Genomic DNA, 1,051,089 nt, shown 5'->3' on the forward strand with positions numbered 1-1,051,089 from the left:
GGTAGAGTCTCTGCTTTGTTCTCTCAGATTAGTGATTCCATTTAATGCCCATCAAACTCAACAGAAGGCTAAAGCAGCCAAGACAACTAAAAATGCTTTACAGACTCCATTAATAAGGAAGATGCAGAAATGGGAATCATAGTACTATTAGGAGAAAAAGAGTCCCCCATAAGAGGGATGAGGGAAGGAATTTCCAATTTGCTAATGGTAGAGGCTGTTAATCTGCAAATGTGTGTGGGCATTGGTGAGTCCTCCTTCAACATGTTCGGAAAACCTTGAGGATTAAAATATCAGAGAGTCAGGGATCTGGCATCATTAATGGAAAAGGAGAATCAGCTTCCTAAGAGACTTGATGTTCTAAAGAAAATAGCACAATAAAAAATACATATGGTAAGGTTGAATGACAGCTATTTTAATTTGAAACCATAGGCAAAATTATGAAAAGATAAAGATGATTATGATACTTCTGTTATCATTTTTCTTCTTTTTATCTGTCCCAAATTCCCAGTCTAGGCTCTTAGCATCTTTCAGCTTCTACTCTCCTTTTCTGTCATGTAGGACATCACAAATGCATCTACGACAAGGTGTTAGAAGCCTGAATTTTTTCTTTTATAGAATAATGACTTTATTGTTTTTCTAAAAATAGCACATGCCTATTATGTAAAATTAAAAGTGGTAGGTAGAGTACAAAAAACACAGAAAAGTTTCTCTAAAACTTTTACCATCCCCCAAATCTCTCAGATCTGGTGAATGTTGTTCCAAGCATTTGTTTACCATGTTTACATAAAAGAGGGAAGGATGAGAATGAGTATGACAGGCTCAAAGAGAGTAAGAAAAATTGAGATTTTAAGAAAAAGGGATTAGAATGACTGTAATTAACAATGATGTATTGGTTACTTGAAGTTTGGTAAGAGCAGATTTTAAAGTATTTTCACATACATACACACTAGTGGTAACTGTGGGTGGTGATGGATATGTTAATTAAATTAGTGGTGTAATTAGTATGCGATGTTTACATACATCAAATCATTACATTGTAAACCTTAAATACAATTCTTATTTAAATTTTTTAAATAAGAGATTATATATAACAAAGATCAGAAGTATTGCATTTAAGAGTATTAGACTTTGTTAGAATTTAACAAAAAAGTTTATAAAGGTGAAATTGAAGGAATTTCTAACCCTCAAATATTTTTCACTAGAATATAGTTCTTAAATAGTATGTCTATGATTAAGAAAAAAGAATAGAAAAAAATCTTTGTCTGGGTCAGTTATTGTCTTTAACTTCATGTTTTATTATTACACAGTATTGGTGGACTCCCTACTTAAAAGATGAGAAAATTAGTACAGAGCTACCCAATTTCTTTCCCCTGACTCCTTTTTTTTTATTGCTTATTATTTTACTTTGTCAGGGTTTGTAATATTTGTTCTGCAACCACAGTTATTTTCTCATACTTTATACTTCTATATCTAAATAATGATTGAGTGCTCAAGTTTTTTAGACCCATGTTCTTCATTCTTGTGTTTTTTTTTTTTGTTTGTTTGTTTGTTTTGAGTTATCTTTAGTTGAATGAATTCTATTTTTAGGAAGAATTTTAGAAGGCTTTTTAGGTGCTCTATTCTAATTTCTTGTATGCCTGAGGATGTCCATTGCCTTTATAATCAAAGTACAGTGTGAAGACATAGAAAATGAAATAAAAATAAATAAACAAGAATAAATGGATAAATGAAAGGACACTTTAGCTGGGTATAAAATTGGGAGTATCACATTTTCTTTTCCTCAGAACTTTGTAGACCTTTGTCCATTGTCTCCTGGCAATGAATACTGTTCTTTAACCAGACAGTTGTCATATTTTGTTTCATCGATAGGTGGGCCCATCAGCATCATACTCTTGAGTTTGAGACTCTCTTACTGTTGTGAGTATATTTGAACATCAGTTTGACTGGATATTCTATGAAACATAACTTTTTTCTTTAGAACCTTGTAAATATTGCTCTCTTGTCTTTTGAATGCTATAGAGAAGACTCATGTTTATATAAATTTCCTGTTTATAGAATACTTGATTTGTCTCCCTAAATAACTAAAGAATTTTTCTTTATCTTTTAAAATAACAAGGATATATTCAGAATCAAACAATTTATACCAGTCTTTCCTAGAATGTACTGTACCCGTGTGTGTGTGTGTGTGTGTGTGTGTGTGTGTGTGTGTGTGTGTGTGTGTGTTTCTTCCTCTTTTAAGGCAAATTGTTTTCCTTCTATATATGATTTTTTTTCTGTCTACTGCATTCTGTATTCCAGGAACATCTATTATTTTTCTTTTTCTATTACTTTCCTTTTTTTTCTTTTCCTTTTCTTTCACCAAGATTATCTTAAGTCTTTCCCCATGCTAGTTATTCTACTTTCAGTCATGCCTATTTTATACAATCTGTGCTAACTCATTTATTAGTTCTATAAGGATGTTTTGATCCCAAATTTATCTCCTAAGCTCCACAATCCTTTTTTAATTTCATTGTTATTTTAATAGTTTATCTATTAAACTATACCTATTTTAGTAAATTTGTGCCATATTAAACTATTCTGTAGCATGAAGTACTCAAAAAGAAATTTGTTTTTCCTTGGGTTGTATTTTCTTCCAAATGAGTGTTTCATATCTCTCTTGAGTGCCTGATTTCCTTTTTTATATTCTTTTTCTCATCCTTAAGTTATAATCTTTTAGGATACTGGTTTACTATAAACAGGTTTCTTGCTAGATTGATCACCCTAGAGGGGTCTGGGCATTGTTATCTAACCAACACCCACACACACACACATATACACAGAGCAATTCTGTCAAAACAAAAATCCAAATGGTGCTGATTTGGCAAATATCCTCATTGCCAACTGCCTGTGGGTAAAGAGTAGTTCTCCTAATCCATTTTGCTTTCAGAGTTCTGGCAGTCCCTTCATTTTGATCAGCTCCTGGATTCTATATCGGCTCCTCAATGCTTTTAAGGTGTTTTTACTATTTTATCCAGTATGAAGTTGTTTTCAGCATGGAAGTTAGTCTGAAATGACTAGTTTGCCATTAATAAAAATGAAATTCTATTCATGTTGTTATTCATTTATTTGTCTTGTTCTTGGTTAATATAGGGAGCTCTATGCAGATCTTCTCTTTGTGATGATGGATATTAAGAAAATTCTTCTCAACCAACTTTCTGCTTTATCTGAGACCCATCATTCCTCTTAGCAACAGTGTAATGTGTTCTATATGTTGTATATATCCTGTTGTATATATCCTGTTGTATATATCCTGAGTCCTTTGGGAAAAGGAGAGTTTTGACAGGCTGTGTCTAGAAGAACAAGGAACTCTGCTTCTTCCAAAATTCTGCTAAATGTTCTTCCTCAAAGTTCGCTCCACCTACTTGGGTATATAACTAACTGCCCTGCAGCCCTCTCTCTAAAATATTGAGCCCAGACCATATTCCTGCCTCTAATAAGAGGCTGAGGTCTTTAGTTCCAGGTATAGGGATTCTATACTTGAAATTACTTTCCTGACTCAACCGAAAATGCCTATGAAACCCTTCCATTTGCTTCTCTGCAAACTGTGAAATATTTGGGGGAAACTCATAATGTTTTCAGTACTTCTTTCTACCTATTCTGGGGTTCAGAATACAGTTAAAAGCAGCACTGTGGTACAGAAACATCATTTTCCTCTCCTTCTCCAGCTGCTATTTTATTGAAGTTTATGGCTTGAGGTTTTACCATTTTCTTTATTTGACTGCTGCTGGTGAGCATGTTCCTGATTTTTTTCACTACTTCTTTTCCTTTACTTAGATGTTAGAGATGTTCCATGGTCCACATTCACTTTGTCATTTTCCCTCAAAGTTAAGACTCCACATTTTAATAGAAGGTATCTTAGTGATATTGATGCTATGCCTAATGAATGACCATGAGTCTTCATCTTGTGTGTCTCAGGGTGAGAGACAAGTATTCAAGTAAAAATCCTTTATTTGTAAGTTGATCCCAGGAACTGGGAGAAGCTTGGGGCAGCAAAAGAGGAAGGGGAAGGATACTAATACAGACTACGTTATCAAGCAAATTGACACTGTGAGCGACTGGAATTAATTGCACTGACAAAAGTCAGGGGAGAGTGCAGAATGCACCCCTCACAGTTGTCCCACCCAAGGGAAAGGGAGCTAGTGTATTGACACGCTAATTCCTGCTACTCACCAGTGGACTTCTGCTCCTAGGGTACTCATTCCCTTTCACTTCCTACACTGCTGTGCTCTGCTGTGCAACATCCAAGGACAGATGGCTAGGGCATACCATGTGGTATGATGCTGAATTTCGGCTTCCATTAGCAAGAGATCTTGGTGGCATATGGGAAAGTACTTCTTGTTAGACAAAACGGTAAGTCATTAGAGTAGATCTCTCCGGATCTACTCTGTGGTATGATGCTGAATTTCGGCTTCCATTAGCAAGAGATCATGGTGGCATATGGGAAAGTACTTCTTGTTAGACAAAGCAATAAGTCATTAGAGTAGATCTCTCCGTGATCTCATAGGGTGTCCTTTTGTGGAGTCTTTTAGAGAAGAAACTACCATCTTCTGCAAAAGGTTTGTGTGAAAGGTCCAGGCAATAGTTTGAATATTATTTATAAGGTCCAGAAGCCCTGATTATTCCCTGAGAGATGACTGTCTATTTTTTTTTCCAGAAAAAGGCACACACAAAAGCACATCTCAGTGCCTCCATCCGCAAAACCTTTACTCTTCAAATCTTTACAAGTATGTTATAAACATCTGGGCTGCTCCCTATGCTTGCCAATTTGTTCCTCCCCCCACCCTCTTCATGTTCTATTGTCACATGCAGTGAAGCTCCAGATCTATTTAGGAATTTATATGTTGCTGTGGGCTGAACTGTGTCTCCAGAAATGTTTGTGTTGAACTTCTAATACCCAGAACCTCAGAATGTGATTGTATTTGGAGACAGCATCTTTAAATAGGTAATTAAGTTAAATGAGGTTGTTAGGGTTGTTAGACCCCTGATCCAATAGGACTGGTGTCCTCATGTAAGAAGAGGACGTTTGGATGCTGATGGGAAGACATGTGAAGATACAGGGAGAAGAAGCAGAAGAAACCAACCCTGCCAACATGTTAATCCTGCATTTCCAGCTGCCAGACTAGGAGACAATAAATTGCTGTGGTTTAAGCCACCCTACCTGGGCCCCCTGTAACAGCAGCCCTGGCAAAGTAACATGCATGTCCTTCCTTTTCCATAGTCTTCTCCTTCCCTTGCCTTCTCTCGGACTGACCCATCTCAGCTCACCAGCATTTCCTTTCTTCCTAGTCATCTTTACAAGACAGCCACCCTGCCTTCTCCAGGTTCCCGTTAATGATGTCGCTTCACTCAGAACTGTCATTTTCTTCCTGCTAGACCCAGCCCCACCTCGATGAGAATGAGACCCAGAGTCCCATTAGGAGCAAATGCCACGACTCTGACTGTTGAGAAAATTTTCATCCACACAAGACGATGCCTACCATCATTTCCATTTTTGTAAGAAATGGTACATATTTTAGGGAGACTTTTGTAATCATGTAGCTTGTTTCTGTGTACAGAGTATTTTTGCAGACATGGCATTGCATACTCCTCATCACATTTCAAGTCAATGGTTTTTCAAGACACTAAGAAAGGTTTCCTAACTTGATGGAAATTACATAGCTAGTAAATAGCAGAGCTGGAATTTGGACCAAGGTGAAGATACACATTGTCACTGACTCTCAATGCAGGACAGTCAGTGACAGCTGCTTTTATAGCGTGATGGCTGGTTTCTCTATCCTCTGAGCTGGACTTACGTGTGCTTCCTGTTGGCATGCATCATTACTTTGGGCTAAGTATTCGCTCATGAATCATTATTGCCCTAACTAAATCGGAAGCTCTCGGGAGGCAGGTTTGGGGGTGTGCTTTCTATTAAGTTATGATGTTTAGGGAACATCTATTGATTGGTTGGTTAGATGGACTTTTTTAACCAGAGGCTACAGTATATCTCTTGGCATCTGGTTCTCCAAAGATTACATGCAAAAGTGACAGGGAGCTCATGATGTTGATCTGGTCTTCTTCAACAAAGGTTAGGAAAGGATATGTATGAAAATAATACTGTGGATTGGCATTATGTTACAATATTTACCATTATTGTACCGTGTATTTATATAGCATCTCTCTCTCCCTCTCTCTGAGGGCTTCATAGTCATTTGTAAGCAGTGGGCTTTATCCCGCTGCTAAATAGAAAATAAATTGCTTATCTCTTAGAAGAGAATTAACTCTTTCAGGGCACTGGGGTACCATTTAGTAAATTAGTAATCCTCTAAATGGCACTCCAGATATGTAAGATCCCCTATATAAACCTGGAAAATGAAGGTGTTCCCAGTACTTAAAAGAAATCAGGCCAGGCCAAACAGAAATCAGACAGCAAGCTTAAAACACATGTAATGTACTTATCTCTCTCCTCTAATAACTTTGTGTTCATTCTCATGGAAATCTGTCTGTGACTAAAGACGAATCTATTTGCTAAAAGCTGGCACTTCTGATCTTTTAATCTACTAATATGAGAGTAATACAGGTGAAGGGGCAGATGATAGGAAAAGCAGAGTGGTGGTGTTGATACACATGGGAACAGTGGCAATTTGTTCAGCTAAACAGATTTTGAGAGACCGATGGATTTTTTTTCAAAGCCATTTGAAAGGCTGGCCATGATGGTTCCCTTAGGTCCTGAAAATGTTCATCTACTTCCAAAACACTGGTTAGTGAATTGGAATTAACTTCATAGATCTCCCTGGAACCATTACTAAGGTAGGTAGGGGCAGGTACAACTGCAAATCAACAGTAGTTTTTTTCAATGTAGAAATTTAACTCTCAATCAGTCAGAAACAAAGTTGGGGACATTAACACAAAAACATGGTGGACGTGGAGAAGCAGGCATGGTTAATTGGTGGTGAACGGGTCAATTTTTTAAAAATCATATTGACTTCAATATCTCTCTCGTTTTCATTTTGTCTCTCCCAAATTTATGACCTGATCACCTCATCCCACTTAAAATTTTTTGGAGTTGACCCATTGACTCAAATGCCTCTCGGACGCACTTGCTTGTCCGGGTGTTGCCTCGCTGAATTCTGATTGTAATTCAGTAATACAGTATTGATTGTTGGGACTTTCAGTTTATGTGCAATGAGATAGAATTTGGAAACTGGCGGTGTCTTATTGACTTTCTGATTTGCACTTCTGGGAAACTCATTGGATGGGCAGATGAGATGCTGCCGGGCAGTTTGGCAGTTCAGTAAACATTCTGTGGTTATTTCTCTGAATTGTGTACCATTGCCATTGACGCGCCCTCGCTCGGGGGCCATGCACTTAAGAACCACCTACTTGACTACGAACCACCATCCTTGTTCCTCCCTTTGAAACTCATGCCCACAAGTGAGCCTCTTTGCAAAGCCTCTGCCCTCCTCTCTCCCCTTCCCACCACACTGACAGCTGCCAGGGGCCTCTTTACACAAGCCTCAGCTTTTGAAGGTAAATACGCCACGTCAGTCCAATTTCAGCAATCCACACGCCCCTGAGCCCCTCGAATTCCAAGGAGCATCCTTAAAGAGAATCATCAGCAGCCTGCTAAAAAGAAATCAAAGCAGATCAGCAAAATGTCTTGACGGGGGGAAGGAAGGATGAGCCTCGTAGACTAACGGCCTTCATTTTCCAATAAGCAACATGACTGGTGACAAAAATAAACACCAAGGGGAAACATGTATATTCCGTCTAATTATATCATCACAGGTTGCTTTCCATGTGTTACGTAGGGACTGAAATAATGTAGCATTGGGAAGTAACTCCGTGGCTTCCCTTATGCACACATACGCATTTTGCATTTAGTTGCTATCTGGGTTGAGTAAAAGTCCCAAATAAACTGGATTTGGGGGTTCTACCCCCATGATTCCTAAATACTCACCATCCTAAGATGAAGGTCATTCGCGGTACCACTCTGAGCTTGAAGGTAGCAAAATGAGATGAACGAAGCTGGTGTGAGAGACAGCGCCATTAATTCCTCTCCCAGGTGGCTCTTTTAATATTCCAAGCTGCGTTTAATCATTGAGCAGTGTGTCAAACTAAGGAGCCAGGTCAGCAGTGCCCTTCTGCTGACTGACTCTTCTAACTTTCTAAACAAGTAACAAAGCTGGTGGATTCCTCACCCCACCCCACTGCTGACGCCAGTCAGCTCTGCCCTGGGAGAGCTTTCTAGGGAAGACAGCGCTGGATTCTGTTAATTTTCTATGGTTTGGGGTGGAGGTTTTACCCCACCCCAAACCCCCACCCTGTGACCGTCTGAGACAGATCTACTTTTCTTGTTCGAGTTCCCATCCCTTCCTTTTTGGCTTCCCATCACCCACAGGCTTGCAAAATCCTCAGCAAGGAGAAGCCACCGCTTCCCTGGTATGAAATTCTGTCACCTTTGTCCGTGATCCTAGCTGCCACTTCCGTTGCTGTTTTGTGACTCTGATTTCCTCTCCAGCGGGAAACACCATCACTGTCTAGGCAGGTAGGAAGTTTCCATGAAGCATGCGTTAGAGATGCAATTGTTGGAGAGACAACCACACATTTTATTCTCAAATTTTCAAGAGGATGCTGAAAATTCAGCAAGAGTTTGAGGTTCAACCCAAAATTAATAATAATTAAGGTTGTCATTAATCAATTATTTTTCTACTTTATAACTTTACCAGGACTTTTTTAAAATTCTTGAATCTTGTACAATCCAGAGGCAATGCATTGATGAATAATGTGCTTTGCATTTGATATTTATTATTTTTTCCTGCCAACCTGGAAAATTAATCCCCTAGAACTTAAAATGCATTTGGATGATTAGTTCTTTTATGTAGTTTATGTGCATTTTGTAATTCGTTTTATACCCTCTCCTTTTCTGATTTTTGCTGCTTTTGGTTCAAATGGCCAAAACTCTTTGGGCGCCATTATAAGTTGATAGTGACAGATGAATTTATGCCAGTGACCACATTGTCAGCATCCACCCTTTGGCTGTAAAGGGAAACATTTTTTGCCAGGGAAGAGCCCATTTTTGTTTTCTCCCATTTGCTGTTTATCTGACTTTGTGATAATGTCATCAAGCCCTATCCTGAACTTTCTGATGAGCTGGTATTCTCTGGAGCTGAGAGTTGCAGGCATGGCAGAGAGTGATAAACGAGGACCACATTAGGCACATTACACTTTGGACATCCTCCTGCCTCTACACAAAATTGATGGACCCACATTTGCCATTTCTTAGGTTTAGGGCATTCCCAGATCCACTCGTCATGCAAATCAAACTCTGTTACAACATCAACTCCAGAAAGGGAAGCCAAATATAAGGTTGAACGTTGATGTCAAAAGAGATAGTCATCCTTACGTTCAGGGCTATTGGGTGCCCACTGGTTTAAAGAAAGTGGCATAATGTTGAGAAAGAAAACAGAAGAATTTGCAAGGACCACTTTGGTCTGCAAATAGTTTGAAAAATTAACACGCATTAATGCTTAGTGGGGAAAATTTGCAAATAGGGCACACTTGGGAAATACCGAGATCTGACTTTCTTTTGATTAATATTTCCCACTTGGAAACAGTTTTAGCCTCCAAACACTAGTAAACAGAGACTTGTTAGGGAAAATACTGATAATGACTATGCGATTTATGCAGAAATTATATATAGTAATTTTGACTATTTGGAACAAAATAAAAATGTCAAAATGGGAGGAAGTCTTCTAAAGGAAAAAATATGCCACAAAATGCACACACTAACACTGATGAGGTAAAAATCTTTAGTATATTCTGATTTAATATATTTTAAAAATATTTTATTAAGAGATTTAAAATAAAAACAACACTTTGGTGCATAAAGAGATAAGCTTCAATTTTCCACCACATTCATCTATGGAAACCCCTCATTCCAATGCCAGATAGAAAGGCATTGTTATGCAAAACCCCTTTCCTAAAATTAGTTTATGAATTTCTACAACATTTTTTAGTAGATTCCTAGTTAAAGACAGCACCCAGGAAAAGAACTGAGCATCTTGTTCTTGCCTTAGTTACTAGTTAGTTGCGTGACCTTGAACCAGCCATTTGATCGGTCTGGCCCTCAGTTTCTTCCTTTGTAAGAAGTGCAGTGATTCTTATGCAGCGAGGGTTCCAGGTGGGCATGTCAGACAGACTGTCCAGCTCCAGGCCTCCCCAGGGCCGTTTTAGCCAAAAGACTAAGTTTAGAAGATTCTGTCTAAGAGAAGCGAGACCAGCTGGCATCAGTTACAAAGGCATCTGTAGAGGGAAGAAAGGTGTGATTTGGCACTCAGGGGAGAGGCTGTGTCCCTGGGATGTGTCCTTTGGTCCACCTCCTCTTTTATGAATCAAAAGACCCGTGTTCAGTGAAGCCCTGTGCCTCCTTGGGAGAGAAGGATGGGTCGCTTTGATGTCTATGTACCAGAGCATAGAAACAGGGAGGAGGCCATTCTCCCACTCGAGCTGGGATAGCACCTGGCTTCCCCGAATCGAAGTCCTCAGAGAAGGGCACAGGCAGGGCAAGGAGGGTCTTGGTGGCAGCAGGATTCACAGCGCCTTGTTGGCTAAGTAGCAGCAGCAGTGGGTAGGTTCCCCACCACCCCAGGCGTGGGAGGACTCGCCACCCAGTCAGGGATCAGCAGCAGGAACCTGGGAGCCGCAAAGGTGCCTTTGAGGCCTGCAGGGCCGGCCCAGGTGGCAGCAGCAGGTGTCCCTGACCAGCCAAAACAGCCCAAGAGGCAAAGGGAAGATTCCTAAGGTGGCTGGGTGACTCCTTTGTCAGTACCCGTGAGATCCAACACAGATGGAAGCTTCTATGATAGCGCGAGAGGGCAGGGGCCTGGGAAATATTCATGACTGTGGCTTCTCGCCCTGGGCTATTTTGCCCTTCAGGGGACATTTGACAATGCCTGGGGACATTTTTGGTTGTCACAAGTGAAAGGTGAGAAGTGCCACTGGTATATAAAGACACAGGTGCTACAAAGTACGAGATACAGTCACACACCGAAGAATTACCTGAGTCAAAATGTCGAGAGCACTGAGACAGAGAAACCTTGCCTTGCCACCTTTGTACCAACTCTTCGTACAGGCGTGACCTAGGGAAACAGAGACCTACAGGTGCCAGGAAGTTGAGCATTGCGCCAGGTGGCCAGCCGATTTAACAGTAATGAGGATGATTCCATGATCATAATAACATAAATCATATCACTAGTAACAGCTAACATGCACTGTCTCCTTCCTGTCAGGCACTATGGAAGCATTCCAGAGGCTTCCATGCAGTGAATGCACCCCCAACTCTAGGAGGTAGGCGTAAGTCTTGTCTGCAACTTAGACCATTTCAATAGCCATGCTGGCAACTGATGAGGAAGTGTCAGCCAAATGGCTGGTTTTGCCAGTTTCCATGGTCACTTTAGTCAGACCCACCCAAAGGGACTGTTGAAATTGGTGACCTTACTTCCACCTCTGTCCCAGCAACTGGAAAACACCCACAACCCTCTCTGCATCTTGAGATCATCCCCAGTGATGTCACCTGACCACCTCCAAAACCACATTGCTATTTTCTGCAAACAAAAACCCAAACAACACCCCAGACAAGTCAACACGCCACAAAGTCAAAAGGAAAGGAATGGGGAGAGGATCAAGTGACTCCAAATATCTATTATTGTTAAAATATAATAGATCAAGTCCCCAAAGTCTGTTTTTGCCTCAGTTATTCAAACAGATGCAGATTGCTTTTAAATTTCCCAGATACTGGGGGCAGGGTAGCCCTCCACTGTTCCCATAGGATTTTGGTAGGTAAACTTAAGGAGTTAGACTAATTAGTCCCCGGGCCCATGGTTGGGCGGCTTTGGTTTCTTTAGAGGAACACCGAAGACCTCCCGTTCACCTTTTATCTCAATCAATCGCCTCGTGTTTGCTGAGGGCCCCAGGAGTGGGACACGAGAGGTGTAGATCGTTCGATTTGTCGCAGCGCATATTTTCAATATTATGATAAGAAGACAAGGGACTCCGCATTTTGTCAACTTGCAAGTTCAGGATCGATGCGCAAATAGATGGGCCGCCCCGTATTCGGAATTGAAGTGTGCATTTGGGCGGTTTATTGACAGTTGGTAACTACTGACCACTAGTCCTGATGGAGTTACAGAGGTCGGGTCAAGGCAGGTCAGAGCCACAGAGGACGCCTCCTGCTCTCAGAGCCCGCTCCCCTCCCGGAAGGGACGTGAAGGTCAATAATGAAGCCACCTGTAGGGTCTGGAGGCTTTTCCAGTCTTTCTGCCCCTGTGTTGTGATGCAACCACAGAGCAGCCTGGTCCTTTCCTGCTTTCACCCTGGCCACTGCGCTGGGATTCCCACGGCGTGGGCTGGGAAGGAAGCCCGGGCCCACCCAGCAGGGAACGGGGGCCCCGTGCCACCGCACGCCAGGCTCACCTCTGGGTCCCGCTGCAGGGTCACCCCCTACTGAGCCCCTTCCAAGTGCATTGCCAACACAGGCCACACTTCGGCCCCCAAACCTCAGCCGGCGAGTCCAGGACGCACAGAGGCAAAGGAAGTGGCTGTCTTTACGGCTCCTGCGGGAGCGTCCTCCCTCCTGTGCCTGTGCAAACCGCTCTTGGCAAGCAAAAGTTTAATTAAAAGCCTCTCAGAATAACTCTCCAGCTGGGGTGGGCCTCGGTTGCCAGGAGGGACCTTATCAAGTGGATTTGAAAACTTACAAACGATAGGCCTTGTTCCCAGGAAATGTCATCCGGTCCGCCTCGCCCGGTGCCTTGCTGGGGAGCAGAGCAGGGGGGGGCTGTGCGCGTGTTTTTGATGCAGCATCCGCTGTCTACCTGGAAGATGCAAATGATATTCAAATTCGGTTCAGTGTACAGGCTGCTTGCATATACCCCTCAGCAGCCCTCAAGCAAGTGACTAATGGGAACATGTGTTCTTTCTATTTTTATAAGGCTGGGAGGACAAGGGGGTGGAGGGCTGAGCTGGTGGGGTTTGAGATCTCTCTTTGCGGGGGACGTGCCGCTGTCTGGAGTGATGGTAACAGTGAGTGGCAGCTCCGTGGCAGCAGGCCCTGACCTGTGCAGACGCTCCGCTCCACGGAGGACCTTGAGCCGAGGGAATGGCCCTGCCTGTCCCTTCCATCACCCTGCCAGGAGAGACACCAGGGCTCTTCGGATGGTGGCAGGGCCCCCAGGCTCCCCTCCTGTGGCTTGGCCAGGTGTTCGTCTCAGCAGGACTTCAGCTCACCAGGGGATAGTCGAGTGATCACGCCTTTAACATCAGTGTCGTTGGTACCGCAGTGATCTGCATTTTTGATGAGATGATTCCTAACTGTCGCTATGTCAGGTCAGCTGGGCAAGCTTGGAAGTGACTCCAATAAAATCTATGCTGACCAAAGCCTCGTGTAGCCTCTTGCAGCCCAAGACAGAAAAAATCAGAAGCAGGATTCTATCCAAGACGGTCTTAGCTCCTGCTGCCCAGTTCCTGTGGCAGATACTGCCATAAAGGTGGGGTGCACCCACCACACCTCCGAGGCTCTGGGGACACCTCAGTCCAGTGAACAGGAGTCACATGGCACAGAGGGATGTGACACAAACAGCAGCACTTGGGTGTAATCTCTTAGTATGTGAACAACAGCAGGCAGTCTTGAAATTCTAGGATTTGGAGGGATCAGGACAGATTGACCGGACCAGTGGATCTCACAGGACCCTGAAGAGTATTGTCAGAGGGGAAGGAAGTGCATTGGGCTCTGGACTCCTCACCCCTTTGTGGAACAGTCTAGGACCAATGGACTTGTTTCATATTGTATATATATTTCTATATATATTATGTACTAACTCCAGTCACTTAACAAGGGCCACCTGAATCACTATGACAAAGACCCCGTGGTCAAGTCCAGGATCTATGAAAAAGAGGAATGTCGTCAACAGGTACAGGACAGGAGAACTATGGCATATGGACCGTGCACTTGCTGTCTGTAGTGTCAGATTTCTCTCGAAGAAAGGGCTCTGAGGTTTTTTAAAAGTCTCAAAACCACCTAACTTTATTTTCTAGCATTTAGATAGGAATCTTCAAACCTAGGCAGAGGTACATTTTGATCTTACTTATTTATTTTCCTTTCTTTCTCTTTGGACATTGACCTGGAATACATTTAGATTTTAAAGATGAACTTCACGAGTGCTCAAGGTAACCCATTATAGTCCCAGCAGTCCTGATCCACATTTGGGGGCACGGAAACCAACAAGCTGCCTGCATTAAAAAATCAAAACTCGATGTTCCCCTTGCCAGATGGGGGAGAATCTGGAGGGTGAGATTAGAGTCCCAAGGTCTAGTTCCTCCACTGTTAGAGGTTGTGTGACCAGAGCCATCGGCTGTCCCCTTACACTGGTTTAAGGATTCTCGGAAAAGCACATTCCCAGTATGGTCATCAAAGTGCATCCCTTTGACCAAACTTCTAGGATTTTTGTCTCCCAAGGAAATAATTCATGAAATTATATATAAAAGATGTTCATCACAGCATTATTCTAAATAATAGAAAACTAAGGTTAACTAAGTGTCCAACAATAAGTAATTTATAAATAATGGAACATGTATGGAGTATATATATTTACTTTTACGATCAAGAAACATGTTTTTTTTTTTAAAAAAAATAAAAAGGCCAGACTCCCATAAAAATTAAGCTGCTTTATTTTTGAGGATATCCCTAGACACAAGCTCCCTTAACATCTATCTATAAAGGAAAAGTGAAGTGAATTTTCTGTTAATATTCACTCGGGGTTAATAGGCAAATTGCATAACTCAGGCTAAAAAGAAACCCCCTTTTTCTTTGCAGTTATGTATTTGGCCTTCTTTATTGGGCATCCTTGCTTCAAATTTCCATTTCTTTCTGCATGTATGGAGACAGTCAAAATCCAAGCCTCACCCTGTTCTACAGCAGCTATAATTGTGACCCAGCAGCTGGCCCATTGAATCCCCACTGTGTGGCCACCGTCTGCTGGGCATTAGAAATCACGCCTTCCTTTGAGAGGTTCTTGGGCTAAGGGAATAGTGCCACATGTCACATGATCAGTGCATCAGCCATCTCCTTCATGCCAGGCGTTGTCCTGGGCCAAAGCCTCTATATGTCACCTCACCCATTTGTAACAACCTTCTGCAGAGGCACTGTCACCCCATTTCAGAGATGGGGACAGTGACGCCCAACAGGATCAGCAGCACAACTGCCAAGCTGTAGAGCCAGGACTCAAACACAACTCCACTAGACTGTTCTAATTCTTCAGCTGAAATGATATTGGAATAGAAGATGAAACCCTTCATTCCTGCAGAGCGTAAGGTCCCCGTGCAAAGGGATTTTTTTGTCATGCCATATCCCCAGCACCTAGAGCAGTGCCCGGCAAAAATGCAGGGTTGGTGTGGCATAGCCAAGGTAGGTTTGCCACATTTAGCAGCTAAAATAAAGGACACCTAGTTAAATTTAAATTTCAGAGAAATAATAAATAATTTTTCATCTAAGTATGTCCCATGCAATATTCAGGACATACTGAGTAAATGGTGCCTTGGTCACTGAAATTCACACTACACTGAGCATCCTGGTACACCTGGCATGGGATGGCAGGTTGCTGCTGAGCGTGGTTGATAGCGGATGACAAGGCTCCCACCAATTCTCCAAGACGGGAAGAGCAGAGTCACATGCCAGGCGCGGAGGAGTGGGGCTGCTTGGTTTATCCAGGGAATTGTGAGCAACACACTACACGCAATTAGAGTCGAGAGCAGGGTTCCCACCTGGGGATCTAGGGGCCTGACATGTTTTGTTTGGTCTTCTAATTTTAATTAGTTACCCACATTTAAAATCTAGTGATTTCACATTTTTAAAAAATTGGCTTTCATTAGTAAAAAAAAAATCTGAATATCTTTATTTCCAAGTGGTAACATCTGATAGGAGGTGCCTTTGGGGGCAGGGAGGAGGCTGGGCTCTCCTGTTAGCTACGTTCTCGTAGCACTTGATTCATGTATTTTCTCCTTTTGACCCACAGGCCTCTGTGTTTGCTACCCCTGGAGCAGGGTGATTGGGAGAATTGCTATATATAGTCTATGATGATTGAGAAAAGGTGAAAAAGCAGCAGTATTCATAAGACAGATAACATGGTGAGAATGATGGAGAAGACAGCCCAGACAATTACTGTCTTCAGATCCTTGTAGAAGGGCCTAGAACCTTCTAGAATCCAGAGGATCAAATTCTAGTCATGACTCAGTTGTAACCTTGTGAGTTTCAACAGCCAGTGTCGTTGGTTTAAAGGATAATGACATGTAGTGATCCATATTTATTCCATCTCTCTGTCCATCAGTTTGTTTATGGTGGGGAGGGAGGAGAAAGGCAACAGATGGAGTTAGAAACAGACATGACCCCGCATTTGCTCCGAGATCTCCTCTTGGCTTCAGGAAACGTGGCTGTCCCCCTGCCCTGTGTGTGTGGCTGACCCCGGCCGTGCTCGCTGGTTGCTGGGGGCAGATGCATGCGTAATGGAAGAGGCGAACTCACTCTTGGGGGTTGCAGGGAGCGTAGGGAGGTGTTTTCTTCTACGGTAATAAGATTGTCGGGGCCCCTTCCTGGCCAGAATGTCGCAGGGGCCGGTGCAGTCTGCCAGAATGGGAAACTCACTCTTCTTAATTAGCCCTAATGCAGCCGAGCCTGTTTTCTTAGCCTGACCAAAGGGAATAGTAATTAATATGGTGGTGGAGACAGACGGAGAGTTCAAGGCCAGCATGTGTGCCCCTGACCCTGGGGTCACCGGCGAAGGGGAACCCAGAAGACAATAGCCCGGCTCCCGCAGGCTTGGACAAAAGCTACCTCTGGTCCTCCAACCTCGGTTCACTGTGGCCTTCCTGTTAATGAGAAATTCTGTCCTTCCACTTCTAGGAAAAGGGACTGGCTTATTAGACTTCCCAAGTAAGGTGCACGTGTCTACATATGTGAGCGTGTATGTGTGTTTTTTACGGGGTAATTTTTCTCCCACTTCAATATCTAAATTCACAAAGCCTGGGGAAGTGTCCGTCTTCTCAGTGCTAGTGAGTGGCTACTGCTATTGCTTTTAAGGGCTGAATTTGGACCCATAATAAGCAGAGCTCGAGTTGCACCGTGTTCATTTCTCCATAAAGCTTGCACACCCTCTGGGGCGAGGAGCTTGGAGCTGACTACAGCCTTCTGCAGGCTGGGAAGAGGCCGTCCAAGTGGGGGCAGGTAGCTGGGGTCCCGGGGCCAATGTGGCCAGTGGGCAAGATGGCAGGCAGGCTGACCCACACACGCGAGGACAGAAGCCAGAGCAAGTGACAGCTCCACCTCCCAGCCACCCCACAGAGAGAGGGGATGAGAGCCCTTGGAATGATGGTAAATGGGATCCAAGCGACTGTCCCGCTCATTAAGGGTGACCTTACCACTCCCAAGTGACAGGCACACACACAGCACCACAAGTAAGTGAAAATGTTCTGGACATGCTGTGCCTGTTTCTTGGTGGAGATGCTGATCTTTCCAGAAAAAAATTTAGCTGTTTTCAAATTTTGCCCTCAATTTTCCTTAGGCTTGTTCTTCTTTTCTCTCTCGCTCTTTTTTTTTTCTTTAATTAAATATTGCTGCCTAACTCTTTCGGGTCAGCAGCAATGTCACTGGCATCGACCATGAATCATGGCCAGGCTGACATTTTAAAAATGGCATCGTCAGGGCGGCAAGTGCAGGCCAGACACCCAGGCACAATGGCTGGACCCCGTAAATTACACTAAAAGTCTAATCAGAATAATCCACACGCTGACATCTTTATGCATGTGGCCAGAACTCGGGGATGGGAAGGCACTGCCTGGGGTTTCTCTGAGCTTTCGCTGCCAGAAAATTCTGGTGCTTTCTAAGGATGCAAAGAGAATCTTCAAGATGCATCTTTTGGGTATCTGTGAGCTCTTTCCTCATGCTTACGTTTGATGGCAGAAACAGACATAGTAAATGCCTCCCAGTAGTGTGTTGGTTTATATGCAGCTCATGCAATATAGTCATATTTTTTTCCTGCAAACATCCCTCATACACATATTTCTTCATCAGTGTACACGCACATGTGTGGTCCCCTTTTCACACGCAAACCCTGTGAATATAATTTGAAGACGTTTTTGGGTGTGCTGGCTGGAGAGCTGCATTCAAACTCTTTTACCCTAAGAATGTTTTTTATAATTCAGACACAGATTCTGTACTGATCCTCATTAATGTGATTTCCCGAGGCCAGACAGGACGGCCACCGCCTGGCCCAGACCGTTCATCATCTTTCTTGTTCCATTTTAGTTTTTGACCTTTTCCTTTCCCTCCTGGAGTCTCTCTCAAACTTTCCCCCTCGTTTGTGTCACTCTAGTTTGCAAACAAACAAAGTCGGCTAAAGCTTTGGCCTCCCTGGCTCTAATGGAAGGTCAGGGGTGTTCTCGGCCATACAGATGCAGAAAGCGTGGCTCCCAGGGCTTGCAGAGGGATACTTGTGTTTGAAGTAGAACCAGGTAGAGAGGCCAAACATCCAAAAGATAAGCTATGTTGCAGCGTGCTAGAGGAAATGTATCTTTCTGAGGAAGAAACTGCAGAAGGTGGCAGGTCTTACTGCCTATTTGTGGTTCATTCTGGAATCTTGTAGGCTCTACTGGCAAGAGCCAGTAGAGGCTCTGGAGGTTGCTCCAGGTTGCTCTAGTAGTTGGAAGAATCTGGGTTGGTTTCATGTGTGGCTTTTCTGACGTTTTATGACACCTAGGGCTTTAATCACTCTGGGTAAGTTAAGGCAGAGCATAGCCTCAAGTTTTGCCCTGGTTGTGTGTGTGCTCCTGGTAGAAGGCCAGATCCTCCTAGCAAACCCAAGCCCCAGCCAGGCTGAAGCCCTGGAGAGATGAAGCTATGGTGGCTCATGTATCAACCTAGTCCAGACATCCTGAGTTCCAACACAAGCACAAATTCTATTTTGGTCAAAGCGAAAATGGGTTCATGGCAGATCTACAAAGATGGCAACTTATTTCGGCTCTCTTGCCTAGAATTTCTTGCCTTTTGTTGTTGTTGTTGTCATTTTTAAATTTTTTTGGCAAATAATGTTTTACATTTACTTTTGTACATTTATCACTATGACAGGGGTGGTTAGATGCTGCCTATAAATGAAACATGTATGTTTCCCAAAGATACTTATGTAATTTAGCAAAATTATGTTGCATGTTCATTCAAAAGAATCCACTCAGTTCATGTCTTGCTAGCACCACAAAACATTTCACTAATCATACTTTAATGTGGGAACGAACACACATTACTTAAACATACCAACTATGGGAACATGCAAATAGTATTTAAAATTTCTCTTACGTAACAAATTATGATCACTATGTTCACATACCAATTTCTAGAGAAGACCAATCTGAGAAAAATAGCTTATCACAGGACCCCGTGAAAGCATTTTTTTAGTATCATTTAATTTTCAAGCCAAGAGATTTGGACTGTTGTCTCATTTTGTGTTCCATTATTTTTTTCCCCATTCATTTGCTGAACAATCATCTTCTAAAACATCCCGCTTCTGCGGTAGTGTCAACTGGCATGTTACCAAAAAGATGTAAATGATTTAATTGAATTAGTTTAATTAGGTAAATTAACAGTTAAGCGTATCACACACAAGCTTGTTCTGTTTATACTACGTTATGGAGATAATTTAGTACGGAAGGAGGGTGGGCATGACCAAAATTCCAATGCAGTGAGCCAGATTAGCTGGGAGAGGAAAAAAATACAAAGATAACAGTTGCTAGAATTAAATCTAAGTAAATAATTTATATGCTAGCTTCATTATGTAATTCAAGTCGTAGACAACCAGTTGATAGTCAGCGAATGTGCAAAAACATTGCTACTGAGCAAAAGTGTGAAGACAACCAAAGGGTTTCTGACCTTTCTGGAAATGTATTCCCAGGAAAATTCCAACATTCCTTGGTAATTCAGACAAATTGAAGCAATGCAAGTCAGCCTGGTTAACCAAAAATGTGAATTAAAACAGAAAAAACAAACAAGCCATAGTTTGAATGCCTTTAATGTATATGCCATTAAATCAACTAACCAGGGTTTATCAACCTTGATGCTATTGGCATTCTTTGGTGGGGGGGATGGTGGGGGTGTCCAGTGCATTTGTAGGATGTTTAGCAGAATCCATGAAACCTTCCCATTAGATCCCAGAAGCACCTCCTTCCCTCAGGTGGTGACAACTGAAATGTCTCCTGACATTGCCACATGTCCCCCCATCAGGGGGGGCCAATATCACACAAGTTGAGAACCCTTGAAATAAAACCATCAAAATATTGTCTAATCTGGATCTTTAAGAATTCTGCTTTAGTGAATTATTCACAATGAATTGTAACATTCACAGCACTTATATAGAATGTTGCATAAAATTTAAAAAACATTCATTACTTTACATATTTGAAATATCTCTTGTTCTTTCTCATTCACGCATTCATTCATTCATCCACTCATTCATTGGACAAGCAAGGAGTAAGCACTGAGCATAGTAGATACCAAGAATATTGACACCTTCATGGGCAAGGAGTTATGAATGAAGGCAGATTTGGGAATGAAGAGATCATAAATTAATAGCAGACGCTGGGTATGGTGGCATTTGCCTATACCTTGAGCTACTAGGGAGGCTGAGGTGGGAGGATCACATAAGCCCAGAAGTTTGAGTTAAGCCTGGGCAACACAGCAAGACCCCATCTCTCAAAAAAAGGAAGAAAGAAATCACATAGCCATTAGTAAATGCTGGCAGATGTGGGGAGATCGAGGAAACCATGACATTTATGAGAGAGTCTCAGCCTCAGGAAACTTACTTTTAGTTCTGTGTGGCTTAATGCGAGGCCAGAAAACGGAACACAGGTGCTATCACCAAGACATCTAAGGCTGAGCTAAGACATGGACTAAACTAGTGGCAGTGTGAGAAATTGGAAGGCTTTGAGCAAGGTAGTGTTACATACGGTCAGTGTAGACTTTTGGAAAGAGCAAAAGTTTTAAAGTGACACCCATATGAGTTAAACACTGACTTGGCCTGTTTCCAACTGGGTTACCTAGGCACATTGCAGATTTCTGTTCCTCATGTCCTTATCAATAAGTAATAATTACCTTATTGCAAACAGTAAGTGCGACAGTGTATATAAAGCCCTTAGCATACTCTCTACCCCATAAAACTCACTCAGTGATTACTAGATTGTCTTTCCTTCATTGGCTGCTCTGTCCCCCTCCCATCTTTCTCGTGAGGGACTCGATGGGAAGCATGCGTTCATGAGGTTTGCATTCCCTGACATCTGGCTTGTGTTGCTGAACGTCGCTGAAGTTGTCCAAAACCTAGATTTTGTTTACTCTACAGCTGAGTGTTTAAATCCCTTAAATTAGTAACGTCATTTTGACGTCCACATTAATCTTCCATGAGATCTTAGGATCTGGAAGACAGGGGTGACTTTTTCTACCACATCCATGGATCTGGAGCCAGATGTGACCGTTGTTACCGCAGGAATCAGGGAGAATGTGGACAAGTACCCATTGGAAGAAATGATCATTTTCTATACAAAGGAATTTAATTATTTCTTTTGCCAAGCGAGTTTCTGGCAACCGGTCTCCAATGCCGGTATTTTCATTCTGTTGGGAAACAGCAACGACCAAGCAGAAGGGAAGGGAGACCTGTTTTGTATTTGGAAATACCAACAAAACCACGTTCCCACCCCTTCTGCAAATTTATCACTAACGTACACAGAGCTTTGTATATATAATGGAATGCAAGGCTAAGCTGTTTTCCCTGCGATTCTGACATGTCTCTTTCACACACACACACACACACACTCACTCTGCAGTGCTGCATCTATAAATGAAGGGGACATTTCCAAGAACACATTTCATTGTCAGAAACACATACACATAACATAGAAAACACCCTAGACAAAGATGCCCTCTGCCCCTCACTCTTGCCTGGGCACCCACTTCATGTCCTTTCCTGAGATGATGGGACTCTGCAATCTAGGTGACCAGGCCCAGCAAGCCTCTGGGAGTGCAGCCTGCAGGGTGGCTGCCCCAGACGCCAGCCAGCCCTGAAGACACTTGACAGTGGGCCCCATGCCACTGGCCACCAGCTGCTCTTCTTTAATCCCTTCCACCCCATGGGACTCATTCTCAGAAGTGTGTCTAACTTGCGAAGGTTCTGGCTATAACAGTGTGCAAGTTCAGATTAACCCCAGAGGGAAATGACAACTTCCCAGTGGCTTCAGGCCATCCTTTAGGATTTAGAAGGTTCTAGAAGGGATGGTCAGTTTCTGTGCTGTATTTCCATCCCACGACCCACTCTCTTTCCTCTTCCTGCTTCCCATAGCCTTTTCTTTTTCTTTTCTTTTTTTTAATAATTTTGAAATTATTTTAGACAACAGAAAAGTCACAAAAATAATTCAGAGAGTGGCCATGTACTCTTCTCCCAGCTCCCCATAATAATAACATCTTAGATAACCATAGCATAGCTATCAAAATTAAGAAATTAATTTTCTTAATGAATGGATACAATACTATTAACTAACTGTAGATTTTATTTTGGGGATTTCACCAGTGTTTTCTCTCACTATTCTCTGTTCCGGGATCCGGCCTGGAATCTCATATTGTGCCACTTGTTGTGTTTCCTTAGTCACTTCCAATCTGTGAGAGCCCCCAGGCCTTCCTTGGATTTCATGACCTGGACACTTGAGAAAAGCACTGGTCTATGACTGTATAGAAGGTCTCTCCTTTGGGGTGTGTCTGAAGTTTTCTCGTGATGATGCAAAGGCCATGCATTTTGGGCAAGAATATCACAGAGGTGACGTGTTGTTCTCAGTCTGTCACATCAGAGGTGCGTGATGCCCATATGTCTTACCACGGATGCTAACTTCTGTCACTTGGTTAAGATGTTGTCAGCCTGGCCTTCCCACCATAAAGTTACTATGTTTGCTTTTGTAGTTGATGAGTATATTGGGGGAGAAACTTTGAGACGATGTTAATCTCCTGTTTCTCTTCCAACTGTCATCTACTGAATTGAACATACCTGGCACGTAGGTCTTGCCCGCAACAGGCAATGGACTGCGGTGTCCGCATGGTGGCTTGAAAGTCCCCTGGTTCCTTTTACGTTTCGTCATCGGAACTCCCACGACCTTGAGTATGAGTCTCCGCAGGGTTTATACCCTCCCCTTGTAGAACTTTGTCTAGCCTCCCACACTGGTCCCCAAAGAGGATTCTAGGAATATTTTCGGAAATGGAAAGGAAAAAGAGGGGAAAAAAAACAAAAAAAAACCAAAGGAATAAAAGTGCCTACAAAGATTCTAGTCTGGGATCACCGAGCGACTTTGAACATAGTCACTGTCCTTTGAGCTTCAGTTTTCTCTTCTTAAAATGCCATCTCTTCGCCCCTTCCAGCTCTAAAACTCTATGATTCTGCGACAAAATCTGCATCTAGCATCACCAAGCTGCTCAACGGTTAGACACACGAATATAGGGCAGCAGCCACACAGGTAGGGGAATTCAGGAAGGGCAGGAAATGGTCCATGAATCTTTTACAAGAGCTAGTGATCCTGACATTAATAATACTTTCCACACTGAGAAACGCATCGGAGGGGAGTGCCAGGGTTTGAGGAGGACACTGTCCCATTTGGGATGAGGTCTTTTATCTTTGCCTGGCCCTTGAAAAACAGATGAATCAGCCCTTTTCTCCCCAGATTGAAGAATCTATAGAGTGTGTTTCCACTGTGTTTCATTACTTCGCATCAGGCTTAATACCCATTTAAGGCTTAATGGTTGCAGAATTATACTGGATGTAAAATGCAGTTGCTAACGGCGTGGTTTAAGAGCTGAAGTTTCACTTTTATCATCTATATAAAGCTCACAAAACATCCAGGCCTCAAGACTAAAAACTCTCTTAATCCCTTGTAAGCTAAGTCTGTTTGTGCTGGTGTGCAGCCCAGAGCCCATTTTTATCGATAAACTAAATATATAGTTACAAGTTACTGATTATTTTGCCTATCTTGCTAGATAATTTTTAGAATATCAGGGATCATTGAAAAAAAAGGAGTGAGAGAGAGATATTTGTGACTATAAAAGGGAAGTTCGGCTCTTAGGAGTTAACTGTGAATGGTGAATTGGGCAAGACACCCAGGAATTGATCATGGGTAATTGTCTTCTCTGTTAAAGAGAGAGGGCCCCATCTCTACAAAAGAAATTTTTAAATTTGCAAAGCGTGGTGGCGTGCACCTGTAATCCCAGCTACTTGGGAAGCTGAGGTGGGAGGATCACTTGAGCCCAGGAGTTTGAGGCTGCAGTGAGCTGTGATAGATTCTGGGTGACACAGTGAGACCTTGTCTCTTAAAAAAAAAAAAAAAACAAATGTTGCCATTTCCACAGCCACTCCCTTCCCCACCCCTATAAATCTACTTATTACTTTTTGCTAATTGTAGTAGCCTCATAAGTGATTTTTCTACATCTGATCCATATATGAGTAAGATGAAAATTTAGCCCCAATTTGTTTTATTTGAGCCAGTACTTGTTAAACTCCTTTCCCAGCTAGTCTATTCTCAAATCTGATGGCTCATAGAGGAGGGTACTGGTTTGGGATCCTACATTGTAATTACCCTTTTTACATTAAAAAAAACTTTTGAAATTTCATATAATAAAACTGCTTTCTGTAAATAAGGTTTGGAAACTCACAGAGTAAGTGAAGGTAGGAGAATGAGTCACAAATTGTAGTGAAGAGTTTGTGTTATTGATTCAACTGTGAGTTCACTTTCTTACAGACAGGGACATACATCTCTCTTAGTCACTGCTGTATTGCTAATGCCACACATGGTGCCGGGCACCTAGTAGGTGATCAATAAATCCCTGATGCATAAATAAATGGTTGAGTGTAGAAACTCTCTCTGTGTGGCTTGTACCCTTTGTTAGGGTCCCATGCATTTACCTTTGAGGTACTGGCTGGAGTTGGGAGGTCATCTAGCAGGAATAACTGTGCTTAAAGGTCTATGCCTTATATTTATATAATACTTTGTAACAATATTTTTCAAAATGTGTGTTTCTTAGAAAGTCCGTAGATACTATTCAGTAAAATGGTTCTGTGGTCAAAGTTTGAGCTATGAAAGGTTAAACGGTTTTTTGTTTTGTTTTGTTTCCATCTATGAGACTTATCAGAGTCTTTGATCCGAATGGGTGTTGGGACTTACCCCAGAGAACCATAAAACATTTGACTACTGAACCTTTTTTTTCCCTCAAAGTATCTTTCATACAAGTAATCAAATGAGATTTTACGTGGGTAAATCATCCTAGAACATTTGGTTTCTCCTATCTTTGACCTTGGACTACTTATTTGTGTGTGGTGGGAGGGGTAGAAATCTTAATCGAATGTATAACATGAAAAATGCCTCTAGGTGTGCAAATACTTGTTTAGTGGATGAACATCAATCAGTGGATGGGTGGGTGGGTGGGTGGCTTAGTGGTTGTAGGAGGATACTGTTGTTAGATAAATGACATAAGGACTAATGTCATTAGTACCAACACACAAGAGAGTTCTTGAGATTTCCCCAAACCACAATATGCTCACATGTAACCATTCTCGCCATTTCCATAGCCACTCCCTTCCCCACCCCCATGAAGCTACTCATTACCTTTTGCTAATTGCAGTAGCCTCATAAGTGATTTTTCCACATCTGGTCCCACCACCCTCCGTGCCATCTGTACCCAGGCCCAACACGCCTCAGTGTCAGGTACACAACGGTGCTTCCATGTGGCACCCAAGGCCTCTTCCATCGTGGTCCCAACTTGCTTTTCCAGCCTAATCTTCCCTTGCCCCCACCTTATGCACAGGCCACTTTCCACCCATACCGGCCTCCCCCTGTTTCCTGAGGAGCCTCTGGGATTTCTCACGTTCATGCTATTATGTGTGCTGTTTTCTCCCTGGAATGGGTGGGGAATCCCACATCACTGGTGGAAAGGACCTCTTAAAACATTACCTATTTTTTCACTTTCATTTCAAACCATCTTCTCCTTAAGAATCTCTTGAGCCCTGCTCTGTTCTGAATCTGCATAGCCCTCTTTGATGTCACCCATAATCACCCAGTATTCCCTTTGGTTGCCTCCTTTCTACACTCTCCCCCACCCCAACACACACTAAGGATCGCATTTTCTTCTTCCTTCCCCAGTCTCTTGCTCACAGAGGGCCCTCAAAGAATGGTCGGTGAGTTGAGCACTCCCCTTAAGACCCACAAGTGAACCTGTATTACTGCTCTTCAACCTAAGACAGTACGTCTTGCCCTAAGAAAACCGGAGTTCCAAATAGGAAGCCCAATTATCTTCTAGAGTTGGGAAGATTCAGATTTTACTAATGGACTACAATGTCGCAGAAGTTCATTTTAAATCCTTTCGTGGGAACCTGGATTCAGTTTTCCCCTGCAAGCAGTATGACACAGGGTGGCTGTGTCTCCCAGCCAGCCCACAAAAGCCTGTTTAACTTGTAATGTGTCTAAAGTCCTGTACTAATAGCAGCCCCAGGGGCTCATCCGCCTCCTTTCTCAGGCCATTGCCAGTCTTAACTCTGCAGACCTTGCCCTGAGGCAAAGTAGGAGGCAGGGATGGACTAAGATAGGAATGGATAGGACAGGGGCATGGGCTTTAGCAGCTGTGGGCAGTGGAAGGAAAGGATGGGGGGAAGAAGGAAGAAGGAAGAAAGAAAGCAGAAGGAATATGGCCATGAGACCCTGAGTAAGAGCATCTATCCATCTGGTCTGCACTGGCAATGTGGGTGCCATGGGTACTTCATGAGCCAAGGCTAGGACTTTGGGGGATAAACACATTCTCTGACATTCACTTCTATGACGATATCTTTGGAAGGCAGCCCACCTGCCTAGGCCTGTCTCAGAGGTTTTTTTGATTTTTCTTTCCTTAGTTTTAACCATAGTAGAAACTAAATTCACTGACAAAGAAACCAAGAAAAGACCTATTTCAGCATATGGAGGGACCTACTATGATGTAGACTGGAGGTCACAAAATCAAATGACCCTAAAGCCAGGTGGGCTGTGGAGAATTTGTGGTGCAGAGCACAGGAGTAAGAATGTTCTTCCAGGCCGTGGAAACTGCCAGAGCACATGCCACTTAAAAAGAGAGAAACTTCTACTAAGCTTCAGTCACATGTTCAGTTTCCTCTCTTGAGAAAAATATTCAATTTTTTCAAGAGAAGCCATTAATCTGAATTTTTATATATTATCTCCTGGATTTTAGATGTTGATAGTTAATTAAAAATTTTTAAAACATAATTTAAAATTTTAAAACCTTATGTAAGGTAAACACACACAGCCCTACATGTATGGGCACCCCCCCCCCCATGAATCCTTTGCTATCAATATATATGGTCATATTTCACTTAACATGGTCCTGAAAAAAAAAAAAAAGAACTATAAATAGAGTTTTTGTTCTTAGAACTATATATTCCCATTAGATGGACATTAAAATTTCAGAAATGTATTCCCATAGATGAAGATTTTTTTTTCAACAGCACACTTGAAAAATCACACTTGAGGTAATAGTTTATGTATATACTAGAGGCAAGTGCTAATTTCTGATAAAATTTTAATTATGTACCAGTCTTCTATTAAATTTAATTGCTAACACCTCTAAAACCCAGGGTAAAATAACTCAGAAAATTGAGGAAATTTTTGGCTAAGGACTGATACAGTTTTAGGCAGAAACTCACATCAGAATTTCTGGAGTCAACTCCAATATGTAGCTATTCCCATTCTCTGTGGCTCTTTGTCTCACAAGACTCTGACTTTAAAATTCTTTCTACAGTAGCTACTAGGGTCACTCCACCAGAGTCCAAGGGCCTAAACGTTTTCTAGCTGTGGTCTGTTCACCCAGCATGACAGCTGTCCAGTGGTGGCCATCCGTGATGTATTCCAAAGTCCTCAATGTCACCATTAATGCTATCTAATAAAACAGCCACCTCATTGTATCCAAGCTCTGTGCTATACGTTGCTGGGGTGGACGGCAACTAGATAAAAAAACCCATGGCATTTTGATGATCAGATGCTGTGTTCTAATTCTCGAGCTGCCAGTGTGAGCCTGGCCAAGTCACTTAAAGTCTTTTGTGTATTGGTTTCCACATCACCAAAAAATGTGACAGCTCCCCCTTGAGCTGTTGTAGGAATGAGAAGGAATCGTGCTTGTATGTAGCACATGCATTTTGTACTCAGCAGATGGTAGCCATTGTGCTTATTCATTCTGGGTAATGTCATTAGTGTCATCAGAGGATGCAGGTCTTTCTTCCACTCACCATCTCTTGTCCCTTAAGATCACACTGGTCCAGGAGCAGGAGATGGGGCAGCACCCACTTGTGCTGTGGCTATAAACTGAAGACACTTCTTAAAATGAGAGGTGCAAGTGTATTCCATGAGTCAAGATTCCTTACCACTTATGCAGGGCAGCATGGCTGTCCCCAGACCAAATGTCACTACTTTTTCTCATTTCTAGCCATAGCCAGGCTTGATAACTCAGCTATGACGTATCTTCCCCATGCTCAGATACACCACTGGGGACTCCAGGGAATGATAAGGTGGTCAGGGCATGTTCTACTGCCCTGCTGTCTGCAATGCCCTATCTTGGCACTATGACCCGAAAGGTCCTAGTAGTACGCTTCAAAGCAAGTAAGCTACTCATTTCGGGTGAAACACTTACCTAGCAGATGAATTAGCGCTTTCTCTGCACTGTGGCCAGCCTTGACCAAATGAATGAAGCCCTGTACTGAAGGCAGAGAAGAAACTGTGTAAACTAACAGTGAGACACTCTTGCACAAGTCTGGGCTGAAATGAATGGGGAGAGAGCCAGTCTTTTCTTGGAATCTTTAGCGCTCCCATCTGTAAAGTCTGAGCCAGTCTGGCAGATGAGGACAGCTTCAGATGACACAGCTGGAATTTGATACAGCTTGTGGTCCTCCCCCACGGGACCGTTTGGCTAACACGTGAGCCCCACGCAAAGCCATGCCTGGCTCCCGTCTGAGCAGGGGCCCGGACGCTGGCACGCAGCAGCCTTGGGCCCCAAAGGCCTGACCCTCTGGGCCACTTAGTGGAAATGTCAAGGCCACTGCTGCCCTGACTTCAAGTGTAAAGGGCCCCAAGTTCAGCTCGTTGGAAACCGGATTTCCAAAGTCCTACTCTGCTCGTGTTCTTCTCAGTCCCAAAGGAGTGAGTATTCCCAGCCCAGAGGCTTCCAGACACTTGCCACACGTTGAACTGCAGCGCTTCCAGCTGCTGGGATCTGAGCTGCCTTTATTTCTTGGCTGGACTGTGCTGGGGATGAAAAGGCAGGGCTATGTGTCAATGAGGAACCAGTAGCAGCTGCATCTGCTGCTGGTTAGAGTCACTGATGTCCAAATCCCCTTCTGTGTCACCCCATTGGCTCCAGACCTCACGAACCTGTCAGGGACTCAGGCTTGTCTTGCTTGATTTCTTCTGCCTGAGTTCACCCTCTCTGGTCAATTCTGCTCCGTGATCATTTTCTCCACACATGTATTTTAATGGCGGCTGCAACAATAGACTTCTCTTTCCCTGTATCCACTCCGATATTATTGAATGCAGAAATGCCTACGGGGGCTTGGAATGAACATCCATCCATGTAGGTCCCAGGCCAAATCCCTCCACCCAAGCAGAAAAAGCAGTTGCACAGGCTTCTGCAACCAGAGCCCCACCTACCTCCACCCCAATGTCCTTCCCGTTCCCATCCTCCACGGTTTCCCTGGAGGCCCAAGGCTCCTGTTCCCCCCACGAGAGAGGGTGGGTGCACTTCTGCCAACTGCTGTTTGCTTTCTCCCAGCCTGTGGGAATCAGAGGTTGGGGTAGGAATTGATAAAAGCAAGCATTTTGCCATAAAAAGAATCTAAGAGGCCAGTGGAAGGCCATCCGTGCGATTCCCCAGGCTTCCTTTGAAAAGGAAGATCTGGCCAAACCTACAGAACTTGCTGCCTCTGGAGTTTACTCTTTATTTCACTGTGTGCAGCACGTCCTTGTGTATGAATTAAAGATTAAAGGCAACTTAACCTGCATTTTGCTATATCTCTATATACAGGAAAGGAGGGGAGGGAGCACATGTGTGTGTTCAGTGTGATCTCCTGGTTCTGACACCAGACCAAGAGATGGGAGAGTAAAAGGAAGGGTCAGAAGTCTCTGTCCAACCCCGCCACTGCCTCATGTGTGGCCTTTGGCAAGTAGCGGCACTGGACTGTGCCTCCATTTCTTTCTTCAAACCTCGAATGAGCACATTGATAACTACATGTACTACTGATAAGTCCTCTGCCACACTGTGAGGGTCTCAGAGCGGTGGTGATGTCATTATGCCATGTCCTTTGAACAAAGGGCACAAGGAGTGAATCACTAGCATTTGGGGTTCTCCCTCATTTTTAGATGCAATCAATTTTGGATGGTTCACAGTGGAGCTGTGGTCCCAGCTTTTAGGCCAGAAGCGTAGTGGCCACATTTACAGTCCCTTAGAACAAGGTTTCGAACTGACGCTGGAAGCTAGATCATTCTTCGTGGAGGGAGGCTGCCCTGTGCATTGTAGGATGTTTAGCAGCATCCTTGGCCACTATCCACAGGATGCCTGTGGTACTCCTGAGTTGTGTCAATCAGAATCTCTAAACATTGCAGACTGTGCCCTTTAGGCCAAAATCACTATCTGTTGTGGACTGCTGCTATAGAACCAGCCACCTTGGAGGCTTCACCGAATCCCTAATTCAGTTAATTGGTACTCTAGGAAACTGAGACATAAATACATAGGCTAATTTGGTGCCATATTTAGAAACTGGAATGTCACCAGGGAATATAAACCAGTCCCAACAAAAGCTCGAGAAGATGAGACTGCAAAAAAGAAAATGCATTCCCTAGCCAGTCTGTGTTATTTCTGTGGGCATCTTCATGCCAGTAATATCCTGTTAATGCAAATCGCAGATCATTGACTTGAAAAAGACCACCCTACAGCCCTAGAATTGTAGTAACATCTGCTGGGCACTCACAGTTTTTCAGATACAGGCAGGATTTGAGCAAGAAAGTATTTTACAGATGTGTACGGGTTAGGCGTGCCCATTTGGCTCTTACTCTGTGGTTAGGTATCTACGTAACAAATGTTAAACGGAATGTATTGCATTCTATGTGAATGTACAAGCCTGGAGCAGCTACATTAAGCTATCGGTATCTGCCAAAATGGATATAGGGGAAGGGGTGGAATGCCAAAATGCCAAATCTTATCTTTAGGATAAGATTTCTTAAATATCAAGTAGTAAAAAGGCAGGAGTAGGCCCTGGAGGTAGGCGCTATTATCTGTGATCATCTGAAATTGTCTTCCGATCTGGCAAGGTACCAATTGGTCCTGCCTCGACTGTAATCGAGGAGGGCTTTGCAGATGGATACAGCAATGCCTCCATCACTGACCAAGGCTCAGAGAACCCACGTGGTCACTAAGTTCTGTCTCCAAAACCCGAACCACCAGAAATGTGTCAGCACAGAAAGAAATGGCCCTTGGTGCCCCTGTGGGGCCGACTCTGAAATAAAGGAATTAATCCGGGGTGCTCTTTGCAGCTGATGCACCACAAGGCATCTGATGGGGCATCCTGAGACCAGGTTCCCAGTCCAGATGTTTTGGCTCGGTCCCTCTCCTCCTAGAAACGATGGAATGTGTGCGCATGTGCGCATTCCACCCCTTCCCCATGGCATGCACCCCCGCCCCCCAGGGCATCTGTACTGATGCCTCTTGGAAACCACATCCCTAGGAAGAATTGTTTGTGTGGCACTCTCCAACCTTCCCTGGAGCCAAGAGAAAAAAAGATTTACATTTTGCTGTGGGTGTTCCACTGGTCCCAGGCATTTCCTCTCCTTTCAAGAAGATTCCAAATGAACATAAATCTTACTCCAGCTCTGACAGCCTCCAGTCATCTGTTTACCAAAATAAACTTTAAGCATACATTGAAAAATAATTCCTAGTGAAATATGCATCCCCATGGCATTCAAGCCTGGTATTTAATGTCTTTTTTATGGTTAATAATGCATCAAAAGCTTCCCTAGTCTGAAGCTGTCATTACATCACATACATGATGTGCTGGGCCAATTTCAATGACTAAAAAACTTGGAGTTAGTTTTTATTTCTTAAAAAGAAAAAAATACTAATGTATAAATTACAGTGGCCTGTTTCCCTCTATCTATATTTCTTTTTAATAAATTTGTGACTCAATGAGATCAATCCAGTAAAAATACCTGGAGAGGTTCTTTGCTTTATACAGATAAAGAGACATGCTATATAAACAATTCCAAAAGCCCCTCATTAGAACTAGGTTCTGTTTGGAGAGCACCCTGGCCTTCTTTCTTATTTTCTATTGCTTCATTTAAAAAGAAAAATCATCCTGGATCGCATAAAACAGTATAGCTAAGCCTCGTCCTTCCTGGTAGACGTGGGGGGGGGGGGACCCCCCAGAATCATATCATTTCTGACCTCCTAAATTAAAAAAATTGCAGGAAAGCCCCATTCGCTTTCTGTTCATTGTGAAATGAATGTTGTGCTCCAAGTCCTTCCTTGTTTCCTCTCTGGTTCGGGTTATTGATGCTGAGAACAGCGTGGACGTTCATCATGGGAGGGTTAAAGTTTCCTGAGTTATCTAGAAGCTGGCGTCATCGTCCAAGAGCAGCAGCCCCAGGTCCCATCACGGCCATCTGTAATGACCACATTCACGCCCAGAAGTGATTTCTCTGCCACCCCCGACCATTTCAAATGGGCTGAAGATGATGCGAGTATGTGGGAACAGCAAGCTCATAAATGCCTGGAGGTTGGGGCGTCCGTTTACCTTGATTTGTGGCTCGGAGGACCAAATGAGATACTTAGATAATGTATGTAAAGTGCACAGAATGGGCCTTGCACCTGGACCCACTTAGGAAGTGGTAACATGACTTGGAGAAGGATGAGAACAAGTGGCTGAGAGCATGACCGTGGGCACAGGTGGTCTGGGGCTTGAGGGACATCCTGGACTCAGGGACTCAGTCTCCCTAGGTGTAAAATGGGTATAATTATGGTACTTGCCTTATTCTCTTACTCACTATGATGATAAAAATGAGGTAATATGTATAAAATATAAAGTATCAATGGATTACATCTATTAACAATAACAATACCAACAGCAATAATCACAATTAGCTGTGCCTGTCCTCATAGATTTGCAAACATGTAGATAATGTGATTTAGTTTGTTTTGTTTTTCTGTCTGTGTGTGTGTGGTTCCCTGAACTTAAAATTGGCTAATGATGAAAGATTCAGACCCACAGCATGAACTTTGAGCCAAGATTCATCCCCAGAGATCCTACGAATTTTCCTCTGCTGCAGAGACAGCACGTTTGAGGACAGCATGTTTGAGGACACAGGGAAAGCTCTAGAAGACGGCCACTTTCAGCTCTTGCAGGTCTTACGTTTTGATGGTTGGTTCCAGGAAACCATTACCAAGCACACGAGAGAGGTTGAAGTCAAGTCCTCTTTTGCGCCTGAAGCGGCGAGGGGAGGGGTCCTCTGTCCAGGGACCTTGTCCAGGATTGAGCTGCGTGGGGTGGGGGATGGGGGGTAAGGTGTGGGGGTTTCTCTCGGATGGTGTTAGCTCTCCCCCAGCCCTCGAGGCTGGACTTTTGGTCACCCCAGACAGGCAGAGCACTTACGACACTGACTCCTTAGAGTTCCTTTTGGCTCAGGAAGCATCTGGGGTTTTGGGGTTTTTTTCTTAGTGCTTTTCTAAGCTCTGAATCTGTGGCTTTCCCAAAAAAAGGGACTCCTGCCCTTCAAACTCCCTCTTTGCCTCGAAAGGAACATCCTGAGATCCCAAGCCAAAGCATCAGTGACTCCAAATGCCACCAGCGCCAAGACGTGTTGGGCAGTAAGTCGCTCACTTGGCTAATTCACCGTTCACTCCTTCCTGGCTGTCCCCTTTAGCTTCATCTCTAGTTCATGGGGGGCCCCACCTCCCAGGGGCTGACAGGCCTCACAATCTGTAGACAAATGCTGCTCGCTCTCCCTTTCAGGGTTGCTTTAAGAAGTTCCCGTTTGGGTGTGTTCACCCCCGGCTGGCCTTTCAGTCCTCGGCTACCTCCCGCCCGCACAGTTCAGACCCTTTCTCGGTTTCCCTATTGTTCAACGCCACGGTACTTTTTAAGTGTCAAAGCAAATTTGTGTTTCCAGTAAGAAAAGTACCTTTTGCTTTTTGCCTTTTTTTTTTTTTGATTGCATGTGGCCTTCGTGCTTCTAATTCCCACAGAAAACGTAACCGTATCCCCAAGAAAAGGCACAGAGACGCACACCAGCCCCGCGCGCAGACACACAATCGCACGCTGCAAAGCCGCCTAATGTTGATGCATCCAGGTTGGAAATGACAGGATATTGTGGAGGGCCAGTCACTTAATGAACCCCTGCGGGACCAGTCTTGGTTACTAACAATTTCTCTGCAACTCATCAGGCAGAGGAATCACAGCCCTCGCTGTTTCCCTCCGCCACGTCCCCCACTGCCCCTTCTTCCTGCTCTCCGCAAACAAACCAATTACCGCAACGGATATAAATTGGACCCCTTTTCTGAAAATGCTCCCTCAACCTTTTTTTTCTGCCCTTCCTTACTCAGCTCCAATCAACCTGCCCACCAGGTGGACTGTGAGTCCACACTTGCACACACACACACACACACACACACACACACAAGTGTGTACACATGCACACTCTTGTGTATACTCTCTGCTTACAGACCTTACTGACATCTTGTTTTTCTGTCCAGCCTGGTGTTAGCTGTCTGTATACCCCCCAACCTACTGTCTCATGCAATACCGATTAAGAATCACATTTCTGTACTGTTTTGTATCTTCCTTATATACGACAGCCCCAATCTCTCCCCTCCCTCTTCCATACCTTAGAGTAACTTCCTCATTTATTGTCGGACAATGCCTTGTGTTAGTCACGTTGGTATGAACTGCCCTCCCTCTTAGTTACCAAGTGAACACTTAGAGGCTTTGTGTAATATAAGACCTGTCCCTGCTTAAATAAAACTATTAAAACATCAGAATGACAAACTCTTCTAAGGAATGAGAATTTGCATAGTTAGGATTTCAGCCACTAGAAGTATGATAGCAAGAGAATTGTCTCTCCATTGGTCCTACTCAAAGTATGGTCCAAATGGTCTGGGAACCATTTGTTAGAGATTTTTACCAAGTTGAGTACAGCAATTCAAACTAAGAGTTTAAAAACTCTTATAGCCATCTGACCTTACTGGAACATTCACATGACATTTTATTTTTCTAGAAATTCCATTTTTATGTGTTTTTTTTAAAAAGTATCAGTCCATGAAGGATTGGACGTTAATGACAAAATGTTGTCCATTCAGCACAGGTCATTTGGGAAGCAAGTTTCTCTAACATCGTGAAGATCAACATTATTAAGATGTTCAAGTTTACCTAAGGAAACAAGGGCTTGCTTTGAATAATTAGATTATTGTGGTTCAGTTAAGTCTTTGTTTCCAGATCTTTTGCTGTTTATGTGGATGGTGTAATCAAGAAAAGGCAGAAAAGGTTAAAAATGAATATGTATTTAGATAACTATTGCAAAAAAATGACAATAACCTAGTCTTGGGGAAATGTGGATATATGGGAAATGATCACCTTTTGCACGGATTCTGTTTTGAAATAACTTTGGGGTAACAAACCTATCATGTAAAGCTACCCTGGATCCTTATGCATGGACCTCACATCTGTATTCTAGAGGGCGGCTGTTTTATAAAGCTAGAATTGGGTTATTCTACTACCTTGCCTATTAAAAGCTTAATGCATCTGTTTTTCAGAGGAGGTTATTGTTAGTCCTTTGGCATCTACAAATCTCTGTGGAGTCAAAGCCTTGTTATAACAGGGCTCTCTATGTGTAAGCCTCCACACAGACACACACACATTTCAAAGGGAGACTTTTGTTCCCTCCGGCATGAGGAACAATTACCCAATTATCTAAGCAGACTGATAGGTGTCTATGACAAATCGTAGGCTGGAGACATTTGAGAAATAATAACAACTCGAGTTTCTAGTGCACTTGCTGCTTTACAAAGCATGTCCACCTCTATTCATTCCCAGGGTGCTCAGAACTGGCCAGCAAGGAGACAGGGCAGGGCTTAGCACCCCCATTTTCAGGAGGGCATCCGTGACCTAGGCTGTACTGTCCCCGTGTTTCTGTCTGTCCATACACTGCATGAGGCCCAAGGAGATTCCCAGGTAACAGAAAGACCCTTTCCTTGCAGCCATGCTTGCATTGTGCAATGCAAGGAGAACCTGCAGGAAACACTAGTGGATCCCAAGAGTCCTCTGGGCTTTTGAGGCTTTTTTTTAAAAAATCAAATACCTATGGGATTTATCGGCTGGGTTGTGACTAGAATGGAGTGGTGGGGGGAGAAAGGGAACGCCGGGCATTAAAAATGACAAAGCACTTTCATTTGCGAGGGCCGTCCGAGGAGGGCGGAAACGAACATATTTTTCCAAGGGAAAAGCAATTTCCCAAGCCCTGCCTGTGTGCAGATGAGCAGGACCATGCACCGGCTCGGGATGACCTCCGACATTCCCAGGGAAAGACGGGTGGGTGATTGATGTTTTCTCATTATGTGGCTGGGAAGGGAATTTTATGCAAAATTCATAAAAGGGGAGGAAAAGCCCAGTTCCTGCACTTCTTCCTTTGATGAGGGCCTTCCTGAACCGGAGACAGACAGACCTGGCAACGGAGCTGACCCAGAACTGCCCCCAAGGTGGTGGAGAGCACTTCAGGGGCAGTTAGGTGACCCAGCAAGCCCACGCTGCTGTGAAGGATAACGTCCCCTCTGGGGAAGAACACAAGGTAATAAATGGCTTTTGCAGCAATTAGATGCAAGAGCAGAGGTGAGCCTCCAACGCCACGGTGTTACCTACCCCTTTTTTAAGAACAGCACCAGAAATGACCAGGAGCCACCAACTCGGTAGAAACTTGCCCCTAACCGGGGACCAGGGTGGCTGCCTGTTTTTCCTATTAGCAAACTTTCTGCTGCGACTCTTTATGGGTTTTGCAGATCAGACGTTGGGTAGGAGCCGAGAGAGTCCCATTCCGTCTTGCATTTGCTAAAATGCGTTCAGAATCACATTAGCGCAGGTTATGCAAGACTGGGACGCGGGGATGCTTCTGAGAAGGAAGTCGAACTGACCCCGCAGAGACCAAGCTACTGGCTCTTTGTTTTTCTGCAGATCTACTTGCCTGAGGGAATGGTTCAGCTCTTCCTTCCTTTTAATTCCTGTCTTGTGGGAGTTGTGAAAACATGAAGCAAGGAGAGAATAGCCCTGCTACTCTCCTCCTATATCAACAGCTCTACGTGTGCACACACACACACTCACACACACACACAAATGCAGTTAAGCTTTTAGAACTTTCCTTACACTTGGCAGCTCGCTTAGGGGAAAGCTTGCTGATGGGAGTTGGAGGTAAGGAAGGCATGAGCTTAGGTCTCCTCTGATTAGCTGTGTGGCCTCAGAGAAATCACTTAACCTCTCTGGGCCTCAGTTTCCCCATCTGAAAGAAAAAGCAGCTTTATATCTGATAACCTTTGTGATCCCTTACAGACTCAACATTCTCTAATTCAGTGAATTCATGTCTAAAAGAGGGCCTCACTCAGGAAGGCTTGTGGGTTTTGGGTGTGTGTGTGTGTGTGTGTGTGTGTGTGTGTGTGTGTGTGTGTGTGCCTGTGTGTACACCCATGTGTGTGTGCTTGTGCAGCCCCAGCTGTGCAAGGGTGACAATGCAATGACTCTGTTTTGTTCTCTCCCAAGCCCAGCCTCTGTGGGTGTACCCTCTGCTGTGTTACACACACACACACTCACACACTCTCACACTCCTTCCATGCACTTTTGATGGCCCCAGTATATCCAGATATTCTGAAAATCATAACTAGGGTGATGCTGGAATGACACCTCTCTCTAGCCCCCAGCACAAAGGCACACGAGCACTCGATTGCTGTTGGAGGCAGTTGAAGTAACCATGGCCCACTCAAGCGTGCAGGGAGATTGGCTGCATGCTCCAGTGCACCGTAGCATGTCAATACTCCTGAATAAACTAATCAACCCATTTGCACCTTCGTGAAAACGCATCTTGGAGTCAATGAAATAAGTGTGGTGGAGACAATGCTAACAGTGAGTGGAGGAAAAAGCAAGAAGGATTATAAAGAACAAACTGGTTGTCTTTTCAAAGGGAAGTGGGGTGCCGTGCACCCGGAATCTGGGGATGAGATTGGAAAGTTGTCTCGGGCATCACAAGAGACTGAAGTTCCCTCTGCCCCGGGCCAGGAATCCATCACAATGAATGGAAGAAAGTGCCCAAGTCCCAAGTTCTTCTGTGACTATTGTCTAGTAGAAACAGTATTCTCCTACCTTTCTGAGAATTAATTCCACAAAAATCTCAGGGTCTCATTCTTCCCTTGAACACTTGCCCAGGGCTACTTAAGACCCACTGCCACTCACCAGCCACTTGGGAGGACAAAGGAGCTATGCCAGACGGAGGTCAGGATATTATGGGAGTTCCCGGGTGATGGGACCGTGCCATCATGTACTGTAATGAAATGTTACCTGGCCCAGCCCCTGCAGGAATGAGGTCCCATAAGAGAACCCAATGGCAGCTGGGGACCCCGTGCCACTCCTCTGATGAGGCTAGCCACCACCAGAGTAGGAGGGGCTCAGTGGTGTGCTGATGATCAGGCTCTCAGATTTTTTCAAAGGCCTCGATTAGAAGAATTTGCTGATTTCTATGCTATAAATGCCCCCACTGTGATTCCTACAGTAAGATGAATATTTAAAAACCAGCTCCCACGATCCTGAAAACGTAACCACTGTCTCTCATGAGCCAACACAGGCCAGCACCAGCCCCCCACAGAAAGGGGTTCCTGTGAGGCCTTTAGAATTATCAACAGTGCTCAGTCTTCCCCCTCCCCCTAGAAATGCCGACCGGGTGTTTACTCCAGAGGGTAGTGGAGAAAGGCCCAAAGGTTTGCCAGGCCAATCCTACTTCTTCCTGGCTGTCCCCCTCATCTCCGTCTCTTCCCTTTCCCTAGGAGAACATGTTTCCATCCATGACTTTAAATTCCATTTGCTCAAGACTCCTCCACCCTCTCCTCCCCATAAGCCTCCACCCATCACACAAACTGGAAAGGCCAGAGAAGGGTACCCAGGGGAGGCTAATGGAAGTGTGTGTCTTCCCAGTTTTCTACCTTCCTATCTTCCACGTAGGCCCCTCAGCCCCTTCCCCCCAACTTCTACAGAATGATTGTGTTCCCCTAAGGCCCCATCCTATTTATTCCAAGTAGGGTGATGATTATGAAATAGCAAAGAAAGAAAAAAAAAACAAGAATTGTATAGTGAGCATTGTTTTCTTCTAAGCCTTGTTAAAAGTATGACTCCACCTAAGACGTACATATGAGCATATTTAACAAAGTCCTGTGGGACACCTGGTGTGCAGGGGAACAAATGGTAGATGTCTTCTATTTCTGCACTGGAGGTAGGTGACTAGGGTTTGGTTGTGGGACTTATGGGCGTTTTACACATCAAGGCCCCTGTTCCAAGCACCTGCAGAAAAGTCCAAGCCTATAGGCCTTTTTAAAGTATTAGTCACATGATCATTTATAAAAGAAAAACAGTTGGTATCTTTTATGTAGCAGGATAGGGGCTTTGATAATTTCAGAAAAATAATCCATTTGGTGGTAATAGTTAAAAGATTACTGCCTGCCTAGTATGTGCCAGGCACTGTTCTAGGTGGTGAACATAAGGCAATGGACAATTCATTTAGAATTTCTTAAAGAAAATCTGGTACAGCATAGTGCATTTTCTCAGCCTTAACCCTGTTGGCATTGGGTCCAGATTATTCTTTGTTGGGTGGTGTCCTGTGTATTGTAGGGTGTTTAGTGGTAACCCTTACCTCTACACTCTAGATTCCAGCAGCACTCCCATCCCCAGGCATGACAATTAAAAATGTCTCCACATACTGCCAAATGCCCTCTATGGGGTAAAATCACCCCTCGTTGAGATCCGCTGCTTGAGGAAGGAACAGCATAGTCTTTGGGATCAGATCAGGGTCCAGGGCCTGGCTCCCCCAACCATTAACTTTAAAATCCAAGGCAATTTTTTTTTACCTTTCAGGGCCTTGGTTTCCTTATCTGTCAAATGGGTTAATAAGAGTGTGACATAAGATAATGACCATAAGATGCTTAGGTTTGGCACATAGAAGTGCTCTGGAAATGTTATCTAAAGGGTCCTAAGTTTGATTTTTTTCTGGGACCACATAAAATCTTCATTTAATATAAAATCTGGGAAGTTATTTATCATGCTAGCATTTCTGGTTTCAGCAGGGTTTTCTGTACCGTTGCAAGCATATCTGTGTCCTTCTGCCTCTGTTCATCTAAAGCATTGTTTTAAAATATTAAATAGGACATCACTGGTGTTGGTGGCATTGTGGTGACTCCCAAGAAAATATGTTTTCCTGCAGGAATCGTCGTCCTCTCTTTTCTGGAGACTGGGTCCCAATTTTCCATAGTTTGTTCAGTGTGATTGGAGCTGGGAAACAGCACAGGTCATCAGAATTAAGATTCATGTGAGAATATGTGCTTCCTTCCAGTAGAAACTGGACTTTACCTCCAGTGACTTTAAAGTTGTGAATGGCACCATATACTTTGGGTCACATTTGAGATTGTAACCTTTACCTCAAAGGAACTGGCATGTGGATAGCTATCTAGACGGGGAGTACTGAATGTCAAGTTCGTATGGAAGCAGGGAGAAGACCAGGAATTGCAGTATTAGGATAGTGAAATACCGTCAGCAACCATGGGGAAGTCATTAGGACCGATCATCAGACCACTGGGACTGACAGCAATATATTCACAAGTGATCAAAGAAATGTTCAGCTTAAGTTGGAGAGATGAGAGGGCAAAAATATGCAGCAGAATTTTTTAAAAATTATATTTGATAGAGGATCATATGTAGATTATGACACAGGTTAAAGTTTACTGATACCTCTAAGGAAAAAAATATAAGAATGATCATCAGAAATAGCTTTTATGCCTCTAGTTAACTATATCCCAATGTACCTTGTATGGCCAATACACAAAATGAACCTGAATGTTTCATGTAAGTATGTAGAGCCTCTGTGAGATCCCAAAAATTGAATCATAGGGTGTAGGATCCTTGACTCAGTAGGTTAAAATGTGGTGGAAAATGTGTACCCCTGGATTAACATAGAAATAGAAGTGATGTCCTTATGGGAGTATACTACAGATCACCCAGATAGATCACTGGACTCGTGCTCTGTCACCCAAGATCCTGGACTTCACATATGCAAAATGCACCAGTCACAGGGTTTGTTGATTATCCTCACATCAGCCATGTATCCCCCCCCGTTAAAGATACACTTTCAGAAACATCCCTGACCTGTTTTGTTCAACATTTCATCCATGAGAAGGTTGAGAAAGCCAAAAGAGAAACTGCTCATTCTGAGCTTAACTCTAATAAATCCAGAGGAACGGGTGGTAAAATCAGCGGATGGGACACGTTTCAATAGAAACTGTAATTGAATTTTACTTTTATTAAAGTTACTTATACACACAGTTTTTCGATTCATATAGTGCTACCAGCCTTATTACAAAGAAATACATGATCTCTCCTCCAAAATCTCCAACCCGCTTCCTACTCCCCAGAGATAAATTCTTTCAATTCTTTTAACTTCTTAGAATTTTGCCTCTGCATCTCTAAATACCATACTTTCTTTTCTGTTCCCTGATTTTTACTTCTAGGTGTTATGTATTGACTTCTCATTATGAAAAAACGAGGGCCTAGCTCTTTTTAAATTCCCCCTTCTGAAAAAAAATACCACATAAAATTCCCATCTTCCTGATATCATGATATTGTAATTTTCATCAAATCAATATTTAGCCTAGTTGAGCCACGTAGTGTATTATGATCATTCTTCCTTTCCTGCACAACTCTGTTTTTAGTGGTTTATTTTCACTTTCCTTAGTTTTCTATGCTGTAATCACGGACAAATCCATAAAGTCTCTCTCAGTTGTGGTATCACATCTCAACATGTTCAAATATATTGGGTGTTCTATCAATTTCATCTTCTTAGAAAAATCCTTCCAGATTCTTCTGACCTGCTCTCATTGGGATCACTAAGCCTGAAGCCCAGCTGTTGGCTTCCAGCTGTACCACCCTTCCCATCACCCTGAAGATTACTTTCTCCTCTGGTCTGTAGGAGTCTTGTTTCCCTGCATCCTATTTCATTCAGTTCCCACCTGCTAGTGGGTTCTATTATTAGTTCCATTTCGCAGATGAGCCAAACCAAGGCCCGGGGAACTTAAGTAAAATCTCCCAAAGTCACGTGGCTTTGGCACAAATAGCACAGCCAGGCTTCAAACTTAGAATCCATGCAACAGCAAACCCAGGCCCTTAATGACTCACTGGGCAGCCCCTGTGAGACCTTAGCAGCCGTGGCCAGGAGGACAGTGGGGCAGCGGAAGCTGGGGACACCCACAGGTGGCCGAGGGCCTCTTGCACGCTGTGTTTCCCGTGCTCAGGCCGGTCTGTTGCAACACTCCTCTCCTAAAGCACTTTTGCAGGCCCTGACTCACTGTCCCTCATGGCAGCTTCTTATTTCTGGGATTAGCTGGTTTAAAAAAAAAAAAAAATAGCTTCTAGGCATGTGACACTATTCTCGGGCCTTTAATGTCAGAAATAATGATCGTGTTAAATTGGAGCTCATTACTACAGAATGAGACCTCATTGAGCTCTTTTGGGGGTGGGGGGACGTTTAATGATTTTTTTTTTTTAAAACCTCCTTCTCAGTAACTCTGACATGGTGCACCAGGGGGAGAAGTGGGTGTTTGGAGCAGCAAATTTTGAAATAATAAGAAAGGTTTGCTTTCATCGACGAGTGGAAAAGGGGCCATCCTCCATTGTTCTCACCAAATGCTGGCTGTTCCTTTGTTCCGGTCTCAGGGAAATTTCCTGAGCCCCCTAAGCCACTAATACCGTCGTATCCCCAACAGCCACAACACGTACTTAAGGCATTATTTCCAGCGCAGCTTTGCCCGTAATGAATCTGACAATCCCGTTTTATGATTTGTTGAGTGGCTAATTCAAAATATACTGTTCTCTAGAACCAGCTTTCTGGTGGAATCCATGCAATCTCCAGCCACGAGCGCACAGGCTGGGCAGGGCCAGCCTCGGAGGGCGACATGGGACCCAATTAGATGACAGTGCGTCCCTGTGCCTGGTGCTCCAGGGAGAGAGTGGCCAGCCTCTGCTCTCTGCCCTCTGGAAGCTTCCAGCACTTCCCTGGTGAGCTCTCAGAACTAGGGTGATGAGGAATGAATGCCCCTCTTAATGTCCTTACAATGCTCACAGCTTTCTGAGTGTAAGAGGGACACTGGCCACCATGAGAAGTGACAAAGGTGGCAGGGCCTTGATGCCATGCCACTCCAGGTACAGATAAAGGGATCGGGAGTTTTTTTAGTCTGGAGAAGCAAAACACAAAGGTGAGGCATGTCAGTTGTCTCCAAATACTTAATGCATTTTTTTTTTTATTTTGGCATATTATGGGGGTACAGATTTTAAGGTTTCAATAAATGCCCATTTCCCCCCCTCCCCCCAAAAGTCTGAGTCTCCATCATGACCATCCCCCAGATGGTGCACATCTCACTCATTATGTATGTATATACCCACCCCCCTCCCCCCTCCCACCTGCCCAATACCCTATTACTGTAGTACCTATGTGTCCACTTAGGTGCTAGTCAGTTAATACCAGTTTGCTGGAGAATATATCTGGTGCTTGTTTTTCCATTCTTGGGATACTTCACTTAGTAGTATGGGTTCCAGCTCTAACCAGGAAAATATAAGATGTGCTATATCACCATTGTTTCTTAGAGCTGAATAGTACTCCATGGTATACATATACCACATTTTATTAATCCATTCTTGGATTGATGGGCACTTGGGCTGTTTCCACAGCCTTGCAATTATGAATTGTGCTGCTATAAACATTCGAGTGCAGGTGTCTTTTTTGTAGAGTGTCACTGGATCATTTGGGTAGATGCCCAGCAATGGGATTGCTGGAATGCATTTTTTTTTATAAAAGGCATTGTCCTTTTCCTGACTGGCCCCAAAGGGCACAGTGGGAACCAGTGGGTGGAAATTACAAGAAATCAGATTTTTACTCCAGATAAATAAGAGCTTTCCCATAGGGCTCCTGGGAAACATCGCAGGCTTCCCTGTGAGCAGCCCTGCGTCTCCTTTTATCAGAAGTGTTGAGACAGATGGGCCGTCCACACATACTCCAGAGGAGACTCACACACTAGGCCATAAGTAGGACTAATAATCTAAAATATACCTTCAAATTATAAGGTTCTAAAAGGTGGAGGTTTATGAATCACTTTTAAAATGAGAGAAAGACCTTTTGACAATTAAAAAGATTTTCTAGATAAAAGATGCTGCTTTAGAGTAGAGGTCAGCAAACTTTCTTAAAGTGTGGCAGAGAGTCAATATTTCAGACTTGTGGACCATATGATCTGTGCTGTGAGTACTCAACTCTGGTGTAGTACAAAAGTAGCCACAGACAATACACAAATGAACGAATGTATCTGTGTTCCAGTGAAACTTTATTCACACGACAGGCAGTGGGCCGAATTTGGCCTATGAGCCATACCTTGCCAACGCCAGCTTTAGAAGATACTGGGAAGCACGGAAGGACTAGGGGGAAAAAAGGCAATGTTAATGTCCCCCACATGCCTCTGAGTATCATACTCATGTACAACACATGTATGTGCATCTCTGCATATGGGGTTGTGTATTTGTGTGGCTGTGCTCTGGGAGTGGTGAGGAGAGAGAGAAACAGAGCAGACATACACTCACAGAGAAATTAAACCTCGAGGATGCAGTGGCCGTGGTCTGTGCAGACCAGTTCTCTGTTGCAGTGATGTAAAGGCTCCAGCCCCAGAGCTACCCCAAGGGGAGTTGTGCAGTGTCTGAAATTCCTCCTGCTTCACTCTCTTTGCTTTGGGCATCTGCCTTGTGAAGGAAAAGGCCTCACTAAATGTAAGTGTAACCTGAAGGAGGAAAAACACAATTACCCAGATTGGTATAACAGATTAGCCAGGAGTCACCCAGGGCTTTGCATAGGGAGGTCAGGCCAGCTTGTCATCAGGAGCAGCATGGAAGTCCTTAGCTCTCAGAAGGGAGGGAGCCATGGAGCCCACAGAGACAGAGGAGGTCAGGGAGGGCAAAGACCTGCTTGTCTCCCCAGCAGGTCCCGTGAGATAACCCTGCATCATGCCTCCCATCCCCTGCCTGCTCACTGTCCCCTGTGGTAGTTATAGGACATTTCAAAGGCAGCTGAGGAGCATTTGCAGAGACTCGAGCTGGCATAGTCACAGAGTTCAAGGTGGTGAAAATACTGAAAATTCTGTTTCTCAGAGGTCAACGTACTTTCCTGGCACCCTGTGTCTTCCCAGGTTGTCACCCTTTGCTGTTCTCCGGCCATTTTCCTTGTCAACTGTCCCTTCCTTCTAAATGCATTCTTTTCCTTTATCCTGACTTTAAAAGCCTCCCAGCCCAGGAAACACCCAACACAGGCGTGGAATCACGCAGACCTTTCCTCAGGCATCCGGGCAGCCCGGCTGCCGCCATTTGCTGTTGCTTCAGGTTTCCGTGGCGGCCATTTTGTCGCATCTGAGGAGAGGGCGGGAGCGGCCTCCCCCGTTCCTTCTCAAGTGCACTGTGTAGTACTGATTTTTTCCAATCATCTCTAAATAGAGGCTTCTCTCCCCCTCCTCCCAGCTCAGCGTCCGCGCGCAATGAGCGTGCCCTGCATCTGAAATCTGACATCTCCCTCTCTCACTCATTCACTCCGTCTTCAGCTTGGCAGAGCGCTTAAAAATTGGTATCCGTTTAACTAGGCGAGCTATTCTTCTGCTGGGAGATGACCTTTTACACGGAAGATAGGGCTGTCATAAGTGATCGCTGATATATGGAAGTTTCCGGTGTGTTTCAACAAGGAGCAATGCCACACCAAAGAGCAGTGGGTGTTGGTAGGGTGTTTCTGTGCAACTTGTTCATATTGTATTGCTTTACATGGTCTGAATAAATTATTACCAGTTCTTGAAAGTACTACCTGCCTTCCTGAGGCACATCTGTTCAATTTTTTTTGTTTTAATCGAAAAGAAAAATTTTGCTAGATTCAAAGACTCTTGGGGAGAAAGATGGGGGGAAATATCATTGAAAAGAGGAAAATTTTCCATGGGTTTTGAAGAAATTAATGGCTGCGTCTCAAAGTTACAAAAATAGCCTTTCTATATCTCTTCCCACAGACTTGGGGAGTCAAAACAATAAATGGCTTTTTCTTCTCCAATATAATATGTTATCCTGAAGTCTTCAACATTACCCCTCGCTTCTTATCGGAAGCCTAATGTCTGATTTTCCCTGTGGCAGAACATTATTTGTTATTTTTGCAAAATGTTAATCTACATTACCATGAAGTTGTGGGATTCGCAAAGCAGAATGAAATGGGAAATGATAAGGATTTGCTCACATGGCACAAATCCACTGGGTACCACATTCAGTGTTAATGAATCTTAACTTCAGGACCTTGTCATTTGCTCAAATAATGCATGTACTATGGGCTATTACTATACCAAGGAAGGAGGGCTTACACAATCTCATGTAACATGCTGTAAGATGGAGTGGAAATACCAGGGATGTGCTGACCACCTGCAGTTTCCTCCTCTTTGTCAGTTAAGCAAGAATCCTAGAATACTGTTCTTGGAATGAAAGAACCACTCTTTGCTATTAGTCTCTTTAACTACTGGGAAAATGGACCCTGAGGGGAGTCCTGGCTTATGTGAGGGGGATCACTCAGACCTCTTCACTACCTTTGACCAAATAGGAGGAAGCAGGAGGCTTTGGCCATCTCACCCTAAACCAATTACAGGTAGCTCATCAGAATTCAGTGATGATAATGACCTTCAAACACTATATATTTAAGGCTCAAGTGTTACCCAAAGCCCACTCCAATTTATGGAATCCCTCCTTTGACTTCCACATACATGTCTTGTGTTTCTGATTCTCAAGGTCATTGCCTAAGGACTCACCAGCCCTCCTGAACACCTTCAGTAAGTGGCCACCTACCAGACATAAACTTAGTAGCAGGTCCATTGCTATGCCTGAAATTCTATTACAACATTAGAGTCCTTAATGTTCGGTTAAGGAAGGAATCATGCCTTGTGAAAATTGTAATACCTCTGAGAGGCTAAAACAACATTAACATGATGACTGTAATACTATTTTTATTATTTAGTAGTAGTTTTACAACTAACCACTACATGTATTACCTCATCTCCCTATGTTAACTCAGCAAAGTAAATATTTAAAAACTAAGCAAACTGGGATTCAGAGCATTTAAATTTCCTATCCATACCCATACATATAGTAAGTTCTGGGCCTGGGATTCAAATCCAGATCCCCATCTGATTCAAAAACTGGTGAACCTGATTCCTGTGAGTTGTCGAATAAGATCTTTCCCAATCTGTTTACCATCTGAAAGCTGTTTTGCAGAGACAGACAGACAGACAGAGAGAGAATGTGTGTGCATGGTCAGAGCGGTTAATTTAGGGTAAGAAGATGGTAAGCGAATGTGGAATGGTGCTGAAGAAATCATTGCCTGGTACGACCTACTCTTTAGTAGGTTTTTCAGCAGTTCTTTGCTCCGTTGACTTGAGGCAGGGTTCTTGATCCCTTTTCCCAGGAACTTTCTTCTCTAAGGTGAGGAAATGTTGTGGCATGCACTGGCTACAGTTAGACAGACTGGAGCCTCCAGGGTCAATAAGCAATAGCAGCTTTGGTGATGGTCAGGGCAGCAGGTGCCCCAGCTCCAAGGTGGGCAGCTGGATATTAACGTCCCTTCTGCAGAGGTGCCAAAATGTGCGCAAACACGCAGGAATCTCCAGAAAAATTTCCACGTGCAGCAGGAGTACACGTGGACCTAGCTGCTCAGTACAGTCTGATGGAAAATTTTAGTAACTTTTTCCATCCGGATTTTTTTTTCAATTGTAAAGCACAGAAATACCAACCCCAGATGGCAAAAGCAAAAATGCCTGAGCTCACATAAGTGCAAAACCAATGAGAAGGTCATGTGGGGTCAGGGGGAGCATTGGATCAGGGGCTTGAACAGGTGACTGGATTTCTTCTCCCCTCTGTCACGTGGCACTATCCCCTCCATCCTGGTTCCTCCACTTCCAGGGGTCGCTTTTCACAGTCATGATATAGCAGCAGCAGCTCAGACTTTACGTTCTCTCACTACAGATCTCGAGTAAAGACGGAACCTCTTCTTCCTAGAAATCCCTACAAAAGTACCCCGGTAAACCTACTGAGTCACGTGCTCATCTATGAACCAATCACGGCGGCCTGGGAGGGACGCAGTATGCTGATTGGGCTTAGGCCTGGATCATCTGCTGTATCCACAGACTCAGCCCCGCCCAAATCACGTGAGCAGAAATGGGAGGAGAGAAACATCTCAAAATGGCTACCTTCAGGAGAGGGATGAATGGCTACCGGGGGTGTCAGAGGCAGGGAATACCCACTGTGGTGTTTGTCTAGCTTTTGTCTGTGTACAAACTAAGCGGCAGTGTTCCATTCCCTTCTTTTTTATGTATGCTGCTAGGCTTGTATCAGTGAGGCTGAGGAGGCACGGGAAAAGGAGATCTAACACTCTGATTTCGCTGACTATAGTCATGTGATGCTGTGGCGTCAAGTTCATGCCTCCTATGTTGTTGGTACTTGGTGATTATTGGTAATCACACCTTTGTTTTGCTTTGGAAAAGAGTGCCTAGATTGAACCTTGCTTTTCCAAGAGTGGCTCACAGACTTGCCACATCAATATTACCTGAAGCTTCTTAGAAACTGGAAGTCTTTGACCCTGTCTTTCCTGCTTAATCCAAGTACTTGAGGGATTGGCAAGTTTTTCTGTCAAGGGCCAGATAGTAAATATTTCAGGCTTTGCAGCTGGTATGATCTCTGTTGTGACTACTTAGGTCTGCCTGTTGTTGCAGCTCAAAAACAGCCTATAGACTCTATGTAAACAAATGGTTGTGGCTGTGTTCCAACAAACCTTTATTTATAAAATCAGTCTACAGGCTACATTTGGCTCGTGGGCTGCAATTTGCCAATCCCTGGCCCAGAAGATCTGCCATCATGGCAGGGATTGAATTTACATGGTTGTCGCTTCTGTTTTGGGTTTATATATCCAGACAGATTATTAGAGTATCACCCTAAAATAATCTGCTCATTTGTTTATTCCTTCAAAGTGTGTGTGTGTGTTGAACATCCACAATTGGGCAGGACTTAGGCAATGCACAAATGATTGAAGGATCCCGAATTTCCATAGTGTCTACCATGAGGCGGTTACCCTCTGCAAGGCATGCATTCTTCCAGGCGTGCAGAAATATGTGCTTGTGCAAAGCACGAGGCACTGCTATTTTGTTAAAGACCAGTATCTATGGCAAGGGGGCCCATTGTGCCTATCTCCCTGGGAAACCAGATGCAGGCTCAGTTGTGGAGAATAGAACATCCTCAACTTGCCCACTTGCAGCTGTGAGGGGCAGAGTTGCAGGAGAGCTGACACTGCCAGCCCTCCTCCCCTGCAACCCCTCCAGTTCCTTTGGATCCGTTTTCATTTGCCGGCTCCACAAGAGATTTCAGGCAATAGAGAAGCCTCCACAAAGATAAGCCGCACAGGGCTCCATTGCCGGATACGGGGGTCCCTCTGCGGCGATGCTATTCTCTTCCCTTTGCAGCAAATGTCAGCTCCGCTGCCTCTCCCCAGCAGCTCTCGTCTGTGTGCGTTCTTTCATTTTTCTCTAGAGATCCCTCCTGTCCAGGATGTTTTTTATTTTACATTTGAAAAAGCAGAGGCTCTGCACGAGAACCACAGAGCCTGAGCTCCCAACCAGGCACGGCGCTGCTGTTCAAGCATCGGCTTTTTGCCTCAGGCTTCCTAAACCGTGCACTGGGTGGGGGGCAGGATGCGGACATGGCGCCTTTGTGTTAACTGTCACTCCAGCTGCTGTTCTTGCTGCTGGATGGGGAGATGGAGTTTTGAAACCTATTTCCTAGGTAAGCAGAAGCAACTTGTTACTTCATTTTGACCACTTACCACTTGAAAACTCTTGGTGTCGCATGTGAGAAAATGACTTGCAGCCGAATCATTGGACCCCCAAGCCTCAAGAGCAGAGAAGAGATTATTTGGTGACAGCCGTCCCCTCCTGTACTCTCCTCTCCTCCCCTCTTCCCCCATGCCAGGGCTGCAGATACATGCTCTCTCCCCTCCTGCGTTTGGAAAGTGCTACCCCTTCCTCCTCCATTTTGTCCCCTTCTTCCTGTGCCCTGCTTCATTAGGCCAAGAATTCATCAATTCCTCAAGACTGCAACAGGTCTTCTAGCCTCTTCTTCCCATAACCAGAACCAGGAAGGACAGCTAGACCAAACTCTCTGGGTCAATATGGCAGGATTTCTCAGGGCTCACTATAGCCAGAGCAAGCTCTTGGGTTCCAAGAGCTCTTTTGGTTATATCAAAACTTGAACAGAGTTGTACCACAGTCTGAACCTCAGGATCAAGAAGTAGACTCAAGAACCCGTGGCAGAGATGTTTTCATCAAAAATCAGCCCAAGTTTATCAAACATCTTTTATGCCTTCTCAAGGAGTCTACAATAACATCTTGGCCAACCTTCCTGGTTCCATTCGACAATTGCCTCTGCACCCACACCCCCAATCCGTTCTCCACATGGCAGCCTGAGAAAACATAAAACATAAAAAATTTATGTTTTAAAACATAAATCATATTATTCTCTTGCTTGAAACCTCCGAGCGCTCCAGTTGCACTTAAACTACAATCACTACCCTTTGTCCATTTCTCACCAATTGGTAAGAGCCTTTTGTAGATCAGAGATACCAGTCATCTGTGGTGCAAATATTTTTCTCAAATCTATTGTCTGTCTTTAGACTTTGTGTCTAATATTTTTTGTTGTGTAAAAGTTTTACATTTTTATGTAGTCAAATATGTCCAACTTTTCTTTTATGAATTCTGGATTTCCTGACTTGATTAAGATGGATGCCCTTCTTAATATGATCATAGATTAGTCTACCTGGATTTTTCTTCTAAGAGGTTTATGTGGTTGGTATTTTACATTTAAGTCTTTACTTCATCCAGAATTTATTTTTATATTTGGTCAGAGACAGAGACTACTTTTGTTTTCCTCTGGACCAGGGATTGACAAACTATGGCCCATGGGCCAGCTGCATGTGTTTGTAAATAAAGTTTTATTGTAACACAACCATGCCCATTCATTTACGTATTGTCTATGGCTGCTCTCATGCTATAAAGGCAGAGTTATGTAGTTACAACAGAGACCATAAGGCACACAAAGTCTAAAATATTTACTATCTGGATCTTTACAGAAAATGCTTGCCAACCTCTGCCTTAGATGGCTAGCCAATTTGTGCCAGCACAATTGGTTAAATAAACCACTCTTTGCCCTCTAAAATGAAATTCTGTCTTTATCATATATGAAATTCTAATGTGTCTTTTCCTGGATTTTTCCATTCTGTTCCACTGATCTCTTTGTCTGTCTCTCTGCCATTACCACTTAGATTTTATTGCTATGACTTTATATCTGGCAAGTCATAGCCCCCATCGCAATTCTTATTTTCCATGCTTTTCTTATCTTTTCTTGTGTAATTACACTACCATTAGAATTTAAGATACTTTTATCCATTTCCAAAAATAATGAAAATCTTATTGGAATTCTAATTAGACATGTATTAAATTTATATACGTATTCTGGGAAGAATGGATATTTTTACAACATTAAGTCTTCCTATTTTAGAAAATATCTTTCTGTTTGTTTAGTTCTTGTTTGGAGTCTCTCAGTAAATATTTCATAATTTTATTTATATAGGTCTGTATTAGGATCTGATCAGGGGCAGAAACCACACCATTAATTTAACCAGGAAAATTTATATAAAACTTACTATTAAATGGTAGATAACTCCTAAAAGGGTTGAAAGAAGACTCTAAGGAATATAGGAATCACAAAAGCAGGGAGCAGCTGCTATTTCTAGGACTGAAAGAGCAAAACAAGGATGGAACAAAGAACGTAGGAGAGGAAGCTCTGAACCCAGCGTTGAAATTTAGACCTCACTGGAGAATATAGCTACCATAGGAATATAGAGCTTGAGTCCAAGTTCCTATTATGTTAAATTTATCCCTAAGCATTTTTATAGTTTTTTTAACCTCTATTGTCATTTTTTCCCATTCTCATTTCTGGGTGCTTATTGCTAGCAGAGAGTGAAGTTATTGATTTTTGTATATTTATCTTTAGTAACTTTACTCAATTGTCTCATTTATTTGACTAGTGTTTCATTAGAGTCTCTTGAGTTTTCTAGGTATTCAAACATATCAGCACAAAAGAGATAATTTTATCTATTTTTCTCCATAGTAATACCAGTCATTTCACTTTCTTACCTCAGTGCATTCACTAGCTCCTCAGATAATTTTAACATTAGCAATTTATTCTACCAAGTTTTCTTTGTATTAAATTTACTCTGTCCTTACTTATTTTTGTCTCCTCTATATGTGTAATTCTGAGAGATGTGGATGGATATCTACAACTCTTATTTTAATTACAATCTTGTATTTTAAGCTCTTTTTCTTTATATATTTAGCCGTTATGTTGTATGGTGCATACAAGTTTATGGATGTTATAGCTCCTTTATAAACTGGCTTTTTAACCACTTTGGTGCCAGCGTCGACTATAGTCAATATCCACAGATGAACACGCACAGCGACTTTAGCCTACAGCCGTGATATGAAGGCGCACAGCCAAGCATCAACTTTAGCCGACAGCCATGGTGTGACTTCTCTAATTTTTCATTTATCAAAATAAAATTGTGAACATTTAAAAATAACGTAATGAAAACATATATGTATATGTTACCTATTGTGATTTACATTACAAGTAAAACTGCCTGTAAAGTAAGACAAGCTTTCAGTGCTTTAAAGCTTTCCTCATCACACAAGAGCAAAACGGATCCGTCGTCAGTGCACGGCACAAACTATCGTGTGGTCTATGAGTGCCGGCTGTGGTCAAGGTTTTGCGGCCGGTGAGCGCAGTACCGAAGTGGTTAATGTTATATGATGTCACTCTTCATTCCGTTTTATACCTTCAACCTTAAATTCCTTCTTTTCTGATATTCGGAATAGCTCCTTTTGCTTTCTTTTTTGCCTGGTTATTATTTATCTGTATTTTCCATTTCCTTCTCTTTTTTCAACTTCTTATTGTAGAACCAATTAATATAGCTGTCCTCTAAATTGTTCCAGAATAGTCCACAGTTACTGTGTTTTTAGATGCTAAAAACTGCCAGCTGTTGTTGCTAGTGGCTTTTGGTAACCCTACAAGTAAGCATTGCACATGCCCTCTGCTGTATCCATACAAATTCACCCCCACAACAGCCCTGGAATTAGTGCCCTGCAGAACAGGATAAGTACTTCAGCAACAGCCCCCAGCTAAGACTGTAGCCCTTTGTCCCTTATTACCCTGGACATGCCTATGTTTGCTCATGGTGACCCACCCTCTTGCTTCATGCAAAGACAGAAATTATCAGCAGGACATTCTTACCTTCTGCTTATATTAATAATAATTCCACATATTGGGTTTTGGCTCCGTGGAGGCACTTTGCATACTCTATGCACATTATCTTACCTAACTTTCCGTGTAATACTGGATAGTATATTACTATCCTTAGCATACAGGTGAAGAAATCTAGGTAGCCTGCCTGTAGGTAGCAGAGATGGAACTTGGCTTTTTATTCTATGTTACTCTGTGTGTTGCTTCTCCCTTCTCCAGAGTCTGGCAGCTCACAATACGGCCCCAGCCTGTGCTGAGTTGGGGTCCGTGGGGTAATGAAGGCAGAAAGTCAAAGCATTCCAGAATGACCCAATAATGGCTATTTCCAAAACATCAGCAGACTTAACCATAACCTCTACTTACACTTAACACAGTTACTCCCCCATGACTAAGAAATCATATATTATCATTAAACATAAAAAAATTCAATTAAAAATATCATAAGGTTTGGGGTTATGCAGATACAAGGGTATAAAAAAATCTTAACTCCCCCAACTTGGCATTGACAGATCCTTCTCCATGGGATCATTGGAGTCATCCACACTGTGTTCTTGGGACTGTACAAAACACTGGCATAAAAGAACCTCGAGGTGTGCTGTCTTCCTCCTTGAGAGTTTTATACTTCAGTTAGGATGTGTACTCCCAAAAGAACAATTTGAAAAAGGTAGATGGCAGGAAACACGGGGAGGTACTATAGTAAGTGTCTTGGAAGGTCAGAGGTGATGTTCTCCCAGAGAAAGATTTAAGGACATAACTAGGCATGAAGGGAGATAAGAAACTAAGCAAGTGAAAAGAAGAAAATTACAAGACTAGAGCAATGAGAACCAAAGTGTGGGGCTAGAAATATAGAGAAGGAACAGGAAGCAGACCAAGTCGGCCAAGGACGAGGGACCGTGTGAGAAGGTTTATAGTGGAATGAGAACGCTGGGGTTAGTTCGATGCAAATCAGGCTCTGGTTGAAGACTTTGGCTCCTGTCTTGTGGGTAGCAAGAAGCATTTGAAAGGATTGGAGCAGTGGAACCAAGAACACAATAGTTGCTTAGGGATATTAATTTCACATTGGTCTACCTGGTGGATTGGATTGGTGTGAGGAAGAGCAGTTTAGTAACTGGTACAAGAAAAAAACACATTTTACAAAAGAAAAACTTTAAAGGGCCAATTGTTTGCAAGGGGTTGGGGAATGATTAGCTTTATATATTATCAAGTAAATGCAAATTAAAGCAACTATGAGGTACTTTTTTACTCTTTAAATACAAAATATTTTAAAGCACTGATATTTAGTGTTGTCAGAGGAGGCATGTTGATGATTTCATATGCTGCTAGTGGAAGTATTGGACCTTTCAGGAAAGAATTTAGATAAGTGGACCAAGATGTTCCATAGCATCTAACCCTTTAGCCTGTTATCTCCACCTGAAGAGTTAACTCTAAGGGAATAGTAAGACCTCTTCAGCATTTTAGATACAAAAATCTCCGTTGCAGCCCTGTTTATAATAGCAAGAAATAGGAGCCACTTGAATATTAAGTGATAGGGGATTGGTTAATTAAGTGATGATACAGTGGTGGAGCATTCTTACAACGGAATAAATACCATGTGGCTGTTATAAATGCTGTCTCCAGAGGGCAGTTGAGACGGAAAGTTGCTCACTAGAAAATGTGCCCGTCCTTTCCCATTGGTTACCAGAACCACCTCTGCCATGACGCCAGCTTCTACATAAGCAAGGGTCTGTTTCTGGGCTCTCAGTTTGGTTCTGTTGACTGAGTTGTCTATTTCTGTGCTGAAGCCACGTTGTCTTAATCACGGTAGCTTTGTAAGAAGTCTTAATACCTGGTAAGTCCAATTCCTCTGCTCTGGCCACCATGTGAAGGACACATTTGGGTGGGAGAACAAGGTTAAAGTAGGGAGACCACTGAGGATACTATTACAGTCATTAACAGTAGCCATGAGTGAACATGTCTCTGGAAAAAGAAATAGGGTTACTCTACTGTCCTACAAAGCCTGGGGAATTGAAGGGCAATAATAAGAACTTTGCATCCCAATATATTGGCAGCTTGATAAAATATTATGATATTAGCTCCTGGAACAGCAACTCTGAGATCAGTTTCATAATTATCAATGAAGAGTAATCAGTTGCTCAGCATGACATTAAATTTAAGGTTCTGTGTCCTCTGCATCACCCACTGTGTCTTCTCTTGATGCATCCAGACACTTCCTACCCCCCAGCCACCATATTCCATCGGCTTCTCAACCACAAGTTCTAGAAAGTGTGAATTGCTTTGTCCAGGAGCTGCCAGCATAAACACTATGAATCAAAACTTCAACATGACTCCAGCCAGTGATGAAAACACAACATTGCTGCTCACATGACAAACATTACAGACTCCCAAACGGCAGTGCTTCTTTAGAAGAACTAATAAGATTTCAAGGGATTTCCTTCCTTCCGTGGAAATGAAATGAATTAAAGTTCAGCAAGTAGGTGGTGAAAGCCTTACTGACATGGCTGAAATTTTCTATGGAAGAGTTGGTTGAAGAGAAAATGGTCCAGGACCTAGAATAATTTTTCAAGAGTTTTCTACAATGTTAAAGAATTACAACTAGTCAGTAATGACTTTAAATTTGAACTGTTCTAGGATTTAAAACTGTGTACCTTCAGTAATTCTAATCCAGCAATAGCACAGACACCTCCTTGGTTCTATACCCCAAAATAATACAAAGTATAACATACAAAGGCCACTGTCTTTATTGTTAAAAACCAAATGAAAAATAAGCCATAACTTGTTTTAAAAAGTTATCTCTAGAGGAAGGGAGGATGAAAAGGACAGTGATGATCATCAGGAATTAGACTTCTTCGGAATTACCTTGTTTTGTGCGTTTGACTTTGGAAGTGTGTAAATATTTACCAAACTGTAAAACAGAAGTCAAAATTTAAAGAGTCATTCTTAAAATCCAAATGAAATACATGAACCCAACTGTGTGACCCATGGGTGGCATGACCACAGAGGAGGACTCATATCAGTTATTTTAAAACATAATAATGTGATGTATATCAGTAAAGACTAAAAAACTGTATAAAAATAGGCATCTGTTTTTGGCAAGAGCACATATGCAGCTTTGATTTTGCAGATACCATCAACCTCGTGAGCCATAACATAAGGTTGATTTTAGCAGCATCACTTCTTTTCCTAGCTTTTTAAGTCATTGGTATCCAGAGTTTACACCATCATTAATAGTCTGAAGGGTTAACTCAAAATTTCCAGCTACTCCTTCTTGTATGGTGTCGGGAAATTGTATATTGTAGTAATAACAGAGGTGGGAGTTTGTGAAGCTCTCTTTGTAAATTTCTGAACCAAAGAAATATTCAGAGGCATGGCCTGAGGCACAGAAGGAGAATTTTATCATGTACTGCCTCGTTTTGTTCTTTGAACATAGATATTCATGTGCACCTATCCTTAGCAGAACCTACACTTCTTGCTTTCGTTTCCATCAGCCTTCCAGCCCATTTGGCAGCAGCTCGATTTTCTGGCCAGCAGGAGTTGATCGGTAGGGAACAGGACCCTGGGTGGTTTCCATATCCTACTCTGCTAAGATTCTTGAGGGTCAGCCCGAAGGACTGAATTCAGGACAGAATTCAGAGACTGTTCCATCTTGCCCAGCATGGGCCAATCTCCTGAGGACAATGTCCCACTGCGTGTTCTGGGCTCCTAGATCAACACGAGTAGAATGCAGTTGGCTTCTGCCTGTCTAATACATCCCACCGAAAAATCCTGATCCTAGAGCTGTGCTTCCTAATAGACAATATAGCTAAGCAAAGGGGCCATAGAATTATAACCACCCAACTGGTGAAAAGTAGACGCCGAGGAGCAATCTGACAATTTCTCTCTCTCAAAACAAATGGATGTGAAGACTTTGGAAACCTCCCATCCCTACCAATTGTCCAGGCCCAAGCGTCTCTAATTCTTCACGCTGGAAAAGTTAGGAGCCCCAGGACCGGAGGCAACTACAGGTCTGTCTCTGGATGCTCAATTCATTAAACCCTGTGAAAGCAATTTGAAAGCATCTGGAACATGTTTTGTCATAAGGGGTGGGATTGGCACTGGTATTTATTTTAGCTGGGAAAAGGAACTTGTGAAACTGTCTGCATGCCAGGGTATATATTTCAGATGTAGGTGTCACTGAGTTCCTGTGTGCTATGGATGGGTGTGAGTTTTTGGAGGGTTTCATTACTATTTTTGTTTTGTGTTGTTTCTACTGAAGAAATGCTCCCAAGCCCATGAGTTTGATTCATCCAGAAATTCTGTGCTTCTGTCCTATGTCCCTGGACTCATTTAAGGTACTGTCCTTCCTCTCGACCATTTTGGCCATAATCATCCTAAGCAGCCAAAGAGAATCATCTCTGAAGTTTACATTTTACTTTCCTTTTACCTAGAGGAGCAAGGTGTCAGTCTAATTAAACAACAACTTTATTACAGGATGCAAGGAATAAAACCTTGGAATTACCTTTTTACTAAATTCTAGTTTAAACAAAGTCTTACAAATAATTGCTTGAGTATACATTATTTACCCATTAATTCTCTGTTTGAATTTGGGGAGGAATTCAAATATGTTTTCTGGCAAGTGCTTCATGACAAATGACTTGTGTCATTAACAGTCAATGTGTTATTCTTATCATTTTTAATGTATAATAAGCAGAACCCAGCCATTTCTGTTTCATGTGTTCTTTTGAAACCCTTTATCGCCCTTGGAAAAAAAAATCTTGTTTAATAGATCACAGACATGATCTTTTAAACTGTTTTCAGTAGTTATGCAAAATCTTCACAAAAGTACTGGTGGGCAGACTACAGGGACTTCACGACTTTAATCAGCCACGAGAGTCGACAGGATTTAGAAGTCATTTCTCAACTCGGGATCACCTGCAGAAAATGAAAAAGTCCCAGGGAAGACTGCTGAGTATAAAATGCCATTGTGTACATAGACTTTTATGGACTCTGAAAAGCCCTTTGACTCCTTGGAAATAGAAGCGATGTTGGAAGTGGAAAGAGTAGAAAAATTCGCGTAACATGTACATGTGAACACAGCACTGATGTTTAGGCTTGAAAAAGAGTGAAGAGGTCCAGGAAGGGGTCTCGTAGCCACTGAAAATCTTAACTGTTCGCCCAGAGGGGCTGGGCTGAGACCTTGAATGGGAGGGAAAGGGCATCGTGATCAGCAAGAGAGACTTTGAACTATTTGCTGGCGACGCTGACTTCAGGGCCCCCAAACCAGGCAGCAATAAACCAGGAACTGGAGCAAGGCATGGAACGTGGGCTCAGTGTGAGGAAGGAGAAACCATATTTAAAGGAAGCATGAAAAAGGATGGCTACGGTTTAAGAGAAGCTGCCTCTGTGGGCCTCGTAGCATTTGCTAAGCAAGCCAAGATGGGCAAGAAGTGGGCTGCAGGAAGTGCCCTGGTGCTGTTGGTAGATGGAGCTTCCTGTCCTGCCTGTGGCACTTCTCATTGTGTGACCTTGTGTGACGCACTTAACTTCCCTGAGCCTTGGTTTCTTCGCCCATAAAGCTGGGGGTTGGGGTGGCCGACCTTAAGAATTCTTGCAGATGTACCATGCTACAAGTCAACCGTGATGTCCTGGAAGACAGGAGCTCAGCTTCCAAAAAGGATCCTAATGTAGAGCGTTATCCCAAAGAGCTAGTTCTCCCTCTTTTCATTCCCACATGTCTTGCAGCTCTGGGTAGTGGCCACCCGTGTATCGGCCACAGACTGTCCAGAAAGCAGGGAAGGACCCATTAAGTCTGAGATGGCTGGACAAAGAGAAAGAGACTTAGACCTTCTTGCAGCGAGTGAGGCATATATAGGTTGAGTTTTAAAGCAGTCAGGTACCAAAAGAAAAGAAGCCAGTGGTCTCCGGTACAGTACAAGATGGCCCTTGATTGGGTCATGGTGGTGACCTGTGTGTGTGGCTCCACTGGGATGGACACCTCCTCCAGCTGACCATAGTAACATGGTGATCACATCGACAGCCAAGCATACATACGCAGGGGGAGAAATTACAGCCTGGAAATTTGAGCTGAGTATGCATCATATCGTGGGGTTAGCACATGGGCTTTACTATACCCCAGCTAACCACTCCAGGTGCCTCTGCGCTTTCTGTTCATGTGCCACCAAACCAACACCCTGTTAATGGCACACGCATGCCTTGTCCTTGTCACCACTGCTCTGAAGCTCTGGACTGCCCCTCATCTTCCTCCCCATAGAATAGAATCTTCATTAATACTCCCAGTAAGGCAGAACACATTCTGTTTAAAAAAAAAAAACAAACAAAAAAAACCCTAAATGGCTTTGATGAGAGGATGCATGTGACTTGTGGAATGTAGCCATTTTGTCTTTCCTGAACAGACACCCAGGTGAGAATGCAGCTGAATTACAGTGACATGTGCCAGGTGGCATGAAAGCTGTCACCATACAATCCGTTTTCTGCCTGCATTTGAAGTTATACCAAAGAAAGGCTGCTGTTGCATATCGATTCTCACCGGAGCTGGTCTTTTTTGGTTACGTGGCAACCAGAAGCCAGAAGGTTGGGGTGGGAGGCGCGGAGCCCAGTGTGAAGACTTTGGCCTTGAAGTTGCAGTTTCAACTGGGGCATGAGTCCTCGCCTAGTGGTATAAAAGGGATCTTTTGTGTGTCCCAGAGCCATATCACTGACAGGCTGTCCAAGAGATATATCAAAACAGTTTCATTGGGTGAGTTTCAGGGGATTTGGCCCTTTAAATATGCCTTGACTATAATCTCAAAACAAAGAAAAGACCATCCCCATTCTAAGTAATTGAGCTGAATGTGCTTGTACGAGATAGCATCTTTTGCTTAGTAGCACAGTGCTTCTCGATCCTGGCCGTGTATCAGAACCACTTGAGCTTATTCGTAACACAGATGCACAGCCCTGTCCCCCTGGATATGAATCTTCAGGGGCGACAGCAGCAGCATCTCTAGTTTTAACAGGCTCACAGGTGGTCCTGCCCCGCGGCCAGGATCGAGGGCTGTTGGCGTGCCATTTTGCAGTGAAGCAAGACTTTTTTTTATCCATCAGCATGTTTAGTTCCCCCTATAACCTGTAAGGCAAGAATGGTTTCCATTTTATTGCTGAGAAATCACAGGGAGACTCAAAAAGTTCCACTGCTTTGCCCAAGGCCACAGATTCTGTAAGTAGCAGGGGCAGCCCCGACTCCTGGTGCTGGCTGCCCAGGCGCACAATTTGTGTAGTTGGGACATTCAAGTGCTTCGAGGCCCCGTGCTTGGTTTAATGCTCTGCTGTTGCCATCTTGAAATCCTGAATGGTTTTTTAACCAGGGCACGACATTTTTACTTTGTGTTGTGCTATGCGAATTTACGTGGCCAGTTCTGCTCTCTAGACCTGTGCACCACGTTGCTTCAACTGTATTAATTAAATCCATGCTGGGGACAAGAGAGGGTTCCCCTCCAAAATGAATCTCAGCTCTGGAGCTGTTAGCTTAAATGTGCTAGAATGGCAGCCTAGGAGAACATCATAATAACACATAGTGTGCTTTTGTTTATTGACCACTGTGTTATGAGCTTTTCCTACATCATCTCACTCAGTCCTCACAAGAGCCCAGTACAATTACTGACACTATTATATGGGTGAGGACACTGAGGCACAGAGAAGTGTGAAACAGAGGTCACCTTGTATCCGTCTGTGACAGTAGAGTCTAGGGATGGCCTTCTGAGATTCAAATCCTAGCCATTTATCAACTATTTATCAATTGCAGGGTATCCCAGAAGTCACCATACATAGGTAAAATGGGAAATTGTAGCTCACAGTTTTATAATGAATATTTTGTGAGTAAAGGTACATTTAGCTACAGTTCCCATTTTGCCAATGGATGGTGACTTTTGTGACACACTGTATTTATCAGCTGTATGACCTTAGGCAAGTCACTTGACGTCTCTGAATATCCTAACCAGTAAAATGGGGATGATAATGACAGCCTCCATGAATTAATTGTTTCGAGAATTAAATGAATTAATATGGACTAAGTGCCCAGCACATAATAGATACTCAATGAATGGTGGGTCCTTTAACAACATTTGCACTCAAGAATATTACCCATTACATACCGAAATAGGTATTTAAATGGTACCTTACTTAAGGATTTGAAGAGTTTTCACAGCGCTGGATAATATAGCCAAGGTGTAATTAGACATACATTATAATATTTTTAAGTGATTCAAGTGACACTTCTTATGTCTAAGTGTAATCTTTCCCACTTTAGCATTTATCATAGTTTAATAACTACTGAATGCTGTTGAATTAAAATACTATTCTGTCTGGGGACATGCTGACCCTTAGCATGGTGACACTCGTTCGAGGCTCAGCTAGAGCCCTAGGGAAAAAAACTCAGCACAGCGACTGAATTCCCATGCTCTTTGGAGACAAGAAAAGACCAGAAGTATAATGCAGGGCCTGTGACCTTTGGGAAACCAGGCAGCTTCACACCTGTGCAAGGAAAAGGAGCCAACTGGAGCTTACTCATAGAATGCTATTTCTGTAACATTTTACAGGGGCTTTGTTTCCCTATTTTATTTTTTAATTAATTTATTTTTTGCTCTTCTTCCATCCTCCATGAGCTCATTTAATCTACCCAACCACCTGTGTGGTAGGAAAGGGATACAACGTTAAGACCTTATTATCTCTGTGCATGCCTTCTAAGAGCCTGCATCTGTGTTCTGCGCTGTACTCACATTCACTCACAGAGTTCTCATACAGCCGGCATGGAAAGTAATACAACCCATTTTACAGATGAGGGAAATGAGGCTCAGCGGATACCATTAATTGCCTGGCGGCAGAGGTATTCAAATCCAGGGTGGGATGGCCAGAAACTATACTCCTTGAGTCCCTTTCATCCTTCCCCCTGCCACAGCCCCGTGATCTTCGTGCTCTTTGATGGGACAGAAGAGGCCAGGCATGTGGGAGGTGGGAAGTAACTAGTCAGTGACCATAGGACAGCCAACTGGATCGGACAAGCACCAGTGTGTTTTAATATCTATGTGAACTAGCTTAATTAAGCATGACCCAGTCAAAGATACCATTGTTCTCGATTATTCAAATGCTTTGTTTTTCTAAGTGGCTATTTTTTTTTCTTCTTTATCACACACTGTTCTTCCTACTCCATGCCATGAGATGCACTGGTGTGATGTAAGGGCATGGGGTCTTTGGGGCAGTTAGCCATCGTGGTGCAGCAGTCTCGTGGGGTCTCTTTCTTCCTTGTGCATCTCAGACGTGGCTCCGCAGCCATGGGGCTCAGTTCTCCCAGTGACCTTTGATTGGGAAGGGATTTAATATTTTGGAGGTCACTGAAATGATGAAAAGGATCCCTTTGCTCCTTGGAAGAGTTCCCTGGTGAGCTCCTAGGAACCCCGGGGACCTGGATGAAAACTGCCCGCCACGTGAGAGAGAAGGCACTGCTGGTGCGTGAACGTGAATGCACTCGAGTCCAGTGTTGAATCCAGGAGAGGAGAGGCGTGGGCCCCTCATGCAGACAGTTCATAATGTGGGCTCCCAAAGTGGATCCTCAGAATATTGGGAGTTAGCTGTCAGATAAGAATACTTTTCAGCTATCTTAAAGAAATGTAGAGTCCCAACTAAAAACGCAGATCCTCTGATACAGTAATTCGAACCGTCCTCTGTAGTTTTGGTGTGATCATAGGCCCCTCTGAGAAATAACAAAATCTTGGAGCCCTCACCTCATCCCAGGAAAAACTTATATATGCTGTACATAGACAGACACATGCACACATAATATTTTACCAATAATGTCAAGTATTGCGTGGGATTCGTGGGTTACCTTTTAGAACCGTTGCTCCATGAATTTGCTTTTCTGTCTCAAACCAATCTCTCTTTCTGTCCATTTCTGGTTTTTTTTTTCCATACAGGCATCCAAAAAGGGCAGGATTTTATTTTCTATCATCTTTTTTTTCCCTACTGTTTTATATCATGAGCCTTTTTTCATGTTGCCACAAAGTCTTCATAATGATCATTATTAATAGCCACGTAACATCCTATCCAGTCACTATCTCAGGATTTTCTTAAGTGCTCCCCTATGGCTGGGCACTGAGATCATTTCCAATTTTTTTTTGCTATTTTAAATAAAAAGCCAGCAAACAATTTGCAAACATCATTTCCTGTTCCCCACTCAAACCTTTCCCATTCTCTTGAAGTGTCATAGCAGTCATCGTTTTCATTTGCTTAATCTAAACGTTCTTACCTCTAACCTTCCCACCTGTCCATAAAGAATCTTCTGCATCTCCTCAACCCAGGGTTTGATTCGATCCCATCTTGCCGCTGTCAGTGAGTCCTGTTTTGCTCTTTTACCTTTTGTTGTTCCCCTTTCTGGGACTCCTTCTTCCTCACTGAGCATGCCTAGGCCCTCCACATCTCGATATGTCTCTCTTGCCTCTAGAAATGTGCATGGGCTGGTTCCTTTGCCTGGAACACTCCTCTTGCCTTTACCTGGGAATTTCTACCAGGTATTAGACTGCAAAAAGAAGTTTAAGAAGATGACTCCAGGGTCAGAAAGAGGACAGTGTGACTTTCTATGGGGACTGTGCATATTTCGGTGAGCAGGGGGGACCAGGGGGCTGACATAGCTCTGTGCCCGTGTGCAAGGATATCAGCCTCTGTAGAGGTGGGGACCTTGGGCATCTTTGTAAGTTTCTGAAGCAGAACTAGAAAAAGCACGGCAGTTAGAATTGGACTGACATCAAACCAAGTCTCAGCTCCGCCGTGTCCTAACTCCCTGACCCTCTATATGTCACTGAACAGCAGATTCTTCATCTGTAAAGGGATTAATGAGATAGTATTTGGCTCGGTGCTGAGCCTCGTAGCGACGGATTCATAAACGGTTTCTCTTCTCCGTTATAAGCTTTCATGCCCCAGCAATGCCTAGACTCATCACTGGCTCACAGTAGACACTCAATAAATATTTGTTGAATGAATCAACATTGACTGACGGCTCGGAGGTGCGGGCACCAGCCCTCATCTGCTTGGTCGCGCGTTGCCTGCCGCGGCCCGGGGCCATCTGTATGTGAAGCAGAAAAGTCTGTGACTGTGAGCGTGTGCGCGGCCGGGCAGCAGCTGTCTCCAGATAAGGGGGTGGCACCATGCCAAGTACCCGTGGTCTCTCCGCGGAGGCGCAATCATAATTACAATCCCTTGTAGCATTCCTTCTGGAGAGTGCCTCTCTTCCTGGAACATGTGGCACTGCACAAACACCGTCTCAGTGATCTTCGCCACATGCCTGGGAAGGGAGCGAAGCGGCCATGCGGCACCGCGGATGCCCCGTGGGCACGCGGCGGGCGAGGCGTGGTAATGAGGAGGGGGAGGAGGGGGGCGCGTGGCCCTCATTCCACAGGTGGACAATGGCAGGGGGAGGTCCCGGTGGCTCCCCCACGGTAAGCGGGGCGTAGGAAACAAATTCAGGATCTGTTGTCCGAAGGTCTAGACTGTATGTGTATGTGGCACTCCCAGGAATGGAAAAATGCCCACAGACGGCAACTGTGAGATGGGAGAAAGAGGGAGATGGAGCCACACAGACGCTGAGTGCTCACGAGTCAACAGTTCAAGTCCATAAACTCCCTAAAACTCTCCCTCCCAAGTCCTTAAAACCACAGGTAACAAGAATGTCCTAAAACTCACCAGCTCAGGTTGGGCTGACCTTGTGCCAAGCTGCTTGCCGTGCCGAAGGGGTCCCCGGCCAGACAAGGTCACGCTCCTCTGTGGCGGCACCCAGTGACACTTTGTGACACTTTGTGACACTTGGCTAATTTGTAATTATTTGTTTATTATAATGATTATACATGAAATCTTTGTCTCCCTGGCTGGACTGAACGCACTGTGAGATCAGAGAGTAGTTTTGTTTAATTCATCTTATATATACCTACCACCAAGCATAGAGCACTCAGTAAATATTTGCTGAATGGCTGGATGAATTATAGAATTCAAATAAATAGGAAAAAATAAAGAGACCAGCAAAAATCAAAGGACAGGAAAGGAAACCCCTTTTATAGCAGGAAGAGATGGCATTAGTTATGAATATACATACCCGTAGCCTTATGTATAATTTTGTACCTATAGTTCTAAAAAGAAATTAATTCTGTGTTATATAGCATTAATGGTATAAGTTTCTACTGCTCCATGAGACCAGGGATGCTATCTGTCTAGCTTATCCTTTGTATCCTGGGGTAAGAATAGTGCATAATATAATACAAATTATGTACTAAATAAATATTTGTTGAAGAGTGGGTAGGAGGAGTCTGCAGATGGTTTAAAATTCATCAATCTATGCTCCATTAATTAAGAATATTGGATAATTAAGACAAAGTCTAATTGAGTTTTTCCTTCTATTTTATTTAGCTTATATTTATCATTATTCCTTGCCTCATTTAGGAAAAAAAAAAATTGGAGTGCCAGCAAGATAAGTCTATTTCACGCTATTCTTTTACTCAGCAGATCTTTCTGGAGCACACAGGGTTAGGTGATGGAGAAAAAGCAGTGCACAGCATCTGTCTTCATAGATTACAGGGTTGAAACCACGGTGGCTGAGCAAGTCAATAGAATTTGGGGCAGCGTTTAAAATATGTAACAGTTAGCTTTTGCTGCATAACAAACTAGCCCAAAACTTAAATTTTAAAACAACAAACATTTACTTAATTTGTGATTCTGTGGGTCAGAAATTTGATCTGGTTCATCCAGATAGTTGTGCAGCCCTGGGTCGTGTTCAGCTGACTGGGGCCGGGGCTCATTTGTGAGCTGATAGGCTGGGCAGGGACTGGCTGGCTGGCTGGCCGCTGGGTGCCTCAGTTCTATTTCACATGGCCTCATGCTTCAGCAGGCTAGCTCAGCCTTATTCATATGAAAATCTTAGGGTTTCAAGATTGAGAGTGGACACTGCAAGGTCTCCTAAGGCCTGGCCGGCAGAACTCACACAGTGTCACTTGTGGTATACTCTGTTGGTCAAAGAAAGACACAAGGCCAGCCCAGACCCCAGTGGTAGAGAAATAGATTCCACCTCTTGGTGGAGTGAGCTACAGAGTATTATGATCTTTTTTTTTTTTTTTTTTGTCAGCTGCAGTGTTTTAAGTCTTTATATCTTAGTTTAGCGATTTTCGTTTGTTTATCAAGTAAGCATGATTCTTAAACAGATACAGACCTGTGAGGAATTTTATTTGGCGACGCTCTATTAGCTATTTTAGATTCCTTAATTCAGACAGCCTGTCTGCTCCTCCCCCTGACTTCACATCAGGGTGACGCTGTTGTTCATTCTCACCTCCAAGAGACAAGGGAGGCTTCAGGACATCCAGCTCACGAGGGTGGCACGCCTGGCTGGCAGTCAGGTGCCCTGTGTGCCCTGCGTTGTCTCCCATCAGGCCACATGTTCTGAGCACACGCCAGGTACTGAGATATTAGACGCGTACATCTGTGGTTCTGGATGTTTCTTTGTGACTCATTTGCGGGATATGCAACGATCCTTCTGCACACTCTGCCAAGTGCGCGGCGTGCGTCCGGGGAGGCCTAACACCCGTTAGACGCTCCTGCTGCAAATTGGATACTCCAGCCCCTGCGAGCTGGTGCCAAGGCGTGAATTAGATAGAGACACTTCCGACTGTTGCTCTGGCCCCCTGACTCTGTTCTCGGCCATCCACGACTGGCCAAGCCTCCAGGAAGCACGGCTGACCTCAGCTGCCCGAGGCTAAGGAGATTCCAAAGGAAGTAACAGTGGGGAACCGTGGCAGCTCCCATGTCCCGTTTGTGACTCTGATAAAACGCTGCAGCTCTCAGAGAGCTGAGCCTCCTCTGGTTCCTCTCCCTGGGTATGTAGTAGGGAACGGGGCTATGGGGGTGGCAAGGGGGCATGTGGCCCAGGGTGGAAAGCCAAACCATTATTGGCTACCATAGTTCTCCCAAATCACGTTGGAATAAGTTGTCCAGGATGGATTTCATCTCCATGAAGATACTAAAAATGAATATTGGCTACTAAGTCCCTCTAGCTCATTGATTTATGTTGGTTGCAAGCATGGAGGCAGAGGGATGGACAACATGGTTTGGGGCAAGTTGATTTTTATCTGACCGTGCCAGTGTTATAGGTGAAAAATATCCCACCTACTAGCCAAACTGGTACCAAGGGGGACAATTGTCACCCTCATCTTCAAATAAATAAAAAATGATGATTCCTTCAATATTGCCCCAAAGTTGCAGTAAGAAGTAGTGTCAGAAACCAATATATCATCTTGCATACATATTTGTGTATGTAATAGCTAAAAACTAATTTTTTTTTTTGATGGAGGGATACTAAACCACTAATTTGCTTACTTCTGAAAAAGGGAAAGGAGACCAAGATTTGGGGACGGAAACTGAACTTTCTCTGTCGTAGTCTATTTTTTAAAAAAGAGGAGATCTCCCTCCACATTTTCTCTGTCATCACTCAAGCCCGAGTGTCTTTGCAGGGTGTGACCAACTTCCAGGGGACAAGCCCCAAGTCTAAGCAAGTCACACTGCCAACCTCAGAGTCGGGTAGGAGGGGACAAGCGAAGGTGTGGATCCCGAGAGGTGGGGTTCCCTTGGGGCCACCAATGTTCCAGTCTCCCTTAGTCCTTCACTTATTCCAAACCGAATGATTCTCTTGGGGACAGGATTTGGGCACACGGTGTGGCAGTTGCTGATACTTTCCAAGCCTCCGTGAGCTTTTCTACATCTAAAACTCAAAATTCCAAGACTGCCCACATTTCCTCCTTTGCTTTCATACTTGTGTTTTTGCCTATTTCATCATCTCTCCTTTTCTCTTCTTTTCCTCATCCAATATTTTTGAGGGGGCAAGGAGTAGGGGTCTGGCTGGGTCATGACCCTCCGTTATTTTCTTTTGCATTTCTGCCTGAACTGTCCCATCCGGTAAAGAGTGAGGCCCTCCAGAATCACAACCATGACTCCAGCAGCTCGAAGAGATTTAATACAAGAGATGGTGTGGACTTCTAGGTCTCCTGTCAACATTCAGGGCTGTCAGTTTTTCGGTATTTGTTTCGCACACTATACCAGACACGGCCACATGTACATTAGAGCTGTATTGTCAGAGGTTCACAAGTGTCAGCTCTGGACACAGACTATGGGCTTCAAATCCTGGCTCTGCACTGCATGACCTTTAGCAAGTTTCCTCTTTGGGTGGTTTGTGAGGATGAAATCAGTCCATACACGTAAAGCGAGAATAGGGTTTGGCACACAGCACATGCTCAAATAAGATTATCCACTATTGATGATGATGTCGTTACTATTTTTATTATCACCTATACCTTGTCTAATTCTCACAACAACTTCATCCTGTAGATATTAACTCATTTCACCTGTCAGGAACCTGAGCACAGAGAAGGTAAGTAATTTACCCAAGGCCGCCTGACTAGGAAGTGGTAAGCCCAGATGCAAGCTCACATCTGTCTGCCTTCAAAGCCGTGTGCTCGATCCTATGTTACATCTTACTCAGGTTTACTCCCCTCCGACTAGGTAGGTTCAGGTGGATAATTCTTATTTAGTTTTCTCCCAATAGTTATTTGATCATGCAAAAAAAAAAAAATCCCATCTAACAAGACCTACCCCATGATCAATACCCATCTACACTGAATCTTTAATGCTCTGTCTTATCAAATTAGCAGCTTCCACCACAACTCAGGGCGGAAATCAATGTTCCCTTGACCTTAAACACGCACCGACTTGCAAACACTCGTGCCTCGGGGCTTCGGTGGCTTGTGGGTAAAGGGAGCTGCTCTCGGACTCCTGCATTTCAACCCAGAGAGAGCAGAGCTCCGGGCGGACCATAATGTAACAGGTCCAGCAGTGGTAGCCTCTCTGTCCCCATATGGGGCCTTTTCTTCCCTGTGTCCCTGGGCAGGCAGCACGCAACCAGGCAGCCTCTGGTCTCCACCCCTGAGAACATGGGGCCTCTCGGCTCTCACATCCTTCCCTCTCTAAACCCTCCTGGTCTCAGCATTTTGCACAAATTCTGAGCAAGCCACAGACTTCCCCACCATCCTACACGATGGAGTCTGAGCCTTTGCCATGGGTGTGTAAGTTTCTGCCCTGAGAGATGTCGTGTCTTCCCAGCATGCACCCTCCATCCAGCCGATCCCCTCGCCCTGTGACTGTCCCATTTCTCTCTTACTCTTGGTTCTCTGCTCATGCCAGGGCTCCTTGCTCTGATTCCCTACTCCTTCCTCCTGTGCCCACTTGGGGTCTCATCTTTCCTGCCTAGTTAAAGTCTCACTGCCAAACATTCCAAGAAAGACCAGCCATTCCATTTTTTTCTTTTACCTCCTTGAAACTCCTTCAATCTTTCAAGTCTGAAGAACACGATTTAGCACCTAATTGTCTATTACCTTGTATTGTCTTCCTTCCTGAGCTGTGGCATCTCCCTAGGCAGAAAGCAAGATCCTCAATTTCCAAAAATCATATTACACCTTCTCTTATCATCCCCGTAAGCATAATAACAGACAGCATTTATTAAATGCTTATTAAACACCAGGTAATGTTTTAAACAATCTACAAGTGTGATCGGTTTAATCCTTCCAGCCACTTTATAAGGTGACTCTTATTACCTCCACTCTGCAGATGAAGAGCTGAAGCCCAGAGGTCACATAACTTGAGCAAAGTCATCTAGGTGGCAAGTGGTGGAGCCGGAATTCAAATCCCAGCAGTCTGACTTCAGAGCCCACGTGCCTAGCCACGACGCTGCCGTGTCTCCCAGAGCTTAATACAGGGCCGTTCTATAGTCGATACCTGTTGTAAAATTGTCCCCTAAAGCACACACTGTCTGTGACTCTACGGAGTGACCACATGTAACGATGAGATGATATCTGCATTAGTTATCTGCTGCTGTCTAACAAATTACCCCAAGACCTAGTGGCTTAAAACAACATTTATCATCTTAGCTTCTATAGGTCAGGAATCTGGGCACAGCTGGGTGGGGTGCCTCACAAGGATGCACTCAGAATGTCAGCCAGGGCTGCGGTCACCTTGAGGCTGCAAAAGGATCGGCTTCCAAACTCACTTACCAGGTTGTTGGAAAGATTTAGCTCCTCGTGGGCTCTTGGCCGGAGGCTGCCCTTAGCTCCTTGTCACAGAAGCTCCTTGTGGTAAAGTTCACAGCAGGGCAGTTTGCTTCATCAGAGTGAGGAATAGAGTAGACAGAAAGAGAGGGGAAGAGAGAGCAAGAAAGAGAGAGATCTTGCAATCTTTTGTAACCTATTCCTAGAAGTGGCACCCCATCTCTTTTGCCATCTTCTATTCATTATCTTCCAGTCATCGGAAGTGAGTCCCTAGGTCCAGCCCACACTGAAGGGCTGGAGGGGACTGCACCAGAGTGTCACTACCCGGAAGTGGAAATTAATTGTGGGGAGCCCCTCAGAAGCTGCCTACCACAGATCTCTACGTTTCACTTTGGGTTGGGTGTGGGGCTCCCTGAAGGAGCCCCTGAGCTGCCCCCTGACAGAGAATGGGAGTTGGCCAAGACGCGTGCCTGGGGTGGGGAAGCCGCTCAGAGGGAAGAGATCGTAGGAGACCCCGGGAGGAGCTCGGCGGGTCCCAGGAGCAGCAGGGCGCTCCCCGACAGCAGAGAGCGAGGGGGGAGGGGAAGGACCCCAGACCCAGGTGGGCGGGCCTTGTGGGGCGTCCGGAACTTCCGTCCTGCTCCTGACAGGAACGAAAAGTCTGAAAAACGAAAAACCTGAAGGGTTTCAGACGGTGGGGCGGAGGCATGGAAACCGTGCTGGAGAAAACCGGGAGAAAAGAGGGCAACAGGCGGGTACAGTTGGAGACAGCAGAGGAGGGTGAGAGACATAGAACTTGGATGAAGAACCAACCCAAGCCATCCACCACCCGACGCCGGCCACGGCTCAAATTCTGAAGCACTAAAATGTTCCTGTCACGTGGGACCTGACCCACTTCCACACTTCTGACTGCGGGTCTGAGGTAAAAATCTGTCACTTTAGGTTCCTTTCAGAATCTGGAGGAAAGGGGGCCTTAGAGGGCAAACGCTCTGGTTTTCTGACAGAACCCGCCCCTCCCCCCGCCGACATGGAGGTGGCTCGTGTGTGACGCGGCTGTGTGTGTCCTCCACGTGTGTGTCCGTGGTCCCCCCGTCTCTGCTCTTGCTCGTGGGCGCTCTACATTTATCATTATGGTTCTTAAGACTTATTATCTTAGTTTGGGTTTTCCCAGAAATAGAACCAGAGAGAGAAATTTGAGAAATCATCTACTTGGAGTGTGATGCCAGGGAACATGAAGAGGAAGGAGAAGGGGAAAAGGGAGGGAACAAAACCTAAAATATGTATTATGAAGCTCGTCACTTGGTAATACTGCAGCCCGCAGGAGCTTAGCCCTGCCCGGCAGCTCTGGGAAGACAGTGCAGGACACACCCTGTGTCGTCCCACCCTAGGGACAAGCAAACCCCGTCCATCTCTGGTGAACGCCTTGTTAGTTCTAGAGTAACCCCCAGCCCCAGCCTGGGGACACCCATGGCCAGAAAAATGGCCCTCAGGTGGGCGTCCCAGGTATTTGCAGCAAGCGGCCTCCATGGGTAGAGTGAATATTGAAAGGATATGAGCGGGACCTAAAAAAAAAAAAACCCAATGATAATAATAACAGTTAAAAATACTTTCATATAATTAGTGCATTTAATCCTCACAGAAACCCTCGCTCAGTCCTTGACACACGAAGCTGCTCAACAAATGTTAATTAAACTGGTGAGTGTCTGTCCCCGCCGTGTTGTTGTCCAAGGTCACTCAGCTCGTAAGTGCCGGCACTGGGACTCCCACCAGATGATCCGGTGCTGAGGCCGCTGGTCGTTAGCCCGTAGAGCAAGGGATGTGTCACTGCGAGGAGGGGTCCGTCCTCTGCCGCGGGGACAAGTGGAGGAGAAAGGTGGAACCCGTAACACAGAGCCCTGACTTTGCCAACATCACCGTCTTGCTCGAGGTCAGTCTAATTAGCAGGGTTTGTCTGATAAAATTATGAAGAGGAAAGCCCCAGAATGACCTCTAGGGATGTACATGAGATTCCAGGAAGAACAAATGAGGCCACACAAAGAGCAGGCTGTGGCTTCTCCATCAGGCCAGCGGTACCAGGATTGGAAAACCATCAGTTAGGTGCCGTCTGGTGTTTGTTTCTGGAGAGCAAAGTCGCTTTTCCACTTGGGTGGTGGGGCAGGGGAGGGGGTGAGGATCCATCATTCAGAAGGGGCCTGTTCAGATAAAAACTGGTTGGTTCCTTGGCTGCGTTTGTTCTTGGCCTTGATCTTTTCTTTTATTCCGGAGCCTTGATATTATTTCAGAAATGTGGGGGTCTAGGGTGGATTCTAAGCAGAACGGCAACTGTGAGAAAGATGGCAGGAGAGGCAGTGTGGACTCGTGGGAGGGAAAACACCAGACTCAGGGCTCAGCTCTCAGTGACTGGTGACCCTGAGTGAGAGACAGGGAGGGGAGCAAACCTAATAACGAACCCTCCTACCGTGTGTCAGGCACTGTCCTTGGCAGCTTCATGTTCTCTTGCAGTTCATCTGCAGAACATTCCCGGGTAGCAGGAGCTGTCATCATCCCCTTTGTGCAAAGTCTGAGATGCCAAACGACTTGCTCAAGGTCACCCAGATATTAACCAGAGGGAGCACTTGAACTCACTTCTGCCTGGCTCCAGGTATTCCCTCTTTCCTCCCTGCTGAGCCTCAGTTTCCTCATGTGCTTTATAATAGGACTATTGTATCAAATTACAGGAAGCGCCTTTTCTAGAATATAGTTTTCTGTGCACAAGATAGAGTGTTGCATGAAGTAGACAACCTCAGCTCCTGTCCTGCTGTTTGGCGCCCGGGGTTTGGGAAGAGAGAACAGCCGGCACGCCCCATGACGTGTGCTTCATCTGCACCAAGCTGAAGGAGACTGTCACCTGGGTCGTTCAGGAGCTGCAAATCAATGGGACAGGGGTCTGGTTCTGGCTACAGAGTTAGAAAAACCCAAATGGAATTTTTGTAAGCCAGGTTTTCTTTTACTATTATTATTATTCATGTCAGGAGTCCACAGGGAAAATCTTTATCTGCATTAAAACATACATAAGAAGAGGAGAGAAGAAAAGGCAGAAAAGAGTGTGTCCTACAAAGCGTTTCTTTGAGCCCTGCTCGGTTCCTCTGTACGTTCTTTGCCGCGCTCCCCAACAAAGATGGAATCTGGGTTCAAGGTTGAATGGAAGCCGGCTCCTGATGGAACACGTATCCCCTGAACACACCTCTAGGAGATTAGCCCGTCATTAAATATTTGTAGGATAACAGGAGAAGCCTAATTTAGTTTTTGTTTCTTTCTCTCTGTGGTTTAATCACAGATGAAAGAGACTAATAGCACTGCAGAGCTTTCTGGTGATCAAAGGCCAATCAATCCTCTTTGTGGAGTAATTAACTATTTGCTAAACTTGCAGAATTGATTTCCATTTAGGGCTAAGAGAGAGGGTTTTAAATGAAGACCGATTCACCAGGCGAGAGGAGGGAATCTCGGGGCTGGTGCCAGGAGATACTCAGGGTGATGAATTGGAATCTGCTAATTAGAGACTGAAAAATACAGCCAGAACCTGACCCTATTCAGGAATACTTCAGGGGAAGGACAGGCAGGAGGAAGGGTGGACGTGGTCGCTGTCTTTATCTCCCAGGCAGCTGTGTACACTTGAAGTGAGAAAAGCCCTGGCATCCTGTTCAGGGTAGAAAAAGCTTGATTGTAAGCAGTTGCCAGACAGGAAGGGAGTCAGAATGCACGTGGTCCAGAGGCCAGAGAGATGTCTACAAGTGACCAGGGTACGAAGGGGACATCCCATGAAATGAAAGTCCCATGTGGGCATGCCCCTGAGCACAGAGCTGGGCACCCTGGCCACCATACATTCCTGAGATTCTACCCAGGGTCTTGCATTTGCAGCCAGTCAGGAATCTGGATCCTGTTGGCATCTATACAGATGCCCTGAGAATCTGATCAGATGAATATACTTGGGGCCTTAAATGTAAAGTTCATGCCAGCTTAAAACTCTACAGATTTGAGACACCGTCATCATGCCTCTGTGTAGGGTTGCTGGATGAAATATAGGATGCCCAGTTCCATTTGAATTTCAGATAAACAAAAAATATATATATATTTTGAGTGTTAAGTATGTACTAAATTATGTGTTGCTTTAGTATAAGTATGTCCCAGATGATTTGGTGTTTCTTTAGAATTCAAATTGAACTGGTTTTCCTATAGTTTTATTTGCTAAATCCCACAGCCCTGCTCTGGTAAGATGTTGGCCCCGGGCTTACTGAGTTATAACCTCTGCAAGCCTCAGTTTCCTTCTCTGTGAATGAGATTCATAGGAGTCACTGATTGTTTCATTATGAATATTAGATGAAAGAACCGCGTGTGGAGCACTTCATACAATGCAATGCCTGTGTATTTTATGCTCTCCATAAATGTTACCTGTCATTACAGCAAACACTATTTATTCGACAAATAAAAATAATAATGTTAAATATTAATACTGTATTTCTTTTCCTATCTCCTTTATCCCCAACCTTCTTTCTTCTTCCCTCCTCCTGCCTCTTTTTCCTCCCCCTTCTTTTCATTTTTCACCGCACGTTGGGTCTGTACCAATAGCATTCATGGGACTGTGTAAACTACATTTTCCCTGTCCCTTTTGTGCCGTTCATTTTCCCCTCATGGAGGGGTAGGCAGGGTGGTGGCCTAGAGCAGGCTTGAGGTGCTAATTCTATTATCTCAGCCCCACTTTTTAATCTCTCTGTGCCTTGGTTTCTTCAGATGAAATGACGATAGTGTTATGTGTCAGATTAAAATGAATTAATGTAAGGAAGGCATTTAAAATAGTGTCTGGCACGTGGTCAGTATTATTACTAATAACACTTATGTGTCAGTTTGGGATCCCCCAGAAATATTGCAGTTTGCGTTCAATTCCATAAGGTCACTTGAGCCAAGCCAAGCTGGGTCGACCCAAGGGAGTGAGCGAATGGATGCAGGTCCGAGCTTTGGCTTCCAGGGTTCCACTCTGACCAGAGGAGCTCCGTGAAAACCAAAACGCCTTTGGTGGCATGTGCCTGAGGGTGTTTTTAGCATTTAAAGCAAAATGGGAATATTTTTCTTATCTCCCACCAACCGGTTCTAATTGTGCCTTACCATTTGCTGGAACAGAGCCTCCTAGCAAGTCGATGGTGTTTCTTGAGAACTTAGAGGATCAATTTCCCCGATGACCACTGCCACCACGACCTCCTCACCACAGCCCATGTGGATCCCCTTGGAAATGGCTTGGAGCAGTGAGGATGTCTCTTTCCATGCCCTGCTCCAAATCTCTCTGCCAGCAACTCTGACAGTCTACCCCCTGGACCACAAGGCTTCTGGGAAAAGAACATAGCTCAGGCACACACACAGGTTGGGGACCCTGGCCCTGAACCGAGCCAATTTAGGGAGGCCAGGCCGGATAGCGCTTCTAATTGGATTTCCCGGCAGATGAGGGTCCAGTTGAAGAAAAGATTCTGGAAGGCTGATTCTATTGGACATCCTGTATTGTTCTACCCTGTAAGCGGCTGATCATGTCTCTTACTTAAAGCTTGTATATGTGCCATGCATGGTTCCAAAGGCTTGACAAATATTAACCCAGGTTACATTTGTCCTTGTAACAACCCCATGCCACAAGAGCTGTTTTTAATATTGCAGGTACAGAGAGGTTACACGGTTGCCCAAGTTCACACAGCTATTTAGTGGTCCTTTTGTCATTACAAATCACTTTAACCCAACAAAAATCATTTGTCAGGACTACTTTAGATAGTGCAATACACTGTCCAGGTGCTAGGAGAGCAAGGATGCCTCAAATCCCTCTCTGCAGGGTAGGGCCATGAACTAAAAAGATGTGCGTAAGATTCTACCAGCATGGCGATTCTCCAGACTAGGAGAAATACCTAAGTTTCTCAAGAGATGAAGAGGTGATAAGTGGAAAGGAAGATGGTGGTCTTTGGGGCTTGCCACTTTTCCTGCATCCGAGGGAATGTATTTTATTTGGATGCCCTGGCAATGGTATAAAAGTTACCATATTCCTTACAACAGACCTCCTGGCTTTGGGGACCCATTGGGGTTTAGAAGATTTTGTCACATTCAGCTAAAAGTTTGAAGGTCATGCTGTATTTGTCCAACTAGGACCTGGATTGAGTGATTTGAGTGACAGTCTTTTGAGGGTGTGCACTGTGTTGGGAGGTCACCCCCACAGACTCACCGCCAGATGGCTGGAAACACAGTGGTGACTGGAATTAGGCTGCCAGGAAGGATTTGGAGAAAAGAAGAGGTTAAGCATCAAAGCATTTTAATGAGCATTCTGTTTGATTCTTTATTGCAAATTGAATTCACCTGTGAAACAACCAGGACTTGATACTCACCGGCACATGAGACCCCGTCCCTCCATGCAGGTCCTCGTAAACAGGGGCACGACAATGGCCACTTAAGACAGAGCTGTGCAAAATCCCCATCCCTCTTAATTATTTAGGAAGCGGAGAGAAAGTGCCTGTTGGAGCAAAAAACCCGGTTCCCCGGTGATGTTTGGAGAAGGCACCTCCACACAGCCGTACCCTCTCCTAGGCTGACCAGCAGCGTTTAAATGCAGGGGCCGCCGTGAACTGACTCACTGCCGGATAATTACGTTAGGGACCAATACGGCCTGTTGAAAATCAATTCTGTTGGACCAGTGTGTTTGTTCGGGAAGCCACTCAGCCAATTCAGGAGTATATTAGGCAGCAGGCCCAGTGCGGTGACCTCTTCCGGATTGGGGTTGACACTTGAACGGAGGCGTTTGTCCAGTTAAAGGACAGTAGTAGCAGCAGGCTCTTATCTCCCCTAAATTGGATTACTCAGATCTGCTTGTTCTCTTTAAAGATAGCTACTCTTGGGTTTTTCCCCTCTCTTTCTGTCTGTCTGACATGGTTACCTGGTGATTACTGTTTAACTTGCCATCCTTATGTATTCTTGGACAGTTAGCACCGCATGCCACCGGTGTCACTTCCCTTTCCTGCGTGGGGAAGGTCATCTGATGCTGACACCTCCATTTTTCAGGTCACTGGTTGGGCCAGTGACTGGGTTTGGATCCCAAGGAGCTGGCTGGCCTGTGTGTTCTCTTGGGGAGTCCACGGCTGGCGAGCTTGCCATGTGCCTTTCAGGAAGCTTAGCGCATGCTCTGGGATGGCACGAGCTTCCCTGAAGACACGCCCATTCCCTCCAAAGGGGTTACTCCCAAGAGACTTCCTTTGGCTTGAAAACTCTCAGACCTGCTCCCCACGCAATGTCCCTTGAGTGGGAAAGCCACCGGCCACCAGGACCATAGACAGCAGCTGTCTCCAGCCCTCTGGAGCATGACGTGCTCAGATTGGAAGGTTTCGATTCAGGAGAAATGATGATTGAAGGAGGGAGCCCAAGAAATCCCACTCAGGGCTGACTCTCCCAGTCTAGTCTTCGCCACTTGCAGCTACGACTGCTGCCTTCCCCGTCTCAAGTTGCATGGGGTGTCAGGAGGTCACTGGGGAGTCCAGGGTATCCCGTATACCCCTCTTGAAAGAATCCAGGAAAGACTTATAGCCACAATGATGGTTCTGTTAATGACACACAAAATTAACTGCTCCACATATTCATTTGCCTTGACAGCTGAGAGCATTTTGCTGTGATAAAAGAAGGGCCATGTGCATGGCCAGTGATTTTTTTTGGGGGGGGGATATCCCAAACCCTGCCAGCCAATTAGATTGCAGGAAGGAGCAGCCCCACTTAGTCATGAGGCTGTGATGGGACTGCCCCCTCATCCAGGAAGAGCAGCAAAGCTTCTCCGGAGGGGAAGAGGCGATAGTCCAGGAGGGGCCTTGGTAAAGCAGAGGTGACCCAGGTATGGCCTGCCATACCTGCCACAGACCTGTTGTCACTGGGGTCTAGGCTGATGGAGACTCAGCGTCCACCCTGAAATATGCTTAAAAGGAAGCAGATTTCTCTGTGTGGGGAGAGGCAACAAGGTGTCTGAAATAAAGAGCTGGGAAGGCAGAAGCCAGGGATGTGAGGCCAGAGTTCTCAGGGATCCACCAAAATGTTAGGGGAGGAGAGAACAAGAAAGATTGGAGGGAAGGGAAGAGAAAGAGAGAAGAAGGAGGAAGATAAGGAGAGAGGGGAGGAAGGAAGGGAGTAAGGACAGGAGAGAGAGACAGATGAAGACAGCTCTCTGCCCAACTTTCCTCGCTTACAAAAACTGATTGATAATGTCTGTTCTCCTTATCTCTTGAAATGATTGTGAAAATTAAACAAAACCATGCTAGTGAAAGAGAGGGGGCACTCACCTTTTATTAATGACACTGCTCATAACACCTCCCAGGAGAGAGGCCTGAACCCTGTGCAGGATGTCACGCATCCTACTTGTTGGGGGTCACTGTGGCTGTGTGCTCAGCTAGAGGCGATTCTTCCGATCAGTCAGTTCCCCACCAAGTCGTCAGGGAGAGGGAGAGAGGACAGGTGCGTCCAGAGCAGCCGGGGGGTGGGGGGATCCCCGGTAAGTGTTGGCAGCGACGAGGTCCTGCCTCCTTTCCAGATGTGGAGGTTTCCCCCACCTCTGCTGCCGCAGAACAAAGGGGTAGAGACACCGGGAAGCTGCAGGAGCTCTCCCGGGAGAATCCCTGGGTGGAAAAGTTTGAAAAATACTCCTCGGGTATCTGTTCTGCTTTGATCGGTGTTATTTACTGATGCCCCAAGAGGAAGACCAAGACACGCAAGATCCTATAGACAGGATAATATCCCGGACAGGATAATACAACCATCTCCAGTCTTGCTTCAGTCTTTTAGAAGTTTATTTTCTCACTGTGTTTGAAAGAAGTCATTGATTTTTTTCCACCAAACCAATGCACAGAAATGCCACAGGAAGATATGATTCCCTACGTAAACACGTAAGCCTTGTCTCCAACAACGAGACTGAGAATTTCCTAGACTTCTGGTGGCTAAGTTTGCAAGGCCTCGGCCACACCACCGCACCCACCTTGGTGAGGGCAGCCCGTGCACAAGGGAATTTGCCCATCTTGCACTGGGAATGGGGGTCCCAGAACAGCCTCCCCGATGAGCACCGAGGGTCCCACGTGAAGGGCATATGAGGGTGTTGCACGTGCCCATTTGGCTTGTGTGGCTAATTGCACCGTGAGCAGAAAATAACACCTGCGAAGATCAGTCCTTCCTCTGAACCCCCACTCTCAAAGTCAACGACAAAGCTCTCTGGGTGAAGCCCATCAGTGGAAACGCCCGTGGAAACATCAAACGCGGCTTCCAGTGGAAAGTGACTGAGAGTGAAACTTTAAAGATCAAGGAGAAGGTTAAATTGAAGGGAATTCTTTCAGGGTCTGAAGAGGACGGAGGCTGGGGTTGGGGGCTGAGAGGGGGGCAAATGACCCTCCCCAAGGGTGAAGGACCCTTGCCAGAGAGGTGATTAACAAACCCGTTGCAGGAAGACTTCCTGAGCTGCTCCCAGCTGCATGGAGGATTGGAACAATACCGGGCTTTTCCTTAGGACCTGTTTTCTAACCAACTTCAAGTAAACCTGGAGTATCCCAGTGCTTGGGATATAATTACATGGGGTATACCTTGGCAGCCAGCAGAAAATAAACCGTGGCTTTGGCAGGTCGGGGGCAGTTTCCTTTTAAGCAGTCGCCTGCCCAAGTTCAAGGAGATTAGTAAACAGAGATGGAGAGGCCTTGTTTATAGTGACAATGAAGCAGGCTGCACTGTTCCTTTAAATGAAGGTATTTGTGAAGCTGCTTCCCCCGCCCCCCCCTTAACCAGTCAACTGCCTAAGGAACAAGTTTGATACTCTGCCGGCTTTTTAAGAAAATACTTAAATATCAAAAGTTTTCACTCTTTCTGTGTGTGCAAAATATCAGCTTAAAGCCCAATGGGAATCAAAGTTCTTGCTTAGCATACAAAGGCTTATGAGTTTTATAGTGTTGGGGACTTTAATCTACAAAGTATAATTTAATCCTCTTTGAGGTATCTGCGCCACGGAGCCCTGGTTGTAAATAAACCATACGGTTACAGCGGGTGCATCCACAGCTGCCTGCCTCCGTCACTCACCCTTAGTAAATATTTCTGCAAAACAGATGAAATTAACTACTGTAACAGATAAATAGAGAGTGCAGTCCTCAGAGCAAACATGTTACCACGGCCGTCATGCTTAAACACAACTGATGGCTCCGGGTCCAGGCTCAGCCGCCTGCCAATACCAATGACTTTCTCTCCCGCTGAGCCCCCCACTGCGCCTGGATGCTGGGACCTACCTGTGAAGGGTAGGGCTGGCCCAGAAACACCCACAGGGCAAGGAGGGTAATGTGTGAGGAACCAGCTGAATGCCCAGTGCTCCCCGATGGAGCAGGAGCTGCTACACCGAAGCACATTGAGTGAGCCGACAGCAGAGCTGTGGGTGCCATTGTGGGTCACAGGAAGACCGGTTCTGGGATTTGGGGCCTGGAAGGGATTAAAGCCAAGAGAAGGTAGTGGGTGATTTCCTTGGGGCTGAGATGGCTCCAGGGGGAAAGGAATGATTGCTGTCGGGAGACCTGCCGTGTCAGGAAGTAGAATCAGATGAACGGAGTTTGTCTGCAATGCCGTGAGTGGGGACTTGACTGGCAAACGTGGACTTGGAAATCATTTCAGAGAGCAAACATGTTAGGAGAGTTGCGTCCTCTATGTGGCACTGGTAGCGCAGAGACTAGATTTGCATCCAGGTCCTTGCACCCAGCGGTTACAGGGTTTTGTGCTGGTTATTTCGTCCCTCTGAGCTTTGGTTCGCTTGCCCTATAAAATGGGAATGACGGTTCCTCTTACATAGCACATTACTGGGAGGATGAATTAGAATCATCATCGTCATCACTCTTAAGTGAAATTGGGAGAATGATATGACCACAACAACTACTTAACTGCATGATTTGGGCAGGACAAGAGGCTCTTATTTCTGTCTCGGGATCTTTAGGCCACAGGGCTCTCTGGCTCGGGCTATGGTTCCCATCCCCAATGTCTAAAGTACATGACAATGCAGGGTGACCCTTTCCATAGCTGTTTCAGGCAATCGGTGCTTCCCCTTTGCCTCGGATATCACAGGGCTGGGCTGAGTGAGCAGAAGCTGCCCATCCAGATATGGGGCTGTGTGTACAGTGGTGGCAATGGGGACAGATGGCAGGAGAATCCAGCCCATTGCAGGTGTGTGAGCCTTTAAGAAGGCAGGTATGAGTGGCCTAGGAGGGAAAGATGTTTCCTAGAGGCTGGGAAAGGTCCAGAAGGCAGGCAGAAGAGGTATCAACGAGAGCTTCACACCTGCTCTGGCCATCTATGTGTGATGCTGAGGCTGGGGGTGTCTCAACACTCCCAGGCAGGAGAGGGACTGATTGTGGGGAGCTGGATCTCTGAGCCTTCGGGAAAAGAAGCTAGGGACAAGAGGGGTCTCTGACAGAGGGACAGCTCCCTCATCCCCCAGGAAGAAAACAGAGCCAAGAAAGGACTCAGTAGAGCATCCTGACATCTTTGGGGCTCAGTTTCACAACCTGGAACCAAGATGTTCCAAATCTCGGCCACAGCTGAGGTTTTAGTACATCTGGAGTCACTGAGGGATGCAGCAGCTTCAGGGCAGCTTTGGAGACTTCTCAGTCACAGATTAAGATCATACTTGAAAATAGCAGGATCTAATTGGATAATTTTTTTTTAAAGGACTTAAATCCAGGGCTATAAAAAAAAAAATGCTGTTAACTGGGAAAGGAATTTTTCCAAACTGATCACATTCAAACTCTTGAAGCAAAGAGTCAGGCTGAGAAATTCCACAAACAGGACAGAGGATACAGGTAAAGTTTGGTGCAGCTTGGAACACACAGGCCAAGGGACCTAGGTTGTCCCTGCACTCTGCCCCCAGGTCCCCATGAAAGTGTTGAAACTGACATGCGACAGCCGCCTGGTTCTCAAAGACCTGTGAACAATGTTTTCTTTACTTTCCATTTTTATTTTTTAAATTATAGAAAGCAGCAAGTCTAGAAAAAAGAACTCTGGTATTGTCTTCATCCACCTTCCCCAGATCTTTACCATTCACACCTTTTCTCCCGCCCCACCTCCCTTTTCTCCCTGTGTATAGATATAATTTTTCTCAATCATTTGACAATAAGCTGCTGACATCGTGCCCTCTTTGTCCCTAAACACTTCGGTGCATATTTCCTAAGAACAAGGACATTGTTTGACACAGCCACAGTACAATCATCTAAATCAGAAAACTGAACATTTCTACAGTGCCATCAATTAATCCGCAAAGTCCAGATTCAAATTTTGTCCATTTTTCCAATGCCGTGCTTTATCCTTTCATCATCACAGCTCTCTAGTTTCTTTTAAACTAGGACAATTCCTCATTCTTTATCTGTACCTGTTCTTTTTTCTTTCTTTAACCTTGACATTTTTGAAGAGTGCAGACCATTTATTTCGTGGAAGGTTACTCAGTTTGTGTTTGTGTGATGTTTCCTCGTGATTAGATCCAAGTGATGAATTTTGGGCAGAAACACCCCAGAAATGATGCTGTCTGTGCCTTTCTTGGTGTGTCAAGTCAGAGGGCTATGATGTTGGGTCCGTGCCATCATTAGTGGTGTTATCTTTGATGTCTTAGCTAAGGTGGTGTGTGCCAGGTTTCTCCATTATAAGTTTGCTACTTTTTCCAATTTCCCTATAGGAAATTGTGGGGAGATACTTTGAAACTACGTACCTACCCTGTCCTTCATCAAACTTTCACCCACTAGTTTGAGCATCCACGGACCATTCTTGTTTGAGTCACTTATTACTATGAAGTTTTCCAAATGATTTTCTAATTCCATCATTCTATATTTATTAGTTCAGTTCTACTGCAAGGAAGAGCTTTCCCTTCTCCTCACTTCATGATGTATTTATTCATCCATTTGTATCACGGATGAATTCATGGATTCTTATGGATTATTCAGTGGGTAGTAATTCATTACTATCATTATCTATTTGGATGCTCAAATGGTCCCAGAGTTGGACATTGAGAGCCCTTTCTGCCTTTTTTGACATGTCCTCTTTATTTTTTGAGCACTTTCTTATTTTCTGGAACAGGATGCTCAGGCTCATTTGATGCATTACCTGTCCTGAAATCAGCCGTCTCTCCAAGGAGTCCTGGCTCCTTTCAGAGGAGAAGGGAATTTTAAAGCTAAGATCTGGGTATCAGAGCTACTGGGGTATCATTATTTCAAGTTCCTCTCGATGGACAGTTTATACATTTATATGAAACACACTGATGCTTTCAATTCCAATCCTATAGCATTCTAGCCTTCTCCTTTTTTGTAAATTAAAAAAAAACCTATGTCTTCACTAAAAGAAGCTCTCATTTTCCCCCAATATAATTCTTCATTATCTCAATCCTAGAATACATGTAAAGTCATTTTTGAATTGTTCATGCATACCACTGTGAAAAACAAACCTACTAGGTAGACTTTAGTATTTCTTTACCCTTCTTTTTCTTTTTAGACTGAGGATACCATGTTGGTCTGTTTTGCCTTGCTATAAAGGAAATTACCTAAAGCTGGGTAACTTATAAAGAGAAGAGGTTTATTTGGCTCATGGTTCTGCAGGCTGTACAAGAAGCATCACGCCAGCATCTGCTTCTGGTGAGGGATTCAAGCTGCTTCCACTCATGTTGCAAGGCAAAGTGCAGCCGGCACGTGCAGAGACCACATGGCAAGAGAAGGAACAAGAGAGAACCCAAGTTCTTACAAACAGCAAGCGCTCGCATGTGAACTAGTGAAGCAAGAACTCACTCATCACTGTGGGGATGGCCAAGTCATTCATGGGATCTGTCCCCATGCCACAAGCACCTCCCTCTCGGCCTCACTTCCAACACTGGGGTTCAAATTTCCACGTGAGATTTGGAGGGGCCAAACATCCAAACCATATCAGATATGTAGTCAAAACTCTGTATTCAAAAGTGACTTGGGGTAGCTCCCCACCTCCATCTCCAAGCAATGTTGTATGCCATTCATTTGAAATTCAATTTGATTCACCTGTTTCTATTAATATTAGGGGCTTTCTCCCCATCCTTCTGTATGTTTTGAGTAAAGAAAACATTAGCATGATTATAAAAGTCAAAACTAAGTAAAAAGACATATTCAGAGAAGTGGCACTCTGCCTCCTGATTCCTCCACCTGTGTCCCCACCCACCTCTTGCAGGTAACCAGTTTCATTATTTCTGCTTTTCTTCCCAATGTTTCTTTTTGCTAAACTAAGCACATACATGTATAGTTTATTTCCTCTTCTTTCTTATAAAAAAAATAGAGAATGCTATAAATGAGGGTTTGCACTCTGCTTTTTTCCCTTAACAATACCTCCTGGAAATCACTCCACATCAGCTCCTACAGGTCTTCCTCACTCTTCTTTAGCCAAACAGAATTGCATTGCCTGATGATACCTTTTATCCAACCGACCTTCTGTTTGTGGGCATTTAGAGTGTTGCCAGTATCTTTCAATTGTAAACCATGCTTCAATATGTAACCTTGTAAAGACGTATTTTTGTATTATTGGGCAGATATTTTCAGGGTAAATTACCTAGGTAAATTCCTAAAAGTGACATTGCTGGGTCACTAGATGTATAAACTTGTAGTTTTGTTACATATTAAAAAGTCCTCCGCCTCGACTGCTGCACCAGTTTGCATTCCCTCTAACAAGGTATGAGAATGCTTGTTTCTCCTTAGCCTGGCCAGAGGAATGTATCCGGCTTTCTGATATTTACAGGTGAAAACGAATGTTTCAATGTAGTTCTTTAAAAAACCGGCTTATTTAGATACAATTCACATACCATACCATTCACCCATTAAAGCGTACAATTCAGTGAGTTTTAGTATACTCGCACATATCTGCCACCATGACCACAGTTGGTTTCAGAAACCCAGAACCCTTTACCAGTCACTCTCCTAACTCCACTGCCCTCCAGCCCTAAGCAACCACAGATCTACTTTCTGTCTATAGGTTTGCCTGTTTTGGACACTTTGTATAAATGGAATCATACAGTATGTGGCCTTTCGTGACTGGCTTCTTATACTGAGCGTTGTGCTTTCAAGGCTCATCCACGTTATGGGATGGGACAGCACTTCACTCCTTTTTATGGCCCAGTAATGTTCCATTGTGTGTACGTACCACATTTTGTTTGCCCATTCCTCTGTTGACGGATATTTGAGGTGTTTCCACCACTTGTCTAATATGAATAATGCGACTATAAACTTCCATGCATACGTTTTTGGGCAGACAGATGTTTTCATTTCTCTTGGGTGTGTGTCTAGGGGTAGAATTTCTGGGGCATATGGTAACTCCATGAGTAATCATTTGAGGAACTGCCAAACTGTTTTAATGGCGTTTTCATTTGCTTTTACTTCTTATGTGTGAACATTTTTTCTTGTGTTTAAAGGCTACTTTTATATATATATATATTTTTTTTGAATCATTTGTTCATGTTCTTTGCCCATTTTTTATTGGGTATTTGGTCTTTTTCCCCTCAACTTTCAAGAAACCTTTGCATATTATAGAAATCTTGTCTGCGATACATATTGCAAACATTCTTCTCCTATTTGTCCTGCATCTTTTGATTTTACTTAGGGTGTTTTTTCCATGCAAACATTTTTTAAACTGTTATGTAATCAAATTCATCAATTTTTCTTCTATTGCCTCTGGATATTGATTCAAATTAGAAGTCAATTCTCCACACCCAAGAATTCACATGTGTTTTCTTTCAGTATTTGTAGGAGTCATTTTTTCATTTGCCTCTTCAGTCTGCTTTAGGATATATTCTTATGTGTAGTTGGAGGGCTAGATCTACGTTGACTAACTTTACCAACTAACTGTCAACCCAGTCCTCCTAACGCCACTTATTAAAAAGATCATCTGCACCCCAGTGACTTCCAATGCCACCTTTATTGTATCCTAAATTTTCATATACACTTGGCTCTATTCCCAGGCTTCCGGCTCTATTCCAGCAATCTGTCTGTTTATTCAGGCACCAATGGTGCTGTTTTAACTCGTAGGAGCAAATTTGACAACCTTTTTTGAACACCTGTTCTTTTGCTAAGACCCTTGCTCTCAGGAAGTTCTTCCTTGTGTCTGGGCTTCAGTTTCCTCTATTGCAACTTAAGTCTGTTTCCTCCAGGGGGTCCCCTGAACCCAGAGTTCTCTTCTTCACCTTCATCTGCATAGTCAGGTGCTATGAGCTCTCTTTTTATGCAAATGTGGCCTCCACTTCCTGGCCCAGAGGTGACTTTCTCATTGACAGCCCTGACTGCCAACTTTATAAGTCATTTGCTGAGTTTGTCAAGCACTGCTGACTCATATGAATCCCATTATCATTTTTGTTATCATCATCATCATCAGCTGAAGTATGAGCTGCTCCCCTTCTTTCACCTATTGTTTAGAGCAAATGAAGGAGCCACTGATGCCCAATACATAAGATTTATCTGTGGAATATCCAGAGTCATAAGTCCTAGTAGGTCAGTTCATGTCTTAAAGATCTCAGATAGGCCGGGAGAAAGATGGCCAAATGCTACCTGCTCTTCATGGTTGGGGAGTTGACTTATCCCAAAATGATTGAATAAGCAAATACCCCCACCCCCAATGAATTTTCTGTCCTATTCTTGGTGTGATGGCAAAATGTCTAATTGAAAAATATATTTGTGCTTATGACATAGTTGTGAAAAAAGGACGAAACAGACTTTATAAACCTTTTTCTCCTACTGTTAGATAGTAGAATATGAGGTTATATGCTGGAGACAATTAACCACTATTTGAGTCCATTCAACAAATATCTGGTGAGCTGCTTGTTTGTGTGACAAATCACAGCAGAACCCATGAGGGACTCAAATAAGATGAGATCCTGTCTTCTAGGAGTTCACTCACAAATGGAGGAGATAATGGGAGAAGAGACATAGGCACAAACAACTTCATCACAAGCCAAATGAGAGCAAGTGAAAAAAGACAGAGTTGTACAATGGTATGGGTGTGCGGAAGACAAACTATTCATTCAAGAGACTCTTTCAAAAGACGGGACTTAAAGTGGACTCTGAAGAATAAGTTGGGTGGCCCAGAAAGATGATCTGGCATTTAAAATGGCTTAAGCAGCATTACAGAGGCAGAAACGCATATTGGGTTAAGCCATATGAGGTTGCTGCTGTAGGTCAAAGCAGTCACATGTTGGCAGGTTCATATGATTCTACCTAATCTATCACATTTTGGAAGACTGTAGCCTCGGTGTCGATTTAGTAGATCTAATAGACTAATTTGAAGGCGTTACAAGACCCTATAAAGGAGAAATGGCTGAACCAAGTTGCAGACAATTTTGAGTGTTAAAATGAGGAATTTGACCTTTATTTAGCGAGATTCATTTAATTACTTAAATATCAAATATTTGCTAAGTCCCCATGACGTGCCCAGCCTCCTGCTTGGGGAAGCTCTGAGAACAGAGCTGTGTTTCTGAAGGATAAATCTGGCATGCTGTGTGCAGTGGTCTGGGGACAGGGGTGACATGAGCCTGGAGCTCAGAGTAGGAGTTGAGGCTGAAGGTCTGAGTTTGGGAATCACCGGCATATAGATGCATTTAAAGCTCTGAGCCTGAATAAGACACCGAGGGAGTTAAGCGTAGACAGAGAAAACGAGGAGCTTGATGACTGGGCTATGTGATGGTCAATATTGACAGGTAACAAAGAGAAAGGAGAAGGGGAAAGGAGATTTAGAAGGAAGGGACAGTGAGAAAGGAGGAGAACCAGGAATGGTTCTTGAAATGCGTCAAGGAAGGAGGATGAGCAGCTATGTCATTGCTGCTGAAAATGTCTGGTAAGGTGAAAGCAAGAAAATCGTCAAGAAGGGGATTGTTGGTGGCCTTGACAAAAGCAGGTTCAGTGGCATGTTGGGGAATGAAGTCCAAAGAGGATGGAAGGTAAGGAATCGAAACAGAAAACATAGACCACTCTTTTTAAGGTATTTGCAATAAAGGGAAATAGGAAAGTGGAGGGGTATTAGTTGGGAGGATGTGGAGTCTAAGAAGGGTTTTCATCAGGGAAGTGTTATACCATAGTGGGTTTGTGTGCCAAAAATGCCAAAATGAGGGAGGACATGATGATTAGTAAGGAAGGAAGGACTGGGAGCAAGAACAACACAAGCAGGTCCCTGGGCTGAGAGGAGCTTTCTCATTTAATGGCAGGACTCAGAACAAAGGATGGAGATGTGAAATTCGTAGATGGAGTGGTAGGAAAATGAGGATGTCTTCTTACTGCTTCTATTTTCTCAGTGAATTAAGAGGCAAGCTGAGAAAGGGTATTAGGGGTTTGAGGCAAGATCAGAGGGTATGAAGCTATCATCTTGGAGAGTGCTTGGCTAGGCAGGGTGGAGGGTCCATGTGACACTCATGGTCATATATTTAAAGTAAGGTCAGGCAGCCTGACTGTGTCATCTTCTTTCACATGATCTGCTGCTCACCTGCAGGTTAGGATGAAAAAATATATACATTTGGTTTTAAGCAGAGTTCGGGTTTTGACAAGCAAGAGCAGTAGAAAAGAAGAGGGCTGCAGGGAGGCTGAAGGTATGCACAGGAGAGGGGTTTTAGATACAGACCTTGGAACCATAACTGAGTAAGTAGGGCAGGGAAACATCAGGCAGGTAATGAGCATAAAAAGGGCTTAGGAGCCCCAAGAGAGGATGAAAACTTGAAGTTGGAAAATTAGAAAGAGTGAACTGAGAAGATAGAAGGTTCAAAAGAGCGGGGTGCTTCAAATAGAGAAGTTTAGAAGTGATGGCATTGCTGGTAATGACAGAGTCCAGGGTATGACCATGACAGTGGGGACACAGTTAGCACAGGGAGAAAGATCCTCAGAAGTGAGGGAGTGAAGCAGCTGAGAGGCCAACATGTTAGATGGGTTCTCTACGCGCATATTGAAGTCGTCAGGAACAATGACAAGCAGTGATGGAGACACAGAGGGTGATCCAGGCACTAGAAGATTCACTGCATAAGCAGATGTGCTTCACAAGGTGATCAGTGACAATAATGAGGAGGAGTACCAGGTGGCACGGTAGATGGCAGGTGCCTCAGAGGAGGACTTGGAGGAGAACAGTAGCCTGGAAGCTGCGATGGAGGTGTTGAAGACATGACACCCATCAACCTTCTGGTTCTCTGGTATTTGGGATGTAGAAGGGGAAAAGCTCACCACTTAAGGGGCAAGCAGTGGCCTCCAGAGAATCCTGGGGCAAAACAGTAAACGGCAGCCTTTACAGGAAGGGGTCTAGGAGAGGGGATTTTGGTGATAACAGATCGTGAGTCTCAGAAAACACAGTATAGGGATTCAGGGGGATTTAGTAATGGATGGAAGATTGTGTCAGATTAGGGTTAGGGGCACACAGCCATTGGGGACAAGCATCTAGGAAAATAGGAATGGTTTATAGGTAAACTGAGGTAAGCAGGGAGGTAAAACTTGATGGTGTTGAGTCTGATGGTCTTTGAGGGAAAGCTGTGAATGACGCCTCATTTTGGGGAGAACCCTTTGGCAGGCAGTGGTGGTAGGAAGTGGTGGTCAGACCAGAAGTCCAGGGAACCCTGTGGGTCTACCTTAAATCTGTCTGTGGGTGCCATGAAGACTGTGCACGGGGCACTCTTGAGGAACAGTGGAGGTTTTGTAGAGGGGAGGGAGGATGAGAAGGAAATTTGAAATCTTGGTGGTTTTAAATCTGGTCAGAGCTGACAATGCAGGAGAGTTCAGGGGATTAGGTTGCCGAAATGGTGCAGAATTGGATTGTACTTCAGCTAGTGGGAGGATTGGGACCCAGAATTGTTTAGAAGGTTAAATGAGATAACGACCTCCCAGTGCCTAGTCCCTGGTGCTTCGTAGGTGACTAGAGTTAGTTCCCTTTCTCTCCACCCCCTCCCATGGCCTCCATCTTTCCCTCCAAATACACACATGTGGACACCACAGCACAGATGGGAGTGTGGGTGTGGATAATATAGATCCATCTCCAGCTGTTAAAACAACTTAGAACACATGCACTGCTGCGAATGGCTAGAGGCAGAACTGGGCATTGAACTAGAAGAAAAGGAATCTATAATGTGTGGTTTGTAAGAAACATGGCCCAGAGATTTCAAGACAGTTGCAAAAGTCCCTGTCATTGAGGCCAGCTACTGGGAGAATCAAATAGGAAAACCTTTGGTACATTTGGGGACACTGTCGTAAGTGCGTGAAATTTCTCCAGAACAAATGTAATCAATACCCTGATCTTGAGTCCTCATTGGCAATGCACAGAACTGTATTTGAGTTTGTTTTGATTGTTTTAACTATCAAGTGATTGATGGTCGCCTCATTACCATCAATATATCAAGTAAAAGAGAACAATATTCTGTAGCTAAAACTTTGCTACTGAAAATAATAAGACTAAGAAACGTTACACAGAGTATATAAGTCCTTTGCTGAGTTTTTTTTTTTAATCACTTTATCTTTTAATCTCCAATTCACTATGGTGTTTGTTGAATTCAGAGTTGTAAAATTTCTGGAAATTTTTAAGTCTTAGGGAAAAGAAATTCGTCATCATTTGCTTGATTTCTTTCTTTTCTGGGGAAAAAAAGTATAGAGGACCCAGCATAGAACACTAGGTAAATATTGTTTATTATTATTACTGTTGGTACCACAATAGTTTGGCACCTTTTTCTTAGTAAAATTTATCTTATTAACCTGGGAAAATGAAACTGATTATATATTTTCTTGGTTTTCCTGAAGAAGGCTCCCATTCGGGATGTTTAAAACTGTGTTTTGTCACGTAACAATTGGTTCCACATTTGCTAATTGAATTTACCTTTACATGTTTTAAATTTTGTTGTGCATAAAGCTGCCAAGTTGAGTTTAGTTTGGGTTTTGTTTTTTTTTTCCTTCCCCCTTTGTGAAAAGCAGGCAAACTCAAGAACAAAACAAGCCATCACCATTAGGGTAGAACAAAGAAAGTTCTTATGTCAAGCAGATTCAGCAGGCAATCGTTTTGCAAAAGGGAATGAGAAAGAAAAGGAGGAAAAGAGATCCCCTTATCCAGTTTAATGGAAGATCACAGGGCCAAGAGGAGGAGGAGATTGGTTCAAACCCTGCAGCTCAGAAACCTTCCACTTGCCCCATTCGCCCGTCCTGGAGCCTCTTCAGTCCCCGCGGCTCCTTGTTCCTAATCTCTCTCAGCACAAAGCTGAGTGACTGCGAGTGGCCACTCACCCCGGAGGTCCTTTGAGGAGCAGGCGGAACAATGGCCCCTCTTCCAACCTCAGGGGCTGCAGGGGACGGGAAGTTGACAGCAGTGGAGGCCCACAGTCCCACTCCGTTGGCCTCTGAGAGCTGAAGTGGCCTCCTGGAGGCAGCCCTGCGTCTCCCTCTTGCCTATCCCTTCATTATTCTGTTTGCCCTCAGCAGTCAGAGCAGTTAATGAGTTTCCTGCTCTCACCGCCTTCCTGCCCTCTGCGTCCCCTCCCTCCTTAACCTCCCTGCAGTCTGTCCTCTGCCCCTACCTGGGGAAAACAGCCCTCCCACGGATCAGTGAATTTAGCAGCCTCTTCTCCCTTCTTATGCCATGGGCTTCTTCCCGGGGCTGAGGCAGAGGCAGAGGTGAAGCTGGTGGCCCTGCAGCCCTCTCTGCTTTCCTAGAGCTCTCCTCTTCCTCTGGCTTTGGAGACTCTTCTCCTGGTTCCCTGCCTTTCGGAGGGCCCTTCTGTCTCCTCTTCCTCCGTCCACTTTCAGAACCTAAGCCACATCCTTGACCACCCTGTCCTTTGCGCTCTCTGATTTCGCCCCAGGACATCCTCTTCGTTTCTCTGTGCACCCCCATTCCCTAATCAGCATCTCCAGACCCCACTTACCTGAGATGTCACCTGCTAAACGTCTCCACCTGTGTGAGCATCAGGACCTTAAAAACTCCCCAGACATATGGTGGCAGCCAGCAGCCTGTCCTGAACCTGCCCCTCCTCTTGTGCACCTTCTTTCTCTTAAAGGTAACATTATATTTTCTTTTCTCCTTTGGCCTCATCCCTCATCTGACTTGTTGCCAAGTCCTGTTATTTCTTTTAGAAGCAGCTCTCTCACCTGCCCTCTCCTTTTCCGTTCCCTTTGCCCTTTACTCCTTGTGTAGCACTCTCATTACCCCTGGAATATCCAAATGCCTTCAGACTGTTCCCCCACAGAACACCCTCATTACTGTTCCTTGTCAACTCAGCCTCTGCCCACCATCAGCTGAATATTTCTGAAATAAGACCATGATTAGGACACCACTAGCCTGGGACTGCTGCTACTATATATATGATCTTTCTGTCATAAAGATACCTAGTAAGGAAATGTGAAGATGAGGGCAGTTGGATGGAAGGAGGACTGAGAGAAGGAGGGAGAGTAGGAAGGGAGGGAGGGAGGGAGGAAATGAAGATAGCCACCATAGAGTTATTTCTAGATTTGTTGCTAATTTGGCCTCTAGAAAATCACTAGTATTCACTGTGCCTCAGTTTCCTTCTTTGGAATTGTAAAAAAAAAACCCTTGCCACCACTCTTGTCGCATAGAATAGATTCTTCATTGACTACTCAAGGGTTCTGTGAGCTCCTCGTGGAAAGAGATCACTGTGCATTCATTAAACCACTTTCTCATCTTTTCTGGTTGTGGTTTTGATTAGTCACAGGTCCACATAAGGGTTTGCTGGTCAAATGGTCTAGTAGAGTGAATATTCTTTAATACCAACAAAGGATATAGTTTCTCCTTCTGACCAGATAAACGTTTTGAGAGAACTTCAAAGAAGGTTGATTTGGCAAATGAAGCTGAAAGAGGCAAAAAGAAAGTAAGTTTTTCTCTGGGTGGTGGTTTAACCAGAGGTCCGAGCTAGTGGGAAGACGGACAGTCCTCTGTGACTTCAGGTCCTCTGGGGCATCTCGAGGTGGACAGAAAGGTCAGGCCAACCTTCCTGACTCATCCCTGCAGGCAGAAAGGACAGCTGAGGCCTCTACAAGGTCAGGGAAATGATGTCATCACTCACGGACACAGTTTGGGTTCTTTCCTCTTCCTTGATGGTAGATAAAGAGCTTGGTCAGATCATTTTCTTCTCCTCCTATATAATTCCCTGTATGTAATCTCTCTCTCTCTCTCTCTCTCTCTCAATGACTTCTTATTTAATAGCTCCGATTTTCCCCAAATTTCATTTTTATTATCTGGTTTTATTATATAGTCAATTTTTTTTTAGGATTCTGGAACCATCTCTTCTTGGCCAACCACTGCTTGAGAAAAAAACCTTGAGAAAGAGAGACTCCGTATGCATTTTGGTGGCCCGGGCTCTACAAAAGGCACTTTGTCCTAAGCCTCTTTGCATAAGGCACAGAGCTGAACATGGCAGAGGTAATCTCTGAAAGTTGCATTTTTTAAAAAAACCCTTCTGCCTGCATACTGAGGGAAGTTTTGTTTCTTACTTCTGCCTTGATTTTCTTCCGGTGTGTGGTGCCACACTTCTCACCACTGTTTCCCAAACTCTGTTCCCAGGTGATCCTGGTTGCCTGCTTCCAGGTCAAGGTTCCGACTGCAGATCAAGGGTTTAATTGTAACAGTCTTTTTCTAACTCCCACATACAAGGTATTGAGTAGAAATGTCATGATTGAAAGTCTCCCCTCCCTGCTCTGTTTTATTCTTAAATTTTGACATCTTCTTTACACAAGACTCAATTTCCAGATCCCTGGAAATATAGCAGAATTTGCATAGATCCATGTTATTTTAACGTACTGTATCCACAGTTCCCGATCTTCTACGGAAAGTACCAAGATGTCTAAGCATCCTTGCCACTGAAGGAAGTTGGATGGTTATTCTTCTTAATGACATCTCGTGGGTAGATCATGACACTCGTGAGAGCACAGTTGTGGCTGTACTCTCCACACAGACCAGAGAGTGTATGGTTTTGTTCTACGGTGACAGAAGAACAAAGGACTCCAGGCAAAAGGCCAGGGATGGCTCAACTCAAAGCGTTGCTCTTGTCACACTGAGGCATGCTGAACACGTTCCTTTCAATCATCTCTCTTGGACGTTTTCTGCTCTTGGGATGTAGCCCGTTTTCAAAATTCAGCCAGGCCATCCGTGCCTTAGAGAAGGCCCTGATATAAACAACCAAGGCAGTTCCTGACTACAAAGTGCTGGCATTTGTCCCTATCACGTTCCCCACGTGACACTCAGTGCAGTGGACTATCTTCCCACACATGCACGAACTGTTGCTTCCACTTTGCATTATCTGCTAACAAACACGATTTATGTGCTACCCTTAACCACACCTATAATCCATTCCCTTTTTAATATGCATGTTAACCAGACCCTGACTGATGTCACCCCAATAACTATATCTGTTCACCTGCCCAGATTAGTTATGATATTTAATTAATTCCTTTTATTCCTGGTCATGAGCTACTATCTGAACCACTGGGCTATTTCCTTTGCCCATCAGTAGGTGGCTCAAGACCCCGTCCTCTCTCCCTGCCCCATCCTGCCCTGAGCGTGAGGCTCCTCCTGCTCTAAGATCTGCTGCTTGAGATGACCTTCCTTGATCCCTGTTACATTCCTCTGGGCTTGTCAAAGGTTTGCATTGTGTCCTCAAGTAGCTGGGCCATGCCACGAAGAGTGAGCGCAGCCCAGCCCTAATCATGACAACCCCGGCCCCAGTGAAAGATGAATAATAACAACTGCTCTAGCCAGTCCCAGAAGAGCCCACTGAGGACATTTGTTTTGGAATAATGAATATGGAAATTTGGAATCCATAATAAACTGCAAGCAGTCTTTCAACTCACTCGTGCCGAAAATTCACACTCGCCTTTCCCATAACTTGTCACTTGTGTTTTTTATTGTTCTATATGTAAACAAGGCCAGGAAAGCCTTTGTTCCTTGGTGCCTACTTAGATTTGCCCATTAATCCCCACCCCCCTCCCTTCCCACCAATGCATGCAGGATTACACAAAGCAAAAGTCATTAATTTTTATCTCTGACTATCTGTAGGGTTTTTAATGTGGCCTGGCTTGCTTATGCACCACCAATTACATGTCATAAGTGCTTGTAGATGCTGGAGCAGTATCATGGGCTGATGAATCACTGCCTCCTCTCCTGATTAGTATGCAAGGGGCCGCGTTCCTCTTTGAGCAGCTGGCATGCCAATGAGGATCTGGCTCCGCCGGTCAAGGCATCTGGACATGAATTCAATATGGATTGCTTTAATTAAATGGCTAAGCGCACAAGATGCTAAGAAACAACTCCATCATTGAGCGAAACTCGAAAATATAGTTGGCACAAGCAAGAGCGTGGAAAGGGTGGGAAGGTACTTCATCAACACCGCCCATTCTACCTAAAATCCTTGAAATCCCCTCCGCCCCTGTGCGAAGCACAGCCACTTGCTAAAAGCATGTTGAATCGTGGAATCCACGATGAAACACCAGAGGTGAATCTGGTTCATCACCCTCAAATTCAGAAACGAAAACAGCAGAGCAAAACCTACCCTTCTGCCCTTTGGAAAGGTTTTATTTTAACTCTACATGTCCTTGAAAACTACTGATGAGGTAGATTTCCGAAAGGAAGGATGAAGTGGGAGGATGCTAACAAAGTCTGAATGTACCTGTTATCCACAGTCCTGGAGAAAAAGAACGGGCTAAGGTGGCTTTGCAAATGTAAGGAGAGAGGTCCGTCGTCAGTGTGCTAATTCGCTCAAGAGGAAGAGGGAAAAGCAGTGTGGATTTGCACTGCCCACTTGGGATGGGTTTTGCATAGATCAGAAAGATGAAGTATCTGCCAGCTCATGTTTGCTTTCAGCCTATCCCTTATTAGTCTGTTTCAATAGGAAGCAAATGTAATATTTTCATAAGGAATAGATATTGCAGCAATCACCCTGGTTTTATTCTTCTGAGCACTTATCTTTAATTCTCTTGCAAGGTTCCTCTTATTTCCAGCACACACTGTGTTTGGTTTGCCTGTGTGTTTCTGTGCGAGGCTGGATAGCGTAATGGCTGAGAACGAGGGCCCTGGATTCAGACGAGTCTGGACTCTTCTCCCAGCTTCATTCACTTCTCTTGATGTGGTCTTAGTAGGCGAGTTATGGGACTTTTCTGAATCACCTTTTCCCTATATTTAAGATAGGGATAGGAACAATACCTACCTCGCCAAAATTTTGTGACGATTAAATTAATCCACACCTGCTCTACAATACACATGGTAGACTCTCAAAGATGAAGACTACGCTTAATGTTTTGTGGAATGTGGTCCTGGACATTGGTGGTGCTTTATTGACCAAATACAGGGAATACTATTAATACTGCCTGTAACTGACCATATTTACCTGTATAAACCAGGTATTGAAGGAAGACTATGCCACTACCACCTCTCCACTGTCCATCTCTTCTCTGCTCCCCTTCAAAGACCTGAATTGATTATAATATGCAGGGAAGATGGACCTGGGGCTCTATTTTCTCTTTTAAATAATTTATTGAGACACCATTGTTAAAAAGACCCTGAGGCACTCTGCCTAAAAAAATAAATAAATAAAAAGAGCATGTGAAAATAGTAAAACAGTCTCCACATTCTGGCTGGTGTCCCTGCCTCTTTCTGAGCTGAAAGGTTGATGACAAGTCCAGGAAGTTAAATGCTTGTTATCTGTGCCCATCCTGTCTCTGCATAGTCTGTTCTCTGGGATTGTATAAATTTGTGGAGGACTGGGGTGTTCCATACCAGCAAGATCATCAGGGTCCTGAAATCTCCCAGAGCGAATGACAGAAAGCGGACCATCCATGGTGCACGAAATTCAGTTAAGGCACACAAGGAGAGTGTGTCAGATTGTAATAGTGACCAATCTCAAAGATTCTATTCCAGAATAGAACTATTCTATTCCAGAATAGCAACTCAACATTTGTTTTTTTTTTTTTTTTGGCATATTATGGGGGTACAGATTTTAAGGTTTCAATAAATGCCCATTTCCCCCCCCCAAAAGTCTGAGTCTCCATCATGACCATCCCCTAGATGGTGTACATCTCACTCATTATGTATGCAACTCAACATTTGATGCACAAGCAGCCAGGTCTAAGCTTGACATAAAGGCAGTATTCTTGAGTAGTCAGGCGAGATATTTGCTGAATCTTGTTGTTCTCTTTCGAGCTTTCAGAAGGAAGAAATCCAAGCTAGATTCTCTTTGGAGCATCATTTATTCACCTGCCAGGTCCCACCTTTGGAGGAAACATGTTAGTAAAAATGGCCATCATGGGAAAAGAGGACTGAAGCCTGTGGTTTGATCCAACCATGGGTCATCAAAGTTGTCCAAAAGGTGGGCTCAGGTCTCTTTCTGGAGAAGGTTGGGGGAGGGAATAGAAGACGGTTGTTTGGCCAAGCACTAATTCTTTGAGGGTTGGGAGTTGGTTTGGGGAGTAAGTCACCACATCTGGTCTCATGGAGTACTGGAGACTTTGAGCAGCAGTCACTGCAGTTGTAGGTGGACCATGGAAGCAGAAACCAGGCTACCTGGGACTTAAAATCATCTTGCACACCATAGATTGATTCTCCTTATTCTGAAAGGTTAACAGGAATGTAGAACATGCACAGAACCCAACAGCAAGTAAGCAGAAAGGCCTACTGGATTCCTACTCTGCCAACAATAAATGAAAACCAAAACTAGTTTGAGCATTAAGACCCATGACCGTTTGTCCAGGTTTTTTTTTTCTTGCCATATGTTCTGTTTTGTGTTACTAGCTTCTCAGAGAGCCTTTGTGAGATATGGTTTTCTCGGAACTGAGACTTTCCTTTTCCCTAAGAATGTTTATGTCCTGTTGTACTTCCTTAGAACCACAAACACGTGTGGAGAACTATCTAAGATGTCAAAATACGGAGTTTGATCACTTTGGCAAAGGAATCAACTGTGTTGTCTCCAAGGCACGTTAGTGTTAGGTGTTTTAATGCATCTATCTATATCTTAAAGATCCAGGTGAGGGCTATAGCTGCCGATGTTGTTAACTTTATTGAGATATAATTCACATACCATAAAATATATCTTTTCAAAGTATATTATTCAATAGTGTTTAGTGTATTCACAAAGTTGAGCAAGCATCATCACAATCAATTTTGGACCATATTTTGGCCCCCTAAAGAAACCCTGCACCCATTAGCAGTCATTCCTCATTTCCCCCCAACCTCGTTCCCTGAGCCCCTGGCAACCACTAATCTACTTTCTGTCTCTATAGATGTGCCTATTCCGGTCATTTCATATAAATGGAATCGTGCACTGTGAGGTCTTTCATGTCTGGCTTCTTTCACTCAGCGTCATGTTTTCAAGGTTCATCCATCTTATAGCATGTGTCAGTACTTCATTCCTCTGTAACTTCAGTTTTAAAACTCATGAGCACCCCCTGCATCCCAGAAGCAGAACGTTCACTCGCCATGATCTGTGAACTTGCTTGCTGTTGAACATCAGCCCGTTATTGGACTTTAGGCTTTCCGTATATGGCTCAGTATCTTCCCGTCTGCCAGTTAGATTTCTTCCAGATTCCCAGATTCTTGAATGGCCTTTGCACATGATATGAGATATTATTCTTTATGATGTATCTGTATTAGGAAATACAAAATATCATTGGAGAAAAAGTCTTTTGCAAAAAGCGATGACATAGTCTGGATTTTGTTGACACTTATGTCCTTGAGACAGTATGAATGTCACTCAGCCCTCCAGCTCCGTTTACCCATCTTTAAAAGGACCATCCCTCCCCTTGGCTTCAAAGCTCCAGTCACACCTGCACAGCTTGAGGATCAAATGCTACCTTCTTAGCGCGATCACGGGAGGCTCCCACGATATGGCCTCTGCTAGTTCTTCCAAACCTCGTACCCTGTGGTTCTGTAATGTTGGACCAAACTCCCTAATTCGGTGACACATACATGTTCCTTGTATGTGCTGCTCCTGCCACATGATGTGCCCTCTTGTCTCTCTCTTCTGGGAAGCTCCCTTCTTACCCTCCTATGCCTTAATCGGATGCCTACTCCCCTATGGAAGGCTTCCCTAAATTCCCCAGGCAGACTCACTGGACTCTCCCCAGATCCTAGGCCACTGGGTTCAGTTAGAGCCATTATCTGATTGTGCCTCAGTTGTTTGTTTACACATCTGCGTCAGCAATGCCCACGCCAAATTTTTAGATAATCTTAACAAAGAGCATCTCTGGGCACCCAGAACCCAACCTCATGCCTGGGCCTAGTAGGTCCTCATAAATATTTGTTAAACTTCTAAGTTAATTGATTTGAGGGAATTGACCGCAAATAACCATCCCCTTCTCCCGTTCTCATGTCACCATCCTAGGCAGAGCCACCGTACTGCCTCTTGCCTGGACCGCTCCAGAGCCCCCCAATGTACCCCCTCTCTTCCCATGATCCCTTCTCTATCCTGCAGCCAGAGAGGCTATGAAAGACTCCAATGAGACCTAACGTACAAGAAAGAGATTTGCAAATTCCAGAAGTGCTATACAAATAGAGGTTTTTAATTGTTTAATTTTCTGCCTGTCCGATTTTGATTTTTAGAATAAAAGTGATCAAGGAAGGGGTAAATGTTGCATCCTTTGAGATAAATTGGAGGCACTTTAGTCTGTGATAAAGCTAGGGCTGGGAACTTCAGGATGCGTGATTGGATTCTGGAGCCTGTGCACCGTACCCAGGCCCTGGAAACCATAACCTCACCATCTGGTCCTCATGAGTATCTGCTCCAGAAATTCCATAATTCCTGCCAGAGGACCTGAAATCACAGAGTTCAGGTGAAGCCTCACTAATTTTTACACCTGCTGATGCTCAATACCGTCTTAACCAATGGCTGTTCCTACTTATGTTGAGAGCAGTGGCCGATGTCATCTCCATTCTAAAACCAGGGGGACCACTTCCTTCTGCCCACTTTTACCATTACATTCTCTTTTCTCTTTCTCTGTCATGCTATGAGAAAGCTCCTAGGGCCACTTGACTTACTTAGTTTCCTTCGTGAAAACTACCATGTAACCTCCTCCATCCACGGTCTTCCCACAAAACTGACCTTATTTTTTCTTCTGCCCAGAATTTTGGCATCTTCTCATGATAAACACTGTGAACAGAAGTATGAAATTTCAGATATACTTTTGACTCTAACATTTACAGGTACATCAAAGAAGTGGATGACAGAATCAAAATGCCCAAATCCATCTGCTTCTCTCCATCTTAACTTAAGGCACCACCCTATCTCTTGCCTGAATGACTGCAAAAGTCTTCCTCTTTCTCCTCCTTCCTACAACAGTTCGTTCTCCACACAGAAGTCTGAGTGATCTTCTTTAAAAAAAAAAAAAAATCAGCTCATATCACTTCCTTGCTTCAAATCACACCATGTTTTTTCATGGGCTATAAAATTGAGTCCAAACTCTCTAACCTTGCCTATGACCTCTGTGTGATCTCATTCTCCACCCTACCGTGATTTCTTTCCCATCACGAGCAAACAAGGACTTTGTACCAGCGTTCCATGTTCCCCCAGCCTCTCCAACAGCTAGCTCCTGCCTGCTATTCTCAAATTAAGTGCCGTTGCTTCAGAGAGCTCATTTCTGCCACCCAACCTGAAGTCCTCCTGTATTAGTCATGATAAGTAAGGTTGTGCTGTGGTAACAAGTAACCCCAACATCTCAGTGGTTTAACAGAAAAAATGGTTTATCTCCTGTAGTATTAATATTTTTCTAGGGCTACCATAACAAAATACCACAGACTGGTGATCTTAAATAACAGAAATTTATTTTCTCACAGTTTTAGAGTCTAGAAGTCCAAGATCAAGGTGATGGCAGGTCTGGTTTCTCTGAGGCCTCTCTCCTTGGATTGCCGATGGCCAGCTTCTCCCTGTGTGTCATGTGTTCTTTCCTCTGTATGTGCACATCCATCGTGTCTCTTTGTGTCCTAATTTCCTCTTCTTAAGAAGACATCAGCCATATTGTATTGGGGCTCATTCTAATTGCCTTTTAACTTATTCACCTCTTTAAGGGCCCTATCTCCAAATACAGTCACATTCTGGGGTTAGGGGGTTAGAGGTTCAACTTCAAGTTTTCTGGAGGGAGGACACAGTTCAGTCAGTAAAATCCCTCTCACTCAAAGTCTGCTGAGGGTCCAAGCATCTCCACAGGGCTGTTATCCCCCACACTTGGCCATCCCTGTTCCTACAATCTCAACTCAAGGCAGCCTCTGTGATTGACATAGCAGGGCTAGAGAGCTCTGGAGGGTCTCACACTGTAAATTGAATGATTAAGCCCAAAATGACATGGGCCACATCCATTCTCATTTCATATCCCACAGCCAGGCCTTATTTCAAGGTAGGTAGGAAGTACAGCTCTTCAAGTGTCTAGAAGTAGAGGAATATGGATATTGGTGATATTGTAATAGTGTCTACCACACTCCAAGATCAATCCAAATAGCTTACAACAGAAAGGAGACCACTGCCAATTTATCCATGATGATTAAAAAATTGGGCTAAGCCTCTTGACCTTTAAGAATGACACTGATAGAAAAATAGAATCCAGCAATATCAAGCCTAATCCTTCAATGAGTTCCAGCAAGCCCCCCTCACTGAATTGCTACCATGAGTTTTAGTCCCCTCTGGCTCACCCAGTCTCTGATGTCCAGTTTGGCTTCTCTTGTCTCCGTGCCCAACCCCAGGGTTCTTGCCGGCCACTCCAGTCTCTTTCACTTGTGTGATAGACTGTCCCATCCACTGGGCTTTCTCCTGGGTCAATACCAACCTGAACCATCTCTGCCACACCATAGGGATCAAGCCACAGACCCCTGCAGAGGGTAGTCACCCAGTTAAGCAGACATGGCCCCCATGGAGAGATGCTGTGACTCTCAAAGAGCTCCTGTAGCTGCTATACAGATCTTTGATTGACTTGCCCATCCTCTTAAGCCCAGACTGGCCCCTCACCTTTGCTATCTCAAATGATGTCTTTCATGAGATCAAGAAGACATCTGGGGAACATGGTCTCACTATCAACAACTCTACCCAGAATGTCTACTTGCTTTCTTGGAGTCTTCACTTGTCTTAGAGGCAGGAGGTCACCTTCCTCCATTGCCCCTGATTTTCTAGCTTCCTAAGTCCTCAGCCCTTTCTTATCTGCTCTTCCTCATTTACCTTAAGACAGACACAGTCTCTCCTAACTTGGCAAATTCTGCCATCTACTCAAATTGTCAAAATGTGTCTATCCTGCTTGTCTTGGTCTAACTTCTTGAGCAGGTGGTCCCTACTTACTTTTCCCTGTCTTTGCTTTCCTTTGGCTCCTTTGCCTTCCACGTTTCTGTCCTGCTGAATGACAGCACTAGGTACTGTTGACCACTCCTGTCCCCTCACTTACGAAAAATCTACTTCTTCCTTGGCTTCAGGAACCCCACAGTCTTTTGGTTTGTTTCACATGACTCTGGCTGTCCTTCATGCCAACTGCTCTGGAATGAATCTGGCTGCCCTAACCAGGTGTTTCTTCTTGCCATCCATCAAACAACCATGCTGCCTCATTCCTCCATACTCTTGCCCATGCTGTTTCCCCACCTGGAACACCACCTCCACCTGTTCCCACCAGGCCCTATAAAAGGGCCATGCTTTTTTTGTTAGCATTTCATCGTTGCCTCCAGCCACCACGCTCACTTTCCTTCTGAACCTAGACCAGCTCTTGTTCTTAGCAAACTCTTTTGGTAAAGGCCAGATAGCAAATATTTTAAGCAGTACATCCAGTCTCTGTTGAAAATCCTCATCCCTGCCATCAAACAGAGACAGAATCCATAGACAATATGTAAACAACTTGTCTTCTCACACATTGGAACTGTGTTCCAATAGAACTTAATTTATACAAAGAGCAGGTGGCAGTCCAGTGTCCAGGTAGCAGAGCAGGTGGCCCACAGGCTGTGCTTGGCTTACCCCAGTCTAGACCATTTTTGGCCTTACTCTCTTAAATACCTTGCTACTTTTTAGATATGAACATCTTATTTTCCAACTAAGTCATAAAGTCCTTGAAGGTAGAAACTCTTTTTTCATACATTTTAGGGCATTTGAAATGCCCTTAGTGAGATTCTACAGGCATTCACAGGTGTTCGGTAAATAGAGAATGGTTGAGTGGGGAGAGAGGCCTTACGATGGTCTGTGTAGTTGGAGACTTCATGGTTGGATCACCCAGCATAGCTCTTGGCACACACTAGAGTTCAGTACTTTCTGTCGTAGTTCTTATTTTAAAAAATCACTTGCTAATTCAAGGGCTACTGGAGGAGAATGGAAACCAAGCGTGACTCTGCTTCCACGATAAGGAATATTCCGGCACTTGCTAGGCACCAACAGCAGCCAGACCTCCTTTCCTGGGTTTCCTATTCAGATTCAGTATCACAGCATCTCTCCACCACCGTTCTTTCTACCTGATGGGACCATACATCAGGACGCGCCGTATAACCTTATTGTTCTGTCATGGCACATTGAAGTGGAGAAGTTTCTTTAAACCTAGCTGCCTTGCCATTAAATGTGTGAAAAGTATATCATAAGCTGCAAAAAATAGTCATGAGGATTCAAATGCCTTCTCTCTCTCCAGCACTTTCTGGCTGATTTCATCTGCATCTGGGCTCCCCCACGCCCTGCATGTCGTAGCTATGCATGCCGGGCTGGTGGGCTGGGCGGGTCAGGGGCCCCTGCCTTCCTCCCTCTCCTGTCTGAGCCGTGTGCAGGGCCGATATTGCCAGCTTACTGAGCAAAGTCAGCTCGAGCAGAGGGAAGCAAACGAACTGTGAGGGCTGGGCTTTTGATGCCTTTTAGTTGGGAAATCACGAGTTTTATTCTCAGCGTCTACCTCCGGGATTTTTATGTGCTTAACGATTTCATACGCTTTGTAGTTATTTTGGTCCTCTGGAGGGGACATGAGTGCGGCTGTCATGGAAAGCTGATAGACACCAGAAGGTTTCCCTCTTTCTCTCACTCTCTGTCTCCCTCTCCCTCTCTCTTTTCTCTTTTCTCTACACACAATTTACCATGTTTAGGAGGAGATGCTTGCCCACCTTTGGGGAGAGAGGGACAAAACTGGTATTTTGTCACTAGTCAAAAATATAAAACAACAGTAAAGACATCTAGCAGAAGAAGGCAAGTTGAGCTGCACGCCAGGCCTAGCTCTCTGGCGGCATCTAGGGAATCAGGTTCTGAAATAAATATGTCCAAACTGTGTCCTACACTGGACTCCTCCAAAATAGGCACACACACACAAAAAAAGCCATTGGCCTATTGTTCAAGAGCTTGTCATCTGAAAATTGTATTTTCCTCTGTTGCTAAAGTTGCATGGAAATAGCATGGCCTGCCACGGACTGGGAAGAGCCACAGGGAATAACAATTATTGGTAAAAAGTATAGGCCCTGATTGAATATATTCATTTATACCTACTGCCTCATTTAATTCTTCCGACAATCCAAGGAGGTCAGGTGCTGCTATGCCCCCATGTTTCAGATCATAAAACTGAGACTAAGAGAAGTCACCCAGGTAGCCAGTGACAAAGAAGAGGTCTCTACTGCAAAGTTCAGGGTCTTAACCCCTGAGATATCCTGCCTCCCTGTACTAGATTTGTTTATGTAGACTTCTAAGGAAGCCCAAAAGTGTTAGGGAACCCTAGAAAATATCAGAGAGTGATATTCTACTGCCTGAAGTCAGGAAAAATACGGGGGTGGGGATGGGGAATGCAGTTGAGTGGGGGTTGGCTTTGCTCTTCATCCTAGACCTCAGCTCCTTCTGTAGGTATTGGAGCTCCGTGTCACCCTTTTTCTGCCAGAATAGGAACTCCTGGGGCTCACGTCCCTCTGGCAGCACCCACACATCGAGGGCATCTGCATAACGGAGGTACCAAGTCAGTGGCTGACCTGCAGAACTGAACCCTCCGACGGTAGGGCAGTTGTCATCAAAAAACGTGACGGTGCCAAGCTCATTTCCTGCCCTGTCTCCAAACCAAGAGACATTTGTGACTTGTGAGGCCTTCACCTCACTTTATGGTAATGAGATTTTCAAATAAAGCACAGCCAGCCACGGGGGCGGGGCAGAACGAGCGAGGGGAGTGGGAATTTCGGGAGCTCAGGCATCCCACGGATGGTTTACGATACCACTCGGAGCCCACCGTAGCATTATATAGCCCTGTAATTCCTGGCTGTCTCTTCTATATGCCATGGCAGCGCCGGCTAAACAGCAGAAAGAAATCAAGCTCTGGTAGGTAGGAAGGGTTGTTGGGATAATGTCCGCAGAATTATCGCCACCCTCTTGACGTCAGTAGGAGGAAAAATTGTCACTATGTTAAAGGCAACGTGAAACCAGATTTCCAAAGGGAAATGCTCCCCACCAGGTCTAATGCGATATGATGTGGATCTGTGGCTGTCAATGGATTTTTATATTCAATAAATAAATGCCGTGTAATTTTCCACCCTTGTCATTATTAGAGTATTTTATTTAAGTGGCAGTCGCTCGGCTATTCGTTACAGCGGCAGCTCACGGGTTGGGTTCACTGTTGATGTTTTGTACGGCCGAGGGACAGCAGGTTCATCTGGAATATGTTTTTTAAATTAGGGGATCATTAGCCTGATGGGTTGATGTCGATGACGCATTCCCTGCCAAACAAAACTCATTGTCCGTCTTCTCAATCTCAGGCCTTCGATTGAGATACGGAGCTGAGCATCTTTCCTTTCAGAGTTATTGTATCCCTGTGGTTCTTCCCTCTTCCAAACCTCCAACCTTTTCCTCCTCCTTTTCTCCCTCATTTGTACTGGATGCTGGTCTCTGTCCGGCTCTCTCTGGAGATAAAGACTCGCTTTAACATACAGCGCACTCTCCTTAATGCAACCGAGTTCACCTCATCATTTTAATAGTGGACCTAAGGTATGTTGCCATGTGAACAAGCCATCACGTCACCATAGCAACCAGCCAGATTGCAGCACACCAGTCTGAGAGGACTGGACCTTTTTTTTTTTTTTCCCTCTCTCTCTCTCTCTCTCTTCTTTGCCTGGGCTCTTTCTTTTGTTAAATTTGCTGAAGTGCTCACAATAGGAAGATTCAGTCTGCTTTTTCAAGCGGGGTTTCGTTTAAACCTGTAAATTGTTGTATAAACAGAAAGGCCAGCGTGGCACTAGACTTACTTTCAAAGACAACTTGATGAGGACTTTGAATGTGGACCCCACCCCCACTCTCTGCCATGCCTTACAGTTTGATCAAAAAGAGGCGATCACACGTATTGGTGGCATTTGGACTTAACCAGCCCCCCGCCCCTGAGTTTCTTCTGAGCTTCCCCCAGCGGGACTCCGTGACTCTCGCGTCTGGGCCTGGTGACCACAGCTAGCCCTCGGCGACGCTCGGACGCCCTTTGCAGTTTCTGAGCTCTGTAGGACCCGAATTAGACCCAATTAAAGATGTGGATTCTCCTTCTCCTTTCCCTATTGCCAAGTAACCTGCGCTGGTTCCAATTCCAGCCACTTGGGGAGAGCAGGGCTGTTGAAAGAACACATGATAAAGGGACATGTATCGCGTCCGCCTGCCCATATTCATCAGTGTTGCTTGGCCTTTGATGCTCCTAACCTTCTCTTCTTTGTTCGGGGAAGCATAAAGAATCATTCTTCCAGGCCCTCACATCTTTTCCCATTTGATTCCCTGCTCCCTTGCACATGGTGCATTTATTATTACCTGCTCTCGTCCTCGTGCGTCCCCTGCCCCCCTGTCCTCCGCGCCTCCCCTCCCCTCGCCCCTCCCGTCATATTTACTGCTGAGCTGGTCCTAGCAGACGCACCAGCGGGCTAAGGCTGCGTGTGGGCCCGAGCACGACGGACGGGCTCAGCTGCAGGCCAGGGCTGGGTGGGGTGAGCCGCCCTCCACGGGCAAGAAGGGCCAGTTCAGCTTTGTGCATAAAATTACAGCAAACAAGCTTCAAATAACGCCGGACACTTTCATAATTGATTTATGCAGGGGCGCTGAAAGTTCTATTACCTTTTGTTTAGCTCAGGGGGCCTGACTCTCTGCAATCCATTGCTGAAACTAATTACAAGATATAATTAAACTGTGACACAAAGATATTATACCGTTAGTTTACTAATGACACCGCGAAGCTGTACCACCAGCACAGGACAGTGATTACGCTTCATTTATTATTTATCCTTTTGCTAAATGAGACGCTGACATTTTCAAAAATTACTTTGAGGTTTCTTAATTGTCGGCAGCAGGATGGACTAGAAGGAGATCTCCTTCCTTTTAGTTACTTATCCAAACCTCAGAAGCATTATTAAGCCAAAAGAAAAAAAAAAAAGAATAAAGAAAAAAAAAGAAAGAAAGCAAAAACAGTCACCCAATAGTAATAAGTAAAGCCTAATTGCATCTTCGGACAATTTTGAATTTTTACAAACAGCATTGCACCGTGGATGGGGTTGCTGACTAGGGGTTTAGGTTGAGGAGAGAGAAGCTGTGCTGTGAGATTAAAGGTGACTCTTATTCTGTGACTGGACAAGCGCAGGTGGCCCTGGATATGTGTGGGAGGAGGCTGGGCCGAGAATGGCTGGAAGGAGGCTGAGCCCTCAGGTTCCAGCTTTTTCCAGGAGCCCGTTTCAGCAGGCAGAGAGCAGGTAGGGCTCTGACGTTATATTATTGTTGGATTGGAGGTTTTCTTGCAACTTTCACCTTATCCATTTCCCCAAGTAAAACAACTCATTTGCATTACTGATGTGTGGAAACTTTTGCATGTGAAACAAGCGTACTGATATTCAGGACCAGGGCTAACCTGTGATTCAGGTTTGGTCTGTTCTTTTAAATCCTCCATAGATGGGGGATTCCCTGTGAGGACTCATATACCCCCAGTGGATGCTTTTGCTTCCCTTCGCTGAAAAGTTTTCTTTTCTCCTTTTCCTTAACTGTCAGTTTCTCTCTCTGGCTCTTGGCAGAAAGTGCTCCGGAGAAGATTGGGAATGGGAGTTCCCTCTGTCTGTTGGCGTTTAGGACTGGAATTCTCTGGGCCCCCATTTATTTACCATCCCTGCATCTCCATGCATGAACCTGGCTTTATTACCCCCTCATTTATCACATTCTCCGAACAATAAAAGATTAATTTACTGGCTGGCGTTTGATGAGTTTTTGATGCCGTGAATGTGTATGTGCACGAGTGTGTCTCCTTACGGCTCATCTGGGTCAGGCATCCTACAAGGTACTGCCGGCCCCGAATGGCCACTAACCTCTCTGTAACCCCAGCGGTGATGCAATCACAGCAACCGCTGGGTCGGCTTGAGACAGGGTTTAATTTCTTCTGAGTGTAATGGCATCCGGCATCTATAATTATGCTATTTTCTCTCCTGTGCTGATTAAATACGATTTACCCAGAGAGCTAAATGATGAATATTTGAGTGGAGTGTGTTGAACCAATAGCTGGTAAAATAGCCACAATAAATAAACTTGGAGTGGGGGAGGGGCTCGTGGCAGCTCTGACTCTGCCCAGGTAACATTAGCAGGTGCAAGTGGAAAGAAAGCAAAATTAATACCGAAGCCAGAACAATGCTCCCCCACCCCCAGCTTCTGTTTAAAGGAAAAGCAGCCCTGGAACATGGAACTCTCATCTTGGGAGCTTGCTGGACCCCAGCTGTAGTTATACAACCAGACCCCCTCCCCCCCATCGATATTGTGGTTGGGTGTTTTTTTTTTCCAGCCCCTCCCCGCACTTAAGAATAACCTTCCTTCCCTAGCATATAGCTGAGAAATGAAATTCAGTATCACCTCTTCCCATCACCCTGGACCTGCTCATCTCGCATCTCCTGTGTTTATTAAAAAGAGGCCTGGCTAGTCTCAAGGTTCCTCTGTCTATATCAAAGATTCTTACCGAATGAGTAAAATGTCCACGCACATCTCATGAAAGGGCCAAGTGCCCGACACCAAACTCAGCCAGGAAACCTTTGCAAGATTTTCCCTCCTCTCAGCTCAACAAATGAACCAGGAATCTTGAACAATGACAATTGCTTTCCCTGCCATATCTTAATGTTTATGGAAAACAATGCCATGGGTGTTTGTATTTACTGGTCAGGAATGTGGTGTGAATGAGAAGGCCTAAGCATAGCCACTGTTTGGAAATATAGGCTTGGAGGTGACAAAAATACTCACTTTATCAGTAAGAATTTGTTGAGGTCACCAAAGTGCTAGGTCCACTGAGGGTGGGGATTCCACAAGAAGTGTAGGACCAGGTCCTTTCTTTCAAAGTCCATGGAATATTATCTGGTAGAAAAGACCTTATAGACATGAGACCATTGGAAAAGAGTACCAAGTAGCATCTACTAGATATTGGGTTGATGGGTAGAGATGACATAAATCATCTGAGGTTGGTCATTGTGAGTTGGGGATAAAAAGGAAGACCCAGTGCAGGGGATGACCTTCAAAGTAGATAGACAAGGGTGTTGGATGGGGTTGGGGGTCTGGGCAAACAGAAGGAGGGAAGGACTGGAAGGGCTGGGAATGTGAGAAAGGGAGGTAGCCTCTGCCTGGAAAGAAAGCCCAGTGTCCTTTCATCTTTAGACTGTATTTCCAGAGACCCTGCTTTTTCCTAATATTCAGGTTGGTTTTCCTCGGTGACGTTCACTGACCTCAAGGTTACACTGGCAGAAATAGGTTTGCAGTGAGGATTTTCCCCCTGGGGCCAGAGACCAGCTGTCTTTGATAGAACATCTCAGGTTTACATTAGACTAGAAGTTTCTGGCTTTGTTTTTCCCTTGGGATCCACCTTCTTTGCAACAAAACAGCCAAGAAAATAAGAGATCGTCCCCTGAGAGCCTCTCCCTGTGGACTGGCCAGTTCATGGCCCTCACTAAGAGGTCAGGGAAGGCTGGACCAGGCAGGACAGTGGATGTCAAAGAGGCTGTGTCTTTCGTATCCTTGACTTTCAAGCTGTGTATCTCCTACTTTAATGGCAACACCTTCCTCCTTGCAACTCCCAGGGGAGGCTGCAAATAGATTTAAAAGCTTCTCTTACACATAACCGTACACGGGAAGTGAGTGGGCAGTGACACCCTTATGGGGAAATATTCTTTGAGCGTATGTTGATGCGTACAAAGAAAACACCATTTCCTTAGGCACTTTGCATTTGTTAGTCATTTTACTTTCGTTCTCTCTTTTGCTAACCTTGCTTTTTCCTTTCTTCTTTGCCGCTGAAGGCTCCTGTAATGAAACCATTGTATTTCTGTTTGGGTCTGTTTCAATGCCTTTTTTCCCCCCCAATACCTGGTCCCTTGGCATGTTTTTGTGCTGCTTTTGTCTGCATTGTCTTTTTGTTTGGAAATTACGTGAAAGATGAGCCACCCAAAGAGAATATACTTTGGATGGTCCAAAGAGATACTGGCATTAACAGAAATTCTGTGAAAGGAAAATTAAACTGAGAATATCAAGAGGGTTTCAGTATCAGTGAAAGGTTTAGTAAACTAAAAGGTAGAAACCTTACCATAGGAATTTTGTGGAATCACAGTAAGACTTCAGAACTTTGGAAAAATAACAGTGCACATACCTGTGCTTTTTCACCAGATAGGAGATGCCGAAAAGAAATTTCATGTAGTTGAATTATTTCAAACATTCTGTATTCAAAACACAAATTATCTGATGCAGGTCAAGGGTGGGGTGGGTAGGGGGGGCAAAACAGTTGCCTCTAACTTATGGGAAAGTGAAAGTGATCAGTAAATCCTTTTCCAATTGAATTGAGTGATATCAGGAGGAAGAAAAAAATCTGGCAGACATTGAGAAGTGTCCCAAAGTGGCAGGGGCTATCCAGAGGAAGTAGTCAGTGGCCCATCTAGCAGGGTGGAGGCCAAGGATGTCATTCTTTCTCTCCAGCCAGTGCCTTCTCGTGCCTTGCAAAGTTACCTCTGTTAGTCCCCTAATTTCATGTCACCTAGACCTTAAACGGTGCCTCTGTTGAGGGAATAAAGAGCTCCAGAGAAGGCTGACTAGGAGCATGGATTACAGAGCCTGCTGTTTATTAGTCAGTGTCACTTTGAGTAAGTCCTTGGATGTCCCTGGGTCTCAGCATTCTTATGTTTAAAATAAGGATGATAATCTTGCCTACCTGGATTAGTCAGAGTTCTCCAGAAAAACAGAACCAATGGGATGTGTATGCAAAGAGAAGGAGATTTAACATAAAGAATTGGCTTACCATTGCTGATTATGGGGGCTGGCAAGTCCAGAATCTGCGGAGCGGCATGGCAGGGTCAAGACCCAGTAGAGCTGGTGGTGCAGATGAAGTCCAAAGGCAGTGGACTGGAAAATTCCCTCTTGCCAGGCTTTTTGTCCTATTGATGCTTTCAACTGATGGGATGAGGCCCACCCCCACTAGGGAGAGCCAACTGCTTTGTCAAAGTTCATGGATAGAAATGTCAACCTTATCCAAAAACACCCTCCAAGTTGGCATGTAAAATTAACCATCATATGCTCTCCAAGGGCTGTTGTGTTTGCCTGATCTATTGTACGGGCTATGTGAGTATTCGTGCCATGATCATGGCTGTGAAAATGACGACCGCAATGGCAATGAAGGTTGTTAGCAGCATGGTGACTAACACAACTATGGAGTCTGAAATGTCAGGTGTCTGTCACTTCTTAACTGTGCAACCTCGAGCAAGGTCTTCAGTCTTCCCAGGTCTATGTTTCCTTGTCTACGAAATAGAAACCGAAGGAGGAGATACCTCTTAGGTTGTTGTGTCAAATGAACTTTTATAAGTACAGCAATTTGAACCGTGTTTTGTTGACATGTAATATGTATTGCACTAATGTTTGTGGCTACAGTTACGATGATGATGATGAATATTACTAGTATAGCATTCCTACATAATCTAACACAATGTTGGCCTCGAACAAGATTCTTGACCTCCCCAAAAGTTGTCTAAAAACTATGGATATAGAGGTACAGGATTTTGAACTTTGATGCATAGTATAAAAACGTTTGCTACTGCAGTCATGATGATAATGATGACTGTTACTACTATTGACATTCTTATAGAATCTGATACAACTACTAGCTGTTGACCTTGAGCAAGCTCCTGAACTTTCCTGAGTTTACATTTCCGCGTCTGGAAAACCGAGTGGATGTCGAGTAGTGCCTTCCTTACAACGTGGTTACAAGGAACCAGTTAGACAGAACATGGGAAGGGCTTGGCACCGTTCCTGGCCCGTGGCCCTTGGAAAGCACTCAGTGAATGTTGGCTGCTCAGCTTGGTTCATGCATTGAACACTAGACACCAGGAATGCACTAGAAGCAATGCTACTCTCTCATTTTCCCAGCCCGCTGCATTCTCTGCCACAACCCAACACAATGTCGTTAAGTCAGCGATAGGGACCGTATTACTCCTGATGTCAGCCACCCTATTTTGGGCAGCTCTTAGATCTGGAAGGGTTTTCTCTTTTTGTTTGGGAATTACGTGAAAGAAGATAAGTTATCAGTTCTCATCAGCCATTAGTGCTCGCTGTGCAGTCTGGACCCATTTGTCCCTCTCCCTTATGACAGACCTCCAAATATTTGAAGACAGCTCTCACATCTCTCCTAAGTGTTTTGTCACCAGACTAAACATCCCTAGCTTCTTTGCTCCTTCACCCTTTGTCACATGACACAATTCCAAACCCCTCGCTGTCTGGGTTGCTGTCCTCTGGACCCACTCCAGGTTGTCAATGTCCCCCTTAAAACAGGTCCCATAGGACTGCATGCAGCTGTCCAGATGAGCAGACTTGCCCCATAGAGGCCTGCTGCATACTTTGTCTGGCACAGCCTTTTATTAAGGTGTCCTGAATTCAGAGTAGCTCTTTCAGCAACCTCATCAGGCTTCTTCTGTTGGATTTTAAGCTTTGATTGTTTCATGTCGCTTTCACGTGAATTGCTCATAAGTGAAACCGTCTTCCTCTTGTCTTTGACAGTTGAAGCTTTGAACTTACACATACGTGTCTCATAGTCCAATTATATTTCATCTTAAGTTGGGCCTGTGCTTCAAACTACTGAGATGTTTAGAAAAAACATTTATTATGTTTTTATTAGAAAATGCATGCTTATGGTAAGATATTTCAGAAACATAGAAAAGTACAAAGATGAGAATAAGTACCCTGCTGTCCAGAGATAACCATTGTTGGCATTTTGGTGACTTCTTTCCAAATCTGTTTTCTGGGGCATGTGCGTGCATGCATTCACAGTTTCAAAATTGAGTTGCATTCTATATAGTTTTGATTCCTTTTTTTTTTTCTTTTACTATTACACTGTAAGCAATTTCTTATATCATTAAATTATGTTTGAACACATGATTGAAGGTGCATCCTATGGACCTGTGGTAATCGAAACTTCATTGAACCATTCCTCTATTGTTAGAAATGAGTATTATTCCCAAAATTTTACCATTATAAATAATGCTTCAATGACCACCTTCATATATAATCAGAGTTTCTGAACCTCAGTACTACTGACATTGTGGACTGGGTCATTCTTTGTCATGAGGGTGGTCCTGTGTGTTGTAGGACATTCAGCATCATTCCTGGCCTCTTCCTACTGTATGTCAGTAGCTCCACCCCCACTCCAGTTGTGACAACCACAAATGTCTCCAGACGTTGCTAAATTTCCCTGGGGGTAAAATTGCCCCCCATGGAGGGGTCCTGGTGTTTGTCCCTTCCATTGTATGCGTGGGAAGGGAGGCGTTGGGAGCAGTCACCCATGTACAGAGAGTAAAGGAATGTGTGGTCAGTAGAGAATTTTAAAACAATAATAAAGCCAGCTAAAAATGGGTCACTTTTTATTATCATCATATGCCAGTAATGGTAATAATCAAAGTCTCCTTCTTGCCAGAGTAGAATGTTCCCATTCCACCACCACCACTGCCCACAAATGGTCTTGCCATTGTCTCTGGCGGACAGAGTCCCAAGGCACATTTATGCTCCCCAAAGTTTTACAGAATTTTAACAAAACAGCTGTCTTTGTGAGTTTTGTCTGTTTTTCTGTTTACATCTCTCTTGGTCCTCACAGATCTCAGGCCCCTTGGAGACAGGGCCAGGAGACTGTTGCTACACTCAGAATCATCTTGTCTCTTTGTTAAGCATTATTTTTCTATTTGATAAAGTTCAGAGGGCCCAACTGCCTCTTCTCTTAGGGTGCCTTATCTTTCAGAGTCCTGGGACCTCATGCTTGAGGGTCTGGGACAGATTCCCTCATTTGCTAAAACATGTTTCCATTATAACCCTCCTCTGCTTGAAAATAACTTTCAGTGTCTTCCTTTGTGCTAATCAAGTGTGAACTCCACTCTAACCTGGCCCTTCCCAAACCACCCACCATCCCCAACAGGCCCCTTCTGCTATTTTGGGCCAGCCTCCTTGCAGGAGCACACATTAGACAACATGGCTTTGCACATGTTGTCACATTGCCTTGGGATGCCCTCGCTTGTTTCCTACACAAACCTTACCTGGTGGGAAGCCTCTCTTGGGTTCCAAATCCTTCATTGACACTCAGCCTCTCTGAACTCTTATTTTGCTTGTGTGGTCTGCATCATATCATGTCATGTCATCTTATACTTGACCTACATATTTATATATTTCTAGTTGTTTCATGTCAACGATTAGAATGTAAACTTCCTGAAGGCAAAAATGTCTCCTATTTGTATATCTTCCCCAAAATGAACTTGTTAATACTCAATAAGTAGTTGCTGATACATGCATAAGTTGTTCCATTCCAACATTGCTTAATTAACTTCCTCATTTCCTAGCTTAGCACTACATAGCTCAGTACAAGAATATATGTGTCTGTCGCTCAGATAGCTTAATTTAACTTTAAAACTAACTAGGTAGATATCCACATCTAAATCTCAAAAAGCATGCCTGATTTTTCCATTACTGGTCCATCTGACAGGTATTTTCTGCAGGAATCAAATGATCAGTAACTCTCTCTAATGGCTCCAGGTACATTTTCCCCCCTTTGGCTGCTTAAATCCTTCAGCATTCAAAGCCAAGTCACTATTTAGCACAGGTTGCAGAAATCACAGGAGCTGGCAAATGCAGGGGTGAGTTCTGGTCCTACAGAATCAAGAAGCTTCCTGAACTTTCTGTTCAGTGTTCCCGTAAAGGTAATTGCTAATCTTCAAGGTACCTGGTACCCATTTCCAAATGTCATCCCACAGTTCATTTAAACTGAAAATCATACCTAATACTTCTGATGCTTGCCCCCAATTTTTCAAACTCTGAACTTTCAGAAAATTATCATCAGCCCATTGCGAGCACAAAATTTTAAGGAAAATTTGAACTATGAATTTTAACAACCCAGAACACTAAGAAACCAAAAAGATGTGAGAGGAAGAAAGATGGCCAAGGCTAAAAAGGGAGAAGAAAAGAAAGATCAGGTAGCTAGAATTCTCTTTATAATCAGCACATTGCTCTTATTTGTCCAGCTGTAGCCCCCCGTGGCCACTGGAATTCCCGGGGACCCCAAGAGAAGTGCGCCAAAACAAAGTGACGTTCACCTTGACTTGGTGACTGGCACGAGAGAGTCTAAGAGCTGTCCTAGCACAGGTCAGATTCTATTCCGAGAATGTGTTTCTGCAGGAAGAAGCAGTTTTTCCAGTTTCAGAGAAACAAGAGAGTTTTTCCAGTCCAGCCTCCAAAAGCTCCTTGACCAACAACCTTCGGTGCGCACTGTCCTCGTGGGGTCAGCCCAGATTGATTTAGTGATTAACTCCAACATTTTTCTGGCTTCTCCACTACACCAGCACATTTCAGGTTTCTAAATATAGGTCAACCCAGGCAATTAGGAGAAAGCTTCTGTTTTTGAAAGGTATTCAGCAGGCAGAAAGCCCAGTTTACAAATGAGTGATCATGTGTGCAATGTTTGGCCTCAGATGACTTGACTGGCAGGGTCTGCTGTCTTCCCAGCTATGTTATTTAAATGTAAAGGTGTTGGGATATGTGGAAAGGTTTTGCACTTACTACTTAAAAACTGTGTTAGCCATAAGAAACTTTAATTTGTCATCAAAAAATACATTTGTCAATGACCTTGCCGTCACCTCTATCTTAGGTTGTCAGTTTTGTGGTTTTGCTGCTGTCCTTGTGTTGGAGATGAACCCGGTCTGTGTCAAATGAACCCATGGTGCTGCTGACCAGCTGGCCATTGGTAACTTAACCAGTGAAGGTTTCCATTTAGTCTCCACCTAATGCCGCACTCTTCTCCCAGTAATGTCCAAGCCGGGAAATTGATCACACCACCCTGGGAGGCTAGAAATTATAAAACGCGGCATTAACTCTGGGTGAGACATTATTTAGGAGGCCACCACCCAAGGCCAACATTTCCCATAAAAAATGTGATTTCCCTTTGGGCAGGGCCCAGCAGCCTGTCCCTGCTGGGGGCCAGAGGTCGATGGGCCCAGATCTTACAGGCACACACACAAAAAAATCTCAAATATGGACTCTTCTCATTATCTCCAAATGAGATGATACAGTCCATTGGGGTGCTTAGAAGTATTAATGTGTTAAATGCAAACATTCAAACCACCACAATTTTTTAAACTCTGTTTTGATATTTATTGATTTAAAAATATATATATGTATATATGTGAAGAGTGGATAACAAAATATTTGAGAAGAGAGGGACAGATTGGGCTCTCTTGAGTTCGAAGCCAACGTATACACTTCGGGGTAGGACAGCACTATTGTGCACAGTAGAAACTTGGTAGAACCTAAAACCTTGTCCCCTCATGTATGGCCTAGCAGCCCACAGCTTTAGCATCCTCTGGGATCTTCTGAGAAAATTTAGAATCCCAGGCCCCACCTCAGGCCAACTGAGCCAGAATCTACATGTTTAGGATCCCCCAGGTGATTCCTGTGTGCTTCATAGTTGGAAACACTTTGTTTTAGAAGTCTGCTGATGCTTTGAGTCTGGTTAACAATCTGGGATTGTGTGCATCCCAGTGCTCACAGAAGCTATGCCCATGTGTTGTTCCTGCCAGGACGCTGAATTTTATCCTCTCCAAAGAGGAAGCAGCATCTAAAATGAAATAATCTACCATCATGAGATGTTAACATATCAAAGTCATCTTTTCTTTCTTCCTTTCCTGTGTTCTCTGCCACCGTAATGGATATGGCTGGCAAATTAGTGATTCAGAAACTTCCTGGGACTCGGGGTGTTTCAAAGAAGCGGAAATTCCTGGGCATTGAGGTGGTGAGCCTTGGCTTCGGCACTGCCCGGCGGTCTCAGGTTGCAGAGATGCTAAGTAGGAAACATACACTGCTACCACACGGGCGCTCATCTCTAGATGGGCAGAGATACGCAAGTCAGCGGGAATCCGCTGATTGTTAGTCCTAAGCTACAGTAGCGTCTTTCTTCCTCGTCTTTAGCTTTCAGACCACAACTAGGCACCTTGGATGTCATCTCTAGCCTATTTCCAAACCCACTGTCCTCTTTTCATGGACCAACTGCCTAGAATCTGACCACTGCAATGACCACCGAGGAGATGTTTGAAAACAGATTTGTCTTGCCCTACTTTCTAATGCGTTATTGACCCAAACTTGGGCTTTCCTCTTATCCGACAACTTTACCAGTAGCAAACCCCTTTCTTTCTCCAGCTTCCCTCTTAAAGACTCCAGAATTGCCCGGCTCTCGGCCTCCCTCCTGGCACCTGGCCACGCTGCCATCCTCTCGCCGGCTCACTCTGCTGTTGTGAGGTGAGCGTGGCCCTTTCTCTCTGGTCTTGGGCCATTTTTCCTAGGCTGCTTTTTCTTTCTTTTTTTTTTTTTTAATTTTTTTTTTTTTTATTTTATTTGTGGTCTCTGTCATTCTGCCGGGGCAAGGGGGTAAAGAGATCTGACACTAAGTGCAGGGAAATGCTGAATCTGGAATCTATCTTCCAGACGGCACAAGAATAAAAATTCATGGCAGGACAGCAGCTGCTGACACACTCCCAAAGACATATTGCAGGTAGCATTATTTATCGTGGCAAGGAGTTCATAGAAGTGCTACCTCAAAGCACCCTGAGAGATCCTAAAAAGCCCATCTCCCATCAGGTGAGGCAGATTTATGGAGGCTGCTCTTAGAGAGGTCAGGCGGTGCGGCTCAGGAAGCAGGCTCCTTCCAGAAAGCCTGGATTCCCTTAACATATTCAGTGCAGTTTGATTGGTTCAAAGGAGGGCTTGAGTCTGTAATGTTGACCATAAAATTGCAGTGACACGCTGCTTTAGATAAGAGGGCTGGAGGAAGGGGGCAGGGACGCTGTGGGCACAAGCGCAGCCGGCGCAGGCGAGAGCGAAGCATGCGCTCATATTTTAGGTTAATGTGTGGGGAGAGGATGGGGGACGGGAACTGGGCAGATTCACGTTCACACAAAGGAAAACCGAACCCACCAGCCTGGACACTGCAGGCACCCTGCCCCTATGCACGGAAAACCATGCACACGCACGCGCGGAAACACAAGGGGACCTCAAGGTGCACACGTAGACACCCAGATAGAAATAGCATCCCAAAGCCAGGCTAGCCAGTTTGACCTCGTGATTGTCCTGTAGTCACTTGATCAGGCTCTCCCAGATCTTCATCTTCGTCATTCTCCGTGCTGACGGCTAACCAGCCTCGGACGCTCACATTCCAGTGCCACACCCCGAACCCAGACACAGCCCAGAAATGAGGCCAGGGAGCCTGAGACCGATAGGAGGCTCCCGGGGAAGGGCGCTGAATTCCTCTTTTCTGGAATGAATGACATCCACGCAAGGGCCAAGAGAAGAGCGGGTGCACTGAGGACAGGCGCATCCCGGGGGAATGACTTCACCGCTGGTTTCTGAGTCTGGGGTTTCTGAACCCCATTCATGTTGGGTGAGCCTCGCTGATTCAGGGTCAGTGTCTCATACATCCATTTGCTTATCCTGGCCGGTTTCCTCTGATCCTGTTTCGAGGCCACCACATTCGTAGCCCCAATCGGTGGCCTCCTGTGGGCGGCTCGGGTAGGGGACTTAATTGCCGTCAACTTTCCATGTCCGAGTCAGAGAGATGGAATGTGTAAGGGAATGAGATGGCCATCTAAATAATTGAGGTGATTATCTTTTTGTGAATTATTCAGCTAGGACCTAAATTGTGCTATAAATTCATAGAAAGGTAGGTGTTGGGTTTGACTTATACAGATAATAGCCTTAATTCTTCATTTCACTCAAACCCGTAGGTCCAGTTATAAAGTGACTCTTTCTCCCTTAGTGAGTGAAAATGACGTTGCCGAGGCCTTTGGCTCCACCTGTTTTTAAATCTGCCTCCCCACCAAGTGCCCTATGTATGGGAGGTGTTTGGGACATCCGTTCCAGTTCCTAAGGTCGGCCTCTAGAATGCCAGCCGTGGGCGGGAGGGACACGAGGGTTTGTAAACTTACTGCGGTGTGCCTCCTTGTCGACATTCTTGGCAAAGTGGAGAAGCTATTAAAATGTCTCCATGGCTTTCGACTCCTTCCAAATCCCACCCGTTTAGGGCCTTTCCCTAATCTATGTGCTCTGTTGCTCTCTCCCGTCCACGGGCTTTAAAACATAAACCCCTGCCACTGTTTAAAGCTAACTGCTCACAGCAGAGAGTCCATGGTGCTGCTGTTTTTCTATTTCACTTCCAGATCTAGCCTCCTTGCAAGCTCTGTCCTGAGGGATGTGGCCACTGACTTCGCCAAGCCCGGGAGGAGGCCCAGGGCCTCCGCGTGCCACTGCTCACATGGTCGTCCTTGCCCACTGGCCTGCACAGCCGTTCCTCCGAGTACCACTGTTGACCCTCTGAGGTCTAACGCTTGACCTCATTAATACAAAAGGGGAGAAAGCTAAGTGAATGTTTTCACAGCCTCCTTTTTCTCCAGGCCAACTGGAGGTTATCAGGGCCAGAGGCAGCTCTCTAGTTCATAAACCTGTTAGGGTATTCGGAGTCATGATTCTCTTATTCAACTGTCTGTGCTTTTCCTTGGGACAACTAATCCCTCAGCGTGACTGGTGGAAGCCGCAGTATTGATTTCTGTGTCTCTCTAAACCTCAGTTGTGTTCAACGCTTGTTAGACATCTGAAGGAATATCCAGTGGGCTCTGGGGGCAATTTGAGAGCCAGGCTCAATAGGCCTCTCTCGAGAGAGAAGTTTCTGTGAGGTTGCTGGGCAAGCCAATCGAATAGATTTTTAAATGAGAGGGAGAAAGACAGCGGAAGGAGGGGGTGGGAGAGAGGAGAGGAAGAGAAACCAAAGAGAGGGAAAAAGAGAAAGAGGAAAGAGAGAGAAGCACGAAATACAAGAGAGAGAGGAAAAAGAAAAGATGAAAGAAAGGAAAGGAGGAAGAGAAAGGGAGCTTTGTCCTGCAAAGAGAGATCTGGAAGGAGTTCCACCATTGTGCTCCTTAAGTCTTTACTCTCCCTCTGTTAATAAAAGGGGATTTTAAAAAATTTTTTTCTGGTCCACTCTGCCTGGAATGAGAAGCCGTGCATGGCTGGTGCCTGCATTGAGCTGTACCTGTGGGAGTTCGTGGGGCGGGTGGACTCGGTGTGGCCTTGTGGTACCCGCAGAATTCACAGCTCGTGTTCGGTTTCATCTCTGTTTCTGTGCAAAGGTGGGAGCTGTGGACGCTCCCGCCAGACCAGACTGCAGTCGTGAGGAAGGGTGAATGCAAATTGCAAGATTCTCCATGGTGTTACCAGCTGTCTTAAAAGAGCGCTTGTAACAAAAACGAACAAACAAAATAAAAATCTGGCATGAAGTTTCTTTCTGGGAAATATTAATACAATCATAAGGTGATCGCAATGTACCAATAGGGACTTGACAGTGATTTTTTTTCTGTCCCTCAGCGTATGGACCTGGTTGAGATGCCCACACAGCAAGAACTCTAGGCCTAAGCCAGAGGTTCTCAGCTGGGGCTAGTTGTGTATCCCCTTAATCCTGTCCAGAGGACATTTGGCAACATCTGGAGACATTTTGGGTTGTTGCAGACTGATGGAAGAAGTGCCACTAGCATCTAGCGGGGGTAGCACCAGCCAGGGATGCTGCTAAATGCCCTGCGATAAACAGGACACCCCATCCCCCACCCAGAAAAGACTGGCCCCATCTGAAATGTCAGCATGTCCAAGCTTGAGGAACCTTGCTAGAAGCTATGAAAAGGATAATGTCCCTTTTTTTTTTTCCTGTCTTGTTTGCTTCCCACTTTTACCTAAAACCGTTTACTTGGCCAGAAATATATAAAAGTTACTTCTAGGGCATTTTTTTAAAAAATTAAAAGGAAAGATGAGGATGTTGTTCTATGCAGGCCTCCCAAACCAGTCTGTCTGGGGATGGGCCCAAGAATCTACATTTTGGAGTTATCTGGGCAGCTCTTACACACAAGCGGATACACAACCAGATTTGAGACTCCTGGTAAGAGCTGTGTGACCCTTCAAGATACTGTCAAGTACCTGGATGCTGTACATGTCCAGATGTTTTCAATCAGAAATCTATTGCCTGACTTCTAGAATTGGAGGAAGGTCCACCAGTCGGACACAGCCCAAAGCAAGGCGATTTCATCCTAGAGACGCTCTGGCCCCCGAATCACAGACTCCCCAGCATGAGTGTGTTGTGGGCTCTTCCCAGCATCACAACTTTGCAAAGTGGTAGAGCTTGGACCATTGCTGTGCAAACACAAAGAGAATTCTTGGCTGTTAGAGTCCCCATGTCCTGGGACTGAGCCACCTGCAGTCTCTGTTCTTCAGTGTCCTACAGGTAGAGTCCTGAGGGGCTGCTCAAATGCTCACGTGCATTTTGGAACATATCAAACATCATCTCCATCGTGGCCTCACGGAGCCTTTGTCTTCTAAAGCAGGGCGTTACGGGCAGTCCTTTGTCATATCCAGCGGCTCTGGGAACGTATTTGGCAAGGGGCAACAGCAAAGGAATCACACCGCACTCATTAACTGAAAACAGGCATTTGTGGAAGTGTAAATCCCGGTCACAGTGAAGCAGAGGCTTCCGAGGATGACATGGATAATTAAGATTTGTAAAATTTGTTTTCTTTCTGCCACGGGGTTAGGGGGAGAGAAGAGGGAGGAAGAGACAGAGAGAGAAAGAGAGATTAGGAGATGGAATCGTCATAGTTCTCGGTTCTGTGCTCTGCTGGGCCTGCGGAGGGCTGAGCTGACTTAGAAGCGTGGAATGCATCTCATCACCTTTCCTTTGCTTCCTTCAACTCCTGCAAGCACGGTGGGCCCTAGGATGCGTGTGGCGGAATATGGGGCGTCCTGCATAAATAGGGCCACTCGGTGGGCCCTCTGTGGGCCCGGGTCTCAGCCTGCCCCTTCCGGGCTGAGGCAGTTTATTGGTTTTCTCTTCATCTGCAGCATGGGCTCTTGCCCTCCTCGTTATCATTACCTTTCCCGGGACTCCAGCCTGCCCCTCATCAAGATTTATATCGCCACATTCATTAGGTGATACAATACTGTCAACAGAATCAGCGGTGGCAGCGGTGGCCTCATTATCTCCGTGGTTAACCCCTGCTTCCCCAGTGTTGGTCCCTGTCAGGGATTTTAAATTCAAATTAAATTTTAATGCAGCCGCTTTGATGTTGGAGGTAGAACTGCCTAGTCAGGAGGTGGCTGGGGACGGAGATTCTATTGTTATTTTACTTCTTAGGAACCCCAAACACAATGTCCCTGGAAAACACTTTTTCTCTTCCAGGGTTTGAACTGCAATGTCTGATACTGTAACTTATTTCATCTTCTGGTTGGAATAATAAATGAAGGAACATATATTTCACATATAGATATATTCCAGTATAGATCATACCAGATCGTCTAAGGACTATAGTATTTGGACCCAGATGCTATATGTGACCCTAGGGGCTAGCTAAGGGATCCAGGGCTGCAAAATAATAATAATCATAATTTATATTTAGAGAAGAAATATAAGTCACCTTGAAGACTTTTTGACATTACAAAGAAATAGCACCGTTTTCTGGAACTTTATCTCCTTGCAGTTCTCTCTTTATGCCCAGATATTGATGTTGTTTGAGAAAAAACACACACACACATAGTTTTCATTTTTATGCATTTACAAATAGAAGTGAAATTGCCCCAGCTATATTCAAAACTCTTTAAAGCAGAGACCTTGTTTTATTTCAGGAATCGTTATTAAGTAATGAAACAAATTTTTGCTGTATGACTGGCATATGATAGGTACTCACCACGTGTCAGCTTCTCTTCCACTTAACCTGCAGCTCTTTTCCTGCCCCTGTGCCTGCCAGAGTGGAGACTCTCCATAAAAACTGTCCGTAATGTCGCTTAGCCCAGACTCTATCCACTGGCAGTCAATAGCGGCACACCTGGCTATTTGCATCACGTGGTGAGGCCCAGAAGCCTAAAATGTACTCTGTGAGTTTTCTACCGAATTGCCCTCTAGAACAATCAACAACAGTCTCTCTTAAAGTTGTTGATTGAAGTAGCAGAAAACAACCTAGATAAAGTCGAATATTAATTGTGCTCTCATTACATGTCTGGCACTATCTCATCTCGTTTGCTCTGCTCAACAACCCTACAAGGGAAGGTTATTACCCCACACTTTGCAGAGGAAGGAGTGGAGGCTCAGAGAGGTTCTATAACTTACCCAAGGTCACGTAAGAAAAGAACAAGATTCGAACCTGGTCTACCCATCTCCAAAGCTCACATGCATTCTCCCTCCACTTCCTCTCGGTTTCTCTCTTAAAATGAAAACTCCACAAGGTATCAGGCCCACATCTGTCTTATTGGACTCCGACATGCTAAAGCAAGTAGGTTGCAGGTAGAACGATCTGGCTTTCTTCCATTTTTTATAGTTTATCTCACATTTACCTGATCTACCTACTCAAGCCACGTTATATTAATAAAAATGGCCAAAGGTAGGGGCTGGATATTTGCTGCAGGTGGACATATTTTTAGCGCACCTATCGTGTCTGTGTAAGAAGACAAGGTTACTGGTTGTCTGAGGAATGACAGTGCTTCCCAACATGCATGTAGATTCACCCCGGAATCAGTACCTACAGCACCAGGAATGTGGGAGGGCTCTTGATTAAACACGTGGGCCTCGCGATCTGGATTTGTGCCCCGACTCCACTGCTTGCTAGCTCCGTGACCTTGGTCAATGACATACCCTTTTTTAACCTATGTTTTTGTATCTAAAAAAATGGATAATAATAACCATTCCTGCTTTACATGGGTATTATAAAAGTATTATAAAAGAGATGATGCATATTAAGCCCTTTGAATGGTGCATGCCCATGATAGGTGTTCAGTAGATGTTTATCATCATTACAATTGTCAATGTCATCATTCGTAATATTTTGTTCTAGACAAATCAATGCAAAGCATCTACTCCTAACCAAGATCCAATACATACCTGCCTGTCTTTGGTAACTGATCAAAGGAATGAATTGTATTTCTACATCCCTCTGCATAAGGGAGTGGGGACTAGAGGAATAAAAAGTAAGAAGAAAACCATTTACAGAAGTGTTGTATAAGACATTTGTTAGGCCTTGTAACGTAGAAGTCAGTTCTGAACATGCTAAAAGACAGTGATTTTCTAATTGTGCTCATATAGATTATCTTCACATTAGGACGGCACTGTCTGTCCTTGGGTGTATTTTCAGAGCGAAGCCTAGAAACACAGCAGTTTAGCATTCATTTCCCACATGGAGGGTGAGGCAGGCCCATTAAAGTTCTCTCATCCTTCCTTCATGGACTTTATTTCTGCAATCTTCATAATTCAGTCGTAACATCGCACTTACACATTATCATACAAGGTCTTAGCTTGTAGTGATGTTTTTAAATGAGAGAGTTTGGGCATTTTTATGCCTTTTCAGTTATGTCTCCTAAATGAAATTTCAGAAGCATTTAGCTGGTAATCTGAACCAATTGCCTGAGTTATTTCCAAACAGAATATACAAAGGTCAGGATACTATGGTTTAAAACACACACACACAGAGACAGAGAGAGAGAGAGAGAGAGAGAGAGAGAGAGAGAGAGAGAGAGAGAGGGTTGTAATGCAGGGCTGGAAACATGAACTTCTCTGAGGCTGGTGCAGGTGCTGTGGCTGAACCACATCGCTCCATCCAGGATGTAACAACGGTGGATGGGGCATCATTCCCACCATGGATGCCACTGGACATGGGGAAAGGAACTCAGTGTTTGGAGAAAGCTCCTTCTTGCCAAGGAGGTCCTTGTTGGGTCAAGTCCAGCCAGGGCTTTTACCTCCCTCTGTTTCCCATTCTTCTTGTCTGTGCAGCTCCCCTGTTCCTACAAGGTGTGAAAGGGCGGCCACTGCCTTGTCATGGGTCCCCTGTCTAGCCCAGGCCCAGCCTCCTCATCTGCCCCCACTGACCCCCCAAATCATCCACTTCATAGCAGCTTCCCTCCCATCTGTGCTGTGAACTGGAAAGTGAGGAATAGATTTGCTGACATCCTAAATGTTCTTGCCCAGTACTGGATATGGAAACTAGGTGGCCCTAGGAATATTGGCAATAGCTCAGAGAGAATTTCAAACACCATGCAAGAGGTTGTGGAATTTTGGAAAATGTGCTGAAACCCAATTGTATATTCGAAGCTTAATTCTCAGAGCCAATGATGAAGGTTTCATAAGCGTATTAATTGAACCTTTAGAAAATCCACACCTTACTTTAGATGCTTTCTCCAAATCAGCAAATACCCAGACACAAACAAGTTTTGTTTTCTGTCACTAAACACTGAGGAAAGAGGACACAGAAAGGGGGGGCAAGCCGATTATGGGCTGTCCCCCAGCTGGCTCAATGCCTGGAGAACTGTGAGTTAGCCATTCCAGAAGAGCATGGTCTAATAGCCGTTCACAAAGGAAAACCGTAAGAGCCAACATTTCTGCCTCTCCTATGGCCAGCAGGAGCTCTTCTGTTGGGGTTCATTGGTCCCAGGCCTGTTGCAAAACACCACGCTACTGAGCAACTTCTCCCTGTGTTCTGCTGTCACCAAAATAAACACGTTACCCAGTCCCCTACTTGCTAGTTTTAAGAATCCTTGGTGCTGTTTGTCCTTATGTTCATAAGTGTGAGCAATGTGTCAACCATGGGGGAGAGGGACCACTTATCTGGAGTGAGGCTTTGAGGCTCATGTTGTGGTGTCCAGCATCTGGCTGGTTTTATGGCCTTCCCAGATTTGGTTCCCAACCTTCTAGGCTAGGAAACTGCTGACACCCACATTGCAGGAATGGGCCCTCCTCCTCCTCTCAGGGACAAACTCCTTTTACCAAATTGGTGCCATAAAACAAGGACAGTTTATAAAATTACAGTAAAAAAATAAAATTATATATATATATTTATATCCCGTTGTAATAAATACCCCAACACAACCAGCTCTTCCTGTCCCTAAAATAACTCATCATCAAACTGCAAATAGATTAATTTATAGTGAGAAATAACTGTCCCAGAGAGTGAATTTGCATAGCTTTAAGACTGAGCTTTGTTCTTGTAGGTGTATTTACTTAGAAAGCCCAGGAATAATCCAAAGGTTGTCTAGTGTGCGTTGAACCTGATCAAAGTGAAACAGATTAAACAAATGTATCATAGATAGTCTTGCCAATGACCCCAAATCCTCAAAGTCTTTGGCCAACACGGCCAGAATCTCTACCCACTTCGGCTTTGCCAATAACACTCCGATTCTGCTGCAGCTGCTATGGATGGTCTTTACTAGACATTGCCGACGTTGGTCTCCGTGAGTCGCCCTCCTCTGTCCCTGCTTCTGATGGAGTTCTCCTATCACGAACGTCATCACATCCCATAAGCATGGTCATCCCGGCCCATGCATGAGGCTATCTCTTTGAGGTGACTGCCCACAAAGAGTTAAACTTTAAAATCAAAGCACCTTTAATTCATTTTCCTCATTCCCAAATCCTTGGGGGCCTCCTCTCACTATTGCCTTCATGCACCAATAGCAGAAAATAGAGTAGAATAGAATGCAGTTAATTGAACTACAGGGACATCACAAGCACCGAAATCTTAAAAGTGCTATTGATAGTCATTCCTGGCTGTCATTTAAATTTGTAATTCCCTTCCTAGAAAAGGACAAATGACTGGCACCCAGAAGTTCTTCCCAGTGTATGTGGCATGCTCAGAGCCATGCTCCAAGCCAGACACGGTTAACCTTGGCAGAGTTGTGTAGATCCCCTGTGTGGAATGATCAAGAGCATTTGCACAAAAGTCTGTTGAGTTTACTTGAGACTGCTGTCATGGATCGCCATGCACTGTGGTTCTAAAACGTAAATAGTTTAAAGGTCGCCTGCCTGTCCAGTCAGGGTCCATACACCTAGTTACCAGGTGCTCAGAACTCTTCCGGTGGCTGTGCGTTCGAGAGAGAGGAAAAGGTGAGATGAGCAGATGCCACCCACGTTTCAGACTTTCTAAACAGGGGTGAGCAGAAGCTCTCCTGAGCAACTCCACGTTGAGATGTCACTGATGCCAAAATTAGTGTTTTTCTCTTTGCGCCAGAATGCAGGATTTACATGATCCCTCACACGTATCTCTGGAGGGCCAGGGTATAATCTCATAACCAGCAAAGAGCCGATAAACCTTCATTCAGGAGAAAATTCTACTCCCAGAAAACTCAGGAAGCTTGCTTGCGCTGGCGGCTGTCCACATCCCTCTGCCCCATGTTGGTGAGTCCGCTCCCCTTGATGGTGGTCATGGCCAAGCTGAGCACCAGGCACACTGTGATGCCAGTGGGGGTGTAGATTGGGGTACGCCCAGACCTGGGTGGCCATGCACAGGGCTGGCGTGGGCCTGAGTGTCGGGGAGCCTTGGGTATAGCAGCAGCAGGGTGGGGTCACCCCACAGGACCCTGGAAAGCCCACTGTACAGGCGTCGGCTTCATGAACCACACTTTTGTGCCATGGCGTTTGGTTGGATCGGGTTCGTTGTGGCAGGTGAGGGCCACTCGATTGACTGGCATGTCTTTCTAGTGGCTTTATGTCTTCTCAACTCTCCTGGTCTGCTGTGAGTGTCACCAGCCCTGGTCAGAAAGTTCTCAAGGTGCTGTTCCCAAATGCCATGTTCTGTCTCCTTGTCCTCCACTTTCCCATCTGCTCACAAAGGATCCTCCTGGGTTTGTTTGGAGTAGGGATTTATTCCACTAACTCTTAACTTAAATCCTTTCATTCTTCTCCCAACACAACAAAGCCCGGGGCTCTCTGAGAACTTGGGAAGCAGAGGCTGAGAGGCTATTGGCCCTGTGAAGCCCCTTCATGGCTCCTCCCTCCTCTATCCACTCTGTAACCCAAAAAACTCCAGCAAAGAGGATGAGCCACTGCCTTAAAGCGGTGGCACAGGCCTCCAGTGAGAGCCAGGCACCTCTGTGGTGGTGTATAGTGTGACAGAAGAAACCCAGCCTCACTGTCAGTCCCACCCTCTGAGCCCAGGCCTGGCTGGGACTCCTTTCCCCCCTTCTTGCCTGTCCCACTCTGTTCCTTCTGGGAACCTACCAGGCTGAAATCTACAAGTTAGGTTTCAGGCTTGGAACACTTTTAGCTGATGTGGAGCCCCAGGGCATCCTTGTTCCCTTGCATTCATCAGGCTTCTGTGTACCACAGGGCCTTTGCACGGGCTCTGCCCTCTGTCTGGGACATCTTTTCACCTTGTTTGTGCCAACTCATCTTTTCTATCTCAGCATCACCACTTTTTTTTCCATTTACTATTATTTTCATTTATTTTACGTTGCATCTATTTCCGTGCCGTAAGTTTTTGTTTCTTCTGGGGTATCTTTTTCTTCTGTGCAGCCTCCTCTTCTGGGTTTAGAACAATTTGTTTCCTTTTCAGTGAGTGTCATCTCCATGTGGCAGGGAGCTCATGTATGGATTAATCCAACCATGAGCTCTGTAAGTTCGGCGACACATGTTGGGTGCTTAGTTCGCCTGGGTATGCTCAATGACCAGAGAATCTACATCCAAACCCTTAAGTTCAGCATTACGCTCTGCATTTTTAAGCATGTGCAGCAAAAATTCAGCATTCTTTTTTGGGCCACTGACCCTGTGTCCAGCCCCAGTGTTCGGCCTGGACACACCTGCCATCTCCACCATTGTAACGTCGGAATGGTACACATTGTTCCTTTAAAGTGACATCTCTCAGATACTTGGTGGCTTTTCGTATATGCATACCTTTGATGGCCTGGGCAGTTTCACGAGTGTTCTTGAAGTGAACACGAAGATTTGAACCTCTTGACTTGCACGATTTTGTGGGGTTTTCTGGGTCAAGTGAATAGCGAACCATTTTCACAGAGCACCTCAGGCCACTTGAAGGGAAGAGAGCATCACCATGTTTTGTGCATAATCCTTTTCTGACTGTTCAGATGAGCTGCAGTCTTCCTATCAGCTACTCATGGTATTAAACCCTGAGACTTCATACACATGTCATCGTTTGGTTAGGGGCTGTTGGTTAGGGGATTCACTGAACTGTAATCTCCATCAGGGCAGACACAGAGTCCGTTTGGGCTCATCTTTGATCCCTTGTGTCTAGCACAGGGCATACAGTGGGCTCCTAATCAATACTCGTTCAACCCGTGTGACTTACAGAACCGAGCTTGAGTTCTTACTTCATATATAAATACAGGTATGTGTGTATGTGCGTGAGTGTGTTTGTGCTCTAATTAATACCTACACCTTTGATTTCATGATCTTCATGCCAGAATCAATGCTCAGAAACCCCCTTTCCTCAGCACTCCTGAACCACAGAAGGGGGCTGCCCAAATCGTGCTGGGTCATTTGGCACAGGGGGCCTGGTGTGGACATCCCACCTGATGAGGTCTTCCAAAGAGCCCCTCCTTGTGACTCTACCTCCCTCTCACACTCCCTCCTTTTACTCCTGGTTTCTGTCCACATTGTGGTTCATCGGGTAACGCCTTTGCTCCCCTTGAAGCTATCCGGGATGACAAGTGAGTGGGACCAAGACCAGCTGCCCTGGCTTTGCAGAGAGGATGTAGGAAAGGATGAATGTGGCTCCCACTGGGGGCTGGTGCTCAAGGTGGCAGGGCCCAGCCAGCTGTTCATTAGAGAGCAGCACCTCTGAGCCACTGAGAAATGGTTTACACGCCCCATCCCCGTCTTGTTAGGGATAAATATCTGGGACACCTCACCGGGGGTGCAGAGCTGAGCGATTTTTTTCCCTTCAGGTTGAAAACACACGGCGGGCTGTTTTGAGCCATCCACCTACACTCCCGGCAAAAGGGTGGAGTCGCTGCTGATGAGGGAACCATATGCCTCCTCTCCCCCTTCAGCCGGCACAGGAACACTCAAATAGAACAGGGTCATGGGCTTTAATTCACCAAGTAAAACCACACGCTCGATTTCCCCGTTGGGCAGGTGTTCAGCCAGACACCGGCATCTTCCTCCCCGGCCACATGGCCCTTTAAATATTGCATTTCAAACGGGAACGGGCCAGCGATCGGGGGCCCCTCCTGTTTTAGGAGAGGAGCCCCCATTCAGTCTTTGCTTTCGGTTCATCCACCTTGTGCTTCCTTTTTGAAGGAGTAGGGTTGATTCAGTACTTTGGGGACTTGGTGACATTAATTGATCTGTTTTATGTAACACAAAGTCGTTATTAACAGCATCCTAGATCATAAAAAAGGTATAACAAGAGACAAGGAGGGTGTTTTTCCCCCTTGAAGATAATAGCAGCTGCACCAAGGAATAGAGGGGTCGCAGAGCGGCTCTCCGATTGGTGGCTTGCACCCCGCATTGACATTTCTGCAGTTTCATCAGAAATTCTAAATAATCCATGTGAAAACGGGCAGTTATTTACCGAAGATATACGCACTGCATGTGCCCGTAATGCACTGAAGACATAATCTTGGCTCTCGGAGCCGCCTTTTGTGTGCGGCAGCGGCAGCTTGCAAAAGCCTCGGACGGGGCATTCTGAGACATCTGGGGGGGGAAACTGAGTTAGTGGGTGACAACATATGCAGGCTTGATAACATGGACGGTAAAGAAATCCATCTCCACTGCAGACAGCAGGCGGAGTAGCTAAGTAGGCTCATCTGGACCAACTCGCAGAGCCAGGATTCAGGGCGTTTCTTTTTTACTTTTTCTTTTTTTTTTTTTAAGCTGGTTCCCATTTTCTGTAGGTGAAGAAAAGCGTCTTCAGCTCTCAGTGCAGGAGCGGGTCTGTGGGATTCCAGCTCTTCTGTTTTGTCAGTGCACATCAGCAAGAAGGTCTCGGCACCTGGGCTTACTTTTCCTTTTTATGCTAATAGGACAGGATGGAGATACGCAGCCACGTGGAGGGGTGGGAGTCCAGCTTCTGTCTGAGACTGAGAGCCCTGGATTCCCCTGGCCAGATTCGGATTTGGGGAATAATGCAGGATGCTCTCAAAGGCCTGTTTTCCATCTCTTTTTCCCTCTCCCTGTATGGGGTGACAGGCGGGAGATCTCGCTCCCCGGCAGCGATGCTGCCAGGCAGCCAGACCCCCACCCTCCGTTCTGGCTCCCCGCTGAACTTGAGTGTGTAAGAGCAAATGTGCAGGGTCAGAGCACTAATGGGGGCACAGGCAGGCCACCTCCACCACCGGTGCTCACTGGAGTGTTCTCAGTCCTGGGAGAGGCAGGAAATGGGACGGGCACAAGACTCCGTGGAATGGGGCTCACAGTGAGGGCGAATGTCTGTCCTCCTGGGATTTGCACGAGCCTGGAGCTGGCTCACATCACACACCTGCATCCCAACCCCCATGGCCCTGCCCAGGCCATCAGGGTCCGGAACACTCTTCCTCTACACCGACCACTGGCTGTACCATTTGATTTCAGATTCGACTCTTGTGCTCGGGGTCACGGCTCGGGGAATTTGAAGCACATACTTCACGGGGGTCCACAGAGCCATTTCCCTAATCTGGGGCAGCCCCAGCTATAGAGCTCGGAATTTGCTGCTTTTCACGAGGTTACTTCGCCGGGTGATTTTCGTGCAGCCTTGAAAATCAGATTTATTCCTAACAGAGCTTTCCTCTGGGGCTCTTGTTCCATTACTGTTTTTCTTATTTATTTGTATGGGTGTGACATATGGGAGGGGAGGGGTAGAAGGGGCGTGTGAGAGAGAGAGAGAGACAGAGACAGAGACAGACCCTGGGAGCTGCAAAGGGAAGAATTTCTTGGCCCCGTCTGAAGCATTTGTATGATAGTCCCTTCCAGAAATGTGTTTGCGTGACAGACGGTCTCAGATCCGGCGAAGCCGAGGCTGCTTTTCCAGCACATATTATGAATTCCAAAATGTATAATAAATACACATTTTACAAAAGCAATATGTGTTTTAAAATATAATATATGCAAACAATCTTATAAATCACCAGGCCTGACGCTAGTCAGCCGAAGAGGCTTCTGGGGAAATGGTGTCGTGCGTGTGCGTGTGTTTTTAATAATGTAAAAATATGTGTAATATGTTTGAAAAACAACAGCCAAAAACCCCTTCTACCTGCCAACTTTACAATACTTATTTCCCCAGAGCCTGCTGTATCCTAGACTCTCAGGGAAATAACAGGGGCTTACATAAAAAGTATAAATATGAATAAGATGTGAGAGCTCCACCCGTCTCCGTATATATTTCCCTGATGGACTTGACCCGCCGAGCCTTCATATGTCAAAAAATATGCATTTTATGGTCTTCATGCAAAGGTCTCTGTAATGTTATTACATAAGGCAGAGCGACAGACGGGAAGAGGAGGGAGAGTTTCAGTGAATCCCTCCTCCCCATTCTGACATACCCCATGGAGTCTTACGCTGTCATGGTGTGTTAAGGGCTAAATGTCAACCTCCACTATGAATTCTGTGCCCTTTGTCAGCTGGCGACACCCTTTGGATTTTTTTCAGGCCCATTTTTAGTATTTAATGGTTTAATGGTGCTCTCCTGGTGTTAGGTAGTGATGGCCACAATGGGATTTCTGGCTCTCACAATGACCCTCGACTGGATCCCTTAATCTCTTCAAGTAGTTATGGGGATCTTGTCACTTTGTGGGTCCTGCCTCACAGAGCATCAGTATCCTAATCCTAATCCAAGGTTGCCTACATTTCCTCCCACCCAACCACACCTATCAAAGGGAACCAGAATCTCTCAAGCATTGCAACCAAATTTCTTTTTTTTTTTTCCGCAACCAAATTTCTAACACAAAAATGAGCCGAACACCCAGGCGAGGTAAAATATATTTATAAAGAAAAATTCTATTACAAAGTTCATATTGGAAAAAAGTATATATGCCTTTATTTAGATGAAAGGATATTCATTTCAGTGTTGTTTATAATACTGAAAAAAATAGAAGCTAAGTAAATTCCCCACAATGAGTGATTCCTCAAGTATATTATGGTACATCTGGGCAGTGGAATACTATGCAACCATTGCAAAAAGACCACTTAGAGACTTGGAAAAGGTTTCATGATGCATTAGCAAATACAAAAAGCAGATTATAAAACAGACCGATTTGAGAGCATTTCATATTCTGCTACATATCTTATCATCATTGTGTATTACTTATTGAGGGGTAAAAGTGCTAGATATTCAAGACAAGCCCATTTTAATGTTTTAGTATATAATAATACACTTAATATATTAGTATTTGACATCGATTTGTATTTATAAAAATTATTTGGGAGACTGTATCTCAAAAGGTTAACATTGGTTATCTTGGGTGGGGGGCAGATTCAGGATCATGTTTTATTTTCTTCTCTTTGCCTATCTGCATTCGTTTCTGCAATGAATAAAAACTTTTTTTAATAAGAATTTTTAAATGTCTGTATTATAAAAATAATTTTAGTGATCTTAGGAAAACAAGCTGACAGATAAACGCTAAAGTCTACCGTGTGCATAAGAGAAGTCAGGCAGTCGAAGAAGTACTAAGTCGGCAGGTGTCATTGCAACATGCCTCTGACCCCTTACACCTTTAGGGAATTTTGTTGGGGATGCCCATGTCCTCTTACATGTCACTCCCCAGGACCAGGCCTAGAGAGTTACAGCACGAAGCCAGTATCATGTTCCAACCTTTGAGTCCTTTCGCACTGGCACCCAGAAATGGGGTATGGCCAGAAGAGACCAAAATGATCCCTTTTCCTTGGTCTTGAAATACTCGTGAGTGAAGGAAAGAGGCTCCATTATGCACCCTTGGGGCTACTTATAAGACTCTTTTCACTTGCCCACCCAGGACCTTGTACCTCCTTGTCATAATATCAGTAACTAGAATGTCCTTGGGAAGCAGTACCAAAAAGAGGATGAGAATAATGTTGGTAAAACGTAAACAGGTGCCTGAAACCTAGTGTCAACAGAGTTTTATTGGACTATAGCAACACTCTTTTGTTTACCTATTACCTATGGCTTGTTTTGCGTAACTATGGCAGATTGAGAAGTTGAGAGTTGTGTAATTGACCAGTGAGCCCACAAGCCAAAATATTTACTGTGTGTGCTGTTTTATTATATATTTATTTGTTGTCTGATTCTGTGTCTGAGATATGGTGTCCAGGATGTCAGGAACTTTGTTCCCCTAATAGCTCTTTCGTTAGCATTAAGAACAGTGCCTGGCACATAGGTAAATAATCAATAAATCAATATTGAATGAGTGAAACCAAACACAAAAAGAGCAAATGAAGGACTTAATGCAGAAGAAAACATGAGCCAGGGAAAAGAAGACAGTCCTGTTCAACTGCATCACATTAGTAAAGAATGAAATAACATTATTTTAGAGGAGACCAAACATCATAAAGCAATGAAACAAGAAGAATGACTGCAAGGTTAAAGAAAGCAATTGAGGACCAAACAACACTACTAAAGGACTCGAAGATAAATTAGAATAGCAAGGACTATTGGATTAAATATGATTCGCTAAAATAAAATTTAAGAAAAGGCTTACATTAATCATGGTGAGTGCAGAGAAAAAAAAGACTGGTGATAAGAGAAAACATCCATCAGTGGATATTTAGATTGTTTTCCTATCTGGGCTATTTGAGAAAGCTGCAGTGAACTTGGGAGTGCAAGTATCTTGTCCACATACTGATTACGATTCCTTTGGATATATGTCCAATAGTGTGATTGCTGGATCGTATGACAGTTCTGTATTTAAGTTCTTGAGAAACCTCTACACTATTTTCCATATTGGCTGTAGCAATTCACACCCCCATCAACAATACACAAGGGTTCCCTTTTCTCTACATCTCCATCTCTCTACATCTCTACAGTAACACTTACCTTTCGTTTTTTTAATATGAGCCATCCTAACCAGTGTGAGGTGATAGCTCAGTGTCTTTTTGATTTGCATTTCCCTGATGTTTAGTGATGGTGAGCACTTTTTCATATACCTGTTGGTCACTTATATGTCTTCTTTGGAAAAATATCTGTTTGGTTCTTTGCCTATTTTTTAATCATAGTTTTTGGTTTGGGGGGTTTGGGGATTTTGGGGTGTTTTGGGGTTTTTTTTTGTTTTGTTTTTGTTTTTTTGCTATTCAGTTGTATGAGTTTATGTATTTTGAATGTTAAACCTTTATCAAATCTATGGTTTGCAAATATTTTCTCCCATTCCACAGGTTGCCTTTTTATTTTGTTAGTTATTTGCCATGCAGAAGTTTTTTAGTTTATATAACCCCACTTGTTTATTTTTGTTTTCGTTGTCTGTGCTTTTGGTGTTATATCAAAAAAAAAAAAATCATTGCCAATTTTAAGGAACTTTTTCCCTATATTTTCTTCTAGAAGTTTTATAGTTTCGGGTCTTACATTTAAGTCTTTACTCCATTTTGAGTCTTTACCTACAGTGTAAGATAAGGGTCTAATTTCATTCTTTCACATGTAGACGCCCAGCTTTTCCAGCATCATTTACTGAGATGATCCTTTTCCCATCGTCTATCCTTGGCAGCCTGGTTAAAATTCAGTTGACCATCTGTGCCTCAGTTTATTCCTGGGCTCTGTATTTTGTTCCATTGGTCTACGTATCTGTTTATCACAAGCCTTTCTAGCATGCGTAGTTGTTTCCAGCAGGTTACAGGAGCATCTTAGATACTTTTTTATTAGTTGCTGTGTCTTATTTGTGGAGCTGGCGATTGCTCCTTTGGCTCAGATGCAAGACTTGGTTCTGAGAAGAGCACTATTAATATTTCATGCAACCTCCTTCAAGCTGCAGCTATATGTCCTGATGTCTTGAGCCTGCTCTGCCTCAGAGATGGTTTCCAGTGCCTGCTAAGCTTCTAAGTACAATGAATAATACCATTGTTGAGAAGATGCAAAACTATGTGAATGAAAAGATCTGGTTGCCTTTACAGCACTGGTAAGACCAGGAGAAGTGTAGAGATGAGGGAATCCCTCAGTACTGATACCTTAGAGAGTTCAGTAGCAATTTCCATTGGGTTCCTCATTCCCTTTGTTTTAAAACTATTTTCTCAATGTAAAAGACACAATATTCCAATGAATATGAGCTGGTCCTTTTCTTCTTTATAACCAGACACAGTATATCATTTTCAGATCCCTAATATGTAATAAACTATAAATACATTGTATACTGCTAACCTCTCGTAGAATAAAATACCCAGTAGGTCTATTTATGACAGATATATTCATCTTTTGAATGTCTGGTAACAAAAACCTGAGTACTATCTGGGACTCAGTTTTGTAAAAACCCCTTGGAGGGAAAAGCCAATACTTTGGCTGGTTCACTGGAGTCAAAACTTCTGTCGTAGCTTAATTTTGTGCAAAATGAATTAACTCTAAGCTGAGAAAAAACATCTGTAAGATGACCAGCATCCTAATTTGTAAAGGTTACATGGGATACGTAGACAGGAAAGTTATGACTAAAACAAAGTTGTATCATATTCAGCTGAGAAGCGTGGTGTTGCCCCGCACTTAGTAGTAGGAAAAACAAAAGACAGGTGCAAGTTCTTTGAGGCTGTCCTCTAAACTTCCTTCATTATTAGGAACACTTTGCCAAAAACAAGTATGCCAGGATTGACTCACTATTTACTCTGAAACTATAATTATAACATGATTATCGTGACGTTATTTAACAGGAGGTTGACAACAACAATCACAAAAATGTTATTTAACTGAGTAGAATATCAAGATCCATATTTTTATAATTATTCAGTTTGAGAACCTTCTTCCTTGGATTTAAATGATCATTTACCAAATTAATGGCAAAGAGTAAAGCATCCAAGAATGTTTCCCTGCGGACACAAAAATTGCAAGCTGCATCTGTCTTTCCACGGTAAACAAGGCCGATGAATTCAAAGACAGTGAATCAGAAAATCTTCAGTGACTGCTCGCCCAGCTTTTATTAGGCATGATGGTGACCTACAGACAGAAATGCTTTCATTGAGTGACAACTGCAAAGTGAACAAAGTCATGAGGATTTAATTCATCTGCAATTTAGGGACTTGTTTGCCTCCAAAACTGGTGGGGACCCTAAGGAAAACGCCATCACACTTTTGGATTTTAATAAAGATTTCGTGTTACCCAGTAAGAAAGACAAATAGGGTGACATGTGGAGCTAAAAGCCAGAGAGACTGGCCTTGCTCTGGGACTTTGGAGCCACAGCGCTGCCCTTGAGAATGATTTGTCATCTTAGGCAAGGTTGGTATTAAGTAAACCCGGGGTGACTTTCAGTTCATTCTGAAAATTAAATATTTTCATTAGATAGAAAACAAGGACATCAACATGCAGTTTGTCAGCCCTAAGATTTGTCATGATTAAAATGCTGAGATTGTGCCAACAGTGTTTTGTAAGTCAACTTAGCAAGTGTTTGTCAAGCCCTTAGCAAGTCCTTTTGAGAAAAAATTTTTAAAGCGTGAGACATAATTACTCATCTTAGGGATCTTGCCAGTATGTTTAATGAAAACAATTCAGGATACCCTAAAATACATTGTATAATTTAATAATTTTTTCAGTTCCTATAATATCTCTCCTTTAAAAAAACAACAAAAAAAAAAGCTTGATATTTTGTACATATTTGATCTGTTCTAATCAACAGAAATTCCTCCTAAACCTTGGGAAGTAGAAAGGAAAATGACAGAGAATGGCCCTAAGGACATAGCAGTTTCTGAAATAACCTTGACTTGGTCCATATGATGAAATGTTTGTCCCATCCCCAGAACATCCATTTCCCTCATGTAAACAAAGATTTCCCACATTCATGGAGAACTTGACAATTGTCATAAGTGGTTCTCCTGTGTAAGTATGAAATTATTTTCTACTTTTCAAAAAATAAGAAAATTATCACAGCAGAAGTGTGATAAGATTACATTTAAGACCCAAAGAAACCATTTCACTCTACATATCAAAATGCCATTTTATACAGTTAAAATTTATACCGCAAAAAATATAATTAAAAAATAATTTAAAAGAACCAAAGAAACAAGGAAATATAATTTGTTTATATTTTGCTAATTTCAATATTATGCAAATGTGTACCATGTCAGTAATAATACTGTAAGAAATACTGCTGTCATAACAGGTATAAGAAAAAATGCTCAACATCACAAATCATCAGAGAAATGCAAATCAAAACCACAGTGACATATCATCTTACCCCAGTCAGAATGGCTACTATTAAAAAGACAGAGAATAATGGATGTTGGCAAGGATGTTAAGCAAAGGGGATTCTTATACACTGTTGTAGGAATGTAAATTATTAGAGCCACTATGGAAAACAGTATGGAGATTTCTCACAAAGGCTACAAATAGAATTACCATTCGATCTAGCAAATCCCACAACTGGGTGTATCTACCCAAAGGAAAAGAAATCAATATATCAAAGGGATACCTCCACTCCCATTGTTTATTGCAGCACTATTAACAACAGCTAAGATATGGAATCAACCTAAGTGCCCATCAATGGATGAATGGATGAAGAGAATGTGGTATATATACAATGAAATACTATTTGGACATGAAAAAGAATGGAATCATGTCATATGCAGCAACCTGGGTGGAACTGGAGGTTATTGTCTTAAATGAAATCAGGTGCGAAAAGCTATCACATGTTCTCATATATGGGAGCTAAAAAACAATTGATTGCATGGAGGTTGAGAGCAGAAAGACAGAGAACAGAGACTAGGAAGGATGGGGGTGGGAGAGGGGAGGATGAAGAGAAGTGACTTAAAGGATACAAACATCCAGTGAGATAGAAGGAATAAATTTAGTGTTCAATAGAGTAGAGTGACTATAGTTAACGAAAATGTATTGTGCTCAGGTGATGAACACCCTAAATACCCTAACTTGATCGCTATGTAGTATATAAATGTAACAAAATATCACATGTCGCCCATAAATTTGTACGAATAAAAAAGTAAGAAAAGAAATATAGCCATTAACCACTAAAAACAATTACTCCTCCAATGCCTGATTTCTTAAACAACACAACTAATTAGATCAGAAGATTCATGTTACACAATCTGCTGCATGAGAAACAAACAAGAGTTTAAAACATGAGGCTCAGAAACCTCATCATCTAATAAGTCCCCAGTGCCATCCTTCCCTGTCCCCACCCATCACTCTTTATTGCTGCCAACCTTAGAGTTAGGTATGGAGCAAAGGGTATTACCTATAGACTAAAGCCTCCAAAAGTTTTACTCTCTTGGGGAGCAAAAGCATGTACAGGCATACCTCATGTTATTGTACCAAATTTCACTTTATCACACTTCACAGATAGTGCGTTTTTTTACAAATTGAAGGTTTGTGGCAACCCCACGTGGAGCCAGTCTGTCAATGTTGTTTTTCCAAAAGCATCTGCTCACTTCATGTCCTCGGTGTCAGCATATTTTAGCAATAAAGTATTTTTTAAATTAAAGTGTGTACATTTTTTTGTATGTGGTGGTATTCCACACTCAATAGACTACAGTGTAGTGTAACTTTTGGAGGCTTTAGTGACTATAATAATTTTATATGCATTGGAAAACCAGATAATTTGTATGACTCACTTTATTGTGATATTCGTTTTATTGTCATGGTCTGGAACCCAACCCAGAATATCTCTGGAGTAGGTAGTGAAAGTCTTAATTATGCATGGAGAGTTTAACTAATTGGAATTTCTAGATGTAGAAACAAACCTCCAAAAAAAAAAAAATCTTCCAATGAGAGGTGACCCTATGAACTTGTGCCTGAGCGTCTGCCAACCATGACCACCTGAAGCTTCATCAAGTGATAATTATGCTTTTAGATTTTTGAGAATCTCCTTTCAAAAACCTAAGAGGGAAATATATGTATATATTTGCACTCAGCATCTATGCATGGGAGGATTTCCTATCCAGATGGCATAGTAAATTCATTCCTTCTGCTTTACCATAAAAAGTCTAGGAAGAGAAAGTCAAATATATAGTTGGACTCAAATGCATGATAAATATTGTCATGGACCAGAAATGGAACAGAAATACAAAGTAATGAGACTGTCCATCCAGAAATAGTCAGTGACATCCTAGAATTGGGCTGCCATGGGGTGATAGAGACTAAATGTGAAAGAGGGGGAATCAGTAGGCTCTGTGTTTGAATCCAGAGGCTAGGGCAGGGTAAAACGAGGGGAAAAAATTAAAAACCAAAGTCCTGCTCACTCACTCCCTGAAGATACAGCTATAAAGAGTACTATGGACATGGGATGTACGAGGACAAAGATAGAGCTTCCAGAGAAATCTGCACCTCCAGTGGCACCTCCAGTGGGAATACGATATTCCCAATATCACAATGGGACAAAAGCCCCATAATATACACTTGACAAGGATGAGATAACCTCTGATGGAATACACGATGGCCTTTAAAAAGAAGGGAATAGATCCAAACAAACTGGTACAGAAACATCTCCAGACTATATTGTCAAGTGAAAAGCAGTAAGTGCAGAAGAGTATGGTTTACTATGAATCCTTGGAGTAAAAAAAAAAAAAAGAAAAAGATGGATGGATTATGTATATTATGAGCATTTTATGCATAATTGTTGATAGTATATACATGGAAAATGTGTCTAAACAGATAGATGAAGGTGGCCTACTGAGAGTCATGAGAATTGAGTTTTATTTTATGCCTTCCTATTTTTAAGTGGAGTTTTCTAGCCACATGATAAAACAATTCTAATTTTGTATCCAACAGGGGTTATTTAGATAGTAGGTTTATGGATAGTTCATATTCTTCATATTTTAATAACTGTTTTCCAAATGATTCATAGCCCTTATATCTATATCTTGTTAGAAATCCTACTTCTCTCTGAACTTCCTCCTTGAGCACAGGAACCCCAAAAATATTACCAAATCCAGGTTAAAACACCCCTATCAGTTTAGCCTCAGAAGGGGCTGAAGGCAGGTAGACAAGATAGAGCAGGAATATTGTGCCCGGTCTAGTGGTAATTTTCTCCCAGGGGTCCAAAGGTACCCATAACAAGTATTGACATTGATTGAATATTTTGATGTTATACTGATGACATTGATACTTGTTTTGAATACCAACCAGTTGAATATCCATGTTCTAGCAGGCGTGTTTCTCTTTATTTCTCCCAAACTAACTGCTGGGAGTGGTGGTAAGCTCTTTGAGGGCAGTGTTTGCGTTTTATTTGTTTCGTGTCCTCAGGCTCCAGCACAGTGCTTGTAGCACAAATTAGATGCTCAGTAAATATTGGCAGAAGAAATTGAATGAGAAACTGAAAGACTTTCTTTCTCCTACTTCCTTCCATTGGCAACATGTTTGCAGAAGTTAATATAAAGTGTCATATTTATTGATTCAGCAAATATAGACTGAGCATCATTTTAGACGCAGCTGTTTTTTCAGATTAGCCAATATCAGACTTTTCTACTTCAAAGGCCAATAATATTTCACTAAAAAAAAAAAAAATCGGGGAGAGATAAATATAGGATACCCGATATTTTATTTTGTGATGTAAAGTAATTTGAAAATATCTACTGCAATCTACTGTCACTACCATGCCATTAATGAAAGGACATTTAACACTACTTTAAAAAAAAATAGGAAGGATACAATCTCAGAATAAAAGCCAGTCCTTTAAATAGATATTGCTGTGTGAGAGCTGTCCTCAACAAGAATTTGGGCGGAGGAGACTCAATGTGATTTTTAAAATAAAGTATAATGTGAAAAGAATCTCAGCATCATCAGTCATTAGCAAAATACAATCTCAAATCACTTTGTGGTACTTCTAGACAGAATGACTAAAATTATCCAAACTTACAATACCAAGTGTTGGCAAGGAGGTAGAGCAACATTAACTTGCAGATATTGTTGATGGCAATACAAAATGGCACATCTACCTTGGAAAAAATGTGGACGGTTTCTTATAAAGTTAAACATATGATCAAGGTCCGAGCAATTTGACTGCTAAGTATCTACCCAAGAGAAATAAAAACATATGCCCACAGAGACATGTACACGAATGTTCACAGTGGCATTATTCATGACAGCTAATGGGTGGAAACCATCCAGATATCCATCACTGGAGTGCCCCTGCCATGGGATATCACTTAACAATAAAAAGTAACAAACTGCTGGTACCCAGGGCCCCATGGATAGATGTCAAAAGCCCTATGCTAAGTCAAAGAAACCAGAAACCACTAACCAAAAAAAAAAAAAAAAATACTCAGTGAATTATTCCATTTACATGGCATTTTGGAAAAAGCAGAACAATAGGGACAAAAATCAGGTCAGTAGTTTCCTGGGCTAGGGACAGGTAAAGCAAGTTGACAAGAAAAGGGTGAGAAGGAATTTTCAGGGACAGAACTGTTCTATAAGTTGACTGCGGTGGTAATTACTTGACTATTTATATTTGTCAAAACTCACAGAACTATATACTTTAAAGGAGAGAACTTTCCTGCATGTAAGCTTAAAAGCCTGATGTTAAAAAATAATTGAAATCAATAAATGATAAATACCAAATTAGGACAAAGGGTGCATTCTTAGAACAAGTACAGGTGCTAAGTTAGATGGTGAGGATAAAACGAAATAATAACCAAAGAGCTTTTCAGCCCAAGCGTGGACACGTCAGCCCAGGTCTTTATTCCCAAATGTCGCATCCACCGTGGCTTCTGAGCAGTCTGCAGTGGTGGGCACTGCTGAGGAACAGGCTTCTGGACATCCCTGGAGTGTTGCCTGGGCCCACCCTGTTCGTGGGTGCCCCTTTATAAATAGTTGGTTGGGTTCCCTGCTGCTCACTGTGCTCCTTTGTAGGAAGGAGCAACCAGGGATGGCAACCAGGCCACCCTGCAGGTCCTCCCCTGGGTCTCCATGGTTATCCCTGACCAAGGGGACAATGCAGTGTTTCGGGTTGCACCAACTCCTCATTTTAAAACAAAGGGCTGATGAAAGGGCAGGTGTGCCCGGAGCCCTCTGCGATTAGCTGTAATTCTTGGCAGAGTGCGACATGCTTATTCTTCTGAATTAGCGCTGAGCACAAGGCGTTTACCACGGTGCTAATTGCTATTGCAGGAAAACAAGCTGTCCCAGTATGTGGGCATGAGGCAAGACAAAACAGATGCCAAAGCCATTCAGAGCCATACCCTGCGTCGGGCGCTGAGCCGGCGGCTAAGAACGAGTTTGTCTAAACGTCAGTCTCCTGTGGGTAGGATACGGGGGTGTGATTCTAGGTGGGTAGCTGGGCAACCACACACACTCTTCCTCCCCTGCAGTACACCGGCACTTGCATTCAGTTCTGTTCTGCACACGCACGTGGTGGTAGACAGAGAAACAACGCACCGCATGCTAAAGCATTTGCTCCAAAACTCTGTAGTACATTCCTCTGTAAGGGAATGATTGTGCTCAAGCTAAGCTGACTATAGGTCAAGTTTAACTCATAGCACCACATTTCTTAAATAACTCAGTCTAGGAAAAAGAGTATAAGTTTAATCATTTATTGTGGGGGAAAAAATATCCACATCTAATATCCTGTTCCTTCTTGTCTTCCCACCCCTCACCAGAGCCATATGGAGATGGAACTATCTGGTAGATCAAACCTTCTGAAATCTTCCACGTTTAATAATGGGGACAATAACAGCATTCCTATCACTGTCTGTTTTTATCAACAGATACACTCAGTGGTGATGAGGGGACTTCACCAATTAAAAAACTCAGTGCCCTTCCTGGAGTCCTTAATATACTTCTATAATACTTTAGCTAGAAATAAAACTGTGGGAAAAAAATAAAATAAGGAGCAAGTTCACTTAATGGAAATGTACTTGTCATGTGGAAGATGAATGGAAGTAGCAGTGCTGAGTCTTCCAGAATCTACCGGGTTTGCTCCGAAGTTCCAGCCCAGCTGCACTCAAGGCTACTCTAGGCTGGACCACGCCTGCTGATGGAGGGGTTGCCAGTTGGAAGGGATTCATGGCAGGTGATCAGGGTGCAGGAGGGAAAAGGCATCCTGTAGCAAGGAAGCCACCACCTGATGTCATCTGGGCTTGTCCCGTTTGCATAAAAACACTCCATGAATTAGTGCATGTTGCATTATCGAGGCCAGGATGCTAGATTGACACAGACCTGAGCCTGGTGAGTCAACCCTGGGAACTCCTATGTACGCACAAACCCCACTTCTCCAAACCTCATCAGAATTACTGCCTCCCCTGGAACCCAGCTGCCCCATTGTAGTTGGAGGTCATGCTGAAGCCATGTATTTCCTGTGTGAGCAAGATGCCCCCCAAGACCCTGTGCCCAGGCACAAGAAGGAGTCACAAAGGGAATGTATAGTCCACAGAACCAAAGGGAGTACACATTGATGCAATAGAAAGATGGATCAGAAGAACCCCTTCTACTCAATCCAATCAAGCTCACCTGCTATACACACACACACACACACACACACACACACACACACGCACATACATACACACACATACATATTTTCCCCCTCTTCAATGACACCATGCTCCTGAGGCTCTCATAAAAATACTATCAAACCACCAATGCTTTTGCTTTTTCATCACCATGCAGTTGACTGCAGGGGTATCCTCAAAGTATACTGAAAGTTTGATTGGAGTCAAGATACCTGGGTTCAAATCTCCTTTATGCTTCTTAATACACAAGTAATCATGGCCAAGCCCTTTAAGTGCTTGGAGTCTGTCTTGACATCTGCAAAATGAGGACACATTGATGGCTATTACTCCTTCACAGAAGTGTTGTCAACATTCTAGGTGACAACATCTCTCATGACAGCTGGCAACTCACAGCTGTCCATAAAGTTCTTGAATCTCAAAGTGGAAGTGTAGATACTATCTCAATATGTAAGCTTGCTTCAGAAAGGTTCATGTATAGTAACTTTTTTTTTTTTTTTTTTTTTTTTTTTTTTTTTTTTTTTTGAGACAGAGTCTCGCTTTGTTGCCCGGGCTAGAGTGAGTGCCGTGGCGTCAGCCTAGCTCACAGCAACCTCAAACTCCTGGGCTCGAGTGATCCTTCTGCCTCAGCCTCCCGGGTAGCTGGGACTACAGGCATGCGCCACCATGCCCGGCTAATTTTATATATATATATCAGTTGGCCAATTAATTTGTTTCTATTTATAGTAGAGACGGGGTCTCGCTCAGGCTGGCTTTGAACTCCTGACCTTGAGCAATCCGCCCGCCTCGGCCTCCCAAGAGCTAGGATTACAGGCGTGAGCCACAGCGCCCGGCCAACTCTTTAAAATTTGTAGTGGTTATATTCCCAGCCCCATCCCCAAAAAAGGCAGAATGTGTGACCACAGGTTTATTACAAATACTGGAGTTCAGAGAAGAACCCAGCCTCAACTGCCTACTGGGTACAGGCTGTGAGCACTGTCTGCCTGTAGGACCGAAAGGTCACATTTGCATCTGTAATCACTGCCCTGCCACATTTTGATGAATTGGAGAACAGCTAGATCTTTCTCCTGAAAAACTTCGGTCTCTGTGCTGTAAAGGGGAAGTGGTTTGTTTTCAAAATCAACCACTCCATTTCCCTGGTTCCTCTCCTCTCTGTTGACAAGAAAGTGGCAGGTTTGGGAAACTCCTGCTGGAAGATGAAGTAGCTCATGTGACAACCAAGACCAGTGGCTGTGTTACATTTTCATTACTGTCCTGGGGAACTCTTGCTTCTCCCTTCTGGCCACTTTGTGCTTTGGCCAGCAAACCTTCACACACCTGCAGAATAGACCTGAACTACCTTGCTCTGTCGCCAATCAAAACGCTTCAAATCACTACGGCCATTTTTATACAAACGCCCACAGTCTCCTATCACAGTGGACAATCCCCATTGGAGACTGAAAACCTACCAGGGAAATTCCAAAGGGGCTGAGGTGGACATGGGCCAGCGCTACCAGGGTGACAACACAGAGATTTCCTCCTTCCTCATCTAAAGTATTTATTTAGATGAGGTACCAAATACAAAGTACCAAATACCCAGCAGGCCAACAGGAGCGGTTGACATCATTCTCCTCCCTTTGCATCGTCAAAGCACCACAGCTTATTCCAGGAGTCTGTGTAGAAACTTACCATTCACAGAAAACCGTTTTAGAATTCAAGGGCAATGGAAATCTGAAAACTGCACCAGTACCAAGTTAGGCAGTGAGGAAACTAACCCTGGCCAGAAGGATACTCTGGCAAAGCCGATCTGGCTCACTTCTACCCACCAACATTTCCCCTTGAGACGGGCGCTTGTTCCCAGGACATCTGGGTCCCAAACCGATTCCACCCGTGTCTCCAAGGCCAGGCTATTCCTTTGTACATGTGCCCTCGGCCTCCTGGCAATAAAGGGATACCAGAACCTCCTAAGATTCTGACCGGGAGGATCTTGGGGCTCTTGTCAGGAGCCTGGCATTTCTAGAATCCCCTATACGAGGGCAGTTAGGAGGAAAGCTGTCAAAGAGCAAAGTGAAAGCCTCCCTCAGCTTGAAGGAAAAGGGAATGAATGGAGGACACGGGCGTGAAATTTAGTGGGAACCAAGAAACCCTTCACTTGTTTCTAGAAGTGGATATGGGTACCTTGAGGCAACAGCGGGGAAGAACTGTTCACGAAAACCAAGTAAAGGGAGGTGAGGGAGAAAAGGAGCGTAGAGAGTGAAACTTGGGGTCCTATGATTCAAGAGTCTCCCTCCCTGGCTCTCACAGACTGTGCTTCCCCTGCTGTCAGCACCTTCCAGCCAGGGCCACCAGCTACGCGCCCTTCCCTTCTAATCTTACCGAAATAATTTAACAGTAGTGTGATTTGTGCAGCCGACAGCAGGGGTCTGGAGTCTGTGAAGTAAGAGGTGGGACAGTGGGGCCCTGCAACCCACAACTCCTGTGCCCTGCACGGAATTCCTCCTTTTCCAGAGGTATTTTGTGCATTTATTAGCAAGCACATATACATGTACATCTGTTTGTGTATACGGTTCCCCTGTTAGTGGTACATAAATGGTAACATACTATACACACAGTTGTATATTTTTACTTTTTCAAATGTAACAGTATGTTTTTAAAATAATTCCTTAATCTTTTATGGACACATGGTATTTCATTGTATGGATTTAAGTAATTTGTTTAACTAGTTTGCCACTGAGGGATCTTTAAGTTATGTATAATCATTTTCTATTCTCTGCAATGCTACAATTAATAATCTTGCATATAAATCTTTTAACAAATGTGTGGGTATCTCTGTTGCAGGAATTCCTGAAAGAGAAATTGCTAGGTTTAAAGTTAGGTGCACCAATAACAATGAACACACCCAGCACCCAGATCTTGGTCTCTAAATACCATTCTCCACTTTAAAAAGGAACTAGGTCTCCTTGCAAAGTGGCCACTTCCAGAACAGGAGCTGGGAAGGCATAGATGAAGCTGGGATGTGTTACTGGGCCAGAAAGTAAACAAGTGTTCAAAGAGAAATGAGAACATGTTAGAAGACGCAGAAATTCTAACCTGAAGGGGCTCCCACTGGCTAAGCATAAAGCATTTTGGGCATCAAAATAGATAATAAGTAATTAACATTATAACATAATATAAGCCATAAATCCATGAGTTCATACTGATATAAATAGGGTATTTACAGAGTCTGAAAAAATCTTCCCAAAAGATACTTACCAATTACAAAAGAAGCAATAGAAACCTGCCAGACACATCCATAACCAAGTTATCAAAATGGCATCACCAGTCACAGGGCAAACTGACATACAATGCACGCAGCATCGTTTCTGTGATATCATTGTCAAAAATGCATACCCTGAATCTAATCATGAAGGACAAACCAAAAATAAAGAATATTCTACAAAACCAGTGACCAGCATTCTTCAAAAATAGTAAGGTCCTGAAAGACACAAGACTAAAGAATTATTCTATATGAAAAGAGATTAAAGAGACATGACAACTAAGTGCAACAAATAAGCTTAGATTGAATTCTGGAAAAAGAAAAAAAAATATTTTCCTTTGGGGGACATTAATAGAAAAGTGAATAAAATTTAAATAAGATATATTGATTAGATAATAGTTTCATATCAATATTAATTTCCTGATTTGGGTAACTTTTCTATGGTTATATAACAGTGTCTTTGTTTTTAGAACATCTTCAGAGGTAAAGTCATTGGAAAAATAATGTGTGTGTATGTATACATGCATACAGATACAGGGAATTCGAATTCAAATGTGATAAAAAGTTAACATTTAGATAATCCAGGTATACAGAAATTCTTCTTACTATTTTTGCAACTTTTCCATAACTTTGAAATAATTCTTTAAGTTCAAGAAAAATACATACACATTTGAAATTTTGGTAGATGTCGTCAAATTGCCTGCTGTAGAAATTGTGCACATTTTCTCTCCCACCCCCAGAAATGTCCAAAAGTGGCGCTTCACGTTTACGCAATGCATTCGCACATTACACCGGAGAATGTATTACCACTCCTAGGAATAGGCAAAGGTATTTTCTTTATTTTACATAACTGAAGCTTCAGGAAGTGTAGACAGTAAGAGTAGTGGTTGCGAACACAGGCTTTTGAAACAATAATTATATGTTATTTCACCCCAATCAGGCTGGCAAACATTAGAAAGTTTGAAAATACTGAACGTTGGCAGGAATGTGAAGAAAAATGAACACTCTTATAGTGTGTTGGAGGGAGTGTAATTTAGTACAATCATTTTGGAGAGCAATTTAGCAGTATCTAATAAAGTTGAAGATGTGCACATCCTGCAGCCCACGAATCCCACATCTAGCTGTATTTCCTAGGGAAACACTCAACACATGTACACAGGCACACATGCACAGCCATGTTCCCTGCAGTGCGACACATAACAGTGACAAACGGGAGGCAACCCAAGTGTCCACCAAAAGGGGAATGGTTGAAATCATTGTGGTCTATTTATTTCAATACAGCAATTAAAACAGAGAAATTATAACTGTGGTTCCAACACAGGAAAACCTCAAAAACTTGATTAAAGAAAGAAAATTACAAAAGCATCGATACCCTTTATGCACATTTTTTATAGTACTATACATCATTTGTGAGAATGCTCAACATACGTGTAGGAAAAGTATGAAATCTTTCCCAGGGAGGATACGGCACCAGCATTAGCAGAATGGTTATCTTGGGGAAGAGAGTGAGAGGGACAGGACCAAGAAGTCTAAAGGGGAGGTTCTTTTCTATTTATAACATTTTATTGTCCAAAAAAAATATTATATATATATATATATATATATATATATATGTATAAAGCAAATAAGATAAAAATATTAGCATTTGTTATATTGGGGTGCTAAGGACATAGGTGTTCATTAGATTATTCTCTGCACTTTTCCAAATATTTAAAATGTATTGTAGCAAAAGAAAAAAGTGGGGAACATTGAACATGAGCCCTGAAGTCCAATCATCCTGGGTTCAGATCTCCTCCAGCACTTGCCAGTTGTGTAATATTGGATGGAATATCTCTGAACCTTAGTTTCATCATGCACAGAGAGGAAATAATATTGCTTACTCTGAAAAGCGGGTATTGAAACAGGGTGAAGACATACATAAAGCCCTGGGACAATGTCCCTAAGAGGTGCTCAAAAATAGCAGTTATTAATATAATCCAGCAGTTTTCAACCGGGGACATTTTTGCCCCCGGGGGACATTTGGCAGTATCTGGAGACAGGTTTGGTTGTCATAAGTGGGGGATGAGGAGATGCTACTGGCATGTAGTGGGTAGGGGCCAGGGGTGCAGCTAAACATTCTACAATGCACAGGACAGCCTACACACAACAAAAAATTATTTGGCCCCAAATCTCAGTAGTGTTAAGGTTGGAACGCCCTCTATGGTCCAAGGTCACCAGGAACCTGATCAGGGCCACCTGACTCCCAGTTCAGTGCTCTCGCCTCTATGACGTGTAAGATTGTCAGGCCATGGCCTTTCCACAAAATGGCCACAGGAACTAGTAATGAGTATCTACCCTCCTTTCAGCCAGTCAGTTTCATGTTGGGTACAACTTACCATCTTGCCAAATAAAATGACCACTCTGGCACGTAGAAAGTTTCATAAACAGCTCTTGAATGAATGAATGTGTCAATCGATCAACCAGTCCCTGGGTACAACCTCTCAAGTCATGAAGATCTTGTCACTGTTCATGACATGCATTCTCTGACTCCTTGTTCTTTTGAAATGAGGGCCTGTTGGGTTTTCACTACCTTATCTAAAGACAGGAACCCCAAAACAAGTGAGTCACAAGTTCTGAGAACCTTGTTGCCCATATTGGTGGGGTCCCCTCATAATTCAGAGTGAAGCCTATAGGCTCATCTTCCAATGGCCGCTGTCAAGTTACATCTGAAATTTGCTGAGACACAGGACTCTTAGGTTTAAACTGACAATGGCCACAGAAAGTAAAGTGAGGTATTGACCTAAAGATGATGAGCACAATTATGACACTTAAATCTTGTTTGACTCTAGCACAGCTAGCAGAAAGCACTTTCTGTTCTTTTATTGCAGTGTCAGGAATACATCCACTCTCTTGCAACTATGTGCTTTTTGCTTTGTTGTAGGCTCTGATTCAGAGAACACAGATCGTGTGCTTGTTCGGAGGACAGTTTTGAGTCCCTGCTGTCACCTTCCTCACCATAGATTCAGAGAAGGTAGGTGGAGCTTCCTTCTGAATTTATTTTTTTCTAACGTTTGCTTTGGTAACGCTGAAGTTGTCACCTGTTGTTTCAAGGAATGTAAAAATCACCAGGAGTATTATATTATAATTCAGATATTATAATACATTTGGATTATCCAAGTGCATTCGAGTATAGTTTCTGCTTACGTGTGTAGATGTCCAGCAGGACTTGAAGGACAGGAGAGTCACCAAGGGGAACAGTGTAGTGATACAAAGGGCACTATGACCAGTTTTTGCTTCTCGTCCTGACTTTCTGCTTTTTAACCATGTGGGCGACCTTGAGAAAGGTACTTGAGCCCTCAATTGCTTCATCTGCAAAATTAGAAATTTGGACTGGACTACATTGAAGCTATTCCCCTAAACCCTTGTGAAGGCTGAGGATCTTGGATTTAAAGCAGTGATTTCCAAAGATGATGGACAGTCCATCTGCTTCTATCACTGGAGTGCTTGCTAAAAAATGTCACTTCCCAGTCCTCATCCTAGAACTACCGGGACAGAATCTCTGAGGTTGTAGGACAGAAACCTGCCTTTTTAACAAATTCCTTGGGGAGTGATTGGGATACATGGTAATGTTTGAGAACCACCATCCTAACCATTGAAAGCGTCATTCTGTTCACGTGTAAATTCAGTTCTGTACGATGAGAAGAGCTAGACCTGCATCACGTAGAAACTGGCTGGAATCGTCTTGTGTTTGCAGAAGACATAGCAATGCCGGTATCTGACGGCTGTTTTATCTTTTGATTCCTGGCTTTTCGTTATCCCTGCTGACATGGCCCTCTACTCAACACTTCTTGGGCAGATCTAGGTGTCCCGGGTAGGCTCCTTGACTCCCCTCCCCTTGGCTGCATTTGAATGAGAGTAAAATTCTTTTGGAAATGGCCATTGAAGGATGGCATCTCCTCCCAGATGGTGTTCAAACGTGATCTTGTTGGTCTGTGTTACTCTTCGAGATGTCATAGTCATTGCCTTCTAATTTAGAACCTCCGTTGCCATCAGTCTTCTGCTCTGGAGGGTTGCGCTTTGCTTCCAAGGGTTCCAAGGGTGCCCTCACTGTGAAATGACTAAGAGGACATGGGTTCAGGTAAATCAGGTGTGTATGTGTAACCAAGATGGCAGACTCCTAGGGAAAAGGGGCCATGGCCAGAGATGCCAAATGAGACAGCACCAGACTGTGGTCAGAGCTCTGGACCGTGAATCAGAAAACCACTCAGACCATGTTGTTGTCTGATTCAGCAGCCAGTACAGGATTATGTGGCATTTCATGCTTTCTAGGTTGTGTGCCTAAACCCTCAAGGAATCACAAGGACCCCTAAAGAGACTTACATCTTAAAGGAAAAGTAAATCCTGGCTTTGAAATACAAACAGGGTTTTCCCAATACTGCCTACGGAGACTCCCCGCCAGGATTAGTCTAATTGCTCAGTGGGGTTACTGTTGCTCTTCTCCAGAGCTTCAGCAGATATTATTTTTTTGGCATCAAATAAAGGGAATTGGAGCCTTAAGAATATAGTGTCGCCGTTGTCCACTGTGAGTTGGATATAAAACTCTTCTCCCAAATCACAGGCAGGGCATTGTGTGTGATCTGTCAGGTAAAATACTAACAAGTGGCCCTTCATGAGGGAACCACTCACCCATAAAGAGCATTCCAGACGACACCCACTGCTGGCTAGGATGGATGTGGGCTTTATTTGATTTGGAGTTGATTTATTTGTTTGCCTTGTTTCTAGAACAGCATAACTTGGGTTTAATGTCTCGGATACTGAATCCAATACTTCTAGGTTCACTGACTTGTTATTATTTAGCATTTATGAAGTATATGTCAATGCACTTGGCACTTTACAATGACTCGTAAAAAGGCATGATCCTGGCTGTTGAGCATAAGGTTGCTATCAGTTGAATTACTGCCAGCGTCGAAATGATCACAGGACAGATCTGGGTATTCTTTGCCCCCAAAACAACTGTACATCTTGGTTCCTCATTGCATCTGATCCCAAACAGAGGTGTGATAGCTATGGCTACCATTTTGCTGTCAGTATCCCAATCCAGTAGACTCAGTGCATTAGGAAAAGCTCAGCAAACATGGAGGGGAGGGATAGAAGGATGGAGGAATGGAAAGCTCTTTCCTCAGTGGGCATCTCTCATTTTTCTATTTGTCCCTCCACCTATAGTTTTATTTATGCTTCTTACAAAACCTGTGGTTATAGAGTTGGCTGACATGGAAAAGAACTAATACTTAAGTGACTCTTTGCAATGAAGATGAGATCAGTAGATCTAGGAGACTTGAAAATATAATGAGAAACTGATGGCACGAAATCATATCAGCTGGTTAACAATATCATATCGAAGTCAGTTTCCTGGTTTTAATATCCTACTAGGATTATATAAGATGTTACCATCAGAGGAAGTTGGGTGAAAGGTACGGGGGACTCTGTACTATTTTTGCAGCTTCCTGTGAATCTATAATTATTCCAAAAAAGAATCCCATGAACTTGGGCCTCACATCCTTGTCGTCACACTTCGCTGCCCACGCCTCCCAGTCAGCAGGCCCCCCACTAGTAATAACAATCCCAAGTACGTCTGTCCAGGACCTCCAACGAAGCAGAAGCCAAAACAGAATGAGGCATTTGAGAGATTTATTGGAGGAAATTCCTGTGGAGCTTAAAGCCAGAGAGAGCAGGAGTCGGCAGGCAGAGCCTTCAAAGCGCCAGGCAGTTCCAACACCTGTGAGAGGAGAGAGGGAAGGGAAGGTTGGGTAGGAAGGGGCTCAGACCCGGTGCCACTCAGAGAAAAAGCTCAGCCAGGCCAACGAGGATTCCCTGAGCACACATTGCCTGTTAGAGGAGTCCTATGGAGGAGTGGGAGGCAGGAGTGGCCCAGGGGTACCCTGCTCCCTCCCCACCACCGTGCTCAGCCATTGGCTGGAGCAGCAGGAGCAGCATGGCAGGGAACAGACACTGGGTGAATCCACAGATGCACGGACAACCGGAGGCTGTCAATTAGCTCTGCATCCAGAGCAGGTTATCTTACAGGACAAATTGAGTGGTCACCTCCAAAGCCACTATAACCAGCCAGTTTTTTTTGTCTCTCAGTCCTCTTGCATTCCTAGCCAGCCCTCTAGTGACCTTGTCCCCTGTCCCTTTGTTGGCCTCATATCCTTGCCTCCAAACCAGAGTGACCTACACCCTCTGCTTCCTCCACATCTCCTCTGGCCTACCCCGTGCAGCATAAAGAAAGTCATAGGACCCGACCAGCGGAGCCACAAAAGGTGTGTGTCACCCCAGATCAGGTGGCCCTCTCTGCCCCGCAGTATATATTTCTCTCTCTCTCTCCTTCTGCGTCCGTTTCTCACCATGTTTGCTGCAACCCTGTTCTCCTTTGGTCGCACTTCTACCCTGCCCACACTCTCACTGCTGCCTGGGGACCATCTTCCCTCGTGGGCTCCCTGAACACCCCTATGCTCCTCTCCACATCCGTGGTTTTCCTCACCCCTTCCTTTCTTTACGCATTGGAGAAGGAAAGGTCCTTCTGTCCAAACCCCTCCTCTCTGGACTCGCAGTCGCCTTCTGCCGGCCTACTTTGGCTGCGCCAGTTGGCCCTTCTCTTGTGCATTTTCTTTCTCTCTGCTCCTCTGGCTTCTTTCCCTGGGTCACTCACCTCTCTCTGGATCTTTCCACCCCTTTGAGCCATCCCGATGTAGCTCTCTGTCCTCATCTTCATCAGTCCCCAGGCGAGGTGTTTCTGCACTTGCTGTTCCTTCGTTTCTCACCAGACACTTAGCCCTGCTGCCCACTTACCCCCTGCTCTGCTGAAGCCACTTCCTTATGAGTCTCTGTTGCCAAACCCAGCAGCTCTTCTTCCGTCTCCTCTTCCGTGACAATTCATCTCTCCTATCTCCTCCCACGTCCTCCAAACTTCTTCTTTGGCTTCGAGGTTGTGCTGCTCTCCTCTCTCTTCCTACCTCTCTGACTTTGTCTCTTCTGACTTCTCTTCTTAGTGCCACTAAGTATAAATGTTCCGCAAGATTCTGTCTTCATGGCTCTTGATGGAACTCCTCATTTTCTTCCCTTCACATTCTCATCTATTTTCTTTTTCTGTTGTTGCTGTTTGTTTTTTTTATTATTATTTCAGAGTATTACAGGGGTAGACATTGTGGTTACATGAATTGCTTTTACACAGTTTGAGTCAAAGTTATAAGTGTGTCCATCACTCATATGGTGTGCATTGTACCCATTCGGTGTAAACTTACCCATCCACTTCTTCCTCTCCCACCTGCTTGATTTCTGTTGAATTTTATTCCTATATATGCACATGAATGTTGTAAGTTTCCAATTAATAGCGAGTACGTATGGTTTTTGTTCTTCCATTCTTGTGATACTTCACTTAAAAGGAGGGTCTCCAGTTCCATCCAGGTTGTTACAAAAGGTGCATCTACTCCATGGTTTTAACTCCCCCTGTGCTGCAGAGGCTCTAGGTCCCTGCTCGGAATCCCCTCCTCAACTAAAACCTCCAGTGTCCCTGTGCATCTTCCCAGAGCATCCTATTCTGTGCCTGCACCTCCTCCCCACCCCATGTTCCCCTCTTCTCCCAGATTCCCTGTTTCTCTTCCTGAGCTCCCTGCATTTTGTCAGCACTTCAGGCCAGGATCTCGCAGTCAATTTGACTTTTACCCCCATTGCCCTGTCTGTCCTGCCTCTACACGGTTTCTCTCAGCCTCTCTGTCCCCAGGCCCCTACCCTCGCTAAAGCCCTCACCACCTGCCCTGTGGGTTCCTATAGACACCATTAAATTGGCCTTTCCACCCCAAGTCTACTCTCCTTCCAGCCATCCTACTCACTGATAGCAGTTTTATTTCCCTAAAAGCATAGGTTTCATCATGTGCCTTTTGCACTGAAAACATGTGGCAGTTCTGCATTGTATACTCACACCCTTCCTGCCCAGCGGCTGAAGATGATCTCCTCCTAGATAAATTGCCATATTCTTTTCCCAGATGTTTTTCTTTTACCACTTCTTACTGGCTGGCTAATTTTCCTAGCTCCCTCGCCACCTCTGACCCCCAAAGAAATAAAGATGTGCACGCATGTGCACACATGTGTTTATGTGTATATGTTTTCCTCTGGTTCCTAACCTACTCCTGCCCCTGTTTGCTCAGAGTCCCCAGCCTCCCAGAAAGGAGTGTAAAAGTAGAGCATTCTGCTGGGCTCTGCTCTTAGTCAGGGGTCATAGCGCTGTGACCAAGATCAGGGCTCTGAGCTTGTCCTGCCTGGATTCAAATGCTGTAACGTCAGACACATGATTTACTTCCCTGAGCTTCGGTTGCCTTATCTATAAAATAAGCTAATAACTGTGTATAGTTATGGTGACCAAATATGGTAACACACATATCAGGCTCAGAGCCATGCTTGGCACCTGCCCGTGCTCAGTGTTAGCTATTCTGATTATCACCATCATCACTGTTGTATCACACTTGCAGTGTGACATTACCCATAGCTGAATTAGTCATTGTTTGGCAACAGAGACAAACCTGGGAATTACACACAACTGGTGAATTAATAATATCCTGAGTACTTCCACTAAGACATTGGGCTGATAATTTTGGTGTTTTAGGTTACTAATCATGGTTCCCAGAGGATCCTGAAATCAAGGGTCTATGTTGTTCCTAGTAAGAATGGACTGTTTTTTTGAGTTGCAACTGTCCGTAGTTTAATGTAGCAGCTTCCGCTACTGGACAACTGTAAGCAGAAGTGAAGATGACACAGAAGTATCTCTGGTCCCCACACATACGATGATACACCTGACTCAGATTCAAAATAAGACCAAGATGCTGGCAAAGATAGTCAAAGACAAAATGTAGCAAGGAGGAGGAGCTGTATTGGAGGAGGGGGAAAAAAGAAGAAATTTGAAATATAAAAGTTGATTCCAACAAGTGACATTAAAATAAGGGTTATGGCGAGATGGTTGCACACAATTTTGAGCGTAATTAATGCCACCGAACTATACACTTAAAAATAGTTAGCATGGCAAATTCCATATTATATAAATTTTACCACAATAACAAATAAACACATACCAACAAAACTGGACCGTTAGAATGTATAGTCATTTATAATACTATTTTATTTCAAAATGCTTTATTATATTGACAGATATGCTTGTGTCAACTTTAATGGTCAATGAGCGCCTACTGTATACATGCACCATGCTTGGTACATATTATGATATGTAGGTATTATACATGTTTGTGGAGAATAGAATGATATTGTATGTGAAAGGACATGTGATGTCCAGGCAATAATATCACAAATGTGTGGGGAAAGTACACCTGTTTTCACTGAAAGAAAAGAAAAATAAGGACCTGGTTTCAAAATTGTTTGAAAAGTACCTTCTGCTTTCAACATAGACAACACTGAAGTGTGAGCCAATTAGCACCAGCAGTGTGTGCGAAGCCCCCATCATTCTGTTCCACCCATGCCAACACTTGCTATTGTCGGATATTTGCCAAGTTGGTGGGCGTGGAAATGATGTCTCATTGGGGTTTTAATTTGCATTTCTTTAATTTCAATGAATTTGAGCAGCAGTTGACCATTTGGATCATTTGTCTGCCTGTTCAAGTCTTTTGCCCATTTTTCTGTGGGTTATCTGGCTTTTTCTTATATGTCTGTGTTATTAATGAAAGAAACCACAATAGAATTTTTATTAATTAATTTTTAAAAACTACAGGAATCTTAGTAGAGTTGAACAAAACCTCCTTTAATAATTAGCAAGAAAAGAGCAGAGAATTCTTTGATAGCCTCTTTTTTGCAAATGGCGTCAAAGAAAATAAGTTAAAGACTTTTTCTTCAAACAAGTTGCTAACTATAGAAGCAAAACCATGTGGGGAAGTATCAGCATTCCCCATGCATTTATTGACAATGTGTCTGCAAGCACAAGGCCATCTTTAAATGGCAATTATGCAACTGAAATGGATCATTCAAAGGAAAGGAGACGTATTACTAAGGCCAACGTGGCCATTGACACTCCTTAGCTTGTCCCTGAAGAACAAAATGCTGAGCAACAAAAGCTTAAAGTGGATGACATTGTAACCAATTCTCAATCTAATGAAAATTCTTTGGGCTCTGGGCCAGAGAGAATAGATTTGGACCGTGGATTGAACTTTTTTTTCAAGGTCTTAAATTTAAATGATTTGAATTATTTTTTTTAAAGTACCATCAAATTCAGTCTTTTGGAATAAAGACATGTTTTTCAATGTAAAAAAAAAAAAGAAGTACAACTTCATTTCAGCATAAGGATGGAATGCAACATCTTTGACCTCACTCGTGTGATGGAGAAAGCAGACCCTCCATTCTAGCGCATGCTCAGCACATAGTAAAGACCCTCATTATAGCCCACATTGGCCCATGACAGACCTGCAGACACGCACACTCTCTACATGCAGACACGCGTGCACACAGACACATTTTATGCACAGTATACACACGCATGCGCATATACACACAGACATGTTATATACATATGCACACACACACACACACACACACTGGTACTTCGTGCTTTAAAAAACTTGAGGCGTATATGCATATACATCAAAGAGTGTAAATAAAGAGGTATATATTCCTCTGAAGGTACTAAATTTTATATATGAAACTTCCGAAACCCTCAGTTTTTCAACCAGTCAACAGTGGAGGAACCACTTTAGAATTACACGTTTGTGTAAAACTTAATTATTTAGCAACCAAGGTTTGTTGCAAGTTCTAAGGGTGAAAAAGTATATATACCTCAAATCATTGCTTATTTTAAGAACAACATATCTAAAGAATGTACAGACTTGCTTTAAGATGCCAGCCTTTAGAAGGAAAACATGTTATGGCTCTCTCCTTTTTTTTTAATAATAGCAAATGTAGATTAATCAAGAGATACATTCAGCTGGGAAAAAAATCCCTGCCCCCCCATAGGAGGCATAATCAAACTGCTTCCAAAAGCCCGGCCTACCCAGCACTCTGAGGGGCGGTGGGTAGCAATGACCCAGCTGGCTGCTTGGTGACCCAGGCAGCTTGGATTCTGTATTCTTAATCCATTGACCTTCAGACTTCTTGTCCCGAGCCCTGTGTTCAGAGTACCAAAGACAGTTGGGGAGGTCCTGCCTGGGAACACAGATGTCATAGATCTGTGACTTAGGAGCCCTTCATCGGCCAAACCTTGTTTCTCCAACCACCCGGCCATGAGAAATAATCCAGACCCCCACGATGACCAAATGCTGCCAGGTGGGCTTGGCATTCGGGAAACTTTACCTGTGGCCCACCATGGATCGGCTCTCTCTAAGAATGTCTTAACTCTGGGACTTGCCATCAAGAGACAAATGACCACCCTAGCATCTGGTGAAGCTCCTCTGGCCAAAGTGCCAGCCTCATTGGAAGTGTCCCCAAGGAACCTTGGCCAGGAACCCTGGGACTGCTCACAGAGGTGGATCTCCTTGCTACCTCCGAGGAGGAGGAGACAGGAAAGTGACCCCTGAACCGTGATACAGACTCTGCCAATCCACAGCTGCCTGAGGCCCCTATCCCAGTAAAGTGTATCTGATCTCTGTCCACGTGCAAGGATCCAACCATGTAAAAGTCCCTGGAGTTAAGAGGCAGGACTGGTTCCTCTGTCATTTCTTCTCGCCTTATAGGACCCTTATTCTTCCACTTCCACTTCTTCAGTTACCAAGAGCTTCAAGTCATTGAGGTGTGGCCCTGTGGCCTTCTCTGCCTAGTGTCTTCAGGGACACCTAGGTCACCCCTAGGGACTACAATCTGGTGAGGTTCCAGAAAGTTCTGAAAGGACCCATGGAAGGCCAGCTCTGGATGCTACACATGCCTCCTGGCTCCCCTCACCCTCTGCAGAACTCTTCATGTGGGTCCACTTCCTTCTGGACAATGTCCTTGGACACAATCCTCATTTATTACATGACCTCATCTCATTTGGGGACATGTAAGTTATGACATCTCTCAATTTATTCCTCTATTCATCCAACATGCACTGGTTGTGTGTTTGATGTTTACTTGAGACTGCATTGAGAAGTGGGACTGTGATGATAAATAAAATGTGGTCTAGAAACCAGGAAGAATTTGAGCTCCTGAAACACCAACTTTCATTGGACCAGTGTCACCACCTCCCACTCCCACAGTGGCCTGTACACCAACATGGCCTTCCTACAAACCCCACACTAAAAAAGATCTAAGTGCCCAAATCCTGTTTGCACAACCCTTTCTTTCAAAGGAGGACAGCCTTGGATGGTGCAATTATCTCCAATACTTCTTGGCCTTCGGTGGACCGTTCAAACGTGGCACTTAAAAGGGGCCTGACACTGAATGCTGGAGGTGTTCTTAACAGTCTCTGAACTTCCAAGATGTCATAGTTTTCTGACTGTTTAGAAAGCTTTTATTATTTTTTTATTATTAATTTTAGATAAGTAAGGTTGTTGCTGAATAATTAGATTCTAGATAAGTGAGATGTTGCATAAACCCAAATTCAGCCACTGGACAGACTGTCCCAAAAAGCATGTGGTGTCGGATGCTTGTGTGTATTTGTTGTGATATTTGTCGATGCCTGCAGGATCATGAAATTGTTGCAGCGAAGCCCCAATGAAAGCTCTTCACAGTGTAGCATTTAGCATCATATGGAAATGTCAGTTCCATCTGCCAAAGAGAATACTAGAGGCATGTTCAATATAAAATGCAAATATAATAGTTCAGTGGGTTGGGTATGTCAGCTGTGTTTCCCTTAAACCTATTACCTTGGCAGATTAAATATAGTCACAGATCTTTCACGAGGGGGATATTCTGAAAAAGTCATACCTTCCAGAGGCTTGTCTGGATCATTAGTTCAATTGAATGTGAGTAGAGTGAGGACCAAAATGGGTGAGGGATGGAGAGAGAGCGGAACCCTGACATGGAGAAATAGGAGGACCTGCCCTGCCTTCTAGACCCTCCAGTACCCACTAAGAAATACTGTTCTTTGCTCAGGCAGGAGCAATTTGTAGCATGGATTTGTCCCTTATATGATGACATCAGGGAAGACCCACCAGTCCTGCTGGGCCTGCCCAACCACTTCCAAATCTTGTCACCTGTTTATATAACCCAATTCAGCTGCACAGAGGTGGGCCCAGCCTGCGCTGGGACACTGGCTCCCACTTTGGTGCCTTTGCAGCCACCTGGAGCACTCAGCGCCCTTGGTTGAATTCTGCTGTAGTTCATTTGACCACACACTCCAGGTTCCGACCTCCGCTTCACTGACAGGACTCACCAAGCGCATCATGACTTGCCTTGCTATTGCCACTGTCCATGTGGATATATTATAACTCCTTGCCTGACTGCCTCATGACCCTTTATGCCATGGCAATGCCCAGGTCCTGTGGGGCTCCCCCAGGACCACCCTGTCTTGCCCCCCACACCTTCCACCCCCACACTGATGGCAAGCTTGCCAGCACCTGGGAACAGCCCACTTTCATTCTGCCATCCACTCAGGAAGACAGGTTTGGTGGAAATGAACCACCCTTGTCCAGTTTGTCCAGCCCAGCTCTCCTGCCCCATTATTGCACGATCAGTTCTAAGCTTTGGAGTCTATATAGCCAGCGGCGTTTCCCTGTGGGCTTTTCTCAGGGAACATCTTGCAAATTGCTACAGAGAACTGCAGAAATAATTGATCCCTTTTAAAAAGAACCTTCCTTCTGTAGCTTCTGTGATCCCTTTTTGCTTTGTCTTACATTAATGCACTGTGAATATTATCTGTTCATAGCTATTTATATGTATAGTCAAGAAACATGAAAAAGTCATGCTCAATGGTTCCCGCTTTAAAAAATTCTACTTGGCTGATGCTGTTAGCACTGAGTCTTTCTGCCAAAGAAGAGAGAAAACCTCAGAGCAGTGGTTGCCAGGCATGTGGGGTGGGAGGTTGGGGGAGCAGACAGTTAATAGTTGTGGAAGAAGGATCTGGAAGGGAAATCTAGGCAGTTGGAACTTTACCCTGTAATTGTGAAGTGGGCTTCAGGGAGCTGGGCTCTCCTTTTGACCCTGCCCTGGGTATCCGGGTGATGCTGCACTGGTCGAAGGCTGCTCAGCCTGTCTTTTCCTCTATCAAATAAGGAAGTTGACCTGGAGCAGGTCCCTTCGACGCCAGTCTTCCCTGTTGCTGTGCATATGCATGACCCAGAAGTCAGTTAGGCATCTAGAAATTTCTAACAAAAGCAACAATTCCTGCTGGAACCGACTCCAAACACACTTGTGGTGAAACCTGGTAAGGAGCTCCCAAGCTCCCACTAGTAACTGTTGGTGTCTCGATCTTGCCACATGTCCCCTCCCTGTCCACGCTAAATTCCTGATCTACCCCCTTTCCTGACTTCTAAAGTGCACATCCGTCCGTGCCTGTGGTTTGTGTGACAAGGGTAGCATTGAGTTGTAGAACCCTGCGTCCATTCTTTGCCACAAATGGGATTCAATATGCAAAGAGCAAAAATGGGTTTCTGAACAGCTGCTTGCAGTATGAAGTGTAAGGCTCAGAGAGGGCAACAGTACGCTCGGAAGAACTGTGTAAGACATTCATGCCTAATCCTCTGTATAGGGGCACAGATGCCTGACACAAGTCGTCTGTAATTTTGCCGGGGCCATCTTTGAGTCATAAACACTAGGGGGCTGCCAGAGGGAGGCTTCCTTGGCTTTCAGCGGAATCTAATAGCCTGGTCTTTGCATTTCATGGCAGCAAACCAGTTTTGTCTCTTGGATAAAAAATCCACTGCCCCGCCCCCAACAAACAGACAACTTCTAGTGCGCGGCCAATATTTATGGGCGGAGAGCTGGGAAAACACAGATGATCCTTTGCCAGGCGGTAGACGTTTTGTGCAAATTAAAGAATGGCCTTCAAAGTCAGAATTGTTCTGTGAGCAAGATCATCACGTTCTCTATTTGGAAATAAGCAGAAAGCTCCACGCTTTCATCGATAACTGCTGGCGGTGTACATTACCTCATTATTCAGAGTCAATCCTCATTATTCACAGGTTCCATATTTGCAAATTCACCTACTCACTGGAATTTAGTTGTAACTCCAGAATCAATACCCGCGCCACCTTCATGGTTTCTCCCAGGCCTGTGCAGGTAGGCGAAAACACTGGGCACGTGTTCTCGGCTGAAGCCGAGTAAGGCTCTGCCTTCTTGTTTCCTCTCTCACGCCGGAAACAAGTGTTTTCACAGTGCCACGTTTGTCAGATTGTGTGCTCTTTGTTGGTGATGTTGCTATTTCAAATGCCCCCAAGCATAGTGCCACAGTACTGTCTGGTGTTCCTAAGTGCAAGAAGGTCTGTGATGTGTTTTACAAGGAAGACAAACGTGTTAAAGAAGCTTCATTCGAGGCACGAGTTATAGTGCTGTTGGCCATGAGTTCAACGTTTGGGGTGTGACAATACATATTATTAACAAGGCATCCTTAAACAGAAACAGACATAAGACAAGGCTTTGTATTGATCAGCTGATGAAAATATTGTGACCTGGGGCTCACAGGAACCTAACCCTCTCTTTCCCCTAGGAGCAGTGGTTCGGTATTCACTAATTCAGTGTCTGCGGTGACTTTATAGAACGCGGCTACTGCAAATAGCAAGAATCAATGTATTTCCAAATTTAGGAACTCCCAATAATGTCTTACGTTATTTCTTGGGACAGCCAGGGAGATCTGGTACTACTGATTTCATTCCATTTTCTGCTTCATGAAAATGGGAAGTTAGAAAAGGTTCCTCATTCTGTGATGAGCAGATTTTCTCGCTATTCAATTCAGCCAGGTACTAATTGAGTCCCCCAGAATCTACTGCTGCTGGAAGATAGCCAAAGAACCAGTCCTCTGACCTCAAGAGCTTTCACATCTGTTAAAATGACCAGGCTTAAGGTGGCAAAGGTACCTGGGTCAAAAGGAAAGTGAAAACATCTTAGAAATAGCAGGAGAAGAACAAGCTCTCTGAGGTATAACCTCAGGGAAACAGGCCATTTTTCTAATAGTAACCTTGAACTGTTAATTTAGTGTTTCCTCCCAGGAACTCTGCAAAGGAAGTTCAGCTTTAGCCAGAGCTTCTAATTAACTCCAAAGTTTCTACCACATCAGCAAACACCTAAAGACCACCCTAGTGCTTGTCTCTCACCTGACAGAAGTCAAAAAACGGATGTAGGTGAGAATTGCACAATAGGAAATCCTTTTTTCTCTATGGGAAATGGTGGCTATATTTCCCTCAGCTTGATTATTTTGGAGGTCTGTAATCTTACAGCTGAAAAAATAGTATTTATGATACTCAGAATAAAAATAGTAATATTAATTTATTAAGCACCTCATTTATGTCAGGGTCTGGGCCGTGTGCTGGGAATGCAGAGATAAAAGCCACAGTCTCTGCCTCTGAGTATCTTACAGTGAAATGGGAAAACCTGGACGTTGTAAAAGTGGGGTGAGTGCTGTGGGAGAGGGAGGCAGGGATGGGGCTTGTTGCAGCACAGAACCCAAGGTGGGAGGCTCTGGTGGAGGAGGATTTATGCTTCTTTCTGGAACAGTCTTGAGAGTGCAGGAGGAGTTGAGCTAAATGAAGCATGAAGACTTGGACATTCCAGGAAGCGAGAGCATCACATGAAACCTAGAGGCATGAAAGAGTTATGGAATGTTCTAGACCAGAGCCCAGAATGGGGAATGGAAGAGTTGCAAGACAAAAAGCTAGGGAGAAGGGACACCAGATCACGGTGTCCAGAGCGGCCTTGAAGGCCAAGTAGGAAGGTGTACTCCTCTGCCGGAGCTCACACAGGTGAGCAGTATCATCCTAGTTGCACATTTTGTAGATCAATTAGCAGCAGTACAGAGAATGCACTGTGGGCCAGGCACATCTGCAAATAAAGAGAACAGTTATGCTGTTGGAAAAGCCACCGGGGAAACCAAGAGAGGAGCAGTAGGAATATAGTCAGAGAGGAGGAGAACTAGGAAAGTAGAATTGGGAGAATGTGAAGAGCAGTTGGAAGAAAGAGAGAACAGGGAGACAAGATGCATGTGTTGGAGATGATGATGAGTTTGGTTGGGATGTACTGAGCTGGTGGTCCCATGGACCATCCCAAGGAGATGACAGCAGGTAGCCAGATATCCGGGGTTGAGATTAGGAGAGGGGTTTGGGGTGGAGATGACAATTCGATGATCACTTTATAGTTGACCTCTGAAGCCCAAGGTTTACATGACACAAAACAAAATAAATGTGTTCAGTTGAGAATAGAAGAAGGCCACTGAGACCCTCTTCAGAAACACTAGCATTGAAGAGAGTAACAAAAGAATATAGGTCTGAGATGAAAGCCAGAGAGGAAGTAGACAGAAATGAAGGCAAAACAGAATAGTGTCAGATGTGACAGAGACGTTGTGGAGTAGGGCGTGGTCGAGGGAATCCAATGATGTGGGGAAGGAAATCCCAAGGTAATTGATTGTTAATGACCTAGAGCAGATTTAATGGGCAAGTGGGAATGAAAGCAGATGGCCTGGCGTAGAGATGCAAAAGGGGTGAAGAAATTAAAACAGTGCAAGTGTGGGCCAGCTTCTAGGTAAACTTGGCTTCCAAGGGAAGGAGGGAGATAGGAGCAAAGGGAGGGAAATAGAAAGTTAGGGAGAGTTTCTGCCATTGCCAGTTGGAATTTAGCAGTAGTTCTTAATTGCTTGCAGGGTAAGGGAACATTTTCATATTGCACGTGACTACAAAATTACACAGGCTACATGATCAAAACTTCATAGTGAGGAAGGAAGGAGGAACAAGAGAGGATTGGGAATCAAGAAGCCTTGGGTCAAGGTTTCTGAAGATGATGTTTTTTTATGAGAACTTATAAAGCATAATGGAATAGCCCCAGATCAGGACCCAGGAGGCCTGTGACTGCCTCTGATTAGCTTTTGCAACCTCAGTCAAGTTCTCTCTCTGTGAGCCTGAGTATTCTCATCTGGAAAGTCTGCCAAATACCCCCATCTCGCCTGTATCTCTGGTCATAGTGAGAATCAAACAGGATAACGTGTGTGAGGAGCACAGTGGTGGAAATTGGAAAGCCCTGTACAGTTGTGAGATGTCATTGCTCGAGAAGAGGGGGGGGCCCTCTTGACACCCTTTCCGTTTGCTGTTGTGCCTTTTCCTGTTGAAGTTAGCTCAGGCACCGTGGGAAAACTTCCTTCCAAACTAGAGACACGGTCTCTCTCTCTCTTCTGGGGGTTTCTCATCTTTTTCTTTTTTCCTTTACCCATTCTAGATGGAGAGTTGTGTAAATGGATAGGAAGAAAAAAAATTTTAATCTTTTTTTTTTTTTCTCAGCATATTATGGGGGTACAAATGTTAAGGTTACATATATCGCCCTTGCTCCCCCTCCCCCCTTGAGTCAGAGTTTCCAGTGTGTCCATCCCCCAGTTGGTGCGCATCACACTCATTATGTATGTATATAAATTTGTAAAAAATCAAAAAAAAAAAGTTACAATAGCACTCATCACTAACTGTTTTTAAAATGGATGGAGAAATGCATGAAAAAATATGCAAATACATTCCTTTCTAGAGATTTAATCTTCTCAGTTAGCACCTTTTGGGGAAAATCATCTTTGTGGGGATCACTGCCTTAAAGAAGGATGGCACTACACCATGCCTGCTGAGATGACAGTGGCCACAGGGCAAGCAGACCACACAGATGTCCACTTCCTTCCTCTCCCTATTGTCTTAAATTAGCACTTCCCTCCTCTTCCAACAAAACAATACTCCTTTGTTATTTGCCATGCTGTTGTTAATATCTATACTTTTAAGTTAATACAAAATTTTTTAAAAAATACCTGTGCTAGGAATTTCAGACTAAAACAACGAATGCAAACTGGCATGATACAGCCTGGCCAAGACTGTCTTTGCAAATATGTTTTATTTAATCCATAGGTTGTTTTTAAAAATTGATGTATTTTATATTTCAACATACCAGTCACTACCACCTCTTTAGAACATTGGAAGATCAGCCAACACAAAGTAGGGCTTTTATTCCCCCCCCCCAAACACCAGGGGACCAGAGCTGAGTGGCTCTGCCTTCCACTTAGTCCCAAGCCTCACTCCTCCTTACTGTCTCCCCAGCCTGGTGACAGCAGTTTCCTGGAGATTTCAGAGTGCGTGAATCCTGCTGTATAGCCAAACCAGTAAAGCACAACGAAAGGGAAGAAGTTTGTTTCCGAAGATAGAGTGGTTAAAATAAAGAAAAAGGGAATAAACTTTTTTTCATTCAAATACATGGGCTGCAATGCCTGGCTCTCAGCTCTTAGCATTCTGTCTACATTAGCAGGGGATCCATACCAGTAGAAGTCAAACCTTTTCCTTTGTTTGCTTCTTTTCCTGGTGGAGATTAAAATAAAAGCAACTAGTACCTTCAGGGAAGGCCTAATGCACAGCCCAAAAGAAAAATGTGTATCACTTCAAAAGCTGAGGCTATCGGCCAGAAGAGTCCAGAAGGCTCTTCCTACCCTTCCAAGGTCAAGAAACTTTGATAACCTTTGACTGAATGGAAAGACATCTGGTAGACCACACTTCTCGTTTCAAGTGAGGAAGATAAAGTTCATTCTAGGTGTTATCAGCACAGATGTACTGGTCATGGCCAGTCTGTGCCACACAGAAGAAATATTCCCGAGCAGTGCATTCCTGGGTGCTCGTCAAGTGGTCTGTTGTCTGTGGAATTTCCTATGCTCCAGCCCCAGAGCAGAAAGCAACCCCCGCCCGCCCGGCTTTGGCCGTCATGAGGTTTAAAGAGGATCATTTGTTTTCATTACAGCCCCTTGAAGCCCTTCCTTCCCTCCTCATTAATGAATTTCCAGTCTTTCATCAAAAAACAAAAACAAAAAAACAAACACAAAAAGGGACCTGACAGAGGACATAGTTAAGTGGCTGGCGCGCATGGCTGTGCTGGCTTCAGAGCAAGGAGACGGCCATTTACTGATTGCGAGGAGGGGTTGACGTCCTTGGTTAGTATGCTAATTTCGTCTCCTGCATTTAACATTCAGATCAGGTCTGTACAGGCCCTCCAGAGCGGCAGAGTCCAGGGATGGGTGGCTGTCTGCCTTGCAGCATTGAACACGCTCTGCGTGAGTTACATAAATACCCAAACATCCTGTCTGCTCCCACTTCGCTCTCTTTCTTTCCCCCTCGGAGAGACACACAGACACGGAGCTACACACACGCAAGCACACACATTCCACGTGATGCCACAGCATGCACGCGCAAACCCTACAGACACAGGTCTCTGTGAATGCCAAACACATGCAATGTAAGGAAGATGCCTGGGTCATCGGCTTAATTCCTCCTCCTCTGGGTCTCCAAGGCTCACTTCTGCAGGATCTATTTCTCTCCTGCTCGGGACACTTGGAATGTATTGGGAAATCCTAAATAAGGAAGCAACGTGAAGATTAAAACCCCAATCAGAAAGAGGATATCTTAGTGTATTGACCTTCCAGTCCCAAAAATCCTAAAAATGCCCCCAACTCCATTCATATGAAAGAGAACCATATAGCTCAGTGAATGGAAGCCCCCAAAGAAGGAAAATACAGCTCATTTTATTACATGGGGTCCCCACCTTGTCATATGTGTTTGGAACACTGTATTGAAAGAGTCCTATTCATGGTTGATTTTGGACTCACCAAGCCACAGCTGGGTGACAAGAGAAGAGTAATCCCAAAGTGGCTCCCCCATGGCGGTTCAAATGGCAAAGACGGTCGCCTGGCTCGCTTGCCGGGAGCCCAGCCGATGGAGAACTGAATTTCCTCAACCTCCTCTTTCCCGCATATTTCTGTACCCTGGCGGCAGCTTTCTGGAGACAAACAGAGAATCAGCAGCTCCTACTCTCAGAAGGCACATTCGGGGGTGGCTTTTCATGGACCGAAGCAGTTCTGAACAAGCAGAAGGCTCCAATTAAAAGGAAAGGACAGGTTGGTTTTTATTGTGTTGGTTTGGTCTGGTTTTAGGGGTTTTAATTTTTTTTCCCCTCAACATATAACTGTGTAACCTGGCATGCCGTGGCTCTGTCCCCTGGACCCTCTGGTGGTCCCCGGTCCTGTCCCCTTCTGCTCACGTAGTACTCCACCGTCTGCTGAGGAACGCCGGGCACTTCCCGTCGGAGCCTCCCACCGGAGCGACGGGTGTTTTCTCTGAGCTGCAGACTTTGATTTGCCTTGATTTTTTTTTTCTTTTCTTTTTTTTTTTTTTTTTTTTTTTGGCTCTGGTCCAAGATGTTTTCCTGTCATCATTTCACTGTCTTTTCCAGTAATCCCTTTTTTAAACATTGCCAACAATTAGTCGATTTATCTCCACCACCACTACCCCCCACCCCCAGATCCACGCAAACACCCCCTCCACCGAGCCCATCACTGTCTTGTTTTGCCTTGAAGTATAAGAAATTACAGCTTCTCATTAGCCGGAGAGCACGTTTGGAACGGCTTTGTGTTTACTCACTTAGTAAGTGATGCTGGCCTTTTTAATTATCCTCCCCTCCGCGTGCCATCGGAGAGCAGCAAGCTGTTCAATTCAAACCCAAGGACTGCGTCTCCTCCGCAAGGCGGTTGGAAGGAATCGTGTGTTACCTCTCGGCTGCCGCTGTCTTCCTCGCCTGTCAGCGAGCCAAGGAATCCCCCCAAAGCTCTTACGTAGGAGATACCAAAACTGTGAGTCACTTTGCACTCCCAGAGCAGAGAAACGTCCACTGCACCGTGCACGTCACAGCAGACCCAAGATGGGGGTTTCCTCCAAGCCACCAAGATCCCTGGGACCCGATATCCGGTCATTGCTCAGTGTTTTCTTGCTGTTGCTCCCTCTTTCTCTTCCACCCTTGGCCATCCCTTCGCTCTGAAGCGCTTTTCTCCTTTCCTCTTCCTTCCTGCGTTGCCGACAGCCGCAGACCCAGCCAGAGCTGGGTCCCCCTCTCGCCTTCTGTTTTTTCTTTCTTTTTTTTTTTCTCCCCTGCAGCAGCCTTTGGCTGCTACCTCTGCACGCTGGATCACCAAAGACACACGACTCACTCACAATGAATAATCAATACGGATATTGATCTGGGGAAAATGTTTGTAAATTCCTGAAAGGGAATGAGGAGCCAAGAGGGGGCAGGGAGGCTCGTGGGGGACGACAGACGCGGCCGTGCTCCATGGCGGGCAGGAGGCAGAACCGCCTTTGGATCCCAAGTGTCGCCGGCTCCGAGGTGACGGGTACCGGAATGCGTGCGGACCCCGGCGTGCGCGTGTGAGGAGGGTGTTCTGTATTCTCATTGCTCTACAGCTGCTTTCCGCGAAGAATCAGGAGCCAAATGGTCGGGAGCTCCCCGTCAGCGCCATGTCTTGGCTGCGGGCCAGCACTGTTTTGTTTTCATTATCACAGGCTACTTTGCAATTTGCATAAATACAGGGTTATTTTTTATCGTGTCGCCCAAAAGATAGAGGAGGAAAAAAATAATAGAAGTCTTTGTTGTGTGCAAGAGAGGGTTGCTGCCTACTCATCGGGGCTGAGGATTTGCCTTGCAGGCAGGGCTCTGGAGCCCACGCAGAGGCTCCAGGAGAAATACGGGCAAAGAAGGGGTAATCACGGAGAGAAAAGAATATGGGAGAGACAAAGCGTGGGAGTTAATGAGAACTGGAGGGCACTCAGCTTGGGGAAACCAAATATTAGGGATGCATTTGCCTCTTGGAGAAGTGGCGGGGACTTAGACAAGCAAGGTGGGGAGTAGAACCACCGGGGTCCCACCCAAGTCCTGGTCACTCCTGTTTCCTGCTCTCAGCTGGAATGAACTATTGATCCCTGGTGGAAAAGGCATGCAGGACAATGAGCACAAACTTGCCCTGTCACACCCTCCCCATGCAACATGCAGAAAGAGTGGGCACAGAGTGTCCCCTCTCTGCTGCCATGCTCTGATGGTTTTCCAACAGGTGAGAGGTTTTAGATCTGATCTTTCTTCCTCGCCTGCCCCAAAGCTTGAACAGTTCCTTGGAGCTCCCTGAATGGCGCTTGCCCTGGTGTTGAATGGAAGTGCATCTTCCCCTGCGTACCCTCACCTTCAAAAGAGGGGACACGAGAGTGTGTTAAGCTAGGTGACAAGCTATGGATGGCTTGCTCCTGCATGCTCCTTTTCCCTGGGGAGATGAGGCCTTGGACTTGGGAGGTCGTGCCCCACTGGGATGTCAGTCACATTCACGAAAAACCTTCCAGCTTTCTCAGGCCACTCATTGGTGGTCCCCACCCTGCCTCCTGCAGCCCCACCCTGGTCTTAACTGCTTTCATCTCTCCCCACTTACTCTGTTTTTACAGTTTGGGAATAAAATCTCTTTGGGATCATTCTACCCTTTCTCTCATTGCCCTGTCTATCTCCTCCTGGCCCGGTGACAGAAGGCACGTGTCACCCCTGAGATAGCCATCTAGAGTAAGACCTCGGCGTAAGGATTCAATCCCAGCACCCCCTGTCCTGAAAGAAGCTGTCTGCTTTATCAGCCAGCGGCAGCAGCAGCAGCAGCAGCAGCAGCAGCAGCAGCAGGGACACTGATTTTTTTTTTCCTTCCCTTTCTGGCTTCTGATTAGCTCCGGCAATCCAATTAGCAGAGGAATTTATATCACACGGGCCGAGGTGCCCTACTCATCACAGCAGCTCAAACCCACTCATAAATTCTGCCGATACTACAGCTTCCTGTGACATGGATTAATTGCAGCTCCAGGCCTTCCCAAGTAGGTCTACCGGGGAAGGCACGTGGGAATATCAGAAGTAAGAGGAGGCAGAAAGGGATGACCTGTGCTTCACCAAGGACGAGTGAAGGCTGTCCAGTATAGTGGGGGACTTCGGTCCTCCACGTCCTGCATCTGCACGCTGTCCCGGCGTGTGTCAGTGAGGTCACACAGGCCAGAAGTGAGCAGTAGGGAGGACTCAGAAGTGGCTTAATCATGGTACATCCATGTATATTTTTTATATCATAGAGACACTTGTTGTAAAACTTCAGGGTCCTTAGAGGGAAACTCATCTCCTGCCTCAGCCCCTATGCCTCCCAAATAATTGTTAAACTATTCAGAATAGCTTCACGAAGGTGTCATTATCTCCATTGGTTCTCCATTCCAGTTGGGTACAGTTGTGATATTTTTGTGCCCTTTCGTCTCTCTACAGTTTCATTCCAAATTTACCCTTCCATTCATCAATCGCTAGTATCTATCCATTCATCTGGCTACGTTCATTTATATATCAACTATTTATTCTGCTTCCCAGTCATCTATTCATCCATGTGCATCTCACTCTCCATTTTCTAACCATGTATTGATCTATGAATATCTTTCTATTATCTGTCATCCACTTGTCTATCCATTTGTGTCTCTCCTAATTCATGCGTCTGTATTATCCATCTACCTGTTTTTCTCTCTGTTCATTAATCTAGTCATGTATCTGTCCATTCAATCATCTGTCATTTGCCTACCAGTTACCAGGGCCTTTTTACTGTGTGCCTTTTGTTAGCTATGATCTTAACAGAATCCCAGGTTCACATTTCCAATCCTTTTTAAGGTAAATAATGCCCAATTTCCAACTGAAGTTGACTACTGCTGGTTATCTGTTCTCTGATTTAAAAAAAAAAAAAAGAAAAACCGAAAAAGTCTCATGAAGTGAAGAAGTAAGTCAGCAAAATCAGATGATTTATAAATGCGTTAAAAATTACAAAGAAAATATTTTTATCCTCAATTCCTGGGGCGTTTTTCTTGCTGAATAAAAGTACGTGTTTCTATCCCCTTTTAACCATGCCTTTGAAAGAGGAAACCTCAAGTAGTATCTACATGTAAATCTCATTCCGTCTCTGAGAAACCTTCATGCATGTGACCCAGTCCAACCACAGCAAACTTGAGATTACTTGTATCATAAGCAAAACTGATATTAACTCTAAAATGGTAATGGGGTTAGATATAGTCGAATCTGGGCCAAAATTTGAGGTTCAGCACCTTCTCACAGTGAGCCCTAATTCTTGAACTCCAAAGAAAATGGTTCGAGCAAAGCATCCCTGGGCTGGGGAAAGATTTTTAATGGATAAATCTCATTTCTGTCTAAGACAGAAACCCCAACTTGTAGCTGTGAGCATGGAGGACCAGAAAGCTTGGTTGGTTTTTCTGTGTGTTTCCGGAGAACCAAGAGTAGCCAGGTCAGTATCCTGATTGAACAGCAGATCTTCTTGTCTCTGACAGCACTGCCCATCTCTAATATTCTGTTAGTTTGTAGGCAGTATTATCAGTTAAGAACCTAAGTTCTAGGGTGTTTTTTTTTTTAACTAAATAGAAGTATATCGAGGTAAAGTCCTTAAAACCACATTAGTTCTGGAGTCGTATTCCTAGAAGAGCAGGAAGAGACCAGAGCCGTGATGTCTTCCAAAGACACAAGGGATATGGAAATCACCTGGCTTCTTTTCTCATGTTATTTCCATGTATTCCATCACCCTAGTTCTCTGGGTTCTGTTGTAATCAGAAATGAGATGATGTGATCCTGTGTTCTAGTCTTGGCTTCTCTATCCTGCTATCCAGGGCTCATTCTCCATCAGGTGCAGCACGCTGGGTGCCTAGGGCCCGCGGCCCTTTTAGGGCCCACGAAAGTATTTTAATGTCTTTTAAAAATCATTTAAAAAGTAAACTTCTAGGTTTAAGAAAATGTTTTCACATATAATATCAACATTATTTTTAATACTCATGCTCATCTTTATACCAACACAGTTATAAAAGAGATATCTTAATAATCTTTTAGGGGGGAAAGGGAGGTCCTTGTAGGCAAAATCACATGGGTCCCCTGAAACCCTTACAGAATGCAGCTCTGATGTTAACCAGGTTACCTGTAACTTAGCCGTTACGCTCAACAAAAGCATGGTGGTCAAGTACATGTTCGGGAGCCAGACTGCCTGGGTTCAAATCCTGACGCTTGCTCAAGTCTTTTACCTTCTCTGGTTCTCACTTTCCTTGACTTTACAATGGAAATAGTAATAGTACATAATGTTCCAGGGTGTTGGATGATTAAATGAGATTATACATGTAAATTGGATACCCTAGAGCCTACATATAATGAAGCCTCAATAAAATGTATTATAGTAATTGTCGTCATTATTGTTGTTTTAGCTTTGATGTCTTTCCTTTAAACGTCTGCCTCTCTATAATCCAGCAGCTAGCACTAAATCAGTTCCTTTAAAGAAAAAAACTAGATTATCTTGTAGTGACCATGAAAGGAAGAAAAAGGTGGTAACTGAAGTTTCCTCCCTACTCTGAAAGTCAGAAAATTTTCTCTCCTGTAAGTATTAATAGTAAGTTCTGTACTCTCCACCTAGAGCTAGGTCTTTATGCCACATTATAAAACTCCTTTCATAAATCAGCGCCGTCTCTCCTGATCAGAGATTCGATTCTTGCCTAACCTAAAACAATCCTGCAAAAATCTTATTAAGAACCACAGGTTAAAAAGAATATTGTCAAAACTTTCTCTCTCCTCTTCTCTCTTTACTTTATTATCTCCTCATTTTTTTTGTCATTTAACTCCAATTATGAGATGCTAAGTGCTTTTGGAAATTTCATTGTTAATATCTTCTTACAGTGCTATTAACGTAAATCAAGTTTAATAGTGTCCCAGCAAGTGTAAAAGCAATCAAAAATTCAGTACTCACGAATCATTCTGTAATTTCAGCATAAAATGTTAATAGAAATAATATCTAATACCATAAAATATCGGTAAATTCAACTTTAAATATACGTGATGAATCACTTCACTGTCCTATAGCATTCGTGGAATATTCTAGTATGAAGTACTTAATTGGCCAAGCCCTACCTCAGTCATGGTCAGGCCGCCAGAAGTGCCCTCCTCTGCCTCACCCGGACTAGCCAATCCCAGCAGAATGAACAGTTCCATGAAAGACACTTCCTCAACCCAAACATACTAAGTTATTTGCCAATAAGGAAAAAGGACTTAGGATAAGGTGAGTTCAGTCAACGTGGAGGAATTCAAATTAATGCAAACAGAGACATTGCAGCTCAATTCTAAGAACTCTGATGGTTAGCTGCAAGGCCTCATGCCCTGTACAATCAGCAAAGATGGCCAAGACACAGGCTCTGTCCCTGGGGAGCTCACATCTCATGAGACAGGCCAAAGCCAAGACATATACAACCAACAATATTTCAGACCCCGCAGTGAATCAGCTTTTCTATATGCCCAGAGGAAGCCGCTTATGAGCCAGTAGTTGGTCAGTTAATTTTCAGAGTCGACTAAAATAGAAGCACATTAAAAAAAAAAAAAAAAGCATATACTTTAAACGTTTTAACTTAAAAAAAACATATGTACATTCATTTACCCAATCTTCTGATGTAGGACAAAGCCATGTCTCTGAGTTATCTGCTTGGGGTTTCACACCATCTTTTTGCATGGACCATCACCATGTTGTTCGCCTGCAGTTTCCAGTTTTAGTTTCTCTGAAGTGAAGGGAGATTTTAAGGTACCTTGGAGGCCATGAGTACAGAATCCTTCCATTCCACTTGTCTCCCTACATGGCAACTTTTAATGCCTCACCTGCATGTGTTCACAGAGTCCTGTCATAGAAACAACTCTTTTTGCATATGTTGCCAGTTTATGTTTTATTAAGTCATGAATTCCACTAATAAGAATTACTTCCACAAAGAGGCGTGGGGACACATGCCTTTGACTCCCAGAAAGGATACAACTCAACGGGTAGGGCCAGGGCTGCTCAGGTGCTTGAGGGTGTAGGTTATTATCTGAGACCTCACAGAGTACAGTAAGCAGTTGGTAAGACTCCCAAAGGGATTGGGCAGTGGCTGTAGGTTCAGCTACTTAGTGAGCCAGATGTTGCTTAAGACGCCAAGAGACAAAGAATGCAATGTTGAATCAGAACAAGAATCCACATGAGCCAATGCTCAGCCTGTGCTCAGATTGTACCATGCAGAACACAGTGTAGAGTACATCAAAGGTCAAGTTAGTATCTTGAGTGCACCTAACTGAAGAGCTTGTTCAGACATTTATTCAAATCTTTTAAAACTGAGCTGTATTTATGGCCTATAAGGCTATTCAGAAAAATAAGCCTCAAGTGTTTACTCTCTATTGTAGACAGTCATATTTTCTGTATTTGTCCAAAAAAGAGCTTTCCTTAAACCAGTACTTCATCAAGTGTGTAATACATACCCACAGTGATGCAAAAGATGGTGTTTGGTAGTACACTAATTATTTTTTTTAATGTTAACATTTATGCATATATAAAAGTATATAACCAGCACATATCTCATGATTTCGTGGGTATTATCTCTTAGGGTGAAGCTAAATCTATTTAAATAAAATTGTGAGCCTCCCACTGCAAGAAAAATAGTCACAGTGAAAGTAGTATCAAGAATAGAGCAAAAACATGAAGGTGATTGTCAACAGAGTTTAGGGAAACTGGCTTAAGCTTGAAGAGATGTCTCCAAATCAGAGTATTCTACCATTCAGTCACCTTCACCGTTCAGACTTTTCAAGGAGAAGACCCTGGAAGGTTGTATGTGTTCATGTGAAGCAAATGTCCTTTTTCACTTTGTGCCAACTCCTGTTATGCCCTTATTTACTTTGTCCATTTGGTCTAAACGTTCAAGTGTCCACACATGGGCCAGCACTTGGGAAAAAAGCACCTGACAAACAAAAAATTCTAGGTGGTTAGTGTATCCTTTTATCATTCTGAAAACAGTAGAGTCCTTTTGCTTGTAAACAAGACTCTTTTGGCTACATTTCTGCACAATCATCTCTAGAAATACCATGCTGGGTGCTTAGAAATAGCCCTTGAGGAATACTTGCTTGTTGGACTTGACTGATCTGAGTCCATCTGCTCTCCATGACTCTGTCCTTCCAAAGTTCCATGCCAAGCAAACAAATGCAACCACAGAAAAGTAGTCTTTAATATGTGGCTGGTTTGAGCATGAAAAATTTCGTACTGTTTTATATACATCATGTGATGCTAAATCTACTTTTGTTAAATACACTTTATTTTCAGAGCAGTTTTGTGTTTACAGCAAAATTGAGTAGATGGTACAGAGATCTCTCATACACCCTCTGCCCCCCAACATGTATGGTCTCCCCATTATCATTATCCCCCACTAGGATGTTACGTTCCTTACTACTGATCATTCTGCATTGACATATTGCTGTCACCCAAAGGCCATAGTTTATATTAGGGTTCACTCTGAGTGTTGTGCATTCTATGGGTTTGGATGAAGTCTTAATGACATGCATCTATAATTATAGTATCATAGAGAGTAGTTTCACTACCCTAAAAATCATCCATGCTCCACCTAAGCAGCCCTGACCCCTAACAACCACTGGTCATTTTATTGTCTCCATAGTTTTGTCTTTTCCAAAATGACATGTAGTTGGAATCACACAGTATGTAGCCTTCCAGACTGGCTTCTTTCATTTAGTAATATGGATTTAAGCTTCCTCCATATCTTATCAAGGCTTGATAAGGTATTTCCTTTTTAATGCTTCATAATATTCCATTGTCTGGAGGTATCATGATTTATTTATCCATTATTCTTCTACTGAAGGAGAGATCTTGGTTGCTCCCAAGTTTTGGCAATTATGAATAAACTTGCTGTAAACATCTGTGTGCAGGTTTTTTGTGGTCATAAGCTTTCAACTCATTTGGGTAAATATTAAGTAGCATGATTGCTGGATTGTATGGAAGTGTGTGTTTAGTTTGATAAGAAACCATCAAACTGTCTTTCCGACATTGCCATATCATTTTACATTCCCATCAGCAATAAATGAGAATTTCTGTTGCTTCCTATCCTCACCATTTGATTTGGTGTTGTCATTGTTCTGGATTTGGACTATTTCAATAGATCTGTAATTGGCACTTTGTGATGACATACGATGTGGAGCATCTTCTCATGAGCTTGTTTAACATCTGTACATCTTCTTCAGTGAGGTTGTCTGTTAAGGTCTTTGGCCCATTTTTTAATTAGATTAAAAATGTTTTCTCTTTGTTTTCTCTTTTTTCTTTTTGAAACAGGGTCTCACTCCATTGCCCAGACAGGAGTACAGTGGTGCAGTGGCATCATCATAGCTCATTGCAATCTCAGACTCCAGGGCTCAAGGGATCCTTCTGCCTCAGTTTCTCAAGTGGGTGGGATTACAGGTGTATGCCATCATGCCTGGCTAATCTTTTTCATTATTGCTTGTAGAGAAGGGGTCTCTCTGTTTTGCGTGGGTTGGTCTCAAACTCTTGGCCTCAAGTGATCTTCCTGCCTCAGCCTCCGAAAGTGCTGGGATTACAGGCATGAGCCACCGTGCCCAGCCAGATTGATTGTTTACTTATTGTTGGGTTGTAAGAGTTCTTAGTATATTTGGATAACAGTCCTTTATAGGTTTTTTGCAAATATTTTCTTCCAGTCTGTGGCTTGTCTTTTTGTTCTCTTGACAGTGCCTTTTGAAGAGCACAAATTTTTAATTTTAATCAAGTCTAGTTTATCAATTCTTTCATTCACGGACTGTGTTTTTGGTATTGTATTTAAGATGTTATTCCAAACCCAAGGCAATCTAGATTTTCTCCTACATTGCTTTCTAGGAGTTTTATGGTTTTGTGTTTTGTATTTAGGTCTATACTCCATTTTGAGTTAGTTTTTGTCATGGGTATAAGGATTGTGTCTAGATTCATTTTTTGCATTGGCTGTCCAGTTGTTCCACTAACATTTGTTGAAAAGACTATCTTTTCTCCATCATATTTCCTTTGCTCCTTTGTCAAAAATCAGTTGACTATATTTATGTTGATCTATTTCTGGGTTCTCTATTCTATTCCACTGACCTAATTGCCTATCTTTGCACCAAGCTAGTATCAGTCCTCCAACCTTGTTGTGCTCTTTCAATATTGTGTTAGCTATTCTGGGTCTTTTGCATCTCCACATAAACTTTAAAATCAGTTTGTCAGGAACCACAAATAACCTGCTTGGATTTTGATTGAGATTACGTTGACCCTATAAATCATGCTGGGAAGGACTGATATCTTAACAATATTGAGTCTTCTATCCATGAACATGGAATATCTCTCCATTTATTTGGATCTTTTTTATTTCTTTCATCAAAATTTTATAGTTTTCCTCATACGGATCCTATACACATTTAGTTGGATTTATACCTTAGTATTTCATTTTGAGAGGTGCTAATTTAAATAGTATTGTGTTTTTAATTTCAAATTCCACCTGATCATTGCTGGTATACAGGAAGGTGATTGACTTTTGTATATTAAACTCATAACCTTGCTATAATCACTTCTTATTTCAGGTGGCTTTTTTGTAGATTCTTTTGGATTTTCTACAGAGACAATAATATCATCCGTGAATAAATCTTATGATATAAGGGAAAGTAATAATAAAGACAAGTACTTTAAATACACAATTTTGCATTGTCTATTTTAATGTATAACACTCATATAAGGAGAGATTATTTACACCTGGTAAATATCTTGTCCATCTTTGGGAAAGAATTATAACCAGCTGTGACTACTTCAGGGTTTGTAGAATTATAGAAGTATAAAAAGAGATGTAAGAGGCTTCTGGGAAATTATCAAAGATGTGTTTTAAAAAAAAATCTTTACTGAGTTATGTATAATAGGGAAAAATTAAAAATAACTTAAATGTCCAACAATAGAGGATATAATTAATAAAACATAGTATCTCCTATACAATAATGTACCATGAAGCCATGTTGTGACATGATACTTAAAGACATGGAAAGTATATATAATATATTGATAAGTGATTTTTTTAAGTTACAAAACAGTGTAAATAGATCCCAATTTTATTTTTATATCTATAAAAAGAAATATATCTTTTTAAAATAAAAAGTATGCTCATATATGATCTATAAAAATAAAATATATATTGGCACATAAAAAATATACATACCAATATTATAACTAGGAATAGAGGTACTACAGTGCTTTTTATTTTCTTCTTTGTATTTTTTGCAATTTCCAAATTTTCTAAAATGGGCACATATGTCTTTTGTAAGCAGAAAAAAAAATACATGATATAATATATAGGTATATTTTTTTTGCAAAGCATGACTCAGCAGCCTGACCTACAGAATCACTTTTATTTATAAACCATTTTGCTTTAATGTACCAACTTTGTAATCCTAGAAGCATGTTTATCTGATAAATCCTGTTTTCCATTCTAATCATGACCGTGGGTTGGGGTGTTGGGATTACCCAAATCTTTTTCTTAGAAGTATCCCACATGGAGTACCAGTTTTCAGAGAATTTGAATATAATATACACAACTAAGGCAATATCAAAATAATTTCAGCACCCTGAGTTGATTCAGAAGGAATCTCCTCATCCCTTAGTACTCCAATATTCTTTTCATTTGGAACTTCAATGACCCCTGCATGGAGAAAACACAGAGGCGAGAGTTAGTAGATGTGTCCAGTTTAGTGTCCAGCTCAGGTCCTCCCTGAGGACTGTCCAAAATGCCATCCCACAGATGCTTCCTCTCTGAGTTCCTGGGCTCTTAGAGTATGGACTTCATCCTTAGGCATCTGTCAACTCCCTCTCCTGCATGATCTCTCATTTTCCTGAACTCCCCAAGCCCTGCCCAGCCTCAGTCCTGAGAAAGGAAGAAAGCACATTCTCAAGCTCAGTCTTCTTAGGAGGTCAGAGTAAGTCAAGTTCAAAACCTCAAATATAATGGCTTAGTCACAACAATAGGATTCTGCTATGCTTCCCAGGAGTCTTTGTCCCTGATGAATTCCATGCTACCATGCCTCCGGGGATCAACCCTTGGGTTCCAACAGTGCTCGTCCCTGGGTCTAGAGTTGCCCCATAGAGGATATGCCCAGCAATTCCCTGGGACACCGTCCTTTGAGCACACCTTCCCTCACATACGCAAACACGTCCATTCCCAGGGCTGCACCAAAAAGGGTTCAGGGACTTCATTAACCCCTGGAGCATCCTCATGAAAATTAGAAAACGGAAACCATTCTTGGTAACAAACTTAAAAAGGACAAGGGTGCAACGCCCCTGGGTGAACATAGCCCCACAGACCCTGGGCTTGGCAAGCACAGTACAGGGTATATATGTTTCAGCTCCCAGAAGCCCCCTTGACCAGATGCCTTTGGGCAGCACAAAAACTGCACAGTGAGCACAGTAGCATTAAGAGATTGTATAGTCAAGGAATTTTTTAAAATACTAAATATCATATCTGGCCTCTAGGAGCTTCAGAAGCCCATTAGTATATTAAAGGCTCTGAAAATCCTGTAGACCACAACCTACTTAACTTCCTTTAACCTAGTATTTCTTGTCAGCGGAAGCCCACTTCTTTTTTTCGTTTTTAATTGGTTTACACTTCACCTAGCTTTCTCCCAGACATATTTTCCAGGAGAAATTTTGCCCTGTTCCCCGGAAGCCCACTTCTTTTTTTCCCTTTTTAATTGATTTACACTTCACCCAGCTTTCTCTCAGACATATTTTCCAGGAGACAAAATTTCCAGGAGAAATTTTGCCCCGTTTCCTGGAACCCTACTGCCCAAAGGAGGCAGGTAGCCTTCAACTCTAACCAACCTGATTCCTGGATGGAACCAGTCTAAAAGTAGCCCTCACAGCACTCTTCACTCACAGCTTTATGGCCACCCTTTTATTTCAGGATCTCTTATTAGCAACCACCTGTCAAAACACTGATAGAAAATTGCAGTACCCTGCAGGCATCCTGGCCTCACATGTCCAACAGGGCCCTGACTGCCAACTGGGCGGGTCTCAGTGCTGTCCTCCTCCAGTCAGGTCTCATACAAAGTCTCAGCTCCCTGTAGCTTCTATAGTATGACACATTCATATACTGCCTGTACCACTCCCTAGTTATTTCATGTAATTCTTTTTTTCTTTCTGAGCTGCCCAACCAGAGCCCTTAGAGGCAAGGACAGGGACTCATCAAGAAGTATTAATTAAGTGCGCACAGTGTAGGCACCTCTCGATGGAAAATTGAGAGTAGAATCTGTTAATAATGTGGCTTGTTAAAAACAATAACAATGGTTCTGTATGTGTTGTTTATATGAATTTTGATTACCATGAAGAAAAGCAAAAACCAGTTCTAAGAACCTAAAGGGGCATCACCAGATGAATGAATAAGCAAAATATGGTTTAGCTATACAGTGGAATATTATTCGGCCATGAAAAGGAATAAAGTTCGGATACACACTACCATAGGAATGAACCTTGAAGACACAATGTTGAATAAAAGAAGCCAGACACAAAGGGCACATATGGTATGATTCCATTTATATGAAATACCAGAATAAGCAAATCCATAGATTCAGAATGTAGATTTGTGGTTGTAAGGAGCTGGGGGGAGGAGAGAACAGGGGAGTGACGGCCAATAGGTATGGGTTTTCCATTTGTAGTGATGGAAAAATTCTGGAATGAGATGGTAATGGTTGTACAACATTGTGAATGGACTTAATGACACTGAATGATACACTTTAAAATGGTTAATCTTATATATATATATTTACCACAACTCTGAAATCAAACAATGCTAAGAAAGCTCTGGGCACTGTAGAGATCTTAAAAGAATTAGTTGGGTCATCCCTGAATCTAGCTCAGGATCATTTTCCATCATCCTGTATTTCCTCATCTGACAAGTTTCACTGGCCAGATTAAGTGCCGCCTCTCTATTGTGAAATTTTAGGATTGGAATTCCTTTTAATCCTACAAGCCAAGGCATTAATGAGGAGTTTTCTTTTTTGCTGTTTAGGCACGGTTGTGACACACTACAGACTTTTTTGGTATGCTGTCTCTAGCCTCCTGATGTGTACAAATAGAGGTACAGCCACACCATGTGTTGTGCTTCGTTTCGGGTACCCCATTCTGCAGGGTGGGCCATTGCAAAACTACCCTAGATATGGAATAGCTGACCCACTCATATTGGGTTGGAGGGGAGGATGGACAGATATAAAAAGCTTTCACCCTCAGAGTGAAACTGGAAAACACCAGAACTTTCTGGACTCGAGAAATGACTCCTGGATACTATAAATCACTAGCAAATCTTGGTTTCGATGTGCTTGTTATTGTTTAAGTCCTGGCACCTATAGGTTAAAAGAATTAGATTTTTGAGGTTAACTACAAAGCTACCAGCAGGGGGAAGTAGGCAAGGAGAAGTCTGAACGGCCTTGGGGCCCCCACATGTCCCGGGCTCCTCTAAAACAGGGACGCTTCTTTTGTGCCTTTGGTAGGGAAAAAAAAAAAATAGCCCTATTGTGAGGCTGTGAGAGAAACAACCTTTAATCCTCGCAAAGCCCAATAATATTATGTATATTGACTGAAACCCCGTGGAGTGGGCCTGACGGGGTTTTTTCATTACCAGGGTACATTGTAACCTAGCTACCTTTGAAAAGTAACCAACATCGAGAGGCCCTTGACATTTGCAAAGTATTATGGGTGTCCTCTCTGTGTCTCCTCAAGTTCCCAAATTTACAATGGTCTTAATTTAAAAGTTAAGCCGGGGGGATCAATTGCTTAGCGTAGGGCCAGGCTGCCCTTTTTAAAACAAAACAAAACAAAAAAAAATACCAAACCCCCACCCCCCCACACCCAGCTTGCCCCGTGGGCCAGTGTGACCTGACTTCCTCATTCGGCTCCCATTCTGGTGGGTCGCCTGTTTTAATTTCAAAGGAAGGTGTCTGGACTCGGAGGAGGATCGGATGGTCGTGTTCCACTCCTCCAGGTGTTGCCGAGATGTCTGAAGGCCGCAGCAGCTGGTAATGAGTCGGTGAAAATGAAAAAGGAACATAAGTAGCTTCTTTAGCAAATCCCCTGGAAATGACACGGAGCCTCGAGGATCGATGGCATCGATCCCTGCCAGGGCTACAGCCCCGCTCTGTCTGACTCATCTGCAACAGTCACGGCCCAGGGAAAACAGAAACGTTATTACGGGCAAAAACTGTGACCAGATCAACTGGGAAAAATCAAACTCCGGCTTGCTTTCGAGCTCCCTCTGTTTGGGCAGTGGCCATGGGTCAACATTAGAGCAAGGATCAGGCTGAAATCCCGAGGGAGAACTTAAGAGGGCCGCGGCGTTGCCTTCGGAACGTATCTTTACAACCTGCGATGATATTTGTACGCTATTCTGTGTCTTGCTGAAACGCACCCCACTGTTTCAGGACACGGAACTCTTGAACTAGGAAACTGAGTCGGGGAGGAGGGGGAGTGTCTAAGTGACATTTTAGAGAGTGTTCAGATGATATTTGAGTCTTTGGGGTCCAGTGGTCTATCAGTGTTTCCTATCCAAACCAGGCCGGCCGTAGTCATTGCTAAGTAAGTTCAATTTGTTTACTATAGGCTAGTGCTGGGACTCCAAAAAACAATCACGCTGACTCTTGATTCCAGAGTTCATGGTCTTTTGAGGGAGACAGACATAATACTAGTGATATCTTATATGACAGGTACTATTGCAGCAGATCACTGGAGTGGTCTGGAACCCCAGAGAGGGGCAACCAATGCAGCTGTGGAAGGATTTGCAGAAAAACTGACACTGAAGCTAGAGCTGGATTGGTGGGGGCCTTGAATGACATGGTACAGAGTTTGGAGTTGCCCTGTAAGCCGCAAGAAGCCATAAAGCCATAAATCAAGGAATTGACAATCCCATGACAGTTTTGGAAAGAGAACTCAGATGGCAAGTGTATTAGTCAGCAATTGCCACAATAATGCTTCGTAACAAACCTTCCCCAGAGCTTAGCATCTTACAACAGCAGGCATTTATTTTTCCCTTGTGTGCCTAGAGGCCTGCTTGGCTCTGCTGAGCTTGGCTGGAACCAGGTAAGCTAGACTAGCTAGGTCATAAGATGGGTTCAAGTCAGCGGTGTCTTCTCATTCTTCTCAAACCACTTGCTAACCAGGGTGTATTATTCTCGGGGCGGATCAGCAGTGCATAAGAGCATGAACAGAGAAACGCAATGCCTCTTGAGGTCACCATGTAGAATTAGCATGCATGTGTGTGCGTGCGCGCGCGCACACACACACACACACACTCTCCATTAGCCAAATCCAGTCATGTGACTGAGCCACACACCAGTACAATGAGGAAACACTCCACCTTTAATGGCAACAACCCCAAAATCACAAAGCAAAGGGTGTAGATGTATAATTCTCCTATATAAAGGGCACGAAGTGCTGTGAACAGTGATTCATTCTACCACCCCAGGGAGAGGACAAGCCGAGGGTGGAGAAACCACAGGCTGCTCCCGCTATGCTGAGCACGGGCCTGTGTGAAACAGAAGGAAGCAATCCATTCAGCAAACCAGGGAAATCTTCTGAAACTGCAGGGTCCAAGCAAGTTGGCCTCACTCGTATATTTAGAACAGGGAGAAAGCTCCAGCTAGAACATTATTAAATGGCTGGTTGAAACAGTTAGGAATTCCCGGTTGAATTATAGTCTTGGCAGCAGCTGCCTTCCAGACCCATCTGGTTTGAATTGGCAAAACTGCAGCTGTGCTTGTTGGTATGGGTGAGCCTTTCTTTTGAGTAATGGGCCTGCATGGAAGGGGTGGAGAAAGGATGAAACTGTTGTCATGAAAAATGGGTAGAGAGAACAACAGAGCTACTACTGTTTTTGCTTCACGACACGGAAGCAGGCCTGTGGTTCTGGGCTGCAGGACAGATTCTTGGAGGATTACGGGGTCCCCTCTGTTCTCTTGAGCTGTCATACCCAGTAGGTGCTGTCACATCACATACTTGGGTTATGAATTGATTGTTTCGCTTTTACGGGACTGGTATAATTAGTTTCACATTTTTAATTTATAGCATCAGCTAAGCTTTTTAATCCGTTATTTATGGCAAAGAACTAAGAACTAAATTGCCTCCTGCCCCTTGTACAGAAAGCATTGCAGTTCCATAGTTTGTAATCAGTTGTTTGGCTAAGCCTTGTGGCCTTCTTAAAGGCAAACTTTTCCTACAGAGGAGTTGCTGCAGCTTCTTTGCATTTCTTCCTCCTTCAGTCCTGGAAACCCTACAGGAAAAAAAAAAAGCCTCAAATATTTAAATGGAGTAATGTTTCTCTAAAGCCCTGCTTTAAGAGAAAGTGAAGCTGGCAGGGATGAGAAACTCATGCCAGAAAATTTCCATTTAAAGAGAGGCTCTTGTGTTTGGTTGTATTTTCTATCGTTGGCCTCCCCCTATGCGGGACTTAGGTGTATCATTGTTTTCTTGACACAAATGAGGAATCGTTAGCACAGGAGAAGTGAAGTCGGAGATCTGGGCGCTGTGAGAAGAGGTCTGCACCGTAAACCAAGGGTCTGGGGGATTGGTAAGTGAAGCATGAAGCGGAGGGATAGACGTAGCACCCTGAGATACATCTAGTTTATTTAACAGGGCTCTAGGCGCATGTGGTGTGGTTTGGAAGAGCAGCTCGGAGGTTTTTGGAATCCTCTTTTTTTGCATTGAGTTGTATTGAGGGCTACACCGTAAGTCACTGAACAAAGTCACCATCACATCATAGGGCTGGAAAGACAGAGCGCCTCATAGCTCCCGCTTAGCACTGCTCCTGAGATAGCACGAGGACAACACGGGTTACATGCAGGCTGGCAGCCCCGCTGGGTGCTCAAGCCATACGGAAGCTACGGCTTAGGCCTCAATCCCAACGTTGCTTCTCTTGCCCATTTGAGCTGAAGTGTCGAAGGGTTAAAGACGCAGCTGTGGACAGCGCAGGAGCAGTCCCTGTAGGACAAAGGGGACACAGATAGTGAGCTGAGGTCCTTCCCTTCCCCACCTCCAGCCCTCTAGGCTGAGGGGTCTCTGTGTTTACTGAATGTTAAATAAATACCAATTGAATCGTAGGTTTAATGAGGTGTATCAAACATGTAATAAGATACATATCTATTAAACAGTTGTGAAATCTCGGTAAATATGTTCTTAATAATAAAGGGTGCAGATGGCTTGCAGATTGGACCCAAGAACAAAGACCAAAGGAGCTTGTGGAAGGAATCGGAGAGCCATCTTCTGAAAACTGAGAAGACAGCTGATTTTCAGCCAGAATTTGATACATGTATCTGCGCTCAACTAGAGCAAAAGTGGGACCCGGGCCCGTCAAGGAGAAAGCCATAAACTTCAAAACCTACAGACTAGGGGAAATAGCAACTAAAATTAAAGCCAGAAAGAAAAAAATGGCTATTCACAAAAATGTCACCAGTGTTTTAAATACGCCTTCGGGTTTCAGCAAGACACAGTCCTCAATATCACACATCTACCCCACGGAACGTCCCCAGACTGCAGGACTAGCCAAGTATCAGAAAACAAAAGAGTCACATGAGATGTAGGTAAAGGGTTATTAACTTGTTTTTCTTTCTCTAAAAAGTGGTAATTATCATATTATATTGCAATATGCTATTGAAGTTACCTTAGAGAACTACTATTGAAAACCGATCTCCTTCTCCTTGCACATGTAGGTCAGGCTCAGAGTCTGCTTAGACATGATTGTTTGTCAAATAATTGGTGCTTACGGTTGAGAGACAGGGGAGGAAGGCACATTTTGCAGAGGCAGGGTGTCTTTAAGTGAAATCTGAAATAAACACAAAGTTCCACAACCACGCTTCCCAACCTTTTGCACACGACAAAAATGAATCTATTTGTTCAGCATGCTGGAGTAATCAAAGGCTGGGTGTTAACAGCCCAGAGGCTCTGACCCCCCATGCCTTGCCCACTATCTTCAGGGCAAGAGAATTCCAGTCTCATCGCACTATCTGGAGCCCAAAGCTCATATTCTGTCTTTCAGACCAGAAACCCTCCCAGCTTTGAAATAGTCAAAAAGTGCAAAGATAAGAGTGATTAATATCTCCATTGCTTCCTGGGTCTCAGATATTGTTCTGAGCCTTTGCATGTATTCACTTATTTAAGCAACGCCCTAACTATGAAGCAGGTGTTATCATCACCTCCACTTAAGAAATGAGGAAATTGAAAGATGCCAAAAAGGAAGTCACTGACCCAAGATCTCCCAGCAGGTAGAGGATGGCACTGATTTTAAATTCAGCTGGACTTGCTGCCAGGGGGCATATTTATAAACCCCTACTCCATATCAATACTCTGCAAGAATCCTAGAGTCATGGGTCACATAGAAAAGCACATTTGTAGAGTAGATTGAGGGACGGCTCACAGCCCCAGGTGACAGACACAGGGTTTGGAGGCACATCGGCAAATGAGCCGAGTGGCTCCCTATCTCCGTATACCTGTGACACATTTGCACTGTAGCACTATGCTGGATCAGATCTGTTCTCAGTTCTGCTCTGTGCAGCTAGCTAGGATGTTCACAGCAGGGTTGTTTATGATAGCAGAACAAACACCTTACACCAAGGCGCTGGATAAACTAGACCCATTGTAGAAATGGACAAAGTCCATGTGCCAGCATAATCGGCAGCCTTTAAAAAGTATGATACAGAGGTATATTTGTTAGCATGGAAATATCTTCATCATATAATATATAAAAATATCAAGTGACAAAACAGCATGCAGAGTTTTTTATCTCATTTTCATTTTTAAGAGTATATATAGGTATATATGTATGCAGAGGGAAAAAAAAACAAGCTAATAAATTATCACCCAGTGTTTAAACTGTGATGTCAGAGCCACAGGGTGCTTTTATTTTTTTGTTGTTGTTGTTTTTGTTTTTGCTTATTGTTCTCTCTATTTTTTTTAAATAATAAACATGGATAACTTGAAACATTTAAAAAAAAGTTACCTGCTGAATTCCTACAAAAGAATTATTAATGTCCAGAGTTCATTTCAGTCTAAATATAGTTTCCTCAGACCACTGACTTTCAACCTTTCATTGTCATTGTTTTTAACAGCAGAATTCTTTTTCTAATAAAATCTTACTTGTAGCTTCAATATATGAGAACAGATCAAATAGAACTGCTCTGATTGAAGCCAGGTGTGAGGCCCAAAGCCCACTCACTGCCCCCCACTTGCCACCGTCCCATTCCCACGGCTCCTGGGTCACTAAACACCACTCTGGACCCCTGCAGAAGAATTGTGCTGGTCCCCAAAAAATATGCTGTGCTTTGAAGGAATAAATCTATCTAAACATTCAAAATAATGATAAGAGAAATAATAGTAAACTTGATTATTTTTTTTTAAATTCTTTAGGATTCTTTAGTATTTAAATTTAAATGCATAGACTTTTGCTGGATCCTGCTCTTCGGATGCTAAATAGGAGCCACCAGGTGGCTTTCTGCATGTGGCAGTTTCATTGCTATCTAGCATGATGCCTTTATCTCTAATACAGGTAAACTTTCTCCTTCTTTGTGCTTTTATTTCTACTTTTTGATTTCTCCTCATTTTTATATTGTCAAGCACTTTGGTTTTTTTTAAAAAAATGGATAAATTTCTCTTAATTGATAAACAGGTATATAACCATTTACCACTCTTACATGTCATTGGGCATTGACCTCAGGAAAAGTTCAGGAAGAAGCCCAATGCTCACAAACTCTACTTTTCTACACCTTGCTCAAGCCTGGTGTCATGGTGTTTACCTACCTCTTAAAGAGGCAAGTCAATTGCAACTGGCAGAAAATGATTTTGAAGAAAACTAGGGTTTTTTTTTTAATGCAATATGGTCCCTGTCGACCAACATTTGTGGCTGATAAATAGTGGTGATATGAGACAAATCCAAACTAATCCACAGTGCTGTCCTGAGGTGGACTTTGAATCTAAAGCCAGGGGACATGAATCTCATCTTCTCTTTCTCTAGAATGGACCCTATAGTCAACCAAAGAGATACCTTTCTTATTCTATTTTATCATTCAGTCTCAAAAGGAAAGCTGAGTCAAGCCATGATGTGTAAGAATTTGGTGAGTCATCATCAATTATTGTAAGGCTATGGTTTGCCTATCTGTGCTTCCATATGTTCAGGAAACCAAAATGATATTTGGAAAAACCTTTTGGGCAAAAAAAAAAAAAAAAAAAAAAACTAAGTTGTTCCTACCTCTTTCTTCTTTCGATGGTTTTCTTGTTTGCCGTCTCTGTTTTACCCCCACATTAGAGTAGCCTCACGACTCTTAGAATTAATTGTGACACTATAAGCTCAGCTCTACTGAACTGAGTTGAAACCTTATTCTGTATGCTACAGGTTATTAGGGATAGCTGAAAGAATGTACATTTATTTACTGAAGGTACTTTATAAATCAATACCTTGTTTTTGAATTCAGGTCAATAAGAATAACTCTGAAACACAACCAACAACTACAGCAACCCTAAAACAGCACTTTCAACATATTGATTTTTAGAAAAGTATCTTTTCCTGGCATTATTCACACACCCTTGATAAGCAACTCCATGCAATCAAAAAATTTAATGGATTTTTTTTACCCCCAAAATATATATTTATATTTTTTTCAACATGTTTTTAAATTGCAGCCAGTTAGGTTCTTTGAAGACAGATAAGTTTGGGGCAGAAGTGAAAGATGGAGTTTCGCATTTATTCCTTGCCATTTGTACAGGGAGGCATTTTGCTGACTCAGTGTTAGAGCACAGCTAACCAGATCCAACAGCTATTTACCATTTAATTTTGTTTAATCCTTTGGTGATTTCAGATATTTCTCTAATTTTGTGAGAAATTTTTATGTCTTTTCATGTAACAATATTTATCAAGCATCTTAACTGAGCATGGTCTTGACTTGGGCTCTTCAGAGTGCAAACACAGCCAGAATAATTACTGCCTTTCTTCCAGGCGAAGTGCTCTTAATCTGGGGTGTCCCTAGACTTTCAGGCTATTAATGAACACCCAGAGTTATGTACAGACTTGTGGGTGTATGTGTACATAAGCGTGCATGCTCATTCCTTAGAGAAGGGAGACCACTCATAAGTTTTCAGGGAACCATGACCCTGAAAAAGTTATGAACAGAGGTTCTCAAAGAGTGATCTCTGATATCAAAATAACTTAATACAAAAATATTATTTGCTTTCTTCACTCTCATTCTTTCACAAGGGTACAGTAGAGTTTTCCAGAAGCGACATGACATAGAATATCACAACATACTGAATGCAGAAGCAGATCTGAGAATCTAGCTGTCTTCCATCAAACTAGACAGAGATTTACATAGTGACCTTTATAATTTGAATATGCCATCCAAAATTCATGTTGAAATTTAATTCCCAATACAAGTGTTGGGAAGTAGGGCCGAATGGGAGGTGTTTAATGTGCTAATGCTGCTATCAAAAAGGCTTGGGGGGTGGGTTCACTCTCTTCTGCTCTTCTGCCAAGTGAGGAACAGTGTTCCTGCCTCCACAGGAGGATGCAGCATTCAAGGCACCATCTTATAAGCAGAGATTGGACCCCTAACAGACAGCAAACCTGCAGGTACCTTGATCTTGGACTTCCCAACCTCCAGAACCATCGGAAATGCATTTTTATTATTTATAAATTACCCAGTCTGTGATATTCTGTGATAGCAGTGGAAATGGACTAAGACAATGCCATCGTTCTCACTAAATTATTTTGGTTTGGGAAACATAATTATTTTAATTCAGATATGTTACTTATATTGACATGTAGTAGGCTAATTAGTTTGAAATGAATTAATATTTTTTTTTAATTTCTACATTTCATGCTCTCATATATTGTTAGATATAACCCACACAAACCAAAGCCCTTGTTTTTGTTCTTTTTGTTTGATTTTGGATTTTGGGCTACAAAAATAAATAGTATGGTAGTTGATCTTATAAGTAGACAGTTTGTGCTATCCTTCAGATATTGGGTTGATCCATATGAAATTGCCAATATTTGACCATTGTTTACTAACAAAAATGGTTATTGCATTGATCGAACCCTATAAAAAGATGATTTATATCATTAATCCACCAGATGGGTCACTGTTAGTTTGGCATTTCAAAGTTGCTGGGGCAGCAGTGGTAAAAGAGATTCACTCTTTTATCTTCATGCTCTTACCCAGGTTCCTTTTGTAAAATCCTAAGTATTTTATTCATTATTTCTGATTATAAAAGTAGTGCATACCTTGGGGGAAGTATAGAAAATTACTAGACAAAGCATCCATAATCCCGCCATTACACAGGTAGGCAATAATACCTACCTGTGTCATATTCTTAACAGTATATTACTTTTGTTCAGTTTTCTAGGCATATTTACCTGTATAAGAGTTTATTGTACTTTTCCATCTTTTACTACTTTAACGTTACTTTATAAACATTTCTCATTTTATTTAAATCTCCTTATATAAAAATACATAAATGTTTTTTTTCTGATTATGAAAATTAGTGTGCTTTTTTAAATCTTTGAAAAGCTAGAAAACTGGAAGAATTATTAACAAATCACTCTTCATGTCGCCATCTAGAATAATCATGTCTATGATTTTAGTGCCTTTTTCTCTGTCTACACATATTGTTTGGCATGTATGATATCATATTGTTTATTCAGTTTTATTTTCTGTTTTTTATACGATAAACATACGTTGTATCAGTGGGAAACTTGTCAAAAACATCAGTTTATTTATGGAATAATATGTTATCATATGGATGTAACCTTGTTAAGTATCCCACTGTTTTTATATTGTTTGCACATTTTCATAAACATAAATATTGCTGCTATGAATATTTGGGGGCAGACATAAATCTCTTTCTCTATTGGAGGTTTTTTTACCTTGTGTCTTAAGAATGGAACCATCCAGTTTGCACTTGGAGGTTTTGTCACCCAAACATGCCACTCATGTTATTAAAGCATCAGAGATAGTGGATAGAATGGAAGGAAATGGCAGCTTCTACATTTCTGTAGGATAGATTTCTAGAGGTAGAGCTACTGAGACAAAGGACATGGACATTCTTTTTTTTTTTTTTCTTTGCCAAATTGTTTTCCAAAAAGTCCCAATTTATACTCTTGTCTGCCATGTTAGAGTGGCTATTCACTGCCCCATGCCTGTATTGGGTTTCTTCTCTTTCCATCTCTTACTTTTTCCTCCTTTCTTTGCCTCTTCTCTCCTCTCCTCTCCTCTATTTGCCAAACTAACTTCCTGGACAAAAATGATACCTTATTTTCATTTATATGACTTTGATTTTTATTGATGTTGAAATTGTTTTCCCAAATATTAGTTGCTGGCCACTGACTTTGTGTCTCTAGTGAGTCACTTTTCCTTCCAAGACGGCTAACTCACACTGGAGTCAGACTTTCATATCTGGTCTGTCATTACGAAACAAGTGAAGCCAACTGGCCCAAGAGGTATGGAACTCATTATTTTGGCTTCCTTATTACCGATTTGCTAACCAAATGAACTAACTGGCCACTGTTAGAAATATTTCTGGCTAGAAATACAAAATGTTGAAACCACGAGTAACCTTCTCATTACATCCTACACTGGTAAACACTCTACTACAGTCTAATTTTGTGCTGTATAATTTAAGAGCTTATGCTTCATAAAAGAGCAGTAACAGAAGAGTAAACTTGAAACTGGCCTTATTTAGCTGGTTAGAAAGCCCTAGGCTTGTGTATCCTCTCGTACCTAGCGGGCTCTTTCCTTTAGGTTTCAGTTTCTTGAATGTTCATCTGTGTGTGTGCATCAACATATTTGAGACAGTAAACCTTGGAGGATAGGGGTGGAGTCTAAGTCTCTTTTAACGGCTCCACAGAGATACTTTCTAAGCCTTCTGTCTGGTTGTGTATCGAGATAGTGGCCACATGTATTGGAGACAAAGGAAGGTGGGGGAGGAGAGTTGTTGTAAATAAATTTAATTGAAAAAATGCTGGATACATGAAAATAAAGGAGAAGACTACAGATTCCAGTATGAGTCTTTGAATGGAAAACGTTGAAGAAATACTGCTATGATGTAACCAAGCTCTGGCCCACATAGGAAAGGCAATAGTGACCTATCAGCTTCCCTAGGGATATAAAGAGATTAAAATTGAAAGGGAAACACCCTGACATAAATGTCTAAAAACAGCAGACTCCCTGTTTTCCTGTGTTTTGTTGACCAGATCTCTTCATTAACTATCTCCCATGCCTCCCCCGTATCAATAGTGGTTCATAATGATGACCTGGAGGCATAGCAAGATCTTCAAGTGCCCTCTGACTCATCAAAGAAATATTAAATTAAATGTATTTTGTGGTGGTCTAATTCTTTTAAAATTGGTAATCCATGTGTGGTATATATGATAATTCCCTATTAATTCAATCTTTGATTCAACCAGAGCAATCTTTGAGTCATCCATTTCCCAACCGCAGTAAAAGAGTTGATGCTAGTTTTAAAAACGTGGTGGAAGCCTGCATTGCTTGCATCTCTATTGTATGTTGCTCTAGGAATTTACATAAGCACAGCTAAATATCGGTTGTTTTCTTGCTCAGGGATAAAAGTTCATTTTTAAAACCTCAAATTGTGATTTGTCAAAGTCCATTTGCCAGTTCTTTAACAATTTCAGCCAAATTGTAAATTGTATGACTGTCTGTGTCATTTGCATACATAATCATGTTAGAGTGATGGTATAATCTGGGCACATCATTTATGAGAAGAGGGAACAATAGCAGGCAGCTCCCAATTCTTGGGACACTCAGAGTAATTTATTACGTGGCTGATGTTTTCTTTCTAATTTCCTCCAAATGATCTCTTTTAGAATGATGAGGACTAAGGACTACTGTCCCTTGTGTATTATTTTTACTGCTTTCTTAATCTTGAATTGAGAGCCAAGATGAGCACCATGTTACAAAGCTGCTTCATTCACACACACACACACACACACACACACACACACACACGTACACGCACACACAGTAATTTCAGACCAAATAATATCACAAGAGTTCAATGGAACAACCTCCTCAAATGGCACCCCTGTGTTAAATTAATTTAATCTCCAGATCGAGTTATTGAGTATTCTCCTCTGTGCATTGACAATTTGCCAATTGCTCGCTTCCTATTTTTAATCAATCTTGCAGATAATTTACCAGCCAACTAAATCGTTTTACTGGCCCCTCATACTCTTCTACCTGACACAGAGCAAAAGTAAATACAATCAGTCTTGTGTTGCGCCATCAGAAATTTATGATGACCCCGGGCAAGTAGCTTTCTGCAAGACTAATTTATGGATAGTCACATCTGTCACTCTGGCACTTGGACACGTCCTAGGCTTTTTTATTAGTTATTTCTGGAAACAACCCTGTGAGATCTCAAGGTGGGTCGGATCTGCCCTTCCTCAAGAGGCCTCTGAAATTGCATGACATGCCTGTATTTTGGGACTCGGCACTTAAGTCAAGAGTATGGTCCGGACCATAGGTCAAGGTCACCTGAAGTCTTAGAACTCAAGAATCCCTGCCAGGCCCGAATTCACAATTCCACTTGTTAACTTCTCCCCCCAACAATAAACATAGCAACCCAGAGAAGAAATCACTTTCCTGGAGTCATAAAACAATTTAGTAGGAGCAAGATTAGGCTCCCTGGTAAGTTAATGGTTAACACAGACTCAGACAAACCTGGGTTCAAATCCTGACCCAACCATTCGCTGGGGTTAAATGCAAGTTGCCTCACTTATTTTGTGACTCTGTCAACCTCGTTAAAATGAGGAAAACAATGGCCACTCTGTTGGGGTATTGCCAGGGTTGAACTAAGAAAAACTCCCCATCTAAGTGTTCTCTGGGCTGGGCTATTTACACATTTTACTGTGTTTGATCTGCACTAAAGCCTTGCAGGTTGAGGGGTGGAGGTGAGGGCTCCCCTTGTGTCGGAGCCCCCAGTACTGAACCCCCACCCATCCTTCGGGAAGCAGCAGCTGCCATTATTAGGATACCATAAGGTGGAGAATGCCACCCTGGTTGTCTTTCTTTTCTGCTATTTATTTACCGAAAACATCTTAAAATTCAAAAAGGAATCTTTTCAATTCAAGTTGCAAAATCACAGGTTAATGGAATTTAAAATAATTTTGGCTTAAAATACTCAAGTATGGGTAGAGAGCAATTGATGAAGCTCTCTGCTAACTCTCAGAACAAATCCATATAATCTCAGCTTTCATAGACAAGCCTGAAACTCACTAGACCCAACTCCCTCCCTTAAGTTATAGATGCACAGCTGCCACGGACTCAGACGGGAGTCCTGTTCGTGTGCTGCTGAGCATGGGTTGGTAAATGGTGGTTTGATACACATAAGGCTCTTAGAACAGCCTGTGTCCCATAGCAAGTGCTCAGTAAGTGTTAGGTTGTACTATTACTACGAGCATTCACCCACCCCTACCCCACCCACTGTCAGGATTGATGGATCAGCTTTTTTAATATCAAAAGCTAGAAAGAGTTCCCTGTCCAGTTCAGGGTTTGTTTAAATGGTTTTCACATTCTTCTGGACAAATAGTACCATATAATGTTCCATAAATGTTTATGTGCCCTCACTGTGGACAAGGCACCTTTAGAGATAGAAAGATGAAGTCAACTTGAATCCTGACCTCAAAGAGCTCATACTCTGTTGAAAGAGAGGGGCAGGGACCATCCACGATGCTAGTCAAACTGTGGGAATTTCTTTTTTGAATGTATATGTGTAAAGTGCAAGAGGACCAGATAGGTCATGGAACTTTCCAGGGAAATGACATGAGAGCAGGACCTAGAAGGATTAGGTCATTTTTCCTTCCCTCCAGCACCCTTCCTCCTGGGCTCCAGACACTAAGTGAAAGGAATATAAAGTTGGTGGATGCACAGTGTCAACGCTCAAGGCCTTTCCAAGCATATGGAAGAGATACGCATGTGGGTGGGTGACTACAGGACAGTGGGGTGGGGGCTGATGAAGTAGACAGCGAGAGGCTGTTGGAGCATGGACGAGGTCTTGTGAATTGGAATGAGAGATCAGGGAAGGCTTTCAGGAGGAGGTGATGTACGAGCTATAGTTTTAAGACTAGCTTGGGAGGATCAAGAAGAGGGTAGAAGATGGGAAAGCAAAAGAAAAAAATGAGTTATGTCAAGGCATGGATGGAGACCAAAAAAAAAAAAAGAAAGAAAGAAAGAAAAGAAGAGATGGAGCCTTCTGGCACCCCAGGTAGTTCAGAGCATGCAGGAGGGCTGGGGATGAAAGCACAGTCAGGTGGGCGGGATGGTTAGGGCTTTGATGGTGGCGAGGAGAGCAAAGGAGGTGGTCAGTCCAGACAGAGGGACCAGCGAATCAAAGGCACGGAGATGTGAAAAGTGCATCGCATGAAAGGAGGCCAGTGAGCAGTCTAGCGTGGCTGGGGCAGAGGGTAGCGGCGAGGTGAGTCTGGAAAGGTAGGCTGGGGCCGAAGTCCATCTTCCTGCTGTGGAATTCCTGCCTGGTTCCCTCAGCCCCTCTGGTCGGCCCCGTTCTCAGTGTCACGGTCCTGTCATTCTGACTCGGGCAACTTTCACATGCTCCCCTGCCATCGTGGTGGTTGTGCGACTTTGATTTTGATTCCGGGCCAAACTGGCCATGTGGCTGGGCTGCCGTTAAGACAGACGCTGTTCGAGCCGTTTGCCACAGGCTCTTCTCGGGCTAGAGATCTTCTCTCTCCCGTGTGGCTTTTGGTTGGCGTTACAGTTTGGCCAACAGTGTCAGAGAAAGATGGCTAGGAAATAAATACCTAAGAGACAGTTGGTTCAGAATGAGCGCATTCTTTTAATGGTGCTCATTCTAGAGAATTTCAAGGGCTCAGAAATATGGAGGGTAGCCCAGATTTGGGCCATGTCTATGAATTCTAACATGGTTGATATTTCCTACACATCGTCCTGAGGTCAGGAGAGGGTGATTAGCTGGACAGCCTGATAGTTAATGATCGTGAGCTTAGATCTTTGCATTTAACGCCTTTTTTTTTTTTCAGAAGATGATCATGTGAGTCACAGAAAAGGAAGGCCCTTCCCACTGATTTATGTTCTTATTGTTTTCTGGGAATTTCATCAATCTTCAGAGAACAGTCTGATTTTTAGATTGCGTTAAATTCCTCAGAAACACTGCCATATCGTAAATGCCTTTCATTTTTATGTATAGTAAGTATTAATAACTGACAGCAATTCTTCCTAATAAGTTTAGTCAAATAAATGCCTACTGTACAACCAGCTCTTAGTTTGCTATTGCAGATGCTGAGGAAGCACCATGTGAGATTAACAAGATTTCATATAATTCAGTATTAACTAAACCAAACCGAAACAAAGATAGTAACAATTCCTCTTCATTATTATTTTTGAGGGTTTTTCAGCATCTCTTTTGTTGCCCGACGTAGAACTTTTCTCATACCAGGGCAGTTGCAGGCACAAGTCTAAGATGCTATAGCAGCTTTTTCTGCTCAGATGGACAACAAAATCATTAAATCCCTTTTCATTTGGTGAATTTGGCTAAACATTTCAAATTTATTTCAGAATAAAAGGAATTCATTTGAAACATGCAGATTGTTGATAGACAAAATTGCCATAAGTATGGCGCTTTTTGGTTGAAACTACCTGAAACCAAACTCACATTAGCTTAAGTACAAGTGGGAATGTATTCATTCATATATGGTCATGCCTGGGGGGGGGGGTGGGTAGATGGCTTCAGGCTCAGCTGGATTCAGTAGGTGAAATAGTAACATCGGACTCACTCCCCCACTCTCCCCACGTTCACTTTGGTTCTCTTCCTCTCTGTGTTTGCCTCGTTTCCAGGTGGGCTATTTGCACGTCGTAGCCAATGGCAGCTCAGCTCCAAGCTCATATCTACCAGTATAACCACCTGAGGGAAGTGAGCCCCTCCATTCCCAATAGTTCCAGCAAAAGGCCTGGTTTGGGCTCTCATTGTTTCAGGCTTGTGTCCATCACTGTGGACAGGGTGGTGTAGTGTCCACCTGGCCTGGCTGGGATCAACCTAGAGCCAGGGGGTAAGGTCTGCCCTACCCAAACCAAATGAACTGACAGCAGGGGAAGGCACTTCACCATCAAAGAAATACAGAGTGCATATTCCAAAAGAAAGGGAAGAGATACAGTGCAAGCAACAATCATGTTCATTCCAATTGCCTCAATACATTCTAACGTATTAGAAAATTGGGTGGTACACGTCAGGTGAACAAGATAATACTAGTAAATGTAATAGATAATATACAACTGAAAAGTAAAATATATCATCAAAAATTTGTTTTTTTAAAAAAAAATCTTCAAAGGCCAAATAGTACCTTTCATTGGATTATTTTCACTGATTTAAATAAAATAAGCTATAATTGGCCCAGATGCATTCTAAATTCATTTTAAATGGAAGGAAGAAAGGGAAGGAAGAAAAGGAAGGAAGGAAGATAAAAGTCTGTAATTTGTGAATTGGTTAGATTCATTGCCTTGGAACTATCTAGAAATGGTTTTTAGGTCATAGAATTAGGTAAGTAAGCTACATGTTAATATGTAAACAGTCAGACACTTACTGTTTTTTTACAAGGCCAATCTAAGGTGTTCTCCTTCAAGAGATCTTTTATTTGATACCATTTCCAGAAGAAGCAAAGAGAGAATTCAGTCTGACCTTTGGATGAAAATACATTACATCATTTTTCATATGAGTATTTAATAATATTAAATTTTCCTTCAAATTGATAAACCACATTCTCACCATAACTCTAAATATATAAAATGAAAATTCACAAAGAGATTTTATGGGTAAAACAAAAACTATTTCCCAGAAATACATAACAAAATAGCTGAATAAATTTTTTTTTAATTACACACTTTTAAAAGCAACATAATGAAGTCTGGGTGTGAGGCTTTAAAAGTTCTACCAATTTAACTTGATTTATTACTGTGATTTAAAACTATACCTTTCCAGAAAAATATAGTTTTATTTTAGTTTATTTCCCTCTTTCTTTATATTTTACCCAAGCAAAAACACTCCGTAAGACACTTGTTCTGTTCTGCTTTCATGCCAACATTTTCCTTTACTTCCATATCTTTCCATGTCGAACATCGATTACAACTAAAGGAAACATATATTTCACCAATTGGTGAGAGTGGTGATGAATTTTTTTTTAAAAGATCATAATAAATCCAGCTTGCCAGCTTTAGGGTTATTTCATAGGCTATCCATAGGCTTTCTTTCCTTTTTTTTTTTTTTTCTTTAACTAAATACTGCCAATCTGCAAAACATTCTTTCCCTCCTTTCTGCAATAAAAGTTGCATGGAATTTAGCATCGCAGCAAGAGATGTTACAACATCTCTTTCGGAGTTGGTCTTGTTTGTCATCTCATTGGCTATTGTGAGGCTCCTTTTCATCCACCATGGCCTCCCAAAGGTACTTGTGTCAGCGGTGAGATTCACCAATTTTTCATCATTCTAGAAAAAGAATGTCTCTCTCTAGTGGACTCAGTGATCTTACCTTGAGGTGTTAAGAATCGCTAAGGGCTGTAAGGACTTGTGTAAATTACAGCCATGCAGAGAGGCGTCGAAAAATCAATAAGTAATGAAATAGTACCGGAGTGGAGTAGCCAAGAGAGCAATGGGTGGGAAAACTCCCAAGGACGCAGTTTCATTTTGTCGAAAGGTAAAAGAAGATGTTCTGATGTGTTTCCATGGAACGGGCTTCCTTGGAAACAGGAGGCTTTGGGCGTAGGTGGCAGCAGAGTCAGTCCCGTGTGCCACAAGGACGCACGGGGCTGTGGACTTCTTGGGACTACACTTTCATCTTAGACAGCCATGTGTTTTGCTCCAGGAGCGATAAATACGGCATTTTGTTCATCCCCTTAGGTGTCTGCCCCTCCATCAAGTTTTCTATACCCTGAATCTAAATGTAGCCCATTTGCTCCGTTGTACAAGAGACCACCCACATTGCCCGTACAAACCATCTTCATCCTTTCTAGTCGTATGCCAGCTACGTTCCCCAGCATGTGATAGTGTGGTTGAACTTGGACATCAGTTCCCAAGGATTCCCACCTCTTCACAGATGAGTCTAGATATACAGGAAGCTCTCTAGTCTAAGCCTCATAGGCAAAGGGTTTTGTTCCAAATGGAGGATTCATAAGGTTGAAAGTCCTTGAGCTGATTATTTAAATCTGTTGGGTTTTTTTTTTTTTTAATTTTGAAATGACATCTAAACCATGTTTGAGATGTTGATCCTTTGTTTGGAGAGAGTAGAACTCGTTTTCGTAAAAAAGAAGACTTTGAATTATTTGAATATAACAAAGAATTTAGGTAGGAAGAGGATCTAATTCTGTCCCCCTTGTTTGGGAGAAGCTGCTTCCCTTCTGCTTCTGGGGAAAGGTCTCCTTTTGTCCCTGCCCTTTCCAACAGCGATGGATGGCCTTGGTGCCTAGCACGCCTATCTGGTGCATAAAGGAAGCTTCTGAAGGAAGGATGAGCCACCAACGGAATCTGAAAGTCTAGATCAAAGAAAGGGAAACCATAAAGATGTCACCCAGCACCTGATGGAAATGATGAGATTACATTTGTGTCTCTCTGTTTTAGATGCAGCTTCTGGACTTTGTTTTTCAGTAGACCAGTGAAAACTAGACAAGACCCCCAAGCTCTCTTTGGGGTCAGTTGGTGTCACTCTAGCTGTGGGGTTGAAACTTCAAAAAAAAAAAAAAACCAACACGGAGTAGAAGAAAATAATCGTTGGTGTTTGTGCAGTTAAAAGACTTGTAGTGTTTGTGATATTATGACATGAGTCTGAAAACACCAAATAAGATACTCTACTTATCTCATTTTCCTTTATCAACACCCAAGTATACTTGGAACCCTGACAAGAAGAATCTCTTATACCTGATAAAACAGAGTAATAACCATAAACAGAAAAGCCCTGACATTTGGACCAACGGCCAGCCAGTTCCGGTCCCGTTTAGTCTGTGTTGAGCAGGTTTCCTAAGAATTAACGAATTAGTTTTAATTATTGTTTTTAAGTCCCGGGCTGCATCTGCCTATATTATGTAACGTGGAAAATGAAGACGTGTATCCCATATAATAGGAATATATATGATTCAAATCCCAAAAAAATACTTTTCTCTGAAATATCCAGCTTAAGTCTTAGGGAAATACTTTAGGTGGCTTGAGTTATCCAATTAATTTGACTTTCCTCATCTCCTTGTATCAACATACATAATTCAGCTGCTTTCTTTGTACCTACCATGTACTATAATGCCTGAATGAGGGTACTGAGATGAAAAATCCAACAGACATGGTCCTTGGGCACTCACCACACCCAGGACACGTGACTGTCCTCTACCTAATGTGTTCATAGTAAATCCCTGCTAGTCACGCTACGGTACTGTGAATATAGCAATACCCACCTCCTCCAACCATTCATCCGTTGATGCCATTATCCATCGTTTATGACATTGCAACCACAACAATGAATTGGTATGTGTCGATCTTTGAAGTGCTTAGACGGGAGGCCACACATTATTAAAAAAAAAAAAAAAAAAAAACAACGTCAGGACTCAGTTTTATTCAGCAGGGGTTTGGAAGTGGATATTGTGCAGGAAAATGCATTAAAGTCAAAGAGGATTTTGTTTACTATGATGGCTTTCAAGACGTAAACGATTATGATGGGCAGTAACTCCTTCAATCAGAAGATCGTGGAGGGGCCCTACTTAGGCCAGGGTGCTGGTGTCCTTCCCAGTCGTGTTACCACCACGAAACACTAGGGGTCACCATGTTAATACCAGTGTCCTAGCTCCATTGCCCTCAGGAAAGCCTACCATGAGCGTTTTTGGCTTTCTCTTCAGCCAAGGAATGTTGCTCGTTTTGCCTTTCGTTCATGACATGTGACCATTTGGGGATATTTCAGGCATCACTGAAATAGTGGGATAGGGTTCTCTCTAAACGTCTTCCTGGCGAACGATACTTTTTAAGGGCCACCTACATGTATCGATCCATTATTTGGGGCTAGATGTAATTATAAGGGGCCAGTTATCCAAATAAGAAACATTTTCGTTCAAAAGCTGCATGGTCCTCCAATTCAGACGTCCTGCTAAAGCCTGATTCTTGTAAACTGGGAGCACGCTTTTCTCCTTGCCAAGCTTGGCACTTCTGTTGAGTGTTAACTCAAAAAATGAATGCTTCTCTTCCTTTGTTCCTCAGCTCTTTATGTTTTCAATCCCCAATTCAGAAATTAGTCTCCAAAGGAGAAATTTGAGCAGTTGTCTGTCGTCTGCAGACACGCTATTGGCAGGTCCTGTCACAGTCCCCAGCATCAGGATGGGAAACTGCTGACTGAGGTCCACAGTGGGCCCCAACGTCATAGTGATACAATTCTGATTACTCCTGTTGCAGTCTTGAGGATAATCCTATCCATCCCACCACCCCAAGCAGGAAGCTGTAGTTATCTCATTTGGATTAGAGCTTCTGAAGGCTAGGATTAAAGCAGCTGAAGAGCTGTAAACAGCATTTAAACCACACATACACACACACACCAGTATTTCAAGGGAAACAGATGGAAATTGATAATAATGGTAAGATCATAGCCTGGATAAAGTGCACTTCGAAGTCAAAATTAATTTTAAGGCTTCTGGGCTTTTTAAGACATACTCTCTTTGTTTCTGTTTAATTGATTTACTGGAGTATGTTGGACAGTGAGGGAGATACAGAGGTATTCATGTGCAAAGAAGGTAACTAGTGGCTACCTCAGTCTCTTTATTGTCCTCAGCATTTGTGCAGCTGCCTCACCCAAATCTATCCCTTCTGCACCCAATGGCTCTCTCCCACCCATTCAGTCTTGATCTCTCTCTTTCTCTTGTACTTCCTACTATTGCAAACTCCCCTCCACTTACCCTTATCCATGCTCTTTTTCTATGCTCTTTTTCTCTCTCCACCCCCTTTAACTGGATAGAATAGTAAAGAAACTGAACTATCTTTTGTAGTATTTATCTTCTCTGTATTCAATTTTTAAAACAGGCATTTCTTTCTCTAAGAAAAGAAAATACTGATATGAGTTTGATTTTTGCATGCAGCCTCGACCAGGATTTTTTTCCTGTGGGTTATCAGCCCTTATTACAAAAAAACAAGGGGTCCTCCCTTTCTTCCTCTTCCAAACCATGTCCATGGTTTGGTGGGAAAGTGATTTAGGATATTTCTGTGTGGCAAATTAATTTTGTAAAACCAATGGTCTAGAAGTAGAGAAATAAATCAAGAACATGCAAAAGGGGGTGTTCATTAAGTAGGTATTTAGGGAGACTTGAAATACACCTTTGTCTCACCTGAAAATTAAACTCTTGTGGGTCCAACCTTTAACTCCTACCAAATTACAGTAAAATCATCCAAGGTATAATCATATCGAAGGGTATATCTGCAATTATTTGTTTTTTAATTTAAGTTCTTCCAAACCGTATCCTATAAAGACCGTACTTAAGAGAGTTCTTCGTGTAACTTGAATTAAAGAAACTTCCAGTGTTAATTGAGAAGTTCACAACTTTGACCTTTCATTTCTCCAGAACTGGGAATTCTTAACAAAGTGACCCTTGGCTATTTGCAGCTGCCATGGAAATAGAGGCAGTGTAAACTGGGTACAGACAGAAATTGCAGAGGCATGCACCAAAGGCATACTGCTCCAGAAGGAGATTGTATAAAGTCTAATTCAGGTTCAGTGATATTACACATTTTCTTTCAATTTTGGACTTCCAGTTGATGGTGACCATAATATAATTTTCTGATCAGATACTTACCCTTACCCCATCCAAAAGTGTACTTGGATGGTCCTGATGACTTAATCAAAAAGAAGGCAATAAAATAGAAGTTCTTTACCAAGGTCTGCAGGCCCCAGGAATTTCATGAATGGGCTGAAGCCTCCAAAAAAAATATGTGAAATTTGGAGCATACATTAACTTTTCTGCAGAAAAAGTCAATAGCATTTATCATTTCCTCAATCAAGCCATGGCCTCCAGAAGCTTAAGAAGCTGAATCAAGTATCTACTGGTCAGATTTCATCACTGCATGGACCAGAAAAATTTGATTAATAATAATAATAATACTCTTAATATTTATGCCTAATAGTGTTTACCATGTGCCGGAGCACTGTTCTGAGCACGTGATGTGCATTCATTTAATGCTTCTCTGGTGGGAACTCTTTTTGTCTCCATTGCATAGTGAAGGCTCCGGAAATGCAGAGAGGTAGGCGGTGTCCCAAGGGCACAGGTGAGAAAGTGGCAGCGTTAGGCCATGACTGGGGTCTGGTCTCGTAGTCCGTGGATTTAACCAACTGCCTAACCACTATGCTCTCCTGCCTCTGGACTGGAGGGTAGTCCCAGCCAGACGTTGTCTTTTTCTAAGCAAAAACAGAAAACTGAGAGTCTAAGGAAAATGAACATTAAAAACGGAGCGGAAAATACACCTTAACTTGTTGTACCCCCAGATGTTGTCAGTTCAGGGGAATCCCAGCAAAATGCCCAGGTGTTCCTGGAGAAGACGCCCCAGGCAGCAGGCAGGTCTGCGGGCCCAAGGGATCTGGTTGGTCACCAACCTTCAGGACTCTTCGCACCTGATGTTTGACTGTCACTTTCCTATTGGCAGGTCATAGCCCCATCTCTCTTTTCATTTTATGTTCCCCTCACTCCCTGGCAAGGAAGACAGGGTGGAGATTAGTTTACAGACCAGAATACTAAGGCCCAGAAAGGTTGTGCCCTCCTGAATGAGGGTCCTGGGCCTGGGGTACAGCAGAGCTGTGACGAGGACCTGGGTCTCTGGGCCCCCAGCCCAATTCTCCTTCCACTGCTGTCTGGTGCACTGCCCGTCAGTATCACTTGGTCTTGAAGAACACAACACCCAAACCGGTGGGAATTCCACGTGCATCTACCTCATCTGCAGTGGACCCCTTGTGGTTTGTGGACCTGAAGAGCCCATGCAAAGCACTTTCCTTCCATTACTTCAATTAATCCTCAAAACAACCCAAATAAGGTGGCTAGTATTTCTCCAGTTTCGCGGACAGGGAAACTGAGGCTTCCTCTCAGAGTTCGTAAGTTATAAAACGTGGACTTCAGACCCAGATGTGTCCGACTCCCCGACATTTGCTCTTCCCCGCCGGCCCATTCCACCGTCCAAGGAGACAGGAAAAAGCAGAGGGGGAGGAAATGAATGGCCCCGTTTGTGCGATGAGCAATGCTTTCTACCTTCTCCGAGGACGGCGCAAACGGAAATCTGTTTAAAGCACTAGCGCATGAGGTTAAAATTAAAGAGGACAATTATGAGCGATTAGTCACTGGAGTGGGGCTCCATAGGCGTCTTCAAAAATAGGATCAGCTCTCACTCACTTGGACCTGGCACAGAGGAGCCGTCAAAGGAGGCTTTTTCTGGGCCTGTGAGTCTGTGATTAACTCTTTTAAAGGAGCCAGACTGTTCAAGCTCATTAGAAACAATGACCCCATTTCTCAGGAGCTGTCGAGTCAAGCGGGTCCTGAGGATATTTCTTTGGCACCCGGAGATGGTGAAATTAACACCAGCGCCCCTGGCACCGGATCACTCTCCTCTCCTGAGTCCCGGGGAGGGGGGAGCAGTCACTCAACCTTTTTGAGTCCAGAAATCCCAGGAAGCCCGGGCGGCGGGGTGGTTTGGGTTTCAGCACCTCTGAATGCATCACTTCAGACCGTCCCCCTTCCTCAATTTTAATTCATCCTGAGGTCCTAAGAGAAGCATCCTGAATAGACATGGAGGGGCGGGGAGGGCTTCTAAGGGCTGGAGGGAGGAGGTGTTTGGGATCCAGAGCCAGAGAGGAGGTAGCAGGTGAAGCCCACCTGCCAGCCAAGAGTGCCAGTGCACACAGAAGGGGACCCCTCTGTCCCCAAGGAAGTAGGGAAATGACCTGGCCAGGGGCCTTCAGGAGTTCTGCGCGGACCCTCGTCCCGCAGCCAGCCGGGGTGACCAAGCTGCTGCCAGCGGCACTTCCAAAGCAGGAGGCCCAGGATGGCGCATCTCTGATGTGCTCGGTGAGTGGGTAGGTCGGATTCCTTTTTGTGGAACCTTCCTTCTGCTTTCAGGGCTGTGTCTACTAAAGTGTGTTTTCACAGCACTAGAAGGCCTGGCCCCTCTGGCAGGTGATAAGGCTTCTCCCCCTTCTTCCCCCTTTCAAGGGGCTCCCCAGGGCAGCCCAGCACAGGTGCCTGACCCCAGCCCCCAGGGAATTTGCGTGTCTCTCCTCCAGCAGCAAAAAAAAAAAATACATAGCTCCAGGGTTTTCTCTGAAAGAGCCATGGGTTGGAGGGAGTCGGAGAAAGGTCTGACTTATGGCCACTGCAAGAGAGAAAAGGCGAGAAGCTGGAGGGGAAGAAAAAAATCGAGTGGGATGCAGGCAAGGAGAGGGGAGGGGTTGGGGTTTGGTTTTTAGTTTTTCCATGGCGGTTTCTCTTTTGGAGATCTGAAATCTGCAAGCGTTACGTCAAAGCTTCCTCCAAATGACTTGATGAGGGTTTTTTGTTGTTGGGTTGCTGCACTCCCGGGACTCATTGGGATGGCAGGATAAAAATTAATTAGAGGCTGTTTGGAGGGGGCTTTGCAAGACAGCCTGGGGCTACGCTTCAGTGTGATTGTTAGAAGCAATATCATCACTGCCTCCTCGCCCGGCGAAAAGGCCTGCGCCGGGGCGGCCGGGGGGAGCCACGGAACGTTCAACACAGACATCAGAGCCAAGACTTCCTCCCAGAGAGATTACTTACCACAAACCAGTGGATCTACCTGCTGACAACCTCAGAAATATGTCTTGTTTCATTTTCAGATTTTTTAAGAGGAGTTACATAGGAACCTTGCAGAATCCTGATGGAACAGCCCTGGCGGGAGGGGTCCTACCCCTCCCTCGCCCGCTGAGCGTGACACTCAGGCCGGGCAGAGCCACCCAGCAGCCACAGAAAGGCAGGATCCTTTTCAGCCCTGGCTTTGGCTCTTTTCTTAGGGGGTGGCGAACTGGAAAGGGTGTTCCAATAAGTTGACACATTTCCACTGACCAATGATTATTTCAAATTCAGACAATTTACTAAAAAAAAAAACCAAAAAAAAAAAAAAAAAAAGTAGCCCCTTTCACCATGGTCTTTATCTTTCTCCCTTCCCTTCCTTTGTCCAGGGGGCCACATGTCCCCTCTGCTGTGTCATCCATACACGGTCCTCCTCTACCTGAAGAGCTGGTTCAGCGAGTGACCTTGCGGTTTGATTCATTGGGAACCAGCTCCTGAAATCTGGATCAAACTGTTCAAAGCATGATACCAGCCCTGGCATTTCATCAGCCACAACAAGTAGCTTTTCCAGCTGCATGATTCACCCTGGACACAGGCAGAAAGAAAAGTGGACAGCCGCTTGGGTCCCCTTCTGCGTTGCACCTCTAGCCATCTCGAATGATCCCCTGCACTTTATAGAATATAGTTTGTCTCCAGACTAGTGTAAAAATGTGAGCTGGTCTGTCCTTATAACATTTTCTGTGATGCAAGCAATAATTAAGATCCCTGTTTTATGGGTGGAAAAACTGAGATTGTTCATATTTCCCATGTCCAGAAAAAGACAAGCTATGTGTGAGCTCAAAGCAAACTTGGAAACTCCGAGAGCCCTTCCCCTCTCTCTAAACTTAGCTGTGTCTTTTTTATTGCCTGTAATTGTTTCCTTGCGTCATGGTGGGGGCGGGGGGGGGGGGGAGGCTGGTGGGGGGGGGGAAGCCAGTGGGAACAATTACCAAAAGAAAAACAGCAAGTTTTCCCCCCAAACAGCCATTTCCAAAGTGAACGCGCCAGCTGTGTAATAAGAAATCACACCATCGCACATGTCAGGGACTTCCTGCTTTCAAAGGTGCGTTCTTGAAGGTGAGTCTTATTGCCTTTACCCCAGATAAGGGATCGCCATGATGCCGCTCATCGCATCTTAGGAAGAAACAAAAAGACTCCTTCCTAGGAAGGCTTCCCACTGCACCCGAACGCTTGGATGGAAGACAGTGGTGAGCCGTGTGACGTCACCTCCGTCCGTCCGTGGAATTCCTGTCCTTACGCTTTACCAGATAGACAACGAGTCCCTGGGGCACCGGGACTGCAGTGCCTGGTCAGCGAGCTCAGGGAAGAAACCCAAGAGGCCTCCTTTTCTGTTTGCTCCCTGCCAAAGAAAGGTGAAAGCAGATAGGCAAGGGTTGCCCTCAGAAATCAGGTTCCAACTACAGGAAGAGACAAGGAGCATGGCTGCAAAAAGGCAAACCCTCTCTGCTCACTGCTTTCAAAACTAACCAGTCTGCCTGAAGATCAATCTGCTGCTTTATAAGCAGCCAGCATATTTAAAACCATGGAAATTAAAGATGGAAAAGACCTATTAAGTCTTCTAGATCATTCCCTAGGGCCCAGTGCAGGCTTGTTCCCTGTAGTACATTTGTTACTGCTGTGTCAGGCCTAATTTCAAGTGTCTCATGCAATGAACATAAAGGAAGCGGAGATAGTGGTGTCTGGCCACCCCAGCATACAAGGATCACGTGATTAGAACTCTCCTCGTTGCTCCCTGGCCTTTGGCATATGCCCCGAAAGGATCTGGATTCCCCAGGGCTTGGCCCGGAAGAAGCCAGCACCTTCAAGAAGGTAGAAAACATGTTCACCTCTTTGTGTTAAGCGGAGCAACATGCTGCCTCTTAAAAGCACTCGGGTACTAACCTGTCTGTAAATAAAGAGCCATAAGGGAAGAAGAGAGAACCCAGGTGATTCAGGATTCATTTTTTAAACTTAATAAACCATACCCCAGGGAATCCAAGATTTCTGTCTCTCAGGTTTTCTTCCGAGTTGGTCAGCAGTCAACGACACCACGTTTCCAACCAGCAGCCAAATGGAGAAAACATTTGCAGAGGTGCCAGGTCTTTATTCTAGAACGTGCGAGACCCAGTGATAGGAAAATAAGGGCAGATGGCTTCACAATAGTACAGGCAAGGTTTTCTGAGAAAACCATTCCTTTCTTTATCACCATTCCTAGCTGGAAAGGAAGCAAGTCAAATTCACAATTTCAGGAGGGAGAGTCCTCACACCAGGGTAAACAGAAGCTGAAGCTAATAGCATGCAGGGGACAACGGGATCAAAACAGGGTGAAGTAGTGTACTTTTTCCTTCTCTGTGTTGAAATGATGGTGTGAGTCCCTTTAGATGGCCCTGTTAAAAACTACCAATCCATGCATTGAAAGGTCCAGCTCTGTCATACAGCATGGGTGAGGTGAAAAGTGAGTCATTGTTCCACTGTAGAAACTGCACAACAATTTCTCTACCCCATGGATCATGAAAATGTCACCATTTCACAGGAACAGGACCATCCAAAAGGACAAATAAGTATCATCCAAAGAGACTCACCCACCCCATTTCTGCACTGAAGGATAAGGCCCGTTTTCTTTACTTTTAAGCAAAGCTGAACTTGGAAAAGCCTGAAGTTGGACTCCCAGGCCAGTAGCATTCACTTCTGAAGTGCCCCCCCACCACCCTCTCAAACATCTCCCCATAGCCCTTCTCTCTTTCCTTCTAAAACATTATCACATCTCAGCATTGCAGCTTTTTATTTTTTATTTTTTTAAGTTCAATGTCAATAGCTAGTTAGGAGAGGGCAGGGGGTCAGGGATTAGGACTCCAAACTGTCCTTGGTGTTTCTCTGTAGACTGATCTGCTTTTTGCGTCAGCCCAATAAATAAAAAAAGAAAAGGAAAAAAAAAATCCCTCTTTACTATCTGAGAAAAGATCAGAACAGGAAAATGTCAGTTTGAGAGCTGACAGAATTCTGATAAGAATGAACTGGAAATGAGAGAAAGAAAGGAACAAATGCTGTCACTCTAAGCAGTTCTTAATTTAATGTTTTTAGACAAATATGTTTCCTGCCGAGCGAGTGTGTGTGTGTTGTTCACACACAATTTGCCCATCCCTCCACCGCTTTCGCAAACGTTCTTCTTGAGAGAAAGCCTGTCTGTTTTGACTTGATTTGATTTGATGTCTGTGGTCTTTCCAGAACCTTTCAAAGATCCGGAAGGGGTCAACCTTGCTGGCCTGAAAGCTGTGAGCACATTCACTCCCACAGAATTTGTCCTGAGCCCTGAAATAGTTTCCACTTTCAGAAGGATCTATACATATTTTTAGAGTTAGACAGATAATTTAAATTCTCAGGCTTAATTGAACCGACAGAATGGAGTATGGGAGTGCTACAGATGGAAACATTTTCCAAGTGTAACGACCTCCAAGTTCAAATGTAATACCTACATAATAAAGGGTAGGAGATAATATAACAGCATTGTTTCTGTTGCCCTATTTTTTTTTTTTACTTATGTAGCAACTTTATCATTTGAAGAAATGGCTGGTGTTTTTAAATACAGGCTACAGGAAACATCAAAAAGTGACCCCCATTAAAAAATACTTTTTTCACGAAGAAAAGGCCAAGTGCTTTGATGAATAAAACCACTTACTAGATGTTAAGTGTTCTTCTGAATTTAAAAAAAAAAAAATGCTTTTTCTGGAAACTAAGGAATTGCCTAGTTCACTTACAAAGTATTTACTGAGTACCTATTGTGTGCCTCACACTCTTCAGGGCATTTTATTAATATATCATCTCAGTTAATCCTGTAATGACTCTATGAGGCAAATACTATTATGTACACTTTGCAGTTGAGGAGAGTGAGGCTAAGACAGAAGGTCCACCAAAGGTCACATAGCCCAAGGTGTGACAGACTCAAGGGCCACACCTGATGGGGTAGCCAGGCAGCCTGTACATACACAGGACATGTCCTGTCTTTGACGGTTTTGTCCTGCATCTTTATTTACTGTGTCAGGTTGCCTTAAACGTCCTGTCTTCAGCTATATTTAATATGTCACAAAAAGTGCATCAGAACTATTTTTCAAATTTAACTGGGCATCCCGTATTTTTATTTGCTAAAACAGACAACTCCAACCTCTGTGTCTCATGATCTCAAATCCAGTAGTTTGGCCCCATCTGCCACGCAAAAGGAATGGCTTTTTGAGATACTTGCATAGTGCTTCGTGAAACGAACAACATATATGTTAAATTTGATCTACAGTAGTCAAGAGGGTGGGCTCTTGAGTTAGTTAGAGTCGAGTTCAACCCTTTGCTCTGCCACTTGTAAGCTGTGTGATCTCGGGCAAGTTTCTCAACCTCCCTGAGCTTTAAGTTGCCCACCTATAAAATGTGGACAACAATAGTGCCTACCTCAGGATTACATGGGGATTTAAAAAGAGAATGTATGTCATAAAGCAACCCACTTCCTGGCATACAGTAGATATTCAACAAATACCAGCTATTACCCATACCTTCAGCATCATTCTACTATGGCTCTTCTAAACCATAGCGCTGGTCATGTCATACCTTCTTTAAAATGTTCACTGCCTAGCTGGGCTTAGTGGTGCACACCTGTAATACGAGCTATTTGGGAGGCTGAGGTGGAAGATCACTTGAGGCCAGGAGTTTGAGATCAACCTGGACAATAAAGTGAGACCTCCATCTCTAAAAAAAAAAAAAAAAACTAAAAGTAAACCATTCACTGCCTATAAGAGATGGCGCAAATTCCTTAACTTTGCACACAATGTCTTGTGTGTCCTGGCCCTGGCCATCTTGCCAGCCTGGTTCCTACCACCCACTTAGGAGATAATCAAGTAACATTTGTCAGGATACCCTGTTGAAAATCACTCTGGATTTCAATAAGGAAACAATTATGTTTTTCAGGTTTAAGTTCGATTTTTTTTTCTCGTAAAAAAGATTTCAGTGATATTGAATCCCTGGGCCGCCTTGTCCTGACAGGTGGATTTCACTTTTTAATGAAAGGTGCCAGGTAATTTAGGATGCTCCAGGACCCTGCCAGCAAGACCCCCACACTGGAGTGGCCACAATGCTCCGGAAAGGGTCTGGAGGGAGACTTTTCTCGGGGAAAAGTCCATATTTCAACTCTCCGGCCCCCTGCAGGCTCTCCACCTGCGCCTCCCTCTGACGGAGCCCGTGTGAGATAAATCCCAACTTGGGGAGCTGCAGAGGCCTCCTGGCTCAGAGGTAGCCAAGTCATAAACACAAAGAAGGAATTTTATTGGCGCATCCTCAACTCGTTATTTTATTGTCTGGCATCGCCACTACCTTCTCTTGAAACAGACAGAAATGTCTTCTATAAAACTCGCATTTGGTCTTCCGGGCTTGGCTTCCCATCGTCTGCAAAGGCCTCGTAGGGAGTGTCGTCCCTTGGTCACTCTGAAAGTGGAGGTGTCGGCCGCTGCCTGGACATGAGATCCCTGAGCGACACCCAGGCCCTGGGAGAGCATAGGGTGGACCCAGAGCGGGGACGAGGCGGGAGGTTAAGTCAGAAGGGGCGTCCGGTACGCCAGCAGGAGAGAGGAGAAACAGTAGGCCAGAGGCCTGGTACCAGCTAAGGACACAAACCAGGCCTCTTCCCAGACACACGGCCCTCATCCCGGAGGCCCTGCTCCTTACGGCTCCATGTGCTGGCATAAGTTCCAAATTGCTGCCAGTTTCACAACTGTTTTTAATTTAAAGGGCTCTGGGCTGTGATATTCCAGGGCAAAGAGAGGTTTTTTTTTCCCCCCACAAATGGAGAAGCACGAGATCAGAGCGCCCCCACGGTTTGCAGAAACTGACTTCTTCTCAGCTCCTGAGATCCATTCATCTCTCCCCATCTCCAAAACGTGCTTCCATTGGAGGATGAGCATGCACCCACCCTGGAGACCACTCAGAGGAGGCTCAGAGAGGGCAGGGTAGGCAAGCACAGCAGCTATAAACATAACTTCCTATAAGAAAAAGAAAATTAATTAAAGGACAGCTCAGAGTTTTCCAGAACTCAAGACAGTGGGTTGACGTCTGCAACCATCTCCGGAGGCTGATGGAAAGAGATGGGCTCAGTGACACCCCCGGACAAGGAGCTCACTCAGACAGGGAACACTTGATGAATCCCTTCAGGGAGGAAAAACAAACAAAGGAACACTCACCTCCCTTTACAGTAACCCAGTTGCGAAAGAACAGGAGAGCAAGCCAGGATAATTACACAGGCATTTTATTATCCACGGCTGCCTTTCAAAAGGCAAAGGATGAACTTCTAAACGCTCCAGTTGGGATCTTCTGTGCCTCCTCTTCCTCCCTGCTCCGAGGAAAAGGTCAGAAGAACCGGAGCTTGCCTAGCCTGTTTTGTTCCTTTGTGCCATTTGGAAAAAGCCACCCTCCTCTGGAGGAACAGTTAGGAAAAGGTGCCCCCCCTCCCCACTGGGTAGACAAAACCCAGTGAGCTTTATGCTTGAATAACCCCCTTCCCCTGGGTATGAGCAAAAACCTACCTGTCCCCCAGTTTCACACTGCTCTGCCCACAATTGCCCCCTGAGCTGGGCACCTTTACATGGTCTATAAAATGCGCAACCCCACACAGTAGCCCTAACAAGAATTGTATCCCCAACACGTTTCTCTTATTTATTGACACTGCATAGATGATCATCTCCCCCTCCCGATCCTTACAGCCCGTTTGTCCCAGGACATGTTTGCCCGATTCTCTTTGAGTGATGATTGTATGCGCACAGCCAAGGGCACAAAAGAGAGGAATGGAACTTGGTTTTCAAAGGCAAAATCTAACCTGAGACCACTGGCAGATAACGCAGCCAGTGGTCACTTGAAACGTGCCCTTCCCCGTCCACCGTATACCTATGGCTGCCACTTGTCAGACCAGAGTATTCTGGGGCGACAGTCCCACTCTTCCAGGCAGAGCTGACAAAAAGGAATTCACAGGGCTCTGAAAACCAGCTGCAGCCTTGCTGCCCAAGCCCTGCCTGTACAAATCATTCCCAGACATTCCCAAAAGGCATTTCTCTTACTCGAGAAGAATGCCGTAGGAAGAAGCAGAGTGGCAGTCACCATGCAGTGCACCTGGTGGGACCCAGGTGGCGGAGCAAAGGTTTGGTTCCTCAGAAACACCGACATGGGCACACCAGAAAGGGCAAAGTGGGTTGGCAGAGGAAGTTTATCAGCCCTTGACCTCTTACAGGAGTGGGATTTGTGCACACTTGTGTCTCCTCTTTCCTCCCTTCAGCGTCTGCAACCTCAGGACCTCCACTGGCCCACGTGGTGTGTAGAGCAGCTTTCTGGATCCTTGTAGTGAGCCCAGACCAGCCTTGAGAATAAAAACAAAAAAAATAGAAGAAGAAGAATGAAATAAGAGGATCCCTTGTGAATGGATCTGAGTTCTGACTCTCTTCCCAACACGCCTGTAAATTTTCCCTACAAATACTTGGATCTGAGTATAGCAAGTCTGAGTTTTGTGGAGCAGCTTGCTCTCTCGGTGACCCCTGGGTCCAAGAGTTGGCTGGAAACAGAAACAACTGGCCAAATCCTGGATGCGTTCGGCTGGGCTCAGTCCCTGCAGGCTTTGTTCTTCAATCTGTTTATACAGTCTCCCCTAGGAGTCTGTAATTTTAATCAGTAAATATCTCCCTTGATTTATCACCTTCTATTGACATAGTGGTAATTCAAGCAGTGGAGCTAAAGCCGGGCCTGCTGTGTGTTGTTTCCCCTCATTGTGCCCGAACTCTGTTTGATTTTTCTCAGGCCTCTTAGGTAATTGGGCCACCTCTAACGCTCTGTGCAACAAGGCTGTGGTCAGGGGTCAGTGGGTTTCCCCCTTCCGAAGGGCGGAATGCTCTCACCAATCACGACACAACCCCATCTCGGGTTTGCTAAAGCCGGAGCGGACAAACCACAGACTGATAGGACCCAGTGGATTTCATTTTATAAGTCGAAATCCAAGACACTGTTATTCATTCTCTCCAGTCCCGGAGACAGTTTGGAGACTTCATCTGTGGGTGGTGTATCTCTGGGTAGAGCAGGGAGACCCACCTTCCCAAACCTTCTGCAGCTGCCATTTCCACGTTAGCAGATCAATCCCACTGTACGTGTGGGGTTGGATAAGGCCTGCTACTCAGTTCTACTTTTCTTTTTCTTTTTTTTTTTTTTTTATGAATGTGCTTATTTATTTGGCATTTATGCTGGTAAATTGGTAACATTCTTGGGGCACCTAGTATTCTGATTTCAGCACCGCATTTAACCGAAAAGTTCATGAGCTTCTTGATGGTCGAGGTAAAGAAATGAAAACTGGACAGTCATAGAGCAGAATAGAGTCACAGCTGCCTTGATAGGCCCAAGGCTCTAATGCTAAGCTACTTGTGTTGCTTGTAGATGACCGAAGACTAGAAGGAATGGCTTGACGTGGAGGACAGGGTCTAGATTCCCAAAAGGTCTCAGTGAACTGAAATCATCAACTGAAACTTAAAAGGATAAAATCAATGGAAATGCCAAACTTTGATTCCAAAAATCAAATGCCAAGCCACCAAACAAGGGCAAGCTGTTTAAGTTTTATAAGATTACGTTGGAAGTTTAGGTGTCCATAAGCTCTGTAGATGCCAACTGTGTGACTCCTGGCTGCCAAAAATACTGATGAAATCTTAGGTTGTGTTGGTATGTACACGGTTCCCTCCAACCATTCTCTCACTGAACTTGACTTTCATTGAAGTTTTTCATCATTGTATCCTCTATCGTAACTAGATCAGTGCATCATATCGTAGAAACTTACTTAAACATCGTTGTGATGGATGGATGGATTGATGGATGGGTGGATGGATTGATGGATAACAAGGAAGAAACTGACCTACTGGTCAACACATATCTAGAATATTGTGTTGAATTTTCAATGCCACATTTAAGGACGACCACAAATAACATGGAATTTGTCAAGAAAAGAATGCCCAGGGAGTGGAGGTGAATGAGCTGAAGAAATCGGTGCATTTAATCTGAAATAGGAGGCGGCAAGGAGTCTTTGGGGAAGGGGCGTGGGGGAGGAGGAGGGGGATGTCATATACAGATTTAGAGTTTTGAAGGCTGGTATGTGCGAGAGGGATTAAAATAATTGCCATTGCGTCGGAGGATAAAGCTAGAAGCACATGGCGGATGCCACAGATAGGTAGATTTCAGAACAAGGAAGTTAGAAGGCATCCCTGGCGCCTATAAAAAAGTAGCCAGATTCTGTGGGTGGGTCTTTCTCGCTTAAGGCTGACTGTCACGGCTGCCGCTATCTGTGGCAGCCCCTGTCCGTGACCGGGTGCCCCCTGTTGTGACCCCACAACTAATTGCCAGCACCCCTTGCTCAGTGGTTTGTTTGATTGTGCTTTATGTGAAAGCGAATTCACACATCTGTCTCCTCTGCTAAGCTACACATTCCTTGAGAACAAGGCCTGTGCCTTTCTGACTATGTGTAGTAGAAACTCAATCAACCTTTGCTTTATTTGTTGCATTAAATAGAACATGGCGGTCACTTGGATTCAGGTTCGCTACCAAAACAATTCATTTGGTCTGGCCTGAGATCTGTGGAAACACAGAAACTCTGTAAGGGCAGCACAGCAGTGTTGGCTCTGCTCCAGTGTTCTATGTAATTTGGGAAATATCCCATCTGTGGATCCATTCTTCCCATCTTTAAAATGAAGATACCTGTATTCTTAGATTCTCACAATACAGTGTACCTAATGTTTCTTATAAAGGTAGTTTCTAAATTCAAGGTGCCATTATGATGATAAATATCACATTAAAGGACCACTTTCTTCTTGTCCTTTAACATCAGTCTTCTCTCTTGTTTCCCCAGTTTCTTCTAGAAAGTTCTAGAAAATTCATCTCAGTAAAAACCCATTTATCTGCCACCCATTCAAACCTCTACAAAACACTGCAGTCTCTTTTGCATATAATAGAAGAGTTTTTTTTTTTTTTTAATTTTCTTCTTCTTATAGGAATTAATAATTATTTGGGCTTTTCCTAATAACTCAAGTCATTGAATATTTTAGCCTAGGAGTGATAAACAGGGTTCCCCTTCAGAGCCCATGAAAGGGACAGAGTGACTCCCATGTGCTGACGGGACAGACTGCGTCTGTGGCTTAGTCATGCTGGTGATGCAAAGCCACGTTGGGCCAAGGATGAAAGTGATGACGGTGCTTATCTTTATGCTTATTTTATAGAGGAAAAGAATTGCTCTGATGCAAGCCTTGCGCTATTTCTCATTATTACATCATGGCCTTCCTAATCCATGCCATTGCAGGGTAGTGCTGGACCAGAGACTTCAACGAGAAGCCTTTTCTTGACTCTTAGCTCTTATCCAGCCTACCTTTCATCACACCTCCACATTCTTTCCCAAAGGTGGCGGCATTCTGGTGAATGGTAAAGTGAAATGATTCCCAGAGAAGTAATTAGCAAAGTGCATAGAGCCTTAAGACCAAAAATAAATAAATAAATGGAAGGCAGCTATCAATCAATAAATAATAAAAAATTCAGTCGAGGGCATTTTCCATCCTGATGTGCTTGTCTATGAGAGCAAGAAAGCGGGATTCATGAGGACAGGTGGGGTTACCCCTTCTCCGTTCACAATACGCTGTTTCAGTATAATATAAGGTATACAGTGTCATGGGCTGTGATAAGTTTCAAAAAATGGGAACTATGATGTCACCTCCTCTGACTTCCTACCATCACTTCAGCCTTTCAAGTAGGACCGTGAGCTACCTGATCTTGGATATCCATGGAGTAATTGCATAGGCATTGATCTCTTAATGGTGTACGATGAGTTAATTCATCCCCAAACCCTTCCGACTTGGCAGATGAGGAGTTATTAGTCATCGAACTTACTCTGGGCATTACATATTCTATTATTTATCATTTACATACAAGTGAAAGTGTGAGCCTCTCAAAGGAGAAACAGGGCCGTACAAGCAACGAGAAGAGTAGAATAGTGCTAGGAGGATGGGGCAGCACTGGGTGCTTTAGAGATTTTCTGTTGCCGAGAGACAAGGGTCAATGGAGGCAAAGGATGAGAGAGGAAATTAATGCGGGATGTGTGGGGAAGAGTGTGGCACAGGGGACAAGGTGGGCTGGGGATGGCTCTGGTATTAGACAAGGGAAGGGAAGGAGTTGCGTTCATTCCTTTATGCATTCATTCCACAAATGTTCCTTGTGCTGGATAAAGATATTAGACACAGCCCCTCCACTCAAGTAAAAAATAATATGTAATCGCAAGTTGGAAAAAGTAGTATGAAGGAAATAAACAGGGTGTTATAGGAGAAAATACTGGGGATAGGCGTTCAAGGTTTGGGAATCTGTTTGAATAGATTGCTCAGAGAGGATCTCTAAAGAGTTAACATGTAAACTTGAACTTGAAAAACAATGAGCCAGCCATATAAAAAGAGGAAAAGAGACTATGACAGAGGCTTTTGTGAAGACCTTGAAGCAGGAGAGACCTTGACAAATTCAAAGCAGTGAAGTGTGGATGGGGTTCCCTTTCGTGAGTGCCTGTCACAGCCAGCCCCTGGCCTGGGTGCCCTGTGTGCTAACGCATTTGCTTCTCCTGGCCCTGCCAGTCTTTTTGTCCCCACTCTACTGGTGAGGAAAAGGAGGCTGAATGGCTGGAACACAAAGGACAAAGGAGGGATGGCTCAATATTAAGTTGGAAAAGCAGGCCAGGGCCACCAGCTTCTCAGCAGGGAAATGGGCTTATTCCGATTTGGGTTTTTAAAGGACCTCAGTGGCCCCTCATTGATGAGTGAGCAGAAGTGGGGCAAGAGAAGAAGTGGAGGGATCACTCAGAAGGTGTAGCAGGTTTCCAGTAAGAGTAGCCGTGCCTGGGCCAGGAAGATGACAGAGGAAGTGGCGGGAAAGGGTGAGTGAGGACTGCGTTGAGATTCAAGAGGCAGCCCAGACAGTAATTGCAGAAAGAAAATACATGGACTCAAACCTAATACCAGCCCCCTTCTACAGATTCCTTGAGACTGGAAGATTTCTGGGCACCTAACCAGGATCCTGCCTGACTGTCGATGTGAAACTTAAATATCCATTCCCTGTGTGTTGTGCATGTTGTGGTTTGGCTGCCCTCGTTCCCTCCATATTTTTTTGTTAAGTGGACACACACAAACATGCAAACACACACACACACATACACACGCACACATTCCTTCTGAGCACTTAGTGAGGTTTCTTCCCGTGACCAAGGAAGTCTCCATAACAGAGAAGAAAGACCTGCCCCCCACACACTGAAGTCAGAAAAAAAGAAAAAGAAGAAGAAGACTAAATAGGACAGCTCACCTGGGGAGAAACAGTTCCAACTAACCTCAAGCCAATCATTAACTCTGCCCAAGGCCTCGAGGACACTCACACACTCGGGAATTTTAGGAGCCCGGAAACTAACAGCAAAGTTTATTTTCGGAACAAGGACCACAGAAGGAAGCAAAAGATAAACAGGGACCGAATGTTTTAATTATTTTAGATGGTTTCCACCCCAACACCATTCCCCAAATCTGAAAGGAATGAAGGCCAGGAGGATCTGCGGGAGAGCATTTTCCTTCCACTCTGCCACGCGGGCCTGCGGCAGCCTGTGGCATTTCCCTCAACGGGAGTGGCTGGGTCTGTCCGTGCCGGTTTTGTGACTTTGGCCAAACCTGGGTGCCGGGGCCCCTGGCGAGTTTTCCGAGCGGCTTCAGAACAGTAGCCACAGCGCGGTCTCCCGGGGACGGCGTCTGAGTTTCCCGCGACACAGCCCTTCATCTGGGTTTTATAGAGAACAGGGGTCTTGACCTCGGAGTCGAGGAGAGCAGAGCCTTGTTAGCAAACTGTCCAGGAAAGAGTTTAAGGAAAACGAATGTGGTGAAGAAAAGGGAAACTGGGAAGGGCTGAAAGAACACAGGCCCTTCATCACGTCCGGGCCCAAACAGCCTCCCTGGGTGTGGCCCTCAGACAGGCAAAATCAACTCCAGATATCTGGGGAGGGATGGGGGGAGGCGGGGAGCAAGAAGAGAAGACGAACGTGCCAGGGGGGAAAAAAATCCTGCTAACACGATCGGATGCGAGCGGCTATGACAAGCCATGGCCCATGGAAGATCTCAGGAAACATAGCTTGGAAAAAAAGTACAAAAGTCCTTCAGTGTGAAGTAATGAAGCGCATCTAATTATATTTAAGAAAGAAACAGCAAGAACTACTTTAAAAGCCTTCCCCCAACCCCCACCCCCACCCCCAGTCTCCCCTCGCCAGCGAGTCCAAATCCCAAACTGAGACACGCTATTATTTCAGAGAAAGTGAAGGATTTCAGAGAGCATCACGGGAGACAAGGTTGTTATTTTCCCAGAACTGAGCAAAACTATCACACAGACCCTCCCCTGCCTGTTCTGTCTTCCCTTCCCTGCCACCGCCACTCCCCCCCCCAAAAAAAAAGTCCCATCAGGAAACAGCAGGAGGAGGAAGAAGGAAAAAAATATATTAAAAAATTAAAAATTAAAAAAAAAAAAAAAAAAGCCCACAGGCAGCCCCACCATGAGAAATCAAGGCAGTCGGAATGACATTTGACACCGCCAGGCCACAGCTGAAGAACAAGGGAAAAGTTTTAGGGTGACTGTCACTGACCCATGGTCCCTCACTCCTAACCTTCCTCTCCAACACATGTTTCTCATTTCCTTGCTTATAGCTGGTCCAAGCTAATGATATGTGTTTTGGCCGGGATCCCGCGCTTGGCATACAGCCGGTCTTGTTCTCATTGTCCCGGCTACTTACAGAAACCTCTTTCTCTGTCTCTTTCTCCCTCTCGAGAAACTGGCTTTAAAGCACAGTAAATATGCAAAGCAGCCCCCGCGCTCTATAGAGCTACCATCTTGAACACGGCCCCCGCCACCCTCGCGCACACCCCATCCATAAAGGGCCCGAAGAGACTGCCCACGGGTGAGGGGTGAGTTCAACACAAAAGCAGTGGAAATTCAAACAAATTGGCCCATTAGACTCTCACACGGCTATAAATACAGCCCGGCTCGGGCTATTTTGAGGGACGGTGGCATGGGAAAGTTCGGCCTGGAATCTTGAGTCTGTCAGGGAGACAGATCTGTCCCAAGACATGGGAAGAAGACAAGCGCCCAGCGGGCAGGAGGAGGAAGGGCGTCGCCTCTGGCCACGGCGAGGGCGAGGGCAAAGGAGGATGAGGACGGGGTGACGCGGCCAGCCTCGCCCCTGCTCTCCAGGGCGGCTGCGCTCGCTGTCAGAGGCTGGGGCGCTGGTGTCACTCAGAGTGTGCATAACCTCCGAAAACGCTGAACATCCCCTTTGCTCCCCCCGCCCCCCCCCTCCAGGGGTGAATGGACCGTTTCCCTCTTCCTGGAGGACCCGGCTGGCGAGCGGGGCAGGCGTGGGAACTGGCGAGACTCAAGACGGGGCAGGCCCCAGGCTGCAGCCAGCATCTCCTGAGAACCCAGAAGGGACTTTCTTCTTCCTTATTTTATTGTTCCGTGATAGGTGTACATGTTTAGGGGGTGCATGTGATATCTTGATACCCGCACACAAGGCGTAACGATCAAAGCAGGGTGTTTAGAATATCCATCACCCCAGACGTTTAGCATTTCTTTGCACTGGGAACATTTAAGGGGGCCGCTTTTGCCCGTTAGACCCCATACATACCCGTGTGTATGTATGAAATGAGGGGCACAGTAGCACGGATGTGAGGACATGGGGGCCCATAAATGAGAGGTAGCAAAATATGTAGGTAGAGAACATACATGCAGATGTCAAGAAGTGCTTAACATTTCCCCTCGGGGTGCGTCAACAGATGGCAATTAACTGCTAGCAGGTAGGAATGAGTAAACATGGAACACACGTGTGCTTGTGCCCCGTGTACCTGCCAGCTTCTCATGAACACAGACTCTGCTCTGCAGCCTCCCCGTCAACTGTGAAATTGCAAATCACTTCCGGATCTGCTCTGCCTCCCCTTTTTTCTGTATGGAAAGCTCACCCGGGACAACTGTGGCTATGCTCCTTCACTTGTGAAGTTTGAGCATCTCCTGCATACCAAGCACTGTCTGAGACACCGGAGTCACACAGCCCTGTCCCCCTGGGACTTTCAGCCCCATGGGTGCATGTGATCTGTCCCTGACCCTACAGCTTCCTTGACTGTGCATCCTGGTTTGCCCGGGACAGCTCGGTTTATATCTGCCGTCCCAGTGTAATTATTAATAGCACTTCTTTTTACTCTCAAAAGTGTCCCAGTTTGGATGATAAATTATATGGCTATACTCTATCTAGAATCCCTTTTTAAAAAGTGCTTTTTTTGGTATGGAACCTAATACGCAGAGAGAAAAAGCGCAAATATACAGCATCTTCTATTTTAGAGGCTCTTTGGAACTTGCCGAAGTCAAGGGAGGGTTCCCAAATTATCGAGACAATGGCTTTAGCAGATTAAATATTTAATTAGTTCGGGAACAAGCTGCGCTGCATTCTGGGCTTCGGTCCTCGCTGCACGCTGCAGTTGGTTGTGTGTATTCACAGACACCGTCTGCTCTGTATTTCCCATGATGCCTTTGAAACCTCAAACTGACCGCCCTCTCCCACCAAGCATGGGGACAGCTGAGGCATATGAGGGCACTTGTCCCTGACAGGCTGGAGGGGAAGAGCCAACTCAGGTTACCATGACAACACCGTTTCCTGAAAACCTCTGACTGACACTTCCTGGGGAGACAGGAAGTAAGGACAGGAAGACACCGAGGTCATTCTCTTCCCATGTCCAGCTTTTCCCACCTCCCAGACTTGTCTGATATGTGACCTTTTCTAGCCTGAGCATTTCTTGTCCCATTCCTATCAGCAAAGCTGTCTCGGAGACGAAAGCAACCAACTGCTTCTGTCCCAGCAGGCCGGTGGGACCCCCAAAATAGTTCCATCATAACCTATATAGAAGTAACTAGTGAGGGAAAAGATGCTTCAAAAAGTTATGCAGCTGGCCGGTCGCGGTGGCTCACGCCTGTAATCCTAGCACTCTGGGAGGCCGAGGCGGGCGGATTGCTCAAGGTCAGGAGTTCAAAACCAGCCTGAGCGAGACCCCGTCTCTACCATAAAAATAGAAAGAAATTAATTGGCCAACTGATATATATAATATAAAATCAGCCGGGCATGGTGGCTCGTGCCTGTAGTCCCAGCTACTCGGGAGGCTGAGGCAGCAGGATCGCTTGAGCCCAGGAGTCTGAGGTTGCTGTGAGCGAGGCTGACGCCACGGCACTCACTCTAGTCTGGGCAAGAAAGCGAGACTCTGTCTCCAAAAAAAAAATTAAAAAAAAAAAAAAAAAAAGTTATGCAGCTGATTCCAAAGCAAAAAATAAAAAATTTACGGACTGTATGCGCTTTTTTGCAATCAACATCACAATAACCTCTGCAAAGGTCATTGAGCACCTACCACGTGCCAAGGCATTGTGCTAGAGATTGGATATTGAGCATTGAACAAAGTAGATATGGTTCCTGCCTTCGTGGGGCTCATAGTATCTTGAGGGAAACAGACATTAAAGGGATAAACACACAATATATACACAGCTACCAATTGTAATAAGTGCCACAAAGAAAAAGTACAGAGGAAAAGAGAACCTACAACATGGGTACCCCATTTAGATTCTGGTGGGTTAGGGAAAGCCCCCTAATATATAGAAACTTGCATCTAGGACCTGAAGTTGGACTAGAGGTAGGCAAAAAATGTCCATTGTCCATTTATATCAAGAGTCCCATGAGTCTCCACCATATTGGGCATAACATTTATGCTTTACTGAAATACTTCACTTCAAAGCCATGAGAGTTTTGGAGGCATGACTTTCCAGCCTACGTAGTTATAAATTGCATCAAAAATAATTGAAGGGGGGTAATGATACCTCACGTCCAGATTGATGGTTGGTTGTGCTTAAACATAGGAAGTGTTCAGAGTATGTCATTGCTCTCTGCAATGACTTTAGCAAATGCAGGATCTCTCATGTCTGAATAGCACCTAGCATGATTCAAAGTCTTGCTACCATGTAGTAGTTTTATGTATTAGATGCTCCATATACTTTGAATGAATGATAGTATCAGTGAAAAAAGGAATGGACTTTCATAGGATGTCTTCTATGCCCTATACCAAGCCTATGCCAGGTACATTCGCAAATATCCTCCAATATCAACGCTGTAACATTATTGCAGCTTTCTCGAGGGTAGAATTCCAACGTGCTGCATTAAATAATAGTTCCAAAAATAATTATAAAAGATAACCCACATGAAATTCAGAGAAACAGATAAGGCAGAAAATGCATTTTCAGGAGCATTTTGAACTAGCAAGGGAAGATGCCAGCCAGTGAAGTAAAAGGGTGCAAATGCTCCCAAGGGTCATAGAGGATGGACACGGAGGGGACTTGCAAGGGAGCGGAGGTGTGAGGCCAGATGAAGGATGGGCAGCATCGCTAAGACTCAGAGACCATGCGGAGATCCGACAGCCCACAGAATGATCCCTGGGTGAAGATGGTGCCATTGGATTCTGCCATTTTGGGGGCAAGCGCCGGATACACTCCCAGTGGTTGGGGGTTGGGCGTGGGGATTGGGTCTGGAGTAAAAGAGAGAAGAGAATTTGGGCTCGGTGGAACATGTAAGTACAAAGAAGCTTCAGAAATGGCCGTGTTATTATAAAAGGCTGGCATTTATGGGGCACGTGGCAACAGGGAAGTTTTCTGAAACCAAAGGAATGAAAAGAAGTGTGAATTCGGAAGTAGCTCCAAATCTCACTGGTGTAAGAAACGGCATTAGAAAAGGAAGAAAACGAAGCAGATAATGTTATGTTTTAAGAGGTTCCTCTGGTCTAAAAGAAGCAAGTCCTGCTGTGGACAATTTAGACAAAAGAACGTTTAAACAGAGGTGGGAGTTTATTCCCACAAAGATGGCGGTGGGAAGCATCACATCGTTTAAGGACTGGAAATCTCTACGTTTTAAAAGCATTCACATTAGACTGGGGATACATGGAAAAGGTAAGTGTCTGAAAAGGTTCAAGGGGGTGAGAAGAAGCCCAAAAGCCAAAATCATTGCCCTGAGTAGGGAGCCCTGATGTTCAGAGAATTTTCTGCAGAAAAGGACGTCGGTTTAAAGTTGCCGCTCTTGGTTGAATCCCTGCAGTTCCCCGAGATGGTGACAAGTCCCATAATTGTTCTAGCTTTATTGTTTTCCTCCACAAACCTATTTGTGAAAGAGCCATAAAATTGTCTTACCCAATGCTCTCCGTTTTCAGAAATATGATTCACAGCAGATCAGGAGAAAATATTATTATTTTTTCCCCCTATTTCGCAGCATCTTGGCACAAGTTCAGCACTGAAACGGTTAAAATATCAGCACATTTCACTGGTCTTGGGTTACTCATAAACATTCAGCAAAGCAATTTCACTCAATCGCACATATTAACCGCTTAAGTTCTTCTCTCTGAGGATGTGGACTGTTATTTTATGCCAAAACTCCCGTAATTAAGTTTGACATAAGTGCATGGATTAAATATGTGGCTGGGGGCTGGCACGGAATGGAAGGGTTTCTCCCCTCACCTTCTCGCCATATGGGGGCTGTAACCAAATCATGTGCAAAAAATTTTAAGAGAATTTCCAATCTTATTACTCAGTGTTGTTTATCAGGTAAGTCTCAAGGCCGGTACAGTTACAAAACCCGTTTTTTCTTTTCCCCAATTTCGCAATGAGAACAACAACAAAACATTAACCATGCAACAGCCCGGGACCCTCATATTATAATCTTTATAGGGCAGAGAACAGACCAGCTATTAGAAACTCTTCCGATGGGCAAGGGATTGTGGCGAAAGTTCGGAGCTAATTTATCAAACCGATCTCACTTGGGGTTATCTTTTAAATGCCGAAACCGTAACCAGGGTACCGTGCACAGGGTTATGTCGTCAGTTACACGAAGGCAGGCAACATTCTGATGCACTTCGTTCTGATGACAGTTGATTCCTGTTAACATTTTCCCTGTATGAAGGGTCCTCAGGTGATTTTGAAAAGGCTAGAATCACTTAAGCAGCATAATAACAAATTTATTTTCAATTTCTGGCCATATTCATGAAGGTTTCTTGTGGTTTGAGACAGGAATGCTCTTATTCCTCCCTTCCTAAAAAAAAAAACAGCTGAACATAGCTTTTTCAAATGTTTGAAAGAGAAAACATCCTCCTTGAGTTTCCTCCAAATCAGAGGGAGCACCAAGAAATGAACCCTAAAAAGATAGCTGGACAGCAGGCTCCCTTGTCCCTTCCCTCCCAGTGAAATTGTCCCAAAGCTCCTACCCAATCCAGCCCTTCACTGCCCTTCTTTTCTCATTAAGTTGAGCTGGGCTGACTGCTCTCTTGGTGGCTCTGTCTAGCCATAACTTCCTTCAACCATCAAGAAATGTTACCCAAATCCCTGCTAGGCTCAAATTCTTTCTACGTAGCCATCATTCTGAAAAATTTCATTGCAACTCTTCCCAGCTACCTTTTTGATTTGTCTCTGAACTTGACTCTGAAGCTTTTGTTGGGGAGGGCCACAGACCAAGCCATTCATAACATTAGCGTAGGGAGCCCCATAAATCTCCCGGTCACACTGACATCTGGCGTGGGTTTCCATTTTAGCATATCCATTTTTATTTTATAATAGGTGGCTCAAATCGAGCATGGTGTTGCGATAAAGCCTCAACATTTGCTACACAGGAGTGAGAATAATTTATTTAGGCTCAAGGCAACCCTCTATATTCCCTGTAATTTGGGGGGGGTTATCTGCCACATCTTTCAAAAGCCCATCCCAAGCCCTCCAGGAATACTCTTGTTTCTCAGTTTATCCTCCTGGTTTTAAAACTTATATTTCTGCTCATTAAATTACATAAGCCTGTTATTAGGCCCACAGTCTTAATGTATTCCAGGCAATCTGAATTATACTGTACTTTTTCTGTATTATCCCCCAATTGAGGACAAAATAAAATTACTACCTTTGACTCTACTGTCCGCGTCATTGTTGGGAATTGTCCGGTTCTCTTAAATGGCTTGCACTTTCCCGTGGCTTCTTTTTCTTTGATAGCTCAGGTAGTTCTTTTTGGTCCCAAAACGTACTCTTTAGAGGGGTCACCTCATAAGACTGGCCTGAAGGAAGTAAGGAAATACATGTGCCTTCCCAAGGCTTGGCTCTTGCTTTGGTCAGGAGAGGTGGGGAGTCTAGTTCAGTGACTGAAATGAATGGGGCTAACTTCAGTCACTCTGGGAGAGGTGGGCTCATTCCACTTTCTAACCGTGTCTGATTGCATCTTCCACGGACCCAAGTCTGCCATTTTATTCTGTCCATGTCTGGCTCCTCCACAAAAACTCCAGAAAGAAACCAAAGCGAAGATACGTGTCACTGTAGACCAGGCACCAGGCAGAGCGCTTGGGGTTCCACGTAGCTGATGGAAGCAGGGCAAAGTGTGGTGTGTTAAGAATCCAGAGGTTCAAGCATGATTGTGCAGGCCTCCCTGGAGACCTGGTGGAACTTCTCTGCACTTGAGACTTTTCCACCGTTGTCCCCAAATAAGAACTTAGCTCCGTTGTTCCTCCCAGATGCTGTCATGTCTTGCCTCCAGGCTGGGGTATTCTAGCGTGGACTTTGCATTCCTCCTGCACTTCCTGCCTTCCCTCTGAGAGATCTACAAGACTGAGAACCTGTTGGGATCTTTTGAGGTCTTTAGAAAGCTCGCAGCTTTCTACATCTGACCAGAGCTGTGTTGAAAAGCATGTTTACTTTCCCTGTGACTTGCGGTGGCATTCTTTGGTTCCAATCTTCTTGGGTGTGAGTCAAAACTACACATCCCCATGCTTGTCGACGAGTGGCAGTATCTATTATAATAATGCAATAAATAAGAATGTAAACTCTGAAGTCCCATTAACGTGGATTCAAATCCCGGCTCAGATATTTATTAGCTGTCTGACCTCAAGCATATTAACTTAACCCCATGTGACTCATTTGCCTCATCTGTGTAATGGATATATAATAGTACATACCTCTTGGGGTCACTGTGAATATTAAGCACATAAAGGGTTAACGAGAGTGGTCAGCCCATGGGAAGCCTTCACTAAGTGTTGGCTGTGGCCAAATAGATGGTTTGGATTCCGGATTTTCTAAGGAGTATCAGCCACATTGTTTTTGGTTTGGGGTGAACTGGTGCTTCAAAGATCTGAGGTGCTCAGGTTCTCAAGAAGGGTGAGTGAGAAGCACATCCATGTCTTTGGGTTGCCGTGTCCTTACCAGGACTGAAGCACAAGCTTCCATCAAAACTGACAGTTAACTTATGTGTGATTTACTCTCTCACGGCCTAGCATTATTTAAGGACAGAGAGATTCATAAAATGGCAACATTGGTATAAAAATTAATAAAAAGGGCTTAGGTTTATAATTCTTTCTGTTTCCTCTGCTGCACATAGACACAAATTGCAGAGTTCTCATGTGGGTTCCCTATGAAAAGCCAGAACCTTGCTAGAGCTGCAGGCTGGGCCCAGCAGCTCTGCAGCCTCCAACAAGGCTTTCAAACAATGTCACTGACTGTCATCTGCCAAGTTGGGGTAATTCACCACCGTGCCTACCTCACAGGACTGCAGCAAGCAAGAAACAGAGTCAAAGTGTTTAGAAATACAATCATTGCCATTAATAAACCTATACCTTCTGTTAAATGATCTATCTTAAAATTAATAATAGAACTTTTTATTTTTTATTTATATTTATACACAATATTGCCAAATACCCTTGGAGTACTCCATCTCTCTTATATCCTTGTCCAAGTTCTACCCATCTGTAGTGCCCAAATTAAGCCTCACTTGCTCTAAAAAGCTACCCCCTTCTATATAAACACAAACACCGTAGTCTACTTTCATTCTTCTGAGTTGTTGATCTACTTGCTGTCCTTTCACCTGCTTTGGCATTTAAACATCTATTTCTAGGAGTTAGCAAACTTTGTCTGTACAGGTGTAGAGAGCAAATATTTTAGTCTTTGCAGGCCATAGTGTCTCTGTCACAGCTACTCAACTCTATCATAGCACAGACACATCACAGACAACAGGTCAATGAATGGGCATGGCTGTGTTCCAATAAAACTTTATTTATAAAAACAGGTTGCCAGGCCGGGCGCTGTGGCTCACGCCTGTAATCCTAGCTCTTGGGAGGCCGAGGCGGGCGGATTGCTCAAGGTCAGGAGTTCAAAACCAGCCTGAGCGAGACCCCGTCTCTACTATAAATAGAAAGAAATTAATTGGCCAACTGATATATATATAAAAAAATTAGCCGGGCATGGTGGCGCATGCCTGTAGTCCCAGCTACCCGGGAGGCTGAGGCAGAAGGATCACTCGAGCCCAGGAGTTTGAGGTTGCTGTGAGCTAGGCTGACGCCACGGCACTCACTCTAGCCCGGGCAACAAAGTGAGACTCTGTCTCAAAAAAAAAAAAAAAAAAAAAAAAAAAAAAAAAAAAAACAGGTTGCCAGTTCCTTTCATGATGCCAATAAATGTATACACACACACACACACACACACACACACACACACACACATATATATAAACAAGTAGCAGGCCAGTTTTGGCCTGTGGGCCATAGTTTGTAGCCTCTAATCTATAGCCTGCATTTATTATTGACACCCTTTATTGTTACCTTTTTTGGTCTACCCAAATAGACCTGCAGGACCTCAAGGACAAGAGCCATTGTTAGGTGTTTAGAACGTCCTACCCCTTGTACCTGCAGATCCCGGCACTTGGCTCAGTGCGTGCTTATGGTGTAAACTGTCCCGTGGAAATATCGTCTATTTATTGTGAATAGGTGGACTCGGGCCATCAAGCCAGGCAGAATGCCCTGAAGAGTTAAATCGGCCAAAAGAGATGTGTTGTCCCCCCTGGATGAGGGACGGCCATCTATATGTGTCAAAGACATGAGCGCAGGAGAGACAGTGCCCACCGATCACTGTCCAACCCTGAGGAGAAAGCTATGGAAAGCCCCTGAAGGCCACATGTTCCTGGAATCTGAGTTCCATGCAGGAATAACGCTGTGTAAGACCAGGAGCAGGAGTAGCCTGAATCTTTCCTAAGGACATAGTTAAAACTCTGAATTCACAGACAAGTGCCATTCTTTAGAGACAACTCCTTCATTATTATCCTTGAGTTGAGAAGCAATTCTCTATGGTTTCCCATATACAGTCATCTGAAAATACATATTTTTATTTGTGGAACTGTGACACTCCAGGAGCAGATAGAAGAGCAGTCAAGAGCAACAAGGCCTCCAGTTAGACCTAAATTCAAATCTGTGGGCCTGTAAGTCAGGCACTTAACCTCTGTAAGCCTCAGTCTTCCCTTCTGTGACATGGGGGATTTGTGAGCATTAAATGAGGCCATATATAGGAAGAAATGAGTATAGGCTTCAGGACAGAGTAAACATCCAATAATTATTAACATCTAGTAATTGCGGTAGTAGTAGCAAAGTCACAGGAGTAAAAGATATTTCCTTAGTTGATCATAGAGCTCCCATATGTCCCAGGAATTCCACTCCTAGAGAGTGGAATTTCTGCATACCTTACAGAAATGAACATCTGTGTCCCCACAGAAACTTGTACACAAATGTCAAATGTTCATAGCAGAATTATTCATAATAGCCAAAAAGTGGAAACAACCCAAATGTCCATCCACCGGCAAATAGATAAACAAAAAATATCCATATGCCAAGTACTATTTGTCCATTAAAAGGAATGAAGTACTGAGACATGCTACAACACAGATGAACCTTGAAAACATTATACTAAATGAAAAAAGCCAGTCCCAAAAGATCACATATCATATGAGTCCATTTATATGAAATGTTCAGAACAAGTAAATACAAAGAGAGAAAAAATAGATTAGAGGTAGCCAGGGGCTGGGGCAGGGGAAGGGGATATTAGGTAGGGAGAAAGGAGAAGTCACTGTTAATAGGTTATAGAGTTTCTTTCTGAGATGAGGAAAATGTTCTAAAAATAGATAATGCTTATTGTTGTACAGCTCTGTAAAATGCTAAAGACCACTGAATTATAGACATCAAAATGGTAAATTTTATGGTATGTAAATTAAATCTCAATAAAGCTGTTATTTTTAAAAGCATTTTCTGAAAAAAAAGCAAATTAACTCAGCCATCCTCATCAAAAATTAATCTACACTATATGCATTTTTACCCTTGAAATGAGCTAGAAGTTTATAGTTTAAGAATTCCATGCCAAAAAAACCATGTTATGTGCAGATATCTTTTAAAAGGAGATTAGTTATTAGTTAAGTACATACACCTGTGATGTTTAAATGTACAAGAAAGTCTTAGTTCCAGCTGCTCTAAAAAATACACCTGCCAGGGACTGGTTGGCTTCTAAACCACAGACAATTTTCTCCCCAGTTCTCATGTTGGAAGTCCAAGATTGGGGTGCTGGTATGGTCACGTCCTGGTGAGGGTCTCCTCTGGGTCGCAGACTCATTGTGTCCTCCCATGGCAGTGAGAGGGTGAGAGAATCTTCTGGGGTCCTTTTTATAAGGGCACTAATACCATTGGTAAGGCCTCACCCTCATAACCTAATTACCTCCAAAGGCCACACCTCCTAATACCAACACGATGGGGCGTGGTTAGGATTTCAATATATGAATTCAGGGGGACACACATTCAGTCCATTTCAGAGAGGAAGACCAGAAAGAAGGAAACCATTTGGGGTGGGGGGCTAGGATTGGTTCTTCCACACCTGTCTCCCCCCACAAAAGAATAGTCAGGCCAAGATGGAAGTCCTGTTTCACTTGAAAGGGCAAAGCAGTGCTCACATCCTTTCTTTCTTGCACTCGTGATTAAGAGATGCTAACTTGAAAGAAGCAATTAAGGAGTGCAATTGCGATAGCAGGAACAGGGATATGCAGATGGAAGGAAGGATTTAACCAGGCTCATGGATTAAAGAAAGCGCCTGTGGGGTAGGAGAGACCAGACGAGGGGATGAAAAACTGCACCTGCCCAGCCCTGTCTGGGACTGTGCTCGTGGCAGCTGTTACAGAGAGAGAAACGCTGCTTCCTGCGAAAAAGGGCCACAAACAGGTTCGAGGGAACCTTCGCACACCACCACACTGACTACTCGGGAGGACTTGATACGACTCCTAAGTGGAAAGGGAGCACTGCCGTCGTGTGACAGACATTTAATGATCATTTATGCCTTACATTTAAGGAAAGATGTCCCTCGTAACAGAGCTTCAAGGAGAAAAATAATAAGGTGGATTATGGTTTGTTGTACAGCTTTTGCCACATGACAATTACCCCAAAACGTCATAACTTAAGTAAATTATTTCTCACAGTTCTGTGGGTAAGCTGGACAATTCTCCTGGTCTCAGGCAGCTTCACTAAGATGGATGAACAAGAACAGCCTCCCTCCACGACTAACTTCTAAGTTCTAAGAGATAAAAGAAAAAAAAAATGAAGAAAATAATTTTATATTAAAAAAAGAACAGCCTCCCTGTCACGGCTGGCCATGGGCTCCATGCCAGCAGAATGGGTTTCTTCTCCTTCAACAGAGCAGCCTGAGCTTCTTCACCTGGTGGTCTCAGGACTCCAAGTGGCAGCAGGAGAACAAGCCCCCTGCACCCAGACTTTTCCAATTTGGGCATGTGTCACCTTTGCCATTGTCCCATTGGCCAAAGACAGTCATGTGACCAGACCAGAATCTATGAGAGGGCACTGCCAAAGGGCATCGGTAAGGGGAAGAGACAATGTGTGGCCATTTTTACGACCCTAGCCATGTACGTCTAATGTATCACGTACCTCTAAAGGAAGCGGTGATTATCCACGTAATTCCACTTAAAGGATCTAGAAGGATAAGGATCACTGTTGGGTTTGTGCTGTACCTATCTAGAAGTGAATGGTTGATCTATTGTGAAAGAAATTCATACATGTATATAACTGATAAAAAGTTTTTTTAAAAGGGGGAGAGAGAGAGAGAAGGAAGGAAAGAGAGAGAGAGCGAGATCGTTCTTGATATATCCCGTTTCATTATGTGGCACTGGCAGAACACGACCAGCCATAAAGATTCTAAACTATTAGCTTGTCATTACTAGCCTTGTAAAATCGCCTCCCGTCTCCTGAACTTCTTCCTGGGTCAGATTTTGACTTGGTGACAGTACTTGCCGTGAGTGTCCAGGAGCCCAAGTTTCTAATCCGCACAGTGGCAAACACTTGGACAGCTGGCCCAGCCTTGGAAAGACCAGAGGTGCAGACCAGTGACAACATCCCATTCTTAGGACATAATTAATGCGCTGGTAATTTTTTTTTTCATCAACAAAGGATTACCAAAATACCGCATGATTTCCTTCAAAAATGTGACACTCCCTTTCCTGTCTCATTTTTCTTTTCCTGGATCTGGACGTGGTTTCCACTGGCCTCACAAAAACAGTTATTTCTGTTCATTTTCCTCAACTTGTCTCAATTCCCTGATCTCAGGGAGTCTAGAAATGTTAATGCACATTATTAGCAGACATTTAAGGGGCTGCCTCTCTCGCTTAGAGACTCTTCTCCAAAACACTTCCCCTCTTTGTGAGGCTACTGGTGTCCTCTGCGGCCCACAGCAAACCTCACGGTGTTATAAAAAGCCAACTAACTAAATAATACCATAGGAATCTTAATGACTAGGGTCATTTGGCCAACAATATTACACAGTTTTTTCCTCTCATAATTCAAGCATTCAAAATTACAAATATCCCATCCAATTCAGATTTAATTACCACCATACATACTTTAAGGACTTTCTCGGTTTCGATGATGTAAAATTGGAAACAATGAACTACTGCTAAGAGATGGTGAGTTGCCTCCTTTTTTAAGGGGAAGTAGGAAAATGGCATAATTGCTATCTCTTCCTGATAAAGTCTTTATTGTGGCCTGGGCATTTCTTTACCAAACGTCCCTAAATCAGGACAGTTTTTTTCACGTTTGTCACATTGAAAATGAAGTTAACCTCTGATGTCTGCCTGGGCCGCAGAGACCAGAGTTTTGACAGCAAGAGGCCATGTCTGATAGTTGGACGAATGTGGGTTTTGACAGTGGCACAGGGCATTTGAGGAACAGCTGTCATGGAAAACCCTAGACTTAACAATCACCATCAACCCAAACAAACTTGGGGCTATTCCACACCAGCTTTGGGTGAGGAAAGGGATGGAGGGTCCAGCACCTTCGGAGCTTCCGAACGGCCACATGCATGACTTGGCCCATGGAAGGCTGGACTTTAGAGTCAGACATATCTGTTTATAATCTAGAAGCATGGCTTATAAGAAAGGGCCAGAAGTGAAGGCTTCAGTCAAGAGAGCCCTACCTATTTAGGAGATATCTCCTTGAAATAATGATGGATTCATGGAAAATGCATCTCAGTATACTCTGCAATCTAGTCCATTGCCTCTAATGATCACTTTTTTTTTTTTTTTTGAGACAGGGTCTCACTCTATTGCCTGGGTTAGAGTGCATGGTGTCAGCCTAGCTCACAGCAACCTCAAACTCCTGGGCTCAAGCTATCCTCTTGTCTCAGCCTCTTAGGTAGCTGGGACTACAGGCATCTGCCACTGTGCCCGGCTAATTTTTCCTATATATTTTTAGTTGTCCAGCTAATTTCTTTCTATTTTTAGTAGAGACGGGGTCTTGCTCTTCCTCACGCTGGTCTCAAACTCCTGAGCTCAAACGATCCGCCCGCCTTGGCCTCCCAGAGTGCTAGAATTATAGGCATGAGCCACCACACCCAGCCTATGATCACCTCCTTTAAAAAAGTTTTCCTCTAGTACCCAAAATCATTTTTAAAATTTTATTGTATTATTATTTTTTTTTTAGATAGGGCCTCACTCTGTTACCCAGGCTGGACTGCAGTAGGCCAGTCATAACTCACTGTAACCTCAAATTCCTGGGCTCAAGCAATTGCACCTGGCTAATTTTTAAATTTTTTTCATAGAGATGGGGTCTTGCTGTGTTGCCCAAACTCCTGGGCTCAAGCCACCCTCCTACTTCAGCCTCCCAAATTGCTGGGGATTATAGGGATGAGCCACTGTGCCCAGCCCCCAAAGTAAATGGGAACTACTCACCTACCTATTAGGTAATTCTTTTAATGAGCCTGACGTTTTTGTTACCCAAAAAGAAGGTTTATATATATATATATATATATATATATACATATGCATGAACATATATATACATATGTGTATTAATATGCATATATAATATATACAATGACGTATATCTCTAATATCCATGCATGATTTTATATATAATCACTGTATCATTAACATTCATTTAAAACGTGCTGCATCTTGTCACCAATGGCAGTTCTGTTTACATGAAAGGCCAAGGGATTGGGCCAAGGGCTGAATTTCCACCCGCCTTCCTCTTTGGCAACAAAGGCCCCGGCGTCTGGGAGATGCTGCCAATCTCATGTAGGAACAGCGTCCTTTATACTGACCACTAAAGCCTAAAGCCCTGAGGATTATTTACCCTTAAGTGTGTGTTGTTTTGGCTTTGTGGGTCAAGTGGAACTGTTTTTAAGGGTATATGGGCCAATTAAAAAAAGAAACCAACATCTCCATGCTGGAATCCAATTCATGTTTCTTCATTTCTACAATCTTAGCTTTTGATTTAAAAAAAAAAAAAAAAAACAGGTCTTTGCTACACACATCTTCCCCTTTCTTCACCCATCTTTAATATTATGAGGCTTTCTTTAGGTTGATCATTTTGTATATGACTTACACTTTTTCCCCAGAACATATTTTTATTTTTCAGAATCTCAAATAACGATAGTAAGTATGAAGAGTCCCTGCAATGTGTGTTTGCTTTTTTTGTACCCAACCTACTGCAGAGTCCCCACACATGGCCACAAAGATTGCAAGAGAGTTTCCATCCTAGGCTGTAAAAAAAAGCTGCCTACACACAAGTCATTAATCTCTTACCATTTTAGTGCATTTTCGGGGAGACTGGATGGCAAACCTACAAGGACAATAAAATCATCAATGCAGACTACTCTTGTCATTTCATAGACAGGAGTGACAGTCCAGGGGCTGTGTGTGCCCCATCAGTGGTGCAGGAGAGAGAAGAGGAAGTGCAGAAAAACGGAACAGGAAACAGATGGGAGACATGATCTCTCAATACTCCAAAAATTCTGAAAAACCTTAGACCAGCCTGGTTGCTTGAAGATTAGGACAAAACCGAGATCTGTGCGCTTACCCAAGACAGGCCAGCTGGAGCAGGCACCACAAGGAGTCGTGTCACATGGATGTCCAGTCCTGGGGGCTGCACTCAGCAATACTGAAGGGAAGTGAGAAAGCATGACCATTCCTGAGTCAACTTGGGCCCCAGTGCAGGGCAATGATCACCTTTACTCTAGCTTCATGTTGACAGCCAAGACCTGTGCAAGCATGTGATTTGGTTAAGGATACTTCTTTCTTCATGAAGAATTAAGCCCATGATGGTGACCAGAGGAAAAGGACTCAGTACTCCTCATCTGCAGCCTTTAGGGCTCACGGAATGGAAAGGAAAGCAGCAGAGTCTAGGGGCCATTTTCAATGACTCTAGCGCACAAACATCAAAGAATCTAAACAGCTGCCTTAAAATTTCAGCCCAGGGTGCAAGTATTTGTCCGAAAATGATTCCTATGCCTGAGTTCAGAGCTCTGGGAGAAACTTTCCAGGTGGGAATGGACACCCAGGCTTGGATTTATTCGTTTCCTTCACTAGGTTTGGCAAGAGGATGAGGGTGGGAATGGAACAAGTGGGAAACAGAGGGAGGGCTCTCTCCCTAACCACAAGAAAGTTGAACCTGCTTCCCCAGGAGATGCTAAAATCGGCCAATCCAGCTGACCTCCTCCTAACAAAGCGTGATAGCAAAACCATCCCAAAATCCCAGACACCCCTCCCCCCTTCCCGGCAACTGCATTTCACTTGTGACCTTGCTCAGCCTGTGGTCAGAAAAGAGCCTTTGAACACATCTCCAGAGCCACAGCGATTAGAAGGGCTTTGATTACCCGGCTCAGCTGGTCCTCCCTTGCCTGGATAACTCTTCTCCCCTCCCCCACACCCTTCTCCAGCCTCCTCACCCACTGGCCCCAGCAGTTTTGTGTTGTTTTTTTTAAAAGCAACCCTTTTTTTTTTTCTGTTTTCATTTTCCTATAGCATCCTAAACCTCAAGATGCGGTTAACACTAATCCTGATTTATTTAGGGTTTATCTGCATTATTAATTCTGATCACGTAAAAAAAAAAAAAAGTGCTACAGGCCCTAGTTTGTATACAAAGTTTGGGTGTTCGTGAAAGAAGCCAGCAATCCCTGAGAAACATATTTTCTTTAGATATCCGTTAAATCCAAACAACTTTTCTTCTCTAGCCTGAAAATATTCCTCGAGATGGGACCCGTCCTTAACAATTTCATTTATTATTATTTCTCCCCCCCAGTCGATATCCTTTGAAGCTGCTTCCTGCATTAATCTGGACTTAATATGGATTTAAACATTTACAATGGAAAATAATTTGGGTTAAAAAATAATCTCCCTTGATAAAGCTAGAAAGTCCCCCGCAACTGTCACCGTCTCTGACAGCTAGGAATGGAATGAGGTTCTTGCATCTGCATATTGAAGAAAAGCAAAAAGGAAGACTAACAGGGTGTGTGTTATATTTTATATTTGTCAGCTGTTATGACTGACTGGAGCTGAGTGATATGCAGCCTCTTGACTTGTTGTTTGAATGAATTCATCATCGTTCGGGACATAGGAGCAGTTATTTGGTGCCCAGGATGGACTAAAAATATCTTTCTTTGAGTGAGAGAAGGCCGTTTCTCAGGGGTAGCAGCCTGCACCCCGCCCTCACAGTGGGGCTTCTCAGTAACTAACAGGGCCCTTCCTCTGCCCCTCTGTTTGGTTTTTGTTGTTTTTTTGGGGGGGAGGGGAGGCTTTTTATTTGGGGGATTTCACTCTTCTGTCTGTCAGCTGGTATCATACTGGAAATACAAAGTTCACATTTCTTTGGGTATGTCCCCTCGGCAAGGCCAGTGTTGTTAATACCAAGTGAATTCTCCCTGAATTTGACTCAGGGACCTCATGGAGATTGAAATATTTTCATGAGAATTTAGAGGAATTCGGATTAGACCTCTAAGTCGGCTTTGTCAGACCTCAACACATAGGACAGACCTAAATGTGTTTTGATTTCTCGGGGACTTGCAGAATGAAACCAGACTGAATCCAAGAAGTGCCCCTTCCGGGAGTGGAAAGTATGTGGCATGGGTGTCATGACTCCCCATTCCTGTGCCCGTTGCAGGCATCACTAATAGATCGCAACATTCTTTCCCACTGAGCAGGAGATAGCCTCTGTATCCTGATATCAGACTCAGACCCTTCTCACAGCTCCTCAAGGCCTTCCTCCAGCTTGACTTGTTGTTCCTAAGGCCCCGTGTAAGCTCCCCGTTGCTCAGGCCACATGCTACTGCCTGCATGTGACATTCCTTGCCCATTCTAGAAGCCTTTTCCAATCATCACACGTTCCTCTTCCCTCAAAGATGGCTGTCCTAATTCAGCAACTCTTGCCTTCACTCTGTGTCCCTCACCACTTTTTGTCTGCGTCGGACATTTTATTTTAACATTTACCTCTTTCCAAAGTAACAAATTCAAGGTAGAAATTTTATAAAAAATTTTGTAAAAAATTTCAAAGAAATATACGAAACAGTGGACAATTAAAGTCACTGATAATTCCATTGGGATATGCATATGGATGTTTAGGCTTCCAACTCTTTCTGTAAAATATCTCTGTCTTTTTTATTGTAAAACATATAAATATACTTTAAGTGGGTGAATTTTATAATTTGGGGTATGTAAATTATAAATTAATAAACTTATCACTTGTCTACATATTATACATAGAAAAGAGCATAATGTATTAGTAGGCATATGAACTTTATATGCATTTTTAAACAAAAATACGGTTTTCATTTTTTATACAGTATATCAAGAAGTCTGTAAACTTTGTTGTCTGTAAACTTTCAGGTCCTTAAGTATATAGTTGAACAATCGTAGAGCATATAACTATATTACCAGTATTCCAAAGATATCTCAATGTGTTTGTCCATTCTTTTTAAAAATGTTAGCAGTTTTATTGAGATATAATTTACATACCAAGCAATTCACCCATTAAAAGTATACAGCATAATACAGGGTTTTGCAACCGTTGCCATGTTCAATTTTAAAACATTTTCATCACCCCAAAGAGAAAGAGGAGGAGGGAATGAGTGAAAACCTACCTAATGGGTACAATGAACACTCTCTGGGTGATGGGCACACTTTTAACTATGACTCAAGCATTACAAAAGTGATTCATGTAACCAGAACTTTTTGTAGCCCTGTAATTCTTTAAAATAAAAAAGAAGAAGCTCCATTCTTATTTCCCTCCAAGCCCCTCAGCCCTTGGCAACCACTCACCTACTTTCTGTCTCTGAATTTTCATGTTGTGGGTATTTCATACAAACAGAATCATTCAGTATGTGGTTTTCTGTGACTAGCTTCTTTCATTTAGCATAATGTTTTCAAGGTTCATCTATGTTGTAGCATTCCTTCATTCCTTTTTTTTTTTTTTTAGTTTTTTTTGAGGCAGGGTCTCTCTCTGTTGCCTGGGCTAGAGTGCATTTACATCATCATAGCTCACTGCAGCCACAGACTCCTGGACTCAAGCTATCCTCCTGCCTCAGCCTCCCAAGTAGCTGGGACTACAGGAACATGCCACCCTACCCGGCTAATGTATTTTTTATTTTTTGTAGAGACAAGGTCTCACTTTTGCCCAGGCTGGTCTCAAACTCCTGTCCTCAAGCAATCCTCTCACCTTAGCCTCCCAGAGTTTTAGGATTACAGGCATGAGCCACTGTGCCTGGCCTCCTTCATTCCTGTTAATTGCCAAATAATATTCCACTGTATTTGCCCATTCTGTGTAAGACTTTCTGGCTTGTTTTTGTGTTAGTGATGTCGACTTCCATACTGCACTGATTTGGATGGCACTCACATCTCCCACCTGTGCACACTTTAGTTGTGTCAGTGATTATGTTTTATAGAATTCTACTGAACTTACAAAGAAATCCAGTTCAGTTCAGTTTGGCAGATATGTGCTGAGTGTTAAAATGTACAGGGATCTTCGCTGTAAGATTCTGGGGATAGAAAGATGAGTGTACATGGCCTCTCTCCGCCAGGAGTTTGCAATTTATTTACATTGAACCATGGGAGCAAGTCATGGCCACAAGTGACTCTAATACCCTTAGCTTTTAATCAATCTTTTAGTTTACATTATTTTGATTTAGATGTGCGAATGTTTTTCAAATTTATTTCATGCATTTTTATGTTTATATGATGCTATGATGCTATTTTTTAAGCCACCCCAAAACAGAATAGACTATGGATTCTATTTGTTTTGTATTATAACAGTAAATTAACAGCAGCTACCACTTAATATATGTTTATTTTATTTGATATGCAAAATAATATATGACATAGTTGGTATTACTTTCATTTATCAATTAAATAATGACAAGGGGTGGGTTAGGACTTGAACCCAGGGCCATGTTACTTCAAGCACACATACCTTGTGCCACAGCAGCCCCTCCTATAAGGAGGACATTCTTAGTAGCTAGTAGATGATACTGTCCACTTACCACTCTGGCCAGCAGCTCTGCATCTCGGTCTAGGCAACCTGAACCAGTCTATGTGGTAGAAGGATGAAGTCAAAGGGACCCCAAGCCATCATCCAGTGGGTCTGTGATTGTGTCTATTCTGTTATTCTGTTGAGAGTGTTGAAAAACATAACTCCCCAACGACTCCCTCTGCTTGGCACAAGAAATCATTGAGTGCCATGTTCAGAAGCTACTATTTTGGAATAATCAAGCTGTAGAAAATGCGCTTCAGGAGAACAAATTAGGAACCACTCAACCCAAAATGTGGCAGTTGACAGAGCCCATGCCAGATGGCCACGGTTGAGAACTCGAGCCTCTAGAGCTGCCCGACTACTTCCCTACGATGTACTTGCCTGCACCGTGCTGTCATCTCCCACAATAAGGCAGGTTACATCTGTGAATCCACATATCACAGTGAAGACAATAAATATTAAATAATAATTATTGTTTCTTTCACGCTCGCTGACAGGATAAAATCCAGGTAAAGATCCTTTAAGGTCTAATTACTTCGTAGGCATTGAAACCAAACTGCTAGTTGAAAAATTAATTGTGGAGCAGTGGAAGATGGAGTAGTAGGAAGTTGTTTTGAGCGGTGGTGTCACTCTGAGACTCCACGTAAGATGTAGAGCCATAAACACCGATGCGAACTGCCAAAAATGACTGAGCAAGAGAAGCCTAGACATGCAGCTGTCATTGAATGGACTTGGGTGCATTTCCTGATTACTTTGGCACACGACAGATGTGTCGAATGAGTGGCCATCTGAATTAATTAACTAATAGAGCAGAAATGTTGTTAGGGATATTTAGAACAATATGCAGATGATCTCCGCAGCATGAATGAAGGCCTCAAATATTAATAACAATACATATAAGATTATCTAGATTATTATAATATTAAGGCTATATTACTGTGATTAATATGAAATGTTAATATTGATATTAATATCATTAGTAAATAATATTATTAACATCTGTGTTGATAACAGTATATTATATTAACATAATTAATATAAAATATCAACAATAATTACTAAGATTTACTGAGTGCTAACTATGAGCCAGGCCCTATTTTGAGTGCCATATGTACACACACACACAACACACACACACACACACACACGCACATAACTCATTTAATCCTTATGATGAATTGTAAGGCAAATGTAATTATCCTCATTTTTTAAATGAGGCAATGGAAACACAAAGAAGTTAAGTAAACTAGCCAACATCACACAGTTAGTAGTAAATAAGAAAAGGATTTTCCAGGCATGGGCAGGTTTGCTATGCCATTCTTTTAAGAGATCACTGAGTTTGTAGGATCTTGAAGAAGTATCCAGAGATCATCCAGTGCATGGGTTTCAGACTACTCCATGAAACCCTGGAAGTTGCTTTTGAAGTTCTACCAATGATGATGTATTTGTGCCAAACAGGGAAGAGCTCCCTAGAAAAATATTTGTTGCCTGAACCTGCTTTGCATATTGGATGTCCACATAAGATTTTATTTTTAGAGAAAAGAGTGTTTCACTGGTGTAGGTCAGGGTCTGGCCAACGTTTTCTATGAAGGGCCAGGTATTAAATATTTTAGGTTTTTGGGGCCACATTGTCTCTGTTGCAACAAGTCAAGTCTGCTGTGGTGGTACAAAAAGAGATCTAGACAATATGTAAACAAATTAGCATGACTGTGTTCTAATAAAACTTTATTTACAAGAGTAGGCTGTGGACCAGATTTAACTTGTGGTCTATAGCTTGCCAACCTATGGTCTACATCATCCCCCTGTGGGCAAGTGGAGTTTACCTAAACTTTCTAAACAGATGGTTGCCTTGCTTGCTCACAGACAGAAGATATACCATCAAAGACCTCATACTTGATAGTGTCTATCATCAGAAAGCCTATGATCCAGTTTAAGAGAAAAGGAAACTAATGTGTTTTGAATGTGGACTTTGTGCCAGGTACTCTACTAACAGTTCTATGTGTAGATTAATCCCCATTGGGTGGATGTCATGAGCCCCTTTAACAAAGACAGAAAGAGGCTTAAAGAGGAGAAAATGGTACTTCAAGTCAAGCCAAAGTCTCACTCTGTGCCATCACATCATACTGACATGGCTAAGCCACATGGCTTGTCCTGCCATGAAATATAGTGGAAGGTCCTTATTGTCACCCTCAGTCTGCTCTTCTCTTGGAATCCAGTTCACTTCATAACCTGTTTGCTTCCCCAAATGCTTTTACTCTTTCTGTTAATAAGAGACTTAAGAACTAGTACTACCACTTCCATATGGATTTCCCAAGGAATAACCCAAAAGGAGAATAACCTTGCAATTTCAGTAAGCTGTTCCTCCATTCATGCTTTCTGGTCATTTACTGTGTATCTTAGCAGGCTGCATTGGGGATTTGTATTAGCTGGTGATCCTCCATGATCCATATGGCTTTTAAAATATCATTTTTTATCTCTACATTTTGTTTTCCACTTCCTGTTTTGGTCTCTCTTAATTCATACTCTGCTGAGAAATTTTGGAATTCTAAGTCCTCAGTAACCTCCTTTTCCTCAAATATATAATGGGACCACTAGCCTAGTTATGTGCTACCAGTAGATAAATTTGATTTCTTCCTTTTGCATGGGATAGGTTGAAAATTTGAGACTGGGATATTGATAGTTAGAATATTAAATCTCTTCCAGAACACATTTACTGCCTTTTTTCATGTTGACCCAATTGCCTTGGACCTGAAGGATCTCTTACCTCTATTTTCAACTCATTCGGGATTGGTTTCCGCGGAAGAACCAGTCAGCCCCATGCAACTGGCATTAGGAGTTTGGCACCATCCGAGAAGTGAGCAAAACTATCACGCCTCGCGGCTCTCAGTTCCAGAAAGGTCTACATCCAGGAGCCACCGGTGTTGTCCTCCACAACCGAATGGTGATCCAGCTGTATGTGAAACAGAAGAGGAATCCATCACATGTGGAAAACTCAGTCATCAATAAGCAGCTCTGCAGGCCTTTCGGTTAGGGACCAACCACAGCACTGGCTCTCCATCAACAATCAAGCAGTCTCTAGCTGTGATCGGCCACTTCCATCACATCTGGGACTGGCAGGTTTCCAATAAAGCCAATAGCCTCCTCCCCCAGGGCAGGGTCGTCTGCAGGCAGCAGCCATTGTCTTTCAGCCCAGCAATCTGACAACAGTGTTAGCTTACACTCTATTAGCCAGCAGCTACACCCTGACCCTTGACCCTGACATTGACCTCCAAAGGCCCTCTCCTGAGGTGGACTGTGATCACTGGAGGAGGCCCGCCCTGCTGGCTAGCACGAGGGAGGGGATCCCTGCTCGCCCCTGCTCCCGACAGGAGGCTTCAGGCTCGAGGCACAGAAACAAGTCCACGTTGAACCTAAGATGGCAAAGGTGAAAGTTCAGAAGCCTATCCATCAGCAGCCTGTCAGCGACGGACGATGTAAAAACCATGGAAGCTTTCAGCACAGGCATGGCCGTTGTCTCCAGACGGTTCTGCTCCCTAATGGAAAAGACATATCAAAATATGGCTTACAAAATACAAAATAATGGACTGAGATGTACATTATATGAGGGTGTTAGATTGCAATGTACTTTACAGTGGAGGAATTAGATTGAAGTGTTATGCCAGGGTAGTTAGGTTGAAATATGGATTATCCGAGGAATGTTAGCTCGAGATGTGCTTTATAACACAGTTGTTAAATTAAGATGTGCTCTTCAGCGCGGGCATTAGCCTGAGATGTGCATTATAGCCACGTTGTTAGGGGAAGATGTGGATTCCACTTTGGGAGGGAGGGATAGGAGAGAGGAAAAATACCTTGGGTTGAATATTATTCAAGGTTATGGGATGTCTTCTGCATGAGATGGATTTCAGGGGTTTGAATAGGCAGGGTAGGAAAGAGCATGGAGTCTGACGTCCCTCCCCTTTCTCCTTTCTTTTCCAGCCGAACAATCTGACACTTTCCCTACTTTTCCTGTTAGGGACTTAAAGGCCTCCCCCATCAATAAAAACATTAGCTCACTAAACAGCCTGATGGCTTTTCCTTCCCTGGCTTAACCCTTCGGGAGCTGGGGTTTCCTTTGGATTTGTAAAGATATTGATTCCAGATAATGTTTGCCTTCCTAACTCTCTCTCCCTTAGACTTGATGGATAGGTTCAGGGCTCCATCTCGGCAGCCAACTCACCGCAGCTACCCAGGGAAAGGGGAATGGGAAACGAGGCAAGTGTTCGGTAGTTAACACCGTTTGAGTCCTTTCCCCGGGATGGACGGGCCGACATGCCGTGGCTGGGGAGACGCTCTGGAGCTACAGTCACTTTAAATCAGCGTAGAATTTCACTTTCAGTTTTCCTCCTCCTCGTCCCGATCCCTCTACAAATATTTCCTTAGTCCAACCTAGAGTGTTTTGTAATTTCTAATTGATATCAGATGCCATCTTGAGGTTGGCTGCCCTTAGTTTGCATTTGTAAAGACTCCTTTTCCAGTTTAAAAAAAAAATGTGCTTTTCTATAGCATTAGCAACAAGCATGAATACAGGTAACTGTGTCATTTGCTTGTGACACTGGCTGATGTGGGGAGGACATTAATAAACCCTCACCCTAGATACAAATCTTATCCAAGAAAAATAAGAAAATAAGAGGGATGGGAGGGCATCTTGCTCATAAACTGCGCGGCCTACAAAGGTTTGCAGAGCATCTCCCCGACAGTGCTTTTGTCGTTTCTTCTCTTCCTTAGCTCGGAAGATATAATTTACAGCCTCCAGAAGTCTGGCCTAGCACGACTGGATGGTGTCCAGCTTCACCGGAATTAGAGAGGTGAGTTCCAACTGTCTTGCTTCTCAATGGAAGAAATGTTATACCAGGTGAGTTAATGCAGTCGAAAAGACTAACCTGCCAGACAAGGACACCAAACAAAATCAAACAGTTCAAAGGAAATTGCAGTGTTACTAGACACCTCTGTGCTACGCCTGAGATTCCAAGAAAGAGGCAAGCAGGCATTTCTGTGTGTGTGTGTGTGTGTGTTTGAGCCATATTTCTCTAGTTAGAAAAGTGGGTTTGCTGCAAGACAATAGCACTCACCTTCCCTGGCTGAGCTTTCTGTGGGCAAAAAAATGAATGTGATAGAAAAATGCTGTCCAGGTAAAAAAGCAATTCCACCCACCCTAGTATGTCTTTGCCAACACTGTCTCTGTCAATATCTCCACTTTTCCTCTCTCTGAGCATTTCATAGTAAAACACTCTTTAGAAGTTGCCCTTAGTCTCCAGCCTGGTGTGTTCTCTTCTCTTCATAGTGTCCATTCCTGCTTCATTTTCTGACATCACATTTTCCTTAAAAATAGGCTATGAGAGCTATTTCTAACCTTGGTCAAGGGATCTGTCCAACCAGACTCCCACGGGATGTGGGAATGAATTTAAAACCAATCCTGGAGAAGAAAGAAAGAAAGAAAAAAAAAATGGTTGGCTTACTCTCAGACTCAGTTTTTAAAAAATCTGTTGGGTCAAGTGACATATTTGTGGCCCCTTTCCTAGAAGAAGAATTACAAGATGGTTGTCCTTAAATGCCACCAAAAACCCTACCCCAAAGAAGAGCCCAGATGGTATCCTGGCAGAATCTAACCCCCACCCTTTAATTGCTTTGTGAAGTTGGGCAAGTCATTGGACCACTGTCAACCTCAGATAACGGTTTTGTCTAACCTACAGGGATATAATGGATATTAAACGGCCTAATGCGTAGAAAATGCTTAGTCTTGTGCCTGACACAGGGTAATCACTCAACAAACAGTAGCTGTTAACTTTATTATTTTATTATCATACCAACAATCATTGGGATCAATGTGCCAATCACTCGAGCGCCCATGGCATTGACTTACTACATTCCACGCTGCCCTTCACGCACTCAGTCACCCGGCTGGTTTTAGAAACACGCTGTATCTCCTAGACCCACTCCTTCCCAAGACGACAGTTCGTAAAGATTTTCTCTATACGGGAGGAAGGGTAGCCCTGCCAATGAGGGGAAAGACAGACTACAAGGGCCTCACTGATAGAATATAATACCCGCTCTGTACTCGCTGGGAACTGGCCACGATTGTATTTCAAAGGTAACAGTTCATCTCCACCGTGGGTATTGGCGGGCAGTCCATAAATAGGACCTAATGTGATCCGACAGGCTTGATTTCTCTAGATATATATTAAAACAACATGCCTGGTGCTGACGACTCAAAGGTCCTGACCTTTAACAAGGACTTATGACGTCAGGCAACCTGCCCAGGAGGGCAAGCAGGGCAGAAGGCCGGAGGGACAAGGTCATCGGCTAATGAAGTGGTCAGCATTGAGTTTCTGTCACTCAGCTGCTTAAGAGGAAACTGAGAGGGAAGGGAAAGAAAATGGGAACGTTTAAGAAACAAAGGGAAGGACCGCACTCGAGCCAATGCCGTAGATGAATCGACGGTGTCACAAGGCAGGGTGAGGACACGCAGCCCCTCGGAGCCTTCTCTGTGGCCTTGTTCAGTGCTACCCGCTGAACACGGGCTGGTGGAAAGAGCATTTGCGAGACGTTAACTCAATATGAATCCTAAGCTAGAATGAAAATAAACAGGTACTAAACCACTCTGCTCTTTGGTTCCAGTCCGCTCCAGACACACAGAGTCAGGAAAGAAGTCAAGAGCACAGGCTCGGGCGTGGCCTCCAGACGCATTCTTTCCGTGCGTGGTGGGCAAACTCCCTCCCAAGCCTCAGTCACTATGCGGGAAACTGGAACCGTAACGGTGCCTACCCCAAAGGGAGGGTGTTAGGATTACATGAAAAACTTTATTGGAAAGGATTTGTGCTTGGCACAAAGCAATCACTCAAACATCAGCCTTTATTATTATCATGCCACGTGCTCTGACAGTCTTAGAAAGTGTGAGTTTTTAAAAACTGAGGAGCAAATTGTATATTGCAGAATAAGAAGACAGTTCCATGAGTTTGTCATACAGTGGCAATCTCTAAGCCTTCCCATTTGTGGACAACTTCGAATTTTTGAGCCATACACTCAGCCAACAAATATTTATTGATAACTACTGTGTTGGGTCACAGGCATGGATTCGAATGGATCAGAATTACTCTGGACTTTGTTCTCCCCAGCCTTGCTGGGGAGGCAGAAACATCAGTATGTAGAGCGCAAGTGGTACTAGGTGACAAGAGTGTGGTATGGGGTGGGGCGACCAGTCCTTCTTTGGAAGGCTAGGGAGACGTCAAAGACATGAGGGCTTTCACATCTGTTCTTGCACTTGTTTCTCCAAATGACAGCTTGGGACAGGTGAAGCCGAGGTTTCTCACCCCATTCATTTTAGGTACAAAAAGATCAAGACCTGGCCCCGTTAACTCTTGCCTATTTGTGTGTGGCAGTTATAGTAGAACTGAGACCTTTATCCCAATCTCCAGACTTCCAGGAAAGCACCTTCTCAGCATATTGTGCTAAACTGGGACCACCGATGGCCGACAGAGGTCCAAAAACTTGTTTCTTAACCAGCCCTCTCATCATAGCCAGATTATAATCCAGCTCCTGAACATCCCAACGCACAAAGAATACAGGAGGTTTCCAATTCCATTTTCTGAGGTCCTTAAAAAGATGATTTGAAACTCTTTCCATCTCACTTCTAAACATGAAGCACTGTGGGTTGGTGGAGCAGCGCTAAGCGCAGACATCAAGGACCGCCACATACAGGTCCCAGGAGCATGATGCTCTCCTTCCAATCCCATCGCCACTGGTGTTCAAGGTCCCCAGATTAGAAGTCATTTCTTCGTGGTCCCTGCCCATCTCTGCCTGGCAAGGATGCCATGAGAAAGCGCTTTGAGTGTTTAGTAAGGAGCATAAAGTTCCAATGGAAATAACTATCAAATTAGTCGGTTGTAGCCTGGGAGTGAAGAGTTGGGGCATCACTGGGGCAACCAACTCTCTGTTCCCATCACAACCCAGCCAAGCTTCTTTCCCAGGATTCGGGGCCTTGGGGATTTTTTGGGTTTGGAGACTTTAAGAGAGCAGCATGATACATATGCCACTGATGAAGGCTGGTCTCTTTCTTTTTTTTTTCTTTCAAATATGGACCTAGATTTAAGCTTTTTTTTTTTCTGATTATAAAGATAATATACAATATCCTTAAAAATGCAAGCAATTTATAAAAGCAAAAAGAAAGTTAAAATCACCCTAAATTCCACCACCCAGAAGCAAACACTTCATTCTGACAGATGTGTTTCATACATATACATGTATATATATTCTATTTTACGTAGGTGGTATCATATTAAACGTGCTATCCAGAATATACCATGTCAATGTATTCTAGATTTTCAGTGATTTTCATCAGTTCCTTTTCAATGACTGCATTGCATCCCAGTATTGGATATACCATCATTTACTTAACTAATCCCCTCTCAGTGGACAGTGGTGTTATAAACAATGCTGTAACGAACATCTCTGTGCTTGCTGAACATATCTAGTTATCTCCTTAGGATAAATTCCTATAAGGTGGGATTGCTGGGGACACTGTTCCCTTCAACCAAATATTGAAAAGAATTCTCATGGAGCAGTGGGAGAATGAAAGGGTAGTAACCAGCCAAGACGAAGAGTCCCATCAACTCCTAGGTGGCCTGTGACCCTTGCAGGAACCCTTGTCCATTCATCTATGGGGAGCAGCAGGTAAGAGAAGGGAGGTTTTCATATCCGTGAGATTAAGCATCATGCTGTGACATTCTAGAACAAGAGGCTTGTTTTCTGTGACTCCCAATTTCCTATTCTTTTCACCCTGGTGTTTGGAGCCCTGGCATATTCCATAGCCTTGTCTGCAGCCAGTGGCGCCACCCTGATCCTTGAACCTTTGGCTGGTGGATTCCATCTTCTCTAGAAGGGGTTTCCTTCCCAGTTGTTTTTCTCTCTATGGGGCCCAGAGGTTGATTAACTCCTTTGGGTAAAAGTAGGCGCAGCCAAGCAGTGAGTTGAGTTGAGTGATTACATTGCAATGTTTTTTAATTTGCCTTTGGACAAATTCTCATAAGCTTTCACGAGAAAATCTCCCATTAGATGTACTCATTTAATTTAAGAACAGTTGGGAGAGGAAGATGAGCTAAGATGACAGATGGAAGAATGCAGATGTATGTCTTAGAGGGACTCAGAGCGCTCTGAGGATTTGCCTTCCTGTAAAACACAGTGTCAGCTTCTCCCGCTTATGTCCGTGGACTTCAGAAATTGTCAAGAAATCATTAGAATACAGGGATTTTCTCAGATGACAAGCAAGCATCATTATTTTCTAATGTCTGTAAAATCATAACAAGGTGAACAAAAGAACTGGATACTCCCCACACACCCCAAATCTGGGGGGGGGAACCACTAAATTTGAGTAACCCTTAGAAGAAAGCAAAAGAAAGCCAAAAAATAATACCAACACTGCCGTTTGAGAGACGTTTCCTTTGGTCACACTGCCACAAAGATAACTTTTTTAATTCCATGCTTACTCTGGCTTCCTCCGTACAGATTTTCTGGACATCCTAATTTGGTGTGTATAATTCAACATCTATTACTGTTTTAGGACCATGGTTATTATTTTAATTATAATTTAAAGCTGCCTAATATACCCAGAGGTCACTGGGCACCTAAAAGAAATAAATAAAAACAGCGTGCCGTTTTTAAAAGCAGCATGTTTATTTGCAAGTCCCACGAGCCACTCAACCAAGACATCATAAACCCTTCAAATAAACTCAAACGGAAACAAAATAAAATGTCCGTTCTTAATCTCCTTAGAAGGCAAGCAGGGGAAAGTTGCAGGGAGCTGCGGGCTGGCGTGAGAACTCCGAGGACGGTTTCATTACTGAGTTTGGGAACTGCAGTGTGGATCTCCATGCCCACATTCCACACTGCAGTCTGCCGTGGGTTTACAAACCCTGAGCCTTGGCGTGAAGCTTTAGGCAATGAGAGATCAGTATAGCAGCAAATTTGGTGCTGAAAAAGAAAAGGGCATGCAAAAGGCTTGGAAATGCCTACCTGCTGTCTACTTTATCCGCATGGCTCCTGCTAGTATAAGTATCCATAAAACACGCACAGATATTAGCTCCGATATTTTAAAATGTAGAATGGCTGGAACATCGAAGTCTAGAGATTTTGCATTTAGAAGGCTAAAGAAATTTCAGAACAGTTCCATAATGTTCCTACATGTGAGTTTCCATAACAGAAAACAGTAAAAATCATTTTCAAATCATTTACTGCTAGTATTCTCCATGTAATCAAAGCTGTTATGGTTTGTTAAGCAACAGAATTATCTAGTGGGCAGGAGGCTTACGCTGCTCCAAGACCTGCTAGCTACACAAGTATGCAAATCTGTAAGTCTTTCAGAATCCATTAGACAAACATAGGCTTTCGATAGGAAAGTGTCTAATTCCCTCCACCCCCAAAACTGTCTTAGATAGCTTAGGGTGACTCTCTCTGAGACCCAAAGAACTGGACTGTCAAGTTTGGGTCACTCCAAATTCTGAGAACAAGGCAGAGGGTGATGTTCTCAGAGTGGCAAAGAATGGGGCTCCCAAAGCTGTCCTTCCTTCCTGTGGAAGAAAGAAGAACAAAAGAAGGAAGAGAATGAGGAGCAAGAAAGAAGAAGAAAAAGAAAGAAAAGGGCCAGGAGTGGTGGCTCTTGCCTCTAATCCTAGCACTCTGGAGGCATAGGCGGGAAGACTACTTGAGTTGATGAGTTCAAGACCAGCCTGAGCAAGAGCGAGACCCTGTCTCTACAAAAAAAATAGAAAAAAAAAAATGAGCCAGGCATGGTGGCATGTCCTTGTAGTCCCAGCTACTCAGGAGGCTGAGGCAGGAGGATCACTGGGGCCCAAGAGTTTGAGGTTGCAGTGAGTGCTAATGCCACCACTGCTCTCTAGCCAGGGCAACAGAGCAAGATGAGACCCTGTCTCCAACAAAAGAATAAATAGAAATAAAGAGAGAAAAGAAAAGGAAAAGAAGGAAGGGGAAAAAGTTAGTTGATCAAATGGCCTATTGATTAAGCAAAAAATATAAATAAGGGAAATGGGCCTAGTATAAGGCAATAGGGAGAGGTAGGGACTGTGGAAAGGAGGCCCAGCCTCAGGGGCAGCTGCTACTCAACTCTAGTTGATAGTGCCCAAGCCCAGTGTAACCAGGGCTTTCAATTTTTTTAAAGAATCTGAAAATACCGATTTTTTTACCTGAAATATCTCAGGTTTTGAATGTTAGCAATCAATTTGATTCAAATAATCACGCTTAGAATGATGTTTTCTTTGGTATGGATCAAATAAAAGACTGCTACATGCCACATTCAGTTCATGGGTCATAAGTTTGCAATCTTTATGAGGAGAGAAGTAAACAGTTGGGAACTAAAAATAGCAGTAAGTTCTAGAGCATAGACTGGATAATTTACATCGAAGAGTTCTTTCATTCTCTGTTCTCAGATAAGAGTCTCATCAAGTCTATATACTAATTCCCATCTATGAAAGAAACTACATCCTTTTTCTCTCCCTTTCTATGCAATGTCCTAGAACCCAAAAATAACTATTAGTCTGCTCCATCCTTTCTTTCTGACTCTCTTTGTAAGTATTGGGCTGGTGAATGAATTCTTGAGCTACTTAGTTAAGTAAATGTTTATGATCTCTTAGCCTTCTGAGATAGGGATGGATAAATGCATAGTAAGTATTTGTGAGTCCAGGGGTGGTGGCTCATGCCAAAATCCCAGCACTTTGGGAGACCAAGCCAGGAGAATTGCTTGAGCCCAGAAGTTCAAGACTGACTTAGGCAACTTAGCAAAACCTTGTCTCTACAAAATAATACAAAAATTAGCTGGCATGGTAACACACACCTGTAGTCCTAGCTACTTGGGAGGCTGAGATAGTAGAATCGCATGAGGCCAGGGGTTTGAGACCAGCCTGGGCAACATATCAAGACCATAATTTAATTTTTTTTAATTAGCCAGGGATGGTGGTACATGCCTGTACTCCCAGCTACTCCAGAGGCTGGGGCAGGAATTTCCTTGAGCCCAGGAGTTCAAGGTTTCAGCAAGCTATGATTGCTCCACTGCTCTGGGCAACAGGGTAAGAGCCTGTCTCTAAAAAAAAAAGAAAGAAAAAGAAAATATTTGTAGAAGGTAGAAAGCTGTTTTGCAAGATTGCTTGGATAAACCATAATATAGTTCATTGGTTATTTAAGGATATGCTTAGTTAACCAATGAGCATATTATCCTTACAGTATTCCTGGCATTTCGCATTGAATATATTGATATTCAGAGTGTATCAGTCAGTTTTTACTAAGTAATGATGCAATAACAAATACCCCTCAAGTCTCGGTAGTTTGCAACAAAGAAATACTTTTCACAGGTTAGTTGCAGCTCTCCTCCATTTTGTCTTTATTCTGAGACCTTGGCAGAAGCAGCCACCACCTGGCCCTGGATCCCAAACATGCTCATGCTAGAAAGGAGAAGAGAAGCCACACCATGGCTTTTAAAGCTTCTGCTCAGAAGTAGCACACGTCACTTCCTCTCACATTTTGTTGGCAGCCAAGGCAAGTCACATGGCCAAATCTGATGTTGACGGGGCAGAAATATAGTCCCCTCATAGGGAAGAAAAATATTTGGGAACCAGAATAGGGACCATGGTGGTAATTTGAGTGGAGAGTGTTTAAGAGCATTTGTCTCTGGAGTCAGACTTTCTGGACTCGAAGCCTAGCTCTACCATTTACTGTCTGTAAGACCTTGGACACATTACTCAATCCTTTTGTGCCTCAGTTTCCTCATATTTGCACACCTACCACATAGGGATGTTGGGAACATTGAATGAACGAAGACATATAGATGGAGACAGAGATACATAGAGACAGAGATAGAGCACTTATAACACTGTTTGGTGCAGAGTAAGTATTGGCTGTTACTACCGTGGTAATGATTGGAAAGGCATCAGCCCAAATGCGTCTCACCTGCCTACGTTAGCCCAGGCACTCTAGCTCTCAGAATCCCATATTAAAATCTCCCACATTCTGACAGGGCTAAAGCCTCAACTTCTTATGAGCTAATGCCTTGTTGGGGATTGCTTTGAGAGCAAGTCCTTGCAGGATATGACCTAACAGAGTGTTCTGGAGACAGAGAAAACAGAAATTGGAGGACAGGAATCCCCAAAATACCACTGATAAAATACCAAAAACAAGGTGACTTGAACAACAAAAATTTATTTTCTCATAATTCTGTAGGCCAGGCATGCAAGACCAAGGTGTTGCCAGGGTTGGTTTCTTCTGAGCCTCTCATCCTGGCTTGTCCATGGCTGTCGTTCTCCAGTGTGTCCACCTGGTCTGTTCTCCATGTGTGTCTGTGTCCTAATCTGCTATCAGGACACTAGTCATATTGGAGGAGGGCCCACTCAAATGACCTCATTCTACCCTAATGACCTCTTCCAACGTCGTATCTCCACATACAGTCATATCCTCGAGTATTGGAGATTAGGACTTCAATATATGGATTTGGGGGGACTTGCCTCATCCCATAACACTTGGGTACACATTAGAACCCTCTGGAGATGCCCAGATGATGCCATGGGCCTACACCAACACCATCAGAATCTCTGCGGGTGGGACGCAGGACTCTGACCCTCTTAACGCTCCCCAGGGGCTGCCCATGTGTGGCCAAGTTTGGTCGGCGCTGGAGCAGCCTACCTTCCACTCAGAGCACCCGAGTGCCTCTTTGATGGCCCAAATCCTGCTCCACCACAGATCTTCCTGAACCCCCATTTGTCCATCACAATCCTACTGAACCAACCAGGAAAGGAACACTTGCTGGCAAAGACAAGGGGCAGATACAGCCAACGCTGTACGTTTGTCTTTCCTCTCCCCCTGATTGATCCCTTTATACAACAATAAAACTTTTAAAACATTTAACCTGAACTGAGGCTGTGCCTGGGACACAATTAATCAAACTCTCAAAGAATCATGTTACATTATGTGCTTGGGACGTTGATCCTCTTTACTAAAAGTTGGCCTGAAATACAACCTAGATACAGGGTATCGGATCCGTAAGAAATGGCGGGGCTGCTGTCAATGGTTTTGTGTCTTCACGTGATAGGTGGTCCTGGAGCAGACCAGACCACAGAGCAGGACAAATTTCAACACAGCAGAGAGGACATCAACCAGCCTTCAATTTGCCCCAAATTTCTGGGAGCAGGAGTACAGAGAAGAGAGGGCTGATTATCATGTGTTCCTATAATCTGCTGTCACCGAACTTAAATAATAATCATAATTCATGGTCTTGAATTGATTACAGACAATGCCAAGATTCCTGGCACCACAGAATTATCCCCAGAGAGGCACATGTTTGGGGTCCTCTCTAAATCCAAATTTTATAGGACCAAGTACATCCCTCCTTCTTAATTCACAGGTATATATCAAGCCAGTAACAATTTCTAGCATCTCTGTGCAGTGCTTTCTAGTTAACTAAGCACTTCAATGTCCCCAGACTCTTTTGAGCCCCAGGAGGTAGGTGAGGCAAGATTTAGGGTCCCTATTTTACAGAAGAGGAAACTTGCTGGGGAAATGATGTGTATTGCCAAGGTCATGGAACTCGTGGTAGAACTAGAATACAGTGCCTAGTTCTAGGACTCAGATCCCGTGGCTTTCTGCAATGCCCTGCTCCAGGCAACGGGGGAGACCACAGAGGAAATCAGATCTTGCGCTGGCCCCAGGCAAAATCACATTATGGGCAAAGCTCCTTTGATGCCTTCCCTGTCTCCTCCGTGCATCCTTCCCACCCTCCTACACTGCAACGAGCATCTCTGGGTCCAGAAGTCTCTTCCTGCGCTTCCCTCTTGAAACTACCCTGTCTTAGATGGCCCAGTCGAAAGAATCAGACAGATGTGCCCTCAAAGCCCAGCTTGCCCGTGAGACCCAGCTGCGTGACCTTGGGCGAGTTACAGCAGGCTTCTGAGTTTCCTCCTCTGTTAAAACGGATTTTCACAAGAACCTACTTCTTAGGGCTGCATGGAAGATGTATGAGTCATGTGCAGAAAGCACTCTGGACCATGTCTGGCATTTATTAAGCATGCAAAAAGGGCAGTTGTTTTAAAAAAATTATGTATATTTAGGTATTCATTATATATATCTGGTACAATAGCTAACATTTTTCAAGACCTGCTGTGTGATGCTGTGTGTTGCCTTGTTCTCAGTACTTTTCATGCTTGCCTTTATTGAATCCTTGTGACAACCCTGGGAAGCCGATGCCATTATTATCCCACTTTACAGACGGGGAAACTGAGACACAGAGCAGTTATTGAGAGCCAGCAAGGGACGGAACCTGGATTTTGAGCCTCCGGGGTCTGACTCCAGAACTGACACTCTTAGTTCAGGGACAAACATGCAGTTGTGGGCGGTGACAAATGTCTAATATTGTCCTTTGCTATTTGCATTTTTAAATAAGAATATCTTTGAAGCAAGGAAATAGCTTAAGCATACCATACTTCCTTGGAAAGTTCTGATCCCACAATGGCCAAACATCAGGCATTATAGCAGAAAGTACGGACAATACCCAGAGAACGGGATTTCTAGGTGCCACTGCAATGTTACCATCAGTATATATATATATATATGTGTGTGTGTGTGTGTGTGTGTATTTTTTTTTTTATTTAAGGAAAGAAATCACAAGGAAATGTTAACTGTAACAGTTTTTGTGGAGAAGGACTGGGCCAGGGTGAGGACAGTAGGATTTTTTCCCTTTTCATATAATACTTTTCTGTATTTGAAATTTCAAACCCAGCTCTACAAATTGGTTTTGTTTTATACTAACAGGGTTTATCTAAACTATGTAAGAAAATGGTTATTAGTTATTTTCTTCTTTCTTTATACCACATGAAAAAATTAATGAATTTCCTGTGTGAAAATGATGCCATGAAACCAACCACTTGCTCCATGGCCTTGAATTGTCTGTCATCTCAATGTGGAGCTGAGCATATAGAACTCTCCAGAGGAAGAGTTTATGGTGCCAGCCCCCCAGCATTGTCTGTAAAGACCCAAAAAAATGACAGAATTAAAACACCCAGCAAGATGAGATATAATTAAGTGCCCAAGAACACAGAGCCATCTCTTAAGACTGGAGGAGTCCAGCTCTCTTCCCAAACATGGTATTTCCCCTGATGTTGTTTTTTTTCCCCCTGCACCAAAAATTTTCCACTTTAATTATGTGGGTTAGGTCAGAGGAGCTCACCTTCAGAGCTTTACGTGCGCAAATAGCTAATCCCTTCCATAAGACACATTTCTGGGAAAGCCCAAAGATAAATGTTTACAGTCTGTGCTGGGATAATAGAAGCCAGTGAAATTCGAAATGATTTAAGCATTATGTGTCCATGCCCTAAGAAACAATTTCGGGAGAGCTCTAGCCTGTACGTTCTGGAATCCTGGCCTTCGTTCTCACAAAGAGTGGAATCGTTGGCAATGCTCGTAGGTTAAATGTTTTTCTCCCTTTTCCTGATTTTGCATAAAACATGAGGAGGATGGTAATTAAAGCCATACTTAAAATATTAAGTCTACTACCTAAAAGGAATGAAGTTTATTAAAGTTGCTAAGCGTTAAGTACAGAAACTCAAAATAGCTGGAGTGCACTGACCTCGGCATGTACCCTAAGTGTTGGCTGAGCATAGAGATTGGTGAGTGGGCACATGTGCACATGCTCACACACACATGCACACACTCACACTCATCAATACACTGATATATCAATAAATGGAATGCATTTCTCAAATAACTAGCATTTGACAGGCAGAGAGCAAAGATGAACCCCCAGTTAAGGTGCTCAGAAGGGCTGTTCCTCAGCAACATTGCGATATGGTCTCATAGGGGGCCATGGCATCTACTTTGGTAGGGTGTAGAGCAGGTTGTCAGGAGTTACCTCACACAATCCCCAGCTCAAAGTGAAGAGGTCTTTGGTCAGTATAAGGACCCCTTTGCCAGGGCATCTCCGAGGAGTCCAGTTGGAAAGAGCCGATCACTCTTCCTCCTCCCCAAGGGGCAAGGTGGAATCTACTGATGAGTCCAGGTAAATTCCAACTATGGTCAAAAAGTATCAGTTACCACCCTTTCCTCCCGCACCTAAGGTCATAAGGAGAGGGCACAGGGTGCAGTGGCTAAAAGCTCAGTCCTGGGTTCAACTACCAGCTTTGGACATGGGACAACTCATGCCACCATCCACAACCCATGCAATCATGAATGGTCTCCACTCTCCAAGGCTTCCTCTCACATAGAAGTTTCCCAGCTGCCCCGATCCCCACCCCAGGCCAAGATGTGGCTGGAGGTGCCTTTCAGGAGGGCAGAGAGTCACCTGGGAAACCCACCAGCACGGTGAGAGCTGCTGATCCCACATCCCGGCGGGGGCTGTACCCAGTCCAGGAATGTCTTGAAAAGCAGCAAGGACAAAGGACATGCAGCACTTCTATTCACATTTCATCGGCCAAAACAAGTTGCATGGTCACACCTAATTCAAGAAAAAGAATCACAAGTCTTTTGAGTGCATAGCAGTTGAGGAAAACAAGTTATCAGTGACCATCATAGCTCCCAAGCCAGTCTCTTAAATATTCTATTTTTATTTTATGTTATTTTTTTAGACACAGGGTGCTGTTCTATCACCCAGGCTCCAGTGCAGTTTTGCAATCATAGCTCACTGCAGCATTGAACTCCTGGGCTCAAGCTGTCCTCCCACCTCCGCCTCTCAAAGTGCTGAGATAACAGGTGTGAGCCACCATGCCCAGCTCTTAACTACTCCTTATGGCACCGCTACACCTCTCTCTGTGATAGGACCAACCATCGTTCAACTTCCCCGGAAGCAATTTCAACAATCCTTACTTAAGTCCCAGGAAAAGCATCAGGGTTTTAAATGAACTAATTAATCAGCAACCGTTTCACGATTTCCAACCCAGCCTTGTCCCTTTCCTGCCCATCAGCAGTGCTCCGTGGTCAGCGGTTGTCCTCCAGTTGCCCCAGTCAGCTCAGCTGAGACCAAAGCCACCCACCCCTGTGCCCAGGGGCTCTCCTCGTCCCCCATCCATCACCAGAGCCCAGTGAACTCACCTGTGGATGCCCGGCTCTCGCTTGATGTCTCAGTTCCGGAACAGAGATGCTCCAGCTGCTACCTGGGAAGGCTCTGGCCCCAAAAATATTTAGTTAGCAGCCATTCACTTAAGTGGAATTGACTTTTTATCGGCTTTCCTCTGTATGGCTGCCACCAGCGAAGGCTGTTTCCTCCTTCCCTCTTCTCTGCCTGTCAGTTCCCTCCTCATTCCTATCGGCAGCCTTTAGCTCTGATCAATACTAACCGCTGTGTAACAGCTCACGCACGGCTGCTCGGGTGTGCATCGATCAGACCCTTCTTCCAACAGGTAGTCGGCTATTTGAGGCAATGACTTGAGATAAACACCTACTTTTACTGCAGGCTAATTCATTTCAGGTGGATTTCAAGGAGGCTTCGCACCCTGTCTCTTAGACAAGCTGAAATCGGAGGATGGAGATCAACGCCCCTCGCGTGCTTGAGATCCTAGGAGATCTTTCTTCCTTTCCCCTTTTTTTCCTTTCCCTTGTATTTTGTAAAGTGCCACTTATAAATAAGATACCAGGACTTGGGACATTGAAAATGCCACTTGAGAAAATGTGTCGGCCAATCCATCCCACTTCCCTTCCAATGAGATGCATCCGGGACTGCAGGATACCAGAGGCAGCATTGTCGCCGGGCAGCAAAGCACCCTCCCAGCTGGCAGCAAAGCACCCTCCCAGCTGCCCCAGCACGAGCCTCACAATGTCCCACAGCCCTGGTCCTCTCACCACCGTGGGGGAGGGGGGGGATGGACGGCGGTCTTTGAATCCACACCCATCCTCTTTCCAGGCTCACAAGTGAATTTGCCAGGAGCTGCTGTTGCAAAATGAGTTGCTGTTTTGCAACTGATTGTGGGGTGTGGGGGCGGCACAACTTCATGGCACTTGTGTTGTAGCCAGACAACATGCGAGGCTGGCTGATGGGCACTTCTTTTTTTTTCCCAACATGTACACTAAGTGACTTGGCTGAATGGCATATCCGATATCATCATTCACCTGGGTCCCAAACCTCCTGTCCTGTTTCTCTTTCTCTACCTTCTCTTGACATGGCCAGCACTTCAGTCCCCAAGTGCTGTTGAGCGCTCCCTTGCGGTGCAGTCGCACTGTCCCTTCCCTACACCTGAGTTGCTATCGATCATCCTGAATGAAGCCCTCCTCCCCTGGTGCTTGGACCACTGCAGTATCCTCTAGCTGACTGCCTGGCTTCCCGCTGCTCCCTGCTGTGTTAGTTGTGCAGATGCACAACTGCATGCAGACGCATTTCCTGGTGCCCTGCTGGGATGGCCAGTCTCTTCTCTGAAATCACCAGTGGCTTCCTGTAGCCTGCCAGACTGGAGGCCAGATTCCTTAGCCTGTCATTCCGGTCCTTGGCTTTCTCTCCAGACTGTCCCCCACCGTCCTCCAGCAGAGATGCCACCTCTAGTCCATCTGGATGACGTACCACTTCTTCTGCAAGCGCTTTCTAGTTCTGTGCCTAAAAAATGAATGCCATACCCCACACGCCCTTTGAAATTGATTCAGATCCTGGCTTCACTACTTATTAGCTCTGTGACCTCCATTGAGTTATCTAACTTCCCCTTGCCTTGATTTCACATCTTTGAAATGGGGATAATAATAGTACCACCCCATAAAGTGGATGTGAGGATTAAATTAATATACGTAAGGCATTCAGAATGGTACCTGCACGTAGTAGGTTCCATGTCAGTGTTTGCTGTTATCGTTGTTATCATTCCCTTCATTCCACCAAGCCACTGCTCAAAGCACACCTCTTCCCTGAGTATTCCACTGGTTGCCCTGGCCAAACATACTCACTTCCTCTTCTGCCACCCATAGCCCTTGGTTTCTACTGGTAATATAATAACTACAGCAAATAGTAATAATCCTGAGAGTTAGGCACTTGCTTAGTGCTTTTATATGCACCTTATTACTTTTAAATCCTTGGGCTAGGTACCTTCCATTTGCCCCGGGGCTATGCTCCCTCCTTCTTTTGGCCACAGGAGACTGATCCATATGCCGGGTGGCTTCTAATCACACTTGGTAACGAGGAGAATTGGCAAGAAGTTAGGTCAGAGTTTTCATTCCCCCAGACTCTTTCCGGCCACATCACTGCAGAATGGCCTCATGGCTCAGGGCAAGGTTGCGGCTCATGTCAAGCAGGCCTCTTGATCCTACCTGCTCTGTCTAAAGCTTCTGGTCACCGTGGTCCCTCCTGGCCTCAGCACAGCTGGGTGGTATCATGCCCTGGGACACTACTACACTCTTCCTATGGTTGTGTGATCAGAACCCTGATCACACCTTTGTAGATACTATAGTCCCCATATAGACTCTCCTCAAAGTATCCTCATGCAGGTGTGTCACTCGGGCTGACACCCGTTCTCATGACAATCCTACAAGGTATGTACTGTTCTTTGTTGTTATCTTTCTTGTAAAAGAAAAAAAAAGCACACCCCAAATGTAGAGGCCTAAAACAACAGTCATTTATGAGCTCACCATTCTGGTGATTGGCACTCTGGGTTGGGCTTAGCTGGGAAGTTCTTCTGCTGAATTCATCTGAATTTGCTCGTGTGAGTATAGTAGGCTGTAGGATTATCTGAGGCCTGGTGGCCCCAAATGGTGTCATTTGTGTGTCTGGAAGCTGGTGTGGATCTACACAGCTGACCAGGCCACATGTCTCCAGTATCTAGCAAGCTGGCCTAGACTTCTTCACAGGGTGGCCAGATTCCAAAAATAGCAAAAAGAGCAAGGCTCAGTCTGCAAGCACTTTTCAAGCTTCTCCCTGCACCAGGCTTTATAATGTCCAGTAAGGCTAACCCGGCCTCAGGGCTGGCAAAACTGACCCAGCTCTTGGTGGGAGGAGCTGCAAAATACTGCAGCCATTTTTTTTTTTTTTTTTATCAATCTATTACACGGGACACTCCTTTCCGGAAAGATGCATGCTTTGACAACTTCACTTCCTGTATCCTCATAACCCGAGTCAGAAAAGCAGTGTGGGCCAGCCCTGCGTTTTAGGGGGCGGGGAGTGTCCTCTTTATAGCTTGGTGAACATCTGACACTCTTCCTGCCTGTTACCACCAGACTGAAAATAATTCTGAAAGGGAAGTCTCTTAAAACTTAGCATGAGGGAGTGGAATTTTTTTTTTAATTAGGCTTCAGCAGAATTTTTAAAAGAATCTTTCTTTTCTTCAGTTGCCTCTCCCTTGTTATAAATTTTAACTCCACCCAGCGGCATACCACAGCCAGCCTGGCGTCGCCTTCCACTCCACACCACTGTTTGCTTGGCAGCAGCATTGAGCTCGCAGGGCCACAGCAGGCAGAGGGAGAAGTCTTCCTTCCTGCTCTCCTCACTTCCTGCTTTCTTTTTTCCCTTTCTCCCAGAGCTCATCCTTGTCCGCTCACTCCTGCTCTGAACCCCTCTGGTGCCCTCCTAAAAGCAGGATGCTAGCAAGAGCTGAAAAGTTCATGTGTAGGGTTGGGCACTCCCAGGTTGGGCACTGCACACAGTAGCCTAGAGAAACAGCTAGAAGACTAGACCTCCAGACAGAAAATTCATCTAAAAAGCAGTCATATGTGAAATTATATTTCAAGATACCTGTGAACTTGATGTAGCTAACCACCTGTTGATTTATTTCACAAGTATTGATTGAGGACCTACCATGTGCCAGGCTCTAGAAATATAAAATATGGTCCCTACCCATGAGAAACTTACAGTCTAGCAGGGGTGAGAGATACAGAAAGGTAATAACAAATTTTGAAGTTAAATCCTATGTAAAAGGGTGTCACACAAAGATGTTAGGACACCACTGGGCTGAACCTGGATGACTAGGCAAGATGTTCTCAAGGAGGTGCTGTCTCATATGGTCTAGCCCAGAGCTGTCCCATGGAAACATAATTCGAGCCATGCATATAATTTTAAATTTTCTAGTGGCCACATTAAAAAAGTAACTAACAACAAACAGGTGAAAATAATCTTAGTAATGTATTTCATTCAACCCAATATATCCCCAGTATTGCCATTTTGGTATGCAATCAATATAAAAATTATTAATGAGATATTTTACATTCTTTTTATGGTACTAAGTTTTTAAAAAACCCAGTGCATATTTTAGACATACAGCACATCTCAATTTGGATGCCAAACGTTCAACAGTTAAAGTAAAATGTAGTCCTATCAAAGCAATAAAGTTGTATTTAACAGAAACATATTTTATATTGCTTCAACTTAAAATTTGTAATTTAAATTAATTTAAATGAAATAAAGTAGAAAATTTAGTTCCTTGCTGACGTTAGCCATATTTCAGGTGATCAGTAGCTATGTGTGGCTAGTGGCTGCCATATCGAAGAGCAGAGGTCTAAAAGGATAAACAGATGGAAAGCGAGGAAAGTTGAAGGCATGGGGCAGAAAAGTAAAACACAAAAAAAACCAGCATGAACAAAGGCACATAAAATAGTATGAGGGCCAGGCATGGTGGCTCACACCTGTAATCCTAGCACTCTGGGAGGCCAAGGTGGGAGGATTGCTCAAGGTCAGGAGTTCAAAACCAGCCTGAGCAAGAGTGAGACCCTGTCTCTACTAAAAATAGAAAGAAATTAATTGGCCAGCTAAAAATATATAGAGAAAAAATTAGCCAGGTTGTACATGCCTGTACTCCCAGCTACTCGGCAGGCTGAGGCAGAAGGATCGCTTGAGCCCAGGAGTTTGAGGTTGCTGTGAGCTAGGCTGATACCATGGCACTCTAGCCCAGGCAACAGAGTGAGACTCTCTCTCAAAAAAAAAAAAAAAAATAGTATGAGGTTTGGAACTCTATGCAGTTTAATATTACAGGAACACGGACAAGACTAGTGACAAGAAATGAGCTAAGGGGAGAGGATGGGCAGGGGACAGTCAGAAAGGACTTGAGTGCTCCAGAAGGGTGAGGAACCTCATATTTCACATGCACTTACTCAGTCTGGGGGAAAATGAGCCCAGGGGGAACTATTTGGAGTTGGCCCCAGTAGGGACCTCTGAAACCCACCGTGAATGAATCCACCCTCCTGGCAGCCCAGGATGGAGGCTCAGCAAGTCCACATCTGGGATGAGAAAGCTCCAAGTACCATCACCTTCGGGGTTGGGATTTCCACATATGAATTTTGGTGGGACACATTCAGTCTATAGCAGACAGCTACAGATTGTCCTTAAGTATGCCCGAAGATTCCAGCAGTTGCAAACTATTGTCACCCTTTCTTGGAGTTTCTTTGGCATGTACATATCTCACAAAAAACTGATGGGCTTTTCTTTTTCATTTTCATTTTCTTTTTCTTTTTTCTTTTTTCTTTTTTTTTTTTTTTTGAGACACATTCTTGCTCTGCTGCCCAGGTTAGAGTGCTGTGGCATCAGCCTAGCTCACAGCAACCTCAAACTCCAGGGCTTAAGCAATCCTCCTGCCTCAGCCTCCCGAGTAGCTGGGAGTACAGGCATGAGCCACTATGCCTGGCCATTTTTTTTTTTTTCTATTTTTAGTTGCCTGGCTAATTTCTTTCTATTTTTAGTAGAGACAGGGTCTCGTTCTTGCTAAGGCTAGTCTTGAACTCCTGACCTCAAGTGATCCTCCCGCCCTCAGCCTCCCAGAATGCTAAGATTATAGGCATGAGCCACCATGCCTGGCCTTCTAGACAACTCCATTGGGTCATAACCATACCCAGAGGTTTTGTTTGGTCATGCATTTTAACCCTAGAAATTTCTATTTTCTAGCCCTAAACCTCTATGATTTATCCATCTGCCTAGACTACTAGTATTCAAACTTTCTGGCCATGACTCATAATGAGAAATGAATTTTACTTCATGACTCAGTATATAATTATGCATGCATGTGTTTTAATATTAGTATATATTTATGTATGACCAAATCACAAATTTCACACAACAGTATTTACCCCCATTGCATGTGATGCATGCTGATATTTTCTATTATTTTCCATTAAAAAAAGAAAGAGAAAGAAAAGAAAAAAAAAAAGCAAGCTATTCACAATCTACCAAATTGATTTAACAACCCACTAATGGGTCACGCCTAGAGTCCGGAAGCACCACCCTCAGTTCAGGCCTCTCCCTTCATTTTAGCCTCTGCTTCTAAGGAAATAAAGACAGTAACCTTGGGTAGAGAGAGTCTTATAATTTCCCCTTTCCCTTAGACTGCCCCCAGATCCAACTTCACAAAGCACAAGAATCGCCCTTTCTTGGACAGAGACTGTTTAACAGGACACTCTGGGAGGGCTTGAGGCAAGACAGGTTCAGCTCTTTCTGTGTTCCTGTCTCTTCTGAGAATACCCCCCCCCCCACCTTCTGTGTGTGTTAACCCTGGTTTGAGATAGAAAGTGTGACTTTGCCAGCCCTGCGGGCCCCAGGGCTAGGACTTTCGGTCATAAAGAAATTACAGGCCACAGGCGGGAAGGACCTCTCTTAGCAAAGCCTAGTCCCTTCCCTTCCTGCTGGAAAACTGGCCACCTTCAGCCTGCCCCCTATAGTCCTTCACTGAAGGCTACCAAACGTAACCAACCCACTCCAACACCCTGAATTTTTTCTATCAAATTAAGCTTTGATAGGAACACAGTCTGCAAGCCTAGTGACAAAAAGTGACAGCTTCACCCTCTGCACAGTAAAAGCCCCCAACCGCCTAGCCTGGGGGTTGGCACCCTGGCTGGCCAGTCCTGGCCTTCTTCACTTGCAGTTCCACAATTAAGGGAGTATTTCTTACAACACTGTCTGGTTCAAACTCTTACTCCTCCCCTTGAGAATTAACCTCATTTCTCCAAGCCCTCCTTGTCCTAAGGAAAATGGCTGAATGTGAGTAACTGTCAACAAATCCCTCTTAATAGATTAGGCAGAATTTTGGGCCAGGCCTGGTGGCTCACACAGGTAAACCCAGAACTTTAGGACCTGGAGGCAGGAAGATCACTTGAGTCCAGGAGTTCAAGACCAGCCTGGGCAACATATTGAGATACCATCTCTATGAAAAATAGAAAAATCAAGCCAGGTGTGGTGGCACGCACGCGCCTGTAGTCCCACCTACTCAGAAGGGTGAGGAATGATGATTGCTTGAGCCTGGGAACTTGAAGCTGCAGTGAGCTATGATGATGCCACTGCACTCTAGCCCAGGCAACAGAGTGAGACCCTGTCTCAAAAAAAAAAAAAAAAATTTGTTCAAGGGACAGAGGCACCACCTTCCTCTGGGGTCTCTAGATTTCAGCAGGAAGACACTTGAAGGTAGAAACAGAATTCAAGACCCAAAATGCATACGGACTAAAGGCAGGGTGGTGCTGTGGAGGCAGAGAACAAGCCTTTCGGAGCCAGGTAACCCTGAACCTGAGCACTGACTTGATCACAAACTATGTGAACTTGAACCAGGTACCTTGCTAAGCCTCGTTTCCTTGCCTGTGAACTTGCAAATAACAATACCTCCTATAACTGTGAGGCCAAAAAAACACGAGAAGCATCTAGCACTACGCCTGCAATGCAATATAGCTCCCCCCAACATGTTGGTGGCCCATGCTCGAAGCAAAGAGGTGCTCAAGGACCCTGTAATCTTGGGGCATGGCTAGACCTTGGATTCCTGGGGTCAGACCAAGGAGTCGCCCTTATGACACTGACTCAGTGGTGTCTGCTGAGACTTGGAGATGAGGAGCAGTGGGGACCGGCCTCTGGTTTTGTCAGCAGTTGGTCCTGACCCTGTAGGTGTTGGCTCCCCCAAGGAAAAGCCGTATTCTGCGTTGGTGGCCAACAAAGAAGGCCTAGAGAGAGAAGTTACAGCGCGGCCTAGCATCCTAGGATGGAAATAGCGGTCACCATTTGCCATCCAAGACAGGCCCGCCGTATGTCTCACAAGGTGGCAAAGCTCGGATCCTTGCAGAACATCGCCAGATCAGTCTGCCCAATTTCTGACAACTTAAGGGGTGATTAATATAGAATATTAAAAATGTAACTTTTGTTAATAAAATGCCAACTTACCTTTAACCACACCATGAGACTGTCACCAAATAGCCTCAGAAAATGAGTATCGTCTACGTAAAATCTACCTCTATGGAAGTTTCCCAAGAAGAGTCCTGGACATAGGGGAAAAAACCACTTGATTTAAACCTTCTGCCCTTGAAACGTAGAAAAGGGACACATCCTAACCCCATTGGTAGAGACCAAGACCTCCCATCCGTGTTTGAGTCCACTTCCTGTTATCTCTTCTAGAACATTCCTTCCCATGCAGTTGTGGCAGCGTTCACTTCCTTGCCTCTTCCCGGTAGCTCAGGCGGGGACTTGCGAGATGATAGCCCATGGGGGTTCTTGCTTAATTGTAATTACTCACAGCAGAGCAGCGCCTTGGAGGCTGCCTTGCTCTCCAGGCTGTCACGTGGGCGTGGGTGTGGATAGTTGCAGAGAGATCGTGGCCTGTGATTTCTAACTTCTAGGAGGCAGCTCTATGGAAGCTGGCAGAAGTTTTTGTACTTCCTCGGGCCTTTTGCGACCCCTCAATGAGAACTTGTTCTTAATTTCCCAGTCCGGTTAATTAACCCCCAGGATGTGGCAAAAGGTCTTCCAGTATTCCTTCCTTGGAATGTAAAATGCCTGCCTTTCCTCCTTCTCTTCCTTCTGCCAGCTTCTCTGCTTCCTTCTCCCCTCTCTTTCTCCTGTCATCTTCCCTGCTCTTCTGCTGACTTTCTGTTCCTCTGACTCCTCTCTGTCCTTCTCTCCCCTCCCTCATCTTCTCTCTCTCTCCCTCCCTCGCCCTTTCTCCCATGACTAATTTAGCTGGTTTGTGGCTGCACCATCTAATCTGTTTTAGCATTTTCAACATGTGCCCAGGGACTTTAGGGCAGAGGACAAACTTTGAAAATCCCTAAGAGAGCAATTGCCAAAGTGCAGGGCTATGGTGGGTGCCTGGCCTGGGGTGTGCAGAGCAATTCCAGGACGCGCCTGGCTCCACGGGGGTTGCACGCCCCCATTACCTGGCCAGCCGGGCCCCCGGGCAGCAGCTGGGGTTCCTGCACTAGCTCCCTGGATGCAGAGGAAAGTGGGTGGCATCTGGGGTGCTTCTCTCCTCCCCACCGTTCACTATCCTCCCCACTCACCCTCCTGCTGGGGAAAGTGCTTGCTTAAAAAATAAAATCCCTCCTTTTTATTAATGAGACCAGGACTTCCATAGCTCTTCCTTCTTTCCATTTTCCTCTGGCTTCCTGTTTTGTCAACTCCTCTGTGGTCTCCTATCTGCGGTTTCTGCCTCTCTTTCTCTCATTATCCTACCCCTCTCTTCTTTGCTGAGATGGGGTGCTGTGGCCACGCAGGAGCAAAGAGAAATGGAGCATTCCAGAGATAAGTTTCTGAAACATGCCCAGGGCACTTCCCCAGGGGTTTTTTATAATACCCCTAAAAATGGAGAAAAGGGACAATGAGCCACTTAGGCCCAGGAGTTCTGAGCGTCCAGAGCTGCAAATCTATTCTCCAGCCCCTCTGAAGTGAATCTTGTTAGAGGACAGTCAGCGGGCTTGGAGTCAGGACATACCAAGTCTGAATCCAGGCTCCTTGAGACTTTGCACAAACCTGTCAAACCTTCTGAGCCTCAGTTTACCCATCTGTAAAATGGGGGAGAGTAATGCTTCTCAGAGTTCCAAGAACTACATGAAATAGCAAATGTGGCAGGAGTTTGGAACACGTTGGGCACAGAGTGAATATTCATTCCTCCCAGAGGATATGGAATCTGTGAAGATGTAGGATAAATAACAAAGCTCGGCAGTTGTAGCTTATAAGAACGTAGCACTTCACGCACTGGTTTCTGCACAGGTTGGTGCAGTTTCCCGGGGATGGCAAAAGAGACTCTAGGTCAACTTTTATTCTGGTTATGGTGTAGTAACTGCATTTGATTCTTTAATGTTTAAATAGTGGCCACTTCCCTTTTGCTGGCATAATTGTTAGACCTCCCATTAGTATACTTAGTTATTTATTTTTAATTTCACTGGCAATGCATGAAAGCATTTTCAGGGGGAAAAAAGCAAAATCAAATGAGATAGGATAAAACAAAAATGCCCCTCAACTACGCCCAGAAATCCTAACCCTGTCGCAGAGGTAACAACAGTGTGGTACGTGTCCTTGTACACTTTCATTCACACACACATGTGTGCATATAGAAACCTACAGATGTATTTTGTGATTTTAAACATACAATGCATCCTTCTATTATTCTACAACTTCGCCATTTGTTTCTTGAGTAGTTTAAAATGCTCAGGAGGTCGTTTTTTGTCATTCTATAGAGCTCCATCTCATTTTCTCTACCTGCTGCATTCGATTTCCACAATCCTCCATTAGTCTGTAAGCTCAGGAAAGGTAGGCACATTGTCTCTTTCATTTCTTTGTCCTTTGAACCTGTAAAATTACCTGTCTCGTGGTAGTTGTCTTACTACTAAGGTAACAACTACAAATATCCGTTAAATGTTACATAAGCTACTACAGGTAGACCATATGTATTTTTAACTGTTCTCTGCTGATAGACAGTTAGGTATTTCCTCTTCACCCCCATGACAAGTAATACTGTAGTCCACATCATTATAGCTGCCTGATTGTGCATGTGTGCGTGTGTTTCTCTCTAGCGAAAGTCCTAAGAAGTGGAATTATGGGGCAAAGACTTCTCTTTTGAGATATTGATCAATGCCACCAAAATGTCTTCCAAAGACTGTAGTGCCAGTCTACAATCCCATTAATAATACCTTTTCTCAGGTGCCTTTTTGACAGTATGTTTTCAGAATAATCATATGTAGCCTTTTTCTGTTTTGATTTCAGGGAAGGAGAAGGGAAGGGGGGTCATGAGATATAACGGGAGGTGCAAAAATTCATTCATTCATTCATTCATTTTTCCAATCATTGATTCCAGTCTAGGCCCTGCTTCAGTGCTGGGCACATAAAGATAAATGGCACCTGCTACACAGCCTGGAGGATTTCACAGTCTAGACTTAATACTCAAATACTTAATTCCTAAAATGCAATGTCATAAAGAGACATGACAGCTAAATGCAAGGTATGATCCTACATTTGATCCTAAACTAGGAAAAACAATAGCTATAAAGAAAAATATTAGACATTTGATGAAATTTAAATGTGGTCAGTGGATTAGATAATGTATTGATGTTAAATTTCCTGATTTGGATGATTGTACTGTGGTTATATAAGAGAATGTTCTCGTTCTTAAGAAGTACACATTGAAGTATTTAGGGGTAAATGGATACAATTTCTCCAACTGACTTTTAAATGGCTCAAAAAATACCCATTTGTATAACTCAGCGCTGTAGGTGGAACTTTCTGTGGTGATGGAAATGTTCCATATCTGTTCTGACAATATGGCAGCCAATAGCCACGCATGACCACAAGCACTTGGAATATGGCTACTGTGACTGAGGAGTTGAATTATTCATTTTATTAAACTTAAATTTAAATAGCCACATGTGGCTAGTGGCCACCATATGGGATATAAGAGATATAAACATATAGAGATGGAAATAATAATAAACAAATAGGACAGCAATATTAAAAAATCAGTGAACCTGTGTAAAGGGAGTATGAAAACTCTTTGGATTAGTCTTGTAATTTTTCTTTGAGTTATATATTTTTTTAAATTGCATAATAAATGCAATGTCATATCAGGGAAATTCAAATTCAAATATCACTGAGATATATTTTATTATAATTAAATTGTCACTTAAAATTATACCCTCCCAGGACCAAGGAAAGGGCATGCCCAGATTATCAACCACTAGGTATGGAGACAGACACAATGTATTTGATTGTATCCTCTGGAAACATTTGCACAAGTGCAGGAGAAAATGTATAAGAGTGTTCACTGCAGCTTTATTTGTATTACCAAGAAATTGGAGATGGTCAAAATGTTCTACAACAAGAGAATGGTTAAATGTATTATGCTTTGTTCTTATTCTGGATTATTATAAAGCTCTTCAACAGATGGAGGTAAATCTTTATGCACTGACATGGAAATGTGTCCATGATAGATTGTCGGATAGTAAAAACAAGAAAGTAATTTGCAGAACAAAATGTTGAGTATGATTTAGTTGCATTTTTGCAATAAAAACACTAAAACCATACATGCACACTCCTTCACTCAGGTTAGAAGCATAGGAAAAAGTTTGAAAAAAATACACATGAAACAGTTCCCAGACCATTCTCCAGAAATTCCTAGAGTCCTGTGCAAAGACCACCCAGCTCCCCTTCTCACGTCCTCAGGCTGGCTGTGGAGGGTCCCCACAGGAGGAGTCTTGCGCTGGAACACCCGAGGTGCCTCCGGCCAGCCAAAAACCCCAAACCCGTGCCCGTCAGCTTGTTAGCTGTACCTCTCAGCCTGTGCCACCAAACCTTTGGAAAAAACACCTCCTCACCAGCCTGCCCAAGTCTCCAACCCCACTAATGGCCCGTGCCCCTCCCCAAAGCCACCAGGCCTGCAGGGCAGGCAGGGTCATTACCGAGTTCCAATGAAGGGAGTGTTTATTATTGTTGTCGGTTTGATGCTGATCCCAAAAGGACCTAATCAACAGGTAATAAGACCTCCTGGGAGCGATTAGAAACCTCAACTTTAACCCTGTTGTGACCGCAGCACAGAAGCTGGGTCCGTGGGGTCCAAAAACAATCCACGACACTGCCCTCAAGACGCACACAGCATGGGAAAAAAGACTGGACATAGGAGCTGAGCTGCAGAATGAGCTTGCTCAAAGCTCAGGGGGATGCAGAGGAGGGAATCAGCCACCTTGTTGGGTGAGTCCCAAAGGCAAATGCACCAGTAAAGTGGTATCTTTAGTATGCAGATGTGGCAACATCTGTCTCATGGAGCATAAAAGGCTCACATTTAAACACCCACTTCTAACATGGGTCTCCTTTTTTGTATTTGAAGCTGCCTTGGATCCCTTTTCTTTTTTAATAAGGTTGGTTATAAAGTATATAAAAGTAAAGAGCAATGAATTAAATACCTGCCTTATGGTATTGCAAGTGACTCACCTGCCAGCCATTTAGATGGAGAGCTAGTCCCATCCATTAGCAAAACTTAATAATGTCTGATAAGATAACAGTGTCCTGACCCATTTCTCATTATACACATGGTGACCAAGTGTGTTGTGACATAACGATCCCACGAAAACACCCTTGGAAGTGGGGCAACTCACTCCACACAGGCACACCGTCATTGTTGTCAGTGGATGGTCGATAAATGTGTTGGTTACTTAAACTTTCCAAGGCAGGGCCCCCGTGACGAGTGATGGAGTCTAGGAGACAAAGTCACATCTACACAGGCCAAATTGGCCCCCGTTTTTTTTTCCGACTGGCACAGAATTGCAACAGCCTCTCTCTTGTTATTGTTGTGCAAGATTTTGCATCTTGCGTAAAACTAGCTGCAAATGTCATGGCAGCTGGGTCGACCGATTTGACCAGGCCCAAGAGCACAATAAAGAGAGTGAAATCGGACAGAACATGGGAGCCCTCTGATTGCTCAGCCTTTTATAGCCTTTGAAGAGCATTTGCCCTTACAGAAGAAGAGTTTGTACATTTCCAACTTGCTTAATCCTGGGTTCTCATCCTGCTAGAACAAAAGTCCTGGAAACCAAACTCTGGCACCATACACAAACCAGTGTGCATTTAGGGTCTTCTCTGAGCTGCTAGAGAGCTTTGCCTTTGTTAAATAAAAAGGAAACGTTAGATGCCACAGTTTCTTATTTCAGGATTTATCTAACGACCTAGCACCTGGCACTGACTGGGGACAAAAAAGAACAAGACAAGATCCTTGCCCCTAAGGAGCTTGTGCTCTAATGGAGGAAAATAGGCGGAAATTATCAGAACACAAAGAGAAAGGGCAGGCAGTAGCCAAAGATCAGGGAACTAAGAGAAGCCCCCAGCACGCCATGGAGATAAGAGGTCTGGGAAGGTTTCAGAGCAACACTGGAACTGGTTTTGCATGATATAGTGGACTCCTGGGCTCTGGGGCTGTGATCCAGGCAGAGGGTATGGCACATGCAAAGGCATGGAGGTGGGAGAGGGTGGCTCAGTGTGCATGCAGGGGACTGGGAGAGACGAGGAGACAAAGGAAGGGCTGGATCCAGAGAAGCCTCCATCATGAAGATCATGAAGGCCATGAGAAACATTTTTGACCTGGAAAGCTATGGAAGTACGATTTTTTTTTTTTTTTTTTTTTTTTTTGAGACAGAATCTCACTTTGTTGCCCAGGCTAGAGTGAGTGCCGTGGCGTCAGCCTAGCTCACAGCAACCTCACACTCTTGGGCTCAAGCAATCCTCCTGCCTCAGCCTCCCAAGTAGCCGGGACTACAGGCATGCACCACCATGCCCAGCTAATTTTTTCTATATATATTAGTTGGCCAATTAATTTCTTTCTATTTATGGTAGAGACAGGGTCTCGTTCTTGTTCAGGTTGGTTTCGAACTTCTGACCTCAAACAATCCGCCCGTCTCGGCCTCCCAGAGAGCTAGGATTACAGGCGTGAGCCACCGCACCCGGCCTGATTTTTTTTTTTAATTAACAACAAAACAATTGTTAAGAAAACAGTGGGCAAGGATATATCTGTGTAAGAGTTCATGTCATCGAGCATGATGAATGGCTGGGTGCGATGGCCTGATATTTCATAGGCCCATTCCCTCTGTAGGACACTCGCACCATCTCCTGCTCTCAGGATGGCCTGGTGACAAACATAGGTGACAGGTCCCTGCCTTCAGGGAACTCACAGTCAAGTAAGGCACAGACTTGTGTTTGATGACTCAACCGGGTGATGGCAGAAGCAAACATAAAGTGCTGCTCTAGCCGCACGTGGGAGACAGAAGGACAGGGCTGCAGGGGTGGCTGAGGAAGTCTTCTGGAAGTGAGTGACATTCGAGCTGCATGTTGAAAGTTAGCCAGGGGCAGAGGGTGCAGCATCAGGCCTACGTCTGATGTCAATGGAGGCCAAGAAGGGCTGTTTTCTAGAGCCCCTGTTTGTTCCCGTTACTTCTGTATAGCTAAGCCTATGAGCTGGGAGCCCGTCTGCTGTAACTGATAATGAGTGCTGCTCCAAAGCCTCTCAAAAAGAAAACATCCTTAATTTCTTCACTGAGAGATTTGTCAAATGGTCATATTTGCCCATAGGTAGCACCTAATTCTAAAGTGTGGAGATTAAACATCAAGATCCTCAATTATTGTCGTAATGGTTCCCAGGCCTGTCTGGAGACCTCCTGCCACTCCGGGTGGAGACAGGTATGTTTTATAACCTGTCAGTTTCCTTCATCCCAGAGGGATGTGGCCATTTCTTCCTCAGAGGCTACCATCACACATGTTCCATGGGAAACCACGAGACGGGGAGACCCGCAAGAGAAGGCAGGACATCGTCAGTTAGCTTGGGACTTTGGCCACATCACTACACTCCTTGCTTTGGTTTCTGTGTTTTTCTCACAGTATCTGCCAGTTCGACTCTAGCTTGATCTGAAGATCCAGGAAGGATGGTGATCTATGTAAGATGTCTCTGTAAACAGGTCTACAAATAAAAGGTGTTGTCATTTTATTAAGCCCAGAAAATATTCATCAAACTTTGAGAATTTTCTAGGCACTGTGATTGGGACAAAAAGAGGCATGGGACATATCAATCCCCACCCGGAGGAGTTCACGGACTCACCAAGGAGTTGGGATAGAAAAACAAATTAACTGTAATACAATATGAAAGTGCTATAATCAAGGGAGGTTCAGAGAGCAGTGGAAACATGGATGAGGAAGTAATTAATTCTCGGCAAGTACCTTCCTACGGGCTGCCAAGGGGAGGAGAGACACTCCAGGGAAGGGGGCCGCTCTAGGACAGGCCCAGAGGGGTGCAGGCGCAGGTCTGGTTGAAGGAAGAGGAGGAGTCTGGTTTGGGGTGCTTGAGAATGGGGTATGTGGGTAATGCCTGGAGATGGGGCTGGGCACCTAGGACACTCTTGGCCCAGGGTTTTGAACCTTATCCAGTGGAAGAGGAAGGTAGTGGAGACCTTTCCAAAGATGTGAACATAGGGTACCAAAACCCAATGGCTACCATCTACTGAGGACCTAATATGTGCTAGGGACCATACTAAGTTCTTACATGTGTTTTCTCTTTTGACTTTTACAACAACCTACGAGAGAGGTGCCATTATTACTTCCCTTTCACAGAAGATGAAACTGAGAATGAGACAGTTTAGGAACCTGTCCAAGATTTCTCCAGTAAGCATCAGAGCTGGGATTCTAACCTCAAACCCAGGTGATGGTGGTTGTTGTTTGTCATTCCCATCTTTGCATAGGCAGATAACTTGAAAGGCAGAAATACCAATGACAGAAAGGCTAGCTATGCTTATTATTGTGAAAGTGCTTTGGAAGGTCAGAAAATCCATATAAACATCACTGCATGTCAGCAGTGGGACTGCAATGAAGACGTTCCCCTGTACAATTCAGTTCAAAAACTATTTTTCAAAGCATCAACATTATGCAAGGTCCTGGGCTAGAGAAAAGCAGAAGTGACTTAAAATGAAGAAAGTCATTTCTGGGAGCTTCAAGTCCAGTGGAGAAAATAGGTAAGCATTCATAAATAGATATATTTCAAAAAATAGGCAGAGGTTGAGGGAGGTGGCTCACACCTGTAATCCTAGCACTCTTGGAGGCTGAGGCAGGAGGATCGCTTGAGCTCAGGAGTTCAAGACCAGCCTGAGCAAAAGCGAGACCCCATCTCTACTAAAAATAGAAAAAATTAGCTGGGCATGGTGGCGCATGCCTATAGTCCCAGCCACTTGGAAGGCTGAGGCAGGAGGATTGCCTGAGCCCAGGAGTTTGAGGTTGCTGTGAGCTGGGCTGACACCATGGCACTCTAGCCCAGGCAACAAAGCAAGACTGACTCTCTCTCTCTCTCTCTCTCTCTCTCTCTCTCTCTCTCTCTCTCTCTCTCTCTCTCTCTCAAAAAAAAAAGTATACATTTCTAGTGCGAAAAAAATCTTAGGGTAACAGAGAGCTTTGGTTAAAGGATTCCTAAATGCCTACTTCCCATGCTACATTCTAGGCCCTCAAAGAGCTAATACCATTTTGCCTGGATTCCTTCTTTCACTTGTCAACACATGGTGGGGGGAGTGGTGTCGCCTTCAAACTCCCCCCTTTCCTGCGCCCCTCCCACCATATGCATACAGGGAAGAGGTGGCTTCATGGAATTCCACTCATCACAGCAACACAAGAGAAGAATATCTTAAGCACGTAATGGTCACATCACTCGTGCCAAAAGACAGCATTCTCAACTTTATGAGTAATTCCAAGCAGTCAAAAGCCCACCTTAGGAATTCTGACCTGGTAGATCTGGGATGGGGCCCATACATTTGTATTTTCAAATACAATAACAGCACAAATGGGATGGGGCAGGAAGGGAAAGGAGTTTGCATCAGATGGGCCGGCGAGACAGCAGGCAGGGGCTCTGAGCTGGTAGGATTCAGAACAGAGAGGTTGAAAAGGGTTGAGAATGAGTGTAGCGTGAGGTAAGCCCTGAAGCTCAGGGAAAGGACATGGTGACTCCTAAGACTATGGCTAAAGAAAACAGAAATAGCAACATGCTGGGGACCCATCGTTTCCCAACGTTTAACTCTCAGAATCCTTTCCTTAGAGAATCCTGGGAATTGAATTCTGACCTGTAAGCCAGAAAACTGGGCAATATCCTGACTTAAGTGGGGTGAAGGGGTCTCTTGCACACTACCACTTCCTGATATTTCTGAGAGCCAAATCCTACCAAAGATTGGTAAAGTTAATCAAATGCGGCAAATGCAGGCTGGACCAAAGAGAAGAAAAGGCTCACCCATTGGCTAGATCGGTGGCTGATGTTTGTTCGTTCAGCATATAACATTTTTTAAAGTACCTACCACGGGCTGTGGACTGTTCTAGAATGTGAGTAGTAGTATGTCAGGGTCATCCGCCTGCTGTCCACCTTTCTCTGCTCTGTCTGTTCCTTCTCTGCTCACTCGAGATTCATACCACAATTCTGTGAAAAATATGACTCTAATAAGGTATTAAATAATTAATAAATGATATCAATGATGTTTATGGTAGATATTTTGGTAGCTACAAAGCATGAATGACATTCGTGTTTATACAAATACAAAGTGAGATCAATGAAGAAATTATATATATATATATAAATGCATTTGAATCTATTTTATAAATTAAATGTGAATTTAGAAGTTGATATAAGTTTTGGTTAAAAAAACTATGGTAAATAACTTACATATTTTATGTATACATCCAATGAAAATGTTAAGTTACAGAACTCAGAAATTAGGGAAAGAAATGGAACAAAACCTGGTCAGTTTGGCTACTTGCTAACGGTGTTAGTGAGCACTTTGATGGGGGAGCCCTGGAAGCTGCCAACAGTAGAACCTACAGCTTCTCTCTAAGTGTCCTTCCCGTGAATTCCCTTGTCCCCAGTGCGTAACGGACTGATTACTAGGGTGACATGGGAAAAATGTAAATAGCACCTCAAGTCCTCGAGACAATGTCCCCAGGAAAGGGAATTCCACTGAGAGGGCCCCCAGGGAGCCAGATGCACAAGTCCCACTGGGATAATGCCAAGGCATGGCGGGCACTCATGGCGGCCTGGAAGACACACGGCCTATTCCTGCTCCCTCCCTCCTCCTCCCCCATGTCTGTTACAGGACGTGCAAAGCCCATCTCTTAATATTTCCAAATAATACTGCAGTAAGAACCTAGCTATCTGGTCTGTGACCAAAAAAAAAAAAAAAAAAAACTCAACAACAAAAATTACTATTCAAAGTAAAGTATTATTTTAGGGTGACATTATTTTTTAAATTCACATTTTTCATTTGTTATAACATGTAGCAGTTCTGTGAACACACAGATAAGAGGATACAATAGATATTTGACAGTGTAGTTCTCAGAATATTTGCATATCCAAGAGATTATTTCAGCAAGTATACTTAGACTGACCCTATTAACCATTCACAATATTTTGTCTTGAATCCAATTCACACTCTATAGACGTGTCCAATTCACATTTCAGCTCTTGCGCTGTTTTCCCTTTTAGACTTTATATCAGGAAATAAATCCCTAACATCACGTTTCATGACAACATCTGCTCTGGCTGACATGATTGAAAGGGAATCTCACCCGTCCCAGGTTATTCTGTTTCTTAATTTGTTCTTTAGCATACCTGAGCGGCAGCCTGTTTTATCCAGTCCAGCGTAGGGAAAGGAGGCTACTACTGGTGCAGAACTCAAACCTGGCACCAGCCTTGGCAGTGCTGGAGGGTGACTGCAAGAAGTCCTTTGAAGCAGCAGTGTTGACAGCGTGGCCAGACAGGAATTCCCAGGCGTGAATGGCTTTGCCGCTTGTGCCCGGACCAGCTCTGCCAAGCTAGCAAGCAGAGCAGCCAAGATAAAGGGAGATCGGAGTATATAATGTGCAGCAACCTTTGACGAAAAAAATGTAATGGCGAAAAAAAAAAAATAAAACAGGGACTCAACTGTGTACACCCGAAGTCATAGCAACATTGTTCCAATAGCCAAAATGTAGAAACAATCCAAAGTCCATCACCAGGTGAATGGATAAACAAAATGTGGCCTGTCCATACAATGGAATATTATTCAGTGTAGAAGAGAATGAAGTTCAGATACGTGGCTATGAAGTGGATGAACCTTGAAAACATCATGCTAAGTGAAAGCCGGACACAAAAGGACAAATATTATAGGATGCCATTTATATATATATGAAATGTTCGGAATAGCAAATCCATAGAGACAGAAAGTAGATGAGAGGTTTCCAGGGGCTTGGTGGGGTGGGGGCAGGTCGGTGGGAGGAGAAGGAGTAGGGACTTGTTGCTTAATAGGTACAGATGTTGTGTTTTGAGTGATGACAAACTTTGGAAATAGGCGGTGGCGATAGTTGCACCACATAGCAAATGTGATTAACACCACTGAATTGTATACTTAAACATGGTTAAGAGGGCAAACTTTACATGGTATGTATTTTATCACAATGAAAAATTAAATCATTTGAAATATATATATATATGTACATATACATATAAATATAAATCCAGGTAAAACCTAAAACCAGATGATCAAATTGAAAAGAGTCATGAAAGCTATAAATGGGAAAACACACAAATTGAAATTCACAGAAAGACAGTAAGCGGTGGCAGAGCTGCCCTGGCCATACTGTCCCGGAAAGGAATATCCATTGTTTTCCTCTTGCCTCGGCTTCCCCTGTGGGTGTGGGTGTTTGTTGACGGCACATACTTGTGGCTGTGTTTTAAGATCTCATCTCTTGCGCTGGGGGCAAAGCGGGGCCAGTCAGTCTTCCTTGCTGAGTTCCCCTCTGTGCCAACATGCCTGATTCTAGAAACAAGCTTGCTCCCGGGCATGCTTCTGCCTTGAGGAAGCGTTTTAACAGGATGTCACATTCTCTGCCTTCTCCTGCCCTATTTCCCTCCCACCATGAGAACTTCAGCTTCGGCTACTCCATACCAGCGATTCTGTGTTTTCATTGGTTTAGGAAGCAACTGTGCAGGAATACCCTAAGAGAACATGAGGGATGGAGGGAGGTCTCTTGAGCTCGCAGGGCATGAAAGACCCCACCACTGCCCAGGAGTCCTAAGAAGAAAGAGCTACTTTCTGGAACGGTTCTGGGAGCCCAAACCCAGCACAGGCAGCAGGGGCAGGCAGGCAGGCAAGCAGTAAAGAGTTTCCAGATCCCCGGGGGACTGTAATCACATTCCCCAACCAGGTGCTGGGAGGAGGGCGAGTTGCTTCCAACCTCCTTGGCCCTGGGCCAGCCTCCCCAGGCCTCCCTCCACCTTTGGCTCCTTCCCGTCATCTTTCCAACCAGAAGCTTGTTAACTGTTTTCCTGTGCTTTTATTCAGATTTCAAGGCACCCTCTGTGTGTTAAACTTCAAAGAAAGTTTGCTGCAGTAAGTGCAATGCTGGAACAAGTGGAAGCTCCCAGCAGCTCTGTTGAAAATGGTTTGTTAAAAATGAAGGGGCCGGGACTCTTTTTTTATTTCCAGCCCCCCCTCCCACCCTCCCGTACCTTCTTTCAGATGAAATTGCATTTGGGTCTGGACAAAGTTGCCCGGTATCAATCCTGAAATTTTTTTTTTTTTTAAAGATGAAAAGCAGGACAAGCTGCGCAATATTTAAAATGTAAAATGATTACAAAATGGCACCGGGCCAATGTTTATGAATCATTGAATATGATCATAAAATCATAAAAAATAATCACCAAAAGGTAAATAAATTACCCGGCTTACTGCTTATTTTCACGTAGGGTCTGACACAAAAGCTGCAGCCATGAATGATTTATACCTGTTTTAACAATAATACTCATTTTACTGAAAGATGGCCGGCACTTGGGCCGCTGTGGGCAGCAAGCCAGTTGTCGAAAGGTTAATGTTTCAGCAGCAATACATTAAATTATGAATAACACTGGTCCCAAAATGGAAGGTTATTAGCTCAGTATGCTTAATTAGCCCAGCTAGAACTTCGCCATCAAGTAGCGGTGCCCATTACTTCAGCGGTAGCGGGGATGGGGGGTGGCAACGTGGGATTCTAATGCCGGAGCCGGGGCGGGGAGAGGCTGGAGGGGGGGTAGGGCATGTCTTTTATTGTATTTTCATTCAATGTGATCTCATGAGGAGCATCTCAGAATCTGGTCTGCAGGAGTTTGAACTCTCCTATAGTCAAGCCCCATGAAGCCTTCCCAGAAGGAAAGAGCAGAAATGGTCTGGGAAAAGCTCGGTTCTAAGTGTAGTGGATGTGCCATGATCGGGTTCCACATCTGTTCCTTGCCACTAAGCCTGGGCCTTACCAAAGTGGCATCAGGTGCCATGCCTGGGCTGGACAGACCCTCGGTACTCATCCAACACAGGCATTTATTGAACATCTACTATATACCTGGCACTTACAGAGTAGGTAACAAGACAAACACATCGTCAGTCTAAGGGAGGGGACAGACAACCAAGTTCAGCCACCGAATATGCATTCAAGGCGTGAGTGACCGTCATGTGACTGCCGTGAAGAGAAGGTCTAGAAGGCCAACCCCTGGACTGGAGTTGGGGTGGGGCTTCTTACAGAAGGCTTCCATTTGTTCTGATCTCTAGAGGATGAGTAGGAATTAGCCAGGGGAGTCTGAGAAAAAGACTCTTCCAGGGAGGAAATACCTAAACCATGCCTGCGTTTCCAGAAAGAATGTTGCTAAGGCCAGAGAAAGGTCAGACACCGCTTGCCCACTGGACCTATAAGAAAGCTAGCTTGTGTGCGTGTGTGCGTGTACATGTATATGTGTGTGTGTGTGTGTGTGTGTCTACATTCAACCTCACCACCCTCCCTACTGCCTCGCCCCATCCTGGCTTTGTCCTTCCAGGTGCTCCAGCGTTAAACTCGAGGTTTACGGCCCGCAGCAGGGCCGGGGCTCAGCCAGGCCGTGCCGGCTCCATTCCTGCTGGAGCTGAGCTGTCTGCACCACCGCCCAGCTCTACTTAGTACTATTAGTAGCTTGTTTTTCTAAGCCCTAAAATTCATTTTCTTTTCCCGCCTCGCTTCCAGAAAAATAAATAAAAGTGAACACATCACTCATTTAAGACGAGGAATGGAATTTAGGTTGCGTTTTTCTTTCTATTTTTATGATTAGTTAGAATTTTCCTGGGAACGCCGCCAGGAGGGCATTATGGTGAGATAATGTCCTGTATTTAATCAGTGCTGCAATGGCGAACTATATTCTGCGGGGAGAGGCCGAGTTAACGCATCCTTCTCCGTCTTGTGTGTTTGTAGGAGACGACCGGTTAGCCCAAGACGAAGGCAGGACCGAGAGGTGGCCGGGCTCCGGGCTCGTGTGATGGTCCACAAGGTCACAGGGTGCAGCCGTGACTACATCTCTCCTCGCAGGACCTGCCACCTGGGAGAGCCCGGGAACCCCCAAAAGAGCTGAGTGAAAAGGGCCGCCCCCACACTGACCAAAGCGATCGGCTGTGGTTCTGCAGCCACTGGACTCTGCCAGCGTGGTCCCCTGCAGCTTTCAGACGTCTTGTTGGCCTGGGCACACTCTGGCTTTCAGATGTGCACCTTGCCCCTTTGCAACCCACACACAATGTGCAAGGAGAAGCACAAGGTCTTTAAGTGACCCTGGAAGTCAGCACCAGGTAAGACCAGATCATCTCCTTACCTCTCTGCTTGTGCGTGGTCACCCGAGTTTCCTGACACCCTCTGCTGGAGGCCAGAGCTGGTGGTTGGCAGCTTGCAGGATTGTTCTTGTTCTCAGACTTCTCTGATTCGTTGCTGAAGAAGGAAGGGTCCCTGGCAGTGGTAAACTAGATGAGGATATCTTAGATGTCTGAGAGGAAGGAAGAAAACAAGGGCCCCAGGAAAAAGGAGACGGGATTTCACCCCGAGGAAGGGACCACAGAGAATAGACGGACCGATACAGATTGGCCTTCCTCTGCAATTAGCAGGGGCGGCCAGGGAAACAGGAGCATGTGGGGCACACAGAGCCGCTCAGATTTACTGTTGTCCCTATTAAACTCGGGGTCTGCAAGAGCCGTCTGTTCAGGTAAGGGCAGCAGAGAGAACAGGATGCCCCAAGCAACCCATAAATAGCAGGGTGAAGACAAAGTGTTTATGACTTAGCCTCATGAAGCCCATATAAGCGCTCTCCCAGGGTGCGAGAGAGCAGGAGCATGTGTGAGCCGGCCCACGTGTGCGTCCCGGGAGCGGGAGTCCCAGACACAGCGTCCGCGCTTGGCTTGGTTCTGTGAAGGTGTCTATTTGATGGAACATACCGGAACGGTTCATAGCCAACCCAGCAAACCTCGTGGGGAGACAGAGCTCGCTTTTTCTCTTTCCTCTTCCTGTTTGCAGTGAGAATGAGGCCTTTCTCCTCTCGGGCCTTTGCTCTCCCCAAAGTTGTCTCACGAGGTCATTGCCAGCTGACAGGCTTCCTTTCAGTGCAAGGTTAGGATGGAAACAATACTCTGTTTTCTGGGGGGCTGGTGAGGCCCTGGGCCTGGCCAGGCTGCCTAAATTTAAATGGACTATTGTTTTGGTGGGGCTGACGGTTTCTTCAAGACAATTGGGTCTATGTGATGCCAAACTTAATCCTTTGATGTGTGTGTGCATATATCTATATATAGAGAGAGGGGCGGGGTATGTAGGTATCATATATATGGTATCAGGGCAGCAGAAAGATGGTTTATGATCTTCATGTTTGGTTTTGAGTCAAGTTCAGCCACTTAGTAGCTGTGTGTTCTCGGGCAAAGTTACTAAGTTATTAGCGTCCTTAAATCAGACTATACTATCTATAAGATACCTTCTAGTTTATTCTTGGACTCTGTGATTGCAAGATATCACATTACCATGTTCAACAATGAGCTTAAAAGCCCTTCCTTTGAATAGCTTATGTATCGACAGAGCAGATTTCTAAGAGCCGTTAAGGATATGTGCTGAATGTTCTATTGAATATCCTGAATACAGAATTTATCGGTTTGCTAAGGTGAGTGGAAAGAAGTGGAAAGTAGCAGGGATGTATGTTGTCAAGTTCTAGCATCTTGAAAAATCCTTGTAGATATTTCTCAGGGTTTTTGGCTACCATCATCTTTGTCACCATTGGAAAATATTTTGAAAATGAAGCAGCACCTTCAAAAAGCGATCGACTGGGAATTTCTGAAGGAAGACTAAGCTCTGCAAACTCTTTCTTCTGACGAGGATCATAAAATAGACAAAAGCAATTTCACCAAAACTAAGGTTGATGATCTGGGCTCGTTAGTAATAATTATCAAATACCGTAATATCAGATCTCAGGGGCCTTGGAGGAAACTGGTAGGACAGTGGCAGGACTCGGCAAGGTTCATCCTCTGGGATGCTAGGAACCCTCTGGCATGGCCAACCTCAAGCTGGCGCTGGCTGGCTCTGCAGAAGTGTCGCCAGCACACAACCGTGTCTGGCCTGCCAGGAAGGGAAGTCGCTAGCTGGTCCAAGAAAGAGGAATTCCTGGGGTTCCACCAATAAATGGAGTGGGAATCAGAGCCCTGCAGCCACTGCCAACTCCTCTGTAGATCTCCATGGAGTGGTCTCTATCAGGTTGGCTGGGCAATCTCCGTTTTGGAAAAGCCCAGCACTGCTATGTGCCTGGTTAGTGGTCTTCACCACTGTATTTGGGAATCACGGGTACACATTTTGCGATGCATTGAGTGAGAGATTTGGGGAGGAATTGAGGCTAAAGATGAGATTGGGGACCATTAGCCTCAAAGCAAACAGAGTGGGATCAGGAATATTTCCACATCTGTAAATTCTGCAGATAATTCCCCAGGCCTGGACACTGGTGGGGGATCACCAAGTCTTGCCAGTCATCAAAAAAGACTCGATGATCATTATTAAAACTTGCAGGTCAGTCTCCCAGGGCAACATGGTGTCTCAGGCTCTGTGTCTGCAAGGATGAGAGCCCTGCCTGGTACGTTCATCCTATCAAGGAAGGGGTTTTGAATCACAGGATTTCTGTTGTCAGAGACCTGCCCCGATTCATGCCAGTTAGTGCAGGGTTGGTGGATAATGTGGTTGCCACATCCACGATGCAATCACAGTGAAGTCCCTGATGTGGCTTGCATTAGACCCTTGTCCAATGGTACAGTTGTCTTCATGGTGGCCCAGCTCTGTCCTGTTTAATTTCTCCTTGGTATGAGATGCTCGTGGATTAAGGAGATGCAAGTACATTACCTAAAGATGCTACATCACCTTTGCCTTTGGAAGTGGGTATGCATCTGTGTAGGCTACTAAGATCTTGGCCCAGGACTATGTTACATTCTAACGTAGAAGCCCCATCAGACCCTAAGGCCTTCCAACGAGCTGTGCCCTTCTGCGTTTGGCTGTCTCTGGCTCCATCCTATCCCTGCACCCCCATTGTGACTACTAAGCAGTGCAGCTGTCCCTTTGGGACCTATGTAGGGCCAGGACTCTCCAAGGACTAGCCAGTGTGGCCAGCCTTCTTGTGATAAGATGAGCTCCTGTTAGTGGCTCTGCCTTCTGATCCTGGTGTCTCAATCTCCCCGGTCTCCTGCCTTGACATCAGGACTTACCTGACAATCATTTAACCTTCATTTGGTCACCTGGATCCATGCCCAACTCCTTACTCTGACCTGCCACACCTACCTGGTCCCCAAACACTTGCCTGAGTGTAGATCCTTAATCTTCAGCCTGCCCTACTCATTCCTCCTTATTCTTTTCCACACCTAGATTTGACGCTAAGAGAGAATTCATTTAGGTTATTTCTGTTATATTCTAGGCTATATGTACTCCTGCACTTGGTAAATACAGGGTTTTTGTTGTTGTTGTTGTTGTTTTTGTTTTGTTTTGTTTTTGAGACAGGGTCTCACTCTGCCCAGGCTGGAGTGCAGTGGCATCATCATAGCTCACTGCAGCCTCAAACTCCTGAGCTCAAGTGATCCTCCTGCCTCGGCCTTTCAGATGGCTGGGACTACAGGTGCGTGCCACCACGCCTGGCTAATATTTTAATTTTTTTGTAGAGAAGGGGTCTCACTATGTTGCACAGGCTGATCTTGAACTCCTGGCCTCAAGCTATCCTCTTACTTCGGCCTCCCAAAGTTCTGGGGTCATAGGTGTAAGCCACTATACCCAGCCTTAAATCCAAGTTTATGAAATAAAAGAAATGGAAGTCTGGCTTGATTTGTAAACCTTTTTTTGTCCCATACAATTTAAAATGTTTCCTGACCTTTGAACCACATTAGACTTTGGTGACACGACCGTTTACTACTGGAAAAGGCCCAAACTGACAAGAACAAAGTAATCTTCTCTATGAAAAAATATGTACAAATGCCACTTGCTCAGGGTCCCATGGGGTTCTCATCTGCCATCCCCCATTTTTAATTAGGGTTATAATCATCTCTCAGGGGACATCTAGAGACTTCATTAAATCTAGCAGCTTCCCTGTGATATATAAAATGAGTGATATTTAAAAGCACTACTTTGGCCATATCCAAAATAATAGCAATTTGGGGAAAATGTATCTGTCATCTAGGGACCAAAAGGTGAAAGGAGTTTCCCTTTTACTCCTATGAAACAAGGACTTTCCTGGAGTCAGCATGAAAAGCAGTACCCCTTGCTTGGTACATTTGTTCCATGTCCCCCTCACACTCCTGGATCCTCTCCGGCTCCAGTGAAATATCTAGAAGCTGTCGTTCAGGGCCCATTTATGACCAAGAACGTGGCTCCTTGGTATGTCTTACAAGATCCTCCTGAGCCCGCATTCCTCCATCTGTGGAGGAGGAGGTTGCCTAATGAGCCAAACTCACCATTTTGATTTGATTTTTGTAAATGGTAAAAGATAGGGGCTAGCTTTATTCTTCTGCATAGGGTCAGCTAGCTTTCACAGTACCATTTATTGCGGACACTGTCTTTTTCTCAATGTCTGTTCTTGACCCCTTTGTTAAAAATGAGTTGGCTTTAAATGCATGGATTTATTTCTGGGTCCTCTATTCTGTTCCATTGTTCTGTGTATCTGTTTTTATGCTATCACCATGCTGTTTTAATTATTATGGCCTTGTAATGTATTCTGAAGTCAGGTAGCTTTGTTCTTTTTGCACAGGATTGCTTTGGCTAAGTGGAGACTTTTGTGGTTCCATACACTTTTGGGGATTGTTTTTTTTTTCTATTTCTGTGAAGAATATGCCATTGGTCATTTGACAGAAATTGCTCTGTATCTGTAGATCACTCTGGGTAGTCTAGACAGATTAACAATATTGATTCTTCAAATCCATTAGTATGGGCTATCTTACCATTTTGGGGGGTTCGTGTCCTCTTCAAAATTTCTTTCACCAGTGTTTTATTCTTTTCCTTGTAGAGATCTTTCACTTCTTTGGTTACATTTATTCCTAAGCCTTTTATATATTTTTATATCTATTATAAAAGGGCTTGCTTTCTTGTTTTCTTTTTCAGATTGCTGCTGTTGGCATATATATAAATACTACTAATTTTATATGTTAATTTTATATCCTACAACTTTATAGAATTTGTTTATCAGTCCTAACAGTCTTTCTGTGGAGTTTTTAGATTTTTCTAAATATAACATAAGGTTGTGAACAAGGATAATGTGACCTTTTCCTTCCTAATTTGGATGCCTTTTATTTCTTTCTCTTGCCTAATTGTTCTATCTGGGGCTTCTAGCATTATGTTGAATAAAAGTGGTGAAAGTGGGCATCCTTGTCTTATACTAGAATTAGAGGAAAGGCTTTCATTCATTGAACTTTTTTATTGAGATAATTGCTATCTCAATCATTATCTTGGCATTTTGAGCCACATAATTCTTTGTTGGTGAAGGAAGTGTGTCTTGTGCATTGTAGATTTATCTGAATCCCTGGCCTCTACTCACTACATGTAGCTATGACTATCAAAAGTGTCTCCAGACACTTCCAAATATCCCTGGGGTGGTGGGGGGCAAAGTCACCCCTACTTGGGAACCACTGCCCTAAACCTCATTTAGAACAGGTATGTAAACCTAGCGATGTGTGGCTTTTTCAGTGGGGGCATGTTCGGGAGTATTTGTGGAAACTTCTCTAGCCTATAAGAAACAGGAAAGACATGACCACAAAGAAAGTCACTTGACCGTGGAAACCACAGGACTTTCCACCCTTCATTTACAGTTGCTCACCCTTTCTGTCCTGTATGTCAGAGAATGACTCAGATGTGTTGCCAGTCATGATGTAGAGGGAGGCAGTAATGTAGACAGAGGCAGATTCCCTTGTCTAGCGTGTCATGCATGTTCTATTGATACACTTTGTGCCATCACAGGGGGTCTCATTAGCATTAACCCCACAAAAAAACCTTATTTGCATGTTATGCTGACTTAGGTATCTCCACTAAGGCAAGGTTTTTTGGGTTTTTTTTTGAAACTTTCTTTTCTTTTCTTTCTTTCTCATTTGGCCATTACCACAGATTCTAGTAGAGTTGTGATATTTCAGAAACTGTGTCATCATTTCTCAGTGTTCTTATCACACTGCATCTCAAAGACTGCCTTTATCCTAACAAGCTCACTTTTATGAGCAATGACTAACAGAAGCAATTGGGGCCTTGGGGATCTGTCCAGACACAAACCTTCCACCATGCCTGTGAAGCACAGTCTTCCAGTATTCACTGCACAATCTGCTTTCATCTTGCACCAAAGGACGAAAGTAAGTTAGGGGGAAGAAAATGTAAAATTCATTCCTTCACTGAAAGAAAAATTAGTGAGTAGGATATTGTACTAATTACTGTAGATGTTTAGAGGTACCTAAGACATAACATCAGAGTTTAAGAGCTATTTATCTAGAAGTAGAATTAAGATGTGGATGAGAACATTTATAATTACAACTCAGGGGTCTTATTACCTAAGTACCAGCAGGCATTCAGAAAAAGGTTGCTTGAAGAGAAGGTAGATTCTACACAGGTGTTGAGAACAACTTGGGGTACTTTTTTCACACTTTTGTACACATATAAAAATCATCTGGCATATTTGTTTAAAATATGGATTTCCAAGTGCTACCCAAGATTGGCAGATTCAACGAGTTTGAGGTAGGGCCGAAGAATCTGCATTTATCAAAGTGTCTTAGGTAGCTTGGGCTGCTATAACAAAATATCATAGATTAGGTGGCCTAAACAACAGACATTTATTTCTCACAGTTCTGGAGGCTGGGAAGTCCAAGATCAAAGTACCTGCAGATTTGTTTCTTGGTAAGGGCCCTCTTTTGGAGAGACACAAACATTCAGACCATAACGTAAAGTTTCCTGGGTCATTCTGAAGTAGGAGCTCCAAGGGTTACACTTTGAAAACCACTGTTGGCTGGGCATGGTGGCTCACACCTGTAATCCTAGCACCCTGGGAGGCTGAGGTGGGAGGATCGCTTGAGGCCATAAGTTCAGGACCAGCATCGGCAAGAGTAAGACCCCATCTCTACAAAACCTAGAAAAATTAGCCGAGTATGGTGGTGCATGCCTGTACTCCCAGCTACTTGGTAGGTTGAGGCAGGAGGATTGCTTGAACCCATCTCAGGACTTTGAGGCTGCAGTGAGCTGTGATGACACCACTGCACTCTAACCCGGGTCTTGACAAAGCAAGACCCTGTTTCAAAAGTAAGTAGGTAAATAAATAAATACAATACAATAAAATAAAAACCACTGTCTTAGAGGTTTAAATTAATAGGAGGAGGATTGAACAATTGTACAAAGGGTAATGAAGAAAACAAAAGAGGTGGGCATCCCAGTCAACTGTGGCCAACAGAGCAGAGGTGGATAAATTACATTTAATCTTGGGCCATGTCACTTTAAGAAGAGAGCCAGACTGGAAACAGGAAGACAAAGGAGCTTCTAACCAGGTCATGTGAAACACTGTTGAAGAAACAGGACGTTCCTAGCTCAGAAAGATCAGAGAGAGGAGGATGGGATAGGACCAAAGGCCATCTGCATCATGGGTTTAAACTTGCTCTGGGGGGCCTCACAAGAGGACACCAGGACCAGTGGGCAGGAGCCACAGTGGAATCAGTCTAGGCTCAAAATCATGCCCACCTTCTCTAATACAGCCATCCACAGTGCTGGACATGTCCAAGCCTGGGCTAGGCGACGTGTTTAAATGATTCTTTGGGCAGTTGGGTAATGGACGGAAGGGTGGCAGGTCTAAATAGGTGGTAGAATCAAGCGAAGTCTTGTTGTTGTTGCTGCTGTTGAATGAAACAGACCGGAGCATGTGTTCGTTTCCAAGTAGAAATGGAGTAGTTAGAGAAAGATGTGAGAGTGTCAGAGGCAGGTGTGCCTTGGGGGCATGAGTAGGGAGAGATAAAAAAGTAAGGGAGCAGGGAATTAGAGAGACCTGGAAAGGTTGAGCTCCTGAGACCAGGAGAGATTTGCAGTGGAATCAAAGCAAAATAGGAGGAAAGAGGTAATAATTAACGATACAGAGACCTTTCGTGGTAGAAAAGAGGGTGCGTTACAAGGCACCTTAAGGCAGTATGCTGGGCATGTTGGTGAAGTTCATCCCAATCATGGTTTCCAGAAACAAGAACTTGAAGTCTTTTGCTCAGAGTTCAGAAAGAGTGGGGTTGGTAGGGGCTGGAGGAGTGTGGAACAAGAGTGGCACATCGGGTTTGGGGAATTTGTTTAGGAGCCAACGGCCATCCGTGATGGGCTATTATTGCTTTGCAGGACTTTGTTTAGGGTACAGTCAACTCACACTCTTTATATCCCAGAAGTGTTGAGCAATCCAGAGGCAGGTGGCTGGGGGTAACCTGGGCTGGGAATTGGCATGGTGGACCAAAGAAAGGATAAGGGAATTTAAATTTCAGGCTCACAAGGTAGGTAAATACCAAGTTTTGACCTGCCAAGAGCAACGTGGGTTTTCTATTCCAGAGTCTTTGAACAAGCATCTATCTTAATTAAGCTTAGAAACCCCAAACTGTAGAATTTCCAGAAGTACCTAAGATACCTGAATTTCATTACAAGAATGTCGCCTTTGCGCTCCCATCTTGGTCTCCATGGAGTTGGGGCTTTTCTGACTTTGAGGTTATCTCTGTGCAGTGTGTATTCTGGAAATGTTGGGTTTTTATGATGCCCTGAGATTTCAGGACATGAGCAGACCCTGTGACCACTGTGATTTAAGAAGTATAAGTTATGAGGTTTTTCATCCATTTCCCCCCATTTTTCTCATTTACTGTCCAGTGGATTTTCAATATGTTTATGGAAAATAATGACTTTGACTTGTATGAGATTTACAAGATTGACACAGTCTGAAAATTCACTATATGTGTCTTTGGCCTTGAACCCATTCCTATTCAGAACTCTCTTTGGATAATGCCTAAACCCATGGGAGAAATCTAGAAATAGCCTTGTCAAAGTAGAGATCATTTACCTTGACCATTTGCTTTCTCACTGTTTTTGCATGACCAACTTTTAAACATTCCTTAGACACTAGTAGAAACACCTTTTTTTTTTTAAGTAGAGTTTTTGGAGAGTAAAGTTGTTTATAAGGGAATCTGTTATTACTGGCTCAAATCATGGGAGAGTCACTTCAATTTTGAAAACTTGGAAAGACCGAAAGAGAGCAGGAGTAATGCCTCTAATTTTAAAAATAAAACGGGAAGTGCATCATGTCCTAATCTGGAAATTTACCTGGAAAAAATAAATGATTGCCAAATCACTTCTAGAATAATCTATAGCAAATGAAGGGGTAGGAACTTACATCGCTTCACAGAACAAGTCCTGTCAAACTGATTTATTTCCTTCCATGAAAGAGTAACAAGATTTTAGTAGATTGAGGGGAAATGATCAATATAATCTATATTTTATTTAGCAAGATGCTTGAACCTGCTCCCTACAACATCTTGGTCAATAAATTCAGAAAATTTGGGGATTGGCGTTACATGTCCAGAGGGCAATGGAGCCCCTATCCTGGGGTCTGGATTTAACAGCACATCCTTTCTGAGAGCCCCGACAGAGGGGGAAAGTGGCCTGACCTGCTTTAACCACTTTGGTATGGCACCGGCCGAGACACCTTGCCCACAGCCGGCACTCATAGTCCGCACAGTAGTTTGTGCCGTGCATTGACGACGAATCCATTTTGCTCTTGTGTGATGAGGAAAGCTTTAAAGCACTGAAAGCTTGTTTGACTTCACAGGCAGCTGTACTTGTAACGTAAATCAGAATAGGTAACATATACATACATGTTTTCACTACCTTATTTTTAAATGGTCACAATTTTATTTTGATAAATGAAAAATTGGAAAAGTCATATCATGGCCGTCAGCTGAAGTCACTGTGCGCGTTCATCTGTGGCTGTCGACTATAGTCGACACTGGTACCGAAGTGGTTAAGAGGAAGAAATGATGGTAGCTTCCCCCAGAAGACCCTTTGAGTCCTGATGAATGGATCTGGCATGTCTGTCATTCGTGGTTTTGATTATTCGGATGTGCTTGGAAGATCGGTTATGAACATATATTTTTTATAAAACAAAGTAAATGCTGGCTGCACACAGACATTCAGACACCCCGCTTTGCACATCCTTCTGAAAATTCCCCAAGAACTTCCTGACAGGATCGGTTCTCAGGCTTCTCTGTCACCAAAGAGGGGGACACGGGGTGGAAAGAAGAGGAAACAATAACTCTGAAGGCAAGCAGGACGTGTGGAAATAAATCTGTCAGACTCTGTAATTCTAAAAGAGAAAGAGACTTCTGGAAATTCTATTCCAGCCTAGGAATAGACGGTGGTGAGGAATGGCGATGATATTACTTTTATGATGATTCCTTGGATTTACATATCCCCTCTGCTTGAGGGAATCCAAGCACCTTAATAACTGTTACATCATTTTAAACTATTAATCTTCACAACACCCCCCCTGAGGAAGTCTGTGAGGCATTTGCATTCCTCATATTTCAGTAACTTTATGGCTGGAATTAGGGATATTAGGTACCTGTATACAGAGAGAGTTTGTCCTTGATAATATATCTTTATGCCACTGCCCCATTTCCCAATACTAACAGATTTAACCCAGAGCCCAGTAATACCTAAACAGAATATCTTACAGATTTGTTTAGGCCCCTGGAGTTTATGCAGAACTTTCACAATCACTTGTTCTTCATACTCCAACCTGGCAGTCCCCACTAAGTGGTATCAGGATATTATTAATCGTTTCTGTGGTGGATTAAACACCTGCCAATGTGCCAGGCATTGTGCTAGACTCTTTATATTATCTGCTATCTCATTTAATCCTCAAACCACCCTGTGGGGAGTCTACTGTTACCTCCGTTTCACAAGGAGAAGACACGCTGTGAGGATTAAGTGACGTGCTGGACGCCATCCAGCTCTTGTCGCAGAACTGGGATTAGAACCCAAGGCTTTGTTGATCGATCCACACTCTAAGTTTTATCTCTCTGTTTTACTAAGAAAAGACCTTGATTCTTCCAGGTAGTTCTTTCTTGCATGTATTTACTTTTCAATATGTTTTTAAATTTATTTATATTTTGTGCATCACTGCAAGATACATCCATCTGCAGCTTTCAGTCCTTCTTGGTGCTTTGAGTGGAAGGTGCATCTGTCCTGAGCTGCCAATATTGTCTCTCAGATGTGGCCATTTATCTTGAGAGAGAGAAGTATTAGGTAACCAAATCATCGTTTCAAAAATATACCAACAATGAAAAGCCATTGCGTTATTATTATGACATTTTAGCCCAGCTCACAGGCTCAGCAGTTGAGATTATGTTTCTTTTACCAAGTAATAAACATAAGAGTAATTATGCTTTGCAAAAAAGAAAAAGAAAGAGGCAGAGAAACGCTCAGTGGAAGTCCTAAACTTTCTTCGTTCATTCATTCATTTTTTGGTAAGCAATATCTCTATGTCCAGAACTGTCTTCATTCTGGAATCATCATTTGCAATTCAGTGTCATCATAATTGTCATCGTCATCACTGTCATCATCATTCTCATTATCCTCCTCTTCATCAAGGGCAGATGACTGAGTACCAATTAGCACAGAGGGCATTTCAGAGATGGGTACAGTGCACACTCCATATGGTGCCTCTCCTTGGGGAAGCTGGTGCAGTTGCCCATAACAAGGATACAAATCTAGTCATAAAAGCATGTGCATTTCCACAGCATCACAGGTATTGCATAGGGAAACAAATGGATCTTGTGGATACTATTTTAGTTCCTGTAGAGTTATAAACTAATCCAGGAAACATGCTTGGAGAGCTAAATATGAGAAGCCGGGTGAGGTCACCTCCAACATTGGGCCTGGGACAGAGCCCACATGAGGAAGTGAACATGAGCCTTGAGCTAGACTCAAGGATGGGAAAAGAACTTCCCGCACATTCTTCTCCAGAGCCCTCCAATGTTGAAAGATGCCATAGCAAAAGACCTAGAACCCGTCTGTTTTGTTTTCTTTTGCATAATGCTCACCACCCTCTGTTACATCTTTCCACCACCCTGGGCTTTAGTTTGACAGAAATTGCTGAGAATTGGATAGTGTGAGATCCACTGACAGGCATCTCAAACCCACAGGTGGGAGTTTGAACCCTCTGCCCCACCAGGGGCTCCATAAGTGATGACATGGAGATGATGAGAATGATATTGAGACTTTCTAACACCATTTTTATTTGGGTTCAAAAGCCACAAAAATCATATAATTGACAACAGAGTCACCTATTTAACTGGCAACTCAAAACAGCAAGGCATTTAACCTTTGGAAGTTTAAAATTAGAATTTGTACAAAATATTTAAAGCCCGTAGAAAGTTCTAGATTTCTGGCATGTCTCAAGAGGATTTAGATCCTGTGGAGGTCTGAAGAAACTTATCTATGACTGGCCTCCTTGACCAGACACCCCCTGCCAGCTTTGTACATTGCTGAGTGAACAGGTCTCTAGCAGGTAACCTCGTGATAATCTGAATTATCTCCTGCCTGGCTGGCAGAACCGTTTTTATCAGGCACAGTACCTGCAGTGTGTCTAAAGTAATAGGAATGAACCCAAACATGGAAGACCAGTACTGTCTTAACATTGAAGATCTCATCTCTAGACCTTAGCAGGGTTTTCCAACAGGATGCCGTATTTCACATTTTCTGTACAACCCAGTGGAAAACGCCCATTAAAGTATTCACGTGCTCTTGGTGGAGTCCCACCTTTACAAGTGTTGGGGATTATGAGTTCACACCTAAGTAATGATTACTTAATAGTCTCACTCTTGTGTGACCTTCCTGTGCCTCCTTCCACCTCCTGCTCCCAAACTAAAAGATGTAGAAGCCCAGGAGTAACAGCCTGGGCTGGGAGGTGGCAGCAAGAGGGCAGGCCTTCTGCATTCTGCCTCTTGGGGCCCAGGAGAGCTGTCCCTGTTGATTCACCCTCTGGCCTCTCTTACCTGGCTGTCTACTTTCAAAGCAATTTCCAGGAACACAGTATCTCTCCACCTTGCTGTGAGAATAAACACACAGTTTAAGGCTCCCATGTCTTTTTTTAAATTATTATTATTTAGATTGCTCCTTTTGAACCAAGGCTCCCTTGTCTTTATGAAGCATTTCCTCTAAACTGCATGCTTTGCCTCTGTGCCCACATGCACCAAGAAACTCCCCTGGAGCAGCCGAACCCCAGAACCCTGCTGCTGGGTTCCTTTTACAAATAGCCCTTTGAACTGGCAGGAGCCACCTGCGCTGCCCACTGCCTCTCCTCTTTGCCTACTGGTTTTCCCAGCACCCTGGGTCCCAGGCTGGGAGGATGCTGGGGAGCCTCTTGTCTCAGCCCCTTATAAAGTGGGCAGCAAGTCACAGCAGCAGCAACGGCAGCAGCAAAAAAAAAAAAAAAAAAAAATACCAGGAGCGAGTTGCAGGTGCTCCTTGCGTCCAAGGCCATCAGCTGCAGGGACCTATGGTCTGGCTGTGGGGAAGGGAGGGCGCCCCGGTCAGCAGCAGCAATGAAAATGTGGGACGGAGACTGGAAGAGGACAGGGCTGAACATAAATAAATAAATAAGGCATGCTGGACCAAACCCCCAACACCTAAATCTCTGAAGCCCAGTGGAGCAGGAAATTGAGTGGCTGGACTGAGCAGCCTTGCTTGCTTTCGCCCTCCACACCCTCCCCCAAACCCCACCCTTGGCCTGGAAGGTGGTTTTCTAGGCCTTCCAGACTTTATTATTATTATTATTATTTTTAATTTAGAAATCTCAAATCCAGAGAGAAAGAGGAAGTGTGTTTTTTTTTAAAACAGAAGGCGCAGTGGCCATAGAGCTGCAAGATTAAAAAGAAGGAAAAAAAGGAAGGTGGACAGGGACACCCAGAAGGGTACGCGTGTGTGCACGCGCGCGCGCGGAAGACGGTCTAGAAGCCGGCTTACAAGGAAGAAAGAAAACAAAGGAAAGTGTGACATGGGAGAGACAGAGAAATAAGTGGAGGACGGCGTGAGTGTGGGGGGAAGGGGCCGGCGCGGCGAGGACGGATGCCGGAATGCGGGGCAGAGCAGGAGGGAGGGAGGCGCACACGTGGGAGAGAGACAATGATGTCAGCATTTCCTTCTGGCTGGGTCACGTGGTCCCTGCCAGGTAAACAGACTGGAAATAGACTCCATAAAGGCAGCGCCTGCTGGGGGAGGGCAGCAGGCGAGCCCGCTTCACCCTTTCCTCTCTGCAGCATCCTCCACGAGCAGGTTTTTCCCCCGTCTGCAACAAGGTGGTCTCGCAGTGGAACTGCATTTTTACAAGCCAAGGAATGGGACTCAGGGAGGGAAAGCTATTTGCTTTTATAATTAGCTCAAGGAGGTTTTAAAGACATTTTGATTTAAAAAAAAAAAAAGAATAGAGGTGGAAACGGATGCAAGTCATAAGCTCAGATGCTGTGAGTGTCTTACAGGGGCGGGGATTGGTTATACTCGTGTCTTCTTTGGAAGGGGTTCAGATGGATCTAGATTAAGGATGGATTGGAAGGCTGCAGTTTAGAATGAAAGGATCAGTTGCTGTAATTATGAACATTAAGAAACAGAAAATGCTAACAGACTCAACGAGAATATATTAAAGGATCTGGATACAGTTCAGTATGGGACCGTGATGCCACAGGGAGGAATTGAGACCCCCACAGAAGAAATGAGGTGGGAAAATAAAAAACAAGTTACAATGGCTTTCAAGCAGAGTTTTTTTTTAAAAAAAAAAAAGATATAAAAGGGCCCCAAACAAAACATGGCAGGAGTTCAGGACATTTTCAAACGGAAAAGGCACATCTGGAAACTTTATCTGAAAAGCAAAGTGGATGGAGCAGGTATTTTTTTCCACCTGGAAAGATCTAGAGTTCAAAACGGTAGTGGGAGGGGGAAGTGTATGGCTCTTTCTTCAAATTCCTGGAAATAGGGCCTTTACATCTATGATGAAATATTTCATTTAGGTCATTCTTTGAATAATTTTGGGTTGAAAGGACATAGCTTATTTTGATCATCATTTCTGTCCCTTGTTGAAATTTGGCCACAGCCTATAGGAGGTACAATGTGACCAACTGTCTCTGTTTTTCAGAATTGTGAGAGCTTCTGGGAAACAGTTTTAAATCTGGGACAGTCCCAGGCAAACTGGGACCAGTTGGTCACCCTAATGCAAGGCCAGGAGGCCTAGTCTAGATACATAAGACAATTCACCACTTTCCCTCCTCCCCTCCAAGAAAACAATACAAAACTCTTTTTCACTCTGTCTTTCTCTCCTTTCTTCTTGTCTCTCCCTTCATTTCTCTCCTGCAACTTCCCCTGATCAGTTTATAGCAGGGGACATTGCGAGACTAATGTGGGTATACGTGTCCCTGTAGATGGACTTACAAATTGGAGGAATATAGTTAAATTGAACAGTTGGCTTTAGTTGTGTGGGGGGGGGAGGGAGGGGAGAGAAAAGCTGTGCCTCAGTTGCTGCTTTTCCCATTCCCCCTGCCATAACTTCCCCTGTGGGGGCAGAGGGTAGGGTTCTGGTCAGTGCACGAAAGTGTACTTTCAGCCCTTGGGTTAGAAGATAGATATTTGATACTCCTCTCTGTTAACAAAATACGTCACCCTGACAAGACTCCTAGCCCAGAGTTATTTTTGCAGCATTATGTAATTGGATTGCCTAGTCACAAGTACTTCCTTAACAAGGCTTTCAGCAGCCCCTCCGTGTGGGCCCGGCCAGTCCTGCCAGGTACACTGCACTTGGTGCAGCTTCAGCTGGTGGCAACCCAGCTAAGCACCAGGAGGAGTGATCAGCCCATTGCTTTGCTGCAGAACCCCCCATGAAGCGGTTCTGTGGCTGGTTGGCTGGTGCTACACAAGGATGCCGGAGTTGGTGGACAACTCTCACGTGGCCAACCCCTGGGGGGGGGGTGCGCGACAGACCTCCTACCACACACACTTCTTGACTCTAGGGATTGCAAAACTGAGCACTAGAGTGACCAGGAGACCCCAAAGAGGCCTGCTCTTGGGGGTTGCTGACCTCTCTTATTCCCAGTTTACTGGATTTCCTAATATTTTTTCATGAGTACTCAGTCATCTGATCATCCCTTCCTGTTAGCCCCGCTGACTCACAGAAGTAAGGAACTTGCCCGAGCTTCAGACACAGTAAGAAAACGTACAAAGAAAAACAAAAAGGCCTGGTATGAACTTCCTCTGGTATGGCCATTTCAGGCCCACAAACCCTGGGGTACACTGGGCAGTTGTTTCATGGGTCATATTACATTGCAGTTATCCTGGGGTTTTGTTTATGTTGTTACATTTCATTGTCCTTTCTGTCTTGTTTCTTTTAGTGAACATCCTCCATGCCCATCAGTGCCTTGTCTCCTAGCCTTGAATTTAGCTCTGAATATACACACAACCAGGGAACCCTTCCCACAATAGTTTTCTTTCCCTCCCCTCAGCCTGTCTGCACTGAACATCTTTTATCTTCCCTTGGGTTCTCTAGTTCTCCTGACCTTGACAAGAGGCAGCTGGTGTAATAGAAATAGCTTTAAAGTCTGACAGGCCGGGTTTTGAATTCAAGCTGAGCCACTTAATAGCTGTGTGACCTTAAGGGAGTGACTTAACCTCTCTGAATCTGGTGTTCCTCATTTATAAGGTGGGACTAAGAATACCAGTTTCCCTGGGCCACTGGGAAAATTGAATGCAATTACATGTAAAGTGCCTGGCAGAGAGCTAACATACTGTAGGTGCTTAACAAATATGGGCTCTTCAGGGAGGGAGGAAGGGAGAAGGGCCACCTTGCCTGGCTTCTGAGAGCTAGCCCCCATTCTCTTTACTACAGCACCTATCTCCTACTGAAATAGCTTTTGTAAGGGTATTGAATTGAATCCCACCACCATTTGGTGCCTGTGGTGGTGATGAGGAGGGGGGTGATTGGGAGTCAGGAGGAAAAGGGAAGAGGTGCTCTGGCTCCAGGCTGCAAGCACACAGCCCCTGGGATAGAGACCCCCATGGCTATTCCTTTTGGGGAATCTTCCCACCTGAAAATTACAGCCAGAGTCTTCCTGCAGACCCCTCCAAGGGTGGGCACTAAATTCAATGCATTAGCTTAGGTTTTACCTGCACCAAGCTGAAGGGGCCACCAAGTGCCCAGTGCAAAGGGACAAGGGTGAGTGCGGGTTCTCTCAAAGTATCCACCTGCATCTCTGTTGCAAAGGAGGGTTCACTGCAACTTCACAGCGGGGAACTAGTCGGAACCCACAGGGCAGGGATCCCAAGGGCCAACTGAGGTTCAAACAGCCACAGGCAAAATATGGGGGAGGCCAGGAAAGAGAAGTTCCCTGAAGGTGGGGGGCAGGGAAGAGCCAGCACTCTGGGGCTCCCCTGGCTGAAGTGCACAAATGCCAAGAGCCAGCGACATCAGCAGTACCTGAAGGGGGCCAGGCTGGGGTGGAGGAGGGCCTGTGGCAGCGCGCACCACTGTTCCAGTTGGCAGGAAGCCCTTCCCTGAAGACTGTAAGTTTAACCTTTAGCATTCAAGTGTCGGGGCTTAAGTGTCGTTATGAGCAATTCTTCCTGCTGCAGCGTTCCCAGACTGCGGAAAGAGGGGTCGCCACAAATGCGCTTTCCTTTTTCTTCCTAGACAGAACGAGAGGGAGGGAGACGTGCAGCACCAAACACGCAGAAACGGGCACCCCTCCAGTCGGCCCTTCGCTAGCTCCACACACCCACTCCCGCCGGCTCGCCAGCCCGGTTTCTGGCCGGCCTCAGTGGCCATCAGGGCCCCGCTTCCCAGCTCTGCACCTGGGGCCGAGGGGTGCAGAACCGCCTTCCTTCCGTCCCCAGGCCTCGGTTGGTGGGGAAAGGGGGAGGACTGCCTGGGACTCTGTGAGGTGTCCTCCCACAGTCGGGTTCAGTGCCCCCATCTCAGCGCCCTGCGGGGCAGGGGTGGGGCATCTGTGGCCCGAAAGGGGCTGGGAAGCCAGGCAAGGACCGCCTGAAGGGAACAGAACGCTGAGCGGCCCTGGCTGCGGAGTTGGGGTGAGGGGAGGCAGGCTCTGGGTCTGGGCGGCGCGGCTCCAGGCGTGAGGGGCGCCCGCCACTGAGGCGTTTCCTTCCCAGGCTGCTGCTGGGGCGTGGCCCTGGGCCTGGTGGTTTTTCTGGGCACCCGCAGGGGCGCAATGGGATGATCGAATTGCTTCTCCCGGGCTGGTTTCTCCGCCCAGCCGAGGGGCCTCCGGGCCGTGCCCTGCGCGCACCTGCGAGGGGCGCCCGGGTCCCAGTGCAGAGGCTCATCGCGAGCCCAGACGCCCAGGCTGGTGTCTCTAGGGGCCGGAGTGCACAGGCTTCCTCCCGGGAGCCCCGGGCTGGCAGGAAGAAAAGGGTCCCGAAATGGAGCGTTGTGTGTGCCGGACATTAGGGACGCACACGCTGGCTCAGTGAACTGGGATCAGCATCCCGGGAAAACTGTCGGGATTACATTGTTCTTGGGGACAGAGTGGGGGCTGGGGGAGGGACAGCGCCGGTCTCTACAACACCCAGTCCACGGGACCGCAGAGCAGACGGGAAAAGGGTGCGCCTTACGCCCAGGCCAGAGCAAACTGGCGTCGAATGTCCCTGCTGCCCCGCTGAGCTCTGGAATTAAACCGGGAGGCGGCTGTCAGGGCGCGCCCCGATCCCACAGGGGGCCAGTCCCAGGCCCGCTGCCTAGACACAGGTTGGGTCCTCGGGCCACCCGACAGGGAGCCTGGCTAACTGGAGCCCCAGCCGACGCGCCCCAGGCCAGGCGCACACCAGACTCCTCGGCCCCCCCTGCCCTCCGCCCACCAGCCTTAACCAAGCGCGGGCCCCAGATTTCGTGCCGTCAGCGCGCAGGAAGATCGGATTCGCGTTTTTTCTCTATTTCTGAGAATGGGAAACAAACGAATCGGAAAATTTTTGCTTTAGAAAAATAACTGTTCGATGTCGTTTGTTGCTTAAATTGTCCTTGGAATTTTTTTTTCAACTTCATTTGAAAAAGAGAAAGAAAGTTGATGCGTTACCCAAACCTTGTTTCTCTTTAAAAACCGTCCCCTTAGACGTGCAGTCAGTTACCGCAGATGTTTTCTGGGGCGAATAGAGTGAAATGGAATGGGAGGGAGAATGAGGACTGGGAATCTCTCATTTTAAATCCCATTACTGGCTTTGAGGAGAGGCACAAAAAAATCAGGAAAAGCTACTTCGTCCCCCACTGATTTCCTCCACTTCAAAGATTTCCCTCGTCCCTTAAATCAGAAATATTATGAGGCTAGGTATTTCTCAAGAAAAAAAAATCACATTTCTTCAGAATATGTACGCGGTATAGGTTCCTTTTTACATTTCTCAGCAAAAAAAAAAAAAAAAAAAAAAAAGAGGGGTGGGGGAAGAGGCACTCAATTCCTTGGCCATTAAACAAGCCATGCCTGCAAGAAATGCAGCATCGGGGGGATTGCTCAGCCGCGCATCCCTCCATTAGCGCACGCCTGCGTGTCTGCGTGTCAACAATGCACGTGCCACCGTGGGCACTGTCTCTCTGAGCCGGCCCTGGCGGGCTACGTGCAGATGGGAGCCAGGTCTCAGTTGCCCACTCACAGCCCTGCTCCCAAGCCCGCTGCCCGTGCTTCTGCTGGCTTTCCCTTTGGTGCCTCGGGCTGGCGAGTCAGAAGTCACCACCATTCATTCCCCCAAGTTATGCCCCTGGAAATCCCCAAAGCGAACATAGCCCGGACCGAGGGTCTCTTGCCCCCGAGTTGTTCACTTTCTTGCGTCGTGGTAAGGCTAGTTCGCTCTCTTCTTCACCCGCCCCAGGCTTTAGATGTGGCGCAAACTTCTAGTACCAGGTCACCAAGAGGGAAGCCACCGCTTGCCGGTGGTGTGGAACCCGGGACAGGCACCGGGCTCCGCGCACCTCCTGCCCCAAGGTTGGATTTCAGATTTCCATTGCAAAGGAGCCGAGGAAACTGGGAATCTGACTCAAACCCTGCAACTGACTAATTGCCCTTCATTTTCACAATGCGCCATGTATTCGAAATGAAGGGCAGGCTTTATCATTTGGAACTCTTTCAAGGACCGGGGCGCTCCAAGTTTGGGGCTAATTCTTTAAAGGTTTTACTTCTGAGAAACAGGAAAAAAGAAAGAAAGAATGAAACATACCCACAATCCATGTACTGGGGATGGCACTCAAGAGTAGGTTGTGGTCTCTTTTGAATCAGGAGTTCAAAAGAAAAAAAAAAAAAAAGGCTTGTTCCCTCCCCTTTGCCCCAGGGATGAAACCTCTCTAGATTCGAGCGGCCAATTTGGTTTGATTTCCGCGGTTTGGAGGCTCTGGCAGGGTTAGGGGCGGCTGGGCTCAGAAGACAGACCTCAGCTGCCTTCTGGACCAGCTGGTTTGCTCTTGGCCCTGGAAGCAGAAGCTAAAATCGGGGGTGATTCACCGTCACCCCGGTAGCTGGAGGGAGAGTCCGGGGAGCGCAGAGCGGAGCCTCCCCGGCTGCGCCCCACACGCCCTGTCCCGCGAACCTCCTGGTTCCTGTCCTTATCTTCTCCCTGCACCCCCCACCTGCCTCCTGTCCCCCTGAGACCTAGTTCCCCTTTCTCTCTGTCATTTCCAGGCAGTTCTTTTCCCACCAAAAACTCATTTTTGTTGGAGTAACTTTCCAAAAGAGCTGTCGTTGTCCTAACCGTCCAACCTCATGGAGGTGGATTCGGAGAGTTCTTTCTCAATTAAAGCCCCTTTTGTGGGCATCGTGCGCGTCCCCGAAGCCCCCAGGACGTCACCTGGGTGCTAAGACCCACAGCCTGGCGACCCCACGCTGTGCCAAGGCAAAAGGGGACTTCAGACACTTTGCTCTTTTCCAGTGAAACGCCTCAGAAACAAACCTGAATTTGGTTTTTGGTTATCTCTCAGGCGTGAAAAATATTTTGACAAAAGTATTCTCCAGGCTGCCCGAGTTGGGGCAAAGAGAGCTTTTGACCTGACTGAGTGTGTAGGCACAAAGCAAGGGGCTGCATGTAATGGACACCACCTGTGTACATCCGATCACGACTGTGGGGCTCGAGTCTGAGGGGCTGGCACCAACAACCAAACTCCTTCATTCTGCCAGGGGCACCTCTGTTTTTTCCAAACGGGGAGCAATTTTTACCCAGACCTAGCGGCTCACTCCTTGGCGCATTGAGAGCAAACTTTCTGATTTGGTGGTTGAGGCTGGGGCACAGGGGTTTAACCGTAGGGCAGAGCCGTGGATGGAGTAATTCCGGATGCTCAGAAGAACCGCACCCTGAATCCCTAGGAGAAAAGAGAACTGTCCGATTTGTCCCGGGGCTAGGGGGTGGGCTGGGGCGATGGGGGGTGGGCTGGAAGGAGTGCCACGTGCCGCGCCTGGCTGCTGCTCTCTACCGTTCCTCCCTCCCTACCTCATCTTCTGCCATTTCCAGAGGCAGGAGAAAGGTGATCTCGGACTTGACCCCTAAATCACAGCTGCCGGTGGCTGCACCTCGCTCCAGGATGAGCGCAGCCCCTTCCCCGGGCTCGGGCTGCTTAACCCTTTCCTCCCCGCGCGCACACAGAGGCCGGCGGCGGCGGCGGCCGCGTCTCTGACCCGAGCACTCCGAGCAGCCCGCCTCCTCGGCGCGGCACTTTGGATCTCGGGCAGAGACCACAAAAGGGCGAGACTGCCGGGCGCTGCGAGCCTGGGGCACCGGCCGGCCGGCCCAGAGCGCTGCCCGGGGAGCCGGAGGAAGAGCCCGAGTTAGTGGAACGAGGAGGGATGTTTGGATCGTGTTAACTATCCAGACAGATGCACTTCGGCATGTCTGCATTTATGGAATCCATATGTTGTCGTGGCAAATGAAAGGACTGCAACACGTACATACAATAGACTTAGAATAACAATACACATTCAAAAAGGGACTCGCACATTCTTCACCCTCCAAACCTTCTCTTAGATCTAGCTCTAGAGTTGCACAGAGAGACGTCCTTTCAACCTCTCCTGCCTGCCCTGGGGTTTGCTTTTTTCTTCCCCTTCCTTTTTTTTTTTTTTTTTTTTTTCTGTCCCCAATACCCCTGCAAAAGAAAACGCAGGGCCCAGAGCTATGCTGTTTCGAAGTGAGATCTCCTAAAACCCCTCCATCCTCCATCCCCCTTAAGACTGGCCCATCGCATCTTTAGCCCTTGGACCAAATAATAGCTGCTCACATTGCAACCCTATATTCTGAAAATTGCAGGGGAGCAGATTCTTACTCAAATTCACCATTCACATCTTCAACATTAAACCAACATTTCTATATTATATTTGCAAAGCAGTGGCTTCAAACACATCTGGAAACACAAACCCCCATCAAGAGAGCACTCACATACCTCTGTACAATACCTGCATTTATGTGCACCTTGTATATTTGTGTGCACGTATATATTCACACACACACGCAAAGACATTTGAAGTCACTCTCAAATGTATATTTATGTACCCTTTTATGCATATATCTTTGTGTTTATATATACATCCATTCATTTGAGTGAGGGGCAGAAAAAACGTATACATCAATGCAATGTTTAGCCCTACATTCCACTTTCCCTACCTAATGTAAATGTCTTAAAAACAGGTTGGTCTAAAATTTTCTGTCCTCTTGCCAGCTAAATGAAGGATTTAGACTCTGAATTTCTTGTTTCCTTTTTTTCATTTTGTACGTAAAATAATCCATATAGATGCTGGATTATCGTCTAAGCATTATTCAATCATACAAGCTTGGTACCTCTCCTCCTTATAACGAATTCACTCAGTAAAATTAGCATAAGTATTTACCAGATTAAGCTGACATTTTCCTATGTTGCAACGTGAAATACATTTATATCCAGAAGTTCCTCCAAATAGCTTATACCAATGGAATACTGACTTCCTCCACACTGTTTTATATAAGAAACAAGCTACAAGTTCACTTCTAGTACTATTTACATTTTAAATGAAAATAAATACATAGTATTTAAGTGATCTTCAAGATCTACAAGGAGAAATTTAATTCTGCTACATCTTTAAACAAACAAACTAACAGATTCATGAAGATTCGTGAAGACAAGATAAATAGGAAGCAAACATACTCCTAAGGGTCTGAACAATTTTCCTTACCTGATATATTATGGAAAATTCAGAATTTACCAGTCTTCCTTCAGTCAGCTACATTTTACATTGACCTGCACTTTGGACTGAAAGGGAAAAAAAAAAAAGATTAACTGTTGCCAATGAAAAATTTAAAATAATAATCAGAAACCGGACAAACTGAAGGTAAAAAATATACAATGGTTACAATAAAGATAAATATTTATTTAATCAAAGTAGAGGTTGTGTTTGGACTGTAGGAATGTTTCATCCTTCCTTTAAAAAAAAGGGGGGGGGGCTAGAAAGAAAAAAGCCAGAGTCTCTGCAGTCTCCTGGAGAGTTCCCATTGTCCAGGGCTATCGAGATCCCAGAATGGCATTAACCTCACAAAAGACACATTGTGCAAGGGACAAAAAAAAAGCCCCTTCTTCTACAATAACTTTTAGCTTTTTTATTTTTAGAAAATGACAAAGGTTTTGCAAGCACTGACTGGTGAAACCTGTAGCAAGCCAAGCTGGACTTGGCTTTATTGATCAGCTGTCCCGCATGGAGAAGCAGCCAGGAAAAGTTTGAATGGCAACCCAGATTTGGCTCATAGAGAGGAAACCCCCGATTTTTCTAAATGTATTTTCTTTCTTTTTTTTTTCCCCCTAAATAAAATAGCATTATTCCCAGAGTGAATTCAGTAGGATTAGATGAGGTAACCCTGCAAAATCCTCAACCGGTTTTCTCCCTCTAGTCTTGCCTAAGAAGCTGCGTGCTCTTAAGAGCATTGGAAAAATCTCTCAAAATGAAGAATTACTTTCTAATCAAACAGATTTCCTGATTAATTCTCAAATTCCTTCTCAAATAAATAATCCTGGTAGGCTAGGGCAATTCCCCCCCCCAAAGAAAAATAAGTTTTAGAGCACTCTCTCTACCTGATGTTACAGGGTTTACTAATAATGCCTTCAAAAACATAAATGTTGTTTTTACCTTTGTTTGCAGATCACTTAAAGTACAGATTGCATTTTATTTTATTCCAGACATTGTAATTTCAATGGTACTAGTTCATATTTAGAACTTACATAAATACAACTTGTCACTTAAAAAAATCTATTGCAGTAGCAGTGACGCTGAGTCTAGGATTTGGGGGGGGGGAGAGAAAGAGAGAGAGAGGAGAGGGAGAGAGAGACACTCTTGTTCTTCCTGCGTTTGTTTGCTTGCTTTTTGGAGGTACCGTGCACCAGCCTAAGTGATGGCTTTGATGTACTGGGAATCGGTGCAGTAGCAGGGTCCCTGGCTTCTGTCTTTGATTCCAGGGATCTCCTTTGGGCTCTGGTGGGATGCACCGCTCCTAGTCTTTATCTGAAATCCATCCTCTCATTTCAAGCCCTTTGGCTTCGTGACTCTGCTCCAAACTGTTGGAGGTAGCTGTAAGACTTTTTTTTTTTTTTGGCATTAGGAAAGGGGTATGTAATTTCCCCTCTTTCTACACTCTAGACCTTTTCTCGATATTTAAATATATTGGCTTTCTTTCTTATGAATTTAGTCTGAAATTATTCTTCACTGCCTTTATTACATCCCTGCTTTTGATGGCAAAATAGCTTCCTGTGTTTTGAAAACATCTGCTTTCCAGGTTTTACACGAGAAAATTGATTTTACTTTTCTCCTAAGTCCAGAAAGGTAGAAAGTTGGACTTGTTTCCAAGTGCAACTTTTCCTTTTCTTGTCTTCTCTAAAGTTACCCCCTTTCAGTCCTGATTCACTTTGCCCCTTTTATATCTTCTAATCATCACTCCTCTCTTCCCCTCTCCTCCTAAAGAACCCGAGAAGATTGATTGCATCTTATTTCAGAAGAACAAAATTTACATATATATTTTTTTGTCTAGTCTATGGTATGTGTTAAAGTTTTCTCCATATTTTCTTCCTTCATCCTCTGATTTGGGGGGAGGTAATTTTCCGTCAGTTAAAAAACCTCAGATTTGCAATTTAAAGTGGCCTCTATTCTAAGTCTCTGCTCTTTCACTTAAACCTTTGCTTTAAGCTGTCCCACTCCATTATCGCCCCCCCTTCTTTGAAGATGCTCTTTTCCTATTTAATTTAAACATTACTGCATTTGCTTAAAAAAAAATAGAGCAACAGAGAGAAAGAAGGGGAAAAAGAAAGGAGAAAGAAAAGAGAAAGAAAAAAAAGGAAAGAAAAAAATCTTAAAAAAAAAAATCTTAGCCAGGTTCCTATTGTTGCGTCTCTGCATTTCACTTCTCGATGTGTGTGTGTGCGCGCGTGTGTGTGTGTGTGTCGTGGATGTGTGTGTGTATGTGTTTTTAATACATGCATAAACTTTTGGTGCCTCTCTCCCTCTTCCTAGGCTCTTCTCCCATCCTCTCTTCCTGCTCTCCGTGCCCTGCTCATCACTTTCCCCTGGTTTTTTTTTTTTTCCTCCCTTCCTCCCCTCTGCCTCCCTCCACCTCCCCCTTTTCTTTTTTGCTGAATCTTATTGATCCAGAAGGTGGCTAATTAGCCCTTCCCGTCGTGCCTGGGTAATGAAGCACATGCGCACTGAATTAATCACAGCCATTTTTTGCAGGAAACTAATTAGCAGAATAAAGATCCAAAGACTTTTTTTTCTTTTCACTCATCAGCTCCCACTTCCAGCGCGTCCCCTCCGACCGCTGCAGCCGCCACCGCCGCCGCCTCCTCCTCCTCCTCCTCCCGGCCGCAGCCGCCGCCGCCTGCTTTGCATCCCAATTACAGCCTAGAGCCGCTGCCGCCGCCGCCGCCGCTTCTCCTCCGTGGCCCCTGCCCGCTCCGGGGGCTGTAAACTCCCCGCCAACCATGCTGCTCGGCGGCAGCGGCGGCGGCGGCTCCGGCTCCCCGGCTGCGGCCGCCTCCCGCCCCGGGCTCCGCCGAGCGCGCTCCAGCTCCGCCGCCGCCGCCGCCGCCGCCGCCGCCGCCGCCAGCAGCGCGTCCTCCGCCGCCGCCGACCCCCGCCAGCCGCCGCTGCTGCCTTGATGGGCTCCGCGGCCCGAGCGCCTCTTTTCGGGATTAAAAGCGCCGCCAGCTCCCGCCGCCGCCGCCGTCGCCAGCAGCGCCGCTGCAGCCGCCGCCGCCGGAGAAGCAACCGCGTAAGTGGCAACTTTTCCCTCTTTTTTTTTTTTTTTTTTTTTTCCCGCCGCTGCCGCCGCCGCCGCCGCCGCCTGCTCCTCCTCCTCCTCCCGCCGCCACCGCCCGGACGCGGGGCTCCTCGGGGCGCCCGGGCTGCTTTGCATGGGGCTCGTCCTGCCCCCTCCCGGCTCCCGCGCCCGGCCGCCGCCGCCCGCGCTCCCCGCGCCCGCGCCCTGCTCGCTCGCTGCGTCCCGCTCGCCTTCCCCCTGCGCCAAACTTTCTCTTTCTCTTCTTCTTCCTCCTCCTCCCGCCGCCGCCGCCGCCGCCGCCGCCGAGCCCGGGCCGCCCCCTCCTCCCCGGCCCCCGCGCCGCGGCCGCCGGCGACCCCCGGGAGGGTGGAGCGCCCAGGGCGAGGCCCGCGCGGCGAGTTTGGAGGCGCCGCCGGGCAGGGCCGGCCGGGGCGCGGGGCCGAGGGCGGGAGGGCGGCCGGGGTCCCAGCGCCGAGACAAAGGCGGCGGCCGGCGGGGGGGTCCGCGGTGCCGAGCGCCCCCGCCCCCGCCGCCCCCGGCCCCCAACTTTGCCCCACCCCGAGCGGTGCCGGGGCCCCGGGCTGAGCCGCCGCGCGGGGCGCGCACCCGGCCCGAAGCAGTCACCGCGGCCGCCGCTGCCACCGCCGCCGCCGCTGGCCGGGCGGGCGCCTTCCGCGCCGGGGCTGGACTTGCCGGGGACGCGGGAGCCGGACCCGAGCCCGGGGGTCCGGGACGGGGCGAGGCGGCCGCGCGATCCTCTACCTGCGCGCCCTCCGCCCTGCCCCACTGGCAGCGCCGCGAGCGCCCAGAGGGGGCTCTGCCCTGGACACTAGGGGCTCCCGGGGGCTCGGGCTGCGCCGCCGGCCAGGGCCAGACCGAGCCTGGCCGGCCTTCCTCCACCAGCTGAGTTGAGAGACATCGGAGGATTCCTTTTTTTTTTTTTCCTTTCTTTTTCTTTTTTTTTTTTCTTTCCTTTTTTTTTTTTTTTTTTTTTTTTTTTTGCTCACGCGAATCTGGGATTGTTTACGTTCGGTTCCCGACTCTCACCTCTCGCCCAGCTCCCCTAGATGCAAAAACCGTGTTCCTGAATTTTACATTATGCATTTTAATGTACACCTTTTTTGCATATCTATTGGAGAGTAGATCTAAGTGTATTTTATGCACCGTATATATTTAAATTGTGTATGGACTCAGTAGGCTTCTTGTGGACCTATTAAATTGCAAAATATATGTATTTTACTTTGCGAATTAATCTGTTGCTCACAGTCTGACTTTTGTAAAATGTTGTGCTGTTCCTTCAACTGTGGCACATTTGATTGCAAGTGCTTTCAAAAATCACCCAGACTTAACTTTTCCCCCTTGTTGCTTTGAAGTAGGGTAAATATGACAATTTTTATTGGTCTCAATTATTGAAACTTGATCTAAGGACTATATGGGAGGAGGAGGCTGATTGCCTTTTTCTGGCCTCCAGTTCTAGTGACTTTTAAAAGGGGGTTTGTTAAGTACCTTTGAAGAATATGACATATGGGTGATCGCTGGGCTGTAATGCAAATTATAGAACATAAATTCACTTTGGAATTAAAAAAAGACTCGAGCCCTTTGTGGGGGGGTACCATTGAGGATTTATTATATTTTTTAAAAATTAGTACCCCCCCTACTTTGGGAGAATGGCTAGTTACAGACCAACTTATTTGGAGGTCCTCTGAAAGAGGCTTGGGCAGTGGGAGAAAGGAGAGGATTGATCACAATCTGCATAATCAATAGGGCAGCGTGCTACAATCGTGTACCTACATTTACTGTAAATTTCTGCAATATCTGCAGCGTGAGTGCTCCAGTGCTTGCTTCATAGAGTGGATTTAGAGGCAGAATTTAATGCCCAGCCCTCAGGAACAATATAGGGAAGTCCACTTCATAGTGGCTCATTTAAAAACTCCTTTATTTTACTGAAGTTTTTTTTTTTTAATCTGTTTATATGTGGGGGCTGAGGCACTGAACTCCCCCCAAGTGTAGGAATCTTATACGGGTTGAGGGGAGTAGGAAGTACTCTGAGGCTAAAGGGGTGGGAATTTGCTTATTGAATTACCACTTTGGGGGGCCCTCATCTTACAATGCTAGATTTCATTAACTGGTGCAAGTAAATGAGAGATAGGAATATAAGAGAAAGAGTGTGTATTAGAGATTGAAGCAGTGTCAAAAGTAAGAGTTGCTGTGTGTATATGTGTGTGAGAGATAATACAGACACGTATAGTCAGTCTTGGAAGCTTGCTAGTAGGTGAATCCATATTTGGAGATGATTTTGAAATAGTCCAGCAAATGGTGCAGGAACAGGATTTCGTAAAAAGTGTATGCGGAGTCAGTTTTGAAAGGACTGTGGTTTGGGAAGATGAGGTGTGGGCAGGAAAACTCACTCTAGGCCAGCAGCCTTCCTCTGTCTGTCTCTCTTCTCCCTTCCCCCTCCTCGGGTTTTAGTTTTTAATTACTTAATGCTGAAACGCACAGGGCTTATATAAATATTTGCAAATGCTCTTTCCTATTGATTTCTCTGAATAAACTGCCCTGCTCTGGTCCAGAGAGGAGGCGATTCAGATCTGTGGACTTTTAAACATATAAAGTCTCTGGAGGAGTGTTCGTCTGTGCATGCGTGTTTTTATGGGTAGAGTTGTAGGCGTGAAGATTTTGGGGGGCAGCAAGGGAGCGTTCAGGCTCTCAGTGGCATGGGCTGAGTAAGGTAGGCTGGAGGTGGCCCCATGGCCTGGCAGTCTGGACAGATTTGTGTGTGTAGGTACACACTGGGGGGATGTCTACACTGGGGGAGTCTGAATGCATATGCATGTGCTCACACTCACCCCCACCCCCATTAAATATGTAGCAGTGTTCCCGGGTTCAGTGACTGCCTTCTCCTGAGGGTCACGTTGAGTTCCAGTCTAACCCAAGGTGCAGGAATCCTGCAATGGAGAAATAAAAGAATATACAGAACCAGGTCAGGTCAGCTGCTCAGAGGCCAAAACCCCTACAGCTGCTTTGATTTTATTTTTTTTTGTGTGTGTGTGTATATTTTAGGCTCCTCCTGCCACGTTACAAATTGTGCCTCCCCCTTTCAGGTGTTTGCTCTGTGGCTTAAAGGCACCAGAGCCTCTGCCTGCATAGACGTGTGCTCCCAGCAACAACAGAAAACCCACAATACCAAATCCAAAACAAAACAGGGAGGAGGGGGCAGAAAAAACCCCTATTGAGTTCAAGCAAATAAGGTTGGGTCTCCAGATCCGATTACAAAGCAGCTTTGAATATGCAAGACAGTGCACAAGACCAGTTATTCCAGTTACAACAAACTATTAAAAAAAAAAAAAAAAGCAGGGGGAGAGAGACAGAAAAGAAAAGGCATGTTTAGGTCGTAATTTGTTAGTACAAGGAAAAGAATCCCACATAAAGCTGCCTTTCCCCCCCCCTCCCTTTGCTGGCTTCACACAGAATTCACTCACCCTTTTCTGATTCGTCTGCTGTATAGGTTCTTTTATTAAAATCTTTTGGGTTTAGGAAGATCGCTGCAAGCAACACATTTTCTATATATTTTTTTCCCCTTTATCTTAGAGGAGAGTTGGCAGGGGTTCTGTGGTTTGCAGTTACACAATATGTTATCATGTTTTTAATCACTAAATCATTGCAGTGGTTATAGATTTACAGTCTTGGGGTATTACAGAGAGGAGCAACGGCGGCTATATATATGCTTTTAAATTACACCAATGTAAACTGAGTTCGGCAGCTGTGAATATGGTCGGCAGACTTCAATCCCTCCTCCCCCCTGAGTTCTTTCTCCCTCTGTGATTTTTCCCCCAAATTTCTTGGTTTGCTTAAAATAAGCTACCCCCTCTCCTCCCTTGTATTCTTTGTCTCTTTGGCCCCCCTCCCTTCCAAAAAATTAATTTTCATTTCGGACTTGTAACCCCAGATAAGCTAGGATTCAAACTCTTGAACTATAACTTTGGATCAGAGAGTATAACAATAATAATCACGAAAAGTGTGGATTTCCTAAGAAATCCTCTTGGTTTGCATACCGACCTCCTGTATAGGGATGGAGGGTTGATTGCAAATCAGAAGGTGGGGGTGGGTGGAGGGGAGGAGAGGGGAGCTGGGCTTGTGGTGCTCGCCTGCCTGGAACCTGGAGTGTCCTGTCACTGCAAGCCCACTTTCAGCTTCTGTTTTTCATATTATTATGTAACAGAATCCTTGGCAGCATTAAAAATTCAGTATTACAAGCTGATTGTAATGCTGCCTCATTAGACAACGCTGTCTGGCCTTGTATTAAGTGAAACACAGAGCATGGCTTTTAGATTATAAACACCAATAAATATTAAGGGTCAGCAGAGGGGAGGAAGGGCAACTGGGTTTTGGGCCCCTTCTGGTTTTATCTGCCACCCCCCCATCTTCTTTAGCCCCTTCCACAGAGCGTCCCCCCCTCCATGGTAACTGTCATGTATTTTCTTGTTGAGATGCTGATGTGTCGACCCTGGTGACATTTAGGAAGGCTTTTTATAGAGTTATCTTGTGTACACAAAAGGTTTGGAAGTTTGTTTTGTTTTGATCCGCAGTAAACAGGTCCTTCACTTTGCTGATGTCATTTCCGCTCATATTTGAGTTGTTTATTGTGCTGCTTTGCAGGGCCCTGTCCTCCCTACCCCCACCTTGCTTTTCAGCCAGAGCCCTGGCTGCCTGGGGAAGGGGGGGGGGCCGGAATGATGCGCTCTTAAGCTGCCAGGTCTGGGTTCAAAGGCTGAGGGTCGCAGGTCTTTGCCTCTCTTAGGGCTTGCCCGCTGGGGAAGATGCTCCCAGCTTCAAATCTGGTTAAACACTCTGACATCCACTTGCCCTGGTATTTCCATGGCACGCGGTGATTCATCTCAGCTTCCTTTCTTTGCATGTCCCCCTCCCTTACCCCTGCCACACCTTGTCTCTGTATGTCTTTAACACATCCTTGTTGTCCATTTCTCCATTCCACTCCTCCCGCTCCCCCTTCCCCCCAAAAAAACCCCTTGTAATGACGACTCTGAGACTTTGATTCAGTTGCAAATCTGAAGCTGGCATTAGTGGACTTCATGCTGTGAAAAAAAGAAAATGTTTCAGGGCCTTGCCCCTGTGGCCTCCCCACCACCACCTACTATCCCTGTTGGGTTTTGTGTGTGTGCATTTTCCCCCCACCTCCCCACCCCGTTTTCTGCCTTTTTGTAGCTAGGAAGGCCATTCTGGTGTTACGAAAAATGACTATAATGTCTAGCACCTCTTATTTCCATGATCTACAATTGGAAGCCCCTTCAACCCCCCCCCCCAAAAAAAAGAAAATAGGATGGGGAAAGGACAGAGGAAAATCTGACTTTGTAGGCCCCAAAGGCTTTCCTCTAATAGGATGATGGGTTTTAGGTTAAAAAAAATATTATTGTTTTGTTCTTTTAGGTTTAGAAATAATAGGGAGAGAGGGAAAAGCAGTCATTAGGAAGTTCCCTGAGCTGCCTTCCAACTAAGACGGGTGAAAAATGAACCAGCATTGACACTTGGCTCCATGTGAAAGCTCCTGTAACCTCTCCCCCCTTCCGTGGCCCTGGCCTTTTGTTCCTGGAGAACGGAGCTAAGGTACTTTTTCTCCCAGACCAAAGGCAGCAGGCAAGGAGTCCCCTTGTGTGAGCATCGCCTTTAGATGGCCTTCTCATGGTTATTGTCAATGCAGACTCCCCCAAACAATTGCTCCAGGGAGACACAAAAGCAAAAACATTTGTCCTATTTTTTTAACCTCTTTGTTTTAGATTTTTTTTTTTTCATCCATTCTTTAAATTTCACAGTTTCTATTTGTCTGCAGAGAGACAAACGGAACAGCATGAAGCACATTTTACCGTAGGCCTCACTGGCGATTGGAACAGCCTCAATAGAAATCCAAATTCTAAAACACTGGCTCACTTGGAGGATATGTGAAATTTCAGCTCGGGGCTCTGAAGTCAGATTAGCACAGATTTTTTTTTTTTTTCTTTTTGAACAAAAATTCACTAAAATGAAAAGATAAGAAAAGAGGCTTCTAGAATTGTTTTTGGAGAAAGCGTGAAAAGGGTCATCTTTTGTCTACTCGTGTGGTGTGTCCCGTGCTTAGAAGTGGTCGCTTGATAGGGGAGAATTGCAAACTAAATGAAATTGTTCATTTGAAAAAAAAAAAAAATTCCATCCAGGTTGTTGTGCTTCCGATACAGCATTTAATTGATTTAACTCACATGTGAAAGAGCTCTTGGTACATATTATGGAGTTGATACTGTGCTGAGAATTTTGTTTTTAAAAAAAGTATGATTTATGTAAACAGGCAGTATCCCATCTCCCTTTGCTTTTTCTTTCCTGTTTCCTTTTTTCCTTCTTCTCCCTCCAACCTGCTTCCCCTCCAAGAATTCAGTGGTTAGCATCAGATGGGGAGTGTAAAGGGATGTGTCAGCCGGTGGGGATGGCCCAGGAACAAAATAGGAGTCCACCTCTTTTTTTTTTTTTTTCTTGGCCCCAAACAAAGCGCCTCACTCTCTCTCCTGCAATGTATGGACCCAGATTGCGATGCTGTCCTTAAGCATCTGTCTGCTTTTTCATTAAAATTCTCAATTTCAAGGTTTAGAAACACAAATGTAAGAATCCCCCTGGGCATAAAAGTCTTGCATGGCAAATTCTCTTTGCCCTTTCAGAAGTAATATTTTTATTTAAAAAAACAAAAGAGAGAAGGAGAGAAAGGAGAGAGGGAATGACCTCTGTACCTAACATGTAAAGCTGTTTTAAGGCAGTGTCTTTATTTTTGTTTTCTTAAAACTTGGGCTTTGTAACTTAAAATGAATTTGGAAAAACTCTTTGAAATCCCAGCTTTAAAGAAATGGTTACTCATCTGTGTCTTTCTTGTGTATGTCATCGATAGATTTAGCTTCTGGGGTGGAGAGGGTGGGTCAGTAAATGAGACAATGTTCCACCTATGATTTGGGGGTAAAAATTAATCTATGGAATTAGCGCTGCAGTGATAGGGGTTCCGGCAGAGAAACGTGAATGAAAACATCTGTGTGTTTAGGCCTTGGCAGAGCAGCCTCCAGTGGTTACGAAGGTGAGTGTGCCCTGTTCGGAGGAAGGCCTGCGTTCTGTCCCATACCCAAGAGGGCCTGGCCACCCAGTGGGTCCCAGGCCCCTAAATATATCTGCCTTGAAATGATGGGGTGAACTCAGGCCATGGGGTGAAAGCCAGCTCCAAATGTTTCCTTGTTTATTTCAGGAACTTTTTTTTTTGTCGTCTTCTGGATTTTTCCTTGAGAAAGCCTCCAGGTTATTTAAGCACTAGTTTTAAAATCAATGTGTATGTATAATTTAATAAAAAATGGAGGAATCTGGAAGAGGACGCAAATCCCCTAAACCAAGTTGTGCTGTGAAGAGAGAGCCCAGGTTTCGCTAGAAGTCAGAATGCTGACATCCACTGTATCTCAGCTCAGAGATCATATTTACCTTTGCTAAAGTGAAAGGACACAGCATTAGAGAGAGAGAGAGAGAGAGAGAGAGAGAGAGAGTGTGTGTGTGTGTGTGTGTGTGTCTGAGTATGGAGAGAGACAAGCAAGCATGGCTGGGTGGGAGTGTTGTAATTTACCAGCCAGCTAAGCGTTAGGGGGCAGGCCTCTGGCTTGGAGAGTGGGCAAGGGGAGGAGTAGGGAAGGGGTTAGCGTTCCCTGATTTATTTTTAAATATTTATCCTTTTGGCTGTTGCCAATTACGCTTTCCAGATGAGACGGAGACTGGGTATGGAGCCCTGCAAGGGAAGAATTGCCTTTCCTGAGAGAGGGTTTATTTGTCAACAGTGTTCAGGATGGAGCGATGAGAATGTCAGGCTGTCACTGTTGGGTAGGCCGTGGGTTTAACATCAGGCAGCTGCTCTCCGAAGAGCCAGAGCCGGGCCTCGCAGAGCCGGAGGATGGAATTTGCGATGTATGTTCCAGAGGAACTGTTGATTCCATATGTAAGTGCACAAGTCGCACGTTCCCTCTGAAGAGGTATTGTTTTTGTTAATGATGAAAATAAGTTTCAGTTCGAGGTCACCCCCCAACTTCTGTGCAGTCCTTTATATTCATAGTGTGCAGGAGCTGTGGATTACTTGCCTGCCTGTGGCTTACCTGTTACATTTTTGCCTGGAACAAAGGCAGGCTTGACTAGGCCTCACTATGTGTGTAGCTGGTGCTGGATTAAGATAAAGAAAAGACACCCAGGGTCACTCTCAGTTCTGCTCAAAAGGCCTCTGAGGTTCGGGAGGTGGGTGGCAGTGTCTCCCATTTGGGGACATTGTTGGTAGCAGGGCCGACCCCCTCAGGGCCTTCTGCTCAGCCCCTCTGCACCCTTCCAGATGACTTTACAGCTCGTTCTTTGGGTTTTGTAGATTTTATTTTATCGAAGGTCTTTGTGGCCCCAGCAGCAGGTTCATGATGTCACCAGATGACAAGATTGCCCCCCATCCCCGTTAATGAAAGTTGAGACAAAACAGCAGAATTAGATTTTCTGAACAGTATACACATTTTCTTGTTGTCTCTCATTCATCCGCCAACAGGCTGTGGGGTTGCTTCCAGGTAAGGAATCTTCATTTCCCCAAAGGGATTTCCAGGGGCATCTCTGCCTCGAGGGGCCACGTTGCTTGCGTTATTGCTAACATCATCATCTTCATGTATTATTCATGGTCACTTTTTCAATTAAATTATTAATTGCTTTTCTTTAAGGTGTTCTCAACTTCTGTGGCTAACATAAATAAGAGTGTGTTTTGAAAACACCACCTGTTCTGGGGCCCCGTAGTCAGACGGGCTGGGAAGCAGTTCTGCAGTGACCAAACCCTGGTTTACAGAATCATCCTGCACTTTCCTTGTTGGCTCTCCCGCTCCCCCCACCCCGCCTCCCGGGCTGCTCTCACGTGTGACTGAATTTGGCTTGTGCCCTCCTTTGTCCCTAATCGGACATGATTCCCTAGAGGCAGTCTTTTCTCCCAGAGCCCCAGCAGAATTTTTTTTCCCCTCCCTCCTGGAGTCTCTTTTCTGGACTGAAAGTGCAGAGAGGGCTTGTCTGTACCCACCAGTTGGCTATTTACATTAATTTGAACCCAAATTATATTGTGCAGAAATGCCTTCTGCATGAGGACATGAATGGATTTCAGCAGCTAAGCATCCCTCTTTCTCCCGGGTTAGTGTGTGCTTAATGCTAATACAATTCCATACATACTGCTCCTCGCCTCGTGAGCTTATTATATTTCTAACACTTGCATGGTTCATTATTGTGCAGTCGGAAAAGACTCTCCAGGCTGTAAGGCCAGCCTGGGTGGGTGGTTTTCAGCCAGGCTAAAAGCAGGTGCCTTTCTGTGCTGAGGGAAGCGGAGTAAATACAGACAGGGGGGGGGGTGGATTGTGACAAGGGAGGACAGGGGACTTCCGGTGAGATTTCTGTGGCCGTTGCCTTTGCATAGCAGAATGGAAAAGGTGAACTCGGGGAGATATAAAAGTGCCCAGCAATTGCTTTGACCAACTGGGGCGGCCGCGTTAAGCCTGACCCCGGCGGTAGGATGTCCCTGTGAAGGGCATGATCTTTGCTGTCTCTGAAACGAGGTGGCTTTATAAGGCAGCCTTTAGTTGGAGAGAGAGATTGCAGGTTTAATCCCAAACTGCGGCTCCTTTTCTTCTCACTCCTTTTCTTCCTGTCTTTCTAGTGATCTCTCTTTTCTCTTGTCTCAAAAACTGTCCTTAAAGTCTCGCTGGAGAGCAGGGAATGTTTTCATAAGTTTCTGCAACTGAAAAACAGAAGTGCTCTGTAAAGCAGTTAATAGGATGGGTGTGTGTGTTTCACATAAATTCCTGTCCACATTGGCTCATGTCCCCATGCTGGAGTGGCCTGGCTGTGACGTGGACGGGGCCCAGAGAGCGATGGCTCTGGTCCGGAGGCCCCAGGCTCCTTTTTTGTGGCTGGAGGGCGCGTCCCTTTCTTCTCGCCCGCTTCTAGGCCGGCCCCTGACCTTTGATGAGCGAGGGGTCAGTGCCTCTGGGAGGGCCGGGGCTTTGTTCCCGCGGGCCGGTTCCCGGGCGGCGCAGGCCGAGCGGCGAGGGCTCCTGTCCCCCGGCGGCCCGGCCTGGCCCAGGCCCGTGCCCGGAGCGAGCGCGGCCGCGCGCCCCCGGGTGTCCCCGGGCGCCCCCGGCCCCCCGCGGGCGGGCGCCGCGCCGCCGAGCAGCCCGGCCTGCGCCCGGCGCGACTGTAGATGTCAGGCTTTGCCCGGGGAGCCGAGCGGCAGGGCTGTGAGTTTCAAATTAACCTTCCGCTTTGTTGCCGTGTAATGTGGATCCCCGAAGGCCCCCCGCCCCGCCCGCCCCCCTTCCCGGGCGGTGCACGCCGCTGCAAACTGCGAGTTGAGCTTCATTTACATAAAGCGATTCGGGCGGGCGGCGGCGAGGAGGAGGAGGAGGAGGAGAAGGAGGAGGAGGAGGAGGAGGAGGAGGAGGAGGCGGCGGCGGGCAGGCCGGCTGGGGACGCGAGCGCCGCGCCCCGTGGGTGAATCCCCGCCGCGCCCCGGGGACCTCCCTCCCGGGGACGGGCCAGCCGCCAGCCTCGCCGCCACCATGAGCCCCCCTCCCCTGCCTCCGGCCCCCCTGCTCCTGCCCACAGCCACCCCGGAGTCCCAGGGGCAGCGGGAGGTGGGGAGAATGCCGCCCGGGGTGGGTAAGTTCGGGGCTCCGGTGCCGCTGGAATTTCCCTTTGTGGCGCCCGGCAGCGGCGCGGCCCCCGGACCTGCGAGTGCCGCCTCCCTCCGGAGGTGCGCGGCGGCTTTGTGTGCCAGGTGAGTGCAGCCTCCCTCCCCGCCGGCCCGCGCTGCCGGCCTGGAGCTGCGGGCAGGTGCTGCCAGTCCTGGCTGAACTTCCCATTCTCTTGGGGCATGTGGGGGAAGGGCAGGCTGGATGCACTTGAACTACTAGACTCCAGTTGCAACCTACCTGGGGTGAGAGCGCCTAAATTCTGCTGGGCACACAGTAAAGTCCTTCCTCCTTCTCCTTCCCTTCCCTCTTTCACCCCCTCCCTCTCTCCTCTCCGTAGTCTGCGTTTGGATCAGTTCCTGCCTGCTGAATACTTGCGGTACTGGTGTCATTTAGAAGTTTGGGTTCCTTCCCCTGAAAGTGCACCCTTTTCAGCCCCAGAGAAGTTGCTGGTCAGTTGGAAACAATGCGAAGAATGCTCTTATGGTGGAGTAATTAAAGGGAGAATCAGAGTTTTTCAGCTGGAGGGCACCTTTGGAGAGCATCTCGTCCACCCTCTAATTGTAGTTTGTTCGCACTCTGAAAAACCCAGAGCTGCTGCATTCATTTCTTTGGGGGTGTGTGAAGGGGAGAGCTAAGATATTTACCCTGTTAAAGGAGGAGGACTCCCCAAGTTAGGTCAGTAGCAGAGGGGAAAAAAAAACCCGAAAAGTAATCATTGCAGGGCATGGAGGGAAATGAACTTTCTGGAAAATGGTCTTTACTGCTTTGGACATAACCTGTGCTATGTTAGGAAAATGCCTCCAGGGCAGAGACCACAGCTCCTGCGTGGTGTATTCTAAGAGAGAATCGCCTGGCACAGTGGTGCACAGTGTGTTAAAGTGGTTTAAATGAATCCTGTGAGCAGGTGAATCCGGGAGGGCCATCCCTGCCCCCACCCTCTGTGTCATTTAATAGGCCTGGAAGACTCAGTAAACGCCACTGACAGATAACACCGGAGAGGAGAAGTGGCCCCACCTGGGCACACAGGGAAGGTCTCTCCTTCAGGCTGGGGCCTGCTTGGAGGAACGCATCAGAGCTCAACAAGATAAACTTAAGCCTTGAAGGTAGATAGTGAGAAAGTTACACGTCATCTTATTTCATTCCATGCTTTGAGATTCTTGGAGACAAGTCACTAAATAAATGGAGTATAATTTAAAGCTCACCCTAGCCACGGAAACTTCTCGTTTCTTTGCCATCAAGCAGCAGGTGCGAGTTTCTAGAGTTGGCCCCTGGAGTCCCCTCATTCCTAAATTCAGGAGGTGTCAACCCTTCATGTTCTTTTAATGGCTGTGGTTTCTGGAGAGGTTTCAAGGGAAACCCTAAAAATCACGAGTTCCAGTAGGCTGGGCTGGGCTGGGCTGTGGCGGGTGCTGCCGTGGGTAGGAAAACATACACCTTCCAAGGTAACCTGACCGAGAAAGGCTGTGGCGAGGGACATGGGTCTGTTCCTCGTTATCAGAACAGCCACTGGCAGCGGCCTGAGATTCTGAATCTATCCTGTTACCCAAACATGAAAAACAATTAGGGAACAGTGAGGTGTGAGGGAAGTCTGGAGACCTTTGGTTCTTAATAATTTAAAGGTTTCAAGAATGGGATCTGGGGGGAGAAGTACCTGCCTAGATGTTTGCACACCTGTATTTGTGTTCATTTATTTCACAGAGACCCTGAAGGCTCCCTTTCAGAGGGTGTGTAGCTATGAAGGCCAAGAGAAACTTTTCCTCTCCCCTTCCTAAATTACAGGACTAAGGAGATTGTCTGCATTGAGTTTCCAGCATAGTTTTCAGAAAGCATGTAAAGTGCCTTGCAGAATGGGCCGGGGTCACACTTGGCTCTTTTATTTAATTACACAAAGTGTTATTTAACATCATGGGGCAGATGCAGAAGCAAGCACTTTTACACTTTAAAAACAGTCCTTTTGGAATCACAAGGAATTAAGTGACTTGGAGACCTTCTGTCTTTATGACATGGGTCACTTCCCTTTCCCAACTCTTTTTTTTTTTTTTTTGAAATGGCTGCACTTTCTATGGGCTGGAAGCTAGTATTTTCCATTTCTCCTGAAAACAGTTTTGATTGACAGGGAGCTATTGAGAAACACTTGCAAACTATTTCAGAATTAAAAAAATCCATGCTGCCTCCCCAGCCACCTGAAATTTTAATTTTGGTTTCTTTCCTTCTGTCCTTTATTTGCACAAATGAATGCTAAGGGTGGAAAGGGCCCAAATAAAACGGTGCTCTCCGCAGGTCTCTGTTTGGCTCTCCCAACAGGACAGCGAAGGGCCTGCCTTCTTGCTGCTATGGGGTTGGATCTAACTGCTGTGTCAACTCAGTGCCAATTGGACTGCCCAGTGGCAAGGAGCTAAAGTAAGCACGATTTCAGTTTTCATCATTATGACTTGAAATGATGACTACTAGACACTCCCAGGACTGGCCTGGCTCACCTTGGGTGACCCAAAGGTAGTTAGTTCATTAGAATAAATCTGTGATCACAGACTGCTAGGAAAATATTATCTGTCGCTCTGGGTGATCTGGCTTAGTTCCTTTAGTTCTGGTCACTGGGAATGTGTCCTTGTTGTCATTGTATACTGTTGTTCCTTTTTAGTATATATTTTAGAGGTTGGGGCTTTTTGGCTTCCAAAGTATCAGTGTGAGAACCTGGAAACACTTGAGGGCCCAAAGCAGACTCCTACCTAGGAAATTATTTTTATTGCAGAATTGTAACAGTTTCATTTTAAAAAGTAAATATTTAAGTGACTAAGCAACATTTTATAAAAGTGTAGAGAATTGTTCCAGTGACTTGAAGGGAAAGAAAGCAGGGTATCTTTCTGAAACCCACCTTTTAAGAGTACCAAGCTTGCTTCTGAACTGAAAAGGATTTCGCTTTAACTAGCAGAGAGACAGCAGTGATTCTGGCCTGAAGAAACTTGAGCAAGCTCGGCCTCACACTTGCCAGTGCTACGGGGATAATGCACCTGACCATGAACATTAGTAACCTCAAGAAGTACAGTATGTGCTGTGGTTTATACTTTCATTTGTTATTAAAATGGTTGCTTGCTGTTAGCCTGGCCTCCTTCTGCAGTGTTTGGGCCTGTTGGCCTCTTCTGGTTCCCAAGGCTGGTGTAATTAACCAGGATGGGGGCGTTACTGTAAAAACACAACAGGAAGGCAGATTCCATTACAGTGAACTTCATGGGGGTATCCAAGGGCTCTGGTATGAGAATTTGGTTGTAATGGTTATTATTAGAAATCACAGCACAGCTCAGAATCACCATCCTCTGCCTGAGTTAAAAACTGCGGTCAGGGGAATGGGAACCCAGTTTTAATAGAATCCAGGCAAGGGAATTCCTTTGTGGGAGCTAGTCTCAGTTAAGCCTTAAAGGGTGCCTGTTCTGTCCTAAGCACAGTGTCCTGTGTCCTTAGGCCAGTCAAATTGAGAAACAAGCACACAGAAGCTAAGGTTGCGTCAAACTGCCCCGAGGGAGAGACCCAGGCAGAAATCTTGGCTCTTTGGCAAGCCACTTTCAAAATGCAGATTAAGGAGGAGAAACTACAAAATCAACAACTGTCAGATTTCTTTTCTGTATGATTTCAAGTTGGCTGCCAGATTGATCTCTTTGAACATGTGGGAAGTCACAATCAGATGTTAGAAGGCTTTTCGGGGCAGGGGGGGCTAATATGGTAAATGACTCCTACTTGGACCGACACTGGGGCAGGGGGCAAAGCAAGGCTTAGTGCCGATTGACAGCAGCATTGTGCTAAAGCTTCAGAAGCAGGCAAACAACTGGAATGTTTTTTCTGGTTTTCATTCTTTGGGTCAGGAGCCGGGACTGTGGAGGACGAGGCAGTGGTCTAGCAGTGACAGGTGTGTGTTTCTAGAGAGTTCTTTGCCCAAAGATGGTACCCTGGCTTCTTTCTGGCATTTAAAGGTGATTTTTTTTTTTTTTTACTTTGATGTTTGTGCCTTTGTTTCACCCTTCATTCCTAGAGTTTCTTGCTTTTGCAAGACTAAGGACACACATGCAAATGGGGAGACATAGAAAGTTTTTGAGCTGGCAAATTTGGCTCCATTTCAGAGCAAGACTTTAGTTAGTCTTAACCGCAGATGAGGCCTCTTAGCAAAATGCTGGGACTTCATCTGCCTTTTGGGCGAGCCCTTCCCCCTGTACACTAGGGTCACTATAGCAGTTGTGTCACCATGAGGATTAATGCATAGGGGTTTTGATGTGTACCTTTCCAGAAGGCCTTAGCTGGCCGTTTCTGTCTTGGGGAAGTCTTAGGTGGTTCAGCTGCTCCTTCTTTGAACTTTGGTGTTAACATATGTCTGCCTCTAAGATTTTTCCATCTTCTTCCCTCCCTAGAGGCAGGTCTAAGGCTTCCAGGCAGGGGAGACATGTGCTACCCTCTGGCTGCTGCTGGTTTGGGACTGAAACCCTTTTGCAAAATCATTCACTCCTTGAGAAGATGGGCTGGGCTCCCCTCCCCTCCTGTTTTCCTTGGTTCCTGGGGAGAAGAGGGTCACCTCATGGCCTTGAAGGCTTTCTTAAATTGAATTTAATTTTAAGTGGGTCTTTTGGGGCACCAGTTAGGAATCTATGAGGCATCTTCAGTCCCCTATAGGGAGACTTGGGCTGGAGCCGGGAAAAACAACCTCACTGGACTTTATAAACAGACAGTGGGATTTTCACCTGCTGCTGGTTTCAAGCACTGTCCCGAAAGTGATTTTGGCCACCAATTTTTGGTCCGGGAGCGAGAGCCCTTCCTCCATGCTTCTTGGGGGCAGGAGATAGTGACTGCTCAGACCCCTACTCTTTGTGTATTGGGGGCGGGTGTTAATGAGTAGGGCTGGGTATTTGGGGGCCATTTGGTTGGTTAAGCATGATGGAAACTCGCATTCTGGGAGGGGACAATGAGTAGGCTTCTTAGTGAGTAAGGAGAGTTGAATTACTTAGGGGTCTTTCGGGGAAGGAGGAGGTAGAAGAACAGTTATGCTTGTTTTTTGGTTGTTCTGGACTGCGTCCTGGAATGTGGCTGGAGAAGAATTCTCCTGAGTCTATGGTTGAGAGCTGGGTTTGGGATACAGTGTCCCTTGTGCCCGTCTCTGTCATAGGCTCTGCATTTTAGTATTCAAATTCCGGTTCACAGGCGGTTGGCTGGCTGGCTGCTCATTTGAATCTCCTTAGCGGAGAGGCATGAGACAGATTAGCTGAGTGCAGAAAAGACCAAGGGGCTTAATTTGTTATTTGATTTCAGCCCTGCAGCCCCCCCCCCCCCGTCATATAAGTGCCTGTTCATATATGGAAGTCTCCCTTCAGTGTCTAAAAAGCCCTTAAACTCCTATATAAGTCTATAAAAAGTACGTATGCGTAGACATGAACTTATTTGCTCCTCAAACTCATGGTCTCAGAGTGGCCTATTTTGGACAGCTTCTATCCACCTGCTGTCTTTGTCCTCCTGGAAATAAGCTAAGGAACACATGTGTGCCTTTTTTCTCCTTCTCAGCAACTTTTCCTTTTTAAACAATTTTTCTTAACCGCTCAAGAAACAATGCAAGCGTCTTCCACCGTTTCCAGCCCCGCTTCCTAAAATGCTCTTTGGCTCGGGGCCTTGGTTCTTAATGTACATTTGGCTGGTTGTGGGAGTGGCTTTCTGCTTTCCTTGTAATGGCCCCGTTATTTCTCTGTGGAATATCTGCATCCTTGTTAAAGCGTCAGGTCAACTTTTGGACACATTAGAAGTAGCCCATGGATGTCAACGTGTGTGTTAAGAGGTTGGCGTCACTTCTAGAAGTGACTGCTTTTGAATGCCATCTCTGCGCTGCCGGGTTCTCGAATGGTGTCACTTGATTCGATTTATATTGCAGGGGGACGGACGTTGATGAGGACTTTGAATCCGTGTACCCGACTACATGACGATGCGTTACCTGGGCCTGTGTCACTTACTTTTTCGTAAGATAGTATTTTACCCACCTTTAAAATGTAGTTCCAGGTAAAGAATGGCAGAAGGGAAAATTGGAGCACCCCATCCCAAATCCCTGCATGCCTTCTGCAAAGAGGAAGTTGAAAGTGGTTTCTCCATCAACAGGTATGAAGCAGAGGTATCTTTGGGCAAAGCAGAGAACCTCTATGCCTTTTGGGACAGGGCGGTCAATTTATTCTGCCCTTTTTGGGGAAATTCTTGAGAATTGTCCAGAGGAGAAACTGGGTGACAGAAGAAAGCCTGCTAACGCCTCTCACGTGTCTAACTGGAGGGAGGTGTGGGCTTCCTCATGGGTTGAAGCTGTGAAATAATTACAAAATATAACTGGGCCGGGCCCAGTTCAGGGTCAGAGCACCCCTTGTGAATCATCCCTTGCAAAGGGGGCTCTGTTGTTCACACTCAGATTGGGGAGAAGCAGAGGTGAATCAAAAGAGCCCGGTGTTTGGAAAGGTGGCCTCTGCCCTTCACCTGTAGGCCTCACTCCTCTCTGCTGAGGCCTTCTTGGGCAGGGCCCAGCTGTCCTCCGGCCCAGGCTGTGTGACTTTGGACCCATCATTTAACCTCTCTGAGCCTCACTTCTTTCATCTGTGCAATGGGTGTAACAGGTATCTTACATTTGTAGTAGGTATGAAATGAACTAGAAAATAGGCCATGCCAGGACTTAGCACATAGAGTAGTAGCCTGTCCATGAATGTCCGTTCCCATCCATATCTGCTTTTTGTTTCTTCTGTTCCTGTTGACAGCCTCTGCTACCTTTCCTTTCCTACCACCCTGGAAGAAATAAACTAAAAGGTCCAGCATTTCTTCTGCTCTTCCCTAATGGGCTAGAAATAAAGGCAATTCCCTTTGACATGCTGCGACCATGTTCCAGAGTGAAAGGGTCTGAAATAGATACAGTGTGTCCCGTCCTTCCCAGCCCTCCCTCCATGCCCCTCCCCAAGCTGGCAGGCAGCCCTCTAAGTGAGCAGCCCACTCAATGACCCACCTAGAGGGGCCTTCCCGGGCTGGCTTGTATATGCTAATAGGCCTGACTTGTCCTAGCTTGTTTGTAGTGATTTGTGGAGGCATTTATATGCAAATACTATCAACTTGCAGAGTTAATTATCATGCGCCTCCCCCTAACCCCCCTGCACTGCCTCCCAGCCTGGCCGGGCTGTTCTCATTCAGCATTGCTCTTCCAGGCTTTGCCGCCTCTGCCTGTTGCCCTGGCCCCTCTCTGTACCTGCAGGCCTGGTCACAGCTTTGCTGTTCTACTGCCTGTCGCAGGAACCCAGGCCTCGCTGTGCGGTCAGGCGTGGCGAACTGGGCACGCCAGTGACCCTCCGTGAGAGGCAATCTGTTGCCTGCAGGGGAGCTGGCTTGTATGATTCTGAGGTTCAAACCCCATTTTTACCTACTAGCTTGAAAATCAGAGCTGCCGGGACATAGCAACCCTTGACACTCAGTCTGCAGTCTGGCGAGAAAGTGATAATAGTTTTTCAGCTCTTGTCATCAATTCATGTTTTCCCACGTTGTTTTTATGCCAGTGAAACTTAGGACCAGTTCTGAGCCTGCAGAGAAGCCATTTTGCAAAAGGATGTCCCCGCCAGCCCCTGTCCCCAGAAATTGGGTATTAAAAGTGTGTTTGAGTGGACCTCAGACCTAGTCGATTCCTGGTTGTGTGTTGGCACTGCTGACATTTGGGGTTACTTCTTTGTTGGGGGAGTGGGCCGTCTTGTGCGTTATTAGGATGTTCAGTGTCCCTGGCATGTCCCCAGTAGACACCAGCAGCACACTCTCCCCCTAAAAATGTCTGTAGGAACCATGGTCTCATAGGAAGGTGAAATCATCCCCAGTTGAGAACCACTGGGATGGAGGTTGCACGTGTTTTTCCTGGATAGCAAGACGGCAGATTCCCAGCCCCTCCTCCAGGTAGGACACGCTGGCTGCATTGTGGGAGTCTCCACGTGCCAGTTGAGCAGCCTCAGAGCTTGCGACTTGACCTGAGATCAGATGTTGCTATTTGCTTAATGTTTTGGTGGTCTTTTTAGCGTTTATAAAAAGGATCTTTCCTTCTAGAGCGTGGTGGCGGGGCTAGCATTTGAAGTGGTGACATTTTTGCCATCTGCACAGTGCTTGTCCCATAGAAACAGAATGCAAGCCCCACGTGTAATGGTACATTTTCTACTAGTCACAGTCGTGAAAAGGAAAAAGAGACAGGTGGACTTAAGTTTGAAGTGTGTATTCCGACAACCTGTGATAGCGCCAAGACGTTACCATTTCAGCACCAGGGCCTGGCCACACCCCGCAGTGCACTGGGGGGAGGGGTGCACGTGTGGGCTGTGGCTGCCATATTGGACCGCTGGGCCCTAGGTGACGTCACGCTGGTCCTTTCCGGCTGTGAAGTCATTTTCTACAGTTACCGAGGGAGAAAGTTTTTTCTTCTCTTTTTTTAAAAAAAGGAGGGGGGACTTGGTGTTTTTCTTTCCCAGGAAGGTAGGGCCTTAGCTGCACAGCCGCTTCCATGCAGCAGAGGCCCAAGGAGCCGGCCTCTAATCTCTGGGGAAGCTCCCCCAGCCTGCATGGAGGAGGCCCCTGGGCGCCACCCTGGGCCTGGCCTGGGAGGAGGGTGAATACTCTGAGGGCTCACTGTGCCCCTCACACCGCGCAGACTAAAGGTTTCTGGTTAATTTTGTGTACAAGGTCCCTTTTGTTGGACAAGGGGGTGAAAGTCCACAGCTGTGACCGGAAATAGGGGACAGGCCTACTGGGATGACCTTGTTTTGGAGAGTCTACATGGAATACTAATGGCCGAGATCTAACACGGGTGGTGTGTGTGTGTGTGTGTGTGTGTGTGTGTGTGCGCGCGCGCGTGCGTGCGTGTGTGTTTGACTGGGTTTAAAGATAAGATGAAGAGTATTTTAAAAGTTACTTTAGTGCAACCTCCCAGATAACCGTGTGCCTGGGGCCAGTTACAATTTATGGCAAGCGGGGCAGTCACGGCTGTGTGTTGGCCTCACTTTATCTTTTGAATCCAGGCTCTGTAGCTTAACTGGTGGTGCTCTGTTTGTTTATTTTATCTTTTCTTTTGGGGAGGGGGTGCGGAATGGGGGTCCATCAGGTTTTGCAGTGAAGCATGGCAGCATTTTACAATACACAAAGAGCTGCTCATATTTCTGCTACTGGCTGTTTGAGGATATGTCACTTCTTACTGTTCCCAGTGATAACAGAGACTGAGGAGTTGCGTTCTAGAGTTTCCAGGAGCCTGGCTTGCGGGGCCCAAGAAGCCCAGAGCCTGCCAGAGCTGTGAGCTGGGGAGGAGGTGTGGAGGCCTTAATATAGCTCCAAGCCCCAGGTTTCTTTCATCTCTGAGGTCAGCCTTTTCCTGTTGCCTCTTGACTTACTGAAACTGTGGCCGGCTGGCCAGCACACCCAGCACACTTTCCTAGTGAACCAAACAGGTCTGGTGGTGGGTTCCTAGCTTTTGGTGGACAGCGGGTGAGCAGAGGTATCTTATGTCACCCAGTGGGATCTCTCATCCCTGCCCTGAGCCATTCCCTATGAGCTGCCTTTCTTATCATTTAAAGAGATCCAAAATTTTATCACTGTGGAATTTCATCCATGTGTTTCAGTAGCCACGGGATGTTCTCTCTACCCTGCTCCCACCCGTATTCCCAAGGAAGAATTTTACAATGAAAAATACTCTCAAGCCTTGTTCATTGGAAAAAGTATGTTCCTGAGTGTGGACTTTGCTTTTCATAATCAGGTTGTGGCATTTGGGTGTTGCTTAAATCTTGCATCGTTTCTTATTTGTATTTTGACAAGGGCTAGTTTTGGAGGGTCTTTACTTGGGCAGCAATAAGGATGAGATAGAAAGTTCTTTGATTTTTGGACTTTCACCTACAAAAATAACTGCTTTGTTGATAGATTGCAATAGATTAAAGTAGGAAGTTTGCAGGGTTGTTTTTTTTGGGGGGGGGAGGATGGGAGATGTGGTCTAGGTTCCTTCACACTCTTTACCTATTCCCTATGCCCACTGCCATCTGCTTTACAAAATTTATTTTTTCATTTTAAATCCTCAAAGACAAAGGGACCTGGAAGCTCAGACCTGTCCTGCCACATTCCTGAGTAATTTGGTTTTGATTAACCCAAGGAGAAAAGTTGGTTTCTCCTAGCGACCGACCAGGGGATCAAAGCTCCAGGAGGGGCGTCCCCCTAATACGCACGCAGTCCCCTTCCTCCCTCCCTCTGCCACTCCCCTCCCCCTCCTTTTCCTCCTCCCTCCACCCCAACCTGCTCCCTCCCCCACCCCAGAAAGCCTAAGCTGGAGTTATTTCCACTTTCTGACTCTCACAGAAGTGGAAGTGTATCATAGAGCTTTGGATGGATGGAGCAGGGAGAAATTCACCCCCCCCCCAATTCCTTTCTTCCTAAACTCCTTTCCCCCCACAAAGCTGCGGAGCACATTCCTGTGCTAATCCTGCGGCTAGAGGAATGCAAATGGCTGTAATTGTGTGCCCCAGGATGGGCCTTCCGCATCTGTGCAGCTTTTCTTCTTTGAGGAGGTGGCTAAAAAGTTCATTTACATAGAGAAATGAGACTGGCCTTGTGATCCCCGGTGGCAGAATAGGCACTTTCTAATAGGAAAGGGGCCACATCTGTGTCGTCTGTGCCTTCCTCCCCCTTCCCTTCCCGCTTGCAGCCTGTGTGCCGTGTGTATTGGGGTGTGTGTGGGGGTGTCTGTACACCAGGCTCCTGCTGGGAGTGTTTTATGGAAGGGCAGTTGGAAGGGATAACTCTGATAGTGAGAAATCAGTCTGGATTTGGAGACAAGCCTGGTGGGCAATCCTCATACTAAACTGCAATAAACTGTATTGTTGTTGTTATTTAAAGCACACCTTGAGTATCAGAAGCAATTGATAAAGTTCTGGAAGAGGGGCACCACTCTGCTGAGCTTGTGCAGCTTCCGGATGGATGTGCATCTGACCCTACCTCTTTCCCTAATTTATGCTTGCAATTTGGTGGTGGGCTATTTGGGTACTAGGGGTTATTCAGCCCAATTGGAAGTCTCACTCTGCAGTCAGTACATTGTAGCTTTAGGGAGACAATCAGGATAGACAGGAAAAAAAATCTGTCTCCGTCATAGCCAAAAACATTGATTCTACCTGAATCTCAAGTTGAAAGACAGGTAGAGCTTGAAGAACGGGGTCACCCAATAGAAATACGGTACAAGCCACATAGGTCATTTAAAAGTCTTCTAATAGCCACTTTAAAAAAATTAAAGAGGAACAGGTAGAATGAATTTTAATATATTTTGTTTAGCCCAGCATATCTGAAATGTTATCATTTTAACATGTAACATTCCCTCCCCCCTTTTTTTTTGTATCAGGTCTTTGAAATCCTGTGTATATTTTAATACTTACAGTGCATCTCCATCCGGACTTAGCCACATGTCATAGGCTCAGTAGCCACACGGAGCTGGCGGCCACCTAATGGTGGTGCAGGTCTGTAATAAAAGGACACTGCCCTGGGCTGTCCTGAGACATCCGGTAGATGGGACTGAGTCACCCATCACCCCTGTGACCAGCTGCTTCCATTTCAGGGGTACAAGCTGGGTCTGCATGCAGCATCTTTGGTCAAATATGCATGGCCCCTTGACATACTATGGGATGGTTAGGAGGCAGAGATGGGATGCTGGGGTGCCAACGTTTTATAATCTGCTTCCTGGCGTGCAGGTGGGAGGGAGAGGTGTCCACCCAACTCTGAAAGCTTTTCCAGAGGCAGAATACCAGCAGTGGCAGCCTACAAGTTTTGCTTTTTTTTTTTTTTCAGTTGTTACTGTTTTTCTCCTGTTCATCCAGGAAGTGACTTTCTTCTCAAAGCTAGATGATTTAAACCTTGCTCGCATTATAGTTCTTAGTAAAACAGCAAGTAGAACCTTCCACTGGCTTCTAGCAGAAAGAGCCACTGTAAAATGCTTCCTACGGAAGAGCGGCAGCTTGGGCCCGGTGTGTCTTCTCACCATTGATCTCAGCATTCCTTAGTCAGTGCATGCGATGACAGTTTTCCTTAGCCTGCACCTGGCCAGTCTCCACGGATTTGAGGGTCTCCTCTAGGCTGCCAGTAGGATTTGTGCCCCAGGTAAGCTGAGAAGTGGGTGTAGATTTGGGTTTGTAGGGAGGGAGGTATCGAATTCCTCTAACAGGCTGGCCTCCTGGGCAGGCAGGAAAAAAAAAAAAAACACTATGAAAGTGTGAGGTGGAACGGGCCCCAGCGCTGGCCTCTGCTGGGGACGGAGCATCGCAGCTGTCTGACCCCGGGTGAAAAGTTCAAATCTGCATTTAAAAGGAGTGCCAGGACTCCCACACCCCCCTCCTTTTCCCCCAGTCAAGTTGAAACTGTTCTCATTTTAGAGGGATACATCAGGCCTTGTGCTGGGACATGGAAGGCTCCTAGCTCACTTGCGTTGGGATGATGCTGGGGGCTTTTGTAGGATGCAGTTCTCCAGTGACAATAGTTGTTGAGGACCAGCCCTTGGAGGCTCCTGCAGGGAGGGGAAAGCTGCTTCCTCCCACACTGGGCATTTAACCCCTTTCCCTACATGTGCTGGGCAAGGCCAGGCCTTTCCTCTTCCGATCTTCCTCTCGGAGGCCACTGTGGGTTGTGCGGATGGCCGGCAAGGCTCCAGGGGACCCTGGTGGCAGGGGCAAGGTGGTGTCTTGCAGCTGAGGTCCCCTCTCCGCAGAGGTGCTGGCTCTCTGGCCTGGGGGTGCTGCTCCCCTCTCTTGGGCTTGTGGTTTAGGATGCACTTTGGGGCCCTTCCCTGTGTCCTCCTGCTGGCCTGAGCCAGGGGCATCATGGGCAGAAATCGAGATGGGCCCCTGGGGTCAAGGAGGGCTCTGGCTTGGGGAGACGCTGGGGCAGGCTGGGAAAGACAGCCAGGCCTCCACTTCCCCTGCTGAGAAGTGACTGCATCCACCTTTCTCCTTCCCGGTCCTGCCCCTGCCGCCCTGCCCCGAGGGGGGTCTGGCCGCAGCCCTGCCCAGAAACCCCTCCACTCAGGCTCTGATTTGTTTACTTGAGCATTAGGTGAATGTAAACAGTTCAACCTCTCCGATTTTATATCCTTAAAGGGTCTGAGTGTGAATACAAATGGGTATTAGGCCCCTGCGGTTTCAATGACTTTCCTCCACCCCCTCCCTTGGTAACTAGCAGGTCTTTAACCTGCCCGGAGGCGGAAGAGAAAGTCCATTGCAAGCTTGGGGACTCAGGATGCCTCCCTTGTCTTCTTTTCCTTTCTTTCTTTCTTTCTTTTCTTTTTTAAATGCAGAGCTTTAAAAAGTGATGTTGGAAGGCCCCCATCTGTAGAACTAAAAGTTTAAGAGCGTAGAAGAGCAAAGCTTCTGTTCAGGGGAAGCCTGGTTATTTTGATCTCCTGTTTGGGAAGGAAGAGAGGTTTTTCTGGGTTCCTATTACTTTGTCATATGCACTTGTAAAGTCTGATTACTGGGTTAAAGTCGTCCTTTAGCACTGGTCAGGTGGTAGAGGGTGCACCTTTGTTTCGTTCTTTTGAATCTTTCTTCTTTTTTTAAGAGTAATTAGGAACTCACACTGTGGGGCCCTTGTCCCTGTGAGAAGCATCTATTTGGCCACCTTACTGCATTTTCTTGTTTTCTCTCCACTACAATAGGATACCTTTTTTTGTCTTTAGGGGATTTTAGGAGCTCATAAAGTCTTGAGGGCAACACCAGGCCACTTTCAAGAAGGTTCTAGAACGTGCAGTTAGGGCACTGCATTCCCTGTGAAGTCCCAGCAGCCTCACGCCCCCGCCCCATTCTGCCCTGCACCCCTGCCCTCCACGTCCTGCAAGAGGCTCCCTCTTTGCAGCCAGGGCCATGGTGACCTGCAGAGGAAGAGGAAGGTCCCCGCCCCGCACGCTTGCGATCTGGGCCTCGCGTTCAAGGCCCGGGCAGTTCTGTGTGTGCTGTCGTGGCTCTGAGTCCAGTCACGCCATCACAGGGGTATTTTAATTAGCAGTGCCTTAGTCATTAGTGAGTTATTGTTTTTGTCTGGAAACACTTAAGTACTGTTTACTCGATGTCTCAACGAAATGCAAAACAGCAATTAAGCAGAAATTTGTTGTATGAGGCAGGGACCAAAATGGATCGTCAAAAGCAGGTTGTGGTTGCTCCCAAACCAAGGAAAATCGCTTTTCCCTTCGGCCTCCGATAACTGGAACACTCCACATCCTCTGTTTCTTCCCTGACCTGCCCCCTAGAGTTACTGGATAGAAATACTCGGAACTTCTTGTCTTCCCCCGTCCTTCCTGCCTTGGCCCGAACGGTTAGGTTTGGTGAAGTGTTAATGTTTGCTTTTCCCCTTGACTTTTTTTGTCGGCTACCTGGGATATTTCAAAACCTTTTCAGATGAAGATTAATTATTTGTGAAAACTCTCGCCTATCCTCGTGTGATGATTGATAGAACTTGAGTCTGTTTTCTTTAAGCTTGTTGAGACCAAGGACCATTGTGAGTCTGATAGATCCTTGTGAACTCTTGGGAGCTTTAGGATGCTGGGATAAATATCCCTTTTACTTAAAAAAAAAAACTTTTTATGGGTTGGTGAAAAGCAGGCTAAGACTAAGGATTCTGGCTTGAGGGAGGGGGGAGAGGGAGTAGAAAGCCACCCCCTTGCCCCTCCCTGCAAAAAAAAAAAAAGAGAGAGGGGAGGAGGAGAGAGGCAGGCGTATGGACTGCCTGCAACTTAGACAAGTATCGTTTGACCCAAAGGAAGGAATTGCTTCTTGCTAAAAAACCAAACAAACAAAAAACCCAGCTTTTGCTTTGGTAGGATTCTCCCTCTCCCCAGAATACAAGGTTTACAGAAAATGGAAGAGGAGAAGGAGAAAGGAGAAAGGAGAGGCTAAGTGGGGCGTCTAAGAAGGGGGGTTCGCTCTGAGAATTACCATATCGGCATCCTCTGTAGGAGACACATTGGTGTAAAACTCTTCGCCCGAAGTTCGTCATTGGGGACCCCAGTTTCTAACTGCTCTGGCTCTCTCACCTCACGCTTGCTGTTTCTTCTTCTTTTTTTTTTTTTCTCTTTTCCCTTCAAACAATATCTTCTGACTTCCAGATTTCTGATAAATTGATAAGAGGCATTGCGTGAGTCAATAGAGCTGTAGACACTTTGCCAATATAACCCCGGCTCTATTGATCTGCCAGTAAATTAAAGTCTTACTTAGAGGCTGCCGATATTTCTAATCTCCTGCCTCACCAATTACATCCTCCCAGCTACCTGGAAAGAGGAGACTTGAGCCTCTGAACCTTTTTGCTATGGTTGTGAGGTGGGCTGCTCCCCTTCCACAGGGTTGGGGGGCACTTGGCTTTGCCTATCTAAGAGGGCAAAAGGTTTGGGGCGGGGGAGCGTGGAGGAAAAATGAGCCGGCTTCGTTCCTTGCATGGGATCTGGTTTTCATGCTACAAGGTTCATTAGTGTAAAAATTTCTGGAACACAAATTCCACTGTGGTGGTCACATCCATTTTATAGCAAGTCTGTAGGCCACTCTTACCCCTGGATGGGCTCCAAGTTTGGAGGTAGAGGAAGTTGAGAGGAGTTCTGGGTCCTGGGAGTTACCCTGGCATATTTTATGAGTGTCTTTCACTTAAAAAAAAAAAAATTGTGGACAGCCTTTCTCTTGCACTGGGAAAGAATAGGAGTTTGGATTAAAAGCTTGGTGGTTGGTGTTTATCACTTAAATAAAACATGCCTAAGAGTTTGTGGAAAAGAAGATGACAGAAGAGGAATACCAAGAATTAGGAGGGATTGGCAGTGTGCATGCTGCTTTCTGGGGGGGGAGGTGTTGTTTTGTTTTTACTTTGCATCCTTCTCATTGGAGCAGAGGAGCGAGGGAGGAAGACTTAATTCTTTGTCCAGGGTCACTTTTGCCCATGGTGTCCCCTGTCTGGCCTCCCTGTCACCGGTTTGAAGTTGAGCAGTAACAACAACTACCTAAAGGTGTCCGCACAGGAATAGCGGGGCGCACCGAGCCTCCCTACCGGGATTCCCGCTTTCGGCGATGGCCGCGTGAGCAAATCGTTTGTCCAATAAGCTCCTTTCAAGTCCCGTTTATGTGGTTGGCTTTGGGAAGAAATCTCCAGATAAATGCTGTGTTCTCTCTAATACTCCAGAGCGAAAAATCAATGGGAGGGATAATTCCTTCCCTTGTCCAACACACACTTCTCTGGTGTTTCTACCTTTGGTGTCACTCAGAGAATTTTTTTTTTTTTAAATGAAAAATCCAGTCCTAGAGTCACGGCCCTTCTCCGGGATTCCAAGGAAGGAGGCGCTAGGAGGGGCCTGTGTACCCTGTAATAGAAAGAGCAGCCTGGACCCAGTGGCCGAGCGTGTTTCCAGTCTTCCCCTTCTTCTTCCTCTATTTACCTCGCCAGGGGGAGTGGTCAGTGGTGAGCATGGGTCAGGGGACATAGGAAGCTCACCAGTGGGGTCCATCAGCCGGCGCTGTTGGGGAGGCCCAGGAGCAGGTGTGAGGCCTTGCAGAGTTGTGCCAGGGGTGGCCAAGATGGCCCTGCCACCAAGGCTGGAAGGAGAGCCTGCTTGGGGCTTGCTGAGGTCCCCTCTGCAGCTGGGCCTGAAGGCAGCCTCTCCACTGCTCCAAGTTGGCTCCCCTGGGCTGAGTGAGTGAAGAAGATGTTAGACAAGGAGAAACCCCAGGAGGTTGGGATTGACTTTCCCCTTTGTTTGGATTGCATTGTATTGTAGGAGGTGTTTAAATCTTGTTCACACCTGTCGAGGCTGAAGCCTGGCTTTGAGAGCAGTTTGTAACAAGACTTCTGTTGTTGTTGCCGAAAAGGTTTCTCACTCACAACAGAGGAACTTTATTGTAGCAACTTGTTAATGTTCAATTAGGCAAATTCTGGGTGCCCTGGGGCGGTGGAAGGGCCTTGCTTGACTTTTCCCTGGATGTCCCACTGCCCCTGTTCCCACGGAGGGACCGGGAGGAACACAGCCTTGTCCACTGTCACCTGGAGGGGACACACAGCTGGGGTCCTCTCCTGCGGGGGACACAGCGGGGGTCTCGGCTAAGCTTGAGAGTCCTCCTGAGGCCTTTGAAGTTAGCAGGGATGGAGTTCTGGTCTTGAGTTGGCACTCGCTGGCTCTCCCCGCCCTCGGGTGTGGCGGAGGCTGTGCCCGTGGGTTGGGAGGAGGGAGGGACCCACGCCCAGCCCAGTGTGTGGCGGCTCCTGCATCATGTTGCCCGGGGGGCGTGGAACCCTGTTATCTTTTGGAATCTGAGCCTGCCTGGCCACACCTGGGTATGTTCTCTGGCTTTGTTCCTGGTGTGACTCTTCTCGAATGAATGACTGTCCGGCACCTTGATGGATCTCGTTTTCCACCTTCGGGTGGACTGAGGTCTTGAGGCCGTGGCAAGGGCAAAACAGGAAGCTCATTTCTCTAAATTGGAGGTCTGACTCCCAGGTGCCTATGTGTTCCCCCATGAACAGGGTTGGCTGACGGTTGCCTTTGCATGGTAGGAAAAAAAAAAAAGAAGAAGGTGGAAACTTGGGACCTGGAGTTCTGCTTAGAAAAAATAATAATAATCAAGGAGAGCAAAAGGGCCTGGGGAAGGGCGCATGTCCCATCCCAGTGCCCCCGGACTCACTGTCAAGGTGCGTCTGAGATCTGGCAGCCCCCGGAGGAGGCTGGAGGTGGGTGCTCACTTCCCCCACGCAGGGAGGTGTCTGCTGGCAAGGCCTGGCTGTAAAATATTGCCCCCCGTGGCGGCCTCGCTCCGGGCGCTGAGCGATGGGGAGCACGAGGCGCCCGGCAGTGTATTAAACACTAGTTGAGCACAGGAGGGGCAGTATATCACCGGAGAGAGATAAGCAAAGTTCTCGGATAGTGGATCAATAAAGGTTAGTGACATCATATCTCAAAGTGAGGGAACCTGCTTTCTGCACAGCCATTTATCAGATCCCAGCCTGGAAGGGCATTAACCCCTTTCTGGCCAGATTTCTTGTTATGGAACACAGACAAAAATTTCCTTCTTGGTGCTAGGGGTTGGGGGGTAGGTGGGGAGGAGAGAAGGGTGTCACTCCCTGCAACACCGTGTTTCAGGAGGACTTTTCATGTGCCGGTTTTGCACATGTCTGCTGCAGTTAGCATAGCAAGCTGGCCGTAGCTGGGGCATGTGTCATGTATTAATGGAAAGTTTCTTTACTTTAAAATTGGTGCAGAAATTCCCATAAAAAGGCACCATTTCCCCTCAAGTCTTAACGCTGTGCCTGGGTGTCATGGGTTTGCAGCTGTAGTGTTGTCACATACCTGGGGGCTGAGTTTCATGTTTGGTGTTTGATAGTCAAGCAGTTTTGAATGCACTAGGAAGTTAAAATTTGCCTTGTGGTGGTCTAGATATTGAGAAGTCTCCCGGTGGTCTGGGGTTGGCAAACCATGGCCTGTAGGCCAGATCCAACTTAGTGCCAGTCTTCCTGTGGCCTGCTAGCCAAGGATGGTTTTTACATTTTTAGATGGGGGGGTGGGTGGGGGAGTCAAAAGATGAATAATATTTCATGATATGTGAAAATATGTGAAATTCATGTTTGTGTTCATAAATACTGATAGACAGCCCTGCTTGTTCGTTTGTGTTTTATCCATGGCTGTCTGCGTGCTGCGGTGCTGTGTGGCTGAGTGGTTTGCAAGGAGAGGATACGGCCTGCAATATTTACCTGGTTCTTTCTAGAAAAAGTTTGCTGACCCCAAGCCTCAAATCTCTTGCTAATAAGCTGCGTGGCCTTTGGTGGGTCACTTAACTTCTCCTTTACCTCTGTTACATTGATCTCTGTATTAAAATCTCATCCCCTGCCTATTCTGGGGTGCTCTGTAAGTCAGGTGAAAATGGATGAGAGTTGGTTTTGGAAAACAGCTTGCATGTGCCAATCGCTTACTATTAAATGAGCAGACCCTCTACTGTGTGGGCCCTGCCGAGACTGCCAGGACGTGGGGGAATCTCCTCAGGGCAATGTTGCATCTGGCATGACTGGTTGACCTTTGTGGAGGTTGCGCAAGTCAGTCTCAGTCCTGTGTCACGCTGGGCGAAGTTTGAGTCTCTCTGTCTCTCCGAAAACTTGAAGGCATGCATCTTCCCAGGGCGAACATCTTTCACTCTGCAAAGGAACATCAATTTTCTCCAGCGACTGCTGAGATTTTTATCCTTAAAGAGTTGGATCACTTTTCTTTCCTTCCCACCGGTGATTTATAGATGGGGAGAGCAGGCCTTTTCCTGTAGGTCTCTGACTGTTTTTATCTTTTTGCTTGGGCCCTGACAATATGCTGGCTGGGGTGTCCGGGGGCCAGATGCCAGTTCCACGGGGCCGAGGGTGGTGGGGGAAGGGGGAAGCCCAGAGATTCCAGCCCAAAGCTGACGGGCTGATGTCCAAGTGGAAAGTGTATTTTCATTGAGGAAGTGTAGGCATTAGAGGACCCTGGATTACTGTGTGATTGTGCTGTCAATACTGCCGTATTGAGTCCGTGAGAGCCTGCACAATACGGGGAAACACTTAACTCACTACTGCTGCTTATTGAGAAGCCAATAGCAATTTACTTGCTGACACTTGACATCAAATCCATTCCCAGAGGTGGAGCTCCTGCAAACCACCATGGCGCTCCCCTCCCCGGCCCGGGCCCCGGTTCCTACCTCGGGGGTCCGCCCGAGTGCGTCCTGCACTGGCCGGTGGCTGCCTCCTGGTCCGGAAGGACTTGGGTTGGTGGGGTGGTCGTGGGGGGATGTTGCCGTTTAACTTTTATGGCCGAGGAGACCTTTTCTTCTCCCAGTCGCTCTCATGCTCATCTTCCTTCTTGCGACAAGTGCTCAGTGACCCTCTCTGTGTTCCTCCCTGGGGTGTGAGTGTTCTGCGTGTGGGAACTTTCTCCTCCTCCCTTCGTAAAAAAGTTAGTTCCCTCAAATGGATACATGAGGGAATGGCAGGTGGGGGAGCGCTGAGGAGTGGCTGTTCTCCAGGAGGTGGGCGGGGGCCTGAGGGGCGTCCAGGCAGGAGGCTGCGGTGTTGGGAGTGGAGAGCCTCCCTGGCACCTGTCGTGCAGGGCCTTCCTGTGTCCACCTTTTGGGGGACTCATGCCCCCCCCCCCATAGCTGCTAGCATCAGGCAGATCCGAGCCCTCAGGTCTCGCTGTGACTCCTCGTGGAGCGGGGTCTGCTTGATATACGGAGGTGTCACATGGCCACTTTGTTTAGATGCCTCCGGACCCGGAATTCTTCTAGAATAATCAGCTCACAAATCAGGGTTACCAGCTTCTGGAAGGAGGGACCTGACAAACACATGATGGTTTGGGGGTCCCAGCCCAAGGCCACCATTGGCTCTTCTGGCCTCCCCAAATGCCCTCACGGTGTAGTTTTATCCCAGCATTCCCAGGCCCGGGCACCCTTTTAGTGCGTCTCACGTGGGCTTGTTTGTAGCCTCCTTTGGAGATTGGGTGGAGGGAGAATCAGGCTTGTGCTGTCAAAGTTGGGTGATCTCAGACCCATTCTCATGGATGGTGCCTGCTGCCCAGGGCTGGAGGAGACTGTCTGTGGGGCATAGTTTAGCACCGTGTCTAGTGATGGGCCCGGAATGTGCGCGATGTTTGGTTATAACATACGTGTCCTGTGTTTGCAGAACTTCTTTCTCGGGGAAGCCCTCCTGCCCAGTTTACAGATGGGCAGGAACAGCAAGCATGTCTGGAAATGGAAGTGACTGAGAGCTCCTTGGCTCTTTGCTGCAGTCCAGTGTAGATGAGACATGCACACCGTGGCTTTGGACCTGTACTGTGGTGTGTGTTGTTGCTGTGTCCTTTCTCTTGGGTACTTCAGGCTCGGTGATTGGTGTGTGTGGTGGCAAGATGACATGAAGGATTTGGGGCCGTGGACCTGAGCTCTGATTCCAGCAGTCCTCAAGGTGCTCGCTTTTAACCCTTTGCTAAAGCCCTGGTTTTCTGTTAAACAAAGGGACCAACTTGAAGGATGCTTTAAGCGTCCTTCCAGCTCCTGAGTCTCTGATCTGGGTAAGCAGAGCTGCTCTAGAGCGTCACGGTGGGGAGTCCAGGGGTGATTGGCTCTGCTGGCTTGGGGCAGCAGGACGTGCTGTCTCATGGAACAGTGACAGTGCCCCAACCCCTGGGGAGGTTGATTATGGTCCTGCTGTTCCCAGGCTGGTGGTCTGGGTGGACTAAACGGTGGGGGAAGGAAGGTCCACCTGGCGGTCTGGCTGGTTTCCGGCCAGTGTACAGATGTGGAGGCCAGGCATGGTCCAGGACAGGCTTCTGGCTTTAGATTATGTAGACACGGGCTCATACACCTTCCAGAACTGAGTGTGGGGCTTTCTGCATTCATTTCAATCCTACAGAGACTCTCCAAAGCCTGTGGCTGTTACTTTGGCACTTGTGGCTCAGAGTCTTCTGTTTTAGTGAAATCCGGGGAGTCGTTCTGATGTGCCTATCTTATTTCACCTGAAGAGTTTCCGGGGTTCAGCCCTTTTTCCATCCTCACCCTCACAGGCCCCAGGGCCCTCGCATCTGAACGATGTCCACAGGTGTCTGATGGCTGTCATTCTCTCCCTCTCTCCCCCTCCAGGAAGCGTGTGTGCACAGGTTACAGTCATGGCCTGTAGGAAAAACCTAGCCTATAGATGTGGTGTTTCTTTGTTTTTTTTTCCACCAGCACATACTATATTTTAAAAATTGACATATTTCACGTAAAAATCAGGATTGAAGCCTTCTCTTGACAAGAACCTAGGGATTTGACAATTTTGGGTCTTCAGGGCAAAAGCTAGCTAGAACTGAACAGTGTCTGCCCCTCCTGGAAGGGACAAGGACCTTTTAGGTGGCCAGGGCCCACTTCATTCCCTGTTACCCTGCCAGTTTTTACCTTGGCACTGCCTGTTACCTGGCCAGCTTTGCTCATGTATGTTACCTGCTTGGCCCGTAGGCAGGTGCTGTTACCGCCGTGTGTACACCGACACTGGACTCAAACTCCGTTTCCGTGGTTCTTAATGGGGGACCATTTTGCTCCCCCTTCCCCAGGGGAAGTTGGCAGCCTGGAGACATTTGTGGTTGTCACACCTTGTGTGTGGGGGGGAACTGCAGGCATCCAGTGCGTGGAGGCCAGAGATGCTGCTGAACACCCCACGATGCGTAGGATAGTCACTCCAGCCTCCAACGAAGAAGCACCCAGCCCTAGTGTCAAGGAACCCTGCTCCCTCTCCTTCCTCCTTTTCTCCTGGTCAGGCACCCACACTGGCTCCCTTATGCCTGATGTATGCAGCTGGCCTGACTCTCAGGCCCGCCCCGGGAGGCCCACTCCTGGTCTGGCTTGCTTGACGAAAGCTCCCAGGATGGGTGCTTTGTTCAGGCTGCCCTCGGCCTTTGGTTTGAGAGCCTCTGTGTGCCAGGCACTGTTCTAGGAGCCAGCGGCACCACTGCGGGGGCAATAAAGGAAAAAATCTTGCCTTTGGCGGCCTTATCTCCCCGAGTGTCTGGGGAGCAGCACGGAGCCCGTGTGGCTGGAGCAGATCCTGTAGGGCGTCCAGGGGCCGCCTGGAGGGTTCCACTCTGCTCTGAGCGAGGTAGATGCCGTGGGGGATTCATTGGCAGGACCAGTTCCACCTGAGTGGGTCCGTGCCCCTTCCTGGCTTACGATGACCGATGGCTGTCCGTGGCTTAGAGCTCTACAACCTGGTCTCTGCCTCTGTCTTCGTGCGGCCTCCTTCCTCGTGTGCATTTCTGCATGTCCTCTCCTCTCCCGAGGCTACCAGTCCTGGGTTTGAGGCCCACCCTCGTTGAGTATGAGCTCATCTTAATTTAATTATTAATATGAATTGTTTCAAAGCCTCTTACTTGCACGTAAGACCACATTTCTGAGGTTCTGGGTGGACATGAGTTTTGGGGGGGAATACAGTGTTCAGCTCACTACACGTGCTCATCCTTTGTGTGTACAAGGGCTGTCCCCAAAGTGTCCAGCCACGTAACCCTTCTCTTTATATTGACAACGGCTGGATACTTTGCGGACAGCCCTCAGATGTTGACGGTAGGTGTGGGACAGGAGGGAAATAGAGTGGAGGGTAACTGCCTGATTTTTGTCTTGAGTGACTGGAAGGAGGAGGAGTGCAGCCCCGTGACCTCGGCTGGGCCGGCCGCCTCAGTGGCGCTGGCGTCCCAGAACCTCAGACCCAGTTTCCTCCACTGTGTCAGTCTTCGTCACTCTAGGCCTCTGCAGTTTTCGCCTCCTGTGTCTGTTCCGTGTCACCACTTGGGCCACCGCATTAGCCACATGTATTGAACTATTTCATTCTGAGTGGAAAGGAAAGGTGCCAAGTCCATCTGCGGAAAATGGGAAAGGAATTTAAGAGGCTTCATTTTTTCAAAGCCCTCAGGCGGGTACCCTTTCAGCTAATCCTTGCAGTTGCTCTGTAAGGTATGCGGGGTGGAGCCGTGGCTCGTTTTCTAGTTGGGAAATACTCGGAGGCTGAGCGTCTTAGGGGATCACCGTGCAGTTGGCCTCAGGCTGCATTCGAGCACGAATGGGCAGGTGGGGCCCTAGGATGGCAGCGTGTGTGTTGTTGAGGCCAGATGGGACGGGGTGGACTGTAGGTAGGTGGGGTTGTAGGGAGACATTCTATTCTGCACAGTGTTTTCCCTGGTTTAGCTAGATTTGAGTAAGACCAGACAGAAGAAGTCAAACCACCGGGCCCGTAATTCCCTGGCCTTACCTCTAAACCAGTAAATATGTGAATGGAAGATGTCAGGAAGAAGCGGGACATGGAAGAACCATTGAGTCCAACTCAACACTGGAGATCCGAATTGATCAGTTCCCCTGGATTTCAGTTTCCACGACCTTATTGCCGAGTCATGGTTAACCGACAGGTGCTGCCAAAGTCGATACGATGGCCTGGCCGGGGCAGCTGGCTACACCGTGATACGTCCCGTGTGTCCTGCATTTTCCAGTTCTGTGTATTTCAGAAGCTGTCCCCATATGGTGAGGCCATTCTTGGCCCTTACGCGCTGTGTGGGGGATGTTTTTCTTTCAGAATGTGAGACAGAGACCTTTTGTTTGGCTATTTCTTGTAAGAAATCAAAACGATATCTTTATTCTCTGATAGAACAATAGCAACATTGGCTGTCGTTGTGGTTTCCTTGGGCAAGCCTCTGTTGGATCTGATCTGAAATTTGGGCTTGATCGCTGAGGGAGTGTGTTCTGCCAATGTAAAGTTTTTATACGTGGTTCCTTAAATTAATTTAAAAAACATCTTTAAATCAAGTATCCCGGTGCCTCTGTAAAGTCATTGGGTGGGTCGCTTGTCGGTGCCTCTTGCACTGGTGACAGTGGCCTTTCCCACATTCCTGGTACTTCCTTTCTCTCCCTCTCACACGCTCCACTCTCAGACCAAGAATGCAAAGGATCTATGTGAGATGTTGCAGGGTAACGTGGATTTCGTCTTTCAGCAGTGATAAGGAATCGTGATAGTCAATTCCCATGGAATGTGTCCTCGTGGCCTTTTTCAAAAGGTTAAAGGGCTCAGCACAGGGCCCGGCGGAGTTGGAACATACATTTTTATTTCTATTTTTTTTTTAAAAGTGTTTGTGCCTGGCCAGGAATGTCAGACAGCTCTCTCATTTTTCTTACCAGTGGGCTAAACAAATAAACAGTCCCAGTGTGGGTAGATGGAAGAAGAGACCTTGAAGAGGCTGTAGGGAAAAGGGGTGGGGGCGGGGGAGCCCCGAGTGCTTGATAAAAGAGGAGGTGGGGGTTGGGCAGGGGGGAGACCAGAGAAGTCTGTCTAGGAATGAGCTCAAGTTCTGGAGTGAGAAGCTGCTTCCTGCGAGCCATGATGACTCACACTCTCAGGTTCATGCCCTTTAGAGCAGGAAGGTCTGTGCAAGGAAGAGTGGTCATTTGAGGGTGCAAATGCAAACAGTGCGGAGCGGGGTCACCCAGTAGTCAGGGCAGGTTTGGACAAACAAAGTACTGTTCCCTCGATGCCACGGTGTGGCTGGGAGCGACTGGGTGGGGGTGGGGGGGGGTCCAGGCAGGGGCCTCTGGTGGGCTCGCTTGTTCAGACTCGGTGGAAGGTTTGTAGTGGCCTGTAAACCAGGCGGCCCACATGCACACAGGCACGGACACACACACACACACACACACACACACACACACGCGCGTGCACATGCACACTAATGCTGTTGGAAGGTTAGGAGGCCCCTTGGGGATTAGTGTGGTGCTGAGGGCCATTTTCCTGAGTGTGTGGACCGAGGTAGACATTCACCGGCTGTTGGCAACTTCAGCAGCATTAGGCCACTTTCTGAAGTGAATTGGCCACCCAGCCGTTGCCTTGTAGGGATGGCTTTGTGTAGTCACAAGTGGCTTTAATCCCAACTCTTTAACTTGAGGCGGGATAAAAAAGGTGCCAGATGTTTCGCTCTCTGACTCTTTCGTCGGTACAGCCCTAAGGACTCTTGGAACGATGCACGTAAGGAAACGTGACGACGAGCGTATGCTAGGATGGCGCGCTGGGCCTCTGTGGTGCGTGTTCTTAGCAGTTAGGTCAAAGTCTTGCTGGAACCGGGAACTTGAGCACCAACACTAGGGTGCAGGCGAAGCTGGATAGTGAGTTCTTTTGGGTTTGGCTAGGAGGGAGGATAACCTTCAAATGGGAGGAATCGTAGGTTTCAGTTTAAAATCACTACCCGCTTTCAGCATTTAGAACATGCAGAGTCTGGCGTCAGTCTTCAAGGGAACGAGAGAGTTGAGATTCCCAAGGTGACGTGAGTGTGACAGTATAGAACCAAGCACAGGTTGACTTAGTTCAGAATCCTCCCAAAATGCCAGTTAAAGAAAATTCTTGCCACTTATTGTCCAGAGGTAATATTTTAAATATGATCAAAACCGTGAAAACATAGATCTATCCCCCAAAAAGAGTATCAGAATTTTTCAGCTAAAATGAGGCAATCCTTCTCCGATGAGAAGAGAGTGGAAGTGGGAATAAAGGAGCATCTGAAGAGCTGGGGATAGGGGCAGGCGGTGGGGTGGGGTAGGGTAGGGGGCTTTGTGCAGGCAGCAGGGAACCCCTTTGGGTCACTGCTTACCCGTAGTCTTAGCCCAAAGGACTGTCCTGTAGCCACTTGGCTCTTTGAATGCACAGAAGGATAGTTCCCTGCACGGGCTCTCAGTGGGAGGGTGCTAAACTAGAAAAGCTGTGTTTGTGGGGGACAGTGTTGTCTAGCTTTCTGGAGTTGGAGAAGTCAGCTGATAGATCGTGCTAATGATCAGCAAGGCACGGTTAGGGGAGGAGAAGCATTATTTAGCCATGAAGGCAGCCACAGCGTTGGTAGGAAGCCCAGACAAGTGCAGTAGAGAACGGTGTCGGCAAAGCTTTGAGCCTTGGCTGGGGGGGACCATTGGGATGGGGGCAGGCAGGAGAAAACTTGGAGCACTTTCAACTACTCCTCAAGTGTTTCTCCTCCTCTGGCCAACAGAGGATATTTTCTTGGACATCTTCCCTTACCCGCCTCCCTGAATGAAAACAAAAATAAGACCCTGCCCCACTTAATCCAAGTGTACAAGAAAATCCACACTGTGCCTTGGGGATCACATGTTAATTGCCAACCCAGCCTTTGATATACCTGTGTCTTTTTTAAAAGTGCATTAAAGGCATCAGGCGTAGTCCGCTGACTCTCCTGGGATGTGCACCTGAACTTGGGCAGGGTCTCGGGTGAGCTTGTACTCTAGTGCGGGGATTCTGCTCCTGAACTGCCCCGCTCTCCCAGGCTGTGTGATTCCACGTCGGTGGGAGGCGCAGAGAACAGTCTCAGTTCACACAGAGGTTACGGAGTGGCTGTGAACGGACATGCGGACATTCGTGTAGAAGAGGAGGAAATTACTGCAGTCAACTCTGGTGTAAGGGCTTTAAACAAAGGCCATACATTAGTCATGTGGTAAGATCTAAGGAAGACAGGGTTCTGTTTCTGGGGGCTGGTTTATTTTTCGGGGGGGGGAGTGCCTCAGAAGAAGCAAGACGTAAAGAGAAGCTGGTCAAGTGGCATAAAGGCTTTGAATCAGGGCAAACTAGAAGCCTGTTTTGCTAGAATTAGCCTTCTCTTGGATTATCAGTATTCAAAGTCCTATCTTTCACAAGCAGGAGGCTGCATGAGAACCGTTTGTGAAAGGTAGTTAATGTGTTTTTAAAAACCACTTCATCTTGTCTCGAGTAGCACCTTGCACATGGGCCCTAAAATTGAACGTTTAAATCCTATTGAGTAATCCTAGTTACCACGACCCTAAAAACCATAACATAATAATTCGTGTTAATTGTTAACATAATACTTCATGTTCATTGTTAACATAATACTCCATGTTAATTGTTAACATAAAGAAAATGGGCTAGACTGGGAAAGTGTCAACAAACATGCAGGGCTGGGAGAATTGGGAGAATTAAATAGTATAAGGGCGTGGAAAGTTCAGTGGATGGATAGTGTCTGCCTTATGATGATTGCGAGAGAACTGGGGTACGCTGGAATAGGAACGAGATCCTGGGACGGGGTGGGGTGGGGATCCACCTTTGCATAATGAGTGAGGAGACTATTCTTTGCATAGAGGAAGCAAACACATTGCTTTGTCGCAGGACATCTGTGTGTCTGGCTGGCCTTTGTGTGGGCTGTGCCTTGATTGGGTCAACATGGCCTGTACCTGCAAGGTATGTAAAATCCAGTCCTGGAAAGCTGGCTCCTCTGGAGGCGTTGGGCAATTGGGGCCGGCCGGCAGCCAGCTTCTGATGTGGTTGGCTGCCTGGCTCATACCTCTCAGGTGCTGGAGAGGTGGTGCGATCCAGTGGCCCCAGGCTACCACTGAGGCGGGCAGGATGCCACCGCCTTCCGAGCCGCCCTCTTCTCTGTCTTCGGGAGCCCAGTGTGCGTGGGCCCAGGATTTCCAGTTCTTCAGGCCGGCCCACCTGGGGGGTATGCTGGGCGAGGTTGCCTCGGCCTGGCTTCTGTCCATTGGATGAAAGGAACTGTGGATTCTGGGAGTCTTCCTTGTGGATATTTCTAGCCCGGTATCTCCCGTGAGATAAAATCAAAATGTGGAACATATATACTCTTTGTTTAATTGCTGTTTTTCTGTTGTTTCCCTTGTTGATTTTGGATATTTATGAATCTCAAGTGAGTAGGCTTGGATGGGAGTTTTCTTCTGGTTGACACAAAGATACAGTGCCGATGCTGTGTCCTGTTGTACGGAGCCCTTGGTTGTGCAGCCCACCCGGGTGATCTCGGGTACCCTCCCCTGTCTGAATGTCCTTCACTTGGTCCCATGTGCAACATCCCTTTTGCCGTATCTGGTAACACATTTATAGGTTACAGATATTAGGCTATGGCCACCTTAAGGGGTTATTAATTCAATCCACTCCAAGGGTCCTGGGGGGGAATTGGTGCATTTGGCAAAGAAGGAAACCTATATAGGTGGCTGGAGTGTTGTGGGTAGGGGTGAGGCAAACCTGAACCAAATATGACAGCCCTACCTGTTCCCTACAAATATCCTACAAAGGATATTTCCTTGGGGAAAATGGGGAAAAAGTCTCTGAGGTGACATTTGGTAGAACTTCATCCTCCCAATGAGGAAGGTTTGTTAAATTGTATTCTGGTGCGGCCCTAAGAACAGTACTTGAGAGAGAAAGAAGAGAGTGGTTTATACAGGGTTCCCATGTGAGTTTTTATGCAGCAGGGGTCCTCAAACTTTTTAAACAGGGGGCCAGTTCACTGTCCCTCGGACTGTTGGAGGGCCGTTGGAGAGTGCAGCGCACATTGCACACGCGCGCACTGTGGGCCCCGGACAGTCAGCTGCTAAGCAGGACAGGGAGCGGTGGCAAAAACACCAGGATGGCAGGATAAATGTCTTCGGCGGGCCGCATGTGGCCCACGGGCCGTAGTTTGAGGACCCCTGCAATAAAGGAAGAATCTAGGCATTGAGGGAAGAAGACCAAAGAGTCAGTGGAAATTGACACAGTGCTTCAAAGGTCACTGGAAGGGCATGAAGGTAGCCTGTGATGATGGTAGCTCCCTCTCTGCCCTCCTTGTACAGTGTCTTGGCCTGGGCACCCTCCCTACCCATGAGTGGCAGGGCTGTGGCTCTCCAGTGCCCAGGTGATGACGTCTAGTCACTGGACCATGGCTTATAGGCAGCCTGCAGGACCAGGAGTCCTGAGGAAGGCTTGTTCATAGAATGGAGATAATGCTTCTAGAACCATCACGGATGTGTTTTCTATTAGAAGTGATGTTGCAAATGGCAGTTGGTTCCTTGGCGGGCCTCTGACAGTGTAGCTTTGAACCATACGGAATTGCCATTTTTGGATTTATTTAGAGTTATTACATAATATCATGGAGGAACGTGTTAGGTTCTAGGTAAGGATCTTAAAAGAGAGGGTCCTGCAGCAGCCTTGCAGTTGCATGAAGTTACCGGTTCTCCGGACACTCTTCTTTGTGCCTATTCCACGAGGTATTTTGGTGCTGGAAAACTTGAGATCATGTTCTCCGTCGGCAAAGTAGCTTCAGAGCATTGCTGAGAAGACGGCCTCTTCAGGTGCCTCTACTTTTAAGTGGCTGTGACATTGGACTGTAATATTTAATTTGAATGTGCTTTTGTGCTGGGTGAGCTCATGGCATGCCTTCTTCCAAAGATAGTGTCTCAGTAGTGGTGGAAAAGCCTTCCTCCTCCTTGGGTGTGGAGGGCAGCGATCAGCTTCTACTCCTTGATGGAAACTTAGCTGGTGCCCCAGAATTTGCATGAAACATACAAAGAACACCAAAAATAGGGCATCCCACCGAACCGAGTGGAGGGAAGGGCATCTTAATTCCACTTGCATTTATTATCCCAGAATTATTTGGGGGTGGGAGTTAGCGTCAATCCCACCAGGGGACTTGTGATATTAGAAGAGTGTTAGAGAGTAGAGCTTGATTTGGGTGGCTCCTTCCTTTGAGTGGAGTCTGTGTGCCGGACAGCCTGGCCATGGAGGGGCTGGTTTCCGGAGACAGACACAGCGTATCGGGCAGAGTAGAGACTTCTGGCTGCCAGCTCTGTCCTTTTATGAGGTGTCTAGAGTCAGCTCCCAGGAGAGGAGGAGGCCGAGATGAGGTAACCTGGTCCTGCAGGTCAGCCGGGAGGTTCTGCCCTGGGGCTGCGTGCCCAGCCCTCTGGTAATGCAGCATTTTAGCTTTCATGCATCTGAAATGTGGATTATACTATTAATTACTGCTGGACAAAAAGGGATTAGCGCAGCTGGCACACTCTCCCCTCTGCACTTTCACACTTCTCCTTTGCTGGGGAACGGCTGAAGGGCAGTAGGTTTCCCCGTCATCCGTCTTTTGTTCTAGCGGGAGAGGTGGTGGCTGTTACGTGTCCTGTGCCTATGAAGACGGGCAAACAGGGGACAGTGCAGAGGCTTGGACTCCATTGGGCACACTGGCGATGGGGGTGGGGGAGGTCCCTTCCCTGCTGCTGTGCGTTCTGTGCCAGGCTCTGAGGGTGTCTGCGGGGTGGCTGGTCCCCAGCAGGGAGAGTTGCTGTGTCCTGCAGCCACTTAGCCATCAGGGGGCTTGCTCTGTGGTGGGAGCTGAGCGCATCCTTCCCACGGGGTGTGCGTGCCTCTGTGGGGGTGTCAGTGGAAGCCCCCAGGTGCTGTGTACCTCTATCAGTTTCTTAAATGGTCAAGTAGCAACAAAAGGATGGCCCTGCCTTGTGCTGCTGGAGGGTGGAGATGCTGGTCGCCAGCAATGAGCTAATGACCTTGTATTTTGAAACATTCTGAATTCCTCAGCTGTGGTGCTCCCACCTTATTTTTGCATAAAACGTTATAGATTTTAAGTAATATATGATTATGTTTTCTATTTTTCCCATATTCAGGCTAGTATACTCATTTTTCATCCATATGGAATGAATTTTTTTTAAATAGATGAAGCATTAAATAACCACATCTCACTAATAATGCTCCCAGGAGTGCATAACTTGGTAGTGTTTGCAATTACACACAGTGTAATCTGTTGTGTGTGCAGGCGTGTGGATTTCTGTTTACTGGCATCCTTCATTATATGGTAACATAATATACAGAATTTCCCAGTTGCAGAAATTAGAAAGTGGGGAAACAGATCTTTTTTTTCAACATAAATTGGAAAACTGATTTATGGAGTTCGTTTTTTTTTTTTCTTTTCTTTTTTTACTTGACAAAGTTTGTGGGAAGGAATGGAATTGACGTGGGGTAATACTTATAGTCACAAGTTAATTCAATTAATTTTGGATTGAAATTCATTTTCAGTGTTAGTGGAGAAGTCTGTAGCTACCAAGATACACGATAAAATGGGAAGGGTTAGGTGAGGAAGTGGATGAAACTGGGCATTATACCATCTTCTCAGCTGTCCATGAAGTTCAGGTTTCAAAACGGTAGCCTGGTTGAAACCCGATTAAACTTTTTTTTTTTTTTTTAAATATACTTTCTTTTTCTTGATCCTCTTAATTCTTCTCAACTTGAAGATTATAGAAGAGGGATAAATTCTTTTCCCTCCAACCTTTTCTAGTCACAGATGGAATCATCTTGGGGACAAGTCTTAGTCAATGAAACCATCTCTAAATTCCATCGATGTATGAAATTTGGTTATATACTTAGTGTATCTGGAATGGATTTATTCCATTTATCGAGAGATGGCTTTGCTTCTTAAATGTTTAAAGAGGCAGTATATGTCCCTGATAGAATTTTTGGAAGGTACAGAAGAGACTTCCTTTTCCTTCCCCCACCCTGTGCTGCTTATCCATAACCTTTCAGTTCCCCAGAATAAGGGGTGGTTATATATTCCTTCTCAGAGGGGTATCTGTGGATATGGCCACCATTGACACCATTATATGAGAAGTTTTTTTTTTTTTTTTTACTACTTAGACACTAAGTAGTCTTTTCTGTTTAAAAGGGTTTTTTTTTTTTTTTTTTTTTTTTTTTTTTGACAGAGTCTCGCTTTGTTGCCCAGGCTAGAGTGAGTGCCGTGGTGTCAGCCTAGCTCACAGCAACCTCAAACTCCTGGGCTCAAGCGATCCTCCTGCCTCAGCCTCCCGAGCAGCTGGGACTACAGGCATGTGCCACCATGCCTGGCTAATTTTTTCTATATATATTAGTTGGCCAATTAATTTCTTTCTATTTTTAGTAGAGACGGAGTCTCGCTCTTGCTCAAGCTGGTTTCGATCTCCTGACCTCGAGCAATCCGCCCGCCTCGGCCTCCCAGAGTGCTAGGATTACAGGCGTGAGCCACCGCACCTGGCCTGTTTAAAAGGGTTTTAAAGGTTTTCTTTTCTTTTGCCAGAGTTTCTGCATCTTCTTTGAGAGATGTTTTCATCCTCCATAGGATACTAAATATTAAACATGTTAATGAAATCCAGTTACTTGAAAATTTAAAAATATTCTCCTAAATCACATTTGAGTCAAAGAGGAAATGAAATTACGGTTACAGAATCATTAGGAAGTGTTGAGAACTCTGTATATCGGAATATATGGGTTATTCCCAAAGTTATACTCAGGGGCACATTCATAGCTTTAACTCCTTTCATTATTAAATAAAAGAAAATGAAAATAAATGAGTTGAGTATTCAACTCAAACTCAAAAGAATAAAACAAACTTAAAGACAGCTGGAGAAAAGAATTATACAAGTGATATTAATGAATTAGAAAAATAGATAACCATTGAACTGATTAAGAGCTGTGTATCTGGGGAAAAAAGATGTTAAAGAAACCACTATCATGTCTAATTAAGTAAAGAGAAAAAAACAAAATATGTAAAACCAAAAATGAGTTGATATGCTAGAAAAAGAGTAACAGATAATATTCGAAATGGATATTTTGTAATATAAAATGCAGTAACTGAAGATACAACAACTTTGAAAACCTCAGTGATGTGGCTGTTCTAGGGAAGTGATTCAGAAGTCTGAAACTTTAAACCAGGAACTAGAGAAGAAACCGAACATTTAATAAAAACAAAACAAACAAACAAAAAACAACTTCTGAAAAGGGCTCTGGATACAAGAAGTTTAATGGATGAGTTATTTTAAGCTTCAGGGGCTGAAATAGTTGCCTCCTAAATAAACTGTTTCAGAGCGTAGAGAAAGAGAGAAAGCACCTCGATTGATTTTACAGAGCTAGCACAACTCTGGGAACCCAACACCATTACAAAGATTTTACAGAAATACTGCTCCAGCATGAGTATGGATGCAAAAATGCCAGGTAACACAGTTGCAAATTGAAGTGCTCAGTATTTTAGAAGAATTATAACCACATAGAATTTAACCTGGAAGTGTAAGAAGGGCTTAATATCAGAATGTCTTCTCTTGAAATAATCAGGTGAGAGTAAGGAAGAAAAACATAACACAACTGGCCCTTCCATCCGTGGGCTAGATTCAAACAACTGCAAATAGGAAATATCTGGGGGGGAAAGTGGCGTTCACACTGAACGTGTACAGACTTTTTTTCTTGTCATTTCCTAAAAATACCGTTTAACAAATATTTGTATGGCGTTTACATTGCATTAGTGTTACAAGTAATCCAGACATTTAAAGTATACAGGAGGATGTGCATATGTTATATGCAAATACTACACCATTTTACATTAAGAACTTGAGCATCTACAGATTCAGGTATCTGTAGCAGGTCCCAGAAGGAAACCCTGGCAAATGGCAGGGGACAGCTTTGTGTGTGTGTGTGTGAGAGAGGCATTTGATAATTTTCTACTCACATTCCTAGTTTGCTTATTAGAATTTTTAAAAAATCAAGCTGGAACAAGATTAAGTTAACTTGATGAAGAAACCAGTAGCCAATAGCTTCCGACTTAATAGTGAGCTGTCAGAGGCAGCATCGTGGAAGTAGGAACAAAACAACGGCTGCCCAATGTACTCATTTTTTTTTCCCTGCCTTGACTTGGCCAGGATGTACAAACCGAAGTCAAAAAATGGTTAAAAAGAAACAATGAAAATTATTTGCAGATGTTACTGCCTTCCTGGAGCACCCAAGACACATTTAAATTGAATTAAGTAAGGAGTTGCGTTACAAAATAAAATTTTAAAAAATAGCTTTCCCATATATACTGGAGAAAACTGATGAGAACATAGATCACTCAGTGGAATGGAATCACATAGAAATGTGTCTGATAAAGGTAGCATTTCAAGTAAGCAGGAGGAATTAGAAATCCTAGATGAGCTGGAAAGGTAAAAGTAAAACTGAAGGCCCAAAAAAGCCAGAAGAAAATATAGGATAACATTAATATTAATCTAAATGTGGGTCGGGGGGAGGGATATTAGGCCCAACCTTTCTAGTGAAGAAATCATAACAAAAAAAGATTGAGTTACCAAAAAATTCTGCGTGCTGGTCACTGACAACAAAATGTAAAGGCATATGACGAACTGGGAAAAGATGTTCACGTGCAATTGACAGTTTGTTTTAAAACTTTATTATATAAAGAGCTCTTAAAATGAATGGATAAAGATAGAAAAATGGGCAAAGAGCATGATTGGGTTACTCAAATGAAGAATAAATTTAGGTTGTCCACTTGAAGAGCCAAATGATATCTCCTGCTTTTAACTTACTTGAATTCTAGTAAGGTTGAGCTTTTTTGTGGTTTTCACATAATTTTTTTTTTTAAATATAAGGCAAAGTACCTTGTTCCGGTTAGTGGGTAGAAAAATTAGTACACCCTTTCTGGAGGTGTGTTTCTCAAGAGACTTTTAACCCTTTGCACTCGGATGTCAAGTGTAACTCGATACAGTTAGCAAAAATTATAGAGATTAAAATTACTTTTTGAATGTATCAATAATTTGAAATATAAAAAAATCCAAATAAATAAGTTTGTATGAAAATAAACTCCAGTTTTTTATTCTACTGTCACGCTTTGTAAAATCTGGGGTATTTAAAAAATTAAATCTCGAGTAGAATAAAGGAATAGAGAAAAAAGCAAGTGAGTACAAAGGGTTAATGTTTATTTAAATTTGTAGCTTGTCCCCCTGTGAATTCCTGACTCCCCTCACTCTGTTCTTTCTTGCCCATACCATATATCAACTAGTAAAGTACCATATAATTTTTAAATTTATCATCCTTGATTATTTTCCCTGCTAGAATGGAAGTTTCACAAAGGCAGGGATCCTTTGTCTTTTTTTGGTTTTTACTAACTTGTCTCTAATATCTGGAACAGGACTGGCGACCTAGGAACTCCATCTGTAATAACGAAACTGTGAGAGTCGTGCAAAAGAAATTTATAAAGATTTTTGTTACAGACATTTATAACAGACATTTATAATAGTGAAAAATGGAAACAATATAAAAAAATCTCACAGGGGATTGATTTAAACTGTGGTGCATCCATATGGCAGATTCTTATGTGGCTATTTAAAACTCCTGTCTCATGGTTATAAATGTGGGAAAACAGTGATGTAAATTAAGTGGAAGGAGGCTCTGTGGATTTCAGTTTAGTTTTAAAAATATGCATAAAAAGAGAGGCTAAAGAATACACATAATAGAGTATTAGCTGAGTGGCTATTTCCAGCTGGTAGAAGTATAGGCTGCTTTTTAATACTTAGTTTTCTGAACTCTGAAGAGTAAATAGCTATTACTTTGGTAACAAGAAAAAATATATGCCCAAAAGTTAGCAAGAATGTACAGTCACTCGAATAGCGCTGGTCTGTGGTTGCATCTGGAAGCTTTTTGGAGATTATTCAATCTTGTGAATTAGCCAGAACCTAATTTAAAAAAAAAAAAAATCAGCAAGCATGCTTCACAAAATGTCCTTAGGCTACTTAGCTTTAATTATTTATATTTACTGTAAGGATCTGTGGTATGTGTAAAATTAATGGAAGTCTTAGTGATGTGCAAGCTAGTGGCATCATCAGGATATTTGAGGACACCTCTGCTCAGGTTAGCCGTCTCGATGGAGATGTTTGTGCTGTCCTCCTCATGTGTCATTGGATTTCCGTGTTAACTTAGATTACACTTTAACGTGAGTTGGGTGGGGGTGTACTGTTGTGAAAATGAGGATTTTTTTTTTTTTTTCTGATTCTCACATTAACCAAGGGGCAGGCTGTCTACTCCTCATGCCTTATTGCTGTGTTGGAGGGCTTAGCGAGGACAGGTGTAGGAGAAGCTGCCAAGTCACAGGAGAAACGTCTGTAAGGAGTGGGCCACCACCGAGCATTGACCTCGGTGTGCCGAAAGAAAGGAAAAGATCAGAGTTACTCATGGAGTTCTCCTAGCCAGCACCATACAGCCACTATGTTCGGCATGTTTAGGCTTCAGTTTCCAGCTCCTAAAGAGTCACGTGTCATACTGGCTGGGGTTCGTATTTTATCTCTGCTACTTTATGACCGTGGGTCTCTGTTTCTTTATCTGTAAAAGCAGGTTAGACTAAGTTCTCACTCTTCTTTTGGCCCTAACATTTGAAAGAGCTACCTCCCTCCTTCCTTTCTCTGTGCTCTCCGGCCCTCAGTCGTCTCCCCAGTGCCTTGGGGACAGGTCGAGGGACCCTTGGGGACAGGAGGATGCCGGGGACAGTGCAGACAGATAGCGGTGTTGGCCCTTTTCTTCTGCCCAGGGTCTTTTTATTTTAAGGCATGAATTTTAGGTGTCTGTGTGTCATCTAGGAGGATGGAGAGGCCCAGTGAGTTTTGTGATTTCGTGGCTCCGTGGGCCCACTTGATGGCGAACGTCCCATGGTGAGGGGAAAGTGCCTATCCAGGATCAGTCTGGCCTAAGTGAGCTCTGCCACTTACTGTTAAAATTATAGCTTTTCATTTGCAAAATGGAAGGGTGTGTTAGTTATTTATTGCTTCATAACAGATGAGCCCTAAATTTAGCAGCTTAAAACTGTAAACGTTTATTGTCTTACAGTTTCTGTGGGTCAGGTATCAGGCTGTGGCTTAGCTGGGTCCCCTGCTGCAAGGTCTCATGAGGATGCAGTCAGGGTGTTGGGCAGGGCCGTGGTCTCAGCTGAAGACCTGATTGGGGACAAACCCAATTCTAAGCTCACTGACATGTTGGTTGGTTGACAAGAATCAGTTTCTCAAGGGCTATTTGGATGGAGGGTCTCCTTGTCGTTCCTTGTTGCCTGGAGACCGCCCTCAGTTCCTTGCCACGTGGGCCTCTCCGTAGAGCAAGTTACAGCATGGCACTCGGCTTCCATGCGGGCGTGGGGGAGAGATGCAGAAGACAGGAACTAGAGTCTCTTGGTGACTTCATCTCAGAAGTGACATCCTGTCACGTTTGCCCTGTTCCTTGTGTGTACCGTTGGTTAGAAGTGAGTCCCTGTATACCACTCATGCCCAGGGGATGGGATCACACAAGGTTGTGAATGCCAGGAGGTAGGGTCAGGGGGCTGCCTTAGAGGCTGCCCACCGGGGATCATAAGGACTGAGTGGGATGACAGTTTATCGGTCACGACCACCTTAGGTGCTCAGTGTTAGCTCTTCCTCCCATCCCCCCTCCAGGTTTAAAACCGCTCTTTTTCTGGAGTTGGTGGGGCGCAGCGGAGACACCAGCAGTGCTTGGTAATGTGGAGAGGAGGGTCTCGTCACGCCTTGTGATGTCCACCCACTGTCCTTTTCCGGTGAGGCCTGGAAGTGTCTGCTGGCTGGTCTGTGAGGCCCAGGAGTCCTCGCCCTGCGTCTACAGGGTGTGGCCTGTCTGGCGTCATTTGAGAGGGAAATGAGCGTTTGGCCGCTGAAAACATCTAGTGTGTGTTTCTGTGGCTTCGGCAGCTGTTCAGAGAAACACCCCGGAGCTCTCCGGGAGCCCGTGGGTCGAGACAGAAAAGCTTCCTGAAGTTGTCCCTTTTTGTGTCTGAATGCCACCACTTACGCAGTCCAGGAGGAGGCCTGCCTGGCACATCCTCTGGTTCAGGGATACTCCAGCGGGTCGAGCCGGGTGCCAGACATTGCCACAACCCTAGGAAATGAGTAAGGAAAAAAAATGGAAAGCAGAGTCCTCCCCCTAGAACAAGCTGAGCTTTGTGCAAAACAGGCTCCAAATATGAAAAGACCATTGTTCCCGGATGGCTTTTTAATTAATGCTCACCACTCACACCCATCAGCTCGCCAAGAAGAGCCGCCTCCCTCCTTCCTTTCTCTGTGTGCTCTCCGGCCCTCTGTCGTCTCCCCAGTGCCTCGGGGACAGGTCGAGGGACCCTCGGGGATGGAGGATGCCGGGGACAGTGCTGACAGATAGCGGTGCCGGCCCTTTTCTCCCGCCCAGGGTGCTTTGTTGGGTGAGCCTCCACCTGTCGGAGAGCTGCGCTCCGTTTCCAGGTTCGGGAGCCAGCCCTGTCCCCTGTGGGGCTCTGGGAACACAGCCCAGCCTCAGCCCGTTCCAGTCCTTTCCTCCAAAGCCCTGCACGCACCTTCTCTTGCCCACAGCCAAAACAGTGAGCCAGAATTGAAGTTTTCTGTATGTTTCCGTTTCCCCCGGGTTGCCCTGCTCTTAGAGCTGAATCCGGATTTATGAGCCTGCAAAAGTCTTCAGCTTGCCAGCGTTGCTTTCTAGATCAAACCCTGTGCTGCTCTGGGCAGGGTGGATATGAATGCCGAGGAGAGAGAGCAAAGCACCTACACACGGCGTGAGGAAAATGGGCTGATGCAAGAGTTGCCACCGACACGTGTGTGTCTCGAGGGCTCACGTGGGACCCCTGCCCGCCCTGGCATCGGAAGCTTGTTCCACCTCTGTCTTGTGGTCTGTTTACTCGAGTGGGGTCCTGTCAGCGCTCAGGACGGACGGACCATCCCTGAGCCAGTCCTGCCCAGATCTGCACTGAGCCTGCAGTGTCTGCTGGTTGACAGTTGCTGGGAGCATGCCTCAGAATTTTATCTCCCATGGAAATTTTTCTTCTGTTTATAGTACCCCCCACGCCTGTGGATTTGTCCCCTGCCCATCTGTGCCTGAGGATTCTGCAGGCCCAACCTTAGTTATTCTGTGTAATTTCATGTGTATAGTATATGCATCGTGTGCCACCGGGGCAGAGATAATTCAGCACGATCTTGAATTAGGTCACGGTTGGAGTCTCTCCTAGTCGGGAACACGCCGACATGGAGATGTTCATGTGGCCGCCACAGAGTTCATTGGGCGTCATCGTGGAGATGGTGACTTTTCAAGTTACAGGGTTATGAGGATTTTAAGTGAAGAAACCCCAGGGGTCTCGTTTAATGGTGGACAAGCCCCGGAGAGAAGATCGGATGGACCCGATAAGTTGTACACGATTCCTTGAAAATCTGTTAACTCCGAGCCCAGGCAGCTTAGCTTCTTGACATGTCACCAGATATAATTGTTAATGCCGTGGGAAAGAATCCGGAGGAGGGGTGAGGTCTGTGAAGTCTGCGAGTGAGAACAACAAGCATGAATTATTACAGCGAGGCCAGATTAGAGTTGCGTTTTCAGTTCTCATCAGCAGAGGAGCCAGGGTTTCAGATCATTGCAACACGTGACCCCCTGAGCACCCGAAATGTACCTGGTCTGCCCTGGGCTGCACTGTGCTAAACACATAGCAGATTCCCAGGCTTGGTATGAAAACACAGGCAAACTGTCTCAATAAAATCTAGAGTGATTACATTTGAAATAATATCTTAGATGCATTGGGTTAAATAAGAGATACTGCAGTGCATTTCACCTGTTTCTCCTCTTCCCCTTCCTCCTTTTTTTTAAAAAAAATAATTGTGCTACTAAGAAGTTTAAAATTATATATTATATATGTGGCTCTCATTTTAGATGAAGAATTTAGCTGAAAGATGGTTAAAGAAGGGAGCCCCCAAAATGTGTGGGTTATGGCTCTGAGTGAACGTTGTGGAAAGTCACGCATGGCTCTAGTTGGGAGTGCTGTGAATAGTTTCATGGGAGATGATCTGTATTTGCTTTTCGGATTAATCCACCTTAGACAGAACTTCTTCAGATTGCGTCCCTCTGGCCGCTGTCTGACTGTGAGATTACGAGACACGTGTGGCCAGGAGAATGAGTCGCCCCACGTCCTTGGTGAGGCGGAGGCTGCGGGGGCCTTGCTTTGGGAAGCCGTTGAGGGCGAGGGCGGTTACTCAAGAGTTGGAGCAGCCCTCCAGGGTAAAGAACTCTGTTGCTCAACTGCGAGACCTTAAGGGAAGACAGCTATTGCTCAAACAGACCTCTGGACCCCCTGGTTCCAGTCGTTCAAGGTACACAGCCCGGGGGCAAGACAGCACCATTGAATTCTTCAGCCCTATGAAGGCTGCCACACACGTAAGAGGGAGGTCTCACCCCACAGATACGCATGGGCGTGATAGGGAAGTTTCACTTAGAACCTCTTTGCAAAGATGCAGAAAGCTCGTGCAGTGTGACTTTATTTATACAAAAGCAAAGTTTGCCGTTTTTGATTTCCTTTCTGAGGGTTGGTTGGGAGTGTCTCTTTTTGAGCAGGGCACAGTGGTTCTTCAAGAGCATCGAGATCTTGCCCTCTGCACAGAAGGCGGGTGGCTTTCTTGGCTGCGCTGAGTGTCCTGCCCCGAGTGTCCTGCCCCGCTCTTGGCTTTTACCAGCTGAGAGGTCAAGGGTTCACCATCCCGGGTTGTCAGCAGTAATATCTAGAGGGCTAGCAAAATGAGATTGGCCTTAAGCTTCCTTTAAGTTTGTCTTTGTTGTGATCCTGCCTCCAGAGTACTGGTCAAACCAGTCCATACCTGGCTGATGCTTATCGATAAAGTAAACTTAACTCTGTGGCCAGAAGCAGTCTCCAGCATCCGGCAGCTTAGGTTTACCAGGTGAAACTGCCAGAACTCTGTGGTTGCATTGCACAGAGAGTGGCGTCTCTTCGTGTAAGAAGCTGGGGCCATGTCCACACAGAGGGGAACCGAAGCCCTCTGCTCCTTCCCACCTTGTAGGCTCACAGCCAGTTATGAATCATACCTCGTCCCAGGGTCCATCTCTTCTCATAGAGAGTTGATGGATGGTTGTCAGCATATTGTCCTTGAGAATGTCTCCGTAACCACACGGATCCTAGATTCTGACCCTTTATCAAGGACCTCCTTGGTGCTCTGGACCCACTGGCTTACAGAAGATGAAAAGGCGCAGTCTCTGCCCTTAAGGAACCCATCGTCTAGTTGGACTAATAGTTATCCACACAAATAACTACCCGCATTTAGGGGCTTAGGAGAAGTAAAGGAACTTACGAATAAACGTAGGCAGCTCAAATTGAGAAATTCCAGAGCCTAAGGGCCCCCAGCAGCCAGGATAATGCCGATGCCTATGTGTTTTCAGTTTGCACTGTACGTGGACGTGCTCATTTGACCCTCTTAACAGTCTCAGGTCGTTTGGCCAGACCAAGAATTTCCCTGTGTTCAGGGAGATGCCGAGGCCCCGTGACGCGATGTGCTTTTGCCCGCGGTCTTGTGGCTGGGGAGTAGTGAGACCCGGCGTGGGGTCTGTGGGCTGGTCCCTGAGCTGCCGCTGCACACCACGCCACATCCCTGACTCACAGGCTCTGCAGAAGCCTCCAGAGCTCTGACTGACAGCCTTTTGCGTATTTCGTATTAGAGGAATTCGGGGGCCTACCTTGGGAAGGGGGATAATGACAGCTGCGGTTGTGGTTGTGATCGGAGGGACAAAGAAGGTGTCCATCAGAGAGGTTTGTGCCAGCGGTTTAATTTCCTTTATTTCAGGACTGGAAGTTATTTAAATTACTTTATAGACTTCCTGTTTCCTTACAAGAGCTCATTAAGTACGGGCTGAACTGCTGGCTGCCTGGCCATCATGCCGCGCCCAGACCTGCAGTTCCTACTCCGTCCTCCAGGGCACCAGAGTGGAGAGATGCAGGCTGAGAATGGAGACCTTTTAACAGACATTGCTTATGATGATATGGGTGGTTTTCCTCGAGGGTGAAGAATCACCTGGTACTCTGGACCCTGTTTCTGAACCTGGTTAATTTCACGATCATGGTAAGGAGAAGTGGCGGGCACGTCTCATCAGGCCATAGGAATGGGAACTTGTCTAGTCTTTGGTGATGGCAACACAGTCTTGCCTGAATGATGGAGCGTTAGAAGCAGACATGTGTACAACGTAGGCTGAGGATTCTGCTGGTGATCAGGAAAACGCGCTGATGTAACCGCAGGTTACGTTAACCCTCTATGTTACTCGATGGGAAGGATTCCAGAATTGTGCCACAGCTTTTGAACACTGCCCAAAGGCAGCTCTTGAACAGATATGCATTTGATGAGATGTTATTCACCTTTAAACCTGCCAAGAAAATAACTTTAGATGACCAGGAAACACACCCCTCCCATCTTTAATTGTTCCATCAGGGGGAAACCTGAGCCTCAGCTCAGCACTGGGTCTGTTGCAGAGTGCTAATTAGAAGTAATAGCTACAACAAACAGGTGTTAGGAGGGAACGTAAATGGTGTCCCACATCAAGAAGCTGTCCCTGGCTCCCTGCAGATGTGTGGGCCAGCTGTGAGGCAGGGAAGCCCACGTTGCTTACCTACCAGCCACTTGGGGAAAGATAGAGATGGCAGAAATGGGATGGGCTGCCACGTCAGGGCATTCTTTGGCTTGATGACTTTGGTTCCTTGGTTTGAGGTTCTTTTAATGCACCGTTATGTGTGTCCCATTGGTACTCAGTGGCAGCTGGTGCAGACAGTCTTGGGGGAATCCCAGGACTCACCACACCTGCGGGCTGGGGCGAGGGAGTCATTCTTTTCCTGGTAGGCAGACAGGGATCTTTCTAAAGATGGAAGCAGTACAGTGACTTTAAATATAACCTGAGTCAGACTTGCATGTCTGAGTGAATGCTGAGTCTTAAATATTCATTTACAATGTTAAAGTCTGTAATTTCTTCATAAAGAATTCTAAAATAATAAAGATGACCTGGTAGGCAAAATTCACTTGTATTTTCTAAAAGCTTTTGATAAGGTCCCTCATAAAAGATTAAGAGAGAACAAAACCACAGTGTGGCGCAAAGTCCTTGTTGTGGATTAAAAAGTGATTAAGTGATAGGGAACAGAAGAATTCCGGTGGAGGCCCACTGCTTGTAGTGGGGAGAGGTTAATAGAGGGGTGTCTGAGGAGTCTGTCGTCGGGGCCAGAGTTATTAAGTATATTAATTGTTTGGAGAAGGAAATGGAGGGTGAATTAGTGCAATCGGCTGCTGCTACCCTGGTTTTTGTAACTGGAGTCAACCCAGAGAGTCTCTACAGCCTTAAAGGCACTGGGGGATTGGGCGGCCCGGTGGCAGAGGAAAGGAATTCTGGAGGACTCTACAGTGTCATTCAGACTGGCAGAAAGTCCGGTGCACGTGGGCAAGTTGCCGTGGCCCCTGAACTTGCTGCCTCTCCTGAGGAAAGAGATTCAGGAGTTATCATGGGCAACAGCAGATCCCTGATGGGGCTTTTTTAGTACAGAGCAGATACAGGAAATTGGAATGGGGTTGGGCTTGAAAAAGAAAAGATTTGCTTAGGAAGGACGAAACAGATGCTGTTGGACGTCTCTCACTGTCCTGTTAGAGTGAGGAGGGACAATTCTTCAGTCTGACAATGTTCTCTTTTGTGTGGTTATAGTTATTTTTAGAGTCGTGGGGAGGGCAGCCTGCTACATACGGAAGTGCTCGCCCCTTTATTTCTCAGTGGGGACTTTGATTTTATTTTGAAGCATGTTACCTACGTGTAGGCAGCTGGGGTGAGGGGGCGGGGAGCTGTAGACAGGTCTGGTGGGATTACCAAATCCTAGCAGAGGACATCACAGATCTCTTAGGGGAGATCACATGGCCTAGCATCTAGAATCTTCTAAGGTGAACAGTGGGGCATCCCAGCTGTTTGGGGAGAGGAGTGATTTAGGCTGAGTGGGTGATGTGGGTGTCCCGGGGGAGGGTGCAGGCTCGCTGAGCAGGGGACCTGTCATTGTGTGGCCTGCCTTTTTGTGGTTCTTTTCGATGTCTCTCTAAGGCTGCTTGCTGTGCTCTTCTTGTGGCTGAACTGGAAGTTCTTAGTGCATGGTCATTTACCTTGAGAGCTTCTACCTTCTTGAATGGGTTCTTGCAGGCAAGTCATAGATTTCTTTCTCGACCACTCTGCTTTATTTACTAACTTGCTTTTGTAGCTGTCTGTCTCCTTACCAGGGTCCTATTTTAATTAAAACCTGGAAAAGTGCTGGCCTCCCTCAGAAATGTTGCTGAGTCCCTCCTTTTGGCTGTGAGCAGATGCCCGTATGTGGGTGGGGGTCCCTGACAACCCCCCTCCCCCCCCCATCCCCAGGGAATTTGTGCAATCTTGGTCCAGCATAGTTAGAAGCTGCAATTACTACTTGGTTGCTAATTACCCCGCCTAGCATTAGATCGGTTTACAGAGGGAGCTTGGAGCCTGTCAGCAAAGGTCAGCCGGAGGTCCTCTCACTAAACAGCCCTCTTGTGATAGCTGTACAAGGGAAAAGGCATTAATAGGGGAAGGCTGGGGAGCCAGCTTGGGGTGGGGGGGTGGGGGTCTGCAGGATCCTGGTGGGGGGGATGGGAGAGGCAGAAGTGCTATTGATGACTGAAGAGGTCATCCAGGCTCAGAAAGCCTGGAGGAAGGCAGAGAAACCCTTTCATTGGGAGGCTGTGCTTTAGCAAGGAGGGAGATAGACACTTAGAGCAAACCAGGACCTGACAGTTGGTGACTTTTAATGGTTGATGCTGTTGGAAAAGATCCGTTCAGGGACAGCCCCTGAGAGGGGCGAAGCTCTCCCAACTTGGCATCATTTTTGCTTTATCTTGGTACCCCCTGTACTATGTTATTTGCTTTGTATTTTTTTTAATGGGCTCCTCTGTTAAACCCATAAATACTTGCTTTCGCATCATTCTAAGCAGCTATAGCCAAGAAACCACAGATCTGTGCCAGTTGTATTGGCTCGAATAAACATTAAATAGATAATGATTAGAATTTAAAATATTCACCCACTATCGCCTGGAATCGTCTAGCCTGTGGCCAGCGAGGTGTGTATGAGCCCCTGGGAAATAATGATGGAAGAGAAGCTAGGCTGGGAGTCTGAGTGATCACTTGCAAGCCCATCGTTGCTGTCTCATGAGGTGGCCGTGGGCAAGTCCCTGCCGCCCCGAGCCTTAACAATGAGGATATGGCCTTGGTTGGATTATTGTGCAAATGAAAGAAGAACATGTTCTTTCTCTCTTTCTCTGTGTTTGTGCATAAATATTAATAGCTAATACTTATTAAGCCTCTGCTGTGTTAAATACTTCACTGTCTCATCACTCATTAGCAGCCATTTGGGGTAAATGTGATCCCTGCACCCATTAATACATTATGATGAACCTGAGGCCCAAGGTAGGTTGAGAATTTACAGCTTTTAGACGGCCTCTCCTGGGGTGCAAGCCCAGAACATAGACTCTTAGCCACTATGGTAGGGCCCCCTTATTTCTGGGGGATGCATTCCAAGACCCCCAGTGGATGCCTGAAACCGAGGATAGTACCGAACCTTATGCATACTATGTTTTTTTCCTTATGCCTGCATACCTGTGATGAAGTTTACCTTATAAATTAGGCATCATAAGAGATTAACAATCATAATAAAACAGAACAGTTATAAAAATATATACTGGAATAAAAATTATGTGAATATGGCCTCTCTTTTTGTCAAAATATCTTATTGTACTGTCCTGTGTGTAACTGGAGCCATGGACAATGAAAGTGTCTTCTGTTGTACTAACTGTCCTATAGTGTACTAACACTATACTGTACGTACTGTACTTCATAGAGGACTTGTTTGTTATGGACCTACTTCCAGGGGTATCAGTTTAGTGCCTCTCCGATATCGGTTGCTGGGTGTGTTGTTAAAATGATTGTTTAAATCAAGAAGGACTGGGAAGAGAAGTGTGTTTAGCTCCTCTCTGGTGGATCTCTTGTAAGATCCCGGAGGAGCTGCAGCAAGATCCTGAGTGCACAGCTCCAGTCCTCTTTTTGGCCCATCCCTGGCTGGGACAGGCCTGGACTTCACCATCCCCCCACCCCCCACTCCCGCCCCAAATCAGGGCAAGATCAGTATGCAGCTGATGGGGGCCTCGCAGGGGTACGATGTGTTACGTTGATAACATTCTTGCAGTCCGAGCCATGGGCTTCGGAGCAGTTTCAGAACTGTGTGTTCGATCTCTTTACAGGTACAACTTGTTTCCCCGACATTAGAGGCCAGGACCCAGGAGAACACTGTGCCGTCCTAAACCTCAGGGATTGCCAAGGGACAGCACTGGGAGGTTCAGCGTTCTCCCCTCTGTCGCCCGAAGAGGAACCTCGCTGCCCCACACACTGCTGTATTAGGGAGCGTGCCCCTCTCGGGACTGCTCAGTCTGAAATGGGCCAAGATTTAGCACTTTTTTGATTTGTATAACGAATGAACAGAAAGAAAAAGAACCTCGTGTCATTTTGTAAGTTAGGGAAGTTCAGCTAGCGGGGTCCAGTGAGTTGGCCATGGAAGCCCTGTTAGGGCAAGGTTTGGGCCTTTCGACTGCTAGTGCCTCCTCTTTTCCCAAGTCAGAGGAGCCCCGGGCCCGTGCATGCAACATGCTTTATAAAACCAAATTTTTACTGAACTTCCACCCCCTGGGTGCTGACTAACACCACTTCCCCTCGTATAACTTCATGTTCGTGTAATTAACATATAATTTGATACCTGGAAATTCATGCCGGGTGGAGCTGGAAAGGATTACTCAGCCTTTGGCAATTCAGACTCTTGGGTTATGGAACTCTATGTGCCGCATCCTGGTTCTCCCGTTACTGCGAACTTGTTTTGCCAGTATCCTTGCTGCTGATTTCTTCTTCTGTCCTGTAAAGACGCGTGAAATCGTTATATGCAGTATGTTTTTATCCTTTAAGCAACTGACGGATTGTTGACTTAACTCCCGTCGTCTACTACCCAGTTACCCAGTACATGTGTTCTTAGCTTGCTTCTTCCATTGGCAGGTGGCACTGGATGGTGCCGTAGTTTATTTCATTTCCTGCTTCTTCGTCAAGACAGTGCCATCAGTATTAAAAAATGCAGTAAAGTAATTATGAGTGAAGAATAAAGATGAAAAATTACGACGACTTAGCAATTTAAATTTATGGTGTGTGATGATGGTTATAAGTTTTGTTGGAGCAATTATTTATTGTGTTGACACATATATTTAATGTGGGGGAATAGTAGTTCTTAATGTATATGATACCTACCCATGGAAAGATAATAAAGGCTAGGTGAACCCTGACCCATTGCTGGGAATCAGTTAGCACAATTGAAAGCCAATCAGGATATCTTGGAGATGAATCCAGTGTCTGCATTTTTTTTTTTTTTTTTTTGAAAGAAGACATTTGAGCAGTGCAGATGGAAAACTGTATGTGGTGTGAACTCAGAGGCAGGAATAGAGTAACTCCCTTAAACAGTTGTGGCAGATGGGCTCCAACTTGCATGCCGGCTCTTGATGGTCATAGCTTCCTGATCCAGTGGCTTGAGAAGGACCCTGAGTCCGTGTCCCAGCCATGTATGTTCCTTTTGGTCAGATGCAGGGAAGGGGCCAGCAGGAGGAGTAGCTCCAGGGCTGGCTATTCCCTGCCAGATTGTGCTTGTGAGCCTTTTAGGGTTTGAGAACTTGACTTTGGAAAGCTTCTAAATTTGTTCCTAGTGGGTTGATTTATTTTGTTGAGGTCAAATTAGAGCTAATGGCCCTAATGGTTTACAATGCTCCTAAATGGTTCTTAGCACTTAGGCAGGCTCTGCTGGCCATTGTGGGCGGCTTTCCAAGTATGGACCATATCATTCTTAGGGTATATTTTTTGTTGAAGTTATTGTTTCAGAGGACAGCTTATATATGGGCAAGCGAGGTTAAAAGGTAATGGCAGAATTAGTCACAGTTAGTAGTAAGCTTTCTTTTAGTATCAAATCCAGCGAGGTGTTTAACACCAGCCCCGGGGGCACATGTGAGTGAGTAGGGTGTCCAGCTTGGAATTTGGTAGACGGTAGTGGTTTGTCCTTTTGCCACTTTGCTCGGGAGCGTATTGTTCATGACACGTCGTAATAGGGAAGCCTCACATTTCCTCCGGCCATTCCTGGTTGCCAGATCGTTCCTGTAAGAGCAGGTAACCGGGTTACATGAATTTCTGGTGCTTCCCTTCCAGCCATGCTGTGGTATCTGCGAGGTCATGGCAAGGTCTTTGGCAAAGGGATCATACTCTACATAAAACTGGCTCCGGTTTTCTGATTTCTGTGCGATTGGGAGTAGGTGGGGCAGAGCCAGGTGTCTACAAAGGAGCTGCGTGTCTCTACGGGTCCGTGAAATTGAACCGTGCATGTGTACGCAGGTACGCTCTGTGGGCAGTGACCTCTCAGGGCTGCCGGGTGCATCCGAAAAGGGAGAGAATCAGGGTGGTCGAGGTTTTCCCACCTCAGCCGAGGTGGTGGCGGCAAGGCACGGACGGGGGAATGCTGGGGAATGGTTCCTTCATGCTTTGGTTGGAGAAAAACCAACCAACAAACAAAAAAAGCTGCCTCCGAATCATCTTTCTGGGGCCCATCAACTCTCAGAGCCGTGGCCCCTAACTTGCAAATGTGGGTTTCAGGGCCAGGTTCAGCTGGATTCTATTACAGGTAGAGCCCCATTGGCTGCCATAGATAGAGCAAAAGCTACTGAGGTTGGAGTGGGAGATGGGGGCTTAGCCTTCCAGTGGCTAATGAAATCGTTGCTGGGTTCTTCTTAAAACGTGTTTTTTTCCCCCCTTTCACCCTCTGAAAACACACTCCTGGTGTATTTGCAGAGCTTTGCAGTCCTGAGGCTACCATACTTCATCTCACGTCTCAATGGGTTTTTCCTTGAGCAATTTGAAGAATGTTGTCATGCTCCCTGTGAGATGCTTGCTTCTTCCATTGAGAAAAATGTCCACATTCTGGTTCATCTTGAACATGACGTCACAACCTGGGGGCCTGGGTTGGTCATCCAAAGATTTGGGTCTCGAGGCAGACAGCTGTGTTTGTGGCCAAGCAGGAGTTAATTTCCACTGCTAATAAAAACTAAATGGGTGCATTGGGCATGATGGAACTTGAGCCCTGGGCCTGGTTCAGCAGCCCAAGTCACCCTGGGGTGTCGGCGGAAATGCATCCTGGAATCAGGGCTTGACCGTGTTCAGTTAGTTCCATGGCCACCAAGTTCTCCAGAGAAGTTTTAATTACAAACCAAGGTGGTGTGGTTTCTCAAATGTGTTGTAACAAATGGATGTCAGCCCAAGGAGCCCTGAGCAGCCCCCCTCTGTCGATAAAACCCCACAATTATCACATGGCGGGCTCCGAGGAGGAAATCTGAACGCCCTGAGTGGCTGTCGGCTGTGCTTCCGTCCTGCCTTTCCTGGAGCTGGGGGCAGGGAGGAGGACAGTCTGTTCCTAGGAGGCTCTGACAGTGAGGCTCCACCCAGGACAGGCCGCAGAGTGCCTGTCCCTGGGAGGAGCGTGTCCATGGCCTGGGGGCGACGCCTGCTTTTTCGGGGGTGGGCCAGGGGATGAGGGTGGGGGGGGAGGGGGATGGTCAAAATGGAAGACCTTGAAATGGCAAATCTTTATTAGTTTTGTAAACAGCTTTAGGAAGCGCTGGGAGCATCTTGCAGGGACCCTGCAATTATCATAATAAACAGTTTTATCATCTGCTTGGCAATCAATATTGTGGCTTATGCTGCTTTAGTATCTCAGTGGTATTGATTACCTTAACAACTGTGCTGCGGTCAGCTTCCATTAACCCCTGCTCTGCTGGCAGGGCCTGTGCCTTCCACATTGGGTGGAAGGCTGCTCTGGTGGCACCCTAAGCAGGGGCTAGAATTTGACAGCTGGCCAGTGAGTCAAACTCAGCTTTTATCTCAAAGTGCCCTGGAGAAGGGGGAGGGGCGGGGGGCTTAAACAGGGGCTCTGGAAGCCAAGGCAACTTTTTAAAGGTGTCTTTTTGTGCATAGACAGCGTCTAAAACAATTACAGCAGTGGGGTTTCAGCTGTGACTCAGGAATTTTAATGTTAAGAGTGGAAATTGAGTTTCTTCCCTGCCTTGGGTCTCTCCATTCCACTGTTCCTCTCGGCTCCACCTCCACCCTCCCTGGGGGAAAAGCTGACATGAGTGGAATTCAGTTGAGGACTCCGGCTCCTGTGCCCTTATGCAACAGGCATTCCTGGGACTCTTCCCGCGTTTGTTTTGTGATCCGCATTTGACTTTTGGACAGAAAGCACTTACTTGGGCACATCGAGTTCTGGGATTCGAGTTCCCCTGGACCCGTGAATGTCTGGAGACACATAGTTGAGCATAAGATGACACGGTGCTGGAGATGATGATACCGCCCTCCCTGGCTGCCCCGTGCCTGGTCTGGTTCATGTTTACATTCCCCTTTCCTCCTGACAAAATGACGGTGACAAGGACGGTTTGCTCTAGGAGAGCAGCTGGAGTCCAGTCCCCAGAACAAGGCAGTCAGCAGACCCTGCCATCTAGGGACTGGGTAGTATTAAGTGACGGCCATCAGAAACTGCAGGACAGGGTCTTCCCGGTGGGGTCCTGGTGATGTTAGCAGGATGTGTGTGTGTTAGCTTTCTGTGGTATTTCCCTTTTCATCGCTCTGTTTTGTTTTGCTTTAAATGCGAGATGTGTGTATATACAGATATATACACATATTTATGTAAATAGGTATATACACATATATTATATAGGTACATATATACATACATTACATACATATATAAATATATAATATGTATAGATATAAATTTTATACATGTGAATTTTGTTGTGGCCTGGGGGTGGGCTTTAGCCCCTTTGGCCCAGGCTTACTGCAGACTTTCATAGGGGTCTTCAATGTTGCAGACCCTGAGTGATACTGACCTGTAATAGGAAGCCATCTGCCACACCTCAGGAGTGATTTTTTTTTTTTTTTGGTGAGGACAAAGGAAAGAGAGAGTTTACTCTGTTGACAAAAGAGGAAAAAATGGCAGACCTTTTCATCTCAAAAATCCCAAATTTCCTGAACAGTCACAGAAATACAGAGTTTTTAAAAGATGGGTTCTCAGCTTCAGGCAATTACTGTTCAACTACAGTTGATTTTCCTGATCACCCCTCTCCTGAAGACAATTGACAATCCCACAACCTCCGCTGAGGACCTCCCTTTAACCAAATTGGGCTGGGCCATCTCCCGTTGCCCAAGTAAACAAAAGACTCACCCTACCCCTCTCAACCACTGGCCTGAGGCAGGGACGCAGGCTTTAGAGACAGGGAATGTTTTTGCCATTTTTTCCAGGCCATTGCCTCTGTTACATGTTCCCCACTCTCTGTATTTCCCTTCCATATCTTCTATGGGAGGAGGGGGGACGTAGTCATGGAGCTGCTTCCTGCTGGTTTGGGACGATGGGTCAGATGGAAGATGTATACTTATGTATATCATTACAAAGCTTTGACGGTACATTTATAAGAACAGATTACCAGGCAGAAAAAGTTATAGGTAACAACTACAACAATGAGGACTGACAAGGCTACATGGATTGTCACCTTGTACACAACGTCTGATACGGGGATGGGCTAGAAAAAGACACGGGACCTCGGAGTGCAGGGCTATTACCTGCACTCTGTAGGTGATCCAAGATACCGGCTTCTGTACATGCAGAATTCACACACAGCCCTGGACAAGGTTTAGGATGACAAATACAAATACAGATCACCAGAAGAGGCAACAGCCCGGGGTGATCCTCACTAAGCAGTGTCTGTCCATCCTATAGACGGAACAAATAACCAAAGAAAGATGAGCAAAAGATATCAACATTTTCATTTTTTCCTTTCCTTAAACAGTTACTTTATATTGCTTAAAGGCTGGCCCTTCCGCTGGTGGCCTAGGAGTGAATTTTTAAAGTTTGTGAACACAAGTTTCATGGAGTCACTTGGGGAATGGAGGAGAAGGAGGTGGTGGTTGGACTGGGAGGAGGCTGAGTCGGGGACAGCTGTCACCTTCCTGCCTGTCTTGCCAGGCTGTGGCCTTTGGCTTTCTGATCTGCTGTAGCTGCCCAGGAAGAGCCAGGAGTGAAACTGTCAGGTGGGGAGGAAGCCAGCAGGTGGATGAGCATGGTTGAGGGCAGGTCTAGGCAAGGGGGTCACAGGTGTATGGGATTCTTGCCTATGAGATTTAAGCCAGAACAGGTCAAGGGTCCATGCAGGAGAGGGCCAGGAAGCCAGGCCATAGGGTCCGGCAGGAAGACGGAATGCCAGTTAGACTGAAACTGGTGTAGCCAGAGGAGTAATGGCAAGATTGGAGCTGAGTACCAGACCATAGGCTTGCTGAGCAGGGCCTCCCTCTGCGCCCTGGCAGGGGCCAACCCCACATGTGGCGGTGAGCCAGGCCTGGACTCATGAGGGAAGGGCCCCGGGAGGAAGGGTAGGTCTCCTCCATCCCCAGGGGAGCTGGTGGGAATGGTCTCCTACCTGTGGTTGGAGAGTTCGCACAAGGCTGTGGCTTATGCAAGCTTTCCCTCTTGGCCCCTCCCGATGAGGTCACCCTCTCTCTGACTGGAATGTCAAAGGATCCGGTCACCACTGCCCCCACCCGTCCTCTGCCCAGATTACCTCGTTTCTGTAAATTGGAAAGTTTTATTTGGAGCATTAATGCTCTTCCTAAAAGCATCAGCTCAATGAGTTAGCTTCAGAGGGTGGTCGGGGGTTAAATTGCCTTGTTGTATGGTAGGACCCGGGCTCGGAGGGCTGCCCCATGATGGCAGAGGGTAAACCAGAGAGACTGCTCCCAGCCGTGGGATGAGTGACGTTCATGATGGGAGTGAAGAGTTTCCTTCTTTCTGGTCTCAGGTAGATGGGCGCACATTTGTGGGGTTGTGATACAGCAGTGCTGTGGCCACAGTCACCCTTTACGTGATCCCAGTGGTCTCAGCTTGAACTCCGCGTAGACACCAGCTCTTGTGACTGCTGCCTCGTTCACGGGGAGCTCCTGCTCATGGACACCAGTTACTTCTCTATATAGACGGCTTCTGAGCCGAGTGGTTGGGCTGTTCTGGCCGTGTTGTCTGCACAGCGAGGGTCTTAGGAGGAATCTCACTAGCCTGCTCGTGTCTCACCCCTTTTTATGGCCGAAGATCCTTCTCCAGCATTTGATGCTTTCCTGGATTTGTTTTCCTGGCCCTCCAGGGCTCTGAGCTACATAAAAGTTTACAATTTAATGTCTTCCCATCAGGGTTCTGGTCTGTGCAGAGCAGCAACACTCAATATTTGGTATTATTGGTGACCCTGTTCTGCTTTTTAGTTGTGATTGGTGAAATACCTTTTTTTTTTTTTTTTGGTATTTCGTATGCTCATATTTTTTCTCTTATTTAGATGAAATATGTTTTTCAAGGATTTAGAAGCTTGGGGCTCTCTTCATGCAGCAAGTTGATCTCTGTCTTTATCCTTCCTGTTTCTCTGCAAGTTGGTGACTCTCTTTGAGGAAGTGATGTCTTCACAGAGGAGAAAAAAACAACAACACTCGAGTGGAGACTTGGAGCCTGGGTCCTGATCCTTGTGCCACTAGCCCGCTGGTGGGGGGACCTTGAGAAAGAATGAATGACTCCGCAGTCCTCTCTCTAACATTTCAATGTAATTTTTAAAAACCTGTGAGATCTGAAATAGGATTCCCTCTCTGGCTATTTAAAGAGATTGTTGGAGGTCAAATGATAAGAGCGTTTGGAAAGCGTATTAAGCATCGTTTAATGGAAGGAGCATTGTTTATTGTTCCTGGGGAGGTTAGTGCTGGGTGTGACTGTCCCCTTGGTCAAATATTGATGCTACTGCCAAAAAGCCCGATGCACAGAGTACTAGGGGTGCACAGCATGGTGATGACTTCTGCATGTCGAAGTCAGAGGGAGGGGGTGCTGGATGATGGGGGGTGGTGGGCCCACATGTGGTAAGAGGCCTCACTTCCCACTGGGCCGTTTACCTACAGATCGGCGCTGGAGCACCAGCCCAGTGGGAAGCAGCCCAGGCTTGACACAGTAATTAAGGTGGCTTAGGAAACATCCATGCTGAGATGAAAGACGGGGTGCCCCAAAACAATGGCTGGTAAACATCTCCTTGTTTTGTAAACTCATTGAAAAGCGTTAAAAATGATTTTTATCGCATTAAATCAACAAGTGGACGCTTTAAACTTTTTCAGGGCGTGCATTTTTTTCCTCCTTCATCAGACTTTGACTCAAAGCTAGCTCTAAATCAAGCTGTTGTGTATTCTTAGGCTATTCACTTTTGTAAACAGGCTTATTTTTGCTCAGTAATGATGATAGGTACCACTTGTAATTATGTCAGGTCCTGTGCCTAGAGTGGGGTGCATGGTGTCTTTTTCTGTCCTCTTCTGAACATGAGCAGCATGGTGGGGCTTGGTGACTTCTAAGAGTAGGGGTAGATTCAGCACATGGTGAGTTTCGAAAGGAGCCGCAGAGATAGTGGAAACTGAGGGAATTCTTAGGAAGGAAAGCTCTTCCAAGAAAGGAGAACTCATGTTTCTTTAGGGGGTGGGGGGAAGGCTGGTTACGAACCTATCAACTCAAGATGGAGTACGTTGGTCCTGGTCAATGTTCTTCTTTCAGAAGATGCTCCTGCTAGCTAATGGTCACTTTTAAGGCAAAAAAAAAAAAAAGGAAAAATAGAATAATATGATGAATTTTTCCATGGCTTCATTATCTAGACTTGACAATTAACTTTTTGCCAAATTTGTCTAATCTTTCTTGTGCATTGCTGAAATATTTTAAAGCCAAAGATACCATGATGTATCATTTTCTAATGTAAATATAATATCGTTATTGCCAGACAGCATCGACAAATTCTTAACATCATCTAATCCCAAATCTCGATTCACACTTACCTCATTGCCCCCCAGATAGCTTTATCCAGTTGGTTGGTTAGAATTGGTATCCCAGTGAAGTCTATAGGGTGTGTTTAGTTGTTTGGTTCTAAGGGTCTCTTTTAATCTAGAACCATCCTCCCCCCCACCCCCAGCCTCCGTGTGCACATCCACCCATCCAGCCAGCTCGGGCGGAGGGATTGTAAAACATGATGGAGAACAGCCACACGTGGAGGGAAGGACAGTGTGAGTGTGGTGCTGGTCCTGGTCCTAGCTGACCAGCCGCCTGACCTTTGGCAAACCACTAGCACCCCCTGGGGTCATTATTCTTGTCCATCAAAGGAAGAAGTGAGACTAGACGGCTTCACTCTCAAGTGTGCTCATTATTACTTCCCCAAAGAGATCGGGGAGACGGGGGGTTGCAAGGCCTTGCTTGCTGCCAGTCTTACCCCACTTCGGACAATCAGGAAATCCCTGGAACTTAATCATCCTGACCTGGTGGCTTGTTCTTTTTCCCACATTGTGAATCATGTACCTAAAGCAAGGTTAGTATGCTTCTGTCTTCTTGACTTTTAGGAAGCTTCGAGCCAATGTTGTGACTCGCTGTGTAGGTTCTTAACTGTATGCACTTTAAGCTTCATTTTTGGCTCAGATTTTCCTCCACTTTTGTTTTTTTCTTTATTCTTTTGCCCTGGCCTCCATCTGTGCTACAATGTTGTGTTGTGTATTTTTGTAAACAGCACCAATAAATAACTGTGACGGGTGTTCTTAGGCGATTGTCACCTAGTCTGTAAGCTCATTGAGGCTGGGGTCCGTGTCTTATGTATTTTCTGCTTTATTGAGGCACAGATTAGGTGCTCCCTAGAAGCTTACTAATAGAATTTGGGTTGACACATTGTCGCTTACGCGTTGAAAAATTTTCATTTTAATGGTGAGGAGCTGTTAGCAGTAGTATTAATTTTGAGGCTGTGACCCGTTTCTTCTCTGATGCACACTGTATATGGTGAAACAGTCAACAGAGGTCTGGTGAGCCGCCCAGCTGGTGGTGGTCTTTGTAGAACTTGCCGTCTTGAGTAGCTCCTCAGTGTTTTTTCCATAGGCCTCTGGTGAGTGAAGCAGTATTTGCTGGGCACACAGTTGGAGGGGATCTTAACTGCTCAAACAGTAGCTATTCTACGCATTCCAAAGAGAAGTTCGTTCGCCTGTGATTCCAGCCTTGGACACAGGAGCGCTGTTGTTGGGGCGTTGAGGCTGATGGCGGCGGATGAATCAGACAGAATCTGGCATCTGATACATCTGGGAAAAAATCGACTAGTCAATCAGACGTGCTTCGTTCATCTTCTCTTGAGTCTCATGTGTGAGCTGTCTTGGGGACTCTCAGCCTGCCTTTGCTGGCGGTGGGAGTTTGGGCTGACCCTCAGGCAGGCATCTCTCCCTGCCTCCTGGTCTACCCGGGAGAGGGAGAGAGAACGTTCACCCTAGGCATTAGGGGAAGGACCGCAGATCGTTCATGTTGAGCACCTAGCCCAGTGCGAGTGGTCGGGGGACGCATTTATAACTGTTGCTTAGTGGCTGTCCCTTTTCTTGTTTGTTGGCACTTGGATCCCATAAGCACTAGTGTTGGGGGCTGTGGGATCAGCTGTCAGGGAGCCTCTTCCGGGTCCCTGGGAAACTTTTCTGTAATCCCAGAGATCAGAGGTGCCCTGTGGGGTCATGGGGTCCTGCTAATGTCCCGCCCCAGGCAGACGCTTTCCCACGCCAGCAGTGTGGCTGGCACTGGTCCTTCCCTGGCTCTTTGGAGGACAGTGCTTCTGATCGCTCTGCTCAGCGTGGACTTTGTCCAGAGGAAGGCTGGACCTCTGGGGGTCCTGGGTGTGGCTAGGAAGTTGAGGCCCATGGCTTGCAAGTTTTCTTCTAATGGAATTTCCCATCACTTACTGCCCTGCTGATTTCTGATCAATGAAAATGAAATTGCATCACCTCCTCAGAGGCTCCACGTATGCCTGCTGCTTCCAGCTGTGTCAGTTCCGGTAAAATAATCTCATCAGGCGTGCGAGAGGGTAATAGGAAATAAAAATAAAAACCCACAATTAGCAAGAGGCCTTGCAGCTGAGTAACACTTTCCATCCCAGAGGCAGGAGGGGCTGGGTAATGAATGCTTAGGAAAGAGCCCCTTTAAAAAGAAAAAAAAAAAAAAAAAAAAACCCTGGTCCTTCTCTTTTTCCTTCTTTTCTTTCCTAACTTTCCCTGAATCCCATCACCCAGCCCCATCCCCACGTGTAGATGGCTTGAAATGGGGCGCAGGTTTTGCTGTCCTACTTTTGGGGTCACTAGAATTTCCATGTGATAAGCGTATGCTGGTGCAGCTTTTGTTGTTTTTTTTCCCCTCCCGAGTCCCTGGCAGGTAGACACCAAATGCGAAATCTGTTCACCTGTGTGGAGTGCATTTCTTTTTTCCCCCTGATCTGTGGCCTGGAACTGACAGTTGGGGGCCAAGTCGAAGCCAAGCGAAGGTTGCCGAATAAGACCTCTCAGAGGTGGTGGTTCATTTTAATTCCCAGACTCTATGCTTCAATTATAAGTCCATTAAGAACAAGACTCTGTCCTCTGCCCCATTCCCATAATTCTCAGGACGTGTCGTGAGCATGACACTCTATAAAGGGACACTGTTGGGTCACAGGAAAGCTAGGCCAAGACACCACCTCGTGGAGGGCAGTGAACCGCCGACCTCAGCTCCTCTTCATAAGACTGTGGGAGGCTGGACGCTGCCTCTGGAACATTCTACTGCTGATGCGTGTGGAGCCTGTAAAGTCACAAGGCCCGGCCCAAAGAGGAACCCGGGCCAAAGAAACCAGGATGGGAACACAAAGGGCAGGTGAGCAAGTGGGAAACCTGTTGGATTACCTAAGAGGAGCCAGTGGAAATGAAATCATATCCTTTCTTGTCAACTCAGCGACATCAAAGGAGAAGAAATGCTTGTGTGGAGGCCAGTTCCGTGGTTCTGACAGTTTCTCGGAGGTGTTTGCAGGACAGTATGCCTTCCATCCTGCAGGCTGTGAAGAAATGGTCAATCTCACACATCCCTGCCTTTCCTCCAGCTGGTGGCTCCCACTTGAACTGAGGGCGGGGACCCCAGACAGTACGAGAACTTCTAGGGGACTGGTAGAGATGAACCAAAGTCTTGGGGTCTTCGTGTTTCCCAGGACGGTGGCATCTTAGGGCAGTTGTTCAACTACCAAAACCACGTGTTGCAATAGTCACATCAGGTTTTTAAGCATTGTAGACGTCAGATTGCTGCGAGCACGCCTGACTAATAGAAGGACAGATTCTGGCATCAGAGCAGGAAGACTCTGGAATGGGGGCAGCAGTAACCCAGATAATTATGCGAAATAGTGGATCTTGGCAGCTGTGTGAAGCGCTGAGTGCATTTCTACAGGTGCCTGCTCGGTGCCTTCCAGGTTCTTCCTTTGCATGCCTGGGCTTTACTGAGAGCAAGCTAGGAGGAGTCTGCATAGATAGGAGGCTGCTGTGTATGTTGTAGGCACTCAATAAATAGTTGTTGTGTGAATGAATAAACATCGTTAGAGCAGCCAGTGAGTTTTTGGGTAAGCATTCTGCATAGGAGTTTAAAACTGAGACCAGTAGGGCCAGAACTCCAGTAGCCTTTGTATTACCTGTTTCCCCGAAAATAAGACCTACCCATAAAATAAGCCCTAACAGGATTTCTAAGCATTTGCGCAATAAAGGCCCTACCCTGAAAATAAGACCTAGTGATGGGTGTGTCTATGCAGCATATCTGCACAACCCATGCATTTCGTTGCGGAGCGGTAAAGAAGACGAGCAGGCCTTCTCATCTGCCCTGTCGTGACAGCTACTATCCCAGAGGTGACTGGAAAGGTGGGAGCAGCCCCACCAACAAGGCCGGCTCCCCCGTCAGGTCCCAGCCATCATGTGCATGCTGCAAGCTGAGGCTTTGAGGGGGAAGTCTCCTCAGTGAAGTGAGGAGCGGGACGTCCACTTTAGGTATTGTGTGTCCCCAGGGGGAAGAAGGAAAGCCATGGCTGCCATTTGACTGTAATAATGTTCCAGAAGACGACGATTTACCTATATGAATAAATGTAGATTGTTGTACTGTACTTAAAAAAAATAATACATCTCCTGAAAATAAGCCCTAGGGTGTCTTCTTGAGGAAACCTAAATATAAGACACTGTCTTATTTTCAGGGAAACATGGTATCAAGGCCAAAGAAATTGGTGCCATTAACCAGCCAGTTTTGGTTTTCCCAATCTTGCCACGGCTTAAAGTGGGAATCTTTTGGAGTGGCAGGAATAGTTCCCCAAATTTTCTCTTGTTCTGGCATTGTGCAAGGTTAGAACTGCAGGTTGAAAGTTTTGATGAGGTGAGCAGAGAACTCTAGGCACAAAAAGAGAAGAGAGGGTGCACTTTCAGTAGGGAAGCTGAAGTTCTTTATGTGAGCATGCATCTTTCATATGTTGGTGTGTTTGCACAAACATGCTTCTCTTCTCTCTTCCTAGACACTTAGCACAGGGTCTTGATCTACATTGATCACATTTTATGACTTGAACTGGCAATTTCCCCCCTGGGACCAGACCTAACCAGGGTGTTCAGGAAGCCATTAAGGAAAAATATGTAACCACACTCATTCCCAAACTCAATTGTTTAGTCTTAGCAGTGCTCGGATAAGAGACTTGCAAGCATAATTAATCCAAGTACTATTTAATGTGGCCCTGGTGATTCTTCATAGCAGCTGTTGACCCCAAAGCAGCATTTGGAGCAGCCAGAGGAGAAAGACCATCTGCCATTTTTGCCGAGTTTGTCAGGGTGTAATTATGAACCATGGTTACTTGGTTCTTTGGGTGGCTTCTGGAAGTTAATAAGGAAGTGTGAAGTCTTGGATCCTTACACTTTAAGAAGAGATTTTCCTTTGTTGTTTTGCCTAATTACCAAAGCCACTCTTTGAAGTAGGCAATGGTAAATATGTCCCAATATGTTTTTCTTGATTAAAAGTAACAGTGCAAATCTTGGGCTTTGTAATTACGATGTGGGATGGAGAAGGGGCGTGAGCAATGGGACATATGATTAAGGTTCATTACGCCCCCACCCCCACCCTGCACACCCTTCCCCCTCCCATTTGGGTTTGAAGCGTTGGAATTTGGAAGGCTTTCAAACGCACTTGGAGGGCAGACAGGATCTACGCCCCCCCCTTCAGTCTGTCTGAAAGCCCTCACGCCCTGGTGGTGGTTCTGGCCACTGTTGGCACTTTGCCATCAGGAGGAGCATTGAAATTGGAAATAGATCCCTCGGCCACTAGGACTTGAGGACTACCCATGATGGAAATGCACCTCTCACATCTTCAGCGTAGTAGCATTAGCTATGCAGGAGGGAATCTGTGCTGGCATCACTGTCTGCAGCATGCCCTCCAAATGGGATGTTGGGGACAGCTTGGCACACACAACCAAGGGGTCTCTTGAGGGTGCTCACCCAAGGCACGCCCTTCCCGGGAGTGCAGGGCAGACCGTGTATGCGCGTGCGTGCGTGTGCATGTGTGTGTGTGTGTGTGTGTGCGTGCATGTGTGTGGTTTTGCCTTTGCTGGGGCGTGGGGAGGGTCCTCTCTCCATGTGCTTGCCGATGGTCCCCCTTACAGCGTCCGTTCCTGCCGTGTTTAGTGGTCCCTTGTGCCCCCCGCTGCTCGAAAGGCTGCCTGTGCTAACCGGTGGCCGGCCCGTCTGAAGGACTCGCTGTGCTTGTGCCGCCCTGTTAATGAGCCTTCCGAGGGCAGCCCTTGTTTGCTTTGTCACGGTGCCAATTCCGGAGCCTTGTGCCAGAGCGAGCTGCCCGTGGTGAGCCCACCGTGTGGCTTGCTTCCTACTGGGAGGAAAAGACACTCCTTTTTTCAAAGAGTTGCTTTGGAGATGCCTGCAGGGGAAGGCTTGCCTTTGCTCAAAGCCACCTCTCACTGCACCCTCACCAGGCTTCCCCATTGCCCTGCAGATACCAGTTGGTGGAGTTATTGGAAAGGACATACTTCCTCTATCTAAGGAAGTCGGATGGGTTTCCTGGGTGCTGGAAGTAGCTGCCACAGGACCAAAGAAGAGCATGGTGATGTGTTGTTCATTTGTTCTCATGTAGATCAGATCTGTATACAGAAAGCTTAAGGCCCATGGCTGCTTCTGCCTGCATTCTAGCAACTGTTAAGGACAAACAAAGAATCTGGCCAAGTTCACTTTCTCCTGGGTTTGTGCAGCCTTGAACTATAGCAGTTACTTCTACACAAGTTAATGTTCTGTGGATTAAGAACTACTTAATACGAATTCAGGAACCATACTGGAGGCATCTTCCTGTTGAAGGAAAGAACATGGCTTTGATAACCTCTTCCAAGAGGCAGAAACCCAGGAGTTTGCTTGCATATGTATAGTTCATACCTGATTTTTTTTCCCCCTTCTAAACAGAATTGTATTTAGGGATTTGCTTGGCCTCCTGGATTTCTGTTTCATTGACCAACTATCTGAAATTGCTTAGAGTGAGAGCCACCTCTGCAGACTTCAGGCCTTCAGTCATTTTGGAATAGGAAATAATAAACCTAATGCTGTAAACCATAAAACACTGAAATAGTCAAAGTACCCGAGCCTCAGGATTAGGATTATTGGGTCTTTTTGGATCTCATATATATGCGTGTATAAATATATATAATGTTGAGATCAACATGTTCCGGACTAAGGTTATTTAAGATGTCTCCTAGAAATAGAAAGTGTACAGTTAATCAAGTGGCTTTTCCCATACAATATTCTCAGCACTGTGCTAGGAGATAAACTAATACAAGCTTATTTTTGCCCTCAGGCAGTTTACAGTCTAGTTGGAGAGATAAAAGCAACCAAAGTCAAACAAGGAGAGTCGACTTCAGTGACAGGCATGGTGATGATTGCTGTAGTAGCCAGGGAGGAGGGAGATTCTCGTGGGCTTGAATGATGGGAGAGGAGTTTTATTGCCTAAGTGCAACTTGAGCTTGTGCTTCTTAAAGAACATCCCAGGTTTGGATAAATGTTGAGGAAGAGAAAGGACATTCAAAGGGCCTGGGGCTGTAGGAACAGAGGCAGGAGGAGGAGATGATGGGGAGGAGACCCTCCTCGTTGGAGGGAAGTGAGACAGATGATTGCATGGTAGTGTTAGGGGTAGGTCTTAGGGTTTGAAACCAGTGTGGTGTTTAAGTTGGCATGTTTTGGTAATTGGTTCTTGGATAGGGATGGACATGACATTGGCAGGCCGGACTGATCTCTCCTTTTTGTTTTCTGCAAATATGGTACCAAAAGTTCCTTCCGGAGAGACAGGGCAGTCAGCAAGGGGCAGTTCCCTTGGGACGTGTTGGGCCATTCCTGAGTTTGAGTGATGGAAAGCTAGCCACTTACCCGATGTCTTGTGGTCTGCTGAAAGTAACAGACGCATATTCAAGTGCTAAGTCAGGAATGGAAATTTTTGTTTGGGGAGTCAACTCATAATTTCAGTAATTGAAACCACAGAAGTAGGTAGGATAGTTTGATGTACAGAGATAAGAGCAGAGAGCCTAAGGGGGAAAAGTACGATGATACCTGAATACGATAAGAGAACAGAGAGGAGAGATTTCTGTGCGTTGAAATGATAAAGAATTTTATGGAAAAAATGGAAAAGTGTCTTCGTGCAGAGCTGTAGGCATGGGAACAGGGCAGGCAGTGCAGTGATCGGAGAGGTAGGAAAAGCATGTCAGAGAAGCAAAGGGGGGATGAAATTTCAGAAGTGACGGTCAGTGGTTTTAAGTGCAGGGGAGATGTCGTCACAGTAGAAGAGGACAAGCTGTCGACCAACACTAGGAGGGCGCTGGTGATCTTGGAGATGTACCGTCTTCTCAGTCACCTGAAGCAGCTTCCCAGGCCTCACTTTAGAGAGCTGCTCCTGTTTTCTGGGGTGGGACTGACATCTGTGTGTATTTCCATTAAGTTGGACCGTTGGTTCTGCTGTACAACAAAGCTGGAAAAGTATTGATGCAGTTTGGCCCTCTGCAATTACATAAAAGAGGGAGAACTCACCAGAGTTTAGAAAGATGGGTGTTGAGAAAGTGAGGCAGTAGGCAGGGTGCACTTGTTTCTACCAGCAGAGATTCAAGGAAGGCCAGAAAACGTCTGAACTGGCAATCCGAGTTAAGTCGGATTGGGTGGCTTCTGGGAGCCCCTGGGACGGTGGACTCTGGTAGGGAGGCGAGTGATCACCAGTAGAGTCCTAGAAAGCCCTCTGGTTAATCGCAAGGGAAGGACAACATAACCTTGCGATAGAAGTAACAGGCAGTTCACAAAAGAAATACAGATTGCCAGTAAATATCTGTGGATGGGTTCTGTCTTACTGGTAAAAAAAACATAAGTTAAAATGAGATGCCATTTTTTTGCCTGCCAAATTGACTTTTTTCTAAACAAAAGTAATACCCACTGTTGAAGGTGTGGGAAAATTGATGCTCATGTACCAGTGCAAGCAGGAGTTGGAAGGACTTCCACGGAGGACAGTTTGGCACATTCCTAAGGGGCCTTAAATGTTTCTGGCTTTTGAGTTAGCAGTTCTGATTCCAGGAATGAGTCCTAAGGGAATAGAGATGGGATGTCACGGGTAAGAGCCTGGGTTTTCAAGTAGTAAGAGAGGCTTACCTGGCTTCAAAGGATGACTAACCTGTGTGCAGATTGTGCACGGTACTTAGCCCTGTAAGCCTCAATTTTCCTCGTCTGTAAAATGGGCCGTTGCAAGAATGAAATGAAATAATGCATTCAAAAAAATAATGCCTAAAACCATGCCTGGTCCTACCAGGTACACAGTTAGAACTGTTATTTATTTTTATGATTTGGTTATGATATGTGTACAGAGATTTATGGGCATATCCTGCAGAATTAGCAGCAAAATATTGGGAATTGTTTAAATGTGTACTAATAGCATTTGGTGGAAATTATGCTATGTCTGTAGGATGTAGTATCTGTACAGTCATTAGTTCTACCTGAAGAGAGTATTTAATGTCATAGGAAAAATTTCATGCTAAATCAAGTTAAAAGGGTAGCCCATGTGTGATCAGAGCAGTGTGATCAGAGGTTGGTAAAAGAAAATCTAACTATAGACATGCAGAGGGAAAAATTCCTGAAAAACTGTCCACCTACTGTGGTTCTTCAGCTCTCTGGCTGGTGGAATTGTATGTGATTTTTTTACTGGAGACTATTAAGTCTTTTGTATGTATTCAGATTTTTTTTTTTTTATAATGAACTCAGATTCCTTTAATCAGGAGAAGTTATTTAAAATAAATTGAACATCATGAGATGCCAGATTGAAACTGTAATGGGCCAGATGGCATGTTTTTACATTGTCTTCTAGCTTTTTCTCTGCAGTCCAAGAGCAAGGATGGAAGGCTCAGAAATGGGATCTTTTGAGAGGGACTTTGAGGAAATGGAGAAGAGATGAAAAACTTTTAGATGCTGGCAAAGGAACACGTCGGTTAGCGTGGGAAGGTGTCCAGTTTAGCCAGAAGGCGGGGTGTAGATTGGGACTGTGAGCTGTGTGCTGGCGGCATGGGGGGGGGGGTCAGCGCGGTTGGGTAAAGCTACTGTGTTGGGTGACAGGAAGGGCTGCTTCACATCTGGGAGGGGACCCGGGCTTTATGGTGATTAAATTCAGGTGAGGAGCACAGGGACGTCGTCATGGGCCAAGGATGCTGGCCTTCTGGGTATGGTGGAAAGGCCTCCTCGTGACCAAGGGTGCATGCTTAAATACCTAAGTGCCAGGATACAGTTGCTTCGCAGCTGGTTCATTTGCCCCAGATCCTTTTTTAGAGCAAGCCAGAGTGTAAGTAATAGCTGGTTTGTCTTGCGTTTTATTATTACATTCATGGGCTTGGTAGTTGTTGGGTATATCTGGGTATATTTCTCTGTAGATTTAAAAAAAATTCTTATTCCTCTAAGTACCAGCTCGTCTCCTCCAGCACACACATCCTGGGTTCCTGGACCCGGCTCTGCGTCCCATGTCACGACTCTTTGCTCTCTCTTCCTCCATGACTGCGTTGCAGCCAGAGTATCGCGTTGGTTGTGGATTCCCTGCAGAACGGGCTGAGCTAGCAGTTTTCACTTCCAGGCTGATTTATGTTCACGCTAGAAATAGCACAGATGCACTTATTAGCAAACACGAAGCCCAGGGCCTGGGTGGCTCTCTGGGCCTTCCGGGCAGTGGACCTCCTGCAGCAGGAGGGGCCCGATCGAGCGCGTGTGTGTTCTCTGACCTGGCCACGGTGACAGAACAGTCCTTACGGCTGCTGCTGGGACGTTGCTACCGAGCAGATGGAGTCTCACCTATTTATGGTCTAGCCCTTACTGACTTACATGCAGCAGCAACAGACACTGTTGTGTAAAGCACAGAGTGGAACTGCATGTGGTTCTTCAGTGGATTCCAAGCCAGACACATGTGGGTATCAGTTTTTTGCCCCTTGAAGGTGGTTTCAACTTATCTTCAAATCCGGGTTACCTTTGATGGTTTCTTTTCTTTTCTTTTTTTTCCCCTTAGTGTTTTTGTTTTTGAGAGGGTGGGGTTAGTTAGGGAATAGTTTATTCCTTGTTGCGTGTTTTTCTCACTGGTACGTTTTAGTCTGGATTTAACAGTGCTCACGCTGTGTAGACTGCTGGGATTCTTCTTTTTTCTGGTGGCTGCCCTCGTCCTTTGACTTAGAACTGCATTTCCCAAAAGTAGGGAAATCTGCCCAAAGTCAGGATGGTGGGTGTCTTGGGTGAATGGCTCAGTATTGTGTTGCTTAAAATTCTGCCTAGAATAGAATGGAAATTTATTTGTCTTCTCCAACTCGTGGGTTCTTCCCTTCCTCCAGCTGAGGAAGGGAAGACCAGTTTTCTCTTCTTGTCTGTCTGTACCGCCAGGTCTAGCCTTGAAGCCTCCTCCCTTCCATGAAGATACATGAGGAATGAATTTCATATAGAGACGAGGATATGCATATCAGGGTGGATTGACTATGCATACGTATTTGTGGACTATTGACTATTGATACGTATTTGTCAAATTCTACTATGTAGAATTTGACTCTGGTCAGTTTCTTTTGTCATAATTTCAGGTGTACAGGCCAGTTGTAAGAGTAGAAGAAAGAATTCTCATACCCTATGTCAACATTATCTCATATTACTTCCTGCCATTTGTGTGTCTGCATATATGTGTGTATACACTTACACACACATAAATATACCCGATACATATACATACTCTCACACGTAATTTTCCCTAAGCCATTTGAAAAATGCGGCATCATGCCCCTTCACATCTAAATAAGCCAGGGTGCGTTTCTTCAAAACAAAGACATTCTCTTACATAACCACACTGCAGTCCTCAAAATTAGGACGTTAACATCCAAATACTACTATTGGCCCATGTACAAAGCTTACAGATATTGCCAGTTGTCCCAATTATGTCCTTTGTAGAAAAACAAAATCCCAGGCGACGTTGTTACGTTCATTTGTTACGTCTCTTTTAATCGGAGACAGTTCTTCAGTCTTTCCGTTTCGTGACACTGACATTTGCGAAGAGTGTGGACGTTTTGCAGACTGTCCTCTATTGGGATTTGTCTGATGTTCCCACACGATGAGATTCAGGTTTTGGATTTTTGGAGAGAATACCAGGGGGGGGGCTGCTGTGTGCTTCCCAGCGTATCCTGTCAGGGGACAGATGACGTCTGTCACTTACTGCTGGTGACATGAACTTGGATCACTTGAGTGAGGCAGTGTCTGCCAGGTTTTCCACTGTACAGTTATTGCTTTTCTTTTGCAATTAAGGTGCATCTGTGGAAAGCTACTTTGAGACTGTAAATATTCTATTACTATTCCAACTCTTTTTTTTTTTTTTTTTTTTTGAGACAGAGTCTCGCTTTGTTGCCCAGGCTAGAGTGAGTGCCGGGGCGTCAGCCTAGCTCACAGCAACCTCAAACTCCTGGGCTCAAGCAGTCCTCCTGCCTCAGCCTCCCGAGTAGCTGGGACTACAGGCATGCGCCACCATGCCCGGCTAATTTTTTCTATATATATTAGTTGGCCAATTAATTTCTTTCTACTTATAGTAGAGACGGGGTCTCGCTCTTGCTCAGGTAGGTTTTGAACTCCCGACCTTGAGTGATCCTCCTGTCTTAGCCTCCCAGAGTGCTAGGATTACAGGTGTGAGCCACCGCACCCGACCACTATTCCAACTCTTACCCATTATTTTTTTAGTACCATTGATTCTTTCCTGAATGGATTACGATGATGATGGTTACCAAACAGTGATTTTCTAACTCCACAATTCCTTCTACATTTTTTAGTTGGGGTTCTACCCTAGGGAAGAACTCTCCCTTCTCCCACATTTATTCTTTTCCTTTTCAAAGCATGGACTTACGGATTCTTATTTTACATGTTGGGTTGTTGCAATTCTTTACTGTCATTTTATTTTCTTGCTCAATTGTGTCCCAGGTGTGGCCAGCTGGAGCCCCTCCACCCTGCCCCTGGCTGGTGGTGGCACATCCTCCTCGTTCTTTGAGCACAGGAAGATGCTCCAGGTCACCTTGCACTCTCCCTGCCCCAGCCCAAGAATTGGCCATTTTTCTTTGAGGAGCCCCAGTTCCATTTAGTGGAGAGTGGTTAGGCTGGACATCTCTTAAACGAAGAGAAAAAGAAAAGGAATGTGTTCAGGGATCCTCTTTTTTCCTCTCTGAAGGTGTTACTGTTTCTCCCATTACCTTAATTTCCCCCACTGTTTTATTAAGCACCTATTTATTCCATCTCGGATGTGGAGGACACAGAGGGGAATGATGCATGAGGGTGATATCACGCTGCTCACAGCTTAGTTAGTGGCAGGGACGGACAAATCGACAGATAATCCCAGCAGTGTGATAACCCCAGAGTTGCAATGTGTCGCCAGAGCGAGAAGCAAAGGGGAAATTTCAAGCTGGTTGAGTAGCCCAGATTGATCACCCAGGAATGAGAAGAATCTCCACCTTTCAAAGGCTGCCTGATGGAACCTCCTGGCCACAGCAAAACCCCTTCTCCTTGTACAGAACCAGGGAATGCAGGAATGCAGCGCTGCCCAGCACAAACATTCCGTTTGGGAACTTTGCGAATCTGGAGAAAGATTTTCATTTATGTTGACCCCAACTCTGATTCCTTACAAATTACCCTGATTACCCGTGGTTCAGCCCTGAAGCTGGCTAATCCTCCGTGGATGTGGCCGGCAGGGCTTTGTGTAGTTGAGTGTAGTTTTCCTGCCCTGCAGGAGGTCTTCTGTCTCCTGCTCTCCTGAGCTGTTCTTGGCCAGCTGTTCCGATGGTGCCCGAGTTTGTTGGCAGTGTCCCCCCTACGAGATTCCCCAGAGTGGCCCATGACGTGCTTTGTGCAGACAGAGAAAGCCATGGGGCTGAAAACCTGCTGAAGGTCCCAGAGACTTAGAGTATACCTGTCGCCACCAGGTCAGCTTTGGTCTTCTGAATTTGTAGTCAGTGAAACCCCTAGGCATTTTTATTTTTTATTTTTTGGCATGAACTGCTATCATACTAACCCTTTGCACTCGGATGTCGAGTGTGACTCGACACGGTTAGCAAAAATTATAGAGATTAAAATTACTCTTTGAATGTATCAATAATTTGAAATATTAAAAATCCAAATAAATAAGTTTGTATGAAAAGAAACTACAGTTTTTTATTCTACTGCTTTATAAAATCTGGGGTATGTAAAAAATCCCGAGTAGAATAAAGGAATCGAGAAAAAAGCAAGCGAGTGCAAAGGGTTAATCCCAGTCTCTTCCATCCGCTGTCGGTTAAGCTGGTTGCTTACTTAAATACAGGGTTTCAAAATTCAAAATTTGTCCTTTTAAAATTTTGTCTTGTTAGTTTGGGCCTGTTGTTCCAACTTGGCTAGATCTTTTTGTTTGTTTCTCCCCAGTCCTGATTCTACCATATGCTCTAGGTTTATGTGCTCTTTGGATGGATGGGTGTGTTTGGTCTTGTCCTTCAAGTTGGTGTTTTCAGCGAATAGAACAGGGGCAAGACAGCTGTGTGGTAGTCCCTAGACACGTGGACCTCGCAGTTGACACCTGAGGTCCTGGGATCAACCAGCTATAAATACGATTGGCCGTATTTATTATCTGTAAAACATTTTGCGGTTCTAGATGTATAAGGAAATGATAAATTTTGGCTGGGCACAGTGGCTCACATCTATAACCCCAGCACTTTGGGAGGCCGAGGCAGGAGGATCACTTGAAGCCAAGAGTTCAAGACCAGCCTGAGCAATGTAGCAAGACCCCATCCCTACAAAAAATAATTTTAAAAAATTAGCTGGGCATGGTGATCCTAGTTACTTTGGGAGGTTGAGACAGGAAGACTGCTTGAGCTTAGGAGTTTGAGGCTGCTGTGAGCTATGATTGTGCCACTGCAGTGCCAGTCTAGGAAACAGAGTAAGACCCTATCTCAAAAAAAAAAAAAAAAGAAAAAAGAAAAAAGGTAGGTTTTGAAATATGTTATTAAAATCAAAAAGTACTCTTAACTGTATTTCTCATATCAGTGAGTCTCAGTGAGGCTATTCTTCAGTTTGTTTTATTTGAAGTCTTTTACTGGACCTGTAGCTAGTGGCGAATTCCTCAGAATCACCTCCCCGCCCCCATATACACCAAATGTTTTTTCAGCAACTGTTGAATCTTTTCATTATTTTATCTGAAATCATGTACACACACCGCTCTGCTCTTGGTTAATATTACTTTTTTTGGGGGGGGGAGGGGGACAAAGTCTCACTCTGTTGCCCTGGGTTGAGTGCTGTGGCGTCAGCCTAGCTCACAGCAACCTCAAACTCCTGGCATTAAGCGATCCTCCTGCCTCAGCCTCCCAAGTAGCTGGGACTACAGGCACATGCTACTGTGCCTGGCTAATTTTTTTCTATTTTCAGTAGAGACAAGGTCTCACTCTTGCTCAGGCTAGTCTTGAATTCCTGACTTCAAGCAATCTTCCTGCCCCAGCTTCCCAGAGTGCTAAGATTGTAGGTATGAGCCACTGCACCCACCCATGCTTTACATTGCTTTCGAGTACTTTTTACCACTTAACCTTGTAATTGTTGGCGGTCTCTGTCCCCTACCAGAATGTTAAGCCAAGACCTGTTTATCAGGGACTCCCCAGCGTCTGACACATAGTGGCTTTTAGATACTTATTGAAGAAAGGAATGAATGAGTAAATTCATCTATAGTGAAACTGCTCAACGGTCAGAATGCTGGGTCTACCTTATAGTTCTTTGCAGCGACTTCCTCTGCCCACTTCTCCCATACTCACCTGTCTGAAGAGATCCAAGTAAGAACGTCCACTTTTGGCTGAACAAAGTGGTTCACATCTATAATCCTTGTGCTTTGGGAGGCCACGGCAGGAGAATTGCTTGAGTCCAGGAGTTTGAGACCAGCCTGGACAACATAGGGAGACCCTGTCTCTACAGAAAAAAAAAAAAAAGGAGTCCCTTTTGAACTGTCCTCCCCCATGACTCCCAAGCAGGAAAAGAGTGTTTGGGTGAATTGACAGTGTTCTTTTATATTAGCAGTCCCAGTTTGCCACAATCAAAGGACAGTTCCCCGTGTATGTAAAGATCGAATGTGAACGAATATTGGAGGTAGGGAGATTTTGGTGTTCTGTTTGAGAAATAGACATTACACTCTGTGTGCTTAGAGTGGCTAAGCACATAGACTCCACAGCCAGATTATCTGGTTTTGTCGTTTAGGCTAGGTTATCTGGGCAACCTCAGTTTTCCCATCTTTAAAATAGGGACAAAAACAGCATCGTCTCATCCGTCGATCAAAGGGATGCTGTACCCACAGGCCTAACTCAGGGCCACAGTCAGTAAGCAGATGGCTTCCATTATGAAGGTTTTAATTTTAAAGAACTTTGGGGAAGAAAGACGCAAAGGAGGAAATGAAGTCACCCATAACCTCATCCCCTAGAAATTAAACTATATTATAAAATTGTAAATGTGAATCTCTTGTATTTTCATATGCATACCTATGTGTTTTGTTCACTTACCATCTTTGTGATCATTTTGCCTAAGCCTATAAATAGTTTATTTAAAAGCGTTTTTATAACAATGTATGGAATTTATATGCATTGTTATTTAGAGTCCCTGTTTTTGCTTGATCATTTTTTTATTTTTTCCTTTTTTTTGTTGGGATGAGTAATCTTTTTATCTCTGTGCATCTCTTGGGTGGTTCCCTTAGGATAAATTCCTGGAATGGAGAATTGCTGAGTCAAAGGGCACGTGCATTTTTGAGGCTCTTGGTGCACCCTGCCTGTTCTCGGAGTTCCTTGCCTCCCCTCCTGCAGAGCAGGGGAGCTCCCAGCAAAGCGGCCATCCCTGCCTGCTGGCTGACGTCCCTGGTGATGCCTCGTGGGTTATTCGCAGCGGCAACAGTTTCTCGCTGTCTCTGTTCTCTTTGTTTTTCTTTCCTTCCCCTTTGTTTCCCTTCTTGGTTTTCTGCCAAACAGCCTCTTGTGAAAGGACTGCCTAATTAACCCTGTGCTAATTAACAATTTAAAATTACACAGCGCGACTGTTCATGTTTAATTCTCTGGGAGCTGGAGCAGCAGCAGGAACCCCCTCTCCTTCCTCGTAGCCGCACCCCCCACCCCAGCCTCCCTGCCACACCGTTGCCTTTGACTCGGCCCGGTCTCCCTACAGGAATGGGCTGACGCTGTCAAAAGCACATGTTTTTAGTGTGAAGAGGCTCCCCTTGATGAATGGGGAGCCACAGGCTGATGTTATCATTTTAAACAATCTTTGATAAGTAACGACTGACGATATTTGTAAAGATACAGAGTGGTTTTATGGGCGATTCCAAGGGACAGATAATTTGGGACACCAGCAAGGGTGGGGGATTCTTAAAGAAGGTGTTGGAATTTCCCTCTCCAATGGCAAATTTAAGTGCTAAACAGAAAGACAACGTTAGTGCTAGCTAGATGATGCCTATAACTTTCTTATTGGAAGGATGTGCTCTTTTAAAATCTAACTGAATTCTTAAACAAAAATGCCACGTTAAGGACAATATTGAGGGTCATGGAGTAGAGCACTTGGACATTTTAATTAAAGGGAATTTAAGAGTTTCAAAAGGACCCCCAAATTCCCTTTAAAGAGAGGGGTGGGCTGCAGGAAGGGCTGCGGGTTGCGGGTGCGTGTGTGCTGGCCCAGGAGCCAGTGAAGGGTGGGGAAGGGGTGCAGGGCTTGGGGGGGTGGGGGGACTGAAGACAGGCATGCGTGTCCGGCTGGCGGGGCTGCCTGGGAGCGTGCGAGGACCCACTGGGTTCCCAGGCTGCCCTCTGTAACTGAAGATCATTGATTTTACGGGAAACCATGTTTACAGACAGAGTGCTGATCGACCTGCCGAGTTGACTTCTGCCTCCTTAAGTAAGAACTACCTTTTTCTTATTGACTGGCTGATAAACAGAGCGAGGGAGGCTGCCGGCTGGGTGGGAGAGTGGTGGATGCCCTGAGGCCCTTGAGCTGCGGGATTGGGAGGCCTCGGAGACTTCTTCACCTTTATGCGCCGGTCCCCTCTTGTCCGTCCCCATCCCTGAACATTCCGGGGACCGATGACTGAGTCTGAGACCGACCGTCCCTGGTTACCTGGCAATATGGGTGCCAGGCGCAGAAAACTTGGCAATCTGGTGATGATGTTGTGAAGCAGAGAGTGGCTCGGGTTTTAATTAGAGTTCCCCAGGGATGGTCTGAAAATGCAGATTCCCATGGGGAGGGGTTTGTTAAAAATCTGCATTTGTCACAAGCTCCCTGGTGAGGGTGATGTCAGTAGTCCACGAACTGCATTTCGCTTGCTTGGCGAGGTTGCGGACAGTTCTGCTTGCCGTGGCCAGCATGCATGCGTGGGAAGGAAGCCCAGACCACACCGCTTGGGTCCTGACGTGGGACCCTCCTTTCCCACCTGCGTCTTCATGCTCTTCACGAGCCCTCGTCCCCTGTGAATGTTGTGGGCTCTAGTGTCACCCCCAGGGGTCATCTGTCTTTCAGAGGTGGTTACAATGTCACTCTTTCTCGACACCTTCTGCTTTGGAGTAGAAAACAGAGTAAGGAAGTTTCTAAAAGTCCCAGCCCCTTAGCTGGACAGTTTGTGGAGGAGGAGGAGGAGGAGGAGGAAGAAGAAGAGACGGGAGCAAGAGAAGCCCACCAATTAATTGGTAAACGCTTGCAGGCTTCTCGGGCCCAGCCCAGGCTGGAGAGGAGATTGGCTTCACTGTCGATAAACAAGTCCCTCGTGCAGCATCAAAGCTGTTCTCCTTTATCAATCGTGGCCTCCCCTTCCCGCATGTTCCTGTAACTTACCAAGCATTTATGACATTGATTTTACAATCGGGCTGTTAACCCTCCCACCCCTTCAGGCCTGCCAACCTTTTCGGCCTGAGCTGTCAATCAAATGTCATCCCGGCCAATCAGGAGCCTCCTTAAGAAGAGCCACCCTGGATTGTCACCTGTATCCCAGCTAAGCCTCAGGAGGAAGTCCCACTGTGTTTGCTGTTTGGTTTGGTTTGGTTTAGCATAGTCATCTCTGTTGCAAATCAATATGTCCTTTCCAAGGCAGTCGCGTGGAACATTGTCGTCACGAAGACTGAGGTCGTGAGAGGTGTGCATGTGTGTGTGTGCGTGCGCGTGTTTTAGACGCACGATGTCACAGCCTTCCAAAAAGTCACTTCTCCTGAGACTTGTGGTGAGCCTGCCTTCCCCATCTGTTCCCGAGGGGGAGCTGTTGGCTCACTGTGCAGCCAAGAATCAAGAAATGAAAAAAGTCTGAGAAGATGGGGGCTGGTGGGGAGGAGGGAGATCCCAGCGCGGCCGAAACCGTCATCCCCGTGTGTGAGTGAGACGGCGGGCGGAGAAGCTGCCGAGCGTTCTCCAGCAGGAGCAGGAGGGGAAGGGTGTCCGGGGAGCGCAGGCGAAAGATCAGGGCTGTGCGGCGTGCGGCGCTGGCAGGGCCGGGATGGAATGAGCACCCCTGCGATGGGTACGACCAGGTTGCCGCAGGAGCAGAGTGGCTCCTGGACTGACGCCTCCCTCCCCAGGGACACGAGGTCTCACAGGGCACATTCAGCTCAGTGGCACTTTGGAGTCGGAAACGGAAAAGCCCCAGGGCTGAAGGACAGCTGGTTGGGCAGTGACTAATAACTAAGAGGCAGGTGTGGAGTCGGGGCTGGCCGAGCCCAGCTGCCGGCTCCACTTGCCGCTAAGATCCTTGATAGCAAAACCCACCGAGCACGTGGTGAGCAGGCTCCCTCCAGACAGAGCAAGAGAGACGCCGCTGGAGGGGCAGTTGGCAGATGGAGAGTCTGGTCCGTTCTGGAAACCCAGCTCATGTTTTGCACCTATGCATTTTCAGTCTGAAGCCGGCTAAGTTTCAGGAAGGGAGCTTGACTCGCTGGGGCAGAGGAGATGGGGATTTGGGGACCTGTTTTCTCTTGCGTTTCACAGTGGTCAGAGTAGCATTGGGCCTCTTTTCGGGATTCACCCCTTAGTTTTAGTGCTTATAAAGTGGGACCTGGAGAGGACGGATGCAGCCAGGGGCCCTCTTGGGGTCCTCGCAGAGCGCGTGTCGGCCTACACGCTTGCCCTTTGACTCTCCCGCACCTTCTTTGAACTCAAGCTAGGAACGTGGTCATTTCAAGCAACAGCGGCCTTTCCAGGCTATATCCCCGTTTACCGTTCTTTTCTGGGGGCACTCAGCCTTCTTCCTCCTCTTGTCCCTCCCCTGCGTTCCCCTGGCCCACGGACGGTGCGGGTGACTGTGCCGCCACCTGTGCGTGGCGGGCTGGAGAGAGGTCCTCACTGCACCTCCCCTCCTCCGCTGTGGCTCGGCGCCAGGCTCAGCCCCACCTCCACACTGTGCTGGCAAAGAATGGAAACCCCCACCTGCCTCCGGGGCTGGAGCACGGCACTCCGACGCCAGAGAGGCCTGTTCCTGGTCCCCTCTGCCCGTGTCCCCCTCTCACACCGTGCCCAGGCCGCCCCGCCTCGCATCTCTGTGTCGCGGGTGCGGACGGACGGAAGCCTCTTAGCGTGCGCCCCGTGTGCGGGAGCTTAGCCTCGGCCCTCCTAACCTCTTTCCTTTCTCTCTCTCTTTCCCCTCTCTCCCTCCTCCCCCCTTGCCTCCGCCCTTCAGGTCCGATCCTCCGTACTGGGTGCAATGAAAGCTCCACGCAGGCCTTGCCATGGAAGGCTGTGACTCGCCCGTCGTCTCGGGGAAGGACAATGGGTGCGGTCTCCCTCAGCACCAGCAATGGACTGAACTCAGCAGCACCCACCTCCCCGACAAAGCCAGTAGCATGGAGCAGTCCACAGGCGACAGCCACGGGCCCCTGGACGGCCTGAGGCCCCCCTTCAATGAGCGCCTGGCGGAGAGCGCCGCGCCCGCCGGCCCGCCCGCCGAGCCCGCCGGCAAGGAGGTCAGCTGCAACGAGTGCTCGGCCTCCTTCGCCAGCCTCCAGACCTACATGGAGCACCACTGCCCCGGCGCGCGCCCCCCGCCGCCCCTGCGCGAGGAGAGCGCCAGCGACACCAGTGAGGAGGGCGAGGAGGAGAGCGACGTGGAGAACCTGGCCGGGGAGATCGTCTACCAGCCGGACGGTTCCGCGTACATCGTGGAGAGCCTGAGCCAGCTGGCCCAGGGCGGGGCCGCCTGCGGCAGCGGCACCGGGCCTCCCCCCCAGCTCTTTCTGAACTCCCTCCCCGGCGGTGCGGGGGGCAAGCAGGGGGACCCTTCTTGTGCTGCACCCGTGTACCCGCAGATCATCAACACTTTCCACATAGCCTCATCCTTCGGGAAATGGTTTGAGGGCCCGGACCAGGCTTTCCCGAATACCTCAGCCCTGGCGGGGCTCAGCCCCGTCCTGCACAGCTTCCGCGTTTTCGATGTGCGACACAAAAGCAACAAGGATTACCTGAACAGCGACGGTTCTGCCAAAAGCTCCTGCGTATCCAAAGATGTTCCCAACAATGTGGACCTGTCCAAATTCGATGGCTTCGTGCTCTACGGCAAGAGGAAGCCCATCCTGATGTGTTTCTTGTGCAAACTCTCCTTCGGGTACGTCCGTTCGTTTGTCACCCACGCGGTGCACGACCATCGAATGACCCTGAGCGAAGACGAGCGGAAGATTCTTAGCAATAAGAACATCTCCGCTATCATCCAAGGGATCGGCAAAGACAAGGAACCCCTTGTAAGTTTTCTGGAACCAAAAAACAAAAACTTTCAACACCCTTTAGTTTCCACAGCTAACCTCATAGGCCCCGGACACAGTTTTTATGGTAAATTCAGTGGCATTCGGATGGAAGGGGAGGAGGCTCTCCCAGCCGGCTCGGCCGCTGGCCCCGAGCAGCCCCAGGCTGGCATCTTGACCCCCAGCAGCCTGTTGAACCTTGGCGGGCTCACCAGCTCGGTCCTGAAGACCCCCATTACCTCAGTCCCCCTGGGGCCTCTGGCTCCCAGTCCGACCAAATCCTCAGAGGGCAGGGACTCTGGGGCAGCGGGAGGGGAGAAGCAAGAAGCAGGAGATCCGGATTGCTTCTCCGAGAAAGCAGAGCCAGCCGAGGAGGAGGCGGAGGAGGAAGAGGAGGAGGAAGAGGCGGAGGAGGAGGAGGAGGAAGAGGAGGAGGAGGAGGAAGAGGAGGAAGATGAGGGCTGCAAAGGACTCTTTCCAAGCGAGCTGGACGACGAGCTGGAGGACAGGCCCCACGGGGAGTCTGGGGCCGCGGCAGGTAGTAGCAGCAAAAAGGACCTTGCTCTCTCAAACCAAAGCATTTCTAACTCCCCCTTAATGCCTAATGTGCTCCAGACCCTGTCGAGGGGCACAGCTTCTACTAGCTCTAATTCTGCTTCTTCCTTTGTTGTCTTTGATGGTGCGAACAGGAGGAATCGTTTAAGCTTTAACAGTGAGGGCGTCAGGGCCAATGTGGCAGAGGGCGGCAGGAGGCTGGACTTCGCTGACGAAAGTGCCAATAAAGACAATGCCACAGCACCAGAACCAAATGAAAGCACAGAGGGCGACGATGGGGGCTTCGTCCCCCATCACCAACACTCTGGCTCCCTCTGCGAGCTTGGGGTCGGGGAGTGCCCCTCGGGGAGTGGTGTGGAGTGCCCCAAATGTGACACAGTCCTGGGCTCCTCGCGCTCGCTGGGCGGCCACATGACCATGATGCATTCTCGTAACTCGTGCAAGACGCTCAAGTGCCCCAAGTGCAACTGGCACTACAAGTACCAGCAGACACTGGAGGCGCACATGAAGGAGAAGCACCCCGAGCCGGGGGGCTCCTGCGTGTACTGCAAAAGCGGGCAGCCCCACCCCCGGCTGGCACGAGGCGAGAGCTACACGTGTGGTTACAAGCCTTTCCGCTGCGAGGTGTGTAACTACTCCACAACGACCAAAGGCAACCTCAGTATCCATATGCAGTCCGACAAGCATCTCAACAACATGCAGAACCTGCAGAACGGAGGCGGGGAGCAGGTCTTCAGCCACACCGCCGGGGCGGCGGCGGCTGCGGCAGCGGCGGCCGCCGCGGCGGCCAACATCAGTAGCTCCTGCGGGGCCCCCTCGCCCACCAAACCAAAAACCAAACCCACGTGGCGGTGCGAGGTGTGCGATTACGAGACCAACGTGGCCAGGAACCTGCGCATCCACATGACCAGCGAGAAGCACATGCACAACATGATGCTGCTGCAGCAGAACATGACCCAGATCCAGCACAACCGCCACCTGGGCCTCGGCAGCCTGCCCTCGCCCGCCGAGGCCGAGCTCTACCAGTACTACCTGGCCCAGAACATGAACCTGCCCAACATGAAGATGGACAACGCCGCCTCGGACGCCCAGTTCATGATGAGCGGCTTCCAGCTGGACCCCGCCGGGCCCATGGCCGCCATGACGCCGGCTCTAGGTGAGAATGACTGCGTGTGTGTGTGTTTTCATGAGAGGGGCTTACCTGGGGGAAAGCGGAGGCTAGATGGAGTCCTTTGCATTTGGTTGGCTTTACCTTCTTGAGTTGCTCTGTGTAGACCCCGGAGTGTCTTATGATCGAATATTTTTTTTTTTTTCATGAATCCTATGAGCTCTGTGGTGCACGTGGAAGAGTGGATGCATTCAGCAGAGATACGATTAAAATTTAGGTGCTTTGTCTAGTTTTTGGCTTATGGTCAACCTTCCTTTCTGTTCCCTTTCTCTGTCTTTTTCTCAGTTTGAAAAATCACTATCATCACCCCAAACTTCAGTATTGCATTAAATACTTGTTGAGACGTACAGAAAACTGTAGCTGGGACAATCATCTAGATAAGTGGAGCAGGGATAATTACCTCAGTGGTTTAAATAAGGACAGTCATCTCAGTTATTCGGAACCATAGTGTACGTACCTCATTCACATAACCAAAGGCTGCTCCCTTGCTGAGCTGGAACCACCGAGATGGGTTTCTCTCAGCATTCTCCACATATTCATGAGAATCTTGATGGAAGAGACGTGCTCTTTTTCTTTCTTATTTTGGATGAGTTGGTGGTGGTTAGTATAGTTGGGGATTAAATTGCCCTGGGGCGCTGTAAAGAGTAGTGTGATAGATGAGGAACAAACGAATTGTAAAATTGTCCATCAAGGAAAGCTGAGTTTTAGTATCAGCTACATCTTGGTTTACCAAGCTTTTGTTGCCATGAAAAAAATCACTTGTGCATTGGAGAAGTTGAACTGGCTGTGTCCAGACACCAAGTCTTACCGGTAGGCTTACTGCATCTAGAACAGGACCAAGACTGTAGCATTTGGATGCTGAAAACTGTGCGTTCTTTATGTAGAAGGAATCATGCCCACTTTGGGGATAGCTGCTAGCTGAAGGAAATCTACAGGTCCATTTCGTGAGGACTGGGTCACTCCAGCCTCTACCTCTTGTGCCCTGGACAGGACCCTACCACCCTCTGTTCCCTAAATCTGCTAACTAATCTCTTGGGACCAGTGGCCATGGCCTGGATTAAGTAGTGTCACCTTACCGACAAGGGAATAAGTTGTTCCGGGCACCACGGTGTCAGCAAGTCCCTTCTTTCTGGGAGGGTTTAGATCAGTGGTCCCCACCCTTATTTGGTACCAGGGACCAGTTTCATAGAAGACAATTTTTCCATGGATGGGGGGAGGGTTTGTGGGGGGGATGATTCAAGCACATTACATTTATTGTGCACTTAATTTCTGTTATTGTTGTAATAACAGACATTGTAATATATCATGGAATAATTACACAACTCACCATAATGCAAAATTGGATGCCGCCACTGATCTGAAATGAGGAGGAGCTCAGGCGGTGATGTGAACTATGGGGAGCGACTATAAATACAGACAAAGCTTCGCCTGCTGACCTGCCGCCCACCTCCTTCTGTGTGTGTGGCCCGGTTCCTAACAGGCCAAGGACCGGTGTTACAGGTCCAGGGTTTGGGGACCGCAGGTTTAGATGACTGCCAGGGGCCAGACCTCACCACTTTGCCGGTCTTTATGTGTGTGGTGATTTAGTGCTAATTGCTATGGTGAGTTATATTTCAAAGCATTCAATTTCTTTTTTCTTGCTATGTATTCAAGTTTGAATCCTTGATGCTTTAATTTTATTTCCCATTTCGAAACGTTTGTCTCTTGATCCTTTATTACCAAATAACTTGAGGAAGTTTGACCCAACTGGTTGATCACAGCTGTGTAGGGACTGACACAGCCCCATCTGTGTGCAGGGTGGACCATGGGCTTCGGTATCTTGGACATTCTTTAAAAACCAGTAAGAATTGGGGTTTTATAGCCCGGAGACTTAAAATCTTGGGAAGCAGATCTTGGAAGAAATCAAACACAATAGAGGTGGAATAAAGACAGAAAATGGATGGGTTTATATTGGGTCAAAGTGAGATCTTTTTTAATTACCTTGAAAACAGGTAACTAAGGCTTGACTGGAGAGGCAGAGACATGTTTTGCATTCACACCAAATAAGTGTCTGTGAGTCTTGGGGCTGTCACACACTGTCCCGGGCAGTCATGGCAGGTAGAAAAGAAACAGAAGAATGAATCCCTGTAGTATAGACACACATAAAAGATCCACATTTTATTTCTTAAAGACAATAGAGCTCTTCCTTCCAAGGACTTTATCCAGCTCTGTAGGGAAGGGCCCTTGAATTTCTAGTGTCACCACTTGTCGGCAAGGTGAATGTCTGGGACCACCTGTTCCTTCCTCGGGCCGTGAGAGCTGTTGAGATGGTGCGAGAGCCACGGATGCTTTATGCGGGAGCTCGCGTGGAAGTGAGTCCAGAGGACTTAGAACTTAAGTTGTGTGACTTCCGTAGGATAAGCCAACATATGCAGATGAGAAGAACCATAGCTGTCACCTTATCTACAGCTCTGCAGACTTTCCCCATAGGCCATTTACAAGATGGCTATAGGTGTTATCAGACTTGACTGGGTTCTGCAGGGAAGACACGTTTTTGTGAAGTACACTCCTGCTTACAAAGTTATTGTTCTCATACTTCCCTTGACAGAACCTTCTCTTTAGCATTGTCAAACAGACCCCAGTGCTGGGGATGCATCCTTTCTGGATGCTTTTAAGGGAAGGGTTGGGTCTCCTTCATCTGGTATGGTTGGATTTGCCGCCATTTGTAGGCAGCATGTTAGACTTGAGGCCATGTGAACATCCTCCCAAACATTCCTTCCCACTCTGAAGTTTAGCACAGCACTGAGAAAGGGGTTGCTCGTGTGGGGGCACCTGCATGTTTCCCAAGTAGCCAGCTAGCCAACCCGGCTCCTGCATGGGGCTTAGTAGCTCCCCTGCGTCTGCCTTTGATTCTAGAATGTGCCTTTTGAGCCATGTGCCTCTCTGAGGATGTGCTTATGGGTAGGCTCGAGTGCCAGGGTGTGAATTCCAGGATTAAAGTTAGGGGCATTCAGGGAGATGGGGGCTTGCTTCTTTCCAAGATGGTATATCCACCATGGCTCAAGATTAAAGACCTGCTAAGTCCTTATTTATGGGGCCCCTCCCCCTAACTGCCTGTGAATTGGGCGAGGATCCTCCACTTCTTGGGAGCTGCATTAGTTCCTTTAGCCTTACGGATTTGCAAGATTTCTAAGCCCTGGGTTGGTTTCTCCAAGGTACAGTCCTCGAAGGGAGTTTTCGCTGGCCCGTCATCTTAACTCGTTTTATCATTCTTCGGCTTCTGTCCTCGATTTGCATTTCATTTTAAGAGCTTAGAATGGGAACAGGGACTTCTTTCCGAGGACTTCTAATTTGCACTGAGGCATCCAGCAAGTGACAGCTGAATTTGTCCTTAGAGCAGTATTGATGCACCGAGGTGAAATCTGAAAAGGGAAGGAGGTTTGATGCTCCAGGTGGTTGGCATCAGAAACAAATATATGTTTGCTCCTTGTCTTACCCTCCGGGCAGTTACTGCTTTGACTGTGAACACCACGTACGTTTTGTGGATGTTGCCCAGCCTCTGTCCCCATTCAGGGACGGAGCTTTTAGGCTTCTTTTTTTTCTTCCTCTTTTTCTTTCTTGTCCTAAAAAGAATGTCATAGTTATGGCTCCTCTCACCGGGGGAGATGGTAAGAGAGACAACAAACAGAAAGCTTCGTAAGCCTTCTGGAATGCATGTGCAAAAGGTTTCTGTGGCTTGCTGGACTGTTGATAGCTTCAAACACAGCTGGTCTGCTTACTAGAGCCTGTACTGATCTTTTGACCTGAGGTATCTCTTGTAAATAAGAAAATCATTTAAGAAAAACAAAGCAAAACAACAAAACGAAAAACCTTTTCTTTGATGAGCCACTAACTTGGGTTCTAATCAGTCATTAAAAAAAAAAAAAATAACCTTAGCCCAACCACACCTAAAAGGTCAGGTTTAAATAGGAATTGGGGGGAGGGTATGGGCAGACCTGATAGCTCAAGTGTGTGTGTGTGTGTGTGTGTGTGTGTGTGTGTGTGTGTGTGTGTGTGTGTGTGTGAGTTCAGGGGAGAGGCAGAAATAGCAGCTGCTGTTCAGCTTTCTGCTTGACTGTCTGCTTCTAGGTAGTGGACGGAAGGCTGCTCTTTCCAAGCCTTTCTCAGGGTATAAACAAGACCTTGCTGTATTAATTTACTGCAGTGAGTGTGAGCCCGGCCCGGTGTATCCAGGGCAGTGATGGACTGAAAAGGAGCAGGGTGGAGAGGGAGGGGAGATCTTTCTCAGATCCTGACCGTCGCGTTTCACTGCCCATCTTGGTCCACTTCCCGAACCTGTAACATTTTGGGTTTTTTCCCCACCCTCGTCTGGCACAGCAGGCATTTGGGCGTCAGTGCAGGGGGGGGTACTGCAGGGGGTCGGTGAGGATTAGATGGGGTGAGGATTAGAGAGGCGGTGCCCTGGTGGGGACACCAGCCGTCTGTTTGTGGCAGACTGTGGGTGCAAAGGCAATGTGGCAGGTCTTAGAAGGTGCCACGTGTCACATAGTGCAGAGGCTCAGGAAAGGGAAGAGGTTGTCATATGGGGAAGATGTGGCAGGGAGTGGCGGCACTGACCAGAGGGACGTGGCGAGAAGTACAAGGAGCAGTCCCCAAATCTTCGCTTTGGAGCGGCGTTGTCCAGTGCAGTTGCCGCCCGCCGTGTGTGGCTACCTAAATTTAAATAATGAACATTAAAAATTCAGTTCCTCAATTGCACTTGCCACATCTCTTTTATTTATTTATTTAATTTTGTTTCTATTTCAGCATATTATGGGGGGTACAAATGTTAAGGTTACGTATATTGCCCGTACCCTCCTCCCCCCTGGAGTCAGAGCTTCAAGCGTGACCATCCCCCAGACATTACACATCTCACTCATTGTGTTTGTATATACCCATCCCCTCCTCCATTTCAAGTGTTCTTTTGTCACATGTGGCTGGTGACTGCTGTTTCGGACAGCGCGGCTGTAGAACTTTCCCATCGTCGCGGAAAGCTGTGCCGGTCAGCGCTGCTTTGGATAAATTCTGGGCCCAATTCTGATTCGCCACGAAGGCTTGGTGTGTCTTGAGATGGCAGCTATAAGTCATTTCCAATTTGGGGTTGTGGAGGGTTGGAGTTTTAGATTTTGTTATATGCACTGGGTGATACTTATTTCTGTCTTTTCTTGGATCTGAGAGAAGGCATGAATTGAAACATTCAAGAGGTTATAGTTCCTGACTTCTTCTTTGTGTTCTTCTCCTAATGGAGGAAAACATAATTCCTGCCACAAATCTGAGTGTCTGTGGAAGAGACTGAAACACATCAAGTTGACTCTTTTTGTGTGTGTGTGTTTGGTTTCCAGCTTGTAGCACCTTACAACCCTGGAAATGTGATCTTTTCTCCTTGGACCCTGGTTGGGGGTGGTGGAAGGCTGGGTCGTGTCTCAGCTGTGGCCGTGAGCCTGGCCTCTGACTCTCTTCCTCTCTCCTTCCTGGCAGTGGGCGGTGAGATCCCCCTAGACATGCGGCTCGGGGGCGGGCAGCTCGTGTCAGAGGAGCTGATGAACCTGGGCGAGAGCTTCATCCAGACCAACGACCCATCGCTGAAGCTCTTCCAGTGCGCCGTCTGCAACAAGTTCACGACGGACAACCTGGACATGCTGGGGCTGCACATGAACGTGGAGCGCAGCCTGTCGGAGGACGAGTGGAAGGCGGTGATGGGGGACTCGTACCAGTGCAAGCTCTGCCGCTACAACACCCAGCTCAAGGCCAACTTCCAGCTGCACTGCAAGACGGATAAGCACGTGCAGAAGTACCAGCTGGTGGCCCACATCAAGGAGGGCGGCAAGGCCAACGAGTGGAGGCTCAAGTGCGTGGCCATCGGCAACCCCGTGCACCTCAAGTGCAACGCCTGCGACTACTACACCAACAGCCTGGAGAAGCTGCGGCTGCACACGGTCAACTCCAGGCACGAGGCCAGCCTGAAGCTGTACAAGGTAAGGCCCAGCTCCACGAGTGGGTTGGGTGCCTGGGAGCTGGGGAGAGGCCTGGGAGGGGACGGACAGTCCCTGCCGTGGCCTGGTTGGCTGCTGCGTGGTAACCTGGCGTTGGCCGGGGAGTCGGCATCTGCTTCCTCACGGGGCAGAAATGGGACAGGTTCAACTGGCAGCTGAAGGTTCTCTTTCTGGGGTGCCCCATTTTGCGGGCAAGTTTAGCTTACAGCAGGCTGACGCCATCACGTCATCCTACTCAGGCCTGAGACTGCCTTCACGGGTGGCTCTTTCCTTACTCGCTGTGGGCTTTTGTGTGCCCTGGTGCTCCTGTGTGTCCCCTCTCTCGTTTGGGCGTTCTCCTTTCCCATCTGCTTATTCCTTTTCTCCCTATTTCTTCTCTCCTGGATGCCCCTGGGATCCTTCCCCCGTGCCGGTCTCTGCCGAGATCCATTCGTTCAGCCGACAGCCGTTCGCTGGGTGCCTGCTGTGTAACCGGCACCGTTTGGACACGTGCCTACATTATCAGTGCAGGAAATAAGGAAATAGACAAAAACAATCCCTGCCCTCATAGAGCTTCCACTCTCCCTCGGGGACATGGGTGAGAAGTATAATGAATACATTTTTCAGCAGGCTGGGAGGTGGTAAATGCCATGGGGAAAAAGAGTCCAGTAAGGGGGCTGTTTTGTTCTTTAATTTTTTTCCTTTGTTTCCTATGTTCTGTGTCTCCTTTCTCTTCCTTATGCTGATCTTTTTCTGGGCTTCTCCCAGCCTCCTCTCCCTCTGTCCTCTCTCCCCTTCCTTCCTTTTTTTTCTCCATTTCTTCTTTGCAAACCCCACCACCCCCGTCTTATCCACTCCGTGGACGGTAACTGAGGAGGAGGGGCTCCGGATACTGTGAATAGTCCTTTCACTTGCATGGCAGAATTGCTCCAGACGTTTCTATTGATTTTCACTGGACTTAAAGCCTCACCTTTTTCTCTAATCATCCCATAATGGCTTTAGTATGAACAATCAGGTACAAATCGCCATAAATCTCCCAGCCTCACTCCACACACCTTCCACTCCCTCGCTCTGTCTTTCCGTTGCCCTAGCTTGGGTTCTCAGCCTCCTCCTCTCCTTTCACACCGTTTCTCGTGTCTCTGGGCCCACGAGTGTTTGGGTTCTGCTGCCCCTGAGCTGGTTTAATCCCTTTTCTACTCAGCATGATTTTAAATGGAGACCCCAAGATAAGGAAGTCTCCTGGTCCTCCCCCCATGTGGTCTCTGCCGGGATCGACACTGTCATTCGTTTCCTAGTCGCTGGTTCTCGGGTCGTGGGAGGCCATTGCAACGTGGATGAGAAACCATTTTAGGGGAAGGAGGGGAAAGCAGGAGTGAGGCAGTGGGGATAGAATGTTCTGGAATGGACTGCTGATGCCAGCTTTGGTGCAGCAGGGAAGGGACTCTAGCACACCTGGCAGCCAGTCCCCTTATCCCAAATGAGCAAGAACCTCCCTGGACCGGCTTAGTTTTGTGCCCCCATTGGAAGCAAAGGCTCTTTGCCATCAGCATAAATTGTCAGTCTGAACTGGCCCCAGGATGGTGGTGACGTGGCCAAGAAAACCCAATGGAAAAACCAGTGGAAGAAAGAATTTCCTAAGGTCCCAACTGAGTAAAATTTGTACAAAGGACTCAACGTGGCCATTGATGGTTGCATGCAACTGTGATGAAGGTCGTTTGGAGGTGGTACGAAGCTGGCCTCTTTCATCCAAGGAAAAAATTGCCCTTTAGATTATGAAATGTGCACAGTGATAATTCTCTTCTCCACGTTGCATCCTCCATGTGGCCAGAGTCTTGAGCAGGAGTCTGTTGGTCACTTGGCTTTGCTCCTAAAGGGCCTGGAACCTGGAGGATTTACTGAGAATAGCCCTTTTTGGTTCTTAAACTGTATCTACAGATAACACCAGAGAGTCAGGGTGAGGTGATTTTTAGGTGGATGTGAGGGAAACAGTTTATTCGTGTGGCTCTGGCCACTTATCCTCCTGGGCCTTAAATTTCTTGTAGTTGTTTTTTTTTTTTTTTTTTAAATTTCAAGTGTTTTGAGACAGGGTCTCACTCTGTCACTCATATTAGAGTGCAATGGTGTCATCATAGCTCACTGCAACCTCAAGCTTCTGGGCTCAAGGGATCCATCCTCCTGTCTCAGCCTCCTGAATAGCTGGGACTACAGGTGCACACCATGATGGCCTGGCTAATTTTTTTAATATTTTGTAGAGACGGGGGCCTTGATATTACCCAGGCTAGTCTCTAACTCCTAGCCTCAAGCAAGCCTCCCAGAGTGCTGAGATTACAATAGGCGTGAGCCATCATGCCTGTTTTTGTTGTTGTTGTTGTTGTTTTAATGGTAGAGGACACTGCTGTTCAAAAAAGGTAGACATGTCCTCCTATGTATTAGAATGCAGGATAGAATTTGAGAACCAGCACCCAAAGGGGAGGTGCCCAGATAATGCATTAGACTGGCACATCCCTGGGGGTGACTGGTCCCTGAGACTGAGGGTAGAATTCCTGCGTCAGGAGCTAAAGGTCATTAGTGTGGTCTCATTAGTCCTGGGGTAATGAATGTCCCCTTGCTTGCTGAGGCTGCCACGAAGGCTGGGAGCTCTCACGCTGCTCACTCCTGGGTGACACAGACAGGAATATAATTCCAGTGCTTGTCCTGAGTCCCTTTGTCCCCCAGTGCGACCAGAACAAGCCTCTCTTGCCACGGAAGGGGGGGGGGGGCTCCCTCTCACAGGGTTTCGTCAGTGTGCAGATTTGGGGTAGGGACTGGAGGTGGTTTGAGAGTTGCTTTTGCTCTAGGCCCTGGTGTGGCCTGCAGTAAATGGAGATTGATTGCATGTTGTTTTTCCTCTTGCTAATGTAATCCATTAGCCCGGCACATGCATAATCAGTTTAGAGCACAGTTAACTGAATGTAATCGAGTTCTTTACTGTCTGCTAGAGAAACCGCTCCAGATGCAGCTGACCCGGGGAGGGCACTGAGCTCCTCCCACACGGCCCTCCTTACCTACTCCTCCCTGCCCCACCCTAGGTCCCCGGCAGGGTATCCATGATTGGTCAGGGCGACTCCCCCAAGCTGCTTTCTTCTGCACCCGCTGAGATGGCCAAGACATGTCCAGTTTCCCGGTGGCTTTTTCCAGCCATAGCTTTTCTTCCTCTTCCTTTTCATATCGGAGGAGACAGAGCCGTGGTCTCGGGAGATGTAGGCAGTGGCGTGGCTTTCGCTTTGTCCCTTGACCTCACGCTGGTCCAGAGTGAACTGCCCTTGCTGTGGTAAATGCTAGTGCGTAGGTTGCGGTGTTAGGACTGGATTTTCTGGAAAGCGTGAGATAATTTCTAATCTGGGCATGAGAGGGTTGGGCTATATGCAAAAGCCTGGTGATAATACTACCTTTGTTGTCTGGTATTGTATAGTTTTGGTTATTGTGTGAATACTAATTTGCAAACTGGGATTAATGTGCAATGTGTTATTCCTGTGTGCACCTCGTGGAGGTAGAATGGAGTAGGCTGGAGGGCTCGAGGCTCAGAGGGAAGCTCCCTGTCCTTTTCTTTGGGTCCTCAGCTTGCTTCTGCAGAGTGCCCACGATCAAATTCCTTGGTGTTTTTTTTTTTTTTTTGCTTTTGAACAGTGGCCGACTCCGGTCCAGCCCCTACTGGTCATGTGTCCATATCCATGCTCATATCCTAACACATGCCATTGTGGGGTTACTGTGATTGGTTGACACAGCAGGAAGGCCATAGGCTCCAGCGGAGCTTTGATGCTGGGTTCTTGGTTTCTGTTCTTAGTGGTTCACCTGGAATGGAAGCGTGTGGTGGAGAAGGCACTTGTCTTTCACCAGGGCTGAGCTCCAAGCCCTTAATTCAGCATTTTTTTTTTTTTTTTTTTTTGCTTTCACATGTTTTGCTTTCTCTTAGAGGACCCGAACCCCGGCCCTACTCCCCACCTCCTGCACCCATAGAGATGTGGGGTGCCCTTGCTCGCCTTATTTAGCGGAGCAGCCGATACTGCCCCATGCCTGCTCCCTGCTGTCCTGCAGGGCTAGCTGGGCTTAGCCTCCTGAGCCCGAGGTGTGTGGGTTCGGTGCTAATGCAAGCTCTTCTGTGTTGACCCCGCCTTCCCGGCCGAGAGGTGCCTCTGAAATTTGCGATGTTTCCCACTTAGCAGGGAAAAGGGGTGCAGAGAGGGCAGTTAGCAATCAAGCGCACACCTGCCAACTATCAGAATCTGGTTTTCACTTTGATGTTTTTCTTCACCTGAGAGTCATTGGAATGGAAATCCTTCAACTTTAGCAGATAGATGAAGACCCCACCAGAATCTATTACTCAAACAGTTTCCAGCTGGGCTTCCTTTGATTGGGCCAAGACTGTAGGTTTCATATTAATCCTAAATTATATACAGTGAGGGCTGTCTACCGCCGTGTTGCGTCTGGGCCACATGTGAGCTGCCGTGGGCCAGCAAGGCCGACAGGAGATGAGAAGCCAGTGTCTAAGAGAGCTCCATGTGGATGGCACCAGTTTATTAAAACACGTACAGCCAAATTCTCCATGTAGCGGACTTGTGCTCACGCCATCCATCCTGTGTGGATTATGCAGTGCAGACGGTTGTAAGCAACCCTCCATCGGGCTCTGCGTTAGAATCCATCTCAGTATTTAAGTCCTTCTCCAATGCATAAGAAACCCCTCTGGGGCTCACTGTCCCAGCAGGGCCATAGAGTCACCATGTGGTGGTGGACAAATCAGAAGATGCAGAAAAAGTCAGACCATGCTTCGTTTTGAAATCTCCATACTTCTCTGTGGGTACACCTGGGGAAATGGGGTCTTAGGGAGACAGCTGCACGCTTCACGCCCTCGGGTGGTGACTGGCGGCCGTTGCCTTGCCCTGAGAGCAGAAAGTCTCAATCTTTGGGGATTGTCCTGTCCACCCGGTGTGGCTCCGTGTTTGAAGCCGTGGTGCCAGTGTCTGGTTTACGTAGTGATTCTGCAACCAGTTTCCGCAAACCTTGTTTTCTCATTAGGTAGACTGTTTCTTGTTTGTTTTAGGTGCATACTTGTGCCACCTTCTCCCCTTACCTGGGTGCCTTCAACCAAAACAGTGAAAGGAGGGGGAATGGTTTCCTGTAGGCAATTTAGAAGGTATGAAAGAAAGGCCAGGTGTTTTGGTACATTTTAGCACTTTTAGCCCTCATGCCCTCCTCTTTCTCTTGGAGCAGCTGGAGGCCTGAAGTTCATTTCCCTCCCTTGGTGGTGGGGGCTGGGGGCATGTGCGTGCTGGGCCGGGAGATGTCACGTGGGCCCGGCGGGTCCTGGCTGGAGAGCTCAGGCGGCTCTGGCAGTTCTCTTGGCCACCAGTTAACTTCAAAGGGCCTCTAGGAAGATCAAAAACCTAAATCATCTTTGGGGGCAGGGCTCATGCCAGGACCAAGTTAATCCATCACTGCTGTAAGAACGTTCGGCCAAGGCCTCACCAGCGGTGTGCAGTATGAAAGGCTCGTACTCTGCTGGGGGGTTCCTTGCCCTTTCCTCTCTTCACCTGAACCCCCCACCCACAGTCCTTGCGCCCCCTCTCCTCCCCCTCACATTATTTCCTACTGTTCAGCTGATGGCCACAGGCACAAAGCTTTGTCCGGATCACTCTGGTTGTGGCACTGTACACACCCTCACGTCAAGGAAGCAGGGTCAGTGTTATCTTTTGGCTCTACGCTTTAGACACCACATAATGGAATTGCAATCTTACTAGATGTGCCTATTTAAAAAAAAAAAAAAAAGGCCAGTACTTAATATGCCACCTGTTGAAAAACCAGTTTTACAACCACCATAGCACTTTTATTTTCTCTTTTTTCCTAAATGCTTTTAGAAGTATTTTTGTTCTCTCTCCCTCTCAGTTCTTTTTGTGGTTAGTAAAGAACTGATCAGACCCTTTTAGAAGAGTATTGTATCCTTAATTATTTCTTACAAGGTTAGCATTCCATGTGTACCTTAAGTGTAATCTAATAATATTAATACAATGTCGAGTCCCTTTTTTTTATGGTAAAAGTAACACGAGTAGTGCATGTTCACTGTAAAAAAAAAATGGGGAAAATCCAAGAGTACACAAGAAAAGAATTGTAACCTAATCTTACCACATGACAACATATTTTTACTTTCTTCTTTTTGCTTTATAACATGGGCATTTTACAGATTTGTAATGATATCCTATACTTACAGTACGATACCTGAGGCCTTTTTGAAATGTACTTTTCGGTAGTTTTTTAAATGGAAGTGCTCTGTCTAGTACTCCGACTTTGCTCTGCACAAGCCAAACACTGTTCCATGTAGTTTGTATCCTTTCGGGGTCTTTTCTGTGCTTCTATGGACTGAAGCGTGTATGTCTGCATATGCACATACATGCTGCTCACTTTGAAAAAATCTTTAAATATAGACATAGGCTATGCTTTCCGTTTGCTTTTTTCATGTAACATTTTATCATGGAAATCACTTCAGGTCAGTACATAGAGATCTAGGTGACTCTCTTTAATGGCTCCATAGTATTTCATTTATTAACCAGTCCCTTATTGATGTACAGTAGCAAGTGTTTTGGTGTCACAGGCAATGAGGTAGGAAGCATAATTCCGTGTGTGTACTTGTGCCATTTCCTGAAGTGGGACTGTCGAGTCTCCCAGGGTGTGATGCCCATAGATACCATATTTTCTGGTGGCCCTTTGGAGACAAGGCGACCATTTTATCCTTTCCCCATTAGGTGATACCCACTCCGTGACTAGTGTGACATTATTTTTCCCTTTGCATTGTCAGATTGACAGCGTTGTTCTGAGGGGTGTCTCTGCCATGGGTAGATGAGGCGAACATTTTTTCACCATGTCTACTCATGTGTTTCTTGGCCATTTGTTTTTTAGGGGCTTTTCTGTGTACAGCCTTTTGCCCTTTGTTCTTCTTGTTTTGTTCCTTTTGCAAGAGTTCTTGGTTTATCTGGGCCAACAGCCCTTGTGAGCTGTGGATGTTGCAATAGTTTCTCCTGGTCTTTGATTGTCTTTAACTTTGCTCACGGTGCATTCTGACAGCCTTTCACTTGTATCGTGTGCAATCCGTCCATCTTTTCCTTTATGCTTCCAACTTTTCTCCTTTCCCAGCGAGGCTGTCTCTTTGCTAAGATGATAAAATAATAGAAATAATAACTAACACCTGTACAGCATTTGCTGCAAGCCAGGCGCTGCGTTCTCTCTGCTTTACATATGTTAACTGATTTCGTGCATTATTTGTTCTATTTTCAAATGAGAGTGCCAAGGCATAGGGAGTGTCCAGGGCGCCAGCTAGCGAGCGTCGTTGGAGTCTGTGTTCAAACTCAAGCAGGCTGGCGTGACTTCACTGAAATTTTCTTTGTTACAACCCCCCACCCCCACCCCCACCCCCATTTATGTCTTTAATCCATAAGGAATATGTTTTGTGTACAGCGTGTTGTAGGACTCAATTTATTTTTATGTGTATGGTGTGATTTAGGACTTTCTGTTTTCTTCCAGATTGGATGGTTAATTGTGCAACAGTTTGTTAAATAACCATCTTTTCTTACCCGATGTGCAAAGCCATGTTTCTTTTTCTCCATTCTCTTGCTTTTGCAAGAGCCTCTCCCCAGTGCTACGCAGATTAGAGCAGCCAGAACCTGTCTATGGAGTCTTGTTGTTGGAAGCACTGGGTCGCAAGAAGAAGGGACAAAAGGTCCGGTTCTCTTTACGAGGCCTTTGAAGTCTTGTGGCCCAAACGTCTTCCTTTCACCTTTTCCTGTTTATCTCTGGCGTGTTCACCAAGGGGAGGTTTCTTGGGTTCATTGCCTTTATCAAGCCCTCTGGCCTGAGAGAGAAGCAGGGTGTTGGAAGAGGGGCTGGGATTTAATGGAGACCTTGGTTGTCACGTTTTATCTTTAAAAGGGGATGGAGAACTAATTCTGAGAACTCATAGATGTTCCCTTTTCTGGAGTTCTTATTCAGAGAGCATATAGATGTCACAACTGTGCCTGCACATGCCCAGTATAAACTCTTTCCAGGAAGTGCAAGTCGACTTTTGGAGTCCAAAGGTGTGTGTCCCACAGCCTCTGATCTAGGCTGAGGAGCCAGGAGCTCTCGTAGCTACCACAGTGTCAAAATACTAGAAAGCCCCCAACATCCCCTGGTTAAAGAGCCCTAGACCAGGCATCCTCAAACTGCGGGTGTTTTTGCCCATTTGTTTTTTTACTTCAAAATAAGATATATGCAGCATACATAAGAATTTGTTCATAGTTTTTTTTAAAACTATAGCCTGGCCCTCCATCGGTCTGAGGGGCAGTGAAGTGGCCCCCTGTTTAAAAAGCTTGAGGACCCCTGCCCTAGACCATCTTGTGAGAGAAAAATCTCAAAACTTTCCATCCCTCCTCCCCACCCCCAGCAGGAGGAATAAGGAAGGCTGTGGAATTGTTTGCATGAATGACATCTGCCGTCTTAGGGGTGGTCTGTAACCCTTAGGAGGATTTTGCTGTGAATACTCCATTGCTGCTACATTCCAGAGTAACTCCTAGTGTTGCAGTTGTTCTAGAAAAACCCGATCTGGCAGAGAAGCCAATATGGCAGGTGTCAGAGGCGTGAACTAGAATCCTTTCAACTTGCTGAGGACTTGGACTAAAAGGGCAGATTTGAATACATATAGTTCCCAACAGGTGTTTCTGGTTTTTTGTTTTGAAAGGGAAATTGTAAGGGAACAATTAGGCATTGTCAGGAACACTGTCAGGAAAAGGCAAGAGTTTTTAAATAATGACATAATACACCTGAACCAGATCCTTTATTCTGTTTTAAACATAACTTGAAACTATAAATACTATTTAAGTATAGGGTGGGAAAAGCTGTTACTATGAAAACCATTTTGGTAATACTGAGTAATTTTGTACTTTAATATTTGATAAAATTGATTTCTGGCACTTTTTTTTTTTTTTTAAGCAACCAAGATGTGGGATGAAAGTTAAAATTTTTTTAGCTACAGAAAATGTGCCACTCATGGAAATGGTGGAGATTGTTGCAACCAGAAACAGTAGGGTGATGATTTTGAGTAAAAATGCCACTGTGGAGGCCTCAGCTTAGGGTTGTCAAATATAGCAGAGAAAAATATGGATGTCCAAAGAAATGTAAATTTCAGATAAGCAACAAATGATTTTTAGTGTAAGTATATCCCATAAGATATGCTTACTTATCTGAAATGCACATTTCACTGGGCATCCTGTATTTTATTTGGCAATCCTACCTCTGGACGATGAGTAAATTTTTTCATGGTGACCTGTTGACAGGCTCTCCAGAGACATAAAGAGAGCTAAGTGGCTTCCTTGTTTGGAAAACCTCCCCCCGACCCCCGCACATACACAGTGGTTCCCAGCAAAGGAACAAAATTATAAATGCCTCTAATTGCGATTTCTAATTTTTTTGTTATTCATAGAAAACTGTCCTATCAGATTTTCACGTTTTCAGTGTTGAAGAAAACGCTACTCCTATAATGAAATCTGAAATTTTCTCCAGAGCAGTTGGTTAAAATTTATTTGGCAATAATTTTTTTTTTCATCATTCCTTTTTATTGAAACGCTTTTGCGTCACGCAGTGGGGCAGACGTCAGGTTGCCTGGTTTGGTCAACCACAGCTTTGCCGGACGCTTAAACCGCCCTTCTCTCGCTGGGCCTCCTCCTGCAGCGGTTATTTATACATGAACCATAAAAATTCACAGTGTGCGAGGGGCCGTTATTGTCCTTGGAAGACCCCAAGTGCCTGGGATGTGTAGGTCGCTAATAAGGGACGCGGAAAAGCAGGTTTAAACTGGGGCTGATCATCAGGAATGATGAGGGAACCTTCTCCTGGGCCTACTTGCTTGTTCTCTAAAAGGCAAACCAGTGAGAAGGTTAGAAATGTTTATCTACTGAGAGTGTTTGATTTGTCGCCTGTTAATTAACGGGGCACGTTTCCAGACTCAGAACAAGGCCCCCAAAGCATATCCAGTCTCCGAGGTCAACAGTTGAACCAACGTTTCCTTTGCCGGATTGGCCTGTGTGTTGGAATCGCTCAAGGAATTTCCCGTCCTCTCGCTGTCCCCTGTGAGTCTGTCACCTGCCTCGTTGCTGTCTCTGGTCATAGGCTCCTCCTTGAGGATCGTTGGACCTTTTTCATAACTTCTGAGCTGACCTCTGTGGACTTTCTGGGTGACACTTGTCATACAAGGGCGTCCTTGTCTTCCTGTCCCTCAGGATGGGACGGAAGGTTGGGCACAAGGACTCGTGAGTGGTTCTCTGATGGAAGGTGCCTTTGCACCTGCCACCCTGATTGGCTTTCCTCTTGCGGGTCCAGACCCCAGCCCCAGAGGACCCAAGAGGGCCCAGGCCATGGGATTCCCCAGACCATCCCCTGTGTGGCCTCTGGGAGACAAATAAATGGGAAGGGGACTTCTTCCCAGAGGAAGTGACATTTACCGAGTGCTGCTTTCCTGCTGGGCACTGGAGTAGGATTTTGTACAGACTTGGGCTAATGGATCTGTGGCATTTAAAACCCTGCTTTGTTTTGGGATCTCGTTGTCAGCAGCGCGTACTAGAGTATGTTTGTCCCCGATGTCCGTGTGTCCTTTGCTCGTTGTCTTCCCCTCTCCTCCTTCAGAACTTCCCTTCTGTCTGGAGCATGCCCGTTGGCCAAACAGGGGGAGGTGGGCAGGTATTCAGCATGGCTTAGAGTTAGGAGATGATGATTTGTCTAAAAACACGGGGCACACACATCATACCTGTGTGGGACTAGAACTTCCTGCCTGCTATACCTTTACTTCCCTTATACCTTGTTTCATCCCCAAAGCTGGGAAGGTCACGCAGCCAGCCACGGCATGGTGATACCCGTGGCCCTGTGACAACTGGGGGGACGGAATCTTGCATGACCTCAAGGCTTTTTAGATAGAATCCCCCCCCCCATTGGTTGTCAGGGGAACAAGGTGTCACCAGGCCATGGTTAGTTGCATGATCCTGGTGCACACAGATAGGTTTCCTCAGCTCACGTTTTGTTTCTGCCCAGATGGATGCATCTTAGAGCCTCCGGGACAGCAGGAATGATAACGTCTGGGCTTGGCAAACCCCTGTCACCCTTGCCAGGGGCTTGGGAGGCAGCCTTTGTCACTGTGGTGGTCCTGCAGATGCGTGTCGTTGCTCCTGAAGACCCGGGAGGAAGGAGCGCTGGCTCTCTTTACGGTGGGGCACGTCCTCACGGAGTGACCCCGTCGGGCTGTAGGACGTGTCTTGCTGATTTCTAATAGGGCTCACTTGAAGGGAATGTTGCACGTTCCAGACTCTTCATAAACCATTGAACAGTCTGGACTCCCTGCCATGGACCTGGGGAGGTTCTCTGAGCAGCATCAGATGTTTTTCCTCTCGTGAGGGCAGTCGGTGCTTTGGGGGAGGGGGGACCGAAAGGTCACCCCATAGGCGCAACTCCAGTTGAGAAGCCCCCTGATCCAAGGTGGTTTGCACTGTAATGCTCCCATGTCCGCTAGGCCTTCGTAGTCTGTTTCCCCTCTCCCACCTCTCCTGTTCTCTAAAATAATTAAAGATGGAGTGTGGGGAGCATTCCTCGGCTCTTCTGCTCAGCCAAGCCAAGTGGCGCTGGTCCCGGGACTGATTTCCTCACTGTCCTAGACATTAGTCAGCGAGGGTGACTCTGCAGCCAGCTGTGGTTTAGGAAGCTCTGTGGGGAGTGATTTGGCGGGATGCATCTGTTTGTGTGTGTTTGTTCACTTTCTGGTTCTCGGATTAGGCTTAGGCCATTTTTTTATTATTATTTTTTTTGCCCAGACTGGGTTCCTATTAGCGATGGCTGCAGCTGTGCGCATAGGAAGACCAAACAGCTCCTCCAGGGACCAGAGTACCATGCTTTGCTCTGTCTCTGTGTGTCCAGCTTGGAGTCTGCACCCTGCTCTCTTCACCTCCATTGTCTCGCTGCCGTGATTCACACTCTGGGCCTTTGGTTCTTTGAGTTCATCCAGATTTTGTAGGGCTCTGCAGGTTTGCTCTGAGGTGGGGAGTTTTTGAGTCATTGCTGTGTTGGTGACTTTTCCTCTCTGATGTTCTAGCTGGGTTCCCAGAGGACCCCAAAAGTCCTCTAGAAACTCCCTCTCTCTTTTCACTGCCTCCTGCTAACATAGTCATAGCTTTTCGTCTTGGCCTGGCTTGCTCTGTATTGCTCTCAGAGCATGGCATTTGGAACAAAATCTCACCTGGGGAGGTTCCAGACAGCAGCGACAAGGCTCAACTCCACCGAGGGGAGACTAATTACACAGCTAATTACTCCAACAGATGTCATTTTAAGTGCTCATTTCTATGTGATTTGGTTGCACGTGTCTCGCGTTGCTGAGATAGGCATCGGGCTCTGTTGCAAAATGTCTTTTTTATTAGACTTTAAGAAAAGAGCATATTTCCTTTCTATCCTTTATGCTCCAGTGACACATCCTAGATTTTCCAGAATGTTCCTCCAGCTGCCATCCCCATGGGCAGTGTCTCTCCCCTGAATTTGTGTCACATCATTTGGCGCTGAGCTGGGCTCTTTGTCATGGGCTGTGTTGCTTCTCTAACTTGTTTGTAAACTTCTCGAGACTGTGACTGCTGTCACCATGGTGGGTATCTCAGCAATGCTGGACCAGCAGACACCAGGTGGCTGGCTCCCCGTTTCTCTCCCTTTGCTTCCTTATCTTTATTAAAAGCAAGTTAGGTTCTGAGAAAAGTAGCTGAGGAGTGTTTGAAAGGTGTTCTTCTGCTAGCAGATGCTTAAAATGTGTAGGACACCAGTGATTCTTGGTGAGACTGAGCGACTCACACATGGGGCACAAAAGGGCTCTTGGAGATAGGGGAGGGCATCAGAAACACGCTGTCTGCTTCCCTCCGTCTTCAGTGCTAGGAATGGAACAGAGAGGATGGAGAGACGCTGTCTTCTGCAGGTGGCCTGGGAGTGGCTCTGAGGCGCAGGCGGGTGGCCAGGGACCTTAAGCTGGTAGCCTGTGCTTGCGGAAGTCGGCCGGTCCTCAGGAGGGACAGCAGCACCTACCCAAGGCCGCGTTGACCAACTCCTCCTTGGCTAACAACCCCTTGCCCTCAATCACACCCATCTTAGAGTAGACTCGCCATGGTCCCTCCGACTTGCAGGATCCAGAAGTGACACATTTCACCACTGATGTGACAGGTCCCCAGTGGCTTCTGTGTTGCCAAATCCATGTTCTCCCATGTGACCTTCCAGCAGCCTTCTCCACCCTTGACCCTTCTCCATCTCTCTGCTGGCTTCTGCTACTTCCTGGTAAATGTCAGGAATCCTCCAGAGTTCGGTCTAGGGCCCCTCCATTTTTGTGTCTAGAAATTTCCATAAGTATCTGATTCAATCCAGTGGTTTTAAAAGCCACCTTCCTTCTGATGTCACCTGAATCTGTCCCCAGCCCTGGCCTCTCCCTGTACCCAGCTCCCTACTGGACATTGCATTTGAATGGCTGATAGTTGATTCCGGAGACTGGGCGTGGTCTGGAGAGAATTCTTAATGATGGTGACTTCCAGACTCCTTTGTCATGTGGGCTTCCCCATTGCAGTCAGGGCCACCTCCAGTCTGCATTTGCTTGAACTAAAAAGCCACGAACCATATGCAGGCTGCTGCTTCTCTCACTGCCTTGCTGTCAAACCAGCACGTTCTATTGGTACTACGTTCAGATTGCGTTTCCATCACCCTCCCATGCAAACTCCATCGCCTCTCCCTGTCTCTGTTCTTGCCCCTTACAACCCACTTTCCATGCAGTGTTTTTATGAAGAGGAAACTCAGGTCGTATCATCACCTTCTTGGAAAGACCCAACAGTGGCTTTCCATCCCACTTAAGTAAAATCCAAGCTTCTTACCGAGGCTCACTGACCCCTTTGTGATCTGAACTCTACCCACCATACTGACCTCATCTTACAACACTCTCCCCTCCGCACTCCCTGGCAGCCACACTGGTGTCCTTACTGTCTACCCTAAGTGCCAAGCTCAAGCTGGCCACAGGGCCTTTGCACTTGCCACTCCACTGCCTAGATTTTGTGTCCCCAGGCACCCACTTCCAAGCAGCTATACCTTCACATTGTACAAGTTGACTTCTCTGTCTTAGCAAGATTAATTATCTTTCTTGTTCATTCATTTGTTTACATGTTTCCCAAGACAGCAGGGACCTTGGTTGCCCTGTTAATAGTTGTGTCCTTAGTGCTTCGAACAGTGTCTGACAACCACCCAAAAAATAATATATCAACTAACAAAGTACCAGCAGAACATGCCCACACTTTCCTCCGTACCCTAGAATCTGGTGTGCAGCCCTTTCTGAATACTTGGCATTCATAATTCAGAGCCTTAAACCATATTCCGGAGTAAACCAGGTGGCTGGTGTGGCCCAGGCCAGAAACTGTGCGCCTTGTGTCAATGTACTTTGAAAATTCCCATGTGCACTGACCTTGGCTCTGTTTCCCCAAATTCTGCTGACCCAAATTGCATCCCTTTTCCTCGGCACTCTCACCGAGACACCTTGCCCATTGTAATTCAATATCCCAGTCCACATTTTCAGTGGTCTGTCTTCTCCACTCAGTTGTAAGATTAACAGTAGGACCTGTTTCTTCTCATCCAGCTTTCTGTCCTTTCCCGTAGACTGTCAGCAAGTGTCACCTGATGCATTGATATCAAAAGATGGAGTATTTAAACCCAGAAGTGTAAAGATTAGGTCCAAACCTGAGAAAACTCCCCCGGTTTCCTTAGAATCTCCTCTGCTGTGTTCATTGGCCCTTCCCCAGGCAAGTGTCCGTACAGAATGATGCTCACTTTGACCCAGGTCTGGTCGTTCCCCACTGAGAACCACGTTCTTGGTGGCAGAACTTACTCCCAGTAAGAGAGAAACTCTGACCTGCTTCTACCCTCTTATCCTGTGCACAAGCCAAACACCCTTGAACTCCTTCCATAAGCTGGGTAAGGGACCAGCTTCTTTAGGGCAGTGGCTTTTGAACTTTGTTGACTGTGATCCAAAAAGAAATACATTTTACATCAGTGGCCCATTACATACATATAGCTAGATATTTTGTATAAAGGATTGTAACAAAAGTTGTACAAAATAAGTTTATCCTCAACGTAGGTGCTACATTCCGATACTTTCTGTTCCATCCTAGTCTGCTGTGTTTTACAAATGCTAGTTGTCCCCAAGGCATTGATTTCATGATTCACTAACATCGTGATTTCATGATCCAGTGACTCTCGACCCTTTACAAAAAAGTGTGTATGCCCGGCCCACCCTCAGAGGTTCTGGTTTCATTTTCTGTGGGATGCTCACGTTCGGCTACAGGTTGAGAACCACTGCACTCATGGCTCACGATGCACAGTTTGGAAAACATTGTCCTACAGGTTACAAAGAAGAATTGGATTGTTCAGTAGGAGCCATCAAATGTAGACACAACAGTCATCTAGGTCCAGGGAGATGGAGGGAGGGAGAAATCACACTGAGTTGGTTAGATCGGAAAGACCTCTGGAAGGAGGGAGAAGCTGGAGTTGGAGCAAGATTTGAAGAGGGAGTTACCACGGAGAAGGGAGACCTGGGCAGAGGACAAAGGCGAATTCATTGTTCTGCTTACTGAACCTACAGCCCTAGTACTGAACTGATTTTAATACCTAGAACTTCCTTTCCTTGTGGTTACTGTAACTTTTAACAGAAAAATCAGTTGTGAGCTAAACATTTCATAATAATAACACACTGATGTTTGGGCCTTATTAGAATTTTGCTAATAAGGAGGTCCGCTCAAATGATCTGTGAAAGTAATAAAAATACGGAGAAGAAAACAAACCCATAAACAAATATTAAGCGATAGTTACTGCTAGGCATGCTGAAGTATTTGGGAGAAGGGTGAAGTGTACTGCCGCCTGCAGTTGGCCATAGAATGCATCGAAATGTAAGATGCACTTGTAGCTGGAGGAAGAGATGGATATATACACAGCAACGTATTCATTTCACCATCTGGGTGCTGGACATAGGTGTCTACTGTATGATTTTAGCACATTTCGATCCCTGTGATTGAACTTTTTCGTACTACGATGTGGGGTAAAATACCCAAACTTAATGGTTAGGTGTTCTTTCCCTGGTGCAAGGTCTACTCCTCCACCTCTGCCATCTTCCCATCCACCTTCCTACCCCACGGGGGAGAGTGATACTGATGATCTGTTGTGTCTCTGAAGACAGGGTTCAGATGAGTTATTTCTGTTTTGTTTTGGTTTTTTTTTTTTCAGACAAGGGCATACATTTGACTAGGGCAGAAACAGGCTCAATTGAGAGCTCTCAAACTACTTCAGCAGAGGCAGTGGGAATCTAACAGGCTGTTGGCCATTCCCGGGGTGATTGGATGCCTGCTACGTCCAGGCACTCGTTTGGAGGGTGTGTGTGCGCAGACTAGAAAACTTCAAGATAGGATGTCCACTTGCCTTTAGGGAAACCCAAGTAGCTCTTGGCGTTTTAAAGAGGGAGGAGTTCCCTGTTGTCAGGCTGCCAGAGTTTGAATCCCAGCTCCTGAGACTTATGTAACTTAATCCCTCTCTGTTTGTTCATCATCTATAAAATGGGCTAACAGAACAACCTGCCTGATAGGACGGTTGTGAACAAGTTAAATGAGATAATACACGGAATGTAGCCGTAATATGTAGCACAAAAAATGGTGTTACTCTTTAAGAACACCACTTTTCTGCATTTGATTTTTTTGGTCTTATATAGACCACATAACTGAGGTTACTTTATAATTTGGTTTTCATTAGCATTGAACTTGACATACTGTGGGTTTGGAGGACAGAAAGGCCAGTGGTTTTTGTTTTTTGATTTTTTTTGGGGGGGGATATGGAGGAGGGAGAAGGAATTTCCCGTAAGAGAAATGTGACCAATGTTTAGTGAAATGACTTTGAGAAAATAACTTAACCTTGGCCAATTTGTAGTGGCCCCATTTGAAGGATGAGGCTCTTGGATACATCACTAAGTTCCCTTCAAGCATTAAGAGTGCTTGAGTGTTTGAAGACTTTTTAAAAAAGTTTAGTGTTTTAAATTGATGCATAATAGATGTATGCAGTTTCAGGAACATGATGTAATTTAATACATTAATATAATTGGTAAAGATCAGTGTATTTGGGATATCCATCACCCTAAATATTTATCTTTTCTTTACGCTAGCACTATTCAAATTCTTCTAGCTATTTTGAAATATACTAGAGATTATTGTAAACTGTAGTCATTTCACTGAGCTACCTAACACTAGGTTTTATTTCTTCTATCGAACTGTATATTTATACCCATTAATCAGCTTCTCTTCATTCCCCTGAAACGTTTTTAAGAAAAGGATACCCCTGTCTCTTATCCTAAGTAATGGAACCAGAAGTGATTTAGTGAAGTACTTACGAAAATTAGGAAATAATTCAAATCCATCTTTATTTTGGCTACTCTTTGTTCGATCCCCATGTCTGAGAAGTACCTGAGAAGTTTTCAGTTGTAAGAAGTAATTAGTGAAGTTACTTTTACTGACATATAAAATTATATGTCAGTAAATTATATAGGTCTTATAATATTGTCCTTCATAACCTGGGAGACTACAGCATTTGATTTTTTTTACAAACAAGACTTCCCCAAAGCGTCGGTGCACCCACATTTCCCTTAGGTGACCCAAATCAGATACAAGGCTTGGAAACTGGCATAGAGTACAGAAGGGAACTGTATTTCTTTTTCTTTTTTTTTTTTAGTTCCTATATATATATACACACACACACACATGTATATATAAACACACACACACACTATATATATATATATACACACACACACTATATATAGTGATTAAAGCTAATGCATATTCACTCTTAAACAAAGCTATACTTCAGAAACGCACAGCATACAGGACAAAGATTGAAAAATGGAAGTTAAATTCTAGTTAAACCAAGATATATCTGTCATTGGTGTCTTTTTATGTTTTGTGTTTGTCTGTTTACATTGGTAACCTTGGCAATACCGCAGCCTATGGAGGCAGGGGAGCAGCTTCTGGACAGGGTGAATGTTATCTGGTGCTGCAAAGCCGCCACCCCCACCTTGCATAAGTGAGTTCATTTATGTTGAAAGCCACAATGTCGCTGGCATGGATGACTTAACATTGCCTTAGGAGTCTTCCTTTAATGTTTACATTTGTGTCCTTGTGGCTGTACCATCCCAGTCTATCTTCACCATAGCGAACACCTGCAGTCAAGTATGCAAAACTGTCTCCATGGCAACCCTTTGTCATCCATTAATTTTAAATATTCCGAAATTTTTTTTCAGCTGAAACTTTTTTTTTACCCCCCAACTGCACATCCTTCCTCTTCCCTGTTTGTTATACTGGAAGTTAATCTCCTTGGCTACTTAAATTATGGATGTTTTCTCCCTTAACCTCCACCCACCTCTTTTGAAAGCTGCTGTGGTGTGGTTTTTTTTTTTTTTTTTTTTTTTTTCTTTTAATGAAATAAATGGCTAACCCTGGGATCTCTGATTACAGCTCTGAGTCAACAAGTGGGAGGTGCCTCCCTTCTGGATTCTAAGAGGCAAAACTTAATGCGAAACAATCTTTAGCATCTGAAACTATGTGCAAAGTATATGCAATAGCTAAAATCTCACCAAGTTCATGGCCTGCCTGATGATTAGATGCGTGAGCAGATTGGGAAAGTACACTTGAAACACACAGCAGCTCTTTGTAATGTGAGCGGTGCGTTGAGTGGGTACTGGAGGACTGAGTTTTGGCAAGGTAAGTTTCATGCCAGTGTCGAGAGTTGTGTGAGGAAACTCGTCCTCGGCTGGTGTTTGAAAACACCTATGAAATGAAATGCAAATCAATGGCAATAACATGTTACGGTTGCAAATGCGGACACAAATGAAGAAATGCAAAGGGAAGTTTTGCATGGCAACACTCATTTCACATGTGGTAATTATTACTATCAAATATGACATGATAATGGCCAGGATGTGGGGTATGGCTCAATAATTATTCCTTGTACCACATTTTACATTTTATAACTATAGTATGCAAGTCTTTTGTGTCTCTTACGTGTAGGTAATGATTCTGTCACTTATTCTTAGTATAACCATGATCTTCCTTAGAGTGGAAATGTCCAGACATTGTTTTTGTTTTCTCCCCTAGTGGGTTTTATGAGTATTTCTAAGCATCGTCGTTGTGGTTACTGATCTCTTGTTACTCACTGTTGGCAAGCGCCAGTTTCGTCCTGTTGCTGTGTAGCTTGGAATTATTATTGTCTTGTTCTTAGCCACTTAGTTTTTGGGGCATTCTTGCTCTTCCACGTGCAGCTGATCATTCTGGGTCTTAGGACGCGAGATTCTTTGCACTCACAAAACCTGTCTGCAAGAGATCACACAGAGCCCATTATCTCCCTCTCCACCCACCTCCTTTTCCTTTGTCAAGCTTACTTTCATTTTTTGTTTTCCCCTCCAATTCCAAACAGTTTGGCAGAGATGTTTATACCCAGAAGGATCATAAACGAGTGTTTTTATCATTTGCCACTCCTATCACTTGGGGTGACGTAAAGAATGGGAGGGAAGCTCCATAAGGGGAGTGCATGTATGAAGTGTGTTATTTTTTTTTTAAGTGCAAGTTTCTTCCTCTCTTGTCCCCCTTTTTCATGTTGGGGGCCTGGGAGCTCAGCGCATCCCTGCGATTGGAGTTGGTTCAGCATAATTGATGCGGTCTCATTTCCCACAGCTGATGAGGATTATATCAGCTTGGTTTAACAGTCTCATTTTCTGCTCCCAGTGCACACTTGTTTTAATGTGTTTCGGTTAATGAGGTAGAAGGGAGAATGAGGTGTCACTGTTTATACACAGCCAGCGAGTGTGGAGGGCGCTGCTGAAGCTCACGTGGCCCCGGGCGTCCATGAGGGGCAGGTTGCACGGAACCAGGCTACCTTTTCGGAACTGGTTTCTCCTGGCTGGTAGAAATGGCGGTTATTAGCCGTAAGCTTTGCCAAGTCATCTCATCTATACCATTTCTCTTTTCTAGAAGTGCCTTCATATACAACGATAAAATTATAACTTAGCTTGGAGCTTGGGGTGCATTGGAGGGAGTTGATCAGACACCTCCCCCCCCACCAAAGCTTTTTTCAAACTTTGCATTTCTTTCATCAGCCCCCCACCCCTCGGATGGACCCTTCTCCAAGTAAGTTGTCAGTTAATTGGAAGTAACACAGGTAAAATCAATATGAAAAATCTAAGCGGAGTCATACCTCTGTGTGTGGAATATGAGAGTCTGAAACAGGCCATAAAAATCTGTATTTTATGTTCCATGGGTAAGAACAGTGCTCCTGGTAAGGGAGGTAGGAGAGGCTTCCAGGGGTCATTTTATGTGAACAGGGGACTGGTTTGGGTCCTTTGTCCTTGCCCTTTTGTGGAGCTCATTCTTGGAGGTTGGGCCCGTCGTAATCACAGTGTAGACACCCCTGCCCCATTCTTAGGCTTCCCTGGCGAGTAAGCTGCTGCCTCAACACAGCCAGGAAAGCAAGACCAGGTGGGCCTTTTGCATGTATTTAAATCTCTAGCTTCTGGGTGCGTGGAAAGAAAAGGGGGTGCCAGGGGGACAACAACAGGACCCTTTCCCTCTTTGGAACCAACTCCAAACCATTTTGTCACCCACACACACGCATTGTAGGAGGACATGCTTTTGAACCTCCCACGCCTCTTGCTCCATCTTTCCCTTAAGCCCTTTCCTTTTCCTCTTTCTCTCTCTGCTTCTCGACGCGGAGTGTGCTAAATGGTTAAACCTGTTGCCTGGCCCTGGCTTGGTGCCAGCCCCACGGGGCGCTGTGCAGGCTGGAGGCCCCCAGCGCATCCCGGCCTCCCGAAGGCGCAGCGGCCGTGGGTTTCAGCAGGAATTAAACAATTACGAAGTCTTAGTCCTCCCCACCTTCCGTGGATTGACTCTATAAATTGTCAGCCTGTTGACATTTTAATGCGAATTATGTCATGTGGTATCCCCTTTGATTTCGACATGCCTCAGTTTGTAAATACATGAGCCACTCAAAGGCTTGTGGTTAGTGTACACTCTGGAGGCCTCGGGGTTTTTTGGGGGGGGGAGAGCATACTGGAGAGAGCGCGGTGCTGGGAGTGTGCCTGGCGCAGAAAGCCTTTTTGCAGTCACCCGGGGCGGCTCTGGAGGGGCGTGGGGGCTGCGTGGAGGGCCTGCCGCCAGCCCCGGTGCCATGCCAGCACCTCCCAGCCCCTCCCTGGGCACTGGGAAGGCCACTGTGCTTGGGTTTAAGTCATGGGATATTTTTATTGGATGCATCGATGGCTGGGTCTTTCCCCCGGAGCCACTGTGCAGCTCTCTTGCTCTTTTTATAAGGTGTGGGGACCCCCCCCCCAGTCACCCACACCTGGAAAAGAACTGACTGACTCTAATTCCAAGGCAAACCCAGGAGGCCAAGGGTGCATTATCTGGAGCAGGTGTTTCCTTCCAAAGAGCTTGCCCATCCCCGTGGGAGAATGAATAATGGGGGAGGATTCTACAGGGGAGCAACTATGGGGATCGAGAAGTTGAGAAAGAAGAAAGATGAGGAGTCAGGATCGTTAAGATGTAGGGAGGAAGACGCAGCATTTGCGTGGGAGAAGAAAAGGAGTTGGAGACTTGAAGGTTCTGAATGTTCAGATTCTAAAAGTGAAATTTAAGATCCATTTCCGTATTTCTTCCCTTAAGAGAGGCAGTTTTGTAAGTGAGAACAGCTCAGAAGCCCCCAAAGCTTGGATTCTCCTCCAGCCCACTAACACCCTGTTTCCCACCTCCTATGTCCTTGTTGGAATCATTCCTGTGAGTTTCGCAGCCCTGCAGGGGCTGGCTGCTTGGCAGTGCTTTGTGTGTAGGATGTGAGCGCCCAGGAAAGTGAGATCTAGCCATTCCGAGGCTTTCTGTGCTGTGTGCCCAGAGGAGGTTGGCTGGGATAGACCCCGAAGAACAGCTACACCCTAATAATGGACAAGAAGGAGGAAAGTTGGTCCCTGCTTTCTGTCAGAGGGACAGGAGCATGTAATCTTCCCTCGTCTGAATGCAGGCACGGCGGGGCCTGCTGTGTGTGTTGGAATTTGGCTGATTTACAGAACTGTCATGGGATCGTTAATGCCCATGGGTGGTCGGGACTGAGTAATTCCAGTTTCATGTGTGAATAATGCCCATATTAAAACAATTAGAGCTACACCTAATCTGAAAAGGAATAAGGGACCCAAATTCCTGTTGATCAGAGACACTTCCAGTTCATTTGAGAAAACTCTGGTAATTTCCATGAGGGTTCGAAAAACTTTTTTTTTTTTGACACAGAGTCTCACTCTGTTGCTCAGGCTAGAGTGTCGTGGTGTCAGCCTAGCTCACAACAACCTCAAAGTCCTGGACTCAAGCATTCCTGCTGCCTCTGCCTCCCGAGTAGCTGGGACGACAGGCATGGACCATCATGCCTGGCTAATTTTTTCTATATATTTTTAGTTGGCCAATTAATTTCTTTCTATTTTTTAGTAGAGATGGGGTCTCGCTCTTGCTCACGCTGATTTCGAACTCCTGACTTTGAGCGATCCACCTGCCTAAACCTTCCAGAGTGCTAAGATTACAGGCATGAGCCACCCTGCCCATACCAAAAAACTTTTTTGACAGATTCTGTAATTCATTTTTAAATGGGGTTGCTGCAGATACCTCCTTTCACCTCTTCCATGGATTTATTTGGCTTTTATTACTTGGGAGGGGAGGTGAGCAGGAGGTGGGATGGGGTGAGTGTGTGTGTGTGTGTGTGAGAGAGAAAAACACACATTCCTTAAAAGCACCGTTCATTTGGGTACTATGGGAAAATATATTCCAACATCTAGTTTGAGTTGTGAAATAAGAAGACATTAGAATAATCGTGGCTCAAGAACATCACTCCTTGCTAAATTAAAAAAAAAGTTCCAGTTGATAGATGTGTATGTTTCCAAATTAAAACAAATAATGACTTCCAAGGTATTAAAGCAAGCCCTGTGCTTTTTAAAAAGATCATAAAATGTTATTTGCAACATGTAAATAAGTCTCAGTTACCTACTTCCTCCTTATTGTAGTGACTGTAAGTTAACTCTGGGAAACATGCTTTCAGACACAAATTTAGGGCCCTTTTCAAGAAACTGGGGTGTGTTAGGTAACTTTCTGGGGACAGGGGAGCAGTCTGTGTCTCTTCACATTCCCTTCATATCTTCCAAGGGATGTAAAACCTGTGGTCACTGCCCACCCGCCCCAGTGTCCATCCGGGTCCCTGTGGGCAGTTAGTCAGGGAATGAGCAGACCAGAAGGTGACACTTGGTTTCCCAGCTTTATAAATGAGATGAATTCTGGGTGACTGTAGAGTTGGAGTGGGGGTCAGTATATGGCTTTCACTCCTCCCTTCTTTCTCATTCGTTCTTTCAAAATCAGAGGCAACCCAGGGTAACAGACACAGGAATGGGCCAAGTGGGTGCAGGTGTGGGCTGCAGTTTAGCAAACCTGGGAAAGTAATCATCAAGATCACCTGTTCGTCACCAGGTGGCCCATGTGTGTGGCAGTGCTCGTATGATTGGGGGCTGTTTAATCTGACCTGTGACACGCCTATAGCCTCTGAAATATTCTGGCATTCTGGGGGCTCTGCCATTCTCTCACCCTTTATAGAATTAGGGGCCTCAAGATTATGTTTATTGGACCTTATTTAAAAAAAAAAAAGTATGTGTAATAGGCTAGCTAGGTGATGGAATACCTGACAGGGTAGAAATGCACGTGGCTCACGGTAGCCAAGCTGAACATGAGGCCGTGTTGACCATGGATGAGGATTGCCGAAAAGGGAGAAGCCAGCCAGCCCCCACAGGAAGGGGAAATGTGCGGCCCCATAACCTTCTTCTATAGCACAGCCATGGCTTTGTGTGTTGACTCCACATTCAGGCTTGTTCCAGCCCCACATGTTATTTGCATAGCACACAAAGCGTAGATTGTACAATGTATACAGGTATCACCGGCGCTGGCGATCGACCGTGCCTATGAATGGGACCTGTGTGTCCCCGTGGTGAGACCTTCCCAAGCCACCCCTGTCACCACCCAGACAGGGTTCATACTCATCGGTGAGGCCGCCTAAGACGCGCCTGCGCCCTCACTTCTCAGGTCTGTAGATGCATTTATGTGCAGGGTAGGAAGAGATGGGATTAAAATCCCACAGGAAAGAAGTGCCCCGAGGAAGGAAACCCAGGAGGCTGGTTTAATAAGAAGAGAAAAAAGGGGGAAATTGGAGGGAGGCGGGGGATGAATGAGAGAGTGAATGAGAAGGGCTTCTGACAATTAACTAATTCTCCCTGCTCTAACCCATGACAGAATTAATCACACATTAACACACTGACAGCAAAATTAATGTCATATGCAAATTAATCCTGCAGGCTTGGCGTTCAACAGCCTGTTGGCTTTTTAGGGCTGGTGGCGTCGTTCTCCCCACCCAGCCCCGACCCACGTGCCAGCATCGTGGAAACCCCCCACCCTCGTTCTGCCTGAGAGTACCTGGGGCCACTTTGTAACCGCAGTGGCATCCCGTCCCATCTGCTGGCTTGACACCAAATATTCTGAAACCCATAACCACGTGCTGCCATTTTGCTCTCACTGTGGAAGCAGAGGCAGGAATGGCAGCCTGGGTTAGGACCCCAGGGTTTGGCTCTAACTCTGTTTTACCACCACCATGGCTCCACCATCAGCGAGTGACTGTCCTTGTAAGGGGCTGTTTTCCCGGGATATCCCAAGAAGCAACTGGAGCATTGTCCCCGAGACACCGCATGAACGGACGGGGCTGGGTGGGGGTGGGAGGGGTGACAAGGAGTGGCGGTGGCATGGCACGGTCAGATCTGAAGTCACTATAGTTTTGCTTACTGGCTACAAAGTGAATTGTTCTATGTGGCTTCAAAGAAGTTTAACCTATTGAAACCAACTCGAAGAGAGAAAATGTGAGCCTCTCCTTGTTGTTAAGACATAAATAAATAACAAGAAGAACAGCATGTTTTATTATAGCGTTTTGGCTGCTGCACTTCAGTGCCCGCCCGGGGCAAGCAGGGGCTAGCCCGTTAGAGCCGGGGACTCACCCACGTGCGAATGCGCCATCTGTGATAATTACCATTTTGACACGTAAGGGGGAAGAGCGTTGGGAATCGGGCCCGATCCACAGCGTAAAGACGCGGTCCTGCCCGAGAGTCGCCTCCTGGCAGCGGTAGGACGAGACAGTCCCAAGCAGGATGAAAACAGGCAACTGTTGGTGTTGATCGCGAATGAGTATTGGCATTTCCTTAGTGGTGCTGATTTCCTTAGCTTTTTCATTAGCTCCCACTTCATCTGCTACCAAGGAGAGAGGCTTGAGATTGATGAGGTCACGACAGAGATCGGGGCAGCGACGTTGTCGGCTGAGGAATGGTCTGAATTCCTGGGTGCTTCTGGTGCTCTCTGCCCATCGCGTGTATAAAAACAGGCTTGGGGGCCGAGCGCCTGGCCTAAGTCAGGGCCATAGAAATCGGGACCCTGGCACATCATTAACCTAAAACTTTGGTTTGATAAATAAAGTGAGACGTTTGAATGCATCAAGGATAGAAGGCGTATATTTTCGTGTCTTCTAGCCTTGTTATAGGTAGACGCCAACTGTGTGAGTGTGTACAGCATATACGTAGATACACAAATGCCCGTAACACACACACACATCTGAGGATACGTATTTGCTGTCATTTTTACACATGGGATAATGCCTTAGATACTGTGCATTTCTTTAGTCCTTATGGAAGCTTTACCGTACATGGATTTAGCGTCCTGTCTGAGGAGCCTGGTGTGGATAGTGTGGGACGCAGGATGATGGGGGATTCTGCTCTGTCCCAGCTCTGACGGGTGTCAGCCCCGGGCCTGGACAGGTGCCTTGACGACCTTTGTAAAATGAAGGTGTGTGCCTCCCAGAGTTGTTAGGAATGGGCGTCCTAATGGATGGAAAGGAGTTCTAAAAACCATACAAGCACGTAGCCATCCGAAGCAGATGATAATATTAGATAATATTAAAAGACCGTTAATATTTGATCCCATAAGACAATTCCATAAGAAGAAAGCCAGGTGCTGGGAGAGCACGTGGAGTGTTAGTGCGCTCCACGAAGGTGTAGGCTTGTCTGGCCACACCCAGGCTTACCTGGCAGTCGCTCTTACTCCAGTCCCTGGGCGGAGGGTGGCAAGCAGGTGGATCCCCTCCTGTGACTCCGAGGCCAGCCTTGATGATGGCCCTTTCCTGTCTGAGCCGTAGGTAAGGATGTGTCCTCACGCCAGTTGCCACGCCTCCCGCCTGGCAGTGGGTTAAGCAGGATGAATGAGATGAACTTGGGCTGATCTTGAAGGATGAAGTGACAGTGGCCAAAGGGAAGGCCCTTTGTCAGGGACAGGTGGGTCTTGCAGTCCTAATTGGGGTAGTTGGCAGAGGGTGGGGAGCCAAAGCCCATTGAGCAGAGGTTTATACCAGACCAGCGCGGGCAGGTCGAGGTAACTACAGAGAGAAGGATCTGCGGGCAGACAGAACAGTCAGGGAAGAGTGCGCTTTGGGTGTCACTGCCTGTGATGACAGTTCTCAGACACACAGTCAGGAGTGCGCTTTCTGGCTACGGCGCCCCTGAAATGTGGAAATGTCGTCTGCTGTTGGTATTACTCAGAGGCGGGGCGTGGGTTTCAAGGTGTGTCCACAAATGCTGCAGGGCTGCGGAGAAGGAAGCGAGACCAGCCCCGTGACTTGTGCCCCCGAAGGTTTTTCTGTGGGGCTCGATTTTGGAGCTGGCTGGCAGGGGCGCCCATGTGCCTCCATGCCCGGCTGGGAGGCAGGCCTGCTTTCCTTTTTCATCCATGCGTGTGGCCATTTTCATTTTCCCCCCGGACGGCCTTGCCTGGGATGCTGCCTGCTGCCTGCGAGGGTTGCTAGGAAACGGGCAGAGGCCCCGCTCCCCCTGGCTCAGGACAAGGCCCCGGCCAGCTTCCCGGGGCCTGAACCCAGCGTGCGTCATGCTGAGAACCCAGCCGCAGGCACCGCCCCGCCTTTGCCCTCTGCCCGTCCTTTCCCTCCAGACCCCATGGCCCCTGCTGCACATGCAGTGGCTGTTTGCTGCATAGAAGCGTTCGTGGGAAGCCAGGACATGTCAGCTGTCTCTGTCGTGCCTCTCGTGTTACTATTAAGATGCCTTTATCAGAGAATGAGGGCAGCCCAGTAGGCCCAAATCCAGATGAAGATGAGATTCCCTCTAGCTCTGTCCCAGGCTCTTTCTTGGGACACACCTGAGAAGACCAAGTCCCCATTGAGTTCCCTGTCCCTGTGCATTTACCCGTGACATGTCTGAGTGCAGCCCCGTGTATCTCCTGCGTCCTGAGCAGTCGGTGCCTTATGCCTTTTGAAGAAGAGGAGAAAGCTAGGTGCAGTTTTGGCAATGCAGTCACATTTCCATGAAGAACTTGTCCAAGTTTTAGAAGCTGCATCTCCTGGAAGCTTCATTGCTAACATCACTCCATTCATTACATGCAGCTCTCTAAGCACGACGCAGGGTGGGTGGGAGAGGGAGAGTATTGTCTGTCATTCAGAGGTGAACTCTGCAGTTAAGAGGAAAAAATAAAATAAAAAAAATACCTATATGTTCTGCAAGGACATTTTTTTGGTTGGATTTACTTTGCAACCTAAGAAAGTTGTCATCTTCTACTTGAGGAAGCTGCTCTGCAAGTTACACACAGACAGGTGGTTTTTCCTGTTTATTTTAAGTCAATTATATTCCTAATCATAAGGGAATCCAGGGGCTCATGTACTCTGTTGGTGACTGTGTGGGTTTAATTTTTCTGCTGATGGCTATCAAATCGTCTGGTGGGCTTGTTCTCTGATGAGGTCCTGTTCCTTCCGACATGTGTGAGATACTCTTCCTCACAGTATATATATTTTTAGTTAGAAAGATGGCCTCAGCATAGTATCACAATGTTACATATACAGATTATTCCATTTGTGTTAAAACTTTGGCATATTATATGTATGCATTAGCGATGCCAAGATGGTTAATGGTCAAAAATGTTCATGTTTGTGATTTATGTGTTTTATTCCTTCATGTATTGCTTTGTTTTTTAACAAAAAACCCAGGTATCATTTCTTAAAAACTATTAAAGATATCACCTGGTCCAAGGATTCCCAGAACTGGAAGTATATCAGAATTAGTGAGTAAACCTTTTAAGGTACAGATTCTGGGGTTCTACCTGAGAGATTGATTCTGTGAGCCTGGATTGGGGAAATACAGAGAATCCGTGTTTTTAACAACCTCCTGATGCACCTGCCCATTGAAGGGCATTTAGGAAATACTGAACCCTATGAAGGAGTATCTTATAGAAATTCCTCTAAACAGTGGTCAGCAGGTTTCTCTTCAAGTTTCCACTTCTTTACACAAACTAGTCCAGAGGCACCTTTAATGGTTAGAAAGTCCCTCCTTTATGTTGGGGTATTGTCTGCTTTCTTACATGCAAGGGGCAGGGACGGTTTTGTCCTGTTTCTCTTCCATAAGAGACATCTTCCTGGTGATGTGATTACTTTATTGTGTTTAAATGAAACTGTATTTTTTTCACCGACTTTTAAACCTTTGAAAAGTGTTATTTTTTTCGGATGTCAGTAAATATTTTTCTCCAACATAATTTTTAATAGTTGCGTAGTGCACCATTGTATGAAGGTGTTGTAAATTCCTTAGCTCACCGCCCCTTCCCTTTCTGTCCTTCGTCTCTGTGCATGTCCCCTCTCCGTTCTGCCAAATGCGCATCTCTACCATTTGTAACTCTTCGTCATGTGCAGTGGTTTCCAAACCCCTTACCATCCCTGTCCCCTGCCTGAGACATGTTCACTTCTTGATGTATCCCCTGGGTGAAGGTGCTCTAGGGGGCATGGTCCTCTTGGTGAGGCCCCACTGGTCTTAATCACAGGGCCTCAGTCCCCTTCATTATATAGACACCAAGTCACTTACTTTCTAGTCTTTTATTAAGCAGCCATGGCCGGGCGCGGTGGCTCACGCCTATAATCCTAGCACTCTGCGAGGCCGAGGCGGGTGGATGACTCGAGGTCAGGAGTTCGAAACCAGCCTGAGCGAGACCCCATCTCTACCAAAAATAGAAAGAAATTAATTGACCAACTAAAAATATATATATATATACAAAAAATTAGCCGGGCATGGTGGCGCATGCCTGTAGTCCCAGCTACTCAGGAGGCTGAGGCAGCAGGATTGCTTGAGCCCAGGAGATTGAGGTTGCTGTGAGCTAGGCTGACGCCAAGGCACTCACTCTAGCCTGGGCAAGAAAGTGAGACTCTGTCTTAAAAATAAAATAAAATAAAAAATAAAAAATATTAAGCAGCCATGTTAAACCTTTGGTTGCTGTGGCATGTGTGGTCCCCTGAAATGATCAGGGTTTTGTTATTGCTTTTGTGTCCATGGAAGTGACAATTAAACCAGGCCTCCCTGTGCCCTAAACCTGAGAAGGGGACTTGACATTTACTGCTGTTTTCCTTCATCCCGTTTATTCCATTCATTCCCTGGGTTAGCTGGCTGCCCTCCCAAATTTATAATATCTGCAAATGTGACAGTAAAATGATTATATACATATATATACACATATATATATAAAATTTATTTTTGTATTGAGTTCAAAAAGTGCTTCATGTTTATTATAACAAGTCTTTTGGAAATGCAGAGAAACATAAAAAAAAATGCCTAATCTCACCACCCAAAGATGGTTTTAATGTTAAACATTTTTGTTATATGGCATTTTAGCCTTTTGTATACAGATGTGATATTATTATTTTGTAGAATTGGGATGATGCTGTGTATTTTATAACTGGCTTTTTTAAGCCTTTACCGTGTGTAACCTTTTTTTGGATGTCACTGCACGTTTCTATGGTGTGATTTTTTTTTTTACAGCTGGGTAGTGCCCCACTATATAATGCCACTGTGATTATTTACCCTCCAGCTTGGCAGTCAGCTTGTTTCCAGTTTTACACTATTATAAACAAAACATTAATAAATACATGATAGAAACAAATTCACTAAAAGAGCTGTTTCTGTATCAGAGATGTTCAACATGTATGGGCTGTATGTCATGGCCTCTCCCCTAGTCCAGCATTCCCTTTTGCTGTTGATGATATATTTCGAAATGCCAAAGTTTAAAATTTTTATACGGGGAAGGTGAAACCTTTGCATTTTTGTTTCCTTCCCCTTTGTTAAGCTTAGAAATGCCTTTCCCCTGCCAAGAGCATCTTTGCTATCTTCCCTTTTAGTGCTTTCATGGTTTTGTGTTTTGACACTTAGCTCTGTAATCCATCTGGAGTTTATTTTAGTGTATGTTGGGAGGCAAGGATCCCTGTGTGTTTACTTTTCCTCAATTAATTATCCGTCCCAGCCCTGTTTATGATGCAATCCACCCATCTTTTCCTGCAGTCCCTCTAAATGCCACCGTGTCACAGAGTAAGCTCTCATTTGGGTCTGTCTCTAGACTTTCTCTTGTTTCATTAATTTGCCTTGACTTGGGCCTGTACAGAACTGCCTTAATTATTTTAGTTTTGTACTGCCTGGCATTATAGTTATAATAATTCTCATCAGTCGTCTTTCAAAAAGGATTATTTCACCTGTTTATTCCTCTGTATGACTTTTAGACTAACTGTGTTGGGTTGATGGGCATGATTTCTGTCTCCATTCGGATCTCGTTAGAAACGCTGGATAAGAGAGGTCCAACTAGATAATTATATTTTACTGTAGGCATTTTTCTTCCACGTGGACTTTGATTCATGATCAGCATTCTTTGGGCCAACATTCCTAAGTACAAAGACACCTTGCCATCGTATAATCAGACCTCTCTGTTTCTAGATTGTTCACAGAGATATCATGAGAGACAAAAGTGAAATGTGATTAATCTTTAATAGTTCCCTGATCTGCCAGTTCAGTATTAGTAACAGTAGTAGTCATCTTATTTGGGGGGAAAAAGCAGGAGGTGAACGAGTTACAGGAAGAAAAAGGAAGTGGTCTCTTGTTCTGTACTTGGTGGACTTTTATTTAGTTCTAGTGATTCACTGCTCTCTTTTCAAAGTAGTTACAGACATCTGCTTAATGATTTTAGATTTTTGCCACATACAGTATTCCAGTTCATCATTTTAAGCTTCTGATGCCATTTAAAAAATCAGAAAATGTGCCTCTCTTCAATGCTACTTTGTGTTTTCTGGCTGGGGCAACACATTGAAATATATGGAAAAGACTACACTGAAATGTTAAACAGTTACCTCTGTTATTCTTAGAACGGGCCTTAAAACTGTGCCCAGCACATAGTAAGCACTCAAACATTAACCTATTAATAACACTCCTGTGCGTTTTATAAAGTAATTATATATGCTTTTAAAATTCACACTGAGATTCCATCTTGAGAGGAGGCCTTTCTGTTTTTCTCTCGGGTTCTGGGTGGACACCTTTGAGCAGAAGCCCGCGGTGCCGATCCCAGGACACGTACGATGAGTTGAGAGCCCTCTGTTTCTTGTGTTCTTTGATTCTAGGTGATTCTAGCAGATTTGCAGAAAATCTGCTCTCTGCCCACTCACGGGATGGGATCATTGTGGTGTCAGAGAGTTTATATGATGTGGTTCTTTCTTAGTGTCATTTTAAAGGCAAATTTTTGCAGTGGAAACAATTGGAGCACAAAGCAAGGCTGTGTTAAATGGAGGAGAAAATAAATGCCAAGTTTTTGGAGAAGACAGTGTGGGGCGGGCCAAGCTTCTCCCCCTTTTGTGTGATCATTGGTCGCTTTGTTCTGATGTCTTTTATTACTGCGCCTGCCACAGGGAACCCTCAGAATAGTAGGGAAAGTAAATGTCATCGGTGGAGGCGATTCCAGGTTTGTGTGTGTGACAGAGGGAGGTGAGATATCAGCAAGCATCGAGGGCCGTGGACTGTGAGCAGCTTCCGTGCCTGTTGGTGAGCAGTTCTTCTGGCCTGCTGGGGTGTCCTGTGTTCCTCACCGCATCCATTACAGGGATTAGGGAGGACTCTCATCCATTGAAAAACTCCCAAAGCATCTTGGTTTTGTTGGGTCTCCTTACCGTTGTCACTCAGAATGCCACTTTTTTGGGAATGCCACAGTGCTGCCCTATTTTGGCTGCCCTGAAATTTTGGAGTTGTTTATCGAGAAGCAGGAAAACAGAGAGGTCTGTAGACAGCAAAGTCTCTAGAGCCGGGTGTCCTGTGTTCAAATCCTACCTGTGCCCCTTCATAGCTGAATTCACGTCAGCAAGCGATTCAACCTCTTGGTGCCACGTTTCCCCAGCTGTGGTTTGGAGTGGATTGCTGTAATGCTGTGCCATCTCCTGCCATCAGAGTGTTGTGAGCATTAAATGAGTTAATATATTCATATGTGAGAGCTCTGTGGCTCTAGGCATTTCTTCATTTCCCTTGTTGAGAACCTAAGTATGCAAAACAAAGACAACAGACTCTGTGACTTTCTAGATAAATGTTTCTGTTAGATACATCTGTTTGCATAAAGAGGTTACCATCTATTTTATAATGTATTTTTATTTTATTTAACAACATAATCACCAGAAAACAGAGAGGTTCATTCTCCTTCCCTTGAGTGTGGGCTTGACTTAGTGACTCACTTTCTAATGAATAAAGTACGGAAAGGGAAAACTAGTACGTTGCCGGTGGAAGCACCCTTGCAGAGGGTGGCTTAACTAAGTGATCAAGGTCAACATCACCAGTGCTAAGTCATGTCACTGTCACGTGGCCACTGGTGTGCTGAGAAGGGTACTTCCCCTCCTTGGTAGTCTCTCCAAAAACCCACAGCCTCAGTCTCATTGTGAGAACACAGCAGACAAACCCACACTGTGGGGTGCTCTGCAAACACCCTGCCGTCTTCAGAAGTGTCCCAGGTCTTTCAGGACAAGGAAAGATGGAAGAACAGTTGCAGATTGGGGTGGACAAGGGGAGGGACACTTCAGTGCTACGTGGGGTCCTGGTTTGGATTCTGGGCCAGAAGACAAACGTGTGGGAAGACAGGTGACAGCTGAGTAAAGGCTGTAGTCTACTAAAGCTTGTAGTCCTATAGCAGTGCTAACTGCGTAGTTTTGACCATGTCCCAGATACTGAGATGGAGGCGTTAGAGGAAGCTGTGCAAAGGGCATTTGGCATCTCTGTGCTGTCCTCACAACCCTTCTGTAAATGTAAAATTATTTCAAACTGAAAAGTTAAAAAACAAAACCTTTAATGCATGCTTGTTTTAAAAACGCTTAATCAGAAGAGCAGGAAGTAAACAGTGGAGCGCCTTCCCTCTGGCCATTCTCTCCGGCCACACCTCCCAGGACAGCAGCTAAGTGTTGGTGTTCCTCCCAGACCACTAGGTACACGCAAACATTTTTAGTAAATGTCTTAAAATGCCTTTTTTTTTACTCCTGTTCTGATAATACGCCTTAAAAGTTTCAAACCTTTCGGCTTCAGTACAACTTTCCAAATAAATTTCTTTTTGGACATATTTTGGCTCTTCCAAGAGACTTATTTTAAGTGGTGTTTGTTTAGCCAGGGCTTAATTTTATTTTCCACTCATACCTCTAACCTATCCGGGTCCCATTTATATTGCCACTGCCCTTGCCAGTCTTTCGGAAGCCTCCCAAATTAGCATCATCTGAGAATTTAATTAACTTGCTGTTTACTAACCCTCTTCTTTCAAGATAATTAATGAGGATGTTAAGTGACACCGGGCCTGACATTGCTCCCAGCGGCACCTGAGCAGGCACCTACCCGCGCTGAGCCTGGCCGGGTCGACAATCTTCCCTTTCTCTGCCCTTCAGCCAGCGTCTGGGCCCCGCGGCCACCCTAGGCACAGGCAGCCACGGCAAATGTTTGCTGAAATCAGGTTTTCCTGCCTCGCCTTTTATCCACTCCTTTTCTGCTTTGTTAATTAAAAAGCCTCATCTTACTTAGAATGGAATGCTTTATTTTTTATGTTATTCCCTAGACGGAGCCTACATTACCAGGCTTGAAATTAAACTAGCTGAGAGAGTTCAGTGTTACAATTCCCTTTTGTTTCCAAAGTGGCAGCGTAGTGTCTCTTGCATTCCCCCTGCACCCCAAAGCCCCCCCCCCCCCCGTTTTCTGGTAATCCAGGCAACTAGATGTTATCATTCATGTAGAATTCAGTGCTGTCTACTAGAACTTTCCGTGGTGATAGCAATGTTTTCTGCTTGGCAACATGGTGGCCACTAGTCACACGTGACTATGGAGCACTTGAAATGTGGCTAGTGCAACTGGGGGTGCTGAACTTTTATTTAATGTCATTTAAATAGTCCCATGTGGCTAATGGCTGCTATATCGGACAACCGCTGTTCGTCATCCTTTGTCTGCCTTGGGTGGTCGTGGCGGGTCTGTACCCCCTTAGCAGTTTCCATGCCTTCCCCAGCACTTTCCTGTCTGACGGAGAAGGTGAACTGGTTTCGCCATCGCATTCGGCAAGCTGTAATTAGGAAGGTAAGTTTTCTGAAGGAAAAAGATGTTACTTTCTAAATCCAAATGTAAATGACTTGGATTATCCGTGTCACTGAGCGCCTCATTCATGCAGATAATTGAGAATTGACAGTGTCCTTTTCCCTCAATTACTTCCTGATAGTTCCATGTGTTACAACGGGGGAAACACGGAGCTGTTTTTAAATAGCTATGTTAATGTCCTCATTAATTTTACCTTTTTCTCCCAATTAACAAATACTAACTCCTGTGGCAGAATGGAGTCGGCTTCCCTTGTGAAGCCACATACATTGTTAACTCCCTCACCCACCCCGGGCCTGGCGCAGCTTAGCTTCTCGCCTTGTGTGTCTCGGTGTGTGACTTGAGCGGAAGCACGATGCTTTTCAGGGGGACCTTTGTGCTGGGTTGTGCCCGGGGTGGCATGGCATGGCGTGACAAAAGTCCTGGACCAGAACTGCCCCTGGGATTGACTTCCGCCACCCCACCTGCAAGCCATGCTCTCTTTTCCACACGGTGCAATCCTGGGGTTGCAAACCCACGTGCCTACGGGGCCACACGGGCACCAAAATGCGTGACTGGCGCAGAGCTGGAGGCCGCGTGCCCTATCTTGTCTCGGTAATTGTTGACATGAGGGAATGAGGAGCCAGTACAGCCAGATAGTCCTTTTTTTTTTTTAATTTTAAAGAGGCAGGAAATTGTAATTGCATGGGAAATTGGCAGATTTTTAAATGTTCATCATTAATTAAGAATTTTTAAAAACTCCCCCGGGTTATACAACTGGAACCTACTGGCTTCCCAGCCACTGCTAATTTGCTGTCTCTGGATCGACTCTCTCCTGTGTCCATTAAACAGAGAAGAAAATCACACCCCCCCCCAACTCCACCCCCACCCACTGTGTGATGTCACACAGTGGTTGTGAGAATCGGTTGAACTGTGTAACAGCCAAACTCTTTGAAATCTATACAGGACTATATACATACAAGATGGTGTTATTGAGAAAACAACTTAACTATTTTATTTTTCTAAATCCAGACTTCCTGACCACTCATTCTTGGATGTCAAGATCATTCCTAGCATTCTGCCTTTAAGAGAGACTTAGGAAGTAAGAGCATGGTGTGTAGGGAGATCGGCAGGGATGATAGTGACCTCATTTGTCACCTTCTCATTTCTTTTGCTTCCTGGGTATTTACAATGGGATTGTTTCCAGCTACTAGAAGGCATAGAATAGAAAACTACATTTTTGTTGTTGTTAGTAATACCGCTATTAGGTTTGTTAACAGTGGAATCAAGTGCAGGTATTGTTAACCTCTGAGTAAATGGGTCACCTTAACCCTTACTCACGTGGCGTTACTTACCCTGGTTATAGGGCGAGATGCAGAACCTGAGAACCAGTGCTGTGTAACCGAGCACACTTAGGTGAAAGTTCTTACGTTTGAAATCATGGAAATTGTTCTTAAGTCATTTCATAATTCACAGTTACATGGTTCTTGAATAGGTGCTGACCTTCAGTTTGGAACAGCTTATTTTTATATGAAGTTTGCAAGCCTGGCTCATACTGAGTTTTGAAAATTGTAAGAAATGTGCTTTGCTTAACAAAGTGTGTGTATGTGGGACAGAGTGTGTGTGTGTGCATGAGATTGTGTGTTTTCTCCCCTCTTCATTGAGAGCAGGTGTGTGATACTCTGAGTGATTGTAAATAAGGTTGTATTGGAACACAGCCACACCTATTCTTTTCCATATCCATTACTGCTTTTGTGCTGTGACGGCAGCTTTGAGTAGTCGTGGCAGAGATGGTACGGTCCTCAAAGCCTGTGATATTTACTCTCTGAATATTTCCGGAAATGGTTTGCTGTCCCCTAGTCTAAATGATAGAAATGTGTCTTGTAAGAGGCTGTATTTTTAGGAATTCTGGGGAAAATTGTGGGCTAAGACGACATTATTCTACCCAGACCATTCTTAAAAATACAATTGTCGTCAGCTCGGTTGGCTCGGGCTTATTTCTATGATCTTAAGAATTTGCTTATTACATGTTGAATGCAGTGACCCTGGTTTCATGGTAACTAAACCCACATCAGCTTCTTACTAATGTACTGCTAGTCATTTTATTCAGTAGACCGAGTAGCTTTCAACGTTTCTATGGGAAGGACACTGCTCATTAGCGGATGTGTTCAGCCTTCAGTTTAGCTAAAATCTGAATGCTTTCTCAACCTGAAACAGTGGGTATTATTCTAAATGTTAAGTAATATAGCTCTCTACAAAGACAAAGTGCTTCCCAGTCATTATTAGCTGTGCTCCATCATCATTCCTCATGATAATGCCATGAAGTAGGTTCTTAGTGTTGCCATCCAGATTTCAGCACTGAAGCGGGGACGGAAGGGTAACTTGCTGAAGGTCACGTAATAACAAAGCCCGATGGCAATTTGTGTCATCTCATGAGTCATGTTGGCGCTGGGGAATGTAGCTGGCACCAGCAGGACTTACACCCAGAGGCAAGCCAGTCCTCCTAACAGGTTCTCCCCCGGACAAACGCCATGATTTCATTAGCGAGGTAAGTGAATGGGCGATCAACTAGTTAATTCATCTTTGTGCAGTCTGTCCTAGCACCCCAATGAAATGAGGTGGTGTGGGGGAAGCTTTCTGAGTCTTGAAGTTCCCTTTGCAACCCATTCTCATCACCTGAAAAACTATTTTCTTTTCTTTTAATTTTGCTTTGCCATTTGTGAAGTGCATTCATATTGATTTCTTCCTTCGTGCTTCCCGGCCCCCCATTGTTTGGTGGTGGTGGTCCTCCTCCTCCTGCTCAGGAGACAGCTTCGTGTCAGAGTCCCCTCTCCTCTGAGTGGCTCCTTGGTCCCCTTCCCGGGTTCTTGGTGCATGATGACCTGGCTCCTCTGTGTCAAGCACCGGGTAAGGCATACTGTCCCTGCCTTCAGGAACCTTCCAGTCTCGCAGGGGAGTATGCCACATATGTAAAGCCACTAGCCAGTGTGCAGGTGGCAGTGTCAAAAGACATGCTGAGAGCATAGCACCTGGCGTTCGGAGGAGAGGGGATGGGAGGTGGGATGCTTAGAATGGAAGGTAGAATTTGGAGGTGCTGGATGGAGAGTACGCATGGGAGGGCAAGGCGTGAGCCAGTGCACGTGTGTGTGCGCACGTGCGTGTGCATGCACCCCCCCCCCACCACACACACCCAAAGAAAGGCAGGACAGAGTCAGTAGAGGTGGCTGGAGACAAGGGTTGGTGCAGGGGACAAGTGGCTGATGAGACCCTATAGTAGAGGACCTTCCTTGTGTGCAGAGAATGATGACGATGACTTTTAAAGAAGATGAACGACTTCTCTCATTTTTGTGAGATTAAAGTGCAAGGAAATGAGAAGCAGGAATGTGGGTAGACAAACAGGGAATGAGTGAACCAGAGCTGGAAGGAAGACCACCATGAAAAAACACAGGTACTGCCGGAAACTGGGACTGGCATTAACTCCCTCTGGCCTTAGGTCGTTATACAGTAATCTGGAAAGGTCATTGAAAGATTTGTTTTAAGACTTAAACCTTTAAAATACCTATTAATAAAAAGCACCCACAGACCCTGTCTGTACTCACAGAGGAGGCTATTGGATTTGAGATTACAAAAAGGCATTGCCCGCCGATTGGTGTGATGATGAGTGATTGGCTGTGTCTTAACACTGTAGCCCCAGAAGAAGCACAGTGTCCCACGTCACCATATACCTGTCACGTAGGTACTGCAGCCATGCGTAACATGTGCCACAGCACCCTAACGCTTCACAGCTTGCAGGATCTGAGCAGTCCTCTCTCTGGTCCATCCTTCTTTGGACCTCCTCTGCTTCTCCTTAATCCCCCTCATTTTGCTCAAATAAATTTTTCACAGGTGCCTGTTTTTAGATGCAATTTTCTGAAATGAGAATTTACTGAAGAAGATCCCTCCACATTCTCCTGCAGGTTTTGCAAATCATCATCTGTCCAAATGTAATCCTTGGTGTTGTCACACCCCTCCCCAGCAGATCTTCTCCCATGACTTCCCCTTGTCTCCTCACTGTTGAGTGGGTCTGCTAGAACAGGAACTTCTTCACTACCAGGGGAAGATGTTTTGGTCAATGTGGGCTAGCCAATGAAAACCTTTCCTGTATTTCACCACTGGAAAATAAGTTTTAAAATATTTCACTGACCGGCCTCATATCCTCATTCCATTGGGAGCTTGAGAGCTTAACTGAGAGGTGGCATCTTTGGACCAAGTTGCTTGGACGTTCCTGGGGAGGGATTTGTTGTCAAGGAGGTGCCCAGCCAGTCAGAAGGCTGGGAAGCCCAGAGTTTGGGCATAAGCTGGAAAGGGAAAGAGGCAAAGCTAAACATTCAACGTCTGAGCCCATGGGGAGAATGGTGGCCCCTTCCCCATTGGTTCTAGAATTTGCAAATAGATGGAGGTGAGTGACTTAGCCAGATGGACATTTTCTAGGGATTAAGTCATAAGAATTGGGGGCCTAAGTCTGGGCGTGGTGGCCCACACCTGTAATCCCAGCACTTTGGGAGGCCAAGACGGGAGGGGCACTTGAGGCCAGAAGTTCAAGGCCAGCCTGAACAAGAGCAAGACCCTGTCTCTATAGAAAATAGAAAAATTAGCTGGGCGTGGTGGTGCGTGCCTGGAGTCCTTGCTACTTGGGACGCCAAGACAGGAGGATCTCTTGAGCCCAGGAGTTTGAAGTTGCAGTGAGCTATGATGCTGCTGCTGCCTGGGTGACAGAGCAAGACCCTGTCTCAAAACAAAAGAAAAAAAAAGAATTTGGGATTCAGACAACAGCAGTTCTCAGCAATAGTTAGTCATATAGGACAGGAAATTACAGAAGAAAATAAAATTGTAGATGTATATGTAAAAATAAAAGATGATGATGATGTCCTCATTCTGACTCATCAAAGCCGGAAACGTCACACTGTGTGTCCTTATGTTCCAGGAAAACCCATTTGGTCACCCTCTTTGATGTGTCTGAGCACCTTCACACCACTCTCCTGGCTTTGGTACACATTTTAGGTTTAGAACTAAAATATGGACTCAATTATTTTTATCTATAAAGGTGTATGTAGTGGACACTGGCAGCCACACAGAACTGTGACAGCTTGAGTTACTCCCCCTGATGGGACATCTGTGGAGCCTGCTCCCTCTCCCTGTCTTCGGTGATTTTCTCAGTATTCTGGATGTTTCTCAGTATATCCAAGTCTTGCAACTATGTGCCAGCTTAATAGCAGAAGAACTGGCGATATTAACGTGTGTTGATAACGTAGGCGTGTAGGGGAGCTGGAGGGATGGAGTGAAGATGACCAACTAAGCTGTCCTCTGACTGAGGGGCGTATTGCCTGATTTGGAAGCAGGGAAGGGGAAGCCCTTTTGTTACCCACACACTAAAAAAATTAAGTCACCAAGTACAGCCATTTTTAGTAATTATCTCTGTCATTAAATCTTATTTAATCAAGCAGTAAATATTAGCAAACGTATTTATTCTCTTCGGTCCCCAACCTCCCACCCATCTCAGTCATCAAGGAGTGGGCGGCCACGTGCAGAAGTCAAGCGCAGCTCCAAAGAACTATTCGTGGTGGGGACCCCCCAGTGCGTTTCAGTGTGGGTGGGGGTTGTTTGGGAGGGTTTCCCAGCAGGAAAAGGTGCGGAGACAACAAAGATCAGAGTCGGTGGGGAAGGCGGGACCTGCCACGAGTCTCAGCTCCTGTGGAGTGTGCAGTGGAGTTGGGGATTGGAGTCGGGCTGAGGGAGCTCAGTGTGGCCTAGACTCTGCAGGTCTTGAACGGCAAGCTGCAGAGCGACGATGGAGCATTAGAGGACTTTCCTCATTTGTCCTGACTTGTAGCCAGCAATTTTTAAGTTCTATGGATCAAGAGCTGGGGTGAGAACTGAGGATTGGAGGACATAACCTGGTCCCAGCCTGTGAGATGCTGTTGGCCGTGTGGCAGGGGAGCGAGGGTGGTTTGCAACACGGTGTGAGAAGTGCAGCATAGAAGCAGCTTCCCGCGGGGGCAGGGCCCAGAGGGGGCGGGGCTGAGCCTGGGATTGGGAAGGCTTCGCAGAAGGAGCGGCAGGTGTGCTGGGCCCCGCTGCATAGTGGAGGAATCGGATCATCTCCTCTACCTATTTTCTTATATTCTGTTGATCACTGCACCTCACCCCCCGACCTTTAAAAAAGACCCAGTTATTCTCATTTTCCTTCAATCACAGTGAGACTGTTAACGTCTAAAATTCAGTAGTGTGACCCAGTCTGTGATCTTTTCCAACCAGTAAAATGGAGTTTTCACACGGGCCTCCGTGTTCTTTGGGTTTTATTACTGCCAGAGGCCCTGTGTTCTGGAGCAGATGGGTGGTGGGCTAGAATAAACAGTCACTGCTCTGAGCCAAAGCTCAGTGAAAATAGAGTTTTCTAGATACGTCTTGGGCTTTGGACTCTTTCTGATCTAGAAAGGACTAGTTGGCCAACTCTCTGTGGTGTACTAGAGGGTCATCCCTGCTAGAAGCCTCCCTTGTCTCTAACTCACCCTCTGAGACAGTGGTGACCAAACACGCCTGCATGGGATTGACCTGGAGGGCTTGTGGAAGCCCACATTTCTGGGCCCCGTCCTAGAGTTTGTGTAGATCTGCACGGGGCCCGAGGGTCTGCATGTCACCGTGCTGTTTGTCCAGAGGCCCTGCTTTGAGAACCCCTGCTCCCTGTGGAGGAGGGAAACTGCTGGATTCTCGGTGGGACCTTCCTTTAGTGTGGCCGTTTCTCGAGGACTTCCACGGTGGGCACCTTTCCCAGCCTGTCACAGCAGGCACAGACGTGAAGGCACACTGTGGTCTAGGAGGAAGGCAGGGCGGCTCTCCAGACCCTTCTGAGAAGTCCCATCCCTGCAGAACCCGTGCAGGTGCTGGGCCGTGTGCATTGCGCATTCAAGACTTTTGACTTCCCACCTCTGCTCTGTGAGGGAGTCACTGTTCTCAGGACCAGGACTTGGCCTCAGAAACTCAGGCGCCAGCCTGAAGATGGCAGTTCGTTCTTGTCCATCTTCAGTCCCCGGCCAGCCCGTGTGGCTGTCGGACTCCAGTGTCAGCTTTGTCCTCCTCTCCTGCTGGAGTGCCCCCTCCGCCGCCTTGTGATCTGGAAATGGCGTCGAGGACATGAGGGTGCTCCCGTGTGGGGACAGCTCGGGGAGGTGAGCAGACGCCCAGAGATCCTCTCACTCAAGGGGTGCTGTTGGATGATTAATGGGCGTCGTCCCCTCTGCAGGACAATTAAGGAAAGTGGGAGAAGGAGGGAAAAGTCTTCAGTTAGACCTAATTTGGCACCATATTGTTTTCTGTTAATCTATTTTGTTTTCTGTCCGTCTGTCCCAAGGGACGGGTGCCTTGCTGGTTGCTGAAGCATGCATAACTAATGTCCTCATTAAGGGCTGATCTGTTTATCAGGGCCATGCGAGGAAGCCAGCCTGCCAAACCTAGGCGCAAGCTGGGGGCCGTTACCTCCCTCTGGGCCTTAGCCCCACCTCATTAAGCTGGTCCGGGCTATTGATTGGGAGCCTGTGTTTGGAAGAGTCTTACTTACTCCATGCATTATCTTGACAGATTGATCAGACCTGATTGAGAACCTCTTAAAGGAACGAACAGCTGTAATGGGAAAGTTGGACTCTGTCATCCGTTAGGATGATTCTGGGAGCAAGAAGAACAAGGCTGACATCTTGGAGCAATTGTATTTACAATTAACATGGTTGGAAACGATTGCCTCTATTGATCCCCCCTTCCTGCAATTACAGCCCCATTGTTTACATTCCAGCACTTCAGTTATAAAAAGGAAATTCAATAATTATTGCATTATTTAAAGTTAAAGTGCCACAGAGTTTGCTGGCTGCGCTTGCTGGTTGATTTAACGTTCAGTAAAATCCATGCTGAGCCCTCCATCTTGAGGCCGAACAATATCGGCTTTTAATGAGACTTAAAAAGGGAGGGAAGGAGAGCAAAAGCCAGTGCATGGGGCGTTTGTCTGGGTTATTTATGGGGGAACCCAAAAGCAGAGCAGAGAAACCAGCCGTGTCATCGTTCGCGGAACTGTGTCCCCCTTGCCCACGTGGCTGTCCTCTCTGCACACGGCCGTCTCCTGGCCTCGGGATGCAGACTCCACTCTGCTTCCTCGAAGAAGTGGTTTTCTCTTTTCCCTCCCTTGGTCCCTTCTTCCTCTGCCACGAGTGTCACTGTCTCTTCCAACCCTCAGCAAAACGCATGCATTTAAGGAGAGAGGGTGAAATGTCTGCAGCAGCCCTAGAATGTTCGACGCCAAAGGCATTTGTTTAGAGTGAGTTTTTCTGCCTTGCTCTGTCACTTTCCCATTTTCTCTTTTAAGGGAAAAACATAAAATTAAAAAATCAAGCACCTCTTACAAAAAAGAAGTCAGCCTATGGGCGTCCCATGTCCCCTGCCTGTGTCCTGCCGTTGTCTTCTCTCATCATGGAGGTGATGAGGGTATTTGGCAGCAAATTGTGGGAGCTCAAGAGAGGCCCCCAGGTTTGAGCACCAAATTCACGCTCTAAGCCACAGCAACCAAAAAGTTGAAGAGCGTGGGAGGAATTTTAAAGACTATTTTATTTTTCTCGACTTTGGTTGGCGTTCTTCCATGGGCTCGCTTCCAGCACGACGTCTGGGCAGGTGCAGGCAGCAGGAAGCAGAGCAGGGGAGGAGAAAATGATGCCTCGTGCTTTGCCATCAGGAGTCACACTTCCAGCGCGGCCCTGGGAAGTCTCAGAGCGCAGGTGTGAAAGGGGAGAGGAAGATGAATGGAGCCAGTTCTGACTTTTATGAAGTATCTGGAGCAGGCCAGTAGCGGGCAGCTGCTTCCAGGTGACTTTTTCATTAAGGAGGTGAATTCTTGTGTGCAGGCAGTGCATGATTTATCTCGTGCACTCTGCTAAAATCTAAAATACTCATCGAGAAAAGGCAAGTGCGGAGATTTTAGGTCTTAGAGGTTTTTCTCCCTACAAGCAGAACATCTCCATGTATTCTGACTTGGGTCTCTTTGTGGCATCTGCCACCTGAGCCAGAGCATCAGATCCCAAAGCGGGGGTCTCAGACCAACAGTGTCAGCGTCACCTAGGAGATTGTTAGAAATGCAAATTCCTGAGCCACGCTCCAGACCTGCTGGATCAGAAACCCTGGGACAGGCCCTGCGACCTGTGGCATAACATGCCCCCCCCCTCCGTGCTTCTGATGCGCGCTCAGGGTAGAGAACCACTGAGTTAGAATACCAATTGCATCCTTAGCTACCCGGCTCACAGGGTCGTGCATGCCCATCACAAGTGACAAAGCAAGATCTACACTCACAGTAGAGAGACCAGACCGGCGCCAAACATTTGGGTAGTCCTTCACGTCTTCTGAAGGGTTTTTCTTTGTTTTCTCATGTGGTTTTAAACGTTTCTCCTGAGGAAGACAGGGCAAGTATAAATATCTCTGTTTTACAGATGAGATAACGCACCTGTTTTGACCACCAGGTAAGTATTTTTTCTGCCCTGTTGACTGTCGTGGGGTTGGAGACACACAAATAAGCAAATTCTGCAGAGTGGATTTGGGGAATCCGGGAAGCATCTCCCAACCACGGCAGCTGAGCTGTCTCTTTCCTGGTCCTCAGATGGGACGTCAACAGATGTGATAGAGAACATGATCCTTGAGTTTAATTATATTGGTGTGCTTAGGGGCAGAGAGATTAGTAAACAGGTGTGATTTTGTGGCCAGGGTACAGGCTTGGGGTTTAGATCTGGCTCTGCCTACGCCAGCTGTGTGACTTTAGCCAAGTTACTTAAAATAAAAATTGAGCATGTCTCATAAGGAAGAACTTGTTCCTGCATGTGCTGAGCACCCCAGTCCGTGTCGTGATCCCTATAGATCACAGTTTCTTTCCTGTCAACCATGTGTTCGTCTCTGGGACGTGGGGAGGGATGGGGATTGGTTGTGAGGGAAACGTCAAATATCCTTGTTCAGTAGATGTTCGTTTCCATCCCCAATCTCGATGCTTAACTAATTTGAAAAATAATGGTAGTAATAATAATGGCCTCATTTATTATGAAGGCTAACTGTGTATCAGGTGCACTGTATTAAGCATTTATATGAATTATCCCCGTGAATCCTCCCAGCAGTGATAGGAAGAGGTTCTATTATTGTCCCAGTTTTGCAAATGAGGAAACTGAGGCCCAGCACTATGTGCTACTTGCTCTAGGTAGCACAGCCAGTGAGATTCAGAGCGAGGGTTTTCCACACGTCTGTTTTAATCCAGCGTGTCCTGAAACCACAGAGTCGAATGAGCCCAGCTTGAGTCGCGTGTATATGGTGGCCTTTGTTTTTGTATGGGAACTTAAATTGGCGAGCGCTAGAAAGTAGCGCTAGGGAGGAAGTACGTCTTGGGAATGAAGAAAGTTACTGTTGCTAACATGCCATCTTAGCAAAGCAGGTAATTTTCAGATCCTGGGAGCTCTAGGTAGTTTCTGGGGGGTGGTCCGTTTGAGGTAAGCCTTGGGGGACCCACTTTGTTGGTTTCCCCTCTGCCATACTCCCCATGAGGGTCCGTATTTGTATTTTTCCAGAAAAGATTCAAAACCAACGCTGATGCGACCTATAGCGAGTTACAGATGTAGACTGTAGTTTTCTTTCTAGAATTTACTTCTCAGGGCCCCTAATATTGAGACTTCTGAATCAGGAAATGTCACTCGCGTAACGGAGAAGATAAGGGAATGGGAAGTGTCAATTCTGGGCTCGGAGCTCGGATCCTGAGCGTGAGCCGTCGTGGCGTGTTCTGGGGCGTAAGGAGTTCTGGCCTAGAAAGTGGAAAATAGGTCAGAGCAACCCAAATGGATTGATCTAAGGGAACATTTTTACTTCCTTTCACTTTTTTCTTATAAATCATGGTTGGGGCTTATATCTGCTGGTGTCTGCGGGGACCCTACAGTGAAATAGGACTAAATTAGCATGTGTCAAGGACGAGGGCACGAGCGGATGAAAAGCCAACATTAAACAGAATATACATAGATATTTAGGTTGACCTTCCGGGAGTCTTCTTAAAAATGTGATGCTAAATTTGGAATTGTAACATAATCTCACTGATTAAAAAAATTAACCATCTCCAGCACTGGTTGCTTTACACCTGAAAGGATTTTTTAAAATTTTAGGCATTCAAGGTGGACACCCCGTGTCTGGGGAGTCTCATGTTCCAGAGCACCCTGCGGTCCGCACAGGGTAGTTTGGCAGTTGTGGATTTGGTCTCCAGTCCCAGGTTTCAGTCCTGGTTCCTCCTGTGCTCTGTGAGACCTTGGGGGAGCCATGTGAACTTTTTGAGCTTTGGGTTCCTGCAAAGGTGGGAGTCAAAGGCCGCCCTCCTCCTGGGCCTGTGATGAGCAAACGAGAAACTTGGTGTAGGCGTGTGGGCGGCCGTGCGCTCTGTGCGTGCTTACGGTGGTGAGTGGACGCCCACGCCGAGCTGCGTTATCCCATCCTACGGCCTTGAGGAATTAGCAGGCCGACCTCGGGCCCCCATCCTCTCCCTGTGGCTTCCCACCAAAGTGAGATCTATGGTCCTCTCCCCCAGGGAGGAGCCGAAGCCCTTGGCGGCTGTGGTTGTCTGTCCTTCCCTCCAGGGGGACTCTCCCACCGTGGGACCTCCAGCTTTACGGACAGAGGAGAGTTGCACACAGGCCTCCTGCCTGCCTTTGCCTGGGAGCCCTTCAGGGCCCCCGACAGGTGTCTCAGGGGCCTTCTGGGATATCCCCCACCCGTGAGGCGGCTTCTCTGCTCAGCAGGAGGTACCCGGCATCCCCTGGGGTAGCCCGTTTGCTGTCTGGGATTGCTCCGGGATCAGAGCGGGCGGGTGTGTTTATAGTAACAGGTGCTGCTCCCCGGGGGAAGCTTCATTTGTGAATTGTGTGTGCGAGTGTGCGTGTGCGCGTGTGTCAGAATGTACTTTGTCCATTTCTACTTTAAAGGGGAGGCTTTGACAAAGCCTGATCAATATTTTGCATTCCATGCATGAAGAACCAGATGTTAGAAGTTTCCTATTGTCGGGGAGGAGGCGGGAGCCGGGGCCCCTCCAGATTTATAGAAATCAATGTTCTCTGACAGAAGTTGGTTAGTTTTCTTGGGAAACAAGTAACAGGAACACATTTTTTTGATTTTCACGATGAATTATTTTCTAACAAGAGCCCTCTTTTCTTCTCACTGACTTTCAGTGTTCGGCCAGGGTGAACGAGCACAACATACTAATGGGGCGGAATCCCACGAAGCCGTGCAGCCCGCCTCCGTTCCTCCCTTTCTTTTTAAATTATTAATTTGCTTTTTGCACTCAGCTCTCCATGCCGGGCTCTTTCTCGGAGGTGCCTCTTACTGCAGTGGGGGCTTTTCTGAGTTACTCTCCCCAAATCAGACCTCAGAGGGAAGTCACAGAGACAGATTTGGGACATTAGATGTTTCTATGTCAGGAAGACAGGAGTGTCTGCATCTAGCTAAATGGAGATGGGACGAAGATTTTAAGACACGAATAGCTATAACAAGATTAGAAAGAGGTGCAAGTAAAGGGCTCTTTGACCAACGTGAGTGAGCCCACCGGGCTTCCCTGCCAGCACTTGGTGCTGACTACCTAACATGTGCTGGTCACGTGGTCACATTCCCCCATTGCTCCAGGTGAGGACGGTCTGTTACCTGCTGCACAGTGGTGACTTGGAGGAGTTGGAGATTGTTGGACTTGTTCTGCTCCCATTTAAGCCAATCTGGACACTCATTTTCTTCCTGCAGGTCATCGTACTTCTCTGAGATTTCAGAAAGTAAATACTATTGCCAAGCGTAGAAGTTTCTTTCGGTGAAAAGACCTCACCTCTGCAGTTCTTATAACCCAGTTTTTTGCAGGGGCTTTTAAAACCAGCTGGTGAGATGGGGGGGACGGTCAAGGAAAAGCTTAGATGGGTTCAAGATTACGGGGAGAGGCCGGAGCAAGTTGAGTTGGGTCGAGGTGAGTTGCCACTCTTCTCTATTTACCTGGGCTGATCCTTCTTTCTTGGTTGGTTGGTCATACTTCCTTGTTAGTAGTTTGTGGGAAGATACTGATTTTTCTTGAGTGTGCTAGGAGGTCCCTATGACTTTTAGTGGTGTAAGTGGTTTATTCTCAAAAGGGTACTCAGGCCAAAGGGATGACACCCTCCTCGTATCCCCTGAGTCATGGCTGTCACCGCCTGAATCACCTGCAGGTTCAGCCCCCAGGGTTGGGCATATTCTGTGTGTGTGTGTACACACGTGTGCATGGTGTCTCACATGTTGTGGACACTTAGAATTGAACTGAAACTGAACCCTGCCATGTGGGCCCAACAGCCACTTTTCTTTGGGTCCTGGAGTGGCGTGCGTCACAGCACACTAGCCCTGGTCGGCATTATTGTTTTGTTTTCTTTTTTAAACCACACTCTTGACCTGACAAAGGAGAACAGCTCGGAATTGGGAGCACAGAGTAAAGCAAAGTGGAGAAAGAAAATCAAACCCTGGGTCCCCCCTTCCCGATGGGAGAGCTCTGTGACAGAGGCCGCGAGGGTTGGGGAATTCAGGATTTGCGTGGGAGAAAAATTTCCTGCCTGGCGAGGAGAGCAAGAGCTCTGAAAGAAGGCAGCTCCTTTATTGAGTGCACCACTGGGATTTGTGCCTTGGTGGATTCTTCGTATATTACAGTGAATTTAATTAAATACATTGTGATCCCAATTGAGGGTATTCTAATTAGCTGGGTCAGGAACAAATTATTCTCCCTCCTTCTCCAAATGAAAACATCTCCTCTCTTCTGCAGGGGAAGCATGTTCTTGGCTGGCTGACTTGCCCCGTGCCGGCCTCACGTGCCTCCTTCGCCCCACTCCCCCCCCCCTGCTCCTCCTCAGGCAGGTTCTGAGGGCCAGTGCCACCTCGGAGGGAGAGAGGATATGACCAACAGGGGCTTGACCCACTCAAGGCCTGGGAAATGAGCAGAGGGTGTGGAAAGGTGACAGAGGACCCTGCTGCTAGCTTTGCGTTCCCTGTTTCCTCCACCTGAGAAGTAACAAGAAACTTAGAAAACGTGGTGAGAACAGGATTTGTCACGTGCAGGTAGACATGAGTAGACCGAGGTACACAGAAGTTTAGGTTGGGACGTTACCTTTATAAGCAGGTGTTTCCTAGCAAATGAGATATAGTTTATTCTGGGTAGTGTGTGGGTGTGGGTGTGTGCATGCGTGTGTCTGTCTTGGAGTATGAACTTGGAGTGCAAAGCAAGCTTGGAATTTTGAATTAAACTTTTGTGGAAATCTCTAAAAGAGGACCCTAAAAATGTTCCCTGCACCAGGACAGGTAGAAGGGGCTGTGGCTCTGTTCTTCCCTTTTCCTTTTATTCTCTGCTGCATGATTTCTAGTGTCTGCCCATTTCCTTTCCACAGTGGCTCTCAGATGGCAGATGGAAGAATTCGTGGCGATATGAGAGATCATAGTTTAACAACATGAGCTTGAGTGTAGAGTAGGTTTGGAATATCTTCTTCGTATCATATTTTGAAAAGTGAGGGTTCCTAGTATATTTCAATTCAGTATAGTCCTATCATGCAAGAGCCCATGGATTTGAGGACAGAAGACATTTGACATGTCACTTCCAGCCCAACTCTTTCTAGCCACGTGACCTGTTTCTAGCTCTGAGATGGAAAACCCCAGCCGTTTGGAATAGAACCTTCACATCCATATTAAAATTTCGTGTTTAAAATTCAGTGCCTTATTGCAAGGCAATCTGTTTTGTGGGGAGGTTAGCAAGGGTTTTGAGTAAGGCTTTAGTGATTCTTGCTCTCATATCATAGTTCCTTCTACCTCTGAAATCCCTTGATGGAACTTACTGCTTGGATTTCATGGTTATTTTCTCTGTTGTCTTTTATTCACTCTGTTCTAGTTGAATCTTTAATATATATAATTCTCTTGGTCTTAGTGACCCAAGACAGCAGTTTCTGGCTCTTGTACAGGTTTCCTCTTGCCTGGTCCCAGGCCAAACCCTTGTTCCCAGGAATATCCCAGTCCAGTTTTTGACTTCCAAGGGGCCCGGTGGAGAAATCTGGGACAGTGAACGTGAGCAAGCTCGTCTTTTCCTTTGCATTTACCTTCCTTCTCCCCAGGGTTGTTGCCTCCAGAAAGCATCGCCTGGGCACATCCCATCCTCCTGAAGTCCTCTGCAAGGAGCCCTGTGTCACAGGAGGCAAATTGAAGATAAATCATCTTTAAAAATCAGCTCAGATTTAATTGAAGAGAAGTATATTTTTGTTATCAGTTGTAATTTCTTTAAAAGTTAACATTGAGCTCACTGGTTCTCCCAACTCTTTCTGGTTGTGAAGTCGTTGTAGGGCAATTATAACTTGTAGGGGTTTTACTTGGTTCCAAAGCTCTGCATTTGGAGTGTGTTAAAGCGCCCATTTTGGAAGACAGAGGGGACTGTTCTCAGTTGGGGCTGTGAAACCCTTCATGTTCCTACCTGCGAGGGGGCGAGATTTCCTGGGCAAGCACTTTAGCCAGTTGACGTGATTGAGGGCCTCGACCCTCTTCTCGTGAGTGTTCCATGACACTTAGTCATGTATGCGTTCATATTTCTCCTTCCGACAAAGTGCAAACGAGCTTCTGGATTTTTCACACTTGTTCGGTGAACACAGGACGTGTGTGTGCCAGCGTGTGATCCCCAGGGCAGCGTCCTCGATGGCAAGCACCCCCAGGGCCACTCTGGTATTCTCAGCGTTGTGTGGAGTGCAGGGCACCCTAGCTAGTCCAACCCGCTTGGTGTCTGTCATCCTGAGCTGGGCAGGGAAGAGGCGACCAAGCAGGATCAGAAAGTGTTAGCAAGGCACGGACATCAGACTGAGGCATGTGGCAGAGAAGGGGCTGGTGGCACCGAGCAGATCCAGGGCGTTTGCCATGTGCTCCGTGTTTGGGCCAGGCGTGGGTGGCGGGGGGTGAGCAGGAAGAGGGAGGGACAAGTAATCACATGAGCGATAGAGCACTTTCATTATCTGAATTTCCTCCTCTGAAAGGATGCTGGAGACATGGTGTGGGGGAGATAAGACACTGGTTCTAGTTCTCTTTTGTCCCCTAACTGGCTGGGTTACCTTGGTCAGCCGCTTAAGCTTTTCAGAGTTGTTTTCCCTGCTTCATGTGTACCTAGTAGAAAAATTCCCTCTTCCTCTAAAATGTGTCATTTGAAATGAAGGGGGTGGCCTTTCTGTACCAGGAGCCTGTCCGTTCCCTAACTTGTAGTGAAAAAGGGTCATAGCTTTCATCATATTCCCAGGAGGCCCAGGAAGCATGGTGGATTTTGTTCTGGCATGATCTTTAAGTCTTCTGCCAGACACAGAAGTTGGGGTCTGTGACTGTCCCCAGGACTCTTGCTGTTCTTCCACCCCACACTTCATCATCTTGCGTGTGCCCGCTTCCTACCGGTTCGTGGGCTTCTGTGCTCCGGAATCAGTACTGTGTCTGCTAAAGACAACAGGGAATGTCATTGTGACCATCGGATAGACAGGGTGACCAATGATACTGACTAGTGAAAAGCCAGATGACCTTGAGAGATGGACAGGGAACTAGTCTGGAGAAATGTATTTCTTAATCCAGCAGAAAGCCTAATTTGGGGTTCTCCCAGTAGACTGTAGTTTTAAATACAAAAACCTGAGTGTTTTTTTGCTGTGTGAAAAAGCCAGATAGCAGCGTTGGCTCTCTGCTACTCACTTAAGGTGCTGAACAGGCAGGGTGACCTGACCGTAGGATGTCCCCTAAAGCAGGGTTGGCTAACTTTCTCTGTAAAGGGCCAGTGGTGATAATGTAGGCTTTGTGGCCCGTGCCACCTCTGTCACGACCGCTCAACTCCAGTGTTCTAAAGCAGCCGTAGACAGCATGTGAGTCAGTCGACTTGGCTGTGTATCAACACACTTTATTTACAAAAACAGGCAGCGGGGTGGATCTGGCCTGCAGGCCGGAGTTTGCTGACCCCTGATCTAACTAAAGCAGGACTCGTTGGAGAGTGAAAGGGGGAATCTTTAATAATTGTGCCAGGAAAACCGATGTTTCACGGGAGTCCATTGGATCATCAGTGCTGTCAGCGCTCTGGAGAGCCACATGGGAGGGGACGTTTGGGGGAGACGGGATGGGAGTTGGCCTGCTGCTCGTCTTCAGTGAACCGTTGGAGAAGGTGCATTGGGGAGAACAAAAGCATCCCCGCCATCCTCTTTGGCTGTGGAGACATGTCCCCCGGTGGCATGCCTCTGGCTGTGCCCAGGATGAGGTGGGATTGTGGCAATGCCTGGCTTCGAGCGGCTTACCCACGGCATGTCCCTCCCCTGTCCCTTGCAGCACCTGCAGCAGCACGAGAGTGGTGTGGAAGGCGAGAGCTGCTACTACCACTGTGTCCTGTGCAACTACTCCACCAAGGCCAAGCTGAACCTCATCCAGCACGTGCGCTCCATGAAGCACCAGCGCAGCGAGAGCCTGCGCAAGCTGCAGCGGCTGCAGAAGGGCCTTCCGGAGGAGGACGAGGACCTGGGGCAGATCTTCACCATCCGCAGGTGCCCCTCCACCGACCCAGGTGAGTGGCCACCCAGGGTGGGCCTGGCCCTCGTGTCCATGACTGACCTCACAGGTGACCACTGTGTTCTGGAAGGAACATGCATAGGTTGTTGCTTTTCTTTTTTTTCCCTTAAGCTTAGCACCACTTTTCTTCAGGGGCAGCTCAGCCTTAAGGAAGTCTCAAGCCACTACCCAAGGAGCAGCCAACAGAAGAGATTCTGTCCCCTGTCCCAGAGGTCCTCCAGTATATACTCTAGATTCCATTTATTGGTTCAGATTGACACAGCAAATACTAAATACCGTGTCTTGCAGTATTAAGGGTAAAATAGTGTGTGGCTTCAAAGGTCTGGTCTATAGAAATGAACTTCAGAGAGGATCAAAACAAGTGCCTTATTATGCAAATTTCAGTTGTATTTGGGAGCGTTACTAGTTATTCCACAGGCCAGTGCTGTGTGCTCCTTCCTGGTGTCACCTTCCGGTGGGAACTCGCCTCATCACTGCATCTGCAGTCACCTTCCTCTTCCTCTCTCCCATCTGCACTCTGTGACTCTTCCTCCTGCTGGGACTTCGTTTGGTAGAATCACCTCCTCTCCTCTACTTTTTCAATCTTTTCAGTCCTGTTCTGTCAACTTGGAAGCACAAGACAGTCACTTGCCTCTTAGAACACAAAATAACAAACACTTTTCCTTACTCCTCAGTCCCTGCACTCTCTCTGCAGCAGGATCTTCCAGATCCTTGAGAGGACACTGTGCAGTACTCATCCATGCTTAAACCTGCCATAGCCTGTTTTCTGCTGTCACCAAACCACCCTTGTGAAGGGTCCTGACCTACCGTGTACCCAACCCAGGACCCTCTGGTCCTTATTCTTTTCTTTCTATGGTATTAGAAATTGTTGCCCAGTCCCTCCAGGAAGCTCCCTTCCCTGAGCTTCCTGGGCACGATCTTCTCTCATCCTCGAGCTTCTCTTAGCCGTTCTCTGTGCCTGTGCCTTGGCCTGGCTGCCGGTCCCCAGCCTGTCGCCAGTGGCCTGGTCCCTGGTCCTCAGCTCCCAGCCTCTTGAGGCCTTGCTCTCCCCTAGTGTTGCCAAGTGCCCTCAGACAGCTTCCTGGCTGCCTCACTGGGCTCCCCTTCTGGACGCTGAGCTCACGACTGTCCTCACTGAACTTCTTTTTCCTTGTGATGGCACCTTTCTAAGGCCTGGACAAGCCAGAGACGCGAGACCAGTTTTCATCCTCCATCTCCTGCAGCGCCTTCTCCGCCATGGAGTCGTTATGGTCATGTGGGGTTTTAAGTCGTAGTGTGATCCAGTTACACATTTTTGTAGTTTTTGAAGGCAAAAAGTTACATAGACCTTATGAAAAATAGCTGTGGCCCTCCCCCATCCCATTCCCCAGAAGAACAGCTTCCAGCTTTGACATGTTTCTTTCATTGCTCATTTCTAACCTGCCTCTACTACCATTTCTTGCTTTTGAGTGTTTGACATTATCTCTTGAATGTCCACTCTGGCAGATGAGGGTTTCAGTAGGATGCCGTTCTCCAACCCACACGCCTGTACATACTTACACGTGACATCCACAAATTCAGACCCCATATGCCATATGTGCACACACACACACATACACACATACACTGTGCCCCACACACCCTATACACACTCACACACGAGACACCATACACACTCCTCCCACACCCTACATACGCTTAAAGCCCCCAAAACACAGACACCGCACCAACACACCCCACGAATGTGCACGTCCCCCCAAATAGCACACCTCACATGCTTCATAACCCCCCCACACAAATACCACACACAGGCATTGCACACCCCGTGTGTATTTGCACACAGCTCGTAGACACACACACACGACCCACAATGCAGGCACTGCGCTCACACACCCCTGCACCCCCCACACCACACTAAGGCTCCCCAGCGCCCCTCCACACTCCACCTCCCCCCCTCCACCTTCCATCATGATTAAATAATAATTTGGGGTTATATTAATATTCAGTGTTTTCATTATTATAACTCTATAAATATTAATCACAGCTGAGCCATGTAGAGTTTTATAATTTCATTTACCTTCTTGTACAACTTTTTGTTTTCCCTGGTTTTCTAGGTACCCATGATTAATTCATGGCTCACCTCGCTCTGCCAGGAGCAGACATCTCCTAATCTCCGAACGCTCCGCGCTATCAGCCTTTCTGTCAGCTTCATTTCCTCCTGGAGGCGTCCGCCTAAGCCCCTCCAAAGCCCCCTGCCCACCTGCTCCTGTCCGGATCACCCGGCTGCTCCTGGCCGCCTCCTCCACATAAATGAAACCACGACTCCCAAATGGCAGGATAGAGCGCAGTGTGAAAATTGTTCTCCCTGCCAGGGTAGCAGCGGCTGCACAGCACGGTGCAAAGGCAAGCTCTGCCGACAGGCGGTGCACATCGTGTGTTCAGGAAAGTGCTGTTGGGGGCCAGGATAAGTCCTGTCACTTCTAGGTCACTGCAGGACGATCCCTTCTCGTGTGTTTTTCAAATGCCTCTTCCGGTTAAAGTTTAAATGGCCTTAATCTGTGGAGCTTCTGCGTCACCTCTGATCGTGTCCCCTTGTGGGGACGCTCTCAGGAGTGAGGGAGGGGACAGGCACCCCCAGACTCACTTCTGTGCCTGGATTGAGGCCTTCCTTTCTGCTGTCCTGCCTTGGGGAACCCGTGTCCTGCCTTGGGGACCCCAGGCCCCAGCAGTTGTCTTGGCCTGTGTCGCCCCTGCTACTCCTTCTCATTCCACTGTTGGGCCCTCTCACGGGGTCCTTATGCCTTCTGCCCATATATTTAGACTATTTCTTTCTGGGTTTGTGGTTTGTTTTTGTTTTGTTGTGTTTTATTTTTAGCCGGCTCTGCACACGTCATTGTTTTAATCTCCCCTTAAAAGCTGTTCCCTTTCACCCCTCAATTCTTTCTTTCACTCTGCTCAGAGAATTCCTTTTTATTAATGAGTTGCCCCAAACTAAATCGTGTACAGCTGCCATTTCACCCAGGGTCTATGGGCTGGAACAAACAGTTCCCTGTTTTATAATGTAACAGTTCTCTTTATGCCGGCGCTGGGATTGCTTTCCTACGCCACAGCCTTCTGGGTTTCTCTCGTTTAATGCGTACTAGGGTTTTTTTTTTTCCCCTTCCCTCAAGTGTATGAGCAACTTCAGTGAGGTTGAGAGACTTCCCTTCTGTATGTCCAAATCCTTTTCTGTTGTCTTTGGCTTGTATCATGTTTTTTCTCTGCAGGCGTCCCTTCCCCGGGCCACTCCCCTCCCACACACGGGTCCAGTTAGGGTGATAGTCTTGACGGGTGTCAGGGGGACAGAGTATTGGGTGACATTCCTGTTCACATTAACACGAACTCGGTCCTGTTGTCGAAACCCCTTTGAGAAACATCACCTTAAGATACATCCTCCCTCCTCAAAAGAGGATATATTTTGGCTAAAAACTTGAAAGAATATCTTCCAGAAAAGAGACACGATGGGATGGACCTGGTAGAATTGAGATATTTAAGATCGTCAACTTCAAATGTTATAAACATAGACTTTCTAGAATAGTCTCAATCCTGTGTCCTCTTTAACATAGGGATCAAGACCTTATTCTTTGGCTAGAAATGGTCAGCGTGTGGCACGAGGCAGCATTAGGAAGTCTTGGAGCACTTTACGGGAGTCCTGTCTTGCCAACTGGAAGCCACGTATCAATGGTTGCGCTTTCTAGAATTGGCAGTTCTGGCTCTTGTCATCTTGTTAAACTATGGTTTCCTTCCTTCCTTCCTTCCTTCCTTCCTTCCTTCCTTCCTTCCTTCCTTCCTTCCTTCCTTCCTTCCTTCCTTCCTCCCTCCCTCCCTCCCTCCCTCCCTCCCTCCCTCCCTCCCTCCCTCCCTCCCTCCCTCCCTCCCTCCCTCCCTCCTTCCTTCCTTCCTTCCTTCCTGTTATCCACATAACCACAAAGTTTTACACACACAAACACACACACCCATCAGAAGTGACTTCCTTTTGTTTCTGAGCTCTGGGCTTCATACCCTGGGCTCACATCACCTTCTACAGGTACCAAGATTTCCTTGCTAGGGCTGGGCGAGTGAACTCTCCAGTAGTTTCTTCTCCCCACCTAGGCAGTCTTTTATTCCGACCTGGACTTTTGATTATTGGCTTGAGTGTTTTTTCTGCAAGAACAAGTAGTCTCTGGACTCTTTCAGGGTTGGTCTTTCCATTTTAGCCCTACCTGCACATAGGTGGCGGCAGCTTATCGTCGCGGGCCGATGACCTGGGCGGCAGCTCTCAGTCGCTGGCATCGGCTGTTGGCTTCTCCTTAGTTGACCAGAAGCTCTTGAAAGATGGAGAGCTCTCAGAGGTGGGTCCTGTGTGGGATCAGCTTCCCTGTTTGCTTATTAAAAAGGCATTTCTGGCTCCTGGGTGAAACTGTAGTTAATTTCACTATATCAGTGCCCTGGGCTTCAAGAATACAGGAGGCCCTTTGTGTTCCTGCTGTTAGTCTTTCTCCTCCTCCTCCCGTTTTCTCTCTTACTCCCCTGGCTTCAACTGCTTTTTCTTTCACGAAGACATAGATCTCCAAACTTTGAACATGTGTGATTAAATTTAACAATTCTTTGTTGAGGGCCTACTATGTATAAGACATTTTATGAGCTGGGGGACACAGCGGATGTCTCCTCTTAGCTCTTGGTTTGGATACACTGGTGAATACACCAGCTTCAGGCATTTGAGGTAATTGGACTCAGTTCACACAGGGCATGGTCATTCAGAGTTTAAGAGACTGTTCTGCTTGGAGCAAAAGATGGTGTCCCCCTTCCCTACACCTTTGGCATCCAAGATAGTGAATTCCTGGGGACGGAGAGGTGGAGACAGCTTCCCAAGTGATGATGTGGTTTGCGTGGCAGCCTTTACCGAAACACGCACTGGCTTCACTTGATGGATCATTTTTTAAAATCAAGTTTTAGGGAGTTCTTAACTTATACAGGTTAAGAGTACAAGAAAATATACCATTTTCAGCTTTCTCATTTGGTTTTGTTTTTATTTTTCAAAATTGGCATTAGGATACCATCTGAATGTGAAGTTCATCTTTTTTTTGTAAATAGCTAAATTATATGCAATTTTCAGTGTGATTTTTCTCATAGCACTAAAACATGTTATGGCCAATTCTGTAATTTTGAAGTATTGTTTTTGTAAAACCAGCATAACTCTCTTTTTTCCTTTTTATTGTACATCTTGACAGGGCTTGGGGAAAGTGTGGGAATAAAGTATTTGTAATGAATGTATAAGTGCATCAAAATATATTGGGGTGACTGACACTTGAAGCATTCACAGAGGAATGGAGACTACTGTTTAAAGGACATTGCCTGATGAAGGACTGTTTGGACAAGGATTGTAAATTTCAGTGTTCTTTTCAGAAGGATGCTTTACCATGCAAGGATAAAGAGACATCATTACACATCAACATGAAAAGAGAACATAGTATTTTTAAATTATTGTTAAATAGTAATGTTATGCTGTTGTTTACAGAATAGCATATAGTTTCATTTTTAAAAAAGTGTTTTTCTTACAGCTTTTAAGATAAGCATTCAAGCAGAGGGTCTGTGAATGTGTATCTGATTGTTTCATGGGTGGGATCTGTTTATATGGACTCTAATAGTAGAATGTCAGGGACACGGCACAAGAGCTCAAGTATCAGTAGTGCTTGTTGATAGAGATTTTAGCAAAATTACCAACAAGCTGCTAAGAAATAAATCTTGGTTGTCTTTTGTTCTTGGAAATAGTTTTCTGTTTGCCAATATTAAGCATACGTAGTTTGGTTACTGTCTGATTCTCTCGCATTTTGCATTTACATACAGAGGACAGGAGTAGTGCTCAGGGTGTACACTGTCTTGTTTTTCTGTTGGAACAGAGTTCCTGATTTGCCTTAATTAGTCCTCTAACAATCTACAAAGGTCAGTGCCAATTGCCTGTTCATTTACATTTGCAATTGTGATGGCTTCTGATTACATATTCCTCATCTTAGTCCTTCTAAGTACATGCGAGTGTGTCCTCCCCTCCCCTCCCCTTCCTCCCACACCACACACACACACATACACACGCACACACACATGTACACCCCCCCCCCCCCCCCCCGCAGTGTGAAAGCTGCAGATCTGACTCTGTGTAGAGGAAACCTTTGTAGTGACAACCCAGTCGTCACTGGACCTTCAGCATCGGTTATGGAAAGCCATCTTGGACAGGCTGCTGCTTCTAAGTTCGGGATATAATGAAGCCAGAGTCAGGGAAATTACGTCGATACCAGGCAAGAAATCTGAGAGCCATTATCTAGGAGCCGTCTTGAACTGGGTAATTAAGGGCAATTAAACTTTTCTGCTGGCTCTCTGCAAAGTATGCTAATGATCTGGTCTGTTGGAAGGTGGACATAGGCAGGGCGCTGCTGCACTGTGATCAGACGCCGTGGCCACGCAAAGCCCCTCTGCAGAGGATGTGACATCACCAGGATGGTCACTTGGGCAGTGGATCCAGGGTTTGCAGCCTCCCTACTAATGTCCCCAGTTACTGTCTGTCGCACCTCTTTACAAGTTACCCCAGACCTGGCTGCAGAAGCCCGAGGTGCAGTGGTTCTTACTCAGCCTTTCACATTCCACATCCACCATTCACTCGCTGCGTTATTTTTATGGGATGATAAAACTATCAGGGGGTTTTGTGTTGTTGCAGTGTGTGACACTGGAGCTCCAGCTGGATGTTGCCATTCTGGTCAGCACTGTTCTTGTTCAGGGGCTCCAGGGTGTCCTCCGTGCCATCTTGAGTAGGTAGTAGTGTGTGCCCCCATGGCCGCCCAGTGCTGCCAGCTTGGAAGAGCAAGCACCAAGGTGCCCATTCCCTACTACAGAGGGTTTCTTTTTGTCACCACAAAAAGAAGAAAGGGGAGGTAGCTGCTGATGGTCACTTGGATTAGGAGAGACAATGTATAGGGAGGAGTGTGTGTGTTGGGGGTGAGCATTGAGGGGGTCCCCCATGTAAGGATGTGAGCATATCAGAGACCCCAGTTGGCTAATCATAGCCCATAGACACAGGAACCCCCAGGGGAGCCCATGGAATGTCAAGTCACACCAAATGTTATTTTAGGGGAGACCTTTATCCCAAAATATCCCAAGTCACCTTTGGAAAGTATATTCAGGGAACTTGAAAGTTTGACACTTGACCCTGAAGTGAACGTGGATAGCTAGGCAATGAGCAGGTGTTTTTGCTGGGTTGGGAGTTGGGGGTTCTCCCTGGATTTCACTGGAGAGGAGGGACCTTGTCCTGCAGCAGGAAGTGGTGGTCGTCCTCTGCTGTCCCCTGTCACGTGTGCATGCACCCCCCCCCCCACATGGATCCCTGTGCCAGCGTCGGCACGTCACACCTTCTCTGTTGCACCAGTGTATTTGTCAAGAGCAATAATGATTTGTACTTGTATTGCCCTCAGGAAAGTCCAAAGAATCATTTTTGGAGCTACTTACATCCTATATGAAACTTGTTCCCGACCTTGGTAGGGGGCCGGGGAGGAAATAGAACATGCATCTATCTCTCTGCTTACAGAAATAGCTCAAAGGCTTTCTCTCAGAGTTACAGATGTTAAGGAGCCCCCTTCAAACTGTGACCCAATTATAAGAATTACAGTTCCAAATTACTTTTTTTTCAAACATTGACTGGCAGTGGAAAGTTTTATGGCCTTGTAAATTATTATAAGCACTGTCCATACTTCCCTGGTTTCTGGACTTTTAAAAATCTTAACTGCCACAAGGAAGCTTCTCTGGATATTCTGTTAAATAAAACTTTCAGTTCAGCTTCTCCATCATACTAGCCAAATTTCAAGTACTTAAGAGTTACATGTGGCTCATGGCTACCTTGGTGGACAGGAGTTACTTACTTACTTAATTTTTTTGAGGCAAGGTCTTGCCCTGTTGCCTAGGCTGGAGTGTAGTAGCATCATTGAAGCTCACAGCAGCCTTGAACTCCCGAGTTCAGGCGTGCCTCCTGTCTCAGCCTCCCGAGTGCCTAGGACTACAGGTGTGCACCACCACGTCCAGCTAATGTTTTGCTGTTTTGTGTAGAAGTGGGGCATCTCACTATGTTGCTTAGGCTGGTCTTGAACTCGTGGCCTCAAGGGATTCTCCTGCCTCAGCCTCCCAAACTGCTAGGATTACAGGCGTGAGCTACCCACCCAGCCTGACCAGCCTGACAGTACAGATTTATAGAACAGTTGAGAATGTTCTGTTGGACAGTGCTGGGCTCCTCCCTGGCATCCCTCAGATTTCCTGTAGGTCCAGGCTAGGTTTAGGCTGAATGATCCATACTATCTCTCCTTCCTTCCTTCTCTGTTTTTCTCAGTATGGGAGGAATGTATTCAAATAGGCATTTAATTTTGGTTTTTGCCACTTATGTTTTATTCCATTAGCAGTTTTGAGGGACTTCGAAAGGACTTTGTAAAGATGTGTTTGTCAGGGTGGATGTTAAAGGCCTCTTTATCATTTTATACCTCAAGACTGTCTTGAGACCTTTTGTGTATATGTTAATAAAAGGAGCTATTTATTGCTTTTAAGAGATCTTTGACCCCTGTTCTAATTAGAATATTAAAAATCAGATGGTGTGTAATTGTTGTGGAATAAGCCAGTCTCTTGTTGTAACCCAAAATTTTATCCATAATTGTCATAAGGTCAAAAAAGAAAGTGTGCGTATTTCACTTGCTTTTTCCATTGGTTTGAAATTCTGTGCCTATGATGGAATTTTTCCTTATGGACTGGATTATTTTGCTAGGGCTGCCGTAACAGAGACTGGGTGGCTTAAACTACAGAAATTTATCAGTATTTCTCATAGTTCTAAAAGGTAGAGGTTTTAGATCAAGGTGTGGGGCAGGTTTGATTTCTCCTGAGGCTTCTCTGGCTTGCAAATGGTGACCTTGTCTTGGTCTCACATAGACTTGTCTCCGGCTGTGAGTACCCTTGGTGTCTCCTGATGTCCCAACTCCTCTTATAAGGACACCAGACAGACTGGATTCGGGCCCATCCTAAATGCCTCATTTTAACCCAATTACCTCTGAAAATTTTGTTCCTAAATATAGTCACATTGTGAGGTACCAGGTGTTAGGACTTGAGCGTAGGAATTGGAGAGGAACACAGTGCAGTGTGTAACTTGGACTTCTGGTATCTGAGGCCAGTTTCTTGTTTCTTCTTCTGTTGTCACTTTGGGGATGGCAGGAGGGCAGGGCGTAAAGGTGGACGTAGAGGTGAAGGGCAGAGACCCTGGAAGTAGCCTCCAGCGGAGCTGTCCTGTGGCCTCCGTGGAAGGGGACTCCAAATGAACCCAGAAGTGCTCAGAGAAACATGTTAGGACAGGAAAGGGGGCTGAGCCCTGTGTCCTTTTGAGCCTTTTACCACAAGTCTTTCCTTGCCTGTCCTGACACAGCTCTCAGTCACACCTCCCTGCTGGTAACTTCAGGGGACTGCCAGCCAGCCCCCTGGAGGAAGATTCTTGTGCCTATGAAACTTGGCAGTCTTTGCATCAGTCAGACAGGGTGCTCTACCAGGCTGTCCGTGTTCGGCTCGTGTGGGAGGGATATATAAAAATAGAGACTCCTATGCTGCTCGCTGGTGCTTTTAAGGATCAAGCAGATCTCCCTGGATTTGTGCATGGACTTTGGTGGCCCTGGCTCTGGTTTTTCCACTCTGGCTGGGGTAAATGCTCCCCAGAACCTTCCATATCCTAGGACCTTTTATGGTCTAGAATTCTATATGGTGTAAATTGGTTGGGTTTCCATCCAAAGGATTTCAGCTGCTGGAAATACCTGAAAGACTCATTGTTCTTTGGTTTTACCTTACCCTGTAGCAGTTAGTCCACTGTGGACATTATATAAAGGTCCTAGTGTGTACGTTTTTACTCTGAATAACTTTCCATTCGGTTCCCACCCCCTGCTCATGTCTACAGGGCAGGCATGTCCCCGTTTCCAATGCTCTGCTTTCCCATATTCGAGCCTGGACCGTAGGCATCAAGGCCAGCCTCCGCCACGGCCTTCCCTTCCTACAGGAGCATGAGGTGAAGGTGTGCTCACCCCTTCAGCAGCAGTCACAGGTGTCCCAAGTCACTAGGTTGCCGTGTGTGGCGAGTGGCTGCCGTACTGGGCAGTGCAAACAGAGGCTGTTTGTTTCACTGCAGAAAGTTCTCATGGATGGTGCAGCTATAGACATTGGCAAAGTGGGGACTCTGAGCAGAGTCCCAGGGCTCAGGGCCTTGCTGTAGGCTTGTGAACTCATGCAAGAGACAAGTTGCACTTTGCCCCACGGATGGCTTTATATCTAGAAAACAATATGATCTATTGCTAGATTTTCTTCAGGATGGAAATCAAGAAACCCTAAGACCGAGGTGAGAAAAGGGATAGCAGTTATTTGTGACTCTGTGAACATCAGAGTGCAAGCCTCGGTCTTCCCTGAGAATTGGAAATGGTTTGTCTGGTTCCCCTAACACCCAGAGCTCAGTTCCAGAAGCATTGAGAGACCCCATAGAATGGAGAGGGCAGCCTTCTTCTGGTTTGCTTGGGCAGGAGTCTTTACTTGAGTGGTTTCCAGATTGTCACCAGCCCTGGAACCTTTTGTAAGGTGCTTTTGTGATACGGACCTGGCTTGGCCCTTGGCTAAGCAGACTTGGGCCCAACTGGGCATTTCAGGTAATACTTGGGATTGTGCAGTAGCTCTTGGCTGGATTTTGGGTTGTTAGGTCTTGAATTACTAAGAAAACAACCGTGGCTGTGTAGGCAGTAAAAGTGGAAGAAAATCAAACTCAGAGGCCAAGATGTTTAGAAAAGGGGAGAGAGAAGGTACAAGGAGAATAGAGAAGTGCTGAAGAGTTCAGAAACAGGTAAAGACAAATGGGAAGGAGGGAAAGAGGACCATATTTGACTTCCCTTGCTTCTTTCGGAAAAGAGCCCTGGCTGGGGACGATGTGACTGATTTGAGTCCAGAGGCGGAGTTCATTGCATCCTTAGGATGGCCAGGCACATTCTAGGCTCTGGGGAACCTGCCAGCAGGGAGAAAACGAGGCTTTCCCTCCTGGTTGGGCGCAGGCAGACACCAAATAAACAAATACAGAATGTCAAGTGCACAAAGTGCTGTAAAGAGGGAGCTGGGTGGAGCAGGGACAGCCTAGGAGCTATTTTATAAGAGGGACTTAGCAGGTGACATTGGCTTTGAGCACAAAGACAGTGAAGGAGAGTAGTCCAGCTGAGAGCCCAGCACACACAAATACCCTGGCTACTTGGAGAAGCAGGAAGGTGGTAGGCAGGGGGCTGGAGAGAAGGGAGCATGTCAGGTTTATGTGGTCCCATAGAACCTGGCACAGTATGAGGGATTTGGATTTTGCTCCCTTTCAGATGAAAATCACTGGTCAGATCTTAGCAGGGGAGGGTGGCAGTGTGACTTGGTGCTGTTCAGGTTTCTCATGGAAGCTTAGCTTGCATATCCACTGGAATTCAGGTGTGAATCATCTTCACTTCTCGGTAAGGAATCTCGGCGGGGAGGAGGTGGAATGCCACAGTGCCATCTCTCTAGCAATCTAGAGTGCAGGGACAACTGCAAGGACAAGGGGGCTCGAGTATACCCTGAACTGTGAGGATTCCACACATGTATTTGTCTACGATCAACACAGCTCTTTGGGGGTTCTCTGTTTTAGCCCAGGGATCAGTAATTTTTTACAAAAAGCAAAATCCTTTTTCCTCGTGACTCATTGACCAAGTGTGAAGCACAGGAAGGACTTTTGTCCTTTTGACTTGAGGATGAGCTGTCCCTACTACAGGGTAAACACCAGACATGAAGAATGACAAACCGGCTCTGGTCAGCAGACGTGCTACGACGACAGAGGCGAGTTAAGAATCTCTCCTACCCCCGAACCCTCTGATGGTGGGTGGTCACATTCCGTGGAACAAGAATTTCATTTCACTATTAGATACTGTAATCCAGAAAAATCACAGTGCCTTCACACCTTTGTTCTCTTGGTGTCCCCAGTGGCCCATGTCCGGAGATCATTATCCCATTCCTGAGGGCTGCTGACCCACTTCTGACTTCCATGTCTAGCTGGCCTTTGACAGACAGGCCTGATCTAATTCTACAGCCATTTTATTCTCTGTGGACATGTGCCCAGACCCCAGGCAGATCCAAAGACTTCCTTAGAACACATAAGACCAGGGAGATTTGTGCCATACTGTACTGTTTTCTCTGGGCTTTTCTTTAATCAGGAATGTAGACTGTTTTTTTGTTTGGGTAGACAGTGTGCAGAAGCAGGGCTTCCAGTCTCTTCTGCAAGGCAGTATTACAGGGCTAATTGGGAAATAGAGATTCTTTTTCAATAGCTATTTTAGAATCACTTCTCCCCCCTCTGGGTCCCTATCCCCTTAGGATTGTCAAGCTCACACTGAAAGACCCCGTAGGGAAGGATGTTGGCATATATCATAGATATTTGGAAAGAATGTTTCAACCACACCTGGCTGCCGTGTGTGAGGACAAATTTAATTTATTTTAAAAATCTGGCCACGGGCAGCTTTTTCTGTTTGTTTCTTTAGGGGGGGAAAAAAATTGAAAAGCAGCAGCAAGCTATGGTTTGCATTTGTTTTCTTCCAGATTTGACCAGCCAGCAGAAGAGAGATTATCTCTAAAGGATATGAAAGGTTTAATCATTTTAATTTTGTTTTTATTAAAGTTTATCATAACTTTTTTTTCCAACATGCCCTGGTAGAACAGAAGGAGAGAAGAGGAGGTAATATAAATACACACAAACCCCCAAGCATTTGGTTAATAAAACTTTCCAGTGGGCGACGCCTTGTGGGCAGGAAGTGGTTGGATGGCTGGGGACGGCGGGCTGACCAGGGCGGGCTGTGACAACACTGGATCGTAGCCGGCATCTCTCAAGCTTCCTGTCCACCTTCAGTAGACACTTATCGTGAGAGCTCAGAGCTTTCATTAAACAGAGAGGAAGCCCCGACAGTTGACTTACGCCATCATGGTTCTCAGACATGACTGGATCCCCAAAGCTGTTTGCAGCTAAAGAAGTCTAAATTTACAGAGAACAATACTCCCACCCCTATCATCACAGTGAAATATTTGAACCCGGATATTTTAAAGTCTTGCTTTAGGCCAAAACCTCTGAAGTTGCATGTGTGAATGTGTTTTTTTTTTTTTTTTTTTTTTGAGACAGAGTCTTGCTTTGTTGCCCAGGCTAGAGTGAGTGCCATGGCGTCAGCCTAGCTCACAGCAACCTCAAACTCCTGGACTCAAGCCATCCTCCTGCCTCAGCCTCCCGAGTAGCTGGGACTACAGGCATGCGCCACCATGCCCGGCTAATTTTTTCTATATATATTAGTTAGCCAATTAATTTCTTTCTATTCATAGTAGAGACAGGGTCTCGCTCTTGCTCAGGCTGGTTTCGAACTCCTGACCTCGAGCTATCTGCCCGCCTCGGCCTCCCAGAGTGCTAGGATTACAGGCGTGAGCCACCGTGCCCGGCCTTGAATGTGTTTTTTATGAAGCAGCAAAGTTGGGATAAAAATAGTCTTCAGTTTTTGGACAGAAAAACTGTCCTAGAAATTATGGTAAAGCTAAGTGACTAGGAACTGTACATCCTAGGATTTTTGGCTCATTTTCCCTTTAGGACAGAAAAATAAGTTTTATTGCAAAATTAATTCAATTTTCAGAACTCACCTGGGTGTGGACTGGAGTTATCATCACAGGTGTTCAGCTCAGCCTTTCCTGTCCACAGCTGTAAAACTCGGCAAAGGTGTGACTGTTCAGAACTCCAGCTGTGGGGACCAGGATGTTGCATCACCTGAGAATGACGAAACTGTCTTCACCACCATGTTTTTACAAAGGCTGGAAATTTGACTTGCACATTTTAAACATTGTTTTAAGCAGCAGGATTAAAGCATTGTCATCTCATTAAACTTGATGGAAACTGGCAGTTCCTTTAACTCTAATATATACCAATTTTAAGTCTCTGGCTGCATTAGGGCTTTACGGAACTTTGTGGTCCGTTTTTATGGGTGGACTGGTTTGTTCATCAAGGAGAAGCAGCTTCTCTAGTGACAGCTGCCACTCTAGTTCCAGGAGTCAAGCAGAAACCACTTTGGGACTTCAACTTAGCCGCTATGCGAGCAAACGACCTGGCAGGCTGTGTGGACAGGCACAGACTGCATCAGGGTTCCTGTGGGGGTTCCCGGGCCATCTAGGCACAGCTTCTAGCACTGGGGGCTTCCAGGAGGAGCTGTGTTGGAGCCGAGCCCGCCCTGTAGCACTGGGCTCAGAATAAAACCATGTCTCCACTCTGAGAAAGGGACCCAGAGGCCAGCAGCCCCAGGGGTACAAGTGTGCTAAGCAGCCCCAGTGGCCTGTAACTTTGAGATTCTTTTAATGGGGAGGTACCTGAGCCGGTGAGGGGCAGTTTTCTTGGTTACTGCTCAGCTGGAACACTGAAAAGGAACAAACACAGGCCTGGATCATTCTCTGTGGGCTTCGTGGAGGGAGCTCATCACCAGTAAGCAAGGCAACTCTCGATGAGAGGACGAGGGACCTTCCTGTCCAAGGCTCTGTCTCAGGCCGAACTGGAGGACCACAGAAATCCTGGTGTGTCATGTGATGTCTTGATCCTGTTTTTTGAAGCAGTATTCTCACATAAGCAGACTTGGGAGGAGGGCAGTCAGACGCTGAAGTGAATGTTCCACTGGCTCCACAGGCCCCCAGTTCCTTTCCGTATTTTCTTGTAGCCACATGTCATCTCCCAGTCTCAGGATGGCTGCTTCATCTGAGCTCCAGGCAGGATGACGTGGGACGGTGAGAGCGCATGCGCCACCTGGAGTGTCTGTCTCCCTAAAGAGGTTTCCACAAAGCCCCGCCTACTTACTTCCTCTTACATCCCATTGGCTGGAACTTGATCACGTGACGGGCACAACAGATAAAATTTTTTGGCCAGGGGTATTGCGCCCTGAAAGAAGTGAGTGTTGTGTTTGCAAGGAAGAACAATTATTAGGAAGGCAATTAGAAGTCTCAGCCATATGTCTTTTTAAAGATGAGGAGGGGATTAAGTAAACTGTATTACGATTATGTGGTGGGAATCTGGGTAGCCATTAAGAGTAATGTTCTTGATTAATATTTAAGGATATGGAAGAAAGCTCCATAGTCTGGGAAGAAGCAAGACATAAAATCACATATAATTGTCATAGTTTCCTTTAAATATATATAAATATACTAAGGTGTTATCACTGTGGACAACTTTTATTCATGCTTTTTCTATTTTCAAGGTTTTTGATAATAGCCACTTAATGCTTTATGATCAGAAAAAAGTTGGCAAACTTTTAAGTGTAAGGAGTAGAGAACGTCGTAATTACTACGTCGTATATGAAATATACTTGATGGAAAAAATAAAATGAGTAATAAAGGGGAAAATCTATAAACATGCAGCGATAATGGAATGATGGCAAGTAGCAGTAGTGCTGTGGATTCATCAAGAACAAATCCCATCATGCTAATAAGATAAAATGAAATAATGTACGTGAATTCTCATTGAAAAACGAAATTGTGCAAATGCAAATTTATATTCTGGAGGCTCAAAACATACATCGAAAACATTCTCTGTTTTCACCAAGTATCCTTCTGAGGTTATTCAGCGGCAGTTTTTCCTGCCTTTCTGAATTGGAAACACTGGGACATGTTGAGCTTTGCAGCTGTTTATTAAACATCTGTTAGTTGTAAACACTAGTTGCTGTGAGGGAACATAAAAGAGTAGGAGAAATGACCCCAGCCTGTGGTCTTTTGGGGGGGGATGCGAGAGACACAAACATATGCTAAAGGTTAGCAGAGTTCAAGGGGATCTGTGGTAAGTCCCACATGATGTAGCAGGACAATAAATGTACTGAGCCTTCCCAAGTGTGAGGAATTCTTGGGTTGAATGATGGGGAAGCCAGAAAGAGAGGGTTAGCCTGTACTTGGAAGGACAGATGGGGAGCAGGAGATAGAGGGAGAGGACCCAGGGGTATTGAGGCAGCTCAGGAGTTTGGTCAGGGACCAATGAGCAGGCTATTCTAGATATCTTGGGCAAGGACCAAAAATTACAGTCCCATTTTCTTGTATCTTTTGAACCTAGTTTTCTCAGGTTCCCCCTCCACCTTTGAAATAGCATTGCAAGTGTGAATATCATAGATTTATTAAAAATGAATACATAAAACTTCTATTTTCCCCATAATATCATCAACAAACTTTAGAACCTAGAGAGGAATTTAAACGTGTTGAAATCAGACTAAAAGTCTAAAACAATAGGAATATATATATTGATTTCACAGCTGTTTTTGTTGAAGGGAATTGTAAGTGCTGTTAAGAGCTCTGTTTTTATTTAACATTTTCACTAATAACATGGAAACAATAAATAGTAAATGAAATTTGCATACTATCTAAAATATTTATTCATAATGTGTATAATTGCAAATACTTAAGAATAGAAAAATTATATAATTGGACTAAAGATGTTAGGAATCTTATTTTAATTTCAATTTGTTCTTTTCAAGTTTTTAAAATTTTGATACAATTTTAGACCTACGGAAAAGTAATATATTCTATGTAGTAAAATGAATTCTCATATACCTTTCCCCAGATTCTCCAAATTATAGCACTTTACCACGTTTTTTTTTTTTTTTTACAAAGTTGTCTCCCCACCTTCTGTCTTGTCTTGATACAGGATATATATACACAAATATATATGTTGTTATTTTTTCTGAACTATTTCAGAATAAGTTTCAGACACGGTGTCCCTTGATATCTAAATTGGTGTGTATTTCCTAAGAACAAAGATACTATTTTACATAACCACAGAACAGTTACCAAAATCAAAAAATTAACATTGATACAAAACTATTAGGTAATCTATAAATCTTATTCACATTTTCCCAATAATGTCATTTATATGAAATGAATATCGCAGATCACAGGTTGTATTCAGCAGTCACGTCTCCTTAATATTCTTGAATTTGGAATTGTTCCTCAGTCTTTCCTTTGTCTTTTGTGACCTTGACTTATTTGAAGAGTACAGGTCAGCTATTTTGTAGAATATACATCAATTTGGGTTTCTCAAATGTTTCCTTATGATAAGAATCAGGTTGTGTACTTTGGTAGAAATTCTAAAAAAGTAATGTGTGTTTCCTAGTGCATAATATCAGGAGGTGTGTGATATTGATTTGTCTATTTATTGATGGCACCAATTTTAGTCAAGTAGTTATAGTGGCTCCTTCTAGGGTTATCCTTTGTAAAGTTACTATTTTTCCTTTTGTAATTAATGGGAATCTAGTGAAAAGATACTTTGAAATGATGTCATAAGGAATTGAATTTTTAAGTGAGATTATTTCAGAAAAATAAAAGCTAATTAAAATTAATAGGGAGAAATATTTGGCAAATGAAAGTGGTGGTCGTTAAGGTTTATTTTTAGTCGTACACCACACACCAGTTTTCTAGGTGATCAGGAAATTCAGCAGGCCAGAATATCAAAAGACTGGAAAGAATTTTCCAAATTGTCACTGATCGCTGATGACGCAAGTAAGGAAAGGTGAATTTGGGAATTGGGCAAAGAAACTAATACAGTATCAGAAGGAAGATCAGGTGTCAGGTTGGCCAGAATGTGAAAGTTAGGGTTATGAAAGTATTGTGAAAAAGTTAGTATTATGAAAGTTAGTATTATACTTTCATAGTATTATGGAAGTTAGTATTATGAAATTGTAGTTTATTTCTATCTCCTTTATTTAAGAAAAAAACCCCTTTAGTTCTTGTAAGCATGTTCCATTCTAGGTGAGGCTCTGGCTGGCAGGCCCTTGGTAGGTACGGATGGGTTGGTAACTGTGCGAGGGCTCAGAAGGGAACGTGGGAGCCCTGGGTCCCAGCTCCCTGTTCAGTGATTTTAATTCTGTCTCCTTAATATTTTTAATGCAAGACCTGGCAATAGCATTTGATTAATTTTCCATTTTCTCTACTAAATCTGATAAAAATTTTAGGTCCTTATTCTTCTCCCCTGTCTCTGGAGAAAAGGAAGGAGAACATAGGCCTTGGTCCTGGGATGGCTCAGAAGGTATAGTCTCAGGGTAAACTCACAGCTGTAGGACACGGTGTGCATTGAGGGGGGTAAGGGTAGGCCTCTAACCCTCGCTAGCGAGAGGCAATGAAATAAAATGTAACGTTTGTACCGTCACAATATCCTGAAATTTAAATATATATATATATGTATATATACATGTATATATTTCTTGGGAAGAAAATATTTTATGACAATAAAAAAATTAGAAAAAAAAAAAGGTATAGTCTCACATTCACCTTTTACCCTGTTCTCTTACTTGGTTTTTGGAAATACAACCTTCTGATTTTTCTTCTTGCATCAAATCATTGTCAGCCTTTTCTCCTGTCCCTTCTTACAATTCCATCCAAGCCCCATTGTTAACCTTCTTCCTTTCTGGACGTGATCACTCCTCCTTTCACATTCGAGGCTGTGCGTGCAGTAGGACCATTTCTCCTGACTCCTTGGGTGAACAGAGGCCTATTGAGCCAGCTGCAGTGAGACGTGTTCTGTGCCTGAGGAGTCCCACTGTCTGAAGGTAAAAGATTCCTAAAGACACCATTGACGTGAAAACTGCTGACAGGCCAGTGTGTAAATGTCACTCGAATGTTGCCTGCTGCCAAAATAGAGAGTGTGGACAGGTGGAGGGGCCAGAAGTAAGATCTGAGTGGCGCCAAGGATTTCCCTCCCTGGGGAGCCCTGAAATGCTGAGACCTAACAAAGTCACAAGCCCTCTCCTCGTTTTAGGGGTTAGAATTAACACCCTCCCACACACACCCCCGCCCCATGGAAGATGGAAGGATTGGAAGGGAAGCTCATAGAAGATGAAAGATAAAGGAGGGTCTGGGTGAGTGGAATGGGGATGGTGACAGTGAGACACTTAGTACCACTTAGGTGGTTCCTTCTGCGGGAAGTGGGGGGAGAGGAGCTAAGGACGACTGCAGGGTGCGGTTCAGGCCCCGGATGGGTGCTGATACTCTGGTGGAAGAGAACGAGATAAGGGGCAGCTATGGGTGAGAACAGAGGGTGACAAGGATGTTATCATTGAAGCCACATGGACTACCATCATTCCACACTTTTCTAAAGGAATATAGTGTTTAATTTGCGCCACAGAGTCTTGCACATAATTATAATTATGTACTGTTTACCTCATATTATTCCAAAAAGATCTCACAGCCTTGTTTGATTATTTAATATCTGCTTATTATTCATCCCTGAAACTCTGAATCTCTGTGGAGCAGGCATCACGTCTTACACTACTTCTGTACCACCTAGTCCAGAATCCGTCCCATCGGTCAGCGGCTTAGTCACTGGGTGCCAGCTTGCCGGATCCTGTTCCTCAGTGGGTCCGGATCCTGTTCCTCAGTGGGTCCTGATCCTGCCCTGTCCCATACGTTGACTTTGGTGTGTCTCTGTTATTGTTGTTGTATCCTTTCTACCTCCCGAAACATTCACTCCTTTTCAGTGACTCGTGAGAACTAGCCGGAAAAACCAACAAAACAGGTTTGTGCTGTAACCAGAGGCATCATCCGTAGAATAAAACTGTCACCTGAAGAAAAGAGTAGGCCAGGCAGAGGGGGTGCATGCCTCAAATCATAGCACTCTGGAAGGTCAGGGCAGGAGGACCACGTGAACTCAGGAGTTTGAGACCAGCCTGAGCAAGAGTAAGATCCTGTGTCTACTACACATAGAAAAAAATTAGCTGGGCATGGTGGCACGTACCTGTAGTCCCAGCTACTCTGGAGGCTGAGGCAGGAGGATCACTGGAGCCCAGGAGTGAGCTATGATGATGTCACTGCACTCTGGCCCAGGTGACAGGGCGAGACTCTGTCTCAGAGGAAAAAAAAAAAAAGAGTACCTGGGCACACACGGTGTCACTTCTTTTTTGGTTTCTGGAAAAGACTCTACTCTCTCTGGGTCTGCCGCTTTTCACCTTGGCCAGGAATTTGATAGGGAATGACTTAATGAGCAAAAACAGATGATCCAAATAAATAAATGTGAATTACAAGTTTAAACCAGTATCAACAATAAATAGAAGAGTTTAACTACACATAGGCTCCAGAGGGCACTAGCTCATAGGATTACGACGTTGCTCCTTGCAGCCTTTGCTTTTTGGCACCTTGTGTCTTCTGAAAGGGTGTTTCGTGGGTCTCTTCGTCCTTTCAGATAAAAGAGACACACATTTAAGAAATAATCCTTGTCTTCCTGCTCAGGATTAGACAGAATGTCTTTCTGCATTTCATCAAGTGCACATTTCCAGTGTTCTGTTGTCTGAGTGATGCTCTTCTAGCATTTTCCTTACCCTGCTTAAAAAGTGCTTGTTTTTCTAAATTCGTTTTAACTTCTCAGGGTAATCACATAATACGCTGCACTGCCGTGGTCGAGCATATGTGGAGTAGATTAAAGGTGAGCCTCACAGTGGGGTCCTGGACGGCAGGTTCCTGATGCGCTGGGGGCTGGGGGCTGGGGCTGAGTGTGCCGAGCAGACGTGCTAGCTTGGTGTCACTTGACAGGGGACCCTCTGGTGCACTTTTGTTCAGCTCCAGGTGGGAGACATTCATGCCAATGAGGTGCTTTCTTTTTTTTTTTTTTTTTTGAGACAGAGTCTCGCTTTGTTGCCCAGGCTAGAGTGAGTGCCGTGGCGTCAGCCTAGCTCACAGCAACCTCAAACTCCTGGGCTCGAGTGATCCTTCTGCCTCAGCCTCCCGGGTAGCTGGGACTACAGGCATGCGCCACCATGCCCGGCTAATTTTTTTTTTTTTTATATATATATCAGTTGGCCAATTAATTTCTTTCTATTTATAGTAGAGACGGGGTCTCGCTCTTGCTCAGGCTGGTTTTGAACTCCTGACCTTGAGCAGTCCGCCCGCCTCGGCCTCCCAAGAGCTAGGATTACAGGCATGAGCCACAGCACCCGGCCAATGAGGTGCTTTCTTAATTGCTTTATCAGCTGTTCCCTCTCCAAAATGAGAAAACCAGTGTGTGTTTATTATTTTAAAATTGCACTGTGTATGTAGGGGGTGGCCCATAAGGATGAGACTTCCCTTTCGCCCCCAAAAATGACTGTCCGTATTTTGCAGAACTTCCTTCCAGAAAGACCCTTCTTTAGGGAATCTGGGTATTTGCTGCTTATCTTGCTGTTCCCAGGTCATTTTCCGGCTCCAGGTGAAGCTAGAACTGCAGGTTGGTAGGTTTGTGCCTGTGTAGACAGGATTGGTCCCATAAAAAAGGTGTCACTCCTGTGCAATGACTGTGTTCAGAGGTGAAAATGCTTGGAATCACCTCCGGGCTAGAGTGAAAGGGCCGGTGAGTATGTTCAGACATCCGGCCCCAGCCCAGCCCCATCGCACGTCCTTTGTCATCTGCTCAGCTCTGAGGATGCCCTTCGGTGGTCCCTTCCTCTCGCACCCAGTGAACGTTAAGAGCTTTTGGATGAGACCTGGTTATGAGAGCTTTCAAAAGTCACATAGGAGTTTAGATCCCAGCTTTTCTGAGCTCAGTGACCTCGGTCAAGTTCCATCATTCAAGGATTCTTGACTTTTTCAGGCAATCTGATGAAAGAAATGATCCCTCACCGCAGAAAAATATGCATATCCATGAAATGTTTCGCATGTTTCAGGGACTCCCAAACAGCACACCTCTAAAGTCTCGGTCCTCTCACCTGGAAACAGGGTTGCGGATACACCTGTGGGGGTCTACCTTATAAATCCTCATGTGACAGTTAAGTGAGAACCATACAGAAAAGTGTCATCATACCGAGTATGGAGCCTGGCATGGCGTGGACACTTGTCCTTTCTTTCCGACCCTCCCTCTCTTGGTCCCGTTCTCACTCTGCGCCTCTGCCAAGGGAGAAAAATGAGTGCCATTTCATTTTTGAGTCATTTGTTAGGACACAGCCCCGCCAGATTTTCATTTCATTTGTCCACAGTGATTTTTTTGTTTCACTTTTTCTCTCCTTGCACTTTGGGCATCTCAGGGCCACATCGCATTATCTTTCTGGTCGGCAACTTCAGTGCACCCATTTCCTTCCTGGGGGAGGAGTATGGGTGTGCTGAGCTCAGAGAAGCCCTGGGTCTCCCTCTCCCACTTGCGGCAGTCCTGGTGGCATGCAGAGTCTTCAGCATGGCATTTCCTTCACCCTCGAGGGCAAGGGGAACCCTACTTCAGAGTTGATCGATCAAAGGACCATGAGTGGCATCACCATGTCCTTGGCCTGCAGGGCCTACAGCCCCACAGAGGGCTGCTCTGCAGATACTGGGGCTTTGGTCCAAGGTAGAATGGGGAGGACCCAGCCCTGGCTTCGTTGTGGATTGGAGGTGAGCCTGAGCACATCCAGCCCATAATCTGCCTTATTGGCCTGTCACGGGTAATGGGAGATCCTCCCCAGTTCAGTAGCAAAAAATCTGCTTTTCCTGTTCCTCTGCCTTCCCCATAGACTGCGTGTCTTGACTCCTACCTTGGGTTGACACGTTGGGTGGGGACAAGGTCCAGGTTCATTCTTGGAGCCCCCTAGAAAAAGAGCCAAGTACTGATGTTAACAAATGGTTGTCACAGCCCAGGCACCTGATGTGGCTCAGCACAGAGCCACCGTCAAGGTGAGACTCATCTGCAGCACTCACAGGCCACCTTGGAACTAAGTGGGCTTGTTTGTACAAGAGGGGCTCGCCTGGGTTACTGGGGTGGGACCTCAGAGCCATCTTTTCCCCATTGGCCTGGTCCCCTCTGGCCTGCCAGTTTCTCACCTGGGTCCTCAGTCTTATCAATTGATATCACCTCTACCTGGGCACATGGCAGTCACCCACAAATACTTATTCGTGGGATTCCTTCAAGTCACAGGTTTGTTTCAAGAATGTGAAAGCTTCTCTCTTAGGTTCTTACGCTAATGTTTCATCTTCTTTTTAAAATAATTCATTAAGGTAGCTCAGCTGGCTGTTACTAGTCTGTGGGTAGGAGGGAGGCAGAATCTACTTTTTAAAATACTCTCATGGGTAGGAAAATGTTTGCCTCAGCTAACACCTGCTCAGGCTCTCCTTGTTGGAAATGCACAAGCCTACATTTATCTGTGTCCTCCAGGATTCCAGGAGGGTCTGTCATTTCTCAGTTGACATCATCATGACTCATAAATTGAACACCACTTCCATTGGATTGCCGTGGGTTCCATCTTCAAAACTCTAGCATCTGGATGTTTCCAAATAGCCTGCCATGTGGATGATTGATGGCCTTCATTCTTGGCTGGATTTTGACTTAGGCCACCGCTGTTGGGACTGGAATTGGTGGTCCTGTCGTATACCACCAGTGTGACTCAGAATGTTGGTGCCATGCGGTGAGGCCCAGGGCCATGGGCTACCTGAAGTCAGCTGCCTCTCTGCCAGTGCTATTTGGTATTGCATTCAGAGGTTTCTAGAAAGATTCCAAAGCTTTATGTGTGTGTCTTTTGATACATGACGCTCTGTTTTCAAGATATAATGGTTAAAGTGTCTGAGTGGCCTGAGATACATTTATATTCTCCTAAGATGGCAAATGAACATCCTCTCAGGACTACATACAAATACAAGGGAGTGTGATACTTCGAGCTGCTACTGAATGATTGATGTGGTCATGTTTGTACGTGTGGCTGTGTGTTTTCTAATGTGTATTTAATGAAGCTTCCCATGTGCCAGGCATCTTCAAAGCCCTGGGGACACGGTGGTAATTGTGGGTGGCCAGGCCCCAGCTTTTCCTGGAGCTTACATTCTAGAGGGGCTTATGGGTGGTAAAGAAAAAGAAAAATATCTGTTAGACAATGAATTAAAACCAAATATAAGAATATTTGACTAGTGGCTGACTGGGTGCCTATTGTAGAGGGATAGTCAAGGAAGGAAGTTTAAAACACAACTTCCGTGGCTGGGTGGGGTGACTCACGCCTGTAATCCTAGCACTTTGGGAGGCTGAGGCTGGAGGATTGCTTGAGGCCAGGAATTCAAGACCAGCCTGAGCAAGAGTGAGAACCTGTCTCTACGAAAAGAAAAATAAGCCAGGCATGGTGACACTTGCTGGTAGTCCCAGCTGCTGGGAAGCTGAGGCAGGAGGATCGCTTGAGCCTGGGAGTTTAGGTTGCTGTGAGCTGTGATGATGCCACTGGACCTGGGACACAGAGCGAGATCCTGTCTCAAAGAAAAGACAAAAACCAATTTTTTTGTTGGACAATTTGAAACACATATGTAAGAAAATTGGATGAAAGACCCCCTGAACCCTTCACCCCTGCTCAGCAGATATCAACCCTCAGCTAGCCATGTTCTATATATACCTCCCACCCCTTGGTTTCTAACTACTAAATTATTTTGCAACTCATCCCAGGTATAACATTTTATCCATAAGTATTTGTATCTCTTTTTGAATATGACTTACCGTATCATTATCAGACCCCTAAAACTTATAAATGCATCGAACACTAAGTCAGTGTTCAGGATTCCCTGGAACATGGGTTTTTAAATAGTTGATTTGTTTAAATTCAGGCGCAGACATGGCCTTCACATTGCTATGGATTGATACGTCTCTAAAGTCTTTATCTCTGTGTTTCTCTTCTTTCTTTTCCCTTTCCCTGCAATTTTTGTTGAAGAAACTGAATCACACATCATATAGAATTCTCTGCAGTCTGGATTTTGATGGCTGCAGCCCCATGATGTTGTTTAACATGTTCTTCTGTCCCCTGGAGCTGGTAGTCACATCTAGATATTTGATCTGATTGAAGGTCAGTCTTGCTTTTTCTCCATGGCTGCTTGTGTGAAAATGTGTCTTGCCATGAGACACATAAAGTCTTGTTGACTCTTCTGTGATGTTAGCAGCCATTAATGATCGTTGTCTAAATGTCCTATTTCATTTGGAGTTAGCAAAATGCTGATATTCTCATTCTGTCATTCCTTCATTTATTAGCTGGGCTGCTCCTATCAAGGGAAAGTTTTTGTCATTAGTTATTTGGTTACCATGAATACTGCAAATGCAGGTTGAGTGCTCGGTCCATTGCCTTTGTTTAAGATGGTGACATTTAGGCTATGACCTAAATAGGCTATGACCTGACTTGACTGTGTGAAGAAGGAAAGGAACACTGCAGGCTGAAGGCCTGACTCATTTAAAGGCCCTGGGGCAGAAGGAAGGGCAAGTGTAGTTGGCACGTTCCCACGGAGAGGGGCACTGACCACTAGACCCACCTTTGTAATCAGGTCCATGAATTTGGGGTTTCAGTGTTATAGGAAACCCCTGGAGAGGTTCAGAAGTGGTGACATGATTGGACATACCTTTAGGTTGCATAGTATATGATGTGTTACACGTTCCTCTCCTCACAGAGCTCACAGTCTCAGGGAGTGAAGGACACAAATTTAAACTGAAAATTATAATTCCGTGTATTATGTGAAATCTTAAAAATACCCTGTTGGACTTTATGGTTCCTGCATCTTTTGCATCTTGATGACATCACCTTTTCCAGTAGGATTGTTCTTTGATGTATTTTTCTAGTACTCTCTCTGCCAGACTTTGAGGAGTAACCTGAGCTCCAAGTAGAGCTTGTCCTTCGGGGGGCTGCACCCAAAACAGGGTGGCCTATCTGCTCGGGGGACCTGTCTCTCTGTGTGAGGGGTCAGGTTCTCCCTGCCCTGTTACTAATGTGAGAGTTCCCACCAAATGCTTAGAGGAGGGGTCTCATGCCCCGTTATCCTTGCTAATAATATCCTATAGAGAGAGATTTAAATACACAGGAGGAGGGCATGCCACACAACAGTCTGCAACGGGACAGCTCTGTGGCTGCAGGGGACAGGAGACCCCAAGCACTTCCAGGAGGACAGTGTAGACATATATATTGTGTCTGCCAGCTGGATGGTAGGTTAGCAGGTCATCTGGATGGGAAAGGGAAGGTGCAGGAAGAAACCATTAACACGACCTGCTGTTGGCCAGGTAGGGGAAGAGGAAGAAAGATGGTGGCAAGTGGTGTTTGTAACTTGGGGAAACCCTAAGAGGCTGTAAAGACAACTTAGTGCACACACAAAAAATGTATACTTTTTAGTTGTTAGGCAAGGGATGAATTTTCGAGAGAGGTCAGAGGAACAGCCAGGCTTTCACAAGGATCCAGAAAGGAAGGGATCTACCTTTCTGGGATTGAAAGTTAAGCCACATCCTGCCCTTGGTGTGATGTGTCTTGTGAGGGTGGCAGCTCCAAAGGTGACTTAAAAGTTTATGAATTTCGAAGGAGGCTCAGAGGAAAAGGGAGAGGAGGGGAGTGGGCAGTGGTTGATGGTTGTGAAATATATGCATTTGCAGCTGTGTGTGGGAAAACGGAGCCATTCCAAACCGCACCTGCTGAAACAGGAGGGGGTGTCTGCGGCACCAGTCCAGACCCGCTTCTCCAGGGGGACCTGCGGCCACGGGCTCCATGTTCTGCTGCCCGTTCCAAGTAGAAAGTAGGTTTTCTAGATGGAAATCTGAATCTGGTAAAAATAATGGGTGACAAGACAAGTGTTGTTTATTTAAGGATGGAACGCGGAGCGGGAGGACGGGGCTGGAACGGGGGGGGGGGGGGGATGAAATGCTTCAGCTGCCGGAGGACGAGGTTCTTCCCAGCTGCGAGGAGTCCCAGGCGCCCGGCACGTGGAGGGGCACAGGGATGAGAACTCGCCACCCCTTCGGAAATGCCCAGATTAGGTCCTTTAAAATGAGCTTTGTCCCTCCTGGTTGTTTGTCATGCATTTCTATAAACTGGCCTCTTGTGGCCTGGGAGCTTCTCTTATTAATACCACCAGGGTCCTCCCCGTGGAACTCACCTGACTTCAGGAATATGAGCCAGAGGTGGCTGCCACCAAACTGTATTTTGTCTGCCCAGCATATTGGCCTGTTGTTGCTTAGCTGGCTTCTCTTTGTAGATGCAGACTGAGGAATGGTCTCAGTAAAACTCATTCCTGCCCTGAAATTTTCCTGAATTCTAGTGAGGACAGTGAGCTTTAGCCGATGGTTCCTTCTGTTGTAATTTACACAAAGTTAAAGCTGTATTTCAAATTCTCTAATGTCTTCATTCGCCTTTGTGGGAGACAGAAAAAAGCAGAGCCTTGCAAACGGACGTCTGCGTTTCCAAGTCTGGAATCTCTTCCAGACATCCAGAGATTTCCACTACGGCTCTAAAAGAAATTGGGAGAAGGAAGCTGAGGTGGGGTTTTCTTTCTTACCCCCATGTGGCCTCCCTGTGACGATAATGGTTGTCATAGAAATCCACACCCACAGGCAGCCCTTTGCCCCATTTCCACCCACCGAGAATGGAATCCAGAGAACTTTCCTGCCTCCTGGACATGGAGAGAATGGCTGAGCTGGTGACGGGGGAAAATAAAGAGGATTGGCCCAGCTCTTTGTTTATCTGGGCTGGATGTTTCTGGAGAGAGTAAGTCAGCCTTGTCTTTTTGGGTAGAAATGCCAGGTCTGTGGATTGCTTTAAAAAAAAAAAAGAAAAACAACTTGACGATGAAAGTTCTGATTTCCTTTTGGAAGCATGAAATGATGTTTTCTGGTCAGAGGAGTCCAGTCAACGTGGGAAGGGCTTTCCGAGGCCCAGACAGGAGCCAGAGGGCAGAGGGTGTGAAGGGAGCTTAGCCTGGGGACACCCCTGTGTGGGCCGGCCCAGCCCATCCACCAGCTCAGTGACTCAGACCTGAGTGTGAGAAGCAGGCGGAAGCTGCAGTGGAGCTGGTTCTAGATGAGCCGTCTGCAACTGCCATGTTTGGGTTGGCCTGAAGCTGAACAGGAGGCCCGGCCAGCTTTCCGGAAGGGAGGCCAGCCCCACCGCGGCCGGCCAGCAGGGCCTGGGGCTCTGCCGTCCGTGTCACCCAGGTTGCGGCAGCTCATGCCTAAGTGGGGCAGCCAGGTCCGCATCTCTTCTCCCCTCTGCGCAAATTGGAAATGACTAACCTTGCCATATTTAGTGCAGCACTCACGGCTGCTCGCCTCCAAGGGGTAATCATGCAGGCATAAATTCGGAAAGTTGCTAAGCTATGAGCAGTCTTATGAGCATTAAAAGTGTCCTCTTTGCCAGAAAGGTCATTCATAACTTGGCTACCCCGCTGATGTACAGTCAGTGATATTGATTGATTAATGTATAAAAGCACCAGATCCATTTGCTTCTATGAAAGAGAATAAAGTGCAGGCGACTCTCTCTCTCTATTTTCACCTCATCCTTTTGTTTGGAGGACATTTTTCCCCCCTCTTTTTGTTTTGCTGGCTATGTTTAAGGGGGTTACAAAAAGCCAGTTTCTGCCAAGTAATGTGTTCACAAAGGGAACATTGATTCACATCAGTGTCGCTTGAATTACCCTTCAAGGTTTGCCAAGGAGTTGCTCTTATATTAACCTTCTGTTCGTGAAGGAAGAAATAAATAAGTCATAAAGTCAGCTTCGTTGCTTTGGATTCAGTTTGGGGCTTGATCTAAAATAATTTCTTCCATGGCTAATTGTGGTGAAAGGGGTTGACCAGCGAGTTCCCTGTTACTTTTGGGGGGAATGGGACAATAGGGGGGGTGGGGGCAGCACCGAGCGAAGCAGGCCCACCCCTTGCCGCCGGAGCCCCCCTGGGCACCAGATGAGGGAACAGAGAGCTGAATTTACTTCCAGGGCAGAGATTAGTTCTAATTGGCTACCCAGCTTTGCAGGCCAGAGAGCTGTAGTCCCCTCTGCTGCTTTCCTGCTCTGGCAGTTCACACAATCAGGTGATGCAAACGGCAAGAAAACCCTCCCTTTGTCTGGGAGATGAAGGATTTGGATGTGCAGGGAACTTTGCTTTTCAGCACCAATGGCATGAATTAGTTATACAATCTTCAGAGTCATCCTTATATTTCCCAGTTCTTTGCAAACCTAGCAGGGAAGTAGCCTGAAGTTGGGGAAAAGTAACTCCTCTGCTTTTGTAAACTTCAGATTAAGTTTGGTTTAGTTGTTTGTTTTGATTTTAAAAAAATTTTTTTCCCATTATTTAAGTAGTCTGAGTCTTCCTGTTACTGAAAAAACCCAAATGGGATTGGTGCTCTGTGAAACCTAAAGCATGTTGATTGCCCTGTGAGTTGATGAGCCTTGGGTCTAGTATAGACTAGAGCATCTTGACAGCTAGTGAGCTCTGTTTCTAAGGTTGTCTTTCAGTGACTTGATCTGAAATGCCCAGGAAGATGCCTGGTGCTAGGTATGTATGAGGCCATTGGTGCGTATCAGCTGGCCAGCCATCCTGGACTCCTCATCATGTGACATCTTGGAAGGATTCCAGGCAGGCTAGGAAGCCAGGGGAACGTGGAATTGTGGAACACTCCCTGGAGATGCAATCTGAAGCATCACCTGCAGGTGTCAGTGTGGAATCCTTCTTACTGGCTGCCCCAGGGGCACAATGGCCTTGCCTTTTGAGGGTCTGTGTACTTTTAATGAGAGCTGTGGAGTAAAAACTGGTCAGTCTTCTTGTCTGTTTTGTAAGCCAGGCCCCACTTCACTTATTGAAGTCTATTTTATAGAGGCTAAAGATGGCCCATTGGTGCAACACAATTGAGCAGAAGGTGGCCACCTTCTTTCTAGGGATAGAGAAGAACCAATTTCACATCAGTTTGCAGCTCTTGAATATGAGCGCAGTGGTGGCTGGGCGCCACAGGAGTTTTCCCCGTGCTTAGGAAGATTAGACATCTAAGTCTCCCCTAGGAATCTAAGCTCTTGGATCCACACATACACCTTCTGTCTGCCCTGGGCGGCCACCACCTAGGTGGTAAAAAGCAGCAGGTGAAAAAGTACATTGCTTTTTTTTTCCCTTCCAGAGGTGGTTTGGGAGTTTGAAGGTATCTAAGCTCCTGTGAATCCCTGTCAGTTAAAAGAGGTGCAGAGTAAGCGAGCTGCACCTGGCCTGTGCTTTGCCGGAGAAGCAGCCCTTCACTGGGGAGCCCCGGAAGCCTCCCGCGCAGCCCCCCACGTTTTGCATGACACTTTGAATAATCTCTTCTGTTCAGCCCCGAGTAGTACAGTGTTACCGATAGCTTGTGGTCTGACCACGTATGTGCTCATGTCAGTCTCATTCTCCTTTGTCCTAGAACATGACAGGGGAACTACAGACAGACAGGTACAGCATCTAGCTTTACACGTCGCTGTGTCATCAGTTTCTTTTCCTCCATAGCAGCCAGAGCTCTAAATGCTCATTGCTAAGCTAACCCCAAGGCGCTGGTGAAGTGTTGGACCAGACAGGGAGCCAAACTAACTTTATGTAATTGTTTAATTAAAACCTTGGTTTTCTAATTGCAGTCTAAACACAAGCGCCTTTTGTTGATGAAAGGCAACCTCTGTGCTTGGTGTTCTCGTGCGCAGCGTTTCTCTTCCATTTTTTTCCAACTTGAAAGTCAACATTTATGTTCCCTCCGTGGGGAAGGTGGCAGGTGGCATTTCTTGCCATTGGGGGAGATGTTCCACAATTCCTTTTGTCAGTCCTTGTCTCAGCAACTTTATCTAGGCTGCAGTTGCCTTTCTGATTTCACATCGCAATGAATCAAATTTGTAAGACCATTCACCTGATGGAATAATCAGAAAGCCAGAGAATATCTCCCTTGTTTCTCCGGCGTAAGCATTCTTTTCCATATTCCTGGTGTAGGCATTGAAACAGATATATGTTAATGTTTGCTTTTTAAAGGGGAAGCCTTCCCTTGATTTCCAGATGAACCTTGGAACCTCCTCGCACCCCCTCCGCCACTGAGGGGATAGGAGCTGGCTCAGAGGATATACTGAGGATGAATCCATTTTCTTTCCTCTGTCTCTGTAGAATAAATTAGAATTTGCCTGATTTAATAAAATGGCTTCGTCTCCCTGCCATCTTTTCCATCTCCAGAGTATTTCTTCCTTAGTGGTCTGCTCTTCTATAATGGATCTCAGCTCCGTATCTCCTTAGTACAGGCTGGTGGCTTCGCATGTAACGTGTGCACTCGCGTGCTCAGGCACCCACGGGTTCATAAGTGTGCACACGCCACACTGTTTGGGGGATCCTCATGGCTGAAGGTGTGGAAATTTGTCACCAGATCTCATTTTCCCCATTGTCAGGCGTGATGGTTGTAATTGATGGAGAAGTTGGTGCAATTTGCCATCCGTCTGCCATTAACCCGGCCTCCTGGAGTTGATGTGACCACAATGTGGAATATATTTTGGGAGGGAATGGGGAGAGGTTGAAGATGGGGAATTGCAGCATAAATCCTCTCAATCTGCCCTAGACCTTTTCCTATTTAATTGGAACATATTTATCTCTGTATGGTGGAGTATTTTGTTGTCTGCCCATTGCCCTCAGACGGGCTAATTTGAGTTTGTTGTTTGAATTCGGAATGGTTTTTCCATTTGGACATCCCCTTACCCCAAATTTGTGTTTTAATTTCTATCTCCTAGGTTGATATTTTTTTCTCTCTCTCTCTCTTTCCATTCTGACACTAATTATGCCAGCTGCATTGGGAGTGCTCACTGCTGGGAGGTACCCAGCTAAGTGTTAAGAATGGTTTTAAAAACAGGCTGAACTCTTTCTTAATGAGGCTCAATCGGGCTCTCCTCCGGGTGGTTTTGTTTTGCTGATCTGTCAGTTTTTCAAGGATTTAATTGCACTTTTTTCATATTAGTCTTTGAAATTGGCCTATACAATCTTGCTATAAAATACATTTTAAAAAAGGCAAAAAGTTAGTAGTTTTTGTCCGCTCCCCCCCTTATTGTTTGAGAATTTTTCCTTTTGGATTTCATCTCTCCAAGACCATCTTCTGTCAGTCATCTTGGGACCCAGCAATAATGAAGAGCCCAGAATGGGAGGGGCGGGAGTCTTGGAGAGAGCCTGGATCTGTAGGTCTCTGAGGCAGTTTGCCCAGTTTCTGAGGCTTCCATTTTTAGGGCTTCAATAGTGCAGCTTGGCTTATGTCTCCTCTTCCGGCTTTGCTCTTGATCGAGGGCAGGGAGAGACTCTTGCACGACTGAAGTTTCTTTAGGCATGGAAGTGACAGATTCCATCAAGTGGTGCCAGCCCAGCTAACCAGCATCTCGAGTTCTCAGACACAGGAGGCAAAGCGAAAGAGAGTCCAGAATCCAGAAGGCAGAAGTTGTCAGGGAGGGGAGGGAGAGAAGCAAGGCCTTATCCTTTATGCCATTATCTCTATGGCGTAGAAAACATGCTTGGAGCAATCAGCATGAAATTCTTAATTGCTTCGCTTACTTCTGCTCTCCTCATGGGACAGATTGTGCAAACGCCGGAGCTGCCAGGACCCTCATGTTAGCACACTGTCCCCGCTGCACACACTATTTTTAACTAGTGCTTTGTTTTGCAAAGATGCACAAAGCTTTTTCTTTTCTTTCTTTTCCCCTTCCCGAGGATGCTAATAAACAGCAGAGGCAATAAAGAGCTGCTCGAGCCACCTTGACAGCAGCCACACTTTATTAGGCTGAGCACCTAGCGCTGTCCCACTGCCGCCCTGCCTTCTGCTTCTCTTTGGATTTTCTTCATTCCCTCCTCTTCAGCGTGAGTTTGGCTTTTTTTTTTGCCTCTGAATTTATCCTGTGAACACACCAACTTTCCTTTCCCCCTATCCGCACTCTCCTTGGTCTGATTTGCATCCTTCTACTCCCCTCTCTTCTGATGTGTATCTTCCTCTTTGAGGTTTCCAGTCCCCTCTCATGAGAATGTAAAATCCAAGAACCAGATCTTGGAGATTTCAAAATAAAATAAAAGTAAACTCTGCTTAAAAAACACTTTAGCAGGAAAGCCAGGCTAATTGTAAATCAATGGGTCTTAAAATGCAGCATCGATCTCCAGTTAGAAGTTTGAAGGGGAAAGCAGTAATTACTGCACCAGAAGGTAGTTTTTCCTCTTAGTAAGTTCTGGGCAGAAAGAAGGCTCATTAGGGCAGCACTTCGGAATCTGAGTAATTAGTTTAAAAAGTACTTTTGTGGTGTTATTCCCTTGGCTGGAAATTATTGGAGTCTTCACAGATTTATAGCTCAATTCTGATAAGATTTGATTTATTATTGTGTTTGGTGTGGAAGAACCTTGATACATAATCAGCCAGGGGAAGATTCAGGGAAGCGTGTATCAGAGTCTCGGGAATGAGGAGTCTTTTAAGGGTGGGTGGGGCTTGATTCTTTAACGGTTCCTGCCATGGATAGTATTGAACATGGCCAACTTGGAACCCCCTCATGGCAGCCCTGTTAGACCACCCAAGGCCAGCCTGGTCATCCCTCAGGTGAGCAAACAGTCAAAGAGGTGATTTTCTTGTCCAAGCACACGTCGATGTGATGGTTCAGTGACAAAACTAGATGTAACGCAGCCATCTTACGTTATGCAAAGTGGATCTACTGGAGGGTAAGTTCCATGAGGGCAGGAATGTGACCTTGTCGTCCACTTGGATTCGCAATGGCTGGAACCTAGTAGGCAGGAACTCACAGATGTGTTTAACTAATGGCTTAGTGAATAAATTAGACAACTGTTCTGGAGAGAGAGCTTCTAAGGTCTTGTCTTTGGGGGAGAAAAACCACCGTGGGAGCTTTCTGTCTGGTTAGATTATCAAAGCAAGGACAACTGCTACTCTGAGCATTTTCCGCATTGCACAGAAAGCAGGCGGCCCTTTCTGGGACTTCGTTTTGCTTCCATGGTAAGCCATCAAGAGATCATTCTCTTTCCTCATTTTTTATTGAAAAGAAAATAATACAGCATAAAGCAATACTTTCAAGTCAACCACCGTTGCACAGCTATCTCCATTTTGGCACATTATCCTTCCCATGACTGTGTAGTACTCATAGCCGGTTAAATGTATATGAGAATGTTTTGTGAACTTAGAGCTGTGAGGTTTTTTAAGTTCTTACTAGAAACTTTAAGTTATCTTTGTTGTTTCTCAAGGGAGGCTCTCCAAAGAGTGCACTCCACTTTTAATCTATGCATCAGGTAGAACAGGGGTTTGTAAAGTTTTATTAGTGGAGCCCTCTTTTCAAAAAAAAATGAAATATAATTTGAACCCAGTGTATAAACAGTGTTTTACAAGACTTGATAACTACAGTTATTTTAGGAGTTCAGATTTGTTAATGGTTACTTATTAAGTCAAAAAATGAGAACAAAGCCAAGTTGATCACCATTTTGATCACAAGTAAGAGTTATAGAAAGTAGTTAAATGGTATCAGCTAAGTTTCTGTTTTGTTTATGTATTTTGTTTTGGTCCATTATTGTATAAATCCTCATTCCCACAGTAGTTCCAAATAGTATTGGTTTTTAGTAGCCTGCCTTATAATCTCAGAAGAGTCTTCAATTAAGTGGAAATGGCAGAAGTATTATGCCAAGGCCCACACAAAAACGAGTTAACTTGGCCATGCGACTAGTTCGCCTAGCCTCCAGGGTGTTAGATTTTGGCAGATACCCATTTGAGTATGCTTTATTATTAGAGCCTTTGAAATGAAATTGGAATCCGAATTTGCACAATCCCTGCGGTATTTTGGGTTTCCCCGGAGAGCAGTTCAGACACCATTGCCCTACAGCAGTGGTCTCCAACCTTTATGGCATCAGGGACCCGTTTATGGAAGGGGGACAGTGCAAGAGAGCTTTACCTCCTGTTGTGCACACTCCCCCCAAGTTTCATGGAAGACAGTTTTTCCATGGGGTGGGTGGGGTGGGCAGCTCTGCAGCCCTGTCCCTAACAGGCCACAGATCAGTATACTGGTCACCATACCCCAGCCCCCCAAGCCAGGGTTGGGGACCACAACATAGGAATTCTACTTCAGAAGAACACCAGGACTCTTGCCATCAGCAGAACCCAAGACTGCGCTTGCTGGAAAAATCACTGTGGTGTGGAGTGGCTGATGAAGGGCCCTTGTCAGGATATCTCCCTGTCACCTGTATCAAGTGACCCCTGCAGAGAATGTGCCACCTTCTGTTTCATGTAAAGAGTCACTTTGTGAGTTGCGGAGGTCCTGGCCTCCCCTTTGAGGACTCTTGCCCCTCTTTTTTTTTGGTGTCTGTCAGTCTTTACCTTGAGAGTGTGACACCTGGCTTGGGCGTTTCCGTCTGGTCCCTGCCGTGATCTGTTCAGGACTCTCCTCTCCTCTGTGCTGTGAATATGGAAGTGCGGATGTTCCATGAGGAAAAAATGTCACTTTCTATTTATAAATGAGAGGAAGTATTTCTGCTGTTTATCCTAGAAGTCCCGAGCCGTGCTTTCAGACGCTGAGAATTATGTCCCAGAGCCAGGCCTCAGTCAGGCTCCTGTGCTCTGTCACCGCTTGGCCCAAGGGTGCCTTCTCCCCCCACCCCATCTGCTTCACACCAGTTTTTGTTGCTTGTCCCCCCTCTCCTTAAGTGTTCCTGCTTGCAAAGTGTATTAATAGCACTAGCACCACTGAGTGGAGGTAGTGATTTTCTTCCTTTTTTTATTTTACATTTTTGAAAAAAAATTTTATCTTTTAGAAACAAATCTGGAATAATATTTCAAGCTGCTCCTGTCTGGGATAAACTCCAGTTAATCCTTTTAAAGCATGTCTTGAGGGGTAGGTCTTCTCCACGTTCCCTCCCAAAGCTGTGGCTGTGGCAGAGCCTGGCCCTTGCCCTGGTGTTAGGGTCCTGGTGGTCACCGGCTGTCAGTCCAGCTCTAAATCTGTGTCATGAATCCACCTCCTGTCCCACTTCCCCTAAGTCTTTCCTAAAACAACCTACCTTGGTCAAGTTCCTGCCAAATGTGTACACACACACACACACACATGCACATAAAACAACCTACCTAAAGACTTGTTGCTGTCCACAGAAATTTTTTTCTCAACTGTGACTTTACAGCAGTATAAGTGCTGTTGAATTGATTTTTCAGGTGTATTTCAGCAAACATTAGTATGTGCCACTTGTGTGCACAGATTCGCTGGGCAGTTGGTGGTGACAGTGGAGGGGTTGTTCTTAATGTGATAAATCTGTTCCCATGCTAGAGCTTGGGACTTCAGACAGGCAGGTGGTGTTTCCATGCGAGCCTGTGGCCGGGGGCACTGGGTGGATGTTGGCAGGCGTGTTCAGCAGGTGTGACTGTGGCTCAGGGAGGCAGGGAGCCAGGAGGGCTCCCCCAGGGCAGGCCCAGAGCTCGTGGCTGTGGCTTGTGTTTCAGGCTGGTCCCGTCATTACCTAGAGCAGGTGTCCTCAAACTACGGCCCGTGGGCCACATGCGGTTCGTCGAGGACATTTATCTGGCCCGCTGGGTGTTTTTGCCGCCGCTGCCTGTCCTGCTTAGCAGCCGACTCATCCCGGGCCCACAGTGCGCATGTGTGGAATGTGTGCCGCACTCTCCAACGGCCCTCCAGTGGTCTGAGGGACAGTGAACTGACCCCCGGTTTTAAAAGTTTGAGGACCCCTGGAGAGTATTGTTCTGAGGCCTATCTGGAGGCATAACCGTTTCCATCGGGACTAACCTAGAAACATCTGATTTCTGCTATCCTCTGTCTGCGCTGACTGTCCCCAGACCCCTCCCACCTTCCCTCTAGCTCACATACCCTTACAGAGTGGAGCACTTTTGTCATCATGAGAGCACGGAAAGTAGACTTTCACATGGAAGGGTAGGTGTGATTTTTTTTTTATTTATTTTTGACAGATGAGCCCTGAGTGGCAGAGAGACCACCTGGAAGTCACTGAGAGCTGGGAAACTCTCAGTAAAGGCATGCTTGACATGTCTCTGTCTTCTACCCCTGAACTACCAGGGAAGCGAGTGGCAGCCGCTGGCCAGGAATTGATTGCATTAATTGATATGCCAATAAGAGAGCTTGTTACATCCGCCATTGGTTAGGGGGCCAGCTAACAAGTCTGCTGATCAATGGCACCAATAAAGATTTCATCCATTAATGAGCAACATGGTAATTAATGTTTTCCATAAACCAATTAGCCCGGCTAGCTAACGCGCTGGTTAGTGCCGTGAGCGGCAGTGCCAAAAGCGGCCCGGGCATGGGGTTGGCCTTCAGGCAGGACTGTGGGCCCCATCTGGCATGGGGTTGGGTCTTGAGGCAAGACGGTTGATTCCAAATGTACACAGTGAAGAAAGGAGCCCCTGGCAGAGAGGGAAGGCAGACTGAGCTTGCTGGCCCCAAGCTGGGCAGCAGCTGGGCCCTGCTCTTGTCCCCTATACCTGCTGGGAGGAGAAAGGGACTCACTTCTCTATTCCCACTCCTCTGGCTGCGTAGCTTTCCCACGCGAGCCTCTCAGGGGCTGTCAGGGGCATAAATGGAATGACCGAGTCCCTGGGTCACTCCAGTCCCAGCTGGGCACACTCTCCCCAGGGACGCTCCCCATCAGTGGCTCACACGCACTGCCCCGCGCTCCTGGAGGGCGGGCCGCGGCCGCTTCTGGGAACCGTGAGCGAGTGGTAAAGTCATTAACATCCCCCCACCCCCCGGTTTCATTAGGAAGAAAAATTTTGCTAGAAGAAAGAAAGAAGGAGAAACAGATGATTCGAAGCTGTGCCTTTTTCCTTCCCCCCTGGTTTTTGTAATGACATCAGTGGGTTGTTTGCCAAGCATAACCTGGCAGCCCGGCGGCTCTGCCTGACTGCCTGAGATTTCTGGGGACCGTGCAGCTCGCCAGCTCCAGCCGTGGCAGCGTGCCAAGGTGACGTTCCGTGACTAAGCAGAAACGAGGGAGAGGGAGAGAGGGAGGAAAAAGGTATGTGTGGTTGGGGAGCTGGGGGAGAGAGTGGGCCTGGGCCTGGGCGTGGCATGGGGAGACGAGGAGGCATGTCTGGGGGTACCTGAGCGAGAGGGCAGGTGTCAGGGGAGCGCCCTGGCAGGCCAGGGAGTGTTCCTGTGGCACTGGGGGTGGGGGTGGGGGGAGCTACAGGGCAACGGCCACAGATGCAGCCTGAGAGGCGGCCGAAGGGGTCTGACTTAGGAGGGAACCAAATGAGCCAAAGCGAAGGTGACAGCCCAGAGGGCCTGGAACTATTGAGAAGGAGGCTTAGGAAGCTTTTATCAGCATCAGGCCCGATACTCCACAGCGGAGTTTCCTTTGCATTGTTAGATATTGACCCTCAGAGACCCCTTGTGGATTCCCTAATTGAAAATTAATACTAGATCAATGCCATGGGCAATTTGCATATTGATCATAAACAACTTTGAAGGCACCGAGTGTGCGGCAGATCAATAGGGCTCCTGAATAGGCTGCAGAGGGAGCACCTCCCAGTACAATGCACCGCGAGAAAGGTTAATGATTTGGGAAGTTCCTAACTGCTCTGCGCAGGGAACAGCCCCCACACCACACAGCGCCCGCACGGCGGCGAGCGCCAGGCCTGAGCTGCCCCCCTGCGAGCCTCTGTGCCCCTCCATGGGCAGAGGGGGGTCGTGGTGCTGGCGTGAGGGAAGGGCTGGCCATGAGTGTTCCTGCAGTTGCCTTTTTTGGTGATGGATGAAGTCTTGGGGCAGTTTATTCTGGGAAGTGTACTGTAAAAGGCAGCAGCCAAGTCCAGGCTCCAATAATTGTTCTGGCCCCTTCCCCAAGGCATAGTTCTCCTGGTGACTTTTGAATGGACTGAGCTGGGGTGGGGAGCCGTCTCGCTCTCCCCAGCCACCCTCCTCAGGCTTCCTATCAGCGTGGAAGCCGCACTGACGTTTCGCTTTAAGCGTGATGGGTTTGGCCCTGGTTGCTTCCTGCCGCGCTCCTGCTCTCTGGCTCTGCCCTCCCGCCCTTCGCTCACTCTCCCTGGCCCTCCTGCCTTCTGCTTCCTGCTCTGACTTCAGGCCTTGCCTTTCCGGGTGCCCCTGCTGGATCCGTCCCCTTTACTTGCCACCTCTTCACTCTTTTGTTTTCCTCTATTCTCTATTCTGGCCGAGCTCCAGCTCCTCGTCTCTCCTGGCTGTAGAAAGTGCACGTGGACCAGCTGCCCTGCGGGTGCTCTGAGCTCGCCCGTTGACGTTCAGCAGCCAAACCCAGAGCACTCCAGGGCTTGGCCACTTAGCCCGTCTTGGAGCTCCCAGGGTCTGCTGAAGTAGCTGGTCCTGGGATTGGGGCCAAGTGCAGCTTGAGGAAGTAGTGCTGCCTGTCTAGCTGAACCTAGCCACTGGGCTGCAGCCCCAAGACAGTGCAGAGTGGTGGCACCGGTGGCAGAGGAGTCTGTGTGTCACTAGGGGGAGACACCTCTTCTGTGATGGTGTGTTGAGCCGACTTATTCCCACGACAGCCAATTTGAGAAAAATTAAGCCCCCTCCCCCACTCCAAATTCACCTTGCACTAGGAAGAGCTAGCAGTCAAACAGCTGTGCCAAGGTCACATAGTTTTATCAGCATCAAGCTCTAACAGACTGAGCTACGTGAATGGCCACCTTGTCCCATAATTTTGTATGGCTGTTAAGTTTACAAAGTCCATTGAAATTCACGTGTGGCGGGGGGCAGTATGGTGCCACCAGAAGGGATGTGTCAAATAGCAACTAGTTTCTGGGTCTGCATGGCAGCCATTCCAAGCTTCGGGTCCTGTGGCCAGTGGGGGCACTGCCCACCCAGCGTCTCAGGGAGATGCGGGCAGCACGGTGGTGGACGGGTGCTTTTGGTTTATGGTTGTCAAGACTGTGTACATGCAAAGGATGGTCAGTGATCAAATGCCTTTGCATTTCTTTGAATTATGGTCAGCCTCCCCTCCCCGCACCCCTCCTGCCCCTGTAAATGGGAAGGCTCAGGAGAGTTGGTTTTGCATTTATATATTGCATAAATGCATTTATAGAAATACAGTAAGTAGCCTTTCTACTGGAAACCACATAAAGTGGTGCCAGTTGTCCCCCATACAAGCAGCTCTCAGCTAAGAGGACAGGAAAGGACTGCAGTCCATCCCAGACGCTGCTTACCAAGTAGAATGTGTGTCTCAGGGTCACACCTGCCCAGGGAAGAGGTGTGGAAGAGTAGCACCTCGTTCTAAGTTCCACCGAAGTCCTTTACGCATTCCCAGTGCCTCTGGCCCTGCAGTGGCCAGCAGGCCTGCAGGAACTCTGCCTAAGACTGGTCCGAGTGCATCTCCCGCCCTGCCCCTTCTCTCCCCACTCGCTGTCCTCTAGCAGGCCAGCCCTTCTCCCTCCCAGGCCTTTGCACTTGCTGGCCCTCTCTGCCAGGAAGGCCTCCTGGCCCAGCCTCTGTGGCTCACCCTCGCTTCCTTCAGTTCTGGGTTCAGATGTCACTGTCCCTGAGCTGCCTGTGTGAAATTACTCCTTGGAGTCCCTGCATTATTTTTCCTCACGGCACCCGACTTCCAGTGTGTTCCCTCACTTAGCTGCTTGTCGTCTGTCTTACTCTGTCACCTTCCTTCCCGCCCTGCCCCAGCCCATGAGAGCCAGGAGTTTTCCTATTGTGTCCACAGCTGTATTGTTAGTGCCCAGAATAGGTGCTCTGTGAACATGTGATGGGTGGGTGGACAGACAGCACAAAGCAGAAGTGTGTATTCTTCTAGAAAGGCCACACTGGTGTTTTAAAGGTGGCCATTAAGAGAATGCGCCTTGGAAGGAGAATTGCTTGAGCCCACGAGTTTTGAGGTTGCAGTGAGCTATGACGACACCACTGCGCTGTAGCCCAGGAAACAGGGAGAGACCCTGTCTCAAAAACAAAAAGGATATGGGTCTTGGCATCAGCTCTCTGGTTTCCTAGCTTTGTGACTTTCACTAGTAATTTAACCTCTCTGAGCCTCAATTTTCTCATTTGTAAGATGGGAGTAATGATAGCTTCTACTTTGATTGAGTGATGATTGTAATAATATCATTATTTTTGTTAGACACTCACTAATGACTTAAGTAAATGGAGGCCTTTCTGGATGTGCCGTATTGGTTTTCACGATCAGGCTTTTTGTGAAGAAGGACCACATGGGCAGGAGAAAAGGAAAGTCGTCAGCGTTTTGCACTGATCAGTCCCACTTTGTTAGTCCCTTCCCACTTCTCTTTGCAATCAGGACATTTGTGATTGGGTCAAAGAAAATGGCAGCTGGAGCTCAGGCTCCTAGGGCAGGGCAGGGGTGACCTGATGTGGAACACGGGGTGGGGGAGGAGGAGGTGGGCCCGTGTCAGCTTGATTCAGGGTGGGGCGTGGCCACAGCCCTGCCAGCCCAGCGGGCAGGTGCCGGACGTCCCCGTGCATGTGATTACTTCATTATGGAGCCTTTCATTGACTTGGCTGCACTGTGCTGATGAACTGAGACTGGGGACAAGAGCACATAATTGAGGGAAATAAATTCCCATCACAGGCCCGGCTACAGCCAGGAGTAAGCCTACACCTCCTGTAGGCGTGGGCGGCAGGGGGAGGGGTTCCAATTCTTTCCCAGGTACGTCTTCCCTTCTCTCCTCTCCTTCCCTTCTTCCCTCCAGACATTCACAAGCACTGGATGCAGCAGGAGGAAGGAATGAGCATCATCTTTCCAGTCCTGCCTCTGTGTCCCTACTTGGAGCTGCTTTCCTAGAAGTCCTCTTGTGTTTGCACGCTGCCCTCTTTTCTTCCACTCTAAGGGACAGGGACCTGCCGGGGCCTCCCTCATTCCCCTCACACACCTGTTCTTTCTCTCATTCGTTGCATTGCCCTTTGTTTGCTCACCTTTATTTCTATGTGCGCTCTCCGCTTAGATCTCAGTGGAGACAGAAAAGGGGAGTACCGTTGCTGCCGTTCTTAATTGAAATTGCATTTCATTCATCTGGGAAATGAGGCAGAGAGGTGGGTGAGGCAGAATTTCCCAGGTCTTATTCACTTGCAGGTGATTCATCACAGAACCAGGCCTGAAGATACCAGTGCCACGAATGGGTAGCAAGATCTTACGACAAGAATTTAGGAAGCAAAGTCATTTGCATCAAACTAAACCAAAAACCACACAACCAGCCACGTGGTTTAACCACCACAAAACAAATGTCCTACTGCAATGCATTTTCTAAAAGCTGTGAAATTAGCAGCTTGGGTCACCAGAGCATCTGAAGTTGGTCATTACTAAACCGTTGTTTAAAGAGATCCCCCTACTCCCCACCCTGTGTTTTCTGGGCCTTAAAAAACATTTCCTGGAATGTGAAGTCAGTGTGTGCTGCGGCCGGCGATGCACATAATGGCTGGGCTGGGGGGGCAGGTTGCCTCTGTTACAAAGGAGCATGGGTGGCGTGAAGGCAGAGTAGAAAAGAAATGGAGAGCCCTCACTTGACACCCCCTGACCTCAGCCGGTGGAACTGAATGCTGGAGAGCCAGGACTGAAATTGCAGTCACTTTAGATTATTTGGAGCGAGGAGAGGCAGGGAAAAAAGGGTCTGTTGACTACAGGAAGCTGAATTCTTCCTTTGCTGAAAAGCTTATTAGTGGAAGGGGAAAAAGCAATTACTTGGCTTTTGCTAGTTCTCTGCAGCTGGGATTCGGGGCTGTGACAGCAACCCCGTCACCAGCACTCGGACCTCACCTGATCCAGAGTATCTAGATGCGCACTGCCCCCAGCCATTCGGGAGCAGTACTTCTGGGATCCTCCCGCTTCCAGAAAAGAACTCAATAGGGAGAAGTATGTGAGTGAGTGCGTGTGTAAGAGAGGGAGAAAGAGGACACTGTGACTTGTCCTGTCTTTAAACACAGTGCTTTTCTGTTGGGTATCACGTTGCCACTGGGCAGGAAGTGAACAGGGTACTATTTGCCTGGCAACGCAGCTATCTGGGGTGTTAGGGGTTGGTTTTGTTTTTTGTGTGGGTTTTCATTTGGTTTGGTTTTGGTGAGCTCACTTTTTATCCTTGCTATCTATGCCTTTTGTCTTAAAATATAAAGAAAAATTAAACATTGCTTGAACAGCTATGGTGCCACTGTGACAGTGTCACAGCCTCAATATCACAGCTTTAATTGAGAGGGACTCCCGAAGAGCCAACATCCAGGGAGTGAGACGCAGGCTCCACCGTTCACACTGCTCATAGCTCCTTTCTCTCCTCGTCTGTGTGAGCGTCACCTTGAGCTCTTCTTCCCTCCACAGCTCTGTCCCTCATCCTCCTCTACACATGCTCCTTTGGGCTACCTCACTGTGTGGCTTCAGAGCCCTGTCCTTCCCTGATCCCTGGGCTCCCAGTCTGTAAAACTGAGGTGCTTGGTGTCAGCTCCACCACAGCTCTCAAGACAAAGGTACGACCCCTCCAAGGCCAGGTTAATGCAAGCAGCCATCATTTCTCATTCTTAAACCTATTGCATCATTTTGCACTTTCATACCTTCTCCTTGTTTGGACTACCCTGCCTATTTATCCTTTTCATATTTTCCAAAACACCTAAAGGAATTTCTGGTTTCATCACTTTAATTGTATCTAGCTAAATTTTACACAGCTAGATTTTCAGTCCAGTGACTGTTTTTTATCTATATATGCATTCTTTAAATTCTTTTTCTTTAAGGCTCAGTTTTCTGTCTTCATTTCCTTTCTCTAAACATTTCCTGTTCTTTCTAGCCTTTTACCAAAGTTCTTTGGCAGTTGAGTCCATCCATAGACTAGAACTCCTTTTAGATAGAAATTGATTCTGTTTTCCTTACCATAATATATATTTAATTTTAAGATATAATCTTACCTAGGTTTTTTTTTTTTTTTTTTAAGTGTTTCATTGGTTAGTTACTGTCTAGATCATCTTCCTTCTCCTCCTCTTGAAGATGTTGCTTGGTAAGTGGGGAATTGCTCACTCTATTCTTCCTAATCATTGAGTGATCTCATTTTCAACATCGCATTGCTGTTTGGCTAGTTCACCTTCACACCTTTGGCAGGTTTTACTTACTTCACTGCAGTCAATCTTGGCCTTACACAGTGAAACAAAAGCGTTCACTTGTATCTAGTTTTATTTCCTTATTTGCTTTCTGCTTAGGGTTCATGTTACACTTAGAAAAGGTTGCCCACTTAGGAAAGTTTGGGAAGGATTCTGACTTAAGCATTTCCCAGCGGATTTCTAGTACTTCCTCCAGTTGCAGTGTGCGCACAGAACAATTTAAACATCCAGAATTATTTCGTTAAAATGGAATTGTGTGCTGCAGATTCTTATAGATCCTTTATTCCTTGTCACAAATACCAACTCTGTCGCTAAACTGTGCTGTCTGCCCAGATCCTTGGTGACTTTGGCATCTTATGACAACATTTTCTTTCTTTTGTTTCACATATCTGTTATTTTCAAATGTTGCCACTGTGAAAGAGTATGGGCATGAGTCTGGAATTCAAATGACTTTTATCGAATTGTTTGCCTTGATGGTCATTACTGTGTGTTTTTGTGTCATGAAACATATTGCTGTATAAATTTGGGACTGCGTAATGCAATGTGTTGCTTTTCAGGGGTTACCACCTGTTTTTAGGTCTAAGAAACACCTTACAGGAGGAACAGCTATATAGATGCACATGGAATCCTAAAACTGAGTCGGCAGTGCAGTTGGTTGCTCTGGGGGATTTGAGAAGGGGCTCTTGTAGCTAAAACCATTGTGAAAGGGATGTGGGGGTGGCATTTTGTTAAACCCTAGAAAAAGACCGTTTCATTGTACAGGATCCAAACTTAAAAATATATACAGGCTTTGGATTCAACTGCTGGCATTACTTTCGAAGTCTCTGAAAAAGGAGAGGATCCAAGAATTTTCTCTCTCCCTTTGGGCACAGAAGAGCCATATAAGGTGCCTATTAAAAATGACAACAGTTTAACAATTCCATCTGCTTTTCCCTCCATGAATGCAGGAAAGCTTTTGAACATAAACCTTTGGATTTTCTCCGTACCTCAGCTTCCTGCTTCACTTTCTTTGCAATTTCCTAGGAAATGTCAACTGAAACATGCTGCCTCTGCTGCCTGTTTGTTCCAGGCTGAAGCGTGTTTGGGGACTTGATGGTTTTGGAATGTGGCCCAGTTTTTGACTTGCCATGTGTAGATGCATCCTGAAAGGTCTCGGAAGTGACCAAATGCTCCTGGCGGAGTCCGGCTTTTCCCCGCTGGCACCAGGCAACTCGTAGTAGGCACCTGAGGACTCCCCAGGATGCTTGGAGATGTAAGAGTCCGCTCTCAGCCACCTCCAGGATTTGTACGTGTTTCTGGCATTGCATTCTTAAACATGCAACCAGTAAATATGCAGTGACCTTTGTGTACTCTTGGGTCTGGCCAAGGGAGAGCAGCTTTAGCTGGTGTTTTCCTGGGTGCAGCATCGCCTGAACTTGGCCTGATTTCTGTTCCCCAGATTTGGTTTGGAAAGTGTAAGCCTTTGTTTGTGCTTTGTTTTTATGAATCAGCTTGTTTTACCAGCTGTGCATATAAGTGGCTTATGATCATGCAAAACGAAGCTCCTTGACAGTCCCTCGTTCTGCTGTCCGCTGGTGGGAGTAAACTAATATTTCTGCCTGAATTCCGTGCCTCTCAGAGGTAAAGCTGTTTCACAAATAGGTTAGAGATGTTTCAGACACTGTGGGCTTAAAATTGAGGCAACAAACAGGCTGAAAATTCAGGTCCCTCATTTGTACCCTTATGTGACTCAGACCTCTGGAATCACAGCTTTATTTTTCTCAGTTGTGTGCGGTTTGTTTCAGTGGTCAGAAACAAACTGTTTACCTCTTTCTCTTTCAATTTGCTGTTTTGCTTATCTTTAGATATTCCATCATCCCCTTTGGCGTTGTCAAATTGTGTCTCCCCAGCCTTGGTTCTGCACGGCCACCCTCCACCTCTCCTTCCCTTGCTGTCATCCCCGCATAGATTGCATCCATCACCGCTGACGCCCCCGTTGCGAGAGCCATCCCGCAAGGTTTCACTTATACCCATTAGGTTCTAATCACCATCATTTAATATCACTTCTGGTACATCCTGTTCATTTCCCATACACCTTCATTTGTATATGGAGGCTTAAGTACACTTACAGGCCTTCTCTGACTGTTTTTTCATCCATGTAGTTCCAACATTTTCCAATTTAAAAAATAAATAAATGAGGAAGCACACCATAGAATTTTTGTTTTTGCATTAAGCATAAGATCTCTCTCTGACAAGCCAAGTCAGTTTCAACTCAGAAGGAGATACCAGTCCTCTTTAATGGAAACTGCTAAATTTTTTTTTTTTTAATTTACTCTCTTGCTATCACTCATATGTGTTTATCTGTCTTGTCTTCTCCCCTCCGATCATGGAAGCCTGGCAGTGTTTATTTCAAGCAGGGTGTTATTGAAAGACAGATGCTTGTACGGACTGCTCAGGCCTCACACCTGGAATGTTAAAAAGCTTTCAGGCAGATCTGTTCTGTTGCAAAATGTCCACTTCCACAGAGAAAGGGGACAGGCGGGAACGGATACTCGATCAGAGAGGTGTCCTTTCTTCACCTCCACCCCAACCCCCACCCCAGGTATGTGGTCATGGCCTCCCAATTCTGATCATACAGCCAGACTCCCTAGATGCTGTTTCCAAATCTACAAAATGGTTTATTCTGATGAAGCCCCTTCTTCCTCCTCCAAGACCCTCTTCCTTCTACTAGCACCGGCTCTTTTTGCCTTTACCTATCTTCTGTCTTGAAGACATTACCATTTCCTCTCTCCTGTCGTCCTCTCTTCCTCAGTGGCATACCGAGTTAGAATCATTACTTTTCTTGACTACTTTGTTTTCCACAGAAGTGGGGGGACACCCTTCTTGGTACCAAGGACCTTCTCTTTTGCATGCCTTTCTTCCAGAACATTCCAGTTTGGTGTGAGGTTAAACTGTGCAAAATACTGTTTGAAAGAAAGGAGAAGAAGAGAAAGGAACTTGTCAAAATGCATTTGTTAGATCACATTTTAAATGAAGTACAATTGAAGGTAGTTTTTGTCCAAAGAAAGGAAAAACCCCTGCAAATCCGCTGAGCTCCCAGAGAGCGCGTCTCCTTTGTCGTCGCCCTGACATTGAAGTGTAATTTTTCATGGTTATTTGGACTGGAAAATGGGGGGGAAAAGGGAGAGATGGGCCTGCGATTATTTCCCATAAATGACAACACAATCACATCACGCTCCGCTACGAACATGCTCGGGGAATTTGCCTTTTTCACATTTCATGTGTGAAAGTAACAGCAACAATCATGGCTGTGTAGAAATCCAAGGGAACTAATCCCTGCTGAATTCAGTTTACTTCAGAGTTCTGGGACCTAGCTGGGTTTCTTATTTAGCGTGTATTCCGAGACCCTTTCAGGGTTGGGTTTGTATTTTACAAACTGGAACTCACACCTTTCAGTTTAAAAAAAAAAATCTTTGCCTGAATAGCCACCAGGCGAGTCAGCGACATATTTAGTTCCGTTGTGCTTTGTTGCTGCACATTCACTTTTATCCTTTCTGCATTTCTGCAGGGGGCAACCCAGGTGCTTTTGCTAAGAACACAGATAAATGGAACTTGTTGCAATTCCGGCTCTAGGCGTTTCCTCCCTTTTCCTCCTCTCTTGACCCCCACCCACCCCCGCAATTCCAGTGTGGTTTTCACAAACTGTTCAGATGACCAAGTGGCCTTGCCTGGGAGAGGAAACATGGCAGGACCCGTCCCTCGCCACACAACGGCAGCGTTTTTCACTCCTTGCTCTGGTGTTCTGTGCTGTTCCCGCAGGAGGGGCAGCTCAGAGAGGGGACTTTTTCTCTGGGAGGCCTTAATAGCTGCGGCCACTGTGGACCCATAACATGCTCTCCTGTCCGTGCTCCAGTTAGAGGTGACGTTAAGTAAAAGGGCAGATGCAGAGGCTGCCCCGGGCTTGCTCTCTGGCGGAGCTGGACCGCGCCCAGCAGGGACCGAACTCGCAGGCCGCAGCCCGGCCCTCTCTTCCAAGGCTGCCTCTCGACACACAATCCCCATTTTTCTCGTTTCTGTAAACAGTTGTAAGATCTTCAAATATACAAAAGCATAAATGGTCTCTGTTCTCCAATTAGTCATTTTTAATAATACCCATAGTTGCCTTCAGAATGTTGATTCCTACTGCCCGATGCCAAAAGGCAGGGTTGGTAGCGTGGGGGGCAGGAAAGAAGGCCAGGGTGGGGCCCTGCAGCCCTCCTCCACCTTTCCAGCTTGGCCAGAAACGCCAGGCGCTGCGGCCCCAGGTGTATTTGGTAAATGAGCACCTACTGGTAAAAAGAATTCTTGTGGTAAAATGATTACTTCAAGGAGCCACGTGAGAAAGAGTTCCTCACTGGAGCGAAAGTAACTTTTGGAGAGTTTGTGTAAATGTCATGTTGGAGAAGACAGTTTTGTTTAAAACAAACTAGCAGTTTGGCCACTTTTTTTTTTTTTTTTTTTGCTACTATGGTGGGAAAATTAGCAGTTCGGCCTTTTTTTTTTTAAGCCACCAGGGTGGGAAAATTACTTGTAGGAGTACGAGGCGGCTCCCTGCCCATCACACCGGTTGGTAGTGAAGGGTCTTTGGCAAGTCTGGCACAGAGCTTAAAAGGGTGATAAAATGACAAATGGTCAAGGCAATGACGCCCCTTTAGGGAAAGACCTCCTGGCTTTCCCACACTCTGCCCCAGTGCAGGGGTGCAAGGGGTCCTACTGCAGAGGCAGATTGTAGAGAGGCCCAGGCCAGTTTGCTGATCATCCACGTGGAGAAAGTACTTTTCACTGAACACCTTGGACTTTATTAGTGCACTGGAGTTCTAAGTCCATTGGAAAAGACATCTTATCACAAGGAAAATTGTGTACTTCTGATGAATGAACAGATGCTCCAGCTGCAGAGCCCCTGGCTGCTCCTCCCTGCCCGCTCCTCCTACGCCCCCCCTCCTCCCCCCATATCTGCACATACCCTTCAGCCCTTTAAGGTTTCCTGCCTGGGCTATGTACTACAGGTGTAGCTCAAGAAGTCCTACTCATCAGTGTTGATTTGGATCCCCTTGTGATTTGGCAATTTCCCTGACAGATCTATAGCCTGTTAAGACGTAGAAAATGGAATGGGCAAAGTTGGTCAGCAATTTAAAAAAATACTCAGACGATTATCCACGCAGGACTTCCGTGTAGATTTGAAAATCTACTAGATGCAATAAAACCAGCGAGTAAACATTTGAGAAGATGTGCTTGGGAATGTTGCAGAGTAGCTTATTATGTTTGGGTGTCATAATTATGTTTGGTATATCTGAGTGTCACTGTACAGTAAGGATATAGCCCAGAGTATATGTAAAGTCACCTACTAGTTGGACCTCTGGTCATTATTCATTGAAATTCCATTTGCCAAAATGTCACGGAAGGAGAATGACATAGCTAGTGGCCCACTCCTGTGGGTGCAGCCATAAATGTCACCACCACTACCCTTTTCTTCTTGGCTTAGAGAGAGAAGACAGAACTAGAAGTAACAAGCCAGGAACTACATGGTTGTCTGTCCATCAGCACTGTAGATTGCATCCTGTTACAAATGTCTATGGTAGCAGAATTTTAATGCCCTGGTTTTTATTTGAAATAAGTGGTCTAGGCCTTGGTAGGCATCTTTTTCATATCATGGGATTTGATTCGACCTGTATTTGCCAAATAAAGCATACATATTCTGTAGAATATTTGCAGCCAGCAGAGGTTTCCCATTGATACCAAGATGCCAAGAGGATTGGGCATGCTAGAAAGTGTTCTGCCCTTGTTTTCCAGTTGTGCCAGCCAAGGCTTAAAGAGGACAACGGACTGGCCAGGGCATATACAAGTCTCAGAACCTGGCACCTACACAGTGGTTAGAGAAATAAGACGATGTGACACAATCAGTTCTTTCTGCCACCCACCACAGAGACACCAGCCAACGCCACTTGTAGCTGCCACCCTCCCTGTCACTCCTGCTGGTCAGGGTCTGCCGGGGCCTTTCCTGCTTGCTTTGGTGGTGGTCGTCCGTGGGTTAATTAGGTTGAAAATGGAGAAAGGAAAAGCTTTACCCCCATCTTCAAAGTAAGCAGATTGGTTATTTTGTTTTTCAAAGAAGAGGTCCTATATACAATTAAAATTTGTTTCTGGTAAACCTCATTCCAGGAAAGATGAGCTTTTAACAAAAGGCTTTTGACAGCTGCAGGCTATTTCATTTTTTTTAATGCCGAATGAAAAATCAATACATTTTTCTGGGTTATACATATTCAGAACAGGCCTGATATTTCCATTATAATGGAAAGTGGGTGTCTGTGCACATCTCGCCTGTCAGAGCTGCACCGCCGCATTTTCCAAGCCACTGCTAAATATTTCAAACCTGATTTGATTGTGGTTCATGACAGCTAATGTTTCTCAGCTCTTGAGCCTGCCGACAGGCAAACGCACTTTACTTCACCCCCACCCTCAAACATCGAGCTCCCTCCAAAGAAAAAGGAAAGAACAATTTCATTCTTCGGGGATCACAGATTGGTGTATTATTTAAGTAACATGATCATGTGAGAGCCTTGGGTACAGACACCCTGATTCTTAGGAGAATTTCCAAATTTCTATCACATTCAAGGCACTGTGGGGGCTTTGTCAGGTTTGGGGAAGGTTTGAATTAATCTGCATTATCCTGTTAAGAGTTAGGAACAGAGGGACTAGTCTTAATCATTGATTGACTCCCCTTTCCTTCAAACCTGTAAGCAATTTGCAAAATACCCCCAGTGGACGCGCTGCTAGCCCCCCGTTATTTGGAGGAACAGTACCATTTTTTAACTGGAATGTTTTCTTGGGTGACGTGACACATTCAGGGAGTGTGTGCAGTGGGCTTGAATGCTGACTTCGTGACGATGCCACCTCTATTTTTGGCTTCTGCCTGGTGCTTCTTCCACAAACCAATTTCCAGGTTGTTCATGAAATTGTTACAAATCCCCATGGGTTGCCAGTTGGCACACGCGCCTCCTTCGGGAGCAGACTTCCCCACAGATGGGGGAGTCGTGCAGTCACCTCTACCCAGATGCTAAGCATAAGGTGTGTTAAGAGAACAATTTGCATTTGTGGTAAGCAAAACCACCTTGATTGAATGGAAATTTTCTGGGACTGTGATATCATCCCCTTAAAAATCTAAGCTGTTTTAGGAACCTTTCCGTTTTAGAATATATTTACGTGCCGGAATTCTTACACCTGAGGGCTGAGGCCTTAGCCAGGAGATGCCAGTGCTGGGAGAGGTGGAGGCTGGGTGTGGCCCAGTGCTGGTAAATGCTGCCTGGGACAAGGAGGGGGTGCTGGAAAGAGAGTTTTTGAAGGACTTCAGTCATTGTTTTACATGGAAGTGAGAGGCAGAGAGGGACACTAGGAAGACCTCAAAGTCTTCTAAGAATTTGCTTCTATTTCTCTAGCTCTTTAGTGTGCAAATACGTACAAACAAGAGGGAATGCTCTAGTTTGAGGGCTGCTGTGGGATATAACCATCGAAGTGGGCTTCTATGGGGGGAGTTAAAGGCATCTTCTCTGGCATCTTCTAAAACACAGATCTGTCTGGGAAACACTGGGCTTGCTACCTCCTGCCAAGAGCCAGGACAGGGTTGGGGGAGTGGGGACAACCTGCCCTCCCAGGTCCCGTGCACGCCCTCGGGAAAGCATTCCTGGTGTGCCCTGGCTGGGATCTGAAATATTACTAAATGCTTTAAGGAAAAGATGGTTTCTGGTTTTGTTTTTTTGAGACAGAGTCTCGCTTTGTTGCCCAGGCTAGAGTGAGTGCCATGGTGTCAGCCTAGCTCACAGCAACCTCAAACTCCTGGGCTCAAGCGATCCTCCTGCCTCAGCCTCCCGAGTAGCTGGGACTACAGGCATTCGCCACCATGCCTGGCTAATTTTTTCTCTATATATTAGTTGGCCAATTAATTTCTTTATATTTTTATAGTAGAGACAGTAGAGACAGGGTCTTGCTCTTGCTCAGGCTGGTTTTGAACTCCTGACCTCGAGCAATCCACCCGCCTCGGCCTCCCAGGGTGCTAGCATTATAGGCGTGAGCCACCGCGCCTGGCCGAAGATGGTTTTGATTTGTCTATTTTGGCCTTCAAAATGGCATGGTGGCTGTTGTGTGCTTTGGTGAAGGAAAGCAGGAAAGCAGCCTCTTCCCCTGAGTGAGAGACAGGATTTTCCAGATAAAACTGATGGTCATTCCATCAAGTCTTCACTTGTTCCTACCATCTGTTAGTAGCTGATATTATAGAAGAAAAAAAAATCTTTGCCTTCTGTACTGACCCCAGCCAGTTGCCACTGACTCGAGGTGGCGGGGGGACTGCAATCGATGATGTGGCGGGGGGGTGAAACTCCCCTCCTTTCTGTCAGCATGTGCGTATCAAATACACATTCCTAAAGGGAACAGGGCTAGAGAACAACCCCGGGAGCTTAACATTTGGACGCAGTTCTCCCCTTCAGACCCAGGTACCATCTCCTGCTGCCCACATGTGTCCAGTGCGGGGAGACCAAGCTCTTCCCGTGGGTGCCCGAGGCCTGGCTTTTGGGGCGGGGGCTTGCTTTTATGCTTTTGGAATCAACAAAACACACCCTGCCTGCAAAGCATTGTGGGCTGGAGCTGTCCAGACGAATTTGCAGTTCATATCCCTGTGTTTTAATCGTTTCTCTACCTTTATTGGTATTCAGAGCTCACAGTTTTCTGGTTACTGTCAGCCTGGGCTTTCATCCATTTTAAAGACCAATTTTCCTCTTGCTATTGATGATGATGGTATAGAGACAGATGGCGTAACTGCTTATGAATGTCCTATTTTATTTCTCCAGGTCCAGACAGTTCACTTGCAGACGTGTATTATTTCCACATGCTCAGGTTAGGTGGCCCAGGCTCCTCTGCCTCCCGTCGCCTGCTGCCCTTCTGGGCCTCGCCATGCGGATGGCGACACCTGTAGGTCATGCGTGGAACTGCAGGGATGCGCCTGCTCAGCTGAATGAGACCCGGTTTTTAGGTGGGGGTGAGGATGCTGATCCCCTTGTAAAGGGAGCTGGCTTATCCAGGATTTTCCTAATCATTTCTTCTTCCACCACGCATATAACAGCCTTTTAGCGACTGAGTCGCAAATGATAATATTAAACCTAGGAACTCAAGAAGAAGACTTGATTTGTAAATCTTGAAGAAAAAAAAAAGGAGATAAGCAAAATAAGTTCCTGAAATAACCTCTGTCGTTTATCCTCTCATTGGAAATCAGCTGCCTTCATTTTCTGCTTGCAGCAGGGCAGGGAGGGAAGGAAGCAAAGGCCCAGCGGGCTCGTAGAGTTTCCCAGGAATATTCACAGAGCACCGTGTGGTTTCCTTGCTCGTCGCATCAGTGATAGGCTTATTCTTTACAGTGTCTATCTTCTCAAAACGTGTGGTTAGAAAGGCTCAAAGAACTGGGGTCAGTGCCAGGCGACCCTGAATTTTAAACTCTCTGCTCCAGTAGCTGCAGGCCACATAATGGGCTGGCCTTGACGATGGCCTCCCAGCGGGTAAACTCCTTCCCTTCTCTGCCAAGTGGCATCTTCAGATGCTGTTCATCATATTAGGGTGATCTCTAGTTTGTAGGTGTCAGACTGTCTCCATTTAAGGTGAAAATGTATGTGTGCCAGAGAGGAGCTACCTCTTTAAGAGACCTAGCTAATTTGTGTAGACCTGATTTGACAATATTGATTGACTGAATGCTGGTATCACCATTCAAAGATAAATTTTATAATTACAGTGTTGAATAATTTTATTAAAAGCCTAAAAATGTGCATAGAATTTCCTATCTGGACATAATTAAGATAGTTACTATATAACTAGCTTGTTATTAGTCTATAAACACATATATGTTTTCTCTACTAAATGATGTATGGTGTTACTATGGGGTGTATATCTGATTGACTTCAAGGTATGATTATCTGATTTTTTCCGTGTTTGAACTAAAGGTAGGGTGGGGAAACTTGATGTTAACTTTACTATGCAGCGAGACAAAAAGGAGACAGCAATTATATGTGGAGTCCTCAGTGAGAGATGAAAATAAGCAGTAACTTATTTCATCCCTGTTTCCAGTGTCCACATCACAAATCCCCTACTGGGTGGTCATGAAGAAAGAACATTCCCTGACCTAGTTCAGCTTTCCCAGTCCTTGGAGCTCCATCATCCTTTCTGGAAGAGTTAGGAAAATCTGATTGATCCTTAGATGGTTTGTAAAACATTCAAGGAAGTAAGTTATTTATCAGATTTTTCTTTATTCCTTGAATGTTTTAGAAACTGTCTGAAATCACTTTACTTTTGCATTCCTTTTACTTCCTTTGTGAGATAAAATTTAGAGGCTATTTTCTGGAGGGTCGGGGAAGGCATTGACACTTGGAAATACTGCAAAGTAGAGTTGGAGGTTGGAGAGACATCTTATGGTGTTGGACAGAGCCCCAATCCACGGTTCTATATTGGACTCCAACACCTGGTCCCTGCTGAGGTCTGGTCTGTTGACAGATGTGGGCACCCCTGCTCTTAGACCTCTGTACCTGGGAAGGCGTGCTGTCCAAAATCTCCCAATAATGTTATCCTTATGAAAATGACTTTCACCTTGGTTTGTCCACTTCATTCATTCATTTACCCTATTCTTGCTGAATGCATGTTTTGGATAATGATCTAGAAGGCCAAGAGAGCAGGAGACAAGTGTCTTCCTTTTTTTCTCCTCAGCATCTAGAGAATCTTATCCTTGTCTTCCCCACTGGGGCAGATGGCATTTCGATTCATAATTAACCTAGTGTTGGCATGGTCATTCTTCTTCCTTCACTATAGCACTGTGTGCTGAGCTGAAGAGACATTTCCTGGGTTAGTTTGAAACCAGTAGTGAGTAAAGACTGGAATGACTTCAAAATGAAAGTGTATGACTCTGTTATAAATTTTTATCCCTTTCTCTGCAAATCTTGCTTCCTATCATTGCCTCCTGGCATGCCCACAAGATGCCATTTGGTTTCCAGAACTGTGTACACTGCTGAAATCATGCCACTGATATTCTGTGACTCTTCAGAATGTGAATGCCTGCAAACAGCTCCCACCACAGTCTGACACATGTATGGTCACTGCAGGTCCCATGAGGGTCAGTGTTTGGGGCTGGTGTAGGCCAATGCCAGGATACTCTGGGGTGGAACTAGGCAATAAGTGAACACTTGGCCACTTTTTTGCTTTTTCAAGTGTAAGAGACTTGTGTGCAACTTTAGGGATGCAGATGGACCTAATTGCTTTAACAGGATTTTTCATTTAGGAAAGCTCAAGTGAAGCAGTCAGAATCCATCTGGAAATATCTAATGGCCACATGTCTGGAGCAAGTCACAACCTCACACCAACTGTTTACCCTGAAGGAAAAATCACTGTTCCTCACCCAAACTGCAGTATATCTTTAGTGCAGTTAGCCTCTTGGGCCATGGGGAAGAGAGGAGGGAACAGAGTCATTCCGAATTATTGGTGTCTATGTTTTGTGCTTGGTAAGTCTTTGGAATAGGGGCCAAGAGTGCTGCTGCTTTCTATTTTTAATCTTTGACATTTGTGTTTTTCTCTTCTTTCAGAAGAAGCCATTGAAGATGTTGAAGGACCCAGTGAAACAGCTGCTGATCCAGAGGAGCTTGCGAAGGACCAAGAGAGTGGAGGCGAGAAAGACCAGAGCAAGTGGACAGGTAGTGTCCATGGCCTCCCTGAAGCCTTCCTATATTTCTTCCCCTGGAAGGATGAGGCTGACCAGCCAGGGAGCAGACAGCTCCTTAACCTACCCAGGAGGCTGGGCACGGTGGCTCATGCCTGTAATCCTAGCACTCTAGAAGCTGAGACAGTAGGATTGCTTGAGCTCAGGAGTTTGAGAACAGCCTGATCAAGAGCTAGACCCCATCTCTACTGAAAATAGAAAGAAATTAATTGGCCAACTAAAAACATACAGAAAAAATTAGCCGGGCATGGTGATGCATGCCTGTAGTACCAGCTACTCGGGAGGCTGAGGCAGAAGGATTGCTTGAGCCCGGGAGTTTGAGGTTGCTGTGAGCTAGGCTGATGCCACGGCACTCTAGTCTGAGCAACAGAGTAAGACTCTGTCTCAAAAAATAAAATCTACCCAGGAAAACCGTGTTGGCTTTGGGCAAGTGGGAGAGGGATTTTGTTTTGCTTTTTAAGTAGTCACCTTCATTCTTCTTTATTATATCATATGAAAGAATGCTTAAGTTTTGTAAGTGGCCCAAAAGCCAACTTGTTTATTGAGCATCCAGTGTCAGGCTCTGTGCTGGGGCATCTGGGTTTTTGAGATAACATTTCTTTGCTAGCTCCTCAGTGTTGTACATTCCTTTCTCTCTGGAAAGGTCCAGTCCCATATGCCACCTGCTCCCAAGGCCAGCAGAGGGATTTGTTATGTGGAATTTGATCAAGGTCACCTGTGATTGTCAGCTTCAAGCTGCTCCAAGGGAGTCAGCAGTGAAGGCTGGTCTTTGTCCTGCATTTGAGGGCCTGGGCAGGGCCCTGCACAGGTGGTGCTGGCCCTACATATTCTTCATGTCCTACACCTCTCCCAGGGTGAGCACCCACATGCTGAAATCCACCCAAAGGGGAGATAGGCTGTGCAGCCAGGCAGGAGGCTGTCTTACCAAAAGAGGAAGAAACTGAAGAATCCCAGACAGGAAATGCTATTAATATTTCTGGAAAAGCTGGTATTGAGAGAAGGAACAGCCATTTCTCAAGACCATAAGATTTATGTATTGGGAGAAAGAAGAATTGAGAGTAAGAAGAACAGCTTAGGTTTTTCTGCAGAGGAGCAAAGTCGCTTCCGAGAAGACTTATGGGGACAGATAAGTCTTCCACAAACTACCACAATAATAAGAGGAAATGATATGACAAGCAACAAAAGTTATTTTATTTGGTCAACCTAATTCTTACTAACATTATTAATATTATAATACTTGGATTTTCTTGAGAAAATATTTACCTTCTGGAGTCTGTATGGGTTGTGACTTTGTTACTTTTCCAGGCACAACTGTTCTTAAATCATACTCAGTGCTGGCCTTTTCTATTTAAACAAGATATAGAATCTTGGAGAAAGGCCAGAGGAGAGCAGTGAAAATGACTGAAGGCTGACAAATATTGCCTCTGATAAGAAGAAACTGGGGTTATTCAGCCTAGAAAAGAGAAATTCGAGAGGCAGCAGAATAGCTCCCAAGTATCAGGAGGGACAGAGTAAAGTAGGTGATGTGCCATACATAGCTCAGTGTTTCCCGGAGACAGAGCTGGGCCGTCACTGCAGCGGAATGAATGGATGGGCACACCAGATAGACTTTACAGTTCATACTGTGTAGTGTCCCCTTCCAAACCGGCCTTTCTGGTGTCCACAGGCCTGCACTCCACATGACACCAAGGGCTAAGGTCAAACACTCCAGGAGGACTTATAAAGTAGGACCAGGGAATAGAGGGTGGACATCTGTGCTCAGAGGCCCTGAATGTGGTCGGAGAATATCCTCTTGCAGTGCTTTGCCTAGACCAAGATCCCAGCGTATGCTGTAGTATTCAGGCGAGATCTAAACAAACAGTTCAGATGGCTATTAAACGTACTGGCAGGTGAGCTGGGGAAAAGGATTTCACAAACATAGGTTGAAGACCTGGTGACCTTCTAGGCCATCTGTCCTTTGTTGTCATGATTTGGATACTTGGTTTCTAATCTTGACTGTGCCACTTATTCTTGCTCAAGCTACCTTAATATTTCTGTGCCTCAGTTTCCTCACATGAGGCAGGGATTAAAAATAGTGTCCACTTTCATAGGATTGGTGTGAGGATTATTTGAATATAGGAAGCTCAGAACAGTGCCTGGCATACAGTAAGCTCTATATAAGTATTTTGTTTATTTAACACTTTAGTGAAATAAGATGAGGAAAACCAGTAGCAGTTTCTCTTTGGGTCCTCCATTTGGATATAAAAGTATTGCTAGGCAGCATGTGGCTTCTGAGAATTTGGGGAAGCTGAGCAGGGAGCAACATACCAGGATTTAGTGGGATCATTCAGATAATATTTGATGCATATGTTTCCTGCATTTTGCGTGCTGAGGGCTATGAAAACAATAAAAAATAGCCACCATTTGCAAAGCTCCTACTATGTGCGCTGTCCTGTGCTGGGCACTTTATATGTGCTTCACAAATTTTTATAACCAGTTTAGGGCAGGCTTTGTTGAGGGCGGTTCAATTAAACCTCATTCAAAGTGTTTATGATCCAGTGGGAGTGTGTCTTCATCACGCTAGTGGACGTACTAGGCGATCAGGAGATGACTAAAAGATGTAAAATGAGCACCATAAAAAATGAATATCCTTAATAAGGTCCCACTTTCTCATGCATTCATTCAAGCAACAGGCTTACTTAATCTGTATCTCCAAAAGAGAGAGAGAAAGAATATGAATGAATGAGTAACTCAGAAGTGCACCTTGCCGGCTACACAGTAGTAAAGAGAGAAGGGAAAATTCTTCCCTGACTCCTGCAAATGATCCTCTTTTGACCCGAAGCATAATTTTGTCTATAGCATCTGAGTGTGTAATGACAGGCTTTATTAAGGTACTTGGGCCGATTTGATCTTGGAATCGATATAGGTGCTAGCAACCTTTTCTGAGCTTTCTTTTGGATCCTTAGTGTTTTATAAAAAGTATCTCTGTTTGTTCCATTTACTCCCTAAATTGAGCTGTTCCTATCTGATTAAATGTGATGAGGAGTGCTTCCTCCTGGCAAATAAATAAATAGTGATTTCACAATTTGCTATGTTGATTAGTGGCTGTTCATGATGCAGATTAATAATATTTGAAATGGGCCTGGATAATCGGCATTTTCTCAGCTATTGATTATGTAGTTTGGGGGTTTGTGCAGGAATGGATAATTTTTAGCTATTTATTTTTATGTCGGAATAAGACTCCTGATTTCCTTTTTAGGTGTCCCTCTTTGGGATTCTTTTATTTAGAAGTCAGGTCTTTTACCTGGGGTGGCAGCAAGACAAGAAAGGTAGTGATCCGAATCACGGCAGGGTCAATTCCCAAGCAATGGCTGAGCCCCTGCCCTGTGCAGGGCACCAGGGTAGGGTTCCACTGATGACAAGTTTGGTGAGATTATAAGACTTGCCTTCAGGGAATGTAACACTTTCCTGGGGATTTCAGGAATGCCCATAGTCATGAGAACAATATTACTATAGATGAGTGCTATCCAATGGAAATTTCTATATTGGTAGAAATGTCCTGCATCTGTATTGTACAATATAGTAGCCACTAGCCACATATGGCTATTGAACCCTTAATATGTGGCTAGTACCACTGAGGAACTGATCTTTCAGTTTTATTTAATGTTAATGAATTTAAATGGAAGTAACTATATGTATAGCTATAGATACTCAGAAGGAACAAAACTAACCTAGAAAGAATGCATCACAAGTATAGTGACCTTCCAGTTATTATAAAGGCTGCATTAAGCTCTAAGTCTGTTCTAGGGTCTGTTCTAGAGCTTCACACCTGTCTTTTCTAGCAGGCATGTCTTTAGTGGCTCACGAGCACTGGTCCCCATGATGCTTGGTTTGGCCAGTGAGACTGGGAGGTCACTGATGCCAGGGTCAGTTGCACCTTCATCTGTTTATTCCAACCTGCCATCGTACTCTGTGTGTGCCACGATGTGGGAAAAAATGTTGGGCAGCACTGCTTCATGTACATTATCTCCTTTGATTCTCACCCCCCTACTCTTTCAAATAGATACTATAAATAACTGCTCTCCCACCCCACCATCTTGCAGATAAGGAAGCTGGGCCCTGGAGAGCTCAAGCAAGCTGCCAGAAGGTATACAGACAGATTCAGATTTGCATACTGGCTTGGCCGCGTAGTCTAACTTAGGGCAGAGCCCAGGCTCTTACCAGTAAACTATACCACCTCTCAGAGAATGCGCTTTCACAATCTGATCGTTTGATCTAGTTTTCATCTCTCCTTAAGTTTGACAGTGATAACAGTAACATAGTAACCACTTGTGTGTTCAAAATGAATTATCAACCATGAATGTACCCTGGAGTGAGCCAGTGTTGTTGTGCTCAGTCTGAAAGCTGGCTGGTGACATGGAAAAATGCTCTAGCTTTGGAGTCAAGAAGCCCACTAGCTAGCAGACGACCTTCGTGGAGGCACTTGGTCTCTTGAAGCCTCAGGTGCCTCATCTGTGATACATGGACAAGTGATACCACTGGCCCCAGCCACCTGACATTTCCAAGATGGTGAGAGGCAGCACGTGTACAGGCCTTTGGTAAACAAGGGGTCACATCTAGTCAAGGCAAGTGTGAAGCACTCTCGTTGGCCCACAAAGGGTACAAGAATGTTCTTGGAAGCAAAGCCTCTTCCCTCATGCGCAGCCACTGCCACTGTCCAACTTGGTGGTTTTCTCTTTTGAAAATGACCCCTTGTTCTCTTTTACCAGAATGGATTTGAATATCTGTGTTCTAGGCTGAAGAGTCCCCACTGTCAGCAACTGAGCAATGATTAATGTAATGATTATCCAATTAATCATTAATTGTAATAAATTAAGTGATATACAATTGACATGATGCTTTATCACCAATAATTAGGGGGGGAAATGAACTCCTGGCAAGAGTGAGGCAAATAGCGAGATCGTTATTTATATCCTATAGGTACCATCGTTTCTACCCATAGAGCCCCAGGCTGAGTTACCTTGTTAAGGTAACTTGGGACACGATGACTGGGGGTATTGGTGCTTTTGAAAAACAGGGTGGGTGGGGGCAGGGCCTAAATAGCTCAACTCAAAATGACATCATGATAATGCTTCAAAAATCCCTAACTGATGTTCATGTTTATATTTTTTGTAAAATTTTGAGTTAGAATTGTAGTTTGAGTGTTTTCCTTTTTCTAGAGGAATGGCCTGAAGGGATTCTACTTTATTAATTTTTTTTAAAATCCATGATGCTCACCTAACAGAGAGCAATTAGTGCAGTGGAGCGTCCCTGATTTGAATCTATGGAAGACTGCTATTAAAGGAGGTATTAATGGGCTGGCAAAGTCTGGGCGACTGTTCGGGAAAAGTATGTTTATGGAATATGGTGCTGGCAGGCATGATTTCAATCGGATTTGACATGTTTAACATAAATGTATAGTGTACGGCCCTTGCTGCATATGAATAATTCCTACAGACCTACTGCCTTTCTAATTACTGAGGTTGAAAAAAAGCAGGTCAGGCACATCCTGGTGTGCCTGGAAATCTATTACCAGCCCTCCCCCTATTCTCCCTGTTGTTTACAGCTTTGTATAAATAGAGATGCCTTTGTACGGGGAACTTGGTGCCTGAAATGTAATCTGTGACAGAGAATGGAAAGAGGCTGAAAAAATACTTTTTTTTTACTTGAGTCTATAAAGATAAAAGAAAGCATGTGCCAAGAGGAAACACTGTGTGTTAGAAAAAGCACTGGGCTAGTAGGAATCAGAAGCCCTGGGTTGGAGGCCTGGCCTACCCACTAAGGTGACCAGAGTGACTTTAGGTCTCTGGATTTCAGTTAACAAAATCTGTATAATGGCAGATTGGCCCAAATGGGTTCTTATAGTCTGGAACTCCATAAAAATATAATTGGAGGGACAGCATCGTATAGAATATTAACTACTAAAGTCAGAATGCTAATAACTTTTAAAAATTTCCGTAGTCTAATGGCTAGTTAATATAGGTAGCATGGATCAGAAGCTTGCAAAAAGGTTCAAAGAAGCTTTCTCCATAAAGGTCAGACAGCACCAAGCCCACTTTTCTTGGTCGGGGATCAGGGCACCAGGTGCCCTTACGTAGTTGTGCATTATCAGAGCCAGTGTGATGAGGATATCAGTGGAGTCACCCTTAGAGACTCACATGGGTGCCTTCGAATGGCCACCCATATCCCAGCCCTGTTGTTGGCTGGAAACCAGGCCAGTCACCACCACCACACCCCTACAAAAATCATCTTGCCCTGACTCCGCATCCTTTCAGCACTTGGTTCCATCTCTCCACCTCATCTAAAAGTAAATTCGTCCTTGCAGCGGGGTGTGCATGAGGGCGCGCTAGGAGCCCAGCTCGCGGGGCCCCGTTGTCGTTTACATTCCTGGCAGTGAAGCCATTTTTGGTTTTATGTTTTCACACACAGATGGGAATTGTGTAGCTCTGTCAACTTTTACAGAGTCCGCTCGCTTCCCCTCCTCCTGATCCCCAGGCCATTTTCAGTATAACTTGGCTGCTTAAAGTCACTGCAGGCAGAATTCTATCTCAATCAAAAACAAACCATGAACTATTTTTATGTTGGGAAGTAAAAATAGATACAGGGTGTGGCATGTATCTGGAGTTGTCTGAATTCCAGTAATTCAACTGTCTTAGCTTTGAGAATTTATATTGGAAGTCCTAAGAGAGATAGAGACCATCAATTGACAAATATTTAAATATTTTTTGTGTAGATACCTAAGACAGATACAGGACATGCAAGAAAAGCAACTCACCTTCTAGAAGAGGTGTCATATGTAATCACATAATTATGGCACAGTGTAATGAGAATTATCAAGGTATAGATAAAGGGCACTGAAAATGTATATTAAGGAGCAAATCATTGTTCATTACTACAGAAAATACCTTACAGATGTGCATGTTATTCTTACACACTGGCCATGTTAAGTTCCCCTGCTTTGTTCCATTTTTAGCTTTTGTGCTGATGGGAAAGCACATCTGTTATTAGAATCGTGATCATGATTTTTGAAAAATACCATGGTGCCTTTTTCATGGCAATATCAGAGCATTTTTATTAGTCTTTCATATTCTTCTTGGGTCCAATATTATCTTTATTCTTTAGCCTAGAGAACTAAGACCCATAAACTGGGGATTTCTGGGTACTACAGTTGTGATCAAACCCCAATTTGCCTTTTGGGTCAAAGATATATTCCCCACATCATAAAGCTAAAGAACATGTAACGTTGTCACTTTCACTTATTATACAAAGACTGGAGAACTTGAAAATTCTGTGTCTCTCTAGTTGTCCAACAGAATTTTCAGCTGTTTATTGTCAGCTGAAATGGAAAAAAAAAAAAATCATTGATTTCTGTAATCCTCAACACCTAGCAAGTACTTAATACTGTGTCGGTGTTTCATTCACAATCAGTTGGTAAAATAGTATGGCATAAATACTTTCAATTTCAAGTTATTCTACTTTCTAGTAGGATCGTTTCATGCTGAGATACAGAAAAGACAGATTCAGAGTGTCTGGTGCTTGTCCTAAAAACCAGGCATCTCCCTCCTTTCACCATATGGTTATATGGCCTCACAGGGACCCATGTTATTTCCCAGATGGGTCTAAAAATGAAAAGCAACAAATGTTTGAGCTTTTACCATGTGCTGGACGCTGTGGTTGGCTTCATATGCCTGATCTCTTACTAGCCCAACAGAAACGTAGATACTGTTATCCCATGGACACATGAGGAAACTGAAAGCTCAGTATAGTCAGATACAGTGCTTGAGGTCACATATCCAAGATAGAAACCAAGGTGTGACCAGCACTACAAACCACTGTGCTGTATTACTCAGCAAGGGGGACTGATGACTTTGGATAAAGAGAACTTGACCATCAGGAAACAACCTGTGAAAAGCATCAGTTCCTGAGAAGTCTCTAAAGGTGCGCTAGAACCACCTGCCCACCCCCTTACACAGAGGCCTTTGGAGTGCCGAGAGTGAGATAAGTGTGGGAACTCGGGGGAGACTGCGCGAAGCACTGATGTCAGTATTGCTCAGTGCAGGGTTTCCCTCGCTCTACTGTACAAAATACCAAGAGATGTTTCCAGTTTTCTTGGTGCTGTTAAAACTGCAGGGGAAGGCCAGCCACGATGGCTCACGCCTGTAATCCTAGCACTCTGGGAGGCCCAGGTGGGAAGATCACTCAAGGTCAGGAGTTCGAGACCAGCCTGAGCAAGATCAAGACCCCATCTCTCCTAAAAATACAAAGAAACAACTAAAAATATATAGAAAAAAAAATTAGCCGAGCATGGTGGCACATGCCTGTAGTCCCAGCTACTTTGGGAGGCTGAGGCAGGAGGATCACTAGAGCCCAGGAGTTTGAGATTCCTGTGTGAGCTAGGCTAACACCATGGCACTCTAGCCTGGGCAACAGAATAAGACTCTGTCTCAAAAAAAAAAAAAAAAAAAAATGCAGGGAAAGGGGAGAATCATTCCCATTTTCCAGGCTTGTAGGACACACACCCAAATTTTAACTATCTGTTTTCACAAGGTCAGTTTCACTCTTAAAATTTAGTAAGTATCTTAGGAAGATAGATTTGGAATGGAGAAAAAACTGGAAGAATACTGTTATATTCCAATCTCTTGGAGTCTATACTGTGTTGGGGCTTAGAGACTCTAACTAACCTAATTAATGTTTGATTCATTGGAGACTGAATGAGCCTCTGTTAATTAACTTCGGCCTGGTCCCAGAATGACTCACGTTACCACTGGTTTTGAGGTATGTCTTACACCTTCCTGCTCTGATACCTCCAAGTCCATGATCTTCACTGTCCTATCAGAAAGCCAGAGCGAAGCATGATAAATGCAGACCCCAACGTGTCCCTCAGCTGTGGCCACCCATCCTCACAAGACAGAGTGGCCCAGCTCAGGAGGCTATGCCTGGGAAGACAGGGTGTTCTGGGGGAGCTGACAACAGGCCATGGGCAGGCTGACTTCATACCTCAAAGTCAGAAATCAGGAGTATTTATTAGGTTCCTAAATCCTGGCATGAGCCAGGCTTATGGTGGCAGCCGAATGTCTAGAAGTTATTAAATAGACCAACAGCTGGCGTTGGTCTAAATGTTTTGACCGGTGGTTCATGCACACACCTGACCCAGAGGGAGCAAGGTATCTTGAAACTGAAATGCGGCCTGGCCTTTTGGGAACTGAGATCAGTGTAGTTAAGCAGCTTTATGCATATTTCAGTGAGGAATTAGTGCAACAGATTGATGTCTCTGATGTAGGGCTTAGATGTGTCTCTGATGTAGCACTTGTTTCTCCCCACAGACCTAGAGTAAGCAGCAGCACCTACCACTCAGCCTCCATTCACCTTGAGGCTTCTAGTGCCAAAGAGGCTGCATACTGCAAAAGCAGAGGCCCACAGCACAGCGCTGAACCGCCGCCCCCAGATTGCTGACTTGTGCAAATGGAGGCTACTGTGGATCTGTGCATCCTTCCGGGGCCAAAGCAAAGGAGGGGTGGGGAGTTGGGCTGGTGTGGACTGCAGGTGCCTAGTCCAGGGAAGCCAGCACCAAAAAGATGTTTCCTCTTTCGGCAAGGTGGAAAGAGTCTACAGAGGTTCTCTAGGACATGTGGAAAGAATGGGATTTCTATAAACAAGGCAGTCTGTCATTATTCTGGATTAAACTGCTAACAATATGTGGAGCTTGTTCCTTCTGAATTCCTGGCTTTGAAAATGTGTCTGCATTTGTTCTGGAGTAAGCAGATCCCCTGAGGGACAGCCATATTCAATCCTTCACTTTTGGCCTACGGGGGAAAAATGTAGGCTTTGAGACCAGGCCTGGCTTTTGTCCCTGAGTTAAAACGAGAGTATCATGTCATCTGAGTCATTAGAAAGTGGACTGGCAGATCTGCCCATACTTGCTGGTCCCTCTCATTTAATTCTAGTTAGATATGGCTCCTACCAATTATAGAAAGCTTTGGCTCTGACAGCTGTTCTCAAAGTGCAGTCCCTGGACCATGAGCATTACCTGGGAACTTACTGGAAATGCAAATTCTCTCACTCAGGCCTACTGAATCATAAACCCTGGGGGGTGGGGCCTGCCATGTGTGTTTTAATGAGCCTTCCTGGGGATTCTGACACACTATGGAATTTGAGACCCCCAGGGCTGAGATTCCAGTGACAAGCATGAGGTTTTGAGATACATTCATTCTTTAATGGGACAGTAAGTCCTGAGCCCTTGTTGGGTGAGACAGAGGTACTGTGCTTTCCTGAAAGTCAGGGAAAGTGCCTGGAGGAGGCACAGACCCTGAGTCTTGGTAGATACGGTCCTGGATAGCAGGATTGGCAGGGTGGGGACTGCAGAGGGCAGGGGTGGGAGTCAAATGAAGAGTGAGTGAAGACTTGGAAATCTTCATTATTAATAATACCTAAGAGCTGCTGGATTTTCAAAGTGCTGACCTATCTAGTTCACATTTGAGTTGGAGGAGAAAAATAATTAGCCTTTCCCTGAGTAACTGTTACACTCATCTGTAGTATAACTCAAATTTTCTTTGAGATCCTTTTTAGAAACAGTGTCTGGTGTAAGTTATGAGACGTACATGCTTTGCTGTACCTGTGTAGGCACATTCTACTTTTTTGGGTAGGTGGTTGTACTTCTTTAGAATACTTTCTAGAGATGGATGGGAGTAATGTAACGTGCCATTCCTGAGAATAGGACTGTGTTTTGAATAGAAGGTTCTTAACCCCACTAGGCTGAAAGTTGAGACCGATTCAACACCTTAGGGCAGAGAAGAGAGAAGCCCGAGCTTGTTTTTAGCCATGGCATGAAGACCACCCCCCGCTGGGTGTACATGTGCATGCCTCTGCTTCATACAAGTACCCCCCCACTCCTGATTCCTCTTGGAAACATCTTTAAGTGCTTGGTTGGACCAGAAGAGACCATGCATGTTTAAAGACTGAGTTGGCAGCAAAGCAGACTCTTTGAAGAAACTGTTGTTCTCTGTATTAGGGAGGAAGAAAATTTAGCCAGCTCTCTAGCCACTTGTCAAGTGCAGTCGCTCCACAGGAGATGCGAGTTAAGAAAGCCTAGCCTGGCCTCTGGGGAAGGAATTGCGAGCAGATGCCAAGAGTAGCTCCACTTTCAATGACAGTAAGATCACAATGTCCAGAAGCACAGATTACCTTCTGGAAACATTGTATTCCTGCCGTCTAGAGGGAGTATGAGATCTGGGAGAAGCTGAGGGAGAAGGGCTATGGAAAAAGCACACTGCACCTTTAATTTAATTATTATTATGAGCTCAATGACCATTTTCAGATCTGGTGAAACATCTGTATCTAGTGTGCTGAGTTGGTTAATCCCAACTCAAACACTGAGTATGGAGTTCTGTGATTTTCCTCCCTTAATCAATGGAGATAGATAAAAGATTGCTGTAAATTTCTGGGGCAGGTGGCAAGCTGGTTTACGGAACACAAGGCGATGAGAACCTCTGGCTTACGGAAAGTAGCATGAATTAATAATCATTTAATTGGCTCCTCCATTATGTTGCTGGTTTGGGAGATGGAAGTTTAGATGGAGGGGCTGTCAGGGGTACTTTAGCTAAGAGTCTGATGTTGAAGTGGGGTTGGCGGCTGCCTTTGGACTCTCCACAAGGATCAAATGTCAGGCAGCATCCCAGGCCATCAGCGGGCTCACCTCGGGACCCCTGAAAGGAAGAGGATGAGCACTTTGGTGAATACCACCTCCAAGTGCCACTCCACCATGAAGAAATTGAGAAGAAACTTCCCAGCAATGTGGCCAGCTCAACACCTGCCTGAGATCTCGGCAAGGGAGGCCCCTGGCCAGAGCAAGACTGGCCTGCAGCACAGAATGTCCACCGTTCTAACAGTTCCACTGGTGTGTTGAGTGATGAGAAAATGAATTTTGCTCAGGAAACACAGAAACTAATTTTACCAGTACTTTGTTTTTCTTGGAGGACAAGTTGGATGTCTTGAGAACAGAATACCTTAAGGTTCCATTGTTTACTTCATTTCCACTTTTTCTTCAGGTTTATTTTTCTTGAGGCAGCAACTCCACACTTTACCGGGCTCCACAGTTGTACAGCCCATGCCATTAGATGAGAAATGAGGCCTGTGTTGGCATTAAGTCCATTGCTCCTTGCAAGTACAACTCTTGAGTTTTCTGTGGCCATAATTTCAGTGACTCAGATTTGTAATTTGTTAGTGATGTGTGGGATCGTGTAAGAATTTGTTCTAGGGAGAGTAGTCTTTACAGATGAAGTTACACGGGACTGTGAATGTTGAAAGGCTATGTTTCTACCATACTTGGCCACTTTCTTACCTACTCTACAAAGTCAGTCACTTCCTACATGAAGTTTTGCTAGCCATGTGTTAATTATTCTGTATGCTTAGAACATAATAAACCATGTCTTGGCTTAGTGTGATGGCTCATGCCTGCAATCCCAGCACTTTGGGAAGCCAAGGTGGATCACTTGAGCCCAGGAGTTTAAGACCAGCCTAGGCAACATAGGAATACTCTCTCTCTACAAGAAATTTTAAAAAGTAGCCGGTGTAGTGGTGCACATCAGTAGTCCCAGGTACTCCAGCAGCTGAGGCAAGAGGATCGCTTGAGCCCAGGATTTCCAGTCTGGATGACAGTGTGACCCTGTCTCTTAAAAAAAAAAGTTTAGATAGACACTTTCTTGAAAATTGCATACAAAAGTTGCATGCATTCAGATCAGCTCACTCCTCTTGCCTACTCCCTTTAATTAGCATGAGAAGATGAGTAACTTTGTAAATAATTTTTAGAGGTTAAGTACTTCCCGAACAAATATGATAAAAATGAAAGGGTATGTGGAAGTTGAAGTCTCCATACATAAATGATTTTTCTCCCTAAGGAATCTAGGCATTCACAACTATGTTTCTCTTTGAAATGATTTTTTTTTTTTTGCCTAGAATGTAGTGGAACCTAAGAGAATAAGGTGGGGGAGAATCAGGAATCAGGTCTGCCTGTCTCAGTAGCTGTGCTTGTCAGTTTCAGTTGGCCAACCCATCACAGTATAAGGGGAAATGGTGGCTCTCCACCCAGAAAGCCAACTTTGGAATTTTCTGAACTCTGTGACAGGGACATGCCCCTTCCTGTGCCTCATCAGCAAGTTGGGCTGGGCAATCATACATAACTCTTAACAGGTGGAGCAAGCACTTTTTTATTCCTCATAAAGTTTGTGTGGCAAGGGATCCACAGCTCACATCCTGCTAAGTTTCAGTAGGGGTCTGACCCAGAATTCTATTGTCACAATATCCCATTTACCTAGCTTTTTAGTGTATGTCATCTGCATAGCGCATTCACTCCCATGACTTCCCTGCCACATTTTTATCCCCTTTGAAATGCCAGGAGCCCAGCATGTTGCCTATGGAAGATTCATTGAGATTTTACACATATTTTCATATGACATAACTGCCAAAATGAGAAAAATTGCTTTAACCAGCAAAGTAAAAATACCACCTGATGTTCTGCACAGTAGCGATCCAAATATTGGCATTTTCATGGACAGTCGAATTTAAATGCTAAACTTTTTGATTATACTATTAAAAATAATATAACTACATGACAAATTTGGAAAATGGCCTATGATGCTATTACTGAAATACAACAATCTTTTTCTTCTAGTCTTTTTCCTAATTCCTATTTTTTACATAGTTGTAACATGGTATAGTGCACATTTTATCCTATTTCCTTTCTGATTTGCATTCCCAATAATTTTTCCATATTGCTTCACAGCCATCATTTTTAATGTCTTCTAATACTCAACAGAATGGCTGTAGCATTGTTTACTTGTACCATGTCCTATCGTAAGCTATCTAGATTGTTTCCAATTCATTTTGTCAGTATTGTTAAAACCACTACAGGTACTAACTTGGTTTTTCTGTTGCCAGTATAAACCATAGGTTCCAGGCACCAATTGTTTAAACAATATCTTGTCTCAAGAGCACAACTATTTCCATTTCACTAGTGTGACATCATAGCAGGATTAGAGTGACCAGTAATTGATTTTTTAAAATGGTTTTCTATCTTGTGACATCTTTCCTAGAGTTTAAAGTTTAGAAAAGCCTTCAAAGCAAAGAACCACAATACTTTCTGTCTTGGTGTTTGTACAGCCTCATTTGCTTATGCCTACAATGTATGCTAGTGAGAAAACTGAAGTAGAAATTGATTTTGAGTCTCTGGGCCTGTTGAAGTTGTACAGAGAGAAGCTCGACAGAACCTCTGATTGTCCGTGATAAAGCTTCCTCTAGCATGTTGATAGAGAACTTGCGGAACTCTTTGACCATCTACAGAAATTGCATAAAGACTTGGGGACCGTGTCTTGATAGGGATTGACATTTTAATGTCTGAGGTCAAGGAAAGGAAGGACCTGTGTCAGCTGTAGTTAACCTAACTCTTAGGAGCAGTCCCCATGTCACCCAGGGAAACACAATGAGATTGTAAGTGGGTGTTTATAGAACCTGCTACAAGGATGGCATTGCTTTGTCTTTAGAAAGCTAGTGAGCTGCAGGTGGCTAATGTCCATTTCTAGACAGATTTATCTAATAAAGATGCAGATTGTCCTGGATAGAAGGAGATGAATCTGAAGTTTGTGCACCAGTGGATGCAGTATTTCATGTTACAGCAGGACTGTTGTGTTACTGGGAAGAAAGAAAAATGAGTGAGCAAGTGCTGATTTTATTTTTTAAAACACTTTATAATGGCTCCTTAGCTCAAGCTCACAAAAGAAGCTTTAGAATTCCAGAGCAGTTTGAGTCTAAAAAAAAAAAAAGGATAATAAAAGTTCCCCTCTCCATGCAAGGGGAAAGAATAGTGGCTTCTGAAACCAGAATTCTCACCTCTGCAACCTCACCACAATTCATCATGTGTTCAGCATTCAAGCAAGAGGATGGGCTCTTTGGTCCTATGAGGAAACTAATGCCGCACTCGGTTACTGTGTTTGCTTTTCAGTTCTGAGAGAGTGAGATGAGTTGGGTGGTCTCGGCCTCGGTGCCCATTCATCCACACTACTGAGCAACTGCACAATTGACTCATTCCATAGTGGTGGGGTGGTAGGCAGATTGAGGGCATTTACAAGGCAGTGTCACAGTCCTTTAAAAGCAGATGTTTTAGGTCAGACACTAACAGAAAGATGGGAATGGGTGTTTGGAATAGAATCTGTATCTTGGTTTGCCTCTCTTGGAAGGAAGAGCAGAGGGCGGCTCTTTTCTAAGTATGAATATAAACCCTGAGCCTAACCTAATGACTATCAGCTGGGGGTGAAAATGAAGAAGGTGAAGAGATGGCTGTGGTGACAATACTTTATCCATCTAAAGTGTTATTTGATGCCTCCATCCACCACATCTTTAGAATGCATTTGAAGAGTTAATAAATACAAGATAACCACTAGGCAAAAATCAAAATGATGGAGAATAAGGAACCTTCTGGGGGCAAAAGGATCTTAAGTCCCTGAAACGTTAATTATAGACTCCAACTGTGGGAGTGTTCAGGCAGCGGCCCATCACACTGCAGGGTCTGAAACCTGCAACGCGCAGTTCTGTAGGATCAGGTCTGAGGGGGGCCAGGAGATGGGAAGTAGGCCATGGGGGAACTGGTTTAGAATGTTACAGCACCTAGTTAATCGGCAGCCAGTCCATCACATTAAATATCCAGCCGTCATGTATTACCTTTCAAGTGAAAATGAATAACTCCCATTAAGAGCAAAATGGGTTTGAAGTCGATTCGAGACAGATTAAAGCACTGTTATGAATGTGTGTGTTGGGAGGAGGAGGGGCCTGTGTGTAATACACTTGTCCTTGTACATTTTAAATAATAGATGTCCTACAAACTTATGGAGACCAGGTTACCAAGATGCTGGGGTTAAAGGTCACAAGATGTGCATTCTGGGAAGAGCATCAACTTCTTGGAATATTTCCTGCATTTGGCAATGTTTTTTTCAAAATTATATCGTGGCCTTATGATTTTGATGAATAAAATTGATTTTCTAAAATTGTTTATTGAAGTACACATCTGTAAGGACAGCATCTTGGTGTCCATGTCAGAACAAATTTCAAAGCCAAGCATAAAGTAGAAATACATGTTAGATATGTAGACAGGGTGAGATGGAAAGCAGTTTTATCAAGGAGTAAAAATTAGGCTTTCTAAACAGTAATCTAAATGCCGAGTCACATTATTTTTTGATGAGGACAGTGGGTATATATTTTCTTACTACCATGTTCATGATTTAATTGCCTTTAGCAAAATTCCAAAAAATGGAGTCTGATATCCAAAACAAGTGATAGGACGACTGTTGGATACTGACCAGGGTTTGGAACCACCAAATTCAACCAGGTTGGGATTTGTGTTTACACTAGAGGGGCCCTGCTTATTCTGGTTAAACCCTGAGCCTGGTGGTTTTCTTATCAAAATCTTCGAGGTCCCTTCCCTTGCTTTAGAGAACTTCTTCCACCAATACTTCTATATCCACTATTTGCTACTCAAACCACATGTGCCTCTCCTCATTAATTAGCGTTTTGGGGTTTTTTGGTGATGTGGTCAAGAGGAGTATGGAGACATGGTTTGGGCAAGCAAATAGGAAACTTTCCCTCTTACCACCCACGCTGAATAAACTTTTGTGTCTGAGGCATTGGCTAGATTATAACTTGGATTCATGCTCTGCCTAGTTCCGCTCAATTATTTCTTCCCCAAAAGCAAACTGCTGAACCCAAACTTGATTTTTTTCCCCACATAGTGGTATGCAGATATCCATGTGAACCTTTCCCAGATCACATTTATCGTGTTGCCTGTGATGTGCCATGTTGTGATTCCAAGAGCTGGGATGATAAAGTTGGGAGCACATAGTTTGTTACATCTGTGAAGCAGAGCGTGTCTGGTACTCAGTTTGGCAAAGCAGTTGGTGAGACTTTACCGCCCACCCTCAGCCCTACTGCCCCCCACAAGCCAGCAGCTTGTTTCTAGATTGGGGGAAGTTAGAACAGACTGAATTTAGCTTAATTCATCTCCAGAACCTTTTATTCCATTTCTTTGCTGCCTTTTCCTAATGTTCAGTTGTTAAAGTAGTGACAGAAATTCATGGGGGAAAAAGAAACACTTGCTTCTTTTCCAACATGCTTGATAAATCAGTCCGGATGTTCATCCTTCTCGAATTTTGGTGTCTTAAGAAAATCCTGTGCTATAAATGAATGTTGAGTTTCACCCAACACAAACCCTCTGGGAGCTGGCCTGGTCTGGGTTCTGTATTGCATCTTCCACTTTTTCTTCTAGCTTCGTCCGGCCAAGCAGAGAAGGAGCTAACAGATTCTCCTGCAACCTCCAAACGCATCTCCTTCCCAAGTAGCTCAGAGTCTCCCCTCTCTTCGAAGCGACCAAAAACATCTGAGGAGATCAAGCCGGAGCAGGTGAGACTGGAAGGGGCTCTGCTGGTGGGGGGAGTGGTGTAGACATTGGTGGGGAATGAACTTTTGAGTGGGCGGACTTGGGGCAGACACAGTTGCTGGTAGGAACTGAAGATTCAGCCAGAGCGGTGGGTGTGTTCCCCACAGATGTACCAGTGTCCCTACTGCAAGTACAGCAACGCTGACGTCAACCGGCTTCGGGTGCATGCCATGACACAGCACTCGGTGCAGCCCATGCTTCGCTGCCCCCTGTGCCAGGACATGCTCAACAACAAGATCCACCTCCAGCTACACCTCACCCACCTCCACAGCGTGGCACCTGACTGCGTGGAGAAGCTCATTATGACGGTAAGGCAGTCAGCAGTAGGACCCTGTGGTTTTTCTTTTTCCAGGGGTCAAAGGTGACAAGATAGCATGGGCAAGATACTGTGTCGTGGGACAAGAAAGCCAGTGTAGTGTTGGAAATGTCAGAAAATCGTCCTCGTTCTGTGACCTTTATTCTACTATACCTGTCTCAGACTACAGATGAAAGTGCTAAATACGTGTTTCTCAACTTTCCTTATCATCCTTTGACATATAAGGAAACTGAGGCTCAACAGTGTTAACTGACTTGATGCCATTTTTAAGTGGCACAGTTGACATTTGAACCCACATTTTCCAGCTCTAGGGGTAGCCCTGTAATGCTGGAGTTTCTGAAGTGGATACTTTTATTCTCAAAGGAGGAAAATGGTTAGTCTGAGATAATATGTGATAATATAAATCATGAATATGGGTTTTGCATTTGAACATGATGTTGCTATAACGGGAAGTTTTGAAAGCATGACTGTAAGTGGCCACTATAAATATGGCCCAAAAGGTTAGTAAATATTTAAATCCAATCATAATGTGAAATTGTTTCAAAGTACTACAGGTAGTAGTAATGTCCTACTTTGTGAGCTATGCTGGGGCTGCTATGAAAGCCCTTTCCTGATGACTAGAGGAAAAGCCACCAAAGAGAATGCTTCTCACCTCTAACTTAGCATTATTTCAACAGTGGGGTAATAAGAAGTTAATTTGATTAACTTTTCATGTGAAGATTCCCAGAAAGGTAGTCTGTTCAAAATTCTATGTTATAATGTGCAGGTCACAGACATATCACCTCTAGGCATTTCCTATTCCATCTGGTCATGCAAAATTAATGAATAATGTTGTAAGTAATGTTTAGTCGTGAGGAACATATAATTGATGATGCATCAAGAGAACTTTAGCAGCCAATGGGAAACTCAGAGGTGACCTAGCATGAGTTGCCTTTCAGAGATCTTTGAAGTACAAATTCACTTTCCATGGGTGTTTTCAAATAGGCTAGTGAACATTGTGGAAAGATTCTTTGTAGGTGAAAACCTCCTTCTGTGGTCAGGTTGGTTTCTGTGTTGCGGGTTTCCTCAACATTCTCACCAGCCTTGGAGATAACAAGGGGGTTTTCCAGGGCCTCATCCTTCTTCCCAGCTGATGGCCCAGAGCCATGGGAGCCTGAAGGAACAGAAAGAGGTGTGGGGAGGGAAGCATTTGCAATACTTACATTTCTTTTCTCAGGTGATTATTTTTGCTGTTTAATATAAATCTCATCTAGGAACTGGGGGCCTATAGTAATCCACATAACTGCTTTACATTAGACAACAGAAATTTCATTTCTACATCCCTAGGGACTAGAGTGTAAATTACATTTAAAATATCCATTGTTTGTCATATTTTTATAACAGCAATAGTAAGGTACATTTCTGGTGATCATTATGAATCTTCTTCATTTACCAAAGAGTCTTCAAGAGCAAGATATTACTGCTATGTTTGCTGAGGTACCAATCCCTAAATTATTTTTGGAAGTTACCCACTAACCATCACTTTTGTAAGCACTGATTTTCAACCTTTATGGAAACTCTGGTGAAAGCTGTAGAACACCCATACTGGGTTATTCTGCGCACAGTAAAGTTTGATAACCACTGTCATAGACCCGCCAAGTATTCCACAAATACAAACTTGTATGCACGATGCCAGAGAGCATAAGGAATATTGTATTTGTGGAACTGGTTAATAACTCTGTTCTAGAACCCATGATAACATAATTATGTAGGAGAAGCTGCTCCCGAAAGGGGCTGCACTTGGTACTGTGTGTAGAAACCCCTGTGGGCCTCATCGTTCCACAGCGAACAATGGAGATGTTTTCTAGACATTTCTGAGAAGTGTGCAAATTGTGGGAAATGTGTAGGAAGTTGATTTGTTAGCAACAAGAGACAGTTAATGGATTCAGAAATGAAATTGAGAGTTGTGGGAAGGGTTTACTCTTTATTTAAAAGTATATGTGTAAGGATGATGTTTGTACTGTCTCTTTCCATGGGAAGATGGAGTTACAGCATGGCTGTCAGTATTGAGTTGGTTTTTTCAATCATGAGGATGGCTTGCATTGAACCAAATGATGCATTTCTACCTTAATTGTTGAGTTCAGCAAGAAAAGATGAGCAACCAGGCTTAGAGGGAGTTTATGGCCATACCACAGGGTAAGCTCAGAATCCTGTTTGAGGATGGAATACTGATCTTGGTCTCTGCGCAGATGAATCAAAACAGATGCCAATGTCCTTTCTCTGAAAGTTTGGTGTTAAAATGGAATTTATAATTGTTTTACAACTAAGTGATTGTAATGAACCTGTGGTTAAAATCATGCCCCTGGAGGGTACTTTACTGTAATATTATTACAAAATTGGCCCCTGAGAAAGTATTGGTTTGGCTCTCTGATGATGTATCTGTTTGTTCATGGCCAACCAGGGCAGGAAACTGAAAAGAGCACGATGAGAAATGCTTCTCAAATCAGAGCTCCATTTTCTAAAATCATATCATTAAGGAATGGCCAGTTCTATGATCATTCATCCTACAAGACGAGGAAGTTTTGTTTGCTTTGTCCCTGAGTGACTAGGATGAATGACAGCAAGAGGAGTGAATCTTCTTTCTTGCCCAGTGGGTTGACTGAGTTAGCTTCCATTGGCTGTGGAACAGGAAAAGCTGGCAAAATCACCCAAATAGATGATTCCTGGCAGACATGAGGTATGTCCAGGGTATCTACAGCTGTTGATTCTGGTAAATATTTTTTGCTGTCTGGGTCCAAAGTCTCAGGATCTAGCTTGAATTTGGTTTCAGTCCCACTAAAAGTAAATTCCACCCTGATAAATAGAAATAGATTACTTTCTACACAATGTCTTTCTGTTCAGTTGTAAATGGAGAGCGTTTTGAGGAGGCTTCATTTAATAATACCTTATCAGACAGCTTTCAGGAACCTGCAGTGTCTAATATGTCTGTTGCTATGGTAACAGCTGCTTGCTTATGCTCTGCATCTCATATCTATGTCTTCCATGGGCCCCTTCTTTTTACTGATGAGAGGGCTTGAGGAATATTCTCCACCAGGAATAATTGCAGTGCTGGCCCTCCCTATGGAAACTGCACCCACAGCACTTCATTCTACTCAGCCTATTGGAAACAGAGCTCCATAGGGTGTCTTTGCACATGTCATATGAAAGAAGGAAATCTATAAAACTTAAGGGATATGAGACAAGTGCCCCTCCATACCTGGCTGGGCAGCCTGCCCCGAATGTCAGTTTCACCTAACAAAGTATCACCTATTTACAGAGAAGCTGGAGATTTCAGATGGGTGGAAGGAATGTAGGAGCACTTGCTCTGTGCCTTATTTTTGTAATCTCTCCAGGAAGGAGGGTTGAGGGCATGGGGCCCATGTTTCTGGCCCCTGCATGAGAATAGGAGAGACCACCTACCATGCATTTCAATACTCTTAAATTATTCTAATTGATCACTATCTTTCTAAGTGAGGGGACACACCACTGGGATCCTGGAGCACTAATACGGGGAAATTTTCTTTGTTCCTAAATCACTTAACAAAATATGACCTCAAAGTGAGATGAGGATTGGCTCCTGAGCAGCCTGGGAACACCTTTTTCTCTAGCCCTTTGTCTTTTCTCCCTTTGGTAGTTCCTAATTATTCTGTAGGTTTTGTACATGCACAGATTTTCCTTCCATGCTCCTGGCCATGCACTGCCTGCAGTCTCTCTCTCTCTCTCTCTCTCTCTCTCTCTCTCTCTCTCTCTCTCTCTCTCTCTCTCTCTCTCTCTCTCTCTCTCTCTCTCTCTCTCTCTCTCTCTCTCTCTCTCATTTTTCAGTCAGTGACTGTGACTCTTCTCTGTACCCCATGTGTGCCTATGTGTCCGTGAGTGTCTGGGACAGGCTGGTCATCTGGCCCCCCCAACACTGAGGCTCTCAAGTGGCTACTGGCCTCAGGGCTGTAGCGTCCACCTGGGTATCAGCTCTCTTACTTTGTCTCCATCTCAGAGGAAGGTAATGAAAATAATCGGGCTTCATTAATTCCAAGCCCTGTGAGATGATAGCCATTTGGAGCCTGTTTGCCAATTAGATGGTCTAAATTAGAAGTGACCTTGGTATACTGTCACTGCTTGCCTCTGAGTCTAATGAAGCTTTTCTCTCCAATTCATTCTCTTTCTCAGCTCTCTCCCCTCTCTCTGCATGCCTGTGTGTGTATAACTGTTAATGTGTTTTCTGTTCTCTCACCCACCTACTTTTTCTTTGTCATTCTCAGTTTTTAAAATCTGGTTCTGGGCTACATTTGTTTCCAGCCCACATAAATGTTAACATGGCCCCATAATTTTTTCTTGTGTGTTTTATGTATTTAAAAAATCGAATAAACCACCACACAGAAGTTGTTTTAGAAAGGAAATGAAACAAAGAGAGAAACTAGGCCTTCTAAGACCCCATGCATGGTTCACTACTCTGCCTGGCACGTTTAGAAGGTAGTAAAGGAAAAAAGGCAAAACAAAACTCTCAAGCTCTGCTGCCAACAAGTGCCTTGGTTTGTCGGCTGTAGACATGCACAAACTTAGTGGGCCCCAGCGGCTGTCCAGGTGTAGGGGAGGAGGTGAGCAGTGGATTCTCACTGGAGCAGACTGCTCAGCCCTAAAGCCAGTTGGGTTTTAACCTCATGCTTAAATGTTTTGGTCAGAACCAGTACCTCCTTCACAAGGATGTGGAGCCCGGCTAGGTCTGTGTCAGGGAAGTCCTTGCCTGTGGCCTCCTTTCCTTTTCTCTGTCTGAGGTTCTTCATTCTACTGACTTTCACTGAAATGTGAAGGATTTGAGGCTTCCTGGTGAGTCTAGGTCTTGGCAAATTGACACTTTCACTTGGAAAAGCAGGCTTTTCAGAAAGAAGCCCTAATTACATAAGCAGTACCAAGACTGTAGGGATAAGAGTCTCAGAGAAAACAGGTTCAACACTTTTTCCAAGAAAATATCTCTTGATTTCTAGCACATGGAATGTGTTGGTTACATTGATCTATCCCAGGCCAGCGTGTCTGAAGGTAGCCTTGAGAGGTGAATGTGTCCCTTAAGAACTTGGTAAAGTATAACCTTGGCTGCACAGGGTGTTGCATCTGGCCATTCCACATCTGTGACCTGCAGGGGTGGGTGGTCGGGTGGTGTTCCATCTAATTCCCACTTCTACCAAGAAGGAATAAATATCAGCCCCTGCCAAATGTTACAATGGGGACCAGTCCCACATCTCATACTCCAGGCTCTAAAAGGTATGTCCTTGGGGCTTTAGGGTCCACTTGCCTTATAGAACATTGAAAGGCATTAATGATAATCCAAAGTGATAGCTAAGCCAGGAGGTTGGAACTAGTCATTTATGAACCTGTGTCACTTTTCTGAGTAGATCAAGGCAGTTCACATGAATCTATGCATTTCCTTCTGGGGAGCCTGTGATTTCCTGAAATTATCTGCAATACATTATCTGCGAAAAGATTGTTCTAGGAGTCTGCAACTTTGTCCAGATTTTCGAAGGCATTTATGACCTATGAAATGTTAATTATTCTGGATTGTGGGCTTCTTGGGGACAGGGACCACGTCTTCCTCTCTGCATTTCACAGGCATGCAGCATGGGGAACCCTGTACAATGTTTGTTAGTAAATGGTGGTCACACAAAGATGAACAAAGGTAACTCATGGCCATTCCTTCTCAACAACTGAGTTGTTTTGGAATTGCCTAAGCCTGAAAATGTTTAGCATCACTGTGGAATTCTTGTGTTCTAACAATAGAACTCAGTGTTTCTATTGTTACATATGAGAATTGCTTATATTGGAAGAGTTTCAGCATCGGAGTAGAACTCCACATTTCTCTTGTTATATGGGAGACCCGTTTACTTGTTAGGAAGATGTGAGAGCCACTGTTCATTTCCAAACTTTCAGTTCCCCAGCTCAGCTGATAGTTTCTTCCTGCGTGTCTGTCAACTGCATACTATGGGAGGAAGTAGTTAACTTGGCTCAACAAGGTGCAAGGAAAACATACTATCTAGAAGATCACCATTGGAAGTGCCCTTTGTATGGCTCACGTCAATGTTGAGAGACCCAAATGTCAAGGAAGTAATGGCTCTCATCAATTGAATTTTCTTAACCAGAAACACCTTGTTTTACTTTTTGTTAAAAATTTGTTTTAATAGGCTTTTAATTCTTAGGTCCATTAGTGAGTAGTGAGTGTGGGACATAATTTAGTATGTTAAATGTTTACCAGTGTACAGAGTAGTAGAAGAATCAATAGACATGAGTGGTACATTCCCTGTAGAAAGTGTAGGTGTTTAGGCTCATTGTGTACGGTCAGCTGGTCAGATATCAGAACTTTTTTGGTTTGGATTTTGAGTCCATGGCTGGGGGTATGGATTGGGCAGGAAGGTGGGCAGGCAGAAAGAGGAAGAGGAGGGAGAGAGAACAAGCACATGTTTTGGCTGTGTAGGGAAGTTGGTGGTGGGACCAGTTATTTGAGGGCCCGTGAAGTTTGGGCATACTTGGGTCATGCTGTCACCAGGTTTTGTTCTCTCCTAACTGTGTGCAGATACTCCTAGCAAAAGGGAAGGCCTTCATAGAACTGTGCTCAGTGACATCCCCACTTTCAACTGTCCATCAGAGATGGTGGCTGTAGCAGTCTGAATCCCATTCAGTTTGGTAGTCAGATATGATGGGAAAATAAAGGGGGTGCCAAGGCACATATTGAAGGAACTCTACAGTACATCTCCCCAGTGGGCAGAAGGACTCCTCAGTGAGCTCTTCTGGCAGAATTATGTTTATGGCTCTTTAAGATAAAGCATACAAGCTTTGCGTGAAACGCTTTGGAAGCTGGTAGGAGAGGGAGGAATGAGCATAGTCCCACGAACATGAGCATCTGACAACTGATGTGGGGGCCTTCCAGTAGCTGTGCAGCAAGGCAGCTTCTACCCTCAACCTCTGTGCATATACACCCCACCGGAATTTACAGATCTTTAGGATTCTCTTTAGGGATCTTCCTCTTTGCCTCCTGGGGATTTCTTGCCTGTTAAAATTTCATATACCAAACCATTTTTTCCCCCCAGGGAGAGGTTGTGGGAATACTACAGATGAGAAGATGCAGGTAGATAAAAGTAGTTACTTAAACACATATGGGGCAAGACTTACAGGTTTGGAGGCCTAGATTAAGATGCAGAGGAGCATGTGAGGTTGATGATTATATTTCGGGGAGAGTTAATTGATGGAAGGTGAAGGCAGACAAAGAACCGCTGCTTACTGCCTTCTTGAATCCCAATCAGGAATTATGATTAAAGTCGCAGCGAGACAACAGAGGGCTGATGAATTGGTGTCTTTTTTTTTTTCTTTTTTGCCGTCATTCACACTTGATTGACTTCAACCTTTCAAGTGCAAAAGTCTCTCTTTTCCATTATTATTCATAGCCATCTGAGTTTTTCTAATTAAAGTGTATGAAAACAATTACTGATCCGTCGTACTGAGTCTGTTAGAGGGGATGTCTGCCTTACTGTAATGCGTATAAAAAGCCCACAGTTTTCTATAATGATGTGCAGCTGAGGTGTTAGATAATTTTATTCTTTTTTACTCTGTAGGGTTTTTTTTTTTTTTTTATTTCTCATGATTCATTTTTCATAATTCCTAAAGATCCCAGGAAAGGACTGATCCTGCAGCTACAACCGAGAAAGGAGGCGGGGGGGGGGGGGGAGTCTTTTTTCCTTTCCCTTTCTCCCCCTCTTACCCCCAACCTCGTGCTCCCCCTCGGCTGAGGACTATAAATTAATCGGTGACCTTTCACTTCTTGGATTCCCGCTGGACTCCCCGACCACACTGGTCAGAAATGCTTTCTATTAAAAAGAAAGTAGATGGAATGAGTTTGGCAATGTGCACTCCATTCCTAACGACTCATCAACAGCTAGCCTTAACCAGCTGCCGATGAGCTGTGTGTGAGGGTGCAGATGTCTGTGGGAGCAAGAATGCCGTGTCACACATTCACCTGCCATGCACCTGCTCTTTGTAAACACAGAGTTTCTCAGAACCCTTTGCTGTAGTGCCTGTTGCTTAATTTTCACAGCCACTGGCATCTGGGTTGTTGAAATGATTTTAATACCCCTAAATGTGAATGGGGAAACACAGACATGGGGGCAGTTGAGTGGGTTTCCTCTAGTTGTTGGGCCTATTGCTGCTGATTCTAGTGGACACATCAGCTATGTTGAGCAAGGCTGAGATCCTAAAATTGTTATAAATAGTAATTTATTAAAAATATTTAATTTTGAATAGTAATCTAGGTGTTCCAATCTTTGCAGCAAAATAGTATTGTAGTAAAAATCATGATTGGTGAGAAAATAATGTCTCCAAGTGGGGCTGGGCACCACGTAGAAAGGTTAGTGGTGATGGCAGTTTCTGTTCCTGTAACCTCTAGGTTAGTCCATTTCTCAAGCTGTCATCAAATGGGAGATGGTTTCCAATTCATTTGAAGATGTCATTGCCACATAACCTTCCCATCCTATAGCAGGCAGAGGGATACAGCTTCATTTTAAATGAAGAACCTTTTATCCTTACACTGCTTATCACATTAACATAGGGCAAATGATAACGTGTTTGGACAAGCTTCTGGCCATATGGCAGGGAAGCCTAGAGAAATGTCCAAGGATCTAACCTAAAATTGTAGCTATGCAGATCCAGGCTAATTCTGGAATCGCTATACCAGAACATTGGCCGTGGTCAAGGTGGGGCTGCCCTGTTGCAGAATGCTGCGCAGGCCACCCTCTAGGGCTGGGACCCTGGTCAGAGGTGCTCCCTCAGGTTATATACCACACACAAAGACTCCAGAAGAAATCCTGGCTTAAGTGAGTCACAAGAAATGCTTGTTTGTGCTTGATGTCAGCTTGTAAAGGGTTACAAAATGTTGTTTCCTGGAACATCTGCCAATGTGACTGCGTGTCCTTAGCCTTCCCTTTGTTCTCTTCTCTTCTTCTTACCCTTTCCTTCACTCTTCCTCCCCTCCTCTTTTTGCCTGAATACATATTGAAAACAGTACTACAATGCTCCCTGCTTCAAGATTACAGTGTACTTTACTAGCTATGATTTAATTAGGGCCCTTATTATGTTTTCAGCAGCTTAAGGTGGGCCTTTCAACTTATCTACCTAATTGGTTGCACAAGAAGTTTCACAGCCCATGACAAAACATTGTCAGTGATCAAAGTCAAAATTCTGCATAAAGGAAAAATATTAATAATAAGATTATTCTTCAAGTGTGCACTGCTAATTATGTCCAGAATGTAACCGTAGAAACACTTTTGACTGATGTGAGCTTTGTCTAATAAACATGAATCTTCAGTGAGCTATGAAAAGTGACACCTACAGCTTTACACTGGTGAAGGCTAATTTTGCTTATTAAATAATTTTTAAACATTTCCTATTTTGTGTCTTTCCTCTCCATTTGACTCTCCTTGTTTCCCTGCGTCTCACTCCACAGGTGACCACCCCTGAGATGGTGATGCCCAGCAGCATGTTCCTCCCAGCAGCTGTTCCAGATCGAGATGGGAATTCCCATTTGGAAGAGGCAGGAAAGCAGCCTGGTTAGTATCATTAGTTCAGATTTCAGGATGAAATCTTGGGCCCAAATTTTTGTAGAGCATGGGTTCTAGGAATTCTTTACAATACTCCTAAGCTGAATATATGTGATCAGGAGATGAGAGGTGCTGTCGTCAGCTACTTTATACTCTGGTTCCTGGCATGCATTTGTATGTTATTCCAATGGTTTATAGTGAGAGAGAATCTGTACGAGAGCCAGAATTTTAGTATAGACTCACATGTCTGGAGTGGATACCCACAGACTTAGTCAGTAGGCTCATAGACCCACCATCCTAAGCCATTAAACACTGCATCTCTGAGGACTTAATCATTAGGGACTTGGGGAACACATGGTTGATTTTTAGGGACACTGGATTAGTTGTCTTTCAAAGAGCTGCTTCTGCACAGCATTCTTTTCTGAGTCTTCTGAGATTGCCTTAGGATGGAACATGAGTTGCATTTGGAAAGAACGTGATTTTAGACAGGTGTGTTGCAGTTGGTGGTGCCAAATTGTGGTTCCTAGCTAGATGGGCCACTGGACTTTGGTAAGGTGTCCTATATCTTTCCCCTCTTACAAGCACCTCAGATTTAAGTTGGGACGAGTTCTACCACACTACTGCCTAGCTGCCTCCTTTGTGATTTTTCCACGTGAGGCAGTAGACAAATGATGAGAAAAAGGGTCAGGGTATTTATGGGTATGATGATCTCATTGTAGACAAACAATTGTTAATGTATTTTAATAATTGGCCACTTGAATGTTCATTGCTTATTGAATAAAGATGGCAGTCAGGAGTCATAGTACAACAGAAACTAAATGCTTAACATATATATATATTCCACAATTTTTAACAATAGATGACAGTTGTCATAAATTCCCTACTACTTAGGGCAGCATTAATTCACATATTCTATACTTCAGATCCACCGTGCTAAATTCTTATTACATAAAAGATGAACATTAAACGAGAATCCAGTCTAAGATCAGTAATCTTCAAACCAGTTCTTGAGAAATTGAGGATTCTGAGTCAAGCAATTAAATACTATTTAAAAGACTGTTAGCTCTGTGATGTGACACAGGTCTGAAACTTTGTATTTCCTTTTATTCATCTCTGTTCATGTGCACCCTGTTTATAATACGTACTCTCTTGGGGGAACAAAAGAAAGCAGGAGGCTCTCTGCAGAGATTCTGTCATACAGGTTGGGCACTTCCCTCATCATCCGATTCTGTGGTTGTGAGGCCTGGCTAGGCAGACTGTTCTGGGTGCCATCCTTGAAACAAAGCCTTCTTTATCTCTGGGTTTGTTTTTTTTACAGAAACATCAGAGGATCTGGGAAAGAACATCTTGCCATCTGCAAGCTCCGAGCACAGTGGAGATCTGAAACCCCCTCCAGCTGACCCCAGCTCTGTGAGGGAAGACTCAGGCTTCCTCTGCTGGAAGAAGGGGTGCAACCAGGTTTTCAAAACTTCTGCTGCCCTTCAGACGCATTTCAATGAGGTGCACGCCAAGAGGCCTCAGCTGCCTGTGTCAGATCGCCATGTGTACAAGTACCGCTGCAATCAGTGTAGCCTGGCCTTCAAGACCATCGAAAAGCTGCAGCTTCATTCTCAGTACCACGTGATCAGAGCTGCCACTATGTGCTGTCTGTGTCAGCGCAGTTTCCGAACTTTCCAGGCTCTGAAAAAACACCTCGAGACAAGCCACCTGGAGTTGAGTGAGGCTGACATCCAGCAGCTTTACGGTGGCCTTCTGGCCAACGGAGACCTCCTGGCAATGGGAGACCCCACTTTGGCCGAGGACCACACCATAATTGTTGAGGAAGACAAGGAGGAAGAGAGTGACTTGGAAGATAAACAGAGCCCAGCAGGCAGTGACTCTGGGTCAGTACAAGAAGACTCAGGCTCAGAGCCAAAGAGAGCACTACCTTTCAGAAAAGGCCCCAATTTCACCATGGAAAAATTTCTAGACCCTTCTCGCCCTTATAAGTGTACCGTCTGCAAGGAATCTTTCACTCAAAAGAATATCCTGCTAGTGCACTATAATTCTGTCTCACACCTGCATAAGTTAAAGAGAGCCCTTCAAGAATCAGCAACTGGTCAGCCAGAACCCACCAGCAGCCCAGACAACAAACCTTTTAAGTGTAACACTTGTAACGTGGCCTATAGCCAGAGTTCCACTCTGGAGATCCATATGAGGTCTGTGTTGCATCAAACCAAGGCCCGGGCAGCCAAGCTAGAGGCTGCAAGTGGCAGTAGTAATGGGACTGGGAACCCCAGTAGTATCTCCCTGAGCTCCTCCACATCGAGTCCTGTGAGCACCAGTGGCAGTAACACTTTCACCACTACCAATCCAAGCAGTGCTGGCATTGCTCCGAGCTCTGGCTTACTGAGCCAAGTGCCCACTGAAAGTGTGGGGATGCCACCCCTGGGGAATGCCATCAGTGCTACCATTGCTTCTCCTTCAGAGCCCAAGGAGGCTAATCGGAAGAAACTGGCAGATATGATTGCCTCTAGGCAGCAGCAGCAGCAGCAACAGCAGCAGCAAGCACAGACTTTGGCCCAAGCTCAGGCTCAAGTTCAAGCTCACTTGCAGCAAGAGCTGCAGCAGCAGGCTGCGCTGATCCAGTCTCAGCTCTTTAACCCCACCCTCCTTCCTCACTTCCCCATGACCACCGAGACCTTGCTGCAGCTGCAACAGCAGCAGCATCTCCTCTTCCCTTTCTACATCCCCAGTGCTGAGTTCCAGCTCAACCCTGAGGTGAGCTTGCCTGTGACCAGTGGGGCACTGACGCTCACAGGGACGGGCCCTGGCCTGCTGGAAGACCTGAAGGCTCAGGTTCAGATCCCACAGCAGAGCCACCAACAGATCCTGCAACAGCAGCAGCAGCAGCAAAGCCAGCTCTCTCTATCTCAGAGTCACTCTGCCCTGCTTCAGCCAAGCCAGCACCCTGAAAAGAAAAACAAATCGGTCATCAAAGAAAAGGAAAAAGAAAGCCAGCGAGAGAGAGAGGGTGCGGAGGTGGGAGAGGGCAACCTAGGACCAAAGGAATTGCTGCCAGATGCCTTGAAGGTCAAGGAGAAGAAAGAGTTGGCACCAGGAGGTAGTGCTGAGCCTTCTATGCTTCCTCCACGCATCGCCTCAGATGCCAGAGGGAATGCCACCAAAGCCTTGCTGGAGAACTTTGGCTTTGAGCTGGTCATTCAGTATAATGAGAACAAGCAGAAGGTGCAGAAAAAGAATGGGAAGACGGAGCAGGGGGAGAACCTGGAAAAGCTAGAGTGTGACTCCTGTGGCAAGTTGTTTTCCAACATCTTGATTTTAAAGAGTCATCAAGAGCACGTTCATCAGAACTACTTTCCCTTTAAACAGCTTGAAAAGTTCGCCAAACAGTACAGAGAGCACTACGATAAATTGTACCCTCTGAGGCCCCAGACCCCAGAGCCGCCGCCCCCTCCGCCTCCACCCCCACCCCCCGCGCTCCCTGCAGCCCCGCCTCAGCCGGTGTCCACACCAGCCATTCCTGCCTCAGCCCCACCCATCACTTCTCCTACGATTGCCCCGGCCCAGCCATCCGTGCCGCTCACCCAGCTCTCCATGCCCATGGAGCTGCCCATCTTCTCGCCGCTGATGATGCAGACCATGCCGTTGCAGACCTTGCCGGCTCAGCTGCCGCCTCAGCTTGGACCTGTGGAGCCTCTGCCTGCGGACCTGGCCCAGCTGTACCAGCATCAGCTCAATCCGACCCTGCTCCAGCAGCAGAACAAAAGGCCTCGCACCAGGATCACAGATGACCAGCTCCGAGTGCTGCGGCAGTATTTTGACATTAACAACTCCCCCAGTGAAGAGCAAATCAAAGAGATGGCAGACAAGTCTGGGTTGCCCCAGAAAGTGATCAAGCACTGGTTCAGGAACACACTCTTCAAAGAGCGGCAGCGTAACAAGGACTCCCCTTACAACTTTAGTAATCCTCCCATCACCAGCCTGGAGGAGCTCAAGATCGACTCCCGGCCCCCTTCGCCGGAACCGCAGAAACAGGAGTACTGGGGAAGCAAGAGGTCTTCAAGAACGAGGTTTACCGACTACCAGCTGAGGGTCTTGCAGGACTTCTTTGATGCCAATGCTTACCCAAAGGATGATGAATTTGAGCAACTCTCTAATTTACTGAACCTTCCAACCCGAGTCATAGTGGTGTGGTTTCAGAATGCCCGACAGAAGGCCAGGAAAAATTATGAGAATCAGGGCGAGGGCAAAGATGGAGAGCGGCGTGAGCTTACAAATGATAGATATATTCGAACGAGCAACTTGAACTACCAGTGCAAAAAATGTAGCCTGGTCTTTCAGCGCATCTTTGACCTTATCAAGCACCAGAAGAAGCTGTGTTACAAGGATGAGGATGAGGAAGGGCAGGATGACAGCCAAAATGAGGATTCCATGGATGCTATGGAAATCCTGACGCCCACCAGCTCCTCCTGCAGCACCCCGATGCCCTCACAGGCTTACAGCGCCCCAGCACCACCAGCCAATAATACAGCTTCCTCCGCTTTCTTGCAGCTCACGGCGGAGGCTGACGAACTAGCCACCTTCAATTCAAAAATGGAGGCGAGTGACGAGAAACCAAAGCTGGCTGACCCTCCCAATGCACAGCCAAACCCAACCCAAGAAAAGCAAGGACAACCAAAGCCAGAGCTGCAGCAGCAAGACCAGCCCGAGCAGAAGACCAGCGCACCCCAGCAGAAGCTCCCACAGCTGGCTTCCCCGCCTTCCTTGCCACAGCCTCCTCCACAAGCCCCGCCTCCTCAGTGCCCCTTACCGCAGTCGAGCCCCAGCCCTTCCCAGCTCTCCCACCTGCCCCTCAAGCCCCTCCACACGTCCACTCCTCAGCAGTTGGCAAACCTACCTCCTCAGCTAATCCCCTACCAGTGTGACCAGTGTAAGTTGGCGTTTCCGTCGTTTGAACACTGGCAGGAGCATCAGCAGCTCCACTTCCTGAGCGCACAGAACCAGTTCATCCACCCCCAGTTTCTGGATAGATCACTGGACATGCCTTTCATGCTGTTCGATCCCAGTAACCCACTCCTGGCCAGCCAGCTGCTCTCTGGGGCCATCCCTCAGATTCCAGCCAGCTCAGCCACTTCTCCGTCGACTCCAACGTCCACGATGAACACCCTGAAGAGGAAGCTGGAGGAAAAGGCCAGCGTGAGCCCTGGCGAAAATGACAGCGGCACGGGAGGAGAAGAGCCTCAGAGAGACAAGCGCTTGAGGACAACTATTACTCCGGAACAACTTGAAATTCTCTACCAGAAGTATCTCCTGGACTCCAATCCAACTCGAAAGATGTTGGATCACATCGCGCACGAGGTGGGCTTAAAGAAACGTGTGGTGCAAGTCTGGTTTCAGAACACCCGAGCTCGGGAAAGGAAAGGACAGTTCCGGGCTGTGGGCCCGGCGCAGGCCCACAGAAGATGCCCTTTTTGCAGAGCACTCTTCAAAGCCAAGACTGCCCTTGAGGCTCACATCCGGTCCCGTCACTGGCACGAAGCCAAGAGAGCTGGCTACAACCTAACTCTGTCTGCGATGCTCTTAGACTGTGACGGGGGACTCCAGATGAAAGGAGATATTTTTGATGGCACTAGCTTTTCCCACCTACCCCCGAGCGGTAGTGATGGTCAGGGTGTCCCCCTTTCACCTGTGAGTAAAACCATGGAGTTGTCTCCCAGAACTCTTCTAAGCCCTTCCTCTATCAAGGTGGAAGGGATTGAAGACTTTGAAAGCCCCTCCATGTCCTCAGTTAATCTAAACTTTGACCAAACAAAGCTGGACAACGACGACTGTTCCTCTGTCAACACGGCAATCACAGACACCACAACTGGAGATGAGGGCAATGCAGACAACGACAGTGCGACGGGAATAGCAACTGAAACCAAATCCTCTTCTGCGCCCAGCGAAGGGTTGACCAAAGCGGCCATGATGGCGATGTCTGAGTATGAAGATCGGTTGTCATCTGGTCTGGTCAGCCCAGCCCCAAGCTTTTATAGCAAGGAATATGACAATGAAGGTACAGTGGACTACAGTGAAACCTCAAGCCTTGCAGACCCCTGCTCCCCGAGTCCTGGTGCAAGTGGATCTGCTGGCAAATCTGGTGACAGCGGGGATCGGCCTGGGCAGAAACGTTTCCGCACTCAGATGACCAATCTGCAGCTGAAGGTCCTCAAGTCATGCTTTAATGACTACAGGACGCCCACTATGCTAGAGTGTGAGGTCCTGGGCAATGACATTGGACTGCCAAAGAGGGTTGTTCAGGTCTGGTTCCAGAACGCCCGAGCAAAAGAAAAGAAGTCCAAGTTAAGCATGGCCAAGCATTTTGGTATAAACCAAACGAGTTATGAGGGACCCAAAACAGAGTGCACTTTGTGTGGCATCAAGTACAGCGCTCGGTTGTCTGTACGTGACCATATCTTTTCCCAACAGCATATCTCCAAAGTTAAAGATACCATTGGAAGCCAGTTGGACAAGGAGAAAGAATACTTTGACCCAGCCACTGTACGTCAGTTGATGGCTCAACAAGAGTTAGACCGGATTAAAAAGGCCAATGAGGTCCTCGGACTGGCAGCTCAGCAGCAAGGGATGTTTGACAACACCCCTCTTCAGGCCCTTAACCTTCCTGCAGCATATCCCGCGCTCCAGGGTATTCCTCCTGTGTTGCTCCCTGGCCTCAACAGCCCCTCTTTGCCAGGCTTTACTCCATCCAACACAGGTGGGTTCTGCTCTCGGCGATTCTTTCCAGGGTTAAATAGCTGCCCAGCTAGTATTTTGCTATGTGGCTACCATCCAAATCCTCGGAGTGCTAGGCATATAGGAAGCTCCCCTTTTGTTCAGTCTCCCTAGTGCTGGTGTGTACGTAGTTCTTTGCCTTCCTTGTTTGGGGTTGGAACAGTTTCTTCTGAAGCCATTCTTCTGCCTCATGTTCAGTTGCACAGCCAGGGTGTATACTGTAAGGGAAGAACTTTGAGGCCTGGCCTGGAAGAAGTGCTTAGGGGGTAGATCTGTACTGCTGGGGTTCTCTTCTAGCCAGAACAATAGTGGCTCTGTTGGTTTCTACTAAGGCTGCCTTTCCACTTGAGGGCAATGACCAGGAATCTTGTATTAGGCAATGTGTTTCTGTTAGTCCTCCAGGCCATAATACTAATGCTTATTTTAGGAGTTCTCAGTCAGCCCTTCATTTCCTCTTGCCCATCTCCCTTTCCTCATTCCCTCTCATTTAGAATCATGTATACTTGATACTCTTATATTCTCATTTCATAGGGAGTTTTAGCAATTCTTCCTGTGTATCTCTCTCATTTCTCCTTCTCTTTTCTCACCCATCTTCTCTGGATCCAGCCAACTTTCCTCAATTGGACCTTAACCTCCAGGGTCCTGTGAGGCTTAGTCAGCAGGTGCCTCTAGTAGCCTGCATTAAGCAGCAGAGAGCCACCTCACCTTTAAAATGTGTCCTTGTTCTCAGGAGTTGAAGCAGCTCTGCTGTTTCCCAGAGCAGTCCTTGTTTCCAGTAGAATTAATTCCATGTTTAATTAATAGTTTTGGTGGTGGTTTATAGAACATGAGGCTACCGCATTCCTGGTCCTAGTTTCTTACTCAAAGAGAAAAAGAAGTGCATTAAGACATAGAAGTTGTTGCTTGTATGTGTTGACAAGTAATATCACAAAATGATGCAAAAGCCAGCTAACCATAAACCAGGAAACATACTATGGAAAGTGGCCAGGCACTGAATTATCCTTAAAGCCCAGGACCTTGGCAGAGGAGCTTGGGAAGGCCCAACGTATCATAATAATGTGAAAAAATAGAATCAGAATGTCTTATCTATTCCCCTTGTTTTACAGATGAGAAAACTGAGGCCCAGAGAGGTCAAGACCATTCAACAAGCTAGGGTAGGAGCCAGAGCTCCTGCCCAGGCCTCCGGGCTCCCAGTGCTATGTGCTTCTTCCACAGCACCCAATATGAGCCAGTCAGTCAACAGGTATATGTTTAGTGCTACTCAGGTTCTGACCACTTAGAGTGGACTTGAGATAGAGAGGAATGCTCTTAATTATCTGAGAGAGGCAGACATGCCCCAGTCACCATCACCTGACTGTACCCCGGCTCTCAAGAGTACCGGATCTGGAGTGGGAGGGAAGGAACTTGTATTTGTTAAGCATCAATTACATGTCCAGCTTCTCTCCATACGGTCTTTCATTTTTTCCTTCAACCATCCATTGTGGAAAGCTGAGGTTCCAAGAGATCGATTAATGGGCTCAAGGTCATATACCCCATGGGTGTCAGCCATAATCCACACAAGTTCAGTTTGACTCCAGAGGTATGTGATCAAGTCTCAGGAGGATGAAGTACTTTGCTCAATTCTGATCTTACAAATCAGAAATCCAAGGTCACAGAATTATTGTGAGAAGAGTGTATGGAGTTATTCTATCTAGTGTGGTTAGTGCAGAGCTTGGTAAATAGCAGCGGTTCCGAAAATGTTTCTTAAAATTTGAATCTCTTATGTAGTCTATTAGTTGTAGATACACAAAGTCACTTTAAGGCCTTGGACCTGAATCTTTCCCTTAAAAGCCTGAAGCCATGGGGATGGGGAAATCGCTAGACTTTTCTTTCTTGCCCCAGTGAGCTTTTTGGCTCTGGCCCTAAACTTAAAATGCAGGGCAGGCTCGTTGCCTAGTGGCAGAAAGAAAGAGCCATGTCCACCAAGTTTAAAATCCATAATCCATTGTGTCTCTGCCTCGCCTGAGCCAATTCTACCAACAAGCCCTTCCTAAAGTTTTCTCAGTGGAGTCAGCCACATCTCCTCTGGATTCTTACGCGCATTGAGGAAACTGGATGATGTGATGCTGAAGGACACTTCTTCCTTCATTCTTCATCGTTAATGGATGTTTGTCTGGGATTGGCAACTGGAAGCATTCTTGCTCTTTTCATCTCAAGTATGAGCGTTTTGATAGTGAGTGCTGTACCACCATAGCTGGAAATTAACGTAGTCTTTACGCAGGCTGGGCTTCAGAGTGTTTTCTCTCACGAGGACAGTGTCATATTATGGAAGCCCTATGCCAGCTTTGGGGAAGCAGGTGGTCCAAATGAAATATTGAAGGGCTGTGAGATTTTTTGATTTTACATTTTGGTGTCCCCTCAAGTGACGGTTCTTGGATGTGGTCAACGTAGAGGTGTTCTGAGAGCTGTTGCCTGTGAGTTCTTCCGAACTACTGCCTTTTCGCTGCATTTTATCATCATCCAGAACACACTGCCCATGCTGTCCTTCTCTACTACCTTGCTAGTCTTACTACACCTGAAGCTTAGTGCACCATCAGCAGCAACACCCTCTTCCATTACCCTGGCACTGAAGACTCAAACCAGAAGCTAGCTGTGGATGAAGGAGATCTTAAGCTCTTTTGATGGTAAAGGCTTTGCAGGGAGAGGTAGATTGGGGCTGTACTCCATGTGGACCTGGTGACACAGAGACCTTGCTACCCATAGCAGTGGTGCTTGGGGTAGGTTGTGGTGTCTTGGGAATTGACAGTGTCAGCACCTTGAGCTGTTCCATTTCTGTTACTGCTTTTCTCCTTCCTCTGTGGCTGGTTTCTCAAGTATTTACAGCCCCACTGTTTTTCTGTGTATCATTCAAATAGGAGCAGGAAGAGAAGGTGGTCATTTCTCCAGAAGACTCCGGAGTCCTATTCCTAGATGGTTACGCTATTTAACAGACTTGTGCAAGCACATCAGCTGGGCCAAAGCACTAGGAGCAATTTTCTTGAAATAGATTGCTTTTTTCTTCCCAGGCACATTTTCCTATTCATCTTCCTCTCTCTGTCATCCTAAAGCATCTAATCAGCTGTAGCAGCACAGGTCAGAGAAGAGGAACACAGGTAGAGCCAGTTTTGTTTATTCACGAGGCCTTGACAGGTTTCTTGCTTTTGTTGTCTTCTGTTGCTTCTCTCTTCCAGACAATTTCTGGGCGTGGAGGGGTCATGGTTGTACTATTTCTGTGAAGCTTTGATGGGTCCCAGCTGGAAACAGCTGAGTTGGGGGCCTCTAGACTAACTGCATTGGGTTGGCTGGATGTGGTTGACCAGTGTGAACTAGTGGGCGTGGCATGAAGGTGTTGGAAGTTGTTTACCTGAAAGGGGAAGTGTGGGAGATGGCCCAGGACTGAGTCCTTATTAGAATACAAAGCAGGCCTGAGCCTGGCAGACTTCTGTTGAAAACACTGGTTTAGAGAGGATCCTTCTGGTTTAAACCTTGGCATCTGAAAGTTTGAGCCCATGACACTGGTAAATGTCTTGAGCTTCACCACCCCACACTGACGCATGATTTCTGTATCTCCATTCCTTCCAGCTTTAACGTCTCCTAAGCCGAACTTGATGGGCTTGCCCAGCACAACAGTTCCTTCCCCTGGCCTCCCCACATCTGGATTACCAAATAAACCGTCCTCAGCGTCGCTGAGCTCCCCCACCCCAGCACAAGCCACCATGGCGATGGCCCCTCAGCAACCCCCCCAATCCCAGCAGCAGCAGCCACAGGTGCAGCAGCCTCCCCCACCGCCAGCAGCCCAGCCGCCACCCACGCCCCAGCTCCTGTCGCAGCAGCCACGCAAGGACAAAGACAGTGAGAAAGTAAAGGAGAAGGAAAAGGCGCACAAAGGGAAAGGGGAACCCCTTCCTGTCCCCAAGAAGGAGAAAGGAGAGGCCCCCACGGCGGCTGCAGCCACGATCTCAGCCCCACTGCCGGCCATGGAGTATGCGGTGGACCCTGCTCAGCTGCAGGCCCTGCAGGCAGCCTTGACTTCGGACCCCACAGCGTTGCTAACGAGCCAGTTCCTTCCTTACTTTGTACCAGGCTTTTCTCCTTATTACGCCCCCCAGATCCCTGGCGCCCTGCAGAGTGGGTACCTGCAGCCTATGTATGGCATGGAAGGCCTGTTCCCCTACAGCCCTGCACTGTCGCAGGCCCTGATGGGGCTGTCTCCGGGCTCCCTACTGCAGCAGTACCAGCAATACCAGCAGAGTCTGCAGGAGGCGATCCAGCAGCAGCAGCAGCAGCGGCAACTACAACAGCAGCAAAAAGTACAGCAGCAGCAGCAGCCCAAAGCAAGCCAAACCCCAGTCCCCCAGGGGGCTGCTTCCCCAGACAAAGACCCTGCCAAAGAATCCCCCAAACCAGAAGAGCAGAAAAACGCCCCCCGTGAGGTGTCCCCCCTCCTGCCGAAACCCCCGGAAGAGCCAGAAGCAGAAAGCAAAAGTGCGGACTCCCTCTACGACCCCTTCATTGTTCCAAAGGTGCAGTACAAGTTGGTCTGCCGCAAGTGCCAGGCGGGCTTCGGCGACGAGGAGGCGGCGAGGAGCCACCTGAAGTCCCTCTGCTTCTTCGGCCAGTCTGTGGTGAACCTGCAAGAGATGGTGCTTCACGTCCCCACCGGCGGCGGCAGTGGCGGCGGCAGCAGCGGCGGCGGTGGCGGCTCGTACCACTGCCTGGCGTGCGAGAGCGCGCTCTGTGGGGAGGAAGCTCTGAGTCAACATCTCGAGTCGGCCTTGCACAAACACAGAACAATCACGAGAGCAGCAAGAAACGCCAAAGAGCACCCTAGTTTATTACCTCACTCTGCCTGCTTCCCCGATCCTAGCACCGCATCTACCTCGCAGTCTGCCGCTCACTCAAACGACAGCCCCCCTCCCCCGTCGGCCGCCGCCCCCTCCTCCTCCTCCGCTTCCCCCCACGCCTCCAGGAAGTCTTGGCCGCAAGTGGTCTCCCGGGCTTCGGCCTCGAAGCCCCCTTCTTTTCCTCCTCTCTCCTCATCTTCAACGGTTACCTCAAGTTCATGCAGCACCTCAGGGGTTCAGCCCTCGATGCCAACAGACGACTATTCGGAGGAGTCTGACACGGATCTCAGCCAAAAGTCCGATGGACCGGCGAGCCCGGTGGAGGGTCCCAAAGACCCCAGCTGCCCCAAGGACAGTGGTCTGACCAGTGTAGGAACGGACACCTTCAGATTGTAAGCTTTGAAGATGAACAATACAAACAAATGAATTTAAATACAAAAATTAATAACAAACCAATTTCAAAAATAGACTAACTGCAATTCCAAAGCTTCTAACCAAAAAAAAAAAAAAAAGGAAAAAAAAGAAAAAGCGTGGGTTGTTTTCCCATATACCTATCTATGCCGGTGATTTTACATTCTTGTCTTTTCTTTTTTCTTTTAATATTAAAAAAAAAAAACCCTACCCCTGTTATATTGTGTCCTTTTGAAGGTACTATTGGTCTGGGAAACAGAAGTCCGCAGGGCCTCCCTAATGTCTTTGGAGCTTAAACCCCTTGTATATTTGCCCCTTTTCAATAAACGCCCCATGTTGATAGCACAGAGGAGCCCGGCATGCACTGTATGGGAAAGCAGTCCACCTCGTTACAGTTTTAAATTTCTTGCTATCTTAGCATTCAGATACCAATGGCTTGCTAAAAGAAAAAAAGAAATGTAATGTCTTTTTATTCTCAGGTCAATCGCTCACACTTTGTTCTGTTTTCAGAATCATTGTTTTATATATATTATTTTTTGGTTTGTTTTTTTTGTTTGTTTTTGTTTTTTTGGTTCCAGAAAAGAATTTTTGTTTTGTTAATTTAAAAACGGGCAGAAAGTATTCGAGAAAAACAATGTGAACTGCTTTAGCTTTCTGGGGATTTTTAAGGATAGCTTTTCTGCTGAAGCCAATTTCAAGGGGAAAAGTTAAGCACTCCCACTTTCAGAAAAAAAAAAAAACCCACACACACAAAGAGTGTTGAGGACTTGTAGCTTAAAAAAAAAGTTTTAAAAACTGACTTTCTGTATTTATGATAGATATGACCATTTTTGGTGTTGAGTAGATTGTTGCATTGGAAATGAACTGAAGCGGTATGGTAGATTTAAAAGGAAAAAAAAAAACTTTTGTGTACATTTAGCTTTTTGTATGGTCCAGCTGACAGCTCCTCATTTGATGTTGTCTTGTTCATTCCTAGCAGATAGATTGCAATCCGTTGATTCGCCTAAGCTTTTCTCCCCTTAGTCCCTTAACTCCACTTTCTCTTTCCTCCTCCCACCTCCCATCCTATAATCTCCCACTTAAGGTAGCTGCCTTCGTTTCCTAGAGGGTAGCTGCAGAATTATTTTATAAAAGCTAAAGAAAGAATTTCAAGGGATTCTAGGGGTCATTAGGATCCTCAGATTATTTTTGGTTGGGGAGTTGAAACTTTTTAAAGGCATATAATTCTAGTTACCTATGTCTGTTAGCCTTGTGCATTAATTTTTTTATTTATCTTTCTTTTGGCTTGTACTCCTCCTTATTTGGTAGATGCTTCAAATATTCTTTTCCTATACTAAAGTGTTCGTTTTCAGTTTGTGTAATTGGCTGTGTGCTTTTCTTTTCTAAAAACTTTTTGGTTAGAGGTTTGGTTTTTGTGTTTGTGTTTTTTCTTTCCTCTCTCAGAAAAAGAAAATTTCATGCTTTAAATAAAATCCAAAGACACACCCTTTCACTGCTGTTGCAGAAAAAAGGGAAAGGGTTCTTGTTACTTGAGAATTTGTTTCTGATTTAAACAAACAAGACTTAGTTTAATAAAAGAGTAAAACAAAAGATTCCCAGGTTGTTATGTGCTTCTTCTGCAAGCAGAGAGGCAACTGTTAATGACAATTCCATATACCAAAAGACGCATTTTTTACTTCAAAGTTTTGTCCTTGTGTTAGGCAGTCTGAGCGGCGAGTGATCCAGAGCGCAGCCAACAAAGAAGCAGATAGCAATGTACAGAAAGCAAAAAAGGAACTGTATGTGAGGCACTTGTGTTTATGTTAATATCCGTATTCCTGTAACACACAATACAACGCAACACACACCCTTTCTCATCTTAAAAAAAAAAAAAGGTCTGAACTTTGAAAGGAAAACTTTGTGCTGCTAAAACATAGATTTTGGAGACAAATAGATGCTTTGCTGTTTCACTTTCATAGCCAAACATCAACAGAAACAATCTCCCCTTGCCCTGAAAGTGTGAAATCCTTCTCCCCTTCATTTTCTTCCTTATGTTTCAAAAGGGAACTTTGAAGACTGTGAATGCAGGTTCCATTGGTCACCTTTCGGGCTTCTTTCCCCAGTGCTGAAGCCACTCAACGACTTTGCAAAAGACTGGAGCATTCCAAGATCTGAAAATGGATTTCTTTTTTCTTTTTTTCTTTTTTAGCCGGGACTATTTTATTTTTATGAATTTGTTTTTAGTTTAATGAAAGAATAGATCCTGAAATGTTGTACATATTTCTAACTAGGCTGATGCACAGTGCAAATTCCTTTTTTAATTGTTTTTTTAAGTAGAAATACTAAAGAAAACCATCTAACTATTCATACCAGTATCCAGTTGTAGCATAAAGTGTCAAAAGCAAGTACGCAAAACATTTACTGTTTTAACATGCTCTTTCCTTTTAACAAGAATTCTTGTATTTCTCCCAGTGTTTGAGATGAACATTTTTAAATTTTAAAGTTGTACAGTTTTTTGTTTTCCATTATTTTATCTTGTTTGTAACTCTATGAAATATATATATATTTTTTGCCATTTAACTGTTGTATGTTACTCTGTGTCTGTATCATATAGAAAAAAATTGTTTTTGTTTTTGGTTCTCTATGTGATATCAATTAACAATTTAACACTAGCTTTACCTGTCAAATTCTGCTAGGTCTTCTCTGAAAACTTTGTTTTTAAAAATGTTATTGCTTGGTAATAGTGCAATTTCTGTCCCCCTCCCTCCTCCCTCTACTAAGTTCTTTTCTTTGTAATTTTGCCCCCCTCCCATGGTTTTGGGGTTTTGTTTTTTTTTTGAGCTACTATGCCATCCTCCCTCTGTGAGGAAGAGTGATTGTCAGTGTTTTGTTATGCCATAGGCCTTGACCTGTGGGTGTGTTTGGCAACAGTAAGGTGGTTGGGTAGATTAGCTAAGCGCACTCCCACCCACCAGTGTTCCTCAGAGGGGTTACGTGATTGTTTCAACCTGGAGTGGGTTGCACACTTAATGCTTTTCTCTACAACTCTACCACCCACATATATGTTCATTCAAAAGAGAAAAAATAATTCTCAGAACTAACCCAGAACTAGCAAAGCAGTCAGTGATGGTGAAAATTAGAGGTCAAACAGGAGCCAGTTAGATGTTTGTGAGCTGACATCCACAGTGGCTATGACCAGTACCATTTACAAAGCATGAATTCACTACAATGCTCAACTGTTTAGCTTGATCTCACTCGGGGAATTTACTCCTGTCTGCTGCATAGTAGGTAGCTGGGTAGGATATATCTCAATTCACTTTTTAAATTAGTTCTTCACTTCCATTGACACTTCATTTTTTGATTTTTTGGTTTGTCCAAATACTCCATAGTGTGGGTTAGTGCTGGACACCAGTCTGTCACTGCACCATACTGACCCACAGAATGGGAGTTACTTCATCCATCCTTCCAAAAAGAAATTTAAAAAGAAAAAAAAAATGTACACAAGGAAAAGTTTCATACATCTAGGAAGTTTTTTTTTTTTAAATTAAAAGCTATTTAAAGAGATGAATGTGGCCAAAGTTTTACACAATTGAAAAATAAAGTAAAACAGACGGCATGTGTTTAAACCTGAGTTTATCAGGCATGGCAGGAAGTTGCAGGAGAGAGAGGCAGTGACCCAAGCCAGTGCACTTGATGTTCATGGACATATATTTTTTTTAAATAATAAATTAAATTAAGACATTTTAAATAGAAGCATAAATTGAGTTGGTTGTTGGCGCTGAGATACTGCCCACTGTGAAACAAAGCTTTGACTAGTTTTTTTTGTTTGTTTACTTTCTTCAGGGGGGAGGGGGGCAAGTTTGGGTAGGAAAGAAAGCATAAATGAACGTGACCCTGAGGTGAAGAGGTATATGAACAGCCTTTGCAATGTACAAAAAAAAAAAACAAAAAAAAACAAAAAAAAAAACAACAAAAAAAAATAGAGCAAGTGAAACCAAAAATGATGTTCTTGGTGTTTTTCTATAATGTAGTCTTGTTAGCTTTTTTGTTACTGTAACAATGCTGATCTCGAACTGTACCAAAATACATGGAGACTAACAAACAGAACCACATGGAACTTTCAAACTGAAAAAAAAATTTGTCACAAAAACTTTGTTGTCATAGTTAAGTTGATTGTAGATGGTAATTGAATATACTCCTTTGAAAATATTTCATCAAGTATGTTTCCTGCTCATTGTGATACATTAAAAAAAATATGAGCAAAAGTTCTTGTCTCTGTTAGAGATTTTGTGTACATGCATATGTGCATGCATGAGAGAAAGGTTGATGGATGGTGAAGTATAAATGTGAACAATATCTTGAGGTTGCATGTGCAGGGAGTACTTACTCCAGGGTACACAAGAATGTACTCAAGCTCTTTGGTGTTAATAAGCACCCTTAAGTTTGGGCCATGATGCTGAGTAGGTAATTTCACTGGGGGGGTTACCCTGACATGTTGGAGAATACTTGGCCCCAGAGCACCTTAATAGCAACGAGATTTTTGCTTAAAGTGTTTACATGAAAATTTTAGATATTTGGCAGAATCACAAGCCAAGAAGTTTTGCTGATGGCCAGGAGAGAGGGGTTCAACTTTTCTGAATGGGAATTGGATCTAGTGTTTATGACAGAAGAAGATGAATGGTAGGTTGAATTAAGTGGATGACTGACTACATTTACCGGTCCTAGTAATGGATTTCTCTGAACCTATGTTAGAGCAGAATTTGGGAAAGGCAAAGTCTGTACAACAATAGTAGCAATAGTAATTTCTGCATACAAGAGACTCCAGTCTTCTCATCAAAAAAACTCTTACAGCAGAAAATACCTGAAATTCATTAATAAGGAATAAATACATCCAAGATCAGGCCCAAAAGCCTTCCATTCATCTCTAATTTATAGTCACGGCTAGTAAATAATTTATCAAACTCTAGCAGCTGGGCTTGGACAGCAATGTAAGCTATGTCCTTGCAAGGTCTGCCCTCAAGTCAACAGGGATCTTTTCTTCCCTAGGAGTTAACCTACACAATCCTCTTCTATTGGCTTAGACTGCCATAGTCAACCAAGTCTTTTCCTTAGTTCCTACAGCAGGAATTCAAGAATTAGCAGTGACCCTACTAATTCAAAATTTCAAAGAATTCTACAACTGGAACAGGCATTACTAACGCTCAGAGAGGAAACCTGGTTCCCTGGCCAGTGCCTGAACCTCTGTGCAAAACATGTAGTGTCACTGTCCCTAATGAAATCCGGATCTTTACCCAGGCATTGTACCTTTCTTTTGGGTGTTCCTACAGAAGCAAATGGCTTCTAGCTATGTTTTCTTGGCACACAGTTATGTTGCTGATCTCTCTTCCCAACCCATGAAAAGGTACAGTATGATAAAAATTGTTCTGACCCACTGCCTCATCCACCTTTCTAAGCTATAATTATTTTAAGATCTGGCAGGATTGCATTGAAGCATTTTAAATAGAACTAGTTTTACAGTGAGGTTTTGCTGCTTCAGCTCTTTGAAGAAAAGTGACAACAATTGAGATTTTTCTACACATAAATTTTTAACAAGAAAGTAAGACAAAACATTAATGATGGTTGAGCCCTTTGTATCAAAATCCCTGAGCAAAATTATCTAAATTACACTAACAGAGGGATGAATAAGAGACCTGTAGCTCTTTCTATTACTGAAAAAGCTTTTTATTTCCTTGAGGGGAAAAAAAATCTTCCAATCTGGCTTCAATATCATGCTCATGTGGATGAATTAATGGTTCCCCCCCACACACTGGAAAATAAAATGGCAACATCTTAAAATGGCTGATATGTATTAAGTAGCTGTTTCTAATTTTGCTTTAAAGAAACGTCTGTAGTGCCTAGCCTCTGTTACAGACTAATGACCTTCCAAATCTCACTTTTAACAAGTTTAGACTTTAAGTTGTAAGAGCACAAGCAGTTTAAGAGTCAAGTTGAAGGATGAGAAGTTTGCACCTGCTGCTCTGCTCTGCAGCCTTAATTACAGCAGGACACATATGCTCGCTCAGCCTCTGTACGTTACTGCTGGGGATGAGCCAGCCAAGGTTCTGGCAAAACTTGTGAAGAAATTAGTGCTCTCAGGACCATTAAAGTACAGGCAGTTTTCCATTATTCTTTACTTCATGATAAAAGTGGGTATTTTCTTTCTCTCTCTCCTTCCTTCTTTCCTTCTTTCTTTTTTTAAACTAGAGGCATGTTTTTAACATGTCCTAGCCAGTGGGCTTGGGTTTCTCAGCCTCTCTTCTTGAGTTTTTAAATGACAGGCATTATAAATAAATTTGGTTTTGATCCTTTATTCATGACTGCTTCACTTATCCTCTGTGGAAAAGATGGACAAAAAGGTATTTAATTCAACTTTTAAATCCCTTATTAACATGGGAATGACAACTCTCTGATAAACTGTTTTACTCTTGGGACAAGATCCCTTGGCCTGAGAAATGAGTGCTGAGAGGCAGCTAAGAAGAAAGAGCAAGAGAAGCATCATTGGCTACTTTCTAGCTGTTTGTGATGCTCCAAGCTGCTTTCTACTACTCATTCTTTCTTGCCTTCCTACTCTCAATACACTACTCTTCCCCAGGCTCCCTTATGCACTAATGCTGGTTTTTGATGTCCCTGTAATGCCTTATATTTGCGTGACACTTGTAAAAATACCTTGTAAAACTATATACTTATTTTTCTTCCTCAAATGATCTATAAGGTAGGCAAAGTGGGTGACATATTTATCCCAGTGTTCAGGACAGTAAGGTGATGAGTCGGGGAGAAGGCACCAACAGTGTTGAGCCTCTGTCCGGTGCCCCTGCCCAGCACACTATTTCCTGAGACACTAGACAAGAGTGGTTGAGTGTGGACTGTATCAGAGTGGGAATGATACAGTTCAAATTCTGGCTCCACCACTGAGTTAGTTATTCTCACTGTAAAATGAGGATAATGGTACCTACTTCACAAAGTTGTTGTGAAGATTAAATAAATATATGTAAAATGCTTAGAATACTACCTGGTACATACTAAGTGCTAAATATCTGTTGCTGTTATTGTATGAACTCTCCACTTCTTTCTGTACGTCTCTTGGGATTGCAGCTTTCTAACTCGTGCTTTATTTCATCCAAAGAAAGTTTAGGAACTACAGCTGTATAATTAAGTCCCATTGAGGCTCTGCCATACATTTATCTCTGACACTTTCCTGTCTGTACATATCTCAGAGGGTGCACAGATCCTTTTGAAGGTTTTTGCTCATGAGTTAGTACAGGGGTACAGTACAGCAGTTTGCATTTCAGTATTTCAGTGGCCAACCTCTAGTGATTAATTTGGTCATCAGGAAGAATGGCTTATAGTTTTGTTTGCAAGACCAGATATATTTCTGCTTCATCGTGCCTTTAAGGGTGAGCAGCTTAAATATATGGGGTTACAGAATAGAGGATATGGGATAAGTTGTGACAATTTGCCCCTGCCTGTTTTGCGGTGGTTTAGATGTACAAGTTGAGAGGTGCAACATGTGAGATGGGAGTAAGAAAGTGAATGAACTGTTGGTGAAACAAAAATTAAAAGGGGAATACACACAAAAGAATGCAGCAAGGGGCTTTCTCTACCCTTAAACACAGGAAGAGGTTTTTAAAATACTATTCAAATAAGCTACAAAGTAAACATTTGGAAGAAGCATGGAAAAGAGTCAGTGAAAAGTAAATTAGCACAGAGAAAAGACTTCAGTGTTTCTATGACAGCCTCTGTATATAAGAACTCATCAATGATGCAGGCTTTATGAGGCTATGGCCCTATCTGTGAACTCTATTTTTATTCAGAAACATGAATGGCCTTAGAAATAAAGTTGTTGCTATAGATATCAGATGGTTAGTAAAGGCTATAGAGACTGACTGGCGAGTGAGTTTTCCTTTTCTCTGAGGATGACAACCCAGAAATGTAGCTTTGTCATACTGCCTGTAGATAGGATGCTATCAGTGTCTTCATTTGGTTTCTTTGCTACATGGAACTAAGTTTGACATTGTTTGAATTGTTATCAAAGTGTGATTTGCACTGAGCTGAATTCTGGTTTTTTTCTTTCAATACTTTAAAGATAGTGTTTTACTGGTGCCTCATTTACATTATTTCTAAAAATAAATCTGTTGTCATCCTTATTTTTTTATGTATATTTTTCTCTAGTTACTTTTAAGATTTTTCTCTTTATCACTAGTTTTATCACATCACCGTTTTATTATGATGAGCCTTGGTGTAGTTTTAATCATGTTTCTTGTGTTTGTAGTCTATTGAGTTCCTGGATATGTGGGGCATTACTTTTCATCAAAGTTGGAAATTTTTCTGCCCCTTGCCGCTTCTCCTCTCCCTCCCCACCCCATGACTAGTTATAGGCTACTTCAACTTAACTCACAGTTGACTGATGCTCTGAGTTTTTCATTTGTTTTGTTAGGGACTTTTTTTAAAACTCTTTTCTCTGTGTGTTACCTTTTGGATAGTTTCCAATGGTCTGTCTTCAAGTCCACTTGTATCTTCTCTAATCTGCCACTAATCCTATCCAGTATATTTTTTCACCTCAGATATTAAAGTTTTTATCTCTAGAAGTTTACTCTGGGTCTTTTAAAATATTTTCCACACTTCTGCTTAACTTCTGAATATATGGAAAACAGTTATAATAATTGTTGTACTGTCATCCTGTGCTAATTCTAACATCTGTGTAAGCTCTGAGTCAGTTTCAGTTGATTGTTGTCACATGGTTCTGTTTTCCTCCCTCTTTGCATATCGGGTAATCTTTGATTAGATATCAGACATTATGAATTTTACCTTTTCGGGTGCTGGATATTTTTATATTCCTGTAAATTTCCTTAAGCTTTGTTGTGGGGTATGTTTAAGTTACTTGGAAATAGTGTAATCCTTTCAGGTCTTGTTTTTGAGTTTTTCGGGGCAGGACCAGAGCACTATATATAGTCTAGGGCTAATTATTCCCCACTCCTGCAGAACAACCCTTCTAAGAACTCTTCTCAAACATCCCATGAATTGTTTCCCATGCTGCATGAGTATTAGGTACTCTTGTTCCCTCTTATACTTTTGGCTGGTTCTTTCCCAGGCCTCAAGTTTCCTTACATGCATGTGCTGATCAGTACTTTTCTGAAAACTGTGAGGGACCCTGTGAAGATCTCCAGAGTTCTCTCTCTTTTCTTTTTCTCTGACCTACAAATTCTAGCTGCTTTGGTCTCCCTAGACTCAGCTTTATCTCTTCAACTCAGGTACTCTCCTGTGCTTCACTTAGGTTCCTCACCCTGTGCTGTGACCTGGAAAGTCTCCCAAGGCAGTAAGGTAGGGTAACCATAGGGCTCACCTTGTGTGCTTCTCAGGGATCACTGTCCTTCACTGTGTGATGTCTAATGCCTTGAAAACCTTTTTTCCATATATTTAATCCTGATTTTCACTTGTTTCAGCTGAGAGGGTACATCTGGTCTCTATTATTCCATCTCAGCTAGAAGCTGAAGTCAAATTTATTTTTTGGATATATGTGGTAAGAGTCCTGCACACATTTCCAAAGTGCTGCCAACACTTAAAAAACTTCCCAAAAGGTCTGAATTAACACCGTAGCCTAACTTTCCCAGCAGGTGGTATTAAATTGCTATTTAAAAGCAGTTACATGGTTTGGACATGATGGTACTAGCTGACTTCTTAAGATTAAGTGTTGCAATTAATTCATACTTTTGCTTATAGTAATCACAGGTGTAAGAAAGGTAGGTAAATGCATGAATTCTTCTAGCCACCTTTTTCTCTTGCCATAATACCACATACAATGGGAAAACCATTTCCTAGGTTTTGAAGTTGTAAGCCAGTACATGGAAGCAGAGGTGTGACTGACCCTAAAACACTATTTTATCTCTTCCCCTTTAACTACAAGGGTTATTGCTATTCATAAAGTTATTCAAGGCTTTTTTATAATAAACCATTTCGTTTCAATGTCTTCCTTTACACAGAATTTTACAGGTTAACTAAATGTGGCTCAAGGAAATCCACTGATTTGAAAGTGTGGCTCTTACTCTCAGAAGAATTCATTGTACTGAGTAATACATGGGAATGAAAAAAATCAGACCCCAGCAGACACTAGTCATTTTTGCTAAACTTAAATAATGTGTTCTATTTGTATGTTTGTTTATTTGGGCAGAGCTTAGTTTCTACTTAAATTGGGCATATAATACATCCATGACAAACGGAATTCTTAAAGTGTTAACTCATAACCTGCTTTCAGAACTCAGTAATCATTCCAGAATACCTTCCCCAGTATACTTATTGTCCCATTAAAACCAGCCTACCTTCCAAACATACCCTGTGTACTTTCCCCTCCATCTTTGAATGTTTATCTAATGTCATGTCCTCCATGACATCTCATCACATCTGCCCAGTCCCTTTTCTGACCCCTTACAGTAGCATATGAAGTATCTTGTTTGGCAGAGATTCACGTATGGGTCTCATCCTTAGATGGCCTGATAACTGGCATTTATATTTAATGCTGAAATGACCAAGTAAATTAATTAAATAATAAATGAAATAAAGGGTATTCACCCTCATCTTTCTGTTTTTCATGAGGAGAGAGGTCTTAAGTATATGAGTGGGTATATATGGTATAAATGGACTTACATGAAATTGGGATATAACAATTAAAAACATTTTTAGTCCCAACTCCTCATAAAGTAAAGAGAGAGGGACATTTTACAGTAGATAGAGGAGTTAATAAAGAATGGAGATCAATTTAAAAATTAACTTGGATAAATTAAAAACCATAGTAGGCAAACATTTTCTTTTTAGGGGAGAAAATAATTGCAATAAAGAACAGTCTAGGTATTTGGAAGTACAGATGAAACCCCTGTAGCTGTCCCCAAATTGAGGGTGGTATTAAATTGCTATTTCAAAGGAGTTACATGGTTAGGTTCTTCTAATTAAAATGGAACTGTCTCTAAAATATTTGAAAATGAGGCCTTACCCCAAATCTAGGAAGACTACTAGAAAACAACCCTAACAAAGAGTTAAATAATTATGAAGTCTGAAGTTTGTCTTCACTTTTTACTAGCTGGTGGATCATTAGAGAAAAAAAGATACATGGAATATTTTTGTGACTTTTCCGTTTGTAAAATCTCATAACAATATTTCCATATGTCATATGTTGAAATGCAATAGTCAAAGAAGTTGAGTACAGACAACAGAGATGCAGACTTCTGGAGCTCCATTTAATAGTGCTACATGATGTATAAAGACACAAGATCCAAAAAGAAAAGTGATAAACCCCAAAATACTAGAGTAGAAAAGAACAAACTATCAAACTACATGACCTGCATTGGTAACTAGTATCTGGGAAGAAGTGTCAGATGAGCTTGAGAATAGGGAAACCCTAAAATAGCAAACAGGTACTTTGTGAGAAACAGCTAAAACTGGGAGAGGTTTTGCATGCTCCAATTGTGGGGCTAGGGGGCTGGGAGGCAAGATGAGAGGGCTTCTCAGAAGATGTGAAAGGCCTGGAATTAAGTTCTCATTGAGGACAAAACCCCACAATAAGAAGAAACTATAGGCAAGTGAATTCAAATTGAGCAAGACAGGGATTACAGAGACCAAAGACAAAACTAAGGGAGGAGAACAGACCAGAATTCTCAAGAGTATGAGGCCATATTCCTGAATATTTCATGAAAACAACATGAAACTAGAGGGATCACTAGAGCCATGAAGCTAAAAAAGTTATCCTAATTCATCCATTTCTCCCAGAAGTTCAGAAAAACTACTTTCACATAAAAATGATCAACAGAAAAGGAATGTGGTTGAATTCCATAGAAGGTGATCATAAGAAAAAATGGTAAAGAGCAGAATAACATTTCTATACATAATGAAAGAAAAAGCATGCCCATAAAATAGATAAAACTTATATAGCCTAATATTTCTAATGAGCCAAAGGAAAAAAAATTAAAAGTACAGCATGAGAATTAGAAAATCTACAAAATTATCATTTTTCTTGAGTCCATTAGTAGAGGTGAAGTTAGATAATAAAGTAACCTACATTATAAAAAGGGGCAAGTCTTTCCAAGAAGAAAGGGGGTTCACGAATGTCTCACATTTCAGAGCACAGAAGAAAGAGAAACATTATGAAAGCCCATGCAACGAAATCAACTACAAACTTAATAAAATATTAATGGCAACTGAAGGCTAGTGCATCAGTTTGGAATACCTATGGTAGGATTCAGGAACAGACACAGGCCAGTATGGCATTTACTTGCTACTCTTTTCCATGGGCCTCTACAGAAACAGGCATTAATAAGCATCTCCTGCTTCCTGGGACCCTTCTCTCCTACAAAGCAAAAGCATCAGAGGGAGGGACAGATAGCCCTATTGTCCCAAGGACACAGACAAAAGACACTTTGTGACTAGGGGAGCCAGGAGCAGAAAAAAGTCTTGGGCACAGGATCCTACACCAATACCCAAAGATGTCTCCTACCACTGAGGTAAGAGCAGAAAACTCTTACCCCAGATCAACTACCCAAAGTAGAGTTTGCTGCCACATGGAGGAGGAGCAGGAATGCTGAGAATGCCCCTTCCCCAAGATCAAGGCAAGATCAAGATGCCTGCCTAAGACTAAGGTTGGACCTAGATAAGAGAGAACCCATCTTATTCCCACCAATAGCCTAACACTGAGAGAAAAATCCTCTGATACCTGAGCCTCCACCCAAAACACAGTACAACAGCAACAGAGTAAGCTGATGTCTATGGTGTACTAAAATTAACTCCTGATTGTATTGACTCAATCCCCTAACTAAGAAAAGGCATGTCCATCTCTAGGCATAAATACTAACTTATATTCTACTGTTTTCTCTACAATGTCACAGAAAAAGAAGCAACCAAACATGTTACTACATACAGAAGAATGTAACATCATTTATGAATTATCTTAACAACACAAAAAACTTAACGAATCAAGACTCTAGATGCAACTGTCAATTCCCAAGGTGTTAAGGGCTGAACTGTGTCTCTCCTTTCCCCACCCCAAATTCATGTGTTTAAGTCCTAATCCCTAGTACCTCAGCATGTGACTATATTTGGAACTAGGGTATTTGAAGAGGTAAGGTTAAATAAGGTTATTGGGTGGGTCCTAATCCAATATGACCTATCAAAAGAGGAGATAAGGACACAGAGGGAAGACCATGTGAAGACTCCACAAGACAACCACATCTACAAGCCACAGACAGAGACCCTCAGTAGGGCTAACATCTTGATCTTGGACTTCTAGCCTCCAGAACTGTGAAGAAATAGATTTCTGTTCATTTCCCCAGTCTGTAGTATTTGTTTCTGCAGCCATAGCAAGCTAATACAGAACGTATACAGAGAATAAAGGAACACACTACACTATAGCACAGGGATGCAAAAACAAAAAGCAGACTGTGAGAAACTCTCTAAGTTAAACAAATATTTCTTTATCAAATAAAGTCCAAGGAGAGTGAGAGAGTTGAAAGAAAAAGTCCTATGCATTAAAAGATAAAAAATAAAAAACCTATTTTTTTAAAAGGCAATGTAAATATATTTGTATCCTGATCCAAACTATATTTTTAAAAAAAAAAATTATGACATTTAAGACTATTAGAAACTTGATCATGACTAGGAATTTCATAACATTAAGAAATCATTATTAAGGGAAAGAGGGCATGAAAATTGAAGTCCAGAGTTCCCTACAAAAGAGAATTCTAACAGGAGATACCCTACCCAATAAACTAAGACCGCAAGAGGCTACAACCTTGATGTTGGGGTAAATCTATAGGTGGAACAGACTTCACATAAACTTAACATCTGGGTTCAAATTCACTAGGAAGTCCACAGAATGTCAAGCTTTAAATTTGGTTTTCAGGGCAAAGATTAGTCACAATAACCTGAGACAACAAATGTAAGCTTCCCTAGAAGAAGGTACATTCATCATATACCTAAAATTATCTCTACATATAATTTTCAAATGCACTATCCAGCTCAAAAAGATAACCAAGGACACAAGGAAATTAGACTCTGAGTGAGAAGCAGCAGACAATAGAAACAGAGCCTCAATAACTTAGATACTATGATCTGTTCTCTTTCCCTATAGCTTTGCCTTTTATAGAATATAATATAAACAGAATTATATAGTAGTCTTTTGTGTCTGGCTTTTTTCACTAAGCATAAGATTTTAAAATTATCTATGTTGTTACATGTATCAATAGTTCCTTTTTATTGCAGAATATGGGGGGGGGGGAGTGTTTGTTTTAACTGAGACAGGGTCTGCTCTGTTACCAGGGCTAGTGTGTAGTGGCATGATCATAGCTTACTGCAACCTCAACCTCCTGGGCTCTTCAAGGGATCCTCGCTCAACCTCTCAAGTAGCTAGGACTAGAAGCATATGCTACCAAGCCCAGCTAATTTTTTTTATTTTTTGTAGAGAGAAGGTCTCACTACGTTGCTCAGGCTTGTCTCAAACTCCTGACTTTATTCTACCATGTCAGCCTCCCAAAGTGCTAGGATTACAGACCTGAGCTGCTGCACCCACTGAGAATAGTGTTTCATTATATGGCTATACCAGGGATGGGCAACCTTGTCATGTTGGAAGGCCATGTTACTTTAGTTGTAATCAAATAAAGGCTGCACTCAACAAACTTCAATTAAATATACTTCAAAATGTACACTATTTTCTAAAGATCAAACTACTTTGTACGTAATAATTTCAAAAAATGAAAACTGTTAATTTTAAAGTTAACCTTTTAAATGACTTAGTTGTGTCTTTTTGTTGGAACACATTTGAATATTTGGTTGTAGCATGGAGGTACACAGTTTCACTTCACCCCCTAAATGGGTATCACTCATTTTGTTATCTTAAGGGTGTCTTGATTTGGGTTAGGTAGGAGAACGTAGATCCACAGAAGTGACTGAGAAGCAAGAAAGCATTTTTCGGGCATGTTGCTGAAGGTGTGGTTATTCTACTCATCTTCCCATATTTCAATTGAATCTATCTTAGCATCAAACAATGACTTTAAAAAGTCATCTACTGAGAGCTCAATCAATTCCGCCTGTAGTTCTTTAGGGGCCTTAGTCATAACAACTAGGTGAGGCTGAAATGCTAATTTGAGTGTGGTGTCATGATTCTCAAAGTCAGTAAACCTTTCACTGTATTCTCCAATTAATGGGTCTGTGACAGCTGTGTATTCTTCAAATGAATCGCATATATCATCCTGCTCATCAATGACCTTTGCTAACAGGGGAAAATGTTCTTCCAAAATTTCCTTTTGAAGAAGTATTTTGAAAAAAGACAGCTTTTTTCAAAAAGCATTTTTCAAAATGCTTAGATGTTTTGCCACATATCATATATAGACTTAGTTTTACCTTACAAAGAAATATTTGAGTCATTTTTGATACCACACAGAAAAACTGCATTCCTATATCAATCTTCTTTCAAAAATTCACATTGCTGATTCCATTCTTCATAAAACTTAACTGTCAGTTCTCGCAGAGATAAAATTTTAGCTAACACCTGTCCCAACGATAACCAACACATTTTAGAATATGACAAATCCCACATTGAACACGTCATTGTTCAACTTTACCATGTTACAAAAATGATGATGCCATGTTGCATTTGCACCAATGTAGTAAACAATAGTTATAACTTGTTGCCAAGTGTCACTTAAAATAGTAGCTTTAGGCCGGGTGCGGTGGCTCACGCCTGTAATCCTAGCACTCTGGGAGGCCGAGGCGGGCGGATTGCTCAAGGTTGGGAGTTCGAAACCATCCTGAGCAAGACCCCGTCTCTACTAAAAATAGAAAGAAATTAATTGACCAACTAAAAATATATATACAAAAAATTAGCCAGGCATGGTGGTGCATGCCTGTAGTCCCAGCTACTTGGGAGGCTGAGGCAGGAGGATCGCTTGAGCCCAGGAGTTTGAGGTTGCTATGAGCTAGGCTGACGCCATGGCACTCACTCTAGCCGGGGCAACAAAAGTGAGACTCTGTCTCAAAAAAAAAAAAAAAAAAAAATAGTAGCTTTAGCACAGAGATTTTGCTGATGTAAGATATAATGAAAAGAAATGAGCATCTGGATCTTTTAATACTATTTTTATCTGTGCAATAAACTCTTTATATTTTCCTGTCATGGAAGGTGCACTGTCTAGACAAGCACTCACTAAATTTACCAAATTCAGTCCAACTTCACAATATTTATCGTGAAAATTGTTGAAGATACCTATTCCCCATGTTCTGTTCACAAAAGTGCCCCAAGTGAGTAATTCCTCATAGCAAAGAAAAGCTTTTGTTATGACCCAAATAAAGTATAAAACCTGCACTGAGTTAGTAGTGTCAGCTGATTCACTGAAAAGGAATGAATAATATATATTTTCTTTTTGAAGTATTGCATGAAGTTGTTTTGTTAAGTTGAAGGCCAATCCATGGTGCTAATCAGCTGTGGTTCTCCTTGAAAGAGGCAGTTGTTTGTACTTTGAAATGTTATCAGAGTCTAACCATGCCACAAGTTTGAAAATACATTCTTTCACAATTTCTACATCACTGAATGGCTTCGCTTTTTTCCTAGCATATAAGCTACTTTATAGGTTGCTTCAGCTATTCACAAATTCTACTTCAAACAGAACACAGTGCACCATTATTGAAAAGGAGTAACAGACTAGCAGCAGTCCCCAACCTTTTTGGCACAGGAGACTGCCTTCATGGAAGAAAATTTGGGGAGGGGTGGGAATGGTTTTGGGATGATTCAAACACATTACATTTATTGTGCATTTTATTTCCATTATTATTACATTGTAATATATAATGAAATAATCATACAACTCATCATAGGTCGGGGACCCCTGGACTAGCATATTCTACCCCCATAAACTCTCACCAACCAGCCTCGTAAGGTAGTGTTGCCAGTTAGGTGGGGGAAGTTAGAACTAAATCATGAGTGTAGCACCTGTCATTTTAGCTCTTATGGCTTACTAATGTTCTAACTGTGCCGGTCAATCTGGGAGGATTATTTTATTGAAACAATTATTTGATATTTTAAATACATTCATTTAAAAAATAAAATAAAACCATAAAAGATGAATAAGAATGTATTAATAAAAAGAAAAGGATTTGCTCTATTAAATTTGGATTCACTCGAAAGGCTGTACTTAAGGACCAAGAAGGCCATATGTGCCCTTAAGGCCATAGGTTCCCCACCCTTGGGCTATACCATGATTTAGCTATCCATTTACCAGATGGATATTTGGATTATTTCCAGTTTGGGGGCAATTTTTAATAAAGCTGCTATAAACATTCATGTAGAGATCTTTGTGTGAACATATGTTTTCATTTCTCTTGAATAAATACCTAGGCATGGGATTCTGGGTCATATGTTAAATTTAACACATAACTTTATAGAGCTGCCTGTGGTGGACAGACTCACTAAGATAGCCCCAATTATCCCAATCTCCTGGTATTTAGGCCCTGTGAAATACCTTCCGGTAAGTGTAGGTAGAACCAGTAACTTGCTTCTAACCAACAAAATATAGCAAAGATGATGGGATGTCACTTTCACAATTACATAAGCTTGTAACTTCTCTCTTGCCAACAGACTCTATTCTCTTCCTTCTTGACTTTGGTGAAGTAAACTACCATATGGCACTGTCCACTGGCAAGAAACTGATGGCAACCAACAGGTAGCAATGAACTGAGGCTTTCAATCTACCAGTTGCAAGGAAGTGAATCCAGCCAACAACCTTATGAACTTGAAAAAGGACTCTTCCTCATTTGAGTCTTAGGCAGGACCTCAACTGTAAATGACATCTTGATTGCAACTCTGTTAGAGACCCTGAAGCACAGCACCCAGTAAAGCTCTATGATTCTTGACTCAAAGAAATTGTAAGATAATAATTGTGTCTTATGCTGCTAAATATATATAATTTATTATGCAGCAACTGATAACTAATATACACTACCTAAATGTTTTCTAAAATGAGTATACCATTTTACACTCCAAATAGCAAATGCATGAGAGTTCCAGTTGCTTTGCACACCACTAGAGTTTGGTATTGTCAGTTTTCGTAATTATAGTAAGGCTAAAAGGTTTGTATTGGTATCTGATTATGATTTTAATTTGTTTCCCTTATGACTAATAACAGAGTACTTATTCATGTGCTTATCTACCATCTATCTTTTTATCTTATTCACACCATATTTTGAAGAGAAGCTTTAAATCTTAAGTCCGATGTGTCAATTTCTTTTCTGTGCTAAACAGGAAATCTGTTCTGTGACTTAGCCAAGAAATCTATGCTAACCTAAGGTCACAGGATTTTCTCCTTCCTTCTCTCATAGAAATCTTACAGTTTCAGGCTTTATATTTAGGTCTATGATTCCTTTTGAGGTGTTTTTGTTGTTTTTTTATATGATGTAAAAAGGCATGAATGGTGTTTTTGGTTTGTTCGGGTTTTTTTTTCTTGCATATAGATATCCGTTTGTTCTAGCACTGTATGTGGAAAAGATTATATAATAATTCCTCCAATGAATTAAATTGGCATCTTTATATGTGTGGTACTATTTCTGAACTCTATTCTGTACCATTGATCATTTCTATATCTACCTAAACCAATACTACATTGTCTCGATTACTGTAGCTTTCTACTAAGTCCTGTGATCAGATACTAGAAGTCTTTTAACTTTGTTCTTCTTTTTCAAAATTGTTAATTCCCTGTAATTTGATGCACAAGATCCAATATCAAATTAATCAAAATCTCAACAAGCTAATCTTAAAATGTATATAGAAATACAAAAAGACTAAGAACTACCAACTTCTTCTCTTGAAGAAGAAACAAGGTGGCATACCGTATCTTGTTCTACCAGCTATTTAGACTAGAGAGATATAGTCATTAAAATAGTGTGAATAGGTGCATGTATGGACAAACAGAACAAAGACACAGCATAGACCCTAAAATTAGATCAACACATACATGGATACTTAATTTATGACAAAGGTTGCAATTCAGAGCAGTGGGAAAATAATGCTCCATTCAATAAAAGGTGTTGGCAAACTGAAGTACTCATGTGTGACCAAATATAAAATTGGACATCTATATAGCATGAATTTTAGGTGGACTACAGACTTGAAGTCACTTTTATCAAAATGATAAAATTTTTAGAAGGTATTAATATATGAGAACATTTTCATGATCTTGGGATTGGGGGAAAAATTTTTTTTTAAATCATTTATGAGAATGGGAAATGCTGATAAATTTGACTACACTAAGAACTTATTCAACACAACAAAAGACACTAAAAAGAATATGAAATGCAAGCCACAGAGTAGGAGAAAGCATTTTCAACATGTATAACTAGCAAAGCATTAGTATTCAGGATATACGAAGAACTCCCCTAAGTCATTAAGAAAACAACAGACAAATAGATAAATGGGCAAAAAACCTGAACAGGCATCCCACAAAAGAAGAAATTCAAAAGGCCAATTAACATATGAAAGATGCTCAATCTCATCAGTAATCAAGGAGATACATATTAAAAGCACAATGGGACACTACTAGGTATCCACCGATTCAGCTAAAAATCTGACAATATCAAGTGTCGCTATAGATTTGCAGCAGAAAGCACACTCATAAACTAATGGTGGGAGTGTAAATTAGACATCCCTATAGTATTATATAGTAAAGATGGAGATATACATGTCATATGATCCAGCAATTCTACTTCTATTTGCATAACCCAGAGAAACTAACAAACAGGTGTATGCAGGCAATACAAAAACATTCTTTCTAGCAGTAATTTTTATAAAAGCTCTAGGTTAGAAATTATGTTACTTATATATCAATACTTATATGCAAAACTTTAAAAAAAAAAAGGGAGAATGCAATTGCCATAAAATCCAGGATGGGGGTTACCTCTACTTTAAGGGAGAGAAAGGTAAGGTGATCAGAAAGAGGCACGTAGAGAAGAAAGGAGCTTCTGGGGTCCTGGAGTCCTTTTTCTTAAAGTAGCTGATGGTAAGTATTTTCTATATACAATTCAGTTAAACTGCATGTTTTAAGTTCTGTTTTCTGTATTTGTGTGTTTTCTACAATAAAATGAATTTTTAAAAAGACAACATGCATAACAGGTTGTATAATATCCTAACATTTATATAAATAAATAACATTTATTTTATATGTACATACAGTGTATACATGAGTGAGAGAGAAAAAGCGCGCATGCCAGTGAACATATGTTGAGTATCTGATGGATTCATGAGTAACAGTTTTTTTTGAGGAACTAAAGGCTCAGGGATGGGAGAGGGACTTAATTTTCATCATATTCCCTATTTACTGTTTGAACTTTATACCAAACATATTACTTTTACAAAATGTGTTTTAAATGTTATTTAAAACATAACAAAATAAGAATTACATGCTATCCCAGATGTGCCTAAAATTACAGTAGGCCAAGAAAACCGGTCAATCTCAGGTTTATTCCAGTGAAGAAGAGATTTAAATATAAATGCTACTTCCTAACACCACAGCTTACCCCCTTGAGCTATTTTGTATGAGGTCACTGGCTTTAACTATTTTGGTACAGTGATACCACAGTAAAGTTTTACACCTTAGTGATGCAAAGTTACTTTGGTTGTAGGCATAAGAGAACCCAATAAGTGACTTGACAAGGCTTAAAAGTATGCCACTGACCTATTTTGGGTTTGATCTTGGTATTTATTGGTGATAAGGGCATTTTCCTCCCACAAACCTGATATTTACTCCCACGTGTATCACTTAAATACAATGGCGAAGCGAATCTACTAGAGCAAATGTCCAGAATCATGAGGTGGCTGCACACTTGTAGAGCTTAAACAGTAATAAGATTTTTCTAAAAATTTCCTATCCTTTTTGGATTACTGTAAATTAATTACTGTGGGCTTTTTAAACATTCACAAAAACTTTTCTAGATGGCAATACTCACAGAAGGAAAGACTGAGACAATCAGAAGGAAGCTCTTACTTAGTAATGTGTTTAGTAATTTAGTTACATTTTAGTAATGTTTTAATATTATAAATAGAAAGAAAGAAAATTCTATGTAATAGTTAAAACTGATTCAGCTGAGACTACTTCACTTAATCCTCTTTCCTAAAAGCCCATTATGTAAAGCTTTTGTTTCCATCACTAGGTCATCCTATTCTATTCTCTTGCTTTATCCTCAGCTTGCTGTCTCAAATCCTTTTTTGAATGAGGACTACATGTGCACACTCCTCAGCTTGCTTGCTTGCTTTCCTTTCTTTCTCCCTTTCTTTCTCTTCCTACCTCCCGTGAGTGTGTGCGTGCGCGCTTGCGCACTTGCTTGTGGTTTGCAATCCCATTTCCAATGACTGATTATAAATGCCCTACCTTACAATACATGGAGGGAACCACAGGACATCTTTTCCTCTTCTATGAATTTTCACAGTCAAAAAGCTCAAGAAGGGTAGTCATGCTGCTCAAGCCTTTTTTTTTTTTTAACTTGCTGAAATGTTCTTTTGGTAAAAAACACCATAACATAGTGTGATAAAGATAAATGAAAGAAATTTACTGAAGGAAATTTTTTTGAAACCTCAATTCTTAAATTTCTTTTAAAATAATGATTTAGGTTATAATTTGTCATTTTGGAATTTTTTCCCCCTTAATTTTAAGGTTTCATCGGTATAAAGACTGGCTGTATTAACATACAAAAAACTGTGATTTTCTTCCAAGAATTTACAAATTATTTCCTATATTTTGATATCTAAATATAACCGGTACAGCTAAAATTTATAAAGGTAGGCACTCAAGATCAAATCATACTACTATATTCGATTTTAGGTTTGGACTCAGCACTTTAAAGCCATGCTCTGCTTTATTGAAGGACACGAAGGAGTGAATCACTGCAGATTCATGGCTAATGTGGTTGTGAATTCCATCAGTGGTCCATTCCCCTTTTAGAGACAAGCAAGATTCAAAGGCCAAGCATATTTTTGTAAGTAACCACCTTGTTTTTGTCTTCTCTACCATAACTTTGTGAAATTACGAACAGTGTCAATCTAGAATATGGTCTCCTCTGATTGCCCAAGGAGAACAGAATGTTAGTCCTGGCATTAATATGAGGTATTCCGATCTGAAAAGCAATGACTCTTTCAGGACTCTAGAAAGACAGCCAAAGTGATGTCAATAGGAAAACCAAACTCAGGAAAGACATAGTCTGGGAAATCTAGGACATCCACTCTGGGTTAATCTAATAGCTCTCATAATAGGAGAAAATATGTAAAAAACAAAATCAGGTCAGCATATGTATGAAGAATAATGAAATATTATGTCTAATTATGTGAGGGTTTTGTTAACAGTATCCCCTACCTAATACCACCCTTTCTTCAGATAAAAACCTCCTTAATTTTGTGTTTTGTGTTTTGATAAGACACCTGCTGAAATCTTGCAAGACATCACTGAAAAAGATCTTCCTGGATCCTTATTAACAAATAATTTTAACAGTTGCCAAATATAAACAGGAAATGACTAACATAGACTGTTGCTGCCCTTAATATTTACCTTTTGTTTGTGTGGGGCATTTCTGGAATGTTTCTAGGATTTATCCACTGTTCAGCACCTGACAGTTTATGTAGAGAAGAGGACTAAAGGTGTGGAAGAGATCCTTATGAGACACATTTGTTTCTGAGAAGACTGGGTCTCGCCATGTCTACAATTGCAAGCAAAGGAGATTTAAATTCGGGTGATTGTTAACTTGAAAAAGAATTTGCATTCTGTGCTTGAGGTTCCCAAAGCAGCCTTTTGGCACATCTGACTATCCTCCAGCAAGGACTGTCCTCTGAGTTGTGTCTGAAAGAAAAGTGACAATCCTACTCAGGCTCTTGGCCCTCTCTTTAGGCAACTGCATAATATCTAGATCTTTGATATCCTGGCTGAGGACAAAATGTTGTCAGCTGTGCAGGAACCAGGTTATCCTGGAATATAGGGAAATAAACCACAAAACACTTTTTTCTATTTATTAGGCAGAGCAAAATGATACTGCTTCCTTTGAATCTGGGTTGTTTCCCTTTTTTTTTTTTTTTTTACCTAACCAGCTCTTCAACCTGGGGCTGGAACTGATTGGGACTTTTAAATGCTTTGTTACCATTCATACTTTTCTCTAATAAGCACAACGGTTTACCCCCTTTTGAGGCAGGGGCCCCGTGTAATGAGTCAATGCTTCTGCTAAACCTAAGAACCCTTAATTATTTCCACCATTTTCTCCATGTGTTTCCTTCACTATGTGAATCAGAGTCAGGCTGCTGGTTGTCAGAGACTGGAAAAGTCACTGGCCTTCCTTGTTGGCAGGGAACTGAATTCTGCAGCGTCTGTATTCATGGATGGAGTATCCTGTCTCAGAGTTTATGCAGCACCTTCTGTTTTTAGTTTACTGGTGAATAGGGCACATCACAAGAACTTGGAGTGCAGCTAAAGCCAAATCAGACTTGACAGAAAATTATTAGCAGGGTACAGAAGGAAAAAAGATCCCCCTTCCTTTCTGTAATCAGGTTAATATGTGCATGGAATGTTTCACTTAAAAAGGTAGTGTGTTTTGGCAAAGCTGGTTTCTTAAGTAGAATTTCAGTTCCCATTATGCGAGGCTATCCATTGCTGCTCTGGCAGGGCCTTTGATCAGTGAACTCAGTGGGGGAGAAGGGGATAGGCATATTAATAACTTCAACATGTGGCCCTTTGGCCCAGCTGTACCCTTGTCTTGGAAAAAGGCCAACTGGAAAGAGTTTTCTTAACACGACCTGTATATGCATATTTTGGAAAGGGGTAAAGGGAAAGTAGGGATTCAAAGAAGGAAATAAAATCTGATTTTATGGTAGTTCTTTCTCTCATCCCTGTTATCTATTTGGGGCATTCTGCTACTACATATCTGGATCCTATGGACAGTGACTCCATCCTCAACTTTTACTATCTTTATTCCTTGTGCTATAATGTTATAAAGATTAATGCTGCCAGTTTAATTTACATGCCAGCTCAGGACAAGGTTATGGAAAGGCAGGAGGCACTGTAAGAATCTATTGGGATGAGAGATTAATGGAAACCAGGTGCCTGAAATAAGAGCCCAGAGTCCATTTTGCCAGCATTGTATCTTTTGCCCTTTCCCCCCTGCATTGGTATTTTTTGACTGTTTTATTTTAACAATCACAGGCTTTAGGCCTCATTACATTACTGCTGCAAAGTAGAACCTAGCCTGTTCTTTTAGTATGTGTTTCCTGGCATTACTATATACCATTCTCCTTCCATTTTCTTCTTCCAAAATATCCATTTTTCACCTATTCCTATCGGATCCTGAAAAGGTTCCTACGTGACTCTACATCATGGTCATGGAGTAGGCTTCAGTTCTCATTACAAGTGGCTTTGCAATGATGACCTCAGCTGACAGTCACCTTCCATTCTCTCCCCCTTATCCTCTTCCTCCTTGAATTTTATAATACTGTTATAATTTTCCCGATCCAAATCTTCCATGCTTCCAATTCCCTAACTGCCAGATCCCAACTTGTTACAAAGGATTAGCAGGGAAGGGTATCAGAGGGAAGATGTGATACCTAAGAGCATTACCTAAGTTAGGATACAGACTTAATTTCTATAACAAAGGTCAAAATAATTGTGGCTTAAACAAGACAGCAGCTGATTTCCATCTCATATAATAGTACAACCACTGCCAGCACGGAGCTGAAAAGGTGACGCCGTCATTTCTGGTAGCCTGAGTCCTTCTGTCCTTTTGCTTTTGATTCTCAACACATACCTTCCATTTTATAGTCTAGGGCTGCTTTTCCAGCTCCTGTGCCCACATTCCCATGTGGGGAGGAAAGTCAGTGGAGGACATGCTCTTTCCATTTCAAAGGTGTTCATATGTACTTTTTTACTTCTCATATCCGATTATCCAGAACCTAATCACTTGGGGATACTTAGCTGTCAGGGAGACTGGGACCATGGATTCTTTAGCTGCTGGTTTCTTTGCCACAGAAACCCACTAAGCATTTTGTCTCAGACAACAATTGGGGGTCTGAAATTGTGAGACAGTTATAAAACTGAACTGAACTGTCACAGTTATGTTGTCTTCTTGGAAAAGGTGAGAACAGGTAACAATGTGATGAGAAAAGGTGAGAACAGGTAACATGTGATGGTCATGTATTCTTTTTGTTTTGAACTACTGTTTCTGATATCACTAATTTATTCATTCAACAAACTAAGCATGTCAGATACTACACAAGTCTCTGGGCCTACAAAAGCTCCTTCAATATAGACCCTTCCTTTATGTCACTTCCCACAGGCACGTGAAGGAATCAAAAAGAACACAGATATGGATATTGAGGAATGGTGATACTTCAGCGCAACTCTATTAAAGAGTTTGTACAGCAGGTAAAAGGAAAAGAGTTAAGCAGGAATGAGATAGTATCAGGATAAAGACATTCAAATTTATCCTGTAAAACAGGTCCCCAACCTATGGCGAGTTGTACATTTCATTATATATTACAATGTAATAATAATAAAAATAAAGTGCATAATAAATGTAATGTGCTTGAATCATCCCCAAATCATCCCCTCTCCTTGGTCCCTAGTGCCAAAAAGGTTGGGGACCACTACTATATAAGGCAGTAGTGAAACACCAAAGATAAATTAGCAGGAAATACATGAATAGATTTCCTTTTTAAGGGTATGATTCCTCCATAAAAGAGATACTTTATCAATTTGACTATATGAAAACCTTAAAAAGTCTGCTTGCACAAACATCATGAACAAAATCAAAAGATGAATGACATTTGATCCAGCAATCCCATTACTGGGCATCTACCCAAAAGATCCAATGACACTCTACAAAAAAGACACCTACACTCGAATGTTTATAGCAGCACAATTCGTAATTGCAAGGCTGTGGAAACAGCCCAAGTGCCCATCAATCCAAGAATGGATTAATAAAATGTGGTATATGTATACCATGGAGTACTATTCAGCTCTAAGAAACAACGGTGATCTAGCACATCTTATATTTTCCTGGTTAGAGCTGGAACCCATACTACTAAGTGAAGTATCCCAAGAATGGAAAAACAAGCACCACATATACTCACCAGCAAACTGGTACTAACTGAGCAGCACCTAAGTGGACACATAGGTACTACAGTAATAGGGTATTGGGCAGGCGGGAGGGGGGATGGGGATGGGCATATACATACATAATGAGATGTGCACCATCTGGGGGATGGTCATGCTGGAAACTCAGACTTGTGGGATGGGGGGGGAGGGCATTTATTGAAACCTTAAAATCTGTACTCCCATAATATGCCGAAATAAAATAAAAATAAATTTAAAAAATAGAAAAAAAAAGATCAATGACAAAATGAGAAAAATATCCACATATATATAAGAAAAGGGGCTATTTGCTCAAATAATAAAAAAACTAAACACTAGTAATACAAGAGAAAAGTACCAAAAGACATTTAAAGACCTTTCACAGAAAAAACCCACAAAAACCTAATGACTTTTAAATACAGGAAATAAGCTCAACCTCGCTTTAAAAAATTAAAATAAACACTTGATCTATTACATCCAAAGGCTGCTAATACGCCTTATTGGTGAGTGTTGTGGGAAACAGGCACTCAGGGCAAAAAGGATTATTCCAAAATAAAGAGTGCTTTTTAATAATAATTTTTTTAAAAGTATACCCTACTGTGCTAAACAGCCTGTAAAATAGCCCCCAATAATCCCTGCTTCCTGGTATTCATGTTCTTATATAATCCCTTCCCTCTTCTAACCAAAAGAATATAGCAAAAAGGATGAGATATCAGTTCCCAGATTAAGTTACAGAAGGACTCTGGCTTCTGTCTTGCTTACTCTCCCTTGCTTTCTTCCTCCCTCCCTCTGTGGATCACTACCTGCCCCACCGTGAGGTGCTCTGTGGGAGGGGCTCACACAGAAAACACCAATGTCTCCAGCCAACAGCCAATGAGGATCTGAGCCTGCCAACAGCAAGGTGAGTAAGTTTGGAAGTGGATCCTCCCTCACGTAAACCTTAATTAAGGTGACTACAGCCCCAATCAACACTTTGATTACAGACTCATGAGTCTGAAAGCTCAGCTGATCCCTGACCCACAGAAACTGAGATAATGTTGTTTGAAGCCACTAAACTTTGGGACACTCTGTTACACATTGACAGATAACTAATATAGATTTTGGTACCTGGAAGTGGGATGCTGCCTTGGCTTGAAAACCAGACATAGGCAGAAGGTGGAAGGATTCTGAGGATCGTATTAAAGAAAAGCTTAAATTGCCTTGAACAGACTATTAGTAGAAATCTTGACTTTGAGGATGCTGCTAATAAGAACATAAAAGGAAGTAAGGAGGGAGGGGGGAGGGGATGGGCATATACACACATAATGAGATGTGCACCATCTGGGGGTGCACCACTAGAAAGTGGCAGAAGGGGGATCCTTGTTATGTAGTGGTAGAAAGCTTAACAATACTATTGCTTTCAATAACATGGAAAGCCAGATGTGTATTGAATTAACCAGGTGATCCAGCTGAGATTCTTAAAGTGTTGAAGTTACTAATTTGTTCTTGCTGTTCAGAGTAAAATGTGAGAACAAAGAGATAAATTATAGGAAGAATACTTAAACAAAAAGGAATTGGAACTGAAGAATTCTGGGAAGATGGTGGAGTAGGAAGCACCAGGAATTAGTCTCCCTACCTAGACATTTGTCCTGGCAGAAACTGTCTGATGTAACTATTTTGGAACTCTGGAGTCTATTCAAAGGCTTGCAATCTCTAGGGAAAGGCTTGGACAGTTAATTAATTTGGGTCAATTGCAGCTCTTGAACTGCTAGCTTACTCACCCCTCTAGTGCCATGGAAGGAAGTCCCACATGTGTTTCAGCAGCAGCAGCTTACACATAATGTGCAGAGCCAGGCTGGACAATAAGGACCCTGACCTCGAAAGTGCAGAGGTGTAGACATGGGGCAAGAAGCCATTGTTGCAACCCTCATCACCTCACTACCACTGCTGCATGTCCCTCTGGAGCTGATGCAACTTCTAGGACATGTTGAAGGCCAACACCATTTTCCCTCTTCATTTGTCTCTGTTTTCCCTTTTGGGAGCCAGGCATCTAAGACATACCAGAGCAAAAATATATAGAAGAGAATTTAGAAAGTAACCACACATATTTAGAGAAAGGAACAGGCTCAGTGAAGACCTGAGAAGACCTTACATTTATACCTCAGGCTGATCTCAGGTACAGAGATATACTATATGAATGAAAAAAGAAGGAAGGGGAGGTGAGGGGAAGTGAGGGGAGGCGAGGGGAGGGGAGAGGAGAGGGGAGGGGGAGGGGAGGGGAAAGGGGAGGGGAGGGGAGGGGAGGAGCAAACCCTGACAAAGGGAAAATCTGATTTCTAGACTTGCCACATTATAAGATTCCAATCTCCAGTTTTGAACAACAAAAAGAAAACCCCAACAGCATAAAAAAAAAGTATGGCCCATTCAAAGGAAAGGAATACAGCAAAAGAAATTGTCCCTGAGAAAGACCAGATGGTGGACTTACCAAAGATTTTAAAACAACTATCTTAAAAATTCTCATAAAACTAAACAAAAATATGGAGACATTTTTTCTAAATATGTATGAACAAAATGGAAACATCAATAAAGTGATATAAAACATGTTTTAAAAAACCAAAGAGAAATTTCTGTGCTAAAAAGTACAATAACTGAAATGAAAAATTCATTATGGGCATTAAAAACCCGATTTGAGATGGTAAGAGAAAGAAATGGCAAACTTGAATAAAGAACAATTGAAATTAATGAGTCCAAGAAACAAAAAGAAAAAATGGGAAAAAAGTGAACACAGCCTAAGGGACCTATAGGACACCATTAAGCAGACTAACATATGCATTATGGAAATTCCAGAAGGAAAAGCAGAAAGAAAGGGGAAAAGATTATTTTAAAAAACAACTGAAAACTTCTGAAATCTCATGAAAGGCATGAATAGAGACATCCAAGAAGCTCAACTAATTCTAATAGTATGAAATTAAAGAGACCCACACCAAGACACACTAGAATCAAACTGTCAAAAGCCAAAGACAGAAGATCTTAAAAGAAGCAAGAGAAAAGCAACTCATTACATATAAGAGTTCCTCAATAAAGGTATCAGCAGATTTCTCATCAGAAACATTGGAGGTCAAAAGACAGTAGGCCGATACATTCAAAGTACTGAAAGAAAAAACTATCAACATGAATCCTATATCCAGCAAAACGGTCCTTCAAATGTGAGGAAGAGCAAGATATCCCAGATAAAAGCTGAGGAAGTTCGTTACCATGAAATCTACCCTTCAAGAAACGGTAAAGGGAATCCCTTCAGGTTGAAATGAAAGGACTAGAGAGTAACATAAAGCCATATAAAGAAAGAAAGACCTCAATTAAGGCAAATATGGGCAACTATAAAAACCACTGTTATTATAACTTTGATTTGAAACTCCACTTTTTGTTTTCTACATGATAAGTAATTTTTTAAAAGTTATTAGTCTAAAAGGTATTAAAATTTGGTCTGTAAATCCACTTTTTGTTTTCCACATGATTTAAGAGACTAATGCAAAAAATCTAATTATTCATCTATGTTTTGGGACATACTATGTATAAAGATATAATGCTATGACATTCATAACTGAAAGTCAGTGGAGACAAAACTGTACAAGAGCAGAGTTCTTGTAAGTTATTAAAGTTAAGCTGATATAGATTTAAATCAGAGTGTAATAACTTTAAGATGTTAAATGTATACCTATGGTGAGCACAAAGAAAATGGTTATAGAATATAAATGAAAGGAAATGAAAAGGGAAGCAAAATATTTCACTACAAAAAACCAACTAAGCATAAAAGAAGACAGTAATGCAGGAAATGAGAGACAAAATAGCTATAAGACATTTAGAAAACAAATAGCAAAATGACAGAAGTGAGTTCCTCTGTATAATTAATTTAAATGTAAATGGAACAAACTCCCCAAATACCAGACAGGGATTGGCACAATGGATTTTTTGAAAAATGATCCAACTACAAACTGTCTACAAGAGATTCACGTTAGATCCAAAGATGCAAAATGGGTTAAAAGTGGAAGGATGGAAAAAGATATTCTATGTAAACAGAAACGAAAAGAGAGCAGGGGAGCTATAATATCAGACAAAACAGACTTTAAATTATAAAAGGTTACAGAGGATGAAGAAGGACATTATTAATAAAAGGTTAAATGCAACAAGAAGATATAATTATAAATGTTTTAAATGTGTATCTAATAACAGACCATCAAAATATAGGAAGCATAAATTGAAAAAACATTAACAAATCAACAAACCTTTAGCTGGATAGACTAAGAAAAACAGAAAATTCAAATTACTAAAATCAGAAACAAAAGTGGGGCCTTAATACCAATAAAAAGGATTATAAGAGCCAAGTGCAGTGGCATGTGCCCATATTCCCAGCTACCTGGGAAGCTGAGGCAGGAGGATTGCTTGAGCACAGGAGTTTGAGTCCAGCCTGGGCAACATAGCGATACCCAGACATAAATAAATGGAAAGAGACTCCATGTTCATGGTTTCAAATACTTAATACTGTTAAAAATGTCAATATTATGCAAAGTTATATGTAGATTTGATGTAACCCCTATTAACTCCTAGTAACCTTTTCTGTAGAAATAGAAAAATCCATCCTCAAATTCATATGGAATCTTAAGGAACCCCCAAGTAGCCAAAAATGCCTTGAAAAAGAGGAACAAAGTTAGAAAACTCATACTCCCTGATTTCAAAATTTACTATAAAGCTACAGTAATCAAAACAGTGTTGTACAGGCATAATGACAGATATATAGAACAAATGGAATAGAATAGAGAACACAGAAATAAATCTTTGCATATGATTGCTAAGAACTGAATTATATCCCCCACCAAATTCATATGTTGAAGCTCTAGCCCCTCATGTGACTGTATTGAAGATAGAGCTTTAGGAGGTGATTAAGGTTAAATGAGGTCATAGGTTGGAACCCCAATCCAATAAAACTGGTGCCCTTATAAAAAGAGACAGCAATAAGAGTTCTTTCTCTGCCATGTGAGGACTCAGCAAGATAATAACAGAAATCAGGAAGAGAACCCTCATCAGAACCCAGCTGTGCTGGTACCCTGAACTCAGACTTCCAAAAATAAATTTCTGTTCTTTCAATCACCCAGGCATGGTATTTTGTTATGGCATCCCAAACTGACAAATATAATGGTCAAATGATTTTCCACAAGGGTGTCAAGATCATTACAATGGGGAAAGGAGAATCTTTTCAACATATGGCGCTAGGAAAACTGGATATGCAGATTTAAATGAATAAAGTTGGACCACTGTCTAACACCATATACAAAAATTAACTCAAAATGGATCAAAAACCTAAATGTAAGACCTAAATTATAACACTATTAGAAGAAAATATAGAACAGAAGTGTCATGGCATTGGATTTAGTAATGACTTCTTAGATATGACACTAACGGCACAGGAAACAAAAGAAACAGACAAATTGGGCATCATGAACATTAAAAACATTTGTGCTTCAAAGGACACTATCAACAGAGTAAAAAGGTAACCCATAGAATGGGAGATGGTATTTGCAAATTACATATAAGATAAGGGAATAATATCCAGAATACAAAGAGAACTTCTAAAACTCAACACACAAAAAACAAACATCCAATTCAAAAATGAGCAAAGGACTTGAGTAGAAATTTCCCCAAAGAAGAAATACCTTTTAAAAAGATTAAGGGTATGCTCCACAGATGCTCTCAATTAAACAATAGTGCCTTCAGGAAGCTTAAGTGTTTTTGTCCCCCATACTTCTAAGCAGGAGACTAAAGTAAAGAAATGTTTATCAAGAAGAGATTTCTGGTTTGACTCTTGTATAATGGAGTAAGCCCTAATAAGACGCACAGGAGGCTTGCAAGAATTTTATCAGGGAGAACTCTGCCAGCTTGAACTGGAAAGGACAGAATGAAAAGTATGATACAAAATGAAAAAAGGCTATTAGATCCCCCCAAATTCTACTAACAGGAAAAGCAGGCTGAAACAACTTATCAACTGTGGCATGTGCTACCTTTCTTGAAAAAGTAAAGATTATTCTGAGAGTGAAACCATGAGCCCAAAGAGCAGAGCTGAAAGCCTTGGAGAATCATTCCAGGGTCATGAGAACTAATCAAGGAACTTCGAACATTGGAGCAACTGGATTTCAGAATTGCAATGGACCGATGACTCCTTTGTGCTTCCCATTTCCCCTCTTTTAAAACAAAAATGTCTAAAATGATTATCCTATGCCTGTACCACTACTGTATGTTGGGTATAGGCGGGGAAGAGTTTTATAGATTGAGAGGAACTATAGTCATTATACTTAAGGAACTACTGAGGAGCCTCATCTACCCCTGTTACATGATTTAGGTGACAAGATTCTGAACTCTAAGCTGATGATGTGATTGAATTAGACTTTAGCAGACTGGAAATGGGGCTGAGTGTATTTCGCATGTGTGAGGGACATGAATCATTGAAGGCAGAAGAAAGACTATAGTGGTCCCTCAGTAATCCCTTGTTTCTCATATTTATGCCCTAGGCAATCCACTTCTCTTGACTGTAGGCTGGACTTAGTGATTCTCTTCTAACTGTAAGAATGTGGCAAAGGTGCTGAGATGTCAATTCCCAGATTAAGTTACCAAAGGACTCTGGCTTCCACCTTGCTCACTCACTCACTGGCTTTTTTCCTTGCTCACTCTAAGGAACACCAACTGTAACACTGTAATCTGCTCTGTGGAGAGGCTCACACCTCAAGGAACCTACATCTTTGGCAAACAGCCAGTAAGGACCTAAAGCCTGCCAATAGTCGGGTGAATAAGCTTGGAAGTAGATCCTCCCCCAGTTGAGCTTAATAAGAGTGCAATCCTGGCTGACATCATAATTTCAGTCTTGTGAGACACTATGACTCAGAGGACACATCTGAGTTGAGCCTGAATTCTTGATCCAAAGAAACTGAAATATTAAATGTTTATTATTTGATGTTACTAAATTTGGGGGTAATATGTTGTACAGCAATAGAACTAATATACCCACAATGAAAATTTAACAGTCCATGATACATATTTTCAATATATATTTAATATACATATTTATATTATACACACACAATTTTCTTTTTAATAACCTTGGGATATTCACAAAATATTATTCCTATATTAGCCCTCCAAAAAAAAAAAATCAGTAAATTCCAAAAGGTAAAACTAGTACAGATAAAATTCTCTGATCAAATGAGGAAAAACACCCTGGAAATATTTTTACAACTTTCTTAACAACTCTTGGGACAAAAGGAATTCAAAACCAAAATTACACAATTCCTAAAACAAAAAATGACAACACAAAGCATTTATCAGACCCTATAGATAACCATAGTGCTCAGAGGAAAATATATAACCTCATTTATGTTAATTTAGGTTACGTAAGATTTAAAGTTTAAGTTTCCAATTCAAGAAATTGAAGGCCACCAACAAAACATTTAGCTATTAAGCAACCTGAACAAGAAAGAAAGATAGAAAACATAAATAAACAAAATTAGAATGGGGAAAAAACAGATTCAGAGAAAATATAAAGTATGACATTATTTTTCTCAACTCTATATATTTGAAAACATTATTAAAATAGATGTATTTTTAGGAAAATATAAATCATAAAAATGTACTTCCAGAAGAAAGAGCAAATCTAAATGGATAAATTACTATAGAAAAAAATGTTAATTACCAAAGAGTTACCTTTCCCCTCAAAATGCACCAAGCCAAAATGTTTTCACAAGTTCACTTTTCACCACTATTATTTACCCATCTTATAGAGGGAATAGCAGGTGCAATTAGGGAGGAGAAAGAAAAGTATGGTCTTGAATTGGAAAGGAAGAGGCAATATGTTCATTAGTTGCAAGAGGCACGTGCCTATTAGGCCTCTTTAGGTTCTACAGGCCATACATTCCATATCCAGGAATACTGATCTGGGCCACTTATCAGGTTGTGTAGGAGGCTGCCAGCTTTGAGTGGGGCTGGGAATAGGAAGGTACAGGCTGTGTTGCAAGTGGCCCAGCCACTTGAGTCATGCAATCCAGCAGATCCTATGATGCTGTAGGTATCAGTCATGATAAAAAGTACAGTGTTTATATAGCAAGCTCCAGAGGAAGAATCACAACATAGACCCTGGGGGCCTGGAGCAAGGTCATGATATCTGCAGAATAAAATTAGATGACTTTTAAAAAACAGTTTCTAATATCATACTGAGACCTGACAGAAATGGAACATTTGACCATGGGACACCTAGTGACCATATGTCTGGAACTGCTGAACTAAGTACACCATAAAGTTAAGGTGGCTCACCAGTAGTCCATTATAAGATAGAAATGCTACATACAGGATAATCTTGAGCAGGAACAGATCCCCATATCATTCACCATAGTTCACCAGAGCCCTTGCCTCAGTTCACGCCTATGGCCATGTATAATCTATGCACACACAACTATATACAATACACATATGTACAACCATGCGAAAGAGGTGGATAAAGCCTCAATTTTGATAGGTTAGACTAAAGCCAAAAATGGATGGCAGCTGCATTACAACGTCATTGAGGAGTGGCCTTGAAACAGTGCAGAGGAAAAATCTTCCCAGTGGCCAGAGCTTTAGGCAATGGTCATCCACTTTATGTGGAAAGAAAAGTGGCTTGTGACAAGAATATACATGGACTAATGGGCAGTGACACATGGCCTGGACTACTGGTCAGAATCCTGGAAGATTCAAAGATACAGAGACAAGGAATTCTGGGGTAGAGGCATATGGATATGCCTATGAGAACAAGCATGAAGTGTGAAAATCTTTGTATCACACATTAATGCTCACCAGGAAGCATCTATGATGGAAGGAACATTAAACAATCAAGCAAACAAATGATCTGGTGAGGTAAAACTTAGCCAGTTTTTGTCACTGGCCACCCTAGCATGATGGCCCATGAATGAAGTGACCACGGAGGCAGAGATGGAGGCCATACATGAGCTCAGCAGTATTAACTCTCATTCAACAAGGCTGATCGAGCTACTGTTGTCTCTGAATGTGCAAACTGGCCAGCAAGAGAAGCCAATGTTGAATCACCAATGTGACAACCAGCCATTAGATGGAAAGGTGATTACATTGAGCTCCTTTCCTCCTGGAAGGGTCAGTGGTTTTGTTTTTTCTTTTTCCCTCACAGGAATTGATATCTATTCCAGATGTAGGTTTGCCTTTCTTTCCCTGAGGGCCTCAGTCAGCACCACTATCCAGGGGCTTAAAGAATACCTGATCCATAAGCATGGAATTTGGGCCTTACTGTTTTTTCTCCTTCCTGTCTATTCAATCCAGGCTCTGGTCAGGTAGTTTTGTGTTTACCTTAACCCAAACCCTGATATTCCAATTCAGAATGAGGTCAGATAATGGCATTTTAGGATTCCTGTCCCAAGTTAATATCAGAGGTAACCCTGATACTGTCACGAAACTCATAGGCAGCTCACTTCTATTCTGGTTATGAGGATGTATCTTCCTTCAAATGTACCCTGAAGTTTTCTGAAAGTCACAGTCCAGTGGAGTGACCAGAAACTCCCACCTCCCCACCCCAGCCTTCTTTCATAAGAAGATCCCTTACTCCAGCCCCTGGTTTCATGAGGAAATTGGGATTCACACCTCTTGCTCATATGGAACCTTTCACTCCTTATCTCACAGAAGCTCAACTCCCAGCAACCACTGCCCTTTAAAAAAAAAAAAAAAGATCCACAACACAGAATGCCACTAATTTCAGCTCCACTCACTTTTTTGCTTTTCTGTTCTATATTTGGCTCACAGAGATATTTATCCATTTCTGAGACAACCTGTGTCATTTGGTGTTTTACTATTTTATTGAACATTTCTAAGTGTTACATACCATAACTTATGATCATTGTGATTACAAATCCCCTAAAGATGGCACTTAAAATATTATTATTTAAGAAATTTTTCTGGACAACAGAAAGAACATTTGGAAAAAAATAAAATTGGATCCTTACTTCATATTATCACTTATTAAAATAAATTCTCAATGGATTAAAGATTTAAACTTTAAAATAAAGCCACTGAAATATTAGAAAAGAACTTATGATAGACAAAGGTTTTTTAAACAGGACATAAAAACATCTAACATAAAGGGAAAAATTGATTAGTATGACTATATTAAAATTAAGAACTTGTATTCATCAACAGACACCATTACGAGAGAAAAAAAAAGCCACAGGCTGGAAGAAGATATTTGCAATACACATATCCAATAAAGAATTCATATCCTAAAATATATACTTTTTAAACTACAGATCAATAAGAAAGATAAAAATCTCTCTTTTTTTAAGAGATAGGATCTCATTCTGTCACCCATACCTCCCTGGAATTCTATGTGCCCACAAAGATAATTTGTTCCCTTCCTTTTATAAACAAGTAGAACAATGAATGCCAAAAATTTGTAAGAATCACCAAGATAATTGTTAAAAATACAAAATACTAGTTTCCACCTCTGACCTACTCAATTAGAATCCATGGGAGAGACATAGGAATTTTTACCTGCAAAAGAACCCCAACTGGTAATTTGGGTAACTCTAAGATACATAACAGAACTCATATACTTTTGGTAATATATATGGTGACCACATAGTCTATCATCTAAATAGGACATTTTTTAAGTCACACTAGGGCTACTAGTAATTCATTGGCCCACTGGGCAAAAACTGGGACAATTCTGGGCAATCTGGACATATGGTCATCCTAGTTTTGATCACCATCTTCCTCTCTACCTACATCCTTTATTTTTATAACTTTGAGATAAAATTCTCATGCCATGCAATTCATCCATTTAAAATGTCCAATTCAATGTTTTTTAAGTATATTCACAGAGTTTTGCAACTATCACCACAATCAATTTTAGAACATTTTCATCATCTCCAAATGAAACTCCAAATCCTTTAGCATCTTTCTCCCTATGCCCCCTTCAAACCCTAGGTAACCACTCTTATTTTCTGACTCTGTGGATTTGTCTATTCTTAAAATTATCTATAAGTGGGATTATGTAATAAGTAGGTCTTTTATCACTGGCTTCTTCCATTCACACAATGTTTTCAAGGTTCATCCATGTTGTATTATGTATTAGTACTTCCTTTTTATTACCAAATAATATTCCATCATAAAGATATACCACATTATATTTATCTATTCATCAGTTGATAAGACATTTTGATTGTTTCCAGCTTTTGGCTATTATGAATAATGCTTCTATGAACATTTGTGTACAAGTTATGTGTGGACATATTCCTCTTGTGTATACATAGCTATGTTTTCTCCCTCCCTTCTTTCTCACCCCCATGCAGTGCACTTACCTTGGAAGACTCTCATAAAAAGTTTTCACAAGCCATGTGGAGAAACAAGAAATCAGGAAGGACCTAAAAGGTAGAAAATTATGTTCATAATATAAGTAACAGAGTAAACAGGCAAACCTATAGTATGGGAGAAAATATTTGCAAACTATACATCCAACAAAGGATTAATTTCTAGAATCTACAAAGAACTCAAACAAAATAGCAAGGAAAAAACAAAAAGCCCCATCAAAAAGTGGGCAGAGGACATGAACATAATTTTTTCAAAAAAGGGCAGACAAATGGCCAATATACATATGAAAAATGTTCAATATCACTAGTCATCAGGGAAATAAAATTAAAATCATAATGGGATGCTACCACACCCCACCATAATGGCCATTATTAACAAGTCAAAAAACAACAGATACTGGTGTGTGTACAAAGAAAAAGGTACACTTATATACTGTTGGGGTCACTGCAAATTAGCACAACCTCCATGGAAAATAGTATAGGGATTCCTCAAAGAGCTAAAAGTAGACCTACCATTAGATCTAGCAATCCCACTACTGGGTATCTACCCAAAAGAAAAGACATCATTTATCAAAATGACACCTGCACTCGAATGTTTATCACAGTACCATTCACAACTGCAAAGATATGTAGTCAACCTAAATGCCCATCAATACACAAGTGGATAAAGAAAATATGGTACATATATACTATGGAGTACTACTCAGCCATAGAAAGGAATGAAATAATGTCAGTCACAGCAACTTGGATGGAACTAGAGACCATGAAGTATCTCAGGAATGGATAAACAAACACCACATAGTCTCACTAATAAGCAGGAGTTAAATTATGGGTGCACATGGGCACAAAAAAAAAAATATAAAGGATATTGGAAACTAGGAAGGGGGATAAAAACGTAACTATTGGAGTACAATGAACACTGTCCTGGTGTTGGGCACACTGAAAATCCTGACTTAAGCATTACAGTGTATATCCATGTAACAAAAACTTTTGTCCCCCTTAATATTTAAAAAAAAATTTACAAGTCGCATCGGAATGCAAGATTTGTAAAATCACCAAATGTACCTAGTTCTTCTAATAACACAGTCTGAAAAGTAAATGACTATTTTAAACTATTCCCTTAGTGTTCAAATGGTAATCCATTGTTTTCTATACAATACATAAAAATTAAATTTGTAAAAAGAAAATTAGATTAGATGAAATAGCTATTTTTGTTTTTAAAATATATTTATGTCCTTTCTAGCAATGACCCAAATACTTGTTCAGAAATTAAGAGTGAGTGAGAAAGAAACAGAAGTAGGAAAGGAACAAACCTAAAGGATCAACAGAAATTCCTGCGGGGCTACTAAGGGTCCTTACTTCAGAGCTTAAAGTCATTTATCTAATGATAGACTAATATATAGAAGTTAATACAACAGTTGCAAAAAGCTCCTGGGTCTTTGTTCTCTGACCAAATATTTGCATTCTGTGTCTTGAATACAAAGTTTTAATTTCTAGTGTTAATAGTTTATTCACTGTTGACTTCTTTAACTTGGTCTTTTTCTTTAAAACGCATGACACAGGCAAGCTAAGTTTTCAGGAAGTGTGTTTAACCTTATAAAGATCTACACATAGGTGTAATGGTCTTATGTGAGGAGAGGCATAGTAAAGTTAGTTGTGTTAAAGTAAAATCAATACCTACAGAAGAGGAAATTAGAAGGGAACTGTTGATTTTCCTTCCCTCTTTCTTTTTTTCTTGTCACTAGTCTGTGTAAGTTTGGAACTCTAGGAATCATTATGTTATAAAAGTCTCTAGATTTCCTTTCTAATGGGTTCCAGGTTTTCCTGCTATGGGGATGAAACTAGAGGAGTTAGTAAATCCTTATTTATTTGTCCCAAAGGCCAGGCAGTACTCTTTCTTCTCTAGTGCTGGTTTCTATTCACTCACTGCCTCTTCTCAGGTTCTTTTGCTGCCCATCATTAATCTTTCAAGCTACAGCTGGGTGGGTTCAGAAAAAAACCATCAGAGGAACTGAAAAATGAAATATTTACCTGCACCAATAGGGAAAAAAGGTCTATCAACCCTATCCTTTCAATGTAATCACATTTTTATTTTTTTTTATTCTACTCACTTTTTAGATAGAAGACAGGATATATATACATATACACACATACATACACACACACATATTCACTGTGTATATATATATATATATATTTTACTATCTATCCTCATTTGTAATGAGGTATAATATATAGAGCTCAGTTAGTTACCATGGAGACACTGGTCCTCTGTTTCTTATCACAGAGCCACACTATCGTCTGGTGTCAGCCAAGGAGGGATGACAAAAGCCTCCCCAAGAGCCTAGCTCTGCAATTACTGAGCAATCAAGCGCCTCTTTTAATAGAGCACATCCAGGTATACAAGGTTCCTCACTCAGCACTGTCTTCTCTTCTTTCTTTTTAAACTTGTACATAGCAGGATGCAGTTACCGAGTATAGATGTCTTCCTCTGTTGGATGGCCTGTTTATTTAAGATTTCAATGATATTCTTTGGTTTATATAACAGAGCTCACTAGCTATTATCCTCTTTATTTTTTAAAACCCCATTTTTTAGCAATTATTTTCTTCTGAGTATACACAGTGATCTTTCTTTTATGCATTAATCTGTTCTTATGGTTTGTCATTAACTCATGAAGTGAAGGAATGGATAAAGGAAATCACAGTTTCTGAATTTCTTTAGGCATCAGCTTCCCTATTTCTGTAACCAAATTGATAAAACTATCACCAAAAAATAAAACCTGAATGAACAGCATTCATTCTTTGTCTTCTGGTGGTGATATAAATGAGATGCTAAATGAATCAAATGCATATAACAGAAGACACAAAAAGCCTAATTTTTTAAAAAGGATTGGCTTGACTTTTCCACAGATGTGCCTTGGATGCTCATACTCAAATTCTAAAGTCACTTGGAAATTTGGGACGAAACAGGGTATGGACCAAGGCATTCAAATTAGCTTCAATCTATTATTGTAGACAGGCTTCTAACAGTAACAACTTTCTAAGTGTTAGCCCATGTGGTCTCAATAATGTTACAAAATATACAGTTGTCTATTCAGTTGCCTTTGGTTTAGCTCAAAAAGTTACACAACTTTGCTAACATGCCCTTATCCCCAAGGAAGAAGGAATGTTCAAGTGTTTAAAAAGCAGGATTATGGTTGGGGTGGGGAGAGATGGAAACATATACTAAAAATGTATATGACACAATCACTGCTCTGAGTAAACTTAAACTTTAATTGGGGAAACAAGCCTTTAAAGGTATGTACCAGGTTCAGTAATATGAATTAAATAGCAAAAAGAATACAACACAGGGGAGTAGGAGGGGATCAGTCAGGTCCTGAGTTAGTAAGATTTAGTGGAAAGGTGAGATTTGAGATTAGTCTTGAAGGAAGGACGAAAAGGAAAAAGCATTCTAGGCAAGGAAAATAGCAGAAACTAGAATGTAGTAGTGGGATGGTTCTGGTTTTCCCAGAGGACCATAGTAAGGTTAGCTTTCTGAAGCAAATCATTCTTGAGTTTAAAGAAAACTTCTAGATTCACTTCAGGTGATGAGGCTAGTTTCCTTCTCTCAGACCAATTCCCAAGGTGCATCCTTCTTCCTTTTACAAGGAAGGAAGGGGGGAATGGAGGTAAAGAAAGAAGGACAGAAGAAAGGGGAAGGGAGAAAGGAGAGGGAGGTAGGTAGAACAATTAGATTCAAAATGACACTGTAAAGAAATGAAAAGCAGAGGTTGCCTTTTTGCAGGTTGAGAACAAAGTGGGTTTTCACAGGCAGAATGTGGACACATTCTGTGCTCTATGAACCCTATGTGGCAGGAATGTCACTAATTAGATAAAAACTAATGACTGGAGATTGGCCAAATACAGCTCAGGAGATCAAGGCTACGTACTCAGACATTTTCATCCATGTTGTGGAATCTTTGGTGTAGCTACACCATATGTATAGGATTTGTCAAGAGCTTAACAGGAACCTGAGTTAGTGGTAGGTTTTTAATAGACCACTGACTCCTGGCATTTTTGTTACCAAAATATGGTCTCATAAACATAAAGTGTCTTTGAGCTAGACACTGGAGAAAAAGATATTTGATCAGTGACATGAATGGACGGGGAAAGTTGGCATAAAAGTTTACTGGGACTACTCAAATAAGTTTGCAGAAAAGGTTTACTAGGAGGTGACCGAAAACAGTGAAGATCTGCATGGTAATGTAACAGTAAGTACTCCATAAACATCTATTCCATGAGTTAGCACTGTGCTAAACACTTCACATTGATGATTTCACATAATCTTCCAAGATAAATAATAGTCACCTCCATATATTATAGAGGAGAAAACTGAGGCTTAAGATAGGTTAATCTGTTCACAATGATCTGAATCTATCACAACACAGAGAGGCAGCATTTGCTTCAAAATATATAATTACTGTATTAGCTATTTCCTTGGCATTTTCATTCTCTTTGAAAAGCTTATGATGAAAACACATAAAAGAAATAATCTGTATTTCTTCAGTAAATTTTGTGAAGAAAGGAAATAAAAATTGGAGAAGGTCTTTCTGAACAAAGAGAAGGGATGGAAGCATGGTTTTTATAAGGCAAGGTTTCTTAGGACACTAGGAGAAAACAGCAAAGCAGTCATTCTTTAAAATGGTTCATCTTGTCTCTAGCTATGAAGGAACTGATGCAAAAAGAAAAATTTACAAATAAACAAAACTCAGTGTTTATCATGTTCCTTCATTCACTTGCCATTGCGTGGCTATAAGATTACAAATCCCTATGAGCTTTGCTCACCTCATGACCTGGTACTCGTCATTCCTTGAATATACCAAGCTTGTTCCCTCCATCTGGAATTTATGGCTGACTTCTTCTCAACACTCATGTCTCAATTCAGATGTCAGCTCTTCAGATTGGTTTTTCCTAGCCAAGCCTTATAATACTTTTCTCTTTTTTCCCTGCCACAACCCACACCCTTCTCACCCCCTACCTAAATATTCTGCTTTTTTCTTCTTCACAGTACTCACTACTATCTGAACTTCTTTCTTAAGTTTTATTCTATACATTCTTTATTTATGTATAAAATTTTACTTATATGAATACTAAGTTTGGTTCATTAATCTATTTCCAGGACTTAAAAGAGTAGTTGGCACATAGTAAGCACTTATTAAATACTTATTGAATGAATGAATGACCACCATACCAGCCAACAGGAATAGGGCAAATTTAGAACAAATATATTTAGTAATGCTTCACAATTTACAAACTGCTTACACATACTTCAATAGTCAACATCCTACTGGTGGCTAATCTGAATATCAACTGGTTATATCAAAACACCTACAAACCAGTATTCTATTTGCTAATAAGAGTCTTATTTGTATGAGTCCCTCAGCTCAGTTACAATTCTTGGCATATTTGTGTGACTAGTTGCTGTTTAAACTCCTTTCAGAGCATAGGTAAGAAGGACTTTCAGTAGAACGCAGAGGAACAACAAAATATAAGTTATATCAATGAATTGTGAAGCTTTTATTACCATTTCCAACAAACAGTAAGGTTCCTGCTTTCATTTGCTAGAAATGTCCCTGTAAACACAGGTTTTTATTTATGCTTTTCTAACTAGTACAACTGATACTGGTCTAAACAGTTACAAGAGACCACCAGGGTTAACAAATGAAAAACAGCTGGTCAAAACAGGTAACTTGTTTAAATACAAAGTTAGTTTGGAATGTTCTGGGTATCTAAGGAGAAAATGACATTCAGGGTTGAGAATTCAATCTTACATTCTTGCATGTTAATACATTTTCTTTGCTGATATATCAAATTAGGATAAATTCTTCATAAATTTTATCCCATCCCAATTTTATCCCATGCCATCCACCGGCATGGTATTATACTAATTAGCCCCTACATTTCCCACTATGAAGCTTGGAAAGAATCGACATATTTGGAATTGGTAGAAGATACAGGTGGCAAACTATTCTCTAAGCTGAGAAGTAATTACATTTTTAAAACACTGGATTATTGGCATCCCCACTGCCAAATGATTTTTTGTTTGTTTTCATTCACAGAATGAGCCTCAGGTAACAAATATTATTTAGAAAATCCTACGTTGAACTTAATAAAGAGATCCCAGGTCCTTCCAGTTTCTCCAATGGGAAGTCTGACATTTTTTGCTGAACTGATGACTGAAGGTTTTCCCTACTGAGTCTTACCTTTCATCAAGAGGCAGACTACAGTTGTCACTGATCTCCACCCAGATATCTGCTGTTAAGTCATCAAGGAGTCCTGTCTTATTTTTAGGACACTACACATTGTTTCAAACCTTCTTTCACTATAAAAGAAGTGAAAACAGATGTCTAGTTCTGGTAGTAAAGACAGTCCCACTCCTGGTATAGTCTCCAGTCACAAGAGTCCTTTCTAACTGGAAGCAAATTACTAATCATTCTCTTTTTGTGATATTATTGTGCAAATGTGTATCCCATTATGTATTCATCAACTGATAATTTAAAAGATGTATGTCTATAAACAGCATGTTTATCTTAGAAACATTCCTAGCAATTTCACCTTAAAAACTTGCAATGTGGCTCATCTGACTGAAAAAAGAGTATTTTAAGTAAAATACAATGTTCAATTCACATGAAATTCTTTTACGAAAGGCTTTTGGCTTTTCATCACCATGCCGAGCAGGTGCAGGGTGATAAGAGAAAGCTGATCGGATTAGCACATAGGCCAGTACTTAGTGAACTGCACATGGGTAAACAATATAGTAAGGAGACCCTTAATAAACTCAATAATGGTATCAGGAAATTGCAATAGAATACAGAAAATGGTAGTGCAAGAATGCATCTCTGAAAAGCTATGCAAAGTCTTTGACATTAGCCAAAAGTAAAAGAAGTCCCCTCCCTTGCTTTAGTAGTACCTAAAGTTAACAAATCCTGGTTGCTACCCAATCCTCTCCTTTTTTTCATTTTCACAAGCTGTTTTTTGTTTTTAAATATACTATTTGTTTTAAAAACAAATAGTAACAGAAAGAAAATTAATAAGAAGTGGTGGCATTCAGGAGGTATATGTATCAGAAGGAGATGGTAAGTAAAATGAATAAAAGGCCAAAATCTGGCCTTGAATCTTCAACTATATTTTTAATCTCCATTCTGTAAGTATTCAAGTAATCATAATAAATTAATGATTTATTTTTCAACTTCAAATTATTTCATTATAAAGACAGTATATACAATATTACTGATACGTAAATAAGTACACTAACATTTATACAACAAAGTATTTTCCTTTACATTAATAACATGGGGAAAATACACGTCTTCCACTTATAAATGTACTATACATTTTAAATTTTTTTAGTGATTCTCTTTCGGATTGTCCTTATAGTATCAGTTTCAAAAGCCATGGAACAAAATTTGTCTCATTACTTTTTAAATCTTTTTGTAAAATTGAAAATCCCCCACCTTGGTCACTAGACTTATTTCCAAATACCTCCATTATTTTTTTTAAAGAGATGGGGTCTCACTCTGTTGCCCAGGCTGGAGTGCGGTAGCACAATCATAGGCTCACTGTAATCTCAAACTCCTGGGCTCAAGTGATCCTCCTGCCTCAACCTCCTGAGTAGTTAGGACTACAGGTGCACTCCACCATGCCTAATTTAAAAAAAAATTTTTTTTATAGAGATGAGGGTCTTGCTATGTTGCCCACTCAGGCTGGTCTCGAATTCTTGACCTCAAACAATCTTCCCACCTTAGCCACCCAAAGTGCTGGGATTATAGGCATGAGTTTACTGCACCCAGCTCCAAATAACTTTTCATTGTTTTAAAAACAGAGACCCTCAGTCCAAACACTTGAAAGGTTAGTATATGCATGTCCTGGGGACCTTGCAGTGCCTCTTGCATCCACCCTCCCCTTTTCACTCCCAAAGCCAATGCCCTACTCCAAGCTGGCATTTCCCCTTCCCAAGATCTGTCTTTTAACCAGTGTCTCTCTGGTGATCAGTTGTGTACAGTACTGCCAGGATCATACTCTCAAGGTATAGCTCCTATCTTTTCACTGTGTTGTTCAAAAATCTCCAGAGACTTCCAGTACAGCAGGGAACATTCTCCATTATCCCATCTTCTAACACATGGTGCTTACTATGTGCAGCCATTGTTTTAGATGCATCATATATATTATTCCTCATATTGATGCTGTAAGGTACATATAAATATTATTCCATTTTAGAGAGGAGAAAACTAAGACACAGAGTTCAAGTCACTTCTCAAAGGAAACAGTATGTTTCAGCACTGAGTTTAGTATAGGGACCTGGCTCCACTGTTCTACCTCCCTATTTCTTTTGCTACTTCACCTAGTATTCACCATTCTCTGACTGAATTACGCACTTTTCTGCTTTCTGGTCTTTGCTTACAATTTTCTCTTTGCCTGCCATTCCCTTCTCCCCTATTTTCCTAGCCATATCTATACCCATGAAGGAGCAACTGAAATGCTATCTCTTCCATGATCATCCAGATTACCTTGTCTACTCCACTGTATGCTTCTAATTATTAAATAAATTATATTTTATACTACATTAATTTGCAAGTACATTTCTAAATTATAACTCTTAGAAGAGTAGAACCATTACTTATTTCTCACTGTCCTCCTTCGGCAATTAGTTATTGTTACTAATATAGGTAGACTGGTGGGCAACTGCTACAATTGAAAGTAAATGAACTACTAATGGGTGAAAGCATGATTTTAAAAAATAAATACTGTAGACACTCAATAGATGTTAATTGATATGAAAAGGTAAGTATATTCAAAAGACTGTACCAAGGCTCTGAAGGCAATTCCAGAACTGTTTTGGACGCTGATGTAATTAAAACATAGCATTCCAAAGAATCACCTTGAAAATGACAACAGATTCAGCTATTATTTACTGAATTCCTACTACATGCAAAGCATTTAAAACCGTGAAAATACCAAAATAAAAGTTCTAGAGTGTTTAACCAAAAAACAATCATTCTATGCCCCTCATACTTTTAAGGGAAGAAGTCTAAATGGGAAAGTATGATTGGGAATTCTCCAGTGGTATAAATGCCTCTCAAAAAACATACCAACTGGGCATAGGTCTCCTTTCAGCAGGGATAATAATGAGGAACCCAAAGAAAAAGTCCTAAAAACAAAGAGATATAGGCAAGGCGTGGTGGCTCATGCCTATAATCCTAGCACTCTGGGAGGCCGAGGCAGGAGGAACACTCAAGGTCAGGAGTTCGAGACCAGCCTGAGCAAGGGCGAGACCCCGTCTCTACTAAAAATAGAAAGAAATGAATTGGACAACTAAAAAACATATATATATAAAATTAGCTGGGCATGGTGGCACATGCCTGTAGTCCCAGCTATTCAGGAGGCTGAGGCAGGAAGACTGCTTGAGCCCAGGAGTTTGAGGTTGCTGTGAGCTAGGCTGAGGTCACAGCACTCTAGCCGGGGCAACAGAGTGAGACTCTGTCTCAAAAAAACAAAACAAAACAAAAAAAACAATGAGATATAATGCATATACCCCCAGAGAAAGAAAGTCTCAAGTTTTACATATTTAACATGTAAAACCTACTACGCATGGAATTTATGGGAATTTAACATTCCTGGGCAAAAAATGTCATACTAGCTCAAAGTATGAACAATGACAATAGTTTTGTGTCATCAAAAATGCAGCTTTAAAACAAAATTTAAAAACAAAAAAAGGGGAAAAATATGGCTTTAATATATCTATTAAGGGGTATGTTTGAAGCTGTGCAATTTTATAATTCTCTATATGATAACCTAAAAGAGAGTATAGGTTTTTAACAATTGCAGATTTTTCTTCTTTATTTTCACAGATGTCTGCTTCTATTTTGAGCCACTCTTTTTCTTCTTCCAATGAAAGCAACCCAGTCAAAATGTTCCTTTTCCTTCAGTTTTTGTTTATTTAATTAACATGATTTTTCTACGTGATTGATTATAAAGGCCATAATTATATTATCAAATGCTCTGTCAAAGTAACAACTTAATGTAAAATGTTAACACTTCACAGTGTTTAAATCTAAAACAATATAAAAATCCTGTGTGTATGAACAAGATGAATTTATTCTGGCTATTTATTTCCTCTGGAATGTAAAAGAAAGTTCTGGCTACCATTATTATTTATTATAATATACTATTATAAAGAGAAACAGTTTATAAGCCTTTATAAATCATAGATGGCTATGCCAAATCAAGATATTTTTCTGATGAATTTATAAAGGGCACCAGCTATTATGAAACCAGGAAAGATGACAACAGAAGAACACAGCACAAGCAAGGTACACACTAGGAAGCAATATTTAAAATATTTTGGGATAACGCATTCAGAAAATTGTATGGCTAGAAAAGATTAGAATTTTCTCTTTCTTTTGGTTGGAAACATATGTACATACTCATTCTAGATAAATTAAGAATATTCTTTGTTTTCAGCCTCTCAGAATTGGAGATTCTATCATCCTCTTTTGACATCCATGCTGTGTTTACGTTCCATTTAAGAGTATTTCTCTTCTTCTGTCCTGAAGATGGAGAAGTGGCAACCACCCTTTTTGTAGCAAGAGCCTTTCAGTACTTGAAGATAATGTTTAATCACTCATCAGCCTTATTATCTCCAGAATAAAAACAAAGTAGAGAGTTTTTTGTTTCTTTTTTTTTTTTAAGTATGTTAGAGGATGTGATTTAATGTTGACCCACACATAATATTCAAAATCCTTACAAGTAAGTGAGGGAAGAGGAAAGGAATATTCAAGAAGTAAGGTACAGCAGGCCAGATGGAATGGAAAATAAAGGCTAAAAGGAAAAAATGAAGAAAATAGATTCATGGAGGACTTAAACAATAATATTTGAGTGCTTACTATATGCAAGGCACTGTGCAGAGTCGTCCTTACCACCATCCTATTATCTAACAGTCACTGAACACTTACTTTGTGTTAGGCACCATTCTAAGCGCTTTTCATGCATGAACTCACAGAATCTTCAAAACATCTGAGGGACAGGATTATAGTTAAACACACACACACAGTTATTATGAACCAAACATAGGTTCATAATAACTTCATATATTTTGTGCTTTCCATATGGTAGATACCATCATTTCTATTTGAAAGATGAGAATACTAAGGATCACAGACTAAATAACATGTCCATGATAACAGTAACCAGTAAGTGACAGAATTGTCTGATTCCAAAGTATTCTTTGACTACAGTAAGTTCTTGCTTAATGTTGTCAATAGGTTCTTGGAAACTGTAACTTTAAGTAAAATGATGTACTGCAGGTCCTCAGATAATGAAATAATGTTTCATTATAACACTGATGAGAAATAAAAATTATTCTATTTTGTTTCACTTAACGTCAAAGTATTCAAGAACCTATTGATGACATTAAGTGAGGACCTACTGTATGCATTTAACCAGATTGAGAGAAGAAAAAAATAATAAGCACTAGCACTTACAGAGTGCTTATTACATGCCAGGCACTGTTCAAAGTGTAAGTATTAACATGCTGCATCCTCAAAACAACCCTATGAGAATGGTACTATTGTTATTATCATTTCACAGATGAGGAGACAGACTCAGAGAGACTAATGCACCTAGGGTCACTCATTTGCCAATGAGAACACTGGAACTCAAACCCAGGAAGTACGGCTCTGGAAGTCATATTCTTACTAAAACACTACACTGCCCCTTATAACTGAAATATATAATAGGAGCAATTGTTTGGGATACCGAAAACTGAGAATGGTCTCACAGGTAAATATACATTTACACTACTATATAGCTAATTTTTATTGAGTACCTACTAAACTCTTCTGGTGGACATTGTAATGTGCCACCCAGCTTTCCTTTCAGGAAAAAAGGACTTATTTCAACAGCTAATGAGAGAGCTAAAAGAAACCAGCCATCAGTTGTCAGCTTTCACAGTTGAAAAAAACCTTCCTGCAGGGTTGGTTGAGGTCTTTGTTGGGAATACGCTCACCTTTCACAGATATTGACAGCACCCATTTATAAATACCCTGAATGTTAATTTCCACCTCAGAGTCTGGTTCCTTAGGAAATGAACCTGTGACAATGCTTTACATAATCTCATTTAACTAACAAGATCCTATGAATTAGGTCCTAGTGTCCTCATATACTAATTTTAAGAATGAAGATACAGGCTGGGTGTGGTGGCTGACGCCTGTAATCCTAGCACTCTGGGAGTCCAAGGCAGGAAAATCGCTCAAGGTCAGGAGTTCGAGACCAGCCTGAGCAAGAGCAAGACCCTGTCTCTACTATAAATAGAAATAAATTAATTGGCCAACAAAAAATATATAGACAAAATTAGCTGGGCATGGTGGTGCATGTCTGTAGTCCCAGCTACTCGGGAGGCTGAGGCAGAAGGATCGCTTGAGCCCAGGACTTTGAGGTTGCTGTGAGCTAGGCGGACACCATGGCACTCTAGCCCAGGCAACAGAGTGAGCCTCTGTCTCAAAAAAAAAAAAAAAAAAAATGAAGATACTAAAGCTTAACTTGTCTAAGGTCACAGAGCTGAAACCAGAATTTCAACTGAGATTGTCTAATTGTGGAAGTTGCACTCGCAACACCTGTGTGATTGTGTGCAGAGGAAAAGATTTCAGTAATTGAGATCTATGATTAGTTTCACACATATTTAATACTGAGAAAGAAAAAAGGCACTCTGAGGGACTCTGATCCTGAGGGAAAAGAAAATCTAACATCTATATTTAAAGCATTAGATAAGAATAACACTATTAATTAGAATGACCTAAAATGCAAACAGAGTATCCTGAAACAAGTTTTCCTGTAGGCATTCTCCAACTTATTTCTTAGAGAGAGAGACCTGAGAGCAAAATGCCCACATGATGGGGAAGAAGAAAATGTTCAATTAAATATGTCTCTTTATATATTAAATTATCTTAAATTCAAATAGAAAAGGTTTCAGTCTCCAATATGAAATGTTTATCACTTAATACATCTGTTTAACATCTTTCCTTATATGAAGGAAGCTGAAAACATAAAATGCAAGCATATGGCCCTCACTTTAATGAGAATGAGAAGTTACAGTATATGATATCTGCCTACAATATTGGATATGGAATAGTATTAAAGAATGGGATGGGAAGGGAAGGGTTGAGGTAGCACAGAGCCATAGCTTTTGCATGAGTTGTGGTAGTATACAATCACAGATTTTATCCAATGTGAATTTCCAGGTGCTTTCATCCATCTTAAATTTCTTACTTTTTTCAGGACATAAACAAATCTCCTGACTCATATGAAGGCTTAAATTGTGTGGAATCCACTTTTTAAAATTATACTTTTTTGTAGGCAAGGGTAATTTACCATATTTCCAATGTAGGAAATGGATAAATTTCAGCTAAAAAAAAAATCCCACTATTAAATTTATCCTCTCAGTATCTGTATGTCCTCAGTGCACCTTTGATTTTACTTAAAATATAAAGTAAACCTAAAATATACCCAAACATAAGAGGGCTTGAAAAACCCAGTTGAGAGAAAATGGGATGCAGTTAGCAAAGATTACATGCATCAGTGAACTGTACTAAATTGAACACTTTTAAATGCCAGAGATTTTCTCCATGAAACTGAGGAGTTTGAAAGAAAAATCAATAATGTTGGAGAAGGGAAATCCTCTTCACACATCTCTAATTAGTCATAGCAGAATTTGGTGGATTTCCATATTACAACTGGATCAAACTTGTGAAATTGGTTTTGATCCCAGACTCATTTGGTACATCTTCCAGAAGCAGCTCCATTCCAGACAATCAAAGGCTTTTCAACCTTGAATGACCCTCAAGATCACCCTTTTCGTTTGCATCCAGCCTATATTATGTTCAGTGTCTGTATAATGTTGACCACAGCAAATCTCCCTGGAATTACCCTGTACGAGCTCCATTTATAACAACAGGCAAAGGATCTTCAAACTAGTTGGCTTCAAGTTTAGCTTGAGCCTTCAAAATCTATATTAGTAAGTGAAACCAGGCATAAAGAGGCACAGTTCTTCAGATCTTTTATTTTTTATTAAATTGAATATTGGCCATATTGTTTATATTAGGGTATGAACCCCTCTATGAAGTTATTGCTCAAGTCTAATTATGGAGTAGGTAAATGGTTTCTATATTTTTCTGAATAATCAATACCAAAGCTGCTGATGCAAATTTATTTGAACTCCAGGGAACACATCCTTTGAAGTTCTGTGAAAATTTTAAATATAGTGTGCAAATCAATAAGTGAACAAAAACATCTCTGTCAATGTGTTCATTTTTACTGAGAGGAAATACATCTTTAAATGTAATCTCTTACTCCCTCTATGAACCTTTTCCCAAATCATCACTTCTACAAAAGACACTCATGACAATCGCTGAACATAAAACATTCTTTTTGGTCATAATTATAAGTGGTACAGTGGTACCTCTCTGAACAGAATGACTCTTCAAGCCCTAAAGAGTCTTCTTCCTCTTTCCACCCTTTTATAATGCTCTCCTATTTTTCTCTTTTTCCATCATTTCACATCCAAGTTTTGGAGTCTGACCGAACTGGGATGGTTTCAGGGCATTTTCAGAAGGACTAATTTGGCGGTGTGTCTAGTTTTGAATGGGATGCATCCATGAGATTATAAAAAAATATTTTTTCATTACTGCCTATTTTTACAGTCCACTAAGCAAAAATACAAAGCAATTTTTTTCTTACCCCCATTTTCCCTTTCTCCCTTCATTCTCTTTCTTCCCCTGTGGAGTTCAAATTAAGAAAAGGTGAAAATTGAAGCTGTTGTACACAAGGCGATTGCAACATGCATATTTGATTTTTATGATGGATCTAAATTGCTGAATAAGGCTATGGAACAAAGGGAGACTGCAGCTTCCTGCCCATCACATGCAGCCACTGAATGCAGAACAAAAGCTTTGGCCATTAGGGGCTCAGCAGGGAGACACATTATATAAATGACTTTGTCTTCTCTGTCCCCTTCCCCCCACTGGGTGCACTGGACAGGGATGGGTGTGTGTGCGTGTGTGTGTGTGTGTGTGTGTGTGTGTGTGTGTGTGTGTGTGTGTAGTGTGATTTGCCAGGCCAAGAGATAAGAAATTCTGGAAGCAGCAGTGGGAAAAGAAATGAATAGCAAGGGGTCCTGCTTTACTGGACCAGTGTGGCTCTCAGCACTGTGGTCAGAGCGCCACCTAAGACAACTACTCCTGAGAAACTTTGTATGTTTTCAGAGTAACCTGTAGCTTTTCTTTATGCTGTTTTGTTTCTCTCATCAGGAATGATGAAGCAGAAGGAAAAACATTAGGAAAAATATGAAGCCCTAGTATTCCAAGGTAATTGCCAGACCTGCTTGACGAACGAATCAACATACAGTTCACTGTGGCACTACTTTCCTAGGAAAACACACTCTAATTCCTCCTTCCAGCCTGAAAGCTTTTCTTTTGGCAGGAAGAGAGGAGATATCAATAAAAATATCCTAAGATATCACACAGCAGAATCAGCCTATTTTTAGTAGGCCCACTGCAGTGCTGACTTGAATAGGTGCTTCTGTTTTACCTAGTGTGAAACACCAGCAATCCTGCACACACTCTCTCAACCATCTTTGCATAGAATTTGTTTTATAGAAGGATTTTACTAAGCTTCACAAAAGTGAACCATTCTATTAATTCCTGTATCACTGAAAGGATAGGCAATAGGAGAGAATCTCTGCAGATTCTAGGTTGAATCACACAGTGTATATATTGAAGGTGACACAGTGAACTGAGGACAAGTCAGGATTGACACCCAGGTCGCTGGATGCCCACTTCCATCACAACTATGACTACACATGAAGAAACAGCTCAATGGTAAGTTTCTAGTTCAGAAACTGTACTAAGATTTTCCGACAATTCTCCAACTCTCTAATATAGCAGAGAAAGCAGTCCTACTGTGAACCAAAGTAACTGAAGGCCTCTCTGTCATGTGTGCAAAACCAAAACTGAATGCTCTTGGAACAAAGAAATCAGAAGACAAACCCAACATAAGGGTGTATACATCCTGAAATCACCTAACATTGCCTGAATCATGTAAAGCTAGCTAAAGGAAATGCCATGAGACAGCTGCCAGTTGTCATATACCATCATTACTCTGTCAAAATGAGCAATTCATTTAAAATAAGGTAGAATCTTATGACATATAAAAGCTGAGAGGTCATGAGGGACAAACAGTGGGTTGTCACTATAGAATAATTTAGTTCTAAACTATAGAGGTCAGCAAACCATCTTTTTACCAGTTCTTTTGGGTCTTCCTTGAAAGTGGATAAATATCTTTTTTACTGGGTGAGAAAAGGTCTCTGTTTCATGCATTAAGGATAGTAGAGAGACTTATGCTTAATAATAGTTTTAAGTAAGGAGGTAAGTAGTTTTAAGTAAAACATAAGTGGGTAGTAGTATGGATAAAGAAGCAGATAGATGAATACAGTAGAGAAAAACTGCTTATACAGTCATTCATTTCTTTATTCATTTATTCAGCTATTGAATATTCATTGAGGGCCTACTACAGTTCCATGTGCTATAGATTCTGTGTGAATAAAATAAACACAATCCCTGCCCTAAATAATATAATAATCTTATGTGTGGTTGGGGGTTGCAGAGAAGATCTTAAATAGTTATACAAATACCTACATTGGTTAACATATGACAAGACATATGAGAAAGTATAGTGTTCCCTGAGAATGTTAACTGGGAGGACCTACCTCATCCTTAATGAGGCTATAAGCCAATTTGGGTATAGGCTTTAGGTAATTCTAATTTAATTCCTTCAGAATAAAAGGCTATAACTGTTCTATCCAATATGGTAGCCACTACTTACATGTGGTTGTTTACATTTAAGTTTAAATTAATTAAAGTTAAATAAAATTTAAAATTCAGTTCCTCAGTTACACTGGCTGAACTTCAAGTGTTCAATAGCCACTGTATTTTACATTGCAGGTAGAGGCTATTAAAATTAAATAAAATTTAAAATGCAGTCCCTCAACAGCACTAGCCATGTTTTGAGTACTCACTTTGAAGTGAGTAATGGCTATTATAGTGGACGGTGCAGAGAACATTCCATCACTGCAGAAAGTGCCACCGGTCAGTACTGCAAGAGTGTCTGGCACACTGTTCCCTCTCCAACTTCAACTTGACTATTCTCTCCTTGCTCAGGCCACTCTAGCTGTGCTGGAATCCTTGCTGCTCCTTGAGTATACCAGATACGCTCCTGCATCAGGGCCTTTGCAGGATTTGGTGCCTACATTCCTCTCCAGCCCATCTTATGCCACTATCCCCAGCTCTTTGTCTCTACCCTAGCTATGCAAGCCTTCTTTCTCTCTCCCTCATTTCCCAAATCCCTCTTGTCCCAGGGCTTTATTGTTATTTTTTTCCTGGTAGGCTCTTCCCTCCCTACTTTACCTTTCCTTCAAATATCAGCTTACTTATTACTTCATTGGGAAAGCCTTTTCTGACTAGGTCAAATCTTCCTGTTACAAACCCACATTCCTTTCTTTCATAGCACTTATTGCAGTGGCAGGTTTACATTTATTTTGTCATTTTTTATTCCTATCAGACTCCTCAAATCCACTGAGATCTCCATGAGGGCAGGGACCATGTCTGGTTTTGATTACCACTGTATTCTCAAAAGGTAGCAGAATGCATGGGACAAAGTAGGAGTTTAGCAAATATTTGTGATTGAATTCTGAATGAATGCATGCTAGGGAAAAACAGCCAACAGTAAATTAAAAGATATATGTTACATTGCTTCTTCCATGCATGTCAAGTACTCAAATTTCAAAGTAAGATTATATACACAATGAACAAAAAAGAATGGTGGAGATTGTATTAATATTATGTGGCAGGTGTTTCGTATTTCTTTTGGGTTGATTTTAAAAAGTCCTTCTTTCCCAAGAAAAAGTTATTTGAGAATGATAGAATTATGAGTGTTACTTATATTTTTTGCTTATCTGAATTTTCTAATATTTCTCCATAATCATGTATTAATGTTGTAAGAATGTTTTTTTTTTTATTGCAACATCAAAAATCATCTGTTCCAGTGCTGCAGAAACCCAAAATACCTAGAAGGGACAGTGATTAACAGCAGGAGTACTTTTTTTTCCCTTACAGACATATAAAAGTTCAATTCTTAGTTCTACCTTTTGCTAGTTCTGTGACCTTGAACACGTTACCTAAGTTTCTGAATCCCACCTGCCAAATGGAGACAGTAATAGCATACATTACATAGTGTTGTCAAAAAGACTAAATGAGATAATGAATATATTCAATAGATGATAGCTTAAAATGCACCTGCCAAAATATCCATATTTTTAGCCTCATGGGTAGCTGAGCATAGATCTCAATAATCAGATTTTAGTTTACAGATCCCAACTTTGGCTTCTGATACTGAGTTTGCTCCCAAAATTACACTTTCTTTTGAATGTGACTGGTCCACATACTCTAGCAATTGAGATTAGTTCTAAGGAATTAATTTGCTTATCCAACAAATATTTTTGTGTGCCTTTTTACATGAAGTATTGTGTTAGGGATGTGGTTAGCAAAATAGATATTTTTTTATTTCAGCATATTATAGGGGTACAAATGTTTAGATTATGTATGTTGCCTTCTCCCCCTCTCCCCAAAATAGATACTAATATATTTCTTTCAGCCTCAATAATCTAGATAATTCTTGGGTGAGCATCTAAGATAAAAATTTAGTTATGAACTGTCACATAAATTATTTGCAGTATACTGGTAAGAAAATATTTTAAAATGATTTTTAATGAGTGTTGTTTATAGATGTGTGAAAAGTACTTTTATAAAGATATTCTCCTAGAATTGTTTATACTTTTGAAAACTTAAATGCTCAATAATAGATCAGTTACATAAATGGTAATATAGCCCTATAATGGAATACCATGCAAGTGTTAAGTATGCAGTGACAGAAGTATATTTACTGGTAAGAAAAGATATTCATGACATGTTGGTAAATTCAAAAGGTTTCAAAATTGTATTTTTAGTAAGAACCTATTTATATAAAAACTGTATGTATAAGCAAAAAGACTGGAAGAACATCAAAATGTTAGCATTTTCTGTATCAGTGGTTCTCAACTATGTTTCGTATCAGAATCAACAGCGACATTTTAAAAATATGCTAATGCAGGGGCATAATTAGCAATTCTGATTTCATTGATCTTATGAGAGGTCTGGGCATCAATATTTAAAGAAAATATCCTAGGTAATTCCAATATGCACCCAGATCCCTTTTATAATGCCCGAATTTGGTTAGTTACGCCTTCCTCATACTTCCTCTTCTTTATGAGTCTTGCCTGGAAATAAGTATCAATTTTATATTTCAAAGAAACAACTTTTGGCTTTCTTGATGTCCTATATTGAATGTTTATTATTTTATTAATGTCTTTATTATTTTCTTCCTTCTAGTTTCTTTTGGTTTTAATTTATTCTTTTTTCTATATTCTTCAGATGGATGCTCAGATAACCAAGTTTTCATTTTTTCTTCTTTTGTAATATATGCATCTAAAGCCAAGATTTTCCTTCTAAGCATGTTTTAGCTATGCCTCCCACATAAATTTTGATATGTAGTATTTTCATCATAAGTCATTTAAAAATATTTTCTATTTTTGTATTGTGATTTTCCCTTAAGATTTGGGATGTTTAATAATATATTGTTAAATTTCCAAGTATATGGGATATTTCTAATTATGTTATTCTTTTCTAGTCTAGTTCCATAGTGATCTGAGAATATACTTTGTATGATTTCAATTCTTTGAAATTTGTTGATATTTTATGGCTAAAACATGGTTTTTATAGACTGAATATCTGTGTCCCACTAAGAGATATTAGGAGGGGGGACCTCTGGGAAGTAATTAAAACCTCCCATGAGGGTGGAGCCCTCATGAATGAGATCAGTGCCCTTATTAAACAGACTCTGGAGAGCTCTCTACTCTTTCTGCCATGGGAGACTACAACAAGATAGCAATCTGCAAGCTAGAACAGAGTTCTTACGAGAAATCAACCATGGGAGCACCTTGACCTTGGCCTTCTAACCTTCAGAACTTTGAGAAATTTCTGCTCTTTATAAGCCATCCAATCTATGGTATTTTGTTATAGCTGCCTAAAAACTGCCTAAACAATAAACCAATTTTTAAATGTTGTATGTACTTAAAAATGGCTTTATGTAGTTGCAATATGTATTCTACAGTTTTTGTATACAAGATAAATAAATCAAATTTGTTAACTGTGGTGTTAAACTTTTCCCTCTGTAAGTATGTCTGTTTGCTCTAAAAGTTATTCAGAGTGGTATGCTAAAATCTTCCACTGTGATTATGAATTTCCATATTTCTCCTTCTTGTCTTTTAAGTTTTTGTTTTATATATTTTGAAGGTATGTTATTAAGTACATACCTATTCAGAAATACTTTAGCCTCCAGTTGAATTAAATGTTTTGTCAAAAAATGTCACGTTTATCTCTAAAAACAATATGTTTCTAATGACAACTTTACACGATAATATAGCTCTGCCATGTTTGGTTGAAATTTGAGTGATTTGGTACATTGTATTATCGGCCCCAGTTCTTCACCCCTTTTTGTATCCATGTCCTTTGCCATATGACTGCTGTTTCTTCCACTAGAGGCAGAGTAGCTCTCTGCCCTTTGTTTTTGGATTCATTTTGCCTTGAGATGTTAGTAGCTATGCTATAAACAGAGCCTTGAATTATACCAGTTCAAGTGAATTTGTCCATGCTTCTGCCATCATCATGACATTATTCCCTGACTTGGTAATTCAAGGAAGAAGAGTAGACTTGGACCCAAAGTTCAGTTTGGAGATAAGCTAAGCCTAGATATGTTCATCCTAAAATGCATGAGAATGGATAAATTATTTTTGCTTAAATTTTAAACAAAAGCTAAAATATACAGAAGATTGTAACCTAGGATTAGGATGCCCCAATAATAAAAACCTAAAATAATATGATAGTGGATTTGGAATCAGAAAGCAGGTAGTATGAAACTAAAAGAGGAAGCTGGAAAAATGGCAAGGAAATAGTTATAGGAGACTAGAAAAATGATAACCCATGGTGGCAAAATATTTATTAAAAATGTTGCATGGGATAATCTGAGAGAAAATTACATAAAAAAACTTGTAGAGTTCAGGTAGAATTTGAGGGAAAATGTTGGATGCATGAGCTATTTGTTTTAACTGCATTTGGTAAGGTATTACAAGAGATAAAATCAGAAAAAATGTGGTCCATTTCCAAGTAGAATTAAAGGGACAATGAACTACCCAGACATTTTAGGATTAGAAAATAAAACTGTTTCTCACCAAATGAAAGCTATGACCATTAAGAAACAGCTTCAGGGAAAAGAACAAATTCAGGATACTGGGTAAAGACTGTCAAGAATATGGTTGTTAGATCTGTGTTCAGACCTCTGAAAGAAGGTGGTACTTCACAGATCATCTCTACTTGGGGAAAAAGGGTGACTTCTATTAACAGAAATATAAAAGGCATAGTTCCACAGATGTGTATTGCACACCCAACCTATAAAAGAATTGTGGGTGTGGCTTTTGGCATACAGAATAGTTTGGAATCAAATATACGAAAACCCAGACAATTTTTGAGAGAGATGAATTAGTAGAAGCACTGCCAGCCTGTACTAAAAGAAATAGTGATAGTCTGAGGTATAAAATACTTCTAGGGAAGAAGATTCTAGAAAGATCATGGAGGAAGAAAGAATAGGAATCCATCTCACACCCAGATAATGACTGCATAGGCAGAATCTAAGATAACTATTTTGAAACTCTGGAGATCACCTAAAGGCTTGCAACTTCCAGAGGACGGCTTGGCAGTAGTCAGTGATTACTTTCAGTCAGCTCTTAGCAAGGTGGCAGCTACCAACCCCCCAGCTCTGGGGCAAGCAGCCATGCATGTGTGTTCCCAAAACAGCCTACACATAATTGTAAGAGCAAAGGTGGGCAATAAGTACCCTGTGTTCCAAATATCATGGAGCTATGCTCTAATAACTGATTGCTGCTCCTGATGGTAGACGGACAGACACAGAAATAGGCATGCATTAGGGCAAGCCCTTCCTACTCCAGCTAAATCAACTTCCAGGGAATTTAAAGAACTGGCACCTTTTGTTCCCCTAAAGTTTTCTCTTTTTCCCATTTTGGGAGTTGATATTTAAGGAGTAGCACATTAAAAAACAATTGCATATATAGGGAATTTAGAAAATCATGGCACAGGCTGTGCCCACCCAGGGAAAGGCACAGGCTCAGCAAAAACCTGAGAATACTTTAAGTTTAAACCTCAGGCTGATCCCCAGCACAGAGACAGCCTACAACAATTTTCTCAAAAAGCAAACCCTGGGGAAAGGGAAGATATGATTTCCAGAGTCAAAATTCAGTTTCTGCACAGTTATCAACAGAACATTCACAAGGCATACAAAGAAATAGGAAATTATAGACCATTCAAAGAAAAAAATTAAATCAACAGAAACTATCCTTGACAAAGACTAGATGGCAGATTTACCAAAGATTTCAAACAACTGTCATAAAGATGCTCAAAGTCCTAAAGGAAGATGTAGAAGAAGATCAAGAAAACATACTATGAACAAAGTATCAATATCAATAGAGATAGAAAACATAAAAAGAAACCAAAAAAAATTGTTGACCTAGAAAGTACAATAACTGAAATGAAAAATTCACTAGAGGTATTCAAAAGTAGATACGAGCAGGTAGTAGAAAGAATGAGCAAACCTAAAGATAGTTGAAATTACTGAATCTGAGGAACAAAAAGAAGAAAGATAAAAGAATAATGAATACAACCTAAAGGAATCAAGCAGACCAACATATGCATTGCAGGAGCCCCAAAAGAAGAAGAGAGACTATCCGAAGAAAGGGGCAGAAAGACTACTTGAAAATAATGGCTTAACTCCCCAAATTTGATGAAAGGCATGAATATAAACATCCACAAAGCTTGACTAACTCCAGGTAGAATGAAATCAAACAGATTCCACTGAAGCACTATATAAACAAGCTGTCAAAAGTCAAGACAGAATCTTCCAAATAAGAAGAGAAGCAACTCATCACAACATTTCTTCAACAAAAATATTAGCAGATTGCTCATCAGAAATCTTAGAATCAATGAAAATACACAGATTAGCAGAACAGATAGAAAAACAAAAAAATATGATCCAACTATGCGCAGTCTTTAAAAGACTCACTTTAGATCCAAAGAACAGTAGGTTGAAAGTAAAAGGCTGGAAAAAGATATTTCATACAAATAGTAAACAAAACAGAGCAGGGTTGGTATTATGAATATCAGACAAAACAGACTTTATGTCAAAAAAGATTACAAGAGATAAAAAAGGACTTACATATTAATAAAAGATTCAAGATAGCAAGAAGATACAGCAATTATTTACATTTATACCTTATAAGTGACCATATATATGAAGCAAAATTGAACAATTTCAAGGGAAAAACAGACAATTCTACCATAATTTATGGAGGCAAAATATCCCATCCTTGCCCAAGTGGGATTTACTCCTAGAACGCAAGAATAGTTCAACATATGAAAATTGATCAATGTAATACACCACATTAATAAAATGAAGGAAAAAGAAAAAGATATTCTCTCAGCTGATACAGAAAAAGCATTTGACAAAATTCAACACTACTCCCTAATAAAAACATCAACACAATAAGAATAGAAGAAAACTATCTTAAGATAATAAAACCCATACGTGAACAACCCACAGCTAACATCATACTCAATCGTTAAAGACTGAAAGCTTTTCCTGTAAGACCAGGAACAATGCAAGGATGCCCGTTTTGGCACATATACTCAACACAGCACTGAAAATTCTAGCTAGACTAACTAGACGATGAAATAAAAGGCATCCAAATAGTAATGAAAGCAATAAAATTATCCCTGCTTATAGATGGTATTATCTTATATGTAGAAAAACTCTAAAAATTCCACAAAAAATTGTTAGAATAAAATAATTCCACAAAATAGAATACAAAATGAATACTGAAACATCAGTCACATTTCTATACAATGAACAATCTGAAAAGGAAATTAAGCAAACAATTTCATTTACAATAGTGTCCAAAAGAATAAAATGTTAATACTTGAGAAAAACTTAATCAAGGAGGTAATGAAAGACTTGTACAACGAAAACTATAAAATATTGCTAAAGAACGTTAATGGACTTAATATTGTTAAGATGTCACTAGCACCCAAAGTGATATACAGATTCAATGCATTTCCTTTCAGAATCCCAGTGACTTTTTTTTGCAAAAATAGAAAAATTCATCCTCAAATTCATATGGAATCTTAAGGGACCCTGAATAGCCAAAAACAACCTCGAAAAACAAAAAAAAATGTTGGAGGACTCACACTTCCTAACTTCAAAACTTACCACAAAGCTACAGTAATCAAAACAGCATAGTACAAGCATAAACACAGACATAGTCCAGTGAAACAGAATAGAGAGCCCAGAAATCAACCCTTACATATATGATCAAATGATTCTCTTTCAAGATGCCAAGACTATTCAATGGGGAAGACAGTATTTTCAATAAATGATGCTAGAAAAACTGGATATCCATATGCAAAAAAGTGAACTTGAACCCTTACCCAACACCATATACAAAATATAGCTCAAAAGGGATCAAAGACCTAAACGTAAGAGCTAAAACCATAAACCTCTTGAAAAAAAATATAGGGCAAAAGCTTCACTACATTGGATTTGGCAATGATTTCTTAAACATGACATGAAAGGCATGGAAACGAAGAAATGTGCAAATTAGACCTCATGAAAAAGTTTTGGATATCAAAGGACACTATCAATAGAGTATAAAGGCAACCCATAGAATGGGAAAAAATACTTGCAAATTACATGACTATTAAGGGATTGATATTCAGAATATACAGAAAACTCCTATATTAAGTAGTCATTTTGAAATCTGTATCTAAAAACTCCATTATTGGAATCATCTGCGTGACTCTGTTTCTATTGGGTGTTGTTTCTCTTGGTTTTTTATTATACAGTCTTTTTTTTTTTTTTTTTTTTTTTTTGAGACAGTGTCTTACCTTGTTGACCCAGCTAGAGTGCAGAGGCATCATCATAGACCACTACAACCTCAAACTCCTGGGCTCAAGTAATTCTCCTATCTCAGCCTTCCAAGCAGCTGGGACTACTGGCATCCATCACCACACCTGGCTCCTTTTTCCTATTTTTAGTAGAGATGGGGTCTTGCTCTTGCTCAGGCTGGTCTTGAACCCCTGGCCCCAAACAATCCTCCCACCTTGGCCTCCCAGAGTGCTAGGATTATAGGTGTGAGCCACCGCACCAGGCGCAGTCTTATCTTTTCTTATGCCTGTTTTTTTTATTTTTTATTTTGATTGAACGTCAACAGACTTTATAAAAACACTGTAACAAAACAACTGGCAGCCTAGGATAATTTTATCTTCCTCTAAAAAGTTTGTTTCTGGGATGGGGCAAGGGTACTAGAAATTATGTGTCCCCTAAATCAGATTGGGATTTCAAATAATTTGAAGCTGGTTTTCATTCCATGGATGAGCTAGTCTATTTCAGATTCATCCTTCCTCTGAAGATTTATCAGGTATTACTCCCTTCTCTGTGGGCAGTGAACTAAAATTTTCCCCTAGGTTTCATGATTCTAAGTATCTCTACTCAATTTAGCCCTTTAGTCATCTTTATTGGAAATGGCAGATATTTGGATCTACAGGAATTGGCAAACACCTCTAAGGATATAACACTTCTAGGTGCCACATATATCTCTCGGATAGTCTCTGATCTAGGCTCATAATTTTTCAGTATTTTGTTAGCACTACAAAACCTCAAACAGGTTCTTATTTCTATATCATCCAGCTTTTCTAATTGTTTTCAGCATTATGAATGGACCATATTACTTAGTCTACCATTATTACCAGGAGCCAAATTCCATATCTTAATTTTAAGAAGCATGTTTAATTATCAAAGTAAATTTTCACAAAGTGGTCTGCAGATCAGAATCCTCTATGATGCTGGTTTAAAAGGCAAATTCCTGGATTCTCTCTCCAATCTCTCTGAGTCAGAATTGCATTTTAAACCAGAATCCTAGTTTAATGAGTACCTACATGTATATAAAATATAAATAACTGGAAAGATACCTTAATTATATGATACTTGACCATCCAGTCATAAGTTAACTATCACTTTACAGATGAGTTAATGGAAGTAAAAGTCTTCTCAACTAAAGTTCTTAGTGTAATTTGCATCTTTAAAATGCAATTAAGTAAAAAGAAAGACAAAAGTGAAGCAAATGTCTGTAACAGTTTCCAAGTAATCTTTCTCAAATGGATAAGCAAATAGACTGACAAATTTTCCACATAAAAATAACATATGTTTCTAATTCTTTTATTTAAACGTAAATTGCTAATGTAAAACATGGTTAGGAGACCTATATCTATACATGTAAAATACGAAATGGAAAGAGCCAAATGAAGAAAATGTCATCTCATTAATAAGATCAGGATGCATTATAATGGGAAATTATCCAATAACAGAAATGATCTTTTTTCTGTACTAATTCGTGATTCTTATTTAGTGAATTGTCAGATAAAAGAATTTTAAGATCAAGATTAATAAGATTGAACATTATAGAATATATTTAAAACTTAGCCTAATGAATCTTAGTCGAAACTTCCTAATAGAGAATTTAATGAATTTTAAATTATGTTTAGGAAGAAATGAGAAATAAATTTGTTCACTTGCATAAATAACTCCCAGTGGCATGTTAGACAACTTCTATATCTCCTGAATACTTAAAGTGTCCATTGCCAGTCCTTAGTTTTTGCTTAGCCAAGCCATACATGTTAAACTATAGGAGGTTTTTCCCCCATACATATATACCTATGATAAAGTTTAAAGTTTAACTTCAAAATTAGGCACATTAAGAAATTAACAACCACAACTAATAATAAAATAGAACAATTATAACAATATACTGTAATAAAAGCTATGTGAATGTGGTACCTCTCTTATTGTACTGTACTCACTCATTTTCTTACTGCAATTGACTGTGGGTAACTGAAACCATGTAAAGCAAACACACGTATAAGGGAGGGCAAATTATTGTATATGCTTGCTTTCGTATGATTATTGCTTTGCCAAGTATTTAAATCATTTTTAAATTCCCCTTTTATTTATCTCTATTGCTTAGCCATCCTCATAAATATCCTGCACAGTCCTTAATCTTTTAACTCAATCTAATTCCAACACTTCCCAGCATTCGATTCATCCTTTCAGAATCTTTATCTCTGGTAAAAACGTGACTTTCAATTGTGCTGACCTTTCCTCATGAGATTTTGAGTCACTGACTTAGTCTGTCTCTTAAAATCAATGTATTATTTCCCCTCCCCTATAACCTACACTCTTTGTAAAACTTTTTATGAAATATTTTACAAAAACCAAATCCAAACTGCGTATTACTAGGGGAAACACAGAAAAACAACAAGACAAATCAGCAAGGTTAAAAGAGAACAACCCAAACAATCAGGGAATTTGAGACCATACTGATAGTCAATTCATATTATTCAGACCAAAAGAATATTTTGCTTTGCATGAATTATATGAATTGGCTGTCTGATTCTGAATTCCAAATATAATTATATCATGTGCTGTTTCTACTCCTAAAATACTATTCTTCAGTCCTGAAATTAACCCTTTATAAGAAGTTTCTGAGTCTGGGCTACTATAGTACTGAGTTTGATAATGAAAATGTGGGTTTTAAAAATGTGTGTTGCCCGGCGCGGTGGCTCACGCCTGTAATCCTAGCACTCTGGGAGGCTGAGGTGGGCGGATTGCTCAAGGTCAGGAGTTCAAAACCAGCCTGAGCAAGAGCAAGACCCTGTCTCTACTATAAATAGAAATTAATTGGCCAACTAATATATATAGAAAACTAGCCGGGCATGGTGGTACATGCCTGTAGTCCCAGCTACTCGGGAGGCTGAGGCAGAAGGATTGCTTGAGCCCAGGAGTTTGAGGTTGCTGTGAGCTAGGCTGACGCCACGGCACTCACTCTAGCCTGGTCAACAAGCGAGACTCTGTCTCAAAAAAAAAAAAAAAATGTGTGTTAATGTATGTTTTAAATTATGTACATAATTTTCTTATACTTTGATACTCCCATTCCAGCCCAACTTATCCTTCTCATTATTAAAATCAGAGAATTTGCCCATCAATTCTCCTGCAACTTCTAACTGAAGGATTTTCTTCACCAACATTTCCTATAATAGTCTCTCCTTTTCTTTGTGAAAATAACCTCAAGGATGGAGAACACTAAATTTATTATCAGAGTTCATGATTGGTAATCTCTCCCAGTTATGTTGTAAGGTGAGAAGACATTGCTGAGTCAAGGCTAGGATTCAATTAATAGAATCATTAATATTATTTATTTAATGAAAAATAATATTTGGTGAAATTTCATGCCATAGAAACAGTCACTTTTTATGTATTATTCACACTTTCTGCAGAAATAAAAAGAAAAATCTCATTAGAGTAATGTTAGAATCAACAAAAGTAAAATTTTGGGAAAAACTTGCCACATTAGAAACCTATTGCTATAACCATAAAATTTCATATGTTTCTCACATTTTTTTTCCTTAGGCTCACAAAAGAGCTTAAGATTTGAATTAGGGGCTTAGAAGATTTTCTCTTTCTCATCTCTGTAAAATGAGAAGATAAAGGAGGGTGAGAGGAACAGAACTATTTCCCTGTATGATGTTACTTCCAACATAAGAAAATCTAAATGGTGGCTCATCCAATGATGTCTGAATAAAAAGAATCAAAACAAGACTGAAAAATGCTATAGGCATTTAAATTACACTTTTTGTTTGCTGCATATTTTTTCCTTTGTTCAAGGATTTGCAGTGGGAAAGGAAGCTGTGCCTCTGAGAAACAATTCCCAGAATGTACCATGACTTGTGCTGCACTTGAGGCCTCTGTTCATTAAGGATACCTATGAGTTTCTTCTTTGTTTTTTAAGAGGGCAGAATCCAGTAATAACTCAAATGCCCAGACTTCTCCCCAGACATCATTTTTCTAACAGTCCAAGAGGAGTTGATTCAAGGTCAGAGGTCATAGGCTGTGCTCCATTTGCCAGCTGGCAGTAAGCTCCAAGGACAGAGGGTGCAAGAAGCGTGACGATTCCTCAGGAGCTCATTCACAGAGCATTCAGAGTATCCCCACATATACCTCAGCAATACTCATTTTATCTCAGTTTGGTGGGTTGGAGAAAAGGGGGTCAATTTTCTGGGGTAGCCTTGCAGATCTTCACATGGTATGATCACTGAGATTGACTGTATTTTACACTAACACAAGACAGCTTAAGAGAGGACAAAAAGTTTCTATTATAAACATTATACACCATGTGACTCAGAACACAGCAATACTGACTAAAAGGCAAACATCTGGAACCTCAGCTGAGGGAGAAACAGTGGCTAGTGTGAACGCTCTAACTGGAGTGACAGGAAGAGTTCCAAACAGGGAAATAGTGACATAAAAATGTTGATCTACAGTTATTTTGGGTGAGTTCTTTCCTATCTCAAACTTCTTCCTCAGATTTTGTGTGCTGGTCCCATACCACATCCACAATTTGACTGTTTTTCCCTTCCTAAATGGCTAAACTGAGATGCTGTGTGTAAGAAATGGAAAGTGACAAGATATGACCAAAGCATTGGAAATCAATCCAAATGAAATGTGCTTCTTAACTATAAGTGAACAGTTGAAAACAATCCTCTTTTATAGCCATGGAGATAAATACTCTGTTTTTATTAGGAAAAAATTGCTTTGGACTGAATAAAGTCATTTGATTAACAAGTCAAAGCAGATGGTTTATTGATATTTCAGAAAGGAGTTTACAAGGTCTAGTGAAAAAAGAGACTCAGCTCCGAATTAACAAATTACTCGGGTATATGGGACATTGACAGTTCACTGCTAATAGATTTATGGGCTACTGCTGGGTGTTTCATCCCCATTTGGTTTATTATGATAAAATATTGGGGCATGAGTAACCTATAGCCTTATCGCAATATACTATATTGACCTTTGACCTTTAGAATCTGACAGCAAAACTATGTATTAGATTTTTAATTTGTCTTAATCTAACAGGATCAACATCAGTATTGTGTTGTTTATTTTGAAGAGGCTATGCAGTGTAGCTAACACATGGCATGCTGGCTTGGGATTTATTAGAACTCAGTAAGTTAGCTCTCAGAGGTTACAAGAGTCACATGTTAAGATCCAAAAGTCGCTGGCAAAATAGCATGTGGCTTGAGTAAAGAAAAGTATATGTAAAGAATCCCACTGTTCAACTCAGAAGCTAATATTCTTCGCATCTTGGGAAATTTCAGAATATTTGCATTTGAAAATAGATGTTTAATTTCAATGAATTTAATTTATTTCTATAACTTCCTTTTTCCCCCCAAATATGCCTAGATATTTGATACTTCCCGTTCTCATGTTTTCCATTCATTCTTGTATTTCTTTATTTAGAACAGTTATTTTATAGTCTCTAATAATGCTATTATTGGAAATTCCTGGGCATTCGTGTCTTTGACTTATAGTAGGGATTGCTTTCTTTCTGTATTTCCTAATTTGGGGTTATGAGCTAATTTTTAGTGGGGTTCTATTTATAGGGAACCCTTGGTTGGGGATATGTTTCTCCAAAATTTTTGCTTTTGTCTCTCATAGGTACTTTCAGGCTTCTTTCCAGCCTAGATTGACTTTTTATGTCAATTTCTGAGTTTGGGAGTTCCTCAACCATACAAGCAAGGTAAATTTGACTCCCAAACCAGAATGAGGGCAGACTTGTGGCTATGGATACTTAGAGGAAACTAGATATTTCATTTGTCTCTGTCTCTCTATTCCATCCCCTTAATCCAGAAGTGGAGCTAGTCAGACAAGTTTTCTTGTGCTCCCACTGTCCCAGTGGGGAGATTATTTTTTAGTTCCATCTTTTACTGGGGTGTAGTCTTTAGAAGATTTCAGTTTTATACATGGGTGTCTTATCTGTGCCTTTCACAGGTCCAAGTGCTACAGGGCATTTAAAACCATAGACCCTTCAGTACGGATATTGGTAAACTCTTCTAGGTGGCTACCCTGTTAGCTCACATTTATTTAGTTTCTTTTTCACCGTCATTTTAGGCTCTGGGAAATAATTTTCCTTGGTTTCCTGTTAGCTCAGCTATTTATCCAAAAGAATTTTTTAATAGTTTACCTAGAAATATTTGATAGTGGTTTTCAGGTTAACAAATTTACCAAATTTCAGGATTAGAAGCCAGAACCTTGCTTTAAAAGCGTCTCTTTTTATGTGAATGAATTAGGTAAAAGCAGGGAAGAAACTTATGGCTCAGAAGATTTCTCCTACCAACTTTACCCACTTTCTAATATATTTAATCAATGGCCTGGTTTATTTCATCAGCCTACACATCTCATAACAGCGAATTTCTTCTACTCAGTCTATTTTCTGGATATGGCATTTGATATTCTGGGGCAGTATATACGACGACATACCAATAGCCCTTTTTAGAACCTCTTTGCTTGCAATACAGGAATGCTTTAAATGGCTAATTTCATGTAAATTATCAAATCATCAAATTTTCAAGATATTGTAAATATTTAGCTTGACTTGGTATTTTCAAAGGGATTTTACATGGATCATTCCAAATATAAAATCATTGTATTAAATGACCTCACAGGTACACCTCAGAAATCTGCAGACCTTTCAACATTTCTTCTTTCCATAGATGCAATCACCAACTGATGAATACAACAAATGTATCACCCTTCTGTGACTCTCCTATTCCTTGCTGCCATACTACTGGATGCAAGAATATGCTTGTGGTCTAATACATACTGGCAACAATAAAAAGACAGTGATAAAAATCTGTAATAAAAATTATACCTTTGATAGATATCCATATTTCTTTCAGATAGAGGAAAGACTGAAATAGGGATGAGGAAGAAGCCACCATTGAAGAAAATTTAAAAAATAGATACATTTATTTTGGATTTTCTTCAAAGAGATCATGGACATATTGCAGAAAATGTTAATTTCATGCCATGTTATTTGTCATAAAATTTTTAAGTTGCTTTTCTTAGTCTGTGCTTTTAGAATAGTATTTAGGACAAAGATGAAAGAGAGATCACTTATTAAAAACGTAATTCAAGGGCTTCATAAGGTCTGTTTTTAAAGTATAGGCAAGGAAGTTATTGTTATCTTGTCCATGTGATGAGTGGAGACTATCAATCTCAAACATAAAATTTCTGCTTGACTATTCCTTGGATAGTCAGAGAAAAGAATCCACTTGGCAAAAACACTATCTCAAATTTTAGTTTTGTAAATATGGGAGCAAGATTGTTGAATGGGAAAACTGGTATACAAATATTAATATGTTTGTTCTAGCCATTTAATTATTGCAAATAACTTTCACTCTTACTTAGTAAGCCAACTTGTTATTTCAGTATGGGTATTTTATGCAACTTTAACACTTTGATCACTGTCCAATAATTTCTATAGTTCACAGATTAACTCTGATGGAAATTACTGTTTTTGATTTATCTTCTTTTCAGACTTGACTTTATATCCTTTATTCTTTTAAAAGCTGCTATCTGTGTTTTTCCTATATCTTCTCTCTTTCTCTCTCCTCTGCTTGTCCATCATTCAAAACAACCCCCCGCCTACCTTATTCTGGAGCTTTCACTCAATGCTGCCATTCTATAAATTTACTGTTTTCTGCTCTGCTCAAAAAAATAAAGATCAGGATGAAAGAAGGGCAGTTTAAAGAACATGTCTAATGTGATACTTTCCTTTTGAAGGTAGAGGAAGCAATGGAACAGAGTGAAGTAGTTGTTGCCTTGCATAAATTATACCACAAATTCAGTAATACCTCTGGTGTAAGAACTAAAAGTCAACCCTCCATTTTGAAAAAAATCATCCACAAAATGAGTAACATTTTCCTTAGGAAAATAAGAGGGTAAAACGCTGAGTTATTCTAAATAGGTAGAAGAGAGAATGTCTGAAATCAGGGAATATATGCTAATTTGCACCAACGTTGTAACTCTGCAGTAGTGCTAAACAACATTGGCATCAGAGGATGACATGGTGAAGAATGGGGCAGGAATGCATCTTTTACTGCCTGTCCCACCTTTCTTTAGTGACTGGTAGACAGCTGGATACAAGAATTCTTATGATTTGTTGTGCAGCCTCTTTCTGTCACCCCACCCCCAACTGCAATAGCATCTGCAGAAATAATTTAAAAGCCTGAAAGATAATTCAGTGTTTTCTCTAAGCTTTCTTTCTCTGACTCCCCTTTACACTTTCCACAAGCACTCCCTCCAAGTGAACTAATTCTGCTGTAAAATACAGTATTTCTGGTCTTTATTCTCCCAATGTATCAATTGTCCTCAGTTTTATGGCCAAGGCTTTATATTAACTCTGACAGAAATTACTGTTTTTGATTTGTCTTTTCAGACTTGATTTTATATCGTTTATTCTTTAAAAGATGCTATCTGTGTTTTCCCTATACTTTCTTTTTCTCTCTACTGTTTGTCCATGACAGCGGTATTATATAAAATAGAATTGCAGAATCAGTTTTCATCCTATCTCAAAATTTTATTCCAGAATCCTTGCTGTTTGGGAAACTAAGACCCCAATTATCAACATAGCTTTAAATATCTCAGATAAATACTTTTTTATAAATGGAAACTTTTATATTTGAAAATTATAGACTTGAAAGTGAATTTATAGATTAAGTAAGACTTATTAAATGATAGAGCCCATCTACAGTAAATTGTAGAAAAGGATGCTTTAACAGCTAAGAAGCTATAGTTCAAGGACAGAATACTGATAATGTGATATCAAGTCCATGGAGGTAGTCTTAAATAATGGAGAAATGCAAACCTAAGCATTTTTGTTTCAGTAAAACCACCTCTAGTGACATCATGGACATGTTTCAGGAAGACAGTCAAGAATTTTGAATTGTATGTATCTTTCAGGTCTGTACTATTGTCACAGCTAGTGTTTCTTCATTCCTTCCTCCCTTGAAGCAATTTAAGAGCTGAGTTGTGCTTATGGAGAAATATATAATGGGCCTCTCAGCCAAGGCAACACAGTTTTAAGAGCAGGAGTTATGATAACAGATATAAGCTCCAGCCAAAGTCAAACACTGAATAAGTCTGTTTAGTTTAACCAAGTCCTCCAAGTGGCTTGAGGATGAATTCACAATCATATCCTAATTTCCACCCCTACCAAATTAGCATAAATTTATTTTCATCAATTGCTCATGGCTTGTCTTTCATTTTGATTTTTAATCTATAAAAAGAAATGAAAGTATATCTTAAGGTGGAAAGAAATTGGGAAGTTTGTAGGCACAAATGAATCAAACTTATAATGTAAGAAAGGCTGTAACTACAACTAGACATAATGGAATATCATAGTTTTGGAAAGCAAACAGTTAAAATGAAAAATATAGAAATAACTACTGTAAAATGTTTCATTGTTGAAAGATAAAGCAGAATGATGAAAATAATTTTTAGAAGTTTGAAAAAAAGAATTTAAGAAGGCAAACAATCCCTTCTAATGACCTCAAATTAAAAATACAGAAAGAAAAAAAAAGTCTCTTAGATAAAGAAGGTTGGTGAAAGAAATGAATAAAAGGAAGAATTATATAGGGTGGAGAGAAGATGGGAGAATGAAAGAATGGCCAAGGAAAGCAAACTTAAAATTAGGGAGACAAAAAAGCAAATAAAATAATGCTCAATGGGGGAATTAAAGGAAATTAGAAAGGATTAAAATACATTCAGAAGGGAGTGAGATAGGCCTTACATAAAGCACAAAAAATAAGTATTTTGCAAAAATGTTAAAAATAGCTCTTTTCGGCTAGGCATGATGGCTCACACCTGTAATTCCTAGCACTCTGGGAGGACTGCTTGAACTCAGGAGTTTGAGACCAGCTTAAGCAAGAGTGAGACGCATTCTCTTCTAAAAATAGAAAAAATTAGCTGGGGTGGTGGCATGTACCTGTAGTCTCAGCTTCTTGGGAGGGTAAGGAAGAAGGATCTCTTGAGTCCAGGAGTTTGAGGTCACTATGAAGGATGCTAATTTCTAGCCCAGGCACAGAGCAAGACTCTGTCTCCAAATAAAAAGGAAAAAGCTCTTTTCTTAGCTACTGTAAAAAGGATAATGAACAGAAGACATCAAGAATATTATACAAAAACCAGTAATTGAAGCCAATAGCTGGAAAAAACTACAAATTTAAAGAGTTAATATGGGGGAAATGGGCATTTATTGAAACCTTAAAATCTGTACCCACATAATATGCTGAAATAAAAAAAATAAATAAATAAAAAATAAATAAAGGGTTAATAAAGAGATTGGAAAGACAATTAAATGTAATTATGTTTACATCTACAGATTTGTATGAAGTGGTCTTAAGAATGTTTAAGAAGCTGTGGGACACCAATAATTAATCTTGGAGTTCAAAGTTAAACCCATTATTAAAGAATAACAACAAAAATCCAGAAGATTCTACCTCAACATTCTCAAGATAAAAGAATTTGAAATCTTGTGTTACATATCCTAGCATTGACTCCAAGAAAACTACAAACTCACCACTAATTCATACATAAAGAGCTAAGAAAAAAGTCACTAATTGATCACTAGCAACCCTAATGATTATTAAATAAATCCACATCAAGTAAACATAGGCTTGGCATAAAATTTAGAATTTACTTAATAATGACAATTTAGAATGGAGAGAGCAAGAATATGTGGATATCATCAGGCATTCTGTAATGCATTATTATTTAATAAACTTCTTATATTGAATAGATTCCAATAAAACAGAATTATTGTGGCCTAGTTTTTATATGACAGAGTTTGTAAAGATGACACAAAAATCCCACTATTTCATTTTGGTCACATATTGCCTGATAACTTGCAGTTACAATGAATTCAGTACAAAAGAAAGTGAACTTAAAGCTTATCATACCATATGTTAGAATTTGATTAATGAGCCAGGAATAAAGAATAGTGATCTATGGCAAAAGGAATGATAATAGAAAACCATACAAAATGGAATTAAAGCCCACATTATTTACTTTTTATCAGTATCTAAAATACACACAGACTTTTAAGTTAATACAACACATATCCTACCCCCAGGTTTTATGCACAAAGGAAAAGATGTGACTGTTTTGAAATTTCTTATCCAAATTCTGTGGAAAGATTGAGTAGTTCTGGGGGAAAATAAGTTGAAAGAAAAAAAACAAAGCATTTGGAGGTATTTGCAGAATTCAGGGATGCTTCATAAATCCACATGGGAACACTGACTTAAAAGATATTGCAGATTCTATTATGAATACCTCTATAATGTCAACACGACTGCACAGGAAAGTAACAATAGCTCAGTGAATTCAAATTTTGATGAAAGAATTAGAGGATAAAGACTAGACGAAGTTTTCCAAATGATCTAAATGGTCTTACATTTTGTATCTACAGTTGCACATTTGCTTTTTTCCTACACAGTGTAAGAAGTGGATTACAATAATAATAAAAAATACAGAGATCTCATTCCAAGATTAAGGTATGTGCATGACAACAAGAAAACATGGAAATCTAATGCTATGATTAAGATAACTCTGTAATTATTTTAATATTTGGTTAGTTTAAATCAAAGTGTGAAAAATAAGCGGCAATAAACTGAGATTAGGAAAAACTTCTCAGGAAATCCTCTGAAGAGATAGCACAATTGAGTAATTTTTAAAAGGAAGACAATAATAGAGGAGCCAGAATCAGAATAAATTACTCATTTGTTAAAATGCAATAGTAATGATATCTTTAAAATGATAAATTCCTGAAATAACGAGACAAAAGGAGGCAATCAATAATTATAAACTTAACTTTCACAGGAATAGCAAGAAAATATCCCCCATCATTTTCCAAGTAGTCCCTAATAATACTTTTCAGAATCCAGGGCAAACCCATATAGTAGGAGTATATAAATTTAGACAATAACCAGGGTTCCTGATAAACTTATGTCATTAATTATCTCCCCAAAGCAGTACATCCTGATAAATTTAAAAAAATGTTTACATTGTTATAAATGTCATATCAGTAGTAAGGTAGAAGGGATCTCATACATATCTAACTTTTTGAGACTTGGAGCATAGTTGACAACCACTCTGTCACATAAAATATACTTTAGTACTATTTTTTGAAGGTAAAAATTATGCTGGTTGAGTTATAGGTATGCCAAAATATGGTAAGTCTTATGTTTCTTGTACTTATGTCATGAGGAATATTTATTCTTACTGTGATCATATTCATTATATTTAGAATGGAATATTGCAACATAGTCAATCAAAATCTACATTAAAAATCAGAAACCAAAAAAATCAAGGTATTATCAGGAGATTTCCTAAATCATACCATTTTCCTTCTAAATCATCTCTCTCATTCTCTCACATACACACACACTTATATATACATATTAAAGTTTTACAACTTTGCTCTTAGTACTGATGGACTAGTTTTACAACTTTGCTGATCATCTTCAGAATTACTATAGTAGCAAAAGAAAAGTTATTTCTCCTCCTTGTGCACGTGATAAAGAATCCAGAGCCCTTATTATATCTTGGCAGTAGTGAGCATATTAGAAATAAACATATACTACATTTAACCAAAACCTTACTTGAAGTTTACAAGTATAAAATGTTTTAGCAATACAGAGTTTATTTCAAGGTGGATGAGTTACATCAGATTATTCAAATTCATGCCTATGTAAACATCCATACATGACAGATGAGGTAAAGCAAGAAAGATGATGAAGACAGACCATGATAGCTAAGTTTCAGAGCGAATGAAACACACAGGGAAATCTGGAGATTTCTTAGAGGGTAGATTTTTGACTTGTCTATAATAGAAAAGGAGTTATAGGCTAAGGTATTGGGTTTTAGGATGAAATTCAAAGAGTCAGAAAATCTACTTGACACTTAAATTCAAAGATGCTGTTTAATTAAAAATTAAATTCTTTCATATATGTCCAGAGAATTCTGCAATTTTATAGACTGAAATGGATTAATAAAATCTTAATCCTGCAAAAACAATTTAATCTCAATAGCACCTTAGTAAATTTGTATTTCATTGTAACAAACATTTTTCTTGCTCAGTTTGTATTGCGATCTGTTATAAAAATCATTTGATGGAAATACAGGAAATTGGTAAGGGCTAGAATTCATAGGTGTCATTTTTATAAAGAATATTTTAGAAACTATAATTGACCCTACCTAAGACCAGAAGCTCTTCTTAGCTACAAATATTCAAAAGGGTTCCTAATATTTTGGCTGTAACACAGTGAAACATTTAACAATTAAAAAGAAACACTAGGAATCAGAGAGCTCAAGGTCAAGGGAAAAGACCTAGTTTTTCAGGAAGAGATATCAAGAAATGGTAACCAGTAGTGTCTAGAATGACAAGGATATTGAACAATGTGTGGCTTTCTAAAGAAATTTATTAAGTTCTAGATGAGCAAAATGAGGTGTTTATTATCAATAGTAAACTGGTTTCTTCTATGCTTTCAGTCAGTGGACATGATCAGTTTACTATCTATTGCTGAAGTGATTATAGGAATGGCAATTATGCCCCTGACAGATGGGTAAGGACCCAATTATTACAGGGTTACCTCAAGGAATATAAAAAAAGCAGCTTCTTGGGATTTGCTATAAAAATGTCTTAGAGAAAATACTGAACAGCATGAGCTATTTCAGGTACAGGAGCATCATTCCCCTTTTTATTCCTCATCACAAAGTTTTACAAAGAATTGATGATGAAGAGGCTTATGCCTAGCCTTTTAGCCTCTTTACCCTTCTTGCCGTTGGGGTTCGGCATTTTACTGGGGTAAAGACTAGGTTGTCTAGTAATGAATAATGTAATAATCAAGCATATTACTTGGGCAACTAGAGCATAACCTGAGGAAGCAGTTCTTGCTGCACTTTATACATTCTTATAGTATATTACGTGAAATTTGTTATGGGGAGGTGTATTGAAAGACATGGATCGGGCCAGGTGTGGTAGCTCATACCTGTAATCCCAACACTTTGGGAGGGTGAGGTGAGAGGATTGCTTGAGACCAGGATATCGAGAACAGCCTGGGCAACACAGCAATATCTCCTCTGTACAAAAACCAGAAAAATTAGCCAGGCATGGTGGCATGTAGTTCCAGCTACTCAGGAGACTAAGGAAAGAGGATCGCTTAGCCCAGGAGTTTGAAGCTGCAGTGAGTTATGATGATGCCAATGCACTCGAACCTGGGCAGTAGAGCAAGACCCTGTTTCAAAAAAGAAAGGGAAGAAAGAAAGGGGGGGAGGGGGAGAGAGGGAGAAAAAAATGGGTGATCTTCTATTTGCTTTTTTAAAGATTTGAAGACAACCAAATTGTCTTTCTGTTGTATAGGCATTCATTCAAGTAGCTAAATGATTAACAGAAAATTTCCTCAAAGCATGGGAAGGGACCTTAGAAATGATTTTGTCCAATCCTCCACTGACTATAGGAATTTCTTCCTATAGTCAATAGTTTCTCAAAATAAAAGATGAATTTATTTTATTAACGCCTTTTTCCAAATCAGGTTAGGGTGTCCTTCTTTCTTCACTGTGCCATCTACGACTATATGCATAAAAGGAAATTGAGACAAGGTCTCAAATATTCCTTCCTACTCATTGACTCTCAAATATTTGTTGCTAGTTGGAACTCACTGAAAGCCTAAACATCACATATGGCCTAATGATTAATTATTTTCAGTGAAAAAATTAAAGGAATAAGCATTCTTAAATCATAAAAAAAAGATTCATACAGACTTTTTTGTGTTAAGACAACTTTTTAAAAAGCATCCATCATATAACATTTAATAAGTATAAATAGTCATCAATAAAAGGAATTGCTTCATTTATTTTTCCAAATGACTCTTCACCAATGGGCGACAACATCTTGAGATTATCTTACTTATGCCGTGGTCACTAGAATATCACATTGCAATATGAAATCAGATCTGTGGTTTCTTTTAATTGTTATTCATTTATATCTCAGGTGCAACACACTTCTCAGATTTTACCCTTGTTGATGGTTTTTGTTCTATAGTTGCTGATGAGGGAACATGTCTGTATTCACAAATCATGCATGCAGCATTGGGATGTAGATGTGATATAAGCCTAAGACAGTTTTTTAGCAAGTAATCAAGGGAGCCTATATTTACTTTAATATACATAAAAATAACCACATATTAGAAAAAAATCAATTTGTAAGTTTAATTTGGGAGACAAGAGAAGATTAGAGAGAGTTAGTTAAAGTGCTCTGAGGTTCAGCATAAGTTCTATGTCTCAAGAAGGAAGGGTTACCTACATGGGATATGAAGTAGAATCAGCAATTATGGGTGAAAAGACTTGTAAAATAGCTCAGTATAATTGGCTGAAGATGAATATACTTGTCTGCACTGTTATAGGGCTTAATCATTTTTATTACTACTTCTATTTTGTTGACAGCAGTTAGATACCAACTTGAGACAAAATGAGTTCTGTCTTCCAGATGTATTTTTCTAGAAGTATGAAGAATAGACTATTCTATTCTTTCTGTGACATGCAGTATATGTAGTCATAATCTTCAAAATCACCATATCATAAATTCATATCTATTTTGTTATTCATTTTCAGCCTTAGGTCTTTTGGACCATTTGATGACTTTCAGATCCCACTCCTTTTGAATACTATTTGGTTTTATTGTTTTCTCCTAATGCAGTAGTTTCTGTTTTGTAAGGGCAGCTTTCATTTTGTTATTTCTACTCCATATTTCTAAGCTCTCTGAAAATCTTTATATTGCTTTGTTGCCCTCACTGCTATTTGCATCACCTCCTAATTTAATAGCATCTGTGAATTTCATTAACATGCTTTTCACTCCCTTTTCTACATCATTAATGCAGCAGCTGTATAAGACAGGACATAACACTGATCTTTGTAGCACCTAGACACATTGCCAACTTGATACATTGCTATTTATGGTTTATCAATATTTTTTATGGTTCTCTGGCCAGTTTTGAATCCATGTGACTCTGCTTATAGCCAAGACAATTTGAATTAATTGTGTACAGATGTCATGAGATACTACATCAAATGCTTCACTAAAGAAATACTACATCTACCATATTATTTCATTTACTGATATATTTTTAAAACATATTTTCAGACTAGCTTAATGTTTATAATCGTAGTAATCTCTCTATATATATCTCTTTTAATATTTATACCATCATTTTCATGTGATGAATACAGATGACACAGTAATCTATACTTTTGAACGCCCTTTTTAAACTTTTAATTGTGGAATAATTTCAGATTTACAGAAAAGATAAACAGAGTAGAGAGTTCCCTTATAGCCTTCCCCTAACCTCCTGTGGTATTAGTATCTTACAAAACCAGGGAAATTTATAAAAATTGAGAACTTAACATTGATACAATACTATTATATTAACTCAACTATAGATTTCCATTCAGATTCTACTTTTTCTCCCATTATTGTCCATTTTCTGTTCTAGGATCCAATCTACAATATTACATTGCATTTAGCGGTCGTGTCTCCTTATCTCTAATGATCTTTGACAGCTTCTCAATCTTCCCTTGTTTTTCATTACTATTACAGACCAAATATTTGTGTATATTTCCCTCACCTCCAAATACATATATTGTAACCTAACCCCTAGTATCTGGAGTGGGGCCTTTGTGAGGTCATGAGGGAGAAGCCCCCATGAGTGGGATCAGTGCCCTTACAAAAGTGACCGAGAGAGCTCCTGCATCCCAGTGAGGGATATAGCACAGTGAGGTTGTAGCAAGAAGACAGAGTTCTGTAAACCAGGAAGCAGGCCCTCATCAAATACCAAATCTGCTATCATCTGAATCTTGGAATTCCCAGCCTCCACAACTGTGAGAAATAGATGTTGCTATTAGGCTACCCAGTCTATAGTATTCTGTTATAGCAGCTCAAATGGACAAGATAATTACCTTGACACTTTTAAAAGTACTGGTCAGGTATTTTATAAAATGTCCCTCAATTTGGATTTGCCTGATATTTTCTCATCAAAAGAATAGGGTTATGGAAAGTCTACCACAAAGGCAAAATACCCTTCTCTTTGCCTCATACTGGGGGGTATATGTTATTAACATGACTTATCAGTAATGATGTTATCTTTGATCACCTGAGTAACGTGGTGTCTGCCAGGTTCCTCCACAATAACTTAGAAGATTTCCCTTTCCACACTCTATTCCATGCATCTGCAGTGGGGGTTATTATAATGCCACTGAAGGAGCAGAAACTGGTTTTGGGGGGACAGAAATGACTTATTCTTTTTATGCATAAAACCTGGATATACAAATAGTAAATAAATACAAAGTGTATTTGTGGTATTAATATTTCACAGGGGTCAGGGAGAATATTAGGAAAAAATGTCTAAAAGGCTCTTGCTCAGCATCACCTTTCTTTCCAAAAAAAAAAATAAAAAAAAAAAAAAAAGGCTCTTGCATGTTTATGTGTGGGAGTATGGAATAAAAAATATATATACATTACTGTACTCATGGAAACGAAGTCACTAAGCCCAGAACATATTCAAGAGGAGGGGAATTATGTTTACCCTTCTGTAGGAGGATTTGGAATTCTTCTGTAAGAATATTCTTTTTTTTTAAGTTATCATTTTGGTCCCTTTTCTGTCAATAGCATGGGTCTATGTTTCTGTGTTAGTTTGGATCTTCCAAGAAAGAGATGTCAAAATGAGATTAGATATGCAAAGGATTAGGAAATTTATTTATAAAAGGTAAAAAGGAGGGATCAAGGGAAGACAAGAGAGCCTTCAGACTGTTACCTACAATGGAGAAAGGAAAGAAAGGAGGATTGGGTAGGAAGAGTCTCAGACTGCAGCACATTTCTAAGAAAGTTACAGTCCAGCTGATGGGGAGTTCCTGAGCCAAAGTACCATTAAAGGGTCCTGCACATCACAGGAAAGAACCTGCATTAGAACCATTACCATATGCAGTCACTGCCTACAAGATCACTTAGGTACCAGAGTCTTGACACAAACAGGGGTAGATTCTAAAGGCCAGCAACTGTAGCTGTCAGTCAATTATGCTCCCTGCAGCAGGAGATCTCAGCAGCATATTTACATACCCACCACAGTCCCTAATTTTACAGTATTTTTAAGATATCAGAAATTATTTTTTGCAAGATTACCTAATTCTTTTCCCATTCTAGGTAGTGTTTTTTTTTTTTTTTTTACTTTTCTAAACATAGCTACATACTATAAAATAACCAATAATTTCTTAGAAACCATCCCTTTATTTTTTCCATTTAAAAATACTGCTTTACTGACTTCTGGCTTTCATAAAAAGTAGAGTATCTTAAATTAGATAACCCCTCCTAAAATAACAATTATAAATTCTTACTAAAATATAAGACAACCAGTTGAAGGCACTGTGGAATAGACTGGGATAAAGGGAACTCAATATATACGTGAAACAAGGAAAGTAGAAAGGCAAAGGAGAAGGAAAGAGGACAAGAAATTGACCTATACTTGAAATCCCCTCTATGACATTTACTGGGAGTCCCAAGGACTGCAGCCAACAGAGCCCTGCAGGGCCTCTCTGGAGTCCTGGTTCAGAGGATCCAATGGTGCTTGAATTGTCTGCAGAAGAATAGGACATTGTAAGGACCTTACAGCTATCCCCAGTGGGAAAAGTGGCCTCAAGGATTTTGTAGTAAAATCATGTAGTCTTTCTTAAATACTATTTAAGCAAGTACTGTTCTCATTTTAAGAAACAGTTCTTGACTTGCTATTTATTGAGCCCTGGCAGAGACTGGATATCTTATCAAGAGAAATCAGGAGATAGGCAAACTGGTGTTATTTGATTTCAACAACCCAGAAATACAGGTGTGCCCAGTGGCATCCCACTATCAAGAGAACATGGTATATATAACATCAGCCTTTAGAATGTCATAAGCAGGTGGTTCGCTCTGGAAGCCTCACTCCTAAAGGCTGCATTATGACCTCTCTGACAACAGAGTTCAAACTTTGGTGAGATGTTCACTATGGCCAGTTGATCAAGATGACATTTTAAGCTTGACTTACTTCTGTCCAACATAGTAGCACCAGAAGCAGACTGCCACAGCAGGTGGACTTTTAAGCAGTTCTTCGTGGGCCACGTGCCTAGAAACACAGAGGACCTAAAATAAGATTTTTATCAATTCACAGGCAATGGTTAATAGCTCGGCTAGATTGTCAAGTTTCTTGGGGAATCCAGGAAAAAGAGATCTGGGAAAAAGCTACATGTACATGGACCTATTAGAACGGACCCACAGTGCAAGGATATTTGTGTCCCACATGAATGACATCAAAGGGCCACCACTGGGAAGGAGGCTTTCTATAAATAGCTATTTATTAGCCATCTCTTTCCCCTGCCAACCCATGCTTGCTCATTAGGTTCATGAACAAGGAGGATATGGACACAGAAATAGACATTATACAACAGCATAGAATTCCTCTGACCAAGTAGGAATTCCTCTACCATTGCTGCATATCTGTTGGTCCTGTATGCTAGTAGCAGAGACGTATACTAAGTTCTCTATTGCACCATATCCCAGAGGGACCAGTCAAGCATCTGATGGCTTTGATTTAATTCTATCCATTCTATCCCGGAGGGGGAAAGTCTTTGTGATTAGTTTGCCTCTCCTTATTGTGGATTTAGATTTACTATTCTTGATTACTCAGAAATAAATAAATAAGTCATTCCACTTCCTCTAGCCTCTATACTTTTGATGAAAAATCAGTTACTAGGGCTGGGCACGGTGGCTCACTCCTGTAATCCTAGCACATTGGGAAGCTGAGGCAGGACGATTGGGGTCAGGAGTTTAAGACCAGCCTGAACAAATGTGAGATCTCATTTCTACAAAAAAGAGCAAAAGTAGCCAGCCATGATGGTGCCCACCTGTAGTCCCAGCTACTCAGGAGGCTGAGGCAAGAGGATCACCTGAGCCCAGAAGATTGAGGTTGCAGTGAGCTATGATGAGGCCACTGCACTCCAGCCTCAATGACAGAGTGAGACTCTGTATCAAAAAAAAAAAAAAGAAGAAAAAAAAAATCAATCGTAAATTTTATTGAGGATTCTTTGTACATAAAGAGTCACCTCTCTTTCGGCTTTCTAAATTCTGTCTTTATAGAATTTGAATATAATGTGTCTTGGTGTGGATCTCTTTGAGTTTATTCTGCCTGGAGTTTGACTTTTTGGATATGCATATCTGTGTCTTGCATCAAATTTGGAAATTTTCCAGCCATTATTTTTAAAAATATTTTTTCTGCTCTTTTTTCTCTCCTCTCATCTGAGACTTCCATGATACATATATTGATATGCTTGTTGGTATCCCTCAAATGCCTAAGCTTCTGTTCATTTTTCTTCATTTTCTTTCCTTTCTGCTCTTTAAATTGGATAATACCAATTGACTTATCTTCAGGTTTGTTGATTTTCTCATCTGCCTGCTCATATCTGCTGCTGAATCACTCTGGTGAATTATCATTTCACATATTTAGAATTTCTAGTCGGTTCTTTGTATAATTTCTATCTCCTTATTGATATGCCTTATTTGTTTATATACAGTTTTCCTGATTTTCCTTAGTTCTTTGTCCATGGTTTCCTTCAACTCATTGAGTATTTTTAAGATAGTTGGTTTTAATGTGTTTGACTAGTAGTTTCAATGTCTGGTCTTTCTTAGAGATAGTTTCTGTAAAACAAATTTTTAAAAAAATTTCCTTTGAATGAGCCATACATTTGTTCTTTATATACTTTGTGACTTTTTTTGTTGAGAATTAGACATTTTGAGTAGTATAAAGTGGTACTCCGGAAATCAGATTCTACCACTCTTCAGAGATTGTTAATTTTTATTTATTGAAGGCTGCAGTCATCCATATTGTCATAAAAGTTTTTGTTCCATTATTGCTGTAGTCAGGCATTGACCTGATGTATTTACTTAAATGTATAGACCCAAAAGGGGAAAAAAATATTTTGTTTCTTAGATTTTCAGATGCCATGAGGAAGCTGCTATGATCCAAGTGGGCTGAAAAATAAAGTGTCCTCACTAATCTCTTAGGGAACTGCCAGACTCACCAAAATACACAGCCCCTAAAATTTGTAGGAAAAGGTCCTTATGAAATGCCCACCCTGGTAATAGCTAGCCACTACAGAAATGTGGCCACTATCCTCATGCCTGTGGAAAAGCTGAAGAAATGGGATTGAGGGGATTGACAGCTGGTTCTTGTGTGTCATTCTCTTACTGTATTTCAGCTGCCTCTCCCTTCATCAAGCACTCCTCAGGCTGCTTGAATCTGTTCAATCAGTGTTCAGTCAGTTTCCAGAGTTCTGATATTGTTGATTATTATAGCTTTTAATAGCTCTTTTGTTAGAGGGGCCAAGGTTAGAAACTTCCTATTCCATAATTTTCCACGGTATCAGTCCCTTCCTTACATATTTTTCCATATTCATTGATGTGACAGTAAAAATCCCCCTAAGATGTAAAACTAGGTGGATTTTCATGCAAAAGCATTTTCAGAAGACAGGCAGGCAACAGCCATTGAACCATTTTTTTAAAAAATTTGTTTTGAACCACTTTTAAAAGGAAAAAGCACTGCTACCTAAAAATCCAAGAATTATGCCTATCTGGATTTGAAACTTAAGAGTTTTTGCTATTGCCAATTTCTGTCATGTGGTTTTATCCCTCCAATCCTTTTCTTACAATTTGTAGGCCAAGAATATGGAAAAAGATCCACTATTGCACTAGAGGGAGGCTTACATTTTTAAAAATGTCTTTATTTTTATTTGATATAATTTAAATGTAAATCTTATTACAAATAAGGCTTGTCTATCTCTAAAGGTTACAGTGTTAACCCCTTTATATAACATTCTCAAAATGACAAAATTATAAACATGGAAAACAGATTAGTGATTTTCACGGGTTACCACCTGGGTTGCAAGAGGACAGGTTGCGACTATCAAAAATGTACCACGAGATATTCTGTGGTGATCAAACAATTCTGTATTTTGAATATAGTGCTTCTTTCGGCTCTAAGTTAACCAAGCTTTGTGACTCTCCTATGTAAAAGGGACTATCTCACAATACTGTTGAAAAGAATATATGAACATATTTAAAAGCACTGTGAAAACTGTAATAAGTGGTATTTTTTTTTTTTTTTTTTTGAGACAGAGTCTCACTCTGTTGCCTGGGCTAGAGTGCCATGGCGTCAGCTTAGCTCACAGCAACTTCACACTCCTGGGCTCAAGCAATCTTTCTGCCTCAGCCTCCCGAGTAGCTGGGACTATAGGCACATGCCATCATGCCATTTTTTTTCTATATATTTTTAGTTGGCCAATTAGTTTCTATTTATAATAGAGACAAGGTCTCACTCTTGCTCAGGCTGGTTTCAAACTCCTGACCTTGAGTGATCCACCAGCCTCTGGCTCCCAGAGTGCTGGGATTACAGGCGTGAGCCACTGTGCCTGGCCAAGTGGTATTATTTTTGAGATTTTTGAAATCATAGTATTTATCATTTACTGAGTGTTATTACATGCTATTCATATTATAAGATCTTCGAATAATCCTAATTTTCTAATAACCTAATCTTCTTGATAACCCTACAAGGACATCCTATAACTAGTCCCATTTGACAGAGAAAACTTAAAAATCGAGACCAGTTAATTGCATAAGGTCATTCAATCAACAGTTATCATTTATTGAATGCTTACTATATGGTAGGCACATATTGAACATTACATCACCTATTTAATGCAATGAAGCAGGTGCTATCATTTTCCATTTTATAGAATAGACCCTGAAACTGAAATAGGTTTACTGAACCAAGGCTGTACACACAACCAGTAAGAGGCAGGCTTGAATTTTGAATCCAGGTCTTTTATATTATTAACCAACACAGTAACTATCTACTTATGGACAGCTTGTAAGATTAGCATATAACATGCAACGTTTATAAAACTATTTTGTTAAGTCTACAAAGCATATTAGTTCTCCCTGCAAATATTTTAATATTTTTCATCTTTAAATCTTTATTAAAAATTCCATTTCATCAATTAGTTTTATTTTTTTGTTTTCTTTTACTTCTTGAGAAGGGAACTTTTAATCCAGCTTATTAATTCATTTCCTTTACTATCCAGGAAAGATCTCAGAAAAATCTAGATATATGCTTACTTTTAATTGTCTTTTTATCTATCACTGTTTATTTGGTCTTGTTCTTATTTTCTGTTATAAAAAATGGAAATCCCTCATGGATTAGAAGCAACTTAATGGGTTACCTAATAAAATGATAATCTCACTTCTTTCTCCACTTTGTAATTTATGTTTAATCACACCTGGGTTTGATTTTCTTGCCATCAATTTATTTTCCAATTCATAGCAACCCCCAAATTATACAGAACTTCTTCTATTCGAGAGTACCAGATACATATAAATCCCAAAAGCCTACCTATACTCACCCCACAACCCTTATAGTTCTCATTCACATTAGATGATTTAAATACTCTTTGCTTGAGACCTTGTTTTTTGGTTTCTGCTGGATTTTCTTCTCACCTTGCTTGTTGTGCTGCCTCCTCCTTTTCAAGATCCCTTAAAATATCCTCTCAATTTTCTAACTTTCTGCATTTTCCTTGATCTCTTAGAGATCGTTATTACACAAAAGTTTTCCTATTTTTTCTTTCCCCCTACCTCTTTCCAATGCTCTTAACATTTCTTACTTGCTAAATAGGTTCATGTATGCACTTCATTTCCCTCTAACCAAAATTCTCAGTGTCCATTAATGGCTTATCATCTTACCTGCCACTCAAGACTTAATCTTAAGAATTATTTTCTAATCTTTCCTCTTCCCCACTCACCATGGTCAACAGATCAGTGTGTGCTTAAATTGAGGTCTTGAGTTGAAATAATCTAAATCAAAATCATGAGGAGTTGTTAAAAATGCAGATTCATTTGCTTCACCCTGGACTAACCGGATAGGTTTTCAAGGAGGGAGCTCAGCAATCTGCTTTTGAAGTAAACACCCCATGTAAGACGCTACATTTAAAGAACCACTACATTATATCAAGTTTCATGTAATTCTATTCATTCTGCCTTTTCTGTGTTTCTCATCTATTTCTTGCCTATTGCTTTTACCCTAGTTTAGGGCTGCTTCATCTTAGCTGGACATCTGTAATAGAATTTTCCTTCCTCTAGGATATTTCCCACTAATTCATCCTATACCCTGGGGTCTTATTAATCTTACTAAATCACAGCTCTGTTCATTTAATGTGACAGGAATTTGTTGACAGTGTACTATATACTAGGTGCTTTAGGGCAGGAGATTCTAAATAGAACTGATCATCAGAATTATTAAGCGGGAGAAATCTTTTTAAGATAGAGGTTCCCTATCACCTCAGCTAGGTATGCTACTGAAGGTATTTGATGCAGTTGGAGGGTATTCATGCAGTTAGAATTAATCTTTTCGTGTCACTTGGTACCTCTAATATAGCATTAATCAGTGTGTTGCACGGTAGTTATTTGCCTATGTTCATAAAACCTCCTGCTCTTAATACATACTAAAATACGAGAATCTCCTAGTGTTTCCATGTTCCAGTCTAGTGTTGGTCATTTATGTCATTTACAGGTCTAAAGATGGGAGTTATTAAAGGTGACAGATAACTGCTCCCAATCATTTATGCTTTTTCAGTGTTGCCTACTGTTATGGGCTTATGTCCCTCTCAAATTAATATGTTGAATCCTATCACTTATTACCACAGAACTAGCCATATTTGGAGATAAGTTCTTTAAAGAGTCGATTAAGTTATAAGGAGGTCTTAAGGTGGGCCCCAATCTGGTAGGGTTGGTATTCCTTAAAAGATGAGGAAATTTGTACACAGATGTGTACACACATGGAGAAAAGACCACATGAAAACACAGAGATAGAACAGCCATGTACAATCTAAGGAAAGAGGCCTGAGAAAAAGAACCAATCCTGCTGACACCTTGATCTTAGACTTCTAGCCTACAAAATTTTAAGAAAAAAATTTTGGTTATTTAAGCAACCCAGCCTGTGGTAGTTTATTATGGCAGCTCTAGCAAACTAATATAGCTATCAACTATATTTAACATTCATCTTAACTTGGACATTTTTATATCAAAACCTGTTTACCATTACCATGTTTAATTTACTGTGCCAGGTACAGTGGTGAACACAATTCTAAGTAGCTTAGAATCTCTAAGAAGTTATATGTAAGCTATATTCGTAAACATAAATCAGAAACATAAGGTATAAAACAAAAATGCCAAATGAAGAGTATAGTTGTATAGGCACTCAGGAGGGAGAGAGTTGACTATTGGATAGGTCACAAAAGATTCCGATTTTGAGCTGAGTCTTGAAGGATAAGAAGGATTCAAACAAGTAGAGGGGGAAGAGAATAACCAGTGTATAAAGGCAAATATATGTCTACTATGAGAAGAAAAATTTTTTTCCTTCCAACTACATCTGACTTAGATTCAAGTCTCCTTCCTCCACTTTCTAAACTCTAAGATCACCATATATTTTTTAATTAATAACTTGCATCCTTATAAAATTTAGGCCTTTTTTTTGTCAGATAAATAACAGTTCAACTGAATTTGTTCAGGACAACACTGATACTCAAAGGATGCTCTCGTTCATCTTAAGGCTTCTTGGGCTTCTGTGAGTTAGTTTGACTTTCAAATGGTCTATGTAGGCAGTAAGCAGCTCATGAAACATTCTCTTTTGACACCCTGTGCATTTTTTGATCTCTTGCCCATTTATCAAATCTCATCACATTATATGGCTCTACAATGCAGGTGGCCTGTGTTTTCTTAAGTGCCTTCTCTTCTTAAGAATGTATTACTCAGTTCATTAATGTTTCATAACTAAGTATTCTAATGTATTTAATTTTTTATTTAATGAAATTTCTAACCTTCAGGCTGAGAAATTATTCAGAATGTTTCATCCAAGCTGCTAGAAAAGTGCTCATTAGTAGGGAGTTCGGAAGGTGGAATTTTAAGAAAAGAGTTGGCAAGAACCTAAATATACAGAGATTTAAGCTTTCATAAATACTTCTCTGCCTTAGCTATAGAGGAAGAAAATGTTCTTGATAAGCATCTAAGTTTTGCTTAAGTTTTCTTTTAGATTTTGGTGACAAGAACTATGACTTACGTAATTTGTTAAAAGATATTCTTTTAAAGCTGTAAGTTTTTAAAGAACTGTCTGTAGAGACCTTTCTCCTCTATCATTTCAACAATGTTTACTTTGTTAAATGAAATAGTCTAATGTCAGACTATCATCAAATGAGTACACGTTGTACGAAAGGAGCCAGTTTAGCATTTGGTTTAAATTTTTAGATTTAAAATGATGTTCCTAAATAAAGTACACTCAGCTGAATGAGTTTGATTCTTGAAAGGGACTGGACTCAAATCACCTGTGCATCTTACCACATGCCTTCAGATTCACCGACAATTAAGAAGTCAAAGAACCTTTGGGACTGTTACAGAAAACAAAAAATTTCAGGTCTTTGTCTACTACCTGCATCAGATAGAATTTCTGGGTCAGAAAAAAAAACACAAAAAAACAGAACTTCCAATTTAATTGTAACTCAAATTGCGCCCAATGTTTAAAAGGCTTCCAAATGTGTAAAGTGCAGTAAAACAAAACAAAAAGCACACGGTGAAGAGTTATTGATCTTTTCAAGACCCAAATTTTCAACTTTTTTGTTAAGTATGTTGTGTGACAAAGTTGACTCAGAGACTTTCCGTTACCCACCCCGTATTTCGAGGGGGAAGTATTACCACACGCTTACCTTAGGAAAACAAGGTGCGCTTTGTAACTGGACAGGTAAACCTTTTGGTGAGCGAGAAGGATAAAGGAAACGGAGCCAGTGGCGTGACCCTAGCACAATCAGTTCCGCGATTACTCTAGAAGAAACGGTCACAGCAAGAAACCTCCACAACCCCCTATCAGGGCGGCTTTTCTAGTGGAGTCTCGCCTTCCGACCGGAAATCAACTCAACCCTCCTACCTGGCTTCGCCCGCCCGGAAGCCGCTGTCTTGGCAACGCGGCATCGTCCCACCCCCTTCCCTTAGCCGTCTGGGCCATTCGGGCTTCGATTGGTCCGTCTGTCCTTCACTCTGGGAGAACGTTCGAGGCCGCTGGGCTCTAGAACTCACTTTTGAATTCGTGGCGCTTAAAGTGCGCGAGTTGCGGAATAGAGCTGAGCGTCTTGCTGGAGCCGGCGATCTCAGTCAGGGGTGAGCGAGCGCGAGGGGAGAGTGACGTAAAAAGGGCGGCCAGAGCTGGAGGGGCGCTGAGTTAAAACAGGCCACTTCCAGATGGGGACTTCGGCCGGGCTGCTCCAGTCCCCTGAGGCAGGACCTCTGGCTGTTCGCCTACTCTCACGTTAGCCTCTTGGTTTTTTCCTCACGTTGTGTTGCTGGCCTCTCACAGAAGCCACGCCAGACCCCATTCTGTAGCGCGTGAAGGAAGGTTCCTCTAATGTCGCCTTCCCTTTTCCTTCCCAGTGTCTCTCAGCTTCCTTCTCTCCGCAGAAACTACACCCCAGCCCCGACGTGCTTTCACCTCCCCTAAGTATAGTTTACTCCTCACTGACGTCTTTCATAATTATATCCTCTTCGTCACCAACACTGTGAGAAATTTTTTACTTGCACCTAGCAGTGTGGAAAAGTGGTTTTCGTGAAACCTAGCGAGCGTCTCCCACCTTACAAGTTCAGTCCAAAACGTTCTTCAGTAAGAAAGGATGCTGCTGTCCTCTTCCCAGTAGGGAATCTACTGACTGTCATGTGGAAGCGCCTTATGAAGCGCTACAAAAATGTAAGTTACTGATGGATTCAAATCTAAAACATAATTATTTTGTTTTTGGTCTGACCCTGTTGATACGTAAGTTTCGTATTGGGGTTATGAATACTGTTCAGACTTTGAAACGATAAAAGCCAATAGGTCTGTTGGAGAACAATCAAACTCTGAGGATTGATCCAAAACACAAAGGCAACCTCTGATCGAAAACTCTTCCTTTAGTTTTCCTGTATTGTGTTAGGACTTTCCTCACTCCAGTGTATTTAATTTCCATTGAGATTTAGGACCATTTCAGGAGTTTTACAGTATAAATAGACAGCTTTCCCTCATGCCGTATCATTGTGAAAATCCTCTATTTCCTTTCCAATTTGGTAATTCAACATGAGCTGCTATATTTTTAGCCTCTAGAACAGAAGTTCTTACCTTTGTAGGGGAGAGAGGTCATAATTCCCTTTAAGAGCAAGAGAAAAACCTTGGAGCTGTTCTCCAGAATAGGATACATAAAATTTTATATCAATTTCAGGGAGTTTTAGACTCCACTTTGAATTATGGAGATCCATAGGACTCCAGTCCTTTTCTAGAAGTTTGTTTCTATTTTTTGAAAAGTAGAAATGCTTAAGCAGCAAAACCAAGTTTTACTTTTAGAAAATGGCCTTAATTTAGCTTCTGAGTTGTTTTAAGACTTGTTTTGAGGGAGGTGGGGATTGAGAAGCCTGACATTTTTAAATGAGCACTGCAGTTACAGCAACTGTAACTGACAGTTACAGGGAGACCATTCAGAGATAACGGTAGTATTTGGGCACAAGAGCAGGAAAAAAATAAATTGACAAGATAGCCTATCCAGAGTCTCTTTTTTAAAATTGATATATAATAATTGTACATATTTGTGGGATACACAGTGATGTTTGGATACATATAATGTATAATGATCAGGGTAATTAATATATCCATCCTCTTGGACATTTATCATTTCTTTGTGTTGGGAAAATTCAATATCCTCCTTCTAGCTATTTGAAACTATATAATATATTATTGTTAACTGTAGTCATTTTACAATACTGTAGAACACTAGAACTTATTCCTCCTATCTAGCTGTGATTTTGTATCCCTTAACAAATCTGTCCCTATCTCCCCACCTTTCTCAGCCTCTAATATCCTCTGTTCTACATATGAGTGAGAATATGTGGTGTTTAAGATATTTAACTTTCTATTTCTGCCTTGTTTCACTTAACATAATGTCCTCCATTTCCGTACATGTTGCCATGAATGACAGGTTTTCATTGTCTTTATGGCTGAATAGTATTCTGTTGCATATATATGCTACATTTCCTTTATCCATTCATCTCTCATTGGACACTTAGGTTGATTCCATATCTTAGCTATTGTGAATAGTGGTGCAGTAAACACGAGGGTGCAGATATCTGTTCGATATACTGATTTCCTTTTCTTTGAATATATGCCTAGTAGTGGAATTGCTGGAACATATATAGTAGTTCTATTTGTAGTTTTTTGAGGATCCTCCATACCATGCTCTATAGTTGCTATATTCCTTTGCATTCAAACCAAAAGCGTGTACAAGTCTTTTTGACTAACATAAAAAGTGGGAAAATTCTTGATCCACATGATGAATGAAAATAATTGGTGTTCCTTAATTTTTTGTACGTTTTATATTAAAATAATGTTTATTGTGAAATTCTACCATCACGTACCTGAATATAATCTCCTATGTCCTCTTCCTAACCATCTCAAGTATTATTTTTTACATTAGAACATTAGTTCACCTGGTATTTATTTTTGCGTATGATGTGAGGAATGGCTTTAACTACATTTTTCTTTCATTGTTCTGTTACCATTTGGAAACAATGGCACATGGGTAAAATCTGGCCTACCACCTATATTTATAAGTAAAGTTCTATCTATTGGAGCACAGCCATATCTATTTGTTTACTTATTGTCTATGGCCCTGTCTCTGGCATCACCATCTGAGCTCTGCCTCCCCTCACCCCAAGTCCTTGAAAAAATTGTCTTCCATGAAACCAGTCCCAGGTGCCAAAAAGGTTGGGGACCACTGATTTAGAGAATTCATTACGGAAATTGGTCTTTGGTTTGGCTTTATTGTGATTGTCTGGTTTTAGAATTAGGGTAATGGTGTCTGATGTCTTTAAATGATCTGTGTTATATTGGTATTATTTCTTCGTTAAATGTTTCATAGAATACATTAATCTAAGGTTGGTATTTCCCTTTTAATGAAATTAAGAAAATAACAGTAAGTTCTACTTGCCTTCATCTTTACCATTTCTAGAACTCTTTATTTCTTCATGTAGATCTGTGTTTTCATCATTTTACTTCGGTCTGAAGAACTTCCTTTTTTTAACATTGCTTCTAGTGCAGGCTGTTGGTGAAGGATTCTATCACTGTTTGTTTGAAAATGTTTTTATTTAACTTTCCTTTTGGAAAAACTTATTCTGTAGCCGGATATATAATTCTGGCTTGGCTAATTTTTTAAGCACTTTAATATTCTATTTTCTGGCTCATGTTTTTAGTTGAGATATTTGGAGTCATTCTCCTGTATATAATGTGTCTTTTTTTTCCGGGCTGCTGCTTTTTTTTTTTTTTTTTAAGTTACGTTTTTAAAGGCATAATTTACATATGGTAAATTATTTTTAGGAATAGTTCTATGAGCTTTGACAAATGTAAAGAGTTGCAAACTACCACCACAATCAAAATATAGATTTTTTCTTTACGTCTATAAAGTTCTCTCATGCCCTGTTATCAATTCTCTATCCTCACCACCAACCCCTAGCAGCCACTGATCTGCTGTCTGCCTCTATTGTTTTGTGTTTTGAGGATACCATGTTAATAGAATCATGTAGTATCCAGCTGTTTGTGTCTGGCTTCATGGTATAATGCTTTTAAGATTCCTCCATGTTTTTGCATGTATCAACAATGTATCCCTTTCTATGTGTGGGTAGTACTCCATTATGTTAGTGTACCATAATTCGTCTATCCATTCACGTGTTAATGGACATGTGGGTTATTTCCAGGTTTTGGCTGTTAGGAGCAAAGCTTCTATAAACATTTGTCTACAGGTCTTTGTGTGGTCGTAGGCTATTATTTTTGCTAGGTGACTACGTAGAAGTGAAATTGATAGGTCATATGGTAAATGTATGTTGCATTTCATGAAAATATTGCCAAACCTTTTCCCAAAGTGGCCGTTCCATTTTGCATTCCCATCAGCAGCATACAACAGTTCCAGTTATTCTATAGTTACATTAGCACTTGATGTTAGTAGTTTAAATTTTAACTATTCTAGTAGGTGTGCGCTGATGTCTTGTTTTAATTTTAAGGTGCATTTCTTTGATGACCAATGATATACAGTGTCTGAAGGCATTTCTTTACTATCTGTACATCTTTGGTGAAGCATCTCTTAAAATGTTTTGCCTAATTTATTTTACAGCTTTATTGAGGTACAATTGATGGCAACAAATCGCATATATTTAAAGCACGTATACTTGTTAAGTTTTGACATATACATACACCCATGAAACCATCACCATAATCAAATTAATGTACATGCTGGAACATGTATGAACCTTGAAAACATTGTGCTGAGTGAAAGAAACCAGTCACAAAAAGCCACAAATTGTATTAATATGATTCTGTTTATATAAAATGTCTGGAATAGGCAAATCCATAAAGAAAGAAAGTAGATTAGTGATTGCTGGGATCTGGGACAGGGGAGAATGGGGAATGACTGTTAATGAGTATTGGGTTTCTTTTTGGGATGATGAAACTGTTCTAGAATTAGATAGTTGTAATAGTTGCACAGTTTTATGAATATTTAATGTACACATTAAAAGGGTGACTTCTATGGTATATGAATTATATCTCAATAAAGCTGTTTTTAAAAGGGGAAAATACTGCTAGTTGTGATTCACTAATTGACAAAAACATGGAAACTAAGTGTCCATCAGTCGAAGAATGGTAAAAATGGTTGTATAGTCTTAAAATGAAGTGAAACTATTAAAATAATGAAGCAGAGCAATATATATATCAATATGATGACTCTCATAATCAGTGTGAAGAAAGAAATGTTGCATTGGAATCTGTAACAGATATAATATGTATTTAAAGTTTAAAAATATAGAGAATATTATATAATTTTGTAAAAGTATTAAAAAAAAAAAAGCATGGGCATCATAAACATTAGCTACCAGGTAGTAATTAGTTCTGGAGAAAACTTGTGCTATGTGCCTGTGGGGGAGGTAGGAGGGGGCAATGTTACTAAGGAAGAGTTCATGGAACACTTCAACTATATTGGTAATGTTTTATTTCTTAAACTGCATGATAAATATGCAGAAGTTAGTTTTATTTTTGTTTTCAGAATATTTAAAATAATTTCATAATATGTGCTAGATGCAAAATGGTAGTAGACAATGGGAGGAATAAAGTAAAATTTTTTCACTTACAAAAGAGTAGCAATGTCAAGTGTAGAACTGAGGACAGACAAGAACCAACTGAGAAAAGGATGTTGAGGGGAAGGAATTATTTGCATATATGAAGTCATAATCATTATGACTTCTTTTAAAGAAGTTGTGGTTTCCTTTGGGAATACTACACCAAGGAAAAATGTAAGTATGATGACCTGGAAGCAATTTCACTAATGCATATTTTGCAAAGTGGTACTACTCTCAGAAGTCAAATCAATGCCTTCTAGGAGATTTTTGAACGATATCAAATAGTCTCAGAGGGAGGAAACAATAAGGATGTGGAGTGTGAGGAAAAACCATGAGGAGCTCTTTCTTACATGGCCTAGGAGCTCAGTTTAAAGGTAATCACCTAGTCAGGAGGTCCCCTGAGAAACAGATTATACAGCTGAAACAAGAGGGTACTTGAATGGTTTCTAGTTCATAAAAAAATTTATTGATATCAGACCCCATTTTACTATCAAGGAATTAGGAAGATTTGATCCCTGTCCTCAAGGAAGACAGTAATTTATTCTAACTATATCATCAAGCTTGTTTCTTGGGAAGAGAAGATTTTATAAAGAGGGTTTTATAGGAACTTTGAGTTCAGGATGCTGGAATTATTTAAAAAGCATTATCCACAGAAATATATGAGGGACAAAGGAGGCCCAAAGATTTCCAGAAATCCAGATGTGCAGAACATCGACAAGGATTATAAGAACTTTGTACAGCTTCTTAAATTGAGAGACTTTCTCTATTGTGAGTTGAATTGTGTCCCTCTTAAAAAGATAGTTCAAGTCTTAACCCTCAGTATTTGTGAATGTGACTTTTGTTTGAAATAAGGTCTTTGCAGATATGATCTAAGTTGAAATAAGGTTATAGTAGATTAGGATTGGTCCTAATATGGTGGCTAGTGTCTTTATAAGAGAGAGGAGAGGGAAATTTGGATACAGAGACACAGAAAGCAGACATACACTGAGGGAAGGAGGCCATGTGATGACTGAGGCAGAGATTGCAGTTATGCATCTGCCCATCTCACCCAAAGCCTGTGGTGACTGTTGCCTGACTACCTTTGATGTTTATTCAAAGTGCAAAGACTCTTCAGTCATTAGGTGTTGAATCTGACCAGGATTAGGTCATTTCCTTTATGGCAGAGTGTTTCCTTCTGGCCCAGGGTGGGTCTAGAAATGCCATCCAGGAACTATGATCTGGAATCAGGGCCTTTAGGAGTCTGCTTGGTACTTTATTTAACTGTGGCTGAGCTGGTATCCGAGTTGCAAAACGAAGTCCTCTGAGCTCTTCCCTTTCCTTTTCCCAAGTGGAAGAATATTCTCTCTCACCTGCACTGCCTGGAATTTGGGGAGGTTGACACAGGCATTGGCTTGGCCACCACCGCTGGTGTCTTGCTCAGTCATGTGTACCCCAAGTCTACCTGCTTTGAGCCAGCATGGCCACAAGAATTCCCCAAGGACTGCAGCCTTTGTGGCCTGACTGCCTTAAGAATTTATTCCTGGCCCCTGGCTGATTTTCATCAACAGATGATGGAGTTCCTTCCCCCTGGAATTCCCTCTGGCTGAGCTGGTCTAAACGCTCCCTCTGTGAGTACTGACAGAATTCTGCTCTGTGCTGTGTTCCTCTGTGACAGGGTGGCCCTGAGTTCCAATGCAAAGTCCCACAGTCACTTTCCTCTCCCTCCCCCAAGGCACGTAGATTCTCTCTCCACTCTGCATGGTAGTGTGGCAGTGCCAGGAGATAGGGGAGGGGTGGTTATGGGATGCAAGACTGTCTTTTTTGCTCTCTTTAGTACCTTTCCTTGATATAATATTAAAACCAGGTACTGTGATTGCTCACCTGATTTTTGGTTCTTCTGAAGGTGCTTCCTTGTGTGGATAGTTGTTGAATTTGGTGTTCATGCAGAGGGATGCCTGGAGGCTTCTATTTGGGCATCTTGCTCTAATAATTAATTTTGGGAATGGGCCTTTGAAAGAGTTCCAATTTCTTGGATATTCAGACTTGATTGTGGCTATTATTTTTTAAGACTCTTGGGGAGCTTGGGATGGGCAGATGGACACAGGACAAACTAAAATGCCATAAAACTCACTATTATTACTGAGATGTAGGTGGGGTTTTTTTATTAATCATTTTCTAGATTTTTGTAAGCTTTTGGTTAATTTCTTTTTGGTTAATCTTCTTCTGAAAAAATTATTTTGGTTTTGCTGGTGAGTGGTTACATCTCATTACCATATAACCTATAATGTTTTAAATTTAAATGGGGAATTATTATTTAAATAGTAGTTAATCTAATATGCTCTTACACCTAAAACTTTGGCTGTCTGGAATGTCTCTTGATACTATAAAATAGTTATGTTTGTTTATTTCCTCTGCATGTTTTATAAACAATGTAATATTTAAGACTAGTGTCAGCTTTTCATTTGAATTTCTTGAATGTGCCACAGGGATTTTTGATTGTTTATTATGAGACTTTATTTTTCTCTCTATTTGATGCTGTGCATGGAGTATTGTGGGGAGAAAAGAGAGGAAGATTAATTTGTGAATGGTAGGTTGACCTAGCTAGACAAGCCATGTGTAAGTAAAGCTTTTTGAGGGTGACCTGCTAACATTGTGGAGAGGTTTTATTATACTTTCGTTTTATTGAGTTTAATTATACATGCAGAGCAAATGGAAGGTGTAAATGCAGTTGGTTTTGTGGTGTTTCATTCGATGTTACAGGCATTTTTTATAATAAATGCCTGCACTGAAAATATTGGGGAGAGAGTTTTTAAATCTCTATGCCTTTTATCATCTTTGAATTTTACACAAAAGTACAATGTAGCTAATCATTAACATTATTATCTATTTTGCTCTACTGTATCTGGTTGCCTTATATTTGAGATTTAAAAATTAGAATGCCAGTTTATTTTTGTCTGAGGATATATTGTGATATCCAATATATGTTTCACAGTTGTAGTTAAATCTACTAGGCTTATACGATCTTCTCACTTTTCTTGTGATCTGAATTTGGATAATGAGTGAGGAGTTGATATTTAAACAGTTTTCTCCATCTGATGTTATTTTTGTTATATTAGTAACTACATTAATAAGTGGGACTTAATAAAATATAAACTAATGAGCTTTTCCAAAGGATAAAATGTTATACACAAAGACCTAGTTTTTTTCTTAAAACCATCTATATTTGTTATGAATCATGTACTTAGTAAATTTGTAGTTCTGTGACAAGTGATAGGAAAACAAATGTTTTGTGTTGGTACTGTTTGTGTTGGTTATTGGTGGAAGCATTTAGAAGACATTACAAGAAAGAATAGTTCAGAAAAGAACTGTCATTTTTGAAAAGAGGAATGAAAGGAAATTAAAGGGGACTGTGGTGTTAGGAGGCACAATTGCTGCTTAATCCTAACTTCAAAAAGATAAAATTGATAAAGATTTTGAGTGACAAAGGCCAATTAAAACTCAGTCTTTTAGCAAGAATCAGATCAAGAGGGTGACCTTCACACCCACTGATAAAACCTCAAAATTGATCAAGGTGTCTTAGAGTGAATTTCATCTACATGTACAGTATCTATTAAATTTCTTTCAATTGGACAGAATATCTTATGGAAAAGAGTGCTTGCCTCTGATCTTTCATAGACCCAAGATATCTATAATAAAGAAGAGAGAGAGAAGCAAAAGGTTGAGGGAAAAAAAGATATAGCAAAATTAAGAATATCTAGAAAAGAACTGTGGATATAGTTGTTGGACTAAAGATCTGACTGAAATAAAATAGATGAGAAGCCAAGCAAATTTTTGAGAGAAATGCATATTTAGCTTAGTAGATAACATAACAGTTTTCCAAAATGGTTGTGCTAATTTGCATTTCTACCGATAGTGTATCAGTCTTTTTAATTTTAGCCAATCTTTTGGGGGATGTAGTAGTGGTTTAATTGGTATTTCTTTTATGTCTAATGAGGTTGAACGTATTTACTTATGTTTTCTGACCATATTCATTTCTGTTTTTGGTGAAGTATCTATTCATGACTGTCTTTGTTGTTGTTTTGGTTGTTTGATGTGCAAGAAAGTGCACTAATTTTATTAAACTAAGATGTACAGTTTAGAAACTTTTTTTATAAATAGTTTTCTGCGGATACATCCACAATAAGATACAGAACATTTCCAGCATCCCATAGAAGTCCCTGTGTTCATTCCCAATCACTACCACTCCATGTCTTCCCAGAGGTAACTACATTTCTCATTATCAACATCAGTTTTGCTTGATTTTGAACTTCATTTAAAAGTATGTCCTGCTTTGTGTCTACTCTCTTTTACTTGAAATAATGTGATATCATTTATGCATTTGTAGCTATCTTGTACTCTTTTTCATTGCTGTGCAATATTCCACTTTTCAAGCTGTTGTCCGAAAATGAGTGACAGAGAAGACTGCAATCCAGGATATGTGTGCTGTAGTGGAACATAGGTGCATCCAAGGGGCTTGGGGCAAAGGAGAAACTTTTAAAGACAAAAAAGAAGTCCATGCAGGTTATTTTTAAACAAAGACCATTGTTTACGTGGGCTTATTATAGAAGCTGGCATAAGTTTATTGGTAGAGATAGTCATGGCTAGGCAGTCAGCTGTCTGGCTCGAGGAATTTCCTATAATAAGTCCTGTTACAAACATATGTGCAGGAATTTCTTATGATAAGTCCTGTTATAGTCATTCATGTGTGAGGGCCCCTTCTACCTGACCTCTTGACTCCATTTCATTAGTATGACATAAGTAAAATAAGCCATTTTGGTACCTGCAACTTTCACAGAATGTACCACAATTTATTTATGTATTCTCTTGTTCACAGACACTAAGATTGTTTCCAATTTTTGGTTATCAAAGTTTAAGTAGCTAGGCTGGGCTTGGTGGCTCACACCTGTAATCCTACCACTTTGGGAGGCTGAGGAGGGCAGATTGCTTAAGACCAGGAGTTTGAGACCTGCCTGAGCAACATAGCAACACCCTGTCCCTGTGAAAAACAGAAAAATTAGCCGAGCATGGTGGTGTGTACCTGTAGTCCCAGCTACTTGAGAGGCTGAGGCAGGAGGATCACTTGAGCCCAGGAGTTTTAGGTTGTAGTGAGCTATGATGACGCAACTGCACTCTAGTCTGAGCAACAGAGTGAGACCTTGTCTTAAAAAAAAAAAAAAAAAAAAGTTAAAGCAGCTATGAATGTTCATCTGTACTTGAAAATGAGATTATTTTTCTGTTACAGGACTTTAAAGATACAGATATTAATATACTTTGTTTTGCTCATGTCTTCCATGTCCTTTTGTACTTTCAGTACCACAATTAATTTATGTATTCTCTTGTTTGCAGACACTGAGATTATTTCAAATTTTTGCCTGTCAGGGTTAAAGCAGCCATGAATGTGTATGCATACTTGAAAAGGAGATTATTTTTCTGTTATGAGAGTTTCAAGATACAGGTATTGATATAGCTTGTTTTGTTCAAGTCTTATATGCTTTTTTACATTTTCTGTACATTTGTTTTATACTGAGTGTGGTGTGTTGATGTCTTCTGTTTGGTTTCTTTCTTTCTGGCATCTGTATTTCTCCTTGATCTCATTTATAAAAGTAGTTGCTGTGTTATTTGGTGGGTATATATTCATAATTGTGATCTTTAGATCATAATGTGTTCATGTGTTTTAGTCTCAATTCTATCATGGCTAACATCAGGATTACATAACCTGCTTTCTTATTGTTTTCATTTACCCCGAATGCCTTTTTTTAATCCCTTGTATTTTTCCTTTGTGACTCACTATTTTAACTATGTTTCTGTAATACAGCATAGAGTTGAGTTTTGTGTTGAGTCAATTTGAAAGTATGTTTTTTAAAAAATATGTAAATTAAATCAATTTACATTCATTGATACGCTTATGTTGTCTTTACTCTGTCGCATTATTTTATATGTATATTTATTGGGTATATTATATTTTCTCTGTTTTTTTTTTCCATTATGCAGTGTGCTCCTTGCCCCACTCCTTTTTGTATTTTCTTTGTTACTTCGGGAACTTTGTATTTTTGTTCTAACAGTTACCTTTATATTATTATTTATAATGCTTTTAATTTCCTTCATCCTCCTTTTGCTTACGTAGGCCTCCACCATATGGTTTGTCAGTTTAAATGACATACTTTAATTCCTACCTACCCGTTGTCTACTTTTGTACATTGTTGGCAAGAAGTCTTATGCTGGTTTGATTTTACTTTCTGTATAAGTAATCTCAGAAGATTTTTTTATCTCTTTTTCTCTCTCAATATTTTTTTGAGAAAAAATGTAAAGCCTAATTGTGTATTACAGTACATCACAGAATTAAATGTTTCTGTCAATTTTCCCAGGTTCTTAGTAGGCCTTTTTAATATGTAGATTTATGTCTTATTTTATTTCTGATTCTTTTTGTATTGTAGCTTTTTTTTTTTTTTTTTTGACACAGAGTCTCACTTTGTTGCCCGGGCTAGAGTGCCAAGGCGTCAGCCTAGAAACCTCAACCTCACAGCAACCTCAAACTCCTGGGCTCAAAGCAATCCTTCTTCCTCAGCCTGCTGAGTAGCTGGGACTACAGGCATGTGCCACCATTCCCTTCTAATTTTGTTCTGTATATTTTTAACTGTCCAAGTAATTTATTTCTATTTTAGGTAGAGACAGGGTCTCGCTCTTGCTCAGGCTGGTCTCAAACTCCTCAGCTCAAATGATCCACCCGCATCAGCCTCCAATAGTGATAGGATTACAGGCCTGAGCTGCCATGCCCAGCCTGTATTGTAGCTTTAACTATTCATTTTACTCCATTGTTTTATTTTCTTATTCAGGCTATACAATTTTTTGTATGTTGGATCCTCTTTCCCCTTTAGATATCTTAACTCTTTCACTCTGATCTTTATTACTTTCCTTCTTCATTTAGTTTAATTGTATTGGCTGTTTTCATGCCTTCATCCGATGATTCTTATTATATTTTCAGTCAATTCTGTTCTCTTTTGGATAATTTATAATTTATCCTAAAATAATTTTTGTCTTTTTTCTTAATTTTTTTGTATGAGACCAGTTACCTCTCATTTTACATCTTCCCAAGTTTTGCCATTTTTGAATTGAGATGTTCACTGATTTGAGAGGTTTGGTTTTTAAAAAAATATTATAAATACTTGTTTAACAATATAAAACTGAGGTTCAGGTTGGGATATTTTTATGATTTTCTCCGCTTCCTTATGGGTACATTTTTGTTGTTGGAGTGGGCTATTCCAAAAAACGTTCATTTTGTTTTCTTTATTCTTTTATTATAACTTTTTATAGCGTTTGCCCCTTTTTCTGATCAGTTTTAAATATTTTGTTTTCCCTAACCAGCAATAATAGTTTATAAAGAAAGTGGTGAGAAGATTTGCAAGGTTTCTTTGTTCAAAAGCACCTAATTCTATTACTGTAATGAAGTCTAGGTGTTTAAAATTGTTGATGCTTTTTTGGGGGGAAGGACAGGGTTTGGTGTTTTGATTGTTTTTTATTTCTATAGGACCATTTGGTATTTTTTGTCTCTTATTTTCTTTGTTCTCTTTACCACCAAGCATCTAAGGAATACCACTTGTAAGTCATAGTCTTCTCTCTCAGAAGTAGTATTTTCCCAAGGCTGTCACTTCTATTTCTTGTGATTACAAGTCGCTTCCTTTTGATTCCACAGTAACCAGTGCTCTGATCTAATAGATCTCAGACCTAATTTTAGAATTTTTCTCACTTTCTGGTGCTAATTTTATCTGCATTTTGTCCCCTCTAAACACTGCTGCCCTCTCCTCTTTTCTACATAGTCTCCATTTCTTTTTCTCTGGCATGGGCTGCAGAGATGGCTGCTGGATTTTAGTGCCCAATTCTCTACTTACAGGTATTTGAAGTTTGTACTATTCTTTGTCTCTTAGTTGTGCTATAGGTGTGGATTATGGAGGTTTGGGGTTTTTTTGTTGTTATTTATTTGTTTGTTTACCACTCATTTTTATTTTTACAGTTTGGTGAAGGTTATATAGAGTTTTTGGGTTTAGGTGGTTGCCATTATTGTATGGGAAACTAGTTATCTTCTATTTTCTTGAACATATTAATGAAAGATAAGGTCTGGATCTGATAACTTTAGATTCTGTAATTCAGTTTCTTTTATTTTTCCCCCTTATTATAGTTTTGTCTCCTGGTATGCCTAGTAATTGTCAATTGAATGTCGACATTGGATGTGATATTTTGAGGATCTGGATGATGCTAACTTTTTGCAAAGACAGTTTATTTTTGCTTCTGGCAGTTAAGTAAAGACAGTTAGGGATTGAGCTGATACATAGTTGAATTTCATTCTTCTGATACATTTTCGAGGCAGTTCCCAAACTCCATTTTGGGAATAACTTTATATTGAGGGGATAAATTGACATTAGAGCTTCATATGAGGAGAGTCTCCTATTAGACTCTTAGGTGATGTTTGTCTTTGCTTTCTAGTCTTTATCCCAAACAAGATCTGTAAGTTGAAAGATTCCATCAAAATTACTGACCAAATATCCTCTACAAAAAGGACAAAAACAGATTCAGCACTCCACTTACCATCTCTGAGTTCCCACTTTAACTTAGATTTTGGATTGGTAATTTCCTGCTATTCTTATAAACTCTTGGATGCTTTTAAGATGTTTTTATATTTTACCTTGCATTTTTAGTTGTTTTCAGCGATGGAATTGGTGCAAATACTCTTGGTCCTCTACCTTGCCTGAAACAGAACTTTCTGTTTGATCATAAAATTTGGAGAGCCATTCATAGAACCTTTCCTTTCCACTTACCATTTTCTTACCATATACACACACGCGCATGCATGCAAACACACACACAGACACATGCAAACACACACACAGACACATACATACACACATACACACACCCCTACTTTTAAAAAGAGACAGATTCTTCTACTTTATAAACTAGTTTTAAAACTTTGCTTTTAGAGAAAACGTTTGAAACTTATCTAGTATTGTCTGTAAGATTTTACTTTTGTTATAGCGTTGTAATTATTATTTGTTACATTCTTTAGACTCCATGAAACCCTTAAATAGTTTTCAGAAGGTGGATATTTAGGCCAAAGTCATCTGGGATATTTTTATAATTCTAAGAATTTACTTATATTTAAGTCATATTTCTTTTAATAGTGAAAAATAAGTAAAGGTGTAAGATGAAAAGCAGACGTCTCTATTGTATTTTTGTTCTACTCCTTAGTTCTTCATTTCCTGAATGTTTATAAATTTGATAAATTGATAGCTTTTTTTATGAGTTTGTATATTCATGTGATTAAGTTTTCTAAATTTAGAATTTATCTGTCTTAATGCATGAATATCTCAAAGACAAGTACTTGTTTCAAGATGATTTTAAAATAGTTTCCTTTTATGAAAGGTTACCTAATCAATATTAGGTGACAAAGAAAGATGTTTTATGTTAGAGTAATACATAACTTTAATGTTCATTTAATATTTGGCTAAGTAAATATGAAAAGTTATCATCTTATAACATGTTTTAAATTCACTTTCTTCTTTCTTCAGAAAATAGCAAAATAAATCATCCTTCTTTTCTAATCTTCATGAATAATATCTTATTGGCCCTGGGTGAGAGGATGTTTTCAAGGCCATTCTATGGTATCTACAAAGATAACAGTTTAGACCTTGCAGTTTAGGCCTCTTTAAAAACACTTCTAAATTACGGAAGTAAAGAGAGTTTACACTTAATCTTTGGATAATTTCAATTGTGGACTTTAGAATGAATCAGCTAGGGGGAAAAAGGTTCCTTATTAGAAGCATAAAACCTACTGACTGTATCTTGGCCAGTGTTCCCTTTTTTCCAGTAAGCTGTCTGCTATACAGAGGTGTATAACCCTAATGGCTTGTTGTATGCCATTAAAAGGTATTGTACACTCATAAAAGAATGACATTTTGATCAATGCTGTTAAAAGAATTACTGTCTTGACACAGAAAAGCTTTCCTGCTGCAAGTTTAAAAATATGCCTTTAAAAGCTTTTTATTGAATACCTTTGCATCCCTCAGAAATGTGCCATTTTGGCATGAGGTTACTCTGAAGTATTCCACGTTGTAACTTAAATGCAAAACCTCTTATTTACCTTTACAAGTGGCAGAGCCAAATAGGTATTGCCTTACCAAATGGAGTTGAAAGACATGGTAGCATCTTTAAACCACTGTATGTGATCTAAAAATAGAATTTTTTAAAAGAGAAAGCTGAAAACTAAATTATTCCTTTTTATTTTGTGAGTTATTGATTTTTTTCATGCTGTTTTGTTTAAACTTTATGGTTTAATTTCCCTTTGGATTTAGGAATCATGCCATTCCGCCCTATTCAGAGATAGATTTTTTTTCTAATCACCTGGGAATTGGTTGTCTTAAGTGATGATATGTAGGATGTGGTTTTCTACTGTTTCTTTTTCTGTTATTATATTTTTGATTAGGAGTTTATGCAAACCATGTCATAATAAACATAGTCTTCCAAAGCTGAAGTTTCTTCTGTCTTTTACAGATTTTCTTATCTATTATTTCTTTAGTTTTAGCTTTATTTCATACTTTGTAAGCCTTCTGCTGTTACCTAACTTCTGACTTACACCACAGTTTTCTTAAATGTGTCACTACAGATTGATTATTTAGTGGATGGATTTTAAGTTGTGTACTTTGTGAGTTTAATTTTAATCCCAATCTAATGAACTTTTCACACATTTCAGGATACGAGCATAATTTTAGAATAGATAGCATTGATTTTTATATAGCATGTTGGCTTTGTCAATCTGCTCTACTTTTACTTGTAAAGCAAGTGTTTTTGATAGTAGTGGTAGTGATGGTTGTGTTTTTATTATTCAGTACCCACTAAGTGTCAGGTGATTTATGTATATTGCTAACACTAAAGCTTGTTGCAGTTGTTATGTGCCATGTTGTGTGCTAAAGTACTTCCAACGCTCAGAGAAATTATATAACTTGGTCAAACAATGAGTTAGTTGTGGAGTTGGGATTCAAACATAGCTAGTCTGACTCTCAACTTCTGTATATATATAAAATAACTTATTTTACACATTATTTAATTATTCTAGGTAAACATTACCCTCATTTTACAAATGACCCTTAGACAGAGTCCATATTTTGCCTATTAACATACAGTGAAGGAGTGGCAGAGCCAGCATTTGAAACACAATGTCTAACTTCAAAATGTATTTTCTACTATGTTACCCTGTTATTTTTCCTTCATCCTCCTCTTCACACATCTGTCTCTTAATTATTTTTGTGTATTCAAACATGGTTTTCATTAGAAATTTTGGAATGAGAATTTGTCTCATAATATTCACTAATGATTTAGAGAGAAGCATATTGAAAAGATAATTGGATTAGATGTCAGCAGACCTGGATTCTTTTACTCTTTCTGATTCTGGCCAAATCACCTCTAAAGGGTCTTATTTATAAAATGATTTTGGACTCATTTGGATGATTTTTAAAAGTTTCTGTAAACTCTAAAATCTAATTTGACTCTATTTTGATATAATGTTTACAAACCTGTTCTTTTTTAGCATGGGTGAAATTTAATCACCTTTATTTCAGCCCATTAAATACTATTTTTTATTAACATTAGGGGTCAAGGAAATCTGATTTTTCTTCTTTACTTGCACTGTTACGCCTGATGTTGAAATTCAATAATGGGAAGAAATTCCAGATAAAGAAATAATTAATCTTATTACAGAGACACTCCATCTTTTAAATTACTTAAGAGTCTCATAGCTTTTACAGTCAGAATAATCCTGGATATTTAAATATTATAAAAGGAAACAAACTATTTTATAAAGAAAATATTTCCACCAAAAAAGATAGGAATAGGAAACTGCCACCTTCTAAGTGCTTGTAAGTTCTTAACTGTACAGCAATAGTATTAGCAATAATAATAAGTAACCTTTATTCAGAATTACTTTTATACAACTGTATTATACTAAGCCTTTTATATACAATCTATCATTTAATACTCATGGAAACACTCTGAGACAGGTACTATTATTATCCCCATTTTATGTACTAGGATGGTGGTCCCCAACTGTTTTGGCACCAGGGACTGGTTTCATGGAAGACAATTTTTCGTCGGACGGAGGGGTGAGGGTGCAGAGGCAGGAGAGCTGTGCAGCCTGGTCCCTAATAGGCTGCGGAGATTGGGAACTGCAGTATAGGAAATAGACAACTCATGAGGTTAAGCAGTTTCTACCACGGTTACATTGTGGAAAGTGAGGAAGCTGAGATTCAAGTCTACAGAATATTTTAGAGATTTTCCTCATATTTATGGAACAGATTAATTGTAAGAGGTTACCTATGATAACACTAATTGATATAAATATGATGTAAATGAGACTTTTTAGAAAATAGTGGGTCTGATGACTTCTGACAAATGACAGTTTGTAAATTGTCAGATTTGATCACTGCCAGTTATATATTTTATTGATATAAAACAAGTAATAGCTATTGGGCAATTTTGTAATACCCACTTATTTTCTGAAGAGTTAATAAATTCATTATGAGTTTTAGAAAAGTATTATCTACAATTTGGGATTTGGATGGGTGAGAGTGTGCATGTATGCCTGTGTGTGTGCACACATATACAGATGCGTGGATTGGTAGCTGTATATTATGATGACTGACTATCCTACTTTTCTCAGGCTTGGGTTTCTGGATCATGGAACTTTCAGTACTAAAACTAGGAAAGTCCTGGGTAAACCAGGGCAAGTATGTATGTATATATACATGTATACATGTATGTATAAGTATATGCATCTGTATGTGAGTAAAGTATTGATAGTGGTTGGACTACAGGGAATTCAGCTCTTGCAGAAAGTAAAACTGCTGTGAATTCTGTGCCTAGACTGATATTTGTCTGTTTTATTAGCAGAAAGCTTAGTCTCCTGTGTTTTCCCCATTTCAGATAACCTTTTCTTGTCATCTAAGAAATTAATTTCTTTGTTGGAATCATTGCAGGTAAACTTGATAGCAGGAATGCTGTTATTGAGGCAGCTTACACAGTGATTTGCTAAGTGCAGCCTCTTCATAAAAGGTGAAACAGAAGTCAATTTATCGATCACAACCAGGATTTCAGGAACCTGTTGAACTACCTGATTTTTTCCCCTTCTTACAGAGCCCACTATTTTTATTTCTCTTTATACCTTAGAATTTAGTTGTTTCCTTTAGAAGCATTGTTTACATGTATTTTCACATCATGTAAACCTATTTTTTTTTGTATTTGCTTTTTTCTATCATAGTGTTAGAACTGTCTAAAAACTATTTGTTGGCTAAGCCACATGAAATTGCCAAGATTTGACTGTTTTGACCTATAGAAATGTCAGTTTCAAATGATTCAACTAATAGCAGCTAATTCAACTTTCGGTTATTTATTAGGGTACTAACTTATATCTCTGTGGAGTATTCCATTGAAACCCTGGTTAATGTTAGAGAAGAATTGGGCTGATTACTCTATGCTGCCCACCTGCTAAAAATACATTTAAAAGGTATAACTTTTGGAAAAAGTGAGTACTACACAGCCATTAATATTAGACATTTAAAAATTTATTTTAGTAAAAGGTTATGACCAAATTTAACCATTTTTATTTCTCATGGTTTTGATATTATATTAATTTTAAGCTATAGTGGGTTATGTAAATTTTCATTTTGGATGAAGAATGCTCCTTTCATGGAATTAGATTTAACATTGTTGATTTATTATTAATAGAAACAAATACTGACCAACACGATAACTGTGCCTTTCGTATATTCAGTTGGAGTTGGAGTTTGCCTTTTTGGATAATTTAGGCTCCTAGAACAAACATAAGGAGTAACTGAAAATTTTTTAATAAATGTGAACACTTACTGTTTGTCTCAGCCTCATATACTATCATAATTCTGAGATTCTTGTGGCGTGTATTATATAATTTTGTACATGTGAATATTTGATATTAAAAACGTATTTTTTTCATCTCTTGCCTCATTAATCCCACATAGTATAATACATAGCCTATAAAAAGGAAGGATTTCTGTATGGTTCCTAATTCTGGGCATAGTAGACTAAACTGATGCTGAGAAGTTTGACTTAACATAATGAATGTACCTTTAGAATTAATAAGCTATTATAGAATTTTGAGTAATTAACTATAGTTTTAAAACTTTTGTCTCTTAGACTCTAACAGTGATTTTGAATATAGATGTGTTTTTTAACAGTGTGTTGCAAAATTGGATTCACATCTGGGTCTCATTCTTTTTTCTATCATGATCTTTTTGATATACTTTTGGCAAGTGTCTTACTATATATATATCTCTTGATCTGCCATTGTCATCAGTATCAAATATATGGAGTGCTCCCTATTATTAAGATACCATACTCAATTATTTGTAATTTTATTTCTATTTTTTTTTAAAACAGTGTCTCTCTCTGTCACCCGGTTTGGGCTGAAGCAATTCTCCCATCGTAGCCTCCAAAGTAGCTGGAACTACAGGTGTGCACTGCCATGCCTGGCTAATTTTTAAAATTTTTTGTAGAAACGAGGTCTTACTTGTTGCCCAGGCTGGTCTAGAACTTCTAGCCTCAAGTGATCCTCTCTCCTTGGCCTCCCAAAGTGCTGGGATTATGCGCATGAGCCACTGCACCAGCTAATCTGTACTTTTTACAAACTAGTTTGTGACTATTAAAGAGTAACTAATTTGCATGAGTTGTGGTTTGGTAGATTTTTTTCAGGAACAAATCATTATAATTATCAGGGCTATAAGTCATTAGACCAGAAATACTTGCTAATGTTATACACTATATTTGTTAGATAATAGAACCAAATACAATGAAACATGTTCCATTGCTCTAATATTTCTAACTTGAGTCTATCCTTAAACAGTTTAACTTAGAAAGCTAAAAAACAAGTAAGTGTGAAGCTGGGAAAGATCTTGATCAAATGAGAATTTGATACAGTAGCTTTTCTCAGAGACTAAATTCATGGGATAGTTGACTAGAGGACATGATCTTCCCTTGATCACAAAGCTCTTTGATCACAGAGATTCACATATTGTAAGTGTACAGTTTGATGAATTTTTATAACTGGAAGATACCTATGTAGTAGCACCTTCATCCAGAAACAGAATATAACTGACACTCTGGAATCCCTTTTAGTGCTTATATATAAGCTGAACACCAGACTATCTAGCTAAATTTTAGTGGAGTATTATGTAGTTATCTAGATTGAAAAACTGTCTTAGGAGCAACACTACTCAATATTTGTGCAAATTACCCAGGTAATTATATTATTTCCATCTTTGGCATACTGCATACTACAACTCAATTTAATTCTATTGAATTTTAAATATCTATAGTTTTCTTAGTTGCCTTTATAATTGCCGAGTAAGGGCTTAGACTATTTTCTTAGCATGATCCTGATTTTTCTGATTAACTACTTTGCTTGGACAGTGAGTGACATTGATTTGATTGGTCCCTTAAGTTTCTGTTTTGAGCTTCTGGGATCACAAAATTCAATTATATGCGGAGAATTTGCCATTCATGCTGACAGTTCTGTCAGGTCAGATGGTGCAATTATCATGCATGCTGCAAGTGCATTGTTATTCCTAGGTATTTGTTTTTGTCTCTCTCTCTTCTTGAATCTAGGTGGAAGCTGTGGTCTCTGAAAGTAAAAAGCTAGAACATCAATCTGCCATCTTCACTTGCTGTTAGTTTCTCTATTAAGTTTCTATCCATGTGTGCTGAGCTGTTCTAGTGACAGCCTCGAACTCAGTGTTTTTCACTAATGTTTTGTCAAACAAAGGTCTGTCCTCTTTGGTGAGATTGAAATGAGTAATAGTCTTTCGACACTATTGGCAAGTGGCTTTCACGGTCCATGGAAGATCTAATGAGCTACAGCTGCCTGCTTGGAAAATTCAGCTTTCGATTATCTGAAAGGACTTGAGTTTTTGTGTGCATTAAAACAACAACAATAACAACACAATTTTGCCAAACTTATAAATGCATTATAAATTGCTTTGTTAGCTATTTTGTAACCTAACATTCAAAGGTTTCTAGTTTCAACTGCAATAATTACTTTTTGCAAAAACTTGGAAAAATGAATATTGACAAAGGTAGCTTTGCATCAGGAACTGAATTTATGGTACATCTGTTCTACAAGGTCAGTTGTGCACTCATATTTCAGAGCAAGGAAACTGTATAAAACTTCACTCTATAGCGTGGATTATGTATATTGATCTTTTCTTGGACCATCACCTCCTTTCTGCATATACAACTAGGCATAGCATGATATGGGAATAAATCGTACTGCATGAAAGCATATAATAAAGTATGATAGATTTGTGGATCAGTGGAGAATCCAGTATGTAAAGACAGTTACACCCAAGGATTACAGTTAAAACCTTAGTTTTTTCTGTTATTCTGAGAGTAGAGAGTGATCTCTTATAATTCTCATGAACTAGACCATTTTGCCTAAGCTCCTATGAAGGAAGTATTTCATGTCAAGTTTGAAGGAAACCCTGTATATGGTTTTAGATAATGGTATTTTATTAATTTAATTAAACTGCTTTAAAATACCAGTTTTAGGAAAGTATTCTCTTGAAATGCTTTAATCATTATTTAGAGGAGACATTTGGCGGCTATGTAAGTGATTATTTTCATATCAACTGTAAGAACACCTCAAGGAAAACTTTGCCTGACCTTCTAATTTGTAAGCAAAACTGCCTAGTCACCTCTGACAGCTAGCTTTTACTTTGCTATATTATTTTGAAAAAGGGGCCTATAGTTGCTCTTGAGAAAGAAGATGCAGGTTAAAAAGAAGTGCCTACAGAAATTATGCAATAGTATTGCACAGATCAGTGGAGTCACTATGAGGCATGGTAATAGAGTTATAAAATAATGCAAATGGAGGTTGTCTACTAAAGTGTGAACTTTCCACATTTGTAAGTAGAAAACAGTTCTTTGAATTTTATATGAGAATCTTGATTCAAGAAAGCATCAATATGATACAGCTGTTGTACATGGAATGATTTAGGGCATATGGAGAATCCACATACAATGCAGAACAAAGGTAACAAAACATGAGCCTTTAAAACAGGATTTGAATGGAAATGTTTCCCTTATGCATACTTATTCTCTTATAAAGAACATTGGAAGTTAACATCAGAGTCATAGTCTATGTTATTTATAATTTATAGAATGTTTCTTATTTATGTTATATATGTATATTAATTGATTAGTAAACTAGAAAACAAAAAAAAGAGTAGAAAATTTTTACTTTTTCAAAACAGAATCTATAAAAAGCTCAGATAGGACAACCAGGAGGAAAATAGTAGGGATCTTCAGTAAGATCATAAATTGTGTAAGACCCCCTGTTTTCTCCTATTTAATCTTGATGTTTAATCTTCACAGTTTTGTTGAAATATAATGTACATACCATAAAATTCACTCATTTAAAATGTACAATGCAATGATTTTTTTTGGTCTATTCACAGAATCCTGTAACCATCACTACAATTTTAAACCTCTACATTCACTAGCAGTCATTATTTTCACACAAATACTCCAGCCCTAGGCAATCACTAATCTATGTCTGTGTACCCAGCCCCTCAAGCCACAGACTGGTACTGGTGTGTGGCCTGTTAGGAAATGGGCCACACAGCAGGCAAGGTAAATAAGTGAAGCTTTATCTGTATTTACAGCTGCTCCTCATCACTTGCATCACTGCCAGGGCTCTGCCTCCTGTCAGATTAGCAGCAGCATTAGATTCTCATAGGAGCGTGAACCCTACTATAAACTGTGCATGCAAGGGATCTAGGTATCGTTCTCCCTATGAGAATCTAATAACTGATGATCTGAAGTAAAACTGAGGCAGTGATGCTAGCACTGGGGAGTGGATGCAAATACAGATTATCATTAGCAGAGAGGTTTGACTGCACAATGTAATGGACTTGAAACATCCCAAAACCATCCCCCTGCTTCCCCTGCCCTGCCTGTTTGTGGAAAAATTGTCTTCTGTGAAACTGGTCCCTGGTACCAAAAAGGTTGGGGACTGCTGATCTGTGTGATCCAAGTTTTAAAAGTTGTTGGTTTGAAATTCCCTGCTCTCTTCCAAGGACACTCTAAATCATTTAATTTGTTACACTGGTAAAATGAGAATACTATGACTACTGCCTTTGTGGATACACGTCTTACAAATTAAAGGGAGTGACATATAACTGCATTCTTAGATATATCTAATTACATATAGCTTCTTAAACATGATATTCAAAAGGTTGTTTTTATCATAGATATAGACCTGTTAAATATACCCCTCTACCCTGACTCTGATCCTTAACATAAAGATTCAAAGTATTGATCTTGTCTGAGTCTTAGAGTTTTTGGACTAAGAGATTCTGACTCATTCTCACAGCACTCACAAGACACTAATGTATAACTCAGAAAACAAATTATTCAATATAATATGAAATGTATTTGCCCAGGGAAATAGACACTGTATCCTCTAAACAGTATATCTCCTTCCTATAAGTAAGATGTGGACCAAGCCAAAATATTATCAGTAAATTGTCTGGTAAATTTGGAACCAAAACAAGGGGGTTAGTTATTTGGTTCAAACATTGAGTGGCTCCTCTGTTTTATAGTCAAACTGTGACAGGCAGAAAATGGCCCCTCTAATGATGTTTATATCCTAATCCCCAGAATCTGTTCCAAGCCTTTGTTTTTCATGAACAAAATGGGACTTCAGGGTTGTTTTGAGGATAAAATGAGATAATATATGTAAGGTGGCATAATGCTTGATATATAGAGAGCACTTAATTAATGTTAGCTGTTATTATGATCTCTTAAACGCTAAAAGTAGAGTTTGCCTAGAGTAGGCGTCCTCAAACTACGGCCCGTGGGCCATATGCGGGTGTTTTTGCCTGTTTGTTTTTTTACTTCAAAATAAGATATGTGCAGTGTGCATAGGAATTTCTTCATAGTTTTTTTTAAACTATACTCTGGCCCTCCAACAGTCTGAGGGACAGTGAACTGGCCCCCTGTTTAAAAAGTTTGAGGACCCCTGGCCTACAGCATGCATTCTAACTCCTGTTCAAGTATAAATATATTAAGAGCTATTGGTACAACTATTATGTTTAGAGTGTATTGCACAAATTCTCTTCCTGGCCCACTGGCAGCTGACACTGAGCCTTCTTACCAAAAGGCTTATTTTTTGAAGCTTTAATGGGTAGGTTAAAACTCCCTTTGGTTTATGTTGCAGTATGTAACACCTTTTAATATTTCCTTTCTTCTAAGAGCTAATGTGCAATAGAATGCACTAAGGAAAACCTGGAATTTTGTTTCTACAATTTTCCTTTAAATTCCTGATGACTGGAATTGTTTCTTCAATTTTAAATCCCTAATGCCTGGCAAATGGCTGACACATAATAGGCAGCAATAAATGTTTATTGAACTGAACTAAACTGAGTTCTAAGCAGTTATTCTTTCATGAGCTGTTTTGAATTCATTTCTTTTGTTACTACCCTAATTTATGCCCATAGTTTTCATGCTCTTTTTGCCACTTATCTCTTCCCTCTTTAATTGATCTTCTGCAGTGCCACCAAGGTAGGCAAAGATTACTACACATTATATCCTCTCCTATTTAGACTTCTTTATCTTTGTCCCATTGCACATTGCATTATAGCCACGTTATTTAAGCCATTGCTTCCCAACTTTTAATGGCATGGTACATGTAGAAAATGATGATATTTATGTGGCACACTGGGGTAGCAGGCTGGCCATCTTATGGCCAGAGGCTTTGGATCCCAACGGCTGAGGGGATCACCATCTCAATACACTTGTCACCCAATTTAGGCATACCATTATGCCTTAGCACACCCATTAGGAAAGTCCACTTACCATAGCATTTGAAACTGGTTGCAATTGGAGTTCATCCTATCTTTTACGTAGATATTTAATGAGCACCTACTGTGTGCTTTCTAAGTTCTGGGGGAAAGCAATTGAAAGCACTAAATCAATTATTCTCCTATAGAATGCCGTTGTTTTCCGGCAGACATATCTGTGTAGTGGCCTCCAAATGGGCCTGCTATATTCTTCTCATACTTTTGCTCATGTCTTTGACTGTTTTGAATAACCTATACTTCCTTCATCATCATCTGTCTGAATCCTCATGTTGTCTTCTCCATGCTGCTCCACTAATACAGTTAAAATGTGGCAGTTTTATGCATTGTATTTTTTTCCATTTCATTATACCACTAATTTGTTCAGTGTGTTGTCCTGTGTAAAGCCTAGATTCTCTCTTTATATTCTTATTCCATTACTTTTTATCTTATATTTGTAAGTTTTCTTCCTTTATACATGTTCCTGTTGTTCCTTCATTTTAGGACTCTTTACCAAAATATTTACCCTGGTTTTTATTTTTACAACTTTATGTCATATAAATTTTGAGAAATATTTAATACTCATACAATAAATATAAAAGAATGTTCATTGTGCAGATACATTATCAGGTAATGCAAATATTTTTTGAGCTCATATTTGGACCAGGTATTATTCTAATAGCTTTACATATATTTAATGTATTTAATCTTAACAATAGTCCAGTAAGTAGAAAGTATTATTATATTCTCATTTTGCAACGGAGATAAATAACTTTCTAAAAGTTGTACAGCTATTAAGTATCAATGCCATGATTGAAATGTAATCAGTTAATGCAGGCAGTCTTAACATGTGAGCTCATGCCAATAACCATTCTGTTATACTGTGCTGTGACGAAGCAAGTTTAAATGGATAAGCAGACTAGTAGGTACTAATACTTAATACTAAACATATCTCTGAGGTGAGATAGGCCATGTCATAGGGATGAAAGAAGTTATAGTTGTAAGGAATATAGACTCTAGAAGGTATGGTGATACACAATCAACAAACGGTCAATATTATAAAAATCAAAAGTTAGTAAGAATATTATTTAGGTATCATCTATGTGAGCCAAGAAATGAACTGAGGACTTTACATATATTATCTCACTGAAGCCTTACAATGACACTCTTGAGTAGTTACTATTATTCTTATATTATAAATGAGGAAAAAGAATCTCAAATAAATTAAGTAACTTGCCCAAGAGTTGCTAAGCTACGAAATGGCAGAGCTGAGGTTTGAACCTGGTCATATCTACTCTGTTTTGGTTTCATTGTGCTGTACCTCCTCTCTAGCTATAATAGAGTGCTCTGGCAGAAGGGCAGGGCACAGGCAAACAAGCTATTGCTAAAATGTGGTTAGATCTGTGCTTAATTTTAGAGAACAGTATTGTAATAATGTTAATTTGGTCTTCAAATTGGAGTTCGAGGCAGGAGTATAGCTAGTATTCTGCAGTAAGCCCAGTAAAAGCAGTATTTCTTGCAAAACCATTACCTTGTGATCCTGGCTTCTTTCTCTTTTTGTGTTTCAGCTATATCTTCTACAACATATATGTGCTTAATAAGCATCTGTTTATAACCAAAGGTGTTTTATCATATTGGACTGTGGAAGTAACTACTACATAAATATTATATTTCAGTTCTTAGTCTGAATGTTAACATTTGACACCACCATGTTTTTCCTTTATAACATCATACTTTTACTTTGTTTTGTCATTTTTTTTCTTTCTGACACTGACAAAGAGATTTGTTCATAGAGAACTGACTCTGAAGATGACAACTCTTTGTTGTATCTCAATGGCTTAAGCTCCACATGCGGTTTCTTCTCTGTCTTTAATTAAACTTGTTTTTTTCAGTTTTGTAGCTGGGAGCACTGTGTTGACACAACTCACTCTTGTACAGAACAGATTAAAATGTCAGTGTTCTAATGTTCTCATCTGTGGGAAAAAGAAAATATTTGGGGTATTTTATTTATAACTTTTAAAAGACTCCTCTGTGGAGAAAGATTGCTTATAAGATGGAAAACTATTTGACAGTTAAAGGGACAGAACTCTATTTAATATTAGTTTCACAAAAAAGGGAGGAAGTATGAAAACTTACTAAAACTGTCTTCTAGGGATTTAGAACACATCTTTCTCTTTATTTCCTTTTTAATTTTCATTTCATTGTATCTTTTAACTCCCTAGTGTTCTGCTTAATCCTTCCAGATGCTGTGTATGCAGAATATTGACAGTTTCCGCAAAAGGCAGTTAGTCAGTCATTACAGTAAACACATATATTATGTGGAAGAGGACTACTAGTCAAGGGAAATGGAGTTGTTGTATTGAGCCTTTAACCTCAAATCATAAGTCTGAATGTATCTATTTTTACAGTGGATCATTATTATTTGATAGCTATTTATTGGTAAATAAGACCAGCAAATCCAAAATGCTGCATTTCGGGCTTTTCTGGCTATCAGGCAATCACAGGGTATAAGCCATGTCAATTAGCACTGGGTGCCATGCAAATTTTAGAAGTCATAATAAAGAGATGGGGTTGCTACAAATGGATAAGGTAGGACTTAATAATAGGAACTAAGACTTATGGGACATTTACAGTGTATCTGGAATATTTGTAAGTATTTATATGTATTGATTGTCTAATCCTCATAACTATAAGAGTATATAATATTATCCCCACTTTATAGATAAAGAAACTGAGGCTTACAAATATAAAGTAACTTAGTGTCCAAGGCAACATAGAAAGTGGAGAAACAGGTCTTGAATCCAAAGGATCTGGTTTTGTAGCCTTTTCTATTAGAGAGTTTCTGCAATTTTATTAACTTTTGATATTGTACAGTTAGGAGGTGTTACTGTCTGGGAATATTGTTAACCAACATGTAATATTAGGTAGATGAAGAAGATAAATATTAAAATGACAAGGAAAATTCTTTCTTATGTCATGTGGCAAGTGGTTGACAGGCAAAATGCCTGGTCGTCTTTGGGTATATATTAATTGGCAAGGGACTTATGGTTTGATCTTGTTTATCCATATAAAGGCAAAAGGTAGCTTTCTAGAAAGGTGGACAGTAGCATTCCAAGTGCCTACTCCATAGTCCTGGTTTTGGAAGTTAGCTGCCCTCTAGCAGAGAATCTGCCTTTCAGACCTTATTTAGATATTTGCCTGGTTTGAGCTGTCCCTTGGGTTAACAGCTGTGGAATCTGCATTTCTTTGGCATTGCTCCCTTCTGTGTAAATTACAGATGTTCTCTAATGCCCTTTAGGACTGCTCTTAGAAAAAGAGAAAAGAGGAAAAAACTTTTTTCTTTTTAAAGGGATCTATCCCAGGTTATAAGTAGGTGGTAATACATTTACTGAGTTTTTCCCCTTTATGGTACCCTTCAGTCTTTCAGACTACTCTCTGCAGTCCTGCTGCTATGGGATCAATTTATTGGCAAGGGTTATTCAAACATGAGTAGAATTTGTGTCCTCTTTAGAATAAAGTGCTAAAGCCAACAATAACAATTTTCCTGTGGGAACTGGTGCTTGGTATCCAAGTCAGACTATACTTGGTGGTCTGTAAATTACTCTAGATTAAAAACATGCATTTGAGGGGAGAGGGTCCTTTCCCAGGTTATTTTTTGTTTGTTTGCTTTCATTTTCAGTCTTTTTGTGACATTTTTTTACATGTTGTTTTTAAACAGAGTTTGTTCTAGAGGTGTTTTGGTTTTTTGCCTTTTGATTCAGAGGTAGGAGGTTGAGTACTTGAAATGAGACCTATAATTGAGCTCTTTTTAAAAAATTAATATTTATATTAAACTATAATTTTCAGGTAAATAAATCTGAAGTGTATAGTTTAATAAATTTTTGTATATAGGTAACTTGGTCCTTTCTGCTCCACTTCCATTTTATTTTACTTTTATTCTTTGATCCTCTATGGCTATAGAGAAAAATTACATGATCTTGAAGACTTACTTAGTTTAGATTTTTGGATTTCAGCCTCAGCTGGACACCTAGTACTGTGTGACAGTTTTTTTCTGTGTTCCACATTGAGCTTCCTCTTTCATTTCTGAATAGTTACTTCAAACTTTTGTGACTATCGTCAGGATTTCTTTCTTAGTATTTCCGTATTAGCTTATAGCAGATGACTTCTTTCTTACTTCACCAAGAAACTAGAGTTTATCAGGACAGAACTCCCTTTTCTCCTGCTAACCCCTTTATAGCTCCTCAATATTTAAAAATGGTGCCCATAACTATCCTTCATTTCCTGTCTCCTGTCTGAAGCTGTACTTTCATTCCCTTGTATCTTCTCAGTGACTGACATTTTCTGTCTATCACTTTTCCCCTTTAGCCTCTGTATTGACTTATTCTTCTAAGTATATAGGCATGATTGAGACTTTCTAATTAAAAAAATAAAAACAAGATAATACAAAGTTTACCCTTGACCCTCTGCCCTCTAGTTACTATGCCCACCTGTCTCCTTTCACTTCAAGGTCAAGTTTCTTGACTCTCACCATTTGTACTTCTTCATCTCTCGTTTGCTTCACTTCAACTGTAGGTCCAATTTTCCCCCTTTCTTCACCAGAACTGCTTTTGCCAAAATCATTTGACTTTCGCCAAATCCAGTAAATACCTTTTTGCCTTTCCTGAAACGCCTTCTTTGATGTTATTTTCTCTGATTTTTCCTTCTTCCTCTACAATCCTTCCTCAGAATCCTTTTGTGAACCCCAATTACTCTGCCCATTCCTTATATTAGGAGTTATCCAAGATTCTAGCTTTACTTTTATTTTATACTTCTTGTAAGCAATCTGGTCCACATACTCAAGGTTTTAGTTACTGTCTGTTCCTCCTATATCCTGATGCTTCCTAATTCTAGCAATATTCTGAACTTCTTTTAATTTCAAGTTTAGAGAACTGATTTTCTTCCTGACAGTTTTTGTTTAATACAAAAAAAGAACATTAAACTCAAATTGTGGTTTCAGCAAAAGTTCAGGAGAAGGCAAGTCCTCAGTGGAATCCTCAGAAGTAGGAGCTTGCTCTGCCTCATCCCTTCCCCCTTCCCTTTTTCCTGCAATTTTCGCTGAGTTCCTTTAATTCTAGACTCTTACTATCTTCCAAGTTTGTCCTATCTTTTCCATCACATTTGTTATTGCTTTTAGTTTAGGCATCCTTGGGTTACTATGGCAGTCTCCTAATGGCCTTCCTTTATCCATTCACACTATTTTCTCCTTATCTGTTATCCATATTGATATTACAGTAATTTCTATTTTTTTAACAAAACCAGTATGATCATGTCCTTCACAGGTTTAAATCTTCCAGTGGCTTCCCATTGCTTTGGAAAGGTAACTCCTTAGCGTGGCACACTGGGCCCTTCGGGTGCTGGCCCTGCCTCTTGCCTCATCTCATTGTTGTTGCTGTTGTTTTAGTGGCTTTATTGAGATATAATTCATGTACCTTGCAATTCACCCATTTAAAGTATACAATTCAAGGGTTTTTTAATATATTGGCAGAATTTTTCAATCATCACCAGAATCAATTTTAGAATACTTTCATCACCCCAGAAAGAAGTCCCATACCCATTAGCAGTCACTCCCTATCTTACTCCACCTCACCCCTAGACGGTTACCATTGTACTCTATGTTTCTATAGAGTTTGCCTATTCTGGGCATTTTATATAAATAGAATCATATAATATGTGGTATTTTGTGACTGGCTTCTTTCACTTAGCATAACATTTTCAAGATTTATCTGCATTTTAGTGTGTATTATTAGTGCTTCTATTTTATGGCTACATAGTATTTCATTATATGGGTTTATCATACTTTATCCACTTATCAGTTCATGGACATTTGGATGCTTTCCATATTTTCGGCTATCACAAATAATGCTGCTGTGAAAGTCATCTAAAAATTTTTGTGTGGATATATTTTTTCATTTCTCTTGGGTATATACCTAGGAATAGAATTGCTGGATTATATGGTAAGTGTATGTTTCACTTTTTGAGGAACTGCCAGACTTCTTTCCAAAGTAACTGCACCTTTTTACATCCTCACCAATGTGTAACGGTTCCAGTTACTCCATATCCTTGACAACACTTGTTATTTTTCGTTTTTTTAATATCACCATACTAATGTATATGCAGTAATATATTATGGCGGTTTTAATTTGCTTTTCCCTTATGGCTAAGGATGTTGAGCATCTTTTTATGTGCTTCTTGGGCATTTGTATATCTTCTTTGAAGAAATGTCTTTATAAATCACACTTTAAAAATTGAATTATTTATTTTTTATTATTGAGTTGTAAGAGTTCTTTATATATTCTAGGCATGAGTTTCTTGTCAGATATATAATTTGCAAATGTTTTTCTCCATCTGCAAGATTGGCTTTTGTCTTCCCTGATATTGTTCTTTGAAGCATAAAGTTTTTAATTTAATGAATCCCCAAAATATTTATATTTTCCTTTTGTCCTACATGCTTTTGGTGTCATATCTAAGAAACCACTTGTCAATCTAAGGTTATAAATTTACTCTTACATTTTCTTCTAAGAGTTTTATAGTTTTAGCTCTTTATATTTAGGCCTATGATTTATTTAAACTTAATTTTTGTGAATGATGTGGGGAAGGGATCGAACTTCATTCTTCTGCAAGTGGATATCCAATTGCTCCAGTGCTATTTGTTGAAAAGACTGTTTTCCCCCCATTGAATTGTCTTGAGGCTTTTGTAAAATAAAATCAATTGAACATAAGTGTAAAGATTTATTTATGGACTCTCAGTTCTATTCAATTGATATATGTGTCTATTCTTACACCAGTGCCACTTTATCTTTGTTACTGTAGCCTTGAGGTAAGTTTTTTTAAATGTTTTACTTTTTTAGTTTTATTTTTAGAGATAGGATCTTATACTGTTGTCCTGGCTGGAGAGCAGTGGCATGATTATAGCTCACTGAAACCTTGAACTCCTGGGCACAGTGATCCTTCTGCTTCAGCCTCCTGGGTAGCAGGGACTCCAGGTGCATGCTGCTATACCAGGCTAAATTTTTTCATTTTTCTTCCCTTTTTTTTTTTTAAAAGATGGGGTCTTGCTATATTGCCTAGACTGGTCTTAAACTCCTGGCCTCAAGTGATCCTCCTGCCTTACCCTTCTGAGTAGCTATGATTACAGGTGTGAGCCACCATGCCTAATACCCTGTAATAAGTGTTAAAATTGGATGATGTGAAATCCCCAATTTTGTTCTTCTTTTGAAGATAGTTTTGGCTATTCTGGGTTCCTTGCATTTCCATATGAATTTTAGGATTAACCTAAAATTTCTGGGGGAAAAAAAAGCTGAGATACTGATACAGTTTGACTTAAATCTCTAGAACGATTTGAAGAGCATAGCCCCTTTTATTCCACAAACATTGTATATCTTTCCAGTTATTTAAGTCTTCTTTAATTTTTTCAACAGTGTTTTGTAGTTTTCATTGTTATGAAATTCTTTTGTTAAATATGCTCCAAAGTATTTTATTCTTTTTGTTGATATTATAAATGGAATCTTTTTATTAATTTCATTTTGGACTATTCATTTCAAGTTTCTAAAAGTACAATTTTTATATTGCTCATGTATGCTACAACCTTGTTAAACTGGTTTATTAGAGCTAATAGGTTTTCAGTGGATTGCTTAAGAGTTTTGATATACAAGATCATGACATTTACAAATAGGCATAGTTTTACTTTTTTGCTTTCCATGTTATTGATACTTCATTTTCTTGTCTAATTGCCCTGGCTAGAGATTCCAATACAATGTTGAATGTGAGTGGTAAAAGTGGACCTCCTTCCTTGTCTTTTTGTCTTTTTGTTAGGGGGAATGCATTCAATCTTTTACCATTAAGTATGATGTTAGCTGTGTGTTTTCCTCAGAGTCCTTTTTTCAGGTTAAGTCAGTTCCCTTCTATTCTTAGTTTGTTGAGTGTTTTTTACCATGAAAGGGTGTTAGATTTTGACAAATGCTTTTTCTGTTTCTGTTTACACAATGATGTGGGTTTTGCCCTTTATTCTGTTGATATGGTATATTACATGAATCGATTTTCAGAAGTTGAGCCGTTCCTACATTCTAGGGATATATCACATGTATAATCCTTTTATGAGCTGCTAGATTCGATTTGGTGGTATTTGTAAAGGCTTTTTCATTTATATTAATAAGATATAATGGTCTTTAGTTTCCTATTTGTGTGATGTTTGGTTTTGTTATCACAGTAATATTGGCCTCTTAGAATAAGCTGGGAAATGTTCCCTGTTCTTGAATTTTGGTAGAGTTTGTGAAGACTTAGTATTAATTTTTTTTCAAATGTGTGGGAGAACTTACTAGTGAAGCCATCTGAACCTGGGCTTATGGAAGGTTTTAAAATTACTAATTCAGTCTCTTTACTTGTTATATATAGCAATTCAAATTTTCTATTTCTTCTTGAGCCAGTTTCAAGAAGAAGCAATTTGTGTGTTTCTAGGAATTTTCCCATTTCATCCAGGTTATCTAATTTGTTGGCATATAGTTGTTCATAGTATTTCCTTCTAATCTTCTCTATTTCTGTATGGTGAATAGTGATGCCTCCTCTTTCATTCCTGATTTTAGTAATTTAAGTCTTCTCTCTTTTTTTGCTGGTCAGTCTAGTTGAAGTCTTGACAATATTGTTGATCTTTTTAAAGGAACAACTTTTGTTTTTTATTAGTTTTCCCTGATATTTTTCTCTTCCTATTCATTTGATTAATTTTTACTCTAATCTTTATTTACTTATTTATTTTTGCTTGCTTTAGGTTTAGTTTCCTCTTCTTTTTTCCCAGTGTCTTAATGCAGAAGGTTGCTTATTGATCTTTATTCTTATTTAATAGAAGGCCTTATAGCTATAAATTTTTGTGTAAGTGCTGTTTTACCTGCATCCCATAAATTTTTCTATGTTTTGTTTTCATTTTAATTTATCTGAAAGTGTTTGTTTTTAAGAAATAAGGTCTTGCTTTGTCACCCAGGCTAGAGTGCAGTGCCAACATCATAGCTTGCTACAGTCTTAAACTCTTGGGCTCAAGTGATCCTCCTGCATCAGCCTTGTGAATAGGTGGGACAACAGCTGTGTGCCACCATGCCTGGGGAATTTTTTAATATGTTGTGCAAATGGGGTCTTGCTTTGTTGCTCAGGCTTGTCTTGAATTCCTAACCTTGAGTGATCCTCCCACCTTGGCCTCCCAAAGTGCTGGGATTACAGGCGTGAGTCACTGCACCCAACCTATAAAAGTATTTTCTAACTTCCTTTCTTATTTTTTCTTTGATTAATTGGCTAAGAGTATGTTGCTATTTTTCAAATATTTTTGGATTTCCCAAATTTCCTTTTGTCACTGGTTTCTAACTGCGATTCACTCTGACTTCAGTCATTTTAAATTCATTGAGACTTATTTTATAGCCTAATATACTGCTTGTTCTGAAGAATGTACCATGTGTGCTTCAGAAGAATTTGTATGGTGCTGTTGTTGGCTAGAGTGTTATAAGCATGTCTGTTAAGCCCTGTTGGTTGATAGTATTGTTCACATCTTCTATTTCCTTGATCTTTTTCCTAGTTGTCTTATCCATTACTGAAAGTGGGATATTGAAGGCTCCAACTATTATTTTTAAATTATCTATTTCTCCCTTCCATTCTGTCAGTTTTTCTTTGTATATTTTGTGGCACTGTTGTTAGGAGCATATATGTCTATAATTGTTAAATATAAGTGATAGATTTATTTTTTGTCATTACAAATGTTCCTTTTCATCTCCAGTAATATTTTTTTGTTTTAAAATATATTTTGTCTGATATTAATATGGCCACTCCAGCTTTCTTCTGGTTACTGTGTGGATTATGTTATTTTCCATTCTTTTATGTTCAGTTTATATAAAGGGTATTTTTTGTAAAGAAGATATCATTGGATCTTTCTAAAAATGCTAGTTTGACAACCTGCATTGGCAGGTTTATAATAATACAATTATGCTATAAATTGTTGGTTGTTCTTCATTGCCTAAGTAAACAATTCAAATACAGTGATGCTCATGGAAGCTTCATATTGAGTACTTTCTGAATTTTTCTCTTTCTTGTGCCTGTTCTTGCATTTTGAATACTGCCGTTGTTACAGTCTAACGCCAGTGTGCCTCGTATCAGGTAGGTTGTCTGATTAACAAAAAAGTAAGTTATCTAATTAGCTTTGAAACCAAGGAGTTTGGTGTTGATGGTTGTCGGATCATATTCTTTTTAGTCAGTAAAGCATAGCATATGTATTAGAATTAAGCAGAACGTTTTTCCTTTAGTAGAAATCTCTCTTTTCTACCCCCAGTCATGTTAAAATTATAGTTTTCCTGGCAACTTTAGGGTTGCCAGGAATAAACTTACTTTGCATAGATAATTAACCAGATTGAATATCAAGCAATAAACACAATTTATTTCCACATCATGTTAATGATAGAACCGTTACTATTTTTAGAGCTCCACATTATTTCCATAGTTGGATATGTCTTAATAAAGGAGTAGCTTCCTCTCACTAACTTCAGGTCACACCAAGAAACATGCTTCTGTGTGAAGAGGGTTTAACTTATTTTCTCAGCTAAGTAATTTTTCAGCACAGGGTGCTTAGGTACTTATTTTTCTTCAGGCTACAATCTATAATCTGTTAGGAAGGTAGAGTGTAGAATTTCTGCTGTTGTTGATCCAGTGCTTTTTGATCTAAGCTGTTCCTCAAGGCAAGCTATTTCTCATTTCCATTTTCCTTCCTGTACTCTGAAAGTGATAATTATGGACACCATAGCTATGAGGTAACCTCAGTGTAATATCCTGTTCATTTAAAATTGGGAATTTTTTTCTGGGAGAGGGTACTGGAAAAGAAGAGTGAAATATAATTAAAAGAGTTTTCTAACCCAGACTTCTATGTAGTGACATTTATAAATAAAACTAGAAAAGAGGTTCTGAGTAATATTTCTAGGTTTCTACTTAATTTTCAGTTGGGAATATTCAGTGTTCTATCAGTTTCTTTGTAGTTCTTAAGTAAACAGGACAAAGAGTTCAAATTATGACCCTTTAGAGTATTTGTAGCTTAGTTATGTATTACTCTCAATTATTTATTGTTCACTGGATTTTAAAGCAAAATTTAAAAAGCATTGAACATGAAATAGTTCCATAAGCAGTTCCTTTCTTTTTAATCTATGTTGGAAAACTGTATAGCTTAAGGGAGAATATAAAATTTCCTAGTAATCCATTGTTCTATCTGCTCCGTCTTGGTAATAATTTATCGTTTTCAGTTAAGCCTTTATATTCCCATGTTGATCCCTCATTGGATGCAGGGTGCCCAGGGAAGTGGCCTGAGGCCACTGCAGAAGGGCCTGACGGATGACGGCTTTACACTGACTATTCTCCCAGTGACTGGGCAACAGTTCCTTCATCTAAGGGGAATCTGGAAAGTTCCTCACATATTCTCACATCATGATTAAAGAAATTCTAGCTGCTTAAAAGCACAACTATTTTTTACTCAAGTCTGGATGGAGAAAACCAGAATTGGAAAAAGTAGTAATTAGTAATTGATAGCTGGAACATTTATAATTATATGTACTTATTTAAAACTTGCTCTAATAATATTTTTTCAACATATTTTAGGATTTATTCATTCAAAAGATATTTGAAAGCCTGTATCAAAGAAGCCATTTATCTGTTGTTTTGACCACCTAGCAGCCCAACTACCTTCTATACAGGAAATCCTCTGTATGAGGCCAAGCACTTACAGAAGCTGAAAATGTAGGGTGCTTGCTTTCCCAACCTCCTTGAGAAGGATGCAGACCCATGGCCTAAAGTCTGTCAAACAGATGAAGTTTTGAATCAGAGCTGGTGATGTAAAGGACTAAAAAAAAATTTTTTTTAATGATGGGTTATGGCAGTTAGAAGCAGTGAGTGCCAACATCTATTTTCCAGAGGCAGCCACATTTCTATCACCAGATTCCACCAGACTTGCTCTGTAGTGTGCTTTTTTTTGATTCTTCCAGCTTCGGACTGAGTAGCCTACTGCCAAATTACCTGGGATTGAGATCTGTTGTTTGGCTCTCGAAGTCCCTAATATAGGCTACCCTGTACCAAATGTTTTAGACTCTAGGATTCTTGTGGTAAAAGAAAAACATAGTTTCATGGGGAGAAATTCATGGTGAGCACATGTAGACAATACAATTTCAGATTGTTAATGGGATAAGTGGCATAAGTAAAGGAAATAAATAAGACAATGGGATAAATGGGGGAGAGGAAGGCAGGAGGTGGTGAGCAAGGAATCCTTAAGGAAGGTAAGAAAGTAAATTGATTGTACTGAGACCAGTAGCTAAGAGGAAGGGTAATCTGAGTGAATGAGGGAAGAGTATGATGAAAAAGAATTTTGCAGCCATAACGTAATAACAATTGCAAAGGTCATGAGAAACAACCTGTCAAAGAAACCAAAAGGAGTATAGTGCTTGTGAGTTGTTTGTTTAGCCATTTTAATAGTAGTTTTTCTTTTAAAAGAAAAACATTTTAATATGGAAACCTATGCTATAATTGACGTCTCTCAATTAACTCAGTGGTGAGCTGCGCTCTTTAGATTCAAAAGTGTATCCAGTTGATTACATTAGAATTACCAGGGAAGTTTTCTATAAATACAGATTTATGAGCCCCATTTATAGATAGCATAATCAGTTATGTTTTGTGATCACTGGTGTTATACTATAATGTCATGTAAGGTAACCCTGCAAATCAGTAGCTTACTTTTAGTGTCAGATAAAGCACATAGGAGTAACAGCTCTGGACATTTAGTCTGCTCATGCTCTGCATAGACCATGCACATAAGATTGTTATATACCCTTTTACTTGACAGACATAAAGGTTTTACCTGACTAGAAATAAAACAAGGCTAAAGAGTCTTTCTTGGCTGGTCCGAAGATAGTGAGTTATCTCACTTGATTGTTCACAGACAGTTACAGATCAAACTCCTGGTTCTACTAATTTTCCCTCTTCTCACTACTGCACTTGACTGTCTTAAAAAAGAAAAAAAAAATCAGTCTTTCTTTTATTAAATCTGCCCATTTTTGAAGAGGTCTATACTTGTTGTGTTCTAGAAGGTAAAAAAATTATTTGGAAGTCTAGTTGCTAGGTGTATCCTATAAGGTGACAATTCTAGTAATTCTTGGTAATATCCAGTATTGTACAAAACTCCACATGCTAATAGACTGAATTCTTGTCTGAGGATATTGGTGATAAAAGATTAAAGAATATTTTTGTCTATGGGACACACTTTTTCTCCAGAGTCTCCAGGGATACTATAGATTAGCTTCAGGTTTGGCTAATTTGAAGGGAACCCCAATCCAGGTTTTAATTAACAGATGTCATACCAAACATGTCCTACCAAAGGGTCAAACTAGTTGACTAAAAAACTTTGAGCAAAAGGCAAGGCATGTTTTAATTATGAGGCCATTGATGATTTAAAGTTTGTCTAGGTGAGGCCCAATGCATCTTGGTAGAAGCTTGGAAAACATTTTCCCTGCTCTGCTTCTTCCTATCAGTCAGACAAGTCTCTCTCCCTGTATATAAATTTCTACCAAAAAAAAAAAAAAAAAAAAAGAAGAAGAAGAAACCCAGCACAACATTCTATTCAAACGTGAGAAAATTGTTTTCCCAGGCCCTGTGCTTTTCAAACTGGTATCTAAATATCATTATCATACTTCATTCCTCTCAACTGAGAATAAACATGGTACTTCCTCCTGAAGTATCACTTTCCCTTGATATAAAACTATTTTCGTATGGATACAAAAATGAGTATATTTTGGAGTAGGGAAAATATTCTTGCATAAAAATGTTTTCTTAAAATGTAGTGATTTATTATTAATTTTAAATGATTTAGTAAATGTTTAAAATGTTTGTGTTTTAATTTCCATTATTGTAACTATTAATTTTTGTAACCACATGAGCAAGGTCTTTGGAGTTCTCAATAATTTTTAAGAGCATAAAGGATATCCTGAGACCACAAAGTTTGAGAACTACTAAAAAACTGCACCCTACCAACTAAACTGATATTTAAATAAATCCTTACAACCTGTCCATGGAAGATATTTACTACTTCTTGTTTCAGTTTGATTTTTCACTTCTTATTTTCTTTCAGTTCTGCAGAGTTTAGATAAAGTAAAGACTTGGATTGGGAATGGAAAAATAAGTAAAAAGGCAGATGAGCATTCTTCCATTATAAGGGGATAATTAAAAGTGTAGGATATCTCAGAGCATATCTTTTGTTTCTGTTATTTTAATTGAAAGAACTAGTGATTGCTGATATATTTTCAGCCTAGGTTTAAGTAGTATATTTTGAATATATCAATGTTTTAGTTTTCTTTAAAAATATTTCATTTTTAATAATTTTTTAAGTTAAATTTTTTAAATGGTGATACATTTCCAGTTTTAGGTAGAAGTCATAGGGGAAATGATTCCATGTATATTTGTTTTGCTTCGTAGCCTTTAGGAATGGTGTTATATATTTTTCCAAAGTGAGATAGGTACACTGATAATGTTAAATCTTCTATTCAAACTTTCTGTTATTAAAAAAGAAAAAAGATTGCTTTTGAGAAAGAACACCCAATTCATTTTCCTCTGAGAACTTTAAAACTGTCATATGATACTGAACTAATTTGGGGTCTGCTCATCCAGGGCAGCAAAGCCAGACACTGATGCTGAAAGTTGCAGTGGGAGAAAAAGGCATTTTATTGCATGACGCCATGCAAGAAGTACAGGTGGCTAATGCTTAAGACCCAAACTCCCTGATGGCTTATGAGCAAGGATTCTTAAAGGCAGGGGTACATTTCAGGAACGCAGAAGTTGTAGGCAAAATCATAAATCAATACATGGAGGTTATACATTGGTTTGGCCCAAAAAGATGGGATATCTTGAAGCGGGGGCTTACAGGTCATAGGTGGATTCAGAGATTCTTTAATTAGCAGAAAAGAATATTAAGGTGGGCATTACTATCTCCAGACCCTTCAGGGAGAAATTTAGAAAAAAGAACGCAATCAGAGTTCAATCCTCTGTTTCCCCTTTCTGCTGCTTCCATCTGGTGGGGGTTTCTGAAAAAAGAACTTAACAACTTATGTGAAGATGTTATCTTTTAGTTTCCATGGGGAACTAAAACACTTCGTGGCTTGCTTGGAGGACTATTGATGTTACTATTTTCTTGCTTATCAGGTTGCTCCTTTACTTTTCAAGGATAGCTAGGTACCTGGAATTTTCCTTGAAAGGACTCAAATGTTTTTTTCTTTATTTTCATGCTTGGATGAAAAGCATGCTAGGATGTGGGGTCCAGCAGGCACCTAAGAGGGGTCCATGTTTGGTTTCCATTGCCAGTTGCAAGAATAAATATTTCACTAAAACTCACATCAGTATCATGTGGACATTTGGCATTTATTCCACCATTAATTGGAAGACTGGTCTGTGGAAACATTTCTTTGCATTTCAAGGGGATGAATATTTTCATATTTTAACTAAGCTGCCATCCCATTCATAAATACTAGGTTTAGGGTATCAGAACATCTGGGAACTGGAGTTATCGTTTGAATAAAGTCATTCTTCTCTTCTAAAAGCAGTAGCTTAACATTTTCTCATATGTGAAGATTGGTGTCATCACCAAAAAACACCAGGAAGTGTCAATGGGTACTATTATACTTGGAAGGAGAAGGGTGGGGGAAAAGGGAGTGTATGAGGTTAAAAAAGAAAAAGGGAAAAAGTAAGGGGTGATAGAGCCTGTTAGTAGTATTCAGTAAGGATATTTGAAATGATTTCAGGAGCTAACCAACAAATAGATAAGTCCAGCAAATCTCTACTGTGATATGCTGGTTAACTGATTAGTCCCTTCCATCAACATTACTAGCATGCTATTGATTCCTCTGAGTACGTGGGTAGTCTTGCGAAGAGAGTCAGAAAATATTTGTTGTATTATACTAGCCATATAGCAGATCCAGGTATAAGTGCTTTGCTTAATTGCTTTTTTAAAATAAACTTGAAAAGATATTAATAGAGAGTACCCACACACCCCTTACCCAGGTTCAGTTTTCCCCCATATTATTATCATATATTACTGCTTGATTTCTTTTAATCCTCACAAACAACCCCATAAAGAAGCTACTATATTTTGTTTTTTATAAGAAGAAACTTTAGGCCACATTGTGAGGAATGATTTGTCTATTAATTCAATAAATATTTGGGTTGAATGCATATACTGTGTGGCAGGCATTATTTTAGGGTGGCCATGGGATATATTGGTGAGAAAGATGGTATGCCTGTGAGTTGTAATATTTGTATGATTTGTTCTATGTAATGCTACTTTGAACTAATATCCTTTTTGTTACTCTAGGAAGTCATTATAGGAAAAGTGCTGAAATATTTTCTTATGGGTGAAATAATACTGAATATCTCCTGTCCCCAACCCTACCCTGTCCCACCAGACATGCTTCCTTAAAATTATGAGATTTAGTTAACACCAGATCTGTACGCTTAACCACCAGCACAACTGCTATATAATGTTAATAATGCCAGTTTGCATTTCTGATCATCTGTAAACCTTATATTTATTGCTATTTATTGTCATCTTCTAAATATCCTTGGTTGTCTTATAACCTAAAGTATATAGGCACTGTAGGTAGTATAGGTTATGTAAAAATATACTTTTCACCATCAAGAGAACTCCAGATTATATTTTTAGTGAGAGAATGTAGCCTGTAACTCCTGTTATCAGTAATGGGAGTCCATGACTACGTTCCCACACTTCTTGCTGAAAATGCTACAATTCCTAAACAGGTCACTGACCTTTGCATCCATTATAGAGGTATGGGAAGAGCAGGAAGGGAGAAGTACCTTAAGTAATAGCTTAGCCATAGAGAGACAAAAGAATAATCAGAGCACTTAGAAGCTAAGGGGAGCTTATGAAAGAGTGAGGAAGTGAGCTTCTTGTAACAGGGATCCCTGCTGTTCCCTATTTTCAGTGTGGCAAAGCAAACCTGGCCCCTATGGACTCTTATACTAAAGAATGAATTATGGACCTGAATTGTAATGTGGTAGTGCTAATGATTTCATCAGAGTCCACGGTCCTTTTTAGTGGGTATATGGAGGCTGTGTGTGTGTGTGTGTGTGTGTGTGTGTGTGTGTGTATTTGGTTTAAAAAATAAATTATTTTTCTAGAAAAATTTACTTAATAATTTTGCAGTATGAGAAATGTACTTTATAGATAAATTTCTGCCATCGTACTGACTGAATAAACAAGCAGGTTACATCATTAATATTTTACAGTTAGTCTCATATACCTATTGCTCATAGTTTAGTCCTTTTTCTATAAGTCTTTTAGAACTTTCTTTAAATTATTATATCAAAAATTGAATATTTAAAAAATGTTAAATAAAGTTTTTTCCCCCACTTGTATTTTTAATTTTTTTAATTTTTGTTTTTTGGTTTTTGTTTTGTTTTTTTTTTGAGACAGAGTCTTGCTTTGTTGTCCAGGCTAGAGTGAGTGCCGTGTCGTCAGCCTAGCTCACAGCAACCTCAAACTCCTGGGCTCGAGCGATCCTTCTGCCTCAGCCTCCCGAGTAGCTGGGGCTACAGGCATGCGCCACCATGCCCGGCTAATTTTTATATATATATATATCAGTTGGCCAATTAATTCCTTTCTATTTATAGTAGAGACGGGGTCTCGCTCTTGCTCAGGCTGGTTTTGAACTCCTGACCTTGAGCAATCCGCCCGCCTCGGCCTCCCAAGAGCTAGGATTACAGGCGTGAGCCACAGCGCCCGGCCTGTTTTTTTTTTTGATACAGAGTCTTGCTCTGTTGCCCAGGCTAGAGTGCCATGGCATCATCCTAGCTTACAGCGGCCTCAAACTCCTGGGCTTAATCAAACCTTCCTCAGCCTCCCAAGTAGCTGGGACTGCAAGGGCATGCCACCACATCCAGATAATTTTTTCTATTTTTAGTAGAGACAGGGTCTCACTCTTGCTCAGGCTGGTCTGAACTCTTGACCTCAAGTGATCTTCCTGCCTCAGCCTCCCAGAGTGCTAGAATTATAGGTGTGAGCCACCCCATCGGGCCCCACACTTGTAATCTTAAAGAAACTTTTTTTAAGAGATGAATTCCTGCTCTGTTGCCCACGTTGGCCTCAAACTCCTGGGCTCAAGTGATCCTTCCGCCTCAGCTTCCTGAGCAGCTAGGACTATAGGCTATTATATCTGGCTAAAAAAAATGGAATTTTTTACTTTTCTCCCTAAACTTGCTTTTCCATTTTTCTTATAGTCTTTTAAAATTCATTCTCATATATTAGTTTTTATTACCTTGTAGAGGCAGATTTCTTTTTGTTTGGGTTTACATTTTTGTCCAAAATCTGGATTTTAATCTTGATTTTTTTAGTTTTTTTCATGCCTTTTGCAAAAGTTATGATTTATAATAGACTCCTCATTGTCAATGGGAAATGTTAAACCACCATTAAGGATAAACAGCAAAATAATGAATATTTTTATAGGCATGTATTTGTTATTCCTCCAACTAATATCATATCTAAGCTTCAATCCAAAACTCAGTTTAGTTTTAGAAGAAATATTTTACATGTTCTCCATACTTCCTCATCCAAAATGTTTCTGAAGAGTTTATATGCTTTTCATGTTCTCTGTTACCCAACTGTACTTTTATGACATTAATGTCCTTAGAGTTGTAGTATTTTACTAGTTTTCCAGAATCACAGATTTTTAAACCTTATCTTCATTTCATACTTTTAGTTAGAGTTTTCTTAATTCTTTTCACATGATCCTTCAGGGAGTTGAAATCGTAGTTCTTTGGACAATCATCTGTTCTTAAGTATGTGACACAGGTCAGCATTTCAGTGAGGACAATGAAATATCTCTTAGTTTTAAGGTAAAAAGTCACCTCATTCTTTTGATGTTATGGTAAATACCATGCTACAAACAACCAGAGACACATGGAAATGTAGATACTATGCTATACTATACTATATGAGAAGTTTGAAGATGGGGTATGGCTCTCAATTTACATGAAGATTTATGTGAGAGACATGTACCTGTAAGAGATGGACATCCTCCACAGAATGTCTCTTCTACCTAAAAGTACCGTTTGCCACTGACAGTAAATAGCAACTTTGAACTAGTTGTGTGTGGTCTAACATGAATTGAGAATTAATAATTATCTCTACATTTGGATTGTCATCTGGATCCTTTGGGATATCAATCTATTTTTCATTCTTCTACGTCTAGGGCCTGGCCCTTATGCAAGTGACAGAATTTGCATTTCTGTTAAGCTTGAGACTTCTAAGAAATTCCCCCCTCCTTTTTTTTTTTTTTTTTTTACAAGGGGATGATAATTTAAGATATCTCACTGTGACTTCCCACAGTATCGTATATGCTAAATACTGCTCCTTGAGTTTAGATTGCCAATTTCTGTCTAATGGTTTTATCTTCTAGAAATCTCAAAAATTTCAAAAAGAAATAATTCTGTTGCCATTTTTCTTAAGTGCATATATGCCTTTCAAATATTTGGTTGGAAACAGATCGTTCCTATCTTGCTCATCTGGGTAAAACTCATTTACTGTTTTTCCTTTTAAACTGTTAGCTCAAGTGACCTTACACATGAGTCCCAGCTGTGCATTAGCATTGCTTGGGGATGTGTTTGTATCTTTTGTCTAAAAATACCCAGCCGGTAGGATTCATGATCCATGAAAGCTAATTGAAACAATTTCTCTTCAAGTTTTGGCAAGCGAAGCATGCATTATAAGCATTAATATCTATAAATTGAATTGTTAATGAATCTAGACACTAATAATGAATGCAATTTTGCAGGCTTAACTAGAAGCACTAAAATTATCAGGATCTGGAGCAGAATTTTCAATCATTTTTGCTTATTAAATAGCAAAGCTATGCTTTTAATAAGCTAATCATTTTTATTTGACCCCATAGGAATAGCTCAGTTGATTAGAAACAGGTTTCTCAGTGCAAAACAATGTTGTTTTTCTCTTACTGTTTTAACCACCAAAGCACTGAAATTTTAAGATGGATATTTGATCTCATAGTCTGTGTCTTCTAATCACATTTGTACATGCATTCAGTGCTTCCTGAAATATTTTCTTACTCCATTTCTCCTCCATTATACAGTATCACTGATTCATATATATATATACTCTTAAGTTTTTAACACGATCAGTGTCATATCACAATCATTTTAAACAGATGGTCTCATTTCACATGTAAACATTTAAGAAGATTACATTATCAAAATAATACAATTCTGAGCTTCATGGTTGTCTTTCTGATCTCTTTATTATTTTCTGAGACTAAGTAATTCTTCTTTTGACATATATTTCCATTTGATTGTCATCTCCTTAAACTTTTGCATAGCCCTAGTTTAAAAAGCAGCAAAATCCCAATGTTAAACTTAACAATGGAGTGTTTTCGCCCTAGTGCTCCAGTCACTTTGAGATAGGAAGCTATGCACTTAGAGGCACACTTAGTTCATTTTAGTAGCTGTGCACCAGATAGTTCCCAAGTGGCCTTAGAGAGTTAATGCACCTTTCTATGTCCTCACTTACTACCCAGGAATGACTTAAGCACAAAGGAGCATGAAACAGTAATAACTAGGAATATGTGGTATCTCTGTGTATATTCTTATGGAGGCTACTGAAATTGGCATTCAAAGTACATTGTTTGATTGCATCTTTCCCAGTAAATCTTAAGAATATAGGCAATTGTTTGGGCTTCAACTTTGGAAAACTGAGTGTAGAAGTTGAGTCTGATAGTAAATACAGATTTTGGCTTCAAAGGTTATGGGTTGGAACTTTGTGGGAAGGTAGAGGGAAAGGGTTGTGATGACTCTTCGGTATTGTATATTTTTCCTCAGCATTGTTGCATATTTCTTTTGACTACCAGGTTTGGGAATCTGTGATACATTTAGGAGAATAAAGTCAGGTATTCATGCTCATGCAGAATTCCTCAGGAATATGGAGTATATGCATCGCATTACCATTTACAAAATTATTTTAGGGTTTTGTCAACCAGCATAGATGTGATAATTATAGACATGCACTTCTGTTTTTGTTAGCTGTTCACTTTACTTAACTAAAGCTTATACTTTGATTCTCTTAAAAATGGCTTCATCAAAATGGCATTTGAATGGTCTCACAACATTTTGTACTGCTTTTCCCAAAATGAGTGAATAGTCTAGGTAAAGCTGCCTAACCATAAAGCCCAGTGACAAAACTAATAGAAAAACAAACATCTTTTCCCTAAAACTGTACAGAGAATACTCATTTTCTTAAACTTTTACTATTTTGATCAAAATTTTAAAGACTTATTTTTATTGAATTTAATCTTTTTTTAAACCTGTTAGTGATAAAATTTGGATTGACTATTCTTTTTTATATCTGCAAATCTGATTAAATGAGTCCATGGGATTATAATCCTGCCTGGATTTGACTACGTATTTGTATTAACTTCCAAGGACATGTAATTTTTTAAAATATCTTTATTAATGTAAGTTGTATCATCAAAATCTTCTCCAGAATTGCCTAAGTTAATTGGCAACCATTTGACATGGCTATTTGAAGCACTGAAATAATAAATGTTTCTGAATAAGCAAGAGGTTGTTGCTTTTTCTTTGCCATATCTAGTTAATTTCATAAAAATTCCCTAGGCAAGTCTTAGTAGGTAAGATCAATGTGTTATAAGTAATTATTGATACTTAGAATAGAGCAAGTATCCTACTTTTTCCTTATCCAAATATTTGACAAAATGCTTACTTTAGAAAATGACTCAAAATCTTTAAGATAAAATATATTTAGTTAGAAGATGTCCTGCCATTATCACTATAATATTTGATTTTATCCTAGCTCTATTTCTCAAAAATGTTTCTTTTTATATCTGTAGTGTAATAAATAGAAGGACTAAAATGTGCATTATACTTCGAGACATACCTTATTCCAGGACAGAGTTGAGTTGAAAGGATATTTCTAATACAAGTATTTTCTATTTATTATTCATGCTTTGGAAAGATAATATCCTATGAAAGAAATTAAAAACAGTAAGTTAAATATGAATATGAGAACAATTCTTATTGCAAACTTAATTCTTGACCATCATCTTAAAATATTCCTTTCAATTAAAATAATAGGATTTAAGGCTTTGTAATTTTAAAGGTCTGTTCTGTAACTTCTATTATGAAATTGCAGTGTTAACTAGAGTCATCTTATACCAAATCCTGATCTGATACCTAAAGGTCATTAGACATAAACAAAACCCAGAATTCTTCTCTTTAGCTCTTCTGCCCTGTGCTTTTCACAGTATCTTCTCATGCCTTATGTAAGGCAGGAAATCAATGGAAACTTTCACATTACATATATGGGAAACCCAGCCATCCAAACACATAACTGAGTGTATAAATTGCAAGACTTAGAAATCATAATTACTTGTTAATACCATCTTGTCTTGAAGTTAACTTAGGGGTATTATGTTTCTTATGCCACTTTTTTCTGTCATCATAACCACCTGTTAGTCTCCTTTGCATTATGGTGCAGGCTTTCATGTGAGTTCTAAGATTTACACCTTTCTCACTAGGATCTCTCCTTCTTATGATTCATTTCTATTTTATTGTTAAGAACTATCATTTCTAAGGCTTTGGCTATTTTACTCCATTCACACTCTAAATATTTTCCCCTTTCATTATTTTGGGAAGGTTTACTGAAGTCAGTATAAGTATTATCAGCATACATTCATTCAACAAGTATATACTGGGCAATTACCAGACTCTGTTCTGGTCAGATCATGTCATATTTCTGCTCAAAACCCTCTTAAGGTTTCCTATCTCATTTTGAGAAAAGCCTAAGTCTTCTCAACCCCAAGGAAGGCCTATTGTGTATCAAATTAAGCTAGTTGTGTAGAAAGTACAAAATTAAGTTTGGTGGCCATCCTTCAGGGATCTGAAGGGGTCAGAGGGCTTGTAAAATGATGGGAAGGAGGTTATTAGATAGAAGCAATTTGCTGCAGATTGCCCAAACATTGTATTTATTGGAAAGAGAACTGAAGGCCTAGGCATATATTAAGCGCTTAAATACTTAAAGAATTAAGAATGTTATTGAATTGTAATAGTCTTCAGCTTTCATCTAAAGAAATAAGGAAAGACTGAATCCTGCTCTTTAGCTACTATTATCACATAAGACTAAAAGAAGTTTATCAAGTACCTTTCCAACCCAAGGTTCCATTTCTCTTCCTGGCCCAGGGGGTCTTAATAAGGTGTCTCCAAAACAATTTTCTTCTTTTACTTGTCTGTCTTCTCTTTGTTAGCATTTCTACATTAGAAAATATTAAGAGATAAAAACAGTTTTGCAAAGACATCACATATTTACATTGTAGTTGAATATCCAAATTAGGCAGCCATGAAAAACTTCTTGAACAATATGTAGATTATCTTTTTGAATATTTTTTGCTTAAGATTTCTAAAAAAATCTGAAAATCATAGTTTTTCCTCTGAGCTCCTGTCTTCTATTTTATAGACACTCTTCTTATAGATACTCTTCTATCTTCTAGTATTTTGTATTACTCTTTTATTGTCTTCATTGACAGTTGGTCAACAAAGACAAAAATATGAATTACATTTCTTAGATATCATAATTGTTTAGTCAAGTTATTACTTTAGTTTTAGGGGCAACTTTGATTGTTTCATATTCCATCCCAGACAGTCTGATTTCAAAGTGTGTTATTAACTAGTACACTATTACTGTCTCCTCACACAACTTTTAAACACAAAAATTCTTATTGTTATGATATTTAACTAATTTTACATTCAGTAATTATTTATATTCACTACCCTGCTATGTTAACATTTTTGTTCACTTTTGCTTTGTTCTGTAGAAAAAAGAAAAGAGAAACTTTTTATGTGAGGAAGCCACTTGCTGTGTGGGCTCTAGAATAACTGATGCCAAGTAGCCATAAAATCCGTACACTTTATAGTTCAACAATGTGTAGCCAGTCTCTAACCAATGTAGTTTCTGTAAACCAATGAGAATGCCTGACAACAGCTTTTGTAATCATCTCCTCTCTTGATTCACTCTTTTCTCTTTAGAAACTTGACCTTCTCTTTTGTTTTCCCAAGCACTCTCAAAGACAACTTAGAAGTATGTCCCCGGCTGCAGGTCCTCATTCCTACAAAGAGTTTATTCTCAAATAAACTATTTGTTAATTTTCCCTCAACTTGTTCCTTTTAGGTCAATATTTTACCCCTTCCTCATGTATTTGTTTTCCTTCCTGTTAAAGTACATCTTTAGTGTTGCTTTCAACAAACACCATGGATAGTAAAATTCTTATTAATAATTTTATATGTCTGAAAATATCTTTTTCCATCCTCCTGCTTCTCCCATGGGAACATCTGAGTCTACTGAAACTCCTCTTCTCAAAGCCCTGCACATTATTATATGCTCCCCCAACTCTGTCCTCCTCCTTCTTGTGGAACTCCATTGACCTCTTGGGGAAACTTAAGATCTCCCCAGATTAGCTCCTTAAACCTGTTCTTTCCATTTATTTCTGCTCCACCTTACTCCCTTTGCCAGCTTCAATCTTATATTCACTTGCCTTGACTCCTTGATATGTCCCATTCAAGCCCCTACCTTCTTTAGTGGATAGGTAATGTTTGTAAGTTTTAGTTAATTTGATGAATGTAGCTATAGTTTCATTTTCATCTGCACTGCTACATGCTATTTATTCATTCTACCATTGAAGGAAAATTAGGCTCTTTTATGTTTTTTGTTTCTACCAACAATGCTACCAAGAAAATTTTTGTATGTTGTATCTGATATACACACACATCTAGGCTACATTCTCTAAACTGTAGAGACTAGCCATAGCTCAGGGAATAGTTATAACTTAGAGACTATAGCCTACATGTGTCCACTTAACAGAAGTAGACTCACTAGAGAATATGTGTATGTTCAACCTTATTTGTTTCCTAAAATGCCTATGCTGATTCTTGCTTCCACTAACCATATACCTGAATTCTTATTGTTCCATATTCTGCAGCACCTATATTTGCTGGGATTTAAAAATATTTGTCAGTCTTGTACTTCTGAAATGGTTCTTTTTTTTAAAGTTAATTTGTAGTTACCGCAGTAAGATTGAATGTCTTCTCATATATTTATGACCATTTTTGTTTTCATTTGTCTAAAGAGCTCTTCTCTTTTGCCAATTTTTCTGTCATTCTGTATTGATTTGTGGTAGATACTTAAATATTCTGGATAAGAATCCTTTGGGTATATGCATGTCTGTACGTAGACATACATACACACAAAATCTTTTTTAAATTTATGACTTACCTTATACATTTTCTCTTATGCTTTGTGATGAACAAAAGTTCTTAATTTTAATGTGGTCCAAATTATTAATCTTTTGTAATAGTTACTGCTTTTGGTCTTTTATCTAATAAATTCTTCCCTGCTATAATGTTATATAATAAAAAAATCTGTTATAGGCCAGCCATGGTGGTTCAAGCCTGTAATCCTAGCACTCTGGGAGGCTGAGATGGAAGGATCACTTGAGGGCAAGAGTTCAGACCAGCCTGAGCAAAAGTGAGACTCTGTCTCTACTAAAAATAGAAAAAATTAGCCAAACATAATGGGATGCCCTCGTAGTAGTCTCAGCTACTCGGGAAGCTAAGGCAGGAGGATTGCTTAAGCCCAGGAGTTTGAGGTTGCAGTGAGTTATGATGATGCCACTGCACTCTAGGCGGGGCAACTGAGTGAGACTCTGTCCCAAAAAATAATAATGGTAATAATAATTATGTTTTAAATTGTCTTCTAAAACCTTTACAGTTCATTTCTTGCTTTTAGGACTGTATTCTAGCTGGCAATGATTCTGCATGTGGTGTGAAAGAGTGCTCATTTTTGTTTGTCATTCACTGTGCTTCCACCACTGTCTTTATATTGGTTTTAATAAGTGTTGGTTATTTGGCTTTCATTGACCATTTCAGTTTCACCTTTTTAAATGTAGAAACTATGAGTTGTGGGAAGATTTTCTGCATACTTGGTGATGGGCAGAATGGGGGGAGGGGTGTCATTCATTGATGTGGAACTTCCATTCTCCTACCATCTTCTCAGAGTTTTTCCACTTCTCTGTGGCAGAACTTTCATCCTCATACTTGAGCTCTAGGTTGTTGCTGATCTAGATCTCAGCCTTGTATATGGGTTTTGGTTTTCTGAAGTGACAGGAATGAAGCCAGTTAGCTTCTATGCTACCATTTTGGAACCAGATGTCCTCCAAAAGTAATTATTTTTTTGTTGTTGGTTAGTTGGTGGTGACTGGAAGTAAATTTGAAGAATTTTCTTGATTGATTTAGAAGTTTGGTTTGGCTTTACCCTGGTCGTGGATTCATCCCTTCCTAAAGTTTAAACAAATTAAGTGTTGTTTTGACTACTTTGAGCTAACTGCCAACTTATGTCTATGTTTCAAGAAAAGAAACGTTTGCATATTTGCTTTTGCTACCTACTACTGTAATGTTTATTTATGTGGCTAAAGGAACCTATTGCCTTGCCTAAAAACAGTGTAATAGTTTGTCCATGGCTTAAGGAAATCAACAGAGGTTTAAATGGAGTACTTCATGGAAAACTTAAGAATTCTAAAGATAAATTCCAAGTACTAACACTTTTGTGACATTAATTTTTCTGTGTTAATGATACTATTAACGTAATTGAATCAGACGGGATTATTTGTTTTGTGAGTGATTTTAATAAGACTAGTTGGTTTATAAAAAGATGACTCTAAAAAGTAAGTGACTTTTGGTAGCATTTTATAAAATATTCTGCCCCAGGATTGATAATATTAAGATTTCTATTTGTTAAAATAGAAAAAATATTTGAACCACGGGGAAAAGTTATTGTTTCATAAGAAGGTAACAAAATCAGAGAGGAGAAAGTATTCTAGAAAATAAAATAGAACCTATTTGGAGAGCTATAAATAAGATCACACTATCTTTATAGTTCTGAACATAGAGGCTTACTTTAATTTTAAAATCTAAAGAATTCAAACATTTTATCTGAAGGAAATAAATATTTTTATGTTACTTCCTGAAAATTTCTTTTTTCTGGGTTCTTAAAATAATGAAAACACAGTAGCAAAGTTCTAACTGCTAGCTTTTGTGACTACCCTGTGTCTATGGTCCTGAAGCAATTATTGCACCATTTCTTTTTTCTCCACCATACATGGAGAATCTTTAGGCTCAATGAAAGAGTCCTTAGTTTGGGCTACTATAGCAGTAAATGGGAAATTTTATGAGCTTGTCTATCTGTACCTTTTTAATACCTTTAGGTATATATTTAGCAAAGGACTCCTGCTGTGATTGCTTTAGACACACTGTAAGGGTAAATAGCAAAAGGCCACAGAAGCTCTTTGTTTCTTGGCTATAGTATCTAGATAAACAATGACCTGCTGCCTCAAAGGAGGCTGCTTATTCAGAAAGCCAAACTGTCTAAATGACCTACTTAGGGCTTCTGACTGCAGTCCTTTTTTGCTTTTGTTTTCCCCATTTCTCTCCTTTGCTCATTTTATGATATTTATTAGCCCCCTTTTTTAAAATTTAAAATACCTTTTTCAATAGAGAATGTTTACACAAATTCTAAAGGGTAAAACAGTACTAAGTGAAATGAATACTACCGATATCTATAAGCTACGTTAGCCTCCCTTGTAGAAGCAACCACTACTCTTACCAGTTTCTCATATGAATTTCCAGAGATGCTTTATCCAAATGTGAATATATAAAAATAAACATACACACATATATCCTTTAAAAAACATACATCTACATATCATATTCTTTAAATATTGTTGTGCATCTCACTATTTCACCTTGACATTTCAGATCACACCACATTAGTACCTATAAAGCTGCCACCTTTTTAAAAAGAAGCAGCATTGCGTTCCTTTGTGTAGATGTCTTTATCTAACAAGTTTCCTCATTTCTGATATTTTAAGTTGTTTTCAATTTTTTAATCATAAATTCTATTGTTATGGATATCACTATAAAATAGTGATTTTATGCATGTATAAGTGTATGTAAGAACTGCAGGTTAAAATGCATATACATGCTATTGATTGTCTTTATTATTTCTGGTTTTTCATTTCAATGATTTTTGTCACTCATACATTTATTATTTCCTTCCCTAGGCTCTCTTTGACTTAAGTTTGTGGGTTATTTCTTTTACCTTTTAAAATAGAAGCTTAGATAAATGATTTTAAACCTTTCTTTCCCTAATATAAACATTTAAAGCTATAGATTTTTCATCAAACACTGCTTTAGCTGCATCTTAATTTTTGATATGTTATATTTTTATTATCATTCAGTTCAAAAATTTTATAATTGGAAAGGTATCTAGGGATCTAAAACTACCTATAGGGATACAATGTATGCTATTCAGGTGGCAGGTACATTGAAAACCCTGACTTCACCACTGTGCATTCCATCCATCCATGTATCAGAAAACTACTTGTACCCTCTAAATTTATTAAAATAACAAAATAATAAAAAATCATGTTTTCAACTTATAAAATAGAATTTTGCTTTTTAGGGTAGTGATCATCTATTTTATATATATCTATATATATATATATATTGTTGTTTTTTTTTGAGACATGTCTCTCTCTGTTGCCTAGGCCAGGGTGCATGATGTCAGCCTAACTCACAGCAACCTCAATCTCCTGGGCTCAAGCAATCCTTCTGCCTCAGAAGGATTGCTGTCCTGACAGGCAGTCCTACTGCCTCCCAAGTAGATGGGACTACAAGCATGCACCACCATGCCTGGCTAATTTTTTCTATATATTTTTAGTTGGCCAATTAGTTTCTTTCTATTTTTAGTAGAAACAGGGTCTCGTTCTTGCTCAGGCTGGTTTTGAACTCCTAACCTTTAGTGATCCTCCCACCTTGGCCTCCCAGAGTGCTGGGATTACAGGTGTGAGCCACCATGTCTGGCCCATCTATGATATATTGTGTCCAGCATATCTTTTCTCCAACTTTCATTCCATATTCATATGTTTAACATACTTCTTGGTCCTAGATGTGTTCTTCAGGAATAACTAGCTTCTGTTCAAGTTGGATACAGTTCCCCACTTACCTGGTCAGAGTTAATTTGTCCAGGGATGGACACATGATTTAATTGGGCCAATGAGAACCTTCTCTGACAGTTTTGAATTTGGAACTAAAAGACTATGGTTGAAGCTGTAAAAGGTACAATTCTCTGTTTTTCTTTATGTGGGCAAAAACAGTCCGCAGTGAGAGAAGACTAGCCTATAGGAAACAGATGATTTCTTTGAGGAAGGCTCTGTTCCAGTCCCAACTGTGTCTTTGTCCATATTCTTGTCTGTATAATTCTTGCTTGCATTCAGTAAGATACTCTAGTATCATTTTAGTACATTCATTAGTATCATTTTAGTACATTCATCTTTTTGCTAAGCCAGTTTGAGATAGTTTTGGTTACTTCTAACCAGAAGAGTCCTAGGTAGTATCATTATATTATAGGTAAGGTGAGTATTAAATGCATTTAGGTATAGAAGCCATACCTTCATCCTAAACTGCCTGAACCTGAGAGTATGCCCAAATATAGAAAGCTTTTATTTCTCAAATTAAATTATGAAGATATACACATTGATGAGTAGTTAAGAGTATGTAACATTTTTTATTAAAGCCATTTTCTCCAAGCTTAGAATGTTTCAGATTTTTATATTGTTTAATATTCTTATTTCAGAATCCAAAGCCTATGCTTTTATAGGAGGTAATGAAATCAGGGATAATAATGCCAGTCTCTATTTGGTCATTTAGATTAAAGGAAGCCCTTGGAATAGAACGAAGCTTTGTACAGTATACATTGTATCATGTGACTGAATGTTAGCCAAGTGCCTAGGAACAAAGCTTTTATCACTGGCATACTGCAGCAACAAGAGCTTTTCTCTTCTCTTATAATCAGCACTTTGTGTTTAATGTTTAAAAATATTTGGCAAACACAACAGAAGAAAGGTTGTAGATGATACCTTTAATTGGACTTTAAAAATTAATACAGCATAACAGCATTCTGGTTTTTGCCCTTTTGCCATTGACCAGATGAAGTAAACCTGGAGTACTTTTCTCAGCTCTATCTTATTCTTAAGGAAGGCAGTAGTATTAAGAAGAAGAAATTATTTGCCCTAAATGGCAGTTGCATTTTGGAGTTTTGTTTTTGTGTGTATATAACCTATGTACAGTAATATATAATGTTTTTTTATATGTGAGAGGGATTATTTAAATAAACAGAATAGGTGATCACTAGACTTCATTTCTACCAATCTCAATTTCTTCAAGCAAAGATGCTAGCTGCTGAAAAACTGACAAATATTTTATTTTTATCTGCTCTCCTAAGATCTTGCCACATTCTAATGGAGATGTAAATGAAACAGTAAAATAGACAATACAAATTGGTTTTAATAACCTACAAAGTGAAATTTCAATTTTTCAGCTTTCCAGTTAACTAAAAGTCAAAACACATTATTTCCTCTATCTTCATAATTAGGTTGATACCACCACAAGGTAAATGAGGGTTGTGAGGAATACTGACTTTTCACTTCTCTCTGGTTTTAATGTTCCAAGCCACCAGTCTGTCCTACAGCCTGCTCCATTGAGAAAGTTTCTCCACCCTTTGGGTACTTGTATGATTTCCACCAAGATAGAAGAGTCTAGGAAATGAACTAATCTTTTCCCAGTATATCTGCACTAGGTTTCCTTTGGTGGCACTCTGTCCCTCTCCCACTAGTAGACTTTTTTTTTCTTGTTACTTGGTACTTGGTAGCCTGGTAGTGGGTAGCACAGTGGATACTCTATTGTCCTGATTCCACTTCAGTCTTAGAGGGGCTCTGTGTACCTGAGACTTGGAGATGGGAATTTCTCAGTGATCCTCCTCGCTTGCCCTAGATCTATAATGATTCAGAAATAGTTTGTTTCCCTTCTCGCAGTGCCTTAAGACTTTTGTTCTGTAGAGAAAAGGATGCGGGTGTTCCCACAGCAGTGACCACTCACCCCTTTCAGGCCTGTACCACAGAGGGAAGTTTTCTCCAGTCTTCCTCACTGCCCTTAATCTATTTTATGTGAAGGTCATGTGTATAAGTTCCCTGTCAATCTGTGGTTCCCAGTGTTTTTAATTTTCACAGTAGCCCACATTTGGCCTTTAGCAGTTTGTTGAAAACTTTCGCTGCATTCTTCCTAGACATTTCTTTTATGTTCTTTTAGTGTCCTGTCCCAAGTAAGTCAGTGCTTACATCCTATCTGTCCCTAGAGGCATTTACTTGTCCTTAGATTTCAGGTTAGTTTATTTTCCTGTGACTGCAGCTCTAGTAAGTACCAGGGAAGTTAAATTTGTAGATTGTTCAGTTTTTTCTGTTTGAGGTGATACTTTTTTCTAACTTTGGATATCTAAAATTAAAGCTGTTTTTTTTTTAAAGGACAATTTATTTACTCATTATCTCTACTTTCTCACTTTTCATTGTATTCTACTCTCTTTTAGTCTGGTTCATGATATTCTCCTGTCCACTGAAAGGTTAACAATAACCTACTAGTTTGAAATCTAATAGACTTTTTCAAGTTTTATCTGTTCTACCTCTCTGGTACATGTGACACTATTAATCACTCCCACCTACCTTAAAATTGATAATCCATTCTGCTGCTTTTATTTCCTCCTCTTGCTTTCTTCTTAATTTTTCTTACATGATAAAACAGAAAACAAAAACTATGTTGCTTATTTCATACTATTAATTTAATTATTCCTCATACAAATAATTTTTTAAAACATGAAAGAAGAAAAAAATCACTGATAATGTCGGCATTCAGAGATAATAATGAATCTTCTGTCTGAATGGCCAATGGTTTTTGCTAAGTATTTCACATAAACAATGTATTCTTCTATTATTAAAAAATTATTCATTTCATGCTTTCATAACTGGCTTTTTGATTAATACATTTCAGATGTCTGTATTTATCTGAAATATACAGTCCTTAAAAATAAAGCAGTCATATAAAGGTAGCATGATTTATTGTCTATTGGTAAACATTAGCACATATCTCTGATTTTATTAGAATAGATTTCTAAAAGTGACAAATGGTATTATAAATTTTTTAAATATGTTTTTCTGGTTTTTAGAAATATGTAATGGATAGAGTTTTTTGGTAACAGGTTTATTGAGATATAATTCATATATCATACAATTCACCCATTTAAGGTATAAAATTATTGGTATTTAGTATATTCACAGAGTTTTATAATCATTGCTACAATCAATTTTAGAACATTTTTATTATCCTAAAAAGGAAGTGCTCTACCTATCCTTCACTCTTCATGTTTGCCAAGCATCCTCTACCACCATGCTCATCTATAAGCAATGACTACGTTACTTTCTATTTCTGTAGATTTGCCTAGGTTGGATACTTCATATAAATGGAATCATACAATATGTGGTTAATTTGTTTGTTTAAATCTACAGATTAATTTAAGGAACATTGTCATCTTTTATACTAAGTTGATTCTTCCAATTCATGAACATGGTATGTCTCTATTTATTGAGGTCTTCTTTGATGTCTTTCAATACTATGTAGTTTTTAGCATACATATCTAGTACCTCCTTTGCTACATTTATAGGTGTGTATTTTTTAAAGAACTATTTAAGTGGCGTTATGTTTTTAACTTCAGCCTTCAGTCGTACATTGCTAGTGTATAGAAATAAAATGGATTTCATTTTATGTTGACTTTGTATCTTGTGACCTTGTTTTCTCACTTATTAGTTCTAGTGTTTTATTGTTTGTCCTGTGTTTTTATAGGTTCCTCAGCATTTTCTACATAAACAATCATGTTCTCTGTGAATATAGACAGTTTTATTTCTTCCACTCCAATGTCTATGCCTTGTCTTTCTTTTTCTTTCTTTATTGATCTGGCTAAGACTTCCCTAGGAATGGGTAGAGTGTTCATGAAGAAACTGAAATAAAAGACTTTTAGATTGGCAAGGAAATCCCAGAATGAATTTTTGTAGATATAAACAAGCTAATCCTAAAATTTACAGAAAGTCAAAGAGATTAAACTGGCACTAACTGATCAACACTAAGGTGCTCACACAGTAGTAAAATTCTTTGGAGCTAGTGGAGTTGGGAGTGGGTAAAGTCACAATTAATGGACGCGGTGAGCGTTGTGGAGGAGCATTGTGGGGGGGCATGTCTCAAATCATGGTTGGGATGTGGCAAAGTCATAACATGTAACCAAAATTTTTGTACCCCAATAATTTCCTGAAATAAATTTAAAAAAAGAATAGCTAAAACTATTTTTTTACATCTTTTACATGGGGAAGAAAATTGTTCTTTCATGATTAGGTATTCTTAGCTATAGCTTTTCTCTCAATTTCCTTTATCAAGTTTGGTAAATTTCCTTCCATTCCTACTTTATTGAGTTTTTATCATGAAAGTGTGTTGTGTTTTGCTAAATACTTTTCTGCATCAATTAGTATGATCATTTGATTTCTTTTCTTTAGACTTTTCATATGATGAATTATATTAATGTTCCAAATATCAAACCAGGCTTGCATTCCTATTATAAACCCCATTTGGTGATACTGTACATCCTTTTCATATATTACCTGTATAATTTGCTAATATTCTGTTGAGGATTTTTTAATTTGCTCTGTATTTTTATTTTATTCTAATGTTCTTGACTGGTTTTTGTACCTCTAGTGCATGGGAGCTGCCAGGTCATATTGCCTAAGTTACACAGCTGTTACCTAGCAACCTGAACCTAGTATAGAGCTCTTTATGCTCTGTACCACACTCAAAAGAGGCAACCTTCCACATCAACTAATAGTGGGGCAGAGTGATATTCCAAAATATGTATCTAATCTGAAGAGATTTACCAAGTTGTATGCTTTTTTATTAGTGTTCGAGGTACAATACATTTTCTTTTAATTTGGAGAAGGTATCCCAGCATGTCCTATACTACTGGACCCCTGAAACCTTTATCATTGTGGCAGGACTTTCTGTCTTTGTAGGTTTTATCTCCTGCCTCTTGGAGAACATTTTTATTACAAAGGTATCCAGTATATTTGGTATTCTGATGAATCAGGATTGAATATAATGCAGTCAACATAGTGAACCAATATGATGTTATATGAAATGCCCAGACAGTTGAGGTTTCTTTCGATTGTATTATCACAGAGAGCAGAATTAACATAGTCTTGAGGGCAAGACTGTGACAGGATGGCATTAGCTGCTGCCTGATCCCCACTGTGCCTGTTGTCTGGTGCAATTGCTCTGCACAGACTCTAGGCAGGTCCCTGGTCCTTACCAAGCAGAGGTCCGTGGGCGTGGTGGGAGTCTTCTTGCAGTTCAGTTTACTGTGCCAGCAGGGTGGGTGCAACATCCCAGTGTTCTATTCTATTCTCTGCTATCGTTCCCCACTCATTCTCTGATCTTGTTATGAGTGTCCCACATTGCTTCTCTGTGATTTCACAATGCTGTTCAGAGAAGAGCAATCTGTATGTAGATAGCTGCCTGCACCTTTCGCTTCTTACTTTGGGAGCAGAGTGCTGGCAAGCTGCTTCTAGTCCGCCATTTTCCCAAGCAGAGATGAGTGTCACACTTTTAAGATGCAGTGAACTGTGGATGATTTTTGCTTTTGAGTTAGATGACAAAGAATTATATTTATAATGCAATAACATTATAGACATAATACAATATATGTCAACTTTACCAAACAGGCACTCATTACAGTGTGCTTATTTAACTTATAGGAAAGCAATGATCAGAAAAGGTGGAAAATTTTAAACAGAATATCTCACTCATTAGGCAGAATTTCTTCACAAAATTAAAAACTAAAAGGAGATTGCACCAAAGGAAGTTTCTAAGTGGCCCTTTGGTTAGCCAAGGAAGGAAAGTTATTTACTGATAGTGAGTTAATTAAATTGTGTTTGTTGCCCTAGGTGAAGTTATATATCCTGAGAAAATTAACATTTTAAAGATTATTAGTCTTTCCTGAGAAAAGTTGAGGACAATGGGGACAACATCAATAGTGAATTATAAAACAAGGCTAAAAACAAAAAGAAAAAGGCAAATGATTTCCTTGGCTTTCAAAGAGACAATTTGTATTATTAGTTTATTATTGTTTTATTCATTGTATTAGTTATCAGTAGGTACTTTGTGGAAAATATTTGAATCTGTCATGTGTTATTTGAACCAGAAGTGTTAACAGTGAACTTCATTGCTGTCATGGACTTAAACATCATTAGTTCTGTTAATTTTTGTCAAAAAAAGAAGCTGAATATCCTGCCTTTCTGTTCAATGTTCAATGACATTGCAATTGTAAAGTTGTATTATGAATTTTTGAACTCAGGGCCAAGATTGAAACTTTCTAAATGAGAAGAATCTCCCTCAACGAATATGGCAGACAAAGAATGGTTTTGGAAATTACTTTTTACTGTAGATTTAATAATATTTTTTAATGAATTCAATAGCAAACCACACTTACATGTGCTACAATGGAGTCATTTCAGTAACTGACATTGTTTGAATTACAATAGTGTCAACTTGTTTTGTACATGTCCTATGAAGTCAAAGGCCAAAATAAGAAATGGGATCTCCATTCTCACATAAATTTGAAGTGAATGTATTTTCCAAGCTCAAACTACAGTTCCAGCAATAGTTCTTGGACCTTGATTCAAGTGCAAGGAAATCTCTACGTTTTAAAATCCATTTAACTTTGTAATTGAGGAGCTTCCACCTAACTGCCAATTGGAAGTGATTAATGTACAATGTAATCAAATGCTAAACTGCAATTATTAAGAAAAGAATCCGATATAATTCTATAAGTACTTTCCAATTGATGAATATGTTCAATTAATATCATACACTCATGAGTGATATCAGTATTTGGTAGTACCTATCATATATGTGAAAGTCATTTTCAGAGATCAAATATATAAAGTCTCATTACAGATCAACTTTAATAGGTGAACCTTAAAATCAACTTTTAACAGGTGAACTTTGTACCCCCATTTAAGCGAAGTGTTACCTTCACAAAATAAAGAATTCTATTAATAGACCTGTATTTTCCAAAATTATGCTAAATTATTACTAATATGTTTTGAATTTCATCAACTAAAAAGCTTAGGAAATTTGCATTTCTTTTGTTTTGAAAATGCCCTTATAATATTCTCCATTTTGCTTTTTGACTCACTAAGTTTAAAATATTTACTATCTGGCCCTTTACAGATAGAGTGTTGACAGCCCCTAGTATATATTGTGTTTTTTCACCCACGTCAATGCAAACTTCCTCTCATTCTGCTTCCTGGTAGGTAGGTACTGAGAGAGGGGAGGGGAGCATGGGCAATATAAGTAACCTTAACATTTGTACCCCCACAATATGGTAAAATAAAATATATAAATAAATAAATAAAACTATGGTGCTCAATTGGTGGTAGTATTCACCAGGGATCAGGCGGGGGGAGGGAGACCCACATCCTAGGGATGTAGCGAGCAGGGGGGAGGAGGGAATACCTCTAACCCTTCTTAAGGAGAGGCAATGTTATACAATGTAACCAAAATGTCAAAAACAAAACAAAAAAACCTTCTATCGGGAGGTGGGCAGATGGGAGGGGGGAGGAAGGGAAGGGTGTATACTTACATAATGGGTGTGGTAGCACACCACCTGGGAGTTGGACACACTTGAAGCTCTGGCACAGTGGGGAGAGGGGTGGCAGGGGCAATATATGTAACCCTAACAATATTTGTACCCCCATAATATAATGAAATAAAAGGGAAAAAAAAGAAAGAAAAGAATACAATCTTCGGATCAGTACATACGCCTAATATACCAGAGGCCATGTTAATTTGCTGTCGTAAAAATACCATATCTGGCACAACAGCTACATTCAGGGTTACTGTGTGGCTTAAATTACAGTAGTCTATTGTTTTCTGCCATGATTAATCCAGTTTTTGTATGAATCTCACCAGTGAATTAATTGGGATATGATGGGGAACACCTGCTTGTATTAGAGTGCTCCAGAGAAAGAAAACTAAGAAGATATGCATATGTAGAGAAAGAGATTTATTTTAAGAAATGGCTCCTGTGATTGTGGAAGCTTAGCCAGTTCAAAATCTGATGGGAGCAGCTGATAGGCTGGAGACACAGAAAAGAATTGCAGTTTTAGTCCAAAGGCAGTCTGCTGTAGAACCAAGAAGAGTTGATGTTGCAGATGAGGTCTGAAGGCAATTTGACAGAAAATTCTCTCTTGCTACAGGGAAATCAGCCTTTTGTTGTTTTCAGACCACATTATGGAAGGTAATCTGCATTACTTAAAGTCCACAGATTGCAATGTAAATCTCATCTAAAAACACTGTCTCAGAAATATCCAGAATATTGTTTGACCAAATATGTGGGCACCATGGCCCAGACAAGTTGACACATAAAATTAACCATTATACATTTTATTTCCTCTAAGTTTTTGAGGGTGGCTCTATCTTTGCATATCTCCTAGGAATATAATACTATTTTTTTATTTGCTGTCTTGACAGTGAGTGAAGCATTTTTAAGAACTTTACTAATTGCTTTGACTCCACAGGTCAGGGAACCAAGGTGAAGGTCCTACCAACTGTTAATATGTCCATTCTAATTTTTTATTTAGGAACAGAGGAAATGACCTCTGGGTAGGTCTCTAAACACAGTGAACTTACTGGGAGACAGGCGTGGGCTAGGACTCCGTTTATTATCTGATCTCCCTATGTCTCAATTAAGATATTTTATTATGATATTTTATTAATTATTTTACTATAAAAATTAAGAAATAACAGACTTCAGAATTTCACACATTATTTTGAATTGAGGATTAATCATCCTGAGCTCATCGTTTCCTCTCTTTTGTATTTCTAGTGCTTGGTAACAGCTGTCCAATTCTGTAATACTTAAACTTAATTTTCCTCATTGCTCTCAAAACTGGAAATACAGCACAAGCCAATGAATTATTTTCTACATGTATTCCATCTTGGTTTACCCAGGTAAAAGTCTTAGCAGTAGCACTGCTACAGTGTGCCATAAAATGCTCACCACTAATTTTGGGGTCTTCCTTGACAGCCAGCTAGTTAATGAGTGATCTAGAATCTTATGCGTAGAGTCTGCTTTCTAGGACCACTTTAGGCACTGATTCTCTATCAGTCTCCTTGAATAGGGCTCAAGAAAGAGATTTGTGTGCAGTGATTTATTGAGGGATTATTCTCAAAAGAAAGTGAGGAAAGCAGGAAAAGGCAAGGACTGAAGCTAGGCAAAGATAAAGTTTCAAAAGTCTAGCCACTGCTTAATCCCACAGGGAGCTCTGGAGAGTGAATGGTACCATAGTATTGTCCTTATTGAGATATGATAACTTTGCTTTTATAACCCCATATTTGTCACTCAACTAGGGGGACCACCCCAAAGTGGGTTGGCTTTTATATCCCAGGTATTACTGGGTGAAGAGACTCTCATTAACAGGTAAAATTGGTAACCATCTATTTTAATTAGGTTCCTAATAGTCTATCACAGGATTGTACTATATTATATTTAGCTAGATCCCTAATTAATAGACATTTTGATTCTTTCCAATTTTTTTCTATTATAAGCCACATGGAGATGAACATCTTTCTCTAAAAAATTGAGTGTATATAAATTTTAAAGTAGGAATAAGATAATTGGTAAAATGTGAAAAAGCCCTAGACTTACCAGCTTTTGTCTATGTGATATCCATACTATTTAAGGATGAAGTTTGAGTTAAGTGTTGGATTAGGAAATGAAACATATTAAAGTTGTTTCATGGATATGGAGCTGAGAAATGGAAATTAAAATAGAACAAAAACTATGCTAGGAAAAATTTGATATCCAAAAAAGTTTAAATTTGTGAGAGAATAAGTATAACTCATATTTAGCTATTCACATGAATTTTCTAATTCCTTAAATATTGTGTAATATAAGAATTGACTGAAAAAGCAGGTTGCTCTTATTGACTTAAAATATGTGAAACCAGACCTATCTGCCATAATTAGCCTAGAATAAATAATTTAAAAATATGTATACACCCATAAGTTAGTACAAGAAACTGTTCAAAAATATGTAAATTGAAGAGATGGATTAAAAAGAAGAAATGATAGTGGTATATAAAGCTAACACTAGGGATGTAGGTAAAGAAAAAAGAAGAAAGGCATATATGCTTTCTTCCAAGATTATTAAAGACATATGGCAAGATATTCACGTAGGAAAAGAGAAATGTTTAGGAAAAAAAGAATAAATTAATATAAGGTGGAAATTAGTAACTAAAATATCTGATATAGTCAGCTTTTGAAAAAATACGTCTTAGCTATAGGAATACAATTATAAATATATAAACAAAACAAAGCAAATTATTTTCATGATATTCATAGCATCAGTTACCCCTAAGGGAAAGAAAAGGTATGCAGTTGGAAAGATGTATACATTAGCTACTGAGGTACTGATAATGTTATTTTTTTAAACCTGGGTGGTAGATACATAGATGTTGTTTATAATTTTATGTTTCAAAACACACTTTTTTGAGGTGTAATATATTTTCTTAAAAAAAATTTAAAAAGTTTTAATATTGCAAAAGAAATTTAAATAACCAATAAATTAAACATAAAATATCAGTTATAAATGTAAATAAAATAGTTCTTGTTCAGTTCGTATGAATCATTTTGATCTTGGTTCAACTTACTGATTCCAAAATATTTAAAATAGGAGCATTGTAAATTAATCTTTACTCATTTGCTATAATAGAATCTTGTCTCAATAAATTGGAAGTTAAAATTTATTATTATTACTATTATTTTTTTGAGACAGGATTTCATTCTGTTGCCTGGGCTAGAGTACAGTGGCATCATCATAGTTCACTGCAACCTAAAACTCCTGGGCTCAAGCAATCCTACTGCCTCAGCCTCAAGACTGCAGGCATGCACCACCATGCCCAGCTAATTTTTTTATTTTTTGGTAGAGACCAGATCTCACTATGTTGTTCAGTCTGTCTCAAACTCCTATACTCAAGCGATCCTCCCGGCTTGTCCTTAGAAAGTGCTAGGATTACAGGCGTGAGCCACTGTACCTGGCCAGAATCTAAGATGTAAACAACTCACTGCACAACAGAATTTAGGATAAGGGATCTTTGTCAATTTTACACCATGAGTGTGAGAACATCATAGTAAGGCTTCTGTGGTGTTAGAACACATTTGTGAACAAATGCAGAAGGGTAGACAATTATCAGTAAAAGCTTTGTTATGCACAGGAGCAATCATAAAGGTAATTAGTTTAGTGATAATATTAAAATAGTGACCCCTGAACATGATTCTGTTGTTAGTACACCTTCAGCCACTCTTAAAATAATGAAACAAATATTAAGTGTCAAAGAAGTGGTACATTCTTAAGAATATAGCAATACTATAAAACATTAAGTAACATTAGAGTTTAAAAAAATAAACAAATCATTGTAGAGAAACTTCATTAATGATTTATAAGAGAGGATACATATCTTGTTAATTAAATTTACAGATGATGCTAAATTGGATGGTGTTGACAAAACCAGTGAGGGCAGATAAAAGGGACCTAAAGTGGTTAGAAATATGGGCAGGAAATGAAATGTGATTCAACCTGGAAAAATGTAGCTAATACATCTGGGGAAAAATAATCAGAAACACAGCCATTCAATTGGCAGGATATACAGTACTTGGAAAGCAATAATACCAAGAGACTTTGAGATGATAGTGGTAGCAAATTATATATGATCTTGTAATGCAATGTAGCAGTAAAATCAGTCAATGAGATTTTAGTCTGTATATGGAAAAGCTTCACATCACATATTTGGAAGATAAAAGTTATTTAAATGGTACTGCGGAGATCACAAAGAGAATACCAGTTTGGGACATGTACATGCCTCAAATAAGCAAATTCAGTAGTGTTCAATCTGGAAAATAAATGTATAATGGGCTTCTTAAAAGAAAGATTAAAAAATGTATGTTGTTCATCTCTGAGTATAGTTATGATAACATTTTACAAATATTTGAAACATGGAAACATCATGGAAGTCAAGACATTTTTAAAGGTAGGATGAGAGAGTTTATAGTTAAGTAATGGGATGAAATTAAGTAACGGAAATTTAAGACTGAATCCGGGAAATGTTTTCTGACAGTGAAATCTATTAGTCTCTGGAATGGAATCCCTAGAGAGGTGGGGGGAAGTTCCATTGCTCTAGTCATTGGACTAGATCAAGGCTTGGACAATACATTATTAAAAAAAAAAAAAAAAAGAAAAGCAAAAACTAATTTGACCGTTGTGCATTGGCAAGGATGCACAAATGACACTGTCAGGTCTTATCCAACTGTCTTGTATGGTCTCAGACTTCTCTGACATGTTATGTCCTATCATTAAGGAACTGTCTATTATTTTTTTAATGAATGCTTTTTAAAAGACAAAATTCATATTTTCCAGCTCATGGAATTCAATTTCCTGCATTATTATTATTTTTCTTCCAAGTCATAGGAATGCTAGAAAAGAAAAAGACCCCTTCTTTTCCCTGTTGATGAGATACGGTCTTAAATATTCCAAGCCTTTTGGATCAAATCAGATGAGGTAGCTGAACTTTGAGGTCTCACTTACACCAGTGCATTGAAAACATATTTTTACTGCAGTTTTGTAACCACAACTATGCAATATATAAAAATTCATTTACTTCCTTTTCTGGGTTAATCCACAGAGAGATTTTTACCAGATGGTGTCCTGGTGGTACTATTTACTTTTAGCAAAGCAATATAACTGAGTTTGAAAAATATACAGCAAAGTATGCACTGCATCCCAACATTAAAACATTCTGTCAATTATACTTTTAAATTAGCTAGGCTAAAGTTTATCTGTAACTTTGTTTTGTGTCCTAACTGAGCAAAATAAATGTGGAAGCAGAACACTTTTAAATGGCAATCAAATTCTAACTCAAAATGTAATTCTTCTAAGCAGAAACAAAACAATTCACATTAAAAACCCATGTACCACACTGTAAACAAGAAGTAATTTTTTCCCTTTTTAAAATTTTACTGAATTTAGAAGGCACAAGTAGAATTCTGTTACATGTAAGAGGCAAATTTTATATATATAATTATATATAAATCTTAAATATATGTAAGATATAAATAGATATAAACTATATTTCACATTATTGGTCCCTGTTACTATCTCCATAGAAAGAAATAAAGAAAATAGAGGCTCTCGTCTTAAAAGGGCTAAACAGCCTAGCTAGAGATAAATGTATAAGAAACAAATATAGGTGGTACAGATGCATATCTGTTACTTAATAAAAGCATTTAGTTCAATTTGTACAATTTAGGTAGAAGATGTCAAATAGATCTGTTTCAGTGGAGAGTCTGTTGGGGTCTAATAAGAAATGATCTGGTGAAATGGGACTACAGAGTTGTGATAGAATGTATTAGCCAGGGTTCTACAGAAAAACAAAACCAATAGCAGGTCTCTATCTGTCAATTAAGCATGTGATTATGGACACAGCCAAGTCCAAAATCTGTAGAGCCAGTTTCCCAGTCCAAATCCAAAGGGTGGAAGCCTTTGGTAAGAGCCAATGTTATACTTCAAGGGCCACCAGGCTGGAGAATTCTCTTTTACTCTGAGGAAGGTCAGCCTTTTGTTCTATTCAGGCCTTCAAATGATTGGCTGAGGCCCACTGATATTATCCACTCTATCCAGTGTACCAGTTTGAATGTTAACCTCATCCAGAAACACTCACACAAAAACAGAATAATGTTTGACCAAATATTTGGGCACCCTCTGGCCCAGCCAAGTTGACACGTAAAATAAACCATCACACAGAGACTGAGAGGAATTTGAATTATAGAGAATAATTATAAGTTTTTCAGTTGGGAAATAACATAATAAAAATAGCGCTTGAATACTATTCTAATAGCAGTAAATAGAAAAAGCAGTAGAGGCAGACTTGACTTCAGAAAAGTTGATTACTGTGGAAAGAGCTACCAGAAAAGAAGAAATTCCAAAATTCATTTCTAAGGGAGGAAAGATCCTGCCTTGGTTATGAGCTAGGAGTTTAAAGAGAGTCTACTAATTTTAGAGATATCATTCTGGGGATTTAAAGTTGTCAAGTTGAAATAGAGAAGTAGGGAATATTGTTTTGCTTTATTGAGTTTCCAAAAAAGATTTCTTTTCTCCACCCTTGAAGAAACAATTTTGAATACCACGGTTTTATTCTACTTTACCCTTAAATATGTTAACAATATTTTTGAAGGAAATAGATTATCAGTTCTGTTTTTGGTGTAATTATAATGTAGCATAATATAATTTATCACATATAATATATTATAATAACAATAGAATATACATTTTAGATGTTAATAAGCCATGTAAGTAGAAGAGTGTATGGGTATATAAGTACAAGTTAATTGAAAACTGCCCTTTTTTCTTCATCCACTGAGTAAGTTGTATTGAGCCAGAAAGCAGCTCTTCCAATATCACAGAACTAGGGTACCTGCTTTTTGATTTGAGGATGTTACATATTTTTTGTTGTTATTATAAACAAAAGTACAAAAATCCCTAATCCAAGTAGGTAAGAAAAAACCCACCACATAAATTAGAGGTAGATCTTGACTTTAGTACAATTCTCGTTTAAACAACATACATTAAGCCTAATTACAGAAATGTAGGCAGAATTCAAACTTACATAAATTAAATTCAAACATTTGTATATTTACTAATATAAGACAATTCTGAACTATTATTACATGGTAGCCTGCCAGCTAGCAAATAATTCAAGCAAAGTTTTTACTTCTTTGTAATTATTCAATTATTTGTGTTGCTTCTTGCTGTAACTTCCAACATGTTCTTCCCCAAACCCTGTAGAGGTTCCTTGGATGCCAGTATTGAAGGAAGGGCAGGGGTCTGACAGGGAGGAATCTGAATCCAGTCTGCTTCTACCAGGGCAGCTCCAGATTATTTTTGCTTTGTTGGTTTCCAGAAATATTTCTTTTGTCTATCCCTGAAAAAAACAATTTCGAAAACCATAATTTTATTTCACTATACCTTTAAATATATTAGGTATATTTATACCAAGGATTATGTCTGAAAGTAAAGTCATATTCTAGATATTTCATAATCTATATTTAACTCTTAGGAATAGGACCTTTTATAAAAATGAAACTGTGATCCCCCCCCTTTTAAAAACAGCATTACTAAGATACAATTCACATACCATACAATTTACCAATGTAAAATATACAATTTAGCCTCCTCCAATCCGAGCGACTCAGAAGGCTGAGACAGAAGGATTGCTTAAGGCCAGGAATTCTAGACCAGCCTGGGAAACATAGCAAGACCTCACCTCTAAAAAGATAAAAAATATTTAAAAAATTAGCCAAGTGGTTATAGTGGGATGCATCTGTAGCTCAGCTACTCAGGAGGCTGAAGAGGGGAGGATTGCTTGAGTCCAGGAGTTTGTGGCTGCAGTGAACTATGACTGTACCACTGCACTCCAGCCTGGGTGACAGAGTGAGACCCTGTCTCTTACAAAATGTACAATTCACTGGTTTTTATTATTTTTACATAGTTTTGCAAAAACCATCAGCACAGTTTTAGAACATTTTTATGACCCCAGAAAAAAATTCCATACCCAATAGTAGTCTCTCCCCATTTCCTTTCAACCCTCCTAACCCTAGGCAACCTCTAATTTACTTTCTGTCTTTATGAATTTGTATATGCTGGAAATTTCATATAAGTGGAATTATGTAGTTATGTGTTCTTTCGTGACTGGCTTCTTTCACTTTGCATAATATTTTTGAGGTTCATTCATGTTGTAGCATGAATCAATGTTTCATTCATTTTTATTGCTGAGTAATATTTCATTGTGTGGCTACACCACATTTTATTTTTGTGATTCCATTTTGCACATTCAACTTACATTCAAATTTTTAGAAAAACATTATGTATAAGTATAAAAGACTACCTATAAGCCATGTAAAATTTTCATTTAATTCTGTTATAATTACTATGTATAAGGTGATGTGCTAGCATCGTAAGATAGATCAAAAGAAGGGAAAATGATATCTAGCTTAAGAATACTGTTTTATGATTTACTAAGCCTCTCGTCATGTTTTCTAATATTCTCACTACAGTAGTCTGTGGATAGGCATTATTGTTGTTAATCCTAAAGAATTAGAACTTGATGCAAGTTATTTAACCTTTCTTAGACTCAGTTTACTTATTTGAGAAACAGAATAATAGGAAAGTATAAGAGAAATAATATGTATGAAGTGTTTAAATAGGGCCTAGAACATAGTTATTAAATATTTCTCAATAAATATTCTATAGGTCAGAAAACTAATTTATTACCTTCCAAGACCACGCTGTTTAACACATAGCCACCGGTCACATTTTAGATACTCAGCGGCCATTTATTGTTAGAGGCTATTGTATTGGACAGCACAGATAGAGGACGTTTTCGTCATTGTGGAAGTTCTGTTTGCTAGTGCTTTGTGTTGTACATGACTGCCACACATGAAAGAAAATTTTAGGGGAGTGATTTAGACTTATCATGTATGTTCAGAGTGAGTTGGTGTCTCTTCTTTCTGTGATGATGGGGGGAGAGGATGGGTAAAATCATACCTAATGATACAATGCACACCATTTGGTGATAGACACACTTATAACTTTGACTCAAACTGTACAAAAGCATTCATGTAGCCAAAACATTTGTACCCTTACAACGTTCTGAAATTTTTAAAAATTCTGTGTATAATTCATAGGTAGGGAAACGTTACCATTATAACACAGAAATCATGGTGATTCCAGTGTGTGATTTTCCATAACATGCGAATGTTTTGTACGAAGTAACAGTGACTTCAAATGCTTTTTGTGCTATGCTGCCTAGCCCATTGAAATTAACTGCATCTTGAACACTGCCTGAGAGTCTCCAACCAGCCCTGCCTGGTGAGGAGCTAGCAGCTGGGAAAAAGGGTGTCGTGGTTTAGATCCTCCCAAACAGACCCTTAGATAAGGATTTGAGTGCAAGTCATTTATTTGGGAGGTGATCCTAAGAAACGTCAGTAGAGGAATGGGGAAACAAGAAAAGAACAGATAAGTAGTAATCAATAAAAGATACAATATTAAATTAAGGACCTCTGTGTATAAGTTCTGGGCAACAGTTGAAAACACATCCTAAGATTTACTCTACTCAAGGGTAGGGAGAGTTTCACACTGACTTTTATTGGTCATTGGTTGAGAACTCAACAGCTTTTACTATTTTTGTTTTGTTTTCAAGTTCTCCTACCCTTCTAACCTGCTATGTATACAAGGGTAAGAGTAGCTTTGGAGAAAGCCCTCTAATTCTTCTAATCCCTGAACTGCAAGTAAAAAGAGGAAGGCAACTGTGTGGGAAGTAAAGGGGAATAAAATCTACCTTTGTAGGCTGCAAGAGGGAATGAAATCTGCTACTGTCAACTGTAAGACTAGTCTCCAAGGCCAAGAGGACTAGGAGAAGGGGAGCTGGCTTCATCTCTAAGTCTATGAGCTCCTTTGTTCAGAGTAATTATCTAACCATATTTGTCTGAGCAGCCTTATTTTGCAAAAACTGAGGTGCTTCAGAACTGTGGCTGAAACATCAAGACTTATGTAGTTATGCTGCTTAGATGAAAGCCGTGACTGCCTAGTTCTGGCAGACATGCCTGTATTATGCAGCTGTTAATAAAGTTCTTTTTTGTAGAATGTAAATTTTTAAAATTGATATGTAATATTTGTACATATTTTGGGGTACATATGATATTTTGATACCTGTATACAACGTGTAATAATCAAATCAGGGCAATTGGGATATCTATCACCTCATACATTTATCTTTTGTATTGAGAACATTGTAATTCTCTTCTAGCTATTTTGAAACATATAATAAATTATCATTAACTATCATTTCCCTACTGTACCATTGAATACTAGAAGTTATTTCTTCTATTTAAGTGTGTTTTTGTACTTCTTAACTTCTCTTCATCCCTTTTTCCCCTTCCCTGCCCAGCCTCTGGGTAACCAGTGTTCTTCTCCTTTCCTCCAGGAGATCCATTTTTTCACCTCCCACATATGAGTGAGAACATGAGATATTTGTCTTTCTGTGCCTGGCTTATTTCATTTAACATAATGACTTCCAGTTCCAAGCATGCTGCTGCAAGTGACAGGATTTCATTCTTTTTTATAGCTAAATAATATCCTATTGTTTGTGTATGCCACATTTTCTTTATTTATCTGTTGGTGGACACTTAGATTGATTCCATATTTTGGCTACTGTTAATGGTGCTGGAGTAAACACGAGAGTTTAGATACCTCTTCAATATGCTGATTTCCTTTTTTTTATTTTTGGGTATATACCCAGCAGTGAGATTGCTGGGTCCCATGGTAGTTTTATTTTTATTTTTTGAGAAACCTCCATACTCCATTTTGAGAAACCAGCCATATTCCATAATGGCTGTACAATTTAACATTCCCACTAACAGTGTATGTGTTCCCCTTTTTCCACATTCTTGCTAGCATTTGTTTTTCTTTTTTTTTCTTTTTGATAATAGCCATTCTAACTAGAATAAGATGATATATCACTGTGGTATTGGTTTACCTTTTCCTAATGATTAGTGATGTTGAGCATTTTTTCATATACATGCTGACCATTTGTCTTTTGAGAAATGTCTATTCAGGTTTTTTGCCCATATTTTAATCAGATTGGGTTTTTTGTTTTTTGTTTTGTTTTGTTTTTATTATTTTTTTATTTTATTTTTTTTATTTCGGTCAGATTGGGTGTTTTTTTTTTAGAGTTTGAGTTCCTGAGTATTAATCCCTTGTCAGATAGATAGTTTGCAGATATTTTCTCCCATTCTATATGTTGCCTTTTCACTTTTTTTTATTGTTTCCTTTGCTGTGCAGAAGCTTTTTAGCTTAATGTAATCCCATTTATCTAGTTTTGCTTTTTTAAACTGCTTCCCACTCCCCTTTCTTCTGTGAAATCTCTCTAGCCAAATTGCCTTGCCTTTGAAGTCTTACTCAAATGATTTTTGCCCAGACCAATATCTTGTCACATGTTTCCAATGTTTTCTATTAGTAGTTCCATAGTTTTAGGTTTTGTATTTAAGTCTTTAATCTATTTTGAGTTGATTTTTTTTCATGGTGAAAATGGGGGTCTAGTTTTATTCTTCTGCATATGGATATCCACTTTTCTTATTTCTTAGCACCATTTATTAAAGAGACCTTCCTTTCCCCAGTGTATGTTCTTGGTGCCTTTGTTGAAAATGAGTTTATTGTAGGTGCATGGAATTATTTCTAGGTTCTCTATTCTGATCCATTGTTCTGTGTGTCTGTTTTTATATCAATACCATACTGTTTTGGTTACTACACCTTTGTAGCATAATTTGAAATCAGATAGTGTGAAGCCTCCAGCTTTGTTCCTTTTGCTCAAGATTTCTTTGGCATTTGGGGTCTTGTGTGTTAACATACAAATTTTAAGATTGTTTTTTCTATTTCTGTGAAGAATGTCATTGGTATTTTGATGGGTTGATGGGAATTGCATTGAATATGTAGATCACTTTGGGTAGTGTAGATATTTTAAAAATATTAATCCTTCTAATCCATAAGCATGGGATATCTTTCTACTTTTTGTGCCTTATTTAATTTCTTTCATCAGTGTTTTATATTTTTCTTTGTAGAGATCTTTCACTTCTTTGGTGGAATTTATTTCTAGGTATTTTAATTTTTATAGCTATTGTAAATGAGATTGCTTTCTTTTTTTTTTTTTTTTTTTTTTTGAGACAAGGTCTCACTTTGTTGCCCAGGCTAAAGTGAGTGCCGTGGCGTCAGCCTAGCTCACAGCAACCTCAAACTCCTAGGCTCAAGCGATCCTCCTGCCTCAGCCTCCCAAGTAGCTGGGACTACAGGCATGCACCACCATGCCCGGCTAATTTTTTGTATATATATTTTTAGTTGGTCAATTAATTTCTTTCTATTTTTAGTAGAGACGGGGTCTTGCTCAGGCTGGTTTCGAACTCCCAACCTTGAGCAATCCACCCGCCTCGGCCTCCCAGAGTGCTAGGATTACAGGCGTGCGCCACGGTGCCCGGCAAGATTGCTTTCTTGATTTCTTTTTCAAATTGATCGCTGTTAGAATACAGAATGCTACTGATGATTTTTGTGTGTTGATTTTGTATACTGCAACTTTGCTTACTTTTTTTTTTTTTTTATAATTTCTAAGAGTTTCTTGGTGGAGTCTTTAAGTTTCTCTATATATAAGATTATGTCATCTGCAACAAGGATAATTTGACTTCTTCCTTTCTGATTTGGATGCCTTGTATTTCTTTCTCTTGCTTTGGCTAGGACTTTCAGTACTATGTTGAAATGAAAATGGGCATCCTTGTCTTGTTCCAAAAAAGATTTTAAAATGGGTCATCCCTGCATGAACTGTTGAAAACATCTCTAAGATAAGTAAGCAAAGAAACACACCATGGAATAAAACACAGTTATAGGCAGCTAGCTGTTCTCCAGCAATTTGTTTAACCCTTCCTTAGAGTAAATTTAAGTTAGTGCCAGGCCAGAGACTAAATTGCCCAGCCTCCCTTGCATGTAATATGGCTGTTAATTACAGTGGAATATATGCAGAGTGATCTGATAGAACTTCTGAGCAAGGTGACTAAAAAACAATTATGTCTTTTCTTCTCCAGCTCCCACCCTCACACCCCTTTCCACCCCTTTGCTGCCTGAAGCCCTGGACTATAGCAGAACTTGGTCTCCTGAAATGGCCATGGAAATCTGCCTGCTGAACATTGGACTATCATGTGAGTGCAAACTAAAGTTTCATTCTATTAAGCCACTGAGATTTCAGGATTTAGTTATTGCAGTAGCTAGCATCTCCTCAATAACCAGTCTGTTGCCATTTGATTGTATCCATAAGATGGAATATATACATGTATGTGTCTATATGTACAGAATGCGACTGATATGGAAAAATATCCAGAATATATGAAGTTAGGAGGGGAGGCGAAGCAAAGTAAAGAACAATGTATATTGTTTGTTACCTTTTGTAGGAAGAGTGAAGAAATAAGAATTTACATTTATATTTCCTTGTATTTTATAAAGAAATTAGAAAGATAAATAAGCAACTAATATTAATAAAATGGTTACTTATAAGGGATGAGTTGACAGGAAATATGGTAGAAATGACAGGAGTGGAAGTAAGATTTTTCTGTTATATTTTAATGTACCATTGATTGTTTAGAAACTTTTTTATTGTAGATATTATATAAAAGAAGAAAGAATAAATAATTAACATTCATACCCATTACCTACCTTCAACAATTATCAACCCATGATACATCTTATTTCATCTATAACCCCACACCCATACCCTTTTACTAGATTAAAGTCAATCTCAGACATCATATTATTTCATCTGTAAATATCCATAAATATTTCAGTATATATCTCTAACATATAAGGACTATTTTAAAAAAAATCATTATCACACTAAAAATACTGTAATTTTTTATGTCTAATGCAAATTTAAAGAATATTTTTTTAAAAATTTAAAGATACAGACAATATGTAAACAAAAAAAAATAAAAATAAAAATTTAAAGAATATCTGGTTAGACTGTATTTTTTTGAACATTACCTTATATTTCAGCTGCCCTATTTGTTTCTCTACTAACAAAGTATAAGTTTATTTTGAGGGTTTATAGTATAATTTATTGAAAATTTTCATTTTGAAATAATTTTAATCTCAGAGAAAAGACACAAGAATATTACAAAGAATTTCTATATTCTATATATTCTTTACCAGATACCAAATTGTTAACATTTGCTGTATTTGCTTTTATCATCCCCCATCTCTCTGTGTCTCCCTCTCTCTCTCTCTCTCTCTCTCTCTCTCTATATATATATATATATATATATATATGATGTCATGTATTTAATTATGTATAAACGGTATGGTTTTCTGAACCATTTGACAGTAAGTTGCAGATAGAATGCCTGTTTACCCCAAAATATGTTTGTATTTCCTAAGAATATTCTGATACATAAGTGCAGGGGAAATTAACATAATACAATACAAATCTGATGTATATTATACCTAGTTTCCCTTCTGTTTATTTGCTTTTATAGCAAATAAAATAAATACATTTTCTCTGGATCATGGTCCAATCCATGATCACATTTTGCATTTATTGTCACATCTCTTTGTTTCCTTTGTTTTTCATCACTTTGACATTTTTTAAAGCAATGCAGGCTAGATATTTTTAAAGATATCGCTGAATTCAGGTTTGTCTGATGTTTCCTCATGATTGGATTTAGGTTATGAATTTTTGGTGAGAATACTACAAAAGTGATGTTGTGTCTTTCTCAGTGTGTCACATTAGTAGGCATATAATGTCTTTTTGTTCTATTAATGTTGATGTTAAATGATCATTTAGTTTAGGTGCCATCTGATAGGTTTGTCCATTGTGAAGTTACCTTTTTTCCCTTGTAATTAATAAAAATTTTATGGGGAGATAAATTTGAGTTGATGGAAGTATCCCATTCCTCATCAAGCTTTTGCCCATGAATTATAATGTAGGTTGATGATTCTTGCCTAACTCTGTTTTTACTCTGATAATTGCCAAATGGTGATTTTCCTACACTAATATTTCTTCTACATTAATTAATTGTTGTTCTGTTATAAGGAACAACTTTTTGTTCTCTCCTATTTTAAAGAAAAAGTGTCAGTATGAACTCAAGGTTTTCACATTATTTCAGTGCATATCTTCTCCCAAATTCAGCCAGTAGGAACCTCTTCAAGCTGACTTCTGTATTTCTCCAAATGTCCTCATCATTTTTTGATCACTTTTCTGCTTTCCGGTATAAGATGTTCCAGGCTCATCTTATATATTACTTGCCTCAGTCTTTCAATAAGCCATTTATCCAAAGAGTACTGGTTTCTTTTAATACTTGAAATTGTGATCCGTATGCTAGATAAGCTTATCGTTACCAGTTTTCAGTTCTTACTGGCCTAGTGTTTAGTTTTAAATGAAGTAAATGTATTATCTCTTAAAAACTTACAATTTGAAAAATTTAGACCTGAAATTACAAATAGATTATAAAGCCAAGTAAAAATACCATTCAGGAAGAAAATGTAATATAGTGTTTAAGGATGTAGGCTTTGGAGTCGAATAGTTCTGGGTTCAAATTTACCATCACTAATTAATAATTTTATGATTCTTTTTTATTTACTTGTCAATTTGGGATGAATGTATATACCTCATTGGGTTGTTGTGAGGATTTAATTAGATTTAAACCTAGTGACTTATCAAGTACACTTAAATGTAGCTATTGCTTTATGAATAACTATGTTTATACTTAGTACAATATTGAACATTATATTCAGGAAGTACTTGTTGAGTTGAATTATAACTATCTTAACTATGAGAGACATTTCTAGACTTATTAGTAGTTGAATATTTCTGAGTATTCCATAAAACCATAAAAAAAAATATAGAATCAACTCATAGACATGGGGACACAAAACAAATTGGAATTGCTGTTCAGCTCCAAGTTGTTCTGGGTTGATAGAAACTTGAGTTGGCAACACCTAGATCAGAGTTGTTAGATAAAGATGGAAATAATTTTTGAAAACCATTTAGTCTAGGTTAAACTTATATCTGCCTTATTACTAAATTTCTGCAGGTCTACTATTATAATATTTTATACTTTGACACTTCAGGAATAAAGGATGAAGGTGAAAAGCAGAGAGAATAGCAGAAAATGGATTTGACATAATAATGGAAATCATGTAGTTTAGCATAGGGAGAAATAAAAAGGAGAATATTATTATAAATTAGATTTTCAGCTGGTTCATACTTGTCATACAATATAGAAGTGTTCATTTAGGCTCTTATCAAGTTCAGGAAAATGGCAAGTTGGCTGTTTTTGCAGCTGTATCTGTTGTAGTTTCTTATTCCCCCCAAATTATGAACCATTTTATATTCAAAATATAGAAGTGGCTACTGATGGAACTACTATTACTAACAGTAGTATTCACTCCTATCCTGCCAAATCAGCAATATGTTGAATGTTTGGATGGAAAAAAGTGAGGCAAGCCAGTGCAACTGTGATGGTGGTTAATTACTTATACTATAATAAAGAACTGGGCTGGAGAAGGACCATTTCTTTCAATATAACTCTCTACAGAGTTTCATAACCTTTGCCCAAGTTTATTTGAACCAGCAAAAAGAAGTAACCCTAATTTATAAAATGATTGCCAACATGAATCAAATATTTTTCCTGCTGCTCTTTAGATGGATTACCTTGAAGGAATGTATGTTCTTGAGGTGGGTTGGGAGAGAGAGTATGTGTGTATTTTAGAAATACTGTAGGAATATAGTAAACATAAATAAAAATTATGATAGATAGCTGAAAGGTTGCATTCTACAGACATGTAGGCAAAACTACAATAGGGAAAATGAGGAACTGAGGTAGCTATCATATGAGATCTGTGTAATAATTACGTAATGGGATTTCATATATATTCTGATAATTTTTTTAAATTAAAAAGGAAATAAGCTAAGGTTTTTTTTTATTCCATACTAACTTGTATTTGGCCTTCTTTTCTGAGTAGCATATTGAGGATTAATGAGTTTTTGTTTGTATAGTACCTTTAGGTTCCCAGTTAAACTATACTATGAAATAGTTATGTTATTGCAAAAAAGCATTGCAGTGTGGCACAAAATTGTGGCAATTTGTGCAGCTGTCTTCAAAAGACAATGCAGAGTGTTGTGGCTTTGTCACTGCTCTAGGCTTTTTAGTGATTGCTAATGAATATTTCAACCTGGACCTATAAAAAACATAAACTAAATTGCATTAATTCTCCATTCAGAAAGATTTGTTAATGGAATGTTTGTTTTCAATTTTCATTGCTTGTCACGATCTAAGGGTAACTCTAAAATTATTCCTTAAAATCTGAAACAAGGGTTGCAATGTAGACCTTTATCTTTTGTTACTCTTGACATTATCACTTGATAATATCACCCACTGTAATAGTTTTAGTTATGATACATATATGGCAACTTAAAGCACACCTCAATACCATCATTTTCTACTGCTCTAATACTGAAACACTTAGGATGTAAATAGACCATGCCCTTTTATTTCTTTATGCCATTTGCTTTACCAGGAACACCTGACTCTCAGGAGTTCCACTGTTCTACTCCAAGTCTTATTTACTTAATTAACTTTTGCTCATATTTCAGGATAACTTACATACCACCTCTACTAGAAAGTTTTCACTGACTACCTGCCACCATCATGGGCTTTCTCCTATCCCAACTATAGCTGAGGAGGTGCCCTAACTTTGTATATCTGTAGTGCTTTGCAATTCCTGGTTTTCTGAATCTAATCCATTTTTTAAAGTATACAGAATAATAAATTTTTGGATAATAAGAGCCTATATTACATCATTTGAAATGGGAAAAAAATACAACTTATGTAACAGTCCACCAAGAGTATATGAAAAACATAAAGCCTTTAAAGACTAAATTCTTTTTAACCCATAATGAACTCATTAATGGGCACATTTATATGCAGTATGAAATTATAAATGTATAGTATCAGATTTGAATTTCACTATCCTATATTGCAAAGAAGATGTATTAGAATGTAAATGAACATGAAGTAATACATTAAATAGGAATAATTTAAAGTACATTGGGAATGGTGGAGTAAGGACCTCTGAAAATCTGCTCCTCCACTAAAGGAAGAACTCTAGCAAAAATTGACAAAATCTAATAGATGCAGAAAAAGCATTTGATAAAGTCCAACACACCTTTATGATAAAAACTCTTAACATAGGCATAGACAGTTTATACCTTAAGCTTATCAAATCCATTTATGACAGACCCACGGCTAATATCATCCTAAATGGGGAAAAATAGAAATCATTTCCTTTTCGATCCAGAACTAGACAAGAATGCCCACTGTCTCCTCTTCGATTCAACATAGTACTCGAAGTCCTAGCTATAGTAATCAGACAAGAGAGGGGTATGAAGGGCATCTAAATGGGGGCAGATAAGATCAAACTCTCGCTCTTCGCTGATGATATGATATTATACCTAGAAAACCCCATGGATTCATCCAAGAGACTCCTAGATTTAATAAATAAATTTGGTAAAATTTCAGGTTATAAAATCAATATACACAAATCAGAAGCATTCATATATGCCAAGAACTGTCAAGCAGAAACTCAAATCAAAAACGCAATACCCTTTACTATAGCCCCAAGGAAAATTAAATATCTAGGAGTATACTTAACAAAAGATTTATACAAGGAAAACTATGAAACACTAAAAAAAGAAATTGCAGATGATTTGAACAGATGGAAAAAATCTACCTTGTTCATGGATTGATAGAATCAATATCGTTAAAATGTCAATATTACCTAAAGTTATCTACAAAATTAATGCAATCCCCATCAAAATATCACCAGCATTCTTTACAGATCTAGAAAAAATAATTGTGCACTTTGTATGGAACCAGAAGAAACCTCATATAGCCAAAGCAATCTTAAGTAAGAAGAACAAACTGGGAGGTATCAGTCTTCCTGACTTCAAGCTTTACTAAAAGCAATAATAGTTAAATCAGCCTGGTACTGGCACAAGAACAGAAGCATCGATATCTGGAATAGATCTGGGATACCAGAGATAAAACCATCAGTATACAGCAACCTAATATTTGATAAAGCTGACAAAAATATACATTGGAGAAAAGAATCCCTCTTCAATAAATGGTGCTGGGAAAACTAGTTAGTTTCATGCAGAAGATTGAAACAGGATTTCTACCTCTCACCTCTGACAAAAATTCACTCAAGATAGATAACAGACTTGAACCTAAGGCACAAAACCTTAAGAATCCTAGAAGAAGATGATGAGAAAACCCTATTAGACATTGGTCTAGGCAAAGAATTTTTGAGGAAGAGCCCCAAGGCAATCACTGCTGCATCAAAAATAAACAAATGGGATCTCATCAAATTAAAAAGTTTCTGCACAGCTAAGGAAATCATCATTAGAGTAACTAGACAACCCACAGAGTGGGAGAAAATATTTGCTATCTATACTTTTGATAAAGGTCTAATAACAAGAATCTATCTAGAACTTAAAAGAATAAACAAGAAAAAATCAAACAATCCAATCAAGAAATGGGCAACGGAAATGAACAGAAACTTCTCCAAAGAAGACAGGATAATAGCCTGCAAACGCATAAAAAAATGCTCAACATCTCTAATCATCAGAGAAATGCAAATCAAAACCACAATGAGATACGATCTAACACCAGTGAGAATGGCTTGTATCAAGAATCCCAAAACAACAAATGCTGGCGAGGATGTGGAGAGACAGAAACACTCCTACACTGCTGGTGGGACTACAAATTAGTGCAACCTCTGTGGTAAAGAATTTGGAGATACCTCAAACAGCTAGATATAGAAATACCATTCGACCCAGCGATAGCATTGTTGGGCATCTACCTAAAAGAGCATAAGACATTTTACTATAAAGACATCTGCACCCGAATGTTTATGGCAGCACAATTTACTATTGCAAGATCATGGAAACAACCCAAGTGTCTGTCAATTCATGAGTGGATAATTAAAATTTGGTATATGCTCACAGTGGAATACTACTCAATTCTAAGAAATGACAGTGAGCTAGCACTGTTTATGCTATCCTGGATTAAGCTTAAGCCCGTTATCCAAAGTGAGGTGACACAAGATCAAGAAAATGGGTGCCACATCTACTCACCATCAAATTGGTATTGACTGATTAAAACTATGGTGCTCAAATGGTGATAGTGCTCACCAGGGTTTGGGGGAGGGGGAGATATACATCTTAGGGTTGTGGTGAGCATTAGGGGGAGGGGAGGGAATACCTCTAACCCTTCGTAGGGAAAGGCAGATATATACAATGTAACCCAAAGGTCAAAAAAAGAAAAAAAACTTTTATCAATGGTAGGCAGATGGGAGGTGGGAGGAGGGGAAAGATATATACTTACAAAATAGGTGCCATGCACACCACCTGGGGGTAGGACATGCTTGATGTTTTGGTAAGGCGGGGGGCAGGGGGAGGAATGGCAGGGGCAATATATGTAACCCTAACCATATTTGTACCCCCATAATATGATAAAATAAAAGAAAAAAAATTGGCAAAATCTACTCTTTGAGGCCTTTGGAATTTAAACAAAGGCTAGCAACAATCTGAGAAACACTTATTCAGGAAAAAATTGGTGTCACTGCCTTGGGCAGCTGTGATAATTAAAGCAATGTTTCTAATTGTTTTCAATAAATGCCCAGCAATAGAGCTTTCCTCACTGAGTAAGTTCTGAGTCAGGTCAAAATAGACATGTCCTGTTAACAGGATTTTTCTAGGGAGGTGCCAGGTTGTCAAATAGTGTCATTGCTGTGGAGGGATGAGTCTTTTTGGAAAGCTGGGTGACAGTGAGACCCTGTCTGTTAAAAAAAAAAAAGGAGTGATACATGCTACAATATGGATGAATCTTAAAAGCTTTATGTTAAGTGAAAGAAGCTAGTCACAAAAGGCCACATATTATATGTTTCCATTTATATGCAATGTCAAAAATAGGCAAAACAATAAATATTTTGAGTTTTTTCCTCCTGTGATTCATGTTGTCCCCATCAGGCTCACTACCAATTCCTCCTAGTTGAGAAAATCCTCCTTTTTTCGTAGCATATATTTTTTGGGAATATGTGCTCATAATTATTTGAATTTTATTTAAATCATTTAGATAGGAACTCACTTTATTACATACCTTCAAATGTATTTGTGAGTGAATAAATTAATTTTTCTTGACTCTGGTTTCAGATATAAAGTCAGGCTGACAAATATTTGGCTGACATCTAACCATTCCTTTTTCCTAATCAGTCTACCACTCTGCTGGTAAGCACAGATGGCCTAAAAATCCATTTTGACACAGAGTTCTGAGCAGTCACTTATGGTCATTCAGAGTTGGCCCACCCACACAGTGAGACCTGTTTGTCACTCCTGATAGAAAAGTAGGTGACAGCGTAGTGAATATAGGTGATGTTATAAAATGTTTCATTATCTTTATCTTATTATGTTTCTTTGAGGGGAAAGTCAGTAAAGGATAATCTATGTCTATTACAGTGATCACAAATGAGGTCTTAAATTTTCTAAAATTGAAAACTTTTATATAATGATAGTAGTTGTAGATGGTTGGATTTCCATAATACAGCCCTTCAATCTGAAAAATCTTTTTTTTCTCCAAAATTTAAGTCATCATTATCAGAAAATGGAAAGAATCTCTTAACTTCTATGGCTTAGGGGCTAAAATGGTACCATCTCCCTTCTTTTGTAATAATTTTTTTCTTAATGCATTCAGCTCTCATGGGTAAGAAATGACTCAGTGTTAATTATTATATTTATTTCATTTGTATCTTTGGTAAGTGGAATAATGGCAATCAGAATTGATTTTTTGAATGGCTAACAAAGGTCAGAAGTGAAGACTTCCTATTTATTTAGCTGTCATATATTTTACTGATACAAAGGAAAACTGGAAAGATTTCTTTTAGTGCAGTACAGTGTGAAAGTTCATAAGGTTAGAAATAATTTTCATCCTGACTTAAAACTCATAGGTAATTTTTAAAAAAGATTTAATTACAGTTGTCATTTCTGTGATTTCTACTGAGAAAACAATAGGGAGAATACCCCACTAAATGTTCTTCCTCATTCTTGTATAATGATTATATTCTAGAAACAATGACCTTGTCAGGTGACACTTTAATGGGAAGGTCAGAGATCATCTGATTTTTAATGTGTTTAAATTCATGCATAATAATTTTGCCTTTTTAAAAAATTTAACATTTTGACTAAATGAATCCTTTGACTTTTAGTAATACTCTAATGCTGGCTTAGGTGAGTAATATTTGCCCTTAGTATAATATATTGATTGAAAAACAAAAAAATCCTTTTGAGAAGCTTTGCTATTTGGGGAAACTTTAAATTTATTGGATCATGCAATTTTTGTGTATGTGTTAAAATATATTTTAAACATACAGAAAAAATGGAGACTGATGTAAGTGCTACCCATATGGCTATTATATATGTCCTGCTTGCTATGGAATTTTTTAATAATAATAATGATACCTTGTAGATATAATTCATGTCTTAACAAATCCCATTACCTTTCTTCTTAGAAGTAAGCTGTACCTTGAAGTTCGTGTTTTTTATTCCTAAAGATATTGTTACATTATTATTAAATATTTATGTATCTAAAATGATATATGTTGTTTTTGTAGCAAGTTTTTGAGCTATAAATGGTATCACACTATGTATGTCACTTTTTGGTTTGTTTTTTTCTCAACATTCTATTTTTGAGACTCATTTTCATCAATATATTTTGTCTGATATTTCATTTTAAAAATATGCCTCAGTTTATCTATTCATTTCTTCATAAACATTTGGGTAGTTTTCATTTTTTCAAGTATTAAAACCAACACTACAACTAACATTGTTGTGCCTGTCTCCTTGTGCTCATATTTAAGATTTTTGCCCCATTATGTACCTAAGAGTGGATCTGCTAGGTATATATGTATATTTAACCTTATTAGATGTTGCCAAATTGTTCTTCAAAACTGTTGTAGCAATTTACATCCTCATCCTCAGCCATTTTTAAACACTTTATTGAAATATAATTTACATGTCATAAATATATGCATCACCTATATACAGCATCCAACCCAGTGGGTTTTAGTATATTTACAGAGTTCTACAACTATTACCGAAATCTAGTTTTAGAACACTGTCATGTTATCACTCCCCAAATAAACCTTATACCTCTTGGTATTCATTCCCCATTGTTCCCTCTTGCATTTTCTTGTGCTCCCCAGCCCTGTGTCACAACCAATCTATCTTCTCTCTATAGATTACCCTACAATGAACATCCGTATATATGGTATCTTGCAATATATGATTTGTGGTCTTTTGTAACTGACTGCTTTCTCTTACCATAACATTTTTGAGATTCATCTATATTGTAGCATATATCAGTATTTCATTCTTTTTTTTTCTTCTGTCAGATAATATTACTACTTTTCATTTATCCATTTATCATTAGGTGGACATTTGTGTTATTTTCACTTTTTTACTATTGTGAATAATGCTGCCATGAACATTGATGTATAAATTTTTGTGTGGGTAATATGTTTGCATTTCTCTCAAGTATTCCTGCAAGTAGAACTGTTTGACTGAGTCATATAACTCTATATTTAACATTTTGAGGAACTGCCAGAAGTGGCTACACCATCTTACATTCCCACCAGCAATGTCTGAGGGTTCCAATTTCTCCACATCCTCACTAATACTTGTTATTGTATCTTTTTTATTATATATCCTAGTAAATATCAAGTGGTATCTCATTGTAGTTTTGGTTTACATCTCCTTAATGACTAATGACTAGTGAGCATCTTTTCATATACTTGTTGGCATTTCTACCTTTGGTTTTTAGAAATTTCTATTCAAATCCTCTATCCACTTTTTAAATTGTATTTTTAGTCTTTTTATTATTGAGTTATATGTGTCCTTTATACATTTGGAACACAAGTTCCTTATCAGATGTATTATTTGCAGATACTTTTTTCATTTCTATCAGTTATATTTTCAGTTTCTGGATTGTGTCCTTTGAAGTATAAAAGCTTTTGATTTTGATTAAGTCCAATTTTATCAAACCTTTTTTTTTATTGCTTTTGGCATTATATCTAAGAAATCATTGCCCAAGCCAAGGTCAAGAATATTTGCTCCTATATTTTCTTCTAAGAGTTTTATAGTTCTAGCTCCTATGTTTAGGTCTTTGATCTATTTTTACTTAATTTTGTTTATGGTATGAGGTAGAGGACCACTTCATTTTTTTGCATGTGCATATCCCTTTACTACGTTGAATTATCTTGGCATCCTTGTTGAAAATCAATAGACCAGAAATATGAGTGTATTTCTGGTATCTTAATTCTGTTTTATTTATCTGTATCTATCATTATGTTAGCCACACCATTTTGATTACCATATCTTTGCAGTAAGTTTTGAAATTGAGAAGCATATATCCTACAACTTTACTCATGTTTTCCAAGATTTTTCTGGTTATTCTGAGTCCCTTGTATTTCTATATGAATTTTAGCATTAGTGTGTCAGTTTCTGCAAAAAGTTACCTGGAATTTTGATTGGGATTCTTATAAACTTGTAGATCACAATTTGTAGAGTATTGCCATCTTAACAATATTAAGTCTTCCAGTCCCTTGGAAGACCATTGGATGTCTTTCCATTTATTTAGGTCTTTTAAAATTCTTTTCAACAATGTTCTATAGGTTTTAGTGTGCAAGTCTGTCCTTCTCTTGTTACATTTATTCCTGAGTATTTTATCCTTATTGATGCTATTGTGAATACAATTATTTACTTTATTTTATTTTTAAACTGTAGTCTATACACTGGTGGTGTATAGAGATACAATTAATTTTTATATTTTGGTCTCATATTCTGTAACCTTGTTGAACTCATTTTTTCAGATCTAATAGCTTTTTCTTTTATTCCTTAGGGTTTTATATATTTGCAAAGATAATTCTTCCCTGCATCTAATTTTTTAAATTTTTTATCTGCCTCTTTCTTTATAATTCTTTATTGCCTTTTGCCAGAAATTATTTCTTCATTTATGCCTTCAAACATTCTAAACATACTTCTCTTAAAGTCATTGTCAAACTGTTTCAATAAAACTAATTTTATCTGGAGTGAGTTCATTTTTTGACTGTTGATTTGTTGATTCTGTTGGATACCTTTGTTAGGATTAGATTTCTGTGAATTTTTGTTTGCAGGCCTATTTTGAGTGGGAGGTTTTATGAGTGTTTTGTACTTTTTATTTGACTTTGCTCATTCCTTCTTGTTATGATTTTTCAATTACCTGCATCTGGCTCCCCAAGGCTCCTGTCCAGAAATAGGTCTTATAATGACAGTTCAGCCCAGAGTGTTATTAGGAGTTCTACAGGTTCAGCTGCTGAACTGTCTTTCAGATGAGGGCTTTAGCATCAACCCATGTATACTCTCTATTCCCCATTTCTATGAAAACTGTTTAGTCCTTCTTATCATACTGGATCCTAATCCCTGGCTACCACCATTTCCCTCCAAAGTCCAGGACACCTGTAGCCTCAGCCCCATACACTGTTTTGCATTTCTCTTTTCATTCTGGTCCATGGAGGTATGTATCTTATTTGCGAGCCTATTTATGTCATTTGTTTTCAGTTATCCATTTTTATATTTTACCTCCCATGTTTTAACCATAGGACACATGCCAAATTTTATATCAAATTGTGAAGTCACTATACCTTCATTTCTGAAAACCCAATAATATTTATTCTTTAGGTTAATTTTAAATTATCAACAAGGTGAAACTATTGCATTTGTTCTTCCATATAGAATGTTATTTTGTTATTATAAAACAAGTCATATAAGGCATGGTGGCTCACACCTGTAATCCTAGTACTTCAGGAGGCTGAGGTGTGACGATCTCTTGAGGCCAGGAGTTTGAGACCAGCCTGAGCAGCACAGTGAGATCCCATCTTTACAAAAAGTGAAAAAAATTTAGCCAGATGTGGTGGCACACACCTCTAATCCCAGCTACTCAGGAAGCTGAGATGGGAAGGTCACTTGAGCCCGGCAGTTTGAAATTGCAGTGAGCTATGATGATGCCACTGTGCTCTAGTCTGGCAATAGAGAGAGACTCTGTCTCAGAAAACAACCCTGAGACATATAAAACAAATATTATATTTTCATTCTCCAATAGGTCCACCCCAGGAAAATCCTTTCTGTAATAACTAACAATTAAATATTTATTCGCTATTTGTCAAGTGCTATGGTATACCTATATTACCTTATTTAATCACAACAATGATTCAAAGTTGATTTTATTGTTTAGTGGAAAAAGAAACTGAATTTTAGACTGTTCAAGGACTTGTCAGTAGTCAACAGAACCAATATTCAAATCCAGGTATGTCTGATTTGAAAGCCTGGGCTATAAATCTTTTTTTTATGCTTTTCTATTTTAATTGTTGAAAAGTTTACCTTCTTTTCTCTTCTCCTTTTTGATGAATTAGTAAAATTTTAATGATATTTTGCTATAGAAAAATAAGAAACTTGAGATGATAACAGTAGATGATTGCAGCATTAGGTCAAAGCTTCTGTTATTGTTTACTGTGTATAGGATTTCAGAATATGTTTGAGGGATGTGGTGAGATCTTTCATGATAAATTCATCATTTTTGTTATTGTTAAAGCTTTTGGAGTAGTGATGAGAGATTATTTTTTTCCATCCTTCCATTTTCATTACTTTAATATATAAGTTGACTTATATAGAGGTATACTTATGATTATGTGGCTTTGGAAACTTTTTATAGGATTAACAATTATAATTTTAAATCTAAAGGGAAGCATTATTTTTGCCAAATTTTATTTCAGACTCTTTATGGTGTATGGTGACACTACAAGAAATAAGAGAAATAACAATGCCAATTACAGAAGGACAAAAGAGAGTTGGCATTAATGAAACTGAATGGTATCTTTGGAAGTTTTTAGCAAGGTTTCTATATTAGGAATCTATAGATGGAGAATTAAACTTAAATCTCGTGTCCTGCCAGCATTTATTAACTAACTGAAATATGCAAATATTTCCTTTATGGAGACTGATATTCCAGTAAGAAAAAAAAAGAAGCTACAGAAGTTTTCAGCCTGTACTGGACAATTGAACTTAAGGGTAAAGAGTAGTAATGACTTGGTATGAGTAGTGCTAGAAAGGAATTTGTAAGAAATCAAAAATTAAGAGAGCAGGCATCAGAATTAAGTGACTAAGAAGGACATGTGTATGCCAATGCTCTACTAGGCTGATTATGAGAGCTTTAGTGCTTGCTAGTTTGGAGTAGTATATTGGAGGTACATGATTTTAGTTAAATTTTTATTGATGAAATAAGTAAGAGAGAGTAGAATAATTCTTAATGGGTTGAAACTATCTACTGAAATGAATCTCCTCCATGTCTTCTTCTAATTGTAGGAGATGGTTTATTGGAAATCTCAACTTTGAGCTACTCAGATTCTGTATCCCATCCCTCTAGGGCCAGCTCAGCCCTTCATCTTGTCAAAGCAGATAAAACAGAACAGCTTGCAATTTTCTATAAAGGGGTCCTTGGGATGAAGCATTTTAATGTCCATAAAGAGTAGACAAGACCTTCATTTTTAAAGACTCCCATGGAACATTTCGAACACCATGGATTTGTCTTGGTGCCCTTTGCCAAAATTAATAGATTTAGGCTGTGGAGTTGGAGGAAAGCTAAGCATTCAGGGCTACTTATCATCCAATAACATTTTACTGTATTTATCTTATTTTAACCCACATGCCCTAAAACTGACAATGCATTGGATAAATAATACTTACATAGGAAAGGCTACTAATTTTAGGCCTATGTCAGTAAAACATAGGAGGAATGCAGAATTACAATAATATTATTTTAGAAATTAAAAATCAGTTACAATAATGTAAAGAATAGATCAAATTGATCTAATTTGACCATTTTTTTCAGGTTTTTCCTCTGCTTATCACTCTTAGATTGAACTGCATTTCTGGTTTCAAATAGCAATTCCAACCAGGAGCCCTGATGAAGAAATGGCACAGAGGGACTAGAGTATACTAAAATACAAAGTATGTTGTTTTGAATTCTTCTCATGCTCTGAGAACAGGAGTATCTTATACTTTGATAGAATGGTGCAATTTTATATTTTCCATCTGACTGCTTTAAAAGGTTCATTGTCTTTTAATTAAACTACAGGGGGGGAAGAGTGGAGATTAAAAGATGTAGTACTATAAAGGGGATGGCTTTTAGCTACATGAGTGAAGACACCACAATAAAGCAAGATGGAGTGCAGCAACAAGTTTTGTGCCTTGAAGCCTCTTCTTGTCTGACTGTGGTAGTAATTTGGAGTTAATTTGTGCAGCTTCTCAATAAAAGACTTTGTGTTTTATATTCTTTGATTCTTCCTAGCATCTCTTCCCAGCTGTTCTTTTATCTTCCCTTTTATGTGGTCCAGTGCAGCTTATACAACTAGATGTAATAATGAGGTAAACCAGTTTAGGTGAGAAGCTTGGACCAGGTTCAGGACATGGATATTTTTTATTCATTGCCTGCTTTTTACTTTCCTCAAAATAATTAGCTCAAGTAGCACCTGCCTTGAATCTTCCACTTTCTACTCTCACTGACAAGTGGAGGCCCATTTTTCTCTTGCAGTAATTTTATACTTTTAGCATGGGGTGAATACTTGAATTTATTTATTTAGCAATATTATTGCCTAGTAGTCTTATTTTCCTTTGTCTTTATGAAGATTTTTTTTCTTTGTGTCTGTTTTTCTCCCTTTGCTTTCTACTCCCCCACATGTCCCCAAGTCCTTCAAGCCAATGATGCTGTGGTGACACCTTCTGGGCAGTACTGGGAGTGAATTACAGCCATAAGTTCATTGGTATTAGTATACAAAAGATTTGATGTATAATACTAAATTTGGTTTGCATCAGAAGAACTAATACAGCATTCTGCTTGTGCTCAGAGTTTCTAGGACTTGTTAGATGTCAGTGTCACTTCTTAGTTATCAGCAGAGATTTGTAGTCAGTTAAGTAAAAAGCCAGTGGGCCAGCCCGCTTAAACAATGTAAGGATATGGCACTTGCATGGGCCTGAAAATGAGTCTCTTAACAGAGAACAGACTAATGTTTTCATGTTGTTAGAGTATCAACACTGTATACTTCTGCTTTATTTTGTTTAATGATGCAGCAGTATCAGGTTATATGCCAGTGTTTTAGGGCAGTGAGAAATGTCCCATAAATTGTCTCAGTAGAAACAGTGTCATTCATCTAAACCATCCATTGTTGGGCAGTGTAGGGTGAAGGTTTCTTCTTCATAAGCGTTGTTCTTACCCACTTTTGTCTTTCATCAGTTTTAGCAGACATGTAGGGGGTCTTCTGTGCAGCCTCAGTTGGAACCTTGCCTTTTTCTGAACAGACTTGTATTAGAGATCTTAAATGTTAGCTTCTTCACACAGACAGCATGAAAACAATATGAATATACGGTTAATATGAGTATAGTGTTACCAATTTACTTATTTTTTTTTTTACTGACCTTTGCTTAAACCTTGAACATGTTAAAAGCTATAGTTTTTAAATCATTACTAGATAGTTCTAGCAAAGTTGCCATTACTATATCTTTAGGAAATTGGCTAATATTAAGAGTACATTATAAAGTTTGGGATTAAATTATATCAGGGTGCTCAAGAATCTTTACTTATTATCTTCTATAACTGAATAGGAAATGTAGAAGTATCAGGCAACAAAGGTGTGACTGGCTGTCAAAGCAACTATAGAACTACCCATCTCTATATCACCTTAGGGCTGTGTCAAATAGGGAAAGCGCAAGATCCTAAACTTAAGGGTGAGGATAACCAGTACAACTGGATATGCTGCCTTTAAAATGGCACCACATGCCTTATCTTAGCTTTTTGCATCATCCTTTGGTCAAATATTGCCTATCCAATGCATAATACATACATTTATGTTTGGTACAGAACTCAATATTTCTACTACTACTATATAATAAGATCAAGGCAAGGACACATTGCCTTATAATTTTGATTTGCAAACAGATGGTAGATAGCTGGAAAATAGACTAGAGCTATAAAAAATTTGAGGAAAATGCTTTCATGAAATTAAAAGAAAGATGGCTTAAAATACTAAGAGTGTGAATGAGTAACAAAATATCATGTAGTAACTGTGGAGATGATGGTTTTATTTGAAGTGGGGGGAGGGAGGAGAAAAGCTAGAAGGAAGCAAAAACACAATTTGGACTAAAATTGAATTTCTCTGATAAGGCATTTCAGAAGCGGCTTGTCTTATTCACTCAGCAGCAAAATAATCATATGCGCTTTAATAATCTTTATTTTACAGGAGTGCGTTGCCAGGGTAACGGAATGTAAGCAGGGGAACAGCACCTTGCAGATCACAAAGGCAAATCTGTGGAAAGAAATTTCACTGAGTTTCTCTTTTCCTTACTGGTGTAATAATGACTCTTATTTTTCCTGTACTATTTAATAGTCTCGCAGAAGCATTCTTTTCTCTTTCCCTTTTTTGTATCTGTTTAAATATGGACAATAGCATAAATCTGGAACTGTCAAGCTCAGTGGGATGATGCAAAAAGCAGATGTTATATCTTTAGCATTTTTATATAATTACTTTTTATTGCTATTTTGCCCCATCTTCATCCCTCACAACCTTATTGTTATTTCCTTCTCTCTGTAAACCAGTCTGATGATAGTATTCCAAGTAAAGGGGGCTTGAGGTGGGAGTTGGTAGTTGGCTACATTAATCAAAATTTATTAGCTAAGCTTGCCTGCATGGAGATTCTAAAGAGGCAAGGATTGCAATTGAAGCATCTATTTCTGGAAGGGGGGTAAATGGAATTATAGCAAATGGAATGACAAGCATTCAGGCTAAAAGCTGAAAAAATAATCATTTTTTATACTTGTGCACACACACATAAATACATAACACACATGCACATGTACACAAGGCAGGAGTGAAGAAAGAAAGGAAGCAAATTTAGGTTCTTTTGCTTTCCACTGGACACTAGAACCTTAATTAGTTATAGGAAACTGGCCGATTTGAAAATAACAAAATGAAAGTTTCTAATGCCTTTATAAAAGAGATAATAAAAACTGGCAACAAGAATGTATCTACTGATCATTTGACTGGGTCAAATTTATGACAGATCTATGACTTAGAAGTAATTTACCTGTCATTATCTTTGCCAAAGGCCATAGCCTAGAAAGGCGAATTTAGAAACAAAGTAATATTAGATTGTAGGACCAGCAAAAATAGAGCCTCCATGAAATTAGATATGAAAACCTATATTCACATGATGGTTAAGTGTTTGATTTTTGCCAAGAATTTTAAATTAATTCTACCTCTTAGTTTCAATATGCCTACTGTGTACCCAAGATGTATATAGCTCATCTAGTTCTTTCTCTAAGTGTATATGACAATCATCAGCCACAGACAGGTGCTCAAAAATCAGTTTCTAGATGGACTTCACTCTAAATTATGTTCTTTTGAGTTTTGATGAGATTAACTAAAGTGTCATTTTAGTTGCTGTTATAATAATTTTTTTCTAGAAATTATTTCTTGTCGAATAAACCCTGCACAAATACCTAAAATCTAAATTAATTTAAGCTACCTTAAAAGCATATAATGATAAAAGAGCAAGTAAAATTTGAAAAGGCCAAGCAAAGACTTGTTAAAATGGCAAATTATGAGAAAAACATTCCTTAGTGATGTAACTAGGGTATCTCTGATGTTCATAAAAATGGAAAAGGGTCATGTTGAAATAGTAAGATTTCTAATGTTCCAGAGGAATTTGAAACTCAAATACTGTGGAAGTCAAAGCTTGATTGTCATCAAGCACCATTGAAAGTTCTTGAGAAAAATTTTTAAACCCAACAGAGTCCATTTAAATTCATTTCTCCGTATTATAAAGCTGTTGATTTAAAATCAGCTTCTGATTTTATTCTATGTAAAGTCAATTTACTTGGTGCTTTCTGGAGCCAATATCTTCTTTGATATAAAATCCCTATTTGACCTCTATGATGTTAATTATTTTTTAAGAGCTTATGTAAGTTTCCTAAGATAATGTAGCCAAAAGAGCAGACATATTTCTCTTCTTGAGTTCTTATTTATCTCTAGATTCTCTATAGAAATTCCTCTTTGGAAATAAGGTTAGCAGCTTGGGGCATAAAGTAGCAAATCTGTTTTCTTAGGATTTGAGCCTTTATCCCTGGTACATGAAATTCATCAATAATTCTACATTTTTATTTGTTATGAAGATGAGCATATGGTTGGCAAATGAAAACATGGTGGTAAATAAATACTGTTCATTTAGTGATTTACTTCAGCTATAAAAATTTTCAAATCATCTGCTAGTATTTGCTCTTTCTTATTTGGTAGGAAAAAAAATTATTTTCCCTTACCTCTTGAATTTGGTACAGTTTTGGAACCAAAATGAGACTCTCCCTGTTTATTTTAGCTGAAGCCCTAAGACAGAAGATTTCAAGGTGAGATGTGAAAACACCTTTAGTTCTTACATGAGGAGGAAGGAGAAAACCAGTTATGTGATTCTTAAGCTACTTAACCATGTCAAAGATATACAAGGATTAGGAGGTTGGAAATTAAGGAAAGGAGGATTTTTTGAGAGAAAGTTGTTAGTGTGCTAAGTGTCCCATCACACCTCCAAGGAGAAGGAATGGGATGCATCTCCCTTGATCCAAATCCAAGAAAGAAAGGCTTTAAGGAGATGTAGAGCTTAATAAGTAACCCCTACCATTTAGCACCAGCTATTTGACTCATGCCTGGGAAATCTAAAGAGCATGAGACTGTTGGCTAGCTGCTTTGAAGGTGGAGTGACAAAGATATGGCTGTGTTGGGTGACCTGTATTTTTAGAGTTTGTTGGAGTAAATGTTACTTAAGTATATATCATGGATCAGAGATGGGCCATATGCACAAAGTTGTCTTAGACCTAGAAACTGCATGGAAGGGCCCAGTGATCCTAATAGTCAAGTGAACTGCCATATTCCCAGGAGCAGAAAGCAAAGAAAGAGCTTCATCTAAATCAAAGGATCTGCAAGTGACATTCAGACACCCTCCCTCCCAATGCAGTTGGCCAGCCTATAGTAGGACTGAATAGGGAAATCAAAGTGACTGTAACTTTGAAATTTAAGTTTGTGTTACTAGTATGGATATATTAATTGTTGAGTATTTTCATTTCCTGAAAATGAACGAAAACATGAATTCTACCCTCAATTTTATGCATAGACATGGTAAGCCCCATAAAATAAGTTAAAAGAAATACTGAAAGTCAACAATAAAGTTTATTTATTATTACACACCAAAAGTTTTGGCTTATTCAACTTAATGATCTTTTTATATATATATTCAAGAAAATGATGATCTTTAAAGAATAGAAGAGTTGCTTATTGGGAAATAATATTATACATATCTTTTGATCCCTAGCTTACTGTTTTATCTCTGTAGTCAGTATTTCTACCCCTTCTACTTGACCCTGTCCATGTTTCAGTGAGAAGGTACTAAAGCCAAGTAAAAAAGAATAAGAGTCAGGAAGATTTTTGTAAAATTGTTTTATCCATGTGATTTTATATCTTCTCCAAAGCTCTTCTACAGCTTTTCTTGATTTAATATTTTGCCACTTCTTTCTTTCTTTGCCCAGAGCTAAAGTAGGGGTATCAAAATCAGGGGGCCTTGATTAACCTTCATACTAGATCACACATTATTAGATATCTGAAATTTAGTTGTTGTATTTTTAGAAGGATATAATCAAGTTCTTAAGGTTCTATAACAGGTTAAATAATAGAAGTAACTTGGCATGTTCGCATATGCCTGTAGTCCCAGCTACTCAGGAGGCTGAGGTAGGAGGATCACTTGAGCCCAGGAGTTCAAATCCAGCCTCAGCAACATAGCAAGACCCCATCTTTATCCTGTCTTTTATATATGTTGTATTGTTAATACAGTATTTCTAAAGGCTAATACTCTAATATTTAATAAATTTTAAATATATAATAGGAATCTCTAAAATATTATCCAAATATATGTTATTATCATTATTGTTTCCAGGTTGGTTTCCTGGGAACAGTCTGGCCTCCAAGTTTTGGTAGGCTTGCTTGTGCTATAGCTATACTTATGCCTTTTATTTAATTTCCGTATAATGTTGGGACTCCTTAGAATGTAGGAGAGATAATGAGGGAGAAGAATAGGGAGAGAGTGAGATATTGATGGAGAGATGTTAGAAAAAAATAGTAATAAAGTGGGGACAACATAGAACTCTTTGGAGATCGTATGGTGGAAAACAGCCAGACAATGTGATGATGTTCACATGAACAAAAGGAGAGATGATGTGAATGTCTATCTTCATAAATTAGGTCTCATAAGGCCCTTCTAGGTGATCCATAATACCGTCACCAAGAAATATTCTTCTCTCTTGACCTTAACAGGCATTATGTACCTTAATTCAGACAGAGAAATCAACATATCTTCAAAAGATTAAAAAAAAAAAAACCTAAGGGGAGAAATTCAGTTATTAAACATAGTTGGTCTCAGTGCTCTTACACTGCTTAATTATTCTTATTAGTTGAATAAGACTTTTCCTGTCATTTATAAAGTGATTTATATTGCAGTATATGTCACTGGTCAGTGATTTTTTTTTCCTTTAAAGTTCATTTGTTTTAACTGTACAAGGAAGTATCAAGTATTAAGTCTTCATTGAACATTTCTAGATGTGCATATAATTTTATAACAGTGAAGCATACTGAAAAGATTATCTTACTAGTTTAAGTCTTTGCTCTGTCACTTAATGGGTTTGAAACTTTGGAGCAGTCACTTAACTTTCTGAATCTTTTTCTTATCTCATCTATAAATGGAAATACCATTTCTTCCCCTGCTTAAATGATAGAGTTATTATAAAGATCAACATAATGCTGAGTTCAAGATAAGATCAAGATAAGGGGTAATATATCAATATAGATATAGTTCCATATATGTATGTATATTTTCATATAATGAAAAAGATCATGCATGAAAAATATATATGATACATATAGTCAGCCCTCCATATCTATGGGTTCCATGTTCATGTACTGAACCAACTGCAGATTGAAAATATTTGGGAAAAAAATGGATGGTTCTATCTGTACTGAACATGTACAGACTTTATGGGATAGGGAACCTGCAGCCTTAAAGTGAAATGTAGCCTTTTACGTCCTTAAATGTGGCCTTTTAACTGAATCCAAATTTTGCAGAACAAATCCTTTTATTAAAAGGGGTGCAACAGAAAAAGATGAAGCTTTTCTTGCCTCCTTTGGTGCTTAAAAAGAAGAAACTTGAAATAAGAAGGCTGCAGGTTCCCTACCCCCGAATGGGAAAATGTGTGTGTTATATGCTAATACTACACCATTTTATGTAAGGACTTGAGCATCCATGGACTTTGGTATCTGCAGGGGGTTCTAGAACCAATCCTCTCATATATACATTCTATGTGAATGATTTAGTCTTCCATGCTTCTGAGGGCAATGAGCGTAGACACAGGCTGCCTAGATCCCTCCCCAGCTTTTAGAAAAGTGGGAAGGTACAAAGGGAAGCGAAGCTGTCATCTTGTCCCTTCTCCTGTGGGAATAACCTTCCATTTTCTTGTGTTTTGTTTCCTAAGTAAAGAAGCAGAACTATAGCAGTGCCCATCTTGCAAAGGAGAATGAAGCAATTTGGTAGTTTGACTGGTTTTGTTACATGAAAATATCCTATATATGATATTCTTTTTCATTATGATTTTAAATGCACAAAAGTATTCCATTTTGCTTCTTCCTTTCCATTGCTAGAAATTGTTTGTTGAATGAAGATATAAATATATTTTCACTCAACAGGATTCATCAGGTCCCACAATTAACAGCAAGTCATAGATTTGAAGTGAAAATAAGAATTTTAGTTTTCATTTATTCAAGAGAATGGAGTCAGAGTTAGATGAGGGACATAAGAAGGAAGGAATCTTATTCAAAAGAATGCTGAAAGAACTATAAGATGCTTTCCTGAATATTCCATTTAGATGCTTTAGCTTGCATTTTGGCTTTTGGTGATAGACCTTACTGTCTCAGAAGTAGAATAAAGTGAAACCCTTAACAACAACAACAACAAAAAGCTGTCACGTTGCTGATTTTTTATGCAATCCACATGCTTCCATAGAAGTCTATTAAAATAAAGACAATATAGCCTCTTTGACTAAGAATGAAAATAAATATAATTCGTCACAGATAAAATATAAAAACTCTTAAAAACAAGTTTGGGCCGGGCGCTGTGGCTCACGCCTGTAATCCTAGCTCTTGGGAGGCCGAGGCGGGCGGATTGCTCAAGGTCAGGAGTTCAAAACCAGCCTGAGCAAGAGTGAGACCCCGTCTCTACTATAAATAGAAAGAAATTAATTGGCCAACTGATATATATATATAAAAAATCAGCCGGGCATGGTGGCTCGTGCCTGTAGTCCCAGCTACTAGGGAGGCTGAGGCAGGAGGATCGCTCGAGCCCAGGAGTTTGAGGTTGCTGTGAGCTAGGCTGACGCCACGGCACTCACTCTAGCCTGGACAACAAAGTGAGACTCTGTCTCAAAAAAAAAAAAAAATAATAATAAAAAAAACAAGTTTGGGGTTAGGGCTAAACTTAAAACTTAGTTTATTTAATTCAATGATAGAAATAATTTTTAGAAATAATGTATTATTATTAACCCTCCTTCCCTCCATCTGTTCCTCCCTCCACTTCAGTCTCCCTTCTCCCTCTCCACCCTCCCACGTGCCCTCTGAATCACAAGTGATTGAACATATTTGAGTAATTCGATGTTAGTAAACTGACAGAAAAGTTATCACCTTGGCTGTAGTTTCAGCCCAGAGTAATTTGTAATAGCCAAAATATGTTAAAGCTTACGAACACAGCTCAAGCCAGAAATGCTGTCAGCCAAAAATAGGAATGAGTAACTTGAGAAACAGCAAGTACTTATTTGGTTCTCATAGTTTAAGAATTGTAAACTAAGAACTTTCTATGTAAAGTTAGAATGCCAGTCAAGGACCATTTGACATCTTATGCTTAGTTCATAAATAGAAGATTTCATAAAAAGCATCACATATTTTTATTTCTTTAGGGCATACTCTCAGAATGCTTTCTCATTGAGGAATAGTATTAGCTTATAGGACTTTTTTCTCCCCTACAAATTAACTTGGGACATGTATGTACAGGTCAATGAAGAAGGCCTGACAAATGATCCTCTTCAGATTTCATTATTAGTGTTAAATAGCTCTTTACAGTACCTTCTATGTGAATGATTTAGAAAGCAGTTCCCAAAAGGTTGGAGAACTCCAGGAATTTGCATCTTGGGAAATGATTTCTATGTTCCATTTAGGTAAGAGAAATTTCCTTCAATATCTTCAGCTCGAATTCATGTTTTTCTAGCCTTTGTTTATTTTGTGGTTAAAATAATAGGAGGATGTATCATGTATTAAGAGAAAGGCAAATTTTTATTTTATTATTAATATGACTATATTAACCTTCATAATGTGACCTATCCACTTATTTTATAGGTGATTAACTGAGTTATTAGTAAGATAGTAATTGGAAATCTGGGGTACAATTCAAATCTTTTGATTCTTAGCATAGTAGACCACATACACTGGTGATAATTGTGAGGTTTTTGTAGCTATTGTGTTTGAAATGTTTGCTGACTTATGTGGGATCTTTTGTAGTTTGAGGGTGGATTTGGCATGACCTACTTCAATATAATTCCTATTAGTAACTCCATTGAAGTGTTAAATGATAAATCCTTTGAAATTTTTTCCTTGGATAATCCTAACTTAACCATATTATGAAAATAGAAATAGCTCTCTAAGGAAGCATGTGTGTGCTTATGTGTGTGTGTGAGTGTGTGTGTGTGTGTGTCTTAGCATCTAGTGTTTCTGAAAAGCAGATTCTTTGGGCTTCTTTTTGTCTCTAAGAACGTTAGTTAAAGCTGCTGTTGACATTTTCCTACATAATGCAAGGATTTATGAGAATGCCTTTTCATTTCAGGGCATGTATATAAGATTTAAATATAATCACAAGACTTAAAAGAAATGATCCAGTTTCTTACTCTAAAGCAGAGTGACAACACTTCTTTATCCCACCACAAAGTATCATGATGAGGGTGACATGTTCCCAATTGTGATAAATCTTGTCAGAAATAAAAGAGCATATTTCTAAAATTTAAGTGTATTTACACCTGAATTTTCAGAGTGGAATCATCTGCAAATATTATAAGCGGTCAGCTAATGTTCTTTTCCATGTAAAGCAAAGATAACTATATATTTTAGCTAATTACAGACCACCAAATCTAAGGATGTTTTGTTGATCATTGTGTCTGTGAAGGGATACAAAGAAAGAACACTAGCAAAATTACACAAAGAAAGTGGATTCTTATCATCATTATAACCAAGTGTTTGTTACTGACTTCTCTCCTCTTTTCCACCTCTACATCTCCCTGTACATCTTTCTATTTTAGAAGGAATGAACATTTTCATGATTTTTTTCTCTAATCAAGCTCCATTCTCTCTTAAGTGAACAATAAGGTGATGACTTAGTTGTACTAATATAGTTTTACATGGAAGAGATTCTTTAGCTATCGTGCCTATTGAGGGTCTGCTTTTTTTGAAATCTCCTTTAGCTGGGGAAGAATTAATTGATAATTATCTTAATTTTCACAAGGAAAGATAGAAGTTATTTTTATTTAAATAAACTATGATATTTTTAACAGCTTAAATGAGATGATTTACTTTTTCCAGTACTGGTAACCTGGATTCCTCTGTCTTTTGAAATGGAAACTGTCCTAACCCCATAACCTCAACATCACTGTGAGTAAAACTCTTTCTAATTATATGACTGTATAGTGTGCACATTAGCATTGCTAATCAGCTTACTGCAGTGAGTTTGAATCTTTACTACTGATGTTCATAAAATGTCCTTTGACATAATTACAGCCCTATATCAGTGCTTAGATACTACTGTATTTAAAACCACGGGTCTGAATTTCTTAGTGCACTATAGTATATGGAAAAATTTTAAAACATGTACAGTTTTATATGTCACTAATTGGAGTTTCAATACAGTTCTATTTATCCAAAATGTTCATGGTGCCTAATGCTATAGTACACTAGATCTTTACCTTAAAAAATAAAAAGACTCCATCTCATTTGTTTTTGCTGTATTTTTGTTTCTTCTATGACTGAAAAGCAGTCATCTCTTCTCGGGGAAAGTTTCTTAATCTATGTCAAAGAATAGGTGATGATTTCTGAAAATGACTTCCAAAAGCCGTGTGTGAGATCATCATGATTGTCCCAAATGAATATTTATAAAATATCCATTAGATTCTTAACATTATACTAGGTTTTGCAGAGATTTCACTGAAGACAGATGATAGTATTGAGTTGTAAGAGGGAGAAGATTCCTGTGAATGTAATTTTATACATATGTAAATATGAAGAAAATTATTACAAAATTGGATTGTATATATATTTTTAATATTAATAAATACATGGTATACTACTAATGCATGTGAATATGGCAGAAGTATGATGAAAGAAGTATATATGGAGCAATTTCTGTATTTCCTTCCAGAAACTATAATCCTTAGGCAAATCTTCCTCATGTTAATGAGTTATGAGAAATGAAGCAGACTGTAGTAGTAGCAAATAAGAATCATCTTATGTGCTACCCACATTCAACACTGCTTTATTTAGTGGACAGCATAAAGGAATATAACTATTGAAAGAAGAAAAGAATTTAACATGATAAGAATGATCAAAATAAAGTCTTTACAGCCCCATTTGCAGTGAAATGACATAGCAAGAACTTCAGTGGTAAAAAGATGACTGGCAGATTCACATGTGGCAAATAGAAGGAGAAAGAACCTGAGTGCAGGATTACTGTACCTATTAAAAGTATATTATAGTCATTGTGAGAAAATTATGTTAGTTTAAATGAAGTCTGTAAAATATGAAATTCATAAACCTATAATGAAGGATTTGGGAAATAAAATCTTGAGAAAAATAATGAAGGAAAGGAATACTGGTAAATAATGGAAGGAAAGGAAATAGTGGTAAGGAATAGTAATTCTGTCAGTTACACATCACATTTATGAAGAATAAAAAGATTTATAAGAGAGTTCTTGGACAGGCAAATTAGTATTAACTTGAAAATTCTCCCACTACTAAACATCCAGAAATGCTAGATAAAAATGCAACAAATACTCTTTTGGATATATAGCTGTGCTTATGAGAAAGAAAAAGTTCTCAAGACCTAAAATTGTAGAGGGTTTAGAAAATAGAGTGATAAGCATGAGTACTAACATGGACTACCTTGGGAATGGCAACAGGGGATGTCCTAGCCCAAGGATACAGATTTAACAGCCTGTCAAGATTAGGAGACAAGATCTGGGGCCTATGTAATGAACAGAGTTAGAACTAAAACACCAATGTTAAGCAGTAACCCTGGGAGCATTATCAAATAATAGAGTATTTAAAAACAAAAAATGCTGATCTCCAGCATAAAAAGACTAAAAAGAAAATTTTTTCTCAGCCTCGACTTCTGTGTCTAAGTGGGTTTTAAAAAAACAAGCTTCCCCACAAATTTCTAATCATAGACATACCCTATTTTCGGTTTGAGGTTTAAATTTACACTGTTGCCTAGTTCCTCTGCTGAGAAATCAACCTGCAAGTAGTTATGGAATATTAATACTCTTGAGGTACCTTACAGAAGCTAATAAGACAAAAGCCATTTTAGAAGGGCAAATTCTCAGCCCAGGCTACATTGTTTTCTTTCAGAAAATGTACTGCTTAGCATGGGCTTGCTTTCCAAAAGTTATAAAATATGTAAAGAAACATGAAGAAAAGTCAGTAGAACCAAGATACACCAGTATTATCCTCTATTAACTTCAGATAAAAAAGTATAGAATATTTTTAAGCAAAATAACCAAAGCGTAAAATAAGAACATCTAAAAAATGAAGATATGGCCAGTGAAGAGAGAATTAACAACCAGAAGATCAATCTGAGGAAATTACCTTGAAGGGAGTATAGCATTACAGAGATAGAAAATATGAAATGGAATCCAACATACATATAATAGGAGTTCCAGATGAAGACTATCGAAGAATGAAGGAGAAATAATATTTGGTGAAGAAGTGACTGAGAGTTTTCTCAACAATTTTATAACACCTAAATATCTGTATTAAATACCTTTTAACTTTAAATATTAATACCTGGAATTGTTTCTCTTTATCTGACTCATACATAATGTTGCATAAGTTATTATTCAAGAATGAAGACATAATAAATACATTTTAAGAATAAATAAGGTATGAAAGAGTCCACTTACTTATAAACTCTTCTAAAAGAATTACTGAAAAATTATTTCAAGTAGTAGAGTGAGCCTAGAAAGAAGAAGGCCATTATACTGAGTGAAAAAAAAGCCAATCTCAAAAGGTTACATAAACTAATGGCAAAATTATAGTGAAAGAGAGCATTAGTGGTTGCCAGGAGTTAAGGTTGGGGAGGGATGGAGAGGAGTGGGGGTGGTATAAGGAAATAGCATGAGAAAGAACTTTGTGATAACAGAATATTCTATGTCTTGAGTGCAGTGGTAGTTACATGAATCTAATGTGATGAAGTGACTTAGACCTATACACACATGTCACACCAGTGTTAATTTTCTGGTTTTGGTATTTTACATAGTTACTTAAGATGTAACAATTAGAGGAAACTGGATGAAGGGTTTTTAGCCTTTTACATACTACTTTTGCAACTTCCTGTGAATCTACAGTTATTTTTAAATGAAAAGTGTTTTTAAAAAAAGGAAAATAAGAGTGAAACGAAAATGCTGGACAATAATACCATGTTAGAAAGAGGAAGATTTTGCTTTAAGAGTCAGAAATACCTTGTATTATATGAAAGGAAAATACATTGATTGACATTAGATTTTTGTCAGTTTTCAATGGTAAAAGCTTAAGTATATCTATCTACTAAAAAATAAAATGTCAGTATATGACTTTCAAGCAAGTATAAATAAAGGGAAAAGAGTGGGGTAAAGCTAATTTAGAAGAATAATTTTATTTCTGGAAATGTACAAACTAAGTACTAAGTACAAACACCAGCTTCCCACTAAAAAAATTTTAAATGATGAGTAAGATTTTTTATATTCGTGGTAAGAAAGTAAGGGAAATTCAAGCCTAAGGCAAAGAGAAAGCAAGAACCTAAGTCAAGTAAGCAAAACATTGCAACCAGCTTTTGCCTTGAAGACATTTGGTAAATTGGTTTTTATGACTTTCCAAGGAATAATAAACAGGACCCAAAATCCAGGAACTGCCCATGTAAATATCTCCTTAAAGCTGAGAACCCAAAGGGATAAAATATCAGTATAAGTGTGGAGTAAAAATAAACCCTTTCTGTACCCACATCCTCAAGAAGGAAATGAAAATGGCTGTCTCTAAACTTGCGGCTCTGTGGAGAGACTAGGGAGAGGGAGTGGATATATTTCCTGAAAATTCATAGCCACAAACCAGGTATAATGTAGGTCCCTAATGTATATTATTTGTGATCTGAAAATCTTCAAGCCAAGAAATTTACTTTAAAGTAAATTTACTTAGTTTTTTAAGAATAAAAGGACTGAAAATAACTGCAAATGGATTTTGAAGAAAAAAGCAATTTCTAATAATTAAAATATCATAAGTAAAATCTGAAGCTCCAAGAACAGGTTTAACTGAGATAAGAAACAGCGAAGGGGAAACTGTCTGAACTAAAACATGTATCTGAAGAAATTATTCATAATAGAATGGAGTGACAAATCTATGGAAAATATCAAAGGTTTAAGGGACATGGAAAATGGAATGAAAAAATCTATATTATGTCTAATTAAAGATTTAAGAGAGAAGAGACAAAGAATGGGGCATGGTCGATGGCTGACAACTTTCCAGAATCTGTAGACACCAATCTACACATTCAAGAATTCCAATGAATTATAAGCAAGAGAAATAAATTTGTTGCTAGAAACAATATTGTGAAACTGTAGAACAATAAAGTCAAGGAGGAGATTTAAAAAACAGGTAGAGCAAAAAGACAGGTTATCTTCAAGGAGCAGATATTAGCCAATTTCTTAACACCAGCAGTGGAATCAGGAGACTAGAATGAGATCTTCAAGGTATTGAGAGAAAATACTGTCAGCCAGAATTCATCAAAAGTATTTTATTAAAGCAAGAAGAAAAAAAACATTTTTATACATTAGAAATTGAGAGAATTTGATACTAGCCAATCTTTGCTAAAGAAAGTTTTAAACTAAACAAAGCGTGTGAATACCCAAACAAAAACCTAAAGGAAAGAAACAACAACTGATCAACATGGGAAGAAATCAGCGAAGGAACTCAGGAAATATGAAGAACCAAATGGAAAACACATCCCCAAAGAGGAGCACCAGCCCCCTAGAAACGGACACCAACCCAAATCAGGCAACCAAAATGACAGAAGAGGAATTTCGTATGTGGATCATAAGAACACTCACCGACCTGCAGCAACAACTCAATAACCAACACAAAGAAACCACAAAAAGCCTCCAGGACCTAGAAGAAAAGTTCACTAAAGAAATAGACACAATGAAGAAAAGTTTAACCGAACTCCTGGAAGTGAAGAATCAATTCAGGGAACTACAAAATACAGTGGAAAGTCTCAAGAACAGGGTAGATCAAACAGAAGAAAGAATCTCAGAGCTTGAAGATAACACCCTCCAACTAAATAAAACCATCACAGAGATAGAGCAGAGAAACAAGAGAAAAGAGCAAAGCCTACAAGAAATGTGGGATTATGTGAAGAAACCTAATGTGAGGGTCATAGGGTTACGAGAAGGGGAAGAAGACAACACTCAAGGGTTGGGCAAGCTATTTGAAGATATAATAGAGGGAAATTTCCAAGGCCTTGCTCAAAATCTCAATATACAAGTTCAAGAAGCTCAGAGGACCCCTGGGAGATTCAATGCAAACAGGAAGATGTCACGACATACAGTCATCAGACTGACCGAAATATCAACTAAAGAGGCCCTTCTAAGAGCTGTAAGACGAAAGAAACAAGTGACATACAAGGGAAAGTCAATTCGAGTAACACCAGACTTCTCTAATGAGACTTTACAAGCAAGGAGAGACTGGGGCCCCATTCTCACTCTTCTGAAACAAAACAATGCCCAGCCTAGAATCTTATTCCCTGCAAAACTAAGCTTCATATATGAAGGAGAAATAAAGACATTTTCAGACAAGCAAAGTCTCAGAGAATTAACCAAGACAAGACCAGCCCTACAAGAAGTACTCAAAACAGTGTTATGCACGGAACCCCATAATAAAAACTCATGAATATAAAAACAACCAAAACCCAAAGATTAAAGGCCAGATAATACAATGGCTCAAGAGAGAAATCAAAGCAACAATATCCAACCCAACAGAATGAACAGTAATCTACCTTACCTGTCAGTTCTCTCAATAAATCTGAATGGCTTAAACTCTCCACTCAAGAGACATAGGCTGGCTGAATGGATAAGAAAATACAGGCCAAGTATATGCTGTCTTCAGGAAACACATCTAACCTGCAAGGATGCATATAGACTCAAAGTAAAAGGGTGGAGATCAGTATTCCAGGCAAGTGGAAGCCAAAAGAAGGCTGGTGTGGCAGTTCTAATTTCAGACGATTTAGTAAACCAACAAAAGTAGTGAAAGACAAAGAGGGTCATTATATAATGGTGAAGGGCACAGTTCAACAAGAAGAGATAACAATTTTAAATATATATGCACCCAACTTAGGTGCACCCAGTTTCATAAAGCAAACCTTACTGAATCTAAGCAAATGGATTAATAGCAACTCCATAATCACCGGAGATTTCAACACCCCACTGACGGCACGAGACAGATCCTCCAAACAGAAAATTAATAAAGAAGTAATTAATTTAAACAAAACCGTGGAACAATTGGGTCTGACTGACATCTACAGGACATTCTACCCAAAATCCACTAAATATACGTTCTTCTCATCAGCTCACGGGACATTCTCTAAGATTGACCATATCCTAGGACACAAAGTAAATCTCAAGAAATTTAAAAAAATAGAAATCTTACCATGTACCTTCTCGGATCACAGTGGAATAAAACTAGAAATCAACCCTAATAGAAACTCACATTTCTACACAAAAACGTGGAAATTAAACAACCTCCTACTAAATGATTACTTCATAAATGAAGAAATCAAGATGGAAAGTAAAAATTCTATGAAGAAAATGACAATGAAGAGACAAGTTATCAAATCCTCTGGGACACAGCTAAAGCAGTTCTGAGAGGAAAGTTTATCTCCATAAATGCCTATAACCAAAAGACAAAAAGATCACAAATAGACAATCTAATGAAACGACTCAAAGAGCTGGAAAAAGAAGAACAGACCAACCCCAAACCCAGCAGAAGAAGTGAAATCAACAAGATCAAATCAGAACTAAATGAAATTGAAAACAGGGAAGCTATTCAGGAGATTAATAAAACAAAAAGTTGGTTCTTTGAAAAAATAAACAAAATTGACATACCATTGGCTAAGCTAACGAAAAGCAGAAAAGAGAAATCTCTAATAAGCTCCATCAGGAACAAAAAAGGATATATCACAACTGATCCCAAAGAGATACAAGATACAATTTATGAATACTACAAAAATCTTTATGCACACAAACTGGAAAATGTGGAAGAAATGGACAAATTCTACAAACACACAGCCTCCCTAGGCTCAACCAGGAAGAAATAGATTCCCTGAACAGACCAATCTCAAGAGCTGAAATAGAAACAGCAATTAAAAATCTCCCTAAAAAGAACAGTCCCAGTCCAGATGGTTTCACACCCAAATTTTACCACACTTACAAAGAAGAACTAGTACCTGTCTTGCAGAAACTATTCCACAACATCAAGAAGAATGGAAACCTCCCCGACACCTTTTATGAAGCGAATGTTACTCTGATACCAAAACCAGGAAAGGATGCAACAAAAAAAGAAAACTACAGACCAATATCCCTAATGAATATAGATGCAAAAATTTTCAACAAAATCTTAGCTAACCGAATCTAGACGCTTATCAAAAAAAAATCCATCACAACCAAGTGGGTTTCATCCCAGGGATGCAGGGATGGTTCAACATACGTAAATCTATAAATGCAATTCACCACGTAAACAGAAGCAAAAACAAAGACCACATGATTCTTTCAATAGATGCAGAAAAAGCTTTTGACAAAATTCAACACTCTTTCATGATACGAACACTTAAGAAAATAGGCATAGAAGGGACATACCTAAAAATGATACAAGCCATATATGACAGACCCATAGCCAACATCATACTGAATGGGGAAAAATTGAAATTATTCCCACTTAGAACTGGAACCAGACAAGGCTGCCCACTATCTCCACTTCTGTTCAATATAGTGCTGGAAGTCTTGGCTACAGCAGTCAGACAGGAAAATGGAATTAAAGGTATCCAAATAGGGGCAGAAGAGATCAAACTTTCACTGTTTGCTGATGATATATTATATCTAGAAAACCCCAAAGATTCAACCAAGAAACTCCTGGAACTGATCAATGAATTTAGTAAAGTCTCAGGATACAAAATCAATACACAGAAATCAGAGGCATTCATATATGCCAACAACAATCTAATTGAGAACCAAATCAAAGACTCAATTCCCTTCACAATAGCAACAAAGAAATTAAAGTACCTAGGAATATACTTAACCAAGGACGTAAAAGACCTCTACAGGGAAAACTATGAAACACTGAGGAAGGAAATAGCAGAGGATGTAAACAGATGGAAATCCATACCATGCTCGTGGATCGGCAGACTCAATATCATCAAAATGTCTATACTACCCAAACTGATCTACAGATTCAATGCAATACCTATTAAAATCCCATCAGCATTCTTCACAGATATAGAAAAATAATTTTACGCTTCGTATGGAACCAAAGAAGACCCCGAATATCAAAAGCAATTCTAGGCAACAAAAACAAAATGGAAGGCATTAATATACCAGATATCAAACTATACTACAAAGCTGTAGTAATTAAATCAATATGGTATTGGCACAAAAATAGGAATATTGACCAGTGGAACAGATGTGAGAATCCTGATATAAAACCATCCTCATATAGCCATCTAATCTTTGACAAAGCAGACAAAAACATACGCTGGGGAAAAGAATCCCTTTTCAATAAATGGTGCTGGAAAAACTGGATAGCCACCTGCAGAAGGCTAAAACAGGACCCACACCTTTCACCTCTCAAAAAATCAACTCACGCTGGATAACAGACTTAAACCTAAGGTATGAAACTATTAGAATTCTATAGGAAAAAGTTGGAAACACTCTCCTAGACATTGGCCTGGGCAAAGAGTTTATGAAGAAGTCCCCAAAGGCAATCAAAATAAATAAATGGGACATGATCAAACTACAAAGCTTCTGCACAGCCAAAGAAATGGTCATGAAAGTAAACAGACAACCTACAGAATGGGAGAAAATTTTTGTATCCTATGCATCCGATAAGGGACTGATAACTAGAATATACTTAGAACTCACAAAAATCAGGAAGAAAAAATCAAATAACCCCATTAAAAAGTGGGCAAAGGACTTGAACAGAAACTTTTCTAAAGAAGACAGAAGAATGGCCAACAAACATATGAAAAAATGCTCAACATCTCTAATCATCAGGGAAATGCAAATCAAAACCACAATGAGATATCACTTAACCCCAGTGAGAATGGCCTTTATCAAAAAGTCTCCAAACAATAAATGCTGGCGTGGATGCGGAGAGAGAGGAACACTTCTGCACTGCTGGTGGGACTGCAAACTAGTTCAACCTCTGTGGAAAGCAATATGGAGATACCTTAAAGCGATATAAATGAATCTACCATTTGATCCAGCAATCCCATTGCTGGGCATCTACCCAAAAGATCCAATGACACTCTACAAAAAAGACACCTGCACTCGAATGTTTATAGCAGCACAATTCATAATTGCAAGGCTGTGGAAACAGCCCAAGTGCCCATCAATCCAAGAATGGATTAATAAAATGTGGTATATGTATATCATGGAGTACTATTCAGCTCTAAGAAACAATGGTGATATAGCACATCTTATATTTTCCTGGTTAGAGCTGGAACCCATACTATTAAGTGAAGGAAGTTTCCCAAGAATGGAAAAACAAGCACCACATATACTCACCAGCAAATTGGTATTAACTGAACAGCACCTAAGTGGTCACATGGTACTACAGTAATAGGGTATTGGGCAGGTGGGAGGGGGGAAGGGGGCGGGTATATACATATATAATGAGTGAGATGTGCACCATCTGGGGGGTGGTCATCCTGGAGACTCAAACTTGTGGGGAAAGGGGGAAAATGGGCATTTATTGAAACCTTAAAATCTGTACCCCCATAATATGCTGAAATAAAAAAAAAATACTTCAGGTAAAAGAGAATAATTCCAAGTGGAAGATGTGAAATTCAAGGATGAATAAACCTGTAGTCTCAGCTACTCAGGAGGTTAAGGCCGGAGGATCACTTGAGTCCAAGAGTTTGAGGTCACAGTGAGTTAAGGTGATGCCACTGCACTTAACTCTGCAAGACCCTGTCTCAGAGAAGAAAAAAAAAAAAAAAGAAAATGAATGAAGCACAGACAAATTGATAAAATTGTGTGTAAATCTAGACAAAAATTGTACAATTGATACTAGTAAAATACTGTGGTTAAAAACAAATAGAGCTAAAAATTATGAGAGCAGAAGCCTATAATGAGGCTGCAAAGTGATGGAAATTAAACATTGTTTTCTCCAGTGTTCAGAAAGGATTGGATATTTAGTTATTTATTAATTTTGGATTATGATAAAGTAGGTATTTGTACAGAAATTTCTATGGCATTACTAATAGACAATGACAAGCAAATTTTTAAAAAGTTTGAGGGGCTATATAAATTTCATGTAGACTTAAAGGGAAAGGCAGTTTTAGAGATAAAGACAGTCACTACATAAGTATAAAAATTACAATTCACTAGAAAAATAAAGCCTTTCTGAATGCACACAATAAGACAGTCTAAAAATAAATGAAGCAGAAGTTGATAGGACCCTAAGGAAAATTAGACAAATTAATCAATCTGTTTGGAAAAGGTTTAACATATCTCTCTCAATTTTTGCAGGATTCATCTAATATCAATTAATTAATATAATTAATCATATTATTAAAGTCAAGACAAAGAGATATCTTACCCATATTTTATTGATTTTTTATTCCCTCAATATTTAATATAAACAACGTTTTTTTGAGATAGTTCTTGCTCTGTTGCTGAGATTGGAGTGCAGTGGTGTGATCATAGATTATTGAAGCCTCAAACTACTTGGCTCAAGTGATCCTCCCACCTCAGCCTCCCAAGTAGCTGGGTCTGTAGGCATGCACCACCATACCCAGTTAATTTTTCTTATTTTTTTAGTGATAGGATCTTGCTATGTTACTCAGGGTAGTCTCAAACTCCTGGTCTCAAGTGATCCTCCTGGCTCAGCCTCCCAAGTCACTGGCATTATAGGTGTGTGCCATCATGCCCGGCAAACAATTTTTTTAATTAAACAAAAAAAAAACTTTGTCAGGTTAACAGGAGGCAGGAAAAGACAAGGAAGTTCTAAGAAAGAGCAAAGTAAAATAATAAGCACAAAATAAGATCATAGAAATATACTCAAATATTTTCAAAAATGGAAAATACACTCATCTTACCAGATTAAAAAACCATATTGTCAGATCTTTAAAAATTTATCTAGATATTTCTTGTAAGAGGCATGCTTGAAACATTAGGACACAGAGAGATTAGAATTATTTAAAAAATAGACATGTATGAGGCAAACACTAATAAAAAGAAAGTTAATATATTGATATTAGACCCAATATTCTTTAAGATAAAAGCTTTATTAGAGAAAAATAAGGCTACTACAAATTACAAAATGAAAGACATTTGTATTTGGATTTAGGGCACACCTGAATAATCTAACACAATCTCTTCATCTCACGATCCTTAATTACATTAAGGATCAAAGACTCCTTTTCCGATAAAGTAACATTTATGGGTTCCAGGAATTAGGACATATCTTTTTGAGAGCCCCCATTCAACCCACTCCACTGCTCTAAACATTCATTTACCATTGTTGTTTGAAAAATATTCATTTTGTTGATATAAATGCCCTAGAATGCAATTGCTGGGTTGTATGGTAATTGCATGTTTAGGTTTTTTTTTTTTTTTTGACACAATGCTAAAATATTTTCCAGAATTGCTGTACCATTTTACATTCTACTAGTAATACATGAGCAATCCAGTTTCTCTGCATCCTGGTGATTTGGTAGTGTTTCTTATTTTAGCCATTCTGATAGGTGTATAATGATGCCTCATTGTGGTTTTAATTTGCATTCCCTAATGGCTCATGGCTAATGATGCTTAATGTCTTTTCAGGTGTTAATCTGCCATCTATATATCTTCTTTAGTGAAATGTCTTTCCATGTCTGATGCCTGTGTTCTAACTGGATTATATGCTTTTTATTTTGTTGAATGTTAATAGTTCTTTATATAGTATAGACACAAGTCTTTTGTCAGATATTTTCTCCCACTTTGTAGCTTGCCTTTTTTTTTTTTTTTTTTTTTTTTTTTTTGAGACAGAGTCTCGCTTGTTGACCAGGCTAGAGTGAGTGCCGTGGCATCAGCCTAGCTCACAGCAACCTCAAACTCCTGGGTTCAAGCAATCCTTCTGCCTCAGCCTCCCGAGTAGCTGGGACTACAGGCATGCACCACCATGCCCGGCTAATTTTCTATACATATTAGTTGGCCAATTAATTTCTTTCTATTTATAGTAGAGACGGGGTCTTGCTCTTGCTCAGGCTGGTTTCGAACTCCTGACCTCGAGCAATCCGCCCGCCTCAGCCTCCCAGAGTGCTAGGATTACAGGCGTGAGCCACCGCGCCCGGCTATGTAGCTTGCCTTTTCATCCTCTTAACTTTGTTTTACAGAGTAAAAGTTTTTAATTTTGGTGATCCTATTTAGCAATTTTTCCTTTCATAGATCCTGTTTCTGATGTCAAGTCTAAGAATATAATGCTTTGCCTAGACCTAGATCTGGAAATTTTTCCCAATGTTTGTTTCTAAAATTTTTTTATAGTTTCACATTTTACATTGAAATCTGTGATTTATTGTGAATTAATTTTTATATGAAGTGTGAGACTTAGATTGAGATGTATTCTTTTACCTATAGATGTCTAGTTTTTCCAGCACCATTTTTATAAGGCTATCATTCCTCCATTGAATTGTTTTTGTAACTTTGTCAAAAATCATTTGTGCATATTTGTGTAGATCTGTTTATGAATTCTGTTTTTTGTTCCATTTATCTATATTTTAATCCTTCCATGAATATCACATAATCTTGATTGCTATAGCTATAAAAAGAAGTCTTGAAACCAGTTAAACTGATTCTACACACGTCATTCCTTGTCAAAATTATTTTAGCTTTTCTAGTTCTTTAGCTTTCCATATGAATTTTAGAATAATCGTTTCTACATAAAAATTGTTCTGATATTTTTATAACTAAACCTGTATTCATTGACATCTTTACATTGTTGTCCAATCCATGGACATGTTTTTCTGTTCATTTGTATCTTCTTTGATTTCTTTTATCAGTGTTGTGTAGCTTTCAAAATACAAGTCCTGTATGTGTTATCTTATATTCTTATATTACACCTAAATATTCACTTTTTAAAGGATTTTTAATGGTATTGTATTTTTTTTTAATTTTCATGTCATGTGTTTATTACTAGTATATAGAAGTACAATTGATTCTTATATGTTTATCTTATATCATGCTGAACTCACTAGTTTTAGGAGTTTTTTATAGATTGCTTGAGATTTTTGTGCCCAAATAATCATGTCATCTATAAATAAGGATAGTTTTACTTCTTCCTTTCCAATGTATATGCCTTTTATTTCCTTCTCTTACCTTATTGCACTAGCTAGAACTTTGTCAAATACATGCAATGAGAGCAAATATCCTTGCCTTGTTCTCCAGTGTTAGAGGGAAACTATTCAGTCTTTTACCATTAAGTACAATGTAAGCTGTAGGTTTTTTTTAATAGATGTTTCTTATCAAGTTGAGGAAATCCCCCTCTATTCCTGTTATTCTGAGCATTTTATTATAAATAGCTACCAAATTTTGTCAGTTCTTTCTTTGGATCAGTGGATATGATCATGTGATCTAGCCTGTTGACATGGTAGTAATATAATAATTGCTTTTTAAATATTGAACAAGCCTTGCATCCCTGTAATAAACCCAGGTTGGTCACGGTGTATAATTCTTTTTCCTTATTGCTGAATTGTATTTGCTAATCTTTTGTTAGGCATTTTTATGCCGTGTTAATAAGGGTTGTTGGTTTATAGTTTTCCTTCTTTACTTCCTTCTTTTTTCCCCGTTTTTGTCTGGCTTTGGTATCCGCCAAAAAATGAGTTAGGAAATGCTACCTCCTCTTCTATTTCCTGGAATAGATTATATAGAATTTGTGTTAAGTCTTCTTAATCATTTGGTAGAATTCTTCAATGAAATAATAGACCTAGAGATTTTTCTTTGGTAGTTTTTAAATTACAAGTTAAATTTCTTTAATAGTTGTAGACTATTCCGATTATTTTATATTGGGTGAGTTGTGATAGTTTATGTTTTTTTGAGGAATTGGTCCATTTCATGTAAATTGTCAAATTTATGTGTATAGAGTTATCTATAGCCTTCCTGCATTAAACTTTTGATTTTTTCAGTGTATAAAGTGATATTCCTTGTTTTATTCCTGACATTGGTAATTGTTAGAGGTGTGTCAATTTTTTTGATGTTTTCAAAATAACAGTTATTCATTTTATTCATTTTTGTCTATTGTTTTTCTGTTTGTAATTTTATTGAGTTCCGCTTGCTTTGGGTTTAATTTGCTCTTTTCTTTCTAGGTTCTTGAGGTAGAACTTTGATTATTGATTGAGACTTCTTTTCTAATATATGTAGTTAGTGCTATAAGTTGATTGCATGCCATGAACTATGACCAAAACCAAAAAATTTATGTAATTTACAAAATGTCATTTATAACAATAAAAGCCATAAAGTATAGAGGAATAAATCTAGAGGAGGATAGATCTTTAAATAAACCTTATTGAAAATTGAAAAATCTGGAAAGTTAAAGATACTCATATACCTTTGTGAAACTCATATATGTCCACAACAAAAGTTAAAGTTAATGTTAATTGCTACATTGTTAATAATCATGAAAAATTGGGAAAACCTAATTATCTATCAATAAGAGAATGGATGAGTAAATTTGGGAATATTCATTCAATGAAACACATATAGCAATTAAAATAAATGAACTAGAACCACGTGTCATTAAGAATAAAAGTCTAAAACATGTCAAGCATGAAAATATTATTGCAGAATATTCTCTGTATACTATCATAGCATTAATTTAAACTTTTAAAATTTACAAAGCATGCATGGGAATAATTGACATCAAATTAAGGGTGTTGGAGATGGACATGCTTAAAGCTCTGACTCGGGGCAAAGGCAATATATGTAACCTAAACATTTATACCTCTGTAAAATGCTGAAATAAAAAAAAATTAAGGGTATAGTTTACATCTCAGGAGATAGGAAGGGAGGGAAATGAGGTCAGGAGGGATTTCCCATAAGGCTTAAACTGTAACTGTAACATCCTACTTTTTTTAATTTAACAAATATAGAAACATGTTACATTTACAAAACAGGAGGCTATTCAGGTGTCCGTGGCATTTTTCTTTTTACCTCTTTTTATGCTTGAAATATTTAATAGTTTTTTAAAAGGAAAATAAAAACAGAAAAATATTTTGCTAATGCACCCAAAACCCACATACAGCTTATTTTTGTAATAGAAATTCCAAAAGAAGGAAGGGTAGTACAAATCATCAAAGACCTTTATGGAAGAAAGAATCATCAGTGTTTATAAACTTAATCAGTTTGTTCCTATTGCTAGTTATTAAGAGTCCAATTTATACCACTATATTTGAGATATTGGGTACCTGTGTAGCCCACAGACTGAGCCTCACATGACAACTATTTCTTCTCTTATCCTGTTTATCTCTCTTTATCTATGTTCTAATATTTCTCTCTTCCCTAGATGTGATGCTAGTCTAATGTTTTGTTCTTTCATCTGTTGATGAAAAGCAGGACACATTTTTTATTTCAATTGATTCCTTTTCTAAGTCAAAGGGCACACACACGAGAGACTTAAACTAAGTCTCTATACCATAAAAATCCTCAAAGAGGGTTTTTTCAAAAAGTGTGAGGTAACATTTTCAGGATTCTCCTGTAGAAGCCAGTTCTCTTTTCCCTTTTATCTCTAGCCTTCTTCACATAGAAAGATCTCTTTGTTGAAGTTCACTACCAGAAGAGGTATGTGTGTCAAGTATTTGTTATATATTGAAAGAGCTACTAATTTGGTAATATATAAGCCTTAACCACAATTTTTAAAAAATCCTTTGTTATTTCCTATAAGAAAGGATCAGAAACATTTAATTCAATATTATGTAATCTATTCTGACCCCATGAAGATTCTACCTGATATGTCTTTTTTAAAAAAAAAAATATTACAAGGGTACAAACATTTTGGTTATATGAATTATTTTTGTACAGTTTGAATCAGAGTTATAAGTGTGTCCATCACCCAGATAGTGTGCATTGTACCCTTCTCCCTCCCACCTGCTTGATTTCCATTGAATTTTACTACCATATATACACATGAGTGTTGATCATTTAGTTCCAATACCTGATGAATCTTAAAAATTGAAAAACTTTGCTAGTACATGTCATGGCTTCCTAAGCCAGCACAGTAAAGTAATATGACAAATTTTCAATCAGCAATCATATTTAGTTAAGCTCTGTAGATTCTATTATCAGCAATAAATAAATTTATGTTATTTATGTTAGGTGCCAATAAGTACTATAGAGACAAATAAATCAAGGTAAAGGAGTTGGAGAGTGCCAAGGGTTGGGGTGATTGCTCTTTTATAATGGGTGGTCAGGAAAGGTTTGTGACTCTAGGGAAACAATATTTCAGCTAGAGAGATCAGCAATTATTAATATAAAGCCCTGAAAGTGAGAACATACTAGATACATTCCAGGAACAACAAAGAGACCAGTGGAAGCTGGAATAGAGTAAGGGAGAGGAGGAATAGTAAGAAATGAGAGCAGAGGGGTGTGGGGAGTGGGAGTTCAGATCAAGTAAGGCCTAGTATTGACTTTGACTTTGAATGAAATAGGATGCCACTGAAGGATTTTCATCAGAGGAGGGACCTGATCTGACTTATATATTTTTTTTTTTAATTTTTTTTTTTTTTTTGCCTCCTCCTCCCCTCCCCTGACTTATATTTTAAAAGCACCACTTTGTCTATAGAGAAGAGAAGATGCCTATTAGCCATTTTTTCCTTTATAATCTGGGGAAATTAATGAAATAATGAAAATAATGATAATAGTTAATACTTATTAGCATATAAATACTTTATTTATATGCTATATATTTATGTATATATAAATATTAACTATGCTGTTTTTTAAGTATTTATATATTTACTCCTTACCACAACATTATGAAACAAGATCATAATTATCTACCATATTACTAATGAGGAAAGTAAAACACAAAGAGGTTAAATAAATTGTCCAAGGCTCACGGCCACTAAGTAACAAAGCTTATATTCAAACCCTGGCAGTCTAACTTCACTGCTCCAACTTTTAATTAATGAAAATGTTATATACCTCTTTTACTTCAGGGTGGTATTATGAAGAATATACAGGTATGGGTATGAGTGTGTATATCTTTAAAATATTAAAATCCACCAAGTGTATAAAAGTGATGAAGTAATGGAAAGAATAGAATTGTAATAGAAATAAATTCTGTAAGTAGTTTTAGGGGTACAGGATAGAATTCATGGTAGATTACTGATTTGAGGGGGAAAATGACTTGTAAAAGATGTGTGTGAAGAGAATTTTCTATTAATGGCAGAATATTTCTGAAAATACGTCATTAAAAGGCAAACTTAAAGGATAAAGAAGGATTAAAATCCAAGTGGCAGTATTTAGGCTGGGTGAGAATTGATTGATGTTAGATAAAATTAAACTAGAAATTTTCCGTCATCCTATAGAAAACTGATCTTCTAATATACCACTGAAATGTTCTGAAAGTGTCTACTTTATAATTTTTTGCCAGTTTGCTGGATTGAACTGGGTTTCAAAGATCAGTTCCATTTAGAAGGGAAATGTTTCTAGTGGTGGTTTAAAACACTTTTTTTCCTGTTCGGTATTTAAACTGAGTCATCCAATTTGAGACTATTGTGTCACATTTTCCACCTTTCATTCTCCTCAAGAGGTAGTAGTCAGGAGAAACACGAGTGATGAACATTAGTGGCAGAGTGTGTGGTTACAAGAATCAATAAACCACAGGATGCTTCGGATTCTTAAACAGTTAAAAGAAAAAAAAAAAAAAAAGGTGAAGCCACTACATGGAGTCCATAGAAAGACTGCTTGTCTAAAGCTGGAACTCAAAGTGCAAGGACTGAGCCCGTAATTAAAGCTTCTCTATCCCATTGTAACTGCTGCTTTTACATAGATATTCTGAGAGAATGGTATAACCTTGACTGTATCTCAATGTTTTACAAAGTAACAATGCAGTTTTGTAAAGAAATAAACAAATACTGTCTAGTACTTAATTTGTAATTGTAACAGTGTTAAACAGTCTTGCACAGAGATTAAAGAAAGCCTCCCAGCTTAGATTTTAAGACTTTAAACTAGTTTATTCTAATCTCTCCAGTCTCTTGTGATGACATAAAGTATCATAACCTCAAAAAGAACTGTTTAGGATTTGTATTTTGAATTTTTATTAAAATTCTTTCTTGCCCCCAGCCTGATTTTTAAAGTTCATTTTAATATATTCCATATTAAATTACATAACTCAGACTGATAAACATTTATTGAGTGCCAGCTCTTTAATTGACCCTTCAACTGAACAGATATTGTCTGTACTCTGTGGATTCTAGATTAGCCAAACAAGAGAAAACTGGGAAAATCTTGACAGTGCAATCAGTTTTAACATATCCCTTTTCTTTATTTCTTCAATTCCAGCTTTTATCCACTTAAATCTAATGGAGTTAGCATACATAGAGATTTCATAATAGAAGCAAACTTTTAGAAATTTTAAAAAGCAGAGAACTTTTGCACTGTTTCAGGAATAAGGTATAGAACATAAGACAGTAGACAAGAAACAGTAAGACTAAATATGAACTAAAGAGTTTCAAAAGATACAGTCTTCAGTACTAAAGAGAAGAATGTTCATGGGGCAAATCGAAGAGGACTTTCAACATGAGAACAGAAAGTATAGCAGTATATATTTCTTGAATATATTTAAAATGAGCAGTCCTTTAGCTTACCTATACAAAGCTGACACTTAATGAGCACCTACCATGTACCCAAAAGTACGTGTCTCAACTTATTTAAGCCTCACAACAACTATATAAGGTCATTATCATTATTTCCCACATTTTACAGATGAGTAACTGAGGCACAGAGAACATAAATGACTTGACCAGTGTTATATACCTTGTGAGTGATGGTGCCAGGTTTTAAAGTCGGTCTACCACCAGAGCAGTAGATGAGTTTAAAACCTGGCACCACCACTAAATGTGCCAGATCAACTCTAAATTAGTAATCCTGTACTTTGATGTCATATAGCAAATTTGAAAGTATTTTTGCCACAAATCCTAATATACTATATACTAGAGATGAGGCTAGCTTCAAGGTAAAGATGTATCAAGATGTGGAACCTATCAAACATGTAATAGCAGCTTTCTGAGTTGGAAACCATAGTTTAGTGTCCTACCTGATAGGTTGAGAAAAAGAATGGAGCTTCATTTCATACATTCAAAGAAATTTTCGGGAGTTTCATTTCACACATTCAAACAAATTTTCTGAATTTTTATACTTGTTTTGTTTTATACTTGTTTTATACAAAATATAAAAGCTGTTTTCTAAATTGTTCTGTTAAAAAAGTTTTGGAAAATCCTAGATGAAAATGGAAAGCTGTATACACAGCTGAAATTAATAGGAAATATCAACCATGGAAGTATCTACTGTAAAGAAACTAGGAGAATATAACACATGAAAGATTATCTAATTTACAACAAAATAAATGCTAATAATGGTTCTGTTTGTTGGTGGTACTATGAATTATTTTGTACATTCTTACTGCTTTTCTTTATTTCCAATTTTTATTTTATTAATTTGTTTTCCCCATTATACTAGAAGTCATTTTTTAAAAGCTTCATGAACTTTAATGAAGAAATTTAATTAAACATAATTCCATAATTGATTTATAATTTTTAAAAGAGACGACTTGAACTTACTGAATCATAAACTCATGCAGGGTATCAAATATATCTTCTGCTTCTTTATAATTCCCCTAATACCTATTCTTACAGATAGTAGCAGCCTAATATGTAATTATTGACAAAAGCGCTTACTGTGGACTATTCAATTCACCGTGCAGGGAAGTGAAATGAAATTAAGAAAGTTTAGAATTTTCAAAAGGTTTGGGTAGAAGAAGTTAGTACTGAGGAATAGTGAGTCATAAAACTTTGGGAACTGAGAACAGAGTAAGAAAAACCCTAAGTATCAGAGCTGCTTATGCACCACTATTATAAAAGTATAGCAGTTTCAATTTCCACTAAAAATCTGCAATTTGCTAAAAGTAGCTCTTGTCATTTCACTAGAGACTTCTAAAAAATACAAGGAAGGTGATATCAAAACCAAACAAGGATAATATAAGAAAAGAAAATTACTAGCTAGTCTTTCTCATGAGCATTGTTATAAAAATCCTAACCAAAATGTCAACAAATTGAATCTAGCAATATATAGAAAATTGTATAAATTATGAGCAAGTACACTTTATTCCAGAAATTGTACAGGTGGTTTAACATTTCTAAGTCAATGTATTTCACCATATTAACAGAAAAAAGAGAAATCACTTGATCATCTTGATATCTTTTTCTAAGTCTTTGATAAACTTTAATACTCATTCAGAATAAAAATTACGAATAGAAAGGAATTTCCTTAACCAGATTAAGAGAATTTACAAAAGTCCACCACAGAATTCAAAATGAGATAAAGATGACTATTGTTGTCATTTGTATTCAACATTGTACTAGAGGCACTAGCCAGTTTAATAAGACAAGAAAAAGAATCAAAAGCATAAGCATTGGAAGAAAAAAATAAAGTTGTCATTATTCACACATGACCTATTATTATTAGCATACATAAAAAATCTAATGAATTTACAATTTTCATGTATTTGGGATAGGTCATATTTCTTAAACAGAAAAAGTAAAGTGCCCTAACTATAAAGAAAAAATGGATTTGTTGGGCTACATAAAATTAAAAATTTTTTTCACCAAAATACACTCTTAAAAAGAGTAAAAAGTCATACCACAATCTACAGGGGAAATTATTTATAATAGATGATCTTACAAAAAACTTACATCCATAATATACAAATGATACCCACAAATCAATCAATAAGAAAAATTCAAGTAACCCAAGAGAGAAACTGACAAAAGACTTTAAGTAGATACTTCACAAAGGAGTTACCTGAATGGCAATAAACATCAGAAGGTGCTCAATTATGTTAGATACAAAGAAAATGCAAATTAAAACAACCAGAATAACTAAAATACCAAGAGTTAACAAGAAAACAGAGCAATTGGAATTCTCATACACTACTGGTGGGGAGTGTAAATCGATTAAAAACCACTATAGAAAACTGTTTGGCAGTAACTACAGAGCAGAATCATACATGTCCTGTATCCAGCAGCTGCACTCTTAGGTATGTATATGTTCACCAGAGACATTTTCTAGAATGTTTACAGCATACATTTAAAATAATTGAATATCAGAAACAACTCAAATATTCTTTCAATGATATAATGGGTAAATAAATTATGGTATAGTCACACAGTGGAACACTTTTCACAGAAGAAGTCACCAAACTTTTTCTGCAAAGGGCGAGATAGTAAATATCCTAGACTTTATATGCCATAAGGATTTCCGTCACAACTACTCAAGTCTATTGTAGCATGAAAGCAGCCATAGATAATATTTAAACAAAATAGCATGACTATTGTCAAAAACATTATTTATTGACACTGAAATTTGAATTTCTTATAAATTTTCTCATATAATGAAATATTATCCCTTTTTTAACCATTTAAAGATGTAAAAATATTATTTAGTTCATAGGCCATACAAATGTAGGCAATGGGCCATATTTGGCCCTGTGACCTTAATTTGCTGATCTCCACTCTACGGCAATAAGAATGAATGAACTATCACTACATACGTCAATAATTAATCTAACACAATTTTGAGTGAAAGAAGCTAGACACAAAATTATACATACTGGATGATTCCATTAATATAAAGTTCAATAGCCAGCAGAATTAATCTATAATGTTAGAAGCACGATAGAGACTATTTTGAAGGGAGTTGGTAGTGACTGTAAAGGAACATGGAGAGCTTCCAGGTCACTAATAAAGTGTTCTGCTTCTTGGTCTGGATGCTAGTTACACAAGTGCATGTAGCGAGTGACAATTCATAGTATACACTTTTGACTTGTATACTTTTCAGTATGTATGTTACTTGGATAAAAACTTAAAGTGGGAGAGGAAAAAAGGGATATATATAAAAGTAGTTTCCTCCTTAAAAAAGAAAAATGAGAAGTCACAATAATCAACGGTATTTTTTTTAAAAGGATCATTGAGATGTTTGAAAATAATTATGTTGATGACAAACAAAATTCCAAAACTAAAGAGAGCCTGTGAAGATGAAATGAAATATTGTTATAAAATGGCTGACGTTTTTATTTTCTCTTTAAACAGTCTACTTTAAAAGGCCATTTCTCTGTTTCTTAAGAAAATGACATGAGATGGACTTTATTGCTGAGAAAGTCCCCAAAAAGAAGAAATCAGGCCGGGCGCGGTGGCTCACGCCTGTAATCCTAGCTCTCTGGGAGGCCGAGGCGGGCGGATTGCTCAAGGTCAGGAGTTCAAAACCAGCCTGAGCAAGAGCAAGACCCCGTCCCTACTATAAATAGAAAGAAATTAATTGGCCAACTGATATATATATGTAAAAAAATTAGCCGGGCATGTTGGCACATGCCTGTAGTCCCAGCTACTTGGGAGGCTGAGGCAGGAGGATCGCTTGAGCCCAGGAGTTTGAGGTTGCTGTGAGCTAGGCTGACGCCATGGCACTCACTCTAGCCTGGGCAACAAAGTGAGACTCTGTCTCAAAAAAAAGAAGAAATCAGAAGATCATTTGACATTTCACTAAACCTCTAACCTTTTCAAGCATCTCTACATATGTACTGATTAGTTCCCTTCTGATGTCCTTGGATCCTGCTATACTATAGTTATAAATTGACCATACTGGGTCTCACCTGTGCAGCTTGAGAAAATATAGCCTTTTTATTTTATGCTAACGACTTGAAATTTAATTTTCATTTTTATGCCCAAAAGATAAGTATCTTATCAAAAAACATGTGTACTTAAACTTGTACTTATTTGAGCTCCCATGGGTTGATTCCATTGTGTCAGTGGTATATGTGAGAGAGGGGGTTTTGCTGCAGCAGCCAAACGGCAGATTTAGCCACAGGACTCTGAAATTTTACAATAATTTTTTAAACTAAGAAAATATAAAGGGTGCAGAAAGCTATTACATAATTAGAAAACAATAATAGAATTTTTACTTTTCATCTGTTTGTTACTGAGCTTTGGAATAAGAAAAATATTTTTTTTTTGGCCGGGCGTGGTGGCTCACGCCTGTAATCCTAGCTCTCTGGGAGGCCGAGGCGGGCGGATTGCTGGAGGTCAGGAGTTCGAAACCAGCCTGAACAAGAGCGAGACCCCGTCTCTACTATAAATAGAAAGAAATTAATTGGCCAACTAATATATATATATAAAAAATTAGCTGGGCATGGTGGCGCATGCCTGTAGTCCCAGCTACTCGGGAGGCTGAGGCAGAAGGATTGCTTGAGCCAGGAGATTGAGGTTGCTGTGAGTTAGGCTGACGCCATGGCACTCACTCTAGCCTAGGCAACAAAGCGAGACTCTGTCTCAAAAAAAAAAAAAAAAAAATATTTTTTTTAAAAGCTAGAATACCCTAATTGCTTAACTCTCTCTTTACAGGTCCTTGGAATATTTGTAAAATTTAACATTAACTTATTTTTTATTGCCCTTAAAATTCACCTTCATTGCAACATTACTGAGAATTATTTTTTACCATGTTTCCTTTGTTTAAAACATGCTTTATAGACATATATTTTGTTCTCTTGAATTGTCATCTGTATTCACAGACCAGCACATACAGACCATTCCAGCCTGATTTCTAGAATTCCTAGTATTAAAAAAAAAAAAAACAACCCTGCTGCTCATGGCTATGATACCTGATATTATTTATGGGTTTTCATAAAGGGGGGAGTGAAAAGGAAAAATACAGTACTGTCTGGCCTCTCTCTACCTTCTCCTCCTTTTCTATCACCCCTCTCCACAGAGGAGTTTAATTTTAAATGATAAATGTGGAAATTAGAGACCATCAAGAAAATCCAATTTGGTGAGGAGTTTTAAAAATCCCATAATAAACGCAGAGTGAAATGTATGATTTAATGCAGGGCGCCAATGGCTGCTATTATGGGCTATTAGCAAATCGGGGCTGAGAGTGAATCTTTATCACTTGGTGAGTGCGGGTTGGTCCTGCCTTTCCCTCTGCTATTGATTTGTAGCCGCTTGTCATAATGACACCGGGAAGCAATGAATGGAAGATGTGCTTTTGATAGGATTCAGGGGGGTCTTGGAGGGGGGATAGAAAATTCAGCAAGTTTTCTATCTCTTCTGCCTGATTAGATTTTTTTCTTCTTTTAAGAGCTTTCACATTCCAATAAAAATGCTAAATCAGCTCTGTACCAGAATTGTTAGGGTGTAAATAGCTAGTCACATTTAAAGGAGGAAAAGATGTAGAAATACCAACCAGACTATGCAGCACTAGATGAATTTGACTTTATAGAAATGGAGTTGAATGTGTGCATACATGTGAACACACGAAGATCAGTGTGAAGGAGGGTCAAGGCATAATGCTATAAGTACACTTACTATATAGAGATGCACCTATAATTTTATAAGTATGTGATAGTTTGCCTCCAGTATGTGATATAAGGTGATCCAGCTTTGTATGAATGTGTCCATTTTACGAAAAATATCCACTCTGTTTTTCTTTGTGTATGTTTAATTCCATAAAGGACAGAAAGAGGTATACTTGTGCTGATGATTAAGTAAATTAAATCTCTTAAATCTAACCAGTCATGGTGCAGATTTACTCAAAATTTGCAGCATAAGGAAAGCATACTGTTTGAGAACAAAGGCTCTCATGAGGTAATCCAGTGGAGGAAAAATATTTCTCTATAGAAAATCTATATAAAATTTTCTTTAGAATGAATTAGCCGTGGTTATGTGGAAATTGTTATTTGTAGCCTCGGTATATTTCTTTCTACTCTTTTTAAGAAGAAACAATGGTTTTCCTTTCAGGTTCTTTTATTCCAAGATGAGCGAGGCACTAGAGTTACCATCTTTGCTTGAGGAGGTTCATACATGTAGACAGTATGATGTTACAGCAATGAATACAGCTAAGGCAAACGTAGAGGGAAAAGTGCATTTAATGAACACATGCCACCATTTTGTTAGTGATATTGAGTGATAACACCTTCCTTCTCATCTGCCTTACTTCTCAGGTAAGTGAAGATGAGACTTGGTAAGAAGAGCGTAAGTATTCCTCCTACAGTAAATAGAATACTCATGTTAGAGACTTGTTAACTGCTTATGGTGATAATGTATTCCCATGTATCCCTTTATCCTTTCTATTTAAGAAAGAATAAAAAGCATTAAAATACAATGTAGTCCATAAGCAGAAACCAAGTATGAAAAATAAATCCCATGTGGAGCCTTAAAAACAAACTTAAACACTACCAGGTCTTCTAGTCTATTGAAATATACCATGACAAAAAATACATAGGCCTGGTTTACAGAATTAAATGTCAGGGAACCAAAAGGCAGTTTCAGGGGGGAAAAAAATCAAAATTAAAAAAAAATTAAAACTAAGTGTATTTCTCACATTTGTGAAGTAAAAAGAGCTGTGTCATATTCTAGGTATTTAATCTCACTAAAAGTGTGTGTGATTTAAAACCAAGAATAAATGAAATTGATGTTTATAGAGACCAAGAACAGAGAGGCTATTTATCTGTAGTTAGAACCTTGTGCTGTAGAGGGACTACTTCCATTAGTTATGCCTACCTGAAAGGACCTTATAAGAGCTTTTATCTTTTCAGACTTTGAGAACAGTGAATGCCCTTTAACAGTGAAGGTTTCACAGGCTATGCAAACAGCTGCCAGAGTTCATATACTCTAATACCCCGGGTCCCATTAATGGACTGTGCCTAAACTGTGATAAATTAGAATGTTGCCATTTATTATGTATCATTCATTAAAAACTAATTAGAGGCAGAAAGAGGCATTTCTCCATTTTTTCAGTGGGGGTTTTATTTTATCTCATGTAGTAAGTGATTATTATTTGGTCTATATATGGCTGTTACATACTACAATGAATTACCTGTATTAAAGTAATAATACTGTATGTTCACATAGCCTTTGTTCTAGGGTAAAAGCACAATTAATCATTCTAAGACCACAATGAGGTAGTCGTTCCCATATTTCTTATGTATTAAGTGATTTCTACTGTTATCCAACCAGAAGTAATAGAGTTAAAAGTAGAGGTGTGAAACATTACTATTTTTCTCACCCTGTGGTTATATAAAATGTAAATATAGCTCATTCTGTAAATTGGGATAAATATATATTTTATAACTCAGAAAATTTCTGAAATATCTATACTTCTATTTACTAGGAAATCTATGAGAAACTACAATAAAGTTTATTGTTGGTTTCTTATATACAGTGGTTATTTCTTCTTTCATAGTGACAGGATAAATGTTTTCCTACTATTTAAAATTTTACCTTCTTGGGGGCTTGGTAAGTGAGATATATAAACTATTGACAAGTTTTCTAATTGAGATGAACTGAATAAATACATGAAATGAGAGATTAGAGTTTATTTGCAAAGCACTGTCACATATATTAAGTGTTAGTATATTGCTATGGTTGCTTTTATTGTAGTTGAACAACATAGAGATAAGTAGTAGAAGAAAAACAGTATTTATACATATAAATAGAATGAAGAAAGAAATCCAAGACAAGAATAAATCCTTGTTTTATGTAAATAGAAGACTGAAAATAAAGCAAATAAGAAAGAAAGGGGATTACAAATTGCCAAACGTAAAAATATTAACAAATAAGTGTAATAAAAACAGTTCATTGAAGAAACTTTCAAAATAAATAGGAATGAAGATGTTAAGCAGAATGTAATCTAATGTTTTATATATCCATTATCTTCTTTAAGCTTTTTTGGCGTAGCAAAAGAGCATGATCTTTTCCAGAAGTGTTCACAGCACAGTAAAATTTCTATAAGCTTTGTACATTATCACCCTAATCCTCCCATTATCAACACTCCTGTGTGGTTTCTGTCAAGAGTTATTGCCCTTGTTTGATGGAGAAGCTGAATCACAGTGGAGATCACTGACTTTGTCAAGGTCAATGGTGAGTCAGGGACAGAAATACAACCTAGAGGTTTTTTTTATTCCCAAGTATTGTGGCCTCTTTATACCCATTTCTCTGTCTATTGTTATCTTGGATTTCCTAGAGCCCTTATTCTATTTAGACACCATTCAAGGTATTTAGATAACACAAGTACCTGAAGAGCCATGTTTCAAGAATATTTCATCACTAAACATTGTTCCACTCTAAAAACATTAGGATATATGTTACCTTTTCTTTGTACCTCTTATTTTTTAGATTGGTAATTTTAAACATATTTTGTTTAATCATTTTTAACACATTGTACACATTTAACCTTATTAATGTGTACAATGTAGAGTAACATACCCCCTCCCCTCCAAAAAAATTTTTTTAAATTAAACAAATCTAGTAGATTCATGAATTCTAATCCTTTCCTTGCTGCTCTTAGTTTCCTTATTTACAAGAAGATATTTTCAGAGATCTTATTTTTGCCCATGTTTGTGGGTCAAGTGTTTGATCTTCACTTTAATTTTTAAACAAAATTATAGAAATACATAAATATGCATACGTACATAGATATACCACACACATGCATGTATTAAACATGAGTATTAGTCCTTTTTGAATGTTTAGTTTTTCCTATTTTTTCTCAGACTCTGTAATTCATTTAGGATATGTTCTTTTATAAAAGAGAAAAACTCATACCCAAGATAGAGTGATAGTTTATGGAGTTACCAGTCTTGTAGTTCAAATTCCTTAGTGTATATTAGACAATGAAAACGCTGATTTCCTTTACTCCTTTAAATTTCTTTGTGCTAGGGTTAAACTGCTTTAAGGAATATATTGCTGTTATTTAATGCTGCCTTTTTGAAATATTGATAGAGTGTTTTCTTTTTCCTGGAATTTAAAGATACACTCAGCTTATAGTCAAGAAATTTGTTTTTCTTATGTTCTCCCTTTTGGATTTTGATTAAGCATGAACAGAAGTTTTACTATCTGTCACCAGAAATAAACATTTCAACACAAATAAGTTTTTGTGGCATTTTCTTAGGATATCACCAGCCTAAGTACATAGATTTCCAGAGATTGAGAAGTTGAGAGAAGCAAATTGTTGACACTGCTCACTTTATTTATGATAGAACAAACTCTTGTTTTTCTAAGTACTGTGCAATATACTAACATATTATGCAAATTCATTTTTAAAACTAGCCTTTGAACAAAAGACACATTGTTTTTAAAAATGTATGTAGCTCATTTTATTCAAAAATTTTTAAAAAAATCCTTCTAACTCTATAATACAGTGTTATAGTTTTACATAGCTGGCAGTGAAAACCATAAAATTGTTCCCAACCATTATTTATCTTTTTTTCTTGGCTATGGTGCCAAATAAAACCTAAGATTCAGTATAATCAGAACAATTCATGAAAATAATTATCTGAGAACATTTCATGTGCAAGACAGCACTAGAGGGCGCTCTTCAGCAGGTTGCTAGAGACAGTCTTAGTGGTATCAGAGCCTGGCTTGGTGATAGAGGTAAAGGTTTGAGGAGCTGGGGAGTGGGGGTGGGGTGGGGAATGGCATTTAACCTCTTATAAGATCTATTCTTCCCAAAGACTGGAAAATCAGCAATGTCAGTGAAACTATGTCTCTTAAAACACGTGCTTAGAATTTTCCATGAAGCATGTATTTCTTAGAGCTGAATAATCTTAGTTACCTCCATGTAAGTGTCTCCCCTCTTTACGTAAACTAAGGGTAGTATTTATTACTTTATTTTTTTAAAATTAACTATTATAAGGTTATTACCTCTATGTTTCTGTTTATACAATATTGTTTTCTACAGAAGATAGAAAAACTAATAAATTTTGGTACTTCTTTTCTGAAAAAAAAAAAGTGTATTTTTTCAAAACCAGTAGCTGGGACTGCAGGCATATGCCACCATGCCTAGCTAATTTTTAATTTTTTTTTCAGAGATGAGGGTCTCACTATGTTACCTAGGCTGGCCTCAAGTGATCCCCTGCCTCCAACTCCCAAAATGCTGAGATTGATTACAGGCATGAGCCACACCATGCCTGGTCTAGAATGTATCAAAAACAATATTTTGCTTAACTTCTGCTTTTAAAAGTGTTAAAAGAAAATGAAAAGACAAGCCACAGAGTGGGAGAAAATCTTTTCAAAACACATAGCTGGTAAAGGACTTCTAACCAGAGCATATAAAAACTCTTACAACTCAATAGTAAAAGGACAATAAACACTATTTTTAAAATGGGAAAAATATTTGAATAGATGTTTCATCAAAGAAGATATTCAAATGGCAAGTAAGTATAGGAAAAAAGTTCAACATCATTAATCATTAGGGAAATGTCAGTTAAAACCCACAATGAAATACCACTCCTACCCTCAGTTCTTTAGGGATGGACTAAATGGCTGGTATCATTGTTTACAAAAGTGTCTTGTGCTTAGCGGAGCTTATGTTGAGAAATAATGTTTATATTTTTTATTTTTATCTTTCAATTCCATTTTTCTGTGAACATTTTAAAGCCTCCTTGTAGATACAGAATAGTATTTAGCCAAAGTCTCCAGGACAGCAGATCTCAAACTATGGGCCAGAATCTCTTGGGGGTGGTATGTTTGATATCTTTTAGGGGTCTGTCTATAAATTTAAAACTACTTCATAATAATACTAGGACACATGAGTTCAAAACTATTTTATAATTATGCTAACATGTTATTTGCCTTTTTATACTCATTCTCTCAGTAGTGTACAGTAGAGTTAGACAGAGGCCATATGACATACGATACTGGAACAAGTTGAATTCAGAAGCAGATACAAAAATGCAAATGTCTTCTATTAAGTTGTAAAATAAGAGAATTGACAAAAAAGTAAAATAGTGCTGTTATTCTCACTAATATTTTTATTTTCATGAAATATAGCTGTTTTCATAAATTACATGCTATATGCATGACTTTTATGTTTGAATTGATAAATATTTTAGAAAATTATTAGTTTTAATTTTTAATACACTAAATATTGATATATTCTATGTAAGTAATATCTCTTTGGACTCTGCAATTTTTAAAAGTATGAAGAGATTCTAAGATCAAAAAGTTTGAGGCCTGTTGCTCTTGAGAATCGCCAGGTAGTTTCTTTTTTTCTTTCTCATTGAATCTTCCTCCTCTTGGGTCTCCTGCATAAATTCCAGGTAGTTTGGCCTCCCTAAACTTTTGTCTCTCTCTGCTCAACTACATGAAACTGGTATGTACTTGTGGTTTACCCTACCTAAACTGTGCTCTGGAAAGTGCCTCCCGACAGAAATGGGGGTGATTGTGGGGATTGCCTTGTTTGTTTTCTTTTTCAGGGATCATAATCCTGTGATGCCTTTTGTCCAACATATAAATCCATCCTTTTCATATATTTTGTCCAGTATTCCCACAGTCACCCCAGCTTTCTGTCTAGAGGCACTTTATAGACCATAGTCTACGAAATGGAAACCAAGCAGAGCATTAACATAAGGCAAATCTAATACTTATAACTCCATTGGTCATTCAAGATGTTTGTTAAATGCTTTTAGCTAAAACCCCTAATTTAATTCTTATAAGAATACTACAGGTGGGGACTACAATATTTCCCATTTTACTAGAAAAGAAACAAAAATTTTATGAATGCAGATTACAATTAGGCTAGAATCTGAACCCATGTAGTCTGAGTTCAGAGAATTAAACTATACACTGTAATATCTTCCATTGATTAAACTGGTATTTACTGAGTGCATATTATATGCCAGGCACAATTCTAAATACCAGGGGATATAGCAGTAAACAAAACAGACAAAATTCCTCTCCTTCTGTAGTTTATATCTTAGTAAGGAGAGACAAGGAATAAATTAGGTAAGTAAATCATATTTCTGTTAAGTAAGCATTCTGGAGAAAAAGAAAGCAATAAGGGAAGATATGGAATATTGCTGAGATGGGGAGTATAGTCAGTTTTAAAAAGGGTATTCAGAAAAGGCTTCAGTGGGAAAGTGACAATTGAAGGAGGTGAAGAGTGAATTGTGAGAATATCCAGGGATATAATAGGAAAAAGGTGTAGTGTATGAAAAGGTTATGAGGTAGGGGTGTGCTAAGCAATCTTGTGGAAGCCAGCATGCAGGAGTAGAGAATGCAAGCAAGAGAGCAGTAGCAGGCAAGATAATTGAAGTAATGGAGAGTCTGATTGTACAGAGCCCTGTAGAATCTTCAGTATTTACTCTGAATGAGATGAGACCTCACTGGAGGTTTTAAGCAGAGGAGTGACATGAACAAATTTCTATGTTATGCTAAAAAATATACTGTGTTAGGGGATAGGGGACAGGGAACATGAAAACAGGGAGTCTAGTTAGGAGGCTATTACAATAATCCAGGCAAACCATGATAATAGTCATGGAGGTAATGTAAAGTGGTTTGTTTTCTTCTTAATAAGCAATAGTAGTTATTGTATGACAGTGACATTTTTGCTGGCATTTGTATTAAAAGCCTTAAATTATACTTTGTTTGCCATACATCATCTGTCAGTAATTAGGATAGTCTTTGAAATCCTCTATGTCAGGTATTATTTCTTTGTTAATATTTAACAAATTTGACATATTTTAAAATGGTCACACAAAATAAAAGTTTCATTATACCATCATATCCATAAACAGTTAATCACATGCTGATGCTCACTTTACACATATGCTATTTTGGCTGATGCACTCACCCTGTGGAACTCATTGTTCATTGTTTGCAATGAACATTGCCTGAGGACCCATGTCTTTTTCTGAGGATTAACTTTATAAAGCACAGCTTGTCCCTTCTTAACGTGTGTACATGGGAATTATCTGCCTTAAAGCTATAGCTTTCTCCGAGACCCTATGGGGAATGAGACAGCTCCCTCTGTTTCAGTTTACAAGAGAAACATGACATCCATGGTCATTCTTCAGAAACAATACCTTTATCCTGATATCTAATTTTTCCTGGGAAAAATAAGCAAGTTCAGCCTTGCCTTAAAGGGCAAAATGGAGAGAACAAATAGAAAACAAAGGAAAAAAAACTATGGTTTTCAGTTATATATGGACATTTGGATTATCCATTTGTTAACAGTTGGCTTTGAACGCTCATAATAACTGCTCCTAGAATTACAGTTTTAGTCTGTGCTTTTCATTTTCACTGAAGTGAATTTATCTTTGTCATATTGAGTTGAAAACGGAAGACACAAGAAGTTGGTTTGGTAACCTACTAGTTTACTAAACCTACTAAATTACTGTCTTAATTAACACATCTTCTTTTACAATATTTCTTTACACCTTGGGCCAAGATAGTAAAAAAACTGGATTTTAGTCCTGTTACTCATTTGGTGTTTATTGTTCGGGACTTCACACAGATTAATATTAGTTGCTCTAGGGGTTTGGAAGTGTAGAAATACAGAATCTGAGTCCTAGTAAATTCTTTCAGAACAGCACCAAATAGCAACAACTTTTATCTGTTGTTTTCTGCAATGGATTTTTAACTTACAAGACTATAGGTAAAGATCTTAACATTGTAATTTTTACTGTTTGAATCACAAAGTAAAACCTTTCTATTTTAGACCTGGTTATTTGAGTTTTTTTGTTTGTTTGTTTTGAGCTGTTAGATTTTCACCTTGTTAAATTCTGCATTGATTAAGTGGACTTCAACTTTACTGCACTGAAAATTAAGAAAGACTACAAATAACATTGTAACAATATGTAATTGCCACACTGAAAATATCCTACTATTCTAACTCCTAGTAACAGGGGATTGAGAAGTACATTGTGGTACTCTATGTTATCAATCAAGAAAACATCCTAGTATCCCTTTAATAACATGTTATGAAGCATTTATTTTTTTTGATAGTTTTAAAACCTATTTATTTTTTACTTGTAGTAAGAATTTCTGAAACTATTTTGTTATGTTAAGTAATCCTCTGTTTCATTTTATTTCATCATGTATATTTGGTATTTACTATTTTTCAGCTTCAGAAGATGCTCCTAATTCTGGGATTTGGTAAATCAGTTTTTATTCCATCTAGAACCTCCATTATTCTCAGCTTCCTAGACTGAGCCATCCTAATTATTTCATGTTTGCCTCCCCTTCCCTAACCCCTTTGAGTTTAGTGACATTTAATATATTTTAAGGTTTCAGATCAACACATATCAAGCGTGAGCACATCATAGTTTCATGTAAGAAGTTACTTTGTAAATTCATTCTTATGCCTTTCCAGTGATGCCTGGATTTTGTTTTTTGATTATAATAATTTTGGCTGCTCTGATACACTAAGTCAAACTCTTCAGGAAACACTTAGTAACCCCCTAAAAAGAAAACCACTCATTAACATGATTTTTTTTTGCCTCTAAAAGTTAAATCACTTTTATTACTTAATGGTTTTCTCGGGTTTTTTTTTTCCCCCTGACATTCATTGTTTGTCTTCTAGCCTATAGATTTAGTGCTTTGAATTTTTACATTTTAACTTTATCTAACTAATTTAGTTAATTTACTAGATAAAACATTTAAAATAGCATTATGATTACATATATACTTATTCACACCTAATATTCACAAAGTAAATTTCCTTAATACCTCCCATCTTAGGAAAACTTTGGAAGGGAATAGTGACTTTTGTTGTTTTATAGAGTGATTTGCGTTAATATATGGATACCTTTATTTGAAAGATAGTTATCCTCAACCACTAACCAAACATTGTTTTTAGTTATGTTCAGTTACAGTATCAACTGTGTGTTCACTTTATTCTCTATGTTTATTTTTATTATACTGGTAGTGTTTACTTTTGATATGCAAGTAGCTATTTTTTTTTTTGTATAGTGATAAGAATTGGGGTATGAGGGAACTTATACACCAAAAATGGTGGGGTTATTCTTTTTCATGAAGAAGCCTCGGAATCTCTCTACAAAGAAAGCATCTAGGGTATGTGACACCAGCAAGATGGCAGAAGAGGAGGTTCTCTTATACCCATGGAAATATCAATTTGCATAACCACCCATGGGTGAGAATACCTTTGTGGGAGCCACGAAGTCAGCCGAGAGGTTCAGCACACTGGTGGAGCAAAAAAATCTAAAATGGATACACAGAAGAGGGTAAGAAGAGCAGATTGATTTTACCCATGTCACTCGTCCCCAAATGTAGCATAGGCCCCCTTGGCCCACAATTTCTCCCATGGCGGAAAGTGAGAGCCTAGATTACCCAGCCTTGCAGGATGCTGCCCAAGAATCTCACTTCATCTTGCCATACCCATAACATGAAGAGTTTCTGCATGGCTGAATCATCTAGGGACAGCTAGGACCAGAGAGAAGGGGCAGGAGCTCATAGCAACTGGCATGCACTTCTCAGCATCAAGCCACAGATCTGGTTAACTGGTTTGTGGACTCTACCAAGAGACCTACCTGCAAATCCTGCAAGAGAACTTTCCCACATACCCTCCCAACAAGCTGTTGTGTGCTGCTATTAGTAGAACCCCTTCCCCCCACCCCCATAGAAGGCACCTCATGCATGGTGCATGGCCTGTGCAAGCTCCAACAGACAATTCTCTCAACAGCAGGTACATATCTTAGCAGCCAGCTCAACTCTACTGGTTTGTCAGAAGGCACACAGCCTTAAATGTTTTAGGGCACTGCCCTAGGGAAAATAAACAAGAAGCTTTCAGCACCAAGCCTGGCTTTGCAGGATCAAAGGAAAGCACACAATACTAAGACTTCCACCCTAAGAGGGAACAAGAGGAGTGGAGCAGGTTCATCAATAGTAAAAGTCTGAGAAACCCTCAGAACCTCTACCTGGGCTCACTGGTGAAGGTCTTTCTCTTGAAGGCAGTCAGTAAGACTGAAGGAATTGACTGCTTCATTCAATGTGACAGCAACACAAGGCTTCAAGAAACATGAAGATTCAGGGAAATATAGTACTACTAAAGGAACAAAATTAAGCTCCTTTGGCTAACCCAGAAGAAAAGGAGATCTATAAAGGGATTGACAGTAAATCCAAAATAATCATCTTAAAGAGGCGTAGTGAGCTACAAGAGAACACAAATAGACAGTGAAATGGAATTAGGAAAAACCATGCTTGAACAAAATTAGGAGTTCAACAGAGAGATAAAAACCATAAGAAAGAACCAAACAAATTCTGGAGCTGAATAATAAAAGTATAAACTGGAAAATTCAAGGGAAAGCTGCAGCAACAGACTCAGTCAAGCAGAAGAATCAGTGAACTCAAAGAGAACTCATTTGATTATCCAGTCAGAAGAACAAAAAGAAAAAAGAATGAAAAAAATACAAAACGCATACGGGACTTATGGGACACCATCAAATGAGACAATATATACATTATGGAGTTTCCAGAAAAACAGCAGAGAAAGAAGCAAAAAACTTTTCAAAAGATAAAATGGCAGAGAATTCCCAAATATGAAGAAGGAAATGAGCTCCAGATCCATGAAGCCTGAAGAACTCCAAATAGGTTGAATATAAGTAGGTCTTCACTAAAGCACATTAAAATCAAATAATCAAAATTCAAAAACAGAGAATTTTGAAAGCAAAAAGGGAAAGGTGACTTGTCATATACAAGGGATTCCTTGTAAGACAGATTTCTCAGTAGAAACCTTGCAGACCAGGAGTTGGGATGGTATAGTCAAAGTGTTGAAAGAAAAAACCTGCCAACCAAAAACATTATACCTGACAAAGCCGTCCTTCGGAAATAAGGGAGAGAGAAAGACTTTGGCAGATAAACAAAAGCTGAGGTCTAGTTTATCACTTGTAAGGCAGTTACAAGAAATGCTAAAGGAAGTTCTTCAAGTTGAAATGAAAGGATACTGTTAGCATCATGAAAACAGAAAGGTGTAAGACTCAATGATAAAGGTAAATATATAGCCAAATTAGAAAACTCTAATACTGTAATGGTGGTGTGTAAATCACCACCATTTTACTTTTAGTATTAAGGTTAAAAGACCAAAGTATTTAAAATAACCTGCTACAATCATTTGTTAATAGATACACAGCATAAAAAGACATAAACTGTGACATCAATAACATAAAATGTTGGTGGGGGGAATAAAAGTGAAAAGGTTTTGTATGTGATGAAAATTAAGTTGTTATCAGCTTAAAATACACCATTATAACAATAAGATGTTTTTTGTAAGTCTTATGGCAGTCACAAAGCAAAACTTCTATTAAATACATGTAATATGAAAATATGGAATCAAAGCATACTAGTACAAAAAGAAATCACAAAGGAAAATAGCAAGAGAGCAAGGAAAAAACAAAAGAACTACAAAACAGAAACAAAAGTTAACAAAATGGCAATAGTACATTCTTACCTATTAATAATTACTTTAAATATAAATGGATTAAATTCTGTAATCAAAAAACAGAATGACCAAATAAATTAAAAAACAAGATCTGTCTGTATGCTGTCTCCAAGAAACTCACTTTGGCATTAAGGAGACACATAGGCTGAAAGTGAAGGAATAGAAAAAGATATTTCATGCAAAAGTAACTAAAAGAAAGCCGAGTGGCTATCTGTCATAAAAATAATGTCTCTAGAAAACAGTAAAGGGGGTCATTTCATCAAGAGGATATAACGTTTGTAAATTTATATGCATTCAACTTTGGAGCACTTAAAAATAGCAAATATTAACAGAGTCAAATGGAAAAGTAGACAGCAATTTCATAATAATCAGGGACTTCTGTACTCCACTTTCAACAACAGATAGTTCATCTAGACTAAAAATCAATAAGGAAATGGTGGACTTGAACAAATGGATCTAACAGACATGTACAGAACATTCCATCCAACAGCAGCAAAATGCACATTCTTCTCAAGTACACTTGGAACATTCTCAAGGATAGATCATATGTAGGCCACAAAACAACTCTTAAACAATACAAGAAGATTGAACTCATATCAAGTATCATTTGACCACAAATGTATCAAAGTATTAATAGAAACAGGAGGAAAACTGGAAAATTCACATATGCGAAAAGTAAGCAATACATTCATGGGCAACCAAAAGCTCAAGAAGAAATCAAAAGGGAAGTAAAAAATATCTTGAGACAAACAAAAATGGTAACACAGCATACCAAAATGTAGGTGAGGCAGCAGAAGTTGTAACATGAAAGTTTATACCAATAAATGTCCTACATTAAGAAACAAGAAAGATCACAACTTTATACTTCAGGAAATTAGAAAAAGAAGAACAAACTAAGCCCAAAGTTAGTGGAAGGAAGGAAGTAATAATGATCATACAAGAAATAAATGAAACAGAGACTAGGAAAACAATAGAAAAGATCAACAAAACTAAGAATTTTTTAAAAGGTAAATATTATTAAAACTGACAAATCTTTAGACTAGGAAAAGGAATTCAAATAAATAAAATTATAAATGAAAGAAGAGACATTGCAGCTGATTCCACAGAAATGCAAAAAATCATAAGAGACTGCTGTGAACAACTGTATGCCAACAAAATGGATAACCTAGAGGAAATGGATAATTCATAGAAGCATACAACCTGCAAGATTGAATCTTGAAGAAATAGCAAATTTGAACAGACCAATAACAAGTAAAAATATTGAATCAGTGATTAAAACCAAACCACTCAAAGAAAATCTCAGGACAAGATGGTTTCACTTAAGAATTCTACCAAACATAAAGAAGAAGTGATGCCAATCCTTCACAAATTCCTCCATGAAACTGAAGAGGAGTGAACATTTCCAAACTCATTCTGTAATGCCAGCTTTACCATAATAGCAGAGCCAGATCAGGACACTATAAGAAAAGAAAACCACAGGCCAGTATCCCTGATGAACATAGGTGCAAAAATCCTCAACAAAATACTAGTAAACTAAATTCAACAGCACAATGAAAAGTTCATATACCATGATCAAGAGAGATTTATGCCTGAGATCCAGTCATGGTTCAACATACACAAATCAACAAAAGTGACATACCACATTAATAAAATGATAGGTAAAAATCAAATGATCATCTCTATAGATGCAGAAAAAGCATTTGACAAAATTCAACATGTTTTGTTGATTAAAAAAAAAAAATCTCAACAGATTAGAACAGGTATAGAAAGAAAATACTTCAACATAATAAAAGCCTTATATGATAAGCCCAGGGCTAATATCATACTCAGTGGTGAAAGGCTAAAAGTTTTTTCTCTGATATCAGGAACAAGACCAGGATGCCCACTCTCACCACTTCCATGTCACACAGTCCCTGAAGTCCTAGCTAGAGCAGTTAGGCCAAAAAAAAAAAAAAAAATCCAGATCAGAAATAGAGAAATAAAATTGTCTCTCTTTGTTGATGACTTGATCTTATGTAAAGAAAATTCTAAAGACTCCACCCACCAAAAAAGTAGTTAGATCTAATACATGAATTGAGTTTGCAGGATACAGTATCAGTTGTGTTCCTATCACTAACAATAAATTTAAGAAAACAATTCCAGTTACAGTAGCATCAAAAAGAATAAAATACTTAGGTATAAATTTAACCAAGGAGATAAAAGAGCTGTACACTGACAGCTATAAAAAGCTGATGAAAGAAATTGAAGATGACACAAATAAGTGGAAAGGTGTCCTCTGTTCATGAATTGGAAGAATTAATATTGTTAAAATATCTGTACTACCCAAAGCAAGCTGTAAGTTCAACACAATCCCTATGAAAATTTCAGTGACATTTTCTCGCAGAAATAAAAAATTCCCAAAATTCATATGGAAGGAAAAAAAGCTGCAAATAGTCAAAGCAGTCTTGGGCAACAAGAACAAATCTGGAGGCATCACACTTCCTGATTTTAAATTATATTACAAAGCTATAGTAATCAAAACAGAATAGTAATGGCATAAAAACAGGTACATGGACCAATGGAATAGAAAGAAGAGCCCAGAAATAAATACATACTTATACAATTAACTAATTTTTAACAAGAGCACCAGGAATACACACTGGAGAAAGGATTCTGTTCAAGAAACACTGTTAGGAAAACTGGATAGCCACAGGAAAAAGAATGAAATTGGACCTTTACACTACACCATACACAAAAATCAACTCAAAATGATTTAAAAAGAAAAACATAAACACAGTACCTGAAACCATAAAACTCCTAGAAGATAACATAGGGTAAAATCTCCCTGAAACTGGTCTTGGCAATGATTATTTGGATATGACACCAAAATCATGAGCAACAAAAGCAAAAATAAACAAGTAGGACTACACCAAACTAAAAAACCTTCTGCACAGCAAAGGAAACAGTCAATAAAATTAAAAGGCAACCTATGGATTGGGAGAAAATATTTGCAAACCATATATATGATAAAAGGTTAATATCCGAAATACACAAGGAATTTGTTCAACTAGAAACCAAAAAACAGAAATTAACCTGATTTTAAAATGGGCAAAGGACCTGGAGAAACATTTCTCAAAAGAAGATATACAAATGGCAGCAGGTATATGAAAAATGCTCAACATCACTAGTCATCAGGAAAATGCAAATCAAAACCTTAATGAGATAATTACCTCATAGATGTTAAGATGACTTATCAAAAAGACAAGGGATAGCAGGTGTTTGTAAGGATATAAAGAAAAGGGAACACTGGTGTATCTGTAAAAATGTAAATTGGTACAGTTGTTATGGAAAATAGTATGGAAGCCTCTCAAAAACTTAAAAACAGAGGATCATATCCAGCAATCCTACTTCAGGGTGTATATCTAAAGGAAATAAAATCTGTCTCCAAGAGATATTTGGCACTTTTATGTTCATTGCAGCATTATTCATGACAGTCAGAATATGGAAACAATCTAAATGTCCATCAACAGATGAATAGATAAAGAAATTGTGGCATATACATACAAGGGAATATTATTCATCTTTTAAATAAAAGGAAATCCTGTCATTGGTGATAACATAGACCTGGATTGCATTAGGCTAAGTGAAATAAGCCAGTCACAGAAGGACAGATACTGTGTAATCTTACTTATATGCAGAATCTAAAAAAGTTGAACTTAAAGAAGCAGAGAATAGAATGGTGGTTGCCAGGGGCTGGGAAGAGGGGGAAATGGGGAGGTGATGGCTAAAGGGTACAAAGTTTCATTTACACAGGATAAGTAAGTTTTGGTGATCCTACAGCATAGTGCCTGTGTGTGTAATTAACAATATTATATACCTAAAATTTGCTAGGAGGATAGATCTTATGTCACTTGTTCTCACCACCACCACCACCCCCCCACACACAAACACACACACACACACAATCGATGATAATAATAAAGTAGGTGGGTGGAAACTTCGGGAAGTCATGGATGTGTTTCTGGCCTTGATGATGGCGATGGTTTCTCAGGTATATACTTATCCTGAAACTCACTGAGATGCATACATTAAAATTGTGCATCTTCTTATATTAATAAATCAATTTATATTAATACTGTTTTAAAAAAGAAAGCATCTAATATAATCAAATGGTTTTTTGTGTTGGATATAATTTCATAGAAATTCAGGTATTACCAAAAAACTGGTGGAGTGCTTTTCACAAGATGGCGCCCAAGGCAAAGAAGGAAGCTCCTGCCCCTCCCAAAGCCGAAGCCAAAGCAAAGGCTTTGAAGGCCAAGAAGGCAGTGCTAAAAGGCGTCCACAGCCACAAAAAAAAGAAGATCCGTACGTCACCCACCTTCCGGCGGCCAAAGACACTGCGGCTCCGGAGGCAGCCTAAATATCCTCGGAAGAGCGCCCCCAGGAGAAACAAGCTTGACCACTATGCCATCATCAAGTTCCCCTTGACCACAGAGTCTGCCATGAAGAAGATAGAAGACAACAACACACTTGTGTTCATTGTGGATGTCAAAGCCAATAAGCACCAGATCAAACAGGCTGTGAAGAAGCTCTATGACATTGATGTGGCCAAGGTCAACACCCTGATCAGGCCTGATGGAGAGAAGAAGGCATATGTTCAACTGGCTCCTGATTATGATGCTTTGGACGTTGCCAACAAGATTGGGATCATCTAAACCGAGTCCAGCTGGCTAATTCTAAATATATATATCTTCTCACCTTAAAAAAAAAAAAAAAAAAAAAAAAAACTGGTGGAGTGATGGGCCGGGGCATCCATGGTTTGATTTTTACATACAAACTACTTAGTGCTTTAACTTCTGTACAGGTAACAAAGGATTTGAGTCATAATTTTATTTGGCTTACAATGTGTCTCTGTCCAATCTGCAAGTAGAACTTCAAGCTCAGTTTTTTAGAAACCAAATGACTGTTTAAATTTGAAGGCAGGGAGTAGAAAGAGACACAATCCAAACTGCTATATCCAGAACACATAGAAGCTTATTACTTTCGCAAAGTCAGGATAGATTATTTCCTCTGGCATTTAAAATTATGAACACCTTTAGCTCTTGGCCAGTCATTCTCATAAAGAATGAAAAATAATTCATCTTCCATCCCAGTTAGTATATAAAAGAGAGCCATATCATCCATTTCCTCAAGAAAGAGCCAGTGTTTCATTAAAAGCATCCTATTATCTCAAATTCTAGAATGACTAAAGATAGGCAGATTATAGTCTCTGTTTCTCTAAGAGAATATATAGACTAAAGTTTTATCCACTTAAAGCTTTTATGCTCTTAAAACCATCTTCTACACTGCATTGAAATACATTTTTTTTTTTTTTTTTTTTTTTTGAGACAGAGTCTCGCTTTGTTGCCCGGGCTAGAGTGAGTGCCGTGGCGTCAGCCTAGCTCACAGCAACCTCAAACTCCTGGGCTCGAGTGATCCTTCTGCCTCAGCCTCCCGGGTAGCTGGGACTACAGGCATGAGCCACCATGCCCGGCTAATTTTTTATATATATATCAGTTGGCCAATTAATTTGTTTCTATTTATAGTAGAGACGGGGTCTCGCTCAGGCTGGTTTTGAACTCCTGACCTTGAGCAATCCGCCCGCCTCGGCCTCCCAAGAGCTAGGATTACAGGCGTGAGCCACAGCGCCCGGCCCTGAAATACATTTTTATAAGAGAAAGCGCCCACATTTTCTAACTGAGGAATGATTATGGATAGAAAGAGCTCATAATTTTAATTTTCAAAAGGAATTGGGGAAAGAATGTGATATTGTGGAAAGAATATTGATATAGGAGATGGGAGACCCAAGTTTTAATCTTGATTCTATTATTAACTAGCTATGTGAACTTGGATCAATCACTTTGCACCTTTAAATCCCAGTTGCTTTCTCTCTAAACTGATGGAATTATATTAGGTGACCTGATCTCTAATGTATATGATTCTGAAAGGAAGGGGAGGATATCTTTCATTGAAAGGATAAAGACATTTTTATCTAGTAAGAAAAAAGTCAGAAGAAAATAAAATGAGTTATCTGGATATTCTAGATCTAACTTCTATTAACTTGCAAGTAAGCATCTATAAAGCCCTTGCGTTCTCTGCGCATTGTAAAACCCTTTTCTTTATAATAGATGGAGCTAGAAGGATCAAAGAGAAGTATACTTTTTGTTCACTGAAGGCTTTTGGCACATACATCAGCTTTGGTTGCTGTAACATCGCTGGCTACTTTGTCCTATCCTGCTAGTCTGGAAATTCATAGCTAACGTAGGGATTTTATAAAGCATTTGCACTCTCCATTCTTTATCAATCACTGACAGACTCATTGTTTTATAATGTACTTCTCAGCAAGCTGTTTGCGACTCATCGCCTGCCTTGCTTTATAGTCTATAAATATTTAATTCTTTAATAAACTGCTTATATGTAATATAAAATGACTGATGCTATTCTCTCTCCCCTCTTTTAATAGTGCTACTATTTGCAAAACAATTCTTATTTTTTTCTAAATAGCAATATGTTTCATAAATGTTTGACTTTCCTTTTTCTAAGTAGCAATTTATTCTGGGCGGTTGGTAGAGTGACAGGCAGGAAAATAGCCCCTTGCTTCTGGGAGTACAATATAACTCCTTCCTCATCTCACCCCTACCAAGCTGCAAATTGATGAGGTAAAGAAGATGGACTTTGGAATTGTGGCAGAGAGCAATCACCTGTCTCTCTACAGACCTGGTGTGCTAAACAGCCTTTAAATCTCTAGACTAAATGTTTACAATGAGCAAATATGGTTCCCTCCCTGCTCTGACATCCTTTGTCTAGAAAAAGCATAAAAGATAGTCACAGATAATATACCAATACCTTAGTGTTCCTATCTTCTTTTAAATTATGTACTTTATTTTTGAATGTTGGCTGATTTGATTTCTGTGTCATGAAATGCTTTTTTAATATTTAATGACTCATTTTTAAAATTGGATAAGGCAGATGTTTACTGAGTGCATATAGTGTGTCCTCTGCAGTTGTTAGGATGTTTTCAAGCAAGCTACCGTTATTTTTTCATATTTCAATATAATTTGTGAAACCCTACACATTGTGAACTCAGTTGAGAAGGTAGGGAGTAAGAATTGGAGAATCCAGAAGAAATAACATTTCCTCAGTGCTACAGTTAACCAGGTACATTTGACCTGGTTAACCAGGTACAGTTAACCAGGTACATTAGGTGACCTGATCTCTAATGTATATGATTCTGAAAGGAAGGGGAGGATATCTTTCATTGAAAGGATAAAGACATTTTTATCTAGTAAGAAAAAAGTCAGAAGAAAATAAAATGAGTTATCTGGATATTCTAGATCTAACTTCTATTAACTTGCAAGTAAGCATCTATAAAGCCCTTGCGTTCTCTGTGCATTGCAAAACCCTTTTCTTTATAATAGATGGAGGTAGAAGGATCAAAGAGAAGTATACTTTTTGTTCACTGAAGGCTTTTGGCACATAAGGGAAAAGCATGGGGAGAGTGGGGGTAGAACATTTGTTGACAAGCTAAAGTATCTTGATTTATATGCCACTTCCATTTCCATTAGCTATTAATTTAAGCTTATCATCTAGTGGTTTTAATCTATAATGTGGGCGTAGAAATTATGCAGTTTATATAAACACCTGGCATATATAGGCATACCTTGTTTTATTGTATGTTGGTTTATTGTGCTTACAGATTGTGTTTTTTTACAAATTGAAGGTTTGTGCCAACTCTGTGTTGAGCAAGTGTGTTGGTGACATTTTTCCAATAGCATGTGCTGACTTTGTGTCACATTTTGGTAATTTTCAAAATATTTCAAACTTTTTCTTTATTATTATATCTTTTATGGTGATCTGTGATCAGTGGTCTTTAATTTTACTGTCATAATTGTTTGGGGGGGCACTAAATAAGATGGCAAACTTAATTGATAAATATCGTCTATGTTCTGACTGCTTCACCCACTGGCCATTCCCTCCATATCTTTCCCTCTCCTCAAGCCTCTCTATTCCTTGAGACACAACAGTATTGATATGAGGCCAATTAGTAACTCTACAGTGGCCTGTAAGTATTCATGGGAAAGGAAGAGTCACACATCTTTTACTTTAGATTAAAAACGAGAAATGATTAAGCTTAGCAAGGAAGGCATGTCAACAGCCAAGACAGCTCAAAAACTAGACCTCTTGCTCCAAACACTTGGCCAAGTTGTGAGTGCAAAGGAAAATCTCTTGAAGTAAATTAAAAGTGCTATTCCAGTGAACACATGAATAATAATAAAACAACCTTATTGCTGATAGGGAGAGTTTTATTGATCTGGATAGATCAAACTAGACATAATATTCCCTTAAGCCAAAGCCTAATCCAGGACAAGGCCCTAACTCTCTTCAATTCTGTGAAGACTGAGAAATGTAAGGAAGCTGCAGAAGAAAAATTTGAAGCTAGCAGAGGTTGATTCATAAGGTTTAAGGAAAAAAGCCATTTCCATAACATAAAAGTGCAAAGTGAAGCAGCAAATGCTGATGTAGATGCTGCAGCAAATTATCCAGAAGATCTAGCTAAGATCATTGATAAAGGTGGCTACACTGAACAATAGGTTTTCCATGTAGACAAAACGGCCTTCTACTAGAAGAAGATGCCATCTAGGACTTTCATAGCTAGAGAGAAGAAGTCAATGCCTAGCTTCCAAGCTTCAAAGAACAGGCTGACTCTCCTGTTAGGGACTAATGAAGCTGATGACTTTAAGTTGAAGCCAATGCTTATTTGCCATTCCAAAAATCCTGAGGCCCTTAAGAATTATGCTAAATCTACTCTACTTATGCTCTATAATGGAACAACAAAGCCTGGATAGACAGCACATCTGTTTATAGCATGATTTACTGAATATGTTAAGCTCACTGTTGAGACCTACTGCTCAGGAAAAAAATGATTCATTTCAAAATATTACTGCTCATTGATAGTTCACCTGGTCACCCAAGAGCTCTGATGTGAAGTACAAGAAGATTAATGTTCTTTTCATGCCTGCTAATGCAACATCCTTTCTGCAGCCCATTGATTAAGGAACTTTTAAGTCTTATTATGTAAGAAACACATTTTGTAAGGTTATAAGTGCTATAGATAATGATTCCTCTGACAGATCTGGGCAAAGTAAATTCAAACCCCTCTAAAAAGGATTCACCATTCTAGATGCCATTAAGAACATGTGTGACTCATGGGAAGAGGTCAAAATGAACAGGAGTTGGAAGTTGCTTCCAACCCTTTTAGATGACTTTGAGGAGTTAAAGATTTCAGTGGAAGAAGTAACTACAGATATGGCAGTGGCAATAACAAGGGAACTAGAATTATAAGTGAAACCTGAGAATGTGACTGAATTGCTGTAATCTCATGACAAAACTTGAATGGATAAGGAGTTGCTTGTTATGAATGAACAAAGAAAGTGATTTCTTGAGATATAATCTGCTGTGAACATCATTGAAATGACTACAAATGTTTTAGGATATTTCATAAATTTAGCTGATAAATCGGCGGAAGGGTTTGAGAGAATTGACTCCAATTTTGAAAAAAATTCTACTCTGGGCAAAATGCCATCAAATAGTATCACATGCTGTAGAGAAATCTTTTGTGAAAGAATCAATCAGTATGGCAAACTTCATTGTTGTCTTATTTTAAGAAATTGTCACAGCCACCCCAGCCTTCAGCAACTACCACCCTGATCAGTCAGCAGCCATCAACCTCAAGGTGAGACCCTCCACCCACAAAAAGATTATGAGGCACTGAAGGCTCAGATGATCATTAGCATTTTTTAGCAACAAAGTATTTTGAAATTAGGCATGTCCATTATCTTAGAAATAATGCTGTTGTATACTTAATAGACTACAATATAGTGTAAACATAACATTTATTAAATGCGCTAGAAAACCAGAAAATTCGGTGACTCACTTTATTGTGGTATTTGCTTTACTGCAGTTGTCTGGAACCAAATGTGCAATATCTGAATAAGCTTTCAAATAATATTAATTTTCTATCTAAGTGTTCTCTAAAGAACAACAAGATAAAATCAGTGAATGCTATTAATGCGAAGATGGTATTAATTTTATGTAAGTAGGCCATATAATTTCAGTTATTTACGTAATAATAGTGATGTTTACTTTAAACAATAAATACTTTAAATTGAGGCTCCATGGTTAACTGAAAACACACATTTCTGAGGAGATTCATTAGGGCCTTTTATTCTGGAGCAGAGAGGGGTTTTTCTAATGCCAAACTGTTCAGGTCAATCTTTCATCCTTTTCTTATAATCTATATGCTCGGTGAGTTAATTTTCTTTTTTTTTTTTTTCTTCTTTTTCTACCTAATATACTTTTTTATTTCAAGAAACTATGAGAGTACAAACATATTGGTTGCTTTTTATATCTTTGCCTCTCCCTAGCAAGGGTTAGAGGTATGCCCTTCCCCTCCACAATGCTCACCGCATCCCTCAGATGTAGGTCTATCCCCTCAACCCCCAAATCCCTGGTGAACACCATTTGAGCTCACCATTTGAGCACCATAGTGTTAATCATTCAGTACCAATTTGATGGTGAGTACATGTGGAGCCCATTCTTCTGATCTTGTGTCACCTCACTTCAGCTAATAGGCTCTAATTTTCCTTTATAAGTAAAATTATTCCAGCCTCATGTTCTCTGCACCTTGCCCTACTTTATTTGATTTTATTCCTTATTTCACAGATATGATTCCATTTTCTTCTTTCATTCAACATTCACATCAGAGATAGGCTTCCATTTTACTCTTCGTAAAGCAAACTTGCTAGTAATATCTTTAGTATAACTTTGTGCCCTGTTTAAACATTGTAAACTTAAACCAGCTTAGATGTATCCTAGAGTTTTCCTAATGACTTCCATTTCCCCTGGTTGTGCTGTCTCATTTGCTCCTGAAACATATTTCTACCTATATCTCTCTTCCTGACTTAATCTATGATATAAGATTAGTCATTATCTCATATCTAATTATTTACTTTGTACATTAAGTTTTACTGAAATGTTATGAAGGTTGATAAAAAAGAATAAAACAGCTTAATAATAAAAGTAACATTATTTTCATCATTATATTGATTGAGTTCTTACTATATACTAGGTATTCCTTCAGTATATATAAATTTTTTCCATTTAATCTCACTCTATGGGGTCAGAATTCCGAATTCACAGATAAGGAAAATGATGCACAGACAAGTTAACTAGCTTGCTCAAAATCACATAGCTAATAAGTAAATAAAACTAGAATTCCAACATAGGTCCTGTTGATTCCAAAGCCGGTGCTTTGCCATCTTGCCTTTTGAGAAGCTCATCAAAAATGTGCAGTTTTTGTATTATAAAGAGATAAGCATGGTTTCTATCTCCATTTTAAAAGTGTCACTATTCAGAGAAAAAAATTTAGTATTAGTTCATGTTCTTATGATGCCTTTCTTTTAAAAGAAACAGTGTATGTGAAAGTGCTTTGTACATTGTAAAGTCCTAGACAAATGTAAGGTATAATTATAATAATGGTAATGAGTTTGAAGCACATTTATTATAACCCTGTTAATAGTTGTGGCATTTTTATCCCAAATACAGGTATGTCTTGCTCTGTGTGATAAAAGGTTTCCTGAAAAATCGTAAGTAATTTTACAAAAATTTTTAAACATAATACTATTTTAAATGCACAAAGGAGCTTATTAATTCTAGTTGAAGCCTATAACAAAGTAAAGAATTGGTTTTTAATGTGACTAATTCCCTAATTATCTGTTTTGAATCTTAAATTTTTTAGTATTAAAGTTTTTAAAGGGGAGCATTCTTAAATAATGTTGACTGACACCCATAATCTCTTAAAATATTGCCAAAAAGACATCATGTGAAAGCTTCCAGCTTATTTTTGATGCCAGGAATCATCATAATTAGAGATACACATTACAGAATCCCTAGGCCTGTGTTAATCCAAAACCTGAGCTATTATCCCTTCACATTGATGTCCACTAAAATATGGACAACCTGACACATTTCATTAGAAAAATAATTTAAGTGCCTATCTATAAATCGGTTCATATATTTCATGTGTGCATTAAACGCATATCGCACAATAGTTAAATTTGGAAGATATCCTGAGAAGCCATATGATATTTTTCTGTTGTCAGCCATGTTCAGACACGGTAACATCTGATTTTAGTAAACAGTATTTTCTATGTTTTTAAAAAAGACCAATGTAAACTTTTAAGTCTTCTTTGGTAATTAATTCTTAATATAGGACATCCTTCACTTCATGAGACTAAATTTTTTATACTACATTCTTTAAGTTTATTAACCATTTATTTTAATCTTCTGAAAAGCACTATTTCTGTTTCATGCAAAGTTATGAAATACATGCGTTATGTATGTATCTATCTGCACACATAAGCATTGGAGTAATTTGTTAAAAGCCATGTGTTAATCCCAAAGTTGGCAGTTTGGTTGCAGTCTCTTCCATGAGGTTGCATTTCTGACTATAGACATAGCACATTCATTAGTGACTATATAATGTCAATAAGGAGCAGAATTTGAGTGGAAACAAGATAGAAAGTATCTGAGTAAGCATTAAAAAAGGATCAGAAGTAATCACTTAATATGAATGTTCTATTATGTAGTTTTCTTGGCCTTACAGGTAATATATTTCTAGGAATCCCAAGTGTGATCCTTAAAGTATAACAGTACAAATTCAATATATAATGATCATGTGGTGTCAGCTATTTAAATGCATTCTCAAAGTCTCATTCTGCTAAAAGTTTAATTTCTGATAGATTTTTGGTTTGCCTTGGTAATAGTCTGCATCCTCAGTAGATGAAAGAAATGACAGGAAAACTAATTATATGAACCTAATTTTGATTAACAGATAAGAACTCTACCTCTCTAACTGAAGATGCAGGAAAAAAATTAGAACTCTTAAAAAAAACTAGTTATTTAATCTTAAATCTAAAATAGTCAGGACAGGTGATTATTGAACATAATATGACATACGCCCTATAGGTTACTGGTCCAATAAATTAGCCCCTAGCCATATGCGACTATTTAAATTTAATTAAATTAATGGACATAATCTCTAAAATGGAAGATAGTCAAGAAAAATGGAGACCCTCCAAAATAACACTAAAATTGCACCTAATACATATCACATTGCATTATAATTGGCTTATTGCCTATATTGCAACCAATCGATGTAAAACAGGAGTGTGTGTATCTATTTCACTGTGTCTGATACATAGTAAGGTCTGTTGGTAGGAACTTAGTAACTGATGAACAAAATAAATTGTCAGGAAAAAGAGGGGGAAATGTGAAGAAGAGCAATATGATTTCATAGGGATTGTGCTGGTTAAATTTAGGTAATAAATGATCATATATAAAAGATATATAGAAGGGCATGTAAGTGTAAGAATTCAGGAGTTGTTTCTGGAGAAAAGTAAAAGGGAGAGACTTGCTGCAGGATTTCGATGTTCTGTTAAGAGATTACTAAAAGAAAGAGATGGGGGAGGGAGAATTATTCTCCAAATCCTTTTTCTCTGTATTCTCTGTCAAAAAGAGTGACCTTCAAGAAAAGAATGGACAACACTAACATTGATTAGCAGGGAATGTACCTGTAAGATTAGTAATGGAGATTAAAAGGGAATATCTAATCACTGTAATTTAATTCTCCTATCCCAGGTATATTACTTTCAAAGGTACTATGAGAATTTGCAGTTGAGCCTGAGAAACTATGTCTGCAGTTGAGCTTAAGGAATCAGAGTATTTTTGATATGCAGTTTGGGAGAGGTGCAAAAGCCTGAATAACAGGAAAAATTATTCCCAATTTTTGAAAACATCCAGTTGTGCTTTTATAATCAGTTATTTAAAAGTTACTTTTGTAAGCACTTAGAAAAGGAAGTTTTCATCACTAGGAACAAGTACAGGTTCACAAAGAACAAATGTCATCACTTCTTTTTTTGATGGCATTATTTCAAAGAGATTTTATAATAAGAGTATATCTCATAATTTCAGTTTGCCTTGCCCAGAATGAGAGGCTAAGAAGCTGAGCAGAAATCTGCTAGAAACCCAGTGGAGGTTATAGCAATCTCCCAGTGCTGGGAAGACAAAAATTGGAGATCAGAGTCTGTCAGGGAAATGGGACCTAGGAGAGTAAGTGAACCAGATACAGTCTGACCCTTACAAAGACTATAATCTAGCTTCAAATCAGTTCATTCTTTTAGTAGGTTGAGGTAGTCTGCCCTTGTTCTGCCTTGCTGTCTCCCACATGATAGGGTAAATTTTCTTCAAAGGAGGATAATACCTTCCAGAGTCTCTAAAAATTTTTATACACAATATCTAGCATCTATTCAATACTTTCCAAGGAATAGCAAGACACAGGACCAAAAGATAAAAACAAAACCACACAGTAAAAATAGATCCACAGTGGACCAGATATTGGAGTTACTAGGTATAGCTCTTTAAATAGCTCAAAAATGATAATATTTTGGAGTATAAAAGAACTATAGTTTATAAAAGAAGAATTATATGAATATTCAAGAACTGAAAAATATATATATAGTAACTGAAATTAAGGCATCCATTAATAGGTTTAACAGAAGATTGGAAACAGATGAAGAGAGAATTGTTGCTGTAAGATAGATAAGTAAAAAAAATATTAAAGCCAAAGCATGAAGAGATAAAAGGCTGGAAAATAAGCTGGGTGCAGTGGCTCACACCTGTAGTTCCAGGATTTGGGGAGGCAGAGGTAGGAGGATTGCTTAAGGCCAAGAGCTTGAGACCAGCCTGGGCAACACAGCGAGACCCCCATCTCTACAAAAAAAATTAAAAATAGTCAGGTGTGGTGGCACATGGTTGTAGTCCTAGCTACTCAAGAGGCTGAGGCAGAAGGATTCCTTGAGCCCAGGAGTTCAAGGAGGAAGTGAGCTATGACCACTGCACCACACCCTGGGTGACAGAGTGAGACCCTATCTCTTAAAAAAAAAAAGTATCAGATATATTGAAAATGTCTACATTTCCCCTGCAGGTAAGAGAAAGATTGCAGTTCAAACAGATAAGCACTAACAACTTCAAAAAGAGAGGAAAGATACCAAGTCACAGAAATTCCAAGCAGGGTAAATACAAAGAAAATCACACTTAGGAACATCAGTAAAACTGCTGAAGATAAAAGAATGAAGAGAAAACCTTAAGGGAAAAAAACGACATTACTTCAGAGAAGCAATAATCAGACTGACAGCCAACTTCCCAACAGAAATGATGAAATTCAAAAGACAATGGAATTACATCTTTTAATTGCTGAAAGAAAATAACTGCCAATCTAGAATCTTGTACTCAGTGAAAATATCCTTCAAAACTGAAGATGACATAGCTTTATAGATAAACAAAACTGAGAGAATTTTTCAGCAAGAGACCTGACCTAAAAGAAACATCAAAGGGAGTTAGTTATTCAGGTGGAAGAAAAATGACCTCAGATGGAAACATGAAAATGGAAGAATGAACAAAGAGCAATGCATAACGTATATATGTGGGTGAGTCTGGATGACTCTTGACTGCATAATAGAGAAATGAAAATATCTTATGAGGTTTAAAATACATGAACAATAAAGTGCATGTCAACAATAACACAAAACATGGGAGGAGTTAAACAAAATTATACCAATCTAGGGATCTAGGACTATCTGGGAAGTGAGATAAGTACTAATTTATAATAGACTGTAGTAAGTCAGAGATCCATTTATAATAACACTTAATAGTAAAATATCACTATCAGGATTATAGAGAAAAAATGGAAAAAGAAAAATACTTGATTAATCATAAGTAATGCAAAAATAGAACTGAAAGAACATAAATCAGAATAATAGGAAACAACAAGGTGATATGTATATAATTAAAAATATATAAGTAATTACATTAAATATAAATCGACTCAATTCTGTTAAAAAATAAAAGTTGTCAGAATGGATAAAAAATAAAATCCAATTAGAAAACAGGGTACAGAAAAGTTGAAACTAACAAAATAGAAAATAATCCAGCTATACCAAAATATATTAGAACAACTATATTAACATTAAACAAAGTAGTTTTTAAGGTAAGAGATAAAGAGCACATGGCATAATTATTAAAGTATTAATCCACAAAGAATGATATAGTAATTCTTAATTTATGTTTACTTAATAACAAAGCTATAAAATATATAAAGCAGAAACCAACTAAACTAAAAAAAATACATACACAAACTCACATTGTGCCCTAAGTCTTTAATACACCTCTCATGGTAACCAATAGAGCAAGTACACAAGCAGAAAAAAAAATCACTAAGAATATAGGTGAACTAAACAACATAGTTATCAGATATAACTTAGTTAAATGTAGAACACTGTATCTAATAATGGCAAGATACATTGTCTCCAAGTGGACATTTAGCAAAATTGCCATAAAGCAAGTCTCAAAACAGTGAAAAGATTAAAATCCTTCAGAGTACACTATGACCAAACATATTAAGACAGCAATAACAAAAAGCTAAAAATCAATAATAACTAAAAGATTTGGAATTTAATCCATATACTTCTAAATAACCTGTAGGCCAAAGAGGAAATTATGGTGTATATCAGAAAGTATTTTGAGCCAGATGATAATAAAAATATGACATACGAAAACCTGGGAGTTATATCTAAGGTGGTGCTTAGAGGAAAATGTATAGCCTTTAAATGTTTGTTTGAAAAGAAAAAGGCTGGAAATCAATGATATCAATACCTTCTCAAAAAATTAGAATGGAAAATGAAAATCAAGGAAAACAGTAATAACAGAAATTAACTAGAAAGAAATCAAATGTGTAACAGAAAATCAACAGTAGCAGAACAGAAGTGCATTCATCTCAAATGCACATAAAATTTCAAAAAATATGTTGGGACATAGAAATCTTGAATTGAAATTATACAGAATATATTCCCTTTACACATTGGTATTAAATTGGAAATTAGAAATTAAACAAGATACTTCTAAATAACACAAGTTGAAGAAAAAATGACAAGGGAAAATTTTTTAAACTCAACTAAATGATAATGAATACACATCCTATAAAAATGTGTGGGATGCAAATAAAACACTTGTTAGAGGACAATATATTACTTTTCACATCTATATTTTTATAGAAAGAAAAAAATATAGAATTATCTAATATTCTGCCTTGTGAATCTAAATGAAAGAAGAGCAAATTAAACCCCAAGGAAATAGAAGAAAGGAAATTATAAAATTAATAGTAGAAATTAAAAGAAAATCAACAGCCAGAAGTTGATTCTTAATAAAAGATTAGTAAAATTGATTTTAGGGCCAGGCTTGATGGCTTATGCCTGTAATCCTAGCACTTTGGGAGACCATTTGCACTCAGGAGTTTGAGATTATAGTGAGCTATGATGATGCCACTGCACTCTAGCCCAGGCAACAGCAAGGCTCTTAATCAATCAATAAAGAAAGAAAACAAAATAAAATAGATTTAAAAAGACTTTTCAATAAAAAAAGAAAGCACAAATCACCAATATCACAAATGAAGGAGGGACATCACTAATGTTCTAAAAGACTGAAAGAAGATAATAGGATATTGTGAACAACTTTATTCCAATCAATTTTTTAACTAAGATGAAATGTACACATTCCTTGAAAAATGCAGCTTACTGAAATTAACACAAGAAATTAAAAATCTGAATAGTCTTAGATCATTTTTTAAAAATTGAATTTATAATTCAAAATTCCTCACAAAGAAATCCCCAGGCCTCATAGCTTCACTAGTTAATTCTATCCAATGTTTAAGGACAAAATAATAATCTTACACAAACTTTTTCACAGTATAGAGAGATACTCTCCAACTCATTCTATGATGCCATTAAAACTCTGATAATAATACCAAATTCATTACAAAAAAAATTATGGACCAATATCTCTCATGCACATGGATTCAAAACTCCTTAATAAAATGTTAGGAAGTCAAATATTTCAATATATAAAAAGATTAATACATCATGATCAAGTGGAGTTTGTCCCAAGATTGCCAGGTTTGGTTTAATGTATGAAAATTAGTCATTGTAATTCACTATGCTAATTGCTGTAAGCTGTTATTTGTTTCAATAGAAGCAGAAAAGGCATTTGACAAAATTTAATGACCATTCATGATTTAAAAAAAATTCTTAGCAGCTAGGAATAGAAGGAAACCTCTTCCACATAATAAATGCATAATTCTTTCTTTTTTTTTTTTATTTTGAGACAGAGTCTCACTCTGTAGCCTGTGCTAGAGTGCCGTGGCATCAGCCTACCTCACAGCAACCTCAAACTGCTGGGCTCAAGCAATCCTGCTGCCTCAGCCTCCCAAGTAGCTGGGACTACAGGCATGTGCCACCATGCCCGGCTAATTTTTTCTATGTATTTTTAGTTGGCCAATTAATTTCTTTGTATTTATAGTAGAGACAGGGTCTCACTCTTGCTCAGGCTGGTCTCGAACTCTGACCTTGAGCAATCCGCCTGCCTTGGCCTCCCAGAGTGCTAGGATTACAGGCGTGAGCCACCGTGCCCGGCCATAAATGCATAATTCTTAGTGATGAAAGACTAAATTCTTTCTCCTCTATGATCGAGGACAAGCCTCTAAGATTGGAAACAGTGTAAGAATGTTCACTATTACCACTCACCATTTCTATTCAACACTGTACTAGATGTCCTCACCAGTGAGATAAGACAAACTAAAAAGAAATAATAAGCATGATTACTAGAAATGAATACATTAATCTGTCTATTCACGAATGAATTTATTGTATTTGCAGGAAGTTCTTAGGAATCTTTTTTTAAAAACTACCATTTTGTGAAAAGTAGAAGAAAAGATATATTAATATCTTATTGAGATCTGGGCATAATAAATAAATATCTGGAAGGATGAATAAGAAACCAGTAATAGTGATTACTTATTTGGGGATAGGATTAGGAACTCATGGGTAGAAGAGAGGAAGGATGGAGACTTTTTCACATGTATATTATTTAAACTATTGATATTTGAACATAGTTAATATATTACCTATTCAAAGGCATAACTTATTTTTAGAAAAAGACTGAAAGTTGGTATTCCCTCATCATTGTGATTAAGTAATGAGCACCTTTCACTTCCCATAACCCTCCATACCAACCATGATAGAACTCTCTTATCAGACTATAGATGTCATACAACATGATCATAATTTCAGAATTATACATACATTTTTAAAGGAACCCTTTCATGAATCTGTTATGTAATTATGACCCATAGATTACAGATCATTCTCAGTCTATTCACCATGAATACCTATTAAATGCTGTTGCACTTAACCTTTTACCTGCATCGCTATTTAGTAGTAAAAGTAAAGATTGAGCATTATATCCTTTTCCTTATATGTCTGAAATACTAACCAACACGCCAAAATAATACTAGCAGTAATAAAATCTAATATTTATTTAGTGTCTGTTATGGGCAGAGACTGTGCTAAATTCTTTACATGTATTGTTTCAACATTTAACAGGCATAATTCTGGCAACAAAGATGGGAAGGATAAAAGGTTAAAGGTCTGAATAATTCAGATCAAATAGCCATTCTCCAAATAATCATAGATTCGTTGTATTCTATAATTTGGTATATTGTAACAAAAGTTGAGAATCATGTAAAAGTTGAAAATGGGGCGGGAAGGGTAAAAGAGATTTATAAATGGAAGTTTTGGAGATTATGAGTGAAGAGCAGCAGAATTTAGAACATGCTTATAATTAGAGAGACCAGTTCCAGGTCAACATTATGCCATTAAATAGAAATTTGTGCAGTATACATATCAGATCAAAACTGTCTTTAGGTAATTTAAAAAGAAGTATAAAATTGTCTTAAGCTGAATTATGAAAGTAATATTAACTATGTCTACCTGACCAAGGAAAGTGATAAAATCTCTCTTTTTTTTTGACTGCTGCTGCTTTATTTGGTTTTATTTTTTGTTAATCCTTTCAGGCTACAAGTAATAGTCCAAATATTTTATCAGTTCTGAATCCACCCAATATCTCTATTCATTGTAAACATGCACTAATTCACACTGGTAATTTGAACAATCTAAAAATGTTAGACAACCACAGTAATCATCACCCTTAGAATTAACTAGCATAAATATTATCATCAGGCCTTCTTAAGCTCCCGAATGATTCCATCTGCTCTTTAGCAACATACTATGATAGCACCAAGAATTCCCTCTTTCACAAATACCTGGACCAGGAGATACTCTACTGCATCCGCAAATTAGCAGTAGTTGTGCTTTTTGGCTTCTGAGCTGTAGACAGTTGGGGGGGGCAGAGGAGGGCAGGCACCAAGTTGCCGCTTTCCTCAGCCTCAGACCTAGAAGGGCCTGTTTCAGTGTTCATCTTGGAAAACCCTGATAGCTCCCTACATCAGCACCCACATCTGAGACTAATACAGCAAAGATGGTTTCAGAAAACCTCTTGTGCTACAAAATGCCATGCAATGGCTCTGAATAAACTCCTCTTCACATATTTTCTCTTCTCTCCTCCCTTCCATATCCATGCCCTTGCTTAGTTCCAGTTTCCATTAGAGATGCTATTTGAGCAGCAGATTTCACAGACTGGATCCATCTCAATGCTGCCATGCAAAGAAAACACATCTGTCTGACTGTTCATTTAAAATAAGGAAAAAAATTGAAACAGCAAAATGCTGTAATCGCTCTGAGCTATTTCCTAATGAACCTGTTTGCCCCATGAGCTGTAGTGAGGAGATTCTCCTCGGTGAGAATTCTTTATGCATATTAATATTATGCATGTTTTCCATGTGACTCCTTCTGACTTGCCCTCACCCATCCTTTGAATTCATTTAAATAAAAATAATTTATGTGGACATTCCTTCAGTCAGGATTTTCTCTCCCCCTTTCTTAAAGACATCCATAATATTTGGTTGATGCTTTGCATCCAAACCAAATAGTTATGCTTTTGCATATGATTAGGGCTTTATAAAGAACAACAGCGACATCTGCATGTGCCACAGCGCCAAGGAGATAGGAAAAAATACCGAAAACAAAACTCTGTATTGGCTTGGAGGCTGTCTGGCTCTCTGTCTCCCTAGCAGCCTCTGCCACCACCATGGATAAGAGTAATTGTACAGTGTAATCACATCATGCCTCATCTGAATATTCATAGCAGAGACAAAGCTTTGGAGGATAAGGGGGGAGCAGGGATAATTTAAATATAAAACAGCATCTCATTTCCAAATCAAGTTGTGCCAGTTAGACTGTGCACGAGGATTCAATATTAAGCCAACGTTGTTTTATAGTTTGGAAATTGGAAGTGAAGAAGAAGATGGAGGAGAGAAGAGACTCAGTAAAGAAGGGGTGACATTATATTCTCATTCTTAACTGAGGAAAAACAAAAGACAACAACAATAGCAACAGAATAAAATTAAGTAATATTAGAAGAGTCACCAACAGTAGCTAACCAGCTGCTGTTTTACCAGGAATGAAATAGCCTATTGAGGGAGCTTTAAAAGCCCCCAATTAATATGTTGTTCATGTATAAGATCTACAAAGAACTCACTGTATTCCTTCTCTCCCCCCAAATCCCCCCAGTACTCACATATTCCCTAACCACCACCTTTCTTTCCTGTCGGATGCAGAGGAAAAAGATCAGAGCTACAAAATAATCGACTAATCGCTTCAAAAGTGACAACATCCCTCTTCAAAAAGAAAGGACAAAAACAAACACATATAAAAAGGTAACTGTTCATTAATGAAGGGATAAATTACCGATGGCTTCTTCATTCTCTTTAGTTCATTACCCCCCAAAAGAAACAAATATAATCCACATGTTAATATTTCTTGTCTTCGTTTTCTTTGTTTTTAGTATGATGCTCTTTATTATTTTTTTTTTTTTAGTGTTGGTATTTGTAGAAGCCTCTGCCACTGCATTCCCCAAAGAGCTACTAGTTTCAACCCACTGGAGTTTATATTCCTTTAATTGTCTAGTGCAGGAACATTTCTGCTGTTTTTTAAAATATACCGCTCTGCAGGAATTAGAAGAATCCAAGGTTGTATCCAACTTCAAAGGTTTCCAAGTCAAAATGATTTTAGCAAAAGTAGAAGACAGATCATGGAACAAGTCCCTGTTTGAAGATAAGCATCATAGGGACCTTTTTTTCTTCCCTCTCCCCAACTTTGTACTTCTCCTGGCTCTGAATGCCCCTCGCTAACACAGTTTAATGATATGCAAATGGAATATGCATAAAACCATTCTACTGTATGATGATTAAACACTGGAGACATTAACAGCGTAGGCTTCACTCTTTGTAATAATCCTTCCCGACCATCCACTTTGATTGCGGAGTTATGGAAACCCATAGCAGTTGGCAGAGAGAGTGAAAGAGAGAAGGAAGGAAAGATGCAGGGACACATCACCCATCTCGGTGCTTCTCCCACTCCAGGAGAGATTCCCCCCCTTTGTACTGCGTTCCTATTGCTGTCTTTTGTAATCCATCCATGCAGTCGCACCAGAGCGATTAACAGAAAAAACCTCTTTTCTCTTAATGTTTCAAAGCTCATTAGCCAAACGATTATTCCTCATTAACAGCGAAAGCCCATTCATTAAAAGGAAGAATATGCCCAAAAGATGCCAGCGCGGTTAATCCTGAGTCCCGTAACTGGGCTGTAAATCCCATACTACTTGTATATTCCATGCGAAAGGGACACGCGCCAATCCACATTTAAAAAAAAAAAGAAAGAAAGAAAAGGAAACAGTTTGTGTGTTTTGTAAAATCCACAAGAGCAGCAATTAATATTCCCATTGAATGACTTTATTTTTTTGTCTCTCCCTTTTGTTTCCAGCGCCTGCCCCTGGCTCAGCGCCCGGTGCCAACAGAACACCTTTCAGGATCCACAGCAACGCAGACAACGTAAGTACCAGCCGTTCCCTGAAACCCTTTTGCAGATTTTTTTAAAACAACCACCTAAAACATAGAGAGACAAGCCTCTTTCCCCTTCTTCTCCCCTGCGTTATGCCACCAGGGTTTCCTCAGTAGCCCCTTCCAAATCCCTCTGCCTTCAAGTTTGTGCATGTCTGTGTGGCATCCCTCCTCCTCCTTCACTCCCATAGTGGATCTTGTAAAAGGGCTTCAGATCGGCCCCATTCATCTCCCTGGTGATAGCAGTGAATGTAGATAAATCTCTGGCTGCCTGCTTGCTGCTGGAGTATGATTTTTATTTTGTCTTCTGTGTATACCTGGATCAAAAAGTGGGATGTATGCATACACATACATGCATATACACATATTTCCTTCTCTCTCCTCTGTCTTCCTCTCCTTTTCCTCACACATGCATACATCCCACATACGTGTGTATATGCATAAACACACACACCTATCAACATACCCATACCTATAGCACAAAAATATATACATATCTAAACGTTTGTCTGAAAATATGTGTATTTATATACACATACAACCTTACACATGTGGCTATATGCAATTGATAGGTGCCTATCTGTTAATTTATGCCCATCTATATTATATCTCCATTTAAATATTCCCTCTCTTCTCCCAGCAGAGGCTGTGTGCAATTGCAATCCAGGATTGTACAAGCAGTATTCTTTCCTTATGATTTCTATTTGTAGACCTTTATGCTCCCTTCTCTGCCTTCTTCTGAGCTGTAGAATTGGCATCTTTCCCTGAGGTTTTCCAAATGGCAAGTGGCACCGGCTGTGGCATGCATTCATGCCGCTTCCTATGGCATCTCTCTTCCGATGTCTGCTTTTTCTCTTTGTTTGTTGTTGACTAGGCTGAATGGTGTTTTTTTAAAGTTAATTATAAACGAGTTGAATAGCAAACAAGCCAACAGCTTGCCCCCCCCCCCAAAAAAATAGCCCCACACAAGCGCCTTCTGCTGCAACAGATGCCCAGATCACCCCTGGCACGGGCAAACGGGCAAACGATTTTGGTGGTTGTTAATTTTTTCTGTTTGTTGCTGTATTTGTTGTTTGTTTTCCTTGTCTCTTTTTGATTTTTCAAGGAGTCCAGGATCCCGGCCTCTGATGGAACGGAACAGTGTCATGGCGGAGACGACGGCCTTTGTCTTGCTGGGTGTGAAAACATCCGCTGTGCTGGCTCCACTGCGGCAGAATCAAGTTTAAAGGAAAAAAAGTGATTAAAGTCAGCTCTGTGCCTCTTTGGTGTGGAAGACCCCCAAACCCCAAGTAGCCGAGTCCCAGGGTCCGAGGAAGGGCTCATGGTTGGAGCAGCCTAGGCTGTAATCCTGGCACTTGCGCCTTCGGTTGCTGCTTGCTGTTCGCTCCTGGGGGTCTGGATAATCTCCCTTGGCTTTACCGCACTGTCTGGCCCGCATACAGGGCCCCGTAACATATACCCGCTGCTGCTATCGCACGAAACTGTGGCGTTGCCCCTGAATGGATGGCACCGTGCCAACTCTTCTGCCATCCGCCCTTGCAGCTTTTTTCTTTCCTCCCTCCCTCCCCTTCTTCTCCTCCTCCTCCCGTCGACTTGACGTTAATTAACACACGGGTTAATTGATTTTAAAAGCCGAAGAATTACAGTTAACTTTTCCCACAGGGTACAGACGCCAGCCGCTTGGCACACTCTGCCTTTCGCACTGGTGCAGGGGGGCAGGGAAAGCCCGCAGCAAAACTAGCAACTGCTGAGGGAACGTTGCCTGCTTATTGGAGTAGAGCGGATAGAAGTCGACGTGGCACTGCCTCATCCTTTACAATATATGTAGCCATTACATATTTTTTTAAATAATCAAAATACAACCCTTTCTTCTTCTCCTTTCCACTTTAAAAATAGGAAAACCCTTCAGAAGTTTATCTAGAAGGGGAAAAAAAATCCCTCCTCCAGACCATTTATCTCATCCATGATGTGCTTTCTTCCAATAAGAAAGTAACTGGTACCTTTTAAAATTTTTAATTTTTTTATTTCTTTTTTTCAGTTTCAAAGAGGAAGACTATCCCTTTCCTAAATATCACAGGCATAGATTTTTTTTCTTTAAAGAAAAAGTTCCATAAAGTCTTTTTCTTATTCCAGTGGTTTTGTTTTGTTTCCATTTCTTTTGACACAGATGGGTTATTTATGGTGAAGGATTTCATTGAGAAAGTAGGTATATTGTAATTAAGAACAAGATTCATATGAAAGCTCTTTGTTTGTTTGTATGTTTGTGTATCTTTGTTTTTTGTCCCTTTACCCCGTAATCCTCTGTAGAAAATGAAAGCAGTTGATATTGTAGTTGGGGAGGAGACAGGCAAGGCTGGGAACTTGATGCTTTCACCTTTTCATGCTTTCATTTTATTTCATTTTGTTTTTTAAAAGCACACGGAGCAAGTGAAGCGACAAGAGGAATCCATTATGCAAATCATGTCACTTTGCATAATGTCTCATGACTGGAATATGCAAATAAGCTGTATAATTTATGAGTGCCAGTGTCTGTCTAAAAGTGTTCCACATAATTTACAAAGTGAGCATGAGAGACATGGGGAAGGCAGCTCTTCCAACTCCATTGCCAGAAAAGCCCTGTATATTTCTACAAGTGCTCCCTCATAATGTCATCAAGAGCTATCTAAAAGAAATTAAGGTTCCAAATGTTCATGAAAGATAAAGATTTCCCTCTCACTGCTTTCACCCATTAATTTTATTTATTAATTCATTCATTTATTTATTGCCTAAAAGTTTGCAAGAAACTTAGACTCTAAAGCCTTCGTTTTTTGGATTCAATTTGGAAAAGCAAAGCTATTTTAGCCAAACTTACATTTGTGTATGAGTTTTCTTTTCTAAAACAAGAAATATCTTAGAGAAATAGATTATCTATTTATCTATATCTATGAAGGCAGAAGAATGGGAGTTCTCATTTTGGTTGGTTTTGTGTGTTTCCTGCTCTGTGCAACATTTTATAAACTATATTCTATATTCTCTTGGATATATTAGGTATTGACATAAAAGACTCATGCAATAAATATTCTTCTGAAGGTATAATTCTACTTTCAGAGTAGTCTTCAGAAGAGAAGTGATATTCATTAAAAACCAGCTTTTAGTTAACTCTGTTTAATTGGCCATCCCATTTCTCATTTTGGTGACTCTTTTGAGTAGGTGATTTTGAGTCTTTAGAAAAGTCATGACATCTCTGATAATCTGACTTAATCTCTCCTTATATTTTATTTTTCATTATAATCATGACTTCTGTGAAATGGATGTATAGGATATTATGAAAATATACCACTGATCCTTGACAAGGAGGACCTGATTCTTGGAGGGCATGTCAAAAAGGCTTCCTAAAGAAAGTAAATTTAATCTCTCCAAGTTGAAAAGAACTTAAACAAAACAAAGGAGAAAGTATTTTCCACATAGAGAATATGTTCAGTAAATCCTGATGCAGAAAAAGAACATGGATGTGTAGAAGAACTGAAGACTAGTGTGAATGGGGTAAAGAGAATGGGTTATTGGATCGTACTGAGAACAGATTGGGAGGTAAGCATGTGAAGAGGTAACTTATTCATTATCTGCATTCATTTGCTGGTTCTGATCTCTTATGTTATTAGTTGTATGCACATGTAACTTCATTAAGTTCATATTGAAAACTACTTACTATTATAATACTTCTTATAAAAAAATATTTGGTTTTTTAAACTCATGCATTGAGTCATCAGAGTTTTGGGGTTTTTTTTTTGTTGTTGTTGTTGTTTTGAGACAGGTTCTCACTCTGTTGCCTGGCCTAGAATGCGGTGATGTAATAATAATAGCTCACTGCAACCTCAAACTCCTGGGCCCAAGTGATCTTCCTGCCTCAGCCTCCTGAATAGCTGGGACTACAGGTGCATGCCACCATATCTGGCTAATTTTTTCTGTTTTTAGTAGAGACAGGGCCAGGCATGGTGGCTCAAACCTGTAATATTAGAGCTCTGGGAAACTGAGGCAGGAGGATCGCTTAAGATCAGGAGCTTGAATCATCAGATTTTTTAATCCAACCTTATGTGACATATTTCTTATTTTTTGAAGTTTTATTTTCAAATAATAGCCCTTTAAGAAAATGAAAGTAGGAAAAACACCCCATCCAAACAACTGAACTACAAACAAATTGAACTAGAAATCAATAACAGAATGGTATCTGGAAAATCCCAAATTTTTGGAAACCAAACGTATTTCTTACGACGTGAGTCAAAGAGGCAGTCACAGGGAAATTAAAAAAATAATTTTAAGCAAATGAAAATTAAAACACATTACAAATTTTCTAAGATACAGCTAAAGATGTGCTTAGAAGAAGTGTGCTATAGTGGCTTATTTTAGAAACCAAGAAAGTTTTGAATCAATAATCTAAATGTCTTAAGAAAAAAAAGTAAACTAAAGCAAGAAGAAGGAAAAAAATAATATAAACCAGTGAAATTGAAAATGGAAAAACAGTGGAGAAAATTAGAATACTCAAAAGCTGGTTCTTTGCAAAGATTATAAAAATTGATAAAATCTAGCCAGACTAAATGAGAAAACAAGAAGACACAAATTACCAAAACTAAGAATGAAAGAGGAGGATATTGCTAAAAATCTGACAGCTATTCAATGGATAATAAACAATAAATAAATAACTTTTGTCAATAAATTTGATAACCTAGATGAAATAGACAAATTCCTTGAAAGACACAAACTACCACAACTCATTCAAGTAGAAAAACTTAGTTTTATGTCTATTAAAGAAATTGAATTTGTAGCCTAAAAGCCTTCCCATATAGAAAGCACCACGCCCAGATGGCTTCACTCACAAATTCTACTGAACACTATAAAACACTGAAGAAACAAATTAGAAATACCATGCTCATGGATTGGACGATTCAATATCATTAATGTCATTTCTCTCCAAAGTGATGTATTGACATAATGAAATTTAATCCAGTCCCCATCTAGACATTGACAAGCTAATTCTAAAATTTGTAAGGAAAAGCAATAAATAGCCAAAAAAATTTTTGAAAAAGAACAACTAAATCAGAGGACTCACATTGCCTGATTTTTGTGATGTGTTATAAAGCCCCAGTAGTCAGTGGGATAATGACATAAAGCTAGACTTAAAGATAACAAAGAATCCCCAGAAATACATACACAGTTTTTTTGGTAAAGGCAATTTAATGGAGAAAGAATAGTCTTTTCAATATATAGTGCTGGAACCATACAAATAAATGAGTGTATAAGAGCCTTTACCCATATTTTGCTATATACAAATATTAATTTTAAATAGATATTATAATAAAAATAGGCCAGGTATAGTGGCTTACCTGTAATTACACCTGTAATCCTAGCACTCTGGGAGGCTGAGGTGGGTGGATCCTTTGACTCAGGAGTTCGAGATCAGCCTGAGCAATAGTGAGACCCTATCTCTACTAAAAATAGAAAGAAATTGCTGGACAACTAAAAATACATAGAAAATATTATCTGGGCATGGTGGTGCATGCCTGTAGTCCCAGCTACTCGTGAGGCCGAGGCGGAAGGATTGCTAGAGCCCAGGAGTTTGAGGTTTCTGTGAGCTAGTCTGACGCCATGGCACTCTAGCCAGGGCAACAGAGTAAGACTCTGTCTCAAAAAAAAAAAAAAAAAAAAAAAAGATAGATATTACAATAAAAACAAAAACCTAACACTAAAAAAGTTCTTGAAGAAAACATAAGATAAAATCTTTGTGGGCTAGGCAAAGAATTTTATAGATAACAAGCAAAGAAACTTAAACCGCAAAGAGAAAAGGTAAGTTAGACTTCACAACTGAAAATATCTGATATTTGAATGGTAGAAAGTAATGAAAAAATATGCTACAGACTAAGACAAAATGTTTTCTACCAGTAATTAGGACGAAATTAATCTAAACCAGACTAAAAACAATACAGAAGATAGAATTAGTGGATGAGAACATTAAAACAGCTGTCACAACTGAATTTCATATGTTAGAATATAGAAGAAAGCAGAAACATTAATATTAAGTCGAGACAAGAAAGTTAAAAAGATTCTAACTAAACTAGTGAGGAATAACACTACCATGTCTGAAATTAAGAATACAGTGGACGGGATTGATAGAAGATTGGATATTTCAGAAGAGAAGAGAAGTGAACTAAAGACACATAAATAGAAACTATCCAAGATAACACACAAAGAAAAGTAACAGAAAAATAATGAATATCAGTGAGTTGGGGGACAACTTCAAGTGGCCTAATATATGTGTAGTTAAGTCCTTAAAGGAAAGGTGGAAGGGGGACAAAAAATTTTTTTCAAAGCATTAATACCTAAAAAATTTCTCAATGTGGTGAAAGCTATAAACCGAGAGGTCCGACTATCTCATTGAATCCCAAGCACAAGAAACATGAAGACCACTACACTAGGGCATGTCATAATTAAATTTCTTAAAAGTAAAGAAGAGAACACTTTGAAAGCAGCTAGAAAAAAGATGATGTATTGTGTACAGTGGAACATAGATAAGCATGACAGATTTCTCATTAGAAAAACTGTAAGGTTGAAGACAGTGGAGAAACATCTATAAAGTATTGAAAAAAGTTAAATTAAAATTCTGTATACAGCAAAAATATCTTTCAAAAGGAAAAGTGAAATACAAACTTTTTCAGATGTACAAAAGCTGAAAGAATTCATCATTAGCAGACCTGCACTACAAGAAATATTAAAGGAAGCTCTTCAGATGAACGGAAAATTACACCACACCAGTCAAACAGCCTTAGAAATGGTAATTATGTTGGCAAACTTAAAAAACTTTTTTCTTGTTACTTAAATGTATTTAAAGAAAATTGATAGTTTAAAGCAAAAATAATAATATATTGTTTTTATGATATATAAAAGTAAAACCCATGACAACAGCACAAAAGCTATTGAAGATAACAGAGAAATGGAAAATTTCTACTATAAGGTCTTATACAGAAAGTGTTATAATAGCAATAACATCACTTGAAGATAGACTATAATAAGTTAAAGTTGTGAACTATACCCTACCAAATTTCAAAAGAAAAGAACACTAAAATGACAGTTACAGTTAATAAACTAACAAAAGACAGAAAATGGAATTACCAAAAATGTCCAATTAACCCAAAACAAATAGCAAAAAAAAAGATTTAAACTGAATCTTTGGTAATCACATTAAATGTAAATGACCTAAATACCCCAATTAAATGGCAGTGATTGTCAGATTGCATTAAAAAATAACAGGACCCAAATATATGCTGCCTATAACAAAACTACCTGAAATACAAATATTTAAATGAAAATAGTTTAAAAGTTAAAGGGTGGCTATAGATATAGTAACACTAATCAAATTAAAGCTGGAATGAATTTATTTCTATAGAACAATATAACTTAGAGCTCATAGAACCAGATCCCGAAAGATGAAGTCAGCCACTTCCTGTCTTGTGGCAAGAAGTGGACCCCAGCATTTCTTTCAATTGATGGATTCTGAGTCAGAACTGACCTAGGTCTGGAAACTGAGGAAGGGATTATGACTTGCTGTTGAAGTGGCTGACTTCATCTTCTTGCTCATCTAATCTGGGCCTCTTTTGAATGAATATATACATATATATAATATATATATACACATATGCATATATATGTGTGTGTGAATATATATATATATTGATGCTTTAGAAGCATCAGGGTCTGTGAGCCATCTCCGTAGATTCTTGTGAATCAGGTTGCCATTGCAAACTTTCTGTTATTCCTGGATTCACATTGATAGGAAGGATACCAATTCTGTAACACCATCACCTTCTACAGGAGAAGTCCCCATCTACAGGAGACAGTCACTACTAAGGTACTCAATGACAATAGTAAATGAAGTATCTTACAAATCCTTCCAGGAAGCATCATAAGCTAGGTTTTTGCCTTATATAACATGTCCACTTCAGCATACCTGCTGAGGTTTTTATTATGTCATGAACAGTTTACATTAGTTAGCATATCTCTATTTTAGTTAGTGTGGGCTTCTACTCTTATCAGGTATCCAAGAACAACCCCATCCTTGTATTAAAAACTGACTTCAGTTGGCTGGGTGTGGTGGCTCATGCCTATAATCCTAGCACAATGGGAAGCTGAGGCAGGAGGATTCCTTGAGGCCAGAGTTTGGGACCAGCCTGAACAAGATTGAGACCCTGTCTCTACCAAAAATAGAAAAAATTAGTGGGACATGGTACTGTACACCTGTAGTCCCAGCTACTTGAGAGAGTGAGGCAGGAGGATCACTTTAGCCCAGAATTTGAGGTTGCAGTGATCTATGATGACACCACAGCACTTTACCCAGAGCAACAGAATGAGACTCTGTCTCAAAAAAAAAAAAAAAAAAAACTGATTTCAGAGGCCTTTTCAAAGTCTTAATTCTGAGTTATGGAAAAGTTCCTTTGTTAAGAAGCTTTATATTACACTTTTCTTGGTACCAGCACCCTTAGGATTTACTCCCGGTCATACTCTGCCAATTCCTACAGTGTATTAGCCAGGTGATATCACTGTCTATTGGCATTAAACCTCCTTTCTCCTGTAGCAGGTCAAGATTTCTCCATGAGGCTATGCTGAGATTTGACACTAGCTATTGCTATGGTGGCCAAGAGGTGAGGTAAGGTCAGATCTTGAGAAAGGAAAGCATTATCCTGTGAGGCACTTACTTCATTTGCAGCCTTTGCATGGTCATAAGCAAGGTGCAGTCCCCATCTCCTAATTAGGAGTGGGTCCCTTTCACAGCTCCAGAGGATTCAGAGTAATCTCTATCAGGGCATGGATTTAGTATACAAAACTTGACTGGGATGAGAAATTAGGTTTCTCTAAATTCTTCCAATCTTATAATTGTCACATTCCTAATTATAAACCATGTTTGCCCTTTTATTTTTATTCTTTGCTATAAGTTGGTGCTTAATTGACCTAACTCCTCATTCTGCTTTCTCATGAAGTCAGTGGTGCTCACCAATAACCACCCATTTTTCAGTCTTAATACTTACTCCATCATTGCTCTGGAATACCAGAGAGATGATGCAAGTTAGTACTTTCTTTTTATCTATATCATGTCCCCATTTACCTTAGATAAAAGTTTTAGCATTTGCACTGTAACAGCTTCCCAAGGACTCTAGGACCTTTTCCAGACCATGCTTCCAATGACCACTGGTGATAGCAACTGTTCTAGGTAGGGTTCCCTAAAGGCAGAGCCTAAAATAGCAATTTTTGTACAAGTGATATATTAGACATTGATCTTCTGTCAGGAGATTCCTGTAAGGAAGGAAGTGAAACAGGATAAGATGGGAAGAAGCAAAGATGTGGTTTCAGAAAAAGTCTAGCTTTAGCTCAATCCTGTAGGTAGCTCTGAAGCATGAATTGTATCCCAAAGCTGGTCCTGCCCAGACATAAGATAGCTAGCTGGCCTGTTGTTGTACCGCCATACCAGTCACTGGCTGTGGACTACCTCTGGTAGGGTGGCATAGTCTTCTAGGCATTCCAAGCAAAGTGGCACCTATAGGGGGAGTTGGCTTTCATCAGCCAACAGCAGTCCTCTAAAAAGAGGCAAGTATAAGCTGTTATCAGGACTTCAAGTATAGTTGCACTATCCTAGTTAAGAAAATCTGGGTAGTGCAACAATAGCATCTACAATAGCCAATATATCCATACAATGGTACCTCTTAAATTTATATAAATTTTTAAAATATCGTCAAGGAAAAAGAAAATAATAGCAAAGTAGCTAATAATAGTATGAAAGTGTTTACGCTCATTAATTTAAGAATATAAATTAAAACTCAGTGAGATACTACATGTTTCATGTATATTAGAAAAAAATGTATACTTTATAACTGTTAGGTGTAGGGTTCTAAAAGGTCTAGTTGATAGTTGTTCACATCTACATCTTCTCTGATTTGCTCTCTGCTTGTTCTATCAATTTCTGGGAAAGGAATATTAAAATCTTCAATTATGAGCAGGAACTTTTTTATTTATCTTCATTGCTATCATTTTTTTTTTTTTTTTTTTTGAGACAGAGTCTTACTCTGTTGCCCAGGCTAGAGTGCCATGGCGTCAGCCTAGCTCACAGCAACCTCAAACTCCTAGGCTCAAGCAATCCTTCTGCCTCAGCCTCCCAAGTAGCTGGGACTCCAGGCACACACCACCATACCTGGCTCATTTTTTCTATATATTTTTAGCTGTCCAATTAACTTCTTTCTATTTTTGGTATAGATGGGGTCTTGCTCTTGCTTAGGCTGGTCTCAAACTCCTGAGCTCAAATGATCCACCCACCTCGGCCTCCCAGAGTGCTAAGATTACAGGTGTGAGCCCTGGGCCCAGCCCATTGCTATCATTTTTAACAACTACACTTATGTACCATATAATAACATTTCAGTCAGTGATGGACCACATACACAACAGTGGTCCCCTAAGATTATAATGAAGCTAAAAATTTCTAGCACCTGGGGATGTTGTAGTGCTCATAATGCATTACTCAAGTATTTGTGGTGATACTAGTATAAACAAACCTTTTGTGCTGCTAGTTGTATAAAAGTATAGTACATACAGTTATGTACAGTACATAATACTTGATAATAAACAACTATCTCACTGGTTTATGTTTTTACTATACTATACTTTTTATCATATTTTAGAATATATTACATATGTACATACATACATTATATATATATACATTTCATACATATATATATATATATACACATACACATACACATACATACATATAACTGTAAAACAGCCTCAAGCTGGTCCTGCAGGAGGTATTCCAGAAGGCATTGTTTTCATAAGAGATGACAGCTCTATGTATGTTATTGCCCCTGAAGACCTTCCAGTGGGACAAGATGTGAAGGTGCAAGACAATGATACTGATGACCCCTGACCCTGTGTAGGCCTAGGCTAATGTGTGTATTTGTGTCTTTGTTTTTAACAAAAAAATTTAAAAAGTTAAAAAAAAAGAGATACAAATTTTTAAAATATAAAATGCTTATAGAATAAGGATGTAATGAAAGAAAGTATTTTTGTACAGTGGGTTTGCGTTTTAAGCTAAGGTTATTATAAACGTCAAAAAGTTTTAAAAAAAATTTAAAAGTTTATAAAGTAAAAAAGTTACAGTAAGCTAAGGTTAATTTATTATTTAAGAAAGAATTTTTTTAATAAATTTAGTGTAGCGTAAGTATACAGTAATGTCCTAGACCTTCACATTCATTCACAAACTCATCCAGAGCAACTTTCTGTGCATTTTAAGTACTGTGTACAGGTACACTGTTTTTTCTCATCTATACTGTATATTTAGTGTACCTTTTCTATGTTTAGATATGTTTAAATACACAAATACTTACCATTGTGTTATAGTTGCCTACAGTATGCAGTACAGTAACATGCTGTACAAGTTTGTAGCCTAGGAGCAATAGGCTATACCATAGAGTCTAGAAGTGTAGTAGGCTATACTATCTAGTTTTGTGTAAGTGCACTCTACTATGATGTTCATACAAGGATGAAATCGCCTAAGGACACATTTCTTAGAACATATGCCCATCATTAAGCAATACATGACTGTACACTATACATAGAATTCCACACAATGAATGCATCATACTTTAAGTAACCATTTTCCAGTTGATGAACCTGTTTCACTATATCAAAAATTACAATTGTTCTTCAGGTTTCATTCACGTCAATCATCCATCCTTTTGTCTTATTTAAATTGTTTTATTTACTGTTTCTGCTTTTAGTATGCTTATTCTTCCTTCTTTCTTTCCTTTCAAAGTTGTGTTTTTGTTATACCTATTTACTCTTGCTTCTCTTCCTGCTTATTATCCTTCTCCATTATAAATTCTGTTGTTACTTACTCTTTGAAATTTTAAAAATAAATTCAGCTAGAGATCTTTAGATTCCAACTAATGGTTTATGTTTTTAACAGGTGCTTTTCTGTAGAATTTAAGGGTGATGGGAAAACCTGGCATGTGAAGCCTCCAGCATTCTGAGGCTAAAGAGGAACCATTAAGATTAATAGAGTAGAACACTTTTAAATAATAAAATTGGGACCTGTAATTGGTCAGTTAACCGAAAAAGTTGGTTATAGTTAGGACTGATAAAATGTTAAAACAAACATTTTACTTTCTTTGAAACATAAAACAGCATTTGTTCATCAATCCTTAGCTATAAAGCTGCCAAGATCTTTTCTTTCAGTATAGTTTTTTGAATGATGTTCTCAGTGCTCTCACAAGGATTCACACCCCTAATGCATGATGTGTGATTTCCCGTTTTTATTTCCTTGGAGAAAGAAAATAAAGATGTTTTGAAACAACTTCAATATAGAATACTTTTAGATATTTATAATTATTCTTCTAATCTTTTCCAATGTCTCATCCATGCCCAATTCAAGTTAATTTTAGTGACCTCTTTATTGAGTCCTTTTAGGGCATTCAGCTTAGTTTGTTGCTATTTTATAGGCTATAGTCCTTTTTTTTTTCCCACTCATATTTTATTGGTTCTCTTTATGCTCTCATAGTTAATAAAATTATGTAATAAAAGCAACAGCTACTACAGGTATAAACAGTATTGGAAACAAGCACAATTGATCTTTAATAAGTTTACCTAGAGGAAGAAGTATCTGATCATACTAGAGAATAGCTTAATAGCCATGAATCTTCAGCAAGGTGGATATCAGTCATGTTTTTAAAGAGTAAACTAAGAGTGCAGGGCAATAGAATAAATCAGCTAAGTGGAGCTGGTTAAGATAATTTTTACTGCACATTATAATTAAAGGAGATCAGTAAGCCACATTGGTTGTACTAGGTGACAAGGGGAAGGGAAAGTTTATGGGCCCATGTTTGCTTGGCTATTAACACCTGAGTTATATTCAGGGGTGCATTTCACATTTAACTGTTTTTTTTTTTTTTTTTATTGTTTTTAGGATGTTGGAAAGCAAATCCATGTTTACCTACCAATACCTGTTTGCGTTGTTGGAACATGGGTTGGATTAAGACTGAATTTAGTCATCCAAAATTGATGGGTTTTTTTTAGCTTAATTGTGAATACTAATGATAAGTCCTTTGCCTTTCACTAAGTTATATTTTATCCTTCCTTTTTAAAATAAATAAGGTTTACCTGAAATGGATCTTAAACCTACTTGTATTTCCAAAGTATTTTGAGAATTCCATTTGGAAACAAAACTTAAACCAAGAAATAAATTTACACTGCTTTTTCTTAATAGAGTAAATCATTTTTAACCTCTTTCTTCAACAATTATGGGATATTGCAGTAAAATGCTGAGATCACCTCTCTGTGTTTTCCAAACACCCAGCTTCCTGGCCATGCACACTGCCTAAGGGTTCAATAAGTAGGTTAATTCTTCCTTGAGGGCTGGCCTGAGGGTTAAGCTTCCTGATGAGCCAAGTAGAGCTTGAAAGTAGGAAGAAGGTAGGTGGATAAAGTGTACATGAATTATGGGGAGAAAAACCACTCCTATGCAGCTGAGGTTACACAATGATCTTCATTCTGTTTTATGTATTTCATGTATTTCTGTTTTCTTGTTGATGCTTTGCTTTGGGCTCGTTTTATAGCCCTATTGTAACTAAACTCTTTTAACATCTGACAAATGATTATTATGAAAACATCTAATATTTTTTCAGTTGCTTTGGTGGAAGTTTCAGATTCTCATTTTTCTTTTTCATTTATTCCGAACCTGTTTCCTATTTTACCTTTTTATGAAAAAGATAAGAGAGGGAAAAATTGTGATTACATGGAAAAGTTTGTTTTTACTTGATTAAATATTTTTTCTCTGATATCTGTAATAGTAATAATAATGATGATCACCATATCTGCTAGTATTTTATATACTTTATGTATTAACCATTATCCCCACTTTTAACTGACTTTACATTTTATTGGGGGGAAAAAACAAAGCTTTCTAAATTTAAGTAACTTGCCCAATGTGAAACAGCTGGTAAGCAGCAGAGAAAAGGTAATAGTTAAGAAATAGATTCAAACTTGGGTCTCTCTGGCTCCTAAGCCAAAGCCTTTGCTCCATTCCTATATTTCTCAACATGGGAATCCTGAAAGGTTGAGATATCCCCAAATATCATCTTATAGTAAGTTTTCATTCTTTCAACAAATATTTACTGAGTGCTTATTCTGTGTTGGATACTGTTCTAGGCACTTGAGATACATTATGAAAGAAAAGAGAAAAACGTTCCTGCCCTAATGAGCTTACATTCTTATAGGAATGGAAGAGATAGACAAATAAAGAAGTAAAATATATAATATGTCAGAAAGTGATAAGTGGTATGAATAAAAGAAAATTCTTTGGCCATTTTAAGTTGTGCTTTCATCTTTTAAGATATTTATCATAATGATATTGTTATATAATCTTTGTGACCTCATAACAAAGCGCTGACTTGTGATTTCAGAGCAATTATTTGGTCATATTTTCTCTTACATTCTTGGCTAAATAGAGAAATGCAAAAAATGTCATTGTGCAGTATAAAACTGAAAGTGTTGTGGTGGTTCAAAGAGGATTCATTCATAACATAGGACATGGTAATAAAGGTAGCATGAATCCCAAAGAACATGCATTGCAGCAGTTACTGCCATATTGAATTTGAAATAGTCATTGTATTGTACAGACCCTATTTTTGTATGTATGTCTTTGAAATAATTCTGTGGTGCTAAATACCCTGTTCCAACTCCCATGAATCAGATTCTTTAATGCAGATTTAAATAATGGGAATATTTAAACATATACTTTAAATAAAAGATAGTTGTATAATGTTAACAATGACACATTATTAAAATAGGCAGTCAAAGATTGTTTCTGAGCAGGACTTTGTTAAGTGTAAATCTGATCATACTGTACTATCAAACAAAGCCTTTATATTGTGAAAAATATTTTTAAATAAAGGTTTAACTTACTAAAGTACAGAAATCTTTAGTGTACAGCTCAGTGAACCTTAATGCCAATTTGTTCAGCACACCTCTATGAAGAGGCAGTGTCCTCATTAGTAACATTAAAATTTTAAAATATGTAAATAAATATAGAAGCATACCTGAAGAAATATCAATCTACATTAAACCCAACATTAGCAATTTTAGTAAAATAAAATGAATTATCATATTAAATTATTTTTATTTAGATATTATTGGTCTCATATCATTGTTTCTAATTTGCAAATTTGTTTTAGACTTATAATACCTTAAGAATAATACACTAACATTTGAGAAACACTGCACTATGCAGCGTTGTCTCTCTCTAAATAGAAATTTATTTGACAAACAATAAGTTTATTTGAACACCGTTAATGCACCAGCCGTAACTTTTCTTATTTGATTGACAAATTACAATTTGGTAAGGTATTGTCTTCTGTAGACAATATAATCCACAACCATCCATTCCCCATTTATGATGTTGTCAACAAGTAGTAGTTATTCAAGTTGGTGATTAGATTCAAACTGTGCTGTCATTTCAAAAATTTCATTTTGTTTGTTAAGTTTTTACACATATCACTTCTTCCTGTATAGGTCCTTATTACAGAAACTCCAGTCATTCTGTCCTTGGCTCTATTCTCATGTAACATTTGTAGAATTCTAAATTCCTGATTTTTTTTAATCTAGATTATTAAGAGACTTGATTGGGATAGGCATAACTTTGTAACCATCACTTATATTAAATGACTAATCTGTGTTTCCCAGGGCAATTTTGGGGAAGATTTGGGGAGGTGAATTAGAGTACATGTTTGTTTACATCATGGCATTGAAAACAATTTCAGACTCAATATTAGCCATCCTTGTACTTAAAACCCCTACTGTGAATATAATTAAAGCCATTAAATTGTATGTTTTAAATGGATGAATTGTATGGTATGTGAATTATATCTCAATTAGACCATATTCAAGAGCCTTATAATAGTCCATTTCTGTTTACCATCTCATTATTTGTGATATTATTTTCATTCATACTATATACATACCCAAAAGTTCAGTGTAATTATATCTCCACTAAATAGTCATATTCTCTTAAAGATAAGAAAAAAGTGTAGTCCTTTATATTTATCCAAATATTTACCATTTCAGACTTTCTTCATTCTTTTATATAAATTTCCATCTAATTTTCCTCAACCTGGAAAATTTATATTGCTTATAATGCATCCCTGCTGGGAACAGACTCTCAGTTTTTGCTTTTCTGAAAATGTATTTATTTTGCTTTCATTTTTTAAGATTTTTTTCCTAGATATGGGACTTAAATTTGACAATTTCTGTTTCTTCCAGCATTTTAAAGATGTTCTATGATTTCCTGCCCTCCATTGTTTCTGATGAGAAATCAGTGGTAATTGGTTCATTGTCCCCCTGTTTATAATAGGGCTTTTTCCCCCTCTGGCTGCTTCTTCCCTTTATGTTTTTAGCAGTTTGATGAAAATGTGTCTAAGTGTGGCTTTCTTTATATTTATCTTATGTGGGTTTCATGGATCTTTAAATTTGTGTTTTTCCCATCAATTTAGGAAAAAATTGGCCATTATTTCCTCAGATATTTGTTCTGACCCATTTCCTTCTCTCTAAGAATACAAGTAAAAATAATGTAATTAATTTGAGTCTTTGTTCCCTTTTTTTCCAATATTTTTTCTCTCTCTTCTTCAGATTGAGTATTTTCTACTGATGTATCTTCAAGTTCACTGCTTCCTTTCTTTGGCTATCTCTAACCTACTATGGTTTCCATCCAGTGTTTTTTCACACATTTAGTAGTAATTTCTAATTTTGCCATTATAGAGACTATCTAAATATTGTTGATTTTGCTCTAGCAAGCAATTCAAGTGGCTGAGTTCAAACTTCAAACTCTCCCCTGAGCTAAAATCTTCACTCATTACTTTCAGCCTTCTAGTTGTTGCTTTCTGCCAGGTCCTCTGCGCATGCAATAAACAAGGCCAGCCAAGAATTTGAAGGAGTTTGTATGCAGATTTTGTTCCTCCAGGGCCTTACCTTCCTCCTGTCTGAGATTTTCCCATGATTTTCTAGCCATTCCATCAGTCCCAAACTCTTTCCTCTCAATCCTCTAATGAGTTACAACTGCAGTTTTCTGCTTAAGTTCCAGCTACCCCATGCAGTGCAGACTGGGAAGAGCCTTTGGGTGAAAAACCACATAAATGCAGAATCAGTGCAATTCCCTTTTTTCAAATATCAACTCCCTTCCAATTTCTGTCTGCTTTAAGTTGTCTCCAATCATTGTTTTTATATTTTACCCCAGAGTGTATTGTTATCTGTTAAAATGTTAATCGAATACAGGTTGTTCTACCATTACCAAAAGTATAACTGTATAATAATTTTTAAATTTAAAGAATACTTTTACACGCAGAATATTCCTTTTATATGACCTCTTGTTCCTGTCTCATAAGTATAATCAAGATGTTTTCCTATTTATCTAAGAGTATTGATGACAGGTCCTATGAGGTTATTTTCTGCTTTGTGCTCTCTTTTCCTCAGTTTTTTTTTTTTTTTCTTTATTCAGCTTTTCAGTATATCAAGGGAGGAGCTTTGCTTAAATGTCTGGTCCTCGACTGTCCATTCACATTTGAGTGTGAGCTACCAAAAAGATAATTGAAATCTCCCTGTGCATGAATGTTATCTGCTGATGTCACTGTTAAACAAAATGGCTATTCATTTTATTATAGAGCTTCAAATGTCAATAATTCTAATTTATCTTGTAAAGGTCAGTTTTTTCAGAGGGGATTTTTCTAGGCTTCTGTCTTGAGATTCTGAGCATGGCTGCCAGCATTCTTGGAGCCACACTGAAGAAGCAAGCTGGCGTGGTCAAACCCGCCTGTTTTCAAGATGAAGACACAGTCTTCAGACAAATCTGGTGTCCCAGTTCAAAGTGCCACAGGTTCTACCTTTTCAAAGAGTAAATCTCTGGTCTTTTCCATTGGTGAGGGAGGGGCAGTTTGCTCAGCTATATGATTGATGAAGGCTTTATGTAAGCCTGACTGCTTCCCATATAGCGTTTATCCAGTACTCACTGTTTTTTGCCTTTGCCATACCCCCACAATCAGAAGTACCTAGGACCTACAATTCCTGTGTCTTTTTGAAATTCTGTGGTACAAATTGTTTTCTAAGATTTCTCCCCTGCTGCCTTAAGTTTCTGTTTTCAAAGGTTTGTTGAGTTAGTTTCCACTTATCCATCTGTTTTCTGGCTGCTAAAATTTTAATGTTTTTTCATCTTCTGTTATCTTTGGCCTTGTGGGTTTATTCCTTTTTGATCGTTCTGCTGTCCTTTTAGTAGAGTTTTCAAAGGGAGAAGTGGTAAGTTTGTATTCTCAAGTCACCACCTTTAACTGTAATTTGGTCTTCATCATCTGTTGCTTGGGACTATCATGATAACTTCCTATCTGATCTACCTGTCATTTTCTCCTTACTTCAATTCATTTTAACATTTACCTTCTCCCACTCCTTTCTCCTAGTTGTACTTCAGACTTCCAGTGGACAAAAACCCAAACTTAAACAAAAATCTTAATTCATTTTGGAAAGGGGTACTCCCCTTAGTAAGTATATGTAGTTCTTCTTCTGGTAACTATAGAATAGTTTGTCATCTGTAATGAGATGGGGAATACCAGATACAAAGAATGATATGAGCTGAAAGCTTGCTTAGAGGCAGAAAGTATAAAATATATTCAAGGAACAGCAAGTAATTCTATTTTGTTAAATATAGGGGATTTGGTAAAATATGGCAAAGGGTGATCGAGCAAGATAGTTAATACTTTTAACATGAAGCTCAACTAGAATAGATATGTTAACAATGCTGTTTCAAATTATAGCTTTGGAGACTACCACTAAACTAGAAAAGAAATTGTATTTGTCTAAGAGATTTGATGCAACTCTTCAGATAAGTAAGTAATTTGTATAATTTGAAGATTAGTTTCATGGTTAAAAATTCACAAGAAATCTCTTTGCCCTTGTTCCTTTTTATTGCCTCCCACTTTTCTCAGCACATTTCCATGCACATCTAATTAGAAAGAACTAATGTGAGGCTATAAAAGTATAGATTTGGTTTTTTTAGCCCTTTTAGTGCAGAGGACAAAGAATTTTGAGATTAGAGACTTGATCAACAAAACCACTGTGTTGGGGACTGTGAAAAGAAGAGAGAAGGAATAAATTGCCTGGTCCCTAACACTAACTGGGCATATATGTAACAAGGCAAAGTTTTCCCTTGAGTGCATTATACTTATCCTGGGGCAGAAAATGGGAGTGGTCTTTGGAATAAAGAAGGGAAATTTTTTTGCTCTTGGAGCAACAGGAGAGAGAATGGTATTAGTCACAGCAATAGCGAGTCTGTAAATCCCTTCAAATGTATCCACCTTGGTACTATAGGCAGCCTTACAGAAAATACTTGCATGTTTATGTCCACACTCAAAGATCTGAACCTAGTGCATTGATACACAAAGACCTGGCTGTGAACGAAAGTCACAAGAAACAGTGTGGGCACGTATAGCTGAGCTTCTTTGATGGGTCAGGAGGTACTCACAGGCTCAGAGGTGGGCAGGCTTGCACTGGGCAGGTTTTCAGAAAACAGCCATGCCCAATGTATTGTGGCTTATACAGCAGTGAACAAGAATTATGGCATCAGAGTATTTCAATTGTGACAACAAAGGCCATACCGGGACTGATGGTTGTCTTTGTTTCAATAAACATATCTTGTGCCTGTGGCATTAGTAACAGCTGAAAAGAATTCAACTCCTTGGTTGACTGCTCAGAGAATGGTTACCAGAACTGACCTCTCACTCTGAATAAGCATTCCCTAGAGGTCTTGGAGTTGTAAACAAAGCAAGCATCTTGGGGAGAAAATAAAGGTATAGAGACATTTAATTTGAAAACCAAAAAGAAAATGACATTATTTTATGTTCTAGGCTAATAAGAGATGTGTATAAACATATATAACAAACATTTGAAAGTAACACTATATCAACAACTGCATACTTAAAAATTCTGAATAAAGACACAGGTACTGAGTAGAGAACAAATTTTATCCATGAGCACTCACGAAATACATCTGAAGTCAAATTCTCAGCTGGATTTTGAAGAGAACAAAGCCTATGAATCTGTACAGATGAAAAAGGACAATGATACAAAGTTAAATTCTAGGGTACCAAGCCCAAAAAAATCAAGTTGAATTTCCTTTTTTAATTATAGAACAAATGATCATCAGCAGAAAATCCCCACTCCCCTCTTTTTGGGTGATCTCCCACTCTCATCACAGAAATGAAGGTTTTCTTTAGGTTTTAGACCTAAAAGCATGAAAGGCAAGAAAAGTCAAACTTGAGGATAGCAAACAGAATGAGCAGATGAAGTGGCATATCTTTTATGGAAGTAAAGTTATAGTTTAAAAAAAGTAGTTCCAATGATGAAGTACCTTGAGTAATAAACTTACTAATTAATAGGTAGCCACTATGGATATTTGAACTAAAGAATAATATTGTACAAATATTCTCAAAGTTTGGTTGGTGTGGCAAAGTCAAACGATGAGAATTCTTAGCAAGCCATAATAATTGTGTGCGATAATTTACACACAAGATAGTTAAGGCCAGAAAGCTGAGAAGGGAAGGAATTGGGAGCTTGAAGTGGGAGTGTGACAAGACCATGATATTGATGGAAAAGTGAATCTCAAAGTTACTACAAAGAAGCGATAAGCAGAATTTGTAATTGTAGGTCAAAATAGAGCTAGGAAAAGATAGCAAGGTGATGAGCCTGGAAACACTCAAGGTGTTGATAGTTATGGGAAAATTAGTGAAGATAATGCTTGGAGAAGATGAACTTGATTTTCTTTTGGGGGGGGTATTTGTTTTTTATTTCAGCATATTAAAGGGATACAAATGTTTAGGTTACATAAACATTTGCCCCACTCTAGTCAGAGCTTCAAGCATGTCCATCCCTCAGGCGGTGCACACTATACTCATTAGGTGTGTATCTACCAATCCCTTCTCCCCACTCCCATCTGCCCAACACCCAATGAATGTTATTACTATATGTGCACTTAAGTGTTGATCAGTTAAAACCAATTTGATGGTGAGTACATGTGGTGCTTATTTTTCCATTCTTGGGTTACTTCATTTAGTAGAATGGCCTCCAGAATAACACAAGAGGTGCTATATCACCATTGTTTTTTGTGGCTGAGTAGAACATATACCACATTTTGATTTTCAGTATGATGTTTTAGGAGTTGTGGCATTCAAATTGAAATGTTCCACAGACAATGATGGATATGGAACAAAAAAGATGGTAAGGAATACAATTGTAGATTGAAGTATGGTAGCTTGAACTTGATAACATCTGAAGCCTTAAGTCTTATCTAGAACCTTCAGAAAGGGAATATCAAAGAAGTGAAAAATTTGGAATTTAGCCTTGAGAAATGCCCAGATTTATGGGAAATGAACTAGTGATGGACACATCAGGTGCTTAATCTCCAAATTGTCATATAATACACAATGCCACCTATAAATCTGCCAAAGTGGATCGCCAGTCTGCTATTAAGAACCTGAAGACACATTATTTCATTTAAATCAAAGCAAGAGAGTAGAGAAATAACAACTGTGATAATTTACATGGTATGGCATTGCAGGATTTTATAGGACTTTCCCAGACAGTATCTTTACTACAGCAACAACTCAGTGAAATGATTGTTACCATTTGTACTGATGAGGAACTGAAAGAATAGTTAATTGTCTAAATTTCCAAGAAATGAGACCATGGGAAAAAACACTGCATTTGGACAAGGAAGTCATTTGAGAGACCATTGAGTCTCTCTCAAATTTTACAATGTGATTGAGGAAGAATTATTTCCATATAGGCCTTATTTTAAAATTGGGAACTTCTGTACTCTTAATTCTTGCTGTTGGTGGTAAACTTTCTTTAGTTTGTTATGAAGCAGACTCATAATGCAGAGCAGTTAGTCATAAGCAAACCAAGACATCTACTCTATTCAAATTCTACCAAGTTTATTGCAAAGAATTTATGGGCTCAGCAGTAAATAAAGTATCTTAATATTTGATTCAAAATACATGTATGTGTTTATTTTTATATGTTTATGTTTTGTTTTGATATGACTTTATCTTTCTATGCTTGCTATACTTGAGGCACTTCCCTGTTTTTCCATAAACTTCTGATTTAAACTATAAATAAGGATGATTTGTAAATAAATGCCAGAGAGAAAATAAATTTATAAATGTAAATAGAACTATCTACATTTTATTTAAAGAAGCTCACAATAACCTGTAACTCATAACACTTCCTCTTCGTCCTTTCAAAACCTCCTTAATATATTCTTCAATTCATTGTACTTCTGTTTCCCACTTCATAGCACTTTCTATTCATTCTGTCTCTCTCTTTCACTTGCTGTCTCCCCTTCTTCCTCCCCTCTCCCCTTTGTCTACCTATTCATTTAAATCTTCTGAGGGTGGATCTGCTTTCTTAGCATTATCCAATCAATTAACAAGGAATAGCAAATCAGACAATTTACCCAGTTTGTGGCCATAAGCAGCCTCAAAAATGGGAAAATGAGACTGGGAAACGCTTATTTTCTAAGTTGAATACAGCTTTTAACATACCCAATAATTTAAAAATATTTTCCCTGTTGTATTCATTCCTATGTTTATAGTATATGTGCATGTCCATTCATTTCTTTTGTGGGATATTCAATCTAAAATTCATAATTTATTTTTAGACTCCTAATGTAGATAGTCATACCATTCACTACTAGCCTCTCTAAAAATTAGTTAGAAATCTTTGTAAATCCTTAAAATCTTCCTTTTTATAGTGTTCTGTATGTTTTCCATTAGTTAAATGATTCTTGGAAACTACTCTTAAACATTAGCAATATAAGATACTCCCATATATCCTTTATCCTGATCTGCCAGTTTTATTTTATATGCCCAAAAGGCTCGAGGTCCACGGATCCCAAACTGTGCCCTGAGGCACCCTTGGGCATTGCAGCCAACTCTCAGGGGCACTGTAGGATATTTTAAATTTTTGAGAGAAACACAGCGACATCTGTTGGGTGTGACCTGAACTACTACCATTAAATTGTTAGGACTTTTAGCCTGAAGAGGCTATGAAAAAACTCCTGCAACACTGAGGGCTCCAAAAACTGAGAATGTGAAATCTCTGCTTTAGGCATTAAAAAAATCTCTTTTGTATCAAATTGACATTACAATTATTTTTTACACAATTAATCAAAACAACTTTGTATTACCCAAATTTTGATAAGTAATTATCAAACAAAAATAAATGTTTATTAAAAACAAATCTATTAGTGAGATGCATAGGACTTTTTTTACCAATTAGTTCATGTTTTTATATATCAAACATATTGATTGACTGAATCAATTTTATTTACTTGTATTTTTGTTTTGCTGATGTAAGCCTTGAGAAAAACTTGTTAGCAGAAGTAAATAGATGGAAATAGGAAGAGATTTATTACACTAGTGTTATTCTTTGAACTCATCTTTTGAGTTATATATCAAATACATAAGAAAAGAGTTGAAAAACCATCATACTTGTAGAAGGATTTATTGTCTAGACCTGCATTGACCAGTAGCCAATAGCCACTAGCCACAAGGGGCTATTTAAATTTAAATTAGTTAAAATTAAATAAAATTTAAAACTCAATTTCTCAGTTGCACCAGCCATATTTTGAGTACTCAACAGCCATGTTTACCTAATAGCTACTGTATTGGGCAGCACAGATACAACATTTCCATCATTGTGGAAGGTTCTCTCGAATAATGCTGGTCTGGACATTAAAGTCATCTTCTTTCCCAACATTTCCTCCAATATTTGGAATTATTTCTGTTTTTAGTTGCATATACATTTTATACTGATATTTTTTAGTGATTTGCCTTTTTTACTCTTATGTTTTTGAAATTCACTCATTAACTTACATAGCTTTTGTTTATTTACTCTTGCTGTTTAATAATATCCCACTGTGTAAATATGCTTTATGAATTTTCATACATATAGATAGTGTTTGTTCATTTTGGTTTTGTCTGCTAAGACCAGTACTGCTCTGAAATTCTTTTTATTTTCTTTATCCCCAGGTGGAAAGGCATGCTCTGAAATTCTTGTGTCTCCCAGGGCCCATGTGCAAATTTCTCTACGATATGTAACTGGGAGTAGAATTTCTGGGTCATAGGATATTTTCATCTTCAGCTTTGCTGGTTAATACCAAATTGTGTTTCAAAGTGGTTATAGTAGTTCACATTCCCATCAGCAGTAAGTGAGGATTCTGACTTTTTCATGTGTAATTTCAAATAAGATTTGCCTGCAATTGACAAAAACAAAGAAACAAATGAATAACAGTGGCTTAAATAGAAGAAAAAAATATTTCTCTTCATGTAGATAAGGTAAGTAATTCAGTGCAGTGTGGTGGGTCCAAGTCTTCTGTCTTGTTGACCCACCATTCTCAGGGTATGGCTTTTTACCTTATAAGGTGAAAGGTTATGAAGGTTATGAGGTTGTTATATTCTCTTCCTATCACCTTTCCCCTGCCAACCCCCAGCTTCTCACCCAATACCCCCATCTACGAGTAATTTGAAAATTTGGCAAAATTATTCCCCTTTACCTCTAAACACTTCAATGTGTGTTTCCTAAGAACAGATCATTCTCATACATTACCACAGTATAATTACCCAAATCAGGAAATTTAACATTATACAATACTATTGTCCTATGGCCCATATTCATATTTGATCAGTTGCCCCAATAATGTTCTCATAGCTATTCCCTATACCCCATCTACTCAGTCCAGGATCCAACCAAAAATTACGTATTGCATTTAGTTGCCATATCTGTGTAGGCATATTTAATCCTGAGCAGTTCCTCAGACCTTCTTTGTCTTGCTTGCCTTGAAATTTTTGAAGACCTTTTAATTTATAGAATGCGTATGAATTTGGGCTTGCACAAAGTTTGCTCATAATTAGATTCAGAATAGGCATTTGGAGTAGAAATAGCACAGAATTGATGGTGTGTCCTTCTCAGTGAACCGTATCAGAAGGGCCATGGTATTGGTTTGCCCTAATATTGGTGATGATAAGTTAGATCATTTGATTAAGGTGGTAGCTGATAGGGTCTATCCCCATTGTATGTTACAGCTTTTTTGTTTCTAATTAATAGATAAAGTATGAGTAGATACTTTGAGGCTGTGTGAATATTCCATACCTTATCAAACTTTCACCTATTAGTTTCAGCTACCATTAATCATTATCTGACACCACTATTCCTTTTCTTTTTGTTAGTTGACATTTTATTGTAAGGATGGTTTTTCCTTTCTCCCTTATGTTTATTTGTTTATATCAGTATGGACACTAATTTTATTCAATAGGTTATAATTCATTATTTTGATATACACATTGTCCCAGGTTTGTAAATTGGCTCCTGTGTCCTTTTGATATGCCCCCTTATTCTTTGAGTGTTTCCTCACTTGCTGGAGCAAGATGCTCCAGGTTCTTCTTATATAATAATTCCTACACCAGTTAAAATTAGCCTTTTCTCAATGGAGCCTTATAGCTTTTAGTGGACAGTGGTATTTTGAAGCCAAAATCTGTGTGCTAAGTGTGCTCAGTGATCCTGGTCTATCATTGCATCTAGGCTCTCTCAACTGTTAGAACTAGGAAGTATGTTTTTATATTTCTAAAACACATTAATTTTATAAACACATGTATATACCTATATTTGTTTTTCTGTCTTTCAAAAAATGCCTATCCTAATAACTCCAATTCCAATTTAACATTCATGATTAAATTCTAGTCTTCCTCCTTTCCATATTTCTAACTTCCTTCTCTAACAGTGAGAAATCTGGCTTTTATTATTCTCCATATTTACTCATTTGCTCAAGCATAGGATTCACAAAAGTTAGTTTCTCATTGTTAACTCAGATTATTGCAAAAAAAACCAACCCTACTCACTAGAATTTTATATTTTATAGTTTTTTGGTTTTTCTTTTTTTTTTTTTTGAGACAGAGTCTCACTTTGTTGCCCAGGCTAGAGTGAGTGCTGTGGCATCAGCCTAGCTCACAGCAACCTCAATCTCCTGGGCTCAAGCAATCCTCCAGCCTCAGCCTCCCGAGTAGCAGGGACTACAGGCATGTGCCACTATGCCTGGCTAATTTTTTGTATATATATTTTTAGTTGGAATTAATTTCTTTCTATTTGTAGTAGAGATGGGGTCTTGCTCAGGCTTATTTTGAACTTCTGACCTTGAGCTATCTGCCCACCTCAGCCTCCCAGAGTGCTAGGATTACAGGCATGAGGCACCACGCCCGGCCTATAGTTGTTTTTTAAAATAAAATTCACATACAGTGAAATGTACATATATTAAGCATACAATTTGATGAGTTTGTTTTTTTTAAATATATCTACCCATGCAATGTATGCCCTTATTAAGGTAAGGAACATTTCCATCATTCAAAGTTTTTTGTGAACCCTTTTCCAGAAAGTACTCCCTGATGCAAATAATCTTCTGACATACTTTACACCATAGATTAGTTTTGCCTATTCTAGAACTTCATATGAATTGAATAATACAGTGTGTCTGCTCTGTTGTGTCCAACTTCTCTTGATCAGCATAATGTCTGTGAGATCCATCCATGTTGTTTCAAGTGTCAGTAGTTTATTCTTCTTCATTGCTGAGTAATACTTCATTGTATGAATGTATCTTTACTCATTCTCCTATTTATGGGTATTTGAGTTGTTTCCATTTTGGGCTATTTGTGAACAAGGAAGTTATGAACATTCTTATACATATCTTTTAGACATATGTTTTCATTTCTCTAATAATTGCTGGGCAAAGGGTAGGTGAATATTTAACTATATAAAAAACTATCAAAAACTTCCAAAATAAATTATTGAACAATTAAAGTTTAACATTTATATGAAAAAAGCTTCCAAAATAGTCATACCATCTTACATATGTACCAACAATGTATGAGAGTTCTGGTTGCTCCAAATCCTCACTAACATTTAATATTTTTAATTTTACCAATATAATGAGTATGTGGTGGTACCTTATAATTTAATTCTGCACTTTCCTGATGACTAATGATTTTACGTACTTTTCCATGTACTTAATGGCCATTTGTATATCTTTCTTTGTGAAGTATCAGTTCAAATCTTTAGCCCCTTTTAAAAATTGAGTAATATTTTTAATTATTGACTTGCAGGTATTTTTTATATATAGTTTGAATACAAGTCCTCTGTCAGAAACATGTTTTTCAAATATTTTTCCCAGTCTGAGCTTGCCTTTTCATCATATTAATGGTGTCTTTTATAAATGTTAATGAAGTCTTCTTTTGTAATTACTGCTTTCTGTGTCCTAAAAATATTTACATACTCTTCCTCCTCCCTCTCTCTAAAGAGATTTTCCTGTGGTTGCTTCTTAGACACTTGCTAATTTTAGCCTTTTAATTTACGTCTATAATCAGTCTCTTCTAGTAGCTATTTTTTAATATTAACATTTTGTCTAGAATTTATAATTGTTATCTGCAGAATGGTTTGGCTACTATCATTTGCTTCTCTGTTGCCTGAGATAACATTTTATACAACAGTGTTGATTTAGATCTACCCATATCTAACATAATCCCTTTTTGATTGTTCATTTGTTTTTGCCTGCCATTTCTTATTATACCGCATGCCTTCTTTCTGGTATCATTTACCTTCTTGAGTACAACCCTTAAGAATTCTTCAATGAGGGTGTATGACTTGTAAACTCTCAGTTTTCATCTGAAATGTATTTATTTTAACCTCAGACTTTAAAGATAATTTCCTAGGAATACAATTATAGATTGCAAATTATTTCCTCTCAAAAAATATATTTTGACCCTATTTCTGGTTTTCATTGTTGCCATTGAGAAGTTGGATATCAATGTTGTTTCCTTCATGGTAAATTTTCATTCTCTCTAGTTAAGACCTTCTCTTCATGTTAAATGTTTTGCAGATTCACTCTGTTTGAAGTATATGGATTTCTTCATATTTATCCAGCTTGATTCTAAGGATTCATGTATTTCAACATTTGTGGAAAATTCTCAGTAATTCTTTTTGAATATTACTTTTATTTTCCTTATTATTATCACTAAAGCTGTGAATAGATGGATATTAGACCTTCTCATTCTCTCCTCCATGCATCATAATTGCTTCTATGTATTTTTTATCTCTATGCCTCTCTGTTTTAATCTAGCTAATTTCTTTTTTTTTTTCATTTCCCTACAGCACTGAAGTAGAATAATCTAGCTAATTTCTTTAGTTTTATCTTCTAGTTTACTAATTCTCTCTTCATCTATGTCAAATCTGATGTTTTACCTATCTTTTGAATTTTAAATTTTATTTTTTATAAACAATAATCTAGTTGAATCTTCCTTCAAAAAAATCTTCCTGGTTATATTTTGTATCCTCTTATTTCTGGCTCATATTTCTGTTCCCTTTCTCTATCTTTACACGTGTTAAACATACCTACTTTATGGTCTCAATGATATAATATTTGAAATACTGAATTTCTTCATCATATTTTTTCTTTGTTATTTATTTTTGCTTTTGCTCATAGTATCTTGTTTTCTCGTGGTTCTTTTGTAATTTTTCTTTTTATTTTCTATTAGGAGATCATGTAAACTGGGAAATCTGAGCAAATTCTATGAGGTCATTGTTGAAGATGCATTTTGTGAGAATGGATTTGCATTTTTTCTGGAAGGAGCTACCAATCAAGGATTACTTTAATTTCTCAACTTGTGTGGTTTTAAGCCATGTAGAGATAGTGTGATTTCAGTGCCCACACTCACATGACAGATAACTTGTGGTTATAAATTGGGATGCTCAGACATCCTGATTTGTCCAAAATGGACCCAGTTAATGCCCTTTGTCCTGGTGTAATTATTAATGACCTCTTCTACTCTCAAAAGATTCCCTATTTGATTATAAATTATATGTCAACCTATTAACAGTACTAAGAGGAGAAGTCTTTTGCCTGTTCCAACCATACCCAAGGTAGAAGAGAGGTTTTATTATTTCTCCATTTGCAGGGCAGAATTTTGAGTTCACTCTTTCATGAAGGTGCGTCTCTTCCAGAATCCTGATTTTTAGTTGGGGTTTCCATTCCAGTGTCTCAGAGAATGTGTTTTTAGATTTCTGGGAAATTGGCAGTTGCCCTTAGGGCAGCCGCTGGCTTTAGCATGTTTACCTCTCTGGATTCATGCTTCTGCTTAGTTCTTTGCCTCTAAGGATTTTCCTTACTTTATTGTGAGCTCAGCTTTGTATTTAAAAGGATGTTGTAAATCTTTCATCCAAAATATTTAGCTGTTTGGTTGCAGGAAGTTTTTCCCCCTAGAACAAAATCCCTGGACTCCTCATAAATACTGACTTAACTGCATCTAGTATTAGAAAATCCAATTTTTTAGTGTTGAAGTAGCCTAGAAACTTCAAAGGGTAGGTTTTCTCCTTGAGAGCTCTGACTTGTCCCTCTTTGTTGAAGATAGGAGGACAATTTACTTAAAGGAAAAAAATTTTTTAAATTATTTTTTAATGTTTTATATTCTCCATATAAGAGCTGAAAGCATAGAATATAATCACTTTCATTTTTCTAACCAAAGAAATAAAGTGCGAGCATGGAAGATAAAAGATACTATTATTATATACATTTTATAGATGAGGAAACTGAGGCACAAAAAGGCTACATAACTTGGCCCACTATTAGTAAGTGATAGAGCTGATATTAGAACTCACAGCCAGCCTTTCTCTAATACTCATGCCCTTAACAACTACTTCATATGCCCCTTGATCTAATTATATACATTCCTCTAGTTCATTGTCACAAAATGTATGTTCATGGGGAAAGTACTATTGCATTGTTATCTATTATAGCCTTCCTAGTATTTTAGTTATCAATAAATATCTAAAAGCCACTCAGTAAATGATATATAAAGAATACAAAAGGATTTAAAAAGAGAGAATGTCAGCCTTGTAACTGATTATTAGTACTATGGGGGAAATATAGTCCTTTAGTCCTAAATGCTTCCTGTTTCTCCATCCCATTTCTATTTCTGTTCCATCTTCCTGAAAGGCTCTTCCCTGTTTTTGCTTGAAAATTTCTTGCTTATCCTTTTAATACAGCTCAAATATTATTTCTAGTTTTAAAAAATCTTCCATGAATCCCATCCTCCCCATAGACTTGCTCTAACAGAATAAAGCAACTCACTGTGTTCCCATAGCATTTTTACATATTGTTATGATAATACTTATCAATTATGTGTAACCATTTTTATATGTCAAAAGGTTGAATGTCAGCAAGGTCATGTGGTTCAACCTAAATTTACTGTATATATGTATGCCCCACTAGATATAGGGGTAGGGGCCAAGTGCCATTCACTTTTGTTTCTTTAATCTAGCACTTGGACATATGCTCAAAATATAATTATTGAATTAAATGAATGTTCATACTCCAGAGGCAATATTTAAAAATATTAAACACATATCTACTGCATGCACATAAACCAGTCAGAACAGATTCTGGCATTAAACAACTGCTAGAGCTGTGCCAGTACTGTGAGCTGCATATCAGCCCAGCCTATGCCAAGGGTACATGCAGAAAAAGACTTTGGGGGCTTTAGTGAAAAAAGAGGTTCTGATAAACTACGTTCAATGCTTAAAACTTCTCTACCACAGTGCCATTTAGTATGTGCTAAGTGCCACCAAATATCACTTTAACCACCTCTTATTCCAGAAAATTCATTCTTCTATTAGATATAATAGTCTATCTTTCTTAACTTCCATCCACAGAGCTTAATTTTATGCTGAGGGACCTTAGCACAAGTCTTATTTCTCTCCTAGGTATTTGAATATGGTCTTCAGATATTTGAATATGGTCTTCATATCTGTTCCCAAATTGTTTCTTCTAAAATCCTCATCCTTCAACCCCAGTTAGGTCATGGTTTGACAGCATATGGTCCATGAAAGCATGATATACCAAGGCGTTTCCTGTGGTATAAAGTGAGAACATAAGCCCAGACCTAGGGAGCCATTTCTAGGAAGGACAGTCTAGAGTATCAACACCACACCTGTGGTTCTTAACCCTGGCTGTGCATCAGAACTACGCTTTTAAAAAACACAAATGTCTGAGCTTCATGTGAGGCCCACCAAATATAGCAGTCTAGATGTGGGATCTTTGAAAAGGGTTTGGGAGGCAGTATAAAGAAGTGGTTAAGAAAGAGTACATACTCTAGGGCCAGACTGTTTGGATTCAAATCCAGAGACACATGATTTGGTAAATGGCTTCAACCCTCTGTACTTATCTCTAATAAGATATAACAACCTTGAAGGGCTATTGTGAAGATTAAATGAATTACTATAAGTTAAGAACCTAAGAACCACTTAGTATGTGCTAAATGAATATTACATTATGGTCTGTGTATTTAAATGTCTGCTGCAGTTTTTCATGCACAAGTTGAGAAGGCAGTGATATAGGATATAGTGTGATAGTATAGTCACCTCTGTCAGGAGGAACAGAGAGCAGGTGATCCTTATACCTTTCTTGAGCAAGAATTTCTAATTCCTCATTCCCCTCCTCCCCCATCGGCTTATCACTACAGTGAACCCACACAGGCTTCAGTTCTCAAGTGGCCATCAGGACATAGCTGTTGCAAAGACAATGCCTTTCCTTCTCCTGCTACACTCACTGAATGCTCTGGATTAGTGCTGTTCATTCCTCTGGGTTTTACAAGCTACTTTAAAACGTGGGTACAGTGACAAATTTGCCAATCTTTCATGTTACCAAGCAAGTTCAAAAATTGTAATTATATATATCATAATAAAAGAAAGATATTGTAACACTAAAAAATTAAGAATATTGTAGTATTAGGATAAATAATAAGCCTACCATAATCAAGTTAAACGTACACCCTTTCTCCTTGTCCATAACTATAGTTTGTTTAATTGTATATCTTTTCAAATTACAAATGGAGAAAATTTATCATAGTAAACATCATTACTTTCTTTGCCTAAACTGTTACAATTATGCTATCATAATTATGGCATATGCACAGAGATCCTCTTAATTTGATAAATGCTACCAGAATAGAAAAAAAAGTACCACTCTTGATTTTCAACTAAATTTTGACATATTTATGTTTCTGTGACTTTTATTTACTAAATTGTGTTCATTTTGATAGTCTATTTTAGTGGAAAATTTATGTAGCTGTATTTCAGAATTTTTTTTTAAAAAACGATATATTTTCCTACACAAATATTTCTTCTTTTAGTTAATGAAAATTTTGCCTATTAGACACTGGAAAAATATGTCTATAGTTAGTGCTGATAGAGACACCAGAGTGTTCTCTCCACTATTAATCTATGGATAATGGAAGGCCCATTTCTTAAGTACACACAGAAGAAAGAATAGAAAAAATACTGGCTATGACACCAAATGAATTGCCTTCCTCCCACACTACTGTGCCCTTGTAACCTAGGGCATGTAGAGCAGGCTGGCAGCCATCGCATTACAGATTTAAAAGTGTTGGAATCTCTCTGTCCTGTAGCAGGTTGCCTGATGGATTGGTGAGTAATGTACTTGAAGAGTGCATTACTGAGCTCTAGACTAATGGCTACCTCTTGCCCATGGCCTTTATGGTAGATCATTCATTGTGCTGCCTCATCAGCTTCCTGCCAGTCTGTATCTGGCATGAACACTGCCTGTTCCAAAGCTGATTAATACCCTGGGAATGAGTCCTACTGCAGGTCTCAGAGTGGATTATACAAAAGTGGGAGTGTTCTGGTGTTAGGGGGACAATATAACTTTTCTTTCATGAATAAAACAGAAAAAAATCTTTATATATTGTCAAACTAGAGATCTGCATAAATTATAAATTTGCCAAATTGTTATTATAATTAACATGTTAAATGAATAATAACACATTAAGCATCTTAGATCTCTTTGGTACTTTAAGCAGCACAAGGATATAATATTTCTTCAAATTCAATTTTCTGAAATTGAGTATGTGAAATGAGACCCAAGAAACAAAAGTAAATAATAGAAGACTACATGTAACTCAAGACTAAATACAGACCATAATTCTAGGAGAATTTGGAGGAGAGGGAAGTCAATGATGACTGGAGAAATAAGAAACATCATGGAGGAGATGCAGGTTAAATTGACTATTAAAGACTGGAATTAGAGTAAGTAATGGGGAAAATAGGTATGTGAAATCACAAAAATCCAGGTGAACTAAAGCATGGAAGTATTAAAATACATGACATGTTAATGGGTTTGGAAGTAGAAGTGTTAAAAAATCAAGTACAGGCTGAGCAGACTTCTGATACTGGCTGGCAATGTGATAGACTAGATCACCTAAAAACCATCCTGCTATAATGATGGGGTGGTCTCCTCCTCTGGAGGAATGTTCAGTCAGGATAAAGACAGATGAATTATGAGCCTGCAACAGGAGGGGTGGACCCCTTTTGACAAGATTAGTAGAGGCAGGCAGATGTGGGGCACACAAGCTGTTCAGACCTCTCTTTCTTGGCAGTGACAGTGGTTTGGGGTGAAACAAATGCACACAGATTCTCAGCTCCCTCCCTGGCCCATATAATAAATTAGTCATATGTAAATGTACAATATAATTAGCTTTCACGTATGTGTATACCTGTGACACCATTAGTACAATTGATAATAAACATACTCATTATCCCAAAAGTTTATTTGTGCCTCTTGGTAATACCCCACCATACTGATCTGCTTTCTGTCACTATAGATTGATTTTCATTTTCTAGAATTTTATATAAATGCAATCATACAATGTATATATTTTTTTTGGTCTGGCTTCTTCCCTTCACGATAATTATTTTGCAATCCACATTGTTCCATATATCAGTAGTTCATTACTTATACAACACAATGATTGATATACATTGTGCAGTGATTACCACAATCAAATTAATTAAAACATTCATCACCACACATAGTTACCATTGTGTGTGTATATGTGTGCTAAGGACCCTTAAGATCTACTCTGTTAGCAACTTTCAAATCAACAATACAGTACTATTAATGACAGTCACTATATTATACGTTAGATTCCTCAATTTTTTTTTTCTGTGTCTGGCTTATTTCACATAGCATAATGTCTTCTAGGTTCATCCAAGTTGTTGCAAATAGCAGGATTTCCTTGTTTGTTATAGATAAATAACATATTATTGTACGTGTATAGTATTTTCTTTATCCGTTTGTCTGTTGATAGGCAGTTAAGGTGTTTCCATATCTTGGCTTTTGTGAATATGCTTCAGTGAACATGAGAGTACAGATATCTCTTTGAGATACTGATTTCATTTCCTTTGGCGATATGCCCCAAAGTGGGATTGCTGGATCATGTGACACTTCTAGTTTTTAATTTGTTGAAGAATCTTCATACTGTTTTCCATTAAGATTATATCAATTTACATTCCCATCAGTGGTGTACAACGATTTCCTTTTCTGCACACCCTCACCAACACTCTTGTCTTTTTTGGAATAGCCATGCAAAAGGTGCAAAGTGATATCTCATTAAGGTTTTGATTTGCATTTTCCTGATGATTAGCAACATTGAGCATCTTTTCATATACCTGTTAGCCAGTTGTATGTTTGCTTTGGAAAAATGTCTCTTTGGGTCCTTAGCCTATTTTTTAATTAGGTTATTTGGGGGTGTTTTTGTTTATTTGGTTTTTTTGCTATTGAGATGTATTATATATTTTTAATATTAATCATTTATTAGATAGACAGTTTGCTTCTCCCAATCCATAGGTTGCCTTTTCATTTTGTTGATCGTTTCCTTTGCTATGTAGAAGCTTTTTTAGTTTGTTGTAGTCCCACTTGTTCATTTTTGCTTCTGTTGCCTGTGCTTTTGGTGTCATATCCAAAAAAAATCATTGCCAAGACCAATGTCAAGAAGCTTTTTCCTTTGTTTTCTTTAGGAGTTTTATAGTTTCGGGTCTTACATTTAAATTTTTAATCCATTGAGATTGGATTTCTTTATGTGATGTAAGATAGGAGTTCAGTTTCATTCTTTTTTGTGTGGATGTCCAGTTTTCCCAACACCATTTATTGAAGAAAGTATCCTTTCCCATGTTTATTCTTGGTGCCCTTGTCAAAGATTAGATGTATGGGTTTATTTCTGGGCTCTTGATTCTGTTCTCTTGATTCTGTTGGTCTATGTATCTGTTTTCATGTTTTGATTACTATAACTTTGTAATATAATTTGAACTCAAGAAGAGTGATGCCTCCAGCTTTGTTCTTTCTCAAGAAAAATCCTCTGTCAGGTTCATAAACTTACTTAAACAATCTTGTAATCTTATTTCCCATTAATAATCTCCATTCTTCTGCATCTCCATACTAAACAATAGAGTTGTCTATACATGCTGACTCCATTTTTTCACCATCCCGTATTTTGTCTGTAACTCATACCAATCAAGTTTTTGTCCTTATCACTCCACTGAAACACTATCATCAAGATGACCAATGACTTCAATCTTGCTGAATCAAATAACCAATTCTCAGTTCTCATTTTACTCAAACTTTTGGTGTCATTTTATACAGTTGATTACTCCCTCCTTTTTCAAATCTCTTTTTTTTGTTGTTGTTGTTGATGGTGGTGGTTGGTGGTTATTCTTCTATAACACTGCTCATTCCTTTTTAGTCTCCAACAAAATACTGCAAACTGAATCAAACAGCACATCTTTATTATAGAATGTCTTTTTCTGTTTTGGGTAGATGCCCAGTAGTGGGATTGCTGAGTCACATGGTAAGTCTACTTTTAGTTCTTTGAAATATCTCCATATTACTTTCCATAGAGGTTATACTTGTTTGCAGTCCCACCAGCAGTATATGAGTGTACCTATCTCTCTGCATCCACACCAACATTTGTTGTTTGGGGACTTTTTGATAAAAGCTTTTTCACTACAGTTAAGTGATACCTCATCATGGTTTTGATTTCCCTGATGATTAGAGATGTTGAACACTTTTTCATATGTTTCTTGCCCATTACTCTATCTTCCTTTGAAAAGTTTCTGTTGATGTTCTTTGCCCACTTTTTAAAGGGGTTGTTTTATTTTTTCTTGCTGATTTTCCTGTGTTTTATATAGATTCTAGTTATCAGCCCATTATCAGATGTACAGAATGGGAGAAAATATTTGCATGCTATGCATCTGACAGAGGATTTTTAAAATTCAACACGTCTTCAGGATTTTTGAGCAGAGAAATTTGAAGATTAATATAGTGTTTAAAAATATATTAGTCTAAAAATGGCAAGGAGAATGGATTATAGAGGAAAATAAATATAAGAAAGAAGAAGCCAATTGGGAAGGATGTTGGCATAATACACAGGACTTAGTAAAGCCCTAAACTAGAGTGATATAGCAGAAATGGACATGGAAGAATAATGATAAGCAATAATAATCTTAATAAGTTTATTCCTTTCCATATTATAAAGGAGCACATCATTACTAGTCAAAGGATTAATTTGAATCTGTGTCAATTTTCATCATATTCAAAGTTGCTGTGCATTTTAGCATTTGGTACCATATTACTAAGTGATTACTCAATCTGCAATAGGAGAATAAAAGAAAATAAACCAATTTAAATGATTGAAAGCTTGATAACATCTGGCTGCAATTAGAATACAAACTAATAAATGAAGCCTCATAAATTCTGAAGTATATTCTCTATTAAAAATACTTTAAGTAGGAACAGAATTATGGTTTCAATAATGTAAAGGAATAGTCCAATTAAATATACAATTATAAAAGGTAAAGGATTTTTTTTTTTTTTTTGAGACTTTGTTGCCCAGGCTGGAGTGAGTGCCATGGCGTCAGCCTAGCTCACAGCAACCTCAAACTCCTGGGCTCAAGCGATCCTCCTGCCTCAGCCTCCCGAGTAGCTGGGCATGCGCCACCATGCCCGCCTAATTTTTTCTATATATATTAGTTGGCCAATTAATTTCTTTCTATTTATAGTAGAGACAGGGTCTCGCTCTTGCTCAGGCTGGTTTCGAACACCTGACCTTGAGCAATCCACCCGCCTCGGCCTCCCAGAGAGCTAGGATTACAGGCCTGAGCCACCGCGCCTGGCCTAAAGGATTTTAATCTTGATTTTGAACTACTATCATGAGAATATTTTTCTAAATATAGTCAAATTTTTCTTTAAACCAAGACTTTATCCTGTTTGAATAAGAATTCTGCACCTTCCTGAATCAGAAAACAGTAAGGTCTCTGTATCTTCCCTCTATAATAGAGTTCAGCAGCCTTTTTCTGTAAAAAGCCAGATGATAAAAATGTCAGGTTTTGTGGGCCATACAGTCTCTGTCACACCCACTCAACTCTGTCATTATAGCATTAAAATAGCCATAGACAATGAAAAGAATGAACATGGGTGTGTTCCAGTAAAATTTTATTTAGAAAAACAGGTGGTAGCCATAGTTGGCCAACTCCTGCTCTACAGTCTATCTGTATGAAAGAGTTCTGGAGGCTTTACTCTTCCAGTATGGTCTAGAGAAGTGTTCTCTAATAGAAATGCAATGTAAGCCTCATGTTGTCAGCATTAGAAATTTATTAATGAGATATTTTCCATTCTGTTTTTTTTTTTTTCCACACACTAAGTCTTCAAAATCTGGTGTGTATCTTAGGCTTGCAGCATATCTTGATTCAGACCAACCACATTTCAAGTGGTGTCCAATGGCTACCATATTAGCCAGTGCAGGTGTAAGCACTCATAGTTATCCAAGATGTAAATGCTTCTCCAGAGTAGAAATTACCCTCTGGTAAGGCCACTACTCAACCAGTAAGGTGTTCCTGGTACCCTTTCTCTTCCCTGGCCTTCAGTTTTCAGCCTCACCACTAGAAACTACCCAAAGCAGTGCTTCTCAAACTTTATGTACATAATCTCACTGGGGTGGGGGATATTATTAAAATGAAGATTCTGATTCAATAGTTAAGGGACAGAATCTGAGATATTGTATATTTAACAAACTCCCAGGTGGTGCCAATGCTACTGGTCTAAGGACCATACGCTTAAGAAGCAAGGGTTGAAAAGATCACTCCAAAGAAGATGGTCACAACCAGAATTGATGGGCTACCCTCCCCCTAAAAATCAGCCAGGTCTAATTCCAGCATGCCAAACATCCCTATTTGAGTCACCACCAAAAATGAAAGCTTCTAAGGTAGCATTGTCCAGTAGGAATATAATGCAAGCTATATATGTAATTTTAAATTTTCTACCAGCCAAATTTAAAATAGTTTTCAAAAAGTGAAATCAATTTTAATAACATTTTCTTTAACCACAAATACCAAAAATATGATTTAAACAATTAATACAACATCTCTAATCATCAGGGAAAAGCAAATCAAAACTACAATGAGATATCACTTAACTCTAGTGAGAATGGCCTTTATCAAAAAGTCCCAAAATAATAAATGTTGGCGTGGATGCAGAGAGACAGGAATACTGATACACTGCTGGTAAAACTGCAAACTAGTACAACCTCTGCGGAACGTAATATGGAAATACCTTAAAGAGATACAAGTAGAACTACCGTTTGATCCAGCAATCCCATTACTGGGCACCTACCCAAAGGAAAACAAAACATTCTATAAACAAGACATCTGCACTAGACTGTTTGTAGCAGCACAATTCACAATTGAAAAGATATGGAAACAACCCAAGTGCCCATCGATACATGAATGGATTAATAAAATGTGGTATATATGTACCATGGAGTTCTACTCAGCCACAAAAAACAATTGTGATGTAGCACCTCTTGTATTATCCTGGATAGAGCTGGACCCCATTCTACTAAGTGAAGTATCCCAAGAATGGAAAAACAAGCACCACATACACTCACCATCAAATTGGTATTAACTGACCAACACTTAAGTGCACATATAGTATTAACATTCACTGGGTGTTTAGCAGGTGGGGAGCGGTGGAGGGGATGGGTATATTCACACCTAATGAGTGTGGTGTGCACCATCTAGGGGATGGACACGCTTGAAGCTCTGACTCGGGTGAGGCAAAGGCAATATATGTAACCTGAACATTTGTATGCCCGTAAAATGCTGAAATTTAAAAAAGCAATTATGCTGACTGGTCTCATTTAAAATATTTTACTACAAATCTTAAATCATCCTCAGTATTACTCCTAGTTGATCACTTCATGTCTTATTTCATTGAGGAATTAGAAACTACCAGAGGAGAAATAGTTCCTCCCACAACCAAATCTACGACCTATAACTTCTACCTTCCTGTTACAATGAAGGGCATTATCTCTGCTCCTGTATAAGGCTAGGGCCTTGACTTGGGAATTGGATCGCATCCCTTCTTGACTTAAAGCTTTGGTCCCTATAGTTAAACACTCTATCTTAAGCATCACCTTTTTCCTTTTTTTTAAAGCATCACCTTTTCCCTTTTTTTTCCCTTTTCCTTGGGCCTTTTCTCTAAACTCACTCGTACAGTGATCTCATCCAATTACATGGCTTGAAATGGTATCTGTAAGCTTATGATTACAAAATGTACATTTATCTTCACTTCAGACTTCCTGTGAGCCCACTTTATCTACACTTGGGTGTTTAGTGGCCATCTCAAATTTAATCTGGCCAAACTGAAGATTTTTATTTCATCCTCTATCTGCTCCCCCTTCAGACTTCTACTCAGTTAAAGGCATCACCATTCACTACTTCATCCAATTCCTCAACAAGTTCCCTAGCCCTGACTTTAAAATATATCCTGAATCCCTCCACTGCTACCACCTTAGTCTAAAACATCATAATCTCTTGCTTAGACTTCTGTGATAACCTCCTATCTAATTTTCTTGCTTTCATTCTGCTCCACCATCCCCACCCTTGAACCTGTTCTTCACACAACACCAGGAGTGTTCATAAATTACCCTTTGATCGCCTTTATCATGGCTAAGATAAAATTCAACTCCTTATCTTGTCCTTTTAAATTGTCTTCTCTGGCATACTGCCTATTTCTCCCACTACTCTCTCTTGTATTACTCTATTCCACCCACACTGGCTGTATTTAAATTTTTTAAATATGTCGGGCTTGTTTGATTTCAAAGTGCTGGGACACTCATCCCCAAAATCTTCACAGGGCTTTCTCTTTTACATCATTAATGTCCCAGCTTGAATGTCAGCTCCTAAGCAATAGATCACCCTGGTTCAAATAATTCTCTTTACCAATCTCTTTTCTTTTACGTGGGTTAATTTTGCTTGATAGCACTTAACAGCTACCTGAAGTTATATTTGTAATTATCTGTTTTACTTATTTTTTTACTCCTCCACTAGATAGTAAGTTTTGCTAATGAAGGAACATTGTCCTACTCACTGCTGTGTCTTCTTCATCTTGAACAGTACCTGGCACACAGTGAGTAGTGAGTAAATGAATCTGAAAGATTTCAGGAGATAGGTCAGGTAGCTGTCCAAATCAGAATTAGTTGTTTGGCTTATCTTCTAAGTCTTCCAAGAATGAAAGTCTCTAGGACAAAGTAAGAGACTGCAATCTAGTCCAGACCAGGTAATGTGTTCCAATGCTTATTAGTAGCTGGATGCAGAAATGCTCGATGATTTCCTACTAATCCACTAATTTGCCTGTTTCTGTCAATAGTTACTAGCTATTAGTTTCTGCTGCCTCATCTTCGCCTAACTTACCATATAAGAGCTTGCTTTTAAACCACGAATTTCTTTGCTTGCTTTGCCATCTCCTTGCTTGGCTTTTCTTTCTTTAACAAGCACAACAGCATGCTGCTGCATCTTCAAAGAGTAAATTAATTCTGTCCGCAAAAGGGTCAAGTGCTAGAAAGTGCATAGCCATGCAGTTTGCATGGCAGGATACAGAAGATATGATGCTAATAAGATTCTAAGATGAGAACAGCAGACTGTCTCTGGGGATTCAGATGAAGGGGTCTGTAAATTTTAAAAGAAATGGTCTCCGAAAACTAATGATGTCTGCTTTCCAATTCATTAATAATGTGGAGTGGGGAGATGGGAGTGAGATCCAGGCCATGCTTTGAAATATCAAAATGTAACGAGGAAGAAAACAGTAAGAGTGATCTCAATGGGGTCATAAAGCTGGGAGAAGGAGACAAACTGTAAGAAGATGTGATGGTGCTGTATGGAGGGGAGGGGATCAATCCACCCCATGTATGTATATATATGTGCATATAGTACCTTTATCTATACACGAGTAGATAAAAAGTTCCACTAGAAAAAAATACTGTAACATTGATAAGACTTTTGCAATTTTCGTATTTAAGGTGAGTCAGAGAGAATATTTCAAGTATTATAAAACATGTCTTAGCCATCTGCCTTTCCATATTTACAAACCTTGCCCTTCACCTCTTCCCATTGCATACAAGGAACTGAGTAACAAGAACCTCAACCTTGTTTGTAGTTAATAGTGGAAGAAAAAAAACCCTCAGGCAAAGCCTAATGAACCAAGAGCAATTCTGAGCTCTCCTCTGTAATATCTGCCGAGGCAGTGCCTTTCCAAGGGCTGCCTGGACATATCGTGTGACCTTGCTGCTTTACATCATTAAAATTTCCCATTACTGGAATGGTGTTTGCATGGAGGGGCCGTTGTGCAGATATTATGGCTGAGTTTCTCCCTGCTGCATTTGGAGTTAGCGCTAATAGAAAATGCCTCTCTGCTTGAACAGTTCCCTCGAGCTGGGAGGTGTGCAGCAGCAGGAGAGTTTAGCTTTGGCTTTTATTTTGACAAAGCTATTACGTTTTGCAGATTGAGGTTATGGTCTTTCCTCCTATCTCTGTATTTTATCTGCATGATATTTTCTGATCTCCCTTTTAAACCCCCATTAGTTACGATTGAGGCTCTAGGGTGGCAGCCTGCCTTGGAGCTGTGATATCGTCAGCTTTTCTTAGGAGCCACTAAATTGACTGACTGATTCAGTGGAGTTCAGTCATGTGGAACCTTTCCAAGGGGCCTAGCCTCAGAAGGAGACCCTTCTGTGCCAGACAGAGGCCTAGGAGGTTACTGCAACCCCCAAGGGACTGACAAACTTAAAAGCAAAAGTGCAGCTTCATTCTCCAGGGCCGTAGGTTCTTTCGGCCACATCCTCCTTCTGAGCTTCCTTCTTCTGCAGGTGGCCTGGTGCACCAACAAACTGTAGAAGTTGACAGATCTGGTGGCATTTCCCAAGTCCAGGCCCCCCCTCGGCCTGTTTTACTAACCTAAGAAGCTGCCGTCCCATTGTTACGCTTTTGTGCAACTGTGATGTTATGGTTTTTGCATAAAGTTTCACAATAATGAATGCTTTTTGCCTAGAGGGGGTGGAAATATTTCAAAGTACTGGTTATACAGCTGTAAACTGTTTAGAACCATTTGAAAGAGGGAGAGATTCCTTGGCCAGCTCTCCCAGGTTTCTAAGCAAATGATAGCAGCTTGAGACGTTTTGAACCCAAAGCTAGTTTTCTAATTTTTAAAGCAAGATAGTGTAACCATGTCTTTCTCCACAGCTTTCCTATTTTAAGTAAGACAATGAATTCTTCCCAATAAATGCTTTTGAAGCTGGGAGGGTAGCATAGCCACGTGCCTCAAACTCTTCACTTTGTTCACCTTCTCTTGAATGTGTGGGACGTGGCAGTCTGGAGTAGGGGCTGTCAGGGAGAGGGCGTTGTAGAGGTGAAGAATTTATTTCCTTAGGAAATCTCATTAGCGATGCAGTGCCTGTTTTTCATTGAGGTTTCTGCTCCTTAGCTTTGTTTTCGGCTGAGTAACAGAGCCTGAAAGCCGTCTGGTGACTCACAAAAGGTCACGCTGAGAGTCGGGGGCACAGACCAGAGCATGCTGCCTACCTGTGATTGATGTGTATTAAAGCTGTCTTGAGCCACTCATAAACACAGCAAGAATCCTGTTCTCTTTTCATCAGTGCTCTTGACCAAGGCTTGATTTACTGTTTTGAAATCAGCTGCTCCTTCAGTCCTCTACAAAAGCTTCTTTAATAGCTTGTCATAACAGTTGATGACAATTTGGAAAAGCTCACATATTCACTATATTTTTTTAAATTGACTTTGCACTATTCCAGGTACCAAGGCTTTATAAACAGTTTAATTGTTCCCTGACTGTTTGCTGACCTAAAGGAAAGTGTTGATGAATCAGACCCTCCTTTTCTATCTATGAGGGTATTGAGATATGTATTCAGTATTGTAGCAAATCACTGCTGAAAATTGGTTCCATGTCCCTGAGGCTACTTACCTCAAAAGGCAAAAAGTACCTGCTAGAGAAGACTGACCAGCTCTGCTATTTCTTGATGAGATTGCTTTAAAGTTTCCGTTGAGAAGGGATTGAAATTGGATCCAAGTGTTGTGACAGTACAGTTCTCATTCTGGTAAATAATAACAATCATCTGTAGCTATTGAGTGGGTTTTGGCAGTCTGATATGTCTAGCTATATGATAATGAAGTTTAAGACTGATGTCAATATGACTGAAGCAGTAGTTGTATAATCGTAGAAGAAGTGTGTGCATAGGATATATAAGACTTATCTAAGACACTACAACAATTAAAAATAAATCTCTCTTTCTGATCAATTTAATTGCCATCTTTTTATGGCTTGAGCAATTTGAGCTGCTCCCTGACCTCCCAAGAGCCACTTTTACATCTGTGTCCAGGAATGCCCCCTGAGGTGATTTTCAGAATATCTAACAACCCATTTGACAGGTATAGCAACCATTCAGAATGGATGCACCAGTCTCACAGAACAGATGCTGGCCATGGCAGCCAGTGTCACTGTACCAGAACATCCAGCTGAACATCAGCCCTGTTCTTTATTCCTCTCTCTATATAGTGCAAATCTTAACTCTCCTTCAAGGGTTGGCTTAAGTTGCACTTCTCATCATGAATCCTTTCTTGTTCTATACAGTCTATTTCTTGATTCCGAATCCCTGTAGTACTTACAGCCTATGCCTCCCCATTGTCCCTATATCATATGCTATTGTTAGTCTACTTTTTAACATTCCCCACGTCACAATGTAGTGCACATGTGGACATTTCGAAAATATTTTTGAGCATGGAATATTCTGGTGAAAATGCCCCAGTGATGGTGTTTGAAAGTGCTACATTTGGTATAGTGCTAATTTGAATTTCCTTTGTGGGCTTGAGTTTGGTATTCAAGAATCCCACTGTGTTTTAAAGGAGCCACCTGAAAAAATTACATTTTATCAAAGAGCTGTAGGACCAGCACACTATCACCAGTGCCTCTTCTGCACTTTTGTACTTTGCATTTTTTCCAGATGGTGAGAAACTTTCCTCCATTCTTTTTAATTCGGAGTAGAATTGCAAGTGAGAATTGCTATAGTGTTGGCAGAGTTGAGTTTTCACTAAGACCTGTGGAGAGTTGTAGATATTATAGTTGATTCAGTATATATTAGATCATATTTTCAGATTTGAGCAGCATATATAATTTTTCTTCAGAACAGAAAGAAAATACATAATGAGATAAATTTACAAGAAGTTCCCCTGTGTTTGGCTTTTTGATAAAAGGTTAGTTTAACTGTTTGAAACTTGGGTTTTTTCCTCCATAGATATGATATCAAGAGACACAGGTTTTAAGCCAGCCCTACCATGAGTTATTATCAAAGCCTCCAGCAAATAAAGGGGTCTAGACTCTGCCAAGGGGCTTTTAAGAAAGAAAGGTAGAGATGGATCTCTTGAGAAAACTGAGGGCAAAACCCCCAAAGTATTGGATATTGTTTCAGATGATGGGTAATGTATTTCTTTTATAAAACTAGGGTGCGGTGTTATAAAGCAAGTATGAATAAATGGGGAATTAACAGTTGCTTCCTGGAAGCAGCTAAGATAAACCATGTAAGACAGTAAAAACATCAGAACAGAATTGGGAGAGCTAGTTCTAGTCCTGACTTGGCTATAAACTCTCTGGTTGGCCTTGAGCATGCCACTGCACCTCTCTGGGTCTTTCTCCTTGTCTATAAAATGAAGAATTTCACTATACAAGGCTCCTTTCAGCTAAAACATACTGTGACATACATCTGTGACAATCATCTTTCTTATTATGCCATCTCTACCCTAGTCTCTGTTCTGTCCTCCTCTTCATGCTGCCTCTGTATCTTCTTCTGTTTATTTCATTCTGCTGAATCCAGCCATTCCTTCCACTCAGCCCACTCACAGGCAAGTAAGTAATACAGTAATAAAACAAAAAGTGGGAAAATACTCAAGTACCTACTACTGGTCATCATAGTCCATATTTTATTTACTATAAATATGTCCCTGTCTCTGTCTTAACCTGAAAAGTCCCTTGAAAACAAAAACTGGGCCTTCTCTTGTTTATTTCTATTTCTATTTTCATTATATATATATATAGAGAGAGAGAGAGAGAGAGAGTTTTGTTTGTTTTGTTTTTAGGGACGGGGTCTTGCTCGGGCCCAGTCATAGTTCACTGTAACCTTGAATTCCTCAGCTCAAGTAATCCTCCAGCCTCAGCCTCACAAGTAATTAGAAATACCATGCCTAGCTAATTTTTCCATGTTTTTGTAGAGATATGATCTCACTATGTTGCCCAGGCTGGTTGAACTCCTGGCCTCAAGCAATCCTCCTACCTTGGCCTCCCAAAGTGCTGGGATTACATTCATGAGTCACTATATCCAGCCAATTTTATAATATATTTTAAAGCACCTGGTAGATTTGGAAAATATTTTATGAAGATAATGATATTGACATCTTGAATTAAAAGGTAGTATTCCTCTATTCTATTAATATTCCTGAATACATAGCAGAATGTTGCTACTTGTGTATATACTTATCATTAACTCTGTGCTAGTGCTAATGAATATGGTTGGTACAGACTGATTGCTAATTATTTTTTTTGGCTGATTTTTCTTAAAAAATATAAATTATAAAAATTAAGAAGAAGCAGAACAGTGTCATAGGAGAAATTAAAAGAATAGCCAAAGATTTATCCCTGAAGACGACCCCAGACTAGGTGATATTATGGGTAAATTATATTAAAACTTAATGAGATTACTCCTAGGTTATATAAATTTTCCAGAATATAAAAAAGATGGAAAGCTTCCCCATCAACTATATATGGCTAGTATAATCTTGCTTATAAATCCATATAAATAATAACAGAATAAGCCAATTTAAGTTATGAATATATGTTTAAATTCTAAATAAAATATTAGCAAATCAAATTCTGTACTGTTTTAAAAGAAAAGAATGTATTTCTAACTGATACAAGATTTAAGCTATTGATTGATTAAAATTTATTTCTGGAATGCAAGGATAGTTTAACATTAGAAAATCTATTAATTTAATACATTACATTATCAGAATGAAGTAGAAACCTATATAGTCATCTTAAAAAATGTTAAAGAACTGTATGACAACACTTATTTCTAATTAAATGCAATTTTAAAAATTCTTTAGTAAACTGAGAAAAAGAAAAAACAAAGACCTTAATCCAATAAAGGTATGTACCAAAAATCTACAATAAACATTATAATCAAAGGTATTTGGCAGAGATGGCTAGCTGTACCTCACTTTCTATTCCCCTTTTCTACCTTAATAATATGAACCCTATTTTTTAAGTCAAGCTCATGGCTACCTGGAATAAAAACTGCTTTTCTCAGTTTCCCTGTCCACTAGATATAGCCATGTGACTAAGTTGGCTAAATTTGACCAATGGGATATAAACAAAGGTAGTACAAGCAACTTCAAGGAACTGTCCTTGTCAATAAGGGTGAATTTCAAAAGTCTACAATATCAACTTACAAAAGGCTGCAAGCATTGTAATACCAACTATGTAAATATTAAAAACATACAAGTTAATAATTATGACTTAAAAGTACAAATAAAAATCATAAAAAATGGAAAATATGCATAAAAATGAAACATACCCATATCAGAGAGAATGGGAAGGGAGGGGGGTGGTTCTTCAGCTGTATTTGTAATATTTTATTTTCTTAAAACAAAATAGTAAAAGTGTTCTGAATCAAACATGGCAAACAGTTAATAGCTATTAAACCTGGGTTGTATCAAATGACCCAGCTATTAGATCAAATTATTTTATGTGCTTTTCTATGTGTATAAAATATTGCATAACTTAAAAATTTTAAGTTGTGTAAAAATAAAGCCTTGAAACAAAAGGAAGTCAAAATAAACATCAGAGGTTACCCTTTGTTCTTCTCAGATTCCAGGATGATTGAACGTGTGTGAGCCTCAGGGCTTGGCCTAATTGCCTCCTCCTCGAGTAAATAAATGTCCCAAAGCAAAAGCTAAAGATAGTCACTTTGATTTGTCATATCCCAGAGATTGTTCTGATGAAGGAATCAATTCAGATGCTGTATTACTAGCAATAGATTATTAAATGCAATTCGAGTAAAACTACCCTTATACCTTTATTTACTGTAGGTATTTTTTTTTGCTGAATTTGCCTAATAAAGGTAGGCCAAGATAGTAGAAAATAAAATGCAATGCATCCCATTCATAAACAGCAACAAAAAACATAAAATGCCTAAGAATAAATCTAATAAGAAATATGCAAGTCCTACATGAAACAAAACTGTAAAATTTACTGAAAATTATAAAAGGAAACCTAGATAAATGCAAAGATATTCTATCTATTCCCTAGATGGAAATGCTCAATATTATATAGATATTAATTCTCCCCAACTTAATCTATGCATTTAAATTAAATACCACTAAAAATAGAACCTGATAAGCTAATTCCAGATTCATCTGAAATAAGATCTCCAGGAATATTTTTAAAAAGGCAATAAGGGAAAGTGATCTGTATCAGTTATCTAAATACAATATAAAGTTTTAATAATTGAGGATCCAGAAACAGATTAACATATATGAAATCTTAATATAATAAGGGTTGTATTCAAATCAGTAAAATGAGTAAAAAATAACATATATGTAAATATTATATATGGTTATACCCTAACTGTAAATGTCCACAAATATAAATCCCAAATGGATTCAAGAGCTAGACATGACCAAAAATTTATAAAACTATCAAAAGAGAATGTAGAAAAGTATTTCTCTATTTTATGGTGAGGAGGGCCTCCTTAAGCTAAAAACAATACCTAGAAGTTGTAAATGAAGAAATGTACAGGTTGGATTTCATAAATATTGAGACAAACTGGAAGAAAATATTTGCAACACGTAAAATTCAAAAAGATTAAAAATCAGAATATGTAAAGAGATCCTAAATATCAATGAGGAAAAATTCATTTAAAAATGAGAAAATGACATAAAGAGACAAATGTAGAATGATATGAAATAAGAACTAAAATAGCCGATACACATGTAAAAAGATTCTTCATCTCATTAGCAATCAAATAGAATGCAAATTGAAAAAAGTGAGTGAGATTGGCCAGTAGATTGGCCAGTACTTTAAAGATTAATAATTCTTGTTATTAGCAAGACCCTGAGGAAACAAATATTCTCTCAAAGAGCCATTACCTGTCTCTTCTACTTTCCCCCTTGTTCACTCATCCTACCACACCAGCCACCTTGCTTTTCCTGACACACCAGCTCTCTGTACACCTCAGATACTTTGACTTGCTGTTCCTTCTTTTTAAATCCTCTTCCCTCAGATAGCTGGGTAACTTGCTCCAATACTTCCTTCAAGCTCTTCTCAGAGATTACCTTTTTGCCAAGATAGTTGTACCATCTAATTCAAATATGCAACCCACCCCATCACTCCTGAATCCTTTTAACGTGCTTTATTTTCCTCCATGATGTTAGATAGGTAGTAGGTAGGTAGATAGATAAATAGCCACTGTATAAACATTTTTTGAAAGAATAAAAAATGCTACTGGTAAGAGAGTAAATTGGTGCAAATTTCCAGGACATTTTGCGTTTACTTAAATACTAAAATAAATAAAATGTACTCTCTGACCTAGCAATTCCACTTCTAGGTATCTGTTCTTAATAAAATACATTTGTACACAAAGAGACATGTACAAGGATGAGCAAGTAAGTTCTGTGCAGCATTGTTTTTGATAATAAAAAGAGAAACAACATAAATATCTACCAACTGAGAAAAATAAAATATGGTATGTTTATAGAGCACAATATTATGCAAATGTCATGAAGAATAAAATGAGCTGTATGTACTCACATGGCAAGATATCCTGATGTCATGTTAAGTGGAAAAAAGCAAGTCACTGGAAATTATCTAAAATATAATCTTATTTATGGAAAAAAGTATATGAGTATATATACATATTTATACACACATTTACTTATATATAAATATATGCATACATAGAAATATATATAGGTACAAATTTAAGATATAAAATATATACACCAAATTGTTAATAATTTATTAACCTATATGGAGAATAGGAGTTTGGGTGTGGAAGAGCTGGTATAGGAGTATATTCTACTTAATTCCCTATTGTTTTAGTCTTTTGCAATGAGAACATACTCATGTACTACAGTTTTAATTAAAAATTAGAATGTCTCCAAGGTTATCCTTTTCCAATGTCAGTCTCACTCATTTGTATCCTGAAATGCTCTCTTGGGTGGCGGTGAATGAGATGAAGTAATGGCCAGTGTGCTGGGAATTGCGTTTAGAAGAGCATTGTGCTAGGGAACATTAGTCAGCCATGTGTGCCCCATAGAAAAAAAGGTTGAGAACTATGTTCATGCCCCATTGTTTCATCTCCTCCCACAGCACCTAGAAACAAAAGAAGCCTCATGTTGCCTTTACTGTGGTCACAGTATGTCAAAAGTGCAGGAGGGTTTTGTTTTATTTTTGTTGTTATTTTTGTTTTGCAGTTTAGACACATTTCATACCTACAGAATAGCTCTATGTGCTGTATTCTTAGTACTTTTAAATAAATAAATGCTTCCCTGCTAACATCAAATACAGTGAAATAAATTGCAAGACTCAGGGTGTGTAATGAGTATGCTGGCAGTCCCTTCTTTTAACTCTTACATGTGAATCAGAAAATATAAGAAAATATATTTTATGCTGACCTCACCTTTGCAGGCATTTGTAAGCCTTTCCTTATGTTCATTTATTCTCAGTTGTTGTTTCTTTCCAATTTATACACAAGCATGTTTGTGCTAACATATGGAAACACATACACACAAACACATTCACACACATACATGCACACAGCCAGAACTGACTATCTCAATTTCAGGCTTTTTCTGGATAAGCATTGCTTGACCTTGCATCTATTTGTCATCGACATCCTTTTAATGACTACCCAGGGTTACAACTCACTGACCCATGGACCAGTGACAACCTTCTGGAGCAGCTCTGTTTAAATCAGATCCCCGTCTTTTCCTCCTTTTCTTCGTGATTTGACAGGATAGAATTGAGTTGATAGGGTCTAAGTAGGAGGAGAGTGATTTCTATTCATATATATTAATAATGATAGAAATAACCAAAATAATGATAATGATGACTAATGTTATTGAGCACTTACTATTTGCCAAGCACTATTCTAGGCATTTTATGGGTCTTATTTAATTTTCCCAACAACTCTACAAGCCAGGTACTATCATTATTACTATGTCCGTTTTACAAATTAGGAAAATAAGGTATAGAGAAATTAAATAACTTGCTCAAAAGTCATACAGCTAGTAAATGGCAAAGTTGAGCTTTGAACACAGGAACAAATGTAATAATGATCAAAAATCTGAAAGAATTGAAGGTCTTTGTGAATTCATTTTGGTTTTTGATATTTTAATTCATTTGATATTTTTAAGTTACTAAAATAATACCTGCTTGTAACAAGTGAAAACAATAAAACAAAAAGCCCTATGCCGATAAGACTGATCATCCATCCTCCCATTCATACCCTGATTACACCCCTCCACTGCCATCTCCTAATGAAGCCAGGCTTGACAGCTGGGGTATATCCTTCAATGCCTTTCTCTTTATTCATACTAACATAAAGGTATACATACACTTACATAGAGGTCTCATTTGTTTGTGTGCGTGTGTATCTGGTGTCTTATGTTTCTCAGAATTCCCTCCTCCAGAATTCCCTTCCCTAGTCTAGAATTGGCCATAAGATAAATTTGCCTGAGATTTATTCCTAATTCTATATGACTCCTGGAAATCCTACTTCTCTGATCAAACTGTGCCCGATGCAGTGTGGAGTTGGTTTATTTTTATCTAAACAGAATCAAATTGTACATGTTACTCTTCAACTTCCTTTTTTCACTGATAGATCATGGAGATTCTTATAAGTCAATAGATTTCTCCTCCTGCCTCCATCCATTTCTCCCTATATGCTTATATATAATAACACTAAAATATAAATTTATGTATATGGTATTGACAACCCAAAATACATGACTGAGGCAAAGATCTCAATCAGTGGATGTTTACTAAGCCAAAGTTTGAGGGTGTGCCTCAGAAAAGCACAAACTGCAGAAGCATCTGTGACCTGTGCTCTCTGAAGAGGGATTTGGGAACTCAGTATTTAAGGGGCATACAGAAAGGAAAAGGAAGAGGAGGGTGGACAGTAAGACAAATAGTTACATTCTTGTGAGCCTTTACTTAGTGCCTAGGAAATCTACATTTTTTAAAAGATAAGGTGAATGTTTAAAGAAGAAAAGGGAGTAAAGGAAGAGTCAATTATGTAGTAAAGAAAGAATCAATTATGTAGATCTCCCTGGGTAGGTGGAAGAATGATTGATCTTGTCTCTGTTCTGCACCTGGGAAGATAAACTTGTAAACAACATTATTAGTGTGGAATCAGACTTTAGTTTTAGGAGCCAGGCTTAGCCTGCAGCCTAAAGTTACAATTTGCATGTCCTTGTTTATGGGAGGCCAGCAAAGAATTTCTTTATGAATGATCTGCAGAGGCAGTCCTTACAGATGCCTGAGGCCTTTTACATTTCTGTGGGGATCCAATTTATGTATAATGTTCTTAACACCTATTCATTTGGAAGGGTGTATTACATAACTCAGCCTCCAGGCTTGAACTTTTCATTTGCATAAGGAATTGAGTGGGGTGGGGACAGTCCTGAGATTTTTATTTTCTTTTATGGTATACATCATATTTCTAAGTTTGCTTAATGATTTATTAGTTTTATTTTTGTCCTTTTCTTCCAACTCCTGTCTTATATTTCATACCCACCCTCCAGACAACTTGCATTAACAAACTTATGCATACTTTTGAATTTTCTTCATTCTCATATTCATATATGAACTAATAATTACTGGAACAAGCTGTATTGCTTAAGTAAACTATACTTTCCCCTGCCAAGTTGAGCTACCAATTTTTTCACATGTTAAATTCTCATATTTATTATGATCTATTTCTGGATTTTCTATCCTGTCAGTTGATCTATCTGTTCTCTCATGCTGATACCATATTTGTTTGTGTATGAAATCTATAAAATATGTTCTTACATACAGTGAAGTAAGAACCCACACACACCTACACTGTTCTTTTTCATATGTTTCTAGATTATTCTAGGATTTTTATTCTTATATATAAATTTTAAAATAATAATAAGAACCTATTTTTTAAAAAATTCTGGTAGGATCCTAATTGTTTTCTTTTATAGTAATTTGGGAGAATTACCATTTTATCATCTTTGGTCTTCCTGTCCAAGAACATGAAATGCTTTTCTAATTGCTTAGATCTTATTTTATGTCCTTAAGTAAGATTTTATAATGTTAAAAGAAAAACTTAAGATAAATTAATTTTAACAGTTTAATTGAACAGTGATTCACAAATTGGGTGGCCCCGTGAATGGAAACAGGTTCAGAGACTTCGGTGCCACTATGTGGTCAAAGAGGATTTATGGACAGAAAAAGGAAAGTGAAGGACAGAAAATGGAAGTGAGGTATAGAAACAGCTGTATTGGTTACAGCTTGGCATTTGACTTATTTAAACACAGTTTGAACAGTTGGCCAGCTGCCTTTGATTGGCTGCAACTCGATGATTGGTCTGAGAGTAGGTTATAGTCTGTTTACACATCCAGTTAGGTTACAATTCACAGTATTAAGAGAAACCTTTAGGCCAAACTTAAAATATGTAAGGAGGCAGGCCAGGCACGGTGGTTCACTCCTATAATCCTAGTCCTCTGGGAGGCCAAGGTGGGAGGATTGCTTGAAATCAGAAGTTTGAGACCAGCCTGAGCAAGAGCAAGACCCCTGTCTCTACAAAGAAAATTAAAAAATTAGCTGGGCATGGTGGTGCATGTCTACAGTCCCAGCTACTCGGGAGGGGGCTGAGGCAAGAGGATTGCTTGAGCCCAAGTATTTGAGGTTGCTGTGAGCTGTGATGATACCACCACTCTAGCCAGGGTGACAGTGAAACTGTCTCAAAAAAATTTTTTTTAAATGTAAGGAGGCAGCTTTAGGCTAAACTTAATTTAACAGTAGTTTTATTCATATAATCCTATGCCTTTCTTTGTAATTTTATTCCTAATTATTTTATGTTATAGTGAATAAAATACTACTAATTTTTATTTCTAGGTCCCTATTACTAAAATATAGAAAACATTTATTTTTAACAATTGTCTTATATCCAACCCCCTTAATGGATTATTTTTAGTAATTCTATCAGGGTTTAGTCAGAGAAGGAAAATAATGAGTATCATGGAATGGGCTTTAATTATAGAATAAAGGATGTTACATAATTATGGGAAATGTTTAGAAGTAAGGATCCAAAAAGGGGAGTAGGGGATTAGAGAAAAGTCACTAAAAATCCCTCTTTTTTTTGAGACAGAGTCTCACTCTGTTGCCTATGCTAGAGTGCCTTGGAGTAAGCCTAGCTCACAGCAACCTCAAAGTCCTAGGCTCAAGCAATCCTTCAGCCTCAGCCTCCCAATTAGCTGGGACTACAGGCATGCGCCACCATGCCCAGCTAATTTTTTTCTATATATGTTTTGTTGGCCAATTAATTTCTTTCTGTTTTTAGTAGAGACTGCATCTGACTCTTGCTCAGGCCAGTTTCAAACTCCTGACCTCGAGTGATCCACCCGCCTCAGCCTCCCAGAGTGCTAGGATTACAGGCGTGAACCACCGCACCCGGGCTAAAAATCCCTCTTAAACGTATGGGCATGGAAATCTGCAAAGCTAGATGCATCCAGGAGGCAGAGAGAGAACAGGAAGAGGAATTGACAAAAAGTTTCTGGAAAGCTGGCACCTTTGCACAGCTTCTCTCATGGAGTTATCAGTCAAGTGTCTGGTGAAGGGTCTGGGACTACTTTTGTTCAACAGATCTAGCAGTCAGAAAATAGAGTTAGAGCAGGGGATAATGATGACAAATTCACTGGGCACCTCTGCATCTGTCCTTCATCATCTCTGACCCAGAAGATCTTCAGAGACAATGGCTGCTTTTGTTTACCAAGTTTCATGTGACTTTGGATTTTGGCCAACTCTTATACAAAACCACAAAAGGAAGGACCTTTGAAAAACATAGTTTCCATTCTAACTCGTTAACATTAGATCAAGCACACCAGTCTTAGTGGTTTCTTTTCCAATGCCTACGTATACTATTTAATTTTCTTGCCTCCATGCAGTCACTAGACTCTCTAAGAAAATGTTAAAGTAATAATTACTATTAATGATCCTTTCTAAATATTATAGTTACAGATTTTAATTGAAATGATTTTAGAGGTTTTTGGGTTAGTGTTTGTTTGTTTGTTTATTGAGACAGGGTCCAGCTCTGTCACCCAGGCTGGAGTACAGTGGTACAATAAGAGCTCACTGCAACCTTGAACTCCTGGGCTCAAGCGATCTTCCCACCTCAGCCTTCCAAGTAGTTGGGACTACAGGTTTGCGCCGCCACGCCTGGCTGATTTTTTCTACTTTTTGTAGAGGTAGGGTCTCACTATGTTGCTTGGGTTGGTCTTGGCCTCAAGTAATCCTCCACCTTGGCCTCCCAAAGTGCTAGATGTGTAGGCATGAGCCACCGTACCCAGCCAGGAATGACTTTTGAATTGTATTAAATGCCTTTCAACTGATATAATAATTATTACTAATATAATAATTTTGTTTTTCCTTTTGGATTTGGTAAAGTAATGAATTATGTTGATAAGTTTCCTAATATTGAAATATTCTTTTATTCCTGGAACAATCCCTTCTTAGTCATACTGCATTATTATTGTGATACATTACTGGATTCCATTTGTCATTACATTATAACTTTTGTTTGTATATTCATAAATGAGGTTGTGTTTTTTAGCTTCATTTGCGTGAATTATAGAGTATTTTTCTGGGACACTTCACACTGACGACTCAATAATTTCAATAGATCATTTGAGGCATTAATAGGTGGCCAGCAGGATAGGGAAAGAAGAGGGGAGCATTTACTCTCACAACAGCTTCCACATTGGTTGACCTCTGGGTCCTAAGATAAATTACTCACCGCACAACTGATCTGCAATTTCTCATGTCTTCCTCTTCAGCATGTTTATTATTTCATTACATACTCATTAATGGGAAGGACCATCTGCTATGATGTTTTCATATAACAGATTTAATTAGTCATTCATTTGGTGCTGAGAAAATAGAAGAAGGTATTCTATATAAAATGCTCTTCTAAATACTTTTTCTGAATTTAGTAGGAAATAAGCACTATTAAAATTAATATTTACACATGTTAAAAACATAACTTTGACTCCATAAACACCTCACTCGGAATCCAAGGCTTTTAAATATGTCATCCACAGTGATTTCAGTAAGTTCATATTAAGTTATTCCATGGGCCCAATGTTGTCATTCAATAAAAAAACAATCAAATCTGCTATTTCATATATCCTCTAAATGTGCAGTTTTGCTACTTGAATTAGTAAAAGTGAGCAGGGATCTGTATACATTTCAAATTTGTACAGTTTATTTGCTATGAGGGGAAAGAAAAAGATTGCCTTACTTCTTACTTGCCTTTGCAGGGGACAAATAGATACAGGCTTTTGGGGCTAACACCAGGCTCATGTTGGAAGGGCTCAGAAACAGAGCAAGGACTTTTAGGGGTCACAGAATCCATAAAAGCAAATTGGTCTGCGCCTGCCTCAAGCTGTGGTGTTAATATTAGTAGACAGGATGCTGTAGAAACGTGAGGGAGAAAACTATAAAAAGTGATATTTAAATTGCTATGAAGCTTGAATTGAGCTCTTTTCCATTATTCTAGAATCATTATTAATATGAGAGAAGCAGAGAGAGACCCAAACCCAATGAAAAGCCATAGGAAGTTACAGAACACATGAAAATCCCAGCTGGTGAATAAAATCTATCATGTTGGCAAAGCAGCGTGAGTGAAAATCTTTTAAACATGCATCAGCTGCAGGGGCTGAATGTTGAGAAATAAAAGATTAAGATGATGCTGGGGAGAACTGGGGGACATTCATGCACACCCCTCTAAGAAAAGCCTGCTTATGCACTGCTGGGCTGTATACCATTAAAGTGATAAAGCAAGCTCAGCTGCTAAAGACACGTCTTCCCTGTAATGTATATGTCAAAAAACATAGCAGAGACATTATGGCTCAGCTCCCTGAATTGAGTAATCTCTAAAATGAAGATTAGATATTAAATAGTTTTACTGCTCTATTATTAGAGTTATAGCAAATCTAAGTGCTAAGTTCCTTTGAATATATTGTCCTTCATACCAACCAGGCAATATCATAAAGATAATAACTGAGGTAGAATATTTAACAAATATTTATTGATCACCTACTATGTGCAAAACTACAAAAATAAATCAGACATGGTCTTGGACTTGCAGGAGTAAAAGTTCATGTTCTGTGAGGGTAATAGACATACATAAATAACACTAAGCCAACTGTAACAAGAATAATAACAGAGGAGTAGAATTCTACCAGAATGTGGGGGGGGGAGGAGGGGGAGGAAGGATGAATAAAGATGACAGTTGGGAAAAGGTAGTTATATAACATTCTAGTGTGGTCTAGGAGTTCCCATCCTGACTGGATTACTAATGAGCTACGTGACCTTCAGCAGGTCTCTAGGCTTTCGTTTTCTCATCTGTAAAATGAAGGGGTTACTCTATAATGATCTCTGAGGTGCTTCTTCAGAACAAAGTCTAATTTTATTATCCTATTCACATAGCGAAACAGCAAGAGTAAAATTGTTGTCATAAACAAAATTTTAAAATTTTGCCACAAAATAGTTTTGGTAGCAGAGCAGCTTATATTTACTTTGTACTGCATGTTTCTTCTTCCTGTACAAGTGTACATCAACACAGGGGAAGTCAAAAGGGAGCATCTCTCAATGTAGCATATTAGACTTTAGTGGAACAAATGTCAAAATATAGAAAACTACAAAGAATAATATAACAATCACTTATATTCTATGTTACAAAAGTAAAACATTACACATAAAGCTAAAGCCCCCAGAATCACCATCCTTCTGTCCAATTCTCTTCCTTTCACTCTCCAGAGGTAACTATTAGAATTTGTTTTACATATATGCTTCAAATTCATTCTTGTATCTTAATATACATTTATACAATGTACATATCCATAAACAATACATAGATTATTTGGTATATTTTAAAATGTTACATATATAATATCCTCTATTATTTTACTTCTTGCTTTTACTACTCATTATCATTTTTTGGACCCATCTGATAGCTTGTTCTTTTTCATTGCTTTATAAATTCCATTATATAATTTTCCCTTTTTTATAGATTTTTGACTTATTTTCAAATGTCTAATATTACAACCAATGCTACAATGAACATACATGTACACACACTTATGTTCACATCTCCTTCTGCACATGTGTGAAAGTTTTTCTAGGACCTATGGCCTGAAATGGAATGGCCCATTATAGGGTTGTGTTGCCATAGGCATTCCAAAGAGTTTGTACCAATTTACACTCCCACCAGAGGTGCTTGAAGTTCCCACATTCTTACCAACATTTGATATTGTCTGACATTTAAACTTCAACTAGTGAAAACATTTTTTGGAGTGTGCTTATTGGCCAAGCAGATTGACTTCTCTGTGAGCTGCTGCTCCATTCCCTTTACCAACATTATGTTGTTGTCTAGAAGTTTTAATATCCAGATTTCCTTAACTTGAAACAACTCTAATAGTTTGAGTTTGTTTTTCCCTTTAGGTCTTTAGTCCATCTTAAAAATCTTAAAAATATTTTGTGTGTTTAGGTAAATAATGTCTTTTTATTCTTTTCCATATAGGCAATTGTCTGAAACCATTTAGTGAATAATTTATTCTTTCACTCAAGGATTTGTGAAGTAAATTCCTTCAAATACCAAGTTCCCATACACGTTTGGGTCTGTCTCTGGGCACTTTATACTGACCTGTTGATCCAGCTGGCTTTTCATTTTGTTTTTTGATTCCTTAAATGATTGGTTATATTTAATAAAAAGGAAACTAGTTCAATGAGAGTTTCCATTTCTAATATCAAAGCTGAAAGATTTTCCTCCACTGCCCTCCTTGGTATCTTAAGTGTCCTGGAAGCTACTGTGGGGAGATGTCCACCTGGAGTAGGCAGATGGTGGCCGAGCAAATGTGGGGCACAAGTGGAACACTAGCCCACTCCCAAGGTGGCTAGGTGGCCAGTTGGCAAGTTCAAACTGAAAACTGGATAATTTAAATACTAGATTCAGCTTTAGGGGAATTCTGGGTATTTGTATAATACTATGCCTTCTTTGGCCTTTCCCTGGCAGCTGCTGGGCAGTGGCTCACCTAAACCACTCTGCATTTAGGGATCTTTGGGATGGCCTCTCTTTCTCCCTTCCTTTTTAGTATTCACTGCCTCCTTACCATATCCATCTTCTCCTCTCTCCAAAAGTCCTACTCTCTTATTTCACATTAGTTCTTGATGGACAATGCTATGGTCTGGATTGGTGAAATTGTATTAATATGCTTGGGTTGTCATTTCTCTAAGTCATGGTTTATTATAAAATGAGAATAATGATTTTACCTTTCTCATAGGTTGTGGTGAGGATTAAATAAGATGATACATGTGTGTGCAATCTATTACACTGCCTGTCACTCAGGAAGGGATTGATGAATATTAGCTATTCTTGTTATTTAATAATAATATAACATCAATATTAGACTGTTTTCAAAATAAAATATATTTTTATATTTTCAAGAAACAAAAATGAGTTTTTAAATTTATGTCCAGTTGCTATAGACAATGTCTGTAATTGTTACTTGAGTTCCTTTGCAGTGATTAATATTGACTAGTAGAATGCAATCATTATGGATGATGTTGACACCAAAGTAGTAATTCCATGCATTTTTTATATTAAGTATTAATCTAATCATGTAACTAACACTGATAATATCAGTATTATTAGGTATCATTATGTATCATTAGGTATCCATGAGGTATCATTATGAATACCTAATGGATATTTTAACCCATACTTAATTACAGACAAATAATTTTTGCTTCCCTTTTGTGTACAGGTTCTCTTCTCTGTGCTTTCAAGGTTCTATGGAGAAGGCAAAGATTTTGAAGCCTTTTAAGAGATGATCACAGACATTCACAATGTCATCTCCCTAAAGGATTTGAAGGCTCTGCCATCAACCAAAGGAAAAGCACTAGTGAGAGTCAGGATACAATTCCAGACAGGGGCCACTTCTTACTCAGAATGTGTCAAGGTCATGTGCCTATGATGTGTTCACATCTGAGCCAGCAACCATGAAAACAGAGAGACTGGAAGGAAGAACACAACAGTTTAGTAAGTACTAAGTGCTGCCATGTAGGTCGTAACGTTTCATCTTGATAATAACTCTGAGAGCCAAGGTTCATTAGGCCCAATAAATAGCAAAAATATGGGTCAAATCCAGATTAAAAGTTGGTATTCTTTCTACCACATGTATTGCTTCTAATAACAAATATCTTAATAAGTGCCTTCCTGAGAAATACTGTTGCTATAGGACTTTTCTTTTTCTTTTTTTTTTTTTTTGGACTGTTTTTTTAAATTTCAGAATATTATGGGTGTACAAACATTTTGGTTACATGTAATGCCTTTGCCTCACCCAAGTCAGGGCTAGCAGCATGCCCTTCCCCCATACAGTGCACTCCATCTCCACTGGTTGTGAGTTTCCCCACTGCACCCCTCACCTGACCGGCACCCAGTGAATATTACTACCATGTGAGGACCTTAGTGTTGATCAGTTTTTAGGCCTGTTTGGTTTTCATCTACACATATGTTATTTCCAACCAAAAGAATTGATTTTGCTCAGTTATTCTGTGTCAGGGATCAGCAAACCTTTTCTGTAAAGGGATAGTCAATATTTTCAGTTTTGGGGACCATATAGTCTCTGTTGCAACGACTCACTTTTTTTGAGACAGAGTCTTGCTCTGTTGCCCGGGCTATAGTGCCGTGGTATTAGTCTGGCTCACAGCAACCTCAAACTCCTAGGCACAGGCAATCCTCCTGTCTCAGCCTACCGAGTAGCTGGGACTACAGGCATGTGCCACCATGCCCTGCTAGTTTTTTCTATATATTTTTAGTTGTTTGGCTAATTTCTTTCTATTTATAGTAGAGATGGGGTCTCACTCTTGCTCAGGCTGGTCTCGAACTCCTGATCTAGAGCAATCCGCCTGCCTCGGCCTCCCAGAGTGCTAGGATTACAGGCGTGAGCCACTACGCCCAGCCATCAACCACTCAACTTTTGACAGCCATAGATAATATATAAATGAATGGTTAGCATGGCTATGTTCTAATAAAAACTTTATTTACAAAAACAGACAGTAGACATATTTGGCCTATGGCTATGTTTGCAGATGCCATTTTGACATATTTCAGTCTATAAAGTTTCAGAGAGTTCCATTTCCTATAAAGTTTTGAAATCTCCCTAGGTCTATATCCAGCAGTGATCCCCCAGTGTCCCTCACTATGAAAGCCCCCACATTTCATTATAACTCAGTCTTGGAGAGAAGGGTGTGAGGCTTGTGCCCATTATGGTGAAATTTGTATCATTATAAAAATATTTATAAAGGGCCTTAGAAAAGTGAGAGTTGCTGCCCCACTGCTTGTATCAGAGCAAGCCCTGTGGTAGGAAATCTCATACAGAGGGTGGGCTCTAATTTCAGAGGATAAGAACCTGGTGTCCCATGGAGGTCTCAGTTGGAGCTATTGATTACATGGTATAAAACGATGAGATTGGCAGCACTTGAGCCACCAGTATCTAAATTCTGTGCAGGGAATTTTGTGCCCATCAACTGCACTGATATACTCCACCATGCTAGCAAGTGTCTTGGTTTTAAACTCCGCAAAACTCTACCAAATTATTTATGTTGGCCTGATTTTTCTACTCTTCTATCTTTTCTGGCACTTTTTTGTTTTAAATGTCTGTATAGCTGCTTTAGAGACATTCTGCCACCTTTTTGGACTCGGCTAGATCATGTGGAGTAGTCAGGTTGTGATTGGGATCTTAATAACCTGTCAAAACAGAGTATTTAAATCGTGGTCATGTTATTTTATTTTCTTTCCATGGAACACAGATAGCCAGGAAGACAAATAGGAGAGGCCCTTTGGTAGTTTTTCCTTGTTTGTGTGATCCTGAGGGTTTTGATGAACTGTTTTTGGCAAATTACATTGAGGTTATTCAAGCCAGCTTCAGCTGGATCTGACTTGCTTAATGATTTGGCAAGGATCTGAAGCATTGGAAATCAAAACAAAACAAAGAAGAAAATAAAAACTCAGATCAGATAAGCATACATCATAACAATATAATCATTCAGCATCTTATCTGGTTACTTATAATAGGTTGTGCAGTGACAGAAATGGAAATAATTTACTGTGGCCACTCTGTTACTGTAAAATCATTTATGTGCTGTGAAAAGAATTGCAAACTGTTGAGACTCAAAGATCCCCTAACTGCATTCTCCCAAGGAGTTCTCCACCACCATTCCCAGGTCTATTTCATATTTTAAACATTTTCTTAGATTTTGGACTTTATTATCTATGTTCAGATTCAGCAAGCCTTACACCATCAAGAAATACAGTAATGAGAAATAGAGCTACTTCTGACGTTTTTATGGTATGTGATATATGATATAAAATGATGTATTAAGCTCTTTGTAATAATTTTTAATTTTTGAAATAGCTGATTCTTTGGGGATCATTTAATATATAATTCCATAGATTTTAGTGATATCAGGTTTCTTTCAAGTATAATTTAAATTGAACTCTGGTGCTTTTTTGTCCCCCATCAACTGTGAATCAAATAGGAGCCTATGAAGTCCTATTGGGTAACAAATGGTAGGCCAAGGAAAAATTGGTTCACAAGTCATACCTGAAGACAAATAAGATTCAATCCCTGCCTTTAAGGAGTATGTGGGGGAGGAGACGAAGAGAGACAGAGAGAGACAGAAAAAAAGTACACAGAGAACTACACAATAAAGTAAAAATGTTGTAAGTTTAATTAATAAAAGGCAACATGTCATATGACTTGGAGATAAAGAATGGGTAATTATTTTTATAGCAGCTACATTTACTGAGCTGCATTTACTTGCAATTTGCTGAGCACTGTTTTTTATACTTATATGTATTTTTTTAAAAAATGACTTGGAGACACAATCCATTGTACAGATGAAGAAAAGAGGCCCAGAGAAATTAAATAACTTGGGCAAGATTTACAGCTATTAGGTGGTAGAACTGAGTTCAATAATCAAGACAATAAAATGATGAAAGTACACCACAATACTGGAAAGATTAGATCACGGATGATTTAAGCAGGGAGTCCAGTTTATGGGATGTTTAAACAATCCATAGGATATTGAGAGATACTGGACTGGAACAGTGGCAATGGAGATAGTGAGGAGTGGAGGGTAGTGGAATGAGATTTTTGTAAGAAAGAGTCACAAATGGAACTTGGAACTAATTTGATAATATGGAATACAGGAAGACTGAGTCAAAGATGATTGTAGTGTTTTACGTTGAAATGAGTAGAATGAAGTATAGAAGGGGAATCTAAAGGGATTAGCCAGCTTCTTTGGGAACTCGGAGCACACTGTGTACATTCCCTGTTCCAAGTCCTCATTACACCTTTATCCATCACTATTTGTTTATGGATCGCTTGCCTCCCTTAATTCTCAAACTCCTGACATCAAGCAAGCCTCCTGCCTCGGCCTCCCAGAGTGCTAGGATTACAGGTGTGAGCCGCCACGCCTGGCCTCTCCTCCCTTAATTCCGAGCTTCTTATGCCTCATGACTTATATATGACCCACACCCAGGATAATGCTCCAGACATAGTTAAGTCTTCCATAAACATCCTTTTGAAATAAACTTTAAACATATTATTATAGAAGTGCTCACTAAATAGCTAAATATGCTGTTTAGGCGGTTGGAATTAAATATAGACATTTTAGAATAGTATCACCTTGTAAAAGTTTTAGATTTTAATTATCAGAAAGAAATAATATCTGAAATCTTGAGAATGGGTTAATATCTTTAATGAGAATATGAAAGACACAGAAAACAGTATAACTGAAGGTGAAAGAAAGCAATAGGGAACAAGAGGAAGAAAGATGGAAACAGGATTCAGAAAGTGAGATCTTTATTTAAAGGAATAGCTAATCAATAATGTGAAATGCTATACTTTGAGGGAGTTTCTGATGTCTGCAAAAATATAGTTGAAATGTATGTTTTTATTACCCATTTTATAACTGCTGTTGTAGAATATTATATTTGAAGAGGTAGTACAGATGCTATATTAATTAGAAGGTTTATTAAGCATTAGCTTTTATTTCCTTTTAATAAATGTATGTATATGCCACAGGTGAAGGGAAAATTTTCCATAGCTAATCAGTTCAGATGAAAATAATTAATACATTAAAATGAGCTAATCATAAGCTATCCCATTTCAAACCACCTTCATTTAATCACCCAATATGGAATAAAAATTAACTTAAATGTATGTGAAATTTACCATTGTAACTTTCATACTAACCACTATATTACAATGCCAGATATTCCCCGTTAAAGATCTCTGTTTCTAATCTCTTAGCATTTCCTGTAAATTTTTCCTTTTAGACAAAAGCATTACATGTTTTTGATAAGTTCTGAAGTCATTTGTTTGGGAGAAATTTGGCAGAGTGCCTATTTAGCTGTCTTTTATTTGCATTTGAAATATCTAAAATGTACTCATTATCCAGCCTTCTTTAATATATTGAATTATGAAAACTCACTTCAAACATTCTTACATATATTTTGAAAATACAATTGCTTTGTTGCTGTTCTTTTTAAACAATCACAAAAGCCTCATCTCCTTAGAGAGCTATGAACTCAGACCATTAAAGAAGAATAACCGAAGTTATTAGTATTATACATACATTATTCTTATAGTGTATCATAGGAATAAACAATAGAGGGCTTTATTAGATAAGATATGCCATATCTACCCAGTTGTGTCACACCATAATTGGTACATTATAAGAAATGGTCTCTTTTCATGCATTATGGAGTGTACAGTTTTCTTCAAACTCAGAATAGTAACCCTAAAATGATTATCTTTTAAAAATCTATTCTGCATTAGAACTAGAATAACAACATCTATAGGTGAAAAACTTTTAAGCTCAATAGATGGAATAAAATCTAGGTTATATACAGGTAAATATAATTAGTGACATGGAGGGCAGTAGTAAGGAATTCATAGAAAGACAAAAAAATAACATACAAGTAAAAGCAGTTGGAATATAGAGGATATATTGTGAACCTTCAAGCCACCTCTAAAAGTAGATTCACAGGAAACAAATAGGATATGAGATACAAACAAACAAATGGGATATAAGAAAGTACAACAAGCATAATAATTGATGAATATGCTGTTAATTGCCAATTGTAGAAAGGCTTAATGATTTTTTTTGTTTTGAAAAAGGTTAATCCAAAAATCAGAGAAAAATAACAAGATGATAGGTGGTGTTATTTAATGGGTATAAAACAGTAAACAATTAGAAAATGAAATTTAAAACAATAGCATCAGAAATTATGAAATACTCAGAGGTAATTCCAATAAATATGTATAAGATATGTATCCTATTTAATTTAAAACATTTAAAACATTGCTGAGAGAAATTAAAGAAAATATAAATATATTGATAAATAATACCATACTCTTGAAAAGGAAAACTCAGTATGAAAAAAAATGTCAATTTTCAAAGTGGTCTAGAGACTCAATGCAACTATAATCTTCTAAATCTCAGAAGCTTTTTCCCCCATAAATTGATAAGCTATTTCTAAACTGTATATAGAAAAGCAAAGGACCCAGAGAAGGAAAAATACTTTTGAGAAATAGAACACAATTGGAGAACTCATGCTATCTAATTTTAAGGATTAATATAAAGCAATAGAAATTAAGACATGCAGTATCGATGTGAGGAAAGATCCACAGATCAATGGAACAGAATAGAGAGTCTAAAATAGATGCACATATATATGATCAATTTGATTTTCAACAGATGCCAAGGTAGTTTAATGGAGAAAGTGTAGTTTTTTCAACAAATGGAGTTAGAATGATTAGACATACATATGCAAAAAAAAAAAAAAAACACTAATCTCAGCCATTACTGTATGCCATATACAAAAATTCTTGGAATATAAAAAGATTTTTAGATAAAATGCAGAAAGCACAAACCACAAAAGAAAAAATTGATAACATTGACACTCATCAAAAAATTTGAAATTCTACTCTTTGGAAGGCACTGTTGAAAAATGAAAGACAAGATATAGGTTGCAAGAAAATACTTTTAAGAAATTTATCTGATAAAGGACTTGTAATAAGAACATATAAAGAACTTTTAAAATTCAATAATTAAAAGTACTAAAATAGGCAAGATTTGGACAACATTTCACCAAAGGCATATAGATGGTGAATAAGCACGTGAAAAGATTCTCATCATTATTAGTCATTAGAGAAATGTGAATAAAACCATAATGAGATACCACCATACACCTATTAAAATATCTGGAATTAAAAATACTCATCATATCATGTGTTGGCAAGCATCATACTAAGATGAGATGAGAGTTCCAGAGCAACTGGAACTCTCACAAACTACTCATGGGGATATCAAGTGCAACAATCACTTTAGAAAATAGTCTGGCACTTTCTTTAAAAGCTAAACATATACTTACCATATGACCTAACCACTTTGTCCTAAGTATTTGTCCAATAGAAATGAAAACATATATGTATATAAAGACTTATACATGAATGTTCACAGTGGCTATAACTCAAATGTCCATCAACAGATGAATAGATAGTGTATCTCTTCATTAGAATACTACTCAATCATAAAAAGGAATGAATTATTGAAACTTACAACAACATGGATGAATCTCAAAAGAATTATTCTGAGTGAAAGAAACCAGACAATATAGTATACGTACTGTATAATTCAATTTATATAAGATTTAGAAAAGGCAAACTAATTTATACTGATAGCAGAGAAGTGATTGCCAGGATCTGGGAATAGGGAGAAGGAATTTACTACAAAATAGGCCATGAGGGAGCTTTTTTGAGTGATAGAAATGTTCTATATCTGATTGTGGTAGCTTTTATACTACTGTATACACCTGCCAAAGTTTGTGTAACTGTACACTTAAAATGGTTAATTTTACAATATGTGATTTATATCTCAGTAAATCAGATTTAGAAAAAAAAAACTACTATAGATACACTGAATGGTTGAAATTTAGAAGCAGTCCCTATTAAAATTAATTTTTAAAAGGAGATGCCCACTATCACTCCTAATGTTCAACATTTATAACCAATATTAGGACTTGTTATAAAGGAGTAAGACTACCAATGAGACAGAGATATAGAGAAGGAAAATTCACAGACAAAAATACTGAAACTAAAAAGAAAGTTCAACAAGGTTGCTGAATACATATACATACAAAAACATTCCCTTTTCCCAATATTAACCAATTTAAGAAGTTAAACTGAAAATTAAGCCAGGCATGGTGGCTCACACCTATAATCCCAGCACTTTGGGAGGTTGAGGTGGGAGTACTGCTTAAGGCCAGGAATTTTAGACCAGCCTGGCCAACATAGCAAGACCCTGTTTCTACAAACAATTTTTTAAAAATTAGCCAGGCATGGTGGTGCATGCCTATAGTCCCAGCTACTTGAGAGGCTGAGACAGAAAGATCACTTGAGCCCAGGAGTTTGAGGTTGCAATGAGCTGTGATAGCACCACTGGGCGACAGAGTGAGACCCTGTCTTAAGAAAAGAAAAAAAAAAGAAAATTAAAGTGCTATTTTATCAAATAGAATCAAAATAGAAACCCAAACTATAAGGTGCCTTTGAATAAATTCTAGCAAGAGATCTCAAAACCTTTATGGAGAAAAAAATGGCAAAACATTATTGAAAAACATGAGAAGACCTAGAAAGATACATCATATTTATGAATGGAAAGTTCCACTATTTGTAAAGGTGAAATGATTCCTCATGTTAAGAAATTTGACAGGCTAAACTTACTAACTTATTAATAAAATCTGTATAGAAGAATATAGAATCAAGAATAAATAATACTGTTCTGAAGAACAAAGTTGGGAGAATCTTGTCCTAATATGTATCAGAAATTATCATCGGGCCATATCAATCAATACAGTGTGGTATTTGCACAGGATCACAGGAAAAGGATTGAAAGTCCTAAAATAGATCTATACATATTTGGAGACTCAGTATATCAAGGAAGGCATATTAGAAATCAGTGGGAAAATGATGGACAGTTAAATTAATGGTAATGTAGCAATTGGTAATCCATATGGAAAATAAAATTAGATCCCTTCCTCACATGACCAGAAACAAAATCTAGAAAGATTAAAGACCTAGATATGGGGGGTGAGGTAAGCAAAAGCATTACATTTTATGAAGAAAATATAGAAAAGTGTTGTAAGGAAGAACTTATTAACCAAAACGCAAAAGGCACAAACCAGAAAATAAAATGTTAATAATCTTATCTCCATTAAAGCTTTTAAAATGTTGTGTTCTACAAAAGATATCACAAACAAAATCCAAAGGCAAGACACAGGGACAAGATATTTACAATGTATTCCATTGATGTATAGTAACAATATATACAAAGTATTCATAACCCCAATATATCCTAAATGTAATCAACTCTTATTCTTATAAATAAATAAAGAAAAGACAAATAAATCAATAGAAAAGGAAACAAAGATGAGAATAGACATTTCACAGAACACTGGACTCCCATGGCCACATGGAAACATGCTCAGCTTCAACTAGTAACCCTAGAAATGCAAATTGAGACAGTAATATGACATCATTTAGTTTTTATTAGATTTGTAAAAACATTATAAAGTCTGGTAATCAGAGTGTTGGCTAGTATGTGGAGTTAACAGTAATTAGTGGGGTTATAAATGGACAGAAAAGCAATCTGGCAATATCAAAGTTGAGAATTTGCATACTCTATGGCAGTTTTGTCACATATGGAGATACATTTAAAATAATGTTTCTAGTGGTGGACTTATTTGCATTTGCGATGGGACAGTTCTTTATGTGTTACCACCCAGTGCATTGAAGGGCATTGAACATCACTGGTCCCCAACTCTAAAGCTGTTAGTACCACTCCCAGTAATTTGACATCCCAGACTGTTCCAACACATTTCCAAGTACCTCCAGGCATCGAAGGAGGTCAATACTCTACTCTAGTTGAGAATCACTATGCTATAGAAACTCTTGCTCACATGCAGAAAGGAACATTTACAAGACCACTTGTATCAGTTTTGTTTATAATTGTAAAAAAAAAATTAACAACAAATGGGGAATATAATTGTTTATAATGGTAAAAACTGGGGAACAAATGACAGTAGAAGAATGCATAAAAAGTCTGGTTTATTCATATAATTCAAAACTGTATGGCTACAAATATCTATATGGATAAGTCTCAAAAACCTGTTGCATGAGAAAGCAAATTGCAAAATTATACACTGTATTCACTGTTAGTTCACTTATTTAAAATTTATAAAATGCATTAACAGTCCTATATATTTTTATGTATATGTACACATATGTGAGATACATGTATGTGTAAAAGTATAAAAACATGACTTGAATGATACACACTAGGGTAGTGGCCACCAGTGGAAAGGGAGCAAGAGACAAATGAGATCATGAATGGTACACAGAGGGCTACAGCAGTACCTGTAATGTAAGATAGATATAGATATATATATTATATATATATATACATATAAAGGGAATGATATATTTATATATATTATTATTTACATATACTTTTATTTATATATATATATTTAAGGGAATATATATAAAGGGAATGAATGAAACAAAGCAAAACATTATGATTTTGTTAAAGCTGGGTGGGCTGTAATTTCCCTCCACTCCTGTGGTTTCCTTGAGGAGGTATTTTTCTGTGAACATTTCTCATGTTTAGCCACAACACTTTGTCCTTGCCTGAGAAGTGGAGAAAGTTCCCTGATGGTGTGTTCGGAGAGGGACTGACGATTCCCATCTTAGTCCCATCCTCCTCCCTTCTGAGATCTTCCCATCTGCAGAAAGTGCTCTGATCTGCTATTGCCTATAAAGTAAGTTTATCCCAGAAAACCCTGTCCAGGTGAGTCTGATTGCTTAATTCTAGGGTAAAGAGTTATGAAGCCAATTGTTGCTCAACACCCTACCTATGCTTTCCAAACTTACCAGAAATAAGCTACTACTATTGAGATCTGCCTGTCTTTGGTTTGCCTCCCTTATTTGGTTTTTAGATCATGCAGATGAAGAGATGTGTTACACAATTAAGCTATATCCTCTAAGATAGACTTTACTAGTTATACAGCAGGTTTTATTTCCATCTATCTGACTTCGTCTTTCTCAGTCAACTTAGAACTTGAGTAGGGATGAGAGGGATATAATTTATTGGCTTCCTCAAATGTCAACATTAAGTGCAGATGTTTGTTATATTATTCTCTATATTTTTCCATAATGAAAAATGTTTTTAAAACATATTTTAAGTTTGTAAATATTAATAATTGTGGAGATACATGTATGTGTATATACATATTATATATGTACAAATATGTACATATCGGTATACATATTATGTATATGTGTATATATGTACAAATACATATGTATATACATATTGTGTATAAACAATTATGTACACATAATTGCAGATACATGTGTTTGTGTGTATATGTGTGCATATGCATGTACACGTGCCTCTAAATAATTGACTTTTGTGATAATAATTGATTTTTCACAATTACTTAAAAATCAAGTAGTAGTAATTAATGTAGTGGAAGGACCTGGGTAAACAAGTACCACATTTAAAGCAAAGGTAGAAATTCCATGCTGAAGAAATTAACAACTTTGTTTTTCTACCCACATCAATAGAATAAAAAGAACACTCTTGACACAAAAGCACCCATGTTTTGAGCCAACAAGAAATATCTTTGAATCGTCTCTATTGGAAAAATATAAATGAAATGGAAAATGGATTTTATAAAGATTTTAGGGTTTTATATATCAGAATCGTGGGGTGCAAGATATTAGTAAAAGAAGTATAAAAAGATATGCATGGTTAATTGTAACACCATCCTGTTTAAATTCAGCAAACTTGTAATTCCTTCAAGTTTCCTAACTCCTTCCCTTCAATTCTCCTACTTCTTCGTTTTCCTTTTGACTGCATTTCTATACCTTCAGGACAAGGGCTTGCCCTGCAGGGGGAAAAAAAAGCTGAAGTGAAATTAGAAGGTTTAATCAAAGCCTTTCTAGACAGCATGAACAATCAGCAAACATTGAACTGGACAAAATGAAATGCCATTCAAATGGAAACAGCCAGAGTTAGCACTTTTCCCCAACAAAGGACATGATTCCAAAACTTACTCCCCTTCGTCTCTTTACCACATACTTTTTCCAGCATTGAATGTGAATGAAATTTGGATTGTTGGTGGAAGGGGGGTTTTGAGGGATGGGGGCCGAGTAGGGAAGAGTCACACAACATTGCTTCCTGGTTGCTGCACAGAATGCAAGTCATTATTTTTCAGTGACAGTACCCAGAGACTATTTAAATTTGTACTGCAGAGAGCAGAGAGGTACTGCTCTCTGTGTCTTTTTTTTTTTTTTTTTTTTTTGGCAACGGTTTTCAATTCTTAGAAATTGGCTCATACTTCAGCCTGTAGACACATCCCAATGTGTCATTTTTAACCACTATGGGAGAAACAAAATGTACTTCTGACTTCGGAAAGGAGGTCAGAGAAGAAAGAGCATGTGTCAGAAGGACTTCTACATCTAGATAAAAAAATAAGCATGAACTGGTTTTTTTCCCAGTAGGCTGGTGTTTTGTGTCATATTCTCAGCACTGTGGATTTATTAATTATGACTCATAGATAGGCATTTTGTCCATTAAAAATGCTAAAATGTGATCAATTAAGCTGGCCCAAATATATTGTTTCTAGAACTGACTATTTTCAAATAACTTTCCAAATTTTATAGCCACTAATTGAAAATGCAAGAATATAAGAGGTATCATATTATTTCAATAATAAATCCACTAATTCTTTTCTTCAGAGCTGAATTTAAAGGAATAAACCAATATTCTTCCTTTTGGGCTATAATGTCCAAATGCTCATGAAAGTAGAAAATGCTCCTTACTCCTGAAAAAAGGTAGCATATTATGGTTATGAGGGTTTTTGCTTAAATGAACTTAAACATTTGTTCTTCTCATTCAAATATATTTCATACTTATCTTTATCAGAGAATGGTAGGAAATAGGGATTTATTTAAAATACTATAATAACATATAGAGGTGTGGGTAGGGTTAAAGGAAGCAAGAAAGAATGGTGAGGTACCCAGAGACGAGTAGTGTTGAAGCCATTGTCATCCATCCCTGAGCCCAAAAGGTGAAGAGTGGGATGGTGTTTGCCAGAGCTCCTTGACAGCTGAGCCCCTAGAAGAAAGGCTGTTAGATGAGAGCTTTAGCCATGGATCACCTGGCCCCTGCCACAACAACAGAACAATAGCAAAACAGAGATGAAAGGGGAGGAATAACTACTCACATCTCCTCGTACCTTTCCACCTCCTACTGGTGCCTGTGGTACATAAAGAAGTCCAGATGATAGAGTCAGTAGAGGTCATCCTCCCAGATGTAGAGGTAGAGAAGAAAAAAGAATGGATCTGGGAATGAACAGAATAACCAGCACACTGTCCTTAGACAGTTACATTTTAGTTCCTACCAGAGATCACTGCTAATATTACATGTGAACATAATAAACATAAATCCCACTTCTCATTCATTCTAAACACTACACTTCAGCTACACAGTACATCCCATCATCATACATTCTTGCCTCAACCTACTCTGCTAACATCACCTTTACTAACAATTTTGAACTTTATTCTCTAGGTGTTAAACAGTTGAAATCTTTAAAGAGATTTAGGATTGTGTTGTTGTTGTTTATTTGTTTGCTTAGGAAAATAAATCTGGAAACAGCTCAAAAATGAAGTCAAGTGGGATGACATTGGTGGCATGGAGAGTGTAGCTGACACTCAGATGAGCGAGGTGATGAATGCTCAGATGAAAGTGGGGTCAAAGAGGAGAGAGCACTGCATCCAGATTCAGAAGGTGCTGCTGGGATACAGTCTGTAGGAGTCGGTAAAGGATTTACAATGATGAGAGAAAGGGAAGAATTGAGAATGAAGCGGATGTTTCTAATTTGGGAGGTCAGGTCAGTTGTTGTACCATTCATCAGGATAAAGTAAATAGAGAAGAGCAGGTTTTGAATTTAGTTATAGACATGTTCAATTCGAAATCTCTGAAGATAAGTTCAGTGGGGAGAATTCTCATCAAGATGACTCTAGAAGGTTCAGATTTTGAGCAACCTCCACCCCTATACAAACACACAAAAGCAACAGTTTGATAGGAAAAGAAAATTTAAGAGCTACATTTGCATTCATAAATGAGATTAACTTCCCCAAGGCCAAAAAATGAAGCAAAAACTCAAATAAGTGAGTGGTAAAAAGTGTTGACTCCATGGATCTGGAGAGCTGTGGGTATAGAAACAGTGATGACTGGGAGGCCATCCCCTAAGGATGAGGGGGACTAAGCAAATAGTTGTTCCTTGTGGGAAAGGAGACAGGAAATAGAAGCCAAACCCGATTCTGAAACCAGGGACTAAGGTGGGGACTCGTCACAGTCCAAACAGTACCTAAAGGAGGAGCTGCTGCTATTAATGCTTCCTGCCTCAGGCTTCAGGAGACAGCAGACAGTCTTAGTGCTGGAAAACTAATCTTCCCACTGGCTCAAGGGCTAATATGGTGATGTCTCCAATATTACTTGGTATGGGGGATGGAGGACTGACCCCCAATTTAAGTCTTGGTTTTGGATCTGGAGCCCTGAGGGGCTACCTAAAGTCAACTACAAACCACCAGACAAGAAGGAAGGTGGAGTAAGAAAGAATAAAGGAAAAAGTTTTTTAAAATGTCTTCCTCAAAAAACCCTGCAAACACAAATTCCAAAACAAAAATCTATGCTAAACAGCACCTAAGTGCACACATAGGTACTATAGTAATAGGGTATTGGGCAGGTGGGAAGGGGGAGGGGAGTGGGTATATACATACATAATGAGTGAGATGTGCACCATCTGGAGGATGGTCATGCTGGAGACTCAGACTTGTGGGGGGAGGGAATGGGCATTTATTGAAACCTTAAAATCTGTACCCCCATAATATGCCAAAATAAAAAAAAAATCTATGCTAAGAAAAAGAGAATAAAAATTTAATCAAAACCTGAATTAATTTTAAATGATATTGATTTAATAGCTTAGTTGGATAAATATGCTGAAATTTAAAAAAGGGCAAAAAATACAAAAAAAAAAGACTTTAAAATACCACTGCATACCCACTAACATGGCAAAAAAGACAACACTAAGAGTTGACAAAGGTCAAGGCACTGCTAATGGGAATGAAAATTGACTCAACCACTTTGGAAAACTGCTTGGCAATATTTACAAAAGCTGAATATATTCCTATCCTATAACCCAGTAATTTTACACCTAGGTATATACCTAACAGAAAGGAGTACTATACATATATGTGCCAATGGCATTTACAAGAATGATCATGGCAAATTCACAAAAGCCCAAAACTCCAAACAGCACAAATGTCCAACAACAGTAGACTGAATCTTTTAAAATGTTATATATGTGTTGTACACAATGGAATATTGAACGTGAATGAAAATAAATGAACTACAACTATAGACAACAACATGGACAAATCTCATAAGCATAACATTGAGTAAAAGACAGTGTCTTGCAGTCAACATGAAAAGAGAAACATTATCTGTTACAATCTCCAAAAGATAAGAGAGGAGAGAACCAGTTTTCCAAAAGAAATATAATTGTTCTTGGCACTCCAAGACTATTTTCTTTTCCAAATTTTCATAAATAGAACCCTTTGCAATGTAAGTGATGTTACAAATAATAATGAGCTATATGATATATGATAAGCCTGTATGATAACATCTCATTGTCTGCTGATGGCCTACCAAAAAAACACATTTCAGAAAACAAATGATTTTTATGAGATTTCAAAACCAGAATATAAGATTATACTTATAATAGATCTACAAAATTTTCTTGCAAAATCTAAAGTGTTTGAGTATTTCCATCCTACCTCAAACAACACCACAACTATTAACCATGAAAAAATAATTTTTCTGTGCATATCAAAAGAGGATATTTAATAGCTGGTAGGGGGGTGTCAGTAGATGTCCCTCTTCTACAACTTGTTTTAGGTTTTACTTTTCTAAAATATGTACAAAAGCATTAAATGGCTAAAGGTTAATTATATTTACATTTTATCCATTTCTGTGCTTACTGTTTTTCCTGTGCTCCATGCTGTCCCTCTGGGTTCGACTTGATAGGTTGTCACAAATCATTCCTTAGAATTTCTGTTGAAGCAGAGTGCAGGCTTTAAAGTCAGCCATGAGTTCAAATCCCCTCATCCATTTACTGGCTGTGTAGCCTTGGACAAGTTACTTAATCTCTCACATGAAACAGTTTTCTTAACTCTAAAATGGGAATAGTACTGTTTACCATGGCTACTGCCCACTGGCATGTAGTGGGTTTTTCATTAGAGCCTGTATAACATTTTAAAATCTCATCAGTTGTAAGTTTTTCTTCTCTGAGAGAGAATTTGATGTTTTTTTAAATTGATAAAATCCATTCATGTAGAAGTGTTGTAACATCGTGAGTGATTAAACTGAGTAATACTGTCTAGGATTTTTAAAAATGAGATGTTAAGAGGCTTGTTTTCTCATATATCTTGTGTACTGATGCTGAGAGCAATTCTGTAAAAGAAATTTCAAAAATGGTTTAGCAGTGATTAGTGCTTGTGGTGTTAGTGTATAATCTCCTGAGGTGACTTCACTGTGTGGTGTATAAATTCTGATTTCTTCTTCTGCATTATATATTTCCTGGCATTTGTATTTATGTTATAAGCATATGCATACTCACTTCTTCTTTTTTCTTACCAAATATTTTTTCTAATGGATTTTTGTTTGAGGTTGTATTTTTTTTTCCTAGCCCAGAAAAGCCACTATACCACTAAACCCAAGAGACAGAGAGAGAGCAGCTTTGTGCTCCTACACTCAGATTCAAAAAATGTGGGTGGAGGAAGGGGAGGCCAGAAAATAGATTGTTATTTCCATTGCTGGCAATTTAGATTCAGAGGCATTTCATGTGCAGTTCCCTCAAGTGTTGAATTGAATAAAAGTAGTAGCAGAAACAGTGAAAGGGTGGTTGGGGGAGGGGCTGTGAACACTTCCAGCTAAACGCAAAGAGACAGGCAGCTTGTAAGCGTGCATCCTCAGCTTGGAATAAAAACCACAAGAAGCCTGAGAGCCAGCCTTATTGAAACAAGATGCTGCTGTAGTGAAACAAAACACAGACCAAAATCCATCTACACTAGCAGAATAGCGTGCTTACTGTGTATGTGTTTCTCTGACCAGGGTGGGCTATGTAGAATGACTGTGTGAATATAAAGCACTGCTGCATTTGCATCCTGCCTTGCATGTGAATGATTTAGGAATAGACATATTTCACATGCACCTTTACTAAGAATGAATGTGTCTATAAAGATTTACTCCTTATTTTACATTTGATTCAACCAGCATTCACATTTGCATTGAGCTAGGCACCACGAAATACAGGTTGTGTACAGGAAGCTTGTTATTTACAAAGATATAATATCCCAAATTCCCTTTTTAAGCCATTTTAAGCCAGTTTTCCTTAGAAATATTGTTACACATTACGGTAAGCATCATAAACCTTCAAAGTTCTTTTTAACAAATAATATGCCTAAAGCATAAGACAAATACAAGGGAAATGAATGGAAAATAATGCTGAAGGGAAACTAGAAATTTAAACAGGAAAAAATAATTGGATGCCTACTCATTTATTTATCCTTTGTGCTTGCAATCCTGAGAAACTGGCTTAATTAGGAAAATGAGGAGAAAGACAAAGATGTTTATATTTTGATGTGCTTCAAGGATTGTAGAAGTTCATAACACTGATCCTTTATTATACCCAATTTACCAAAAAGAAAATGACTTTCCTTTTCATTATATAGATTCTAGAGTTATATAATAGATATTAATTGAGCTAATTTTATAAAAAAGTTACTGCACAATGTGTTGTAAGTGATACAAGAACTGTTCAAGACAGGGAACACTTCATCAAGGTACTGACAATTTGGTTGGAGAAATAAAGCATACATGGTACAAAAGTGTGTATAATCAGTATCATGTACAAAAATACAGACTAACATGGAGACATAACATGGAGAAGTGTGAGAAACATGAACCTCAAAGTCATACAGTCTTGATTTTTAATGCATACTCCACTGCCTACCAATTGAATAACCATGAGAAAATTCCTTAATTTCTTGGAGCTTTGGTTTCCTTGCCTATAAAATGGGATCGAATATTCATCTTATTGAAATTGTTGTGAAGATTAAATGAGATCATGCAAATGATGTGCCTAATAAAGGTATAAAGTAGATGTTTAATTAGTTCTCACTCTCACGTATAGTTTACAGGAGGCATGAAAAGAATTGCTCTATGTTTATTTATTTATTTTTTTAACTGCCTGGCATCTAAACTCCTTCTGATAACTGGGGCATTCTTTCCTTATAAGTCTTGTAGGAAATACCAGACACTCATTTTCTCAGTCTATTTCCAGCTAGACTTGACCAGTGAGCCATTGTAACTATTAGCGATATTATATTTCTTGATGTTTTAACTCTAGGTGGTAACTAATAGACTCCATGTTACTAAAGGTTAAAGTTCTTTGTACACTTACATTACTACCCGTCTTCTTTGTACACTTACATTACTTCCCATCTTCTTATGCACACCTCCTTCCCTGTCCACAATTTTCATTAACTATATATTTTAAATTCATTTAGTGATTTCTGTATGATTTTAAATGATATGTTTTAAAAATATATATTCCTTGATTTATAATCCTTTGAAAGCACAAAAAAAGATTATGAAAACATTAATAGTGCATCTACGCCTCCTTTCATCACTTCTCTCCATCTACCAACAAAATTTTGGTAGTTGTATTATTTTTATTTTGTCAATGTTTATAACATTTATCATCTTTTCTATAACAATTATTAAATCTTGCATGCATTGTCCATAGGATGGTTCTAAAGACTCTATATGAGGTTTTCTTATCAATAAGAAAAAAAAAAAAAAAGACTCAAGATAAAATGCAGTTTTACATTATTATTTATAGTCAAAACAGAACTATGTAGAATAATTGAACCAATAGAGAAGGAAGCATAATTCTAGATCATGGAAAGGGTACTATTAGAAGAATGTCCCAACCACCAAAATCTCCATTCTCTTTAAATATCTTTCTAGCTTTCTTTATTTCTTCCTTTACTTGACAACCACTGTTTTTTATATTCTATATAATCCTCTTCTTTAGGGTCCTTCATTTATTCAAAATAATCTACTTAGGTAATTTTTTATACAGAATATGTGGGTGATAAAGATTGAGTGCTTACATGTCCAAAATTTTGCTAAATCTGCATGCATGTTTAATTGATAGTTGGGCTAAATACTGTACAGATTGTTTTTCTCCTAAGAACTTTATAGGCATTGCTTCAAGGTCTGCTAACATTCAATATTGCTAATGAAAAATGTAGTATCAGTCTGCTTTATACTGTGTTATAGATAGAACATTTCCCCCTTCAATGGGGGGAAAAATAAACATAGAGCAATTCTTTTCATGCCTCCTATTAGAATTTTCTATTAACTCTTAAAGTTCTGAAATTTTATAAGAATATGCCTTTATAAGAATATATGTTAGCCATTATTTACTCATTCTCTTTGATTTTCAGTGGTCCTTTCTAATCCAAAATATATATGTTTGTTTTATCACTCAGGGAAAGTGTTCCATTATAGTGGAACACTTATTTTTTTTATTGTTTACTCTTCTCCATTATATTTATTTTCCCTTTCTGGAAAGTCTTTTAAACTTATGATAGACTTCCTGGTTCTATCTTCCATGTCGTTTGACTTTTCTTTCATATTTTCTTTCTTTTTGTCTTTTTGTTTTACATTCTGGGATATTTCCTTGTGTTTCTCTTCTAGTTCACCAATGCAGTACTCAGCTATGTGTGTTTCGTAAGTCAACTAAACCACTGAATTCTTTAATTTTGAAATTATATTTTTAATTTCTAAGAATTATTTTTCTTCTTTTATTGCTCATTTCTTATGGCCTCTTGTCTTATTTAATAAATACAATAGCTTCCAAGATCTGAGGATATGAATTAGAATTTATATAAACTTATTCCTGTTTTCCCAAATAGCTCTGTTACCTCCAGGATGAGTTATTCCCATTATATATATTTGGGACTTTCTCATTCATCTTGTTGGTTCCCTTCAAATAGCTAATGTTCCTTTACTGTCCATGAATCATTATGAGTCAGAATCATGGTTTCTTCTGTAGTTGATGTATCCATTTCCCCAGTAGACCAAACAATGAAAAGAAGAACTGATTTCCAGTTCCATATATATGACTGTGTAGGTTTTGATAGCAGGCAGGCTGACTGGTAACTTTAATGATTGTAAAAGATAGGGAGCCTTTCTTCTGCAAGTAAAGCAGTTTTGCATGTACCATTCCTAGTTGAATTGCCCGTCCTTTTTGTTTCTCTCCTTCAGGTCTTCTTGGATGGCATAGAGGAGGTCAGGCTTGTTCTGCTTCTCTCTTAGACCCCAGTGCCTTCCAAGCAGCCATCGTTGAACAGACCATCCAGAGAGCAAAAGCTTCTACTAACAAATGCTCAGTTTACACAGGGGAAAATAGAAAGGCCCCACCAGGCTCAGAAGCTGTTTTTTGATAAATTATCCAACTTTTGCTATTTGTAATTGTTTAAAAGAAACCTATTTATCTCTGGGGCTGTGGAGCTATTGTTTACTCTGATTTTTGCCAGTCTGAGCCTATCTGCTTATATATCTACTTACTTATCTATTCTTCTACCTACCTATTTATTGTTCTATCTATCTAGGTTTATGTATGTGTATGTATATTTATTCTATAGCCATTAGCTTTTTATACCTTTTTATTGTAAAATAAAGCACACATACAGAAAACTATATAGAACAAATACATAGCTTAGTGAATTATTATAAAGAAAATACCATTATAATCACCACCTAGTTCAAGAAATAGTACTCTAATAGCCACCTAGGTGTCCCTCCATGTTCCCCATCACAATCATAGCCACTTCTTTTCTCCTCTGATAGTAGATATTTGCATTTATTTACATTTTTGTCACTGAAGCATACATCCATAAACACTATAGTTTAATCTTCTCCATTTTTTAAACTTGGCATCTCACTGATGTCTCTACAGTTTTCCCCTCCATCCCTCTTCTTTCCTTATAATTTGTTTGTTGAAGAACCCAGGCTACTTGACCCATGTAGTTTCTCATAATCTGAATATTGCTGATTGTAGACTCATGATGCAGTTCAACATGTTCCTCTGTCCTCTGACTTTTTGCAACTTGAATGTAGAGACTTGATCTCTGGAGGATTAAACTCTTTGACAAGATCGTAGGTGGATTGTGTTCTTCCATCAATACATATGTAATGGCTTGTTTTTGTTGTTTTTAAATGTTAATGTTAACAGCCATTAATGCTTCAGGGCTAGAACCCTTAATATGGTGGGCATTGCAAAATGATGATATCAATCTATGTTATTTTTATATATTTTAACTGAATATTAAATACATTTATTTTAATTGAAAATAATATTTCAATACCAAAATCTGGGCACTAGAAAGTCTTAATAATACTGGGTTAGTTATTATTTCTAGGCTTTTTCAATGGAATGAGCTATGAAACAGATATGTGTGTGTGTATATATATGTGCATATGTGAAATATAGCATATATTTCCTATATATTTATATGTATAAACTTATATATATGCTTATTTTATTATATTTAATATATATGCATATGTAGCCTATATTTATTTCTTATATGGTGGGATAAAATATCTCTAAGTTCATGTTGATATCTTTCAATTCAAATTCAGGACTACAGGATCAATTTAAATGTTCTATGTTACACCTACATCTTCTTTCTTCCACACCAAAATTTTTGGTTTTCAAGAACACATACGGCCGGGCGTGGTGGCTCACGCCTGTAGTCCTAGCACTCTGGGAGGCCGAGATGGGTGGATATCTCAAGGCCAGGAGTTCGAAACCAGCCTGAGCAAGAGTGAGACCCCGTCTCTACTATAAATAGAAAGAAATTAATTGGCCAACTAAAAATATATAGAAAAATTAGCTGGGCATGGTGGTACATGCCTGTAGTCCCAGCTACTCAGGAGGCTGAGGCAGGAGGATCACTTGAGCCCAGGAGTTTGAGGTTGCTGTGAACTAGGCTGATGCTATGACACTCTAGCTGGCGCAACAGAATGGGACTCTGTCTCAAAAAAATAAATAAATAGATAACACATAGGATGATAGAATATCCCAAACTCACTCATTTGCTTTATCCCAAAATCCATATATGAGTTTCAAAATTATCCTAATACTACCACCATCATTTTTGATTACTAAAAACAGTTAAACATTTTTAAGTTCTCTAGGATTCCTGAGGAAGAGCTTATGGGAATAATTTCTCTGATATCTTACATGTTGATAACTATTTGTTTGTGCCTCTTTATATTTGAAGGTCAATTTTACTGGATATAAAATCCTCAGTTCACATATTCTTTCTTTGAGTATCTTAAATATGGTATTCTCTTTTCTTGTGGCATAAAACACTGCTATTTCAAGTCTGATGATCGATAGCCTTGAATCCTTTTTGTCTTTTCATTTTTTTATTTTTTAAATTTACCTTTTAATCCTTCTATTTCTCTTAAAGACTTATTTATTGTTTGTGTAAATATCATAATAATTTAACAATGTTTTATTGAGATTTCCCTAGGTGTAAGGCACTATGAGCACAATGCTAGTGCCATCCCTCCCCACCAGGGTCCCTGCTGTAATAGAACAGATACAACATTGAAGGTCAATCTTTTTTTTTTTTGAGACAGAGTCTCACTCTGTTGCCTGGGCTAGAGTGCCATGGCATCAACCTAGCTCAGAGCAACCTCAAACTCCTGGGCTAAAGCAATCCTTCTGCCTCAGCCTCTCAAGTAGCTGGGACCACCATGCCTGGCTAATTTTTTCTATATATTTTTAGTTGGCCAATTAATTTTTTTCTATTTTTAGTAGAGACAGTGTCTCCCTCTTGCTCAGGCTGGCTTTGAACTCCTGACCTTGAGTGATCCTCCCCCCTCAGTCTCCCAGAGTGCTAAGATTACAGGCGTGAGCCACCGCACCCGGCCTGCAGGTCAATCTTTAATCAGAGCAGATTTCCCAAGAGTGGCGCTGTTGACATTTGGGCTGGATAATTCTTTATTGTGGGGGCTATGCACCAATATTCTATGCACCATAGGATATTTAGCAGCATCTATAACCTCAACCTAAAAGATACCAGTAAAACACTCCCCCAACTCCCCATTGGGACAACCAATGGGGACCAGACCAATGTCTCCAGACATTGCCAAATGTCCCCTGGGGGGTAAAGTCATTCCTGGTTGAGAACGACTGAATCACACAAATTATTGTCAAAGTATAAGTGTAATAAGAACTCTCCATCTTAGTAAATGATATTACTCAATCTGTTGGGCCAAAAATCTTGGAGTCATCATTGACTCATCTTTCTTTCATATCCATATCTAATTTATCAGCAAGTCCTGATTCACCAACAAAATGTTTCCTGATTCTGATTCTTCTCACCACCTCCAATGTTACCACCCTTGTTCAAGCCACCATCATTTCTCACCTGGTATTGCAATGCCCTCCTAACTGGTGTCTCTGATTCCATTTTTGCCTTCATCTACTCTTTTCCCCAGGTAATGGCCAGAATTAGCCTTTTATGAGGTAGAACAGATAATGTCATTCTCTGGTCAAAATCCTCCAATGATTTCTCATCACTCTTCGAGTAAAATATAAGGTTTTGCATGGCCTGCATGGCCTAATATGATATAGCCCCTGGCTACCTCTCTGAACTCACTTTCTACTCTTCACCTCACTCACTGAACTTCAGCCACACCAACCTCTTTGCTGTTCCTTAAATATGCCAAGCAGTCTCCCATCTTTGAGTTTAGAACTTGCTGTTCTTTTAGCCAAGAATAATTCTCGCCCAAACATTCCCTTGGCTCACTCCACTTCAAACAGGTTAGGTCTCTGCTTCACTTCCTCAGAGAAGCCTTTCCTGACCTGTCTAAAATAGCAGCCCCATCACTGTCTGTCCTCTGACCCTGTTTTTTTTTCATAGCAGTTATCACTAATTGAAATTATAGTATATGTCCATTTATTTATTTGCTTATGTCTCTCTCCTCTACTGGAATGTAAACTCTATATGGAAAGGACCTAGTCTGTCTTACCTATTGCCTTCTAAGTCATTGGAGACCCTAAAGAGAGAACATCCTCAAGGCCAAGAAGTCCCCAGAGCAAAACAAAAACATCAGAGACATCATCAAATGTTCATATGCAACACTTTGAAATATTTGTGGGAACTTTCCACATAACCACATTTATCTCCAAATCTCTAAAATAAGGGTTTTGGGGATCTTTTTTGGTTTGCCTTTGGTTATCTGCCACCACCATTTTTTGAAATTTTCAAAAAAAATTTTCCGAATTTCAAAAATCACAACAGTGGAAAAAATATCTAAATTCCTTTTTTTTCTGAAAATCTGTGTTTATTCTTTATTATCCTAGAAAGGATGACTATGTGTTTCACTCCCATAACCTTGACTACTTAATCCACAAAAAGAAAAAGAAAAATTTACAGTGATCCTAACACATAGCCAAGTATCTGCAGCATGTCTTTGTGTTGATGACAGGGTTTGTAAGGGTTTTTTTCCCCCCATCTTTACTCTGTTTCCATCAAAAGAGGACCCAATTAGGCCAAATAATAATATTTAAAATCTGACAGCCCTTGCGAGACTCAAATGAAAACCTAAATTTGCCACATGGATGCGTTAGAGCCTGTGTTCTATGTGTGACCAAAGATGCATCCCAGCCTGACGCCCTGTGCATTACCGGTGCCTGGACATAGCCGAGCTAATTATAGAGAGAGCTCGGATTTTCTGCATCTGAATGTCACTCCTTACATTTGTTGATGCAAGTTAGAATCCCTCTTCATGACCTATGTCATCTTATAACAAAAGCAGAAAAACTTAGAACACAGGGAATGGTGTAGAATACTCAACTTGTTCTTACATAACTGCCTACACAAAGCGAAAAGGGTCTGAGAGGGGTTTTAACATGTGAAGTGTTTGTGTAGAGACCTAGAGCTTCTGTGACTGTGTACAGAAGAATTAAACATATGACAAAAGCAATTTGAAGAATTTGTGTATTTTGTTGCTATGACTTCTCCCAATATCCCCTTCCTTTTTTTTTTAACTTTAACTATCTCTTTTAGTATGAGAATAAAAATTTTCAGTCTTTTATAAAAGAAGATAAAAATATAGCTTTAAATGTGGGCCAGATATGCATTGCTTTTACTGAATTAGCCAGAGAGTGCAGTATTTTTTCCTTGTGTTGCAGGCAGCTCTATGTATATGTACATGCTTAAAGATTTAGGAGCAGGTGAATATTTTCCTACATGGCAATCATGTGTGTTTATGCCCTAGCACAGCCGTTTGTGAAAGTTTGTGTGTGCTTAAGTGTGGTCATGTTGCAAAGGAGAAGGACTCCTGCTCCATTATTCCAAGCAATTAAACTCCAACAGCACAAGGATGAAGAGGGAGCCCTGATTTTCTTTTCCTTTGCAGTAATTGCCTCAGCAATCATCTTTGATCAGGGAAGAGCAGAGGAGGAGAGTCCTGCAAGTTGACATCCCTGGTATAAATATATACATTTACATACACAGGGGCAGCGCAGCTCTGCAGCTTTTTACTGACGTCTCTGACCTGAAACCATTGTAGCTCCACTGACACCTCATTTAATTGAATCCTTCCCTAGCAGTGCTGAAGCCAGAGGACTTGAAAGGGGGAGGGAAGTGGAAGGATGGGTAATCAAGGCAGACTCTTCTGCTTGAATGTCTAGAAATGACAAGGAAGTAATTGCTTTTGAAAAGCAAAAAAAAAAAAAAAAACAGAAATAGCACAATTTGTTCTATTTAGCAAGATGCTAAAAGGGGATAAAGGTATGGCGATTTTGCCCCAAACATACTAAAATCCTCACCCCAAGAATAAAACAGATATGGATGTCTGTGTAAATAAGAATGAAATGGGGTTTTTAAAAGAAGAAGAAAGAAAAAGAAAATTCTAAGAAAGAAAAATCCAGAGGCTTTTCTGGTTCAAGATGGCCAGAGACAATAGTAAGATTATTCTCAGCCAAGAGCCACAGCACAGCCCCTTTTGTCAGCTTGAAATCAGCGAGCCAGAGGGTCGAATCAGTTTAACCTGCCTCTGTGACACATCGCCCACCCGCCTGACCCTAGAGCAGCCTCATTTTTATGGATGCAGAAGCTCATGGTGTAATTCATTCCCTGGCACACCCCTCTCGTTCAGTCGCCTGCCTTTGCCACAAAGGTACACTGCATTTTCTCTGCTGGCTGAACTGATGAAATATCAGTCTGCTTTCTGCTTAATGCAGGAGTTACCCTGCCTTGTAGCTGAAGAGTAATGTCCCTCACACAGCATCAATCTGAGGGCCTGATCACCCATGCAAATTAGCACATGTTCACAAACTTAGGGTCTTAAAGTAGTCATTCTAGACCTGGAGGAATCAGCAAGTTTAGGAAAAATAAAACCGAAAGGATATTTAATAACCTTTGTCTTCTTTGTCCTCAGCTCTCTTTTCTTACCTTTTTGGTTGTTAATGAGAACCTGAGAGCATGTGCACAGCAAGCAGTTGCTTTGCCCTTTGATTTAGTGTATAGTAAAATAGCAAACAAAAAAGGGCATAATAGTAATACATTGCTAGAATATAGCACCTTTACAAAGCACTCTCACATACATTATTACATTTATTTAGATCTCTCAACACCCAGGTGTAGTAGCAGTAGCAGCATCTCTTCAACCCCATATACAAATCAGGAAACTGAGGCTCACATGGTTCAAATAACTGGCATAGGCTCTCACTGTTGACATGCAGCAGAGCAAGGAGTCCTGAGGTGCAGCAAGAGGAACCTCAATTCTGGGCCCACTATTAGAGGGTCCTGCACTAGCCCAACTCTGGTTCCATCTCATCCATTCCCATTGTGTGAGGAGTCCATGGGATTAAGGGGGACAGGTGCCAACTCATCACTTAGCAGCCTTCCCACCTCTAGACCACATTCCACTCCCAGGACTCGTAGAAGTTCAAACATGTTTTCAAGGCCTATGCAGGACTCTTTCCTGGGTCCATCCTTTTGATCTGCACCATTAGAGCCAAGGGTAGCCAAAGGGTGACTGTTTGCAGGACTAGAGAATGAATTTTGAATGTGTAGGCAGAGTGTCCTCATATATGTGCATGAAATCATTCATAGTGAGAGACAAAGCCAGGGGTGAAAAGAGAAGGGGAACTTGTTGGAGTCTAGGGCCTGTGAACTAACTCCCCACACAGTCATGGTCTAAGGTTCCTAACTAGAATGTGGCCTCCTGGGTTGTTATGAAGGTGTATATTTGTCAGAGTAAGAAGATAAAACATGTTTTATGCAACTATTTGATTTGTATTCATAACTTTTAAATATTTAGATATGGAATACAGACCTCCATTTGAGCCTCACCCAGGTTGTGAAAATGTTAAGGGCAGGCTGCTTGAAGTGGCGTTAGTGTACATGGTATAGATGAATGACAATTTGGAAGAGATTACATAATTTAGACTGACATAAATTTTCCTTAGCTCTCTTTAAAAGGTCAAACGACGTATTGGCCTTCATAATCCCAGCAGTTTTCCCAATGCTTTATTAAAGGCTGAGAACCAATGTCTCTGATAGTTAAGGGTATTGATGATGGATGGCTAGGATTTTATGTTTTACAAGTGTATTAACATAAACTGTTGGTTAATTACCTTGCCACATTCCTAAATAATATTAAATTGACCCAAAAAATTAGTACCCTGGATAAAAGTAAAATATTTCATCTAGGAAATTATGAATTCTTCTTCAGTGGCAAAATCAAGCTTAAAACTTCCCAAGATTAATGAGTAAGTTGATCTGCTATCCATTTTCAGCAGGAGGATCAGTTCTGAGGAAAGGCAGCCCAAGGTGGATGAGCTAAAGTATTAATATATGGCTCCCTTCAGCTGTTCACATCTGCTTTCTACAGAGATCCTCCCGCTAGCCTAAGGGACATACCAACTCTCACCTCTCCCATGAAGTTCTGTCCTAACACTGAACTTCCATAGCACTTTGTACCTCTATAGGGTGACTATTATGTTCTTTCTTCATCAGCAATCTGATAGATCTTTCTTATCTATCAATCTTTCCTAATAGATCATAGAGGTCTGAAACACTGCAACCTTTGCCTTTGAATCCCCACAGTGTGTATTAACATACTAGACATTCAATGAATATTTAGTGAATGAATAAACAGATGATTCCTAGTTTTGTCATTATTTTTTGTACTTAAAATATTTTTTGCCACATTTTTATGTGTTCTACAATAGAGCTTGTGAAATGGAGTTCAAAATGGATCAGTACTAAGAGATTCTAAAATAAGTGGTTGTCTTTTATGTGTAATTTCCTTTGGTATGAGAAAGAATACCATAAAGACTATAAAACTCAAATCCTGTATTGAAACACTCCTAGTTATATAACTATTAATAGGAACCCTATGATTTGTTACAGCGATTGATGAACTATTCCCCCAGCCTTCCTTTACTACAGTGTGAAATCACTGGCTATTTACTCTTTGGCCTAATAGCCCTCATGCATCTAGCCAGATTCTAATTATCTGGTTTTTGGAACATCATTAGGATCCATACCCTAAAAAAGTTCCTAATGAAAACCAAGTTGTACTCTACATTGCACAGATTTATAATGTGCATCTTTGTGTGTGGGGGGGGGGGGGCTATAGTGCCTTTAGCACCTTTTTATCTGTAAAATGCAGAGACTAATACCTATCTGCTTCATAAAGTTGTTACAAAAAAAAAAGATAAATTAATATGTGGTAAAGTGTTTTTTAAATTAGAGAATACTATGTAAATATAAACCTAATTATTAGTACTGCAGGTTCATAAATAGTAAGCCGAAATAGTCCCTAGCCCAGACTTTTATTTCTATCAAATTAATTTCACCCACAGTTATACAAAAAGAAAATATTTATTATGATTTCCCTATATAAATTATCTATCTTGAGACTTTCTTTTCAGAGCTGACCTATTTAATAACTTTTCTTAGTCATCCACCATCTCATTTCCTTTGTCTTAAAAGTCATGGATATCAATGAAGATATGGAACTCATTTATTCATTCTTGAAAATATTACTCATTGTCTGTGTGCCAGGCACTGTGCTTGGTAATTAAGATTTAGTGTTCAAAAGTAAGATAACAAACCAGGGTAAGGTGATGGGGAGTGGCCTCTGAGTTGAGTAGTCTCTGAGAAGATGACATTTGAGCTAATGCCTAAAGGACAAGAGGAGCTTCCATGTGAAGATCTGGGGACAGCATTCTGGGCAAAGGAGAGCCCTGAGCACCCTGCACAGAGGTACAGCTGGAGTACTTCAGGATCAGAAAGGTGGCTCAGTGACTCCAGCAGGGAGAGCCAAGGGGACAAGCTTGCAAGGCCAGATCCTATAGGGTTGGCAAACCTTGGCAAAAAGGAGGGAATTAAGTCAAAGTGCAATGGGAAGTCCTTGGAGAGTTTTAAGCAAGGGAGTGGCATTGTCTGATTTTATTTGTAAAAGATTGCCCTGGGTGCTGTGGAAGGACTGAGCATGAGGAGCAAGACAGGAGGCCAGAAGGCCCACTTGGAGGTTTGCAGGGCCTAATATGATTGATGCTGACTTGGACACGATGATCTCGTGTGGTGGTGTGGACAGATTAGGACACATCTGAAGTGACAACCAGCAAGCCTTGTGGATGGATAGGATGTTAGGGTGAGGAGGGAGGAAGTGGGGATCAGATAACCTGACCCTTTGCATCAGAAGCAGCCCTGAGTAAAAGCAGCCCCACTGGTATACCCAATTCTATAAATCATTGTCTAAAATCTCTCTCCCACTTAGGTAAAGCTGCATTTGCTGCTAGAAGACAGATGAACGTAGTTGAGCTCAGTTGCCTCATTTTGACTGCTTAGAATACAACTTGCTTTGAAGCCAAAGAAAGAAGTTCCCTATTGGCCCCTGTTCTTCTTAGAGCTCTGAATGACTTTGCCTCTATTTAAACCTACAGAGGAGGGCCAGGGACTTTTATCCTACTCCTGGTTCTCACATAAGATGGAAACATTTAGGTCATTTCATTTTTCTGTATCTTTCATCTGAGAAATGGGAATATTCATGTCCACTCTGCAGAGGTTTTCTGACAATGAAATGAAATAACATGGTCTGACAAATACTTAAACTTCAATAAAGGATAGTGATGATGGGGATGATGATCCTCGTCTCACAAGACAGCAGTGAGTGAAATTGACCTGATTCCATCTGAGCTTGGAATCATCTGGTTCCATCTAAGTCTCTCCACTGCCAAAAACCCTCACTGCAACTCAAGCCTGGGTCTATAAAGGAATATCCTGGGATTTGGTTCATCCAGAGCACTAGCTCAGGCTGACCCGATAACCTCTTGATGTTAGTACATTACTTATTCCTAGTTCCTTTGTGAGGCATAGGAATAATTTTTGGAACAGTAGCAAGGAAGAAAAAGTTTCTGATGAAATAATGAGGCTTCCTTATTTTGAGCTTTCCTTTGATGCTTGCCACCTCCTTCCCATTATGGCTCTTTGTCCACCATAGAAAAGGCCAGTGTCCTCAATTTGTGCCCAGCTGGAAAGAGAACATTGAGCCGAAGAGTGCAAAGAAGCAAAGAAATCACACTGAGATGATATTTTCCTTTATGAGACATTTCAACAATCAGAGAGAATGTCTTATGAGCTGATCATCAGTTTTAAATATGGAAAATGCTTCCTGGCTTTAGAGCAGTCATTATGCCCTTATATATTCGATGTCACTAACAGAGCAACTGAGAGGTTTGTCCGATATAAATAACATATTTAACATAAAGAGAGAAAGAAAAACCTATGATAGCTTCTTAAATCCTGATAGGTACCAAGAGTCCTGCACAGTTGGTAAGAAGTTGCTTTTTAATCTGAATGCATGACTCTTATCCCCATCCAGTTTGTTCTCTTTTTTATCCAAAATGCCTTGCTATTTTTGCAAGGTTTTGATATCTTTTTCTGTCTTTAATCATTTTAAGCGTACTTACTTGCAGCCTCTACCAGATTTTTCTATGACCTGAAGTTCTCAGGGGTATAAATCTGCTATTTGCTTTGTCTACTACTCTCACTGATGGTTTTTAGTTTTGTAACATGTGAGTAGATCCTCAGCAGGGCTTTATCTACAAGAATCTTAGGTGACCTACATGAAGGTGAGGCTCTCCAGAGTATTTTTGGGTTTGCTCCTGCCAAATGCTACGGAGATAGTAATGGCCTGAGGCTAAATTTGATTTTAATTTCTCTGCTTGGAGGTTTTCTGAACTTGGTGTATAATATATATAAATCCCCATACTCTGTAAAGTGTAGTCACAAATTCTCAGGGGAAACTTGTTTCCCGCCGATAGGCCAGGAAAATATAAGCATGGTTGTGACAACAGATGGATTTTTTTCCCCTAGACATTCCTTTTAAGGGTCTCAGTTGTGTGGGGGGATCTCAGTTTCAACTTGTTAACTTTCATGGGCCCTTGTCACCATATGGGTGCTAAAACCTAATCCCTATAGTCACTGAGTCTGGGTAGTCCTCTCCAAAGCAGGTATATGTCCCATGGCTTACTGCTGTCATTTCAGTTCCCTTGTTTTACCTGGCATTTGGGGAGTTCCCTACTTGCAAGCTTAGCCCCTGATTTTAAAGTATGTCTTAACTTTTTGGTGGAAGGGTTTTGGGTTATCTGGTCCACCATCTGGCTGGAAATGGAACTATCAATTCATTCTTCATGTTGTAGCTAGAGAGACCTTTTAAAAATACAAGTATGATTTTGTTATTAACCTTACAAAAAATACTTGAATAACCTCCCAAGTATCTTAGGACAGAGACAGAAATCTATAATCTCAAGGGTCCTAAATGGACTGCCCTTACCTATTTCTCCAGCCTCATGTTGCATTATATTCCTCTCACTTTTCTGTGTTCTTCTTATACTGGGGTTCTTTTGGTGTCTGAACTGTACTTTACCCCTCCTTACCATAGCAACTTTCCACATTCTGTTCCTTCTTCCTGGAACACCCCTATATTCCCTCAGTGCACTCACCCTCCAGATCTCAACATAATTGTACAGTAGCAGTTGTCTAGGTCATTTTCCTCTGGCACATGTGTTTATTGCCTCCGATACCTCTCCTTTATTATATTTATCACAGCTGTGGTTTTACTTTTATTTTTATAATTATTTCATTACTATCTCTTTCACCCACTGGGCTGCAAGCTCTATGAAGGCAGGAACTATGTCTGTTTTTGCTGTTTTTATTAGCCAATAAAAGTAACATTAGCTACTACACTTGCAGTAAGACAATCCTAAAATCTCAGTTGCTTAACACCATAAAAATAGTCCATCTTGGGTCAGGGAACTCTTTTTCCAGCTGGATCCCCAGAGACTCAGATTGCACCCCCATCTTAAACATGTCACCATCAAGGTCACATTGGAAGGGAAAGAAAATGAAGGATCACATGGGAGGTTTTCTGAGCTAGGCCAGGCATGCATCTCTTCCACCCACATCCCATTGGCCAGAGCTTAGCATAAGGCCCCACTACAAACAAACTGGGAAATAATAGATTACCTGTGTGATTGGGAAGAAGAGGAGAAAATTGTTATCAGTGAGTACACAAGTCTCTGCCACACCATTCTATTTTTAGCTAACAGTAGTTTCTGACAGTAAGAAGTTCCTGATAAACACAAATTGAATGAATCAATAAATATTTGGGTGGATGGATGGGTTGGTTTAATGGATGGTTTTGTTGTCATTGACTCAGCTAGTCTGTAAGCTCTTTTAGTATAAAGACCATGTGTCTGTATTGTTCATCATGACATCCCCACTGTTAGAGAAGTTTTTGGCACAAGTAGAAGTTCACATAAGAATAAATGATTACCACTGTTGGAGAGATTTCGTGGAGGAGATGGAGTGCTAGTGGGTCTTTAAAGAAGGGTATGGAAAAAATTTAAAAAGCCATATAAGACATGAATTTGTGAAGGCATGGGATGGATAGGGAAAAAGTAGAAGAAATGATGAAGAAAGGTTAGCGTATGTATAGTTGAGAGTTACAAAGAAAAGAATCAATAGTGGGAGTGAAGAACTTACAGGGGTAGTCTGACCTGGCTAGTGTCATCTAAACACCATGTCTGCTAAGTCACAGATGCCAACATTTTCAGTTCAATATATTATAGCCTTACATGTAGGAAGAAGGTTGTTTTTTCAGAGAAATAATACCTTTCCCCCTCCCACCTTGACCCTTAGTGTTTAAATTGAGTCAAATGTGCACAGGAAATGTGTGTTTGGATTGGCCAGAAGTTGGCACTACAGAAGGCACTTTGCCTGTGACCATGCAGAGTGGAAAACCACACTAGTTCCAGCCCCAGCTGTCAGGCCAGGATTTCGCCCTAGCCCTTTTCCAATCAATACACAGAAATGCCTGGTGCCATCGGGAGGGAGCTGCATTTTTAAAAAATGAATGAAGTAGGACAGCCAAAAATCTACATTCTTTATACTCTTCTCTGCAGCTTTCTGCCCAGGGATGGAAACCACCCTAATAGCTGCAGAAAGCCAGCATGCAGGTACCACCTTCTCCCACCCCAAGAAGGGGCTTGAGGCTACAAAAAGTAGCCAGCCTACAATACAGGCTTCCAAAATGCACTATCAGAGTTAGTGACAAGGGAGCCGCTCTACCTCTGGGGCTACAGCAGTGCTGGGAGCTTTAGTGGATCAATACTTTAGTCTTGTCATGCTAATTGCTCATTGGTTGACATTCATGATCCTTCCTTGCTCCCTCCCTATGTAAACTCTTTACAGCTGGAACAGCGAGATGCAAAAATCCTGAGCCTTCAAAGCCAGCTCCTGCAGAAGAGAGAGGGCCTGGCAGCTGAGGTACGGTGCTCCCCCATTTTCTTGCCCCCCTTTAAAAAGCTTCCTGTGTGTCTGTATGTGGTGGTGTGATAGGGAGATGCACAAAGAAATGCCTGGGGTGACTCTCCTGCAACACATAAATGTTATTACCTTTTCAGAACAAAACAATGTCTCCTCCTCTTCCATCCCCCCCCCAAAACAAAACAAAACAAAACAAAACAAAAACATCCACCCGTTCTATGAGTTTGGTTGCAGCCCTTCTCCTGTTTTGGTGAATGTGTCGCCCTCCACCAGTTCACAATGAACATGCACCTGCACTGTCCTCTTTGCTCCCAGACTAGGGCATGTCAGATCAAGCTGCCGTGAGAGTGTGTGTGTGTGTGTGTGTGCGCGCGTGTGTGGGTGTGTGTGTGTGATCACGCCTACCATATTGGCTTCCTGTCCCTGGAACATCAGCTTTTCTAGCTAGCTGAGCCTGTCCTGTCCCCACAACCACTGTTGCTACTGAGACCACCCCAACTCCTACCCTGTAAGCTTCGGGCCTGTGCTATGCAGGGTTTTGTTAAGCCGTTTAGTATTAATTGATTTTTTTTTCCATTTTTTTCTTTCTTTCCCTGGGCGGGTCAATAGCTGGATGCTTCAGGAGCAGAGGATCTATCAACTGCAGACCAAGCATAGGGAGACGCAGGCAAACCTGGAACAGTAACCCACCCAGCTCCAGTCGCTCCGACAGTCCTCGGTGGCCAGAGAGTCAGCAGCAGGAAGTGTACTACGGGCCATAAGGCAGGAAATCGACTCTGACCCAATCCTTGAGGTCTGGTAAGTTTCCTCACTTTTGGAAAGTGAGGCAAATAATAACTAAGTCTTTATTTTCTTGCTCAAAAAAGTCAACATTTTGGCTGATTTCAGTTAATGAGCTAAAGATCAAAATTAGGATGCTCCAACAGATCTGGGAGGATGGATGGGGTTGGGGGGAGGAACGGGGGTTTGCGGGATAGACAAGGGCTGACCAAGCTCCAATCCTAAGGTGAGCCACCGCAGCCAAGCAGATGTCCTGGGTATCGATCCCTGCATCTTGTTATTGATTTCCTCTTGGGGCCAAGAATGGGGTGGACCTATGGAGGACAAGAGGGGAACCGACACCCTCCCAGAGGGCCAAGCAACCCTAATCGGTGATAACAGTGTTAAGTGGTCAGCCTAGAGATGAGGTTTGCTTAGATCTATTGATCTACACTCTCCTGGGATATAAATCCTTCTGAATTTGCTTCCGTGGATATAAATATTTATAATTAAAATAGCCTAGGAGCCGCTTAGAGGCACAGGAAGAGTGGCCCATCCCAGGATAAGGCTTGATATCAATCTCTTTCGTCTCCCTACTTTGTATACTCCTCTCACTGTCTTGCATCTGTTTATACATTTCTGTTCTCTGTTTTGAACCCTATTTTGCTCACCCTCTGAGTGACAGGCACAACGTCTCAGACTATCAGAAGGCGGAAAAAATCCATTCTTTTTGAATGCAGCCTCCAGCTGAGGAGGGAGTGCTGCTCCCCTCAGTCAAGGCTACAGTTTCATGTGCATTCAGGAACCTGGACTCAGAAAGGAATGGGCTATTTTGGGGGGGATAGAGGGAAGACTTTTTTAGTTTTTGATTTGCCTTTGCTTTTATTGGGGCACCAGTTTGGATCCAGTAACAAACAGGCTTTTAAGCACAAAGGTGTTAACCAATGCTGAGACCCTGAGTTGGCTTGCTTGCAGTATTAAATCTAGGAGAACAACTTGAAGGGCCCCATACTCCTGTTTCTCAGCACCTCAGAAACCTAAGCTCACATGAAGTAAAAAGAGCATCCTTACCCAAGAAAAGGGAAAAGAAAGGATGCTGAGGAACTGTTTGAGAGGGTAGAGCCCTTGAAGCCAGCTGGCAAGACGGAGTCCATTGATCAAAGCTTTGTTCACTGAAAGAACAACCTTATAAAGGATTTGAACCATTTAGCTTTAATTTTTAGAAATGTGGGTTGAAATTTGGGTAGAAGGGGGAATGAACTTTGAAACACTTACTATGATCCCTAAACCCACCATCTGCTGTGGTCCCAGAATACAAATCTGTTCACCCTGAATCCACTACCTACTTTGGTATCCAGGATACAATCATTTAAGTTTGGGAACTTCTGAGTATTTTTGTCAGTTGTCTGCCTTGCTTCAATGCTAATGTCTTGAACTGTGCATCTTTGTCAGCTTTCAGCAGGTTTCATTAATTTGTAATTTATGCCTATAAAATTTTAAGGTACTTCCGGATCTTAGGCTTGTCAAGGGAGTGTCTTAGTGGGTATGTAAGGATTTGGGGAGAATTCACTGGGTTTTGCTTCTCCTGATTTTAAAATGTTGAGTCACTCTGGTCCATATGTGTGAGTTCATAAATGTCTGTCTGTGTATCTTTGTGCAGGTGTCTGTACTTGGGAAACAATGAACTTAAGTAGGTTAGAGTAGTATTCCACATTTCTCCACCATTTGCGTTAACTGTGTCTTTCTTGGATGCACATTAAGCTTTGCTTTTTTTTTTTTAATTTCCGAACTCAAATCTAGCTCATTTGTCTCTTTTAGTACATGATTGAGGGTTAGGGACTATTCCAATTGGCAGTCACGGGTCAGTATTTTAGACTCCATTTGGCTTAGATAATTCATATAGAATAAAAGTCTAACAGGTATAATCACAATAGCCTTGGCTTAAGAATGGTCCCAAGCATACTTGAGGTTGAATAACACTTCAAACGAAAAATGGAAAAATGTTCTGGTTTGTAAGTTGTATGCTTCTGTGTTAATGGAGAGAATTGGAATGCAGTTCTCTTTGTTTGATTTATATAGTGACACTCAGAATGTGAAAGGTATATTTTACTGTAGAAATAAACTTTCAACATTGTCCTGGAGAATGGAGGACCCAGGCTGGTATTTAAATCCTGTGCTGCTAGGTTATAATGAAAAGTATAATTAATAAGAGCAGAATTTTTTTTAGGAAGAAAAAATCCTGATATGAGTGTCTTTCTCCCATTGTTTGCAGTATTTGTCAACATTTGCTTGCATGATTCCTTGGAGGAACAAGTTTATTTAGAGAAAGTGATCTAAATTTTAGAATTGAATGTACTTTACTAATTAAATGTCCTTGTAATCTTAGTGCCACTAAATCTAAATAGCACATACATAAATTCATTGCTGTCTTACGCTACATATTTGAAAGCTTGTTGCCAGCCATAGGGAAATGATTTTATTATGGAATCATCTAGTGACTTAAGATAACATGTTTTATTGCCTAATCTCATAGGAATTTCATTCTTATGTTATAGATATATTCATATGCTACATTTGCATTTTATATTTTATATGTATAGATATTTTCACAATTCTATTCATCTAAAAGGTTTTATCTTCAATATATTTTAGAAGGCAAGGATAGAAAGTTTAACTATTATTTATATATTCATAGCATAAAATGTTATGATATTGATATTTCATTGTTATTTCCATATTAATAATATATATTATTTTTCAAATCTTTATAAGCATCCTTATGTACTCATTTGATCCTTAGAGCAAAGGTAGAGCAAGAATCATTATCTCCATTTTACCAATAATAAGACATACACAAGGTGGCACAGATATTAGTGTAAGACTTGAAGCTGTGACCTGGGGCTGTGGACTCCTGGTCAAGTGCTCTTTCCACAGCTACCAGCTGCTTCTATTAATATTTCATAACATTTTAGTATATTCTGTATTTCCAGTACCTATTACAACTATTCAAATGCATGTAAGGCAAATGTTGATTGATCTTAAATGATCCTTAGCATTCCACCCATGCAAGAAAACGTAGCAAATAAGTATTTCAGGCATTTTCCTTGGGTGTTTATCACACCACAACCTCCTGCGAGTCTGATTTCATGATGGACCTTTTTTGTTAGCCTCAGAAATTCTGTGTGAGCTATTAATATCCTTAATAAGTTTGCTCTCCAATGACATGTTTCTATGAAAACACTATATATGCACAAAAAAAGTTATGTATAATACATATTTTTGTCCTCAGACCTACCAACATTTGCCTTTAAAGAAACATTATGTATAATTTGAAGCATCAAGATGAAGTACATAAAGTCAAGCATAAGCTTTTCTTCTTCCTGAAATAACTACTACACCTTCCCCAACCTATTCCCCTGTTCAGGGGTTCTTAATCTTCACTGTGCTGTGGACTCCACTACTAGTCTGCCGTAGACCTGAAGCCCAAACCCTGGGTTATGTCTCAGTGTAAAGCTTCTATTTTATTTTATTTTCCCCTCTTCTTTTCATAGGCATTGAAGTATAATGCTTTTAAATGTATAAAATGAAGCATATAAAATTAGAAAGGAAAACAATTTATATTGAAATTTAGTTATCAAAATACTAAAATCAATTAAATGTCAAAACCAATTTCTGGTATGATAATATGTGTACTTTTTATTAACATATCGATAAGGTCCAATGGTCCTTTTAGAGCATATGGGATGTTTGAAATATATTCAGCAGCATGTGATATGGATATGGTAGGAAAATAGCTACGATTTCTATTGGTGATATTGTCACCAGTATTGTTAATATTACTGTGGTTTGTTTCTTACATTTATAATTGAAGGAAATGCTAGATTGTGGTTCAATGCTAGTAAAAATAAAGGTATATTTTTTCCCATCTAAGTTCATAGACCCGCTGAACTCTACCCATCTACTTCTTGGAAATTAGTGGATCTCACGTTAAGAATTTCTACTCTAGCTAGTTCCTACTCATTTTTCAAAACTTAAATAAAGCATCATTGCTTCTAAAGAACTTCACCAACCTTCCCTGGAGTGGAGTTAGCTGCCATTCTTCTGTGCCTCAAGAGCACCCCACAACCTCTTCAACTTAACACTCAGCACACCACAGGGTCTGCATCAGTTTACTTGTTTGTCCCTCTTAAAAGAGCACACATTCCTGAGACACGGGTCATGGCTTATGGGATTTATATTACCACCTAGTAATACCACCTAGCCCAATATGTGGCTTATAGCAGGGGCTCACTAAACATTGAAAGGGAAGGTGAAAAATTCAAAGACAAGAGAGCCATAGGTCATAGACTATGATCTTTAAAACAGAAAATGAAAGTCAGTAGCCTGAACGTGTGCTTGAGTCAAATTTTCCATCAATGGCATTTTCATATTCCAGGTAGTAAAGATGACCATGTAGACCTGTTCTGCTTCTCTTTCAGTGCAACTCTCAATTTATAGCCTCCTAAAAATTCATAATCCCATATTAACACTCTAACAATAATACCCCAGTTTCAGACTTGTTTCTTTTCTTTTAGGTTCTGATTAGCACAAACAAAGAAAAAGGCAGTAGAGGCATGGAGATAAAGGACTTTCTTTACATCTTGAGCTTTTTAGGGCTTTATCATTCAAATTTTAAAACCCAGGAAAAAAGACTTTAATTTTAAAGCACATATGCAATGTGTAAGTTCTCCCTAAAACTCTATGTACTTGAAAGTAATTATTAATATTTCCTAGAAAAACAGAACCCTGGTAATAAATGCCTCCGAAGTCCTCAGCGCAAATGCTTTACATGGCATAAGCACAGATATTTATACACAGGAAGGTATACTTTCAGACATCACTCAACTTCTTAATATTAATGTCACATAAAAATCAGGACCTGGTCATGCATTTGAACTTAATTTTGTATGCACCTCTTCTTTCCCAGCAATAAATACTTGCGATTCCTACCCAAATGAATGGGTATTCACATATCAATGTGAGGCTGCATATTTCTTAGGTACAAGTTGATTTTGATCTACAATGAACTTGTTTATTATAGGAGGAAGAAAGTAGAGATCAGAATGGAGATAAAATTAGAAAAAAATTTATAGCCGTATTTATTGTCTAATGGCTGTTTTCCATTCAATATTCTAGTGCATGAACACATGTTGAACCCGAGTCTTTGATTAGCATTTCAATGGCATTGCATACACCCCTATAGAATACCTTATTGAAATGGGCTAGTCACCTTCACACATTTAAGATTGCTAAATTGAATCTAATCTAATATAAAATTCTAAGATCTTAACTTGAATAAAGCTCATTTCACCCTATAATTTATTAAGACACTGACCCATGCACACTGCATGTATCCTACAAGTGATATCTTATCAGGGTCATTGGTAAGTATCTAGGGAGCAGAAGCTAAAATATCCTTCTGGGCCTGACCCTTGGTTCAGCATTCACCACCTTTCACTGACTGCAACAGAAAGTTGAAAAGCAGTATCTGAGTCCTCCTTCCCCCTTGCATTCCTAAATGAAGTATTGCTGGAGCATAGAAGAAAAGTAGAACAATGATTATGATGACAGATAAGGAGAAGTAGCTTGCACTGGAACTGTAGCTCAAAGAATTGATCTCAAAGGATCAGTCCATATTTGTGCCTCTTCATCTTTTAAAAAGAAGAACACCTTAACTGATGATCTCATATTTAGGTTTCTAAAGATCCACAACTTATTGCATGTTCTTTTATTGGCTACATGCTTACATCTCTTTGATTTTATCTTTCTTCTCATATGTTGTTATTCATCTCATTCCTGTACCCCTTACTCTTTTGAAAACATCTTGTATTTTGAGCTAACTATTACCCTAAATTTACAGATTTGGTATATAATATGAGCTTTTCGGGAGAAGAGTCTACCTAAATCTAAAAGGTGGGAAATATGTTTAAAGAGCAGGCAAACTGATCTAATACACATAGAGAAACACTTGCTAAAACTTTTTTTTTGCAAATAAATATAGTCATTCATAGTGGAGATGATAATGTTAGTATTATAGCAAGAAGCTGATAATGATTTTCATTAATTTATGTAATGCAGTGTACATATTTCTCAGCAGAAGGGGAAATATGGCTCAGGAAACACAATTCAAACAAGCAGAACAGGAAAGACAGATTAAATACTATACTATAATTTATAACAAAAACTTATTTTAAAAGAAACCAAGAAAGACTTGGGAAAATAGAATGTTTTCACAATCATTGCTTGAAATAAAGAGATTATATTAAATTAATTGGCTTATCAATTTAATAATCAATAGAAATTATTTTCAATAATCCACATTTTAAAGATTATTTTAAAACTTGAAATATTTTCTAAACAGAAGAATGTTGTTACCAGTAATTATCATCTATTAAAATGTAACACCTATGCCTAATAATATAACAGAATCAGATAAAAAGAGAGAAAAACTGAAAGGCTATAGAGGATAATGGAGCCAAGAGCAGGAGGCAGCTTTGGGGATGAGTAAAGGACAAATCATTCCAGACAAATGTGATCACTCTTTTAAATCGCATTACGAGATTAATGGATGAAGGGAATGCACTAGAGGTAATATATATGGATTTTACTAAAGCGTTTGATACACTGCTCCATGAATTTTCACTTGCAAAATTAATTCAAATTGGGTAGAATATGTGCATGGTCACATAGATTGAAAATTGGCTGAAGGACCATAAACAAAGAGCAGTGACAAATGTCAGTCCCTCACATTTAGGTAGGAGACAGTGTCTACTGCCTCTGTGAGAACTTTTTGCCCACTTTAGTATCACATAACCACCTTACTAACGATCTTGCTAATGATTCCTCACTAACGAAGGAAATTACAGAACTCACAGATTTTGACATGGGAGCTGTCACAAACCAAGGCACACATAGAGCACAAAAAGAGTTAAAAAAATTTTGTAGAGAGTAAAATTAAATATAGGTGATACTTAACCTCTTTTAATGACTAAAAGAAGAACAAAGGATTCCCAGAAAACAATTACGTACAACTTTCATTTTAACTGTTAACAACACTGATTGGGGAAAGTGTACTTAAAATCATGCTGTCATTAGAATTGTTCTTTAGTTAGAATCTGAAATGCTATGCTCTTGTATGCTTAAAAATTTGAATTCTTCCAAAGAAATTCACAGAAATGCTGATAGAGCAAAGGGAATTGATTTATAAAGAAAGAACTTAATTGTATCCACCTAAGTGAATAACTATTAGGGTATCAGTCATTTCCCCAAACAGCGACGAAGACAGCAAATAATTATCTTGAGTGAACCTTGGTTTATTATAAGAATCTTTCTGATAATAAGGTCCCCAAATAGCATTTTGACAACTGCCAGGCCAACCTTAACATTGTTTCTGATTTTGTTGTTGGAATTGTTGAAATCACATAAAATTTCATTATTTAGAAGCAGAATGAATTCTTAAAAAGTAGACTAGGTAAAATTTTATTTTTCTTTTACAAAGAGCAGGGTCTTATTTATAATCAAAGCCCTTTCACATTCGCCATATCATCCAATCCTCATGGCCACCCTGTGAGGGAGGTATTGTCATCCTCAAATTACAGATGTGGACAAAATGAGGCTCAGAGGGGACAAATGATTTTCCCAAGACCAAGACTATACCATTAATAAGTGATAGAATTGTTACTAAAGCCCAAATTTTATGGACACCTAGTCTTCGGGTCTTTCTACTAAAAAACATAGTTTTTCATGTGTATACCATATAAGAAACTGTCTCAGAAGCCATACACCAGGGTCAGACCTTGACTTTAACAGTTCATCCTATGCCAAATCAGATAATGTAGTGGAAAAGACCTAGCATGAAATCTGCGACATAGAAGGCACTCAACAATGTTTAGTTCCTTTTCTTTGCTCTTACCAGATTTATAATTTCTTCATTCAGCACACAGTTATCAGGCACCTTCTGGGTGCTGGGCACTGTTTAACTGTGTAGGTCAGTCATCTTAGTTCTACTTTCTAAGCTCAGGTCTCCTAAGTTAGACCAGAAGCTCCCTGAGAGAAGACCCCCATGTCAGCCTATTTGCTGCAGTATCCTCAATGCCTAGAATGTGCTCAAAGACTTTCTGGGTCAGAGACAAAACATCCAGCCTCATTCCTTTAAAAACCCCTTGAGCTTCCACCAGGCTAAAGCCTCACGTGCATACTTAGTTTCTTCATAGAGCATCAAATAAAATGACCCACAATTCCCTGCACACACTGAAAGATTGGAAGAAGGTTCTGGAGAGGACCATAAGGAAGCTAGACAGTGACTTCATTTGCCAGATTTTTTAATTCTTTTTCACTAAGTCACCCCTGGGGCCTACATCACCAATGATTGGTAAGAAGGTAAGCACCAGCTAAACCACTTGGGTGCTGGGGGCACCCTTTGCCTACGGTAACAGACAGACCTGCTTCTCATGTACATATTCCCCAACCTCTCCACAGAAAACTCTGTAGAGGAGCAGTAAGAGCCCATGACTTTGAAGGTTTTAGACAGGCTTCTTTCCTGCAAATTTGGAAGAATAGAGCAGGAAAAACCCAGATGACAAAGAAGCTTGGAACTCCTTTGGTGTACAGGCCAAGTTTAAGGAAACATCAAGGGGCATGTAGTTTTGGTACAATGCACAATGTAGAGACCCCCATGCATAAGACCGTTGCCCAGCTAAGGACCTGCCCAGTGCCACCCTGTCCTGCTGTGGACGCTCCTACTATGTCCTTGGCCAATCTGCTTTCCCCACAAAAACAAATGTGCACATTCTGCCTGGGAATATTTTATATCAAGGTATTTCCGCCCACAATTGAATTAGTTATATTATTTTCACAAAAAATACTTTTGTCATTTCCAACCCTCTTCTTCTGCATTAGGCTTATTGCAGTTGGGTGAGTGCACCTGAAGTCTTCAGTGAAGTGTCAGGTATAATTCACCACTGGGAGATGAATTATGGGAGTGCCCTTTAGGAAAAGGCTGGGAGCTCAGCCCTGCCTGTCAAATAGGTCCCTGCCTTATAGCGAACTCTGCAGGTGAATGAATCAGTATTTGGCATATCAGCATTTCATAGAGTCTCCATGTTAATGTCTTTTTGAAACGAAACTGAGAAAGCTGTTAACCTCAGTTAGCCAGGTGTCCCCTCTGTGACTGGGATAAATCATCAATGTAGTAGCTGAGAACTCTGTTCTTACTGCTTTGGGGAATGAGAACCAGGGCTGTGGGGAAGCTGATGGGAGGGCTTCCAAATTTCAGAAAACTAAATAAAGATCTTTATCTCACTTAAAAGGAGAAATAAATATTACTTCTTGCTTCCTGATTTAGCTGTTCTAAAAGGATTTTGACTAATTTTATTCAATTAGGTAGCATATTCTTACCTATCCCTTTTACCAAGCCTTTGCTCTCTCATAAATATATATGTATGTGTGTATCTGTGTATATACATATATTCATACACATAAATACATACATGAATTCCTAGAATATCTCACAACTAAAAACCTGATCTTAACTGCCATAGTAGCTATGTCAGCCGACTGGGGATTCCCCACCAATCCTTGAGTATTTTTCCAAAGTTCATATTCAAACATCTATATCAAATGCTCACATCCACCTTGTGAAACGAGGGTCATTATTTCTGCTTTGCATTTGAAGACACTGGCATGCAGAGAAGTTAAGGGAATGGCAAAGTGCAGGGTCAAACCCAGAACTTCTACTTCAGTTGTCTGTTCTTCAGTCTGTCACTGCTGCGCAATCATCTTAGCCAGATGCGGTGCCAGGAACCTGAAATCTTTCCCCTAACAAACCAATGCAAACAGAAGGTTTATGACCTAGACTTGCAGAGTCCTTTCTGCCTTGAAGGTTCTTGACTGCTTCCTCCTCTACCTGTCCCAAAGGGAAGGCTGATTACTACTTACATCTTCAGCCTTTGATATTTACTATCAGCAGTACAGTTGCTTTTTTTTTTTTCTTTAGCACCAATGTGCAGATTATTCTCTTTTTCACTTTGCCTACCTGAGACTTCTGAACTGGAAAAGCAGTAGATGACTGAAGTGAAGGACTATGACTTTGAGCATTCAAGAGGAGCATGGAGCAAGATGCTAGAAGTATTCCTAACCGGCAGGAAAACAAAGTAGGTTAAGTGGGCTCCAAGATTTTTAGAACATTTATGGATTCTTGATAAAATTTACTCTCTAAAACTTCTTGTATCATAGATACATTATAAGAGGACAATAGAAGGCCCATAGGCATGGAATTGTCATGTTTGAAAAAGGAGTTTTCTTACCTGCCCTTTCATTCTTTGGTAGGAGGGAAGAAGGATCAGAATGAGGAAGAAATTAGCTTGTGTGGACAGAGTTTAATCACTGATGGGATACAGGATACAAAGGTTTGAGGACCACCAGTAGATGCAACTGCATCATTTTACAAATGTGAAAACTGAATTTCACAATTGTTAACCAATTTGCCCAAGGCCACAAAGCTTATTAAATTGAAGAATTAGGACTTGAGTACAGTTATTCTGGTGGAAAATCAGTGTTCTTCATCACATCTGAGGTGGTCTAGTGGAGTTTTCTTCCTTTGTTGAAAGCCCCAAGTGACAATCCCAAAGGAAAGAGAAGAAAATGACACCCAGTGTTACTCAGTTTGGAAAGAAGGCAGCCTTTAATTCCAGGCCTATTTTTCACTTTTGTTTACCCACACCCAACTCCTGCCACCCACTCCCATAAAATCACATCCTTTCCTAGCCTTCTTTGACCTTCTGACATCAATTTAACCATGTCTTTACTCTGCTACATTTATAACTTTGAACATACCTCTGTAGTTGCACTTATACCTTATATTCTAGTTTACTTGTTCATGGGTGTCTTGTCTCTGTAGGCTGTGAATTTCATAAGAACTCATTCACCTCATACCTCCCCACACTAGCATTGAAGGTGGAAAATGGCAGGAACCTCGTAAAAGTTAGTTGAATTGAATATCACTGCTCCCTAGAAAACTGAAGTGGTCAGACCATTCTGACTTTCATATAACCTCGTAGTGAAAAAGATCTATTCATTTGGGCCACATGTTGAAATTTGAAGGTTCATAACAGCTTCTTTTCATCCCCTTGGCCTCTGATTAAAGACTGATCAGGATATAAAGTAATTGACAAGTGTTTTCTTGTACTTGTGACTAATTGTACTTATGCAAATAGTATTTGCAGTGATTCAGAGGCCCTCAAAGTGGGTTTTCTTCTTGTGGATCCACTGGAATTGGTATTACATTAGTTTTACTCCTTATTCAGTGAATCAAAGTGTCACGGCAACTTTCCACTCTTTTTATGTTTCCAGAAGGGGAGATATACACAGAACCAGAAATCACTCCCCAAACAACAGAGACAGAGATATAAGAAAGTAAAACTATTTGACTTTACCTTTAAAGGAATTACATTGATTGTGAGAGATGGTTTGCTTTTGAACCCATCCAAAGGAAAATTCTGAACCCACCCAAAGGAAAATTACAGTTTTCCCAGCTTGAACATCAAAATTGAATTCAGGGTAATATAATGTTTTTCATTCCTACATGTTAATTTGATCCTCAGCATGTTAGTGGGAGGGAAACTCCTCAGATCAGAAATGTCTCTCAATTGAACATTTAAAAAAGGCATTCACTATACATTAAGATTTTTGAAACTGGCTTTACCTTCCCCTGTTCCAAGTCAGAAAAAGAAACTAGAACCATAATGTACTCACATGTCCACCCCCAACAGGGAATTTATGAAGTAGTCCATCTCACACAGTGGGTGTGACCAATGAATATTTATTAAGTGACCAAATGTACAGGTGGTTATGTTGATTATTTATTTTCTTCCATAGCAAAGAAGTTATATCCAGACAGGAACTTCAAAGGCTTATCTAATAATAAAAATACTCCCAAGAATCTCTCTAGAGGACATAGTTGAAAAATGCTGGGAATAGGGCAGAGCTAGGATGCTCACAAACACAGGTGATGATGATGATGGTCTTGTTTGCTCACCGGATGGTTCTAGCTGGATTGGCACAGGGAGTTTTATGGCTGATTTTGTGGACAGGCTTTATCTTGGAATCTGTGTAGAGGCTGAAAGTGTTTGCACCATTTCCTACAGCAATGTGAACACACCCGTTTGAGGATAAAACATTAAACTAGTCCCTTTAAATACACCAATAAAATAATACGATAGGGTCATAATCTGTAGGTTGAGTTAGTCTCATCTACCTATGAAATTATAAAAGAATCTCTCCTGGGGTTTTTTTGTTTGTTTGTTTTTACCAAATCTTGCTGCTTACAAAGCTATTGTATTTGTGGTATATATAAATATTATTTATAATAGACAACCTCAGGGATTGAAGACTTCTAAGTTTGAAACATGTTACATCAGTACTCTCTTACAGGCTATATGCCATTGTTACAGTCGTGTCACCTTTATCTTTTTATGTGTGAACTTACTGCATGTGGGCAGATCTCACCTCCTCGTCAAACAACCAGAGGACAGAAAGTAATTGTAGCTTGACAGGGATTTAGTTTTGACGGAAGAGTTTTTCCATGATTCTATTGGGATAATAATAAAAAACAAAATAGGCCAGGCACAATGGTTCATGCCTGTAAATCCCAGCACTTTGGGTGTTCAAGGTAGGAGGATCACTTGAGGCCGGGAGGTCAAAACCAGCCTGGCAACATAGTGAGACGCTGTCTTAATAAAAAAAAAAAAAAAAAGTTGCTTGTTCTTTCAGGGTCTAACCAGGCAAACAGAGCACTTCATGAATTTATAGTATAGGGAATTATTACATGGAGAAATGGAGAAACCAGTGGGAGTGGTGAGGGTAACAACAGCATCCCTAGGCTGCAGAGACAAAAGGAGGAGGTGGTGCTACAAGAGCACAGAGCCCAACGTCATCTCTTGGAAACTGGAACTGTGGAAGGCCTATGTGGTTGAGCTGGGGCTGGAGTCCTATCCCAAAACAGAGTGGAAGGCGTGGTTTCTCCTTCCACACTCAGTCCCCCCTCCAACTCCTCCCCTTAGCTGAACCTAGCTGGAAGCCAATTGACTTGAGAACCTAGCAAGGCAGCCTGCAGGGGATCAGCTCCCAGCCACACAGAACAAAACAAGGGGAAATTGAGGAATGGATTTGAAAATAAACAGGCCTAGAAATAGTACAGAAGCTCCACTCCCCCGCTTCCTCCACCATAGGTGAAGACCTACACTCTGGTCTCTAGTAATCATTAGTATTAAGTTGTGTGTCTCAGCTATCTGGCTCAAGTTCTTCCCAGTGTTGGTTAGGATGGTTATGTCAGTATATTAACAATCTTTATTGCATATCTATTAGGTGGTAAACATTACTAGACTCTATAGGAAATATAAAGAAATAGAAGACAGCATCCCTGACTATACATAATTTACCCTTACATTTGTAGTTAGTTGGGGAAAACATCCTAAAAGACGTAAATCCTCTTTTCCCATAGAGTAGGTAGGAAGAGTATTTTAGGTAGACAAAATAGCCTAAAGAAGTGGGAAGAACATTCTGCATGGCATACAAGTATCATTAACTGGAATATAGAGTCTGTATTGGGGTTGGGTGACAGAAAGGTCAGTGGAAAACTTTGGAGGTCCAGCAGAGGACTTTAAATTTGATCAATAGAGAACACAGTAAACCTCCCAATGTGAAAAACGGTGTTGAGTTAAGCTGGTGCCAGAAAGAGTACTAGGGAGCTATTGGCATAATCTAGTCAGGAGGTTTTGAATATGAGGAGTCATTACAGTATAGTGGTTAAGAACATAGGTTCTGAAGCAAAACTGCCTGGGTCCAAATCTCAGTTCTACCACTTACCAGATCCTTCTCTGGAGGACAAAGATGATAATAGTACTCCCACCCCTTGCAGGGTTCCATGCATCAATTTCATGCCTGACACATGACAAATGTTAGCTATTATTGAAATCATATTAAAGGATGAGCTTACCAAGGAAGGAAGAGAGAAAGGGTAAAATGCCCTTCAGGCAGCTCAGATGTATATTTGGAACCATTTGTAATCTAAACTGTAGTTGAAATCATTATGATTGCACAAAGTCACTGCAAGACTGAGTTCAGAGGAAGGAAAAACAGAGGACCCAGGACAGACAGAGGAGACTATAGAAAAAGCAGTCTGAGAAATAATAAGAGAATTCTGTGGACCAGCATGTTTAAACTTTCAAGAGTAATGAAGTCTTACAAAAAACAGTGGTCACTTGGCAGGATATTGAAAACCCTGGATGTATGTCTTCTGTTCAGTTTCCTGAGCTGGTTCTCTGCTTGTTCCGACCTAGATGTTACCATCATTTTTGCATGTTGCAGTATTTAAATAGTATTACTGGAGTAAGAGCTGAATCACAATGTTGCATAAGTGCCTGTCATCAGTGAGCATTAGAAAACTAAGTGATACATTTTTAAATCATCCACATGGAGTTGAATGTATATCTTTAAATCTTCCAAGGTTGCTAATTTGGCAATAAGAAAGAGCACTACCTTTTTTTGCAGGGTACCAGATCCACGTCGCTGGTACCAATTTCTCAGCTTCCCACTGGAGGCTGAAGACAAAAGGAGGAGTTCAGGAAATGAAGACATGACCAACAGCCACAAAACAGCCGAAATTACTGCAAATGGTCTGGCGTCAGCCTGATACCAGCTCTGGCCGAGGCTGTACATCTGTATGACATGTGGTTATTATGCCTGAGGTTTGGAGCGAACACTGGAGTGCTGGCCTGGGGGAAAAAGAAAGAAAAGGAGATGAGGAAGAGAGAGATGGGCGGACAGATTTGCTGTAGGGTTTTGTGTGTTCAATTTCCATTACTGCTTAAAGAATGGGTGTGCAGAACTCCATTTGGTGGCAGCTTAGAGAATTTGCCTTTCTGTGTTTCTCCTTTAATTGAAACCAGTAGGGTTAAAGTGCTTAGGGGTACAGTGGCCACTAGGGACGGGAAAGGGCTATGATCTCACCAAGGGATCAAAGAGGCTAGATCTTGTGGGTCTTAAGGTTGTCTGTCATGGAAAGTGGGAGCCATTTCATTTATGCTTCTTGAATGTCTTACAGTTCTCAGTCTCTGTTCATCGTGAGCCAACAATGAAGTGTTTGAAGAAAAACTCAACAATATAATTTATCCTCCAAACCTTTATTGAAAGGGGGTACAATGAACACTTTTGCTGGGACAACAGGCATAAACTGAGACTGTCCCAAAATGATTGGAGCATGTAATCATCCTACTTATAGCTCATTTCAAAACCTTTTTAGTTCATATAGTGTCATGAATAAGAGCATAGACTTTGGAGCCAGACTTATGAAATCCTAGCTCTGCGGCCTGTCGTGGTGGCTCATGCCTATAATCCTAGCACTCTGGGAGGCTGAGGCAGGAGAATTGAGCTCAGGGTGTTGAGACCAGCCTGAGCTAGAGCAAGACCTGTCTCTATTAAAAATAGAAAAATTAGCTGGGCGTGGTGGTGCATGCTTGTAGTACTAGCTCCTTGGAAGGCTGAGGTAGGAGGATTGCTTGAGCCCAGGAGTTTGAGATTGCTGTAAGCTAGGCTGACACCACGGCACTGTACTCAGGGCAACAGAGTGAGACTCTGTCTCAAAAATAAATAAAATAAAATAAATCCCAGGCCTGCTGGCAACTAGCTATGTGACCCTGACAAGTCACTTAACTTCTCTGGAGTTAGGTACCCTCATTAATGAAATGGGGCATAATAATTCTTCCTACCTCCAGAGGTTACAGTACTAAGGGAGTTAACATGTATACAGGCACTTACAGCGGTTCCTAGTAGATAGTACAAGTTGAGTGAGTGTTTATTATTCTTGTTATTTCAGACACTCAAGGGTAAGCAACCTAATCTTATAGACCAGACCTTCTTTCCCCATGCCTTGGCATGGAGGGGCATTCAGCAAATTATTTATTTAGTGAATGAATAAATTAAAAGAGAGAAGGAAGGAAGGAAGGAGCACAATTTTTATCCTTTACCTTCAGTTTTAAAATTCTATATTCTTTCACTATTTTTAGGTTACTTTGAAGTGCAAGGACAAGGATATCCACTCAAAAGGTCTTTTCAAATTTCTATTCTAACCTAGTCTTTACTATACCATGGGGTCCCGTGTTTTTTGAGCTTCTCTTATACTTACCTGGCCTATAACCAACCCCAGCCTCTCATCATCTTTTGCTTTTCCACCTGCCAACCTCTCTCAGGCTTTGCTGGAGAAAGTTGCATCGTGTCAATTAAAATTTGTCAATTAGCACTGTAGCTACCACCTCAGCTGGGCCTATTAGCAATCCTTTTATTCACTCTCTGTCATATTCCCAAAGATGCCATCTTTCCCATCCCTTAAGTTTGCAACCCATTCATCCATACATCTCTTTCAGAAGTTGACCTGCTTTTTGCTTTACTGAGAAGAGACTTTCTAACATGAATTTCAGTTTCCTCCTTCCACATCCAAGTGGCTTATAACACTTCCCATCATCTCCTCTCCTGTCTCAGATGGAAAAGTGCCCCATCTCTTTTTCAAAGCTAGTTCTTCTCTCTCTGCCATGATCCAAATCCATCTCTCTCCCCTGCAGTGCTCTGTTCCCTCTGTTATACCACTCTGATTTGTTTTTTATACATCTCCTAAATCCCTGATTCCTTTCCTTTTACATATGAATATGCTCATATATGTTTCTACCTTAAAACAACAAGAACAACAAAAATCTTCTCATCTTTCTCCTTCTATTTAGTGCCAAACCTGTCAAAAGAATAATCTACACATATTAGCCACTCTCACCCATAATCATTCCTAAACCCTTTGAAAGTGATCTCTCATACCACTAATTTGAATTTGTCGTATCATAAATTACTATTGACATTCCAATCCCTGTATCTGATTACTTCTTTTGAGTTGTGTCCTCCTCAATCTCTCTGCAGCATTTTATCTCACTGATCATCAGTTCCTTCATAAAACATGTTCCTTGACTTCCTTGACTTGGGTTGATCTTGGTTACCCTCTTGCATCTCTAATTTGTCTTTGCCTCTTCCATCTCTCACCCCATAAATAGAGGTGTTTCCCCAATGTTCAACTCTTACATTTATGTTCATTCAACTCACTTGGTGATCTTAACCTTTTCCAGGCCCTTGATAATCTCCTCAGTGCAGATGGCTCCCAGATCTCTATTCCTAACCCAGCAAATACTGCAGTTCACATTTCCAACATACTGCTAGACATCAACATTTACTAATAGCTAAGCTTTTCTCAACACATTCTCCAAAACCAACTCTACTTCCTGGGTTTCCTTTCTCTGATAGTGGTATCTCCATGCTCCCATCCCATCCCCCAGATTCAAAAAGTATAAATTATTTTTGTGCCTCCTTCACCTAATTAGTCTCCAGGTTCCATCAACTATCTCCACCTCTCTCAAATCTATCACTTTATTTCCAAGACCACTGCTGCTGTCTAGGATATCACCTCTTGTGTCAGATATCACCTCTTGTGTCAAATATCACAATAGCCTGATAACTGCTCCCATTTCTTCCAGCCTATTCTTCCAGCATATTCTGAAACTTTAGTACTCCCTTTCCTAATAAGACTTTATATACTACAGATGAAGGCCTAAAACTCCACAATCTGTACCTTTTTTGCCCTATACATAATCTCTACTATTGGTATTTATACACACTACTCTCCAGCCAATCCACTTTATACACACTACTCTCCAGCCAATCTACTCTTCAGCTTTTCAAAATAAGTTCCACAGTTACCATCTCTGAGCCACATCTTTTTCCTTCTCGTGTTAATTTCCTAGGGCTACCATAACAAAGCACTACAAATTGAGTAGTTTAAAACAACAGAAATATACTTTTTCACAGTCCTAGAGGTTAGAAGTCCAAAATCAAGGTGTCAGCAGTGTCATGTTCTCTCTGAAGGCTCTAGGAGAAGAATCCTTCCTTGGCTCTTCTAACTTCTGGTGGTTGCTGGCAATCCTTGGTGGTCCTTGGCTTGTAGACACATTATTCCTATCTCTGCCTCCATCTTCACCTGGCCTTCTCTCCTGTGTGTCAATATCCAAATTTCCCATTTCTTGTAAGGACACCAGTTATTAGATTTGGGCCAGACTCATCTTAGCTTGGTTATATCTGCAAATCCTATTCCCAAAGAAGTCATACTCTATTATGGACTGAATGTTTGTGTCCCCCCAAAATTCATATGTTGAAATTCCAACCCCTGATATGATGGTATTAGGAAGTGGGGCATTTGGGAGGTAATTAGGTCACCATAGTGGAGCCCTCATTATGAGATTAGTGCCCTTATAAAAGGGACCCCAGAGAGCTCCCTCATTCTCTTTCCACCATTGGGATACAATGAGAAGATGGTAGTCTGCAGCTTGGAAGAGAGCTCTCTCCAGAACCTGACCATGCTGGCATCCTGATCTTGGACTTTCACCCTCCAGAACTGTGAGAAACTTATTTCTGTTGTTTGTAAGCCACCCAGTCTATGGTATTCTCTTATAAGCACACTTACAGAGTGTGCCTAAGACACACTCACAGATTCCAGTAGTTAGAACTTCAGCATATCTTTCTGGGAAACACAATTCAACCCATAACACTTCTCTGTAGAGATAGACTTCTCCCTTCAGCGAACCTGGTCAGTCAAAATCCTTCTACTGCTTCAGAGTTTGGTTGATTTTCACCTCTGCCATGAAGTTGTTTATAATCCTCCCATAATCCCCCCCCCCCCGCTCCCGCTAGAGGTAACATAGTATTTTGCCCCTTTTATAGCATAGCTATTTCTATAAATCTTCTTTCTGCTGCTAAATTCTAAACCTCTCAAGACATAGGACACATTTATCATTCATCTTTGTATCCCCCCAAATGCCTAGCAGAGTGCCTTTTACTCATAAACTCACCTGGTTAAATCAAGTTAAAATAAATGTACTTTTAGAGATGAAATTTTGACCATTCCTATATTTCTGTTGCTTAAAGTAATTTTTCATTTTTACCATTAAATCTAAATATCGGGCAGACCCAAAGAATTTCAATCTAGACTTACTTTTCATTGAAATGTTTCAACATTAATAACATCTCTCTCTCTCCCTCTTTCTTTGAAACTCTATAAATTGGTTTCTATGGGTCATTTTTCTACACATCGATTTCTTCCTTGGATTATTTTGAAGTTAATATTGCAGGTGCCTTGAATTCTGTTGGAATCTAATCATCTGGCATTCAGAAGATATATCAGGGAGTGGTCCAAGGAGCCTGGCTTGGGTCTTCAACCTTATAGGCAGCACATTGAGAATTGAATCAGCATAGTCAAACACAGATTCCTGCATGCCTATTTTTTATATTTTAAATATGTAAATAATTCTTTACTGTACAGTTGTTATAACTAATATGGTGTTCCAATCTCACATTCATTTCTTTTTGATTCCTGAAGTTTTTAACTTGGAAAAAGATAGAATAACTCATAAATGCTCTTATATCTTAATTACAGTAGGTAGCTATCCCAGTTTTTCATCTAGATTTGCTATATATATAGCAAAAAAAAAAAAATATATATATATATATATATATATTCCTATGGGGAAGTGTGTGTGTGTGTTTTCATGCAATGGCTAGGATCTGATTAATCCCCTAAATAGATTGAGTACATGCACAGCAAGAGCATTCAGACTATAGGCTTTTAGTCAAGGACATGGTTCTTTTTTTAATGCATATTCGGGACTGACGGACAGAATTATGAAGGATCAGCAGTCATGGGGAGAAAAGGAAAAACAAGTGAAATGGTAGATTGAAAGGGTGTTTAAGGGCCAGTTTCTCTACGTGTGCTTGCTCTACAGAAAGAGTCCTAGAGGCTGTGGGGAAATAGGCGGCCTCCGGGCTGTGAGCTAATGCAGCACCGCTGCTGTTTGCATAGCTGCACAGCCCTAGGAGAGACCTGGGAAAACTAGCTTGATTTCCAATGAATATTTACAATTACACTGCTCCGGAGCAGAATGTAATCACAGCGCTCCAGTCTACCGGTTTTATGCATCAAAAGAAAATGAGAGGAGAGCAGCAAAAATGGAGTTGCCTTTGGAGAGACTTATAAACACAGATCTCACTGCTTGTGGCAGAACTAAAATGCTTTATTTCTGATAGGAGCAATTTATTCTTCGGGCACCTTCCTTGATAGTAGAAAGCACCTGACTGGGTTTTGAAGTGAGAAAGTCTTCAGTAGATGGTTTTTAATTCTGAGCAAGAGAAAGGCATAGAAGGAATTGTATTGCATAATTTTGATTTTGTTTTCTAACAGCAGACCCTAGAGAAGGGTGGGAAAATCTGTAAGTGGGCTCACAAACTCCCTCTTCTTTCAGTTTGTGTTTTTATTCTGTTCTCATAGATTGTCGTTTCTTCATACAGTAACCCTGGGGGAAGCTGCCACCATCTTGTGTCTCCACTTTAAAGCCTTTGGGTAATTGATTACCAGTAACGCATGCACTCCTCTCCCTCATTTTTTCTCATGAGCTGTTGATCCACACCAAAGATCTGGAGAGAACTGGATGGGAAAAATTAGTCAGAGCCACTTGGACCCAGTGAGGCAATTTTTAACTTTCAGAGGTGCCAGAATGGATGAAATTGAATGTTTTAAAAGGACTCCATCAGAACTTGGTTTTGTGGCTCAACTGACTAATCTCTTGGACTATTAAGATTTATACTGGATTACTATTTGCTAACATCCTGGGTTGCTGCACTGAGCAGAGCCCTCTCTGCTACCTATCCATACTTTTACCTGTTTATCAGTCCATTTTCTCCCACAAGTTGCCTACCTGATGCCAGTGTTTCACATCCACCTAACTGCTGGTGACCTTTCCTACCACTAATCCACATATCTTTTTATATATCTATATATCAACTTGCTTGCACATATCCAAGCTTGTAGCAAAGAAAGGTAGGAGTCATGCACCTATATCTGGGTGATGGGCCACTGGCAGATCTGAGAATGCATGCTTCCTGCTCAAATTATGTCTTTATCTTCTCAGATGCTCAGCTGGCTATAGACACAGTGGAAGTACCAAACCAGGGGATGGGGATAGGGGAGGTTTTGGTCCCCATGATCTCCATCAACTTTCTGCTATTCTTTGTTGTAGAAGAATTATGTTTTCTCAGTTATACATAAGTGCTGTGCAAACACAGCTTCCAACTAGATTGCTGTCTTTAAATCCTTCCTTCAAGGAAATTCTGTAGCCACTATGGCTATTTAATAATTCCCCATGTATACAAGGCAATTTAGGGCCTATGAATGTTCAATACATGTGTAAATATTTGTTGTAAAAACTCGTGGATGTGGTATTGCTAAATGTATTAATAGGACAAAGAATTACCTTAGACTACTGTCATTGCTTATTCTTTACTCTTATGGTCAAAGAAGTAGTTACACTTTGGCTTAGTGCTGCCAGGAGGCCATGCATTTGTTCCAACAGTGTGGCTATTGCTTAAAATATTTGGATCTCCTCTTCTGGAAGTACGTATTAAAAATGTTTAGGCAAAGGACTTGAATAGACATTTTTTCCAAAGACGATATACAAATGGCCAATAAGCACATGAAAACAGGCTCAACATCATTAGTCATTAGGGAAATGCAGATCAAAACCATGAAATACCACTTCACACCCATTAGGATGGCCATAATTTTTTAAAAAACTGAAAATAACAAGTGTTTGCAAAGATATGGAGAAATTAGAACCCTCATATATTGCTGATATAATTTAAAATGATATAGCTGCTGTGGAAAACAGTTTAGTTGTTCCTCAAAAAGTTAAACCCAAAATTAACCATATGCCCCAGCAATTCCACTTTTAGGTATATACACAAAACAATTGAAAACAGATGCTTAAACAAAAACTTCTACATGAATGTTCATATCAACACTATTCACAATAGCCAAAAGGTGGAAGCCACCCAAGTGTCCTTCAACAAATAAACAGATAAACAAAATGCGATCTATCAATACAGTGGAATATTGATTTTTAAAAAGGAATGGGCCTGATGTAGTAGCTCATGCCTGTAATCCTAGCACTCTGCGGGGCTGAGGTGGGAGGATTGCTTGAGGCTAGGAGTTCAAGACCAGCCTGAGCAAGAATGAGACCTCATCTTTACAAAAAAAATAGAAAAATTAGCTAGGTGTAGTGGCACGCACTTGTAGTCAGGAGCTACTCAGGAGGCTGAGGCAGGAAAATCACATGCGCCTAGGAATTTGAGGTTACAGTGAGCTATGATGATGCCACCGCACTCTAGCCCAGGTGACAGAATGAGACTCTGTCCCCCCACCAAAAAAAGAAAAAAAGAAATGATAGGAATGATACATGCTACAAAATTAATGCACCTTGAAAACATTATGCTAAGAAGCAAGTCACAAAAGACTAATATTATAATATATGGTTCCATTTATATGAAATGTCTAGAAAAGGCAAATCTGTAGAGACAGAAAGTAAATTAGTGATTGCTTAGGGCTGGGGGATTGAGGAGGTTGTGAAAAGTAGGAAGATAATGGCTAAAGGGTACAAGGTTTCTCTTTGTGGTGATGAAAATATTTTAAAATAGCTTGTGATGATGGTTGCACATATCTGTGTGTATACTAAAAATCATTGGATTTTATATTTTCAAAGGGTGGCTTATATGGTATGTGAATTAATTTTCAAGAAAGCTGTTTTATTTTTTTAAAAAGTAATTTATAAGCCATACTATAAAAAAGTATTAACTCATTACTTTATGGACTTACTCTATATTTTTAGGTAACAAATAGGATTACCCAGCTTGTTGACTTGCTTATTTCAGAAGGTTGGTCCCAAATGACTTTTAGCTATTTTTAGAAATCTAATCTACTGTGTAATGGTAAATATTTGCCACCAATGATAATATCCAAAATAAAGGCCAGAGGTGATGAGAGAACTGCCCAGAGAAAGGTTCCCAAAACTTTTACTTACATCTGTGAAATAAATGGATCATCTCTTTATGTGACTTCTGAAAGGGCAACTGTCATTTTCAGCTAAAAATTTTGGTGTGTATATTTTTAAAAAAATAGTCATACTTTATCTATGTGTACACTGGTATAAATATATACACACACATATATATAATTTGTTATCTACAAATAATAGGTAAATATGCCATATATGTGTATATATATGTGTTTAATCTTTGATTTGTAACAGGACAAGTAGAAAAATAAAATATTTTTCTACTCATCAACATAATTTACTGGGTATCTAATATAGGGTACAAAAATCATAATATGTATTTGTCAAGAAAACCCCTTTCAGATTAAATAGGCATAGTATAGATTTTTGATAAACTCTAGAATCTAGACCAGAGATAGAGGCCAAATAATACATTAGTACCTAAGAACATCAAAAACTTTGTAGGATAGTCAACAGAGTGTTCCCCTGGAGAAATTCTTTGGCAAACATTTTTTAAAGCTTCTAAAAGGGCATTTGGCTAGTGGAATATCCAAAGGTGGTATAACTAATTGTCTTGGCAATGACTTACGGACAGTTGCTATTTGTCTACAGAGCGGGATCCATCTTCAGTTCTTCCCATAGTTTCAGGCCCTCCAACAGTGAGTACGCTAAAATTTTTATTAAAATGGTTCCTGTTGGCTCTATCAACTGATGACTACTGCACAATAATACAACAGGAGAGGGCGTTACAGGTGTTGGTGGCTTCTTTGAAATACATTCCACTGTACTAATGAGCTGAAGGTAAAAGGAGTCACTTGTATAGCTGTATAAAAATTATTTTAGGTTTTTGTCATTTTTCCTTCACTAACAATGTACTAAATAAATTCATAATAGCTGGCTAATTGCCTCCCCTACTGATGTTCAGCTTCTGTAACAGTTTGAGTGGAAACTTAGCCAAAAAATGATTTTTGTGAACTAGAGTGAAACTCTAATGATACTACCACATAAGAAGAAAACTGCTAGTATCATATAAAAAAAAGTTAACACAGAGCAGGTTGATATCTTACAGATACCCTTTCAACCCCACAGGTAGTAGTTTTTTCAAAAGTTTGCAAGCCGACCATTTTATCCGGTATTGTTTGAATGTTCAGATGTCCCCCAGAAGGACAGATAGCATTTTTTTTTTCTAACCTTGAAATAGACACTCAATGGAAATAGCAAATAATGAGATTTGCCTGTACATTTCTACTAATCTATCAATCCTTGCTCATGGCTGATATGTCCAAGATTTAGTTCCTTGGTCAACTTGAATCACCAATCCACCTTCCAAAACTATTAGTTTGTATGGGTGATAGTTCAGTTTTTATTGTTTTGGGGAAAAATTATTATTTATTTATAAAGTTAAAATCTACTTGGATTCTGACCTCTGGGTAACCACTGGTCAGTGACTCCACCCTTCTATGTTTATGTGTATGTTTAGATACAAAATGCACAAAACTATAACCAGAGAGAGGAATAAGGGAATCAACATTTGTTGCAAACATACCACATACCAGACATTGTACTTGGTATTTTACAGACATGATCTCATTTCAATGCTCAAAATAGCTTTGTATGGTCAATGAGATTCCCATTTTACAGACAAAGAAAATAGGAGTTCAGAGAGTCCCTCAACCTGTGAATGGTGGTTCAAGAATTCAAACGCAAATGGAAAGCCAAAGTCCTTATATTTAAGGTCCTGCATGCACACCCTCTCCCCACCCCTTACATCTCGGATATCATTGTCTATTATCTCCTCTCCTTCCCTCTCCTGCAAACATGCTTATTCCATCACTTCTCACATCTTGACTCAGTGTCACCTTCTTAGTGAGGTGATCATCCTATTTAAACCTCTCCTGATCATCCTATTTAAACCACAACTCACAACCCACTCCCACTCCCAATTATTCGTACCCTCCTCTGTTTTCTTTTCCTGCAGCATTTATCACTCTCTAATGCTATCTTTATTGTCTGCTCCCCCTCACTAGAATGTATGCTCTAGTAAGACATAGTTTGTTTGTTTTTTTGTCTGTTTTCTTCTTGATGCCTCCTCAGCAGCTACTAGAATTGTGCCTAGCACATAGTGTGGACACAATTAGTATTTGTTGACTGAATAAATGAAAGACCCCACTGACTCCAAAGCCTGTTCTCTTTCCTGAATGGCTCCAGTAATGAGCTTCTAAAGATTTTCTTTCTAAATGTTATTAATCTTAATCTCTGCTCCCTGACCAAATTTCACCAAATAATGGGGAGCAAACCTTCCCCTCAATGACTTGGCTGATGTTTCTGTGACTGAGGATCATGACAGTAGGCGGAACATGATTTGCCCCATACCCATGGACATTTCTGTTGTGGGGTGGCCTATGCGAATATGACCTGGAGTTCTACGTGTACCAAAGGCTAGATCTGCCACCCTTCTAGTTACCTGGGTAGGAGAGTGAGACTCTCTGCTAGCCATTCCACAAGCAGGGTGAGTGTGCTGCGGCACTGGTAAGTGTGTAAACTGGAGCCCCAGGGGAAGCCAAGGAGCTCTTCCTTCTGCTGCCCCCTTACAGCCTCCTAGGCCTGGAGACGAGGTCCATGCTCTACTTGGCATTTGCAGTCTTGAGGGATGCAAAATAACTTGGGCTTAGATTATATTTCTAGATGGTTAAAATTCAGAATTTCATAATAAACACAAGGCTTAATGGATTTTGTGCTTTGCTTTTCACCATTTGGGTATTTGTTGAAATTCAAGGTGGAACTAATTCATCTTTGAAAGCCATCTTAAACTTCCCAATAACCCATAAGCCTGTTGGAAGAAAGGCAGTGACAGAAAAGAGGTTCTTATCATTTCATTGGCATAGTTCTTTGTAGGCCTGAAATGAACTCACTTTTTAACCTTATTAAAAATAAATATATTTTTGATGGACTTACTATATAATAAAGAATAACAGCTGGGTACAAAATTCTATAAACTATTACATATTTATATACATTCATACATAAATTGGTGAGCTATCTATCTCCTTCTAGGCTGTTTTCAGTGGGAGGGGGTGTGCATATATACTAGAAGGAAAGTTGTTGAGTAAGTTGTTATTTCTGAATTGTAGGATTCAGAGTGATTTTTATTTTATTTATATGTCTGCATATTTTTAAAATGTTCTACAGTAAGTGTGTATTATTTTGTCACCATGAAATTGATTTTATCAGTAATATTTAAGATTTTTATATCATTTTCTTTGAAGATATGTGGGAGATTTTCCCTATATTAATTATGTTGCTTTGAGTCTGTTTGGGTTTTTTAAGCCTTGCCATGAAATTAAAAGCAATACAAGTGTTGTACTAATTAAAAGACACTTTTTGATTTTCCATGCTAGAAATAAATTTTTTGAATCACAAAACTATTTGTTCAGTGACCTGTCAGGAAAGGTTGGTGACCTTATCCATGACCAAATAGGACAATATTTATAAACCAAGAACTTATACCTTCTGCATTTAGCTAGTACCTTCATGCCATTCATTCCATATTGTCATCCATGATTACATTTGGCATCCATAAATGGAATACCCTACAGTCAGAAAGAATCAGGTAAATCGTATATATACACTGACATGGAAAGATGCTCATGAAATACCTTTAAGTAGAAGAAAAAGTTACAAATCAGGATATAAAGTCTGCTCACATGTTTTTAAGAAATTGTTTTTATATATGTTTATATAGAGATAGAAAAAAGCCCAAAAGGACATATAGCAAATTATTCATAGTGATTACTACTTAGGAGTAGAATTGGCAAGGGGTTGGATTTTTAAAAAATTATTCTGCATTTTTTGAAATGTTAAAAATTAAATAAAATAGCATTCATACGTATTTTATTTTATTTGAGACAGAGTCCCACTCTGTGGCCCTAGACTGGAGTGTAGCCTTGAACTCCTGGACTCAAGCAATACTCCTGCCTCAGCCTCCCAAGTAGCTGGGACTACAGGCATGCGCCACCATGCCCAGCTAATTTTTTTCATTTTTGTGTAGACAGGGTCTCCCTATGTTACTCATACTTGTCTCCAACTCCTCATCTAAAGCAATTTTCCCACCTTGGCTTCCCTAAGTGCTGCGATTACAGGCATGAGCCACCATGCCTAGCCTGATATTCATATTTTCAATACATCCATCTACTTCGTAATTCTATGCATTCCTTTCTAACATTGCAAAGACTGTTGATACATTATTTTCCCTGAATTCAGACATTAGATTAATTAAGCTCACTGTTGTCTTCCCAAGAGGATGCAAAATGCCTGACATATAGTAGATACCAGTAAATAATTATTGAATGAAAGAATAAACATATCAAAATGGTGTCTACTTTTTAGAGTTAAAAAGGCTACCAAATTTTTCTTTATAATTTGAGAAAAAAAAAAATTTCAGAGAGCTAATGAAAGAAAACACGTATTCCCACGCATAATACATTTTTTTTTTAAAACTTTGGGAATGGATCCATAGCAAATACTGCCGGCCTACATTCCCTACCTCTCCACACATTCATCTACTTCATGATTTTTTGATTTTTTAATATATTATCAAAGGTCCTGAGGTGACATCTAACTCCTTGTCTCTTCAACTTACAGATGGAGAAAACCAAGACTCAGCTGGAGGAGGCCGAAATGGAGATATGCACCTACTTTGAAGCCCAGACTTGAAGAGAGGTAAACCACGTACCTAATCCTTCCTAATAGATTCCAGAAAGAATATGGATGAAACTTCTCTTGATCCTTTTTTTTCTTATACAAATTTAATACTTTGATCGCTTATAACCAAAAAGCAGTATTTAAAGAAACAGCACAGGTCACTTTTATTATATACAGCTCCGTTAGCAAGATACTACCTTGAGTAGGTGTTTAAAGGGATCACACTTCAAAAAGTAATTGACCTAAATTCTCCCTCCTGCTCTGCACTCCAGCGAGTCTTCCCCATGTGCAGCCCTCCCGTGGATCTCAGACAGGGAAGTGATGCTGTAAGGTCCTGGGCAGCATGAGAATCTAGGCCACTGTGATTAAAACTAATTCAAATATTATTTTAATGGCTATGTTTAGTTTGCTAAAAATTCTCAACTTCATTGGGCACCTGAGAGCTGACAGCTCTACTCTGGAATAAACCAGAAGTTGATTTTTAAAGAACACTTTAAAGTGATCACACCTGTTCTGGTCCCATCTGGTTGGGATATGCTGAAATGGAATTCAATGTCTTTGCTTTCAAATTATTTGTTTTGGTATGAATTATGACCAAATTTACAAAACACAGATATCTGAAAGAAGAGAATGTTCTAGCGGTGTGTCCCATGAGTAGCCTAATGCTATCTAATTTCTTTTGTTAATCTCAAAAAGAATTTTTTGGGGGTGGGCAGGTGTTCACTGATTCTAGTCACATTATCTGGTGATGTTCATATTCCAGGTCCATATCATTGATTTGCCTCGAAGATATAAAGTATTTTAACTTGTAAATATAAATGATATCTGCTAGTGACATTCTTAGGTTAATTGAGCAGTTGGTTAAAGTTCTTTAGAACTTTACAGGAACACTGATTTACAGTTTTAAATACCCAACACATAGCCTAGTTATAGACATTCTGTCAGCATCAACTACCAATTGTTCCAAATATCTTTGGAACAAAGTAAAATCAGCAAACATCTTTGGTGATCTTCCTAGAGTGTTTTTGTGGCTTTCTCCCCTTATTTTGGAAAATAATATTGTTGCTATCATTTTAGAATACTTCTAGAAGCAGCCTTGGACTTGAGGTTCTGACTCATTTATAAAGCCATATGTTATAAATCATAGCTTCCTGTTCAGTACACGGTGGACCAAGGCAGATGTTTGGATGGAAGATTGTTGTATTACCTGAGGTGGTATGCTAGCAAAAAAATACATGGGAACAAAATTTCTAACTAATATTCATATTTCTGGTATCATATGAGCAAGTATCCTCATTGTATGTTCCTCAAACACATAGCCATTGCCCTTTAAATTACAAAATTAAACAGGATAAAAAATAAAGAGATATACATAAAACCTCTGGTACATAAAGAGGGAAATGGCTGGGAAAAGGAAACCAAAATCAAGCTCTTTGGATCTGAGATTATATGAATATGAGCAAAAACCCATATGAAGTCACTTAATAATGAGGTCAAGAATGCTGAATAATTTAACATACTGTTGGATCTTGATTTGTGATTGTCCAAAACTAATATTTCACAAGCCACATTGCACCTTGTCACTGAGTCCTATTTCTCCCTCAAGATAATGTCCAAGTATTAATGGACCCAATTTGGTGGAAATTACCTAATTGGCTATAGTCACTTCAACTTGAATGTGACATTTTGGGCTGTTCTGTAGTCACAAGGGTAAGTTAGAAGCTTGAGCAGCAGACCTGCTCTTTGTGATAATTGTAGCTGAAGCTTGTGTTATCATGGAAGTTTATTATTTTGCAAGTTGTACGCTCAGCTTTTTGTAAAAATTGTACTGTAAGGAAAAATCCCTGAGGAGGCTGCTTTTCTCTCCTGGTTTTTCTAACCCCCCCCCCAAATTAAAATGGCCAAACAAAATGTTATGTGATTGCATTTAAGCGCACTTAACTACATGCCGCCTGATAAAGTATCTTAGTACATGAATTAAACAGAGTTCCTTAAGTCTCTGTGTTCTTTAGATTTTGTGATAATTCAGCTAACCAAATTAGTGCTAGTGAATGGCATTAGTTAAAAGGTACACAATTTCCCCAAGAAAATGAGACTGGTAAATGAGGGGTAAGAAGTGGACTTCCTGTTTGCATTATCACCACTGCCCCATTTTGTGCCTGAGCATTGTGCCTGCAAAAACAGTGAGCTCATTCCTGCACAGCAGGAGAACTTCAAACAGTGGGTGTCCTTCTCCTGTCAGTAATACCTTGTATTTCTGTAGGGCTTTATAGTTTCAAGAGGATGCACCTTCCCTCCCTCCCTCTCTTTCTTCCTTCCTTCTATATTCATTGAGTAAATAAGATGATCCAGACCCTGTGCTGGGCACTGAAGATACAAAGATAAATGAAATACAGTCTCTGCCCTCAAGGAGTGCCCTGGTTAAGAAAGGGAGAGGAATAACCAATCAATTATAATCCTATATGGCGAGTGCTACAGAAAATGCTAAGAAGCTTCACAGAGACAGTAACTTTAAGGCCAGATCTTGAAAGATGAAGAGATCTTTCCTATTGGAGAAGGAGGAGTGATGAGAGGGGACTGGGGAAGTGGTCACTTCAAGGAGAAGGGACAGCAGGTGTGAGAACAGTAAGGTGTGAAGATATGTGGCTGAAATGGCAGGTGAGGCCAGTTCATAAAGGACGTTAGGGACCTTGTGCAGGTGTCTGGAATGTGTCATAGTGTGCTTTCATTTCAGCTGTTCCTCACAGTAGCCTTTGGAGCCAGGTGTTATCCTAATGGCAAACTAGTGTTCTAAGAAATAGAGGACCTAGGTTGTAGTAGGGTTCTACCTCCTACCAACTGTCAACTTTAGACAAGTCATCAAGCCTCTTTGACCTTAGAACACACATCACTATTTAACACTTCTCTATGCAGCAGTAATTTGATGTCAATGCTATTGTCCTTTCAGCAACAGTCTGTTGCCATATACTTACCGTTAATGTGTTTTTCCTAGGCTCTGGGTACTGTTAGCCAATGAGAACTACCATGGCAAACTGTCCTCTCTCAACCAATGAGCGTCAGTGTACCATTCTGCAACTAGTCTTATCCAATGAGTGCTCTCCCACACTATCCGGAGGGGCCTGTCTTTTGCAACGGTGGTGTTTATTCTGCCACAATCTCTCTTCCCGCCATTTATTTTTGCTTGAAGAAGCAGTTTTAATCCATAATGGCTAACAAAAAATGTGCAAGTGCTAGTACTGGAGCAAAGAAATAAAGAGTATCGTGCTGGGTGTTCAAACACAAGTGTAATAGCAGCTCAAGTGAATGTCAAGGAAATGGTTAGAGAGAGAGAGAGGGAGGGAGAGAGAAACCGTCAGCAGACAATTAAAGAGCAATGGCAGTCTGACCCGGGAAAGGCACACACAGAGCGGGGCATCCTGGGAGGACAGCACTATACTGTGACAGCGGGCTGAAAGAAAACCTGGCTGGAGGGAAGCTGTAACCTCAGGGAACCTGGAGGGAACAGAGTAGCCATTGTCAGTCATGGCCATGATACTGGGAACACGTCTCTGTAGTGTCTGTGTTTACAGGACTACGTGGAGCACTAATTCATTAGTGTACCCTTTTCCTGAAATGAGTGCACTTCCTGTGCAAAAGAGGATAAACATGTAATTCACAGCTTACTGAAGTAGAGTGTTTAAGGGCATGGGCTCTGGAGCCAGGCCATCTGGGTTTGAAAAACCCAGCTATACCATTTACCAGCTGTACCACCGTGGATATTGAACCTCACTGCACCTCAGTTTCCCTGTCTGTAGAATGGGAGTAACAATACTACCTCCCAAGTGGGGCAGCTGTGATAATACAATACTTGTGTAAAGTGCTTAGAATAGTGCCTCACACGTATTAAATGCTCAAAAATATTAGCTATAAATTATAATTATTCTTATTGTAACCACTGTGATTGTTATTTAGTTTTCTGTCTGTAAAATGAGGAAAATTAACTAAGTAATTATTCCTTGAGATCCTTCCCAGTTCTAACATTACCTGAATTCACTAAACCCTTTTATCCTAGGAGAAAACCATAACTTTGAGGGCTTGACTGCCCCCACCAGGGTTATATGGGGAGTAAGAAGTAAAATGCAAAACTAGAATTGGAACCCACGTTGGCCAGCACCTAATCTCATGCCCTTCATGGTCTTTGATGTGCTGAAACTGACCAGAGAATCACCCAGCAGGGGCCTGGCTCCTTAACCTCTTGCACCTTTGGAACTGCAGAGCCTCAATCCCACTCTGTTTTTTTGTTTTGCTTTGCTTTTAACCCTTTCCATTCTTCTGCAAATCAAGAAGGAAAGTGGCAAGCCTGGGGAGTAAAAAGTGATTTGTTGCACTGGAGGAAATAAAATTGAGCATAACTTTAAATAACCTAAAGAATAGTCCTCCCAGCCTGTACAGCTCAAGTATCCGCTGTTTGTTGGTTTCCATACCATTAAGAGATTCAATAATCCTTTCAGGGCCGGTGAAAGGATTTTCCACCCAGTTTGGGGGAAACACAAATCTTTGGCTGTGGCCCTATGTCTTAACCACCCTTCCCCTCTTGTTTTATGTGGCTGGAATTTTAGTCACACTTGTTTACTGTCTGGCACAATTATGGCAATTCTTAAAGGGCTCAGTAAAGAGGGAGGAAGCAAGGAGAGAGGAGAAGGAGGGGAGGGGACATATTCTCAATGAGCTGACCTATCTTTTAGTGTCAATTTTGGCATATTTGCATCACTATTCTTCCCTATGCATTTATACCCCTTTACATGACTCTCTAGCTACTGGGCTTGCAGCTTTCCTCTTTTGTTTATTTTCTCTCTTTCATCTTGTCTCTGTCCATTTCGATATTATAATAGTCATTACCCTCTTAATAGCTAAAATATGTTTGTGGGGTTTAAAAAATATATAAGTATTTTTCATTTGACTGAACCAATTTCACCAGAGGAGGTTAATGTGATCATTTTAATTTGCAAAATGTCTTCCTCTTTTTATTTCTTCCCATGTGATTTTGAGCACACATTTAATAATTTTTGATGGTTTGTGTTTCAGCATCAGCTGGACATGCAGAATAGGCTCTAGACAGTCTCAGAATTTCATTATGACCAAGGAACCACTATTCTATAAACACCGAAAATTGGAAATTATCTCTTGAGCTGTTTGTTAATGAAGTCGAAGGCTAACCTTTAGGGCTCATTAAAATTCCACTGATGAAAACTCTCTGCCGATCTCTCTTTCAGGAATCTATCCCTGTGTTAGGAGTGCTGGTGTGTGGAAATTGGTCTGGGCCCTCCCCTTTTGCCCTCCCCTTTAATCTCTTGGTCTGGTTTAGGCAGAGATTTTTAAAGCTTATAGATTTCTCTTTCTCCCTACTCAGAGTATGTGTTGTGAATCCAAACAAACACAAATAGGTCTCTGCATGTGTAACTGTTACTGAGCCACTCAGACCGGGCAGTCCTGCCGAATCTGCCTCCCTCCATCAATAAGGGAATGAAGTCATCGGTGCTGGGAATAATTAAGAGAGGCAAAAAGAGGGGTATGTTTTCTGTCCCTGACAGTAGAAATAAACATGGAAGCAGGAGTGAGAAATGGCAAATCCCAAAGTATACTGCACAATTGGTGGGATGCAGCGAGTTGTTTTAATGAATCCATTTGCTAAATGACAGTTAAAATATAGCCTCATTCCTATCAAGAGAGCTCTGCGTGGTGACAGTGGCCTCTCTCCTGTACTGCTGGCAAATAAGACCTCCCAAATCCTACCAAAGTGTTTCAGCATCCATATCCAGAAGGGCGTTTTAATTCACTTGATACATCTTTGTAAGCAAAGGATGCTATTGATGGCACCTAGCATCACTATTATTGCTAAACAGATGGAAAATAATTGTTTATGGAATTTGTGTTTTAATTGCATTAATGTCTTTGACAGGGAGATCCACCTAAGTACACGATTCAAAGCCTGCCTTTGATCTGAGCCCCTTGGGGGCATTTTCCATGACTGATAAACTGCTCCTCTGAGTTCATAGGCAAATGATGAAAATGATAAAAAGAAAAAAAGAAGAAAGTCAGGCACCAACCTCCCATTTGGGTATTTTGTCTCCTTGGAGAATCAGAAAAACTCGCCAGGCTTGCAGTCATGCTGACGATTCAGCACACATCTCACCCAGTTATACACCCACCCAGGGCTCAATATGAATGCCCTCATCTCTCCTCCCTCCCTCTCCAGCTCCCTCCTCCCTTTTGCACACAAACACACACATGCTTGATGCAAGAATTCATGTGCTCTTCTCTTTTCAGAGATTCCTACTGCTTTTTTATATGAGCCAGTTTGAATGCTTATAAAGTATTTATCAATAATGGTCCTTACACATATTTTCCCCTCTCACCTGTCACGCATTTCTTGGTTAGCATTATAATGTAACATGATAGAAATCAGAAGCTTTGCTTTTAATGAAAATGAATGTTCTAATCATGAAATAGTTTGTCTTCTAAATATTCTGATGGAAATCAGCTGAGTGCAGATAGAGTCGAGACCAAACCCTGTTAACTTGCCAATTTCCCTCTTACCCAAAGAACAGAAGCTAGCGTAGAAAATTTAATAGCCTCTGAAAGAAAGGGTCCTATAGATTTCCGTTTCAGAAGCACAATCCTCATTTTTCCTTCTCTTGAGATGGTTGATCAGACACTTCCCTCCCTTCTTACAATAAAAGAACTGAGGAGGTTTTAAATTCATGGATGAATTTTTTTTGTTGTTTATTTGTTTGGTGGATTTTTCCCTCTCATTCTTTCTCCTCTGCAGAACACTACTAGTAAATGATTGGATCTTTGACAGAACAAAGGTATTTTTGATGGGCTCTGTAATCTAGTGCGCTAATGCGCCCAGTCCCCTCATTGTCTTGCTGTCTGATCCCATCCCTTCTGCCAGACAGTCACTGCGGGATGAGTCACTTTTAATGTCTGATAATCAAGGTGAATTTTCAAAAAGCTGCCATTTTGGAATTATGCACTATATCACAGTGTCAGGGAGGAGAAGAGGAGGAAGGATGAAGGAAAGGCTAAGATAGACACCTACTGCACATTTGGAGAACTGCAGGATGCTGCCTGCGCCATGCCAGACAGGAATTGTCCGGAGGGTCCAAGTCGATCAAGGCGTACATAATGAGGAGACTATGTTAATTATAAATTGAAAATAACTTCTATCATAATGAAGATTATATGCACAGGAGGAAATGTCTTAGTTAAAACAGACTGGAGGGATGGAATTAAGCACCAGCCATTTGGGGGTATGGATTCTGTACCTACTGAATATATTGTGGTCCATTAAATAACCTAATACAAACTTACATTTGAAAAAGAATAGAAGTGAATTGTGGCTGTCTCTGTGAATGCTGTATTGTCTGCTGTCCTTATTTAAAGCAACATCAGTTCAGGGACGTTACTTAGCAGACGAATACAGTCTTCCCTTCAACTAAGGATGCTGGATATTTCTGGAATCATTTAAAGAAGTGACTCCTCCCTTCCAGTGAAATAGCAAGGGAGATATCAGAAATCCCAGGTAAACAAAGGCCAATCAAATATTATTGCAAAGCTTCAACTATTCAAATATATGGCAGTCACTGTCTTCTCTAATGAACTAAACCCACTGTTAGGTATTGTGGCTCTGGAATTGTTTTTAATTGTTGGCATTGTATTAAATAGTAGGGTAGTTGAAGGAAAATGATATACTATGAGAATAGCCTGCTACTTCTGTTTATTATTCAGAGAAGTGAACACCTATAAATAGAACCAGGATGTTTTGACTAGGGAAATGCTGTCCTCATTACAGCTGGGAGATGCTGGGGCGATTTAAAGCTGAAGCTTCAAAGCTTTGTCCTGTTTTATAAAAGCATGAGGGTTTTCATGGCTGTTTCAGTAGTTGGTCAGAGTCTGCAGGTACTTTATCTGTCCTGGGGGAGGGAGAGAATGACATTTCTGAGAATGCTGTTTTGCAAGCATGATGAATACTTACATATTTCCTCTAACAGCGGTGTTCAAATGCCTGCATATCTTCTTCAACACAAGTTTACAGATTATTACACCTTGGTATTGTCTACCAAGATTAACTAGTCCATTCTCTCCTTACCCCACTCCCACAACCTTTGCGTCTCTCTCTCTCTCTCTCTCTCTCTCTCTCTCTCTCTCACACACACACACACACACACGACACTCAACATACAAAATAAGCAGAGAAAGAAGAAAATATACAGTTATTGTGTTACTGTTTTCTTGTGCATATAAAGGAAGATTCAAAATGTAGAGAATATTTGAGGTTGAAGTGACCCCTTAGAGATCTTTTGGTACAACCCTAATTGTACTAAAACAACAGAGAAGTGACTTGTCTTAGGCTGCTCAGCCAGAGAGCAGCAGATGCCAGGCTAGTGTCCAGGTGTCATTCTTTCTGCTGCAGCGTGCTTTTTTCTCATTAAAAGAATCAAATCTCTGTGGCTAGGCTAAACCGTGATTCAAGCACAGACATCATGATGGAAAAAGAAAAACCTGAGGAAAAGATAAGAATCATATACATTTTCAACCATGATACAAAGGAATAAAATGGGATATGGTATGAAATGAAAAAAAGCAAAATGTTAATAGACCATCTATCTAACAAAATGATCTGCCTAGTCGAGAATTCTATTAGAAGGCAGAATTGTCCTACTTTTAGAAAATTAGTAGAGACATTTGGAACTAGCCAAGAAAGCAAATGATGCTTGCAACAATCACAATGCTTTATTTCCCTCTATATATTTTCATCTGAAATATTAGAATAATTCAGTCATATTCAACCATGTAGTCATTGAGATCCTGCTTATGCTCTGTAAAGTGACATAGCTGAAACTAGGAAGAAACCAGCATTTCCTTTTTTTCTTCTAGAAATTAGATCCTTAAGAGGGTACAGCCTGCCTTGCTGTCTGAGCAAAGGTCTACCTGATGTGACCCAGTAGATATTTTTGTATCTATAATTTGTATTTCCCTCATGCTATGTTCTGCCTCCTGTTGGACTAATCTCTGAAATGTTCTGCACATTTTTATCAAAATAGCTCCCTGGGGTTTGAGATCCCTAAGGTCCTGGGCCAGAAACCCCCAAACCCTCAAGTATATCTCCTGTTATAATGTTAAACCTCATGGATTTTCTTCGCAAACACCTAATGACAGTAGAAATATTCTTTAAGGCACTAGATGATAATAATGATAAACCAGACATTATTATAAACCAAACAGGATCTCTAAGTATTAATAGCTCTGTTATTCCTTCTAAAAGGATCTAAAGAAAGGCCATACTAAGAATTAAACAGTAAAAAATAAAATCTGTAGAAATTTAGAATGTGTTTTATTTAGTACAATAGAGAATCTTCTGGGAGATAAAGGAAGGGATCAAAATACTATGTATTGTGTAAAAAAATCTTAACCAGTAAGATGGAGGATAGAGATGTGGTGGTCAATAGACAATGAAAGAGTTACAAGAAAACAAACTGCAATTCCTTCAAGTATCAAAACAAATGGCCTTTTATAGTCTCTCTGATCCTATTTTTTGCTTCTGGGGAAGAAAAAATTGAAGAACATATGTGCAGCTGCTGGGGAAAACATGGAAACATGTTATCCTTGTTTTTGCCTAGACAGCCATCAGGAGTGTTAATGAGACTTCCATTTCAATGGTAATGTTAGGAAAAGGGTTTCTCAACCTCAACGCTAATGACATTTTTGTGGTGGATAATTCTTTGCTGGGGAGGAGGGAGAGGAAGTAGGAACGGGACTATCCTGTGCATTATAGGATATTTAGCACCATCCCTGGCCTCTACCCACTAGATGCCAGTAACACCCTCCCTGCAAGTTGTAATAATTAAAATGTCTGTAGACATTGCCACATGTCCCCTGGGAAGCAAAATCACCTCTGGTTGAAAACCACTGGACTAGAGAGAATGGTTCTTATTTTAGAATATAGAGCTGCTTGTCCCATGTTTTAGAGACAATCTTTGTCTATACAATAAAATCCATATTTCTGAGGATATGCTCAAAACATAGCAGGCACTTCATGGTTCCTGATATTGCCCATGAATACGCTCTCCCACAAAACTCTGACAGTTCAAGATACTTATAATCAAGTCTAAAGGGAAGCATGTCTCAAAAGAGTTGATAAATAGAGTTGGCCAGGATCAAGTAGATACAAAGCCAACTAGTTTTGAAAGAGATGTAATGCCAAGAAAACATTTTGAAAGAAGTTAAAGACCTAAATAAATGGAAATACATCCCATGGTCATGGTTTGGAAGACTTAATGTTGTTAAGATTGCAAGACTCCCCAAAGAGCAAGGAGATTTAAAAAAAAATGACAATTTGAGGCAAGAATGACCTTGGAACTCCCATCTTTTGTAGAAAGCAGGCTGAGCCAGAATGGAGAGTATATTTTGCAATGCCTTTCTCAGATGGGGCCAAGGAGGATAATGAGAGAAAAGTACCTCCCAGAGCCATGGAGGACAACCAAATGGGAAGCTTCCCCAGAGAGCGGAACCACAGCCTAATCAAAAAGCAGCTCCTACCTCTGGGGGCCCCCTACCATATCATCCTCCAAAGATTTCAGAATTGCTTTGAATCAGTGACTGCTCTATGATTTTCATTGTTTCCCTTTTTAAATGAGAGTGTGTGTGATAATTACCCTGTTCCTCTTCCACTATGTATTGGGCATATGGGGACAAGTAAAATGGCTCTTTAGTTCATAAGTGTCCAGATCAAGAGGAATAATATGAGATCCAATGCTTTGAGTTTGAAATATGATTGAATGAGACTTTGGGATGTCTTCTTTAGAGAAGAGGTGAAAGTATTTTGCATATAAAAGGGGAAATAAATATTTATCACCCAAAGAGCAGACAGTGGTAGATTTTATTACTATTCTTAATTATTTGCTGCCCTTTCCTATGAGAGTATTATACTTATCGCTCATTTTCATTTGATTTTCAGTACCTGTCCATATGAAATGACTATCCAACATCAAGCTTGGTGACAGACTTTATTTTACCAATAAAATGTAGGCAAAAGTGATGTGTACAACTTCCCAGCAGAAGTTTACATAGCCATGTTATGGTCCATTCAATCCTTGCTTGTTTCTCTCTGTCTCTTTGTCCGACTGAAATCATTCAGTGGACACTACCAAATCAATTCAGAGATTCAGCAGAAGGAATGATGACCTTAGTCTTGATTAGGTTTGGGGTATGAGACTTTTATTTAAAATCAGCCTTATTACTAAAAGTATTGGTCAGTTTTATCTTTTGCTAGCTGGAAATTAAATATAGTTGCATTTTTCAATCCCGTTAACAGACTAGCAATAGTTCTTTCTTGAGCTCTCTTTTTCTTGCAGTAACTTGTTAAATGCAGCCAATAGAAACTAAAGCACACTAGTAACATTGTGTTTCTTACCCTTTTCATCTAAATTCACAAGTTCATTAGGTACATGATTTGTCTCCCTGGAAAAGCCAGGCTTAAGCAATGCAATTTTTAAATTGAAAAACAGAAATAGCAGAAAAAGCATTTGACAGAATCTAACACCCTTTCATGATAAAAACACTGAACAAACTAGGAATAGAAGAAAAATTGCTCAACCTGAAAAAGGACATCTATAAAAACCCCAAAGCTAACATCATACTTGGTGGTGAAAGACTACATGCTTACCACCTAAGATCAGGAATAAAACAAAACATCCACTCTCATTTCTATTCAACATTGTATTATTGCAGGTTTAGCAAGGGCAATGGGGCAAGAAAAAAAATTAAAAGCATCCAGATTGGAAAGGAAGAAGGAAACTATCTTTATTTTCAGGTGGCATGATCTTGTATCTAGAAAATCCTAAAATAATTTATTAAAAAAGCAACTCTTACAACTAGTGAACAAGTTCAGCAATATTGCAGCATACAATATCAATAAGCAAAAATTGACCAGGTGCTGTGGCTCATGCCTGTAATCCTAACACTTTAGGAGGCTGAGGTGGGAGCATTACTTAAGGCCAGGAGTTCAGGATAAGCCTGAGCAACATAGTGAAACCCTTATAAGAAATTTTAAAAGTTAGCCAGGTGTGGTGGTGCATGCTTGTAGTCGTAGCTACATGGGAGGCTGAGGCAGGGGGATTATTTGAGCCCAGCAGTTTGTGGTTGGAGTGAGCTATGATGATGCCACTAAACTCTATCCCAGGAAACAGAGCAAGACTCTGTCTCAAAAAAAAAAGAAAAAAAAGAAAAAGCAATTGTACGTCTATACATTAGCAATGAACAATCCACAAATGAAATTAAGAAAACAATTCCATTTATAATAGTATTTAAAAAATAAAATACTCAGGATAAATTTAATGCTAGAAGTACAAGATGGGTAACTGAAAACTGCAAAACATTTTAAAAGAAATTAAAGACCTAAATAAATGGAAAGACATCTCATGGTTATGCATTGGCACACTTGTCAAGATGGAAATACTTCCCAAACTTGTCTACATATTCAACACAGTTCCTATCAAAACCTCAGAGCCTGATTTCAGGAATTGGTAAACTGATCCTAAGATGCATATGAAAATGCAAGGAACTCAGAATAGCCAAAATAATCTTGAAAAAGAAGAAAGTTAGAGAACTCACACTTCCTTATTTCCAAACTACCACAAAGGTACAGTACCAAGATGGTGTGATAATGGTATAAAGATAGACAAAGAATATATAAATGTTCCCCTTATGTTATCATCAATTGATTTTCAAAAGGTTTGCCATGATAATTCAATGAGGAAAGAATAATCCAATCAATAAATGATACTTGGATGACTAGATATTCACATTCAAAAGGCACACCATATACAAAAATTAAAATTCTAAAATCTACTTTAGAAATCTATTTTAGAAAAATCTAAAACTAAAATCTATTAAAAATATATTACAGACCTAAATGTAAGAGCTAAAACTATAAATCTCAGAAGAAAATATGGAGTAAATCCTGACTCCAGGTTAGACAGTGGTTTCTTACTTATGACACCAAAAAGCATGAACAGCAAAAGAAAAATAGACAAATTGGACTTCATCAAAATTAACTTTTGTGCTTGATAGTACACCATCAAGAAAGTGAAAATAGGCCGGGCACTGTGGCTCACGCCTGTAATCCTAGCTCTTGGGAGGCCGAGGCGGGCGGATTGCTCAAGGTCAGGAGTTCAAAACCAGCCTGAGCAAGAGCGAGACCCCGTCTCTACTATAAATAGAAAGAAATCAATTGGCCAACTGATATATATATATAAAAAAATTAGCCGGGCATGGTGGCACATGCCTGTAGTCCCAGCTACCAGGGAGGCTGAGGCAGAAGGATCGCTTGAGCCCAGGAGTTTGAGGTTGCTGTGAGCTAGGCTGACGCCATGGCACTCACTCTAGCCTGGGCAACAAAGTGAGACTCTGTCTCAAAAAAAAAAAAAAAAAAAGAAAGTGAAAATACAACACACAGAATGGGAGAAAATATTTGCAAATAATCTATCTGATAAAGAACTTGTATCTAGAATATATGAAGAACCATTACAACTCAACAATAAAAAGACAAATAATCCAATTTAAAAATAGGTGAAACATTTGAAGAAAAATTTCTCCAGTGAAGATACCCAGTCAACATGCACATAAAAACATGCTCAGCATTGTTAGTCATTAGGGAAATACAAATGAAAACCACAATGAGATACCACTTCATACCCACCAGAATGGCCAAAAGAAAAAAGACAAACAACAAGTACTGATGAGGATGTGGAGAAATTCAAACCTTGATACATTAAAATGGTACAGCCACTGTGGAAAAACAGTGTGGTAGTTTCTCAACATGTTAATATATGGTTACTAAATGACCCAGCAATTCTACTCTTAGGTATGTACCCAAGAGAATTGAAAATATATGTCTACATAAGAACTTGTATATGAAACCTCATAGCAAAATTATTCATAGTAGCCAAAAGTGAAAACAATCCAAATGTCAATTAACTGATGAACAAAGTGTAGTATGTCCATATCAGGAATGTTATTTGGCCATGAAAAGAAATGAAGTACTGATACCTGTTGCAACATAGATAAACCTTGAAAATATCATGCATGTTGAGTTAAAGAAGCTAGACATGAAAGGCATATGTTGTATGATTCCAGTGATATGAAATGTTTAGAATAGACAAATCCATAAAGATAGATGGTTACCAGGGGCTGGGGAAAGAAGAGAAGGGGCAATGACTGCTAGTGGGTATAAGATTTCTTTAGAGGATGATAAAAATATTCTAAAATTAGATAATGGTAATGGTTATACAACTGTATACATATACTAAAAACCATTGAATTTTACACTTTAAAGGGTTGGATTCCATGATGTGTGAATTATATACCAATAAAGTTATTATAAAAAAACAGAATTAGTGATACAAGTGAATCTACCATTTGATCCAGCAATCCCATTACTGGGCATCTACCCAAAAGATCCAATGACACTCTACAAAAAAGACACCTACACTCGAATGTTTATAGCAGCACAATTCATAATTGCAAGGCTGTGGAAACAGCCCAAATGCCCATCAATCCAAGAATGGATTAATAAAATGTGGTATATGTATACCATGGAGTACTATTCAGCTCTAAGAAACAACGGTGATATAGCACATCTTATATTTTCCTGGTTAGAGCTGGAACCCATACTACTAAGTGAAGTATCCCAAGAATGGAAAAACAAACACCACATATACTCACCAGCAAACTGGTATTAACTGAGCAGCACCTAAGTGGACACATAGGTACTACAGTAATAGGGTATAGGGCAGGGGGGAGGAGGGTGGGTATATACATACATAATGAGTGAGATGCGCACCATCTGGGGGATGGTCATGCTGGAAACTCAGACTTGGGGGGGGGAAGGGCATTTATTGAAACCTTAAAATTTGTACCCCTATAATATGCCGAAATAAAAAATAAAATAAAATAAAATAAAAATAAAAAAACAGAAGTAGTGAAAGGCATAGTATTGGTAATCATCCATTCTTTTTGTTACCAACCAGCCATAAAGATTCTCTGTCCCATTCAATCTGTTTAAAACATTTATCTGTTGCATATTTGTTAAGCAAATCTAAAAGTATAAGAGCCCAACAAGGATGTAGGATGACCGTCTCTTCTGAAGGTAAGCAAAGTAGAACTCATTATTTTTGTTTGTTTGTTTGTTTTTGATACTGAGTCTCACTCTGTTGCCTGGGCTAGACTGCCGTGGCATCAGCCTAACTCACAGCAACCTTAAACTCCTAGGCTCAAGCAGTCCTTCTGCCCCAGCCTTGTAGCTGGGACTACAGGCATGCACCACCATGCCTGGCTAATTTTTTCTATATATTTTTAGTTGGCCAATTAATTTCTTTCTATTTTTAGTAGTGACAGGCATCTTGCTCTTGCTCAGGCTGGTTTCGAACTCCTGAACTTGAGCAATCCTCCCACATCTGCCTCACAGAGTGCTAGGATTACAGGTGTGAGCCACTGCGCTCTAGCTGAGGTCATTGTTTTCATTTGTTATTTTTTGCCTTTTTGTGGATCCCTCCAGCACTCACTGAAAATAGTGCTTTCCCAGAGACTTGATTCTACTTGAATAAGAATTTTGTGAGGTAGTTTTAGGTTAGGGTTAAGGTTAGGGGTGTTGGTATGATATGTATAATTTTTGGTGTAAGAGAATTAGCCTGATTAATAGGTGTTTAACCTATTAATAAATCCTTACCAGTGGGAAGTTTATGTGCATACTTGACTTAAGATAAATGAGACCTTAGTTTTCCCTTTGGCAATTTGTAGAAATGATTTACCTTAACATTTTGAGAGTCACTTTACTGATATAGATGGCTTTGTAAGTTTTTATATAATTCTTACAATTCTACCTGAAAGAGTTAATCACTGTCTCATCTGTATAACATCTGTACCTTGTACAATTTCCTGTTTGTGCACGTCTCCCACCATTTTGCAATCATTTGTATACATGTCTGCCTCTGATACCAGAGCATAGAAACAGAGACAGTATTTTGTTAACTTTGCATCCTCAATGCTTAGAACATGTTCAATGTGTGTTTGCTGACCTGAAATCTCACTTCCACAGGATTTCTGTTTTTCACCTCTTGAAGGCTATCTCCTCCAAGTCTTCTCTCCTCCAACCTCTTCATGTCAGTCCTCTCAAATTACAGTTTGATATATAAATTAATTCTTGTCCTCTTCATGCATTATATCTGTTTCCTTATTTCCAAAGTTACCAGTAACCATCATTTCACCATTGGCCATAATGAGAAACAGCCCATGACAGTCATGTTAAATGTATATTGTAATGGGGTTTCAAGGCACAGAATGAGGACAACTTATCTGTGAACAAGATTTTAAGAAGTAGGTAATAAGTATCTCTGTCCATTTTTTTCTTTTGGCTATCCCTGCTTCATTAATACTACTTCTTAGCCCTTTTAACCTAACACAATAGTGGATCTTTAGAATCAGAGATCTTCCATCTGTTGTTTAAACACAGCCTATGCATATCTTTTCCAGAAAGAGACACTTGCCCTTGTATTTAGAATAAGGACAGAAAGAAGCCTGCATATAGCTTGTGCTTGATGGATATTTATTGTTCAATAGAGGCTAAAGGAACCTGCCCTATCACTAGGGTTTCTATTGCTGTGACTATCAGCCTATCAAATCATACATCATGATAATTGATTGAGATCTGGTTGGGATGGAGGAACATTTTTAAGGTTGATTGACTGAAAAATCTATCCCTAAACAATACAGTGAACATTACAGTCACAGCTTATATGTTCTCTGAGAGTTTTTAATCCATACAACCACTGTTTTTCTAGAGGTTGACTTGGGGCTCATGAGTTTGATAGGTATATTTTCATGGCAATGGTCTCAACTTAGCTTGATGGCAGATGGAAGTTCTCTAAGACCTGAACAGCCAAAATCTTTCAGTCTTTGGAGGAAAGATACATGAATATCAATTAACAGATTGATGTCTTCCGAAGAGACTATTTTTGTGAGAAAAATCTTTTCCATGTATCTTTTAACAAATTATTTAAAGCAGTGCTACTCAAAGTGTGGTCCATGGACCAGTTCCTCTCTGTGAACTGTTTGTTACTGGTTTGTGATGAGATAAATACAAAAATTAAGAATGAGCATTTAGAAAATTTTGCAGCAGCTTGACAGAGTAATTTTTTATCTGTATAATCTAGTTGTTGAAAATAGGCCTTATTTTTGTATTTTTTTATATTCCATTTTTCCGATATTAATTATATTGTTTTACAAAAATGTTAGTCCTTGATGGTTGGTTAAACTGGTCTTTACCACACATAGTTTGAGAAACACTAATCTTAAATACCATGTCTCATCTCTACTTGTTTACTAGTCTTATTAGCCTTTTTCCAATCTCCAGACTTCATTCCATTTTATAGTCACTGCCATTCTCTCTAAACATGCTAAACTTAGACCATTCTCCCCTTTCTAACTGCAGGCAGGAGATGTGTCAGAGGGTTGAGGCACTGGTAACCTCATTTAAAGCCACTCATATTTGGGGGTTCATCGTGGTCATGAAACTGAAGAAGCCTCCTTTAGCCACTGTAAGAATGTACTTATCATTTTTAGGGGAGAAAGTTTGTTCCTATTGGTTGTGACTTTGGCTCCCGGAATTATCAAACTATGATAGACTTTATTAAATGATCTTCTCTCTGGCATGTTCACAAAGACCATGTGGCCCTCGAGATGCTGGAGAAGTTCATCTTAATCCACCATGCCCTTCCAACATTACCTCACATCATCTCTGCACAATCCAATAAATGTCAGTTCACCATGAGTATTATTTCAAGTGAACCAATACATCGTTCATTGTTATATTTCATTTGATTCTCATGTGGAGCAGTCAACCTGTCTCCAGGAGAACTATGTTTAACTGATTATGTCTTAACCTATGACATCATATTTTTTAAAGAACATGATTTGAAGACACTGATATCTATTGCCGTTTACAGCTTCTTTTCATCCAGATTGATTGTATGCTTATGACAGGGCTGTGAGTGATGGGATAGAGGGAGCAAGACTAGAATCTGGGAGACTAGTCAGGAGGTTACTGAAGCCATCCAGGCAAGAAACAATGAGTGGCTGATCCAGGGTAGTGACAGTCACAGAGAAGTTAGGATGAGTGTGAGAGATATTAAGGCATTAGAACAACAGGGTTTGGGCTGACTAACTAGATGTGAGGGTGAGAATGGGGAAAAGTTGATGGTGCTGATTCCTAAGTTTTTGGCTTAAGATGACAAAGTGGGTAGTGATGAGACAGGAAGACAGAAGGAAGAGCAAATTTGGACAGATATGGGAGAGAGGAGGTGCTGGATCCAGGTTTGAGCACCCCGAGTTTACCATGCCTGGGTCATCCAGGCAGTTGGATGTATGAGTCAACTCAGAAGAGTTCTGGGCTAGAGATTTGGAATTTTTTTTTATTTCAGCATATTATGGGGGTACAAATTTTAAGGTTTCAAAAAGTGCCCCTCCCCCCCGCCCCCCACAAATCTGAGCTTCCAGCATGACCATCTTCCTGATGGTGCACATCTCACTCATTATGTATATATATACCCACCCCCCTCCCCCCTCCCACCTGCTCGATACCCAATTACTGTAGTTCCTATGTGTCCATTTAGGTACTGCTCAGTTAATACCAGTTTGCTGGTGAGTATATGTGGTGTTTGTTTTTCCATTCTTGGGATACTTCACTTAGTAGTATGGATTCCAGCTTTAACCAGGAAAATATAAGATGTGCTATATCACTGTTGTTTCTTAGAGCTGAATAGTACTCCATGGTATACATATACCACATTTTATTAATCCATTCTTGGATTGATGGGCATTTGGGCTGTTTCCACAGCCTTCATTTGATCCAGCAATCCCATTACTGGGCATCTACCCAAAAGACCCAATGACACTCTACAAAAAAGACGCCTGCACCCGAATGTTTATAGAGATTTGGATTTTTGAAGTCATGGACATATGAGTAACGAAAACCATAAGATTGAGTGTAATATTTTAAAGTGTCTTAGAACTATTTCAATTGATTCAACTTACCCTCAAAATGTAAAATTTTTTATAGTTGTGGTTTCTCTATCTTTCATGTGATAACATGGGATAGCCTGGTTATATCCTAATAGTTTGTATGTGGACATTATGGGATTTTAGGAAAAGCAAAGCCAATCAAAGAGATCAGCTTAAATGCTTCCTAAACTTGGTACTCTGTTCTCTTATTGCAGTCCAGATTATTCAACTGCCCTGTGCCTAGCTCTCCTCATTAACATTTGTAAAAGCATACAAATATGTGTATTAGGATTTTATGTGTCAGCCCATTTGATTCAATTCAGTCATCACATGACCCCCTAAGAGGTATCATTAAACCCATTTACAGATGAGAAAATAGGCTCAGAGAAATTACACGGATGAAAAGTGGCTAAAGACACCATCCTTTAGCAGTGTGTGTCTCCAGTCATCTTGTAAAGTGCTGTTGGACAGCAACATTTTTTAGGGCCCCAATCTGTACTGTTCACCCCAAGTGCTGATACCTCTGTCTACCTCAACCAAATCAAGCACCACAAAAAGAAGCAAATTCTTGTCATTCGAAAATTGTCATTTTTTGCTATGCTTCCAAACACAAGTAGCAAACACTAATGGATATGACAGAGACATCATTTTTCAAATGAATGTCTTAGAAATTTTTGCAATAAATCTTACTAAGAGTGAATCAAGGGGTCTGGAAATGTGCATGCTTTTTGACCCAGTAATCCTGCTTCTACAAACTATCCTAAGGAAATAAGTAGACATGCCCTCCAAAATTTATTTATAAGTTTATGGATTTAACAAATAGTTTTAGTGAGCATTTACCAGTACTGGACACTGTCCTGGGGACTGGGAATACAACTGTCAGTAAGATATAGTTTCTGTCCTCTGAGAGCTCACAGTCCAAAACTCCAGGGGGACATGGGACCCACCATGGTAGAGAACTTGACTGGGTATCCCGGGAACAGAGAAGAGGAGTATCTCACCAGCCCAAGGCAGGCATGGCTTCCTAGATGAGGTGGTGCACTGACTGAGCCAGTTGTAGGTGTTGGCCTCAGGAAGATGGGAGTTAAGGACATTCCAGACAGAAGCCACAACATAAGCAAAGTCATAATAAAATAAGTGACATTAAGGTCTTTTAGGAACAAACAGTTTGGAGATACAGTATTCCATGTTCTGGAGCTTCCCTCCTTACTCAGTAGATCAGAGTTTCTCCCAGTGTGTTCAGAGAAGCCTTAGTGTTTCTCAGAGAAGCTTTAGGAGCCTATGTCACCAAGGAGGGGAGCAGGGATAGGAATTAGTGCAGGCTCTGAACCCCACCCCAAGCACAACCCAAGTCCCCAGGGAAGTTTTACTTAAGATATTTAGCAGAAGCCTTCCCCTGATGAAAAGAAAGTTTGAATACCTTTGATGAAGGGATATAGAAGATTCTAAGCACAGGAGCAACCATAAAAGATATATATTTCAGATAGGATGCACTGGCGGCTATGAGGAAGATATTTCACCTGGTGTTTGTTTATAACTGGAAACAACCTAAATGTCCAATAATACGAATGTGATAAAATAATAACAATAATAAATAGCTACCATTTATTGAGTGTTCACTGTGTGTGAGCACAATGCTAAGTACATTTATACGCTACATCAATTAACCTGAATAGAAACCACATGTGGTGAGTATTATCAATATTTTGCAGATGTGAGGACTGAGGCTTAATGAGGATAAGTAGCTGGTTTTGCATTACCCAGCTGTTAAGGGGTGGGGCTGGGATTCCATCCCATGTCTATCTGACTGTTAACAGCACACCATTCTGCCTCTTGAGCTGTGATCAATCCACATGGAATAACGCTATATAGCCTTTTAAAATCATATTTTCAAAGACTGTTTAATGATATGTGGGAAATGTCTATAGAATAATGTCAAATTTAAAAACCTCAAGTACAAAAACATATATGAAATCATCCCAATTTTATTAAACATACTAAAATGTTAAAATTATGTATCACTGGGTGATGGACTGTAGGTAATTTTAATTTTCCTTTTTATACTTTTCTTCCAAATTTTCTAGAATGAGCATGTGTTCCTTTAATCATTGGAAGCATAACAAAAAGTTATAAAAAAAAAATTCAAGGTGAATTGCTGTCATCAGTCATTCTCACCTCAGACTCAAGAGGAAAGATCAGTTCTTTAATACATCTTTCAAAATAACAGTGCAGACTATTGTGTGTGCAAGATGTAAGGGAAATCAGCCCGTGCTAATTATTAGCCATATAACCTTGAAGTTAACTTGTCTGAATCTCAGTTTCTTTGCCTATTAAATGATGAAGTTAAGCCAAATAGTCTTTATAATTCCTAAAAACACTAAATTTTATAGGGTTTTTTTTTTTAGTTTAAATGATTTTATACTAAAATGAAATCAGGCAGAGGGGCATAAAAGAAATATATTAAATTCTTCTTGCTTTAGTTACATTTTCATGGGCATTTAGGGAGGGTGTGTTCTTTGATTAGGTCTTCGCTATCTGGTAATATGATAATATGCTCAGATGCATTTGACCATCCGAGCACTGCTAGGTACTTTCATAAAAATTTTTCTCATCTCATCTTTACTAAAACCTTTTTAAGTGAGCATTATTATCCCTATTTTTGCCAATATAGATCAAGGGTTAAGGAACTCACAAAAGGTCTCTCATGACATGTTGTGGCCAGATTTAAAACCAAATGCTTCTTTGTGAATCCCTGGAATATTGTTAGCTCAGACGTGGAATTACTTGTTTGTTTATTTGTTTTATCATTTCAACTCCCTACTGTGTACTAGTTACCAAAACAACAGTTTTTGCCCTCAAATATTTTGTGTTCTAAGAGAGAGACAAGGTTCTTATAAGGAAGCAATTCTGAAATTAAAATTAAACATGATATGTAATGGGGACAAATGTAAGCTTTCGGCAATGTCTCTGTATCCTTTAGTGAGAAGCAAACAAAAGGACATTATTATAAAATTGCAAATAGGGGCAGAAACAGTCACTTGTCATTAGTGTCAGGGTCATTTTAATGAAAATTAACCCCAGAAATGCTTGACTAAGCAGGAAGCCTAGGCACCATTTGGACCCTGACAGAACCAGGGCAGTTAAATCTTTCCTACCTGCATATGAGCTTAAGAGAATAAATCAGTCCAAAGCTACTGGCCATGCTAATTGCTCTAATTATTATCACTGGAAACACTAGATAATACCTATGAGGTATTAAAAGACAGCCACAGTCCAGAATAATCCAGTAACCACAGAATTCCCAGGGGCATACTCAGACACTGCACACAAAGCCTGGCCAATCCAATTGGATAATAAAGCATAAAAATATGTAGTTTGACAGAGAGGATGGATTCCATAGTATAGGGTGCAGTCCATGGTCAGTGGAAATATAGCACAGATAAGAAGAAATTAGGCAGGACATCTCAGAGAGTTTTTATTAGTAGCTTTGAAACACTTTGGCTCATGAAGAACTGAAGATTGCTCTGTGTGTGTGTGTGTGTACATCCATGTGTGGTCTCAGGTGAAAGAACAAACTGAGATGATTTGTTCATCGGCAACCCAGTCTGATTTCTCAAAATGGGACTACTACTTAGCATCTATGCGGTATGTGAAGAGGATTATATCTAAATAAGAGCTTCTGTTTTGTGAGAGGCTATTGACTTCTTAATTTCCCTGCTGTCCTGAGATAAAAGAATGACCCAAGGTGGGATGCTTGACCTCAGAGACTAAGTAGAACAAGGTTTCTTGTGCACGCCCAGCACTGATCTGCCTTGTGTGGGTCTTTTTGGGCTGTGGGGACAGTATATGGTTTATCCAGCTCAATGCGTGTATTGCAACCAATTGAGATGTAAGAGACAATGTGATAATTGCTATGAGCAAGTTTATTCAGTCATTCAACAAGTATTGGCAGGCACTATGCAAACTCTCAAAGTAAATTCCTTCTCTCTGAGGTGGGGCAGGGGAGAGGGCAAGGTCACAGAAGCTTTATGGAAATGAGCATTTGGGTTGGGCTTTGAAGAAGACATTAAAATTTTTCAGGCAGAGATGAGCTGATGCAGGGGGAGTAAAAGGCACAGGAATTACAGGGTGTAATTGGGGAATAGTGGGTAGTCTGGTTGGGCAAGAATCAAAAATGCATATAATTAGAAAAGGAGGAGACAGTGAGAGATATGCCCCAAAAGATCACTTGTGGCCAGCTTCCAAGTGGTGAAGTTGAGAAGCTTGAACTTTATTCTGTAGACGTCAATGGCTTGGAGCAAAGGCATAGTGTGATTTCATCTATGCTGTTGACAAAATATAAGTCAGTGGAGTAGAGAAGGAGAGACTAGAGAGGAAACTCACTAAGAGGCTGTTGCAAGAGCCCAGATGAGCCAAAGCAGAGTGAAGGGGAATGGAAAAGATAGATGGATACAGAAGACATGGAGGACACAGACTCCACAGAACATGGCACCTATTTGGACATGAGGTCAAGGAGAGGACAGAGTTTAAGACGCTACTTCTCAAGTGTTGCCATCAACAGCCCAGCCCTTGGCTAATTTTTGAAATAGGTTGGCTTTAATTTTTGCAGCTTTGGAGAGCTCAGTGCAGTACCTCTCTTCTGCTGTCCTGGGTCATTGTGTTTACTTCCTTTCCACTGTCAAAATCTGTCATCTGGAAAGGGCGTGAAATTCATCCTGTCTGCTAAGGGTTTACAATGTTATCCTTCCCAGGTATTTGCCCTTCAGTAGATTTCCAAGCTTTAACCTAGAGACAAGAACTTTGAAGAAGGAAATTCCTAGTGTTAGCTAATAATTTCCTAGTGTGTTTCCCTTCATATATTGTATTCCTTTCAGAATAATCTTTGCAGTTCCTGAGGGTAACTCCTATAGCCTCATCCTCTGATAGGTTTCTTGTGCTTGTGACCATCTCTCAGCCCTCCACACCCACCCCACTTCTTGGCATGTCTTTGGTAGGTCTACTAACTTTAGTCCTCTTCTTTCCAGGGTACTCACTGGACCCAGCTTATTGGCCCTCACTTATGATTTGGCCAGGTGACCTATTAACTAGGAAATATTTTATTGTCATGTTTCATATATTTCAAACTGTACTTTGGTCTAGCCTTGTATCAAGATACTGAATAATTCTTTGCACCACAGTCACCAGTGGTCACAAGGAACACCAGTAATAACTGTTAGGACCGTATCAGAACATCCAGCTGAGTATCAGTTCAGATATTGACATCTTCTGGGTTATTACAGCCTTGTAAGTAAGGATGGGCCAACAGACCTGTAATCAAGAATATACCCACTCTTTTAAAAACTAGATACCGTAACCTTAACATTTTACCCTTGTAATATGCTAAAATAAAAATAAATTAAAAAACTAGATGAAAACAGAGTGAAAAATAAAATGTGATCTGAACTGTCACCGAATTTCCAAAGATTACTGATGCTGATGCACTAACTACTGATCCACACCAGTTTCCTAGGCAAGGTAGGAAGGAGGCGTGGAAATTCTGCATTAATCTTTCTCCCTTGTGCAAGGAGATTTTCCCCCAGTGCCTTTGAGATGCTCTGGAGAACAGCAAGCAAAGCTGCTGCCCACCTCTTCTTACCTTGCTACACTCCACACTCATTCATAGCTCGGAGCACATCCCCCGCCTCAGTGAGGCTGTGTGCCAAGCAAGCTGGCCTGCCTCTTATTGATGCCCAAGATTATCCACTCCCCCTTTTATTTGAAAGATCCAAATAATTTTAAATACCACCCATAAGACTTCAACTGTCCCCAGATACAGAATTCTGATTGAATTCCTACTGCTCCTTTAAGAGCCAACTTAAATGTCACCTTTAAATAATAACTGCTGACATTTACTCAGTGCTTACTCTGAGCCAGGCACTTTGCTAAGGGCTTCTCATGGATTTTCGCATTTCATCCTCAAAAACAAAACAAAGCAAAACAAAACCTCTGAGGTAAGTACTAGTAGTATCCCCATTTTACAGACGTGGAAACTGAGGGGTTAAATAACTTACCCATCATCTCATAGCTGTGAAGTAGGAGAGCCAGCAATCCAACATCTGGGTGCTCAGTGCTGTTACACAGTATGCATTCAATAAATGACCTGAGTGATGGGCACAGTCACTGTTTCCTTTGCACTGTGTTCTGTATAGCAGCCTTCACGTTTGCAGTGACTTAACCAGCACTTGTCTGCCCAAACTCAGCAAGGCCACCATTATATCCCCCTAGAGCTGGTACCATGCCTGGCGTATTGCAGGCATGCAATAAATATTTGTGGAAGGAAGAGATAAAGAAAGGAAGGAAGGGAAGACCAAAAAGGCTTTCTAGTTTGAGGTTTGAAAAACATAGTGACCCAAAATACTTTGGAATGAAAAGAAGCTAAAGGCTGCACTGGTTTGAGGTTTAAAACACCAGGGTTGTAGCCCCTACTCTGACATTTACTGGCCGAGTGACTCCCATGCACATCACTTTACTTTGAGCCTCAGTTTCCACATCTTGTAAAGTGGTTTTCTTTTTTGGAGTTAATGGAAGTTAAATTAGATGACATATGTGATTTAGCCTAGCAAAGTGCCTGCTACTCAATAACTGTTGGCTATTTGCCGTTAAATAAGAGATATAGGGAAGAGGATGGCATATTTCACATCATATAGAGGGACATGTAGTGATCACTGATATATAACATATTGCAGGAGACCAGTAACTGTTGTGAGTGATTAGACTAAATGACTATATGTCTAAACATTAAAGTATGACATATGCAAGTATCATCAGAAACATCTATTTTACGTCTTAACGCCAGCTTTCCTGAGATGTATAACTGTTTATATTTATAATGCAAATTTATTGTGCGATTCCTGGTCAGAATAGTTTAAATGTCTGTTCTTTTCTCTCCCCATTCCTTCCTCCTGAGAGTATGTTTTCCTTCCCCACACCCTCCCTCCAACACCCTTCATCTGCCTGTCACTTTTCAAAGACAAGCTCCTCAGAATGAAATCTCTGCTGTCTTTGTTTTCCTGGTTTCCATTTTGTATCCTAAAATATTCACTCCAAGTTCCGCTTGACAGACGTCCCTAATCTAATCTCCACGTCTGCTTTCTAATTTTCACAGTCAGGATAAAACAAATAGGTTGGAGTTAATTGCCGGAGCAGCGGGCCGGAGCTCTGAGCTGTGATTTATGAGCTGAGTGCAGGCGCTCTGCAACACATTTTTCTTAATTTATTTTTAATGAGTCTCTCAATTAATTTTCTTGGAAACATCTTAATGATGTTGGAGGCGGGTGTTAATGAGGTCTGCACCAGCTCCTAATTTTGCATATTTTAAAGTGCCTAATGTCATCTTGCACCCTTTCTTTCCATTTTAAGAAGAGATGAGAGGAGGGAGATTATTGTTGAATAGAGAATTTTCACTCTTCATGCCTCAGTCTTTGCTTAACCTTTCAGACTTTATGGGCTTTTGGTGTGTCTCAGAGCAATCGCTCGCTCCCTGCTATCTTCCCCCACCCGTGCTCTCACTGGGCTGGCTGGGTCTGAGGAGCTGCAGCAGAAAAAGAGGGGGAAGCTTCCATCCTCAGGAAACAGAGTTCTGGGGAACAGTCAGTAGTGAAGATGTCCAGAGGGAACTTTTACTAGGTAATCTAACCTTTCCTAAAGCAGACAGCAAACAGGGGAAAATACAAGTGGAAAAAACCGCTCAAGGGATGTGTTATTACCATCTGGCCATCTGTTCAGAGCCCCAGGGTCCCTGAATGTCTCTGCAGAACCTTGGGGCACCAGATCCACAGGGCTGCAGCACTGGCCACCTTGATTCCTCCAGGCCTGGAGAAAAGTGCCCAGGGACTGTCTCTGAGCCCTCTCTGATACCTTTCAATCCCAAAGAGTCTCAGCTAAGTCTTCTTCACTCTTCATTCTGTATTTGCTAGTTAGAGCTTATTTTTCTGACTAAATAGTCATTAAATATTTATATAGAAAATTTGGAAATTGCAAAAGAATGGATCAAATAAGAGAAAACCAAGCTAACTGCCTAAAGACACTATTCAAATTGTGGTATGTTTTCTTCTAGACATGTTTTACTTACTTCATGGACTTTTGGTTTTATTTTATGCATTTGTGATGATAGTGAATATTATTTTTCCCATTAAACATTATGACATAAATAAACTTCTTTCAAACATCATTTTTAATGGCTGCTTAATATTCCATCTAGCAGATTTGTCATAATTTACTACACCACTCCACTCTAGCTGAGCATCTAAGCTAAATTCTCAAACTGTTATCACAAATACTTTGTGATGGACATCTTTGTACAGACAGATATTTTTTTAAATTAGGAATTAGTTCCTTTGGATTAGACTGAGGAATTACTGATTTAAAGAGTATAATTCTTTTTAAGACTCTTGATATATATATTTCCAAATTACTTTCCAAAGAGTTATGCCAGTTCATTTCCAACAGTCATACATGAACGTGTCTGTTTCTTCAATCTTGCAATAGCATGGAGTATTGCAATCGTAAAAAAATATTTGCTAAGCTGGCAGATTTAAATGCATTTCTTGAATTTCTCTCCAAGCTTCCTGTTTGAGTTAAATCGAAGGCTGCTTTTGCTAGAGTCTTTCTAGACTGTGAACCAAACAAAGCTAAGACCTGGGATCTTCTAGCATGTACCGGGTAGTAGAGACTAAGCAACTGTGTGTTAAATTGACTTATCTGAAAATGGACAGCTGAGGACATGTCTTTCCTTTGTCCCCCATAGTTCATCACTTCCCTGCTTCCTCCATGAATGCTCTTTACCCTTGTTGCCTCTCTGTTGATGACTCCAAATCTGTATCTCAACTGTTCTTCTCTGGAATGCCAGCCTCAAACCTCACACCACCTGAGTGTCCTACCTCTATGTGGATCTGCCTAATGGCCTCTCTCAATGTTTCCAAAACTGAGCGCATGTTTCCTTGCTCACATTTCCCATCTGGAGGAGAGAGGCTCCCCCCTTGAGTAGCTCCCAAAGGCTTCAGACATGGAGTCTTCTGCAGGACAGCCCCTCCTCACGGCCCCCTAACACATACACGTTCAGTTGGTGAGCAAGTCCCATGGCTATACTTGCCTGCGCCTTCGTGGCTGCCTCTTCCCTCCCATTCCTGCAGTCCTGCTTCAGACCTGACTGTCACCTAGACTAAGAGCCTCCCAACTGTCTTCCACCTACAGACTTTCCCTGTGTGTTTTGGCCTTTCCCGGTGCCCGAACACTGTCTTTCTATTGTAACCAAAAAGCCCTACAGTGATTCTCTCCTCCTTGTTTATAGAATACAGTCCACAATCCTCAGCAGTACCTCATAGTGACTATAGTTAATAACAACACATTGTATATTGGAAAATTGCTAAGAGAGTAGATTTTAAATGTTCTCACTGCAAAAAATAAGTATGTATATGTTAAATAGCTTGATTTAACCATTTCACAACGTATACATATATAAGAGCATCATATTGTATACCATAAATATATACAACTTTTACTTAATTTTAAATAATTAATCAATTTTTTAAAAATCCTCAGTATGTCATGAGGGGCTTTCATGTCATTCAACCCCCAAGTGAACGACCCCATTCTTGATTATGCCATGCCCTTTGTCAGGGCCACTTCCTGAGCCTAGGATACCTTTTTTCCCTTTCTTCATATAGCAATTGTGTGCCACCTCCTCCGTGAAGGTTTTTGTGCCACTCAGCACACCTAGTATGTACCTTGCACATGGTAGATGCCTATGAACGTTTGGCAAATTAACATGGGGCTAAGGCATCTGTAGAAATGTGTTCCCTTCATTCCTTTCTTGAATGTTTTTACAAACTAGGTTAGATGTTGATATTTGAAATTTTAAAGAACTCTTCATCTTGAGGATTAGATGTTTATATTTTAAAATTTTTTAAGAATCCTTGAACCTGGGAAAAATTCTTTCTCAAAGCATATCTGTTTTCTGGTAGACTCTATTGATTTTTTTGCTGGACATTTCTTAATTTTCATTAAAGCATGTTTTGAGGGTTTTCCCCAGTAATTCCTTCTGCTTAGTGTAGGTATTGTCAGAATATTCCCTGAGAAAAGACCACAGATTTTAGCTTTAGGGGCTAATTGGTTCAGATAGGATTCTGTATCCAGATGTGGACCTAAATACCTAGTAGTCTTATAGTTAAAACAGGATCTTTCAAGCATCATCTTAAAGCTGAAGGATTTTTTTTAAGCCTTCTGACCAATAGCATCAGTTCAACTACAATTGCCTGATTCTGGCTTTTGGCCCCAAACATTTGTCAAGTAAATTAATACACTACAAGTGAAGCTCTGACATCAGAGACATTGTTTTTGAGATATTTTTAAGGCCTAGATTTGCACAGGGAAAGAATATAGATCCCCAGTGAAAGAAAGCAAGATGGGAAGGCAGGGGTAATATCAATAGTTTTAGATATGATGTTACAAATAGTTGGCGTTGGATATGATAAATAACATTACTATTATTCCTAGTATTGACCGCTGTGTATAGAGGTATTTTTAATGTTGTCATTAAATGAATCTCTCATTTTATTTTTAATTTTTAACATTTCTAGCAAAGCATATTAATCATAATAGGTTTTGCTATAACAAATAACCTCAAATTTTAGACTTGACATGACAAGTTTATTTTTTCTTTTTTTAAATTTTTTAAATTTTTGACAGGGTCTTGTTCTGTTTGCTTAGGCTAGAGTGCAGTGGCTCAATCAAAACTCATTCCAACCTCCAACTCCTGGGCTCAAGTGATCCTCCTGCCTCAGCCTCCCAAGCAGCTAGGACTACAGGTCTGCGCCACTACACTCTGCTAATTTTTACATTTTTTGTAGAGATGGGGTCTCACTATGTTGACTAGGCTGGTCTCGAACTCCTGGCCTCAATCAATCCTCCCACCTTGGCCTCTCAAAGTGTTGGGATTACAGGCATGAGCCACCACATGCAGCCTTATTTCTTGCTTACACCAAGTTTAAGGTAGATATTTTTAGTAGGCTGGCACTTCTGGGTATCTCCCTGGTAAGCCAGGAATCCAGGCTCTGCTGTCCCCTGGGGCATTCTTGGTGTCCTCCACTGGATTCTCTGTATTGGGCTGGCCAGTGAGTGAAGAGAGAGTCTAGGAAGGGTTATGCTGCATATCTTAGGGGCCAGGCATGGAAGTGGCATACTTCATCATAGTGGTGTGCTAGAGCTGACTCATTATGACTTGTAAGAGTCACCTGTTAAATTTTTGTGAGCTGATTTTTAAACATAGACATTATTAAAAATTAAACTGTATAACTATACTAGTAAATAAGAACAAATGAAAAACAAATGTAATACAAGTTAGGGTTAGTCCTTATCTGAAGTGATTGGGACCACAAATATTTCAGATTTTGGATTTTTTCAGATTTTGAAATATTTACTTATACAGAATGTGAAATGGGGGATAGAACCCATCTTAACATGAAACTTATTTATGTTTTTATATATACCTTATACTCATAGCCTGAAGGTAATTTTATACAATGTTTTTAATAATTTTCTGCATGAAACAAACTTTGTATACATTGAACTATCAGAAAGCAAAGGTAGGCCGGGCGCAGTGGCTCACGCCTGTAATCTTAGCATTCTGGGAGGCCGAGGCGGGCGGATTGCTCGAGGTCAGGAGTTCAAAACCAGGCTGAGCAAGAGCAAGACCCCATCTCTACTATAAATAGAAAGAAATTAATTGGCCAACTAATATATATAGAAGAAATTAGCCGGGCATGGCAGCTCGTGCCTGTAGTCCCAGCTACTCGGGAGGCTGAGGCAGTAGAATTGCTTGAGTTTGAGGTTGCTGTGAGTTAGGCTGACGCCACGGCACTTTCTGTAGCCTGGGCAACAAAGTAAGACTCTGTCTCAAAAAAAAAAAAAAAGAAAGAAAGAAAGAAAGCAAAGGTATCACTATCTCAGGTACCCGTGTGAACACTCCATGGTTGTTTGGCATCATCTTCCTTTCTGATTCTGAATTTGTATGCCACTAATAAACAATTATTTTCTTATGCTTATTCACATATAAGTACTTACTAGTAAAAAAAAAAATAACATACCATTAATACAGTGAAGAAATAATGTGTTCAGGGTAACTAAGCAGCACAGCAGCATCGCCGGAACCTGCACCAGCTGCCAAACAACAGCAGCAACAAGCAACTGCAGGCTTTCAGTCTCCACCTTTCATGCTGTGTTTTGATGAAAAGGTTACTGTACACTGTATTTTATTTTTTTAGATGAGAAGAGACATCAGAAGCAGTTGAGGGACCAGAAAGTGGGTCCTCTAGGGATGCGGAGGCATTCTGCTGAGTGGCTTTTTAAAACGTCTCCTCCAGAGTCATCTGCCTCATTAACAACAGCTTTTGTCTTAGGAGGCTCTCTTTGATTTTATAAAATGACATGATTTCTTGTTCTGTTCTGAATACATGCTGCTTTAGTTTTTCAATAAGCCCATCACACATTTTCACCATGCCATCTATAGGCACTTTTTCTACAGCATCAGCAATGTCATCTTTATCCTTGTACTCCCGCCTTTTAACTGCAAGCCATCACATGAGGGCAGGTGTGGAATTTTCCACTTGTGACATCTTGTTGGGCTCAAAAAGTTTTGGATTTTACAGCAGTTTGGTTTTCAGATTTTTCAGATTAGGGATGCTCAACTCTGTAATTATTCAAATTTCATTACTTCCTATTTTTCTACTATCATCTATGCCTGAGACTTTATGCCTCTTGTATCAATAAGTGGGAAATACTACATGGTGGTCTACTGTGCATTTCTTCCTGGCTGTATGCTTGGTGGTATAATGTTGGTAATTTGAAATTGACCATGGTGGAGGTATTCATACTATAGAAATTGGCAAACACTACAAAATCAGGGTTTTATTTATTGTTTTATTGATTTTCTAGAGATTTTTAAAGTTATAAAGTATTAGTAATCCAGATTAATTAAAAGCATATTGTATCTGCAGCCATTACATTGTAAATAGCACAAAATATTGAGGAAATATTCTTCCAGTATTTGAAAACTGTTAACTGATTCAGCAAAGTTACCCACATTACTGATGAACAAGTAAATTTTGACATACATAAAAATCAATGAAAACATTCTGAGAGAATCAATCAGCTGTATGGAAATTACAATAAAGAGTATTGTATATTTTTAATATAATTATAATATTATTAATTGTAAGGCTGAGCATGGTAGTTTATGCCTGTAATCCTAGACCTTTGGGAGATCAAGGCAGGAGGATCACTTGAGGCCAGGAGTTTAAGACCTACCTGAGCAACATAGTGAAACCCCATCTCTAAAAAAATAGAAAAACTAGCCAGGTGTGGAGGCTTGCACCTTTAGTCCCAGCTACTCAGGAGGCAGAGGCAGGAGAATCACTTGAGCCCAGGAGTTTGAAGTTGGTGTGACCTACAATGACTTCACTGCACTCTACCCCAAGCAACAGAGCAAGACCCTGTCTCAAAAAAAATTTGCCTTTGTATTCAATATTTAAATTTATATTTATTTTAGCATTTCTTTGTGCTCCCATGTCACTCTAGATGGCCAATTTTTTTTTTTTTTTTTTTTTTTTGAGACAGAGTCTTTCTTTGTTGCCCAGGCTAGAGTGAGTGCCATGGCGTCAGCCTAGCTCACAGCAACCTCAAACTCCTGGGCTCAAGCGATCCTCCTGCCTCAGCCTCCCAAGTAGCTGGGACTACAGGCATGCGCCACCATGCCCGGCTAATTTTTTCTATATATTTTTAGTTGGCCAATTAATTTCTTTCTATTTATAGTAGAGACGGGCTCTCGCTCTTGCTCAGGCTAGTTTCAAACTCCTGACCTCAAGCAATCGCCTCACCTCCCAGAGTGCTAGGATTACAGGCGTGAGCCACCGCGCCCGGCCTAGATGGCCAAATTGACATCAAAGTAATATAAGCAAAGTCTCCTTCCTACCCTAATGCTGTGTGCTGTCTTGTTCTGCTCCACAAAGGCAACCACATTCAATTCTTCTAGCTGTTTCTTCAATAGTTATCTCCATACTTATACATAATGTATTCAAACTGCTATTTTTTATTTGCAATTTTAGAAATTATCCAGTGACTTCATACTACGATAAATGAGAACTCATTCCACCTTATATCCCTTCTCTTTTTAATTATATATTCAATATTTACAGCAGTATGATTATGTTATTAACAATACTGTTCACTGTTAAGCCAAATAGTGACCTATGATTGTGTTTTCTTTCTAATGCAACTTTGGAATTTTCTATAAATTTCTATTTGCTCTTTATTTATGCGCAAAGTTTGTTATCTACTTATCCTTAATCTCTTCCCCCAAATGCTCCATCATATCAGATTTCACTCAACCTCTTTGTATTAGTTATGTATGGCTGAATAACTGTTAATAATTGCCCCAAAACTTTGCAGTTTAAACAATGAACATTTATTATCTCACAATTTCTGTGGGAAAGGAATCAGACTTGGATTAGCTGGGTCCTCCGACTCAGGATCTCCCACAAGGCTACACAGTTAAGGTGTCAGCCAGAGCTATAGTCATCTCTAGGTTCAACTAGGAAAAGATCTGCTTCCAAGCTCACTCAAGTGGTTGTTTGCAGGATTCAGCTGGTCAGAGGCTTTGGCCAGTGTCTTCCTGCAGTTTCTTGTCACACGGGCCTCTCCACAGAGTAGCTCACGTGGCAGCTGGCTTTCATAAGACCAAGTGAGAGAGCAAGAGAGGGCAAGAAAGATGGAAGCCAAAAGCTGTTTATTTTTCAGAGACAGGGTCTCACTGTGTCGCCCAGGCTGAGTGCAATGGTGCAGTCATCACCATCACCACTTACTGCAGCCTCAAACTCCTGAGCTCAATCGATCCTCCTGCCTCAGCCCTGTAAGTGGCTAGGACTACAGGCATGCACCACCATGCCTGGATGATTTTTTTTATTTTTTTGCAGAGATAGATTCTCACTGTGTTGCCCAGGTTGGTCTCAAACTCCTAGCTTCCTAGCTCCCACCTCAGCTTCCCAATGTGCTGGGATTACAGGCCCAGCCAGCCAGAGTCTCTTTAAGCCCTCATATTTAACCTTTATTTTGGAAGTAACACCCTATTACTTTTATCATATTCTATTTATTAGAAGCAAGTAACTAGGTACAGCTCAAAAGGTGGGGGTTATATTAATAGAAGGAATGACTACCAGGAGTCTGAGATCACAGATGACTCTTTAGAAGATACTTACCAGACCCTTTTATTTTTTTCCTGGAGCTCTCTTTCTCTCTCTTGCCCCAGTCTGTACTAGTTAATCTCTATTCCTCCTCTCAATTGACGTCCTAAGAGTTCTCTTCACCAAATTCTTGAATTGGATCTGTTTCCTGGATCCCATATCTCCTCTCTTGGTTTACTCTCTCCCATTCTAGAGGAGCACACCTGTGATTAGTGCTCTCTAACACAGGTACTGGGAAGGCAAATTTTCTAAGTCTTTTTTATGTCTGACATGTCTTCATATTAATATACCCTACATTTGTCCAAGTATAGAATTCAAAGTTAAAAATTACTTTTCACCAAAATTGGTAAGGCCTTGTTCCATTTTCTTCCAGCATCAAGCATAGCTATTAAGATGCCTTTGTAAGTGACCTGTTTTTCTATCCCCTCTGGAAACTTTCAGGATCCTTTTTTTTAATCCCAGATGTTCTAAAATTTCACAATGATATCATTTAGTTAAGGCCTAGTCTTCATTTATTGTACTGGATACCCCATACACCTTTTCAGCCTGTGATGCATGTCCTTAAATTTTGGGAATTGTTCTTGTATATTTTCTCTAATAATTTCCTCTTTCCTTTTTATCTCTTCTCCCTTTCTAGAATTCCTATTCATTGGATGTTGGACCTTCACAATCAGGAGTAAGCAAATGTTTTTTGTAAAGGACCAGATACTAAACATTTTAGGCTTTGTGGGCCACATATGGTCTCTGTAGCATCTTCTTCTTCTTTTTTTTAAACTCAACCGTTTACAAATTGAAAAGGACATTCTTAGCTAAGGACTTCCAAAAACAGGCCATCGGCTGGATTTGGCACATGGACAATGGTCAACCTCTTCTATATAGATTTATCCTTTATGTCTCTTATCTGTTCTCTCATATTTTCTATTACTTCTTGCTGTAATTTCTGGGAGATTTTCTTGATGTTATCCTCCAACTCTTTCACTGCAGTTTTTATTTTAGAAATTCTATTTTTAAATTCTAAGAACACGTTATTCTCAATTGCTCTCAAATCTGTTTAAAGATAGGAACTAGAGGTTGTTTCTTTAAGTTTTTTTTTCTGTTTCCTACATTATCCTTGTTTCCTTCATGTTTGTTTTTTCTGTTTGTCTATTTTTGTTTCCTTTCATTTCAGGGGTTTTCCTCAAAAATCCTTGCCTGTTACTATTCTTACATGTGAGATTCTAGACAGGGGTATTTTCTTTGGGAGTGGGAGCAGGACTTACAAACAAATGTCTTTACTTTAAGGTTATTAGGTAGAGAATTCTAGTGTAGGGAAGTCTAGTCACTAGGGCCATCTAGTTTATCCAGAGAAGAAACTTCTGATTTTCTGCCTGGAAGGTAGATGCCTTGTAGCCAGTGTTCTGTGCATTGAGACTGAGAGGTGGGAGGAAGGCCAACTGTTCTGGTCACTGATTTTATCCAAGCTTTTCATGCATATCACCCTCACCACACAACAACTTAGGCCCCCTAACTCCAAGTCTCATTGGTTTCTTAAGACTGAGTCCCCATGTAGCCATAGGAATTGAATAAGCCAACTTCTCTGAAAACTCCTAGCACACCCTTAAGTGCATTGTAGAATTTCTTTTCCCTTCAGCATCCATTTACTAATCTGGCTTCTAGGGTGATAAAATCACCCCTTAACCACCATTCACTACCTGTAAAAGAACTTACCTAGCAAACAATCCAGTATACAGGCATTTTGCTTTCATCTTTGATTGTTTCTAGCCCCTTCTAGCATATGGTAGTAGGTATCTTGGTAATCTTGGGCTACTAAAGAGTTGGCTACTGGATCATTTTAGTGAAGGTGGCCATGAGACTAACTTATTGTGTCATTTGTCCTGAGAACTCTCGGCTAGTGTTGCTCCTGCTGAAGTAGGGAAGACTTCACCTCCTTGACACTCTTTGTTTTGCTCTGAGTCAGCCACTGGTGACCCAGTAGCCAAGGGAGTGAAACTGCCCCTGGTTTCCTCACAGACTGTCAGTCTCTATTAAATCAGAGAAAGCTGAAAAGTGGATTCTTTTTGTCTCCGTGCAAACGTGACAGCTGTTTAATTTCAATTAGTAAAGCTTTAAAAAGAATATTATGCCAGGAGTAATTAAAGCAGGAGGGGGTTCCTTGCTCACTCCTTCTCGTCCTCCTAATTAAGGATCTGAGGTGTCCCCCAGCAGGGCTGTGAAGTTTGGGTTCTGGAGAATTCTGGTGCCTGGGCCTTTGATGTAGCTCTCTTTTCTAACAAGTGACGGGACAGGAAGCACAAGCCTCCAGGAAGGATTCATTTAACTTTTTAAAGTCTAAAAATTGGCTGCACAGATCAGACTTGTCTACACCAAAACGCCAACTCGTTCACTTCAAGCCCTTGCCTTTTCTCTCTGTAAGTAGTCTATCTTCTTTCAAAGGTCCTCCTCCTCTCCTGCCAGGGAAGGCCAACTCCTATCTCCTTTATCAAACAAGTATTTATTCTGGTTGACACATTAGAATCTTTACCAACAAGTGAAGCAACCCCCTACCTGCAACTTCATAAGTTTCACTGCATCACTCAGGGTCCCTGGAGGAAACAGCAGTCACCTTTAATGGGACAGATGAAGAGAAATTAAGGAAAGGCTACTGACAAAGGAGTGTACAGAGGTAGGAGAACAAGCAGGAAAGTCTCCTAGTGACTAGCAATAGCAGGGAGCTGTTACTCTCCCTAGGGTGGAAGAGGCAATGGAAGGACATAGTGTTACCAGAGCCAGTGAGAACTGGGGGAGTCACCCAGCAGATGCTGCAGTCAAGGAAGTATGTGACCTTCGGGGGGAGGCTGAAGCAGGCTCAGAATAGGGAAGAAATGCCCCCCTGCCTCTCAGTCTCCTGCATGTGCCTTCTATGGCCAACCCAGCAAGGACAGTTACTTTTTTATTTTTTTTAGAGACAGAGTCTTGCTCTGTTGCACAGGCTGGTGTGCAGTGGCCCAATCATAGCTCACTCCAGCCTCAAACTCCTAGGCTCAAGCAATCTTCCCACCTCAACCTCCTGAGTAACTAGAACTATGGGCACATGCCACCAGGCCCCGCTAATTTTTTTAAATTATTTTTTGTAGAGACAGGGTCTCACTGTGTTGCCCAGGCTGGTCTCAAATTTCTGGCCTCAAGCAGTCCTTCTACCTCAGCCTCTAAAAATTACAGGCATTCTGGGTAAAAACATATGTCACATGAATTTCACAATAAAACTTTTCGGGAGCTAAACATTTCTGATACTTTGCTACTGTGACCATTAGCGGTGGTCATCACCTCTAGGTTGAGTTCAGCTGAAAGCAGTGCTCTGGGAGGCAATGGTTAACAGTGTGGACTCTCAAACCACTCCCTGGGTTTGAATCCCAGCTGTTACACACAGACAGTGAGGCCTTGGCAAGTCAGTTAACCTCTTGGGAGTTTTATCATCTACAGGATGGAAATAACAATAGTGGGACAATAGTCATGGGACTATTGTGAGGTTTCACAGAAAATGGTTAGATCAGTGTAATGCTCATAGTATGGCCGTATGCATTCCAACTATCATCGCCTTGTTACTGATGGTGTGCCGCCAGCCATATCGGAATTGGCTCATCCCTTAGAGCTCCCCTCCTGGAATGCTGATGTCATGGCCGTGAGCGAGCATCCTGGTGCTTCCCCAATTCTTGGCTGACCTCCAGAAGTTGTAAATAGGTGCAGGCCACAGAGGCTCCTTGCCAGAAGATGCCTCTGGTTCTATTTGTCAAACATTCTGTGAGGGCTGTCACATGGGTTAGCTCATTTCAACCTCTCACCAACCCATGAAATGAAGTGGAGGCTCCGAGAGACCAAGTAACTTGCCCAAGGCTCACAGCTAGAATGTGAGCCCAGATTTAACTGCGCTTTTTTCTCCTGTTTCTCTGGTTCTGTCCTGTCTCTGCCAAACCTAACCATGTCACTCTCATTCACCTCCTCACACCCCTAGCCATTTTCCAGTAGCAAGCAATTGTCTAGTCAGCACATTCATTCATCTTCAGTGGATTTGAACTGAAGCAAAGAAAAGCAGTGTGGGATTTCTTTCTGACTCCCTGGTCATTACATTTGGTGTTTCCACCTTCATAAGCAGTGGAAAAGGAAGAGACCAAGGCCCTCAGAGCACCTGATTCTTCTAGAACTCCCTGCTTACATTATGCCGTAGGACATCAAGGGTGATGGGGACCGCTGAATTCTATAGATGAGAGTATGAGCATTTAGAGTGGACCAAAGTATGGTTGGTGATCTCTAAGAATGAAAGAGATCACTATTAACAAAAGGGCCCTACACATGCACCCTCAGAACCTCATGAAAGGAGGCCACTCTGCCTCCAGGTGACATGTTTGCACAGAGCATGTGTACTATGCTATGTTTGCGTCAGTATCCCATTTCTGTCCTGGCATCATGCCCTTTTATGTGTGCAGTGAGAGCTAGCAACGTGGCGAGGACAGGGATGTCACCCTACCCACAGCAGTCCAGGATGCACACAGGGGTTGTTTGCATCCTTGACATTCAGCACAATTGGATGCACCCACATATGGTTGCTGTAGGATATGCCACAGAGGGGGAAAGTGTCTTCACGAGAAACTGATTATCCTTTTCAAAAGGAGCTGTCCATTCAGTGCTGATCTGTAGTACGAGGCTATTCAACACATGGCCAACCATCCTTCTGGCAACATCCCACCTCCATGCTGCCAAAGCCCTGCACCAGCATGTCAGAACTTCAGGGGTACAAGGATAGGCAGATCACTTTTAGAAATGAGGGAAGAGGGTATTTGAAAGCTAGTCCCCTGTTTATAAAGCTTCCCTGGGAAGCCTCTACTTTCTCCCAAGCTATAAGGCCCTGATCCTGGGCCATAAAGACAATGTGACAGCCCAGAAACACCATATCCTGGCCTGCCATGACTGAATGAAATTAGTACAGAGGTCCTGTGTGCCCACCAAACTAGAATGTGCTCTGATGTCATACTCTCCAATATGGCAGGCTCTGGCCACAGTGGCTACTAAGATTTAAATTTAAAATTCTGTTCTTCAGTCACAGTATCCACATTTCAAGTGCTCAGTAGTCACCTGTGGCTAGGGCTTACCTCGCTAGACACATAGGACGTTGCCATCACCACAGAAAGTTCTGTTGGGCAGTGCTACTGTTCCAGTGCCATCATTTAAACTGGCATGAGGTCTTTGTTAGGCCCCCCAAATCCATGAGAAGGCAAATGATGGAAAATGGTGCATCACGTCCTGGCCAGGGGCACAGCTATGTGTACATTCCTTCCTCTGTTTATTTGTTCATGTCAGGAATGTCATTGTGCACCTGTAAGGCACACCCAGTGCTGGGATTCTCAGGACCTACCAAAATGACTCAGACTCTTTGCCTGCTCTTAAAGGACTGACAGTTTGGTTCAAGAGGTAAGAAATGTACACAAGTAACAATAATACTAGTAGAAAGTGATCATTTCATAAGAGAAATGTGCTGAGTACTCAGCATTCAGAGAAGGAAAATCTGCTTCCAGCTCAGGAAACAGAATGGGCCTCAAAGGAGAAATGTGGAGGTGGAGGAAAGACTATCCCAAGCAGCAGGAAGGGCACAAGCAAAGCACAAAGGCAGACAGGGTCCTCCCTGGCAGAACAGTGGCCCTCCTCTCCCGGAACATCCAGCCTGAGGCTCTGCAGAGGACCCCTGCCGACTGCCTGATTACCTTAGCGCACCCTGCTAAGCAGTGGGGGATTAATGTCCTAGCCCAATTGCCCTCTGTTTTGATTAAGGGTCAGTCATAGGGAATAGAATTCACTCTAGCAAGTTAAAGCAGGGTATTAAATGACTTACAAAATTGCCAGGAAAGCTAAAGAAACAGACACTAGATTGAGCTTTCAGGAGTGACTCTGAACACCAGGCCACCAGGGAGACTGCTGCCTCATTTGTGATCAGGAAGCCACCATGATCAGGAAGCAGTACAGTTAGGAAGTGGCCACCATCTGTAGCTGCCACAGAAAATCCCCACAGAGCCACGATGGTGCTGCCAGAGAAACAGCAGCCCCAGAAAACATGGGCTCTGACTCATTGTCACCTTCCACATTTCACCTGGGCAGAATTTAAATCATTTCCAGAACCTTAGGTGTAAAAGCACCTGGAAAATAAAAGAGAATGTGGAAAACAATGGTTGGTAGCTATCCACGCTCCAAAGTACGGGAAGAAACGTTGGAAAAAGTGGGAATTCATTCTGCCTCTAACCTGCCACATCCTCCTAGCCTCCAGTGACTCGGGATTAAGTGGCCAGCCACACTCCAGGTTGATTGGAGCAACTTTCAAAGGTCAGAGCCTGAGACTTTTTCTGCTAAAAGCAGAAATCAGGAGGCAACACTCATATAACCACATTAACAAGTAAGAAAAGCCTGGAAAATATCTTAAGGAGATTGGGTGTCCTTTATAAATCAAGGGTTCCAGAACTGTGCAACCTCTTGGCTTCAATGCAGGCACGGCAATTCCTAGGATTTTGCAAAGAGCTTTGGGCATCGGTGGGGATGTACCTCATCCAACCCAGTCACACACTGATAAAAACTGAGGGAGGCTATGCTTAGGGTGAATTTCCAGGTCTGAAAAAATGCCAGGAGAGCAAAAGAAACAGACAGTAGGTTGAGCTTTCAGGAGTGACTCTGAAAGTTGGCACCCAGCTCCCAGTTTTGTTTGTCATATCAGTCCCTGCTGAGGAAAGCAAACAGCAGGTAACTGTAGAACACACCTGTCTGTAGCAGCTGTTTGATGTTAGCAGGCTTTGATTGTCAACCAAGCAATTTGCTTAGGATTTGGAAACAAAGGAAGGAGATTGTCAAAAGCCGGAGGAGCAGGTGACGTGCAGCATGCCTATGTGCTCCCAGCAGTCAGGAGGAGAATGCGTGAGCGAGAGATTGGCACCAGAGTTAGTGCATTTGGGGGAAGTGACAGCCTCCTACAGGGCAGTAATGGGATCTCCGCAACAAAGTGCCAACTTCCTATCCCAATAAAGTCTTGATGTCAGTAAAGACCGTGCTACTAAGCCAGTTTAGCCCAGTGTTGGAATGGGATCTGGGGAGGAAAATGGCTCAGTTTTTAGTATGGTTAGAGAAAAATATCAGTGAGGAGTCCATGAAGGATGCCAGCCAGAATGATTTATAGTTTATAGTGACTAATTTATTACTGAGAACTGTCTGGACCTACTTATCCATTAAGATTCAGCTCTAGTACCAAGTCATCTCATTCATTCATTCATTCATTCATTCATTCATTCATTCATTTAAGGGTATCTACACCCTGTGTGTACAAGACTGCAATGAACCATGTTAGTCATAGTGTCCACAGAGAGATGAAGGAAAGACACAATCTTCTCTAATTTCCCTCTAATATGGAGATAGGATATGAATAAATAACTCTAGTACAAGGTAGCAGGGGAAATAAAGTGATAATGAAAATTCTAGGATTGGAGAGTTACTTCAGTCTGGTGGAGGGAAATGAGAGAAGGATCTAGACCTTCCTGGAGGAGGAAGCAATCTTGGTGAAAGTCTTCACAAGTACCCACGCTTAGGTGTTCAGTCCTTCTGAACAACCAGGGTAGTGTGCCATGTGGCCATCACCTACCATACGTTGCCTCATGGAGTTAGTTGTCTTTAAATATATCCGATCTTCTCATTTATATCTGACTTGATTAATAAGCTTTGAGAGTATTTTTTAATTGAATTGAGATAATGTATATAATGAAGAGTGTTTAGCCATGTAGTGAGTAATTAATAAATTTTCTGGGATGTAAACAGGCACAGAGGGAAAGGTAAACATCACGGTTGAATATAAGCTGCAATACAGTGCAATCCCTTGACCAACTTCAGTGTTAAAAGGTTGGAATTGACAACTTTGCTTGAATTGTTTTTATTTGTTTTGGAACCAGGCCCTTCTCTATCCTGGGAAAATGTTCACTATCATGTTTGAGATAATTACTCTGAAAATTGCTGTTTGTTTCTAACCATGATATTCAAAGGAGGCATGCATGATTTTTACTGAATTAAAAATCAGTTGTAACGCGGGAAGTGTTGAAGATCTTTCTAACAACAGTTGGGAATGAGGAGAATCTATAATGAAAATGTGGACATAGTTCCTATAACTTCTGTACCTCTCAAACTCTAGCTGAAATTTAAATTCTAAGGATAATTGTTCAGCATAAAATTACTAACTCAAATTAGCATCTCATAACCCTCTCAAGAGAAAGCCTGAGAACTGAGGCCATAGGACCAAATTTTAGCTTGCCTACCAGACACCTCCAGGTCAGTGTTAAAACGTTGCTGGGAAAAGAGCTGGAAGAACAATGATGTATTCACAAATTATGCATTTATGACAGTCTTGAGAGTTCTGCAAATATTTCCCATAGGTGGGGTGAGGACAAGGAATTCAGGCTGTGAAACAAGAAGTGGAGGAATATTAAGATGACAGTCATTCAGACAGAGGGTCATAATCAAGCTACAGCACCCAAGGACCCTACCAAGGATAGTCTCCATATATGTTACCAGCAGCATGCAGATTGGGAGCTCACAGGCATCTCCTCTTTTTCCTGGCAGCCTGCTGCCCACCAAGGCCTGGTAGCGAATGCCCGAGGAGACATAACCTGTTTCATTCAAGCAGAACCACCACTCAGTTGGTTGCTGCCTTGCTTGCCTCCCCAGTACAGAGGAGGTGGGAGAGAGAGCACCAGATACCATGGTAAGTTCTCAATGTGCACCCCATCTTTATCAGTATTTCACTGAAGCCAAAACCTTGTGCTGCCAGAAAACGAGTCAGTGTAGCCCAGAGGAAGGTCCCGCATACTGCTGCATGCTTTAAAGTGCCCACCTCTTCTTGTCAATTTAACACATCTCATTTGAGCAATGCTTGTCAAATATAGAAACGTTTGTATCATCGGAGACTGTAAAACTGCTACAGCTTTAAAAAATGTGTATTGTGGCAGTTTTTCTCCCTTAGTTGATGAGGCAAAAAAAAATTGGCTTAAATAAAGGAAGATGGTGCCTTGGTGAGTCCTCATAGCAGAGAAGAGTATGGGCTCTGGGAGCAGACAGCCTGAGCTCCAGTGCGGGCCCTGCCACTTACTAGTATGTGACCTTGGATGAGTTTCTTGGCCTCTCTGTGCCTCAGTTTCCTAATCTGTAAAATGAGGTTATCCATACTTTATAGAGTAAGAGGGAGGGTTAAATAAATTAAAGCTCAGGACATGATTAGAATGATAGTTGGCACCCAGTAGGCACCACAGAAGAGTTAACTATAATGACTGCTCCTGTTACTATTGTTGTCCTTGCCATCATCGTCATCTGGTTCCTATAGGCAATTGGGTTTGCCACCCCTGGCCTGGAACAGTGGTTCTCAACTGGGAACAATTTTCCCCCCAAGAGACATTTGGCAATGTCAGGAGACATTTTTAGTTGCCGTGACTGCTACTGGTGTAGAGTAGTGGATAGAGTCAGGAATGCTGCTAAACATCTTACAACGCATGGGACAGCCCGCGCAGCAAAGAACTATGCCAAATATGCCAAGGTGAAGAAACCCTGACCTCAAAGCACCATGTGTGCATGAGGTGTAAGTCTCTTCTGCAGTCAGGACTCCAAGACTTTAGTCCTCCTCTTCCTCCTCCCCATTTGCTCTTCCCAACTTTGGGGGAATCTCCTTTAGGTCCTAGGGAAGTCTTCTGCCTCATGTTTCTTCAAGACACTAGACCTATGCTCCCAAATCTCCTTTCCCAAACTGAGGGGTAGGACATCATAGGCATTTGGGGAAGGATAGTTCATGGTGCAGGTGTTGGATGTGTAGCATCCCCAGCCCCTAGAGAACAAAATGTCGATGGTACCGCCCATTCGTTTAAACTACCAATAAAACTCCCGGCGTACATTACCAAAGCCACATTCAGGTTACTTTCTGGAATAGATGTTCAATGCAAGGATCCATAGAAACTTGGAATAGCACAGGGAATTTTTCCCCAAAGAATCATCAAGCTGGATGTTTTCATGGGGCCATTTCCAACAAGCCCTTTTGATGTAGCATCATCTCAACAACCAGTGTTAAAACTCTGTTTTTTATTGCTAGGCAATGTGTCTACCAGACACCCCTGAGTATCAGCCCATCCCTGATCCCATTCCTATACTACCAAGGACAGGGTAGGGAAGGGCGTCTGGAAGGGAGAGTGGCACAGGAAAAGGTAAAGAAGTCTGTTTCTTCCATTTCTTGGCAGCTGAAAACGCAGTGGTTTGTATCTTGGCAGAGTCAATATGGTTATGTCAGAACCTCTGAGTCCCACTGCTCCTGAGGTAGGTTTGTACAGTAGGCTTCTTGTAAAGGACAACTAGACCTGACTTCCTGTGTGCCCCCAGAATCCACACTTCCCAAGACACAAGATTGGATTGGGTCAGGTTGCTGCTGTTGAATCTGGAAAATTCTCCGGCAGAACCCACAACAAATTTGTTCAGAGGCAACTGGCCTCTTCCTGCTCAACCCGCAGATGGCTGGCCTCTACTCAGACACCAACCCACATCCACTAACCTGTGGGCTGGCTCTTTCCACACATAGAACTATCTAGCAAATTGTGCAGGAAAGAGCCCCTTTGGGCCCTTTCCCTCAGAAGTGAATGGCAGGCGCCCAAGCCCTGAGCCTGTTCAATACATCATGGGCTGTGGGAAGAGCACTGGACCAGGTGTTCTAAGATCTAGATCTTGTCCTTAATCTGTGTGGTTTTGCCCTAGCCCAACCTTTCTAGATCCTAATCTTCTCATCTGTAACATGTACCCACCGACATCGACATCGTAGGGTTGCCATGCAGTGGAAATAAGGTAACAGTTATGAAAGTACTTCAAAAAGCTATAAGAATTGTAATAATGTTATTCCTTGACTATAGATTAACGAACATAATAAAATTGCTATTGCCAGTATTAGCATAATAGCACAGATTGTCCTTCCCTGTAATGAAATTCACCAGGGATAAAATGCTTCTGCTTTTTCCCCACATTCTCTCACCATCTTTCTTTGATAGGAAGCCATGGGGCTCAGTGGCCTCCTGAAATCTACCCCTGTATGGGTAAATGTTCCAGAAGGCCACTCTGTCCAAAGGGACATTGCTTCAGTGCAGATCAGACACCTCCTGAAACCTTCCAAGGCACTAAGGGACTGAACAGCTCTAGTAAAAATGTCAGCAAGTATTTTAGACTAGAAATTGTAGAAATGATGCTCCAGTATAAACCAAACTAATTTTGATTAGAAAATAGATGCAGTTTTGTGAATAGCTGGACAATTTAGTTTGCCAGTTAAAGGCCAGTTCTTCCCCATCCTAGCCAGAGGAAGCTTGTGCTGTCTTAAAGTCCCCAGGAGGGGCCAGAGAGCTGACTCTACCTGAGGGCACCTTGCTCTGGGGACAGCCAGGTGTGGGGAGAGGCTGTTTGGCAAAGGCTCCGTTACAGCAGAGTGGGTGTAGAGCCCTGTGCACTACCGACAGCTTGGCGTGTGGTTTTCTCATGCCAGATCCAAATGTCACACTGCTGATATAAAATTCATTGCAGCACTTCCCTTCATTTCCTCTCTGGCTGCTTTTCTCTCACAGGCTCCACGAGGATTTCCATAGTTACCAGGCTCTCAGCTCCGACCACCAGCAGCCTGTCCTAATGTCACACTGCCATTTCCTCTCTTCTTGACTTCTCTCCACGTTTCCTATTCCAGCACACTGCTAGAACAGTGGCTTGGTACTCACCGATTGCAACTACATTTTAGTCCTTATTAGAGGAGCCTACCTGCTTAGGGAAGTTGCTGCAGAAACTACCTTTTTTTTTTTTTCTCAAAAGACCTTTTTAGTCATCTCCCTATGTTTTTAAAGTTCTGTTTGCTTGACCTTCAACGTGGACTTTCTGAGGACCAGACTCTGCACTGTCTCCATTTAGCTATTCAAGTAGGTTTTACGACTTTTTAAAAGTGACATTCATAAAAGGGGGAGGTCATTGGAGGGCGAGGGCCACACAAAGATCCTCAGCGAGGGAAGATGCTGCCTCCTGCCTGGGAACACAGGCAGAGTGCTGACAACACCTGAGCTGATTGGGAGAGGTGACCTTGGGTTGGAAACAAAGGGCTAAGCACCGGAAGCATGCTTCCTAGCTCCCTGCAGCAACACAGCAACTCACCCTAGGCAGCACAAGAGCACAGAAAACAAAAGGCTCATTTGGCATCTCTGATATCATCTTTGGGAGTGAATAAGACAAACAACTTAAAAGGGGCGGGGGAGATCGATGACACTGCTGACTTGAGACTGTCCATATGAGAGGCTCTGATTTATCAGCCTTCATAGGCGCTGATAAGCTCTCAAAAATGAGTGCTCTGTGATCAGCAGCTGTACCTCCTGGTCGTCTACATTGCTGTCCTGGTTGGGGGGATGTGGGGGAAGTGACTGTGACAGGAACTGAAAATACACACTTTGATTCCATTATTCACTGATCCATGTGTTTGCCTTATTATGACGGGCTGTTAATTGTGGTCTTCCAAGGTACAGCCCAAAGCTGGTGGGAATTATATTTCAGAACAGGTTTGGGGTGCGTGGGGGGTGGGTGGAAACTACTGCTGAAAGTGAAGACCCATCATTTTTTAATCGGTATTATTATGAAAGCTGTGTTCCTTGCATTAGCAGACGGAGCCAGGGAAACAGTGCAGCCATTCGGAGAGGAGGAGGGCAGTTCTCCCCAGGGCAGGGGGATGTGCGGGATCCAGCAGAGAGAGAGAAGCTATTATTGAAAATAAGAATAAGAAAATAGAGCTGTAAAGTGGGTGAGTAGCCCAGCTGAATATTGGTGCTGAACAGTGTCTGAGCACCGGCTAGGGCTGCCTGAGCAAGATTAAAATCTGCAGGGAAATTTTGTTCCTTAGCACTGGCAGAAATTAGGAATAAATTCAATTGCATTCTGCACAATAGCTGGAAGCGATTGAGGTTAAGTGGCCTCGCTCTCTGATGTGTTAGTATTACTGAGCACTCTCTGCTCACGTGACTTGGTGCGATCTGCTCTTGGAACACGTCGCCATGGCAACTGATGATTTCTATTACAGTACATTCAAGTTCACATTCTAGGCCTGTCATATGCTTGGAAATTTCCAGTTAAAATATTTATTTATGAAAAAGGCAAAAGAAAAGAAAAGCCACCCCCAGACTCTTTCAGGGATAGAAAACAAAAAGATGCCCTCGACGCAGAATGATTTATCTGCAGACAAGAACAGAATGTTGCCTTTTCACTTAGCTGTTGGTACCAGACAAAAAATTTCCCATGGGGTGGCCAACTTTGTTGGGGAGGGGGCAAACTGGAATCTTACCTACTGTGGTTTGGTGTGCAGGTGTGATGTCGGACTGCATGCAGAGTGACAGAAGTGGCCTGAAAAACCTGCAGATCAGAGTTTCCATGTGACCCTCTCAGGCACATGTTTCCGATTTCAGCTTTGGACTAAGGTTCTGCATGACTTTATCTTAGTTAATCTTCAGCTGGGCAGAGCTGCACTCACCCTCAGCCATGGAGAAGGGGTAGAGGGATCTCTCATTGGGTGGGTCAATATTCTGGTGTCTGCAGGGATTCTCAAGGCTGACCCCAGCAGAGGAGAAACGCAGGCTGGGATGGAACATGGCAGAATGTGCTCTCTAGTGGAAGCCATCATCTTGTTCCATGACAGAGCTCCATGTGGCTTTTCTTGTACTCCTCCCAGGCACTGTCCATGGAGTCCCACAGATCCCTAGCCCTTTTAGGAAGCTTACTGTTTAGCCTTGTATGTGTCCCCTGGCTTCTCCCTGAAAAAAGACAGCCAAGGGTTAAACTAACTAAAGAAAGCATTATTTCTTGGCCATATGCTACAAAAGACTACTAACAAGGCCTCCTGACTTACCATACTTTTTCCCCTTAGTCAAGCACATTAAATATGTTAATAAAAGATTCCCCAATACTTTCTCTATCAGAAGCTTCCAGATGGCTACAATGATCCTAGCTGCTCAATTACCTGTAAGGGCATCCCATGACTTACAGATGGTTCTCTCTAGCTATTAAAATCTCCATGATCTTTTCTTTGCATTGCTGCTTCTGCTGAGTCTGAATATAATCATATACTAGTTAATAGCTAGAACCCACTTTGTGTAGTGAGGCTGTGTGTTCTGAACTTCCTGATCATAAGAGTCACTGGGCTGCTTGTTTCAAATACACATTCCCAAGTATACCCCAGACCTACTGGGTCAGAATTTGCAGGAGAAAGACCTGGGAATCTGTATCCTTATAGTCATGTAAATTTGAGTAGCACTGCACTTGGATTGTAGAGCCTATCTGCAATATTAGGGCCATCTTTCAAAAATTACCCCAGTGACATACAGCTAATGTCTCTCTGTAAGGCACTGGGCCAGAAGTCTTCTGGGAAATTTCCTAACCTTTATTGGTGTAAAATGGGACAGAAAAAGATTGGGCAATATTAGAGAAATGTAAAGAGTAGATTGATGGTTGTGGTTCTAGCGATCCCCCAATGGAGACACGAATGAATTCACTCCTGTTAGTATGAATGCATTTTCTGTGCAACCAAATAGTCATCCCATGTGTGAGAAGGTAACTTCTTCTCAAAACTTAGATTAACCAATGTGCCAACCCAGCTGCTACAAGAATGGATTGTGCATGTAGATCAGATACCACTGATGGGGGGGTAGGGTGAATCGCAGGGTTAAATTTTTAGTCCCACTCAGCAGCTTTGCCTATGAGGATTTACAAGACTGGTGCAATGTGTACAGATTGCTGACCGAGCACATAAAGGGGCTAAAGGGAGCGTCCAAGATGGCAGCGTTAAAGGCAGAAAGCTGGCCCAGGAAATGCCTGTTTTGTATTCAGCAGAGAAGACGCCAAACATAGAAGAAGCCTAGGTACCTGTATTCTGCATCTTCCTATTCTTCTAACACACATGAGTGTTGACCAGACATGCAACTCTTTTGAGGAACTCCAGATAAAGACGTTGGTGTCAATACCACTCAGATTAATCCTTCTCCCACATCTGGAGACAGGAGGTAGGGGTTTCTGAGCTTTCAGTTGTTCTGTTATCCAAAAGTGTGAGCAGTTATGTAAGGTAAACTGGTGGGCACTTAGAGAAATTAAAGCAACCACAGTTAGTTCCTGAATCAATTCAAGAATTCCCAGAAATTCCTACATACACACACACATGTTCAGTAAGCTCTGAGAGAGATTGATTTAATAACATACTCTTCTGGAGTCCAGAATCATGGATCCAGAAATTACTTTTTCATATTTCCGGAGTGGGTTACAGACCAGTAGGCCCTCTCCAGCCAAGGAAAGACAGGACCCCCAGCCCAGGATGGCTCTGGCCAAGCCCAGCTCAGACTGCAGCTATTGTGTGGGGCAGCAGCATCACCTAGTGCTGCTGCAGTTTAAGTACAAGCTCTTTTCCTGGGAACTGTCCAATTTTATCAAACTGTAATAAGATCAATTATCCATATTAATGAATGAGAATAGTGGTATATAGGCAGTAATCCCAAACTGAAGATGACCACTGTTCTGTCTTTGTTTAGCCTGGAATGCATTCTGTGTAGCATTTGAGTTTTCCATAAAGTAACATAAAAGAGTATTTGGCTGAGCTCATGCCAGGCAGGATGGATGGGGGAGGCAGGAGGGGTTAGCAAGGTTAAAGGGGGGCTGAATTCTTGTGTCAGTTCAGGTCCTCCAAGAAGCAGATGCTGAGATGATATTAGAAGTGCAATAGAGTTACTGAAAGATAAAGGAGAGAGGAAGCAGGAGCAGGCAGGGAGAGCCTTAAGACTTCAGTGCAGGTCTGACATCTGTGACAAGGAGGGGGGAAGGAAGGAAGATGAGGTAGGAGGAGTCTCAGACTGCAGTGCAGCTCAGGGAACAGCTTGGCCAGCCCAATAGGACAATCTGGTGCAAAGATCACCTATTGAGTAGTCCTGCACTGGCCAGAAAATGTGGGCCCTGGTACCACACCACGCTGTGTCCAGTCATTTACCAGAAGCTGCCCTGGAGACACTCACCGCTGGAGGCTGTCAGCTAACTGCACTCCTTGTGGCAAGTTGTCCTAGAGGGGGACCTGAACAGCATGGCTGCTGCAGACTTGAAGGGAAGCTGTCCCAAGATCACATATTTACCAGCAGATCCTCGTGTCCACTATCGAAAACAGAGATTGAAGGAACACTGTGGATGGATGTGTCTAAACTGATGAGTGTAAAATTTAGCACTTGTTCTCATTCCATTAACTAACGTAAACTAGAAAGAGGAACTCCTGAGCAGCGTTTATTAATTGCGCCTTTCTAAACAGCGAGCTGGCTGCCTTCCAAGGTGTGTTCTCTGACCAGGACACCAAGGTCAATGTCAACAACCTGGAACACCAACAGGGTTTTAGCTTCTTTGTCAAGGAAGAATTTGGGTCTGAAAATGTCTATATCCTGCCCAACGCACGAACAGTGACCTCACATCTCTACCGATTCTCTCTCTCCCGTAAACGGTCTTTGATACTATTGACCGGGAGACACCACTGCCCAGGTGATGTGACCCGATCTCTGTATTTAAAAACATTAAGGAACTTTCCCAAGTTCAAAAGATTTTCAGAAATCCAATTTGGGTGAATTAAGAAACCCAGATAGCACTACAGGCAAGGGCACAAAGTTTTCGAATCACAGTTAAGCCACAAAGGCCCAGGATGCCATGAATAAAAAAATGCAAGGAGCCGCTTGACAAAGAACCTTGAAAAAGATCTAAGGGTGGAAGAAAGCCCACTGCGGAAATAGAGAAAGGATGAAGAAGCACCAAAAAAAAAATGAACGTGCCAACTCTTTCCAAGTCTCATCAAGGAAAGATAAGAGCAGCAGCAGAGAAAGCAGAATGAGTTAACACAGCCAAAGAGGTTAGAGGCAAAGAAAACGGGCCAGGGAGGAGGGAGCGTGGCAATAAAGTGGCTGGACTAATAAATGAGAAGGGGAGTGAAATTAATGATGACTGTGAGTGGCAGAGATACTGAGCTGCTCTTTTAAATTGATCTTTAACAGGAAAAATAAAGAAAGGGAGCATAGATAATTAGGAAGTAATGAAGACTTTTAAATATAGATGTTGAAATAAACCAGGTAAGGGAATACTTGAAAACATGGTACAATATGGAAATCAGCAGGTCCGGATAATACACATTCCCCAACCTTAAGGGAATTAGTTAATGAACTTGCTGAACTACTGACCATTATTTTCAAAGGCTCCAAGAGACCAGAGACTATAAAATGAAAATATTTGACCAGTCTTTTACAAAATTAAAAAAAAAAAAAAGGAGCTTTGATAATTACTATACCTGCCACTATATCCTCTCCCCACCTCATGGGATGTTGTGATGACAAATGGAATTAGAAATATTAACCCACCTCGTGGAAAACATTGGGGAGGTGCAGTTAGCTGGTGGTGTTACGTGTGCTCCATGCTGACAGGCTGAAGCCGGGGCATCTGCGATTACGAGAAATACAAATGCTTGACTTTTTGTCCGGTGGAATGCATTTGGGGGTTGTGTAATTATATTTGTTTTTAGCCTGATATAAAATCAGTTGACATCCCCAGAGAGCACAGCAAGGGAGAAAAGGTCTTCATAGCAGGTATCAATCTATGATTTTAAATTATCTGAGATAATCCCCACATGGCTAACAGAATATAGGCAGTATCAAAAATGTCCAAACTTTCTCTTTAGTAAATAGACTACAACAATTTATTATTTTATCAAAATAATTAATACATTATTCTTGTAGAAAAACAAAACATATAGATAAGCAATGATATAATAATCACCTAAAATCTTGTCACTGCTTATAAAATTTAGTATATTTGCATCCATAATGTGTTCCATGAATATATAGAAGTTATTTTTATAAAAATTGGAGAGTCCTATATATAGGATGGTCCAAATACATATTATATAACTGGGTTTTTTCCACTCACTATAACATGCACATCCTTCCATCGTTCTAAATTGCTACATAGTTATTTAACCAATAACTTTCAGACATTTAGATTATTTCTCCTGATTTTTTTTTTTTTTTGCTATCATCAGTCACTCTGCAGTTAACATCCTTAAACAAACATCTTCAAATACTTATTCTATTCTTCCTTTAGAATAAAATCCTATAAGGGGAATTGCCTAGTGAATTGTTCTTTTTGTAGGACTTTTATTACATATCGCTAAATTACTTTTAAGAAAGAAGACAATTAACACTCTACAAACAATAAATGAAACTGCCAGTTTCCTCATATGCACACCAACTGAATTTAATACATTTTTAAATCTTTCAATACAGTAACAATTTTAGCATCCTATGAGAGTTGAATTTGGATCATTAGAACAGAACACCTAAGGAAATTTATATATTTTCCCACTGGCCTTAAACTATTTTCTCTTTCTTTGTGTGAGTGTGTGTTTGTGTTCCTCCCTCTCTCCCTTCCTTTATCTGCTGTCTCTGTCTCTCTGTCTCTCCCACTCCCTCCCCTTAAGAGGATACACACATATGTGATAGAAGAGTTTGTTATCAGATGAATAGTAAGCACAAAATTCAGGATGTTGGGGGGAGGCAGGGTCAGAGGAACGAGACAGGGAGGAACACTTAGATGCCATATTGGCAAAATATTGGCAATGTTTCAGCTCCCGGAGGATCATACATATGCATTTTATTGTTCTGCTTCATAACTTACATATATGCCACAAGTATCAGCTACAGTGGGGGGATTATATATTGCACACTCAGTAGTTAGCAAATTTTATTTTCTAATATGTCAAATAGTGTTCTCATGTCCCCAAAGAGCATAAGCACTTTTTCACCGCTGAAATTAGGCTCAATACCTTACTGGCTGGGTGCCTGCCACTGAGAATGCAGTACAGAGTCTCTCCAGAGGATTCCACAGTCCCCCAGAGAAGTAGCCATGCCATCACACCTCAAGTGGAGAATTCCTCCCCTGTAGAGAATCAAGAAGGGAGAAAAATGAACTAGAACATACAACAGACGCAACTTCTGGAGGAATTCCCTAAGGCTCAGGGCTATGACCTTATCCATTCTCATGTACTTTTCTAAAAATAGATTCCCAATTCTGGTAAACTGTTAGAGGAAAATAGCCTATTTTTAAAGGAGCAGTCCTAAATAGCTAAATCATTTTGCTTAAGCAATGAGCCAAGTCACTTCTAATGAGGTTGTAGCATTACTGGAAATAAGAGATATATTTAAATAAATAGTCCATACATTACCCCAATAAATCACTTGAAAAATATTCCCAAATGTACTAAATGTATTTTTAGTGGCATGTGCCTGACCTTTCTGTAAGAAGAAAGATAATGCTGGAACATTTTGAGAATAAACATTTATCCCAATTAGTAGTCAAGACACTAGTAAAATTGTTTTACATTTTCTTAACACCCTTAACTGTATCCCATGCTTCGGAAACAACTTATTTTTCCTACCTTCCATAAAATACAGAATCTGTCTGTAAAGTAGCTGGAATATGAGAACAGAAACTTTTTTGATGACCCAATGAGAAATTCTGTAATGGTCCTATTACCTCAAGGCCTCAGGCACGATGGATATATGTCTTTGCAACATTTCCTAAAATGACTTGCAGGCCATAAAATTTTCGTTTTTTTATGACTATATTTCCAAGTGTTTTAAAATCAGTGCCATGTTCTTTTTTTATAATATTCACAATAAAAATGTAAATAAGACCCATTTATTCATTCGACAAACACACTAAGAACCTGCTCTATGCCTCATACTCTGGAGGGGACGCATAGGTCTTCCCTCAAAGTCCTCACCATCTAGGATGTCTTATAAAGCCCCCTGGATTAAATCTGCATCTGAACCTTTTTATGTTATGCTCCACTGCCTGAAAGAAATAATAATGACACCATGCCCCAAAGAGCGCTCAGGTTGAGGGTGTGGCGGAGAGAGGTCTATACCTCAGTCTCACTCCTCTCATCTGCCTCCTCAACCCCACCTCTCTCTGCTCCTCCAGCTGCCTGTAAGTTGGGCTCCCTGTCTTCCCTTCCATTCCACTGTTTCTTCTCCTTCCTTCCCTTTCCCTTTCCTTTCCCTCTCCCCCCCCCGCCCCCCACCTTTCCCTTTACTATAAAACTTCTAGAAAAACATTCATACCACTCTCTCCACCCAGAAACTCTTCATCATCTACAATGTAAGTGCAGTCCTCTGATCGACCCACCCTGTGTTCACTGAGATCAGCAGTGGCCTCCTAATCCCCAAAAGAATGGCTTGGTCTTCCTCACGTTGCTTGCACTTCTGCAGCAGCTGGCACTGTCCACCATCTCTCTGCCTTCTCCCCTTTGGAGAGACTCCTCCTCTGGTTTTCCTTCCATAGGCTCCTTCTTCGCCCTCTTTGCCAGCCCCCTTTCTCTGGCCATCCTTCCACAATCTGTGCTTACACCCCAAACAGCACCTCTTCTTATCCCACTGCTCTGACCACTGGGTTTCTCCTTGTGGGGCACACATCAGTGCCCTTGGACAAGCTTGTCCTTTGTCTGGAATATTCTGCCTGATGTCTTCATCTCACCCATTCCCCTTTTCCCTACCTGCCCAAATCCCACTCATCTTCCACGGACTGGCTTAAAGGGAAGGCAATATGTAATAGCCGAGGGCATGAATCCTAGAGCCAAATGGTGTGAGTTCAAACCCTGGCTGTGCATTGATGAGCTGTGTGACCTTGGGAAAGTTACTTAACCTCTCTGGGCCTTAGTTTCCTCAACTATAGAATAAAGATAATAATAGTATCTACCTCCAGAGATAATTAGAAGAATTAATGAGTTAACATTTGTGATGTCCATAGAGTGGTGCGTGGCATATTCTAAATACTATGTGTGTGTTTAAGAAAGCAAAAGTCGGCCGGGCTCACACCTGTAATCCTAGCATTCTGGGAGGCCGAGGCGGGTGGATTGCTCAAGGTCAGGAGTTCGAAACCAGCCTGAGCAAGAGCGAGACCCCGTCTCTACTAAAAATAGAAAGAAATTAATTGGCCAACTAATATATATATAGAAAAAATTAGCCGGGCATGGTGGCACATGCCTGTAGTCCCAGCTACTCAGGAGGCTGAGGCAGGAGGATCGCTTGAACCCAGGAGTTTGAGGTTGCTGTGAGCTAGGCTGACGCCACGGCACTCACTCTAGCCTGGGCAACAAAGCGAGACTCTGTCTCAAAAAAAAAAAAAAAATTAAAAAAAAAGAAAAGAAAGCAAAAGTCAACAGTAAAAGTATATCCCAAATGCCTAGGCTTTTAATCACTTCTTACTAGCCCATTTATCACCATGTATTATACTGGCTAGATAAGTGTCTCCCGGGCACACTCTGTGCTCCCTTGGTCAGGGACCCCATCCCAATCACCTCTGAATCCCAGCCTGGCACAGGGAAGCTCGCAGCCAATGTCTGTAAAATGAGTAGGGATCACAAGGGATGGGTTTTCCATGGCCACCAATTTTAAGAGCAAATTAGGGAGCATGGGCCTAGAATGTCCTTGGGAGGGATTTTGGCAGGGGGTGAGGTTAGGATATCATTAGGCACCAGTACTTTTCCATTCCTACAATTTCTTCAGCCCAGTAAACTGATGAGGTGACAGGAGCCATAACAGTGCCAAGCCCAATTAACCTAAGCCAGAGTGGCACACACTGTACCTTTCTGTAACACATGAGTTGAGTTTTATTTTCCATCCTTCATACCTGTTTCCTTCTCTGTGTGTAGGTAATGAGCTTTATATTTAAAACATGAAAAGCCAATAAAACATGAAAACCACAAATCAACAGTGCTTTGTTCAAGAATATCCTATTTAATTAAAAAACTTGCCCAAATAATCCACTCAATTCACCCACCAGGGACCAGGTGGCAATAGGTGCTGTAGGGAAAGGGCTAGGGAGCACACATGAGAGAAAAAGCTGTGCCCCTACCCTCGGGAAGCTCATAATGCCATATATGATTAGATACACCATCCCCCTCCCAGGAAAGCAACTTTAGAAATCAAAGATGTTTCCATAACCCACGAATACATCTGTACCTTTAATTAGCCCAATCAAGCATATAACTCCATAAAATCTCTCACCTCTTTCACTCCTTTCAACTAATTTCTGAACACTTCATTTTCTAGTAAGCTTTCACTGCATAACAAGCAGTAATGAAATGACCAATATTAACCCATTGTTAGATTAAACAAAGTACATCATTGGTTGATGGCATTCTATATTTATTGGGGTTTGAAATGGGTCCTATCCTATGATGAAAACATTTGGTTTTGCCTAATGAGACCATTCTTGTACCTACAAAGGAAAAAAGGCATTGTATTAAAACATTTCATGTTAACGACAGCATGTTCAGCACTTTCGCCTCGCAGCCACATCTGTGAGTGAGGCAGGTTTCTCGATATTAAATGCTGCACTTGGGCCCATATTCTTAGTGAGATGTCTGATTGGCTACTCCCCAAATATAACTTAAATTGGCTTAAAATAGAACAATCACATGCTAACCCGGTAGCATTAGCAACTCTATTAACAGCCAATTTCACATCCACACCAGAGGGAGTAAAAGGTAATTTGCTCATTATCAACACCCTCCGGCAGTGGAAGGAAATGACTGTTCATCAAAAAGTATTTTCCAACATAACAATAGCAGCGCCCATATGTAACCACCTCACTTTCCCTTCCCTTCCACGACATGATCACTGAAGAATAGCTACAGGAAAAAGACTTTGAAATATAAATGGGTTTGATATAAATAGTCTACCCACCCACCCTCCTCCAAAATCAGCCCTATCTTCATCTCACCTTGACCCTTTAGGGTTACAAATGAAATGTTTGACAAATAATCCTACAGGGTCCAGGGTGAATCCCAGTACAATAGAAATTGTTTAGACCAAAAAGGTTTCCAAGTCCCTACTACTCAACTAGTACCTCAGACCACTTTAACCCAACCGGTTGAATGTGGACAGTTCTTGGAGCCCACGGTAACCAAATCTAATCTGCAGATTCATCTAATGATTAAAGAAAATGAGCCATTCAGAAATATAGTATTGTCCCAATGATGATTTTAAGTCACACCAACCACCTAAGTTCCTTTGGTTTTTTTTTTTTCTTTTAATTGGTGTTTTAATAAACTTCTGTAGAACTTGTTTATACATTTAGATATAAGATACTATTAATATTATAGTAACAAATTAAAGAAATAGATTTCCTATCTATCAATCTGCTCAACTGGCTATTTTTACTTGAGAATAGCCATCTCCTAACTTCTGTCTACCTCTCTATGCCTTCTCCTCTTCTTCCTACTTCTGTCTACTCTGTCTCCTACACAGAGAGGTCAGGTCAGTCTGCCTGAAGCAACTCAGCTCTAAAACCTCCCCTGGCTCCCTATTGCTTTTAGATAGATTTCAGACTGTGAGTCCTAGCATCTAAAGCTCTTCACATACCTGCCTTTCCTAATCTTCCAGCTCCAGTTGGAAATTTGTATTCCTCCTCAATATCTTAGAATACAACCCATCTTCATTTATCAGAATCAAAGACAAGATTAAACACAAACATCTCCATAAAATCTTTCTTGATTGTTCGAGTGAAAAGTGATCCACTGCACCTCTGAATGGCAGTAGCCCTTTCGAACACTCTATAACTTCAAAGTGGATTTCTGGAGGGCTTCCCCCAGAACTTGAAAATGAGAGAAATATTATTCTGTGAGAGCTGAATTATACCCAGAGTCACCTTAGGGAGATAGAATAGCTCTCAGATCTGCCAAACCTAACTGGACCAGAGTAGACTATATAAAGAAAGAGCTTACCAATCTCATGATGCAGAGAAGGGGGGGAAATATAGTCACAAAGGGAGTGAGTCTAGACCCCTCCTAGATGTGTCCAGGAGAGAGGGAGCCATAGCCAACAGATTGGTAATATCAGCCCCATTGGAAAGAGCTTTGCATCTGCCAGAGTTACATGATGTTGTCCTAGCCAGTTGCCATCCAATGTCAGATTATTTCAGTGTCCCTTACTTCTGATTCTGTCACCCAAAAACCTATTTAGTTCCTCCTGTGATCTACCTGGAGAGAGAGTGTGTGCTGGCCCTATGGACTAAGAGTATTCCAGTTCCTGTGACAGTTATTTCTTATTGTAAATTAGTGAATTGTCTCTTCATTCTTTCAATCTATGTTATTGAGCATCTACTGTGACTTGTCTGCTCACTTGATATAAGATGGTGAACAAGAAAAATACAGTCCCTTCATCTGTGGCATTTACAGTCTAGAGGGGGATACCAACAAGTATGCCCACAATTCTAACATGACTGCCCTGGTGGGGGTGTTCAGGGAATCAAGATAGGAGCACATGCTTGGAGGAAGAAGCCAGGCTTGCAGAGCAAAGAAGGATTTGCAGAGGAAATGATATTTATCCTGAGTCTTGAGGGATAGGCTAGAGTTAGCCCAAAAACGATGGGAGGAGAGAAATGGTGTGATGCATGTAGCACAAGCAGCAGGAGCCAAAGGCTGGGGGTATGTCTGAGAAACTGAACATAATTCAGTAGAGCTGTGGTGGGGAAGGTGAAGAAGGGTAGGGGTGAGGGTCAGAAAACAGGACATAGGCCAAGGAAGGCCTCCAAAGCCATTTCAAGAGTCTGTACTTTATCATGAGAACAATGGAGAATTTTGAAAGGTTTTAAGCAAACAAATTTCATGGTTGTATCTCTTGTTGCTGGAGGAATGGGCAGTAAGATTGGGGATGAAGAGAAGATTTATTTAGATGGTACAACAGGCAGTGGCTGGAGAGTGATGGCATTAAGGGTCTGGGAGTTGGAGTGAGAGAGATAAAGAGAGAGAGAAGAATGGAGCTGGTGCTCAGATTTCTGGGCTTGAACAAATGAAGTGGGTGGTGGTCCCTTTTACCGAGGCAGTGTACAGTAGTGGTCAGAGCTGGGCTACTCTAGGCTACTTAGGTTTGAAGCCCGGCTTTACCACCTATTACCTGCGTAGTGTTGGGCAAGTTACTTAACCTCTGTGTGTCTTGGTTTCTCGTCTGTGATGAAAATAACCAGAGTACCAACATCATGGAGTTGTTATGCAGACTACCTAAGTTAATAGTGAAGTGCTCAGAATTGTACCTAGCACATAATAAATGTTATGTGTGTTTGTTAAATAAGTAAAATAGGTGGCACAGGAGGAGAAGCAGGTTTGGAGTAGAGGGTTTGGGGTTTAGGGTTGGAGCTGTTGAATTGCAGGTCTGTGGACCATAGAGCATGTTGAGAAGGCAGTTATGTCTAGAGATCTGGAGCTCCAGATGCAGAGCTACATTAGAGACTTTGTTTTAGGAGCAGTCCTCATATAAATGGTAACTGAAATCAGGGATTAGAGGAAGGGACCAGAGAGGATGTACAATGAGAAAGGAAAGGACAAGAGTGAACCTTGGGGACCATTAGGCAGGAGAGAGGTACATGCCAAGGAAACTGAGAAGCAGTCGGGAAAACAGGAGGCAAACTCAGAGAGGGTCTCAGAAACCAAGACAAAAAGGTTTCTAGGAGGAGGAAGTGTTTCTAGAAGCAGCCACTAGTGTCAAGTTTGTCAAATACAATAAGGACCAAAAAGAGTCTACTGTATGGGATAAGAAAATGTTGACCTTGGCCAGAGTGCTGCCACCTGGGTGGGTGGGGGTGATGAGGTAGGAGTGGGAAGGCACTGGTAGGGGAAGTATAAAGAGACAGCAAACCTAAACAATTCATTCATGAAGATGAGTGGTGAGGTGCAGAGAAGAGAGAGAAGATGGTAGATGGAGGAAGGCAGGAGAGGATTTTCTCTTCCTGGTATAATAAAAGGTACACATATTTAACTGCTATTAAGGGTTGAATTGTGTTTCCCCAAAATTCATATGTTGAAGTCTTAATGCCTAGACCCTTAGAATGTGGCCTTATTTGGAAATAGGGTTATTACAGATGTAATTCATTAAGATGGGATCATACTGCAGTAGGGTGAGCCCCCAATCCAATATGACTGTTGACCTTATAAAAGGGAAACTTGAAGACAGACATGCACACAGGGAGACACCATGCTCAGATGAAGGCAGAACTTGGGGTGATAAGTCTACAAGCCAAGGAATGCCAAAGATGGCCAGCAAATTGCCAGATGCTAAGAGGAAGCATGGAACAGATTCTCTGTCACAGCCCTCAGAAGGAACCAAGCCAACTAACACCTTGATCTTGGACTTCCAGCCTTCAGAGCTGTGAGACAATGCATCTCTGTTGTTCTGAGCCAAGCAGTTTGTGGTACAGCAGCCCTCAGAAATTAATACAACTGCAAATAATACTTTTCCCCACTTACCTTATTGATCAGGGTCGCGGCAGGATAGTATGCTTCAGCTGAATAATTGTGAAATATTCCAGTGTGGAGTACTCCACAAAGGGATTTAGGCATAATGGTGCAGGCATGGTGTAAGGGAGCTACAAGGCATCGTGCAGTGCCCAGGGGTAGCACGAGTAGGCCTTGATCACCTCCAGGCCTCAGGGACAGGGGCTGGGGGAGCAGACCTGAATTGGGCAGCAGAGCAGCAGCGTGGAGAAGGCCCCAAAGGCCCAGAGTCTTGGTCACTCTGGAGGCCTCCCACGGCAGGAGCTGAGGGCACATGGGACAGGGCACAGTCCTCCCTCCCTCTTGTCTCCTGTTGACACTGCACGTTGGTCAAACCTACCCAAGGTCAGAGGTCAGAGTGCAAGAGAGTTGGTGGACATAGCTCAGGGTCTACCTCTTGGGGCACAGAGCAGGGGGAACAAGGGTAGAGAGCAGATGTGAGGAGCAAAGGGAAACCAGCCCATCTCCTTCTCACATGTTAGAACCAACATGACTACGTTGCATATTCAACATTTAAACTTTAAAAATGCTAATAAGAACCACAAGAGAGGAAGAGGCTGTAGTGACAAGGAAGCTCACTGCCGGAGGCCACTTTCAGGAAGGGAGTGGCTATTTTATGGCACTGGTATTGTCAAAGTTGTGTTTGTCATTGTATATTCCTGCTACACCTAATGCATACTGGGTTCTCAGCACTTTTGAATTACAGAATAAATTAATATTTATAGTCTCTATTGCTCCTTTCATCTTTGGAAATATTCATCGAGACCAATGTTTCCTGCTATCACCTAACCTCTTGACTTTCGAAGTGACTGAGATGAATCTCTCTTCTCCCATGGTACCTGTGAGATATGCCAGTGACCAGAAGGAAAATAGGTCTGGTCAAAAGTATGGATTTGTATGAGGCAGGAAGTGACTCCATGAGAAGCTTCTATTTAAAACACAACCTTGGCCGGGCGTGGTGGCTCACGCCTGTAATCCTAGCACTCTGGGAGGCCGAGGCGGGCGGATCGCTCAAGGTCAGGAGTTCAAAACCAGCCTGAGCGAGACCCCGTCTCTACCATAAAAATAGAAAGAAATTAATTGGCCAACTAATATATATAATATAAAAATCAGCCGGGCATGGTGGCTCGTGCCTGTAGTCCCAGCTACTCGGGAGGCTGGGGCAGGAGGATCGCTTGAGCCCGGGAGTTTGAGGTTGCTGTGAGCTAGGCTGACACCACGGCACTCACTCTAGCCTAGGCAAGAAAGCGAGACTCTGTCTCAAAAAAAAAAAAAAAAAAAAAAAAAAAAAAAAAAAAAAAACACAACCTGCAAGAATCGTTTCTTTTATCTATGATTATAAACTTTTATTTAAATCTATTACAGAAGACTATATTATCTAAGCCAATACAAGTTGACATGCCATCTTTTTTATATGCTTGTACACTAGATTTAGCCAACACTTTGTTTCAAATAAAATCAATTCACTAAAGAAGTTAGCATGACAATCACTGATAAGATTAACAAGTCTTTCGTAAATGACAGCCAGCACTCGTGTTCATAGCAGTTCACCTCTGTGTTTTGCAACCTGAATAATTTTTTAATCCCACAAAGGAGGACACAGCTATGTGATAATCTTTTGAGTCCCTGGGTTGGCTTTTCTAAGCAAAAATAAGAAAATTCTTCTATGGCAGTCCACCTCAGAAGTCTTCCACTTCCCAACTCATAATTAGGGCTGAAGTCCTTTGGGTTTTTGCAACAAAAAGGCAAAATTTGGAAGTCAGTCTAACCCATGTGAACATCTGCATGCTGTGTTGTTTATCTCTGATAGAAAAGAAGGACATGATACAACACAAAAATTTAAATAATAATGGGAGAAGGCTGCTCATGGGTAAATCATTTGAAGAAAATCAGAATTGAGCTTCGATCCAATTTCTCTGTCACATAAATAATGGGATTAAGAGAAGGAAATAAAACAGGCCTCAGGGAACATCAGAGGTGGCAAATGAGGAGCCAGGTAAGTCAGAGAAATGACTGTGTCGGGCTGACAGGGACTCCAGATGTACAGGGTCCAGAATCTTCCAAGAAGGAGATGTTCCAGAGGGGGACAGCATCGTAAGGAGAAAACTTGTGAAGCAATGAGAAAAAGCTAAGAACTTTTTTTAAAAAAAAATGTAGCAAAAGATAAAATGGAGAGGAAGTGTAGTCCAAGCTGTCTTCCAGGAAAATGTACTCCTGTGATGGTCAGTAATCCTTATTGAGTAGTTCTCTTTTTTTTAAAAAAAAAGTCAAGCCCCGTGCCACAGTGCACAGAAATCTTTTCATTTCTTCCATTCATTTTGGGGACAGAAATTCCCTTTGAAGCCTCCTTGTTATGGGAGCCGTGGCAGCGCCGGGGTTTCCTCCCTCGTTGCCACTTGTGCGGTTGATGCGCGCTTAGTTACAAAGCGCCAGGCTGCTGCCGCCTTCAGTCAATCGTTTAGCCAAAGGCCTCTGATTTGTTCACATTTACTACAACACATACAGAGGGCTGGAGGATTTTTTTTTTTTTTTTACTATTGATCTGGTGCTTTAAGAGGGGAAAAAATCTCCTTGGCTGTCTAAACACTATCGATCCCTGCTTGGGAGTCGCAGCAGAAGTGTAGAAAGGGCGTGGATGAATTGAAATTTCATTTCCGACAACTTGTTCCTGTTATTTTTACCCTTTTGGACGGGGAGAAACACGTTGCTGCGGCTTCAGTCAATGTGGTCGATAGCTCCACTGAGAAACTCGACACGGCTTCCGCCAGAGGTTTTGGCAATGAGACATGATGTTGGACTTAGAGTGTATGAAAACTGAAGGATGCTGGTGAAAAGCATGAGGAATTAACACCAACCGGATGAAGGACAAGTGGCTTTGGGCTTGCTATGACCTACCAGAGCTGTGGCTTTGGAGGAAAGAAGGACTGGGGAGACTAACAATGCTCCCATGTGGGAAGGGCCCGCATGATAGTCACACAAGACGCTTCACTGGTTTGCAAGTGCCTTGCCTGTGACTCTTGGTCTGCTTTCTGTAACAACCAAGGGAGAGATCCTCTCTGGCCAAAGCTAAGTTTCAGGCCTCAAAGAAGAGCATCATGTTGAGTTCTTCCAGGAGGTTGCTCACCAACTGTCCAGGAAAGGACCAATGCAGAAAGCGGAGCTGACGACCCTAGGCATGCAAGGGTGTACATCTATAGCCAAGGGCCTCGGGAAGCACTCCCGGCCCATAAGCGCTCAGAGTAGGAGATGAGGTTTGGTGCCAGCAGCACCAGCTTTGTTCTTTTATTAGATGTTCAAAGAACACAGGAGAGAACCAGGCTCCTTCTTCCTAATGGCAACATCTGGCATTTATGTAGCCATGCACCTTTGATCCTTAAGGATCCCAAAGAACTTTACAACCTGCACTGGTGCTAATGGCCATAGCAATGATCTTACCGTAAACATGTCCAAATATTCCCCATACTGGATCCCTCTTCTTGATTTTGCAGTGTAGAAACAGTTCTTTCTTCTGGAAAAAAGATTCCAGGTTGGATCCCAAACATCCCCTTTTTTTTTTTTTTTTTTTTGTCATTTTTTGCAAAGTTTATTTGGGACTGCCTCTTTTTTTTTTTTTTTAACTAAAAGTACTTCATAAGCATTTCTTAATAAACAGTACTTCATTTGCATTTCCAATTATTTTATAAGCCCATTTCTGCCCCTCATCCCCATTCCTCCCATTCCAGAGAAAGATGGAAATGTTCTTCTCTCCTGGGAGCCAAGAATCTGCATTGCGGATGAGGTTGCAAATTCAGACACAATAAACAGAATTAAGAAAAACTGAGCTGGCATTTGACAGAAATTGTAAAATGACACTCAGAAATGTTGCTCTTGTGGAAATTACTGATATTAAAATATAAATCAGTGTCTTGTGTTTCCCATAGCACCAGGGGCTCTATTAGGTTATGCAGTTTGATTGCTGAGCTGAACCTAAGAGACTTGGCAGTTCAGTGCTGAAGTTATCACAAAGTATTTAACCCTTCTCCTGCTGGAAAGCAGGCATGTAGGAGAATACCAGTTGATAATATCACCTCCGAAAGGCCTTGAGCTTTTGTTGAGCCCTTTGAAATCTGAGAGAAGGTAGAGGAGGGCTGAGCTGGGGAGAGAAAAGAATTTGGAAAATCCTTTCTTAAGACAAGAGTCGTGTTGCATAGCACCAGGCATAAGGCAGCCCAGGGCAACTCAAGAAGCAGATTCTATGTTAGAGAGAGCAAAAAAAAAAAAAAAGCCCATTGAGGCCGGGCGTGGTGGCTCACGCCTGTAATCCTAGCTCTCTGGGAGGCCGAGGCGGGCGGATTGCTCGAGGTCAGGAGTTTGAAACCAACCTGAGCAAGAGCGAGACCCCGTCTCTACTATAAAAAATAGAAAGAAATTAATTGGCCAACTAATATATATGCAAAATATTAGCCGGGCATGGTGGCGAATGCCTGTAGTCCCAGCTACTTGGGAGGCTGAGGCAGGAGGATTGCTTGAGCCAGGAGTTTGAGGTTGCTGTGAGCTAGGCTGACGCCACGGCACTCACTCTAGCCTGGGCAACAAAGTGAGACAGAGAAAAAAAAAAAAAAAAAAGCCCATTAAAATTTTTAAAATATTACCCCCATTCCACATATGTTATTTATTTAATCCCCATGATAACTCTGTAAGGTAGGTATTATTATTCCAATTGTTTCCAAGTGAGGAAATGAGACTCAGAGAAGTGAACATGCCCAAGGTTCCATGACTTGAGTCAAAATGTGAGCCCTGACTCCATGAAGAAGTGGCCGGGGCAGGGAAAATACAAGATGAACCTGGAGCATCTTGTGCTGGAGAGGAAGGAAGTGCTTGAGGGTGGGAGCTTATTGAAAGGGCACCCGAGCCAACCTGAAAGAGCTCCCCATGGCCAGAGCAGGAACATTGGAGCAACAAAGTAAATACTAATATTAGATTATAACCCATAAAATAAAATAGTTGCCCATGAATTCTTACTGACATAAACAAATAATTAAATGGGGGAGCAGGAGCAGCTCTTCTTTATAGAAGAATTCCAATGGATAAAAGTAAAAGGAATAAAGGAAATAGAAATGCCCCATTAGAATACCACTGTAATACCACTGTTATTACAAGCTATGGCCTCCTTGCTAAAGATAGCAGGTGAAAGTTTGAAGAAAAACAGGATATTTGTATACTCTCAAAGTGTCTCCCCCAACATATTTATTAATTATAATGAGAAGGATAGTAACTGTGTAATTAATGAATCCAGTAGACACCAGCATAACCAATTGACCAAGATTAACATCTCAGTGATAAGATATAGTGACATCATATATTCCCTGACATTATATACTAAGTAGGTATATGATATATTTGCCCAAAATGCATAGCCTCAATCTAAGCGTGAGAAAACATCAATAAAATCCAAATTGAGGGGCATTCTATAAAATAACTGGCCAGTACTCCTCAAAAGTTCCCCAGCTGTAAAAGACAAGGGAAGACTAAGAAACTATCACAGATTGCAGGAGGCTAAAGAGACAGGACAACTAAGATCAATGGAGGATCCTGGATCAGATCCTAGAACAGAAAAAGGACATTAGTAGAAAAACAGATGACATTCTCATAACATGTAGTTTTGTCAATGGTTTTAATAGTTTCTTAGTGTTGATCATTGTATCAACATCATGTAAGATGCTAACATACGGAAAGCTAGAGTAAGGGTGCACAGTACAGAAAGTTCTCTATTGTTTTTGCAACTTTTCTGGAAATCTAAAATTATTTCAAAAAGGTTTGTATACTCCTGTTCTTTCACCAGATTCAACCACTGCTACCTTTGTGGAGAGACAAAGCAAATCTCACATAACCATAATAAAGGCAGATCGCTGTGTTAAAAGAGGTAGTGATAAAGTGCTATAAGGCAGCAGTCCCCAACCTTTTTGGCAGTAAGGACCATTTTCATGGAAGACAATTTTTCCATGGACCAGGGGGTGGGAGGTTTTTGGGATGATACAAATTCATTACATTTATTGTGTACTTTATTTCTATGATGATTATTATTATCTTGTAATATATAATTAAATAATTATACAACTCACCATAAGTTGGGGGCCCCTGCTATAAGGGGTAAGAGTACTTACCTGGCAAGACTGCTATGACAATTAACTATGTTATTAATAGTTCATGTCTAGAACAGTGCCTGGCATAAAGTAGCCTCCATACAAGTGTTAATATTACACATCATTATAGGGAAGATGACAAAAGTGGCAATTGAGTTGGGTCTTGAAGTTGTGTGACTTGACAAGCAGTAAGACTGTATCTCATAAAGACAGACAGACATAGAGCAATAAGGTGGGAGAATTTTCCCCATGTCAGTCAATGATAACAGCAACCAAGATTAGATGGAGTGTATACTTCAAAAAAGGAAATTTTACTGAGTGGCATGGGAATGACATGGTATGGGAACAACTTTAAACGGTGGTAGTAGTAGGAGGGATGAGTATGTTACTTTCTTCCCCTCCCTGGTTTCTACTCCACACAGCAAGTGGAGAAGGAGAAAGAATGAAAACAAAGAAATGGAGTAGCAAGAGAAAACCAAGGCAAGTCGAAGAAGGTAAGAGGCCTTTAAGAAAAATGTCTGTGGAATTGTTAGAGTTGGTCCACAATGAAACAGGGGTTCCAAAGTGTACGGTAGAAGCAACTAGTGGAGATGCTAGAAATAGAGAGTGAATTATAAAGTAGTCCCTCTGAGAGGGACATAAATCAGGGTACTTTTGTCCATTCACGTTAGATTCAGCTGCATGAAACGGAAAAATCCAAAATACAGTGATTTTAGCAAGATAGAGAATGCTTTCTCTTTCCCTGCCTGACATGGTGATTCCACATCATTAAGTCTCTTTCCATCCTTATGAGCATCTCTTCATGTTCCAAATGGCTGCTAGAGCACCAGGCATTAAATCAGCATTACAAGCAGTTAGGAAGGAGGGAATAAAAGAAAAAACTATGCACTCTTCTCTTTAAGATTTCCCGGAATTTCCCATAATAATTCCTCTTGTATCTCATTGGCCAAAACTTAGCCAGCTGCAAGAGAGGCTGGGAGATAGTCTTCTAGGTGAGTACATGGACACACAATGGAATTAGGGTTCTGTTACCAAAGAAGATAAAGAGTATGGATGTTGGAGCAGGCAACAAACAGTCTCTGTAAAGGGTACCAAAGACGACAGCCATGGAGAGAAGTTTTCACCTATGTCAGTGAGTCTGATAAATCCTGGGACTCCTTCTCCTGCTCCTCCTGGCCCTTCATATCTTCTGTCATCCCAAAGTCTCTTTCTGGAGAGACCCAAATGGCCCTAATTTCTCTCCAGAAGAGCCTCAATCCTATTAGACTATTAGTCAGTGACCTTGGTATCAGGTTCCTGTTCCCCATGATACTATGCAGAATCCCAAACCCTGGCTAAACCATCTCCAGCCTCATCTCCTCCTACCCCTGCCCCATCAGATATGCCCTACATGACCAGGATTTTCTCTTTTAGAACTGGGTTTGGATCCAATAAGGTAGACTATCTTCAGGCCAGGGTTCTGCACACTATGGCTCTAACCACACATTCTGGGTAAAAATAAGTCAGCATACAAGGAGCCTCCCTGTCCATTCATGGGGCTCATATTTTAAAAAATAGAGGAAATTCTGAGCACCCTCTCATCATTTCAACAATTAGGAGCTCTAGGATTCATCACACTTTCATTGGCAGGAGGTAGAACATTGGAGAAAAATCTAAAACCCAGCATAAGTAAAAGAAAGACATGGCTGAGTGTAGGTAAACCTAAGTTGGTTTCTACTGACGCCCACCCCCAGGGATAGCTTTAACTTCAAACTGAAAAGCATCTCTTTCCCTGAAAATCCAAACATGTTTCATATGAGGAAAAATAGATCCTTGATATTCTTTCATCAATATCATTAAGGAAAAGGAAAAGCCGGTGTTGCTCTAAGGCTAGCAGTCTACCATATCTCCAGGCAGCTCCCACATTTGGGGAGAGAACCAACATCAGTCTGTGTTTACAGTGTTTGTGTAACCCAATATGGACAGATGGTGTATGAAGTACTAACTGATGTGTTTCATGTCCTGCCCCACTCAACCTGTGTTTCACTGGACTTGTATCCTTTTTCCTTCCTGTCCCCAAAACTAAACAAAGCCCCTCTTTAGGAAAGAGGAGGGATAAGAATTGGAACATAAGCGGGAGAATTAGATCCTGGTGAGATCTATGAGATGGAGCAAAAGGGAAGGGAAACAATATATACCTAGATGGGTTTAGTGATCCAAGGGCAGGGAGACTTCTGATCAAAACCAGGAATGTGAACAATATCCTGGCATCCTATCCTCTTTCTCTCAGCACTTCTCAAGACCAAACATGGGTAGATAGGACTGGTCAGTGCAGGCCTGAGATCACTCATATATGTGTGTGTGTGTGTGTGTGTGTGTGTGTGTGTGTGTGTGTGTGTGTCTGTCTGTCTGTCTGTCTGTCTGTCTGTCTGTCTGTATCAGGGGCATGGAAGAACATCTTCAGAGGATGAGAAAGTTCCAGCCAACCCAAAGCCCATAGCATGAGGAAAATGCAGTATGTGCAGCCTACTGACCAGGGCAAAGATACCTCAACATACTCCAGCTGGGAGGGATGCCCATGACTATGGACCAGAAGCTGCCCTGTTGCCAGGATCTAGCCTAGCACACCAGAACTTAGGCACACTCTGGAGAAGCCTTAAAGAAGTTGAGGGAATCATGAACTGTTTCATTTTTAACCTGAAAATGATGGCCCTGTCTCAGAAATAACTAAGATTATGTTTTCTGACATTTGGTAGAAATGGGGCTCAACCAAGAGGCTGAGTAATAGAAAAGTAGTTATTTTTCTTTGCACACCTCACTTCATACCTGTTGTGCCAGTCACCCATTTGAGGTGTAGTGTTAGGTGTTTCTTGGAAATCTGCAAGGTGCTCTGAGAGTGGGCTGAGGGGAAGCACAAAACATTGCTAGGATCTCTGACCAAGTTTTTGTTTTCACTGTGATTATTTTTCTCCAGGCATAGCTCTTACCAAGAGAAGGCCTACTTTAGAAAGCAAATAACAGGAGTTTTGAATACCGGAAAGTAGTTCCCTGGGCAGATGCAGCAGATGAAGCATGAAGAAGTGAAGATCTCAACAGAGATGCAGGAAACATAATAGAAGATGCAATAACAAGGGTCTAAGAAGAGAGAAGACATTGACGAAGTCCTGAGTCCAGAGAATTAGTAACCAGTAATCTGGTAGCAAGCCCCTCCCTTTGGGATGAACCTCCTCCTCTACAAAATACCTGTCCAGCCACACTCCTCAGAGAGCATTGTGAAGGTCCATGTGATCATTCCATAAAGCATTTGAGGCTCCCTCGAAGTACTCTTCCTTATCCATCTGGCAAACATTACTGTCAAATGCATCAGAACTTTATCATATAGTGAGCACTTCCAAATTGCCTGCTGCTATTATTAATGGCTCAGAGAATTCCTATGTCTCCTTCATGGAACAAAATTCAACTCTCTATTTTTCTTCTGACTTATTATACTCAGCAAAGTCCAACGTATTCTCATACAAATATTAGAACCTATGCCTTCCACTTTTCCTTCCAAAGGTTCTTGGCCCTTGCAATGATAGCTGTGTAACTCCTTAGTGGATGAAACCATCATAATCTAGAAAATCGTTTTTCCGTCTTTTGGACAAGATTTCAAGATTTCATGTGATTTAAGAATCATCTCCTGATCATCCAGTGGGTCTGCTAGTAGAGAAATATTACCCTCAAGGATACATTAGTTTCATGACAAATTTGTGTGACGTTTGGGCTGAGTTCATGGTTCCTACTAAAGAAAGATGTCCGTCATGGAAGAGCACTGAATCAGTAAACGTTAGACCTAGAAAAGACCTTAAAGACAATTCAGTACAACTTCCCTGTTTATAGAGGCAGAAATGAACGCTCAGAGAGATGAGGGCCTTTCCAAAGGCCACTCCTCAAATTAGGTGCTAAACCAGGTTTATAAGCTTGGTGGCCTAGAGCCTTGTTTAGTGTTCTTTTATGCCACAGTATTTTTATTTTTATTTTTTTCTTACCCAGGATGCCACAATATTTTAATCTTCTTGCTTGCCTAGTGTGGAAGTTGCTTGTGATGTTCATCAACCCAGACATACCTTGTTTTATTGTATTTCACTTTATTGTACTTCACAGATACTGCATTTTTACAAATTGAAGGTTTGTGGCAACTCTATATCAAGCAAGTATATTGGTGCCATTTTTCCAACAGCATGTGTTCACTTCCTGTCTCTGTCAGCATTTTTAGCAATATTTCTTAATTCAGTTATGCACATTTTTTAGACATAATGCTATTGCACACTTAATAGATTACACTATAGTGTAAACATAACTTTTATATGCACTAGGAAACCAAGAAATTTGTGTGATTCACTTTATTGCAATATTTGCTTTATTTGGTCTGGAACCAAACCCACAATATCTCCAAGGTATTCCTGTATTTCTTTGGAGGGACAAAGGAAGACATTAAGCTTGTTTGGGCCAATGAAATGTGAGCAGAAGTGAGTGTGTCACTTCCACTTTAAGAACCAGTGTGTGATTCACTAAATTCCCTTTCTGCTGCCATGGCAACAGGCAACATACTAGATAATAGAAGTTCCACCAACAGAGGACAATGTGGAGCACAGCCCCAGCTGACTTACAGAGGACACATAGTGTGAGTGAAAATTAAACCTTCATAGCTTTAAGCCATTGACATTTGGGGCTTTTTGTTACTGCAACATCCTCTAGCCTATCCCTACCAGGTAAGCTTGAGCTACGTCATTATTCCCATGATGCATCTGTGTGCATGAAGACCTAAGAGGGTACACAATGCAGAAAATCAGAATACAACTCCATAAAACATTCCAAATTCCGTGTATCACCAGCACTCTTTCTTCCTCTTGGCTTATATTAGGGGTGGGGATGTGGTTCATTACAAAGAATGAGTATTTCGATAACTTCTCATTCTTTGAACTATTCTGCAGGTAAGTGTCTGGTAGAAATTTCCTCTAATCTTAGAGTTTAAAACATAATGAATTAGATTATTTTAATAAGTTCAGTGCATTATGACCTCAAATGCATCATCCTGTACTTACACACACATACATGTGCAAAAACCTTTTGTTTCCTTGGAGGCATTCTATCTAGATAACTCTCAGCACTTTACAAGTTTCCTAATACTACAAGCACCTATATTATGGCAAGTTGATGCTTCAGAAACATTACATCATCAGGTAACTCAAATTAATAGTTAAAAAATTAATGGAGGTACCTCATGGAGTAGTAAGAGAGCTTATGTGACCTTGGGTAAGACACTTTGCCTCTCTGGGCCTCAGTTTCCTTCCCTGTAAAATGAGAATAATAGTAGTACTTGCCTCCCAGGGTTACTGTGAGAATGAAGTTGGGTAATGCACACATGTCTGGTCCATAATAAGTGCATAATGTTAACCATATCAGAGCCATAGGATACTTAGAAATCTAGCAAGTAAACTTGATTCAGACCTTTTGCTTTCCAAGAAGGGTGAATTCAGAATCTATTTGGTCCACCAACTAGTGGTGTTCTGGAAAAGATGTAAAAGCATGGTACTGCCATGTGAAGGTTTTAACACACTTTTGAAAACACAAACTGATTGGTAGGCAAGTACTTATTGCTAACAGTTCAGGAAAATTTTCCAAACCACCTGCTGAGGGCATAGATCCAGCTGGGAAAATCTTTAAAGGGCCAGGCTTATTTATACTTTTTCCATCTTAAACACTTGAACTTTTTCAGGTTTATAACAAAGCTCAGAAAATGCTAAAGCTTAAAGGAGAATTGAGAACTGCCAAGGGAATGAAAGATGAGGTAAGTGTATGAACTCCTCTACATACCTGGAGTTAAACCTTTGTTACCGGGGACTTCTTTTCAAGTTTTGTGATTCAAAATTCCAGTTATAAGCATCACAAAATATCGTGGACAGAGGTGGGCAGCAGAGCACAGTGTTTGAGAACCCAGACTCGAGCTAGGCGGGTCTAGCAGTGTAACACTGAGCATGTTGCCTACTCTAATATTCTTTTGCCCCTTCGCTTTGCCTTTAAAATATGAATGATGAGCACCTATTTAAAAGGCTTGGTATAAGGATTAAATAAGATACTGCCTGTAAAAAGCACTTAATAAATATTATATTAACTATTGTTGCCAACTTTCTCTCTTTATCTGGAATGATATAAAAATGGAGTGTTCTGATTAATTTAATTGTTTGATCAAACTGTGTTTGTGTATTCCTTGACTTGTTTCAGAAAGGATTTAAGGGGCTATTATGGTTAGCATAGAGTTGTCCCACAAGACATGTACTTTTTAACAGACCTCTTACCAAAAGGTGAGGCGTTTCTGCTCGTTTCCTGCTGGATTACCGGAGCTGTTCAGCACTTGCTGGCAGTTTTGCAGGGAACAAAGATCTAGTATGGATTTTCTAGAAGGCCATTTCTTCATTTAACTGATATCTTCGGAGCACCTTTGACGTCCCAGGCATTGTTCTAGGAGCTGAGGATAAAGCAGTGAACAAAATAGACAGGGATTCCTACTCCCATGGAGTTTACCTTCTAGTGAAATAATTTCTCCAAGGACATCATGGTGAAAAGTCTATGGCAACTGCCCAAGTGCCAACAAAAATTAGCCCACATTCCATAGGTAGCTGATTTCTGCCATATGCCATGTGCCAATTTTTATTTATTTATTTATTTATTGAGATGGAGTCTTGCTCTGTCACCTGGGCTAGAGTGCGGTGGCATCATCATAGCTCACAGCAACCTCAAACTCCTGGGCTCAAGCAATCTTCCTGTCTCTGCTGCCCGAGTAGTTGGAACTACAGGCATGCACCACCACACCCAGCTAATTTTTCTATTTTTTGTAGAGACAGGGTCACACTCCTGTTCAGGCTGGTCTTGAACTCCTGGCCTCAAGCGATCCTCCTGCCTCAGCCTCTTAGAGTGCTAGGAGTATAGACATGAGTCACCAGGCTTGGCCAAGTGTGCCAATTTTTAAGGAATTTAGAACACTATATACTCATTCTTCACTATATGAGCATAATTGGTTCTGAAGTTTTTGTTCACAGGCAAAACCTTGCATAAGTACCCATTAATTCTCATCACAAGTAATGCAAAACCTGTCATGTTTCTATAAATGGAAAAGTAAGTTGAGGAATCAAGTTAGTAATACCAATAATAGTGTTCGAAATTACTGTAGATAACTGCCAACTCTATTATTACACAAATGAAATGCAAAAATTCCTGAACCAACATTAGTGTTTAAGGTTTTATGCTTTTTAAAGCATAACTCTCACCATACATTGATGTATTTTGAATGGCTGTGGTATTAGTGATGGTTTAAAGTCAGTTTCCACTGAGAGTTGAAAATTTGTCCTCATCCTCAGACAAATAAGATAATTTCCCAAAGATGATGACCTTTAAGGTGTTACTGGTTGACTCCAAAATTACTCTGGAAACTGCCACCCAAGCTTCTTGTTCAGGTGCTAAATCCCTGGGAATGCTGCCATTTTGAATCTCTGCAATGCTCCTGGGCTCTGAAAGTGCTACTGAATCACAAGCTCCAATTTAATATCAGCTTTCCCTAAGAAGTAGCATGAGGATATCTGTCAATACTTGGAAGCCTAGAGCAAAATTTCTTCTCTTCTTTGGAAATATATGTTTGCGAAGGCATGTTCTTTGACAAAAGACCCATTTAATCAATACAGAAAATTTGCTTCAGTAAATAACCTATTTTCCAATAATTATCATGAGTATGGTAGCAACCGTAATATCAGCACTCACCATTTTGCCTGAAAGTTGGTAACTGCTGCTGATGTCATATGTTTCAAAGCAGAGGGACCAGGTTCCAACTTCATATAAGCAAAATTGGGTTTCTAAGTGCATGGCCCATGTAAATGAAAACTCACCTAGCAGCAAAGGCTTGTGATTTCAGCCATCATTAATGACTTCAGATCCAGGACAGGATCAGACGGTGCCTGAGGGTCAGTATTATGAATCTCAGTTCATCTCATGCCCTAGTACTGGTTACAGAGATATGATTGATGAAATGTCACATTAAATCTATTTCTACTGCATGTTGATACTCAAAAGGCATCTGCCCTGGAATTTAGCCTTCATAAAGTAGATAGGATTATAAATAGTTTACAGCTAATATCTGTGGAAGATATTAGCAAGAAATTAGGTTTGCTGGGACCCCAGAAACAATTGCCTTTCTGGAGTTCTGAGGTGAACACAACCTCTTCTAATAACTTCCTACAGTTGAAAAAGGAACATGGTTCATGGAATTATCTTACTGTTCTCCCAGCATCTTCACTCCTGTTCTAATACATCAAACCCCTTTAAAATTTGGTCTTTAGGCATGAATTGTTAAGTTTTGATTTAAAAAGTAAATTTTATTTGACATCCATCAAAACACATTTGTTATTCCATCAGTTTAGGGAATCCTGAAAGAAAGATGATTTATTCCAAACCTCTTGTTTTATGAATGAAGAAATTTTCTCAGAGACTCTGAGCCAAAGCTAAATGTCCAAATTAGATGAGATCAGCTACATTAAAGATCTAATTCTCAACTTCTGGTGGTGCAAAAGAATTGTGCTAGCAAACATTCTACTCAGAGGACATCCAAAACTGGAGGGAGAAGGGATATTTCTATTGGTCTGAGATTTAACTTTTAAGTTAGAGAGGCTCAAGTTACATATCATTGGTATTTTGTTAGTGAGCCCTCAGTGCACTAGACTCAGAGTATAGGGCCTTTGGCTCTGATGTAGAGCAGCCATTGTGTTGTCATCTAATCTACTCAGAGATGCCAAAGAAACATGGTCCTGTGGCAAGAGTGATGGGGACCCCTAGGGTCCCACTTCCCAGTGAGGCACCACACCCTCTTCCCAGTGTGGCAATGGCAATCATGACAAAAAGGATCTAAAGCAAACTGCTGCTCCTTATCAAGGATTTTGTATTCAAGTTAGAAAACAGTGTACACCAATTTTTTTAGCCACTCTACACATATTCTCTTAAGAGAATCCCTGGTAATTGCCTTAATGGTAATTACATGCTTGGGGCAGTTGACATCCACTGTTATTTTTCTGGAAGTGAGGAGCAAGGGACAGGAGCAAAAGAGGAGGAGGGAGAGTTTTGAGATAATGAAATCCTTTTAATGACAGAGCCATGCCGTTAACCTAATTAAACTGTAAAGTGGTAAAAAAAAAAAAAAAAAAAAAAAATCCAGGTACTAAATGGAAATGAAGAAATAAATCAGCTGAGACAGCAGCACTTCTGGGAAACCTTCTGAATTCCGAATACTCTGACATTGCAGTGTCCGATTCTTGCCATTGTCCTCTGGCCCCCCTGAGCCTTGTGCAGAGGTCTCTTCAACTGCCCTGTCCAGTGAGGTTTGATTTACAATGTCCATAGCAGGTCTCCAGTCCCCCTGGGAATGTGTGTTCTGTAGCTCATATATTTCAGAAGCCAGACGGATGTGGTGGCCGAGCACTGGCCACAGGGTCAGGAAGAACGTGCTCTCCTGGCCTACTGCTAACCTGATACGGGGCCTTGGGCACTGTGACTTAGATCCCTTCACCATTTCAGTGCACCCATATTCTGCCTTCTGTGTGCTTTTGCAGCTGCAGCTGTCTTAGAATTGTCCTTAGACTACTGAGGTCACTTTGCCTGTAGGAGCAGAGAGCTGCAAGTCTGCAGACCTTACATCCAATGGGGTGGCCGTTGACCATTGACTGGCTGATGCCAGTGTAACAGTCCAGCTTTCATGGCTGCCAATCAGAACAGACTCTTGGGTGTACCTCATACTCTGGAGTTCCCTGGGGAGTCAGGGTAAAGCTACTGCCCACAGGACTTTTTCTGAAATTGTACCCTTGCTTGGTTTCTTCCTTTTCCCTGTCCTGCTTCCCCCTTTTCCTTGCTGGTTTCTCCTGGGAGCGTTTCTTTAATAGATGCCACCAATCCTCACTTCAGAACCTTCTGCATAATCTAGTCTAAGAGACAGATTACCATAAGCACATACCATACCATAAGCACACCAGCCGCTGTTCCTAGATCTAAAACTCAGAGGTGGCAATGCCTATGCTTGTGAGTGTTGTAAAAAGCCAGCACAGTAACAGGACTGAAGCGCTACATGGGCTCACAGAGGACTTCTTCCTAATTCCTTTTCACACCGTTGCCATCCACAACAGGGTGTAGGAGGTGGCATCCTAGTGTGATGGAGCCCCACCCTCTCACCACAGCTCTGCACCCTCAGGCCCACCCAAGCTGCTCCCCTACGCACTCTCAATCTTGATCTTTATCACTACTTTCCATTCTCACCTAGCAACAATTAGCTAATCTTTTTCACTCATAATCAAAGACAGGGATCTTATACCACCAGCCCAAGGCTTTCACTTCTATTCCCATTGGTGAACACCTCCAAAAAAAAGCACTAGGTTTAGAGATGAGGGAGATTATTTGGTTTAGTGGTGGAAGAGAAAGGTAAGAGATTTCAGAATCCTGCATCAACTCCATCACTGATTCACTATCCTTGTCTTGACAAGTTCATTTGACATCTCAATATGTTCGTTTCCTCAGTGGCAGAGCCATTAATATTTATAGATAGTCCACTAGGTGCCTGGAATTATTCTAGGCACTGACTTCCTCTTGAAAAACAGGGGAATTGTCTGTGATGCACCCACAGCAGTGTGGTGAAGATTAATTAATATAAATAAGTAATTGTCTGAATAATGCAGAGCACTCAGACACCTGGCAAATGGAAACTATGTAAATGTTACACAGAATGAGTAATAACAGCTATGAGTTGATGGACAAATTTCCAGCAAATTTAAAGTCTCTGTCAACCAGTTAAGTGAACGAAAGTAAGCATTTTCTTGATAGCTTATAATTGATGCTTTTGTTTTTCTGGCTGCCTAGGCGGTGGAGAGAGACAGAGAAGTGAACAGCCTGAATAGCAAGTTGTTGAGCCTGCAACTCGACATTAAGAATCTGCACGATGTCTGCAAGAGACAGGGAAAGACCTTGCAAGACAGTCAGCTCTGCGTGGAGGAGGCAATGTTGAACAGCAGCCATGTAAGCAATCCGCCGCTGCTACCTACCTCTGCTGCCTTGGGCAGGAACGATAGGAAGTTCCACTGGTTACTCAAGAGTACTTATTGAGCAAGCAGTGAGAGAGAAGTAAACATGCACATGCTAACACACACATGGAAAATGCGATGCTTGCCCTCAGGATTTTTCAATCTAGTTATCTCCAAGGTCATCTACATCTGAGGCACGGTCTTTTCCTTATCTGGCCTTTCACACCTGGATGTATGGCCACATTGACCTAAAAATACCAGATCACAGTGACAGAAGGAGAGTAGCATCTCCTAAGGGACCTCAGACAAACTTCTGAGTCAACCATGAACATAAAAACCATCACACCTGTTCCAAGGTGTTGCTGTTCATCAGCGCTGCAGGGGTTCTTGGTTGCCATACCTGCTCCTCATTGCCTGTGATGCCTGAACCCAATCATAGGACAATCTGAAGTGCTGAAGAGTTAATGCTCCTAGAAGCAGCCCTCAACCTATAACAGATGGGGAAATAGTTGACCAAATAACCTCTCTTCCTATCTTCTCTCTTAGAGGTAACTTGAGAGGCATACTCTTTGCCTTCTCACAGACTTCCACAATGGGAAGACTGAGACCGGTGGCCCACGTTGGTAACTGGCTTGATGACACATCCCCAACAGCTTCCTCTCCTTCCTTGTCTCAGTCCCCCACTCCCTACCAGAGTTCCCTAAGATCACCTCCCACATAGACCACTGCTTAACACTCAGTTTCTTATCACAGAGCCCGATTTCAGAGATGCCCAAGCCAAGACACTCAGTAACACTTACTCTCCACGTGTGTGGACATTAAAACCTGGCATGATCATCTTTCCTGAGACTGTGATGCTGAACTAATACTTACCTGTAGTCTAGGCAGTTTAGCAGCTGGGGCAACTTCATTTCAGCCTGAGGTTTTCTTCTTTGGAAACTCTAAACCTAAGGTCTCGAAATCAGTCTCTAAATTTATCCACACAAGCTGGGAAGCCAGCTGGGAGATGTTTTCCCACAGCTCTCTAAACGCTTTGGGTTTCCAAGAATTCCTTACTTCATTGCCATTTTAGTGACTTGAATTCTTGGTAAACATAAAGCTGATACTCGTTGCACGGACATGTGGCTGGACCCCCAAGTTAGCCTCTTGGAGGCTGTGAAAGCAACCACTGTGTTCTTCAACATTTGCGGCCAAGCAACTGGCTTCATCATGTCTGTTAGAGTTCTCCCAGCACTTATGACCTCGCTACAGAAACCACAAATTGTCCCTCTGCAATGCCCTAAAAATGCTACCAACAGAGCATCTCTACCTTGTCTGGCCAAGCATTCCTATCTTTTCCTTGGGAAGTCAGAAATACAGAAAAATTCATTGGTTTTCCTAAATAGATCTCAGGAAGAAGATTATCATAATTTACTTCTTTCTAAATATTAACATTTTAGGATATTTTCATCATTGCTGTCATGAGTTTACTTATTCTCCCAGTCAGGGAAAACCATGTGGCTTATAAATGTACCTGGCACCTTGGAAGAAGAAAGTCATTAAATCGCATTTCAGTATTCTAATTGCCCAGAAGAAGGTCTAACAGCTTGAAACAAGCTTTAAAACAGGCTCTTTCTTCCTGGCACTTAGAGCAGAATTTAAATTGCACACTACGCATACAAATACACAATTATATGTAGGCTTATACTCATCCACTCAGAAAATCCCTTTAAGATCTACCTTCCATACAGAAATGTAATGTGGGGAAAAAAGGGAAACCCAAGACTTTATGAAATTTTGACTAATAGCTAACAAGGTGCTGGAGAAATATGCAAGAAGTCATGGTTTAGGGCCACAGGTACGTAAGAAAATTGAAATATCACAGCAGATGTTATATGTAACAGAAGGAGTGGCAGGCAAGGGGTAAGTGATAGGGAAGAAAATGATAGGACCTTGTAAATCAAGGTCACATTATGCTCCAAAACCCAGGAGCAGAGCAGAGCAGAGTCTAGAGTGAAGCAAGTGAGGTCCCTTGGGTGCAAAATCTGTGGACAGTAGCTCTTCAAGTGCCAACCTGCACCTGCTCCGCCCTTAAACTGAGCACCTCCTTAAAAGTTGCACCTCACTTGCTGCACTCTCGTCCTGGCCCTGCCCAGGAATCAAAAGAATGTCTCAACTACAATGAAAGGAGAAATGAACTACAGAGATATCAAAATAAAATGGTCTAGCCAGAAAAGGAAGGGCCTTTCTGAGCAATTTTCCCAGGCTCTATTCCCTGGTGCTGGCTTACAAGGAGCATGCCCTGATATTCACTAGAGCTCAGATTGTCAAACTGACCTTTGAAGTGTATGGAGGACAGTATTTTTAGCATAAAACTACACAAGCCTAGTTTGATTCCTATAGATAAAAATAATTCATTAAATATGTAAAGATTAGTAGAATCTTGATGGACATTTTTCACACAGTATCATTTTGAATCATTGAAAATAAAAAAATTTTAAACAAATCTCCTAAATACAATGTGAGATCCTGGATTGGATCCTGGAACAGAAAAAAAGCACATCAGTGGAAAAACTGGTGGAATCCAGTTTATATAATATAGTTGGTAGTAATCTACCAACATTAATTTCTTGGTTTAGACAAGTGTACCAGGTTATATAAGAAATTAGCCTTAGGTTATGTAAGAAATTAGCCTTAGTTAACCACATTGAGCTCTCTGTGCTACTTTTGCAATTTTTCTGTAAATCAAAATTATCCCAAAATAAAGAGTTGTTTTTTCAAAAAAAAAAAAAAATTGAATCTCAGGTTAGCAGAGGTCGCTGGCAAGAACACCTAAACCACACAAATGTGTCTAAAACAAATCCATGTCACTGAAACACACAGTATGTTCCACCAGTACAACAAAGAACAAGAAATCCAATTTATAGGAGACATAAAGAGTAACAGATAAACCTATCTAGTGATATGAGACTAAACTAGAGTTCCAAGGAAATATCTCACTTAGCATGTCAAAGACAGGAAAAGAAGTTCATGACAATGACAGGAAAAAGATAGTGAGACTTTGTAGTTCTTAAATTAAAAAAAAAAAAATCATCAGAGATTCAGTTATCAGAACAATGCCAACCTAGTCAGGGCAAACAAGAATAGGGAATAAAATGGTTAAAGAGTATTTTGAAAAGCCGGCTTTAGGCAAATCAGCAGGGCCTGATGACATACTTCGAAGAGTACTTAAGGAATTGGCAGGTGTTATTACATAGCTGCTAGTGATTATTTTTGAGAACTCAAGAGGATAAAGAAAGTCCCTGTAGACTGAAAAAGGGTAAATGAAGTGCTCATCTTTTTAAAAAGGGAAAAAGGACAATCCTGGTAATTATAGACCTGTCAGCTTAACTTCAATATCAGGGAAAATACAGAACTTAACATCAGTCAATTAGTATCAACTTGAAAAGCACAAAGTATTGGGTGGAAACCAATGTGACTTTTCAAAAGGCAAATCATGCCAGGCCAATTAATTTCCTTCTGTGATCAAGTGGCCACACAGGCAAGGAAGGAGCAATAGCTATAATCTCTTTGACCACAAGTAGGGCTGAAAGGTTGACTAACTATGGAAACTGGTTCCTATGGATGGCCAGCACTCTCCATCTTTCCAAGCAGCTGCAGCCTGCATGGAAATCTGGCTGAGAAACCTGGTAGACCAGATGGCCTCCAGGGTCACATCTAACTCTGAACAGTAATTTTAAGAACTAATCTTACTTCCATAAAATCATTTCCAACTTGCTTATTTTTTTTCAGATCTCAATTTAAAAGTCAAAGAAGACTCTAATAAAATATCTATGTCTTCACTAGAAAGAAAACTTTAACAAGACAAAGAAACAATAGGAAATTCATTAGTGCCTTTATGATACTGCTCTTTGGCACATATATAAAGTGAAATGTAGGTTTGATTCATAGCATGTAATTTTTTATTCATCTAGAATTAAGAAAAATAAATTTTTGAATACCTATGGATAAATAAGTAAAAAATTAATAGCTCTCGGATAGGTCTCGGCATTTCTCCAAGTCTTTGAAACTTGATTTCTCTAAACCCATAGGTATCTATAGTGTACAAATATTTAAAATTTCTGTCCAAGAAAACTCTAGCTTCTCTGCAGATTTAAGTAGTCATTGGATCTTTATAGCCAGGCAGTTTAGGTCAGGTGCTATATTTTTTCCTGTACTGGAAGAGTTGCATGAACTCTCATCATCTGGATGGTTCTTCATGCTGCCTCAAGCCCAAATTAAACCCAGATGATTGAACATGACCTCTGGAGAAGAGAAATTATTACCATTTCACCAATATCACTGCCAGGATGCCAGCTGTTGCTGGACTAATCTCATTCAAACTCCATCTTTCCAGTTACTCAGACCAAAACCTTGGAGTTGTTCTGTCTTGGGTGATGGTTATCTCCCACCATCTGACATCTAACATGACAGTGATCCTGTGGACTCTACTGTAAAAATATATCTAGAATCCAACCACTTCTCCAGCCTCCACTGTTAGCACTTTGGTCCATGCCACCATCCTTTTTGCCTGTATTCTTACAGTAGACTCCTAGCTGGTCTCCCTGCTTCTGTCTTTGCCACCTACAGTTGACTTTCAATAGAACAGCCAGGGTGACCTTTGTAAAAATCTCAGGGAGATCATGTCAGTCCTCTACTTAGTCCCCTCCAACGGCCTCTTACCTCCCTGAACGAAGTTAAAGTCTCAAGAATAGCATTCATGGCCCTAAAGGCCTCACCTCCATTTCCTTTCTCACCTCTCCCCCTGTCACCACTTTCCCCCTGTCTTTCTCTGTTCCAGCCTGAACAAAGTGGCTGCAGCCCCGTGGGGCTCCTCAAATACTACCAGGCCTGCTCCCACCTCCAGGGCTATCCCTCCCTGGGGTGCTCTAGGCTCCTCGTCTTGCCTCCTTTTAGTTTGGGCTCAAACATCACCACCTATCTCAATTTGGTCCTCTGTGAAAACATTTAATTCAAAATTATAACCTCATCCATCCTGGCATCCTTCATCTTCCTCCCCTGCTTTACTCTCCCCTGAATCACTTTTCCTTCAAATATACTACGTAGTATCCTCATTTAGTTTGCTTTCTCTCCCCGTTAGATGCAGACTGCATGAAGGCAGGGATTTTTGTTTGTGTTATACACTGCTATATCCCCATTACCTACTATAGTGCTTAACATAGTAGGTGTACCATAATATTTGCTGAACAAATTAATTAAATGAAAATATCATAGCAACACAAAGACTATAATGTTAATGTTCATAGCAACATTATTCATAACAGCCAAAAACTGAAACAATCCAAATATCCATCAACTTGTGAACAGATAAACCTAACATGGCATATTTGTACAATGGAATACTATTCAGCAACAAAAGGAACAAAATACTGATTTTTGCTGCAACATGGATGAACCTCAAAAGCATTATGCTAAGTGAAAGAAGCCAGACACAAAAGATGACATATTATACAATTCTATGTGTGAAATGTCTAGAAAAGGCAAATCCATAGAAGTAGAAAACAGATCAGTGGTTACCTGGAGCTAGGGGTCAGAAAAAGAATGACTTCAAATAGGCATGAGGAAATTTGGGTGGGGGGTGATGGAAACTTTCTAAAACTGGATTGTAATGACAGTTGCACAATTCTATAAATTTATTATAAATCATTGAATTGAACATTTAGCAATGGATGAATTTAATGATATATAAAATATATTTCAATAAAATTGGTTTTAAAAGGTAATTTTTAAAAGAATTTAAAGCCATTGTGTTAAAAGTACTCTGTTAATGAGGCCAAGGTCATAATCTCAAATTCTTGGGAGCCAATGAGATTGCTTAGACTCTATTTTCATTTCTTTCATTCAATAGATAGCTATGTATAAATCTCTAGTCTAGGTCCTATAGGAGCAGACATGGCCCTGCCCTCCAGGAGTTTGTAATCTAATTATAAAATAAAATTCACAGAATAATTACAGGCAGAATTTGAAATACCACAGTAAAGATGTACCAGTAAAGTCTGTGGTACTGGTGCAAAGATAGCTTTGCAGAGAAAAACAGGAAGGGAGCCAGATTTGAACAGTGTAAGAGTAGGAGGATTATTATCATCATCTTATTGGCAGAAATGGGAGCTAAAACGTGCCACAGGCTACCTTCTTTATTCATCTCTTGTTCACATGTCCTTATCATAAAGGATATTGAACAATAAGACATAGGGACACCAACAACTCACGGATGTGTCCTACCAGGGAATACCTGGTACAAAGTAGGTGCTCAGTATATATTTATGAATGAATTAATGAATGAATGAAAATGTAGGATGGGACTAGCAGCAATTCAGATAGATTGTGGATTGGCAGGGTGAGTTCAAACCACACACACGCACACATACACACAGCCACTCACACACACAGAATCTGCAAGGTCACATCTCCCTCAGGAGGAGACGAAGTCAGTGCCCAGATGCACCTGAACAATATCTCTGCCTCCCGTTTTTCAGCATTCCAGAATCTCCAAGAATTTACCTTTGACTCCTTTCAATACTCCTTTACCCAGGTGTTTTCAATACCAACTTTAGTTCAAGAACCGTGAACAGAAATCCATTTCCTTCCCGGTCAATTGTGTTATCTTTATATGGAAAGGCAAGACATACGCATATTATTATTAATATATGCGTCTCCCTAGGTCCTTTATGTGTATGTTTTTTCTTCTGACCTACATAGTAAGCTCTTGGTGTGCAAGAACCATATCTTTTTCTTCCATTGAATCCTTCTTACAGAGTGGAAATACTAAGTGATATGTTTTCTTGTTAATAGAAATGTTTAATAAGTTTCTGTAGATGAAAAGATAAAAATATGGATAGGTGGATGTGAATGGTTGAACAAATGAAAAAAATCAAAGAATGAGTGCATTCTTAATGATGATCTAAACTTTTTCTGTATATTCTATCCATGCTGTAGAACAAGAAGCAAGCACAGGCATTAGTGTTTGAGGAGTCACAGGTGGAGTTTGGGTCCAGTAAACAGTGTCATCTGAGACAACTTCGGCAACTAAAGAAAAAATTGCTGGCCCTTCAGCAAGAACTGGAGTATCGCACACAGGAGTTGCAGAATTCCTACTGTTCTCTCCTGCAGTATCAGTCCATCCTAGAGAAGCAGACTTCTGACCTGGTTCTTCTCCACCATCACTGCAAGATGAAAGAAGATGAGGTACAGATAGATTAACTACAGAAATGTTCCGTATGCCCATGCTACAGAAACCAGGCCGAGCCTACTAGAAAGCAGGCATTGGATCTAAAGAGGAGAGCTTTGCAACATCTTGAGCAGGTTTTATAAACTTTCCCTATTTAATTCTTGATCTTTTTGAAGCTGAGCAGAAGGAAACTAAACATAATGACACAATTGGGTGAGAGCTCCAGTATTCATGCATGTAGGTTACATGGAGTGTGTATGTGTGTATTCATGTGTGTGTGCAGGTGTGTGGGTGTGAGTCTGTCTCCATTCTATTACCATTGCAATTTAAATGCAAAATACTGCAGGTCTCTGAGGGTTATAAAAGAAGCATAAGGTCCATTAAATCAACCATTTTTAGAAAAATCAGGTTTTGGTAATATATTAATATAAATTCCTGGCACCTGCACTGCTAAGATAACCAGACATTGAGTGTGAGTCAATCACTGAGATTAACAGATCATTTTTTCAGACTAGAGTTTTAGATCATATAGACTTTGCTTAAGTATATCTGGGGCATTCATTTCTATTCATGTTCCAAGGCAGTATTTTCTAAACCAAAGAGTAGCATCCCTGTAGAATCCCAAGTAACTTCCAAAGACCCAAAGCTGCAGAACTAAAACCACCTGAGCAGTGGTAGCACTAGCTGCAATAAAACCATGGTTTCTAAGCAATGGGATGTGCAGACTCTTACATCCTGGGCCTTCCCTTAGCATTTTCTTCCTTTAGGTTTAAAGATAAAATTCCAAGGAGTGTTTTGGATGGTGCTCTTGCTTAAGGACTAACTCCAAGGACTTTATTAGGGGTCGTAAAGAACATAAACTTTTTAAAGGGGAACCTGGTGAGAATTTTCTGAAAAGGATTGGGAGAGGAAGGAACAGAGAAGGGTTTTCCTACAAAATATAATCTGGCACTAAGCCTGTGAACATAAATCATAGTTTAATAAAGCCTGTGCAGAGGTGGCTGGGTCACTACAACTTAGTTCAGCCTGGATAAAGTGACCCTGAATTAATTGGAATTCTATTTAGTAGCATATAACAGAAAATAAATAAGATAGTTTATTTTTATGTCATATTTTAAAAGGTCAGAGACAGGTAACCTATTACTGTTATGATAACTATGTTATCAGGTACCTAGGGTCCTATCCTTTGGTTCCACCATGATCAGCTCAAGGCTTCCATTCTCTAGGTCACCTGAGGTGGCTGCTGGAGCTCCCACCATCACATCCTTGTTCCAAATCCAGATGAAGGGACGAGGGGTGAAGTGATGGGGGGAGAAAGGCACACTTCTTTCTTTTAAGAACCCTTTCCAGAAGCCCCACATAACACTTTCACTTACATATCATTGGCCAGAATTAGTCACCTGGCTATAGCTGATTCGAAGCCTAGGAAATGTAGTGTTTTAGGAGGTGTATTGCTGCCCCCCATAGAGTCAAGTTTCTATTACTAAAGAGAAGGGGAAGAACAGATATGGGACTTGCCAAGTGGTGGTCACTGTCACAGATCCCAAACTGGGGAAGCACTGGAAAAATTACTTTAGGCATTCTACTAAGTCCCCTCAATGCTTTGTTACACAGAGGCTTCAAACTTCTGAGGTTGGGTTCTCCCAACAGCAGATCCAAAAACAAGGATATAAATGCAAATAGCTAATTCAGGAGGTAATTCCTGGAAGCGTGTGGGGAGGTGAGTCAAAGAACAAGAAGCACATAAGGGAAATCGCTATTGAGCAGATTACTTGCTCAGTCCCTCTGGGGAACTCTGGGAGACAGTGTAGAACATGCTCACAGCGAACCCACCAACCTACCCCAGTCATTGGTTGAGGGCTGCTCCAGGAAGGCATGAACTCCCCAGCACTTCTAACCTGCCCCTCTGGTGGGTGGGGCCAGAGAAGTCCTCAGGCAGAGTAGTAGATGATTGCAGTTGGAATGGGTTTAGCTTGCAAAGACATAGTGAGTGCCCAGGGCATGTGAACAGGCCACTGACAGCTTCTGTTACAAACATTTGAATATAAATACTCTTCTCCTCTTCTCCTCACCTAATAAATACCTTAAACTAAATGATCCTTTCCTAAGAAGAATCTCAGATGACAGGTAGCAAGTATAATTAGCTTAGGCTAATATCCTTTATAATATCCCTTTTAATAAAGGGATTTGTTCTGTGAAGTTTCAGTTCGGTTGAGGGGCCACACTTGGGGATCTGGAGGGGCACATGTGACCTTGAGGCCACAGGTTCCCCACCCAAACTAATGGAACAGTTTGGATTAGAATTCTATGCAGTACTATTTGAACCAATGTAAAGCCTTCTTTGATGACTCTCTTGCTCTTAACTCCTTCAACACATACAGTTTAGCACACTCAGCTACATACAGTTGTTTGCAAATTTTAAGTCTTATCTCCTCAAAATTGTAAAAATTCTAAATTCTTTGAGGGGTGGGCCAATGTCTTATCGGATATATTCCCCTACACCCAAGCAATGCTCATGAGAATTCAATAAGTATCTGTCAGTTGGTTGACTAAGTCATTGATTAGGAAGAAAAGAAATTTAAATAAGGATTGTACAAATCGTGGAGGAACTCCAGGTCATGTTCCCCTACTATCTCTTGAGAACTTTGCTGATGTGGGCTTGTGTGCACAAGGGGCTCTACATTTTCTAAATTAGACCTCTAGAGAATGACTAGGAAAGAAAGAATACTAGCATTTCAAGCCCTTAAAAAAATGGAGCTATGCAAATCTATTCCTATTAATAAATTAACACATATTTACTGAGTTCCTACCACATACTGGACAGCATGGGAAATATATGTGGTCCCTGGCTTTAAGGACCTTACCTCTAAATAGGACAATCTTTTTTTATTTCTAATCGTTAATATCCTTGTACTACATATGGCAGCTTTTAGGTATCTCTGCTGCCCCTATTTTGTTTGTCTGGGTTTCTGATTTAGATGTAAGACTGCTCTGCTGGGGGTCTTATAACCATATTCCAGGCGTCCTCAAACTATGGCCTGCAGGCCACATGCAGGTGTTTTTGCCCGTTTGGTTTTTTACCTCAAAATAAGATATGTGCAGTGTGCATAGGAATTTGTTCATAGTTTTTTTAAACTATAGTCCAGCCCTCCAACGGTCTGAGGGACAGTGAACTGACCCCCTGTTTAAAAAGTTTGAGGACCCCTGCCATATTCTTTCCTCATTAGATGCTTCCATGGGCTCAGTCTGGTTTCATTCATACACTAACAGGTGATTCTCTATGAAGAAGAAATGGGAAATCAAAATGAGAACACAGGGGAGAAGCTCCACTTGGCACAGGAGCAACTCGTCTTGGCCGGAGACAAGATCGTTTCCCTAGAAAGGAGCTTAAACCTCTACAGGGATAAATACCAGACTTCCCTGAGCAACATCGAGTTACTGGAGTGCCAGGTGAAGATGTTGGAGGGTGAGCTCAGCGGGCTCATCAGTCAGGTAGGACTAAACCAGACCATTCAGTCCAGGCCTGCGGACATGCTCCCAGGCCTCTCCCACCAGTCCTGGCCTCCCCCACCAGAAACCCAAACCTTAAACCAGACATCATTTCCTGCCCTGGATTTTGTAGCCCTCTCTAACTTTTGAACTTCCAGCTTTCACTTCTCTTATAACATTGCTCCTTAGCAATTTTGAGGCTCTTTAATTAATATAAAGAGCTACCACTTCAAATAAGGCAGAAAGGGAATTACCAAATGAGTTCTCCAATCTTCCATGTTCTCATGGGCATCCGGTGGGGGCTCTTCTAGGCCGCAGGACTCATGCAAACCATGACTTCAGGATCAAACAGGAGGAGAAAGCCATGAAGCATGGAAAATAAGAGGCCCCAAACATGGATTTGTTTTCTCTTTTAATCGATTTTTTAATTACACAAATAATACAATGATATAGGCTCTCTAGACAGAAATATGGAGATTAAACATGAAACCCCACCTTCAGCCTCTTCCCCTCCACTTTCCGCTCCTTAGGCAATCACTTGAATAATGTGTCGGGAGTCCTCCCGGGGCTTTTGCTATACAGTTACATGGATAAATGGTTAGGGCTTTTCTTTTTACATAAATGGATCGTATAATAAATGTGGTTTTACAACTTGCTTTTAAAATGCATATCTTAGCAATTTCTTTTAGTTATTACCTTGTATTCTGTAGTATAGCTGCACATCCATAGAGCTGTTGTTTTTTCTCCATTACAAACAAACTGTAATGAACATCCTTATTTCCATGAAGTAATTCCTGAAATGGGATTGCTAGGTCAAAGGAGATACTCATTTTTAATGTTTAAAGATACTTCTCGGCCGGGCGCGGTGGCTCGCATCTGTAATCCTAGCACTCTGGGAGGCCAAGGCGGATTGCTCGAGGTCAGGAGTTCAAAACCAGCCTGAGCAAGAGTGAGACCCCATCTCTACTATAAATAGAAAGCAATTAATTGGCTAACTAATATATATAGAAAAAATTAGCCAGGCATGGTGGTGCATGCCTGTAGTCCCAGCTACTAGGGAGGCTGAGGCAGCAGGATCGCTTGAGCCCAGGAGTTGGAGGTAGCTGTGAGCTAGGCGACGCTATGGCACTCACTCTAGCCTGGGCAACAAAGCAAGACTCTGTCTCAAAAAAAAAAAAAAAGATACTTCTCAGTTGTATACCAAAAAGGTTCTACCAGTTTACACTTTTACCAACAATAAAGAGAGAGTTTATTTCCCCACACCTACCCACATTGTATTTTTCCAGTCTTTTAAAGTCGTGCTAAACTGGTGAGCAGAGGAGGGGAGGTTTCTTATTACAATTTTCATTTTCCTTTAGTTCTAACAGTTGTGGGTTGGGTTCCACAGGAAGCAGACTCTAAGACAGATTGGTATGCAGGACATTTTTAGGAGAGCTCTTAATAGTGACTGTGAAAGGAAGGGGAAGGAAGCAGGGTTGGGCAGAGGGAGAAGTTGAGCTGTGATGCCGTCTCAACATAGGCCTCAGCCAACCCCTTGGGGAGGAGCTCTGTGACTGGATAAACCTTCAGGGTCCTAAATTGAGGGGAGGGGAGCTGGCCTTTAAACCTCCATGTTGATCAGTTATGAGATGTGAGCTGCCCCTAGGGAGAGGTACAGCCTTGGGCAAAGTGGTAGACCAGGCAATCCCCAAGAAGTGCTGACAACCGAGAGCCATCTTAGACCAGCACTCTCAGCAGTGAGTCCTTCATTGCCAAAGGGGATCTGGGAGGCACATCACAGTCCCCACTACACCAATGAAGTGTTGAGCACTGTTCATAAGCATGTCGGTCATATGGATTTCTCTTTTGTGAATTACTTGTTAACTCACTCTTTCTTTACTGGGTTGTTAGTGTTTCTTGTACCAATTTATAGGAGCTTCTTAATATATTAATTTTTATGAAGTTGAATCTGCCTGGCCTTCTTTATACATTCTAGGTTTTATGGATTGCTTAGAAAGGCTTTCTCTATCTTCAATATTATAAAAGTTTATCATATATTTTCTTTTAGCACTTTTATAAATTTACATTTTTATGTCTTTATCTTTAGTCCATACAGATAGATAGATATGGATATTGATAGATATATATGAGATAACATTCTAATTTTATGTTTATCTAAATGGATCTCAAGTGGTCCCAAGACCATTTATTGAACATCCCAACTTTTCTGCACTGATTCAAGTACCAACTCATAAACTGATTCTTCTGTACACATGGCTCTTTCTGGACTCTGTATTCTTTTGATCTTCTTGCCAGTTTCTGCACCAGTATCAGAATTTTTCAGAGACTTTAACTGATAGCATGTTTTGATAGCTCATTTTAGGGCAGGTCCTCCTTCACTGTTCTATACTTTCAATTTTTTCTTGGCCATTTTTGTGTATCTCTTCTTGATGAAATTTAGAATTAGGTTGACTGCCTTTCAGATTATATAGTAATTTGGAGGAAATTAGCATGTATGCCCTATGGAACATGACATCCTTCTACTTTTATTCGTTTTCTTATGTGTCCTTCAGTAAGATCTTGCATTTTTCTTTATAGATCTCACATATTTCTTGCTAAGTTTATTCCTAGATATATTCTAGTTGTTATTATTTTTAATATGATCTTTCATATATTTAATTTTATTAAATATTACTAATGTATACGAAAACTTGTCTCTTATCCTGCTACCTTACTGAGCTGTCTTATCATATTTTCAGTTCAACATCTTGGGTTTTCCGAAATTGCTTTCCCTTTGAAAAGGTATACAATTTATTTTCCATCCTATCACATTAACCGGAACCTCCAGAATCATGTAGAATTGTACCATCTTTGCCTTGGTCCTTACTTTAAAGGAACCATTTCTAGTATTTCACCAGTAAATATAATGCCTGTTGTTGGCTTCTTGTTAATATCCTTGTTCAAATGGAAGATATGACTGTCTATATCTAGCTTATTGAGGATTTATATTAGGAATGAATATCGAATTTTATCAGATGTTTTTACTAGCATGTATCCTTTAATGAAGTGAATTGCATTAATTAATTAATTCATATATAGAATAATCCTTATTTCCTGGAATAAACCCTACTTGATCATGATATGTTATTATTTTAATAAACTGATATGCTAAATTTGTTAAACTTTTATTTTTGCATCTATTTTTAGAAATTAGATTAGTTTAATGGTTGAAATTTTTGCCCTCTCATCTTATACTGACATCTGGATTATGCTATACTAACATAATGAGTTGGAAAGCTTTTTGCTTTTTTTAAAAAAATCTCTGAAACTGTTTATATAACATAGAAAATGTCTATTTCTTTAATATTACAAATAAACCCAACTGTTACTCATTACGGTGCTCAGCAGTCTCCTTCACCTCTTCTGCATTCTTGGACTTTTCCTTTTGCTGTAATATTTCCTTCTTAATTCTTTCAGAAACAATTGTGGGTGCAAAATTTCTCAGTATTTCCATGTCTGAACCAAGTTTATTTTGAATAAACCTTGAGTCATTCTTGAATGCTAGTTTGGCTGGATATATTATACAAACTTCCAAAAGCATCTTCCCTTAGGTCTTTGAAGATATTGCTACGTCCTCTTGCACCACCCAGTATTAAAGATGCATGTTAGATGTCAATCTGTTTCTCATTTTTCATAGATCGCCTATTTTATCTTTGAACTCTGAAGGTTTTTAGTCTCAGGGTTTTTTTAGTTTATTTTTCATTAAGCTTCTCAACACTTAACCAACCCTTTTAATCTGAAGATCTACATTTTTCCTCACTTCAGAGAATTTTTCTTTTATTACTTTTAAATTAATTTCTATTTTTCATCCCATAGTATTAAATATTAAGAAGATATTAGAACCTGGAATCTTCTTAAAAAGGAATCTTCTTCCTTCTTAACTTTTCTATTATGTTTTCCATTCCTTTGCCCTCTTATACACCAAATTATCCATATGAACATTATTTATGGTCAATTTCGGATTTCTGACTGACTTTCTTGCAGCTTATTCATGGGTAGCTTTCATGCTCAGTGAACATGACCTATTTCTAACTTTACCTGAAAAAGCCCAGTTAGGGAGACAATTTAGAACTCTTTTTTTTTTTTACTACGTGCATTAGTTCTCCCCATTGTTAGTGCAGACCAATGAGAGAGCAGTAATCTTCATGCATGATTTCAGAGGATATAGGGGACAGACATTTAGAAAACAAAAGACATAGTTCTAAGAAAACAGTCATACTTGTGTTGATGAGAGTATCAAGTGGTACAATTTCCTTGAAGGACAATTGTACAATATCTACCCAAGTTTTAAATATGACCTAGCAGTCCTACTTCTAGGAATTTACGCTGCACATATACCAGAATAGATACTCAAAGATTTATGTGTAAAAGTATTCATTTCAGCCTCAGTTCAGAAAAAAAAAAACTAGAAACAACCTATATTCCCATCAGTAGAAAACTGGATAAACACAGTTAAAAACAATTTAAAATAAGATGACAGCACATATACTAACATAGATAAATCTCTAAGACATCTTGCTGAGTAAAAAAAAAAAATCTATTTTTAGGTTTTAAAAAGCCAACATAATCTGTATTATACAGATTCATTTGTGTTATATAAATATAGTATAAAGTTCTAGAAGAATAGGCACAGATTGTCATTTCTGAAGTGAAGAGAGAGTATAAGATTAGAGGTGATAATCAAAGGAGAATTTAGATTCACCTATAATGTTGCAATGTTTTGGAAAGATAATACAGACATGATTACTTGTTTAATTTGAAATTAATTTGAAAAGAAGTGTAAGATAGATCAACAAGTAGCAATATGGAAAATATCTTAAATAAATTGTTGAGTGAAAACACAATGTTTAGAATAGTGTATAGAAGACTCTCATTTGTGTAAGGAATAAAGTGGGGGTTATACGCATATATGCAAATATGCATAAAATATCCCTGGAAGGATACCCAAAAAATTGGTAACAGGAGCTGTCAAGGAGGAGAGATATGAGTCATAGAGAGTTAGGATGGAGCAAAACTTAACTTTTCAGTGTATTCTCTTGTGAACTGTTTGGACTTTTTACCGTGTGTATGCACTAGTTAATATTTTTTCTCTTGCTAAGGAAACTATAATTCCCATATATGAACATATACTTTTAGAATATAGGTCTAGAGATTTTTCATGCTCATGAAACTCTGAAGTTAACTCACAAATTATAAACAAAAGCATTCCATTATTTTTAAATATCCCAGGAGCCCGAGAACAAGGGTGATCATTCAAAGGTACGTATATACACTGCTCCCTGCATGATTCAAGAGCATCAGGAGACTCTGAAACGACTATCTGAAGTCTGGCAAAAGGTCTCTGAACAGGATGATTTAATCCAGGAACTTCGAAACAAGCTAGCCTGCAGTAACGCTTTGGTAAGTGCCATCTTCTAGAACATTTTTCTGAGACACCGGTAATAAAGCCATGAGGAAAGAAAGGAGGGAAAATAGTCACCTAAATTAATCTCTTTCACCAAGACTCCGCAGTTGTCTGATATGTACTTGTCCCACCTTTATTCATACTTCCCAGGGTGTGCATCCCCCCAGCCACATTAAGTTCAAGATTCTAAAGAGACTCAAAATCTTTTGCACAACCACCTACGTGCCCATCAGTAGGGAGGTGGTTGAAGAGATTAAGAGAAATGATGAAAGAGATAATCCATATCATAGAATAACATGCATCCAGTAAAAAGGACTAAGCAGATGTGTAAGAGCTGTATGGAAGAAGGATTATGACATATTGTTGAGATGAAGGTGCAGAATCCTGTGTATAATTCAGTTCCACTTTTGTTGTTTAGAATCTCTGATGATAATGTATAAGTACAGACTGTAAATTTTCAATAGTGTCCTCCCACCACCAATGGAAGTGAAAGAGAAGAGAATAAGTGAAGAGGAAGTTTTCACTTATTTTTAGTGCTTGGGTTTTGTTTAAATTATTTTCACCCAGTTCTTTTTTGCTTTACTTTCTTTTATGCTTTTTTGCATAAAATTGAAACAAAAATTTCATTTTTTTTAATTTTCTGGACAAAAGTACACACACACTCAGCCACTCCGTAAGAAACTTCCCTCTTGGCCAGGCACGGTGGCTCACGCCTATAATCTTAGCACTCTGGGAGGCCAAGGTGGGCGGATCGCTCAAAGTCAGGAATTCGAAACCAGCCTGAGCAACAGCAAGACCCCATCTCTACTAAAAATAGAAAGAAATTAATTGACCAACTAAAAATATATATACAAAAAAAAAAAAAATTAGCCAGGCATGGTGGTGCATGCCTGTATTCCCAGCTACTTGGGAGGCTGAGGCAGTAGGATGGCTTGAGCCCAGGAGATTGAGGTTGCTGTGAGCTAGGCTGACGCCATGACACTCAATCTAGCCTGGGCAATAAAGTGAGACTCTGTTTCAAAAAAAAAAAGAAACTTCCTTCTTTAATTTTCAAACTTTGAATCCTGTCCTCTGGTAGATTAGGTCTGTCCCTCTATCAAAGCCTCTGAAGAACCTTCCTCTGCCTGGTAAAGTGGACTACACAGAGGTTCAGGAGAGAGTCCAAAATGTACTCATTGATGAACTTGAGACAAATCATTCTTTATGTCCTAAAGAACCTTGATATAGAATCTCACATACTTTGGGAAGTTCTGTTGGGGAAGATGGTGGCAGCCTCGAGCACCCTTCTCTTATTGCCACCAGGGACTTTGGACTAAGCCTTTCTGGGAAGAGTGGGGACAGCTGGTGCTCTGAGTCCCAGAGCCCAAGCCAACTTGTTTCCCCCATTAGTGGTGGGAAAGGGCTTATTCTCTTATGGTGGACCCAGGCCCTCTCCGCTGTCAGGATGAAAGCTCAGGGGGAAACTGAGGAGTCAGAAAAGCTGAGTAAGATGAGTTCTCTCTCGGAACAGCTCCATGCAAAATTTAACCAAAATAGACCTTGGAGTGAAACCATTAAGCTGTGCGTCAAGTCATGGAGAAGAGGGTTGTGATGAGTTCTGGAGGGCATCAACATTTGGTCAGCTGTTTGGAGACATTGCAGAAAGCTCTCAAAGTGACATCTTTACCAGCAATGACTGATCTTTTGGAGTCTATAGCAAGACAGAATGGAGCTGTCCAGAACTTGTACAGCAGTTAAGCAAACTGAAGACTAAAATGTACTTGGTTCTCCAGTCCTTAGAACAGGATCTGTCTAAAATGGCAATTATGTACTGGAAAGCAACTAATGCTGGTCCCTTGGATAAGATTCTTCATGGAAGTGTTGGCTACCTCACACCAAGGAGTGGGGGTCATTTAATGAACATAAAATACTATGCCTCTCCTTCTGACCTGCTGGATGATAAGACTACATCTCCTATAATTTTGCATTAGAATAATGTTCCTCGATCTTTGGGCATGAATGCATCAGTGATAATTGAGGGAACATCAACTATGTACAAACTCCCAATTGCACCATTAATTATGGGGTCACATCCAGTTGACAACAAATGGACACCTTCCTTCTCTTCAATCACCAGTGCCAACAGTATTGATCTTCCTGCCTGTTTCTTCTTGAAATTTCCCCAGCCAATCCCAGTATCTAGAGCATTTGTTCAGAAATTACAGAACTGCACAGGAATTCCATTGTTTGAAACTCAACCAACTTATGTACCCCTCTATGAACTCATCACTCAGTTTGAGCTGTCAAGGGACCCTGACCCCATACCTTTGACTCACAACATGCGATTTTATGCTGCTCTTCCAGGTCAGCAGCACTGCTATTTCCTCAATAAGGATGCTCCTCTTCCAGAAGTCTACAGGGAATTCTTGTTAGCAAAATCACCTTTCAGCACCCTGGCTGAGTTCCTCTTATCCTAAATCTGATCAGACACCAAGTTTCATATAACACCCTAATTGGAAGCTGTGTCAAAAGAACTATTCTAAAAGAAGATTCTCCTGGGCTCCTCCAATTTGAAGTCTGTCCCCTTTCAGAGTCCCGTTTCAGCATATCTTTTCAGCACCCTGTGAATGACTCCCTGGTGTGTGTGGTGATGGATGTGCAGGACTCAACACATGTGAGCTGTAAACTCTACAAGGGGCTGTCAGATGCACTCATCTGCACAGATGACTTCATTGCCAAAGTTATTCAAAGATGTATGTCCATTCCTGTGACGATGAGGGCTATTCGGAGGAAAGCTGAAACCATTCAGGCCGACACCCCAGCACTGTCCCTCATTGCAGAGACAGTTGGTGAAAAAGAACCAACTGTCTCTTGAAAAAGAACCAAGACATGGTGAAAAAGAACCTGTCCCTGGCTAGCAGCCCAGGGGAACGGGGGTCTACCATTGGCTTGAGTCAGACCTCTCCTCATCACACACCGCCAAAGTTGTTCAAAGATGTATGTCCAACCTGTTTCTTCGATGGCCGGCAACACCAAGAACCACCCGATGCTCATAAACCTTCTTAAAGATAATCCTGCCCAGGATTTCTCAACCCTTTATGGAATCAGCCCTTTAGAAAGGCAGAACTCTTCTTCCAGCTCAACCCAGATGGAAATGTGCTCGGGAGTAACAAGACCAAGAAGAAGAAGTCATCAAGATTACCACCTGACAAACCCAAGCACCAGACTGAAGATGACTTTCAGAGGGAGTTATTTTCAATAGATGTTGACTCACAGAACCCTATCTTTGATGTCAACATGACAGCTGACATGCTGGATATGCCACACATTACTCCAGCTCCAAGCCAGTGTAGCACTCCCCCAACAACTTACAACCAGTACCTCACTCCCAACCCAGTATTCAAAGGATGGTCTGACTATCCAGTTCAGACAGCATTGGCCCAGATGTAACTGATATCCTTTCAGATATTGCAGAAGAAGCCTCTAAGCTACCCAGCACTAGTGATGATTGCCCACCCATTGGCACCCCTGTTCGAGATTCTTCAAGCTCTGGGCATTCTCAGAGTACCCTCTTTGACTCTGATGCCTTTCAGACTAATAACAATGAAAATCCATACACTGATCTAGCTGACCTTATTGCAGATGCTGCTGGAAGCCCCAGTAGTGACTCTCCTACCAATCATTTTTTTCTTGATGGAGTAGATTTCAATCCTGATTTATTGAACAGCCAGAGCCAAAGTGGTTTTGGCGAAGAATATTTTCATGAAAGCAGCCAAAGTGGGGATAATGATGATTTCAAAGGATTTGCATCTCAAGCACTAAATACTTTGGGGGTGCCAATGCTTGGAGGTGATAATGGGGAGACAAAGTTCAAAGGCAATAGCCAAGCTGACACAGTTGATTTCATTATTATATCAGTAGCTAGTAAGGCTTTGGGTCCTGCAGATCTTATGGAGCATCACAGTGGTAGTCAGAGTCCTTTATTGGCCACTGGGGACTTAGGGAAAGAAAAGACTCCAAAGAGGGTAAAGGAAGGCAATGGCCCAAGTAATAGTACTCTATCAGGGCCAGATTTAGACAGCAAACCAGGGAAGCGCAGTCATACCCCTTCTAATGATGGGAAAAGCAAAGATAAGCCTCCAAAGCGGAAGAAGGCAGACACTGAGGGAAAGTCTCCATCTCACAGTTCTTCTAACCAACCTTTTACCCCACCTACCAGCACAGGTGGATCCAAATCTCCAGGCAGTTCAGGAAGATCTCAGACTCCCCCAGGTGTTGCTACCTCACCTATTCCCAAAATCACTATTCAGGTTCCTAAGGGAACAGTGATGGTGGGCAAGCCCTCTTCTCATAGTCAGTATACCAGCAGTGGTTCTGTGTCTTCCTCCAGCAGCAAAAGCCATCATAGCCATTCTTCCTCCTCTTCTTCCTCAGCTTCTGCTTCCACCTCAAGCTAGATGAAAGGCAGTAAATCAGAAGGTTCATCAAGTTCCAAGTTAAGTAGCAGTATGTATTCTAGCCAAGGGTCTTCTGGATCTAGTCAGTCCAAAAATTCATCCCAGTCTGGGGGAAAGCCAAGCTCCTCTCCCATTACCAAGCATGGACTGAGCAGTGGCTCCAGTAGCACCAAGATGAAACCTCAAGGGAAACCATCATCACTTATGAATTCTTCTTTAAGCCAAACATATCCCCTTCTCATTCAAAGCCACCTGGAGGTTGTGATAAGCTTTTTTTCTCCAATGAAGCCTGTTCTTGGAACTCCCCCATCCTCTAAAGCCAAGTCCCCTATCAGTTTGGGTTCTGGTGGATCTCATATGTCTGGAACTAGTTCAAGCTCTGGCATGAAGTCATCTTCAGGGTTAGGATCCTCAGGCCCATTGTCCCAGAAAACTCTCCCATCATCCAATTCTTGTACAGCATCTTCCTCCTCCTTTTCCTCAAGTGGCTCTTCCATATCATCCTCTCAGAACCAGCATGGGAGTTCCAAAGGGAAATCTCCCACAGAAATAAGAAGCTGTCCTTGACAGCTGTCATAGACAAACTGAAGTGTGGGGTTGTCACCAGTGGTCCTGGGGGTGAAGACTCAATGGATGGCCAGATGGGTGTGAGCACAAATTCTTCTAGCCATACCATATCCTCCAAACATAATATGTCAGGAGGAGAGTTCCAGGGCAAGCGTGAGAAAAGTGATAAAGACAAATCAAAGGTTTCTACCTCGGGGAGCTCAGTGGATTCCTCTAAGAAGACCTCAGAGTCAAAACATGTGGGGAGCACAGGTGTGGCAAAAATTATCATCAGCAAGCATGATGGAGGCTCCCCCAGCATTAAAGCCAAAGTGACTTTGCAGAAACCTGGAGAAAGTAGCAGAGAAGGGCTCAGGGCTCACATGGCCTCTTCTAAAAACTATGGCTCTCCACTCATCAGTGGTTCCACTCCAAAGCATGAGCGTGGCTCTCCCAGCCATAGTAAGTCACCAGCATATACTTCCCAGAATCTGGACAGTGAAAGTGAGTCGGGCTCCTCCATAGCAGAGAAATCTTATCAGAACAGTCCCAGCTCAGATGATGGCATCCGACCACTTCCAGAGTACAGCACAGAGAAGCATAAGAAGCACAAAAAGGAAAAGAAGGAAGTAAAAGACAAAGATAGGGACCAGGACTGGGACACAGACCTAGACAAGAAAAAATCTGATAGTATCAAACCAGAGAATTGGTCTAAGTCACCCATCTCTTCAGACCAGTCCTTGTCTATGACAAGTAACACAATCTTATCTGCAGATAGGCCCTCAAGGCTCAGCCCTGACTTTATGACTGGGGAGGAAGACGATGATCTTATGGATGTGGCCCTGATTGGCAATTAGGAACCTTATTTTCTAAAACAAACATGGCCAGAGAAAAAAACTATTGATAAGTTGATAGGGAAACCAATGTAGGGGGTGAGTCAGGTCTGATTTTTGTTTAAGAATCCTAAATGGCATGGCTTTGACACCGAGCTGGGTGAATTTAGAAAGGCATGTCCAGACCCTACTAAAGAGACCACTGGGTTTGATTCTGGTTACCAAGAATTTCTTGTTCCTAGGCCGGGCGCTGTGGCTCACGCCTGTAATCCTAGCTCTTGGGAGGCCGAGGCGGGCGGATTGCTCAAGGTCAGGAGTTCAAAACCAGCCTGAGCAAGAGCGAGACCCCGTCTCTACTATAAATAGAAAGAAATTAATTGGCCAACTGATATATATATAAAAAATTAGCCGGGCATGGTGGCGCATGCCTGTAGTCCCAGCTACCCGGGAGGCTGAGGCAGAAGGATCACTCGAGCCCAGGAGTTTGAGGTTGCTGTGATCTAGGCTGACGCCACGGCACTCACTCTAGCCTGGGCAACAAAGCGAGACTCTGTCTCAAAAAAAAAAAAAAAAAAAAAAAAAAAAAAAGAATTTCTTGTTCCTTTACCAGAAATAAAAAATTAAAATACTTGCTTAAGAAAGGGAGGGTGGGTGGGAGGGGTTTAGGGAGATGGAAGGGTGGGAAACAGTTTTGTGGGAAATATTCATATATATTTTCTTCTCCCTTTTTCCATTTTTAGGCCATGTTTTAAATTCATTTTAGTGCATGTACATGAAGGGCTGGGCAGAAAATGAAAAAGCAATACATTCCTTGATGCATTTGCATGAAGGTTGTTCACCTTTGTTTGGGTAGTTGTCCATTTGAGGCATCGGCAAATGAGGGACTTTGGTCATTTTGGACACTTAAAAAAAAAAAAAAAAGATCCTTGATATAAGATTGAAAGCATAATTCCTTCTCCCTACCAAGCCCACAGGAAGTGTATGATGAATTACACAATTCTGCAACAAACTTATGCTGCAGAAAGGAACACTCTGCAGTAACCATAACAGCAATAAGCACATTGCATTGATCATTCAGCATAACTGACCTGCGCTCATTTGCAGGTTCTGGAGCGTGAAGAGACTTTGATAAAATTACGAACAGACTTTGCTTCCTATAAAGCCACCCATAGACATCCTCCCAGCTCCTCAGAAGATTGTGAAGACATCAAAAAGGTAGGAAAATTTGCTTATTTGTGCCTGGTAGGATCAGGCTGAGCTGGGTGTGATTCTGGGTTTTCCTCTTTATTTTTTATCTACATATTATAGTTTTTATTTTATTTTATATTTGTGTGGCCTTGGTTGGCCCTGCCACAAGGATACTGAGTATAATGTATGCCAAGCCCCAAAGACTGAGGCAGCTTAGACTGTGGAATTGCGCCTGTCTCTTACCCCACTTGCAACAGTACACCCCAACAAGACAGAACTGCTGTTGGGTTGCTAGATTCAAAAGGACCATCCAGCCTTCAAGCATCTGGCTAGAGTTGAAAAGTAGCAAATTCAGGAAAGATTGTTAATCCACATTCATTCCTTTTTGCTTTTAAATTGCGTTTGTAAAATTCAAAGCATTATCAAAAGTTGATTCTAATAATGAAAAGCAATTAAACCATGTCAACAAATAGCAAGATTTAAGGAACCAATAGTCAAAACTCAGCCAGTTGTCCTCCTAGGTGAGGTCCTATCTTAAATCAGTCGTGCCTGAACTTGAGGTACGTGGCAAAGCCAGCCATGTGAGACCATGCTGTGGGCAGGTGACAGCATGCCCGCAGAGCCCAAGGTGGGATGCTGAAATGGGGGCAGGGGTGGCAGGGAGAAGAAACAACATGGGTAAGCTCCCCAACAGGTTCTCTAGTGAGAGAGGAGGAGACTCTTCTTTTTCTAGGTCTTTCCAATGCCGGAAAGTTGGGTGAATGAGGGATCGATCTTGAACTTTGTAGTTTCTCCTTGGACATCCGTCAATATTTATTTTAAATGTCAGTTCTATGTTGTTCGCATTCTGACTTACAGCAAAATCTTATAGCACTCCATTCTTTTTTAAATGATACAGACTTTCCCAGGAAACCAAATACACCTTCCCCCACCATTTTATATTTCCTATCCATGGCCTTCCTGCTCCCCGGAGGTTCTACCTGGAATAAGAATGATCCATGCCCAGTTCCTTCCAGCAGTCCTCTCCTCCCCTCAGCTGTCGTGGCACAGTGTGGGCCTTTGAGTCCCTGCAGTGCCCACCTGGGTCCTATGGTGACTTCCCTGTATGTTTCCTCCTGGCTCCATGCTGTGGCCCTCCCTCCTGGCAACTCTGAAGTCACATAAATCTCTTTCCCGCATCCCTGATGCCCAGACAACTAACTGTTCCTCCTCAGCCATGTGTTCCTGCCTTCTCTTGTTTAGGAGGCCATTCCCCTCTCCTTCAGGGTAGAAACCACAGTTCTTGCAGAGGGACTGCAAGCCCCACATGAGGTGACTACCCACTAACTCCCTCACCTTGTCTCCTGCTCTCCCCATTGCTCGCTCTGTTCTAACTACACTGGCCTCCTCTGTGTGGTTAACTGTGGGGCCTTGTCCCTGGCCAGTCCCTCTGCCTGCAAAGCTCTTCCCCCAGATGCCTACACCATGGCTCACTCCCTCACCTCCAGTAAGTCCCTGTTCAGAGGCCACCTTCTCAGGGAGGCCAACCCTTCCTCCTACTTAAAATTGCACCACCCATACCCCAGGCACCCGATTCCCCTTTGCTTTTCAGTTTCCTCCCAGTGTGTATCACCTCTTAGCATTTTCTGTAAGTCACTACTTATTATACAGTTGGTCTCACCCCACTAGAAGGTCAGCTCCACATGGCATGGACTGGTGCCTATGTTCTCTGCTCCACTGTCTCCAGCACGTTGGGACAGTACAGGCACACAGTAGATGCTCCATAAATGACTGTCTATCACAGGGAGGAAAAAATGGCTTCTTTTGTGCACATTCTGCATGAGCATGAGAAGTCTGCCATATACTCTTATGATTCTTGTGTTTCTTAAAAAATGTTTTAAACCAAGATGTAATTGACAAACCATAAAATTCACCATTGGCTTTTACTGTGTTCGTAAGATTGGGCAATGGTCACCACTATCTAATTCCAGAACATTTTTGTCTCCCCAGAAGAAACCCAGTACCCAATAGCAGTCACTCCCCGCAGCTCTCCCCTACCTCCTGCAAACACTGCTCTGCCTTCCGTCTCCACCTTCTGTCCTGTTCTGGACATGGGCACTGCAGAAAGCATTCTCCCCCACATCCCCTTCCTGCCCTGCTCTTTCTCCCTCTCCCAGATACTGAAACACTTCCAGGAGCAGAAGGACAGCCAGTGCCTGCATGTGGAGGAGTACCAGAACCTGGTGAAGGACCTGCGCATGGAGCTGGAGGCCGTGTCGGAACAGAAGAAAAACATCATGAAGGGTAACCCTGCACTGTGGGCTGCGGCCAGGGAGCCGGGAGGAAGCCAAACCCTCCTCTGAGTGAGCCGCACTGTCTCATCCCGCTGCAGACATGATGAAGCTGGAACTGGACCTACACGGGCTGCGGGAAGAGACGTCTGCTCACGTGGAGAGGAAGGATAAGGAGGCCGCCATCCTGCAGTGCCGGCTGCAGGAGCAGCAGCTACAGTTCACCGAGATCCAGAAGTTCTCTTTGAAGAAAGACAAGGTAAGGTGAGGAACCCTCTGGTCGGGAGCTGCCAGCAGGGCAGGTGTGAGGCCGTGCCTTGGCACAGACCGGTTCTGCCTTTCTCCACCCACCACGATTGCTTTGGGGGCCGTGACGCACACACAATGACACTGTGGGCTCCTCAGGCCCAGACACAATTCTGAGTGCTTCTTTGGTATTTCTCACAGCACATAATAAATGAATCTGATTATGCCGACTCTGTAAGAAAGAGTTTCTTCCCTAGCCCTGCAAGGTAGCAGGAGAATTTGGAACCTACTTACTGGCATTGTTTCCTTCCACCTTTTTTATGCTCAATAGTGGAAGAAAAGGATAATATGTAGCCTTATTAAGAATTTCAAGTGAATTTCAGTTTTTAAAAATTATGATTATCTTATGAATATGTAAATCAGGCAGTTTAAAAATATTAACAGAGCTATGCCCTGAAAGATCTGTAGTTGCCAACATAGATTAAGTTCCTGGAAAAGCCTAGAAATGGAATCAAGAACAGAAAGGTTGTGAAACCAATGCAAGCTTTTGTAGTTGGTACTATTCCAACTCTGAACTTTTATCAGAGCTATTAAAAATGATCCAGTTGATTCACTGGCTAGTCCTTAAAACCTTCTGTTTCAAGATATGGAAGAGATACCGTGTTTCCCTGAAAATAAGACCTACCCATACAATAAGCCCTAGCAGGATTTCTAAGCATTTGCACAATATAAGCCCTACCCCGAAAATAAGACCTAGTGATGGGCGTGGCTACACAGCATATCTGCACAACCCATGCATTTCGTTGCTGAGCGGTAAAGAAGACAAGCAGCCCTTCTCATCTGCCTCATGAGAGCTCTATTGCTCGGCATGAGAGATTGGGGCCAATGGTTCTACAGGAAATAGAGTCGCACGAAATTCAAGATGGAATTTGGGGTTTGGAGAGTTATGATGATGTTCCAGAAGAAGACGACTTAACTATATTTGAATAAATGTAGATTGTTATACCATACTTTAAAAAATTAACACATCCCCTGAAAATAAGCCCTAGGGTGTCTTCTTAAGGAAAAATAAATATAAGACCCTCTCTTATTTTCGGGGAAACACAGTAGATCCACCAGTCCAAACGGAGGCATTTGGAGAGATGATAAAGAGTCTGGATAAACAGCTTCAAGGCATTCCCATATTCTTTCAACAAATATTTTTGAGCACTTAACAATATGCTAAGCACTGTTCTGGATACTGAAAATATAACAAAACATGCAACATCCCTACTGTCATGGAGCTTGCATTCTAGAGTGGGGAGACAGACAGTAAACAAATAGCAAAATTAAAACATAAAACTGATACATTCATGTCAGGTACTGATAAATCCCTAAAACAGCTCATTGGCTATTTTACACAGGGTGGTCAGGGAAGATCTCTCTGAGAAGGTGGCATTTGGGCAGAAATTTGAATGAAGTGAGGAAGCGACCCAGACAAAGGTCTTGAAGAATACTGCAGACAGAAAGCATTGCAGTGCAAAGGCCCTAAGGCAGGAGTCTGCTTGGATTGTTGCATGGGATCAGCTGAAGCAGAGAAGGGTGGGGGTGGCCAGAGGTGAGGCCAGACCATGAGCATCCCAGGAAGTGGTTCTAAGGACTTGGGCCTTTTTCTAAGTGATACAGGAGCCAGTGGAGGGTTTTAGCAGAGGCAGAAGAACATTGACTTGCACTTTTAAAGACCCCCTTCCATGACTGCATGGAGACTAGCCTGAGGGGAGCAGGGCTGGAGGCAGGCAGTGCACGTGGGAGGCTATTGCCATGTCCAGGCAAGGGATGCCTATAGCTTAGACAAGGCCATTCACTTTGCTCTCCTCAGCTGCTCCAAGAGAAAGACGAAATGCTGCACGAGCTAGAGAAGAAACTGACGCAGGTTCAGAACTGCCTCTTGAGAAAGGAGAAGGAGATGGAGAAGCAGCAACGCATCATGACAGACCTTGAAATGACCATCAAGGATGGGGGTGCTAAGCAGGACAAGTCCAAGGTGGAGTGTGGGGCCCTGCGGGCTGAGGTCCAGATGCTGAAGGAATGTCTTGAAGAGGCCAAACAGCAGCACAGGCTGGCAGGTAAGGCCCCAGCAGGCTCTGTCCCCACCACACTCTCCCCGGAGCTAGAGAGGCCACCTTCACTCTCCACATGGCCACTTCCCCTGCCCTCCTCCAATGTCTCACTTCTGCGTCTCACAGCGGTGACCATCGCCCTCTTGAACTCCTCCACTCCCCTGCAAGCTCACCTCCTCTCTGGAGCTTCCACACATAGCAGGTGCTCAGCCTGAGAAAGTGAACTACCGAGCCCCACCACCCGCCATTGTCTCAGTCTCACATGGACTCCTGTCCCTTCCTGGCCCCAGGGAGGCAGGGATTTATTCTTTGCTTCTTTGTACCACATTCCATTTCCTCCAAGACCTTTGTCACACAATCCACCTCTCCCTTCCCTGGTTTTCAACTCTCTCTCTCCTTTTGCCTCCAAATGCATTCTCTTCTGCACAGCTTGCACTGTGATCATGTCCTTGCCCCTCCATGGAGACTGCTTTCTCAGAGATCACCAATAACTTCTTGCCTTGGGCACAAGGGTTCTTTGGAGTTGATGAAAATGTTCTGGAGTTAGATATTGGTGATGGCGGTACAACTTTATGAGTATACTAAAACCCACTGAACCATATACTTTTAAAGGGATAAAATTTCTTATATGAATTATTTATCAGTTAAAAAGAAAACCCAAAGCTCCTTTGGCTTCCTTCCACACCCTCTTTTAATGCTGCGTTCCCTGATGCTGTTGGCCACCCATACCCCAAACCTTGTTTCTCAGCTTTGGAGATATGATGAGTCCCCCATCCTTCCACAGATCTCACCATTGTTTTCTTCCTCCTGCTTTGACTTCAGCTGTCAGTCCCCTAAGAGTCCACCCTTTCTCCTCTCCCTCTATCCGTATTCTTTGGCCAGCTCCTCTCCTCCTTGTAGCTATATTTCTCTGCAGGCGACTCTAAATAGAGCTCCAGAGGTGACAGTGCAGCCATGGTCAGTCTTGTCTTTAGAGACTAACTCCCCTTGGGAAACCCACCTTCTCTAATTCCACACTTCTAAAACTGAAACTAGGCCGGGCGCGGTGGCTCACACTTGTTGTCCTAGCTTTCTGGGGGGCCGAGGTGGGCAGATAGCTGCTGCTTCAGGGGTTCGACATCAGCCTGAACACAGTCAGACCCCGTCTCTAAATCTTAAAAAAAAAGTAAAAAAGGCAAAAAAAAAATACACAAAAACCAACAAAACACAGCTGGGTGCTCTGGCAAATGCCTATAATCCCAGCTACCCAGGAGGCTGAGGCAGAAGGATTGCTCACAGCCCAGGACCTGGAGCTTGCGGTGACCCACCCTCACTGTACTCTGCCCAGGACGCTGAGCAGACACTCTGTCTCCACAAAAAAAAAAAAAAAAAAAAAAAAAAAAAGCATGTAAAACTGAAACTATTCTCTTCCTTCATTTAAAAAAAAAAAAATCCTCCTCCTCCTCATTCTTTCAAGGTGTATTATTATTTTCATAGAGATGCCATCCTTTTTCTGGTATCCCAGGCTAGAAAACTTAAAGAAGTGAATGAGAGGAGAGTGAGGTTTAAAGCAGAAACAAGAGAAGAAACCATAGGATGTGAGAACATATTTGGTGTAAAGGAGCCCCAGTGAACAATTTATTTGGGGTACTGTCCCCTCATACCCAGTGGAGGCAAGGGCATGAGCTAAAAGGATATTGCTGGAAGTCTTTCTCCATTCTAATGCTTTCCATTTTTCCTAAAACACTTTTTTTCTTTTTTGTCAGGTCCCTGCTCAAGAACACACTCTATCAAGTCTAAACACTTCTCTCAGGCTTTCAAAGTCCTCTGAAACCCCCTCTAATCCACCCACATACTCAACCCTCTCATGCACCATTCCTCCCACTTCCCTTCCCAATCACATAGGTGGAGGGTAGGTCTCTCCTCCGTTCCCTTCACCATACATTTGCTCTAACAATCCCCCCACCTGGAACTGCCTTCCTCCTGCTTCTTCTAAGGCCAAGCTCAACTTCTGCTCCTCCACAAGTCCATCTCCAAGTGTTCTACCCTACACTGATCTCTCTTCCTGAGCTCACAGTGGGTGTGAGTTTAACATGGCACTGTTCTCAATGACAGGTGGGCCGGTTACAGCTCCCTTGTCAGACTCTAACCTTCATGAGGGTCAGGATTTGTCTCTAATGACCAGAAGAGTCACACAGGAGATACTGAGCAATTTCCACCAGTCTGTTTAATTTTAGTCCAGAAAGAGTCCACAGCTGAGGGGCAGATGTAGACAGATAATTTAATAGAGCTCCTTAAGACTGATAATGAAACGGAGAGAAGTAAGGACAGGTTGGGAATGGAAGTAGGTCACAAAATGGACAAACAGACTCTGCAGCCAGTCTGACGTGAGAGTCTGGTCTTTACACATCCTCCCTTCTTACACTGACGTGCCCCATCCCCTGGCTTCCACAGCTCAGCAAATAGCCCAGTATAAGGAGCAGGCCATTATGGCAGAGAAGAACCTGGAGGATGCCCAGAGGAAACTGCAGCATTGCATTTGCCAGGACAAGCAGAAGGCAGACACCATCCAGGAACTGCAGAAAGAAATTCAGAAGCTAAAGAAGGAGTCCTTGAAGGCTGAAGAGGAACAAGCAGTCTCCAGGTACCCCAAGCTCACCTCCAGAGAGAGGTTCTGTCCCTTGTGAGCCAGCCAGAACCAGGAGTAGGACAGCAAGGACTCCCTGTGGGGCCAGCTCCACAATCCACCAACACAGGCACTGAAGTCCATCTTCCTGTTGCTGTCATTTTGCTTTAGGACACGGATAGAGGAGCTGTTATCAGAACTCTCAGAGGCCCTGAGGAAGCTTGAACATTCAGAGAAGGAAAAGAAGCAGCTTCAGATGACAGCAGCTGAGCAGGATGGGAAAATAAATGAACTGCTAGATCGTAACAAACACATCCAGCACCAGGTAGGAAGGGCAAGTAGGCAGACAGCTCAAGTGTTTGCTCTGCTTAAGATGAAATATATTAAACATATTTGTGGACATTGTCACCACCAATCCATGCAAACTAGTTGTCCAGAATTTGTGTTAGGATACTAATCCAGCTACTCTGCACCAGTTTCTGTGACCAATAGTATTTTCAGGGTTAAGCTTAAAAGTAATCAAAAGACAATGTTGTTCTTTCCAGGACTCAGAAGCTATTCTTGTCAGTCAATTTAAAGTCTTAGATCTCTGAATTATTCTTTTTTGTGCTTTTCTGAGATATTTTTAAATTTCATTCAAAGAAGTTTTTATGTGGAAAGATTTGATGAGTATGTAGGAGAAAAGGCCAATGCTGTGGGAATTAGATCTATAAATAAAATAAATTGGTATATCTAACGGAGTAAGGAAAAATATTACAAACATCAGAGGAAAATTTTTTATTGCATATGGTATATAATTAAGGAATTGTCCTCATGTTTATTTCAGCCATTCCCTGTGTGCAATTGTCTGGATTTTTTTCCCAAAATATAGTGTAGTCTAAGACTGTCTTCCAGCCCACTCTTTATTTTCTCAGCTCAAGGAGCTATCCTGCATCAAAACCAAGTTGGAAGAGGAGCTTGAGGAGGCAAAAAGGTTCCTAGAGGAGAAACGGGAACAATTGAAAAAGAGCAAAGAACGGGAGAAGTTGCTGGAGGAAGAACTTGAAGCTTTGCGACAAGAAGCAAAAAAGAAAGAAAAGTTGGTGAGGAGGAAAATCTGGGAAGAGTCAGGTTATGAATCCAGGGCCAGATGTGAAGTTAGGTGGGCCTCGAAGGAGGCAGAGGCCTGGGTGCTCAGAGCTCAGGAAAGAAGGGAGGGAAGGCAGCAAGGGCCAGTGCAGAGAAAGCAAGAAGGCCCAAGAGACCGTGAAGTGGAGCAGGCAACTGCTGTGGGTGCCAGAAGGAGGAGTGGAGATTTTACAGTAGTCTGAGGATAACACCTCTTTCCTGGGCTTTGTTCTTTAACGGGGAACAGTCGAAGGAGAATGTAAGAAAGCTGGAGGAAGAAAATGAGACTCTCCAGGCGAAGTTCATGCATTGTTCTACACAACTGGAAACCTCTCTCAGCAAATACACTGCCAGCCAGCAAGTCGTCCAAGAGCTGAATAAAGAGGTAAGTAAATAGGAACTCCACAAAGGTGAGGAACTTGAACCTGTGACCTTTGACCTGAAATCTATACCTATCCCTCCTCCGCCACAGAAATGCAACTCACTGCTCAGCCAGCTGCACATCCTGTGCATCTGCAGCCCCACTTCTTTCCTGGTTGCTAAGCCAAAGAAATGTGTCTTTCATATGTGGGAGGTTTTATTTTACAGCTGGTGGAGCCTCCAAACTATCTGGGCATTGGAATCAAGTCTTAACAATGTTGCCCTTAAGACCAGAGTTAACTGAATTCAATTTTGGGAGCTATTTGCTAGGGAACACTTCCAAAACTTGGTCGCAAAGCACACAAAGGGGATGGGTGGGGACACAGTTATGTTTCATTACACAAGTGAAAAGACAGAAAGGAGTAAATGGCATGTCACACATGCTAGGCACTGTGCTTGAATTTAGTCATTTATTTATTGCCTACCTAAGCTCTTCACATTCCTGCCACCTGCTTTACTCCCAACAAGACATCCATCAGAGATGAAAGAAAGGCTGAGGCCCAAAGTCACCGGCCAGTAAGTGATGAGATGAAGCAGTGTTTGAACCTGAACAGTCAGCTCTAACACCTATTCCCTTGTTCCTTCTTCATGAGCAGTAACACTTTCCCCAACTGAATACATTCCCTCCTTCTGGGCAAGAAAAACAATGGCACCTTGGTTGATGGTCTTTTGGTTTACAAAGGAAAGACCAAGCAGCAGTTATTGCATCATAATATCTTTTAAAAATCTTTAAATGGTATGACTATTCTAAATGTATGAATAGCACTGCCCAATAGAACTTTCTGTGATGATGGAAGAGTTGTATGTCTAAGCTGCCAATACTCCAGCCACTAGCCACTGAGTGCTTGGAATATGGCTTGGCATAACTGGGGAACTGAATTTATAACTTTAATTAATGTTAACTAATTTTGTATTTAAATGTAAATAGCCTTATGTAGCTAGTGGCTACCGTATTATATAGCACAGGTCTAAGACAATGATGTTTCTGGAGTTTTGTCTTCTAGGACATAAATCTCACCTTTACTATGATCCAGAGTTGAGGTCTGAGTCACTCAGATCCCTAAGGAACCTTCCTGAATATAAGGGATTCTGCCTAAGTATTAATATAGGCTTCTTGTCATGTTTTCCAAAAGAAAGATGACATGTAAATGTGTAAGTGAAAGCACTAATTTCTGAATTCCTTTAATGAGAATCAAAAAGCAAGAGGGATTTTTGTATGTGTGTGTGAGCATATTCCACTTTTTAAAAGCATGTCCCACATGTGATAAACTTATTGAATTAATTGAAACAGTCAACAGAAAGAGGCTTAGTTTTGCTTTCTAAAATACACTTCATTTATTCACTATTCTGTTTTAATTTTTAATTTCCCATTTGAAATCAAGGCAGTATATCTTGAGATCTTTTCCATCTCTTTGATTCTAAAATATTTTCCCAGTATATTTTATATTTAATTACTGTGAATAATAGAAAAGTGCTTTTTATTTTTTTGGTGAGGGGACAGGGTCTTGCTATGTTGCCCTGGCTGGTCTCAAACTCTTGGGCTCAAGCAATGCTCTTGCTTCAGCCTCCCAAGTAGCTGGGACCACAGGTGCACCCTACCATGCCCAGATCATTTATTTATATATATATATATATATATATATATATATATATATTTTTATGCAACAGACTGGCTTAATATATTTTTATATTTTTTAATATATTCATTCTGTATTTGGACATTTTATTGAATTCTTTTATAAGTTGTAATCATTTTTAGTTGCTTCTCATAGATTTTTAAAGTAGATAATTATATCGTTTAGAAGCAACAATTGTTTTCTAAATATTTATTTGCAATATTTGGATTTATTTATTTTTCTTGCCTTATGGCATTGGAAAGTACCTACAGTGTGATGTTCAACAACAGCAGTGTTTGCAGGCATCTTTTTCTTTCTCTTAACTTTAGTGGAATGTGTCTATTTCAGTATGATGTTCCCTATAGGCTTCCTGTTGCTCTCCTTTATCAAGTTTCTTCAATTCCTCAGTTCTTAAGAGTTTCATCAGCATGGATGTTGACTTTTATCAAGTGATTTTTTTTTAAAGAAACCATTGAGATGATTATATCATCTTTCTCCTTGAATCAATAATATGGTGAATAAAATTAATTGTGGAAGGGCAGAAATTTTAAAATAATAATTGAAAATTTTTAAATAATTAATTAATCCTTGCATTCTTAGCATGAGTCCTGATTCTGCATCATATGTCATTCTTTTAATACAACACTTGGCACATTATAAGAGGTAAAATAAGGCCAGTATAACTGAAGTGTATTGATCAAGAGAGGTATTGATATATTAGGTCATTAAATATGAAATGTCCAATTTTGAATCAAAATTTTAGTTTATTATATCTCAAACAAGAAGCAGTACAATTAATCAAAATATGCACCTAAACTATCAACAGTTTTGCCATCTTTTTTTTTTTTTTTTTTTTTTTTTTTGAGACAGAGTCTCGCTTTGTTGCCCAGGCTAGAGTGAGTGCCGTGGCGTCAGCCTAGCTCACAGCAACCTCAAACTCCTGGGCTCGAGTGATCCTTCTGCCTCAGCCTCCCGGGTAGCTGGGACTACAGGCATGCACCACCATGCCCGGCTAATTTTTTATATATATATCAGTTGGCCAATTAATTTCTTTCTATTTATAGTAGAGACGGGGTCTCGCTCTTGCTCAGGCTGGTTTTGAACTCCTGACCTTGAGCAATCCGCCCGCCTCGGCCTCCCAAGAGCTAGGATTACAGGCGTAAGCCACAGCGCCCGGCCTAGTTTTGCCATCTTAATGGTAGCTTATTTATGCCAGCAGCAAAGAAGCCTGGAGAGTGAGTGGTGATGAAATTGTGAAAGGTGTTTTCCACAACTTGTTGAGAATTGAATATTTTTCATTGCAAGAAGTGGTCCAAAGCCTGAAGAAGTGGTAGTCAGTTGGTTCAAGGTCTGGTGAGTATGGTGGATGACAGAGAGTTTCCAAGTCCGGCCTCTGTAGTTTGAGCAGCATTGTTTGTGTGATATGTTGTCAAGTGTTCTCTTGCAAAAGGATTGGCTTGTCTCTATTGACCAATCTCAGCTGCTTAATTACAAGCTTCCTCGTCATTTCATCTGATCAGTTGCAATAGACATCTGCTATAATTGACTGACCAGGTTTCATGAAGCTGTAGTGGATAATACCAGTGCTGGACCACCAAACAGACACCATTAGCTTTTTTTATGAATATTTGGCTTTGGACTGTTTCAGCACTTCATCTTCATCCAGCCATTTTGCTGAATGCTGCAATTGTCAACAAGAATCCATTTTTCATCACACGTAACAATATGGTGTAGAAATGGTTCTCCTTCATGTCACGACAGCGAAGAAAGGCAAGCTTTGAGACGATTTCTCTTCCGATGCTCACTTATTTAAATCATGCAGAAACCATCTATCCAGCTTCTTTACCATGCTGATTTGTTTCAAATGGTCCAGTGTTGTTGGAATAGTAACGTCAAACTTTGCTAATTCATGCATAGGTTGAGATGGATTCACTTCCACTACAGCTTTGAGCTCATCATTATACACCTTGGTCTCAGGTCATCCATGTGGCTCATTTTCAAGATTAAAATCATCAGAATGGAACTTCTCAAACCATCAGCATCCCAGCATTCATTAGCCACATCCTTCCCAAACACTTTGTTGATATTTCAAGCTATCCGTGCTGCATTGGTTCCACAATGGAACTCTTATTCGAAAATAACACAATTTTTTTACTTATCCATGGTTTCACAAAAATTGCTCTAAAAATTTTTGAAAGATAATCCACAAGCCAAACCATGCATTTGAAATAATGAGGATGTACCTTCACAGTAAAAATAAAACAACAAGTATCAAAGTGAAATCTCAGAGATTTCAACTGTCAACTTAGTACTTAAGGAAATTGGACATTTCATACTTAATAACCTGAAATATATTGGGATTAGAAAGATAAGCAGGGGCAGACATTATGGCCTCTGTTAAGAAGAGCCAAAGAGCAATGGAAAGGCATTGATGGAAATTCCTTAAAGGAAGAGAGGAGACAATTTGATCTAAACTTTCAAAATATAACTTTGACTAACGTGTGGAAATAGATTGGAGGGAGGGGTAGATGTGGAAGTGAGGAAACCAGTTAGGGTGCTATTCCTGTCCTGGCTAGCATGGTGTTGGTGAAGAAGCAAGGGAGTTAACTCAGCATTATTTTGGCAATAGAATTGACCAGTCAGTCCATTGGAATGAATTTTGGAGAAGACAAGGAATTGAGGATAACTTAGTGGAATCCACCTATAAAACCATCAAGACCTAATACCTTTAGCAAAAAGTAGATCTTTTTGTAGAACTCCTTGATTCTGTAATTTACATATGTCTATATCTTTAGTATCTTTCTCCAAAAGAGTTAAACCACTCATGTTAGAGAAATTTAAAATAAAGCTCCCATTTTTTTCTGGAAGATGGTGATTTTTTTTCACCATCGTTATTTGTAGTATCTTGCTTCCATGGTGACATTTCTCAGTTCAGCCACCACTTATTAAGTACTTACAGTGAATTGTAGTTTCTCCAATGACTCCCCTGGTTTACTGGGTAGACCCAGCTGACTACTATGTGTCTCAGAAATCCCCAGAAAAGATTCACTTCTATTTCCAGAAGACCAAATTATTTCATCTTTAGGAATAATTTCACGACCAGGGCATATAAAATATAGGGTCAGAAGTCTAATCTAACACTTTTTATTAATCTAACACTAATTTCCAGGGCCAAAAATACTCAAAATTCCATCTGAAAAAGTAATGAACTTCAAGCACTGAGTAGTTATTGGAAATAAAGCAAGAAAACTCAAAATAATGCATTTCTTTATGTATGGCCATATTAGGATGTAGGTGTACTATTAAAGAGCATACCAGAGAATAGAAGGCAGGCATATGAATTTCTAAGGTCTTCCTCCTGCTTCCAGACTTAGGAGCAGACCTCTGTCCTGTACTTAAAGTATATAGGAAGATGGCTAATTGTTCTTCATGTTCATGATAATAACTCACAGTCATATAGTGACTCACACCTTACAAAGCCCTTTTTAAATACATCACCTCATTTGATCATCACAAAAACTCTGTGAAAGAAACAGTTGAAATTATCCCAATTTGTAGAAGCAGAAACTGAGGCCAGAGAAATAAGTAAATGATAGAACCTTGACCTCAACCCTGATTTTCTGACTACAAATCTCAAGTCCCTTTTGACTATACCATGAATACTCATTACTAGCTGAAAACAGAAACTTAAACACACTTCTACCAGAACTATGTGTTCAACACTCCAAACAATGCAATATTTCACTCAGTCACAAAAATATCATTTAGCATTTACTGAGCACCTACTATGCACCATGCCCTGAACTGTAGCAATGGGGATACTGCAATGAACAAAACACACAGTCCTGTTTTCATGACCCATCAAGTCTAGTGAATTATGTCAGGAACTAAGAGGCATAAAACACAGAAGAAACATTGTATCATGTCTACTAACCTAGAATTGGGTTCCAGATCTTTATCAAAGGGTGTAGAGTCTGTGAAAGTGACTTCCGATACTCCTGGTACTTGGGGATATGCTAGCTGGAAGGTGAAATGTGGGTGGAAGGGTGCAGAAGGGGCTGAAAAGACAGCTCTATCTTTCACAACAGGGAGGTGAAGATGTAGGCATGATCACAGTCTGCCCTGCAGGTTATTGCAGGGAGAAGAGAGCCCAGCTCTTGTCCATATCTTGTAGTCACAGAGAATGCCTGTGTGGTCATGAGCTGGAGGCCTGACAGTAATGTTCTCCCCCTTAAAGACATCCATTCACAAGGAGACTATACTGAGTCTGGAGACCAGGCTGGACAAGGCTCTGCAGAAGGAGACGCACTATCTCCAGACCATGGTCAGTAAAGAAACCTATGAAGCCTTATCCCGGAAGTCAATTGCCTGCCAAGATGACCTGGCACAAGCTCTTGAGAAGGTGAGGTCACACCCTCTCATCTTCAGGGCTGTTTAGGGCAAAAAAGTATCAGGGTAGCATGAGAGGCACAAGAGCCATCATCAGGGCTGCCTCAAACCCTTGCATGGGCTGGGATGTCTGTCCAGAGGAGGTCCATTTCCTCTTTGTGAAGCTTGGAGGGGTGAGAGGGAAAACAAAGGCCAAATCTAAAGAGTCTCTCTGTCCATGGGTAGCTCAGGAGTAAGGTTTTCCCCAAGCCTGGATTGTCAGGGAAGTTCACGGCAGAGAGAGAGAGAGAGAGAGAGAGAGAGAGAGAAGGAATGGGGGAGAGGGAGGGAGCAAAGGGGAGGCACAGAAAAGCAACCACTGTCACTTCCCACCCCTCTCTGGGACACAAGGCAAGGTGACTGTACGTGCCACCCTGGACAGAGGGTAGGGAGGGACTGGAACCCTTCTCCATTCAGGACTCACTAGGCAAAGCCAAAGGGGTCTGGGCCACTCTCATCTCTTTGTCTTTACTGGAAGCTCAATCACACCACCTCGGAGACAAAGAGTCTGCAACGAAGCCTGGCACAAACCCAAGAAAAGAAAGCTCATCTGGAAGAGGAAATCATTGCTTATGAGGAGAGAATGAAAAAGCTCAATATAGAATTAAAAAAACTACAGGGCTTCCACGAGGAGAGCGAGGTAGAGGTAAGAAGAAACCAGAGGCTCCGGCTGCCTTCCTGTGAGTCCGCAAGGCGCAAGGTCACCTCTTGCATCCAGAATTATTTAGCGCTCAGCCATTCCCTTAGGCCAGGGGTGGGGAACATTTTCATGATGGAAGACTACATTAATTTAGATGTAATCAAATAAGGCTGCATTCAAGAAACTGCAATTAGTTTTCCTTAAAATGTACGGTATTTTGTAAAAATCTAACTATTAATACTATATACTTAATAATTTCAAAAAAAGAAAACTATTTGTTAATTTTAAAGTTAACTTTTTTTTGAGACAGTCTCTGTTGCCCAGGCTAGAGTATTGTGGCATCGGCCTAGCTCAAAACAACCTCAAACTCTTGGGCTCAAGTGATCCTTCTACCTCAGCCTCCCAAGTAGCTGGGACTACAGGCATGCACCATCACACCTGGCCAATTTTTTCTATTTTTTGTAGATACAGGGTTTTGCTCTTGCTCAGGCTGGTCTCAAACTCCTGACCTTAAGTGATCCTCCTGCCTTGTCCTCCCATATTGCTAGGATTACAGATATGAGCCACTGCGCCTGGCCTAACTAACCTTTTAATGGCTTTGTTGTATCTGCTTTTTGTTGGAAAGCATTTGAATATTTGGTTGCAGCCTGGAAGTCCACAGTTTCAGCTAACCCTCTAGATGGGTATCAGTCATTTGTGACCATAAGGGAGTCTTGATTTGAGTTACGTAGGAAACTTACAGCAATAAGTGGTTGAAAAGCAAGAAAGCGTTTTTCAGGCATGTTGCTGAAGGCATGGGTATTCTACTGCATTTTTCTATACTTCAGTTGGGTCTTTCTTAGCATCAGACAATGACTTTAAAATGTCATCTAATGAGAGCTCCATCAATTCCATCTGTAGTTCTTTAGGTGCCTTGGTGATATCAACTAGGTGAGGCTGAAATGCTAATTTGAGTGTGAGTCCATAATTCGCAAAGTCAGTGACCTAGCCTCTTTCATTGTGTTCTCCAATTAATAGGTCTATAACAGCTGTGTATTCTTCAAATGATTAGCATATCAGCACCTAGTAAGTTTCCACCCTAACAATATTATCTTGCTCACCAGTGACCTTGCTAACTGGGGAAAATGTTCATCTGAAATTTCCTTTTGAAGAAGTGTTTTGAAAAAAGAGATCATTTTTTTCAAAATGCTTGGATTTTTTTTTTTTTTTTTTTTTTTTTTTGCCACATAGCATATGTAGACTTGGTTTTACCTTGCAAAAAAATATTCAAGTCATTTTGATTTAACATGGTATCACACAGAAATGCTACATGCCTATAGAAAAAATTTTGGCTAACACCTGTCCCTGGGATAGCCAACATACTTTAGAATGATATGGCAAATCCACACTGAATACCTCATCATTCAACTTTATTAGCATGTTATGAAACTGACGATGCAGTGTTGTATTTGCAGGAATACAGTTAACACTACCTATAACTTGTTGCAAAGTGTCACTTATTAATTAAATAGTAGCTTTAGCACAGAGATTTTGCTGATGCAAGATACATCGAAAAGAAAGGAGAGCATCTAGATCTGTTAATACTTTTTTTCCTTTTTTTGCTTAAACAATAACTATTTATTTCTCACAGGTCTGGAGGCTAGAAATCCAAGATGGGGTACCAGCATGAGCATGGTTGGGTTCTTGGTGAAGGCCCTCTTCTGGTTTACAGATGGCTGTCTCCATGTTGTATCCTCACATGGTGGAGAGACCAAAGAAACCTCTTTTCTATCTCTTCTTGTAAGGGCATTTTTTAAAAAAAAAAAAAAACCTCTGTAATAAACCCTCTTGTTTTCCTGTCATGGAAGGTGTACCATCTGTGCATACACTCACTAAATTTACCAAATTCAGTCCAACTTCACATTTATCTTGGAAATTGTTGAAGATATCTATTCCCCATGATCTGTTCACAAGAGTGCCCAAAACGAGTAACTCTTCGTAGCAAAGAAAATCTTCTGTCATGACCCGAATGAAGTATAAAACCTGCACCATGTCAGTAGGATCAGTTGATTCATCCAAAGCTATTGAATAATATGTATCTTCCTTTGGAAGTATTGCATGAAGTTGTTCTGTTAAATTGAAGGCTAATTCATGCTGCCAGTTATGGTTCTTCTTGAAAGAGGCAGTTGTTTGTACTTTGAAACATAATTGAGGTCTAAGCATCCTACAACTTTGACAATGCATTGTTTCACAATTTCTATATCACTGAATGGCTTCCCTTTTTCCCCTGAGATATATATATATATATATATATATATATATATATATATATATATTTCATAAATTGCTTAAGTGGCATTATTTCCAGATCTTGATGCTGCTTGAAAGAATTGTCTTTTCTTTTGCTTTTCATCTTTTAATTTCTGCAATAAATCCTTTTGTGCTTCTCCCTCTAATTTAAAATATTTGTGGTCTTTATGAGTGTTATAATGCTCATGAACATTGAATGTCTTTAATGTTGATCTTGCAGTATCACAAAGCAAGCAAGTCATCTTATCATTAGCAGAAACAAGATAATATTGCAATTCCCAAGCCTCATTTTTTAAAAAACTGGTTTTGGCTGGCTGCAGTGGCTCACACCTGTAATCTTGGCTCTCCGGGAGGCTGACGGGGGAGGATTGCTTGAGCTCAGGAGTTTGAGACCAGCCTGAGCAAGAGCAAAACCCTGTTTCTACTAAAAATAAGGGAAAAATTAGCTGGGCATGATGGCAGGCTCCTGTAGTCCCAGCTCCTCGGGAGGTTGAGGCAGGAGGATCCCTTGAGCTCAGAAGTTTGAGGCTGCTGTGAGCTATGATGACGCCACTACACTCTACCGAGGGTACCAGAGTGAAACTCTGTCTCAAAAACTAAAATCTGTTTTCTTCCTTCAGCATTCTCTTGGTCATCTTTGACACAATGGGCTGTTAAGCCGACAGAATTAAAAAAATACTGTCAAGCTGTGCAACTATTCACAAATTCCACTTCAAAAAGGAACAGTGCACTGTTGTCAAAAGTTGATAGCAGACTGGTGTACCCCATAAATCGACACCAACCAGCCTTGTGCAGTAAATGTGCCAGTCAGGCGGGGAAGTTAGAACTAAATCATGAGCGTAGCACCTGTCAACTTATTGCCTTATTGCTTACTAATATTCTAATTGTCCTGGTCAATCTGTGAGGATTATTTCACTGAAACTTATTTTATTCTTTGATATTTAAAAAATAAAATACAAAAGATAAACAAAAATGTATTTATAAAAATAAAAGAATTTATTCTGTAAAATTTGGATTCAGTTAAAAGGCCAAACTTAAGGACCTAGAAGGCCACATGTGGCCTTAAAGCCGTAGGTTCCCCACCCTTGCCTTGGGCTATGGGTTCTCTTCGCTTTGTGGGCTCCCAGAACTTCAGGCAGAGGTGGCAAAGCTCAGGGCAGGGGTGCCCTCTGCTGGCTGCAGGGAATAACATACCCCCAGCAAATCTCCCAAGGCAAGAAAGCATCCTCTGGCCTGTCTTACAGGTCCTTGGGGGTTGGGGAGGCCAGCTGGGTACCCCCACTCACTCTGAGCTCCTGCCAGGTGCATGCCTTTGACAAGAAGCTAGAGGACATGGGCAACCAGGTGCTGCAGTGGCAGAAGCAGCACCAGAATGATCTCAAGATGCTGGCAGCTAAAGAGCAGCAGCTCAGGGAGTTCCAAGAGGAAATGACCACCCTGAAAGAGAACCTCCTTGCAGATGAGAAGGAGGTGAGCATGCCTGGGCTTCTGGTCACTCCTTCTGTGTGCCTCCCAGCACATCCTATGCCCACCCAGATGCCAGACAGTGATGTTGGGGTGGACAAAGGAGAGGACATCCCCCGTTCAGCACAGAGCGGAGCCTGGGTACTCTAGGGCCACAGCTGCTATCTCAACCCACCTATATTACTGGGGCTTTGATGATAGATATTGAGCAGAACAAAGGCCTCATTCCAGAGAAGAGACTGACAGGTACATCAGCCACCCCTGACTTAGACAACCCACTGGGCAGTCCCACCCCAGAGTACACCCTGCCACTCTTGGCCGCACTGGACCCTACAGTAGAATTGGTTAAGTGACCTTCAGGGAATGTCCCAAGGCTGGCTTCCTGAGCACTGATGTTCATGGAAAGAGGCCACAGGACATCTTGGGGTAGCCACAGGGCCTTTGTTCAAATTAGAAAGAAGTCATCTTTTCCTCCAGATATTTTTCTTCTATCTATTAGAAATTTGGCTTAGCAAACTGCCTTTTTCGAACAAATCACTTTCATGCCTTCAGCCTGAAAATCATTATTATAAATGCAAATCCACTGTGTCTCTGCTATAAATGGTGCCTCCTCCGAGCAATCTCCTTTATGTGAGATGCAACCTGCATAGCTGGAGGTGGAGGTCCTGGTGTGGCAACTCCAACTCTGGCCTCAGACTAGGCAGCAGAGTTGAGGTTTCTTCCCCCAGGAAGAGAGAAGAGGCCTGGCTAAGGAGGAGGGGGTGACAGGCTGGGCTCCCACCCCTTACTGTCTTGTTTTCTGCTTGTACTAAAGCCCTTATGCCCGCCCCAGCGGTGTGTGCCCAAAGACCCCTGCAAGATGCACCGAGACAATGATCAGATCATGACCAACATGGAGCAATGGGCAAAAGACCAGAAGTGAGTAAGAGAAAAAAAACAAAGAGCAAGGCAGGGTCCCCAGGCCTGGGCTGAGCTGAGGAGCCAAATGTGTGCCAAAGATCAATCACACACACACACACACACACACACACACACACACACACACACCCTGCCCTCCTGGGAGACCAATCCCAGCTCAGCCCACATCCAAGGGGTGGGAATAAGACAGAGGAGGCCAAACCCTTCAGGCAGGTTTGGGAAGCCCTGCAGACTTAGAAACAGAGCAGCTCCAAGATGGAGAAATGCTTCGCTGGGGCTCAAAAGCCCTCTTCCTATCCTGGGATCCAGCTTCACTGCCTGGACCCCTTGAACTCATTCCCTTGAACTCACCTGGGGATCACAGTGATTCTGCATAAGAGTGGAGTACAGAGTCCCCTTAGTTGCCAGGTGCTAGGACAGCCCCAGGTCTGGGGACAGGGTGATGTATGGGGGGTCTAGGACCCAACAGAGGCCTTGCTGAGAACACCGAGGGTCCCGTTCAGCCAGCTGTGCCCTTGCTCATGGGAGGCTGGGGAACTGGCCACTCTTTTCTCCTGTGAATTTTATTACAGGCTCGCTAATGAGAAACTAGGAAACAAGCTCCGTGAGCAGGTCAAATACATTGCCAAGCTGACTGGTGAAAAGGAGTAAGTTACTCAATACCACCCCACTGCTTCCTGGGACCCAGTGAGAAGGGTCAGCAAGGAGCCAGGGGTGGCTATCATTCGACAGGTGCATCAGGTCCCCGAAAGGCATGGTACTTTGGCAAGACCCCTGGAGTCCTAAATCTGTGTCTACATGACCTTGGGCACATCACTTAACCTCTGTGGGCCTTAGTTCCCTCACCAGCAAACACAGAGTGTTTAATAGTCTCTATGCTCCTTCCTGCTCTCACCCGCTGTGATTCTCAGAGGTCAAGATGCTGAGAAGGAGACAGGCACTGGAAGGCAGACTGGATTAGCTAGGGTAGGGGCTAAGCTGAAACAGAGATCCCCAATGAAGAAACACAGAAGGAACACTCTTCGTGGCCTGGTCTGAATGAGCAGCTCAGGTTGATGGATCCCTCTGTTCCACCTGCTCGTCTGGGGACCTGGGGTCCTTCTGCCTGTCGCTCTACCCTCCCTGTGGTTTCACTTCACCTGCACAGTCAAACCTGGGTTGGCTGAGAGTGAGGAATGGGAGGAGGAGTGTTTGTAGTTTGAGAATAGAGGTGAAAGGTAAATGTCTAAAACCGAGATTTGGGAGTCACAGATCACGACAAGCCTTAGGACAGTGCTTCTGTACCTTTCATCAGGGAGCACTTAGAAAATGAACACATTTGTCTGGCACACTTGTGACAGCCTCCATGTCCTCATCTGTAAAATGTTGCTAAGTAAATGACCAAGCAGCAGCCACCCCAGACCCTGCCCCAAGGGCTGCAGGCGTCAGTGTGTGGCACACCTGGAACCCATTCATGGCACCCCAGGTGGAAAGCTGTATTCTAGGCTTTGACCTGAGGTGGGGGCTGAGTAGAAGGGAAGGACAAGACCATTGCAGTAAGGAGGTCAGGGACCTGAGAGGCCATGACTCATAATCCCCCTTATAGACAAGGAAAGAGAGGACTGAGAGGCTAAATAACTTGCCCTTGGCAAGTTATTTAGTTGCCCTCACGACTAGTAAGTGACGGAGCCAGAATTCCAATGCGGGAAGTCTAGTTTCAGAGCCCACTGTCATCGCTGTCCACATTAATTGGGAGAAAAACAACTACTGACAATAATAGCTGCCGTTCATTGAGCCACAGGAAATATGCGAAGTTGTCTTTCCCCTCACCTACATCACAGCGATTTCCTCCTCTGTAAAACATTGATAAGTAACTCGCTCAAGTTCTCAAGAGAGTCAGGGTCCCCTGTGCTCCCAACTCTTCAGCCAAGGGAGGCAGAGAGAACTTGGGCTTTGGTGTTTGTGCCAGGGGAGAGTTTCTGAGGTGTGTCCGTGAGAACCCACGGATGTGTGAACACAGTTGTCCATAACAGCTGGCTCCTCAAATCGAATCTCTGATCTCGAGATCCTTCTATAAACCCCAACAGGCAGGTCAGGCTTGACTGTCCCCATATAATAAAAACAGGCCCATAGCTGACCAAGACGGTCCAGAGTACTAGTTCTGTGTCTCCCCCGGAACCCAGGCCTGACCCACGTCCCTCACAGAATACACAAAGGCTTCCATTTCCACGTCATGTGCAAGGGCTCAGCTCCAAAAGGAACGGCCCTCCTTCCTGTGACGCCTTTATCTATCCTCTCCAGCAGGGAAGCAAGCAGGTCCAGCAGACCAAACACCCACCCGTCCTTCCTCTCCTTCCCACAGCCACCTCCACAACGTAATGCTCCACCTGCAGCAGGAAAACAAGAAGCTGAAGAATGAGATAGAAGAGAAGAAAATGAAACCCGGGAGCAACCGGGCATGCATCAAATCCCTAGGCCTGAGCAGAGTGGAGCCCGCACAAAAAGGGAAACTGTGCAATACGGTGGGCTGGAAGGGTACGTCCCAGGACCCAGGCCAAAGAATGGACATTGCCAAGCTCTTCGGGTTACCCCACTGCTCGGGTACGTCTGCCATTTGTCCCATATGTCAAAAAAAAAAAAAGTGTGATTTTTTTTTTTTTAAAATCACTGGATTGGGAATTCAAATAGGGAGAAGAAAACAGGGCTTTCATGACTTCAAGACATTTGCTTAGCTACTCTGGACCAAAGATAATTGTTTCCATGTCCATAGAGGGAAGAGGCAAATTAAGGCCCATTCTATCTAAGAACCTTTGGTGATACCAAATGCCTCATACCTAAGACCCAGCCACTCCCCTGATCCGGTCCCTCTGGGGCATCTGGGGGCAAGAGGTAAATAGGCAGAATAGGTGTCTTCCTCCTGTTACCTGTCTGGAAACCCCACAAGAGCACCCCAGCCACCTACTCAGCCTGAGTTCACAGCTACTTTTCCTGCCACCTATAAACTCCACATTACCCCAGAGGGAAGAAGTTATCTTGCAATAGAGCTGCCTGGCCATGAGTCCAGTCCTTGAGGAGTCGCCTCCTTAATTTCTCCTCAAGTCAAAACTGTCTTTTCCTCCCTATTCCCTCAGGTTCCTCCTCATATTGCTAGAAGCAGCATCTCGCCCTGCGCATCATTTCCTCGCTTGTTTCTCAGAGGACAGTGAGTTCCCGCCCCTCTCTCTTGACCTGAATCAGCTCTTACAGGAGTATAGCACCGTCCCAGCCTGTTTTTCAAGATGCTGACATTTTGCTGTGTTCTGTCTACTTCCTGGAATGAAGTGAGTTTTGGAACCATACTACCATCTCCAGGCCCAAACTCTAAAATAAACATGAGCCCAGCAGCTTTGGTGAGCTCTTGGTGTCTTGCAGACATCTCTGCCCCCACACGCCCCCAGCAACATGCTCATACCTGTTTGCTCTGGATATATCAGTCTCCCTCGCTTATATAGGAGAGCTATAGAATTCCCAAAGTAAGCCTCCAGATTGTCTAGATTCGTTTTTAAACCAACAAGAGATAATTAGCTCCTTTTTTTCCTTTATATCTCTATCTGAAATTTTAAAAGAAGAAAAAAATCTAAAAGCCTCAAAAAGGAAAGTAAACCTGAGACCCAAAACAAAGGAAGAGAAATAAATAACCAATGTATTTCCAAACGGGGGAGGGAGAGACAGCCATCTGCTCGCTCCCTGGCCGCCATATTCCACTCCTCCTTTTAACAACTTTATTTTTCTCCCTGGCCACCTCAATACAAGTAAAACTTAATTATAAGAAACTCCAAGGACAACTAAACTATTTTACTGTGGTAGGATTTTGTTAAACTGAGTACATATCTAGAATTTATATTTCTAGTCTCTATAAAATGGAGAGAATAGCTACTAAGGTTAAAAAAAAGAGAAAGAAATGACAGAGCTTGCATTTCTGAGGTGGCAGGAAAAGTAAAAGAAAAAAACCCACTGGTTGGCAATGATTCTTAAATATTCTTGCCTCCTTCCCTGAGCAAATAAAGGCCAGGAAAACTCACTGCTAATAGGGACATGGTACACAGACTGCCCCAGACAGGACTTAGGAGGGGCAATTTCCAAAGCATAGTGTGAGGTGGGAATGATGGGCATCTCTGGCAGGCTCTTTTGTGATGGTTGTTATCCACTTATGCTCTTTTGACTATGTTCCCCCATTTAGTTTAGAAGATGGGCTTATTTTCTAAAGAAAACAAAGACTGAAAATATCTCATACTAATCTAGCCCATGGCCCATTTATTCAAATGAAAGTTCAATGTCATTAAGATCCCCAGTCCAGTCTACTTAAAAGGCATTTTATTTCTATGATTGACTACAAAGTGTCATATATACAATCTCTGGATTCTTTGAATGTTGTACATTTTTTCAAAGTTGTCTTTCACTTCCTGTGGCGTCATTACACCAAAGCAAAGTTGATAAGTTATGGAGAGCAAAGAGGTAGCAGAGACAGAAGAACATGGACATGTCACCCAGCCATCTGGCTTTGACAGCCCAGGCAGGCAGAAGACCTGGCTGAGTAGAGTGTTGCCTGGGGAGCTGAGTGTTGCCTGCCTACTACTTCATTAAGAAATAACTAAAGAAGTAAGTTCCTAAAAAGTAGTTTGAACAGCTGATAGTAAAAAAAATGGTTACAACAACACTCATGATTAAAAAACAACAACAAAAAAAAAAACCCCACTCAACTAGGAATAGAAGAAAACTCCATCAACATAATAGGCATATATGAAAAACCCACAATAGACATCATACTCAGTGGTAAAAGACTAAAAGATTTTCCTCTAAGATCAAGAACAAAGCAAGAACACCCACTTTGCTACTTCTATTCAACATAGTACTGGAATTCTAGACAGAGCAATTAGGCAAGAAAAAGAAATAAAAGGCATCCAAATTGGAAAGGAAGAAGTAAAATTATCTCTGTTCACAGATCTTCTATGTAGAAAACCCTAAAGACTACACACCACACACACATATACACAAACTGCTAGAACTAATAAATGAATTCAGCAAAGTAGCAGGATACAAAGTCAACACATGAAAATTAGTTGTATTTTCTATATACTAATAATGAACAATCTGAAAAGGAAATTATAAAAACAACTTCATTTACAATAGCATCAAAAAGAACCAAATACTTAGGAATTTCCAAGGAAGTAAAAGATTTGTACAATGAAAACTACAAAACAAGAAATTAAAGAAGACATGAATGAATGGAAACACATCCCTTATTCATGGATTGGAAGACTTTTATTAAGATGTCAAGGCCGGGCACGGTGGCTCACGCCTGTAATCCTAGCACTCATGGAGGCCAAGGCGGGTGGATTGCTCGAGGTCAGGAATTCGAAACCAGCCTGAACAAGAGCAAGACCCCATCTTTACTATAAATAGAAAGAAATTAATTGGTCAACTAATATATATATAGAAAAAATTAGCCGGGCATGGTGCCGCGTGCCTGTAGTCCCAGCTACTCGGGAGGCTGAGGCAGGAGGATCGCTTGAGCCCAGGAATTGGAGGTTGCTGTGAGCTAGGCTGACAACACGGCACTCTAGTCTGAGCAACAGAGTGAGACTCTGTCTCAAAAAAAAAAAAAAAAGATGTCAATACTACCCAAAGTGATTCAGGTTCAATACAAATCTCTGTCAAAATCCCAATGATAATTTTTGCAGAAATAGAAAAACCTATCCTAAAATTCACGTGGAATCTCAAAGGAGCCCAAATAGCCAAAATAATCTCAAAAAGAACAAAGAATTCACACTTCCTGATTTCCAAACTTACTGCAAAGCTGTGGTAATTAAAATAGTGTGGTACTGGCATAAAGACAGACATACAGACTGATAGAATAGAAAGCCAAAAATAAACCCTGACATATAGGTTCAAATGATTTTTGACAAGGGTACCAAGACCATTTAGGGGAAAGAACATTTTTTTCAACAAATGATGCTAGGGAAACTGGATATTCATATTGCAAAAGAATAAAGTTGGACTCTTACCTAACACCATATATAAAAATTAACTCAAAATGGATGAAAGACCTAAATGTAAGAAGACCTAAAACTATAAAACAAACTATAAAACTCCTAGAAGGAAAAGCAGAGCAAAAGCTTCATGACATTGGATTTAGCAAATATTTCTTGGACACCCAAGGCACAGGCCACTGAATGTGACACTTGAAAATGGCACCTGTGTGTGCCAAGTGCCCCTCACCAAGTGTTCCTGGTGTTTAAATTAGAAGGTTAGATTGGACCCACAGGTTTTATACCCTATCCAGGCTTTTTTTTTTTTTTTTATCTGAGGGACTTGAAGGTCAGCCTGTGACCAAGGTCACAGCTTGTTAGTAATGAAACTGTTAACTGGAACCTCAATCTGTTTCCTATTCCGTTGCATCCCTAGCCTGTGTCCGTAAGTAGGTCACATATCAGCCAACTTCTCCCCCCAAAGCAGGTGAACACCTTATCCCAGTCCTTTGACCTGGGGCCAAGATTAGAAGCCTTCCCAGGCCAGCCTCTGGGAGCCCTCTCTTCACAGCAGAGCCCTGCAAAGCCAGTTTCCAGCTGCATTGCCAATACAGGCAGCTCGAGATAAGGAGAACCAAAGCAGAGGACAGGTGGTAGGTGGTTGGTGGCTGGCAAAGCGTGGTTCCCGAGCTCACGTACCAAATCGACTTTTATTGAGTTATAACAGATGAAAATCCAAATCCCAGGAAGAGAGGGGGAAAGGGATTGGAAAACCAATAGCACAGTGAACCAGGCGCCGAGGGGCTCACGTTTGGCCCTGCCTGGTACTGAGGTGCTCCTGAGCCCCATCCTGTCGGGAACACAGCCCCGACACACAACCTGCCAACCAGCACACCTGGCAGAAGCCCAACCCTGAGGAATCACAAAATAAAGATCATCATTCAATGCTGTGTGTGGAAAAATAGTTTTAAAAGTGAAAAAAAAAAAAATTAAGACCATGGTTGGCACAAAAAGCCAAATACCCAAAAAGTCACCTCAGTGGACTATTAAGACTGTTTTAACAAGAGAAAAGACTAGTGATTCTGGTATAAGGATCATCTTTTACATGAAAATCAATAAGCT

General features: G+C 41.4%; 2 protein-coding genes, 3 long non-coding RNA genes and 2 pseudogenes across 10 annotated transcripts; 5 read left to right on the forward strand and 2 right to left on the reverse strand.

Moving 5' to 3' along the window:
- The first annotated feature begins 309,463 nt into the window (after positions 1–309,463).
- Positions 309,464–555,727, forward strand: ZFHX3 (zinc finger homeobox 3). Of its 2 annotated transcripts, none has more exons than XM_012742368.3 (10): positions 309,464–309,609; positions 395,473–398,237; positions 403,746–404,242; positions 456,246–456,477; positions 511,892–511,999; positions 529,349–529,482; positions 529,627–529,827; positions 539,329–539,431; positions 540,741–546,179; positions 549,797–555,727. In XM_012742368.3, exons 2-10 carry the CDS (start codon positions 395,522–395,524, stop codon positions 551,452–551,454), a joined length of 11,088 nt encoding a protein of 3,695 aa, XP_012597822.2. In that variant the 5' UTR covers positions 309,464–309,609; positions 395,473–395,521; the 3' UTR covers positions 551,455–555,727. The 2 variants fall into 2 exon arrangements, with proteins under 2 accessions (XP_012597822.2, XP_012597821.2); XM_012742367.3 differs by lacking the exon at positions 309,464–309,609 and adding an exon at positions 320,161–320,458.
- LOC142862615 (uncharacterized) lies at positions 454,014–471,002 on the reverse strand. 2 transcript variants are annotated; one of them, XR_012913692.1, is made up of 3 exons: positions 470,913–471,002; positions 470,196–470,319; positions 454,014–454,096 (listed from the first exon to the last, which is right to left on the reverse strand). It is a non-coding gene; the product is annotated as an uncharacterized LOC142862615 (long non-coding RNA). The 2 variants fall into 2 exon arrangements; XR_012913693.1 differs by lacking the exon at positions 454,014–454,096 and adding an exon at positions 469,283–469,451.
- LOC105858938 (uncharacterized) lies at positions 529,827–641,254 on the reverse strand. The gene is made up of 4 exons (XR_001148318.3): positions 641,054–641,254; positions 633,301–633,378; positions 588,977–589,039; positions 529,827–530,988 (listed from the first exon to the last, which is right to left on the reverse strand). It is a non-coding gene; the product is annotated as an uncharacterized LOC105858938 (long non-coding RNA).
- A 135-nt stretch (positions 641,255–641,389) lies between these two features.
- LOC105859038 (uncharacterized) lies at positions 641,390–861,346 on the forward strand. Its single transcript, XR_012913694.1, has 8 exons — positions 641,390–641,501; positions 716,273–716,386; positions 742,080–742,148; positions 790,097–790,137; positions 800,175–800,273; positions 801,379–801,446; positions 802,561–802,691; positions 860,916–861,346. It is a non-coding gene; the product is annotated as an uncharacterized LOC105859038 (long non-coding RNA).
- On the forward strand, positions 782,683–783,204 carry LOC109729774 (large ribosomal subunit protein uL23 pseudogene; annotated as a pseudogene). Its single transcript, XR_002222130.2, has one exon. The product of XR_002222130.2 is annotated as a large ribosomal subunit protein uL23 pseudogene (transcript).
- A 133,157-nt stretch (positions 861,347–994,503) lies between the features above and the next one.
- PMFBP1 (polyamine modulated factor 1 binding protein 1) lies at positions 994,504–1,047,346 on the forward strand. 3 transcript variants are annotated; one of them, XM_012742533.2, is made up of 21 exons: positions 994,504–994,622; positions 995,408–995,479; positions 1,000,576–1,000,731; positions 1,007,712–1,007,960; positions 1,011,214–1,011,435; positions 1,016,701–1,016,871; positions 1,023,795–1,023,905; positions 1,026,035–1,026,161; positions 1,026,250–1,026,407; positions 1,028,253–1,028,499; positions 1,030,927–1,031,116; positions 1,031,270–1,031,423; positions 1,032,013–1,032,180; positions 1,032,453–1,032,590; positions 1,038,479–1,038,643; positions 1,039,148–1,039,315; positions 1,042,901–1,043,068; positions 1,043,877–1,043,980; positions 1,044,553–1,044,627; positions 1,046,322–1,046,560; positions 1,047,091–1,047,346. In XM_012742533.2, exons 2-21 carry the CDS (start codon positions 995,429–995,431, stop codon positions 1,047,108–1,047,110), a joined length of 3,081 nt encoding a protein of 1,026 aa, XP_012597987.2. In that variant the 5' UTR covers positions 994,504–994,622; positions 995,408–995,428; the 3' UTR covers positions 1,047,111–1,047,346. The 3 variants fall into 3 exon arrangements, with proteins under 3 accessions (XP_012597987.2, XP_075851671.1, XP_012597985.2); XM_075995556.1 differs by having other exon boundaries at positions 1,011,214–1,011,393; XM_012742531.3 differs by lacking the exon at positions 994,504–994,622 and adding an exon at positions 994,805–994,871.
- Positions 1,018,618–1,022,924, forward strand: LOC109729769 (mediator of RNA polymerase II transcription subunit 1-like; annotated as a pseudogene).
- Positions 1,047,347–1,051,089: the final 3,743 nt, after the last annotated feature.

The sequence above is a fragment of the Microcebus murinus genome, chromosome 20, assembly GCF_040939455.1.
Source record: "Microcebus murinus isolate Inina chromosome 20, M.murinus_Inina_mat1.0, whole genome shotgun sequence".
NCBI classification, from domain to species: Eukaryota; Metazoa; Chordata; class Mammalia; order Primates; family Cheirogaleidae; genus Microcebus; species Microcebus murinus.

Excerpts from the sequence above, each read along its gene's own strand:
- ZFHX3 (XM_012742368.3), top strand. The coding sequence starts at position 395,522 with ATGGAAGGCTGTGACTCGCCCGTCGTCTCGGGGAAGGACAATGGGTGC. Across the intron at positions 512,000-529,348 it reads AGACCAGAGCAAGTGGACAG|CTTCGTCCGGCCAAGCAGAG; the intron begins GTAGTGTCCATG and ends TTTTTCTTCTAG. Across the intron at positions 546,180-549,796 it reads CTTTACTCCATCCAACACAG|CTTTAACGTCTCCTAAGCCG; the intron begins GTGGGTTCTGCT and ends CATTCCTTCCAG.
- PMFBP1 (XM_012742533.2), top strand. The coding sequence starts at position 995,429 with ATGCTAAAGCTTAAAGGAGAATTGAGAACTGCCAAGGGAATGAAAGAT. Across the intron at positions 1,043,069-1,043,876 it reads TCCTTGCAGATGAGAAGGAG|CCCTTATGCCCGCCCCAGCG; the intron begins GTGAGCATGCCT and ends CTTGTACTAAAG. Across the intron at positions 1,046,561-1,047,090 it reads CGGGTTACCCCACTGCTCGG|GTTCCTCCTCATATTGCTAG; the intron begins GTACGTCTGCCA and ends CTATTCCCTCAG.